Source organism: Scyliorhinus torazame, chromosome 11, assembly GCF_047496885.1.
Source record: "Scyliorhinus torazame isolate Kashiwa2021f chromosome 11, sScyTor2.1, whole genome shotgun sequence".
NCBI classification, from domain to species: domain Eukaryota; kingdom Metazoa; phylum Chordata; class Chondrichthyes; order Carcharhiniformes; family Scyliorhinidae; genus Scyliorhinus; species Scyliorhinus torazame.
The window spans coordinates 246,192,070-247,345,502 of NC_092717.1; the positions used below are offsets into that span (position 1 = coordinate 246,192,070).

A 1,153,433-nucleotide genomic window follows, 5' to 3' on the forward strand; every position below is an offset into this window, starting at 1 on the left:
TCGAGTCTGCACTGCCCCCTGAAAGAGTCCAAAGACGTGCAGGTTAGGTGGATTGGCCATGATAGATTGCCCCTTAGTGACCGAAAAGGTTAGGAGGGGTTATTGGGTTACGGGGATAGGGTGGAAGTGAGGGCTTAAGTGGGTCGGTGCAGACTCGATGGCCCAACCTTCCCGTACCAGCCTCCCCGAACAGGCGCCGGAATGGGGCGACTAGGGGCTTTTCACAGTAACTTCATTTGAAACCTACTTGTGACAATAAGCGATTTTCATTTCATTTCAAATGGCCTCCATCTGCACTGTATGTTCTATGTTCTTACCTAAGCCTGCACCTCCACCCTATCCCCGTAACCCTACCTAACTTTTAGACACTACAGAGCAATTTAATAATAATCTTTATTTAGCTTCTCCAATTCACTAACAGCATGCCTTTGGGGACTTGTGTGAGGAAACCGGAGCACCCGGGGGAAACCTACGCAGACACGGGGAGAACATGCAGACTCCGCACAGACAGTGACCCAAGCCGGGAATAGAACCTGGGACCCTGGAGCTGTGAAGCAACAGTGCTAACCACTATGCTACCGTGCTGCGCTGGTGTATTCCCACAGAGTTATCAACTCTCCCGGATTGCCCAGGACAACCCTTGCCTATTACCAACTTTTCCGGACTCATTCAGATGCATTGGTCGGAATTCTCCAGCCACTGGGGTTCTTTTCTCCCGCTGTCAGTGACACACCCCACTCCCACCCCCGGCCCCCTTCGCAGGTTTCCCGGCAGTTGGGGTGGTTAAAGGGAAATCCCATTGACAAGCAGAGGGAAGAGAGAATCCCTCCATCAGCAAGCAGCTCGCCGCCAAGAAACTCACGGATGGGGGACCGGAGAATCCCGTCCATTATTTCCTTACATATGTTCCCACCAATTACCAATTCTCCTGGAATCTCGCACGAGGGATCCTTTCAGGATCAAATCCTCGCAGGATCTTAATTGTTTCAATAAGATCACCTCTTATATTCTAAATTCCGATATTTACAGGCCCAACCTCTCCTCAGGAGATGATCCCTGCCCCCGTTCCAGGAACCAGTCAATCTCTGAACTGCTTCAAAGCAAAGCGTGGTGGCGGCATGGTAGCACAGTGGTTAGCACTTTTGCTTCACAGCGCCAGAGTCGCAGGTTCGATTCCCGGCTTGGGTCACTGTCCGTGCGGAGTCTGCACATTCCCCCCGTGTCTGTGTGGGTTTCCTCCGGGTGCTCCGGTTTCCTCCCACAAGTCCCGAAAGACATTCTGAATTCTCCCTCTGTGTACCCGAACAGGCGCCGGAATGTGGCGACTAGGGGATTTTCACAGTAACTTCATTGCAGTGTTAATGTAAGCCTACTTGTGACAATAAAGATTATTATAGTTATTATTATATCCATTCTTAAATAAGGAAAGAAAACTGTCCATAATACATATGGCCTCACCAATGCCCTTCACAGCTCCAGTAAAACTTCCCTACTTTATATTCCATTCCCAACAGATAATAATATCCCATTTGTCTTGCAACTGTTTGACTTGAGACTAAATGCAAACTGGGTGACCGCTTTGCTCAGTCTGCAAACATAAGCCCAACCTTCCTGTCGTTTGCCATTTCAACTCAGCATCTTGCTCTCATGTCCATCCTTGACCTGCTACAATGCTCCAGTGAAGCCCCACAGAAGCGGGAGGAGCACTATTTCACCTTTGGATGAGGCACATTACAGAATTCGGCACTCAATTCAGAGTCAACAACTTCGGACTGTGACCCTTCTCCTCATCTTGACCCTGTCTTTATTTTATCCCAAATATTTTTGACCTAACAAACTCCACCCCCTCTCCCACTGAACCATCTGCCACTTATTCTTTAGTATTTGTTTCTCTGAGTAAACCTTCACTGCACTCCCTCCATAGCAAGAATATCCTTCCTCAGATAATGACACCAGGACTGCACACAATACTCCAAGGGCTGGATTTTCCGTTTCTGAGACGCCGCCGCAGAATTCGTGGACTTTCACGACATGTAGCCTCACTAATGCCCTATACAATTGCAGTAAAATATCCCTATTCCTATACTCAAATCTCGATGAAGACCAAGATGCCATTTGCCTTCTTTACTGCCTACTGTACCTGTGCGCTTACTTTCAGAGACTGATACACGGGGACACCAAGGTCTCGCTGAGTATCCACCTCTCACAATTTACACCCATCCAAATAATCTGCCTTTCTATTTTTGCCACCAAAACGGATAGCCTCACATTTATCCACATTATACGGCATCTGTCATGCATGTAATCGCTCACTCAGCCTGTCCAAATCCCGCTGAAGCATCTCTGCATCCTCCTCACAGCTCACCCTCCCATCCAACTTTATATCATCTGCAAATTTGGAAATAAATAGTTTTGTTCCCTTGTCCAAATAATTAATATATGGCCAAAGGGATGAAAGGATGTGGGGAGAAGGTGGGGACAGGTTATTGAGTTGGATGATCGGCCATGATCATAATGAATGTTGGATCAGACTCGAATGTCCTGCTCCTATTTTATATGGTTTATAATCCATCACATTTTTCCCTCTCTGTAGCTCTGAAGGAGATTCAATACGATTCTAAATGGTAACTGTTTCTGCACAGATGCTGCCATACTGAGTTTTTCCAGCAATTTCTGTTTTTATATCTGTTTGCAGACTCCCTGTGTCTTCGTCACAGCTTACCCCCCTGCCTGTGTTTGTGTCATCAGCAAATTTACCCACCATGTATTTACTGAGCACTGACCTTTTCTGTCCCATCAACACATTTTTCGATCTTACCTTCATGTTGCAATCTCCCCCAGCTCTCACCTAACACTGACCTTCTCCTCTGCTCCAGCCACTCTGCCCCCTCTTATGCAGTTTCCTTATCTAAGGAAGGATGTTCTTGCTCTAGAGGGATTGCACCGCAGGTTTACCAGCCTGATTCCTGGGATGGTGGGACTGAGATTTGAGCAGAGATTGAGCCGGTGAGGATTGTACTCGCTAGACTTTGGGAGAATGAGGGGGATCTCATAGAAACCTCTAAAATTCTAACAGGGTGACACCGAGGTTGGTGGAGTGGCAGATAGTGTTGAGGATTGTCAGAAGATAAAGCAGGTCATAGATAGACCAGGGAACAGAGAACATTACAGCGCAGTACAGACCCTTCGGCCCTCGATGTTGCGCCGACCTGTGAAACCACTCTAAAGCCCATCTACACTATTCCATTATCATCCATATGAACATTGAACATAGAATATACAGTGCAGAAGGAGGCCATTCGGTCCATCGAGTCTGCACCGACCCACTTAAGTCCTCACTTCCACCCTATCCCCGTAACCCAATAACCCCTTGTAGCGCACAATGACTTACGAGAGAGACGAATAGAGATGAAGTCGATGAGGCTTTATTAAGCGTGACTTGTTCCCCACAGTTCAGCAACAGACTGGAGCGGCGCGGAGAAGCCCGGGTTCTTATACTCCGCCTTCAGGGCGGAGCTAGGGGTCAACAGCCAACCAGGACCCGGGATCTGTCAGCCAATAGCATCACGGCTTCACAGTCCCACATGACCCCTAATACATACTACCACACCCCTCCTAACCTTTTTTTGGGTCACTAAGGGCAATTTATCATGGCCAATCCACCTAACCTGCACGTGTTTGGACTGTGGGAGGAAACCAGAGCACCCAGAGGAAACCCACACAGACACGGGGAGAACATGCAGACTCCTCACAGACAGTGACCCAAGCCGGGAATCAAACCTGGGACCCTGGCGTTGTGAAGCCACAGTGCTAACCACTGTGCTACCGTGCTGCCCACATATGTTTATCCAATGACCATTTAAATGCCCTTAATGTTGGCGAGTCCACTACTGTTGCAGGCAGGGCATTCCACACCCTTATTACTCTCTGAGTAAAGAACCCAACACTGACATCTGTCCTATATCTATCTCCCCTCAATTTAAAGCTATGTCCCCTCGTGCTAGACATCACCATCCAAGGAAAAAGGCTCTCACTGTTCTCCCTAACAAATCTTCTGATCATCTTGTATGCCTCTATTAAGTCACATCTTAACCTTCTTCTCTCTAATGAAAACAGCCTCAAGTCCCTCAGCCTTTCCTCATAAGATCCTCCCACCATACCAGGCAACATCCTGGTTGGAGATAGGTTGGAGACTTGGACAGAGAAATGGCAAATGGAATTTAATCCGGACAAATGTGAGGTAATGCATTTTGTAGGTCCAACATGGAGGGGATATATACCGTAAATGGTAAAACTTTAGGAATATAGAAAGTCAGAGATATCTGGGTGTGCAGGTCCACAGATCATTGAAGGTGGCAACACAAGTGGACAAGGTAGTCAAGAAAGCATACGGAATGCTTGGCTTCATTGGACGGGGCATCGAATATAAAAACTGGCAAGTCATGCTACAGTTGTATAGAATCTTGGTAAGGCCGTACTTGGAATATTGCCACAATTCTGGTCGCCACACTACCAGAAGGATGTGGAGACATTGGAGAGGGTACAGAGGGGGTTGACCAGGATGTTGCCTGGTCTGGAGGGTGTTAGCTATGTGGAGAGGCTGAATAGACTCGGACTGTTTTCATTAGAAAGACGGAGGTTGAGGGGTGACCTGATAGAGGTCTACAAGATTATGAGGGGCATGGATAGAGTGGATGGGCAGGCACTCTTTCCCAGGGTTTAAGATCCATGGGGCAAGGTTAGGAGATGTGCGAGGCAGGTTTTTTACACAGAGGGTGGTGAGTGCCTGGAACGCGTTGCCAGGGGAGGTTGTGGAAGCAGATACATTAACGGCGTTCAAAAGGCATCTTGACAAACACGTGGATGGGATGGGTATAGAGGGATACGGCACAAGGAAGTGCTGAAGGTTTTGGCAAAGGTTGGTATCATGACCGGTATAGGCTTGGAGGGCCGAAGGGCCTGTTCCTGTGCTGTATTGCTTTGTTCTTTGTTAGTACTCGACAGGGTAGATACAGGAAGGATGTTCCCAATGGTAGGGGTGTCCAGAACCAGGGGGCACAGTCTGAGGATACGGGGTGGACCATTTAGGTCAGTAATGAAGAGAAGTTTCTTCGCCCAGAGAGTGGTGAGCCTGTGGAATTTGCTAGCACAGAAAGACAGTTGAGGCCAAAATATTGTATGGTATCAAGAGGCAGTTAGATACAACTGTTTAAGTTGTAATTGTAAACTATTTTCTGGTGTAATGTTAAAGATATTTTAATACTGTGTTAGTAATAAAGTTTGTTTTAATCTATCTTTTTCCCTACTTTGTGTGAAATCACTCCGGGAGCGAGGAATCCTTTCCTCACAGCCTTACAACATTCAAATAAACTATTGGGATTTCTGTCCGTATCCCAGCAGCTGTTGGGGTCGTAATAATTTAAATTGTAAATAGTTGAGGCTCCAGCACCGATCCCTGTGAAACTCCACTCATCAGATCTTGTCAACCCAAATATAGCCTGCTGACATTTTCCAGCGTTTTGAGTTTTTATTTTTCTTATCATCTGGTCTGGCAAGGGTCCTGCTCACGCACGCTCCGTCTGTCTTCATGCAGGACAAGCTGGCACACAACAAAAGGGAGTCCCAGTCGGATGAGGAGCCTCTGGGCCCTCAAGGGCACTGGAGCTGCAAAGACAACTTTGGGTTAGAACGGTCAGGAAGGTGTAGTTGATGGGTGGCACGTGACACGGGGGTTAGCATTGCTGCTTCACGGCGCCGAAATAAAATGAAAATGAAATGAAAATCGCTTATTGTCACAAGTAGGCTTCAATGAAGTTACTGTGAAAAGCCCCTAGTCGCCACATTCCGGCGCCTGTTCAGGGAGGCTGGTACAGGAATCGAACCGTGCTGCTGGCCTGCCTTGGTCTGCTTTAAAAGCCAGCAATTTAGCCCAGTGTGCTCAACCAGCCCCGCTGAGGACTCTGGTTCGAATCCTCACCCTGGGTCACTGTCCGTGTCGAGTTTGCACATTCTCCCCGTGTCTGCGTGGGTCTCACCCCCACAACCCAAAGATGTGCAGGGTAGGTGGAATGGCCACATTAAATTGCCCATTAATTGGAAAAAATAAATTGGGTACTCTAAATTTATTTGAAAAAATATGTAGTTGCACAGTGTGAGTACGGGTGTTAATCATTGGTACATAATGTTAACCAGTGTCATGGGATATGGGCACTGCTGTCTTGGTCAGCATTGATTGCCCATCAGCTGAGTGGTTTGTGGCTTGCTAGGGCATTTAAGAGTCAACCAAATTGTTGTGGATCTGAAGTCACATATAGGCCAGACCGAGTAAGAACGGCAGATTTCCCTCCCTAATGGACATTCGGACATTTTCGACAATGGTTTCATAAGAACATAAGAACTAGGAGTAGGCCATCTGGCCCCTCGAGCCTGCTCCGCCATTCAATGAGATCATGGCTGATCTTTTGTGGACTCAGCTCCACTTTCCGGCCCGAACACCATAACCCTTAATCCCTTTAATCTTCAAAAAACTATCTATCTTTATCTTAAAAACATTTAATGAAGGAGCCTCAAATGCTTCACTGGGCAAGGAATTCCATAGATTCACAACCCTTTGGGTGAAGAAGTTCCTCCTAAACTCAGTCCTAAATCCACTTCCCCTTATTTTGAGGCTATGCCCCCTAGTTCTGCTTTCACCCGCCAGTGGAAACAACCTGCCCGCATCTATCCTATCTATTCCCTTCATAATTTTATATGTTTCTATAAGATCCCCCCCCCCCCCCCATCCTTCTAAATTCCAACGAGTACAGTCCCAGTCTACACAACCTCTCCTCGTAATCCACCTCCCTCAACTCTAGGATTAACCTAGTGAATCTCCTCTGCACACCCTCCAGTGCCAGTACGTCCTTTCTCAGGTAAGGAGACCAAAACTGAACACAATATTCCAGGTGTGGCCTCACTAACACCTTATACAATTGCAGCATAACCTCCCTAGTCTTAAACTCCATCCCTCTAGCAATGAAGAACAAAACTCCATTTGCCTTCTTAATCACCTGTTGCACCTGTAAACCAACTTTTTGCGACTCATGCATTAGCACACCCAGGTCTCTCTACACACAAGCATGTTTTAATATTTTATCATTTAAATAATAATCCATTTTGCTGTTATTCCTACCAAAATGGATAAGATCAAGATCATTTCAAGATCATCCAGATTTTTATTGAATTTGAATTTCTGCCATGGTGGGATTCGAACCCAGCTTTGCGCAGGTCAAGGAGATGCAGCCTGAGTGAGACACATCCAGAGTGGGAATTGGAACTTGGTAATTTGGTGCAGTGAGGTAATTCGGTGCAGAGTGGGATAAGGTGTTTTTTCCCTACCGTTTTGTTCTCTTTCTTCTGGCCTGTAACTTTTAATCTGCAGGAAGAGAACCAGAGAGCATCCTGGGGAGGTAAGTGATGTTTATTTTTAATTTTTATTACCTTTTCAAATTGTGTGTGGGGAAAACTGAAGTGACATCAGAGTAAAGCTGTGACCTGATTGGCTGGTTGGGAATCTACACTAAATTTAAAAATTAAACATTGTTAAACTAATTAAACATAATTACTGAATTATAATTTAGAGGGGTATCTAAGCCAGAGATATGAGAGTACTGTATTTAGCTTTCATATTTATAGTAGAAATCTAGTGCTAGGAAACAGATAGTTAACAGTAACTTTTTTGTTTTAAATTTTTTTTTAAATTTAATTTACGAATTAATTGATGCAATGTTAATTAGAAGGGCGCAGTGCTCTGACTGTGAGATGTGGCAGATCTGGGAGGCTTCCAGTGTCCCGGATGGCTTCATCTGCAGATGATGCACCCAACGAGAGCTCCTCACAGACCGCATGGTTCGGTTGGAGCAGCAGTTGGATGCACTTAGGAGCATGCAGGTGGCGGAAAGCATCATAGATCGCAGTTATATAAATGTGGTCACACCCAAGGTGGAGGCAGAGAAATGGGTGACCACCAGAAGGGGCAGGCAGTCAGTGCAGGAATCCCCTGTGGTTGTCCCCCTCTCAAAAAGGTATACCCCTTTGGATACTGTACGAAGTCTTACAACACCAGGTTAAAGTCCAACAGGTTTGTTTCGATGTCACTAGCTTTCGGAGCGCTGCTCCTTCCTCAGGTGAATGAAGAGGTCTGTTCCAGAAACACATATATAGACAAATTCAAAGATGCCAAACAATGCTTGGAATGCGAGCATTAGCAGGTGATTAAATCTTTACAGATCCAGAGATGGGGTAACCCCAGGTTAAAGAGGTGTGAATTGTACCAAGCCAGGACAGTTGGTAGGATTTCGCAGGCCAGATGGTGGGGGATGAATGTAATGCGACATGAATCCCAGGTCCCGGTTGAGGCCGCACTCATGTGTGCGGAACTTGGCTATAAGTTTCTGCTCGGCGATTCTGCGTTGTCGCGGGTCCTGAAGGCCGCCTTGGAGAACGCTTACCCGGAGATCAGAGGCTGAATGCCCTTGACTGCTGAAGTGTTCCCCGACTGGAAGGGAACATTCCTGCCTGGTGATTGTTGCGCGATGTCCGTTCATTCGTTGTCGCAGCGTCTGCATGGTCTCGCCAATGTACCACGCTTCGGGACATCCTTTCCTGCAGCGTATGAGGTAGACAACGTTGGCCGAGTCGCACGAGTATGTACCGCGTACCTGGTGGGTGGTGTTCTCACGTGTAATAGTGGTATCCATGTCGATGATCTGGCACGTCTTGCAGAGATTGCCATGACAGGGTTGTGTGGTGTCGTGGTCGCTGTTCTGAAGACTGGGTAGTTTGCTGCAAACAATGGTTCGTTTGAGGTTGCGCGGTTGTTTGAAGGCAAGTAGTGGGGGTGTGGGGATGACCTTGGCAAGATGTTCATCGTCATCAATGACGTGTTGAAGGCTGTGAAGAAGATGACGTAGTTTCTCCGCTCCGGGGAAGTACTGGACGACGAAGGGTATTCTGTCGGTTGTGTCCCATGTTTGTCTTCTGAGGAGGTCGGTCCGGTTTTTCGCTGTAGCGCGTTGGAACTGTCGATCGATGAGTCGAGTGCCATATCCCGTTCGTACGAGGGCATCTTTCAACGTCTGTAGATGTCTGTTACGCTCCTCCTCGTCTGAGCAGATCCTGTGTATACGGAGCGCTTGTCCATAGGGGATGGCTTCTTTAATGTGTTTAGGGTGGAAGCTGGAGAAGTGGAGCATCATGAGGTTATCCGTAGGTTTGCGGTAAAGCGAAGTGCTGAGGTGACCGTCCTTGATGGAGACCAGTGTGTCCAAGAATGCAACTGATTTTGGAGAGTAGTCCATGGTGAGTCTGATGGTTGGATGGAACTTATTAATGTCATCATGTAGTCGTTTCAGTGATTCGTTGCCGTGGGTCCAAAGGAAAAAAATGTCATCGATGTATCTGGTGTATAACATCGGTTGAAGGTCCTGTGCGGTGAGTAGGTCCTGTTCAAACTTGTGCATGAAGATGTTGGCGTATTGGGGTGCGAATTTGGTCCCCATGGCTGTTCCGTGCGTCTGGATGAAGAACTTGTTGTCGAAGGTGAAGACGTTTTGATCCAGAATGAAGCGGATGAGTTGCAGAATTGCGTCTGGAGATTGGCAGTTGTCGGTATTGAGTACTGATGCTGTTGCAGCAATGCCGTCGTCATGGGGGATGCTGGTGTAGAGTGCCGAGACCTCCATTGTGACGAGGAATGTTCCTGGTTCAACTGGTCCATGGGTGCTGAGTTTCTGTAGGAAGTCCGTCGTGTCGCGACAGAAGCTGGGTGTACCTTGTACGATGGGTTTCAAGATGCCCTCGATGTAGCCAGAGAGGTTCTCACACAGGGTCCCATTGCCTGAAACGATAGGGCGGCCTGGTGTGTTGGCCTTATGTATTTTCGGGAGGCAGTAGAGATCTCCAATGCGGGGAGTACGTGGGATGAGAGCACGTAGGGTGCTCTGAAGATCTGGATCCAAGGTCTTGATCAGTCTGTTAAGTTGGCGGATGTGTTCCTTGGTCGGATCTGCGGGTAACTGTCTGTAGTGTTCTTGGTTGTTCAGTTGTCGGTATACTTCTTTGCAGTAGTCCATTCTGTTCAGTACGACAGTGGCCCCCCCTTTGTCTGCTGGTTTGATGACAATGCTGTGGTTGGTCTTGAGAGCGCGGATGGCATTGCGTTGTGCTTGGGTGACGTTCGGGGCTGTCTTGTGAATGCGACTGATGAATCTGGCATTGACGAGACTCCTGACGGCTTGAGCATACATGTCGAGTCTAAGGCAGCGGCCTTCCGGAGGGGTCCAATTCGACTCTTTCCTCTTCGGTTGCCGCACCGCAGGTCTCTCGGTCTGCTGTTCCGGTTCATTGGTAGTCTGTTTGGGTTCGCTGTTGGCCTCTTGGGGTACAATTCACACCTCTTTAACCTGGGGTTACCCCATCTCTGGATCTGTAAAGATTTAATCTCCTGCTAATGCTCGCATTCCAAGCATTGTTTGGCATCTTTGAATTTGTCTATATATGTGTTTCTGGAACAGACCTCTTCATTCACCTGAGGAAGGAGCAGCGCTCCGAAAGCTAGTGACATCGAAACAAACCTGTTGGACTTTAACCTGGTGTTGTAAGACTTCGTACTGTGCTCACCCCAGTCCAACGCCGGCATCTCCACACCTTTGGATACTGTCAGGGGGGATAGCCTATCAGGGGAAAACAGCAGCAGCCAGAGCAGTGGCACCCCGGCTGGCTCTGATATTCAGCAGGGAGGGTCAAAGCGCAGAAGAGCAATAGTCATAGGGGACTCTATAGTCAGGGGCACAGATAGGCGCTTCTGTGGACGTGAAAGAGACTCCAGGATGGTGTGTTGCCTCCCTGGTGCCAGGGTTCAGGATGTCTCAGAACAGGTAGCGGGCATCCTGAAGGGGGAGGGCAAACAGGCAGAGGTCATTGTACATATTGGAACTAATGACATAGGCAGGAAGGGGCATGAGGTCCTGCTGCAGGAGTTCAGGGAGCTAGGCAGAAAGTTAAAAGACAGGACCTCTAGGGTTGTAATTTCGGGATTACTCCCTGCGCCATGTGCCAGTGAGGCTAGAAATAGGAAGATAGAGCAGCTAAACACGTGGCTAAACAGCTGGTGTAGGAGGGAGGGTTTCCGTTATCTGGACCACTGGGAGCTCTTCCGAGGCAGGCGTGCCCTGTATAAGAAGGATGGGTTGCATCTAAACTGAAGAGGAATACACATCCTGGCCGCGAGGTTTGCTCGAGTCACACGGGAGGGTTTAAACTAGTATGGCAGGGGGGTGGGTCCCGGAGCAATAGGTCAGAAGGTGAAAGCATTGAGGGAGAACGAGGGAATAGGGCCAGTATGGCTCTGAGGAAGAGCAGACAGGGAGATGTTGCTTAAAACAGCGGGTCTGGTGGCCTGAAGTGCATATGTTTTAATGCAAGAAGTATTACGGGTAAGGCAGATGAACCTAGAGCTTGGATTAGCACTTGGACCTATGATGCTGTTGCCATTACAGAAACCTGGTTGAGGGAAGGACAGGATTGGCAGTTAAACGTTCCAGGATTTATATGTTTCAGGCGGGATAGAAGTGAATGTAAAAGGGGTGGCGGAGTTGCGCGACTGGTTTGGGAGAATATCACAGCTGTACTAGGGGAGGACACCTCAGAGGGCAGCGAGGCTATATGGGTAGAGATCAGGAATAAGAAGGGTGCAGTCATAATGTTGGGGGTATACTACAGGCCTCCCAACAGCCAGCGGGAGATAGAGGAGCAGGTAGGAAGACAGATTTTGGAAACGACAGGGTTGTTGTGATGGGAGGCTTCAACTTCCCCAATATTGACTGGGACTCACTTAGTGGTAGGGGCTTAGACGGGGCAGAGTTTGTAAGGAGCATCCAGGAGGGCTTCTTAAAATAATATGTAGACAGTCCAGCTAGGGAAGGGGCTGTACTTGACCTGGTATTGGGAATGAGCCCGGCCAGGTGATAGAAGTTTCAGTAGGGAAGCATTTTGGGAACAGGGACCACAACTCAGTAAGTTTTAAAGTGCTGGTGGACAAGGATAAGAGTGGTCCTAGGGTGAATGTGCTTCATTGGGGGAAGGCTAATTATAACAATATTAGGCGGGAACTGAAGAACATAGATTGGGAGCGGATGCTTGAGGGTAAATCAACATCTGACATGAGGGAGGCTTTGAAATGTCAGTTGAAAGGAATTCAGGACCGGCATGTTCCTGTGCGGAAGAAGGATAAATACAGCAAATTTTGGGAACCTTGGATAACGAGAGATAGTGTAGGCCTCGTCAAAAAGAAAAAGGAGGCATTTGTCAGGGCTAGAAGGCTGGGAACAGACGAAGCCTGTGTGGAATATAAGGAAAGTAGGAAGAAACTTAAGCAAGGAGTCAGGAGAGTTAGAAGGGGTCACAAAAAGTCATTGGCAAATAGGGTTAAGGAAAATCCCAAGGCTTTCTACACGTACATAAAAAGCAAGAGGATAGCCAGGGAAAGGGTTGGCCCACTGAAGGATAGGCAAGGAAATCTATGTGTTTAGCTAGAGGAAATGGGCGAGGTACTAAATGAATACTTTGCATCAGTATTCACCAAAGAGAAGGAATTGGTAGATGTTGAGTCTGGAGAAGGGTGTGTAGATAGCCTGGGTCACATTGAGATCCAAAAAGACGAGGTGTTGGGCGTCTTGAAAAATATTAAGGTAAATAAGTCCCCAGGGCCTGATGGGATCTACCCCAGAATACTGAAGGAACTAGAGAGGAAATTGCTGAGGCCTTGACAGAAATCTTTGGATCCTCACTGTCTTCAGGTGATGTCCCGGAGGACTGGAGAATAGCCAATGTTGTTCCTTTGTTTAAGAAGGGTAGCAAGGATAATCCAGGGAACTACAGGCTCAGTGGTAGGGAAATTACTGGAGAGAATTCTTTGAGACAGGATCTACTCCCATTTGGAAGCAAATGGACGTATTAGCGAGAGGCAGCATGGTTTTGTGAAGGGGAGGTTGTGTCTCACTAACATGATAGAGTTTTTAGAAGAGGTCACAAAGATAATTGATGCAGGTAGGGCAGTGGATGTTGTCTATATGAACTTCAGTAAGGCCTTTGACAAAGTCCCTCATGGTAGACTGGTACAAAAGGTGAAGTCACACGGGATCAGGGGTGAGCTGGCAAGATGGATACAGAACTGGCTAGGTCATAGAAGGCAGAGAGTAGCAATGGAAGTGTGCTTTTCCAATTGGAGGGCTGTGACTAGTGGTGTTCCGCAGGGTTCAGTGCTGGGACCTTTGCTGTTCGTAGTATATTAATTGATTTGGAGGAAAATGTAACTGGTCTGATTAGTTAGTTTGCAGACGACACAAAGGTTGGTGGAATTGTAGGTAGCGATGAGGACTGTCAGAGGATACAGCAGGATTCAGATAGTTTGGAGACTTGGGCGGAGAGATGGCAGATGGAGTTTAATCCGGACAAATGTGAGGTAATGCATTTTGGAAGGTCTAATGCAGGTAGGGAATATACAGTGAATAGTAGAACTCTCAAGAGTATTGAAAGTCAGAGAGATCTAGGTGTACAGGTCCACAGATCACTGAAAGGGGCAACACAGGTGGAGAAGGTAGTCAAGAAGGCATACGGCATGCTTGCCTTCATTGGCCGGGGCATTGAGTATAAGAATTGGCAAGTCATGTTACAGCTGTATAGAACGTTAGTTAGGCCACACTTGGAGTATAGTGTTCAATTCTGGTCGCCACACTACCAGAAGGATGTGGAGGCTTTAGAGAGGGTGCAGAAGAGATTTACCAGGATGTTGCCTGGTATGGAGGCATTAGCTATGAGGAGCGGTTTGTTCTCACTGGAACGACGGAGGTTAAGGGGTGACCTGATAGAGGTCTGCAAAATTATGAGGGGCATAGACAGAGTGGATAGTCAGAGGCTTTTTCCCAGGGGTCAATTACTAGGGGGCAAAGGTTTCAGGTGCGAGGGGCAAGGTTTAAAGGAGATGTACGAGGCAGGTTTTTTACACAGAGGGTAGTGGGTGCCTGGAACTCGCTGCCGGAGGAGGTGGTGGAAGCAGGGACGATAGTGACGTTTAAGGGGCATCTTGACAAATACATGAATAGGATGGGAATAGAGGGATACGGACCCAGGAAGTGTAGAAGATTTTAGACGGGCAGCATGGTCGACGCAGGCTTGGAGGGCCGAAGGGCCTGTTCCTGTGCTGTACTTGTCTTTGTTCTTTGTTCTGTCTCCAGAGCATTGCCCCTGGGTTTCTGGATTACCAGTGCAGTGACAATCCACTCTGCCACCGCCTCCCCTGTCACCCTGTCTATGGCTCCTTGTTATGGCAAACAGTGATCCTGCCCATCTACGTCAAAGCTTGGTTCCTGCACAAGACAAAGGTAGGTGTGTCAGTCCAGGGCCTCCTCGGTGTGCTGGGTGCAATCTTCCCAGCACACCGATGGTGCACCTTCACAGTCACTGGACACATCAGTCATGCCTGCATCTCAATGGGACTTATCACTGCTGCCAGAATGTCCTGGGCTGGTGTTACAGAGGCATGTCATTCTCCTCATGGCTCTCAGCTCCTCAGAGGTGTGGCTGGTCACCAATCTCATCAACCTCTGTCTCCGGTGACCCTGCGACCGTGAAGGGTTCAACTCACGCAGGATGTTGTGGGTTAAGGAGAGGTTTCCCTGCTGCATCCCCCATGCGATGATCCTGTTCATTGAGAGTAAGCGAGCTGCCATCAGCCAGACAGGAGTCAGACATATTATACACTTTACAGTGTCACAGGTAGGTTTACATTAACACTGCTATGAAGTTGCTGTGAAGATCTCCTAGTCGCGACATTCCAGCGTCTGTTCGGGTACACAGAGGGAGAATTCAGAGTGTTCAATTAACCTAACAAGCACGTCTTTCGGGACTTGTGGGAGGAAACCGGAGCATCCGGAGGAAACCCACACAGACACGGAGAGAACGTGCAGACTCCGCACAGACAGCAACCCAAACCAGGAATCAAACCTGGGACCCTGGTGCTGTGAAGCAACAGTGCTAACTACTGTGCTACCGTGCCGCGCCCACTGAGGGGGCAGGGCACCCCCTTCTACATCCTGTACAAAACCAGAGGGCCATGAACTGTGAGCTGGCTCCTGTAGTAGAGTAACTGCTCTGTACTCTTGTTCTGTTGCATTAGCTTTTTCCTTTGACTCAACCTATTTGCCTTGGTGTGGACTCCTTTCCGGACCTGATAACACCAGGGTTCCCTCACCTCCCTTCTCCTCCTGCAGAGTTCCACATGCCCCAGGGTTCCCTCACCTCCCTTCGTCCCTGCAGAGTTCCCCGACCTAAGGGTGCCTTGGCCACCATAATTAGATGCAAATTTATTGCAATAACTTATCTGAAACATAGCCCGACATTGACAGTGAGAGGAGATGATTGCATCCTTGTGCTTGCCAGTTGCCCAGTGGTTCTGCCTGTGTTCATTCTCATTTTATCTGGTTTAGCACAGTGGGCTAGACAGCTGGTTTGTGATGCAGAACAAGACCAGCAGCGTGGGTTCAATTCCCGTTCCAGCCTCCCCGAACAGGCGCCGGAATGTGGCGACTAGGGGCTTTTTACAGAACCTTCACTGAAGCCGAATTGTGACAATAAGCGATTATTATTATTAATAATCTGCCGGGTATTGTGTCTCAGGCCTTCAGGTGATATTTTCTCACTGAACATGTCCGCCCCGATCGGGCACGCCATTGATCTCGATGGAAAGTAAAATTGGATGGGGATATAAAATCACATTGACGCTCAATCCTATCACTGGAAGGATGGGTTAAAATCACCCCAATAGAACAGGTTCCAAAAACGGTATTCCGCTGATCCTGTGGATCCCCACCCAGCGAGTTAGGTTAAAATCCTCACTCAGAGGTGAGAGTGCAACCCACTCGTTATCTGTTCACCTTTAATTAAAATAAAGTGGAGACACATATCACAAAAAACAATGAGCTGAAATAACATACTTTTTATTGCATAAATGAGAGAAATGATACAAGTTACCAGCATCAGCAAAACATGGATAAATGAAGATGCACACACACCTAGTTTCACATTTGTGTCATTTTGACAGCTCAAAACCAAAATCCAAACCAACCGTCCACTTAAAAGTTAGTTTGTAGATGTAATGGATTAATAAAATGTTATAAATAAAAGGGGTGTATGACACTCTTCCGTCTGATATTTGAATGAAGGATATACCACATTGAAAACAAAAGAGTTAACAATTGCATTGCAGCAGCAGAACAACAGGTTAAAGCTTCCATGTTTCCACAATTCACCAAGTGGTTTGAAATCAAAGTTTGGGTTAATTTGAATCATCTGGAGGCAGCTCGGGGAGCTTCATTTTAATTTGTGAATAACGTGGGCCTTCCATATCATTACAGTGAAGACCAAAACCCAAACCACTATTGATATGCATTCCTCAGAAAAAAAATCATTATGAATTCTAAATAAAAAACTAACTAGAATATGTTTTTTAAATTTATTACCCTGAAAAGTGTGATATTTTGTCAATGAAGTTTTGACGGTTTTCTAATTAAGCAATAATATTGGAGCAGTTGTATATCACGTAGAGAGTAACTTGAGTTGCGATGCGCCTTTGGACATGAAAGGCGCTAAATATATGAAATTTCTATCTTCAGGCATTTGACTATAACAGAGAATATAATTAGAGATGACAAGTCCAGATTGGGTTTGCCGGCAGTAGATTTCAGCTCTTGGCAGGGGCAGAAGGAACAAGGATAGTCACAGCAATTAAAAAGAATTTAAAGAAATTCTTTCTTTTTTCCAATTAAGAGGCAATTTAGCGCGGCCAATCCACCTACCCTGCACATCTTTGGGTTGTGGGGGTGAAACCCACGCAAACACAGGGAGAATGTGCAAACCCCACACGGACAGTGACCCAGAGCCGGGATTGAACCTGGGACCTCAGTGCCGTGAGGCAGCAGTGCTAACCGCTGCACCACTATGCCACCCCAGCCACAGCAATTTTAACCAATGGGCTTTGCTTCATCGATGTCAGTTCATTTCCCACCTAGAACAAGCCTGAAGAGGGCACAGAGCTGATGTCAGCAGGCAAGGATTAGGTGGCTAAACTGGAGTTGAGGGGATAGGATGAGTGAGGTCTCAGAGAAGGCTGTGACTTTCACTGTGGGGTCTGGAGGTTTGCTAATGCTTTCACCTGAGGGGACCTGATGGGGTTAATGCTGATAGAACGTTTCCCCTTGTGGGAGAGACTAGAACTAGGGAACACAGTTCAAAAAGGGGATCTCCCATTTAAGACGGAGATGAGAAGAAATGCTCTCCCTCAGAGGGTGACAAATCTTTGGAACTCACTTCCAAGGGGTTGAGGGGTTGGGGAATGGCCAACAAATATTTTTAAGGCAGAGGTAGATAGATTCTTGATAAAGAAGGGATTCAGTGGTTATCGGGGGTAGCCAGAATGTGAAGTTGAAGACTCAATCAGATCAGCCATGACTTTAATGAATGACCGAGCAAGCTCAAGGGGCCAATGACCTACACCTTCTCCTAGTTCACATGTTGGTATGTTCACACACAGGTCCTGGAGAAAATTGTGCAAGCATCCCAATTTGCATTGATTTACATGACTTTATCCATGTGCCTCATTTGCCCTCTCCGCCTTAACATCTCAGTCAGGATCTAGCTGGTGAAGTATCCTGATCATTTTTAACTGTTGGATGGCTAGGATTAAAATCGATCCATAGTGTTAACCCTCTCCTTTCCAATATGTTGCATGCATTATTGCCATGAGATCATGGGCTCATCAATGTTCTTATTTATATTTTTTAATAGTTTATTTTCAGTTTCTGTATCTGATCCTCCAGACCCCAATGCAGCAGCATGAGCAACGAACAGAGCAATGAACATGTTGGAAACATTCACATCGGGAGTATTTCATGGCTTTGAAATAAGCCAGATTTGAACCCTGTAAATGAATGGATTTTGAGCGAGCTAAAATCTCGCCCAACGATTTTTGCAGGTTGTACTGTCAAGAAAACTAACTGCGGCCTGTTTGTGAGTACAGCAAAATCCCACAGAAAGCAATGTGACAGTCAGATCATACGGTCATGTAAATTACATTTCTGTGGTGATAGTTTGGTGTGATCCCCTCCATACTTCCTATCTCAGATGAAATGAAATGAAAATCGCTTGTCACAAGTAGGCTTCAAATGAAGTTACTGTGAAAAGCCCCTAGTCGCCACATTCCGGCACCTGTTCAGGGAGGCTGGTACGGGAATCGAACCGTGCTGCTGGCCTGCCTTGGTCTGCTTTCAAAGCCAGCGATTTAGCCCTGTGCTAAATAGCAATGTGATATTGCTATGTGGGATCTGGCATTCTAAAGATGTAAGCACCAGGCAAGGACCCAGTGACAGATCATGCAATCAAAACACAAAATATATAAACATAAAAATATTCGGTCGGAGGCCAGGCTATTGGATATGGCGAGCTTTCTCGGTCTGGAGAAAATTAAGTTCGCTTTGAGGGTCACTGTCAGGGTTTGCCCGGAGGTGGCAACCATTTATCGACTTCTCCGCGGAAAATTAATCGGCACCCGGGGGGGGGGGGGGTGGTTTAGGGTAACGTAGATTAGGGGGTAGTTAGGCTGGTCCTTGTAGGAGGGGAGCTGGTTTTTTTTGCACTATATTGATTGTTCTTTGCACACTGGTTTATATTGTTATTGTTTACTATGCCAAAATGTCTTTATAAAATTGTTTATCATAAAAAAACATGAAAATATTCGAGGAGATGGTGGAAATGAATTTAAACTAAAGTGTTCTCCAAGAGTAAGAACTTGCATACAAGTATGTTGCTCTTTTTGTTGATTTGGATCAATACACTTCATTGGAATCATGTTCTCAAACCGGGGAATCATTTTAATCTTACTTGTCAGGTGGAATGTTGGCTCTGCATCCCGCCCAATATTGACATTAATGGAGAGTGAAACCAGCAGTGCTCCCAATCCTGACAGTTCCCTTTTAAAAAAAATTTAGAGTACCCAATTCTTTTTTTCCAATGAAGGGGCAATTTAGTGTGGCCAACTCACCAATGCTGCACATCTTTTTGGGTTGTGGGGGCGAGACCCACGCAGACACGGGGAGAATGTGCAAACTCCACACGGACAGTGACCCAGGGCCGGGATCGAACCTGGGTCCTTAGCGCCGTGAGGTAGCAGTGCTAACTACTGTGCCACCGTGCTGCCCTCTCTGACAGTTTATTGATGGATGGGTCAGGGTAAGAGTTTCCCCCAGTGTCCCCACCTGAATGTTAGTCTGTCGTTTCTCGTCAGATCCATACATCCCTACATCTATTCCAGGCATCTTGTTTTCTTTTTAAAAACAGTAAGTTCCATTATATATAATTACAAAGTGTATACAACACAACAACAGGCCATTCGGCCCAAGTCGTCTCAGCTGATGTTCAGACTGCATCTCATTTAATCTCAACCTATCGACATGTCCTTTTATTCCTTTCTCCCTGATATGCTTCTCTAGTTTTCTTTTAAACGCATCCACACTATTCACTTCAAATACCCAGGGCTGGATTCTCCGTCCCATCGCACCCCTGGGATTCTCCATCTCGCCAGCCGGTAAATGGGGTGTCCCATTGTTGGAAGCCCCATACCGTTGGCAAACCCCCGGGCTGCCGGCGCAACGGAGAATCCGGACAGCGGAGAATCCAGCCCCTAAGTTCCACACACTCATTGCTTTCAGCAAAGCCGCTTCTCCTGAATTCCAAAATTCTTAACGGGGGGTTTGACAGCAGTATGTTGAAAGGTGTTTTCCTTGGTTGGAGAACCAAGGGCCATAACCTCAGGATAAGGGATCAGCCATTTAAGGCTATGAGGAGACAACATTTCTTCACTCACAGGATTGTGAATCTTTGGAATTCTCTTCCACAGAAGGTTGGGAATGCTCCATCTTAAGTAGATTCAAGACCGAGGCAGATAAATATTTTTCTAATGAAGGAATCGTGGAATATGTGGAAAAAGCAGGAAAGTGGAGTTGAGGGAAATGATCAGCCTTGGCCTTAATGACTGGTGGAGCAGAGCTTGAGGAGCAAATGGCTCCTTCTTCTGGTCTTCATTTGTTGGTCTCTCATTTTGGCAGAGATTTCATGGGACCACTGATGTATAGTGCCAGAGTTACAAATCCCAGGCTCTGGCTTGCTTCATGAACCATATTGATGTTCCGAGGAAGAGACTGTGTCTGCATTCCATGTTCCCCACCAGGCAGAGCGGGCAAGGGGGGGGGGGGGCAAACATTCCCTTGTTAGAAGATTGTGGACTCTCATCCAAAAAAATAATTTAAAAAGGCTGTTAATAATAATGTTTGAATCATGTTTATTTTCGAAATATGTTTAGCATATTAATTATTCAAGTATAAAAATATAAAATAGCAGCAAAATTTAGTAATGTATTTGGCCCCATAGAATATAGCACCAGTTAGAAAGTAATGTATTGGCACCACAAAGTTAGTGGGTCATTTTTCATTTAATAGTAAAAGATTGCCACTATGTTATACCAAACATAAATGTCAAATTGAATTGACTGAAATGAAAAGAATGCAAAGTCCAAGTTACAATAAATTAAAAGTTTTAGCATTTTGGCAGAGGTTCAGTTGTCCGTTACACTCAGGTGCGGGAAGGTTGAAATATCTTTGCAGTTACAGGTAGTAGGCGGGGTTTACATGACAGGGCACCGAGTCACACTAACAGCACCATGGACAGCCACTGCTTTCTTTAACGACATTGGCTTCGCATTGATCAATACATTCCCCATGCAGCCGGCGAATGGATTACGAGTTGGGAAATGAGGTAACTGTACAGTATCTGAAAGTTCAAAAACATCAACAGGTTTCAGAACAAAACAATTATAATATGCAAAATACCTCAATCAAAACCCTATATGAACGGTTTGAGCCAACAAGAGTTCCATTACTAAAATACATTCGGGTGATATATCCTTCCGATATTACGGCGAAGGGATCTTTTTTTTCCATTTCGTACTTTGTGGAATACAGCACTATTTAAAGAAGAAAAGGTCATTTTCCCTGGTAGGCTCACCAATATTTATCCCTCATCAGACTATACGAAAGGATAGAATGGACAGTAAGGGCGGTGGTGTAGCTTTGTTGTTTAAGGATGGCATCCGAGCAATAGTAAGGGATGATATTGGTGCAATGGAGGACAAGGTTGAATCAATTTGGGTGGAAATCAGGAATAGTAAGGCGAAAAGGTCACTGATAGGAGTAGTCTATAGGCCACCAAATAGTAACAGGATGGTAGGGCAGGCAATAAGCAAAGAAATAACGGATGCATGCAGAAATGGTACAGTGGTTATCATGGGAGATTTTAATCTGCATGTCGATTGGTTTAACCAGGTTGGTAAAGGCAGCCTTGAGGAGGAGTTTATAGAATGTGTCCGGGATAATTTCCTGGAACAGTATGTAATGGAACCTACAAGGGAACAAGCGGTCCTAGATCTGGTCCTGTGTAATGAGACATGATTGATTAATGATCTCATAGTTCGGGATCCTCTTGGAAGGAGCGACCACAATATGGTGGAATTTAAAATACAGTTGGAGGATCACAAGGTAAAATCAAACACTAGTGTTTTGTGCTTAAACAAAGGCGATTACAATGGGATGAGAGAAGAACTAGCTAAGGTAGACTGGGAGCAAAGACTTCATGGTGAAGCAGTTGAGGAACAGTGGAGAACCTTCCGAGCGATCTTTCATAGTATTCAGGAAAGGTTCATACCGACAAAAAAGAAAGACGGTAGAAAGGGGAAAAATCGACCGTGGATATCTAAGGAGGTGAGGGAGAGTATCAAATTGAAGGAAAAAATATACAAAGTGGCAAAAATTAGTGGGAGACTAGAGGACTGGGAAGTCTTTAGGGGACAACAGAAAGTTACTAAAAAAGCTATAAAGAAGAGTAAGGTAGACTATGAAAGTAAACTTGCTCAGAACATAAAAGCAGATAGTAAAAGCTTCTACAAATATATAAGACAAAAAAGAGTGGCTAAGGTAAATATTGGTCCTTTGGAAGACGAGAAGGGTGATTTAATAATAGGAGACAGGGAAATGGCTGAGGAGCTGAACAGGTTTTTTGGGTCAGTCTTCACAGTGGAAGACACAAATAACATGCCAGTGACTGATGGAAATAAAGATATGATAGGTGAGGACCTCGAGATGATTGTAATCACTAAGGAGGCAGTATTGGGCAAGCTAATGGGGCTAAAGGTGGAGAAGTCTCCTGGCCCTGATGGGATGCATCCCAGAGTGTTAAAAGAGTTGGCTAGGGAAATTGTAAATGCACTAGTGATAATTTATCAAAATTCACTAGACTCTGGGGTGGTCCCAGAAGGATTGGAAAGTAGCAAACGCGACACAACTGTTTAAAAAAGGAGGTCGGCAGAAAGCGGGTAATTATAGGCCGGTAAGCTTAACTTCGGTTGTAGGGAAAATGCTGGAATCAATCATTAAGGAGGAAATAGCGGGGCACCTGGAGGGAAATTGTCCCATTGGGCAGGCGCAGCATGGGTTCATAAAGGGTAGGTCGTGTCTGACTAATTTGGTCGAATTTTTTGAGGACGTTACCAGTGCAGTAGATAACGGGGAGCCAATGGATGTGGTATATCTGGATTTCCAGAAAGCTTTTGACAAGGTGCCACACAAAAGGTTGCTGCATAAACTAAAGATGCATGGCATTGACGGTAAAGTGGTAGCATGGGTAGACGATTGGTTAACTAACAGAAAGCAGAGAGTGGGGATAAATGGGTGTTTCTCTGGTTGGCAACCTGTAACTAGTGGGGTCCCTCAAGGATCAGTGTTGGGCCTCAGTTGTTCACAATTTACATAGATGATTTGGAGTTGGGGACCAAGTGCAATGTGGCAAAGTTTGCAGACGACACTAAGATGAGTGGTAAAGCAAAAAGTGTAGAGGATACCGGAAGTCTGCAGAAGGATTTGGATAGGTTAGGTGAATGGGCTAGGGTCTGGCAGATGGAATTCAATGTTGCCAAGTGTGAGGCTATCCATTTTGGGAGGATAAACAGCAGAATGGATTATTATTTAAACGGTAAGATGTTAAAACATGCTGCTGTGCAGAGGGACCTGGGTGTGCTGGTGCACGAGTCGCAAAAAGTTGGTGTGCAGGTGCAACAGGTGATTAAGAAGGCTAATCGAGTTTTGTCTTTCATTGCTAGAGGGATGGAGTTCAAGACTACGGAGGTTATGCTGCAATTGTATAAGGTGTTGGTGAGGCCACATCTGGAGTATTGTGTTCAGTTTTGGTCTCCTTCCCCGAGAAAGGACATATTGGCACTGGAGGGAGTGCAGAGGAGATTCACTAGGTTGATCCCAGAGTTGAGGGGATTAGATTATGATGAGAGGTTGAGTAGACTGGGACTGTACTCATTGGAGTTTAGAAGGATGCGGGGGGGATCTTATTGAAACATATAAAATTATATGGGGAATAGATAGGATAGATGCGGGCAGGTTGTTTCCACTGGTCGGGGAAAGCAGAACTACGGAGCATAGCCTCAAAATAAGGGGAAGTAGATTTAGGACCGAGTTTAGGAGGAACTTCTTCACCCAAAGGGTTGTGAATCTCTGGAATTCCTTGCCCAGTGAAGCAGTTGAGGCTCCTTCTTTAAATGTTTTTAAGAAAAAGATAGATAACTTTCTAAAGAATAAAGGGATTCGGGGATATGGTGTACGGGCCGGAGGGTGGAGCTGAGTCCACAAAGATCAGCCATGATCTCATTGAATGGCGGAGCAGGCTCGAGGGGCCAGATGGCCTACTCCTGTTCCTAGTTCTTATGTTCTTATGTTCTCATCACTCTCACATTATCTGGTCATTATCACTTTGTTGTTTATGGGATCTGGCTGTGTGCAAATTAGCTGTCATATTTCCTTTATTACAACAGAGACTACACTTCAAAAGTTACTCAATGGCTGTAAAATGCTTTGAAATTTCCTTTGGTCAAGAAAGGAGGATGTATATTCAGCTATTTCTTTGACATCAGTGACTTTTGTGTCCCCTTTATTGTGATTACGTAAAATCACCCTAGTCCCAGATGACCATAGGCTGCTTTCCCCTTTGAGGGGGGAGAGCTGACTGGTGGTGATTTAACCTGAGGATCACCACACCTCAGGCGAGGGGCAAGGTTGAGAAGGCAGAGCCTTCATGAGTAACCTCAGCCGGTACGAGAATTGAACCCACGCTGCTGGCCTCGCTCTGCATCACCAACCAGCCGTCCAACCAACTGAGCTAAACCGACCTTTATTGTACAAATCCTCCAAACCACATTGCCTTCTCCAGCCTGAGAAGGGACTCTTTAACGTCAGTTGCACATGGAGGTACTAACCTCCATGTCTCAACCTGTTTTTCTTCCTTCATTCATTCATGGGATGTGGCTGGGCCAGATTTATTGCCCATCCCTGAGGGCATAAAAGAGTCAACCACCCCATCTGGAGTCACATATAGGCCAGACCAGGTAAGGATGACAGATTTCCTTCCCTAAAGGACATTAGTGAACCAGATGTGTTTTTAAGACAATTAACAATGGTTTCATGGTCATCATTAGACTTTTAATTCCAGATTTTTATTGAATTCTGCCCTGGTGGGATTGGAACCTGGGTCCCCAGAGCATTTCCCTGGGTCTCTGGTCCAACATTACCAGTCCAGCCACAATACCACTTTGCCATTGCTTCACGTTTGCCGCTATGAGTTTAATGATTGAGCAGTATTCACAGTGGGTTGTGCAAAAATTGCCTCAGAACTCAGAGGATGTTATGGTGAGGTGGGGGGAGCCTAAAGAATGGGGCATTGTAAATATCCTACACTCTCAGTTAACTATCACGGACATTGATAAGTAAGCTGTTGAATGGGGCACCAGCTCAAATGTTTGCTGTGCTTATTATCACTGAGAATCCTCCATTTTCTCGCACAGCTTTTGCCATATCCAGCAAGCCCCATGATCTTATGCACTCAATAGTCCCATTTGAGACTTTGACTACATTAATGGGTGTTTCTCTAGTTGGCAATCAGTAGCTAGTGGTGTCCCTCAGGGATCAGTGTTGGGCCCACAATTGTTCACAATTTACATAGATGATTTGGAGTTGGGGACCACAAAGCAAAAAGTGCAGAGGATACTGGAAGTCTGCAGAGGGATTTGGATAGGCTAAGTGAATGGGCTAGGGTCTGGCAGATGGAATACAATGTTGACAAATGTGAGGTTATCCATTTTGGTAGGAATAACAGCAAAAGGGATTATTATTTAAATGATAAAATATTAAAACATGCTGCTGTGCAGAGGGACCTGGGTGTGCTAGTGCATGAGTCGCAAAAAGTTGGTTTACAGGTGCAACAGGTGATTAAGGCGGCGAATGGAGTTTTGTCCTTTATTGCTAGAGGGATGGAGTTTAAGACTAGGGAGGTTATGCTGCAACTGTATAAGGTGTTAGTAAGGCCACACCTGGAGTATTGTGTTCAGTTTTGGTCTCCTTACCTGAGAAAGGATGCACTGGTGCTGGAGGGTGTGCAGAGGAGATTCACTAGGTTAATCCCAGAGTTGAGGGGTTGGATTACGAGGAGAGGTTGAATAGACTGGTACTGCAGTCGTTGGAATTTAGAAAGATAGGGGGGGATCTTATAGAAACATATAAAATAATGAAGGGAATAGATGGGATAGATGCGGGGTGGTTGTTTCCACTGGCGGGTGGAAGCAGAACTAGGGGGCATAGCCTCAAAATAAGGGGAAGTAGATTTAGGACTGAGCTTAGAAGGAACTTCTTCACCCAAAGGATTGTGAACCTATGGAATTCCTTGCCCAGTGAAGCAGTTGAGACTCCTTCATTAAATGTTTTCAAGATAAAGATAGATAGTTTTTTGAAGAATAAAGGAATAAAGGGTTATGGTGTTCGGGCCGGAAAGTGGAGCAAAGTCCACAAAAGATCAGCCATGATCTCATTGAATGGCGGAGCAGGCTCGAGGGGCCAGATGGCCTACTCCTGCTCCTAGTTCTTATGTTCTTATGAACATGAATAATTACAAATTGTGCTCATAAATAGCAAAGAAATATTGATCATGGGTCAGTTATATTGAATATACAGGAGTGAAACAGGCCATTCAGCCCAAGGGGTATGTGCTGGTATTTATACTGTCCACAGTCTCTTCTCATTCCAATCTACCTCATGCCATTTTTAATTTGACGTAACATTTAGTTTCAATGACACTTCTCTGTGAAATGCTTTTGGATGTTTTACTCCATCAAAGATGTCATAGAAATGCACAACGTTGCTGCAATTGGAACGAATGCCATTATTTGAGACAAACAGGTGGAAATTAAAATGACCAGGGCAAATTTCAAAATGATATTTTTTTCTCCCTCTAACAAGCTTCTTACCTGGGATGCCACCAACATAGAGAGGGTCGGCAGTGTCAGTGGACAGCGAAGCAGAAGGTCCTACAACATGATCACGTTCTGCATCCACATCAAGTTGCACCACATTATTTCTTTTGATGACTATTAGAGTAAAAAACATGCAACAATTGGTTACACTTCAAAGAAGCATTTCATTGGTTGTAAAAACATTTGTTTTCTTGCGGGATCTTAGAATCTCTACAAGGAGGCCATTCAGCCCATTGAGCCTGTACCTGCCCTCCGAAAGAGCCCCCTATCTCGGCCCACTCCCACACCCTTTCCCCATACCCCACGCACTGATCATGGCCAATCCACCTAACCTACACATCTTTGGACTACCTTTTAATCAGTGGGGACCGTTCTAGAATCTTGTCAATTGAAACTGAGGCCTGGTTTTTCCAGTCCCGTCAATGGCAGGAATCAGCATGGCCAAGACCGAAGAATTTGGTGAGCAGCCAAAAGCCCATTGACTTTGGGCGGGATTTAGCTGCGGAGAGTGGAAAATCCCACCCTGAGTTCAAAGGTTTTTTGTGGAGTAAGGATATTAAGAGTTCTGGAACCAATGTGGATAAATTAATTTTGGAAACAGATTAACCGTGGTCTAATTGAATGAGTGGCTTCCTCCAGTTCTGATTTTCCTCATGTGCTTCGACACATCCAGAAGTTGTGAAAGATGCTGAATAAATGCATGCCTTTCTTTTATATATTTGGTAAAGCTATAACTGTTTCGATACACGTTCATTTTTATCAGAATTAAAATAAATAATGATTTGATATTTAATTTATCCATTGTCTTCAGCCAATTTTTATCATTGTACCAACATAACAAAAACAGATTATCTAGTCATTATGGACATTTCTATTTATGGCATCTTGCTTTGCACAAATTGGCTTATGTGGTTTCACCAAAACACAAGAAGCAGGAAGAGGAATATACCATTCGGCACCTCTAATGAATGAAATGAAATGAAAAAAATTAAATGAAAATCGCTTATTGTCACAAGTAGGCTTCAAATGAAGCTACTGTGAAAAGCCCCTAGTCGCCACATTCCGGCACCTGTTCGGGGAGGCTGGTACGGGAATTGAACCGCGCTGCTGGCCTGCCTTGGTCTGCTTTAAAAACCAGCGATTTAGCCCAGTGTGCTAAACCAGCCCCTCTAGCCTGCTCCGTATTCAATAAGATTGGATTCAGCGGCCTCGACACGCCTGACTTGGTGTCAGGATGAGGCCATTGAATCCCGCCAGAGGACTGCATCGGGATTCCTGAGGCTCGAGACATCTAGCGAGATTTAACGGAATCTCGGGGCGCGTCGCAATCGGGATCTCGCTGGGCAAGGTCCAGGCACGTATATTTAAATAAGTCATTGGGCTCATTTAACATGCGCTCGCCAAATTCACCTAGGGCCAGGAATTCAAAAACCTAACTCAGTCTTGAATGTATTTAATAACCCAGCCTCCATTGCTATCTGGGAAAGAGAATTCCACAGGCTCTGAGGGATAAAGAAATTCTCCTCATCTCAGTCTTAAATAGGAGAGCCTTCATTTTTAAACTATATCCGCTAGTTCTAAAGTCCCTAACAAGGGGAAACATCCTCTTGGCATCGGTTTCCTACACTACAACAACGAGTGCAGTGCTGTAAAGTGCTTTGGAGTGTCCTGTAAGGTGCTATATAAATGCAACTGTGTCTTCCTTTCTATCTCTTGCGTCCTACTAAGACAAAAACTGCCTATGATTTCTGCAACAAACACAAAGCAATCTTGGAACTTTTGCTTTTGGGGTTATTTATTTATTTTTCATTTTTCCAAGTAAGTGGCAAAGTAGCATGGCCAATCCACCTACCCTGCATGCCTTTGGGTGGTGGGGGTGAGACCCACGCAGACACGGGGAGAATGTGCAAACTCCACATGGACGGTGAGCTGGGGCCGGGATTGAACCCGGGTCCTCGGTGTCATGAAGCAGCAGTGCTAGCCACTGTGCCACTCCTGTTTTCGAGGTTATGATGCAAACGGTGTGTGTGGTGAATGTGGTGAATGTATTGCTACTACAATTCACCACTGTATTGTGTTGTATTATGTTGATGCCCTTGTGGGCTCCGCCTGTGGCTCCGCCCCCTCTGGGGTGGTATATAAATCTGCAGCCTGTAGGCGGCACTCAGTACAGAGCAGTCGCAGGCAGGCACAGATCTAGCTTATTAAAACCACTGTTCCCTTCTACTAATCGTCTCGTGTGAATTGATGGTCACATCAGTGTGATTTAAAAAAGTAGACCTTTATGTGCGGCGAGTGCAGAAATATTACTCTCACTAGAACATTACTGGATATTTGTTTTTGTTTGTTCAAACCTTGTATGGGCATCAACCCAGTCTTTCCATAAATCTGTACATTAATCTGCAATTTCTATACATTTATTTGTAATTTATTTGATGGAACTAAAAGATTTTTTTCTGAAAAAAGACATGGCTCAGAGAATAACACAGGAGGAAACCATTACATTCATCGTGCTGGCTCCATGATAGACCAGTCCAATTTGTCTCATTGCCCCGCATATTAGAACTGCCTCTGATTTCAGAGGAATCTTTGATTCTGGAAAATTCCTAGTGATTCTGGGACGGTTGGGAACCCTATCCCCTGAAACCTCACCGGACTACAGCTTCAGGACACATGCGTCATCTTACTACTTCCCAAAGTTTGGGTCTTTCATCTCCCAATAAACAATGACCATCATTGAGTTCTGGCTGAGCCGATTCTCCAAAATCAGCTATTGCCAAACCTATCAGATCTCGACAGAGGGTACTGCTGGATAATAGATCTGCTTTCATCCTTGTAAAATAAATATTGATTTAAAAAAATGCTTTCTGATAAATATTGTGGTAGATATTCCATCTGATTCCTAAATTGCCTGCATTAAAGATATTCCTTGGTTGTTTGTTCCTGCAGTTAAGGAAGATTTAGAACTAACTTAAAAGATTCTCACCTGATATTTTGTGCAATTGTCCATCACACAGTGATTGAGGAGTTACTGATGTGTTGAAATCACCAGCTCCATTGTTTACATGAACAGTAACCTGAGAATAAAAATTAGAACATGTTCCATTACTTCTCGAACATCTTTGGATTTTCCTTTATTTTACCCACCAGTGCTTTTTCATGCCCCCTCTTCGCTCTCCTAATTTCTTTCTTAAGTAACCCCCTGCACTTTTTATATTTCTCGAGGGCTTCTGTGGCTTTGAGTCCTCGGTATCTGCCACAAGCTTCCCCTTTTTCCTTATCCAAGCCTTATCCTATGAGAGATACGATTGCTACAAGACACCTGAATCCTATCTGGATTATTGGCATCGGTCTGAGAATTCAATATACCCAGATTACTTTGCCAAGCGAGTGCAGGAACAAACTGTATCTCCAGTGTGAGCAAAAGAGGTGAAGCAACTGCTTCAGGTGGAAGTGACTGATAATCCTGGGAGTGAGGCTCTGTCCCCTGCTCACAAGCAGGGTGTCCTACCTCCGCTGTGCTGGAACATTGTCACAAGACTCTGTGAACGCCCAGTGGCAGAACCGAAAGCGGTAGAAAAAGATGATCCTAGGGTTGTAAACAGCAGATTATTTATCAAGAGAATTGATGTCGACGCAGTTTTGCAATATTTCTGTAAACATAATGAAGTCGAATAAACAACTGAAAAGAAAAAAAATCTGTCTAACTCAGCCTGGAATGATTCAGTAACCCAACCTCTGCTGCTCTCTGGGTAAGAGAATTCCACAGACAGATGACCCTCGGATTTAAAAATAAATTCTCCATCATAAAAGGGAGCCCTCTTATTCTTAAGCTGTGGCCACCGCCACAAGAGGAAATATCTCCCGATATCCATTGTATCCAAACCCCCGTATCTTACCTAAGATCACCTGTCATTCTTCTAAATTCCAGTGGATACAGCCCAATCTGTTCAACCTTTCTTAGGATAAGCTCTTCATCCCAGAAATGAGTTGAATGAACCTTCTGTGAACTCCTTCTATTGCATTTATAGCAAATAACGAGAGCACAACTGTACACCGTGCTCCAGTTGTGCTGCTGGATTCTCCATCGGCGAGATCCTCTGCTCTGCCGGCAGCGCACTCACGGGCGCGGATTTCCCAACGGCGTGGGGGTGCCCACAATGGGAAACCCCATTGACCAGCTGCTGTTGAGATGGAGAATCCCGCTGCCGGTGGGAGCACACCGCACCAGGAAATGGGTGCGACGGGATAGAGAATCCCGCCCGTTGTCTCACCAAGGCCCTGTACAGCTGCAGTAAAACTTCCCCACTTCTATATTCCATTCCCATTGCACCAACATTCCATTTGCCTTCCTAGTCACTTGTACCTGCAGACTAACCATTCCAGAATCTACAAAGCACCCACCATCTCTACAGCCGCCTCTTTCAACACCCTGGGATATAGATCATTGGCTCCGAGGCATTTATCAACTTTCAGTCCCATTCATTTCTCCGATACCTCTTTTCTTTAACTAGTATAAATTTTCTTCAGTTCCTCGTTATGGCTAGCCCCTGGATCACTGTTATTTCTGGGTGACATTATATATTTTTCTCTGTGAAAATAGGCACAAAGTAATTAACTTCTCTGCCATTTCCCCGTGTTCGATTATAAATTCTCCTGCCTCTGCCTGCAACATTTATCCTAATCTCTTTCTTTTTACATACCTCTAGAAGCTTCTGTCATCCATTTTTATGTTTCTTGCCAATTTACATTCATATTCTATTCTATTTTTAAAATTAGTTCCTTGGTCCACCTTTACTGAATTCTAAATGCTCCCCATCCTCAGCCTTGCTACTCTCTTAACAACTTTTTAAGCCTCTTCCTTTGATTTAATACAATGTTTAACTTCCTTTTCTTTTTCTGTTGGGTTTCCTGTGCCTTAAAAACATGTATATTTGTTGTAAACTATGCGTTAATTCTGTAAATACTAGCCACTGCCTGTCTACTGTCAAACCGTTTAATATGTTTGCCCAATCCACTGCAGCCAACTTGCCTCTCACACTGTTGTCATTCCCTTTGCTTAGATTTAAGATCCTAGTTTTGGGTTGAACTCTGTAATGTTCATACATGGTGGCGAATTCTATTGTATTGTGGTCCCTCTTCCCTGAGGGTTCTTTTGCAACTTTGATGATTCACTATCCCTCTCTCGTTGCACAATGCTAGATCTAAAATAGCCCATTCCCTGGTTGGTTCATCGACATACTGCTCTAGAAACATGGAGTACTGGCTGCGAATTGGCAGCCTGTGTTTTTGCCCAAGTCTCTGGTCATAGAATCATAGAACTTACAGTGCAGAAGGAGGCCATTCGGCCTATCGAGTCTGCACTGGCTCTTGGAAAGAGCACCCTACCCAAGGTCAACACCTCCACCCTATCCCCATAATCCAGTAACCCCACCCAACACTAAGGGCAATTTTGGACTCTAAGGGCAATTTATCATGGCCACAGTATTGCCCAGTGAGCCACAGCTGACACTGTGGCAGATGCATAAAATGCAACAAATTTTATGCAACAAATGCATAAAAGGAGGTTATAAAAATGATTATGTAACCGCTCACACTTTCAATCACGCTGGATTTGATCAGCTCTCACTTGTTTCAGGCTGATAGAAGGCTGAAGAGACTCAGCTCTTTGCTGATGTTTTATTTTTAGGCAAAGCGAAAAATGATTGTGTAATGCTGCTCAAAATGCGGTTTTCTAGCTGCAGATGTAAATTTCTCAGCCAACTGCTCTTTGCAAACTTGGTGATAAATAATTAATGCAGGTATTGGAAAGATTTAAAGGAAGCCAAATTTGGAGCAATGAATGAGGCTCCTGCTGTTCACCAAAGGCCTGACAGGATCATGAGCTTTCAGTCTGAGTGGCAGATGTGGTAAAAGTGGTTTCAGTTTGGAAATTGGTGATCAGTGTTCATCTACATTGGGGTGGGGTAAGTGAAGAACTCAAAAAATAAACTTCTGGTGGCTATAGTGACACCATCGCTCCTGGCTGCCGTGGAGGTGATTGACAATCATGCTTGGAAGCCGCACAGATGTAAGTGAGTGGGATTGATTTTACTCACAGAATTCGTATTCTGTAACCACACTCACTGCATTTTGCAAGGGAAATGACCTTGCGACACTTGGGAAACTCTGCTTATACATCAATAGTCTCGGTTTGCTCCAGATTCTGAGTAAATTAAAACGAAGGCCTGGATTTTCAGTCCGTCAGGATGACTCAGGAGCTCTTCAAAACTGCAGGTGGGTCCCGATTCCAGATTCCCCACATCCCAGGCCATTGAATTTTTAGAAACATAGAAAATAGGAGCAGGAGGAGGCCATTCGGCCCTTCAAGCCTGCTCCGCCATTCATTATGATCATGGTTGATCATTCAACTCAATAGCCTAAGCCTACTTTCCCCCATATCCTTGGTTGCCCTTTGGCCTAAATGCCATATCAAAATGCTTCTTGAAAGCATGTTTTGGCCTCAACCACTTCCTGTGGTAACAAATTCCACAGGCCAACCACTCTCTGGGTGAAGAAATTGTGGTGATATACATCACAGTAAGTACACAAAGGGTTAATGAACATACACTACACCTAGCTAGACACGAGAGGGATCACCAGAGACATGACACACAGACAGTCAACCAATAGGTCAGTAAGATAGGACACGACCAAAGGGCAGTCACGATACACCCAGAGGTGACACTACCACAGGAGGGCATTACACCAACCCATATAAAAAGGACACAACACACATGATCTTCCTCTTTCCAGTGGAGACATTCAGTGAGTACAGACACAGGGTTGATTGAACATGACACCCACCACGTGGATTGTAGCAGACAAGTTCGTCAGTCTGAGTAGCTATAGCAGGATTAACAGTAGCGTCGAATCCAAGTAGGAGAATTGTTAATAGTTTAATAAACGCGTTAAAGCTATCTCCAAGTCTGAACCTTCCTTTGTCAGAGTGCACATCAAGGAAGAAGCTTATGCTACGTCAAGAGCATAACAAAACAGAAATTTCTCCTCATCTCTGTCCTAAATGGTTTACCCCGTACCCTTAGAATGTGATTCCGGGTTCTGGACAAACCCACCATCGGAAACATCCTTCCTACATCTACTCTGTCTAATCCTGTTAGAATTTTATAGGTTTCTATGAGAACCTCCCCCCTCCTCATTCACCCCGTGTCTGTGTGGGTTTCCTCCGGGTGCTCCGGTTTCCTCCCACAAGTCCCGAAAGATGTGCTGTTCGGTGAATTGGACATTCTGAATTCTCCTTCAGTGTACCTGAACAGGTGCCGGAGTGTGGCGATGCGGGGATTTTCACAGTAACTTCATTGCAGTGTTAAATTTAGCCTACTTGTGATACTAATAAAGTTTATTATTATTATTATTATGAACTCGAGCAAATACAATCCTAACCAATTCAATCTCTCCTCATACGTCAGTCCTGCCATCCGAGGAATCAGTCTGGTAAACTTTGCTGCACTTCCTCCATAGCAAGAACATCCTTCCTCAGATAAGGAGACGAAAACTGCACACAATATTCCAGATGTGGCTTCACCCAGGCCCTGTATAAATGCAGCAACACATCCCTGCTCCTGTACTCAAATCCTCTCGCAATGAAGGCCAACATACCATTTGCCTTCTTTGCCGCCTGCTGTACCTGCATGCTTACCTTCAGTGACTGGTGTACGAGGATGCCCAGGTCTCGTTGCACATTCACCTCTCCTAATTTATGGCCATTCAGATAATAGTCTGCCCTCTCGTTTTTGCTAAGTGGATAACCTTGCATTTCTCCAAATTATACTACATCTGCCATTCATTCATTCATTCACCCACTCGCCTTTAAATGCCTCAACCACACTTTCAGGTAATGCACTGCAGATCCTACCCACTTGTTGTGCAAAAATATTTTTCCTAATGTTGCCTTGTTTTTTTTTCTGATCACCATAAATCATTGACCTCTGGCTTTTGACTCCTCCTGATTTTGAACACCTCTATCAAAACCTCTCCAGTTAACCTTCTCCTCTCTCAGGAGAACAGCGACAGCTTCTGCAATCTATCTGAAGTCTCTCATCCCGGGAACCATTCTCAAAGATTGTCTTTGCACTCTTTCCAGTGTCCTCGTATCCTTCCTACAGTGTGCTGCACAGAAATGGATACAATGGGTGGAATCTCATGGAGGTAAAGGGGGTGGAGACCGCTGCGTTGCCTCTTTTTGGGAAGGCCCATGTGTCAATGAGTCACTTGATATGCCAGCATCAGGCCTTCTCCAGAGATCAGGGACCAAAGGGGGGAAAAGTACCACCCGCCAAAATCTGCTGGCCAATCAGAGTCTGGCAACTTTATTGAACAGCAAAGCCACAGGGGAGGCTGCTTGTATGACACCCACACAAGTCTAAGTCCATTGCTGGATGGTAGGCTAGAGGTGAGTGATGACAAAAGTCTGAGAACATGCACAAACAGATTCAAATACAGTTTCTTCATAGGGTGGAGGGTTTCATAGGGGAATGGAGAGGGCAGTACATGGGCAGTTCCCTGCCTTAATCTGGTGGCGGCAGGAATGTGGCAGGGTCCCTACCTGCCAACCTTCTGCCTGATTAAATGCCCCCTTGACACAAAACTCACCATGGGGTGGGCATAGGATTCAGTCCAGTACTTCAGTTGAGACTCAACCAGTCTTCGATAGAGGTCAATCATAACCAGCTTGCTTTTGTATTCTGTGCCCCTATTCATAAAGCCTAGTATCCTCTCTGGCTTCCAAACTGCTTTCTCAAGCTGCCTTTCCATCTTTTTGTACATATATATCCCCAGGTCCTGCTGCTCCTGCAGCCCCTTCAGAATTGTATCATCATTTATATCATGACGTGGAGATGCCGGTGTTGGACTAGGGTGAGCACAGTAAGAAGTCTTACAACACCAGGTTAAAGTCCAACCGGTTTATTTCAAACACTAGCTTTCGGAGCAGTGCTCCTTTCAGGTGAATGAGGAATCAGGTCACCTGAGGAAGGAGCAGTGCTCCGAAAGCTAGTGTTTGAAACAAACCTGTTGGACTTTAACCTGGTGTTGTAAGACTTCTTACTGCATTTATATCATCACAGCTACAGAGAGTCGTGAACACAGCCCAGTCCATCACATGAACCTGCCTCCCATCCATTGACTCTGTCTACACCTCTCGCTGCCTGGGGAAAGCGGGCAGCATAATCAAACACCCCTCCCACCCGGCTTACTCACTCTTCCAACTTCTTCCATCGGGCAGGAGACGCAAAAGTCTGAGAACACGCATGAACAGATTCAAATACAGTTTCTTTCCCACTGTTACCAGACTCCAGAATGACTGAACTGATCTCTTCACACATCTCTGCTGAGTAGTGCCACACTCTGTATGCTTCGCCCGATGCCTGTGTCTATGTATTTACATTGTCTATTTATCATTTGTCCTATGTGTATAGAACGATCTGCCTGGACTGTATGCAGGACAATACTTTTCACTGTACTTCGGTACACGTGACAATGAATCTAAATCTAATCTAAACCTATTTTATATTGTCTCTGCTATTTCTTCCTACCAAATTTCTCTGCGTTAAATTTGAAATGAATGAAAATGAAAATCGCTTATTGTCACAAGTAGGCTTCAATGAAGTTACTGTGAAAAGCCCCTAGTCGCCACAGTCCGGCGCCTGTTCGGGGAGGCTGGTACGGGAATTGAACCGTGCTGCTGGCCTGCCTTGGTCTGCTTTCAAAGCCAGCGACTTAGCCCAGTGTGCTAAACCAGCCCCAGTTTCATCTGCTCATACCAACAGCTTGGTCTATCATTACTCTACTAACAGTTACAGTACATCCAAGTGTGTCGTCTGAAGATTTTGAAACTGTGCTGTACAAACTCAAAGTCAGTTCATTAATGTAGATCAGGAAAAGCAGGTTCCTGGGGAAACCCACTGCTGCGGCTGGAAAAACAACCATTTAGCACTACTCTCGGGTCCCTTTTCATTCAACCAATTTTGTACCCATGCTGCCACTCTCCCGCTACTGACAAGCCTGTTACGTGGCATTATTAAAATTGCCTTTTGGAAGTATATGTACACCACATCAACGGCATTACCCTCATCAACCCTCCCTGTTACTGCGTCAACAAGCTCAATTGTGTGCAAAGAACATGAATATCAAGTTCAGATCACATGGAGAGCTACAGCTGAAGTTCTTGGTTATGTATTTTATTGGATAATGGATAGTGCCAGAGTTCAGGTTGCAACAGGAATAACGAGCACTGCTTAACTCAAGATGATACTTGCAATAAGACTATAAAGCTGAAACAACCACAAACACGGCAAACACACTAACGTGTCACGGTGTTTAGCTAATTACATAACAATCATTCCTACCTTTCCCTTGTACATGTATAGACTGAGATAATCTCCCTGTGGGCTGTTGATGTGGAAAAGGACACCATTCTGGCTTCGAGGGCGCACATCAAACAGGAGCTCAAAATCCTTGCCCACCACAAACGAGTTATCTGAAAATAAGCATTCAGGTATCAGTAATGAGGGATATTGGGTTACAACATTGATTATGATAGTTAAGGCAATGTGTTGAGTTAGTGGACATCAGGGTGCTTGTAACTTGTGATTCCTTACCAGATTAACCTGCTTCAACCAGTCTAACAAAGGAAAGTGATTAACAGAGTAAAGTGGAAAACAAGAAAGAGTGAAAGTAAGTATTTTCTTTTAAATCAGAGTCAGTATTGTAATCTAGGAACTGTAACAGTTAATTTGTGTGCAGCAAACCTCCACAAACAGCAATGTGATAACGCTCTGTTTGAATTAAATTAGTTGAAGGATGAATATTAACAGGACACAATATCCCTCAGTACTGCCTCACTAACCGTACAGAGCTCCTTAGATCTGGTCTACAGACAGTACAGTGTTACTTAATTTTTGAAAAATTCATTCCCAGGATGTGGGCCTCACTGGCTAGGCCAACATTTATTGCCCATCCCTAACTGCCCTTGAGAAGGTGGTAGTGAGCTGCCTTCTTGAACTACAGCATGTAGTATGGGAACATCGACAGTGCTGTTAGGGAGGGTGGTCCAGGATTTTGACCCAGCGACAGTGAAGGAACGACTGATATATTTCCAAGTCGGGATGAGTGAGTGATTGAAGGGGAACCTCCAGGTGGTGGGGTTCCCATTTGTCTGCTGCCCTTGTCCTTCTAGATGGTGGCGGTCGTGGGTTTGAAAGGTGCTGCCTAAGGAGCCTTGGTAGTGAATCTTGTTACCACTCTGTGCCGGTGATGGAAGGAATGAACGTTTGCAGATGGGGTGCTGATCAAGCGGGCTGCTTTGTCCTGGATGGTGTTGAGCTTCTTCAGTGTTGCTGGAGCTGCACTTATCCAGGCAGGTGGTGAATATTCCATTACACTCCTGACTTGTGCATTGTAGGTGGTGGACAGGCTTTGGGGAGCCAGGAGGTGAGTTACTTGCAACAGAATTCCGAGCCTCTAACCTGCTCTTGCAGCCACTGTAATTACCTGGCCAGTCCAGTTGCGTTTCTGGCCAATGGTAACCACCAGAATGTTGACAGTGAGGGATTCAGTGATGGCAATGCCATTGAATGTCATGGGGCGATAGTTAGAATCTCTCTTGTGGCCTGGCACTTTCCTAAAGCAAATGCTATTTGCTACTTGTCAGCCCAAGCCTGGATACTTTCCAGATCTTGATACAAAGAACAAATAACAAAGAACAGTACAGCACAGGAATAGGCCCTTCGACCCTCCAAGCCTGTACCGGTAATGATACCAACCATTGCCAAAACTCTCAGCACTTCCTTGTGCCGTATCCCTCTATACCCATCCTATCCATGTGTTTATCAAGATGCCTTTTGAACGCCATTAATGTATCTGCTTCGACAACGTCCCCTGGCAGCATGTTCCAGGCACTCACCACTCTGCGTAAAAAAACCTGCCTCGCACATCTCCTCTAAACTTTGCCCCTCAGACCTTAAACCTATTCCCCCTGGTGACTGATCCCTCCACCCTGGGAAAGAGTGCCTGTCCATCCACTCTATCCATGCCCCTCATAATCTTGTAGACCTCTATCAGGTCACCCCTCAACCTCGGTCTTACTAATGAAAACAGTCCAAGTCTATTCAGCCTCTCCACATAGCTAACACCCTCCAGACCAGGCAACATCCTGGTCAACCTCCTCTGCACCCTCTCCAAAGCCTCCACATCCTTCTGGTAGTATGGCGACCAGAATTGTGCGCAATATTCCAAGTGCGGCCGTACCAAGGTTCTATACAACTGTAGCATGACTTGCCAGTTTTTATACTCGATGCCTTGTCCATTTATGACAAGCATTCCGTATGCTTTCTTGACTACTTGTGTTGCCACCTTCAAAGGTCTGTGGACCTGCACGCCCAGATCTCTCTGACTTTCTATATTCCTAAGAGGTTTATCATTTACGGTACATTTCCCCTCTATGTTAGACCTATCAAAATGCATTATCTCACATTTGTCCGGATTAAACTCCATTTGCCATTTCTCTGCCCATGTCTCCAACCTATCTATGTCCTGTTGTATCTTCTGACAATCCCCAACACTATACAAAGAACAAAGAAGCGTACAGTACAGGAACAGGCCCTTCGGCCCTCCAAACCTGCGCCGACCATGCTGCCCGTCTAAATTAAAATCTTCTACACTTCCGGGGTCCGTATTCCTCTATTTCCATCCTATTCATGTATTTGTCAAGATGCCCCTTAAACTTCACTATCGTCCCTGCTTCCACCACCTCCTCCGGTAGCGAGTTCCAGTCACCCACTACCCTCTGTGTGAAAAACTTGCCTCGTACATCTCCTCTAAACCTTGCCCCTCACATCTTAAACCTATGCTCCCTAGTAATTGACCCCTCTACCCTGGGAAAAAGTCTCTGAACATCCACTCTGTCTATGCCCCTCATGATTTTGTAGACCTCTATCAGGTCGCCCCTCAACCTCCGTCGTTCCAGTGAGAACAAACCGAGTTTATTCAACCTCTCCTCATAGCTAATGCCCTCCTTACCAGGCAACATCCTGGTAAATCTCTTCTGCACCCTCTCTAAAGCCTCCACATCCTTCTGGTAGTGTGGCGACCAGAATTGAACATTATACTCCAAGTGTGGCCTAACTAAGGTTCTGTACAGCTGCAACATGACTTGCCAATTTTTATACTCAATGCCCCGGCCAATGAAGGCAAGCATGCCGTATGCCTTCTTGATTACCTTCTCCACCTGTGTTGCCCCTTTCAGTGACCTGTGGACCTGTACACCTAGATCTCTCTGACTGTCAATATTCTTGAGGGTTCTACCATTCACTGTATATTCCCTACCTGCATTAGACCTTCCAAAATGCATTACCTCACATTTGTCCGGATTAAACTCCATCTGCCATCTCTCTGCCCAAGTCTCCAAACAATCTAAATCCTGCTGTATCCTATGACAGTCCTCATTGCTATCCGCAATTCCACCGACCTTTGTGTCATCCGTAAACCTTAGAATCAGACCGGCTACAATTTCCTCCAAATTGTTTATGTACACCACAAACAACAGAGGCCCCAGCACAGATCCCTGTGGAACACCACCAGTCACAATCTTCCATTCAGAAAGGTATTAGGACATGGACTGGTTCAGAATCTGAATGGTCACAAATGATGCTGAACATTGTGTAATCATCAGCAAACATCTCCACTTGTGACCTCATGATGGAAGGTAATTGATGAAGCAATTGAAGATGTTTGGGCCAAGGTACTTCCCTGAGGAACTCCAACAGCGATGCCCTGGAACAACAGCAACAACAATCACACCTTTGTGCTAGGTATGGAGGTGTCTGTCCCCCCGCCCCCCCCCCAATTCACATTGACTCCAGTTTTGCTCGGGCTTCTTGAAGTCATACTCCATTAAATGCTGTCTTGTTGTCAAGGGCAGTCTCTCTCATCTCACCTCTGGCATTCAGCTCTTTGACCATGTTAGAATTAAGGCTGTAATGAAGACAGGTGCTGAGTGACCCTGACAGAACCCACAATGTATGTCAGTGAGCAGGTTATTGCTAAGCAAGTGCTGCTTGAAAACGCTGTTGATAACTCCTTCCTTGCTGATGATCGAGAGCAAACTGATGGGTGGACAGTGGGTATATTGTCTGCGTCCATAGCCTTTCCAGTATCCAGTGCGATCAGCCATTTCGTGATATCACATGGAGTAGATTGAATTGGCTGAAGACTGGCATCTGTCCACAGGAGGCTGAGATGGCTGAAGATTATTGCGAATGCCTCAGCCTTGTCTTTTGTACTGATGTGCTGGGCTCCCTGATCATTGATAATAGGATATTTCTGGAACCACCTCCTCCAGTGAATTGTTTAATTGTTCAACACCATTCACAACTGGATGTGGTAGGAGTGCAGAGCTTATATCTGATGTGATGGTTGTTGAATTGCTTAGCTCTGTCTATTACTTGCTGCTTATGCTGTTTGGGACACAAGTAGTCCTGTGTTGTAGCTTCACCAGGTTGACATCTCATTTTTAGGTATGCCTGGTGTTGCTCCTGGCATGCTCTCCTGCACTCTTCATTGAGCCAGGGTTGATCCTCTGGCTGGGTGGTAATGGTGGAGTGGGGGATATGCTGGGCCATGAGGTTACAGATTGCGGTTGAATACAATTCTGCTGCTGCTGATGGCGCACAGCACCTCATGGACGCCTAGTCTTGGGTTGTTATGTCTGATTGAAATCTATCCCATTTAGCACAGTGGAGTGCCACACAACATAGTGGAGGGTATCATCACAGTGAAGGTGTGAACTTGTCACCACAAGGACTACTACCGATACTGTCATGGACAGAAGCATCTGCGGCAGGCAGGGTGGTGAGGATGAGGTCAAGTATGTCTTTCCCTCTTTTGGTTCCCTCACCACCTGCTGCAGTCCCAGTCTAGAAGCTATTGCCACCTTGGTTAGGACCTGGCCATCTCGATCTGGAGTTGCACAATTAAGTCCCCCACCAAGAGTACATTCTGCACCCGTGCCACCCTAGTGCTTCCTCTGAGTGGTTTTCAACATGGAGTATTATTAGCTGGTGTGGGGAAAGGTTGGAGGGTTGCATGTAGTAAAAGGTAACGTCGCTGTAGTGCCAGATGACCATCGGCAGCTTTACCCTTTGAGGGGGAGAGCTGGCTGGTGGTGATTTAACCTGAGGATCACCAGAAGATTCGGAAGGTGGGGACTTCATGAATAACCTCAGCCAGTGCGGGAATTGAACCCACACTGCTGGCCTTACTCTGCATCATGAACCAGCTGTCCAGCCAACTGAGCTAAACGGGCATGTGGATTCCATACCCATTTTTGACCTCATGCTATGAGACTTCAAAGGGTTCAGAGTCAATGTTGAAGACTCCCAGGGCAACTACCTCCCAACTGTATACCGCTTTGTCACCGCCTCTGCTGACTCTGTAGGACAGTGGGACAGGACATAACCTGGGGTGGAGGTGGTGGTGTCTGGGACATTATCTGTAAGGTATGTTACTGTGAGGACTTCCGGGTGCGGCGATGACCAGCTAAGTCGCACGTTTCGGCAGCTCCCGGTGGAACAGACTTTTGGGCTCTTGATAGGAGCCCCAACGGCAATTTTAACGGCTAAAAACACCGTGCGGTAAACCAGAAGGGTGTTCCCCCTGGACACAGATGGAAAAAGGAGAGGAAAGTGGCCGGATTGCAGCAGATCCTTTGGAACAACGGCAAGGAAGGCAAACAGAAACCAAGATGGCGTCGGAAGGTGGCAGTTTCATATGGGGCCCTGAACAACAAGAGTTCTTGAAATGCTGCGTGGAGGAGATAAAAAAGGAAATGAAGAAAGAGTTGTTGGCCCCGATATTACAGGCGATCGAAGGGCTGAAAGAGGAACAAAAGACCCAGGAGCAGGAGCTTCGGGTCGTGAAGGCGAAAGCAGCCGAGAATGAGAACGATATACAGGGCCTGGTGGTGAAGTCGGAGATACAGGAGGCACACCAGAAACGATGTGTGGAGAGGTTGGAGGCACTGGAAAACAACGCAAGGAGGAACAACTTGAGGATTCTTGGCCTTCCTGAAGGTGTGGAGGGGGCGGACGTCGGGGCATATGTGAGCACGATGCTGCACTCGTTAATGGGAGCGGAGGCCCCGACGGGTCCGTTGGAGGTGGAGGGAGCATACCGAGTTATGGTGCGAGGATCGAGAGCAGGAGAAACTCCCAGAGCCATAGTGGTGAGATTCCTCCGTTTTAAGGATAGAGAAATGGTCCTTAGATGGGCGAAGAAAACTCGGTGCAGTAAATGGGAGAACGCGGTGATCCGCGTTTATCAAGATTGGAGTGCGGAGGTGGCAAGAAGGAGGGCGAGCTTTAATCGGGCCAAGGCGGTACTTCACAAAAGGAAGATAAAATTTGGAATGCTGCAACCGGCAAGACTGTGGGTCACATATCAAGGGAGGCACCACTACTTTGAGACGGCGGATGAAGCGTGGACTTTTATTGTAGAAGAAAAATTGGAATGAGTGGATTATGAAAATGAACGTTTGGACAAAGTGGTGGGGCGAATGGGGGGGGGCGAAGAGGGGTTTTATGTTTTAATCCTGCGGTATGGTAACTTTTCTTTCTCCCACAGGTGGTGATGGGGGGAGGTGGGGAGGGAGAGGAGATGGGGCGTTGGCCATAGGAGGCGGGGCCGAGGGAGAGGCGCGGGCTTGGTTCCCGCGCTATGATAATTATGGCGGGAATAGAGAAGCAGGAAGGAGGGGGCGCCGCACGGGGCGAGCTGTGACCACGGGGGGAAGCCGAGGTCAGCCAGAGTTTGCTGACTTCTGGGAGCAACATGGGGGGAGTAATTACGCTAGCGGGGGGTCTAGCGGGGGGGGGGGGGTGGGAGGGGGGAATTACTGGGTTGCTGCTGCTGGGGAAAGGGGGGAGTGGGTACGGGAGAGGATGGGCGGGGGGGCACCGCCTGGGGGAGATACAGCTGCGTGGGAACTGGGTGAGAAGCTGGAAAAAGATGATGGCTAACCGGCAAGGGGGGGGGGGGTGGGAAGCCCCCCAACTCGGCTGATCACGTGGAACGTGAGAGGGCTTAACGGGCCGATAAAGAGGGCACGAGTACTCGCACACCTTAAGAAACTTAAAGCAGATCTGGTTATGTTACAGGAAACGCACCTGAAACTGATAGACCAGGTTAGGCTGCGCAAAGGATGGGTGGGGCAGGTGTTCCATTCGGGGCTGGATGCGAAAAACAGGGGGGTGGCTATATTAGTGGGGAAGCGGGTAATGTTCCAGGCAAAGACTATAGTGGCGGATAATGGGGGCAGATACGTGATGGTGAGTGGCAAATTACAGGGAGAGATGGTGGTTTTGGTAAACGTGTATGCCCCGAACTGGGACGATGCCAACTTTATGAGGCGAATGCTAGGACGCATCCTGGACCTAGAGACGGGAAAGCTGATAATGGGGGGAGACTTTAACACGGTGTTGGAATCAAGGCTGGATAGGTCGAAGTCCAGGACTGGTAGGAGGCCGGCAGCAGCCAAGGTGCTTAAGGATTTTATGGAGCAGATGGGAGGGGTGGACCCGTGGAGATTCAGTAGACCTAGGAGTAAGGAGTTCTCGTTTTTCTCCTATGTCCATAAAGTCTATTCGCGCATAGACTTTTTTGTGTTGGGTAGGGCATTGATCCCGAGGGTGAGGGGAACGGAATATACGGCTATAGCCATTTCGGATCATGCCCCACACTGGGTAGACTTGGAGATAGGGGAGGAAACAAGAGGGCGCCCACCCTGGAGAATGGACATGGGACTAATGGCGGATGAGGGGGTGTGCCTAAGGGTGAGGGGATGCATTGAAAAGTACTTGGAACTCAATGACAATGGGGAGGTTCAGGTGGGAGTGGTCTGGGAGGCGTTGAAGGCGGTGGTTAGGGGGGAGCTGATATCAATAAGGCACATAAAGGGAAGCAGGAGAGTAAGGAACGGGAGCGGTTGCTGCAAGAACTTTTGAGGGTGGACAGACAATATGCGGAAGCACCGGAGGAGGGACTGTACAGGGAAAGGCAAAGGCTGCATGTGGAATTTGACTTGCTGACTACAGGCACTGCAGAGGCACAATGGAGGAAGGCGCAGGGTGTACAGTATGAATATGGAGAGAAGGCGAGCAGATTGCTGGCACACCAATTGAGGAAAAGGGGAGCAGCGAGGGAAATAGGGGGGGTGAGGGACGAGGAAGGAGAGACGGAGCGGGGAGCGGAGAGAGTGAATGAAGTGTTCAAGACATTTTATAAAAAATTGTATGAAGCTCAACCCCCGGATGGGAGTGGGAGAATGATGGATTTTTTGGATCGGCTGGAAATTCCCAAGGTGGAAGAGCAGGAAAGGGTGGGACTGGGAGCACAGATCACGGTAGAAGAAGTGGTGAAAGAAATTAGGAACATGCAGACGGGAAAGGCCCCGGGACCGGACGGATTCCCAGTTGAATTTTACAGAAAATATTTGGACTTGCTCGCCCCGCTACTGACGAGGACCTTTAACGAGGCAAAGGAAAGGGGACAACTGCCCCCGACTATGTCTGAAGCAACGATATCGCTTCTCTTAAAGAAGGAAAAGGATCCGCTACAATGCGGGTCCTACAGACCAATTTCCCTCCTAAATGTGGATGCCAAGGTCCTGGCCAAGGTAATGGCAATGAGAATAGAGGAATGTGTCCCGGGGGTGGTTCATGAGGACCAAACTGGGTTTGTGAAGGGGAGACAGCTGAACACGAATATACGGAGGCTGTTAGGGGTAATGATGATGGCCCCACCAGAGGGGGAAACGGAGATAGTAGTGGCGATGGATGCCGAGAAAGCATTTGATAGAGTGGAATGGGATTATCTGTGGGAGGTGTTGAGGAGATTTGGTTTTGGAGAGGGGTATGTTAGATGGGTGCAGCTGTTGTATAGGGCCCCAGTGGCGAGTGTGGTCACGAATGGACGGGGATCGGCATATTTGCGGCTCCATAGAGGGACAAGGCAGGGATGTCCTCTGTCCCCATTACTGTTTGCACTGGCGATTGAGCCCCTGGCGATAGCGCTGAGAGGTTCCAAGAGATGGAGGGGAATACTTAGGGGAGGAGAAGAACACCGGGTATCTTTATATGCGGATGATCTGCTACTATAGGTGGCGGATCCGGCGGAGGGGATGCCAGAAATAATGCGGATACTTGGGGAGTTTGGGGATTTTTCAGGGTATAAATTGAACATGGGGAAGAGTGAGCTGTTTGTGGTGCATCCAGGGGAGCAGAGTAGAGAAATAGAAGACCTACCGTTGAGGAAGGTAACAAGAGACTTTCGTTACCTGGGGATCCAGATAGCTAAGAATTGGGGCACATTGCACAGGCTAAATTTGACGCGGTTGGTGGAACAGATGGAGGAAGATTTCAAGAGATGGGATATGGTAGCACTGTCAATGGCAGGGAGGGTGCAGGCGGTTAAGATGGTGGTCCTCCCGAGATTCCTCTTTGTGTTTCAGTGCCTCCTGGTGGTGATCACGAAGGCTTTTTTTAAAAGGATAGAAAAGAGCATCATGGGTTTTGTTTGGGCCGGGAAGACTCCGAGAGTGAGGAAGGGATTCTTACAGCGTAGTAGGGATAGGGGGGGGCTGGCACTACCGAGCCTAAGTGAGTAATATTGGGCCGCTAATATTTCAATGGTGAGTAAGTGGATGGGAGAGGAGGAAGGAGCGGCGTGGAAGAGATTAGAGAGGGCGTCCTGTAGGGGGACCAGCCTGCAGGCTATGGTGACAGCCCCATTGCCGTTCTCACCGAGGAACTATACCACGAGTCCGGTGGTGGTAGCTACACTGAAGATTTGGGGACAGTGGAGACGACATAGGGGAAAGACCGGAGCATTGGGGGGGTCCCCGATAAGAAACAACCATAGGTTTGCCCCGGGGGGAATGGATGGGGGATATGGAATGTGGCAAAGAGCAGGAATAACGCAATTGAAAGATCTATTTGTGGATGGGAAGTTCGCGAGTCTGGGAGCGCTGACCGAGAAATATGGGTTGCCCCAAGGGAATGCATTCAGGTACATGCAATTGAGGGCTTTTGCGAGGCAACAGGTGAGGGAATTCCCGCAGCTCCCGACACAAGAGGTGCAGGACAGAGTCATCTCAAATAAATGGGTGGGGGATGGTAAGGTGTCGGATATATATAGGGAAATGAGGGACGAAGGGGAGACTATGGTGGACGAACTAAAAGGGAAATGGTTAGAAGAGCTAGGGGAGGAGATCGAGGAGGGGCTGTGGGCAGATGCCCTAAACAGGGTAAACTCGTCGTCCTCGTGCGCCAGGCTAAGCCTGATTCAGTTTAAGGTATTACACAGGGCACATATGACGGGAACACGGCTCAGTAAATTTTTTGGGGTGGAGGATAGGTGTGCGAGGTGCTCGAGAAGCCCAGCGAATCATACCCATATCTTTTGGTCATGCCCGGCACTACAGGGGTTTTGGATGGGGGTGACAAAGGTGCTTTCGAAAGTAGTAGGAGTCCGGGTCGAACCAAGCTGGGGGTTGGCTATATTTGGGGTTGCACAAGAGCCGGGAGTGCAGGAGGCGAGAGAGGCCGATGTTTTGGCCTTTGCGTCCCTAGTAGCCCGGCGCAGGATATTGCTAATGTGGAAAGAAGCCAAGCCCCCGGGGGTGGAGACCTGGATAAATGATATGGCGGGGTTCATAAAGTTAGAGCGGATTAAGTTCGTCCTAAGGGGGTCGGCTCAAGGGTTCACCAGGCGGTGGCAACCGTTCGTCGGATATCTTGCGGAAAGATAGATGGGGGAAAAAGAAGGCAGCAGCAGCAGCCCAAGACTTGGGGGGGGGGAGGGATGGGGGGGTGGGTGGGTGGGGGGGGGGGGTGGCCTGAGACAAGGCAGTTGCCAATTAGGGCTAGTTTTTATTTTTGTTATTTAATATTTATTTATTTGTTGTTGTTTTTTTTTCCTGTTTAAATAAAAAAGGTCATTATTATCTGTATTGTTATAATGTTGTGTAAAGGATGCACAATGTACTGTGTTGGTTGACCAAAAATTTTCAATAAAATATTTATTAAAAAAAAAAAAGGTATGTTACTGTGAGTATGGCTACATCAGGCTGCTGCTTGGCCGGTTTGTGAGGCAGGCTCCACCCATTTTGACTCAAGCCCCCAGATTTTAGGAAGCAGGAAATCGTAGGGCTGGGTTTGTCCATCCATTTGCACTCTTATTAGGCTTTTTCATGGTTTGACACAACTGAGTAGCTCGCTAGGACATTTCATAGGACAATCAGGAAGGATACAAAAGGTGTGGCTGAAGAGCCTTTAGAAACGGAATGCTGGAAGCAAACAGAGTGTATCTGAGTTTGGGTAAGGCTGAGTTCGGGTAAGAGGTGAGCGAGGGCTGTGTTTTTTTGGAGTTTGGTGTTTGGGGTTGAGTTTCCCCCCCCAAAAAATCCAATTAATTAAGTAGATTAATTAACTAGTTCAGGGAATTTGGTGCTCATCTTGAGGTGGTGCAGAGAAGCAGACCTGTGAGGGAGTCTCGGGAGCAATTACATCACAGCCAGCAGGTAAGTGATTGGTTTGTGACTGGTAAGTGATTTTTCTCTCTTTGACTTTCTCTTAGCTGTGTAGTTCAAATTTAACTTCAGGTTTAAGTCATGGCAGGAGAGCTCAGACCCGTGTCATGCTCCTCTTGTGAGATGTGGCAAGTCAGGGACCCTTCTGGTGTCCCTGACTCCTTCATCTGCAAGAAGTGTGTCCAACTGCAGCTCCTGTTAGACCGCTTGACGGCTCTGGAGCTGCGGATGGATTCACTTTGGAGCATCCGCGATGCTGAGGAAGTTGTGGATAGCACATTCAGTGAGTTGGTCACATCGCAGATTAAAATTACTGAGGCAGATAGGGAATGGGTGACCAACAGACAGAGGAAGAGTAGGAAGGCAGTGCAGGGATCCCCTGCGGTCATCTCCCTCCAAAACAGATTTACCGTTTTGGAAACTGTTGGGGGAGATGGCTCACCAGGGGAAGGTGGCAGCAGCCAGGTTCATGGCACCGTGGCTGGCTCTGCTGCACAGAAGGGCGGGAAAATGAATGGCAGAGCTATAGTGATAGGGGATTCAATTGTAAGGGGAATAGACAGGTGTTTCTGCGGACGCAAACGAGAATCCAGGTTGGTATGTTGCCTCCCTGGTGCAAGGGTCAAGGATGTCTCGGAGCGACTGCAGGGCATTCTGGAGGGGGAGGGTGAACAGCCAGCTGTCGTGGTGCATATAGGCACCAACGATATAGGTAAAAAACGGGATGAGGTCCTACAAGCTGACTTTAGGGAGTTAGGAGTTAAACTAAAAAGTAGGACCTCAAAGGTAGTAATCTCAGGATTGCTACCAGTGCCATGTGATAGTCAGAGTAGGAATGACAGGATAGCTAGGATGAATACGTGGCTTGAGAGGTGGTGCAAGAGGGAGGGTTTCAAATTCCTGGGACATTGGGACCGGTTCTGGGGGAGGTGGGACCTGTACAAATCGGACGGTCTGCATCTGGGTGGGACCGGAACCAATGTTCTCGGGGGTGTGTTTGCTAGTGCAGTTGGGGAGGGTTTAAACTAATGTGGCAGGGGGATGGGAACCGATGTAGGAAGTCAGTGGGGACGGAAACAAAAGGCAGGAAGGGAGAGTGTGTAAAGCATGACCAGAGAAAGCAGGGCAGAGAGCAAGGAAAGTCTACATTAAACTGCATTTATTTCAATGCAAGGGGCCTGACGGGCAAAGCGGATGAACTCAGGGCATGGATGGGCACATAGGACTGGGATATTATACTATGACTGAAACATGGCTAAGGGAGGGGCAGGACTGACAGCTCAATGTTCCGGGGTACAGATGCTATAGAAAGGATAGAACAGGAGGTTAGAGAGGAGGGGGAGTGGCGTTTTTGATTAGGGAGAACATCACGGCAGTACTTAGAGGGGATATATCCGAGAGTTTGCCCACTGAGTCTATATGGGTGGAACCGAAAAATAAGAAGGGAGAGATCACCTTGATAGAACTGTACTACAGGCCCCCAAATAGTCAGCGGGAAATTGAGGAGCATATATGTAAGGAGATTACAGATAGCTGCAAGAATAATAGGGTGGTAATAGTAGGGGACTTTAACTTTCCTAACATTGACTGGGACAGCCATAGCATTAGGGGCTTGGCTGGAGGGAAATTTGTTGAGTGTATTCAGGAGGAATTTCTCATTCAGTATGTGGATGGACCGACTAGAGAGGGGGCACAACTTGACCTCGTCTTGGGAAATAAGGAAGGGCAAGTGACAGAAGTGTTAGTGAGGGATCACTTTGGGACAAGTGACCATAACTCCATTAGTTTTAAGATAGCTATGGAGAATGATAGGTCTGGCCCAAGAGTTAAAATTCTTAATTGGGGCAAGGCCAATTTTGATGGTATCAGACAGGAACTTTCAGAGGTAGATTGGGGGAGACTGTTGGCAGGCAAAGGGACGGCTGGTAAATGGGAGGCTTTTAAAAATGTGTTAACCAGGGGTCAGGGTAAGCACATTCCCTTTAGAGTGAAGGGCAAGGCTGGTAGAAGTAGGGAACCCTGGATGACTCGAGATATTGAGACTCTGGTCAAAAAGAAGAAGGAGGCATATGACGTACATAAACAACTGGGATCAAGTGGATCCCTTGAAGAGTATAGAGATTGTCGAAATAGAGTTAAGAGCGAAATCAGGAGGGCAAAAAGGGGACATGAAATTGCTTTGGCAAATAATGCAAAGGAGAATCCAAAGAGCTTCTACAGATACATAAAGGGAAAAAGAGTAACTAGGGACAGAGTAGGGCCTCTTAAGGATCAACAAGGACATCTATGTGCAGAGCCACAAGAGTTGGGTGAGATCCTGAATGAATATTTCTCATCGGTATTCACGGTGGAGAAAGGCATGGATGTTAGGAAACTAAGGGTAATAAATAGTGATGTCTTGAGAAGTGTGCATATTACAGAGGAGGAGGTGCTGGAAGTCTTAAAGCGTATCAAGGTAGATAAATCCCCGGGACCTGATGAAATGTATCCCAGGATGTTGTGGGAGGCTAGGGAGGAAATTGCGGGTCCCCTAACAGAGATATTTGAATCATCGGCAGCCACAGGTGAGGTGCCTGAAGATTGGAGAGTGGCGAATGTTGTGCCCTTGTTTAAGAAGGGCAGCAGGGAAAAGCCTGGGAACTACAGACCGGTGAGCCTAACGTCTGTAGTAGGTAAGTTGCTAGAAGGTATTCTGAGAGACAGGATCTACAAGCATTTAGAGAGGCAAGGACTGATTCGGGGCAGTCAGCATGGCTTTGTGCGTGGAAAATCATGTCTCACAAATTTGATTGAGTTTTTTGAGGGGGTGACCAAGAAGGTAGATGAGGGCAGTGCAGTAGACGTTGTCTACATGGACTTTAGCAAAGCCTTTGACAAGGTACCGCATGGTAGGTTGTTGCAGAAGGTTAAAGCTCACGGGATCCAGGGTGAGGTTGCCAATTGGATTCAAAATTGGCTGGACGACAGACGACAGAGGGTGGTTGTAGAGGGTTGTTTTTCAAACTGGAGGCCTGTGACCAGTGGTGTGCCTCAGGGATCGGTGCTGGGTCCACTGTTATTTGTGATTTATATTAATGATTTGGATGAGAATTTAGGAGGCATGGTTAGTAAGTTTGCAGATGACACCAAGATTGGTGGCACAGTGGATAGTGAAGAAGGTTATCTAGGATTGCAACGGGATCTTGATCAATTAGGCCAGTGGGCCGACGAATGGCAGATGGAGTTTAATTTAGATAAATGTGAGGTGATGCATTTTGGCAGATCGAATCAGGCCAGGACCTACTCAGTTAATGGTATGGCATTGGGGAGAGTTATAGAACAAAGAGATCTAGGAGTACAGGTTCATAGCTCCTTGAAGGTGGAGTCGCAGGTGGACAGGGTGGTGAGGAAGGCATTCGGCATGCTTGGTTTCATTGGTCAGTACATTGAATACAGGAGTTGGGACGTCTTGTTGAAGTTGTACAAGACATTGGTACGGCCACACTTGGAATACTGTGTGCAGTTCTGGTCACCCTATTATAGGAAGGATATTATTAAACTAGAAAGAGTGCAGAAAAGATTTACTAGGATGTTGCCGGGACTTGATGGTTTGAGTTATAAGGAGAGGCTGGATAGACTGGGACTTTTTTCCCTGGAGCGTAGGAGGCTTAGGGGTGATCTTATAGAGGTCTATAAAATAATGAGGGGCATAGATAAGGTAGATAGTCAACATCTTTTCCCAAAGGTAGGGGAGTCTAAAACTAGAGGGCATAGGTTTAAGGTGAGAGGGGAGAGATTCAGAAGGGCCCAGAGGGGCAATTTCTTCACTCAGAGGGTAGTGAGTGTCTGGAATGTGCTGCCAGAGGTAGTAGTAGAGGCGGGTACAAATGTGTCTTTTAAAAAGCATTAGATAGTTACATGGGTAAGATGGGTATAGAGGGTTATGGGCCAAGTGCGGGCAACTGGGACTAGCTTAATGGTAAAAACTGGGCGGCATGGACTGGTTGGGCCGAAGGGCCTGTTTCCATGCTGTAAACTTCTATGATTCTATGATTTCAGAGTCAGTCACATGCTGTGGGTCTGGAGTCACATGTAGACGGCAGATATCCTTCCCTAAAGGACATTAGTGAACCAGATGGGATTTTATGATGATTGACAATAGTTTATGGTCATCATTAGACTTATAGGGCCTGATTTACCAGCTGTTTATGCCGGTGCACAGATTTCCCATTAACAACGATGCAACCACTAGATCCCGCTGCCGGACCTCCACCGGAAAACAAGCGATAAATCCCACCCTTAATTCCAGATTTTTTATTGAATTTAAATTTCACCATCTACCAGGGTGGGATTCTGATCCGGGTCCCCAGAGTCTGTGGATTACTCGTGCAGCGACAATCCCACTGTGCCACCATCCCCTCTTCCTGATCTCCCAACAGTGCAGTACTCCTTACTGACACTCCGAAAGGGTAATGCTTGCTCAGTACTGACCCTCTGACAATGCAGCACTCCCTCTGTACTGACCCTCTGACAGTGCAGCACTCCCTCAGTACTGACCCGCTGACAGTATCGCACTCCCTCAGTACTAACCCTCTGACAGTGCAGCATTCTCTCAGTACTGACCCTCTGACAATGCAGCACCCCCTCAGTACTGACTCTCTGACAGTGCGGCACTCCCTCAGTACTGACCCTCTGATAGTGCAGCACTCCCTCAGTACTGACCCTCTGACAGTGCGGCACTCCCTCAGTACTGACCCTCTGACAGTGCGGCACTCCCTCAGTACTGACCCTCTGGCAGTGCAGCACTCCCTCAGTACTGACCCTCTGACAGTGCGGCACTCCCTCAGTACTGACCCTCTGACAGTGCAGCACTCCCTCAGTACTGACCCTCTGGCAGTGCAGCACTCCCTCAGTACTGAAACTCTGACAGTGCAGCACTCCCTCAGTACTGACCCTCTGACAGTGCAGCACTCTCTCAGTACTGACCCTCTGACAATGCAGCACCCCCTCAGTACTGACTCTCTGACAGTGCGGCACTCACTCAGTACTGACCCTCTGATAGTGCAGCACTCCCTCAGTACTGACCCTCTGACAGTGCGGCACTCCCTCAGTACTGACCCTCTGACAGTGCGGCACTCCCTCAGTACTGACCCTCTGGCAGTGCAGCACTCCCTCAGTACTGACCCTCTGACAGTGTGGCGCTCCCTCAGTACTGACCCTCTGACAGTGCAGCACTCCCTCAGTACTGACCCTCTGACAGTGCGGCACTCCCTCAGTACTGACCCTCTGACAGTGCGGCACTCCCTCAGTACTGACCCTCTGACAGTGCAGGGCTACCTCAGTACTGACCCTCTGACAGTACAGCACCCCCTCAGTACTGACTCTCTGACAGTGCGGCACTCCCTCAGTACTGACCCTCTGACAGTGCGGCACTCCTTCAGTACTGATCCTCTGACAGTGCGGCACTCGCTCAGTACTGACCCTCTGACAGTGCAGGGCTACCTCAGTACTGACCCTCTGACAGTGCGGCACTCCCTCAGTACTGACCCTCTGATAGTGCAGCACTCCCTCAGTACTGACCCTCTGACAGTGCGGCACTCCCTCAGTACTGACCCTCTGACAGTGCGGCACTCCCTCAGTACTGACCCTCTGGCAGTGCAGCACTCCCTCAGTACTGACCCTCTGACAGTGCGGCACTCCCTCAGTACTGACCCTCTGACAGTGCAGCACTCCCTCAGTACTGACCCTCTGGCAGTGCAGCACTCCCTCAGTACTGACCCTCTGACAGTGCAGCACTCCCTCAGTACTGACCCTCTGACAGTGCAGCACTCTCTCAGTACTGACCCTCTGACAATGCAGCACCCCCTCAGTACTGACTCTCTGACAGTGCGGCACTCCCTCAGTACTGACCCTCTGATAGTGCAGCACTCCCTCAGTACTGACCCTCTGACAGTGCGGCACTCCCTCAGTACTGACCCTCTGACAGTGCGGCACTCCCTCAGTACTGACCCTCTGGCAGTGCAGCACTCCCTCAGTACTGACCCTCTGACAGTGTGGCGCTCCCTCAGTACTGACCCTCTGACAGTGCAGCACTCCCTCAGTACTGACCCTCTGACAGTGCGGCACTCCCTCAGTACTGACCCTCTGACAGTGCGGCACTCCCTCAGTACTGACCCTCTGACAGTGCAGGGCTACCTCAGTACTGACCCTCTGACAGTACAGCACCCCCTCAGTCCTGACTCTCTGACAGTGCGGCACTCCCTCAGTACTGACCCTCTGACAGTGCGGCACTCCTTCAGTACTGATCCTCTGACAGTGCGGCACTCGCTCAGTACTGACCCTCTGACAGTGCAGGGCTACCTCAGTACTGACCCTCTGACAGTACAGCACTACCTCAGTACTGACCCTCTGACAGTACAGCACACCCTCAGTACTGACCCTCTGACAGTGCAGCACTCCCTCAGTACTGACTCTCTGACAGTGCGGCACTCCCTCAGTACTGACTCTCTGACAGTGCGGCACTCCCTCAGTACTGACCCTCTGACAGTGCAGCTCTCCCTCAATAATTTAAAGATTTGACTTACCTAAAACAACATATCCTCCTTTGGCTGAGAAATAAGCTCCTTGCTCATAGTTGCTATCGAAGCATGGTGTGACTCCCAGTGTGCGTAAAGGGGAATACAGCAGAGTACCATCCAGCTTAAAGTTTCTTAGACATCCCTGGAAACTCTGTTGTGGCAGCTGCTTGGCAAGTAAAAGGAAATCAGTGGAATAATATTATAACCACGACAGTCGTTTTTGCTAACTTGTCAACTGAACCGTTTCTATTTAAGTGACAAGGCCCTCGATATTTGCAGCAGTTTATACTTATTTTCCTTCGGACCAGAAGCTAGTCAGTTTAACTCAGGCTTCATTCAATGGGCCCAGTATACCTGACATAATTGAGAACTGAACATTCTGATAATGAGTTTTTGACCTGAATTATACAGCACAGAGGTGACCAGCCTATCATGCTTCCACCCGGCTGACTCACTCTTCCAACTTCTTCCATCGGGCAGGAGATACAGAAGTCTGAGAACACGCACTAACAGACTCAAAAACAGCTTCTTCCCCGCTGTTACCAGACTCCTAAACGACCCTCTTATGGGCTGACCTGATTAACACTATACCCCTGTAAGCTTCACCCGATGCCGGTGTCTATGTATTTACATTGTGTACCTTGTGTTGCCCTATTATGTATTTTCTTTTCTTTTCTTTTCATGTACTTAATGATCTGTTGAGCTGCTCGCAGAGAAAATATTTTACACTGTACCTCAGTACACGTGACAATAAACAAAACTCCGATCCAAATCCATTGCCTTTTAACAAGAACATAGAAACAAAAGAAACAGCAGCAAGAATAGGCCAACAGCTCCTCGAACCTGCTCCCCAACTCCACTTTCGTGCCTGTACCCCACATCCCTGGACTTCCCCATGTTTGAAAATTTGTGTGACTTATCCTTGTATATATTCAATAAGCTTCTCCCCTTCAAGTATTTATCCAATTCCTTTTGCAAGTTGCTGCTGAATTAACTTCCATCACTGTTTTAGGCAGCAGATTCGAGATCAGGGGCGATATTCTCCCGAAACGGCGCGATGTCCGCCGACTGGCGCCCAAAACGGCGCCAATCAGACGGGCATCGCGCCGCCCCAAAGGTGCGGAATGCTCCGCATCTTTGGGGGCCGAGCCCCAACATTGAGGGGCTAGGCCGGCGCTGGAGGAATTTCCGCCCCGCCAGCTGGCGGAAACGGCCTTTGTTGCCCCGCCAGCTGGCGCGGAAATTACATCCCCGGGCGGCGCATGCGCGGGAGCATCAGCGGCCGCTGACAGTTTCCCACGCATGTGCAGTGGAGGGAGTCTCTTCCGCCTCCGCCATGGTGGAGACCGTGGCGGTGGCGGAAGGGAAAGAGTGCCCCCACGGCACAGGCCCGCCCGCGGATCGGTGGGCCCCGATCGCGGGCCAGGCCACCGTGGGGGCACCCCCGGGGCCAGATCGCCCCCCCCCCCCCCAGGACCCCGGAGCCCACCCACGCCGCCTTGTCCCGCCGTTCAAAAGGTGGTTTAATCCACGCCGGCGGGACAGGCAATTTATCGGCGGGACGCCGGAGAATGGAGCAGGGGGGCCCGCCAACCAGCGCGATTCCCGGCACTGCCGAATCTCCGGTGCCAGAGACTTCGGCAACCGGTGGGGGCGTGATTCACGCCAGCCCCCGGCGAGTCTCCGACCCGGCGGGGGGTCGGAGAATTACGCCCCAGATCCCACTGAATATTTTACTGGGACATTACTTATAAACGCTGCTTCATTGCTCAATATTTGGTCTAAAATAGCTTTCTCCCTAGCTTGTTCTACAAAGTGTTGCTCCTATAAACTGTCACAAAAGCATTCGACAAACACATCTTTTGCACCACCTTTTCCACTTTGATTGGTCCAGTCCATATGTAGATTAACGTCTCCCACAACTGCTACATTGCCTTTCTTATAAGTTCCAATATTTTTTTGTTTAATGACCAGTGTAACAGCATAATTACAATTATAAACTATTCCCACTGATGTTTTCTGACCCTTGCTCTTCCTTATCTCCACCCATACTAGTTCTACTTTCTGAGTGAATATCCTTTCCTACTTGTCCTTGTGTCTCTCTTTATTATCAGGGGTACCCCTCCTCCTTTACCTTTCTGCCTGTCTTTTCAGAATGTTGTGTAGCTTGGAATTTTTAATTCCCAACCCTGGTCACCTTGTCCCTCTCATGACAATTAGATCAAAAGCATTTATCCCTATTTGTGCCACCAGTTCATCCATCCTATCGTGGATGCTCTGTGCATTCAGATGAAGTGACTTTGCTGCTTTAACTATTATTCACTGTCCTTACCTTACTCTGAAACACTGTTACCATTAAACATTCTGTCCCTCCCTGTACCACTCAGCTTGCCTTTTTTTTCAAACAGGCTCATATTTTCTTATTTGTCAACTTTTATCTTTGAATTTCCAATCTCCCTTCACCCAAATACTCTTTCTTTGTCAGTTTAAAGTAATTTTTCCCTCGTCTGAACAATATTTGCTGGTGCACACTTAAGTTTGCAATCTCAGACCCTTCCTCTCACACTCTGGTTAGTATTATCCTTATCGCTATCCTGCATTTTTGCCTTGTCCTTTCTCTTTAGCATTCCAAATCTCCCCTCACTTGAAGACTCCCGTGCCCCTCAACCACGCTATTTAGTTTCAAGCTCTCTTCACAGCCCTAGTTGTACAAGTATACAGCAAGCAGAAACTGGCTCTTAAGACCTTATTTATATCTAGTGGGGATACCCGATTGCTATGGGTTTCCCCATTGTGATGGGTAGATGAAACACTTTAGATAATCACAAGGAATGTACCAGTAAATTTAACTAGTCCTCCTTCGCAAATGACTCAAGAATCACACGTGAAACTTGAGGTAAAATCTACCAAACCACAATTTGCATTTATATAGTTTGTTTAATATAAGGCACTTCACTGGAGCATAATTGGACAAAATCTGGCACTGGACCACATGAGGAGGTAGTAGAACAAGTGACCAAAAGCTTGTGACGAAAATGTCACAAACAGGTACAGCAAATGAATGCTGGCCTTTCTGTCCAGAGTACTAGAAAACAAGGGGGTAGAAATATTTTAGTTATACAAAGCCCTGGGAAGCCCACACCTGTGAACAGTTCCATGTACTATCGTAGGAAGCATATATTGACCTTAGACAGTAAATGTATCAGAATTATAACTGGGCCCAAGAGTTAAATTACAAAGAGCGACAGTTAAGAGGTAATTTGATCAAAGTTTTCTAGGTACTGAGGAGAACAGATGGGATAGGTAGAAAAACTCCCTCTGCTGGTTGGGAAGTGTAGGATTAGGTGGCACAGTTTAAAGATTAGAACCCGGGACTGGTTTCTCCAAAAATGGGGCTATGTTCCCACCACGGCGTAAAAACGCTGGCGTTTCACTCCAGACTTTCCTTACGAAAATTTACAACTATTCTCCCACCTGTAGGGGGCTGGCAGGGCCCCGGAGTGCTTCTCGCAGCTTCAGCTGCGGATACGGGCCCCCGAACTTCTGATTGCGAGCCGTGCAGGCGCACGACGGCGGCATGCAGCGGCCGAGCCGAACGCGATGGCAGACTCAGCCGGCGGACCTGGACCAACAAAGGAGGTGCCAACGATCTGCCCCGCGCCGCTCAATCTAACCCACCCGATCCCCCCCCCCCCCCCCACCCCGGTTCTTGATCCTCCCGCTCCCCACCAGGGCAGCCGTGAGTCCGCAGCCGCCGCGCATGAGTCCCGACCGGCCTGGCATGGTCGCTGTCGGGACTTCGGCCGGTCGGGACCGGAGCGTTGTTGGGACGGCCTCTGCCAATGCATCTCCCAGCCGTGCTGCGTAAATCGCGCGGCAGCGATTCTCCGGGGACCGGGCCCGATTCAGGCATAAAAGTGGATTCTCCGCCCCTGCGCCAAACATGGGGCGTCATTCTCCGACCCCCCGCCGGGTCGGAGAATGGCCGTAGGCCGCCGTGAGTCCCGCCCCCGCCGAAGTCTCCGGTACCGGAGATTGGGCGGGGGGGGGGAATCCGGCCGCGCCGGTTGCCGGGACCCCCCGCTGGATTCTCCGGCCCGGATGGGCCGAAGTCCCGCCCAGAAATTGCCTGGTCCCGCCGGCGTAAATCAAAGCTGGTATTTACCGGCGGGACCAGGCGGCGTGGGCGGGCTCCGGGGGGGGGGGGGGGGGGGCGATCTGACCCCGGGGGGTGCCCCCACGGTGGCCTGGCCCGCGATCGGGGCCCACCGATCCGCGGGCGGGCCTGTGCCATGGGGGCACTCTTTCCCTTCCGCCTCCGCTACGGCCTCCACCATGGCGGAGGCGGAAGAGACTCTCCCCACTGCGCATGCGCGGGAAACTGACAGCGGCCGCTGACGCTCCCGCGCAGGGAAACTGTCAGCGGCCGCTGACGCTTCCGCGCATGCGCCGCATTTCCGCGCCAGCTGGCGGGGCAACAAACGCCATTTCCGCCAGCTGGCGGGGCGGAAATCCCTCCGGCGTCGGCCTAGCCCCTCAATGTTGGGGCTAGGCCGCCAAAGATGCGGAGCATTCCGCACCTTTGGGCCGGCGCGATGCCCGTCTGATTGGCGCCGTGTTTGGCGCCAGTCGGCGGACATCGCGCCGTTGGTGGAGAATTTCGCCCATGATTTCGGCGCGGGGGTGCGGAGAATCTAGCCCCCGATCCATCAGGAGTGAAATTAGATCCCGTCTGCCACCAGCATCTTCCGCCCTCGCCGAATGTCATGGCATGGCCAGAAAATCCCGGCCAAAAGGTTTTAGAAGTTTGGAACTCTCTTCCGCAAACAATAATTGATGCTAGATCAATTGTTAATTCAAAATTTGAAATTGATAGATTTCTGCTAGAAAGGCACAGTTGTCAATGGTGGTTCAATCACAACCCAGGGATGTGCAGAAAACCAGAAGTGGAGAATTGCACAGATCTTGGTGGGTTGTATGACTGGGCGAGGTTGCACAGATGGGGAGGGGACAAGGCCATGGTGGGACCTGTAAACAAGAACGCAAATTGCCAATTTACCTTCTTTTTGTATCGCCTTTTGCCTGGAGGTAAACCACCCAGATAAAATGGAGATTCAACTTTCAAGAGTGGATTACTGGCCATGCTCTTCTGTTGTATCCGGAGTCCATCAATGATGAGCTTTCCTCTATTATTTTCTCTGCTAAACACCACCTTAGAAAAAATGGTAATAATAATGGTAAATTGCACAAATAGCAGTCCAGGAATTCATAGCAAATAATACTTAGTTATTCAATGCTTTTTAAAAATTGGATTGCAGTGTGAACTTTCTTGAATCCAAGTCAAATTTTCCATGTTTTAAAAATTTTTTTTGATTCAGGATTGTGAAACTTTTATAAACCTGGATGGATTAGATCATTTTCATGCAGGGTATACAAGATGCTTTACCACAAAGAGCTGTTGCAGCTAACACAGTTATGATGTGAAAGTGGAATTAAACAGTTCTGTCTCTGTTGGACGTTGTTGTTGAAAAGTGTTAAAATTATAAATCCCTCAATAAAATATTTTCTAACAACAAAAGTGGAATTAAACACCCAGAGAAACATTATAAAGTGTCGATAAAAAGCAGGGATATGCAATTACTTTAGGATTCTCCAGTTGGGAGGATTGTTGGATTGGTCAAATGGCCTTCTTCAGCCCTCAGTTTTGATCATTCAAATTTCTATGAAGAAGTCCGATTGTTTATTGTGAAACCCAATGTACAAATGACAAACAAGAACAAAGAACAAAGAAATGTACAGCACAGGAACAGGCCCTTCGGCCCTCCAAGCCCGTGCCGACCATGCTGCCCGACTAAACTACAATCTTCTACACTTCCTGGGTCCGTATCCCTCTATTCCCATCCTATTCATGTATTTGTCAAGATGCCCCTTAAATGTCACTATCGTCCCTGCTTCCACCACCTCCTCCGGTAGCGAGTTCCAGGCACCCACTACCTGTACTAGTTCTACTGATCTTTTGGTGTTAGCAGCTTGGCGTAAACATTGCAGCTTGCCTTTTGCATTGCAGTGGCCAAAGCATCAACAGCAACTTTCACTTATCTGTCTTGCAGACTCAAGGCTCTCCATAGGAACGTTATCAGACAAATTTCCACAGCGAACCACACAAGGAGATAAGGTGACCAAAATTGTGCAAAAAGCTTGTTTTTAAAAGATGCGGAGAGGTGGCGACACAAAGAGTTTAGGGAGGGGATTCCAATGTTAGGGGGCAAAGCAGCTGAAAGTGTGACCATTGGTGGTGAGAAGGAACTGTGGATTTGCAAGAGGCTAGAGCTGGAGGAGTGTCTGGATCTCAGAGGGTTGTAAGGCTGGAGAAGATTACAAAGATAAAAGTCTTGGGCTGTGAAAAACAGTCTTGTTTCTGAAAGTTTCTTGGATTTCTGCCGCAGAGTGGAAGTCAGTTTGAGAGGTTGTGTGGTATACCTTATTAAAGCAACAGCAGCTTAGCCTTGGGTAATATTACTGAATTTTTATAGTTAAACACTTATGAGGGAGTGTTGCCTTGGAGGTGTTTACTTGTGGGTCTGACCAAGTAGGGTCTTGTGGGAATATAGCCATCTGGGATGGCCACGTCCCGATTACAAAATGGACACTTGCGAAGAATGCAGGGAAAATTGGACAGTACTGAGAAACAAGCAGGTGGAAGGTCTGTCTGTTGATTAGAGCCTTGGCTCTCAGACAGGACAGAAACTGCTAAGCCATCTACATACTAATGAGCCATCTCTGGAGATAAAAGGGAAACATTTAGATAAACAATGTTAAGGCAGACACCCCAGCGCCAGAGGAGACTCAAACAAAGCAAACCAACGGCCACCTAGGACACGCCCAGCAACCAGGGAACCCACCCCTCTATTCGAGGAAGCGATAAGAATGATTGAGAAAGGCCCAATTAATTGAGGCCAAGTTCAAGGCCCGCCCAAAAGCGCGCGAAGCCCTTTCAGGTGTAAAAAGTATTCCCCAAGAGAGAATCTTTCTTCTTTGGCCTTGGCTCTCAGCGAAGAGAGACCAGCCTAGCAACTACGCCAGACCAAGTAAGTTCCAAGTCAACGCACGCTACGAGATAGACGCTCCTAGTTGCTATCCTGTAAACAGCTCAACCCAGCAGCCTCAGAACCGAGCAACGGCCATTGTTCCTCTGACTGAGCGGGCTCCCGAAGCTAAGTATAGGCTTTAGTAATAGTGATAGTTTAGATTGTAGAGTTTATGCATGAGTAGATTGGACTATGTGTAAATAAATGAGCATTGCTTTTGAACTTACTAACTGGTGTATCGAGTCTGTGATCAGTATTCGGTTCTGAACCTTGTGGCGGTGTCGAAAGATACCTGGCGACTCTTGAGCAAACGTAATTAAACAGAGCCAAATTAAGAGACAACACCAAAGAGAGCAACAGGGAGAATGTTTTGTATTAATATATCTTTTAATGATTTGGATGAGGGAATTAAATGTATTTGTCCTCATCTGAAGATGTACGTTCTTGCTATGGGGTAAGTGCAGTGAAGGTTTACCAGGCTGAATCCTGGGATGGCGGGACTGTCATATTAGGAGAGACTAAGTTGGTTAGGATTGTATTCATTGGAGTTTAGAAGAGTAAAGGGGATCTCATAGAAACGTATAAAATTCTAACAGGATTAAACAGGGTAGATTCAGAAAGAATGTTCCCGATGGTAGGGGAGTCCAGAACTAGGGGTCATAGATTGAGGATAAGGAGTAAACTGAGGTGAGGAGAAATTTCTTCACCCATGGAATGGTGAATCTGGGGAATTCACTGCCGTAGAAAGTAGTTGGAGGTCAAATCGTTGCATAATTTTAAGAAGGAATTAGATATCGCTCTTGGGGTAAAAGGAATCAAGGGATATGGGGGGGGGGAAGGCGGGTTCAGGGTATTGAACTTGATGATCAGCCATGATCATAATGAATGGTGGAGCAGGCACGAAGGGCCGAATGGCCTCCTCCTGCTTTTATTTTCTATATATGTTCCCATGTAATTTCTATGTAAGACTAAATTCAACTGTGTGTCTATAATCGTGTGTGCTTAAGTTTCCTTTCCTTCCTATTAATAAACCTTTTTGCATTTAATTACTTTTTTTAAATCCCCGAAAGCATTACTGCATTTCTGCTGGGATCAGTATGTTCTCATTGTCAGAATACGAAAAAAGGTGCCATGGGCAGGAAGCCGAGATCCCCTCTGGGATTTGGTTTTCTCGGCAATTCATATCTTCTGCGATCATAACACTTTACTTACTGTGTGCCACTGTCCGTCATTGTACTTAGTGTTGCACCTAATTCGCAGTTGTTTTCCACCAACAGCAAAGGAAAAGAAGATAAGGCCTCTTGAAACATATAGGGCCATGTAAGATTTCCCTGACTTATCTGCCACATAAAAGATGGTCCCTTCTGGTGCAAGTGTTCGGACATCGATGGAGAATTTTGACCTGAAAAATGGAAATGTTGCGTTTGAAATATATGTGGGCCTTTTGTAGTGTTGTTCAGTGAAAGTCAGGTGGGACTCTGCTTCCCAACACAAGTATCAAGCCACACTACACACAATTTACTTTCTTTTAAACACGTACGGTGCTCGGGAACCATGTAACATGTGATATTTAAACATTCACATAAATAGATCTATAACTAAAATAGGAGTATCTCATTTTACCTCTCTTTAAACGATTCAGGAGAAAAGTCATACTCCTGTCTGCTATCTGGTGAATCTCCAAATTGATAGGCGCCATTGATTGCTTTTGGTTGCCATGGCAACTGACACCCTTTTGAGTCTTGACCTGCATTTTCCTTCATTGAATGATCAGGAACAAATTTATGGTTCTTTCCGTTCTGTGACAAAGGAAACATTTTATCAACATAAATTTGTTTACTGATTTTACTCAGGCTACTGTCAATACCAAGGATGTTCTCACAGCTTATTCACCTTAACTGTCTCTTGGCCATTCCATCTTCTGCCTTCTTTCAACATGAGCATCTCTGGGGCTCTCTGTTGGGGACAGGTGTCCAGGAATACTCCAGCACTCTCAGTAGAAATTGCCAAATTTTCAACAGTGGGATACTTATTAACCCTAAAGGGAGAGAGTCATGATTAACCATGTCTTTTCCAGTCCCAAATCATACGTTTAACGCAGCAATGTTATCAGTGAACTCTAGAAAATCAGCATTATTAATTTTCCATCTTTTAATGGATTCTCCGGGTAAACCAGTAAGATAGGTTCCTGTGTAAAAAAGCTGTAATGTACATACTTTCTAATACAGACAAACATTGCTCATCGCTATGTCAGATTAGCACTGCTGCTTCACAGCTCCAGGGTCCCAGGTTTGATTCCTGGCTTGGGTCACTGCCTGTGCGGAGTCTGCAAGTTCTCCCCGTGTCTGCATGGGTCTCCCCCGAGTGCTCCGATTTCCTCCCACAAAGTCCCGAAAGACGTGCTTGTTAGGTAATTTGGACATTCTGAATTCTCCCTCAGTATACCTGAACAGGCGTCGGAATGTGGCGACTAAGGGATTTTCACGGTAACTTTATTGCAGTGTTAATGTAAGCCTACTTGTGACACTAATAAGGATTATTATTATTATTAGGATCATTTTTATCACCACGTAAAAGTTCCACACCCAAGACTGTCTTATCTAAGCACAAACAGCCTCCCCGAACAGGCGCCGGAATGTGGCGACTAGGGGCTTTTCAGAGTAACTTCATTTGAAGCCTACTTGTGACAATAAGCGATTTTCATTTTTCAACATAATGCCAGAAGTATAATATGGTCCTGTTCTGTGGAAAGAACCATGGCAGAAATCTTGGGCGGGATTCTCCCATCCCGCGGCAGAGTGTGCACGCCATCGTAAATGCCGTTGCGTTTTACGACGGCGTGAATGGACCGTTGCCAGGAGTAATTCTGGCCCCTACACGGGGCCAGCACGGCACTGGAGCGGTTCGCGCCGTTCCAGCTGCCGATCCCGGCGCGAACTGTGCGCCGCGGGATCCGCGCATGCGCAGTGGCCTCCTTCAACACACCGGCCCCGACGCAACATGGCGCAGGGCTACAGGGGCTGACGCGTGGTAAAGGAGGCCCCCAGCCAGTTCACCGATCGGTGGGCCCCGATCGCGGGTCAGGCCACATCGGAGGCCCCCCCGGGGTCGGACCCCCCCCCCCCCCCCCCCCCACCCCTCCCCACAGGCCCCACCCGATCCTTCCACACCGAGGTCTCGCCGGCTTAGAGCAGGTTAGAACGGCGCCGGCGGCACTTGTTTTTTTTCTTCCGGCCGCCTGGCCCATCCAGGCCGGAGAATTGGCGGGCCGGCCGCATAGAGCGGCCCGTGACCGGTGCCACGCCAGCGCGGGCCGGAGAATTGCGTGCCGGCTTCGGGGCGGCGTGGCGCGATTCGCGTGGCCCGCCGCCAATTCTCCGTCCCGGAGCGGGGTCGGAGAATCCCGCCCCTTATCTCCATTGGTAACACTGTTGCCTTGGAGTTAGGAGGTTGTAGGATGGTCTACCCGGTCTGGACTACATGTAACTCCAGACCCACAGCAATGTGGTTGACTTTGAAATTACTGAGGTGACTATAGTTGTAACATGGGCAATAAATGTTGGCCCTGACAGTAATGCCCACTGCCAGGAATAAATGACAAAACATGAAAACACTACACTACAGTAAATGTGAGCTTGCCAGTATCACACACATCCCAGGAACAAATTAAAAGGTCAGCTGGGACTACTCCTCCCAGTGACTTTTCCAAACCAAAAAACAGCAAATTTGGTTGGCAGCTCACTCAATGTACTGGGTTCTTCAATGGGTATTATACTGCAAAATAAATCAGGTACAAGCCAGAGTGAAGACAAACATTTATGGCCAGATGCTTGGGAAGTGGAATCACAGAGTGGTTACAGAACAAAAAGGAGGTCATTTGACTCATCATGTTGAGGCTGGCTCTTGAAAAAGATCTGGGCCGGGATTCTCCGCCGGCGTGATTCTCTGTTATGCCGGCACCTGGGGGTTTCCCGATGGCGTGGGGCTGCCCCACAATGGGAAACCCCATTGACCGGCTGGCGTAACGGAGAATCCCGCCGGCCGGCCGGGGCAGAAATTTGGTGGGATGGGGCGGAGAATCCCGCCGGCCGGCCGGGGCAGAAATGTGGCGAGACGGGGCGGAGAATCCCGCCCCGGTTGTTCTTAAAAGGTGGGAGAGTGAGATTAGCTGAAGTAATAATAATTTTGTTAAAAATATTTGATTATTAATGCAATAATGTCCATACATTCTAACATTGCTGTTCTCAACATCAACCAGATTTGAACAGTATGATCACAGGCTCTTTGTACCAGTCAATATTCAATTATATAGAATTAAGAGCACAGAAACAGGCCATACTGGTCTATGTTGATGTTTATGATCTACACAAACCACCTCCCACTCTAGTTCGTCGAACCATATCAACATATCCTTTCTCCTTCATGTATTTATCTCGTTTCCCAATCCGTGCATTATTGCTATTCACCTCAACAATTCAATTTCAATGTTTGTTGAAGTGAGTTACAATTTTCCTTTGACGGCTAGTTGAATGAGAGAGAGAGAGTAATTTACCTTTGTAATAAGACGTTGCTGATGCAGCCATCAAAGTTTGCTCTATCTTTGTCTCCACCCAGGTATAGGTTATTTTGGGGGGAAGGCTGGGCCAATTCTAATGTTGCTGTTTCTCTATCTGAATCATCGATATTTAGATAGACTTTGGAATTTGATCTAAAAAAGGATACAAAGTTGTAAATTGAACAGCAGAAGTAATGAGCACAAACGTGATGATCATTATTTAAGAACATTACATAGAGTGTACAAGTCAGGCCTACAGCCGAACAGGTTTGAGTTTCTTCCCTCTCCTACACTTCCCTCTCTCCTCTACATGCCACTCTATCAGCAATCCGTTCTACCTCTAGTAGCCTCCCCTCATAAGCATCTATGATAGTCACCTCCACCACTATTCGATGTGTTCACATTTACTCAACTTAGAGCGAATCAGGAAAATAGTTATAAATCATTACAATTAGGAATGTATCTACAAATCATGAATTGATAAATAATAATTTATATTTTAAAATCTATTTTAACCAATTTTAGTTGCTCCACCATTGATGGCTGTGCCTTCAGTTGCCTAAATCCTAAGCTCTGGAATTCTCCTCCCACATTTCTCCACCTCTCTAACTTGCTTTCCCCTGTAAGCACTCCTTAAAACCTACTTCTTTGACCAAGCTTTTGTCATCTGACCTAATATCTTCTTCTATCATTCTGCATAACCCTGCAAATATTTCCTCTTAAAGTTATGTATGCAATTCCCTTGCGCAAGTTACGACTGAATCTGCTTCCATTACCCATTCAGATAGCCTATTCCAGATCACAACAATTTACTGTGTAAACACTTTCTTCTGATCTCCCTTCTGGCTCCATTGCAAATATCTTCAAGCTGTATCCTCCCGTTAGCGACCTCTCTGCCACTTGAAACAGTGACAGAGCCTGATTGTAACTCTCTGCAAGTGGATGGATTTTGAGTAAGTTAAAGTCTCCCTCAGTTTCTTAATATTCTCTCTCTCAAAATTCTTCATGGTTTTGACCATCTCTATCAATCTTCCCCCTTCATCTTCTCTGCCCTAAGGAGAGCAATTCTCGCTTTCTCAGTCTCTCCACGCAAGTGAAGTCCCCTCTATCTGGTATCATTCTCCTCTTCACAACCTCTAAAGTCTTGATATCTATGACTATGGCTATCCTTCCTATAGCATGGTGCCCAGAATAGGGCCCAATACTCCAATTGAAACCTAACCAGTGATTTATAATTCTCTGCTATTATGCAATATAAAATTGAATTAAAAGTTTTGAAAACAACCTGTGGGGGGTATTTCTCCTGCAGGGAGCATACCTCTGTGCACAATGGGGGTGTAGATTGTGGTCTGAGAGTCTATCTTTACTTATTCTTTTGTTTATTGCCTATTCCTAATTGCCCGAGATCTGAATGGCTTGAGGGGCTATTTCAGAGGACAGTTAAGAGGATCTGGAGTCATTGGGGCAGCACGGTAGCCTTGTGGATAGCACAATTGTTTCACAGCTCCAGGGTGCCAGGTTCGATTCCGGCTTGGGTCACTGTCTGTGTGGAGTCTGCACATCCTCCCCGTGTGTGCGTGGGTTTCCTCCGGGTGCTCCGGTTTCCTCCCACAGTCCAAAGATGTGCAGGTTAGGTGGATTGGCCATGATAAATTTCCCTTAGTGTCGGGTGGGGTTACTGGGTTATGGGGATAGGGTGGAGGTGTTGACCTTGGGTGGGGTGCTCTTTCCAAGAGCCGGTGCAGACTCGATGGGCTGAATGGCCTCCTTCTGCACTGTAAATTCTATGATGTTGGCCAGACTTGGTAAGGAGGATACATTGCCTTTTCCTAAAGGCAGTAGTGGACCAGATATGTTTTTACGGCAGCTAAAGTTAGTTTGATGGTCACCATTATGGATTCAATTCCAAATTTTATTAATTGAATTTAAATTCCACCAGCTGCCATGTCCCCAGAGCATTAGCCCAGGCCTCTGAATTACTATTCCAGTGACATTATGGCTCAGCCACCATCTCCCCCTATCGTGTGCTCTATGAAAGGAGAGGGATCTCTGAATTGATAAAATGGGAAGAAAGCTGTTGTGTTTCGTGATCTTGCCTTGCAATGATTCTATAGAACTGCTGGTGATTTAGCCAGAACGATGATTTATTAATGTACATGTGGTAAGGTAACGATCAGATACAGACCAAGTTATCATAGAGTTAGAGTTACATTAGACACTCCTGGGACTACCCTTATGTGTGACTGTCCTCATGTACGCCTTACAACCCTCTGCTGGTAGCCGGATGGCATCTGACTGATGTCTGATGCCACCTGCCGGTGGGAAGTCACACTGCGGAGTACATGTAATAGCTGCAAGCATGTCACCACAAAAGCAATTGTAAGATACATACCCATATCCTCCCCTCTGGACTGATACATAGTGGTTGGCACCATCATTCCAAGAGCTTTGAGATGTCAGGACTGTGCCCAGAATTTTAACCTTCACTTTGCCATTTTCCAGTAAAATTTCAAAGTTATCCTACAAAATGAAAACAAAATCTTTTATTTTAGTTAATAAGCTATGGTGCACATAAACTTAAAAATCTCATCAAAGCGCTTCAGAAAATGTCGTACTGAGAGACTGAGGCCTCGACTTCGCTTCTCCTCAGTCACCTCATTGGTCAGGAAAATGTTGGGTGAGGAATTAAAATCCTGAAATTAAAAAGCCCCCCCTCCAAACCTACCGTTCTTCAGGCCAGCAAAATATTAATAAATAAAGACAAGGCTCCCATTAATAGCAGGCAGAGACCTAGATGCAGGGATCACAACACAATGACATTATTAGACTGAAAGTAATAGCAATGAGTTAGAAGATGTGCGTGAACGTTGCGGGGGAGGCCCCGCAAACCACGTTCATATGTTTTGGTCCTGTCCAAAGCTGGAGGATTACTGGAAGGAGGTGTTTAGGGTAAACTCTAAAATGGTGTATGTGAAACTGGACCGGGGCCCTCAGGAGGCCATATTCAGGGTGTCGGACCAGCCGGGGTTGAAAACGGACGCGGAGGCAGATGTTGTAGCCTTCGCCTCGTTGATCGCCTGAAGACGGATCCTGTTAGGGTGGAGATCAACCTCTCCACCCTGTGCCCTGGCGTGGCGGGGGGACCTGCTGGAATTCTTAATGCTAGAAAATGTCAAATTTGAACTGAGGGGAAGGATGGAGGGGTTCTACAATTCATGGACGTTATTCATTATGTACTTTTGAGAATTGGATCACATCGAACATTAGGAGGGTTGGGGGCTAGGAGGGTAGGGGGACTGTATGTGTTAATGGTGACTATGGGTGATTCCTGATTCCTTTTTGTCATTTGTTTATGTTAACATGTGGGCCAATGTCTGGGGTTTGGTGGGAGGATGGGATAGTTGTTATTGATATGGGGATTGACATTACATTCGTTACTGATTATTGTTTATTCTTCGGTGTAAATCTGGGAGAAAATGTGAAAATGGAGGAGAATAAAAAATATTTTTTTAAAAATAGCACTGAGTTAAAACGTCTGTGTACAATCTACCACGTGTACTGAGGGGTTCCTGCTCTCCTTTTTAATCATTAGGTGTAAGCTGTGCATCATGCTCCAGTGCCAGATTGCTAGAGGTGCTACCTTTCAGATATAAAGTTAAACTGAGTCTGCCCTCTCAAGGGGCGAAGTTCTCCGGAATCGGCGCAATGTCCGCCGACTGGCGCCCAAAATGGTGCAAATCAGTCGGGCATCATGCCGCCCCAAAAGTGCGGAATGCTCCGCATCTTGGGAGGCCGAGCCCTAACCTTAAGGGGCTAGGCCCGCGCCGGACGAATTTCCGCCCCGCCAGCTGGCGGAAAATGCCTTTGGTGCACCGCCAGCTGGCGCGGAAATGACATCTCCGGGCGGCGCATGCGCGGGAGCGTTAGCGGCCGCTGACGGCATTCCCGCGCATGCGCAGTGGAGGGAGTCTCTTCCGCCTCCGCCATGGTGGAGACCGTGGCGAAGGCAGAAGGAAAAGAGTGCCCCCACGGCACAGGCCTGCCCGCGGATCGGTGGGCCCCGATCACGGGCCAGGCCACCGTGTGGGCACCCCCCGGGGCCCCGGAGCCCGCCCACGCCGCCTTTTCCCGCTGGTAAGGTAGATGGTTTAATCTATGCTGGCGGGACAGGCATTTTAGCAGTGGGACTTCGGCCCATCCGGGCCGGAGAATCGCGGGGCGGGGGGGCCCGCCAAATGGCGCGGTGCGATTCCCGTCCCCGCCGAATATCCGGTGCCGGAGAATTCGGCAACCGGCAGGGGCGGGATTCACGCCAGCCCCCGGTGATTCTCCGACCCGGCGGGGGGTCGGAGAATCTCGCCCAAGGTGGTTATAAAATATCACAATTGGCTGTCCAAATAATTTGTCCCATTGTGTCAATGCCAACCTTTTGACAGAGTTGTCAATTAGTCCAACTCCCCTTCATTTTCCCAATATTCCCGTAATTCTTCCCTTCCCAAGTATTTATCCAATACCCGGCTGAATGTTACGACTGAATCTGCTTCCACCTGGGTCAATTTCTATCATTTAATCAATTTCACTGAAAACGATTACCTAGTCTTTATCACATTGCTATTTGTGGGAGCTTTCTGGGGGTCAATTGGCAACTGCATTTCTGACATTACAACAGTAGCTTCTAATTGGCTGTAAAGAACTTTGACATATGCTGTAGTTCTGAAAGGTGCTATAGAAATGCAAGTCTTACATGTTCTTTACATTTTAATTGTAGTGCGAAATTGAACACGTTTAAAGTGGCGGTTAATGTTGCATGTTCGATTCTACTTTTCTCAATCAATCTTGTTGCAAAAATATCTAATTTCCAGATTCAAATGTTTAATGAGTACAACATTTAGTTTGGGGATATTGAAGTTTTAAATGTGAATGATTCAAAACCCTCTTGTGAGACATGAGGTAATTGTCATTCTGAAGATGGCCTGTGTTTGTTTAATGAGGTCAGAGTTTGAAGAGGAAAATGGGTAAAGTCACCATAGTCCCAGATGACCATATGCTGCTTTCCCCTTTGAGGGGGAGAGCTGACTCGTGGTGGTTTAACCTGAGGATCACCACACCTCAGGCGAGAGCTAAGGTTGAGATGGCGGGACCTTCATGAACAACCTCAGGCGGTACGGGAATTGAACCTGTTGATCTTGTTCTGCATCACAAACCAGCTGTCCAGCCAACTGAGCTAAACTGGCCTGCAAGGAAGAGGAAAACAGCAAACGACACATAGCGTCTTTCTGAGTTTCTTGGTGGAAATGGGATGCCTACAGTTATCTTCATAAGGGATCTAAATAATTCATGTGAAACCCAGAACAAAGAAAAGGTTGAAAAGAAGAGGTTAACACGAGAGATCTTAAGGTACCGTTTTAAATCAAAGGAGAGAATTGAAATTGGAGATAATTGGTTGAAATCTCCATCTTGGACATCCCAAGTATGCCACATTGCTATGAAGATAGGTTATGTAGGGAAGTATGCTTTTGTTTATCTGTGTGTGAGAAACTCACAGAAACCATTAGTCAGCTGGCCATAAAAGTGAATTCCTGAGAGCTGTGGTGCACCTTGGTTTGGCCTCAAGAGATGTGAAGGAAACCCCAAGATTCTGTAATGCATAGAGTAACTATTGGGTGGAAATAGATCTAGAATTTAAGTGACCCATTGAGATTTATGGGCTTAAAGGATAAGTGTTTATGAAATATAGGGCGGGGTCTTACGGCCCTTCGAGGGATAGAGGGATCTTCTTGTCCTGCCTAAGTTGATTCTTGCTGCAGATTCAATGGTGGTTGGCCAGGTGAGCCATGCAAAATGCCGAAGACTTTTAGGACCAAAAGATCCTGCTGGTGGCCAAGGGCAAGCCACCTCCACCCCAGGGAAACATGTCACAGGGGGTTGGGGTGCTAAAAAATGCCGGTTATAGTTTTGTCAGCAGCGCTTGCTTTGTTCGACTTTTGTACAGTGAAACTTTTTATCAAAATGTGAAAGTTTGTGGCGTGGCTCCTTCAGTTAATAACTGGAAGTTCAATTTCCTTTTTCAAAGTTACAAGTCTTCCTTGCGATGATAATGGCTATATAATTTGTATGTATAAGCTACTCAATTCTAAAAAAAATATACTTTGAAAGAAAAGTTGAGATACTTTGATTGTTGCAGGATAATAATCGGCTGACTTGTTAAATAGGTTGGATAGAACAAACCACTCTCGAGATTTCTACCTTTTCTTTTTTAAAAAAAAACATTTTTATTGTGGCATTTATAATTTTAACATTTTAAACAAAGAGATCCAACACACACAAAAAACCCACAATAACAAACCAAACCCACCCTCCCCCCCCAAAACATAAACCCAAACTGTCATGGTCCATGCACCTACTCCATCCCACGCTTCTCCCTTCATTAGATTTCCTTATTCGTCACTTCCATGCCTCCCCTCCCCTCCCCCCTGCTGACGGTCAATTTTCCTTGAAGATGTCGATGAACAGCTGCCACCTCCGAGTGAACCCCTGTACTGAACACCTCAAGGCAAAATTAATTTTCTCTAATCTAAGAAATCCTGCCATGTCACTGACCCAAACACCCGATTTTGGAGGCTCCGCGTCCCTCCATCCCAAAAGAATCCGTCTCCAGGCCACCAGGGAGGCAAAGGCCAAAACGTCGGCCTCGCTCCCCCCCTGGGCTCCCGGATCTTCCGACACTCCAAATATTGCCACCTCTGAACTCGGAGTCACCCTCCCTTCCATGCCATCCACCCTCTGACATGACATCCGAAATTCCCTGCCAAAATCCCCAAGATTTCTTACCTTTTCATAAGAAAACAGTAGACTGTTCATCTGACTTGTTGCGAAACCAAATCCAATGTGGAACTCGTTAGGGAAGGCGAGGTTAGTTGCAGGAAGGCTCAATAATCCACTGCCATTAAAGTAGGCAGTACGGACCAGCTGCCACAAGGTACATTAGAAACATTTCATTAGATAACATACAACATAGGACAACATTGGCCTGTTGCACCTGTTGTAGCTCTTCAAAGAGCTATCCATTCACCTTCTCCCTCCCCAGAGTCCTGTCATTTTTCCTTTCCCAGTATTTGTCCAATACCCTTTTGAAAGTTACTGTTGAATCTGCTTCCACTGCACAATATGACAGTGCATTTCAGGTACCAATGTTCTTGAATTATTTAACTGATTATATATGATGCAACTTTGTACAATTGTTTTCCACAAGAAGAGAACAGATAGGAACAGGAGTAGATGATATTGCCCCTCAAGCCTGGTCTTCCATTCAATATGATCATGGTTGATTTTGGACTTTAACTCCACTTTCCTGCCAACTCCTCATATCCCTTGAGAGACCATAAACCTGTCTGCTCCAGCTTTGCATGGAGCATTCCTCAACCCACTGAGGTAGGGATTTCCAAACATTCACAGCTCTTTAAAGAAGTAATTTATCCTCATCTCAGTCCTCAAGATTGTTTTCTTATTTGAAATCCAGTGTGTCAGATTCTTCAGCGAGTGAAAACCACCTTGTGTCTACCATATGTCAAGACCCTTTATGAATCTTGTATATTTAAATGAGATCATCTTCCATTCTTCTGAACTTCCAAGAATATAGGCCCAGTTTACTCAGCCACTCATCATAGGGCAAACTTCTCAACCCAGGGTCCAATCTATTAAATCTTAGCAAAGCCTTAACGAATAATAATAATCTTTATTGTGACAAGTAGGCTTACATTAACACTGCAATGAAGTTACTGTGAAAATCCCCTAGTCACCACATTCCAGCACCTGTTCGGGTACACAGAGGGAGAATTCAAAATGTCCAATTCACCTAACAGCACGTCTTTCAGGACTTGTGGGAGGAAACCGGAGCACCCGGAGGAGACCCACGCAGACAAAGGGAGAACGTGTAAACTCCGCATAGACTGTGACCCAAGCCGTGAACGAAGCTGGGACCCTGGAGCTGTGAAGCAACGGTGCTAACCAATGTGCTACCATGCTGCCCGTAAAAGTGATAGTTGAGCTAGAAGCCTATGTTTTACAATTCATGTGCTTCCTCTAACTTTTCAAGATTTCACAAACATTTTGGTCTTGTGTGATTACCAGGCTATTACCCACATTAATCGCTCAGAGTATAACAATGTTAATGTACCAAGTAATCATTAAGATTATAACTGAAAAGGCTTGGATAAAACATGCAGTGATTAATGAATCAAATAATTAGGAAACTGAAGAAATGAATATTAATATATTTCTATTAGGACAGAAGAATTTGAAGCGAGGGTAGGCCATTCAGCCCTATAGCAAGCCTGTTCGGCCATTCTATAAGATCATAGCCGATCTGGTTGTGTCTCAAATGCATAATCCTTTTGTTAACCTTGAATAAATTCAATAACCCAGCTTCCACTACTTTCTGGAGGAAGAGAATTCCACAGACAAACACCCCTCAGAGAAAAGCAAATCCTTCATCTTAAAAAGGATAACTTATTATTTAATGGCGTCTCCTCCAAGAAGAAACATCCTCTCTTCCTCCACCCTGTCAGATCCTTTCAGGATCTTATGTTTCCATAGGATTTTTTTCATTCTTTTAAACTCCAATGAGTCTAGGTCCAACCTGCTCAACCTTTCTTCAGGAGATCTACAATAATCTCAAACCTTTTCCTTTTAATAAGTTTAGCAGAGTTTGCGGCTTCATGGCTTCATATCTATTCCTCAATCATTATCATCAAAAAAGATTATGCGGTTACAATCCAATTGCTGTCTGTTGGAGCTTGTTGTGCACACGGTGTTTACCGCACGGAAAGAAACTCTGTCCCATCATGTCTGCGCTGCTCATCAAGCACCTATCTACTCTAATCTCATTTTCCAGCACTTTACCCATAGCCTTGTATCCTACGACATTTCAAGTGTTCATCTAAATACTTCTTAAGTACTTCTTAAGGCCAGCAGCACGGTTCCAGCCCGTACCAGCCTCCCCGAACAGGCGCCGGAATGTGGCGACTAGGGGCTTTTCACAGTAACTTCATTTGAAGCCTACTTGTGACAATAAGCGATTTTCATTTTTCATAAATGTTGTGAGGGTTCCTGCCTCTACCACCCTTTCAGGCAGCGAGTTCCAGATTCCAACCACTCTCTGGGTGAACAGGCTTTTCCTCACATCACCCCTAAACCTCCTTCCCCTTAGCTTGAGTCTGTGCTCTCTAGTTATTGACCGTTCTGCTCAGGGGTATAGTTCCTTCTTACCCACCCTATCAATGCACAATTTTCTACCCCTCATTCAGGTCTCCACTTAGCCTTCTCTTCTCTAAGGAAAATAACCTCAGCCTAACCAGCCTCTCTTGATAGCTGAAACGTTCCAACCCAGGGAACATCCTGGTGGATCTCTTCTGCATCCTTTCCACTGCAATCACTTCCTTCCAGTCGTGTGGCAACTAGAACTGAACACAGTACTCCAGTTGTGTCCTAACGAGTGTTTGGTACAGCTCCATCATAACCTCCCTGTTCTTATATCCTATGCCACAGGAGCCAAGTATCCCATATGCCTTCGTAACCAGTTTTGCACAATTTAGCTTCCATATTTTCCTGTGTTACAACAATGACAACAGTTCATAGAATTTACAGTGCAGAAGGAGGCCATTTGGCCCATCGAGTCTGCAACGGCTCTTTGAAAGAGCACCCTACCCAAACCCACCCCCCCCACCCCATCCCCATAACCCAGTAACCCCATCCAACACTAAGGGCAATTTTGGACACTAAGGGCAATTTTGGACACTAAGGGCAATTTAGCATGGCCAATCCGCCTAACCTGCACATCTTTGGACTGTGGGAGGAAACCGGAGCACCCGGAGGAAACCCACGCACACACGGGGAGAACTTGCAGACTCCGTACAGACAGTGACCCAAGCCAGGAATCGAACCTGGGACCCTGGAGCTGTGAAGCAATTGTGCTAACCACTGTGCTACCGTGCTGCCCACAAAGGAGCACTTAATTGGTTGAGGTGTCGTGATGTTGCAAAAGGTTTCAAATAAAAGAAAGTATTTGTTTTGATTAAAAAGTCACTGGGCGGGATCCTCCAGTCCTGCCAGCAGAGGGCATCAACCTCGGCAGGATCGAAAAATCCTGGCCACTGTCTTCCACATGACAGATTTATAGATGATTTGTTAGCCAGAGGTAATTTTGCATTTTATTTAGAGATATTCATTATTATTGATCATTAGCAGGAAATTAATATTTAAACTCACCAAGAGTGCATCCGAGCAGCCTTTACTAACACCAACAGTGGCTATGCTGGATAGATCGATGTTCCTGCCATTAGCTTTAGGGCTTGCAACACAGGCTCGCATCGACGTTTTGACAGGCATGTTTAATCTAGAATGAAAAAGCCAAATGGAATTACACAGAAATACAGGATGGCAAAAGAGCACTTGGCCCAGCTGGTCCATGCGATGATGATGCTCCAATAATAGTGCCGTCCTACTCAATCTCATTCAACAATGAGCCGAATGGCCTCCTTCTGCACTGTAAATTCTATGATAATCTATGAAACAACATCTGCTTTTAACTCATCTTTACAGGTTAACAAATGCTGGTAATTTTCAAATGCAACAGGCTTTTGGAATTTTGGAAAGTGAGATGGTGCAGCTTTTACACATCTCAGTGAAATGTAAAAAAGTATTGCGACTTGGCTAACCAATGCAACTGAATGGAATAAGGAGAGGGCTCATTACGTCCCAGCTGACATGGTAATTTCATTTTTTAAGTCTTTTATTCTCTCCCCAACTCCATTTCTTTTCCTTTAACACCTGAAGGTGATAATACATTGGGGTATAATTATATTCCCAGTGCCATGTGCCATTCACTGCCCATGGTCTTTCTGTGTATATGAATCTAGACAGCACTCAGAAAGCTGCAAACACTTAGCTGGTCAGGCAGCATCTGTAGGGAGAGAAACAGAGTTAACGTTTCCAGTCCGTATGACCCTTCTTCAGAACTAAAAAGATTGAAAAAAGTAATTTTATGTATAAGAGGGGGTGGAACAGTGATTATAGGGAGCTGGGAGAGCTGGGAGAGATTGCAACAAAGATGTAGCGAAACTGAAGAACTGTTGTGTTCTGCTTCTTCACCTAGCATAAGCTGCTTCCTTGATGTATACTCTGACAAAGGAAGGTTCAGACTTGGAGATAGATTTAACACATTTATTGAACAGTTAACAATTCTCCTACTTGGGTTCAGCTCTCCTGCTAATCTTATTATAGTAACTCAATCTAACTAACCAGTCTGCTCTAATCCATGCGGTGGGTGTGATGCTTCCCTGATCTGCCCGTCTCTCTGAGTGTCGCCTATGGAAAGAGGAAGAGCATGTGTGCCCTGTCCTTTTATATGGGTAGCCCACTTGTGGTAGTGTCACCTCTGGGTGTGTCTTGACTGCCCATTGGTCGTGTCCTATCTTACTGACCCATTGGTTGAATCTCTGTGTGTCATGATGTCTCTGGTGCTCCCTCTAGTGTTTATTTAGTCCCAGTGTACCTACATTAACCCCTTGTGTATTTACAGTGTCCTTGTGTATCTACATTAACCCATTGTGTATTTACAGTGATGCATATCACCACAAGAACAAGTGACAGGTGGCCCAGTGGGGGAAGAGAAGGAAAGGTTTAAGCATTGGGACAAAAAAGCGTTTGTGATATCAAAAGAGGGTAAAAGATGGAGGAGAAAGGTTATAGTCGAAAGTTGTTGAACTCAAAGGTGAGTCCCGAGGGCTGTAGCATGCCGAATCCACCTTCGTTTTTGGTACAAATTCCAGCATCCGCAGTATTGTCAGTAAGCTATTTATTTCTAGAAGAATGCAGCTCACTCTGGTCTTGTCCTTTACTTCAGATCGAAGCACGAAAAGTTACAAGATTGAGTCACTGGACAAGAGCTGCTGCCAGCCCAACTCCACTCACTCAATGCTGCACAGATTCAGGAGTGACTCTGGAGTCTGGTTATAAGACCATAAGACATAGGAGCAGAATTAGGCCTCTCGGCCCATCGGGTCTGCTCCGCCATTCAATCATGGCTGGTATTCTTCTCATCCCCATTCTCCTGCCTTCTCCCCACAACCCCTGATCCCCTTATTGATCAAAAACCTATCTATCTCTGGTTTAAAGACACTCAGTGATTTGGCCTTCACAGCCTTCTACGGCAAAGAGTTCCACAGATTCACCACTCTCGAGCTGAAGAAATTCCTCCTCATCTCTGTTTTAAAGGATCATCCCTTTAGTTTGAGATTGTGTCCTCTGGTTCTAGTTTTTCCTACAAGTGGAAACATTTTCTCCACGTCCACTCTATCCAGGCCACGCAGTATCCTGTAAGTTTCAATACGATCCCCCCTCATCCTTCTAAACTCCGAGTACAGACCCAGATTTCTCAACTGTTCCTCATACGACAAGCTCTTCTTTCCAGGGATCATTCTTGTGAACCTCCTCTGGACCCTTTCCAAGGCCAACACATCCTTCCTTAGATACGGGGCCCAAAAGTGCTCACAATACTCCAAATGGGTTCTGACCAGAGCCTTTTACAGCCTCAGAAGTACAACCTTGGTCTTGTATTCTAGCCCTCTTGACATGAATGCTAACATTGCATGTGTCTTCCTAACTGCCAACTGAACTTGCACGTTAACCTTAAGAGAATCATGAACAAGGACTCCCAAGTCTCTTTGTGCTTCTGATTTCCTAAGCATCTTCCCATTTAGAAAATAGTCTAGGCCTCCATTTCTCCTTCCAAAGTGCATAACCTCACACTTTTCCATATTGTATTCCATCTGCCACTTCATTGCCCACTCTCCTAGCTTGTCCAAGTCCTTCTGCAGCCCCCTTTCTTCCTCAATACTACCTGCCCCTCTACAGATCTTTGTATCATCTGCAAACTTAGCAACTGTGCCTTCAGTTCCTTCCTCCAGATCATTAATGTATATTGTGAAAAGTTGTGGTCCCAGCACCGACCTCTGAGGTACACCACTAGTCATTGGCTGCCATCCTGAAAAAGACCTCTTTTTCCCCACTCTCTGCCTTCTGCCAGTCAGCCAGTCCTCTATCCATGCCAGGATCTTACCCTGAACACCATGGGCTCTTAACTTATTTCACAGTCTCCTATGCGGCACCTTCTCAAAGGCCTTCTGGAAATCTAAATAAATCACGTCCACTGGTTCTCTTTTGTCTAACTTCCTTGTTACTTCCTCAAAGAAAAGCCCCTAGTCGCCACATTCCGGCGCCTGTTCGGGGAGGCCGGTACGGGAATTGAACCCGCGCTGCTGGCATTGTTCTGCATTACAAGTCAGCTGTTTAGCCCACTGTGCTAAACCAGCCTGTACTGTGTACAGTTTTGGTCTCATTATCTGAGGAAGGATCCTCATAGAGTCCCTACAGTGCTGAATGAGTCCATTCGGTGTCTGCACCGACTCTTCGAATGAGCAATCTACCCATTTACGAGTGTCCACCCTGCCCTTTCCCCGTAATACCAAAACCTAAACTGCACATCCTTGGACATGAAGGGGAAATTTAGCAGGGTCACTCCATCTAACCTGCACATCTTTGGACGATGGAAGGAAACCGGAACACCGGAGGAAACCCATGCAGTACAAACTTTACACAAAGTGACCTGAGGCCAAAATTGAATACGGGTCCCTGGCGCTATGAGGCAGCAGTGCTAAGCACTGCCCCACCATGCTGCCCGATGTTCTTGCTACAAAGGGAGTGCAGCGAAGGTTTATCAGACTCCTGAGATGACGGGACTGATGTATGAGGCGATTGAGTCGGTTGGGAGTATATTCGCTGGACTTTAAATAAATGAGGAGGAATCTCATGGAACCGCAGGGTTCTATGCTAGGACCCCAACAGTTCACATTTTATATTAATGATTTGGACAAAGGCAATAAATGTAATATATCCAAATTTGCAGATGATACAAAGTTAGCTAGGAGGGTGAGCTGTGAGGAGGATGCAAAGATGCCTCAGTGGATTTGGACAGGCTGAGTGAGTGGGCATATGCACGGCAAATGCAGTATAATGTGGATAAATGTGAGGTTATCCACTTCGGTAGCAAAAATAGGAAGGCAGATTTTTATTTGAATGGGTGTAAATTGAGAGAGGTGGATTCTCCGCGTGACCTTGATGTCCTTGCGTATCAGTGGCTGAAAGCAAGCGCACAGGTACAGCAGGCAGTAAAGAAGGCAAATGGTATGTTGGCCTTCATAGTGAGAGGATTTGAGTATAGGAATAGGGATGTTTTATTGTAATTGTATCGGTAAAGGGAAACATAAAGTCACCATAGTCCCTGATGACCATAGGCTGGTTTCCCCTTTGAGAGGGAGAGTGACTGGTGGTGATTTAACCTGAGGGTCACCACACCTCAGGTGAGGGGCAAGGTTGAGAAGAATGGAGCCTTTGTGAATAACCGCAGCCGGTACGGGAACTGAACCCGTGCTGGGGTGTTACCCACTATGGCCAGCAGGGCGGGCACAGAGGATCGCAGCCCGCTCGCTGCCGGGCGCAATTCCCAACATTGCTCCGCTGCGGGATTCACCACCCGAATGAGATTCCCGATCTTAGTGGCAGAGAATGGAGATTCCTGGCTATGAGGTCTAATTTTGTGACCAGTCTGTCAAGTCAATTTCACTCATTGCTGTCCTGCTGCTGGGGAGGTTGGGAGGTTTGGGGAGTGGAGTGTGGTGTTGGAGGGTGGGGGTGGCCGGTGCAGGGTGGTGGGGGAGGTGGAATGTAGAGTGGGAGTGTTGGGGGAGGGGAGTGAGGGTGTTAGGGATGTTGGGGGAGGGGTGGAGCGGGGGTTGGAGGGGGATGGTTTGGGGGCGGGTGGGGGCACTAATATTTTTAACTTAAAAAGCATAATTATACTGACCTTTGGGGGCTAGAACGACTAATACAAAAGGAAACAACCCAAAAGCAGATTTACAAATGATACGGCCAACACATTTTCCTGGAGTTCCAGCACAGTGATGAGAGACCCACAGTGATGAGAGAATTTGTTAATTTCAGTCAGGAGTAATTTGTCTCCACTGATCTGCTGCAGGCACAGCTGGAGATGCTGTGAGACCTTCAAGGAAGTTGAGGGACCAGACTTTTATTTTCATCTTGCACAGTTATCTCAATGTAAGTTGAAACTATGCTCACTGTGAGAAAAAAACTTGTACAGGAAAGAACTTTTTGTTTAAAAGACATTTTTATCTTTCATCCAGCTTTTCTTAAAAAAAATTTAATCAACATACCCTTCTTTAAGGTCTGCTGGTATTCCTCCAAGGTAATAGTGAGTGAAATCCAATGTATCAAAAGTATTCAACAGGTCCAGAACTGCATTAGAGTTGACAGTTACAACAACACGCTTGAAGTTTTTGTACATTTTGAATCTGATCTTAAATTAAATGGAAGTAGAAAAATATTGTAAGTTTAAATAAATACAACAGAACTTACTAACTGATTGATAATGGTTGAAACCTAAAAATTATTAGTTTCCCTTCAGCTGAAAGTATATTTGAAAACTTTTGACTCTGCAGAAATAACTTTTGCCTCTGAAAACTATTTTTAGATTCAAGCCCTTCTAAAATACATTTGGAATATTGTCAGGAAACAGAGTAACATGAAAATGCCATTTCATAGAATTTACAGTGCAGAAGGAGGCCATTCGGCCCATCGAGTCTGCACCAGCTCTTGGAAAGAGCACCCTACCCAAGGTCAACACCACACCCTATCCCCATAACCCAGTAACCCCACCCAACACTAAGGGCAATTTTGGACACTAAGGGCAATTTATCATGGCCAATCCACCTAACCTGCACATCTTTGGACTGTGGGAGGAAACCGGAGCACCCGGAGTAAACCCACGCAGACACGGGAAGGATGTGCAGACTCCGCACAGACAGTGACCCAAGCCGGAATCGAACCTGGGACCCTGGAGCTGTGAAGCAATTGTGCTATCCACAATGCTACCGTGTTGCCCGCATTTAGCACCTCACAAACTGTGGACATGGTGCTGAAGCAAACTGTTCATTTGCAGGGAACATAATGGATAGCACGGTAGCACAGTGGTTAGCACAGTTGCTTCACCGCTCCGGGGTTGATTCCCGGCTTGGGTCCCTGTCTGTGCGGCGTCTGCACGTTCTCCCCATGTCTGCGCGGGTGTACTCCGGCTGCTCCGGTTTCCTCCCACGGTCCAAAGACGTGCAGGTTCGGTGGATTGGCCATGATAAATTGGCCTTAGTGTCCAAAAGGTTAGGTCGGGTTACTGCTTATGGGGATAGGGTGGAAATGTGGGCTTAAATGTGGTGCTCTTTCCGAGGACCAGTGCAGACTCGATGGGTCGAATGGCCTCCTTCTGCACTGTAAATTCTATGATTCTATGAATCGAAGATCATAGAATCACAGATCAAACTCTACTCAAAAGCAGAGAAGTTACATTAAAACGATATGGAAACTTGGTGAGGCTGCAAAGGATACTGTGCACATTTCAGGTCTTCATATTGCAAAAAGATCAGAGAAGGGGTGAAGCACTGAAGAAAGGACAGACATTTACAAGGTTAATACCAGAGCTGAGAGGTAGAACGATCATAAAATATTAAGCAGGATGAGGTTCCTTTATGGGAAGTGCTTTAACAGAGGTCTTCAATTCAATGAAGGAGCTCAATAGAGTAAATGTAGAGAACGTGACTATGAGTGAGACCAGAATTCGGGGCCGTCATTAGAAGATGGTCAAAAAGAATTTATTTACTTAGAGTGGTTGGAATGTGGAGATTGTTACCAATGGAGTGGTTGAGGTGAATAACATTGATGCATTTAATGGTAGTTAGAGAAATACAAGCAGGAGAAAGGAATAGGAAGATATGCAGAAATGGTCAGCTTTATCTCAGTCGCTAGCATTCTTGCCTCCTGAGTCAAACAATTTTGGGGTCACGTTCTACTCCAGAATTTGAGCATGAAAATCAATTGCCACTCTACTTCAGTACTGAGAGGGGTCTTTTGGATGCAATGCTAAAGCAAGAGTGCTGAATTTGGTGCATTTGGGTGCTATACTGAGAGTTTGGTGACTGAGGAAGTTAGGTGAGGAGAGAGTAAGGTGTTCCTTTCATTTCATTTCCTACATTTCCTCAAAGAGCGAGAAGGGAGCCGGGAGTATACAGAGTGCAGCTGACTGGGAGCAGAGTCGGAGGGCGGAGGTCCAGTTGGTCCACAGGGCAGCTATATTCTGTAAAGAAAGAGGGGATGGAGGCCGGGGCAGTTGCATGCTCCTCCTGTAGGATGTGGGTGGTGAGGGATACCACCGGTGCACCCAACTCCTGCTCCTCAGAGACCGTGTTAGGGAACTGGAGCTGGCTGAACTTCAGATTATCCGGGAGGCCGAGGGGGTTATAGAGAATAGTTACAGGGAGGTAACCACACCCAAGGTACAGGACAAGAATAGCTGGGTTACAGTCAGGGGAAAGAAAACAAATAGGCAGACAGTGCAGGGATCGCTCGTGGCCGTTCCCCTTCAAAACAAGTATACCGTTTTGGATCCTGTTGGGGGGGGGGATGACCTACTGGGGGAAGGCCCTAGCAGCCAGGTCTCTGGCACTGAGTCTGGCTCTGGGGCTCAGAAGGGAAGGGGAAGAATAGAAAAGCAATAGTTACAGGAGATTCAATGGTTAGGGGATTAGATAGGAGATTCTGTGGTCGCGAGCGAGACTCCCGGAAGGTATGTTGCCTCCTGGGTGCCAGGGCCAGGGATGTCTCTGATCGTGTCTTCAGGATCCTTAAGGTGGAGGGGGAGCAGCCAGAAGTCGTGGTGCACATTGGTACCAATGACGTAGGTAGGAAAAGGGGTGTGGAGGTAATAAACGAGTTCAGGGAGTTAGGCTGGAAGTTAAAAGCCAAGACAGACAGAGTAATCATCTCTGGTTTGTTGCCAGTGCCACGTGATAGCGAGGCTAGGAATAGGGAGAGAGTGCAGTTGAACACGTGGCTGCAGGAGCGGCGTAGTAGGGAGGGCTTCAGGTATTTGGATAATTGGAGCGCATTCTGGGGAAGGTGGGAACTGTACAAGCAGGACGGGTTGCATCTGAACCAGAGGGGCACCAATATCCTGGGAAGGAGGTTTTCTAGTACTCTTCGGGAGGGTTTAAACTAATTTGGCAGGGGAATGGGAACTGGATTTGTAGTCCAGCAACTAAGGTAGTCGATATTCAGGACGCCAAAGCATGTAATGAGGCAGTGGGGAAGGGAACACTGACAAAGGAGAGTACTTGCAGGCACGGAGATGGGTTGACGTGTGTATACTTCAACGCAAGGAGCATCAGGAATAATCATAGAATTTACAGTGCAGAAGGAGGCCATTCGGCCCATCGAGTCTGCACCGGCTCTTGGAAAGAGCACCCTACCCAAAGTCAACACCTCCACCCTATCCCCATAACCCAGTAACCCCACCCAACACTAAGGGCAATTTTGGACACAAAGGCCAATTTATCATGGCCAATCCACCTAACCTGCACATCTTTGGACTGTGGGAGGAAACCGGAGCACCCGGAGAAAACCCACGCACACACGGGGAGGGTGTGCAGACTCCTCACAGGCAGTGACCCATTATGATTAATGTAGGACAAAGGTTCGGCACAACAAATGCTTCGGAAATCAGAGACACAAAGGGACTTATGAGCCCTAGTTCAGGATTCTCTTAAGGTTAACGTGCAAGTGCAGTCGAGGAAGGCAAATGCAATGTTAGCAATCATTTCAAGAGGGCTAGAATACAAGACCAGGGATGTACTTCTGAGGCTGTATAAGGCTCTGGTCAGAACCCATTTGAAATATTGTGAGCAGTTTTGGGCCCAGTATCTAAGGAAAGATGTGCTGGCCTTGGAAAGAGTCCAGAGGAGGTTCACAAGAATGATCCCTGGAATGAAGCGCTTGTCGTATGAGGAATGGTTGAGGACTCTGGGTCCTCGTTAGAGTTTAGAAGGATGAGGGGGGATCCTTTTGAAATTTACAGGGTACTGCAAGTCCTGGATAGAGTGAATGTGGAGAGGATGTTTCCACTTATAGGAGAGACGGGTACACAAGGGCAGAGCCTCAGACTGAAGGGATGATCCTTTAAAACAGAGATGAGGAGGGATTTCTTCAGCCAGAGGGTGGTGAATCTGTGGAACTCTTTGCCGCAGAAGGCTGTGGAGGCCAAATCACTGAGTGTCTTTAAGACAGAGATAGATAGGTTTTTGATCAATAAGGTGATCAGCGGTTATGGGGAGAAAGCAGGAGAATGAGGATAAGAAAAATATCAGCCGTGATCGAACGGCAGAGCAGACTCGATGGGCCTAATGGCCTAATTCTGCTCCTATGTCTTAAGATGCCTGGGATCAATGCGATACCAGCAGAGCTCTTGAAACATGGCAAGAACACTCTTCTGCATGTTGCTGTGTGGTGTTTGCACTTTCTCCCCGTGTCTGTGTGGGTTTCCTTCGGGTGCACCTGTTTCCTCTCACTGTGCAAAGATGTGCAGGTTAGATGGGGTTATGAAGATAGGGAGGGGGAGTGGGCCTGGGTAGGCTGCTCTTTCAAAGGGTCAGTGCAGACTCGATGGGCTGAATGGCCTCCTTCTATGGTTCTGTGATTGTAACAAGCCCACAGACCTGTACAACAAGGTCATCATCAAGAAAGGAAACCTCTGGGACTGCAATATCTGGAGGTGCCAACAGTGCTGTCAGTATGTGGCTCTTGGGTAATCTGTGACTCTTGAACCTAAATTTTACAGTATTTTACAATTCAAAATGGCTTCATTGGCTGGAAGGCATTTTGACACGCTAGGAGTTGTGAAAGGCCTGTAAATACAAATCTTTTTTCTGGTAGGAGAAGATCATAGAATCATAGAATTTACAGTGCAGCCATTCGGCCCATCGAGTCTGCACCAGCCCTTGGAAAGGGCACCCGACCCAAGCCCACACATCCACCCTATCCCCATAACCCAGTAACCCCACCCAAACTTTTTGGACACCAATGTCAATTTATCATGGCCAATTCACCTAACCTGCACATCTTTGGACTGTGGGAGGAAACCGGAGCACCCGGAGGAAACCCGCAGACTCCGTGCAGGAACGTGCAGACTCCACACAGACAGTGACCCAAGCCGGGAATCGAACCTGGGACCCTGGAGCTGTGAAACAACTGTGCTAGCCACTATGCTACCAATGATGAGGATGGAGACTCAATGGCCTGAACTTGATGGTCAGCCATGATCATAATGAATGGCTGAACAGGCGTGAAGGACCGAATGGCCTCCTCCTGCTTCTATGTTTGTTTCCATTTTTTCTGTGCTGCAAATATTTTGCAATACTTTGCAAGCTGTCGTTGTCTTACTATGTAAAGGTAACCAACCAGTCCTCGATTTCTCAACATTCTGTGCACATTTCTGGTCTTTACATGGACATAGAAGCATTGAAGAAAGTGAAATTTTTTTTTAGAGGGGTGCAGTGGTTAGCACTGCTGCCTCACGGCACCGAGGACCCGGGTTTGGTCCCGGACTCGGGTCACTGTCCGTGTGGAGTTTGCACATTCTCCCTGTGGCTGCGTGGGTCTCACTTCCAGAACCCCAAAATGTGCCAGATATGTGGATTGGCCACGGGAAATTGCCCCTTAACTGGAAATGATTTAAGGAATGGTACAAGGAAGGATATAACCATCATGCAAGATTGAACAGGTAAGGAGGGACCTGGTGGAGGTCTTTAATATCACAAAGGATTTTGACCGCTGGACATCATAAAGATGTTTCCAGTACTGAAGGAAGTTAGATATGTAACTGAGGAGCAAAGTAATACATGGATATATTGAGGGGAAAGGTGAAGAAGGGTGTGAGGAGGTTAGTTGGGAACATAAACACAACACTGACCAGTTGGGCCAAATGGTTTGCTCCTGTACTGTAAAAAATATGTACAGCCAAAGGCAAGAAAGAAGCCATGGGGAGGATTTTCCTTGCAGGCTTCTGAACCATCAAGCTGAAATGTAGGTCAGGAACCCGCAGCATTTGGGAAACTGTCACTCATTATAGTTTTCCCTGGAGTGGCCAATTAATGGCCGGGAAAACAAATTTCCATCCAATGGATGACAGGCGAGTTCTTGAAGCTGGAGGGTCAATTAGAAGCCTTCCAACTTGAAAGACACAGCAGATTGTAATGAGAGCTAAGTAAGAAAGAAGGCAGTTCATAATGGATGAACTCCCTTTCTCTCTAACCTTCTAAACAACTTCAAAATCAAAAATGATCTTTGCAGCCTGGCTGCTGGAGGGGGGGGGGGGGGGCGCGCGGTGGGGGAGGGGGGGGGGCAGCCTATAGCTACCACTGCATTCATGCAGTCAGAGAGGACATGGAATGTTGCACCCACTGCCCCCACCCCCATCACCTCCCCATAGACTGGCCCCTGCGCTTGCAGGAAACTGGAGGCCTACTGGAAAATCCCACTCAGCCTCCTTTAATTGGCCTTAAGCGGCCGTTAACTATCTGGATGGGATATCCGCTACATTTAGGCAGATACCATGCTGACACCCCATCAAGCATCCAAAAGTTTGACTGGTTTCCAGACTGTCCAGATGAACCCAGCACACTAGCCGGCTGTATTGTGTTTAGCACCCTCTTGTCTTCACTGGAGGAGGTGGTCACTTGGACTAGTAACCCAGAGACCTAACGTAATGCTTTTGGGACCCAGCCTCAAATCCCACCAGCCTTCTGCCACTGCAGATGGTGGAATTTGAATTCAATAAAAATCTGGAACTAAAAATCTAATGATGACCATGAAACCATTGCCGATTGTGGTAAAAACCCGTCTGGTTCACTAATGCCCATTTCGGGAAGGAAATCTGCCATCCTTACCATGTGACTCCAGGTCCACAGTAACGTGGTTGACTCGTAACTGCCCCCATTAGGGATGGGAATTTAAATGCTGTCCCGGCCTGCGACACACACGTCCCCATGAACAAACTTTTAAAAACACCCGCCCCTAAGGGGGGTGTAAAAGTTAAGCCCCAAAGTATATGTGCGGAGATATTTTAGAAGGAATATCAAGGACAAATAATTTGACTTTTTATGTATTTCTAGCCAACAATTATTCATTTTCACTTATTTACATTGAAAGATGCTAAATAACTCAGCAATAATACATTCACAAACTAGCAGATTTTACTGAATCTAATATTTATAAGGAATCATACTTGTCCTTAATGTAAATAACAGTAAAAAAATAATTACCACATTCTCCTTGCTGATATCGATTGGCTGATCTGATTCATTCATGTGGGCTGTATTGGATCTGAGGTGATATCTAAATACCAATTTTCCACCCTCAATGGTTAGAGCACAGCTCGCATTCTAAAATAAACAATAAAACAGGTTATAAATCACATTTAAATTTGATTCTGGAGATACAGGTGACCAAAACCTTGGTCAAAGAGGTAGGTTTTAAGAAGGGTGATCAAAGCAGAGAGATTTAGTGAGGGCATTCCAAAACTCAAGGCTGAGGTGAAGTTGAATAAAATATGGAATTAAGAATCCTGATGATGACCATGAAACCACTGTTGATTGTTGTAAAAAAATCCATCTGCTTCACTAATATCCTTTGTTACCTGGTTTGGCCTACATGTGTCTCCAGATCCACAGCGATGTGGTTGACTCTTAGATGGCCCTCTGAAATGGCCCAGCAGGCAGCTCAGTTCAAGGGTAATTAGAAATGGGTAATAAATGCTCGCCCAGCCAGTTACATGCCACATCCCATGAGTGAGTAAAAGAAATAGTGGATACGTAATGGCTAACATTGGAACAAAGAGAGATTGGAGAATTAAAGGAGGTTACAGAACCACGAAGCATCGATGCCGCGAAGGATTTTGACAGGATGAGAATTTTCAAATTGAGGCTTTGCAACATCTGGAGCCCACGTAGTTGGAGAATGGACAGAAAATTTTGGATGGGTTCAAGTTTCTTTCACAGATTGAGGGTGAGGTTGGCATTTACTGCCCATCCCTGATTGTCTTCGAGAAGGAGGCAGTGATCTGCTGTCTCCAATACAACTGAGCTGCTCGCTCGGCCATTTCAGAGGGGCAGTTAAGAGTCAATCTCATTGCTGTGGGTCTGGAGTCACATGTAGGCCAGACTAGGCAAGGATGGCAGATTTCTCTCCCTAAAGAACATTGGTGAACCAGATGGGTTTTTACAGCAACTCCGTAGTTTTATTTTCAATTCTCTATCCGGCCGCTTGAATTGGTGACCATGAAACTATCATTGACTGTTGTAAAAACCCATCAGTTTCACTAATATTCTTTAGGGACCCTGCCTGCCTGGGTTTAGCTGCAGCTGCAAGCCATCCTATAGAGGAGTACCCGTACTCCCACAATAATGATCTGGCTGCAAAGGCCTATATTTAATTCAAATTTTGAAAAGTTGGAATGAGGAAGCCCCTACTTTGCAGTGTCATCTCCCTCACCTTCCAAGGGATGTGATTTTTAAGTTGGAGGATCTCCTATTGTACCTTCAGCTACGAGAGCCTACCTGCGATAGCGAGCTCGCGCTTTAGCATCTAATTAGCCAACCTGGGGAAAATCAGATTTGAGTGTCGGCTCCCGACACAGTGAGGGTCTCTGACCCCGTTTGAACTTATATAGATACTTGAAAGCATATAGAGAAAACCCTGCACTTAGTTTTTGGCTTCAAACTGGTATTAGGCCCATTCATTCGATAGGGAAAATGTCTAACATTAGCTTCAATGTGGCTACTGAATGGCTTTTTTATTTTCTTGTTCTAGTATGGCAGGTTGGACATTGCGGGAATGTGCATGTTGGGGACCCAGTAGAGCGGTTAGCAGCCATAAAGCAGGCACTGTGCAGCGGATAATTTCTCGATCAGTAAATAATTTCACCCAACACCTTTGACGTGACACAATTAGAGAGTGCCGATAAAACGGTTCATCCTATATTGTTAAAATCTGCTGTCAGCTGAGTAAGTGCATGTTAGCATCAATTGGGCAAAGAATCAATTTGCAAAAGCGCAATTCAAAATCTTGAAGAAAAATACATTCTAATTGAAAATTGGGGTGAGGATTGGGAGTGTTTTCGAAACCAGCAAACCAAAAAACTGATAGAATTGGAAAAATAGAATCTGAGAGTAAACTCGGCAGAAATATGAAAACAGATATAAAAAGGAAGAGAGTAGCTAAAGTGAACAATGAGCAGAGACGGGAGAAATTATCGTGGGGAATGATGAAGTGGCAGAGACAATGAACAAATATTTGTCTGTCTTCGCAGTAGATGATACAAGTTACACTCCAAAAATACAAGGTGACCTAGATGCTAAAAAGAGTGAGGAAATTAGGGTAATTAATATCAGCAGAGATAACATATTGGAGAAACTTAAGGGATTAAAACTCGCCAAATCCCTGAGACCTGATGGCCTACACCTTAGGGGTTAAAAAGAGATAGCTACAGAGATAATGGATGTGCTAGCTATATATTTTTTTAAAATTCCTTAGTTTCTGGAATGGTCCCACCAGATTGTAAGTTGGCAAATGTTACTCTGCTTTTTAAGAAAGTAAGGAGAGAGAAAAATAAACTCTAGGTCACTTAGCCGAACATCAGTTGTTGGGAAAATGCTGGAATCTATTAAGAAGGAAGTGTGAACAATACACTTAGAAAAGCAGAGTATGATTAGAACAAGTCAACATGTGTTTAATAAAGGGAAATCCAGTTTGACAAATTTATGAGAGTTTTTGAGGGTGTGACAAGCAGGGTAGATTAAAATAGTTCACCTGTATTTCCAAAAATAATTTGATAAAGTGCCACACAGAAAGTTTAATAGGCAAGAAAAGGGCCCATGGAGTTGGGGGTAATATATAAATAGGAGGTAATATATGAATAAGAACATAAGAACTAGGAACAGGAGTAGGCCATCTGGCCCCTCGAGCCAGCTCCACCATTTAATGAGATCATGGCTGATCTTTGTGGACTCAGCTCCACTCTCCGGCCCGTACACCATATCCCCGAATCCCTTTATTCTTTAGAAAGGCATCTTTCTTTTTCTTAAAAACGTTTAAAGAAGGAGCTTCAACTGCTTCACTGGGCAAGGAATTCCAGAGATTCACAACCCTTTGGGTGAAGAAGTTCCTCCTACACTCCGTCCTAAATCTACCTCCCCTTATTTTGAGGCTATGCCCCCTAGTTCTGCTTTCCCCGACCAGTGGAAACAACCTGCCCGCATCTATCCTATCTATTCCCGTCATAATTTTATATGTCGCAATAAGATCCCCCCCGCATCCTTCTAAACTCCAATGAGTACAGTCCCAGTCTACTCAACCTCTCGTCATAATCTAATCCCCTCAATAATCAGAGGCGTACAAATTGGCCAGAAAAAACAGCTGACCTGAGGATTGGGAGCAGTTTAGATGGATCAGCAATGGATGACAAAGGTATTAATTATGAAGGGGAAAATTAAATATGAGAGTAAGCTTGCAGGGAACATAAAAACTGACTGGAAAAGCTTCTATAGGTATGTAACCAGAAAAAGATTGGTGAAGACAAATAAGGTTCCTTACAGTCTGAAACAGGGAATTTACAATGAGGAACAAAGAACTTGGCTGGGATTCTCCAAAATCCCGACTGAGTGTTGACGCTGGCGTAAACACCGGAGTGTTTCATGCCGGCGTCAACGGGCCTCCTGGCCCAGCGATTCAGTGGCCTACAGGGGGCCAGCACGGCGCCGGAATGCTGCACGCAGCTCCGACACCGATACGCAGCCCTGCACTGCCGGCGTGGGTCTGCGCATGCGCGTGGCAGCCGTTTCCGCGCGGCATATGCGCGTGGTGGCCGTTTCCGCACCGATGCCGCGCAACATGGCGTTGCGACACAGCTGCCCTGCGTGGAAGAAGGTAAGCCCCCCCCCCCAGATCGCACGCCCGCCGATCAGTAGATTTAGATCGCCGGCCTGGCCATCATGGAGGCCCCTCCCCCCGGAATCTGATCCCCCTACTCCCCCGACCAGGACGACCAGCGCGGCCGCGGATCCGAGCTACCGCCGGGTGGAACTAGGTTGGAACTCGGCGTGAAGTCGGCTGGTCGATCGCGGAGACCGCGGGGGCCTCTTTTGACGGTCCCCGACCGGCGCTGTGTCGACCACGCGCACACGACTGCCACCGATTCGCTGAAGAATCAGGTCCTGGCATCGGAGCGGTGTGGCGGGAATTTTCGGCATCACTGGCGATTCTCAGACCCGGCGTGGGCTCGGAAAATCCCGGCCCTTATGCTTGAAAAAATATACATTGGAATTCTTCCAAGATTTAATCAGTAGAGTTGATGAGGGGGGCCAGTGTATGTGGTTTATTTCAACTTTCAAAAGGCTTTTGACAAAATATCACAAATTATAAACCACATGGTACTGGGGGCAGTGCATTGAGATGGATTGAAAACTGGTTGGCAGGCTGGAAACAAAGAGTAGGAATCACAGAAAAATACAGTGCAGAAGATACTCTTCAGCCCATCAAGTCTACATTGACTCATGAAAAACACCTGGCCTAACTACCTAATCGCCTTCCAAAAAGAAAATGCTGGAAGATCTCAGTGGGTCTGGCAGCATCTGTAGGGAGAGAAAAGAGCTAACATTTCGAGTCCAGATTACCCGTTGTCAAAGGGTCTCCTTTGCTAATCTCTTTTGCCAGCACTTGGCCCACAGCCTCGAGCGTTAAGACGTGCCAAGTGCTCATCCAGGTAATTTGTAAAGGATGTGAGGCAACCCGCCTCTCCCACCCTCCCAGGCCGTGTGTTCCAGACCCGCCTCTCCCACCCTCCCAGGCCGTGCGTTCCAGACCCGCCTCTCCCACCCTCCCAGGCAGTGTGTTCCAGACCCGCCTCTCCCACCCTCCCAGGCCGTGCGTTCCAGACCCGCCCCTCCCACCCTCCCAGGCCGTGCATTCCAGACCCGCCCCTCCCACCCTCCCAGGCCGTGTGTTCCAGACCCGCCTCTCCCACCCTCCCAGGCAGCGCGTTCCAGACCCGCCCCTCCCACCCTCCCAGGCAGTGCATTCCAGACCCGCCCCTCCCACCCTCCCAGGCAGTGTGTTCCAGACCCGCCTCTCCCACCCTCCCAGGCCGTGTGTTCCAGACCCGCCTCTCCCACCCTCCCAGGCCGTGCGTTCCAGACCCGCCCCTCCCACCCTCCCAGGCCGTGCATTCCAGACCCGCCCCTCCCACCCTCCCAGGCCGTGTGTTCCAGACCCGCCTCTCCCACCCTCCCAGGCAGCGCGTTCCAGACCCGCCCCTTCCACCCTCCCAGGCAGTGCATTCCAGACCCGCCCCTCCCACCCTCCCAGGCCGTGCGTTCCAGACCCGCCCCTCCCACCCTCCCAGGCCGTGTGTTCCAGACCCGCCCCTCCCACCCTCCCAGGCAGTGTGTTCCAGACCCGCCCCTCCCACCCTCCCAGGCAGTGTGTTCCAGACCCACCCCTCCCACCCTCCCAGGCAGTGTGTTCCAGACCCGCCCCTCCCACCCTCCCAGGCAGTGTGTTCCAGACCCACCCCTCCCACCCTCCCAGGCCGTGTGTTCCAGACCCGCCCCTCCCACCCTCCCAGGCAGTGCGTTCCAGACCCGCCCCTCCCACCCTCCCAGGCCGTGCGTTCCAGACCCGCCTCTCCCACCCTCCCAGGCCGTGCGTTCCAGACCCGCCCCTCCCACCCTCCCAGGCCGTGTGTTCCAGACCCGCCCCTCCCACCCTCCCAGGCCGTGCGTTCCAGACCCGCCCCTCCCACCCTCCCAGGCCGTGCGTTCCAGACCCGCCCCTCCCACCCTCCCAGGCCGTGCGTTCCAGACCGTCACCTCCCTCTGGGAAAAAGGTTTTTACTCGAATCCCCCCAAAACCTCCTGTCCTTCACCTTAAATTTGTGTCCCCCTCGTGACAGCTGCTCCTTATCCACCCTGTCCATGCCCCTCATAATCCTGTACACCTCAATCAGGTCATTCCTCAATCTTCGCTCCAGCGAAAACAACCCAAGCCTATCCAACCTCCCTTCATAACTTAAATGTTCCATCCCAGACAACATCCAGGGGCTGTTTAGCACAGGGCTAAATCGCTGGCTTTGAAAGCAGACCAAGGCAAGCCAGCAGCACGGTTCGATTCCCGTAACAGCCTCCCCGAACAGGCGCCGAAATGTGACGACTAGGGGCTTTTCACAGTAACATCATTTGAAGCCTACTTGTGACAATAAGCGATTTTCATTCATTTCATCCTGGTGAATCTCCTCTGCACCCCCTCCAGTGCAGTCACATCCTTCCTGTAATGTGGCGGCCAGAACTGCACACAGTACTCCAGCTGTGGCCTCACCAAAGTTCTATACAACTCCAACATGACAGGTATTTTTCCAAATGGCAGGCAGTGACTCGTGGGGTACCACAGGGATCAGTACTAGGACACCAGCTATTCACAATATATATATATTAATGATTTAGATGAGGGATGGAAATGTAATATCCCAAAATTTGCAGATGACACAAAATTGTTGGAAGGGTGAGCTGTGAGGAGGATGCAGAGATGCTTCAGTGTGATTTGGACAAGTTGAGTGAGGGAAAATGCTTGGAAAATGCAGTATAATATGGATAAATGTGAGGTTATCCACTTTAGTAGTGTGGTAGGCTATATTAGGGGTATCGCGGTACCTAGGTGGGATGTACCTTATACTGTAGTACAAGTGGTGGGACCTGCCTGCTGGTTCCACCCAGCAGGCGGAGCATAAGAGTCTGTGTTTCACCCACAGCAGTCATTCTGTACTGGAGCTGCTGGGGTAACTACTTGCTCATTAAAGCCTTCAATTGGACTACAATCTCGCTTCAGTAGTGATTGATCGTGCATCAAGTAGCAAAAACAGGAAGGCAGATTATCATTGAAGGGCTACAGATTGAGAGAGGGGAATGTGCAACGAGACCTGAGTGTCCTCGTACACCAGTCACTGAAGGTAAGACTGCAGGTACAGCAGGTGGTAAAGAAGGCAAATGGTATGCTGGCCTTCATAGCGAGAGGATTGGAGTACAGGAGCAGGGAGGTATTGCTTGCAATTATACAGGGCCTTGGTGAGGCCACATCTGGAATATTGGGTGGAATTTACCGACCACCCCACCTTGTGTTTTTCGACAGGGGAGGCGGCCCGCCAACTGGATTTCCCATTCACAGCACACCTTGTTGCCGGGAAATCTGTGCACTGGGGAGGGACCAGGATTTCAAGCCGGCGTCAACAGCCGGTAAATTCAGCCCGTTTTTTGCAGTTTTGGTCTCCTTATCGAAGGAAAAATGTTCTTGCTCCAGAGGGAGTACAGCGAAGGTTTACCAGACTGATTCCTGGGATGGCGGGACTGATATATGAGAGATTGAGTCGGTTCGGATTATATTCGTTGGAATTCAGAAGAACAAGGGTGGGATCTCATAGAAACCTCTAAAATTCTAACAGGACTGGACAGGGTAGATGCAGGAAGGGTGTTCCCGATGGTGGGTGTGTCCAGAACCAGGGGGCACAGTCTGAGGGTACGGGGTAGACCATTTAGGACAGAGAGGAGGAGACATTTCTTCACCCAGAGAGTGGTTGGCCTGTGGAATTCAGCACCACAAGAAGTAGTTAAGGCCAAAACATGTTTTCAAGAAGGAGTTAGATACAGTTCTTGGGGCTAAAGGGATCAAAGGTTATGGGGGGAAGATGGGGGCAGGTTACTGAGTTGGATGATCAACCATGATTGTAATAAATGGCGGAGCAGGCTTGAAGGGCCAAATGGTCTACTCCTGCTTCTATTTTCCATGTTTCTATATTAGCATGGATAGAAGATTAATTAACTGATAGAAAACAGAGAGCTGGAATAAACAGGGCTTTCTCATGCTGGCAGGCAGTGGATGTGGAATGCCACAAGAATTGGGACTTGGGCCTCAGCTATTTATAGTCTATATTGATGACTTAAATGAAGAAGTAGACATAGATCTGGTTTGACCTCGTGGGGCGTAACGGCCGTTGGGAGTCCCGGGTAGGCCTCTCCCGGGATGTACCGGCCGCATCTCGCCCCGGTTCTGGCGGGATGCAGCTGGTAGATCACGACCACAGACAGGTTAAGTGAGTAGGTAACATGGTGGCAGATGAAACACGTTTTAGAGAAGTGTGATGTTATTCACTTCAGTCGTCAGAATAGAAAAGCAGAATGTTTTTTAAAGGGTGCAAACCTTTTACGTGCTGGTTTTCAAAATAGATTTGGGTGTGTTCATACAAAGAATGCAGGACGTTCGCAAGCAGGTGCAACAAGCAATTTGGAACAAAAATGACACGTTGGCCCTCTTTTGCAAGGAGATTGAAGCATAAGGAGGAACGAAGTCTTGCTACAATTGTGCAGAGTTTTGGTGAAGACCACCTCTGGAATACTGTGCAGTTTTGGTCTCCACACAGGATATATGTTCATTTGAGGCGATACAGCAAAGCTTCACCAGATTGATACGTGGGATGAGGGGGTTGTCCTATGATGAGAGGCTGAGTGAATTGGGTCCAGGTTCTCTGAAGTTCAGAAGGATGTGAGACGATCTCATCGAAACCCACAAAATTCTGTCAGGGCTCGGTAGGTTGGACGCTGAGAGACTGTTTCCATTGGTCAGGGAGTCTAAAACACAGGGACACAGTGTCAGGGTAAGGGACAGTCATTTAGATGAGGAGAAAATAGTTCACTCAAAGGGTTGTGAATCTTTGGAATTCTCTACCCCAGGGTGTTGTGGAAGCTCCCTTGCTGAATTCATTTAAGGCTGGAAAAGACAGATTTGTGGAATCTCTGGGAATTAAGGGATCTGGGGAATAGGCGGGAAAATAGAGTTGAAGCCGAAGAACAGCCATGATAGTATTGAATTGCAGAGCAGGTTCGATGAGCCTCTTTGACTTCTTCTATGAGAGATTACCTCCCAGCCTTTAGCCAGATACTGGGGTGTAGTTGTGCCGTGTTCTATATATCAACAAGGGAGGTGGCACATATTTGCATGCTACCTCGGTGTGATATGGGGAGAAATGGAACACGATTGATGTATGCACCTATCATAGAATCATGGAATACCTACAGGGCAGAAGGAGACCATTCAGCCCATCGGGTCTGCACCTACCCTATGAAAGAGCACCCTATCCAGGCCCACTCCCATGCCTCACCCCCGTAATCCCATCTAACATTTGGACAATAAGGGGCAATTTAGCATGCTCAATCCACCTAACCTGCACATCTTTGGACTGTGGGAGGAGACCTGAGCACTCAGAGGAAACCCACGCACACACGGGGAGAAAGTGAAAACTCCGCACAGGTCAGAATCGGACCTGGGGCCCTGGTGCTGTGAGGCAGCAGTGCTAACCACCAGGGTTAGCCCCTTCTCAGTTTATGAGCACCAAAATGGCCAAATAATTGGTGGTACTGAGGGACGTTAGTACAACGTTGACATTGTAGACAAGACAAAAAAAAACCCCAGAATATTTTACCTTGCTCTCCAAATATAAAATGACTGCATTTTTGCTGGAAATTTGAATGTTTTGATCAATTGTTATTACAACTGGAGTTCTGGTGAAATTAATTAATGCATGTCCAGTTCCATCAAAATAGAAACTATCTTTTCCTGGCTCCTTATTTGGCTTATATCTGTAAAAGAAAGAAATGTAGACAGTTTGAGTTCAGGTTAAACTAACCGTTACAGTCAGAATTACTGCTGTTGTATGAAAACCCTGAAAGCCTGCTCTGAATTCCCTTCACCAATGGGATTGGAGTCACATTCATGTCCTTTTTAAAAATGTGTTCATGGGACTTGGGAGTCGCAAGCTGTGGCAGCAATTATTGCCCATCCCTAATTGCCCTTGAGGGGCAGTTAATCACATTGCTGTGGGTCTGGAGTCACATGTAGGCCAGACCAGGTAAGGACATTAGTGAACCAGATGGACAATCGACAATGGTCATCATTAGACTTTTAATTCCAGATTTTTATTGAATTCAAATTTCACCATCTGCCTTGGAGGGATTCGAACCCCGGTCCCCAGAGCTGTTGAGCTGCTCGCAGGGAAATACTTTTCACTGTACCTTGGTACACATGACAATAAACAAAATCCAAATCCAATCCAAATTACCCTGGATCTCTGGTTTACTAGTCCAGTGACAATATGGGAGCAGAGTGGCGTAGCGGAAGCGTGCTGGGCCCATAACCCAGAGGTCGATGGGTCGAAACCATTCTCTGCTAGTAATTTTTTTTAGGGGCTGTTTAGCACAGGGCTAAATTGCTGGCTTTGAAAGCAGACCAACGCAGCCAGCAGCACGGTTCAATTCCCGTACCAGCCTCCCCGAACAGGCGCCGGAATGTGGCGACTAGGGGCTTTTCACAGTAACTTCATTTGAAGCCTACTTGTGACAATAAGCGATTTTCATTTCATTTTCATTACTATGCCACCCCACTGCCAATTTAAGTGGCCTGTGTTAGGCAGTGTGAGTCAGCCCCTCCAAATGCTGGCAAGAACATTGTGTGGTTCAGTTCTCTTTCCTCTCAATCAGAAAGCTATATAGGCAGGTCCCACTCTAGACACCTGGCTAGATAATCTAGACTGACAGGCGCCGAGGAAGACTCTACTATACGTGCCCAAAATGGACGATGTAAACGCAACACTTTTAAAAAGCTGAACATGAAAGATGTATTTTTAAATACTCTCCATATGCCATACAGTGTTAACTGCTCCATACCTTTCACATGGTCTGTCTTTTGTAGTATTGATGCTGAATATTTTTTCAAAGTTGTATAAACTAATCAGTTTCTCATTCAAGATGCCGAGCTCAATGCAACCCTCATATTGTGGATAATTTAAGGTAGCTGGAGGCTGGAGAGAAAAGGCACACAATTAAAACAATCTTGTTTATCAAGTTAAATGGTTATTTAAAATTCTTAGAAATTCAAGGTTCATATGAGCGTAGCTACATTACATGCTTTTCCCTCGAGGATTACCTGTTAATGGTGCTGCTGATTGCTTCACTGCATTGAATTTGCAGGGCAATCAGCCCAATTGGTCAATCTCACCTCCACCTCTCACACCAACATTGGGTTTGAACTATTTACTCATCATGCAAGCTTGGTGCTGAAATATGGCACATCAGAGGAATCCAGCTGGATAATTGCTATGCTGATCAGATCATTTATATCCCATAAACAGGTTTAAGGCCATCACTGAAATGTGCTCAGTCTACTTCAGATTAAGAAGTCTTACAACACCAGGTTAAAGTCCAACCGGTTTGTTTGGAATCACTAGCTTTCAGAGCGTAGCTCCTTCATCAGATGCGTGAAGAGGTAGGTTACACAAACATATATAGACAAAGCCAATGATGCAAGATGATTATTGGCGTTGTCTATATTTGTGTTTGTGTAACACACCTCTTCACTCACCTGATGAAGGAGTTACCCTCCGAAAGCTAGTGATTCTAAACAAACCTGTTGGACTTTAACCTGGGGTTGTATGACTTCTTACAGTGCTCACCACAGTTCAACGCTGGCATCTCCACAGCATGTTTACTTCAGATTAGGTAAAGAATCTCAAAAGCTTGGACAAGAGGTGAGGTTAGCCATTTCACACTTACTGTGCAACACCAGTGGTATACTTCACTAACTGGATGCTGCCCTCAAGCTAAAAATGTGTTCAGGTAATGTGGTATATGAAAGTGCCAATGCAATGTCAGATACATGGGCTGCATATCCCAATGACTGGTACATTGTATCAAATAGCTCATCGCTTCAGTTGTTTGGAACAGGCAGAGTTCCCTTCCACAAACATTTGCTTCCTCCACCACCTATGAACAGTGACAGTCGTGTATACCATCTACAAGATGCACTGCAGGAACTCACCAAGGGCAGCACGGTAGCACAAGTTAATAGCACTGTGTTCGATTCCCCGCTGGGTCACTGTCTGTGCGGTGTCTGCACGTTCTCCCCGTGTCTGCGTGGGTTTCCTCTGGGTCCTCCGGTTTCCTCCCACAGTCCAAAGACGTGCAGGTTAGGTGGATTGGCCATGATAAATTGCCATTAGTGACCAAAAAGGTTAGGGGGGGTTGTTGGGTTACGGGGATAGGGTGGAAGTGAGGGCTTAAGTGGGTCGGTGCAGACTCGATGGGCCGAATGGCCTCCTTCTGCACTGTATGTTTATGTTCTAAGATTCCTTAGACAGCTACCATCTGTAAGGCCAAAAGCAGCAGATACCTGGGAACCCCACTACCTGGATGTTCCCCTCCAAGTCCCCCACCATCCTGACTTGGAAATATATTATCTTTCCTTCACTGTCGCTGGGACAAAATCTATGGAACCCCTTCCCTAAATACACTGTGGGCGTCTACACCTCAGTGGCAACAGCGGTTCAAGAAGGTGGCTCATCGCCACCTTCTGAAGGAGAACTAGGGATGGGCAACAAATGTTGGCCGAACCAACAATGACCACATCCCATAAATGAATGAAAAAAAGAGTACTGACTTTACTTAACCAGTCTATGCTTGCAAAACGCAGAACATGGTGCTTGACATTAGGTGTGATTCCGTAATTGGACAGCACTTACTGAACAACCCCAAGTGCACTAAGAATTGCAATAGCAACCAACTTAAGATAATCAGTTGAGCTCACAATGTGGATCACTTATGTTGCTAAAAGCTATATCTATTCATAACCCCTGTCCTCTCCATGCAGATTGGACAGGCAATGCGCCTTTTTCAGTTATACAAAAGTATGAGGGATAACTGGTCCCTCATGGCAACACTTCGATTATCTACTTTCCAATCAATCAGCCCCCTTTTCCCATGCAGTGTGAATTGTTGTTCTTTTTGAAATTTGTTTTTTTTGTGCCTGTCTGTTCTAATGAGTGAAATAATGAAAAGCTTCAAAAGCATGTCTCTTTTCCCAGCCATCCTCAAACGTTCTGTTCTACTGAGTAATTAATTGCAAATTTCAAAACTGAAATTGAAGAATTTCTTTCTGGGTACATCATAGAGAGCACTGGAATAAGGAATGATGATACCAATCAGCCACAATCTAACTGAATGGTGGCACAGGCTCTAGGGGCTGGCATAGCAACATTTCTATTTATGTGTGAGTTAGCAATGTTAAATATCAGTTCAATAAAGAATTCAGGAAAAATTATTTTCTTCAGGGAACCTCTGATGGAGTAGTTGAGGTGAATAATATAGAATCATAGAATCCCTATAGTGCAGGAGGTGGCCATTCAGCCCATTGAGTCTGCACTGACCCTCTGAAAGAACACCCCACCCAAGATCACTCCCCAGCCCTATCCCAATAACCCTCTAAACTCACCTACACATCTTTAGACACGAAGGGGCAATTTATCATGGCCAATCCACCTAACCTGCACGTGTCTTTGGACTGTGGGGGGAAACCGGAGCACCCGGAGGAAACCCATGCAGACACGGGGAGAACGTGCAGACTCCGCACAGACAGTGACCCAAGGCCGCAAATGAACTTGGGTCCCTGGTGCTGTGAGGCAGCAGTGATAACCACTGTGCCACCTATACAATATAGAGGCATTTAAGGCGTAGCTAGATATGTACATGAGAGCGAACCAATCAATATGTTGATGGGATCTGATGAATTCACTTGAAGGGAGACTTCTTTGGAGCATAAACAGTGGCATTGGGGAATTTAGCCGATTGGCCTTTTTCTATACTGGACATTCTATGTGATTCTATGCAAAGTTCTGGAGCGGTTCCTGTATTCTTAATCTTTAAATCAAGATCGTATAAATTGCTGATATTTACCGTAAAACTGGAGGGAAATCCTCCAACATAGAAGACTGTATTTTTTGCATCAAGATTAAGTAGAACATCATCCCCGCTTCCGATTTTTTTTTTCCAGATGTTGTTGACATATTTTCCAATTTTCGTATCGACTTGGTTGTAGCTTAAGCTGCTGTACTGCAGGATCCTGGAGCAGAGAAGTTTCCATAAAACACAGGACCTCATATGAAGAGTTTACAAATGACCTGTCGACTCAACTGCACAAGTGACATCTTAGCAATGGATGCTATGAGGGGTATGTAAACCAGAACAATCCAAGCTTCTGCCAGAGTGTATGTATGCATCACAGAGCTTTGAGAGCTAAATAAAGTTTAAATCTTTACGGTACATTTTATACCTCACCCCTACACCTCCTACGCGGGGACATACAAAATAAAGCAGGTGGCTAGCCCGCTGACTCCCCGCCTACTCCACCCCATCACCCATATTACCGGGGGGGGGGGGGGCCTTTATTGCAAGGGGAAGGAGTATAAAGGTAAGGAGGTCTTGCTACAATTGTACCGAGCACTGGTGAGACCCACACCTAGAATACTGCAGGCAAGTCTGGTCTTCTCACTTAAGGGGACATATAACTGGAGGCAGTTTAGACCATGCTCATTAGGTTGATACCTGGGTTGGAGGACTTGTCTTATGAGGAAACATTAAGCGGGTTGGGCCTATAATCCACTGAAATTTAGAAGAATGAGAGCTGATCTTATTGAAACACGTAAGATTCCAAGGGGCTTTTAATTCAGAGATGAAGGTAAATTTCTTCTCTCAGAGTTTTGTTAGTCTTTGGAATTCTCTACCCCAGGGAGCAGTGAAGGCTGGAACATTGAATATCTTCAAGGCTGAGTTTGACAAAATTTGATCGACAAGCGAGTCAAGAGTTCTGGGGTGCGACAAGCAGGAAAATGGTGTTAAAGCCATAATCAGGTCAGTCACGATCTTGCTGAATGGCGAGCAGGCTCAAGGGGCCAAATGGCTTACTCCTGCTTCTATTTCTTTGTTCTTGCGTCATTTGGGCAAGGGGTATGGAGTATAAGTATATGCCTCTTTACCGGTATTTTCTGTAAGTGTGTCTAACAAAACAACAGATTTACAACAAATGGTAGCTTCACAAAAAATTGAAGTAAGTTAAGCCCAAACATTACCTCTCAAATGTGATGCGGTCAAAGTTTGTGCCATTGACTTTATTTTCGGAGACTATTTTCACTTCTTGATTTCCCAGTTTATAGACAGTAACCAGTTTCTCACCCTGCAACACCATGCCCAGGTATTCCTTGGAATTCTGATGTAAAAGAAAAATTATTTGTACAAAATGTTAGATGACCTACTGAATATTGTTCAGCTTGTAATCGTGTCAATGTACAAGAGAAAAATGCTTACATCCTTGTTGCCTAGGTACAAAACAAACATGTTTTGGGGATCTTGTCTCTTACGCCTCCTAGCGTCTCCACGGTGCACTTTTTTTGGCCGTTTGAGGTGAACCATTAGAGATGTGTAAGCTTTCAAATGATCTAGATTGTCAGGAAGACGTACTGCAACACCAGAATTACCGTTGAATTTCATTGCCACATTTATCTACAACCACAGAGTGGAAAGGGAAAAGTTTTAGAAAACTTAATAGAATACTCAATAAGACAAAGTAAATTGCATTTCTGTCGCTCCTTTCACAACTGTAGGATGTCCAAAGTGTTTCATTGCCACAGAAGTATTGTTAGAAATGTGGTTGCCAATTTTCACACAGCAAGGTCCCAAAAACAGCAACATGAGATTGACAAGTTTCAATCAAGATCAATTAAAAATTTAAAAAAAAAAAAAACTGGTTAGGCCAGCATTCCCCGTCCCTAAATGCTCTTCAAAAGGTAGTGGGGAGTTGCCTTCTTGAACTGCTGCAGTCCTGGAGTTGTAGGTACACCCACTGTCCTGTTAGGGAGGAAATTCCAGGAATTTGACGCAGCGACAGTGAAGGAATGGCGATATATTGCCAAGTCAGGGCGGTGAGTGACTTGAAGGGGAACCTCAGGTGGTGGGGTTCCCAGGTGTCTGCTGCTCTTGTCCTTCTAGGTGGTGTTGGCCGTGGGTTTGGAAAGTGCTGCCGAAGGAACCTTGGTGAATTATTGTTGTGCATGTACTGATGGTACACACGGCTGCCACTGTTCATCGGTGGTGGAGAGAGTGAATGTCTGTGGATGGGGTGCCAATCAAGCGGGGCTGCTTTGTCCTGGACGGTGTCGAGCTTCTTGAGTGTTGTTGGAGCTGCACTCATCCAGGCAAGTGGAGATTACACTCCTGACTTGTGCCTTTTGGATGGCGGACAGAATTTGGGGGTCAGGAGGTAGGTTACTCGCCGTAGGATTTGTAGCTTTGATCTGCTCTGGTAGCCACAGTATTAATATGGCTTCCAGTTAAGTTTCTGATCAATGGTAAACCTCAGGATATTGATGATGGGAAATGTGGTATTGAATGTCAAGAAGAGATGGGTGAGATTTTCTTTTGTTGGAGATGGTCATTGCCTGGCACTTGTGTGGCGCAAATGTTACTCGTCACTTGTCAATCGAAGCCTGGGTACTGTCCAGGTCTTGCTGCATTTGGACATGGACTGCTTTAGTGCCTGAGGAGTTGAAAATGGTGCTGAACATTGTGCAGTCATCCACAAACATCCCCACTTCTGAAATGAAATGAAAATCGCTTATTGTCACAAGTAGGCTTCAATGAAGTTACTGTGAAAAGCCCCTAGTCGCCACATTCCGGCGCCTGTTTGGGGAGGCTGGTGCGGGAATTGAACCCGTGCTGCTGGCCTGCCTTGGTCTGCTTTCAAAGCCAGCTATTTAGCCCACTGTACTAAACCAGCCCCTCTGATCTTATGATGGATGGAAGGGCATTAATGAAGCAACTGAAAATGGTTGGCCCGAGGACACTACCCTGAGGAACTCCTGCAGTGATGTCCTGGAACTGAGATGATTAACTTCCAACCACCACAATCATCTTTCTTTGTGCCAGGCATGACTCCAACCAGCGGAGAGTTCCCCCCTGATTGCCACTGACTCCAGATTAGCTAGGGCTCCTTGATGCCATATTCGGTCAAATGCTGCCTTGATGTGAAGGGCAGTCACTCTCACCACATCGCTGGAGTTCAGCTCTTTTGTGCATCTCTGAACCAAGACTGTAATGATGTTAGCCGAGTGACCTGGTGTAACCCAAACTGAGCATCAATGAGCAGGTTAAGGCTGAGTAAGTGCCGCTTGATAGCACTGCTGATTATTAAAAGTAGCCTGATGGGAATATTGACCAAGAACACAGGGAAGAACTTTGCTGCTCTTCTTAAACATGGTCATGGTTTTTTTTCTTAATGCCATCTGAGAGGGCAAGGGTATAGAACTAATGAGTGTAAATGCAATTAAGATGAAATAGCCTTGATCTAACTGAAATGAAAATGAAATGAAAATCGCTTATTGTCACAAGCAGGCTTCAAATGAAGTTACTGTGAAAAGCCCCTAGTCGCCACATTCCAGCACCTGTTCAGGGTATAGCACAGTGGGCTAAACAGCTGGCTTGTAATGCAGAACAAGGCCAGCAGCACGGGTTCAATTCCCGTACCGGCCTCTCCGAACAGGTGTCGGAATGTGGTGACTAGGGGCTTTTCACAGTAACTTGAAAAATGAATGAATGAAAATCGCTTATTGTCACAAGTAGGCTTCAAATGAAATTACTGTGAAAAGCCCCTAGTCGCCACATTCTGGCGCCTGTTCGGGGAGGCTGTTACGGGAATTGAACCGTGCTGCTGGCCTGCCTTGGTCTGCTTTCAAAGCCAGCGATTTAGCCTTGTGCTAAACAGTCCCTCTACTTCATTGACTACTTGTGACAATAAGCTATTATTATATTATGGCAGAACAGACTTGTAGCATTGACTGGCCTCTTCCTGTTCCAATGCAGCTTTATTACTCTCAACTTCACATTTTACAACACAGAAACCACCAGCTTATTGATAATATGTTATAATTCAAATAAATATCCAAATACCGAGATTTTAAATTATTTAATATCACAAACCTTATTAGCAGCTTCCCTGGCCTGATTGATGAGCTCCCTGATGCGGCCTATATTTTTGGAGATGTTATTGACCGGCTGTATTTGACCCAAATCATTTAGCTTTTGCACAAGGCCTGGTAAGGTGCGAGTCAAATTTGCTACTGTGAAAGAGAATAAATATCAAATGTTAATGGTTGCTGCAAATGTTTGTTAGCCTAGCAACCAAAAATATCATCTCAGAATCCTACAGTGTAAATGATCACACTCCTGTGCGCTTTTTCCTCATAGTCCTGCAAATCTTCAAGTATTTATTCAATTCCCTTTGAGAGTTAGAATCTGCTTCCCTCGCCCTTCCAGGCTGTGCAATCCAGATCATAACTGCTCACTGCACCAAGAGCTTTCTCCCCACCTCTGGTCCTTTCACGAATTATCTTAAATCCATTAGATTTCAGAGGGTTGTCCTATGATGGGAGGCTACGATGAGAGTAAATTGGGCTTGTACTGTAAAGTTTAGAAGAATGAGGAGCCTGTGTTCAGTGGGGCCCCACAGGGATCAGTGTTGGAGCCTTTGCTGTTTGTGGTTCATGTAAATGATTTAGACATTAATGTAGGCGGGTTAAGTTTGCGGATGATATGAAAATTAGTAGGGAGGTAAATAATGAGGATGATAGCCTTCGACTACAGGAGGATGTAGACGGGCTGGTCAGATGGGCTGGTCAGATGGGCTGATCAGTGGCAAATGGAATTCAATCGGGATAAGTGTGAGGTGAGGCACTTGGGCAGGACAAACAAGGCGCGGGAATACATGATAAACGGCAGGACCCTGGGAAGCACCCAGGATCAGAGGGACCTTGCTGTGCATGTACACCCGTTCCTTAAGGCAGCAGAGCAGGTGGATACAGTGGTTAAGAAGGCAGATGGTATTCTTGCCTTTATTAGCCGAGGCAGAAAGCTTAAGAGCAGGGAGGTTGTGCTGGAACTGTATAAAATGTTGGTTAGGCCACATCTAGAATATCGTGTGCAGTTCAGGAATCCACATTATCGGAGGGATGTGATAGCACTGGAAAGGGTGCAGATGAGATTTACCAGGTATCACCTGAGCTGGAGCGTTTTAGTTATGAAGAGAGTTTGGATAGACTGGGAGGAGAGGGGGCTGAGGGGGGACATGATTGAGATGTGTAAAATTATGAGGGTCATAGATAGAGGAGACAGGAATAAACCTTTCCCCTGTGTGGGGTCAATGAGCAGGGGGTGTAGATTCATGCTAAGGGGCAGGAGGTTTAGAGGGAATGTGAGGATAAACCTTTTTACTCAGAGGGTGGTGGGAGTCTGGAACTCGCTGCCTGAAAGTGTGGTGGAGGCCGAGACCCTCATAATATTTAAGAAGTATTTAGATGTGCACTTGCGATCCCAAGGCACACAAGGCTATGCTGGAAAGTGGGATTAAAGTAGTTTGGTGGTTATTTTTGACCAGCGCCAGTGTGATTGGCCGAAGGGCCTTTTCTGTGCTGTAGACCTCTATGCCGAAGTGATCTGGCTGAAACATACAATATGCTGGAGGGGCTCGATAGAGTAGACACTGAGATGTTCTTTCCCTTGGCTGGGGAAACTACAACACAGGTGCAGTCTCAGTACAGGGACTGAGATGAGGAGAAGCGTGAAGGGCTGTGAATCTTTGGAATTCTCCAGCCAAGAGAGCTGTGGATTTTCCATCGTTGAGTATATTTAAAACTGAGATCGAAAGATTTTTGATCTCTCAGAGAATCAAGGGTTATGTTGAGCAGGTAGGAACATGCAGCCGAGACAGATGATCAACAATGATCACATTGAATATTGGAAAGGTTTTGATGCGCCATATTGCCTAAAAGAACAAAGAACAAAGAAAATTACAGCACAGGAACAGGCCCTTCGGCCCTCCCAGCCTGCGCCGATCCAGATCCTTTATCTAAACCAGTCACCTATTTTCCAAGGATCTACTTCCCTCTGTTCCCCGCCCGTTCATATATCTGTCTAAAGAATTCCTGCTGTTACTTCTAATGTTCTTATCTATGTCCTCTGTTAACTGACCTTACTGCAAATGTAAATGATTTCTCTGTTTACTCTTACCACAACATTTTATAATTTTGAAGACCTCTATTAAATATCTGTTTAGTTGCTCCAAGGGCAACAGTGGCAGCTTCTCCAGTCCCTCCTTATTAACTAAACTCCATCATCTTTGGTACCATTCTAGAAACTTTCCACTGCACTTTATCTAAGAGAGAGACATAGGGGGCGGGTTTGAACCGCACTCTCCGCCCATGAGAAACTCGGCACGGGCTCAAAATCCGGAGACAATCGGAAAACACGATTCTCTCCGGCGTGACCTGGTTTTGGAATTTTCACGCTACAAGGACCCAGGAACCTCATTCAAATACATTAGCATGTCATTAGCCATCATTCTCTCCAAACCTTGCCCGCTCACGGGATCATCAATCCGCCGTCATTTACAACAGGTTTGGCCGGGTGTGAGGCACTAGATGGAGGGGGCCAGGGAGGGGGAGGGCAGGGGGAGCCCCCGAGACACGTGTGAGGTGGGCTAGGGGCTGCGAGACTGTAGCGCTGGCCAGGGTGCACCAATCTGTTTGGAGGTTTGGAGTCAGTTTCCTGCTAAAGAGACAGCGCGAACCACGCTCACTTGCTTTTTGCAAAGAGGCTGTAAAACTCCGTGAGAAATCCTGCCGACAGCATCAGTACGACTTGCACTGTTGTTCTCACTGCAACTGACACTTTGCCATTTTTTGGTAAGATTCAGCCCATCATATTAATCGAATCTACATTAGAATTAATAGATATTTGCTCGGCTGACATCTCTAATCTTTTTCTTGAACTTTGACTACAGCCCATGTAGTCTGTAAAAATCCGGTTAATACATCCGAGTGGGTCACTTTAGAGAATTTACTGAATTGGTTTGAGACTGGAGTCATGTGTCGACCTGGACTGGGTAAAACAGCAAGTCGTTTTAATTGTGTCACTGTCAGGAGTGACGGCGTAGGGGGATTACATTACTCACCAATAGATACCATTTTACTTACCCGAATTTTCTGCTTCCTTTAATGCTATGTTAATAGCAGTAGTGTTCGCAGCACTGTCTGATGTCTTACTGATGTTTCCGACATCATTTCTGATTGGCTGCAATTTACTCATTACTCTTTCAGCAATCTCATTTGCTTCACGAGCTGCATCTTTTGCTCGCTTTAATGTTTCACCAACACCCTCTGAAACGAAGAAGATATTGAAAATGTTAATTTTAGTAGCGACAGGATATAATGTCAAAACTTCCCTTGAGAGTTGAAGATTAAGGGTAATCCAATACCGTCACGGGAATGTCCCTTCAAGAAATGTTTTTGTCCTATCACATGGCTTCAGTAATGTCATTGTGTTGGTGGAGCTGGGCTGTGGCTCTGTGAGTTTTTACTTTCGGTTTTGAGTTGGGAGCTGGCTGTGGCTCTGAGTTTTACTTTCGGGTTGAGTTTGCACTGGTTTGTGCAGCACAGGTTGAAAAAGAGGGTTTCTCCACCTGCATTTTAAAAGCGGTTTCCAGATTACTTGATAACTTAAAAGAGATAACTGTTTTCTGGAAGGGATTCAAACCTGCTGTTTTGGAAACAAAGCAAGAGTATCCATAGCAAGTCTGAAAGACACTAAGAGTGCCGTGTGCTGGGCCACTCCTTTGAAAAGGGGTTTCTGTCTTTTTACTTGGATCTTGTTATTAAATTGGAACAGAAAAGGGGGGATTCTTTACGGTTTATACATAGAGTACTGGAGCTGTGTGGGGTCTTTATGTTTGTAGTTGATAAAAATGCTTACTGTGTGTGTTTATAAAAATGTTAACTAAATTAGTAGAATAAAGTTTGTTTTTGATTAAAAGTGCTTAAGACCTCGGTTGAATAACACCTGAAAGGCAGGCTCTTGTGCTCATCGTAACCAAAATCTATAAACAGTTGTAGGTCAGGTGAACTCCATGATATACTCTGGAGTTTTCGAAACCCTGGCCCATAACAAATACAAACATAGGAATATACGAATTATGAGCATAATTGGGCCATTTTGCGCCTGAGGCCTTCTCCGCCATTTAAGAAAATCGTGTTCCAAATTCCACATTGAAGTGTTTAAAATCAATCAAGGATTTGACAGGGAAATACAGAGAAACCAGTTCCTCTGCAGGCTAAGATTTCAAAACAAAGGGGGTACTACAACAAAATTAGAGAGGAATTTTCAGGGATGATGTCAGGAGACAGTTCTTCACATGGAGGGTGACAGAAATCTGGAACTCCCTCCCCAGAAGATTGCTGAGGCTGAGGGCCAATTTAAAAAACCTGCAACTGATGAGTTTTCATTGGGTACAGGTCACAGAATCAAGGCAGGTAAATGGAGCTAACATACAGAACTGCCATGCTCTATTTGAATGGCAGAACAGCCTCGAGGGGCCGAATGACCCCCTCCTGATTCTATAACATGAACCAGCTAACATACAACATGTGAATCCATACCTTGATTTATTTGTTTAACTTTTCTCCGAAGTGATGGAAGATCCTGCAGCAACTGATCTTTCTTACGTTTAGCATCATTGAGGCGGTTTTCTGTATCACTGAGTTTTGGCAAAATATCTGAAAAATGGCAGAGTTAAACGTTTGGACACATGCAAGCGTGGCTGTAGGCTGAGTGATTTTCAAACTTTATTTGTCATGGGAACATTTTTTACATGCAGGCGACAGACAGGCAACCTGGAGGTTATATTTAATCAAGGTTTTGCCTGCTGGCTGGAGGACCAGTAAGAGCCTCACTTTGCCTCCTTTAGGGTATTAAGTGTTAGTCAGGCAGTTAAAGTGGCCCTTGAAAGGCCTTCACTGCGATCGTGAACCTGAGGGGTGGAAATCCCCACCAACGCCCGGCCAAGAGCTGTCAGCCAATCAGTGGTCAACAGTTGTCTGTTGACTTCCGGTGGCGGCTATGGAGGAGTAAGTCGCACATTTGGTGGCTCCCGCTCTGGTCGGACTTTTGGACCTTTCCCCTGTTTTTCTACCAGACTTGAATTGTAAAATTGATGTTAGTGATATTTGTTTACTGAATTCCCACTGCGGTGCATGGAGAGAAGGACTAGAAGTGTTCGTAAGGGCAGAAACAGAAAGATAGAGAAAGCTTGGGCTGTAGCTGCAACAGAAGACAGCATGGCGGAGGTTCGGACCTCTGGCTTGTCGACCCAGCAGTCTATGGAGCAGCTGATGCAAGTCATTCAGGAAGGCTTTGCTACGCAGAAATGGGTGGGACTGCTTGGACCCGATAAAAGAGTCGATTGAGCGGTTGGAGCATAGATTGGACACCAAGGATCGGGCGATCCAGAAGGTGGAGAAGGCGCTGGCTGAGCAGGAGGAACATCAGACTGCGGTGGAGCTGGAGGTGGGGATGCTGAGGGACTAGCAGAAGAAGCTCCTGGAGAAGGTGGAGGACCTAGAGAATAGGTCCTGCCGGCAGAACCTAAGAATCGTCGGGCTCCCGGAGGGGTCCGAAGGAACGAACGGTGGGGCATACATTGCAGACATGTTTGTGAAGCTGCTGGGGAATGGGGCATTCTCCCGGCCCTTGGAGGTGGATAGGGCTCACAGAGCACTCGCGAGGAAGCCGCGAATGGGAGACCCCCCGAGGGCAATGGTGGTGAGATTCCACAGGTTCTCGGATAAGGAGCGCATTCTACAGTGGGCCAAGCAGACATGGAGCTGTAAGTGGGACAATAGCATCCTGCGGGTTTACCAGGACCTGAGTGTAGAGGTGGCCAGGAGGAGAGCAGGCTTCAACCAGATCAGGTCGATCCTTTTTAAGAAAAAGGTTAAGTTTGGACTGTTATACCCAGCCCATCTCTGGGTCACGCATGAGAAAGGCAAGGGGGGGCGATCTATGAACATGGAGAGAAGGCCAGCAGAATGCTTGCACAGCAACTTAGGAAGAGGGAGGCAGCTAGGGAGATGGGGAAAGTAAAGGACGAAGACGGGAACCTGGTTGGTGATTCAGTAGGGGTGAATAAGGCATTTAGGGACTTCTACAGCAGGCTGTACAAGTCGGAACCCCCTATGGGGCTGGAGGGGATGAGGCACTTATTGAAGGGGCTGAATTTCCCAAAGGTGGATGGGGAGCGGGTAGAAGGGCTGGGGCCCCAATCGGGCTGGAAGAGATAGAGGAGGGCATGAAGGCCATGCAGGCAGGTAAGGTCCCAGGTCCGGATGGGTACCCAGTGGAGTTTTATAAAACATTCTCGGGGATATTGGGGCCGGTGTTGTTGAGGATGTTCAATGAGGCAAGGGAAAGAGGGGTATTGCCCCCGACGATGTCACAGGCAACGATTTCACTGATTCTTAAGCGGGACAAGAACCCGGAGCTGTGTGGGCCGATCTCCCTGTTGAATGTAGATGCCAAGTTGCTGGTTAAAATCTTGTCCTCCAGGATCGAGGATTGTGTTCCCGGGGGAGGAGAGGCGACTGGGAGAACTGTCGTTTAGGTTAGTAGAGGGAAGCTTTAGGTACCTAGGTATCCAAGTGGCGCGGGAATGGGACCGGCTGCATAAATTGAATCTGGCCCGGCTGGTGGACCAAATGAAGGATGATTTTCGGAGATGGGACGCGCTTCCGTTGTCTCTGGCTAGGAGGGTGCAAATGGTGAAGATGACAGTCTCCCGAGATTCCTATTTGTATTTCAGTGTCTCCCCACCTTTACTCCGCGGTCCTTTTTTAAGCGGGTCAACAGAGTGATCACGGGCTTCGTCTGGGCGGGCATGACCCCGCGAGTAAGGAAGGTAATGCTTGAGCGGAGTCAGGGAGAGGGCGGCTGGCGCTGCCAAATTTTAGCAAATATTACTGGGTGGCCATGATCAGGAAGTGGGTGGTGGGGGAGGGGTCGGCATGGGTGCGTATGGAGGCGGCTTCATATAAGGGCGCCAGTTTGGGGGCGTTGGTAACTGTGCCTGTGCCGTTCCAGCCGGCACGGTACTCCACCAGTCCAGGAGTGGTGGCGGCCCTGAGAGTTTGGGGCCAGTGGAGGCAGCATGTGGGAGCAGTGGGAGCATCGGTCTGGGCCCCAATCTGTGATAATCACCGGTTTCCCCTGGGGAGTATGGATGGGGGGTTCCGGTATGGCGGAGAGCGGGAACTGAGAGGATGGGGGATATGTTCATAGAGGGGAGCTTTCCGAGTATGAGGGCGTTGGAGGAAAGGTTTGGGTTGGCGAGGGGAAACAAATTCAGGTATCTGCAGGTGCGGGACTTCCTTCGTAAACAGGTGTCAACCTTCCCACTCGTTCCGCTAAGGGGGGATTCAGGACAGAGTCGTTTCCAGAGGGTGGGTAGGAGAAGAGAGCGTCTCGGACATTTATAAGGAGCTTCTGGGGTCAGGGGAGACGCAGACCGAGGAGCTGAAGCGCAAGTGGGAGGTGGAGCTGGGAGGTGAGATAGAGGATGGTCTATGGGCGGACGCGTTGAGTAGAGTCAACACGTCTCCACATGTGCCAGGCTCAGCCTGATACAATTTAAGGTTGTGCACCGGGCTCACGTGACAGTGGCCCGGATGAGCAGATTCTTTGGGGTGGAGGACAGGTGCGCAAAATGCGCGGGAGGACCAGCGAACCATGTCCACAGGTTCTGGACATGTCCAAAGCTTAGGGGATTTTGGCAGGGGTTTGTGGACGTCATGTCCATGGTGTTAAATACAAGGGTGGCGCTGGGTCCAGAGGTGGCGATGTTCGGGGTGTCGGAAGACCCGGGAATCCAGGAAGAGAAAGAGGCAGACGTTCTGGCCTTTGCTTCCCTGATAGCCCGGAGACGGATACTATTAGCTTGGAGGGACTCAAAGCCCCCGAAGTCGGAGGCCTGGCTATCGGACATGGCTAGCTTTCTCTGTTTGGAGAAAATCAAGTTCGCCTTGAGAGGGTCACTGTTAGGGTTCACCCGGAGGTGGCAACCGTTCGTCCACTTCTTTGTGGGAAATTAATCGGCAGCAGACGGGGTGGGGGGGGGAGTAGTTTAGATTAGAGTGGGGGGTCAATAAGGGAGGGACCTGTACGAGAGGTAAATGGCTTTTGCACTATATTTATGGTTTCATGTATATTGTTTATTGTGTTGTTGTTACTATACCAAAAATACCTCAATAAAATGTTTATTAAAAAGAAACAGTTGTCTGTTGCAGGCAGCACCATCAGAAGCAGTGATGGCTGTTGGGAATGGATCCACCAAGGACACTGAGGGATCCCAGGCGACAGGGGAGTGAGGGCAGGATGGGGACATGGGGTGAGGGTCATGGGAGATGGAGGTCAGCAGGAAGGGCTGGGGAGGCGGCTTTCTGTGGGGAGCCCCTCCCTGGGACCAGATTCCTCAATCAAGCACAAAGTGCATTTTAACGAGGGAACCCCCCCCTCCCTCCCAACCCACCCCACTTACCCCACAACAGCCCCACCCCCAACATCACCTCCCTCTTCCCGCCCCAGAAACCTGGAAGGAAACACAGCAGAGTTTACCTTTCAGGCTTCCCACGCGGAAAACTCACCACCACCAAACGGACCTCTATGGAGGGCATTAAATGTGTGTAATGGTCAACTCCTGATAGGGTAACTTATGCAATAGCTGTGCTACAGCTGGTGTAGTGTGATGTCTGAAAATATCCCTTTCAATTATATATTCCAGTGTTTTTATTTCAGATTTCCAACATCATTTTGTACATCGTTTCATTACGTTTTTTTAATCGTTTGATATTTTGTGACTGCTTAATGTAGGATCATCACACGCAAGACGAGGGACTTGTACTAAACTCAAGCAAAATACTCTACCTGCATCTAATTTCCTTTCAGCTTCCTTTGTCATGAGAAGAACGTCATCACTTTTGGTGTTTAAATCAGATGCTTGTCCAGGCAAATCCTCCTTCACCACAGCCTAAAAAACACAATAAAAGGCATAGGAACATGGGAATTAGGAGCAGCAGTCGGCAATTCAGCCCCTCGAGCCTGCTCCGCCATTCAATCAGGTCGTGGCCGATCTCTTCCTGGTCTCTAATCCACCGCCCCACCTGTTCCCCATTTCCCTTTAACCCATTTTTAAAAAAATTCAGAAATATATCAATCTCCTTCTTGAAACCATTTAATGATTCCGACTCCACCGCACTACAGGGCAGCGAGTTCCACAAATTCACCACCCTCTGCGAGAAGTAGTTCCTCCTCATCTCAGTTTTAAATCTACCATCCCTCAACCTATATGCGTGACCTCTCGTTCTAGATTGTCCCACAATGGAGAACATTTGGTCTACGTTTACTTTATCAATCTCAGTTAGTATTTTATACACCTCGATCAGATCCCCTCTCATCCTTCTAAACTCCAGCGAGTATGTCCAAACTGTTTAATCTCCCTTCTTATGTCAACCCTTTCATCCCTCGATTCAATCTGGTGAACCTCCTCTGAACTGCCTCCAATGCCACCACATCCTTCCTCAAATAAGGGGACCAAAACTGTGCACAAAACTCCAGATGTGGTCTCACCAACACCCTGTACAATTGCAACAATACTTCTCTATTTTTATACTCCAGTCCCTTTCCAGTAAGTGCTAAAATTTGCCTTTCGGTTGCTGTGCCTGCAAACCGACTGAATAAATCTGCATCTACTGATTAAACCCTCCTCCGTGCCTTTTGTCACTTCCAGACTCGACTATTCCAAAGCTCTCCTGGCTGCTCTTCCATAATCCTGAGCTCATCCATAATTTTGCTGTTCATATCCCAAACTTCATCTAAAGCCTTGTTCACCCTTGTGCTTACTGACCGTTATTGGCTCTCACTCCAGCGATGCAGTTTTAAAAATCTCAGTTTTGTTTTCCAATCCCACGGTGGCCTCAGTTCTCCCTACCTGTGTAATCGTCTTCAGCCAGACAACCTTCTGATTGTCCTGCATATCCCCCGCTTCCATCGCTCCACTGCTGGTGACTCAGCTGCCAGCTATAAGCATTGGAATTTCTCCCTTTATATCTCAATCCTGCGAGCTCCCTCTTCTCCTTGAAGAAATCTCTTAAAACCCACTACTTTGACCAATTGTTTATTCATCAAGCTAAATGAGCAGAACTTTGCCACTGGAGTGTTTTTCTGGATGTCGAGGCTATTTTCAAACCCAATTGCCGCAATAGGGAGCCTGCCAGTCCGACCTTCTGCAAGGCTTCCAATTAACAACCTACATCCAAGATCACTGACCAGTGATGGTGGGCGATTGAGGAGGCAGGAGGGCAGATTAGCGTGCCAATGTTAGAGCAGCCAGCAGGCTTCACCACATCTGCACTGACAATGTTGCTGAAGTGAATGACAAAAAGAGGGCAGAGTGAAATGGATTTGAAAGAAGCCCGAGGAGCTGGCACCGTCTCTGCACAGTGACCAGCGTCTGGGACAATGCTCTTGCAATGGCCAACCCCAGACCTCAAGCTTTCAAAATTGCAACTTTGAAGTCTAGTAGGTTGTTATTATCACGCCAGCTTGAACTCCTACCATGCAATCACCTTCTGAGAGACAAGTTGCCAACTGCTCCAGTAACCAAATGCGATTTTGCCTGGGGAACGGCTGATAATTGATTCAATTATAAGCTGAATGGGCCTCCTTTCACAGGAATCCACACAATCCACTTCCAAGGAAAACAGAACGAGGCGGGAACATTTCACCATTTCAAGCCAACATGATTTTTATTCTAAGGCCTCCCTCACCACAGCTCTCCAATTTCCCCAAGGGCTTGATATCCTTCCTAAAGTACGGTGCTTGGAAATGGAGAGTGCGTCAGCTGCGGCGTGACCAGTGATTGCCCTTGAGAATATATATATTTATATTTTTACACAATTTAATGCATGTTTCTATACACCCACTACTAGCACTTGATCAGTTGCTCAGGTCTGACATTTACCTGTAAAGCATTATCGGCTGCATCTGCTGCACTGTTGGCTGCTGCCTCTGCTGCATTCACTGCATTGATTATGTTCTCATAGGCATCGGAAGCATTGAGGACACGTTGGATTAAGGCATCTTGGTTTACCGTTCCTATTGCTCTGTAACAATGTGAGTGGTTTAAAATCAAAGTCAGAATTTTAAAAAATGTACCAACAACAATAATGCGTAAAAACCCCTGATCATCAACGAGGACACTTACAAACGAATAAGTTGCACAATTCGTTTTTATTTGGAACTCTCTATGGCCAGTATTTGACACTCTCCTCATCCTGTGCAGGTTCTGAGGCGGAGGTGGGGGTGGGGGTGGGGGTGGGGGCATGAAATTGCAGAGACGAGATTCCCTCCAGGCTCCCATTGTCCCGACCTCGTAGCGGCTTTGGGCTCGGGTGGGCAGGGAAGTCCAGCCTTGCCCTAATTATGACCCTTAAGTGGCCATAAAAGAGAACGTAAAGTGGGAGTGGGGCTGTCATAGACAGTGGAGATGTGTTCCCTGTCAGCTGACCCCTCCCATCCCATCATGCAAATTGAGCACTATTTTACTGGTAATCTAGTTTTCAAAAATGTTTATTTTTGACAAAGTCGTGCATTAAAAAATCATAATTAAACTCAACACCATAAGAATTCAAGATAATGCCAAAATGCGGGGAGGTGTTTTCAGGTGAGGGAGGGGCTGGGAATGGGTACTTATAAATGTTGCCAACCCTCCAGGGTTGGCCTGGAGCCTCGAGCGATTTGACATTAATCTCCGAGTCACTAATTCCAGGAATCCTGGAGACAACATATTGGGGCACTGAAATGTTTTGAGAGGACTAGCCAATAGTAGGCGGACAATGTGAAAAGGTCATGCGATGCTATCTCCAGGAGTACATCCAATCAGATTCAGCAATTACACTGGGCCTGTGCACTGCTCGTGAGGCTGCTGTTGTAAAAAGCCTCAAAGTCGCATTGGTGAGATTGAAGAAGTGGGATGCCCTTTGGTTTTGTTGTCAGCATCAAATAACAGGGCAAGATTATAAAAAAGGTACATTTACATAGTACCTTTCATCGCCGCAGGATGCTGCAAAGCACTTTACACCTAGTGAAATAGTTTTTGCGACATGGGGCGTGATCTACCAGATATTCCGGTTCCATGCCGGCGCATGGGTTTCCCAGTGACAAGGGATGCAGTCACTGGGAAATCCTGTTGACAATGGTGGGGTCGGTAAATCCTGATGGTGGGCCGCCTCTGCTGCCAGCGGGTTGGTTGGTAAATCCCGCCCATAGTCACTGCTGTATTGTCTGAAAAGTGAGAGACTATCTATACACAGTAACCTCCCACACAAAGCACTGTGATACCGATTGAGGGATAAACGTTAGCCAGGACATCAAGGAAAACTTTGAAATAATGTCATGTGATCTTCCCTATCCACCCAAGAGGAAGACATGGCTTTAGATTAACACTTCATTCAAACAATGGTACCTCCCACAGTGCAGAATTCCTTCAGTACTGCACCAGAGTGTCAGCTTAGATTCTGTACTCAAGCATCTGGGGCGAGACTTGAACCCACCACCAAAGGTGAGAACGTTAACAACTGAGCCACGGCTGACAGCCAGATCAGAGAACTGGCATCACAGGTTGCCAGCTTCCCTTTTCCTGAGCACTGACCCCTGGGGACCGGCTGGAAATGTATTTGCTCTGTGTTATTTTCCCCTTCGTATTGTCACTCCATGCTGTGCATCTTCCCAAGCTGAGAGGTGCATGATTGAGAATGGGGACCATGCGAGGCTACTGAGTCCTCTCTCCTCCAACATCCAGCAGTGAGGAAAACCAACTCACTGACCTATTGTGCCAATCTCTTTCTGTTACACCCTTTTCCACCCAGCCAGTGTTCTGAAATAAGAACATAGGAAATAGGAGGCGAAGAATGCTATTCATCCCCTGAAGACTACTCTCGTATTTAATAAGATTATAGTTGATCCTCTACCTCCACTCCACTTTTCTGTCCTATCCCCACATCCCTCTCACCTCTGGAGTTGTTTTGACAACTGATCCAAGTTTTCAGCATGTTTTTCTGCTCTAACCACAATGGGCTCCTTGCTTTTTGCATCTGAAAGCTTTTTAACTTTGACTTCAAGTGATGATACCGCTCCATCCAATTGAGCTCCATGTTTTTCATAATCCTGGTTGATAGAAAAATGATAAATCAGAGTACGATTGTGAAGTTTTATTTTATATCACATTAAGAGCTGGTGATGAACAGTTTCCCCTTACCTCCTGACTCTTGTCCAAGTCCCGAAGCATGTTTTTCAGTTCAGTAAGGCTGACCTCAACCATCTGAAGCAAACTTGCGATTTCTGTCTGCTTCTCATCTAATTCATTGTGTTTTTTCTGGAAGAAGAAATTAGATCTTGACTTTGTGTTTCATGTTACACGTCTTCACATTAAATACTCTTAGTTCACACGATATAAAGAGATACTTTGTAACGTCTCCAGGAATGGTCTTTGACCACTGTTAAGTCATCCTTGTGGATTGAAGGCCGATTTACTCCCCTTCTTTTTGTTGTGGTGCTAATTCTTGCAACCTCCTCCAGCCCCACAGCCCTTGGGGATCTCTGCATTGCGTATCCCAGCATTGGTGTCTGTGCCAACAACTGTCTGGACCCTTAGTCCTGGAATTCCCTCTTTAAACCCCTCGCTTTCTCGCGTCCTTTAAGGTACTCCTTGAAACCTACATCTTTGACTAAGCTTTTGGTCATCTGTCCCAATACCTCCTTGTGTGATTGTTGAATTTTGTTTGCTAACATTCCTGTGAAGTGCCTTGCGTATTATGTTAAAGGCACTTTATAAATGCATTGTTTTAATATGGATAGCAGCTGTTCAAGGCAGCAGCTCAGCAGCACCTCCTCATAGGCAATTAGGGATGGGCATTAAATGCTGGCTTAACCAGCGAAGCCCACATCTCTTAAATGAATAAAAAGAACTAAGAATTCTACTCTACGAAGATGCATATTTACTCGAACACGTTCAGCCAAATCAATGATACTGCATTTGTTAATAAGAAATAGGTTCATTAAGACTATTTACAATTTAAACCATGCCATCAGCAATAAATAATGACCTTGCCAGTGACACCCATACTGTTGAAAAAAATAAAAAATTCTAACTAATCCATTCATTATCACAAAGGCTTCAAGGTAGTTTGAAACATTTGCCTTACAGGCCAAAGATGTTAGATGTATACAACCATTATCAACAAACACTTGTCTACATGTGATGGCCTTTAACGTAGAAACCAAGAGAAGATATTTTACAGAGGTAGAGTAAAACAAAATGCACATTAACGCGAGGAATAGGTAATAGACCATGGGGTGGGTGCTGACCAAATGTCAGTGAAATGGGTTTTAAAGAAGGGTCTTAAAGCAAGACAAAATGGAAAAGGGTGGGGGGGGGGGGGGGGGGGCTTTGGGATGAAATTCCAGAGCAGCGGGTCAAGACAGCTGAAAGTATAATTGCCAATCTTGCTAATCTCTTCCAGCCCTACAACCCTCCAAGACATCCATGTTGTTCTACTTCTAGTTTCTTTAGCATCCCAATTTTAATCATTTCACCATTGGCGGTCGAACATTCCGTTTCCTAATAATAATAATAATTGCTTATTGTCACAAGAAGGCTTCAATGGAGTTACTGTGAAAAGCCCCTAGTCGCCACATTCCGGTGCCTGTTCGGGGAGGCCAGCACGGGAATTGAACCCGCGCTGCTGGCCTTGTTCTGCATTACAAGCCAGCTGTTTAGCCCACTGTGCTATACTAGCCCCTGTCCTAAGCTCTGGAATTCCCTCCCAAAACCTCTCCATCTCACTTTCCTCCTTTAAGATGCCCCTTCGTTTTTACTTCTTTGATTAAGCTTTTGGGTCATCTGGCCCACGATCTCCTGATGTGGCGGTTTATAATGCTTGAGTAAAGTGCCTTGGGCTGTTTACTACATTAAAGGTGTTATCTAAATATAAGTCATTGTTGAGATGAGAAGGTGAGAAGCACATAGTGTGAGTGGGGGTTAGGGTATGGTTACACTGAGGTTTGGGTAGGCTGTAGTCTTGGAAGAGTGGAGAATGGAGGATTAAGATTGAACAACAACTTACATTTATACAGCATCTCAAAATGGGAAACCTCCCAATGTACATTAATATCATACAGATCAGCTCGACACAGATGGGTTTGTTGATTTTGGCGATAACCAATGATGCTTATAGGAACAAACTCAAACATTATACTGTACCAAAATAAATATACATTGATGCTCAGTACCATTATTTTCCAATAGATGTCACTGGTGTGTACTGAATAGAGCTGCTTTAAATTATATGCTTCAGTTGAAACAAAGGTTGTATTCAGAGAAACAGAAAAACAGGAGGAGGTCATTTAACCCTTAGGCCCTGAAAGAATTCTTGGCTGATCAGCGACTTAACTCCACATGCCTGTCTTGGCCACATATCACTTAATGTATTTGGTTAACAAAAAACTACCAATCTCAGCTTTGAAACAAACAATTGACCTTGCCTCAATTGCCCTTTGCGGATGAGAGTTCCAAACTTTTACCACCCTTTGTGTGTGGGGGTGCTTCTCAACTTCATGGAAAAGAAATTTGATGTGAAAAAGACACAAACTATTTTTGGCACTTGCATTAGAAAATGTATTTCTCTGCCTTAAGGGAATTGTACAGCATTTTGATGTGGGGTTAAATGGGCTAGAACTCACAACTCTGAGGAATCAAATTCTGGACCCTTTCAATCTGAAGTCTAAAAGGTCTGAATGCGACCGCTTCTCGGCGTTTTGGCTATGATCGAGCATCAGATCCAGCCCAAGACGAGGTGCAAAGTCTTTTCTTCTCAGCTTGGATCTTGTATGTCTCTCTTGTGGAGACCATGAATTGGATTCCATTTAAATTGTTTTTTGGAGCAGGCAATGAGATGGAATAAGGGTTTGCCCTGTCCACTCGGCGCATAGGCTTTGTAACTTTAAGGATGGGATAAAAAATCAATCATCCTTTCAGGCAGCACATTCCAGCTCATAAAATACTGCATATATTTGTTTACATCTTCCTTCTGATTCTGTTGTCAATTATCTTGTTTGTATCCTCTAGGAACGACTGTTCTACCACCGAAAACACGTCTCCTTATTCTCTGAATCAAAATCCATCATATTTACTTCAAAACTCTTCATAACTGGACAACTCTCATCAGAAAATCTAATTTATGAAGTAACATTGACTTTGTAAAGAAATAAAACCCAACAGTTATATTATGGAATAGATATTGAACAACAATCACCTTGATAGCTTCCAGTGAAATGGAGTTGATTCTGTTGAGGTCATCAGCCTTTCGAGTTAGATTGACTGCTTCAGTCATCGCTTCTTGAAGATCCATTAACTTAGCCTGATACAAATTTAGTGCATCCTTTATATTATTGGTGAGTTCCTTGTTCTCGTCAATATTTTTTACCAGCCTATTAACATGGTCGAACACTGAAAGATAATGAATAAGAAACCAAAGTTACAATGGTTTGTAAAAGAAACATCACTGAGATTGTGCCGGTGAATATGGGAACAAGAGCAGGCCATTTAGGCTTTGGAGCTGGTTCCCCCTTCAGTGAAATCAAGGTTGATATCTAGGGCCAGATTTTCATGGCCTCGATTGGGACAGGGCTGGAGGTGGGGTGTTACTGAATAAGTGGCTGTGAGTCCGCATGGCCGAAATCCTGTCTCTGTTTTCGGTCTTGATATTCGCAAGGGTAGGGGAGAGCGCAGTCTCTGAACGAGCCCAAGACTATTAAGAGGCTTAACTATTAACATTGTTGAGGCTTATTGAAAGCCCATCTCTTGAGATCTTTCCTGAATATTGCTGGAGTGTGCTGGCGTTGGGCAGGTGACTAAGTCATACCCGCTACATAGAGGGAAAAACCATGCTGGGAGCAGGTCATGGAGGCAGGAGGAGTTAAAAAGATGCATTCAAACTTTTCATAGGTTAAGGGCTTTTAATACTTTGAAGTTGTGGCGCACAAAGACTCCGTGAGACAAACAGAGTGAAGTCGATGAGGCTTTATTAAGCGTGTCTGTTCCCCAGCAGCCCGATAGTAAACTGGCATGCGGGGGAAGGCACCGGCTTCTTATACTTCGCCTTCAGGGCGGAGTATGAGGTCAACGGCCAACCAGGACCCGGGATCTGTCAGCCAATGACATTAGGGCTTCCAGTCCCACATGACCCCCAATACATACTACCACATTCACCCCTTGTCAAAAATGAACCCGGCGGGGTGATGCTTCGTATGGTGGTAAGGGTTTACAGTACTGGTCCTGGGAGGAGAGAACAGTTACATGGTAGGACCGTATTGGACAGTATCGTCCTGTTACAACTATTTACAGAGGATATATGAAAACAAAATGTTCATTGGACAGTCCATCTTTGTTTTACATCGACGCCACGAGTCGGTCGGGCGGTCTGGTCGTCCGTGTCGATCGCCTCGGCCCCGGCGGTGGTGGTGGTGCTTGTACCAGCGTTGTCGCCTCCGGGAACCGCACGGTTTTAGCTGTCGGTGCAAAGGGGAGGGGGGCTGATCCTCCTGGGAAGGGGGCGGTCGCGGGGTGCGGCGGTGGCAGGAAGGGGGGCGGTTGGGTTGATGGTGCCGGGGGGGTGTGCGTGGTGCCGGCGGGCGCCAGATCCCGCAGGGAGACCGTGTCCTGTCGGCCGTCGGGGTACTCCACGTAGGCGTACTGGGGGTTTGCGTGGAGGAGGTGAACCCTTTCGACCAACGGGTCCGCCTTATGTGCCCGCACGTGCTTTCGGAGCAGGATGGGTCCTGGGGCCGCCAGCCAGGTCGGCAGCGACGTTCCAGAGGAGGACCTCCTAGGGAAGACAAGGAGACGCTCGTGAGGCGTTTGATTAGTGCTCGTACATAATAACGACCGGATGGAATGGAGAGCGTCCGGGAGGACCTCCTGCCACCGTGAAACTGGGAGATCCCTGGACCGTAGAGCCAGTAGGACGGCCTTCCAGACCGTGCCGTTCTCCCTTTCTACTTGCCCGTTCCCCCGGGGGTTGTAGCTGGTCGTCCTGCTTGAAGCTATACCCTTGCTGAGCAGGAACTGGCGCAGCTCGTCACTCATGAAAGAGGACCCCCTGTCGCTGTGGACGTATGCGGGGTAACCGAACAGTGTGAATATGCTGTTCAGGGCTTTAATGACTGTGGCCGCGGTCATGTCGGAGCAGGGAATGGCAAAAGGGAAGCGGGAGTATTCGTCCACTACATTAAGGAAATACGCGTTGCGGTCGGTGGAGGGGAGGGGCCCTTTGAAATCGAGACTGAGGCGTTCAAAGGGACGGGAAGCCTTAATCAGGTGCGCTCCATCTGGCCTGAAAAAAATGCGGTTTGCATTCTGCGCAGATGTGGCAGTCTCTTGTGACTGTACGGACCTCCTCTAAGGAGTAGGGGAGATTGCGGGACTTGATGAAGTGGTAAAACCGAGTGACCCCCGGGTGGCAGAGGTCCTCGTGGAGGGCTTGGAGGCGGTCAATTTGTGCGTTGGCACATGTCCCGCGGGATAGGGCATCAGACGGCTCGTTCAGCTTTCCGGGCCGGTACAAGATCTCATAGTTGAAGGTGGAGAGTTCGATCCTCCACCGCAAGATCTTGTCGTTCTTGATCTTGCCCCGCTGTGCATTATCGAACATGAAGGCAACCGACCGTTGGTCAGTGAGGAGAGTGAATCTCCTGCCGGCCAGGTAATGCCTCCAATGTCGCACAGCCTCCACTATGGCTTGGGCTTCCTTTTCCACTGAGGAGTGGCGGATTTCTGAGGCGTGGAGGGTTCGGGAGAAAAAGGCCACGGGTCTGCCCGCTTGGTTAAGGGTAGCCGCGAGAGCTACGTCAGAGGCGTCGCTCTCGACCTGGAAGGGGAGGGACTCGTCGATGGCGCGCATCGTGGCCTTTGCGATGTCCGCTTTGATGCGGCTGAAAGCCTGGCAAGCCTCTGTCGACAGCGGAAAAGCCGTGGTCTGTATTAGGGGGCGGGCCTTGTCTGCGTACTGGGGGACCCACTGGGCGTAGTATGAAAAGAACCCCAGGCAGCGTTTCAGGGCTTTTGGGCAGTGCGGGAGGGGAAATTCCATGAGTGCGCGCATACGTTCGGGGTCGGGGCCTATTATCCCATTGCGCACTATGTAGCCCAGAATGGCTAGCCGGTCGGTGCTAAAAACGCACTTGTCCTCATTGTACGTGAGGTTCAAGGCTTTGGCAGTCTGGAGGAATTTTTGGAGGTTGGCGTCGTGGTCCTGCTGATCGTGGCCGCAGATGGTTACATTGTCGAGGTACGGGAACGTGGCCCGTAACCCATGTTGATCAACCATTCGGTCCATTTCCCGTTGGAAGACCGAGACGCCGTTTGTGACGCCAAAAGGGACCCTTAGGAAGTGGTATAATCGCCCGTCTGCCTCGAAGGCTGTGTACTTGCGGTCACTTGGGCGGATGGGGAGCTGATGGTAGGCGGACTTGAGGTCCACGGTGGAGAAGACTTTATACTGGGCAATCCGATTGACCATGTCGGATATGCGGGGGAGAGGGTACGCGTCTAGTTGTGTGTACCTGTTGATGGTCTGGCTATAGTCAATGACCATCCTTTGTTTCTCCCCTGTCTTCACTACTACCACCTGCGCTCTCCAGGGACTATTGCTGGCCTGGATTATGCCCTCCTTTAGTAGCCGCTGGACTTCGGAGCGAATGAAGGTCCGGTCCTGGGCGCTGTACCGTCTGCTCCTAGTGGCGACGGGTTTGCAATCCGGGGTGAGGTTCGCAAACAAGGACGGGGGTTGCACCTTGAGGGTGGCGAGGCCGCAGATAGTGAGTGGGGGTATGGGGCCGCCGAATTTAAACGTAAGGCTCTGTAGGTTACATTGAAAATCTAAGCCCAGCAAGGTGGGGGCACAGAGTTGGGGAAGGACGTTAAGTTTGTAGTTTTTGAATTCCCTCCCCTGTACCGTTAGGGTAACTATGCAGAATCCCTGGATCTGTACGGAGTGGGATCCTGCGGCTAGGCAAATCTTTTGTGCGCTGGGGTAGGTAGTTAAGGAACAGCGTCTTACCGTGTCGGGATGTATAAAACTTTCCGTGCTCCCGGAGTCGACTAGGCATGGCGTCTCGTGGCCGTTAATTAGGACCGTTGTCGTCGTCGTCTGGAGAGTCCGGGGCCGAGCCTGATCGAGCGTAACCGAAGCGAGCCGTGGTTGTAGTAGTGGGGTGGGGTCCGTTGTTGCCGTCCAAGAGGACGTCGGGGATGGATAAAATGGCCGCCCCCATACCTCGCCCGTAGATGAGGGGTCACAAGATGGCGTCGGGGGTGGACAAAATGGCCGCCCCCATGCGTCGTACAGGTCGGGGGCGGTCCAAGATGGCGGGGCCCCTCCTCCCCTCGTGGTGGTCGGGACCCAAAATGGCGGCGTCTGCGGGTCGCACATTGAGTGCTGGGGGGTCTGGGGGGCGCTAGGACCGCGCGGAGTTCCCGGGCCGCGGGCGCTAGGACCGCGCGGAGTTCCTTTGGTGCGAGCTCCAGGGCCGCGGGCGCTAGGACCGCGCGGAGCTCCCTCGCTGGGGACCGGCAGGTCAGTGCAAGCGCTGGGACAGTGAGGAGGTCCCTTGCCGGGGACGGAGGTCGGGGTCCAGGTGAGTTGTATTGCCGGCGGGTCAGGCGTGGGGCGCGGGACGGGGGTGAGGGACCAGGTCGGCGGCGTTGGCGGGTCAGGCGTGGGGCGCGGGACGGGGGCGAGGGCCCAGGTCGGCGGCTCCGGCGGGTCAGGCGTGGGGCGCGGGACGGGGGCGAGGACCCAGGTCGGCGGGTCAGGCGTGGGGCCGCGAGCGCTGGCACCGCGCGGGGCTCCCTCGCCGGGGACAGCGGTGGTCGGGGTCAAGGTAGGTGGCGCCGGCGGGTCAGGCGTGGGGCGCGGGACGGGGGTGAGGGTGGCGTTCGGGATACGGAAAACCCCCTCCTCTCCGTGGAGAGTGTTGGCTGGCACCCAAATCGGGAGCGCCGGCGGCGGGTCATACATGGGCTGCGGGGAGGGGGGTTGGGGAGCGTAGGCGGCGTGCAGGGCTCCCAGTTCTCCCGGGGCCGCGGTGGTCGGGACCCAAAATGGCGGCGCCTGGGGGTCGCACATGGCGTGCTGGGGGGGTTGGGAGGCATAGACTGCCTGTAGGGCTCCCTGTTCTCCCGGGACGGCGGCGACCACGCGGGACCGGCACACCACCGCATAGTGGCCCTTTTTCCCGCAGCTTTTGCAGATGGCTGCGCGGGCCGGACAGCGTTGTCGGGGGTGCTTCGCCTGGCCGCAGAAATAACAGCGGGCGCCCCCGGTGCGACTCGGCGTTTGGACTGCGCAAGCCTGTGGGGTGTCCGGGGGGGGGGGTAGGGGGTTTGCCGCGGCGGGTACGTACGGGGCCCAATGGCCTGCTGCGCGGTCGGGGCCGTAGGCGCGGGTATTACGCGCGGCTACGTCCAGCGAGGCTGCCAGGGCCCGTGCCTCTGAGAGTCCTAGTGACTCTTTTTCTAGAAGTCTTTGGCGGATTTGGGAGGATTGTATACCTGCAACAAAAGCATCACGCATTAACATGTCCGTGTGTTCGTTTGCGTTCACAGACGGGCAGCTGCAGGCTCGTCCCAAAATCAGCAGCGCGGCGTAGAACTCGTCCATCGATTCTCCGGGAGCTTGCCGTCTCGTCGCGAGCTGGTAGCGAGCGTAGATTTGGTTAACTGGGCGAACGTAGAGACTTCTCAGTGCTGCGAACGCCGTCTGGAAATCGCGGGTGTCTTCAATGAGGGTGAAAATCTCCGTGCTCACCCTCGAGTGCAGGACCTGCAGTTTTTGTTCATCTGAGACTCGGCCTGTGGTCGATGTGATGTAGGCCTCAAAGCAAGTCTGCCAGTGTTTGAAGGCTGCTGCTGCATTCACTGCGTGGGGGCTGATCCTCAGGCATTCTGGAATGATCCTGAGCTCCATAGTCCTTTTTAGGCACGCTTAATAAATTGTGGCGCACAAAGACTCCGTGAGACAAACAGAGTGAAGTCGATGAGGCTTTATTAAGCGTGTCTGTTCCCCAGCAGCCCGATAGTAAACTGGCATGCGGGGGAAGGCACCGGCTTCTTATACTTCGCCTTCAGGGCGGAGTATGAGGTCAACGGCCAACCAGGACCCGGGATCTGTCAGCCAATGACATTAGGGCTTCCAGTCCCACATGACCCCCAATACATACTACCACAGAAGTTCAAGTGGCATCAGGCATCACAGTTTTAGGAGTGGAGTCAGCAATAAGACGTTTACCAAACCAGGATGTTGTTATTTCCTTGGCATTGTGTGGCATCAGGGGAAGTGGGCATGGCAAAATATTCCACCTGACAACCAGGAAGGGTTCAGGTAGGTTCCAGAGGTGAGATAAATGAGACTGCTATTGGCTAAATGCAGCATTTGGCCAGATGCCATATCAAGGGGTCTTAGCAAAACTGGGTGGAATTTACCGGCTGCACCCCACGGAATCAGGATGGGATGTGGCCGGTAGTCCCCAGGAAAGGCCTCTTCCGGGTATCCCGCCAGATGTTGCACCTCGCGCGATCTAACGGGAACTCAGAGACATTGTGGTCTGGATCCTGTCCACAACGGGTGGGACCCAGACTTGCAGAGTTAGGCGAGTTTAAAAACGCACTTAACTCTGCCGACGCCAGATCGAACTGGCTCCCGGGGTCTACTGGCCTCGCCAGGGAAATCACAGCCCGGTTCTGGTCAGCACTGGTCCCCACAAACTGGTCCACACAAACTGGTCCCCACAAACTGTCCCTCACAAACTGTCCACACAATCTGGTCCCCACAAACTGTCCCCACAAACTGGTTCCCACAAACTGGTCCTCACAAACTGTCCACACAATCTGGTCCCCACAAACTGTCCCCACAAACTGGTTCCCACAAACTGGTCCCTCACAAACTGTCCACACAATCTGGTCCCCACAAACTGTCCCTCACAAACTGTCCCTCACAAACTGGTCCCCACAAACTGTCCCCACAAACTGTCCACACAATTGGGTCCCCACAAACTGTCCCCACAAACTGGTTCCCACAAACTGGTCCTCACAAACTGTCCACACAATCTGGTCCCCACAAACTGTCCCTCACAAACTGGTCCACACAAACTGGTCCTCACAAACTGGTCCTCACAAACTGTCCACACAATCGGGTCCCCACAAACTGTCCCTCACAAACTGGTCCCCACAAACTGTCCCTCACAATCTGGTCCCCACAAACTGTCCCTCACAAACTGTCCCTCACAAACTGGTCCCCACAAACTGTCCACACAATCTGGTCCCCACAAACTGTCCCTCACAATCTGGTCCCCACAAACTGTCCCTCACAAACTGTCCCTCACAAACTGGTCCCGACAAACTGTCCCTCACAAACTGGTCCCCACAAACTGTCCCCACAAACTGGTTCCCACAAACTGGTCCTCACAAACTGTCCACACAATCTGGTCCCCACAAACTGTCCCCACAAACTGGTTCCCACAAACTGGTCCCTCACAAACTGTCCACACAATCTGGTCCCCACAAACTGTCCCTCACAAACTGTCCCTCACAAACTGGTCCCCACAAACTGTCCCCACAAACTGTCCACACAATTGGGTCCCCACAAACTGTCCCCACAAACTGGTTCCCACAAACTGGTCCTCACAAACTGTCCACACAATCTGGTCCCCACAAACTGTCCCTCACAAACTGGTCCACACAAACTGGTCCTCACAAACTGGTCCTCACAAACTGTCCACACAATCGGGTCCCCACAAACTGTCCCTCACAAACTGGTCCCCACAAACTGTCCCTCACAATCTGGTCCCCACAAACTGTCCCTCACAAACTGTCCCTCACAAACTGGTCCCCACAAACTGTCCACACAATCTGGTCCCCACAAACTGTCCCTCACAATCTGGTCCCCACAAACTGTCCCTCACAAACTGTCCCTCACAAACTGGTCCCGACAAACTGTCCCTCACAAACTGGTCCACACAAATTGTCCCCACAAACTGGTCAACGCAAACTGGTCCTCACAAACTGTCCCTCACAAACTGGTCCCCACAAACTAGTCCCCACAAACTGTCCCTCACAAACTGGTCCCCACAAACTGGTCCTCACAAACTGTCCACACAATCGGGTCCCCACAAACTGGTTCCCACAAACTGGTCCCTCACAAACTGTCCACACAATCTGGTCCCCACAAACTGTCCCTCACAATCTGGTCCCGACAAACTGTCCCTCACAAACTGGTCCACACAAACTGTCCCCACAAATTGGTCAACGCAAACTGTCCCTCACAAACTGGTCCTCACAAACTGGTCCTCACAAACTGTCCCTCACAAACTGGTCCTCACAAACTGTCCCTCACTAACTGGTCCACACAAACTGTCCCCACAAACTGGTCAACGCAAACTGTCCCTCACAAACTGTCCCTCACAAACTGTCCCTAACAAACTGGTCCCCAAAAACTGTCCCTCACAAACTGGTCCCCATAAACTGTCCCACACAAATTGGTCCCCACAAACTGTCCCTCACAAACTGGTCCCCACAAACTGATCCACACAAACTGGTCCCCACAAACTGTCCCTCACAAACTGGTCCCCACAAACTGCCCCTCACAAACTGATCCATACAAACTGTCCCTCACAAACTGGTCCCCACAAACTGTCCCTCACAAACTGGGCCACACAAACTGTTTCTCACAAACTGGTCCCCACAAACTGATCCACACAAACTGGTCCCCACAAACTGTCCCTCACAAACTGGTCCCCACAAACTGCTCCTCACAAACTGGTCCCCACAAACTGCCCCTCACAAACTGGTCCCCATAAACTGCCCCTCACAAACTGATCCACACAAACTGTCCCACACAAACTGGTCCCCACAAACTGTCCCTCACAAACTGATCCACACAAACTGGTCCCCACAAACTGTCCCTCACAAACTGTCCCACTCAAACTGGTCCCCACAAACTGCCCCTCACAAACTGTCCCTCACAAACTGTCCCTCACAATCTGGTCCTCACAAACTGGTCCCCACAAACTGTACCTCACAAACTGATCCACACAAACTGCCACTCACAAACTGATCCACACAAACTGGTCCCTCACAAACTGATCCACACAAACAGTCCCTCACAAACTGGTCCTCACAAACTGTCCCTCACAAACTGATCCACACAAACAGTCCCTCACAAACTGGTCCTCACAAACTGTCCCTCACAAACTGATCCACACAAACTGGTCCTCACAAACTGCCCCTCACAAACTGATCCACACAAACTGGTCCCTCACAAACTGATCCACACAAACAGTCCCTCACAAACTGGTCCTCACAAACTGTCCCTCACAAACTGGTCCTCACAAACTGGGCCACACAAACTGTCCCTCACAAACTGATCCACACAAACTGCCCCTCACAAACTGATCTACAGAAACTGTCCCTCACAAACTGGTCCCTCACAAACTGGTTCTCACAAACTGGTCCTCACAAACTGGGCCACACAAACTGGTCCCCACAAACTGTCCCTCACAAACTGTCCCACACAAACTGGTCCCCACAAACTGATCCACACAAACTGTCCCTCACAATCTGGTCCCTCACAAACTGATCCCCACAAACTGTCCCTCACAAACTGGGCCACACAAACTGTCCCTCACAAACTGATCCACACAAACTGCCCCTCACAAACTGATCTACACAAACTGTCCCTCACAAACTGGTCCTCACAAACTGGTCCCTCACAAACTTTCCCACACAAACTGTCCCTCACAATCTGGTCCCTCACAAACTGATCCACACAAACTGTCCCACACAAACTGGTCCCCACAATCTGCCCCTCACAAACTGGTCCCCACAAACTGTCCCTCACAAACTGATCCACACAAACTGGTCCCCACAAACTGTCCCTCACAAACTGGTCCCCACAAACTGCCCCTCACAAACTGGTCCCCACAAACTGTCCCTCACAAACTGGTCCCCACAAACTGTCCCTCACAAACTGATCCACACAAACTGTCCCTCACAAACTGGTCCCCACAAACTGTCCCACACAAACTGTCCCTCACAAACTGTCCCACACAAACTGGTCCCCACAATCTGCCCCTCACAAACTGATCCACACAAACTGTCCCACACAAACTGGTCCCCACAAACTGTCCCTCACAAACTGGTCCTCACAAACTGTCCCTCACAAACTGATCCACACAAACTGTCCCACACAAACTGGTCCCCACAATCTGCCCCTCACAAACTGATCCACACAAACTGTCCCACACAAACTGGTCCCCACAATCTGCCCCTCACAAACTGTCCCTCACAAACTGGTCCTCACAAACTGGTCCCCACAAACTGTCCCACACAAACTGTCCCTCACAATCTGGTCCCTCACAAACTGATCCACACAAACTGTCCCACACAAACTGGTCCTCACAAACTGTCCCTCACAAACTGGTCCCCACAATCTGCCCCTCACAAACTGGTCCCCACAAACTGTCCCTCACAAACTGATCCACACAAACTGGTCCCCACAAACTGTCCCTCACAAACTGGTCCCCACAAACTGCCCCTCACAAACTGGTCCCCACAAACTGTCCCTCACAAACTGGTCCCCACAAACTGTCCCTCACAAACTGATCCACACAAACTGTCCCTCACAAACTGATCCACACAAACTGTCCCTCACAAACTGGTCCTCACAAACTGTCCCTCACAAACTGATCCACACAAACTGTCCCACACAAACTGGTCCCCACAATCTGCCCCACACAAACTGGTCCCCATAAACTGCCCCTCACAAACTGATCCACACAAACTGTCCCACACAAACTGGTCCCCACAATCTGCCCCTCACAAACTGATCCACTCAAACTGGTCCCCACAAACTGTCCCTCACAAACTGGTCCCCACAAACTGCCCCTCACAAACTGGTCCCCACAAACTGTCCCTCACAAACTGATCCACACAAACTGTCCCTCACAAACTGATCCACACAAACTGTCCCTCACAAACTGGTCCTCACAAACTGCCCCTCACAATCTGGTCCCCACAAACTGTCCCTCACAAACTGGTCCCCACAAACTGTCCCTCACAAACTGATCCACACAAACTGTCCCTCACAAACTGGTCCTCACAAACTGCCCCTCACAAACTGGTCCCCACAAACTGTCCCTCACAAACTGCCCCTCACAATCTGGTTCCCACAAACTGCCCCTCACAAACTGGTCCCCACAAACTGTCCCTCACAAACTGATCCACACAAACTATCCCTCACAAACTGGTCCTCACAAACTGGTCCCCACAAACTGGTCCCTCACAAACTGTCCCTCACAAACTGGTCCCACAAACTGCCCCTCACAAACTGTCCCTCACAATCTGTCCCTCACAAACTGCCCCTCACAAACTGCCCCTCACAATCTGGTCCCCACAATCTGATCCACACAAATTGTCCCTCACAAACTGGTTTCTCAGAAACTGTCCCTCACAAACTGATCCACACAAATTGTCCCTCACAAACTGTCCCTCACAAACTGCCCCTCACAATCTGGTCCCCACAAACTGTCCCTCACAAACTGGTCCCCACAAACTGTCCCTCACAAACTGATCCACACAAACTGTCCCTCACAAACTGGTCCTCACAAACTGTCCCTCACAAACTGGTCCCCACAAACTGGTCCTCACAAACTGTCCCTCACAAACTGATCCACACGAATTGTCCCTCACAAACTGTCCCTCACAAACTGCCCCTCACTATCTGGTGCCCACAAACTGTCCCTCACAAACTGGTCCCCACAAACTGTCCCTCACAAACTGATCCACACAAACTGTCCCTCACAAACTGATCCACACAAACTGTCCCTCACAAACTGGTCCCCACAAACTGTCCCTCACAAACTGATCCACACAAACTGCCCCTCACAATCTGGTCCCCACAAACTGTCCCTCACAAACTGGTCCCCACAAACTGGTCCTCACAAACTGCCCCTCACAAACTTGTCCCCACAAACTGCCCCTCACAAACTGGTCCCCACAAACTGTCCCTCACAAACTGATCCACACAAACTGTCCCTCACAAACTGATCCCCACAAACTGTCCCTCACAAACTGATCCCCACAAACTGTCCCTCACAAACTGATCCACACAATCTGTCCCTCACAAACTGATCCACACAAACTGATCCACACAATCTGTCCCTCACAAACTGATCCACACAAACTGATTCACACAATCTGTCCCTGACAAACTGATCCACACAAACTGATCCACACAATCTGTCCCTCACAAACTGATCCACACAATCTGTCCCTCACAAACTGATCCACACAAACTGATCCACACAATCTGTCCCTCACAAACTGATCCACACAAACTGATCCACACAAACTGGTCCCCACAAACTGGTCCCTCACAAGCTGTCCCTCACAAACTGCCCCTCACAAACTGATCCCCACAAACTGTCCCTCACAAACTGATCCACACAATCTGTCCCTCACAAACTGATCCACACAAACTGATCCACACAAACTGGTCCTCACAAACTGTCCCACACAAACTGATCCCCACAAACTGTCCCTCACAAACTGATCCACACAATCTGTCCCTCACAAACTGATCCACACAAACTGATCCACACAAACTGGTCCCCACAAACTGGTCCCTCACAAACTGTCCCTCACAAACTGGTCCCCACAAACTGGTCCCTCACAAGCTGTCCCTCACAAACTGGTCCCACAAACTGCCCCTCACAAACTGTCCCTCACAATCTGTCCCTCACAAATTGCCCCTCACAATCTGGTCCCCACAATCTGATCCACACAAATTGTCCCTCACAAACTGGTTTCTCAGAAACTGTCCCTCACAAACTGTCCCTCACAATCTGTCCCTCACAAACTGTCCCTCACAATCTGGTCCCCACAATCTGATCCACACAAACAGTCCCTCACAAACTGGTTTCTCAGAAACTGTCCCTCACAAACTGATCCACACAAACTGTCCCTCACAAACTGTCCCTCACAAACTGATCCACACAAACTGTCCCTCACAAACTGTCCCTCGCAATCTGTCCCTCACAATCTGTCCCTCACAAACTGTCCCTCACAAACTGATCCACACAAACTGTCCCTCACAAACTGTCCCTCACAAACTGATCCACACAATCTGATCCACACAAATTGTCCCTCACAAACTGGTTTCTCAGAAACTGTCCCTCACAAACTGGTCCCCATAAACTGTCCCTCACAAACTGATCCACACAAACTGACCCTCACAATCTGTCCCTCACAAACTGGTCCCCATAAACTGTCCCTCACAAACTGATCCACACAAACTGTCCCTCACAAACTGTCCCTCACAAACTGATCCACACAATCTGATCCACACAAATTGTCCCTCACAGACTGGTTTCTCAGAAACTGTCCCTCACAAACTGGTCCCCATAAACTGTCCCTCACAAACTGATCCACACAAACTGTCCCTCACAAACTGATCCACACAAACTGTCCCTCACAAACTGTCCCTCACAAACTGATCCACACAATCTGATCCACACAAATTGTCCCTCACAAACTGGTTTCTCACAAACTGTCCCTCACAATCTGGTCCCCACAAACTGATCCACACAAACTGATCCCCATAAACTGTCTCTCACAAACTGGTCCCCACAAACTGCCCCTCACAAACTGGTACCTCACAAACTGTCCCTCACAAACTGGTCCCTCACAAACTGTCCCTCACAAACTGGTCCCCACAAACTGTCCCTCACAAACTGTCCCTCACAAACTATCCCTCACAAACTGGTCCCCATAAACTGTCCCTCACAAACTGTCCCTCACAAACTGGTCCCCACAAACTGTCCCTCACAAACTGGTCCCCACAAACTGTCCCTCACAAACTGTCCCTCACAAACTATCCCTCACAAACTGGTCCCCACAAACTGATCCACACAAACTGTCCCTCACAAACTGATCCCCATAAACTGTCCCTCACAAACTGGTCCCTCACAAACTGGTCCCCACAAATTGTCCCTCACAAATTGGTCCTCACAAACTGCCCCTCCCAAACTGGTCCCCACAAATGGGGACCAGACAGTTCCCCCAGGCGATCAGAGGCCCCTGGGTGATTGGTATCTAGTCAGGGTGGTACCCTCGTACTGTTGATGCCAGCAAAGCATCTTTGCACTGCCAGCCTGGCACCCTGGCAGTGCTACCTGGGCACTGCCAGGGTATCCAGGAGGCACAGCCAGACTGGCAGGTGCACTGCCAGGGTGCCAGGACAACAGTGCCAAGATGCCCAGGTGGCATTTTGCCCATGCCCGATATTGGGTTGGGGGGGCCGTGCCCACATGAGATTGACTGTGGGGGGCCTTGAGGAACACCCAACATGTGAGATGGAGTGGTGGTGGGGGGGTGGGTCCGGGGGCTGTGTTGGGGGTATCAAGAGATCAGCGCGGCATTTAAAAATGTCCCCCATCTTTTTCTGCACTGATGGGCGGAGCTTCTATAAGTATATAACGAGGAAGAGAATAGCTAAAGTAAATGTTGGCCCTTCGGTGGACGATACTGGCGAGTTAATAATGGGGAACAGAGAGATGACGGAGGCACTGAACCAATATTTTGCCACTGTCTTCACGGATAATATGAAATTTCCATAAACTGCAGTTAATGCAGAGGAACCTGCTGCAATAACCATCACTAGGGAGAAGGTACTGGACGAGCCATATCCAGTCCAAAGAAGGACTAGCCCAAATATATGCAGTATAAGTGGATTGGCCATGCTAAATTGCCCCTTAGTGTCCAAAAGGGGTTACTGGGATGGGGGGGCCTAGGTAGAGTGTTCTTTTGGTGGGTCTGTGCAGACTCCATGGGCCAAATAGCCTCCTTCTGCATTGTAGGGATTGTATGATATCTGCGGCTACAAGAGCAGGCCAGAGGCTAAGAATCCTGGGGCAAGTACTTGCCTCCTGACTCCTCAAAGCCTGTTCGCAGTGTACAAGACACATCAGGAGTGTGATGGAATACTCTCCACTTGTCTGAATGAGTGCAGATCCAGCGATACTCAAGGAGCTCAACAGGAGAACAGAGCAACCTGCTTGATTTTCACATCATCCACCAGCTTCAACATCCACTCCCCCCACCATCAAAGCACAAGGCAGCAGTGTTTACCATCTACAAGATGCACTGCAGCAACTCACCAAGGCTTCTTTGACCTTCCAAACCTGTGACCTCTACCACGTAGAAGGACAAGGCAGCAGACACACGGGAACACCACCACCTGGAGGTCACCTCTGAGCACACAACATCCTGGGCGGGATTCTCTCAGCCCGGGGCCGGGCCGGAGAATCCCTGCAACCGGCGTGAATCGCGCCACGCCGCCCGCACACATAGTTGACACGCCGGCACACGTGGTTGACGCACCGCCGGTCGGGGGCTGCTCTACACAGACGGCCCGGCAATTCTCGGCCCATCCGTCGTAAAAACGTCGAGTCCCGCCGCCGCCGTCCACACCGGCTCTCAGCCGGCGGGAACTCGGCGTTGAAGGGTCCAGGGGTGGCCTGTGGGGGGGGGGTCCGACCCTTGGGGGGGGCCTCCGATGTGGCCTGGCCCGCGATTGGGGCCCACCGATCAGCGGGCCGCCCTCTCTGTCTGGGGGCCTCGTTTCTTCCTCGCCAGCCCCTGTAGCCCTGCGCCATATTGCGTCGGGGCCGGCGCGTTGAAGGAAGCCACTGTGCATGTTGGCGCCAGTGCCACTGCTCATGTGCGCATTGGCGCCTGTGCCGCTGCGCATATCCCGTGACACCCAGTTGATGCCGGGATCAGCAGCTTGAGCGTTGTGAACTGCTGATCCTGTAGCGGACAGAATTGCTGATCCTGAGGCCGCGTTGACGCCGTTGAGAAACGCGACGGCGTTTCCGACGGCGTCAACACTTAGCCTCAGGATCACAGAATCCCGCCCCCTGACTTGGAAACATATCGGCCGTTCCTTCATTGCCACTGGATCAAAATCCTGGAACTCCCTCCCGAAGAACACAGAGTTTATCTACACCACATGGACTGCAGTGGTTCAATTAGGCAGCTCACCACCACCTCCTCAAGGGCAATTAGCGATGGGCAATAACAATGTTGGCCTAGCCCACATCCCTTGTAAGAATTAAAGAAAACAAACGGAGGAGCCGTGAGGTGATGATGCAGCTGTACAAAACTTTGGTAAGGCCACATTTGGAGTACTGTGTACAGTTCTGGTCACCTCATTTTAGGAAGGATGTGGAAGCTCTGGAAAAGGTGCAAAGAAGATTTACCAGGATGTTGCCTGGAATGGAGAGTAGGTCTTACGAGGAAAGGTTGAGGGTGCTAGGCCTTTTCTCATTAGAGCGGAGAAGGATGAGGGGCGACTTGATAGAGGTTTATAAGATGATCAGGGGAATAGATAGAGTAGACAGTCAGAGACTTTTTCCCCGGGTGGAACAAACCATTACAAGGGGGCATAAATTTAAGGTGAAAGGTGGAAGATATAGGAGGGATATCAGAGGTAGGTTCTTTACCCAGAGAGTAGTGGGGGCATGGAATACACTGCCTGTGGAAGTAGTTGTGTCAGAAACATTAGGGACCTTCAAGCAGCTATTGGATAGGTACATGGATTACGGTAAAATGATATAGTGTAGATTTATTTGTTCTCAAGGGCAGCACGGTAGCATTGTGGATAGCACAATTGCTTCACAGCTCCAGGGTCCCAGGTTCGATTCCGGCTTGGGTCACTGTCTGTGCGGAGTCTGCACGTCCTCCCCGTGTCTGCGTGGGTTTCCTCCGGGTGCTCCGGTTTCCTCCCACAATCCAAAGATGTGCGGGTTAGGTGAATTGGCCAATGATAAATTGCCCTTAATGTCCAAATTGCCCTTGGTGTTGGGTGGAGGTGTTGAGTTTGGGTGGGGTGCTCTTTCCGGGGGCCGGTGCAGACTCGGGGGTGGTTCTAGGTGTGGACCTTGACGAAGATGTTGAAGAGGAGGAGGAATGGGAGGCAGAGGGAGACAACACTTATCAAAAAGCTACCCCTGCGGCAAGACGAGATGCTACCCTCTTACCAACCTCCGAGAAGAGGACCTTCTGCCTCCGCCTCATGGTTGTCCAGCTCTCCTGTGTCATTTTGCCTTCCCTGTGATGTAGTGGCAGCAAACTCTCCTCCAGAACAAACAGGAGCCTCAGCAATGGCTGGCTTGGGTATCTGAAACTCCCCTCCATTCCCTCCCCTCCCTCTCCCTCCCCACCGTCAGCTTTAATTGGACACAAAGCCTCCTCCCGATATCAATTAAGAGATCACCCCTGGAAAATTCAGTCAGTTTCCCACCAGAGGAGGGTTTCCGACACAAAAACAAATCCAGCCCCCGTCTCCCATCTCCACGAGGAAAATACAGCCTTGAGTTTTTATTGAACTATTTCGTGGCACGGGAACATGCATTTGGCCCAACTGCTCTACAGTTACGCTCCACATGAACTTCCTCCGATCCTGTAAACATTTCAATTACTTTCTCCCTCGTGTGTTTATCTCGATTCCCTTTATAATGCTTCAATGTTTCAGCCACACCTTGTGGCCGCGAGTTCCACATTCTCACCACCCTCGGGATAAAGAAATTTGATCTCAATTCTTTATCGCATTATTGGTTACTTATTATATTTATACGCCTTGAATAAAGTAAATTACATTCTGAGCCAGGAATGCAAACTGAATTTCAACTGCATTTGTCACCCTGTTACACCAACTTTAACATGCACAAAGATATCAATAAAAATACTGTTGATAAGGCAATTATTAGTTGTTTTTCTGAAAATTGAAGTGAGGATATGACCAATCCCTGCACAAATTGAAAGTCCAGTTATGCAGCTTCCCTTTAAAGGGATCTATGTTATTCACCTTAACCACTCCTCGTGGTAGCAGGTTTCACAATCTATTTTATTGACCTTCAGCAATTCTGAATCAAACTGCTGGGTTTGCAGCTCTGAAGAAACGTCATGAAAAATATGTTTTTCCTATTTTTTTTTAAAAAAAGGAATAAAAAAAGCTCCAGTACTTACAGGCCTTTGACTCTTGCTTCTCTCTGTTGGCCACTCTTCTCTCCTCGTCAAAGTTGCGGTTTCTCATTTCATCGAGCATCCGGTCCACCTCTTCGAACCTGGGTGCAGCGCCGGACGACGACTCAAGGATTTTCAGTGTTTTTAACATATCTGGAAGGTAAGATGCAATTGAAGGAGCAAAACCTTTCCTGGTTTCTGCTTGCAAGGATGTTTTGTTATTCTTTTCTTTTCAATTTAGAGTACCCAATTAATTTTTTTCCAATTAAGGGCAATTTAGTGTGGCCAATCCACCTCCCTGCACATCTTTTGGGGAGAATGTGCAAACTCCACACGGACTGTGACCCAGAGCCGTGATCGAACCTGGGACCTCGGCGCCGTGAGGCAACAGGGCTAACCCACTGCGCCACCGTGCTGCCCGGGTTTTGTTATTCTAACGCAGGACACATTTTCGGTAACTGTGAAAATGATCGGTTCCTCAAAATCTGCTCTCTTCTCCAATCCTGATTTTAGTCACTCTATCTTTAGTGATTCTGCCTTCAGCTGTCTCAACCCTAACCTCGGAAATTCCTTCCCTAAACTGCATTGCCTCTCAAGCCCCTTCTCTTTAAAATGTCTCTCGCTGGGGCAGCTTACAGCCACCTGTTCTAATATTCCTTTATGAGCCTCAGTGTCAAATTGACGTGTGTTCAATGAAGAGTGCAGGAGAGCATGCCAGGAGCAACACCAGGTATACCGAAAAATGAGGTGTCAACCTGGTGAAGCCACAACAAAGGACTACCTGTGTCCCAAACAGCATAAGCAGCGAGTAATAGACAGAGGTAAGCGATTCCACAACAAACACATTAGATCTAAGGTCTGCAGTCCTGCTACATCCAGCCTGAATGGTGCTGGAGGCTCCACAAATATCCCCATCCTCAATGATGGAGGAGCCCAGCACATCTGTGCAAAAGACAAGGCCGAGGCATTCGCAACAATCTTCAGCCAGAAGTGGCGAGTGGATGATCCATCTCGGTCTCCTCCAGAGGACCCAGCATCACAGATGCCAGACTTCAGCCAATTTGATTCACTCCACGTGATATCAAGAAATGGCTGAAGACACTGGATACTGTAAAGGCTCTGGGCCCAGACAATATTCTGGCAACATTTCTGACAAATTATGCTCCATAACCTGCTGTGACCTAGCCAAGCTGTTCCAGTACAGCTACAACACTGCCATCTACCCGGCAATGTGGAAAATTGCCCAGGTGTGTCCTGTACAGCAAAAAGCAGGAGAAATCCAACCCGGCCATTAACTGCCTTTTGAGTCTACTCTCCATCATCATTAAAGCGATGGAAGTGGTCATCAACAACACTTACTTAGCAATAACCTGCTCACTAACTGGGTTCCGCCAGGGTCACTCAGCTCCTGACATCATCACAACCTAGGTTCAAATATGGACAAAAGAGTTGACCTCCAGCAGTGAGGTGAGAGTGAGGTTAGAGTGAGGTGAAATGCCCTTGACATCAAGGCAGCATTTGACCAAGTATGGCTTCAAGGAGCCCGAACAAAACAGGAGTCAATTGGGAATCAGGGGGGAACTCTCCATTGGTTGGAGCCATACCTAGTGCAAAGGAAGATGGTTGTGGTTGTTAGAGGTCAGTCATCTCAGTTCTGGGACATCACTGCAGGAGTTCCTCGGGTAGAGTCCTAGGCCAAGCATCTTCAGCTGCTTCATCAATGACCTTCCTTCCATCATAAGGTGCACCACAGATGCACCACAGAAAGCATCCTATTGGACTGCATCACAGCCTGGTATGGCAACTGCTCGGCCCAAGATCGCAAGATACTTCAGAGAGTCGTGAACACCGCCCAGTCCATCACACGAACCCGCCTCCCATCCATTGACTCCATCTACACCTCCTGCTGCCTGGGGAAAGCGGGCAGCATAATCAAAGACCCCTCCCACCCGGCTTACTCACTCTTCCAACTTCTTCCATTGGGCAGGAGATACAGAAGTCTGAGAACACGCACGAACAGACTCAAAAACAGCTTCTTCCCCACTGTCACCAGACTCCTAAACGACCCTCTTATGGACTGACCTCATTAACACTACACCCTGTATGCTTCACCCGATGCCGGTGCTTATGTAGTTACATTGTATATGTTGTGTTGCCCTATTATGTATTTTCTTTTATTCCCTTTTCTTCCCATGTACTCAATGATCTGTTGAGCTGCTCGCAGAAAAATACTTTTCCCTGTTCCTCGGTACACGTGACAATAAACAAATCTAATCCAATCCAATCCAAGAAGTGGGGAATGTTCAGCACCATTCGCGACTCCTCAGATAATGAAGCAGTCCATGTCCAAATGCAGGAAGACCCGGACAATATCCAGGTTTGGGCTGACAGGTGGCAAGTTACATTCATGCCACACAAGTGCCAGGCAATGACCATCTCCTACAAGAGAGAATCTAACCACTGCCCCTTGACATTCAATGGCATTGTCATCACTGAATCCCCCATTATGAACATCCTGGGCACATCCATTGAACAAAAGTTGAACTGGACTGGTCATATAAATACTGTGGCTACCAGGGCCGGTCAGAATCTAGGAATCCTGCGGTGAGTAACTCACCTCCTGACCTCCCAAAGCCTGTCCACCATCTAGAAGGCACAAGTCAGGATTGTGATGCAATACTCCTCATTTGCTTCGATGAGTGCAACTCTAAGGGTCGGTTTAGCTCAGTGGGCTAGACAGCTGGTCTATAATGCAGAACAAGGCCAGCAGCGCGGGTTCAATTCCCGTACCGGCGTACCCGAACAGGTGCCGGAATGTGACAACTAGGAGTTTTTCACAGTAACTTCATACTTGTGACAATAAAAGATTATTATTATTATCCAAACCCACGACCGCTATCATCTGGAAGGACAAGGGCAGCAGATCCCTGGGAACCCCACCACCTGGAGGTTCCCCTCCAAGTCACTCACCACCCTGACTTGGAAATATATTCTCGTTCCTTCACTGGCACTGGGTCAAAATCCGGGAACTCCCTTCCTAATAGCACAGTGGATGTACCTACACCACATTGACTGCATCGATTCAAGACAGCAGCTCACCACCACCTTCTAAAGGGCAATTAGGGACGGGCAACAAATGCTGGCCTGCCAGCGAAGCCCACATGCCGTCAAAATGAATTTAAGAAAAGCACTCCTGTGGAGAACTTCTGGATAATTTACTATGCTCGAGATGCTATAAAACCACTGAATGGCCCTCTTATAAGAACGTAAGAACTAGGAGCAGGAGTAGACCATCTGGCCCTTCAAGTCTGCTCCGCCATTCAATGAGATCGTGACTGATCTTTTGTGGACTCAGCTCCACTTTCCGGCCCGAACACCATAACCCTTAATCCCTTTAATCTTCAAAAAACTATCTATCTTTACCTTGAAAACATTTAATGAAGGAGCCTCGACTGCTTCACTGGGCAAGGAATTCCATAGATTCACACCCTTTGGGTGAAGAGGTTCCTCCTAAACTCAGTCCTAAATCTACTTCCCCTTATTTTGAGGCTATGCCCCCTAGTTCTACACCGACTACACTTCTGAACTTGACTGTAAAGTGCTTAGGGATGTCCTTAAGATTATAAAATATGCTTACGTCTTTCTTTTTAAAGACTATTTTAATTCAGCGTCACTAAAACATCTATCTACACTGAACTATCCATTTGCCGTATAAAGTATCCTCACCTAAGATCTTCATCAGCACATCTTCTACATTTTCCAGCATGTCCTGAGCATGTTGATGTGTCTCATTGATTGAAGTGAGCAATAGCTGGGTGCTTCGAGAATTCTTTTCCGCCTTAAAAAATAAACATTTTCAGATCTTAGCACATCGTAAATTTATACAGATGGTTAAAGGGATAATTACTAATAGAATGTTATGTATTTGGGAATGCATTCCGCTGGTTCTGTGTCACGTGACGTGTACTGACGTCAGCAGAGTGTTTGCTTTGGGCAGGTCATCATCTTGATTGTATTGAGCAACACTCTTAATAAACCTCTCATTGTGCTTTACATGAATCCAGAGTGTGGGCACCTCCACAACTTTTCTCTTTGCAACAACAAAGAAATATAACAGGTACAGTACAGGAAGTGGCCCATCATGCTTGTGCCTGCTCTTTGAAAGTACATGTCCCAGTTTATTGCCCTTTCCCCACATTTTCCTTTTGAAGTATCCATCAAATTCCCTTTTAGACCATAAGACCATAAGACATAGAAGCAGAATTAGGCCACTCGGCCCATCGAGTCTGCTCCGCCATTCAATCATGGCTGATATTTTTCTCATCCCCATTCTCCTGCCTTCTCCCCATAACCCCTGACCCCCTTATTAATCAAGAACCTATCTATCTCTGTCTTAAAGGCACTCAGTGATTTGGCCTCCACAGCCTTCTGCGGCAAAGAGTTCCACAGATTCACCAGCCTCTGGCTGAAAAAATTCCGCCTCATCTCTGTTTTTAAAGGATCGTCCCTTTAGTCTGAGATTGTGTCCTCTGCTTCTAATTTTTCCTACAAGTGGAAATATCCTCTCCACGTCCACTTTATCCAGGCCTCGCAGTATCCTGCAAGTTTCAATAAGATCCCCCCTCATCCTTCTAAACTCCAACAAGTACAGACCCTCAACCGTTCTTCATACGACAAGCTCTTCATTCCAGGGACCATTCATGTGATCCTCCTCTGGACCCTTTCCAAGGCCGGCACACCCTTCCTTAGATACAGGGCCCAAAACATACTGCTGAATTTGCTTCCCGTTCAGGCAGTGCTTTCCAGTTCATAACATTCTGTATGTGGTGGTATGTATTAGGGGTAATACGGTACACCACGTGTCGACAGGCTATTGGTGGAGGGATGCCAGGTCCTGATAGGATCTGACACCTACTGGACTCCACCCAGAAATGCCGGTATAAGAACCCAGTTTTTCCCTCCATTTCCCTCAGCAGCTGCATTCTGTAACCACGCTGCTGGGGATAAAGTTCTGCTTAATAAAGCCTTCAATTGACATTACCTCAACCTGCCTCGCGTCATATTGACGGTGCTACACTGTATAAAAAGATTCTCCTCTTCTCCCCTCTGGCTCTTATTTCCTCTATCAAAACTGCTCATAATTTCCAACATCTCTGTTTAATCTCTCCTTAAGCCTCTCTGCTCGAAGGAGAACAATCCTAGCACCTGTAACTTTTCCATGTACCTCTCTCATTTGTCATAGATGTTTACAGCATGGAAACAGGCCCTTCGGCCCAGCATGTCCAGGCCGCCCAGTTTCTATCACTAAGCGAGTCCCACTTGCCCGGATTTGGCCCTTATCCTTCTACAGAGTCATCTGCGTTATCATTCTGGCAAATTCTCTGTGTACCCCAACCAGAGGCTTTGACCTCTGCTAGACGTTTCAAATTGGTCCAAAAAATACTTGCCTTTTCCTCGAGTGCATTAATATCTTGAATGAGGTTCATGTTATCATTTTCCAAATCATCAGTCGTTCTGACCTGACGTTCCACTGTGAGCCGATACTTCTTCAACTCATTCTGAAACAGAGAGTCATTTATACCATTTAATTTTTAACTGAAATGTACTGCCTTTACTCTCTTTGCATAGGTGAAGCATAAATTGTTTTCAAACGAAACTACCAAGGAATACTATGTTAAAAAGAAATTGAAACATTTATGGTAACTGATCCATGCTTTCTAACTTTAAACTCTAGCTTTTGTGTGTAACTGAACATTTGAGTGTAACCAATTTCCAATTTACTTTCATACCCGGTATTTACATGTACGCACATGTCACCAAGCGTACATACATACTCACACTTCGTACACGCACGCACATACCCACCCACATACATACTCATAGGAACATGGGAGCAGGAGGACACCATTCAGCCCCTTGAGCCTGTCCTGCCATTCAATGAGATCATGGCTAGTCTGTGACCTAACTCTGTGGGCTGGATTCTCTGGTCGCCATCACCGAAATCGCTGAGTCCAGCGCTGCCACAGTTGGGGGGGGGGGGCTGTTCTGCAACAGGGGGACCTTCGTCGGAGGCTGGGGGACTGGTGGGGGGTGGTGCAGGGGTGAGGCTGATTACAGGGGGGGCAGTGTTTGGCAGGCCACCGTCGTGCGCATGCGCGGCCATGGATCCGGCAATTCTCCGGCTGTATCCGCAGGTAAAGCCGGGGGCTTTCTGCTGACGGAGGATCACTGCAGCTTTTGTGATGTTTTTTCTACCGTAAAAGGCCACTGTTCCCACGCCGGCGTCAGCACTTAGTCTGCAAACCGGAGAATCCAGCACCATATACCTGCCTTTGGCTCATATCCCTTAATACCTTTGCTTCACAAACTCTGTCAATATCAGATTTAAAATCAACAACTGACCTAGCTCCAACTGCTTGTGGGAGTGAGTTCCAAACTTTTACCACCCTTTGAGTTGAGAAGTTCTTCCCAACATCTCTCCTGAACGGTTTAGCCCCAATTTTTAGACTATGCTCCTTAGTTTTAGAATCTCCAACCAGTGGAAATAGTTTGGGGGCGATTCTCCGAGCCCCGCGCCGGGCCGGAGAATCGGCGCAACCAGCGCTATGACGCCGGCGCGCGATTCTCCGAGGTGCCGCCGATTCTCCGGCCCGGATGGGCCGAGTGGCTGCGCGGATACGAGAGAGTCCCGCCGGTGCCGTTCACCCCTGGTCGCTGCCGGCGGGAACTCTGCGCGAACGGTCGGGGGGCGGCCTGGGGGTGGGGGTGGGGGGGGCGGGGGCCCGGGGGGAGGGGGGGTCTCCGGTGGGGTCTGGCCCGCGATCGGGGCCCACCGATCGGCTGCGGCCGTCCACTCCACCCCTGGGCTTACTTTCCTGCGCGGCCGGCCCCTGAACACCGACGCCACGTTGAGTCGGGGCCGGCGCGCTAAAGAAATCCCTCACACATTCGCAGGTTGGCGCGGCGCCCATTTGGAACCGGGAAAGGAGTCTGGAGCGGCGTGAACCACTCCAGCACCGTGCTGGCCCCCTGTGGAGGCCAGAATCGGTCGTCCCCGTGCCCATTTCGCGCCGTCGTGAAACGCTACGGCGTTCACGACGGCGCGAACACTTGGGCTCCATTTGGGAGAATCGCCCCCTTTATCTTTATCTTGGATACTTAGATCAGATCGCCCTTCAGCCTTCTGAATTCTAGCAAAAACAGGTCTAAAATGTGTAATCTCTCCTCGTAACTCAACCCCTGTAATCCAGGTATCATTTTTGTAAATTTACGTTGCACTCCCTCCAAGGTCAAAATTTCCTTCCTAAGGTGAGGTGCCCAGAACTGCTCAGAGTACATGCCCAAACACGCGTGCACACACACCCAAGTACATACGCACACTACATGCCCAAACACACGCACATATATATGTCAAAACCACACCCACCTTCAGTTCCTTAATTCACAAATCATAAATTTCAATCTTATATTGGCATTTTGTTTACATTTTTAAAACATTGGTCCCAGCAAGCAAGAAAACTGTTTCAAACTTTGTTTGGGGACAACCTATACAGTTTTGGAGATGGCCATGGAAGCGATAGGGTAAGACTTTGTATAAGGTTTGAATGCGCGACTCATCTTGGATTTACCTCACTGAGTTTTATGGCCTTCTCCAAGTTGTTCATTCGATGCTGTGCAGCGGCACTCGTATTCGCATTTTGAAGCTGGAGTTTGATCTTGTGAAGATTGGAATCCATCTTGTTCAAGTCGAGCAGCAGGGTTTCAACACAACTGTCACAGGCTGAAAAATTAAAGAATGAATTATCAAGGATTTGATATCATTGCTCACAGGTTTAACAACAGGGATGTTGACCACACAGGCCGGATTTTTGCATGGACAGGGCATGCTGAATCTGTGGGGTTGTGAGAGGCTGAAGGCTGTTTTGTGTTTTTCTTCAAACTTCAACACAATGCCAGTGCGCCGAGAGAGGCCTCTCACTGTGCCCGTCTCCACCTCCAGCATCCTCCACACTCGTTCCAGGTTGCACAGACCAACTCCCAGGAAGCCTTGGCATTCTGGAATGAAAATCCTACATTCAAGTCACTGTTGGAGAGGCTGGACTCGAGGAGTGCAGCACTGTTGGAGCGGCTGGACTCGGGGAGTGCAGCACTGTTGGAGGGGCTGGACTCGGGGAGTGCAGCACTGTTGGAGGGGCTGGACTCGAGGAGTGCAGCACTGTTGGAGGGGCTGGACTCGAGGAGTGCAGCACTGTTGGAGGGGCTGGACTCGAGGAGTGCAGCACTGTTGGAGGGTTGGACTCGGGGAGTGCAGCACTGTTGGAGGGTTGGACTCGGGGAGTGCAGCACTGTTGGAGGGTTGGACTCGGGGAGTGCAGCACTGTTGGAGGGTTGGACTCGGGGAGTGCAGCACTGTTGGAGAGGCTGGACTCGAGGAGTGCAGCACTGTTGGAGCGGCTGGACTCGGGGAGTGCAGCACTGTTGGAGGGTTGGACTCGGGGAGTGCAGCACTGTTGGAGGGGCTGAACTCGGGGAGTGCAGCACTGTTGGAGGGGCTGGACTCGGGGAGTGCAGCACTGTTGGAGAGGCTGGACTCGAGGAGTGCAGCACTGTTGGAGGGTTGGACTCGGGGAGTGCAGCACTGTTGGTGGGGCTGGACTCGAGGAGTGCAGCACTGTTGGAGGGGCTGGACTCGAGGAGTGCAGCACTGTTGGAGGGGCTGGACTCGAGGAGTGCAGCACTGTTGGAGAGGCTGGACTCGAGGAGTGCAGCACTGTTGGAGGGGCTGGACTCGAGGAGTGCAGCACTGTTGGAGGGTTGGACTCGGGGAGTGCAGCACTGTTGGAGAGGCTGGACTCGAGGAGTGCAGCACTGTTGGAGGGGCTGGACTCGAGGAGTGCAGCACTGTTGGAGGGGCTGGACTCGAGGAGTGCAGCACTGTTGGAGGGGCTGGACTCGAGGAGTGCAGCACTGTTGGAGGGTTGGACTCGAGGAGTGCAGCACTGTTGGAGGGGCTGGACTCGGGGAATGCAGCACTGTTGGAAGTGCTGTCTTTTAGATGAGACATTAAACTGCGGTCCCCACTCTACGGACGTCGCCTGGCACCAAGTTGGGTGCGGCAAAGCCATTAAATTGCACCCATATTAGTGCAGGATGGCAATTTCAACCCCAATTGAGTGTCTTTTTCTTTCCCAAAGCCAGAATTAACGCAGAACAGGTGTGTGAGGGACTGGTTTAGCACAGTGGGCTAAACAACTGGCTTGTAGTGCAGAACAAGACCAGCAGCGCGGGTTCAATTCCTGTACCAGCCTCCCATAACAGGCGCCGGAATGTGGTGACTGGGGGCTTTTCACAGTAACTTCATTGACGCCTACTTGTGACAATAAGCGATTATTATGATGTCGAATTTTCACTTACTGTCACACTTTTCATCAGAACTAGTATCCTTGTGTTCTTCATTTGTGCAGTCTGTGGTAAAAAAAGCACAAATTACTTAATCGACAAAGAAAGTTCATAACTTCAAAGAGATTTTATATACAAATTAAAACAATTTGATCAGCGGCCTCACATAATCACTCGCACACAAAAAATCAGCAAATGTTTCCTTGTGGTTGGTTTGTTTTGTTTGGCACTGAGAAAGAATGAAGAGACCCAATAAAAGACTAAACTGCCAATAGTCATTCTGGCACCAGGCGTGTAGCTTTTCAGTACCCACTGACACTGTCCTCAGGCTCATTGTGTCCAGCGCTCGCTGACCTACTCTGACGTCTGGTCCGCTGATGCCTCTAGTTTAAAATCTTCACTCTCGTGTTCAGGCGAACCCTTTCTCTGTAACCTTCTCCAGCCCTACAATCCTGTATCACCGCTGTTCTCCTCCAATTCTGGCCTCTTGCGTTTGCACAATTTTAATTGCTTCACTATTGGTGGGCATGACATAGTTGCCTCACTCTTATGCTCCAGGATTCTGTTCCTGGGCCTATCTGCCTCTCTGTCCTCTCTTTTCCTTTAAGATATCATTAAAACCATCTCCTTGACCAAGCTTCTGATCTCCTGATCTATTAATCCACGTGGCTTGGTGTCACATTCGGTCTCGCAATCACTCCTGTGAAGTGCTTCAGGATATTTCACTGTGTTAAAGTTGCTATATAAATGCAAGTTGTTGTCATACACTGATGAGGTTTTTGTCTGGAGAGAGAAACATACCTTAGGATCCAAGCAGCATAGCTTGTCAGTGAAATATCTTGTTGCACATTATGCTGAATATGTGGCCATGTGTACTGAATTGTGGGGAGGCAGCGGCATAGTGATATCCCCACTGGACTCGTAATCCAGAGACCCAGAGTAATGCTCTGGGGACCGGGGTTCGAATCCCTCCAGGGCAGATGGTGAAATTTGAATTCAATAAAATTCTGGAATTAAAGTCTCATGGTGACCATGAAACCGTTGTCGATTGTCGTAAAAATCCATCTGGTTCACGAATGCCCTTTAGGGAAGGAAATCTGCCGTCCTTACCCTGGTCTGGCCTACAGGTGACTCCAGACCCACAGCAATGCGGTTGACTCTTAAATACCCTCAGGGGTGGGCAATAAATGCTGGCCCGGCCAGCGACTCCCACATCCCATGAATGAATAAAGAAAAAATATATGTACAACATATATAATGAGTACTCTTTTATCAAGAGTAAGTTTTGTTTATAAAATATCCTGTTCAGCTATTGCAACCTCACAGAATAATGGGATTGAGATTTTAGCTGCCCTGTTGTCACACACACTGTTACCTTCGCAGTCTCTGCATTGACCAGTCAGTGGGTCACAACTTGTAGAACTTGACTGGCCACACTGGCAAGGTCTACATTCGCTCCCGATCTCCAGAGGGTTTCCGAAATATCCTGGGGAACACCTGCAGATTTAATTCGGAAAAACTTTAATGCAACCTGTAATCACAAGAAGCCATAAATAAAATCACTCAGCAGATCGGGCAGCATCTGTGATAATCAGAATCAGTGGGTGGAATCTTACGGCTCTAACAGGGCCGGAGCGGGGCTGGAAAGTTCAACAAGCTGTTCAAAGGTCCACGGACTTCGGCAGGACTGTTGGGATCGAACATAGAACATACAGTGCAGAAGGAGGCCATTCAGCCCATCGAGTCTGCACCGACCCACTTAAGCCCTCACTTCCACCCTATCCCCGTAACCTAATAACCCCTCCTATCTTGGTCACTAAGGGCAATTTATCATGGCCAATCCATCTAACCCTCACATCTTTGGACTGTAAGAGGAAACCGGAGCACCCGGTGGAAACCCACACAGGCACGGGGAGAACGTGCAGACTCCGCACAGACAGTGACCCAGCGGGGAATCGAACCTGGGACCTTGGCGCTGTGAAGCCACAGTGCTATCCACTTGTGCTACCGTGCTGTCCAGGAAATACAATAGGCCGTAAAATTCTGCCCAGCTTTTCAATTTTATGATGACTTTGGTGAACCCTTATTAATCTGACAATTACGTTTAATCGAACTCACCTTGCAGCAGACCATTGAGATTGGGTGGGACATGATTTTATTCCTTCCCCAATATTGACTTCAGTTTGGAGTGACATCGAGCTGGTTGTAAAACCAGTGATGGACTCAACCTCGTCAGTTTCCAATGGGTGAGACACGTTAAATTTGCCTCACTCTTTATTTCTCTTGACAGACGCTGACTGACCTTCTGAGTATTTCCAAGATTTTTCCATTCTTGTTTTTAGATTTCCAACATCTGTAGTGTTCAACTTTTGTTTTAATGTTCCTTTAATTATTGCTTATTTGACTATGTTTATTCCAAAATGCCTCGGTTTGAAGATAGGACCTGGAGACAATTTACAGGATTTTATGGGTGGGGGCTCGGGGAGGGAGGATGTGAGGAGGGGAGGGAGGATTGAGGAGGGGGTGGCTCCCTAACACACTCCTGCCTCCAAGTGAGCTTACTGGAGGTGCTTTGATGCAGCCTCTTAGCAACAGTCTGTGGATCCATTGATATCTCCTCCGATCCAGCCCTCCAGGAACCACAAGGGCCAGTGAGCAGATCACCATCGTGAGTTGCAGGTTTCCCCCCAACATTAATGATCTGACAGCTTTGGTCACATTTTATTTTTTCAAAATGTCATTATTTTTCAGAGGACACCCCAACTTGAGTTTCACCTCCGCAGCACCCATCCTGTGGGCCCTACCATTCTGACTTCCTCTCCCAAGGTTTGCATGCAGTCCTTAACTGGACAGGGTACCACAGATGGATGATAGGTGAATTGGACATTCTGAATTCTCCCTCTGTGCACCCGAACAGGCGCCTGAACGTGGCGACTAGGGGCTTTGCACAGTAACTTCATTGCAGTGTTAATCTAAGCCTACTTGTGACAATAAAGATTAAGCTGCTTCCGGGAGGATTTTGACTGACACTTTGTTGAGGCCCCTTCGTTTATTCATCCAGCAATGCAGTCGGATCTCCACCCGCCCAGAGGAATTCTGTGAAAATCTTACATTGACACATAGCTCACAGTCTCCCTTACCCTTTCCCATAGCCCCCCTGCAATTTATTTTTCAAGTATTTATCCAATTCCCTTTTCAAAGTTACTGCACGGTAGCACAGTGGTTGGCACTGTTGCTTCACAGCGCCAGGGACCCGGGTTCGATTCCCGGCTTGGCTGACTGACTGTGCCGAGTCCTCCCACTCTAATCATTTCATATATTTCAATGACATCACCTCTTATTCTTCTCAGTTCCAGAGGATATAAACCTAGTCCACTCCACCACTAACATGGTGTTCAAAATATAAACACTAACCTCTCACATCTTATTCCAGTGTAGCCCTGTTTACACAAACACTGCAAGGCACCATTAATGTCGCCACACCGCGTGGCAAAGCTGTAGAGAAAAACAATGAAAGGTGATCAATAAATCCAGCTGGGAGAGGCACAATTGAAATAATCAATCATTGATATCTCTTCTATTTCAGTGTTTTTTTAATCATGTGAACCTTACTTGTTGGAGGGTTGTGTGTATGGACAAGGACAGGGGCTGCAGGTACCTTGCACAGCATTTCCAAAGAAACCTGCCTTGCATCGTTCACACTGATCCCCTTCTGTGTTATGTTTACAATCCTGTTGGAGAAAGAACAGCGGGTTATTTGATATAATACCCGTTCACTCACTGAAACAGTGCCGCGGGTTTTTCGGACCAAAAACCTGGAAGTCAGGAGGAAAGTGAGGCGATATTAAGAAACAGAAAAACTGGTAAAAAAAGCAGACATATAGGGCGGGATTCTCCACTCCCGCGCCGAAGTGCCCACGCCGTCGAGGTCCACGACGGCGCGAAACGGCCCCAATCCCGATCGATTCAGGCCCCGACAATGGGCTAGGATCGGGGTCGCGTCATCTACACGCGCCAGGCCTTGTCGCCGCGTAAAGGAGCCGCCGCATAGGTGACGCGGCCGTCCCGCAAGAAGATGGCGGACGGATCTTGCGGGGCCGCGGAAGGAAGGAGGTCCTCCTTCAGAGAGGATGGCCCGACGATCGGTGGGCACCGATCGCGGGCCACCCCACATTTGAGGTACCCCCCCCGGTGCAGGATCCCCCCTCCCCCCCCCACAGGCCTCCCCCCCCCCAGCGTTCCCGCGCTGTTCCCGACGGCAGCGACCAGGTGTGGACGGCGGCGGGGGGAACCCGCCGTTTTGGGCTGGCCGCTCGGCCCATCCGGGCCTGAGAATAGCGGGGGTGCCGGAGAATCGCCATTTTGGGTGTCTCCGGCGATTCTCTGGCCTGCGGCCCGCAGAACTCGACCGGGCCGTTCCCGCCGCTTGGGAGAATTGCGAGAGGGCGTCGGACCGGCGGCCCAGGAAATTCTGGCGGCCCAGGCAATTCTCCCAACCGGCGCGGGAGTGGAGAATCTCGCCCATAATAGACGCAACCGAATGGCGAGAAGGGAGAAGTGACATATTTTATTTAGTTAAAAAAAAAATTCCAATTAAGGGGCAATTTAGCGTGAAGAATCATAGAACGATTACAGCACAGTGGAGGACGTTTGACTCGTATCCATGCTGGTCCCACACACCCTCGTCCTACAATTTATTTCTCTTCAGACAAATATTCAATTCACTTTTCAAAGCCATGATTGAATCCGCCTCCACTACATCCTGAGGTAGTGTATTCCGCTCGCTGAGTAAAAATGTTTTTCCTCATGTCCCATCTGCTTCTTGTACCAAACACCTTAAATAGATGTCCTCTGCTTCTCAACCTATCTTCCAACAGGAACAGTGGGCGAAATTCTCCCCCAACGGCCGATGTCCGCTGACTGGCGCCAAACACGGCGCCAATCAGACGGGCATCGCGCCGGCCCAAAGGTGCGGAATGCTCCGCATCTTTGGCGGCCTATCCCAACATTGAGGGGCTAGGCCGACGCCGGAGAGATTTCCGCCCCGCCAGCTGGCGGAAATGGCGTTTGTTGCCCCGCCAGCTGGCGCGGAAATGCGGCGCATGCACGGGAGCGTCAGCGGCCGCTGACAGTTTCCCGGCGCATGCGCGGGAGCGTCAGCGGCCGCTGACAGTTTCCCGCGCATGCGCAGTGGGGAGAGTCTCTTCCGCCTCCGCCATGGTGGAGGCCGTAGCGGAGGCGGAAGGGAAAGAGTGCCCCCACGGCACAGGCCCGCCTGCGGATCGGTGGGCCCCGATCGCGGGCCAGGCCACCGTGGGGGCACCCCCCGGGGTCAGATCGCCCTGCGCCCCCCCCCAGGACCCCGCCCACGCCGCCTGGTCCCACCGGTAAATACCAGGTTTGATTTACGCCGGCGGGACAGGCAATTTCTGGGTGGGACTTCGGCCCATCCGGGCCGGAGAATCCAGCGGGGGGGGTCCCGCCAACCGGCGCGGCCCGATTCCCGCCCCCGCCCAATCTCCGGTACCGGAGACTTGGGCGGGGGCGGGATTCACGGCGGCCTACGGCCATTCTCCGACCCGGCGGGGGGTCGGAGAATGACGCCCACTTTCTCTCTCTCTGCTCTTTTCAGACTTCTCATGATTTTGAAATAGAGGCAAAGATAAAAAAAACAAAGAAGTTATGTCAAACCTTTATCAATTACAGGCGACGAATCAGCTGATAAGGGATTTGGGACTAATTAGATAATTCAAAGATCCAGGATTGGCACATGAAATGAAATGAAATGAAAATCGCTTATTGTCACAAGTAGGCTTCAAATGAAGTTACTGTGAAAAGCCCCTAGTCGCCACATTCCGGCGCCTGTTCGGGGAGGCATGTACGGGAATTGGGCTCACTGGCCATCTTCTCTGCTGTAAGATTCTACGGGATTATAATTTCATAGAATAGAATCACAGAATACTGACAGTACAGAAGGAGACCATACGGCCAATCATGGCTGCACCGACCCTCTGAAGACCATAAGACCATCGGAGTAGAATTAGGCCACTCGGCCCATCGAGTCTGCTCCGCCATTCAATCATGGCTGATATTTTTCTCATCCCCATTCTCCTGCCTTCTCCCCATAACCCCTGACCCCCTTATTAATCAAGAACCTATCCATCTCTGTCTTAAAGACACTCAGTGATTTGGCCTCCACAGCCTTCTGCGGCAAAGAGTTCCACACATTCACCACCCTGTGTCGGAAGAAATTCTTCCTCATCTCTGTTTTAAAGGATTGTCCCTTTAGTCTGAGATGGTGTCCTCTGGTTCTAGTTTTACCCACAAGTGGAAACATCCTCTCCACGTCCACTCAATCCAGGCCTCGCAGTATCCTGTAAGTTTCAATAAGATCCCCCCTCATCCTTCTAAACTCCAACGAGTACAGACCCAGAGTCCTCAACCGTTCCTCATACGACAAGCTCTTCATTCCAGGGATCATTCTTGTGAACTTCCTCTGGACCCTTTCCAAGGCCAGCACATCCTTCCTTAGATACAGGACCCAAAACTGCTCATAATACTCCAAATGGGGTCTGAAAGAGCACTCCACTCAAATATACACCCCCCACCCCCCACCCCGCCCGATCTGAATAACACCTTAACCTAACCTACACATCTTTGGACAACAAGGGGCAATTTATCGTGGCCAATCCACCTAACCTACATATCTTTCAAATGTGCGAGGGAACAGGAGCACATGGAGGAAACCCATGCAGACACAGGGGAGAAGGTACAAACTCCACACAGCCAGCCACTCAAGGCTGGAATTGTATCCCTGCCGTTGTAAGGCAGCATTGCTAACCACTGTGCTGCTTATTGACAAATAAAATAACATATTAAAACACACAGAAGATGTTTATGTTTAATTGCATTTCATGGAACAAAATGTGAAATAAAGCATATAATTGGAACAAAATCTTAGTCCTCCAGCTACACCACCATGACTCCAGCTTGTAAGATTGCAGCTGCTACATGTTCCCACCCATCTGTGATCAGATTGCTATCCTCGGGCAGAACAAACAGGTTTCAGTTGATGGGCAGCAGTGTGGCAGTGACAGCTGGATTAAAAATTCAAATCAAGCTTTGTAGCCTAAGGATACACTAATTATTTTTATTTAAAGTATTGACTCTGCTGAAGTTGAGAAGAATGAGAGGTGAACGTATTGAGGGACTTGACGGGGTGAATACCCGAGGGATGTTTCCTCTTGCGGTGGGGTGACTAAAACTAGGGAACACAGTTGAAGAATGAGAGATCGAGGTGAGAAGACATTCTCTTCTCTCACAGTCATTAGTCTGTGGAATTTTCTTCAACCAGAAAGTAGAGGAGGCTGGATCTTTAAATTTATTCGAGGCTGAGTTGGATAGATTTTTGATCGATATGGGAATCAAGGGACATGGGGGACACAGGAAAGTAGAATTCAGACCACGACCAGGTCAGCCATGATCTGACAGAATGGCACAGCAGGCTCGAAGGGCCAGATAGCCGACTGCCCCGAAGTGCTACATTCCTATTTATTTTCTTCCCGAGTGCTTTCACTGTCAAATGCAAGATTTTTCGACAAAATTCACATTTTGTCATATTAGTTATCCATAATTGTTTACAGTTCTTCTGGTTTTAGCACACTAGGGGCTGGGTTTAGCACACTGGGCTAAATAGCTGGCTTTTAAAGCAGACCAGGGCAGGCCAGCAGCACGGTTCAATTCCCGTCACAGCCTCCCCGAACAGGCGCCGGAATGTGGCGACTAGGGGCTTTTCTCAGTAGCTTCATTGAAGCCTACTTGTGACAAGAAGTAATTTTCATTTTTTCAAATGCACAATTCAATCAAATAGCCTTGAGACATCGGACTGCAAGGAGTGAATGTTGAAAATTCACAATAAAGTCTTTTTTTGGTTTTAATTTTCTTTACATTCTGAGTAATATTCTGCAAAGTTCTCCTCCGAACGTTTAGCTGAATGCGACAGTCTCATTTAATGGCCCTCAGGGCATTGCAAGAGACTTTTGTGTCTGTTGGACTGTCTACGCACATCTTGCTTTAACCTCAGCCAGTCCTAACCCAACCTTGTACAATGAATCTTAATCCTGCAGTGAATCATACTGTAAATCGCTGTTCCAAATGAGTTTACATTCCTGTTTAAGTGCATTATCACCACAAACCGGTTAAAACAAAATACTTTTGAAAGAGGGGCTTGGAACAAAGAAACTGCATAAACTATAAAGAATCTGTAACAAAAAAAACAATACTTACAATCATTGAAAATCAAATCTATGTTTTATTCAAGAAATGTTTCAATATAATGGGCGGGATTCTCCAACAGCATGATCCTCCGCTTCGCCGGCAGTACACTCGTGTACACGGATTCCCCCACGGTGTGGGGGTGGCCACAATGGGAGACCCCATTGGTCGGCTGCCGGACGGAGGATCCCGCTGCCGCTGAGGCGTGCTGGGCCGGGAAACGGGTGCGGCGGGACGGAGAATCCTGCCCATTGTGTTTTAAGGCGGTCTGCAAAAATCATAGAATGACATAGGAGCAGAATTAGGCCACTCGGCCCATCGAGTCTGCTCCGCCATTCAATCATGGCTGATATTTTTCTCATCCCCACTCTCCTGCCTTCTCCCAGTAACCCCTGACCCCCTTATTAATCAAGAACCCAGCTATCTCTGTCTTAAAGACACTCAGTGATTTGGCCTCCACAGTCTTCTGCGGCAAAGAGTTCCACAGATTCACCACCCTCTGGCTGAAGAAATTCCTCCTTATCTCAGTTTTAAAGGATCATCCCTTCAGTCTGAGGCTCTGCCCTTGTGTACCCGTCTCTCCTATAAGTGGAAACATCCTCTCCACATTCACTCTATCCAGGACTTGCAGTACCCTGTAAATTTCAAAAGGATCCCCCCTCATCCTTCTAAACTCTAACGAGGACCCAGAGTCCTCAACCATTCCTCATACGACAAGCTCTTCATTCCAGGGATCATTCTTGTGAACCTCCTCTGGACTCTGTCCAAGGCCAGCACATCCTTCCTTAGATACGGGGCCCAAAACTGCTCATAATACTCCAAATGGGGTCTGACCAGAGCCTTATGTAGCCTCAGAAGGACAAAATGAGTCCATTCAGTCCATTGAGTCCAAACACAGAGTGTTTGTGGTGAACGCATAATGCAGGTGAGGGAGAAAGGGATAGAAGAGTATGGTGTTGGGTTAGATGAAAGAGGGTGAATGGGGGTTCAGGTGGAGCACAAATGGTTTTGTTGGTCCGAATGTCCTGCCTGTGTGGTGTGAATACTTTGTAAGATTTTGTACAGTGCAATCAAAATCCATACTTACAATACATCTTCCAGATCGCTCGTCACATTTGCCCGAGTGTCGATGACAACGACAAGGAACACAGCGCCCCAGTAAGAACCCATTCCGTTCTCTGTAGTTTCCAATGCCACATTTCTATTAAAGATCAACATTGAAGAAAGCGTAAGCTAATATTTATTCAGAGGTAGAATGGCAAGGAGTAGGGGCACACATACCCAAATCACCAAATGTAGTGATGAAGGTTAATAAGGCAATAAAACAGAGCACAGCTTTTCATTTTTAGAGGGATAGAATTGAAAAGCACAATCAGTTATGTTAAACTTGTATAGAACTTCAGTGAAACCACACTTTGATCACGATGATCATTTATAAGATGATCACCCGGGGTGGGAGAATCGGCGCCGTGCGAATCGCGCCACGCCGCCCCGACCCCCCGCACGTGATTCTCCCACCCCCCCCGGAAACCAGCGCCGCATGCACCGGGCCGCTCGGAGAACCGGCGAGCGGCGATTCTCCGGCCCGGCTGGGCCGAGCGGCCGCTACGACACGACAGGTTCCCGCCGGCGCCGACCACCCCTGGTCGCTGCCGGCGGGAACTCTGCGGGAACGCTGGGGGGGCGGTCTGTGAGGGAGGGAGGGAGGCTCCTTCACCGGGGTGGCTTCCAATGGGGTCTGGCCCGCGATCGGGGCCTACCGATCGGCGGGCCAGCCTCTCCCCCCCCCCGGCCTACCTCCTGCCGCGCGCGGCCCCAGAACACCGGCTCCATGTTGGTGAGGGGCCGGCGCGCGTAAGATGTTCCCCACGCATGCGCAGGATTGGGCTGCCCCAACTGCGCATGCGCGGGTTGGCGCGGCGCAACGAGCCTGGAGCGGCCCTGTTTGCGCCGTCGTGAAACGCGACAGCGTTCACAATGGCGCGAACACTTGGCCTCAATGTCGGAGAATCTCCCCCTTCGATTATCAGGAACGATTGAATGGCTATTGCTCTTTTCTCCAGGGTGGAAAAGGCTGGGGGCAGAGGTGGTTAGATGGACATCTGTAGAAAGATGATTCCTCCTGTGAGCTAAGAGCAAAACCAGAAATATATTGAAATAATATTCAATCGGAAGTTCAGCAAAACCTCTTTACCCAGAGAGTGTGATATTGTGGAACTCACAACCACATGCAGTGGTTGAGGCAAATAACAGGTATTTAAAATGATGTGGAGATGCCGGCAGTGTGGAAAGTCCAACAGGTTTGTTTCGATGTCACTATTTAAAAGAAAGCTGGATCAGCGCACGAGAGAGAGAAGAATATGCCGATAGGGTGAACTGAAGCGGTTCAGGAGGAGCTCATGTCGACCATAACCAGCAACATCAAACAGTTGGGCCAAGTGGCCTGTTTCTGTACTTTAGTTATTGAGTAATTATATCTAATAAGATAACATTTATCCCAAAGGTAAAGAAAGAAAGGAAAGGAAGATGAGCAAGATATAAAATCATGCAAAGGTGCCTGTTAGAGTACACAGAGGAAACATTGATACTTTAGAGAGACAACAATGGAGGATTCTGCATGTTGGGAGGAGATAATCCCAATTTGGACATTCTGAATTCTCCCTCCGTGTCCCCGAACAGGCGCCGGAATGTGGCGACTCGGGGATTTTCACAGTAACTTCACTGCAGCGTTACTGTTAGCCTACTTGTGACAATAATAAAGATTATTATTATTAGCAGCATAAGTCACCTTCTACTCTAATGATGGGATCATCCTGGGCTAAAGAGCTGGCTTTTAAAGCAGACCAAGGCAGGCCAGCAGCACGGTTCAATTCCCGTACCAGCCTCCCTGAACAGGCGCCGGAATGTGGCGACTAGGAACTTTTCACAGTAACTTCATTGCAGTGTTAATGTAAGCCTACTTGTGACAATAAAAGGATTATTATTATGAAAGATAAATGGGGCCATACAGTTGATATGATAAAAATATTTAGTGTAGAACAGGGTTAGACATTTCTTGTAGTTAAGGGGTCTGGAACGCAGGGTAAGAGGTGCCAACTGCAGCTCATTGGATAGCACTCTCACCTTTGAACCAGAAGGTTGTGGGTTCAAGCCCCATTTCAGAGACTTGACCACGTTATCTAGTTTAATGTACTCCAGTGCAATACTGAGGGAGAGCTCCCCTGTTAGAGGTGCTGTTTTTCAGATGAAGTACTAAACGGAGGTCCCTCTCGGGTATCCCACAATTTCAAGGAAGAGTGGGGAGTTCTCTTCAGTATTCGGGCCAATATCTGTACCTCATAACATGCACAATTAAAACAGATAATGTGGCCTTTAAACTCTTTGCTGTTTCTGGAATCTTCCTGTGTGCATATTGGCAGCCATCTTTCTCGATGTCACAACAAATGATTACACTTCCTTGGCGACGAAATGTTTTGCGACATCCTGAGGTTGTGAAAGGTCCCACATAAGTAAGTGTGCACTCGTTTCACTGCTTCAAAATATACGGGGTTTCGAATAGAGAGCAGGAGAAACGTCTTTTTAAGAGAATCATGAGGCTGTGGAATTCACCTTCAGGGTTATAGTGGTTAAGGCAGAAACTAAATCAACATTCAAGATTAGGTTGTAGAGAAGAATGAATGAAAAGGGGATTAATGGATATGGGAACAGGATAAACATGATTAAGACTATGTGCTCGTATCGAGAAAATACATCACGTGCTATTTTTGTGTTGTAACTTCTATGTGATTTAAAAAAGATTGTACAGCATTTCAGGGGTCTATTTGATTGAGCTATCCAATCAGTCCCTCTCGCCCCTTTCTTTTCCCCCATAGCCCTTTAAGTATTTATCCAATTCCCTCACAAGTTTTTACTGAAACAGCTTCCAATGCCCTTTCAGGCAGCAACTTATTGTGTAAATATAATTCTCCTCAGTTGAAAATATAAATGACTTTTTGACGTTTTATACCCCTCCTCCCTATTACATTTTGAGAGATAATGGTCATTGCTGTCATTCAAGAAGCCACAACAATACTTATAAAGTACCAGAAAATTTCACATCCACAGCTTTTTAAACAAATGCATCAAATAGCGATTAAAGGGAACTTGTATCTATGTCTGAAAGAAAACTATGAAAATCCCATTGTACTAAACAATTCTCGAGCGCCTTTTTGCATTCTAATCATACCTTATTTAATGGGCAATGGAACTGGGCTCATGCACACAAAAATGAATGGTTCTTTAAATCATAAAACAATCTTTCTTCACATTTAAGTTCAGTCGAGATGTTTTGCAGCATCCCATTGCAGAATATTACCTGTCTGCAGTTGATTCTTTTACTGTTGCCATTCAAGGAGACATTTTGTGGAGTCTGTCGAGTGTCTCTTGGTCTTGTCCCTGCTAAACATGGTCCAATAATCGACAGCAGGACCACCAGGACACAGAGGCTCCTCATTTGTACTGTAGATTTGAGCGTCCTTTAGTCTCCAAGTCTCGCAGGGCAGTACCTTAAGTTATGAACTTCACCACTGAATGCCTCTTTTATATTCACTGCTTGTGCAAGGGTTGAATCAGACTTGCAAGGGTGTCTGATATTCCACCTTTAAACCCTGCCTCTCTCTGACTCAGGATTTATAACAGCTATAATCACTGATACAACACTGACAAATCACACAACGCATTCACAGGTCCAGTTGGTACTAGTTGCAAGGTGTGGCAGTCACACACCTTTTTTCACGTCTGGACTGAGACGGGTCTAGACAAACACTCAGTCATGTCATATTAATGCAATTTATTTGTAAAACTTAAATGTTGATGCATTGCTTTCCCTTTGGTGCATTTATTTTCTCCACCAAGATTATCATCAGAGAGACACAAACAATGAAAGTGTAACGCTATGTTCACCTCCCCACCTATACATTTATAAGAACTCAGGTAACTTAATTTGTGCTTTTCTTAAAAATGTGGAAAAATATTCAGAAAATAACCAAAATTCTTCCTTCAAACCCCTACTTTCAATTCAAGGCTCACAGTGCAAAAAATGCTCAAATTATCATTCCTAGTTTGGTTTATAGGAACATGGGGTCAGGAGAATATTCAGTCCCACAAGCCTGTCCCACGATTTTATTACATTGTGGCTGATTGGTACCTTACTCCATTTAATTCCTTAACTCCCGTCTTTGCTTCATAGCCCTTGATACCTTAGCTATTGATTATATTTCTGAACAATTAAAAAATAGGACTCTTGTGTAGAATAGAGAAGATTGAGGGGTTACCTAAAAGAGGTTGTTAAAATTATGAAAGGGTTTGATAGGGTAGACTTAGACAAGACATTTCCGCTTGAGGGGGACACAAGAATTAGAGCCTTGAATATAAATAATCACTAAGAAATCCAGTCGGGAATACAGCTCTTTACCCACAGAGAGGTTGAGAATGTGGAAATCGGACTTCCGGGTGCGGCGATGACCAGCTGAGTCGCACGTTTCGGCAGCTCCCTGTGAAACGGACTTTTGGGCTCTTGATAGGAGCCCCAACGGCAATTTTAACGGCTGAAAACACCGTGCGGTAAACCAGAAGGGTGTTCCCCCTGGACACGGATGGAAAAAGGAGAGGAAAGTGGCCGGATTGCAGCGGATCCTTTGGAACAACGGCAAGGAAGGCAAGCAGAAACCAAGATGGCGTCGGAAGGTGGCAGTTTCATATGGGGCCCTGAACAACAAGAGTTTTTGAAACGCTGCGTGGAGGAGATAAAAAAGGAAATGAAGAAAGAGTTGTTGGCCCCGATATTACAGGCGATTGAAGGGCTGAAAGAGGAACAAAAGACCCAGGAGCAGGAGCTTCGGGTCGTGAAGGCGAAAGCAGCAGAGAATGAAAACGACATACAGGGCCTGGTGGTGAAGTCGGAGATACAGGAGGCACACCAGAAACGATCTGTGGAGAGGTTGGAGGCACTGGAAAATAATGCAAGGAGGAACAACTTGAGGATTCTTGGCCTTCCTGAAGGTGTGGAGGGGGCGGACGTCGGGGCATATGTGAGCACGATGCTGCACTCGTTAATGGGAGTGGAGGCCCCGACGGGTCCGTTGGAGGTGGAGGGAGCATACCGAGTTATGGTGCGAGGATCGAGAGCAGGAGAAGCTCCCAGAGCCATAGTGGTGAGATTTCTCCGTTTTAAGGATAGAGAAATGGTCCTTAGATGGGCGAAGAAAACTCGGTGTAGTAAATGGGAGAACGCGGTGATCCGCGTCTATCAAGATTGGAGTGCGGAGGTGGCGAGAAGGAGGGCGAGCTTTAATCGGGCCAAAGTGGTACTTCACAAAAAAAAGATAAAGTTTGGAATGCTGCAACCGGCAATACTGTGGGTCACATATCAAGGGAGACACCACTACTTTGAGACGGCGGATGAAGCGTGGACTTTTATTGTAGAAGAAAAATTGGAATGATTGGACTACGAAAATGAACGTTTGGACAAAGTGGTGGGACGAGTGGGGGGGGGGGGGGCGAAGAGGGATTGTATGATTAATCCTGCGGTATGGTAACTTTTCTTTCTCCCACAGGTGGTGATGGGGGGAGGTGGGGAGGGAGAGGAGATGGGGCGTTGGCCATGGGAGGCGGGGCCGAGGGAGAGGCGCGGGCTTGGTTCCCGCGCTATGATAATTATGGCGGGAATAGAGAAGCAGGAAGGAGGGGGCGCCGCACGGGGCGAGCCATGATCACGGGGGGAAGCCGAGGTCAGCCAGAGTTTGCTGACTTCTGGGAGCAACATGGGGGGAGTAATTACGCTAGCGGGGGGTCTAGCGGGGGGGGGGGGGAGGGGGGAATTACTGGGTTGCTGCTGCTGGGGAAAGGGGGGAGTGGGTGCGGGAAAGGATGGGCGGGGGGGGCACCGTCTGGGAGAAATACAGCCGCGTGGGAACTGGGCGAGAAGCTGGAAAAAGATGATGGCTAACCGGCAAGGGGGGGGGGGGGTGGGAAGCCCCCCAACTCGGCTGATCACGTGGAACGTGAGGGGGCTTAACGGGCCGATAAAGAGGGCACGAGTACTCGCACACCTTAAGAAACTTAAAGCAGATGTGGTCATGTTACAGGAAACGCACCTGAAACTGATAGATCAGGTTAGGTTGCGCAAAGGATGGGTAGGGCAGGTGTTCCATTCGGGGCTAGATGCGAAAAACAGGGGGGTGGCTATATTAGCGGGGAAGCGGGTAATGTTCGAGGCAAAAACTATAGTGGCGGATAACGGGGGCAGATACGTGATGGTGAGTGGCAAATTACAGGGAGAGATGGTGGTGTTGGTAAACGTGTACGCCCCGAATTGGGACGATGCCAATTTTATGAGGCGAATGCTAGGACGCATCCCAGACCTAGAGACCGGAAAGCTGATAATGGGGGGAGACTTTAACACGGTGTTGGAACCAAGGCTGGATAGGTCGAAGTCCAGGACTGGTAGGAGGCCGGCAGCAGCCAAGGTGCTTAAGGATTTTATGGAGCAGATGGGAGGGGTGGACCCGTGGAGATTCAGTAGACCTAGGAGTAAGGAGTTCTCGTTTTTCTCCTATGTCCATAAAGTCTATTCACGCATAGACTTTTTTGTGTTGGGTAGGGCATTGATCCCGAGGGTGAGGGGAACGGAATATACGGCTATAGCCATTTCGGATCATGTCCCACACTGGGTAGACTTGGAGATAGGGGAGGAAACAAGAGGGCGTCCACCCTGGAGAATGGATATGGGACTAATGGCGGATGAGGGGGTGTGCTTAAGGGTGAGGGGATGCATTGAAAAGTACTTGGAACTCAATGACAATGGGGAGGTTCAGGTGGGAGTGGTCTGGGAGGCGTTGAAGGCGGTGGTTAGGGGGGAGCTGATATCAATAAGGACACATAAAGGGAAGCAGGAGAGTAAGGAACGGGAGCGGTTGTTGCAAGAACTTTTGAGGGTGGACAGACAGTATGCGGAAGCACCGGAGGAGGGACTGTATAGGGAAAGGCAAAGGCTGCATGTGGAATTTGACTTGCTGACCACAGGCACTGCAGAGGCTAATGGAGGAAGGCGCAGGGTGTACAGTATGAATATGGAGAGAAGGCGAGCAGATTGCTGGCACACCAATTGAGGAAAAGGGGAGCAGCGAGGGAAATAGGGGGGGTGAGAGACGAAGATGGAGAGACGGAGCGGGGAGCGGAGAGAGTGAATGAAGTGTTTAAGACATTTTATAAAAAATTGTATGAAGCTCAACCCCTGGATGGGAGGGAGAGAATGATGGAGTTTTTGGATCGGCTGGAAATTCCCAAGGTGGAAGAGCAGGAAAGGATGGGATTGGGAGCACAGATCACGGTAGAAGAAGTGGTGAAAGGAATTAGGAACATGCAGACGGGAAAGGCCCCGGGACCGGACGGATTCCCAGTTGAATTTTACAGAAAATATTTGGACTTGCTCGCCCCGCTACTGACAAGGACCTTCAACGAGGCAAAGGAAAGGGGACAACTGCCCCCGACTATGTCAGAAGCAACGATATCGCTTCTTTTAAAGAAGGAAAAGGATCCGCTACAATGCGGGTCCTACAGACCAATCTCCCTCCTCAATGTAGATGCCAAGGTCTTGGCCAAGGTAATGGCAATGAGAATAGAGGAATGTGTCCCAGGGGTGGTTCATGAGGACCAAACTGGGTTTGTGAAGGGGAGACAGCTGAACACGAACATACGGAGGTTGTTAGGGGTAATGATGATGGCCCCACCAGAGGGTGAAACAGAGATAGTAGTGGCGATGGATGCCGAGAAAGCATTTGATAGAGTGGAGTGGGATTATCTGTGGGAGGTGTTGAGGAGATTTGGGTTCGGAGAGGGGTATGTTAGATGGGTGCAGCTGTTGTATAGGGCCCCAGTGGCGAGTGTGGTCACGAATGGACGGGGATCGGCATATTTTCGGCTCCATAGAGGGACAAGGCAGGGATGTCCTCTGTCCCCATTACTGTTTGCACTGGCGATTGAGCCCCTGGCGATAGCGCTGAGAGGTTCCAAGGGATGGAGGGGAATACTTAGGGGAGGAGAAGAATACCGGGTATCTTTATATGCGGATGATCTGCTACTATATGTGGCGGATCCAGCGGAGGGGATGCCAGAAATAATGCGGATACTTGGGGAGTTTGGGGATTTTTCAGGGTATAAATTGAACATGGGAAAGAGTGAGCTGTTTGTGGTGCATCCAGGGGAGCAGAGTAGAGAAATAGAAGACCTACCGTTGAGGAAGGTAACAAGAGACTTTCGTTACCTGGGGATCCAGATAGCTAAGAATTGGGGCACATTGCACAGGCTAAATTTGACGCGGTTGGTGGAACAGATGGAGGAAGATTTCAAGAGATGGGATATGGTAGCATTGTCAATGGCAGGGAGGGTGCAGGCGGTTAAGATGGTGGTCCTCCCGAGATTCCTTTTTGTGTTTCGGTGTCTCCCGGTGGTGATCACGAAGGCTTTTTTCAAAAGGATAGAAAAGAGTATCATGGGTTTTGTTTGGGCCGGGAAGACTCCGAGAGTGAGGAAGGGATTCTTACAGCGTAGTAGGGATAGGGGGGGGCTGGCACTACCGAGCCTAAGTGAGTATTATTGGGCCGCTAATATTTCAATGGTGAGTAAGTGGATGGGAGAGGAGGAAGGAGCGGCGTGGAAGAGATTAGAGAGGGCGTCCTGTAGGGGGACCAGCCTGCAGGCTATGGTGACAGCCCCATTGCCGTTCTCACCAAGGAACTATACCACGAGTCCGGTGGTGGTAGCTACACTGAAGATTTGGGGACAGTGGAGACGACATAGGGGAAAGACCGGAGCACTGGGGGGGTCCCCGATAAGAAACAACCATAGGTTTGCCCCGGGGGGAATGGATGGGGGATATGGAATGTGGCAAAGAGCAGGTATAACGCAATTGAAAGATCTATTTGTGGATGGGAAGTTTGCGAGTCTGGGAGCGCTGACCGAGAAATATGGGTTGCCCCAAGGGAATGCATTCAGGTACATGCAATTGAGGGCTTTTGCGAGGCAGCAGGTGAGGGAATTCCCGCAGCTCCCGACACAAGAGGTGCAGGACAGAGTCATCTCAAAGAAATGGGTGGGGGACGGTAAGGTGTCGGATATATATAGGGAAATGAGAGACGAAGGGGAGACTATGATGGACGAACTAAAAGGGAAATGGGAAGAAGAGCTAGGGGAGGAGATTGAGGAGGGGATGTGGGCAGATGCCCTAAACAGGGTAAACTCGTCGTCCTCGTGCGCCAGGCTAAGCCTGATTCAGTTTAAGGTATTACACAGGGCACATATGACTGGAACACGGCTCAGTAAATTTTTTGGGGTGGAGGATAGGTGTGCGAGGTGCTCGAGAAGCCCAGCGAATCATACCCATATGTTTTGGTCATGCCCGGCACTACAGGGGTTTTGGATGGGGGTGACAAAGGTGCTTTCGAAAGTAGTAGGAGTCCGGGTCGAACCAAGCTGGGGGTTGGCTATATTTGGGGTTGCACAAGAGCCGGGAGTGCAGGAGGCGAAAGAGGCCGATGTTTTGGCCTTTGCGTCCCTAGTAGCCCGGCGCAGAATATTGCTAATGTGGAAAGAAGCCAAGCCCCCGGGGGTGGAGACCTGGATAAATGATATGGCGGGGTTCATAAAGTTAGAGCGGATTAAGTTCGTCCTAAGGGGGTCGGCTCAAGGGTTTACTAGGCGGTGGCAACCGTTCGTCGAATATCTTGCGGAAAGATAGATAGGGGAGAACAAAGAAGGCAGCAGCAGCGGCCCAGGACTTGGGGGGGGGAGGGACGGGGGGGGGGGGGGGGATGGGGGGGGGGTGTGGCCTGAGACAAGGCAGTTGCCAATTAGGGCTAGTTTTTATTTTTTGTTATTTAATATTTATTTATTTGTTGTTGTTTTTGTTTAAATTTAAAAAAAAGGTCATTATTACCTGTATTGTTACAATGTTGTGTAAAGGATGCACAATGTACTGTGTTGGTTGACCAAAAATTTTCAATAAAATATTATTTAAAAAAAAAAGAGAATGTGGAAATCACAGGGAGTGGTTGAGGTGAATAACAGAGATGGATTTGAGAGGAAGCTGGAAAAATACATCAGGGAGAAAGGGGTTTACGAATTGGAGTGGGATGAAAAAAGATGGGAGGAGACTCAGGTGAAGCATAAACACTGGGAAGGCCCAGATGGGCCAAACAATCTGCTTCTACGAAAAACATTCTGCATAATTCTCTGTAACCTCACCTTAATTTCTTACAGATCCCCCATTAATGTTTCCAACTTCAGTTGCCCTCTGAAGAGGTAATTACATTTTTAAATTCAAATGTGAATTCAGCTGCCAGGCCCCTCAGTGGGAGGAAGACTGCAAAGAGACATAGATAGGATGCAGAGCTGGGCTGAGAAGTGGCAGATGGAGTTTAACCCTGAAAAGTGTGAGGTTGTCCATTTTGGAAGGACAAATATGAATGCGGAATACAGGGTTAACGGTAGGGTTCTTGGCAATGTGGAGGAGCAGAGAGATCTTGGGGTCAATGTTCATAGATCTTTGAAAGTTGCCACTCAAGTGGATAGAGCTGTGAAGAAGGCCTATGGTGTGCTAGCGTTCATTAGCAGAGGGATTGAGTTTAAGAGCCGTGAGGTGATGATGCAGCTGTACGAAACCTTGGTAAGGCCACATTTGGAGTACTGTGTGCAGTTCTGGTCGCCTCATTTTAGGAAGGATGTGGAAGCTTTGGAAAAGGTGCAAAGGAGATTTACCAGGATGTTGTCTGGAATGTAGAGTAGGTCTTACGAGGAAAGGTCAAGGGTGCTAGGCCTTTTCTCATTAGAACGGAGAAGGATGAGGGGCGACTTGATAGAGATTTATAAGATGATCAGGGGAATAGATAGAATAGACAGTCAGAGACTTTATCCCCGGGTGGAACAAACCATTACAAGAGGACATAATTTAAGATGAATGGTGGAAGATATAGGGGGGATGTCAGAGGTAGGTTCTTTACCCAGAGAGTAGTGGGGGCATGGAATGCACTGCCTGTGGAAGTAGTTGATTCGGAAAAATTAGGGACCTTCATGCGGCTATTGGATAGGTACATGGATTACGGTAGAATGATGGGGTGTAGATTAATTTGTTCTTAATCTAGGACAAACGTTCGGCACAACATCGTGGGCCGAAGGGCCTGTTCTGTGCTGTATTTTTCTATGTTCTATGTCGAAGACCCGCCCTCAAGATCTGCTGGTCGATCAGATTGGGCGGCAGCATTGGCAGAGCCAGCAGCACCAGGACCCAGTGGTGGGTGCTGCTGGGACTACAAGCAGACCCACGAGGGAGAACGAATCTGGAGTGAGGTAAATCCTAGGCTTTGAGGGAAGGAAAGCGTTAGGGCAACCAGGGAAGGTGGCAAGGGGAATGAGTTTTTGAGGCCAGGTGGACAGGAACAAAGGGGGAGGGGGCTAACATCAATTAGCTTGCTAACAAGTTCAATTGACCTTTAATTATTTATTTTAAAATGGCAGACAGCTTGCCCACCCACCATGTTGTGGGGGTCAGCTTGGGCGTGGACTTGCTACCCCACATTTCTGAGGTGACTCCTCCTGTCAAAAACAGACCCGCAGAGGCCGTAAAATCGAGCCCAATATTTCTAAAGCACAATCAGTTTTGTGATATTTATGAACAGTGGATATCTAACCTCCTGTAACATATGGAGAAATGGAGTAACATTTAAAAAAGGGAAGGCGAAAGTTAGGTCTTGAAAAGCACGTACATAGGATTATCATATCAAGTAAGTCATGGCTGGAGTGTACAAATTAAGGGAGCGATTCTGTGGCTGCAATGCACCTGGCGCCGGTCCCGCTCTTCCCGGTAAATAGCAGGAGAGCCCTTAAACGGGGTTTGCGCCGGGCGCTGAAACGATCGCGATGGTCCTGACCGCGGCACTTGACGCGATCTGAATCATGCCCTCACTGGGCATGAACCACATCTGCATATTTAAATGAGTTTTAAATAAGCGCAACACATTCGAGACTGGAGTCCCCCACCTCCCGCGATTCACCGGCCCCAACAGCGCAGCGTATGGCGGGCGAGAATCAATACCATGCCGGGGAACCCAGAGATATTGGAGTCCCTGGGTAGTCGGGGACCCGGGCAGTGCCAATATGACACCTTGGCAGTGCAAGGCTGGCACTGCGGGGGTGCCAGGTTGACACTGTCCAGGTGCCACAGGGGTAGTGCCAGGGTGCAAAGGTGCACTGCCAAGGGACAGGGCCTGAAGGGGGCCAAGGCCATGAAAGGGGGGGGATGAAGGGAGTACAAAAAGGGGGGGCCTGAAGGGGCATATCTTTTTTTTAATTTTTAAAAATAAATTTAGAGTACCCAATTCATTTTTTCCAATTAAGGGGCAATTTAGCGTGGCCAATTCACCTAACCTGCACATCTTTGGGTTGTGGGGGTGAAACCCACGCAGACACGGGGAGAATGTGCAAACTCCACATGGATAGTGACCCAGGGCCGGGATCGAACCCGGGACCTCGGTGCCGTGAGGCGTCTGTGCTAGCCACTGCGCCACCGTGCTTCCCCAGAAGGGGCATATATGAAAGGTGGGGCCTGAAGCAGGCGCATGGGTGGGGGCCTGAAAGGGGGCATAGTCTTAAAGGTGGGAGGGGCCCTCAGCAACCCCATTGCAGGGAATGCTCACTTGGGGGATGAGGGGGGGGTGCGATGCCCCAATGTCGACATTTTGTTTTATAAATTTAGAGTACCCAATTCTTTTTTTCCAATTAAGGGGCAATTTAGCGCGGCCAATCCACCTACCCTGCACATCTTTGGGTTGTGGGGGCAAAACCCACGCAATCACGGGGAGAATGTGCAAACTCCACACGGACAGTGACCCAGAGCCGGGATCGAAACTGGGACTTTGGCGCCGTGAGGCAGCAGTGCTAACCCCTGTGCCACCGTGCTGTCCTCCCAATGCCGACATTGATGGGTAAGGGTGATGCCGGGTCACCCTCATGCCTGGGTGGTGTGGTGAGGGGGTGATGCAGACATTTAGTGATTGGGGGGGGGTCGCAATGTCCCTGGATGGGGGATTTGGGGGACCCTCTACTTAACTTTGAGATTTGGACACCCTTTAAAAAGGGCACCTCGATCTCCGAGGAGCCAGTCTTGCTGGAGTCTTTAGTTTCCCACTCCAGCATAAAAACTCTAAGGGCACGATTCTCCGGCCTCCTTTGCGCTCTCGCTCAAGTGAAACGAGGCCGGTGAATAGCGGGAGAGGCCAAAACCGAGAACCGCACCAGGCAGCGAACAGTTTGCAACGTAACTGGCCCGCTCCTTTAGGCAAAATCGGGATCTCGCTGTAGAGTGGCGAGAAACCAATTATCACCACTGAGGCCCCATTTCCATACAATTAACAAGAGCCGCCACATATCCAGCGGCCTCTCGTCATTCAGCGGCCTTTCCAGCGAGTGGTCTCGCTGGTGCCGATTAGTACAACGTTTGAAAAACGTGAACCTGGCGGAAGGGCTTCTGTGGGGAGCCGAGGAGCTGAGTAGCCATCTTTGCTCACGGGCAAAGAGCCTGAGGGCGCTGGGCTTGCCACCCAGCCCTCGGCGGGGGGGTGGAGGACCCCAGGTTTGGCGTGGAGTGGGGGAAGACAGCCCAGCTGGGTTGGGCCGCAGGGAGGGGGGGGGTGCGCGCAACCGGGGGACAACCGCTCGTGGCACCACCAAACCTGGATCGTGTGTACCGTTCCAGGGGGCAACCCTTGTTCTTGCTCGTCTGCTCCACCGACCACCCATAAACCCACTGACTGCCGAGGCCTCTGGCCATGCGGCTGAAGGCTATTGCTAATAGGGAATTGGAAATAGTGGTCAAGTGAACACTTGGGGGGAGACGGTGACGTAGTGATATTGTTCCTGGACTGGTAAATCAGAAACCCAGGGTAATGCTCCGGGGACCGAGGTTCAAATCCCACCATTGCAGGTGGTGAAATTTGAATTCAATAAAAATCTGGAATTAAAAGTCTAATGATGACCATGAAACCATTGCCGATTGTCGTAAAAACCCATCTGGTTCACTAATGTCCTTTAGGGAAGGAAATCTGTTGTCGTGACCTGGTCTGGCCTACATGTGGCTCTTGGGGGACTCCTCAAGGGCAATTATGAATGAGCACCCGTGGGTGGGTGGGCCGTGTTGCATGTGGGAGACATTGCCAAATATCCCAATCACATCTTGATGCTTGGACGCTGTCGAACACTGTGGGATGCAACACCACACAAGCAGCAGCCAACATCTGAACACCCAGGGAATGAGATAGGCCAGGATGTAGCTCCGGTGCCATGTCCATGGCTGGAGGGTGGGTGAGTGCTTCAGGGAGGGTACCGGTGCCTGGTTCAGGTGACATTGAGTGGAGGTCGGGGGTACAGGGCCTGGAGTTCGGTGAGGGGGGCCCGCTGCGGCCGGGAGTGAGTGGGCAGTGCGTACCGGGTGAGGGGGGTGATCAATGGGGGAACGGAGGGTCCCGTGGTTGTCAGTCCAACACCCACTCCCATAAAGCTACCATACACTAGGGCACAGTTGGTCATCCCTGGCCTCTTCGAGGTTGGTCACCCCAGGATGGACAGCTAGATCTTGGGGGATAAGGGATATCTGCTGAGGATCTGGCTATTGATGCCAGTATGGAGTCCGGAGACTGAAGCCGAGACCCGGTACAACGAGGCCCATGTGGCCACCCGGGTGCATCGGGCTCCTCAAGATGCGGTTCCGATGCCTCGACTGCTCTAGAGGTGCACTCTAATACACCGCCCGGAGGGTCGCCCGCTCTCTTGTGTTCTGCTGGGCCCCCCACAACCTCGCATAGCAGCAGGACGACGAACTGGAGGGTGGTGATGAGGAACATGTGGCCATGTCAGAGGAGGATGGGGACGAGGAGGCGCTGGACCAGCAGGGGCTAAAGGATGAGGCCGGGGATGAACCTGAGGACCAGCTTGAGGCTGCAGCTCAGGCGGCAGCAGCGAGGGTCCGGCAATCCCGGAGGGTCAGGGGGCCCACATACTGGCCTGATTCACCCAGGACATGGCCTGGTCCATCACCCCCACTCTGATTTCCAACCCTCCCAGGGTATGCGTCACCTCACCCAGGGTACTGGGACTGTGTCGGCACCATCAGCGGGCCGAGGGCACAGGGGTGATGATAACCCGCAGAGAGCTGAGTGCCAGTGCTCCTCAATCTGTGCCATTGTCTGCCCCCTGCCTGTCTGCTGAGTGCCCGCTCACACCCATCACCTGTACGCGGTGTGCCCGGGGAGGGGGAGACGCCTCGAGAGATGGACCAAGGGTTTGGAGGTTTAGAATCTTTATTGTCACAAGTAGGCTTACATTAACACGGCAATGACGTTACTGTGAAAAGCCCCGCATTGCAGAAAAATGTGACACAGGCATCATACTAATTGTGCACAATGGTGGTTATTGTGTTTTACAATTCCACACTCTGTCAAAGGTGACCCCCCCACCCCCCCCCCCACCCCCCGTCCCTCCTCCGCAGGTACCCTCAGTGATCCTCAATGTGCTTTGCCTTCCTAGCTCTACCACTATGTCCAGGTGTTTCCCCGGGATGCACATCTTAGGGAGGCAGCCAGCTGCTTACCACATCCCGTGGCCTTCGATGCCCCTGGCGGGCATCCTCTGGGGGCTCTGGGGCTGGTGGGCCCTGGCTCGCTTGTCGGTGGCACATGCACAGCCGTGCAGCCCTGTCCCCTGTGCTGGCTGCGAGACGCGGCCTCATCAGAGAGGGGGAACACGGGGGAGCTGGTGGCCACCGCCCTCACTCCATGGGACGGGTCCAGAATGGCACTTAGCGCCCCCCCCCCTCCCGTTCGGTGCCCCCTCCCGTTCGGTGACCTGGGTTCACCTTGGGACGGATGGGCAGCTGGTTCGAGCCCCAGCTGCCCCTGCATCATCTGGCTCTGCCAGCCCTGCCGGTTCCCCAATGTCTGCACCATCGTGTCGACTCTCGGCGATGCTCCCCAGTGATTGGGCCAAGCTCTGCAGCGCCTCGGCCATTCCCATCAGAGAGCAGGACCCAGGCAGTGCCCCGCAGAACCTCATCAAGGTCAGCCTGGTACTGGGTCACATCCCCCAGCGAGGCCGAGACCCTCAGCCATGGCCGTCACCGACTGCCCGAGGCCTTGGACACCTTTACTAATGGTGCCGGTGTCGTGCACCAGGCTGCCCACTGCAGTCGCCACCCTAGCAGTGCTGGCCTCGGTGCCACACATTGCCAGTGACAGCTCAAGCGCTCGTAGCCTCTGGGACTCCTCCAAGCGGCTATGATCTGCTGGAGCGACGCTGACATCTCCATCAGAACGTCCCGGCCGCTCACTATCATCTCCATCGGCTCCGGGTAACCCACCTCCAGAGGCTCAGCATGATGCTGGGACCCAGCTGGGTCCTGGGATCCTGCAGACCTCCGACTGCTGTCCCTCCTGGGGGTTCCTGCCTCCACCTGATGTGTATCAGCAGCAGTGTGGTGCTCACCAGATTGTGCCCCAGATGCCTGTCAACTACCATTTCCCACCGAGGTGTGTGTATCTGCTCTGGGTGGTGACGGCTGTGATGCGACTATTCCGTGGCATCCTCGAAGCTCTCCTCCGTGTTGGTCTCATGGGAGTTTGGAGGGGGCCCACCCTGGATGGGCCGGGGCCGTCGGCTGGAGAACCTGTGGGAGAATGGACATGTGGTCAGTGGGAGGGATGGGTCAGTCAATAAAGCAATAACAGCTCACGTTTGATTTGATTTGATTTATTATTGTCACATGTATCAGTATACAGTGAAAAGTACTGTTTCTTGCATGCTGTACAACCAACACACACCGTACATAGGGAAGGAAGGAGAGACTAATGTTACAGTCTTAGCTAGGGTGCAGAGAAAAGGTCAATTTAATACGAGGTAGGTCCATTCAAAAGTCTGGTGGCAGTAGGGAAGAAGCTGTTCTTGAGTCGATTGGTACGTGACCTCAAACTTTGGTATCTCTTTACTGACGGAAGAAGGTGGAAGAGAGTTTGACAGGTCCTCCGGTGGTTCCTCACCTGTGTGGCATCCGCCAGTGACCGCCCTGTCCACGGCTGCACAGGTCACCTCCAGGGCCCGTCCTTGAGGGTGGTGCGGATTCTGATGTCCGGCACACCACCGCCAGTCTGGGCCCTCTCCCAGCAATTGTGGGAGAGCTTTTCCTGAGGAGACACAGAGAGGGCATCGATAGCCACACATGTGGTTCACAGTGGGAGGGGTGTGTGTGAAGGAAGGGTTGGGGGAGTTGAAGGGGGAGGGGGTGGAGGGTTGCATGGAGAGTTGGGGGTTGGATGCTCCCGTGGAGGTAGGGGGGACTTTGGGGGGAGTGGGGGGGGTGGGGGTGCATTGGTGTCTACTCACTCGTGCTGCCCGGTGTAGGTCATTGACATTTTTCCTGGTCACACTCCCAGAGCTTACAGCCGCTGCCACCTCGTCTCAGGCAGCACTGGCTGCCCTCTGGCTCATCCTCCTGGACCCTTGGGAGAACAGACATCCCTCCTGGCCTTCGCAGTGTCTAGCAACCTCCCCGGCTTTGCGATCCCGAAGCTCGGGGCCGGTCTCCAGGGCGCCATTGTTGCGAGCTGGCTGGGGGTTGGCTGAGCAATTGCAGCTTAAGTGCTGCTCGACCTTGTTGGCGGGAGTGCTGGCAAGCGCGGTGTCGGCGAATCAGCTGGCGAGCCTGCATTTGCGGCGAGAAGCCCGTGAGGCATCATTAAGAGGACCAATTAACATTGAAAAGCGTTGCTGGCCTCACTGTGTCGAGCGCCAGGAAGCTGACGTCAGTTCCCACTCGCTACAACACTTAGAAATCTTTCTGGAAAATCGCGCCCTTCGTGTGGGATCTTCCAGTGAGAAAAGCTCCAAAAGAATGCCGAAGTGTGGGTGAATTGCGATCTGGATCATGCCCAGTCAGCGACGGAAATCATTTCAGGATTCTCCCACAAAATGACACACTAATCTTTCAGGAGAAATGTGCCCGGGTTTTGTGCATACAGCAGACAAAGGCACCGTCCACATATTTACATCTGTGTGGCCACACCAGCCATTGGGCTGGATTCCCCGTCAGCGGGATCCTCCGTGTCTCCGGAAGCACACTCACGCCCACAGATTTCCCAACGGAGTGGGGGTGCCCACAATGGGACGGCTGCTGGGACGGAGAATCCCGCTGCTGGCGGGGGGTGCGCCGCACCAGAAAACGGGTGCGGCGGGACGGAGAATCCCGCTGCTGGCGGGGGGCGCGCTGCACCAGAAAACGGGTGCGGCGGGACGGAGTATCCTGCCCATTGTTACTTCAGGCTGGCATTAATTCAGAGAAAACCATGAAACAGAACTCTCTCAACCCCAGAGTGGGGGGAAGGGAAGTGGGAGTGTGCCAGTAAAATAGCAAGGAGTTGCTCCTCGATGCAGACCCGCTGCTGGGGATGTTAGCGCGCCGCAGGGTCAGACGCAGATCAGCTGCCCGCCAGAGTCAGGCACCCTATGAGGGGTGAATTTCCAAACCTTTCAGCATTTTGTTGCAATGGTGCCACACGGGGAGGCCACCAACTTCAGTGAGGAGGTCTCCCTGCAGCTAACTGGGTGCCATTGGAACGGGAGACTCTGTACCTTAAACAGGGAGTTGAGAGGAGGGAGGGCCATCTCTGCCGCCCCAGTAAACCATCTGGAGAGACCAGCCTTCCTGGCTCATTTTAAATTTTACACTCATCTGTATATCTGTCCAGACTTGGAGAATAATTTTAAGAACAAAGAAATGTACAGCACAGGAACAGGCCCTTCGGACCTCCAAGCCCGTGCCGACCATGCTGCCCGGCTAAACTACAATCTTCTACACTTCCTGGGTCCGTATCCCTCTATTCCCATCCTATTCATGTATTTGTCAAGATGCCCCATAAATGTCACTATCGTCCCTGCTTCCACCACCTCCTCCGGTAGCGAGTTCCAGGCACCCACTACCCTCTGTGTAAAAAACTTGCCTCGTACATCTACTCTAAACCTTGCCCCTCTCACCTTAAACCTATGCCCCCTAGTAATTGACCCCTCTACCCCGGGGAAAAGCCTCTGACTATCCACTCTGTCTATGCCCCTCAAATTTTGTATACCTCTATCAGGTCGCCCCTCAACCTCCTTCGTTCCAGTGAGAACAAACCGAGTTGATTCAACCGCTCCTCATAGCTAATGCCCTCCATACCAGGCAACATTCTGGTAAATCTCTTCTGCACCCTCTCTAAAGCCTCCACATCCTTCTGGTAGTGTGGTGACCAGAATTGAACACTATACTCCAAGTGTGGCCTAACTAAGGTTCTATACAGCTGCAACATGACTTGCCAATTCTTATACTCAATGCCCCGGCCAATGAAGACAAGCATGCCGTATGCCTTCTTGGCTACCTTCTCCACCTGTGTTGCCCCTTTCAGTGACCTGTGGACCTGTACTCCTAGATCTCTTTGACTTTCAATACTCTTGAGGGTTCTACCATTCACTGTATATTCCCTACCTGCATTAGACCTTCCAAAATGCAATACCTCACATTTGTCCGGATTAAACTCCATCTGCCATCTCTCCGCCCAAGTCTCCAAACAATTTAAATCCTGCTGTATCCTCTGACAGTCCTCATTGCTATCCGCAATTCCACCAACCTTTGTGTCGTCTGCAAACTTACTAATCAGACGAGTTACATTTTCCTCCAAATCGTTTATATATACTACAAACAGCAAAGGTCCCAGCACTGATCCCTGTGGAACACCACTGGTCACAGCCCTCCAATTAGAAAAGCATCCTTCCATTGCTACTCTCTGCCTTCTATGACCTAGCCAGTTCTGTATCCACTTTGCCAGCTCACCCCTGATCCCGTGTGACTTCACCTTTTGTACTAGTCTACCGTGAGGGACCTTGTCAAAGGCCTTACTGAAGTCCATATAGACAACATCCACTGCCCTACCTGCATCAATCATCTTAGTGACCTCCTCGAAAACCTCAATCAAGTTAGTGAGGCACGACCTCCCCTTCACAAAACCATGCTGCCTCTCACTAATACGTCCATTTGCTTCCAAATGGGAGTAGATCCTGTCTCGAAGAATTCTCTCCAGTAATTTCCCTACCACTGAAGTAAGGCTCACCGGCCTGTAGTTCCCTGGATTATCCTTGCTACCCTTCTTAAACAGAGGAACAACATTGGCTATTCTCCAGTCCTCCAGGACATCACCTGAAGACAGTGAGGATCCAAAGATTTCTGTCAAGGCCTCAGCAATTTCCTCACCAGCCTCATTCAGTATTCTGCGGTAGATCTCATCAGGCCCTGAGGACTTATCTACCTTAATATTTTTTAAGACACCCAACACCTCATCTTTTTGGATCTCAATGTGACCCAGGCTATCTACACACCCTTCTCCAGACTCAACATCTACCAATTCCTTCTCTTTGGTGAATACTGATGCAAAGTATTCATTTAGTACCTCGCCCATTTCCTCTGGCTCCACACATAGGTTCCCTTGCCTAACCTTCAGTGGGCCAACCCTTTCCCTGGCTACCCTCTTGCTTTTTATGTACGTGTAAAAAGCCTTGGGATTTTCCTTAACCCTATTTGCCAATGACTTTTCGTGACCCCTTCTAGCCCTCCTGACTCCTTGCTTAAGTTCCTTCCTACTTTCCTTATATTCCACGCAGGCTTCGTCTGTTCCCAGCCTTTTAGCCCTGACAAATGCCTCCTTTTTCTTTTTGACGAGGCCTACAATATCTCTCGTTATCCAAGGTTCCCGAAAATTGCCGTATTTATCCTTCTTCCTCACAGGAACATATTGGTCCTGAATTCCTTTCAACTGACACTTGAAAGCCTCTCACATGTCAGATGTTGATTTGCCCTCAAACATCCACCCCCAATCTATGTTCTTCAGTTCCCGCCTAATATTGTTATAATTAGCCTTCCCTCAATTTAGCACATTCATCCTAGGACCACTCTTATCCTTGTCCACCAGCACTTTAAAACTTACTGAATTGTGGTCACTGTTCCCGAAATGCTCCCCGACTGAAACATCTACCACCTGGCCGGGCTCATTCCCCAATACCAGGTCCAGTACAGCCCCTTCCCTAGTTGGACTGTCTACATATTGTTTTAAGAAGCCCTCCTGGATGCTCCTTACAAACTCTGCCCCGTCTAAGCCCCTGGCACTAAGTGAGTCCCAGTCAATATTGGGGAAGTTGAAGTCTCCCATCACCACAACCCTGTTGTTTTTACTCTTTTCCAAAATCTGTCTACCTATCTGCTCCTCTATCTCCCGCTGGCTGTTGGGAGGCCTGTAGTAAACCCCCAACATTGTGACTGCACCCTTCTTATTCCTGATCTCTACCCATATAGCCTCACTGCCCTCAGAGGTGTCCTCCCGCAGTACAGCTGTGATATTCTCCCTAACCAGTAGCGCAACTCTGCCACCCCTTTTACATCCCCCTCTATCCCGCCTGAAACATCTAAATCCTGGAACGTTTAGCTGCCAATCCTGCCCTTCCCTCAACCAGGTCTCTGTAATGGCAACAACATCATAGTTCCAAGTACTAATCCAAGCTCTAAGTTCATCTGCCTTACCCGTAATACTTCTTGCATTAAAACATATGCACTTCAGGCCACCAGACCCGCTGTGTTCAGCAACTTCTCCCTGTCTGCTCTGCCTCAGGGCCCCACTGTCCCTATTCCCTAGTTCTCCCTCAATGCTCTCACCTTCTGACCTATTGCTCCCGTGCCCACCCCCCTGCCATACTAGTTTAAACCCTCCCGTGTGACACTAGCAAACCTCGCGGCCAGGATATTTATGCCTCTACAATTTAGATGCAACCCGTCCTTCTTATATAGGTCACACCTGCCCCGGAAGAGCTCCCAGTGGTCCAGATAACGGCAGCCCTCCCTCCTACACCAGCTGTTTAGCCACGTGTTTAGCTGCTCTATCTTCCTATTTCTAGCCTCACTGGCACATGGCACAGGGAGTAATCCCGAGATTACAACCCTAGAGGTGCTGTCTTTTAACTTTCTGCCTAGCTCCCTGAACTCCTGCTGCAGGACCTCATGCCCCTTCCTGCCTATGTCGTTAGTACCAATATGTACAATGACCTCTGCCTGTTTGCCCTCCCCCTTCAGGATGCCCCCTACCCATTCGGAGACATCCTGGACCCTGGCACCAGGAGGCAACATACCATCCTGGAGTCTCTTTCACGTCCACAGAAGCGCCTATCTGTGCCCCTGACTATCGAGCCCCCTATTACTATTGCTCTTCTGCGCTTTGACCCTCCCTTCTGAACATCAAAGCCAGCCGTGGTGCCACTGCTCTGGCTGCTGCTGTTTTCCCCTGATAGGCTATCCCCCCCGACAGTATCCAAAGGGGTATACCTGTTCGAGAGGGAGACAACCACAGGGGATTCCTGCACTGACTGCCTGCCCTTTCTGGTGGTCACCCTTTCTCTGCCTGCACCTTGGGTGTGACCACATTTATATAACTGCGATCTATGACGCTTTCCACCACCTGCATGCTCCTAAGTGCATCCAATTGCTGCTCCAACCGAACCATGCGGTCTGTGAGGAGCTCCAGTTGGGTGCACTTTCTGCAGATGAAGCCATCTGGGACGCTGGAAGCCTCCCGGACCTGCCACACCTCACAGTCAGAGCACTGCACCCCTCTAACTGACATTGCATCAATTAATTAAAATTAAACGTTTAAAATTTTTAAAAATATTTTTATTTTTTATAAAGTTACTGTTAACTATCTGTTTCCTAGCACTAGATTTCTAATATAAATGCGAAAGCATTTTAATGCCGAGGATCACCATTTTAACCACTTTCTCAACCTCCCCTGCCATCTTCAATGACTTGTGCATATGTATCCCCATGCCTCTGTTCCTGTACCCCCTTTAGAATTGTATCCTTTATTTTATATTGTATCTCCTTTTTCTTCCGACCAAAATGCATTGTTTCACACTTCTCTGCATCAAATTTCATCTGTTCTGATTCCATTTGCCTTGATATCTATCACTATTGCTCCTCAATTCGCTGTATTTCCAAGTTTTGTGTCATCTGCAGGTTTTCCAGCTTCACACATGACTTTAAATAAACTTGTTCATATTTGGGTGGCTGTATTTTCGATTCAAACCACATGAAAATGATGCCACACTTTAAATAAGAATTCACACAAACAGTAGGAATTGCGACCTCTTGAGGTTTGATTTCCGCACCTTCCACATTTCATTCCACTGACCAGATTGTTGTTTAGAATATTGCAACAATCCCAGTTAATCCTGTGTTGTTTATTCTGCGGTCAGGAAATTGAACATTTTATCTACCGTACTGCCCATCATTTCTCTGGTTTGGAGAGTGGGTTTGCTAAGATGCTCTTCCTCATTTTTGGCAAATAAATCATTGCTCTCAAGAACCATGAATCAAATTTAGATATTAGTAGTGTGGGTCCTCATGTTAATCACAGAACAGGGGCGAGATTCTCCGACCCCCTGTCGGGTCGGAGAATCGCCGGGGGCTGGCGTGAATCCCGCCCCCGCCGTTTGCAGAATTCTCCGGCACCGGAGATTTGGCGGGGGCGGGAATCGCGCCGCGCCGGTTGGCGGGCCCCCCCCCCCGCCGCGACTCTCCTGCCCGGATGGGCCGAAGTCCCGCTGCTAGGATGCCTGTCCCGCCGGCGTGGATTAAACCACCTCTCTTACCGGCGGGACAAGGTGGTGCAGGAGGACTCCGGGGTCCTGGGGGGGGGGGGGGGGGGGGGGGCGCGGGGCGATCTGGCCCCGGGGGTGCCCCCACGGTGGCCTGGCCCGCGATCGGGGACCACCGATCCGCGGGCGGGCCTGTGCCGTGGGGGTACTCTTTTCCTTCCGCCTTCGCCACGGACTCCACCATGGCGGAGGCGGAAGAGACTCCCTCCATTGTGCATGCACGGGAATGCCGTGAGCGGCCGCTAATGCTCCCGCGCATGCGCCGCCCGGAGATGTCACTTCCGCGCCAGCTGGTGGGGCAACAAAGGCCTTTTCCGCCAGCTGGCGGGGTGGAAATTAGTCCGGTGTGGGCCTAGCCCCTCAAGGTTGGGGCTGGGCTCCCCAAGATGCGGAGAATTCCGCACCTTTGGGGCGGCGCGAAGCCCGACTGATTTGCACCGTTTTTGGCGCCGGTCGGCGGACATTGCGCCGATACCGGAGAATTTCGCCCCAGAAGGTCTTGTTAGTCTGGGCAGTTGTGACCTGAGCTGACGGATGATAATTGCGTATTGTTGAATGATAATTTAGATGGTATGCATTGACATGGGACACGTGTGCTCAGCTATATAGAAGCAGGTTGAAACTGGGGATGATGGGTTAGAGGTGCTCGATTTGTAATAATGTGTAGAATGTGCCTCTGTTAGTAAAAGCTTATGGATGAATAAAGGGTTGGTTGCAATTTTATATTCTTCTTCGACTGTTTATCTTAGTTCGAAGAAAAAAGTGGAAAAAAAGAGCCGGCTTTGGGTGGATTTAGCGGGGTGTTTCCCCGTGCCTGCAGTGCCGAGATTGACCTCGCTATTCAATGGGACTCTGCTTGGCTCAGCTCACCGCTGCAGGAAGAGATCGGGGCGCCACCGCAGCCTCTGGACCCCCCCCAAATACACTAATTAATGAGACCACTGGCACCCCACACGCCACCTCCTAATGGCTGGCACCCCGGGACCTGATCCATGACGTGGGCAAGTTGCCAACTGGGCACCTTGGCACTGCAATTCTGGCACCCTGGCAGTGCCCCTGCCAGCCTGGCAGTGCCACCTGGACACCCTGGAAGAGCTAGGGCAGCACCCAGGTGGCACTGCCAGGGTGCCCGGGTGGAATTGGGGGTGCCAGGGTACCACCCTGCCCAGAGCCCGACCACCTGGGGGCCTCCAACCATCTGGGAGACTCCCCCCCCCCCTCCAAGTGCCATTATGCCTGGTCCACGTTTGTGGAAACCAGAGTTAAATGGCCCCTCGGGGAGGTGGCTGAGTTGAGGCCTTTCAATCTCGGGCCTTGGGTAACTCCAGCGTAGATATATTCAAGTGAGACCAACTACTCATTTGAATATGCACATCTGGATCATGCCCATTGAGGGTGACATCCAGATCGCAACACCTCGCGATCCTCTTTAGATCTCGCGAGGTGTAATGAGTTTTGTAAATCTTATGAGACGCCCCTGGCGAGATTCAACAGCCTTGTCACATCCTGAGTTAGGCGCAATGGGGCTGGTAGTTTGCGGTCCGAATATTGGAGCAGGTTACGCTGTTCTTAATTTTTGGGAACATTTTTGTGGACGGAGGAAAGTTTTCATCCTGGTTTACAAATGGGTCACTGTCATTCTTTGGTTTGTGTTACGTTTTGTTGGCAGTCTTCGGTTATGCAGCATCGCTCTAGATTTCAAGCTCAATGGCTTCCAGTTGTAAACATTAATAAAGGTTTGTTCATCTTTAGCTGCTACATTTCTATGCATTTCTATTTATGCTGGCCAGGTGGCACTGCCAGGGGGGGTCTTTGGGGGTCACATCGGAGGGTAGAGAGCTCAGGGTGCCTCTCTTCCTGCCCGAGGAGTTCCAGCCCGCGGAGTTCCAGTGAGGGGAGCTCCTCAGTGCAGGGGAATGGACAAAGTGTAGCTTCAATGGGAGTTCCCCGCTGAGGCCTCGGATTGCAAAAAAGTCCCGATAGTGGGTGTGGTGTTCCTTGGCACTGCGCGCACCGGGAAACACCCGGCTAAAAGCGCCCGTCATGGAGCTTTGATGCAATTTGGTTAGGTCGCGTCCAATATCTCCTGTGTGACTCCGGGTCCTACTTTGTATTCTACTACTCCTGTGAAGAACCTGGAGATGTGTTATTGCATTAGCGGTGCTGTATATATGTAAGCTGTTATTGTCTCAAGCAGTTGAACACATCACCTTCTGACTCGGGTGTAAGAGCTGTCACTTAGCTACACTTGCCACTAAAGTTGCTGAGGAAGTTAAATGGAGTTGTGGTCCAAATCAGCCATGTCTGGCTGAATTACAGAACAGGTTGGAGGGCTGAATGGCCTGGGCCTTTTAAGAAGGACACGGGGAGTCCACGGCAAGTAAAAATAAGAACGAAGATTTATTGACAAACGATACGTATACATTTCCAGATAGACCTCTATGGGGATCCTACTGATCAGCCTTACTGGCCGACCTTATATACACTGGGCAACTGAGACACCCGCCCCTAGCAGGGAGCTCATACTCTGCAAGGAGCAAGAGTAAGACAACCATTCCCACTCGTAGGCCCCGTGCGGAATATTACAACCTGTTCCTGGATTTGTTGGAAATATTTGAAATTTTGAGCATTCCATACAGAGTAGGTGGAGATAAATTCTTCCTATTGGCAGAAGAACCAGAGGACAAATGATTTAAGGTGGACGGTAAAAGAGGGAACAGCGACATGAGGAAATACTTTTCTTTTAAATGGTTAAGATTCCACTTCCTGAGAGGTGGTGAAGCAGATTCAATTGTGGAGTTCTAAAGGGAATTGGATAAGTCCCATTCGATGTGCCTCTGAAGGACCAGGAGGAAGGCAGGACTGGTAAGTGGCACTAGCTGAATTGTTCTTGCAAAAACCCAGCATCGGCATAATGCATCAAATGGCATCTTTCTGTGCTGTAATCATTCTGTGATTTTAGATTCTCAGTCACTTGGTAATAAAGAACTTGAATATCTGTTAAAAAGAGACATGTTGCTGAAGCTTTTTGTCTTGCACTCATCAGGACAACCACAAGAATACCAAATTTCAAACCATCAAAACAATTTGTACTACAGGAAAAAGATTGCTGATTCGTCGGCAAATTGACTTGATTGGCTGAGGTACATCCTTGTGTTTATTCCGAAGAGTTTTGAGTTTTGGTGAAACGTTTTGCCAGTGCATCTCTCGTTTCAGCAATATTTGACATACGTTTTTTTTCCCGTCTAGAATATTTTCAATAGTTGTACAAATTGCAAAAGTTAGAACATTAAAACAACGGAAAAAGAAAGACATTGCAAAAAAAAGTTGCAGCTCAAGCCCACAGTATATTCTGACTGTTCCCCAGCTGATTAACCAAGACGTTCCTGATGTCAAACACACTTATAATGACTATTGTGGATTTGGAAAGTTCTAACCCCCAGCCGAGAGCGAAGAGCCTGTAAACAGATATTCGAGAGTTGTACCAGAAGAAATTGTGGTTCATGTACACATTTCTATTTGTTTTGCAGGGTCAAATTTCTAATGAAAGAATGGTGCAACAGCATGTTATTTCGTGTTATGGAACCACATCAAGCCAGTTAGGAAATAACGAGATGCTACAATGCCAACAATACAAGACTATTGAGCCAATAGTCACAGATCCGATAACTTTCAGGGGAGTGCAAAGCTCCAAGACATGCAACATCCAATTTTAACAGTCGTTAAGCTGCTTCTGAACCACCTTAAAGCAATACTGGCTTCTTATTCCAAAAACAGTCCAAGGGCGTGTGGTGTTGGGTTCTCTGGTGCACAGATGAGCCAACACAGTTGTATGTGGTATAACTCTATTTTATTTTAACTCTTATATACAGTTCGTTCTGGATACTCTGCACGTGCTGTCTCCCTGAGTGTGTTGTGTAGCAGGTCTGTCCTGGTCCTCGTCTCCAGCTAATACTGACCACCAGGTGTCGTGTTTGTGCTTTTATATCTTTCTGTGATTGGTTGTGGTGTTGTGTGTTCTGATTTGTCTGTTGGTGTGTCTACCATGATGTGTGTGTTTGAATATCATGACAGGGCGGACAGGCCGTACTTTAACAAGCTCTCATTAATTCCATCCAAAACAACTGAACAACAGGAATAGCTGAAAGCATGGCAGTTGCCGAAAGAAAAACATTCCCCTTAAAAACAGCAACTGCTTGCATTAACATTGCACCTTTGACACAGGAGTGTTAGCAGACAAAATTCAATACAGAGCCAAATATGGATAAATTTGGATGACCAAATCCTTGGTCCCAAAAAGTGGGATTTTAGGAGCAACTTTAAAAGGAGAGAGCCAGAGAGGTGTAGAGAGCAGGGAGGAGATTCCAGAGCTTAGAGCCCAGGCAGCAGAGCTCGTAGACGCTAATGAGAGGGTGAAGGAAGGGAATGATGATAATCTTTATTGGTGTCACAAGTAGGCTTACATTAACACTGCAATGAGGTTGGGGTCAGAATGGGAGAAATTCAGAGATCTCAAAGGGTTATAGACTTGAAGAGGTTACAAAGGTAGGGAGGGGAAACACCTTGGAGGGATTCCAACCCATGGATGAGAATTAAAACCATAAGAATTAAAGAAATAGGAGGAATAGACGATGTAACCATTCCAGCCTGATCCACCATCCAATGTGATCTTCTGCTTCAACTCCACTTTACCACCCACTCCCCTCCATTCCCTGAAGCCAAATATTTGTCTACCTCAGCTATAAATATACTCAATGATGGAGCATCGCGGGGTAGATAATTCCAAACATTCACAACCCTCAGTGAATTAATTTCTCTTCTCAGTCGTAAATGGCTGACCTCTTTTCCTGAGATTGTGCCCCGATGTTCAAGGCTGTGTTGTCAACCATTTTTGATGAGATTACCTCTCATTCCTCTCTACCGCAGAAGTATAGGTCCAATTGATTTAGCCTTTCACCACAGCTCAATAACCCTCTCATCCCAGGAACCAATCTAGTGAGTCTCCACTGTACCATCTCCAAGGTTGGTCCATCTCTCTTTGAATATGGAGACTGTTATGAAAATTATACTTACCATAAATATTGAGAGGGGGGGGATCGGGAACTTCAACTCCCGGGGCGAGATTCTCCGACCCCCCCCCCCGCCGGTTGCCGGGCACCCCCCGGCGATTCTCCGGCCCGGATGGGCCGAAGTCCCGCTGCTGGAATGCCTGTCCCACCGGCGTGGATTAAACCACCTCTCTTACCGGCGGGACAAGGCGGGCTCCGGGGTCCTGGGGGGGGGGGGGGGGGGGGGGGCGCGGGGCGATCTGGCCCCGGGGGGTGCCCCCACGGTGGCCTGGCCAGCGATCGGGGCCCACCGATCCGCGGGCGGGCCTGTGCCGTGGGATCACTCTTTTCCTTCCGCCTTCGCCACGGTCTCCGTGGAGAGGAGACATGGAGTGGTCCAAAACAAATTTTGTTGGGTGACAGATACAGGTCGCCATTAATTTAAGATAAAAAAGAGAAGAGAAACAGGAGAAGGGCTGCAGGTTGCAGACTTTAAATAAAGCAGAGAGGCAAATGTTGGTGACTGTGCTGCCAAGGTGCCCCTTTGAATTGGCGCTGGAGCGCACACTCGGGAATCCAGGGGCAAGGGATCTCGGAGATGAGCTCGAAACCCTGTGAGCAGGGCTATCGCTGATGCTGTCTGAGTTGGAGTGACCTTTGGAGAGAATTCCAACATTAGGGCACGATCAAATGGCGTCACCGCGCTCGACGCGGTGATGCGATGAGGATGTTAAATCTCATGAATGGCCTAGAATCATAGATGTTTACAGCATGGAAACAGGCCCTTCGGCCCAACCAGTCCATGCCGCCCAGATTTTACCATTAAGCTAGTCCCAGTTGCCCGCACTTGGCCCATAACCCTCTATACCCATCATACCCATGTAACTATCTAAATGCTTTTTAAAAGACACATTTGTACCCGCCTCTACTACTACCTCTGGCAGCACATTCCAGACACTCACTACCCTCTGAGTGAAGAAATTGCCCCTCTGGGCCCTTCTGAAACTCTCCCCTCTCACCTTAAACCTATGCCCTCTAGTTTTAGACTCCCCTACCTTTGGGAAAAGATGTTGACTATCTACCTTATCTATGCCCCTCATTATTTTATAGACCTCTATAAGATCACCCCGAAGCCTCCAATGCTCCAGGGAAAAAAGTCCCAGTCTATCCAGCCTCTCCTTATAACTCAAACCATCAAGTCCCGGCAACATCCTAGTAAATCTTTTCTGCACTCTTTCCAGTTTAATAATATCCTTTCTATAATAGGGTGACCAGAACTGCACACAGTATTCCAAGTGTGGCCGTACCAATGTCTTGTACAACTTCAACAAGACGTCCCAACTCCTGTATTCAATGTACTGACCAATGAAACCAAGCATGCCGAATGCCTTCTTCACCACCCTGTCCACCTGCGACTCCACCTTCAAGGAGCTATGAACCTGTACTCCTAGATCTCTTTGTTCTATAACTCTCCCCAACGCCATTCCCTTAACTGAGTAGGTCCTGGCCTGATTCGATCTGCCAAAATGCATCACCTCACATTTATCGAAATTAAACTCCATCTGCCATTCGTCGGCCCACTGGCCTAATTGATCAAGATCCCGTTGCAATCCTAGATAACCTTCTTCACTATCCACTGTGCCACCAATCTTGGTGTCATCTGCAAACTTACTAACCATGCCTCCTAAATTCTCATCCAAATCATTAATATAAATCACAAATAACAGTGGACCTAGCACCGATCCCTGAGGCACACCACTGGTCACAGGCCTCCAGTTTGAACAACAACCCTCTACAACCACCCTCTGTCTTCTGTCGTCCAGCCAATTTTGAATCCAATTGACAACCTCACCCTGGATCCCGTGAGCTTTAACCTTCTGCAACAACCTACCATGCGGTACCTTGTCAAAGGCTTTGCTAAAGTCCATGTAGACAACGTCTACTGCACTGCCCTCATCTACCTTCTTGGTCACCCCCTCAAAAAACTCAATCAAATTTGTGAGACATGATTTTCCACGCACAAAGCCATGCTGACTGCCCCGAATCAGTCCTTGCCTCTCTAAATGCTTGTAGATCCTGTCTCTCAGAATACCTTCTAGCAACTTACCTACTACAGACGTTAGGCTCACCGGTCTGTAGTTCCCAGGCTTTTCCCTGCTGCCCTTCTTAAACAAGGGCACAACATTCGCCACTCTCCAATCTTCAGGCACCTCACCTGTGGCTGCCGATGATTCAAATATCTCTGTTAGGGGACCCGCAATTTCCTCCCTAGCCTCCCTCAACATCCTGGGATACATTTCATCAGGTCCCGGGGATTTATCTACCTTGATGCGCTTTAAGACTTCCAGCACCTCCTCCTCTGTAATATGCACACTTCTCAAGACATCACTATTTATTTCCCTTAGTTTCCTAACATCCATGCCTTTCTCCACCGTGAATACCGATGAGAAATATTCATTCAGGATCTCACCCAACTCTTGTGGCTCTGCACATAGATGTCCTTGTTGATCCTTAAGAGGCCCTACTCTGACCTAGTTACTCTTTTTCCCTTTCGCGAGATTTGCGAATCTGGGAACGCTTCGCGAGATCTATCAAGATGTTGTGATCTGGATCTCACCCATGCTGGGTGAAATCCAGATCTACATACGTAAGTGAGCCATTGGGCTCATTTAAATATGTTGGCGCCCATTTCCCTGAGGCCTGGGAACGAACACCTGTCCCTAGGGGGCCTTGCCATGGCGCCGTTTAGCACTGGCCCACACAAATATGGACAAGGCATCAACGGCACCTGGAGGGTCTCCTAAACCATTAGAGGCTCCCGGGTCATCGGGCTCTGGGCAGGGTGGTACCCTGGAACTCCTGCTGCCACCTCGGTACCTTGGTAGTGCCAGCCTTGCACCTTGATGGTGCCACCCTGGCAGTGCCCTAGCACTGCCGGGATGCCCAGTGGCACTGCCATGCTGACAGTGACACTGCCAGGGTGCTAGGCCAGCACTGCCAAGGTGTCTGGGTGTCAGGTTGGCTATTTCAGGGATTCGGTCCGGGGATGCCCTGCCCATAAGAGGTGTGTGAGGGGGGTCCTTGAGGACCCCTAAGAGGTAGGTTAGGGCAGTGGAGGGGTCCAGAGTCCAAGGGGGGGGGGGGGGGGGGGTCGAGAGATTGAGGCGGCATTTAAAATCTCTTCCTGCACATCAGCTTGGCAGTCAGGAAGTGAGGTAAGTAGGGTCTCGGCGGGTCATTCCCGACTGAGGCCAGAAAAGACATCAGGGAGGTCATTCTCCGACCCCCCACCGGGTTGGAGAATCGCCGGGGGCTGCCGTGAATCCCGCCCCCGCTGGTTGCCGAAGTCTCCGGCACCGGATATTCGGCGGGGGTGGGAATCACGGCGCACCGGTTGGCGGGCCCTCCCCGGCGATTCTCCGGCCCACGATGGGCCGAAGTCCCGCTGCTGGAATGCCTGTCCCGCCGGCGTGGATTAGACCACCTACCTTACCGGCGGGACAAGACGGCGCGGGCGGGCTCCGGGGTCCTAGAGGGGGCGCAGGGCGATCTGGCCCCGGAGGGTGCCCCCACGGTGGCCTGGCCCGCGATTGGGGCCCACCGATCGGCGGACGGGCCTGTGCCGTGGGGGCACTCTTTTCCTTCCGCCTTCGCATTGGTCTCCACCATGGCGGAGGCGGAAGAGACTCCCTCCACTGCGCATGCGCGGGGATGCCGTGAGCGGCCGCTGACGCTCCCTCGCATGTGCCGCACGGCAAAGTCATTTCCGCGCTAGCTGGCGGGGCACCAAAGGCCTTTCCTGCCAGCCGGCGGGGCAGAAAACACTCCGGTGCGGGCCTAGCCCCTCAAGGTGAGGGCTCGGCCCCTAAAGGTGCGGATCTCCGCACCTTTGGGGCGGCGGGATGCCGGACTGATTCGCGCTGTTTTTGGCGTTTGTCGGCGGACATCGCGCCGATTGCGGAGAATCCCACCCACGGTCACTGACATCCAGATGTGTTATTGGGAAATGGTCGACTCTGCTTTAATGGTACTTTATTGAGGAGTGATGACCGCAGTTTGCCTATTAATTCACATGTACCTCGTATTAACCCTGAGTGTCAAAGATAGATATTGTAAATTACTTTATCTTTCTGACCTTGTACAGCAAAGATTATTTTTGATTATTCCAAGTGTATAACCTCCCCCTTCCCCACCACACTCCATCTGCTCACTCACTCACTGAAACTAACTACATCTCTTTGTAGTCCCACATCTTACATCCCTACCTAGCTTTGCATCAAAGCCAAGTTATTACTCTCAGTCTCCTTGTCTAAATCATCAATAAAGATAGCAGAGGCATTGGCTATAATCTTCCAAAATTACTTGGAATCTGCAAGGCCCCCAGTGTAACGGGCCAAGGACTCCATTCGATTTCCCCCTTACACAGCTGAGGGAACCACTCACGAGACCGTGGCAGACAAGGACCAGTCGGCATGTTTGCCCTTGGTGGTACGCCGCTTAAAGTTGGACTGGCAACGCGTCTGCTGCATGTACCGCCGCGGCCCGGGAGGAGTGCTGCCGAAGTTTCCAGCTGTTTTCACGGAAGGCTTCGGGACAATAAAAGGAGCAGTGGCCAAAATATCAGTGTGGAGGAGGACACACAACCGCGTTATTTCGCACCCACCCAGTGCCGTACTCGCTGCGGCAAAGGTCGACGCAGGACTGGATCGTCTGGAATGCTTGCGCATCATCCGCCCCGCCCACTTCGTCGATTGGGCTGTGCCAGTGGTCCTGATGCTAAAACCCAACGGGCACGCTGATCTCCCATGCTGGAACGCCGCACGGGCACGCTGATCCCACACGCTGGAACGCCGCACGGGCACGCTGATCCCACACGCTGGAACGCCGCACGGGCACGCTGATCCCACACGCTGGAACACCGCACGGGCACGCTGATCCCCCAGGCTATAACACCGCCCGGGCACGCTGATCCCACACGCTGGAACACCGCCCGGGCACGCTGATCCCACACGCTGGAACACCGCACGGGCACGCTGATCTCACACGCTGGAACACCGCCCGGGCACGCTGATCCCACACGCTGGAACACCGCACGGGCACGCTGATCCCACACACTGGAACACCGCACGGGCACGCTGATCCCACACGCTGGAACACCGCCCGGGCATGCTGATCCCCCACACTGGAACACCGCACGGGCACGCTGATCCCACACGCTGAAACACCGCCCGGGCACGCTGGTCCCCCACACTGGAACACCGCACGGGCACGCTGATCCCACACGCTGGAACACCACAGGGGCACGCTGATCCCACACGCTGGAACACCGCACGGGCACGCTGATCCCCCAGGCTATAACACCGCCCGGGCACGCTGATCCCACACGCTGGAACACCGCCCGGGCACGCTGATCCTGCACGCTGGAACACCGCCCGGGCACGCTGATCCCCCACACTGGAACACCGCACGGGCACGCTGATCCCCCAGGCTATAACACCGCCCGGGCACGCTGATCCCACACGCTGGAACACCGCACGGGCACGCTGATCCCCCACACTGGAACACCGCCCGGGCACGCTGATCTCACACACTGGAACACCGCACGGGCACGCTGATCCCACACGCTGGAACACCGCACGGGCACGCTGATCTCACACGCTGGAACACCGCACGGGCACGCTGATCCCCCACACTGGAACACCGCCCGGGCACGCTGATCTCACACGCTGGAACACCGCACGGGCACGCTGATCCCCCACGCTGGAACACCGCCCGGGCACGCTGATCCCCCACACTGGAACACCGCCCGGGCACGCTGATCCCACACGCTGGAACACCGCACGGGCACGCTGATCCCACACGCTGGAACACCGCATGGGCATGCTACACCGCATGGGCATGCTGATCCCACACACTGGAACACCGCACGGGCACGCTGATCCCACACACTGGAACACCGCACGGGCACGCTGATCCTCTCACACTGGAACACCGCACGGGCACGCTGATCCCCCACGCTGGAACACCGCACGGGCACGCTGATCCCCCAGGCTATAACACCGCCCGGGCACGGTGATCCCACACACTGGAACACCGCACGGGCACGCTGATCCCACACGCTGGAACACCGCACGGGCACGCTGATCCCCCACACTGGAACACCGCACGGGCACGCTGATCCCACACGCTGGAACACCGCCCGGGCACGGTGATCCCACACACTGGAACACCGCACGGGCACGCTGATCCCACACGCTGGAACACCGCACGGGCACGGTGATCCCACACACTGGAACACCGCACGGGCACGCTGATCCCCTCACACTGGAACACCGCACGGGCACGCTGATCCCCCACGCTGGAACACCGCACGGGCACGCTGATCCCCCAGGCTATAACACCGCCCGGGCACGGTGATCCCACACACTGGAACACCGCACGGGCACGCTGATCCCACACGCTGGAACACCGCACGGGCACGCTGATCCCCCACACTGGAACACCGCCCGGGCACGCTGATCTCACACACTGGAACACCGCACGGGCACGCTGATCCCACACGCTGGAACATCGCCCGGGCACGCTGATCCCCCATGGGCACGCTGATCTCACACACTGGAACACCGCACGGGCACGCTGATCTCACACACTGGAACACCGCACGGGCACGCTGATCCCACACGCTGGAACACCGTACGGGCACGCTGATCCCCCATGGGCACGCTGATCCCCCACGCTGGAACACCGCACGGGCACGCTGATCCCCCACACTGGAACACCGCACGGGCACGCTGATCCCACACGCTGGAACACCGTACGGGCACGCTGATCCCACACGCTGGAACACCGTACGGGCACGCTGATCCCACACGCTGGAACACCGTACGGGCACGCTGATCACACACGCTGGAACACCGTACGGGCACGCTGATCCCACACGCTGGAACACCGCACGGGCACGCTGATCTCACACGCTGGAACACCGCCCGGGCACGCTGATCCCACACGCTGGAACACCACCGGGCACGCTGACCCCCCACACTGGAACACCGCCCGGGCACGCTGATCTCACACGCTGGAACGCCGCACGGGCACGCTGATCCCACACGCTGGAACACCGCACGGGCACGCTGATCCCACACGCTGGAACACCGCACGGGCACGCTGATCCCACACGCTGGGACACCGCACGGGCACGCTGATCTCACACGCTGGAACACCGCACGGGCACGCTGATCTCACACACTGGAACACCGCACGGGCACGCTGACCCCACACGCTGGAACACCGCACGGGCACGCTGATCGCACACACTGGAACACCGCCCGGGCACGCTGATCTCACACACTGGAACACCGCACGGGCACGCTGACCCCACACGCTGGAACACCGCACGGGCACGCTGATCTCACACACTGCGACACCGCACGGGCACGCTGATCTCACACACTGGAACACCGCACGGGCACGCTGATCCCACACGCTGGAACACCGCACGGGCACGCTGATCTCACACACTGGAACACCGCACGGGCACGCTGACCCCACACGCTGGGACACCGCACGGGCACGCTGATCTCACACACTGGAACACCGCACGGGCACGCTGACCCCACACGCTGGAACACCGCACGGGCACGCTGATCCCACACGCTGGAACACCGCACGGGCACGCTGATCCCCCACACTGGAACACCGCCCGGGCACGCTGATCCCACACGCTGGGACACCGCACGGGCACGCTGATCCCACACACTGGAACACCGCACGGGCACGCTGATCTCACACGCTGGAACACCGCACGGGCACACTGATCCCCCACACTGGAACACCGCACGGGCACGCTGATCTCACACGCTGGAACACCGCCCGGGCACGCTGATCCCACACGCTGGAACACCGCACGGGCACGCTGACCCCACACGCTGGGACACCGCACGGGCACGCTGATCCCACACACTGGAACACCGCCCGGGCACGCTGATCCCACACGCTGGAACACCGCACGGGCACGCTGGTCCCCCACACTGGAACACCGCCCGGGCACGCTGATCCCACACGCTGGAACACCGCCCGGGCACGCTGATCCCACACGCTGGAACACCGCACGGGCACGCTGATCCCCCACACTGGAACACCGCCCGGGCACGCTGATCCCCCACACTGGAACACCGCCCGGGCACGCTGATCTCACACACTGGAACACCGCCCGGGCACGCTGATCCCACACACTGGAACACCGCACGGGCACGCTGATCCCACACGCTGGAACACCGCACGGGCACGCTGATCCCCCACACTGGAACACCGCACGGGCACGCTGATCCCACATGCTGGAACACCGCACGGGCACGCTGATCCCCCACACTGGAACACCGCCCGGGCACGCTGATCCCACACGCTGGAACACCGCACGGGCACGCTTATCTCACACACTGGAACACCGCCCGGGCACGCTGATCTCACACACTGGAACACCGCCCGGGCACGCTGATCCCACACGCTGGAACACCGCACGGGCACGCTGATCCCACACGCTGGAACACCGCCCGGGCACGCTGATCTCACACACTGGAACACCGCCCGGGCACGCTGATCCCACACACTGGAACACATCACGGGCACGCTGATCCCACACGCTGGAACACCGCACGGGCACGCTGATCCCACATGCTGGAACACCGCACGGGCACGCTGATCCCCCACGCTGGAACACCGCCCGGGCACGCTGATCCCACACGCTGGAACACCGCCCGGGCATGCTGATCCCACACACTGGAACATCGCCCGGGCACGCTGATCCCCCACGCTGGAACACCGCCCGGGCACGCTGATCCCACACGCTGGAACACCGCACGGGCACGCTGATCCCCCACGCTGGAACACCGCCCGGGCACGCTGATCCCACACGCTGGAACACCGCCCGGGCATGCTGATCCCCCACGCTGGAACACCGCCCGGGCACGCTGATCCCACACGCTGGAACACCGCCCGGGCACGCTGATCCCACACGCTGGAACACCGCCCGGGCACGCTGATCCCACACACTGGAACACCGCACGGGCACGCTGATCCCCCACGCTGGAACACCGCACGGGCACGCTGATCTCACACACTGGAACACCGCCCGGGCACGCTGATCCCACACGCTGGAACACCGCACGGGCACGCTGATCCCACACGCTGGAACACCGCCCGGGCACGCTGATCCCACACGCTGGGACACCGCCCGGGCACGCTGATCCCCCACACTGGAACACCGCACGGGCACGCTGATCCCACACACTGGAACACCGCACGGGCACGCTGATCCCACACACTGGAACACCGCACGGGCACGCTGATCCCACACACTGGAACACCGCCCGGGCACGCTGATCCCCCACGCTGGAACACCGCACGGGCACGCTGATCCCACACACTGGAACACCGCACAGGCACGCTGATCTCACACACTGGAACACCGCCCGGGCACGCTGATCCCACACGCTGGAACACCGCCCGGGCACGCTGATCCCCCACACTGGAACACCGCACGGGCACGCTGATCCCACACGCTGGAACACCGCCCGGGCACGCTGGTCCCACACGCTGGGACACCGTACGGGCACGCTGATCCCCCACGCTGGAACACCGCCCGGGCACGCTGATCCCCCACGCTGGGACACCGTACGGGCACGCTGATCCCCCACACTGGAACACCGCCCGGGCACGCTGATCCTCCACACTGGAACACCGTACGGGCACGCTGATCCCCCACACTGGAACACCGCACGGGCACGCTGATCCCACACACTGGAACACCGCCCGGGCACGCTGATCCCCCACACTGGAACACCGCCCGGGCACGCTGATCCCCCACGCTGGAACACCGCACGGGCACGCTGATCTCACACACTGGAACACCGCCCGGGCACGCTGATCCCACACGCTGGAACACCGCCCGGGCACGCTGGTCCCACACGCTGGGACACCGTACGGGCACGCTGATCCCACACACTGGAACACCGCCCGGGCACGCTGATCTCACACACTGGAACACCGCACGGGCACGCTGATCCCCCACGCTGGAACACCGTACGGGCACGCTGATCCCCCACACTGGAACACCGTACGGGCACGCTGATCCCACACACTGGAACACTGCCCGGGCACGCTGATCCCACACGCTGGAACACCGCCCGGGCACGCTGATCCCACACGCTGGAACACCGTACGGGCACGCTGATCCCCCACGCTGGAACACCGCCCGGGCACGCTGATCCCACACACTGGAACACCACCCGGGCACGCTGATCCCCCACACTGGAACACCGCACGGGCACGCTGATCCCTCACACTGGAACACCGCACGGGCACGCTGATCCCCCACGCTGGAACACCGTACGGGCACGCTGATCCCCCACACTGGAACACCACCCGGGCACGCTGATCTCACACACTGGAACACCGCCCGGGCACGCTGATCCCCCACACTGGAACACCGCACGGGCACGCTGATCCCTCACACTGGAACACCGTACGGGCACGCTGATCCCACACGCTGGAACACCGTACGGGCACGCTGATCCCACACACTGGAACACCGCCCGGGCACGCTGATCCCACACGCTGGAACACCGCACGGGCACGCTGATCCCACACGCTGGAACACCGCACGGGCACGCTGATCCCACACGCTGGAACACCGCACGGGCACGCTGATCCCACACGATGGAACACCGCCCGGGCACGCTGATCCCCTCACACTGGAACACCGCACGGGCACGCTGATCCCCCACGCTGGAACACCGCCCGGGCACGCTGATCCCCCACACTGGAACACCGCCCGGGCACGCTGATCCCCCACACTGGAACACCGCCCGGGCACGCTGATCCCACACGCTGGAACACCGCCCGGGCACGCTGATCTCACACGCTGGAACACCGTACGGGCACGCTGATCCCACATGCTGGAACACCGCACGGGCACGCTGATCCCACACACTGGAACACCGCCTGGACACGCTGATCCCACACGCTGGAACACCGCACGGGCACGCTGATCCCACACGCTGGAACACCGCACGGGCACGCTGATCCCATACGCTGGAACACCGCACGGGCACGCTGATCCCACACGCTGGAACACCGCACGGGCACGCTGATCCCACACACTGGAACACCGCACGGGCACGCTGATCCCACACACTGGAACACCGCACGGGCACGCTGATCCCACACACTGGAACACCGCACGGGCACGCTGATCCCCTCACACTGGAACACCGCACGGGCACGCTGATCCCCCACGCTGGAACACCGCAAGGGCACGCTGATCCCCCAGGCTGTAACACCGCCCGAGCACGGTGATCCCACACACTGGAACACCGCACGGGCACGCTGATCCCACACGCTGGAACACCGCACGGGCACGCTGATCCCCCACACTGGAACACCGCCCGGGCACGCTGATCTCACACACTGGAACACCGCACGGGCACGCTGATCCCCCACGCTGGAACACCGTACGGGCACGCTGATCCCCCACGGGCACGCTGATCCCCCACGCTGGAACACCGCACGGGCACGCTGATCCCCCACACTGGAACACCGCACGGGCACGCTGATCCCACACGCTGGAACACCGCACGGGCACGCTGATCCCACACACCGGAACGCCGCCCGGGCACGCTGATCCCACACGCTGGAACACCGCACGGGCACGCTGATCCCCCACGCTGGAACACCGCCCGGGCACGCTGATCCCCCACGCTGGAACATCGCACGGGCACGCTGATCCCACACACTGGAACACCGTACGGGCACGCTGATCCCACACGCTGGAACACCGCACGGGCACGCTGATCCCACACACTGGAACACCGCACGGGCACGCTGATCCCCCACACTGGAACACCGTACGGGCACGCTGATCCCACACGCTGGAACACCGCACGGGCACGCTGATCCCACACGCTGGAACACAGCCCGGGCACGCTGATCCCCCACACTGGAACACCGCCCGGGCACGCTGATCCCACACGCTGGAACACCACAGGGGCACGCTGATCCCACACACTGGAACACCGCCCGGGCACGCTGATCCCCCACGCTGGAACACCGTACGGGCACGCTGATCCCACACACTGGAACACCGCCCGGGCACGCTGATCCCACACGCTGGAACACCGCCCGGGCACGCTGATCCCACACGCTGGAACACCGCCCGGGCACGCTGATCCCCCACACTGGAACACCGTATGGGCACGCTGATCCCACACACTGGAACACCGCCCGGGCACGCTGATCCCACACGCTGGAACACCGCACGGGCACGCTGATCCCACACGCTGGAACACCGCATGGGCACGCTGATCCCACACACTGGAACACCGCACGGGCACGCTGATCCCACACACTGGAACACGGCACGGGCACGCTGATCCCACACGCTGGAACACCGCCCGGGCACGCTGATCCCCCACGCTGGAACACCGCACGGGCACGCTGATCCCCCACACTGGAACACCGCCCGGGCACGCTGATCCCACACGCTGGAACGCCGCACAGGCACGCTGATCCCCCACACTGGAACACCGCACGGGCACGCTGATCCCACACGCTGGAACACCGCCCGGGCACGCTGATCCCACACGATGGAACAGCGCCCGGGCACGCTGATCCCACACGCTGGAACACCGCACGGGCACGCTGATCCCACACACTGGAACACCGCCCGGGCACGCTGATCTCACACACTGGAACACCGCCCGGGCACGCTGATCTCACACGCTGGAACACCACCCGGGCACGCTGATCCCACACACTGGAACACCGCACGGGCACGCTGATCCCACACACTGGAACACCGCACGGGCACGCTGATCCCACACACTGGAACACCGCCCGGGCACGCTGATCCCCCACACTGGAACACCGCCCGGGCACGCTGATCCCACACGCTGGAACACCGCCCGGGCACGCTGATCCCCCACACTGGAACACCGCCCGGGCACGCTGGTCCCCCACACTGGAACACCGCACAGGCACGCTGATCCCACACGCTGGAACACCGCAGGGGCACGCTGATCCCACACGCTGGAACACTGCACGGGCACGCTGATACCCCACACTGGAACACCGCACGGGCACACTGATCCCACACACTGGAACACCGCACGGGCACGCTGATCCCACACACTGGAACACCGCACGGGCACGCTGATCCCATACGCTGGAACACCGCCCGGGCACGCTGGTCCCCCACACTGGAACACCGCACGGGCACGCTGATCCCACACGCTGGAACACCACAGGGGCACGCTGATCCCACACGCTGGAACACCGCACGGGCACGCTGATCCCCCACACTGGAACACCGCCCGGGCACGCTGATCCCACACGCTGGAACACCGCACGGGCACGCTGATCCCACACGCTGGAACACCGCACGGGCACGCTGATCCCACACGCTGGAACACCGCACGGGCACGCTGATCCCCCACACTGTAACGCCGCACGGGCACGCTGATCCCACACGCTGGAACACCGCCCGGGCACGCTGATCCCACACGCTGGAACACCGCCCGGGCACGCTGATCCCCCACACTGGAACACCGCACGGGCACGCTGATCCCACATGCTGGAACACCGCACGGGCACGCTGATCCCCCACACTGGAACACCGCACGGGCACGCTGATCCCACACGCTGGAACACTGCACGGGCACGCTGATCCCCCACACTGGAACACCGCACGGGCACGCTGATCCTCCACACTGGAACACCGCACGGGCACGCTGATCCCCCACGCTGGAACACCGCCCGGGCACGCTGATCCCCTACACTGGAACACCGCACGGGCACGCTGATCCCACACGCTGGAACACCGCCCGGGCACGCTGATCCCCCACACTGGAACACCGCACGGGCACGCTGATCTCACACGCTGGAACACCGCCCGGGCACGCTGATCCCCCACACTGGAACACCGCACGGGCACGCTGATCCCACACACTGGAACACCGCCCGGGCACGCTGATCCCACACACTGGAATACCGCACGGGCACGCTGATCCCCCACACTGGAACACCGCACGGGCACGCTGATCCCACACACTGGAACACAGCCCGGGCACGCTGATCCCACACGCTGGAACACCGCACGGGCACGCTGATCCCACACACTGGAACACCGCACGGGCACGCTGATCCCACACACTGGAACACCGCACGGGCACGCTGATCCCACACACTGGAACACCGCACGGGCACGCTGATCCCACACACTGGAACACCGCACGGGCACGCTGATCCCACACGCTGGAACACCGCACGGGCACGCTGATCCCACACGCTGGAACACTGCACGGGCACGCTGATCCCCCACACTGGAAATCCGCACGGGCACGCTGATCCCACACGCTGGAACACCGCACGGGCACTCTGATCCCACACACTGGAACACCGCACGGGCACGCTGATCCCACACGCTGGAACACCGCACGGGCACGCTGATCCCACACGCTGGAACGCCGCACGGGCACGCTGATCCCACACGCTGGAACACCGCACGGGCACTCTGATCCCACACACTGGAACACCGCACGGGCACGCTGATCCCACACGCTGGAACACCGCACGGGCACGCTGATCCCACACGCTGGAACGCCGCACGGGCACACTGATCCCCCACACTGGAACACCGCACGGGCACGCTGATCCCCCACACTGGAACACCGCCCGGGCACGCTGATCCCACACGCTGGAACACCGCACGGGCACGCTGATCCCACACGCTGGAACGCTGTACGGGCACGCTGATCCCCCACACTGGAACACCGCACAGGCACGTGGTTTCCACAGGCTGGACAACCGCCTGGGCACGCGAATCCCACACACTGGAACGTCGCCGGGCACGCTGATCCCACACGCTGAAACGCCGCCCTGGCACACCGATCCCACACGCTGGAACGTCGCCCTGGCGCGCGGATCCGACACGCTGGAACGCCGCCCTTGCGCGCTGATCCCACACACTGGAACGCCACCTGGGCGCGTGGATCTCACACGCTGGAACGCTGCACTGGCGCGCTGATACCACACGCTGGCTGGAATGCCACCCGAGCACGCGGATCCCACAGGCTGGAACGCCGCCCGGGCGCATTGATCACAGACGCTGGAACGCCGCCCGGGTGCGCTGGTCCCACACACTGGAACGCCGCCCGGGCACTTGGATCTCACGCTGGAATGCTGCCCTGGCACGCTGATCCCACACACTGGAACGCCGCCCGGGTGCGCGGATCCCACATGCTGGAACCCTGCCCTGGCGCGCTGGTCCCACACACTGGAACGCCGCCCTTGCGCGCTGATCACACATGCTGTGGGCGGTGGTTGGAGCGGAGCTGTTAGACGGTGTGCAACATGTATTCACCGCCCCCCCAGTCTCACCATGTACACCGTTGTCATTTTCTGGTTTGTCAATCACTTGATGTATATGTTTCTGAGGGGATGCTGGTGGTCATTCCTCTTCCTGGAAAGTACTGATTGTGGACGGTCTGTCTGGATCAGCGCGAGGCTCTTTGTAACTGCATCGGCCTTTTGCCCTAGTGCCCTGTGGTAAGATCTGGCAGGTGGTAATTGCCACGCTAACCAAACCCTAAAGAGAAACCTGGCAAACTATCACAACAATTTTCCAGTTGTATTTTCTTACGAGACCCGTGAGCTTTGTTGACCTGTGAGGATTGCTTCAAGTCCATCGATTTTATGCAGGCAAATGGTGGAAAGGGAAGTAGGGTGGGAGAGTGGAGCAAAAGGTGAACAAGAGAGGGAGGCAAAGGGTGGGGGTGGAGGGTTGGAGAGAAGGCTGTAAAGGGGAGGCAGGCTACAGCTACTCTCTAAGGTACTTCGCACTCATCTCTGAGAGACATCGTTATGAGATAATTCCTCAAGCACATGCTTAGGAGCTATCATTAGATTGAATCCTTTACACTATAACGCCCCCTGAGCATTATCCCCATATTATTTCATACAAACCTTCCTTCAATAAGTATAGGGTAGTCACAAATAAGAAATTCAGCAGAAATGTCCCTATCCAGAGAGGTGGCAACACGATACTAGAATCAAGTTAAGGTGAATAGTATAGATATATTCAAAGGAAGATGAAACAAAATTATAAAATATCACAACCCAGGAGTCCACTTAGCATGTTGAGGCTTTGTGAGAGCTCCTTTGAATAGTAATCCAGTTACTAATCCAGTGTTTCTCTGGTTGGCAACAGCAGCTAGTGGTGTCCCTCAGGGATCAGTGTTGGGCCCACAATTGTTCACAATTTACATAGATGATTTGGAGTTGGGGACCAAGTGCAATGTGTCCAAGTTTGCAGACGACACTAAGATGAGTGGTAAAGCAAAAAGTGCAGAGGATACCGGAAGTCTGCAGAGGGATTTGGATAGGTTAAGTGAATGGGCTATGGTCTGGCAGATGGAATACAATGTTGACAAATGTGAGGTTATCCATTTTGGTAGGAATAACAGCAAAAGGGATTATTATTTAAATGATAAAATATTAAAACTTGCTGCTGGGCAGAGAGACCTGGGTGTGCTATTGCATGAGTCGCAAAAAGTTGGTTTACAGGTGCAACAAGTGATTAAGAAGGCGAATTAAATTTTGTCCTTCATTGCTAGAGGGATGGAGTTTAAGACTAGGGAGGTTATGCTGCAATTGTATAAGGTGTTAGAGAGGCCACACTTGGAGTATTGTGTTCAGTTTTGGTCTCCTTACCTGAGAAAGGACGTACTGGCACTGGAGGGTGTGCAGAGGAGATTCACTAGGTTAATCCTAGAGTTGAGGAGGCTGGATTACGAGGAGAGGTTGAGTAGACTGGGACTGTACTCGTTGAATTTAGAAGGCTGAGGGGGAAATCTTATAGAATCATATAAAATTATGAAGGGAATAGATAGGATAGATGCGGGCAGGTTGGTTCCACTGGCGGCTGAAAGCAGAACTAGGGGGCTTAGCCTCAAAGTAAGGGGAAGCAGATTTAGGACTGAGCTTAGGAGGAACTTCTTCACCCAAAGGGTTGTGAATCTATGGAATTCCTTGCCCAGTGAAGCAGTTGAGGCTCCTTCATTAAATGTTTTTAAGATAAAGATAGATAGTTTTTTGAAGAATAAAGGGATTAAGGGTTATGGTGTTCGGGTCGGAAAGTGGAGCTGAGTCCACAAAAGATCAGCCATGATCTCATTGAATGGCGGAGCAGGCTCGAAGAAGGCCAGATGGCCTACTTTCAGGGGCTGGTTTAGCACACAGCTAAATCGCTGGCTTTGAAAGCAGACCAAGGCAGGCCAGCAGCACGGTTCAATTCCCGTACCAGCCTCCCCGAACAGGCGCTGGAATGTGGCGACTAGGGGCTTTTCACAGTAACTTCATTGAAGCCTACTTGTGACAATAAGCGATTTTCATTTTCATTTCATTTCCTGCTCCTAGTTCTTATGTTCTTACTCGCATTGCTCCCTCTTTTCACTTGACACTACAGTTTTTTTCTCTGTCAAGTATTTATCCAACTCTCTTTTGAAACCTAATATCAAACCTCTTATAAGGCAATGCATTCAAAATCCTAATGACTCATTACTTAAAAATGTTTATCCTCACATCACCTCTGGTTCTTTTGCCAGTTGTCCTAAATCATGCTTCCTCAGGAAACTAAGGAAATTTGGCATGTCCACATTGACTTACCAATTTTTACAGATGCACCATAGAAAGCATCCTATCTGGCTGCATCACAGCCTGGTATGGCAACTGCTCGGCCCAGGACCGCAAGAAACTACAGAGAGCCATGAACACAGCCCAGTCCATCACACAAACCTGCCTCCCATCCACTGACTCTGTCTACACCTCCCACTTCCTGGGGAAAGCGGGCAGCATAATTAAAGACCCCTCCCACCCGGCTTACTCTCTCTTCCAACTTCTCCCATCGGGCAGGAGATACAGAAGTCTGAGAACACAGCTTCTTCCCCACTGTTACATACATAGAAGATAGGAGCAGGAGACGACCTTTTGGCCCTTCGAGCCTGCTCTGCCATTTATCACGATCATGGCTAATCATCCAACTCAATAGCCTAATCCTGCTTTCTCCCAATAACCTTTGATCCCATTCTCCCCAAGTGCTATATCTAGCCGCTTCTTGAATATATTCAAAGCTTTAGCATCAATTACTTCCTGTGGTAATGAATTCCACAGGCTCACCACTCTTTGTGTGAAGAAATGTCTCCTTACATTTGTCCACAATGGTTTACCCTGAATCCTCAGGCTGTGACCCCTGGTTCTGGACACACCTATCATTGGTAACATCTTCCCTGCATCTACCCTGTCTAGTCCTGTTGGAATTTTATAAGTCTCTATGAGATCCCCCCTCATTCTTCTGAACTCCAGCAAGAACAGTCCCAACCTCGTCAATCTCTCCTCATATGACAGTCCCGCCATCCCTGGAATCAGTCTGGTAAACCTTTGCTGCACTCCCCCGAGAGCAAGAACATCCTTCCTCAGAGAAGGAGACCAAAACAGCTCACACTATTCCAGGTGTGGCCTCACCAAGGCCCTGTACAATTGCAGCAACACATCCCTGCTTCTATACTCGAAACCTCTCGCAATGAAGGCCAACATACCATTAGCCTTCTTTACCGCCTGCTGCACCTGCATGTTTACCTTCAGCGACTGGTGCACAAGGACACCCAGGTCCTGCTGCACACTCCCCTCTCCCAATTTACAACCATTCAGATAATAGTCTGCCTTCTTGTTTTTGCTACCAAAGGCACGTTACAACAACACCATTCAAATACTTCTCCAAAGCAAATGCGTCTGCAGACCAATGGAGACTGGGAAGACGGCTCAGGGGTGAGTAATGCATATTTAGAGATGGAAATGCACTTTATTTGGCAGTTCTTTTCTTGAAAGAGATGTGGATGCTTTGAATATAGAAAGTTCCAATGAAAGAACATCCATCTGAAATGTTAACTTGGCTTTTCTCACCACAGATGTTGCCTGTCCAGCTGTGCATCTCCTGGAATCAGTTTTTATTTCAGATCCCTAGCATCTGCAGCATTTTACTTTTGTTCAGTAAATGACATGGGTGATGTAAACAATGCAAGTTACATGCACCAGCCAATTTTGGTGTGTGTATTAATACTCATTAATTACTTCTGGTTCCTCTATCCTGTATTTCCTTTGAAGGTGGGGAATGACTGTTCTGTTACAACAGCCTGTTAACGAGACCTCAGGATAATCATCAATGTGCTTTCGTTGGGCAGCACGGTGGTGCAGTGATTAGCACTGCTGCCTCACGCCGCTGAGGACCCGAGTTCGATCCCGGCTCTCGGTCACTGTCCGTGTGGAGTTTGCACATTCTCCCCGTGTCCGCGTGGGTCTAACCCCCCCAACCCAAAGATGTGCAGGGTAGGTGATTGGCCACGCTAAATTGCCCCTCAATTGGAAGAAAAATAATTGGGTACTTTAAATATAAAAAAAGCAATGCACTTCAGCTAAAAACCAAAAGTCTCATCTGAAGTTAAATTTTTTTTACAATAAATTAAATTTCCATTGCAAATATTTAAACAGCTGTCATATTTTAAGATTGCAGCTGTGAATATGGGAACTCCCATTGCAATCTTTACACAATTAAAATATTGTCAGAAGCCTAAAGCAGCATAACTTAAAGTTAAAAACCATTTAAGACGGAAATGAGCAATTCTTTTTCCCTCAAAATGCGGTTAATGTGTGGAATTCCCGTCCCAGAGAGCAGTGGAGGCTGGGTTACTGAATCTACTCAGGGCTGAGGGAGATAGATTTTTGATGTAGACAAGGGTTATAGGGGGGTCAGACAGGAGAATGGAGTTGGGACCACAACCAGATTGGCCATGGCCTTATTAAATGATGGACCATGTTCAAAGGGCTGAATGGCCTGCTCCCGCTCCTCAGTCCTACGTTTCCTCTGGTCACCACCTCTCCTTTCACTGTTGTGGCGATATTGTTTGAGAGATAAATATTGACCAGGAAAGCAGCAGGACCTTCCCTGCTCTTCTTCAGAAAAGTGGCCATGAAATATTTTATATTCACCCGAGAAAACAAACGGGGCCCTTTTTAATAGCACAAATGATGGATGGCCTCGCTCTGATAGTACATTGTTCCCTCAGCGCTGCAGTGAGGTGTCAGCCTAGACTCAATTAGAACTTGAATTCGCAAGCTTCTGATGTAGAAGCTAGAGGTACCCATTGTGCCACTGCTAATAGCTGAATCCTAAATAAGAATGCAAAGGGCATTTTCTCTTTTGGTTTCAGGTTCCAGCATCCACAGTAATTTGATTTTAGCCAGAGTTGGGACAGCACAGAGCTCTTGTAGGGCTGGAGGGGGTTATGGGGAGGTGCAAGATCATATGGGCATTTGAAAAGTAGACTGAAAACTTTAAAACTGAGGTAATCAGGAGGTAGTGTTGGTCATACATAGAATTTTACATAGAATTTACAGTGCAGAAGGATGCCATTCGGCCCATCGAGTCTGCACCGGCTCTAGGAAAGAGCACCCTACCCAAGGTCAACACTTCCACCCTATCCCCATAGTCCAGTTACCCCAGTAACTCCACCCAACACTAAGGGCAATTTTGGACACTAAGAGCAATTTATCACGGCCAATCCACCTCACCTGCACATCTTTGGACTGTGGGAGGAAACCGGAGCACCCGGAGGAAACCCACGCACACACGGGGAGAACGTGCAGACTCCACACAGACAGTGGCCCAAGCCGGAATCGAACCTGGGAGCTGTGAAGCAATTATGCTATCCACAATGCTACCGTGCAGCCCACCTATGGTCAGGGCATAGGTGTGGAGCTCAGTAGCAAATGGACTGAATCAGGAACTGAGTCACATGACATTACAGAATTGAAAGTAACCAAAAGTCAATGTCAATGAATCAGAGTATAAGTTATATATTAATGTAAAAGAATATAATTAACACAGTGGGCGAGATTCTCCGACCCCCCACCGGGTCGGAGAATCGCCGGGGGCTGGCGTGAATCCCGCCCCCGCCGGTTGCCGAATTCTCCGGCACCGGATATTCGGCGGGGGTGGGAATCGCGCCGCGCCGGTTGACGGGCCCCCCCCCCCCCCGCGATTCTCCGTCCCGGATGGGCCGAAGTCCCGCTGCTAGGATGCCTGTCCCGCCGGCGTGGATTAAACCACCTCTCTTACCGGCGGGACAAGGCGGCAGGGGTGGGCTCCGGGGTCCTGGGGGGGGGAACGGAGCGATCTGGTCCCGGGGGGTGCCCCCACGGTGGCCTGGCCCGCGATCGGGGCCTACCGATCCGCGGGCGGGCCTGTGCCGTGGGGGCACTCTTTTCCTTCCTCCTTCGCCACGGTCTCCACCATGGCGGAGGCGGAAGAGACCCCCTCCACTGTGCATGCGCGGGGATGCCGTGAGCGGCCGCTGACGCTCCCGCGCATGTGCCGCCCGGCAATGTCATTTCCGCGCCAGCTGGCGGGGCACCAAAGGCCTTTTCCGCCAGCTGGCGGGGTGGAAATTAGTCCGGCACGGGCCTAGCTCCTCAAGGTTGGGGCTCGGCCCCCCAAGATGCGGAGGATTCCGCACCTTTGGGGAGGCGCGATGCCCGACTGATTTGCGCCGATTTTGGCGCCGGTCGGCGGACATCGCGCCGATACCAGAGAATTCCGCCCAGTTTCCCTGAATGGATCTACAAAATTTACAGCACTGAATGAATATAAACAAATATGCATTTTTTAAATGTCGACATAAAAATATTAATTTACTGAAGAAACAGCAGCTTCAACCGTTACCTTGTTCAAACCCAAATGTCCTAACCAGTGGGCAAGTCAATACCCTAGATATTTTCCTTGTTATTATTTGGGGAGAATAGACACAAAGTAAAAAGCACCCCACAATAAAATCTGAAAACATTTCCTGCAAGAAGTTTAAAAGCCACAAGAGAGATAAATACATTTGAAAATTAAAACCAGCACAAACGGAAAACAAACGATGCTACAAAGGTCAGACATATCAATGTTGTATTTATTAAACCCATACAGTTGCTACATTTCTGAGCAGGATGGACCACCACCTATACAATCAGCTTATAAAAATATCAAATGAATAATCTATCAAAAGTAATTTGAGGCAATTTACATATTTTAAGAATTGCCAACAGCAGATACTTTCACATACGCACATCCTGTGATATAAAGTCATACAGAAAGGAGGAGCGATGCACATCCGTAGAAAGCTCTAAGACTAACTTATGAAAAACTTCTATCCCAGCAGAATGAACCCCTGTGACAGTTACTAGGTTAACAGGTCCCATTCAGAAAAATGCCTGTTCCAAATGATAAAAATCAAGAAAAGTAAGATTTTAAACACCAGTTTATGCCACAGACATAACAGCAAAATATCCAATTATAAAAACATTTGAATAAAAACTGACACATTGCATATCACAGAGAATGGGTATTTCAATGAATGACAGGTCCTACCTGACAGGAATCTCCCAAATAGTTTGGGGGACATGAGCACACCTCCACATTAGTAGCAGGACTTCCAGTTCCGGAAACTGAGGCTTCCTCAAGTTGAACTTGGCCAAGCGAAAGGCGTTGTGTTTGTGAATAGTAAAGGGCTCTAATTTGTAGTTCTTCCAATTTACTCAATAGTAACATGAAGTCTTCCCTAGTTACTGGATTGTTGATGATAGCATGCCGAAAGTTATCCTATTAATAGAGCAGATAATTAGTACTTCATTTTTAATAGACAAGAATTTGTTATGATGTTACCCGATATCATATTGGAGGAATCTGTATTTTAAACCAGGGGTTCCAGCACAAGTCCAGAACCGAGCAGGTAAACAAGGTGCACATGCTCGGTTCTGATATTCTTTTGATAGCTGCAGGGATTGGGCAATGTCCTGTCAGGAGATGCGGCTGAAACAACAACCTCAGGCCCTGTGTGTGTGTCGAGAAAGTCAGCCCATGTGGCTTTTAGCTGGGAGCTGAGGAGGCAGCAGAAGGTCGTGAGATTTGTGTATCCAGGGCTCAGATTAGCCTTAGGAGGGGGGCAGCGTGGGGCTCACATTAACCTTGAGAGGGGGGGGGGGCAGCGTGGGGCTCAGAAAAGTCCAAGGTGCAGTTGATAACTCCATGCTGTTGAAGAGTTGGTAGCTCAGTGAGGCTGCATTGCTGGTAGCATCTCAGTTAGAGCTCTGAAAAGCCCAGAGTGGGTGTGTGGGAGGGGGCTGGGTGCTGTATAGCAGTTATTGGCAACAGAGCGGCTGACGAATTGTGACTGTGTTTATGTTTAAGTACTGGAGTGCAGCCTGGCCAACTCAGGGAACACACAAGCTCCCTACTACCCTACTTCAGGTGAGCTGAAATAGGGTAGGAGGGAGCTTGTGTGGAACATGATCAATGGATTAGACCTATTGGGCGAAATGGCCAGTTTCTGAGCTGTGAAATTCTATCCAATTTTAGTTCAGTAGAATAATAGATTGTCAATAATGTTATGTTTACCTCTATAAGCTGGACTCGTCCATGATAAACTCGATCAGGAAGTGGATTCCGTGGATCAAAATATACAATGGTCATTTGTTCGCCCTTAAAATAAAAAAGTCTATTTCACCTGATGAAAAGTCTACATTTAGAATTTCTTGTACAGTCTGTATATTCATTATTGTACAATGTTTTAAATTAAAACTATTAACTATTCTACCTTCAAAGTGAAACTTTACTTGAGTGGCAGTTGAGGAATTTGACATTATATTGGAGAACGGGGTAGATCTCACTCTGTCCAGTAACAGATTCCCTGATCTGGTCAGACTCCATACTGGGGCCTTTCCAGAAATCACGCACTTGATCCTCACTGGCCATTCCAAGCTTCACAGATGCACCAGGTGAGATATGGCCAGGAAAGTTAACTTTGGGCAGGTAAGAGAATGTAATAGAATTCCTACAGAGCAGGAGGAGGACATTCGATCCATCTAGTTTGCATCGACCCTCTGGAAGAGCACCCTCCTTAGACCCACTCCCCCCGTAACCCCACTAACCTACTCATCTTTGGACACTAAGGGGCAATCTATCATGGCCAATCCACCTAACCTGCACATCTTTGGTTGGACTGGGGTTTGAAGTGGCGTTTCTTTACTGTGCTGCAACATGTGGATTTGTTTTGTTATTGGCACTCAACTGGCTGGGAACCATTCTGGACAAACTCAAGTGCTAAAATTCCTTACACCACAAATTCAGAATTTTGGTTCCACAAGGATGCGCAGGAATGGAAGGGAGGGGCCAAATGGCCTCCTTCTACACCATAACAGTTCTGTTACTCTGTGCACAGTGGAAACATGAAAGGTCAGCAGAATCATCCTGTGCCAGTTTGCCAAACCCACACAACTGGTAAACTAGTACAGACTCGGGAATGAGAGCAGAGAGAGAGGGCTAAAGGAGGCAATGATTTAGGGGAGGAAAACAGGGCAATATCGAATTCTTCTGAGACTGTGCTAAATTAGCGAATCTCAATCAGGGCAGTGGTTAGGGCACCAGGAGTGATTCTTAACTATTTTGTAAGTGGTTCAGTAATCTGGAGCTTGCGAGAAGGGTCAAGGAAATTTGGAATTCATTGTTGTGTGGCACAATGTACATTGCTTTTGAATTTAAAAGTTTTAAAGTAACTTTGCAAGGTCATTTTTGAGCAAACTAAGTTGGCTGGAACTGAGCGCATGCATACTACAATTCCCTTATTGACTTCATTTGCACGAGTGCACTTTGGATTACAGGAACAGGAAGGGGCCATTCATCCCCTCGAGCCTATTCCTCCATTCAGTAGATCATGGCTGCTCCGTCTTAACTCCCATCTACCTGCCCTGGTTACATTACTTTTAATATCCTTACCAAACAAAAATACAGCAAACGCAGTCTTCAAAATTTCACCGGATTCTGCCGGCCTGAACAGTTTTGAGGGAGTGTTCTCTTGCTGACAGCCGGTTCTTTTTTTAAGGTTCTACCCCCTTGTTCTGGACTTAACTCCACCAGAGAAAACAGTTTCTCTCTATCCATCCTATTAAATCCTGTTACTGTTTAATTACCTGAATTAAATCACCTTATTCCTCTACACTTGAGGAAGTACAGCTTGGTTCGATACAACCGATCTCCATAGTTTAACTCGCTTTCAGCCTGGTCTTTTAATTTTGGTGAATCTGAGCTGTATCCTTTCCAAGGTAATATACTCTTCCTGATGTGCCCACTAACCTGCACATATATGTGATCAGCTCATACATCAGTCTCACCTCCTCACTATCCATACCCTCTATTTTGTCATCTAGGAAGGGTGGTACTCACTCTCAATTCGACATCAGATCTTTTCTCAAGTAAAGTCATCCCTTCACTTGGTAAGCCAAAGGATTTTACTTGATATGTCAGGAAGCCACCATATGATGAGACCTGATGGAAAATAGATGTAAAGTTACGTTTAGAGTCTTGCTTAAGCATTTAGAATTGAGGGCTTTTACCCTTAAAGCTGAGTGGGTTAAAGGGTGATTTGGTAGAGGTCCTCAAGATTATGAAGAGTTCTGAGTAGTTCTGGTGACCTTGTTTGCAGCGGTCAACCTTATGCTAAGGGGAAAAAATTGAAGATACTCATAAATAACCCTCGTCTATTACCCTTCCCAAAGGCAATTCGGGATGGGCAACATATTCAGGCTGCATGTTGAGAAGCTGTGTAAGAATTAAACAAACACTTAAGGGGAGATTAGAAAATTGTAGATAGCAGATGTAACTGTGTCCATAAATTATTTTTATAGGAAATGAAATAGTTGCTTGGTAAAGCAGATGTTAAAGGTGTCCCTGCCCAGAAAAAGGCGTTTCCTCAAAATGGTCTGTGAACTAAGAATTTGTGGTATGTGTGTGTACATAGCCCCTGTTAATTTGTGAATGATCGAATCTAAAATTCATCAACAGCAAAGCGTTAGTCTTGAACAGTCTTAAAAGTTATTTTACAAGAACTGCTGAAAGGAAAGTGTTAACGCAAAACACAGATACAAAGATTAAAATGCAAATAAAGAAAGAAAGATACTTAAAGATGAAATTTCAAATCAGTCCCTTTAACATAAGAACGTAAGGACTAGGAGCAGGAGTCGGCCATCTGGCCCCTCGAGCCTGCTCCGCCGTTCAATGAGATCATGGCTGATGTTTTTGTGGACTCAGCTCCACTTACCCGCCCGCTCACCTCAATCCTTAATTCCTTTACTGTTCAAAAATCTATCTGTCTTTGCCTTAAAAACATTGAACGAGGTAGCCTCAACTGCTTCACTGGGCAGGGAATTCCACAGATTCACAACCCTCTGGGTGAAGAGGTTCCTCCTCTACTCAACCCTAAATCTGCTCCCCCTTATTTTGAGGCTCTGCCCCCTCGTTCTAGTTTCACCCACCAGTGGGAACAACCTCCCTGCTTCTATCCTATCCACTCCTTTCATAACTTTTGTGCCCATTGCTTGAATCCTTCTTTCTTAAGTGAAAGTGTTGAAACTTGAGATTTTGTTCAGCAGCTGCAATGGTTCTGTCGTTGAATATTCGGACGTCTGCCTCTTTAGGTGCAGTGAGCCATGTCAGCAGTTTTTTGCAGAGAGAGGTTTCTTATTCCTCATTAATTCTGGGGTTACAGCACTTGCAGATTGCCTGAACTCTTACAGCAGGACAGTGATTAATTTCCTAATATCTTCCGACTTTAGAGATAAGAGTCTGACAAGGTTTGAATGAACAGAGTAAAGGTGCCATGCTATCTGTCCATACTTACATTTAAGAAAAAAAAGGTTTTAAACCCAACGTAAAGGTTTGAAAATGTTCCGTTAAACGGTTTCCCTTACAATCTGTGATATCATTGTTACACGTTTATCACAAAGGATATGAGTAATGAATCGGAGAGCGAGATTCATCAGGCAGCAGAGACTGGACTAGCTGAATGGCCTGCTACATTTTATGAAATTCCACAACCTTAGGTTTCACTCACCTTGTCTCCCAGGTAGGATTCTGGAGCTAGCCAGTATAGATCACGAATAACATCAGGTAGTTCTTGTACATCAGCAACGACAGTATCACTCCGCTGGTTATAAACAACTGGGACACTTTGCTTATTCGCAGTGAATAAATTCCATTTCTTCATTTGCATATGCTAAAAGAAAGTACAAATCTACACTGCAACATCAATCTTAATCAATTAAACAGTGTTTAGTGTGAAATGGATGCACTCTTATATATTAGCTGATTATCCAATGAACGTGTTGCGAACTGTCCAAATACTGTTCACAATTTTATATTACCAAATGATGGAGACACCAGTGGTGGACAGAGGATTCATTAGAGGGTGATTCCAATCTGAGAGGAAAGGTTGAACAGGCTGGGGCTCCTTTCTCTGGAAAGGAGAAGATTAACTGGTTTTCGATTATTCCATTCGTTTGACAGATTAGATGGAGAGAAGTTTCCACTTTTCGGAGACCAAAACTAACGTCTAAGAATATAAAATAATTACGGGTAAATCCAAAAAAGACTTCAGGGCCTGAATTATCAGCGTGGCAAGTGCTTGGTGCCCATCATCCTGAGAGTCGGTGGGGAACACATCCCATTCAAATTCCTAGGGGTGCACATCTCCAAAAATCTGTCCTGGTCCACCCACGTCGACGCTACCACCAAGAAAGCACAACAGCGGCTATACTTCCTCAGGAAACTAAGGAAATACGGCATGTCCACATTAACCCTGACCAACTTTTACAGATGCACCATAGAAAGCATCCTACCGGGCTGCATCACAGCCTGGTATGGCAACTGCTCGGCCCAGGACCGCAAGAAACTTCAGAGAGTCGTGAACACCGCCCAGTCCATCACACGAACCCGCCTCCCATCCATTGACTCCATCTACACCTCCCGGAGGCTGCCTGGGGAAAGCGGGCAACATAATCAAAGATCCCTCCCACCCGGCTTACTCACTCTTCCAACTTCTTCCATCGGGCAGGAGATACAGAAGTCTGAGAACACGCACGAACAGACTCAAAAACAGCTTCTTCCCCACTGTCACCAGACTCCTAAACGACCCTCTTATGGACTGACCTGATTAACACTACACCCTGTATGCTTCATCCGATGCCAGTGCTTATGTAGTTACATTGTATATGTTGTGTTGCCCTATTATGTATTTTCTTTTATTCCCTTTTCTTCTCATGTACTTGATGATCTGTTGAGCTGCTCGCAGAAAAATACTTTTCACTGTACCTCGGTACATGTGACAATAAACAAATCCAATCCAATCCCCACAACATTGACAGGCCCACTGACATTGCTGGCAGCAGGCGGGACTTGGTCTTGGACAGATGTCCTGCCTTGGGGAAATTGACGGACCGCTCAATTCCAGGGGCAACATCCTGGAACTTCCTCCCTAACAGCACTGCAGGTGTACCTACACCACAGGTACTGCAGCGGTTCAAGAAGGCAGCTCACCACCACCTTCTAAAGGGTAACTAGAGGTGGGCAATAAATGATGGCCTAACCTGTGATACCCACATCCCGTAAATGAATTTTTAAAAAGCCGCTGGTTTACTGCTGAAGCATTGTCCAGTAAATGTTACTGAATGTTTATAGATATTAAAATCTATACGGTGTTGTGTAGGTTAAGACTGGAACTGTTTAAAGTAGTCATACTCTGGAAAGCCAGTGCCTCAGTTAGGTGTACTTCTAGTTTAATGTTTTTTTCTTCTCTTTCTTAATAAACATTTACTTCATTAAAATCATCAGAGTTAGGGTTACCATTTTCTGGATATCAAACCTCACCTCATATGATACAAATATGATACAACACACTTGAGGATACTTGTTTCAAGTTTCCCTCTGGGGATTGAACAACTCAGCATTTACTATCAATAGTACCCTTAACATTACAAAGAATTATATAAAATGTACACGTAATATTATTCAGATCAAATGGATCTGGCCTGGAAACATATTGCTGTAGTTTCATTGTTTGTGTCAAAATGCTGTAAGCTGTGTGTGTGTGTGCACCAACACCACATGGACAGCAGTGGTTGAAGAAGGAAGTTCACCCAATCCTTTCAAGAGCAATTATTTTCTTTGTTGGAGAGGACTTAGGAAACTTCCCAAAGGTATGTGAAAATCAATAGGTGAAGGGGAAGGAGGAATGTGAAAGATCATCATTAGGGAAAAGGTGCCGGGAAAACTAGGAAGACCTAAAGGTTGACAAGTCCCCAGGGGCAGATGGCCTGCATCCTAGAGTCTTAAAAGAAGTGGCTGTAGAGATAGTGGAGTGGAGGAGCTCCTGGGGGGGGGGGGGGGGGGGGGGGGGGAACAAAGTTGAGTCCCGCTCCTCGCCAAGAACTTGTATCCAAGCGCGCAATTCGTGTGTTTCGGCCCCCCGCAATAAGAGTGGGGACGAAAAAGAACCCGGACTCCAAAGCAAAATAAAGTGGGAGACCTGGGCGCTCGGGAACAGTGCGATCCGGCCCCTCCTCCCCACGCACGGCAGGAGAATGCGGGGTAAGACGGGCGGCGGCCCAGACCAAAAGGGGGACCGAGCCAACAGCAAAGATCAACGCCCCCCCCCCAACGCCACCGACAGAAGAATGCAGGGTAAGACGGGCGGCGGCCCAGACCAAAAGGGGGACCGAGCCAGCAGCAAAGAGCGACCCCCCCCCTCCGATAACGGGCCAGACACCATTGGAGGTCCCTCCCCCCGGTGAAGGAGCCCCCTTCCCCCCCCCCCCCACAGGCCACCCCCCGACCGCTCCCGCAGAGTTCCCACCGGCAGTGACCAGGGGTGAACGGCGCCGGCGGGACTCTGTCATATTGGAGCGGCCGCTCGGCCCATTCGGGCCGGAGAATCGTCGGCCCCGCCGATTCCAGCGGCCCGCGGCCGGCACCGCGCCAAACGCGCCGGCACAAATGGCGCTGATTCTCCGCACCTTAGAGAATCGCGCGCCGGTGTCGGGGCGGCGTGGCCCGGTCGCGGTGATTCTCCAGCCCAGCGCGGGGCTCAGTTTCATTCCGGTTTATGAGGACATTGGGGCAGACCTAGTCAGGAGACGGCTGAATTCAACAGAGCGAAAGCAGCTCTTCACAGGAACGACGTGCGTTTTGGTATGCTGTAGCCAGCGAACCTCTGGGTCACATACCAACAACGAGAATACTTCTTCACCGCCCCCGCCACGGCGAGCGCACACTGAACAAAAAGCAAACCACTACCCGAGGGACCGCTTCAGGTGGGAGGCCAGGCCCCAGCACGAGGGAAACGAGAGTAGCGGAGAAGGGAGAGCAAGCAAGAGGCGTGCAGGGTAGGATGGGGGAAGAGCGGACAGAAAACCGTAGAGGCCGGGCAAGGGAGAAGCGAGACAGTAACTCCCGAGAGGGGGGCCACCGTACAAGCAGGAAAGCTAGCGCCGGGGGCATGCAACAAAGCAGGGCCGCAGCGCGCCCCCAACAGGGGGGAAGGCGCCAGGCAGGGGGTGGGGGGGGGCCCTTAACAGAGGCGGGAGAGCAAACGGGGATAGGAACAGGGGAAAGAGGGACAAAAGAGGGGTATACGGGAGAGGAGGGAAAAAGCGGGGGAAAGGGGGGGGGGGGGGGCACGGGGAAGGAGGGACAAACAAGGCTAGAAAGGGTATAACGATCGGGCTACAAAGTGCCACAACCAAGGGCTCGGAACAAGGAATCGCTGCAAGCACCCACCCAGTATGGTCTCTGGGCGAAGGGAGACCCCAGAGTGCGGGGGACTACCCGCTTGGTGGATGCACAGTGGGCGGCCATGTCGGGTGCCCCCTGGACAAAGGGAAACCCTCCCGAAGCACAGGGACCCGGCCGCATGGAGAGAGCAGTGACAGCAGCCATCCTGGGCGGTCCCCTAACAAAGGGAAACCCCGGAGGGCAGGGGCGCGACCACCAGGTAAGTATGGTTAATCCCACAGGAGCGAGGGGACAGAAGCTCCCCACCAGGATAGTCACCTGGAACGTAAGGGGACTCAACGGCCCAGTGAAAAAATCCAGAGTCCTCACCCACCTGAGAAATATGAAGGCCGACATAGTCTTCCTCAAGAGACACACCTGATAGAGCAGGACCGACTGTGGGTAAGAAAGGGCTGAGTGGGACAAACCTACCATTCCTGTTATGGGACGAGGGCCAGGGGGGTGGCAATACTGATCAGCAAGAGGACGCTGTTTACGGCGGACTTCTACAAAATACTGGCCCCGCAGCTGCGGGAGATGTTCACAGACTCGCTAGCGAGGAGCACACTGCCACCCACACTAGCACAGGCCTCAATCACACTCATACCTAAGAAAGATAAAGACCCAATGGAATGTGAGTCATACAGACCCATCTCACTGCTGAACGCAGATGCCAAAATACTGGCCAAAATCCTAACCAAAAGGCTAGAAGACTGCGTACCAGAGGTGGTCGCAGAGGACCAGACTGGCTTTGTCAAAGGTAGACAGCTTACCTCGAACATTAGGCGCCTGCTGAACGTGATAATGACCCCTCCGGGGAGAGAATACCAGAGGTGATCGTCTCCCTAGACCCAGAAAAGGCCTTTGACAGGGTCGAATGGAAATACCTCATAGAGGTACTGGAGCGGTTTGGGCTTGGAACAGGGTTCACCACCTGGATAAAACTCCTATACAACGCTCCCATGGCGAGCGTACAGCCCAACAACACCAACTCCCGATACTTCCAGCTGCTCAGGGGCACCAGACAAGGATGCCCACTGTCCCCGCTGCTGTTCGCTCTAGCGATCGAACCACTAGCAATCACGCTCAGAGCAGCAAAAAGCTGGAGGGGGATCCGAAGGGGAGGCAGAGAGCACAGAGTCTCACTCTATGCAGATGACCTGCTCCTCTACATTTCAGACCCACAGAGCAGCATGGACGGAATCATCGCGCTCCTGAAAGAGTTTAGCGCCTTCTCGGGCTACAAACTCAACATGAGCAAAAGCGAGATCTTCCCGGTACACCCACAAGTAGGCGGGGCAGCCCTAACGGGACTGCCGTTTAAACAAGCCCAACAAAAATTCCACTGCCTGGAGATCCACATAGCCCACGACTGGAAAGGGATCCACAAATGGAACCTCACCAGTCTGACAGAGGAAGTAAAAAAGGACCTGCAAAGATGGAACACACTCCCACTCTCCCTCGCGGGGAGAATCCAGACGATCAAAATGAACGTACTGCCCACTCTTCCTACTCAGATCCATCCTGATCTACATCCCCAAGGCCTTTTTCAAAGCACTGGACAAACTAATCATGGCGTTCGTATGGGGGGAGGGGGGGGGGAAAGAATGCTAGGATCCCAAAGAAGGTCCTACAAAAAACAAAATCCAGTGGTGGGGGGGGGGGGCTAGCCCTCCCAAACCTACAATTCTACCACTGGGCGGCGACGGGAATGGCGGACAAAGCTCCCATCTGCAACAACAAGCGCTGACTGACGCCACCTTCAAAAAGTGGGGACAGGACGGAGGGACACTGACAGTCAGGGACCTATACACGGACGGCAGGATCGCAACACTGGGCGAACTGACAGAGAAGTTTCGGCTGGCCGGGGGGAATGAGCCAAGGTAACTGCAACTCAAAAACTTCCTACGAAAGGAGATAAGGACGTACCCACCACCGCCACGACAGATATTGCTGGAAGAGTTACTGGACGCAAGCATCCTAGATAAAGGGAACTGTAGCGACATATATGACCAACTGGGAGAGAGGGCCGATACCGTACTGCACGCAACAAGAACGAAATGGGAGAAGGACCTGGGGATTGAAATAGGGTGGGAACTCTGGAGCAAAACACTGCACAGGGTCAACACCACCTCCACAGCGCAAGGCTCAGCCTGACGCAACTAAAAGTGATAGGTTCTTCCCGGAGGTGGAGAATAGATGTGAACGGTGCCAAGGAGACCTGGCCAACCACGCCCACATGTTCTGGTCTTGCCCCAGGCTTGCGGGGTACTGGACAGCCTTCTTCGAGGCAATGTCCAAAGTGGTGGGGGTGAGGGTGGAGCCATGCCCGAAAGTGGCGGTCTTCGGGATTTCAGACCAGCCAGATCTATTCCTGGGGAGGAGGGCAGACACCCTTGCCTTTGCCTCCCTGATCGCCCGCAGTAGAATCCGGTTCGGCTGGCGGTCAGCAGCACCACCCAAAGCTGCAGACTGGCTGGCGGTCAGCACCACCCAAAGCTGCAGACTGGCTGGCGGTCAGCACCACCCAAAGCTGCAGACTGGCTGGCAGTCAGCACCACCCAAAGCTGCAGACTGGCTGGCGGTCAGCACCACCCAAAGCTGCAGACTGGCTGGCGGTCAGCAGCACCACCCAAAGCTGCAGACTGGCTGGCGGTCAGCAGCACCCCCCAAAGCTGCAGACTGGCTGGCGGTCAGCAGCAGCACCCAAAGCTGCAGACTGGCTGGCGGTCAGCAGCAGCACCCAAAGCTGCAGACTGGCTGGCGGTCAGCAGCACCACCCAAAGCTGCAGACTGGCTGGCGGTCAGCAGCACCACCCAAAGCTGCGGACTGGCTGGCGGTCAGCACTGCCCAAAGCTGCAGACTGGCTGCCGGTCAGCATTGCCCAAAGCTGCAGACTGGCTGGCGGTCAGCACTGCCCAAAGCTGCAGACTGGCTGGCGGTCAGCAGCACCACCCAAAGCTGCAGACTGGCTGGCGGTCAGCAGCACCACCCAAAGCTGCAGACTGGCTGGCGGTCAGCAGCAGCACCCAAAGCTGCAGACTGGCTGGCGGTCAGCAGCACCACCCAAAGCTGCAGACTGGCTGGCGGTCAGCACCACCCAAAGCTGCAGACTGGCTGGCGGTCAGCACCACCCAAAGCTGCAGACTGGCTGGCGGTCAGCACTGCCCAAAGCTGCAGACTGGCTGCCGGTCAGCATTGCCCAAAGCTGCAGACTGGCTGGCGGTCAGCACTGCCCAAAGCTGCAGACTGGCTGCCGGTCAGCATTGCCCAAAGCTGCAGACTGGCTGCCGGTCAGCACTGCCCAAAGCTGCAGACTGGCTGGCGGTCAGCACCACCCAAAGCTGCAGACTGGCTGGCGGTCAGCACTGCCCAAAGCTGCAGACTGGCTGCCGGTCAGCATTGCCCAAAGCTGCAGACTGGCTGGCGGTCAGCACTGCCCAAAGCTGCAGACTGGCTGCCGGTCAGCACTGCCCAAAGCTGCGGACTGGCTGGTGGTCAGCACCACCCAAAGCTGCGGACTGGCTGGCGGTCAGCACTGCCCAAAGCTGCAGACTGGCTGGCGGTCAGCAGCACCGCCCAAAGCTGCAGACTGGCTGGCGGTCAGCACCCCCCAAAGCTGCGGACTGGCTGGCGGTCAGCAGCACCCAAAGCTGCAGACTGGCTGGCGGTCAGCAGCACCGCCCAAAGCTGCAGACTGGCTGGCGGTCAGCACCCCCCAAAGCTGCGGACTGGCTGGCGGTCAGCAGCACCCAAAGCTGCGGACTGGCTGGCGGTCAGCACTGCCCAAAGCTGCAGACTGGCTGGCGGTCAGCACCCCCCAAAGCTGCGGACTGGCTGGCGGTCAGCAGCACCCAAAGCTGCAGACTGGCTGGCGGTCAGCACCACCCAAAGCTGCGGACTGGCTGGCGGTCAGCAGCACCCAAAGCTGCGGACTGGCTGGCGGTCAGCACTGCCCAAAGCTGCAGACTGGCTGGCGGTCAGCAGCACCACCCAAAGCTGCGGACTGGCTGGCGGTCAGCAGCAGCACCCAAAGCTGCAGACTGGCTGGCGGTCAGCACTGCCCAAAGCTGCAGACTGGCTGGCGGTCAGCACTGCCCAAAGCTGCGGACTGGCTGGCGGTCAGCACCCCCCCAAAGCTGCAGACTGGCTGGCGGTCAGCACCGCCCAAAGCTGCAGACTGGCTGGCGGTCAGCAGCACCACCCAAAGCTGCGGACTGGCTGGCGGTCAGCAGCAGCACCCAAAGCTGCAGACTGGCTGGCGGTCAGCACTGCCCAAAGCTGCAGACTGGCTGGCGGTCAGCACCACCCAAAGCTGCAGACTGGCTGGCGGTCAGCACTGCCCAAAGCTGCAGACTGGCTGGCGGTCAGCACCCCCCAAAGCTGCAGACTGGCTGGCGGTCAGCAGCACCACCCAAAGCTGCAGACTGGCTGGCGGTCAGCACCCCCCAAAGCTGCGGACTGGCTGGCGGTCAGCAGCACCCAAAGCTGCAGACTGTCTGGCGGTCAGCACTGCCCAAAGCTGCAGACTGGCTGGCGGTCAGCACTGCCCAAAGCTGCAGACTGGCTGGCGGTCAGCACTGCCCAAAGCTGCAGACTGGCTGGCGGTCAGCACTGCCCAAAGCTGCGGACTGGCTGGCGGTCAGCACCCCCCCAAAGCTGCAGACTGGCTGGCGGTCAGCACTGCCCAAAGCTGCGGACTGGCTGGCGGTCAGCAGCACCACCCAAAGCTGCAGACTGGCTGGCGGTCAGCACTGCCCAAAGCTGCAGACTGGCTGGCGGTCAGCAGCACCACCCAAAGCTGCAGACTGGCTGGCGGTCAGCAGCACCACCCAAAGCTGCAGACTGGCTGGCGGTCAGCAGCACCACCCAAAGCTGCGGACTGGCTGGCGGTCAGCACCACCCAAAGCTGCAGACTGGCTGGCGGTCAGCACCCCCCAAAGCTGCGGACTGGCTGGCGGTCAGCAGCACCACCCAAAGCTGCAGACTGGCTGGCGGTCAGCAGCACCACCCAAAGCTGCAGACTGGCTGGCGGTCAGCAGCACCACCCAAAGCTGCAGACTGGCTGGCGGTCAGCACCCCCCCCCCCCCCCCAAAGCTGCAGACTGGCTGGCGGTCAGCACCACCCAAAGCTGCGGACTGGCTGGCGGTCAGCAGCACCCAAAGCTGCAGACTGGCTGGCGGTCAGCACCCCCCAAAGCTGCGGACTGGCTGGTGGTCAGCAGCACCACCCAAAGCTGCAGACTGGCTGGCGGTCAGCACCGCCCAAAGCTGCGGACTGGCTGGTGGTCAGCAGCACCACCCAAAGCTGCAGACTGGCTGACGGTCAGCACCGCCCAAAGCTGCAGACTGGCTGGCGGTCAGCAGCACCCAAAGCTGCAGACTGGCTGGCGGTCAGCAGCACCCAAAGCTGCAGACTGGCTGGCGGTCAGCACTGCCCAAAGCTGCAGACTGGCTGGCGGTCAGCAGCACCACCCAAAGCTGCAGACTGGCTGGCGGTCAGCACCACCCAAAGCTGCAGACTGGCTGGCGGTCAGCACTGCCCAAAGCTGCAGACTGGCTGGCGGTCAGCACTGCCCAAAGCTGCAGACTGGCTGCCGGTCAGCACTGCCCAAAGCTGCAGACTGGCTGGCGGTCAGCAGCACCGCCCAAAGCTGCAGACTGGCTGGCGGTCAGCACCCCCCAAAGCTGCGGACTGGCTGGCGGTCAGCAGCACCCAAAGCTGCGGACTGGCTGGCGGTCAACACCACCCAAAGCTGCAGACTGGCTGACGGTCAGCACCACCCAAAGCTGCAGACTGGCTGGCGGTCAGCAGCACCACCCAAAGCTGCGGACTGGCTGGCGGTCAGCACCACCCAAAGCTGCAGACTGGCTGGCGGTCAGCAGCACCACCCAAAGCTGCAGACTGGCTGGCGGTCAGCACTGCCCAAAGCTGCAGACTGGCTGGCGGTCAGCAGCACCACCCAAAGCTGCAGACTGGCTGGCGGTCAGCAGCACCACCCAAAGCTGCAGACTGGCTGGCGGTCAGCAGCACCACCCAAAGCTGCAGACTGGCTGGCGGTCAGCAGCACCACCCAAAGCTGCAGACTGGCTGGCGGTCAGCACCCCCCAAAGCTGCAGACTGGCTGGCGGTCAGCAGCACCGCCCAAAGCTGCAGACTGGCTGGCGGTCAGCAGCACCCAAAGCTGCAGACTGGCTGGCGGTCAGCACCACCCAAAGCTGCGGACTGGCTGGCGGTCAGCAGCACCACCCAAAGCTGCGGACTGGCTGGCGGTCAGCACCACCCAAAGCTGCAGACTGGCTGGCGGTCAGCAGCACCCAAAGCTGCAGACTGGCTGGCGGTCAGCAGCACCCAAAGCTGCGGACTGGCTGGCGGTCAGCACTGCCCAAAGCTGCAGACTGGCTGCCGGTCAGCACTGCCCAAAGCTGCAGACTGGCTGGCGGTCAGCACTGCCCAAAGCTGCAGACTGGCTGCCGGTCAGCACCACCCAAAGCTGCGGACTGGCTGGCGGTCAGCACCACCCAAAGCTGCAGACTGGCTGGCGGTCAGCACTGCCCAAAGCTGCAGACTGGCTGGCGGTCAGCACCCCCCAAAGCTGCGGACTGGCTGGCGGTCAGCAGCACCCAAAGCTGCGGACTGGCTGGCGGTCAGCAGCACCACCCAAAGCTGCAGACTGGCTGGCGGTCAGCACCACCCAAAGCTGCAGACTGGCTGGCGGTCAGCAGCACCCAAAGCTGCAGACTGGCTGGCGGTCAGCAGCACCCAAAGCTGCGGACTGGCTGGCGGTCAGCACTGCCCAAAGCTGCAGACTGGCTGCCGGTCAGCACTGCCCAAAGCTGCAGACTGGCTGGCGGTCAGCACTGCCCAAAGCTGCAGACTGGCTGCCGGTCAGCACTGCCCAAAGCTGCAGACTGGCTGCCGGTCAGCACCACCCAAAGCTGCGGACTGGCTGGCGGTCAGCACCACCCAAAGCTGCAGACTGGCTGGCGGTCAGCACTGCCCAAAGCTGCAGACTGGCTGGCGGTCAGCACCCCCCAAAGCTGCGGACTGGCTGGCGGTCAGCAGCACCCAAAGCTGCGGACTGGCTGGCGGTCAGCAGCACCACCCAAAGCTGCAGACTGGCTGGCGGTCAGCAGCACCACCCAAAGCTGCAGACTGGCTGGCGGTCAGCAGCACCCAAAGCTGCAGACTGGCTGGCGGTCAGCAGCACCGCCCAAAGCTGCAGACTGGCTGGCGGTCAGCAGCACCGCCCAAAGCTGCAGACTGGCTGGCGGTCAGCAGCACCGCCCAAAGCTGCAGACTGGCTGTCCGAACTCTCGGAATCTCTCCAAATGGAGAAAATCAAATTTGCCATCCGAGGGTCAGACAACGGCTTCCACAGAACGTGGGAGCCATTCATCCAATTGTTCTGGGACCTGTTAGTGGCCAATAAACAAGCAGAAGAATAGCCAGGTAGCCAAGAAACAGGGGAAAGTCGCCAAACGTGAGAGGGAGAGATAGACCGGGAGGGGGGGGTGGCGGGCGGCAGCTAAACCTAAGAGGAAAGAAAGGCGAACCATAGGAGGGGGGGAGGGGCATAAGGCGGGGGGGGGGGGGGGGGGGGGGTGAAGGGAGGGGGGGAGGAAGAGTTTACTGGAAAGGCCAACATTTATTTTTTTAATAAACATTTTATTGAGGTATTTTTTGGTATTATAACAAACACAATAAACAATGTACATGAAACTATAAACATAGTGCAAAAGCTGTCTCCCTCCCTTACAGGTCCCACCTTTATTAACCCCCTCCCCTCTAAGCTAAACTAACCCCCCTTCTGCTGCCGATTAATTTTCCACGAAGAAGTCGACGAACGGTTTAAAGATGGGGAGACATTGAAACACGAACAGGGATCTCGGGAGAACCGTCACCTTCACTGTCTGCACCCTTCCAGCCAGTGACAACGGAAGCGTGTGTCCCATCTCCGAAAATCGTCCTTCGTTCGGTCGACTAGCCGGGCCAGATTTAATTTATGCAGCCGGTCCCATTCCCACGCCACTTGAATGCCTATATACCTAAAGCTTCCCCCTACTAATCTAAACGGCAGCTCCCCCAATTGCCTCTCCTGTCCCCTCGCCTGGACCACAAACATCTCACTTTTCCCCATATTTAGCTTATACCCCGAAAACCAGCCAAATTCTCCTAGAATTCTCATGATTTCTTCCATCCCCTTTATTGGGTCCAATACATTCAGAAGCAGGTCGTCTGCATAGAGCGAGACTCTGTGTTCCACCCTCCCCCGAACCAGCCCCTTGAGGCTCTCAGAGCAATTGCCAAAAGCTCTATGGCTAGCGCGAACAACAGTGGGGAGAGGGGGCATCCCTGTCTCGTCCCCCGGTGCAGTCTAAAATAGTCCAATGTTGTCCTATTCGTCCGTACACTTGCCACAAGAGCCTGATACAGCAACCTGACCCAGTCAATAAAGTCCCGCCCGAATCTGAACCGTCCCAGTATCTCCCACAGATAGTCCCATTCTACCTGATCAAAAGCCTTTTCTGCATCCAATATGATCACTACCTCCATCTCCCTACCTTCCGGGGGCATGATCACGTTTAATAGCCTTCTTACATTGACCACCAACTGCCTACTCTTAACAAACCCCGTCTGGTCCTCCCAAATAACGTCCGGAACACAATCCTCAATCTTGGCCAGCAGTTTGGCGTCCACATTCAACAGGGATTTTGGCCTGTAGGACCCACACAGCTCCGGGTTCTTGTCCCACTTCAGAATCAGCGAAATCGTGGCCTGTGACATTGTCGGGGGCAGCACCCCTCTTTCCCTTGCCTCATTGAACATCCTCATCAACACCGGCCCCAATATCCCAGAGAACTTTTTATAAAACTCCACGGGGGGGTACCCGCCCTGGTGTGTTTCCCACCTGCATGGCCTTCAGACCCTCCACTATCTCTTCCAACCCGATCGGGGCCCCCAGCCCTTCTACCAGCTCCCCGTCAACCTTTGGGAAATTCAGCCCCTCCAAGAAGTGCCTCATCCCCTCCGGCCCCGTAGGGGGTTCCGACCTACACAACCGACTGTAGAAATCCCTAAATGCCTTATTCACCCCTGCTGAATCTCCAACCAGGTTCCCATCTCCGTCATTTATTTCCCCTATCTGGCTGCCTCCCTCTTTCTGAGCTGCTGTGCAAGCATCCTGCTGGCCTTCTCTCCATACTCATAGATCGCCCCCATCGCCTTTCTCAGCTGCTCCACTGCCCTCCCTGTGGTTAACAACCAAACTCTGCCTGGAGTCTCCGCCGTTCCCTTAAAAGCCCTGTCTCTGGGGTCTCCGCATACCTCCTATCGATCTGTAGTATCTCCTCAACCAGTCGGTCCGTCTCTGCCCTGTCCACCTTCTCCCTATGGGCCCCTATCGAGATCAGCTCTCCTCTGACCACCGCCTTCAGTGATTCCCAGACCACCGCTGCTGAAATTTCCCCAGTGTCATTGACCTACAGGTAGTTCTGAATACAGGGCGACATTCTCCGACCCCCCGCCGGGTCGGAGAATTGCCGGGGGCTGGCGTGAATCCCGCCCCCGCCGGTTGCCGAAGTCTCCGGCACCGGATATTCGGCGGGGGCGGGAATCGCGCCGCGCCGGTTGGCGGGCCCCTCCGCTCGATTCTCCGGCCCGGATGGGCCGAAGTCCCGCCGCTAAAATGCCTGTCCCGCCGGCGTAAATTAAATCACCTACCTTACCGGCGGGACAAGGCGGCGCGGGCGGGCTCCGGGGTCCTGGGGGGATGCGGGGCGATCTGACCCCGGGGGGTGCCCCCACGGTGGCCTGGCCCGCGATCGGGGCCCACCGATCCGCGGGCGGGCCTGTGCCGTGGGGGCACTCTTTCCCTTCCGCCTCTGCCACGGTCTCCACCATGGCGGAGGCGGAAGAGACTCCCTCCACTGCGCATGCGCGGGAAACTGTCAGTGGCCGCTGACGCTCCCGCGCATGCGCCGCCCGGAAATGTAATTTCCGCGCCAGTTGGCGGGGCAACAAAGGCCGTTTCCGCCAGCTGGCGGGGCGGAAATTCCTCCGGCATCGGCCTAGCCCCTCAATGTTGGGGCTCGGCCCCCAAAGATGCGGAGCATTCCGCAGCTTTGGGGCGGTGCGATGCCCGTCTGATTGGCGCCGTTTTGGGCGCCAGTCGGCGGACATCGCGCCGTTTCCGGAGAATTTCGCCCATATTTCCTCAGCCGCTCGTGCACCCATTCGTCAGCCAAAAGTCCCACATCTAACCTCCAGTGCGGGCGCTGGTTACTGTCTTTACTAACCTGCAGGTCCACCCAGTGTGGAGCATGGTCTGAGATTGTGATCACCGAGTACCCCGTGTCCACCACCCCTGCCAGTAAGGCCCTGCTCAAAATAAAGAAATCAATCCGGGCGTACACTTTATGCACGTGTGAGTAGAAGGAGAACTCCTTCACACTCGGCTGCCAAAATCTCCATGGATCCACCCCCCCCATCTGCTTCATGACCCTCCTAGTTCCTTTGCCATTGCTGGCACCCTGCCCGTTCCCGAGCTTGACCGGTCCAAGCCAGGGTCAATAACTGTGTTGAAGTCCCCTCCCATGACCAACCTGTGCGAGTCCAGGTCCGGTATCTTCCCCAGCATCCTCTTTATAAACTCCACATCATCCCAATTTGGCACATACACATTTACTAATACCACCTGCTCCCCCTCCAGTTTCCCACTGACCATAATGTACCAACCTCCCACATACGAGACTATTCTACCCGCCTCAAACACCACCCGCTTGTTCATCAGGATTGCGACCCCTTTAGTCTTTGAATCTAGACCCGAGTGAAAGACCTGACTGACCCAGCCTTTCCTCAATCTAATCTGGTCAGTTACTTTAAGGTGCGTCTCCTGCAACATTACCACGTCTGCCTTCAGTCCCCTAAGATGCGCAAACACACGTGCCCTCTTGACTGACCCATTTAACCCTCGAACATTCCAGGTGATCAGCCTAGTTGGGGGGCTCGTTGTCCCCCCCTTCGCCGATCAGCCATCCCCCTTTTTTGGGCCCGCCTCCAGCCCATGCTCCGTGCCTCCACCGGCCCGCCCATAAGCAGCCTCCACCCCCAACCTCCTCTCTGTCCCTTGGCCCAAGTCCCTCCCTCGTCAGCAGAACATTTCCCCCCCTCCCCCCCAGTAACAACACTCTGTAACCCAACCCTTTTGATAAACCAAACATATGCACACACCCCACTGCTCTTCCGTGAGCTAGCCCGCCCAGCTAGCTTGGTGGCCCCCATCCCTGGCGCCGGATAGTCTCCCACCTATTGTTCCCCCTCCCTCCTCCTCCCCTCCACCCCTCCTCCTCCCCCCGCTTCCTCCCCCCCATCCACCCCTCCGCCCCCCCTCCACCCCCCCTCCCCCTCCCCCTCCTCCCGCCCCCTCCTCCCGCCCCCTCCCCCCCCCCCCCCCGCCCTCCCTCCAACATGAACACTGCAGCAAAGTTCAAAAGTTCTCAGTCCACCGCCAGTCCTTTCCTTTTCGCAAAGTCCAGCGTGTCCTCGGGCGACTCAAAATAAAAGTGCTGTTCCTCGTATGTGACCCAGAGACGGGCCGGATACAAGAGTCCGAACTTCACCTTTTTCTTAAAAAGGATCAACCTAATCTGGTTGAAGCCTGCTCTTCTCCTGGCCACCTCCACACTCGGGTCTTGGTAAACCCGCAGGATACTGTTGTTCCACTTACAGCTCCGTGTCTGCTTGGCCCACTGTAGAATTGCTCCTTATCCAAGCACCTGTGGAATCTCACCACCACTGCCCTCGGGGTGTCTCCCGTTCGCGGTTTCTGTGAGCTCTGTCCACCTCCAAGGGTCAGGAGAATGTCCCATCCCCCAGCAGCTTCTCAAACATGTCTGCGATGTATGCCCCAGCGTCCGCTCCTTCGGACCCCTCCGGGAGCCCAACGATTCTCAAGTTCTGTTAGCGGGACCTATTCTCTAGGTCCTCCACCTTCTCCAGGAACTTCTGTCGGTCTCTCAGCATCCCCACCTCCAACTCCACCGCAGTTTGATGTTCCTCCTGCTCAGCCAGCACCTTCTCCACCTTCTGGATCATCCAATCTAAGCTCCAGCCACTCAATCGACTCTTTTATCGGGTCCAAGCAGTCCCGTCTCTGCTTAGCAAAGCCTTCCTGAATAACTTGCATCAGCTGCTCCGTTGACCGCTGGGTCGACAAACCAGAGGTCCGGTCCTCCGCCATGCTGTCTCCTGCTGCAACTTCAGCCCAAGCCTTCTCTGTCTTTCTGTTTCTGCCTTTACGAGCACTTCTAATCCTTCTCTCCATGCACCGATGTGGGAATTCAGTACACAATTGCCTCTGTCATCAGTTTTACAGTTCAAGTCCGGTAGAAATCCGGGAGAAAAGGTCCAAAAGTCCGACCCGAGCGGGAGCCGCCAAATGTGCGACTTACTCCTTCATAGCCGCCACCGGAAGTGAGGCCAACATTTATTGCCCATTCCTATTTTCCCTTAGGCTGAGTGGGTCTGGAGTCATATGTAGCAGAGAGCAGGTCAGGATGGCAGATTTCATTCCCTAAACTGTGTGGGATTTTACAGCAATCGCTGAGCGTCATTACTGAGACTAACTCTCAATTCCCAATTTATTAACTAAATTTAAATTCCACAAGCAGCCACAAGGAACCTCTGGCCCCAGATCATTATCCTGGGCCTGGGGTCAATAGTCCAGTGTCATTACCACCACACCACCATCCCTCCTAACTGTGTGTATTAGAATTACTGACCTCCCAGGATTAGCATGGAGTGTCCAGCAATGACAGACTATTCTCCAGAACACTGCTGCAAACAACACTTGGGAGAAATAAGTCCTCCGGACATTGAAAACCTGTTGGGGGGGGGTGGGGTTAAGGAACATTTCTTTGAACACTTCTTTTATTTACGAAGTGTAAAAATATTGCAACGGGGAAAGATAGCTGTTTGATTGGATGATACTGGGCAATCAGATAAAGAAGAAATAAAAATAGTAAATGCAGAAAACACTGAGCAGGTCTGGCAGCAACTGAGGAGAGAGAAACAGAGTTAATGTTTCAGATCTATAACATAGCTTACAGCACCCATACACTCCTTCATGGTACAAATTCACGGTGCAAAATCCTTAAAAACGTCAGTCAACTGTGGCTATCGATGGAAGTTCAGAATTGCATAAAATTAAAAGAGGTTCATAAAGTTGCCAGAAATATTAGTGATGCTGAGGATTGGGAGGTTTTTAGAATTCAGCAAAGGAAGGGCAGGAAACTGATAAGGAAAGGGAGAACAGAACATAAAAATGGGCTGTAAAAGCTTCTACAGGTTTGGCGAAGACAAATGTGGGTCCATTAGAACAAGAACAAAGAACAAAGAAAATTACAGCACAGGAACAGGCCCTTCGGCCCTCCCAGCCTGCACTGATCCAGATCCTTTATCTATTTTCCAAGGATCTACTTCCTTCTTATAGGCAGAGTCAGGAGAATTCTTATTGAGGAACAGAGAAATGTCAGAGAAGCTAAATGATTACTTTGTGGCTGTTTTCACCAAGGGCAATACAATAAATCTCCCAGGTACAGAGATCCAAGGAACTAGAGAGAATGACGAGTTGAAGGATTTTAGTTTAAGTAAGAAGGTTGTATTGGAGAAATTAATAGGACTGAAAGTTGATAAGTCCCCGGGAACTGATATTATTTCGTAATAATCTTTATTGTCACAAGTAGACTTACATTAACACTGCAATGAAGTTACTGTGAAAATCCCCTCATCGCCACATTCCGGCGCCTGTTTGGGTACACAGAGGGAGAATTCAGAATGTCCAATTTACCGAACAGCACGTCTTTGGGGACTTGTGGGAGGAAACCGGAGCACCAGAGGAAACCCACGCAGACACGGGGAGAACGTGCAGACTCCGCACAAACAGTGACCCAAGCCGGGAATCGAACCTGGGACCCGAGCGCTGTGAAGCAACAGTGCTAACCACTGTGCTACTGTGCCACCTATGATTATGCATCCCAGAGTGTTGAAAGAGGTTGCTATAGAAATAGTGGACGAATTGGTGATCATTGTCCAAAATGTTATAGATTCTGGACTGGTTCCTGAAGAATGGAAGGTTGAAAATGTCACCCCACTATTTAAAAAGAGAGGAAAAGAGAAAACAGGGGCGGAATTGTCCCACCCCCCCCACGCCGGGTGGGAGAATCGCCGGGTCGCCGCGCGTGTCCCGCCACGCCGCCCCGACAGCCGTAAGTGATTCTCCCAACCCCCCCAAACCGGCGCGGCGAGAATCACGGCTGGCGAGCGGTGATTCTCCGGCCCGGATGGGCCGAGCGGCCTGCCCAACACGACAGGTTCCCGCCGGCGCCGGCCACACCTGGTCGCTGCCGGCGGGAACAGCGCGGGAACGCTGAGGGGGGCGGCCTGTGGGGGGGGGGGAGGGGGGATCTTGCACCGGAGGGGTGCCTCAAATGGAGTCTGGCCCGCGATCAGTGCCCACCGATCGGCGGGCCGGCCTCTCTGAAGGAGGACCTCCTTTCCTCCGCCGCCCCGCAAGACCCATCCGACACCTTCTTGTGGGGTGTCCTTGGGAAGGACGGGAACCGCGCATGCGCGGGTGATGTCATTCACGCGGCGCCAGCTGTGTCATTTACACGGTGCCGCTTTTACGCGGCGCCAAGGCCTGGCACGCATAACTGACGCGACGCCGCTCCTAGCCCCCCGGGGGGCGGGTGAATAGGGGGCTGGGAGCAGGTTCCGACACCGGAGCGAAACACTCCGGTTTTCACTCCGGCGTCGGCACTTAGACTCCCGATGGGAGAATTACACCCAGGGAACCACAGAACTGTCAACATTATATAGTTGCAGCAAAAATGCTGAATCTATTGTTAAGGATGTGGAACATAGACACTTAGACAATGATGATCTGATTGGGCAGAGTGAGCATGCATTTAATTGAGAAATCACGTTTGATGAATTTCTTGGAATTGTTTGAGGATATCAGCAAATTTGACAAAGGGGAGTTGATGGACTTGGTGGGCGCAACCGTTCCACGACACCCAGACACCAGCGCGCGATTCTCCGAGGTGCGGAGAATCGGCGCCATTTGTGTTTCACGCACCGCCGGCCGCTGGAATCGGCAGGGTTGCCGACTCTCCGGTCCGGATGGGCCGAGCGGCCGTGCGGAAAAAGCAGAGTCCCGCCGGCACCGCTCACCCCTGGTCGTTGCCGGTGGGAACTCTGTGCGAAGGGTCGGGGTGGCGGCCTATGGGGCGGGGAAAAGCGCTCCGTCACCGGGGGGACGGCTCCGATGGGGTCTGGCCCATGATCGGGGCCCACCCGACAGAATCGGTCACCCCCGTGCCCGTTTCGCGACGTCGTGAAACGCGATGGTGTTCACGACGGCGCGAACCCTTAGTCTCCATTTTGGAGAATTGCCCCCGGTATATTTGGATTTTCAGAAGGCTTTTGACAGGGCAGCACGCTAGCACACGTGGCTAGCTCTGTGGCCCAGGGTCCCAGGTTCAATTCCCCGCTGGGTCACTGTCTGTGCGGAGTCTGCACGTTCTCTGCACGTTCTCCCTGTGTGTGCGTGGGTTTCCTCCGGGTGCTCCGGTTTCCTCCCACAGTCCAAAGACGTGCAGGTTAGGTGGATTGGCCACACTAAAATTGCCCTTAGTGTCCAAAAAGGTTAAGAGGGGTTATTGGGTTACGGGGATAGGGTGGAAGTGAGGGCTTAAGTGGGTCGGTGCAGACTCGATGGGCTGACTGGCCTCCTTCTGCACTGTATGTTCTATGTATCTATGTATGAAGTCCCCTAAAGGATGTTAATTAGCAAAATAACAGCACATGGAGTAGGAGGGGATTTGCTGGCACGGCCTCAGGATTGGCTAACAGGCAGAAAACAGAGAATAGAAACAAACAAGCATTGGCAGGTTGTGGCTAGTGAGGCAGAGCAAGGATCAGTCCTCGGGCCCCACCCGTTCCCAATATACATCAGTGACTTGGATGTGGGGACCAAATGGAATAGTTAGTGGCAATGTGTGTTGTGAGGAAGATGTAAAGGGGGTACAAGAGGGTTTGGACAGACTTAGTGAGTGGGCAAGAACATAGCAGGTGGAATATATGTGGAAAAATGTGATCCATTTTGGTTGTAGGAAAATATGCGCAGAGAATTTCTTTAGTGTAAGAAATTACAATGTGTAGATGTATAAAGGGATCTGGGTGTCCTTGTTGATAACATGCAGGCGCAGGGAGATACTGGGAAGAATTATCGCAAGAGGATTTGACTACAAGAATGGTGAGGTCTTGATTCAATTAGAGCTTGGTTAGACTGCACCTGCAGCACTGTGTGCAGTTTTGGTTCCCCCACCTCAGAAAGGATATTATTGCCAAAGAAGGAGTGTAACAAAGGTTCACTAGACTTGTCCTGGGATGGTTGGACTGCCTTATGAAGAGAGATTGGAGAAACTAGGCCTGCATTCTCTCGAGTATCGAAGAATGAGAGGTGAAACCTACAAAACACTTAGAGAAGGAAAAGACAGGGTGGATGCAGAGATAAGGGGCGAAATTCTCCAGAAACGGCGCGATGTCCGCCGACTGGCGCCCAAAACGGCGCCAATCAGACGGGCATCGCGCCGCCCCAAAGGTGCGGAATGCTCCGCATCTTTGGGGGCCGAGCCCCAACATTGAGGGGCTAGGCCGGCGCTGGAGGAATTTCCGCCCCGCCAGCTGCCGGAAACGGCCTTTGGTGCCCCGCCAGCTGGCGCGGAAATGACATCCCCGGGTGGCGCATGCGCGGGAGCGTCAGCGGCCGCTGACAGTTTCCCACGCATGCGCAGTGGAGGGAGTCTCTTCCGCCTCCGCCATGGTGGAGACCGTGGCGGAGGCGGAAGGGAAAGAGTGCCCCCACGGCAATGGCCCGCCCGCGGATCGGTGGGCCCCGATCGCGGGCCAGGCCACCGTGGGGGCACCCCCCCGGGGCCAGATCATCCCGCGCCCCCCCCAGGACCCCGGAGCCCGCCCACGCCGCCTTGTCCCGCCGTTCAAAAGGTGGTTTAATCCACGCCGGCGGGACAGGCAATTTATCGGCGGGACTTTGGCCCATCCGGGCCGGAGAATCAAGCGGGGGTGCCCGCCAACCGGCGCGGCCTGATTCCCGCCCCCGCCGAATATCCGGTGCCGGAGACTTCGGCAACCGGCGGGGGCGGGATTCACGGCAGCCCCCGGCGATTCTCCAACCCGGCGGGGGGTCGGAGAATGACGCCCCAGATACTTCCCTTGGTGGGAGAGTCTTCAGCCAGGGAGCACAATTTCAAAATAAGGGGAATGCCACATCAGACCTAGATGATCGTATTGAATGGGTGAGCAAGCTCGACGGGCAGAATGGCCTACTTCTGTTCCTATGTTCCTTCCACCAAAATACAAACCACAGGTCTGAAACATCAAATTTGGGCTGCAATTTCTGGGGTACCTTGATGATCCATCACCAGGGCCAAAGGGGGAGGATTACCCAACTCCCTGGAAGGTGTTTTGAATCAAATATGAAGCTGCCATCCCACTAGCCCTCCATGGAGTGTCATAAAGGGGAGGCATCCCCAGAAACTGCTGGGAGAGCACCAGGATTTGCCTGGCAGTCTTCACATGTGGTGGTGGGCCCTCCATGTGTAGGTAAAATTCATACAGGGGCAAAAGGTAGCCCTTCATTACCTACTTAGGCAGTTCAATTGGCCACTCGATAGGTAGCTGTCGTGCCAAGTTTCCCCCTGGTAAAACGGCATGTGATAGACTTCCCTGCCAGTGCCGTCTTTTGCCATACTGCTCGCCCTTGCACTTCCCAGCCCATCTTTAATGAGCCAGCAACATTCAGCGCTCTGTCCACAAATATTGGCAGACTATTTCCAGCATTTGCTGATTTTATTTCAGCATTTTGTTTTTGTATAAGCAGTTAATAAAATATCTATCTATATTCAATAGGAACATGGGACTTAAGAGCCAATCAGCCCTTCCAGTCTACTCCACCATTCGATAATAATATGGCTAATCAGATTGTCGTCTCAACTCCCCTTTATACCTGCCCTGCATAACCCTTGACTCCTTTGTCCATCAAAAATCCAATTTGCTGTAGGAAGTGAGGCATCTTGAAGATGGACAACCAATGGTTGACCACGGTGGCGTAATGCTTGGGGACAGAAGGACATGTGATGGCATCCCCAAGAATATGTTCAACCAGAATTGGCAAACCAAATGTGTTTATAGACTTGAATCTTTCCAATGCAAATTCTTAAATTAAACCGTGTATGGTTCTCGAATTTTGATGCTTACTTCAGAGATACACCATACATTCAGAGGAAATTCAAAATTGAGGATGTGGACTTTTTCACTCACTTTAGTCCTGGACTTATTGGAACTTCGACACTCATTTGTTATTCCAAAGCAAAAACAGCTTGTGCAGCCTTTGGGATTGGCTGGATCTAGGTGAAATGAGCCAGGTCGACAGATATCGCACTGTGCACCTATAACGTTTTCCTAAAATGATTAAAGCAGAAAAATGTAAAGTTCACGGAAACATTATTTTTCATGTTAGATATAAGGTTTGGGTCACTCTGACATAAAAGGTGGAATTTTCTGCCCACCCCCCCCCCCCCCGGTGACATCACATCCTATGAAAGAATTGTGAGGATGGATGTTATAGATATTTTGAAGTATTCTGTAAAGAAGGCTGTGTCTGTTTGTGTGTAAATGATGCAATTAAACTGGGAAAATGTTAATGGAAACAGCTTGTCTGGGAGAATTGAAAGATGAAAGGAGTAGAAGTGTTAAATGCATACATTCGTAATGAATCTACTGTCGTCATGTGAGAATACCTTTAAGAAATGGGTGTTTATAAATGGGTGAGTATATAAGTATCTGTAGTGAGAGTACCTTTAAGAAATGGGTGTTTAGAACTGCAGTGATGTCAGAGAGTGGGTGGCGTTGGACTGTCTGTCAGCTTTTTACTTTCGTTTTAGGCAGTTTGCTGCAGAGTGTGTTTTAGTTTCATTTTCAGAGATGGATAGCTGCAGTCACAACCAGAAGGGGTATTAGAGTCTCTCTCTGTAATCTATAGACTGTAAATCGATCCTTTGGTGATTTAAAACTCATAACTGCTCTCAGTAGTGACTTTAACCTGATGTGCTTCTGTTTAAAGGTTTTGTTTAAGTATTATGGATGTTATAGGGACAGCTTAAGCATTACTTAGTGTTGTATTCTTTGGGGGTTGTATTTGAATTTGTGGTTGCTAAGATGTTCACTGTATGTTTTAAAAAGGTTAACTTGGGTTCATAGAATAAACATTGTTTTGCTTTAAAAAATACTTTTCCATTTCTGCTGTCCCACACCTGTAGAGTGGGCCGTGTGCTCCCCATACCACAATCTAGTAAAAGTTGTGGGTCAGGTGAACTCCATGATACACTTTGGGGTTCTCTAAACCCTGGCCCATAACACTACGGACAAGTGGATTTAAGTAAATAAGTAGAGTTTAGAAATAGGCCCCTGGGGAACACCATTTTTAACCATCCCCCTGGTCTGAAAAACAACATTCTACCATGATTGACCGCTTTCTGACATTAAGCCAGTTTTTGATCCATTTCACACTGGCTCTCCGATTCCGTAAGCCTTGTATGTGGCACCTTGTCAAACAGTTCCTTGAAATCCATACCGACAACATTTACCACATTCCCTTCATCAATATTCTCTGTCGCTTCATCAAAAAATTAAAGTAGAATAGTCAAGGACAATCTACCTTTTGCAAATCCATGTTGGCTCGCTCTAATTAACTCAAAGCTCTCTTAGCGCCTGTTGTCGCATTTCCCCTTGATTAAGGATTCCAAAACATTGCCCACCAGTGATGTTTGACTAATCAGCCTGTAATTTTTAAGACAGTCCTTGTACCCTGGGTGGGATTTTCTCATTATGCGGCAGAGTGTCCACGCCGTTGGAAACGCCGTCAGCGGCGTAAACGGGCCGCTGGGAGCACCGATTCTGGCCCCTACAGGTGGCTAGCACGGCCCTGGAGCTGTTCACGCCGCTCCAGCCTCCCATCCCGGCGCGAACTGTGCGCCGTGTCAACCCGCGCATGCGCGGTGGCCTCCCTCAACGTGTCGGCCCCGACGCAACATGGCGCGAGCGTTCAGGGGCCGGCGCGCAAGAAAATAGGCCCGGGGAGCGAGAGGCCGGCCCGCCGCTCGGTGGGCCCCGATCGCGGGCCAGGCCCCATTGGAGGCCCCCCCCCCCCCCCCGGGGTCGGAGCCCCCCTTCTCACCACACAGGCCGCCCCCCTGACCCTGCGCGCAGAGTTCCCGCCGGCTGCGACCAGGTGTGGACGGCGCTGGCGGGACTCTGTCTTTTTAGAGCGGTCGCTCGGCCCAGCCGGGCCGGAGAATCGCACCAGCGCCAATGGCGCCAATTCTCCACGCGTGCCGGCGTCGGGGTGGCGTGGCGCGGTTGCGGGGATTCTCCGGCCCGGTGCGGGGTTGGGAGAATCCCGCCCCCTTTCTTGCAGAAAGATAGCACAGGCATGATGGGCCAAATGGCCTCCTTACATGCTGTAACCACTCTGTGGTTTAAGATTTACCAAAATGCCTTTCAGGGATAACTTGGATTTAATGGAGATGCTCAAAATCATTAACAGTTGCGACTAATTGGACAGCCCCTTCAAAGAGCTGGGACAGGACTGGCAGGCCAATCTCATTCTGTGCTGTGTCATTCTATGATTCGATGTATGTTAAATAGGTTAAATCCTCATCAACATGGCAGAAATAGGAAAGAAGTAAAGAGGAATTCATTAGGCCTTGATAGCCTAATAATTGCATAACGTCAAAGCCACAGAATTATTCTATTTACTTCTTCTAACTATTTACAACTTTGCTGTTTTAATTTGTTTTGGCATCTCTCCCAGTTGTCAGCCAGGCTAAGATCAGAAACTCTGCTGGCGAGAGACACAATCTGTGACTGGGAATACATTTATAATGTTGAAAAGTTCCAATCCTCGCCAAGAGTGGCGATTGTAAACAAAATGTTATTTATTGTATGGCTCTTTATCGATCTACAGACTGCCCTCGCAGAGGGTGCAGAGGAGATGGACTGGAATGTGACCAAGGATGAGGGACTTCAGTTATGTGCAGAGACTGATATTAATTCTCCTTAAGAGCAAAGAGGTTTAAGAGGAGACTTGATAGAGTTGTTCACAATTACAGGGCTGTGGGGGTTTAGGGGATTGGGGGATTGACAGGGGAAACCGCTTCCTTTTTTGTGTGAGGGTTGGCAACCAGAGGAGACCAAATATTAAAGATGATCGGCAAAAGTGTCAGAGGTGAAGCAAAGGGAATGTTTTATGATCGGGAATGTGCTGCCTGAAACAGGAGGAAGGAGATTTAACAGTAACTTTCAAAAGGGAATTGGATAAATGTTTAAAAGGAAAAACTAGGCTATGGGGAAAGTGAGATTAAGCAGATAGCTCTTTCAAACAGTCGGCAGACACAATGACCGAGTGGCCTTTTTCATAGTCGGACACTCCTCTACCGTGAGAAAATGACAGTGTATAATAATCTCACTTTATTTGCAATGTATCGTCATTTGTTCCCTTAGAAAATAGGACTGACCTTACAAAGACACTGTCCAGTTATGGGATCGCACATCCTTGGCTGCGTTGTTTCACGGTTACAGTTACAGGGAATGCAGCCTGGGTAACGGGAGTAACCGACGGAACAGCGGTCACACTGACGACCTGTCACCTTCGATTTGCATCTAAATGGAAAAAGTATCTGAAAGTAAACTGCTCACACCAGGTCTATGGAATACAATTTCTTTCCAAAATAATCTGACTCTTTGTATTTTCAATGGGCGTGATTTAACGGAAATGAAGCAAAGTCCCGTGTCGAGGGCGTTTAAGCACCGGCAGCGCCAAGAACAACCCGCTATTAATCTGGACTCTGCTTCATTCCTGGGCCTCCGCTCACCAGTACAGGAAGGAAGGCTGATCTCTCAACGCCCCCCACCAGGGCCTCTGGATCCCCTTCAACTCCCCAACTCACACTAATAAAGGTGGGATACCCCCGGACCAGATCCCTGATTTGGGCATGATGTCACCTGGGCACCTTGGCACTCACTCCCAGGATGGCAGTGTCACAGTGCCCAGATGGCATCCTGCCCAGAGCCTGACCACCCAGGGGCCCCTGTTCGCCGGGGAGACCCCCCACCCCCTCGTGCCGATACGTCTGCTCCCCATTTGCGGGAACAAGTGCTTAAACAGCGTCCGCTTGGGTCTCCGAGGTGAGGCCGCTCGATCCCGAGCGCTGGGCAGATTCAGCGTAGACATATTCAAGTGAGACTAATTGCACACATCAATATGGGTCCCGTCCTCAATGGGCGGGATCCAGATCGCGACGCCTCACGAGACCTTGTTAGAGCTCGCGAGGCGAGGAGAGGTTGGTAATTCTCGCAAGAGTCGAGTCCCAAGTCGGGTTGGATCAATGTTATAATCTTTAAAGAAAAGAACCAAACTGACTGAATTTAACTCTTGTCACATTCCCCATAATCCCATTCCCGCATGCATAACGAAAGACTTCGATTTAGACGGAAACTTTCACAATCTCAGGATATCCCAAAGTGTTTCACAGACAGTGGATTGGATACTTTTGAATTAGTTACTATTATAATGGTGTTGAAGGTGTTGGTTGAGGGTTAAATGTTGACCAGTGCACAGAGTGGAACCTTCTTCAAAGCAGTTCCACAGGGTCGGAGAAGGGGGATGGGGTCTCGATTAGAGTGCACCCCAAACTCTCTGGGATTAGAAGAAGGTGCTGATTTTAGAAGACATAATATCCCGACAATGCAGAAGGGGGCCATTCGGCCCATCGAGTCTGCGCTGACTCTCTGAAAGAGCACCCTCCCGAGGCTCACTCCCCTGCCCTATCCCCGTAACTTCACCTAACCTGCACAGCTTTGGACACTAGGGGGCAAATTAACATGGCCAGTCCACCTACTGCACACCTCTGGACTGTGGAGGAAACTGGAGCCCCCGGAGGAAACCCACGCACACACGGGGAGAACATCTGTACTCCACACAGTCACCCAAGGCCGGAATTGAACCCGGGTCCCTGGCGCTGCGAGGCAGCAGTGCTAACCACCGTGCCAACATGCCTCCTTATTGAAACACACAAGACTAAGATGGCTTGATGGGAGTTTAGCTGGAAGGCTGCTTCCCCTGCTGGGAAATCTAGGACTAAAGGTCAGCCATATAGATGAGATGAGGAGACATTTCTTCACTCAAAAGGGGATTGAATCTTTGGAATTCCCGACTCAATAGGCTTTTAGACTCTACCGGGTCAAAGAATGTGGGGATAAGACAGGAAAACATTGTAAGACGAGATGGATGAATTGTGCCTCAGTTTAACAACTCATCCTTAAGGCGGTACCCCCAATGGTGCGGCACTCCCTCAGTACTGCACTGAGAGTGAGAGTCTGCATTCTGTGCTCATGCCCCTCGAGAGGGATTTAAACTCACAAGCTTCTGACTGGAAGGCTCAGGAACCTGGCCGCTAGTTCAGTTCCCAATACAAACACCCTGGAATAACAAATGGCAGTGGAGGGCCAACACCCTTCACGGGTTGGTCAGTCGGTTGCAGCAGTTGCCCAGTAGCTGTTACATGTGGAGGATCCCTCGCATGAGCCATTGCCACCACCCCCTGCCTCCCACCTACCTCACCTCCCACACTGAGCCCACCACGGCAGCCTGGACCATAGTGTGAGCCACCTGCATTGGCGACTGACAATCTCAGTCAGCATGAGAATGGGGCTTCAATAGACCCTGGCAGTAACGTTAATTAACTCTGAATTGGCTGCCAGCTCCTTTCCGGCAGGGCCAGTCTGATCGGAAGCTTCCCTCATTCAAAATGGCTTGGTGTTGGGTTGGCGGCAGGGAACCAGCATGAAGGTGCACGTCCCTCCATCTCCGATCTCAGCCCAAGCCATTTGAAAATCTGACCCTCAGAATGTTACAGAAGGGGGTCAGGGGTTATGGGGAGAAGGCAGGAGAATGGGGATGAGAAAATGATCAGTCATGATTGAATGGCGGAGCAGACTCGATGGGCCGAGTGGCCTAATTCTGCTTTGATGTCTTATGGTCTTATGGTTACCCATTGAGTCACGGCTGATACCTATCAAATGATAGTGGCACAGTGGTTATAATATTAATATAATAATAATCGCTTATTGTCACAAGTCAGCTTCAATGAAGTTACTGTGAAAGGCCCCTAGTCGCCACATTCCGGCGCCTGTTCGGGGAGGCCGGTATGGGAATTGAACCCGCGCTGCTGGCATTGTTCAGCATTACAAGCCAGCTGTATAGCCCACTGTGCTAAACCAGCCCCACTGCTGCATCACAGCTCCAGGGTCCCGGGTACAATTCTGGCCTCGGGTCACTGTCTGTGCGGAGTCTGCACTTTCTCCCCGTGTCTGCGTGGTTTTCCTCCGGGTGCTCCGGTTTCCTCCCACAAGTCCCGAAAGGCGGGCTTGTTAGGTAATTTGGACATTCTGAATTCTCCCTCTGTGTACCCGAACAGGCGCCGGAGTGTGGCGACTAGGGGCTTTTCACAGTAACTTCATTGCAGTGTTAATGTAACCCTACTTGTGACAATAAAAAAGATTATTATTATTCTATCTCGACACCATACTCCCGCTCTCTCCCATAGCGCTTGGTGTCTTTAATGTCTAGAAATCTATTCCTTCTTTCTTAAATACATTCAGGGATTTGGCCGCCACAGCCTTTTGTAGTAAAGAATTCCACAGGTTCACCACTATCTTGAGTGAAAAAGAATTGCCCCATCACAGTTCTAAGTGGCCCACCCAGCATCCTGAGGCCATGACCTTGACCCCGAGCTCAGGGGAAACATCATCCCAGCATCCAATCCAGTCCTGAAAGGCCTGACGTTTGTGCTCCCCTGCCAGTGGGCTTTTTAGGCCTCACAGCAATACACCTAAAAATTAATGGGCCTAGATCTTCAGTGGAAGTGGGGGCAGCACCTCCATCGGATGTCCCTTTCTGACTTCAGGCACCCACCACTTAAGGTTTAGTGATCATGGGACCTCCCTCTTCTTCCCCCCCCCCCCCACCCCCAACCTTTTCTCTGAAACCCTAAACACGCATTTTTCACGCACCTGCCCTCCCCATCCTTGGACCTCCAAAATCAACCTTGCTGTCCAGTCCCAGGATTGGGCTCTGGAATTTTGAAGGAATTCCTCTTCAATTTGCAGGGATTAGAGGACTGACAGCCAATCTGATTGGCCGGAAGCTTTCGAAGGTGGGACTTCCTCCCAAGTGAGGGACACAAGTCCCATCTGCAGCCAATTAACGCTCATCCGAGGATGAAATGTCTGTGGGGCAGAGTCCGTGGGGGGCTTTTGGGATGATGGGAAGCGAAACTCCGCCATAGGAAATATTCAGGCCATAGTCTTTGATTTTTGTATAACCTTACACCCCCCACCCACACCCATCCCCAAGGCCTTTCCTCTCTTTAAGATGTTCCTTAAAAACTAGCTTTTTGACAAAGCTGCCCTGATATTTCTTGGTGTCGAACCTAGTTTGATAACACTCTCGCGAACCCCTTGGGATATTGCAGTACAAGATGCTATATAAATGCAGGTTGTTGTTGGTGTTTGTTGCTTGCTATTTCAGTAAGCCAGTGAGAAATCAGAGCATTGTTTAGGAATAGTCTACCTACCTACACTGCCCAGTTTGTCGGTTGCAGTCTGGGTTTGCAGGTTTGATGATTCCTTCTCGTGAACAGTTACATTTTTCACAGCCAACCAGAGGATGGAAACTGAAGGTCTGTTTCTCACATGTCTCGCACAAAGGTTTAACAGTTTGAGGAGGGCAGATGCATTGGCCTGTCGCCTCATCACACAGGCGCCTTCCACAGTTACAAGCTTAAGGTGGAACAAAAATTGCAAGAGATTTACTTATTTTCCCAGAAATTCAATGTTTTTAAAGCAAATAAAATTTTGATTTGATACAAAAGGAGTAGGAATACTTCGATACATAATTATACCAAACAGATGGAATTGATTTGGCAACATATTGGGTGGGATTTGGCAACATATTGGGCCCGACACCGGCACACGATTCTCCGGCATTGGCACCAGAGCGTTTGGCGCGGCACTGGTCGGGGGCCGCTCCACGCGGCTGATTCCTGCCAGCGCCGTCTACACCTGGTCGGAGCCGATGAGAACTTTGCGCGCAGGGTCGTGGGGCAGCCTTTGCGGGCGGGGGGGGGGGCCCACCGATCGGCGGGTCGGCCTCTCGCTCCCCGGGCCTATTTTCTTAAGCAACCATAACTCTCGTGCCATGTTGCGTCGGGGCCAGCACGTTGAGGGAGGCCACCGCACATGTGCGTGTTGATGCCGACGCCACTGCGCATGCGCGGATCCCGCGGCACACAAATTCCCGCTGGGATGGGAGGCTGGAACGATGGCGTGAACCACTCCAGCGCCATGCTGGCCACCTGTAGGGGCCAGAATCGGTACTCCCAGCAGCCCGTTCATGCCGTCGTGAAACGCGACGGCGATTCCGACGGCGTGGACACTCTGCCGCCGAATGGGAGAATCCCGCCCATTCTTTTTTAAAAATCGAGAAATTAATTATGTAGAACTACATCGAAGGTATTGGACGGGATTCCCCCAACCCGCGCAGAGTGTCCACGCCATCGTAAATGGCGTCGCGTTTTGTGACGGTGTGAACGGCCGCTGCCAGGAGTAATTCTGGCCCCTACAGGGGGCCAGCACAGCGCTGGAGGGGTTCCCGCCACTCCAGCTGCCTATCCCGGCGCGGACTGGGCACCGCGGGATCCGCGCATGCGCGGTGGCACCGGCCTCCTTCAACGCGCCGGCCCCGACGCACCATGGCGCAGGGTTATAGGGGCCGGCGCGTAGGAAAGGAGGCCCCCAGCCAGAGAGGCCGGCCTGACAATCGGTGGGCCCTGATCGCAGGCCAGGCCGCATCGGAGCCGCCCCCCGGAATCGGAGACCCCCCCCCCGCAGAGGCCGCCACCCGACCCTTCCACGCAGAGTTCCCGCCGGCTGCGAACAGGTGTGGACGGCGCCGGCGGGACTCGGCGTTTTCACGATGGCCGCTCGGCCCATCCCAGGCCGAGAATCGGTGGGCGGCCCCCGACCGGCGCCGCGCCACTCTGCTTGTGGACAACAAAAGCTGACCAGACCCCTCGGAACACTAGCAACTGGCACCCCTGCGAAGACGGCTTTGAAGGTCGGGAATGTGGTCATTTCAATGGAATCATGTCAGTCTGGCTCTGCGACACATTCCTGTCTCCAAGTGCTATTCATGGAGGCAGCCTCCAAGTGGTACATGGTAGTGGCGGGTCGCTTATTAGTGTATTTAATAAGACAATCAACTATTATTTTGGTTATGGAGTGAGATTTTCCTGACCTTGCTGCTCTACAGAAGCCAGGCAAAGTAACAGAGGCAGCTGCACAGTGGGAGGTCTGAGATGCAAAACATTTGAGGCCACTTATTAACTTGTCCACAGTAAATTATAATGCTCAGGTCTCCCTTGCCAGAACGCACGGTAGAATAGCCACTTCATGGAGACAGACATCACACTAATGTAACTGCCCTGCCATGGCTGTCACATTATACTGCAAATTGAAAAACCCTTAGGAACATTAACATACAGAGGGATCTGGGCGTGCAGGCCTACAGGTCCCTAAAGGTGGCAACACAGGTGGCCAACGTGATTAAGAAGGCATATGGCGTGCTTGCCTTCATCAACCGGGGCACTGAGTACAGTAGTTGGGGAATCATGTTGCAGCTGTATAAAACCCTGGTTAGGCCGCATCTGGAGAAATGCGTGTATTTCTGGTCGCCACATTATCAGAAGGATGTGGAAGCTTTGGAGAGAGTGCTAGGAAGGTTCACCAGGATGTTGCCTGGTCTCGAGGGTGTTGGCTATGACGAGAGGTTGAATAAACTAGGCGTGTTTTCACTGGAAAGACGGAGGCTAAGGGGAGACCTGATAGAGGTCAACACAATTATGAGAGGGATAGACAGGGTGGATAGTCAGAGGCTTTTTCCAAGGCTGGAAGTGTCAATTACAAGGGGGCACAGGTTCAAGGTGAGAGGGGGAAAGTTTAAGGGAGATGTGTGGGGTAAGTTTTTCACACAGAGAGTGGTGGGTACCTGGAACGCGTTGCCAGAGGATGTGGTGGATGGAGGCACATTAGCAACATTTAAGAGGCATCTGGATGGGTCAATGAATTGGGAGGAAATAGAGGGATACCGACTGAGTAAGGACAGAAGGTTTTTTCTAGTTAGGGATCATGATTGGCACAGGTTTGGAGGGCCGAAGGGCCTGTTCCTGTGCTATATCTTTCCTTGTTCTTCGTTCCCCTCAGACTGAAGGTGCCCCCATTGCACTGTTGTTGCTCTTGAGCACTGGAGGTCCTCTCCACAGGCTGTACTGATTCGACTTCCCAATACTGGAGCACGGCCTCTGTTCCCACTTGGACGAGCGCCTGGAGGCACAGTAGTACAGTGGTTAGCACTGTTACTTCACAGCGCCAGGGTCCCAGGTTCGATTCCCGGCTTGGGTCACTGTCTGTGCGGAGTCTGCACGTTCTCCCCATGTCTGCGTGTGGGTTTCCTCCGGGTGCTCCGGTTTCCTTCCACAAGTCCCGAAAAACGTGCTTGTTAGGTGAATTGGGCATTCTGAATTCTCCCTCTGTGTACCCGAGCAGACGCCGGAATGTGGCGACAAGGGTTTTTCACAGTAACCTCATTGCAGTGTTCATGTAAGCCTACTTGTGACACTAATAAAAATTATTATTATTAATTGGCCTCATCTGGGAAGTTTGCAAATGAAATTCCACAACTAAATCCAGGTTCTCGATCAGGAATTGAGCCCAATGTCGGGATTGCCATTCACCCAGTAAAACTTGGGCCCAGAATGCTATGTGAGCAGGTTAAAATTGGAATTGGGCAATTACTTGAAAAGGGAAAAAAATAACAGATCCAGGGATGCGGACCTTCAGTTATGAAGTAAGAGTGGAGAAGTTGGGACACTTTTCCTTGGGAAAAACAAGGCTGTGAAGAGATTTGTTAGAGATCATGAGGGGTCTGACAGAGTAGATAGGGAGAATCTGTTCCCACTCGAAAGAGGATCAAGAAGGTACAGATTTAAAGTGATTGGCAAAAGTAACGTGAAAAAAAACTTCTTCACACAGCAAGTGATTAGGGTTTGGAATGCACTGCCTGAATGTGGTAGACGCAGCTTTAATCGAGGCCTTCAAGAGGCAATTAGAGGATTATTTGAAAAGAAACAATCTGCAGGGCTACTGGGAGAAGGCAGAATAATGGCATTAGGTGATGTGCTGATTCAGAGAGCCAGTACAGACACAATGGGCCGAATGGTCTCCTTCTGCACTGTAACAATTTGATGATTCTGTGAAAATTTTGTAACGCTATTTAAAAGGGCTAACACAGCTACAATAAGCCCCCTTCTTTAATGCATCATTCTACAATTGGGGCGGCACAGTGGTTAGCATTGCTGCCTCACAATGCCAGGGCCCGGGTTCAGTTCCTGCCTTGGGTGACTATCTGTGTGGGGTTTGCACGTTCTCCCCGTGTCTGCGTGGGTTTCCTCCGGGTGCTCCGGTTTCCTCCCACAGTCCAAAGATCATAGCATAGCATTTACAGTGCAGAAGGAGGCCATTCGGCCCATCGAGTCTGCACCGGCTCTTGGAAAGAGCACCCTACCCAAGGTCAACACCTCCACCCTATCCCCATAACCCAGTAACCCAACCCAACACTAAGGGCAATTTTGGACACTAAGGGCAATTTATCACGGCCAATCCACCTAACCTGCACATCTTTGGACTGTGGGAGGAAACCGGAGCACCCGGAGGAAACCCACGCACACACAGGGAGGACGTGCAGACTCCGCACAGACAGTGACCCAAGCCGGAATCGAACCTGGGACCCTGGAGCTGTGAAGCAATTGTGCTATCCACAATGCTACCCTGCTGTCCCAGAAGAAAGGCGTTGACAACCACTCTTAAGTGTGTGTTTATTAATCTCAGAAACATTACAGCATTTCTTTGATGTGCATTTTAAATGAAATGAAAATCACTTATTGTCACAAGTAGGCTTCAAATGAAGTTACTGTGAAAAGCCCCTAGTCGCCACATTCCGGCACCTGTTCGGGGAGGCTGGTACGGGAATTGAACCGTGCTGCTGGCCTGCCTTGGGCTGCTTTAGAAGCCAGCGATTTAGCCAGTGTGCTAAACCATTGCTATGGTTTAGATGTGCAGGTTGGGTGGATTGACCACGCTAAATTGCCATTTAGTGTCTAGGGATGTGCAGGTTAGGTGGGGTATAAGGTTATGGGGATAGGGTGGGGTGCTCTTTCGGTGGGTCAGTGCAGACTCAATGGGCTCAACGGCCTCCTTCTGCACTGTAGGAATTCTATGATTTTATTGTCTGATTTGATCATCATTTCATCACATGAGGGAAGGCAGAGCTGACAGCAATGGACAATAGGTTTCCACTTGTCTGAGGATTCTGCTTTATATCCTGTCTCTGATACAATGACCTCCTTACAAGGGTAGCAAGGATAATCCAGGGAACTACAGGCCGGTGAGCCTTACTTCAGTGGGAGGGAAATTACTGGAGAGAATTCTTCGAGACAGGATCTACTCCCATTTGGAAGCAAATGGACGTATTAGTGAGAGGCAGCATGGTTTTGTGAAGGGGAGGTCGTGTCTCACTAACTTGATAGAGTTTTTCGAGGAGGTCACTAAGATGATTAATGCAGGTAGGGCAGTGGATGTTGTCTATATGGACTTCAGTAAGGCCTTTGACAAGGTCCCTCATGGTAGACTAGTACAAAAGGTGAAGTCACACGAGATCAGGGGTGAGCTGGCAAGGTGGATACAGAACTGGCTAGGTCATAGAAGGCAGAGAGTAGCAATGGAAGGATGCTTTTCTAATTGGAGGGCTGTGACCAGTGGTGTTCCACAGGGATCAGTGCTGGGACCTTTGCTGTTTGTAGTATATATAAACGATTTGGAGGAAAATGTAACTGGTCTGATTAGTAAGTTTGCAGACGACACAAAGGTTGGTGGAATTGCGGATAGCGATGAGGACTGTCAGAGGATACAGCAGGATTTAGATTGTTTGGAGACTTGGGCGGAGAGATGGCAGATGGAGTTTAATCCGGACAAATGTGAGGTAATGCATTTTGGAAGGTCTAATGCAGGTAGGGAATATACAGTGAATGGTAGAACCCTCAAGAGTATTGAAAGTCAAAGAGATCTAGGAGTACAGGTCCACAGGTCATTGAAAGGGGCAACACAGGTGGAGAAGGTAGTCAAGAAGGCATACGGCATGCTTGCCTTCATTGGCTGGGGCATAGAGTATAAGAATTGGCAAGTCATGTTGCAGCTGTATAGAACCTTAGTTAGGCCACACTTGGAGTATAGTGTTCAATTCTGGTTGCCACACTACCAGAAGGATGTGGAGGCTTTAGAGAGGGTGCAGAAGAGATTTACCAGAATGTTGCCTGGTATGGAGGGCATTAGCTATGAGGAGCGGTTGAATAAACTCGGTTTGCTCTCACTGGAACGAGGGAGGTTGAGGGGCGACCTGATTGAGGTCTACAAAATTATGAGAGGCATAGACAGAGTGGATAGTCAGAGGCTTTTCCCCAGGGTAGAGGGGTCAATTACTAGGGGGCATAGGTTTAAGGTGAGAGGGGCAAGGTTTAGAGTAGATGTACGAGGCAAGTTTTTTACGCAGAGAGTAGTGGGTGCCTGGAACTCGCTACCGGAGGAGGTGGTGGAAGCAGGGACGATAGTGACATTTAAGGGGCATCTTGACAAATACATGAATAGGATGGGAATAGAGGGATACGGACCCAGGAAGTGTAGAAGATTGTAGTTTAGTCGGGCAGCATGGTCGGCACGGGCTTGGAGGTCCGAAGGGCCTGTTCCTGTGCTGTACATTTCTTTGTTCTTTGACAAATACATGAATAGGATGGGAATAGAGGTATACGGACCCAGGAAGTGTAGAAGATTTTAGTTTAGATGGGCAGCATGGTCGGCACAGGCTTGGAGGGCCGAAGGGCCTGTTCCTGTGCTGTACTTTTCTTTGTTCTTTGTTCTTTGTACAAGGAAGCTCGGTTCAGGGTGTGACTTGTGTTTTATGACAATTTTGTCCAAAACAAAACATACATCTATAACTAGATAGAATTTATTGTGCCTCGTTAAATTGTCAAAATGTATCAAAGTGCCTAATATAATTCTCCTGCCTGATTACATTTTAACTGTACAGATGCCTACTTACGTCGACAATTGGGAAACATATAATAGCCGGTAGCACATCTGTCGCAGCGACGTCCAACAACATTTGGCCGGCAGGAGCACTGGCCGCCAAATGGACTACATGCAGGGCTGGTGGCGCCTTCTCCGTGACACTGACAGGATAGAGCTCCATTATTGTAGAATGCCCCAAGTGACTTAGCGGAGTCCACACAGAATCGGGATGATGTAGCTGAACTAAAACACAGAATTACATAGAATTTCCAGCACAGATCTAAACTGGTATTCATGCTTCACAGGATCACCCTACCACTTCGGGGTGAGTGTCCTGCCATCAACGACATCTTTCTCATGAAACCCAACAGAGGTGTTTGCGAGAGCTGGGCCTGAAGGAGATCCCATGGCAACACCATCTATTTGGGCATCCATGGTGTTGTTAAAACTGAATGAGTTGCCGAGCTGATAGTCTCGATGGACACTGATCGACACCATGGCGGTGGGTCTAGATCGCCACGGCATAGTGCCGCTATGGAAAAATCCATGGCTTCCTGAATTGGAACATTGGTGAATAGGCAATAAATGATGAGCAATAAATGCTGGCCTAGCCAGCGACGTCCACATCCCCAAAACAAATTTAAAAAATAGACTAACAATGTGGAATGAGCACATGGACATGGCATTGCCATCGATATGCAAGTTCTTTATGCTCTTCACAACTGTGCAGGAATTATTTGCCGGGTATGAGGAAAACATGTTCAAAATTGGTTGTAACAATTCGCCCAAGCATTTGGCCTTTTCAGAATCCTATCATAGATAAGGTAAGGCATAAAGGTGCATCAATTTCCAGATGAGTGCCAGTTGAAAGGCTTTGACAAAAGTACATTTGTTGTCAATCCCTACTTGCCCGTGAACTGAGTGGCTTGCTTGGCCATTTCAGAGCTACATTTCACATGTAGGCCAGACCAGATAAAGATGGCAGATTTCCTTGCCTAAAGAACATTAGTGCACCAGATGGGTTTTTGATGATAATTGATGATATTTGTCATGGTCACCATTACCGAGAATCGCTTTACATTCCAGATTTATTCATCAAATTTAAATTCCACCAGCTTCTGTAGTGGGTGCGAACCCATATCTCCAGGATATTAACCTGGGCCTCTGCATTATTAGTTCAGTGATATTACCACGTTACACCACCATCTCCCCCTATATCGCCATTCCTTCACTGTCGCTGGATCAACATCCTGGAACTCCCTCCCTACCAGCACTGTGGATGTACCTACACCACAGGGACTGCAGCGTGCCAAGGCAGTGTCTCATTGCCACCTTCTCGGGGCAATTAGGGACGGCCGATCAATTCTGTCCTAGCCAGAATTAAAAAAACTTGTTACCACTTTCTGGAGAAAGATGTTTCACCTGAACTATTTATTAGGTTGATCAGTGACCATTCATGCCCCCTAGCTTTGGACCCCACCTATAAGTGGAAATATTTTCTTTACATGTAAATGTAAAAAAAAAAGGCAGCACGGTAGCATAGTGATTAGCACAATTGTTTCACAGCTCCAGGGTCCCAGGTTCGATTCCCGGCTTGGGTCACTGTCTGTGCGGAGTCTGCACGTTCTCCCCGTGTGTGCGTGGGTTTCCACCGGGTGCTCCGGTTTCCTCCCACGGTCCAAAGATGTGCAGGTTAGGTGGATTGGCCATGATAAATTGCCCTTAGTGTCCAAAATTGTCCTTAGTATTGGGTGGGGTTACTGGGTTATGGGGATAGGGTGGGGGTGTGGGCTTGGGTAGGGTGCTCTTTCAAGGAGCCGGTGCAGACTCGATGGGCTGAATGGCCTCCTTCTGCACTGTAAATTCTATGAATCTATGAACATCTATCCCAAGAAATTTTAATTTTTGGATGCGATAAGCCGAGACCCGTCCTTCAGTGAATGTAAGAGATCTCAAAATACCATTGTGAAATAGACAGGGGAGTTCTTCCCAGTGAAGCAGTAGAGGCTCCTTCTTTAAACGTTTTTAAGAAAAAGATAGATACCTTTCTAAAGAATAAAGGGATTCGGGGATATGGTGTACGGGCCGGAGAGTGGAGCTGAGTCCACAAAGATCAGCCACGATCTCATTGAATGGCGGAGCGGGCTCGAGGGGCCAGATGGCCTACTCCTGTTCCTAGTTCTTATGTTCTTATGTTCTTCCCAGGTCATAGGGCTAATGTTTAACCCTCAATCAACAGTATAAAAATAAACAAATTACCAGATTGCTGTTTATGGGAGTTTGCTGCGAGCAAATTGGCTGCTTTGTCAAAATTACATCTGTCAAGCATTTCCTAAATCGTGAAAGGTGATATTTAAATACAAATATTTCCTTATTTCACCACACTACCAAAATAATAGTAATTGTGAAGCTTGAGAATTTGTTTTAATATTAGTTTCCCCTATTTTATTGTGGAAACTATGGCAATCCCAGTTTAATCTGTGGCCAAGAAGGGTCCTGGCTTTTCCAGATGCTATTTCCGATTCAGTCGCGAGTAGGTGAGGTGGAGAGGTACAGGTGCCTCACTACACAACTGCTTTCCTCACTCTGAAAAAACCTGTAGCCTTAGCCCAAGCCCCGTTTCAGCTAATCGACCTGGTCAGTCATCAACTGTCCTTTCAAAAGTAGAAAAGCAGTGTGAATGCCCCAGGTACTGGATCATTGAACCACATAACAGAGAACAAGGCCACCTGGCTCGCCAGGCCTGAGCTGGTTCTTTGAGAGAGTTCCTGAATGAGTCCCAATTCCGTCTCTTCCTTACCTATTACGCTGTAAAACATCAACGCCCTGTTCCGAGGCTCAAACATCAGATTTCCAGCATCTGTAGCATTTTTATTTTGACATTTAAATATTTACTGGAAGGCTTCCTAAAGCTCGTTCTGGATGATTTGTCTCCAACAATCTTGCGCTTCATAAAACACTTCTGTGCGAATGCAACAGCCCAATTCCAGCAAGATCGCACAAGCCTCTGCAGCTTAGCATTCCTGTATTGCTAAGCCAGCATATCTGTGTCCTGGCCTCTATTCCAGTCTTCATCCTGGGCCCAAACTGTGCATAAGCTGGGAATCTGAACTGCAGAGGATGTTTGGCCCTTAAATAGGTGGACTTTATCCAATTCTCTTTCGAAAGCTATGAATCAATCTGCTTCCATCACCCTTTACTTTGCTCTAAAACCAAATTAGCTGTTTCTTTTGTCAGAAAGTGGGGTGATGGGCAATAGGTTAGGGGAGGAGGCGGAAAGTGGTGGCAATGGTGCAGTGTCGATGTTACTGGGTTAGTAAACCAGTGGTGCGGCAGTCAGTGAAATTTAAATTCAATTGTTAACTCTGGAATTGAAAGCTGGTCTCAGTAATGGTGACCGTGAAACCATTTTCGATTGCAGTAAAAAAAAATCCATCTGGTTCACTAATGCCCTTTAGGGAAGGAAATCTGCCGTCCTCACCTGGCCTGGCCTACATGCAACTCCAGAGGCACAATAATGTGATTGACTCTTAAATGCCCTCTGAAATAGCCGAGCAAGCCACTCAGTTGTATCAAACTGCTGCAGAAAAGTCAATAAGAAATGAAATCAGATGGATCATTTGGCATCGACCTGGGCATCAGAAATGACAACGGAAACCCAACTCGGTTAAACCTGAAAGGTCACCCTCACTGATGTCTGGGGGTAGCTTCTGCCTGAATTAGGGGGGGCTGTTCCACAGGCTGGTCAAGCGACAGTCTGACATGGTCATACTCACAGAATCATGGGTGGGATTCTCTGATCCTGAGGCTAAGTGTTGACGCCGTCGTAAACGCCGTTGCGTTTTACGACGGCGTCAACAGGCCCCCAGGAGCAGCGATCCTAGGCCCGACAGGAGGCCAGCACGACACTGGAGCGACTCACGCAGCTCCAGCTGCCGATACCGGCGCCAAACGGACGCCGCGGGTCTGCGCGTGTTTGCTGCGGCCGGCGCGAACTCGAGCATGCGCGCTAGTTTCCTTCTCCGCACCGGCCCCGACACAACATGGCGTAGAGCTACAGGGTCCCGGAGCAGATTAAAAGAGGCCCCCACCAGGAGAAGCCAGCCCGCCGATCGGTAGGCCCTGATCGTGGGCCAGGCCACGGCAGAGACACCCCCCGGGATCGCAACCCCCCTCCCCCCCACCAGGCCGCCCCCCGCAGGATGGGCGCTGAGGACCCGCCGGGTAAGACCACATGTGAACGACGCCGGCGGGACTCGGGCTATCTCGGCGGCCACTCGGCCCATCCCACGCGGAGAATCGCCGGGGGGGGGGGGGGGCGTGTAGAGCGGCCTCCGACCGGCGCCAATGGAGCCAATTCTCCGTGAATCGCGACCGGCCCTTTTATTCTCCGACCCGGCTCGGGGTCAGAGAATCCCGCCCCATACCTTACATACAATCTCCCAGATACCTCCACCACCACCCCTGGGTATGCTCTGTCCCACCGTGTACAGGCAGGAGAGAGTTGCTCAACATCGACTTCAGACCCCATGAAGTCTCATGGCACCAAGTCAAACATGGGCAAGGAAACCTTCTACCCTAACCCCCTCCCCCATCCTGACTTGGGGGTTATATCGCCACTCTTTCACTATCGCTGGGTCAAAGTTCTGGAATTCCCTTCCCAACAGCACTGTGGGTGTACCTACACCAGGTGGACTACAGCAGTTCAAGAAGGCAGCTTACCAGCACCTTCTCAAAGGCAATTAGGGATGGGCAATAAATGCTACCTCACCAGCGACGCACGCATCCCATGACAGAATAAAATAAATGACCTGAGGTCAGTTTCCCCTGATATACTTCATCAAAACAATTCATGATTTGCAACATCTCAATTGAAATCTCCTCTAAAGCTTCTCTGTTCCGAGGCGATCAATCCCAGCTTCTCCATGTGACTCTACGTACCATTCTAGGAAACCTCGCTGTACCCTCTCTGAGGCCTTGACATCCTTCATACAGTTTGGCAGCCGGTCGTAGGCACAATATTCCAAAGGAGGTTTAACCAGGGTATAGAGAATTCTATTCTATACTCACGTTGACATGTTTCAGAGTTATTGCCAAGACAAGCTTGATCGAAAAAAACATCAGTTTAGCTGCATGTGACTCCAGCCAATTATTTTCTACTTAGCTTTAGGGGAATATAAAATGCAAAGTACACCAAAGTTAATTATACTCACTCGATGTAAAAGCTATTTGCACCACAGGCAGTAATGAAATCAAAGGACTTATCCAGAGGTTGTTCATTTCCTAAGTCAGGATCATAACTCTCTGAAGGAACAATTAAGATGTAGTCCTAAGAAAGAAAAATATATTTCAGACTGTAAGTAACTTAGCCATGACAAAGAGATTTCGGCAGAGAAATTTCAATTCAGGAGGAGGCAAATTGGCCCATAGTGCTCGTGCCAGTGTTAATCGACATACTAAACTCAATGTGGTGGGTGGAAGCATGCACTATTCTGCCTGCCATATTGGAGAAGGTTGATATGTTGGTAGCAAGGGCACACAGCAATACAGAATAAGTATTAAAATCAGAGTCCATTGCCCTTTGAATGGCCACTTTTAATTTTCACTCGCCCCACGATGACAATCTTTGCGGGCTGAATTTGTTCAACGCAATGTGGCAAGAACCAGCCTGATCAAGGAGCTGGAAGGAGCAGGAGTCATCCCTCCTACCCGACATTACAACAACGCTAACCACTTCCTCCTATCGCATCCTTAAGAGCACCTTGGATATCACCCATTCAGAGACAGGAATTGTACCTGGCACACCCACACCCATGCCCAGGTCATCTGCTTTTATTTATCTTTTCTGCTTCACTCTTGAACTCTTCTTGGTTTCTTTGCCGAGTGCTTATCGAAGCCGCTCCGATATGTTAAGATTGACTGTACAGGACATTCCCTTCCTGAATAACTCTTTGCTGTAATAACAATCTTTGAACAAAGTCCTGCATGTTTCCTAACACACTTTACTGCTTTAAGACAGAATGAAAGCGGTCATTTTAAGAGAGCCTTGTTTCCCTGCTGCAGACAGAAGAGAGAAGGAAAGACTTGCGTTTATATTGGACCTTTCACAACCTCACAATATCCCAAATGACTTCACAACAATCAGGTACATTTTAGTCCTGGAGCTCCCTTCCTAAACCTGGCTTTTAAAGTAGACCAAGGCAGGCCAGCAGCACGGTTCGATTCCCGTGCCAGCCTCCCCGAACAGGTGCCGGAATGTGGCGACTAGGGGCTTTTCACAGTAACTTCATTTGAAGCCTACTCGTGACAATAAGTGATTTTCATTTCATTTCATTTCCTTTCTTTCTTCTTTTCAGCTGGAACGCCCTCCCTAACAGCACAGTGGGTGTACATACACCACATGGACTGCAGCAAAGGCAGCTCACCACAACTTTTTGAGGGTAATTAGGGATTACCAACTCCCACCAATGCTGGCCTAGCCAGCAAAACCAACATCCTGAGACAGTATCAGAAAATGTTCCTTAAAACTGCTTTTGTTCGCTTGTCCATTATGCGGTTCAATGTCAACAAATTATTTGATTAATCCCTCCTGTGAACTGCCTTGGAACAGTTTACTATATTCAAGGCACTATATAAATGCAAGTGATGCAAGAAATACAGCAGCAATAATTTTCCTCATCTAGAAGGACAAGAGCAGCAGATAACTGGGAATCCCACCACCTGGAGGCCCCCCTCCCAGTCACTCACCATCCTGACTTGGAAATATATCACCGTTCCTTCACTGTCGCTGGGGCAACACCCTGGAACTCCCTCCCTAACAGCACAGTGGGTGTACCTACACCACATGGACTGCAGCGGTTGAAGAAGGCAGCTCACCCCCACCTTCTGAAGAGCAACTAGGGATGGGCAATAAATGCTGGTCTGAGCAGCGAGGCCCACATCCCTTAAATTAATTTAATAAAATAATTCTGCGAGTATTTATTCAAAACTTACCACCCAAAGTGCTTTCTCTTTCGGAACAGTAAGAATTACGGACAACTCCGGATTCTTTACATCCAATTCTATTCTATTGCCTGAAGTGACCTGGGTGCGACATCCAAACCCGTGTGGACAGAAGAAAGCACTGACAAATCCTAAAAACAAACAGGTGAAGGTATAGTTTTAGTTCATAACCGAAGAGAACCCGTAATTAAGCAGACCCTCCCACAGACCACCAGAGAGTGACCCCTGTCAGGAAACCCCTGCGTAAAAAGACCCCTGGGATGGGTCGGGTCATCCCCATACTTGGGGGGTGGGGGAGGAGGGGGGGGGGACGGGACGGGGGGAACTGCGATGCGGTGGCAGATGGGGTGGGGGGCCCAGCCGCGGGACCTTGTTATAGTGGCCCGCTAGCGGTATTCCCTTGGGAATCTCTTGCAATCCTCGCCATGCACAAATTTGCATGGCTATGGATTGGGAATCGTTTCCTGATTTGTGCTCCCAGCAAAATCAGGTGCAATTCTGCACTGGCGGGTGAACATTGTCTCTCAAACGATAATTTCACCCCTCATCTCCATCACCCCCCACCTATATTCCCACATGTACTCACCATGCCAACTCTGTGCTTCCACCCCTCACCCCCCAATGTATCCTCCATTCACCCAGGACGCACTATGCTCACTCCTCAGATTCCATGCAATATCAATGGAAACTATTTTAAATTCCTTGGAACAAAAATAAACCTTTCAACATCCAATAAAAGTCTCCATAATCATTGATACTGTGAAAAACTGTGAAAAAAAATAATAAAACTCGTAATCCTCTTAGTTCGTGTGAACAAACCAGAAACCACACTGAAGGGACAATCTTGTTACTTTTTCTTCTTGGAACTGTAAGTCATTCTCCGATTAATTGAAAATCTCCCGCTTTGAAACCCATTAGCACTTGAAACTCAGCCAAGCATTGATAATGGCCACATCAGCAATAATAGACGAGTCACTGAGAGCTGGTTTAGTCAGTTAGCTGAACAGCTGGTTTGTGATGCAGAGTGACAGCAACAGCATGGGTTCAATTCCCGTACTGGCTGAGGTTATTCATTAAGGCCCCTCCTTCTCAACCCTGCACCTCGCCAGAGGTGTAGTGATCCTCAGGTTAAATCTCCACCAGTCAGCTCTCCCCCTCAAAAGGGGAAACAGTCTATGGTCATCTGGGACTATGGCGACTTTACTTTATTCACTGGGAAGGAAAGAACAGGTGTTCATTTCAATTTCAAAGTCTGTCAATCAATTTCGGATGTTAGATTTTTTTAAAGCGTGTCAAGCATTTTCTTTTTTTTAAAAAAGAGCTTGTTAACTCACAGTAGAAAAGATGACAGCACATGCTGACCTACATTTGGCAATATTTTTCACTGCATCATAGTGCTTTCTCCATTGGAAAAGTACTGTAATGCATTTAAACAAACACACATGGCTGGACATTGCGAGGGTCACCTTATCTTTAAAGGACAGATACGCATAAAGAGTTTCTGCATTAAAAGCATATTTACAATATAACACTGCGCCTCACAGAACTTTTGAAGGAGTGAAACACTTTCAAATTAACTTTCAGAATGTTCCTTGGCAGGCTTTCCATTTTCTTCACTAACTCTCAAACCTTGCTGCTTCTTGGTGAACAAAGTGCTTCCTAACTTCCCCATCATACCCTCCTGGCTCTAACGTTAAGGCTATGATCTACTTCTCAGGATTCCCTCACCAAATGAAATAGTTTTTCTCCATCTAGCCTATCAAATCCTTTAGTTATCTTCAACACCACAATTAGATCACCTCTTTAGTTTGCTCACTGGAGGGAATACAAACCTAGTCTATGAAACCCTGTTCTCATAATTGAAACCATTATTCTGGTTCTTCTTCTTTTGTCAGAGAGATCTAGCGTAGTCAGAGAGATCTAGGTGTACAGGTCCACAGGTCACTGAAAGGGCAATACAGGTGGAGAAGGTAGTCAAGAAGGCATACGGCATGCTTGCCTTCATTGGCCGGGGCATTGAGTATAAGAATTGGCAAGTCATGTTGCAGCTGTATAGAACCTTAGTTAGGCCACACTTGGAGTATAGTGTTCAATTCTGGTCGCCACACTACCAGAAGGATGTGGAGGCTTTAGAGAGGGTGCAGAAGAGATTTACCAGGATGTTGCCTGGTATGGAGGGCATTAGCTATGAGGACAGGTTGGATAAACTCGTTTTTTTCTCACTGTAACGAAAGAGGTTGAGGGGCGACCTGATAGAGGTCTACAGAATTATGAGGGGCATAGACAGAGTGGATAGTCAGAGGCTTTTCCCCAGGGTAGAGGGGTCAATTACTATGGGGCATACGTTTAAGGTGCGAGGGGCAAGGTTTAGAGGAGATATACAAGGCAAGTTTTTTTTACACAGAGGGTAGTGGGTGTCTGGAACTCGCTACCGGAGGAGGTGGTGGAAGCAGGGACGAGAGTGACGTTTAAGGGGCATCTTGACAAATACATGAATAGGATGGGAATAGAGGGATACGGACCCAGGAAGTGTAGAAATGAAAAACAGCTGTACCAGCCTCCCCGAACAGGCGCCGGAATGTGGCGACTAGGGGCTTTTCACAGTAACTTCATTTGAAGCGTACTTGTGACAATAAGCGATTTTCATTTCATTTTTTTCAAATGAAAATCGCTTATTGTCACAAGTAGGCTTCAAATGAAGTTACTGTGAAAAGCCCCTAGTCGCCACATTCCGGCACCTGTTCGGGGAGGCTGGTATGGGAATTGAACCGTGCTGCTGGCCTGCCTTGGTCTGCTTTCAAAGCCAGCGATTTAGCCCTGTGCTAAACAGAAGATTTTAGTTTAGACGGGCAGCATGGTCGGCGGAGGCTTGGAGGGCCGAAGGACCTGTTCATGTGCTGTATTTTTCTTTGTTCTTTGTTCTATAGCTGGATGCAGCACAACAACTGTAATTTTACATGAAGGCAATCAAGCCAGGATATTATGTCAGAAGTGGCAGTGTGTACCACTGTAATACCTCCTTCGTATTTATGAGTTGGGCGCTGAGCCAGTCCATAGTCTTAACAGATGACCACAGTTGCTCACAGGAGAGTTAAAAATTTTCCATTGCGTCAAGTCTCGACATCTGCCGTGGTTTTTAGAACATACAGTGCAGGAGGAGGCCATTCGGCCCATCGAGTCTGCACCGACCCATTTAAACCCTCACTTCCACCCTTAACTGTCCACCCGTAACCCAATAACCCCATCTAATCTTTTGGTCACTAAGGGCAATTTATCATGGCCAATCCACCTAACCTGCACCTCTTTGGACTGTGGGAGGAAGCCGGAGCACCCGGAGGAAACCCACGCAGACACGGGGAGAAGGTGCAGACTCCGCACAGACAGTGACCCAGCGGGGAATCGAACCTGGGACCCTGACGCTGTGAAGCCACAGTGCTTTCCACTTGTGCTACCGTGCTGCCCATGGGATGCCCATGGGCTTTGTGTGAGGTCGAACCCAACAACCTTCTACGTTGGTCTTTCACAAGGCTTTTGTTCGTTTGTGACTTCTTACGAGGACCGTTCAAATTCCAAGTTTCCTCAGGGATGAAATCGTGTTACCTCAGGTTGTGTGCATGGGTCCCAAAAGGACTGACCCGACTTAAGGTGGAGGTGAGGGATGTTGGTGAGGGTGGGGAGGGGCTATATTTCCTCAATTTGCTGCGCTACATAGAGGGTCGCTGTGCCACAGTGGATCAGTTGGGGGGGGGGGTGCATGCATGGTTTGCGCCAGCACGGGTATTATTATAATTCTAATTAATCTGCTCTACACCAATCCAGGTCGAATATACCCCTCAATATACCCCGCAGTGGCTGGAGAATGTTAAAAACCAGTACAGTCCATCTAATGGCCAATATACTCACCAGTATAGGGACGGCCTCCATCTACCATCACCCCGACTGGGAATGACGGATACAAAGGCTGATAAAAATGCACCAAAATCACATGCTTGCCCACATTTGGAACTCTTGTTTTGAAGATGATCTGATTCTATAAAACAAATAAACCTCATCTTGGTAAAAGTTTGGTCAAGAAAAAGTTTCATTTCTCAACTTATTTTCAAAACTTGCAGCAGGCACCCACAACAGTCACATCTTACTTTCCCAACGTGTATAAGTTGCCACCATTTATCCCGTTTGTACACTGATGTTACATTGATCGTTTCTCTAATTCACATTCAACGGAATTATTTTCTGTATAAAACTGTCTCAACTCTCAGGGAAGGAAAACCTCCTCCGTACACAAAATCTCAAACAGGTTATTGGTAAGTAGATTTATAAACACGTCAACAGAGTTCAGGGCGGCAAGGCAACACAGTGGTTAGCACTGCGGCCTCACAGCCCCAGGGACTCGGGTTCAATTCCTGCCTGCCTGTGTGGAATTTGCACTTTCTCCACATGTCTGCGTGCCCTCCGGGTGCCAGTGCCGACTCGATGGGCCGAATGGCCTTCTTCTGCACTGCAAAATTCTATGTGAATGATGGAGAAATTAGGGATGATTCTATCTGGATAGATAGTTGGGATTGTTCTCCTCAGAGCAAAGAAGGTTAAGGAGAGAGCTTTTCACAGTAACTTCATTCCAGTGTTAACGTAAGCCTACTTGTGATAATAAAGATTATTATAGATTATTCTCAAGATTATTACTGTAAGTGTTGAAACAATAAACAATTTTGACAGAGTAAATAAGGAGGAACTGGGTGAGATTTTCCTGAAAATAGGCAAAGGCTGATGTCCGGCTGGAAAAGCAGCATTGAAGTCACTGACGTCAATGGCGGCTTTTTGCACCATATAGTGTCATCTACGCCATATCACTGGTAAGGAGGCCTCTGATTTGCCTGCCCTGTCATCACCTCAGCGCCACATTTAAAGGTCGCCCAAGTACACACCAATCACACTTTACAGGTCGCCAGGAAGTGATGGCTGCCAGGAAATTTGCCCCCAAATCTGGAGAGACTCCTCGATGCGGTAGAGGCTCGCCATGATATAATTTATCCGTGTTCAGAGCGGTCACAATCTCAGCGTGAGAGGCGGTGGCAGTGCTGGTCAGTGACAACACACTGCAGAAGGGGTCAGCCATCCAGTGCAGGAAGAGAATGAAGGATCTGCTCTGTTCTGTCAGGGGTAAGTCACTCTTCTCATCATTCTCAACTCACACACTCATCCACAGGGATCTCATTCACTGCCAGCTCAAGTGACGCCACCACTCACTCGGCCACAGGCATCTTCATCTCCTCTGCAGATGTGTCAGGCATCCTTAACATCTGCCCTGGCATCCTGCTAACACTCTCTCCATCTGTGTTCATACAGGAGAAGCTGGCACACACTAAGTGGGAGAGATCCCAGAGGTGGGGAGGGACCTTAAGGTCCTCGCATTTAAGAGGACAGAGCCATCCAGCTGGTCGGAGAGGATGTTTACCGCACCTCTGCTGATGGCGAGGGCCATGGCGATAAAGCCAGCATTGCATCATCCATCAGACAGCAATACTGAGTCACGTCTCCTTTGTCTCAGGCTCCTGCCATGCACTAATGACCTCGCCTTTCTTTCACAGGCACATCTGGGAAGTAGCCCAGGGAGTTTGCCAGCCAGATTTTCTACTCCAACCCTGACAGCAGCACAGACGAGGAATTCATGGACCCCAAAACAGAAGAACCATCATAGCGCCAACCCTCCACCAGCGCAGACACACACACCTCATGGGGCCTCGCTCTAGAGTAGCCTTGGGGTCACAATCTGGTGAGTACATCAAAGAACAAAGAAAAGTACAGCACAGGAACAGGCCCTTCGGCCCTCCAAGCCTGCGCCGGTCATGCTGCCCATCTAAACTAAATCACACTCTCAGATCCACAGCAGGCAGAGGCAGGGACGTCCCGGGGTGCGGGCAATCAGAATATTGCTGGAGGCCAGGAATCTGCTGAGTTCCAGTCAGAGGACAAGCCTCTGGATTCGGTCGTCCCTCAGTTGCTGGAGCTTCAAAGGCAAACTCGGGAAGATCAGGAAGGGATCTCTGGTCCATTCCTCGGATTGGAAGGTGCACGGAGGAGTCCGTCCTGTTTGAGGTGTTTGTGCCAACACTCCCACAAAACAAGGTCAACACAGCTAAGGCGATGGCCGCCATGGAGACCTCGCACTGTTACAGGACATAATAATATAATAATAATCACTTATTGTCACAAGTAGGCTTCAATGAAGTTACTGTGAAAAGCCCCTAGTCGCCACATTCCGGCGCCTGTTATGGGAGGCTGGTACGGGAATTGAACCCGCGCTGCTGGCCTTGTTCTGCATTACAAGCCAGCTGTTTAGCCCACTGTTTAGACCAGGCATGCATTCCATGGGGCAGGTACAAAGAACAAAGATAAGTACAGCACAGGAACAGGCCCTTCGGCCCTCTAAGGTACTTTCTGGTATCTATCAGTGACAATGCCAGAGTAGAATGGAGCTCACTCTAGCTGCCCCTCTATCTGAATGAAGAAGCCAGGTGCCCTTTTTTTTCTTGTTGCACTGAGTGCTGAATTTGGTGCATTTGAGTGCTATAGTAAGAGTTTGGTGACCGAGGGAGTTAGGTGAGGAGGGAGTAAGGTGCTCCTTTCATTTTGTTTCCGACATTTCCGCAAAGAGTGAGAAGAGAGCCAGGAGTTTACAGAAAGTGTAGCTGACTGGGAGCAGAGTCGGAGGGCGGAGATCTAGTTAGTCCACAGGGCAGCTATATTCTGTCAGGTAAGAGGGGATGGAGGCTAGTCCAGTTGCATGCTCCTCCTGTAGGACGTGGGTGGTGAGGGATACCACCGGTGTCCCCGCTGACTATACCTGCGGGAAGTGCACCCAACTTCAGCTCCTCAAAGACCGTGTTAGGGAACTGGAGCTGAAGAAGGATGAACTTCGGATCATCCGGGAGGCAGAGGGGGTGATTGAGAATAGTTACAAGGAGGGAACCACACCCAAGATACAGGACAAGAATAGCTGGGTTACAGTCAGGGGGAAAAAAACAAACAGGCAGAAAGTGCAGGGAACCCTCGTGGCCGTTCCCCTTCAAAACAAGTATACCGTTTTGGATGCTGTTGGGGGGGATGACCTACCGGGGGAAGGCCCTAGCAGCCAGGTCTCTGGCACTGAGTCTGGCTCTGGGGCTCAGAAGGGAAGGGGGAGAATAGAAAAGCAATAGTTATAGGAGATTCAATGGTTAGGGGAATAGATAGGAGATTCTGTGATCGCGAGCGAGACTCCCGGAAGGTATGTTGCCTCCCGGGTGCCAGGGTCAGGGATGTCTCAGATCGTGTCTTCAGGATCCTTAAGGGGGAGGGCGAGCAGCCAGAAGTCGTGGTGCACATTGGTACCAACGACATAGGTAGGAAAAGGGGTGTGGAGGTAATAAACAAGTTTAGGGAGTTAGGCTGGAAGTTAAAAGCCAGGACAGACAGAGTTGTCATCTCTGGTTTGTTGCCGGTGCCACGTGATAGCGAGGCTAGGAATAGGGAGAGAGTGCAGTTGAACACGTGGCTGCAGGAATGGTGTAGGAGGGAGGGCTTCAGGTATTTGGATAATTGGAGCACATTCTGGGGAAGGTGGGACCTGTACAAGCAGGACGGGTTGCATCTGAACCAGAGGGGCACCAATATCCTGGGAGGGAGGTTTTCTAGTACTCTTCGGGAGGGTTTAAACTCATTTGGCAGGGGAATGGGAACCAGATTTGTAGTCCAGCAACTAAGGTAGCCGATATTCAGGACGCCAAAGCGTGTAATGAGGCAGTGGGGAAGGGAACACTGACAAAGGAGAGTACTTGCAGGCACGGAGATGGGTTGAAGTGTATATACTTTAACGCAAGAAGCATCAGGAATAAGGTGGGTGAACTTAAGGCATGGATCGGTACTTGGGACTACGATGTGGTGGCCATCACGGAAACTTGGATAGAAGGGGGGCAGAAATGGTTGTTGGAGGTCCCTGGTTATAGATGTTTCAATAAGATTAGGGAGGGGGGTAAAAGAGGTGGGGGGGTGGCATTGTTAATTAGAGATAGTATAACAGCTGCAGAAAGGCAGTTCGAGGAGTATCACCCTAATGAGGTAGTATGGGTTGAAGTTAGAAATAGGAAAGGAGCAGTCACCTTGTTAGGAGTTTTCTATAGGCCCCCCAATAGTAGCAGAGATGTGGAGGAACAGATTGGGAAACAGATTTTGGAAAGGTGCAGAAGTCACAGGGTAGTAGTCATGGGTGACTTTAGCTTCCCAAATATTGAGTGGAAACTCTTTAGATCGAATAGTTTGGATGGGGTGGTGTTGTGCAGTGTGTCCAGGAAGCTTTTCTAACACAGTATGTAGATTATCCGACCAGAGGAGGGGCAATATTGGATTTAGTACTTGGTAATGAACCAGGGCAAGTGATAGATTTGTTAGTGGGGGAGCATTTTGGAGATAGTGACCACAATTCTGTGACATTCACTTTAGTAATGGAGAGGGATAGGTGCGTGCAACAGGGCAAGGTTTACAATTGGGGGAAGGGTAAATACAATGTTGTCAGACAAGAATTGAAGTGCATAAGTTGGGAACATAGGCTGTCAGGGAAGGACACAAGTGAAATGTGGAACTTGTTCAAGGAACAGGTACTATGTGTCCTTGATATGTATGTCCCTGTCAGGCAGGGAAGAGATGGTCGAGTGAGGGAACCATGGTTGACAAGAGAGGTTGAATGTCTTGTTAAGAGGAAAAAGGAGACTTATGTAAGGCTGAGGAAACAAGGTTCAGACAGGGCATTGGAGGGATACAAGATAGCCAGGAGGGAACTGAAGAAAGGGATTAGGAGAGCTAAGAGAGGGCATGAACAATCTTTGGCGGGTAGGATCAAGGAAAACCCCAAGGCCTTTTACACATATGTGAGAAATATGAGAATGACTAGAGCGAGGGTAGGTCCGATCAAGGACAGTAGCGGGAGATTGTGTATTGAGTCTGAAGAGATAGGAGAGGTCTTGAACGAGTACTTTTCTTCTGTATTTACAAATGAGAGGGGCGATATTGTTGGAGAGGACAGTGTGAAACAGACTGGTAAGCTCGAGGAAATACTTGTTAGGAAGGAAGATGTGTTGGGCATTTTGAAAAACTTGAGGATAGACAAGTCCCCCGGGCCTGACGGGATATATCCAAGGATTCTATGGGAAGCAAGAGATGAAATTGCAGAGCCGTTGGCAATGATCTTTTCGTCCTCACTGTCAACAGGAGTGGTACCAGGGGATTGGAGAGTGGCGAATGTCGTGCCCCCGTTCAAAAAAGGGACTAGGGATAACCCTGGGAATTACAGGCCAGTTAGTCTTACTTCGGTGGTAGGCAAAGTAATGGAAATGGTACTGAAGGATAGGATTTCTGAGCATCTGGAAAGACACTGCTTGATTAGGGATAGTCAGCACGGATTTGTGAGGGGTAGGTCTTGCCTTACAAATCTTATTGAATTCTTTGAGGAGGTGACCAAGCATGTGGATGAAGGTAAAGCAGTGGTGTAGTGTACATGGATTTTAGTAAGGCATTTGATAAGGTTCCCCATGGTAGGCTTCTGCAGAAAGTAAGGAGGCATGGGATAGTGGGAAATTTGGCCAGTTGGATAACAAACTGGCTAACCGATAGAAGTCAGAGAGTGGTGGTGGATGGCAAATATTCAGCCTGGATCCCAGTTACCAGTGGCGTACCGCAGGGATCAGTTCTGGGTCCTCTGCTGTTTGTGATTTTCATTAATGACTTGGATGAGGGAGTTGAAGGGTGGGTCAGTAAATTTGCAGACGATACGAAGATTGGTGGAGTTGTGGATAGTAAGGAGGGCTGTTGTCGGCTGCAAAGAGACATAGATAGGATGCAGAGCTGGGCTGAGAAGTGGCAGATGGAGTTTAACCCTGAAAAGTGTGAGGTTGTCCATTTTGGAAGGACAAATATGAATGCGGAATACAGGGTTAACGGTAGAGTTCTTGGCAATGTGGAGGAGCAGAGAGATCTTGGGGTCTACGTTCATACATCTTTGAAAGTTGCCACTCAAGTGGATAGAGCTGTGAAGAAGGCCTATGGTGTGCTCGCGTTCATTAACAGAGGGATTGAATTTAAGAGCCGTGAGGTGATGATGCAGCTGTACAAAACTTTGGTAAGGCCACATTTGGAGTACTGTGTACAGTTCTGGTCACCTCATTTTAGGAAGGATGTGGAAGCTTTGGAAAAGGTGCAAAGAAGATTTACCAGGATGTTACCTGGAATGGAGAGTAGGTCTTACGAGGAAAGGTTGAGGGTGCTAGGCCTTTTCTCATTAAAACGGAGAAGGATGAGGGGCGACTTGATAGAGGTTTATAAGATGATCAGGGGAATAGATAGAGTAGACAGTCAGAGACTTTTTCCCCGGGTGGAACAAACCATTACAAGGGGACATAAATTTAAGGTGAAAGGTGGAAGATATAGGAGGGATATCAGAGGTAGGTTCTTTACCCAGAGAGTAGTGGGGGCATGGAATGCACTGCCTGTGGAAGTAGTTGAGTCGGAAACATTAGGGACCTTCAAGCAGCTATTGGATAGGTACATGGATTACGGTAAAATGATATAGTGTAGATTTATTTGTTCTTAAGGGCAGCACGGTAACATTGTGGATAGCACAATTGCTTCGCAGCTCCAGGGTCCCAGGTTCGATTCCGGCTTGGGTCACTGTCTGTGCGGAGTCGGCACGTCCTCCCCGTGTCTGCGTGGGTTTCCTCCGGGTGCTCCGGTTTCCTCCCACAGTCCAAAGATGTGCAGGGTAGGTGGATTGGCCATAATAAATTGCCCTTAGTGTCCAAAATTGCCCTTGGTGTTGGGTGGAGGTGTTGAGTTTGGGGAGGGTGCTCTTTCCAAGAGCTGGTGCAGACTCAGGGGGCCGAATGGCCTCCTTCTGCACTGTAAATTCAATGTTAATCTATGATTAATCTAGGACAAAGGTTCAGCACAACATCGTGGGCCGAAGGCCTGTTCTGTGCTGTATTTTCTATGTTCTATGTTCTATGTTCAGGCACCAATAGGGAGGGGGATCAGCTTGTGCAAACCCTGGGCCACCCACAGGTGACTCCAGGAGTGTCCGCCCATCCGAAACCCCTCTTCTTGTGACCGCTTCAGCTTCAGCTCCACAGGCCGAGGAGGGTGACACTGACGTATAGCAGAACTCAAAAGCAGGCCAAAGCCTGCCAGAGGACACCCACCAAGGTCATTCCAGACTCCAGGGCATGGGAGACAGCAGGTTGTCTCCACCTCTACTGTGGATGTTGGGGATGCCCCGAGACACGGCGGCAGGGTTAGAAAGGCTAAGAAGCTCTAGTTGCACAGCGTGGGCACAGATGTTAAGCACTTGTACATAACATTCACCTTTGTAAATAAAGTCTTTGACTCCTTGTTCAGATGAGCTGAGTTCCTGTAATTCCCACCTGATAACTTGATTCTTACATTAGGTAAAGGCAGTGTGTTCAGTCCAGTGCTTCCTCCATGGACCTCATGCAAGGTTGCCAGCACATTGATGATGTTCTTGCATTGCGACTGAACACATCAGTCATGTCTGTATCTTGCAGGGATTGAGAATATCTCTCACAATGCACAGGGATAGCTTTACTCATTCCAGTCATTGTCTGTGAGGTTCGGCTGGCCTACCCATCCCATCAGCCTCCGCCTCCGGGGACAGTGCACATCATGTGTACAGCTCATGAAGGATGGTGTAAGATACAGAGAGGTGAAACGTGCCCCGCTACATCGCCATCATATAACCCAAGTCATTGAGAGCAAGCGAGCTACCACCAGCCAGACAGGAGTCAGACATTCCCAAACCTCTGTGAGGATCTATGCACTGCCCCCACTGCAAGTCCTGGAATGTAGGGACTATGGACAACTATTGTCGATCGTCATAAAAACCCATCCGGTTCACTAATGTCCTTTAGGGAAGGAAATCTGCCGTCCTTACCCGGTCTGGTCTACATGTGACTCCAGACCCACAGCAATGTGGTTGACTCTTAATTGCTCTGAGGGATGGGCAACAAATGCGATGCCCACATCCCATGAACGAATAAAGAAAAACACTCCCGGTCTCCCCCAAGTCATGCCTATTCTCCGATCCCCCATCGGGTCGGAGAATCCCCACGGGGGGGGGGGGGGGGGCGTGAATCCCTTCGCGCCGCTCCGACGCCGGCTGCCGTATTCTCCGGCGCCGGTTTTCGGGCAGGGATCATGCCGCGCCGGTCGGGGGCCGTTGGCAGTGGTCCCCCTGCCAATTCTCTGGGCTCCCATGGGCCGAGCGGCCGTCGGTTTCTGGCCAGTCCCACCGGCGTGGATTGGACATGGTCCCACACGGCGCGACCTGGCTGGTAGGACGGCTGCTGCGGTCCTCGGGGGGTGGGGATCCGGGTGGCCTGGCTCGCGGACCCACCGATCTGCGGGCGGGCCTGTGCCGTGGGGGCACTCCTTCCTTCCGCGCCGGCCCCTGTAGGGCTCCGCCATGACCGGCGCGGAGAAGACACCCCCCCCCTGCGCATGCGCTAGAATATGCCGGCCGGACTGCACATGCGCGGAACCATGCCGGCGGTTCTTCGCATACGCTAACTCGCGCCGGCCCTTCGGCGCCGGTTAGCATGACGCCAACCCCTCTGGCGTCGCCAACCCCTCCAGCGTCAGCCTAGCCCCCGGAAGTGCGGAGAATTCCGCAACTTCTGGTCGGCCTGACGCTGGCGTGGTTCGCGTCGCTTTTTGCGCTGGCGTCGGGCCATCGCGGGGATTCGGGAGAATCCCACTGATGATCTTCCCGGCCCCGTCTCCACTCCCACCATCCTGGGCCAGGAAAATTCTACTCAGTATTCCTTTCGATTTTGTGGATATTCTTTCCCATATCACATTCCACACTGAGAACAGTTCATTACCTGTGGCGATTTTAGCAAATGGATGTCTCCTGGTTCCACCATGGTTGGAGGTCGCTGGGATAGGAGTTGTGGATTATTAGACAGGTTAGGTTGTGAATTAATGTCTGCAGTTGAACGCTGTCCATCCTTCACCTTCACTGAAGACACTGGGACTTCATACTTGGAAGCAACACAGGAACTGTTCAAAAATTCAAAATAAAGATAGTGCCATTTAGAAGGATAAAATCCTGGACATTCACAACAAAGCATAAATTCATGTTCAAAATGATGAGGGGTCTTGAGGGAGTAAGCAACTCGAAACTGTTTCCACTGGTAGAGGGTCGGTAACTGATGACAGATTTAAAATAATTGGCAAGAGGACTCGGAGATGGATGAAGAGAGCTTTTTACACAGCAGGTTGTTATGATCTGGAAGGCACGAAGGGTGCTGGATGCAGATTCAATAGTAAATGGATACAAGCTGGTAAAGGGAGAATGTTGTAGGATGATGGGAAAAGAACAAGAAGGAGTCAGACTAATTGGAGAGGATTTTGATGTATTGTTCGCGCAAGAACAAAACAAAGAGGGTGAATTTTTCTTGCCAATATCATGGGTATAGAACTGGATTTTTTTATTTTCAGGTTAGGCCTCAGCTGGAATATTGTGTCCAGTTCAGGGCCCTACACTTTAGGAAGGAGTGAGGGACAAGGAGATTTACGAGAATGGTAACATTGGCAGATTTCGCAATCCAGCTCTTGGCCTGTAGCATTGTAGGCAGCAGATGAGGAACATACCAGCCATGATAGAATGGCGGAGCAGACTCGATGGGCCGAATGGCCTAATTCGGCTCCTATATCTTATGAATTTATGAACTGATCGGTGCTGCAGAACAAGGCCAGCAGCGTGGGTTCAATTCTCGTACTGGCTGGGGTTACTCATAAAGGCTCCGCCTCCTCAACCTTGCCCCTCGCCTGAGGTGTGGTGACCCTCAGGTTAAATCACCACCAGTCAGCTCCCCCCCTCAAAGGGGAAAGCAGCCTATGGTCATCTGGGACTATGGTGACTTTACTTACTAACAGGGATAAGGGTCTTGTTCTACATGGAGGGACTGGAGAAACTGTACTTCAGGAAGAGAATGTTAAAGGGACAGCGTGGTGGCACAGTGGTTAACACTGCTGCCTCACAGCGCCAGAGACCCGGGTTCGATTCCAGCCTCGGGTGACGGTCCGTGTGGAGTTTGCACTTTTTCCCCGTGTCTGCGTGGGTTTCCTCCCACAGTCCAAAGACCTGCAGGTTAGGTGGATTGGCCATGCTAAAATTGCCCCGAACTGTCCAAAGGTTGGTGGGGTTTCAGGGATAGGGTGGGGGAATTAGGCCTAGGCAGAGTGGTCTTTCAAAGGGTCAGTGCAAATTCGATGGGACAAATTGTCTCCTACACTGCAGGGATTCGAATAGACACGGGAATAAAAAAAGGGCAGCATGGTGACACAGTGGTAAGCACTGCTGCCTCACAGCCCCAGGGACCCGGATTCCATTCTGGCCTTGGGTGACTATCTGTGTGGAGTTTGCACGTTCTCCCCATGTCTGCGTGGGTTTCCTCCGGGTGCTCCAGTTTCCTCCCGTCTCTTCGGAGATGTGCAGGTTCGGTGGATTGGCCATGATGAATTGCCCCTTAGTGTCCAGGGATGTGCAAGTTAGGTTATGGGGTTACGGGGATAGGGTTGGGTGGGTGGGTGAGTGGACAAAGGTAGAGTGCTCTTTCCAATGGTCGGTGCAGACTCGATGGGCTGAATGGCCTTCTTCGGCACTGTAGGGATTCTATGAATATAATAGAAGTATTTGTAATCAGGAGGGGTTTGATAGTGTAAACAGGAAGAATCTGCTCCCACTGGTTAGTGGGTCAGTAATCAGAGGGACACAGATTGAAGGTAATTGGAAAAAGAGGCAAGGTAAGAGATATTTTACACAGCAAGTTGTCATGATCTGGAACGCGCTGCCCGAAAGGATGGTGGAAGAAGAGTCAATAGTAAATTTTTTAAAGATATACGGTGCGATTTACCGGCTAATTGGGGTGGGAGGCGGCTGGTTGATCTAACCAGATCTCATGGGACCCAGTCTCGCACAGTTAAGTGAGTTTAGAAACTCACCTAGTCGTGCTGACAGCGGATCGAACGGCCACCCGGCATCTACCGGCCTCGCAGAGGTGACCCCAGCTGGCCACCATTTAACACTGGTCCTCACAAACGGGGACCAGGCGGAACTGTACTTGGGGGAGGGGGAGGGGGGGGGGGGTCTCCCAAGTGATCAGAGGCTCCCGGGTGGTCGGCATCTGGGGAGGGTGGCACCCTGGAACCGCTGGTATCATCCGGACACTTTGCAACTGCCAGCCTGGCACTCAGGCAGTGCCACCCAGGTGCCAGCCTGGGACTGTGAGGATGCACAGGTGGCAGTGCCGGGCTGCCGGGTGCACTACTCGGGCAACAGACTGGCAGTGCTGAGGTGCCGGGCTGGCATTTTATCAAGCCCATGGGTGGCCTGCCCGTTTAGACGGGGTGCGGGGGGCACAAGGACCCCTTTATAGATGAGTGGGGGCTGGGGGGGTCCAGGGGTCACGTTGGGGAGTGAGAGATTGGGGCGCCATTTAAAAATGCACCCCGATCTCTTCATGCACTGAGGACCTCTGCTCCGTCCACAGCACTACAAATGGACTCTGATTTTCTTTTGTTTAGATCATGTTTGCAGGGGAGAAAATTGGCAAGGCTCTGGGGAAAGAGCAGGCGGAGTGGGGTTAATTGGCTAACTTTGTTTGAAGAGCTGCTACAGGAAAGAAGGCTGAATGGCCTTCTGTGCTGTCTCATTCAATGTGAACTGCATGGTAAAAAGCATTCCCTCGCAGCTGCTGGAGAAAAGCACTGCTATTGAAGACAAACATTGCAGCAGTTTCAGGAGTCGAAATGAAGCGAGTATTTTCCTGCAGTTCAGGAGTTGGGCCTGCACCCTGGAAATTGGCCAATGTTTAGTATTATGTGTTTGATCTCTGGTGGCCCAATTGTTCGTGATATAATCAAGTTTGCCATGTTTATTACTTTCAATAGCTGTCCTTAAAAGCGGAATGGTTTGAGTAACTTGAATCAATAAATGTTATTCAATCAAGCCTGCCTGGAATTGGTGAACAATGCTGTTTTCAAATTGCTCCATTATCTCCAAAACGTCAGTGAGTAACTCTGCGGCACAATATTCTTTGCTGATTTATAAAATGAAACCATTTCACCTGCTCATAAAATTGCTACGAAAGAAACCTTCTCCAATGTATTGCAGATTGCTTGACAACTTTACATGACTCATCGTAGAACTATACAGCACAGGTAGACGCGGTCCACATCAGACGCCATTTCCCTGGCCCTACACCCATCCCGAGAGCTTTTCGACAACAAGGACTCCTACATCAGACTCCTATTTATTGACTACAGCTCCGCCTTCAACACCATAATCCCAGCCAAGCTCATATCAAAGCTCCAAAACCTAGGACTTGGCTCCCCACTCTGCAACTGGATCCTCGACTTTCTGACCCACAGGCCACAATCAGTAAGAATAAACAACAACACCTCCTCCACAATAGGCCTCATTACCGGGGCCCTGCAAGGCTGCGTACTTAGCCCCCTACTCTACTCCCTGTACACACATGACTGCGTGGCAAAATTTGGTTCCAACTCCATCTACAAGTTTGCTGACGATACGACCATAGTGGGCCGGATCTCGAATAACGACGAGTCAGAATACAGGCGGGAGATAGAGAACCTAGTGGAGTGGTGCAGCGACAACAATCTCTCCCTCAATGCCAGCAAAACTAAAGAGCTGGTCATTGACTTCAGGAAGCAAAGTACTGTACACACCCCTGTCAGCATCAACGGGGCCGAGGTGGAGATGGTTAGCAGTTTCAAATTCCTCGGAGTGCACATCTCCAAAACTCTGTCCTGGTCCACCCACGTCGACGATACCACCAAGAAAGCACAACAGCGCCTATACTTCCTCAGGAAACTAAGGAAATTCAGCATGTCCACATTAACCCTTACCAACTTTTACAGATGCACCATAGAAAGCATCTTATCTGGCTGCATCACAGCCTGGTATGGCAACTGCTCGGCCCAGGACCGCAAGAAACTTCAGAGAGTCGTGAACACCGCCCAGTCCATCACACGAATCTGCCTCCCATCCATTGACTCCATCTACACCTCCTGCTGCCTGGGGAAAGCGGGCAGCATAATCAAAGACCCCTCCCACCCGGCTTACTCACTCTTCCAACATCTTCCATCGGGCAGGAGATACAGAAGTCTGAGAACACGCACGAACAGACTCAAAAACAGCTTCTTCCCCACTGTCACCAGACTCCTAAATGACCCTCTTATGGACTGACCTCATTAACACTACACCCTGTATGCTTCATCCAATGCCGGTGCTTATGTAGTTACATTGTATACCTTGTGTTGCCCTATTATGTATTTTCTTTTATTCCCTTTTCTTCTCATGTACTCAATGATCTGTTGAGCTGCTCGCAGAAAAATACTTTTCACTGTACCTCGGTACACGTGACAATAAACAAATCCAATCCAATCCACATAGGAGGCCAATCAGCCCCTCACACCTGGTGCAGCTCACTGAAAGAACTGTCCAGTTTGCTCAGTCCCCTGATCCTCCCCCTGTGAATTTTCTTTTGATAGTGCATTCCAGATCAAAATAATCTCTCCTCTAGGGCCGCAGTGGCGCAGTGGATAGCACTGGGACTGCGGCGCTGAGGACCCGGGTTCGAATCCCGGCCCTGGGTCACTGTCCGTGTGGAATTTGCACATTGTCTGTGTGGGTTTCACCCCCACAACCCAAAAATAGGGCTGGTTAGGTGGATTGGCCACGGTAAATTGCCCCTTATTTGAAAAAAAAATATAATAATTGGGTACTCTAAATTAAAAAAAAATAATAATCTCTCCTCATCTCCCCACTGGTTCATTTTGGCAATCGCCTTCAATCTTTGCCTCCTGATTACTGACCCGCATGATAAACTTGATCCAAACCCTTCTTACTTTTGAACACCTATACATTTCTTTGCACTCTGAAGAGACCAATCCCAGCTCCTCTGGTGTCTCCACTCGTACACTCAGCCCTGGAATAATTCTTGTAAATCTCCTTCACACCCTCTTGAAAGCCTTAACATCTTTCCCAGAGTGTGGCACTCAGATACCAATATACCAGCAAAGGCTGGGTTGCGGGGATGGGATGGAGGTGTGGGTTTAGGTAGGGTGCCCTTTCCAGATTTGATGGGACGAGTTGCCACCTTCTGCACTGTAAATTATATGATTCTATGAACAACAATCTTGGAGCACTTCACCACACGGACTACAACAGCACAGGAAGGTGGCTCAGCACCACTTTCTCAAGGGCAATTACAGATAATCAGTAAATTTTAATTTGAAGCATTGCCCACATCCCAACAATCAAAGAATACACAGTCGAAAGGGTGGCCATTCTGCCCATTTTGTCTGTTCTGGCTCTTTGAAAGGACTATCCAATTAGTCCCATTCTCCTGCTCACGTATTCTCCAATTCCCTTTTGCACGTTACTGTCAAACCTGCTTTCACTGCCCTCTCCGACTGTGCATTCCAGATCATAATCAACAAAAAGTATTTCAACACTCACTCAGGAGGGGCCGATGATGCCAATTTAGCAGCCTGGAATGCCCTGCCCTCACACCCTCGGTAGTGGGAACTCTCTGTTCAATTTCCCAGCCTCAATCATGCACTTCCTGGTTAATTTCCATGAATTGGTGAAGTGATTTCCTCTTGACCTCGCAACCTTTAGCAAGGTCACAGTGTGCTCATCCTGAGATCGATGAGGAGGCAGAGTCCCTGGATCTTTACAGCCATTATATATTAATATTCCCCATTTTGAAATGTGGTACAAGGAAGTTCATGCGATAGGTTTTACCTCCTGTTTGTGATGGGTCCGTGTGAGGCGATGCAGTGGACTTTGGGTCCCACGTGTTCAATGCTGAATTCTTTAAATGGTATCAAATAAACTTTGTGCTGTTCATGGAAAAGAATAAAATATGCAAAATATTAACACATATCATGTCATCTTAATAACCTGCTTCGCAAATCCAAGTCAGTTCAGAAGTACAAATATGCTGTCTTGTCAGGATGTTGTTGTGATCCTGGACCCCAACAGGGGCTGGAATACTGGACAGAGCCCCAATAGTTTATTTTAATTTTGTAAGACTGAGAAAGGATTCCTCGCTCCAGGAGTAATTTCAGATAAAATAGGGATGTGGTATATTAAAACAAACTTTATTACAAACACATTATTAAAATATGTTTAACATCACACCAGAAAATAGCTTACAATTACCTTTAAACAATGTTGATCAACACAGTGGCACAATAACCCTTAACTGCTATCTTTATTCCTATTCAAACAACAAAACCATCTCAGCTCTCAATCCACTTTTAAATACAGTTAGCACTCAGGAATACTTGCTATATAGAGATGACGCAAATACCTCACTTTTAGAAAGAGCGGTCTTTTGAGACTGCTTAAGGAATGAGACATGACACCTGGTCAGAATAATGTAGAATCTCTGGCTGTATTTCCTCAGAAAACCTTCTCAGCTCCCATTCCAGCAAAAAAACTAACTCCGAACCGCAGCACCCGACTGCTTCAACCCTGGGCTCCTCCCATTAACTCCATCATCTCACTAAACTGAACACAATGGGAATGATTTAACTAAATGCAAACAAAGTCCCTTAGCGAGCACGTTTAGACGCGTGTTTACCAGCATCCACAGTGCGAGAAACACAACGGAATTCAACGGCACTCGGGATCAAGAGGGTGCCTCGGCGGGGAACATGGGGCCAAGGCTGCCTATAGCCCCGTTTTCTGTACTGAGGCGCTCCACTCGCCGGACCTCAGTGTAGCGAGAGATCGGGACCCCTTTTTTAAATGGCGTCCCAACATCTGGAACCCCCGATGCGCCCCCCCCCCAAGCTCCAACACACTACAGGAGGCTTCCCAACACCTCCCCCTCAAAACATCCCAACACCCCTGGCCCAATTGTCACCGCGCAAACAAATGCCAGGCTGCCACTGCCAAGATGCCTAGGTGGCACTGCCAGATAGCAGGGGCACTTCAGGGTGCCAGGGTGGAACTGCCAGGGCCCAAAGCTGGCATTTTTGCCATGCTGTGGATCAGGCCCAGGGGTACCCGGTGCAAGGGGGTGGTGGCTGAGGACCCCGCGTGGGTTTCCTCCGGGTGCTCAGGTTTCCGCCCACAAGTCCCAAAAGACATGCTGTTAGGCCATTTGGCATTCTGAATTCTCCCTCGGTGTACTCGAACAGGCGGGGGAGTGTGGCGACGAGGGGATTTTCACAGTAACTTCATTGCAGTGTTGATGTAAGCCTCATTGTGACAATAATAAAGATTATTATTATTATAGGTGAGTTGGGACTTTGGGGGTTGCGTGGGGGGGGGGGGTGTCAAGAGATTGGGATGCCCAATGCGTGGTGTTTCTCGGTGCTTAAATGCGCTGCTATGGGACTCTGTTCCCATTTGTGTAGATCGCGCCTTCCAAATGACTTACTGCACCTGTCTCTCCACTTTCACTGACTGCTGTGCAGAATCCCTCCTGTGGCCTCATGGTACAGGTCACTGAACTGATAAACCACAAAACTAGAGCAATGCTTTGGTGTTCCTGGCTCATATCCACCGTGGTGGATGGTTTCAATTTTTAAAAAAGTCACCCTGTGTGAGTTGAAGAAGATTTGCTGCAATAGGAGTGGTGTTGTCATTGGACTTGTTAGTAATCCAGAGGCCCAAGGCAATGCTGTGGAAGCCTAGGTTCAAACCCCATCACAGCAGATGGTGGAATTTGAATTCAATAGCAGCATGCTATTGGGGCAGCACGGTAGCACAAGTGGATAGCACTGTGGCTTCACAGCGCCAGGGTCCCAGGTTCGATTCCCCGCTGGGTCACTGTCTGTGCGGAGTCTGCACGTTCTCCCCGTGTCTGCGTGGGTTTCCTCCGGGTGCTCCGGTTTCCTCCCACAGTCCAAAGACGTGCAGGTTAGGTGGATTGGCCATGCTAAAAAAATTGCCCGTAGTGTCCATAAGGGTTGGGAGGGGTTATTGGGTTGCGGGGATAGGGTGGAAGTGAGGGATTAATGTGGGTCGGTGCAGACTCGATGGGCCGAATGGCCTCCTTCTGCACTGTATGTTCTATGTAATCTATGTAATCTATGCATCTGGTTTGTGGTGCAACGGTAGCAGGTTCTGACCCTAGCTCTGAAGGTTGCATGTGCATGTTCAAATCACATCGGGTTAGACCATAAGACCATAAGACATAGGAGTGGAAGTAAGGCCATTTGGCACATCGAGTCCACTTCACCATTCAATCATGGCTGATTTCAACTCCATTTACCCGCTCTCTCTCCATAGCCCTTAATTCCTCGAGAAATCAAGAATTTATCAACTTCTGACTTAAAGACACTCAACGTCCTGGCCTCCACCACCCTCTGTGGCAATGAATTCCACAGACCCACCACTCTCTGGCTGAAGAAATTTCTCCTCATCTCTGTTCTAAAGTGACTCCCTTTTATTCTAAGGCTGTGCCCCCGGGTCCTAGTCTCCCCTGCTAATGGAAACAACTTCCCTACATCCACCCTATCTAAGCCATTCATTATCTTGTCAGTTTCTATTAGGTCTCCCCTCAACCTCCTAAACTCCAATGAATATAATCCCAGGATCCTCAGACGTTCATCGTATGTTAGGCCTACCATTCCTGGGATCATCCGTGTGAATCTCCGCTGGACCCGCTCCAGTGCCAGTATGTCCTTCCTGAGGTGTGGGGCCCAAAATTGCTCACAGTATTCTAAATGGGGCCTAACTAATGCTTTATAAAGCTTCAGAAGTACATCCCTGCTTTTATATTCCAAGCCTCTTGAGATGAATGACAACATTGCATTTGCTTTCTTAATTACGGACTCAACCTGCAAGTTTACCTTTAGAGAATCCTGGACTAGGACTCCCAAGTCCCTTTGCACTTCAGCATTATGAATTTTGTCACCGTTTAGAAAATAGTCCACGCCTCTATTCTTTTTTCCAAAGTGCAAGACCTCGCACTTGCCCACGTTGAATTTCATCAGCCATTTCTTGGACCACTCTCCTAAACTGTCTAAATCTTTCTGCAGCCTCCCCACCTCCTCCATACTACCTGCCACTCCACCTATCTTCGTATCATCGGCAAACTTAGCCAGAATGCCCCCAGTCCCGTCATCTAGATCGTTAATATATAAAGAGAACAGCTGTGGCCCCAACACTGAACCCTGCGGGACACCACTCGTCACCGGTTGCCATTCCGAAAAAGAACCTTTTATCCCAACTCTCTGCCTTCTGCCTGACAGCCAATCGTCAATCCATGCTAGTACCTTGCCTCGAATACCATGGGCCCTTACTTTACTCAGCAGTCTCCCGTGAGACACCAATCTCTGAATATTAACAAGGACACCCAGATCCCTTTGTACATCCACAAATCCCAATTTATCACCAGTTAAATAATACTCTTCCTATAAGTTTTTCACACCAAAGTGCATAACTTCACATTTAGCCACATGGTACTGCATCTCCCGTGTGCTTGCCCACTCACTGAATTTGTCTAAATCACCTCGAAGCCTCCTTGCATCCTCCTCACAACTCCACCTAGTTTTGTGTCATCAGCAAACATGGAAATGTTATATTTGGTTCCCTGATCCAGGTCATTAATATATATCGTGAACAGCTGGGGCCCAAACACTGATTCCTGCGATACCCACTAGTCACTGCCTGCCACTCAGAAAAATACCCACAAATTCCCATTCTCTGCTTCCTATCTGTTAACCAATTCTTGATCCATGCCAATACATTATCCCTATCCCATGTGCTTTAATTTTGCTCGCTAATATCTGATGAGAGACCTTATTACACCAATTACACCACATCTACCAGTTCCCCCTTATCTATTCTACGAATTACATGCTGAACAATCTCCAGTAGATTTGTTAAGCTTGACTTGCCTTTCATAAATCCATGCTGGCTTTGTCCAATCTTGCTGATGCTTTCCAAACATTCTGTTATCATGTTTTCTATAATAGACTCCAGCATCTTCCCCACTACTGATGTCAAGCTAACTGGTCTGTAAATCTCCCCTTTTCTCTCTACTCCATTTTTAATTAGTGGGGTTACATTTTCCACCCTCGGATCTGTAGGAACTGCTCTAGAGTTTATCGAATTTTGGATATGATCACCAAGCATTCAATATTTCCAGGGCCACCTCCTTTAATATTCTGGGGTGTAGGTTATCAGGCCTTGGTGGGTTGTTAGCCTTTAACTCCATTAACTTCCCCAGCATCATTTTCTTACTAATACTGATTTCCTTCAATTCCACTAGACCCTTGGTTCCCTAACATTTCTGGGAGATTATTTGTGCCCTCTTTTGTGAAGAGGGGGTGGCACGGTAGCACAGTGGTTAGCACTGCGGCCTCACAGCGTCAGGGACCAGAGTCGTTTCCGACCTCGGGCGAGTGTCTGTGCGGAGTCTGCACGTTCTCCCCGTGTCTGCGTGGGTTTCCTCCGGGGGCTCCGGTTTCCTCCCACAGTCCAAAGACGTGCAGGTTAGGTGGATTGGATATGCTGAATTGTCTCTCGGTGGGGTTACAGGGATAGGAAGGGGGATTGGTTAGGGTGTTCTTTCGTACGTTCGGTGCAGACTTGATGGGCTGAATGGCCTCCTTCTGCATTGTAGGGATTCTATGATTATAGGATAAAATAGAACCAAAGTATGTGTTCAATTATTCTGCCATTTTTTTGTTCCCCATTATAATTTCCTCGGCTTCTGATTGTAAGTGATCTCATTTGTCTTTACTAATCTTTTTTTCCTGACACATTTTCAACCATTGCATAGAAAGGTGTTGCCTCACCTTAATGGGTACTTGGAGCTTCAACAAGTAGACTAAATCTCTTGCACCATGTAGACAAACAAAGAAATGAAAATAAGATATCACTTTTCACGTGAGGACCATGCGCATTGGACTGATGGACATGTTGCGACTGGTCGCTAACGTGCAAAGACAGCTGTGATCAACTTGAACGCGATGGGGTGAATGACATAGCTTCCCTATGAGAGACGAGACTCATCCAGACGGGATCACCAAAGGAAAACATTACTCTTTCATTTGTCAGGGGAGGAGTTCAGAGGAATCTATGAGCAAGGTGTAGCTTCACTGTGAGGAATGATAGAACCCGCGACAAACGGTTCAACTATCCATCCGTTTGATTTGATTTGATTTGATTTATTATTGTCACATGTATTAGTATACAGTGAAAAGTATAGTTTCTTGCATGCTGTACAAACAATGCATACCGTACATAGGGAAGGAAGGCGAGATTGCAGAATATAGTTTTAGAAGCGTAGAACGAGAGTAAAAGATAGAATTAGAGGGTATACTGGGCACAGCTTGCAAGAAGCCGCCTCGCTCCGGCGCCATCTCAGAAACATTTGGTCCAGTTAACCTCATAAGTGCCTACGTTTCAACGCTGTGCTCCAGGACAGAGGCAAAGATCAATTCTACCAAGACCTTGCGTGGAGTTCCCCCCCTGTGGTCCTGATTTCTCCCAGGGTTCACAGGCAGCACTTAAAGATTTGTTCATCCATAGGCTGTTCTCATATCAATGCCAACCGTTTTGTCTACCCAGATAAGAACCAATAATTCCTTGACTCAATTGAGCATTCTTGACTCACTGGCATTCCAAAACAGACTGAGAAGCAAAATGAAACAGACTTCAAGACAACATTTTGTCAGCATCCCAAATTTCTGTTAGGATACCGGATGAGAAACCCCAAACAATTTGCAATTTGTAAAACTGTGAGGGCAAAATACGTCACCTCAGCAGTGATGACTCTGACCAGGAGGTATCTTTTATGTTAAAACACTTTAATTTAAACACAGAATTAACCACATTAACATTAAAAAAATCTTCACAATTAACAGTTCAACATTTCTTAAATAAAAGGAAAAACAATTTATGCCCCACAACTTCACTGTAAATATTCCAACCATGCAACCTAATACAGTTCAAATGCCACTTATAAGTAAAGTTAACAAAACAGGTCTACTTGCTGTCCTCTGTGTAGACCTTTTGGAGAGACACTCTTTCAAGAGTAGGTCCGGTACACTTCTGCCTTGTCAGGGGCTGGTTTAGCACAGTGGGATAAACAGCTGGTGTGTAAAGCAGGATAAGGCCAGCAGCGCGGGTTCAATTCCCGTACCAGCCTCCCCGAACAGGCGGCGGAATGAAAAAGGTTTTTTTTCACGGCAACTTCATTTGAAGCCTACTTGTGACAATAAGCGATTTTCATTTCTTCTGTTCAACCTAACAGCTTTTGGCAAAAACTGCAAACTACGGACATACCTGGCTCCTCTCATTAATAACATCATCTGTATCCCACCAAGATGTCCCATGACTTGCTTAGCTAGGACTGAACGCAATCCTGCAAAATTTCTATACCCCAGGGAATGTCCAGGAATCAAAACAATATCCAATTATGTAAACAAGTAAATGGTTAGAAACCATGGTTACCTCACTTTTTATGACACCTTAATTGCAGTTTTGCTAGATACATTGCCTGTATATAGTTTAAACCAGGGTATTTTAAAATAACATTGCTGCCACAAAGATAAAGTATAATATACAACAGTTTCTTACAGTAATCACAATTTGTAATACTGCATTCTCAACATACGGGAAGCAAGAGTGGGAATATGCTGTGCCATGCAATAAGATCCTGGCTGATCTGATTGTTACCTTACCTCAGTTGGCTGGACAGCTGGGTCGTGATGCAGAGTGAGGCCGGCAGCGCGGGCCAATGAGGCTATTCATGAAGGCTCCGCGTTCTCGACCTTGCCCCTCGTCTAAGATGTGGTGACCCTCAGATTAAATCACCACCAGACAGCTCTCCCCCTCAAAGGGGAAAGCAGCCTCTGGTCATCTGGACTTTACTTTTTACTCATTTCATTACATTTATGCCTACCCTTGATAACCTTTCACCCCCTGGGCCGATCAAGAATTTATCTAGCTCAGTCTTAAAAATATTCAAAGACATTACTTCCACAGTCTTTTGAGGAAGGAAGCTCCACATACTCAACTCTCAGAAAAAAATTCTCATCTCTGTCTTAAATGGGCAATCCCTTATTTTTAAAGAATGATGGGAGTAACGGAAGAGTAATGCAAGTCTGGCAATGACGCTCCCAAAATGTCCTTGAGGCTGGGGGGTCACTGAAAATTTCAAAACAATATTTTTGTGTGTAAGAGATATTAGGGGTTATGGAACTAAGGTGAGTATATGGAACCAAAATATAATGCAGGACTTTAATTCCCAGGTGGCAGCACAGAGGCACAGTGGTTAGCACTGCTGCATCACAGTGCCAGGGACCCGGGTTCAATTCTGACCTTGGGTGACTGTAGAGTTTGTACGCTCTCCCCGTGTCTGCGTGGGTTCCTCCGGGTGCTCCGGTTTCCTCCCACAGTCCAAAGATGCGCAGGTTAGGTGGATTGGCCATGATAAAGATTGCCCCTCAGTGTCCAAACATTAGGTGGGGTTACGGGGATAGGACAGGGTGGAGTGCTCTTTCAGAGGGTTGGTGCAGCCCCGATTGGCCTTCTACCCTGTAGGGAGTCTATGATTCTATAGGAGCAAGTACAGAAGCAAGTGGGCATGAAAGTTCATGTAGCCAGCCACCGTGCCAGTTTACAGGCACCATCCCGCCATGAGAACATTTTGCCAGCAATGGGACGGAGGTTGGCAGGGCTATGTACCTGCAAGGGGCAGGTAACCAATTAAGGGGATCACATGTGCACTCCCCCCCCCCCCCCCGACACCCCCACCCCAACCCCCAGCCCTCCACCTGTGTTGATGGGTCTCCTAGTGGCCTCCAGCTTTCAGAGCCCACCCGACATTCTTAACTCGATGGTGAGTTTGCCTTCTGGGTATTAATTGGTCAATTTGGGTAAAATGATTGTCAGGTGACTGCTTCTCACACAGCGTGGGACTATCACCCTCATTTGACACAGACATGAGGGTCCCAGCTCAAAACCTCACCGAGTTACAGTTAAGATAATGATCTAATTGATTGGTGAAAAATGCTTGAGGGGCTGAATGATCAACTCATGTTCCTAAAATTGACATTTTGAGGTCCTGTATTAAGGAAGTTCAATCCATTTCTGGTTCCCAGTTGCTTCTCAGTTTGCAACTGTGTGTTGACGTTGAACGAGTAGACAAAGTAGGATTGACTAAAGAGACAAACGTCTTAATTAATATCATGAACAAGACATCACGTGAATGTTATTCTGCAATTCCAACCTAGTTAGATTTTGGTGCAGGTCTCTGATTAATCAACAAATAATTCGAAGGTGGCTCTTTACAGACATTGGGCGGGATTCTCCACTCCCACGCCGAAGTGGCCGCGCCATCGTGAACGCCGTCGAGGTTCACAACGGCGCGGAACGGCCCTGGTCCCGACCGATTCAGGCCCTGACAATGGGCCAGGATCGGGGCCGCGTCATCTACATGCGCCAGGCCTTGTCGCCCACGTAAAGGCGGCGCCGCATGGATGACGCGGCCGGCGCCACATAACGAGCGTCATCCGCGCATGCGTGGTTGCCGTCCTCACTAAGTCCGCCCCGCAAGAAGATGGGGGACGGATCTTGCGGGGCCGCGGAAGGAAGGAGGTCCTCCTTCAGAGAGGACGGCACGATGATCGGTGGGCACCGATCACGGGCCATCCCACATTCCAGGTGAAGCCCGGTGCAGGGTCCCCCCTCGCCCCCCCACAGGCCGCCCCCCCAGCGTTCACGCACCGGCCACAACTGCAGCGACCAGCAGGTGTGGACGGCGCCGGGGGGGAACCCGCCGTTTTGGCCTGGCCGCTCGGCCCATCCGGGCCTCAGAATAGCGGGGGTGCCGGAGAATCGCCATTTTGGGTGACTCCGGCGATTCTCCGGCCTGCGAAACCCGACCGGGCCGTTCCCGCCACTTGGGAGAATCGCGGGAGGGCGTTGGACCGGCGTCCCCGGAAATCTTGGCGGCCCAGGCGATTCTCCCAACCGGCGTGGGAGTGGAGAATCGCGCCCATTGTGCTGGATAATTATTATCTGGGGATTGTTTTTGTAAAATAATTAATTGTTTGTCAGGAGTCAATTTTCTGTGAGTACCTCGCTATTACCAACATATGACGTGTGGTGTTAGCCAATGCGTTCTAACCGCAGTGACTGCTTATCATGAGCATAGGTGTGGAAAATACATCTTTATCGAGAAAAATAATAAACTTGACAAATGCAGCTTTCTTCAAATGTAGAATCTTGAACAAATACATGGTTTATATCTGTGGTACACACATCACAATGAATGACGTACTTACCAGTAAAAAACTGACTGATAGTCCCTGTAGAAGGAGGTCAACATTAGAAGGCAGATCAAAAACTGCAACGCGATTCCGTGGATCAATTGCAACACTCCGACAAAGGAAACTGCAGCAAATTTACAAGAGCAGAATTACATCCTTCATGCATGAAACAATTTCAAATATTTATGTGATTCTGCAGTCCTGTCCACGCTACCATAGAAAGCAGGTGAGGCCAAAAGGCTGTATTTTCAGTTAGATATGGCACTTGGGGTGAAGACGTTTGGATGATCAGCCATGATCATAACGAATGACAGAGCAAGCTCGAAGGGCCTCCTCCTATTTTCTCTGTTTCATTGTTTGCAGTAATTTTATTGCAATATGCCACTGAAATTCCTGATCGTATTTTGCATTGTTGATGATGCACTAACAGATTTATCACTGCACGTGTTTCTCTCTGCGCAGACTTTGCCTGCTCTGCTGAATATTTCCAGAATTGTCTGTATTTATTTCAGATTTCCAGCATCTGCTGTATTTTGCTTTTGTTTATCACTGTATTCCCCGGATCATTTCTTCTGGGTTTAGCCACACTAACTTTATCACCACAGGGGCAAAATTCTCCGGTATCGGCGCGATGTCTGCCGACCGGCGCCCAAAACGGCGCAAATCAGTCGGGCATCGCGCCGCCCCAAAGATGCGGAATGCTCAGCATCTTGGGGGGCCGAGCCCCAACCTTAAGGGGCTAGGCCGGCGCCGGACGAATTTCCGATCCGCCAGCTGGCTGAAAAGGCCTTTGGTGCCCCGCCAGCTGGCGCGGAAATGACATCTCCGGGCGGCGCATGCGCGGGAGCGTTAGCAGCCACTCACGGCATCCCCGCTCATGCGCAGTGGAGGGAATCTCTTCCGCCTCCGCCATGGTGGAGACCGTGGCGAAGGCGGAAGGAAAAGAGTGCCCCCACGGCACAGGCCCGCCCGCGGATCAGTGGGCCCCGATTGCGGGCCAGGCCACCGTGGGGGCACCCACCGGGGCCAGATCGTCCCGCGCCCCCCCCAGGACCCCGGAGCCCGCCCGCGCCGCCTTGTCCCGCCGGTAAGAGAGGTGGTTTCATCTACGCCGGCGGAACAGGCATTCTAGCAGCGGGACTTCGGCCCATCCGGGCCGGAGAATCGCAGGGGGTGGCCCGCCAACTTCCGCGGCGCGATTCCCGCCCCCGCCAAATATCCGGTGCCGGAGATGTCATGCCAGCCCCCGGCGATTCTCCGACCCCCCGCCGCAGGTTTTCTGACTATATTGTTGGGTTAAGTCAAAGAGAATCATAGAATCCCTACAATGCAGAAGGAGGCCATTGGGGCCATTGAGTCTGCACTAGCCCTCTGATAGAGCACTCTACCCAGGCCCACTCCCCCGCCCACTCTGCTCCCCAACCTGTACATCCCTGGATACGAAGGGGCAGTTTTTCATGGTCATTCCACCTAACCTGCACATCTTTGGACTGTGGGAGGAAACCGGAGCACCCGGAGGAAACCCACGCACACACGGGGAGAACGTGCAGGTTCAGCACAGACAGTGCAGTCTGTGACCCAGCGGGGAATCGAACCTGGGACCCTGGCGCTGTGAGGCTGCAGTGCTAACCACTGCACCGCCCTGTCATGTCGTGCTTTAAACACACTAACTAGCAGAGATTAATCTTTATATTGCCAATGCCGGACCTGTTGCATGTCACCACACCAACTAGGAGTGAGGTTATCACTATGTTACCTCAGTCCATCCCACTGTATCTAACCATACCTGTATTTGCAGCTGTACAGATTCAATTTCCCTCGCATAGCTGCTCCAAAAGGATTGTGTAGATTCACATTGAGCGTGTGCAGTCTTTCGTCTTCATTGGCATATTCAATGACAAGAACATATTGGCCTGGTTCAGGAATCTTAATTCGAAACCGCAACTGAACCTGAGGGGATGAGTAATTGATGTCAGTGGAAAAGATCTAAACATTCTTTGTGTGTACATTGGTGCCCTATCTTCAAACACACAGACTGCAATGGCTTTTCTGGAACATCACTGTGTATATTCAGCAATGTGGAGGCTGGTGGTACCCCATAACAGTTAACTCACGTCTTCACTTTCTATTAGATCTTACAAGATTCTTAAGAATAAATGGCTCTGACAAGAAAAACTGATGGACACTGAGGAGACAGAGGAATTCTTGGGAGTGGAAATGGAATGCACAATTGAAGAAATAAATTATTGCAGCCTTTTAACCGCTGGCAACAATCTGATCTGTTATTCCCATTACACATTTTGATATATTGTCCAGACTAATTCCTTTGTATTGTACTGTCTATACTGAGCAAGAGGCCAATATTGGCCCCAAAGGCCCGATCAGAGTCTGAATTCTTGTGTACAAAACTGATCAGACAGAAAACCAACAGCCCATGTTGAAAAAAACTCCAAGTTCTGATCCACAATGCAGAAGATCTCCCTCAGACACATCCCATTTGTGGTAAACCACTGAACATACATTACATGTATTATGGTACACTGCCATTGTACTCCAATTATTACGGTAAATCCCGGCCTGCTGGCTCCGCCCAGCAGGCTCTGTATAAAGGTGTATGCTCTCCTGCACTGCCCCCATTCTCGGGTCCAGCTGCAGGAGGCTTTACATCCAGCACAATAAAGCCACAATAGTTCACCATTCATCGTGTGGTCATTGATGGTGCATCACCATTTGCACTGCACCAGAAGTATTCTGGGAAGTGTTTAAAGGTCCTCAAGCTTCTCAGTGCATTAGGGCCAAATCATATGTGGGTGGGGGCAGTGGCAGCTGGATGGCCTGTGCCCCCCTGCTTCTCTCCAGCAGCACAATCAGTGTTGAGCTGTCCTGCGCCATGCTAGCCCACCCCGCAGCCCATATCGCATTTTGGGTGGACTACAGCGGGGCCAAGTAGCACATGCGCCCCTCATTGGAGAGAAGGTTCTGCCTTCTGGAGCTGCATTGGCCGGACGCAACGAGAGGGTTTGAGTGGCTGCTACCAGCACAGCGAGATATGATGATGAAGAACGTCTACGTCAGGGGTGTTGGGAAGGGAAGGATCCGGCTGCTCAGAGAAGCGGCTGGTTGCTGAGGGATTGGGTTTAAGGCTGCGGGAGCTTAGATAGAAAGGTGGGGGGTTGGGGGGGTCCATCGTAGGGGTACTGCCCCCCCCAATCTGAAAAGGGCATCCCTCATAGATCAAACCTTCCTTCCCGCCGTTTCAAGACTCAATTTTTTGTTAAATCGGGCTGCCCGTTCTTGCCCACCAGCCCATGCCAAATGTTTTATGGTATGGGCAGTGTATTATCGGGGTCAATACGCCGGATACAAGCCTAATTAGAACATAGAACATAGAACAATACAGAGCAGTACAGGCTCTTCGGCCCACGATGTTGCACCGAAACAAAAGCCATCTAACCTACACTATGCCATTATCATCCATATGTTTAGCCAATAAACTTTTAAATGCCCTCAATGTTGGCGAGTTCACTACTGTAGCAGGTAGGGCATTCCACGGCCTCACTACTCTTTGCGTAAAGAACCTACCTCTGACCTCTGTCCTATATCTATTACCCCTCAGTTTAAAGTTATGTCCCCTCGTGCCAGCCATATCCATCCGCGGGAGAAGGCTCTCACTGTCCACCCTATCCAACCCCCTGATCATTTTGTATGCCTCTATTAAGTCTCCTCTTAACCTTCTTCTTTCCAACGAAAACAACCTCAAGTCCATCAGCCTTTCCTCATAAGATTTTCCCTCCATACCAGGCAACATCCTGGTAAATCTCCTCTGCACCCGCTCCAAAGCCTCCACGTCCTTCCTATAATGCGGTGACCAGAACTGTACGCAATACTCCAAATGCGGCCGTACCAGAGTTCTGTACAGCTGCAACATGACCTCCCGACTCCGGAACTCAATCCCTCTACCAATAAAGGCCAACACTCCATAGGCCTTCTTCACAACTCTATCAACCTGGGTGGCAACTTTCAGGGATTTATGTACATGGACACCTAGATCCCTCTGCTCATCCACACTTTCAAGAACTTTACCATTAGCCAAATAGTCCGCATTCCTGTTATTCCTTCCAAAGTGAATCACCTCACACTTCTCTACATTAAACTCCATTTGCCACCTCTCAGCCCAGCTCTGCAGCTTATCCATATCCCTCTGTAACCTGCTACATCCTTCCACACTATCGACAACACCACCGACTTTAGTATCGTCTGCAAATTTACTCACCCACCCTTCTGCGCCTTCCTCTAGGTCATTGATAAAAATGACAAACAGCAACGGCCCCAGAACAGATCCTTGTGGTACTCCACTTGTGACTGTACTCCATTCTGAACATTTCCCATCAACCACCACCCTCTGTCTTCTTTCAGCTAGCCAATTTCTGATCCACATCTCTAAATCACCCTCAATCCCCAGCCTCCGTATTTTTTGCAATAGCCTACCGTGGGGAACCTTATCAAACGCTTTGCTGAAATCCATATACACCACATCAACCGCTCTACCCTCGTGTACCTGTTCAGTCACCTTCTCAAAGAACTCAATAAGGTTTGTGAGGCATGACCTACCCTTCACAAAGCCATGCTGACTATCCCTGATCATATTATTCCTATCTAGATGATTATAAATCTTGTCTCTTATAATCCCCTCCAAGACTTTACCCACTACAGACGTGAGGCTCACCGGTCTATAGTTGCCGGGGTTGTCTCTGCTCCCCTTTTTGAACAAAGGGACCACATTTGCTGTCCTCCAGTCCTCTGGCACTATTCCTGTAGCCAATGATGACATAAAAATCAAAGCCAAAGGTCCAGCAATCTCTTCCCTGGCCTCCCAGAGAATCCTAGGATAAATCCCATCAGGTCCCGGGGACTTATCTATTTTCAGCCTGTCCAGAATTGCCAACACCTCTTCCCTACGTACCTCAATGCCATCTATTCTATTAGCCTGGGGCTCAGCATTCTCCTCCACAACATTATCTTTTTCCTGAGTGAATACTGACGAAAAATATTCATTTAGTATCTCGCCTATCTCTTCAGACTCCACACACAATTTCCCATCCCTGTCCTTGACTGGTCCTACTCTTTCCCTAGTCATTCGCTTATTCCTGACATACCTATAGAAAGCTTTTGGGTTTTCCTTGATCCTTCCTGCCAAATACTTCTCATGTCCCCTCCTTGCTCGTCTTAGCTCTCTCTTTAGATCCTTCCTCGCTACCTTGTAACTATCCATCGCCCCAACCGAAACTTCACACTTCATCTTCACATAGGCCTCCTTCTTCCTCTTAACAAGAGATTCCACTTCCTTGGTAAACCACGGTTCCCTCGCTCGACGCCTTCCTCCCTGTCTGACCGGTACATACTTATCAAGAACACGCAGTAGCTGATCCTTGAACAAGCCCCACTTATCCAGTGTGCCCAACACTTGCAGCCTACTTCTCCACCTTATCCCCCCCAAATCACGTCTAATGGCATCATAATTGCCCTTCCCCCAGCTATAACTCTTGCCCTGCGGTGTATACTTATCCCTTTCCATCATTAACGTAAACGTCACCGAATTGTGGTCACTGTCCCCAAAGTGCTCTCCTACCTCCAAATCCAACACCTGGCCTGGTTCATTACCCAAAACCAAATCCAACGTGGCCTCGCCTCTTGTTGGCCTGTCAACATATTGTTTCAGGAAACCCTCCTGCACATACTGTACAAAAAACGACCCATCTATTGTACTCGAACTATATCTTTTCCAGTCAATATTTGGAAAGTTAAAGTCTCCCATAATAACTACCCTGTTACTTTTGCTCATATCCAGAATCATCTTCGCCATCCTTTCCTCTACATCCCTAGAACTATTAGGAGGCCTATAAAAAACTCCCAACAGGGTGACCTCTCCTTTCCTGTTTCTAACTTCAGCCCATACTACCTCGGAAGAAGAGTCCCCATCTAGCATCCTCTCCGCCACCGTAATACTGCTCTTGACTAGCAGCGCCACACCTCCCCCTCTTTTGCCTCCTTCTCTGAGCTTACTAAAACACCTAAACCCCGGAACCTGCAACATCCATTCCTGTCCCTGCTCTATCCATGTCTCCGAAATGGCCACAACATCGAAGTCCCAGGTACCAACCCATGCTGCCAGTTCCCCTACCTTGTTTCGTATACTCCTGGCATTGAAGTAGACACACTTCAAACCACCTACCTGAACACTGGCCCCCTCCTGCGACGTCAAATCTGTGCTCCTGACCTCTATACTCTCATTCTCCCTTACCCTAAAACTACAATCCAGGTTCCCATGCCCCTGCTGCATTAGTTTAAACCCCCCCAAAGAGCACTAACAAATCTCCCCCCCAGGATATTTGTGCCCCTCAGGTTCAGATGTAGACCATCCTGTCTGTAGAGGTCCCACCTTCCCCAGAAAGAGCCCCAGTTATCCAGAAATCTGAATCCCTCCCGCCTGCACCATCCCTGTAGCCACGTGTTTAAATGCTCTCTCTCCCTATTCCTCATCTCACTATCACGTGGCACGGGCAACAACCCAGAGATAACAACTCTGTTTGTTCTAGTTCTGAGCTTCCATCCTAGCTCCCTGAAAGCCTGCCTGACATCCTTGTCCCCTTTCCTACCTATGTCGTTAGTGCCAATGTGGACCACGACTTGGGGCTGCTCCCCCTCCCCCTAAGGACCCGGAAAACACGATCCGAGACATCACGTACCCTTGCACCTGGGAGGCAACATACCAAACGTGAGTCTCTCACGTTCCCACAAAATCTCCTATCTGTGCCCCTGACTATAGAGTCCCCAATTACTAATGCTCTGCTCCTCTCCCCCCTTCCCTTCTGAGCAACAGGGACAGACTCCGTGCCAGAGGCCTGTACCCCATGGCTTACCCCTGGTAAGTCCCCCCCCCCACAAGTATCCAAAGCGGTATACTTGTTTCTCAGGGGAACGACCGCAGGGGATCCCTGCACTGACTGCTTTTTCCCAGTCCCTCTTACAGTTACCCACCTATCTCCAATCTTTGGTGTAACTAATTCCCTCAAGCTGCTATCTATGACCCCTTCTGCCTCCCGAATGATCCGAAGTTCTTCCAACTCCAGCTCCAGTTCCCTAACTCGGTCTTGGAGGAGCTGGAGAAATTGAACCTTCATGACCTATTCAGATATGATGGGCAGGCTTAAGATTTGGGCACCTGCTCACATCCCCTATAATGGGGGGGGGGGTGTTGGAAGGTGGTGGGGTGGGCAGCCAGACCATTTTATGTGCTGCTACCCCCCCCCCCCAAAACACACTCAACAAGAGGCACGTAGAATGCAGCTCAGCGTCTGAGTGAATGGGCGAGTGTGTCGGTGTGTAAGTAGGTACGTGCTTGAAGTAAATGGGTGATTAGTGTGGCAGGTGGGTGAAGTGGGTATGGTGGTTGAGTGGGCAGATGGGTCAGGGGGGTAATCGGGTCAGATTGGGAGAGATTGTTCTCAGGTCAGTGCTAGTCAGGTCAAGTCGGGGACGAGTTGGGTGGTGAGATCTGGACATTGGGGGAATATGGGTTGTCGTGGGGGGGGGTGGTGTCAGTTATATAGTTACCTGGTATTTCCCTGTCCAATGTTTCTTGGGTGACTTTAATTCAGGGTCAGAGACTTTTTTGGAGGGTCTTGGAGACAGGAGAATTGCCCACCGGAATTTTAAACTTACCAAGCAATTCCCACAAAATCAGTGCGGCAGGTCTTCCGCTGGACCCCAAAGTGCATCTTGGAAGTACATCCGGTCTCGCAGACACCAGAACATCTGGCCCCCACTCAAGCCAAATACTTTTGGATTAAATGATGGAAAAACTACTTAAATTATATATTTTTTTCATTCGTCTATGGGATGTGGGCGTCGCAGACTGTGCCAGCATTTATTGCCCATCCCTAATTGTCCTTGAGGGGGCAGTTAAGAGCCAATCATATTGCTATGGATCTGGAGTCACCTGTAGGCCAGACCGGGTAAGGACGGCAGATTTCCTTCCCGAAAGGACATTAGAGAACCAGATGGGTTTTTACGACAATCGACAATGGTATCACGGTCATCATTAGATTTTTTATTCCAGATTTTTATTGAATTCAAATTTCACCATCTGCAGTGGTTCACTCGTTCAGTGACAATACCACTACGCCACCCCCTCCCCGGTGCAGCTGTGTATCAGGTCATCTTGTGAAAAGTATGAGCGACATTGAAGGAAGAAATATTGACCTTCAATTTCATTTTAACCCCAGAATTATTGCTTGTAACGCGCCTGGCCTGAGGTAATTATCTTTAGGAATTCTCCTGCTGAGGTCAGTTGATGAGCTGATTAACATCAATGAAAAAATAAACTGATCAACAATTACTCCCAATTTCATAGCTTCGATCCCATTAGTGATCTAATGTGCAAAGTCTGATTCAGCCTCAAATAACTGGCAGAGGGTCAGTTGCTACCGGAAACGGAGTTGTAACAAAGACCAAATATAATGATTTCACAGTTTTTGCAATATTTAATTGGATGACATTCATGCTCATCCAATACTGAATGTTGGACAAACAGCATAATGATTCAGAGGCAAAGTAAGATTTGATGAAGTGGAGCTGAGTTTTGTCAGTGTATATGTGGAATCTAATCTTGTTGCCGAGCCGAATCATGTGGATAAGAGATAGTAAGGCGGGGCGGAGGGGCACTAGGATAGATTCTTGAGGGAAATCAGAGGTGATTTTGTGGAGATAAGAACAGAAATAAGTTAATGCAGCTGGATGTCAGAATGGAGAGATTGGGGGAGGTTTGTGTTGTTAATCCTGCCTGTAGTGATCTCTGTATATCAATATACATGATCAATATATGGAATGACAGTACAGGCAATTGAACACTTAGATGTCTCACTGTCAGGACCTATATTAATAGCTTTCCCGCTCTTTCTGTGGTGAGTGTGTAGCAGGAGTAGAGAGAGAACAGACATAAGAAAGCTAGAGAGAAGTTCTAAGTTATCAAAGCATTGTATTGTATAATCAAATTAGTTATATCTACAATTGTTTCTTTATTGTACTGGTTGAGTATTAAGTAAAAAGAACTCACAAATATAATTTATATTGCTCAATAAATTAGTTTATCTTTACAAGAAGACTACTGCTCATTTCTACAACTCGGCTGGTTCAAAAGAGTAATATATATATTACGCAAGGTCATATAACACTGCCAATGATGGCAGGCAAGTCCAAAGGATGAAGTGGGGTTGTCTACTGTTATCACCGGATGTGACTGTGATAAGGGCTATTTCAGTGTTGTGGCAGAGGCAGAAACCTCTTTCGCGAGGTTCAAGTGAGAATCTGCAGGTGTTGCAAATATAAAGTTTAAAAAAGGTAAAGTCGCCATAGTCCCAGATGATCATAGGCTGCTTTCCCCTTTGAGGGGGAGAGCTAACTGGTAGTGATTTAACCTGAGGGTCACCACACCTCAGACGAGGAGCAGGGTTGATAAGGTGGGGCCTTCATGAATAACCTCAGCCAGTATGCACTGCTGGCCTCACTCACCATCGCAAACCAGCTGTCTAGCCAACTGAGCTAAAACCGGCCGCCTTTGTTATAAACCTTGTCAACCACCAACCTGACTACCCTGTTCAACTCTCCAAGGATCGGTGCAACATCACCCCTTGGGTGATGGGCCTGTGGCAGCAGGTCAATATACAAGGCAGGAGAGTGATGATAGCTAGCTGTCAGGTCATCTCTAGTGCTCCTCAGTTTAAGTGCAGGCAAGCCTGCTGTGAAGATCATTGCAACAAGGACAAAAAATGAACAGGATTCAAAAATATTCCAAATTGTCTTGTGGGTTTCCTGTCAAACACTGAACTGTGTTAGTACTTGGAGGGACAATGAGAAAGCTATGATTTCACAACTTTGACTCTATGGTTGGGAAATGATACACTAGGATAGTGGTTATGTTATCGGAATAACTATCCAGAGACTAGCACTAACAATCTTCAAGAAATGGGTTCAAATTCCATCATATTACAGCTGGGGAATTAAAATTCCGTTGATTGAATAAATCTGGGATAAAAATCTAGGATCAGTAATTGAGATCATGTAACTAGTCAAAAAGAAAAAGGATGCATACATGAGGTACAGGCAACTAAAAACAGATGAAGCACTTGAAGAAGACAAGGAAAGTAGAAAAGAGCTCAAGCCGGGAGTTAGGAGGGCAAAAAGAGGTCACAAAATGTCCTTGGCAGACAGGATTAAGGAGAATCCCATGGCATTTTATATGTATATTAGGAACAAGAGGGTAGCTAGAGAAAGAGTTGGTCCACTCAAGGACAAAGGAGGGAAAGTTTGGATGAACGAACGGAAGGAGGCGAGATCTTTAATGAGTGTTTTGCATCGGTATTCACAGGGGAGGGGGGACACATTGATTGGTGGTGTCCCAGATTGATATGTAAAAACTTTAGAACAGGTCATTATTACAAGGGAGGAAGTGTTAGGTGTGTTAAGAAGCATTAAGGTCGACAAATCTCCAGGGCCAGATGGCATCTATCCCAGATTACTCAGGGAGACAAGAGATGAAATCACTGGGCCTCTAACAGAAATCTTTGTGCCCTCGTGGGCCACAGGTGAGATCCCAGAGGATTGGAGGATAGCCAATGTTGTCCCGTTGTTTAAGAAGGGTAGCAAGGGTAACCGGGGTAATTATAGGCCAGTGAGCTTGACATCAGGGATAGTGAAATTGTTGGAAAAGATTCTCAGAGAAAGGATCTATGCACATTTGGAATTGAATGGTCTTATTAGCGACAGACAAAATGGTTTTGTACGAGGGAGGTCATGTCTCACTAATTTAATTGAGTTTTTTGAAGAGGTGACAAAAATGATTGACGAGGGAAGGGCTGTGGATGTTGTCTACATGGACTTTAGTAAAGCATTTGACAAGGTCCCTCATGTAGGCTGGTGCAAAAGATTAAATCACACGGGGTCAGGGGTGAACTAGCTGGCTGGATTCAGTACTGGCTTGGCCATAGAAAACAGAAGGTAACAGTGGAAGGGTGTTTTTCCAAATGGAGGTCTGTAACTAGTGGTGTTCTGCAGGGATCGATACTGGGACCTCTGCTGTTTGTAATATATATAAGTGGCTTGGAAGAAAACGTAACTGGTCTGATTAGCAAGTTTGCGAATGATACTAAGATTGCAGGAGTTGCACATAGTGATGATGATTGTCAGAGAACACAGCAGGATATCGATAGGCTGCAAAATTGGGCAGAGAAGTCAGCTGACTTACGGGAGTGCCATGGGGGAGCAATACAACTGGGGGGGACCTAGCTGGGGGGTGGGGGGGGGGGGGCTGGGTTGCTGCTGCATTGGCCAAAGGGGAGCTGGAGTTCGGAGAGAGTCGGGGCGGGGGTCCGTCGCCTGGGGGAATGGAGGGCGCGGGAGGCGCGGGCATCTGGCTGGCCTAGAAAGGGAGATGGCTAGTCGGCAGGGGGGAGGGCGGGAAGCCCCCTGATCCGGCTGATAACTTGGAATGTGAGAGGCCTGAACGGGCCGGTCAAGAGGGCCCGTATGTTCGCGCACCTGAAGGGACTGAAGGCAGATGTGGTTATGCTCCAGGAGACGCATTTGAGGGTGGCAGATCAGGTTAGGCTGAGAAAGGGGTGGGTGGGGCAGGTTTTCCACTCGGAGTTGGACGCGAAGATTCGAGGGGTGGCGATCTTGGTGGGGAAGCGGGTGTCGTTTGTGACGCTGAACATCGTGACAGACAATGGAGGTCGGAACGTGATGGTGAGTGGTAATCTAGGGCAGCACGGTAGCATAGTGGATAGCACAATTGCTTCACAGCTCCAGGGTCCCAGGTTCGATTCTGGCTTGGGTCACTGTCTGTGCGGAGCCTGCACGTCCTCCCCGTGTGTGCGTGGGTTTCCTCCGGGTGCTCCGGTTTCCTCCCACAGTCCAAAGATGTGCAGGTTAGGTGGATTGGCCATGTTAAATTGTCCTTAGTGTCCAAAATTGCCCTTAGTGTTGGGTGTGGTTACTGGGTTAAGGGGTTATGGGGATAGGGTGGAGGTGTGGGCTTCGGTAGGGTGCTCTTTCCAAGAGCCGGTGCATACCCGATGGGCTGAATGGCCTCCTTCTGCACTGTAAATTCTATGAAAAAATCTATAAAGCTGCAGGGGGTGCGGGTGGTATTGGTGAATGTATACGCCCCGAATTGGGACAATGCCGGATTCATGAGGTGCATGTTGGGTCGGATTCCGGACCTGGAGGCAGGGAGCTCGATAATGGGGGGGGAGTTTAACACGGTACTGGATCCAGCATTGGACCTATCCAGGTCCAGGACGGGTAAGACGCCGGCGGCGGCCAAGGTGCTGAGGGGGTTTACGGACCAGATGGGGGGAGTGGACCCATGGAGGTTTACCTGGCCGGGGGCTAGGGAATTTTCCTTTTTTTCCCACGTCCATAAAGCCTACTGCTGGATAGTTTTCTTCGTTATGAGTAGGGCACTAATCCCGAGGGTGGAGGGAACAGAATATTCGGCCATCGCTATCTGAGATCATGCCCCGCATTAGGTGGAGCTGGAGTTGGGAGGAGACGGACCAGCGCCCGCTGTGGCGCCTCGATGTGGGACTGTTGGCGGATGTGGAGGTGGTGCATTGAAAGATATTTAGAGGCTAACGACAATGGGGAGGTGCAGGTGGTCTGGGAGGCGCTGAAGGCGGTGGTCAGGGGAGAGCTAATCTCCGCTAGGGCCCATAAGGAGAGGAAGGAGAGGAGAGAGAGAGAGAGATTGGTGGGGGAGGTATTAAGGGTGGATGGGAGGTATGCAGAGGTCCCCGAGGAGGGATTACTCAAGGAGAGACAAAGCCTCCAGGCCGAATTCGACCTGTTGACTACCAGGAAGACAGAGGTGCAGTGGAGGAAAGCGCAAGGGGCGGTGTACGAATATGGGGAGAAGGCGAGCCGGATGTTGGCACATCAGCTTCGGAAGCGGGAGGCAGCGAGGGAGATTGGGGGTGTTAGGGATAGAGGGAGGAACATGGTGTGGAGTGCGGTGGGAATAAATGGGGTATTCAGGGACTTTTATGAGGAGCTGTATAGGTCTGAGCCCCCGACGGGGAGGGGGGGATGCGCCGAACTTTGGATTGGCTGAGGTTTCCGAGGGTGGAGGAGGAGCAGGTGGTTGGGCTAGGGGCACCGATTGGGCTGAAGGGGCTGGGGAGTATGCAGGCAGGGAAGGCCTCGGGCCGGATGGGTTCTCGGTGGAATTCTACCGGAAGTACATGGACCTGGTGGGCCCACTACTAGTGAGGACTTTCAATGAGGTGAGGGAAGGGGGGGCCCTGTCCCCGACAATGTCCAGGGCGCTGATCTCACTGATCCTGAAGCGGGACAAGGACCCATTACAGTGTGGGTCGTACAGGCCGATCTCGCTCCTCAACGCGATGCAAAGTTGTTGGCGAAGGTGCTGGCTACCAGAATTGAGGACTGTGTCCCGGGGGTGGTTCACGAGGACCAGACGGGATTTGTGAAGGGTAGGCAGCTGAACACCAACGTGCGGAGGCTCCTCAACATAATTATGATGCCTGCAATGGAGGGGGAAGTGGAGGTAGTGGCAGCTATGGACGCGGAGAAGGCCTTCGATAGGGTGGAGTGGGAGTATCTTTGGGAAGTGCTGAGGAGGTTTGGGTACGGGGAGGGGTTCATCAGTTGGGTTAGGCTACTTTATGAAACCCCGGTGGCGAGTGTGGCCACGAACCGGCGGAGGTCGGAATACTTTCGGCTGTACCGGGGGACGAGGCAGGGCTGTCCCCTATCCCCCTTGTTGTTCGCATTGGCAATTGAGCCTTTGGCCATGGCACTGAGGGAGTCCAGGAACTGGAGGGGACTGGTTCGGGGGGGAGAGGAACACCGGGTATCGTTGTACGCTGATGACCTGTTATTGTATGTGGCGGACCCAGTGGAGGGGATGCCGGAGGTTATGCGGATCCTCAGGGAGTTCGGGGACTTTTCCGGATACAAGCTTAATGTAGGGAAGAGTGAGCTCTTTGTGATACACCCAGGGGATCAGGGAAGGGAGATAGACGAGCTTCCGCTGAAGAGGGCGGAAAGGAGCGTTCGGTACCTGGGGATCCAGTTTGGGAGGCCCTGCACAAGCTCAATTTGACCTGGCTGGTGGAGCAGTTGGAGGAGGATTTTAAAAGGTGGGATATGCTGCCACGCTCACTGGCGGGTAGGGTGCAGTTGGTGAAAATGACGGTCCTTCCGAGGTTCCTGTTTGTGTTTCAGTGCCTCCCCATCCTGATCCCCAAGGCCTTTTTAAACGGGTCAGCAGGAGCATCATGGGATTCGTATGGGCGAATAAGACCCCAAGGGTAAAAAGGATGTTTCTGGAGCATAGCAGGGACAGAGGAGGGCTAGCGTTGCCCAATCTACGTGGGTACTACTGGGCTGCCAATGTGGCGATGATCCGTAAGTGGATAGTGGAGGGGGAGGGGGCGGCGTGGGAGAGGCTGGAGATGGCGTCCTGTGTGGGCACGAGTCTGAGAGCGCTGGTGATGGCACAGCTGCCGCTCCCGCCGCCTAGGTACACCACGTGTCCGGTGGTGGCGGCGACTTTGAAAATTTGGGGGCAGTGGAGATGCCACAGGGGTGAGGTAGAGGCCTCGGTTTGGTCCCCGATCCGAGAGAACCATCGGTTCGTCCCGGGGAGAATGGATGGGGGGTTTCTGAGCTGGCATCGGGCAGGAATTAAAAGAATGGGGGACTTGTTTATAGATGGGACGTTTGGTAGCCTTGGAGCGCTGGAGGAGAAATTTGGGCTGCCCCCCGGAAACACCTTCAGGTACATGCAGGTGAGGGCGTTCATGAGATGGCAGGTGAGGGAATTTCTGCTGCTTCCAGCACTCAGGAGCCAGGATAGGGTGCTCTCGGGGGTGTGGGTTGGAGAAGGCAGGGTCTCGGCGATCTACCAGGAGATGCAGGAGGAGGAGGAGACCTCGGTGGAGGAGCTAAAGGGGAAATGGGAGGAGGAGCTTGGGGAGGAGATAGACGAGGGTACGGGGGCGGACACCCTGGGTAGGGTTAATTCTTCCTCCTCTTGCGCCAGGCTTAGCCTGACACAATTTAAGGTTCTTCACAGAGCGCATATGACAGGGGCGAGGTTGAGTAGGTTTTTTGGCGTAGAGGACAGGTGTGTGAGGTGCTCGGGGAGCCCAGTAAATCACGCCCATATGTTCTGGGCGTGCCCGGCGCTGGATGGGTTCTGGAGGGGTATTGCGAGGACGATGTCTAAGGTGGTGAACACCCGGGTTAAGCCGAGCTGGGGGTTAGCACTATTTGGGGTGTCGGACGAGCCGGGAGTGCAGGAGGCGAAAGAGGCCGGTATTCTGGCCTTTCCGTCCCTGGTAGCCCGGCAGAGGATTTTGCTACAGTAGAAGGATGCGAGGCCCCCGAGCGTGGAAGCCTGGATCAGCGACGTGGCAGGGTTCATTAAATTGGAGAAGGTGAAATTTGCCTTGCGAGGGTCTGTGCAAGGGTTCTTCAGGCGGTGGCAACCGTTCCTAGACTTTCTAGCGGAGCGTTCGGAGGTGGTCAGCAGCAGCAGCAACCCCGGGGGGGGAGGTTTCAGGTATGTGTTTATTATTGTTTCATAGGGGGGTTTGTACATTGGGGGAATTCGCGATATAAGTGTACGATGTTGATCTGTGTGTTTTATGCTTTTCTTTTTTCTGCAAGGGAGGGGGGGGGGGTTTGTTGAATATTTGCTAAAGTTTAATAAAAATATTTTAAAAACTAAAAAAAAATTGGGTGGAGAAATGGCAGATGGAATTTAACCCGGATAAATGCGAGGTGAAGCATTTTGATAGATCCAATTCAGGTTGGAGCTATAAAATAATTGGCAGAACCATCAGGAGCAGAGAGACACAGAGAGATCTGGCCGTGCAGGTCCACAGATCCTTAAAAGTGGCAGCACAGGTGGAAATGGTGGTAAAGAAAACATACGGCATGCTTGCCTTCAGAGGACGGGGTATCGAGTATAAAAGCTCACTAATTGTGTTATAGTTATATAGAATGTTAGGTAGTCCACATTTGGAATACTGTGTCCAATTCTGGTCACCACACTACCAGAAGGACGTGGAGGCTTTGGAGAGAGTGCAGAAAAGGTTTACCAGGGTGTTGCCTGGTATGGAGGGTACTAGCTATGAGGAGAGGTTGAATAAACTGGGATTGTTCTCCCTCGAGAGACGGAGGCTGGGGGGCGACCTGATAGAAGTTTATAAAATTATGAGGGGTATAGATAGGGTGAACAGTTGGAGGATTTTTCCCAGGGTGGAAATGACAATTACAAGGGGGCACAAATTCAAGATGAGGGGGGATAGCAATGGAGATGTGCGGGGGAAGTTTTTTTACACAGAGGGTGGTGGTGGCCTGGAACGCACTGCCAAAAGAGGTGGCTGAGACAGATACATTAGTGACCTTTAAGACTTATCTGTATAGACACATGAACAGGTGGGTATAGAAGGATATCAGTGGTTTGTCTAGATAGGACACCTGATCGGTGCAGGCTTGGAGGGCCGAAGGGCCTATTCCTGTGCTGTACTGATCTTTGTTCTCTTTGATCCTATCGAATTGTAATAAAAATCCATCTGGTTCACTAATGTGCTTTAGGGAGAGAAATCTGCTCTCCTCACCCGGTCTGGCCTACATGTGACTCCAGGCCCACAACAACGTGGTTGCCTCTTACCTCAGGGATGTCCTAGAAAGCCACCCAGTTGTACGTTTGTGGAGTTTCAAAAAAAGTAATAGGTTTAAGGTGCGAGGGGCAAGGTTTAGAGGAGATGTACGAGGCAAGTTTTTTTACACAGAGGGTAGTGGGTGCCTGGAACTCGCTACCGGAGGAGGTGGTGGAAGCAGGGACGATAGTGCCATTTAAGGGGCATCTTGACAAATACATGAATAGGATGGGAATAGAGGGATACGGACCCAGGAAGTGTAGAAGATTGTAGTTTAGTCGGGCAGCATGGTCGGCACGGGCTTGGAGGGCCGAAGGGCCTGTTCCTGTGCTGTATTTTTCCTTGTTCTTTGTGACTGATCATCACCTTCAAGACCAATTGGGGATAGACAATACATGGTCGCCTTGCTAGCAATGCTCATATCCCATGAATGAATTTTAAAAAAATAATCAGTCACTGCATCCCTCATCAATTGTCCAAGCAGTGCAGCTGTGACAAAATCTCTCCTTTGATAAAAGGACAGCAGTGAGAATAATAGGATTACCATAATGATAAGATCTATGCATCAAGAAGCAGAGGAATATCTGTCAGCATGCTTCTTTTGTTGTTCTTTCAGCTGCAAGCACATTAAAGAACAAACCTATCTCCCAACAAAAATAAGCTGTGTCTATTATCCATGACATTATTTTTAGCCTGAATACCTTAAACACCAATAGCTGTCAAAGCTACTTTTCTGGCCTGTTAGACAATCTTATGAGTATCGATGAGGGCTCCTCTCATGTCCCACACATGCCCCACACCTGCAAGATCCGATGTACACTTCAAAAGACAAAGGCCAGAAAAGGGAGATCAAGAGGTGTCTGGTGATGGAAGAAGTATTTTGTTCAATGGGAAGGTAGCTAACAGTCAGGCAGTCATTGTACATATCAGAACAGTTTTCCCGCTGCTTAGCTGAGTCTGTTAGGCTGCTGCATAAAGGTTCAGGATGCAATACAGCAAAATTAAAAAAAATATATACAATTCACATAAAATGAGCAGGACTTTGGCAAAACAACTGAGCAACATTTGATATTTAAGCAAAGACTTAGTGAAGAATCTGACCATGCATGGAAAAAAAATGGATGATTTTAATTTAAATCCCAACACAAAGAGGAGGAAGGGTGAAAAATCCTGAAATATTTAGTAGACAAAGTATATCAGTAACTGAACCAATCATTTCATCCTGATCTTTTATACAATAATCACATAATATTATGAAAATCTTTAATAAATGTTGCAAACACAAAAATTACAGCTTTATTTATATAGAAATTGTTACATTAATATTCAAGTTTAAAATCTAAATGGTAACTAAATATGCCCCATTAATTTCCTCAAAATGATTTTTATTCTTCAATGAGACCATCACACTTGCCTCTTTGGTATCCTGGCACAAGGAGTCAATGGCTGGAATTCTCGGGTTGTTGCGAATCAGTTTTCCCGGCAGCAGGTTTACCCGCAGCGTGGGGTGGTTACAACGGGAAATCCCATTGACCATCGTCAGGAAGACAGAATCCCGCTGCCAGCAAATGACGCGCGGCCAAGAAACACGCGGCTGGCGCAACGGAGAATCCCGGCACATGTGAACTGACACCTTCGATTTACCTTTGGTAAAAATTCTCTAACTGTTTCCCCCGCATTTGAAATGATCTTAGATGGGATTGGAGATGCGCGGTCACAAACGTACATTGTCTCTGGATTAGTTTAGTTTCTTTGCACCGCAAAGTCCTGAGGCTCGAATCTGCAGCAGGGGCGAAATTCTCCGTAATCGGCACGATGTCCGCCGACCGGCGCAAAAACGGCATCGCGCCGCCCCAAAGTTGCGGAATCCTCCGCATCTTGAGCGGCCGAGCCCTAACCTTAAGGGGCTAGGCCCGCGCCGGACTGATTTCCGCCCGCCAGCTGGCGGGAAAGGCCTTTGGTGCCCCGCCAGCTGGCGCAAATGACATTGCCGTGCGGCGCATGCGCGGGAGCATCAGCGGCCGCTCACGGCATCCCCGCACATGCGCAGTGGAGGGGGTCTCTTCCGCCTCCGCCATGGTGGAGACCGTGGCGAAGGCGGAAGGAAAAGAGTGCCCCCACGGCACAGGCCCGCCCGCGGATCGGTGGGCCCCGATTGCGGGCCAGGCCACCGTGGGGGCACCCCCCGGGGCCAGATCGCCCCGCGCCCCCCCCAGGACCCCGGAGCCCTCCCGCACCGCCTTGTCCCGCCGGTAAGAGAGGTGGTTTAATCCACGCCGGCGGGACAGGCATTCTAGCAGCGGGACTTCGGCCCATCCGGGCCGGGGAATCACCTGGGGGGGGGGTGGGCAACCGGCGCGGCGCGATTCCCGTCCCTGTCGAATCTCCGGTGCCGGAGAATTCGGCAACCGGCGGGGGCGTGATTCACGCCAGACCCCGGTGATTCTCCGACCCGGCGGGGGGTCGGGGAATCTCGCCCCAGATTCCCAATTTTTAAAAAAAATTCATTTACGGGATGTGGGCATCGCTGGTCAGGCCAGCATTTATTGCCCTTCAGAAGGTGGTGGTGAGCTGCCTTCCATTACCGCTGCAGTCCATGAGGTGTAGGTACACCCACTGTGCTGTTAGGGAAGGAGTTCCGGGATTTTGACCCAGCGACAGTGAAGGAGTGGCCGATATATTTCTAAGTCAGGATGGTGAGTGACTTGGAGGGGAACCTCCAGGTGGTGGGGTTCCCAGGTATCTGCTGCTCTTGTCCTTCTAGATGGTGGTGGTTGTGGGTTTGGAAGGTGCTGTCTAAGGAACCTTGGTGAGTTGCTGCAGTGCATCTTGTAGATGGTACACACGGCTGCCACTGTTCGACGGTGGTGGAGGGTTTGAATGTTTGTGGAAGGGGGAGCAATCAAGCGGGGCTGCTTTCTCCTGGATGGTGTCGAGCTTCTTGAGTGTTGTTGGAGCTGCGCTCATCCAGGCAAGTGAAGAGTATTCCATCACACTCCTGACTTGTGCCTTGTAGATGGTGGACAGACTTTGGGGTGTCAGGAGGTGAGTTACTCACTGTAGGATTCTTAGCCTTTGACCTGCCCTGGTAGCCACAGTATTAATGTGGCTGGGTCCAGTTCAGTTTCTGATCAATGGTAACCCCCAGGGTGTTGATTGCGGGTGTTTCAGCGATGGTAATGCCATTGAATGTCAAGGGGCAGTGGTTAGATCCTCTCTTGTAGGAGATGGTCATTGCCTGGCACTTGTGTGGCACGAATGTAACTTGCCACTGGTCAGCTCCAAGCCTGGATATTGTCCAGGTCTTGCTGCATTTGGACAGGGACTGCTTCATTATCTGAGGGGTCGCAAATGGTGCTGAACATTGTGCAGCCATCCACAAACATCCCCACTTCTAGGGCGAAATGCTCCAGAAACGGCGATGTCCGCTGACTGGCACCCAAAACGTGCAAATCAGACGGGCATCGCGCCGCCCCAAAGGTGCGGAATGCTCCGCATCTTTGGGGACCGAGCCCCAACATTGAGGGGCTAGGCCGGTGCCGGAGGAATTTCCGCCCTGCCAGCTGGCGGAAAAGGCCTTTGGTGCCCCGCCAGCTGGCGCGGAAATGACATCTCCGGGCGGCGCATGCGCGGGAGCATCAGCGGCCGCTGACAGTTTCCCGCGCATGCGCAGTGGAGGGAGTCTCTTCCGCCTCCGCCATGGTGAAGAACGTTGCGGAGGCGGAAGGGAAAGAGTGCCCCCACGGCACAGGCCCGCCCGCGGATCGGTGGGCCCCGATCGCGGGCCAGGCCACCGTGGGGGCACCCTCCGGGGCCAGATCGCCCCGCGCCCCCCCCCCCAGGACCCCGGAGCCCGCCCGCGCCACCTTGTCCAGCCGGTAAGGTAGGTGGTTCAATTTACGCCGGCGGGACAGGCAATTTATCGGCGGGACTTCGGCCCATCCGGGCCGGAGAATCGAGCGGGGGGGCCCGCCAACCGGCGCGGCCCGATTCCCGCCCCCGCCGAATCTCCGGTGCCGGAGACTTCGGCAACCGGCGGGGGCAGGATTCACGCCAGCCCCCGGCGATTCTCCGTCCCGGCGGGGGGGTCGGAGAATTTCGCCCCTGACCTTACGATGGAAATGAGATTATCGATGATACCGCTGAAGTCCGGTTGTGGTCATGGAGTGAGCGGTCGCACATTTGGCAGCTCCCGCTCGAGGTGTGTTTTATTTTTGTCCTTTCCCCGCTTGCCTTGTGGATGTTTTGGAAAGAAGAGGCACAGAGGTGGTTGAGGAAAGCTATTTTCCACTGCTGGGGTCAGAGGTGGGTCCAGAAGGAATGGGCTACAAGAGCAAGAAACTCTTTGTGTCACTCAGAGAAAGATGGCGGAGGGTAAGAGGCTGGCCCTTCCAGCCCAATGGTCGACGGAGTTGGTGGACTTTCTGAACGAAAAGTTCAGCCAACAGAGGAGGGAGGCTCAGGAGGATCTGGTGAAGGTGGCAGACCTGCTGAGAGTGGGGATCGAACATCTGGAGCCGAGGCTGGAGACTCAGAGCCAGGCGATCCAGAAGGTGGGGGGGGGGGGGGGGGGCACGAGGAGCAACTTACCTCGTTGGTGGCCAAGATTGGGATTCTGAGGAATACCCAGAAGCGGCTCAAGGAGAAAGTGGAGGATCTGGAGAACCACCCCCGGAGGCAGAATTTGAGAAGAGTGAGGTCGCCAGAGGGCATGAGGGAGCGGACGCACCTTCATCAGATTCCCCTGAGCCTCCCTTTTCGTTCAGAAAGTCCACCTACTGCTCCGTCGACCATTGGCCAAAATGGCGGAGCAGCTAATGGGGGACGGGGCCTTCGGCCGGCCCCTGGAGGTTGATCGGGTGCATAGGGCGCTGATGAGGGACCCGCAGGCGAATGAGCCACCGGGGGCGATGGTGGTACGACCACACCGGTTTTTGGATAAAGTGGTCTTGTGGTGAGCGAGGCAGACAAAATCCTGCAAACTGTCCTGACTTGAGACAATTCACACCTCTCCAACCTGTGATTACCCCTCTCTCCAGTCGCTCCGTCTGGACCTGTAAAGACTTAATTACCTGCAAAGACTCGCATTCAAAGTATCATCTTGCATCATTGATATTGTCTATATAAATGTTTCTGGAACCCATCTTTTCATTCACCTGAGGAAGGAGCAGCGCTCCGAAAGCTAGTGATTTGAAACACACCTGTTGGACTTTAACCTGGTGTTGTAAGACTTCGTACTGTGCTCATCCCAGTCCAACGCTGGCATCCTCTGCTCCGCCCATTTCCCCCCACTCCCCTCCGCTCCCCCCCCCACTCCCCCCTTCCATCCGCTCCGCCCACTCCACCCCCCAGCAGCTCCCCCCAGGCTCCCCTCAGTTTCCCCCTCCACTCCGCTCCGCCCCCCCACCCCCAGCAGCTCCCCTCCCCTCCGCCCACTCCCCCCATTCCCCTCTGCTCCCCCCTCCCCTTCGCCCACTCCCCTCCCCTCCGCCCACTCCCCTCCCACTCCCCATCCGCTCTGCCCACTCCCCCCAGCTGCTCCCCTCCGCTCCGCCCACTCCCCCCATTCCCCTCTGCCCCACCCACTCCCCTTCGCCCACTCCCCTCCCCTCGGCCCACTCCCCTCCCACTCCCCGTCTGCTCCGCCCACTCCCCCAGCTGCTCCCCTCCGCTCCGCCCACTCCCCCACTCCCCTCTGCTCTGCCCACTCTCCTCCCACTTCCCTCTTCTCCGCCCATTTCCCCCCCACGTCCCTCCGCTCCCCCCCACTCCCCCCTTCCATCCGCTCCGCCCACTCCGCCCCCCAGCAGTTTCCCCCTCCCCTCCGCTCTGCCCACCCTACCCCCAGCAGCCCCCCTCCGCTCTGCCCACTCCCCTCACTCCCCTTTGCCCCACCCACTCCCTTCCGCTCCACCCACCCCTCCAGCAGCTCCCCTCCACTCCGCCCACTCTCCCCAGCAGCTCCCCTCCGCTCTGCCTAGTCCCCCCCCATTCCTCTCCGCTCCCCCCACTGCCCCCAGCAGCTCCCCTCCGCTCGCCCCACTCCCCTCCGCCCCGCCCACTCCCACCCGCTCCTACCACTCTCCCCCCAGCTGCTCCCCAACTCTCCCCCCAAGCTGCCCGTTCCAACTCTCCCCGCTCAGCTCCCTCCTCCGCAGCTCCCTCCCCTCCTGCAGTTCCCCTCCCCTGCTCCTCACCAGCTCCGTCTGCCCCCATTGTTTTAACTAACTCGCCAGGTCCGCCTCTCTTCCTGCTGATTCTCACTCTCAAGCTGCTCTCCCGTCCTCCGCTCTGTTAACTGATTGGGACAGCCTCTCTCCGCACTGCAGCTCATTCAGGTAGTTAATCAGCTGTGAAGCACTTTGGGACTACCTGAGGTGGTGACAGGTGCTACAGAAATGCAGACTCTTTCTTTCCTTTGGCATCTGATGGGAAATTGGATCGTCCTCATGCTCTGCTCTCTTACACTTTCTGAATCATGTAACATTGCCCCTTCACCAGTACACCACTTCTGTCACCTGTCCATGTCAGCTGCTTGAACAGAAGTCTTTATTCAGAGGTGGGGCAAGGGTTAGATGAGCCATCCAGTGCAGTTACTGGACAGTTAATTGCCTGAGCTAGACTTGCCAGACAGTTTCCCAGACTGCTGTTGCTGTAGCTTGGGAGCCTCTAAAAGATATACCACCCACCTGCCAGCGCAGAACTCCTGTTTAACATGAGATTCCCACTGGAAAGCCCCCATGAGAATTATCCGTGCAATCCCAGCAGATTCAACTGTAGTGTGGAGCGAGCACCATGGGAGAAACTTGTCTTGTAGAATTCCCAGGCCTTTGTATCATTTCCTTTTCCTATTTAAACAGTATGTAGCGGATTGATTTAGCATTATTATGCACTTAGCAAAATACATTCACTAATTTCGAAGTGCCTGATTTAAAAAAAAAACATCCCCCATGAACTGAAAATATAGTTTGTTCGATATTCTTTGGTACCTGTCTGCCTGTGAGATCAGCGATCTGTGTGTGGTAGCGGGTCGATGTCTGAACTAAAGATTGCTGTTTGCCATCCACAGTGTACACACCATCATCAGCTGCAGCAGATGGGAAGATATTCAAAGGCAGGTACTTGTACAACAAGCAGCTGTTGAGGGTAATTTAGAATTCAATCAACTGAATGGCATGAGAATGTGTTAAACTTGAACAGGCACTAGGTAGACTAATCACACTTAAGAGTTCTATAAATAGCTCTGGTTTCCATATTTCAAAAACGGTACAGTGGAAAAAACATTACAGCATAATGAGGAGCGGTTGAATAAACTCGGTTTGTTCTCACTGGAACGACGGAGGTTGAGGGGCGACCTGATGGAGGTCTACAAAATTATGAGGGGCACAGACAGAGTGGATAGTCAGAGGCTTTTCCCCAGGGTAGAGGGGTCAATTACTAGGGGGCATAGGTTTAAGGTGCGAGGGGCAAGGTTTAGAGGAGATGTACGAGGCAAGTTTTTTACACAGAGGGTAGTGGGTGCCTGGAACTCGCTGCCGGAGGAGGTGGTGGAAGCAGGGACGATAGTGATGTTTAAGGGGTGTCATGATAAGCAGTCATGCAGATAATGATATACAGACAGGCACAGACAGGCAGCTAATGAACACAGAGAACAGGACATGACCAATAAGCAGGCAGGCCACTCAGGGGTGGGATCTGACTATAAAAGACACGAGGCACTCACACTCCGCCTCTTTCCACTGATGAACATCTACAGAGTGAGTCAGGGTGTATGTACAGGATCACACCTCCAGCACGTGGCTAAGAGCTAGTCTGGTTCAGTCAGACAGAGTAGCCACACTTAGGTTAGCAGAGAGTCGAACTCATAGAGAACTGTGCTAACTGTGCTACTGGTTCAATAAATCAGATTGAACTAACTTTAAAGTCTGGAGTATCTTTTGGTTAAAGCTGCATCCAGTTGCAGCCTGTGTTATCCCAGAGCACATAACACGACATGCTACCAGGAGACTGCTTAATCTAGGGGGTTTACCTCAGTCCGTTCCGTGATGACCAGCGAATGTATCCCAGCACCATGGAGAAGATTCAGGCTCCTCACCAGCTCAGGACCTCCGGCAATCTCAGTGCCAACTGGCGGACATTTAAGCAAATGTTTCTGCTGTACATCGCAGCCTCAGACCTCATGGGTGCGTCTGATGCAAGGAAGATCGAGCTTCTCCTCTCAACAGCGGGTGATCAAACCATCAAACTCTTCAACTCTTTTCACCCACCAATTTTTCCTTAATAAATTTAAGTGGTCCTCTTACCTCATGACCAAAAATTAGTTCAAAAGGACTAAATTTGGTAGACTCATTAGGTGCATCCCTAATTGCAAACAATACGAATGGGATTCCTTTATCCCAATCCTCTGGATAATCTTGACCTCAACATTGTCTTTAATGTCTGATGCCACCTTTCTAACGCTCCCTGCAATTCTGGATGGTACGCAGTTGATTTAAATTGTTTTATTCCTCAGCTATCCATAACTTCTTTCAATAACTTTGAAGTAAAATTCGTTCCTTGGTCCGATTGAATTTCTGTGGGTAGTCCATATCTAGTAAAGAATTTAAGTAACACCTCCACAATCCTTTTAGCTGTAATATTACGTACTGGAATGGCCTCTGGAAACCTAGTAGACACATCCATTACAGTCAAAAGATATTGATTCTCACTTTTTGTTTTAGGAAACGGTCCTACACAATCGATTAGGACCCTTGTAAAAGGTTCCTCAAATACTGGAATGGGTATTAAGGGCGCTGGTTTTATCACTGCTTGAGGTTTCCCTATCACTTGACATGTGTGACATGATTGACAATATTTAACTACATCTTTATGTAGTCCAGGCCAATAAAAATGTTTCTGGGTTTTAGCTTGAGTTTTCCTTATTCCCAAATGACCTCCCACTGGTACCTCATGTGCAACTCACAACACCTCCTTTCTATACCCTACCGGCAATACTACTTGATGAACTTCTGCCCACTTTTCATCCGCCTGCATATGTACAGGTCTCCATTTTCTCATCAAGACATCATTTTCACGGTAATAACACTCTGGTATACTCTCAGATTCCTCTTCCGTATATGCTTTCTGATATATCTGTTTTATTTCTACATCTTTCTGTTGTAACTCTGATAATTTTCCTGAACTAAAAATATCCGCCTCATCCTCCACCTGTTCTTGTTCTTTTTCAACCATCTGATCAAAAATCGTTTCTGATAATTGCACTTCAACTTCATCTTCACTCTTTGATTTCTCCTCTTGTCTTAACCTGGGACTTTGCGACCTTGTTGCTACACAATCCGGAAAAATCACAGGATATTCGTCCTTCAACACTTCAGTTGACTGATTTTCCACTGGCTTATCAACCACAGTAGGCATCACTCCCACCTGCGATCCAGCTATATCATTCCCCAAGATAAACTGTATTCCTGGACAAGATAGTTTATCTATTACTCCTACTACCACTTCACCACTCTTCACTGGACTTTCCAACCTTACCTTATATAATGGAATGCTACTCCTCTCACCCTGAATTCCACATATCACCACCTTTTCTGGCAACATTCTTCCCAAACTACATAATTCCTCATCTCTTACCATTAAAGATTGACTAGCCCCTGTATCTCTTAAAATTTTGACTTCTTTACCTGCTCCTCCTGATACACATGAGTAAACTTTACCCACACAAGTAAATTCTTGAAAGACATCTGGCACCTTATCAATCACCTCTTGATCAGGCTGTACAATCGTTTGCACCTCCTTCGCTTCACTTGGGCTTTCCTTTACCACTCTAACAAACCCCACTGTCTTATCCTGTTTTACCACTTCAGCCTTCCCAGTGCTTTTCTTCAACCACCAACACTGTGACTTTACCTGGCCTAGTTTATTACAGTGAAAACATTTGAAACTTTTCATTTCTTTTCCACTCTCCTGGATTTCTTTTTTAATCTGAGGTACACTCTCTTTATTGTCTCCCATCAGATCACCTTTACCTTTACCACTTGAGTATTACTCATGTCCCCAGTTTCTATCCCTCACCGGCTGAAACTGATGTCGGAAACCAATCTTTGATTTATGAACTAAATCATAATCATCTGCCATTTCCGCTGCTAATCTCGCAGTTTTAACCCTCTGTTCTTCCACATGAGTTCTCACTGCATCAGGAATTGAATTTTTAAACTCCTCCAAAAGTATAATTTCTCTGAGAGCTTCATACGTTTGGTCTATTTTCAAAGCCCTTATCCACCTATCAAAATTACTCTGTTTGAGCCTTTCAAACTTCATGTATGTTTAACCAAATTATTTCCTTAAATTTCTGAACTTTTGTCTGTAAGCTTCAGGCACTAGCTCATATGCACTGAAGATGGATTTCTTCACCTCCTCATACGTTCCAGATACCTCCTCTGGTAGGGATGCAAACACTTCACTAGCTCTACCTACCAGCTTTGTTTGAATCAGTAACACCCACATGTCCTGTGGCCATTTCATTTGTTTAGCTACCTTCTCAAATGAAATGAAAAAGGCTTCCACTTCCTTCTCGTCAAACCTTGGCAATGCTTGGATATATTTAAATAGATTCCCACCAAGCCTTCGACCATGACGCTCTTTCTCACTACCCTCATCACTATCATCCAATTGTACGTTTCCCTTTACGTCTGCCAATTTTAACTGATTGCCATGTTTCATGGCCATTTTCTGAAGATCAAACTCCCTCTCTTCATCTTTTTCCCTGATCTGTATCTCCCTTTCTTTTTCTTTTTGTTCTGCTAGGGCTATTCTTTCTTTTCTCCTTTCTTCTCTCTCCTTTTCTTTTTCCTCTCTCCCTCTTTCTCTTTCTTTTTCCTCTCTCTCTCTTTCTCTTTCTTTTTCATCTCTCTCACTCTCGTATTCAAGCTGCTTTAATTCTTTCTCATGTTCCATTTGTTTAATTTGCAACTGAATTTTTGCCATTTCCAATGAGTCAAACTCTATCTCAGGCAACTTTAAATGCTTAACCACCGCCATAATTACCTCATCTTTTCGCATTTTGTCAGGTAATGTTAACTGCAATGTTCTTGCCAAATCTAACAGTCTGCTTTTCGTTTCTGTCCGTAAAGTACTACGTGGGACATTCTCCACCCCCAAAAACTTCTGAACCTCTGAAAGAGCCATTGTTCACAACACTCTCCCCACTTAAACTAAAATACCACACCGGAAAAGCAACAATCCTTCACTGTCTTTAAGTTCACAAAAGCCAATCCAAGAGATAGACTTTTATCCCGGATGAGGTACCCCCACATGACAAAAGGATCTCAATAAGAATATAATGCGTGAACACTACCCCATCCCGAAGCGGGAGGAACTCACCAGTGAGATGGCACACGCACGTTTTTTCACCAAGTTAGATGCGCCACATGGATTTTGACAAATCCAGCTGGATGAGTCCAGCAGAAGGCTCTGCCCCTTCAACACATCGTTTGGCAGGTACTGCTATAATCGCATGCCATTTGGCATTGTCTCGGCATCGGAGATCTTCCATCGCATCATGGAGCAGATGATGAAGGGCATTGAAGGGGTTCGTGTGTACGTGGACGATATCACCATATGGTCCACGACCCCTGAAGAGCATGTTTCCCGTCTCCCGCAGGTATTCTGCCGTGTCCATGCCAATGGCCTGAAGCTGAACTGGTCCAAATGTTGCTTTGGCATGTCGACACATAAGTTCCTAGGTGACCAGATCTCTCAGCAGGGCGTGCGTCCGGACACAGACAAGGTTAAGGCCATCAAAGCCATGAAGGTCCCTGAAGACAAGAAGGCGGTGTTGCGCTTCCTGGGCATGGTCAATTGTCTGGGCAAGTTCATCCCAAACCTGGCCTCACACACCACGGCCCTCCAAAACCTGGTGAAAAAGTCTACTGCCTTTGAGTGGAAGGCAGCACATCAGGCAGAGTGGTTGGAGCTGAAAGCCAAGCTCACCACCGCACCCGTCTTGGCATTTTTCGTCCCAGATAGGGAGACGAAGATCTCGACAGATGCGAGCCAGTGTGACCCCAGGCCCACAGCAAAGTGGTTGGCTCTTAACTGCCGCCTCTGAAATGGCCTAGCAAGCCACTCAGTTCAAGGACAATTAAGAAGAGCATTAAATGCAGAATTTGCCCATAACCTTGCAAATGTCTCCTTTTGAAGTGCATTTCAGATCAAAATAACTTGTTGCATTTAAAGAAATGCTCATCTCCCCTGGATTTTGAGATAATTAATTCAAATTTCTGTTCTCTGGTCAACAAATCTCCTGCTAATGGAAATATTGGGCTGGTTTGAATGGCCATTGTACATTCACGGAGGCAGAAGTCCCTTCATCAGAATTCCTTTTATTAATAAAACCATCAGCAGTACAACCAGATGCAAGCAGCTTGCTGTCTACACCGGGAGTGCAGAGGATCTGACGCTTGCTGTCTACACCGGGAGTGCAGAGGATCTGACGCTTGCTGTCTACACCAGGAGTGCAGAGGATCTGACGCTTGCTGTCTACACCGGGAGTGCAGAGGATCTGACGCTTGCTGTCTACACCGGGAGTGCAGAGGATCTGACGCTTGCTGTCTACACCGGGAGTGCAGAGGATCTGACGCTTGCTGTCCACACCGGGAGTGCAGAGGATCTGACACTCCCTGTTATATACACAGAAAGGGGTTCCCTGATTGGGCCACATCAGGGAATTCATATTTTAATTGGCCAATCTCAAAGGCCTGGCCTAAGTCATTACACCCCCCCCCCCAAAGTCCGAGGAGCCCCCGTGGTCCTTGTGACTCATGGGTCTCCTGCTTCGTTTCCGGTGTGGGGGGTATATCGGCGAGGCGCCCGTCCTTTCCGATGAGAGCGCCTGAGGGGCGGTTCTCCATTCCTCCGGCGGCAGGGGGACAGCCGCGGCGTCATCTATGGTGTCCATATCCGAGTCCGATGTCCTCACCAGTGGTGTCGGAGGGGCGTGAATAGTTTGTGGGGGAGGACTCTCCACGGTCCTCGGTATGCTGGTCTGAGTCAGCTCCGGGGGGTGGGGGGGGGAAAGAATCTGAGGCCCGCGTGATCTCCCACACGTATCTCATACAACACAGGTCCTGTCCTGGCCTTGACTGTTCCTGCTCCCCACGTGGAGCCACTGGCCCAATTTCTGACCCATATCTTTACACCTGCGTTGAACTGCCCTTCTCGGGAGTGTTGCCGTGGCCCTTGCATTCCGCCTAAATTCGGGAATAGTAGACTCAGCCTGGTTCGGGGTTGTCTGCCCATGAGTAGCTCTGCCGCTGCTATTCCCATTGTGGTGTGTGGGGTTGTCCTATAGTCGAATAGCCAGGGCGACATTTTAGTCTCTACTGATGCTGCTGGCTGTTTTTTCAGCCCGGTTTTTAGGGTCTGGACGGCTCTCTCCGCCAACCCATTCGTTGCCGGGTGGTGTGGTGCCGTCCTTATGTGCAGAATTCCATTTGACTTCATGAATTTTGTGAACTCCTGGCTGGTGAAAACCGATCCATTATCTGAAACTAACACCTCTGGGATACCATGTGTTGCAAACAAGGTGCAAAGTTTTTTGATGGTTGCTGTTGTGTTTGCCGAGTTCATTTTGTCGACATCCAGCCATTTGGAATGGGCGTCTACTATCAAAAAAAACATTGAACCCATAAACGGGGCTGCAGAATCGGCATGGAGTCGTGACCATGGTCCACCCGGCCATTCCCATCGGCGCAGCGGGGCTGCCGGTGGCACCTTCTGCCCTTGTTGGCATTCTTGGCACCGACCTACCAATGCCGCTATGCCTGTGTCCAGGCCCAGCCACCAGATAAAGCTCCTGGCCAGCTTCTTCATTTTTGACACTCCAGGGTGCCCATGATGCAATTCAGCCAGTAAGGCTCGATGGCCTTGACTTGGAACGATTACTCGAGCTCCCCATAGCAGTATCCCATCCTTGTCTCCAGTGAAATACATTCACAGAGGCAGAAGTCCCTTCACCACAATTCCTTTCATTGACAAAACCAACAGCAGTGCAACCGTGTGCACTCAGTCTGCTGTCTACACCGGGAGTGCATTCAGTCTGATGTCTACACCGGGAGTGCATTCAGTCTGCTGTCTACACCGGGAGTGCATTCAGTCTGCTGTCTGCACCGGGAGTGCATTCAGTCTGCTGTCTGCACCGGGAGTGCATTCAGTCTGCTGTCTACACCGAGAGTACATTCAGTCTGCCGTCTACACCGGGAGTGCAGAGGATCTGGCACTCCCTGTTATAGACACAGAAAGGGGTTCCCTGATTGGGCCACTAATCAGGGAACTCGTATTCTAATTGGCCAATCTCAAAGGCCTGGCCTCCGTCATTGCGCCCATCATGGCGGTAAAACAGGCTGCCAGACCCTCTTACTCTTGTGGCGGCTCTGCATCAGTCTCCTATCAGCAGCAAAACCTCTGCCGATTAAAACTGGACGGCAGAAGGGTCGATAGAGGATTTCCGGCCTCTATTGTCAGGATGTCAATCAGGCTCATAATAGACTCAAAGCTGGTTGGTGAAGTTAAAACCAAGGCGCAAGCTTTCCTTTACTAAGAGAATTTGTTGACAGTTCAGCCTGTACTTCTCCTTCCAGCCCCCAGTGTCCAAGCTGCCCCCATCTATATGTGATCAAAGTACTTAAACAATCCCTTTTATCTGTGTTTCCGAACAATAGAATTAACACATTATAAACAGATTCCCCTTTCCTTCTATAAACACTAAATCTTGTAACAGACTCAAATAATTTCAAAACAAAGAAAAATTAAGATTTTCCACCTTTCGTATAAATCACCATAATACAAGACGTCCCCCTTCTAGGACCTCCAACAATTTCTTCAAGCCAGCATTCCTTTTTGTAAAACGGTCCAAAAATTGATGAGATCTTTCTCTCTAATATTCACTTCATGCTGGCAAAGTCAACCCTTAACTTTTTTCCCAGTCACACCCTTTGTTGAACATACATTCTCTTATTGAAATAGTTCTTCACAATTCATTCAAATGGGCAAATATTTCGCAGTTTGACCCTTGTGCAGGATTTCGCTAAAAATGTTTGATCGGTAAAATGCCAAATCTATAATTTCTACTAGAGACAGTGTTTCTGCAGCTAAGGTGCTTTTAACTATCCTTTTGATTTCCTTTGTTTCCCAGGCTAAGGGACAACATTTTTTATTCTTTCCCACCAAAAATATGACAAATCCTGCTACACTAGAATATCCATCCAGCAGATTGGCTTGTGAAGCATAGTTAGTTCTGGCTAGTTTTGTATCTTCCAAGGCTGGAAACTTGAGCGAGCAATTATCTAAATTTAATTTCTGTAATGTTTTATTTTCTCTCAGAACTTCCTCAACTGTAGCATGTTTCATCATGCATCGGATCCAACGCAACAAAGCTAGCATCAGGTCTAGCCTGGGGGCCCAACCAGTTTAACTGTCCACTCAAACTTCTTAATTGGTCTATTTCTCCCTTTAATGCAGGATTCTCTTTTTGCTAGGACCGGGCCCAATTTATTGAGATTAAATTGACATTTTCTACAGAAGACTGTTGATTAAAGGTCGGTCTTGACTTATTCTGCTTAATGTCTGACTCTATAATGTGATGAATGTAGGAATTTCAGATATACTGTATTCTATGTATTTGGTGCAGTAGGGGTACAAAGTCTGGGTTAGTCTGTGTATAACTGCTGCAGTAGCGTTTTTGAAAATCCTGGTTTGCAAGATAGCTAGGTTTTTGGAGCAAGAGGTACAATTAAAGCATCATAAAAGTTTGGGCTAATGGATTTTTATTTATATTAAGAGGGTTCCCTTCAGAATAGATAATTAGAGACATTGGGCATAATCTAACCAAAATAAAACAGAGTCCGCTCTGGGCGGGATTAGTGGGGTCGTTCCGATACTAACGACACCGCTATCTAACGGCATTTTGTCTTGTTTTCGTGTCTCTGCAGGGAATGTTCCCCCCCCCCCCTCCACGGCTGCACTTTGCGTCATTTCCTGCATTGAGAGGCTCCGACGAACGGAACTCCTCAGTGCAGGAAGAGATCAGGGCCCAACAGGACCCCCGACACCACCAAATTAAGCTGGTGCTGGTTGATGAAGTTGAAACCAAGACACAGAGCTTTTCCTTAATAAGAGTTTATTAACTGTTCAGTTTCGTACCTCTCCTTTCAACCCTCAGTGTCCCAGCTGTCCCCTACTTAAACGTGATCAAAGTACTTAAACAATCCCCTTCACCTTTGTATCGTGATAATATAAACAATATATACAACATACTATTACCAATTGACACCAATCATCCCAAAGCCCAAGGTTGCCCAGCACCTTCCCCACTGAACCGAAATATGGGAAAAAGATTTGGGGTGGGCAGGAAGGCAGTGGGCAGGCCACCCAATTTATTTTATGACATTCTCCGCCTTCAAATACGTCAGCAGGAGCTGTGAAATCCGGCTCAAGGAGATAACTGCGCAAGTCACCAAACGTTTGCCAAAAAATATATTAGGGAGGGTCTCAAAGGCGGGAGGGAGGTGGAGTGCTTTACGAGGGAAGTGTCAGAACCTGGGGGCCAGGTAGCTGAAGACTAATGTTGGTGTGATTAAAATTGGGGAATGCCCAGGAGCCCAGAATAGGAGGGGCACAGCTGTCTCGTTGTGGAGCTCAAAGAGATTACAGAGGTCGGGATGGAGCGAGGGTATGGAGAGATTTAAAAACAAGGATGGGAATTTAAAATTGAAGCATTGTCACACTGGAATCAAAGGCAGGTTGCCAGCACATGGGAATTCTGACTTTTATTTACTTGGGCAGAATGGAAGGGATGTGTAAGGAATCTGATTGGTCGCTCATGTGCTCCTGAATCAATGAATTAAAAAAAAACATTTAGAGTACCCAATTCATTTTTTCCAATTAAGGGGCAATTTAGCGTGTTCAATCCACCTACCTTGCACATCTTTGGGTTGTGGGAGTGAAACCCACGCAAACACGGGGAGAATGTGCAAACTCCACACGGACAGTGACCCAGAGCCGGGATCGAACCTGGGACCTCGGCGCAGTGAGACTGCAGTGCTACCAATGTGCCACCGGGCTGCCCTCCTGAATCAATGAATTCACAAATTTGAAAGCTGGCATGTCAGCCCCAATTGTGCCCTGTTCTTGACATCTTTAACTCTGAAATCTACAGAAATGTTCTATCTGTGTTTCACTTACTTTTTTCCTACTTGTTCAGGATTAGCAGCGTACGTGCAGGGATCGGTCACCTGTAACTGCAGAATCGGGGCTTCATAATAATCACTGGGCAGCAGGATCATATAATCCTAATGTAAAAATTCCAAAATACATTGATGGGTTAGACAATCATCTCAAAGACTGGATCTGATGAGAAAGTTTACTTTCATCTCGGCGGATGTTCAATCCGTTCCGAAAGCTAAGATAGGAATTTTAGCATGCCATATTGTTCTCACCAAGAAAACTCCTTCGGCCTCAATGTGGACAGTCCAAGTCCCGGGTGTGAGCGGGAAAGGGTCACCATAGTTGCTTCTTGCAACAACAACAAAAGATGGCCTCTTACTGCGAGGAAAGATAATTTCTTTTGACTGGGACAACACTAGGAACAAGATGGAAAGTTTGGATCATTCACAAATTTTGGACTATACACTGTTGCAGCGAAAGATGTAGAATTCAAGGCAAGGTGTTTGAGCTGAAGTGCAGTGTCCAGAACTGGGCGTAGAACTTAGCTGGATCCTAACCAGTGATTTATAAAGGTTCCGTATAAGTTTTGGTCAGTCAGTGCAGGAATCCCCTGTGGCTGTCCCCCTCTCTAACAGGTATACCGTTTTGGATACTGTTGGGGGGGATAGCCTATCAGGGGAAAACAACAACAGCCAGAATACTGGCACCACAACTGGCTCTGTTGCTTATCAGGGGAGGGCAAAGTGCAGAAGAGCGATAGTTATCGGGGACTTGATCGTAAGGGGCACAGATGGGTGCTTCTGAGGACGGGGAAGAGACTCCAGGATGGTATGTTGCCTCCATGGTACCAGGGTCAAGGATGTCTCTGAACGTACACAGGACATCCTGAAGGGGGAGGGTGAACAGCCAGAGGTTGTAGTACACATAGGTACTAACGACATAGGGAGGAAGAGTGATGAGGTCCTGCAGAAGGAGTTCAGGGAGTCAGGCCATAAGCTAAAAAGCAGGACCTCCAGGGTGGTCATCTCAGGATTACTCCCTGCGCCAAATGCCGGTGAGGCTAGAAATAGGAGGATAGTGCAGCTAAATACGTGGCTAAACTGGTGGTCTGGGGGGGAGGGTTTCAGATTTCTGGACTACTGGGATCTCTTCTGGGGCAGGTGGGACCTGTACAAGAAGGACAGGTTGCATCTAAACTGGAGGGGCACTGATATCCTGACTGGGAGGTTTGCTAGATTCACTCGGGAGGATTTAAACTAGTTTGGCAGTGGGGTGGGAACCAGAGTGCTAGCTTAGAAAGTGTAATAACTGAAGGGGAAATACAGAACAAAAATAAACACAGTGGTTTGAAGTGTATTTGTTTCAACGCCAGAAGTATAGCAGGTCAGGCGGATGAACTTAGAGCACTTTTAGTACTTGGAATTCCGATGTTGTGGCTATCACAGAAACATGGTTAAGGGAAGGGCAGGATTGGCAGCTGAACTTTGGAGGATATAGATGCTTCAGGAGAGATAGAGGGGGATGTAAAAGAGGTGGGGGAGTAGCATTACTGGTTCAGGAAAATATAGCCGTACTGCAGAAGGACATCTTGGAAGGCTCATACAATGAGGCAATCTGGGTAGAGCTCAGGAACAGGAAGGGGACAATCACATTGTTGGGCATTTATTACAGGCGCCCCAACTGCCAGCGAGAGATAGAGGAGGAGATAGGTAAAGAGATTTTGGATAGGTGCAAAAGTAACAGAGTTGTTGTGGTAGGGGATTTTAATTTCCCTTATATTGACTGGGACTCTCTTAGTGCTAGGGGCTTGGGTGGGGCAGAGTTTGTAAGGTGTATCCAGGAAGCCTTCTTGATGCAATATGAAGATAGTCCAACTCGGGAAGAGGCAGTACTGGACCTGGTATTGGGGAATGAACCTGGACAGGTGGTTGAGGTTTCAGTAGGGGAACATTTTGGGAGGAGTGACCACAATTCTGTCAGTTTTAGGGTACTTTTGTACAGGGATGAGGGTAACCCTCGCATTGAGGTGCCAAACTGGGGAAAGGCAAATTAGGATAACATTAGACAGGAATTGAAGAATTGGGTGCAACTGTTGGATAGGAAATCAACATCGGACATGTGGGAGTCTTTCTAGCGACTGTTGATTAGGATTCAGGAAAGTCACGTTCCTGAGAGAACGAAGGATAAGTATGGGAAGCTTAGGAAGCCTTGGATAACGAGGGATATTTTGAACCTCTTCAAAAAGGAAAAGGAGACTTTTGCACGGTCTAGAAGGCTGGGGACTGTCGAAACCCTTGAGGAGTACAAAGAAAGTAGGAAGGTACTGAAGCGGGAAATTAGGAGGGCGAGGAAGGGTCATGAAAAGTCCTCGGCAAGTAGTATTAAGGTGAATCCCAAAGCTTTTTATTCATATGTAAAAAGCAAGTGGGTGGTTGGACCACTTAAGGATAGTGGGGGGAATCTATGTGTTGAACCAGAGGAAATGGGCGAGGTACTAAATGAGTACTTTGCATCAGTGCTCATCAATGAAAGGGACTTTGTGGAAGATGATTCTGGAGTAGGGTGTGTGGACAGTCTGGATCATGTTAACATCGAAAAAGAGGAGTTTTGGGTCTTTTAAAAGATATTAAGATAGATAAGTCTCCTGGGCCGGATGAGATTTACCCCAGAATACTGAGGGAAGCAAGGGAGGAAATTGCTGGGGCCTTGACTGACATCTGTGTTTCCTCATTGGCTACAGGTGAGACCCCAGAGGACTGGAGAATAGTTAATGTGGTACCGCTTTTAAGAAAGGTAGCAGGGATAATCCTGGAAACTATAGGCCGGTGAGCCTCACGTCAGTTGTAGGTAAATTATTGGAGAAAATTCTCAGGGACAGGATTTAAACCCATTTGGAAACAAATGGACTCAGAAGCGATAGATAGCATTGTTTTGTGAAGGGGAGGTCGTGCCTCACTAACTTGAATGAGCTTTTTGAGGAGGTGACAAAGATGATTGATGAGGGGAGGGCAGTGGGTGTTGTCTATATGGACTTCAGTAAAGCCTTTGACAAGTGCCTCATGGCGGACTGGTACAAATGGTGAAGTCACACGGGATCAGAGGTGAGGTGGTAAGATGGATACAGAATTGGCTCGGTCACAAAAGGCAAAGGGTAGCAGTAGAAGGGTGTTTTTCTGAATGGAAGGTTGTGACCAGTGGTTTTCCACAGGGATCGGTGCTTAGGCCTCTGTTGTTTGTGGTGTACATAAACGATTTGGAGGAAAATGTAGCTGGTCTGATTAGTAAGTTTGCAGAAGACACCAAGGTTGGTGAAGTGGCAGATAGTGCTGAGGATTGTCAGAAGATACAGCAGGACATAGATAGGTTGGAGACTTGGGCAGAGAAATGTCAAATGGACTTTAATCTGGACAAATGTGAGGTAATGCATTTTGGTAGGTCTATCATAGAGGGGGAATATACCGTAAATGGCAAAACTCTTAGAAATATAGAAAGTCAGAGAGATCTGGGCGTGCAGGTCCTTAGATCTTTGAAGGTGGCAACACAAGTGGACAAGGTAGTCAAGAAAGCATACGGAATGCTTGCCTTCATTGGACGGGGCATCGAGTATAAAAACTGGCAAGTCATGCTGCAGTTATATAGAACCTTGGTAAGGCCACACTTGGGATATTGCGCACAATTCTGGTCGCCACACTTCCAGGATGGTGTGGAGGCTTTGGAAATGGTGCAGCGGAGGTTTACCAGGATGTTGCCTGGTCTGGAGAGTGTTAGCTATGTGGAGCGGCTAAATAGACTCGGACTGTTTTCATTAGAAAGATGGAGGTTGAGGGGTGACCTGATAGATGTCTACAAGATTATGAGGGGCATGGAGAGGGCGGGTGGGCAGGTGCTCTTTCCCAGGGTGGAGGGGTCAGTCACCAGGGGCAATAGGTTTAAGGTCCGTGGGGCAAAGTTTAGAGGAGATGTGCGAGGCAGGGTTTTTTTACACAGAGGGTGGTGAGTGCCTGGAACGCGTTGCCAGGGGAGGTTGTGGAAGCAGACACATTAACGGCGTTCAAACGGCATCTCGACAAACACATGGATAGGATGGGTATAGAGGGATACGGCACAAGGAAGTGCCGAGGGTTTTGGCAAAGGCTGGTATCATGACCGGTGCAGGCTTGGAGGGCCGAAGGGCCTATTCCTGGGCTGTATTGTTCTTTGTTCTTGCAATTGTATCCCATGGGCCGCATTTTGTCAACCCGATGTTTGTCATGTGAGGTAGTGGAAATGGAAGTAGGGAACCTCAATTTTAAGTTTTCCAACCAATTCCCGCCGGCTGCCCTTTTCATCAGCATGGGTCACATGGCGGTGGCAGCCTGAAGCTCAAAGTGACGTGACATTGGTACAACATTTTAATGCTTGCCCTAAATTATTGTGAATTTCCCAGAGATTGAAACCTTCCACAAAGTCGGGTGGTTTGTGAAAGCTGTATGAAATATATCAGGTCAGTCAGTTCATGAACCTTGGGTGAAACCTGCTGTGAAATCGGGAACCTTTTGACTGGTAAGTTTAAAGCTCTTGCCAATTTCAAATGTCAGAATGTAATGGTTCATGATTATTTAAGCATGGTTTTAATTCAGCGATTGATCCTGGAGTTCTATCCTTAAATGGTTAAATTAGCTAACATTGGGTAAGTGGGTAAAATTGCTTTCATGCATTCAACAGTATTGGGAATCTGATTTAATCTGGACACTGTGCTTTGATTTTCACAAGGTCCAGATATCTGATCAACCTTTGAAAAAAATTGAATAGATGCCAGACTTTTTTGAATTTCAATTCCATCTTGGTGAAACTTTGAAAAGAAAAGGAATAGATGGTTAGCCATGTAGTTAGACAACTTCAAAGGCTCTATTGTATTGAGGTCTGTAGGATTTGTTTAATTAGTTGCCAATGTAACCCCATTATGAATTCATGGCTGAGTTCCAAACCCTAAATTCACTTTATCGAATTAACTCAGCTGGGATTTTTGAAACAACTGGGGAACGGGCTGTATTCTTTGCTCGATTACAGGAGCAAATGTTTTGCAGGCCTTAGAAGGAGCTTTTTGTTTATTTTGACTGATTAATGAGCATTTGAGAGGAGATTGTGTTTTTCAAGGTGAAATTCAAAGGCATATTTATTTGACAGTTTTATGAGTTTCTAAGAGGGGCAATATTTTTCAACTGGAGTTTGAATAGATGATTTTTTAAAATGTCATGAGCATTTGAAAGATTTCCCTGTGTTATTATAGGGCTCCTGGGTTCTGTCCATAATGGATACTGGGTGTAGAGGAATAGAGTGGCATGGGGGGTCAGGGGGAGGCATGGGAGGATACCTAAGTGAGGGATGAAGGCCCAGGAGCCTAACAGTCATTCATAGAACTGGGCCGATGTCCAAATGAACAGAGGTTCATCCTCTAACTTGCCAGTTACGACATTCACCTGCCTCTGGCCCCACGATGGGCCTGCATCAGGAGGCGGCAGCTCCAACTCTCCCAACACTTAATAGCATTTACATTGGTGTTCAATCAGACCTTGTGATTCCCGAGTCAATGATGAAAACTCATTAATAAAGACAAGGATCCCACATGCTTTGTTAACAGCTTTATCAACTTGCCCTACCATCTTTAAAGATGTATGTATGTGAACCCCCAGGACCCTCTGCCCCTGAACCCCCTTTTTAGAAGAATCATAGAATCACTACAGTGCAGAAGAAGGCCTTTTGGCCCATCTAGTCTATACCAACCCTCTGAAAGAGGACACTACCTTGGGAGTGGGGGAGATAATTACATTCCTTTTATATTTTTGTTGACGACATCTTTATCACTCTCCACCAATTGCTGGCCCCACCGCTCCACGCCACCCACCCTCCCCTGACAACAGTATAAATCTGACTCTATTTCCAGTTTTCTCTATCGTTGACAAAGAGTCATCCAGACTCGAAACGTTAGCTTCCTTCTATCTCCACAGATGCTGTCAGACCTGTTGTGATTGTCGAGCATTTTCTGTTTTTGTTTCACATTACAGCATCCACAGTAATTTTGCTTTTAGCAATCCAGAGACCCTGGACTAACCAGAGGGCACAATCTCAGACTGAAAGGACGATCCTTCAAAACAGAGATGAGGAGGAATTTCTTCAGCCAGAGGGTGGTGAATCTGTGGAACTCTGCCGCAGAAGGCTGTGGAGGCCAAATCACTGAATGTGTTTAAGACAGAGATAGATAGGTTCCTGATTAATCAGGCGATCAGGGGTTTTGGGAAGAAGGCAGGAGAATGGGGATGAGAAAAATATTAGCCATGATTGAATGGCGGAGCAGACTCGATGGGCCGAGTGGCCTAATTCTGCTCCTATGTCTTATGGTCTTAATTCAGAGATATAAGTTTAAATCTCACCATGGTTATTTGGGGAATTTAAATTCAATTAATTGAATAAAAATGTACATTAAAATATAGTTTCATGGTGCCCGAGAAGACATCGGACTGTGATAAAACGCTGTCAGGTTTACTGACATCCTTTAAGGAAGGAAACTTGCTATAATTACCTGGTTATACAATTAGGAATGGTAATACTTGCTGTTCTTGTCAGTGATGTCCGATTAATTAATTTATTAAAAAAAAACGTTTTTACAAGTGTAAAAAATGTTAGCACACATGTTTTAATCCATTTTATTGGGACATGACATCAAACAACCAATAATTTAAATTTCTGACCCAGCCAATTAGAAAACAGGAATTAGAATGCGAGATAATACTGCAGAATTTACATTGGTTTTCCCACAGGATTGAATGTTGCAACATAGAGAGTTCCATAAAAACTTTAGGCAGCAGTTTCGGTCGGCAAACATCATTGTACATTTTGCTGCTCGCGAGGAAATTCCGAACCAGTCAGGTTTGTTAGCTAACGGTGGAAGATGCACGCACAGTTAACGGTCAAATACAACTGCAGCTACTCGAAGACACAGGCTGAAGTTACCATGGTTCATTATGTTACTCAGGTTGCCAACCTTCTGGATAGTCCTGGAGTCGCCAAGAATAAATAAAAGGGTGTACCGTCACGCCGTTTAGACTGTGAAGTGAGACCAGGTGAAGCTGAGTGCCAAAGAGACCAAGGCAGAGAGGCTGAGGGAGAGCTTGAATCACTTCATGAAAGCTCTATGGGCACTTTTGTCTTTTAGTTACAAAAATATTGGAGATGGGAGGAAAAAAAAACACTTAACCAGCCAAGAATCACCCAATCAAGTAATGATGAGCGTGTCCTCTTCCCAGTTGGCATTGAGTAGGTGATGCACCATGTGGATGGTGCATTGGGCAACCCATAGTAGGAGCATGGGGAGTGGACGGGGTAGTGAAAGCGGGATGTTGTGTAAAAAACCCTCCAGGAATACAAAATTGGCAACCCCATATGTTACCCATGCAAATGCAGCACTCGCTGTATTAGGCAAAATCCAAAAGGCTTTTAAAAATAATTTTATTACTTACCGTAAAAGGACAATTAGTTCAGGCTGGTTAAGTTTTTGGACCATCTATACTGCTCAGCCTTACCTGTGCTTGGTTGTGCTCGATAAACTGCTACATGGCCGTACACCGTAGTGAATCCGGGGTTAATATATCTGAAGGCGATGCGAAACATATTGAGGTTTCTATTCTCCACATGCACTGTTACCCTCACGTTATTCTGTAAAAGTGAAGTTAATTAACAGATGACTGGTAGGGTGATCTGGAAGCAGGGTTAGCAGCAGTGCTAGGGAGCACATGCAGAATGAAGGCCAGCCAGTTGGAGGGAGATCCTTCAAAGTCAAAGGGAATCACCTCATATAGATAAACAAGGGTAGTAAGTTTGTATGTTAAGATTTTGCAAAGATGGTGGACAAACTAGGTGCAGAAAAGAAAGCCACTTACAGTTACAGCAAGAATCAACATTTACTTCCTCAGTGATTGAGATCCTTCCTCTAACAGGCTTTGGGGTACGGTTCTTGTACCGGAAGATTATGCGAAACAGATTAGGAGAAGTCACAGTGATAGACATGACCACCTCTGGCTGGGAAGAAAAAAGCAGTCAAAGGAGCATAAAGGAAAACCCAAACTGCACCATAGCAGAAGAATCACACTAAGTAGCACTTGCACGCCATAAAGCAAGCAATGGTGTTGTTTGCACTGGTAACCCCAAACTGTAGCAAGTTAGCAGCAGAGATGTTTGGGAAAAAAAAGACACATAGCAAGCTTAATTCAATACCTAAATTAGAATATTACATAAGATTACTCCCCTTTAATGATAAGATAATTTACAACTTTAAATTACCGAGCTCTTTATAGTGTGGAAAGTTGAATTCTCATAATGTACCTGCAAAGATACCTTACTTACAATGGTTATAGCTATTGCTTCTCGGCCTTTTGGCTAAGATGAGCGTGAGGTCAGGTGTCATGCCTGGATCTGGGTCTCTCTTGTGGGGACCATGAATTGGATTCAATTTGAATTGGCTTTTGGAGCAGGCAAGGAGCTGGATTGGGGGTTTGCCCCTGACCCACACTCTGAGCTCTGGCTTTGTAACTCTGATAAAGTAATAATAATAAAAAAAATAATGGTTATAGCGAGATTCCCAGTCAGACTCCACAAGAATATCTTTTACAACATATCTCAAAGAGTTCCTGCTGGTACTAAACTCCATGCTGGGGTGATGTCAGGAAGCACCTCTGCACACGAGGGTATTGGAAATTTAGAACAGTCGCCCCCAAAAAGCAGCTGAGGTTAGGAATCAATTGTAAAATTTAGAAACCAAGATTTATAGATATTTGTTAGTTAAGGGTATTAAAAGTCATGGATCGAAGGTGGGTAGATGGAGTGAAGATACAGATTAACCATGAGCTATATAATGAAACAAGCTACAGGCACTGAGTGACCTTCTCCTGGCCCTCGGTCCTAATGCTTGCCCGTCTTATTTTTGGAGGACAAGCCATGAAAACCTTGGGAAAATGGCATTTAGGACTTGGGAGAACTCCCATGGAAATCCACCCTGAACATATCTGCTTGTAGAGTAACTCCAGGAATAATTTCCTCCGAGTGACAACTTAGAACTAGGACACTAACTTGAATTGGAAAAGCACTTTCCTGAAAAACAAACATATATGGAAGTTGCATCGGAACAAAAGGAACAGGAGGAGACCATGTGCCCTCCCCCACCTCAAGCCTGCACTGTCATCCATAAAATCACGGCTGGTCTGATCTTGGCCTCCAATACATTTTCCTCTTGTTCCTTATACCTCGTTCAAAAATCTACCTCGGCTTTGAATATATCCAATAACTCGGCCTCCACAGCTCTCTGGGATAGAGAATTTCAAAGGTTTATGAACATAAAGAAGACATTTCCTTTCATTTCTGTCTTAAATGGGCAGCTCCGTATTCTGAAACAATGGCCCAGATCCCGATTCTGACATGTGGGGAGACATTTTCTCAGCATTTAATCTGCCAACCTCCTTCAGGCTCAATATAATCACCTCTCATGCTATTAGCACAGTGGTTAGCACAGTTGCTTCATCGTTTCAGGGTCCCAGGTTCGATTCCCAGCTTGGGTCACTGTCTGTGCATGTTCTCCCCGTGTGTGCGTGGGTTTCCTCCGTGTGCTCCGGTTTCCTCCCACAGTCCAAGGATGTGTTGGTTAGGTGGATTGGCCATGATAAATTGCCCCTTAGTGTCCAGAAAGGTGAGGTGGGGTTACTGGGTTACGGGGATAGGGTGGGGGGCACGGGCTTAAGTAGGGAAGAGCATGTGCAGACTCAATGGGCCGAATGGCCTCCTTCTGCACTGCAAATTAAAAAATTCCATGATAAACTCTAGCGAGTATAGATCCAACCTGCTTAATCTTTTTTCATAAGTCAACTCTTTCATCTCAGAAATCAATCTTGTGAACTTCTTTGAACTGCCTCCAATGCAAATACAACCTTCCTTAAATACTCAGAGCTCTAAGTGTGGTCTCACCACCAGACTGTGCAGTTGTAGCAAGACCACTACTTTTCATGCTCCTTGCAAGAAAGGTCAACAGAAAGAGTCCAAACCCAGCCACAATTTTCTTAGGCCAGGCAAAGCCCAGAGGGGCCTGCTCATCCTCTCCCTAACTGCGGTCTAAAAGTGGCCAATCCCACTCTGCCTCACCTTTGAGGCTGGCGGGAGTAATGGTGGTGGGGGGGAGGGGGAGCCTGGAGGATCACAGATCACCCTGCTTGTGTCTCTGGCAGGGAAAGAGGGGTGCCTCCCTCGAGGACACCCCAACCCATATAAGATGTGGTTCCCCTCAAGGGCTGCTCCCTACAAGTGCTCACTCTCTCCCACCCTGGCATATCGAGACCTCTACCCTTCTTCTACCTGCTAACCACCACCAACATTCCCCCATCCCCAACCAGGCCTCCCTCCCCTCTCGGGGACCACCTGGCCCTGGACTCTGGGCTTTAGAATCTGGCTACTCCAGGCCTGGCCATCGCTGTCACCAGCGTTGCTAGCATTTCTCTGAGGCAGGGCTTCTTCCTGAGTGAGGGGTGAAATCCTGGCTACAGCAAATGAACACTCCTCGCAGCATCAGCTCCGGGGCTGCTGAAATCAATCTGCATGCGTTCCCTACCGGCTGGAAACAATACTGTCCAAACAATCCTGGTCTGTATAAATTTTTTTTTAAAAAACTGCCTGGAGAAGAGTGCACAATATCTGTGCTTACCTGACATTAAAGAGCAACTAATCCGCTTTATGATCCCAAACAGGGTAAATGTATGGGGAGTCACATTGTGATCAGATTTATAATTGTCAATTATGGGATGTCATTAGCTCAATTTTGCATATCTGCAAGACTGTATGACTGGGCCAGTTGCATTCCTAAAAAATGGAATTTTGCTACTGTGATGGAAATAAAACCCAATAATCTTACCATCAAGCACATCCTAGGCAGGATCTTTAAAAGATATCTCTAAACTCCCTCCCATTTCGAACATTTTTAGTACATAGTTTTACTTAGTCTAATTGTCATCTAACTATTGCAAGATGTTTTATTCATTAAAGGAACATATTCTCACAATAAATGTTTTCAAACTGAATGCTCTTTAATCTCTTTAAATGGGCAAACTGTTTGCACTGTGCAAATGTAGACTGTGTAAAATTGATTCTGAAGCTCTTTCCAGTGGACCTGAGAGGGTTAAACCCATTTGACCAGAATCTTTGATCACATACTTGCACTGTTGACATTTGTGTATAGCCTCTCCAGCTGAAGTGCGGGAACTCCTGTGGATCAAATCCGAAACGAACAGCCCTTCCATTGGGCGTGGTGCCGTCTTCAATCTCATACTTTAAATGGTGAAGGTCTGCAAAATAGTGGTTGCTCCGAGGCCTTCAAATACAGGTTAGATACTTTAATCTCAGTGCAAATATCAGCGTGCAAAAGTTATAATTTATTCAGTCGTATTTCTCCATGAAGAACATGCATTTACCATAAGATCAGGATTTCTTAAAATAAAGGCAAAGTCGCCATAGTCCCCGATCACCATAGGCTGCTTTTCCCTTTGAGGGGGGAGAGCTGACTGGTGACGGTTTAACCTGAGGATCACCAAACCTCAGACAAGGGCAAGGTTGAGAAGGTGGGACTTTCATGAATAACCTCAGCCAGTTCGGGGAATTGAACCCTGGCTTTGCTCTGCATCATGAACCAGCTGTCCAGCCAACTGAGCTAAACTGGGCCCTAGTACTTTATAACTAAATGATGTGTGGTCACTGTTGTCAAACAGAAAATACAGATATCAATGTATACAGCAAGATCCCACAGACCGCAATGTGATAGTGCTCCAATTAATGGGAATAAATATTAGCCAGGAGACTATAGAGAACTCTCTTGCTCTTGCTCTTTTTCAATCATGACTTGGGATCTTAAATGGCCACCTGAGAGAGGAGATGGTCCCGCTACAATAATAAAATCCTGTTTTTTTCCCTTTAGCACTAGTTTAGCACACGGGGCTAAATCGCTGGCTTTGAAAGCAGACCAAGGCAGGCCAGCAGCACGGTTCAATTCCCGTACCAGCCTCCCTGAACAGGTGCCGGAATGTGGCGACTAGGGGCTTTTCACAGTAACTTCATTTGAAGCCTACTTGTGACAATAAGCAATTTTCATTTCATTTAAAATGCACATCAAAGAAATGCTGTAATGTTTCTGAGATTAATAAACACACACTTAAGAGTGGTTGTCAACGCCTTTCTTCTGGTGAAACTTTTAAAACATCAAATTTAAATTAATTGGACTGTTTCCCGCAAGTGCAGCTAATTAGGCATTTTCCTCCACTTGTGATGAAAGTTAATCAGCATCCTCCTTAAACCACTTATTCTTACCACCTGGACTACTAAGAACTTTGGAACAGGAGGAGGTCATTTAGTCTCTCAATCCTTTTCAGCCACTCAGTTTGATTGTGGTTGATCTATATCTCAACTCTATGTACCTGTCTTTGTTCCAAATTCCTTGATAATCTTTTGTTGGATGTTAAACCCTCACGGGTCCCACGGGGACAACCTGATTGATCTCCCCTTAGGGCTCATGGAGTACGAGCTCCCCGCTGAGGGATGGAGGCCCAACAACGGGCCCGTTAATTCCCCAAGATAAAAGCAGGCCCAGGAGGGAGTCAGCATCTCAGGATGGTCCCAGCTGGGACTTGGACTGTTGCTTAGTTGCTGTATTTCTGAGCTGTGAGCAGGAAATAAACTATTTTTGACTCACCTTTTTGGGACTTCTCATTGACTACAATATTGGCGATGAGGATAAAATGGAACTACAGACGACGCTGCTGGCCACAGACTACAGCTGCTTATCAATGCAAAGGAGCAAGGCTTTCACTGTGTCAAAAATGCCGCTCTTCAGCAGAGTGGACGCGTCTGATGCAGCTGTGGAAGACTTGGCTCAGCACGAGGAGCGAATGCTCTATTTCATCGTGGCAAATGCTATTACTGGGAGATCGCCTGAAGGTGATTCTTTTGATCACCTGCGGAGCCCCCACTGCCACAGCATCATTGAGAGCCTAACCTACCCTGCAACACCAGACTCCAAGACATTTGACGAATTGGCGGCATTCGTGACAACCCACTACGGCCTCAAGCCGTCGGTCATTGTTCAAGGATACCGAGTAAATTCGGCTGAGAGAACCCTGGGGGTGTCTGTAACTGAGTTTCTGACAGGATTACACAAACTAGTGGAATTGTGACTCCGGATCATCCCTACCCGAGATGTTACAAGACCGCCTTGTAAGCGGCGTAAACAACATGGAGAAATTCCTGCTCTCTGGGCCCAATCTAACTACCCCACTGCGCCCGCTTGGGGCGCAATGCAGCCAGTAAATGTCACGGGAGGCCTCTCGCGAGATTTCCCTGGCTTGTCACGTCTCGCGAGATCTAGCGGGATCTTGCAAGATGTCGCGATGTACCAGAGCTGACTAATCTGCACATTAAAGTACTGCAGTAAGCAGCAGTTTGATAAGCACTCGGAGTTAACCAAGGCGTGGGATGTAACCCCTGCACCTCGGAGGCACCGAGCAAGTACCGGTTAGCACTGGTCTCCACAAAGGGGGACAAGATGTACCAGCCCTGGGGGGAGGGGTTCTCCCAGGGGATTGGGGGCCCTGAGTGGCCGGGCTATGGGCAGGGTGGTACCCTGGCTCCCCTGATGCCAGCCGGGCTCCCTGGCAGTGCCACCTGAGCACTCTGGCACTGCCAAGTGCCAGACTGATAGTGCCTGGGTGGCATTAACCCCTGTCCTTATTAGGTGGAGCATGGTGGGGTTCGATTACCTCCTTGTAGGTGAGTTAGGGCATTGGGGGGAGTCCGGGGTTGCAGAGCTCCTCAGTGCAGGAAATAGGACTGAGTGTGGCCTGGGTGGCATGTTCCCCACTTGAGGCCTCGAAATGAAAGAGTCCCATTAGATAGCGGGGTCTTTCTTCATGCAGCGAGAGGCAGGAAACATCTGGCTAAACACGTTCGACACTGTTTCATTTCCGTTAAATGGCACCCTCTGTCTCACTGATCGTATTTGCTTTCTAAATGGCCCAACTTTCTATTTGCTGAGATTTATGTCATGAGTCTCTTCCCCTGGGATTAAATGATGAAAAAACGGTCTTGTTTTTCCTGGCACATGTGATCAAAGATTCCTCCTTGATTTCTCTGCTCACTTGTACAGAGTGTATCACTGTTGGCCACAGCTGTTCTAAACACAGGAGAGAGTGTCTTTACTGATACAACTGTTTAATTAGTCTTTCAGCTATAATATTAAAATAGCAATTTTATTCCCACGCTCAAGAGGTGAGACGTTTGAGTAAACACAGCTGTTTCTGTCTGAGATAAACCAAGCAATTAAGATGAATTTGGGAAGCTGATGACTGGTGTACCATTGGTTAGGTAAGGTGCAGAACCAACTTTGTGCACTTGGAAAATGCCCTGCAGAAGCTTTAGTCTTAAGGGTCTGTTATATTCTTTGTAAAACTCTTCCTTACTTCTATCAGCAATGGGAGTTGAGTCTCACAGAGGTGAAATAACAAAGTGAAGGTGGACCATCCTGTTAAGAAAACTATGCTTACCTTGTTGGGAGCAGAGGTCAGGAATGTCAATTCCCGATGGACCATGGAGCTTTTACACATACACAGACTGGGACCGGAGTGTTATGGAAGACTGATGTCCCAGGCAGGGGACAGGGAAAGGCCCAAAAGGGAGAGGCCCCAAAAGAAAGACTCAGGAAGATGTAGAAAAGAGAGGAGCAGCGCAACAGCCTCCAAAGTGGGCAGCATGGTAGCACAGTGGTTAGCACAGTTGCTTCACAGCTCCAGGGTCCCAGGTTCGATTCCTGAGATGGGTCACTGTCTGTGCGGAGTCTGCACGATCTCCCCGTGTGTGCGTGGGTTTCCTCCGGGTGCTCCAGTTTCCTCCCACAGTCCAAAGATGTGCAGGTTAGGTGGATTGGCCATGATAAATTGCCCTTAGTGTCCAAAGAAAGGTTAAGTGGGGTCACTGGGATTGGGTGGTGGCGTGGGCCTAAGTAGGGTGCTCTTTCCAAGAGCCGCTGCAGACTCAGTGGGCCGAATGGCCTCCTTCTGCGCTGTAAATTTTATGTTCTAAACAGGAAAAGGGCTGTGGTCAACAGACTCGTAAAAGCCCTGGTAATCGTAGGGAGCTCAGGAGAAACCCTGAGGATACAAGGTGGCAGCCGGAACATAGAACATTACAGCGCAGTACAGGCCCTTCGGCCCTCGATGTTGCGCCGACCTGTGAAACCACTCTAAAGCCCATCTACACTATTCCCTTATCATCCATATGTCTATCCAATGACCATTTGAATGCCCTTAGTGTTGGCGAGTCCACTACTGTTGCAGTCAGGGCATTCCACGCCCTTACTACTCTCTGAGTAAAGAACCTTTCTCTGACATCTGTCCTATATCTATCTCCCCTCAATTTAAAGCTATGTCCCCTTGTGCTAGCCATCACCATCCGAGGAAAAAGGCTCTCACTGTCCACCCTATCCAATCCTCTGATCATCTTGCATGCCTCAATTAAGTCACCTCTTAACCTCCTTCTCTCTAATGAAAACAGCCTCAAGTCCCTCAGCCTTCCCTCATAAGATCTTCCCCCCATACCAGGCAACATTCTGGTAAATCTCCTCTGCACCCTTTCCAATGCTTCCACATCCTTCCTATAATGCGGCGACCAGAATTGCACGCAATACTCCAAATACGGCTGCACCAGAGTTTTGTACAGCTGCAACATGACCTCATGGCTCTGAAACTCAATCCCTCTACCAATAAAAGCTAACACACCGTACGCATTCTTAACAACCCTCTCAACCTGGGTGGCAACTTTCAGGGATCTATGTACATGGGCACCAAGATCTCTCTGCTCATCCACACTACCAAGAATCTTACCATTAGCCCAGTACTCTGTCTTCCTGTTATTCCTTCCAAAATGAATCACCTCACACTTTTCTGCATTAACTCCATTTGCCACCTCTCAGCCCAGCTTTGCAGCTTATCTATGTCCCTCTGTAACATGTAACATCCTTCCGCACTGTCCACAACTCCACCGACTTTAGTGTCATCTGCAAATTTACTCACCCATCCTTCTACGCCCTCCTCCAGGTCATTTATAAAAATGACAAACAGCAACGGCCCCAAAACAGATCCTTGTGGTGCACCACTAGTAACTGGACTCCAGGCTGAACATTTCCCATCAACCGCCACCCTTTGTCTTCTTCCAACTAGCCAATTTCTGATCCAAACTGCTAAATCACCCTGAATCCCATGCCTCCGTATTTTCTGCAATAGCCTACCGTGGGGAACCTTATCAAACGCTTTACTGAAATCCATATACACCACATCAACTGCTTTACCCTCATCCACCTGCTTGGTCACCTTCTCAAAGAACTCAATAAGGTTTGTGATGCCGGAGGTTGGTGATTTTGTGTTGTGGGCCGCTGGGGCAAAGGTACCTCTTTGAAGCAGGAGTATTCTACACGGCATGGCCAAAGAGCTGATGTTGTGCCAGCGAGTTGGTGCTTGTGTGCACGTTCGGGATCCAGGGGAATGGAATCTTGGGAGACTTGCCTGAACCATGTGCGGTGAGCTGAAATTGGTGCCATCCAATTTGGAGCAACGTTCAGGAAGGATGCCCAGGATAGATTCTCGAAGGTGAAAACTGGAATTCCCCGTAAGAGAGACAAATGTCAGTGAGAATGGCTGAGTCACAGTGTTTCTGACACCTGGTTGGGTTGTTGGAAAATCTGTGGACTCTGTCTTGGTCGCATTTGCCATTTATCGTTTAGAGTGGCGTATTCAACCGCAGTTTGTGTGTTAATTCACATGTACCTCACATTAACCCTGAACATTAGAGCATAAGATAGATTTTGTAAATTGTTTTCTCTTTCTGACCTTGTCGAGTACATTTTACCTTTGTTTGATCAAAACCCCGGGAAATCTTGCGGCTCCATTCACTGAGCAAGAATCTTGAATCCCAAACGTCGCCTACTTTAAATAAACCATTATTGGGCACTACCTGGTTCTCACCAAAACCTTGGGGGTCTAGCATCAGAACAAATCCCCCACAAATATAGTGCATATTGAGGGCAGAAAAGAATGCATTGGGGTCTTACTGGTTGCAAATGCGCCCCTCTACATTCGGTCTACACTGGCAGGTCCCCGACGACAGATTGCACGTTAGATTAGTCGAACCTCCAATGTCACACTGGCAGCCTGTCAGTAGAATAAGAGGAATGAATAAGAATTCATCATTTTGAGCAACTTCAAATAGCATAATCCAAATTCACAAAAACCAAGCAAAATACTGTGGATGCTGGAAATTTGAAATAGAAACAGAAAATGCTGGGAAGGTTCAGCAGGTGAGGCAGCATCCAGAGAGAGAGAAGCAGAGTTATTGGGGTGAATTCTCCGCCTGCCCAGCCATATGATCCTCGGCGGTGCACCATCGCTGACTACGGGATCCTCCATTCACGCTGCCAGCTAAAGGGATTTCCCATTGTGGGCACCCCACGCTGCCGAGATACCTGCGAGCGTGGGTGCACTGCCGGCTGAACGGAGAGTCCCGCCGGCAGAGAATTCACCCCATTATTTCTGGGTGATGATCTGAGGTCAGCGATTTAACAGCACTTGCTTAAAAACGTGTTCATTCCCCACACAGTAAACCTCTACAAACAGCAATGAGATCAGGGGCGAGATTCTCCGACCCCCCGCCGGGTCGGAGAATTGCCGGGGGCTGGCGTGAATCCCGCCTCCGCCGGTTGCCGAATTCTCCACCACCGGATATTTGGCGGGGGCGGGAATCGCGCCGCGCCGGTTGGCAGGCCCCCCCCCCCGTGATTCTCCGGCCCGGATGGGCGCAAGTCCCGCCGCTAAAATGCCTGTCCCGCCGGCGTAGATTAAACCACCTACCTTACCGGCGGGACAAGGCAGCGCGGGTAGGCTCCAGGGTCCTGGGGGGGGGGGGTGGCCTGTGCCGTGGGGGCACTCTTTTCCTTCCGCCTTCGCCACGGTCTCCACCATGGCGGAGGCGGAAGAGACTCCCTCCACTGCGCATGCGCGGGAATGCCGTGAGCGGCCGCTGACGCTCCCGCGCATGCGCCGCCCGGAGATGTCATTCCCGCGCCAGCTGGCGGGGCACCAAAGGCCTTTTCCGCCAGCTGGCGGGGTGGAATTTCGTCCGGCACGGGCCTAGCCCCCTAAAGGTTGGGGCTCGGCCCCCAAAGATGCAAGGGGCGGCGCGATGCCCGACTGATTTGCGCCGTTTTGGGCGCCAGTCGGCGGACATCGCGCCGTTTCCGGAGAATTTCGCCCCAGATATTCTGTATTTTAGTGACGCTGGTTGAGGACTAAATGTTGGCTCCAATTATTTCCTCATTATTTTTCAAAATACCGTGTCTGCATCTTTTTTACATCAATCTAAGAGGGTAGGTGGAGCTTCAGTTTAATATCTCATCCAAAAGACAGCACCGCCAACAGTGCAACACTCCCTAAATACCGCACCGCGCATGGCAGCCCAGACCTGAAACTCAACTCTCTTGAGTGGGATCTGAACCCATGACCTTCTGACTCAGAGGAAAGAGTGCAACCAACAGAGCCACGGCTAACATTGGCAAGAGCCTGGATGATGAGTCATGACCTGAAACATTAACTCGGTTTCTCTCCACAGATGCTGCCAGACATGCTGAGCATTTTCTGTTTTCATTTCTGATTTCCAGCTTCTGCGGTAGTTTGCACTTATATTGGCAAAGAAAAGATTAATTTACATCTCAGCCACCCTTTAGAAGTGATGACAGGCCTTCTCCTTGAACTGCCACAGTCCTCGAGGTGCAGGTATGCTGTTAGGAAGGGAATTCTAGGATATTGACGACATGACAATGAAGGAACAGCAAGCGATATGGTCTAAGTCTGGATGGTATGAAGAACTGGAAGGAAATGTGGAAGGGGTGGTGATCCCATTACACTATCACTTTTAGTGGTCTAGCTAACAAGCGAAGAAGGTGATTTGAACTAAACTTGGTGAATTGCTCCAAAGGGGCTGTTTAGCACAGGGCTAAGTTGCTGGCTTTGAAAGCAGACCAAGGCAGGCCAGCAGCACGGTTCAATTCCTGTACCAGCCTCCCCGAACAGGTGCTGGAATGTGGCGACTAGGGGCTTTTCACAGTAACTTCATTTGAAGCCTACTTGTGACAATAAGCAATTTTCATTTCATTTTTCCAATGGCTCCTGTAGATAATGTCCTTTGCAGTGTCATTGCACAGGTTGGTGGTACTGGTGGATATGGAGTCCAATGCTAGGGTCTCCAAACAAACAACATGCTCTGTCCTAGACAGGTCATTAGAATTATTGTAGCTGCCCTCATCAGGGTGAATAGTCAGTGTTTCATTACGCTCCTGACAAGCTTTGTCGATGAGAGATTAGTCTTGTGACGGAAACTGGTCGCGTCTCCAGCAATTCCAACCTATTGAGTTTGGCATACATGGGATTGAATACCACCCTGTCATTATTTTAAGCAATGCTTCTTGCATTCAGTCCTGGAATCCTGTTCTTTTTCATCTCAAAAGATCTTCTTAGAATCATAGAACCTACAGCATGGAGACAGGCCCTTCGGCCCAAACTAGTCTATGCCAACCAAAAAGCCCATCCAAGCTAACCCCATTTGTCTGCATTTAGCCCAATAGAATTAATGATGTGAATCATTGCCATTTTCTACCCCAGAGGGCTATGGACGCTCAGTCATGGAGTATATTCAAGGCTAAAATGGGATACTCAGGGAATTGTGGGATATGGTGGAAAGGTGGATTGTTAAAGAACATCAACTATGGGCTGGTTTAGCACACTGGGCTAAATCACTGGCTTTTAAAGCAGACCAAGGCAGGCCAGCAGCACGGTTCAATTCCCGTACCAGTCTCCCCGAACAGGCGGCGGAATGTGGCGACTAGGGGCTTTTCACGGTAACTTCATTGAAGCCTACTTGTGACAATAAGCAATTTTTCATTTCATGGTCTTGTTGAATCGTGGAGCAGGCTCAAGGACCAATGTGGACTACTCTGGCTCCTATTTCCTATATTCTTATGGTGAGTTTTCAGTGGGATTTCTTGGTTAATCTGGATTTCCCAGTAGTTTGAGGATGATTATGACCAAGCATCACATCTAATATATCACAAACTGAAATATTTAGACTCAACCAGTCTTTACTGTTAATGTTTTGACTTACCTCGACAACCAAAATAGTTCCTCTCTTCCAAGGCATAGTGTCCTTCTCCACACACATCACAGAGCTCAGCACATACATTAGATTTACAGTAACATTGGCCATCGTCCTAAAACATGAAGGTCACAAATTAAAAACCAAAGCAAAATCTCCCTGTGCAAAGCCTGCTCCTGATCATGCTCTTGCTAACCCTGCGATTTCTTCTGTCTGCTCACCTGAGTGCATTCTCCAATCCCACTAATTGTACCAATCACGCTACATCGACATTCTGTAAAATGGAAAATAAAAGAATCTGGATTGAGTTTATTTCAGATTTCTTTCCTGCCCAGTTAGAAATGACAGCAGCATATTGATGCAAAAAGAAGCCCTTCACAGAATGATTAAGCACAGAAAGTGACCACTTAGCCTATTGTGCCTCTGGCAGTTCCCTGAAAGAGCTTTCCAATTCATCCCACTCACCCATTCTTTCCCCATAATCTGTATTTGTCTCCAAGAATTAATCCAATTCTCTTTTGGAAGTTACTATTGAATCTGTTTCCACCAGTCTTTCAAGCAGCATGTCCGAGGTCACTGCCTGAAAGGATAGGAGAGACAGAAACTCCCAACTCATTTCAAAGGTGCAGTTGAAGTCCCATAACCTCCAGAGCTATGGAACAAGTGCTGGGTGGCTCAAATGGTAGCCAGTGCAGACAGGATGTGCAGAGTGGCTCCTCCTGTGCTGTAAATCTTGCTGCATCTTCTAAATGTTTCAAATCTCTGAAAAGGAGGAATGTGTAGGAATGTGGGGAGAGGACGGGTGAGTGGCAGTAATTGCTGCTTTGGTGAATCAAATGACCACATTCTGTGCTGTAGCGATTCTAGGATTTGATAATAACAACTCGCTGTGTAAAAGTGCTTACTCCTCATCCCCCTTCTGGTTGTTTTGGCAAAAGCCTTCAACCTATACCTTCTGGTTACTTATATTCCTGCCAGTGGAAACAGTTTCGCTTTATTAACTCTATCAAAACCATTCGTGATTTGTGAGTGCCTCCATTTAATCCTCACTATTCCAAAGGGAACAACAAAGTTTCCCCAGTCTCTGTACATAATTGCAGTCCCTCATCCATGATACCACTCGAATAAATCTCCTGTACCTGATGCCTTGAATTTTCCAAAGTGCCCTGGTATAATGTCTTTAATAATAGCTTCTAATGTTTACGCTGTGACAGGTATTACCCTGACTGGCTGTAGTTTCCTGATTTCTGTCTCCCTCCTTTTTTGAATAAAGGAGTTACATTTGTTAATCCCCGAATCTGAGGAATCTCGTACAATTCTCACCAGACACGTCTTTTAAGATCCAGGACTCAGGAACTCAGCCCGTAGCTCCAACAATTTACTCAGTACCACTTCGGGTGCTGGTATTTTTCCTGAGTTCCTCCCTCCCTTCCATTTCCTAATTTACACCTATTACTGCGATATTGTATCCTCGATAGTAAAGACCGGTGCAAAATATCTGCTCAAATCATCTGTCACCTCTTTATTTTCCAGACTTACTTTCTCAGACTCACTTTCTGTTGGGCCAATGCTCAGTCTCTTAACTCTTTCTTTATATCTATGAAACTCTTACTATCTGTCTTTATATCTTTAGCTGGCTTTATCACGTACTCTAATTTGCCCTCCTTATTAATCCTTTAGTCATTCTTTGCTGTACTGCTGTGTTCTAAGAAACTACCCGGAAAACATTCTATCAATTCCTCATCTCGGCTACCTTTGCCCATCTGATCTGTTTCAGTCTGTATTTAGATTAAAATCCCCCGTGATTATCGTCGAACCTTTCTGACCAGCTCCCATTATCTTTTGCTTTATACTCTGCCCTACTGTGCGGTTACCGTCAGGGGGCCTATACACCACTCCTCCAAGTGACTTCCTGCCTTTATCGTTTCTCGTCTCTATCCAGGCCGCTCCTACATCCTGGTTTCCTGAACTTGGGTCATCCCTCTCTAATATGCTGATACCATCATTAATTAAGAAGGCCGTACCTCCACATTTTCCGAGCTTGAGCTTCCTGTCCTTCCAAAAAGTCATGCACCCTTCAATATTCAGGTCCATTCCAAGTCATCCTGCACCCATGTAATGGGTATCAAAATGTATTGATTTATTTATTTTTGTGCCATCAGTTTGTCAGTTTTGTTTCAAATGCTATGTGCATTCAGATACAGAAGCTTTGCTTTTGTCCTTTTATTAATTTTGTAACCTCCAGCTTTATCTTCTGATTTACTCTGAGATTCGCAGAATCTTGAGCACACATTCGGCGATGAGGCAGAAAATCGCGAGAATCGGGAAACCCGAAAGAAAGCATTTGAAACAAAATAGATGAAAATAAAGGGTGTGAACTTCATTTTAATATATTTCCATGTATTTAGTGCCCCCCCCCCCCCCACCCGCACAAGAGATTAGTGAGCAAAATTAAAGCTCATGTAATTGGGGGTAATGTATTGATGTGAATAGAGAACTGGTTGGCAGACAGGAAGCAGAGAATGGGAATAAATGGGTCCTTTTCAGAGTGGCAGGGATGATTAGTGGGGTACCGCAGGGTTTAATGCTGGGACCCCAGCTATTCACAATATAATTAATGATTTGGACGAAGGAATTGCATGCATTATCTCCAAATTTGCAGACGACACTAAGCTTTGGAAAAGAGGCTCGATGGGCCGAATGGCCTTACTTCCGCTCCTATGTCTTATGGTCTCATGGTCTTATGGGTGGCAGTGTGCGCTGTGAAGAGGATGCAAAGAGGCTGCAGGGTGACTTGGACAGGCTGGCTGAGCGGGCAAATACTTGGCAAATGCAATATAATGCGGGTAAATGTGGCTCACAATAAGATTGGTCCCAGCAGGTCCCAGCATCCCAACAGTACAGCGCCCAATTTCCCCAGTACTGATGTCAGTGAGCCACAGACTGGAACCTACTTCCCCCCCACACGGCTTAGAGAGACACATTCATCTCTCTGATTTTATTTACGTTATGCCAATTTGCACGTGGGTCAGGTAATGATCATTCGAGATTCTGCTTTTCCATTTAGTTCCTAGCTAATCTGTAGCACTAACTATTTTTAACAGTTATGTATAGATGAGTTTGAAAATAATAGATTTATTTTAGGTTTGTTGTAAGTGTCAATAAGGAATATTCCACATTAATGAATTTAAAATTACTGATATACATTCTTAAATATTGAATTATATCAGATATATGTGTTGCTAAATATCTCACACATGCGGAGCTCGTGAACATACTGTGAGCAGGTCCACCACATGGTCAGATATTTTAACCTGGGTAAGAAAGGCATGAATTACTTACCAATGCAGCCATCAGGATTTTTCTCATCCAGTTTCCAATAGAGTGGCTTACATTGATCACATTTAGACCCCTCGACATTTGCCAGGCACTGGCAGGAATCCTGCTGAATAGGAAAGTTAGAGGGAACATATGAAAGTTGAAACATATTTCATAGGCCAGCTTGTTGTCTGCATAGTAACACTCTAAAATAATGGGCACATTTTGGCCCACTATTTATTACTTTACACTAAACTGGGTCTGTGCCCAAATCTATATTTATTGTAACACGCATACTGTACATTCACAAGTTTAAAATCCGTGCTTAAGGTGGGGTTTGGGGGTTGTCAACTCTGGGCATATTTCTTGAGGTCTCATCACATGACCTCCTACCTCGATCCATCTATTGGTTCCCCCCCCTCCGACTCATCCAGATATTATTTTCCCGGGTTTTATCTCAAACAATGACCTGTATATTGGTCATCAATTCCTGGAGACTCCAGGGCAATTCTGGAGAGTTGGCAACCCCAGGGCAAGAACATGAACAATGTGCCTGATGTTTTCCTGCTCAGGTACAGTCCACCTCATGGAGGTGGCCTGCAAAATCCTTGCTGCTTCTACAAGTCATTGCACAGCCCTCATAGATCATTACGCAGTAAGTATTTCATTCTATACAGCGGGGGCTGGATTTTCGCAGAGGGTTTGTATCCAAGTCAAGAACCCGGCCCAACCTCGATGGGAAGTCCTTGTTATTTTGGTGGAGGCGAGTGGCCAATTAGAGGCTACAGGGGTGGAAATGGAGGCAGATTTCCTTCATGTGAACATAGAATTTAGGAGCATGAGTATTTGCTCCTTCGAGCCTGCTCTGCCATTTAATTTTACCATGGCTGCCCTGGTTATGGTCACAGTGCTTTTCTGGAAGCACTCCCCCCATAACCCTCAACTCCCTTGTCTTTCAAAAATCTACCTAACTTAGCGTTGACTATATTCAGTGTCCCAGCCTCCACTGCTCTCTGGGGGAGAGAATGCCACAGAATAATGACCCTCAGAGAGAAGGAAATGCCCCTCGCCTGTGCTTTTTAAAAGGTAGACTTCTGACTTTTAAACTGTGTCTCCTAGTTGTAGTCTTCCCACAAGAGGATCCGCTCTCCAGCGACCATCCCATCAAGTTCTCTCAAGGCCGTCTGCAGGATTCTCCGTCAGCGGGATCCTCCGCTTTGCCGGCAGCGCACACGCGCCCGCGGGTTTCCCGACGGCATTGGGTGGCTACATTGGGGAAACCCCATTGGCCGGCTGCGGGAACGGAGAATCCCGCTACCAACGAGGGCACGCCGTGTCGGAAAGCTAATTGACGGGAGGGAGAACCCCTCCCAATATGCGTTTGAATAAATCACCTCTCATTGTTTTGGGGCTGTTTAGCACACTGGGCTAAATCGCTGGCTTTAAAAGCAGGCCAAGGCAGGCCAGCAGCACGGTTCAATTCCCGTGCCAGCCTCCCCGAACAGGCGCCGGAATGTGGCGACTAGGGGCTTTTCACAGTAACTTCATTTGAAGCCTACTTGTGATAATAAGCGATTTTCATTTCATTTCATTGTTTTAAACGGGTATAGGCACAACCTGTTCAATCTGTCTTCACAGGAATGAGTCCAGTAAACCTTCTCTGAACTGCTTCGAAAGCAATTCTATCTTTTTGCAAATAAGGAGACCAAAACTATACTCAGTATTGCTGATGTGGCCTCACCAAGAACTCGCACAGCTCCAGTGAAACTTCCCTACTTTTATATTCCATTCCTCTTGTATTAAATGACAACATTCCATTTACCTTTCGAATCACTTGCTGTACCTGTATTCTAACTTTGTGAGTCAGAGACACCTAAATCCCTCCGTAACACTGGGCTTGGCAACTTTCTGTATTTAAATAGTTCACTGTTTTCCTAACCTTCCTGCCAAAGTTAAGAAGTTCACACTGGCCCACATTATCCGTCATCTGCCAAATGTTTGCCCACTCACTTAACCTGTCTATACCACTTTGCAGACTCTACCTCCTCTTGGCAATGTGAGGGTCCTTCCTGTTAATTACCTTATTTCCCCTTTCTTTATTTGCCGTTATTATTTTTGATTCATGGCTGATTAATTGAAATGTATCTTTGAGTCAAGCAGCAGAAGTTACAGAGAGAACACTCTGCTAGATTGAACAGGAGGAACTTCAGACTTGTCGGCATCAGAGAGAGAGAGATTGGGGTGGGACTTGGTCTGATTGATTGGCTGGTGGCCAATGAATTGGCCCAAATGGCCGTACTCTGTCCGGTAACAGGTGGTGGTTGGATCCTACCCCTGTGGAATGGTTTTCAGAGTCCCAAGGAATTTCAGTTTGTCTCCAGGCAGCACAAGGAGAAGGTTCCATCTCACTGATCCATGTTTTCTCCAGAAAGGCTGTATTCCTGGGGCTGCAGGAACCCCATTACAGGCTGCAAAACAAAGACAAGGACCTTCTCTCTCTCCAGAAAGGCTGTGTCTGCCGTATTTCTGAAACTACAGTGACCTGAATGAACCTACAATAAAACCACGAACTGAAAGCAAGGTTTGAAGAGGCGAACGGTGCTAAAAAACACCATCTGAATCAAAGACAATTTTTTTCTTTTACTTATGACTTTTTACAACTCTCTTCCCCTCAGTGTTTTTCTATCTTATGTATTTGTTTAGACGATGGCGATCAGGAGGGGGGTCAAGTTAAAGTAGGGAATTAGGAAACAGATATTAGTTAATCAGTGTATTTGCTGCATATTTCATTATAGTTCTTGTTATAAATAAACAATAATTGTGTTTACATTTACAACCTGAGTGACTGTAACTATTGGGTGGCCAAGGACAAAAGACTTTGGGTACTTTTCTAAGAATTTTTGGTTAAAATGTTTCCTGATCTCAGTCCTTAATGTCCTTCCCCATATTCTGAGACTGTTACCCATTGTTCTGGACGCCCCCCCCCCCCCCCCGCCCAGCCAGAGGGAGCATCATCCCTGAATCCAGCCTGTCCAGCCCTGTCAGAATGTCAGAAACTCCAGTGAATACGGGCCCAGTTGGCCTAATCTCTCCTCGTATGCCAATCCTGCCATCCCAGGAATCATCCTGCTGAACCCCCGCACTCCGCTCTGTGGCAGGTATATTGGGCGGGATTCTCTGCTCCGACGGCAGAGTATTGGGGCCGGTGTCAAAACGGGAATGATTCACTCTGCGGTCGGCGCCCGTTCCGGGACTCCATTCTGCACCGTACAAGGGGGCTAGCAGGGGCGCAGCGGGAGGCGCGGGGGCACGGCCTCAGAGCAGCTTAGGAGACGTGGTGCCACGCAATCGCGCAGCGCCGCGTCGTCGAGCGCACAGTCCGCCGATGGAGCAACATAGTGACGCTGAGCAGCGCCCCGGTTCACCGACCACGACCTGGAGACGCCCCTGGACGCCCTCGATAAGAGGAGGAGGCGGGTCGTCTGTACCCTGGACCCGGCCAGAGGGTCCCAGCCAACGTGACCCGGCGTTTGTGGAGGGAGGTGGGCACGGCCGTCAGTGTCATCGCGGTGACACCCAGGACTGGCGAGCAGTGTCGCAAAAAGCTCAACGACCTACTGAAAAGCCCTCTCCCCTCCGCCCTCTCCCCTCAGCCCTCCCCCTCCGCCCTCTCCCCTCAGCACTCCCCCTCCGCCCTCTCCCCTCAGCCCTCTCCCCTCAGCACTCCCCCTCCGCCCTCTCCCCTCAGCCCTCCCCCTCCGCCCTCTCCCCTCAGCACTCTCCCCTCAGCCCTCCCCCTCCGCCCTCTCCCCTCAGCCCTCTCCCCTCCGCCCTCTCCCCTCAGCCCTCCCCCTCCGCCCTCTCCCCTCAGCACTGCCCCTCCGCCCTCTCCCCTCAGCCATCCCCCTCCGCCCTCTCCCCTCAGCACTCTCCCCTCAGCCCTCTCCCCTCAGCCCTCTCCCCTCAGCCCTCTCCCCTCAGCCCTGTCCCCTCCGCCCTCTCCCCTCCGCCCTCTCCCCTCCGCCCTCTCCCCTCAGCACTCCCCCTCAGCCCTCTCCCCTCAGCATTCCCCCTCCGCCCTGTCCCCTCCGCCCTCTCCCCTCAGCCCTCTCCCCTCCGCCCTCTCCCCTCAGCATTCCCCCTCCGCCCTCTCCCCTCAGCCCTGTCCCCTCAGCCCTCTCCCCTCAGCCCTCTCCCCTCAGCCCTGTCCCCTCAGCACTCTCCCCTCAGCCCTCCCCCTCCGCCCTCTCCCCTCAGCCCTCCCCCTCCGCCCTCTCCCCTCAGCCCTCCCCCTCCGCCCTCTCCCCTCAGCCCTCCCCCTCCGCCCTCTCCCCTCAGCCCTCTCCCCCAGCACTCTCCCCTCAGCCCTCCCCCTCCGCCCTCTCCCCTCAGCCCTCCCCCTCCGCCCTCTCCCCTCAGCACTCTCCCCTCAGCCCTCCCCCTCCGCCCTCTCCCCTCAGCACTCTCCCCTCAGCCCTGTCCCCTCCGCCCTCTCCCCTCAGCACTCTCCCCTCAGCCCTGTCCCCTCCGCCCTCTCCCCTCAGCCCTGTCCCCTCCGCCCTCTCCCCTCTGCCCTCTCCCCTCAGCCCTGTCCCCTCCGCCCTCTCCCCTCTGCCCTCTCCCCTCAGCCCTGTCCCCTCCGCCCTCTCCCCTCCGCCCTCTCCCCCAGCACTCTCCCCTCAGCCCTCCCCCTCCGCCCTCTCCCCTCAGCCCTCCCCCTCCGCCCTCTCCCCTCAGCACTCTCCCCTCAGCCCTCTCCCCACAGCACTCTCCCCTCAGCCCTGTCCCCTCCGCCCTCTCCCCTCAGCACTCTCCCCTCAGCCCTGTCCCCTCCGCCCTCTCCCCTCAGCCCTGTCCCCTCCGCCCTCTCCCCTCTGCCCTCTCCCCTCAGCCCTGTCCCCTCCGCCCTCTCCCCTCCGCCCTCTCCCCTCTGCCCTCTCCCCTCAGCCCTGTCCCCTCCGCCCTCTCCCCTCTGCCCTCTCCCCTCAGCCCTGTCCCCTCCGCCCTCTCCCCTCTGCCCTCTCCCCTCAGCCCTCTCCCCTCAGCCCTCTCCCCTCAGCCCTGTCCCCTCCGCCCTCTCCCCTCTGCCCTCTCCCCCAGCACTCTCCCCTCAGCCCTTTCCCCTCAGCCCTCTCCCCTCCGCCCTCTCCCCTCAGCCCTCTCCCCCAGCACTCTCCCCTCCGCCCTCTCCCCTCAGCCCTCTCCCCTCAGCACTCTCCCCTCAGCCCTGTTCCCTCCGCCCTCTCCCCTCAGCCCTGTCCCCTCCGCCCTCTCCCCTCAGCCCTGTCCCCTCCGCCCTCTCCCCTCTGCCCTCTCCCCTCAGCCCTGTCCCCTCCGCCCTCTCCCCTCTGCCCTCTCCCCTCAGCCCTGTCCCCTCCGCCCTCTCCCCTCTGCCCTCTCGCCTCAGCATTCCCCCTCCGCCCTCTCCCCTCAGCCCTCCCCCTCCGCCCTCTCCCCTCAGCACTCTCCCCTCCGCCCTCTCCCCTCAGCCCTGTCCCCTCCGCCCTGTCCCCTCCGCCCTGTCCCCTCCGCCCTCTCCCCTCCGCCCTGTCCCCTCAGCACTCCCCCCTCCGCCCTGTCCCCTCCGCCCTCTCCCCTCCGCCCTCTCCCCTCCGCCCTCTCCCCTCCGCCCTCTCCCCTCCGCCCTGTCCCCTCAGCCCTCCCCCTCCGCCCTCTCCCCTCAGCCCTGTCCTCTCAGCCCTGTCCCCTCAGCCCTCTCCCCTCAGCACTCTCCCCTCAGCCCTCTCCCCCAGCACTCTCCCCTCCGCCCTCTCCCCTCAGCCCTCTCCCCTCAGCACTCTCCCCTCAGCCCTGTCCCCTCCGCCCTCTCCCCTCAGCCCTGTCCCCTCCGCCCGCTCCCCTCAGCCCTCCCCCTCCGCCCTCTCCCCTCAGCCCTCCCCCTCCGCCCTCTCCCCTCAGCCCTCCCCCTCCGCCCTCTCCCCTCAGCCCTCTCCCCCAGCACTCTCCCCTCAGCCCTCCCCCTCCGCCCTCTCCCCTCAGCCCTCCCCCTCCGCCCTCTCCCCTCAGCACTCTCCCCTCAGCCCTCCCCCTCCGCCCTCTCCCCTCAGCACTCTCCCCTCAGCCCTGTCCCCTCCGCCCTCTCCCCTCAGCACTCTCCCCTCAGCCCTGTCCCCTCCGCCCTCTCCCCTCAGCCCTGTCCCCTCCGCCCTCTCCCCTCTGCCCTCTCCCCTCAGCCCTGTCCCCTCCGCCCTCTCCCCTCTGCCCTCTCCCCTCAGCCCTGTCCCCTCCGCCCTCTCCCCTCCGCCCTCTCCCCCAGCACTCTCCCCTCAGCCCTCCCCCTCCGCCCTCTCCCCTCAGCCCTCCCCCTCCGCCCTCTCCCCTCAGCACTCTCCCCTCAGCCCTCTCCCCACAGCACTCTCCCCTCAGCCCTGTCCCCTCCGCCCTCTCCCCTCAGCACTCTCCCCTCAGCCCTGTCCCCTCCGCCCTCTCCCCTCAGCCCTGTCCCCTCCGCCCTCTCCCTCTGCCCTCTCCCCTCAGCCCTGTCCCCTCCGCCCTCTCCCCTCCGCCCTCTCCCCTCTGCCCTCTCCCCTCAGCCCTGTCCCCTCCGCCCTCTCCCCTCTGCCCTCTCCCCTCAGCCCTGTCCCCTCCGCCCTCTCCCCTCTGCCCTCTCCCCTCAGCCCTCTCCCCTCAGCCCTCTCCCCTCAGCCCTGTCCCCTCCGCCCTCTCCCCTCTGCCCTCTCCCCCAGCACTCTCCCCTCAGCCCTTTCCCCTCAGCCCTCTCCCCTCCGCCCTCTCCCCTCCGCCCTCTCCCCTCCGCCCTCTCCCCTCCGCCCTGTCCCCTCAGCCCTCCCCCTCCGCCCTCTCCCCTCAGCCCTGTCCTCTCAGCCCTGTCCCCTCAGCCCTCTCCCCTCAGCACTCTCCCCTCAGCCCTCTCCCCACAGCACTCTCCCCTCAGCCCTGTCCCCTCCGCCCTCTCCCCTCAGCACTCTCCCCTCAGCACTGTCCCCTCCGCCCTCTCCCCTCAGCCCTGTCCCCTCCGCCCTCTCCCCTCTGCCCTCTCCCCTCAGCCCTGTCCCCTCCGCCCTCTCCCCTCCGCCCTCTCCCCTCAGCCCTGTCCCCTCAGCCCTCTCCCCTCAGCCCTCTCCCCTCAGCCCTGTCCCCTCAGCACTCTCCCCTCAGCCCTCCCCCTCCGCCCTCTCCCCTCAGCCCTCCCCCTCCGCCCTCTCCCCTCAGCCCTCCCCCTCCGCCCTCTCCCCTCAGCCCTCCCCCTCCGCCCTCTCCCCTCAGCCCTCTCCCCCAGCACTCTCCCCTCAGCCCTCCCCCTCCGCCCTCTCCCCTCAGCCCTCCCCCTCCGCCCTCTCCCCTCAGCACTCTCCCCTCAGCCCTCCCCCTCCGCCCTCTCCCCTCAGCACTCTCCCCTCAGCCCTGTCCCCTCCGCCCTCTCCCCTCAGCACTCTCCCCTCAGCCCTGTCCCCTCCGCCCTCTCCCCTCAGCCCTGTCCCCTCCGCCCTCTCCCCTCTGCCCTCTCCCCTCAGCCCTGTCCCCTCCGCCCTCTCCCCTCTGCCCTCTCCCCTCAGCCCTGTCCCCTCCGCCCTCTCCCCTCCGCCCTCTCCCCCAGCACTCTCCCCTCAGCCCTCCCCCTCCGCCCTCTCCCCTCAGCCCTCCCCCTCCGCCCTCTCCCCTCAGCACTCTCCCCTCAGCCCTCTCCCCACAGCACTCTCCCCTCAGCCCTGTCCCCTCCGCCCTCTCCCCTCAGCACTCTCCCCTCAGCCCTGTCCCCTCCGCCCTCTCCCCTCAGCCCTGTCCCCTCCGCCCTCTCCCCTCTGCCCTCTCCCCTCAGCCCTGTCCCCTCCGCCCTCTCCCCTCCGCCCTCTCCCCTCTGCCCTCTCCCCTCAGCCCTGTCCCCTCCGCCCTCTCCCCTCTGCCCTCTCCCCTCAGCCCTGTCCCCTCCGCCCTCTCCCCTCTGCCCTCTCCCCCAGCACTCTCCCCTCAGCCCTTTCCCCTCAGCCCTCTCCCCTCCGCCCTCTCCCCTCAGCCCTCTCCCCCAGCACTCTCCCCTCCGCCCTCTCCCCTCAGCCCTCTCCCCTCAGCACTCTCCCCTCAGCCCTGTCCCCTCCGCCCTCTCCCCTCAGCCCTGTCCCCTCCGCCCTCTCCCCTCAGCCCTGTCCCCTCCGCCCTCTCCCCTCTGCCCTCTCCCCTCAGCCCTGTCCCCTCCGCCCTCTCCCCTCTGCCCTCTCCCCTCAGCCCTGTCCCCTCCGCCCTCTCCCCTCTGCCCTCTCCCCTCAGCATTCCCCCTCCGCCCTCTCCCCTCAGCCCTCCCCCTCCGCCCTCTCCCCTCAGCACTCTCCCCTCCGCCCTCTCCCCTCAGCCCTGTCCCCTCCGCCCTGTCCCCTCCGCCCTGTCCCCTCCGCCCTGTCCCCTCCGCCCTGTCCCCTCAGCACTCCCCCCTCCGCCCTCTCCCCTCCGCCCTCTCCCCTCCGCCCTCTCCCCTCCGCCCTCTCCCCTCCGCCCTGTCCCCTCAGCCCTCCCCCTCCGCCCTCTCCCCTCAGCCCTGTCCTCTCAGCCCTGTCCCCTCAGCCCTCTCCCCTCAGCACTCTCCCCTCAGCCCTCTCCCCACAGCACTCTCCCCTCAGCCCTGTCCCCTCCGCCCTCTCCCCTCAGCACTCTCCCCTCAGCCCTGTCCCCTCCGCCCTCTCCCCTCAGCCCTGTCCCCTCCGCCCTCTCCCCTCTGCCCTCTCCCCTCAGCCCTGTCCCCTCCGCCCTCTCCCCTCCGCCCTCTCCCCTCTGCCCTCTCCCCTCAGCCCTGTCCCCTCCGCCCTCTCCCCTCTGCCCTCTCCCCTCAGCCCTGTCCCCTCCGCCCTCTCCCCTCTGCCCTCTCCCCTCAGCCCTCTCCCCTCAGCCCTCTCCCCTCAGCCCTGTCCCCTCCGCCCTCTCCCCTCTGCCCTCTCCCCCAGCACTCTCCCCTCAGCCCTTTCCCCTCAGCCCTCTCCCCTCCGCCCTCTCCCCTCAGCCCTCTCCCCTCCGCCCTCTCCCCTCAGCCCTCTCCCCTCAGCACTCTCCCCTCAGCCCTGTCCCCTCCGCCCTCTCCCCTCAGCCCTGTCCCCTCCGCCCTCTCCCCTCAGCCCTGTCCCCTCCGCCCTCTCCCCTCTGCCCTCTCCCCTCAGCCCTGTCCCCTCCGCCCTCTCCCCTCTGCCCTCTCCCCTCAGCCCTGTCCCCTCCGCCCTCTCCCCTCTGCCCTCTCCCCTCAGCATTCCCCCTCCGCCCTCTCCCCTCAGCCCTCCCCCTCCGCCCTCTCCCCTCAGCACTCTCCCCTCCGCCCTCTCCCCTCAGCCCTGTCCCCTCCGCCCTGTCCCCTCCGCCCTGTCCCCTCCGCCCTGTCCCCTACGCCCTGTCCCCTCAGCACTCCCCCCTCCGCCCTGTCCCCTCCGCCCTGTCCCCTCCGCCCTCTCCCCTCCGCCCTCTCCCCTCCGCCCTCTCCCCTCCGCCCTCTCCCCTCCGCCCTGTCCCCTCAGCCCTCCCCCTCCGCCCTCTCCCCTCAGCCCTGTCCTCTCAGCCCTGTCCCCTCAGCCCTCTCCCCTCAGCACTCCCCCTCCGCCCTCTCCCCTCCGCCCTCTCCCCTCCGCCCTGTCCCCTCCGCCCTCTCCCCTCAGCCCTCCCCCTCAGCCCTGTCCCCTCAGCCCTCTCCCCTCCGCCCTGTCCCCTCCGCCCTCTCCCCTCCGCCCTCTCCCCTCAGCCCTGTCCCCTCAGCCCTCTCCCCTCCGCCCTGTCCCCTCCGCCCTGTCCCCTCCGCCCTGTCCCCTCCGCCCTCTCCCCTCCGCCCTCTCCCCTCTGCCCTCTCCCCTCAGCCCTGTCCCCTCAGCCCTCTCCCCTCAGCCCTCTCCCCTCAGCCCTGTCCCCTCCGCCCTCTCCCCTCTGCCCTCTCCCCCAGCACTCTCCCCTCAGCCCTCTCCCCTCAGCCCTCTCCCCTCAGCCCTGTCCCCTCCGCCCTCTCCCCTCCGCCCTCTCCCCCAGCACTCTCCACTCCGCCCTCTCCCCTCAGCCCTGTCCCCTCAGCCCTCTCCCCTCAGCCCTGTCCCCTCCGCCCTGTCCCCTCCGCCCTGTCCCCTCAGCCCTCTCCCCTCCGCCCTGTCCCCTCAGCCCTGTCCCCTCAGCCCTGTCCCCTCAGCCCTGTCCCCTCCGCCCTCTCCCCTCCGCCCTCTCCCCTCCGCCCTCTCCCCTCCGCCCTGTCCCCTCAGCCCTCCCCCTCCGCCCTCTCCCCTCAGCCCTCTCCCCTCAGCCCTCTCCCCTCAGCCCTCTCCCCTCAGCCCTGTCCCCTCTGCCCTCTCCCCTCAGCATTCCCCCTCCGCCCTCTCCCCTCAGCCCTCCCCCTCCGCCCTCTCCCCTCCGCCCTCTCCCCTCAGCCCTCTCCCCTCAGCCCTGTCCCCTCCGCCCTGTCCCCTCCGCCCTGTCCCCTCCGCCCTGTCCCCTCAGCCCTCTCCCCTCCGCCCTGTCCCCTCAGCACTCTCCCCTCCGCCCTGTCCCCTCAGCCCTGTCCCCTCCGCCCTCTCCCCTCCGCCCTCTCCCCTCAGCCCTGTCCTCTCAGCCCTGTCCCCTCAGCCCTCTCCCCTCAGCACTCCCCCTCCGCCCTCTCCCCTCCGCCCTGTCCCCTCCGCCCTCTCCCCTCAGCCCTCTCCCCTCAGCCCTCTCCCCTCCGCCCTCTCCCCTCAGCCCTCCCCCTCAGCCCTGTCCCCTCAGCCCTCTCCCCTCCGCCCTGTCCCCTCCGCCCTGTCCCCTCCGCCCTCTCCCCTCAGCCCTCCCCCTCAGCCCTGTCCCCTCAGCCCTCTCCCCTCCGCCCTGTCCCCTCCGCCCTGTCCCCTCCGCCCTCTCCCCTCCGCCCTCTCCCCTCTGCCCTCTCCCCTCAGCCCTGTCCCCTCAGCCCTCTCCCCTCAGCCCTCTCCCCTCAGCCCTGTCCCCTCCGCCCTCTCCCCTCTGCCCTCTCCCCCAGCACTCTCCCCTCAGCCCTCTCCCCTCAGCCCTCTCCCCTCAGCCCTGTCCCCTCCGCCCTCTCCCCTCTGCCCTCTCCCCCAGCACTCTCCACTCCGCCCTCTCCCCTCAGCCCTCTCCCCTCAGCACTCTCCCCTCAGCACTCTCCCCTCAGCCCTGTCCCCTCCGCCCTCTCCCCTCAGCCCTGTCCCCTCAGCCCTCTCCCCTCAGCCCTGTCCCCTCCGCCCTGTCCCCTCCGCCCTGTCCCCTCAGCCCTCTCCCCTCCGCCCTGTCCCCTCAGCACTCTCCCCTCCGCCCTGTCCCCTCAGCCCTGTCCCCTCCGCCCTCTCCCCTCCGCCCTCTCCCCTCCGCCCTCTCCCCTCCGCCCTGTCCCCTCAGCCCTCCCCCTCCGCCCTCTCCCCTCAGCCCTCTCCCCTCAGCCCTCTCCCCTCAGCCCTCTCCCCTCAGCCCTGTCCCCTCTGCCCTCTCCCCTCAGCCCTCTCCCCTCCGCCCTGTCCCCTCCGCCCTGTCCCCTCCGCCCTCTCCCCTCCGCCCTCTCCCCTCTGCCCTCTCCCCCAGCACTCTCCCCTCAGCCCTCTCCCCTCAGCCCTCTCCCCTCAGCCCTGTCCCCTCCGCCCTCTCCCCTCTGCCCTCTCCCCCAGCACTCTCCACTCCGCCCTCTCCCCTCAGCCCTCTCCCCTCAGCACTCTCCCCTCAGCCCTGTCCCCTCCGCCCTCTCCCCTCAGCCCTGTCCCCTCAGCCCTCTCCCCTCAGCCCTGTCCCCTCCGCCCTGTCCCCTCCGCCCTGTCCCCTCCGCCCTGTCCCCTCAGCCCTCTCCCCTCAGCCCTGTCCCCTCCGCCCTGTCCCCTCAGCCCTGTCCCCTCAGCCCTGTCCCCTCCGCCCTCTCCCCTCCGCCCTCTCCCCTCCGCCCTCTCCCCTCCGCCCACTCCCCTCCGCCCTCTCCCCTCAGCCCTCCCCCTCCGCCCTCTCCCCTCAGCCCTCTCCCCTCAGCCCTCTCCCCTCAGCCCTCTCCCCTCAGCCCTGTCCCCTCTGCCCTCTCCCCTCAGCCCTCTCCCCTCCGCCCTGTCCCCTCCGCCCTGTCCCCTCCGCCCTCTCCCCTCCGCCCTCTCCCCTCTGCCCTCTCCCCTCAGCCCTGTCCCCTCCGCCCTCTCCACTCTGCCCTCTCCCCCAGCACTCTCCCCTCAGCCCTCTCCCCTCAGCCCTCTCCCCTCAGCCCTGTCCCCTCCGCCCTCTCCCCTCTGCCCTCTCCCCCAGCACTCTCCACTCCGCCCTCTCCCCTCAGCCCTCTCCCCTCAGCACTCTCCCCTCAGCCCTGTCCCCTCCGCCCTCTCCCCTCAGCCCTGTCCCCTCAGCCCTCTCCCCTCAGCCCTGTCCCCTCCGCCCTGTCCCCTCCGCCCTGTCCCCTCCGCCCTGTCCCCTCAGCCCTCTCCCCTCAGCCCTGTCCCCTCCGCCCTGTCCCCTCAGCCCTGTCCCCTCAGCCCTGTCCCCTCCGCCCTCTCCCCTCCGCCCTCTCCCCTCCGCCCTCTCCCCTCCGCCCACTCCCCTCCGCCCTCTCCCCTCAGCCCTCCCCCTCCGCCCTCTCCCCTCAGCCCTCTCCCCTCAGCCCTCTCCCCTCAGCCCTCTCCCCTCAGCCCTGTCCCCTCTGCCCTCTCCCCTCAGCATTCCCCCTCCGCCCTCTCCCCTCAGCCCTCCCCCTCCGCCCTCTCCCCTCCGCCCTCTCCCCTCAGCCCTCTCCCCTCAGCCCTGTCCCCTCCGCCCTGTCCCCTCCGCCCTGTCCCCTCCGCCCTGTCCCCTCAGCCCTCTCCCCTCAGCCCTCTCCCCTCAGCCCTCTCCCCTCCGCCCTGTCCCCTCAGCACTCTCCCCTCCGCCCTGTCCCCTCAGCCCTCTCCCCTCCGCCCTCTCCCCTCCGCCCTCTCCCCTCCGCCCTCTCCCCTCCGCCCTGTCCCCTCAGCCCTCCCCCTCCGGCCTCTCCCCTCAGCCCTCTCCCCTCAGCCCTCTCCCCTCAGCCCTCTCCCCTCCGCCCTGTCCCCTCAGCCCTCTCCCCTCCGCCCTGTCCCCTCAGCACTCTCCCCTCCGCCCTGTCCCCTCAGCCCTGTCCCCTCCGCCCTCTCCCCTCCGCCCTCTCCCCTCCGCCCTCTCCCCTCCGCCCTCTCCCCTCCGCCCTGTCCCCTCAGCCCTCCCCCTCCGCCCTCTCCCCTCAGCCCTCTCCCCTCAGCCCTGTCCCCTCAGCCCTCTCCCCTCAGCCCTGTCCCCTCCGCCCTCTCCCCTCAGCACTCTCCCCTCAGCCCTGTCCCCTCCGCCCTCTCCCCTCAGCCCTCCCCCTCAGCCCTGTCCCCTCAGCCCTCTCCCCTCCGCCCTGTCCCCTCCGCCCTCTCCCCTCAGCCCTCCCCCTCAGCCCTGTCCCCTCAGCCCTCTCCCCTCCGCCCTGTCCCCTCCGCCCTCTCCCCTCCGCCCTCTCCCCTCCGCCCTCTCCCCTCCGCCCTCTCCCCTCCGCCCTCTCAGACACCCCCTCAATATTGTGTGTCGCAGGGCCACGCGGTGACTGTCCCGGAGCACCTGGCAGACGCCGTCCCCGGCCAGCGTCAGGACGGCCAGCCGGCGCAGATCAACCGGGCGAACCGGGCAGACACCGTCCGCGTCCACCGCCTGGACAGCCACCCGACGCAGATCAACCGGTCTGCCCCCGGCCAGTGCCCGGGCGGCCAGCCCACAGGGACTCTCGCAGCTCCAGTCCAGTAACGACACGACGACACAGGACACAAGCACACAGGGGACAGACAGGCACGACACCCTGTTGCCCAGCAACCGGCCCCTCAGCCGGAGGGAGGTTCCCTCGAACACGGCGGGGATGAATGATTGGGACAGTATAAAGGAGTCATGGACACTGCCAGGGTACCGGGCCCAGACGTGCAGGATCCTCATCCGGTTGTTACAGACCACCTGCACGTTCATTCAATATGTACCCTTCCTGTTCAGGCACATGGCCCTTTCCTCCGAGGTGGGCCGCATGGCGATGTGCACTCCATCGATTGCCCGCTGCACCACGGGGATCTGGGCAACAGCAGCGAAACCTGCTGCGCGGGCATCCTGGTGGGTGCGGTCCACAGGGCGCTGTATATATCGGACCGTGATGTCGCACAGGGCGTCGGTGACGGCCCGGATGCACCTGTGCACCGATGGTACCAGTCCCGTGCCAGCCTCCCCGAACAGGTGCCGGAATGTGGCGACTAGGGGCTTTTCACAGTAACTTCATTGGAGCCTACTCGTGACAATAAGTGATTTTCATTTTCATTATTCATGGCTGGGAACAACTCCGTCGCGAAGAAGTTGAGGGCAACCGTCACCTTGACGGCCACCGGGAGGGCATGTCCACCCCCGGTCCCACGTGGTGCCGGGTGTGCCATCAGAAAAATGAAAATCGCTTATCGTCACAAGTAGGCTTCAAACGAAGTTACTGTGAAAAGCCCCTAGTCGCCACATTCCGGCGCCTGTTCGGGGAGGCTGGTACGGGAATTGAACCGTGCTGCTGGCCTGCCTTGGGCTGCTTTGAAAGCCAGCGAATTAGCCCTGTGCTAAATCAACCCCATCAGGTGGCAGATGTGGGCGAAGGTCTCGGCGATTCGCACGGCGCCTCGGTGATTCTCCGACCCGGCGGGAGGACGGAGAATCCCGCCCATTCTTTCTCAGGTAAGGAGACCAAAACTGCACACAATATCCAGATGTGGTCTGACAAAGGCCCTGTACAGCTACAGTAAGACATCCTTGCCCCTGTACTCAAATCCTCTTGCAATGCAGACTAACATGCCATTTGCTTTCTGAACTGCTTGCTGTCCCTGTATGTTTGCTTTCAGTAATTGGTATACAAGGACCCCCAGATTCCTTTATTTATCAACATTTCCCAATTTACCACCATTTAAATAATACTCTGCCATTCTGCTTTGCCGACCAAAATGGATAATTTCACATTTATCCACATTATCTTGCACCTGCCCATGTGTTTGACCACCCACTTAACTTGTCAAAACTAGCTTGAAGCCTCTTTACATCCTCCTCACCACTCACAGTCCCACCTAGTTTTCTGTCATCAGCAAATTTGGAAATATTAGGGGCGGGATTCTCCGTCGGTAGGATCCTCCGCTTCGCCGGCAGAGCATGCCCGCAGATTTCCTGATGGCGTGCTGGTGCCCACAATGGGAAATCCCATTGGCTGGCGGCCGGGACGGAGGATCCCGCTGCCAGCGGAAACGTGCCGTACCAAAAAACGGGTACGGCGGGAGGGAGAATCCCACTCTAGATTTGGTTCCCTCTTCCAAATCATTGATATGTATTGTAAATAGCGGGGGCCCAAGCACTGATCCTTGTAGTATGCCACAAGTTACCATCTGCCCCTCCAAAAAGACCCATTTATTCCTACTCTCTGCTTCCTGTCTGATAACTAATTCTCAACCCCATGCACTTTAATTTTGCACACTAGCCTCTTATATTGGATTTTATCCAAAACCAAATACACCACACCACCGGTTCTTCAAAAAACCTGTTCCCTAACACTATGTTGTTGGAGATGCCGGCGTTGGGCTGGGGTGGGCACAATAAGAAATCCTACAACACCAGGTTAAAGTCACTAGCTTTCCGTTTTCACCAGGTTTGGAGTCACTAACTTTCGGAGCACAGCTCCTTCATCAGGTCCTGATGAAGGAAAGCTAGTGACTCCAAACAAACCTGCTGGACTTTAACCTGGTGTAAGACTTCTTACTGATACTATCTGTCCTGATATCACATCCTTTCTAATAAACTATAGCATTTTCCCTGCTATCGATATTTGGTTAACCGGTCTACAATTCCCTGTTTTCTCCCTCCCTCCTTTTTTTAAATAGCAGGGTTACATTTACCACTCTTCAATCTGCCAGGGCTGTTCCAGAATTTTTCGGAAGATGACAACCAACGCAACCACTATTTCCATGGCCAACTCCTTTAGTCTGTTTGGGTGTAGATCAGACCCTGGGGATTTGTTAGCTTGCAGATCCTTTAATTTCCCCAACAATGTTTTTTCTATTTGTACTAATTTCTTTCAATTTTTCCTGTTCATTAAACCCTTGATTCCTTAGCATTTCTGGTATGCTATTTGTGTCGTCCTCCATGAAGCCAGAACTACAATGGTTGTTTAATTACTCTGCCAATTCCTTGTTCTCTATTATAAATTTTCCTGTTGCAGTTTGTAAGGGACCTACATTTGTCTTCACTAATCGTTTCCTTTTTATATACTGATAGAAGTTTTTACAGTCTGATTTATGTAATTTGCAAGTTTACTCTCACATTCTATATTTCTCCTCTTAACCAATCTCTTGATCCTCCTTTGCTGAATTCCAAACTTCTCCCAATCCTCAGGCTTGCTACTTTTTTCAGTAATATTGTAGGGTCATCGTTATTTCATCCACGTTTTCCCCAGGGAATATCTCAGTTATGGGAAAGGGAACCCTGTTTAAGATACAGGCTGTCGGTCTCAAGATCAGAAAGGACAAAACTTTTCTATTTCTAAACCAAATCCAACCCCATCCAACAGAGACTGTGAACACCTAATAGCCGGCTCCAAATTGGCTAAGGAGACAATGACATCCACCGGTTTGATGTGATCTAGGAGACGATAGAGCCGAAGGCAGTTTACATGTCATATAATATCCCAGCGCAGGAATTTCTTTTATTCTGCAATACCAGCTCGACGAGGTGCAGGAAAACAATACGCAACAGAACAAAGCTTTCTGTCCAGGTGACCAATAGAACATAGAACATTACAGCGCAATACAGGCCCTTCGGCCCTCGATGTTGCACCGACCTGTGAAACCACTCTAAAGCCCATCTACACTATTCCCTTATCGTCCATATGTCTATCCAATGACCATTTGAATGGCCTTAGAACTGAGGATGTTTAGCACAGGGCTATATCGCTGGCTTTGAAAGCAGACCAAGGCAGGCCAGCAGCACGGTTCAATTCCCGTACCAGCCTCCCCGAACAGACGCCGGAATGTGGCGACTAGGGGCTTTTCACAGTAACTTCATTTGAAACCTACTTGTGACAATAAGCGATTTTCATTTCATTTCATAGTGTTGGCGAGTCCACTACTGTTGCAGGCAGGGTATTCCACGCCCTTACTACTCTCTGAGTAAAGAACCTACCTCTGACATCTGTCCTATATCTATCTCCCCTCAATTTAAAGCTATGTCCCCTCATGCTAGACATCACCATCCGAGGAAAAAGGCTCTCACTGTCCACCCTATCTAATTCTCTGATCATCTTGTATGCCTCAATTACGTCATCTCTTAACCTTCTTCTCTCTAACGAAAACAGCCTCAAGTCCCTCAGCCTTCCCTCATAAGATCTTCCCTCCAGACCAGGCAACATTCTGGTAAATCTCCTCTGCACCCTTTCCAATGCTTCCACATCCTTCCTATAATGCGGCGACCAGAATTGCACGCAATACTCCAAATGCGGCCGCACCAGAGTTTTGTACAGCTGCAACATGACCTCATGGCTCCGAAACTCAATCCCTCTACCAATAAAAGCTAACACACCGTACACCTTCTTAACAACCCTCTCAACCTGGGTGGCAACTTTCAGGGATCTATGTACATGGACACCGAGATCTCTCTGCTCATCCACACTACCAAGAATCTTACCATTAGCCCAGTACTCTGTCTTCATGTTATTCCTTCCAAAATGAATCACCTCACACTTTTCAGCATTAAACTCCATTTGCCACCTCTCAGCACAGCGCTGCAGCTTATCTATGTCCCTCTGTAACTTGTAACATCCATCCGCACTGTCCACAACTCCACCGACTTTAGTGTCATCTGCAAATTTACTCACCCATCCTTCCACGCCCTCCTCCAGGTCATCTATAAAAATGACAAACAACAGTGGCCCCAAAACAGATCCTTGTGGTACACCACTAGTAACTGGACTCCAGTCTGAACATTTCCCATCAACCACCACCCTTTGTCTTCTTCCAGCTAGCCAATTTCTGATCCAAACTGCTAAATCACCCTGAATCCCATGCCTCCATATTTTCTGCAGTAGCCTACCGTGGGGAACCTTATCAAAGGCTTTACTGAAATCTATATACACCACATCAACTGCTTTACCCTCATCCACCTGTTTGGTCACCTTCTCAAAGAACTCAATAAGGTTTGTGAGGCATGGCCTACCCTTCACAAAACCGTGTTGACTATCTCTAATCAAATTATTCATTTCCAGATGATTATACATCCTATCTCTTATAAACCTTTCCAAGACTTTTCCCACAACAGAAATAAGGTTCACTGGTCTATAATTACTGGGGTTGTCTCTACTCCCCTTCTTGAACAAGGGGACAACATTTGCTATCCTCCAGTCTTCTGGCACTATTCCTGTAGACAAAAATGACTTAAAGATCAAAGCCAAAGGCTCAGCAATCTCCTCCCTAGCTTCCCAGAGAATCCTAGGATAAATCCCATCCGGCCCAGGGGACTTATCTATTTTCACACTTTCCAGAATTGCTAACATCTCCTCCTTATGAACCTCAAGCCCTTCTAGTCTTTTTCCTGTGTGAATACTGACGAAAAATACTCATTTAGCACCTCTCCTATCTCCTCGGACTCCACGCACAACTTCCCACTACTGTTCTTGACTGGCCCTACTCTTACCCTAGTCATTCTTTTATTCCTGACATATCTATAGAAAGCTTTAGGGTTATCCTTGAACCTACCTGCCAAAGACTTCTCATGTCCCCTCCTGGCTCTTCTTAGCTCTCTCTTTAGGTCCTTCCTAGCTAACTTGTAACTCTTGAGCGCCCTAACTGAACCTTCATGTCTCATCTTTACATAAGCCTCCTTCTTCCTCTTGACAAGTGTTTCGACTGCTTTAGTAAACCACGGTTTCCTCGCTCGACCACTTCCTCCCTGCCTGACAGGTACATACTTATCAAGGACACGCAGTAGCTGTTCCTTGAACAAGCTCCACATTTCCATTGTGCCCATCCCCTGCAGTTTTCCTCTCCATCCGATGCATCCTAAGTCTTGCCTCATCGCATCATAATTGCCTTTCTCCCAGATATAACTCTTGCCCTGCGGTGTATACCTATCCCTTTCCATCACTAAAGTAAACGTAATCGAATTGGGGTCACAATCACCAACGTGCTCACCTACCTCCAAATCTAACACCTGTCCTGGTTCATTACCCAGTACCAAATCCAATATGGCCTCGCCTCTCGTTGGCCTATCTACATATTGTGTCAGGAAACCCTCCTGCACACATTGGACAAAAACGGACCCATCTAAAGTACTCGAACTATAGCGTTTCCAGTCAATATTTGGAAAGTTAAAGTCCCCCATAACAACTACCCTGTTGCTTTCGCTCCTATCCAGAATCATCTTTGCAATCCTCTCCTCTACATCTCTGGAACTTTTCGGAGGCCTATCAAAAACCCCTAACAGGGTGACCTCTCCTTTCCTGTTTCAGATTCAATTTGTGGGTTTGTTTTCCCCGTCTGGGTAGATCAGGCAGAAAATGGTATAGCTGGTGTCAAGCCCTTGGAGTGAAACAAAAAAAGGGACGCGAGGCGTACAGCTCGACAAGGTCAGTACATCAGAGCAGCGTTTGGTTCTCTCTCTTGCCTTTCCTCTACAACCAGACCGAAGGGAGTTGTCTCCCCCAAGAAACAAGTACAACCCCGAGATATTTGACCAGAGGGTTCAGGATGGGGTAAATGTTTTGCGGAATATTCAACCCAACACTATGTGGAGAGTCATCTCTCACATCTGAACAAACCTTAGGCAATTTGGGGGGTTTAACAATCGTGAGTAAGGGAACCCAGAGGGGCCGAGTTCAGTAAAGTCCAAGGTGAAGTTATTTGTTTTGTTACCAGCCACACAAATATCGTTCGTAGAATCGGTGTACATAATGAACACACTCTAATTATTCAAAACAGCAAACCTGTGTCGATTGTATTAATATTCCTCCATCAGTGCGGTTCATCAATGGAAGCCAAATCCTTCGAGCATAAATGAATGAGTTCGGTCGTGACCAGGAAGGCTGAACGACCCTCACACCGTGGGAAACAGCCTACAATATGTATCTTTAATTTCCTTTGTAAGCCATTGTTGGCTACTTTTCCTGTTGTGTTTTTGTGTCAAAAAGGAACGTATAACTGTTCCTATGCCTGGATTTGTTCCTTAAATGTTAGCCATTGCCTATCCACTGTCATGTCTTTTAATGAAATTCCCCAATTTATTGGAAGAATTCACCCTTCATACCTAGTTTCCCGGTTCACCTTAGCCAATTTGCCTTCAAAACCTCATAGTTACATTTATTTAGGTTTAAAACTGATAGACATCAATTCAGACGAGACGCTGAGAAGCAGTGAACCGATGCTTTAATAAGCTAAATATGTGCCGACCTGGAGCTGTTCCCGCACTGCAGGGCTGATAGCACAATTGCTTCACAGCTCCAGGGTCCCAGTTCCATTCCCGGCTTGGGTCACTGTCTGTGTGGAGTCAGCACATCCTCCCCGTGTGAGCGTGGGTTTCCTCCGGGTGCTCCGGTTTCCTCCCACAGTCCAAAGATGTGCAGGTTAGGCGGATTGGCCATGATAAATTGCCCTTAGTGTCCAAAATTGCCCTTAGTGTTGGGTGGGGTTACTGGGTTATGGGGATAGGGTGGAGGTGTGGACCTTGGGTAGGGTGCTCTTTCCAAGAGCTGGTGCAGACTCGATGGGCCGAATAGCCTCCTTCTGCACTGTAAATTCTATGTAAACAGGCTATATACCTCCACAGCTGGGCGGAGCCACAGGCGGAGCCAACAGCAGCACCAATAATAACATTCCAACAGTACAACAGCAACAACCAATAGCAGAACAGCAATAACAGTAAGTATATACAACAGTGGAGATAACAATATTAATAGAACAGTAGAACATATATACAACAGACTTAGGTAGCCATACGTGGCTCACCACAAAAACACTAGTCATGGACTTCCCTCTTTCAAACTGAACATGAAATTCTACCATGTTGTGATCACGAACGACCCCTTTACCACGAGGTTATTGATGAATTCTGACTCAGTGCACATTACCAGGTCTAGAATAGCCTGCTCCCTGGTTGACTCTAGAACCTACAACTCTAAGGAATTATCCTGAAAACTCTCAGCGATGTGACACATGCTCAGGTTGGGGTCTCCTTCATGCCCCTTGCCCCTCTCCCCCCCCCCCCCCCCCCCCCACACCTTCCTTAAACTGGCAAAGTTCTAATCATGGATTGCTGCAACCTTTCCTTCAACACGGGAACCCTTTCAGCTCTGGTCAGCCTTTACACTTCCACCTTGGTTAACTTTTCATGCCTCACCAACTCACAGTCGACTTGATCCGTATCTGCGCTTAGCCAGTCTGAGGCAGACAGCTCCTGAAAGATTGCTGCTTCCACAAAAAACTGAGGCAGTTAAAAAGACAGGCTTTTAATGACTTCAGTTGGCCTGAACACAAATCCAGGCAGGTTCCCAGCTTTACCTTCCCCCTTCCTCATGTCACAAATGGTGATGTCAGTGCCATTTGGTTTCAGCTGCCTGGATCTATTCAGACCCGATCCCAGCAATGTAAATCCAGCCCCTGCACAGTGCCACGGAGTGTTGAGGCCACAAGTAGAGGGGCAACATGATAGAGGTTTACAAGATGATCAGGGGAATAGATAGAGTAGACAGTCAGAGACCTTTTCCCCGGGTGGAACAAACCATTACAAGGGGACATAAATTTAAGGTGAATGGTGGAAGATATAGGGGGGATGTCAGAGGTAGGTTCTTTACCCAGAGAGTAGCGGGGGCATGGAATGCACTGCCTGTGGAAGTAGTTGAGTCGGAAACATTAGGGACCTTCAAGCAGCTATTGGATAGGTACATGGATTACGGTAGAATGATGGGGTGTAGATTAATTTGTTCTTAATCTAGGACACAATTTCGGCACAACATCGTGGGCCGAAGGGCCTGTTCTGTGCTGTATTTTTCTATGTTCTATGTTTAATTTGCAATTCACAAACACTTGTAATAACAATATTCAAATGTTTCCCTCTGCACAAGTTTGCTGGTGTTTTTATAAACTTCACTTGAAAGCACATTTGTGTAAATCATTACTAGTTTGGTCTCGTGCAGTTGGATCTGAGCCAGAGCAGAAACCAGAGACGTGGAAGATCCTTGGGAGCCGTAACCATTGGCAACGGTCCATTAACTCTCAGCATGGGGCAGATCTCTGTGGCCATCTCACTTGTACCTGTGCCAAAAATACATCGCAAACCCGCGTACTTTAACTTCAGAAACACAAGAAATACTTACAAAATGAATCGAAGAAGGATGATTTGCTGTACCAGCTGAATGGCAGTCAGTACCTGAAAGGAATACCACAAATTAGGAACAGAAATGTTCAATAACATTAAATACCTCATAACATATGTTAAACAACACAGAGTACCTCTTAGTCTGGAGCCACACTGACATCTGGCCTGGTTGTGTGCCGGCGGTTACGCTTTTGATACAACAGTAGAATGATAGAATCATACAGGACTGTATTCAGCCCCTCAGGCCTATTCTGCCACTCAATCAGGTCCTGTTGGTGTGTATCTTAAATCTAATTACTCAACCTTGGTTTTGTGACACTTAATCCCCTTGCCAACAAATATCTATGAATCTAGGCAGCACGGTGGCGCAGTGGGTTGGCCCTGCTGCCTCACGGCGCCGAGGTCCCAGGTTCGATCCCGGCTCTGGGCCACTGTCCGTGTGGACTTTGCACATTCTCCCCGTGTCTGCGTGGGTTTCGCCCCCACAACCCAAAGATTTGCAGGCTAGGTGGATCGGCCACGCTAAAGAGATGGCTAGGGAAATTGTAAACGCACTAGTGATAATTTATCAACATTCACTAGACTCTGGGGTGGTCCCAGAGGATTGGAAAGTAGCAAACGTGACACCACTGTTTAAAAAAGGAGGTCGGCAGAAAGCGGGTAATTATGGGCCGGTAAGCTTAACTTCGGTTGTAGGGAAAATGCTGGAATCTATCATTAAGGAGGAAATAGCGGGGCACCAGGAGGGAAATTGTCCCATTGGGCAGACGCAGCATGGGTTCACAAAGGGTAGGTCATGTCTGACTAATTTGGTAGAATTTTTTGAGGACGTTACCAGTGCAGTAGATAACGGGGAGCCAGTGGATGTGGTATATCTGGATTTCCAGAAAGCTTTTGACAAGATGCCACACAAAAGGTTGCTGCATAAACTAAAGATGCATGGCATTGAGGGTAAAGTGGTAGCATGGGTAGAGGATTGGTTAACTAACAGAAAGCAGAGAGTGGGGATAAATGGGTGTTTCTCTGGTTGGCAATCAGTAGCTAGTGGTGTCCCTCAGGGATCAGTGTTGGGCCCGCAGTTGTTCACAATTTACATAGACGATTTGGAGTTGGGGACCAAGTGCAATGTGGCAAAGTTTGCAGACGACACTAAGATGAGTGGTAAAGCAAAAAGGGCAGAGGATACCGGAAGTCTGCAGAAGGATTTGGATAGGTTAGGTGAATGGGCTAGGGTCTGGCAGATGGAATTCAATGTTGCCAAGTGTGAGGCTATCCATTTTGGGAGGAATAACAGCAGAATGGATTATTATTTAAACGGTAAGATGTTAAAACATGCTGCTGTGCAGAGGGACCTGGGTGTGCTGGTGCACGAGTCGCAAAAAGTTGGTGTGCAGATGCAACAGATGATTAAGAAGGCTAATCGAGTTTTGTCTTTCATTGCTAGAGGGATGGAGTTCAAGACTAGTGAGGTTATGCTGCAATTGTATAGGGTGTTGGTGAGGCCGCACCTGGAGTATTGTGTTCAGTTTTGGTCTCCTTACCTGAGAAAGGACATATTGGCACTGGAGGGAGTGTAGGGGAGATTCACTAGGTTGATCCCAGAGTTGAGGAGATTAGATTATGACGAGAGGTTGAGTAGACTGGGACTGTACTCTTTGGCGTTTAGAAGGATGCGGGAGGATCTTATTGAGACATATAAAATTATGAAGGGAATAGATAGGATAGATGCGGGCAGGTTGTTTCCACTGGTCGGGGAAAGCAGAACTAGGGGGCATAGCCTCAAAATAAGGAGAAGTAGATTTAGGACGGAGTGTAGGAGGAACTTCTTCACCCAAAGGGTTGTGAATCTCTGGAATTTCTTGCCCAGTGAAGCAGTTGAGGCTCCTTCCTTAAACGTTTTTAAGAAAAAGATAGATGCCTTTCTAAAGAATAAAGGGATTCGGGGATATGGTGTACGGGCCGGAGGCTAAATCGCTGGCTTTGAAAGCAGACCCAGGCAGGCCAGCAGCACGGTTCAATTCCCGTACCAGCCTCCCCGAACAGGCGCTGGAATGTTGCGACTAGGGGCTTTTCACAGTAACTTCATTGAAGCCTACTTGTGACAATAAGCAATTTTCATTTCATTTTTCATTTCATTTTCATTTCTGAGGAGAGGTTGAGTAGATTGGGCCTGGACTCATTGGAGTTCGGAAGAGTGAGAGGTGACCTTATTGAGACATATAGGATTCTCATGGAGCTTGACAGGGTAGATGTTTCCCCTTTTGGGAGAGTCCAGGAACAGGGGGAATAATCTCAGAGTATGGGGAGGAATTTCTTCTCTCAGAGATTAGTGAATGTGGGATTCTTTACTGCAGAGAGCTGTGGAGGGTGTGGGCCGTTAAGAATGTTCAAGGCTGCGTTAGAGAGATTTTTAATCAGTGCGGGGATCAAGGGTTATGGGGATACGACAGGGAGATGGATTGCTTTGGATTGGATTTGTTTATTGTCACGTGTACCGAGGTACAGTGAAAAGTATTTTTCTGCGAGCAGCTCAACAGATCATTAATTACATGAAAAGAAAAGGAAATAAAAGAAAATACATAATTGGGCAACACAAGGTATACAATGTAACTACATAAGCACCGGCATCGGATGAAGCATACAGGGTGTAGTGTTAATGAGGTCACTCCATAAGAGGGTCATTTAGGAGTCTGCTGACAATGGAGTTGAGGATTATCACATCATATCAAATCAGTCATGATTCCATTGAACGGCGGAACAGATTCAATGGGCCGAATGGCCTACTTCTGCTCCTCCACCTTATGGTCTTAAGGCAACCTTTATCTAGCAATCTGCTGCACACATTGAAAATCTCCTTATTTAAGTTTAAATTAATCACACCAAAATTAGATCATTTATACAGGATTATTTTAATTGTTCCACACAAGCAATCTCTCACAGGAGAGATACAACAACAATAATAAAGTTTGTTACCTTGACAAGTAGGGAAGTTGTATGTTCCTGAGACACAAGTATTACACCGCTGTCCAGTGACATGTGGTCGGCAGTTACACTTTCCGGTGATCCGGTCACATTCAGAATCATAAGAGCCATCAGCCGAACACTCACATGCTATCAACAAAGAGAGAGCAAAGAATGTTCACAGCATTACTGAAAAATAAATCAAACACATTGACCGAGATTTTCAGCCGCTTCTTGAGCCTCCAGTGTGGTGATCTGGGAACACCAGCACACAATAAAACTGGAATTTTACCAGCCACCGGATTCATAAAGGCCTTTTTCAAAAACTGTTGGGCTGGATTCCCTGAGCCTCGGCGCCGGAATCGCGTACGGCACGGGGGCGGAGAATGGGCGTTCCCACGGGAATCGTGGCCAGCGCCGCTGAAGCGATTCTCCGGTCCCCGGAGAATCACTCGCGAATCGCGCGTGCGCGGTCTACTCGGTGCGGGTAGGGGGCCATTGACAGAGACACCCCCCGCGCGATTCACCGAGGGTAACAGGCCGAATTCCCGACGGCATGATTCCAACCACGTATCGGCCATCAAGAACCTCGGGTGGCGGCTGCAGACTCAGTCCGCGGCCGCCCTGGTGGGGGGCGGGGGGGGGGGGGGGGGGATCCTTCAGCAGGGGGGGGGGGCCTCATGGACGGCCAGGCAAGCGATCGGGCGGCACTGATCCGCAGGCGCGCGCAATCTCGGGGGGACCTACTTGTTCCATCACGGTCCGCAGTGCGAGTTCATGTCGCACGGGGCCGCCACCGCAGGCCGCCACCGTGTGCATGCGCAGATTCTCGACCGCAAGTGCAGGGCCCCGTATCCGCAGCCAGAGGTGCGAGAAGCACTCCGGGGCCCTGCAAGCCCCCTGCAGGTAGGAGAATCATTCTGGACTTTCTTAAGGAAAGTCCAGAGTGAAACGCCAGCGTTCTGACGCTGATGTGGGGGGCACAGCCCCATTTTTGGAGAATCCAGCCCATTAAGTTCCAGCTGTTGAGGCTCCCACTCTAAATGCGAGATTTTCCCATCCCGCCCTCCTGGGAGCGGAAATTCCCTCCCGAGGTCAGCAGGCCTTTTAATAGTCTGTTAAATTGTCAGTGTCGCCCGCGCCAATTCCTGCAGCGGGTGGACTGGGAGATTTACCCCTCAGAGTGCTCTTCCCCCGAGGAACCTGGCGAAACCAGGGTTACAAGCAGCCTAGCAGACGTTCTCCCCCTTACCCTATGATCTGGTTTCCACCAGCCCCTCGGCTCCCTCCTCCTGTCTTCAGTCTGATTGTCAATCAAGTTGAGTTGATGACATTGCTGCTGCGCGCTGCACTTCGCTGGATCAAGGAAAACCAGGCCCAAGGCCTAATTATGACTGCACCAGTCAAGTAAGGGATTGTTCTGTCAGGCCTAATTCCAGCTCGATAGTACGAAAATTACCGCTCAAAGAACAAAGTGATGGGAAACCTCTATCAAACAAATTTGTAGACAGAATCATTGAATCTCATGGCACAGCGGGAGACGATCCAGCTCATCCTGCCTGTGCTGCCCCTTATCATTCTTTCACTGGCTGAGGGTGTCACTGGCTAGGACAACATTTATTCCCCACTCCTAATTGCCCTTGAGAAGATGGTGGGCGAGCTGCCTTCCTGAACCCCTGCAGTCCATATGGTGTTGATACACCCACAGTGCTGTTAGAGAGCAAGATCCAGGTTTTTGACACAATGGCAGTAAAGAATAAGGAATATAGTTCTAACTCAGGATGCTGTGTGGCTTGGAGGGCAACTTATAGATAAATGGCGATGTTCCCATCTACCTCTTGCCTTGTCCTTCTAGATGGTAGAGGTTCTGGTATCGGAAGATGCTGTCGAAGGTGACTTGGCCAGTCGCTACAGTGCATTGTGTAGATGGTACACATTTCTGACCCAGTGCCTGCTACTTGCGTGCATGAATGTTACCTGCTACCTATTAACCCAAGTTTGAACATAATCCAGGTCTTGCTGCATGCAAGCACAGAGTGTTTCATTATCTCAGTAGCTGCAAATCCAACTGAGCAATGTGCAATCATCACCAGACATCTCAAAATCTGACCGTATGAAATGGAGGAAAGGTCACTGATGAAGTAAATGAAGGTATTTGGGTTGAGGACACTACCCTTGCAGTGAGGTCCTCAAACTGAGATGATTGACCACCAACAACCACAATGAGCCCTGCTACCCCTGCTCTTTCCCTATGGCCAGCACATTTTTTCTTTCACCTTCTTAAAAACAGTTTTCTCTATTCTCTCAGATTGACCAGCCACCAAAAACCAGAAACAAATCCATGAAGTCTGAAGATATGAAGTGATTGTGGGCAGCGAGGGGGAAGGACATAAGAAGAGGTTAGGACTGAGGGAGACCCTGCCAAAATAGAACAGGGCAGGGGCTACAAATGGCAGCTATTTAGATACATGGAGGAGGGAGCAAGGCTGGTGCAGAGTAGCTGGAGCGGACAATAAATGCCAACAGGAAGGTTGAGAGATGAGAATACAACAGAAGGGAGGTCATCCAGGGAAAAGTGGATGAGTATAAAAAAAGCAACTTGGATTAATGTAGTGTTTTTAATGCAATAATCATAAAGCTGCTTCAAAAGCGTGTTATTGGGCCAATGGATTCGACCATGGAGCGATTTTAAAACAAATGTTAAATATATGAGGTGTTGCTGGACTAGAGCCCGTGTGGGTCAGTGAGTACAGAGGTGATGGGACTTGGTGAGTTAGGATGTAGGTTGCAGAGGAGGTTTGGCTAATCAGCGGTTTAATGATTCTGTAGGTGGCTAAAATCATGAAAACAAAGACAATAAACGGGAATGTAAAGAATGAATCTGAAGAAATGGATTTCAGCATACTTAGGGTTAGGGTTGGGGGTGGGAGTAGCTTCTTTAACACTGGTTATTCGCTTTTGCCAGTTCTGTAAGTTCATTTCATGAAAAAGTGCTAAGGTATTTGTCTTTCTTAAAAGTCATAAACTAAATATTATGCGAGATTCAAGCACGTGAACTGCACAATGGTTATAAAACAGGGATCTTTTATTCCACAGGCATCAAATCTTTATAAACATTATTGGAAAAGCATAGCTCAGCGATATTAACCATTTATAATGGACATTCAAGGCTGACACTCCAGGTTTGCCCAGAGAATTTAACTCTTGATCTCTAATCAGCAGTGCCCAGGTGATCCAGAAGCCCTTTAAAAATGGCAAGCTGGACCCAATCCTGGGATTCACCCCACCATTCCCATTTCAGCAATTTCCCCAGGCACAAGGTAAGGATGTGGGCCCACTCATTGCTGGGGGAGGCAGTGGCACACTGGTATTGTCACAAGACTAGTAATCCAGAGACCCAGGGTAATGCTCTGGGTACATGGGTTCAAATCCCTCCAGGGCAGATGGTGAGATTTGAATTCAATAAAAATCTGGACTTAAAAGCCTAATGATGGTCATGAAACCATTGTCGATTGTCGTAAAAACCCATCTGGTTCACTAATGTCCTTTAGGGAAGGAAATCTGCCGTCCTTACCCGGTCTGGCCTACACGTGACTCCAGATCCACAGCAATGTGGCTGACTCTTAAATGCCCTCAGGGATGGGCAACAAATGCTCTCCCAGCCCACATCCCATGAACGAATAGAGAACTCCCCCCATTGCAGGGTTGGGAAGTTTAAACCCCGTCCACAATTACAGTGGTGTCAGGCCCCTTCAGTGAGTACATAGAACATAGAAAATACAGCACAGAACAGGCCCTTCGGCCCACGATGTTGCGCCGAACCTTTGTCCTAGATTAATCATAGATTATCATTGAATTTACAGTGCAGAAGGAGGCCATTCGGCCCCCCGAGTCTGCACCAGCTCTTGGAAAGAGTAGGCCTCAGAGAAGACTAATCCCAAGTGGAGAACCAAAAGAAGCAGTCACCAGCTGCTGCTGGAATTCTTTCAACAACACTCGAGATACAAAAACAGTTCTTTCAGTTCCAACACCATTTTGTTGTAAATTTTTCCGCAGTGATTGAGACCTCTCGTGTAATATTCTGAAGTAACTTCAATCCCCAGAGTTCTTTTACAATGGAAAAAAAAAATCAGCAGCTGCCAATTATAGAAAAAAAGAGCCCCCAGCTGCTCCTCAACTTCCTTGAGTGACAGGCATCTGGTGTTGCTTAAAAAGACTTAGCCACGTGTTTTTGCACCTATGTACAAATGCAAATTTGGGGAGGAGGTGACATAATTGGTAACGTCACTTGACAAGTAATCCAGAGACCCACGGTAATTCTCTGGGTAAAAACAGGAAATGCTGGATAAACGCAGCAGACCTGGCAGCATCTGTGGAGAGAGTTAACGTTTTGAGTCCATATGACTCTTCGATGGAACTGGGTACCCAGGTTCAAATCCCAGAGATGAAGAAATTTGGATTCAATAGAAATTCTGGGACTGGATTCTCCGATCGCTGATGCTGAAATCGCGTTCGCCGATCTGCTGGAGAATGCGTTTTTATGCTAGAATTTTATATTGGAATTTTCCAATGCTCCGGCCCCTCAATAACGGAGTACTTGAGGAGTACACTGCGCGCCATAGGGACGGCCTCAGGAGGCCCTCCCCCGATCAGCCGAATCCCCGACGGTGTGGGTGCGTGTTCTCACAACTTTCGGGGAACTTGATTGGCAGCTGCGGACTGTGACTGTGGGGGGGGGGGGGGGGGGGGGGGGGGGGCGGGGGGGGGGGGGGGGGAAGACATTCCACTGGCAGGGGGAACTTCGGCGCGGGCTGGGGGGACTGGTGGAGGGTGGTCCAGATGTGGTGAGGGGGGCAGTTTTTGGCAGGCCAGGTGCGTCCGTGGCCATGACATGCCGTACGGCGCAGCCCCCGCAGGCCACCGCCATGCACATGCGCGGCCACTCTGCAGCCGTATCCGCAGGTAAAGCCACGGGGGCTTTACTCGGCGTGGCAGCTAGCTCCCCACCAGGCGGAGCATCAGTGCAGGGGAGGCGCCGACGTTTTGGTCGTAAGGCCAGACAGATCCTGCGGACATAGCCGCAGAATCGGAGAATCCAGCCCCTGGCACTAAAGGTCAAAAGATGACCATGAAACCATTGTCAATTGTCGCAATAACCAGTCTGGTTCACTGATGTCCTTTAGGGAAGGAAATCTGCCGTCCTTTCCCGGTCTGGTCTTTATGTGACTCCAGGCCCACAGTAGTGTGGTTGACTCTTTACAAAATAGCCCAATACAGTGGTGTTCAAATTGGTGATGCCCACATCCCATACATGAATAAAACAATCACTACATTTTAGTCCAGAATGCTTCAGTTATTAAGAAACAAAACTCTTACCTTGACAGAGTGGGAATGAGTGATATCCTGGGCGACACTGTTCACACTGATTGCCAGCAAATTCTGCCTTACAGAGGCACCTCCCAGAGTCATCGCAGAGTTCAGGTCGAGTTCCAGCATTGTTACAGTGACACGCTGTAAAATGTTCAACTCACAGCTTAGGCGATATGATAAAGATCAACAGGAAATGCTCATTGTAGTAAACTAATCTCTTTAACACCCAGCTACTGACTAGCTTCTACTCCTTCCAAGGAGATTAAATGGCATTCCTGAGGAACCAGATAGCCATTTCCTGCCTATCAATTTAGTGTGTTTGTATGTTTGTAACTCATTCAAAGACAAAGTTTAAATTGTGTGTTAGAGATAGGAAAGTGATGGTGCCATGACAGAAGCAGCATGGAGTTCCATAGGTTCAAATATAATTTGAGGTCGTTGGTAACAAAATCAGAGGGAAGATGAGTTTTTTTTATATATGCAGTGAGTTGTAGTGATCCAGAATGTATAAGCCTGAAAGGACAGTAGAAGCGGTATCAAAAATAGTAAATTTCAAAAAGTTGGGGAAAACGTCACAGGGTATTAATTCAATAAGTCTTTGAAAGAGCAGGTGCAGACTGAATGGCCTCCTTCTGTGCTGTAAGGTGGGTCAAACAAAGTGCTGGTGGAATGTGACAACTTGTATTTATTTTAATGGGGAAAATCTCTGCAGCTGGGTTGAAACGACGATGACCAAAGGCCATTCAGCCCCCATCCTGATTGATCCACACAAGTCATTCTTTGTTCTCCCCATCCCAACCATGTATGGTTGAAGGATAAATATTGGTCTAGTGTCTAGGGAGAACTTCCCGGCTCTGCTTCAAAGCAGTGCCATGGGATCCTTTCCTCCCAGCTGAGAACGTTGATAGGTCTTTGCACTGATTTCTCATTCGAAAGATATGTGTCTACTTTCTGTGTTGTTATCATTCTATGGCTCTATAAATCTACCATGTTAACACTGATCAGTTAATCATTAATCATAATGGTGATTGCCATTAATGATCTGGACTTTATTAGTTTTGACACATCGCTATTCAGAGTTTAAATTCTCCTTATGAAGAGGAGTATTAAAAATAATCTAATCTGATACTTAAGATTGTGTGAGTGAGGGTTGAAATGAGAAGGGTGGTGGGGGAAACTGGCACGTGCGGGAGAGAGCCAGTGTATAAAGCTATGTGTATACCATTTAGCCATGTATATATCTTGCTCAGTGCGATTTTTTGTTATTTTGTTACCGGGGGGGGGGGGGGGGGGGGGGGGGATTATTGTTTGTAAGGGAGAAAAATTGTGTTGTTAAAAAACTTTAATAAATATATTTTTTTAAAAAAAGAAATGAGAAGGGTGAACTGTTGTGTGTAACTATAACTAAATAATATTCTCTTAGCAACAGCAGTAAATGTTACTTACGCTCGCATAAGGGAAACCGAAAATATCCCACTGAGCAGCTTTCGCAGAAGTAACCTTGAAATCCACTTCGACATAAACACTGCCCGGTGTTTGGGTCACACACTTGATGCGTCACGCCAGCACTGTAACATCGGCATTCTAAACAAATATTGTATAATATTGAAGTGCTGCGCTCAATGGAGAAATGGTCTTAAATCACTGAAGGCATGGCATAGCCAGTACAGAGATACGCACAGCAACTCTTAAATACCCACTGGAAACAACGTACTCAGTTCAAGGGGTAATTAGGGATGGCCAAAAAATGCTGGCCCTGGCATCATGTGGGAGAATTTTTTTTTTTTAAAGTACTGCAGCCAATCCCTCCTGAGCTTGAACATACATATGAACAAGGAGTAGGCCATTCGGCCCCTCAAGCCTTCTCCACCATTAAATAAGTATCATGGCTGATCTGATATAACCTCAAATCTGCATCCAGCTATCCCCAACCTTTCAGCCCCTTCCCTGCCAAAAATCTACCCAGCTCTGCCTCAAAAATATTCAATGACTCTGTTTCCACCACCCTTTGAGGAAGAGAGCTCCAAAGACTCCTGATCTACTGAGACAACAAATTCTGCCTGATCTTCGTTTCAAATGGGTAATCCTTTATTTTTAAACAGTGACCTCCAGTTCTAGATTCTCCCACAAGGGGAAACATCCTCGCCACATCGGCCCTGTCAATACCCCTCAGAATCTTTTATGTTTCAATCAAGTAGCCTCTTACTCTTTTAAACTCCAGTGGATACAAGCCTCACCTCTCCAACCTTTCCTCATTAAACAACCCATCCATTCCTGGTATTAACATAAAACATTACAGCGCAGGACAGGCCCTTCGGCCCTCGATGTTGCGCCGACCTGTGAAACCACTCTAAAGCCCATCTACACTATTCCCTTATCGTCCATATGTCTATCCAATGACCATTTGAATGCCCTTAGTGTTGGCGAGTCCACTACTGTTGCAGGCAGGGCATTCCACACCCTTACTACTCTCTGAGTAAAGAACCTACCTCTGACATCTGTCTTATATCTTTCTCCCCTCAATTTAAAGCTATGTCCCCTCGTGCTAGACATCACCATCCGAGGAAAAAGGCTCTCACTGTCCACCCTATTCAATCCTCTGATCATCTTGTATGCCTCAATTAAGTCACCTCTTAACCTTCTTCTCTCTAACGAAAACAGCCTCAAGTCCCTCAGCCTTTCCTCATAAGATCTTCCCTCCATACCAGGCAACATTCTGGCAAATCTCCTCTGCACCCTTTCCAATGCTTCCACATCCTTCCTATAATGCGGCGACCAGAATTGCACGCAATACTCCAAATGCGGCCGCACCAGAGTTTTGTACAGCTGCAACATGACCTCATGGCTCCGAAACTGACTTCCGGTTGCGGCTATGCGGAGCTAAGCCGCACGATTCGGCAGCTCCCGCTATCACGGGCTTTCGGGCTCGTTAGAGGAGCCCCAACGGAATTTTTTTCGAAGACAACCCATGGGGAAGGGAAGAGAGAGGTCCCCCTTCAGCTTTTATGGACCGGACCAGAAGTGAAACGGCCAAAAAAGCGGCATTGGAGCAGCGGGAGAAGAGAGGGAAGAAAAGCAAGATGGCGGCGGCCGGGGACAAAGCGGAGTGCGGGCCGGAGCTGCAGGAGTTCATCAAGCGCTGCTTCGAGGAGCTGCGGAAGGAGATGCTGGCGCCTATGCTGGCGGCAATTGAAGGACTAGGGATGACCCAGAAGGCCCACGAGGTAAAGATCCAGGAGGTACAGAAAAGAGTCAGTGAGAATGAGGACGAGCTCTTGGGCCTGGCGGTGAGAGTGGAGCAGCACGAGGCGCTGCACAAGAGGTGGGCGGGAAGACTCGAAGACCTGGAGAACAGGTCGAGGAGAACCTGCGGATCCTGGGTCTCTCAGAAGGAGTGGAGGGGGCCGATGCCGGGGCATACGTGGGCACGATGATCGGGGCGATGATGGGCGCAGAGGCCCCTTCGAGGTCGTTGGAGCTGGTGGGGCACACCGGGTGCTGGCGAGGAGGCCCAAGGCAAATGAGCCGCCAAGGGCGATGGTGGTGAGATTTCACCGGTTCACGGACAGAGAGAGGGTCCTGAAATGGGCCAAGAAGGAGCGGAGCAGTAAGTGGGACAATGCATAGATCCGAATATACCCGGACTGGAGCACGGAGGTTGCAAAGCGGAGAGCGGGTTTCAACCGGGCCAAGGCGGTGTTGCACCGGAAAGGAGTGAGATTTGGAATGCTGCAGCCAGCGCGACTGTGGGTCACACACAAGGATCAACACTATTATTTCGAAACGCCTGAAGAGGCGTGGATCTTCATACAAACCGAAAAGTTGGACTCAAACTGAGGGTTTGTGAGGGTGGGGGGGGGGGGGATGTTTGAGGTTTGATGTGTGATGGTTGTTGTATATAGGGGGTCAATCACGCGCAGGAAATGTTACATGGGCTGGGGGAGAGAGACAAGGCCGCGACAGGAGCTGCGCCAGAGGGGGCGGGGCAGGCTTTGGAAAGCGCGGGGTTTTTCCCGCGCGAGGGAAGAAAGGCGGGAAGGGGAATGGAGGAACGCATACTGATTGGGACACTCGCACACGGGGAGGTCAATGGGACGGCGGGGGAAGCCGGGGTCAGCAGGTGTCAGCTGACTTACGGGAGTGATATGGGGGGAGCAAAAAAGCTAGACAGGGGTCTGGCGGGGGGAGGGGAGGGGGGGAAGGGGGGGGGGAAGGGTTGCTGTTGCACTGGCCGAAAGGGAATGGGGCACAGAAGAGGTGGTCGGGATGGGGGTCCCCCGGCTGGGGGACTGGAGGGTGAGGGTGGCGCGGACATGGGACTGGCCTAGAATAGGAGATGGCTAGTCGGCGGGGGGGGGGGGGGGGGGTGAGGGGGGGGGGGGGGGGTGAGAGCCCCTCTAATCCGGCTGATAACGTGGAACGTGAGGGGCCTGATCGGGCCAGTGAAGAGGGCCCAAGTGTTCACGCACTTAAAGGGACTGAAGGCAGACGTGGTCATGCCCGAAGAGACACATCTGAAGGTGGCGGACCAGGTCAGGTTAAGAAAGGGATGGGTAGGACAGGTATTCCATTCGGGACTGGGCACGAAGAATAGAGGGGTGGCAATACTGGTGGGGAAGCGGGTGTCATTTGAGGCCAAGACTATTGTAGCGGACAATGGAGGGCGATATGTAATGGTGAGCGGTAGGTTGCAGGGGACGTGGGTGGTGTTGGTAAATGTATACGCCCCGAACTGGGATGATGCTGGATTCATGAAGCGCATGTTGGGGCGCATTCCGGACCTGGAGGTAGGAGGCCTGATAATGGGAGGGGACTTCAATACAGTGTTGGACCCAGCACTGGACCGCTCCAGATCAACGACTGGAAAGAGGCCGGCGGCGGCCAAGGTGCTTAGGGGGTTTATGGATCCGATGGGGGGATTGGACCCATGGAGGTTTGCTAGGCCGCAGGCCAGGGAATTTTCTTTTTTCTCCCACGTGCACAAAGCCTACTCCCGGATAGATTTCTTTGTTCTGGGTAGGGCGCTCATCCTGAGGGTGGAAGGGACGGAGTATTCGGCCATAGCCGTTTCGGATCACGCCCCGCACTGGGTGGAACTGGAGCTGGGAGAGGAGAGGGACCAACGCCCGCTGTGGCGGCTGGATGTGGGACTGCTGGCAGATGAGGTGGTGTGTGGGAAGGTGAGGGGGTGCATCGAAAGGTACTTGGAGGCCAACGACAACGGGGAGGTGCGGGTGGGGGTGGTATGGGAGGCGTTGAAGGCGGTGATCAGGGGAGAGCTAATCTCCATCAGGGCTCATAGGGAGAAGACAGAGGGCATGGAAAGGGAGAGGTTAGTGGGGGAGATTTTAAGAGTGGACAGGAGATACGCAGAGGCCCCGGAGGAGAGATTACTTGGGGAAAGTCGACGTCTCCAGACGGAGTTTGACATGTTGACCACAGGGAAGGCAGAGGCACAGTGGAGGAAGGCGCAGGGGGCGACCTACGAGTATGGGGAAAAGGCACACCAGCTCCGTAAGAGGATGGCAGCGAGGGAAATAGGGGGAGTCAAGGATGGAAGGGGAGCCACGGTTCGGAGTGCGATGAAAATAAACGAGGTATTCAAGGCCTTCTATGAAGAGCTGTACAGATCCCAGCCCCCAGCGGGGAAAGAGGGGATGAGACGATTCCTAGACCAACTGAGATTCCCGAGGGTGGAGGAGCAAGAGGTGGCTGGTTTGGGGGCACCAATTGGCTTGGAGGAGCTGAGCAAGGGTTTGGGGAGCATTCAGGCGGGGAAGGCCCTGGGACCGGACGGGTTCCCGGTGGAGTTCTACAGGAAGTACGTAGACCTGTTGGCCCCGCTACTAGTGAGGACCTTTAATGAGGCAAGAGAGAAGGGGACCCTGCCCCCGACAATGTCGGAAGCGACGATTTCTTTGATCCTAAAGCGGGACAAGGACCCACTGCAATGTGGGTCATACAGGCCGATCTCGCTCCTCAATGTGGACGCTAAGTTGTTGGCAAAAGTGCTGGCCACGAGGATCGAGGACTGTGTCCCAGGGGTGATCCACGAGGACCAGTCGGGATTCGTAAAGGGCAGGCAATTAAACACTAATGTGCGGCGGCTCTTAAACGTGATAATGATGCCATCGGAGGAGGGAGAGGCGGAGATAGTGGCAGCTATGGACGCAGAGAATGCCTTTGACCGAGTAGAGTGGGAGTACCTCTGTGAAGTGCTGCGTAGGTTTGGGTTCGGGGGAGGGTTTATCAGTTGGGTTAAGCTCCTTTACAGAGCCCCAGTGGCGAGTGTAGTGACGAACCGGCGGAGGTCGGAGTACTTTTGGCTGTACCGAGGGACGAGGCAGGGGTGCCCCCTGTCCCCCCTGTTGTTTGCATTGGCGATCGAACCCTTGGCCATGTCATTGAGGGAGTCTAGGAAATGGAGGGGGGTGGTCCGAGGGGGAGAAGAGCACCGGGTGTCGCTATATGCGGATGACCTGTTGCTGTATGTAGCGGATCCAATGGAGGGGATGGTGGCGGTCATGCAGACTCTAAGGGAGTTTGGGGAATTTTCGGGCTATAAGCTCAATGTAGGGAAGAGTGAGCTCTTTGTATTACAGGCAGGGGACCAAGAAAGAGGGATAGGGGAACTACTGCTGAGGAGGGCGGAGGGGAGCTTTCGTTAGCTGGGGATCCAGATAGCCAGGAGTTAGGGGGCCCTACATAAACTGAATCTGACGAGGTTGGTGGAGCAAATGGGGGAGGACTTCAAAAGATGGGACATGTTACCGCTCTCGCTAGCGGGTAGAGTGCAGTCGGTCAAAATGGTGGTCCTTCCGAGGTTTCTGTTTGTGTTTCAGTGCCTTCCCATCGTGATCACCAAGGCCTTTTTTAAGAGAGTAGGCAGGAGTATTATGGGGTTTGTGTGGGCGAATAGGACCCCGAGTGTAAGGAGAGGGTTCCTGAAACGCAGTAGGGACCGAGGAGGGTTGGCGCTGCCAAACCTAGGGAGCTACTACTGGGCAGCAAATGTGGCGATGATCCGCAAGTGGGTGATGGAGGGAGAGGGGGCGGCATGGAAGAGGATGGAGATGGCGTCCTGTAAAGGAACGAGCCTGGGGGCGTTGGTGACGGCACCGCTGCCGCTCTCGCCGACAAGGTACACCACGAGCCCGGTGGTGGCGGCAACGCGAACGATCTGGGGCCAGTGGAGACGGTACCGGGGTGCAATGGGAGCCACGGTGTGGTCCCCGATCAGGGGTAACCACCGGTTTGTCCCGGGGAGGATGGACGGGGGGTTTCAGAGTTGGCATCAAGCGGGGATTAGAAGAATGGGGGACCTGTTCATTGACGGGATGTTTGCGAGCCTAGGGGCACTGGAGGAGAAGTTTGAGATACCCCCGGGAAATGCTTTTAGATATATGCAGGTGAGGGCGTTTGCGAGGCGACAGGTGAGGGAATTCCCGTTGCTCCCGGCACAAGAAATTCAAGACAGGGTGATCTCGGGTGTATGGGTCGGGGAGGGCAAGGTGTCGGCAATACACCAGGAGATGAAAGAGGGGGAAACGCTGGTAGAGGAGCTGAAGGGTAAATGGGAGGAGGAGCTGGGGGAGGAGATCGAGGAAGGTCTGTGGGCCCTAGGTAGGGTTAATTCCTCCTCCTCGTGTGCCAGGCTCAGCCTGATACAATTTAAGGTGGTCCACAGAGCGCACTTGACGGGGGCGAGGTTGAGTAGGTTCTTTGGGGTAGGGGACAGATGTGGAAGATGTTCAGGGAGCCCGGCGAACAATGCCCTTATGTTTTGGTCATGCCCGGCACTGTAGGGGTTCTGGAGAGGAGTGGCGGGAGCAATATCTCAGGTGGTGAAAGTCCGGGTCAAGCCAAGCTGGGGGCTAGCAATATTTGGAGTAGTGGACGAGCCGGGGGTGCAGGAGGCGTTGCATGAGCAACAGATAACATATAGGATTGGGGAAACTGGCACGTGCGGGAGAGAGACAGTGTACAAAGCTATGTAACATATCATTTTACCATGTATATATCTTGCTCTGTGCGATTTCTTGTTATTTTGTTATGAGGGGGGGGGGGGGGGGGGGGGGGGTACTGTTTGTAAGGGTGAAAAATTGTGTTAAAAAACTTTAATAAATATATATTTTTTTTAAAATGGCTCCGAAACTCAATCTCTCTACCAATAAAAGCTAACACACCGTACGCCTTCTTAACAACCCTCTCAACCTGGGTGGCAACTTTCAGGGATCTATGTACATGGACACCGAGATCTCTCTGCTCATCCACACTGCCAGGAATCTTACCATTAGCCCAGTACTCTGTCTTCCTGTTATTCCTTCCAAAATGAATCACCTCACACCTTTCTGCATTAAACTCCATTTGCCACCTCTCAGCCCAGCGCTGCAGCTTATCTATGTCCCTCTGTAACTTGTAACATCCTTCCGCACTGTCCACAACTCCACCGACTTTAGTGTCATCTGCAAATTTACTCACTATTCCTTCTACGCCCTCCTCCAGGTCATTTATAAAAATGACAAACAGCAGTGGCCCCAAAACAGATCCTTGTGGTACACCACTAGTAACTGGACTCCAGTCTGAACATTTCCCATCAATCACCACCCTTTGTCTTCTACCAGCTAGCCAATTTCTGATCCAAACTGCTAAATCACCCTGAATCCCATGCCTCCGTATTTTCTGTAGTAGCCTACCGTGGGGAACCTTATCAAATGGCAAACCTTCTCCAATCCAATACAAGGGACTTTGTGGAAGATGATTCTTGGGTAGGGTGTGTGGATAGTCTGGATCATGTTAACATCGAAAAGGAGGTGGTATTGGGTCTTTTAAAAGATATTAAGGTAGATAAGTCTCCTGGGCCAGATGGAATTTATTCCAGAATACTGAGGGAAGCAAGGGAGGAAATTGCTGGGGCCTTGACTGACATCTTTGTATCCTCATTGGCTACAGGTGAGATCCCAGAGGAATGGAGAATAGCTAATGTGGGACTGCTGTTTAAGAAAGGGAGCAGGGATACTCCTGGAAACTATAGGCCGGTGAGCCTCACGTCGGTAGTAGGTAAATTATTGGAGAGAATTCTCAGGGACAGGATTTATATCCATTTGGAAACAAGTGTTTCATAAGCGATAGCCAGCATGGTTTTGTGAAGGGGAGGTCATGCCTCACTAACTTGATTGAGGTGACAAAGATGATTGATGAGGGGAGGGCGGTAGATGTTGCTAATATGGACTTCAGTGAAGCCTTTGGCAAGGTGCCTCATGGCGGACTGGTACAAATGGTGAAGTCACACGGGATCAGAGATGAGGTGGTAAGATGGATACAGAACTGGCTCGGTCACAGAAGGCAAAGGGTAGCAGTAGACGACGTTTTTCTGAATGGTAGGTTGTGGCTAGTGTTCCACAGGAATCTGTACTGGGGCCTCTGTTGTTTGTGGTGTACATAAAGGATTTGGAGGAAAATGTAGCTGGTCTGATTAGTAAGTTCGCGGATAACACCCAAGGTTGGTGGAGTGGCAGATAGTGCTGAGGATTGTCAGAGGATACAGCAGGACATAGATAGGTTGGAGACTTGGGCAGAGAAATGGTAAATGGTGTTTCATCCGGACAAATGTGAGCTAATGCATTTTGGTAGGTCTAACTTAGCGGGGAAATATACCGTAAATGGCAAAACTCTTAGGAATATAGAAAGTCAGAGAGATCTGGGCGTGCAGGTTCACAGATCTTTGAAGGTGGCAACACAAGTGGACAAGGTGGTCAAGAAAGCATACGGAATGCTTGCCTTCATTGGACGGGGCATCGAATATAAAAACTGGCAAGTCATGCTGCAGTTGTATCGAACCTCGGTAAGGCCGCACTTGCAATATTGCGCACAATTCTGGTCACCACACTGCCAGAAGGACGTGGAGGCCTTGGAGAGGGTGCAGAGGAGGTTTACCAGGATGTTGCCTGGTCTGGAGAGTGTTAGCCCTGTGGAGGGGCTGAATAGACTTGGACTGATTTCATTAGAAAGACGAAGGTTTAGGGGTGACCTGATAGAGGTCTACAAAATTATGAGGGGCATGGATAGAGTGGATGGGCAGGTGCTCTTTCCCAGGGTGGAGGGATCAGTCACCAGGGGACGTAGGTTTACGGTCTGTGGGGCAAAGTTTAGAGGAGATGTGCGAGGCAGGTTTTTTTACGCAGAGGGTGGTGAGTGCCTGGAACGCGTTGCCAGGGGAGGTTGTAGAAGCAGAGACATTAACGGCGTTCAAAAGGCATCTTGATAAACCCATGGATAGGATGGGTATAGAGGGATACGGCACAAGGAAGTGCTGAGGGTTTTGGCCAAGGTTGGTATCATTACCGGTACAGGCTTGGAGGGCCGAAGGGCCTGTTCCTGTGCTGTACTGTTTTTTGTTCTTTGTTCTATCCATCCTTAAACAAGGTGACCAATACTGTACACAGAACTTCAGATGTGTTCTCACCAATGCCCTGTCGAACTGAAGCATAATTTCCCTACTTCTGTATTCAATTCCCCTCACAATAAATGATACCATTCTATTAGCTTTCCGAATGACTTGTTGTACCTGCGTACTAGTATTTTGCGATTCATGCACTAAGACCCAGATCCCCAATTTCTTACCATTTAGATAACACGCCTCTTTTTTATTCTTCCTGCTAACAGTACCTTCAATTCTTTCATCCGAGTTACTTATATATATTGTGAACAGTTGAGGTCCCAGCACTGATCAAACCATTCCTTACATCTTGCTAACCTGAAAAATACCCATTTATGCCTATTCCCTGTTTCCTGTTAACTAGCCAATCTATCCATTCCTATATGTTACCCCTATTACCATGAGCTTCTATTTTCCACAATAACCTTTGATGTGGCACCTTATCTAATGCCTTCTGGAAATCTACGCCCAGTACACCCATTGTTCCCCTTTATCCGCAGCATGTGTTAATTCCTCAAAGAAATCCGGTAAGTTGGTTCAACATGATTTCTCTTTCACTAAACCATGTTGGCTCTGCCTTACTACCTTGAACGTATCCAATTGCCCTGCAATAACACCTTTAATAATAGCTTCTAACATTGCCCCTACAACAGATGTTAAGGTAACTGGCCTGTAGTTTCCTATTTTCTGTCTCCCTCCATTTTTGAATGATGAAGTTCCATTTGCTATCTTCCAATCTAATGGAGCCTTCTCTGAATCTAAGGAGCTTTGGAAAATTAAAACCAATGCATCAGATAGCGTACTAGACACTTCTTTTCAGACCCCGGGATGAAGTTCATCAGGACCAGTATGCTTGTCAGCCCACAGCTCGAAAACCATTACCATGAGCTTCTATTTTCCACAATAACGTTTGATGTGGCACTTCTGTGGTGACCAGTACCACTTCTCTCGGTTTATAGCTGCATCTAGGATAGAACTCCTACACTATAGAAGGAGGCCATTTAGGCCATTGGAGCTGTACTGACCCTCTGAAAGAGCATCCTACCTGGTACCGCTCCCCCACCCTATCCTCGTAATCCCACCTAACCTGTACATCTTTGGACACTGAGAGGCAATTTAGCATAGCCAATCTACCTAATCTGCACATCTTTGGACACTAAGGGGCAATTCAGCGTGGCCAATTCACCTAACCTGCACATGTTTGGACTGTGGGAGGAAACCGGAGCACCCGGAGGAAACCCACGCACACACGGGGAGGATGTGCAGACTCCGCACAGACAGTGACCCAAGCCGGAATCGAACCTGGGACCCTGGAGCTGTGAAGCAGCAGCGCCAACCACTGTGCCACCGTGCCACCCCACGATGGATGCCAGTACGATATTGCTGGTATCCTCTTTAGTGAAGACTGATGTAAAATTACTATTCGATTAATCTGCCATTATCAGTTCTCCATTTTCTATAGTACTAATGCTCACTTTGTTAACTAATTTCTTTCTTAAATATTTTTATATTTCCAGCTAGCTTCTCTCTTGTACTCTAATTTTCACTCCTTATTAATCTTTTAGTCATCCTTTGCTTCTATTCTGTCCAATCTTCTGACTTGCCAACTGTTTTTGCACAAGTATATACCTTTTCTTTAAGTTTGATACTACTCTTAACTTCTCTAGTTAACCACAGATGGTGGGTCTGACTTTGGAGTTTTCTTACTTGTTGGAATGTATTTATTCTGCACATAAATGTCACTGCTTCTCTATTGGCCCATCCTTTGACCCAATTTGCCAATTCACTTTGCCAGCTCAGTTTTCATGCCCTCACAATTGCCCCTATTTAAATGTAAAATCAACAGACCTACTCCAGTCTCCCTGAAACTGAATGTAAAATTCAATCACATTATGGCTGCTGCTAACCAAGGATGTTTCACATGAATTAATTAATCCCATCTGGTTGCACAATTCCAGGTCGAGTGTAGACTGCTCCCTGGTTGGCTCCAGAACATGAACATTTTCAGGGCAGGTGAGAATTATAGGAGAAAAGATCATTCTGAAGGATTCTATAGCCCTCCTTCCAAGAGGTGACCTGTAACTAGAGAATGGCTCAGAATGATTCAGTATAAGAACATAAGAACTAGGAGCAGGAGTCGGCCATCTGGCCCCTCGAGCCTGCTCCACCATTCAATGAGATCATGGCTGATCTTTTGTGGACTCAGCTCCACTTTCCGGCCCGAACACCATAACCCTTAATCCCTTTATTCTTCAAAAAACTATCTATCTTTATCTTAAAAACATTTAATGAAGGAGCCTCAACTGCTTCACTGGGCAAGGGATTCCATAGATTCACAACCCTTTGGGTGAAGAAGTTCCTCCTAAACTCAGTCCTAAATCTACTTCCCCTTATTTTGAGGCTATGCCCCCTAGTTCTGCTTTCACCCGCCAGTGGAAACAACCTGCCCACATCTATCCTATCTATTCCCTTCATAATTTTATATGTTTCTATGAGATCCCACCCTCATCCTTCTAAATTCCAATGAGTACAGTCCCAGTCTACTCAACCTCTCCTCGTAATCCAATCCCTTCAGTTCTGGGATTAACCTAGTGAATCTCCTCTGCACACCCTCCAGTGCCAGTAAGTCCTTTCTCAAGTAAGCAGACCAAAACTGAACACAATACTCCAGGTGTGGCCTCACTAACACCTTATACAATTGCAGCAGAACCTCCCTAGTCTTAAACGCCATCCCTTTAGCAATGAAGGACAAAATTCCATTTGCCTTCTTAATCACCTGTTGTACCTGTAAACCAACTTTTTGCGACTCATGCACTAGCACAACCAGGTCTCTCTGCACAGCAGCATGTTTTAATATTTTATCATTTAAATAATAATCCCTTTTGTTGTTATTCCTACCAAAATGGATAACCTCACATTTGTCAACATTGTATTCCATCTGCCAGACCCTAGCCCATTCACGTAGCCTATCCAAATCCCTCTGCAGACTTCCGGTATCCTCTGCACTTTTTGCTTTACCACTCATCTTAGTGTAATCTGCAAACTTGGACACATTGCCCTTGGTCCCCAACTCCAAATCATCTATGTAAATTGTGAACAATTGTGGGCCCAACACTGATCCCTGAGGGACACCACTAGCTACTGATTGCCAACCAGAGAAACACCCATTAATCCCCACTCTTTGCTTTCTATTAATTAACCAACCTTCTATCCATGCTACTACTTTACCCTCAATGCCATGCATTTTTATCTTATGCAGCAACCTTTTGTGTGGCACCTTGTCAAAGGCTTTCTGGAAATCCAGATATACCACATCCATTGGCTCCCCGTTATCTACCGCACTGGTAATGGCCTCAGAAAATTCCACTAAATTAGTTAGGCACGACCTGCCCTTTATGAACCCATGCTGCATCTGTCCAATGGGACAATTTCCATCCAGATGCCTCGCTATTTCTTCCTTGATGATAGATTCCAGCATCTTCCCTACTACCGAAGTTAAGCTCACTGGCCTATAATTACCCGCTTTCTGCCTACCTCCTTTTTTAAACAGTGGTGTCACGTTTGCTAATTTCCAATCCACCGGGACCACCCCAGAGTCTAGTGAATTTTGGTAAGTTATCACTAGTGCATTTGCAATTTCCCTAGCCATCTCTTTTAGCACTCTGGGATGCATTCCATCAGGGCCAGGAGACTTGTCTACCTATAGCCCCATTATCTTGCCCATCACCACCTCCTTAGTGATAACAATCCTCTCACTTCAGCAGCCAAGGGCATTCAGCCTCTGATCTCCGGGTAAGCGTTCTCCAAGGCGGCCTTCAGGACCCGCGACAACGCAGAATCGCCGAGCAGAAGCTTATAGCCAAGTTCCGCACACATGAGTGCGGCCTCAACCGGGACCTGGGATTCATGTCGCATTACATTCATCCCTCACCACCTGGCCTGCAAAATCCTACCAACTGTCCTGGCTTGACACAATTCACACCTCTTTAACCTGGGGTTACCCCATCTCTGGATCTGTAAAGATTTAAACACCTGCTAATGCTCGCATTCCAAGCATTGTCTGGCATCTTTGAATCTGTCTATATATATGTTTCTGGAACATACCTCTTCATTCACCTGAGGAAGGAGCAGCACTCCGAAAGCTAGTGACATCGAAACAAACCTGTTGGACTTTAACCTGGTGTTGTAAGACTTCTTACTTCCCTTAGGCTGTGACCCCTAGTTCTGGATGTCCCCAACGTCGGGAACATCCTTCCCGCATCCAGCCTGTCTAGTCCCATCAGGATTTTATGTTTCTTTGCGATCCCCTCTCATTCTTCTAAACACCAGTGAGTACAAGACCATCGATCCATTCTGTCTTCATATGTCAGTCCTGCCATCCCAGAATTAGTCTGGTGAGCCTTTGCTGGACACGCTCAACAGCAAGAATGTCCTTCCTCAAACTAGGAGACCAAAACTGCGCACAAGACTCAAGGTGTGGCCTCACCAAGGCCCTGTGTAACTGCAGCAAGACATCCCTACTCTATACTCAAATCCTCTCGCTATGAAGGCCATCATGCCATTAGCTTTCCTCGCCACCTGCCGTACCTGCATCCCAACCTTCAGCGACTGTTCCACCATCACACCCACGTCACGTTGCACTTCCCCTTTTCCTAAACTGCCTAAACTGCAATTAGACAGGATTTTCCAGCCCATTTGTGAATGGTGGTGGACAATTAACTGGAGGAGGAGGCTCCATGAATATCCCTATTCTCAATAATGGGGAAGCTCAGTATGTCACTGCAAAAGTCATGGCTGAAGTATTTGCAACCTCCTTCAGGCAGAAGTGCTAAGCAGATGATCCAATTCACATCCTCCAGACGTCCTCAGCATCAGAAATATCAGTCTTCAGACAATTCGATGAACTCCCAAGAAATGGTTGAAGGCACGGGATACTGCAAAGGCTATGTGCCCTGACAACATCCCAGCAATCGTAAGGGTTTGTACCCCAAAACTAACTGGGTGGCACGGTAGCACAGTGGGTAGCACTGTTGCTTCACGGCTTCAGGTTCCCAGGTTCGATTCCCGGCTTGGGTCACTGTCTGTGCGGAGTCTGCACGTTCTCCCCGTGTCTGCGTGGGTTTCCTCCGGGTGCTCCGGTTTCGTCCCACAAGTCCTGAAAGACGTGCAGGTTCGGTGAATTGGACATTCCGAATTCTCCCTCAGTGTACCCGAACAGGCGCCGGAATGTGGCGATTTTGGGCTTTTCACAGTAACTTCAATGCATTGTTAATGTAAGCCGACTGGTGATAATAAAGATTATTATTAACTTCCCGCCTGGAGGATTCTCTGGTCGCGGTGAAGTCCACCCACCCATGACAGGTTCACCGGCAGCGTGGCAGACGAGCCATGCAAAAGCCCGTAGACTTTGGTGGGACCTGAAGGTCCTGCGGCGGTCAATGGCTCGGCACATGCTCCGTGGGGAAAATCCGCAGCTGGGGGGTGGGGTGGAGGGACCGCTGGAAATTCCAGCCATTATTTAAATAGATTATTTGTGCAACGGCGATTTACTACATATGTTCAAAATAATGAAGGGCTTCAATAAGAGTGAATAAGGAGAAAGTGTTTCCACTGGCAAGAGGGCCCGTAAGCAGAGAACATAGACTTAAAGTAATTGGCAAAATATCCAGAGAGGAAATGAGAAGAGTATTTTTAACGTGGCGAGTTGTTGATCTGGAATGCACTGGCTGTAAGGGGCGATCAAAAACTACGTTTCAAAGGAAATTGGATACATACCTGAAAAGGAAGAGTTTGCAAGAGCATGGAGAGTGCGATTAATTGAATAGCTCTCTCAACAAGGCAGTTTTTGCATGATAAACCAAGTTCATTCCTGCTCCACTGTATCCTTGTGAGAAATGTATCCAGTTCTTTTACTACATCAATAATAGTTAACCTCAAATCACGGACAGTCATAAGAACTGATTTAAGAGTTTTATGTTTACAAGAATATCCACAGTACCACACTGACAGTTCAGACGTGTGACAAGTTAACAAAACCCCTCATCAGAATGTCAATTTGCCATTTCTCAGATTTTCAGCGTTTCCAGCATTTTCTGTCTTGATTTCAGTTTTCCAATCGCTAACGTCAATTTTTGTTAAATCAGTGACCCCACCCCAACAAATTACTTATGCCTCATAAAACAGCAAACAGTCTTTCCCATTTCACCCACTAAAGCCTGTAATCGTTAAAAAAAAACTAGCCTGAACATTTCAGTATTTGCATCAGGGAAATTGTTGCAAAATCGCAGGCCTCTCCTCAGACCTACAGAATCTCATTCTCGGCACCATCTTGGTAAATCTATGCTGGACATTCTTATGGTTTTAATGTTTCTCCTATGATGAGGACCTAAACTTGCACACACTACACCACTATGATTTAACCGTCGTCTTGTACAAATGGATGAGGGCCTCCCGCCCTTGTATCAATGCCCCTATTTACAACTCCTGAATAAAACGGCAGACAATTGGAACACAGTGCTAATGAATGCAGTGTTTCATATTGCTTGGCTTATGAGACTCAACATGAAATTAATAAATATACATAAAAACTTCAGTGTTGAATTCTCTGTTTGTAGCATTGAATTGGACTATGCTAATCTGAAATAGAAACAGGAGGCCATTCAGCCTGTCAAATCTATCCACCATTCACTTTGATCATGGCTGATCTTTATCTGAAGTTATTTGGTTCCGTAGGTCTATCATTCTCAATTTTAGCATTGTTAGTTTATTCCCAACCTCAAAAGCTTTAGAAGGGAAAGACCCCCATATTTCCACGTCCCTTTATGTTTTGTTTCGTTCATTTACTGGATGTGGGCCTCGCTGGTCAGGCCAGCATTTATTGCCCATCCCTAGTTGTCATTCAGAAGGTGGGGGTGAGTTACCTTCTTGAACGGATGCAGTCCTTGTGGTGTAGGTACATCCACTGTGCTGTTAGAGAGAGGATTTTGCCCTAATGCCAGCGAAGGAACGGCAATATATTTCCAAGTCAGGCTGGTGAGTGACTTGGAGGGGAACCTCCAGGTGGTGGGGTTCCCAGGGAACAGGTAAAGAAGTGCTTCCTGACATCGGTCCTGAATGGCCCAGATCTAGTTTTAAGGTGGTACTACTTTATTCTGGACTCTCTCGTTCGAGGAAATAGTTTCTCTTGAGCTGCTAAAAGCTACCTAAATAGTTGATGTAACTACTTCGCAACTTAATTTTTGTTTCTGTACATACTCACGTTGACAATAATTTCCGAAGTATCCTGTGGCACAGTGAGTACAGTAAGGACCAGCATAGTGCGGTTTGCAATCACAACGTCGAGTGTAAGGATCCATGTAACAAGTGTTTGTTACTGTGCCCTGAACATTGCATTTACAATCTGAATGGAGAAAATGCAAATAATGAAAAATCAATACTTCAGTCCCAAAGCAAAACTGCCTATTAGTGTACATTGACATTTTCCACTCCAACGCTATTTCAACCATTCATTCCTCCTTATAGGGTGCGAATCAGTGACTCCGTTGTGCCCGTGCAGATCTGGGGGCAATGGGTGAGTCGTTGAGAGCCACAAATCGGGTTTCACGCTGGGCCGATCATGAGTCACCTGACTTGCCCCGCCGGCGCAAGCTGGATTGCAGCCTCGCTGGGGGGAGATCTGCATAATTAACAAGCCTAATGAATTAATTAAATATCCAGATGTCGGATTCACTGTTTGCCTGAAACTCAGCAGCCGCGTTTGCGAGACCTCGGAAGGGCATCGTTTAGTACTGGCCCACACAAACGTGAATTAGGCACAAGGCGCCTCAGGGGGACTGGCAGGCCACTGGAGACCCCCAGGGTGGTACCCCGGCACTACCCCTGGCACACACACCTTGGCACTGCCAGGGTGCCTGGGTTGCACTGCTACAGTGCCAGGGTCACTGCCAAGGTGCCAGGCTGACAGTACTAGGGTGCCCAGGTGCCAGGTTGGCACTGCCAGGGATCAGTCCGGAGGGGGCCTTGCCAATTGGAGGGGGGGGGGGGGGTTCCCAGGGGCCTCAACAACATTGTGGGGGGGGGGGGGCCTGAGGGGGGTGGGGGAGAAAAATCAGGGCTGCCGATCAAAATGGTGCCCTGGATACAGAACTGGCTAGGCCATAGAAGGCAGAGGGTAGCAATGGAGGGATGCTTTTCTAATTGGAGGGCTGTGACCAGTGGTGTTCCACAGGGATCAGTGCTGGGACCTTTGCTGTTTGTAGTATATATAAATGATTTGGAGGAAAATGTAACTGGTCTGATTAGTAAGTTTGCAGACGACACAAAGGTTGGTGGAATTGCGGATAGCGATGAGGATTGTCTGAGGATACAGCAGGATTTAGATTGTCTGGAGACTTGGGCGGAGAGATGGCAGATGGAGTTTACTCCGGACAAATGTGAGGTAATGCATTTTGGAAGGGCTAATGCAGGTAGGGAATATACAGTGAATGGTAGAACCCTCAAGAGTATTGAAAGTCAAAGAGATCTAGGAGTACAGGTCCACAGGTCATTGAAAGGGGCAACACAGGTGGAGAAGGTAGTCAAGAAGGCATACGGCATGCTGGCCTTCATTGGCCGGGGCATTGAGTATAAGAATTGGCAAGTCATGTTGCAGCTGTATAGAACCTTAGTTAGGCCACACTTGGAGTATAGTGTTCAATTCTGGTCGCCACACTACCAGAAGGATGTGGAGGCTTTAGAGAGGGTGCAGAAGAGATTTACCAGAATGTTGCCTGGTATGGAGGGCATAAGCTATGAGGAGCGGTTGAATAAACTCGGTTTGTTCTCACTGGAACGAAGGAGGTTGAGGGGCGACCTGATAGAGGTATACAAAATTATGAGGGGCATAGACAGAGTGGATAGTCAGAGGCTTTTCCCCAGGGTAGAGGGGTCAATTAATAGGGGGCATAGGTTTAAGGTGAGAGGGGCAAGGTTTAGAGTAGATGTACGAGGCAAGTTTTTTACGCAGAGGGTAGTGGGTGCCTGGAACTCGCTACCGGAGGAGGTGGTGGAAGCAGGGACGATAGGGACATTTAAGGGGCATCTTGACAAATATATGAATAGGATGGGAATAGAGGTATACGGACCCAGGAAGTGTAGAAGATTGTAGTTTAGTCGGGCAGTATTGTCGGCACGGGCTTGGAGGGCCGAAGGGCCTGTTCCTGTGCTGTACATTTCTTTGTTCTTTGTTCTTTGTTCTTTGATCAGAAAGCAGCCGTTCCTGTTGGCAGTGCAGCCTCGGGGGTGGCGGTTTCCCCACTGGGACCCATTCCTTCCTTGTCTCAGGTACGGGCAAGCTGATGTGTGACAATACAGCATTGGCTACGAGCTTGCAACAGGTGAGGGGTGAAATTCTCACTTCATGGTACGGTGTTACCACAGATCCTTTTACATAATTCACAAGCTCGGGAGAGATGGTGGCGTAGTGATATTGTCACTCGGCTCATGGTGTGCGGACATGGGTTCAAATCCCACCATGGCAGCTGGTAGAATTGAAATTCAGTTACAAAAACATCTGGAATTGGAAGCTTGTCTCAGTAATGGTGACCATGAGACCATTAGTGATTTTAGTGAAAAGCCATCTGGTTCACCAATGCCCTTGCGGAAGGAAATTCACCCTCCTTAACTGGTCAGACCCACAGCAATGCGGTTGACTCTGAACTGCCCTCTGAAATGGCCAATCAGACCAGTCAATTCAAGGGCAATTAGAGATGAGCAACAAATGCCGACCTTGTAAGTGGAGCCGACATCCCGTGAAAGAATTTTGAAAACCTGTTCTGTAATGACTGAATTCCACAGCAGAATTTGTTGAAAAATACTTTTTCCACCAACTAAATTGCAGAATGGTTTCCATCTGGATACTTTCAGATTGTTATTTGAAGAAATCTGGCACAAGAAAAACATACCTTTCATTCCCTCACAAGAATATTTTCTTAACAGCAGAATGTTAGTAACGTGCTTTCCAGCACTTGGTGTTAATTCATTTCCTTCAGTTAAGAGCTGCCATCATTTTGTTCATAGATAACATTTCATTTTAGTTTACCATCTTTCAATGCAATCTTAAGCATCTTGACAATTCACAAGAACTGTTTCTGTGGGTGAGTTGGGCAGTAAATAACGATCCAGGTAACGATCCATTGACGTGGCCAGGTTCACATTTCAGAGCCGCTCAAACGTCAGGGACAGAGGTGGATGGGGCCTAGAAATGACAAGGCTGGCCACATGTTGATTCCTGACCTTTTAACCTGGTGCAGGTTTGGGCCCTGGAAGGCCTCTTGCCCCCCAAAAAGCAGGCAGGTAATTGAGATTTTTTAAAAAATTCATTCTTTGGACATGGACTGTGCTCCCACCCCTAATTACCCTTGAGGGTTAAGAGTCAACCACATTTGCATGGGTCTGGAGTCACATGTAGGCCAGGTAAGGATAGCAGATTTTCTTTCCTAAAGGACATTAGTGAACCAGATGTTTTTTTTATGACAATCGACAATGGTTTCATGGTCATGATATCCACATCAGCATATCATGGTGCAATCACACACACACTGATGGACAGGTAGTTGGACCAACCAACACACACACAACATCGCAGCCAATCACCAGTGAGAGCACACGCACTATAAAACAGGGAACACCACAGTTCCCACTCATTCTACCAGGAGATAGCTCAGAGCACAGAGCTCACAGCGCGCCACTCAGACATACACCATGTGCTGAGTGCCTCACCAAGATAGTGATAGGGCTGGGTCCACAGGTTAGCTGGTTAAGCACGTACCCAAGCCAGCAGTTATTAGTTATTATTGTACCAGACAATAAAACAGAGTTGTACCATTTACAATCGTGTTGGTTAATTTGTGTATTGGAACACCCAACACGACATGATACCAGGCCTGGAAACTCGCCAGCGACTATGAGACCTACCTGCACCTCTTCAGAAATCCGCCATCCTGCTCCATGGAAAACATCAGCCCGCCGCAGCCGCTCCAAATCGCTGGAAATCTTGGCGTAAACTGGAAGCTGTTTAAACAGCGCTTCCAGCTCTTCCTAGAAGCCACAGACAGGGAGAATGCATCGGACACCAGGAAGATCGCCCTCCTCCTCTCCACGGCGGGGCAACACGGCATCCACATCTACAACTCCCTGGCATTTGCGGAAGGCGAGGACAAGACGAAATATAAGACGGTCCTTCTAAAGTTTGAGGAACACTTCAGCGTGGAAGTCAATGAGAGCTTCGAGAGGTACCTCTTCCAGCAGCGCCTGCAGGGTAAGGATGAGCCTTTTCAACCTTATTTGACACACCTCCGTATCCTCGCGCAGTCCTGCAGTTATGAGGCCACCTCCGACTCCATGATTTGGGATCAGATAGTTTTTGGGGTCACCTCGGACACCCTACGCCAGCAGCTCCTCAAAATAAAGCGACTCACCCTAGCCACCGCCATCGAGACCTGCGTCCTCCATGAAAACACGACCAGCCGGTACTCCCAAACCCAGGCGGCCGAATCGGCACGGCAGGGGTCCTACGAGGCCAAGCGGGTCCAGTCGATCGAGTTTCTCCCGGCCTGCCGCCCAGACGAGGGCGGCCATTTCGTGCGCTTTCCAAGGCCTCCCGCGCTTGTACGCGCCAAAAGAGGGGACGTCGACGCAGAGGGACGGGATGCGCAGGCGCGCTCTATGCAGGACCGCACCGCGCATGCGCGGTGGCGCAACGAACGCCATGACGTCACGACGTGCGGCAACTGTGGATCCACACACTTAAAGGGGCAATGTCCGGCCAAAGCGCGACAATGCCTCCGCTGTAGCAGGATGGGCCACTACGCTGCCTGCTGTCGAGCAGCTCAACCTGCCAACGCTCCGCAATTCCGCCAGCCTCGCAGGGACGTGCGGGCCATTCAGCCCCCATACACTGAGTCATATCCTGACAACGTGCAGACCTGTGATACCGACGACCAGGAACCTTTCCGCGTTGCGGTAATAAACAAGAACCGGATGTCCCCAAGTCGGAACCACCAGCTGATGCCAGTGCACAGCATTGATCCGGGCGATGAATGGTGTGCCACCCTAACGGTCAACCGATCAACCATCACATTCCGCTTGGACACTGGTGCCTCCGCCAATCTCCTCGCATGGTCAGCCTTCCACACCTTGAAGGTTAAACCACCGATTCTGCCACCCCACTGTCAGCTGGTTGATTATAACGGAAACGTCATCCCGGCCACGGAGTCCTGTCAGCTCGAGGTTACACACAACTCACACAAAGCCACATTGTCTTTTGAAATAGTTGGATCCTCAAAGGACTCTCTGTTGGGCGCACAGGCCTGCAAGATCCTCCACCTCGTTCAGCAGGTACACACTCTGTCTCCAGAAGGCCGTCCGATTTCCCGGATGCAGACTTTAGGGCGCAGCTCCACTCACTCCTCGCGTACAACCAGGAGGTTTTCGAGGGCATGGGCACACTGCCCTACACTTACAGAATACGGCTCAAACCGGACGCCACCCCGGTCATTCACGCACCTCGTAGAGTCCCTGCACCACTCAAGGACCGCCTCAAGCAGCAGCTGCAGGATCTCCAGGACCAAGGGGTGCTTTCCCGGGTCACGGAGCCAACGCCATGGGTCAGCTCCATGGTGTGCGTCAAGAAGCCCTCCGGCGAGCTCCGGATCTGCATCGACCCAAAAGACCTGAACAATAACATATGAGGTAACACTACCCATACCCAAACGGGAAGAAATTACGAGTGAAATGGCCCGGGCTAAAATATTCACCAAGCTTGATGCCTCAAAGGGTTTTTGGCAGATTCAGCTGGATCAGTCCAGCAGGAAGCTGTGCACTTTCAACACTCCATTTGGCAGATACTGCTACAATAGGATGCCGTTTGGCATCATCTCGGCCTCTGAGGTGTTCCATCGCATCATGGAACAGATGATGGAGGGCATCGAAGGGGTACGCGTCTATGTAGACGACGTTATCATCTGGTCCACCACACCACAGAAGCACATCAGTCGTCTCCAGCGTGTCTTTGCACGGATACGGGATCAGGGCCTGCGCCTCAACCGAGCCAAGTGCTCTTTTGGCCAGACTGAGCTAAAGTTCCTGGGGGACCACATCTCCTGGTCAGGGGTGCGGCCGGATGCCGACAAAGTGGCAGCCATCGCAGCCATGCAGCAGCCGTCAGACAAGAAGGCAGTGTTGCGCTTTCTCGGGATGGTCAACTTCCTGGGGAAGTTTATTCCCAACCTTGCCTCGCACACAATGGCTCTTCGCCACCTGGTCAAGAAGACAACGGAATTCCAGTGGCTGCCCGCACACCAGAGTGAATGGGAGGAGCTCAAGGTCAAGCTTCCACCGCCCCGGTATTGGCGTTTTTCGATACCACACGAGACACCAAGATCTTGACTGATGCCAGCCAGTCCGGCATTGGGGCGGTACTCCTGCAACGCGACGACACTGCATCATGGGCCCCGGTCGCCTATGCCTCGCGGGTCATGACCCCCACAGAACAGTGCTTTGCGCAGATTGAAAAGGAGTGTCTAGGTTTGTTGACCGGCATCGACAAATTCCACGACTATGTGTATGGTCTTCCGCAGTTCACTGTGGAGATCGACCATCGCTCTCTGGTCGGCATCATTCAGAAAGCCCTCAACGATATGACCCCTCGCCTCCAGTGCATTCTGCTCAAGCTCCGGAGGTACGACTTCCAACTTGTCTACACCCCGGGAAAGGACGTCATCATCGCGGATGCTCTGTCCAGGGCAGTGAACACACCGCCCGAATCGGACGGGTTCGTTTGTCAGGTCGACGCACAAGTAGCCTTCACATCGGCCAATTTGCCGGCTACTGATGCACGTCTGGCCCACATTCCCCATGTGACTGCGGCTGACCCCCTTCTACAGCGTGTAATGCGCCACATGACGGAAGGGTGGCTCAGGTGGCAGTGCCCACAATTCTACAATGTCCGGGACGACTTGACCGTCATTGATGGTATCCTCCTGAAGTTGGACCGGATCGTGATCCCGCACAGCTGCACCGGCTTGTCCTCGAACAGCTGCACGAAGGCCATCTCGGAGTTGAAAAGTGCAGGCAGAGGGCCCGAGAAGCGCTATATTGGCCGGGCATCAGCACCGACATCGCTAACATGGTGCTCAACTGCCCCACCTGCCAAAGGTTTCAACCGGCGCAACCCCTGTTAACCGTTTTAGTTGCTGTGATATGAAGAGCCTAAAGTTCTTGTTCCTTTTCACCAAACACCCTTTATTTCACTTCCACAGCCTCTGCTTAAAACTCTTAACAACACACCACCTGCCAGAGGCCACCTGAAGCCCCTTTACATATCAGTGTCAATTAATGGATACTTAACATAAATGAGACAACTAATTGCAATGTCTCTTAACCCATTACTTATCAACCCCCTGAGATACTTCGGCCCCATGAGTTGGTCACGTCCCCCTGGGCGAAGGTGGGTGTGGACCTCTTTCATGCGCTCGGCAGGGACTACATCATTCTGATTGACTATTTTTCTAATTATCTGGAGGTCATACGCCTGCACGACATGACATCATCAGCTGTCATCTGGGCATGCAAAGAAACCTTCGCTCGCCATGACATTCCGCTTACCGTCATGTCTGACAACGGGCCTTGTTTTGCGAGCCAAGAATGGTCTTCTTTTGCCACTTCATACAACTTCACACACGTGACGTCCAGTCCTTTACATCCCCAGTCAAATGTCAAGGCGGAAAAGGGCATCCATATCGTGAAGCGGCTCCTCTGCAAGGCTGCTGATGCCTGATCTAACTTCTGTTTAGCCCTGCTGGCCTATCGCCCGGCCCCACTGTCCACGGGCCTCTCGCCAGCCCAGCTGTTGATGGGTCGCACCCTCAGGACCACTGTGCCATCCATTCATGTTCCTGAACCCGACCATGCTCCAGTACTGTGAAGGATGCAACAGCGTGCTCAGCAGAAGGTGGTACATGACGCTTGGGCAACTGATCTTCCAGCCCTGGCGCCTGGAGACAACGTCCGCATACACCTACGGGAGGGTGGCTGGTCGTCAACCGCCGAGGTTCTCCGCCGCGTGGCTCCCCGCTCGTTCTTGCTTCGCATGCCTGATGGCTCCATTCGCCGGCGTAATCGGCGGGCCCTTCGGCTGCTTCCGCGCTCGCTACGAGATCATGCACCGGTGCCACGCCCTCCTGTTGTCCATGATGTCGAATTTGTTGAGCTTCCTGCCACTCTGCCTATTCCTCTCGCGCCCGTGGCCAGGCCCATTCCTCAGCCGATGGATCCTGACCCACCCTTGAGGTGGTCAACCCAAATTCGTCGCCCACCTGATAGACTGGACGGATGAGCCTGTTTGCACATTGGACTCACTGAATTGTTTTACAGACTGTTAACGTGTTTCTTTCTTGTCGTTCCAGATGTTCTCTCTCGTCGTTTGCTGTTTGCATTTGTTTTGTTCGTGGTACAACCTCGTTGCTCTGTTGCACCTGACACCTTCCTCTGTATATAGTTTAGCCCCATGTACATGTTGTAAATATTGCACACACATACTCAGATGCACTCAGTACACACCAATATTCATTACCATGTCGGCACATATCCTTGTGAAAGGGGGGATGTCATGATATCCACATTAACATATCATGGTGCAATCACACACACACTGATGGACAGGTAGTTGGACCAACCAACACACACACAACATCGCAGCCAATCACCAGTGAGAGCACACGCACTATAAAACAGGGAACACCACAGTTCCTGCTCATTCTACCAGGAGATAGCTCAGAGCACAGAGCTCACAGCGCGCCACTCAGACATAACAAAGAACAAAGAACAAAGAAATGTACAGCACAGGAACAGGCCCTTCGGCCCTCCAAGCCCGTGCCGACCATGCTGCCCGACTAAACTACAATCTTCTACACTTCCTGGGTCCGTATCCTTCTATTCCCATCCTATTCATATATTTGTCAAGATGCCCCTTAAATGTCCCTATCGTCCCTGTTTCCACTACCTCCTCCGGTAGTGAGTTCCAGGCACCCACTACCCTCTGCGTAAAAAACTTGCCTCGTACATCTACTCTGAACCTTGCCCCTCTCACCTTAAACCTATGCCCCCTAGTAATTGACCCCTCTACCCTGGGGAAAAGCCTCTGACTATCCACTCTGTCTATGCCCCTCATAATTTTGTATACCTCTATCAGGTCTCCCCTCAACCTCCTTCGTTCCAGTGAGAACAAACCAAGTTTATTCAATCGCTCCTCATAGCTAATGCCCTCCATACCAGGCAACATTCTGGTAAATCTCTTCTGCACCCTCTCTAAAGCCTCCACATCCTTCTGGTAGTGTGGCGACCAGAATTGAACACTATACTCCAAGTGTGGCCTAACTAAGGTTCTATACAGCTGCAACATGACTTGCCAATTCTTATACTCAATGCCCGGGCCAATGAAGGCAAGCATGCCGTATGCCTTCTTGACTACCTTCTCCACCTGTGTTGCCCCTTTCAGTGACCTGTGGACCTGTACTCCTAGATCTCTTTGACTTTCAATGCTCTTGAGGGTTCTACCATTCACTGTATATTCCCTACCTGCATTAGACCTTCCAAATGCATAGACCATGTGCTGAGTGCCTCAGCAAGATAGTGAAAGGGTAGGTGGTTAGCTGGTGAAGCACGAACCTCAGCCAGCAGTTATTAGTTATTATTGTACAGAACAATAAAACAGAGTTGTACCATCTACAACCGTGTTGGCTCGTTCGTGTATAGGAACACCCAACACGACACTCATTAGGCTTTTAATTCCAGATATATTTATTGAGTTTTAACCCCACCACCTGCCGTGGTGAGATTTGAACCTGGGTCCCCAGATTATTGTCTTGGGTCTCTGGATTACTCGTCCAGCGACAATACCACTGCGTCACCGCCTCCCCTGTTTGTTACGAGTGTTATCAACCAGGGATGAAGAAGGCGGATTGCAGCAGGTTAACTCCCTGGAGACAGGCAGTGTTGCAAATAGAACGATAGCAGTCTTCATTAGTGTGTGTTTCTTCGAGAGGATTTATTGAACTAATCTTAAATTGTCTGCCTCCAGAGAGGAAATTCATGACCTGGTCACATGGCCACAGAGAGCCTGAGGTGTCAATGAGACTGGTTACATATCAAAACCGAACAGGCACCTCGTAGCAGGCCAGGGTGCCAGAATTCCAGGTTGGTCTGCAAGCCTTCCCTGTGTACCTGGGTTGTGGGACAGACAACGGCTGTCCTGCAGCAGGGCTCTCCCCCTTTCCTTCCGTCCACCGCCATCTCCCTCGCCCCTACCAATGACCCCTGCCACAGTGGTGGCCCGGTTGCTTTTCTAAAGTGTGAAAAGAAAGTTGCTTCAAGAGCAACCTCTAACCTTACCTTCAGCCAGGTGTGCCTCCGAAGCTGGAAGGCGTCTGATTTGTCCTCCAGCTACAAAAGCCCACCCGCCACTCATTCGGACAGGGAACCTGTCTCCATGGTAACTAAGGAAGCATCGCAGTGAAGCCTCCAATGTGTTACCTTTTCCTCCCAGGGGCAGATTTGGGAGCTGGAATTTAAAATGGCAAGACGGGGGGGATATTGGTAATGTTACGGGAATAGTAACCCAGAAGACAAGCTAATGCCGAGGCCTTGACAGAAATCTTTGGATCCTCACTGTCTTCAGGTGATGTCCCGGAGGACTGGAGAATAGCCAATGTTGTTCCTCTGTTTAAGAAGGGTAGCAAGGATAATCCAGGGAACTACAGGCCGGTGAGCCTTACGTCAGTGGTAGGGAAATTACTGGAGAGAATTCTTCGAGACAGGATCGACTCCCATTTGGAAGCAAATGGACGTATTAGTGAGAGGCAGCATGGTTTTGTGAAGGGGAGGTCGTGTCTCACTAACTTGATAGAGTTTTTCGAGGAGGTCACAAAGATGATTGATGCAGGTAGGGCAGTGGATGTTGTCTATATGGACTTCAGTAAGGCCTTTGACAAGGTCCCTCATGGTAGACTAGTACAAAAGGTGAAGACACACGGGATCAGGGGTGAGCTGGTACAGAACTGATTAGGTCATAGAAGGCAGAGAGTAGCAATGGAAGGATGCTTTTCTAATTGGAGGGCTGTGACCAGTGGTGTTCCACAGGGATCAGTGCTGGGACCTTTGCTGTTTGTAGTATATATAAATGATTTGGAGGAAAATGTAACTGGTCTGATTAGTAAGTTTGCAGACGACACAAAGGTTGGTGTAATTGCGGATAGCGATGAGGACTGTCAGAGGATACAGCAGGATTTAGATTGTTTGGAGACTTGGACGGAGAGATGGCAGATGGAGTTTAATCCAGACAAATGTGAGGTTATGCATTTTGGAAGGTCTAATGCAGGTAGGGAATATACAGTGAATGGTAGAACCCTCAAGAGTATTGAAAGTCAAAGAGATCTAGGAGTACAGGTCCACAGGTCACCGAAAGGGGCAACACAGGTGGAGAAGGTAGTCAAGAAGGCATACGGCATGCTTGCCTTCATTGGCCGGGGCATTGAGTATAAGAATTGGCAAGTCATGTTGCAGCTGTATAGAACCTTAGTTAGGCCACACTTGGAGTATAGTGTTCAATTCTGGTCGCCACACTACCAGAAGGATGTGGAGGCTTTAGAGAGGGTGCAGAAGAGATTTACCAGAATGTTGCCTGGTATGGAGGGCATTAGCTATGAGGAGCGGTTGAATAAACTCGGTTTGTTCTCACTGGAACGAAGGAGGTTGAGGGGCGACCTGATAGTGGTCTACAAAATTATGAGGGGCATAGACAGAGTGGATAGTCAGAGGCTTTTCCCCGGGGTAGAGGGGTCAATTACTAGGGGGCATAGGTTTAAGGTGAGAGGGGCAATGTTTAGAGTAGATGTACGAGGCAAGTTTTTTACACAGAGGGTAGTGGGTGCCTGGAATTAGCTACCGGAGGAGGTGGTGGAAGCAGGGACGATAGTGACATTTAAGGGGCATCTTGACAAATACATGAATAGGGTGGGAATAGAGGGATACGGATCCAGGAAGTGTAGAAGATTGTAGTTTAGTCGGGCAGCATGGCCGGCACGGGCTTGGAGGGCCGAAGGGCCTGTTCCTGTGCTGTACATTTCTTTGTTCTTTGTTCTCTGGGTACATGGGTTCAAATCCTACCAAAACTGCAGGCGCAGTTTGAATTCGAAAATAAATCTGGAATATAAAGATAGTCTCAGTAATGGAAACTATCATCAATTGTTGGAAAAACCCATCTGGTTCACCAATGGCCTTTCGAGAGGAAATCTGTCATCCTTAACTGGTCTGGCCTAAATGTGGCTCCATGTACAGCGCTTTCCCTCTGAAATGGCCAAGCGAGTCATTCGGTTCAAGGGCAATTAAGGATGAGCGACAAATGCTGACCCAGCCCAGCGACACCCACATCCCACAAAGGAATTAACGTAGCAACCCTGGCTTCTGTGTCCCACTCCTGAAGCAAAGATTAAGCCACAATATCTTTCTTAGAAGTAATTTATCACTGAAAGGAGTTGGCAGAAATTGATCAGAGAATCATAAAATTCAAAATACTTACTTTGGAAATCTCCAGACGATGGGACAACAGTTACCGGACGAGGGGTGGAGTAAACAGGAAAAGCTGGAAGAAAACACGCTCACTGTTAAAAACACAAATCCTCACCACGTGAAAATTAAAGATCTCTTATACATATTAAGGGTTATCATGCCATGGAAGGAATTAATTTTTATTTCCAACTTTGATCCCTTATTCCTCCTTGCTGTGAATTTGTTGATATGTGCTGAAGTACATTCTGAAAGATGCCCATGGCAATGTATCCTTAAGATGCGGGGTGGGATTCTCCGACCCCCTGCCGGGTCAGAGAATCGCCGGGGGCTGGCGTGAATCCCGCCCCCGCTGGTTTCCGAATTCTCCGGCACCGGATATTCGGCGGGGGCGGGAATCGGGCCGCGCCGGTCGATGGGCCGCCCTCTGGATCCGCCCTCACCGGGGCCATATACAGACCGGCCGCCTGTGGGCGGCATTCATCTGTACAACCGACTCTGGCGAGGCAAGTTCATGATTAATAAAGCCTAATGTTCACTCGCTCTCTCTGCCTCTCGGTGAATTGAAGGTATATCACCCACACAGTCACGGGGTGAATTCACAAACTCCACACAGACAGTCACGCGAGGCTGGAATTGAACACGGGTCCCTGGTGCTCTGAGATAGCAGTGCTAACCACTGTGCCGCCGTGACCTCTACCCACTTGTCCTCTATTCCTCGAAATACAAAGGTCAGCAATCCATTAGAATTTCTGATTGTTTTCTGTACTTGTTCATGACATACATCTATGCACCTGTACACCTGAATCCCCACACGCCGGGCTAAAGCTCCGTAGACCATCTCTTTCAAAAGCCCATCAGAATCGTACACCAGAGGAGACTATTTTTAAAATATTGGTTTATGGGATGTGTGCTGCTCACTAGGCCAGCATTTATTGCCCAACTCTAATTTAGGGTGGAGGTGTTGACCTTGGGTAGGGTGCTCCATCCAAGAGCCGGTGCAGACTCGATGGGCCGAATGGCCTCCTTCTGCACTGTAAATTCTGTGATAATCTATGATAATTGTCTGGGGAAAGTATGGCGAGTTGCCTTTTGAACTGCTGCATTCCATGTGATGTAAGTACGGCAGCAAGGAATTTCCAGAACTTTGACCCAGCGGCAATGAAGAAATGACAATATATTTCAAAGTCAGGGTGGTGAGTGGCTTGGAGGGGAACTGTGGTGTTCACATGTATCTTTTGCTCCTGTCCTTCGAGATGGTCGAGGTCGTGGGTTTGGTAGGTGCACAATAAGGAGCCTTGGGGAGTTCCTGCAGTGCATCTTGTGTGTTGGTGGTGTTGGGACTGAATGTGTGTGGATGGGGTGCCAATGAAGAGGGTTGATTTGTCCTGGATGGTGTTGAGCTTCTTGAGACTTGTTGGAGCTGCGCTCATCCAGGCAAGTGGAGAGTATTCCATCACACTCCTGACTTGTGACTTGTAGATGGTGGACAGGTTTTGGGGACTCAGGAGGTAAGTTACTCTCCGCAGCATTCCCAGCCTCTGATCTGTACATGCAGTCACAGTATTTCTATGGCGAGTCCAGTTCAGTTTCTGGTCAATGGTAACCCCAAGGATGTTGATAATGGGGGATTCAACAATGGTACTGCCATTGAATGTCAAGGGGTATTGGTTATATTCTCCCCTGTTGGAGATGGTCATTGACAGGCACTTGTGTGGCACAAATGTTACTTGCCACTTGTCAGCCCAAGCCTGGATATTGTCCAGGCCTTGTTGCATTTGGACACGGACTGCTTCAGTATCTGAGGAGTCTCAAATGGTGCTGAACGATTGTGTAATCATCAGCAAACATCCTCACTTCTGACCTTACGATGGAGGGAAGTCATTGATGAAGTGGATGAAGGTGGTCAGGATTGGGACACTATCTTGAGGAATGCCTGCCGTGATATTTTGGAGCTGAAGGGTGAGGGGGGTGATATTGGCTAGGGAAGGGGGAGGGGTGGTATTGGTTAAGGAAGGGGGAGGGGTGACGGCATGGGTTAGGGAAGGGGGATGGGTGGTATTGGATAGGGAAGGGGAGGGGTGGTATTGGTTATGAAAGGGGAGGGGTGACGGTATTGGTTAGGGAAGGGGGTGGTGGTATTGGTTAGGAAAGGGAGGGGTGACGGTATTGGTTAGGGAAGAGGGAGGGGTGACGGTATTGGTTAGGGAAGGGAGGGGTGACGGTATTGGTTAGGGAAGGGGGGGTGGTATTGGTTAGGGAAGGGGGAGGGGTGGTATTGGTTAGGGAAGGGGAAGGGGTGGTATTGGTGAGGGAAGGGGGAGGGGTGGTATTGGTTAAGGAACAGGGAGGGGTGACTTTATTGGTTAGGGAAGGGGGAGGAGTGGTATTGGTTAGGGAAGGGGAGGGGTGGTATTGGTTAGGGAAGGGGGAGGGGTGGTATTGGTTAAGGAACGGGGAGGGGTGACAGTATTGATTAGGGAAGGGGGAGGGGTGGTGTTGGTTAGGGAAGGGGAAGGGGTGGTATTGGTTAGGGAAGGGGAGGGGTGGTATTCGTTAGGGAAGGGAGAGGTGTGGTATTGGTTAAGGAAGGGGGAGGGGTGACGGTATTAGTTAGTGAAGGGGGAGGGGTGGTATTGGATAGGGAAGGGGAAGGGTGGCATTGGTTAGGAAAGGGGAGGGGTGATGGTATTGGTTAGGGAAGAGGGAGGGGTGACGGTATTGGTTAGGGAAGGGGAGGGGTGACGGTATTGGTTTGGGAAGGGGGAGGGGTGACGGTATTGGTTAGGGAAGAGTGAGAGGTGACGGTATTGGTTAGGGAAGGGGAGGGGTGATGGTATTGGTTAGGGAAGGGGAGGGGTGACGGTATTTGTTAGGGAATGGGAGGGATGACGGTATTGGTTAGGGAAGGGGAGGGATGACGGTATTGGTTAGGGAAGGGGGATGACGGTATTGGTTAAGGAAGGGGAGGGGTGATGGTATTGGTTAAAGAAGGGGGAGGGGTTACGGTATTGGTTACGGAAGGTAGAGGGATGGTATTGGTTAAGGAAGGGGGAAGGGTGACAGTATTGGTTAGGGAAGGGAGAGGGGTGGTATTGGTTAAGGAAGGGGGAAGGGTGATGGTAATGGTTAGGGAAGGGGGAGGGATGGTATTGGTTAGGGAAGGGGGAGGGGTGGTATTGGTTAGGGAAAGGGGGGTGGTATTGGTTAGGGAAGGGGGAGGGGTGGTATTGGTTAGGGAAGGGGAGGGGTGACGGTATTGGTTAGGGAAGGGGGAGGGGTGACGGTATTGGTTAGGGAAGAAGGAGGGGCGGTATTGGTTAGGGAAGAGGGGGTGACGGTATTGGTTAGGGAAGGGGAAGGGGTGACGGTATTGGTTCGGGAAGGGGGGGGTGGTATTGATTAGGGAAGGGGGAGGGGTGGTATTGGTTAGGGAAGAGGGGGTGATGGTATTGGTTAGGGAAGGGGGAGGGGTGACGGTATTGGTTCGGGAAGGGGGGGTGGTATTGGTTAGGGAAGGGGAGGGGTGGTATTGGTTAGGGAAGTGGAAGGGGTGGTATTGGTTTGGGAAGGGGTGGTATTGGTTTAGAAAGGGGGAGGGGTGACAGTATTGGTTAGGGAAGGGAGAGGGGTGGTATTGGTTAGGGAAGGGGGAGGGGTGACGGTATTGGTTAGGGAAGAGGGAGGGATGGTATTGGTTAGGGAAGGGGGAGGGGTGGTATTGGTTTAGAAAGGGGGAGGGGTGACAGCATTGGTTAGGGAAGGGGGGTGGTATTGGTTAAGGAAGGGGAGGGGCGACGGTATTGATTAGGGAAGGGGGAGGGGTGTTATTGGTTAGGGAAGGCGGAGGGGTGGTATTGGTTAGGGAAGGGTAGGAGTGGTATTGGTTAGGGAAGGGGGAGATGGGTGGTATTGGTTAGGGAAGGGGAGGGGTGACGGTATTGGTTAGGGAAGAGGGAGGGGTGGTATTGGTTAGGGAAGGGGAGGGGTGGTTGTTTGGTTAGTGAAGGGGGAGGGGTGGTATTGGTTAGAGTAGGGGTGGGGTGAGGGTATTGGTTAGGGAAGGGGAGGGGTGACGGTATTGGTTAGGGAAGGGGGAGGGGGGAGGGTATTGGTTAGAGAAGGGGGAGGGATGAGGGTATTGTTTAGGGAAGGGGGAGGGGTGATGGTATTGGTTAGGGAAGGGGGAGGGGTGACGGTATTGGTTAGGGAAGGGGGAAGGGTGACGGTATTGGTTAGGGAAGGGGGAAGGGTGACGGTATTGGTTAAGGAGGGCATTGCAGTGCTGGAGAAAGAGGATGTCCCGGAGGGTTCAAGACAGAATCAATTTGGCTCGAGCTCAGGAACAAAAAGAGTGGATATCAAAAGTTGACAAGGCACCGGGAACAGTTGAGATGCTTCCAAGGATATCTTGGATATTCCAATGGCATCTCCACATCAAGGATATTGAAGGAAGTGAGAGTGGAAATTGCAGGGACTCTGGCCGTAATCTTCCCGTCTTCTCTAAACTCAGGGGAGGTGCCAGAGGACTGGAGAATTGCAAATGTTACGCCCTTGTTCAAGGAAGATTGTAAGGATAACCCCAGTAATTACAGAGCAGGCAGTTTAACATCAGTGGTGGGGAAGCTTCTAGAAACAATTATTCGGGATAGAATTAGTAGTCACATGGAAAAACATGGATTGATTAGGAAGAGTCAGCATTCTGTGTCTTTCTGTGCCAATCTGCAAATAGTATGAATATGTGTATTAAATTTGTATTTTCCGACTTAACTATAGTCAATGCCGATTGAAGACCATCCAAAAGGTGCCTAGCTGATGGGATCAAGACTTGGAGGACAACTGAGATTGCCACATTAGTACGAGGTTCGTGGCCTGAGTGAATTTCAATGTTGAAAATGTAAGCGTGCACAACATACTTAAATCAGAGATCTTGGCCGGGATTCTCCCCTACCCGGCGGGGCGGGGGGTCCCGGCGGGATGGAGTGGTGGGAACCACTCCGGCGTCGGGCCGCCCCAAAGGTGCGGATTTCTCCACACCTTTAGGGGTCAAGCCCTCATTTTGAAGGGCTAGTCCCGGGCCGGAGTGGTTGTCGCCCGTCGACCGGCGGGAAAGGCCTTTGGCGCCACGCCAGCTGGGGCCGAAAGGACTCCGCTGGTCGGCGGAAGTCCGCACATGCGCGGGAGCGTCAGCAGCTGCTGACGTCATCCCCGCGCATGCGTAGGGGGGTGTCTCTTTGCGTCGGCCATGGTGAAGACTGTGGCCGAGGCGGAGGGAAAAGAGTGCCGCCACGGCACAGGCCACTGTGGGGGCACCCCCCGGGGCCAGATCACCCCGCCCCCCCCCCCCCCCCCCCAGGACCCCAGTGCCCGCCCACGGCGCCTAGTCCCGCCGGGAAGAGAGGTGATTTAATTCCCGCCGGCGGGACAGGCATTCCAGCAGCGGGACTTCGGCCCATCGCGAGCCGGAGAATTGCCGGGGGGGCCCACCGACTGGCGCGGCGCAATTCCCGCCCCCGCCGAATATCCGGTGCCGGAGAATTCGGCGTGAATCCCGCCGCCGGCGATTCTCCGACCAGGCGGGGGGGGGGGGGTTCGGAGAATCCCACCCCAGATCCGCATCTCTGGATTATCGGTGTCAACTTCTCCAACTGGGATAGACAAAATATTAGATAGCGCACGTTGCCAGTTGCTAGGACTGAGGAGAAGAGTATTTAGCCATGTCTGTGAACAAGATGAACCCTTAAAGACACTTGGATAAAGCTATAATACGTACAAAGGCACTGAGGGAAGTTGTAATATCCATGGGAACATCTATCACAGTGTTGACCACTGAATTGAGGTTTGCAGAGACATAGACCCGTTGTTCCATCACATCCGTCTGTGAATTCAGGATCACACCTGCAGCCTGAAGAGAATAAGAACCATTTTCAGGCTTTATTGAAAAGCAAATTCAAAACTCTCATGCATCTGTTCATTTCTCTCAGAAAATGCTGGAATAACTCAGTGGGTCAGTGTAGAAGCCAGGTGTTTCGAATACAACTAGTATAGGTAAAAGATAGCTGTTTAAGCATAAATATTGAGCCCCAGTTTTAAATACCCATTTAAACAGCATAAATTTCCATTATAGATTATAACAGCACAGTTGCAAGACAATTTGACACTGCTTGTGCTAATTGTCAAGGACAAGGACTGAGTTCCATGGCAACGAGGTGGCAGGAGTCCAATGCAGTTTGTAAGAGCATTGAATCATATATATTTCACTCAATCTTTCTCGATATGAAGTCTCAATTGTTACATTAGCCAAGCCAGCTTACAACCAGTCTATTGCTGGTAAAGATTAGCAGACTATCACATTCCATAACATGTAGACATGAAACATTAAAAAGCTGATGTTGCACATTGAAGATGGACGGCTTGCCATCAAATCAAATGTGTTTGAGTCTAACCCAAACCAATTAGGATTATATTGGGGTGTGATTAGATGACTTAAGACAGATATGAAAGTGTATAACTGAAAAGTTTCCGCCCGCCATTCTAGTGTGTGTTGTCTTTGGGGTGTTGTCTTTGGGGTGTTGTCTTGTGTGTTGTCTGTCCTTAATTTCTGTCTTTGATTCTGTCAGTGTGTCTTTCTGTAGTGTCTTTGTGTTGTGTTGTCTTTCTGTTAGTTGGTGTTGTCTGTCCTTAATTGCTGTCTTTAATTCTCTTAGTCTGTCTGTTAAGGTTTTTGTTTTTAGAGATGTCTTTTGGGGGTTCTGTCGGTCTGTGTCAGTGATGGAGTGTACTTTTGACTTTGAGTTTGAGTTTAGCTGAAGATTAGCTCTCTCTCTCTCTTTTCATGTTTCATTGCCAGACTTTGACCTTTTAAAAGTTACTTTCGAGCTGTCTGCCTAAGCAAAGAACGATAATGTCTGTAATTCTCTGAAAGCTTCGAATTGTCTACGAATTGCCTTTTAAATGACTTTCAAATTGTAATCAAGCGACTACAAATAAAACTATTCTTTTTGGCACCTGAGAAGTTTAAACTGCAAATTTCTGCTGAGTCCCAGTATTTGCAAAGTGCTACTGGGAACCAAATAGTGGAAACTATATAAATTCCTTCAACTTTACACAGTCGAATAATACAAGGAATCGAACAACTTGGCATAGTCCAGAAATATTACAAATCTTACAACTTGTCGTATTGCGCCAGGACTTTGATTCATCAACTAAGTTTCCCCCAACTTGGCGTAGTTCTGCAAGTTAAGATCCCATAAATTACAAGATTCCTATAGTCAGGCAGCATCTGAAGTGAACAGAGTTGACCTTTCTGACAAAGGGTCGCCAACCTGAAATGTTAACTGAGTTCACTCCCCGCAGAGGTTAAGTATTGTTTTTTGGCGTTTCCTGTTTCTATTTCACATTTCTCACGTCTGCAGCGTTTTGTTGTTGTTCAAATCCCTCCCAGGACTTGCCTCTCCCGAACTCCTACAGGTTTGCAAGCTCCGGGTTTTCTGTGTTCTTGCAATCCTAACCTCTTGTGTGTCGTGTGGATTCCATTGGTGGCCATGCCTTTTGCTTCCTGGTCTCTAAGCTCTGGAATGGCATGCAAGGTGGCACCGGAGCGTGGTGACTCTCTACCAGCTCTCACATAGGTCCTCTTCCTACATCTCTCAGAAACGTACCAACCTTTTAAAACTTAATCCAAAGAGAAAATGCTGGAAAATCTCAGCAGGTCTGGCAGCATCTTCAGGGGGAGAAAAGAGCTAACGTTTCGAGTCCAGATGACCCTTTGTCAAAGCTCATAACCGGACTAACCTTTTAAAACTTAATTCTGTCTATGTGTTTACATTGTGTATTTATTGTCATGTGAGAGTACCTTTAAGACATGGATGTTTAAGCAATGTACCTTTAAGAAAACAGTGATGTCACTTAAAGGTACTATCACATGACATTATATATGCCCAATGTTTTTTTTTCATGTATGGAATGATCTGTCTGGGCTGCAGACAGAACAATGCTTTTCACTGTACCTCAGTACACGTGACAGTAAATCAAATCCAATCCAACTCTAATCCAAAATTCAAACTTCTCCGCCTCTCTTTCCTCCTTTAAGACCCATCTCTCTGACAAAGTTTCTGCTTGCCTATTCCAATATTTCCCTACGCGGTTAGGTGCAAATGTTTGTTGGTAATAGCTCATGTGAAGCACCTTGCGATGATTTACCATGGTAAAGGCGCCATATAAATGCAAAATGTTGTCTGCTCGGCACAGGTAATTAAACTGAGATAATCAACGTAACGAGGGATGAACCTCGACAAAAAAAACCTCATTCCTCTCCAGACCTTCTTTGCAAAGGCACATTCCACAAAGAAGTGGACAACAGTCTCTCCCCATCACAGTCACCTCGAGGGCAGCGTGCAGATGGGGTGAGACTCCGGGCATGCAGGAAGGATCTGAAGTGGAGGGCCTTTCTCACCACCTGCCAAGCCAGGCCTAGGTGCTTGTTGAAAATTCTTTTGATGAGGAATTCTGCCAAATGATCTTGACAGTCTGCTCAGGGAACCGTCCAACAGGATCCACCATCTCCTTATCTCAAAGGGCCTCTGTGACGTTACATGCAGACCACTGCCTGATGGACTTGTGCTCAAAGGTGTTTCTCTGCATAACTTTTCCACGAGAGACAAGTGGTACTGTACGGTTCAACTACTTGGAAGTTCCGTGGTAGCATGGCCAGACCGATCCTTCGCAACACTAGGGACTGGTGGAACGTCAGTACTTGGTGTTCAGGTACCAAGGATCCACGCACAGCTTGATGCAGCCACACACAAAGGTGGCCATCAGGATTAGGGTGAAGTTGGCCAAGCTTTCTGATTCCCACCCATTGATTGAAACCACGCTACTGATGTTTGTGTCGAGCAGTTGGATCCAATTGCAGATGTCCTCCCCAAATCCCATTTTGGAGAGAACATCCATCATGTACGGGTGCAATATTCCAAAGGCATCTGGTCCAGCCTGATGAAGCAAGAGTCCACCCTCCTGTCCTGTACATAGGCGAACATATCCCTGAGTAGCGCGAGGCTATCCGAGATCTTCCTCCTGGGTACAGCACAGGTTTGGTCAGGGTGGATCACCGACTCCAGACTGGAAATGACCCTGGATTTAATTTTATCATTCAACAAGGAAACGGGTCGCCAATTCTAATTTCTTCCCTTTCCCTCTTCCCTTACAGATGAGGTAATGATGCTTTCCTCATGGATTCTGACATGCTACCGGATAGAAGCATACTCTCGACTCCCACCAACAGGTCTAGACCAATCCTGTCCCATAGAGCCGAATACAATTCATCCGGTAAGCCACCGCTTCTGAAAGTTTTACTCTTCGCAAATGAATCAAGGGCATTAGTCATCGAGAGTTAAAGGTGTGTCCAGGCTCTCCCACTCGTTATCCTTAAAGACCTCTGTGATAGAGGGCAGGAAGGATTGGCAGACCATGCTGTCTGTGGCCGTCAAGTCATACAGAGCAGCATAAAAGGATTTGCTGATCCTTAAAATGTCAGACTGCAATGACTTTACTGAGCCATCTTCTTCCTTCAGGCTGCTGCTCACAGAGCTCGCTGTGTGTACCTTTTGGAAGAAGAAATGCGAGCACGTCTCATTCTGCTCCAGGGAGCGGACTCTGGATTGGAGGAATATCTTGGAAGTGTCTGCAGCAAAGAGTGAAACTTGCTAACTCTTCAACTCCTGGGGCTTCTCCTGGATATCCAGGCTGCGATCCAAGCAGATTCTGCGTGCTTTTGTAGAATTGGGATAGTTCCCCTCGTCCCTCTCTCGCCTTCTGAACCCCTTTGAGAATGAAGAACCTCTTGATGTTTTTCCACCAGTGTCTCAGGGACTCCAAGAGCGGTTTCACAATTCTTCAACCTCTGTAATACCTTTTCAGTTCCTCAATGTTCACTGGGCAAAGAATTCCATGGGCGGGATTCTCCGATGTCGACGCGATGTCCGCCGACCGGTGCCAAAAGCGGCGCAAATCAGTCCAGCATCGCGCCGCCCCAAAGGTGCGGAACCCTCCGCATCTTGAGGGGCCGGGCCCTAACCTTAAGGGGCTAGGCCCGCGCCGGACTGATTTCCGCCCCGCCAGCTGGCGGGAAAGGCATTTGGTGCCCCGCCAGCTGGCGCGGAAATGACTTTGCCGGGTGGCGCATGCGCGGGAGCGTCAGCGGCCGCTCTAGGCATCCCCGCACATGCGCAGTGGAGGGGGTCTCTTCCGCCTCTGCCATAGTGGAGACCATGGCGAAGGCGGAAGGAAAAGAGTGCCCCCACGGCACAGGCCCACCCGCGGATCGGTGGGCCCCGATCGCGGGCCAGGCCACCGTAGGGGCACCCCCCAGGGCCAGATCGCCCCGCGCCCCCCCCCCCCCCAGGACCCCGGAGCCCGCCCGCGCTGCCTTGTCCCGCCGGTAAGAGAGGTGGTTTGATTCTCGCCGGCGGGACAGGCATTCCAGCAGCGGGACTTCGGCCCATCGCGGGCCGGAGAAGCGCCGAGGGGGGGGGGCCCGCCAACCGGCGCGGCGCGATTCCCATCCCCGCCGAATATCCGGTGCCGGAGAATTCGGCAACCGGCGGGGGGCGGGATTCACGCCAGCTCCCGGCGATTCTCCGATCCGGCGGGGGGGGGGGGGGGGTCGGAGAATCCCGCCCCCTATCTTTTAATTGGACTGAGATGCTTGATTTCTGCTCACATTTCTAACTAACTCACAACTATTCTGCTTTTCTGCAAAATGCCTAATAGAACAGTACAGCACAATACAGGCCCTTCGGCCCACGATGTTGTGCCGACCATTTATCCCTATCCAAGATCATCATAACCTACACCCCTTCGATTTACTGCTGTCCATGTGCCTGTCTAAGAGTCGCTTAAATGTCCCGAATGACTCTGACTCCACCACCTCTGCTGGCAGTGCGTTCCACGCACCCGCCACTCTCTGTGTAAAGAACCTACCTCTGACACCTCCCCTATACCGTCCTCCAATCACCTTAAAATTATGTCCCCTCGTGACAGCCATTTCCACCCTGGGGAAAAGTCTCTGGCTATCCACTCTATCCATGCCTCTCATCACCTTGTACACCTCTATCAAGTCACCTCTCTTTCTTCTGCGCTCCAGTGAGAAAAGCCCTCGCTCCCTCAACCTTTCTTCATAAGACATGCCCTCCAGTCCAGGCAGCATCCTGGTAAATCTCCTCTGTACCCTCTCCAAAGCATCCACATCCTTCCTATAATGGGGCGACCAGAACTGGACACAATATTCCAAGTGTGGTCTAACCAGGGTTTTATAAAGCTGCAGCAAAACATCACAGCTCTTAAACTCAATCCGCCTGTTAATGAAAGCCAACACACCATACGTCTTCTTAATAACTCTATCAACCTGGGTGGCTCCTTTGAGGGATTTATGTACGTGGACCCCAAGATCCCTCTATTCCTTCACCAAGCATCAGGATAGATTCCAAGAATCCTGCCTTTAACCTTGTATTCAGCATTCAAATTCAACTTTCCAAAATGAAACCCTTCACATTTATCTAACAAAGAACAAAGAATGTACAGTGCAGGAACAGGCCCTTCGGCCCTCCATGCCCGTGCCGACCATGCTGCCCGACTAAATTAAAATCTTCTACACTTCCTGGGTCCGTATCCCTCTATTCCCATCCTATTCATGTATTTGTCAAGACGCCCCTTAAATGTCACTATCGTCCCTGCTTCCACTACCTCCTCCGGTAGCGAGTTCCAGGCACCCACTACCGTCTTCTTTATAGAGGTTGGTGGGTGCCTGGAACTCGCTGCCGGAGGAGGTGGTGGAAGCAGGGACGATAGTGACATTTAAGGGGCATCTTGACAAATACATGAATAGGATGGGAATAGAGGGATACGGACCCAGGAACTGTAGAAGATTTTAGTTTAGTTGGGCAGCATGGTCGGAAGGGGCATGGAGGGCCGAAGGGCCTGTTCCTGTGCTGTACTTTTCTTTGTTCTTTGTTCTCGGTGTAAAAAACCTGCCTCATGCATCTCCTCTAAACCTTGCCCCTCCCACCTTAAACCTATGCCCCCTAGTAAATGGTTGAACTCCATCTGCCACTTCTCAGCCCAGCTCTGCATCCTGTCAATGACCTGTTATAACCTGCAACAGCCCTCGGCACTATCTACAACTCCACCAACCTTCGTGTCATCGGCAAACTTACTAACCCACCCTTCCAATTCCTCATCCAAGTCATTTATAAAAACCACAAAGAGCAGAGGTCCCAGAACAGATCCTTGCGGGACACCACTGGTCACCGACCTCCAGGCGGAATACTTTCCATCCACTACCACTCGCCGTCTTCTTTCGGCCAGCCAATTCTGTATCCAGACAGCCAAATTTCCCTGTATCCCATGCCCCCTAACTTTCTGAATGAGCCTACCAATGTCTTACTTATCAAATGTCTTACTGAAATCCATATACACCACATCCACTGCCCGACCTTCATCAGTGTGTCTCGTCACATCCTCAAAGAATTCAATGAGGCTTGTGAGGCATGACCTGCCCCTCACAAAGCCATGCTGACTCTCTTTAATCAAACTATGTTTCTCGAAATAATCATAAATCCTATCTCTCAGAATCCTTTCCAATATTTTGCTCACCATAAGACTGATGGGTCTGTAATTCCCAGGGATTTCCTTATTCCCTTTCTTGAACAGGGGAACAACATTCGCCTCCCTCCAATCATCCGGTACTACTCCAGTGGAGAGTGAGGACGCAAAGGTCATTGCCAACGGCGCAGCAATCTCTTCCCTCGCTTCCCGTAGTAACCTTGGGTATATCCCATCAGGCCCAGGGGACTTATCTATCCTGATGCTTGTCAAAATTTCCAGCACATCCTCCTTCTTAATATCAACCTGTTTGAGTCTATTAACCTGGTTAACGCTGTTCCCATGAGCAACAAGGTTCCTCTCGCTAGTGAATACTGAAGCAAAATATTCATTTAGGGCCTCCCCCATCTTCTCAGACTCCAGACACAAGTTCCCTCAACTATACCTGATCGGCCCTACTCTCACTTTGATCATCAATAATACCTTGGCTCCTACATCACCTTTATAAACTGAAACCTAATTATCTCCACAGGGAATCTCCTTATTCTGAACAACATTCTATTACAATACTTCAAGTGCACCCAGCTCCAAAATGGAGTTGTCTTTCAAACTAGGATTTATTTTAAATACACGACTACAGCAGGCACGTACTACGTCAGGCTCTTAACCCTTCCTGCACCAAATACCGATCATACAATATGTCTGAGCTTTCTACATTTATCACACTTGCAAAATTATTCTCGTCAAGAATTTATCCAACTCCTTTTTGAAAGCTACTATTGAATCTTCCCTGTCAGGCGGCACATTCTAGAACTAGATCATAAAAACATCAAGGTACCTGGAGATGTGTTTGAGCCTAAATTTAAGGGGGGATTTCAGAGCTATTAATAAACTATAGGCTACATTTACTGGAGGCTCCATTCCCATAGGAAAAGTTGGAAACAGGCAAACTGAGCTCTTTCCAATATCCTAACCTGTTCATGCTTCGGGTCAGGCCCAAAATCGTAGCTCAACTGCACAAAGTGATATTAATAATTCATTGAACCACACAGCCCAAAAGCAATCTATTCAGTCCAGCGGCCAATGTTGCGTCTTTGATAGACTCAGGGTCCAGTACTGCACCGACCTTTGTTGGACCTCAATTTGCCACTGACTATCTGGGGGTCTATAATAAATACCTTCCCTGCTCTGTCCCTGTCATCCTATAAATTTCCCCTTGTCAAGTATTTATCCAAGTCCCATTTGAATGTTACTGTTAAATTTGGTTCCTGGCAGTGCACTCTAGATAATAACTCCTCTAATCTTACACACAACAGAATAGTTGTCGTCCGCACTGAGCTTGAGGCCTAGAATTCAATCCTGAGGTTAGGCTGACATCCATTAACTTTCTGAGCTTCACTCTTCGCAGTCATTATAATTACTCAGTTTAATTACAACCGTGTCACTTGCTTCCAGCTATTCTTTTGTGTACATATCATAATAAGGCAGTCTTTGTTATTTAGCTCTTGAAACAAAATATAGATGGAGTGTTAGTGCTGCATCACGGAGACGTGGTTGAGGGAGGGGCAGGATTGGCAGCTCAACATCCCGGGATATAGAATCTTCAGGCGAGAGAAAGAATGGGGTAAAAGAGGAGGAGGCATTGCATTGCATTATCAGTTATTGCGATAAGGAGAGATGAAATCTTAGAGGGGACATCAAATGAAGCTTTGTAGGCAAGAGCTTAGGAACAAAAAAAGGGGCAGTCACATTGCTGGGTGTTTATTATAGACCCCAAAATAGTCAGGGGGAAATTGAGGAGCAAATATGTGCACAATTTGCAGAGGTGTGTAAAAATAATAAGAGGGTAATTATATTTGGTAATTTCAACTTTCCCAACATTAATTGGGTTAGTCACTGTGTTAAGAGCTTAGATGGAGTGGTGTTCTTAAAATGTATGTAGAAGAACCTTTTAGCCACATATGCAGAAGGTCCAACAAGGGTCAGTGCAGTGCTGGACCCTAATTCTGGGGAATGAAACTGTACAGGTGGATGATGCATTGGTGGGGGAGCATTTTGGTGATAGTGATCACAACATGGTACAGTTTAAGTTTGTTATGGACAAAGAAATGGACGAGTTGCAAAAAAATGGTTTTGGATTGGGGGAGAGCAGATTTTAGTGAAATAAGGCAGGATCTGGCCAAGGTAGACTGGAAAGAGTTACTGCGGGGAAATCTACAGAAGAGCAGTGGGGGGAGCGCTCAAAAAGTAAATGGGAAGGGTACAGGTCCAACAAATTCCCTCGAGGGTAATGGGAAGGAGTAACAACCCAAAGAACCAGGCCCGACCAGAGCCATTCAGGATACTATGAGAAGGAAAAGAGAGGCTTTTAGCAAGTACAAGAGGAGCCAATCAAAGGAGGCATTAGTGGAGTACAGAAAGTGCAGGATGGAGCTTAAGAAAGCAATTAGAAGAGCAAAGAGGGGTCATGAGAAATCTCCAACTGGTAAAAGTAGGGAAAATCCCAAGATATTCCATAAGTATATCAATTTAGCCCTGTGCGAACCAGCCCCTTGAGCAAGTTGTCATAGGGAGTGACACGGTATTGGAGGTGTTGGTAGGCTTAAAAGTGGATAAATCTCCAGATCCGGATGAACTGTGTCTCAGGAGTCTGTCGGAAGCAAAAGAGGAAATTGCAAGGGCTCCCACCCAAATTTTTAATTCCTCTCTGGTCACGGGGATGTTCCAGAGGACTGGAGAACAGCTAATGTAGTCTCGCTATTTAAGAAAGGTTGTAGAGATAAGCCAGGGAACTACAGACCAATGAGTCTCACATCAGTGATCGGGAAAGTATTGGAGAAAATTCTGAAAGGAGAAAATTTTGCTCAACTTGGAGAGGCAAGGTTTGATCAGGAATAGTCAGCGTGGCTTTGTCAGAGGGAGGTCATGCCTAACAAATTTGACTGAACATTTTGAGCATGTGACCAGGTGCACAGATGAGGGTAGTGCAGTTGATGTAGTTTACATAGATTTCTGCAAAGTCTTTGGCAAAGTCCCACATGGAAGACTTATAAAGAAGACAAATAAAAGATCTGTTGACAATATTTCAAAGAAGGTCAGTGGGGGTCTCTCCCAGTTCTCAGCCTAAAATTTAGCCATCGACTAACATTACTGAAATGGAGGTTTTGGACATCATTTTGTGATGTCTGTGGGATCTTGCTGTGTGAAAATAGGCTGTGATGTTTCCTGTAGTACAACAGTGACTCCACCTCAAAAGGTACTTCATTGGTAAAGTGCTTTGGGTCATCTTGAGGTTGTAAAAGTCACTATGTAATGCAAGCTTTCTTTCCTAATTTTAATTGGGTTAGGTAGCCATAAAGAAACGATAGAATAAAGAAGGAATATAGGAATTAAAAATAAATCTCCTTTCACAGAACTGCAAAAGGACAGAGACAAGTGGGTGGAGTGGGCAGAGAGGTGGCAGGTGAAGTTCAATGCAGAGAAGTGTGAGGTGATGCATTTTGGTAGGAAGAACATGGAGAGCCAATATAAAATAAGGGGTAAAATACTTGGGAGCAGAGGGGCTTGGGATGGCAGGACAGGTGGAGAGAGCAGGTAATAAAGCAAATAGTATTCTGGGCTTTATTAATAGAGGCATTGAGTACAAAAGCAAGGGCATTATGCTGAACTTATACAATACATTAGTTTGACTTTAGCTGGAATGTTGTGTATAGTTCTGGATTCTACACTATAGGGAGGATGTGAAGTGCAGAAGAGGTTTACAAGGATGGTTCCAGGGATGAGAAACTTCAGTTCTGAGGATATATTGGAGAGGTCGGGACTGTTCTCCTTGGAGAGAAGGCGGCTCAGAGGAGATTTGATGTGATGTTCAAAATCATGAAGGGGCTGGACAGAGTAGATAGGAAGAAGCTGCTTCCCATTGCAAAAGGATCAAGAATGAGAGGGCACAGATTTAAAGTGATTTGCAAAAAGAGGCCACTGTGTTGTGAGAGAAATCTTTTCGACACGGAGTGATTGGGTCTGGAATGCACGGCCTGGAAGTGTGGTGGAGGCAGGTTCAATCGAGGCCTCCAAGAGGGCATTGGATGGTTATTTCACGAGAAACAATGGGCAGGGGTGTGGGGGAATGGCAGAAGAATGGCGTTAAGTCATGATGCTTGGTTGGAGAGCTGGTGCAGACACGATGGGCCTCATGGCCTCATTCTGCACCATTACATTTCTGCGATTCTGTGATATTTTCACTCTATTTCAATCCTTTGAGCAATTAAAATAACACAACTGTAAACAGCTCATATTCTGAAACGTTGGGGATAATTTTAACCCACCCAACAATTCACCAGACACGAACAGGATCAGGAGTAATTCCGATTCATGCTCGGACCAATTTTACTTTCAAAGAAGGTCAACTGTCAAGAACATCTGGAGGGGCCACAAAAGTGGCATTATGCCTGATCCCGTGGATAGGTGGAAATAGTCACAAAAAATATTTTGGCGTAGAGTTTCACAATAATCAATTTTACTGGTGGAAATAGAAAATCAGAGGAAAAACGTACGTAAACAGCCATCCCTTGCTTCCTTTGGAACTCCAGATGGTCGATAATGAAATGGTGCACACCGCTCACAGTTTATTCCTGCGGTGTTGTGCTGGGGAGAAATTTAGAGACACATTACTCGCTGAATCTTCTGCTGCTGTGAATGCTTACCGGTTTGAGATAATAAATGAGCATATCAACAAACGTACTATTATTCGATGAAATAAGATTCAGCCTCCCATGCCGACTTTCCAACTGATGCGATTTACAGTATGGCATATGGAAATTTAGCAAAAACAGGCCTTTCCGTCATCTGCCAATTGTCACTGAATGAACTGCAATGGTCATTTTCAGTTAGCAGCACTGCTGATACTTGTTTAAGTCAGCTCAACAGGTTATAAACATGCGGATTCTTTTGTGCTTACCCACATGTTGGACTGTAGGCAGCTAAGTTCAAACACCATACAACAATAATGGTGACTGGTCAGTTCTGTGTCCATTTGCAAGACGATTAAAAATGTCTTGTACGAGGGGAAGGTGTCCAAAGTTTATAAGGAGCTGATGGACTGGGAGGGAGCCCTGATAGGTGATGTTAAGAGGAAATGGGAGGAGGAGCTTGTGGGGGGTGGGGAGGGTGTGGAGACCGGGACGTGGGAAGAGGCCCTGCGGAGGGTGAATGCGTTTAAAGTAGTTCACAGGATGCATATGACAGTGGCAAGGATGAGCATGTTCTTTGAGGGAGTAGAGGACAGGTGTGGACAGTGCGTGGGGAGGCCTGCGAACCGTGTCCACATGTTTTGGGCATGTCCGAAACTGAAGTGATTCTAGCAGGGGTTTGCGGACATAGGGCGGGATTCTCTAATAATGGGACTACAACCACTCCGGCGTCAATGGCCCCCGAAAGTGAAGAATTCTCACCTTTCTAGGGGGCTAGGTTGCCGCCGGAGTGGTCCCCGCAGCTCCAGCCGGCGCAGAACGGCCCGTGCGAGTGCGGAATGGCCGACGTATTTCTGCGCATGTGCGGAACGGCATGCGCGGGGGTTCCCTTCTCGACGCCGGCCCCAGGGCAATATGGCGGAGCCCTACAGGGGCTCGGCGCGGAGTAAAGTAAGCCCCCACTGAACCAGTCTGCCCGCCGATCGGTAGGCCTGATCGTGGGCCAGGCCACCGTGGGGGCCCCCCCCAGGGGTCGGATCCCCCCGCCCCCCCTCCAGGACGGCCCCCGCATTCGCACCTTCCAGGTCCCGCCGTGTGGGAGGTGAGTAACCCACGCCGGTGGGAGTCGGCCAAACTCATCGGCCATTCGGCTCATTGGGGCCCGGAGAATCGCCGGGGGGGGGGCGCTGTCAACGGCGATCCCACCGCCGCCCGAAAAACGGCGCTGGGGGATGGGGAAGCCGACGTTGGGGTCGGAAAAAGCCCCAGGGATTCTCCGACCCGACGCCGGGTCGGAAAATCCCGACCATAATGTCCGATGTGTTGGGGATATAGGTGGCACCAAGCCCCGGGGTAGCGATATTCGGGGTATCGGAAGACCCGGGAGTTCAGGGGGCGAGAGAGGCTGATGTTTTGGCCTTTGCCTCCCTGATAGCCCGGAGTCGGATTTTGATTGGGTGGAGGGACTCGGAGCTGCCGAAAGTGACCTTGTGGAATTTCTGAGGTTGGAAAAGACAGTTAGCAGCACTGCTGATACTCGTTTAAGTCAGCTCAACAGGTTATAAACATGCGGATTCTTTTGTGCTTACCCACATTTCGTCTTGAAATCGGTCAATTAGTTTGTCTGGAGGAGAAAGTCGTTCATCGACTTCTTTAAGGAGGATGATTGAGGTGTCAGCAGAGGGGATAGGGGGCGGGGATAAGGGGGTTAAAATGGGGAAGGCAGGACAGGAGGAGGGGAAGGGCGGTGGAGTGGGGGAAGGGAGGAGGAGAAGGCTGGGGGAGGTGGGTGTTGGTTATTGATTATGCTGTACAAGTTCGCTGTTGCTTTTATTTGTGTGTTTATATAAATGCCTTGATAAAAAAAAAATTTTTTAAAAGTCGTGTACATCTTCTCAAGTTGAAGGGTTGTTAAAATATTCCAGATAATTTTGCTGCCAATGTTTAATGTTTATTTAAGCTTTATAAAATGTTTGTGGCCTTTTTTAATCAGATCAAGTAATGAAATTAGCAGAATTTATAAGTTTCTTTCTAACTTTAAGGAAAACTGAGACAACCAGTTTTAACAAATATTGTAAATACCTGTGATGGAACACTACGCTTCTCAAAAATGAAACCATTGTCTATCAATTAAACATTCGTCCTGACTTGGACGACTTGCCTCATACCTGGCAGTTCAAGCAAACACCTCCACCCTCATAGCGCCCGTGGCTGTTCACACTTGCTCTGCGATGACTAACTGCAGCATCGTAATAACAATCCTTGGCATGTCCATGGCAGTGACAGGCTGCAAAATGATGTGAAAAATTGTTATCTCAGCGTCCACCTTAGCAACACTTCCACCGTATAAAAATAAACAATGACAACGTGGAGGATGTTAGCGTTGCAATTGGCATGCTTATCTTTGCAATGACAAGAATCTGGAAATCTCACGTCCAACCATTCGCCATTTAATTTGTTGGTTCGATATCAAATAGATACTCAAGTGTTACAAAATGCTGTTGGAAGTGTAAGAATGATCGAGAGAGCAATATTGAGTTCACCTTTTAATGCTCTCATACATTAAAACCCAGTCCTAATTCCAACGACATTTGTTTACTACAAATCAAAACGTTTTATTTGTTTCTGGGGTGTGAGCACCACTGGTTATCCATAGATCCATAGAACATTACAGCGCAGTACAGGCCCTTCGGCCCTCGATGTTGCGCCAGACCACTCTAAAGCCCATCTACACTATTCCCTTATTGTCCATATGTCTATCCAGTTAGTCTAGCATGTATTGCCCATCCCTGACATTGAGAAGGCGGCAGTGAGACACTCTCTTGTAGTCCAAGTGATGGAGGTACACCCACAGTGCTGTCTGAACAGGTCTGGCAGTATCTTTAGAGAGAGGAGCTGCTGTTACCCAAAAGTTACAAATACTGTTGAAGACAAACAATCCAGATAAGGAACAGTATTTGTAACTCTTGTGTAACAGCAGCTTTGCCCTCTAAGGTGGGCTCCCACACACATGCAGGAATCACACCAGGAACTCATACAACATATCCAAATGACCATAACATTATTACTCTTCAATATATTCAACTCAAAATGTTAACTATTCCTCTCTCCAAAGATACAGCCAGACCTGCTCAGTTTGTCTCGCACTTTCTGTTAAAAATGACATGTGAAGCTCCTTTGTGGTGTTTTACAATGTTTAACACACGACGGACGGAATCTTACCATATGTTTACAAAATGTCAGGCACAGACTGAAAACCAGTGCGCAGCTCTCCAGCTGCACACACCAGTTTCCACTCCAGATTTTCGGCCTCTTTAAAGAAAGAAGGGTGGTGGTGATTTAAACCGTCACTCTGCGGCACGGGCCATGATAGAGCCGGCACCCGCGCAGAAATCGGGGGTGCCATCTTTAAAGGGCACCCTGATCAGAATTGATCCTTACCCCCAATCACAGAGGTATTGGGGCCTCCCCCTCCCTCCCACCTGCTCAGACAATTATCGCAGTATCCCCGCCCCCCCCCCCCCCCTCTGGACCATCAATGGGGGCTCTCCGCACCCCCCTCCAACACCACAGAATTTCATAGAATTTACAGTGCAGAAGGAGGCCATTCGGCCCATTGAGTCTGCACCGGCTCTTGGAAAGAGCACCCTACCCAAGGTCCACACCTCCACCCTATCCCCATAACCCAGTAACCCCATCCAACACTAAGGGAAATTTTGGACACTATGGGCAATTTATCATAGACAATCCACCTAACCCGCACATCTTTGGACTGTGGGAGGAAACCGGAGCACCCGGAGGAAACCCACGCACACACGGGGAGAACGTGCAGACTCCGCACAGACAGTGACCCAAGCCGGGAATCGAACCTGGGACACTGGAGCTGTGAAGCAATTGTGCTAACCACAATGCTACCGTGCTGCCCGAACGTCGGTGTTGCCACCCCCCTTACAGCCCACTCTCCCATCCCCACCACACATAACTGGAAACTGTAGTGATCTCTGTATGTGTAATACATGTTCAGTTAACGTAAAGTCAGTACAGACAGATGATCACTAGATGGCAACATTAATAGGACCTATAAAAGGAGTTTCCCACTCTTTCTTTAGTGTGTGTGTGTGTGTGGAGAACAGCTAGAGTGAAGACGTGATCAGATCAGAGTGCATTGTATTATTATAATTGTTAATTTAATATCAACTTACTTGTTTTACTAGTTTAGTATTGAAGTGAAAGAACTCACTAGTTTATTATATATTACTCAATAAACGTTTTGTCATCATCTGGAAGACTTTGACTCTTTCTCATCAGAACTCAACACAACTGGGCAAGAAAAGAGTAATATTTATATTACAATATAGTAATATAACAGAAACCACCCCCTCAATGGGGCTCCCATGAAAGCCTGCCCCTGGCACAGCCCCTGGCACAGCCCCTGGCACTTCCCCCTGACACAGGTTGACAGTGTGCCATTCAGGCAGTGCAAAACTGAAATGAAATGAAATGAAAATCGCTAATTGTCACAAGTAGGCTTCAAATGAAGTTACTGTGAAAAGCCCCTAGTCGCCACATTCCGGCGCCTGTTCGGGGAGGCTGTTACTGGCAGTGCTGACCTGTGCCAGAGGGCAGTGCCAGGCATGTCCATCTTCCCCCTGGGGGCTATATCTACCTCTGTGCCCCCAGGGGCAGAGGGATCTTCTCGACTGAATCTAAGTTTTAAATAGTTATTGTATACTTCAGGGTTTGAATACTCAGTAAGGGGGACCATGTTGGTTTGGGGGGGGGGGGGGGGGGGGGGGGGCGTGGCTGGGCAATGAGATTAAAATGTATTCAAATGAATGACAATGATTTTCTCAATCTTTGTAGGTGTGAACCTCGTGGCATCGCTGGCGAGGGAGCGGGGAAAATCAGGAAACACTATCTCGCCGGAGAAAATCGGGTTTTCCGATTCTCTCTGGATTTTCCGCCGTTCTCGCCAATGGTGATTGTGGGCTGGAAATCACCCCCTAAATAAATGTTGAATTGTGGAAAACGTTTTAAAAATCCCTGCCGCTGATCATTTCCACTAAAATGAACTGGACTCCAAATCGCAGGGAATAAACCTTCAAAATGTGAAGCAGATTAGCGGAGAATGAGATCCATTTATCACAAATCTGTTCTCATGCTTTTCTTTGTGGGAAATGTCAATGTTGTTCGAGATGTTACAAATAATGTCAGCACTAAATTGTTAGCTTGCATTGTCTGGAGTTCATGAGCTCACCATCTATATTTCACTTGGTCAGGGCAATTCTATCTTAAGAATTTCAGGACTGGAATGTGACAAAAGAAACAATGGGAGGAGGGGGAAACTTTCTCTTTGTGAACTCTTGGCAGGCACAGTGTCACAACGTGTGAACTTCACTCTTTAATCTGCACTGCACAAACACAAACTGCGAGCTTGCAATCTTAGCTCAACAATAAAACCTAAATAGATTTTTAATTTAAAAAAAACATGCTAGAGTTAACCGTCATAACCTGTTGGGCTAAAAGGATTAAATTAGAAGGATTGTTACAAAGACTGATATAGAAGTCTGGAAGATTTGTGGTGATTTAATTGAGCTGCTTATGATGACTAAAAATTCACTAGGTTAGACATAGAGAAACTATTCCTGCTGGCAAGGGGTCAGGGCCTTAAATTAGAGTCAGATCATTTAGGGGATGTCAGGAATCACTTCTCCACATAAAGCCGACAAAACGCTGTCAAGGCTGGGAGTCAATTAAAAACCTCAAGATTACATTTTTATTGGCAAAGAATGCAGAGAGCTAGAGAACCAAGGTGGGTGGGTAGAATTAAGACACAGGTCAGCCGTGATTTAATTGAATGGTGGAAAAGGGTTGAGAGGCTGTATGGCTAGGCCCTGTTCCTACTCTTTCCGTTTAGGTTTCCTTTGCCCCCATGTCATTGTTGGCCCTGACACTGTGCAGAACTGAGATTCCTACCAATGTCCCTCTTGAAAGCGTAGATGTACGGTCCAGATGTATGCCCTTCCGTGGGTGAAGTGCCTTTGCTTTAATCAGCACTGTGAAGGCTGGGAACAAAGCCCCAATAAGCAGTAGGCTGTGGTCAGAAGCAAGGTGGGGGTCGAGGGCACCTACGGATTTCTGTTACAGCTGGGTGGGGGTACGCAGCCACGTTTTCTGCTTGCCTACTATTCCTCGACTTGTCTTTCCAGTGTTGTTGCTACAGTGAAGGTCTAATTAGGGAACCACCATCTATTTGTGTCCTAGCCCAATATTTATCCATCTACCAACATCTAACAGCAAATCATTTCTTCACTATCACATCATTGTTTATGGGAGTTTGCTAAACACAAATTGGCTGCAGAATTTCCCTACATTACAAGGTGGTTATACCTCCACAGTACTTAATTGGCTATGAAGCACCTTGGGATGTTCTGAAGTTCTGAAAGGTGCTACATAAATGCTAATTATTTCTTTCTTTAACCCTGGAAGTCTGCCATTCTTAGCAGTAGAGTCTCCCCATGGGTTTAATCCTAGCTATGCTATGGTGCATGGGAATCCCAGGAGAACGTACAAACATATGAATTAGAAGCAAGAACAGACCCTGCCATTTGACAGGAAAGTGGAGGGACCCTGTAAAAAAAAAAGTGTAAATCCCTTTTATCTCCCCAAGATTGAACCCTTATTGGGATGCTCTGACTGCTGTTTAGAATGTGCCTCCTGTGGTATGTGGGATGTTGTGGACACACCGGGTGTCCCAGATAAACACACCTGCAGAAGTGCCACCTATTGCAAAAGCTTGACCTCTGCGTTTTGGATCTCGAGCAGGGGCTGGAGTCATTGTGGTGTAACTGCGAGGTGGAGAGTATCGTGGATAGCATGTACAAAGACGTGGTCATACCACAGGCTAAGGCTCCACAGGCAGGAAGGGAATGGGAGACTTTAGGAATATTGGATTCTATTGGGCAATTTAAGGGTGACAGGCCTGGGCTTAGAATGTGTTTGACTGCAATGGTAATTTTGTTTAAAAGGAATTCTGCTTTGGAGGGCCTGGGTGCTTTTAGCAGGCAGAAGGTGAAATTGACAATGGAATGTGTTTTTTAGTCTGGGCTAATGGACTGTGGTTTGGTTGGGAAAGTCCCTGGGGAGTTAATGTGCTCTGCAGAGATAATTTATTTTCAGCTTGGAGAGATGAGGTCATTGTTGGGTGGAGCCAAGGAATGCAGAGAGACATTTTGAAAAGCTTTAGAGAGGAAGGTATTGGAGAAAACTTTGGAGAGAAGAGTTGAATTCTGATCTGCCTGATGCTGGGTCCATAATTCTCCACAGTAAGATGGATTGAGAGCTGCTTTGCTTGTTGTTTAATGGGAAATTAAGTAGTAGTGTTGAAGGAGTAATTGTAAGCTGTTCTTTCCAGATGGGAAGTTAAACAGTTTAATATTGTGGGCATAAAAAAGTTTTGTTCCAAAAATAACAAGCCCTATTTCTTCACTCCGGGAGCGAATCATTCCTCCCTCAGTCTTAAAATAAACTTAAATATTTGGGTAACCGAACCACTGTTGAGGTCTGGTCTGGGATCATAATACTAAGCAGGCAGTTCAGGAATCTCCCGCTTTGGATACTGTTGGAGGGAATGGCCTCTCAGGAGAAAACAGCAAAAGCCAAATTTGTTGCACCATGGATGCTCTGCATCACAGGGGAGGAGTACAAAGTGCTGAAATGCAATAGTTACAGGGATTCAATTGTAACGGGATAGATTTTGTGACCACAGACAAGACTCCAGGTTCAAAGATGTCTCAAAGCAGTAACAGGACATTCTGGAAGGGGAGGGTGAACAACCAATGTTCCTGGTTAGGTCAAGTCGCCATAGTCCCAGATGACCATAGGCGGCTTTCCCCTTTGAGGGGGAGAGCTGACTGGTGGTGGTTTAACCTGAGGGTCACCACACCTCAAGTGAGGGGCAAGGTTGAGAAGGAGGGTTCATGAGTAACCTCAGCTGGTACGGGAATTTAACCCACGCTGCTGGCCTTGTCCTGCACCACAATCCAGCTGTCTAGCCAAGTGAGCTGAACCAGCCCCCCATGGTCGTGGTACACATCGGTACAAACAACTTAGGTAAAAAAAAGGGTGAGGTCCAAAATGCAGAATATAGGGAGTTAAGATATAGGTTGAAAAGTAGGATGTCAAAGGTAGCGATCTCAGAATTAGAACACAGAACGTACAGTGCAGAAGGAGGCCATTCGGCCCATCGAGTCTGCACCGACCCACTTAAGCCTTCACTGCCACCCTATCCCCGTAACCCAATAATCCTTCCTAACCTTTTTTCTTTTTTTGGTCACTAAGGGCAATTTATCTTGGCCAATCCACCTAACCTGCACGTCTTTGGACTGTGGGAGGAAACCAGAGCACCCGGAGGAAACCCACGCAGAAACGGGGAGAACGTGCAAACTCCGCACAGACAGTGACCCAGCGGGGAATCGAACCTGGGACCCTGGCGCTGTGAAGCCACAGTGCTATCCACTAGTGTTACCGTGCTGCCAGTGCCACATGCTAGTCAGAGTAGAAATAGCAGAATATATTGGATGAATACATGGCTGGCGAGATGGTGTGAGGGGAAGGGTTTCAAATTTCTGGGACCGGTTCTGGGGGAGGTGGGACCAATACAAACTTGTCGGGCTACATCTGGGCAGGACTGGGACTGATGTCCTCGGGGGTGTATTTGCTAGAGTGGTTGGGGAGGGTTTAAACTAGAATGGCAGGGGGATGGGAACCTAGGCAAGGAGTCAGAGGAGGAGGAAACAAGGACAAAAACAAAAGACAGGAAGGGGAATAAGAAATGTGAAAGGTAGAGAAATCAAGGGCTGGAATCGAGTGACAAGGAATGTTAAAAAGACAAGCCTTAAGACTTTGTGCCCTAGCGCACGGAGCATTCACAATAAATGCATTAATTAATTGACGTAAACGGGTATGATATAATTGGGATTACAGAGGCATGGCTGCAGGGTGACCAGGGAGGGGAATTGAACATCTAGAGGTAGTCGTATTTAGGAAGGACAGACAAAAAGGAAAAGATGGTGGGCTTGCATTGCTAGTCAAAGAGGAAATTAACACAATAGTGAGGAAAAATATTAGCTCTGACAATGTAGAATCTGTATGGGTCAAGCTGAGAAACATCAAGGGACAAAAAACATTACTGGGCATCGAACCCTCAAACTATAGAGGTGATGTTGGGAATGGCATTAAACAGGAAATTAAAGAAACATGAGATTTCATAGAATTTACAGTGCAGAAGGAGGCCATTCGGCCCATCGAGTCTGCACCGGCTCTTGGAAAGAGCACCCTATCCGAGGTCCACACCTCTACCCTATCCCCATAACCCAGTAACCCCACCCAACACTACTGGCAATGTTGGACACTAAGGGCAATTTATCACAGCCAATCCACCTAACCTGCACATCTTTGGACTGTGGGAGGAAACCGGAGCACCCGGAGGAAACCCACGCACACACGGGGAGGATGTGCAGACTCCGCACAGACAGTGACCCAAGCCGGAATCGAACCTGGGACCCTGGAGCTGTGAAGCAATTGTGCTATCCACAAGGCTACCGTGCTGCCCCAAATGAAAATCGCTTATTGTCACAAGTAGGCTTCAAATGAAGTTACTGTGTAAAGCCCCTAGTCGCCACATTCCAGCGTCTGTTCGGGGAGGCTGGTACGGGAATTGAACCGTGCTGCTGGCCTGCTTTGGTCTGCTTTCAAAGCCAGCGATTTAGCCCAGTGTGCTAAACCAGCCCCTCTAAACCCCCCAATAGATAAAGGAATGTAAGTAATTATGGGTAACTTTAGTCTGCTTATAGAATCATAGAATCTCTACAGTGCAGAAGAAGGCCATTCAGCCCATGGAGTCTTTGCCCACCCTCTGAAAGAGCACTCTACCTAAGCCTTATCCCCCACCCTATCCTTGTAACCCAGTAACCCAACCTAATCTTTGGACCGTAAGGGGCAACTTTATCATGCCCAATCCACCTAACCTGCACATTTCTGAACTGTGGGAGGGAACTTGAGCACCCGGAGGAAACGCACGCAGACACGGGGAGAACGTGCAAACTCCACACAGACAGTCACCCAAGGTCAGAATCAAAATCGGGTCCCTGGCGCTGAGGCAGCTGTGCTAACCACTGTGCCACCGTGCCACCCTCTAGATTTGGTACATCAAATTACTAACAACACAGTAGACGAGGAATTCCTGAGTGTGAACGGGATGGTTTTCTGGACCAATATGTAGAGGAACCAACTGGAGTACAGGCCATCCTAGGCTGGGTACTGTGTAATGAGAACGGAATCATTGGCAACTTAGTTGTGCAATACCCCTTGGGGATGAGCGACCATAATGTAATAGAATTTTTCAGCAACATGGAGAGTGACGTAGTTGATTCTGAGATTGGGGTCCTGAATCTAAATCAAGGAAACTACAGTGATATGAGGCACGGGTTGGTTATGATAGTTTGGGAAACACTACTCGAAGAGATGACAGTGGATACTGGAAGAGCCCTTCCTGTTGATTGCCTTATTTCCTATTTCTTTTATTTTGTCATTCGCATTTTCTGTCCATGGATCGTTAACAGAGACATACCTTTAAGTCAAGCAGAGGAAGTGAGGATCACAAAAGACAGAAAATAGTGCATTGTGCTATGGGATTTAGATTTTGAACAGCAGAACCCAGACTTTATGGCACCTGAGAAATTGGAGGGATTCAGTTCAATTGGTTGTCTGGTGGTCAATAGATTGGCCAGGGACAGTATTCTGCCCGGCAACACACACTGGGTCCTGTGTAATAAGTCCTTTCACCAGAATCCCTTTTATTAACAAAACCAAAAGCAGAACAACCGTGTGCATTCAGTCTGCTGTCTACACCAGGAGTGCATTCAGTCTGCTGTCTACACCGGGAGTGCATTCAGTCTGCTGTCTACACCGGGAGTGCATTCACTCTGCTGTCTACACCGGGAGTGCATTCAGTCTGCTGTCTACACCGGGAGTGCATTCAGTCTGCTGTCTACACCGGGAGTGCATTCAGTCTGCTGTCTACACCGGGAGTGCATTCAGTCTGCTGTCTACACCGGGAGTGCATTCAGTCTGCTGTCTACACCGGGAGTGCATTCAGTCTGCTGTCGACACCGGGAGTGCATTCAGTCTGCTGTCTACACCGGGAGTGCATTCACTCTGCTGTCTACACCGGGAGTGCATTCAGTCTGCTGTCTACACCGGGAGTGCATTCAGTCTGCTGTCTACACCGGGAGTGCATTCAGTCTGCTGTCTACACCGGGAGTGCATTCAGTCTGCTGTCTACACCGGGAGTGCATTCAGTCTGCTGTCTACACCGGGAGTGCATTCACTCTGCTGTCTACACCGGGAGTGCATTCAGTCTGCTGTCTACACCGGGAGTGCATTCAGTCTGCTGTCTACACCGGGAGTGCATTCAGTCTGCTGTCTACACCGGGAGTGCATTCAGTCTGCTGTCTACACCGGGAGTGCATTCACTCTGCTGTCTACACTGGGAGTGCAGAGGATCTGCCACTCCCTGTTATATACAGAGAAAGGGGTTCCCTGATTGGCCCACCAATCAGGGAGCTCTTATTTCAATTGGCCAATTTCAAGGGCCTGGTTTAAGCCATTGCATCCTGCCAAATGGAGTTTTCAGAGGACCCAGCAGAATGTTTCTGGACTCCGAAACGGGACGCTGTGTTGCTCTCGCTGCCACAGTCTCTCAAATGCTGGTTTCTTGCTGGTGCTGTGCAAATACAGAGAAGCCACTGGACCATCAAGGTGGAAGCAACTCTCTCTCTCTCTCCACTCTGCTGCCTATTGCCGGTAGCATAGTGGTTAGCACTATGGCTTCACAGCGCCAGGGTCCCAGGTTCGATTCCTGGCGTGGGTCTCTGCATGTTCTCCCCATGTCTGCGTGGGTTTCCTCCGGGTGCCCCGGTTTCCTTCCACAAGTCCCGAAAGATGTGCTGTAGGTAATTTGGACATTCTGAATTCTCCGTCAGTGTACCCGAACAGGCGCCGGAGTGTGGCGACGAGGGGATTTTCACAGTAACTTCATTGCAGTGTTAATATAAGTCTACTTGTGACAATAAAGATTATTATTATTGTCTCAAGGCAGAAGTCTCTCGACCCTGATGAGTCAACTGAAAACCATTACAGACTGAAGGTATCATCCAACTGGAGGTCAAGACTGAAAGAATATAACTGGAACACACCCATCTTTTACCCTTTAAATATATATGTTTTACTCCCCTCCTTCTCCTCTGTGTTTGTTTGTCATGGGTGTTAGAGACTGAGGGGAGTTAAAGGGGTGCGGAGGTTACAAATTAGACAGTAGTTAATCAGTTGTATTTGTTGCCTATTTAATTATAGTTACTGTTAATAATAAAAGTTAATAGTGTTTAAAATTTGCAAGCCGGGTAACTGTAGTTTTTGGGCAGCCAAAGACCAAAGACTTTGGGGGTTATTAAAATTAAAACTTAATTTCAACTGTGTTGCGACTCCGGGTCACGTGGGGCTGGAGTTGACCGTGCACAGCCCAGCATGTGGTGACAATAGGCAATCGCAAACATTCATAGAGCATGGGTGAACTGCAATAATTGTTCATTCTTGTCTGGTGCTAAAATAAAACGGGAAAGATGACTAAACCTTGGCTTACAAGGTAAATTAGAGATAGTATTAGATCCAAGGAAGTACATTCCAAATTGGCCAGAAAAAGCAGCAGACCTGAGGATTGGGAGCAGTTTAGAATTCAGCAAAGGAGGACCAAGGGATTGATTCAGAAGGGAAAAATAGAGTACGAGACTGAAGAGAAAAAGATTGGTGAAGGCAGTTACAGTCAGAAATGTGAATTTAAAATGGGGAACAAAGAAATGGCTGACCAAGTAAATACATACTTCGGGTCTGTCATCACAAAGGGGACAGAAATAGCGTACCAGAAATGTTAAGAAACACGGGGTTTAGTGATGTTAGGTGGATTGGCCACGCTAAAACTGCTCCTTGGTGTCCAAAGGATTGGGTGGGGTAGCTGGGTTTCAGGGAGGGGGTGGGGGTGGGGGCCGAGGTGGGTTGCTCTGGCTGAGGATCAGTGCAGACTCGATGAGCAAAGTGGCCTCCTTCTACACCTTCTAGGGCTTCGATTAAGTGGATTTGGACAGGCTAAGTGAATGGACAAGAACATGGCAGATGGAATATAATGGAAAAATGTGTGAAGTTATTCACATTGGTAGAATAAACAGAAAGGCAGAGTATTTCTTCAATGATGAGAAGTGCTGATGTCCTCAGGGACTTGGGTGTCCTTGTTCATGGGTCATCAAAAACTTGCATTTAGAAGCAGCAAGGAGTGTGGAATGCAAATGGTAATGTGATTTTTATTGCAAAGGGATTTGACGGCAGCACAGTGGTTAGCATAGTGGTTTGACAGCTCCAGAGTCCCAGGTTCGATTCCCGGCTTGGGTCACTGTCTGTGCGGAGTCTGCACGTTCGCCCCATGTCTGCGTGGGTTTCCTCCGGGTGCTCTGGTTTCCTCCCACAGTCCAAAGATGTGCAGGTTAGGTGAATTGGCCATGCTAAATTGTCCCTAGTATCCAAAAAAGGTTAGGTGGGATTACGGGGATAGGGTGGAGGTGTAAAAATAGGATCAAAGTGTGGTTTAGGTAGGGGCCGGTGCAGAATCGATGGGCCAAATGGCCTCCTTCTGCACAGTAAATTCTATGATTCTATGAGTACGGGAGTAAAGATATATTTCTGCAATTCTATAGCACCTTGGTGAGACTGTATCTGGAGTATTATGTACAGTTTTGGTCTCTTTATCTAAGGAAGGGTGTACTTGCAATGGAAGGACTACTGTCATGTGAGAGTACCTTTAAGAAATGGATGTTTACGCAATGTACCTTTAAGAAAACAGTGATGTCAGAGAGTGGGTGGAGCTGAGCTCAGTTCAGCCATTTTGAAGTTTCAGTTTGAAAAAGAGCTTGGGTGTGTGTCTGTGTTTTGCAGTGAGCTGGATCTGCTATGATCTCGGCCATGAAAGACTATCTCTGGATCATTTGGGTGATTAAAACTCATAATAGTAAAGCCTTTAACCTGATGTGATTCTGTTTAAAGGTGTTAAGTCTCTTGGATGTTGAAAAGAATAACTGAAGGATTATTTAGTGTTGTAATATTTTCGGGGTTATCTTTGAAGTAAGGGGTGTAAAGGGATCCAATGTTTATTTAACAGATTAAGTTGAGTTCATGGAATAAACATTGTTTTGTGTTAAAACCATGTGTCCATAATTGTAATATCACACCTGGGGAACAAGCCGTGTGCTTCAAAAGCAACAAATCCATTAAAGAGGGAGGTTGGTTGAACTCCATGATACATTTTGGGGTTCTGAAAACGCCTCGCCCATAACACAACTACAGTGGATTGCCAGAATAACCCCTGGGATGGTGGGATTATTTTATGATGAGTGATTGAGGGAACTGCACCTGTGTTCGCTAGAGTTTTTAAAAATAGATTTAGAATACGCAATTCTTTTTTCCAATTAATGGGCAGTTTAGAGTGGCCAATCCACCTACCCTGCACATCTTTGGGTTGTGGGGGTGAGACCCACGCAGACACCGGGAGAATGTGCAAACCACACGGACAGTGACCCAGAGCCGGGATCGAACCTGGGTCCTCGGCACCATAAGGCAGCAGTGCTAACCACTGCGCCACCGTGCCGCACGTGTTCTCTCGAGTTTCGAAGATTGAGGTGTGATCTCATTGATTACAAAATTCTTACTGTGTGGAGTTGGATAGGATGATTCCCCTGGCTGATGAGTCTAGAACCAGGGGATACAGTCTCAGAATAAGAGATAGGCCGTTTAAGACAGAGATGAGGAGGAATTTCTTCCCTCGGAGGGCCGTGAATCTTTGGAATTCTCTGCCCCAGAGGTTGCGGAAGCTCAGTCACCGAGTATGTTTCAGACTGAAATCGATCGATTTCTGCATACAAATGTCATCAAGGAGTTTGGGAATAGTTTTGGGGGGCTGTGGTAGTCTGTGTTAGGAGGATTACGGTACCTAGTAATGCCGGAATACCATTGGTGGAGAATGTACTTGTTCCATTGGATTAGCTTGCATGTTAGCTCCGCCTTGCAAGGCGGGGTATAAGAGCCCGTGCCGCCCCAGCAGCTTCCTTCTGTACCTGCGCTGCTGGGGGAAACATCTAGTGTATTAAAGCCTTCAATTGTCTCCAATCTCGTTTCTGAGGTTATTGATTGTGCATCAGGGGGGAATAGGCTCGACGGGCCGAATGGCCTACCCCTGCTCCTATATTCCTATGTCAAGCTGCGTGGGTCACGAAGGTCGGCCGGCGTGGGTTGCGAAAGTCGGCCGGCATAGGTTGTGAAGGTTGGCCGCGTTGGGTCCTGAAGGTCGGCTGGCGTGGGTCGCAAAGGTCGGCCGGCGTGGTTCGCGAAGGTCGGCTGGCGTGGGTCGCAAAGGTCGGCCGTTGTGGGTCCCGAAGGTCGGCTGGCGTGGGTCGCAAAGGTCGGCCGGCGTGGTTCCCGAAGGTCGGCCGGCGTGGTTCGCGAAGGTCGGCTGGTGTGGGTCGCAAAGGTCGGCCGTTGTGGGTCGTGAAGGTCGGCCGGCGTGGGTCGCGAATGTCGGCCGGCGTGGGTCGTGAAGGACGGCCGGCGTGGGTCGCGAAGGTCGGCCGGCGTGGGTCGTAAAATTCGGCCAGCATGGGTCGCGAAGGTTGGCCGCGTTGGGTCCCGAAGGTTGGCCGCGTTGGGTCGCAAAGGTTGGCCGCGTTGGGTCGCAAAGGTTGGCCGCGTTGGGTCGCGAAGGTCGGCCTGCGTGGGTCGCGAAGGTCGGCCTGCGTGGGTCGCGAAGGTCGGCCGGCGTGGGTCGCGAAGGTTGGCCGCGTTGGGTCGCGAAGGTCGGCCAGCGTGGGTCACAAAGGTTGGCCGCGTTGGGTCGCGAAGGTCGGCCTGCGTGGGTCGCGAAAGTCGGCCGCGTTGGGTCCCGAAGGTTGGCCGCGTTGGGTCCCGAAGGTTGGCTGGTTGGTAAAAATGGGTCGCTGGAAAAAAAGTTTGAAAAACGCTGTTCTAGAGTAACTTGGCAAGGCTCCTTCAGCAGCAACTTCAAACCCATAACCTATATGAACGAGGAGAACAAGAGCAGCAGACACATGAGAACATCACCACCTGCACGTTCCCCTCCAAGTCACTCACCATCCTGACTTGGAAATATATCGGCCGCTCCTTCATTGTCGCTGGGCCAAAATACTGAAACTCCCTCCCTAACAGCACTGTGATTGTACCTACACATCATGGACTGCAGCCGTTCAAGAAGACTGCTCACCACCGCCTTCTCAAGGGCAGTTAGGAACGAGTAATAAATGTTGGCCTAGCTAGCGACGCCCACAGCCCAAGATTAAAAAAGACAGGCAACTTTATTTTGTGCTTGTTGATAAAAGCTGTTTCCTGAGGGCAAAAATGTCCCTTAAACTGGGCTTAAATTAAATAATTAATACTCACGTTCACATTCATTGGCAGATGAAGTAATAGCTGGTTGCCATTGTTTCTGACTGTATCCAGGACAACAGCGGTCACATGATATTCCACAAGTGTTGTGCAGGCACTCACACTGCAATCTGAATGGCACAAGCTTTGTCAGTAATATGCAGAGCGAGCTGGTGCCAATGTTTTCAATTGGAGCCAACAGAAAATTTGACAAATAATATCTGACACAGAAACATCTTTGACACAGTTTCAGAATGATAGAATAATAGTTCAAGGCAATTGGAAAAAGAACTAATGGGAAGGTGATGAAAATATGTGTTATAGAACATACAGTGCAGAAGGAGGCCATTCGGCCCATCGAGTCTGCACCAACCCACTTAAGCCCTCACTTCCACCCTATCCCCTTAACCCAATAACCCCTCCTAACCTTTTTTTTTTGGTCACTAAGGGCAATTTATCATGGCCAATCCACCTAATCTGCACGTCTTTGGACTGTGGGAGGAAACCGGAGCACCCGGAGGAAACCCACGCAGACACGGGGAGAACGTGCAGACTCCGCACAGACAGTGACCCAGCAGGGAATTGAACCTGGGACCCTGGCACTGTGAAGTTATGGAACGTAAAAATGTGATCTGGAATGCACTGTTTTAAAGGATAGCAGATTCAGTTAAAACTTTTAAAAAGCAATCAGATAGGACTTGATAAACAAAAGTTTGCAAACTCATGGGTAAAGAAAAGGGGAGTAAGGATAACTGGATGGCTCTTTTTAAGGGCCAGCACAGGTGGCCTCCTCCTGTGCTCTGTGTTGTATGAGTCGACACTATCAGAAAGTGATTTGGGATTGTCATGTGAGAGTACCTGTAAGAAATGGGTGTTTATAAATGGGTGTGTGTATAAATATCTGTAGTGAGAGTACCTTTAAGAAATGGGTGTTTATAAATGGGTGTGTATATAAATATCTGTAGTGAAAGTACCTTTAAGAAATGGGTGTTTACTACTGCAGTGATGTCAGAGAGTGGGTGGAGCTGTCTGTCAACTTTTTACTTTCGTTTTAGGCCATTTGCTGCAGGGTGTGTTTTAGTTTCGTTTTCAGTGTTGGAGCTGAAGCCAGACCAAGCAGGTGTACTGCTGTTCTCTCTGCCATCAAAAGACTATCTCTTGATCATTTAGTGAATTCAGAATTATAAATGTTTTCAGTCGTGACTTTAACCTGATGTGCTTCTGTTACAAGGTGTTTCTTTTGTAAGTCTTCTGGATGTTAAAAGGACAGCGTAAGCATTACTTAGTGTTGTATTCTTTGGGGGTTGTATTTGAATTGATGGTTGCTAAGATGTTCACTGTATGTTTTAAAAAGGTTAACTTGAGTTCACAGAATAAACATTGTTTTGCTTTAAAAAATACTTTTCCATTTCTGCTGTACCACACCTGTAGAGTGGGCCGTGTGCTCCTCATACCACAATCTATTAATAGTTGTGGGCCAGGTGAACTCCATGATACACTTTGGGGTTCTCTAAACCCTGGCCCATAATAGTATTAATCTGATTCTTTAATAAATGTATTTTAGAATTCAGAATAAATTTCCGGTGATTTTTGAAGATGGGTTGGTATAAGAATGCTGCGTATTGCAATGCTTCAGACAGGCTGGCTCAAGGAGGTATGTCCCAGATTTTCATAAGAAAATAACTTAATGAATGAATGGGGAAACAAAAAATATATCAGTGCTGTGAAATGTCAGTTGTGGATTCCTGAACCCAGAATTGAAGTAGGTTGATTTTGGCTGTACATGTGGGGGAGGATACGGACGACAGAAAGAAGAAAATTGAATCAACAAATCACCAAACATGTCCAGAACACACCAAATCTTTGTCAGTGGGAAAATAGTGGCTACCTCATGGCTGTTTGAAATATGTCTCCTTTTCCACTCCCTAGAGTTTGGAAGAATGAGAGGCAATCTCACTGAAGTATATAAAATTCTTAAAGGTAGATGCTGAGAGGTTGATTCCCTTGGCTGGGGAATCTGTGGAGAAATTTCTGTATTCAGAGGGTTGGTGAATCTTTTACTCCAGGGAGGTGTGAATGCTCAGTCAATGAGTAAACTACAGTCAGAGGTCAATAGATTTTTGGACCCCAAAGGAATAATGGGGATTGTGCAGTAAGGTGTGGCCATAATATTATTGAATGGTGGAGCAGACTCATGTGGCCAAATTGCCTTCCCTTGCTACTATTTCTTTTATTCTGATATTCCTTACAATTGCAGGACATGTTTATGGATTTGGTTTTCACCACTGTTTCTGGGTGGATTTTACACCTGTCCAGGGTCCATACTTATCCCTCAGAGCATCATTTAAACATTATCTACTCATTATCCCATTGCTGTTTGTACGAGTTATCCATCCAATCTTTTGAATATAACAAAAATTCTCTTATTGTACAGCAAGGTATGTCCGACCATCCATCTGAAAATGCTTGTCCGTCTGTAATCTAGCCCCACAGCCATTTGAGATATCCGCGTCCATCTAATTCTGGTCTCTTGGTGTCTCAGGAATAGTATCTGGATTTTTATTTTTTATTCTTTCAGGGCATGGCTGGCAAAGCCAGAGTTTGTTGTCCATCCCTAATTACCCTTGAACTGAACATTTCAGAGGGGCAGTTAAGAGTCACCTCATTGCTGTGGGTCTGGAGTCACATGCAGGCCAGACCAGGTAAGGGCGGCAGATTTCCTTCCCTGAAGGACATTAGTGAACCAGACGGGCTTTTAAGTTAATTGCTGGTAGTTTCATGGTCACCATGATTGAGACTACGGGCGGATTCTTCGGCTGCCCCCGCCGCAAGATCACCACGGGCGGCACGCAGACGATGTAAAGGTCCATTGACCTAGGGAGGGAATTTCTGGTCATGGGTGGGCACGGCCGGAAAATCCCGCTCTAGCTTTCCATTCCAGAAATTTTTATCTGAATTCAAATTCCACCAGCTGCTCTGATGGAATTTGAACCTGAGCATTGGGACTCGGGATGACTCATCCAGTGATGCTACCATTGTTCTACCATCTACCATCTCCGCCTAACATCGCCTTATGTGTTGATTTCTATTTGAAAATGTAACATAGCCGTTGCTCTCAATCAATTTATTCAGATCACGGTGATTTGAAATGTTGGGCAGTGTTATGAAGATGTGCTTGCAACAAATAATGATTTTGCAGTGAGCAGGGAGTTTCCCTGGGTGTCCTCAGCATCGGCTCTGGATCCCAGAAAGTCTCCTGGCACCAGGTCAAACATTGGAAAGGAAACCTGCTGATTACCATATCACGCTCCCACCACCACCATCCCCCCCTCCCCACCCCAATGCACCCCTCACCACAATCAGTACTCCTCCATGTCGAACACCGCTTGGAGGAGGCATTGAGGGCGGCAAGGGTGCAGAATGTATTCTAGATAGGGGACTTCAATGTCCATCATCAAGAGTGGCCCTTTAGCACCAATACTGACTGAGCTGGCCAAGTCCTAATGGACATAGCTGCCCATTAGGACTGGGTCTGCAGCAGATGGTGAGGGATCAACAAGAGGGGAAAACATACTTTAAAAAAGAATGTCCAATTAAGGGGCAATTTAGCGTGGCCAATCCACCTACCCTGCACATCTTTGGGTAGTGGGGGTGAGACCCACGCAGACACGGGGAGAATGTGCAAACTCCACACAGACCGTGACCCAGGGCTGGGATCGAATCCAGGCCCTCAGGGCCATGAGGCAGCAGTGTTGACCACCATGCCATCCTTGGGGAAAACATGACCTCGTCCTCACCAACCTGCCTGCCACAGATGCATTTGTTTGTCTATGACAGTATGAGTTGGAGTGACCACTGCACATCCTTGTGGAGATAAAGCGCCGTCTTCACATTGAGGATATCCTCCATCGTGTTGTGTGGCACTACCACCGTGCTAAATGGGATAGGTTTTGAACAGATCTAGCAACTCAAGACTGGGCATCCATGAAGCATTGTGGGCCACCAATAGCAGCAGAATTGTATTCAACCACATTCAATAACCTCATGGCCCAGCATACGCCCAATTCCATCAGCCAGGGGTCAATTCTGGTTCGATGAAGAGTGCAGGAGGGCCTGGCAGAAGCAGCACCAGACACACCTAATAAAATAAACAGCAAGTGATTGACCGAGCTAAGGGATTCCACAACAAATGGATCAGATCGAAGCTCTGCAGACCTGCCACACCCAGCCGTGAATGGTGGTGGACAATTAAACAACCCACTGGAGGAGGAGGCTCCACAAATATCCCCGTCCTCAATGAGGAAGGGGGCCCAGCCTATCAGTGCAAAGGACAAGGCTAATGGATTTGCAACAATCTTCAGCCAGAAGTGCAAGTGTGTCCTGTACGGAAAAGAGCAAATCTAACCCAGCCAACAACTGCTCCATCATTCAACTCTTGATCACCAGTAACGTTATGGAAGGGGTCAGCAACAGTAAGCGGCACCTACTCAGCAATAACCTGCTCACTGATGCTCAGTTTGGGTTCTCCCAGGGCAACTCAGCTCCTGATCTCATTACAGCCTTGGTTTAAACATGGATAGAAGAGCGGAACTCCAAGGGCGAGTCGAGAGTGACTACCATTAACATCAGCTGCATTTGACCAAGTTTGGCATCAAGCAACCCTTAGCAAAATAGGAGTCACTGGAAATCAGGGAGAAAAATCTTCACTGATTGGAATCATATCAAGCACAAAGGAAGATGGTTCTGGATGTTTGTGGTCAATCATCTCAGCTCTAGGACATCACTGCAGGGGTTCCTCAGGGTAGTGTCCTCGGCCCAACCATCTTCAGCTGCTCATCAATGACCTGTCTTCCATCATAAGGTCAGAAATGGGGTGTTTGCGATGACTGCACAATGTTCAGCACCATTCGCCACTCCTCAGATAATGAAGCAGTCCCTGTCCAAATGCAACAAGACCTGGACAATATCCTGGCTTGGGCCAACAAGTGGCAAGCTGTGTTCTTCGACCGTGTCTCCTGGTTCTAATATCTCCCACAAGTTGAAACATCTTCCCAATATCTATCCTTTCAAATCCCCTCCAAATGTTATATGTTTCAATAAGATCATGTCTCATTCTTCTAAACTCCAATGGGTATTGGCCTGAACTGTTCAACCTTTGTTCATGGAAATGAAACCCCTTACCCCAGCAATGAGTGGAATGAACATTAAATCCTACTTGCAACCACACAAGACATCAAGCTGAAAACTGTGAACTTCATGTCTATTTCACAAACTGTAACTTGGCCAAATCTGACCTCCCCTACTAATTCAGGACATATATTGCTCCAAATTGGTTTTTAATGTAATAAAACTAACCCATTACTTTGTTAAACTCAAGAAGACCTGTCTGATTGGTTCTTCATAATCCCAGCACATAAACAATTAAGTGTACCCTGAATTGGCAAGTACAGCCTCTGAAACAAGAAAACTTGTTGGGTGTCATACGAGGAGAGCGAAGTGGTGAGTCCTGCAACCCCTCCTCATCTCATTGTAACAGTAGGTTCTTTCTTTTATATTTTTTCATGGGACGTGAGCATTGCAGGTGAGGTCAGAGTTTGTTACCCATCCCATATTGCCTTTGAGTCTTCCCATTACTCCTGTCTATGCTAGAGAGCACACCCCAGGAAACAGGGAACTTGAATTCGAAAAGTCCAAAATCTGAGACTGAAGATAAACCGAGATTCAAGTTCAGACGTTCAGTAACACACTGGTTAGCACTGCTGCCTCACAGCGGAAGGGTTCGATCTCGGCCTTGATTGACTGTCTCTGTGGAGTCTGCACATTCTCCCCGTGTGTGCGTGGGTTTCCTCCGGGTGTCCCAGTTTCCTCCCACAGTCCAAAGATGTGCAGGTTAAGTGGATCAGCAATGATAAATTGTCCTTCAGTGTCCAAAGGTTAGGTGGGGTTTCGGGGATAGAATGGGGGAGTGGGCCTAGGTAGGGTGCTCTTTTCAAGCGTCAGTAAATATCTGATGGTCCGAATGGCTTCCTTCTACTGTTGGGATTTGATGATACTGTTGTTGGATTTAGATCCAGGGCAGGATTATTTCAAAAGAAGAATTCAATACTTCTAATGCAGGGCTCAGAGTTTCTGCATAACTTATGCCCAATTATCAGTGTGATCTGGATGTGCAGCATGAACGGGCACTAAATATGATAGAATGTAATGCTTCTTCGGCTTCTGCATTGGTTGTGTTGGCATCACAGACTAATATCCATATTCCACCAACATTTTTATGTTTGGCGCTGGCTAAACCAGGCTTGATCATTTATGCTGATTCAAAAGTTCATTTGCCCAAAGCCGTCTCTGTCCACAAAACCAGTCATGCCCAAAGGTTAGCATGTTAAGTTTCTATCAACTGTGCTCATTCAGGGATGTTTATCACACTGTGCCAAGGTTCATGGAAGCACAGGCACCTGTTGTCAAGACTCCAGCATGAATCATTGATGCCTGCAGTGACCGTACAGTTGATTGAAGAAAAACCCAATTCTGCTTCTCCGGCTGTCGCTGCAATTGTTGTAAATTCACTATCAACCAGTCTAAATTCAGCCAACTGTATAAGTGCAGGGTATGCACCAAGGGCACATCCCAGCAGTCAATTGAAGCCAATTAAAATGTAAGAGCAAGAGCCTTCCCACCGCCATCCTGTTGGTGGGTCAGCTCATGGAAACAGCCCGGTTTCGGGACAATAAGCAACACAAAGGCCAAGGAAATGCAGAAGTGTAGGTGGTGTCATGGGTGTTAAGACTGTATTTCAGGAAGTGCTTAAAACTGTATACATCCTCAACGGCTTGTGTTGTGGTCTCCGGAAAGCCGACAATGTGCTGGACAAACGAGAGGCTCACTTGTGTGTCCTGGCAGGCAATTGTGATGAGGCACAGTATGTTAACTTGCTAGTGGCACTCTGTCCTGAGCACCAGATCAACCCGATCACCGTTGATGACAACAAGAAACTTGGTGAATGGGTAGGCCTGTGCAAAATAGACCAAATCGTCCAAAGATGTTCAAGTTAGGTGGGTTGGCCTCGCTAAATTGCCCCTTAGTGTCCAAAGGTAGGGTAGGAATTGGGCCTGGGTGGGGTCCTCTTTCAGGGTCGGTGTAGACTTGATGGGCTGAATGGCCTCATTCTGCACTGTAGGGATTCTGTGATTCTATGAGAAGAGAAACCTCACAAGGTTTTAGGATGCAGCAGTGTGGTTGTCAAGGATCATGGCAAAGGCTCACAAGCCAAGGATGTCATTGACAACTATTTCAGAGGAAAGTGACCTGTTTCATCGATAAGAAATCAGTCAGGTGGATATTGACTCATTTCCCAGCAATCCCAGTCCACTTTGTGATGCTGGAGAATACACTGTTCTACTCACTGACCAATTGTGATTGACTGCACCGTTGAATTGCATTAGTGCATGAGAGGTTTTACAATGAGCCTTACTTAAATGAGTGGAGTTGGAAAACAGAGCATAACTTTACATCTGCAAACCCGATGTAGTTTCAGCCATATTCTGGGCACATTTTGCTGATTGCAGGCAGTGGAAATCTCTGCCTTCCGTTTCTCACTCTTACACTTCCATCAGTGTTCAAAATGCTGAAAACCCTTGTATTAATGTACAGTTAACAAATTAAATGACTACTTACTGGAATGGGTTTTCTGGGTTTTTGGCATGGCAAATATCAGCATGTCCATTGCAAACACACCGACCCCCAACACTGATATCCTTGATGCTGTAATAATACTAAAACAAACAACCAATCACTAAAGATTACCCTCATTCCATTTATTGTCAAGAGGATTAAACTGTTGGCTTACCACCATAAAAATGGTCCACTAGTACTGCTTGGTACACCTTAACAATGAACTGAAGCTGAAAGTAGAAACAGGGTAAATAGATTTCTTTCCAAATCTATCCTAAGATGACAGGTGAAAGTATCTCTGATACGATGACAACTGTTTGTAGTGACTCTCGATGCAAACGTTATCCCAGGAGGCAGCACGGTGCACGGGGTAAGGATATGGGGGCTTGATGGGCCTCCCATGGGGTTACTCGCATTGGTAGCTTTTGAAGCACCAGCTCTTTAATTTGGAGTTGGTGGGACAGTCATACTCTGCGAGAAGGAGTTGTCTGTGACTAAGCCAAATCAAGTTCGGAAGCCAATTATAAAAATGCTAAAAAGCAAGACTTGCCTTTATATATTTTACAACGCCAAGTTCAAGGTAAGAGACAGAAAGTTTAGGGGGGATTTGAGAAAAAATCTTTTTACCCAGACGGTGGTGACGGTCTGGAACGCGCTGTCTGGGAGGGTGGGAGGGGCGGGTTGCCTCACATTCTTTAAAAAGCACCTGGATGAGCGCTTGGCAGGTATTAATGTTCAAGGATAGAGTCAAGTGCTGGCAAACGAGATTAGGCAGGCAGGTCAGGTGTTTTTCATGTGTCGGTGCAGACTCGATGGGCCGAAGGGCCTCTTCTGCACTGTGTGATCTGTCATTCTGAGACAGGCTCCCAGCTGCAGGGAAGAGGTCCCAACACTTCAGTTAGTCCCTCCCTGCCTGTCTGGCACCTCCAATAGTCACCGGCCATTCTGGAGAGGAGCACCCCTGCAACCCCGTACCCCAACCCTCCCCCCCCATGCGGGAAGTACTGGCTGCAGAAGCCATTTTTGGGGGTTTAAATATAAGATAGAGAGAAGTCATCTCCCTTATGAAGCACCCTCTCCCTTCGTTGTATATCATTCAGCTGGAAAACCTGTGATTGGCCCTCCAGCTTTGAGAGCCCAATGGCGAGATCGCATTCTGGCCAATAATTGACCGCCCCGGGGAACATGACAATAAAGTGACCGTCTTCCACACCGTGTGGGTTTCTGACCATTCCGAAGCCCAATCACCTGTATCGAGTCAGTATTGCACCTACCCTTCGGGTGACTGTGGGATCCTTTTGGGTCTTGGATATCAGGTGACCTAATAAGGTGTTGGTCCTCAGAAATCGGAGTCGGATATTTGTAGCCTTTGTGAATTCTCGTAAGACAGGAGAATCATTGAAGTTTGTGGATCCTGGACGACCATTCACTAAAGATATAACAACCTAAGGAAAATATTGTCATTAGAAGATGGCACAAGTTTTCCCGATGGGGTTTTCTGGGCCACTGCTGGAGATGTCCAGTCTCGTGGTCAGTCAATGAACCTTTCACTGGTCCACCTGTGGTTGGTTCTGCCATGGTGGCCCAGAAAATCCCAGCCCCTGTGAAGGAACTAATGATCAATTCAACAAAAATTAATTTTAACACGAAAAGCACAATTATAGAACGCTATGAACACAACCATTCAGCCCAGGATACCTCTTTGAACGAGATATCCAATTAGTCCCAGTATCCCTGCACTTGTCTGAAATCCTTGACATTTTCTCCTCTTCGAGTATTCATCTAACTCCTTTTTAGAAGTTATTATTTGATCTACATTCGCTGCCCTTTCAGGCAGTGCATCCAGATCACAACAACTCGCTGCGTTGAAGAAAATTCTCTGGCCATGTCTTTCCGCTCCCATCCACGGTGGGTGTCATGACGGGCGGGAGCAGAAAATGTAAATAGGTAAGGCACGGCCTCACACACCAGCGGGGCTGCTCCGAGTCAGCTTCAAGACAAGGCCCCGACTCTGGAACAGAGTGACTGGGCAGAGCTGCAGGGCAAGGCCTGCACTGGGGGTGGGAAAGTAGGGCTCACACATATCGCTGGGGTAGTGTGTTGGGCAGTGCGTTGGCGGGGGGGGGGGGGTTAATGTCTTATGCGATTGAATGGGGAAAGTGTCTCTAACAGAATTCCTCTGTTGCTTGGGGCAGGATGGGTGGCTTGCAAACTTTACACTGTTTATTTTGACAAGACTCTCCTTGTCCCAGTCCAGGAAGGGGGAGGGTTTGGATGTCCAGTCTCAGTCAAGCACTGAATGTTGTCCGCAGGGTGTGGAGATTGTGGTAGTATGCATTAGGGGTCATGTGGGACTGTGAAGCCGTGATGCCATTGGCTGACAGATCCTGGGTCCTGGTTGGCTGTTGACCTCTAGCTCTGCCCTGAAGGTGGAGTATAAGAACCAGGAGTTCTCCCCGCAGCTCCAGTCTGTTGCTGAACTGCGGGGAACAAGTCACGCTTAATAAAGCCTCATCGACTTCATCTCTATTCGTCTCTCGTAAGACATTGTGCGCTACAATTTATTAAGCGTGCTTAAAGGACTATGGAGCTCAGGATCGTCCCGGAATGCCTGAGGATCAGCCCCCACGCAGTGAACTCAGCAGCAATTTTTAAACACTGGCAGACTTGTTTCGAAGGCTACCTCCGAACGGCCCCCGGCCGGATCACAGAAGACCAGAAACTGCAGGTCCTGCATTCGAGGGTAAGCCCGGAAATTTTCCCTCTCATAGAAGACGCAGAGGATTTCCAGATGGCATTCGCAGCACTAAAGAGCATCTACGTTCGCTCAGTGAACCAGGTCTACGCACGCTACCAACTCGCAACGAGACGGCAAAGTCCCGGAGAATCGCTAGACGAATTCTACGTCGCGCTGCTAATTTTGGGACGGGCCTGCAGCTGCCCGCCGGTAAACATGGCTGAACACACGGACATGTTAATTCGCGATGCGTTTGTGGCAGGTATGAACTTGCCCCAAATCCGCTAAAGACTGTTAGAAAAAGAGTCGCTAGGACTCTCAGAGGCACGGGCCCTTGCAGCTTCCCTAGATGCGGCCGCGCAAAACGCCCGCGCGAACGGCCCCGACCGCGCGGCAGCCCCTTGGGCTCCGTGGACCCCCGTCGCGACAAACCCACCCCCCCTCACAGGCTTGCGCGGTTCAGACGCCAGGTCATCCCGGGGGGGCCCGCTGCTATTTCTGCGGCCAGGTGAAACACCCCCGGCAGCGCTGCCCGGCCCGCGCAGCGATTTGCAAGAGCTGCGGCAAAAGGGCCATTTCGCGGCTGTGTGCCGGTCCCGGGGGGTCGCCGCTGTCCCCGGAGAAGAAAGAGTCCAGCGCATCCCAAACGCTCTCCAACCCCCCCAGCGCCCCATGTGCGACCCGCAGGCGCCGCCATTTTGGGTCCCGGCCACCACGAGGGGAGGATGGGTGCCGCCATCTTGTGACCCCCCCAGCCATGTGCGATGCATGGGGGCGGCCATTTTGTCCACCCCCGCCGCCATCTTGGGACCCCCCAGCCATGTGCGATGCATGGGGGTGGCCATTTTGTTCACCCCGCCGCCATCTTGGACGACAACAATGGACCCCAGCATCGACGGCTCCACGGGGTTCGAAGAAGACGCTGAAACACTGCGACAATGTCTGGCCTCGGTGACGCTGGACCAAGCACGGCCCCGGACGCTCCAGACGACGACAACAACGGTGCTGATCAACGGACACGAGACACCATGCCTGATCGACTCCGGGAGCACAGAAAGCTTCATCCACCCCGACACGGTAAGACGCTGTTTTTTGACCATCCGTCCCAGTACGCAAAAGATTTCCCTAGCTGCAGGATCCCACTCCGTACAGATCAAAGGGTTCTGCATAGTGACCCTAACGGTGCAAGGGAGGGAGTTTAAAAACTACAGGCTCTACGTCCTTCCCCAACTCTGCGCGCCCACATTACTGGGATTAGACTTCCAGTGCAACCTGCAGAGCCTAACATTTCAATTCGGCGGCCCAATACCCCCACTCACTATCTGCGGCCTCGCAACCCTCAAAGTTGAACCCCCATCCTTGTTTGCAAACCTCACCCCGGATTGCAAACCCGTCGCCACTAGGAGCAGACGGTACAGCGCCCAGGACCGGACATTTATTCGGTCCGAAGTCCAGCGGCTACTGAAGGAAGGCATAATCCAGGCCAGCAATAGTCCCTGGGGAGCACAGGTGGTAGTAGTAAAGACAGGGGAGAAGCAAAGGATGGTCATAGACTATAGCCAGACCATCAACAGGTACACACAGCTAGATGCGTACCCTCTCCCCCGCATATCCGACATGGTCAATCGGATTGCCCAATATAGGGTCTTCTCCACCGTGGACCTCAAGTCCGCCTACCATCAGCTCCCCATCCGCCCAAGTGACCGCAAGTACACAGCCTTCGAGGCAGACGGGCGACTATACCACTTCCTAAGGGTCCCATTTGGCATCACAAACGGGGTCTCGGTCTTCCAACGGGAGATGGACCGAATGGTTGATCAACACGGGTTGCAGGCCACGTTCCCGTATCTCGACAACGTAACCATCTGCGGCCACGATCATCAGGACCACGATGCCAACCTCCAAAAATTCCTCCAGACCGCTAAAGCCTTGAACCTCACATACAACGAGGACAAGTGCGTGTTTAGCACAAACCGGCTAGCCAGCTTGGGATATGTAGTGCGCAATGGGATAATAGGCCCCAACCCCGAACGTATGCGCGCCCTCATGGAATTTCCCCTCCCGCACTGCTCCAAAGCCCTGAAACGTTGCCTGGGTTTCTTTTCATATTACGCCCAGTGGCTCCCCCAGTACGCAGACAAGGCCCGCCCACTAATACAGACCACTACCTTCCCCCTGTCGACAGAGGCTCGCCAGGCCTTCAGCCGCATCAAAGCGGATATCGCAAAGGCCACGATGCGCGCCATCGACGAGTCCCTCCCCTTCCAGGTCGAGAGCGGCGCCTCCGATGTAGCTCTAGCGGCCACCCTTAACCAAGCGGGCAGACCCGTGGCCTTTTTCTCCCGAACCCTCCATGCCTCAGAAATCCGCCACTCCTCAGTGGAAAAGGAAACCCAAGCCATAGTGGAAGCTGTGCGACATTGGAGGCACTATCTGGCCGGCAGGAGATTCACTCTCCTCACTGACCAACGGTCGGTAGCTTTCATGTTCGATAATGCACAGCGGGGCAAAATTAAAAATGACAAGATCTTAAGGTGGAGGATCGAGCTCTCCACCTTCAACTACGAGATCTTGTACCGTCCCGGAAAGCTGAACGAGCCGTCCGATGCCCTATCCCGCGGCACATGTGCCAACGCACAAATAGACCGTCTCCAAACCCTCCACGAGGACCTCTGCCACCCGGGGGTCACTCGGTTCTACCATTTTATAAAGTCCCGCAACCTCCCCTACTCCGTGGAGGAGGTCCGTACAGTCACCAGGAACTGCCACATCTGCGCAGAGTGCTAACCGCACTTTTTCAGGCCGGATAGTGCGCACCTGATCAAGGCTTCCCGTCCCTTTGAACGCCTCAGTCTGGATTTCAAAGGGCCCCTCCCCTCCACCAACCGCAACACATACTTCCTGAACGTGGTGGACGAGTACTCTCATTTCCCTTTCGCCATCCCCTGCCCCGACATGACAGCGGCCACAGTTATTAAAGCCTTTAGCACCATATTCACACTGTTCGGTTGCCCCGCATATATCCATAGCGACAGGGGGTCCTCCTTCATGAGTGATGAGCTGCGCCAGTTCCTGCTCAGCAAGGGTATAGCCTCGAGCAGGACGACCAGCTACAACCCCCGGGGGAACGGGCAAGTAGAGAGGGAGAACGGCACGGTCTGGAAGACCGTCCTACTGGCCCTACGGTCCAGGGATCTCCCAGTTTCACGGTGGCAGGAGGTCCTCCCGGACGCTCTCCACTCCATCCGGTCGCTGCTGTGTACCACCACTAATCAAACGCCTCATGAGCGCCTCCTTGTCTTCCCCAGGAAGTCCTCCTCTGGAACGTCGCTGCCGACCTGGCTGGCGGCCCCAGGACCCATCTTGCTCCGGAAACATGTGCGGGCGCACAAGTCGGACCCGTTGGTCGAGAGGGTTCACCTCCTCCACGCGAACCCGCAGTACGCCTACGTGGCGTACCCCGACGGCCGACAGGACACGGTCTCCCTGCGAGACCTGGCGCCCGCCGGCAACACGCACACCCCCCCGACACCAATCACCCCCTCCCTGCCACCGGCGCACCCCGCGACCGCCCCCTTCCCGGGAAGATCGGTCCTCTTCCCATGTCCGACCAGGAGTGAAGCAGAAGCAGAAACCGTAAAGCTCCCGGAGACGACAACGCTGGAACAAGCACCTGCACCACCACCGGGGCTGAGGCGATCGACAAGGAAGACCAGACCGCCCGCTCGACTCGTGGCATCGGTGTGACATCAAGAATGTTGTTGGACTTTAACGAGAATGTTTTTTTTCTTCTTACGAATATTGTAAATAGTTCACAAACCCTGTACATAGCCCAGTGTAGGGCAAAGTGTAGGGCACTGTAATGACATGCAAAAAAGTTTTTTTTCCTCCCAGGACCAGCCTTGTAAACCCCTACCACCATGCGAAGCACCACCCCGCCGGGTTCATTCTTAACAAGGGGTGAATGTGGTAGTATGCATTAGGGGTCATGTGGGACTGTGAAGCCGTGATGCCATTGTCTGACAGATCCCGGGTCCTGGTTGGCTGTTGATCTCTAGCTCCGCCCTGAAGGCGGAGTATAAGAACCAGGAGTTCTCCCCGCAGCTCCAGTCTGTTGCTGAACTGCGGGGAACAAGTCACGCTTAATAAAGCCTCATCGACTTAATCTCTATTCGTCTCTCGTAAGTCATTGTGCGCTACAATTTATTAAGCGTGCTTAAAGGACTATGGAGCTCAGGATCGTCCCGGAATGCCTGAGGATCAGCCCCCACGCAGTGAACTCAGCAGCAATTTTTAAACACTGGCAGACTTGTTTCGAAGGCTACCTCCGAACGGCCCCTGGCCGGATCACAGAAGACCAGAAACTGCAGGTCCTGCATTCGAGGGTAAGCCCGGAAATTTACCCTCTCATAGAAGACGCAGAGGATTTCCAGACGGCATTCGCAGCACTAAAGAGCATCTACGTTCGCTCAGTGAACCAGGTCTACGCACGCTGCCAACTCGCAACGAGACGGCAAAGTCCCGGAGAATCGCTAGACGAATTCTACGTCGATTCATCTCTATTCGTCTTCATCTCTATTCGTCTCTCGTAAGTCATTGTGCGCTACAGAGATAACACCACGTGTGTCGGTCCAGGGGAGGTCTTGAACATACTCATGGACTACAGATGGTATACCCAGTCCAGGCAGTCATCCACAACCCCATGGATGAGGAAAAGGTGATGTGGGGGCATTCGAGGGTCTCATGGTGGGAGAGGGGTTGGTGTGAGGGTTTCTAAGTCACACTGTGCCAGAGGCTCAAGCTGGGAAAGGGCAAGGTTCACCCGCGTCATAGGCACATCCGTGATCACAATGCAGGGGAGCTGCATTTAGCAGTTGGTTTAGCACGGGGCTAAATAGCTGGCTTTTAAAGCAGACCAAGGCAGGCCAGCAGCGCGGGTTCAATTCCCGTACCAGCCTCCCCGAACAGGCGCCGGAATGGGGCGACTAGGGGCTTTTCACAGTAACTTCATTTGAAGCCTACTTGTGACAATAAGCGATTTTCATTTCATTTCATTAGAGTGTGAGGATTGAGTGGTCATGTTCCACCAGGAAGGGAGGGATTGCCACACTCACATCAAGAGGGTTAAGGTGGCCTGACACTGAGAGCTCAGTACCACCATCTTACAACATGAAGTGATTGAGCAGCAAATGAGGACAAACTCTGCTGGAGGGCCTTTGAGATTATTGGTTGATTTCAGGGAGGGACAGAGTAGACACCCAGCAAACACAAAAGAGTATTCTCAGATGTGAGAGATGCACAGGTCAGACAGGTTATGAGCACCTTATTCACAATGCAGGAAATAAGGAAAGGTACCAATGAAAGAAAGGCATGTAAGATGAATACTGATAAAATGCACCAATCGAACACCTTGGTCATAGCTTCGAAATTGCCCAGAGCAAGGAGCGAGTCAGGAACAATTGGGTGACTTGGCCTGCCTCGCATGCTGGTTGCAATCATTCCACTGGCAAGTTCTCAGCCTCTTCCCCTCCCCCATCTCCCCATCTCCCCCACCCCATAATCTCAGTTCCTGACTAAACATGCTATGCCAAAGAGTTTAGTTTCCTGATCTCAAGGACTGGGAAAGGGGAACATTGAAACAAAGAACAAAGAAAAGTACAGCACAGGAACAGGCCCTTCGGCCCTCCAAGCCCGTGCCGACCATGCTGCCTGACTAAACTACAATCTTCTACACTTCCTGGGTCCGTATCCCTCTATTCCCATCCTATTCATGTATTTGTCAAGATGCCCCTTAAACGTCACTATCGTCCCTGCTTCCACCACCTCCTCCGGTAGCGAGTTCCAGGCACCCACTACTCTCTGCGTAAAAAACTTGCCTCGTACATCTACTCTAAACCTTGCCCCTCGCACCTTAAACCTATGCCTCCTAATAATTGACCCCTCTAACCTGGGGAAAAGCCTCTGACTATCCACTCTGTCTATGCCCCTCATAATTTTGTAGACCTCCATCAGGTCGCCCCTCAACCTCCGTCGTTCCAGTGAGAAGAAACCAAGTTTATTCAACTGCTCCTCATAGCTAATGCCCTCCATACCAGGCAACATCCTGGTAAATCTCTTCTGCACCCTCTCTAAAGCCTCCACATCCTTCTGGTAGTGTGGCGACCAGAATTCAACACGATACTCCAAGTGTGGCCTCAGGTTCTATACAGCTGCAACATGACTTCCCAATTCTTATACTCAATGAGAAGCCAGACATCTGAAGTAATCCTAAGGTTGGTGACATCTTGGGCGTCATTCTCCGCCGGCGGGAGTCTCCGTTCTGCCGGCACCGGGGGGTTTCCAGACGGCGTGGGGCTGCCCCACAATGGGAAACCCCATTGACCAGCCGGTGTTACGGAGACTCCCACCGGCCGGTCGGGGCAGAAATGTGGCGGGGCGGGTAGGAGAATTTCGCCCCTTATTACAGCCGATGAAGCAGTGATAATCTGTTGGTGTGGATGGGGTACCTGAGAGATTTTGTGTAAACTTGAATGCTCATGACAATCCAAGGTACAGGAATACTGAAAAGAGAGATTGAAATCTTGGAAGTGGATCCTTGGTGAAGACACACAAGAGAAAGCATTGGGCGAGATTCTCCACTCCCGCGCCGGTTGGGAGAATCGCCTGGGCCGCCAAAATTTCCCGGGACGCCGGTCCGACGCCCTCCTGCGATTCTCCCAAGCGGCGGGAATGGCCCCGTCGAGTTACGCGGGCCGCAGGCCGGAAAATCGCCGGAGACACCCAAAATGGCGATTCTCCGGCAGCCCCGCTATTCTCAGGCCCGGATGGGCCGAGCGGCCAGGCCAAAACGGCGGGTTCCCCCCGGCGCCGTCCACAATTGGTCGCTGCCGTCGGGAACAGCGCGGGAACGCTGGGGGGGCAGTCTGCGGGGGGGGGTGGGGGGGGTGGGGGGGGGGGGATCCTGCACTGGGGGGTACCTCAAATGTGGCATGGCCCACGATCGGTGCCCACCGATCGTCGGGCCGTCCTCTCTGAAGGAGGACCTCCTTCCTTCCGCGGCCCCGCAAGATCCGTCCGCCATCTTCTTGCGGGGCGGACTCAGAGAGGACGGCAACCGCGCATGCGCGGGTGACGCCAGTTCTGCGGCACCGGCCGCGTCATCTATGCGGCGCCGCCTTTACGCGGCGACAAGGCCTGGCGCGTGTAGATGACGCGGCCCCGATCCTAGCCCATTGTCGGGGCCTGAATCGGTCGGGACCGGGGCCGTTTCGCGCCGTCGCGAACCTCGACGGCATTCACGACGCCGCGGGCACTTCGGCGCGGGAGTGGAGAATCCCGCCCATTGTTTGGGAGAAGATTCTAAGGTGTTTGTCCGGGAGTGAAGTTTGGAAACATTCCTGTGGAGTTCCAGTGAGACCAGGCGGCTCACAGTATAACGTACATTTGGGGGATTTGATGAGAAATCACATGAGTTGTTTTGGGCGGCATCTGTCACTTTGTTTCAGAGTGAGGTGCGTCTGACCACAGCGGGCCTGGTGGTTTCTAGGGCCATTGTACTTACTGAGAAAATTAAAGTATAAGATATATTTTGTAACCTGCGTTATCCTTAAAGATTTGTGTACACCTGTGAAGAGGGGCTGTTTAGCACAGGGCTAAATAGCTGGCTTTGAAAGCAGACCAGGGCAGGCCAGCAGCACGGTTCAATTCCCGTACCAGCCTCCCCGAACAGGCCGCACCGGAATGTGGCGACTAGGGGCTTTTCACAGTAACTTCATTTGAAGCCTACTTGTGACAATAAGCAATTTTCATTTCATTTCAAGTACAGGAGCAGGGTGTGTTGTTGCAATTATACAGGGCCTTGGTGAGGCCACACCTGGAATACTGTGTGCAGTTTTGGTCCCCATTTCGGACAGAAATGACGAGACATTTCTTCACCCAAAGAGTGGTGAGCCTGTGGAATTCATTACCACAGGAAGTAGTTGATGCTAAAACATTGAATATATTCAAGACACGGCTAGATATAGCACTTGGGGCGAATGGGATCAAAGGCAATGGGGAGAAACAGGATTAGGCTATTGAGTTGGATGATCAGCCATGATGGTGATGAATGGCGGAGCAGGCTCGAAGGGCCAAAAGGCCTCCTCCTGTTCCTATCTTCTATGTAAGATATAAGTGGAATGAAGGAGTATTGTATTACAGTCAATATTTTCATGTTTAATAAATGTCATGTTCTTTTGTTACAAGTTAATTGGTAGACTTTGTTCATCCACATCTCTGAACAAAAAATAAAAGTTACAGGGCAGCACGGTGGCGCAGTGAATAGCCCTGCTGCCTCACGGCGCCGAGGTCCCAGGTTCAATCCCGGCTCTGGGTCACTGTCCGTGTGGAGTTTGCACATTCTCCCCGTGTTTATGTGGGTTTCGCCCCCACAACCCAAAGATGTGCAGGGTAGGTAGATTGGTGACGCTAAAACGGCCACCTGGCATCTTTTGGCGTTACCTAGGAGACCCCAGCCAGACGCCAAATAGTACTGGTCCCCACAAATGGGGACCAGGTGTGTTAGGTAGGGGTGTCTCTCAGGCGATTGGAGGCCCACGTGTGGTCGGCTACTGGGCAGGCTTGCACCCTGGCACTGTTGGTGACACCCGGGCACCAGGGCACTGCCAGCCGGGCACCTTGACAATACCCGATATGCACCCTGGCAGTGCCACATGGGTGCCAGCCCAGCACTGCCAAGGTGGAAAACTGGCATTTTGCCTCTGCCGAGGATCAGGCCCGGGGGGGGGTGCGCTGCCAGTATGTGGTGGGGTGGTGGTGGGGGGGGGTGGGGGGGTGGGGGGCACGTGGACCCCCAACACGTGAGTTGGGGTGTTGGGGGAGTCCAGGGCTCACGTTCGGGGGGGGGGTCAAGATATCAGGGCGCCATTTAAAAATGGAGTGCTGATCTCTTACTGCATTGAGGAGCTCGCTCATCGGAACTCCTCAATGCAGGAAATGACGCTGAGTGCGGCCTCAGGGGGCCGCTCCCCACCGGGGTCCCAAATAGCAACATTGTGCCATCAGGTAGCGGGGTAGTGCCGTAAACGAACCCGCTAATCCTGCCGACAATGGGCTCTGATTTTGTTTGGGTTAGATCTCACCCCATATCTTTACCAGAGCTGCAAACAAAGAACAAAATTTAATATGCTTGCTAAAGTCGCACAGAAACCACACAAAACACTGACAAAATGAACACACGTCACCAGTGAAAACCCCGTCCTGTGCTCTTGGTGCCGGAAACTAACACTTGCGAGTGCAATGTCGTGATGAATCCCACCCCGCTCATCACCCTCCCACCCGGCGTCCCCCTCCCCTTTGCTGACGCAGCATTGGAGCCAGATTGCTGACTCTGGTGTTGTGTCGGATCTGGTGGCCTTGGCGTCTTTCCTCTAATCAGCGGGGCCTGAGAAAACTCCACCTGGGAGAGTGCAACCATTGGCATGGCTAGCCACATCTCAGTCATCACAGCCTCAGAAAATGCCACGGTCACTGGCAGAGGAGGTGCCGCCTGTGGTGATATACATCACTAAGTACACAAAGGGTTAATGTACATACACTACACCTAGCTAGACACGAGAGGGAACACCAGAGACATGACACACAGACAGTCAACCAATAGGTCAGTAAGATAGGACACGACCAATGGGCAGTCACGATACTCACAGAGGTGACACTACCACAGGAGGGCATTACACCAACCCATATAAAAGGACACATCACACATGCTCAGTCTCTTTCCAGTGGAGACTCTCTGAGTACACACAGGGTTGATTCAACACATCACACCCACCACGTGGATTGTAGCAGACTGGTTCGTCAGTCTGAGTAGCTATAGCAGGATTAACAGGAGAGTCGAATCCAAGTAGGAGAATTGTTAATAGTTTAATAAACGCGTTAAAGCTATCTCCAAATCTGAACCTTCCTTTGTCAGCGTGCACATCAGGGAAGCAGCTTATGCTACGTCACGAGCAGAACAAAACACCGCCTTCATCTGGAGCAGTGTGAGAGGAGTCCATGGAGACAGCAAGCAGCTCATCCACTGCCGTGGGGTAGGACTGGACCCTCCCTGTTCACTGTTGATGGACAGAGAGGCTGGGTGCCTCATCAATCTCTCACACTGGCAGTGACCCGCTGAGAGCACAGCTAATGGGTGGGCTGGCACATCCCAATGTGCCCCCTGGAATCCCTGAAGCAGCCTCTCCACAAGAGTCGCCACTCCCTCAATGGAGGCGACTATGCGCTCGGTGCTCAGGGTCAATGCAGTTCTCAAGCTCCGCATGGACTCCTCCATGACAGATACTCCACTGCCTCCACTAGAGCACACAGGCAGTCGTCTGATAATCATGGAGATGGGTGGCCACCAGCATTGACGTCCGGCCTGCCATGCCTACAGTGTGTTGAGGTCATCACTGGCCCTAAATTTTCTAGTCTCTCGTCGATGCTCCATTCGGCTCCTCTCCAACTCCTGGCAGCATCAGGGAGCTGCCTGCTCCCTGATTTGACCCGGCCCCCACCATGCTCCCAACCCCACTGCCAACGCTGCACCAATGTCTGGGCATGTTTCATGCGGGTCAGCACTTAATTGACAGCCAGTGTGAAACTGTTGTTTCGATGTTTGCAGGCAGAATCTCAACAAGCACATAATTCAGTCCCCACAGTTACACACCTTTAAAAGTATTTTGTTTCTGTAAATCACTTATCACATTCCTACATTACACTCCACCTGCCACTGTGTTGTTTGCAAACTATCTTTAATCTGTGTCCTCTGATTACCAACCCTCCTATCAGAGAAATAGTTCTCCTTTTTTACTCGAATCAAAACTCTTAATAGTTTTGAATGCCTCTTGTAAATATCCCTTTATTTAAATAATTAATAGCTTCAGGCAGTTTTTACACAGTTATACGATGTATGCCAACTGAAGCACTAACAGATTCATTTGTTTGTTTGTTACAATAACTGCACACATCTGGTTAGCTCTCATCTATTGCTGACCTTTGAGAAGAACAGTTCATTTTCACATCCATCGTTAAGCTAGCCATGAACAGCGCTTCCAGATTTCAGCTCAGCCTCTTACCTCGCCATTCTCAAGGGGTAAAATCCGGGAATATTCTGTGGTGCACATGACATCATCATCTCTTCTAATCCGTCCACGAGCTTGTGTCCTGAATACATCCTCACAATCGCGCTTGGAATCTGGAATGTAGATCGAGCCAATCAGCACCGTCGCCAAAAAGATTTCTTTGTAAATAACGTTGTGTCTGCCACTACGTGGGTTTGTTTTCCAGGGCCACTGTGCTTCATACGGAGCAACATCAGCTTACTGCTGTTCATCAGATACTCAGCTTGAACATTTCTGAGTTGCTGGGAATGACAGTGCAAAGCTTGACCTCATAACCTCTGAGCCACAAAACGTTAGTGTGCAGGTACAGCAAGTGATTAAGAAGGCCAAGTAATGCTGTGCTTTAGTACGAGAAGGTTTGAACATAAAGGTAAGGATGCTATGCTTCAGTTATCCAGGGCATTGGTGAGGCTGCGCCTCGAATACTGGGTGCAGGAAGGGTGTAAACGCGTTGGGAGGCGGTTCAGAGGAGGTTCGCTATTGATACCTGGACTGAACGGCTTGTCTTATGAGGAAAGGTTGGACAGACTGGGCTTGTTTCAACTGGAGTGTCGAAGATTGAAGTATATAAGACGCTGAATGGTCTTGACAAGGTCGACGTGGAAAGGATGTTTCCTCTTGTGGGTGAGTCCAGAACTAGGGGGCAGGGTTTTAAAATTCTGGGTGGCCCATTTAGGACAGAGTCGAGGAGGAATTCTTTCTCGGAGGGTTCAGCGACTTTGCAACTCTCTGCTTCAGATGTTGGTCGAGGCGGGGTCACTGAATATTTTTAAGGGGGAGGTAGCTAGATTCAAGGCACATAATTCAGTCCCCACAGTTACACACCTTTATCGCATGGGGAATGTGTAATTCAAAACACAAATTGATCAGCTGTAATCTTATTGAACAGGAGGGGCAAATGGCCTATTTCTGCTCCTATTTTGTTTGTTTGTAACTTCCCCAGTGAGTGACAGGACTCTTCTCCCCCCCTCCCCCCCCCCCAACCCTCAGGCCCCCTACAACACCCGGCCCTGAACTATCAACGGATTCCCCCCATGCATCCCCAAGACTACCCAACCATCCCCCTCTCCCACCAGCCCCCAGGACTCCCCCCACACCTCTAACCCTGAGGCTACCTCGTACACCCCCATGGGCCCTCCAGAATGTCCTCCCCTCCCCACTCCCCCCCGCCCCCCCGCCACTCACAACTCCCCCAACCCACTCCACTGACCAGTCAACTCCCCTGACTACCCAACCCCCACCCACTGACCACTCAAACCCTTACTGATGACCTGACTCCTCCCACAATGAACGCCTTATCACCTAATGACCGACTAACCCTGCACCGACCACCTGAAACCTCACTGTCCATCTGACCACACCACTATCAGACTCCCTCACTGACGACCAACGACCACCCGACCCCCAGAAACTCAATCTACTGACCACCCCCAACTAATGACAGCTAGTGCAATAAAATGGGGGAACGTGGTTTCCTTACGACTGACTCTCCTGCCTCCGACCAAGCCCTCGGACAGCTGCTGAACCTCAATGTTATCACGCAGTCTGATTTTCCGATCACAGCTTTGTGAGAGGTGGGGAGAGGGCGGGATGATGTGAACAATCTCAGGGTGGTTTTGTTACATTTGTGAATATTTATCGTCATGGCAGCTCGGAATGTGAACATAGATAGGCAGTGCCTGTTAGGAACATAGGAACAGGAGGAGGCGATTCAGCCCATCGAGCCTGCTCCACCAATCAATACAATCATGGCTGATCGGACAATTCAATGCTGTCCCGTCTGGGGAACCACGTAGACGTAGTCAAAGGGCCCGTAAGGCCAAACAATTAGACACTGAGTAAGTTGGCACGGGTGCAGGGCAAAGATGAGTTTTAGGGGCTAGGCACGTGCATGAACTGCTGTCGTTATTAAAGTCAATGTTACACCTACAGAAGCTGCCTTTGTGCTCTGTCCAAAGTGTGCGGGGGTGTCATGTACGTTGAGCGCAAGTGTGTGTGTGAGGGGTGGTCTTACCTCAGCCCCAGGTGAGTCTGCCCCCTTCCCCCTGGGCCGCCATCAACATCCCCGGGCAGAGGACGGGACCGTGCGCTGCAGTGTCACAGCGCATGCAGGGATGGTCCGGGTGGATGGTGGTACTGTGGCCATGGGTCAGACATAGCCCAACGATGTGGAGCCAGGAGCTCACCGCAGGGCGGGTTATCATCATCCTCCATGGCCTGCAATAGACACGCGTCCACCGGCAACTGTGTGAGCCCGGCCGTTGTGCCGCAGGTGGATCGGCAATGGGGGGGTGGTGTGCATGCGGGTGGGGTGGGTGGGGTTGGTGAGGGGTGTGAGGGTGCTGGGTGGGTGGATGGGTGGGGGGTGTGGGTGGTCGGGTGTTGCCATGGTGTGCGGTCTGTGGCCATACTACCCGATTCCCACGCCCATCTAGTCAGTGAAGCGGTCATCTATCAGCCTGTCCCGTGCCCGCTGGCCCAGCCAGTAACGGTGGACAGCCACCCGCCCATGTCTAGCCCGTCTGCCCTGACCATTGCCCCCAACCCCCTCATCTGGGGAGGACTGCGCCTCTTCCTGCTGCTCCTCCACTCCGCCCTCCTCTGCCTGCGGCACATCGCCCCTCTGCTGGGCTATGTTGTGCAGGACCCAGCACACCTCAATGATGCGGCCGACCCTATCTGACCGATACTGGAGGGCGCCCCCAGAGAGGTCCAGGCACCTGAAACGCATCTTCAGCACGCCAAAGCAACTCTCTATCACTCCCCTTGTCGCTACATGGGCATCATTGTAGCGGTTCTCCGCCTCATTGCGTGGCCTCCGTATTGGCGTCATCAGCCACGATCGCAATGGGTAGCCCCTGTCGCCCAGCAACCAGCCCCTCAGCCGGGGATGGCGTCCCTCGTACATGCCGGGAATGTATGTCCGCGACAACACGTATGAGTCGTGTACACTGCCCGGGTAACGGGCGCAGACGTGCAGGATCATCATGCGGTGGTCGCAGACCACCTGTATGTTCATCGAATAGGTCCCCTTCCTATTGGTGAACACGGCCCTGTTATCTGCAGGTGGCCGGACGGCGACGTGCATCCCATCAATCGCGCCCTGGACCATGGGGAACCGGCCACGGCAGAGAAGCCCGCGGCCCGGGCATCTTGGCTGGCCCGGTCACAGGGAAGCGAATGTGGTGGTGCGCAATGGCATATAGGGCGTCTGTCACTGCCCGGATGCACCGGTGCACCGATGTCTGCGATATGCCGGACAGGTCCCCACTCGGCGCCTGGAATGATCCCGTTGCATAAATGTTCAGGGCCACCGTAACCTTGACGGACACGGGGAGAGAGTCCCCCCCCGCCAGTGCCACGCGGTGACAGGTGTGCCAGCAGGTTTGCAGACGACACAAAGGTTGGTGGAATTGCGGATAGCGATGAGGACTGTCAGAGGATACAGCAGGATTTAGATTGTTTGGAGACTTGGGCGGAGAGATGGCAGATGGAGTTTAATCCAGACAAATGTGAGGTAATGCATTTTGGAAGGTCTAATGCAGGTAGGGAATATACAGTGAATGGTAGAACCCTCAAGAGTATTGAAAGTCAAAGAGATCTAGGAGTACAGGTCCACAGGTCACTGAAAGGGGCAACACAGGTGGAGAAGGTAGTCAAGAAGGCATACGGCATGCTTGCCTTCATTGGCCGGGGCATTGAGTATAAGAATTGGCAAGTCATGTTGCAGCTGTATAGAACCTTAGTTAGGCCACACTTGGAGTATAGTGTTCAATTCTGGTCGCCACACTACCAGAAGGATGTGGAGGCTTTAGAGAGGGTGCAGAAGAGATTTACCAGAATGTTGCCTGGTGTGGAGGGCATTAGCTATGAGGAGCGGTTGAATGAACTCGGTTTGTTCTCACTGGAACGAAGGAGGTTAAGGGGTGACCTGATAGAGGTATACAAAGTTATGAGGGGCATAGACAGAGTGGATAGTCAGAGGTTTTTCCCCGGGGTAGAGGGGTCAATTACTAGGGGGCATAGGTTTAAGGTGCGAGGGGCAAGGTTCAGAGTAGATGTACGAGGCAAGTTTTTTACACAGAGGGTAGTGGGTGCCTGGAACTCGCTACCGGAGGAGGTGGTGGAAGCAGGGACGATAGTGACATTTAAGGGGCATCTTGACAAATACATGAATAGGATAGGAATAGAGGGATACGGACCCAGGAAGTGTAGAAGATTGTAGTTTAGTCGGGCAGCATGGTCGGCACGGGCTTGGAGGGCCGAAGGGCCTGTTCCTGTGCTGTACATTTCTTTGTTCTTTGTTCTTGTTCTAGGTGGCAGATGTGTGCCACGGTTTCCCGGCTCATCCGGAGTCTCCTCCTGCATTCCCGGTCCGTGAGGTCCTGGTACGACAGCCGGGGCCGGTACACACGGGGCGTCCTCGGGTGCAACGACGACATGTCATCATTGCCCATACCCCCTCCTCCCCCCAGCCAGGTGGCAAGGACCGCATGGGTCCGACTGTTGGAGGCTGGCACCTGGCCAGGTGGACCAACTCACTTGCCCTCGCATCCCCCCTCCCCGGCACGCACCTCCCCGTCCCCCTCCCCGGCACGGACCCCACCCCCCCGTCCCCCTCCCCGGTACGGACACCCCCCGTCCCCCTCCCTGGCACGGACCCCCCCCCCGTCCCCCTCCCCAGCACGGACCCCCTCCCGTCCCCCTCCCCGGCATGGACCCCCCCCGTCCCCCTCCCCGGACCCCCCGCGTCCCCCTCCCCGGCACGGACATGCCCCCCGTCCCCCTCCCCGGCACGGACTCCCCCCCGTCCCCGTCCCCGGCACGCAACTCCCCGTCCCCCTCCCCGGCCCGGACCCCCCCCCCCCGGCACGGACCCCCCCCGTCCCCCTCCCCGGCACGGACCTCCCCGTCGCCCTCCCCAGCACGGACCTCCCCCCAGCCCCCTGCCCGGCATGGACCCCCGTCCCCCTCCCCGGCACGCACCTCCCCGTCCCCCTGCCCGGCACGGGCCCCACCCCCCCGTCCCCTCCCCGGCACAGACCCCCCCCCCCCCGGCACGGACCCCCCCCCCCCCCCGTCCCCCGTCCCCCTCCCCAGCATGCACCTCCCCGGCACGCACCTCCCCGCCCCCCTCCCCGGCACGCACCTCCCCGTCCCCCTCCCCGGCACGGACCCCCCCCCCCCCCGTCCCCCTCCCCGGCACGCACCTCCCCGTCCCCCTCCCCGGCACGGACCCCCCCGTCCCATCATCCCTCTCCCCGGCACGCACCTCCCCGGCACGCACCTCCCCGTCCCCCTCCCCGGCACGTTCCTCCACACACCCCTCCCCGGCACGGACCCCCCCCCCATCCCCGGCACGGACACCCCCGTCCCCCTCCCCGGCACGCACCTCCACGTCCCCCTCCCCGGCAAGGACCCCCCCCCCCTCGTCCCTCTCCCCGGCACGCACCTCCCCGTCCCCCTCCCCGGCACGGACCCCTCCCCCCCGTCCCCCTCCCCGGCACGGACCTCCACACCCCCCCCCCCCCCCCGCCGTACACACCCACACACAACCCTACACACACCTCTCCCCCACACAAACAGACTGCGGCCACGCCATCACCTCTCCAGCGGCCAACCCCCCAGGCCGTCACTCACCTCCTCGCTGGTCGGTGTCAACCATGAGCACTGGTTGACACCGATTGAAAGGTGTTTTGATTTACGCCGACATGACCCATGGTCACGCCGGCGGGACTTCGGCCCATCCGGATGGGAGAATATCGGCAGCCCCGAAATCCATTGCCTCGCGCCCGCCCGTGCCATTCTCCGAGGCGTGCGGCGCGATTGACGGCCCGCCGACTTTTCTCCCTTCGGAGAATTTGGCGGGCGGCGGGGGCGGAATTCACGACGGCCCACGGCGATTCTCCGACCCGGTGGGGGGTCGGAGAATCTCACCCCAGAGTCCCAGGTTCGATTCCCGGCTTGGGTCACTGTCTGTGCGGAATCTGCACGTTCTCCCCGTGTCTGCGTGGGTTTACTCCGGGTGCTCCAGTTTCCTCCCACAAGCTCTAAAAGACGTGCTTGTTGGGTAATTTGGACATTCTGAATTCTCCCTCCGTGTACCCGAACAGGCGCCGGAATGTGGCGACTCGGGGCTTTTCATAGTAACTTCATTGCAGTGTTATTGTAAGCCTACTTGTGACAATAATAAAGATTATTATTATTGTGAACAGCTGGAGCCCAAGGAGTGATACCCCACTAGCCACAGTCTATCAATGCACGAATGACAGGTTTGTAACTTTAACTACAGGAACAGAGCACACACAGGAACAAGCGGTCCTTGATCTGGTCCTGTGTAATGAGGCAGGATTGGTTAATGATCTCATAGTTCGGGATCCTCTTGGAAGGAGCGACCACAATATGGTGGAATTCAAAATACAGTTGGAGGATGACAAGGTAAAATCAAACACTCGTGTTTTGTGCTTAAACAAAGGCGATTACAATGGGATGAGAGAAGAACTAGCTAAGGTAGACTGGGAGCAAAGACTTCATGGTGAAGCAGTTGAGGAACAGTGGAGAACCTTCCGAGCGATCTTTCACAGTGTTCAGGAAAGGTTCATACCGACAAAAAAGAAAGACGGTAGAAAGGGGAAAAATCGACCGTGGATATCTAAGGAGGTGAGGGAAAGTATCAAATTGAAGGAAAAAACATACAAAGTGGCAAAAATTAGTGGGAGACTAGAGGACTGGGAAGTCTTTAGGGGACAACAGGAAGCTACTAAAAAAGCTATAAAGAAGAGTAAGGTAGACTATGAAAGTAAACTGGCTCAGAACATAAAAGCAGATAGTAAAAGCTTCTACAAATATATAAGACAAAAAAGAGTGGCTAAGGTAAATATTGGTCCTTTGGAAGATGAGAAGGGTGATTTAATAATAGGAGATGGGGAAATGGCTGAGGAGCTGAACAGGTTTTTTGGGTCAGTCTTCACAGTGGAAGACACAAATAACATGCCAGTGACTGATGGAAATAAAGATATGATAGGTGAGGACCTTGAGATGATTGTAATCACTACGGAGGCAGTATTGGGCAAGCTAATGAGGCTAAAGGTAGACAAGTCTCCTGGCCCTGATGGGATGCATCCCAGAGTGTTAAAAGAGATGGCTAGGGAAATTGTAAACGCACTAGTGATAATTTATCAAAATTCACTGGACTCTGGGGTGGTCCCAGAGGATTGGAAAGTAGCAAACGTGACACCACTGTTTAAAAAAGGAGGTCGGCAGAAAGCGGGTAATTATAGGCTGGTAAGCTTAACTTCGGTTGTAGGGAAAATGCTGGAATCTATCATTAAGGAGGAAATAGTGGGGCACCTGGAGGGAAATTGACCCATTGGGCAGACGCAGCATGGGTTCACAAAGGGTAGGTCGTGTTTGACTAATTTGGTAGAATTTTTTGAGGACGTTACCAGTGCAGTAGATAATGGGGAGCCAATGGATGTGGTATATCTGGATTTCCAGAAAGCTTTTGACAAGGTGCCACACAAAAGGTTGCTGCATAAACTAAAGATGCATGGCATTGAGGGTAAAGTGGTAGCATGGGTTAGAGGATTGGTTAACTAACAAAAAGCAGAGAGTGGGGATAAATGGGTGTTTCTCTGGTTGGCAACCTGTAACTAGTGGGGTCCCTCAAGGATCAGTGTTGGGCCTGCAGTTGTTCACAATTTACATAGATGATTTGGAGTTGGGGACCAAGTGCAATGTGTCAAAGTTTGCAGACGACACTAAGATGAGTGGTAAAGCAAAAAGTGCAGAGGATACCGGAAGTCTGCAGAAGGATTTGGATAGGTTAGGTGAATGGGCTAGGGTCTGGCAGATGGAATTCAATGTTACCAAGTGTGAGGCTATCCATTTTGGGAGGAATAACAGCAGAATGGATTATTATTTAAACAGTAAGATGTTAAAACATGCTGCTGTGCAGAGGGACCTGGGTGTGCTGGTGCACGAGTCGCAAAAAGTTGGTGTGCAGGTGCAACAGGTGATTAAGAAGGCTAATCGAGTTTCATTGCTAGAGGGATGGAGTTCAAGACTAGTGAGGTTATGCTGCAATTGTATAGGGTGTTGGTGAGGCCGCATCTGGAGTATTGTGTTCAGTTTTGGTCTCCTTACCTGAGAAAGGACATATTGGCACTGGAGGGAGTGCAGAGGAGATTCACTAGGTTGATCCCAGAGTTGAGGGGATTAGATTATGACGAGAGGTTGAGTAGACTGGGACTGTACTCATTGGAGTTTAGAAGGATGCGGGGGGATCTTATTGAAACATATAAAATTATGAAGGGAATAGATAGGATAGATGCGGGCAGGTTGTTTCCACTGGTCGGGGAAAGCAGAACTAGGGGGCATAGCCTCAAAATAAGGGGAAGTAGATTTAACACCGAGTTTAGGAGGAACTTCTTCACCCAAAGGGTTGTGAATCTCTGGAATTCCTTGCCCAGTAAAGCAGTTGAGGCTCCTTCTTAAAACGTTTTTAAGAAAAAGATAGATACCTTTTGAAAGAATAAAGGGATTCGGGGATATGGTGTACGGGCCGGAGAGTGGCGCTGAGTCCACAAAGATCAGCCATGATCTCATTAAATGACGGAGCAGGCTCGAGGGGCCAGGTGGCCTACTCCTGCTCCTAGTTCTTATGTGTGGGTGCACTGAGAGGTGAGTGACAAGAGGGCAAGTGGATGGGGTTCCGAGCATGGCATTGTTCATCATTCATCCAGCCACCGAGCCTTGACAGCTAACTACATGATCGTATCATATCTGTACCAGGTAGTGTTCGCTGGATGATGTCATCACCATGGCTGTGTCTTGAGGATCCGCTCCATCCTTCAGTGGTTCAATAAAGTGCTCTTTGATTAGGCAGCAACACTGACAATTCTCATGTTGGAAAGGATCTCTTGTCACCCACCTATCAGGATGCACCCACACTGTTGGCCCTTGGCCGGGTCCCTCACAGCTGCACAGTGCCAACGATGAAGAGGAAGGATGGGCTACCAGTGGATGCTACCTTGGAGTCACAGCCACAACATACTTATCACCAAGCATTTGTGCAGAGCCATTTCTCCACCACACAATTGTTTTGTTCAGGGTCTAGAAGGGCCCATTCTCTCAATGCAGGTTGCTTGAGACTTGCTACGACCACCTCGGGGGCCACAGACTATGCTTCATCCGGTTCGCCATAATTACCGCTGAGTTTGAACTCCCCCGGTAAAAAGGGACGGGGGTTCTCCTGCACAACCCTCGCTGTATAAAAACCCTGACCTGGGTGCAGAAGAGTAACCAAAGTGAGTGTTGGTCTGCTAAAGAGAGAGTCTGGGGAATAATAACGGGAAATAAGGGGCGAAATTCTCCGTTATCGGCGGAAACTCCGCCGATCGGCGCAAAAAACGGCGCAAATCCCACTTGCGTCACGTCATAAAAATGGGCCGATAGTCTGCGGCCCGAAATGGGCTAGCAGCGACGTAACGGGATCCGCGCTTGCGCAGTGGTTCACGCCATGCAGCGTCATACGCGCTGCACGGCGTGACGGCTCATAAGGCCGCGCAGCTCCCCCCCACCCGACCGGAACAGCCGACCGCAACACCCGACTTGATGGCTGGCCGTCGCTCAGCCCCGAGGTTCGAGTCACGCGATGTGGAGGCGCTCCTGGATGCGGTGGAGCAGAGGAGGGACGCCCTGTATCCCGGGCACGGCCGCAGAGTTGCCCCACGCCACAGCCGGCGTCTGTGGAGGGAGGTGGCAGAGGCCGTCACCGCTGTGGCCCTAACACCACGGACAGGCACCCAGTGCCACAAGAAGGTGAACGACCTCGTCAGAGCAGGCAGGGTGAGCCTCCCCATATCCCCCATATCCCCTCTCCCCCAAATCCCCCCCTCCCCCATATCCCCCCTCCCCCATATCCCCCATATCCCCCATATCCCGCCCTCCCCCATATCCCCCCTCCCCCATATCCGCCATATCCCCCATATCCCCCCTCCCCCATATCCCCCATATCCCCCCTCCCCCATATCCCCCATATTCCCCCTCCCCATATCCCCCCTCCCCAATATCCCCCATATTCCCCCCTCCCCCATATCCCCCCTCCCCCATATCCCCCCTCCCCCATATCCCCCATATCCCCCCTCCCCATATCCCCCATATTCCTCCCTCCCCCATATCCCCCCTCCCCCATATCCCCCATATCCCCCCTCCCCCATATCACCCATATTCCCCCCTCCCCATATCCCCCCTCCCCCATATCCCCCATATTCCCCCCTCCCCCATATCCCCCCTCCCCCATAACCCCCATATCCCCCCTCCCACATATCCCCCATATCCCCCCATATCCCCCCTCCCCCATATCCCCCCCTCCCCCATATTCCCCATCCCCCATATCCCCCCCTCCCCCATATCCCCCATATCCCCCCTCCCCCATATCCCCCATATCCCCCTCCACCATATCCCCCATATTCCCCCCTCCCCATATCCCCCATATTCCCCCCTCCCCCATATCCCCCCTCCCCCATATCCCCCCTCCCCCATATCCCCCCTCCCCCATATCCCCCATATTCCCCCCTCCCCCATATCCCCCCTCCCCCATATCCCCCCTCCCCCATATCCCCCATATCCCCCCTCCCCATATCCCCCATATTCCTCCCTCCCCCATATCCCCCCTCCCCCATATCCCCCATATCCCCCCTCCCCCATATCCCCCATATTCCCCCCTCTCCATATCCCCCCTCCCCCATATCCCCTATATTCCCCCCTCCCCATATCCCCCCTCCCCCATAACCCCCATATCCCCCCTCCCCCATATCCCCCATATCCCCCCATACCCCCCCTCCCCCATATCCCCCCTCCCCCATATTCCCCATATCCCCCCTCCCCCATATCCCCCCCTCCCCCATATCCCCCATATCCCCCCTCCCCCATATCCCCCCTCCACCATATCCCCCATATTCCCCCCTCCCCCATATCCCCCATATTCCCCCCTCCCCCATATCCCCCCTCCCCCATATCCCCCCTCCCCCATATCCCCCATATCCCCCCTCCCCCATATCCCCCCTCCCCCATATCCCCCATATTCCCCCCTCCCCATATCCCCCTCCCCCATATCCCCCCTCCCCATAACCCCCATATCCCCAAGTGAATCCAGCCCTAACCTTAACCTCTGCAATGCACGCGCAACCGATGGCGTGCATTCATATACCTGCCTAACACTGTTGCCTTTTACCCCTGCCACCACCCCCCCCCCCCCCCAGGAGAAGCGCGCACACAACAATAGGGAGCATGTGAGGACTGGAGGAGGCCCCGCTGATGAGAGGCCACTGACCGTACACGAGGAAAGGGCCCTGGAACTGGCTGGCGGACCTGAGGACCGGGAGGTTGCTGATGCAGAGGTCGGGGCCCCACGAGCAAGTGAGCCACCAACAGCCCGTCCCCATATCCCCCCTCCCCTATATCCCCCTCTCCCGTATCACCTGATCACTGCCTGATGTCTAACCATGCATGCTTCATTGTGTATCGCAGGACCAAACGTCCAGGCACCCATCCCCGCAGATGCAGACCGCCCGCAGGATGCCCCTCGGAGACCACAGGAGACGGAGAGACCCGCACCCTCCAGCATGCGACGCCCGCAGGATGCCCCTCGGAGACCACGGGAGACGGAGAGACCCGCACCCTCCAGCATGCGACGCCCGCAGGATGCCCCTCGGAGACCACGGGAGACGGAGAGACCCGCACCCTCCAGCATGCGACGCCCGCAGGATGCCCCTCGCACACCACGGGAGACGGAGAGACCTGGAGCAACAGGGAGATGACACCCCCGTCACGTGCGGGAGCGACCACCCAGCGATGAGGGGGGCAGCCACAGGCCCCCGTCACACCCGAGCCAGGACACCACTACCCAGGACACCACTATCCAGGACACCCCTACCCGGGACACCACTACCCAGGACACCCCTACCCGGGACAGCACTACCCGGGACAGCACTACCCGGGACAGCACTACCCAGGACACCCCTACCCGGGAAGACGAAATACCGGACAGTGACTCAGAGTGGATGGGTGGAGACGAACCCCCACCCCAAAGTGCCATGGACTCAGAGTGGGACGAAGAGCACGACACAACGCCACTGCTGTCACCAACACCCTCCACCATCGCAGAAACACTCACCACGGTTGGGCACTTTAGTGATGAGGCGTCTGGTACACTCACTGGTGCGCACAACACAGCCGTCCCGGTAAAGCAGGTGGAGGTAGGAGCAGCAGAGGGACCGGGCGGTCGGAGGGCAGCCCAGGCCAAGCGAACATCTGCCGCCCAGATGGATCCCGGGTTCCTGCAGTTACCACACCCACACATAGATCCGATGCAACCACTGACACGGAGACGAGCGAATAGGGTGACGGGTGGCTTGCGGCGGCTGCGGTCACAGGTGGAGGAGTCCACCCGCGTCCAGGAGCTGGGAGTGGTCCCGGTCATGCGTGCCACCCAGGCTGACACTGCACGGGTGGCGTCCGCGGTGGAGGCAATGGGTGCGACGGTGTCAGACATGGGGAACGGTTTGCGAGGCCTGGGGCCTTCCGTGCAGGCGGCGTCTGTGGCCCAGGAAATGGCTGCCCTCTCACAGGAGGCCATGAGCCAGTGCCAGCGCCAGATGGCCGAGGCGCTCAACGCCATAGCCCAGTCTCAGCACGCCATAGCCCAGTCTCAGCAGGCCATGGCCCAGTCTCTGCAGGCCATGGCCCAGTCTCAGCAGACCATCGCTGAGGGCATCGGCGCCAGTGGCCATGTGCGAGCTGGCGTCGCACTGTCGCAGACAGGGTTCGACAACCCCCTGGGCTCCATGGCTGCAAACCTGCAGACCCCTGTCGATACCAGCACGGGCCTCCAGGACTGGCAGCGCCAGATGTCGGGGGCGCGTCGGATGGCCAGTCCGTTCGCATCCCCCACCCATGTAGAGGCCTGGGGGCCATCGGGCACCCCGAGGGAGGAGGAGGTGGTGTGGTCCGTCCCGGCTCCCTCTGTAGGGGAGGTCCCGGTACACCGCGACACCTCGGACTCCCCCCCTTCCGTCCCAGGTGCATCGGGTGGGCAACGGGCAGGACAGGCTGGCAGCTCGCCATCCCAGTCGCCCGGGCCGCAGCCTGGCCCATCTAGGCCAGGACGCCCCAGGAAACGGCCGCCAAAGGGATCCAGTGTCAGAGGGCAGGAATCACAGGAGTCCACCTCCAGTTCTGCTGTACCGTCTGGGGAACCACGTAGACGTAGTCAAAGGGCCCGTAAGGCCAAACAATTAGACACTGAGTAAGTTGGCACGGGTGCAGGGCACAGATGAGTTTTAGGCGCTAGGGCACGTGCATGAACTCCTTTGGTTATTAAAGTCAATGTTACACCTACCGAAGCTGCCTTTGTGCTCTGTCCAAAGTGTGCGGGGGGTGTCATGTACGTTGAGCGCAAGTGTGTGTGTGAGGGGTGGTCTTACCTCAGCCCCAGGTGAGTCTGCCCCCTTCCCCCTGGGCCGCCATCAACATCCCCCGGGCAGAGGACGGGACCGTGCGCTGCAGTGTCACAGCCGCATGCAGGGATGGTCCGGGTGGATGGTGGTACTGTGGCCATGGGTCAGACATAGTCCAACGATGTAGAGCCAGGAGCTCATCGGAGGCGGGTTGTCATCATTCTCCATGGCCTGCGATAGACACGCGTCCACCCGCAACTGGGTGAGCCCGGCCCGTTGTGCCGCCGGTGGATCGGCAATTGGGGGTGGGGGGGTGGTGTGCATGCGGGTGGGGTGTGTGGGGTTGGGGAGGGGGGTGAGGGTGCTGGGTGGGTGGATGGGTGGGGGGTGTGGGTGGTCGGCTGTTGTCATGGTGTGCGGTCTGTGGCCATACTACCCGATTCCCACGCCCATCTAGTCAGTGAAGCGGGCGGCTATCAGTCTGTCCCGTGCCCGCTGGGCCAGCCGGTAACGGTGGACAGCCACCCGTCTGTGTCTACCCCGTCTGCCCTGACCATTGCCCCCATCCCCCTCATCTGGGGGACTGCGCCTCTTCCTGCTGCTCCTCCACTCCGCCCTCCTCTGCCTGCGGCACATCGCCCCTCTGCTGGGCTATGTTGTGCAGGACGCAGCACACCACAATGATGCGGCCGACCCTATCTGACCGATACTGGAGGGCGCCCCCAGAGAGGTCCAGGCACCTGAAACGCATCTTCAGCACGCCAAAGCACCTCTCGATCACTCCCCTTGTCGCTACATGGGCATCATTGTAGCGGTTCTCCGCCTCATTGCGTGGCCTCCGTATAGGCGTCATCAGCCACGATCGCAATGGGTAGCCCCTGTCGCCCAGCAACCAGCCCCTCAGCCGGGGATGGCGTCCCTCGTACATGCCGGGGATGGATGACCGCGACAACACGAATGAGTCGTGTACACTGCCTGGGTGACGGGCGCAGACGTGCAGGATCATCATGCGGTGGTCGCAGACCACCTGTACGTTCATCGAATAGGTCCCCTTCCTATTAGTGAACACGGCCCTGTTATCTGCAGGTGGCCGCACGGCGACGTGCATCCCATCGATCGCGCCCTGGACCATGGGGAACCCGGCAATGGCAGAGAAGCCCACGGCCCGGGCATCTTGGCTGGCCCGGTCCACGGGGAAGCGGATGTAGCGGTGCGCCATGGCATAAAGGGCATCTGTCACTGCCCGGATGCACCGATGCACCGATGTCTGCGATATGCCAGACAGGTCCCCACTCGGTGCCTGGAATGACCCCGTTGCATAAAAGTTCAGGGCCACCGTAACCTTGACGGACACGGGGAGAGGGTGTCCCCCGCCAGTGCCACGCGGTGACAGGTGTGCCAGCAGGTGGCAGATGTGTGCCACGGTTTCCCGGCTCATCCGGAGTCTCCTCCTGCATTCCCGGTCCGTGAGGTCCTGGTATGACTGCCGGGGCCGGTACACACGGGGCGCCCTCGGGTGCCTCCGTTGCCGTGGGGCCGCGACGTCCTCCTCCCCCTCCTCGTCCTGTCGGTCAGGTGTCCCTCCAGCCTGGGCGGCTGCCGCCTGCCCCTCTGCGGCAGCCTGCGCCGCCTCTCTGGCACGCTCCTCCTCCTCCTCCTCCTCATCCAGGGCAACATAGACATGAGCGGCTGCCACCACGGCGGCCAACATCGCTGGATGGTCTGAAAACATGACGGCCTGGTGGGGGGGAGGGGAACGACGACATGTCATCATTGCCCATATCCCCTCCTCCCCCCAGCCAGGTGGCATGGACCGCATGGGTCCAACTGTTGGAGGCTGGCACCTGGCCAGGTGGACCAACTCATTTGCCCTCCCATCACCCACCCCAGCACGGACCAACCCCCAACCTCCACCCCGGCACGGACCCCCTCCCCAACCTCCACCCCAGCACGGACACCCCCCCCAACCTCCACCCCGGCACGGACCCCCTCCCCAACCTCCACCCCGGCACGGACCCCCTCCCCAACCCCCAACCTCCACCCCGGCACGGACCCCCCCCTCCCAACCTCCACCCCGGCACGGACCCCCCCCCCCAACCTCCACCCCGGCACGGACCCCCTCCCCAACCTCCACCCCGGCACACCCCCCCCTAACCTCCACCCCGGCACGGACCCCCTCCCCAACCTCCACCCCGGCACGGACCCCCTCCCCAACCTCCACCCCAGCACGGACCCCCCCCCCCCAACCCCCAACCTCCATCCCGGCACGGACCCCCTCCCCAACCTCCACCCCAGCACGGACCCCCCCCAACCCCCAACCTCCACCCCGGCACGGACCCCCTCCCCAACCTCCACCCCAGCACGGACCCCCCCCCCAACCCCCAACCTCCATCCCGGCACGGACCCCCTCCCCAACCTCCACCTCAGCACGGACCCCCCCCCCAACCCCCAACCTCCATCCCGGCACGGACCCCCTCCCCAACCTCCACCCCAGCACGGACCCCCCCCCCCAACCCCCAACCTCCATCCCGGCAAGGACCCCCTCCCCAACCTCCACCCCAGCACGGACCCCCCCCCCCCAACCCCCAACCTCCACCCCGGCACGGACCCCCCCCCCCCAACCTCCACCCCAGCACGGACCCCCCCCCCAACCCCCAACCTCCATCCCGGCACGGACCCCCTCCCCAACCTCCACCCCAGCACGGACCCCCCCCCCAACCCCCAACCTCCATCCCGGCACGGACCCCCTCCCCAACCTCCACACCCCAGCACGGACCCCCCCCCCCAACCCCCAACCTCCATCCCGGCACGGACCCCCTCCCCAACCTCCACCCCAGCACGGACCCCCCCCAACCCCCAACCTCCACCCCGGCACGGACCCCCTCCCCAACCTCCACCCCAGCACGGACCCCCCCCCCCAACCCCCAACCTCCATCCCGGCACGGACCCCCTCCCCAACCTCCACCCCAGCACGGACCCCCCCCCAACCCCCAACCTCCATCCCGGCACGGACCCCCTCCCCAACCTCCACCCCAGCACGGACCCCCCCCCCCAACCCCCAACCTCCATCCCGGCACGGACCCCCTCCCCAACCTCCACCCCAGCACGGACCCCCCCCCAACCCCCAACCTCCACCCCGGCACGGACCCCCCCCCCCAACCTCCACCCCGGCACGGACCCCCTCCCGGCACTCCCCCGGAGCCCAACCTACTCTAACCACCCCCCCCCCCCCACGGCCGCACACACACACACACAAGCCGAGACACACCTCTCCTCAGGCAATCAGTCTGCGGCCACGCCATTTCCTGCCCAGAGCCAACCCCCCAGGCCGTCACTCACCTCCTCGCTGGTCGGCGTGAGCCTGGAGCACCGGGTCACGCCGATGAAAAGGAGGTTTGATTCACGTCGACGTGAACGGTCATCACGTCGACGGGACTTCGGCCCATCCGGAAGGGAGAATATCGGCAGGCCGAAAATCGGCTGCCTTGCGCAGACCCGTGACATTCTCCGCGGCAGCGGCGCCATTAACGCCCCGCCGACTTTTCTCCCTTCGGAGACTTCGGCGGGGGCGGGGGCGGGATTCACGGCGGCCAACGGCCATTCTCCGACCCGGCGGGGGGTCGGAGAATGACGCCCAAGGTCTTGGCAGAAGTGCTGAACGACCATTTAGCGTTTATCTTCACTGTTGAAGACTTTAAAATCTTCCCAAATATACTTGAAAATCAAGAGATGAAAGGTGAACAATCATCAACAAGGAAAAGACAATGGTTCACAACTCCCCAGGTCCTGATGAACTCCATCCGAGGATCTTAAAAGAAGTGACTACAAAGATAATAGATGGATTCATTTTAATTTTCCAAAGTTCCTTGGATCTGGAAATGCCCCTTCAGATTAGAAATTAGCTAATGTAACTCCTCTATTAAAGAAAAGAGGGAGACAGAAAGCAGGGGACTACAGGCCAGTTAACCTAACATCTATCATCATGGAAAACACTAGAATTTATTATTGAGGAGGTGAGCAGTGCACTTAGAAAATTTCAATGCAGTCAGGCAGAGTCGACATGGCTTTGTGCAAGGGAAATTATGATTCATTTATTAGAATTCTTTGTGGAAATAACAAACATGTGTATAACGGGGAGCCTGTAGATGTGGTGTATTGGGATCTCCAAACAGCATTTGATAAGGTGTCACATCTAAGGTAACAAATACATAGTAATAAATATGAACAAAATAAGAGCTCATGGTATAGAAGTTAACATTTTAGCAAGGTTAGTGGATTGGTTAGCTAGTGGGAAGAAGTGAAGGATTAAATGGGAATGCCCCATGACTAAAGGCTGGTTTAGCACACTGGGCTAAATCGCTGGCTTTTAAAGCAGACCAAGGCAGGCCAGCAGCACGGTTCAATTCCTGTACCAGCATCCCCGAACAGGCGCCGGAATGTGGCGACTAGGAGCTTTTCACAGTAACTTCATTGAAGCCTACTTGTGACAATAAGCCATTTTCATGACTGATGACACACAGATAGGGAGTTGATGACATACAAACATACGAATTAGGAGCAGGAGTAGGCACTTGGCCATTGAAACCTGCTGCATCGAATGAGTAAGTTGTGAAGAGGACATAAGGAGTGTTTCATCTTTTGATTTGATAGGTGAAGTGAGTAGGCAATACAGTGTCAGGCGCAGTATGATATGGGAAAATGTGAACTTGCCAAATAGAATAGAATAGCAGTATATTATTGAAATGGAGAGATTGCAGAACTCTTCAGTACAAAAGCAATCTGGCTGTCCTGGTACATGAATCACAAGTTAGTGTGCAGGCACAGCATAGCATATTAGGAAGGCAAACTGGGGGTTGTTGTTTATTACAAGGGGAATGGAATATTAAAGTAGGGAAGGTTTGCTACAGTTATACAGGCCATTGGTGAGAACACACCTGGGATACTGGTGTATAGCTTTGTCACCTTGCTTAGAACGGATATAATTGCGTCAGAAGCAGTTCAGTGAAGGTTCAGTCGGGATTCCCGGGATCAAGGAGCTATCTTTTGAGGAAATATTGGACAGGTTGGGCCGATAGCAATTGGAGTTCAGAAGAATGAGAGGTGATCTGATTGGGACGTATAAGATCCTGAGGGGGCTTGACAGGGTGGATGCTGAGAGGGTGTTTCCACTTGTGGGAGAGACTGGAACTAGGGTCAGTTTAAAAATCAGGGGCCTCCCATTTAAGACAGAGATGGAGAGGAGGAGAATTAATTTTTTGTTCAAAGGGTCACCAGTCTTCCCAAGAGAGTAGTGGAGGCTGAGCCATTGGGTGTTTGTAAGGCTGAGTTAGGTAGATTTATGTTTGACAAGGGAATGAAAGGGTATTTGTGGGCAGCATCAGATCAGTCAGGATCTCCTCAAATGGTGGAGTTGGCTCAAGGAGCTGGATGGCCCACTCTTGCTCCTCGTTCACATGTTCCTTTGTATCAAGACACAGAATATAAAAGCACGCAAATTATGCCTTGATAAAATTCCAGTTAAGCTCCAGCTGGAGTATTGCACCCAGTTCTGGGCACACCACTTTAGGAGGAATGTTAATGCCTTGGAGAGGAGATTTACCAGAATGGTACCAGGGATGAGGGGCCTATTATATCGAGAAAGTGGGATTGTTATGAGCAGAGAAATTCAGTGGAGGCATCCAAAAAAATGAAAGATTCTTGCTTTCTGTTGTTTCAGTAACTTCCTATCTGTTTGTTATGCCAAGTCCGTTAACAATGTCTACATTACAGAATTAAAGGATGTGTAATGATTAAACACTATTGAAAGATAATAAAAGGCTTTTGTCCAACTCCGTTAATATCACGGGTAATTTCTTTAGCTTGAGCATTAATAAAAGTTGGAATTGAACATCATTTAGCAGACGTCCAATTCTAGTATTAGAACAATAGCCGTACTGTATAAATCAGCATTCCATTCTCTGCTGATGACAGAACGTGTGCTAAAACACATCTAGTTCCAAATACACTGATGGACCACAACAAAAGATCAATTATTCTTCCTCTGAGCTATCAAGGCTCCCAATTATGTTAGCTGCGCTGTCTGACCCTAACACTTCCTAGATCTAACCAGCTGCAAATATACATAAATAGATATTTTTGTTCACTATTTGAATAACTAGAGATCATTGCCAATGAAAAGACTGGTAAAATATCCACATATGAAAGGTTCATAAATGAATCAAAAAAAACTTTTTTCTGTCACTGTGCTATAGATTTAAAAATAGATTTGCCTAGAATGCATTAATCAGTCAAATTAGTTTGCATTATTTTGCTTTGAAGAAAGAAAGGAGAATATCTTGCATTTAGTTAGTGCTTTTCATGACCTCAGGATGCTCCCAAGAGTTTCACAGTTAATGAGGGCATCGAAAGTGCTAAAGTATTGGGAAATGTTCATGAAAGGTGACACACAACAAGATCCCACAGACAGCAATCAGCTACTCTACTGTTAAGAAGGAAATATAAGAGCAGCATGGTGGCGCAGTGGGTTAGCACTGCTGCCTCACGGCGCCGAGGTCCCAGGTTCGATCCCGGCTCTGCGTCACTGTCCGTGTGGGGTTTGCACATTCTGCCCGTGTTTGCGTGGGTTTCGCCCCCACAACCCAAAAATGTGCGAGCTAGGTGGATTGGCCACCTTAAATTGCCCCTTAATTGGAAAAAATGAATTAGGTACTCTAAATTTAAAAAAAAGAAGGAAATATAAGTCCAGTTCTAACCTTGGAGTAAAACATTTGAAACACAGACACACAAAAACTCTAGATAAAGATAAAGTTGCCATAGTCCCAGATGACCATAGGTGGCTTTCCCCTTTGAGGGGGAGAACTTGCTGGTGGTAGTTTAACCTGAGGGTCACCACATCTCAGGCAAGGGGCAAGGTTGAAAAGATGGGGCCTTCATGAATGACCTCAGCTGGTACAGGAATTGAACCCACGTTGCTCTGCATCATGAACCAGCTGTCTAGCCCACTGAGCTAAATTGGTCCCTAGCCCCCAAAACTATTACAGCATTACATTGAATCATAAAGTACAAAAGGGGATCACTCTAACTCACTGTGGTGATCTTGACACTTTGAAAGAGCTATCCAATTCATCCCATTCCCCTGCTCTTTCCCCACAATGGTTTCCTCTTCAAGTATTTATTCAAATTGTGTTTGGACATTATTCAGGAGTCTGCTTCCATCACTCTTTCATAATGAGATTCCAATTCACAACAAGTCGTTCACAGTTCAATACAATGGTACCTTTAAGTTAACTGAACTGATGGGTAGCCCTGCGTTAAATTTTATGAAGCTGAACTTTCAATTAAATAAGTCAAGCATTGTCAAGTTTTTTTCAAGGGCCACATTATATCTGGACTTCAAATCAATATAAAAATGAAAACCAAGTCTAGATGTCATATTAATTATTCTTAATTCAGCTGAATGCATACTAACTCTTTATCCACTTCAGAAAGTACTTTAATGCTTCTGAATATTTGCACACTATTTGTCAATTTAATAATCCCATTACCTTTTAGGACAGAGCCCTGTGATCAGTCACTGCATTAAATACAGTCCTATCATACAACATCTAATCGGAACATTTGAAGTTGACCTGACTCTACAATAGACTTCCCCCAAGGCTCATGAAATGAAATGAAAATCGCTTATGTCATAAGTAGACTTCAAATGAAGTTACTGTGAAAAGCCCCTAGTCACCAACCTTCCGGCGCCTGTTCAGGGCGGCTGTTAAGGGAATTGAACCATGCTGCTGGCCTGCGTTGGTCTGCTTTCAAAGCCAGCGATTTAGCGCTGTGCTAAACAGCCCCGGTCAATCATGAACTGACTGACTGGACAAATTCAGGAACCATCTGTTTCACTGAAGATATCTAACTAACAAAAATTCAAAAGTGAGGCAGGCATTTAAAAGGCTGGAGCTGACGTCAGTTTGAACATGTCTTGGGTAACCACCCACCCAAGTTTCCCATGCCAGTCAAAATTGCAGTCAATAGAAATTGACTAGAACATTTCAATTTTTGGAGCCACCCCCATGCTCTCCCGCACGTCCCCCCAACCCACAATTCCGCATGTTCATTGTCAGCCACCTGACATGGGTTTTTCCAGTGTCACAATGGAAAGGTCTGGCCCAACGGTTCAGGTCAATGATGAAAGATCTTAGATGAGAAAAGCTGTATGAAACTCGCTGGCTTTCACAGCTGCCTTGACTCACCTGATTTAACAGCACTCTGTTCAATTTTAAAGAGCTGGCGAGTATCACGCAGCCAGCTGGAGGGGCGGGGCCTAAACACTCCAGCAAACCAGGATTCTGAGATCGTGGTGCCATTTTAAAGCTGGAATTCTGAGATCAGGACGTTATGATCGGAAATTAAATTAAAGAATCCTGCTACCCACCAAGACTAGGACCTTCCAGTCTCCACGGAGATCGGGATCAAGACCCCCCTCCATGGAGATCCCCCCTTCTCCCTCCAGGCATGGGGCACCCCCTCTCCTCCCAATCATAATGCCAAAGATCAGGACACCCCCCCCCATTGCAATCATCGGGCCCACCCCATAACCCCTCATCCCCCAAGTATCAGGTTCTCCACTCCCCCCCCCCCCGCCCCCCCCCCCCCCCCCCCCCCCCCCCGTTGCAGGCATCAGGGCTCTCCCCTCTCCACCCCCCACCACACATCTGGGGAATGCCCCACCCCAATGGCTCCCCTCCCTGCCAGAGGCCTCTTGGCACTGCCCCTTTGGCACAGGCGCTTTGGCACCGGGACGTCTTGGGACTCCCCCCGGGGAGAGGATGCACCACCAACAGACGCTCTGATGTCAAGCCCAGAAATCACATTTAAACTTATTAAAATAATTGGAAATCAGGTTCACAACCTCTCTGGGCATTAACCTGGTTATGTCACCGGAGGGGGGGTTAAGATCTCAAAATGAGAACTCGCCGGCACAAATCCCACTCGTGAGATTTAATGGTCATTAAGGGCTTTGCGCCCACAACTAACGTAACTAACGATAGACCATGTCCATTAATTCTGTTTCTCTCTACAGATGCTGCCTGACCTCCAGACTATTTCCAACAATTTTGGGTTTTTATTTCAAAGTTCCAGCATTCAAAACGTTATGTTTTCGATTCAGAGAATAAAGTCAAGTTGAACCTTGAAAAAGTGTCAGTTTGTAAAAACATCAAGGAAACAAAGTAAAATCCAGAATAGAAAACTTGCGAGACTTACGGGCAAAATACTGCCATGGGTTGTAGGATCTTCCAAAGTCAACTGATCTTTCAAGTACCCAAAGGTCAGGACGTGGAGAATTAGCAAACTTGATAAGGATATAAGCCACATGAAAAAGCTGTAAAGAAGACAAATACATTTATTAATATAATACAACAGCACTTCGAAACAAATTATTCACAATTTGCCGGTTAGCTTTTGTGATTATATATGCACTCTTATTATCTGTTATAGTACCTGAGTTTTTCTGAAGTTTTTGAACTGAAAGAGTTAAACTTAAAATTATTCCAATAGACAAACCACCTGCTGATTTTTAAACCTGGTTGTTAACAATAATAATCTTTTATTGTCACAAATAGGCTTACATTAACAATGCAATGAAGCTACTGTGAAAATCCCTAGTCGCCACATTCTGGCGCCTGTTCGGGTACACAGAGGGAGAATTTAGAATGTCCAATTCACCTAACAGCACGTCTTTCGGGACTTGTGGGAGGAAACCGGAACACCCGGAGGAAACCCACGCAGACACGGGGAGAACGTGCAGACTCCGCACAGTGACCCAATAATTTATCCAGGAGAGGGCTGATTCAATTCGAAATTCTGAGTTTCAAGATAGCATTGACCTGTTAAAACGGTAACACACATATAAGGGTAAACATTTTTTTCAGGTCCATCTTGACAAGGCCATTCAGGATCTTATATACTTCAATCAAGTCACCACCCACTCTCCTACAATCCAGAATTTTTTTTTTCACCATTTGCCCAGCTTGTCCAACCTTTTCTCAAAAGACAACCCATTCATTCCAGGTATAAATCTAGTAAACCTCCCCTGAACAGCCCCCAATGCCTTTACATTCTTCCTTAAAGAAGGAAACTGCAAACACCAGTCAAGCTGTGTTCTCAGCAATGCTCTGTGTACGTGAAGCTAAGCATCCTTACTTTCTTAATTAGCCTTCTTAATTACTTGCTGCACCTGCATGCTAACCTTTTGTGATTCATGCACAGTAACACCCAGATCCCTCTACACCTCGGAATTCTGCAGCCATTCTCCGTTCACAATAATCTCCTAATACATTACCCATGGTGGTGCCTTGACCAATCAGAGGCAACATAGATTAACATAACACAGAATTTACAGTGCAGAAGGAGGCCATTCGGCCCATCGAGACTGCACCGGCTCTTGGAAAGAGCACCCTACCCAAGGTCAACACCTCCACCCGATCCCCACAACCCAATAACCCCACTCAGCACTAAGGGCAATTTTGGACACTAAGGGCAATTTATCACGGCCAATCCACCTAACCTGCACATCTTTGGACTGTGGGAGGAAACCGGAGCACCCGGAGGAAACCCACGCACACACGGGGAGGATGTGCAGACTCCACACAGACAGTGACCCAAGCCGGAATCGAACCTGGGACCCTGGAGCTGTGAAGCAATTGTGCTATCCACAATGCTACCGTGCTTGTTACTCCATTTGATATTTGGCACTCGTGCATCTACCTTTTTAAAAATAAATTTAGAGTACCTAATTATTTTTTCCAATTATGGGGTAATTTAGTGTGGCCAATCTACCTACCATGCACATTTTGGGGTTGTGGGGGTGAGACCCATGCAGACACAGGGAGAATGTGCACACTCCACACGGACAGTGACCCGGGGCCGGGATTGAACCCGGGCCCTCGGTACCGTGATGCAGCTGTGCTAACCACTGCGCCACCGCGCTGCCCTGTCTACATGATGAATGCAAGATGAAAGCTTAAAACTCTGCCCTTTTCAGCATTCTACATTATTAAGTGACTAAACGTGAGATAGTAAATTTTGGAAGGAGGAATAAAAAGGTCACACATTGCGTGGAAAAAGTGTTTGAAATGGGTGCAGGAACAGAGGGGTGTGGGTACCTAATCATTAGAGTGTCATTTGTGGTTCAGTTGGCAGCACTCTTGCCTCTGAATCACACGGTACTGGGTTCAAGTCCCACTCCTGGGGCGAAATTCTCCCGAAACGGCGCGATGTCCGCCGACTGGCGCCCAAAACGGCGCCAATCAGATGGGCATCGTGCCGCCCCAAAGGTGCTCCGCATCTTTGGGGGCCGAGCCCCAACATTGAGGGGCTAGGCCGACGCCGGAGGAATTTCCGCCCCGCCAGCTGGCGGAAACGGCCTTTGTTGCCCCGCCAGCTGGCGCGGAAATGACATGCCTGGGCGGCGCATGCGCGGGAGCTTCAGCTGCCGCTGACAGTTTCCCACGCATGCGCAGTGGAGGGAGTCTCTGCCGCCTCCGCCATGGTGGAGACTGTGGCGGAGGCGGAAGGGAAAGAGTGCCCCCACGGCACAGGCCCGCCCGCGGATCGGTGCGCCCCGATTGCGGGCCAGGCCACCGTGGGGGCACCCCCCGGGGCCAGATCATCCCGCGCCCCCCCCAGGACCCCGGAGCCCGCCCGCGCCGCCTTGTCCCGCCGGTAAGGTAGGTGATTTAATTTACGTCGGCGGGACAGGCAATTTATCGACGGGACTTCGGCCCATCCGGGCCGGAGAATCGAGCGGGGGGGGGGCCCGCTAACCGGCGCAGCCCGATTCCCGCCCCCACCGAATATCCGGTGCCGGAGACTTCGGCAACCGGCGGGGGCGGGATTCACGGCAGCCCCCGGCGATTCTCCGACCCGGCGGGGGGTCGGAGAATGTCGCCCCTGGCCTTGAATGTAAAAATCAAGGCTAACACTCCAGTCTGGTTCTGGAGGGACAGCTGTGCCATTCACATTCTGTCTTTTGGATGGTACATTAAACCAAGACCTTATCTGCCTGCTCAGGTGGATGTAAAATCATGGCACTGTTTGGAAGAACTATCCGCAGTATCCTAGCCATCGCTTAAAACGTGATGGTCTCGTCATTTTCACATTGCTGTTCGTGGGAATGCGCTGTGCGCACACTTCCTACATAACAATACTGACCACACTTCAAAAGTACTTCATTCACTGTAAAGTACTTTGAGAAATTCAGTGCTTGTGAAATATGGGCGGTGAATTCCAGACACCCACCACCCTCTGGGTTAACAAGTTTTACCTCATGTCCCGTATAATCCTTCTACCAATCATCGTAAATCTATGTCTCCTGGTAACTGACCCCTCCACATGGGGAAATAAGTCTTTCCTGTCTACCCTGTCTAGCGCCTCGTAATTTTGTACATTTCAATTAGGTCACCCCTTAGCCTCCTCTATTCTGTTTAATTTAAAGTACCAAATTCTTTTTATTTCCAATTAAGGGGCAATTTAGCGTGGCCAATCCACCTACCCTGCACATCTTTGGTTGTGGGGGTGAGACCCACGCAGACATCGGGAAAATGTGCAAACTCCACACGGACAGTGACCCGGGGCCTGGATCGAACCCGGGTCCACGGCGCCGTGAGGCAGCAGTGCTAACCACTGGGCCAGCGTGATGCCCCTCCCAGGTTGTCGATAATGGGGGATTCTGTGATGATAATGTCATTGAATGTCAAGGGCGATAGTTAGATTCTCTCTTGTTGGAGATGGTCATCGGCTGGCACTTGAGTGTCACGAATGTTATTTGCCACTTGTCGTCCCAAGCCTGGATGTTGCCTGGATTTTGCTGCATTTGGACATGAGAGTGCTTCAGTGTCTGAGGAGTTGCAAATGGTGTTAAACATTGTGCAATCATCAGCGAACATTCCCACTTCTGACCTTACTTTGGAAGGAAGGTCATTGATAAAGCAGCTGAAGATGCTTGGGCCTAGGACACTACCCTGCAGTGATGTCCAGGAGCTGAGATGACTGATCTCCAATAACCCCAAATCATCTTCCTTTGTGCTATGCATCATTCCAACCAGTGGAGAGTTTCCCCTCTGATTCCTATTGACTCCAGCTTCTCTGGGGCTCCTTGATGCGAGACACGGTGAAAAGTGGCCTTGATATCAATGACAGTCATTGTCAACTGGGATTTGAATCCAGGTCCCCTGGGATAATGCAGCTGCAACCTCAAGTCTTCCTCAGACCACCAAGTGCTCCGTCACCCTTCCTGCTGGCCATTAATTGGCTGGGCGACACACGATAGCATGAAGGCCTTCACACATGCTTCCAGCTCTGCCTACACACTCCCGCTGGATCCTGAAAAAGCCTGGCCTGCAAGTGCAGAAGGCGAAGCAACACAGATTTACAATTGTAAAGGGCTGTGGTCATGTAGTATGAACTGTTGTAATAATATAATGTTTTTATTAGTGTCACATTAAGGCTTACACTAAGAATGCAATAAAGTTACTGTGAAAATCCCCTAGTCGCCACACTCTGGCGCCTGTTCGTATCTGGCTCCTGAACAAAAAAATGCGGTGGAGCTCAAAATCATAACAATACTTTGAGGAGTAATGAAATGTGTTTCATATATCAACTCAATTTCTTCTTACAGCGAGTGGGAGGGGAATATTAAATTGCACAGGAAGCACAGATCTAATTTATCTGTAATTAGGAGTTGTTGATTCTGGCAATGCAACAATAAGAGAAAGTCACAAAGATGTGAAGAGAGCGGCCTTTAATAGCAGTAATTAGCCATTCTGTGGGCTGAAGGCTGCCACTAAAATTTGAGAATACAGATGATTAAAGTAGAATGAGAAATTTAAGGTAAACATTTGGTAGATGCCAATTATAAAATATGACAACACAAGTTTGTGCTAAATGATCCAGAGTGTTTGAGATAAATATCATAGTTTGGAGTTTGCGAGCTTTGTAACACTGGACCAATAGAGAGTATTTTATTTACGCAGCAAAGCAGCTCACATTTACACAGCAACTTTAATATATTAAAACATTCCAAGGCATTTCACAGGAGTGGTAGCAAACGTGATTCAACGCTACACCACATAAGGGGATATTAAGAGAGATCGATCACCAGAATCTTATTCAAAGCGGTAGGTTTTAAGAAGCAGCTTGGAGAAGAGAGATGCACAGCTGGAGATGTTTGGGAAGATAATTTGGGTGGGATTTTCCGGTTCTGCAATATTCCTGCCCAAAGTCAATGGATCTCTTGCTGGTCCATCAAAGGTTCCATTTACCAGCTGCGATTCTGGTGGCGGGAGGGGTACAGGAAAATCCCTCCTCCATTTCTCAAATCCCTCCATATTCTTTGCTTATCAACATTCCAGATTCCTACGTTAATCAATTCCTCTCTTTGCCTCCGGCAACTGCACTGAGATTTCTCCCACATCCTGAATTAATGGATTTTCCAGGGAATTGGTTTCCCATGGGGTAGGATGTGTCACATCGTGTGCGTGGGTCACATCAGCAGTGCATCCTCTGAGAGCTCTATTTATGCCAGTAGTCACATTTATATTCCAAAAATAAACACGGTAGCTAGATTTGCAGATGACAAAAAGAAATATAAGAAAGTATGTTGTGAAGAGAACATAAGGGCCGGGAATCTCCTTTCCAGGGACTAAGTCCCCACGCCGGCGGGAAAACCGACGCCAACGACTTCGGTGTCAACGGGCCCCCGAGGTGAGGAATTCTCGCCTGTCTCGGGGCCTAGGTGGACTCCGGATGGGGTTGGCGGCGCTCCAGCCGGCAGCGAAGGGACGGCGCAAGTTTGTGCATGCGCCAAAGGGCCGGCGTGACCTCGCGCATGTGCGGAACTGCCGGTGTGGTTCCACGCATGCGCAGACCGGCCGGCGTATTTTGGCGCATGCCATTCTCTTCTCCCATGGTGGAGCCCTACAGGGGCCGGCGGCGAAGGAAGAAGTGCCCCCACGTAACTGGCCCGCCCGCAGATCGGTGGGCCCCGATCACGGGCCAGGCCACCGGGGTCGGTTCCCCCCGCGCCCCCCCCCCACCCCGAGGACCGCCCCCGCTGACTTACCTGCCAGGTCCCGCCGGTCGGTGCCAGAGGTGAGTGATTCACGCCAGCGGGACTGGCCAAAAGCGGACGGCCACTCGGCCCTTCGGGGCCCGGAGCATTGCCGGGGGGGGGGGGGCGGGGGGCCGCTGCCAACGGCCCCCGGCCGGCGTGGCGTGAATCCTGCCCCTGCCCGAAAAACGGCGCCGGAGAATACGACAGCCGGCATTGGGGCGGGATTCGCACCGTGCCCCGGGATTCTCCGACCCGGCGGGGGGTCGGAGAATCTCGCCCCAGGTGCCTGAAACTAAAGTCCAGCTAGTTATGGAAACAAAAGAAATTAAGAGAAGTTTCCAAGGAGCCTGGAGTTAATGGAACCGAGGATACTGGGAATCAGAACAAATTACTGTTCAGTAAAATCACAAGAGTTGCGGTATTTTTGATACAGTGACAACAACAAAATATACATGAAACCATATAGTGCAAAAGCCGTTTACCTTTCATACAGGTCCCACCCTTATTGACCCCTACTCTAATCTAAACTACCCCCCAACCCCCCCACCCCCCCTCCCACCCTGCTGACGATTAATTTCCCGCAAAGAAGTCGACGAACGGTTGCAACCTCCGGGCGAACCCTAACAGTGACCCTCTCAAGGCGAACTTTATTTTCTCCAAACAGAGAAAGCTAGCCATGTCCGATAGCCAGGTCTCCGACTTCGGGGGCTTTGAGTCCCTCCAAGCTAATAGTATCCGTCTCCGGGCTATCAGGGAAGCAAAGGCCAGAACGTCTGCCTCTTTCTCCTCCTGGATTCCCGGGTCTTCCGACACCCCGAACATCGCCACCTCTGGACTCAGTGCCACCCTTGTTTTTAACACCGTGGACATGACATCTGCAAACCCCTGCCAAAATCCCCTAAGCTTCGGACATGCCCAGAACATGTGGACATGGTTCGCTGGTCCTCCCGCACATTTTGCGTACCTGTCCTCCACCCCAAAGAATCTGCTCATCCGGGCCACTGTCACGTGAGCCCGGTGAACAACCTTAAATTGTATCAGGCTGAGCCTGGCACATGTTGCGGACGCGTTGACTCTACTCAACGCGTCTGCCCATAGACCATCCTCTATCTCACCTCCCAGCTCCTCCTCCCACTTGCGCTTCAGCTCCTCGGTCTGCGTCTCCTCCAACCCCATAAACTCAATACAAATGGGGCCTTTTAGCACAGGGCTAAAGAGATGGCTTTTAAAGCAGACCAAGGCAGGCCAGCAGCACGGTTCAATTCCCGTACTAGCCTCCCCGAACAGGGGCCGGAATGAGGCGACTAGGGGCTTTTCACAGTAACTTCATTTGAAGCCTACTTGTGACAATAAGCGATTTTCATTTTTCATTATAAATGTCCGAGACGCTCCCTTCTCCTACCCACCCTCTGGGAACTACCCTGTCCTGAATCCCCCTTAGCGGTAGGAGCGGGAAGGTTGACACCTGTTTACGAAGGAAGTCCCGCACCTGCAGATACCTGAATTTGTTTCCCCTCGCCAACCCAAACTTTTCCTCCAACACCCTCATACTCAGAAAGCTCCCCTCTATAAACATATCCCCTATCCTCTCAATCCCCGCTTCTCCACTATAGCCGGAACCCCCCGTCCATACAACCCGGGGCAAACCGGTGATTATTACAGATTGGGGACCAGACCGATGCTCCCACTGCTCCCACATGTCTCCTCCATGACTCTCAGGGCCGCCACCACCACGGGGCTGGTGGAGTACCGTGCCGGCGGGAACGGCAGAGGCGCAGTCACCAACGCCCCCAAACTGGTGCCCTTACATGAAGCCGCTTCCATACGCACTCATGCCAGCATAACATCCTTACTATTCTACTCTATGCCCCTATTAATAAATCCCAAGATACCAAATGTTTCATTAACTGCACTCTCCACCTGTGCTGCCACCTTCAATGATCTCTGCACATATACATCCAGGTCCCTCTGCTCCTGCACCCCCTTATGAATTGTACCCCTGATTTTATAATGTCTGTCCATGTTCTTCCTACCAAAGAACATCACCTCACACTTCTCCACATTGAACATCATCTGCTACCTATCTGCCCCCTCCACCAACTTGGCTCTGTCCTTTTGAAGTTCTACATTGTCCTCCTCACAGGTTACAACACTTCCAAGTTTCATGCAGAGTGGAGAGAATGATAAAACCCCAGCCTATCAAATCTTTCCTCAAAGCTGCAATATTCTAGTCCTGGTGACACCCTCAAGAATCTCCTCTGTATCCTCTCTCCTGCAATTACATCCTCTCTGTAATAAAGTGACCAGTACTCAAGTTGTGGCCTAACTAATGTTTTATATACCTTTGGTATAATCTCCCTGCTCTTGTTCTCTAAGCACGGCTGATAAAGGTAAGTATTCCTTCAGCCTTCCTAACCACCTTATCAACCTGTCCTGTCACTTTCGGGGGTCTGCGGACATGCACCCCAAGGTCCCTCACTTCCTCTACACCTCTCTGTCTTCTCCCATTGGCCCCGGAGAGATTGCAGGGAGAGAATGATACGGATACTCCAAATGTTAAGCTCAAAGGAGAGATTAAACAAACTAGGATTGTATTCCCTGAAATTTAGACGGTTAATGAGTGATTTTGTCGAATATTTCAAGATTTTACAGAGAACAGGTCGGGTAGATAGCAAGGAAGTATATCGGCTGGCTGGGGAGTCTAGAACTAGGGGATAAAGTATAAAGAATGGAGCCAAACCATCCAGGAGTTAGATTAGGAAACAGATGTATACACACACCAGGGGCTGGTTTAGCTCACTGGGCTGAGTCGCTGGCTTTTAAAGCAGACCAAGGCAGGCCAGCAGCACAGTTGGATCCTGTACCCACTCATACTAACCCGTCCGTGTCGGTCAAAGTTACAGCCCTACCAATGGAACTAGCAACTCTATTTTCAACCTGTTATTATTAGTCCAAAGGTGTGCAGGTTAGGTGGATTGGCCATTTAAATTGCCCCTGAGTGTCCAAAAGGTTAGGCGGGGTTACTGAATTATGGGGATAGGGTGGAGGCATGGCCTTAAGTAGGGTGCTCTTTCCAAGGGCCAGTGCAGACTCGACGGGCTAAATGGCCTCATTCGGCACTGTAAAATCTATGATCATTAGTACAGAGCGCTCATTCATTTTTCCTGTCTTTTACAGTTACCATAGTATTTTTAGGTTTCATGGAAAACTCATTAAAGAGAGTTGGAAGAGTAAATTTTATATCACATCTGGAAGTTCCAAAACATCAAAACATTCCTATTCTGCAGGAGGAAACTCTCTCCCTGGCCTCCGATCAGAGGCCTTAGTTACAAGGAGGGCCTAGTGAGGCTGAGGTTTCTCTTCTTAAAGCAAGGAAGGTTAAGGGAGGAATTAATCAAGCCATAAATCAGTCTTGTCCAACCTTTCCACGTTGGGGGGTGGGGGGTCCACATTTCAATTTTTCTCAGATTCAGAGGGAGGAAGATTCGCAAATTTTGGAAAGATGAGGGGCGCGATTCTCCACTCCCGCGCCGGTTGGGAGAATCGCCTGGGCCGCCAAAATTACCCAGGACGCCGGTCCGACGCCCTCCCGCGATTCTCCCAAGCGGCGGGAACGGCCCCGTCGAGTTCCGCGGGCCGGAGAATCGCCAGAGACACCCAAAATGGCGATTCTCCGGCACCCCCGCTATTCTCAGGTCCGGATGGGCCGAGCGGCCAGGCCAAAACGGCGGGTTCCCCCCGGCGCCGTCCACACCTGGTCGCTGCCGTCGTGAACGGTGCCTGAACGCGGCCTGCGGGGGGGGGGGGGGGGGGGAGGGGTGATCCTGCACCGGGGGGTACCTCAAATGTGGGATGGCCCGCGATCGGTGCCCACCGATCGTCGGGCCGTCCTCTCTGAAGGAGGACCTCCTTCCTTCCGCGGCCCCGCAAGATCCGTCCCCCATCTTCTTGCGGGGCGGACTCGGAGAGGACGGCAACCACGCATGCGCGGGTGACGCCAGTTATGCGGCGCCGGCCGCGTCATGTATGCGGCGCTGCCTTTACACGCCGACAAGGTCTGGCGCGTGTAGATGTCGCGGCCCCGCTCCTAGCCCATTATCGGGCCCTGAATCGGTCGGGATAGGGGCCGTTTCGCGCCGTCGTGAACCTCGGCACCGAAAGGACTTTTGCGCGGGAGCGTCAGCGGACGCTCACGGCATCCCCGCGCATGCGCAGTGGAGGGGGTCTCTTCCGCCTCCGCCATAGTGGAGACCATGGTGAAGGCGGAAGGAAAAGAGTGCCCCCACGGCACAGGCCCGCCCACGGATCGGTGGGCCCCGATCGCGGGCAGGGCCACCTTGGGGCCAAGCCCCGGGGCCAGTTCGCCCGCGCGCCTCCCAGGACCCCGGAGCCCGTCTGCGTCGTCTGCTCCCGCCGGTACGGTAGGTGGTTCAATCCACGCCGGTTGGCGAGGGTTGGCAGCGGCGGGACTTCGGCCCATCGCGGGCCGGAGAATCGCCGGGGGGGAGCCCGCCGAACAGCGCCCCGCGATTCCCGCCCCCGCCGATTCTCTGGTGGCGGAGAGTTCGGGACACGGCGGGGGCGGGATTCACACCAGCCCCCGGCGATTCTCCGACCCGGCGGAGGGTCGGAGAATCGCGCCCCCGGTTTCCCAAATGATACTTCTAAACAAATCTTCCTCTCTGCTTTTAGCAGTGAATCCAGTCCCGGATATCCCACCAACTGCTTTAAGATTTCTTTGTCTTGACTGCACAGCAGATATCACAGCATCTCAAAGAGCCAGGGAGGTCTTGTGGCACAGTGGGTAGTGCCCCTGCTCTGACCCAGGAGCTCTGAGTTCAGGTCCCACCCAAGGCCTTGATGGTCACGGAAGCTTCATTCATTATGCAGCCAACAGCTTGAGTATCATCCTTCAAAATCCTTCTAACACTCCAATGGTTGGCGGGAGAGAGTTCTGGTCAGCCACGATTGATGCAGAGAGCTGTCCCTCAAGCTTTAAGCCTCTGTCGACCTTTTCCAGGAGAAACTAGTTATGGAAACAGATTAAAGTCTTCCTTGTGCGCCACAAGGTGCAGGAAGGCAAACAAAGAATGACTATCCTGTTGTGTTACTCATACACAAATCTCTTTTGAACATTAAAAAAAATATATTTTTTTATTCTCCTCCTTTTTCACATTTTCTCCCAAATTTACACCCAACAATAAACAATAATCAGTAGCGAATGCAAATGCGATCCCCATATCAATAACAACGATCCCATCCTTCCACCAAACCCCCAAACAGCAGCCCGCATGTTAACATAAACATAATGTTAACATAACAAATGACAAAAAGGAATCAGGAATCACCCATAGTCACCATTAACACACACCGCCACCCTACCCCCAACACCCCCAATGTTCGATGCAATCCAATTCTCGAAAGTGCATAATGAATAACACCCATGAGTTGTAAACTCCCTCCATCCTTCCCCTCAGTTCAAATTTGACCTTTTCAAGTGTCAAGAATTCCAGCTGGTCCCCCCGCCACGCCAGGGCACAGGGTGGAGATGTTGATCTCCACCCTAACAGGATCCGTCTTCAGGCGATCAACAAGGCGAAGGCTACAACATCTGCCTCTGCGCCCGTTTCCAACCACGGCTGGTCTGACACCCCGAATATGGCCTCCCGAGGGCCCGGGTCCAGTTTCACGTGCACCATTTTAGAGATTACCCTAAACACCTCCTTCCAGTAATCCTCCAGCTTTGGACAGGACCAAAACATATGAATGTGGTTTTCGGGGCCTCCCCCGCAACGTTCACACACATCTTCTACCCCCTCAAAGAGCCGGCTCATCCTCGCCCTTGTGAGGTGCGCTCTATACACCACCTTCAGCTGTATCAGCCCCAACCTCGCGCACAAGGTGGCGGTGTTCACCCTCCGGAGAACCCATCTCTTTTAAACATTGAAGTGTTTTATGAACATGGTTCACATCCATTTCATCTTTTGGTTATTTTTATACAGTGTGGAAAAGGTGTAATTCTGAATCAATTAAACGTCTTATAACCATTCACTATTACTTACATTGGGTGGAATCTTGCCAAAATGTCAGGCTCAGACAGAAAACTGGTGTGTAGTTTTCTCTCCAACTCATGAGCCTCTTAGACCAAAGATAATGAGTTGGCGTGGTTTACACTATCACTTTGGCGGGGCAAGGTCTCATTGAGCTGGAAACTGGCTCGAACAGCTCCTAGCCGCCTCACACAGATTTTAGGATTAACACGGATTACAAAGTACATCTTAATCTACAATGGTTTCATGAACACAAAGTCCCTTTTAAGCACTCAGGATGACTGTGGCAAATACATTCTCCACTCCGAACGCCAAGTGATTGTTTGTGGATGTCTCCTCAGAATTCCCTTAAATGATTATCACTTAAGATTTTCCACACTCCACTCCCAAAAACACACTTTAAAATCTTCTCCAATCCTAAGGCTTTCCCTCAGTGGTTTGCATTCTGAAATTTAGTCCAGGTTTTACAAATTACACTTTTAAACAAAGCTTCCACTCCACTTTTAACAGTAAATCCAGACAAGGATTTTACACCCCTTGTGGATTTCCTTGTCTTGATAGCTGTACAAGCTGTTCACAATTGTTTTAACTCTCAATACCCAGGTTGAATAAAATTGACATCAAACATTTCATCTACCTCTTAAGTCTACTGTCCCACTTTAAATCTAGTTACTTCAATTGTCTCTTTAACACTTGGTTTATTCTTCCTTGAATTCTTCTGAGCAATACTTTGGTCTCTGTTCTCTTAACTCCAGTTGGCTTAAACTTTCTTTTTGTCCCAATTCCCTGGTTATCTGGACTGTAACTTGAACTTTAGGAAGCCTGCCTCTTTGCAGCTTCCATCCTGTCCAGTCTTTCTTCTGGCAGCATTGAGAGATGTTCACTCCCCAAGATCCTGTCTTCAACTGCAATCAAATTAGCTAAAATGCTTTTCTACCTTACAAGGCCCCAGTTTCTAAGCAATGCCCAAATACCTCTGCTGGTTATTTATTGATTATTCATGCAGTAAGCCTCCCGAAGCACAATAGTAACACAGTTGGAACTTAAACAACCCCCACTCATACAGACACCTTTGTCCAGCATGAATCTAACTATAGGTTTTACCTTTCCAGGCACAGAAACATTCAATTAAACCCACTTAAATATACCTCATTTTTAATGTTTACAAATACAGATCTAAGTCCCTTAAAATTACCTTTGTTTTCCTAACACTGAGGGGCTGGTTTAGCACAGGGCTAAATCGCTGGCTTTGAAAGCAGACCAAGGCAGGCCAGAAACACGGTTCAATTCCCGTACCAGCCTCCCCGAACAGGCGCCGGAATGTGGCGACTAGGGGCTTTTCACAGTAACTTCATTTGAAGCCTACTTGTGACAATAAGCGATTTTCATTTTTTTCATTTCTAAAAATTTGTGGATGAGTGCCCCGATATCAATTTGTGCTTCTTCCCCATTTAATAAACCGTTAATATTAAAATCCAGAAAATGCTTAAAATTAATGGGGAGCCTAAGGTCGAGATGTTGCTTGCATGGATCAAAAGGAGGAGCATCACATTTCATGGGGCATCTCTTCATCCCCTGGATTTGTTGACAGTAGTAGTGGCGTGCATCATTAACACAACGATAGATTTGCAGTAGGATCTGGCCCAATGTGTCATTATTACATCTTAGACACATGACTAAAGGGTTGATAAATAATTCCCCTCCTTAATCCAAATGTCTGGGCTGCCAGTCATTGCCTAGGTTACACAATGTAGCTGCGGGGTTATTTCCACCATTCAACATGAACCAGCAGTTACCCATTTTTCTACCGACTCATATCCTGCGCAGTGCCACTCCCTTGTCGACTGAGAAAAACACAAAATGGTTTTCCATGTCAAAGACATAATGAAGCTATAATGCTGTTGTAGAAATGTAAGGGTCAAATGCCAAGAAGGCTGGTTGAAATGCTTCCTTCGTTATTAAGTAATTAATAACAAATGTTATATCATAAGTCAGAATGAAACATGCTTGTTGGCAAATAGTTCACAATCTCAAAGCAGTGATAATGTGCATGCCAATATCACTACAAAAGGTCCCTTTGTATTTCTTTTCATATTTACAATTGAAGTATTGGAGAAATATTACATCTAGGTTCTTATTTTAGTTCTGTTGGAATAAAATAATTATTTTTACATGTCTCAACTTCTAGAAACTCTAACGACTTGAATGGAATGCCAAATATTTACTGGATCAGACTTGCGCTACTTTGAGAAACGGCAACTGCTCTTTCGCAGCGCAAATGAATTATCTGGGGCTGGTTTAGCACTGGGCTAAATCGCTGGCTTTTAAAGCAGACCAAGGCAGGTCAGCAGCGCGGTTCAATTCCCATACCAGCCTCCCCGAACAGGCGCCATAATGTGACGACGAGGGGCTTTTCACAGTAACATCATTTGAAGCCTACTTGAAATGAAAAATGAATACTTATGACAATAAGCGATTTTCATTTTCATTTTTCATTTCAAATGTAAACCAACCCTGAAACAGTGGACACACGGGAAGCCAAATCACACAATGGCAGCTGTTTAGTTATTGTGCTCCAATAGTAGTTGCTGCAGTAACATTTTTTTTGACAATGATGTAGTTTTCCTGTGATCTCATGTCCCTTCTTGTGGGGAGATGACTGACTACATCAGTAGCACAGCAGCGCTGACATTTGAATGTTACTGTATGAGGAATCAGGGCAAGCTGCCTACTGCTGTGTGTTGAGATAATAAAGGAATACCAGACACTGGTTCCCAGGAGGGGGGAAATGTATTTTTCTCACAATATAATTCATTAAACTTCATTGACATCAGTGCACATAAAGGGGTTTCAGTATTTTATTCTGTCTGCTTTAATTCAAACCCAACTATTCAAATACTCCTCTTGATGGCCTCCCACCTTCCACCTGGTGTAACCTTCAACTCATCCAAATCTCTTCTGTCTATTTCCTAACTCACACCAAGGACAGAATTTAATATCACCAACCCCAAAGGTCAGTTCAGAGATGGGGCACAGACAAAGGGGTACGGGGTGTGGCATGAGATCAGGCAGGAGGGTGCAGTGTGAAGATTCCGGCGCCACCTCCTTCCAATTATGGCGGGTTGAGAAGGCTTGCAGGTTACCTTCCTGTCCGGAGGCCAACTGAGCCACTTGAGGGCCTCATCCCACGGCTGGTATTTAACCAACGCTAGTCAGGAGTCTTGCCATCCGGGGAGGTTGGCCAACAAACCTTACTGTGTTGGCCTGTGGCTTTCTGGGGGTCTCTAAAAAGCGCTCTGCATTGGGAAGTGGGCGCCCGCAGGAAGCCCTTGCAGGTGACTTTCCATCTGCCTTTCCCAGCCGGCCGGGACCCCAGCCTGCTCCATTTGCCTGTCTCTGGAGGATCCTCTGCCAACTCTCTGTGGAAGGGATAATTGCGTTGCAACTCCAGGTCAAGTGGGGCTGGAACTGACCGTGCACTAGCCTAGGCTGTCATAACAGTTGGCTATGCCTATAAAATCATCCCTCTTTTTTTACTATCATCACATTACATTAACACTGCAATGAAGTTACTGTGAGAATCCCCTAGTCGCCATACTCCGCTGCCTGTTCGGGTACACAGAGGGAGAATTCAGAATGTCCAATTCACCTAACAGCACGTCTTTCGGGACTTGTGGGAGGAAACCGGAGCACCCGGAGGAAACCCACGCAGACACGGGGAGAACGTGCAGACTCCACACAGTGACCCAAGGGGGAATCGAACCTGGGACCCTGGCGCTGTGAAGCAATAGTGCTAACCATCATATACCATCCCTAGTGCCAGCCTAGTAAATCTCCTCTGCACGTTCTCTAAGACCTTGGCATCCCTCCAAAAATGTGATGCCCAGAATTGAACACGGTGTTATATGAAGGTTTAGCATCATTTCCTTGCTTTTCTACTCTATGCATCTAACTATAAAGTCAAGGATCCCATTTGCATTTTTAACAGCCTCTCAATGTGTCCTGCTATCTTACCCAGATTTATGTACTAAACACCCCAAGTCTATTTAGCTCAGTTGGCTGGACAGCTGGTTTATGATGCAGAGTGAAGCCAACAGCACAGGTTCAATCCCTATAACGGCTGAGGTTATTCATGACAGCTCTGCCTTCTCAACCTTGTCCCTGGCCTGAGGTGTGGTGATCCTCAGGTTAAACCAGCACCAGTCAGCTCTCCCCCCTCAAAGGGAAAAGCAGCCTCTGCTCATTTGGGACTATGGCGATCTTACTTTATTTTATTCCTGAATATCCTTTAAAATTGTAACATTTAATTTATATTGGGCATGAATCAGCGGCCTCGTCACGCCCGACTTGGTACTGGGATGAGCCCGTTGAACCTCGAGGGAGGCCTCTTGCGAGATCTGCGACGCTCGAAACGCTTCATGAGTCGTCGCGATCTGGATCTCGCCCTTACTGGGCAGCCACCAAGAAACACCCCGCTAAATGGGCCCAAAACCAGACGTTTCCATTGAACCTCACCCATTGTCTCCCCTCATTCTTCCTACTAAAATGAATCACTTCAAAATTGTTCTTACATTCACAAGTGAAACATGAGGAAGCAATTGCGACAACGGCCACCCAAGTCAGTCCGTCGGCCACACACTGAACTCCGACCCTGAATTATGTCTTTCATATTCCAGACGTCCACATCTGAGGACTTTGGGAAGATTATGGCTGGAGCCTCCCCAATTTCTAGCCCTACCTCCCGAAGCGCCCGAGGGCCAAGTAACTTTTCATAGATACATAGAAGTTAGGAGCAGGAGGAGGCCTTTTGGCCCTTCGAGCCTGCTCCGCCATTCATCACGATCATGGCTGATCATCCAACTCAATAGCCTAATCTTGCTTGCTCCCCATAGTCTTTGATACCATTCACCCTGTTATGGGCCAGGGTTTAGAGAACCCCAAAGTGTACCATGAAGTTCACCTGACCCACAACTTTTAATAGATTGTGGTATGGGGAGAACACGGCCCACTCTACAGGTGTGGTACAGCAGAAATGGAAATGTATTTTTTAAAAGCAAAACAATGTTTATTCTATGAACTCAAGTTAACATTTTGAAAACATACAGTGAACATCTTAGCAACCATTAATTCAAATACAACCCCCAAAGAATACAACACTAAGTAATCCTGAATAACTTCCCAAACAACATCCAGAAAAAAAAGAACACCTTTTAACAGAAGCACATCAGGTTTACATTCACTACTGAGAACATTTATAATTCTGAGTTCACCAAATGATCAAGAGATAGTCTTTTATGGCAGAGAGATCAACAGTACACCTGCTCTATCTGGCTTCAGCTCCAACACTGAAAACAAAACTAAAACACACCCTGCAACAAACAGCCTAAAACAAAAGTAAAAAACTGACAGACAGCCCAGCTCCACCCACACTCTGACATCACTGATAAACACCAATTTCTTAATGGTACATTTCTTAAACACCCATTTCTTAAAGGTACTCTCACATGACAACCCTAAATGTTATATCTAGCCGCCTCTTGAATATATTCAATGTTTTAGCATCAACTACTTCCTGTGGTAATGAATTCCACAGGCTCACCACTCTTTGGGTGAAGAAGTGCCTCCTCATCTCTGTCCGAAATGGTTTACCCTGAATCCTCAGGCTGTGACCCCTGCTTCTGGACACACCCATCATTGGTAACATCTTCCCTGCATCTACCCTGTCTAGTCTTGTTAGTCTCTATGAGATCCCCCCCCTCATTCTTCTGAACTCCAGCGAGAACAATCCCAACCTAGTCAATCTCTCCTCATATGGCAGTCCCGCCATCCCTGGAATCAGTCTGGTAAACCTTCGCTGCACTCCCTCGAGAGCAAGAACATCCTTCCTCAGAGAAGGAGACCAAAACAGCTCACACTATTCCAGGTGTGGCCTCACCAAGGCCCTGTACAATTGCAGCAACACATCCCTGCTTCGATACTCGAAACCTCTCGCAATGAAGTCCAACATACCATTAGCCTTCTTTACCGCCTGCTGCACCTGCATGCTTACCTTCAGCGACTGGTGCACAAGGACACCCAGGTCCCGCTGCACACTCCCCTCTCCCAATTTACAACCATTCAGATAGTAATCTGCCTCCCTGTTTTTGCTTCCAAAGTGAATAACCTCGCACTTATCCAAATTATACTGCATCTGCCATTGGTTTGCCCATTCGCCCAACCTGTCCAGACCTTGCTGGAGGATCTCTGTATCCTCGTCACATCCTTGTTTCTCCATTCAGCACTGCCAAACATTCAAGTTCCTTGGCGCGGACAGGCTTTAAGTGGTAATGTGAATTTATTATTTTGTGAACCTAGAACATAGAACATTACAGGGCAGTACAGGCCCTTCGGCCCTCGATGTTGCGCTGACCTGTGAAACCACTCTAAAGCCCATCTACACTATTCCCTTATCGTCCATATGTCAATCCACTGCCCATTTGAATGCCCTTAGTGTTGGCGAGTCCACTACTGTTGCAGGCAGGGAATTCCACGCCCTTACTACTCTCTGAGTAAAGAACCTACCTGACATCTGTCTTATATCTATCTCCCCTCAATTTAAAGCTATGTCCCCTCATGCTAGACATCACCATCCGAGGAAAAAGGCTCTCACTGTCCACCCTATCCAATCCTCTGATCATCTTGTATGCCTCAATTAAGTCACCTCTTAACCTTTTTCTCTCTAATGAAAACAGCCTCAAGTCCCTCAGCCTTTCCTCATAAGATCTTCCCTCCATACCAGGCAACATTCTGGTAAATCTCCTCTGCACCCTTTCCAATGCTTCCACATCCTTCCTATAATGCGGCGACCAGAATTGCACGCAATACTCCAAATGCGGCCGCACCAGAGTATTGTACAGCTGCAACATGACCTCATGGCTCCGAAACTCAATCCCTCTACCAATAAAAGCTAACACACAGTACGCCTTCTTAACAACCCTCTCAACCTGGGAGGCAACTTTCAGGGATCTATGTACATGGACACCGAGATCTCTCTGCTCATCCACACTGCCAAGAATCTTACCATTAGCCCAGTACTCTGTCTTCCTGTTATTCCTTCCAAAATGAATCACCTCACACTTTTCTGCATTAAACTCCATTTGCCACCTCTCAGCTGAGCGCTGCAGCTCATCTATGTCCCTCTGTAACTTGTAACATCCTTCCACACTGTCCACAACTCCACCGACTTTAGTGTCATCTGCAAATTTACTCACCCACCCTTCTACACCCTCCTCCTGGTCATTTATAAAAATGACAAACAGCAGTGGCCCCAAAACAGATCCTTGTGGTACACCACTAGTAACTGGACTCCAGTCTGAACATTTCCCATCAACCACCACCCTTTGTCTTCTTCCAGCTAGCCAATTTCTGATCCAAACTGCTGAATCACCCTGAATCCCATGCCTCCGTATTTTCTGTAGTAGCCTACCGTGGGGAACCTTGTCAAAGGCTTTACTGAAATCCATATACACCACATCAACTGCTTTATCCTCATCCACCTGTTTGGTCACCTTCTCAAAGAACTCAATAAGGTTTGTGAGGCACGACCTAGCCTTCACAAAACCGTGTTGACTATCTCTAATCAAATTATTCCTTTCCAGATGATTATACATCCTATCTCTTATAAGCCTTTCCAAGACTTTGTCCACAACAGAAGTAAGGCTCACTGGTCTATAGTTACCGGGGTTGCCTCTACTCCCCTTCTTGAACAAGGGGACAACATTTGCTATCTTCCAGTCTTCTGGCACTATTCCTGTAGACAAAGATGACTTAAAGATCAAAGCCAAAGGCTCAGCAATCTCCTCCCTAGCTTCTCAGAGAATCCTAGGATAAATCCCATCCGGCCCAGGGGACTTATCTATTTTCACGCTTTCCAGAATTGCTAACACCTCCTCCTTATGAACCTCAAGCCCTTCTAGTCTAGTAGCCTGAATCTCAGTGTTCTCGACAACACTGTCTTTTTCCTGTGTGAAACATGGTGAACTGCCCTGCTCATGAACAGTGCAGTTCTCGCAGGTTTCACACTGCTACCATCATAATGGCCAGGTAAGACTCTGCAGTTCAATCAATGGCGGGGGAGGGCTGGGTTCATCCTGCATCACAACATTCACACCCAATTTAGGGGATTAGCTTATTTTAGACCTTGTGTGCCTGTAAAAAGGAATGCTGATACGAGAAAAAATACATTTTAGGATCTCACATCTTACTGGATGATCTGTCAACAACCTGATTCATGGTCGGTTCCACAATTGGTGGGCAAGAGATACAGCAGAGGGAATATGAGGAAGAGCTTTTACACAGAGTGAGGGATAACCTGGAGCTCACAGTACCCCAGCGTGGTGGAGGCGGAGACAATGAATCATTTCAGGACAAATTGGATGTTACACCGCCAGGATTTTATTGAGAACTTGGCCGAACCGGCAGCACGGTAGCATAGTGGTTAGCACAGTTGCTTCTGGGAGCAGGAGTAGGCCATCTGGCCCCTCGAGCCTGCTCCGCCATTCAATGAGATCATGGCTGATCTTTTGTGGACTCGGCTCCACTTTCCGGCCCAAACACCATAACCCTTAATCCCTTTATTCTTCAAAAAACTATCTATCTTCATCTTGAAAACATTCGTAGAGTAAAGCTTGTTTTTTTTAATTAAAAGCACCTAAGACCTCGATTGAATAACACCTGAAAGGCAGGATCTTGTGCTCATCCTAGCCAAGTTCAATACACAGTTATAGGTCAGGTGAACTCCATGATATACTTTGGAGTTTTCTAAACCCTGGCCCATAACACTAACAAGGAGTCGAAGGTTATCAGGGGAAGGCAGAATGTGGAGTTGAGGTCACAACCAGATCAGGCATGATCTTATTGAATGGCGGAACAGGCTTGACAGGCCAAATTTGAATGTTCGTAAGTGCTTTTAAAAGATTATTTTTTCATTCATTCATGGAATGTGGGTGTCGCAGGCAAGGCCAGCATTTGTTGTCCCTAACTGCTCTTGAACCAAGTGGCATTTTAAGAGTAAACCACATTGCTGTGGGCCTGGAGTCACGTGTAGGCCAGACCAGGTAAGGACAGCAGATTTCCTTCCCTAAAGGACCAGATGGGTTCTTACAACAATGGTTTCATTGTCATAATTTGACTTTTAATTCCAGAATTTTATTGAATTCAAATTTCACCATCTGCCGTGGTGGGATTCGAACACAGATTCGAACCCTGGGTGTCTGGATTACTAGTCCAGTGACAATACCACCATGCCACTGCCTACCCATTGTTCTGAAACAATGTCAATTTACATTGATAAAGTGCTTTTACCGTGGAAAAATATCCCATAATACCTTACAAAATTGCAATCAAAAATAAAAGGATGCTGTGCCAAAAAAGATTATCAGGAAAGGTGGCAAAAACTGGACATTAAGCAAGGTCTTAAAGAAAGACTAGGAGGCAGAGAGGTTTAGGAAAGGAAACCCAGAGGTTAAAGGAATGGATATTCCATACAATCCATGGAATCCCTACAGTGCAGACGGAGGCCACTCGCACTACCTAGGCCCACTCCCCCACACTATCCATGGAATCCAACCTAACCTGCACATCCTTGAACACTAAGGAACAATTTTTAGCATGGCAAATCCACCTAACCTGCACATCTTTGGATTTTAGGAGGAAACCGGAGCACCCGGAGGAAACACACGCAGACACGGGGAGAACGTGCAAACTCCACACGGACAGTCAGCAAGGACAGGGCTGATGGCAGTGTGGGACTTGGTGTAAGATAGTGTTTGAGCAGCAGAGTTTTGGATGAACTGGAGAATTAAGGGTGGGAGACCAGCGGGGAGCATTAAAATAGTTACGTTTGGAGGTGGTCAAAAGGCACAAATGAAGAGTTGAACAGCAGAGAAGTTGGCGCAGGGCCAAAGACAGAGATGGTGGTCGGTGGTCTTTGCCTTGGAGAGAATATGAGGTTGAAAATTCGAAAGAAATATCAAGGTGCTTTATAAATGCAAGGTCAGTTTATTTTTCTTTTTCTTATGTCTGAATAATGCAGAAAGAAATCTCTCCCCAGGCAATATTCTCACTCTCCAATATCCAGTCAAGACTTGCAAGCAGCTAATTCAACAATGTTAATTAAGAGGGAAATGTACACTGTCACCTAGTGGAGGGCTCCTAATATTGTAGTTTACTCACAACATAGATCAAATATCTGTGTACCACTGAGAATTTCCCAGCCAATCCTTCAACTCTTATTCATTCTGAGAAAATGATCAATTTCCACTTTTTACAACATCCTAGTTACTCCTGGACCAGATGCAGATTAATTGTAGGATAAAGCTCCAATCCCACCTCTGACTTGACACTATCCCATAATTCCACCATCAGTCAAGCAGCTGCTGTTGCAAAAGCCCGATAATCATTCAGAAAAATTCAATGAATACAGAGAAGTAAGCCCTCCTGGAATAAAAAACAGCTAACGAGGCACGTTTTTTCAAGGCAGGATACAAAACAAGTCATTCAGTTGGGACATGCCTGACTTTATCTTAACTCCATCTACCCGCATTGGTTCTGTAACCCCTAACATCCTTACGCAATAGAAATCTATTTATCTCAGTTTTGAAGCCTCAATGGCTTTTTGAGGAAGAGAGCCCAGATTGCCATTCTCCTGTCTGTGAAGTGTTTCCCGACCTCACCCCCTGACCAACCTAGCTAGAATTTTAAGTTTACACCTCCTTGTTCTGGATTCTCCACCAGGGGATATTGTTTATTTAAATCTACTCTCTTGCATCTTTTAACCAGCTGTTTTCTCAATTCAATCACCCATTAACCTTCTCCATTCAAGCCTGGTCGAACACATTCCAGTTTCGAACAGCCAGTTCCACAGAACTGCCATCCAGGGAGGAACACAGGAAGATGGGAAGACAAAATAGCCATCCAGCCTCACCAGGCTGTTCCACCATCCAATGAGATTCACGCCTGATCTATTCCTTAACTCCAGGTACGCACTTTCGTGCCCTCACCCAACAAAAATCTATCAATCTCAGTTTTGACTTTTTAAATTGAAACTACAGCTAAAGGAGTTTCATTACTGACGGTTAACATTGATCAGAAACTGAAGTGGAATAGCCATGTAAGTACTGTGACTACAATATCAGGTCAGAGGTTGGGGATCCTGTAGTGAGTAACTCACCTCCTGACTCCCCTGAGTCTGTCCACCATCTACAAGGCACAAGTCAAGGGTGTGATGGAATACTCCCCACTTACCTGGATGAGTGCAGCTCCAACAACATTCAAGAAGCTCAACACTATCCAGGACAAAGTAGCCCGCTTTATTGGCACCCCTTCCCCAAATATTCACTCTCTCCACCATCGATGCACAGTGGCAGCCGTGTGTACCATCTACAAGATGCACTGCAGCAACTCACCAAAGTTCCTTTGGCAGCACCTTCCAAACCCACGACCACTATCATCCAGAAGGGCAAGAGCAGCAGATAGCTGGGAACCCCACCATCTGCAAGTTCCCCTCCAAGTTACTTATCACTCTTCATTGTCACTGGGGTCAAAATTGCCTCCCTAACAGCACGGTGGGTGTACCTACACCTCAGCGGCTGCAACGGTTCAAGAAGGCAGCTCACCACCACCTTCTCAAGGGCAACTCAGGATAGGAAATAAATGCTGGCCTAGACAGCAACACCCACGTTCCATAACATTTTATTTAAAAAATGTTCCAGCTGGGGCCAGACCAGTGATGGATATACCGACAGGATGATTAAATTTCACTAAAACTGGGCAGGTGATCTACATTAGTTTATAACTCCATCACACTGCGAGGATATGAATTGAATCTTGCTCCACAAGATATGTGGCTTCATAATGAGTTGACCTCGTTGTCACAAGCTAATTAGACATTTTGGCTGGAGAATTTAAATCTGCAGCACTGAACCTCGGAATGGGTCAATTCGTGGTCATTTATCAAGCTGCCCATATGGCAACCAATGCTGGGAAGGGTGTCAGGTAGGAATGCCATGCATGTCCAGGGAGTTTCCCAACTGACCACATCATGACGACGAACAAATTTACCGGCTGATTTAGCGCACAATTTATAAACTTCGACGATGCAAGTATGTTCAAAGTTTTCATTTATCGTTCATCATAATACATGCATAGAGTTGAAAGACAGACTGACCAAGAGTGCTCAATAGGGACTGGGACCCAAACATGCAGATATGGTGATTCACACACTAACTCTATGTTGTTGCAAAGTCTCGGTAATAATGTGGAATGTCTTTGGAGGTGCTGTGATGAGTTCCTGGATGTAGCAGGGAGTGTTGCAGCATCCATACAAGGAGGGCAACTGATTTGATGCCTGTCCACACAAGGACTATAACAGGTATGGGACAGTATTTGCAGTGCCTCTGGGTTTGAGGTGAGATGGTGCCGAACCTGGGGAGAGGGGAAGCTCTGAAGTAGACTGCCCCATACCCCTTGACAATGACAGGAGGATCAATCTGGCAGACCAGCCAATGCACACAGCTTGTGGGCGTGCATGCTCCCGAACAGGCGCCGGAATGTGGCGACTAGGGGCTTTTCATAGTAACTTCATTTGAAGCCTACTTGTGACAATAAGCGATTTTCATTTCATTTTCATTGTTCATCAGCATTTTCCTATTACTGCTCCACTGGAACCCTCGTCTGAGTTCCCTGGGGCAGAAGGTGCCTGAAACGTTGTCTTGTGGGAAACTGGCTGAGAAACTTCACACTTGGCACGTTTGCAGCCCACTTCTGCTCAATGACATTCCACACACTCAGCTGGTGGCTGTGAGTCTTGGATGAAGCGACGGTGTTTCCTCAACGGTACTAGGCTGTTAACTTACTTTGTTCTTCTTTCTTGATGTGTTGTGGCTGAGCAGAAAGCAGTTCTTGGGTGTCTCAAAGCACAAAATCAGAAAGGCGAAGGTTTGGTGATGGAAGAGGAGAAAGCAAGACATCCATGGTTATAGAGGACCAGCTCCCCCATCGAGTTCAGAAGGTCCAGGTGTGTTTGGCCCCTGCAGACTGCGCTGTGCTTCCAATCATTGTGTGCAAATGTATCCTGCATGAGGGAGGGATGAGTAGCAGTGATTGTGTTGTACTCTCTTTCTCTTGGGCAGTCCCACAGAGTCGAGGATGACTTGCTTCCACTGCGGGGAGGTGGGTTCTGTGTTGGCTGAATAGTCCAGTCCTGGATCCACAGACTCCGCCACAGGTTTGGCAGGTGGTCTTTGATGAGGTGTGTGGGGGGGGGGGGGGGGGGGGGGACGACAATTTGGACTCTGCGCTCTCTCTCCGCTATTTACGCTTGGCCTCCGCGTGTTCCACCCTGAGACGCTCAAGGTGGTTGCTGCCTTTACGGATGCTTTTTCTCCAGATTGTGCATTCGAAGGCAAGTGATTCCCACGTGTCGATGGGGAAGTTGCATTTATTTAGGGAGGCTTTCAGAGTGTCCTTGTAGCATTTCCTCTGCCCTCCTAGTGACCGCCTACCATGGGATTTTGCGGAGGCAAAATTGGTGATATCTCTCCAGGGATTTGAGGTATCTGCTGTGCATTGCTTCAATGCGCCAATGCAGTCTTCAGACTCCTGAGCAACAGAGTGTTCAAAGACCAAGACCTCAAATCCAACGCCAAGCTCATGGTCTACAGAACAGCCGTGGTCCCTGCCGTCCTCTATGAGTTTGAGTGAATTACCTACCACAGCTGAGTAGCTGTGAGGCGGGGAATGTGGAGGTTGTGAGATTAGAGTGTGAGGCAGGCATCACTGGAATGTGTGTGAGAGTTAAATGGGGTATCTGGGTGCAAGGTGTGAGGCCAGATTGCCAGGGACTGCTGGTGCGTGGCTGATGAGAGGGTGGTACATTGAGCAGTGTGAGAGATTGGTGGTCCTCTCCTGTCCACCTGCTCCAGTGCCGTATCCCTGCTACTGCGAGCCCTCTCTCTACCATGCTACTCAATTTGAGCTGCTCCTGCATGCGGACAGTGTTAGTACAGGCAGACAACAGCAGCTCCATTTCCCTGAATGCCGCATCTCTTTAAGAGGTGTAGACTGCCTTTAAGAGATGCAGGCTGCCTTTCAGAGGCGCAGGTTTGCTGTACCACATGCTATCAGCCTCCTGCTGAGTATTCGCACAAATAACTCTGTTCACACCAACGTTACAATCAGGTAAATCATAGAATTTACAGTGCAGAAGGAGGCCATTCGGCCCATCGAGTCTGCACCGGCTCTTGGAAAGAGCACCCTACCCAAGGTCAACACCTCCACCTTATCCCCATGACCCAGTAACCCCACCCAACACTAAGGGCAATTTTGGACACTAAGGGAAATTTATCATGGCCAGTCCACCTCACCTGCACATCTTTGGACTGTGGGAGGAAACCGGAGTACCCGGAGGAAACCCACGCACACACGGGGAGGACGTGCAGACTCCGCACAGACAGTGACCCAAGCCGGAATCGAACCTGGGACCCTGGAGCTGTGAAGCAATTGTGCTATCCACAATGCTACCGTGCTGGTAAATGAGGAGACAGCACCTAGTTTGTGTGCAGCCTACCTTAGTGGCAAAGGGCACAGGCAGAGCTGGAACCACAGCACACTTGTTAAATGCATATTAATTGTATTTAATTGTTTTTTGGCAGGTGGTGGTGATTTGCTTGAAATGAATGGTCACAGATTGAAACAGTGGTTGTTGGGCAGGAAGATATGTGGCTGTAGTGATTGCCCTGTAAATACATATAAAAGTGTAAAGATTGGCTTCATTTCGATCCTTCATCAACTGACTTTCTGGACAATAACACCCTGTGCCCAGAAACTAATTTGAACCCTTTGTTTATGGTTTTAGTGTGAACATTTACAGATTTTCAGGTTCCTCTGTGCACATATTACTAGCCTTGGCATTGCTATTCATAGCAATTTACTGCCTACATACACAGCATGCATTGTGTTTATAGTCCTGATTCTACGATGGCTGGAAATTTATCTATGTGGAGAGTAAACAGTTTGGAGTGATTTACTCCATTTCCTAGTTTGGAATTAAAAGCCTCTCGAGGTCTCAGCTCTGAAGTAAGAGAATTACAATGAAGCAGTATAATCACATGATTGAAATCTCGAGTTGTAAGAAAGGAAAGTTCCGTAAAGGCAATGGGCTGGTAACTTAATACCGTCTACACTTCAACTTGAACTGGGCAGCTGCCAATGTAAGCCCCGGGCCATCAAATTCACAGGCGCTCATCTCAACTGGAAATACATGCAGCCTTTATAGGAGCTATGGTAATACTGGGATGCTGGAACCGACAGAGGGACTCTTTTAACTAACAGGAGAGCTAACTTGACAGCTTGTAATGTGGCTTTCGCGTCCTGTTGATATTTATGCATTTGATGACAAAACTGCGAACCCTGGCCAGAACTTTGAGTTGTGTTTTTTCCATCGTGCAAATGCTCTGTTCCAAGATTATCTTGGCAATGAAAGAACATCAGGGTTCGGCTTCATCCTGCAACAATTCCAGCTCGGCACAAATGAGCTGCGTAATCACTTCATGAATTATTCTCCTTGTTACTGCACCAAGTAGCCATACAGACGTCAAATGCACATGTCCTGAGAAACGCAACTGTATTGCCAATACTTTTCAAAATCCTTTCATTTTTAGTGCCATAGGTTGAAGAAGCTCTCCGCCACATTATTTATCAGAGCATGTGGGGAGATACAATCCACAGCCTGGCATTTTGCCAGCAAGGTTAACTGCACGAGTGATCAGGGGTGGGATTCCAAACAGGTTGCAATTCTGTTTGGCTTCCTATTGAAACCCTCACATGGGTGATCACAGGATATCTTATACAGTGATGCCATCACCAGCTGAGGTGACTAGCAAAACACAACTACTAACAGCAGCCTGACTGTGAATTACAAGCAAAAGCGAGGAAGCCCGTGGTCAGCAGAAACTGCTTTGATTGGATTTAATTTGATTTGTTATTGTCACATGTATTAGTATACAGTGAAAAGTATTGTGTCTTGCACGCTGTACAGACAATGCATACCGTACATAGGGAAGGAAGGAGAGACTGCAGAATATAATGTTACAGTTATAGCAAGGTGTAGAGAAAAGATCAACTTAATACGAGGTAGCTCCATTCAAAAGTCTGATGGCAGTAGGGAAGAAGCTGTTCTTGAGTCGGTTGGTACGTGACCTCAAACTCTGGTATCTTTTTCCTGATGGAAGAAGGTGGAAGAGCGTATGTCCGGGGTGCGTGGGGTCCTTAATTATGCTGGCTGCCTTTCCGAGGCAGCGGGAATTGTAGACAGAGTCAATGGATGGGCGGCTGGTTTGCGTGATGGACTGGGCTACATTCACGACCTTTTGTAGTTTCCTGTGGTCTTGGGCAGAGCAGGCTCCATACCAAGCTATGATACAACCAGAAAGAATGCTTTCTATGGTGCATCTGTAGATGTTGGTGAGGGTCGTAGCTGACATGTCAAATTTCCTTAGTCTTCTGAGAAAGTAGAGTCGTTGGTGGGCTTTCTTAACTATAGTGTCGACATGGGGGGACCAGGACAGGCTGTTGGTGATCTGTACACCTAACAACTTGAAGCTCTCGACCCTTTCTACTTCGTTCCCATTGATGTAGACAGGGGCATGTTCTCCACTACGCTTCCTGAAGTCGATGACAATCTCCTTCGTTTTTTTTGGGGGGTTGCAATATTCCACTTTATTCACATGCACTAATAAATTTAAATCACCCCTAGTGGGAGATCATCTCTCCTCTTGTTTCTTTTTAACAAGCAATTTTATTGAGGTATTTTTGGCATTGTAAACAGCAACAATATACATTAGTGTGCAAATATCACTTACAAAAACATTGTGCAAATAACAGTTCCTCTCTCGCAAATAGACCTGCCTATTCTTCCCCCCTATTCTACCCCCCCCCCACCCCGCTGACGATTAGTTCCCGTGAAGAAGTCGATGAATGGTTGCCATGTCCGGGCGAACCCCAATAGTGATCCTCGAAAGGCGAACTTGATTTTTTCCAAGCCAAGAAAACTTGCCATGTCCGACAGCCATACTTTGGTCTTTGGGGGCTTTGAGTCCCTCCAGGCCAACAGTATTCGCCGGCGGGTTACCAGGGAAGCAAAGGCCACAATGTCGGCCTCTATCCCCTCCTGGACTCCCGGGTCCTCCGACACCCCAAAAATCGCTACCTCTGGACTCATCGCCACCCTTGTTTTCAGTACCCGGGACATGACGTCCGCAAATCCCTGCCAGTACTCCTGAGTTTTGGAGAACATGTGGACATGGTTCGTTGGTGCTCCCGCACATCTAGCACACTTGTCCTCCAGTCCAAAAAATTTACTCATCCGGGCCACCGTCATGTGGGCCCGGTGAACTACCTTGAACTGAACCAGGCCGAGCCTGGCACATGTTGCGGTTGCATTTACCCTCCTCAGAGCATCTGGCCATACGCCTCCCTCCAATTCCCCACCCCCACCCTCCGCCACGCTCGAAACCCGCCGTCCATCTTCCCCGGGACAAATCGGTGGTTGGCGCATATTGGGGACCAGACCGACGCTGCCACTTCCCCCGCGTGCTTCCTCCATTGGCCCCAAATCCGCAGAGCCACCACCACTATAGGGCTGGTGGAGTACCTGGCAGGCGGGAGTGGCAGAGGCACCGTGACCAGGGCTGCCAAGCTGGTGCCCCTGCACGGAGCAGCCTCCACCCGCTCCCAAACCGACCCCATGCCCACCATCCATTTCCTTATCATGCTATGTTAGCCGCCCAGTAGTAGTTGCTGGGGTTCGGCAACGCCAGTCCCCCCTCGCTACGGTTCCGTTCCAGCATTCCCCTCTTTACCCGCGGGGACTTCCCCACCAAACAAATCCCAGGATGATTTTATTGATCCTTTTAAAGAAGGAGCGTGGAATGAAAATAGGGAGACACTGAAAAATAAACCGGAATCTCGGGAGGATTGTCATCTTCACCGTCTGTACTCTCCCCGCTCGTGACTGCGGGAGCGCATCCCATCTCCAAACTCGCTCCTCATTTGCTCCACCAGCCTAGACAAGTTCAACTTTGCATCCTGCTCCAGTCCCGCGCCACTTGTATCCCTAAATACCTAAAACTTTCCCCCAACCAGCCTAAAGGGTAGCTCCCTCCGCCTATTCTCCTGGCCCCTCGCCTGCACCACAAACATCTCGCTCTTTGCCATGTTCAACTTGTACCCCGAAAACCGGCCAAATTCCCCTAGGATTTCCATAATCCCATCCATCCCTGCCACTGGATCCGACACGTACAAAAGCAGGTCATCCGCGTAGAGCGAGACCTTGTGTTCTACCTCCCCCTGACCATTCCCTTCCATCCCCTTGCCGCTCTCAGAGCAATTACCAGCGGTTCTATGGCCAACGCAAACAGCAATGGAGAGAGGGGGCATCCCTGTCTTGTCCCACGGTATAGTCGAAAATACTCAGATGTCGTCCTGTTCATCCTTACACTAGCCTCTGGGGCCTGATATAACAGTCTAACCCAGTCCACAAAGCCGTCCCCAAACCCAAACCGTCCCAGCACCTCCCATAAATAGTCCCACTCCACCCGGTCAAAAGTCTTTTCGGCATCCATTGCCACCACTACCTCCACCTCTCTGCCCTCCGGGGGCATCATAATCACATTGAATAGCCTTCTTAGGTTGGCTACCAGCTGCCTGCCCTTTACAAACCCCGTTTGGTCCCCCACAATCACGTCCGGTACACGGTCTTCGATTCTGGACGCCAGGATCTTGGCCAGTAGTTTAGCGTCACCATTAATCAAGGAGATTGGCCTATAGGACCCACAGGCTTTCGGATCTTTATCCTGTTTTAATATCAGCGAGATGGTGGCTTGCAACATCGTCGGGGGTAACACCCCATTGTCCCTCGCCTCGTTAAACACCCTAACCAGCACCGGCCCCACTATCCCCGAGAACGTTTTGTAGAACTCCACTGGATACCCGTCTGGCCCCGGGGCTTTACCCGACTGCATGGCCTTCAGACCCCCCATTACTTCTTCAGCCCTAATCGGGGCCCCTAGCCCCTCTACCAAACCCCTGCCCACTTTTGGGAAGGTCAGCCCATCTAAGAAGCGCCTCATCCCCTCCGGCCCCGTGGGTGGTTCCGAGGTATACAGCTTGCTGTAAAAGTCCCTGAATACCCTGTTCAATCCTGCCGGCTCTCCAACCCGGTTCCCTGCCCCGTCCACTACCGTCCCTATTTTGCTGGCCGTCTCCCTCTTCCTAAGTTGCTGTGCAAGCATTCTGCTGGCTTTCTCCCCATACTCATACACCGCGCCCCTGGCCTTTCTGAGCTGCTCTACGGCCTTCCCAGTGGATAGCGCCCCCAGCTCCTCCTGCAGTCTCCGTCGTTCCCTAAGTAACTCTGCCCTCGGGGACTCCGCATATTCCCTGTCCGTCTGTATCATCTCCTGAACCAGTCTGTCCATCTCCGCCCTGTCCCTATGGGCTCGGATTGAGATCAGTTCCCCTCTCACCACCGCCTTCAGCGCCTCCCAGCGCACCGCTGCTGAGACTTCCCCTGTATCGTTGACCTGCAGGTAGTTCTGCATGCATTTCCCCACTCTCTCACAGACACCCTCATCTGCCAGCAATCCCACCTCTAACCTCCATTGTGGGCGCTGGTAACTTTCTTTGCAGACCTGCAGATCGACCCAATGTGGAGCATGGTCCGAAATAGTGATCGCCGAGTATTCTGTGTCCCTCACCCCCTCCAAAAAGTCGCTACTCATAATAAAGAAGTCAATACGAGAATAAACCTTGTGAACATGTGAATAGAACGAGAACTCCTTCCCCGTCGGCCGACTGATTCTCCAGGGGTCTACCCCCCCCCCCCATTTGTTCCATGAACCCCCTCAGTTCCCTTGCCATTGCCAGGACCCTGCCCGTTCTGGAGCACGACCGATCCAGGTCGGGATCAAGGACTGTATCAAAGTCCCCACCCATAATCAGCTTGTGCAAATCCAAGTTGGGGATTTTCCCCGACAGCCCTTTGATGAAATCTGCATCATCCCAGTTTGGAGGGTAAACATTCACTAGGACCACCCTCACCCCCTCAAGCTTACCCTGGACCATGAGAAATCTACCACCCCCATCCGCAACTGTGCTGTCCGCCTCAAATTGAACCCGTTTGTTAATCATGATCGCGGCCCCTCTGGTCTTAGCGTCAAACCCCGAATGGAAGACCTGGCTAACCCAGCCCTTCTGTAATCTAATCTGGTCCGCCACTCTCAAATGTGTCTCCTGCAGCAACATTACATCCGCCTTCAGAGCCCGTAAGTGCGCGAACACACGTGCCCTCTTGACCGGCCCGTTTAACCCCCGAACATTCCAGGTGATCAGCCTGGTTGGAGGGCACCCTGCCCCCCCCCCCCCCCACGCCGATCAGCCATCCCCCTTTTGGGCCCACCCCCTGCCCATGCGCCGTGCCCCCCCTGGTCCGTCTCTTGGCAGCTCCCACCCCCGACCTCTTCCCTGTTACCTGGTTCAGTTCCCTCCCTCGTCAGCAGATCATCTTCCCCCCACTCTCCCCCCCCCCCCCCCCCCCCAGCAACAATCCCCTGTAACCTAACCCCTGCCATATACTGGCTGTATACACCCCCCCCCCCCCCCCCCACCTCGCTCCCGTTGATTAGCTCAAAGCAGCTAGCCTGGTGACTCTCAACTCCGGCGCCGCCATGTCTCCCACCTATTGTCCCCCCACTCCCGTCCTCACCCCCCCTCCCCCGCCCATCAACACCACGTCCCCAGAACAGCCCTGTTCGAGCAATCGCTCTGGGATCGAAACAGAGAGAAAACAAACAAAGAACAAAGCTCGCCCCCACAATAGTGCAATTCAAGCTGTGTAATGAGGCGGGCGTTACCACCGACCCCCCCTCCCAACATTACCAGAAAAATAGCAAAAAGAACCCGTACCGCCCCCCAGCACCGAATAACTTCACCTTTAACTATGACTTTGGCTTTAACTTTAAAACTTTCAAACAGGCCAAAACAAACACAAGAACACCCCAAATTTGAAGTAAAAGAACATGCCGAACGACATCGCTAACACGAAGGGCAATCCACAAACAAATGCAAACATCCCTTGAAACACTCTAACTTGAGTCCATGGGTCCTCAGTTCGGCACCAGTCCATGCCCCTTAGCCAAGTCCATCGCTTCCTCCGGGTTGTCAAAATAATGTTGCTGTTCCCGGTATATGACCCAAAGCCGCGCCGGGAAAAGTAGCCCGAGCCTGACCTTTTTAAACAGGATCTCTTTAATTTGCCTGAGGGTTGCCCTCCTTGTGGCCACCTCCTGGCTCAGATCCTGATAGATGGGCAGGACACTGTTGTTCCATAAGCAGCTCTTCAAGTTCTTGGCCCACTGTGGGACCCGCTCCTTGTCCACGAACCTATGGAACCTGACCACCATCGCCCGGGCCCCCCCCTCCCCCCCTCGCGGCTGCCTCGCCTGCACTCTGTGTGCCCTGACCACCATCGCCCAGGGCCCCCCCCCCCCTCCCCTCGCGGCTGCCTCGCCTGCACTCGGTGTGCCCTGTCCAGCTCCAACGGACGCGAGAAGAAATCCTCCCCCACCAGCTTCTGTAGCATGTCTGCCACATACGCCGTGGCATCCGTTCCCTCGGCCCCCTCCGGGAGGCCATTCATTCCCAGATTCTGCCGGCGAGACATGTTTTCCAGTTCCTCCAGCCTGTCCATCAGCCTTGATTGTTGTTCCTTCAACTTTCTAATTTCCACGTCCGCTACCGCTTGGAAATCCGCCTGCTCCTCCGCTGTCTTCTCCAATGCCTGGACCTTCTTATCCTGGGCGTCCAGCCTTTGGTCCAGTCGCTCCACCGCTTTCTGAAGCGGTTCCAAATGATCCCACTTCAGCGCTGCAAAGCTCTCCTTCATGACCTTCAGCATGTTGTCCAGTGCTGTCTGGACCGTCCGTTCCGTGGTCCGTTCGTCGGCCATCTTTCCTCCCACTTGAACTTCCACACCACCTTTGTTCAGCCCCTTCTTCGCCTTTTTCGCTCCCTTCTACTCCTTAAGTCCACACAACTCTGTGTGGATCCAGATCTACAGTGCTGCTGTTTTCCCCTCCAGCGCTCAAAAGGTCGAAAAAGTCGGGGGGAAAGTCTGACCGGATCGAGAGCCCCCAAATGCGTGACTTACTCCCTCATAGCCACCACCGGAAGTCCTCCTTCGTTTTGCCGACATTGAGGGAGAGATTATTGTCGTCGCACCAGTTCACCAGATTCTCAATCTCATTCCTGTACTCTGTCTCATCATGGTTTGAAATCCGACCCACTACGGTGGTGTCATCAGCAAATTTGAAAATCGAGTTGGAGGATAATTTAGCCACACAGTCATAGGTGTATAAGGAGTATAGTAGGGGGCTGAGGACACAGCCTGTGGGGCACCGGTGTTGAGGATGATCGTGGAGGAGGTGTTGTTGCCTATCTTTACTGATTGTGGCCTGTGGGTTAGAAAGTTCAGGATCCAGTCGCAGGGGGAGGAGCCGAGGCCAAGGCCACGGAGTTTGGAGATGAGTTTCGTAGGAATGATGGTGTTGAAGGCTGAGCTGTAGTCGATAAATAGGAGTCTGACATAGGTGTCTTTGTTATCTAGGTGTTCCAGGATAGAGTGCAGGGCCATGGAGATGGTGTCTGCTGTGGACCTGTTGCAGCGGTAGGCGAACTGTAGTGGATCAAGGCAATCCGGGAGGCTGGAGCTGATTCGTGCCATGACTAACCTTTCAAAGCACTTCATGATGATGGATGTCAGAGTCACTGGACGATAGTCATTAAGGCACGCTGCTTGGCTTTTTTTTGGTACAGGGATGATGGTCGTCTTCTTGAAGCAGTTAGGGGCCTCAGATTGTTGGAAAGAGAGGTTGAAGATGTCTGCGAATACCCCCGCCAGCTGATCCACGCAAGACCCGAGTGCTCGTCCGGGTACCCCATCCGGGCCAGCGGCTTCCCGTGGGTTGACCTTCGAGAAGGCTGCTCTGATGTCTGCAGTGGTGATCTCAGATACAAGTTCATCCGCGGCTTCTGGGGTGGAGGGCTCCCTCTCGCTGACCTCTTGCTCAAAGCGGGCATAGAATGCGTTGAGCTCATCAGGGAGGCGTGCGTTGGAGCCTTCATCTTGTAGCCGTTATGTCTTGCAGACCTTGCCCTAGACGGCGGGGATTGTGTGGCTAGCCTGGGACTCGAATTTGGTCTGGTACTGTCTTTTGGCATCTTTAGATGCATTTCTTTAGATTTGGCTTACAGACCTGGCTCGAATACAGGGCGGCAAGATTGGGTAAAGCATAGAAATGATACCTGAGACTTGGTTCATAGTAAGCAGCAAGATCAGCAAAACAGCCGCGAATAACACCAAAGTATTTCATAAAAACACTGAAGATGCCGTCTTTGGCGCACTGTCACTAAATCTGCTCACAAGCAGACTACCGAATCAACGTTTTTCAGCAGTTGGGAAAGTTTAGCTTCACAGGGAGTCGAGTTAAAAGTACTACTAATAGAATCTCGAAAGACAGAATGATGGAAGAAAGAAACTAATCTATTTTTAAAAATAGATTAGAGTTTAGATATTTGCAGCAACGTCCAAGGGAGTAATTTGAACATAAATCATTGGATGGGCGACTTATAACAAACAAAGAACAAAGAAATGTACAGCACAGGAACAGGCCCTTCGGCCCTCCAAGCCCGTGCCGACCATACTGCCCGACTAAACTACAATCTTCTACACTTCCTGGGTCCGTATCCTTCTATTCCCATCCTATTCATATATTTGTCAAGATGCCCCTTAAATGTCCCTATCGTCCCTGCCTCCACTACCTCCTCCGGTAGTGAGTTCCAGGCACCCACTACCCTCTGCGTAAAAAACTTGCCTCGTACATCTACTCTAAACTTTGCCCCTCTCACCTTAAACCTATGCCCCCTAGTAATTGACCCCTCTACCCTGGGGAAAAGCCTCTGACTATCCACTCTGTCTATGCCCCTCATAATTTTGTATACCTCTATCAGGTCGCCCCTCAACCTCCTTCGTTCCAGTGAGAACAAACCGAGTTTATTCAATCGCTCCTCATAGCTTATGCCCTCCATACCAGGCAACATTCTGGTAAATCTCTTCTGCACCCTCTCTAAAGCCTCCACATCCTTCTGGTAGTGTGGCGACCAGAATTGAACACTATACTCCAAGTGTGGCCTAACTAAGGTTCTATACAGCTGCAACATGACTTGCCAATTCTTATACTCAATGCCCCGGCCAATGAAGGCAAGCATGCCGTATGCCTTCTTGACTACCTTCTCCACCTGTGTAGCCCCTTTCAGTGATCTGTGGACCTGTACTCCTAGATCTCTTTGACTTTCAATACTCTTGAGGGTTCTACCATTCACTGTATATTCCCTACCTGCATTAGCCCTTCCAAAATGCATTACCTCACATTTGTCCAGGTTAAACTCCATCTGCCATCTCTCCGCCCAAGTCTCCAGACAATCTAAATCCTGCTGTATCCTCAGACAGTCCTCATCGCTATCCGCAATTCCACCAACCTTTGTGTCGTCTGCAAACTTACTAATCAGACCAGTTACATTTTCCTCCAAATCATTTATATATACTACAAAGAGCAAAGGTCCCAGCACTGATCCCTGTGGAACACCACTGGTCACAGCCCTCCAATTAGAAAAGCATCCCTCCATTGCTACCCTCTGCCTTCTATGGCCTAGCCAGTTCTGTATCCACCTTGCCAGTTCACCCCTGATCCCGTGTGACTTCACCTTTTGTACTAGTCTACCATGAGGGACCTTGTCAAAGGCCTTACTGAAGTCCATATAGACAACATCTACTGCCCTACCTGCATCAATCATCTTAGTGACCTCCTCGAAAAACTCTATCAAGTTAGTGAGACACGACCTCCCCTTCACAAAACCGTGCTGCCTCTCACTAATACGTCCATTTGCTTCCAAATGGGAGTAGATCCTGTCTCGAAGAATTCTCTCCAGTAATTTCCCTACCACTGAAGTAAGGCTCACCGGCCTGTAGTTCCCGGGATTATCCCTGCCACCCTTCTTAAACAGAGGAACAACATTGGCTATTCTCCAGTCCTCCGGGACATCCCCTGGAACCAGGTGCAACTTTAATTTCACATACATTCAGAATCCAGAGTAAGAATGCACAGTGATCAGAGAGTGGAGAGTCACATTCCAGCGCCTATTCAGGCTGGTACAGGAACTGAACCGTGCTGCTGGCCTGCCTTGATCTGCGTTCAAAGTCATCGATTTGGCCCAGTGTGCTAAACCAACCCCTGGTTAGCCCCTGGACCAGATCAGAGAGTGAGGAGTCCCAGTGTGACTCAGTACTGTGATCAGAGAGTGAGGAGTCCCAGTGTGACTCAGTACTGTGATCAGAGAGTGAGGAGTCCCAGTGTGGCTCAGTACTGTGATCACAGAGTGAGAGTCCCAGTGTGACTCAGTGCTGTGATCAGAGAGTGAGGAGTCCCAGTGTGACTCACTACTGTGATCAGAGAGTGAGGAGTCCCAGTGGGACTCAGTACTGTGATCACAGAGTGAGAGTCCCAGTGTGACTCAGTACTGTGATCAGAGAGTGAGGAGTCCCAGTGTGACTCAGTGCTGTGATCAGAGAGTGAGGAGTCCCAGTGTGACTCAGTACTGTGATCAGAGAGTGAGGAGTCCCAGTGTGACTCAGTACTGTGATCAGAGTGTGAGGAGTCCCAGTGTGGCTCAGTACTGTGATCAGAGAGTGAGGAGTCCCAGTGTGGCTCAGTACTGTGATCAGAGAGTGAGAGTCCCAGTGTGACTCAGTACTGTGATCAGAGAGTGAGGAGTCCCAGTGTGACTCAGTACTGTGATCAGAGAGTGAGGAGTCCCAGTGTGGCTCAGTACTGTGATCAGAGAGTGAGGAGTCCCAGTGTGGCTCAGTACTGTGATCAGAGAGTGAGAGTCCCAGTGTGACTCAGTACTGTGATCAGAGAGTGAGGAACCCCAGTGTGACTCAGTACTGTGATCAGAGAGTGAGGAGTCCCAGTGTGACTCAGTACTGTGATCAGAGAGTGAGGAGTCCCAGTGTGACTCAGTACTGTGATCAGAGAGTGAGGAGTCCCAGTGTGACTCAGTACTGTGATCAGAGAGTGAGGAGTCCCAGTGTGACTCAGTACTGTGATCAGAGAGTGAGGAGTCCCAGTGTGGCTCAGTACTGTGATCAGAGAGTGAGAGTCCCAGTGTGACTCAGTACTGTGATCAGAGAGTGAGGAACCCCAGTGTGACTCAGTACTGTGATCAGAGAGTGAGGAGTCCCAGTGTGACTCAGTACTGTGATCAGAGAGTGAGGAGTCCCAGTGTGACTCAGTACTGTGATCAGAGAGTGAGGAGTCCCAGTGTGACTCAGTACTGTGATCAGAGAGTGAGGAGTCCCAGTGTGACTCAGTACTGTGATCAGAGAGTGAGGAGTCCCAGTGTGACTCAGTACTGTGATCAGAGTGTGAGGAGTCCCAGTGTGGCTCAGTACTGTGATCAGAGAGTGAGGAGTCCCAGTGTGGCTCAGTACTGTGATCAGAGAGTGAGAGTCCCAGTGTGACTCAGTACTGTGATCAGAGAGTGAGGAACCCCAGTGTGACTCAGTACTGTGATCAGAGAGTGAGGAGTCCCAGTGTGGCTCAGTACTGTGATCAGAGAGTGAGGAGTCCCAGTGTGGCTCAGTACTGTGATCAGAGAGTGAGGAGTCCCAGTGTGACTCAGTACTGTCATCAGAGAGTGAGGAGTCCCAGTGTGACTCAGTACTGTGATCAGAGAGTGTGGAGTCCCAGTGTGACTCAGTACTGTGATCAGAGAGTGAGGAGTCCCAGTGCGACTCAGTACTGTGATCAGAGAGTGAGGTGTCCCAGTGTGGCTCAGTGCTGTGATCAGAGAGTGATGAGTCTGTAGCGCAGAATGACTTACGAGAAGACGAGAAGTGATGAAGTCGATTCAGGCTTTATTAAGCGAGACTTGTCCCCAGCAGCTCAGCAACAGAATGAAGCAGCGGGGAGAAGCTCGGGTTCTTATACTCCGCCTTCAGGGCGGAGCCAGGAGTCAGCAGCCAACCAGGACCCAGGATCTGTCAGCCAATAGCATCACGGCTTCACAGTCCTACATGACCCCTAATACATACCACCACATTCACCCCTTGTTAAAAAGGAACCCGGTGGGGTGGTGGTTCGCATGGTGGTAGGGGTTTACAAGGCTGGCCCTGGAAGGAAAATTTCGGACATGTTACTACAGTTTTAGCCCTACACTGGGCTATGTACAAGTTTGTGAAAACTATTTACAATATTAGCAAAAAAAATGTTTTTGTTACAACAACATTCTTGGTGTCACGCGGATTCCACGAGTCGAGTGGGCGGTCTGGTCTTCCTCGTCGATCGCCTCAGCCCCGGTGGTGGTGCAGGTGCTTGTTCAGGCGTTGTCGTCTCCGGGAGCGTTTCGGTGTTTGTTCCTGTTTTACTCCTGGGCGGGCACGGGAGGAGGACCAATCCCCCCGGGGAGGGGGCGGTCGCGGGGTGCGCCGGTAGCAGGGAGGGGATGATCGGTGTCGGGGGGCTGTGTGTGTTGCCGGCGGGCGCCAGGTCCCGCAGGGAGACCGTGTCCTGTCGGCCGTCGGGGTACGCCACGTAGGCGTACTGCGGGTTCGCATGGAGGAGGTGAACCTTCTCGACCAACGGGTCCGATTTGTGCGCCCGCACATGTTTCCGGAGCAAGATGGGTCCTGGGGCCGCCAGCCAGTTCGGCAGCAACGTTCCGGAGGAGGACATCCTGGGGAAGACAAGGAGGCTCTCATGAGGCGTTTGGTTAGTGGTGGTACACAGCAGCGACCGGATGGAGTGGAGAGCGTCCGGGAGGACCTCCTGCCACCGGGAAACTGGGAGATCCCTGGACCGTAGGGCCAGTAGGACGGTCTTCCAGACCGTGCCGTTCTCCCTCTCTACTTGCCCGTTCCCCCAGGGGTTGTAGCTGGTCATCCTGCTCGAGGCTATGCCCTTGCTGAGCAGGAACTGGCGCAGCTCGTCACTCATGAAGGAGGACCCCCTGTCGCTGTGGATATACGCGGGGCAACCGAACAGTGTGAATATGGTGCCAAGGGCTTTAATGACTGTGGCCGCTGTCATGTCGGGGCAGGGGATGGCGAAGGGGAAACGAGAGTACTCGTCCACCACGTTCAGGAAGTATGCGTTGCGGTCAGTGCAGGGGAGGGGCCCTTTGAAATCCAAACTGAGGCGTTCAAAGGGGCGGGAAGCCTTGATCGGGTGCGCTCTATCCGGCCTGAAAAAGTGCGGTTTGCACTCTGCGCAGATGTGGCAGTTCCTGGTGACTGTACGGACCTCCAACACAGAGTAGGGGAGGTTGCGGGACTTTACGAAATGGTAGAATCGAGTGACCCCCGGGTGGCAGAGATCCTCGTGGAGGGCTTGGAGGCGGTCTATTTGTGCATTGGCACATGTGCCGCGGGATAGGGCATCGGACGGCTCGTTCAGCTTTCCGGGACGGTACAAGATCTCATAGTTGAAGGTGGAGAGCTCGATCCTCCACCTTAAGATCTTGTCATTTTTAATTTTGCCCCGCTGTGCATTATCGAACATGAAGGCTACCGACCGTTGGTCGGTGAGGAGAATGAATCTCCTGCCGGCCAGGTAATGCCTCCAATGTCGCACAGCTTCCACTATGGCTTGGGCTTCCTTTTCCACTGAGGAGTGGCGGATTTCTGAGACGTGGAGGGTCCGGGAGAAAAAGGCCACGGGTCTGCCCGCTTGATTAAGGGTGGCCGCCAGAGCTACGTCGGAGGCATCGCTCTCGACCTGGAAGGGGAGGGACTCGTCGATGGCGCGCATCGTGGCCTTTGCGATATCCGCTTTGATGCGGCTGAAGGCCTGGCAAGCCTCTGTCGACAGAGGGAAGGTCGTGGTCTGTATTAGGGGGCGGGCCTTGTCTGCGTACTGGGGGACCCACTGGGCGTAATATGAAAAGAAACCCAGGCAACGTTTCAGGGCTTTGGAGCAGTGGGGGAGGGGAAATTCCATAAGGGGGCGCATGCGTTCGGGGTCGGGGCCTATTATCCCATTGCGCACTACGTATCCCAGGATGGCCAACCGGTTTGTGCTAAAAACGCACTTTTCCTCGTTATATGTGAGGTTCAGGGCGTTAGCGTTCTGGAGGAATTTTTGGAGGTTGGCGTCGTGGTCCTGCTGATCGTGGCCGCAGATGGTTACGTTGTCGAGATACGGGAACGTGGCCTGCAACCCGTGTTGATCAACCATTTGGTCCATCTCCCGTTGGAAGACCGAGACCCCGTTTGTGACACCAAATGGGACCCTTAGGAAGTGGTATAGACGCCCGTCTGCCTCGAAGGCTGTGTACTTGCGGTCACCTGGGCGGATGGGGAGCTGGTGGTAGGCGGACTTGAGGTCCACGGTGGAGAAGACCTTATACTGGGCAATCCGATTTACCATGTCGGATATGCGGGGGAGAGGGTACGCATCTAGCTGCGTGTACCTGTTGATGGTCTGACTATAGTCTACGACCATCCTTTGCTTCTCCTCGGTCTTTACTACTCCCACCTGGGCTCTCCAGGGACTATTGCTGGCCTGGATTATGCCTTCCTTCAGCAACCGCTGGACTTCAGACCGAATAGATATCCGGTCCTGGGCGCTGTACCGTCTGCTCCTAGTGGCGACGGGTTTGCAATCCGGGGTGAGGTTTGCAAACAAGGACGCCGGTTCAACTTTGAGAGTTGCGAGGCCGCAGATAGTGAGTGGGGGATTGGGCCGCCGAATTGGAATGTTAGGCTCTGCAGGTTACACTGGAAATCTAATCCCAGTAATGTGGGCGCGCAGAGTTGGGGAAGGGCGTAGAGCCTGTAGTTCTTAAATTCCCTCCATTGCACCGTTAGGTTCGCGATGCAGAACCCTTTGATCTCTACGGAGTGGGATCCTGCAGCTATGGTCAGAAAACAGCGTCTTACCGTGTCTGGGTGAATAAAACTTTCAGTGCTCCCGGAGTCGATCAGGCATGGCATCTCGTATCCGTTGACCAGCACCGTTGTTGTCGTCGTCTGGAGCGTCTGGGGCAGCGATTGATCCAGTGTCACCGAAGCCAGTCGTGGTAGTAGTGTCGCGGCGTCTTCTTCGGACACCGTGGAGCCGTCGATGCTGGGGTCCTTTGTTGTCAACCAAGATGGTGGCGTCCATGAATCACACGCGGCCGGGGGTGGACAAAATGGCCGCCCCCATGGATTGCACGTGGTCGGGGGTGGACAAAATGGCCGCCCCCATGAATCACACGTGGCTGGGGGGTCACAAGATGGCGGCGCCCATCCTCCCCTCGTGGTGCCCGGGACCCAAAATGGCAGCACCCGCGGGTCGCACATGGGGCGCTGGGGGGGTTGGGGAGCGTTTGGGATGTGCTGGGCTCGTTCTTCTCCGGGGATTGCGGCGACCCCCCGGGACCGGCACACTGCCGCGTAATGGCCCTTCTTGCCGCAGCTTTTACAAATAGCTGCGCGGGCCGGGCAGCGCTGCCGGGGGTGTTTCGCTTGTCCGCAGAAATAGCAGCGGGCCCCCCCGGGATGGTCTGGCGCTTTAACCGCGCAAGCCTGTGAGGGAGGGGCGGGGGGGGGGGTTTTCGCGACGGGAGTCCAGGGAGCCCAAGGGGCTGCAGCGCGGTCGCGTCCGTAGACGCGGGAGTTTTGCGAGGCCACATCTAGGGAAGCTGCAAATGCCCGTGCCTCTGAGAGTCCGAGCGACTCTCTTTCTAAAAGTCTTTGGCGGATTTGGGGAGAGTTCATACCTGCCACAAATGCATCGCGAATTAGCATGTCCGTGTGTTCGATCGCGTTCACCGGCGGGCAGCTGCAGTCCCGTCCCAAAATTAGCAGCGCGGCGTAGAATTCTTCTAGCGATTCTCCGGGACTTTGCCGTTTCGTCGCGAGTTGGTGGCGTGCGTAGACCTGGTTAACGGGCCAAACGTAGGTGCCCTTCAGCAATACGAGCGGCGTCGGGAAATCCTTTGCGTCTTCTATGAGAGGGTAAATTTCCTGCTTACCCTCGAATGCAGGACCTGCATTTTCTGGTCTTCTGTGATACGGCCGGGGGCCGTTCGGAGGTAGCCTTCAAAGCATGCTTGCCAGTGTTTAAATACTGCTGCCGAGTTCGCTGCGTGGGGGCTGATCCGCAGGCATTCCGGGGCGATCCGGAGCACCATAGTCTTTTAAGCTCGCTTAATAAATTGTAGCGCACACTGACTTACGAGAGAGACGAGAAGTGATGAAGTCGATTCAGGCTTCATTAAGCGAGACTTGTCTCCAGCAGCTCAGCAACAGAATGAAGCTGCGGGAAGAAGCTCGGGTTCTTATACTCCGCCTTCAGGGCGGAGCCAGGAGTCGGCAGCCAACCAGGACCCGGGATCTGTCAGCCAATAGCATTCTGGCTTCACAGTCCCACATGACCCCTAATACATACCACCACAGAGTCCCAGTGTGACTCAGTACTGTAATCAGAGAGTGAGGAGACCCAGTGTGACTCAGTGCTGTGATCAGAGAGTGAGGAGTCCCAGTGTGACTCAGTACTGTGATCAGAGAGTGAGCAGTCCCAGTGTGACTCAGTACTGTGATCAGAGAGTGAGGACTCACAGTGGGACTCAGTACTGTGATCAGAGAGTGAGGACTCACAGTGGGACTCAGTACTGTGATCAGAGAGTGAGGAGTCCCAGTGTGGCTCAGTGCTGTGGTCAGAGAGTGAGGAGTCCCAGTGTGACTCAGTACTGTGATCAGAGAGTGAGGAGTCCCAGTGTGACTCAGTGCTGTGATCGGAGAGTGAGGAGTCCCAGTGCGACTCAGTGCTGTGATCAGAGAGTGAGGAGTCCCAGTGTGACTCAGTGCTGTGATCAGAGAGTGAGGAGTCCCAGTGTGTCTCAGTACTGTGATCAGAGAGTGAGGAGTCCCAGTGTGACTCAGTACTGTGATCAGAGAGTGAGGAGTCCCAGTGTGACTCAGTGCTGTGATCAGAGAGTGAGGAGTCCCAGTGTGGCTCAGTACTGTGATCAGAGCGTGAGGAGTCCCAGTGTGACTCAGTACTGTGATCAGAGAGTGAGGAGTCCCAGTGTGACTCAGTACTGTGCTCAGAGAGTGAGGAACCACAGTGTGACTCAGTACTGTGATCAGAGAGTGAGGAACCCCAGTGTGACTCAGTACTGTGATCAGAGAGTGAGGAACCCCAGTGTGACTCAGTACTGTGATCAGAGAGTGAGGAGTCCCAGTGTGACTCAGTACTGTGCTCAGAGAGTGAGGAACCACAGTGTGACTCAGTACTGTGATCAGACAGTGAGGAGTCCCAGTGTGACTCAGTACTGTGATCAGAGAGTGAGGAACCCCAGTGTGACTCAGTGCTGTGATCAGAGAGTGAGGAGTCCCAGTGTGACTCAGTACTGTGATCAGAGATTGAGGAGTTCCTGTGTGACTCAGTACTGTGATCAGAGAGTGAGGAGTCCCAGTGTGACTCAGTACTGTGATCAGAGAGTGAGGAGTCCCAGTGTGACTCAGTGCTGTGGTCAGAGAGTGAGGAGTCCCACTGTGACTCAGTGCTGTGATCAGAGAGTGAGGAGTCCCAGTGTGACTCAGTACTGTGATCAGAGAGTGAGGAGTCCCAGTGTGACTCAGTGCTGTGGTCAGAGAGCGAGGAGTCCCAGTGTGGCTCAGTTCTGTGATCAGAGAGTGAAGAGTCCCAGTGTGATTCAGTACTGTGATCAGAGAGTGAGGAGTCCCAGTGTGTCTCAGTACTGTGATCAGAGAGTGAGGAGTCTCAGTGTGACTCAGTACTGTGATCAGAGAGTGAGGAGTCCCAGTGTGTCTCAGTACTGTGATCAGAGAGTGAGGAGTCCCAGTGTGTCTCAGTACTGTGATCAGAGAGTGAGGAGTCCCCAGTGTGACTCAGTGCTGTGATCAGAGAGTGAGGAGTCTCAGTGTGACTCAGTACTGTGATCAGAGAGTGAGGAGTCCCAGTGTGTCTTAGTACTGTGATCAGAGAGTGCGGAGTCTCAGTGTGACTCAGTACTGTGATCAGAGAGTGAGGAGTCCCAGTGTGTCTCAGTACTGTGATCAGAGAGTGAGGAGTCCCAGTGTGTCTCTGTACTGTGATCAGAGAGTGAGGAGTCTCAGTGTGACTCAGTACTGTGATCAGAGAGTGAGGAGTCTCAGTGTGTCTCAGTACTGTGATCAGAGAGTGAGGAGTCCCAGTGTGTCTCAGTACTGTGATCAGAGAGTGAGGAGACCCCAGTGTGGCTCAGTACTGTGATCAGAGAGTGAGGAACCCCAGTGTGACTCAGTGCTGTCATCAGAGAGTGAGGAGTCCCAGTGTGACTCAGTACTGTGATCAGAGAGTGAGGAACCCCAGTGTGACTCAGTGCTGTCATCAGAGAGTGAGGAGTCCCAGTGTGTCTCAGTACTGTGATCAGAGAGTGAGGAGTCCCAGTGTGTCTCAGAACTGTGATCAGAGAGTGAGGAGTCCCCAGTGTGGCTCAGTACTGTGATCAGAGAGTGAGGAACCCCAGTGTGACTCAGTGCTGTCATCAGAGAGTGAGGAGTCCCAGTGTGTCTCAGTACTGTGATCAGAGAGTGAGGAGTCCCCAGTGTGACTCAGTGCTGTGATCAGAGAGTGAGGAGTCCCAGTGTGACTCAGTACTGTGATCAGAGAGTGAGGAGTCCCAGTGTGACTCAGTACTGAGATCCGGGAGTGAGGAACCCCAGTGTGGCTCAGTACTGTGATCAGAGAGTGTGGAGTCCCAGTGTGTCTCAGTACTGTGATCAGAGAGTGAGGAGTCCCAGTGTGACCCAGTACTGTGATCAGAGAGTGAGGAGTCTCAGTGTGTCTCAGTACTGTGATCAGAGAGTGAGGAGTCCCAGTGTGTCTCAGTACTGTGATCAGAGAGTGAGGAGTCCCCAGTGTGACTCAGTGCTGTCATCAGAGAGTGAGGAGTCCCAGTGTGTCTCAGTACTGTGATCAGAGAGTGAGGAGTCCCCAGTGTGACTCAGTACTGTGATCAGAGAGTGAGGAGTCCCAGTGTGACTCAGTACTGAGATCCGGGAGTGAGGAACCCCAGTGTGGCTCAGTGCTGTGATCAGAGAGTGAGGAGTCCCAGTGTGACTCAGTACTGAGATCAGACAGTGAGGAACCCCAGTGTGACTCAGTACTGTGATCAGAGAGCGAGGAGTCCCAGTGTGGCTCAGTTCTGTGATCAGAGAGTGAGGAACCGCAGTGTGACTCAGTACTGTGATCAGAGAGTGAGGAGTCCCAGTGTGTCTCAGTACTGTGATCAGAGAGTGAGGAGTCTCAGTGTGACTCAGTACTGTGATCAGAGAGTGAGGAGTCCCAGTGTGTCTCAGTACTGTGATCAGAGAGTGAGGAGTCCCAGTGTGTCTCAGTACTGTGATCAGAGAGTGAGGAGTCCCCAGTGTGACTCAGTGCTGTGATCAGAGAGTGAGGAGTCTCAGTGTGACTCAGTACTGTGATCAGACAGTGAGGAGTCCCAGTGTGACTCAGTACTGTGATCAGAGAGTGAGGAACCCCAGTGTGACTCAGTGCTGTGATCAGAGAGTGAGGAGTCCCAGTGTGACTCAGTACTGTGATCAGAGATTGAGGAGTTCCTGTGTGACTCAGTACTGTGATCAGAGAGTGAGGAGTCCCAGTGTGACTCAGTACTGTGATCAGAGAGTGAGGAGTCCCAGTGTGACTCAGTGCTGTGGTCAGAGAGTGAGGAGTCCCACTGTGACTCAGTGCTGTGATCAGAGAGTGAGGAGTCCCAGTGTGACTCAGTACTGTGATCAGAGAGTGAGGAGTCCCAGTGTGACTCAGTGCTGTGGTCAGAGAGCGAGGAGTCCCAGTGTGGCTCAGTTCTGTGATCAGAGAGTGAAGAGTCCCAGTGTGATTCAGTACTGTGATCAGAGAGTGAGGAGTCCCAGTGTGTCTCAGTACTGTGATCAGAGAGTGAGGAGTCTCAGTGTGACTCAGTACTGTGATCAGAGAGTGAGGAGTCCCAGTGTGTCTCAGTACTGTGATCAGAGAGTGAGGAGTCCCAGTGTGTCTCAGTACTGTGATCAGAGAGTGAGGAGTCCCCAGTGTGACTCAGTGCTGTGATCAGAGAGTGAGGAGTCTCAGTGTGACTCAGTACTGTGATCAGAGAGTGAGGAGTCCCAGTGTGTCTTAGTACTGTGATCAGAGAGTGCGGAGTCTCAGTGTGACTCAGTACTGTGATCAGAGAGTGAGGAGTCCCAGTGTGTCTCAGTACTGTGATCAGAGAGTGAGGAGTCCCAGTGTGTCTCTGTACTGTGATCAGAGAGTGAGGAGTCTCAGTGTGACTCAGTACTGTGATCAGAGAGTGAGGAGTCTCAGTGTGTCTCAGTACTGTGATCAGAGAGTGAGGAGTCCCAGTGTGTCTCAGTACTGTGATCAGAGAGTGAGGAGACCCCAGTGTGGCTCAGTACTGTGATCAGAGAGTGAGGAACCCCAGTGTGACTCAGTGCTGTCATCAGAGAGTGAGGAGTCCCAGTGTGACTCAGTACTGTGATCAGAGAGTGAGGAACCCCAGTGTGACTCAGTGCTGTCATCAGAGAGTGAGGAGTCCCAGTGTGTCTCAGTACTGTGATCAGAGAGTGAGGAGTCCCAGTGTGTCTCAGAACTGTGATCAGAGAGTGAGGAGTCCCCAGTGTGGCTCAGTACTGTGATCAGAGAGTGAGGAACCCCAGTGTGACTCAGTGCTGTCATCAGAGAGTGAGGAGTCCCAGTGTGTCTCAGTACTGTGATCAGAGAGTGAGGAGTCCCCAGTGTGACTCAGTGCTGTGATCAGAGAGTGAGGAGTCCCAGTGTGACTCAGTACTGTGATCAGAGAGTGAGGAGTCCCAGTGTGACTCAGTACTGAGATCCGGGAGTGAGGAACCCCAGTGTGGCTCAGTACTGTGATCAGAGAGTGTGGAGTCCCAGTGTGTCTCAGTACTGTGATCAGAGAGTGAGGAGTCCCAGTGTGACCCAGTACTGTGATCAGAGAGTGAGGAGTCTCAGTGTGTCTCAGTACTGTGATCAGAGAGTGAGGAGTCCCAGTGTGTCTCAGTACTGTGATCAGAGAGTGAGGAGTCCCCAGTGTGACTCAGTGCTGTCATCAGAGAGTGAGGAGTCCCAGTGTGTCTCAGTACTGTGATCAGAGAGTGAGGAGTCCCCAGTGTGACTCAGTACTGTGATCAGAGAGTGAGGAGTCCCAGTGTGACTCAGTACTGAGATCCGGGAGTGAGGAACCCCAGTGTGGCTCAGTGCTGTGATCAGAGAGTGAGGAGTCCCAGTGTGACTCAGTACTGAGATCAGACAGTGAGGAACCCCAGTGTGACTCAGTACTGTGATCAGAGAGCGAGGAGTCCCAGTGTGGCTCAGTTCTGTGATCAGAGAGTGAGGAACCGCAGTGTGACTCAGTACTGTGATCAGAGAGTGAGGAGTCCCAGTGTGTCTCAGTACTGTGATCAGAGAGTGAGGAGTCTCAGTGTGACTCAGTACTGTGATCAGAGAGTGAGGAGTCCCAGTGTGTCTCAGTACTGTGATCAGAGAGTGAGGAGTCCCAGTGTGTCTCAGTACTGTGATCAGAGAGTGAGGAGTCCCCAGTGTGACTCAGTGCTGTGATCAGAGAGTGAGGAGTCTCAGTGTGACTCAGTACTGTGATCAGAGAGTGAGGAGTCCCAGTGTGTCTTAGTACTGTGATCAGAGAGTGAGGAGTCTCAGTGTGACTCAGTACTGTGATCAGAGAGTGAGGAGTCCCAGTGTGTCTCAGTACTGTGATCAGAGAGTGAGGAGTCTCAGTGTGACTCAGTACTGTGATCAGAGAGTGAGGAGTCTCAGTGTGTCTCAGTACTGTGATCAGAGAGTGAGGAGTCCCAGTGTGTCTCAGTACTGTGATCAGAGAGTGAGGAGTCCCAGTGTGTCTCTGTACTGTCATCAGAGAGTGAGGAGTCTCAGTGTGACTCAGTACTGTGATCAGAGAGTGAGGAGTCTCAGTGTGTCTCAGTACTGTGATCAGAGAGTGAGGAGTCCCAGTGTGTCTCAGTACTGTGATCAGAGAGTGAGGAGTCCCCAGTGTGGCTCAGTACTGTGATCAGAGAGTGAGGAACCCCAGTGTGACTCAGTACTGAGATCCGGAAGTGAGGAACCCCAGTGTGGCTCAGTACTGTGATCAGAGAGTGAGGAGTCCCAGTGTGACTCAGTACTGAGATCAGAGAGTGAGGAACCCCAGTGTGACTCAGTACTGTGATCAGAGAGTGAGGAACCCCAGTGTGACTCAGTACTGAGATCAGAGAGTGAGGAGTCCCAGTGTGTCTCAGTACTGTGATCAGAGAGTGAGGAGTCCCCAGTGTGGCTCAGTACTGTGATCAGAGAGTGAGGAACCCCAGTGTGACTCAGTACTGAGATCCGGAAGTGAGGAACCCCAGTGTGGCTCAGTACTGTGATCAGAGAGTGAGGAGTCCCAGTGTGACTCAGTACTGAGATCAGAGAGTGAGGAACCCCAGTGTGACCCAGTACTGTGATCAGAGAGTGAGGAACCGCAGTGTGACTCAGTACTGTGATCAGAGAGTGAGGAGTCCCAGTGTGACTCAGTACTGTGATCAGAGAGTGAGGAACCCCAGTGTGACTCAGTACTGTGATCAGAGAGTGAGAGTCCCAGTGTGACTCAGTGCTGTGATCACAGAGTGAGGAGTCCCAGTGTGGCTCAGTACTGTGATCAGAGAGTGAGGAGTCCCAGTGTGGCTCAGTACTGTGATCAGAGAGTGAGAGTCCCAGTGTGTCTCAGGACTGCGATCAGAGAGTGAGGAGTCCCAGTGTGGCTCAGTACTGTGATCAGAGAGTGAGGAGTCCCAGTGTGGCTCAGTACTGTGATCAGACAGTGAGGAGTCCCAGTGTGACTCAGTACTGTGATCAGAGAGTGAGGAACCCCAGTGTGACTCAGTACTGTGATCAGAGAGTGAGGAGTCCCAGTGTGACTCAGTACTGTGCTCAGAGAGTGAGGAACCACAGTGTGACTCAGTACTGTGATCAGAGAGTGAGGAGTCCCAGTGTGACTCAGTACTGTGATCAGAGAGTGAGGAACCCCAGTGTGACTCAGTACTGTGATCAGAGAGTGAGGAGTCTCAGTGTGACTCAGTGCTGTCATCAGAGAGTGAGGAGTCCCAGTGTGTCTCAGTACTGTGATCAGAGAGTGAGGAGTCCCCAGTGTGACTCAGTACTGTGATCAGAGAGTGAGGAGTCCCAGTGTGACTCAGTACTGAGATCAGAGAGTGAGGAACCCCAGTGTGGCTCAGTACTGTGATCAGAGAGTGAGGAGTCCCAGTGTGGCTCAGTGCTGTGATCAGAGAGTGAGGAGTCCCAGTGTGACTCAGTACTGAGATCAGAGAGTGAGGAACCCCAGTGTGACTCAGTACTGTGATCAGAGAGTGAGGAACCCCAGTGTGACTCAGTACTGTGATCAGAGAGTGAGGAACCCCAGTGTGACTCAGTACTGTGATCAGAGAGTGAGGAGTCCCAGTGTGACTCAGTACTGTGATCAGAGAGTGAGGAACCCCAGTGTGACTCAGTACTGTGATCAGAGAGTTAGAGTCCCAGTGTGACTCAGTGCTGTGATCACAGAGTGAGGAGTCCCAGTGTGTCTCAGTACTGTGATCAGAGAGTGAGAGTCCCAGTGTGACTCAGTACTGTGATCAGAGAGTGAGGAACCCCAGTGTGACTCAGTACTGTGATCAGAGAGTGAGAGTCCCAGTGTGACTCAGTGCTGTGATCACAGAGTGAGGAGTCCCAGTGTGTCTCAGTACTGTGATCAGAGAGTGAGGAGTCCCAGTGTGACTCAGTACTGTGATCAGAGAGTGAGGAACCCCAGTGTGACTCAGTGCTGTGATCACAGAGTGAGGAGTCCCAGTGTGTCTCAGGACTATGATCAGAGAGTGAGGAGTCCCAGTGTGGCTCAGTACTGTGATCAGAGAGTGAGGAGTCCCAGTGTGACTCAGTACTGTGCTCAGAGAGTGAGGAGTCCCAGTGTGACTCAGTACTGTGATCAGAGAGTGAGAGTCCCAGTGTGAATCAGTACTGTGGTCAGAGAGTGAGGAGTCCCACTGTGACTCAGTGCTGTGATCAGAGAGTGAGGAGTCCCAGTGTGACTCAGTACTGTGATCAGAGAGTGAGGAGTCCCAGTGTGACTCAGTGCTGTGGTCAGAGAGCGAGGAGTCCCAGTGTGGCTCAGTTCTGTGATCAGAGAGTGAAGAGTCCCAGTGTGATTCAGTACTGTGATCAGAGAGTGAGGAGTCCCAGTGTGTCTCAGTACTGTGATCAGAGAGTGAGGAGTCTCAGTGTGACTCAGTACTGTGATCAGAGAGTGAGGAGTCCCAGTGTGTCTCAGTACTGTGATCAGAGAGTGAGGAGTCCCAGTGTGTCTCAGTACTGTGATCAGAGAGTGAGGAGTCCCCAGTGTGACTCAGTGCTGTGATCAGAGAGTGAGGAGTCTCAGTGTGACTCAGTACTGTGATCAGAGAGTGAGGAGTCCCAGTGTGTCTTAGTACTGTGATCAGAGAGTGAGGAGTCTCAGTGTGACTCAGTACTGTGATCAGAGAGTGAGGAGTCCCAGTGTGTCTCAGTACTGTGATCAGAGAGTGAGGAGTCTCAGTGTGACTCAGTACTGTGATCAGAGAGTGAGGAGTCTCAGTGTGTCTCAGTACTGTGATCAGAGAGTGAGGAGTCCCAGTGTGTCTCAGTACTGTGATCAGAGAGTGAGGAGTCCCAGTGTGTCTCTGTACTGTGATCAGAGAGTGAGGAGTCTCAGTGTGACTCAGTACTGTGATCAGAGAGTGAGGAGTCTCAGTGTGTCTCAGTACTGTGATCAGAGAGTGAGGAGTCCCAGTGTGTCTCAGTACTGTGATCAGAGAGTGAGGAGTCCCCAGTGTGGCTCAGTACTGTGATCAGAGAGTGAGGAACCCCAGTGTGACTCAGTACTGAGATCCGGGAGTGAGGAACCCCAGTGTGGCTCAGTACTGTGATCAGAGAGTGAGGAGTCCCAGTGTGACTCAGTACTGTGATCAGAGAGTGAGGAACCCCAGTGTGACCCAGTACTGTGATCAGAGAGTGAGGAACCGCAGTGTGACTCAGTACTGTGATCAGAGAGTGAGGAGTCCCAGTGTGACTCAGTACTGTGATCAGAGAGTGAGCAACCCCAGTGTGACTCAGTACTGTGATCAGAGAGTGAGAGTCCCAGTGTGACTCAGTGCTGTGATCACAGAGTGAGGAGTCCCAGTGTGGCTCAGTACTGTGATCAGAGAGTGAGGAGTCCCAGTGTGGCTCAGTACTGTGATCAGAGAGTGAGAGTCCCAGTGTGTCTCAGGACTGCGATCAGAGAGTGAGGAGTCCCAGTGTGGCTCAGTACTGTGATCAGAGAGTGAGGAGTCCCAGTGTGGCTCAGTACTGTGATCAGACAGTGAGGAGTCCCAGTGTGACTCAGTACTGTGATCAGAGAGTGAGGAACCCCAGTGTGACTCAGTACTGTGATCAGAGAGTGAGGAGTCCCAGTGTGACTCAGTACTGTGCTCAGAGAGTGAGGAACCACAGTGTGACTCAGTACTGTGATCAGAGAGTGAGGAGTCCCAGTGTGACTCAGTACTGTGATCAGAGAGTGAGGAACCCCAGTGTGACTCAGTGCTGTGATCAGAGAGTGAGGAGTCCCAGTGTGACTCAGTACTGTGATCAGAGATTGAGGAGTTCCTGTGTGACTCAGTACTGTGATCAGAGAGTGAGGAGTCCCAGTGTGACTCAGTGCTGTGGTCAGAGAGTGAGGAGTCCCACTGTGACTCAGTGCTGTGATCAGAGAGTGAGGAGTCCCAGTGTGACTCAGTACTGTGATCAGAGAGTGAGGAGTCCCAGTGTGACTCAGTGCTGTGGTCAGAGAGCGAGGAGTCCCAGTGTGGCTCAGTTCTGTGATCAGAGAGTGAAGAGTCCCAGTGTGATTCAGTACTGTGATCAGACAGTGAGGAGTCCCAGTGTGTCTCAGTACTGTGATCAGAGAGTGAGGAGTCTCAGTGTGACTCAGTACTGTGATCAGAGAGTGAGGAGTCCCAGTGTGACTCAGTGCTGTGATCACAGAGTGAGGAGTCCCAGTGTGTCTCAGTACTGTGATCAGAGAGTGAGAGTCCCAGTGTGACTCAGTACTGTGATCAGAGAGTGAGGAACCCCAGTGTGACTCAGTACTGTGATCAGAGAGTGAGAGTCCCAGTGTGACTCAGTGCTGTGATCACAGAGTGAGGAGTCCCAGTGTGTCTCAGTACTGTGATCAGAGAGTGAGGAGTCCCAGTGTGACTCAGTACTGTGATCAGAGAGTGAGGAACCCCAGTGTGACTCAGTGCTGTGATCACAGAGTGAGGAGTCCCAGTGTGTCTCAGGACTATGATCAGAGAGTGAGGAGTCCCAGTGTGGCTCAGTACTGTGATCAGAGAGTGAGGAGTCCCAGTGTGACTCAGTACTGTGCTCAGAGAGTGAGGAGTCCCAGTGTGACTCAGTACTGTGATCAGAGAGTGAGAGTCCCAGTGTGAATCAGTACTGTGGTCAGAGAGTGAGGAGTCCCACTGTGACTCAGTGCTGTGATCAGAGAGTGAGGAGTCCCAGTGTGACTCAGTACTGTGATCAGAGAGTGAGGAGTCCCAGTGTGTCTCAGTACTGTGATCAGAGAGTGAGGAGTCCCCAGTGTGACTCAGTACTGTGATCAGAGAGTGAGGAGTCCCAGTGTGACTCAGTACTGAGATCAGAGAGTGAGGAACCCCAGTGTGACTCAGTACTGAGATCAGAGAGTGAGGAACCCCAGTGTGACCCAGTACTGTGATCAGAGAGTGAGGAACCGCAGTGTGACTCAGTACTGTGATCAGAGAGTGAGGAGTCCCAGTGTGACTCAGTACTGTGATCAGAGAGTGAGGAACCCCAGTGTGACTCAGTACTGTGATCAGAGAGTGAGAGTCCCAGTGTGACTCAGTGCTGTGATCACAGAGTGAGGAGTCCCAGTGTGGCTCAGTACTGTGATCAGAGAGTGAGGAGTCCCAGTGTGGCTCAGTACTGTGATCAGAGAGTGAGAGTCCCAGTGTGTCTCAGGACTGCGATCAGAGAGTGAGGAGTCCCAGTGTGGCTCAGTACTGTGATCAGAGAGTGAGGAGTCCCAGTGTGGCTCAGTACTGTGATCAGACAGTGAGGAGTCCCAGTGTGACTCAGTACTGTGATCAGAGAGTGAGGAACCCCAGTGTGACTCAGTACTGTGATCAGAGAGTGAGGAGTCCCAGTGTGACTCAGTACTGTGCTCAGAGAGTGAGGAACCACAGTGTGACTCAGTACTGTGATCAGAGAGTGAGGAGTCCCAGTGTGACTCAGTACTGTGATCAGAGAGTGAGGAACCCCAGTGTGACTCAGTACTGTGATCAGAGAGTGAGGAGTCTCAGTGTGACTCAGTGCTGTCATCAGAGAGTGAGGAGTCCCAGTGTGTCTCAGTACTGTGATCAGAGAGTGAGGAGTCCCCAGTGTGACTCAGTACTGTGATCAGAGAGTGAGGAGTCCCAGTGTGACTCAGTACTGAGATCAGAGAGTGAGGAACCCCAGTGTGGCTCAGTACTGTGATCAGAGAGTGAGGAGTCCCAGTGTGGCTCAGTGCTGTGATCAGAGAGTGAGGAGTCCCAGTGTGACTCAGTACTGAGATCAGAGAGTGAGGAACCCCAGTGTGACTCAGTACTGTGATCAGAGAGTGAGGAACCCCAGTGTGACTCAGTACTGTGATCAGAGAGTGAGGAACCCCAGTGTGACTCAGTACTGTGATCAGAGAGTGAGGAGTCCCAGTGTGACTCAGTACTGTGATCAGAGAGTGAGGAACCCCAGTGTGACTCAGTACTGTGATCAGAGAGTTAGAGTCCCAGTGTGACTCAGTGCTGTGATCACAGAGTGAGGAGTCCCAGTGTGTCTCAGTACTGTGATCAGAGAGTGAGAGTCCCAGTGTGACTCAGTACTGTGATCAGAGAGTGAGGAACCCCAGTGTGACTCAGTACTGTGATCAGAGAGTGAGAGTCCCAGTGTGACTCAGTGCTGTGATCACAGAGTGAGGAGTCCCAGTGTGTCTCAGTACTGTGATCAGAGAGTGAGGAGTCCCAGTGTGACTCAGTACTGTGATCAGAGAGTGAGGAACCCCAGTGTGACTCAGTGCTGTGATCACAGAGTGAGGAGTCCCAGTGTGTCTCAGGACTATGATCAGAGAGTGAGGAGTCCCAGTGTGGCTCAGTACTGTGATCAGAGAGTGAGGAGTCCCAGTGTGACTCAGTACTGTGCTCAGAGAGTGAGGAGTCCCAGTGTGACTCAGTACTGTGATCAGAGAGTGAGAGTCCCAGTGTGAATCAGTACTGTGGTCAGAGAGTGAGGAGTCCCACTGTGACTCAGTGCTGTGATCAGAGAGTGAGGAGTCCCAGTGTGACTCAGTACTGTGATCAGAGAGTGAGGAGTCCCAGTGTGACTCAGTGCTGTGGTCAGAGAGCGAGGAGTCCCAGTGTGGCTCAGTTCTGTGATCAGAGAGTGAAGAGTCCCAGTGTGATTCAGTACTGTGATCAGAGAGTGAGGAGTCCCAGTGTGTCTCAGTACTGTGATCAGAGAGTGAGGAGTCTCAGTGTGACTCAGTACTGTGATCAGAGAGTGAGGAGTCCCAGTGTGTCTCAGTACTGTGATCAGAGAGTGAGGAGTCCCAGTGTGTCTCAGTACTGTGATCAGAGAGTGAGGAGTCCCCAGTGTGACTCAGTGCTGTGATCAGAGAGTGAGGAGTCTCAGTGTGACTCAGTACTGTGATCAGAGAGTGAGGAGTCCCAGTGTGTCTTAGTACTGTGATCAGAGAGTGAGGAGTCTCAGTGTGACTCAGTACTGTGATCAGAGAGTGAGGAGTCCCAGTGTGTCTCAGTACTGTGATCAGAGAGTGAGGAGTCTCAGTGTGACTCAGTACTGTGATCAGAGAGTGAGGAGTCTCAGTGTGTCTCAGTACTGTGATCAGAGAGTGAGGAGTCCCAGTGTGTCTCAGTACTGTGATCAGAGAGTGAGGAGTCCCAGTGTGTCTCTGTACTGTGATCAGAGAGTGAGGAGTCTCAGTGTGACTCAGTACTGTGATCAGAGAGTGAGGAGTCTCAGTGTGTCTCAGTACTGTGATCAGAGAGTGAGGAGTCCCAGTGTGTCTCAGTACTGTGATCAGAGAGTGAGGAGTCCCCAGTGTGGCTCAGTACTGTGATCAGAGAGTGAGGAACCCCAGTGTGACTCAGTACTGAGATCCGGGAGTGAGGAACCCCAGTGTGGCTCAGTACTGTGATCAGAGAGTGAGGAGTCCCAGTGTGACTCAGTACTGAGATCAGAGAGTGAGGAACCCCAGTGTGACCCAGTACTGTGATCAGAGAGTGAGGAACCGCAGTGTGACTCAGTACTGTGATCAGAGAGTGAGGAGTCCCAGTGTGACTCAGTACTGTGATCAGAGAGTGAGCAACCCCAGTGTGACTCAGTACTGTGATCAGAGAGTGAGAGTCCCAGTGTGACTCAGTGCTGTGATCACAGAGTGAGGAGTCCCAGTGTGGCTCAGTACTGTGATCAGAGAGTGAGGAGTCCCAGTGTGGCTCAGTACTGTGATCAGAGAGTGAGAGTCCCAGTGTGTCTCAGGACTGCGATCAGAGAGTGAGGAGTCCCAGTGTGGCTCAGTACTGTGATCAGAGAGTGAGGAGTCCCAGTGTGGCTCAGTACTGTGATCAGACAGTGAGGAGTCCCAGTGTGACTCAGTACTGTGATCAGAGAGTGAGGAACCCCAGTGTGACTCAGTACTGTGATCAGAGAGTGAGGAGTCCCAGTGTGACTCAGTACTGTGCTCAGAGAGTGAGGAACCACAGTGTGACTCAGTACTGTGATCAGAGAGTGAGGAGTCCCAGTGTGACTCAGTACTGTGATCAGAGAGTGAGGAACCCCAGTGTGACTCAGTGCTGTGATCAGAGAGTGAGGAGTCCCAGTGTGACTCAGTACTGTGATCAGAGATTGAGGAGTTCCTGTGTGACTCAGTACTGTGATCAGAGAGTGAGGAGTCCCAGTGTGACTCAGTGCTGTGGTCAGAGAGTGAGGAGTCCCACTGTGACTCAGTGCTGTGATCAGAGAGTGAGGAGTCCCAGTGTGACTCAGTACTGTGATCAGAGAGTGAGGAGTCCCAGTGTGACTCAGTGCTGTGGTCAGAGAGCGAGGAGTCCCAGTGTGGCTCAGTTCTGTGATCAGAGAGTGAAGAGTCCCAGTGTGATTCAGTACTGTGATCAGACAGTGAGGAGTCCCAGTGTGTCTCAGTACTGTGATCAGAGAGTGAGGAGTCTCAGTGTGACTCAGTACTGTGATCAGAGAGTGAGGAGTCCCAGTGTGACTCAGTGCTGTGATCACAGAGTGAGGAGTCCCAGTGTGTCTCAGTACTGTGATCAGAGAGTGAGAGTCCCAGTGTGACTCAGTACTGTGATCAGAGAGTGAGGAACCCCAGTGTGACTCAGTACTGTGATCAGAGAGTGAGAGTCCCAGTGTGACTCAGTGCTGTGATCACAGAGTGAGGAGTCCCAGTGTGTCTCAGTACTGTGATCAGAGAGTGAGGAGTCCCAGTGTGACTCAGTACTGTGATCAGAGAGTGAGGAACCCCAGTGTGACTCAGTGCTGTGATCACAGAGTGAGGAGTCCCAGTGTGTCTCAGGACTATGATCAGAGAGTGAGGAGTCCCAGTGTGGCTCAGTACTGTGATCAGAGAGTGAGGAGTCCCAGTGTGACTCAGTACTGTGCTCAGAGAGTGAGGAGTCCCAGTGTGACTCAGTACTGTGATCAGAGAGTGAGAGTCCCAGTGTGAATCAGTACTGTGGTCAGAGAGTGAGGAGTCCCACTGTGACTCAGTGCTGTGATCAGAGAGTGAGGAGTCCCAGTGTGACTCAGTACTGTGATCAGAGAGTGAGGAGTCCCAGTGTGACTCAGTGCTGTGGTCAGAGAGCGAGGAGTCCCAGTGTGGCTCAGTTCTGTGATCAGAGAGTGAAGAGTCCCAGTGTGATTCAGTACTGTGATCAGAGAGTGAGGAGTCCCAGTGTGTCTCAGTACTGTGATCAGAGAGTGAGGAGTCTCAGTGTGACTCAGTACTGTGATCAGAGAGTGAGGAGTCCCAGTGTGTCTCAGTACTGTGATCAGAGAGTGAGGAGTCCCAGTGTGTCTCAGTACTGTGATCAGAGAGTGAGGAGTCCCCAGTGTGACTCAGTGCTGTGATCAGAGAGTGAGGAGTCTCAGTGTGACTCAGTACTGTGATCAGAGAGTGAGGAGTCCCAGTGTGTCTTAGTACTGTGATCAGAGAGTGAGGAGTCTCAGTGTGACTCAGTACTGTGATCAGAGAGTGAGGAGTCCCAGTGTGTCTCAGTACTGTGATCAGAGAGTGAGGAGTCTCAGTGTGACTCAGTACTGTGATCAGAGAGTGAGGAGTCTCAGTGTGTCTCAGTACTGTGATCAGAGAGTGAGGAGTCCCAGTGTGTCTCAGTACTGTGATCAGAGAGTGAGGAGTCCCAGTGTGTCTCTGTACTGTCATCAGAGAGTGAGGAGTCTCAGTGTGACTCAGTACTGTGATCAGAGAGTGAGGAGTCTCAGTGTGTCTCAGTACTGTGATCAGAGAGTGAGGAGTCCCAGTGTGTCTCAGTACTGTGATCAGAGAGTGAGGAGTCCCCAGTGTGGCTCAGTACTGTGATCAGAGAGTGAGGAACCCCAGTGTGACTCAGTACTGAGATCCGGGAGTGAGGAACCCCAGTGTGGCTCAGTACTGTGATCAGAGAGTGAGGAGTCCCAGTGTGACTCAGTACTGAGATCAGAGAGTGAGGAACCCCAGTGTGACTCAGTACTGTGATCAGAGAGTGAGGAACCCCAGTGTGACCCAGTACTGTGATCAGAGAGTGAGGAACCGCAGTGTGACTCAGTACTGTGATCAGAGAGTGAGGAGTCCCAGTGTGACTCAGTACTGTGATCAGAGAGTGAGGAACCCCAGTGTGACTCAGTACTGTGATCAGAGAGTGAGAGTCCCAGTGTGACTCAGTGCTGTGATCACAGAGTGAGGAGTCCCAGTGTGGCTCAGTACTGTGATCAGAGAGTGAGGAGTCCCAGTGTGGCTCAGTACTGTGATCAGAGAGTGAGAGTCCCAGTGTGTCTCAGGACTGCGATCAGAGAGTGAGGAGTCCCAGTGTGGCTCAGTACTGTGATCAGAGAGTGAGGAGTCCCAGTGTGGCTCAGTACTGTGATCAGACAGTGAGGAGTCCCAGTGTGACTCAGTACTGTGATCAGAGAGTGAGGAACCCCAGTGTGACTCAGTACTGTGATCAGAGAGTGAGGAGTCCCAGTGTGACTCAGTACTGTGCTCAGAGAGTGAGGAACCACAGTGTGACTCAGTACTGTGATCAGAGAGTGAGGAGTCCCAGTGTGACTCAGTACTGTGATCAGAGAGTGAGGAACCCCAGTGTGACTCAGTGCTGTGATCAGAGAGTGAGGAGTCCCAGTGTGACTCAGTGCTGTGGTCAGAGAGTGAGGAGTCCCACTGTGACTCAGTGCTGTGATCAGAGAGTGAGGAGTCCCAGTGTGACTCAGTACTGTGATCAGAGAGTGAGGAGTCCCAGTGTGACTCAGTGCTGTGGTCAGAGAGCGAGGAGTCCCAGTGTGGCTCAGTTCTGTGATCTGAGAGTGAAGAGTCCCAGTGTGATTCAGTACTGTGATTAGACAGTGAGGAGTCCCAGTGTGTCTCAGTACTGTGATCAGAGAGTGAGGAGTCTCAGTGTGACTCAGTACTGTGATCAGAGAGTGAGGAGTCCCAGTGTGTCTCAGTACTGTGATCAGAGAGTGAGGAGTCCCCAGTGTGACTCAGTACTGTGATCAGAGAGTGAGGAGTCTCAGTGTGACTCAGTACTGTGATCAGAGAGTGAGGAGTCTCAGTGTGTCTCAGTACTGTGATCAGAGAGTGAGGAGTCCCAGTGTGTCTCAGTACTGTGATCAGAGAGTGAGGAGTCCCCAGTGTGGCTCAGTACTGTGATCAGAGAGTGAGGAACCCCAGTGTGACTCAGTACTGAGATCCGGGAGTGAGGAACCCCAGTGTGGCTCAGTACTGTGATCAGAGAGTGAGGAGTCCCAGTGTGACTCAGTACTGAGATCAGAGAGTGAGGAACCCCAGTGTGACTCAGTACTGTGATCAGAGAGTGAGGAACCCCAGTGTGGCTCAGTACTGTGATCAGAGAGTGAGGAGTCCCAGTGTGACTCAATACTGAGATCAGAGAGTGAGGAACCCCAGTGTGACTCAGTACTGTGATCAGAGAGTGAGAGTCCCAGTGTGACTCAGTGCTGTGATCACAGAGTGAGGAGTCCCAGTGTGGCTCAGTACTGTGATCAGAGAGTGAGGAGTCCCAGTGTGGCTCAGTACTGTGATCAGAGAGTGAGAGTCCCAGTGTGTCTCAGGACTGCGATCAGAGAGTGAGGAGTCCCAGTGTGGCTCAGTACTGTGATCAGAGAGTGAGGAGTCCCAGTGTGGCTCAGTACTGTGATCAGACAGTGAGGAGTCCCAGTGTGACTCAGTACTGTGATCAGAGAGTGAGGAACCCCAGTGTGACTCAGTACTGTGATCAGAGAGTGAGGAGTCCCAGTGTGACTCAGTACTGTGCTCAGAGAGTGAGGAACCACAGTGTGACTCAGTACTGTGATCAGAGAGTGAGGAGTCCCAGTGTGACTCAGTACTGTGATCAGAGAGTGAGGAACCCCAGTGTGACTCAGTGCTGTGATCAGAGAGTGAGGAGTCCCAGTGTGACTCAGTACTGTGATCAGAGATTGAGGAGTTCCTGTGTGACTCAGTACTGTGATCAGAGAGTGAGGAGTCCCAGTGTGACTCAGTGCTGTGGTCAGAGAGTGGGGAGTCCCACTGTGACTCAGTGCTGTGATCAGAGAGTGAGGAGTCCCAGTGTGACTCAGTACTGTGATCAGAGAGTGAGGAGTCCCAGTGTGACTCAGTGCTGTGGTCAGAGAGCGAGGAGTCCCAGTGTGGCTCAGTTCTGTGATCAGAGAGTGAAGAGTCCCAGTGTGATTCAGTACTGTGATCAGACAGTGAGGAGTCCCAGTGTGTCTCAGTACTGTGATCAGAGAGTGAGGAGTCTCAGTGTGACTCAGTACTGTGATCAGAGAGTGAGGAGTCCCAGTGTGACTCAGTGCTGTGATCACAGAGTGAGGAGTCCCAGTGTGTCTCAGTACTGTGATCAGAGAGTGAGAGTCCCAGTGTGACTCAGTACTGTGATCAGAGAGTGAGGAACCCCAGTGTGACTCAGTACTGTGATCAGAGAGTGAGAGTCCCAGTGTGACTCAGTGCTGTGATCACAGAGTGAGGAGTCCCAGTGTGTCTCAGTACTGTGATCAGAGAGTGAGGAGTCCCAGTGTGACTCAGTACTGTGATCAGAGAGTGAGGAACCCCAGTGTGACTCAGTGCTGTGATCACAGAGTGAGGAGTCCCAGTGTGTCTCAGGACTATGATCAGAGAGTGAGGAGTCCCAGTGTGGCTCAGTACTGTGATCAGAGAGTGAGGAGTCCCAGTGTGACTCAGTACTGTGCTCAGAGAGTGAGGAGTCCCAGTGTGACTCAGTACTGTGATCAGAGAGTGAGAGTCCCAGTGTGAATCAGTACTGTGGTCAGAGAGTGAGGAGTCCCACTGTGACTCAGTGCTGTGATCAGAGAGTGAGGAGTCCCAGTGTGACTCAGTACTGTGATCAGAGAGTGAGGAGTCCCAGTGTGACTCAGTGCTGTGGTCAGAGAGCGAGGAGTCCCAGTGTGGCTCAGTTCTGTGATCAGAGAGTGAAGAGTCCCAGTGTGATTCAGTACTGTGATCAGAGAGTGAGGAGTCCCAGTGTGTCTCAGTACTGTGATCAGAGAGTGAGGAGTCTCAGTGTGACTCAGTACTGTGATCAGAGAGTGAGGAGTCCCAGTGTGTCTCAGTACTGTGATCAGAGAGTGAGGAGTCCCAGTGTGTCTCAGTACTGTGATCAGAGAGTGAGGAGTCCCCAGTGTGACTCAGTGCTGTGATCAGAGAGTGAGGAGTCTCAGTGTGACTCAGTACTGTGATCAGAGAGTGAGGAGTCCCAGTGTGTCTTAGTACTGTGATCAGAGAGTGAGGAGTCTCAGTGTGACTCAGTACTGTGATCAGAGAGTGAGGAGTCCCAGTGTGTCTCAGTACTGTGATCAGAGAGTGAGGAGTCTCAGTGTGACTCAGTACTGTGATCAGAGAGTGAGGAGTCTCAGTGTGTCTCAGTACTGTGATCAGAGAGTGAGGAGTCCCAGTGTGTCTCAGTACTGTGATCAGAGAGTGAGGAGTCCCAGTGTGTCTCTGTACTGTCATCAGAGAGTGAGGAGTCTCAGTGTGACTCAGTACTGTGATCAGAGAGTGAGGAGTCTCAGTGTGTCTCAGTACTGTGATCAGAGAGTGAGGAGTCCCAGTGTGTCTCAGTACTGTGATCAGAGAGTGAGGAGTCCCCAGTGTGGCTCAGTACTGTGATCAGAGAGTGAGGAACCCCAGTGTGACTCAGTACTGAGATCCGGGAGTGAGGAACCCCAGTGTGGCTCAGTACTGTGATCAGAGAGTGAGGAGTCCCAGTGTGACTCAGTACTGAGATCAGAGAGTGAGGAACCCCAGTGTGACTCAGTACTGTGATCAGAGAGTGAGGAACCCCAGTGTGACCCAGTACTGTGATCAGAGAGTGAGGAACCGCAGTGTGACTCAGTACTGTGATCAGAGAGTGAGGAGTCCCAGTGTGACTCAGTACTGTGATCAGAGAGTGAGGAACCCCAGTGTGACTCAGTACTGTGATCAGAGAGTGAGAGTCCCAGTGTGACTCAGTGCTGTGATCACAGAGTGAGGAGTCCCAGTGTGGCTCAGTACTGTGATCAGAGAGTGAGGAGTCCCAGTGTGGCTCAGTACTGTGATCAGAGAGTGAGAGTCCCAGTGTGTCTCAGGACTGCGATCAGAGAGTGAGGAGTCCCAGTGTGGCTCAGTACTGTGATCAGAGAGTGAGGAGTCCCAGTGTGGCTCAGTACTGTGATCAGACAGTGAGGAGTCCCAGTGTGACTCAGTACTGTGATCAGAGAGTGAGGAACCCCAGTGTGACTCAGTACTGTGATCAGAGAGTGAGGAGTCGCAGTGTGACTCAGTACTGTGCTCAGAGAGTGAGGAACCACAGTGTGACTCAGTACTGTGATCAGAGAGTGAGGAGTCCCAGTGTGACTCAGTACTGTGATCAGAGAGTGAGGAACCCCAGTGTGACTCAGTGCTGTGATCAGAGAGTGAGGAGTCCCAGTGTGACTCAGTACTGTGATCAGAGATTGAGGAGTTCCTGTGTGACTCAGTACTGTGATCAGAGAGTGAGGAGTCCCAGTGTGACTCAGTGCTGTGGTCAGAGAGTGAGGAGTCCCACTGTGACTCAGTGCTGTGATCAGAGAGTGAGGAGTCCCAGTGTGACTCAGTACTGTGATCAGAGAGTGAGGAGTCCCAGTGTGACTCAGTGCTGTGGTCAGAGAGCGAGGAGTCCCAGTGTGGCTCAGTTCTGTGATCTGAGAGTGAAGAGTCCCAGTGTGATTCAGTACTGTGATTAGACAGTGAGGAGTCCCAGTGTGTCTCAGTACTGTGATCAGAGAGTCAGGAGTCTCAGTGTGACTCAGTACTGTGATCAGAGAGTGAGGAGTCCCAGTGTGTCTCAGTACTGTGATCAGAGAGTGAGGAGTCCCCAGTGTGACTCAGTACTGTGATCAGAGAGTGAGGAGTCTCAGTGTGACTCAGTACTGTGATCAGAGAGTGAGGAGTCCCAGTGTGTCTTAGTACTGTGATCAGAGAGTGAGGAGTCTCAGTGTGACTCAGTACTGTGATCAGAGAGTGAGGAGTCCCAGTGTGTCTCAGTACTGTGATCAGAGAGTGAGGAGTCCCAGTGTGTCTCAGTACTGTGATCAGAGAGTGAGGAGTCCCCAGTGTGACTCAGTACTGTGATCAGAGAGTGAGGAGTCTCAGTGTGACTCAGTGCTGTGATCAGTGAGTGAGGAGTCCCAGTGTGTCTCAGTACTGTGATCAGAGAGTGAGGAGTCTCAGTGTGACTCAGTACTGTGATCACAGAGTGAGGAGTCCCAGTGTGTCTTAGTACTGTGATCAGAGAGTGAGGAGTCTCAGTGTGACTCAGTACTGTGATCAGAGAGTGAGGAGTCCCAGTGTGTCTCAGTACTGTGATCAGAGAGTGAGGAGTCCCAGTGTGTCTCAGTACTGTGATCAGAGAGTGAGGAGTCTCAGTGTGACTCAGTACTGTGATCAGAGAGTGAGGAGTCCCAGTGTGTCTCAGTACTGTGATCAGAGAGTGAGGAGTCCCAGTGTGTCTCAGTACTGTGATCAGAGAGTGAGGAGTCCCTAGTGTGACTCAGTACTGTGATCAGAGAGTGAGGAGTCCCAGTGTGTCTCAGTACTGTGATCAGAGAGTGAGGAGTCCCCAGTGTGACTCAGTACTGTGATCAGAGAGTGAGGAACCCCAGTGTGACTCAGTGCTGTCATCAGAGAGTGAGGAGTCCCAGTGTGACTCAGTGCTGTCATCAGAGAGTGAGGAGTCCCAGTGTGTCTCAGTACTGTGATCAGAGAGTGAGGAGTCCCCAGTGTGACTCAGTACTGTGATCAGAGAGTGAGGAGTCCCAGTGTGACTCAGTACTGAGATCAGAGAGTGAGGAACCCCAGTGTGGCTCAGTACTGTGATCAGAGAGTGAGGAGTCCCAGTGTGGCTCAGTGCTGTGATCAGAGAGTGAGGAGTCCCAGTGTGACTCAGTACTGAGATCAGAGAGTGAGGAACCCCAGTATGACTCAGTACTGTGATCAGAGAGTGAGGAACCCCAGTGTGACTCAGTACTGTGATCAGAGAGTGAGGAACCCCAGTGTGACTCAGTACTGTGATCAGAGAGTGAGGAGTCCCAGTGTGACTCAGTACTGTGATCAGAGAGTGAGGAACCCCAGTGTGACTCAGTACTGTGATCAGAGAGTTAGAGTCCCAGTGTGACTCAGTGCTGTGATCACAGAGTGAGGAGTCCCAGTGTGTCTCAGTACTGTGATCAGAGAGTGAGAGTCCCAGTGTGACTCAGTACTGTGATCAGAGAGTGAGGAACCCCAGTGTGACTCAGTACTGTGATCAGAGAGTGAGAGTCCCAGTGTGACTCAGTGCTGTGATCACAGAGTGAGGAGTCCCAGTGTGTCTCAGTACTGTGATCAGAGAGTGAGGAGTCCCAGTGTGACTCAGTACTGTGATCAGAGAGTGAGGAACCCCAGTGTGACTCAGTGCTGTGATCACAGAGTGAGGAGTCCCAGTGTGACTCAGGACTATGATCAGAGAGTGAGGAGACCCAGTGTGTCTCAGGACTATGATCAGAGAGTGAGGAGTCCCAGTGTGGCTCAGTACTGTGATCAGAGAGTGAGGAGTCCCAGTGTGACTCAGTACTGTGCTCAGAGAGTGAGGAGTCCCAGTGTGTCTCAGTACTGTGATCAGAGAGTGAGGAGTCCCAGTGTGTCTCAGTACTGTGATCAGAGAGTGAGGAGTCCCCAGTGTGACTCAGTACTGTGATCAGAGAGTGAGGAGTCTCAGTGTGACTCAGTACTGTGATCAGAGAGTTAGAGTCCCAGTGTGACTCAGTGCTGTGATCACAGAGTGAGGAGTCCCAGTGTGTCTCAGTACTGTGATCAGAGAGTGAGAGTCCCAGTGTGACTCAGTACTGTGATCAGAGAGTGAGGAACCCCAGTGTGACTCAGTACTGTGATCAGAGAGTGAGAGTCCCAGTGTGACTCAGTGCTGTGATCACAGAGTGAGGAGTCCCAGTGTGTCTCAGTACTGTGATCAGAGAGTGAGGAGTCCCAGTGTGACTCAGTACTGTGATCAGAGAGTGAGGAACCCCAGTGTGACTCAGTGCTGTGATCACAGAGTGAGGAGTCCCAGTGTGTCTCAGGACTATGATCAGAGAGTGAGGAGTCCCAGTGTGGCTCAGTACTGTGATCAGAGAGTGAGGAGTCCCAGTGTGACTCAGTACTGTGCTCAGAGAGTGAGGAGTCCCAGTGTGACTCAGTACTGTGATCAGAGAGTGAGAGTCCCAGTGTGAATCAGTACTGTGGTCAGAGAGTGAGGAGTCCAACTGTGACTCAGTGCTGTGATCAGAGAGTGAGGAGTCCCAGTGTGACTCAGTACTGTGATCAGAGAGTGAGGAGTCCCAGTGTGACTCAGTGCTGTGGTCAGAGAGCGAGGAGTCCCAGTGTGGCTCAGTTCTGTGATCAGAGAGTGAAGAGTCCCAGTGTGATTCAGTACTGTGATCAGAGAGTGAGGAGTCCCAGTGTGTCTCAGTACTGTGATCAGAGAGTGAGGAGTCTCAGTGTGACTCAGTACTGTGATCAGAGAGTGAGGAGTCCCAGTGTGTCTCAGTACTGTGATCAGAGAGTGAGGAGTCCCAGTGTGTCTCAGTACTGTGATCAGAGAGTGAGGAGTCCCCAGTGTGACTCAGTGCTGTGATCAGAGAGTGAGGAGTCTCAGTGTGACTCAGTACTGTGATCAGAGAGTGAGGAGTCCCAGTGTGTCTTAGTACTGTGATCAGAGAGTGAGGAGTCTCAGTGTGACTCAGTACTGTGATCAGAGAGTGAGGAGTCCCAGTGTGTCTCAGTACTGTGATCAGAGAGTGAGGAGTCTCAGTGTGACTCAGTACTGTGATCAGAGAGTGAGGAGTCTCAGTGTGTCTCAGTACTGTGATCAGAGAGTGAGGAGTCCCAGTGTGTCTCAGTACTGTGATCAGAGAGTGAGGAGTCCCAGTGTGTCTCTGTACTGTGATCAGAGAGTGAGGAGTCTCAGTGTGACTCAGTACTGTGATCAGAGAGTGAGGAGTCTCAGTGTGTCTCAGTACTGTGATCAGAGAGTGAGGAGTCCCAGTGTGTCTCAGTACTGTGATCAGAGAGTGAGGAGTCCCCAGTGTGGCTCAGTACTGTGATCAGAGAGTGAGGAACCCCAGTGTGACTCAGTACTGAGATCCGGGAGTGAGGAACCCCAGTGTGGCTCAGTACTGTGATCAGAGAGTGAGGAGTCCCAGTGTGACTCAGTACTGAGATCAGAGAGTGAGGAACCCCAGTGTGACTCAGTACTGTGATCAGAGAGTGAGGAACCCCAGTGTGACCCAGTACTGTGATCAGAGAGTGAGGAACCGCAGTGTGACTCAGTACTGTGATCAGAGAGTGAGGAGTCCCAGTGTGACTCAGTACTGTGATCAGAGAGTGAGGAACCCCAGTGTGACTCAGTACTGTGATCAGAGAGTGAGAGTCCCAGTGTGACTCAGTGCTGTGATCACAGAGTGAGGAGTCCCAGTGTGGCTCAGTACTGTGATCAGAGAGTGAGGAGTCCCAGTGTGGCTCAGTACTGTGATCAGAGAGTGAGAGTCCCAGTGTGTCTCAGGACTGCGATCAGAGAGTGAGGAGTCCCAGTGTGGCTCAGTACTGTGATCAGAGAGTGAGGAGTCCCAGTGTGGCTCAGTACTGTGATCAGACAGTGAGGAGTCCCAGTGTGACTCAGTACTGTGATCAGAGAGTGAGGAACCCCAGTGTGACTCAGTACTGTGATCAGAGAGTGAGGAGTCCCAGTGTGACTCAGTACTGTGCTCAGAGAGTGAGGAACCACAGTGTGACTCAGTACTGTGATCAGAGAGTGAGGAGTCCCAGTGTGACTCAGTACTGTGATCAGAGAGTGAGGAACCCCAGTGTGACTCAGTGCTGTGATCAGAGAGTGAGGAGTCCCAGTGTGACTCAGTACTGTGATCAGAGATTGAGGAGTTCCTGTGTGACTCAGTACTGTGATCAGAGAGTGAGGAGTCCCAGTGTGACTCAGTGCTGTGGTCAGAGAGTGAGGAGTCCCACTGTGACTCAGTGCTGTGATCAGAGAGTGAGGAGTCCCAGTGTGACTCAGTACTGTGATCAGAGAGTGAGGAGTCCCAGTGTGACTCAGTGCTGTGGTCAGAGAGCGAGGAGTCCCAGTGTGGCTCAGTTCTGTGATCAGAGAGTGAAGAGTCCCAGTGTGATTCAGTACTGTGATCAGAGAGTGAGGAGTCCCAGTGTGTCTCAGTACTGTGATCAGAGAGTGAGGAGTCTCAGTGTGACTCAGTACTGTGATCAGAGAGTGAGGAGTCCCAGTGTGTCTCAGTACTGTGATCAGAGAGTGAGGAGTCCCCAGTGTGACTCAGTACTGTGATCAGAGAGTGAGGAGTCTCAGTGTGACTCAGTACTGTGATCAGAGAGTGAGGAGTCCCAGTGTGTCTTAGTACTGTGATCAGAGAGTGAGGAGTCTCAGTGTGACTCAGTACTGTGATCAGAGAGTGAGGAGTCCCAGTGTGTCTCAGTACTGTGATCAGAGAGTGAGGAGTCCCAGTGTGTCTCAGTACTGTGATCAGAGAGTGAGGAGTCCCCAGTGTGACTCAGTACTGTGATCAGAGAGTGAGGAGTCTCAGTGTGACTCAGTACTGTGATCAGAGAGTGAGGAGTCCCAGTGTGTCTCAGTACTGTGATCAGAGAGTGAGGAGTCCCCAGTGTGACTCAGTACTGTGATCAGAGAGTGAGGAGTCTCAGTGTGACTCAGTACTGTGATCAGAGAGTGAGGAGTCCCAGTGTGTCTTAGTACTGTGATCAGAGAGTGAGGAGTCTCAGTGTGACTCAGTACTGTGATCAGAGAGTGAGGAGTCCCAGTGTGTCTCAGTACTGTGATCAGAGAGTGAGGAGTCCCAGTGTGTCTCAGTACTGTGATCAGAGAGTGAGGAGTCTCAGTGTGACTCAGTACTGTGATCAGAGAGTGAGGAGTCCCAGTGTGTCTCAGTACTGTGATCAGAGAGTGAGGAGTCCCAGTGTGTCTCAGTACTGTGATCAGAGAGTGAGGAGTCCCTAGTGTGACTCAGTACTGTGATCAGAGAGTGAGGAGTCCCAGTGTGTCTCAGTACTGTGATCAGAGAGTGAGGAGTCCCCAGTGTGACTCAGTACTGTGATCAGAGAGTGAGGAACCCCAGTGTGACTCAGTGCTGTCATCAGAGAGTGAGGAGTCCCAGTGTGACTCAGTGCTGTCATCAGAGAGTGAGGAGTCCCAGTGTGTCTCAGTACTGTGATCAGAGAGTGAGGAGTCCCCAGTGTGACTCAGTACTGTGATCAGAGAGTGAGGAGTCCCAGTGTGACTCAGTACTGAGATCAGAGAGTGAGGAACCCCAGTGTGGCTCAGTACTGTGATCAGAGAGTGAGGAGTCCCAGTGTGGCTCAGTGCTGTGATCAGAGAGTGAGGAGTCCCAGTGTGACTCAGTACTGAGATCAGAGAGTGAGGAACCCCAGTATGACTCAGTACTGTGATCAGAGAGTGAGGAACCCCAGTGTGACTCAGTACTGTGATCAGAGAGTGAGGAACCCCAGTGTGACTCAGTACTGTGATCAGAGAGTGAGGAGTCCCAGTGTGACTCAGTACTGTGATCAGAGAGTGAGGAACCCCAGTGTGACTCAGTACTGTGATCAGAGAGTTAGAGTCCCAGTGTGACTCAGTGCTGTGATCACAGAGTGAGGAGTCCCAGTGTGTCTCAGTACTGTGATCAGAGAGTGAGAGTCCCAGTGTGACTCAGTACTGTGATCAGAGAGTGAGGAACCCCAGTGTGACTCAGTACTGTGATCAGAGAGTGAGAGTCCCAGTGTGACTCAGTGCTGTGATCACAGAGTGAGGAGTCCCAGTGTGTCTCAGTACTGTGATCAGAGAGTGAGGAGTCCCAGTGTGACTCAGTACTGTGATCAGAGAGTGAGGAACCCCAGTGTGACTCAGTGCTGTGATCACAGAGTGAGGAGTCCCAGTGTGACTCAGGACTATGATCAGAGAGTGAGGAGACCCAGTGTGTCTCAGGACTGTGCTCAGAGAGTGAGGAACCACAGTGTGACTCAGTACTGTGATCAGAGAGTGAGGAGTCCCAGTGTGACTCAGTACTGTGATCAGAGAGTGAGGAACCCCAGTGTGACTCAGTGCTGTGATCAGAGAGTGAGGAGTCCCAGTGTGACTCAGTACTGTGATCAGAGATTGAGGAGTTCCTGTGTGACTCAGTACTGTGATCAGAGAGTGAGGAGTCCCAGTGTGACTCAGTGCTGTGGTCAGAGAGTGAGGAGTCCCACTGTGACTCAGTGCTGTGATCAGAGAGTGAGGAGTCCCAGTGTGACTCAGTACTGTGATCAGAGAGTGAGGAGTCCCAGTGTGACTCAGTGCTGTGATCAGAGAGTGAAGAGTCCCAGTGTGATTCAGTACTGTGATCAGAGAGTGAGGAGTCCCAGTGTGTCTCAGTACTGTGATCAGAGAGTGAGGAGTCTCAGTGTGACTCAGTACTGTGATCAGAGAGTGAGGAGTCCCAGTGTGTCTCAGTACTGTGATCAGAGAGTGAGGAGTCCCCAGTGTGACTCAGTACTGTGATCAGAGAGTGAGGAGTCTCAGTGTGACTCAGTACTGTGATCAGAGAGTGAGGAGTCCCAGTGTGTCTTAGTACTGTGATCAGAGAGTGAGGAGTCTCAGTGTGACTCAGTACTGTGATCAGAGAGTGAGGAGTCCCAGTGTGTCTCAGTACTGTGATCAGAGAGTGAGGAGTCCCAGTGTGTCTCAGTACTGTGATCAGAGAGTGAGGAGTCCCCAGTGTGACTCAGTACTGTGATCAGAGAGTGAGGAGTCTCAGTGTGACTCAGTACTGTGATCAGAGAGTGAGGAGTCCCAGTGTGTCTCAGTACTGTGATCAGAGAGTGAGGAGTCCCCAGTGTGACTCAGTACTGTGATCAGAGAGTGAGGAGTCTCAGTGTGACTCAGTACTGTGATCAGAGAGTGAGGAGTCCCAGTGTGTCTTAGTACTGTGATCAGAGAGTGAGGAGTCTCAGTGTGACTCAGTACTGTGATCAGAGAGTGAGGAGTCCCAGTGTGTCTCAGTACTGTGATCAGAGAGTGAGGAGTCCCAGTGTGTCTCAGTACTGTGATCAGAGAGTGAGGAGTCTCAGTGTGACTCAGTACTGTGATCAGAGAGTGAGGAGTCCCAGTGTGTCTCAGTACTGTGATCAGAGAGTGAGGAGTCCCAGTGTGTCTCAGTACTGTGATCAGAGAGTGAGGAGTCCCTAGTGTGACTCAGTACTGTGATCAGAGAGTGAGGAGTCCCAGTGTGTCTCAGTACTGTGATCAGAGAGTGAGGAGTCCCCAGTGTGACTCAGTACTGTGATCAGAGAGTGAGGAACCCCAGTGTGACTCAGTGCTGTCATCAGAGAGTGAGGAGTCCCAGTGTGACTCAGTGCTGTCATCAGAGAGTGAGGAGTCCCAGTGTGTCTCAGTACTGTGATCAGAGAGTGAGGAGTCCCCAGTGTGACTCAGTACTGTGATCAGAGAGTGAGGAGTCCCAGTGTGACTCAGTACTGAGATCAGAGAGTGAGGAACCCCAGTGTGGCTCAGTACTGTGATCAGAGAGTGAGGAGTCCCAGTGTGGCTCAGTGCTGTGATCAGAGAGTGAGGAGTCCCAGTGTGACTCAGTACTGAGATCAGAGAGTGAGGAACCCCAGTATGACTCAGTACTGTGATCAGAGAGTGAGGAACCCCAGTGTGACTCAGTACTGTGATCAGAGAGTGAGGAACCCCAGTGTGACACAGTACTGTGATCAGAGAGTGAGGAGTCCCAGTGTGACTCAGTACTGTGATCAGAGAGTGAGGAACCCCAGTGTGACTCAGTACTGTGATCAGAGAGTTAGAGTCCCAGTGTGACTCAGTGCTGTGATCACAGAGTGAGGAGTCCCAGTGTGTCTCAGTACTGTGATCAGAGAGTGAGAGTCCCAGTGTGACTCAGTACTGTGATCAGAGAGTGAGGAACCCCAGTGTGACTCAGTACTGTGATCAGAGAGTGAGAGTCCCAGTGTGACTCAGTGCTGTGATCACAGAGTGAGGAGTCCCAGTGTGTCTCAGTACTGTGATCAGAGAGTGAGGAGTCCCAGTGTGACTCAGTACTGTGATCAGAGAGTGAGGAACCCCAGTGTGACTCAGTGCTGTGATCACAGAGTGAGGAGTCCCAGTGTGACTCAGGACTATGATCAGAGAGTGAGGAGACCCAGTGTGTCTCAGGACTATGATCAGAGAGTGAGGAGTCCCAGTGTGGCTCAGTACTGTGATCAGAGAGTGAGGAGTCCCAGTGTGACTCAGTACTGTGCTCAGAGAGTGAGGAGTCCCAGTGTGACTCAGTACTGTGATCAGAGAGTGAGAGTCCCAGTGTGAATCAGTACTGTGATCAGAGAGTGAGGAGTCCCAGTGGGACTCAGTACTGTGATCAGAGAGTGAGGAGTCGCAGTGTGTCTCAGTACTGTGATCAGAGAGTGAGGAGTCTCAGTGTGACTCAGTACTGTGATCAGAGAGTGAGGAGTCCCAGTGTGTCTCAGTACTGTGATCAGAGAGTGAGGAGTCTCAGTGTGACTCAGTACTGTGATCAGAGAGTGAGGAGTCCCAGTGTGTCTCAGTACTGTGATCAGAGAGTGAGGAGTCCCAGTGTGTCTCAGTACTGTGATCAGAGAGTGAGGAGTCCCCAGTGTGACTCAGTACTGTGATCAGAGAGTGAGGAGTCCCAGTGTGACTCAGTACTGAGATCAGAGAGTGAGGAACCCCAGTGTGACTCAGTGCTGTCATCAGAGAGTGAGGAGTCCCAGTGTGACTCAGTGCTGTCATCAGAGAGTCAGGAGTCCCAGTGTGTCTCAGTACTGTGATCAGAGAGTGAGGAGTCCCCAGTGTGACTCAGTACTGTGATCAGAGAGTGAGGAGTCCCAGTGTGACTCAGTACTGAGATCAGAGAGTGAGGAACCCCAGTGTGACTCAGTACTGTGATCAGAGAGTGAGGAGTCGCAGTGTGGCTCAGTACTGTGATCAGAGAGTGAGGAGTCCCAGTGTGACTCAGTACTGAGATCAGAGAGTGAGGAACCCCAGTGTGACTCAGTACTGTGATCAGAGAGTGAGGAACCCCAGTGTGACTCAGTACTGTGATCAGAGAGTGAGGAGTCCCAGTGTGACTCAGTACTGTGATCAGAGAGTGAGGACTCACAGTGTAACTCAGTACTGTGATCAGAGAGTGAGGAGTCCCAGTGTGGCTCAGTACTGTGATCAGAGAGTGAGGAGTCCCAGTGTGACTCAGTGCTGTGGTCAGAGAGTGAGGAGGCCCAGTGTGACTCAGTACTGTGATCAGAGAGTGAGGAGTCCCAGTGTGACTCAGTGCTGTGATCGGAGAATGAGGAGTCCCAGTGCGACTCAGTGCTGTGATCAGAGAGTGAGGAGTCCCAGTGTGACTCAGTGCTGTGATCAGAGAGTGAGGAGTCCCAGTGTGGCTCAGTACTGTGATCAGAGAGTGAGGAGTCCCAGTGTGACTCAGTACTGTGATCAGAGAGTGAGGAGTCCCAGTGTGACTCAGTGCTGTGATCAGAGAGTGAGGAGTCCCAGTGTGGCTCAGTACTGTGATCAGAGCGTGAGGAGTCCCAGTGTGACTCATTACTGTGATCAGAGAGTGAGGAGTCCCAGTGTGACTCAGTACTGTGCTCAGAGAGTGAGGAACCACAGTGTGACTCAGTACTGTGATCAGACAGTGAGGAGTCCCAGTGTGACTCAGTACTGTGATCAGAGAGTGAGGAACCCCAGTGTGACTCAGTACTGTGATCAGAGAGTGAGGAGTCCCAGTGTGACTCAGTACTGTGCTCAGAGAGTGAGGAACCACAGTGTGACTCAGTGCTGTGATCAGAGAGTGAGGAGTCCCAGTGTGACTCAGTACTGTGATCAGAGATTGAGGAGTCCCAGTGTGACTCAGTACTGTGATCAGAGAGTGAGGAGTCCCAGTGTGACTCAGTACTGTGATCAGAGAGTGAGGAGTCCCAGTGTGACTCAGTCCTGTGATCAGAGAGTGAGGAGTCCCAGTGTGACTCAGTGCTGTGGTCAGAGAGTGAGGAGTCCCACTGTGACTCAGTGCTGTGATCAGAGAGTGAGGAGTCCCAGTGTGACTCAGTACTGTGATCAGAGAGTGAGGAGTCCCAGTGTGACTCAGTACTGTGATCAGAGAGTGAGGAGTCCCAGTGTGACTCAGTGCTGTGGTCAGAGAGTGAGGAGTCCCACTGTGACTTAGTGCTGTGATCAGAGAGTGAGGAGTCCCAGTGTGACTCAGTACTGTGATCAGAGAGTGAGGACTCACAGTGTGACTCAGTACTGTGATCAGAGAGTGAGGAGTCCCAGTGTGGCTCAGTACTGTGATCAGAGAGTGAGGAGTCCCAGTGTGACTCAGTGCTGTGGTCAGAGAGTGAGGAGTCCCAGTGTGACTCAGTACTGTGATCAGAGAGTGAGGAGTCCCAGTGTGACTCAGTGCTGTGATCGGAGAATGAGGAGTCCCAGTGCGACTCAGTGCTGTGATCAGAGAGTGAGGAGTCCCAGTGTGACTCAGTGCTGTGATCAGAGAGTGAGGAGTCCCAGTGTGACTCAGTACTGTGATCAGAGAGTGAGGAGTCCCAGTGTGACTCAGTACTGTGATCAGAGAGTGAGGAGTCCCAGTGTGACTCAGTGCTGTGATCAGAGAGTGAGGAGTCCCAGTGTGGCTCAGTACTGTGATCAGAGAGTGAGGAGTCCCAGTGTGACTCAGTACTGTGATCAGAGAGTGAGGAGTCCCAGTGTGACTCAGTGCTGTGATCAGAGAGTGAGGAGTCCCAGTGTGGCTCAGTACTGTGATCAGAGAGTGAGGAGTCCCAGTGTGACTCAGTACTGTGATCAGAGAGTGAGGAGTCCCAGTGTGACTCAGTGCTGTGATCAGAGAGTGAGGAGTCCCAGTGTGGCTCAGTACTGTGATCAGAGCGTGAGGAGTCCCAGTGTGACTCAGTACTGTGATCAGAGAGTGAGGAGTCCCAGTGTGACTCAGTACTGTGCTCAGAGAGTGAGGAACCACAGTGTGACTCAGTACTGTGATCAGACAGTGAGGAGTCCCAGTGTGACTCAGTACTGTGATCAGAGAGTGAGGAACCCCAGTGTGACTCAGTACTGTGATCAGAGAGTGAGGAGTCTCAGTGTGACTCAGTACTGTCATCAGAGAGTGAGGAGTCCCAGTGTGTCTCAGTACTGTGATCAGAGAGTGAGGAGTCCCAGTGGGACTCAGTACTGTGATCAGAGAGTGAGGAGTCCCAGTGTGTCTCAGTACTGTGATCAGAGAGTGAGGAGTCCCCAGTGTGACTCAGTACTGTGATCAGAGAGTGAGGAACCCCAGTGTGACTCAGTGCTGTCATCAGAGAGTGAGGAGTCCCAGTGTGACTCAGTGCTGTCATCAGAGAGTGAGGAGTCCCAGTGTGTCTCAGTACTGTGATCAGAGAGTGAGGAGTCCCCAGTGTGACTCAGTACTGTGATCAGAGAGTGAGGAGTCCCAGTGTGACTCAGTACTGAGATCAGAGAGTGAGGAACCCCAGTGTGGCTCAGTACTGTGATCAGAGAGTGAGGAGTCCCAGTGTGACTCAGTACTGAGATCAGAGAGTGAGGAACCCCAGTGTGACTCAGTACTGTGATCAGAGAGTGAGGAGTCCCAGTGTGACTCAGTACTGAGATCAGAGAGTGAGGAACCCCAGTGTGACTCAGTACTGTGATCAGACAGTGAGGAGTCCCAGTGTGACTCAGTACTGTGATCAGAGAGTGAGGAACCCCAGTGTGACTCAGTGCTGTGATCAGAGAGTGAGGAGTCCCAGTGTGACTCAGTACTGTGATCAGAGATTGAGGAGTTCCTGTGTGACTCAGTACTGTGATCAGAGAGTGAGGAGTCCCAGTGTGACTCAGTGCTGTGGTCAGAGAGTGAGGAGACCCACTGTGACTCAGTGCTGTGATCAGAGAGTGAGGAGTCCCAGTGTGACTCAGTACTGTGATCAGAGAGTGAGGAGTCCCAGTGTGACTCAGTGCTGTGGTCAGAGAGTGAGGACTCACAGTGTGACTCAGTACTGTGATCAGAGAGTGAGGAACCCTAGTGTGACTCAGTACTGTGATCAGAGAGTGAGGAGTCCCAGTGTGACTCAGTACTGTGATCAGAGAGTGAGGAACCCCAGTGTGACTCAGTACTGTGAAAAGAGAGTGAGAGTCCCAGTGTGCCTCAGTACTGTGATCAGAGAGTGAGGAGTCCCAGTGTGACTCAGTACTGTGATCAGAGAGTGAGGAGTCCCAGTGTGACTCAGTACTGTGATCAGAGAGTGAGGACTCACAGTGTGACTCAGTACTGTGATCAGAGAGTGAGGAGTCCCAGTGTGGCTCAGTACTGTGATCAGAGAGTGAGGAGTCCCAGTGTGACTCAGTGCTGTGGTCAGAGAGTGAGGAGGCCCAGTGTGACTCAGTCCTGTGATCAGAGAGTGAGGAGTCCCAGTGTGACTCAGTGCTGTGATCGGAGAATGAGGAGTCCCAGTGCGACTCAGTGCTGTGGTCAGAGAGTGAGGAGGCCCAGTGTGACTCAGTACTGTGATCAGAGAGTGAGGAGTCCCAGTGTGACTCAGTACTGTGCTCAGAGAGTGAGGAACCACAGTGTGACTCAGTGCTGTGATCAGAGAGTGAAGAGTCCCAGTGTGACTCAGTACTGTGATCAGAGATTGAGGAGTCCCAGTGTGACTCAGTACTGTGATCAGAGAGTGAGGAGTCCCAGTGTGACTCAGTACTGTGATCAGAGAGTGAGGAGTCCCAGTGTGACTCAGTACTGTGATCAGAGAGTGAGGAGTCCCAGTGTGACTCAGTGCTGTGGTCAGAGAGTGAGGAGTCCCACTGTGACTCAGTGCTGTGATCAGAGAGTGAGGAGTCCCAGTGTGACTCAGTACTGTGATCAGAGAGTGAGGAGTCCCAGTGTGACTCAGTACTGTGATCAGAGAGTGAGGAGTCCCAGTGTGACTCAGTGCTGTGGTCAGAGAGTGAGGAGTCCCACTGTGACTTAGTGCTGTGATCAGAGAGTGAGGAGTCCCAGTGTGACTCAGTACTGTGATCAGAGAGTGAGGACTCACAGTGTGACTCAGTACTGTGATCAGAGAGTGAGGAGTCCCAGTGTGGCTCAGTACTGTGATCAGAGAGTGAGGAGTCCCAGTGTGACTCAGTGCTGTGGTCAGAGAGTGAGGAGTCCCAGTGTGACTCAGTACTGTGATCAGAGAGTGATGAGTCACAGTGTGACTCAGTGCTGTGATCGGAGAATGAGGAGTCCCAGTGCGACTCAGTGCTGTGATCAGAGAGTGAGGAGTCCCAGTGTGACTCAGTACTGTGATCAGAGAGTGAGGAGTCCCAGTGTGACTCAGTACTGTGATCAGAGAGTGAGGAGTCCCAGTGTGACTCAGTGCTGTGATCAGAGAGTGAGGAGTCCCAGTGTGGCTCAGTACTGTGATCAGAGAGTGAGGAGTCCCAGTGTGACTCAGTGCTGTGATCAGAGAGTGAGGAGTCCCAGTGTGGCTCAGTACTGTGATCAGAGAGTGAGGAGTCCCAGTGTGACTTAGTACTGTGATCAGAGAGTGAGGAGTCCCAGTGTGACTCAGTGCTGTGATCAGAGAGTGAGGAGTCCCAGTGTGGCTCAGTACTGTGATCAGAGAGTGAGGAGTCCCAGTGTGACTCAGTACTGTGATCAGAGAGTGAGGAGTCCCAGTGTGACTCAGTGCTGTGATCAGAGAGTGAGGAGTCCCAGTGTGGCTCAGTACTGTGATCAGAGCGTGAGGAGTCCCAGTGTGACTCAGTACTGTGATCAGAGAGTGAGGAGTCCCAGTGTGACTCAGTACTGTGCTCAGAGAGTGAGGAACCACAGTGTGACTCAGTACTGTGATCAGAGAGTGAGGAGTCCCAGTGTGACTCAGTACTGTGCTCAGAGAGTGAGGAACCACAGTGTGACTCAGTACTGTGATCAGAGAGTGAGGAACCCCAGTGTGACTCAGTACTGTGATCAGAGAGTGAGGAGTCCCAGTGTGACTCAGTACTGTGCTCAGAGAGTGAGGAACCACAGTGTGACTCAGTACTGTGATCAGACAGTTGGAGTCCCAGTGTGACTCAGTACTGTGATCAGAGAGTGAGGAACCCCAGTGTGACTCAGTACTGTGATCAGAGAGTGAGGAGTCTCAGTGTGACTCAGTGCTGTGATCAGAGAGTGAGGAGACCCAGTGTGACTCAGTACTGTGATCAGAGAGTGAGGAGTCCCAGTGTGACTCAGTACTGTGATCAGAGAGTGAGGAGCCCCAGTGTGACTCAGTACTGTGATCAGAGAGTGAGGAGTCGCAGTGTGACTCAGTACTGTGATCAGAGAGTGAGGAGTCGCAGTGTGTCTCAGTACTGTGATCAGAGAGTGAGGAGTCCCAGTGTGACTCAGTACTGTGATCAGAGGGTGAGGAGTCCCAGTGTGACTCAGTACTGTGCTCAGAGAGTGAGGAACCACAGTGTGACTCAGTACTGTGATCAGACAGTTGGAGTCCCAGTGTGACTCAGTACTGTGATCAGAGAGTGAGGAACCCCAGTGTGACTCAGTACTGTGCTCAGAGAGTGAGGAACCACAGTGTGACTCAGTACTGTGATCAGACAGTTGGAGTCCCAGTGTGACTCAGTACTGTGATCAGAGAGTGAGGAACCCCAGTGTGACTCAGTACTGTGATCAGAGAGTGAGGAGTCTCAGTGTGACTCAGTGCTGTGATCAGAGAGTGAGGAGACCCAGTGTGACTCAGTACTGTGATCAGAGAGTGAGGAGTCCCAGTGTGACTCAGTACTGTGATCAGAGAGTGAGGAGCCCCAGTGTGACTCAGTACTGTGATCAGAGAGTGAGGAGTCGCAGTGTGACTCAGTACTGTGATCAGAGAGTGAGGAGCCCCAGTGTGACTCAGTACTGTGATCAGAGAGTGAGGAGTCGCAGTGTGTCTCAGTACTGTGATCAGAGAGTGAGGAGTCGCAGTGTGACTCAGTGCTGTGATCAGAGAGTGAGGAGTCCCAGTGTGGCTCAGTACTGTGATCAGAGAGTGAGGAGTCTCAGTGTGACTCAGTACTGTGATCAGAGAGTGAGGAGTCCCAGTGTGTCTCAGTACTGTGATCAGAGAGTGAGGAGTCCCAGTGTGTCTCAGTACTGTGATCAGAGAGTGAGGAGTCCCAGTGGGACACAGTACTGTGATCAGAGAGTGAGGAGTCCCAGTGTGACTCAGTACTGTGATCAGAGGGTGAGGAGTCCCAGTGTGACTCAGTACTGTGCTCAGAGAGTGAGGAACCACAGTGTGACTCAGTACTGTGATCAGACAGTTGGAGTCCCAGTGTGACTCAGTACTGTGATCAGAGAGTGAGGAACCCCAGTGTGACTCAGTACTGTGCTCAGAGAGTGAGGAACCACAGTGTGACTCAGTACTGTGATCAGACAGTTGGAGTCCCAGTGTGACTCAGTACTGTGATCAGAGAGTGAGGAACCCCAGTGTGACTCAGTACTGTGATCAGAGAGTGAGGAGTCTCAGTGTGACTCAGTGCTGTGATCAGAGAGTGAGGAGACCCAGTGTGACTCAGTACTGTGATCAGAGAATGAGGAACCCCAGTGTGACTCAGTGCTGTCATCAGAGAGTGAGGAGTCTCAGTGTGACTCAGTACTGTGATCAGAGAGTGAGGAGTCCCAGTGTGACTCAGTGCTGTCATCAGAGAGTGAGGAGCCCCAGTGTGACTCAGTACTGTGATCAGAGAGTGAGGAGTCGCAGTGTGTCTCAGTACTGTGATCAGAGAGTGAGGAGTCGCAGTGTGACTCAGTGCTGTGATCAGAGAGTGAGGAGTCCCAGTGTGGCTCAGTACTGTGATCAGAGAGTGAGGAGTCTCAGTGTGACTCAGTACTGTGATCTGAGAGTGAGGAGTCCCAGTGTGTCTCAGTACTGTGATCAGAGAGTGAGGAGTCCCAGTGTGTCTCAGTACTGTGATCAGAGAGTGAGGAGTCTCAGTGTGACTCAGTACTGTGATCAGAGAGTGAGGAGTCCCAGTGTGTCTCAGTACTGTGATCAGAGAGTGAGGAGTCCTCGTGTGTCTCAGTACTGTGATCCGAGAGTGAGGAGTCCCTAGTGTGACTCAGTACTGTGATCAGAGAGTGAGGTGTCCCAGTGTGTCTCAGTACTGTGATCAGAGAGTGAGGAGTCCCCAGTGTGACTCAGTACTGTGATCAGAGAGTGAGGAACCCCAGTGTGACTCAGTGCTGTCATCAGAGAGTGAGGAGTCCCAGTGTGACTCAGTGCTGTCATCAGAGAGTGAGGAGTCCCAGTGTGTCTCAGTACTGTGATCAGAGAGTGAGGAGTCCCCAGTGTGACTCAGTACTGTGATCAGAGAGTGAGGAGTCCCAGTGTGACTCAGTACTGAGATCAGAGAGTGAGGAACCCCAGTGTGGCTCAGTACTGTGATCAGAGAGTGAGGAGTCCCAGTGTGGCTCAGTGCTGTGATCAGAGAGTGAGGAGTCCCAGTGTGACTCAGTACTGAGATCAGAGAGTGAGGAACCCCAGTGTGACTCAGTACTGTGATCAGAGAGTGAGGAACCCCAGTGTGACTCAGTACTGTGATCAGAGAGTGAGGAACCCCAGTGTGACTCAGTACTGTGATCAGAGAGTGAGGAGTCCCAGTGTGACTCAGTACTGTGATCAGAGAGTGAGGAACCCCAGTGTGACTCAGTACTGTGATCAGAGAGTGAGAGTCCCAGTGTGACTCAGTGCTGTGATCACAGAGTGAGGAGTCCCAGTGTGTCTCAGGACTATGATCAGAGAGTGAGGAGTCCCAGTGTGGCTCAGTACTGTGATCAGAGAGTGAGGAGTCCCAGTGTGACTCAGTACTGTGCTCAGAGAGTGAGGAGTCCCAGTGTGACTCAGTACTGTGATCAGAGAGTGAGAGTCCCAGTGTGAATCAGTACTGTGATCAGAGAGTGAGGAGTCCCAGTGGGACTCAGTACTGTGATCAGAGAGTGAGGAGTCGCAGTGTGTCTCAGTACTGTGATCAGAGAGTGAGGAGTCTCAGTGTGACTCAGTACTGTGATCAGAGAGTGAGGAGTCCCAGTGTGTCTCAGTACTGTGATCAGAGAGTGAGGAGTCTCAGTGTGACTCAGTACTGTGATCAGAGAGTGAGGAGTCCCAGTGTGTCTCAGTACTGTGATCAGAGAGTGAGGAGTCCCAGTGTGTCTCAGTACTGTGATCAGAGAGTGAGGAGTCCCCAGTGTGACTCAGTACTGTGATCAGAGAGTGAGGAGTCCCAGTGTGACTCAGTACTGAGATCAGAGAGTGAGGAACCCCAGTGTGACTCAGTGCTGTCATCAGAGAGTGAGGAGTCCCAGTGTGACTCAGTGCTGTCATCAGAGAGTCAGGAGTCCCAGTGTGTCTCAGTACTGTGATCAGAGAGTGAGGAGTCCCCAGTGTGACTCAGTACTGTGATCAGAGAGTGAGGAGTCCCAGTGTGACTCAGTACTGAGATCCGAGAGTGAGGAACTCCAGTGTGACTCAGTACTGTGATCAGAGAGTGAGGAGTCCCAGCGTGGCTCAGTACTGTGATCAGAGAGTGAGGAGTCCCAGTGTGACTCAGTACTGAGATCAGAGAGTGAGGAGTCCCAGTGTGACTCAGTACTGTGATCAGAGAGTGAGGAACCCCAGTGTGACTCAGTACTGTGATCAGAGAGTGAGGAACCCTAGTGTGACTCAGTACTGTGATCAGAGAGTGAGGAGTCCCAGTGTGACTCAGTACTGTGATCAGAGAGTGAGGACTCACAGTGTGACTCAGTACTGTGATCAGAGAGTGAGGAGTCCCAGTGTGGCTCAGTACTGTGATCAGAGAGTGAGGAGTCCCAGTGTGACTCAGTGCTGTGGTCAGAGAGTGAGGAGGCCCAGTGTGACTCAGTACTGTGATCAGAGAGTGAGGAGTCCCAGTGTGACTCAGTGCTGTGATCGGAGAATGAGGAGTCCCAGTGCGACTCAGTGCTGTGATCAGAGAGTGAGGAGTCCCAGTGTGACTCAGTGCTGTGATCAGAGAGTGAGGAGTCCCAGTGTGGCTCAGTACTGTGATCAGAGAGTGAGGAGTCCCAGTGTGACTCAGTACTGTGATCAGAGAGTGAGGAGTCCCAGTGTGACTCAGTGCTGTGATCAGAGAGTGAGGAGTCCCAGTGTGGCTCAGTACTGTGATCAGAGCGTGAGGAGTCCCAGTGTGACTCAGTACTGTGATCAGAGAGTGAGGAGTCCCAGTGTGACTCAGTACTGTGCTCAGAGAGTGAGGAACCACAGTGTGACTCAGTACTGTGATCAGACAGTGAGGAGTCCCAGTGTGACTCAGTACTGTGATCAGAGAGTGAGGAACCCCAGTGTGACTCAGTACTGTGATCAGAGAGTGAGGAGTCCCAGTGTGACTCAGTACTGTGCTCAGAGAGTGAGGAACCACAGTGTGACTCAGTGCTGTGATCAGAGAGTGAGGAGTCCCAGTGTGACTCAGTACTGTGATCAGAGATTGAGGAGTCCCAGTGTGACTCAGTGCTGTGGTCAGAGAGTGAGGAGTCCCACTGTGACTTAGTGCTGTGATCAGAGAGTGAGGAGTCCCAGTGTGACTCAGTACTGTGATCAGAGAGTGAGGAGTCCCAGTGTGACTCAGTACTGTGATCAGAGAGTGAGGAGTCCCAGTGTGACTCAGTACTGTGATCAGAGAGTGAGGAGTCCCAGTGTGACTCAGTGCTGTGATCAGAGAGTGAGGAGTCCCAGTGTGACTCAGTACTGTGATCAGAGAGTGAGGAGTCCCAGTGTGGCTCAGTGCTGTGATCAGAGAGTGAGGAGTCCCAGTGTGACTCAGTGCTGTGGTCAGAGAGTGAGGAGTCCCAGTGTGACTCAGTGCTGTGATCAGAGAGTGAGGAGTCCCAGTGTGACTCAGTACTGTGATCAGAGAGTGAGGAGTCCCAGTGTGACTCAGTACTGTGATCAGAGAGTGAGGAGTCCCAGTGTGACTCAGTGCTGTGATCAGAGAGTGAGGAGTCCCAGTGTGGCTCAGTACTGTGCTCAGAGAGTGAGGAACCACAGTGTGACTCAGTACTGTGATCAGACAGTGAGGAGTCCCAGTGTGACTCAGTACTGTGATCAGAGAGTGAGGAACCCCAGTGTGACTCAGTACTGTGATCAGAGAGTGAGGAGTCTCAGTGTGACTCAGTACTGTGATCAGAGAGTGAGGAGTCCCAGTGTGTCTCAGTACTGTGATCAGAGAGTGAGGAGTCTCAGTGTGACTCAGTACTGTGATCTGAGAGTGAGGAGTCCCAGTGTGTCTCAGTACTGTGATCAGAGAGTGAGGAGTCCCAGTGTGTCTCAGTACTGTGATCAGAGAGTGAGGAGTCTCAGTGTGACTCAGTACTGTGATCAGAGAGTGAGGAGTCCCAGTGTGTCTCAGTACTGTGATCAGAGAGTGAGGAGTCCCAGTGTGTCTCAGTACTGTGATCAGAGAGTGAGGAGTCCCTAGTGTGACTCAGTACTGTGATCAGAGAGTGAGGTGTCCCAGTGTGTCTCAGTACTGTGATCAGAGAGTGAGGAGTCCCCAGTGTGACTCAGTACTGTGATCAGAGAGTGAGGAACACCAGTGTGACTCAGTGCTGTCATCAGAGAGTGAGGAGTCCCAGTGTGACTCAGTGCTGTGATCAGAGAGTGAGGAACCCCAGTGTGACTCAGTACTGTGATCAGAGAGTGAGGAGTCTCAGTGTGACTCAGTACTGTGATCAGAGAGTGAGGAGTCCCAGTGTGTCTTAGTACTGTGATCAGAGAGTGAGGAGTCTCAGTGTGACTCAGTACTGTGATCAGAGAGTGAGGAGTCCCAGTGTGTCTCAGTACTGTGATCAGAGAGTGAGGAACCCCAGTGTGACTCAGTACTGTGATCAGAGAGTGAGGAGTCCCAGTGTGACTCAGTACTGTGCTCAGAGAGTGAGGAACCACAGTGTGACTCAGTGCTGTGATCAGAGAGTGAGGAGTCCCAGTGTGACTCAGTACTGTGATCAGAGATTGAGGAGTCCCAGTGTGACTCAGTGCTGTGGTCAGAGAGTGAGGAGTCCCACTGTGACTTAGTGCTGTGATCAGAGAGTGAGGAGTCCCAGTGTGACTCAGTACTGTGATCAGAGAGTGAGGAGTCCCAGTGTGACTCAGTACTGTGATCAGAGAGTGAGGAGTCCCAGTGTGACTCAGTACTGTGATCAGAGAGTGAGGAGTCCCAGTGTGACTCAGTGCTGTGATCAGAGAGTGAGGAGTCCCAGTGTGACTCAGTACTGTGATCAGAGAGTGAGGAGTCCCAGTGTGGCTCAGTACTGTGATCAGAGAGTGAGGAGTCCCAGTGTGACTCAGTGCTGTGGTCAGAGAGTGAGGAGTCCCAGTGTGACTCAGTGCTGTGATCAGAGAGTGAGGAGTCCCAGTGTGACTCAGTACTGTGATCAGAGAGTGAGGAGTCCCAGTGTGACTCAGTACTGTGATCAGAGAGTGAGGAGTCCCAGTGTGACTCAGTGCTGTGATCAGAGAGTGAGGAGTCCCAGTGTGGCTCAGTACTGTGATCAGAGCGTGAGGAGTCCCAGTGTGACTCAGTACTGTGATCAGAGAGTGAGGAGTCCCAGTGTGACTCAGTACTGTGCTCAGAGAGTGAGGAACCACAGTGTGACTCAGTACTGTGATCAGACAGTGAGGAGTCCCAGTGTGACTCAGTACTGTGATCAGAGAGTGAGGAACCCCAGTGTGACTCAGTACTGTGATCAGAGAGTGAGGAGTCTCAGTGTGACTCAGTACTGTGATCAGAGAGTGAGGAGTCCCAGTGTGTCTCAGTACTGTGATCAGAGAGTGAGGAGTCTCAGTGTGACTCAGTACTGTGATCTGAGAGTGAGGAGTCCCAGTGTGTCTCAGTACTGTGATCAGAGAGTGAGGAGTCCCAGTGTGTCTCAGTACTGTGATCAGAGAGTGAGGAGTCTCAGTGTGACTCAGTACTGTGATCAGAGAGTGAGGAGTCCCAGTGTGTCTCAGTACTGTGATCAGAGAGTGAGGAGTCCCAGTGTGTCTCAGTACTGTGATCAGAGAGTGAGGAGTCCCTAGTGTGACTCAGTACTGTGATCAGAGAGTGAGGTGTCCCAGTGTGTCTCAGTACTGTGATCAGAGAGTGAGGAGTCCCCAGTGTGACTCAGTACTGTGATCAGAGAGTGAGGAACCCCAGTGTGACTCAGTGCTGTCATCAGAGAGTGAGGAGTCCCAGTGTGACTCAGTGCTGTCATCAGAGAGTGAGGAGTCCCAGTGTGTCTCAGTACTGTGATCAGAGAGTGAGGAGTCCCCAGTGTGACTCAGTACTGTGATCAGAGAGTGAGGAGTCCCAGTGTGACTCAGTACTGAGATCAGAGAGTGAGGAACCCCAGTGTGGCTCAGTACTGTGATCAGAGAGTGAGGAGTCCCAGTGTGGCTCAGTGCTGTGATCAGAGAGTGAGGAGTCCCAGTGTGACTCAGTATTGAGATCAGAGAGTGAGGAACCCCAGTGTGACTCAGTACTGTGATCAGAGAGTGAGGAACCCCAGTGTGACTCAGTACTGTGATCAGAGAGTGAGGAACCCCAGTGTGACTCAGTACTGTGATCAGAGAGTGAGGAGTCCCAGTGTGACTCAGTACTGTGATCAGAGAGTGAGGAACCCCAGTGTGACTCAGTACTGTGATCAGAGAGTGAGAGTCCCAGTGTGACTCAGTGCTGTGATCACAGAGTGAGGAGTCCCAGTGTGTCTCAGGACTATGATCAGAGAGTGAGGAGTCCCAGTGTGGCTCAGTACTGTGATCAGAGAGTGAGGAGTCCCAGTGTGACTCAGTACTGTGATCAGAGAGTGAGAGTCCCAGTGTGAATCAGTACTGTGATCAGAGAGTGAGGAGTCCCAGTGGGACTCAGTACTGTGATCAGAGAGTGAGGAGTCGCAGTGTGTCTCAGTACTGTGATCAGAGAGTGAGGAGTCTCAGTGTGACTCAGTACTGTGATCAGAGAGTGAGGAGTCCCAGTGTGTCTCAGTACTGTGATCAGAGAGTGAGGAGTCCCAGTGTGTCTCAGTACTGTGATCAGAGAGTGAGGAGTCCCAGTGTGACTCAGTGCTGTGATCAGAGAGTGAGGAGTCCCAGTGTGGCTCAGTACTGTGCTCAGAGAGTGAGGAACCACAGTGTGACTCAGTACTGTGATCAGACAGTGAGGAGTCCCAGTGTGACTCAGTACTGTGATCAGAGAGTGAGGAACCCCAGTGTGACTCAGTACTGTGATCAGAGAGTGAGGAGTCTCAGTGTGACTCAGTACTGTGATCAGAGAGTGAGGAGTCCCAGTGTGTCTCAGTACTGTGATCAGAGAGTGAGGAGTCTCAGTGTGACTCAGTACTGTGATCTGAGAGTGAGGAGTCCCAGTGTGTCTCAGTACTGTGATCAGAGAGTGAGGAGTCCCAGTGTGTCTCAGTACTGTGATCAGAGAGTGAGGAGTCTCAGTGTGACTCAGTACTGTGATCAGAGAGTGAGGAGTCCCAGTGTGTCTCAGTACTGTGATCAGAGAGTGAGGAGTCCCAGTGTGTCTCAGTACTGTGATCAGAGAGTGAGGAGTCCCTAGTGTGACTCAGTACTGTGATCAGAGAGTGAGGTGTCCCAGTGTGTCTCAGTACTGTGATCAGAGAGTGAGGAGTCCCCAGTGTGACTCAGTACTGTGATCAGAGAGTGAGGAACACCAGTGTGACTCAGTGCTGTCATCAGAGAGTGAGGAGTCCCAGTGTGACTCAGTGCTGTGATCAGAGAGTGAGGAACCCCAGTGTGACTCAGTACTGTGATCAGAGAGTGAGGAGTCTCAGTGTGACTCAGTACTGTGATCAGAGAGTGAGGAGTCCCAGTGTGTCTTAGTACTGTGATCAGAGAGTGAGGAGTCTCAGTGTGACTCAGTACTGTGATCAGAGAGTGAGGAGTCCCAGTGTGTCTCAGTACTGTGATCAGAGAGTGAGGAACCCCAGTGTGACTCAGTACTGTGATCAGAGAGTGAGGAGTCCCAGTGTGACTCAGTACTGTGCTCAGAGAGTGAGGAACCACAGTGTGACTCAGTGCTGTGATCAGAGAGTGAGGAGTCCCAGTGTGACTCAGTACTGTGATCAGAGATTGAGGAGTCCCAGTGTGACTCAGTGCTGTGGTCAGAGAGTGAGGAGTCCCACTGTGACTTAGTGCTGTGATCAGAGAGTGAGGAGTCCCAGTGTGACTCAGTACTGTGATCAGAGAGTGAGGAGTCCCAGTGTGACTCAGTACTGTGATCAGAGAGTGAGGAGTCCCAGTGTGACTCAGTACTGTGATCAGAGAGTGAGGAGTCCCAGTGTGACTCAGTGCTGTGATCAGAGAGTGAGGAGTCCCAGTGTGACTCAGTACTGTGATCAGAGAGTGAGGAGTCCCAGTGTGGCTCAGTACTGTGATCAGAGAGTGAGGAGTCCCAGTGTGACTCAGTGCTGTGGTCAGAGAGTGAGGAGTCCCAGTGTGACTCAGTGCTGTGATCAGAGAGTGAGGAGTCCCAGTGTGACTCAGTACTGTGATCAGAGAGTGAGGAGTCCCAGTGTGACTCAGTACTGTGATCAGAGAGTGAGGAGTCCCAGTGTGACTCAGTGCTGTGATCAGAGAGTGAGGAGTCCCAGTGTGGCTCAGTACTGTGATCAGAGCGTGAGGAGTCCCAGTGTGACTCAGTACTGTGATCAGAGAGTGAGGAGTCCCAGTGTGACTCAGTACTGTGCTCAGAGAGTGAGGAACCACAGTGTGACTCAGTACTGTGATCAGACAGTGAGGAGTCCCAGTGTGACTCAGTACTGTGATCAGAGAGTGAGGAACCCCAGTGTGACTCAGTACTGTGATCAGAGAGTGAGGAGTCTCAGTGTGACTCAGTACTGTGATCAGAGAGTGAGGAGTCCCAGTGTGTCTCAGTACTGTGATCAGAGAGTGAGGAGTCTCAGTGTGACTCAGTACTGTGATCTGAGAGTGAGGAGTCCCAGTGTGTCTCAGTACTGTGATCAGAGAGTGAGGAGTCCCAGTGTGTCTCAGTACTGTGATCAGAGAGTGAGGAGTCTCAGTGTGACTCAGTACTGTGATCAGAGAGTGAGGAGTCCCAGTGTGTCTCAGTACTGTGATCAGAGAGTGAGGAGTCCCAGTGTGTCTCAGTACTGTGATCAGAGAGTGAGGAGTCCCTAGTGTGACTCAGTACTGTGATCAGAGAGTGAGGTGTCCCAGTGTGTCTCAGTACTGTGATCAGAGAGTGAGGAGTCCCCAGTGTGACTCAGTACTGTGATCAGAGAGTGAGGAACCCCAGTGTGACTCAGTGCTGTCATCAGAGAGTGAGGAGTCCCAGTGTGACTCAGTGCTGTCATCAGAGAGTGAGGAGTCCCAGTGTGTCTCAGTACTGTGATCAGAGAGTGAGGAGTCCCCAGTGTGACTCAGTACTGTGATCAGAGAGTGAGGAGTCCCAGTGTGACTCAGTACTGAGATCAGAGAGTGAGGAACCCCAGTGTGGCTCAGTACTGTGATCAGAGAGTGAGGAGTCCCAGTGTGGCTCAGTGCTGTGATCAGAGAGTGAGGAGTCCCAGTGTGACTCAGTATTGAGATCAGAGAGTGAGGAACCCCAGTGTGACTCAGTACTGTGATCAGAGAGTGAGGAACCCCAGTGTGACTCAGTACTGTGATCAGAGAGTGAGGAACCCCAGTGTGACTCAGTACTGTGATCAGAGAGTGAGGAGTCCCAGTGTGACTCAGTACTGTGATCAGAGAGTGAGGAACCCCAGTGTGACTCAGTACTGTGATCAGAGAGTGAGAGTCCCAGTGTGACTCAGTGCTGTGATCACAGAGTGAGGAGTCCCAGTGTGTCTCAGGACTATGATCAGAGAGTGAGGAGTCCCAGTGTGGCTCAGTACTGTGATCAGAGAGTGAGGAGTCCCAGTGTGACTCAGTACTGTGATCAGAGAGTGAGAGTCCCAGTGTGAATCAGTACTGTGATCAGAGAGTGAGGAGTCCCAGTGGGACTCAGTACTGTGATCAGAGAGTGAGGAGTCGCAGTGTGTCTCAGTACTGTGATCAGAGAGTGAGGAGTCTCAGTGTGACTCAGTACTGTGATCAGAGAGTGAGGAGTCCCAGTGTGTCTCAGTACTGTGATCAGAGAGTGAGGAGTCCCAGTGTGTCTCAGTACTGTGATCAGAGAGTGAGGAGTCCCAGTGTGTCTCAGTACTGTGATCAGAGAGTGAGGAGTCCCCAGTGTGACTCAGTACTGTGATCAGAGAGTGAGGAGTCCCAGTGTGACTCAGTACTGAGATCAGAGAGTGAGGAACCCCAGTGTGACTCAGTGCTGTCATCAGAGAGTGAGGAGTCCCAGTGTGACTCAGTGCTGTCATCAGAGAGTCAGGAGTCCCAGTGTGTCTCAGTACTGTGATCAGAGAGTGAGGAGTCCCCAGTGTGACTCAGTACTGTGATCAGAGAGTGAGGAGTCCCAGTGTGACTCAGTACTGAGATCCGAGAGTGAGGAACCCCAGTGTGACTCAGTACTGTGATCAGAGAGTGAGGAGTCCCAGTGTGGCTCAGTACTGTGATCAGAGAGTGAGGAGTCCCAGTGTGACTCAGTACTGAGATCAGAGAGTGAGGAACCCCAGTGTGACTCAGTACTGTGATCAGAGAGTGAGGAACCCCAGTGTGACTCAGTACTGTGATCAGAGAGTGAGGAACCCAAGTGTGACTCAGTACTGTGATCAGAGAGTGAGGAGTCCCAGTGTGACTCAGTACTGTGATCAGAGAGTGAGGACTCACAGTGTGACTCAGTACTGTGATCAGAGAGTGAGGAGTCCCAGTGTGGCTCAGTACTGTGATCAGAGAGTGAGGAGTCCCAGTGTGACTCAGTGCTGTGGTCAGAGAGTGAGGAGTCTCAGTGTGACTCAGTACTGTGATCAGAGAGTGAGGAGTCCCAGTGTGACTCAGTGCTGTGATCGGAGAATGAGGAGTCCCAGTGCGACTCAGTGCTGTGATCAGAGAGTGAGGAGTCCCAGTGTGACTCAGTGCTGTGATCAGAGAGTGAGGAGTCCCAGTGTGGCTCAGTACTGTGATCAGAGAGTGAGGAGTCCCAGTGTGACTCAGTACTGTGATCAGAGAGTGAGGAGTCCCAGTGTGACTCAGTGCTGTGATCAGAGAGTGAGGAGTCCCAGTGTGGCTCAGTACTGTGATCAGAGCGTGAGGAGTCCCAGTGTGACTCAGTACTGTGATCAGAGAGTGAGAAGTCCCAGTGTGACTCAGTACTGTGCTCAGAGAGTGAGGAACCACAGTGTGACTCAGTACTGTGATCAGACAGTGAGGAGTCCCAGTGTGACTCAGTACTGTGATCAGAGAGTGAGGAACCCCAGTGTGACTCAGTACTGTGATCAGAGAGTGAGGAGTCCCAGTGTGACTCAGTACTGTGCTCAGAGAGTGAGGAACCACAGTGTGACTCAGTGCTGTGATCAGAGAGTGAGGAGTCCCAGTGTGACTCAGTACTGTGATCAGAGATTGAGGAGTCCCAGTGTGACTCAGTGCTGTGGTCAGAGAGTGAGGAGTCCCACTGTGACTTAGTGCTGTGATCAGAGAGTGAGGAGTCCCAGTGTGACTCAGTACTGTGATCAGAGAGTGAGGAGTCCCAGTGTGACTCAGTACTGTGATCAGAGAGTGAGGAGTCCCAGTGTGACTCAGTACTGTGATCAGAGAGTGAGGAGTCCCAGTGTGACTCAGTGCTGTGATCAGAGAGTGAGGAGTCCCAGTGTGACTCAGTACTGTGATCAGAGAGTGAGGAGTCCCAGTGTGGCTCAGTACTGTGATCAGAGAGTGAGGAGTCCCAGTGTGACTCAGTGCTGTGGTCAGAGAGTGAGGAGTCCCAGTGTGACTCAGTGCTGTGATCAGAGAGTGAGGAGTCCCAGTGTGACTCAGTACTGTGATCAGAGAGTGAGGAGTCCCAGTGTGACTCAGTGCTGTGATCGGAGAATGAGGAGTCCCAGTGCGACTCAGTGCTGTGATCAGAGAGTGAGGAGTCCCAGTGTGACTCAGTGCTGTGATCAGAGAGTGAGGAGTCCCAGTGTGACTCAGTACTGTGATCAGAGAGTGAGGAGTCCCAGTGTGACTCAGTACTGTGATCAGAGAGTGAGGAGTCCCAGTGTGACTCAGTGCTGTGATCAGAGAGTGAGGAGTCCCAGTGTGGCTCAGTACTGTGATCAGAGAGTGAGGAGTCCCAGTGTGACTCAGTACTGTGATCAGAGAGTGAGGAGTCCCAGTGTGACTCAGTGCTGTGATCAGAGAGTGAGGAGTCCCAGTGTGGCTCAGTACTGTGATCAGAGAGTGAGGAGTCCCAGTGTGACTCAGTACTGTGATCAGAGAGTGAGGAGTCCCAGTGTGACTCAGTGCTGTGATCAGAGAGTGAGGAGTCCCAGTGTGGCTCAGTACTGTGATCAGAGCGTGAGGAGTCCCAGTGTGACTCAGTACTGTGATCAGAGAGTGAGGAGTCCCAGTGTGACTCAGTACTGTGCTCAGAGAGTGAGGAACCACAGTGTGACTCAGTACTGTGATCAGACAGTGAGGAGTCCCAGTGTGACTCAGTACTGTGATCAGAGAGTGAGGAACCCCAGTGTGACTCAGTACTGTGATCAGAGAGTGAGGAGTCTCAGTGTGACTCAGTACTGTCATCAGAGAGTGAGGAGTCCCAGTGTGTCTCAGTACTGTGATCAGAGAGTGAGGAGTCCCAGTGGGACTCAGTACTGTGATCAGAGAGTGAGGAGTCCCAGTGTGTCTCAGTACTGTGATCAGAGAGTGAGGAGTCCCCAGTGTGACTCAGTACTGTGATCAGAGAGTGAGGAACCCCAGTGTGACTCAGTGCTGTCATCAGAGAGTGAGGAGTCCCAGTGTGACTCAGTGCTGTCATCAGAGAGTGAGGAGTCCCAGTGTGTCTCAGTACTGTGATCAGAGAGTGAGGAGTCCCCAGTGTGACTCAGTACTGTGATCAGAGAGTGAGGAGTCCCAGTGTGACTCAGTACTGAGATCAGAGAGTGAGGAACCCCAGTGTGGCTCAGTACTGTGATCAGAGAGTGAGGAGTCCCAGTGTGACTCAGTACTGAGATCAGAGAGTGAGGAACCCCAGTGTGACTCAGTACTGTGATCAGAGAGTGAGGAGTCCCAGTGTGACTCAGTACTGAGATCAGAGAGTGAGGAACCCCAGTGTGACTCAGTACTGTGATCAGACAGTGAGGAGTCCCAGTGTGACTCAGTACTGTGATCAGAGAGTGAGGAACCCCAGTGTGACTCAGTGCTGTGATCAGAGAGTGAGGAGTCCCAGTGTGACTCAGTACTGTGATCAGAGATTGAGGAGTTCCTGTGTGACTCAGTACTGTGATCAGAGAGTGAGGAGTCCCAGTGTGACTCAGTGCTGTGGTCAGAGAGTGAGGAGACCCACTGTGACTCAGTGCTGTGATCAGAGAGTGAGGAGTCCCAGTGTGACTCAGTACTGTGATCAGAGAGTGAGGAGTCCCAGTGTGACTCAGTGCTGTGGTCAGAGAGTGAGGACTCACAGTGTGACTCAGTACTGTGATCAGAGAGTGAGGAACCCTAGTGTGACTCAGTACTGTGATCAGAGAGTGAGGAGTCCCAGTGTGACTCAGTACTGTGATCAGAGAGTGAGGAACCCCAGTGTGACTCAGTACTGTGAAAAGAGAGTGAGAGTCCCAGTGTGCCTCAGTACTGTGATCAGAGAGTGAGGAGTCCCAGTGTGACTCAGTACTGTGATCAGAGAGTGAGGAGTCCCAGTGTGACTCAGTACTGTGATCAGAGAGTGAGGACTCACAGTGTGACTCAGTACTGTGATCAGAGAGTGAGGAGTCCCAGTGTGGCTCAGTACTGTGATCAGAGAGTGAGGAGTCCCAGTGTGACTCAGTGCTGTGGTCAGAGAGTGAGGAGGCCCAGTGTGACTCAGTCCTGTGATCAGAGAGTGAGGAGTCCCAGTGTGACTCAGTGCTGTGATCGGAGAATGAGGAGTCCCAGTGCGACTCAGTGCTGTGGTCAGAGAGTGAGGAGGCCCAGTGTGACTCAGTACTGTGATCAGAGAGTGAGGAGTCCCAGTGTGACTCAGTACTGTGCTCAGAGAGTGAGGAACCACAGTGTGACTCAGTGCTGTGATCAGAGAGTGAAGAGTCCCAGTGTGACTCAGTACTGTGATCAGAGATTGAGGAGTCCCAGTGTGACTCAGTACTGTGATCAGAGAGTGAGGAGTCCCAGTGTGACTCAGTACTGTGATCAGAGAGTGAGGAGTCCCAGTGTGACTCAGTACTGTGATCAGAGAGTGAGGAGTCCCAGTGTGACTCAGTGCTGTGGTCAGAGAGTGAGGAGTCCCACTGTGACTCAGTGCTGTGATCAGAGAGTGAGGAGTCCCAGTGTGACTCAGTACTGTGATCAGAGAGTGAGGAGTCCCAGTGTGACTCAGTACTGTGATCAGAGAGTGAGGAGTCCCAGTGTGACTCAGTGCTGTGGTCAGAGAGTGAGGAGTCCCACTGTGACTTAGTGCTGTGATCAGAGAGTGAGGAGTCCCAGTGTGACTCAGTACTGTGATCAGAGAGTGAGGACTCACAGTGTGACTCAGTACTGTGATCAGAGAGTGAGGAGTCCCAGTGTGGCTCAGTACTGTGATCAGAGAGTGAGGAGTCCCAGTGTGACTCAGTGCTGTGGTCAGAGAGTGAGGAGTCCCAGTGTGACTCAGTACTGTGATCAGAGAGTGATGAGTCACAGTGTGACTCAGTGCTGTGATCGGAGAATGAGGAGTCCCAGTGCGACTCAGTGCTGTGATCAGAGAGTGAGGAGTCCCAGTGTGACTCAGTACTGTGATCAGAGAGTGAGGAGTCCCAGTGTGACTCAGTACTGTGATCAGAGAGTGAGGAGTCCCAGTGTGACTCAGTGCTGTGATCAGAGAGTGAGGAGTCCCAGTGTGGCTCAGTACTGTGATCAGAGAGTGAGGAGTCCCAGTGTGACTCAGTGCTGTGATCAGAGAGTGAGGAGTCCCAGTGTGGCTCAGTACTGTGATCAGAGAGTGAGGAGTCCCAGTGTGACTTAGTACTGTGATCAGAGAGTGAGGAGTCCCAGTGTGACTCAGTGCTGTGATCAGAGAGTGAGGAGTCCCAGTGTGGCTCAGTACTGTGATCAGAGAGTGAGGAGTCCCAGTGTGACTCAGTACTGTGATCAGAGAGTGAGGAGTCCCAGTGTGACTCAGTGCTGTGATCAGAGAGTGAGGAGTCCCAGTGTGGCTCAGTACTGTGATCAGAGCGTGAGGAGTCCCAGTGTGACTCAGTACTGTGATCAGAGAGTGAGGAGTCCCAGTGTGACTCAGTACTGTGCTCAGAGAGTGAGGAACCACAGTGTGACTCAGTACTGTGATCAGAGAGTGAGGAGTCCCAGTGTGACTCAGTACTGTGCTCAGAGAGTGAGGAACCACAGTGTGACTCAGTACTGTGATCAGAGAGTGAGGAACCCCAGTGTGACTCAGTACTGTGATCAGAGAGTGAGGAGTCCCAGTGTGACTCAGTACTGTGCTCAGAGAGTGAGGAACCACAGTGTGACTCAGTACTGTGATCAGACAGTTGGAGTCCCAGTGTGACTCAGTACTGTGATCAGAGAGTGAGGAACCCCAGTGTGACTCAGTACTGTGATCAGAGAGTGAGGAGTCTCAGTGTGACTCAGTGCTGTGATCAGAGAGTGAGGAGACCCAGTGTGACTCAGTACTGTGATCAGAGAGTGAGGAGTCCCAGTGTGACTCAGTACTGTGATCAGAGAGTGAGGAGCCCCAGTGTGACTCAGTACTGTGATCAGAGAGTGAGGAGTCGCAGTGTGACTCAGTACTGTGATCAGAGAGTGAGGAGTCGCAGTGTGTCTCAGTACTGTGATCAGAGAGTGAGGAGTCCCAGTGTGACTCAGTACTGTGATCAGAGGGTGAGGAGTCCCAGTGTGACTCAGTACTGTGCTCAGAGAGTGAGGAACCACAGTGTGACTCAGTACTGTGATCAGACAGTTGGAGTCCCAGTGTGACTCAGTACTGTGATCAGAGAGTGAGGAACCCCAGTGTGACTCAGTACTGTGCTCAGAGAGTGAGGAACCACAGTGTGACTCAGTACTGTGATCAGACAGTTGGAGTCCCAGTGTGACTCAGTACTGTGATCAGAGAGTGAGGAACCCCAGTGTGACTCAGTACTGTGATCAGAGAGTGAGGAGTCTCAGTGTGACTCAGTGCTGTGATCAGAGAGTGAGGAGACCCAGTGTGACTCAGTACTGTGATCAGAGAGTGAGGAGTCCCAGTGTGACTCAGTACTGTGATCAGAGAGTGAGGAGCCCCAGTGTGACTCAGTACTGTGATCAGAGAGTGAGGAGTCGCAGTGTGACTCAGTACTGTGATCAGAGAGTGAGGAGCCCCAGTGTGACTCAGTACTGTGATCAGAGAGTGAGGAGTCGCAGTGTGTCTCAGTACTGTGATCAGAGAGTGAGGAGTCGCAGTGTGACTCAGTGCTGTGATCAGAGAGTGAGGAGTCCCAGTGTGGCTCAGTACTGTGATCAGAGAGTGAGGAGTCTCAGTGTGACTCAGTAATGTGATCAGAGAGTGAGGAGTCCCAGTGTGTCTCAGTACTGTGATCAGAGAGTGAGGAGTCCCAGTGTGTCTCAGTACTGTGATCAGAGAGTGAGGAGTCCCAGTGGGACACAGTACTGTGATCAGAGAGTGAGGAGTCCCAGTGTGACTCAGTACTGTGATCAGAGGGTGAGGAGTCCCAGTGTGACTCAGTACTGTGCTCAGAGAGTGAGGAACCACAGTGTGACTCAGTACTGTGATCAGACAGTTGGAGTCCCAGTGTGACTCAGTACTGTGATCAGAGAGTGAGGAACCCCAGTGTGACTCAGTACTGTGCTCAGAGAGTGAGGAACCACAGTGTGACTCAGTACTGTGATCAGACAGTTGGAGTCCCAGTGTGACTCAGTACTGTGATCAGAGAGTGAGGAACCCCAGTGTGACTCAGTACTGTGATCAGAGAGTGAGGAGTCTCAGTGTGACTCAGTGCTGTGATCAGAGAGTGAGGAGACCCAGTGTGACTCAGTACTGTGATCAGAGAATGAGGAACCCCAGTGTGACTCAGTGCTGTCATCAGAGAGTGAGGAGTCTCAGTGTGACTCAGTACTGTGATCAGAGAGTGAGGAGTCCCAGTGTGACTCAGTGCTGTCATCAGAGAGTGAGGAGCCCCAGTGTGACTCAGTACTGTGATCAGAGAGTGAGGAGTCGCAGTGTGTCTCAGTACTGTGATCAGAGAGTGAGGAGTCGCAGTGTGACTCAGTGCTGTGATCAGAGAGTGAGGAGTCCCAGTGTGGCTCAGTACTGTGATCAGAGAGTGAGGAGTCCCCAGTGTGACTCAGTACTGTGATCAGAGAGTGAGGAGTCTCAGTGTGACTCAGTACTGTGATCAGAGAGTGAGGAGTCCCAGTGTGTCTTAGTACTGTGATCAGAGAGTGAGGAGTCTCAGTGTGACTCAGTACTGTGATCTGAGAGTGAGGAGTCCCAGTGTGTCTCAGTACTGTGATCAGAGAGTGAGGAGTCCCAGTGTGTCTCAGTACTGTGATCAGAGAGTGAGGAGTCTCAGTGTGACTCAGTACTGTGATCAGAGAGTGAGGAGTCCCAGTGTGTCTCAGTACTGTGATCAGAGAGTGAGGAGTCCTCGTGTGTCTCAGTACTGTGATCCGAGAGTGAGGAGTCCCTAGTGTGACTCAGTACTGTGATCAGAGAGTGAGGTGTCCCAGTGTGTCTCAGTACTGTGATCAGAGAGTGAGGAGTCCCCAGTGTGACTCAGTACTGTGATCAGAGAGTGAGGAACCCCAGTGTGACTCAGTGCTGTCATCAGAGAGTGAGGAGTCCCAGTGTGACTCAGTGCTGTCATCAGAGAGTGAGGAGTCCCAGTGTGTCTCAGTACTGTGATCAGAGAGTGAGGAGTCCCCAGTGTGACTCAGTACTGTGATCAGAGAGTGAGGAGTCCCAGTGTGACTCAGTACTGAGATCAGAGAGTGAGGAACCCCAGTGTGGCTCAGTACTGTGATCAGAGAGTGAGGAGTCCCAGTGTGGCTCAGTGCTGTGATCAGAGAGTGAGGAGTCCCAGTGTGACTCAGTACTGAGATCAGAGAGTGAGGAACCCCAGTGTGACTCAGTACTGTGATCAGAGAGTGAGGAACCCCAGTGTGACTCAGTACTGTGATCAGAGAGTGAGGAACCCCAGTGTGACTCAGTACTGTGATCAGAGAGTGAGGAGTCCCAGTGTGACTCAGTACTGTGATCAGAGAGTGAGGAACCCCAGTGTGACTCAGTACTGTGATCAGAGAGTGAGAGTCCCAGTGTGACTCAGTGCTGTGATCACAGAGTGAGGAGTCCCAGTGTGTCTCAGGACTATGATCAGAGAGTGAGGAGTCCCAGTGTGGCTCAGTACTGTGATCAGAGAGTGAGGAGTCCCAGTGTGACTCAGTACTGTGCTCAGAGAGTGAGGAGTCCCAGTGTGACTCAGTACTGTGATCAGAGAGTGAGAGTCCCAGTGTGAATCAGTACTGTGATCAGAGAGTGAGGAGTCCCAGTGGGACTCAGTACTGTGATCAGAGAGTGAGGAGTCGCAGTGTGTCTCAGTACTGTGATCAGAGAGTGAGGAGTCTCAGTGTGACTCAGTACTGTGATCAGAGAGTGAGGAGTCCCAGTGTGTCTCAGTACTGTGATCAGAGAGTGAGGAGTCTCAGTGTGACTCAGTACTGTGATCAGAGAGTGAGGAGTCCCAGTGTGTCTCAGTACTGTGATCAGAGAGTGAGGAGTCCCAGTGTGTCTCAGTACTGTGATCAGAGAGTGAGGAGTCCCCAGTGTGACTCAGTACTGTGATCAGAGAGTGAGGAGTCCCAGTGTGACTCAGTACTGAGATCAGAGAGTGAGGAACCCCAGTGTGACTCAGTGCTGTCATCAGAGAGTGAGGAGTCCCAGTGTGACTCAGTGCTGTCATCAGAGAGTCAGGAGTCCCAGTGTGTCTCAGTACTGTGATCAGAGAGTGAGGAGTCCCCAGTGTGACTCAGTACTGTGATCAGAGAGTGAGGAGTCCCAGTGTGACTCAGTACTGAGATCCGAGAGTGAGGAACTCCAGTGTGACTCAGTACTGTGATCAGAGAGTGAGGAGTCCCAGCGTGGCTCAGTACTGTGATCAGAGAGTGAGGAGTCCCAGTGTGACTCAGTACTGAGATCAGAGAGTGAGGAGTCCCAGTGTGACTCAGTACTGTGATCAGAGAGTGAGGAACCCCAGTGTGACTCAGTACTGTGATCAGAGAGTGAGGAACCCTAGTGTGACTCAGTACTGTGATCAGAGAGTGAGGAGTCCCAGTGTGACTCAGTACTGTGATCAGAGAGTGAGGACTCACAGTGTGACTCAGTACTGTGATCAGAGAGTGAGGAGTCCCAGTGTGGCTCAGTACTGTGATCAGAGAGTGAGGAGTCCCAGTGTGACTCAGTGCTGTGGTCAGAGAGTGAGGAGGCCCAGTGTGACTCAGTACTGTGATCAGAGAGTGAGGAGTCCCAGTGTGACTCAGTGCTGTGATAGGAGAATGAGGAGTCCCAGTGCGACTCAGTGCTGTGATCAGAGAGTGAGGAGTCCCAGTGTGACTCAGTGCTGTGATCAGAGAGTGAGGAGTCCCAGTGTGGCTCAGTACTGTGATCAGAGAGTGAGGAGTCCCAGTGTGACTCAGTACTGTGATCAGAGAGTGAGGAGTCCCAGTGTGACTCAGTGCTGTGATCAGAGAGTGAGGAGTCCCAGTGTGGCTCAGTACTGTGATCAGAGCGTGAGGAGTCCCAGTGTGACTCAGTACTGTGATCAGAGAGTGAGGAGTCCCAGTGTGACTCAGTACTGTGCTCAGAGAGTGAGGAACCACAGTGTGACTCAGTACTGTGATCAGACAGTGAGGAGTCCCAGTGTGACTCAGTACTGTGATCAGAGAGTGAGGAACCCCAGTGTGACTCAGTACTGTGATCAGAGAGTGAGGAGTCCCAGTGTGACTCAGTACTGTGCTCAGAGAGTGAGGAACCACAGTGTGACTCAGTGCTGTGATCAGAGAGTGAGGAGTCCCAGTGTGACTCAGTACTGTGATCAGAGATTGAGGAGTCCCAGTGTGACTCAGTGCTGTGGTCAGAGAGTGAGGAGTCCCACTGTGACTTAGTGCTGTGATCAGAGAGTGAGGAGTCCCAGTGTGACTCAGTACTGTGATCAGAGAGTGAGGAGTCCCAGTGTGACTCAGTACTGTGATCAGAGAGTGAGGAGTCCCAGTGTGACTCAGTACTGTGATCAGAGAGTGAGGAGTCCCAGTGTGACTCAGTGCTGTGATCAGAGAGTGAGGAGTCCCAGTGTGACTCAGTACTGTGATCAGAGAGTGAGGAGTCCCAGTGTGGCTCAGTGCTGTGATCAGAGAGTGAGGAGTCCCAGTGTGACTCAGTGCTGTGGTCAGAGAGTGAGGAGTCCCAGTGTGACTCAGTGCTGTGATCAGAGAGTGAGGAGTCCCAGTGTGACTCAGTACTGTGATCAGAGAGTGAGGAGTCCCAGTGTGACTCAGTACTGTGATCAGAGAGTGAGGAGTCCCAGTGTGACTCAGTGCTGTGATCAGAGAGTGAGGAGTCCCAGTGTGGCTCAGTACTGTGATCAGAGCGTGAGGAGTCCCAGTGTGACTCAGTACTGTGATCAGAGAGTGAGGAGTCCCAGTGTGACTCAGTACTGTGCTCAGAGAGTGAGGAACCACAGTGTGACTCAGTACTGTGATCAGACAGTGAGGAGTCCCAGTGTGACTCAGTACTGTGATCAGAGAGTGAGGAACCCCAGTGTGACTCAGTACTGTGATCAGAGAGTGAGGAGTCTCAGTGTGACTCAGTACTGTGATCAGAGAGTGAGGAGTCCCAGTGTGTCTCAGTACTGTGATCAGAGAGTGAGGAGTCTCAGTGTGACTCAGTACTGTGATCTGAGAGTGAGGAGTCCCAGTGTGTCTCAGTACTGTGATCAGAGAGTGAGGAGTCCCAGTGTGTCTCAGTACTGTGATCAGAGAGTGAGGAGTCTCAGTGTGACTCAGTACTGTGATCAGAGAGTGAGGAGTCCCAGTGTGTCTCAGTACTGTGATCAGAGAGTGAGGAGTCCCAGTGTGTCTCAGTACTGTGATCAGAGAGTGAGGAGTCCCTAGTGTGACTCAGTACTGTGATCAGAGAGTGAGGTGTCCCAGTGTGTCTCAGTACTGTGATCAGAGAGTGAGGAGTCCCCAGTGTGACTCAGTACTGTGATCAGAGAGTGAGGAACACCAGTGTGACTCAGTGCTGTCATCAGAGAGTGAGGAGTCCCAGTGTGACTCAGTGCTGTGATCAGAGAGTGAGGAACCCCAGTGTGACTCAGTACTGTGATCAGAGAGTGAGGAGTCTCAGTGTGACTCAGTACTGTGATCAGAGAGTGAGGAGTCCCAGTGTGTCTTAGTACTGTGATCAGAGAGTGAGGAGTCTCAGTGTGACTCAGTACTGTGATCAGAGAGTGAGGAGTCCCAGTGTGTCTCAGTACTGTGATCAGAGAGTGAGGAACCCCAGTGTGACTCAGTACTGTGATCAGAGAGTGAGGAGTCCCAGTGTGACTCAGTACTGTGCTCAGAGAGTGAGGAACCACAGTGTGACTCAGTGCTGTGATCAGAGAGTGAGGAGTCCCAGTGTGACTCAGTACTGTGATCAGAGATTGAGGAGTCCCAGTGTGACTCAGTGCTGTGGTCAGAGAGTGAGGAGTCCCACTGTGACTTAGTGCTGTGATCAGAGAGTGAGGAGTCCCAGTGTGACTCAGTACTGTGATCAGAGAGTGAGGAGTCCCAGTGTGACTCAGTACTGTGATCAGAGAGTGAGGAGTCCCAGTGTGACTCAGTACTGTGATCAGAGAGTGAGGAGTCCCAGTGTGACTCAGTGCTGTGATCAGAGAGTGAGGAGTCCCAGTGTGACTCAGTACTGTGATCAGAGAGTGAGGAGTCCCAGTGTGGCTCAGTACTGTGATCAGAGAGTGAGGAGTCCCAGTGTGACTCAGTGCTGTGGTCAGAGAGTGAGGAGTCCCAGTGTGACTCAGTGCTGTGATCAGAGAGTGAGGAGTCCCAGTGTGACTCAGTACTGTGATCAGAGAGTGAGGAGTCCCAGTGTGACTCAGTACTGTGATCAGAGAGTGAGGAGTCCCAGTGTGACTCAGTGCTGTGATCAGAGAGTGAGGAGTCCCAGTGTGGCTCAGTACTGTGATCAGAGCGTGAGGAGTCCCAGTGTGACTCAGTACTGTGATCAGAGAGTGAGGAGTCCCAGTGTGACTCAGTACTGTGCTCAGAGAGTGAGGAACCACAGTGTGACTCAGTACTGTGATCAGACAGTGAGGAGTCCCAGTGTGACTCAGTACTGTGATCAGAGAGTGAGGAACCCCAGTGTGACTCAGTACTGTGATCAGAGAGTGAGGAGTCTCAGTGTGACTCAGTACTGTGATCAGAGAGTGAGGAGTCCCAGTGTGTCTCAGTACTGTGATCAGAGAGTGAGGAGTCTCAGTGTGACTCAGTACTGTGATCTGAGAGTGAGGAGTCCCAGTGTGTCTCAGTACTGTGATCAGAGAGTGAGGAGTCCCAGTGTGTCTCAGTACTGTGATCAGAGAGTGAGGAGTCTCAGTGTGACTCAGTACTGTGATCAGAGAGTGAGGAGTCCCAGTGTGTCTCAGTACTGTGATCAGAGAGTGAGGAGTCCCAGTGTGTCTCAGTACTGTGATCAGAGAGTGAGGAGTCCCTAGTGTGACTCAGTACTGTGATCAGAGAGTGAGGTGTCCCAGTGTGTCTCAGTACTGTGATCAGAGAGTGAGGAGTCCCCAGTGTGACTCAGTACTGTGATCAGAGAGTGAGGAACCCCAGTGTGACTCAGTGCTGTCATCAGAGAGTGAGGAGTCCCAGTGTGACTCAGTGCTGTCATCAGAGAGTGAGGAGTCCCAGTGTGTCTCAGTACTGTGATCAGAGAGTGAGGAGTCCCCAGTGTGACTCAGTACTGTGATCAGAGAGTGAGGAGTCCCAGTGTGACTCAGTACTGAGATCAGAGAGTGAGGAACCCCAGTGTGGCTCAGTACTGTGATCAGAGAGTGAGGAGTCCCAGTGTGGCTCAGTGCTGTGATCAGAGAGTGAGGAGTCCCAGTGTGACTCAGTATTGAGATCAGAGAGTGAGGAACCCCAGTGTGACTCAGTACTGTGATCAGAGAGTGAGGAACCCCAGTGTGACTCAGTACTGTGATCAGAGAGTGAGGAACCCCAGTGTGACTCAGTACTGTGATCAGAGAGTGAGGAGTCCCAGTGTGACTCAGTACTGTGATCAGAGAGTGAGGAACCCCAGTGTGACTCAGTACTGTGATCAGAGAGTGAGAGTCCCAGTGTGACTCAGTGCTGTGATCACAGAGTGAGGAGTCCCAGTGTGTCTCAGGACTATGATCAGAGAGTGAGGAGTCCCAGTGTGGCTCAGTACTGTGATCAGAGAGTGAGGAGTCCCAGTGTGACTCAGTACTGTGATCAGAGAGTGAGAGTCCCAGTGTGAATCAGTACTGTGATCAGAGAGTGAGGAGTCCCAGTGGGACTCAGTACTGTGATCAGAGAGTGAGGAGTCGCAGTGTGTCTCAGTACTGTGATCAGAGAGTGAGGAGTCTCAGTGTGACTCAGTACTGTGATCAGAGAGTGAGGAGTCCCAGTGTGTCTCAGTACTGTGATCAGAGAGTGAGGAGTCCCAGTGTGTCTCAGTACTGTGATCAGAGAGTGAGGAGTCCCAGTGTGTCTCAGTACTGTGATCAGAGAGTGAGGAGTCCCCAGTGTGACTCAGTACTGTGATCAGAGAGTGAGGAGTCCCAGTGTGACTCAGTACTGAGATCAGAGAGTGAGGAACCCCAGTGTGACTCAGTGCTGTCATCAGAGAGTGAGGAGTCCCAGTGTGACTCAGTGCTGTCATCAGAGAGTCAGGAGTCCCAGTGTGTCTCAGTACTGTGATCAGAGAGTGAGGAGTCCCCAGTGTGACTCAGTACTGTGATCAGAGAGTGAGGAGTCCCAGTGTGACTCAGTACTGAGATCCGAGAGTGAGGAACCCCAGTGTGACTCAGTACTGTGATCAGAGAGTGAGGAGTCCCAGTGTGGCTCAGTACTGTGATCAGAGAGTGAGGAGTCCCAGTGTGACTCAGTACTGAGATCAGAGAGTGAGGAACCCCAGTGTGACTCAGTACTGTGATCAGAGAGTGAGGAACCCCAGTGTGACTCAGTACTGTGATCAGAGAGTGAGGAACCCAAGTGTGACTCAGTACTGTGATCAGAGAGTGAGGAGTCCCAGTGTGACTCAGTACTGTGATCAGAGAGTGAGGACTCACAGTGTGACTCAGTACTGTGATCAGAGAGTGAGGAGTCCCAGTGTGGCTCAGTACTGTGATCAGAGAGTGAGGAGTCCCAGTGTGACTCAGTGCTGTGGTCAGAGAGTGAGGAGTCTCAGTGTGACTCAGTACTGTGATCAGAGAGTGAGGAGTCCCAGTGTGACTCAGTGCTGTGATCGGAGAATGAGGAGTCCCAGTGCGACTCAGTGCTGTGATCAGAGAGTGAGGAGTCCCAGTGTGACTCAGTGCTGTGATCAGAGAGTGAGGAGTCCCAGTGTGGCTCAGTACTGTGATCAGAGAGTGAGGAGTCCCAGTGTGACTCAGTACTGTGATCAGAGAGTGAGGAGTCCCAGTGTGACTCAGTGCTGTGATCAGAGAGTGAGGAGTCCCAGTGTGGCTCAGTACTGTGATCAGAGCGTGAGGAGTCCCAGTGTGACTCAGTACTGTGATCAGAGAGTGAGAAGTCCCAGTGTGACTCAGTACTGTGCTCAGAGAGTGAGGAACCACAGTGTGACTCAGTACTGTGATCAGACAGTGAGGAGTCCCAGTGTGACTCAGTACTGTGATCAGAGAGTGAGGAACCCCAGTGTGACTCAGTACTGTGATCAGAGAGTGAGGAGTCCCAGTGTGACTCAGTACTGTGCTCAGAGAGTGAGGAACCACAGTGTGACTCAGTGCTGTGATCAGAGAGTGAGGAGTCCCAGTGTGACTCAGTACTGTGATCAGAGATTGAGGAGTCCCAGTGTGACTCAGTGCTGTGGTCAGAGAGTGAGGAGTCCCACTGTGACTTAGTGCTGTGATCAGAGAGTGAGGAGTCCCAGTGTGACTCAGTACTGTGATCAGAGAGTGAGGAGTCCCAGTGTGACTCAGTACTGTGATCAGAGAGTGAGGAGTCCCAGTGTGACTCAGTACTGTGATCAGAGAGTGAGGAGTCCCAGTGTGACTCAGTGCTGTGATCAGAGAGTGAGGAGTCCCAGTGTGACTCAGTACTGTGATCAGAGAGTGAGGAGTCCCAGTGTGGCTCAGTACTGTGATCAGAGAGTGAGGAGTCCCAGTGTGACTCAGTGCTGTGGTCAGAGAGTGAGGAGTCCCAGTGTGACTCAGTGCTGTGATCAGAGAGTGAGGAGTCCCAGTGTGACTCAGTACTGAGATCAGAGAGTGAGGAACCCCAGTGTGACTCAGTGCTGTCATCAGAGAGTGAGGAGTCCCAGTGTGGCTCAGTACTGTGATCAGAGAGTGAGGAGTCCCAGTGTGACTCAGTACTGTGATCAGAGAGTGAGGAGTCCCAGTGTGACTCAGTGCTGTGATCAGAGAGTGAAGAGTCCCAGTGTGGCTCAGTACTGTGATCAGAGCGTGAGGAGTCCCAGTGTGACTCAGTACTGTGATCAGAGAGTGAGAAGTCCCAGTGTGACTCAGTACTGTGCTCAGAGAGTGAGGAACCACAGTGTGACTCAGTACTGTGATCAGACAGTGAGGAGTCCCAGTGTGACTCAGTACTGTGATCAGAGAGTGAGGAACCCCAGTGTGACTCAGTACTGTGATCAGAGAGTGAGGAGTCCCAGTGTGACTCAGTACTGTGCTCAGAGAGTGAGGAACCACAGTGTGACTCAGTGCTGTGATCAGAGAGTGAGGAGTCCCAGTGTGACTCAGTACTGTGATCAGAGATTGAGGAGTCCCAGAGTGACTCAGTGCTGTGGTCAGAGAGTGAGGAGTCCCACTGTGACTTAGTGCTGTGATCAGAGAGTGAGGAGTCCCAGTGTGACTCAGTACTGTGATCAGAGAGTGAGGAGTCCCAGTGTGACTCAGTACTGTGATCAGAGAGTGAGGAGTCCCAGTGTGACTCAGTACTGTGATCAGAGAGTGAGGAGTCCCAGTGTGACTCAGTGCTGTGATCAGAGAGTGAGGAGTCCCAGTGTGACTCAGTACTGTGATCAGAGAGTGAGGAGTCCCAGTGTGGCTCAGTACTGTGATCAGAGAGTGAGGAGTCCCAGTGTGACTCAGTGCTGTGGTCAGAGAGTGAGGAGTCCCAGTGTGACTCAGTGCTGTGATCAGAGAGTGAGGAGTCCCAGTGTGACTCAGTACTGTGATCAGACAGTGAGGAGTCCCAGTGTGACTCAGTACTGTGATCAGAGAGTGAGGAACCCCAGTGTGACTCAGTACTGTGATCAGAGAGTGAGGAGTCTCAGTGTGACTCAGTACTGTGATCAGAGAGTGAGGAGTCCCAGTGTGTCTCAGTACTGTGATCAGAGAGTGAGGAGTCCCAGTGGGACTCAGTACTGTGATCAGAGAGTGAGGAGTCCCAGTGTGTCTCAGTACTGTGATCAGAGAGTGAGGAGTCCCCAGTGTGACTCAGTACTGTGATCAGAGAGTGAGGAACCCCAGTGTGACTCAGTGCTGTCATCAGAGAGTGAGGAGTCCCAGTGTGACTCAGTGCTGTCATCAGAGAGTGAGGAGTCCCAGTGTGTCTCAGTACTGTGATCAGAGAGTGAGGAGTCCCCAGTGTGACTCAGTACTGTGATCAGAGAGTGAGGAGTCCCAGTGTGACTCAGTACTGAGATCAGAGAGTGAGGAACCCCAGTGTGGCTCAGTACTGTGATCAGAGAGTGAGGAGTCCCAGTGTGACTCAGTACTGAGATCAGAGAGTGAGGAACCCCAGTGTGACTCAGTACTGTGATCAGAGAGTGAGGAGTCCCAGTGTGACTCAGTACTGTGCTCAGAGAGTGAGGAACCACAGTGTGACTCAGTACTGTGATCAGACAGTGAGGAGTCCCAGTGTGACTCAGTACTGTGATCAGAGAGTGAGGAACCCCAGTGTGACTCAGTGCTGTGATCAGAGAGTGAGGAGTCCCAGTGTGACTCAGTACTGTGATCAGAGATTGAGGAGTTCCTGTGTGACTCAGTACTGTGATCAGAGAGTGAGGAGTCCCAGTGTGACTCAGTGCTGTGGTCAGAGAGTGAGGAGGCCCAGTGTGACTCAGTACTGTGATCAGAGAGTGAGGAGTCCCAGTGTGACTCAGTGCTGTGATAGGAGAATGAGGAGTCCCAGTGCGACTCAGTGCTGTGATCAGAGAGTGAGGAGTCCCAGTGTGACTCAGTGCTGTGATCAGAGAGTGAGGAGTCCCAGTGTGGCTCAGTACTGTGATCAGAGAGTGAGGAGTCCCAGTGTGACTCAGTACTGTGATCAGAGAGTGAGGAGTCCCAGTGTGACTCAGTGCTGTGATCAGAGAGTGAGGAGTCCCAGTGTGGCTCAGTACTGTGATCAGAGCGTGAGGAGTCCCAGTGTGACTCAGTACTGTGATCAGAGAGTGAGGAGTCCCAGTGTGACTCAGTACTGTGCTCAGAGAGTGAGGAACCACAGTGTGACTCAGTACTGTGATCAGACAGTGAGGAGTCCCAGTGTGACTCAGTACTGTGATCAGAGAGTGAGGAACCCCAGTGTGACTCAGTACTGTGATCAGAGAGTGAGGAGTCCCAGTGTGACTCAGTACTGTGCTCAGAGAGTGAGGAACCACAGTGTGACTCAGTGCTGTGATCAGAGAGTGAGGAGTCCCAGTGTGACTCAGTACTGTGATCAGAGATTGAGGAGTCCCAGTGTGACTCAGTGCTGTGGTCAGAGAGTGAGGAGTCCCACTGTGACTTAGTGCTGTGATCAGAGAGTGAGGAGTCCCAGTGTGACTCAGTACTGTGATCAGAGAGTGAGGAGTCCCAGTGTGACTCAGTACTGTGATCAGAGAGTGAGGAGTCCCAGTGTGACTCAGTACTGTGATCAGAGAGTGAGGAGTCCCAGTGTGACTCAGTGCTGTGATCAGAGAGTGAGGAGTCCCAGTGTGACTCAGTACTGTGATCAGAGAGTGAGGAGTCCCAGTGTGGCTCAGTGCTGTGATCAGAGAGTGAGGAGTCCCAGTGTGACTCAGTGCTGTGGTCAGAGAGTGAGGAGTCCCAGTGTGACTCAGTGCTGTGATCAGAGAGTGAGGAGTCCCAGTGTGACTCAGTACTGTGATCAGAGAGTGAGGAGTCCCAGTGTGACTCAGTACTGTGATCAGAGAGTGAGGAGTCCCAGTGTGACTCAGTGCTGTGATCAGAGAGTGAGGAGTCCCAGTGTGGCTCAGTACTGTGATCAGAGCGTGAGGAGTCCCAGTGTGACTCAGTACTGTGATCAGAGAGTGAGGAGTCCCAGTGTGACTCAGTACTGTGCTCAGAGAGTGAGGAACCACAGTGTGACTCAGTACTGTGATCAGACAGTGAGGAGTCCCAGTGTGACTCAGTACTGTGATCAGAGAGTGAGGAACCCCAGTGTGACTCAGTACTGTGATCAGAGAGTGAGGAGTCTCAGTGTGACTCAGTACTGTGATCAGAGAGTGAGGAGTCCCAGTGTGTCTCAGTACTGTGATCAGAGAGTGAGGAGTCTCAGTGTGACTCAGTACTGTGATCTGAGAGTGAGGAGTCCCAGTGTGTCTCAGTACTGTGATCAGAGAGTGAGGAGTCCCAGTGTGTCTCAGTACTGTGATCAGAGAGTGAGGAGTCTCAGTGTGACTCAGTACTGTGATCAGAGAGTGAGGAGTCCCAGTGTGTCTCAGTACTGTGATCAGAGAGTGAGGAGTCCCAGTGTGTCTCAGTACTGTGATCAGAGAGTGAGGAGTCCCTAGTGTGACTCAGTACTGTGATCAGAGAGTGAGGTGTCCCAGTGTGTCTCAGTACTGTGATCAGAGAGTGAGGAGTCCCCAGTGTGACTCAGTACTGTGATCAGAGAGTGAGGAACACCAGTGTGACTCAGTGCTGTCATCAGAGAGTGAGGAGTCCCAGTGTGACTCAGTGCTGTGATCAGAGAGTGAGGAACCCCAGTGTGACTCAGTACTGTGATCAGAGAGTGAGGAGTCTCAGTGTGACTCAGTACTGTGATCAGAGAGTGAGGAGTCCCAGTGTGTCTTAGTACTGTGATCAGAGAGTGAGGAGTCTCAGTGTGACTCAGTACTGTGATCAGAGAGTGAGGAGTCCCAGTGTGTCTCAGTACTGTGATCAGAGAGTGAGGAACCCCAGTGTGACTCAGTACTGTGATCAGAGAGTGAGGAGTCCCAGTGTGACTCAGTACTGTGCTCAGAGAGTGAGGAACCACAGTGTGACTCAGTGCTGTGATCAGAGAGTGAGGAGTCCCAGTGTGACTCAGTACTGTGATCAGAGATTGAGGAGTCCCAGTGTGACTCAGTGCTGTGGTCAGAGAGTGAGGAGTCCCACTGTGACTTAGTGCTGTGATCAGAGAGTGAGGAGTCCCAGTGTGACTCAGTACTGTGATCAGAGAGTGAGGAGTCCCAGTGTGACTCAGTACTGTGATCAGAGAGTGAGGAGTCCCAGTGTGACTCAGTACTGTGATCAGAGAGTGAGGAGTCCCAGTGTGACTCAGTGCTGTGATCAGAGAGTGAGGAGTCCCAGTGTGACTCAGTACTGTGATCAGAGAGTGAGGAGTCCCAGTGTGGCTCAGTACTGTGATCAGAGAGTGAGGAGTCCCAGTGTGACTCAGTGCTGTGGTCAGAGAGTGAGGAGTCCCAGTGTGACTCAGTGCTGTGATCAGAGAGTGAGGAGTCCCAGTGTGACTCAGTACTGTGATCAGAGAGTGAGGAGTCCCAGTGTGACTCAGTACTGTGATCAGAGAGTGAGGAGTCCCAGTGTGACTCAGTGCTGTGATCAGAGAGTGAGGAGTCCCAGTGTGGCTCAGTACTGTGATCAGAGCGTGAGGAGTCCCAGTGTGACTCAGTACTGTGATCAGAGAGTGAGGAGTCCCAGTGTGACTCAGTACTGTGCTCAGAGAGTGAGGAACCACAGTGTGACTCAGTACTGTGATCAGACAGTGAGGAGTCCCAGTGTGACTCAGTACTGTGATCAGAGAGTGAGGAACCCCAGTGTGACTCAGTACTGTGATCAGAGAGTGAGGAGTCTCAGTGTGACTCAGTACTGTGATCAGAGAGTGAGGAGTCCCAGTGTGTCTCAGTACTGTGATCAGAGAGTGAGGAGTCTCAGTGTGACTCAGTACTGTGATCTGAGAGTGAGGAGTCCCAGTGTGTCTCAGTACTGTGATCAGAGAGTGAGGAGTCCCAGTGTGTCTCAGTACTGTGATCAGAGAGTGAGGAGTCTCAGTGTGACTCAGTACTGTGATCAGAGAGTGAGGAGTCCCAGTGTGTCTCAGTACTGTGATCAGAGAGTGAGGAGTCCCAGTGTGTCTCAGTACTGTGATCAGAGAGTGAGGAGTCCCTAGTGTGACTCAGTACTGTGATCAGAGAGTGAGGTGTCCCAGTGTGTCTCAGTACTGTGATCAGAGAGTGAGGAGTCCCCAGTGTGACTCAGTACTGTGATCAGAGAGTGAGGAACCCCAGTGTGACTCAGTGCTGTCATCAGAGAGTGAGGAGTCCCAGTGTGACTCAGTGCTGTCATCAGAGAGTGAGGAGTCCCAGTGTGTCTCAGTACTGTGATCAGAGAGTGAGGAGTCCCCAGTGTGACTCAGTACTGTGATCAGAGAGTGAGGAGTCCCAGTGTGACTCAGTACTGAGATCAGAGAGTGAGGAACCCCAGTGTGGCTCAGTACTGTGATCAGAGAGTGAGGAGTCCCAGTGTGGCTCAGTGCTGTGATCAGAGAGTGAGGAGTCCCAGTGTGACTCAGTATTGAGATCAGAGAGTGAGGAACCCCAGTGTGACTCAGTACTGTGATCAGAGAGTGAGGAACCCCAGTGTGACTCAGTACTGTGATCAGAGAGTGAGGAACCCCAGTGTGACTCAGTACTGTGATCAGAGAGTGAGGAGTCCCAGTGTGACTCAGTACTGTGATCAGAGAGTGAGGAACCCCAGTGTGACTCAGTACTGTGATCAGAGAGTGAGAGTCCCAGTGTGACTCAGTGCTGTGATCACAGAGTGAGGAGTCCCAGTGTGTCTCAGGACTATGATCAGAGAGTGAGGAGTCCCAGTGTGGCTCAGTACTGTGATCAGAGAGTGAGGAGTCCCAGTGTGACTCAGTACTGTGATCAGAGAGTGAGAGTCCCAGTGTGAATCAGTACTGTGATCAGAGAGTGAGGAGTCCCAGTGGGACTCAGTACTGTGATCAGAGAGTGAGGAGTCGCAGTGTGTCTCAGTACTGTGATCAGAGAGTGAGGAGTCTCAGTGTGACTCAGTACTGTGATCAGAGAGTGAGGAGTCCCAGTGTGTCTCAGTACTGTGATCAGAGAGTGAGGAGTCCCAGTGTGTCTCAGTACTGTGATCAGAGAGTGAGGAGTCCCAGTGTGTCTCAGTACTGTGATCAGAGAGTGAGGAGTCCCCAGTGTGACTCAGTACTGTGATCAGAGAGTGAGGAGTCCCAGTGTGACTCAGTACTGAGATCAGAGAGTGAGGAACCCCAGTGTGACTCAGTGCTGTCATCAGAGAGTGAGGAGTCCCAGTGTGACTCAGTGCTGTCATCAGAGAGTCAGGAGTCCCAGTGTGTCTCAGTACTGTGATCAGAGAGTGAGGAGTCCCCAGTGTGACTCAGTACTGTGATCAGAGAGTGAGGAGTCCCAGTGTGACTCAGTACTGAGATCCGAGAGTGAGGAACCCCAGTGTGACTCAGTACTGTGATCAGAGAGTGAGGAGTCCCAGTGTGGCTCAGTACTGTGATCAGAGAGTGAGGAGTCCCAGTGTGACTCAGTACTGAGATCAGAGAGTGAGGAACCCCAGTGTGACTCAGTACTGTGATCAGAGAGTGAGGAACCCAAGTGTGACTCAGTACTGTGATCAGAGAGTGAGGAGTCCCAGTGTGACTCAGTACTGTGATCAGAGAGTGAGGACTCACAGTGTGACTCAGTACTGTGATCAGAGAGTGAGGAGTCCCAGTGTGGCTCAGTACTGTGATCAGAGAGTGAGGAGTCCCAGTGTGACTCAGTGCTGTGGTCAGAGAGTGAGGAGTCTCAGTGTGACTCAGTACTGTGATCAGAGAGTGAGGAGTCCCAGTGTGACTCAGTGCTGTGATCGGAGAATGAGGAGTCCCAGTGCGACTCAGTGCTGTGATCAGAGAGTGAGGAGTCCCAGTGTGACTCAGTGCTGTGATCAGAGAGTGAGGAGTCCCAGTGTGGCTCAGTACTGTGATCAGAGAGTGAGGAGTCCCAGTGTGACTCAGTACTGTGATCAGAGAGTGAGGAGTCCCAGTGTGACTCAGTGCTGTGATCAGAGAGTGAGGAGTCCCAGTGTGGCTCAGTACTGTGATCAGAGCGTGAGGAGTCCCAGTGTGACTCAGTACTGTGATCAGAGAGTGAGAAGTCCCAGTGTGACTCAGTACTGTGCTCAGAGAGTGAGGAACCACAGTGTGACTCAGTACTGTGATCAGACAGTGAGGAGTCCCAGTGTGACTCAGTACTGTGATCAGAGAGTGAGGAACCCCAGTGTGACTCAGTACTGTGATCAGAGAGTGAGGAGTCCCAGTGTGACTCAGTACTGTGCTCAGAGAGTGAGGAACCACAGTGTGACTCAGTGCTGTGATCAGAGAGTGAGGAGTCCCAGTGTGACTCAGTACTGTGATCAGAGATTGAGGAGTCCCAGTGTGACTCAGTGCTGTGGTCAGAGAGTGAGGAGTCCCACTGTGACTTAGTGCTGTGATCAGAGAGTGAGGAGTCCCAGTGTGACTCAGTACTGTGATCAGAGAGTGAGGAGTCCCAGTGTGACTCAGTACTGTGATCAGAGAGTGAGGAGTCCCAGTGTGACTCAGTACTGTGATCAGAGAGTGAGGAGTCCCAGTGTGACTCAGTGCTGTGATCAGAGAGTGAGGAGTCCCAGTGTGACTCAGTACTGTGATCAGAGAGTGAGGAGTCCCAGTGTGGCTCAGTACTGTGATCAGAGAGTGAGGAGTCCCAGTGTGACTCAGTGCTGTGGTCAGAGAGTGAGGAGTCCCAGTGTGACTCAGTGCTGTGATCAGAGAGTGAGGAGTCCCAGTGTGACTCAGTACTGAGATCAGAGAGTGAGGAACCCCAGTGTGACTCAGTGCTGTCATCAGAGAGTGAGGAGTCCCAGTGTGGCTCAGTACTGTGATCAGAGAGTGAGGAGTCCCAGTGTGACTCAGTACTGTGATCAGAGAGTGAGGAGTCCCAGTGTGACTCAGTGCTGTGATCAGAGAGTGAAGAGTCCCAGTGTGGCTCAGTACTGTGATCAGAGCGTGAGGAGTCCCAGTGTGACTCAGTACTGTGATCAGAGAGTGAGAAGTCCCAGTGTGACTCAGTACTGTGCTCAGAGAGTGAGGAACCACAGTGTGACTCAGTACTGTGATCAGACAGTGAGGAGTCCCAGTGTGACTCAGTACTGTGATCAGAGAGTGAGGAACCCCAGTGTGACTCAGTACTGTGATCAGAGAGTGAGGAGTCCCAGTGTGACTCAGTACTGTGCTCAGAGAGTGAGGAACCACAGTGTGACTCAGTGCTGTGATCAGAGAGTGAGGAGTCCCAGTGTGACTCAGTACTGTGATCAGAGATTGAGGAGTCCCAGAGTGACTCAGTGCTGTGGTCAGAGAGTGAGGAGTCCCACTGTGACTTAGTGCTGTGATCAGAGAGTGAGGAGTCCCAGTGTGACTCAGTACTGTGATCAGAGAGTGAGGAGTCCCAGTGTGACTCAGTACTGTGATCAGAGAGTGAGGAGTCCCAGTGTGACTCAGTACTGTGATCAGAGAGTGAGGAGTCCCAGTGTGACTCAGTGCTGTGATCAGAGAGTGAGGAGTCCCAGTGTGACTCAGTACTGTGATCAGAGAGTGAGGAGTCCCAGTGTGGCTCAGTACTGTGATCAGAGAGTGAGGAGTCCCAGTGTGACTCAGTGCTGTGGTCAGAGAGTGAGGAGTCCCAGTGTGACTCAGTGCTGTGATCAGAGAGTGAGGAGTCCCAGTGTGACTCAGTACTGTGATCAGACAGTGAGGAGTCCCAGTGTGACTCAGTACTGTGATCAGAGAGTGAGGAACCCCAGTGTGACTCAGTACTGTGATCAGAGAGTGAGGAGTCTCAGTGTGACTCAGTACTGTGATCAGAGAGTGAGGAGTCCCAGTGTGTCTCAGTACTGTGATCAGAGAGTGAGGAGTCCCAGTGGGACTCAGTACTGTGATCAGAGAGTGAGGAGTCCCAGTGTGTCTCAGTACTGTGATCAGAGAGTGAGGAGTCCCCAGTGTGACTCAGTACTGTGATCAGAGAGTGAGGAACCCCAGTGTGACTCAGTGCTGTCATCAGAGAGTGAGGAGTCCCAGTGTGACTCAGTGCTGTCATCAGAGAGTGAGGAGTCCCAGTGTGTCTCAGTACTGTGATCAGAGAGTGAGGAGTCCCCAGTGTGACTCAGTACTGTGATCAGAGAGTGAGGAGTCCCAGTGTGACTCAGTACTGAGATCAGAGAGTGAGGAACCCCAGTGTGGCTCAGTACTGTGATCAGAGAGTGAGGAGTCCCAGTGTGACTCAGTACTGAGATCAGAGAGTGAGGAACCCCAGTGTGACTCAGTACTGTGATCAGAGAGTGAGGAGTCCCAGTGTGACTCAGTACTGTGCTCAGAGAGTGAGGAACCACAGTGTGACTCAGTACTGTGATCAGACAGTGAGGAGTCCCAGTGTGACTCAGTACTGTGATCAGAGAGTGAGGAACCCCAGTGTGACTCAGTGCTGTGATCAGAGAGTGAGGAGTCCCAGTGTGACTCAGTACTGTGATCAGAGATTGAGGAGTTCCTGTGTGACTCAGTACTGTGATCAGAGAGTGAGGAGTCCCAGTGTGACTCAGTGCTGTGGTCAGAGAGTGAGGAGTCCCACTGTGACTCAGTGCTGTGATCAGAGAGTGAGGAGTCCCAGTGTGACTCAGTACTGTGATCAGAGAGTGAGGAGTCCAGGGTGACTCAGTGCTGTGGTCAGAGAGCGAGGAGTCCCAGTGTGGCTCAGTTCTGTGATCAGAGAGTGAAGAGTCCCAGTGTGATTCAGTACTGTGATCAGAGAGTGAGGAGTCCCAGTGTGTCTCAGTACTGTGATCAGAGAGTGAGGAGTCTCAGTGTGACTCAGTACTGTGATCAGAGAGTGAGGAGTCCCAGTGTGTCTCAGTACTGTGATCAGAGAGTGAGGAGTCCCAGTGTGTCTCAGTACTGTGATCAGAGAGTGAGGAGTCCCCAGTGTGACTCAGTACTGTGATCAGAGAGTGAGGAGTCTCAGTGTGACTCAGTACGGTGATCAGAGAGTGAGGAGTCCCAGTGTGTCTTAGTACTGTGATCAGAGAGAGAGGAGTCTCAGTGTGACTCAGTACTGTGATCAGAGAGTGAGGAGTCCCAGTGTGTCTCAGTACTGTGATCAGAGAGTGAGGAGTCCCAGTGTGTCTCAGTACTGTGATCAGAGAGTGAGGAGTCTCAGTGTGACTCAGTACTGTGATCAGAGAGTGAGGAGTCCCAGTGTGTCTCAGTACTGTGATCAGAGAGTGAGGAGTCCCAGTGTGTCTCAGTACTGTGATCAGAGAGTGAGGAGTCTCAGTGTGACTCAGTACTGTGATCAGAGAGTGAGGAGTCCCAGTGTGTCTCAGTACTGTGATCAGAGAGTGAGGAACCCCAGTGTGACTCAGTGCTGTCATCAGAGAGTGAGGAGTCCCAGTGTGACTCAGTGCTGTCATCAGAGAGTGAGGAGTCCCAGTGTGTCTCAGTACTGTGATCAGAGAGTGAGGAGTCCCCAGTGTGACTCAGTACTGTGATCAGAGAGTGAGGAGTCCCAGTGTGACTCAGTACTGAGATCAGAGAGTGAGGAACCCCAGTGTGGCTCAGTACTGTGATCAGAGAGTGAGGAGTCCCAGTGTGACTCAGTACTGAGATCAGAGAGTGAAGAACCCCAGTGTGACTCAGTACTGTGATCAGAGAGTGAGGAACCCCAGTGTGACTCAGTACTGTGATCAGAGAGTGAGGAACCCCAGTGTGACTCAGTACTGTGATCAGAGAGTGAGGAGTCCCAGTGTGACTCAGTACTGTGATCAGAGAGTGAGGAGTCCCAGTGTGTCTCAGGACTATGATCAGAGAGTGAGGAACCCCAGTGTGACTCAGTACTGTGATCAGAGAGTGAGGAGTCTCAGTGTGACTCAGTACTGTGATCAGAGAGTGAGGAGTCCCAGTGTGTCTCAGTACTGTGATCAGAGAGTGAGGAGTCCCAGTGGGACTCAGTACTGTGATCAGAGAGTGAGGAGTCCCAGTGTGTCTCAGTACTGTGATCAGAGAGTGAGGAGTCCCCAGTGTGACTCAGTACTGTGATCAGAGAGTGAGGAACCCCAGTGTGACTCAGTGCTGTCATCAGAGAGTGAGGAGTCCCAGTGTGACTCAGTGCTGTCATCAGAGAGTGAGGAGTCCCAGTGTGTCTCAGTACTGTGATCAGAGAGTGAGGAGTCCCCAGTGTGACTCAGTACTGTGATCAGAGAGTGAGGAGTCCCAGTGTGACTCAGTACTGAGATCAGAGAGTGAGGAACCCCAGTGTGGCTCAGTACTGTGATCAGAGAGTGAGGAGTCCCAGTGTGACTCAGTACTGAGATCAGAGAGTGAGGAACCCCAGTGTGACTCAGTACTGTGATCAGAGAGTGAGGAGTCCCAGTGTGACTCAGTACTGTGCTCAGAGAGTGAGGAACCACAGTGTGACTCAGTACTGTGATCAGACAGTGAGGAGTCCCAGTGTGACTCAGTACTGTGATCAGAGAGTGAGGAACCCCAGTGTGACTCAGTGCTGTGATCAGAGAGTGAGGAGTCCCAGTGTGACTCAGTACTGTGATCAGAGATTGAGGAGTTCCTGTGTGACTCAGTACTGTGATCAGAGAGTGAGGAGTCCCAGTGTGACTCAGTGCTGTGGTCAGAGAGTGAGGAGTCCCACTGTGACTCAGTGCTGTGATCAGAGAGTGAGGAGTCCCAGTGTGACTCAGTACTGTGATCAGAGAGTGAGGAGTCCAGGGTGACTCAGTGCTGTGGTCAGAGAGCGAGGAGTCCCAGTGTGGCTCAGTTCTGTGATCAGAGAGTGAAGAGTCCCAGTGTGATTCAGTACTGTGATCAGAGAGTGAGGAGTCCCAGTGTGTCTCAGTACTGTGATCAGAGAGTGAGGAGTCTCAGTGTGACTCAGTACTGTGATCAGAGAGTGAGGAGTCCCAGTGTGTCTCAGTACTGTGATCAGAGAGTGAGGAGTCCCAGTGTGTCTCAGTACTGTGATCAGAGAGTGAGGAGTCCCCAGTGTGACTCAGTACTGTGATCAGAGAGTGAGGAGTCTCAGTGTGACTCAGTACGGTGATCAGAGAGTGAGGAGTCCCAGTGTGTCTTAGTACTGTGATCAGAGAGAGAGGAGTCTCAGTGTGACTCAGTACTGTGATCAGAGAGTGAGGAGTCCCAGTGTGTCTCAGTACTGTGATCAGAGAGTGAGGAGTCCCAGTGTGTCTCAGTACTGTGATCAGAGAGTGAGGAGTCTCAGTGTGACTCAGTACTGTGATCAGAGAGTGAGGAGTCCCAGTGTGTCTCAGTACTGTGATCAGAGAGTGAGGAGTCCCAGTGTGTCTCAGTACTGTGATCAGAGAGTGAGGAGTCTCAGTGTGACTCAGTACTGTGATCAGAGAGTGAGGAGTCCCAGTGTGTCTCAGTACTGTGATCAGAGAGTGAGGAACCCCAGTGTGACTCAGTGCTGTCATCAGAGAGTGAGGAGTCCCAGTGTGACTCAGTGCTGTCATCAGAGAGTGAGGAGTCCCAGTGTGTCTCAGTACTGTGATCAGAGAGTGAGGAGTCCCCAGTGTGACTCAGTACTGTGATCAGAGAGTGAGGAGTCCCAGTGTGACTCAGTACTGAGATCAGAGAGTGAGGAACCCCAGTGTGGCTCAGTACTGTGATCAGAGAGTGAGGAGTCCCAGTGTGACTCAGTACTGAGATCAGAGAGTGAAGAACCCCAGTGTGACTCAGTACTGTGATCAGAGAGTGAGGAACCCCAGTGTGACTCAGTACTGTGATCAGAGAGTGAGGAACCCCAGTGTGACTCAGTACTGTGATCAGAGAGTGAGGAGTCCCAGTGTGACTCAGTACTGTGATCAGAGAGTGAGGAGTCCCAGTGTGTCTCAGGACTATGATCAGAGAGTGAGGAGTCCCAGTGTGGCTCAGTACTGTGATCAGAGAGTGAGGAGTCCCAGTGTGGCTCAGTACTGTGATCAGAGAGTGAGGAGTCCCAGTGTGACTCAGTACTGTGCTCAGAGAGTGAGGAGTCCCAGTGTGACTCAGTACTGTGATCAGAGAGTGAGAGTCCCAGTGTGAATCAGTACTATGATCAGAGAGTGAGGAGTCCCAGTGGGACTCAGTACTGTCATCAGAGAGTGAGGAGTCCCAGTGTGACTCAGTACTGAGATCAGAGAGTGAGGAACCCCAGTGTGACTCAGTACTGTGATCAGAGAGTGAGGAGTCCCAGTGTGGCTCAGTACTGTGATCAGAGAGTGAGGAGTCCCAGTGTGACTCAGTACTGAGATCAGAGAGTGAGGAACCCCAGTGTGACTCAGTACTGTGATCAGAGAGTGAGGAACCCCAGTGTGACTCAGTACTGTGATCAGAGAGTGAGGAACCCTAGTGTGACTCAGTACTGTGATCAGAGAGTGAGGAGTCCCAGTGTGACTCAGTACTGTGATCAGAGAGTGAGGAACCCCAGTGTGACTCAGTACTGTGAAAAGAGAGTGAGAGTCCCAGTGTGACTCAGTACTGTGATCAGAGAGTGAGGAGTCCCAGTGGGACTCAGTACTGTGATCAGAGAGTGAGGAGTCCCAGTGTGACTCAGTACTGTGATCAGAGAGTGAGGAGTCCCAGTGTGACTCAGTACTGTGATCAGAGAGTGAGGACTCACAGTGTGACTCAGTACTGTGATCAGAGAGTGAGGAGTCCCAGTGTGGCTCAGTACTGTGATCAGAGAGTGAGGAGTCCCAGTGTGACTCAGTGCTGTGGTCAGAGAGTGAGGAGGCCCAGTGTGACTCAGTACTGTGATCAGAGAGTGAGGAGTCCCAGTGTGACTCAGTGCTGTGATCGGAGAATGAGGAGTCCCAGTGCGACTCAGTGCTGTGATCAGAGAGTGAGGAGTCCCAGTGTGACTCAGTGCTGTGATCAGAGAGTGAGGAGTCCCAGTGTGGCTCAGTACTGTGATCAGAGAGTGAGGAGTCCCAGTGTGACTCAGTGCTGTGATCAGAGAGTGAGGAGTCCCAGTGTGGCTCAGTACTGTGATCAGAGCGTGAGGAGTCCCAGTGTGACTCAGTACTGTGATCAGAGAGTGAGGAGTCCCAGTGTGACTCAGTACTGTGCTCAGAGAGTGAGGAACCACAGTGTGACTCAGTACTGTGATCAGACAGTGAGGAGTCCCAGTGTGACTCAGTACTGTGATCAGAGAGTGAGGAGTCCCAGTGTGACTCAGTACTGAGATCAGAGAGTGAGGAACCCCAGTGTGACTCAGTACTGTGATCAGAGAGTGAGGAACCCCAGTGTGACTCAGTACTGTGATCAGAGAGTGAGGAACCCCAGTGTGACTCAGTACTGTGAAAAGAGAGTGAGGAGTCCCAGTGTGACTCAGTACTGTGCTCAGAGAGTGAGGAACCACAGTGTGACTCAGTACTGTGATCAGACAGTGAGGAGTCCCAGTGTGACTCAGTACTGTGATCAGAGAGTGAGGAACCCCAGTGTGACTCAGTGCTGTGATCAGAGAGTGAGGAGTCCCAGTGTGACTCAGTACTGTGATCAGAGATTGAGGAGTTCCTGTGTGACTCAGTACTGTGATCAGAGAGTGAGGAGTCCCAGTGTGACTCAGTGCTGTGGTCAGAGAGTGAGGAGTCCCACTGTGACTCAGTGCTGTGATCAGAGAGTGAGGAGTCCCAGTGTGACTCAGTACTGTGATCAGAGAGTGAGGCTCCCAGTGTGACTCAGTGCTGTGGTCAGAGAGCGAGGAGTCCCAGTGTGGCTCAGATCTGTGATCAGAGAGTGAAGAGTCCCAGTGTGATTCAGTACTGTGATCAGAGAGTGAGGAGTCCCAGTGTGTCTCAGTACTGTGATCAGAGAGTGAGGAGTCTCAGTGTGACTCAGTACTGTGATCAGAGAGTGAGGAGTCCCAGTGTGTCTCAGTACTGTGATCAGAGAGTGAGGAGTCCCAGTGTGTCTCAGTACTGTGATCAGAGAGTGAGGAGTCCCCAGTGTGACTCAGTACTGTGATCAGAGAGTGAGGAGTCTCAGTGTGACTCAGTACGGTGATCAGAGAGTGAGGAGTCCCAGTGTGTCTTAGTACTGTGATCAGAGAGTGAGGAGCCTCAGTGTGACTCAGTACTGTGATCAGAGAGTGAGGAGTCCCAGTGTGTCTCAGTACTGTGATCAGAGAGTGAGGAGTCCCAGTGTGTCTCAGTACTGTGATCAGAGAGTGAGGAGTCTCAGTGTGACTCAGTACTGTGATCAGAGAGTGAGGAGTCCCAGTGTGTCTCAGTACTGTGATCAGAGAGTGAGGAGTCCCAGTGTGTCTCAGTACTGTGATCAGAGAGTGAGGAGTCTCAGTGTGACTCAGTACTGTGATCAGAGAGTGAGGAGTCCCAGTGTGTCTCAGTACTGTGATCAGAGAGTGAGGAACCCCAGTGTGACTCAGTGCTGTCATCAGAGAGTGAGGAGTCCCAGTGTGACTCAGTGCTGTCATCAGATAGTGAGGAGTCCCAGTGTGTCTCAGTACTGTGATCAGAGAGTGAGGAGTCCCCAGTGTGACTCAGTACTGTGATCAGAGAGTGAGGAGTCCCAGTGTGACTCAGTACTGAGATCAGAGAGTGAGGAACCCCAGTGTGGCTCAGTACTGTGATCAGAGAGTGAGGAGTCCCAGTGTGACTCAGTACTGAGATCAGAGAGTGAAGAACCCCAGTGTGACTCAGTACTGTGATCAGAGAGTGAGGAACCCCAGTGTGACTCAGTACTGTGATCAGAGAGTGAGGAACCCCAGTGTGACTCAGTACTGTGATCAGAGAGTGAGGAGTCCCAGTGTGACTCAGTACTGTGATCAGAGAGTGAGGAGTCCCAGTGTGTCTCAGGACTATGATCAGAGAGTGAGGAGTCCCAGTGTGGCTCAGTACTGTGATCAGAGAGTGAGGAGTCCCAGTGTGGCTCAGTACTGTGATCAGAGAGTGAGGAGTCCCAGTGTGACTCAGTACTGTGCTCAGAGAGTGAGGAGTCCCAGTGTGACTCAGTACTGTGATCAGAGAGTGAGAGTCCCAGTGTGAATCAGTACTGTGATCAGAGAGTGAGGAGTCCCAGTGGGACTCAGTACTGTGATCAGACAGTGAGGAGTCCCAGTGTGACTCAGTACTGAGATCAGAGAGTGAGGAACCCCAGTGTGACTCAGTGCTGTCATCAGAGAGTGAGGAGTCCCAGTGTGACTCAGTACTGAGATCAGAGAGTGAGGAACCCCAGTGTGACTCAGTACTGTGATCAGAGAGTGAGGAGTCCCAGTGTGGCTCAGTACTGTGATCAGAGAGTGAGGAGTCCCAGTGTGACTCAGTACTGAGATCAGAGAGTGAGGAACCCCAGTGTGACTCAGTACTGTGATCAGAGAGTGAGGAACCCCAGTGTGACTCAGTACTGTGATCAGAGAGTGAGGAACCCTAGTGTGACTCAGTACTGTGATCAGAGAGTGAGGAGTCCCAGTGTGACTCAGTACTGTGATCAGAGAGTGAGGAACCCCAGTGTGACTCAGTACTGTGAAAAGAGAGTGAGAGTCCCAGTGTGACTCAGTACTGTGATCAGAGAGTGAGGAGTCCCAGTGGGACTCAGTACTGTGATCAGAGAGTGAGGAGTCCCAGTGTGACTCAGTACTGTGATCAGAGAGTGAGGAGTCCCAGTGTGACTCAGTACTGTGATCAGAGAGTGAGGACTCACAGTGTGACTCAGTACTGTGATCAGAGAGTGAGGAGTCCCAGTGTGGCTCAGTACTGTGATCAGAGAGTGAGGAGTCCCAGTTTGACTCAGTGCTGTGGTCAGAGAGTGAGGAGGCCCAGTGTGACTCAGTACTGTGATCAGAGAGTGAGGAGTCCCAGTGTGACTCAGTGCTGTGATCGGAGAATGAGGAGTCCCAGTGCGACTCAGTGCTGTGATCAGAGAGTGAGGAGTCCCAGTGTGACTCAGTGCTGTGATCAGAGAGTGAGGAGTCCCAGTGTGGCTCAGTACTGTGATCAGAGAGTGAGGAGTCCCAGTGTGACTCAGTGCTGTGATCAGAGAGTGAGGAGTCCCAGTGTGGCTCAGTACTGTGATCAGAGCGTGAGGAGTCCCAGTGTGACTCAGTACTGTGATCAGAGAGTGAGGAGTCCCAGTGTGACTCAGTACTGTGCTCAGAGAGTGAGGAACCACAGTGTGACTCAGTACTGTGATCAGACAGTGAGGAGTCCCAGTGTGACTCAGTACTGTGATCAGAGAGTGAGGAGTCCCAGTGTGACTCAGTACTGAGATCAGAGAGTGAGGAACCCCAGTGTGACTCAGTACTGTGATCAGAGAGTGAGGAACCCCAGTGTGACTCAGTACTGTGATCAGAGAGTGAGGAACCCTAGTGTGACTCAGTACTGTGATCAGAGAGTGAGGAGTCCCAGTGTGACTCAGTACTGTGATCAGAGAGTGAGGAACCCCAGTGTGACTCAGTACTGTGAAAAGAGAGTGAGGAACCACAGTGTGACTCAGTACTGTGATCAGACAGTGAGAGTCCCAGTGTGACTCAGTACTGTGATTAGAGAGTGAGGAACCCCAGTGTGACTCAGTACTGTGATCAGAGAGTGAGGAGTCCCAGTGTGACTCAGTACTGTGCTCAGAGAGTGAGGAACCACAGTGTGACTCAGTGCTGTGATCAGAGAGTGAGGAGTCCCAGTGTGACTCAGTACTGTGATCAGAGATTGAGGAGTCCCAGTGTGACTCAGTTCTGTGATCAGAGAGTGAGGAGTCCCAGTGTGACTCAGTACTGTGATCAGAGAGTGAGGAGTCCCAGTGTGACTCAGTGCTGTGGTCAGAGAGTGAGGAGTCCCACTGTGACTCAGTGCTGTGATCAGAGAGTGAGGAGTCCCAGTGTGACTCAGTACTGTGATCAGAGAGTGAGGAGTCCCAGTGTGACTCAGTACTGTGATCAGAGAGTGAGGAGTCCCAGTGTGACTCAGTGCTGTGGTCAGAGAGTGAGGAGTCCCACTGTGACTTAGTGCTGTGATCAGAGAGTGAGGAGTCCCAGTGTGACTCAGTACTGTGATCAGAGAGTGAGGACTCACAGTGTGACTCAGTACTGTGATCAGAGAGTGAGGAGTCCCAGTGTGGCTCAGTACTGTGCTCAGAGAGTGAGGAGTCTCAGTGTGACTCAGTACTGTGATCAGAGAGTGAGGAGTCCCAGTGTGTCTCAGTACTGTGATCAGAGAGTGAGGAGTCCCAGTGGGACTAAGTACTGTGATCAGAGAGTGAGGAGTCCCAGTGTGTCTCAGTACTGTGATCAGAGAGTGAGGAGTCCCCAGTGTGACTCAGTACTGTGATCAGAGAGTGAGGAACCCCAGTGTGACTCAGTGCTGTCATCAGAGAGTGAGGAGTCCCAGTGTGACTCAGTGCTGTCATCAGAGAGTGAGGAGTCCCAGTGTGTCTCAGTACTGTGATCAGAGAGTGAGGAGTCCCCAGTGTGACTCAGTACTGTGATCAGAGAGTGAGGAGTCCCAGTGTGACTCAGTACTGAGATCAGAGAGTGAGGAACCCCAGTGTGGCTCAGTACTGTGATCAGAGAGTGAGGAGTCCCAGTGTGACTCAGTACCGAGATGAGAGAGTGAGGAACCCCAGTGTGACTCAGTACTGTGATCAGAGAGTGAGGAGTCCCAGTGTGACTCAGTACTGTGCTCAGAGAGTGAGGAACCACAGTGAGACTCAGTACTGTGATCAGACAGTGAGGAGTCCCAGTGGGACTCAGTACTGTGATCAGAGAGTGAGGAACCCCAGTGTGACTCAGTGCTGTGATCAGAGAGTGAGGAGTCCCAGTGTGATTCAGTACTGTGATCAGAGATTGAGGAGTTCCTGTGTGACTCAGTACTGTGATCAGAGAGTGAGGAGTCCCAGGGTGACTCAGTGCTGTGGTCAGAGAGTGAGGAGTCCCACTGTGACTCAGTGCTGTGATCAGAGAGTGAGGAGTCCCAGTGTGACTCAGTGCTGTGGTCAGAGAGCGAGGAGTCCCAGTGTGGCTCAGTTCTGTGATCAGAGAGTGAAGAGTCCCAGTGTGATTCAGTACTGTGATCAGAGAGTGAGGAGTCCCAGTGTGATTCAGTACTGTGATCAGAGAGTAAGGAGTCTCAGTGTGACTCAGTACTGTGATCAGAGAGTGAGGAGTCCCAGTGTGTCTCAGTACTGTGATCAGAGAGTGAGGAGTCCCAGTGTGTCTCAGTACTGTGATCAGAGAGTGAGGAATCCCCAGTGTGACTCAGTACTGTGATCAGAGAGTGAGGAGTCTCAGTGTGACTCAGTACTGTGATCAGAGAGTGAGGAGTCCCAGTGTGTCTTAGTACTGTGATCAGAGAGTGAGGAGTCTCAGTGTGACTCAGTACTGTGATCAGAGAGTGAGGAGTCCCAGTGTGTCTCAGTACTGTGATCAGAGAGTGAGGAGTCCCAGTGTGTCTCAGTACTGTGATCAGAGAGTGAGGAGTCTCAGTGTGACTCAGTACTGTGATCAGAGAGTGAGGAGTCCCAGTGTGTCTCAGTACTGTGATCAGAGAGTGAGGAGTCCCAGTGTGTCTCAGTACTGTGATCAGAGAGTGAGGAGTCCCTAGTGTGACTCAGTACTGTGATCAGAGAGTGAGGAGTCCCAGTGTGTCTCAGTACTGTGATCAGAGAGTGAGGAGTCCCCAGTGTGACTCAGTACTGTGATCAGAGAGTGAGGAACCCCAGTGTGACTCAGTGCTGTCATCAGAGAGTGAGGAGTCCCAGTGTGACTCAGTGCTGTCATCAGAGAGTGAGGAGTCCCAGTGTGTCTCAGTACTGTGATCAGAGAGTGAGGAGTCCCCAGTGTGACTCAGTACTGTGATCAGAGAGTGAGGAGTCCCAGTGTGACTCAGTACTGAGATCAGAGAGTGAGGAACCCCAGTGTGGCTCAGTACTGTGATCAGAGAGTGAGGAGTCCCAGTGTGACTCAGTACTGAGATCAGAGAGTGAGGAACCCCAGTGTGACTCAGTACTGTGATCAGAGAGTGAGGAACCCCAGTGTGACTCAGTACTGTGAGCAGAGAGTGAGGAACCCCAGTGTGACTCAGTACTGTGATCAGAGAGTGAGAGTCCCAGTGTGACTCAGTACTGTGATCAGAGAGTGAGAGTCCCAGTGTGACTCAGTGCTGTGATCACAGAGTGAGGAGTCCCAGTGTGGCTCAGTACTGTGATCAGAGAGTGAGGAGTCCCAGTGTGTCTCAGTACTGTGATCAGAGAGTGAGGAGTCCCAGTGTGACTCAGTACTGAGATCAGAGAGTGAGGAACCCCAGTGTGGCTCAGTACTGTGATCAGAGAGTGAGGAGTCCCAGTGTGACTCAGTACTGAGATCAGAGAGTGAGGAACCCCAGTGTGACTCAGTACTGTGATCAGAGAGTGAGGAACCCCAGTGTGACTCAGTACTGTGAGCAGAGAGTGAGGAACCCCAGTGTGACTCAGTACTGTGATCAGAGAGTGAGAGTCCCAGTGTGACTCAGTACTGTGATCAGAGAGTGAGAGTCCCAGTGTGACTCAGTGCTGTGATCACAGAGTGAGGAGTCCCAGTGTGGCTCAGTACTGTGATCAGAGAGTGAGGAGTCCCAGTGTGGCTCAGTACTGTGATCAGAGAGTGAGGAGTCCCAGTGTGACTCAGTACTGTGATCAGAGAGTGAGAGTCCCAGTGTGAATCAGTACTGTGATCAGAGAGTGAGGAGTCCCAGTGTGGCTCAGTGCTGTGATCAGAGAGTGAGGAGTCTCAGTGTGACTCAGTGCTGTGATCAGAGAGCGAGGAGTCCCAGTGTGACTCAGTACTGTGATCAGAGAGTGAGAGTCCCAGTGTGAATCAGTACTGTGATCAGAGAGTGAGGAGTCCCAGTGGGACTCAGTACTGTGATCAGAGAGTGAGGAGTCGCAGTGTGTCTCAGTACTGTGATCAGAGAGTGAGGAGTCTCAGTGTGACTCAGTACTGTGATCAGAGAGTGAGGAGTCCCAGTGTGTCTCAGTACTGTGATCAGAGAGTGAGGAGTCCCAGTGTGTCTCAGAACTGTGATCAGAGAGTGAGGAGTCCCCAGTGTGACTCAGTACTGTGATCAGAGAGTGAGGAGTCCCAGTGTGACTCAGTGCTGTGATCACAGAGTGAGGAGTCCCAGTGTGTCTCAGGACTGTGATCAGAGAGTGAGGAGTCCCAGTGTGGCTCAGTACTGTGATCAGAGAGTGAGGAGTCCCAGTGTGGCTCAGTACTGTGATCAGAGAGTGAGGAGTCCCAGTGTGACTCAGTACTGTGATCAGAGAGTGAGGAGTCCCAGTATGACTCAGTACTGTGAAAAGAGAGTGAGAGTCCCAGTGTGACTCAGTACTGTGATCAGAGAGTGAGGAGTCCCAGTGTGACTCAGTACTGTGATCAGAGAGTGAGGACTCACAGTGTGACTCAGTACTGTGATCAGAGAGTGAGGAGTCCCAGTGTGGCTCAGTACTGTGATCAGAGAGTGAGGAGTCCCAGTGTGACTCAGTGCTGTGGTCAGAGAGTGAGGAGTCCCAGTGTGACTCAGTGCTGTGATCGGAGAATGAGGAGTCCCAGTGCGACTCAGTGCTGTGATCAGAGAGTGAGGAGTCCCAGTGTGACTCAGTGCTGTGATCAGAGAGTGAGGAGTCCCAGTGTGGATCAGTACTGTGATCAGAGAGTGAGGAGTCCCAGTGTGACTCAGTACTGTGATCAGAGAGTGAGGAGTCCCAGTGTGACTCAGTGCTGTGATCAGAGAGTGAGGAGTCCCAGTGTGGCTCAGTACTGTGATCAGAGCGTGAGGAGTCCCAGTGTGACTCAGTACTGTGATCAGAGAGTGAGGAGTCCCAGTGTGACTCAGTACTGTGCTCAGAGAGTGAGGAACCACAGTGTGACTCAGTACTGTGATCAGACAGTGAGGAGTCCCAGTGTGACTCAGTACTGTGATCAGAGAGTGAGGAACCCCAGTGTGACTCAGTACTGTGATCAGAGAGTTAGGAGTCCCAGTGTGACTCAGTACTGTGCTCAGAGAGTGAGGAACCACAGTGTGACTCAGTGCTGTGATCAGAGAGTGAGGAGTCCCAGTGTGACTCAGTACTGTGATCAGAGATTGAGGAGTTCCTGTGTGACTCAGTACTGTGATCAGAGAGTGTGGAGTCCCAGTGTGACTCAGTACTGTGATCAGAGAGTGAGGAGTCCCAGTGTGACTCAGTACTGTGCTCAGAGAGTGAGGAACCCCAGTGTGACTCAGTGCTGTGATCAGAGAGTGAGGAGTCCCAGTGTGACTCAGTACTGTGATCAGAGATTGAGGAGTTCCTGTGTGACTCAGTACTGTGATCAGAGAGTGAGGAGTCCCAGTGTGACTCAGTACTGTGATCAGAGAGTGAGGAGTCCCAGTGTGACTCAGTGCTGTGGTCAGAGAGTGAGGAGTCCCACTGTGACTTAGTGCTGTGATCAGAGAGTGAGGAGTCCCAGTGTGACTCAGTACTGTGATCAGAGAGTGAGGAGTCCCAGTGTGGCTCAGTACTGTGATCAGAGAGTGAGGAGTCCCAGTGTGACTCAGTGCTGTGGTCAGAGAGTGAGGAGTCCCAGTGTGACTCAGTGCTGTGATCAGAGAGTGAGGAGTCCCAGTGTGGCTCAGTACTGTGATCAGAGAGTGAGGAGTCCCAGTGTGACTCAGTGCTGTGGTCAGAGAGTGAGGAGTACCAGTGTGACTCAGTACTGTGATCAGAGAGTGAGGAGTCCCAGTGTGACTCAGTGCTGTGGTCAGAGAGTGAGGAGTCCCAGTGTGACTCAGTACTGTGATCAGAGAGTGAGGAGTCCCAGTGTGACTCAGTGCTGTGGTCAGAGAGTGAGGAGTCCCAGTGTGACTCAGTACTGTGATCAGAGAGTGAGGAGTCCCAGTGTGACTCAGTGCTGTGATCAGAGAGAGAGGAGTCCCATTGTGACTCAGTGCTGTGATCAGAGAGTGAGGAGTCCCAGTGTGACTCAGTACTGTGATCAGAGAGTGAGGAGTCCCAGTGTGACTCAGTGCTGTGATCAGAGAGTGAGGAGTCCCAGTGTGGCTCAGTACTGTGATCAGAGCGTGAGGAGTCCCAGTGTGACTCAGTACTGTGATCAGAGAGTGAGGAGTCCCAGTGTGACTCAGTACTGTGCTCAGAGAGTGAGGAACCACAGTGTGACTCAGTACTGTGATCAGACAGTGAGGAGTCCCAGTGTGACTCAGTACTGTGATCAGAGAGTGAGGAACCCCAGTGTGACTCAGTACTGTGATCAGAGAGTGAGGAGTCCCAGTGTGACTCAGTACTGTGCTCAGAGAGTGAGGAACCACAGTGTGACTCAGTACTGTGCTCAGAGAGTGAGGAACCACAGTGTGACTCAGTGCTGTGATCAGAGAGTGAGGAGTCCCAGTGTGACTCAGTACTGTGATCAGAGATTGAGGAGTTCCTGTGTGACTCAGTACTGTGATCAGAGAGTGAGGAGTCCCAGTGTGACTCAGTACTGTGATCAGAGAGTGAGGAGTCCCAGTGTGACTCAGTACTGTGATCAGAGAGTGAGGAACCCCAGTGTGACTCAGTGCTGTGATCAGAGAGTGTGGAGTCCCAGTGTGACTCAGTACTGTGATCAGAGATTGAGGAGTTCCTGTGTGACTCAGTACTGTGATCAGAGAGTGAGGAGTCCCAGTGTGACTCAGTACTGTGATCAGAGAGTGAGGAGTCCCAGTGTGACTCAGTGCTGTGGTCAGAGAGTGAGGAGTCCCACTGTGACTTAGTGCTGTGATCAGAGAGTGAGGAGTCCCAGTGTGACTCAGTACTGTGATCAGAGAGTGAGGAGTCCCAGTGTGACTCAGTACTGTGATCAGAGAGCGAGGAGTCCCAGTGTGGCTCAGTTCTGTGATCAGAGAGTGAAGAGTCCCAGTGTGATTCAGTACTGTGATCAGAGAGTGAGGAGTCCCAGTGTGTCTCAGTACTGTGATCAGAGAGTGAGGAGTCCCAGTGTGTCTCAGTACTGTCATCAGAGAGTGAGGAGTCCCCAGTGTGACTCAGTACTGTGATCAGAGAGTGAGGAGTCTCAGTGTGACTCAGTACTGTGATCAGAGAGTGAGGAGTCCCAGTGTGTCTTAGTACTGTGATCAGAGAGTGAGGAGTCCCAGTGTGGCTCAGTACTGTGATCAGAGAGTGAGGAGTCCCAGTGTGACTCAGTACTGTGATCAGAGAGTGAGGAGTCCCAGTGTGACTCAGTGCTGTGATCAGAGAGTGAGGAGTCCCAGTGTGGCTCAGTACTGTGATCAGAGCGTGAGGAGTCCCAGTGTGACTCAGTACTGTGATCAGAGAGTGAGGAGTCCCAGTGTGACTCAGTACTGTGCTCAGAGAGTGAGGAACCACAGTGTGACTCAGTACTGTGATCAGACAGTGAGGAGTCCCAGTGTGACTCAGTACTGTGATCAGAGAGTGAGGAACCCCAGTGTGACTCAGTACTGTGATCAGAGAGTGAGGAGTCCCAGTGTGACTCAGTACTGTGCTCAGAGAGTGAGGAACCACAGTGTGACTCAGTACTGTGATCAGACAGCGAGGAGTCCCAGTGTGACTCAGTACTGTGATCAGAGAGTGAGGAACCCCAGTGTGACTCAGTGCTGTGATCAGAGAGTGAGGAGTCCCAGTGTGACTCAGTACTGTGATCAGAGATTGAGGAGTTCCTGTGTGACTCAGTACTGTGATCAGAGAGTGAGGAGTCCCAGTGTGACTCAGTGCTGTGGTCAGAGAGTGAGGAGTCCCACTGTGACTCAGTGCTGTGATCAGAGAGTGAGGAGTCCCAGTGTGACTCAGTACTGTGATCAGAGAGTGAGGAGTCCCAGTGTGACTCAGTGCTGTGGTCAGAGAGCGAGGAGTCCCAGTGTGGCTCAGTTCTGTGATCAGAGAGTGAAGAGTCCCAGTGTGATTCAGTACTGTGATCAGAGAGTGAGGAGTCCCAGTGTGTCTCAGTACTGTGATCAGAGAGTGAGGAGTCTCAGTGTGACTCAGTACTGTGATCAGAGAGTGAGGAGTCCCAGTGTGTCTCAGTACTGTGATCAGAGAGTGAGGAGTCCCAGTGTGTCTCAGTACTGTGATCAGAGAGTGAGGAGTCCCCAGTGTGACTCAGTACTGTGATCAGAGAGTGAGGAGTCTCAGTGTGACTCAGTACTGTGATCAGAGAGTGAGGAGTCCCAGTGTGTCTTAGTACTGTGATCAGAGAGTGAGGAGTCTCAGTGTGACTCAGTACTGTGATCAGAGAGTGAGGAGTCCCAGTGTGTCTCAGTACTGTGATCAGAGAGTGAGGAGTCCCAGTGTGTCTCAGTACTGTGATCAGAGAGTGAGGAGTCCCCAGTGTGACTCAGTACTGTGATCAGAGATTGAGGAGTTCCTGTGTGACTCAGTACTGTGATCAGAGAGTGAGGAGTCCCAGTGTGACTCAGTGCTGTGGTCAGAGAGTGAGGAGTGCCACTGTGACTCAGTGCTGTGATCAGAGAGTGAGGAGTCCCAGTGTGACTCAGTACTGTGATCAGAGAGTGAGGAGTCCCAGTGTGACTCAGTGCTGTGGTCAGAGAGCGAGGAGTCCCAGTGTGGCTCAGTTCTGTGATCAGAGAGTGAAGAGTCCCAGTGTGATTCAGTACTGTGATCAGAGAGTGAGGAGTCCCAGTGTGTCTCAGTACTGTGATCAGAGAGTGAGGAGTCTCAGTGTGACTCAGTACTGTGATCAGAGAATGAGGAGTCCCAGTGTGTCTCAGTACTGTGATCAGAGAGTGAGGAGTCCCAGTGTGTCTCAGTACTGTGATCAGAGAGTGAGGAGTCCCCAGTGTGACTCAGTACTGTGATCAGAGAGTGAGGAGTCTCAGTGTGACTCAGTACTGTGATCAGAGAGTGAGGAGTCCCAGTGTGTCTTAGTACTGTGATCAGAGAGTGAGGAGTCTCAGTGTGACTCAGTACTGTGATCAGAATGTGAGGAGTCCCAGTGTGTCTCAGTACTGTGATCAGAGAGTGAGGAGTCCCAGTGTGTCTCAGTACTGTGATCAGAGAGTGAGGAGTCCCCAGTGTGACTCAGTACTGTGATCAGAGAGTGAGGAGTCCCAGTGTGTCTCAGTACTGTGATCAGAGAGTGAGGAGTCCCCAGTGTGACTCAGTACTGTGATCAGAGAGTGAGGAACCCCTTTGTGACTCAGTGCTGTCATCAGAGAGTGAGGAGTCCCAGTGTGACTCAGTGCTGTCATCAGAGAGTGAGGAGTCCAAGTGTGTCTCAGTACTGTGATCAGAGAGTGAGGACTCCCCAGTGTGACTCAGTACTGTGATCAGAGAGTGAGGAGTCCCAGTGTGACTCAGTACTGAGATCAGAGAGTGAGGAACCCCAGTGTGACTCAGTACTGTGATCAGAGAGTGAGGAGTCCCAGTGTGACTCAGTGCTGTGGTCAGAGAGCGAGGAGTCCCAGTGTGGCTCAGTACTGTGATCAGAGAGTGAGGAGTCCCAGTGTGATTCAGTACTGTGATCAGAGAGTGAAGAGTCCCAGTGTGATTCAGTACTGTGATCAGAGAGTGAGGAGTCCCAGTGTGTCTCAGTACTGTGATCAGAGAGTGAGGAGTCTCAGTGTGTCTCAGTACTGTGATCAGAGAGTGAGGAGTCCCAGTGTGTCTCAGTACTGTGATCAGAGAGTGAGGAGTCCCAGTGTGACTCAGTACTGTGATCAGAGAGTGAGGAGTCCCCAGTGTGACTCAGTACTGTGATCAGAGAGTGAGGAGTCTCAGTGTCACTCAGTACTGTGATCAGAGAGTGAGGAGTCCCAGTGTGTCTTAGTACTGTGATCAGAGAGTGAGGAGTCCCAGTGTGGCTCAGTACTGTGATCAGAGAGTGAGGAGTCCCAGTGTGACTCAGTACTGTGATCAGAGAGTGAGGAGTCCCAGTGTGACTCAGTGCTGTGATCAGAGAGTGAGAAGTCCCAGTGTGGCTCAGTACTGTGATCAGAGCGTGAGGAGTCCCAGTGTGACTCAGTACTGTGATCAGAGAGTGAGGAGTCCCAGTGTGACTCAGTACTGTGCTCAGAGAGTGAGGAACCACAGTGTGACTCAGTACTGTGATCAGACAGTGAGGAGTCCCAGTGTGACTCAGTACTGTGATCAGAGAGTGAGGAACCCCAGTGTGACTCAGTACTGTGATCAGAGAGTGAGGAGTCCCAGTGTGACTCAGTACTGTGCTCAGAGAGTGAGGAACCACAGTGTGACTCAGTACTCTGATCAGACAGCGAGGAGTCCCAGTGTGACTCAGTACTGTGATCAGAGAGTGAGGAACCCCAGTGTGACTCAGTGCTGTGATCAGAGAGTGAGGAGTCCCAGTGTGACTCAGTACTGTGATCACAGAGTGAGGAGTCCCAGTGTGACTCAGTGCTGTGGTCAGAGAGCGAGGAGTCCCAGTGTGGCTCAGTTCTGTGATCAGAGAGTGAAGAGTCCCAGTGTGATTCAGTACTGTGATCAGAGAGTGAGGAGTCCCAGTGTGTCTCAGTACTGTGATCAGAGAGTGAGGAGTCTCAGTGTGACTCAGTACTGTGATCAGAGAGTGAGGAGTCCCAGTGTGTCTCAGTACTGTGATCAGAGAGTGAGGAGTCCCAGTGTGTCTCAGTACTGTGATCAGAGAGTGAGGAGTCCCCAGTGTGACTCAGTACTGTGATCAGAGAGTGAGGAGTCTCAGTGTGACTCAGTACTGTGATCAGAGAGTGAGGAGTCCCAGTGTGTCTTAGTACTGTGATCAGAGAGTGAGGAGTCCCAGTGTGGCTCAGTACTGTGATCAGAGAGTGAGGAGTCCCAGTGTGACTCAGTACTGTGATCAGAGAGTGAGGAGTCCCAGTGTGACTCAGTGCTGTGATCAGAGAGTGAGGAGTCCCAGTGTGGCTCAGTACTGTGATCAGAGCGTGAGGAGTCCCAGTGTGACTCAGTACTGTGATCAGAGAGTGAGGAGTCCCAGTGTGACTCAGTACTGTGCTCAGAGAGTGAGGAATCACAGTGTGACTCAGTACTGTGATCAGACAGTGAGGAGTCCCAGTGTGACTCAGTACTGTGATCAGAGAGTAAGGAACCCCAGTGTGACTCAGTACTGTGATCAGAGAGTGAGGAGTCCCAGTGTGACTCAGTACTGTGCTCAGAGAGTGAGGAACCACAGTGTGACTCAGTACTGTGATCAGACAGCGAGGAGTCCCAGTGTGACTCAGTACTGTGATCAGAGAGTGAGGAACCCCAGTGTGACTCAGTGCTGTGATCAGAGAGTGAGGAGTCCCAGTGTGACTCAGTACTGTGATCAGAGATTGAGGAGTTCCTGTGTGACTCAGTACTGTGATCAGAGAGTGAGGAGTCCCAGTGTGACTCAGTGCTGTGGTCAGAGAGTGAAGAGTCCCAGTGTGATTCAGTACTGTGATCAGAGAGTGAGGAGTCCCAGTGTGTCTCAGTACTGTGATCAGAGAGTGAGGAGTCCCAGTGGGACTCAGTACTGTAATCAGAGAGTGAGGAGTCGCAGTGTGACTCAGTACTGTGATCAGAGAGTGAGGAGTCCCAGTGTGACTCAGTACTGTGATCAGAGAGTGAGGACTCACAGTGTGACTCAGTACTGTGATCAGAGAGTGAGGAGTCCCAGTGTGGCTCAGTACTGTGATCAGAGAGTGAGGAGTCCCAGTGTGACTCAGTGCTGTGGTCAGAGAGTGAGGAGTCCCAGTGTGACTCAGTACTGTGATCAGAGAGTGAGAGTCCCAGTGTGAATCAGTACTGTGATCAGAGAGTGAGGAGTCCCAGTGTGACTCAGTACTGTGATCAGAGAGTGAGGAGTCTCAGTGTGACTCAGTACTGTGATCAGAGAGTGAGGAGTCCCAGTGTGTCTCAGTACTGTGATCAGAGAGTGAGGAGTCTCAGTGTGACTCAGTACTGTGATCAGAGAGTGAGGAGTCCCAGTGTGTCTCAGTACTGTGATCAGAGAGTGAGGAGTCCCAGTGTGTCTCAGTACTGTGATCAGAGAGTGAGGAGTCCCCAGTGTGACTCAGTACTGTGATCAGGGAGTGAGGAGTCCCAGTGTGACTCAGTGCTGTGATCACAGAGTGAGGAGTCCCAGTGTGTCTCAGGACTGTGATCAGAGAGTGAGGAGTCCCAGTGTGGCTCAGTACTGTGATCAGAGAGTGAGGAGTCCCAGTGTGGCTCAGTACTGTGATCAGAGAGTGAGGAGTCCCAGTGTGACTCAGTACTGTGATCAGAGAGTGAGGAGTCCCAGTATGACTCAGTACTGTGAAAAGAGAGTGAGAGTCCCAGTGTGACTCAGTACTGTGATCAGAGAGTGAGGAGTCCCAGTGGGACTCAGTACTGTGATCAGAGAGTGAGGAGTCCCAGTGTGACTCAGTACTGTGATCAGAGAGTGAGGAGTCCCAGTGTGACTCAGTACTGTGATCAGAGAGTGAGGACTCACAGTGTGACTCAGTACTGTGATCAGAGAGTGAGGAGTCCCAGTGTGGCTCAGTACTGTGATCAGAGAGTGAGGAGTCCCAGTGTGACTCAGTGCTGTGGTCAGAGAGTGAGGAGTCCCAGTGTGACTCAGTGCTGTGATCAGAGAGTGAGGAGTCTCAGTGTGACTCAGTACTGTGATCAGAGAGTGAGGAGTCCCAGTGTGTCTCAGTACTGTGATCAGAGAGTGAGGAGTCCCAGTGTGTCTCAGTACTGTGATCAGAGAGTGAGGAGTCCCCAGTGTGACTCAGTACTGTGATCAGAGAGTGAGGAGTCCCAGTGTGACTCAGTGCTGTGATCACAGAGTGAGGAGTCCCAGTGTGTCTCAGGACTGTGATCAGAGAGTGAGGAGTCCCAGTGTGGCTCAGTACTGTGATCAGAGAGTGAGGAGTCCCAGTGTGGCTCAGTACTGTGATCAGAGAGTGAGGAGTCCCAGTGTGACTCAGTACTGTGATCAGAGAGTGAGGAGTCCCAGTATGACTCAGTACTGTGAAAAGAGAGTGAGAGTCCCAGTGTGACTCAGTACTGTGATCAGAGAGTGAGGAGTCCCAGTGGGACTCAGTACTGTGATCAGAGAGTGAGGAGTCCCAGTGTGACTCAGTACTGTGATCAGAGAGTGAGGAGTCCCAGTGTGACTCAGTACTGTGATCAGAGAGTGAGGACTCACAGTGTGACTCAGTACTGTGATCAGAGAGTGAGGAGTCCCAGTGTGGCTCAGTACTGTGATCAGAGAGTGAGGAGTCCCAGTGTGACTCAGTGCTGTGGTCAGAGAGTGAGGAGTCCCAGTGTGACTCAGTGCTGTGATCGGAGAATAAGGAGTCCCAGTGCGACTCAGTGCTGTGATCAGAGAGTGAGGAGTCCCAGTGTGACTCAGTGCTGTGATCAGAGAGTGAGGAGTCCCAGTGTGGATCAGTACTGTGATCAGAGAGTGAGGAGTCCCAGTGTGACTCAGTACTGTGATCAGAGAGTGAGGAGTCCCAGTGTGACTCAGTGCTGTGATCAGAGAGTGAGGAGTCCCAGTGTGGCTCAGTACTGTGATCAGAGCGTGAGGAGTCCCAGTGTGACTCAGTACTGTGATCAGAGAGTGAGGAGTCCCAGTGTGACTCAGTGCTGTGCTCAGAGAGTGAGGAACCACAGTGTGACTCAGTACTGTGATCAGACAGTGAGGAGTCCCAGTGTGACTCAGTACTGTGATCAGAGAGTGAGGAACCCCAGTGTGACTCAGTACTGTGATCAGAGAGTGAGGAGTCCCAGTGTGACTCAGTACTGTGCTCAGAGAGTGAGGAACCACAGTGTGACTCAGTGCTGTGATCAGAGAGTGAGGAGTCCCAGTGTGACTCAGTACTGTGATCAGAGATTGAGGAGTTCCTGTGTGACTCAGTACTGTGATCAGAGAGTGAGGAGTCCCAGTGTGACTCAGTACTGTGATCAGAGAGTGAGGAGTCCCAGTGTGACTCAGTACTGTGCTCAGAGAGTGAGGAACCCCAGTGTGACTCAGTGCTGTGATCAGAGAGTGAGGAGTCCCAGTGTGACTCAGTACTGTGATCAGAGATTGAGGAGTTCCTGTGTGACTCAGTACTGTGATCAGAGAGTGAGGAGTCCCAGTGTGACTCAGTACTGTGATCAGAGAGTGAGGAGTCCCAGTGTGACTCAGTGCTGTGGTCAGAGAGTGAGGAGTCCCACTGTGACTTAGTGCTGTGATCAGAGAGTGAGGAGTCCCAGTGTGACTCAGTACTGTGATCAGAGAGTGAGGAGTCCCAGTGTGGCTCAGTACTGTGATCAGAGAGTGAGGAGTCCCAGTGTGACTCAGTGCTGTGGTCAGAGAGTGAGGAGTCCCAGTGTGACTCAGTGCTGTGATCAGAGAGTGAGGAGTCCCAGTGTGGCTCAGTACTGTGATCAGAGAGTGAGGAGTCCCAGTGTGACTCAGTGCTGTGGTCAGAGAGTGAGGAGTACCAGTGTGACTCAGTACTGTGATCAGAGAGTGAGGAGTCCCAGTATGACTCAGTACTGTGAAAAGAGAGTGAGAGTCCCAGTGTGACTCAGTACTGTGATCAGAGAGTGAGGAGTCCCAGTGGGACTCAGTACTGTGATCAGAGAGTGAGGAGTCCCAGTGTGACTCAGTACTGTGATCAGAGAGTGAGGAGTCCCAGTGTGACTCAGTACTGTGATCAGAGAGTGAGGACTCACAGTGTGACTCAGTACTGTGATCAGAGAGTGAGGAGTCCCAGTGTGGCTCAGTACTGTGATCAGAGAGTGAGGAGTCCCAGTGTGTCTCAGTACTGTGATCAGAGAGTGAGGAGTCCCCAGTGTGACTCAGTACTGTGATCAGAGAGTGAGGAGTCCCAGTGTGACTCAGTGCTGTGATCACAGAGTGAGGAGTCCCAGTGTGTCTCAGGACTGTGATCAGAGAGTGAGGAGTCCCAGTGTGGCTCAGTACTGTGATCAGAGAGTGAGGAGTCCCAGTGTGGCTCAGTACTGTGATCAGAGAGTGAGGAGTCCCAGTGTGACTCAGTACTGTGATCAGAGAGTGAGGAGTCCCAGTATGACTCAGTACTGTGAAAAGAGAGTGAGAGTCCCAGTGTGACTCAGTACTGTGATCAGAGAGTGAGGAGTCCCAGTGGGACTCAGTACTGTGATCAGAGAGTGAGGAGTCCCAGTGTGACTCAGTACTGTGATCAGAGAGTGAGGAGTCCCAGTGTGACTCAGTACTGTGATCAGAGAGTGAGGACTCACAGTGTGACTCAGTACTGTGATCAGAGAGTGAGGAGTCCCAGTGTGGCTCAGTACTGTGATCAGAGAGTGAGGAGTCCCAGTGTGACTCAGTGCTGTGGTCAGAGAGTGAGGAGTCCCAGTGTGACTCAGTGCTGTGATCGGAGAATGAGGAGTCCCAGTGCGACTCAGTGCTGTGATCAGAGACTGAGGAGTCCCAGTGTGACTCAGTGCTGTGATCAGAGAGTGAGGAGTCCCAGTGTGGATCAGTACTGTGATCAGAGAGTGAGGAGTCCCAGTGTGACTCAGTACTGTGATCAGAGAGTGAGGAGTCCCAGTGTGACTCAGTGCTGTGATCAGAGAGTGAGGAGTCCCAGTGTGGCTCAGTACTGTGATCAGAGCGTGAGGAGTCCCAGTGTGACTCAGTACTGTGATCAGAGAGTGAGGAGTCCCAGTGTGACTCAGTACTGTGCTCAGAGAGTGAGGAACCACAGTGTGACTCAGTACTGTGATCAGACAGTGAGGAGTCCCAGTGTGACTCAGTACTGTGATCAGAGAGTGAGGAACCCCAGTGTGACTCAGTACTGTGATCAGAGAGTGAGGAGTCCCAGTGTGACTCAGTACTGTGCTCAGAGAGTGAGGAACCACAGTGTGACTCAGTGCTGTGATCAGAGAGTGAGGAGTCCCAGTGTGACTCAGTACTGTGATCAGAGATTGAGGAGTTCCTGTGTGACTCAGTACTGTGATCAGAGAGTGAGGAGTCCCAGTGTGACTCAGTACTGTGATCAGAGAGTGAGGAGTCCCAGTGTGACTCAGTACTGTGGTCAGAGAGTGAGGAACCCCAGTGTGACTCAGTGCTGTGATCAGAGAGTGAGGAGTCCCAGTGTGACTCAGTACTGTGATCAGAGATTGAGGAGTTCCTGTGTGACTCAGTACTGTGATCAGAGAGTGAGGAGTCCCAGTGTGACTCAGTACTGTGATCAGAGAGTGAGGAGTCCCAGTGTGACTCAGTGCTGTGGTCAGAGAGTGAGGAGTCCCACTGTGACTTAGTGCTGTGATCAGAGAGTGAGGAGTCCCAGTGTGACTCAGTACTGTGATCAGAGAGTGAGGAGTCCCAGTGTGGCTCAGTACTGTGATCAGAGAGTGAGGAGTCCCAGTGTGACTCAGTGCTGTGGTCAGAGAGTGAGGAGTCCCAGTGTGACTCAGTGCTGTGATCAGAGAGTGAGGAGTCCCAGTGTGGCTCAGTACTGTGATCAGAGAGTGAGGAGTCCCAGTGTGACTCAGTGCTGTGGTCAGAGAGTGAGGAGTACCAGTGTGACTCAGTACTGTGATCAGAGAGTGAGGAGTCCCAGTGTGACTCAGTGCTGTGGTCAGAGAGTGAGGAGTCCCAGTGTGACTCAGTACTGTGATCAGAGAGTGAGGAGTCCCAGTGTGACTCAGTGCTGTGGTCAGAGAGTGAGGAGTCCCAGTGTGACTCAGTACTGTGATCAGAGAGTGAGGAGTCCCAGTGTGACTCAGTGCTGTGATCAGAGAGAGAGGAGTCCCATTGTGACTCAGTGCTGTGATCAGAGAGTGAGGAGTCCCAGTGTGACTCAGTACTGTGATCAGAGAGTGAGGAGTCCCAGTGTGACTCAGTGCTGTGATCAGAGAGTGAGGAGTCCCAGTGTGGCTCAGTACTGTGATCAGAGCGTGAGGAGTCCCAGTGTGACTCAGTACTGTGATCAGAGAGTGAGGAGTCCCAGTGTGACTCAGTACTGTGCTCAGAGAGTGAGGAACCACAGTGTGACTCAGTACTGTGATCAGACAGTGAGGAGTCCCAGTGTGACTCAGTACTGTGATCAGAGAGTGAGGAACCCCAGTGTGACTCAGTACTGTGATCAGAGAGTGAGGAGTCCCAGTGTGACTCAGTACTGTGCTCAGAGAGTGAGGAACCACAGTGTGACTCAGTGCTGTGATCAGAGAGTGAGGAGTCCCAGTGTGACTCAGTACTGTGATCAGAGATTGAGGAGTTCCTGTGTGACTCAGTACTGTGATCAGAGAGTGAGGAGTCCCAGTGTGACTCAGTACTGTGATCAGAGAGTGAGGAGTCCCAGTGTGACTCAGTACTGTGCTCAGAGAGTGAGGAACCCCAGTGTGACTCAGTGCTGTGATCAGAGAGTGTGGAGTCCCAGTGTGACTCAGTACTGTGATCAGAGATTGAGGAGTTCCTGTGTGACTCAGTACTGTGATCAGAGAGTGAGGAGTCCCAGTGTGACTCAGTACTGTGATCAGAGAGTGAGGAGTCCCAGTGTGACTCAGTGCTGTGGTCAGAGAGTGAGGAGTCCCACTGTGACTTAGTGCTGTGATCAGAGAGTGAGGAGTCCCAGTGTGACTCAGTACTGTGATCAGAGAGTGAGGAGTCCCAGTGTGACTCAGTACTGTGATCAGAGAGCGAGGAGTCCCAGTGTGGCTCAGTTCTGTGATCAGAGAGTGAAGAGTCCCAGTGTGATTCAGTACTGTGATCAGAGAGTGAGGAGTCCCAGTGTGTCTCAGTACTGTGATCAGAGAGTGAGGAGTCCCAGTGTGTCTCAGTACTGTCATCAGAGAGTGAGGAGTCCCCAGTGTGACTCAGTACTGTGATCAGAGAGTGAGGAGTCTCAGTGTGACTCAGTACTGTGATCAGAGAGTGAGGAGTCCCAGTGTGTCTTAGTACTGTGATCAGAGAGTGAGGAGTCCCAGTGTGGCTCAGTACTGTGATCAGAGAGTGAGGAGTCCCAGTGTGACTCAGTACTGTGATCAGAGAGTGAGGAGTCCCAGTGTGACTCAGTGCTGTGATCAGAGAGTGAGGAGTCCCAGTGTGGCTCAGTACTGTGATCAGAGCGTGAGGAGTCCCAGTGTGACTCAGTACTGTGATCAGAGAGTGAGGAGTCCCAGTGTGACTCAGTACTGTGCTCAGAGAGTGAGGAACCACAGTGTGACTCAGTACTGTGATCAGACAGTGAGGAGTCCCAGTGTGACTCAGTACTGTGATCAGAGAGTGAGGAACCCCAGTGTGACTCAGTACTGTGATCAGAGAGTGAGGAGTCCCAGTGTGACTCAGTACTGTGCTCAGAGAGTGAGGAACCACAGTGTGACTCAGTACTGTGATCAGACAGCGAGGAGTCCCAGTGTGACTCAGTACTGTGATCAGAGAGTGAGGAACCCCAGTGTGACTCAGTGCTGTGATCAGAGAGTGAGGAGTCCCAGTGTGACTCAGTACTGTGATCAGAGATTGAGGAGTTCCTGTGTGACTCAGTACTGTGATCAGAGAGTGAGGAGTCCCAGTGTGACTCAGTGCTGTGGTCAGAGAGTGAGGAGTCCCACTGTGACTCAGTGCTGTGATCAGAGAGTGAGGAGTCCCAGTGTGACTCAGTACTGTGATCAGAGAGTGAGGAGTCCCAGTGTGACTCAGTGCTGTGGTCAGAGAGCGAGGAGTCCCAGTGTGGCTCAGTTCTGTGATCAGAGAGTGAAGAGTCCCAGTGTGATTCAGTACTGTGATCAGAGAGTGAGGAGTCCCAGTGTGTCTCAGTACTGTGATCAGAGAGTGAGGAGTCTCAGTGTGACTCAGTACTGTGATCAGAGAGTGAGGAGTCCCAGTGTGTCTCAGTACTGTGATCAGAGAGTGAGGAGTCCCAGTGTGTCTCAGTACTGTGATCAGAGAGTGAGGAGTCCCCAGTGTGACTCAGTACTGTGATCAGAGAGTGAGGAGTCTCAGTGTGACTCAGTACTGTGATCAGAGAGTGAGGAGTCCCAGTGTGTCTTAGTACTGTGATCAGAGAGTGAGGAGTCTCAGTGTGACTCAGTACTGTGATCAGAGAGTGAGGAGTCCCAGTGTGTCTCAGTACTGTGATCAGAGAGTGAGGAGTCCCAGTGTGTCTCAGTACTGTGATCAGAGAGTGAGGAGTCCCCAGTGTGACTCAGTACTGTGATCAGAGATTGAGGAGTTCCTGTGTGACTCAGTACTGTGATCAGAGAGTGAGGAGTCCCAGTGTGACTCAGTGCTGTGGTCAGAGAGTGAGGAGTCCCACTGTGACTCAGTGCTGTGATCAGAGAGTGAGGAGTCCCAGTGTGACTCAGTACTGTGATCAGAGAGTGAGGAGTCCCAGTGTGACTCAGTGCTGTGGTCAGAGAGCGAGGAGTCCCAGTGTGGCTCAGTTCTGTGATCAGAGAGTGAAGAGTCCCAGTGTGATTCAGTACTGTGATCAGAGAGTGAGGAGTCCCAGTGTGTCTCAGTACTGTGATCAGAGAGTGAGGAGTCTCAGTGTGACTCAGTACTGTGATCAGAGAGTGAGGAGTCCCAGTGTGTCTCAGTACTGTGATCAGAGAGTGAGGAGTCCCAGTGTGTCTCAGTACTGTGATCAGAGAGTGAGGAGTCCCCAGTGTGACTCAGTACTGTGATCAGAGAGTGAGGAGTCTCAGTGTGACTCAGTACTGTGATCAGAGAGTGAGGAGTCCCAGTGTGTCTTAGTACTGTGATCAGAGAGTGAGGAGTCTCAGTGTGACTCAGTACTGTGATCAGAATGTGAGGAGTCCCAGTGTGTCTCAGTACTGTGATCAGAGAGTGAGGAGTCCCAGTGTGTCTCAGTACTGTGATCAGAGAGTGAGGAGTCCCCAGTGTGACTCAGTACTGTGATCAGAGAGTGAGGAGTCCCAGTGTGTCTCAGTACTGTGATCAGAGAGTGAGGAGTCCCCAGTGTGACTCAGTACTGTGATCAGAGAGTGAGGAACCCCTTTGTGACTCAGTGCTGTCATCAGAGAGTGAGGAGTCCCAGTGTGACTCAGTGCTGTCATCAGAGAGTGAGGAGTCCAAGTGTGTCTCAGTACTGTGATCAGAGAGTGAGGACTCCCCAGTGTGACTCAGTACTGTGATCAGAGAGTGAGGAGTCCCAGTGTGACTCAGTACTGAGATCAGAGAGTGAGGAACCCCAGTGTGACTCAGTACTGTGATCAGAGAGTGAGGAGTCCCAGTGTGACTCAGTGCTGTGGTCAGAGAGCGAGGAGTCCCAGTGTGGCTCAGTACTGTGATCAGAGAGTGAGGAGTCCCAGTGTGATTCAGTACTGTGATCAGAGAGTGAAGAGTCCCAGTGTGATTCAGTACTGTGATCAGAGAGTGAGGAGTCCCAGTGTGTCTCAGTACTGTGATCAGAGAGTGAGGAGTCTCAGTGTGTCTCAGTACTGTGATCAGAGAGTGAGGAGTCCCAGTGTGTCTCAGTACTGTGATCAGAGAGTGAGGAGTCCCAGTGTGACTCAGTACTGTGATCAGAGAGTGAGGAGTCCCCAGTGTGACTCAGTACTGTGCTCAGAGAGTGAGGAGTCTCAGTGTCACTCAGTACTGTGATCAGAGAGTGAGGAGTCCCAGTGTGTCTTAGTACTGTGATCAGAGAGTGAGGAGTCCCAGTGTGGCTCAGTACTGTGATCAGAGAGTGAGGAGTCCCAGTGTGACTCAGTACTGTGATCAGAGAGTGAGGAGTCCCAGTGTGACTCAGTGCTGTGATCAGAGAGTGAGAAGTCCCAGTGTGGCTCAGTACTGTGATCAGAGCGTGAGGAGTCCCAGTGTGACTCAGTACTGTGATCAGAGAGTGAGGAGTCCCAGTGTGACTCAGTACTGTGCTCAGAGAGTGAGGAACCACAGTGTGACTCAGTACTGTGATCAGACAGTGAGGAGTCCCAGTGTGACTCAGTACTGTGATCAGAGAGTGAGGAACCCCAGTGTGACTCAGTACTGTGATCAGAGAGTGAGGAGTCCCAGTGTGACTCAGTACTGTGCTCAGAGAGTGAGGAACCACAGTGTGACTCAGTACTCTGATCAGACAGCGAGGAGTCCCAGTGTGACTCAGTACTGTGATCAGAGAGTGAGGAACCCCAGTGTGACTCAGTGCTGTGATCAGAGAGTGAGGAGTCCCAGTGTGACTCAGTACTGTGATCACAGAGTGAGGAGTCCCAGTGTGACTCAGTGCTGTGGTCAGAGAGCGAGGAGTCCCAGTGTGGCTCAGTTCTGTGATCAGAGAGTGAAGAGTCCCAGTGTGATTCAGTACTGTGATCAGAGAGTGAGGAGTCCCAGTGTGTCTCAGTACTGTGATCAGAGAGTGAGGAGTCTCAGTGTGACTCAGTACTGTGATCAGAGAGTGAGGAGTCCCAGTGTGTCTCAGTACTGTGATCAGAGAGTGAGGAGTCCCAGTGTGTCTCAGTACTGTGATCAGAGAGTGAGGAGTCCCCAGTGTGACTCAGTACTGTGATCAGAGAGTGAGGAGTCTCAGTGTGACTCAGTACTGTGATCAGAGAGTGAGGAGTCCCAGTGTGTCTTAGTACTGTGATCAGAGAGTGAGGAGTCCCAGTGTGGCTCAGTACTGTGATCAGAGAGTGAGGAGTCCCAGTGTGACTCAGTACTGTGATCAGAGAGTGAGGAGTCCCAGTGTGACTCAGTGCTGTGATCAGAGAGTGAGGAGTCCCAGTGTGGCTCAGTACTGTGATCAGAGCGTGAGGAGTCCCAGTGTGACTCAGTACTGTGATCAGAGAGTGAGGAGTCCCAGTGTGACTCAGTACTGTGCTCAGAGAGTGAGGAACCACAGTGTGACTCAGTACTGTGATCAGACAGTGAGGAGTCCCAGTGTGACTCAGTACTGTGATCAGAGAGTAAGGAACCCCAGTGTGACTCAGTACTGTGATCAGAGAGTGAGGAGTCCCAGTGTGACTCAGTACTGTGCTCAGAGAGTGAGGAACCACAGTGTGACTCAGTACTGTGATCAGACAGCGAGGAGTCCCAGTGTGACTCAGTACTGTGATCAGAGAGTGAGGAACCCCAGTGTGACTCAGTGCTGTGATCAGAGAGTGAGGAGTCCCAGTGTGACTCAGTACTGTGATCAGAGATTGAGGAGTTCCTGTGTGACTCAGTACTGTGATCAGAGAGTGAGGAGTCCCAGTGTGACTCAGTGCTGTGGTCAGAGAGTGAAGAGTCCCAGTGTGATTCAGTACTGTGATCAGAGAGTGAGGAGTCCCAGTGTGTCTCAGTACTGTGATCAGAGAGTGAGGAGTCCCAGTGTGTCTCAGTACTGTGATCAGAGAGTGAGGAGTCCCCAGTGTGACTCAGTACTGTGATCAGAGAGTGAGGAGTCTCAGTGTGACTCAGTACTGTGATCAGAGAGTGAGGAGTCCCAGTGTGTCTTAGTACTGTGATCAGAGAGTGAGGAGTCTCAGTGTGACTCAGTACTGTGATCAGAGAGTGAGGAGTCCCAGAGTGTCTCAGTACTGTGATCAGAGAGTGAGGAGTCCCAGTGTGTCTCAGTACTGTGATCAGAGAGTGAGGAGTCCCCAGTGTGACTCAGTACTGTGATCAGAGATTGAGGAGTTCCTGTGTGACTCAGTACTGTGATCAGAGAGTGAGGAGTCCCAGTGTGACTCAGTGCTGTGGTCAGAGAGTGAGGAGTCCCACTGTGACTCAGTGCTGTGATCAGAGAGTGAGGAGTCCCAGTGTGACTCAGTACTGTGATCAGAGAGTGAGGAGTCCCAGTGTGACTCAGTGCTGTGGTCAGAGAGCGAGGAGTCCCAGTGTGGCTCAGTTCTGTGATCAGAGAGTGAAGAGTCCCAATGTGATTCAGTACTGTGATCATAGAGTGAGGAGTCCCAGTGTGTCTCAGTACTGTGATCAGAGAGTGAGGAGTCTCAGTGTGACTCAGTACTGTGATCAGAGAGTGAGGAGTCCCAGTGTGTCTCAGTACTGTGATCAGAGAGTGAGGAGTCCCAGTGTGTCTCAGTACTGTGATCAGAGAGTGAGGAGTCCCCAGTGTGACTCAGTACTGTGATCAGAGAGTGAGGAGTCTCAGTGTGACTCAGTACTGTGATCAGAGAGTGAGGAGGCCCAGTGTGTCTTAGTACTGTGATCAGAGAGTGAGGAGTCTCAGTGTGACTCAGTACTGTGATCAGAATGTGAGGAGTCCCAGTGTGTCTCAGTACTGTGATCAGAGAGTGAGGAGTCCCAGTGTGTCTCAGTACTGTGATCAGAGAGTGAGGAGTCCCCAGTGTGACTCAGTACTGTGATCAGAGAGTGAGGAGTCCCAGTGTGTCTCAGTACTGTGATCAGAGAGTGAGGAGTCCCCAGTGTGACTCAGTACTGTGATCAGAGAGTGAGGAACCCCTTTGTGACTCAGTGCTGTCATCAGAGAGTGAGGAGTCCCAGTGTGACTCAGTGCTGTCATCAGAGAGTGAGGAGTCCAAGTGTGTCTCAGTACTGTGATCAGAGAGTGAGGACTCCCCAGTGTGACTCAGTACTGTGATCAGAGAGTGAGGAGTCCCAGTGTGACTCAGTACTGAGATCAGAGAGTGAGGAACCCCAGTGTGACTCAGTACTGTGATCAGAGAGTGAGGAGTCCCAGTGTGACTCAGTGCTGTGGTCAGAGAGCGAGGAGTCCCAGTGTGGCTCAGTACTGTGATCAGAGAGTGAGGAGTCCCAGTGTGATTCAGTACTGTGATCAGAGAGTGAAGAGTCCCAGTGTGATTCAGTACTGTGATCAGAGAGTAAGGAGTCCCAGTGTGTCTCAGTACTGTGATCAGAGAGTGAGGAGTCTCAGTGTGTCTCAGTACTGTGATCAGAGAGTGAGGAGTCCCAGTGTGTCTCAGTACTGTGATCAGAGAGTGAGGAGTCCCAGTGTGACTCAGTACTGTGATCAGAGAGTGAGGAGTCCCCAGTGTGACTCAGTACTGTGATCAGAGAGTGAGGAGTCTCAGTGTCACTCAGTACTGTGATCAGAGAGTGAGGAGTCCCAGTGTGTCTTAGTACTGTGATCAGAGAGTGAGGAGTCCCAGTGTGGCTCAGTACTGTGATCAGAGAGTGAGGAGTCCCAGTGTGACTCAGTACTGTGATCAGAGAGTGAGGAGTCCCAGTGTGACTCAGTGCTGTGATCAGAGAGTGAGAAGTCCCAGTGTGGCTCAGTACTGTGATCAGAGCGTGAGGAGTCCCAGTGTGACTCAGTACTGTGATCAGAGAGTGAGGAGTCCCAGTGTGACTCAGTACTGTGCTCAGAGAGTGAGGAACCACAGTGTGACTCAGTACTGTGATCAGACAGTGAGGAGTCCCAGTGTGACTCAGTACTGTGATCAGAGAGTGAGGAACCCCAGTGTGACTCAGTACTGTGATCAGAGAGTGAGGAGTCCCAGTGTGACTCAGTACTGTGCTCAGAGAGTGAGGAACCACAGTGTGACTCAGTACTCTGATCAGACAGCGAGGAGTCCCAGTGTGACTCAGTACTGTGATCAGAGAGTGAGGAACCCCAGTGTGACTCAGTGCTGTGATCAGAGAGTGAGGAGTCCCAGTGTGACTCAGTACTGTGATCACAGAGTGAGGAGTCCCAGTGTGACTCAGTGCTGTGGTCAGAGAGCGAGGAGTCCCAGTGTGGCTCAGTTCTGTGATCAGAGAGTGAAGAGTCCCAGTGTGATTCAGTACTGTGATCAGAGAGTGAGGAGTCCCAGTGTGTCTCAGTACTGTGATCAGAGAGTGAGGAGTCTCAGTGTGACTCAGTACTGTGATCAGAGAGTGAGGAGTCCCAGTGTGTCTCAGTACTGTGATCAGAGAGTGAGGAGTCCCAGTGTGTCTCAGTACTGTGATCAGAGAGTGAGGAGTCCCCAGTGTGACTCAGTACTGTGATCAGAGAGTGAGGAGTCTCAGTGTGACTCAGTACTGTGATCAGAGAGTGAGGAGTCCCAGTGTGTCTTAGTACTGTGATCAGAGAGTGAGGAGTCCCAGTGTGGCTCAGTACTGTGATCAGAGAGTGAGGAGTCCCAGTGTGACTCAGTACTGTGATCAGAGAGTGAGGAGTCCCAGTGTGACTCAGTGCTGTGATCAGAGAGTGAGGAGTCCCAGTGTGGCTCAGTACTGTGATCAGAGCGTGAGGAGTCCCAGTGTGACTCAGTACTGTGATCAGAGAGTGAGGAGTCCCAGTGTGACTCAGTACTGTGCTCAGAGAGTGAGGAACCACAGTGTGACTCAGTACTGTGATCAGACAGTGAGGAGTCCCAGTGTGACTCAGTACTGTGATCAGAGAGTAAGGAACCCCAGTGTGACTCAGTACTGTGATCAGAGAGTGAGGAGTCCCAGTGTGACTCAGTACTGTGCTCAGAGAGTGAGGAACCACAGTGTGACTCAGTACTGTGATCAGACAGCGAGGAGTCCCAGTGTGACTCAGTACTGTGATCAGAGAGTGAGGAACCCCAGTGTGACTCAGTGCTGTGATCAGAGAGTGAGGAGTCCCAGTGTGACTCAGTACTGTGATCAGAGATTGAGGAGTTCCTGTGTGACTCAGTACTGTGATCAGAGAGTGAGGAGTCCCAGTGTGACTCAGTGCTGTGGTCAGAGAGTGAAGAGTCCCAGTGTGATTCAGTACTGTGATCAGAGAGTGAGGAGTCCCAGTGTGTCTCAGTACTGTGATCAGAGAGTGAGGAGTCCCAGTGTGTCTCAGTACTGTGATCAGAGAGTGAGGAGTCCCCAGTGTGACTCAGTACTGTGATCAGAGAGTGAGGAGTCTCAGTGTGACTCAGTACTGTGATCAGAGAGTGAGGAGTCCCAGTGTGTCTTAGTACTGTGATCAGAGAGTGAGGAGTCTCAGTGTGACTCAGTACTGTGATCAGAGAGTGAGGAGTCCCAGTGTGTCTCAGTACTGTGATCAGAGAGTGAGGAGTCCCAGTGTGTCTCAGTACTGTGATCAGAGAGTGAGGAGTCCCCAGTGTGACTCAGTACTGTGATCAGAGATTGAGGAGTTCCTGTGTGACTCAGTACTGTGATCAGAGAGTGAGGAGTCCCAGTGTGACTCAGTGCTGTGGTCAGAGAGTGAGGAGTCCCACTGTGACTCAGTGCTGTGATCAGAGAGTGAGGAGTCCCAGTGTGACTCAGTACTGTGATCAGAGAGTGAGGAGTCCCAGTGTGACTCAGTGCTGTGGTCAGAGAGCGAGGAGTCCCAGTGTGGCTCAGTTCTGTGATCAGAGAGTGAAGAGTCCCAATGTGATTCAGTACTGTGATCAGAGAGTGAGGAGTCCCAGTGTGTCTCAGTACTGTGATCAGAGAGTGAGGAGTCTCAGTGTGACTCAGTACTGTGATCAGAGAGTGAGGAGTCCCAGTGTGTCTCAGTACTGTGATCAGAGAGTGAGGAGTCCCAGTGTGTCTCAGTACTGTGATCAGAGAGTGAGGAGTCCCCAGTGTGACTCAGTACTGTGATCAGAGAGTGAGGAGTCTCAGTGTGACTCAGTACTGTGATCAGAGAGTGAGGAGGCCCAGTGTGTCTTAGTACTGTGATCAGAGAGTGAGGAGTCTCAGTGTGACTCAGTACTGTGATCAGAATGTGAGGAGTCCCAGTGTGTCTCAGTACTGTGATCAGAGAGTGAGGAGTCCCAGTGTGTCTCAGTACTGTGATCAGAGAGTGAGGAGTCCCCAGTGTGACTCAGTACTGTGATCAGAGAGTGAGGAGTCCCAGTGTGTCTCAGTACTGTGATCAGAGAGTGAGGAGTCCCCAGTGTGACTCAGTACTGTGATCAGAGAGTGAGGAACCCCTTTGTGACTCAGTGCTGTCATCAGAGAGTGAGGAGTCCCATTGTGACTCAGTGCTGTCATCAGAGAGTGAGGAGTCCAAGTGTGTCTCAGTACTGTGATCAGAGAGTGAGGACTCCCCAGTGTGACTCAGTACTGTGATCAGAGAGTGAGGAGTCCCAGTGTGACTCAATACTGAGATCAGAGAGTGAGGAACCCCAGTGTGACTCAGTACTGTGATCAGAGAGTGAGGAGTCCCAGTGTGACTCAGTGCTCTGGTCAGAGAGCGAGGAGTCCCAGTGTGGCTCAGTACTGTGATCAGAGAGTGAGGAGTCCCAGTGTGATTCAGTACTGTGATCAGAGAGTGAAGAGTCCCAGTGTGATTCAGTACTGTGATCAGAGAGTGAGGAGTCCCAGTGTGTCTCAGTACTGTGATCAGAGAGTGAGGAGTCTCAGTGTGTCTCAGTACTGTGATCAGAGAGTGAGGAGTCCCAGTGTGTCTCAGTACTGTGATCAGAGAGTGAGGAGTCCCAGTGTGACTCAGTACTGTGATCAGAGAGTGAGGAGTCCCCAGTGTGACTCAGTACTGTGATCAGAGAGTGAGGAGTCTCAGTGTCACTCAGTACTGTGATCAGAGAGTGAGGAGTCCCAGTGTGTCTTAGTACTGTGATCAGAGAGTGAGGAGTCCCAGTGTGGCTCAGTACTGTGATCAGAGAGTGAGGAGTCCCAGTGTGACTCAGTACTGTGATCAGAGAGTGAGGAGTCCCAGTGTGACTCAGTGCTGTGATCAGAGAGTGAGAAGTCCCAGTGTGGCTCAGTACTGTGATCAGAGCGTGAGGAGTCCCAGTGTGACTCAGTACTGTGATCAGAGAGTGAGGAGTCCCAGTGTGACTCAGTACTGTGCTCAGAGAGTGAGGAACCACAGTGTGACTCAGTACTGTGATCAGACAGTGAGGAGTCCCAGTGTGACTCAGTACTGTGATCAGAGAGTGAGGAACCCCAGTGTGACTCAGTACTGTGATCAGAGAGTGAGGAGTCCCAGTGTGACTCAGTACTGTGCTCAGAGAGTGAGGAACCACAGTGTGACTCAGTACTCTGATCAGACAGCGAGGAGTCCCAGTGTGACTCAGTACTGTGATGAGAGAGTGAGGAACCCCAGTGTGACTCAGTGCTGTGATCAGAGAGTGAGGAGTCCCAGTGTGACTCAGTACTGTGATCACAGAGTGAGGAGTCCCAGTGTGACTCAGTGCTGTGGTCAGAGAGCGAGGAGTCCCAGTGTGGCTCAGTTCTGTGATCAGAGAGTGAAGAGTCCCAGTGTGATTCAGTACTGTGATCAGAGAGTGAGGAGTCCCAGTGTGTCTCAGTACTGTGATCAGAGAGTGAGGAGTCTCAGTGTGACTCAGTACTGTGATCAGAGAGTGAGGAGTCCCAGTGTGTCTCAGTACTGTGATCAGAGAGTGAGGAGTCCCAGTGTGTCTCAGTACTGTGATCAGAGAGTGAGGAGTCCCCAGTGTGACTCAGTACTGTGATCAGAGAGTGAGGAGTCTCAGTGTGACTCAGTACTGTGATCAGAGAGTGAGGAGTCCCAGTGTGTCTTAGTACTGTGATCAGAGAGTGAGGAGTCCCAGTGTGGCTCAGTACTGTGATCAGAGAGTGAGGAGTCCCAGTGTGACTCAGTACTGTGATCAGAGAGTGAGGAGTCCCAGTGTGACTCAGTGCTGTGATCAGAGAGTGAGGAGTCCCAGTGTGGCTCAGTACTGTGATCAGAGCGTGAGGAGTCCCAGTGTGACTCAGTACTGTGATCAGAGAGTGAGGAGTCCCAGTGTGACTCAGTACTGTGCTCAGAGAGTGAGGAACCACAGTGTGACTCAGTACTGTGATCAGACAGTGAGGAGTCCCAGTGTGACTCAGTACTGTGATCAGAGAGTAAGGAACCCCAGTGTGACTCAGTACTGTGATCAGAGAGTGAGGAGTCCCAGTGTGACTCAGTACTGTGCTCAGAGAGTGAGGAACCACAGTGTGACTCAGTACTGTGATCAGACAGCGAGGAGTCCCAGTGTGACTCAGTACTGTGATCAGAGAGTGAGGAACCCCAGTGTGACTCAGTGCTGTGATCAGAGAGTGAGGAGTCCCAGTGTGACTCAGTACTGTGATCAGAGATTGAGGAGTTCCTGTGTGACTCAGTACTGTGATCAGAGAGTGAGGAGTCCCAGTGTGACTCAGTGCTGTGGTCAGAGAGTGAAGAGTCCCAGTGTGATTCAGTACTGTGATCAGAGAGTGAGGAGTCCCAGTGTGTCTCAGTACTGTGATCAGAGAGTGAGGAGTCCCAGTGTGTCTCAGTACTGTGATCAGAGAGTGAGGAGTCCCCAGTGTGACTCAGTACTGTGATCAGAGAGTGAGGAGTCCCCAGTGTGACTCAGTACTGTGATCAGAGAGTGAGGAGTCCCCAGTGTGACTCAGTACTGTGATCAGAGAGTGAGGAGTCTCAGTGTGACTCAGTACTGTGATCAGAGAGTGAGGTGTCCCAGTGTGTCTTAGTACTGTGATCAGAGAGTGAGGAGTCTCAGTGTGACTCAGTACTGTGATCAGAGAGTGAGGAGTCCCAGTGTGTCTCAGTACTGTGATCAGAGAGTGAGGAGTCCCAGTGTGTCTCAGTACTGTGATCAGAGTGTGAGGAGTCCCCAGTGTGACTCAGTACTGTGATCAGAGATTGAGGAGTTCCTGTGTGACTCAGTACTGTGATCAGAGAGTGAGGAGTCCCTGTGTGACTCAGTGCTGTGATCAGAGAGTGAGGAGTCCCACTGTGACTCAGTGCTGTGATCAGAGAGTGAGGAGTCCCAGTGTGACTCAGTGCTGTGATCAGAGAGTGAGGAGTCCCAGTGTGACTCAGTGCTGTGGTCAGAGAGTGAGGAGTCCCAGTGTGTCTCAGTACTGTGATCAGAGAGTGAGGAGTCCCAGTGTGTCTCAGTACTGTGATCAGAGAGTGAGGAGTCTCAGTGTGACTCAGTACTGTGATCAGAGAGTGAGGAGTCCCAGTGTGTCTCAGTACTGTGATCAGAGAGTGAGGAGTCCCAGTGTGTCTCAGTACTGTGATCAGAGAGTGAGGAGTCCCCAGTGTGACTCAGTACTGTGATCAGAGAGTGAGGAGTCTCAGTGTGACTCAGTACTGTGATCAGAGAGTGAGGAGTCCCAGTGTGTCTTAGTACTGTGATCAGAGAGTGAGGAGTCTCAGTGTGACTCAGTACTGTGATCAGAGAGTGAGGAGTCCCAGTGAGTCTCAGTACTGTGATCAGAGAGTGAGGAGTCCCAGTGTGTCTCAGTACTGTGATCAGAGAGTGAGGAGTCCCCAGTGTGACTCAGTACTGTGCTCAGAGAGTGAGGAACCACAGTGTGACTCAGTACTGTGATCAGACAGTGAGGAGTCCCAGTGTGACTCAGTACTGTGATCAGAGAGTGAGGAACCCCAGTGTGACTCAGTACTGTGATCAGAGAGTGAGGAGTCCCAGTGTGACTCAGTACTGTGCTCAGAGAGTGAGGAACCACAGTGTGACTCAGTACTGTGATCAGACAGCGAGGAGTCCCAGTGTGACTCAGTACTGTGATCAGAGAGTGAGGAACCCCAGTGTGACTCAGTGCTGTGATCAGAGAGTGAGGAGTCCCAGTGTGACTCAGTACTGTGATCAGAGATTGAGGAGTTCCTGTGTGACTCAGTACTGTGATCAGAGAGTGAGGAGTCCCAGTGTGACTCAGTGCTGTGATCAGAGAGTGAGGAGTCCCAGTGTGACTCAGTGCTGTGGTCACAGAGTGAGGAGTCCCACTGTGACTCAGTGCTGTGATCAGAGAGTGAGGAGTCCCAGTGTGACTCAGTACTGTGATCAGAGAGTGAGGAGTCCCAGTGTGACTCGGTGCTGTGGTCAGAGAGCGAGGAGTCCCAGTGTGGCTCAGTTCTGTGATCAGAGAGTGAAGAGTCCCAGTGTGATTCAGTACTGTGATCAGAGAGTGAGGAGTCCCAGTGTGTCTCAGTACTGTGATCAGAGAGTGAGGAGTCTCAGTGTGACTCAGTACTGTGATCAGAGAGTGAGCAGACCCAGTGTGTCTCAGTACTGTGATCAGAGAGTGAGGAGTCCCAGTGTGTCTCAGTACTGTGATCAGAGAGTGAGGAGTCCCCAGTGTGACTCAGTACTGTGATCAGAGAGTGAGGAGTCTCAGTGTGACTCAGTACTGTGATCAGAGAGTGAGGAGTCCCAGTGTGTCTTAGTACTGTGATCAGAGAGTGAGGAGTCTCAGTGTGACTCAGTACTGTGATCAGAGAGTGAGGAGTCCCAGTGTGTCTCAGTACTGTGATCAGAGAGTGAGGAGTCCCAGTGTGTCTCAGTACTGTGATCAGAGAGTGAGGAGTCTCAGTGTGACTCAGTACTGTGATCAGAGAGTGAGGAGTCCCAGTGTGTCTCAGTACTGTGATCAGAGAGTGAGGGGTCTCAGTGTGACTCAGTACTGCGATCAGAGAGTGAGGAGTACCAGTGTGGCTCAGTGCTGTGATCAAAGAGCGAGGAGTCCCAGTGTGACTCAGTACTGTGATCAGAGAGTGAGGAGTCCCAGTGTGGCTCAGTACTGTGATCAGAGAGTGAGGAGTCCCAGTGTGACTCAGTACTGTGATCAGAGAGTGAGGAGTCCCAGTGTGGCTCAGTGCTGTGATCAAAGAGCGAGGAGTCCCAGTGTGACTCAGTACTGTGATCAGAGAGTGAGGAGTCCCAGTGTGGCTCAGTACTGTGATCAGAGAGTGAGGAGTCCCAGTGTGACTCAGTACTGTGATCAGAGAGTGAGGCGTCCCAGTGTGACTCAGTACTGTGATCAGAGAGTGAGGCGTCCCAGTGTGACTCAGTACTGTGATCAAAGAGTGAGGCGTCCCAGTGTGACTCAGTGCTCTGATCAGAGAGTGAGGAGTCCCAGTGTGACTCAGTACTGTGATCAGAGAGTGAGGAGTCCCAGTGTGACTCAGTACTGTGATCAGAGCGTGAGGAGTCCCAGTGTGGCTCAGTGCTGTGATCAGAGTGTGAGGAGTCCCAGTGTGACTCAGTACTGTGATCAGAGAGTGAGGAGTCCCAGTGTGTCTCAGGACTGTGATCAGAGAGTGAGGAGTCCCAGTGTGACTCAGTACTGTGATCAGAGCGTGAGGAGTCCCAGTGTGGCTCAGTGCTGTGATCAGAGTGTGAGGAGTCCCAGTGTGTCTCAGTACTGTGATCAGAGGGTGAGGAGTCCCAGTGTGTCTCAGGACTGTGATCAGAGAGTGAGGAGTCCCAGTGTGACTCAGTACTGTGATCAGAGCGTGAGGAGTCCCAGTGTGGCTCAGTGCTGTGATCAGAGTGTGAGGAGTCCCAGTGTGTCTCAGTACTGTGATCAGAGGGTGAGGAGTCCCAGTGTGTCTCAGTACTGTGATCAGAGAGTGAGGAACCCCAGTGTGACTCAGTGCTGTCATCAGAGAGTGAGGAGTCCCAGTGTGACTCAGTGCTGTCATCAGAGAGTGAGGAGTCCCCAGTGTGACTCAGTACTGTGATCAGAGAGTGAGGAACCCCAGTGTGACTCAGTGCTGTCATCAGAGAGTGAGGAGTCCCAGTGTGACTCAGTGCTGTCATCAGAGAGTGAGGAGTCCCAGTGTGTCTCAGTACTGTGATCAGAGAGTGAGGAGTCCCCAGTGTGACTCAGTACTGTGATCAGAGAGTGAGGAGTCCCAGTGTGACTCAGTACTGAGATCAGAGAGTGAGGAACCCCAGTGTGACTCAGTACTGTGATCAGAGAGTGAGGAGTCCCAGTGTGGCTCAGTACTGTGATCAGAGAGTGAGGAGTCCCAGTGTGACTCAGTACTGAGATCAGAGAGTGAGGAACCCCAGTGTTACTCAGTACTGTGATCAGAGAGTGAGGAACCCCAGTGTGACTCAGTACTGTGATCAGAGAGTGAGGAACCCCAGTGTGACTCAGTACTGTGATCAGAGAGTGAGGAGTCCCAGTGTGACTCAGTACTGTGATCAGAGAGTGAGGAACCCCAGTGTGACTCAGTACTGTGATCAGAGAGTGAGAGTCCCAGTGTGACTCAGTGCTGTGATCACAGAGTGAGGAGTCCCAGTGTGTCTCAGGACTGTGATCAGAGAGTGAGAGTCCCAGTGTGACTCAGTACTGTGATCAGAGAGTGAGGAGTCCCAGTGTGGCTCAGTACTGTGATCAGAGAGTGAGGAGTCCCAGTGTGGCTCAGTACTGTGATCAGAGAGTGAGGAGTCCCAGTGTGACTCAGTACTGTGATCAGAGAGTGAGGAGTCCCAGTGGGACTCAGTACTGTGATCAGAGAGTGAGGAGTCCCAGTGTGGCTCAGTACTGTGATCAGAGAGTGAGGAGTCCCAGTGTGACTCAGTACTGAGATCAGAGAGTGAGGAACCCCAGTGTGACTCAGTGCTGTCATCAGAGAGTGAGGAGTCCCAGTGTGACTCAGTGCTGTCATCAGAGAGTGAGGAGTCCCAGTGTGTCTCAGTACTGTGATCAGAGAGTGAGGAGTCCCCAGTGTGACTCAGAACTGTGATCAGAGAGTGAGGAGTCCCAGTGTAACTCAGTACTGTGATCAGAGAGTGAGGAACCCTAGTGTGACTCAGTACTGTGATCAGAGAGTGAGGAGTCCCAGTGTGACTCAGTGCTGTGATCACAGAGTGAGGAGTCCCAGTGTGTCTCAGGACTGTGATCAGAGAGTGAGGAGTCCCAGTGTGGCTCAGTACTGTGATCAGAGAGTGAGGAGTCCCAGTGTGGCTCAGTACTGTGATCAGAGAGTGAGGAGTCCCAGTGTGACTCAGTACTGTGATCAGAGAGTGAGAGTCCCAGTGTGACTCAGTGCTGTGATCACAGAGTGAGGAGTCCCAGTGTGTCTCAGGACTGTGATCAGAGAGTGAGAGTCCCAGTGTGACTCAGTACTGTGATCAGAGAGTGAGGAGTCCCAGTGTGGCTCAGTACTGTGATCAGAGAGTGAGGAGTCCCAGTGTGGCTCAGTACTGTGATCAGAGAGTGAGGAGTCCCAGTGTGACTCAGTACTGTGATCAGAGAGTGAGGAGTCCCAGTGGGACTCAGTACTGTGATCAGAGAGTGAGGAGTCCCAGTATGGCTCAGTACTGTGATCAGAGAGTGAGGAGTCCCAGTGTGACTCAGTACTGAGATCAGAGAGTGAGGAACCCCAGTGTGACTCAGTGCTGTCATCAGAGAGTGAGGAGTCCCAGTGTGACTCAGTGCTGTCATCAGAGAGTGAGGAGTCCCAGTGTGTCTCAGTACTGTGATCAGAGAGTGAGGAGTCCCCAGTGTGACTCAGTACTGTGATCAGAGAGTGAGGAGTCCCAGTGTAACTCAGTACTGTGATCAGAGAGTGAGGAACCCTAGTGTGACTCAGTACTGTGATCAGAGAGTGAGGAGTCCCAGTGTGACTCAGTGCTGTGATCACAGAGTGAGGAGTCCCAGTGTGTCTCAGGACTGTGATCAGAGAGTGAGGAGTCCCAGTGTGGCTCAGTACTGTGATCAGAGAGTGAGGAGTCCCAGTGTGGCTCAGTACTGTGATCAGAGAGTGAGGAGTCCCAGTGTGACTCAGTACTGTGATCAGAGAGTGACGAGTCCCAGTGTGACTCAGTGCTGTGATCAGAGGGTGAGGAGTCCCAGTGTGGCTCAGTACTGTGATCAGAGAGTGAGGAGTCCCAGTGTGGCTCAGTACTGTGATCAGAGAGTGAGGAGTCCCAGTGTGACTCAGTGCTGTGATCAGAGTGCGAGGAGTCCCAGTGTGGCTCAGTACTGTGATCAGAGAGTGAGGAGTCCCAGTGTGGCTCAGTACTGTGATCAGAGAGTGAGGAGTCCCAGTGTGACTCAGTACTGTGATCAGAGAGTGAGAGTCCCAGTGTGACTCAGTCCTGTGATCAGAGAGTGAGGAGTCCCAGTGTGACTCAGTACTGTGATCAGAGAGTGAGGAGTCCCAGTGTGGCTCAGTACTGTGATCAGAGAGTGAGGAGCCCCAGTGTGACTCAGTACTGTGATCAGAGAGTGAGGAGTCCCAGTGTGGCTCAGTACTGTCATCAGAGAGTGAGGAGTCCCAGTGTGACTCAGTACTGTGATCAGAGAGTGAGGAGTCCCAGTGTGACTCAGTACTGTGATCAGAGATTGAGGATTCCCAGTGTGACTCAGTGCTGTGATCAGAGAGTGAGGAGTCCCAGTGTGACTCAGTACTGTGATCAGAGAGTGAGGAGTCCCAGTGTGGCACAGTACTGTGATCAGAGAGTGAGGAGCCCCAGTGTGACTCAGTACTGTGATCAGAGAGTGAGGAGTCCCAGTGTGGCTCAGTACTGTCATCAGAGAGTGAGGAGCCCCAGTGTGACTCAGTACTGTGATCAGAGAGTGAGGAGTCCCAGTGTGGCTCAGTACTGTGATCAGAGAGTGAGAGTCCCAGTGTGACTCAGTACTGTGATCAGAGAGTGAGGAGTCCCAGTTTGACTCAGTACTGTGATCAGAGAGTGAGGAGTCCCAGTGTGACTCAGTGCTGTGATCAGAGAGTGAGGAGTCCCAGTGTGGCTCAGTACTGTCATCAGAGAGTGAGGAGTCCCAGTGTGACTCAGTACTGTGATCAGAGAGTGAGGAGTCCCAGTGTGACTCAGTACTGTGATCAGAGAGTGAGGAGTCCCAGTGTGACTCAGTACTGTGATCAGAGAGTGAGGAGTCCCAGTGTGACTCAGTTCTGTGATCAGAGAGTGAGGAGTCCCCAGTGTGACTCAGTACTGTGATCTGAGAGTGAGGAGTCCCAGTGTGACTCAGTACTGTGATCAGAGAGTGAGGAGTCCCAGTGTGACTCAGTACTGTGATCAGAGAGTGACGAGTCCCAGTGTGACTCAGTGCTGTGATCAGAGTGCGAGGAGTCCCAGTGTGGCTCAGTACTGTGATCAGAGAGTGAGGAGTCCCAGTGTGGCTCAGTACTGTGATCAGAGAGTGAGGAGTCCCAGTGTGACTCAGTACTGTGATCAGAGAGTGAGAGTCCCAGTGTGACTCAGTACTGTGATCAGAGAGTGAGGAGTCCCAGTGTGACTCAGTACTGTGATCAGAGAGTGAGGAGTCCCAGTGTGGCTCAGTACTGTGATCAGAGAGTGAGGAGCCCAAGTGTGACTCAGTGCTGTGATCAGAGAGTGAGGAGTCCCAGTGTGGCTCAGTACTGTCATCAGAGAGTGAGGAGTCCCAGTGTGACTCAGTACTGTGATCAGAGAGTGAGGAGTCCCAGTGTGACTCAGTACTGTGATCAGAGATTGAGGATTCCCAGTGTGACTCAGTGCTGTGATCAGAGAGTGAGGAGTCCCAGTGTGGCACAGTACTGTGATCAGAGAGTGAGGAGCCCCAGTGTGACTCAGTACTGTGATCAGAGAGTGAGGAGTCCCAGTGTGGCTCAGTACTGTCATCAGAGAGTGAGGAGCCCCAGTGTGACTCAGTACTGTGATCAGAGATTGAGGATTCCCAGTGTGACTCAGTACTGTGATCAGAGAGTGAGGAGTCCCAGTGTGACTCAGTACTGTGATCAGAGATTGAGGATTCCCAGTGTGACTCAGTGCTGTGATCAGAGAGTGAGGAGTCCCAGTGTGGCACAGTACTGTGATCAGAGAGTGAGGAGCCCCAGTGTGACTCAGTACTGTGATCAGAGAGTGAGGAGTCCCAGTGTGGCTCAGTACTGTCATCAGAGAGTGAGGAGCCCCAGTGTTACTCAGTACTGTGATCAGAGAGTGAGGAGGCCCAGTGTGGCTCAGTACTGTGATCAGAGAGTGAGGAATCCCAGTGTGACTCAGTACTGTGATCAGAGAGTGAGGAGGCCCAGTGTGACTCAGTAATGTCATCAGAGAGTGAGGAGTCCCAGTGTGTCTCAGTGCTGTGATCAGAGAGTGAGGAGTCCCAGTGTGGCTCAGTACTGTCATCAGAGAGTGAGGAGTCCCAGTGTGACTCAGTACTGTGATCAGAGAGTGAGGAGTCCCAGTGTGACTCAGTACTGTGATCAGAGAGTGAGGAGTCCCAGTGTGACTCAGTACTGTGATCAGAGAGTGAGGAGTCCCAGTGTGACTCAGTTCTGTGATCAGACAGTGAGGAGTCCCCAGTGTGACTCAGTACTGTGATCTGAGAGTGAGGAGTCCCAGTGTGACTCAGTACTGTGATCAGAGAGTGAGGAGTCCCAGTGTGACTCAGTACTGTGATCAGAGAGTGACGAGTCCCAGTGTGACTCAGTGCTGTGATCAGAGTGCGAGGAGTCCCAGTGTGGCTCAGTACTGTGATCAGAGAGTGAGGAGTCCCAGTGTGGCTCAGTACTGTGATCAGAGAGTGAGGAGTCCCAGTGTGACTCAGTACTGTGATCAGAGAGTGAGAGTCCCAGTGTGACTCAGTACTGTGATCAGAGAGTGAGGAGCCCCAGTGTGACTCAGTGCTGTGATCAGAGAGTGAGGAGTCCCAGTGTGGCTCAGTACTGTCATCAGAGAGTGAGGAGTCCCAGTGTGACTCAGTACTGTGATCAGAGAGTGAGGAGTCCCAGTGTGACTCAGTACTGTGATCAGAGATTGAGGATTCCCAGTGTGACTCAGTGCTGTGATCAGAGAGTGAGGAGTCCCAGTGTGGCACAGTACTGTGATCAGAGAGTGAGGAGCCCCAGTGTGACTCAGTACTGTGATCAGAGAGTGAGGAGTCCCAGTGTGGCTCAGTACTGTCATCAGAGAGTGAGGAACCCCAGTGTGACTCAGTACTGTGATCAGAGAGTGAGGAGGCCCAGTGTGGCTCAGTACTGTGATCAGAGAGTGAGGAGTCCCAGTGTGACTCAGTACTGTGATCAGAGAGTGAGGAGGCCCAGTGTGACTCAGTAATGTCATCAGAGAGTGAGGAGTCCCAGTGTGTCTCAGTGCTGTGATCAGAGAGTGAGGAGTCCCAGTGTGGCTCAGTACTGTCATCAGAGAGTGAGGAGTCCCAGTGTGACTCAGTACTGTGATCAGAGAGTGAGGAGTCCCAGTGTGACTCAGTGCTGTGATCAGAGAGTGAGGAGTCCCAGTGTGACTCGGAACTGTGATCAGAGAGTGAGGAGTCCCAGAGTGACTCAGTGCTGTGATCCGAGAGCGAGGAGTCCCAGTGTGACTCAGTATTGTGATCAGAGAGTGAGGAGTCCCAGTGTGACTCAGTACTGTGATCAGAGAGCGAGGAGTCCCAGTGTGACTCAGTACTGTGATCAGAGAGTGAGGAGTCTCAGTGTGACTCAGTACTGTGATCAGAGAGTGAGGAGTCCCAGTGTGACTCAGTACTGTGATCAGAGAGTGAGGAGTCCCAGTGTGACTCAGTACTGTGATCAGAGAGTGAGGAACCCCAGTGCGACTCAGTACTGTGATCAGAGAGTGTGAGTCCCAGTGTGACTCAGTACTGTGATCAGAGAGTAAGGAGTCCCAGTGTGGCTCAGTACTGTGATCAGAGAGTGAGAGTCCCAGTGTGACTCAGTACTGTGATCAGAGAGTGAGGAGTCCCAGTGTGACTCAGTACTGTGATCAGAGAGTGAGGAGTCCCTGTGTGACTCTGAGCTGTGATCAGAGTGTGAGGAGTCCCAGTGTGACTCAGTACTGTGATCAGAGAGTGAGGAGTCCCAGTGTGTCTCAGTACTGTGATCAGAGAGTGAGGAGTCCCAGTGTGTCTCAGTACTGAGATCAGAGAGTGAGGAACCCCAGTGTGACTCAGTACTGTGATCAGAGAGTGAGGAACCCCAGTGTGACTCAGTACTGTGATCAGAGAGTGAGGAGGCCCAGTGTGACTCAGTAATGTCATCAGAGAGTGAGGAGTCCCAGTGTGTCTCAGTGCTGTGATCAGAGAGTGAGGAGTCCCAGTGTGGCTCAGTACTGTCATCAGAGAGTGAGGAGTCCCAGTGTGATCAGTACTGTGATCAGAGAGTGAGGAGTCCCTGTGTGACTCTGAGCTGTGATCAGAGTGTGAGGAGTCCCAGTGTGACTCAGTACTGTGATCAGAGAGTGAGGAGTCCCCAGTGTGACTCAGTGCTGTGATCAGAGAGTGAGGAGTCTCAGTGTGACTCAGTACTGTGATCAGAGAGTGAGGAGTCCCAGTGTGTCTCAGTACTGTGATCAGAGAGTGAGGAGTCCCAGTGTGTCTCAGTACTGAGATCAGAGAGTGAGGATTCCCAGTGTGACTCAGTACTGTGATCAGAGAGTGAGGAGTCCCAGTGTGACTCAGTACTGAGATCAGAGAGTGAGGAACCCCAGTGTGACTCAGTACTGTGATCAGAGAGTGAGGAGTCCCAGTGTGGCTCAGTACTGTGATCAGAAAGTGAGGAGTCCCAGTGTGACTCAGTACTGTGATCAGAGAGTGAGGAACCCCAGTTTGACTCAGTACTGTGATCAGAGAGTGAGGAACCCCAGTGTGACTCAGTACTGTGATCAGAGAGTGAGGAGTCCCAGTGTGACTCAGTACTGTGATCAGAGAGTGAGGAACCCCAGTGTGACTCAGTACTGTGATCAGAGAGTGAGAGTCCCAGTGTGACTCAGTGCTGTGATCACAGAGTGAGGAGTCCCAGTGTGTCTCAGGACTGTGATCAGAGAGTGAGGAGTCCCAGTGTGGCTCAGTACTGTGATCAGAGAGTGAGGAGTCCCAGTGTGGCTCAGTACTGTGATCAGAGAGTGAGGAGTCCCAGTGTGACTCAGTACTGTGATCAGAGAGTGAGGAGTCCCAGTGTGACTCAGTACTGTGATCAGAGAGTGAGAGTCCCAGTGTGACTCAGTACTGTGATCAGAGAGTGAGGAGTCGCAGTGGGACTCAGTACTGTGATCAGAGAGTGAGGAGTCCCAGTGTGACTCAGTACTGTGATCAGAGAGTGAGGAGTCCCAGTGTGACTCAGTGCTGTGATCAGAGAGTGAGGAGTCCCAGTGTGACTCAGTGCTGTGATCAGAGAGTGAGGAGTCCCAGTGTGACTCAGTACTGTGATCAGAGTGTGACGAGTCCCAGTGTGACTCAGTGCTGTGATCAGATTGCGAGGAGTCCCAGTGTGGCTCAGTACTGTGATCAGAGAGTGAGGAGTCCCAGTGTGGCTCAGTACTGTGATCAGAGAGTGAGGAGTCCCAGTGTGACTCAGTACTGTGATCAGAGAGTGAGAGTCCCAGTGTGACTCAGTACTGTGATCAGAGAGTGAGGAGTCCCAGTGTGACTCTGTACTGTGATCAGAGAGTGAGGAGTCCCAGTGTGGCTCAGTACTGTGATCAGAGAGTGAGGAGCCCCAGTGTGACTCAGTACTGTGATCAGAGAGTGAGGAGTCCCAGTGTGGCTCAGTACTGTCATCAGAGAGTGAGGAGTCCCAGTGTGACTCAGTACTGTGATCAGAGAGTGAGGAGTCCCAGTGTGACTCAGTACTGTGATCAGAGATTGAGGATTCCCAGTGTGACTCAGTGCTGTGATCAGAGAGTGAGGAGTCCCAGTGTGACTCAGTACTGTGATCAGAGAGTGAGGAGTCCCAGTGTGGCTCAGTACTGTGATCAGAGAGTGAGGAGCCCCAGTGTGACTCAGTACTGTGATCAGAGAGTGAGGAGTCCCAGTGTGGCTCAGTACTATCATCAGAGAGTGAGGAGCCCCAGTGTGACTCAGTACTGTAGTCAGAGAGTGAGGAGTCCCAGTGTGGCTCAGTACTGTGATCAGAGAGTGAGGAGTCCCAGTGTGACTCAGTACTGTGATCAGAGAGTGAGAGTCCCAGTGTGACTCAGTGCTGTGATCAGAGAGTGAGGAGTCCCAGTGTGACTCAGTACTGTGATCAGAGAGTGAGGCGCCCCAGTGTGACTCAGTGCTGTGATCAGAGAGTGAGGAGTCCCAGTGTGACTCAGTGCTGTGATCAGAGAGTGAGGAGTCCCAGTGTGACTCAGTACTGTGATCAGAGTGTGAGCAGTCCCAGTGTGACTCAGTACTGTGATCAGAGAGTCAGGAGCCCCAGTGTGACTCAGTGCTGTGATCAGAGAGTGAGGAGTCCCAGTGTGACTCAGTGCTGTGATCAGAGAGTGAGGAGTCCCAGTGTGACTCAGTACTGTGATCAGAGTGTGAGCAGTCCCAGTGTGACTCAGTACTGTGATCAGAGAGTGAGGAGCCCCAGTGTGACTCAGTGCTGTGATCAGAGAGTGAGGAGTCGCAGTGTGACTCAGTACTGTGATCACAGTGTGAGCAGTCCCAGTGTGACTCAGTACTGTGATCAGAGAGTGAGAGTCCCAGTGTGACTTAGTGCTGTGATCAGAGAGTGAGGAGTCCCAGTGTGACTCAGTACTGTGATCAGAGAGTGAGGAGTCCCAGTGGGACTCAGTACTGTGATCAGAGAGTGAGGAGTCCCAGTGTGACTCAGTACTGTGATCAGAGAGTGAGGAGTCCCAGTGTGACTCAGTACTGTGATCAGAGAGTGAGGAGTCCCAGTGGGACTCAGTACTGTGATCAGAGAGTGAGGAGTCCCAGTGTGGCTCAGTACTGTGATCAGAGAGTGAGGAGTCCCAGTGTGACTCAGTACTGTGATCAGAGAGTGAGGAGTCCCAGTGTGACTCAGTACTGTGATCAGAGAGTGAGGAGTCCCAGTGGGACTCAGTACTGTGATCAGAGAGTGAGGAGTCCCAGTGTGACTCAGTACTGTGATCAGAGAGTGAGGAGTCCCAGTGTGACTCAGTACTGTGATCAGAGAGTGAGGAGTCCCAGTGGGACTCAGTACTGTGATCAGAGAGTGAGGAGTCCCAGTGTGACTCAGTACTGTGATCAGAGAGTGAGGAGTCCCAGTGTGACTCAGTGCTGTGATCAGAGAGTGAGGAGTCCCAGTGTGACTCAGTGCTGTGATCAGAGAGTGAGGAGTCCCAGTGTGACTCAGTACTGTGATCAGAGAGTGAGGAGTCCCAGTGTGACTCAGTACTGTGATCAGAGAGTGACGAGTCCCAGTGTGACTCAGTGCTGTGATCAGAGTGTGAGGAGTCCCAGTGTGGCTCAGTACTGTGATCAGAGAGTGAGAAGTCCCAGTGTGACTCAGTGCTGTGATCAGAGAGTGAGGAGTCCCAGTGTGACTCAGTACTGTGATCAGAGATGAGGAGTCCCAGTGTGACTCAGTACTGTGATCAGAGATTGAGGATTCCCAGTGTGACTCAGTGCTGTGATCAGAGAGTGAGGAGTCCCAGTGTGGCACAGTACTGTGATCAGAGAGTGAGGAGCCCCAGTGTGACTCAGTACTGTGATCAGAGAGTGAGGAGTCCCAGTGTGGCTCAGTACTGTCATCAGAGAGTGAGGAACCCCAGTGTGACTCAGTACTGTGATCAGAGAGTGAGGAGGCCCAGTGTGGCTCAGTACTGTGATCAGAGAGTGAGGAGTCCCAGTGTGACTCAGTACTGTGATCAGAGAGTGAGGAGGCCCAGTGTGACTCAGTAATGTCATCAGAGAGTGAGGAGTCCCAGTGTGTCTCAGTGCTGTGATCAGAGAGTGAGGAGTCCCAGTGTGGCTCAGTACTGTCATCAGAGAGTGAGGAGTCCCAGTGTGACTCAGTACTGTGATCAGAGAGTGAGGAGTCCCAGTGTGACTCAGTGCTGTGATCAGAGAGTGAGGAGTCCCAGTGTGACTCGGAACTGTGATCAGAGAGTGAGGAGTCCCAGAGTGACTCAGTGCTGTGATCCGAGAGCGAGGAGTCCCAGTGTGACTCAGTATTGTGATCAGAGAGTGAGGAGTCCCAGTGTGACTCAGTACTGTGATCAGAGAGCGAGGAGTCCCAGTGTGACTCAGTACTGTGATCAGAGAGTGAGGAGTCTCAGTGTGACTCAGTACTGTGATCAGAGAGTGAGGAGTCCCAGTGTGACTCAGTACTGTGATCAGAGAGTGAGGAGTCCCAGTGTGACTCAGTACTGTGATCAGAGAGTGAGGAACCCCAGTGCGACTCAGTACTGTGATCAGAGAGTGTGAGTCCCAGTGTGACTCAGTACTGTGATCAGAGAGTAAGGAGTCCCAGTGTGGCTCAGTACTGTGATCAGAGAGTGAGAGTCCCAGTGTGACTCAGTACTGTGATCAGAGAGTGAGGAGTCCCAGTGTGACTCAGTACTGTGATCAGAGAGTGAGGAGTCCCTGTGTGACTCTGAGCTGTGATCAGAGTGTGAGGAGTCCCAGTGTGACTCAGTACTGTGATCAGAGAGTGAGGAGTCCCAGTGTGTCTCAGTACTGTGATCAGAGAGTGAGGAGTCCCAGTGTGTCTCAGTACTGAGATCAGAGAGTGAGGAACCCCAGTGTGACTCAGTACTGTGATCAGAGAGTGAGGAACCCCAGTGTGACTCAGTACTGTGATCAGAGAGTGAGGAGGCCCAGTGTGACTCAGTAATGTCATCAGAGAGTGAGGAGTCCCAGTGTGTCTCAGTGCTGTGATCAGAGAGTGAGGAGTCCCAGTGTGGCTCAGTACTGTCATCAGAGAGTGAGGAGTCCCAGTGTGATCAGTACTGTGATCAGAGAGTGAGGAGTCCCTGTGTGACTCTGAGCTGTGATCAGAGTGTGAGGAGTCCCAGTGTGACTCAGTACTGTGATCAGAGAGTGAGGAGTCCCCAGTGTGACTCAGTGCTGTGATCAGAGAGTGAGGAGTCTCAGTGTGACTCAGTACTGTGATCAGAGAGTGAGGAGTCCCAGTGTGTCTCAGTACTGTGATCAGAGAGTGAGGAGTCCCAGTGTGTCTCAGTACTGAGATCAGAGAGTGAGGATTCCCAGTGTGACTCAGTACTGTGATCAGAGAGTGAGGAGTCCCAGTGTGACTCAGTACTGAGATCAGAGAGTGAGGAACCCCAGTGTGACTCAGTACTGTGATCAGAGAGTGAGGAGTCCCAGTGTGGCTCAGTACTGTGATCAGAAAGTGAGGAGTCCCAGTGTGACTCAGTACTGTGATCAGAGAGTGAGGAACCCCAGTTTGACTCAGTACTGTGATCAGAGAGTGAGGAACCCCAGTGTGACTCAGTACTGTGATCAGAGAGTGAGGAGTCCCAGTGTGACTCAGTACTGTGATCAGAGAGTGAGGAACCCCAGTGTGACTCAGTACTGTGATCAGAGAGTGAGAGTCCCAGTGTGACTCAGTGCTGTGATCACAGAGTGAGGAGTCCCAGTGTGTCTCAGGACTGTGATCAGAGAGTGAGGAGTCCCAGTGTGGCTCAGTACTGTGATCAGAGAGTGAGGAGTCCCAGTGTGGCTCAGTACTGTGATCAGAGAGTGAGGAGTCCCAGTGTGACTCAGTACTGTGATCAGAGAGTGAGGAGTCCCAGTGTGACTCAGTACTGTGATCAGAGAGTGAGAGTCCCAGTGTGACTCAGTACTGTGATCAGAGAGTGAGGAGTCGCAGTGGGACTCAGTACTGTGATCAGAGAGTGAGGAGTCCCAGTGTGACTCAGTACTGTGATCAGAGAGTGAGGAGTCCCAGTGTGACTCAGTGCTGTGATCAGAGAGTGAGGAGTCCCAGTGTGACTCAGTGCTGTGATCAGAGAGTGAGGAGTCCCAGTGTGACTCAGTACTGTGATCAGAGAGTGACGAGTCCCAGTGTGACTCAGTGCTGTGATCAGATTGCGAGGAGTCCCAGTGTGGCTCAGTACTGTGATCAGAGAGTGAGGAGTCCCAGTGTGGCTCAGTACTGTGATCAGAGAGTGAGGAGTCCCAGTGTGACTCAGTACTGTGATCAGAGAGTGAGAGTCCCAGTGTGACTCAGTACTGTGATCAGAGAGTGAGGAGTCCCAGTGTGACTCTGTACTGTGATCAGAGAGTGAGGAGTCCCAGTGTGGCTCAGTACTGTGATCAGAGAGTGAGGAGCCCCAGTGTGACTCAGTACTGTGATCAGAGAGTGAGGAGTCCCAGTGTGGCTCAGTACTGTCATCAGAGAGTGAGGAGTCCCAGTGTGACTCAGTACTGTGATCAGAGAGTGAGGAGTCCCAGTGTGACTCAGTACTGTGATCAGAGATTGAGGATTCCCAGTGTGACTCAGTGCTGTGATCAGAGAGTGAGGAGTCCCAGTGTGACTCAGTACTGTGATCAGAGAGTGAGGAGTCCCAGTGTGGCTCAGTACTGTGATCAGAGAGTGAGGAGCCCCAGTGTGACTCAGTACTGTGATCAGAGAGTGAGGAGTCCCAGTGTGGCTCAGTACTATCATCAGAGAGTGAGGAGCCCCAGTGTGACTCAGTACTGTAGTCAGAGAGTGAGGAGTCCCAGTGTGGCTCAGTACTGTGATCAGAGAGTGAGGAGTCCCAGTGTGACTCAGTACTGTGATCAGAGAGTGAGAGTCCCAGTGTGACTCAGTGCTGTGATCAGAGAGTGAGGAGTCCCAGTGTGACTCAGTACTGTGATCAGAGAGTGAGGCGCCCCAGTGTGACTCAGTGCTGTGATCAGAGAGTGAGGAGTCCCAGTGTGACTCAGTGCTGTGATCAGAGAGTGAGGAGTCCCAGTGTGACTCAGTACTGTGATCAGAGTGTGAGCAGTCCCAGTGTGACTCAGTACTGTGATCAGAGAGTCAGGAGCCCCAGTGTGACTCAGTGCTGTGATCAGAGAGTGAGGAGTCCCAGTGTGACTCAGTGCTGTGATCAGAGAGTGAGGAGTCCCAGTGTGACTCAGTACTGTGATCAGAGTGTGAGCAGTCCCAGTGTGACTCAGTACTGTGATCAGAGAGTGAGGAGCCCCAGTGTGACTCAGTGCTGTGATCAGAGAGTGAGGAGTCGCAGTGTGACTCAGTACTGTGATCACAGTGTGAGCAGTCCCAGTGTGACTCAGTACTGTGATCAGAGAGTGAGAGTCCCAGTGTGACTTAGTGCTGTGATCAGAGAGTGAGGAGTCCCAGTGTGACTCAGTACTGTGATCAGAGAGTGAGGAGTCCCAGTGGGACTCAGTACTGTGATCAGAGAGTGAGGAGTCCCAGTGTGACTCAGTACTGTGATCAGAGAGTGAGGAGTCCCAGTGTGACTCAGTACTGTGATCAGAGAGTGAGGAGTCCCAGTGGGACTCAGTACTGTGATCAGAGAGTGAGGAGTCCCAGTGTGGCTCAGTACTGTGATCAGAGAGTGAGGAGTCCCAGTGTGACTCAGTACTGTGATCAGAGAGTGAGGAGTCCCAGTGTGACTCAGTACTGTGATCAGAGAGTGAGGAGTCCCAGTGGGACTCAGTACTGTGATCAGAGAGTGAGGAGTCCCAGTGTGACTCAGTACTGTGATCAGAGAGTGAGGAGTCCCAGTGTGACTCAGTACTGTGATCAGAGAGTGAGGAGTCCCAGTGGGACTCAGTACTGTGATCAGAGAGTGAGGAGTCCCAGTGTGACTCAGTACTGTGATCAGAGAGTGAGGAGTCCCAGTGTGACTCAGTGCTGTGATCAGAGAGTGAGGAGTCCCAGTGTGACTCAGTGCTGTGATCAGAGAGTGAGGAGTCCCAGTGTGACTCAGTACTGTGATCAGAGAGTGAGGAGTCCCAGTGTGACTCAGTACTGTGATCAGAGAGTGACGAGTCCCAGTGTGACTCAGTGCTGTGATCAGAGTGTGAGGAGTCCCAGTGTGGCTCAGTACTGTGATCAGAGAGTGAGAAGTCCCAGTGTGACTCAGTGCTGTGATCAGAGAGTGAGGAGTCCCAGTGTGACTCAGTACTGTGATCAGAGATGAGGAGTCCCAGTGTGACTCAGTACTGTGATCAGAGAGTGAGAGTCCCAGTGTGACTCAGTACTGTGATCAGAGTGCGAGGAGTCCCAGTGTGGCTCAGTACTGTGATCAGAGAGTGAGGAGTCTCAGTGTGACTCAGTACTGTGATCAGAGAGTGAGGAGTCCCAGTGTGGCTCAGTACTGTGATCAGAGAGTGAGGAGCCCCAGTGTGACTCAGTACTGTGATCAGAGAGTGAGGAGTCCCAGTGTGGCTCAGTACTGTCATCAGAGAGTGAGGAGTCTCAGTGTGACTCAGTACTGTGATTAGAGAGTGAGGAGTCCCAGTGTGACTCAGTACTGTGATCAGAGAGTGAGGAGTCCCAGTGTGACTCAGTACTGTGATCAGAGATTGAGGATTCCCAGTGTGACTCAGTGCTGTGATCAGAGAGTGAGGAGTGCCAGTGTGGCTCAGTACTGTGATCAGAGAGTGAGGAGCCCCAGTGTGACTCAGTACTGTGATCAGAGAGTGAGGAGCCCCAGTGTGACTCAGTACTGTAGTCAGTGAGTGAGGAGTCCCAGTGTGGCTCAGTACTGTGATCAAAGAGTGAGGAGTCCCAGTGGAACTCAGTACTGTGATCAGAGAGTGAGGAGCCCCAGTGTGACTCAGTACTGTGATCACAGAGTGAGGAGTCCCAGTGTGGCTCAGTACTGTGATCAGAGAGTGAGGAGTCCCAGTGTGACTCAGTACTGTGATCAGAGAGTGAGGAGCCCCAGTGTGACTCAGTACTGTGATCAGAGAGTGAGAGTCCGAGTGTGACTCAGTACTGTCATCAGAGAGTGAGGAGCCCCAGTGTGACTCAGTACTGTAGTCAGAGAGTGAGGAGTCCCAGTGTGGCTCAGTACTGTGATCAGAGAGTGAGGAGTCTCAGTGTGACTCAGTACTGTGATCAGAGAGTGAGGAGTCCCAGTGTGTCTCAGTACTGTGATCAGAGAGTGAGGAGTCCCAGTGTGTCTCAGTACTGTGATCAGAGAGTGAGGAGTCCCCAGTGAGACTCAGTACTGTGATCAGAGAGTGAGGAGTCCCAGTGTGACTCAGTACTGAGATCAGAGAGTGAGGAACCCCAGTGTGACTCAGTGCTGTCTTCAGAGAGTGAGGAGTCCCAGTGTGACTCAGTGCTGTCATCAGAGAGTGAGGAGTCCCAGTGTGTCTCAGTACTGTGATCAGAGAGTGAGGAGTCCCAGTGTGTCTCAGTACTGAGATCAGAGAGTGAGGAACCCCAGTGTGACTCAGTACTGTGATCAGAGAGTGAGGAACCCCAGTGTGACTCAGTACTGTGATCAGAGAGTGAGGAGGCCCAGTGTGACTCAGTAATGTCATCAGAGAGTGAGGAGTCCCAGTGTGTCTCAGTGCTGTGATCAGAGAGTGAGGAGTCCCAGTGTGGCTCAGTACTGTCATCAGAGAGTGAGGAGTCCCAGTGTGACTCAGTACTGTGATCAGAGAGTGAGGAGTCCCTGTGTGACTCTGAGCTGTGATCAGAGTGTGAGGAGTCCCAGTGTGACTCAGTACTGTGATCAGAGAGTGAGGAGTCCCCAGTGTGACTCAGTGCTGTGATCAGAGAGTGAGGAGTCTCAGTGTGACTCAGTACTGTGATCAGAGAGTGAGGAGTCCCAGTGTGTCTCAGTACTGTGATCAGAGAGTGAGGAGTCCCAGTGTGTCTCAGTACTGAGATCAGAGAGTGAGGATTCCCAGTGTGACTCAGTACTGTGATCAGAGAGTGAGGAGTCCCAGTGTGACTCAGTACTGAGATCAGAGAGTGAGGAACCCCAGTGTGACTCAGTACTGTGATCAGAGAGTGAGGAGTCCCAGTGTGTCTCAGTACTGAGATCAGAGAGTGAGGAACCCCAGTGTGACTCAGTACTGTGATCAGAGAGTGAGGAACCCCAGTGTGACTCAGTACTGTGATCAGAGAGTGAGGAGCCCCAGTGTGACTCAGTACTGTAGTCAGTGAGTGAGGAGTCCCAGTGTGGCTCAGTACTGTGATCAGAGAGTGAGGAGTCCCAGTGGAACTCAGTACTGTGATCAGAGAGTGAGGAGCCCCAGTGTGACTCAGTACTGTGATCACAGAGTGAGGAGTCCCAGTGTGGCTCAGTACTGTGATCAGAGAGTGAGGAGTCCCAGTGTGACTCAGTACTGTGATCAGAGAGTGAGGAGCCCCAGTGTGACTCAGTACTGTGATCAGAGAGTGAGAGTCCGAGTGTGACTCAGTACTGTCATCAGAGAGTGAGGAGCCCCAGTGTGACTCAGTACTGTAGTCAGAGAGTGAGGAGTCCCAGTGTGGCTCAGTACTGTGATCAGAGAGTGAGGAGTCTCAGTGTGACTCAGTACTGTGATCAGAGAGTGAGGAGTCCCAGTGTGTCTCAGTACTGTGATCAGAGAGTGAGGAGTCCCAGTGTGTCTCAGTACTGTGATCAGAGAGTGAGGAGTCCCCAGTGTGACTCAGTACTGTGATCAGAGAGTGAGGAGTCCCAGTGTGACTCAGTACTGAGATCAGAGAGTGAGGAACCCCAGTGTGACTCAGTGCTGTCTTCAGAGAGTGAGGAGTCCCAGTGTGACTCAGTGCTGTCATCAGAGAGTGAGGAGTCCCAGTGTGTCTCAGTACTGTGATCAGAGAGTGAGGAGTCCCAGTGTGTCTCAGTACTGAGATCAGAGAGTGAGGAACCCCAGTGTGACTCAGTACTGTGATCAGAGAGTGAGGAACCCCGGTGTGACTCAGTACTGTGATCAGAGAGTGAGGAGGCCCAGTGTGACTCAGTAATGTCATCAGAGAGTGAGGAGTCCCAGTGTGTCTCAGTGCTGTGATCAGAGAGTGAGGAGTCCCAGTGTGGCTCAGTACTGTCATCAGAGAGTGAGGAGTCCCAGTGTGACTCAGTACTGTGATCAGAGAGTGAGGAGTCCCTGTGTGACTCTGAGCTGTGATCAGAGTGTGAGGAGTCCCAGTGTGACTCAGTACTGTGATCAGAGAGTGAGGAGTCCCCAGTGTGACTCAGTGCTGTGATCAGAGAGTGAGGAGTCTCAGTGTGACTCAGTACTGTGATCAGAGAGTGAGGAGTCCCAGTGTGTCTCAGTACTGTGATCAGAGAGTGAGGAGTCCCAGTGTGTCTCAGTACTGAGATCAGAGAGTGAGGATTCCCAGTGTGACTCAGTACTGTGATCAGAGAGTGAGGAGTCCCAGTGTGACTCAGTACTGAGATCAGAGAGTGAGGAACCCCAGTGTGACTCAGTACTGTGATCAGAGAGTGAGGTGTCCCAGTGTGGCTCAGTACTGTGATCAGAGAGTGAGGAGTCCCAGTGTGACTCAGTACTGTGATCAGAGAGTGAGGAACCCCAGTGTGACTCAGTACTGTGATCAGAGAGTGAGGAACCCCAGCGTGACTCAGTACTGTGATCAGAGAGTGAGGAGTCCCAGTGTGACTCAGTACTGTGATCAGAGAGTGAGGAACCCCAGTGTGACTCAGTACTGTGATCAGAGAGTGAGAGTCCCAGTGTGACTCAGTGCTGTGATCACAGAGTGAGGAGTCCCAGTGTGTCTCAGGACTGTGATCAGAGAGTGAGGAGTCCCAGTGTGGCTCAGTACTGTGATCAGAGAGTGAGGAGTCCCAGTGTGGCTCAGTACTGTGATCAGAGAGTGAGGAGTCCCAGTGTGACTCAGTACTGTGATCAGAGAGTGAGGAGTCCCAGTGTGACTCAGTACTGTGATCAGAGAGTGAGAGTCCCAGTGTGACTCAGTACTGTGATCAGAGAGTGAGGAGTCCCAGTGGGACTCAGTACTGTGATCAGAGAGTGAGGAGTCCCAGTGTGACTCAGTCCTGTGATCAGAGAGTGAGGAGTCCCAGTGTGACTCAGTGCTGTGATCAGAGAGTGAGGAGTCCCAGTGTGACTCAGTGCTGTGATCAGAGAGTGAGGAGTCCCAGTGTGACTCAGTACTGTGATCAGAGAGTGACGAGTCCCAGTGTGACTCAGTGCTGTGATCAGATTGCGAGGAGTCCCAGTGTGGCTCAGTACTGTGATCAGAGAGTGAGGAGTCCCAGTGTGGCTCAGTACTGTGATCAGAGAGTGAGGAGTCCCAGTGTGACTCAGTACTGTGATCAGAGAGTGAGAGTCCCAGTGTGACTCAGTACTGTGATCAGACAGTGAGGAGTCCCAGTGTGACTCAGTACTGTGATCAGAGAGTGAGGAGTCCCAGTGTGGCTCAGTACTGTGATCAGAGAGTGAGGAGCCCCAGTGTGACTCAGTACAGTGATCAGAGAGTGAGGAGTCCCAGTGTGGCTCAGTACTGTCATCAGAGAGTGAGGAGTCCCAGTGTGACTCAGTACTGTGATCAGAGAGTGAGGAGTCCCAGTGTGACTCAGTACTGTGATCAGAGATTGAGGATTCCCAGTGTGACTCAGTGCTGTGATCAGAGAGTGAGGAGTCCCAGTGTGACTCAGTACTGTGATCAGAGAGTGAGGAGTCCCAGTGTGGCTCAGTACTGTGATCAGAGAGTGAGGAGCCCCAGTGTGACTCAGTGCTGTGATCAGAGAGTGAGGAGTCCCAGTGTGACTCAGTACTGTGATCAGAGAGTGAGGAGCCCCAGTGTGACTCAGTGGTGTGATCAGAGAGTGAGGAGTCCCAGTGTGACTCAGTGCTGTGATCAGAGAGTGAGGAGTCCCAGTGTGACTCAGTACTGTGATCAGAGAGTGAGGAGCCCCAGTGTGACTCAGTACTGTGATCAGAGTGTGAGCAGTCCCAGTGTGACTCAGTACTGTGATCAGAGAGTCAGGAGCCCCAGTGTGACTCAGTGCTGTGATCAGAGAGTGAGGAGTCCCAGTGTGACTCAGTGCTGTGATCAGAGAGTGAGGAGTCCCAGTGTGACTCAGTACTGTGATCAGAGAGTGAGGAGCCCCAGTGTGACTCAGTGCTGTGATCAGAGAGTGAGGAGTCCCAGTGTGACTCAGTACTGTGATCAGAGAGTGAGGAGTCGCAGTGTGACTCAGTACTGTGATCAGAGAGTGAGAGTCCCAGTGTGACTCAGTACTATGATCAGAGAGTGAGGAGTCCCAGTGTGACTTAGTGCTGTGATCAGAGAGTGAGGAGTCCCAGTGTGACTCAGTACTGTGATCAGAGTGTGAGCAGTCCCAGTGTGACTCAGTATTGTGATCAGAGAGTCAGGAGCCCCAGTGTGACTCAGTGCTGTGATCAGAGAGTGAGGAGTCCCAGTGTGACTCAGTGCTGTGATCAGAGAGTGAGGAGTCCCAGTGTGACTCAGTACTGTGATCAGAGAGTGAGGAGTCCCAGTGTGACTCAGTAATGTGATCAGAGTGTGAGCAGTCCCAGTGTGACTCAGTACTGTGATCAGAGAGTGAGGAGCCCCAGTGTGACTCAGTGCTGTGATCAGAGAGTGAGGAGCCCCAGTGTGACTCAGTGCTGTGGTCAGAGTGTGAGCAGTCCCAGTGTGACTCAGTACTGTGATCAGAGAGTGAGAGTCCCAGTGTGACTCAGTGCTGTGATCACAGAGTGGGGAGTCCCAGTGTGTCTCAGGACTGTGATCAGAGAGTGAGGAGTCCCAGTGTGGCTCAGTACTGTGATCAGAGAGTGAGGAGTCCCAGTGTGGCTCAGTACTGTGATCAGAGAGTGAGGAGTCCCAGTGTGACTCAGTACTGTGATCAGAGAGTGAGGAGCCCCAGTGTGACTCAGTACTGTGATCAGAGAGTGAGGAGTCCCAGTGTGGCTCAGTACTGTGATCAGAGAGTGAGGAGCCCCAGTGTGACTCAGTACTGTGATCAGAGAGTGAGGAGTCCCAGTGTGGCTCAGTACTGTCATCAGAGAGTGAGGAGCCCCAGTGTGACTCAGTACTGTAGTCAGAGAGTGAGGAGTCCCAGTGTGGCTCAGTACTGTGATCAGAGAGTGAGGAGTCCCAGTGGAACTCAGTACTGTGATCAGAGAGTGAGGAGCCCCAGTGTGACTCAGTACTGTGATCAGAGAGTGAGGAGTCCCAGTGTGGCTCAGTACTGTGATCAGAGAGTGAGGAGTCCCAGTGTGACTCAGTACTGTGATCAGAGAGTGAGGAGCCCCAGTGTGACTCAGTGCTGTGATCAGAGAGTGAGGAGTCCCAGTGTGACTCAGTGCTGTGATCAGAGAGTGAGGAGTCCCAGTGTGACTCAGTACTGTGATCAGAGAGTGAGGAGCCCCAGTGTGACTCAGTACTGTGATCAGAGTGTGAGCAGTCCCAGTGTGACTCAGTACTGTGATCAGAGAGTCAGGAGCCCCAGTGTGACTCAGTGCTGTGATCAGAGAGTGAGGAGTCCCAGTGTGACTCAGTGCTGTGATCAGAGAGTGAGGAGTCCCAGTGTGACTCAGTACTGTGATCAGAGAGTGAGGAGCCCCAGTGTGACTCAGTGCTGTGATCAGAGAGTGAGGAGTCCCAGTGTGACTCAGTACTGTGATCAGAGAGTGAGGAGTCGCAGTGTGACTCAGTACTGTGATCAGAGAGTGAGAGTCCCAGTGTGACTCAGTACTGTGATCAGAGAGTGAGGAGTCCCAGTGTGACTCAGTGCTGTGATCAGAGAGTGAGGAGTCCCAGTGTGACTCAGTACTGTGATCAGAGTGTGAGCAGTCCCAGTGTGACTCAGTATTGTGATCAGAGAGTCAGGAGCCCCAGTGTGACTCAGTGCTGTGATCAGAGAGTGAGGAGTCCCAGTGTGACTCAGTGCTGTGATCAGAGAGTGAGGAGTCGCAGTGTGACTCAGTAATGTGATCAGAGAGTGAGGAGTCCCAGTGTGACTCAGTAATGTGATCAGAGTGTGAGCAGTCCCAGTGTGACTCAGTACTGTGATCAGAGAGTGAGGAGCCCCAGTGTGACTCAGTGCTGTGATCAGAGAGTGAGGAGCCCCAGTGTGACTCAGTGCTGTGGTCAGAGTGTGAGCAGTCCCAGTGTGACTCAGTACTGTGATCAGAGAGTGAGAGTCCCAGTGTGACTCAGTGCTGTGATCAGAGAGTGAGGAGTCCCAGTGTGTCTCAGGACTGTGATCAGAGAGTGAGGAGTCCCAGTGTGGCTCAGTACTGTGATCAGAGAGTGAGGAGTCCCAGTGTGGCTCAGTACTGTGATCAGAGAGTGAGGAGTCCCAGTGTGACTCAGTACTGTGATCAGAGAGTGAGGAGCCCCAGTGTGACTCAGTACTGTGATCAGAGAGTGAGGAGTCCCAGTGTGGCTCAGTACTGTCATCAGAGAGTGAGGAGTCCCAGTGTGACTCAGTACTGTGATCAGAGAGTGAGGAGTCCCAGTGTGACTCAGTACTGTGATCAGAGAGTGAGGAGTCCCAGTGTGACTCAGTACTGTGATCAGAGAGTGAGGAGTCCCAGTGTGGCTCAGTACTGTGATCAGAGAGTGAGGAGCCCCAGTGTGACTCAGTACTGTGATCAGAGAGTGAGGAGTCCCAGTGTGGCTCAGTACTGTCATCAGAGAGTGAGGAGCCCCAGTGTGACTCAGTACTGTAGTCAGAGAGTGAGGAGTCCCAGTGTGGCTCAGTACTGTGATCAGAGAGTGAGGAGTCCCAGTGTGGCTCAGTACTGTGATCAGAGAGTGAGGAGTCCCAGTGTGACTCAGTACTGTGATCAGAGAGTGAGGAGCCCCAGTGTGACTCAGTGCTGTGATCAGAGAGTGAGGAGTCCCAGTGTGACTCAGTGCTGTGATCAGAGAGTGAGGAGTCCCAGTGTGACTCAGTACTGTGATCAGAGAGTGAGGAGCCCCAGTGTGACTCAGTACTGTGATCAGAGTGTGAGCAGTCCCAGTGTGACTCAGTACTGTGATCAGAGAGTGAGGAGCCCCAGTGTGACTCAGTGCTGTGATCAGAGAGTGAGGAGTCCCAATGTGACTCAGTGCTGTGATCAGAGAGTGAGGAGTCCCAGTGTGACTCAGTACTGTGATCAGAGAGTGAGGAGCCCCAGTGTGACTCAGTGCTGTGATCAGAGAGTGAGGAGTCCCAGTGTGACTCAGTGCTGTGATCAGAGAGTGAGGAGTCCCAGTGTGACTCAGTACTGTGATCAGAGTGTGAGCAGTCCCAGTGTGACTCAGTACTGTGATCAGAGAGTCAGGAGCCCCAGTGTGACTCAGTGCTGTGATCAGAGAGTGAGGAGTCCCAGTGTGACTCAGTGCTGTGATCAGAGAGTGAGGAGTCCCAGTGTGACTCAGTACTGTGATCAGAGTGTGAGCAGTCCCAGTGTGACTCAGTACTGTGATCAGAGAGTGAGGAGCCCCAGTGTGACTCAGTGCTGTGATCAGAGAGTGAGGAGTCGCAGTGTGACTCAGTACTGTGATCACAGTGTGAGCAGTCCCAGTGTGACTCAGTACTGTGATCAGAGAGTGAGAGTCCCAGTGTGACTTAGTGCTGTGATCAGAGAGTGAGGAGTCCCAGTGTGACTCAGTACTGTGATCAGAGAGTGAGGAGTCCCAGTGGGACTCAGTACTGTGATCAGAGAGTGAGGAGTCCCAGTGTGACTCAGTACTGTGATCAGAGCGTGAGGAGTCCCAGTGTGACTCAGTACTGTGATCAGAGAGTGAGGAGTCCCAGTGGGACTCAGTACTGTGATCAGAGAGTGAGGAGTCCCAGTGTGGCTCAGTACTGTGATCAGAGAGTGAGGAGTCCCAGTGTGACTCAGTACTGTGATCAGAGAGTGAGGAGTCCCAGTGTGACTCAGTACTGTGATCAGAGAGTGAGGAGTCCCAGTGGGACTCAGTACTGTGATCAGAGAGTGAGGAGTCCCAGTGTGACTCAGTACTGTGATCAGAGAGTGAGGAGTCCCAGTGTGACTCAGTACTGTGATCAGAGAGTGAGGAGTCCCAGTGGGACTCAGTACTGTGATCAGAGAGTGAGGAGTCCCAGTGTGACTCAGTACTGTGATCAGAGAGTGAGGAGTCCCAGTGTGACTCAGTGCTGTGATCAGAGAGTGAGGAGTCCCAGTGTGACTCAGTGCTGTGATCAGAGAGTGAGGAGTCCCAGTGTGACTCAGTACTGTGATCAGAGAGTGAGGAGTCCCAGTGTGACTCAGTACTGTGATCAGAGAGTGACGAGTCCCAGTGTGACTCAGTGCTGTGATCAGAGTGCGAGGAGTCCCAGTGTGGCTCAGTACTGTGATCAGAGAGTGATCAGTCCCAGTGCGACTCAGTACTGTGATCAGAGAGTGAGGAGTCCCAGTGTGACTCAGTGCTGTGATCAGAGAGTGAGGAGTCCCAGTGTGACTCAGTACTGTGATCAGAGATGAGGAGTCCCAGTGTGACTCAGTACTGTGATCAGAGAGTGAGAGTCCCAGTGTGACTCAGTACTGTGATCAGAGTGCGAGGAGTCCCAGTGTGGCTCAGTACTGTGATCAGAGAGTGAGGAGTCTCAGTGTGACTCAGTACTGTGATCAGAGAGTGAGGAGTCCCAGTGTGGCTCAGTACTGTGATCAGAGAGTGAGGAGCCCCAGTGTGACTCAGTACTGTGATCAGAGAGTGAGGAGTCCCAGTGTGGCTCAGTACTGTCATCAGAGAGTGAGGAGTCTCAGTGTGACTCAGTACTGTGATCAGAGAGTGAAGAGTCCCAGTGTGACTCAGTACTGTGATCAGAGAGTGAGGAGTCCCAGTGTGACTCAGTACTGTGATCAGAGATTGAGGATTCCCAGTGTGACTCAGTGCTGTGATCAGAGAGTGAGGAGTGCCAGTGTGACTCAGTACTGTGATCAGAGAGTGAGGAGTCCCAGTGTGGCTCAGTACTGTGATCAGAGAGTGATGAGCCCCAGTGTGACTCAGTACTGTGATCAGAGAGTGAGGAGCCCCAGTGTGACTCAGTACTGTAGTCAGTGAGTGAGGAGTCCCAGTGTGGCTCAGTACTGTGATCAGAGAGTGAGGAGTCCCAGTGGAACTCAGTACTGTGATCAGAGAGTGAGGAGCCCCAGTGTGACTCAGTACTGTGATCACAGAGTGAGGAGTCCCAGTGTGGCTCAGTACTGTGATCAGAGAGTGAGGAGTCCCAGTGTGACTCAGTACTGTGATCAGAGAGTGAGGAGCCCCAGTGTGACTCAGTACTGTGATCAGAGAGTGAGAGTCCGAGTGTGACTCAGTACTGTCATCAGAGAGTGAGGAGCCCCAGTGTGACTCAGTACTGTAGTCAGAGAGTGAGGAGTCCCAGTGTGGCTCAGTACTGTGATCAGAGAGTGAGGAGTCCCAGTGGAACTCAGTACTGTGATCAGAGAGTGAGGAGCCCCAGTGTGACTCAGTACTGTGATCAGAGAGTGAGGAGTCCTAGTGTGGCTCAGTACTGTGATCAGAGAGCGAGGAGTCCCAGTGTGACTCAGTACTGTGATCAGAGACTGAGGAGCCCCAGTGTGACTCAGTGCTGTGATCAGAGAGTGAGGAGTCCCAGTGTGACTCAGTGCTGTGATCAGAGAGTGAGGAGTCCCAGTGTGACTCAGTACTGTGATCAGAGAGTGAGGAGCCCCAGAGTGACTCAGTGCTGTGATCAGAGAGTGAGGAGTCCCAGTGTGACTCAGTGCTGTGATCAGAGAGTGAGGAGTCCCAGTGTGACTCGGTACTGTGATCAGAGTGTGAGCAGTCCCAGTGTGAGTCAGTACTGTGATCAGAGAGTCAGGAGCCCCAGTGTGACTCAGTGCTGTGATCAGAGAGTGAGGAGTCCCAGTGTGACTCAGTGCTGTGATCAGAGAGTGAGGAGTCCCAGTGTGACTCAGTACTGTGATCAGAGAGTGAGGAGTCCCAGTGTGACTCAGTACTGTGATCAGAGTGTGAGCAGTCCCAGTGTGACTCAGTACTGTGATCAGAGAGTGAGGAGCCCCAGTGTGACTCAGTGCTGTGATCAGAGAGTGAGGAGTCGCAGTGTGACTCAGTACTGTGATCAGAGTGTGAGCAGTCCCAGTGTGACTCAGTACTGTAATCAGAGAGTGAGAGTCCCAGTGTGACTCATTGCTGTGATCACAGAGTGAGGAGTCCCAGTGTGTCTCAGGACTGTGATCAGAGAGTGAGGAGTCCCAGTGTGGCTCACTACTGTGATCAGAGAGTGAGGAGTCCCAGTGTGGCTCAGTACTGTGATCAGAGAGTGAGGAGTCCCAGTGTGACTCAGTACTGTGATCAGAGAGTGAGAGTCCCAGTGTGACTCAGTACTGTGATCAGAGAGTGAGGAGTCCCAGTGGGACTCAGTACTGTGATCAGAGAGTGAGGAGTCCCAGTGTGACTCAGTACTGTGATCAGAGAGTGAGGAGTCCCAGTGTGACTCAGTGCTGTGATCAGAGAGTGAGGAGTCCCAGTGTGACTCAGTACTGTGATCAGAGAGTGAGGAGTCCCAGTGTGACTCAGTACTGTGATCAGAGAGTGACGAGTCCCAGTGTGACTCAGTGCTGTGATCAGAGTGCGAGGAGTCCCAGTGTGGCTCAGTACTGTGATCAGAGAGTGAGAAGTCCCAGTGTGGCTCAGTACTGTGATCAGAGAGTGAGGAGTCCCAGTGTGACCCAGTACTGTGATCAGAGAGTGAGGAGTCCCAGTGTGACTCAGTACTGTGATCAGAGAGTGAGGAGTCGCAGTGTGACTCAGTACTGTGATCAGAGTGTGAGCAGTCCCAGTGTGACTCAGTACTGTAATCAGAGAGTGAGAGTCCCAGTGTGACTCATTGCTGTGATCACAGAGTGAGGAGTCCCAGTGTGTCTCAGGACTGTGATCAGAGAGTGAGGAGTCCCAGTGTGGCTCACTACTGTGATCAGAGAGTGAGGAGTCCCAGTGTGGCTCAGTACTGTGATCAGAGAGTGAGGAGTCCCAGTGTGACTCAGTACTGTGATCAGAGAGTGAGAGTCCCAGTGTGACTCAGTACTGTGATCAGAGAGTGAGGAGTCCCAGTGGGACTCAGTACTGTGATCAGAGAGTGAGGAGTCCCAGTGTGACTCAGTACTGTGATCAGAGAGTGAGGAGTCCCAGTGTGACTCAGTGCTGTGATCAGAGAGTGAGGAGTCCCAGTGTGACTCAGTACTGTGATCAGAGAGTGAGGAGTCCCAGTGTGACTCAGTACTGTGATCAGAGAGTGACGAGTCCCAGTGTGACTCAGTGCTGTGATCAGAGTGCGAGGAGTCCCAGTGTGGCTCAGTACTGTGATCAGAGAGTGAGAAGTCCCAGTGTGGCTCAGTACTGTGATCAGAGAGTGAGGAGTCCCAGTGTGACCCAGTACTGTGATCAGAGAGTGAGGAGTCCCAGTGTGACTCAGTACTGTGATCAGAGAGTGAGGAGTCCCAGTGTGGCTCAGTACTGTGATCAGAGAGTGAGGAGCCCCAGTGTGACTCAGTACTGTGATCAGAGAGTGAGGAGTCCCAGTGTGGCTCAGTACTGTCATCAGAGAGTGAGGAGTCCCAGTGTGACTCAGTACTGTGATCAGAGAGTGAGGAGTCCCAGTGTGACTCAGTACTGTGATCAGAGATTGAGAATTCCCAGTGTGACTCAGTGCTGTGATCAGAGAGTGAGGAGTCCCATTGTGACTCAGTACTGTGATCAGAGAGTGAGGAGTCCCAGTGTGGCTCAGTACTGTGATCAGAGAGTGAGGAGTCCCAGTGTGACTCAGTACTGTGATCAGAGAGTGAGAGTCCCAGTGTGACTCAGTACTGTGATCAGAGAGTGAGGAGTCCCAGTGGGACTCAGTACTGTGATCAGAGAGTGAGGAGTCCCAGTGTGACTCAGTACTGTGATCAGAGAGTGAGGAGTCCCAGTGTGACTCAGTGCTGTGATCAGAGAGTGAGGAGTCCCAGTGTGACTCAGTACTGTGATCAGAGAGTGAGGAGTCCCAGTGTGACTCAGTACTGTGATCAGAGAGTGACGAGTCCCAGTGTGACTCAGTGCTGTGATCAGAGTGCGAGGAGTCCCAGTGTGGCTCAGTACTGTGATCAGAGAGTGAGAAGTCCCAGTGTGGCTCAGTACTGTGATCAGAGAGTGAGGAGTCCCAGTGTGACCCAGTACTGTGATCAGAGAGTGAGGAGTCCCAGTGTGACTCAGTGCTGTGATCAGAGAGTGAGGAGTCGCAGTGTGACTCAGTACTGTGATCAGAGTGTGAGCAGTCCCAGTGTGACTCAGTACTGTAATCAGAGAGTGAGAGTCCCAGTGTGACTCATTGCTGTGATCACAGAGTGAGGAGTCCCAGTGTGTCTCAGGACTGTGATCAGAGAGTGAGGAGTCCCAGTGTGGCTCACTACTGTGATCAGAGAGTGAGGAGTCCCAGTGTGGCTCAGTACTGTGATCAGAGAGTGAGGAGTCCCAGTGTGACTCAGTACTGTGATCAGAGAGTGAGAGTCCCAGTGTGACTCAGTACTGTGATCAGAGAGTGAGGAGTCCCAGTGGGACTCAGTACTGTGATCAGAGAGTGAGGAGTCCCAGTGTGACTCAGTACTGTGATCAGAGAGTGAGGAGTCCCAGTGTGACTCAGTGCTGTGATCAGAGAGTGAGGAGTCCCAGTGTGACTCAGTACTGTGATCAGAGAGTGAGGAGTCCCAGTGTGACTCAGTACTGTGATCAGAGAGTGACGAGTCCCAGTGTGACTCAGTGCTGTGATCAGAGTGCGAGGAGTCCCAGTGTGGCTCAGTACTGTGATCAGAGAGTGAGAAGTCCCAGTGTGGCTCAGTACTGTGATCAGAGAGTGAGGAGTCCCAGTGTGACCCAGTACTGTGATCAGAGAGTGAGGAGTCCCAGTGTGACTCAGTACTGTGATCAGAGAGTGAGGAGTCCCAGTGTGGCTCAGTACTGTGATCAGAGAGTGAGGAGCCCCAGTGTGACTCAGTACTGTGATCAGAGAGTGAGGAGTCCCAGTGTGGCTCAGTACTGTCATCAGAGAGTGAGGAGTCCCAGTGTGACTCAGTACTGTGATCAGAGAGTGAGGAGTCCCAGTGTGACTCAGTACTGTGATCAGAGATTGAGAATTCCCAGTGTGACTCAGTGCTGTGATCAGAGAGTGAGGAGTCCCATTGTGACTCAGTACTGTGATCAGAGAGTGAGGAGTCCCAGTGTGGCTCAGTACTGTGATCAGAGAGTGAGGAGCTCCAGTGTGACTCAGTACTGTAGTCAGAGAGTGAGGAGTCCCAGTGTGGCTCAGTACTGTGATCAGAGAGTGAGGAGTCCCAGTGTGACTCAGTACCGTGATCAGAGAGTGAGGAGCCCCAGTGTGACTCAGTGCTGTGATCAGAGAGTGAGGAGTCCCAGTGTGACTCAGTGCTGTGATCAGAGAGTGAGGAGTCCCAGTGTGACTCAGTACTGTGATCAGAGAGTGACGAGTCCCAGTGTGACTCAGTACTGTGATCAGAGAGTGAGGAGCCCCAGTGTGACTCAGTACTGTGATCAGAGAGTGAGGAGCCCCAGTGTGACTCAGTGCTGTGATCAGAGAGTGAGGAGCCCCAGTGTGACTCAGTGCTGTGATCAGAGAGTGAGGAGTCCCAGTGTGACTCAGTGCTGTGATCAGAGAGTGAGGAGTCCCAGTGTGACTCAGTACTGTGATCAGAGAGTGACGAGTCCCAGTGTGACTCAGTGCTGTGATCAGAGTGCGAGGAGTCCCAGTGTGGCTCAGTACTGTGATCAGAGAGTGAGGAGTCCCAGTGTGGCTCAGTACTGTGATCAGAGAGTGAGGAGTCCCAGTGTGACTCAGTACTGTGATCAGAGAGTGAGAGTCCCAATGTGACTCAGTACTGTGATCAGAGAGTGAGGAGTCCCAGTGTGACTCAGTACTGTGATCAGAGAGTGAGGAGTCCCAGTGTGGCTCAGTACTGTGATCAGAGAGTGAGGAGCCCCAGTGTGACTCAGTACTGTGATCAGAGAGTGAGGAGTCCCAGTGTGGCTCAGTACTGTCATCAGAGAGTGAGGAGTCCCAGTTTGACTCAGTACTGTGATCAGAGAGTCAGGAGCCCCAGTGTGACTCAGTGCTGTGATCAGAGAGTGAGGAGTCCCAGTGTGACTCAGTGCTGTGATCAGAGAGTGAGGAGTCCCAGTGTGACTCAGTACTGTGATCAGAGAGTGAGGAGTCCCAGTGTGACTCAGTACTGTGATCAGAGTGTGAGCAGTCGCAGTGTGACTCAGTACTGTGATCAGAGAGTGAGGAGTCCCAGTGTGGCTCAGTACTGTGATCAGAGAGTGAGGAGCCCCAGTGTGACTCAGTACTGTGATCAGAGAGTGAGGAGTCCCAGTGTGGCTCAGTACTGTGATCAGAGAATGAGGAGTCCCAGTGTGACTCAGTGCTGTGATCAGAGAGTGAGGAGTCCCAGTGTGTCTCAGTACTGTGATCAGAGAGTGAGGAGTCCCAGTGTGACTCAGTACTGTGATCAGAGAGTGAGGAGTCCCAGTGTGACTCAGTACTGTGATCAGAGAGTGAGGAGTCCCAGTGTGACTCAGTACTGTGATCAGAGAGTGAGGAGCCCCAGTGTGACTCAGTGCTGTGATCAGAGAGTGAGGAGTCCCAGTGTGACTCAGTGCTGTGATCAGAGAGTGAGGAGTCCCAGTGTGTCTCAGTACTGTGATCAGAGAGTGAGGAGTCCCAGTGTGACTCAGTACTGTGATCAGAGAGTGAGGAGTCCCAGTGTGACTCAGTGCTGTGATCAGAGAGTGAGGAGTCCCAGTGTGACTCAGTACTGTGATCAGAGAGTGACGAGTCCCAGTGTGACTCAGTGCTGTGATCAGAGAGTGAGGAGTCCCAGTGTGACTCAGTGCTGTGATCAGAGAGTGAGGAGTCCCAGTGTGACTCAGTACTGTGATCAGAGAGTGACGAGTCCCAGTGTGACTCAGTGCTGTGATCAGAGTGCGAGGAGTCCCAGTGTGGCTCAGTACTGTGATCAGAGAGTGAGGAGTCCCAGTGTGGCTCAGTACTGTGATCAGAGAGTGAGGAGTCCCAGTGTGACTCAGTACTGTGATCAGAGAGTGAGAGTCCCAATGTGACTCAGTACTGTGATCAGAGAGTGAGGAGTCCCAGTGTGACTCAGTACTGTGATCAGAGAGTGAGGAGTCCCAGTGTGGCTCAGTACTGTGATCAGAGAGTGAGGAGCCCCAGTGTGACTCAGTACTGTGATCAGAGAGTGAGGAGTCCCAGTGTGGCTCAGTACTGTCATCAGAGAGTGAGGAGTCCCAGTTTGACTCAGTACTGTGATCAGAGAGTCAGGAGCCCCAGTGTGACTCAGTGCTGTGATCAGAGAGTGAGGAGTCCCAGTGTGACTCAGTGCTGTGATCAGAGAGTGAGGAGTCCCAGTGTGACTCAGTACTGTGATCAGAGAGTGAGGAGTCCCAGTGTGACTCAGTACTGTGATCAGAGTGTGAGCAGTCGCAGTGTGACTCAGTACTGTGATCAGAGAGTGAGGAGTCCCAGTGTGGCTCAGTACTGTGATCAGAGAGTGAGGAGCCCCAGTGTGACTCAGTACTGTGATCAGAGAGTGAGGAGTCCCAGTGTGGCTCAGTACTGTGATCAGAGAGTGAGGAGTCCCAGTGTGACTCAGTGCTGTGATCAGAGAGTGAGGAGTCCCAGTGTGTCTCAGTACTGTGATCAGAGAGTGAGGAGTCCCAGTGTGACTCAGTACTGTGATCAGAGAGTGAGGAGTCCCAGTGTGACTCAGTACTGTGATCAGAGAGTGAGGAGTCCCAGTGTGACTCAGTACTGTGATCAGAGAGTGTGGAGCCCCAGTGTGACTCAGTGCTGTGATCAGAGAGTGAGGAGTCCCAGTGTGACTCAGTGCTGTGATCAGAGAGTGAGGAGTCCCAGTGTGGCTCAGTACTGTGATCAGAGAGTGAGGAGCTCCAGTGTGACTCAGTACTGTAGTCAGAGAGTGAGGAGTCCCAGTGTGGCTCAGTACTGTGATCAGAGAGTGAGGAGTCCCAGTGTGACTCAGTGCTGTGATCAGAGAGTGAGGAGTCCCAGTGTGACTCAGTACTGTGATCAGAGAGTGAGGAGTCCCAGTGTGACTCAGTACTGTGATCAGAGAGTGACGAGTCCCAGTGTGACTCAGTGCTGTGATCAGAGTGCGAGGAGTCCCAGTGTGGCTCAGTACTGTGATCAGAGAGTGAGAAGTCCCAGTGTGGCTCAGTACTGTGATCAGAGAGTGAGGAGTCCCAGTGTGACCCAGTACTGTGATCAGAGAGTGAGGAGTCCCAGTGTGACTCAGTGCTGTGATCAGAGAGTGAGGAGTCGCAGTGTGACTCAGTACTGTGATCAGAGTGTGAGCAGTCCCAGTGTGACTCAGTACTGTAATCAGAGAGTGAGAGTCCCAGTGTGACTCATTGCTGTGATCACAGAGTGAGGAGTCCCAGTGTGTCTCAGGACTGTGATCAGAGAGTGAGGAGTCCCAGTGTGGCTCACTACTGTGATCAGAGAGTGAGGAGTCCCAGTGTGGCTCAGTACTGTGATCAGAGAGTGAGGAGTCCCAGTGTGACTCAGTACTGTGATCAGAGAGTGAGAGTCCCAGTGTGACTCAGTACTGTGATCAGAGAGTGAGGAGTCCCAGTGGGACTCAGTACTGTGATCAGAGAGTGAGGAGTCCCAGTGTGACTCAGTACTGTGATCAGAGAGTGAGGAGTCCCAGTGTGACTCAGTGCTGTGATCAGAGAGTGAGGAGTCCCAGTGTGACTCAGTACTGTGATCAGAGAGTGAGGAGTCCCAGTGTGACTCAGTACTGTGATCAGAGAGTGACGAGTCCCAGTGTGACTCAGTGCTGTGATCAGAGTGCGAGGAGTCCCAGTGTGGCTCAGTACTGTGATCAGAGAGTGAGAAGTCCCAGTGTGGCTCAGTACTGTGATCAGAGAGTGAGGAGTCCCAGTGTGACCCAGTACTGTGATCAGAGAGTGAGGAGTCCCAGTGTGACTCAGTACTGTGATCAGAGAGTGAGGAGTCCCAGTGTGGCTCAGTACTGTGATCAGAGAGTGAGGAGCCCCAGTGTGACTCAGTACTGTGATCAGAGAGTGAGGAGTCCCAGTGTGGCTCAGTACTGTCATCAGAGAGTGAGGAGTCCCAGTGTGACTCAGTACTGTGATCAGAGAGTGAGGAGTCCCAGTGTGACTCAGTACTGTGATCAGAGATTGAGAATTCCCAGTGTGACTCAGTGCTGTGATCAGAGAGTGAGGAGTCCCATTGTGACTCAGTACTGTGATCAGAGAGTGAGGAGTCCCAGTGTGGCTCAGTACTGTGATCAGAGAGTGAGGAGCTCCAGTGTGACTCAGTACTGTAGTCAGAGAGTGAGGAGTCCCAGTGTGGCTCAGTACTGTGATCAGAGAGTGAGGAGTCCCAGTGTGACTCAGTACCGTGATCAGAGAGTGAGGAGCCCCAGTGTGACTCAGTGCTGTGATCAGAGAGTGAGGAGTCCCAGTGTGACTCAGTGCTGTGATCAGAGAGTGAGGAGTCCCAGTGTGACTCAGTACTGTGATCAGAGAGTGACGAGTCCCAGTGTGACTCAGTACTGTGATCAGAGAGTGAGGAGCCCCAGTGTGACTCAGTACTGTGATCAGAGAGTGAGGAGCCCCAGTGTGACTCAGTGCTGTGATCAGAGAGTGAGGAGCCCCAGTGTGACTCAGTGCTGTGATCAGAGAGTGAGGAGTCCCAGTGTGACTCAGTGCTGTGATCAGAGAGTGAGGAGTCCCAGTGTGACTCAGTACTGTGATCAGAGAGTGACGAGTCCCAGTGTGACTCAGTGCTGTGATCAGAGTGCGAGGAGTCCCAGTGTGGCTCAGTACTGTGATCAGAGAGTGAGGAGTCCCAGTGTGGCTCAGTACTGTGATCAGAGAGTGAGGAGTCCCAGTGTGACTCAGTACTGTGATCAGAGAGTGAGAGTCCCAATGTGACTCAGTACTGTGATCAGAGAGTGAGGAGTCCCAGTGTGACTCAGTACTGTGATCAGAGAGTGAGGAGTCCCAGTGTGGCTCAGTACTGTGATCAGAGAGTGAGGAGCCCCAGTGTGACTCAGTACTGTGATCAGAGAGTGAGGAGTCCCAGTGTGGCTCAGTACTGTCATCAGAGAGTGAGGAGTCCCAGTTTGACTCAGTACTGTGATCAGAGAGTCAGGAGCCCCAGTGTGACTCAGTGCTGTGATCAGAGAGTGAGGAGTCCCAGTGTGACTCAGTGCTGTGATCAGAGAGTGAGGAGTCCCAGTGTGACTCAGTACTGTGATCAGAGAGTGAGGAGTCCCAGTGTGACTCAGTACTGTGATCAGAGTGTGAGCAGTCGCAGTGTGACTCAGTACTGTGATCAGAGAGTGAGGAGTCCCAGTGTGGCTCAGTACTGTGATCAGAGAGTGAGGAGCCCCAGTGTGACTCAGTACTGTGATCAGAGAGTGAGGAGTCCCAGTGTGGCTCAGTACTGTGATCAGAGAATGAGGAGTCCCAGTGTGACTCAGTGCTGTGATCAGAGAGTGAGGAGTCCCAGTGTGTCTCAGTACTGTGATCAGAGAGTGAGGAGTCCCAGTGTGACTCAGTACTGTGATCAGAGAGTGAGGAGTCCCAGTGTGACTCAGTACTGTGATCAGAGAGTGAGGAGTCCCAGTGTGACTCAGTACTGTGATCAGAGAGTGAGGAGCCCCAGTGTGACTCAGTGCTGTGATCAGAGAGTGAGGAGTCCCAGTGTGACTCAGTGCTGTGATCAGAGAGTGAGGAGTCCCAGTGTGTCTCAGTACTGTGATCAGAGAGTGAGGAGTCCCAGTGTGACTCAGTACTGTGATCAGAGAGTGAGGAGTCCCAGTGTGACTCAGTGCTGTGATCAGAGAGTGAGGAGTCCCAGTGTGACTCAGTACTGTGATCAGAGAGTGACGAGTCCCAGTGTGACTCAGTGCTGTGATCAGAGAGTGAGGAGTCCCAGTGTGACTCAGTGCTGTGATCAGAGAGTGAGGAGTCCCAGTGTGACTCAGTACTGTGATCAGAGAGTGACGAGTCCCAGTGTGACTCAGTGCTGTGATCAGAGTGCGAGGAGTCCCAGTGTGGCTCAGTACTGTGATCAGAGAGTGAGGTGTCCCAGTGTGGCTCAGTACTGTGATCAGAGAGTGAGGAGTCCCAGTGTGACTCAGTACTGTGATCAGAGAGTGAGAGTCCCAATGTGACTCAGTACTGTGATCAGAGAGTGAGGAGTCCCAGTGTGACTCAGTACTGTGATCAGAGAGTGAGGAGTCCCAGTGTGGCTCAGTACTGTGATCAGAGAGTGAGGAGCCCCAGTGTGACTCAGTACTGTGATCAGAGAGTGAGGAGTCCCAGTGTGGCTCAGTACTGTCATCAGAGAGTGAGGAGTCCCAGTTTGACTCAGTACTGTGATCAGAGAGTCAGGAGCCCCAGTGTGACTCAGTGCTGTGATCAGAGAGTGAGGAGTCCCAGTGTGACTCAGTGCTGTGATCAGAGAGTGAGGAGTCCCAGTGTGACTCAGTACTGTGATCAGAGAGTGAGGAGTCCCAGTGTGACTCAGTACTGTGATCAGAGTGTGAGCAGTCGCAGTGTGACTCAGTACTGTGATCAGAGAGTGAGGAGTCCCAGTGTGGCTCAGTACTGTGATCAGAGAGTGAGGAGCCCCAGTGTGACTCAGTACTGTGATCAGAGAGTGAGGAGTCCCAGTGTGGCTCAGTACTGTGATCAGAGAGTGAGGAGTCCCAGTGTGACTCAGTGCTGTGATCAGAGAGTGAGGAGTCCCAGTGTGTCTCAGTACTGTGATCAGAGAGTGAGGAGTCCCAGTGTGACTCAGTACTGTGATCAGAGAGTGAGGAGTCCCAGTGTGACTCAGTACTGTGATCAGAGAGTGAGGAGTCCCAGTGTGACTCAGTACTGTGATCAGAGAGTGTGGAGCCCCAGTGTGACTCAGTGCTGTGATCAGAGAGTGAGGAGTCCCAGTGTGACTCAGTGCTGTGATCAGAGAGTGAGGAGTCCCAGTGTGGCTCAGTACTGTGATCAGAGAGTGAGGAGCTCCAGTGTGACTCAGTACTGTAGTCAGAGAGTGAGGAGTCCCAGTGTGGCTCAGTACTGTGATCAGAGAGTGAGGAGTCCCAGTGTGACTCAGTACTGTGATCAGAGAGTGAGGAGCCCCAGTGTGACTCAGTGCTGTGATCAGAGAGTGAGGAGTCCCAGTGTGACTCAGTGCTGTGATCAGAGAGTGAGGAGTCCCAGTGTGACTCAGTACTGTGATCAGAGAGTGACGAGTCCCAGTGTGACTCAGTACTGTGATCAGAGAGTGAGGAGCCCCAGTGTGACTCAGTACTGTGATCAGAGAGTGAGGAGCCCCAGTGTGACTCAGTGCTGTGATCAGAGAGTGAGGAGCCCCAGTGTGACTCAGTGCTGTGATCAGAGAGTGAGGAGTCCCAGTGTGACTCAGTGCTGTGATCAGAGAGTGAGGAGTCCCAGTGTGACTCAGTACTGTGATCAGAGAGTGACGAGTCCCAGTGTGACTCAGTGCTGTGATCAGAGTGCGAGGAGTCCCAGTGTGGCTCAGTACTGTGATCAGAGAGTGAGGAGTCCCAGTGTGGCTCAGTACTGTGATCAGAGAGTGAGGAGTCCCAGTGTGACTCAGTACTGTGATCAGAGAGTGAGAGTCCCAATGTGACTCAGTACTGTGATCAGAGAGTGAGGAGTCCCAGTGTGACTCAGTACTGTGATCAGAGAGTGAGGAGTCCCAGTGTGGCTCAGTACTGTGATCAGAGAGTGAGGAGCCCCAGTGTGACTCAGTACTGTGATCAGAGAGTGAGGAGTCCCAGTGTGGCTCAGTACTGTCATCAGAGAGTGAGGAGTCCCAGTTTGACTCAGTACTGTGATCAGAGAGTCAGGAGCCCCAGTGTGACTCAGTGCTGTGATCAGAGAGTGAGGAGTCCCAGTGTGACTCAGTGCTGTGATCAGAGAGTGAGGAGTCCCAGTGTGACTCAGTACTGTGATCAGAGAGTGAGGAGTCCCAGTGTGACTCAGTACTGTGATCAGAGTGTGAGCAGTCGCAGTGTGACTCAGTACTGTGATCAGAGAGTGAGGAGTCCCAGTGTGGCTCAGTACTGTGATCAGAGAGTGAGGAGCCCCAGTGTGACTCAGTACTGTGATCAGAGAGTGAGGAGTCCCAGTGTGGCTCAGTACTGTGATCAGAGAATGAGGAGTCCCAGTGTGACTCAGTGCTGTGATCAGAGAGTGAGGAGTCCCAGTGTGTCTCAGTACTGTGATCAGAGAGTGAGGAGTCCCAGTGTGACTCAGTACTGTGATCAGAGAGTGAGGAGTCCCAGTGTGACTCAGTACTGTGATCAGAGAGTGAGGAGTCCCAGTGTGACTCAGTACTGTGATCAGAGAGTGAGGAGCCCCAGTGTGACTCAGTGCTGTGATCAGAGAGTGAGGAGTCCCAGTGTGACTCAGTGCTTAGATCAGAGAGTGAGGAGTCCCAGTGTGTCTCAGTACTGTGATCAGAGAGTGAGGAGTCCCAGTGTGACTCAGTACTGTGATCAGAGAGTGAGGAGTCCCAGTGTGACTCAGTGCTGTGATCAGAGAGTGAGGAGTCCCAGTGTGACTCAGTACTGTGATCAGAGAGTGACGAGTCCCAGTGTGACTCAGTGCTGTGATCAGAGAGTGAGGAGTCCCAGTGTGACTCTGTGCTGTGATCAGAGAGTGAGGAGTCCCAGTGTGACTCAGTACTGTGATCAGAGAGTGACGAGTCCCAGTGTGACTCAGTGCTGTGATCAGAGTGCGAGGAGTCCCAGTGTGGCTCAGTACTGTGATCAGAGAGTGAGGAGTCCCAGTGTGGCTCAGTACTGTGATCAGAGAGTGAGGAGTCCCAGTGTGACTCAGTACTGTGATCAGAGAGTGAGAGTCCCAATGTGACTCAGTACTGTGATCAGAGAGTGAGGAGTCCCAGTGTGACTCAGTACTGTGATCAGAGAGTGAGGAGTCCCAGTGTGGCTCAGTACTGTGATCAGAGAGTGAGGAGCCCCAGTGTGACTCAGTACTGTGATCAGAGAGTGAGGAGTCCCAGTGTGGCTCAGTACTGTCATCAGAGAGTGAGGAGTCCCAGTTTGACTCAGTACTGTGATCAGAGAGTCAGGAGCCCCAGTGTGACTCAGTGCTGTGATCAGAGAGTGAGGAGTCCCAGTGTGACTCAGTGCTGTGATCAGAGAGTGAGGAGTCCCAGTGTGACTCAGTACTGTGATCAGAGAGTGAGGAGTCCCAGTGTGACTCAGTACTGTGATCAGAGTGTGAGCAGTCGCAGTGTGACTCAGTACTGTGATCAGAGAGTGAGGAGTCCCAGTGTGGCTCAGTACTGTGATCAGAGAGTGAGGAGCCCCAGTGTGACTCAGTACTGTGATCAGAGAGTGAGGAGTCCCAGTGTGGCTCAGTACTGTGATCAGAGAGTGAGGAGTCCCAGTGTGACTCAGTGCTGTGATCAGAGAGTGAGGAGTCCCAGTGTGTCTCAGTACTGTGATCAGAGAGTGAGGAGTCCCAGTGTGACTCAGTACTGTGATCAGAGAGTGAGGAGTCCCAGTGTGACTCAGTACTGTGATCAGAGAGTGAGGAGTCCCAGTGTGACTCAGTACTGTGATCAGAGAGTGAGGAGCCCCAGTGTGACTCAGTGCTGTGATCAGAGAGTGAGGAGTCCCAGTGTGACTCAGTGCTGTGATCAGAGAGTGAGGAGTCCCAGTGTGTCTCAGTACTGTGATCAGAGAGTGAGGAGTCCCAGTGTGACTCAGTACTGTGATCAGAGAGTGAGGAGTCCCAGTGTGACTCAGTACTGTGGTCAGAGAGTGAGGAGTCCCAGTGTGACTCAGTACTGTGATCAGAGAGTGAGGAGTCCCAGTGTGACTCAGTACTGTGATCAGAGAGTGAGGAGTCCCAGTGTGACTCAGTACTGTGATCAGAGAGTGAGGAGCCCCAGTGTGACTCAGTGCTGTGATCAGAGAGTGAGGAACCCCAGTGTGACTCAGTACTGTAGTCAGAGAGTGAGGAGTCCCAGTGTGACTCAGTACTGTGATCAGAGAGTGAGGAGTCCCAGTGTGACTCAGTACTGTGATCAGAGAGTGAGGAGTCCCAGTGTGACTCAGTGCTGTGATCAGAGTGTGAGGAACCCCAGTGTGACTCAGTACTGTCATCAGAGAGTGAGGAGTCCCAGTGTGACTCAGTACTGTGATCAGAGAGTGAGGAGTCCCAGTGTGACTCAGTGCTGTGATCAGAGTATGAGGAACCCCAGTGTGGCTCAGTACTGTGATCAGAGAGTGAGGAGTCCCAGTGTGACTCAGTACTGTGATCAGAGAGTGAGGAGTCCCAGTGTGACTCAGTACTGTGATCAGAGAGTGAGGAGTCCCAGTGTGACTCAGTACTGTGATCAGAGAGTGAGGAGCCCCAGTGTGACTCAGTGCTGTGATCAGAGAGTGAGGAGTCCCAGTGTGACTCAGTGCTGTGATCAGAGAGTGAGGAGTCCCAGTGTGTCTCAGTACTGTGATCAGAGAGTGAGGAGTCCCAGTGTGACTCAGTACTGTGATCAGAGAGTGAGGAGTCCCAGTGTGACTCAGTGCTGTGATCAGAGAGTGAGGAGTCCCAGTGTGACTCAGTACTGTGATCAGAGAGTGACGAGTCCCAGTGTGACTCAGTGCTGTGATCAGAGAGTGAGGAGTCCCAGTGTGACTCAGTGCTGTGATCAGAGAGTGAGGAGTCCCAGTGTGACTCAGTACTGTGATCAGAGAGTGACGAGTCCCAGTGTGACTCAGTGCTGTGATCAGAGTGCGAGGAGTCCCAGTGTGGCTCAGTACTGTGATCAGAGAGTGAGGAGTCCCAGTGTGGCTCAGTACTGTGATCAGAGAGTGAGGAGTCCCAGTGTGACTCAGTACTGTGATCAGAGAGTGAGAGTCCCAATGTGACTCAGTACTGTGATCAGAGAGTGAGGAGTCCCAGTGTGACTCAGTACTGTGATCAGAGAGTGAGGAGTCCCAGTGTGGCTCAGTACTGTGATCAGAGAGTGAGGAGCCCCAGTGTGACTCAGTACTGTGATCAGAGAGTGAGGAGTCCCAGTGTGGCTCAGTACTGTCATCAGAGAGTGAGGAGTCCCAGTTTGACTCAGTACTGTGATCAGAGAGTCAGGAGCCCCAGTGTGACTCAGTGCTGTGATCAGAGAGTGAGGAGTCCCAGTGTGACTCAGTGCTGTGATCAGAGAGTGAGGAGTCCCAGTGTGACTCAGTACTGTGATCAGAGAGTGAGGAGTCCCAGTGTGACTCAGTACTGTGATCAGAGTGTGAGCAGTCGCAGTGTGACTCAGTACTGTGATCAGAGAGTGAGGAGTCCCAGTGTGGCTCAGTACTGTGATCAGAGAGTGAGGAGCCCCAGTGTGACTCAGTACTGTGATCAGAGAGTGAGGAGTCCCAGTGTGGCTCAGTACTGTGATCAGAGAGTGAGGAGTCCCAGTGTGACTCAGTGCTGTGATCAGAGAGTGAGGAGTCCCAGTGTGTCTCAGTACTGTGATCAGAGAGTGAGGAGTCCCAGTGTGACTCAGTACTGTGATCAGAGAGTGAGGAGTCCCAGTGTGTCTCAGTACTGTGATCAGAGAGTGAGGAGTCCCAGTGTGACTCAGTACTGTGATCAGAGAGTGAGGAGTCCCAGTGTGACTCAGTACTGTGATCAGAGAGTGAGGAGTCCCAGTGTGACTCAGTACTGTGATCAGAGAGTGAGGAGCCCCAGTGTGACTCAGTGCTGTGATCAGAGAGTGAGGAGTCCCAGTGTGACTCAGTGCTGTGATCAGAGAGTGAGGAGTCCCAGTGTGTCTCAGTACTGTGATCAGAGAGTGAGGAGTCCCAGTGTGACTCAGTACTGTGATCAGAGAGTGAGGAGTCCCAGTGTGACTCAGTACTGTGGTCAGAGAGTGAGGAGTCCCAGTGTGACTCAGTACTGTGATCAGAGAGTGAGGAGTCCCAGTGTGACTCAGTACTGTGATCAGAGAGTGAGGAGTCCCAGTGTGACTCAGTACTGTGATCAGAGAGTGAGGAGCCCCAGTGTGACTCAGTGCTGTGATCAGAGAGTGAGGAACCCCAGTGTGACTCAGTACTGTAGTCAGAGAGTGAGGAGTCCCAGTGTGACTCAGTACTGTGATCAGAGAGTGAGGAGTCCCAGTGTGACTCAGTACTGTGATCAGAGAGTGAGGAGTCCCAGTGTGACTCAGTGCTGTGATCAGAGTGTGAGGAACCCCAGTGTGACTCAGTACTGTCATCAGAGAGTGAGGAGTCCCAGTGTGACTCAGTACTGTGATCAGAGAGTGAGGAGTCCCAGTGTGACTCAGTGCTGTGATCAGAGTATGAGGAACCCCAGTGTGGCTCAGTACTGTGATCAGAGAGTGAGGAGTCCCAGTGTGACTCAGTACTGTGATCAGAGAGTGAGGAGTCCCAGTGTGACTCAGTACTGTGATCAGAGAGTGAGGAGTCCCAGTGTGACTCAGTACTGTGATCAGAGAGTGAGGAGCCCCAGTGTGACTCAGTGCTGTGATCAGAGAGTGAGGAGTCCCAGTGTGACTCAGTGCTGTGATCAGAGAGTGAGGAGTCCCAGTGTGTCTCAGTACTGTGATCAGAGAGTGAGGAGTCCCAGTGTGACTCAGTACTGTGATCAGAGAGTGAGGAGTCCCAGTGTGACTCAGTGCTGTGATCAGAGAGTGAGGAGTCCCAGTGTGACTCAGTACTGTGATCAGAGAGTGACGAGTCCCAGTGTGACTCAGTGCTGTGATCAGAGAGTGAGGAGTCCCAGTGTGACTCAGTGCTGTGATCAGAGAGTGAGGAGTCCCAGTGTGACTCAGTACTGTGATCAGAGAGTGACGAGTCCCAGTGTGACTCAGTGCTGTGATCAGAGTGCGAGGAGTCCCAGTGTGGCTCAGTACTGTGATCAGAGAGTGAGGAGTCCCAGTGTGGCTCAGTACTGTGATCAGAGAGTGAGGAGTCCCAGTGTGACTCAGTACTGTGATCAGAGAGTGAGAGTCCCAATGTGACTCAGTACTGTGATCAGAGAGTGAGGAGTCCCAGTGTGACTCAGTACTGTGATCAGAGAGTGAGGAGTCCCAGTGTGGCTCAGTACTGTGATCAGAGAGTGAGGAGCCCCAGTGTGACTCAGTACTGTGATCAGAGAGTGAGGAGTCCCAGTGTGGCTCAGTACTGTCATCAGAGAGTGAGGAGTCCCAGTTTGACTCAGTACTGTGATCAGAGAGTCAGGAGCCCCAGTGTGACTCAGTGCTGTGATCAGAGAGTGAGGAGTCCCAGTGTGACTCAGTGCTGTGATCAGAGAGTGAGGAGTCCCAGTGTGACTCAGTACTGTGATCAGAGAGTGAGGAGTCCCAGTGTGACTCAGTACTGTGATCAGAGTGTGAGCAGTCGCAGTGTGACTCAGTACTGTGATCAGAGAGTGAGGAGTCCCAGTGTGGCTCAGTACTGTGATCAGAGAGTGAGGAGCCCCAGTGTGACTCAGTACTGTGATCAGAGAGTGAGGAGTCCCAGTGTGGCTCAGTACTGTGATCAGAGAGTGAGGAGTCCCAGTGTGACTCAGTGCTGTGATCAGAGAGTGAGGAGTCCCAGTGTGTCTCAGTACTGTGATCAGAGAGTGAGGAGTCCCAGTGTGACTCAGTACTGTGATCAGAGAGTGAGGAGTCCCAGTGTGACTCAGTACTGTGATCAGAGAGTGAGGAGTCCCAGTGTGACTCAGTACTGTGATCAGAGAGTGTGGAGCCCCAGTGTGACTCAGTGCTGTGATCAGAGAGTGAGGAGTCCCAGTGTGACTCAGTGCTGTGATCAGAGAGTGAGGAGTCCCAGTGTGGCTCAGTACTGTGATCAGAGAGTGAGGAGCTCCAGTGTGACTCAGTACTGTAGTCAGAGAGTGAGGAGTCCCAGTGTGGCTCAGTACTGTGATCAGAGAGTGAGGAGTCCCAGTGTGACTCAGTACTGTGATCAGAGAGTGAGGAGCCCCAGTGTGACTCAGTGCTGTGATCAGAGAGTGAGGAGTCCCAGTGTGACTCAGTGCTGTGATCAGAGAGTGAGGAGTCCCAGTGTGACTCAGTACTGTGATCAGAGAGTGACGAGTCCCAGTGTGACTCAGTACTGTGATCAGAGAGTGAGGAGCCCCAGTGTGACTCAGTACTGTGATCAGAGAGTGAGGAGCCCCAGTGTGACTCAGTGCTGTGATCAGAGAGTGAGGAGCCCCAGTGTGACTCAGTGCTGTGATCAGAGAGTGAGGAGTCCCAGTGTGACTCAGTGCTGTGATCAGAGAGTGAGGAGTCCCAGTGTGACTCAGTACTGTGATCAGAGAGTGACGAGTCCCAGTGTGACTCAGTGCTGTGATCAGAGTGCGAGGAGTCCCAGTGTGGCTCAGTACTGTGATCAGAGAGTGAGGAGTCCCAGTGTGGCTCAGTACTGTGATCAGAGAGTGAGGAGTCCCAGTGTGACTCAGTACTGTGATCAGAGAGTGAGAGTCCCAATGTGACTCAGTACTGTGATCAGAGAGTGAGGAGTCCCAGTGTGACTCAGTACTGTGATCAGAGAGTGAGGAGTCCCAGTGTGACTCAGTACTGTGATCAGAGTGTGAGCAGTCGCAGTGTGACTCAGTACTGTGATCAGAGAGTGAGGAGTCCCAGTGTGGCTCAGTACTGTGATCAGAGAGTGAGGAGCCCCAGTGTGACTCAGTACTGTGATCAGAGAGTGAGGAGTCCCAGTGTGGCTCAGTACTGTGATCAGAGAGTGAGGAGTCCCAGTGTGACTCAGTGCTGTGATCAGAGAGTGAGGAGTCCCAGTGTGTCTCAGTACTGTGATCAGAGAGTGAGGAGTCCCAGTGTGACTCAGTACTGTGATCAGAGAGTGAGGAGTCCCAGTGTGACTCAGTACTGTGATCAGAGAGTGAGGAGTCCCAGTGTGACTCAGTACTGTGATCAGAGAGTGAGGAGCCCCAGTGTGACTCAGTGCTGTGATCAGAGAGTGAGGAGTCCCAGTGTGACTCAGTGCTGTGATCAGAGAGTGAGGAGTCCCAGTGTGTCTCAGTACTGTGATCAGAGAGTGAGGAGTCCCAGTGTGACTCAGTACTGTGATCAGAGAGTGAGGAGTCCCAGTGTGACTCAGTACTGTGGTCAGAGAGTGAGGAGTCCCAGTGTGACTCAGTACTGTGATCAGAGAGTGAGGAGTCCCAGTGTGACTCAGTACTGTGATCAGAGAGTGAGGAGTCCCAGTGTGACTCAGTACTGTGATCAGAGAGTGAGGAGCCCCAGTGTGACTCAGTGCTGTGATCAGAGAGTGAGGAACCCCAGTGTGACTCGGTACTGTAGTCAGAGAGTGAGGAGTCCCAGTGTGACTCAGTACTGTGATCAGAGAGTGAGGAGTCCCAGTGTGACTCAGTACTGTGATCAGAGAGTGAGGAGTCCCAGTGTGACTCAGTGCTGTGATCAGAGTGTGAGGAACCCCAGTGTGACTCAGTACTGTCATCAGAGAGTGAGGAGTCCCAGTGTGACTCAGTACTGTGATCAGAGAGTGAGGAGTCCCAGTGTGACTCAGTGCTGTGATCAGAGTATGAGGAACCCCAGTGTGGCTCAGTACTGTGATCAGAGAGTGAGGAGTCCCAGTGTGACTCAGTACTGTGATCAGAGAGTGAGGAGTCCCAGTGTGACTCAGTACTGTGATCAGAGAGTGAGGAGTCCCAGTGTGACTCAGTACTGTGATCAGAGAGTGAGGAGCCCCAGTGTGACTCAGTGCTGTGATCAGAGAGTGAGGAGTCCCAGTGTGACTCAGTGCTGTGATCAGAGAGTGAGGAGTCCCAGTGTGTCTCAGTACTGTGATCAGAGAGTGAGGAGTCCCAGTGTGACTCAGTACTGTGATCAGAGAGTGAGGAGTCCCAGTGTGACTCAGTGCTGTGATCAGAGAGTGAGGAGTCCCAGTGTGACTCAGTACTGTGATCAGAGAGTGACGAGTCCCAGTGTGACTCAGTGCTGTGATCAGAGAGTGAGGAGTCCCAGTGTGACTCAGTGCTGTGATCAGAGAGTGAGGAGTCCCAGTGTGACTCAGTACTGTGATCAGAGAGTGACGAGTCCCAGTGTGACTCAGTGCTGTGATCAGAGTGCGAGGAGTCCCAGTGTGGCTCAGTACTGTGATCAGAGAGTGAGGAGTCCCAGTGTGGCTCAGTACTGTGATCAGAGAGTGAGGAGTCCCAGTGTGACTCAGTACTGTGATCAGAGAGTGAGAGTCCCAATGTGACTCAGTACTGTGATCAGAGAGTGAGGAGTCCCAGTGTGACTCAGTACTGTGATCAGAGAGTGAGGAGTCCCAGTGTGGCTCAGTACTGTGATCAGAGAGTGAGGAGCCCCAGTGTGACTCAGTACTGTGATCAGAGAGTGAGGAGTCCCAGTGTGGCTCAGTACTGTCATCAGAGAGTGAGGAGTCCCAGTTTGACTCAGTACTGTGATCAGAGAGTCAGGAGCCCCAGTGTGACTCAGTGCTGTGATCAGAGAGTGAGGAGTCCCAGTGTGACTCAGTGCTGTGATCAGAGAGTGAGGAGTCCCAGTGTGACTCAGTACTGTGATCAGAGAGTGAGGAGTCCCAGTGTGACTCAGTACTGTGATCAGAGTGTGAGCAGTCGCAGTGTGACTCAGTACTGTGATCAGAGAGTGAGGAGTCCCAGTGTGGCTCAGTACTGTGATCAGAGAGTGAGGAGCCCCAGTGTGACTCAGTACTGTGATCAGAGAGTGAGGAGTCCCAGTGTGGCTCAGTACTGTGATCAGAGAGTGAGGAGTCCCAGTGTGACTCAGTGCTGTGATCAGAGAGTGAGGAGTCCCAGTGTGTCTCAGTACTGTGATCAGAGAGTGAGGAGTCCCAGTGTGACTCAGTACTGTGATCAGAGAGTGAGGAGTCCCAGTGTGACTCAGTACTGTGATCAGAGAGTGAGGAGTCCCAGTGTGACTCAGTACTGTGATCAGAGAGTGTGGAGCCCCAGTGTGACTCAGTGCTGTGATCAGAGAGTGAGGAGTCCCAGTGTGACTCAGTGCTGTGATCAGAGAGTGAGGAGTCCCAGTGTGGCTCAGTACTGTGATCAGAGAGTGAGGAGCTCCAGTGTGACTCAGTACTGTAGTCAGAGAGTGAGGAGTCCCAGTGTGGCTCAGTACTGTGATCAGAGAGTGAGGAGTCCCAGTGTGACTCAGTACTGTGATCAGAGAGTGAGGAGCCCCAGTGTGACTCAGTGCTGTGATCAGAGAGTGAGGAGTCCCAGTGTGACTCAGTGCTGTGATCAGAGAGTGAGGAGTCCCAGTGTGACTCAGTACTGTGATCAGAGAGTGACGAGTCCCAGTGTGACTCAGTACTGTGATCAGAGAGTGAGGAGCCCCAGTGTGACTCAGTACTGTGATCAGAGAGTGAGGAGCCCCAGTGTGACTCAGTGCTGTGATCAGAGAGTGAGGAGCCCCAGTGTGACTCAGTGCTGTGATCAGAGAGTGAGGAGTCCCAGTGTGACTCAGTGCTGTGATCAGAGAGTGAGGAGTCCCAGTGTGACTCAGTACTGTGATCAGAGAGTGACGAGTCCCAGTGTGACTCAGTGCTGTGATCAGAGTGCGAGGAGTCCCAGTGTGGCTCAGTACTGTGATCAGAGAGTGAGGAGTCCCAGTGTGGCTCAGTACTGTGATCAGAGAGTGAGGAGTCCCAGTGTGACTCAGTACTGTGATCAGAGAGTGAGAGTCCCAATGTGACTCAGTACTGTGATCAGAGAGTGAGGAGTCCCAGTGTGACTCAGTACTGTGATCAGAGAGTGAGGAGTCCCAGTGTGGCTCAGTACTGTGATCAGAGAGTGAGGAGCCCCAGTGTGACTCAGTACTGTGATCAGAGAGTGAGGAGTCCCAGTGTGGCTCAGTACTGTCATCAGAGAGTGAGGAGTCCCAGTTTGACTCAGTACTGTGATCAGAGAGTCAGGAGCCCCAGTGTGACTCAGTGCTGTGATCAGAGAGTGAGGAGTCCCAGTGTGACTCAGTGCTGTGATCAGAGAGTGAGGAGTCCCAGTGTGACTCAGTACTGTGATCAGAGAGTGAGGAGTCCCAGTGTGACTCAGTACTGTGATCAGAGTGTGAGCAGTCGCAGTGTGACTCAGTACTGTGATCAGAGAGTGAGGAGTCCCAGTGTGGCTCAGTACTGTGATCAGAGAGTGAGGAGCCCCAGTGTGACTCAGTACTGTGATCAGAGAGTGAGGAGTCCCAGTGTGGCTCAGTACTGTGATCAGAGAATGAGGAGTCCCAGTGTGACTCAGTGCTGTGATCAGAGAGTGAGGAGTCCCAGTGTGTCTCAGTACTGTGATCAGAGAGTGAGGAGTCCCAGTGTGACTCAGTACTGTGATCAGAGAGTGAGGAGTCCCAGTGTGACTCAGTACTGTGATCAGAGAGTGAGGAGTCCCAGTGTGACTCAGTACTGTGATCAGAGAGTGAGGAGCCCCAGTGTGACTCAGTGCTGTGATCAGAGAGTGAGGAGTCCCAGTGTGACTCAGTGCTGTGATCAGAGAGTGAGGAGTCCCAGTGTGTCTCAGTACTGTGATCAGAGAGTGAGGAGTCCCAGTGTGACTCAGTACTGTGATCAGAGAGTGAGGAGTCCCAGTGTGACTCAGTGCTGTGATCAGAGAGTGAGGAGTCCCAGTGTGACTCAGTACTGTGATCAGAGAGTGACGAGTCCCAGTGTGACTCAGTGCTGTGATCAGAGAGTGAGGAGTCCCAGTGTGACTCTGTGCTGTGATCAGAGAGTGAGGAGTCCCAGTGTGACTCAGTACTGTGATCAGAGAGTGACGAGTCCCAGTGTGACTCAGTGCTGTGATCAGAGTGCGAGGAGTCCCAGTGTGGCTCAGTACTGTGATCAGAGAGTGAGGAGTCCCAGTGTGGCTCAGTACTGTGATCAGAGAGTGAGGAGTCCCAGTGTGACTCAGTACTGTGATCAGAGAGTGAGAGTCCCAATGTGACTCAGTACTGTGATCAGAGAGTGAGGAGTCCCAGTGTGACTCAGTACTGTGATCAGAGAGTGAGGAGTCCCAGTGTGGCTCAGTACTGTGATCAGAGAGTGAGGAGCCCCAGTGTGACTCAGTACTGTGATCAGAGAGTGAGGAGTCCCAGTGTGGCTCAGTACTGTCATCAGAGAGTGAGGAGTCCCAGTTTGACTCAGTACTGTGATCAGAGAGTCAGGAGCCCCAGTGTGACTCAGTGCTGTGATCAGAGAGTGAGGAGTCCCAGTGTGACTCAGTGCTGTGATCAGAGAGTGAGGAGTCCCAGTGTGACTCAGTACTGTGATCAGAGAGTGAGGAGTCCCAGTGTGACTCAGTACTGTGATCAGAGTGTGAGCAGTCGCAGTGTGACTCAGTACTGTGATCAGAGAGTGAGGAGTCCCAGTGTGGCTCAGTACTGTGATCAGAGAGTGAGGAGCCCCAGTGTGACTCAGTACTGTGATCAGAGAGTGAGGAGTCCCAGTGTGGCTCAGTACTGTGATCAGAGAGTGAGGAGTCCCAGTGTGACTCAGTGCTGTGATCAGAGAGTGAGGAGTCCCAGTGTGTCTCAGTACTGTGATCAGAGAGTGAGGAGTCCCAGTGTGACTCAGTACTGTGATCAGAGAGTGAGGAGTCCCAGTGTGACTCAGTACTGTGATCAGAGAGTGAGGAGTCCCAGTGTGACTCAGTACTGTGATCAGAGAGTGAGGAGCCCCAGTGTGACTCAGTGCTGTGATCAGAGAGTGAGGAGTCCCAGTGTGACTCAGTGCTGTGATCAGAGAGTGAGGAGTCCCAGTGTGTCTCAGTACTGTGATCAGAGAGTGAGGAGTCCCAGTGTGACTCAGTACTGTGATCAGAGAGTGAGGAGTCCCAGTGTGACTCAGTACTGTGGTCAGAGAGTGAGGAGTCCCAGTGTGACTCAGTACTGTGATCAGAGAGTGAGGAGTCCCAGTGTGACTCAGTACTGTGATCAGAGAGTGAGGAGTCCCAGTGTGACTCAGTACTGTGATCAGAGAGTGAGGAGCCCCAGTGTGACTCAGTGCTGTGATCAGAGAGTGAGGAACCCCAGTGTGACTCAGTACTGTAGTCAGAGAGTGAGGAGTCCCAGTGTGACTCAGTACTGTGATCAGAGAGTGAGGAGTCCCAGTGTGACTCAGTACTGTGATCAGAGAGTGAGGAGTCCCAGTGTGACTCAGTGCTGTGATCAGAGTGTGAGGAACCCCAGTGTGACTCAGTACTGTCATCAGAGAGTGAGGAGTCCCAGTGTGACTCAGTACTGTGATCAGAGAGTGAGGAGTCCCAGTGTGACTCAGTGCTGTGATCAGAGTATGAGGAACCCCAGTGTGGCTCAGTACTGTGATCAGAGAGTGAGGAGTCCCAGTCTGACTCAGTACTGTGATCAGAGAGTGAGGAGTCCCAGTGTGACTCAGTACTGTGATCAGAGAGTGAGGAGTCCCAGTGTGACTCAGTACTGTGATCAGAGAGTGAGGTCCCCAGTGTGACTCAGTACTGTGGTCAGAGAGTGAGGAGTCCCAGTGTGGCTCAGTACTGTGATCAGAGAGTGAGGAGTCCCAGTGTGACTCAGTACTGTGATCAGAGAGTGAGGAGTCCCAGTGTGGCTCAGTACTGTGATCAGAGAGTGAGGAGTCCCAGTGTGGCTCAGTACTGTGATCAGAGAGTGAGGAGTCCCAGTGTGACTCAGTGCTGTGATCAGAGAGTGAGGAGTCCCAGTGTGACTCAGTACTGTGATCAGACAGTGAGGAGTCCCAGTGTGACTCAGTACTGTGATCAGAGAGTGAGAGTCCCAATGTGACTCAGTAATGTGATCAGAGAGTGAGGAGTCCCAGTGTGACTCAGTACTGTGATCAGAGAGTGAGGAGTCCCAGTGTGGCTCAGTACTGTCATCAGAGAGTGAGGAGTCCCAGTTTGACTCAGTACTGTGATCAGAGAGTCAGGAGCCCCAGTGTGACTCAGTGCTGTGATCAGAGAGTGAGGAGTCCCAGTGTGACTCAGTGCTGTGATCAGAGAGTGAGGAGTCCCAGTGTGACTCAGTACTGTGATCAGAGAGTGAGGAGTCCCAGTGTGACTCAGTACTGTGATCAGAGTGTGAGCAGTCGCAGTGTGACTCAGTACTGTGATCAGAGAGTGAGGAGTCCCAGTGTGGCTCAGTACTGTGATCAGAGAGTGAGGAGCCCCAGTGTGACTCAGTACTGTGATCAGAGAGTGAGGAGTCCCAGTGTGGCTCAGTACTGTGATCAGAGAATGAGGAGTCCCAGTGTGACTCAGTGCTGTGATCAGAGAGTGAGGAGTCCCAGTGTGTCTCAGTACTGTGATCAGAGAGTGAGGAGTCCCAGTGTGACTCAGTACTGTGATCAGAGAGTGAGGAGTCCCAGTGTGACTCAGTACTGTGATCAGAGAGTGAGGAGTCCCAGTGTGACTCAGTACTGTGATCAGAGAGTGAGGAGCCCCAGTGTGACTCAGTGCTGTGATCAGAGAGTGAGGAGTCCCAGTGTGACTCAGTGCTGTGATCAGAGAGTGAGGAGTCCCAGTGTGTCTCAGTACTGTGATCAGAGAGTGAGGAGTCCCAGTGTGACTCAGTACTGTGATCAGAGAGTGAGGAGTCCCAGTGTGACTCAGTGCTGTGATCAGAGAGTGAGGAGTCCCAGTGTGACTCAGTACTGTGATCAGAGAGTGACGAGTCCCAGTGTGACTCAGTGCTGTGATCAGAGAGTGAGGAGTCCCAGTGTGACTCAGTGCTGTGATCAGAGAGTGAGGAGTCCCAGTGTGACTCAGTACTGTGATCAGAGAGTGACGAGTCCCAGTGTGACTCAGTGCTGTGATCAGAGTGCGAGGAGTCCCAGTGTGGCTCAGTACTGTGATCAGAGAGCGAGGAGTCCCAGTGTGGCTCAGTACTGTGATCAGAGAGTGAGGAGTCCCAGTGTGACTCAGTACTGTGATCAGAGAGTGAGAGTCCCAATGTGACTCAGTACTGTGATCAGAGAGTGAGGAGTCCCAGTGTGACTCAGTACTGTGATCAGAGAGTGAGGAGTCCCAGTGTGGCTCAGTACTGTGATCAGAGAGTGAGGAGCCCCAGTGTGACTCAGTACTGTGATCAGAGAGTGAGGAGTCCCAGTGTGGCTCAGTACTGTCATCAGAGAGTGAGGAGTCCCAGTTTGACTCAGTACTGTGATCAGAGAGTCAGGAGCCCCAGTGTGACTCAGTGCTGTGATCAGAGAGTGAGGAGTCCCAGTGTGACTCAGTGCTGTGATCAGAGAGTGAGGAGTCCCAGTGTGACTCAGTACTGTGATCAGAGAGTGAGGAGTCCCAGTGTGACTCAGTACTGTGATCAGAGTGTGAGCAGTCGCAGTGTGACTCAGTACTGTGATCAGAGAGTGAGCAGTCGCAGTGTGACTCAGTACTGTGATCAGAGAGTGAGGAGTCCCAGTGTGGCTCAGTACTGTGATCAGAGAGTGAGGAGCCCCAGTGTGACTCAGTACTGTGATCAGAGAGTGAGGAGTCCCAGTGTGGCTCAGTACTGTGATCAGAGAGTGAGGAGTCCCAGTGTGACTCAGTGCTGTGATCAGAGAGTGAGGAGTCCCAGTGTGTCTCAGTACTGTGATCAGAGAGTGAGGAGTCCCAGTGTGACTCAGTACTGTGATCAGAGAGTGAGGAGTCCCAGTGTGACTCAGTACTGTGATCAGAGAGTGAGGAGTCCCAGTGTGACTCAGTACTGTGATCAGAGAGTGAGGAGCCCCAGTGTGACTCAGTGCTGTGATCAGAGAGTGAGGAGTCCCAGTGTGACTCAGTGCTGTGATCAGAGAGTGAGGAGTCCCAGTGTGGCTCAGTACTGTGATCAGAGAGTGAGGAGCTCCAGTGTGACTCAGTACTGTAGTCAGAGAGTGAGGAGTCCCAGTGTGGCTCAGTACTGTGATCAGAGAGTGAGGAGTCCCAGTGTGACTCAGTACTGTGATCAGAGAGTGAGGAGCCCCAGTGTGACTCAGTGCTGTGATCAGAGAGTGAGGAGTCCCAGTGTGACTCAGTGCTGTGATCAGAGAGTGAGGAGTCCCAGTGTGACTCAGTACTGTGATCAGAGAGTGACGAGTCCCAGTGTGACTCAGTACTGGGATCAGAGAGTGAGGAGCCCCAGTGTGACTCAGTACTGTGATCAGAGAGTGAGGAGCCCCAGTGTGACTCAGTGCTGTGATCAGAGAGTGAGGAGCCCCAGTGTGACTCAGTGCTGTGATCAGAGAGTGAGGAGTCCCAGTGTGACTCAGTGCTGTGATCAGAGAGTGAGGAGTCCCAGTGTGACTCAGTACTGTGATCAGAGAGTGACGAGTCCCAGTGTGACTCAGTGCTGTGATCAGAGTGCGAGGAGTCCCAGTGTGGCTCAGTACTGTGATCAGAGAGTGAGGAGTCCCAGTGTGGCTCAGTACTGTGATCAGAGAGTGAGGAGTCCCAGTGTGACTCAGTACTGTGATCAGAGAGTGAGAGTCCCAATGTGACTCAGTACTGTGATCAGAGAGTGAGGAGTCCCAGTGTGACTCAGTACTGTGATCAGAGAGTGAGGAGTCCCAGTGTGGCTCAGTACTGTGATCAGAGAGTGAGGAGCCCCAGTGTGACTCAGTACTGTGATCAGAGAGTGAGGAGTCCCAGTGTGGCTCAGTACTGTCATCAGAGAGTGAGGAGTCCCAGTTTAACTCAGTACTGTGATCAGAGAGTCAGGAGCCCCAGTGTGACTCAGTGCTGTGATCAGAGAGTGAGGAGTCCCAGTGTGACTCAGTGCTGTGATCAGAGAGTGAGGAGTCCCAGTGTGACTCAGTACTGTGATCAGAGAGTGAGGAGTCCCAGTGTGACTCAGTACTGTGATCAGAGTGTGAGCAGTCGCAGTGTGACTCAGTACTGTGATCAGAGAGTGAGGAGTCCCAGTGTGGCTCAGTACTGTGATCAGAGAGTGAGGAGCCCCAGTGTGACTCAGTACTGTGATCAGAGAGTGAGGAGTCCCAGTGTGGCTCAGTACTGTGATCAGAGAATGAAGAGTCCCAGTGTGACTCAGTGCTGTGATCAGAGAGTGAGGAGTCCCAGTGTGTCTCAGTACTGTGATCAGAGAGTGAGGAGTCCCAGTGTGACTCAGTACTGTGATCAGAGAGTGAGGAGTCCCAGTGTGACTCAGTACTGTGATCAGAGAGTGAGGAGTCCCAGTGTGACTCAGTACTGTGATCAGAGAGTGAGGAGCCCCAGTGTGACTCAGTGCTGTGATCAGAGAGTGAGGAGTCCCAGTGTGACTCAGTGCTGTGATCAGAGAGTGAGGAGTCCCAGTGTGTCTCAGTACTGTGATCAGAGAGTGAGGAGTCCCAGTGTGACTCAGTACTGTGATCAGAGAGTGAGGAGTCCCAGTGTGACTCAGTGCTGTGATCAGAGAGTGAGGAGTCCCAGTGTGACTCAGTACTGTGATCAGAGAGTGACGAGTTCCAGTGTGACTCAGTGCTGTGATCAGAGAGTGAGGAGTCCCAGTGTGACTCAGTGCTGTGATCAGAGAGTGAGGAGTCCCAGTGTGACTCAGTACTGTGATCAGAGAGTGACGAGTCCCAGTGTGACTCAGTGCTGTGATCAGAGTGCGAGGAGTCCCAGTGTGGCTCAGTACTGTGATCAGAGAGTGAGGAGTCCCAGTGTGGCTCAGTACTGTGATCAGAGAGTGAGGAGTCCCAGTGTGACTCAGTACTGTGATCAGAGAGTGAGAGTCCCAATGTGACTCAGTACTGTGATCAGAGAGTGAGGAGTCCCAGTGTGACTCAGTACTGTGATCAGAGAGTGAGGAGTCCCAGTGTGGCTCAGTACTGTGATCAGAGAGTGAGGAGCCCCAGTGTGACTCAGTACTGTGATCAGAGAGTGAGGAGTCCCAGTGTGGCTCAGTACTGTCATCAGAGAGTGAGGAGTCCCAGTTTGACTCAGTACTGTGATCAGAGAGTCAGGAGCCCCAGTGTGACTCAGTGCTGTGATCAGAGAGTGAGGAGTCCCAGTGTGACTCAGTGCTGTGATCAGAGAGTGAGGAGTCCCAGTGTGACTCAGTACTGTGATCAGAGAGTGAGGAGTCCCAGTGTGACTCAGTACTGTGATCAGAGTGTGAGCAGTCGCAGTGTGACTCAGTACTGTGATCAGAGAGTGAGGAGTCCCAGTGTGGCTCAGTACTGTGATCAGAGAGTGAGGAGTCCCAGTGTGGCTCAGTACTGTGATCAGAGAGTGAGGAGTCCCAGTGTGACTCAGTGCTGTGATCAGAGAGTGAGGAGTCCCAGTGTGACTCAGTACTGTGATCAGACAGTGAGGAGTCCCAGTGTGACTCAGTACTGTGATCAGAGAGTGAGAGTCCCAATGTGACTCAGTACTGTGATCAGAGAGTGAGGAGTCCCAGTGTGACTCAGTACTGTGATCAGAGAGTGAGGAGTCCCAGTGTGGCTCAGTACTGTGATCAGAGAGTGAGGAGCCCCAGTGTGACTCAGTACTGTGATCAGAGAGTGAGGAGTCCCAGTGTGGCTCAGTACTGTCATCAGAGAGTGAGGAGTCCCAGTTTGACTCAGTACTGTGATCAGAGAGTCAGGAGCCCCAGTGTGACTCAGTGCTGTGATCAGAGAGTGAGGAGTCCCAGTGTGACTCAGTGCTGTGATCAGAGAGTGAGGAGTCCCAGTGTGACTCAGTACTGTGATCAGAGAGTGAGGAGTCCCAGTGTGACTCAGTACTGTGATCAGAGTGTGAGCAGTCGCAGTGTGACTCAGTACTGTGATCAGAGAGTGAGGAGTCCCAGTGTGGCTCAGTACTGTGATCAGAGAGTGAGGAGCCCCAGTGTGACTCAGTACTGTGATCAGAGAGTGAGGAGTCCCAGTGTGGCTCAGTACTGTGATCAGAGAATGAGGAGTCCCAGTGTGACTCAGTGCTGTGATCAGAGAGTGAGGAGTCCCAGTGTGTCTCAGTACTGTGATCAGAGAGTGAGGAGTCCCAGTGTGACTCAGTACTGTGATCAGAGAGTGAGGAGTCCCAGTGTGACTCAGTACTGTGATCAGAGAGTGAGGAGTCCCAGTGTGACTCAGTACTGTGATCAGAGAGTGAGGAGCCCCAGTGTGACTCAGTGCTGTGATCAGAGAGTGAGGAGTCCCAGTGTGACTCAGTGCTGTGATCAGAGAGTGAGGAGTCCCAGTGTGTCTCAGTACTGTGATCAGAGAGTGAGGAGTCCCAGTGTGACTCAGTACTGTGATCAGAGAGTGAGGAGTCCCAGTGTGACTCAGTGCTGTGATCAGAGAGTGAGGAGTCCCAGTGTGACTCAGTACTGTGATCAGAGAGTGACGAGTCCCAGTGTGACTCAGTGCTGTGATCAGAGAGTGAGGAGTCCCAGTGTGACTCAGTGCTGTGATCAGAGAGTGAGGAGTCCCAGTGTGACTCAGTACTGTGATCAGAGAGTGACGAGTCCCAGTGTGACTCAGTGCTGTGATCAGAGTGCGAGGAGTCCCAGTGTGGCTCAGTACTGTGATCAGAGAGTGAGGAGTCCCAGTGTGGCTCAGTACTGTGATCAGAGAGTGAGGAGTCCCAGTGTGACTCAGTACTGTGATCAGAGAGTGAGAGTCCCAATGTGACTCAGTACTGTGATCAGAGAGTGAGGAGTCCCAGTGTGACTCAGTACTGTGATCAGAGAGTGAGGAGTCCCAGTGTGGCTCAGTACTGTGATCAGAGAGTGAGGAGCCCCAGTGTGACTCAGTACTGTGATCAGAGAGTGAGGAGTCCCAGTGTGGCTCAGTACTGTCATCAGAGAGTGAGGAGTCCCAGTTTGACTCAGTACTGTGATCAGAGAGTCAGGAGCCCCAGTGTGACTCAGTGCTGTGATCAGAGAGTGAGGAGTCCCAGTGTGACTCAGTGCTGTGATCAGAGAGTGAGGAGTCCCAGTGTGACTCAGTACTGTGATCAGAGAGTGAGGAGTCCCAGTGTGACTCAGTACTGTGATCAGAGTGTGAGCAGTCGCAGTGTGACTCAGTACTGTGATCAGAGAGTGAGGAGTCCCAGTGTGGCTCAGTACTGTGATCAGAGAGTGAGGAGCCCCAGTGTGACTCAGTACTGTGATCAGAGAGTGAGGAGTCCCAGTGTGGCTCAGTACTGTGATCAGAGAGTGAGGAGTCCCAGTGTGACTCAGTGCTGTGATCAGAGAGTGAGGAGTCCCAGTGTGTCTCAGTACTGTGATCAGAGAGTGAGGAGTCCCAGTGTGACTCAGTACTGTGATCAGAGAGTGAGGAGTCCCAGTGTGACTCAGTACTGTGATCAGAGAGTGAGGAGTCCCAGTGTGACTCAGTACTGTGATCAGAGAGTGAGGAGCCCCAGTGTGACTCAGTGCTGTGATCAGAGAGTGAGGAGTCCCAGTGTGACTCAGTGCTGTGATCAGAGAGTGAGGAGTCCCAGTGTGGCTCAGTACTGTGATCAGAGAGTGAGGAGCTCCAGTGTGACTCAGTACTGTAGTCAGAGAGTGAGGAGTCCCAGTGTGGCTCAGTACTGTGATCAGAGAGTGAGGAGTCCCAGTGTGACTCAGTACTGTGATCAGAGAGTGAGGAGCCCCAGTGTGACTCAGTGCTGTGATCAGAGAGTGAGGAGTCCCAGTGTGACTCAGTGCTGTGATCAGAGAGTGAGGAGTCCCAGTGTGACTCAGTACTGTGATCAGAGAGTGACGAGTCCCAGTGTGACTCAGTACTGTGATCAGAGAGTGAGGAGCCCCAGTGTGACTCAGTACTGTGATCAGAGAGTGAGGAGCCCCAGTGTGACTCAGTGCTGTGATCAGAGAGTGAGGAGCCCCAGTGTGACTCAGTGCTGTGATCAGAGAGTGAGGAGTCCCAGTGTGACTCAGTGCTGTGATCAGAGAGTGAGGAGTCCCAGTGTGACTCAGTACTGTGATCAGAGAGTGACGAGTCCCAGTGTGACTCAGTGCTGTGATCAGAGTGCGAGGAGTCCCAGTGTGGCTCAGTACTGTGGTCAGAGAGTGAGGAGTCCCAGTGTGGCTCAGTACTGTGATCAGAGAGTGAGGAGTCCCAGTGTGACTCAGTACTGTGATCAGAGAGTGAGAGTCCCAATGTGACTCAGTACTGTGATCAGAGAGTGAGGAGTCCCAGTGTGACTCAGTGCTGTGATCAGAGTGCGAGGAGTCCCAGTGTGGCTCAGTACTGTGATCAGAGAGTGAGGAGTCCCAGTGTGGCTCAGTACTGTGATCAGAGAGTGAGGAGTCCCAGTGTGACTCAGTACTGTGATCAGAGAGTGAGAGTCCCAATGTGACTCAGTACTGTGATCAGAGAGTGAGGAGTCCCAGTGTGACTCAGTACTGTGATCAGAGAGTGAGGAGTCCCAGTGTGGCTCAGTACTGTGATCAGAGAGTGAGGAGCCCCAGTGTGACTCAGTACTGTGATCAGAGAGTGAGGAGTCCCAGTGTGGCTCAGTACTGTCATCAGAGAGTGAGGAGTCCCAGTTTGACTCAGTACTGTGATCAGAGAGTCAGGAGCCCCAGTGTGACTCAGTGCTGTGATCAGAGAGTGAGGAGTCCCAGTGTGACTCAGTGCTGTGATCAGAGAGTGAGGAGTCCCAGTGTGACTCAGTACTGTGATCAGAGAGTGAGGAGTCCCAGTGTGACTCAGTACTGTGATCAGAGTGTGAGCAGTCGCAGTGTGACTCAGTACTGTGATCAGAGAGTGAGGAGTCCCAGTGTGGCTCAGTACTGTGATCAGAGAGTGAGGAGTCCCAGTGTGGCTCAGTACTGTGATCAGAGAGTGAGGAGTCCCAGTGTGACTCAGTGCTGTGATCAGAGAGTGAGGAGTCCCAGTGTGACTCAGTACTGTGATCAGACAGTGAGGAGTCCCAGTGTGACTCAGTACTGTGATCAGAGAGTGAGAGTCCCAATGTGACTCAGTACTGTGATCAGAGAGTGAGGAGTCCCAGTGTGACTCAGTACTGTGATCAGAGAGTGAGGAGTCCCAGTGTGGCTCAGTACTGTGATCAGAGAGTGAGGAGCCCCAGTGTGACTCAGTACTGTGATCAGAGAGTGAGGAGTCCCAGTGTGGCTCAGTACTGTCATCAGAGAGTGAGGAGTCCCAGTTTGACTCAGTACTGTGATCAGAGAGTCAGGAGCCCCAGTGTGACTCAGTGCTGTGATCAGAGAGTATCAGAGAGTGAGGAGTCCCAGTGTGACTCAGTACTGTGATCAGAGAGTGAGGAGTCCCAGTGTGACTCAGTACTGTGATCAGAGTGTGAGCAGTCGCAGTGTGACTCAGTACTGTGATCAGAGAGTGAGGAGTCCCAGTGTGGCTCAGTACTGTGATCAGAGAGTGAGGAGCCCCAGTGTGACTCAGTACTGTGATCAGAGAGTGAGGAGTCCCAGTGTGGCTCAGTACTGTGATCAGAGAATGAGGAGTCCCAGTGTGACTCAGTGCTGTGATCAGAGAGTGAGGAGTCCCAGTGTGTCTCAGTACTGTGATCAGAGAGTGAGGAGTCCCAGTGTGACTCAGTACTGTGATCAGAGAGTGAGGAGTCCCAGTGTGACTTAGTACTGTGATCAGAGAGTGAGGAGTCCCAGTGTGACTCAGTACTGTGATCAGAGAGTGAGGAGCCCCAGTGTGACTCAGTGCTGTGATCAGAGAGTGAGGAGTCCCAGTGTGACTCAGTGCTGTGATCAGAGAGTGAGGAGTCCCAGTGTGTCTCAGTACTGTGATCAGAGAGTGAGGAGTCCCAGTGTGACTCAGTACTGTGATCAGAGAGTGAGGAGTCCCAGTGTGACTCAGTGCTGTGATCAGAGAGTGAGGAGTCCCAGTGTGACTCAGTACTGTGATCAGAGAGTGACGAGTCCCAGTGTGACTCAGTGCTGTGATCAGAGAGTGAGGAGTCCCAGTGTGACTCAGTGCTGTGATCAGAGAGTGAGGAGTCCCAGTGTGACTCAGTACTGTGATCAGAGAGTGACGAGTCCCAGTGTGACTCAGTACTGTGATCAGAGAGTGAGGAGTCCCAGTGTGGCTCAGTACTGTGATCAGAGAGTGAGGAGTCCCAGTGTGACTCAGTACTGTGATCAGAGAGTGAGAGTCCCAATGTGACTCAGTACTGTGATCAGAGAGTGAGGAGTCCCAGTGTGACTCAGTACTGTGATCAGAGAGTGAGGAGTCCCAGTGTGGCTCAGTACTGTGATCAGAGAGTGAGGAGCCCCAGTGTGACTCAGTACTGTGATCAGAGAGTGAGGAGTCCCAGTGTGGCTCAGTACTGTCATCAGAGAGTGAGGAGTCCCAGTTTGACTCAGTACTGTGATCAGAGAGTCAGGAGCCCCAGTGTGACTCAGTGCTGTGATCAGAGAGTGAGGAGTCCCAGTGTGACTCAGTACTGTGATCAGAGTGTGAGCAGTCGCAGTGTGACTCAGTACTGTCATCAGAGAGTGAGGAGTCCCAGTTTGACTCAGTACTGTGATCAGAGAGTCAGGAGCCCCAGTGTGACTCAGTGCTGTGATCAGAGAGTGAGGAGTCCCAGTGTGACTCAGTACTGTGATCAGAGTGTGAGCAGTCGCAGTGTGACTCAGTACTGTGATCAGAGAGTGAGGAGTCCCAGTGTGACTCAGTACTGTGATCAGAGAGTGAGGAGTCCCAGTGTGACTCAGTACTGTGATCAGAGAGTGAGGAGCCCCAGTGTGACTCAGTGCTGTGATCAGAGAGTGAGGAGTCCCAGTGTGACTCAGTGCTGTGATCAGAGAGTGAGGAGTCCCAGTGTGGCTCAGTACTGTGATCAGAGAGTGAGGAGCTCCAGTGTGACTCAGTACTGTAGTCAGAGAGTGAGGAGTCCCAGTGTGGCTCAGTACTGTGATCAGAGAGTGAGGAGTCCCAGTGTGACTCAGTACTGTGATCAGAGAGTGAGGAGCCCCAGTGTGACTCAGTGCTGTGATCAGAGAGTGAGGAGTCCCAGTGTGACTCAGTGCTGTGATCAGAGAGTGAGGAGTCCCAGTGTGACTCAGTACTGTGATCAGAGAGTGACGAGTCCCAGTGTGACTCAGTACTGTGATCAGAGAGTGAGGAGCCCCAGTGTGACTCAGTACTGTGATCAGAGAGTGAGGAGCCCCAGTGTGACTCAGTGCTGTGATCAGAGAGTGAGGAGCCCCAGTGTGACTCAGTGCTGTGATCAGAGAGTGAGGAGTCCCAGTGTGACTCAGTGCTGTGATCAGAGAGTGAGGAGTCCCAGTGTGACTCAGTACTGTGATCAGAGAGTGACGAGTCCCAGTGTGACTCAGTGCTGTGATCAGAGTGCGAGGAGTCCCAGTGTGACTCAGTACTGTGATCAGAGAGTGAGAGTCCCAATGTGACTCAGTACTGTGATCAGAGAGTGAAGAGTCCCAGTGTGACTCAGTACTGTGATCAGAGAGTGAGGAGTCCCAGTGTGGCTCAGTACTGTGATCAGAGAGTGAGGAGCCCCAGTGTGACTCAGTACTGTGATCAGAGAGTGAGGAGTCCCAGTGTGGCTCAGTCCTGTCATCAGAGAGTGAGGAGTCCCAGTTTGACTCAGTACTGTGATCAGAGAGTCAGGAGCCCCAGTGTGACTCAGTGCTGTGATCAGAGAGTGAGGAGTCCCAGTGTGACTCAGTGCTGTGATCAGAGAGTGAGGAGTCCCAGTGTGACTCAGTACTGTGATCAGAGAGTGAGGAGTCCCAGTGTGACTCAGTACTGTGATCAGAGTGTGAGCAGTCGCAGTGTGACTCAGTACTGTGATCAGAGAGTGAGGAGTCCCAGTGTGGCTCAGTACTGTGATCAGAGAGTGAGGAGCCCCAGTGTGACTCAGTACTGTGATCAGAGAGTGAGGAGTCCCAGTGTGGCTCAGTACTGTGATCAGAGAATGAGGAGTCCCAGTGTGACTCAGTGCTGTGATCAGAGAGTGAGGAGTCCCAGTGTGTCTCAGTACTGTGATCAGAGAGTGAGGAGTCCCAGTGTGACTCAGTACTGTGATCAGAGAGTGAGGAGTCCCAGTGTGACTCAGTACTGTGATCAGAGAGTGAGGAGTCCCAGTGTGACTCAGTACTGTGATCAGAGAGTGAGGAGCCCCAGTGTGACTCAGTGCTGTGATCAGAGAGTGAGGAGTCCCAGTGTGACTCAGTGCTGTGATCAGAGAGTGAGGAGTCCCAGTGTGTCTCAGTACTGTGATCAGAGAGTGAGGAGTCCCAGTGTGACTCAGTACTGTGATCAGAGAGTGAGGAGTCCCAGTGTGACTCAGTGCTGTGATCAGAGTGCGAGGAGTCCCAGTGTGGCTCAGTACTGTGATCAGAGAGTGAGGAGTCCCAGTGTGGCTCAGTACTGTGATCAGAGAGTGAGGAGTCCCAGTGTGACTCAGTACTGTGATCAGAGAGTGAGAGTCCCAATGTGACTCAGTACTGTGATCAGAGAGTGAGGAGTCCCAGTGTGACTCAGTACTGTGATCAGAGAGTGAGGAGTCCCAGTGTGGCTCAGTACTGTGATCAGAGAGTGAGGAGCCCCAGTGTGACTCAGTACTGTGATCAGAGAGTGAGGAGTCCCAGTGTGGCTCAGTACTGTCATCAGAGAGTGAGGAGTCCCAGTTTGACTCAGTACTGTGATCAGAGAGTCAGGAGCCCCAGTGTGACTCAGTGCTGTGATCAGAGAGTGAGGAGTCCCAGTGTGACTCAGTGCTGTGATCAGAGAGTGAGGAGTCCCAGTGTGACTCAGTACTGTGATCAGAGAGTGAGGAGTCCCAGTGTGACTCAGTACTGTGATCAGAGTGTGAGCAGTCGCAGTGTGACTCAGTACTGTGATCAGAGAGTGAGGAGTCCCAGTGTGGCTCAGTACTGTGATCAGAGAGTGAGGAGTCCCAGTGTGGCTCAGTACTGTGATCAGAGAGTGAGGAGTCCCAGTGTGACTCAGTGCTGTGATCAGAGAGTGAGGAGTCCCAGTGTGACTCAGTACTGTGATCAGACAGTGAGGAGTCCCAGTGTGACTCAGTACTGTGATCAGAGAGTGAGAGTCCCAATGTGACTCAGTACTGTGATCAGAGAGTGAGGAGTCCCAGTGTGACTCAGTACTGTGATCAGAGAGTGAGGAGTCCCAGTGTGGCTCAGTACTGTGATCAGAGAGTGAGGAGCCCCAGTGTGACTCAGTACTGTGATCAGAGAGTGAGGAGTCCCAGTGTGGCTCAGTACTGTCATCAGAGAGTGAGGAGTCCCAGTTTGACTCAGTACTGTGATCAGAGAGTCAGGAGCCCCAGTGTGACTCAGTGCTGTGATCAGAGAGTGAGGAGTCCCAGTGTGACTCAGTGCTGTGATCAGAGAGTGAGGAGTCCCAGTGTGACTCAGTACTGTGATCAGAGAGTGAGGAGTCCCAGTGTGACTCAGTACTGTGATCAGAGTGTGAGCAGTCGCAGTGTGACTCAGTACTGTGATCAGAGAGTGAGGAGTCCCAGTGTGGCTCAGTACTGTGATCAGAGAGTGAGGAGCCCCAGTGTGACTCAGTACTGTGATCAGAGAGTGAGGAGTCCCAGTGTGGCTCAGTACTGTGATCAGAGAATGAGGAGTCCCAGTGTGACTCAGTGCTGTGATCAGAGAGTGAGGAGTCCCAGTGTGTCTCAGTACTGTGATCAGAGAGTGAGGAGTCCCAGTGTGACTCAGTACTGTGATCAGAGAGTGAGGAGTCCCAGTGTGACTCAGTACTGTGATCAGAGAGTGAGGAGTCCCAGTGTGACTCAGTACTGTGATCAGAGAGTGAGGAGCCCCAGTGTGACTCAGTGCTGTGATCAGAGAGTGAGGAGTCCCAGTGTGACTCAGTGCTGTGATCAGAGAGTGAGGAGTCCCAGTGTGTCTCAGTACTGTGATCAGAGAGTGAGGAGTCCCAGTGTGACTCAGTACTGTGATCAGAGAGTGAGGAGTCCCAGTGTGACTCAGTGCTGTGATCAGAGAGTGAGGAGTCCCAGTGTGACTCAGTACTGTGATCAGAGAGTGACGAGTCCCAGTGTGACTCAGTGCTGTGATCAGAGAGTGAGGAGTCCCAGTGTGACTCAGTGCTGTGATCAGAGAGTGAGGAGTCCCAGTGTGACTCAGTACTGTGATCAGAGAGTGACGAGTCCCAGTGTGACTCAGTGCTGTGATCAGAGTGCGAGGAGTCCCAGTGTGGCTCAGTACTGTGATCAGAGAGTGAGGAGTCCCAGTGTGGCTCAGTTCTGTGATCAGAGAGTGAGGAGTCCCAGTGTGACTCAGTACTGTGATCAGAGAGTGAGAGTCTCAATGTGACTCAGTACTGTGATCAGAGAGTGAGGAGTCCCAGTGTGACTCAGTACTGTGATCAGAGAGTGAGGAGTCCCAGTGTGGCTCAGTACTGTGATCAGAGAGTGAGGAGCCCCAGTGTGACTCAGTACTGTGATCAGAGAGTGAGGAGTCCCAGTGTGGCTCAGTACTGTCATCAGAGAGTGAGGAGTCCCAGTTTGACTCAGTACTGTGATCAGAGAGTCAGGAGCCCCAGTGTGACTCAGTGCTGTGATCAGAGAGTGAGGAGTCCCAGTGTGACTCAGTGCTGTGATCAGAGAGTGAGGAGTCCCAGTGTGACTCAGTACTGTGATCAGAGAGTGAGGAGTCCCAGTGTGACTCAGTACTGTGAACAGAGTGTGAGCAGTCGCAGTGTGACTCAGTACTGTGATCAGAGAGTGAGGAGTCCCAGTGTGGCTCAGTACTGTGATCAGAGAGTGAGGAGCCCCAGTGTGACTCAGTACTGTGATCAGAGAGTGAGGAGTCCCAGTGTGGCTCAGTACTGTGATCAGAGAGTGAGGAGTCCCAGTGTGACTCAGTGCTGTGATCAGAGAGTGAGGAGTCCCAGTGTGTCTCAGTACTGTGATCAGAGAGTGAGGAGTCCCAGTGTGACTCAGTACTGTGATCAGAGAGTGAGGAGTCCCAGTGTGACTCAGTACTGTGATCAGAGAGTGAGGAGTCCCAGTGTGACTCAGTACTGTGATCAGAGAGTGAGGAGCCCCAGTGTGACTCAGTGCTGTGATCAGAGAGTGAGGAGTCCCAGTGTGACTCAGTGCTGTGATCAGAGAGTGAGGAGTCCCAGTGTGGCTCAGTACTGTGATCAGAGAGTGAGGAGCTCCAGTGTGACTCAGTACTGTAGTCAGAGAGTGAGGAGTCCCAGTGTGGCTCAGTACTGTGATCAGAGAGTGAGGAGTCCCAGTGTGACTCAGTACTGTGATCAGAGAGTGAGGAGCCCCAGTGTGACTCAGTGCTGTGATCAGAGAGTGAGGAGTCCCAGTGTGACTCAGTGCTGTGATCAGAGAGTGAGGAGTCCCAGTGTGACTCAGTACTGTGATCAGAGAGTGACGAGTCCCAGTGTGACTCAGTACTGTGATCAGAGAGTGAGGAGCCCCAGTGTGACTCAGTACTGTGATCAGAGAGTGAGGAGCCCCAGTGTGACTCAGTGCTGTGATCAGAGAGTGAGGAGCCCCAGTGTGACTCAGTGCTGTGATCAGAGAGTGAGGAGTCCCAGTGTGACTCAGTGCTGTGATCAGAGAGTGAGGAGTCCCAGTGTGACTCAGTACTGTGATCAGAGAGTGACGAGTCCCAGTGTGACTCAGTGCTGTGATCAGAGTGCGAGGAGTCCCAGTGTGGCTCAGTACTGTGATCAGAGAGTGAGGAGTCCCAGTGTGGCTCAGTACTGTGATCAGAGAGTGAGGAGTCCCAGTGTGACTCAGTACTGTGATCAGAGAGTGAGAGTCCCAATGTGACTCAGTACTGTGATCAGAGAGTGAGGAGTCCCAGTGTGACTCAGTACTGTGATCAGAGAGTGAGGAGTCCCAGTGTGGCTCAGTCCTGTGATCAGAGAGTGAGGAGCCCCAGTGTGACTCAGTACTGTGATCAGAGAGTGAGGAGTCCCAGTGTGGCTCAGTACTGTCATCAGAGAGTGAGGAGTCCCAGTTTGACTCAGTACTGTGATCAGAGAGTCAGGAGCCCCAGTGTGACTCAGTGCTGTGATCAGAGAGTGAGGAGTCCCAGTGTGACTCAGTGCTGTGATCAGAGAGTGAGGAGTCCCAGTGTGACTCAGTACTGTGATCAGAGAGTGAGGAGTCCCAGTGTGACTCAGTACTGTGATCAGAGTGTGAGCAGTCGCAGTGTGACTCAGTACTGTGATCAGAGAGTGAGGAGTCCCAGTGTGGCTCAGTACTGTGATCAGAGAGTGAGGAGCCCCAGTGTGACTCAGTACTGTGATCAGAGAGTGAGGAGTCCCAGTGTGGCTCAGTACTGTGATCAGAGAATGAGGAGTCCCAGTGTGACTCAGTGCTGTGATCAGAGAGTGAGGAGTCCCAGTGTGTCTCAGTACTGTGATCAGAGAGTGAGGAGTCCCAGTGTGACTCAGTACTGTGATCAGAGAGTGAGGAGTCCCAGTGTGACTCAGTACTGTGATCAGAGAGTGAGGAGTCCCAGTGTGACTCAGTACTGTGATCAGAGAGTGAGGAGCCCCAGTGTGACTCAGTGCTGTGATCAGAGAGTGAGGAGTCCCAGTGTGACTCAGTGCTGTGATCAGAGAGTGAGGAGTCCCAGTGTGTCTCAGTACTGTGATCAGAGAGTGAGGAGTCCCAGTGTGACTCAGTACTGTGATCAGAGAGTGAGGAGTCCCAGTGTGACTCAGTGCTGTGATCAGAGAGTGAGGAGTCCCAGTGTGACTCAGTACTGTGATCAGAGAGTGACGAGTCCCAGTGTGACTCAGTGCTGTGATCAGAGAGTGAGGAGTCCCAGTGTGACTCAGTGCTGTGATCAGAGAGTGAGGAGTCCCAGTGTGACTCAGTACTGTGATCAGAGAGTGACGAGTCCCAGTGTGACTCAGTGCTGTGATCAGAGTGCGAGGAGTCCCAGTGTGGCTCAGTACTGTGATCAGAGAGTGAGGAGTCCCAGTGTGGCTCAGTACTGTGATCAGAGAGTGAGGAGTCCCAGTGTGACTCAGTACTGTGATCAGAGAGTGAGAGTCCCAATGTGACTCAGTACTGTGATCAGAGAGTGAGGAGTCCCAGTGTGACTCAGTACTGTGATCAGAGAGTGAGGAGTCCCAGTGTGGCTCAGTACTGTGATCAGAGAGTGAGGAGCCCCAGTGTGACTCAGTACTGTGATCAGAGAGTGAGGAGTCCCAGTGTGGCTCAGTACTGTCATCAGAGAGTGAGGAGTCCCAGTTTGACTCAGTACTGTGATCAGAGAGTCAGGAGCCCCAGTGTGACTCAGTGCTGTGATCAGAGAGTGAGGAGTCCCAGTGTGACTCAGTGCTGTGATCAGAGAGTGAGGAGTCCCAGTGTGACTCAGTACTGTGATCAGAGAGTGAGGAGTCCCAGTGTGACTCAGTACTGTGATCAGAGTGTGAGCAGTCGCAGTGTGACTCAGTACTGTGATCAGAGAGTGAGGAGTCCCAGTATGGCTCAGTACTGTGATCAGAGAGTGAGGAGCCTCAGTGTGACTCAGTACTGTGATCAGAGAGTGAGGAGTCCCAGTGTGGCTCAGTACTGTGATCAGAGAGTGAGGAGTCCCAGTGTGACTCAGTGCTGTGATCAGAGAGTGAGGAGTCCCAGTGTGTCTCAGTACTGTGATCAGAGAGTGAGGAGTCCCAGTGTGACTCAGTACTGTGATCAGAGAGTGAGGAGTCCCAGTGTGACTCAGTACCGTGATCAGAGAGTGAGGAGTCCCAGTGTGACTCAGTACTGTGATCAGAGAGTGAGGAGCCCCAGTGTGACTCAGTGCTGTGATCAGAGAGTGAGGAGTCCCAGTGTGACTCAGTGCTGTGATCAGAGAGTGAGGAGTCCCAGTGTGTCTCAGTACTGTGATCAGAGAGTGAGGAGTCCCAGTGTGACTCAGTACTGTGATCAGAGAGTGAGGAGTCCCAGTGTGACTCAGTACTGTGGTCAGAGAGTGAGGAGTCCCAGTGTGACTCAGTACTGTGATCAGAGAGTGAGGAGTCCCAGTGTGACTCAGTACTGTGATCAGAGAGTGAGGAGTCCCAGTGTGACTCAGTACTGTGATCAGAGAGTGAGGAGCCCCAGTGTGACTCAGTGCTGTGATCAGAGAGTGAGGAACCCCAGTGTGACTCAGTACTGTAGTCAGAGAGTGAGGAGTCCCAGTGTGACTCAGTACTGTGATCAGAGAGTGAGGAGTCCCAGTGTGACTCAGTACTGTGATCAGAGAGTGAGGAGTCCCAGTGTGACTCAGTGCTGTGATCAGAGTGTGAGGAACCCCAGTGTGACTCAGTACTGTCATCAGAGAGTGAGGAGTCCCAGTGTGACTCAGTACTGTGATCAGAGAGTGAGGAGTCCCAGTGTGACTCAGTGCTGTGATCAGAGTGTGAGGAACCCCAGTGTGGCTCAGTACTGTGATCAGAGAGTGAGGAGTCCCAGTGTGACTCAGTACTGTGATCAGAGAGTGAGGAGTCCCAGTGTGACTCAGTACTGTGATCAGAGTGTGAGCAGTCGCAGTGTGACTCAGTACTGTGATCAAAGAGTGAGGAGTCCCAGTGTGGCTCAGTACTGTGATCAGAGAGTGAGGAGCCCCAGTGTGACTCAGTACTGTGATCAGAGAGTGAGGAGTCCCAGTGTGGCTCAGTACTGTGATCAGAGAATGAGGAGTCCCAGTGTGACTCAGTGCTGTGATCAGAGAGTGAGGAGTCCCAGTGTGTCTCAGTACTGTGATCAGAGAGTGAGGAGTCCCAGTGTGACTCAGTACTGTGATCAGAGAGTGAGGAGTCCCAGTGTGACTCAGTACTGTGATCAGAGAGTGAGGAGTCCCAGTGTGACTCAGTACTGTGATCAGAGAGTGAGGAGCCCCAGTGTGACTCAGTGCTGTGATCAGAGAGTGAGGAGTCCCAGTGTGACTCAGTGCTGTGATCAGAGAGTGAGGAGTCCCAGTGTGTCTCAGTACTGTGATCAGAGAGTGAGGAGTCCCAGTGTGACTCAGTACTGTGATCAGAGAGTGAGGAGTCCCAGTGTGACTCAGTGCTGTGATCAGAGAGTGAGGAGTCCCAGTGTGACTCAGTACTGTGATCAGAGAGTGACGAGTCCCAGTGTGACTCAGTGCTGTGATCAGAGAGTGAGGAGTCCCAGTGTGACTCAGTGCTGTGATCAGAGAGTGAGGAGTCCCAGTGTGACTCAGTACTGTGATCAGAGAGTGACGAGTCCCAGTGTGACTCAGTGCTGTGATCAGAGTGCGAGGAGTCCCAGTGTGGCTCAGTACTGTGATCAGAGAGTGAGGAGTCCCAGTGTGGCTCAGTACTGTGATCAGAGAGTGAGGAGTCCCAGTGTGACTCAGTACTGTGATCAGAGAGTGAGAGTCCCAATGTGACTCAGTACTGTGATCAGAGAGTGAGGAGTCCCAGTGTGACTCAGTACTGTGATCAGAGAGTGAGGAGTCCCAGTGTGGCTCAGTACTGTGATCAGAGAGTGAGGAGCCCCAGTGTGACTCAGTACTGTGATCAGAGAGTGAGGAGTCCCAGTGTGGCTCAGTACTGTCATCAGAGAGTGAGGAGTCCCAGTTTGACTCAGTACTGTGATCAGAGAGTCAGGAGCCCCAGTGTGACTCAGTGCTGTGATCAGAGAGTGAGGAGTCCCAGTGTGACTCAGTGCTGTGATCAGAGAGTGAGGAGTCCCAGTGTGACTCAGTACTGTGATCAGAGAGTGAGGAGTCCCAGTGTGACTCAGTACTGTGATCAGAGTGTGAGCAGTCGCAGTGTGACTCAGTACTGTGATCAGAGAGTGAGGAGTCCCAGTGTGGCTCAGTACTGTGATCAGAGAGTGAGGAGCCCCAGTGTGACTCAGTACTGTGATCAGAGAGTGAGGAGTCCCAGTGTGGCTCAGTACTGTGATCAGAGAGTGAGGAGTCCCAGTGTGACTCAGTGCTGTGATCAGAGAGTGAGGAGTCCCAGTGTGTCTCAGCACTGTGATCAGAGAGTGAGGAGTCCCAGTGTGACTCAGTACTGTGATCAGAGAGTGAGGAGTCCCAGTGTGACTCAGTACTGTGATCAGAGAGTGAGGAGTCCCAGTGTGACTCAGTACTGTGATCAGAGAGTGAGGAGCCCCAGTGTGACTCAGTGCTGTGATCAGAGAGTGAGGAGTCCCAGTGTGACTCAGTGCTGTGATCAGAGAGTGAGGAGTCCCAGTGTGTCTCAGTACTGTGATCAGAGAGTGAGGAGTCCCAGTGTGACTCAGTACTGTGATCAGAGAGTGAGGAGTCCCAGTGTGACTCAGTACTGTGGTCAGAGAGTGAGGAGTCCCAGTGTGACTCAGTACTGTGACCAGAGAGTGAGGAGTCCCAGTGTGACTCAGTACTGTGATCAGAGAGTGAGGAGTCCCAGTGTGACTCAGTACTGTGATCAGAGAGTGAGGAGCCCCAGTGTGACTCAGTGCTGTGATCAGAGAGTGAGGAACCCCAGTGTGACTCAGTACTGTAGTCAGAGAGTGAGGAGTCCCAGTGTGACTCAGTACTGTGATCAGAGAGTGAGGAGTCCCAGTGTGACTCAGTACTGTGATCAGAGAGTGAGGAGTCCCAGTGTGACTCAGTGCTGTGATCAGAGTGTGAGGAACCCCAGTGTGACTCAGTACTGTCATCAGAGAGTGAGGAGTCCCAGTGTGACTCAGTACTGTGATCAGAGAGTGAGGAGTCCCAGTGTGACTCAGTGCTGTGATCAGAGTGTGAGGAACCCCAGTGTGGCTCAGTACTGTGATCAGAGAGTGAGGAGTCCCAGTCTGACTCAGTACTGTGATCAGAGAGTGAGGAGTCCCAGTGTGACTCAGTACTGTGATCAGAGAGTGAGGAGTCCCAGTGTGACTCAGTACTGTGATCAGAGAGTGAGGTCCCCAGTGTGACTCAGTACTGTGGTCAGAGAGTGAGGAGTCCCAGTGTGGCTCAGTACTGTGATCAGAGAGTGAGGAGTCCCAGTGTGACTCAGTACTGTGATCAGAGAGTGAGGAGTCCCAGTGTGGCTCAGTACTGTGATCAGAGAGTGAGGAGTCCCAGTGTGGCTCAGTACTGTGATCAGAGAGTGAGGAGTCCCAGTGTGACTCAGTGCTGTGATCAGAGAGTGAGGAGTCCCAGTGTGACTCAGTACTGTGATCAGACAGTGAGGAGTCCCAGTGTGACTCAGTACTGTGATCAGAGAGTGAGGAGTCCCAGTGTGTCTCAGTACTGTGATCAGAGAGTGAGGAGTCCCAGTGTGTCTCAGTGCTGTGATCAGAGAGTGAGGAGTCCCAGTGTGACTCAGTGCTGTGATCAGACAGTGAGGAGTCCCAGTGTGACTCAGTACTGTGATCAGAGAGGGAGGAGTCCCTGTGTGACTCAGTACTGTGATCAGAGAGTGAGGAATCCCAGTGTGACTCAGTACTGTGATCAGAGAGTGAGGAGTCCCAGTGTGACTCAGTGCTGTGATCAGAGAATGAGAGTCCCAGTGTGACTCAGTGCTGTGATCAGAGAGTGAGGAGTCCCAGTGTGACTCAGTACTGTGGTCAGAGAGTGAGGAGTCCCAGTGTGACTCAGTGCTGTGATCAGAGAGTGAGGAGTCCCAATGTGACTCAGTGCTGTGATGAGAGGGTGAGGAGTCCCAGTGTGACTCAGGTACTGCAATACCTGGTATTACCAAATTCACCTCCTGTAAAAAAAAGGACCCAGCGGGGTGATGGCCAGTGTTCCTGTCGTCGTTTGCATGGTAGGACCAGGTATTGCATCTACCGTGATGTCGAGGGTAACAGAGAAAGTTTTGATTGTTTTCTGGTGCAGCAATCAGACGATCGGGTGGCCTGGTCGTCCTTCTGGAGCGTCTGGGCTTCGGTGATGATCCTGGTGGGGGCCCCGGCGGATGTGGCTCCGGGAACGTGGTGTCTTCCTCCCTGGCAGCTCCGTCACCCCTAGGAGGCGCTGTTGGAGTGAAAAGTGGGCAGGGGGGGTAGGGGCGCCTGTAGGGGGCGTCGGTGACTGTTCGGTGCTGGGTAGGGGCGGCGGCAGTACTGACCCTCCGGTCAGATGCTGCGGGGAGGGTGGGGGTGGGGACAATGGTGCGGGTGCGCGTGGGGCTCCGGCGGGCGCCAGGTCCCGAAGGGAGACCGTGTCTTGCTGGCCATCGGGGAACGCTACGTAGGCGTACTGGGGGTTGGCATGTAGCAGGTGGATCCCCTTGACCAACGGGTCCGACTTGTGCGCCCTCACATGTTTCCGCATCAGGACGGGTCCGGGTGTCGCTAGCCAGGTTGAGAGCGACGTCCAGGAGGAGGACTTCCTGGGGAAAACAAGGAGACGTTCGTGAGGTGTCTGGTTTGTGATAGTACAGAACAGCGACCGAATGGAGTGAAGGGCCACTGGGAGGACTTCTAGAGCACACTACCTGAAGGATGTGGAGGCGTTAGAGAGGGTGCAGAAGAGATTTACCAGAATGTTGCCTGGTATGGAGGGCATAAGCTATGAGGAGCGATTGAATAAACTCGGTTTGTTCTCACTGGAACGAAGGAGGTTGAGGGGCGACCTGATAGAGGTATACAAAATTATGAGGGGCATAGACAGAGTGGATAGTCAGAGGCTTTTCCCTAGGGTAGAGGGGTCAATTACTAGGGGGCATAGGTTTAAGGTGAGAGGGGAAAGGTTTAGAGTAGATGTACGAGGCAAGTTTTTTACGCAGAGGGTAGTGGGTGCCTGGAACTCGCTACCGGAGGAGGTAGTGGAAGCAGGGACGATAGGGACATTTAAGGGGCATCTTGACAAATATATGAATAGGATGGGAATAGAAGGATACGGACCCAGGAAGTGTAGAAGATTGTAGTTTAGTCGGGCAGTATGGTCGGCACGGGCTTGGAGGGCCGAAGGGCCTGTTCCTGTGCTGTACATTTCTTTGTTCTGTGTTCTTTGTTCTTGCCAGCGGGAGACTGGGAGATTCCTGGACCGAAGGGCCAGCAGGACCGTTTTCCAGACTGTTCCGTTCTCCCTCTCTACCTGCCCGTTTCCCCGGGGGTTGTAACTGATCGTCCTGCTGGAGGCGATGCCTTTGCTGAGCAGGAATTGACGCAGTTCGTCGCTCATGAAGGAGGACCCTCTATCACTGAGTATGTAGGCGGGGAAACCGAACAGTGGAAAAATACCCTGGAGGGCCTTGCTGACGGTGGTTGTGGTCATGTCCGGGCAGGGGATGGCGAATGGGAACCGGGAGTATTCATCAATCACATTCAGGAAATACGTGTTGCGGTTGGTGGAGGGGAGGGGGCCCTTGAAGTCCATGCTGAGGCGTTCAAAGGGACGGGAAGCCTTTATCAGATGTGCCCTCTCTGGCCGGTAGAAGTGCGGTTTGCACTCCGCGCAGATACGGCAGTCCCTGGTGACTGTCCTGACCTCCTCGATGGAGTAGGGCAGGTTGCGGGTCTTACCGAAATGGAACGAGTGACCCCCGGGTGGCAGAGGTCCTCGTGGAGGGCTCGGAGGCGGTCTACTTGGGCGGTGGCACAAGTGCCGCGGGACAGGGCATCAGGAGGCTCGTTCAGCTTCCCGGGACGGTACAAGATCTCGTAATTGTAGGTGGAGAGTTCTATCCTCCACCGCAAGATCTTGTCGTTCTTAATCTTGCCCCGATGTGCATTGTCGAACATGAAGGCCACCGACCGATGGTCCGTGAGGAGAGTGAATCTTCTGCCGGCCAGGTAATGCCTCCAGTGCCGCACAGCTTCTACTATGGCCTGGGCCTCCTTTTCAACCGAGGAGTGGCGAATTTCGGAAGCCTCTGCAGAGTGCGGGAGAAGAAAGCCACGGGCCTGCCCGCTTGGTTGAGGGTGGCGGCCAGAGCTACCTGGAAGGGGAGGGACTCGTCGATGGCGCGCGCCGTGGCTTTTGCAATGTCCGCTTTGATGCGGCAGAAGGCCTGGCGGGCCTCCGTCGACAAGGGGAAGTTTGTGGACTGGATCAGGGGTCGAGCCTTGTCTGCGTAATTAGGGACCCATTGTGCATAATAGCTAAAGAAGCCGAGGCAGCGCTTTCGGGCCTTGGGGCAGTGAGGGAGGGGGAACTCCATGAGGGGGCGCATGCGTTCGGGGTCGGGGCCTATGACTCCATTTCGCACTACGTAGCCTAGGATGGCGAGACGGTCGGTGCTAAACATGCATTTATCCTTATTGTAGGTCAGATTAAGGAGGTTCGCGGTCTGGAGAAATTATCGGAGGTTGGTGTCGTGGTCCTGCTGGTCATGGCCGCAGGTGGTGACGTTATCCAGATACGGGAACGTTGCGCGTAAGCCGTACTGGTCAACCGTTCGGTCCATCTCACGCTGGAAGACCGAGACCCCGTTCGTGACACCGAAGGGAACCCTTAAAAAGTGATAGAGCCGACCATCTGCTTCAAAGGCAGTGTACTGGCGGTCCCCATGACGGAGGGGTAGTTGGTGGTAGGCAGACTTGAGATCCACCGTGGAGAAAACCTTGTATTGCGCAATCCTGTTAACCAGGTCGGCAATACAGGGGAGAGGGTACGCGTCCAGCTGCGTAAACCGGTTGATGGTCTCGATGACCATCCTATGTTTCTCCCCGGTCTTTACCACCACTACTTGAGCCCTCCAGGGGCTGTTGCTCGCTTCGATGACCCCTTCCTTCAGCAGCCTTTGGACCTCGGACCTGATGAAGGTCCGGTCCTGGGCACTGTACCGTCTGCTCCTGGTGGCAACGGGTTTGCAATCCGGGGTGAGGTTCGCAAACAGGGAAGGCGGGTCGACCTTAAGGGTCACGAGGCCGCAGACAGTAAGGGGGGGGTATAGGGCCGCCTAATTGAAAGGTCAGGCTTTGTAGGTGGCACTGGAAATCCAGCCCAAGGAGGGTGGCTGCGCAGAGGTGCGGCAGAACGTACAGGCGGAAATTGGGGAATTCCTTGCCTTGGACAGTGAGGTTCGCGAGGCAGGACCCCTTTATCTCCACTGCGTGCGACCCGGAGGCCAGGGAGATCCGTTGGTTTACGGGATGGGTGACAAGGGAACAGCGCCTTACCGTGTCGGGGTGGACAAAGCTTTCCGTGCTCACGGAGTCGATCAGGCACGACGTCACGTGGCCGTTGATAGCGATCGTTGTGGTGGCTTTCGCTAGCGTCCGGGGCCGACTCTGGTCCAGGGTCACGGAGGCCAGCTGCAGCAAGGAGGAGTGGTCAGGCAGCGTGGAGTCGGCAGCGCTGGGGGCTTGAGGCCCCATCCAAGATGGCGCCAGCCACGGGTCGCACATGGAGTCCGGGGATACAGAAGATTGCGTCGGCGAGGGACAAAATGGCGGCGCCCACCCACCCGGCGTGGTGGCCGGGGGGCAAAATGGCTGCGACCGTGGATCGCACGCGGCCAGGGGATAGTAGGGCAGCGGTGGGCCTTGGACGGCCGGGACCTGGAACAAAGGCTGATGAGAGTCACTGGCGACCGCTGCCACGGCGTGGGCCTGGCAGACCGCGACATAGTGGCCTTTCTTGCCGCACCCTTTGCAGATGGCGGTGCGGGCCGGGCAGCGCGCACGGGGATGATTCGCTTGGCCACAGAAGAAGCAGCGTTGGCCGGCGGTGAAAATGGGCCGTCTAGCAGCGAAGGCCTGCGGGGTTAGCGGGGAAGTCTGGCGGGCTGCCGCGACGGGGTGCCACGCAGCCCAGGGGGGTGCCATGCACCCGGGAGAAAAAGCCAGTCCGTTTTTGTATGCAACGTCCATAGACCCTGCCAGGGCCCATGCCTCAGTGAGGCCCAGTGTGTCCATTTCAAGGAGCCTTCTGCAGATGTCGGGAGAAGACATACCTGCCACGAAAGCGTCCCGAATTAAAATTTCCGTGTGCTCATTCCCGTGACTGGTGGGCAGCCGCAGTTCCGGCCCAGCACTAGTAGAGCCCGATAGAAGGCCTGCAGTGTTTCTTCAGGGCGCTGCCTTCTCGTTGCCAACAGTTGACGGGCGTAGACCTGGTTCAGAGGACGGATGTAATGTCCTTCTAGCAGCTCGATAGCTGCAGCATAATTCTCCGCCTCCTCGATCAGAGGGTAGATCGCAGGGCTGACTCGGGAGCGAGAAGGTGCATCTTCTGCCTTTCCGTGGGGGTGTCGGCGGCTGTGTCGATGAAGCTCTGAAAACACGCCAGCCAGTGCTTAAAAATAGCAGCGAAGTTGTCTGCGTGGGGCTGAGATGAAGGCACTCCAGCTTGATGCGGAGGTCCATCCTTTCAGAAGTAATAGCCGATCAAATTGATGCACAATCAATTACTCCCGAGACAAGGTGAGTCATACTAATCGGCTTTAATCAGCTAGAACGGTACCCAGCAGCTTCGATACAGAAAGTGAAGGCTGCTGGGACGGCATTGGTTCTTATACCCCGCCTCTCAGGGCGGAGCTATGTGCGTTAGCCATTGGTAGACTCCTAGGTCTAGCCAATGGGCAACCACCTCTCAGGGACTGGAATACCTGGGATTACCACAGAGTCCCAGTGTGACTCAGAGCTGTGATCAGAGAGTGAGGAGTCCCAGTGTGACTCAGTCCTGTGATCAGAGAGTGAGGAGTCCCAGTGTGACTCAGGACTGTGCTCAGAGAGTGAGGAGTCCCAGTGTGACTCAGTACTGTGATCAGAGAGTGAGGAGTCCCAGTGTGACTCAGTACTGTGATCAGAGAGTGAGGAACCACAGTGTGACTCAGTACTGTGATCAGACAGTGAGGAGTCCCAGTGTGACTCAGTACTGTGATCAGAGAGTGAGGAGTCCCAGTGTGACTCAGTACAGTGATCAGAGAGTGAGGAGTCCCAGTGTGACTCAGTACTGTGATCAGAGAGTGAGGAGTCCCAGTGTGACTCAGTGCTGTGATCAGAGAGTGAGGAATCCCAGTGTGGCTCAGTACTGTGATCAGAGAGTGAGGAGTCCCAGTGTGACTCAGTACAGTGATCAGAGAGTGAGGAGTCCCAGTGTGACTCAGTACTGTGATCAGAGAGTGAGGAGTCCCAGTGTGACTCAGTGCTGTGATCAGAGAGTGAGGAATCCCAGTGTGGCTCAGTACTGTGATCAGAGAGTGAGGAGTCCCAGTGGAACTCAGTACTGTGATCAGAGAGTGAGGAGTCCCAGTGTGACTCACTGCTGTGATCAGAGAGTGAGGAGTCCCAGTGTGGCTCAGTACTGTGATCAGAGAGTGAGGAGTCCCAGTGTGACTCACTACTGTGGTCAGAGAGTGAGGAGTCCCAGTGTGACTCAGTACTGTGCTCAGAGAGTGAGGAACCACAGTGTGACTCAGTACTGTGATCAGACAGTGAGGAGTCCAAGTGTGACTCAGTACTGTGATCAGAGAGTGAGGAACCCCAGTGTGACTCAGTACTGTGATCAGAGAGTGAGGAGTCCCAGTGTAGCTCAGTACTGTGATCAGAGAGTGAGGAGTCCCAGTGTGACTCAGTACTGTGATCAGACAGTGACGAGTCCCAGTGTGACTCAGTACTGTGATCAGAGAGTGAGGAGTCCCAGTGTGACTCAGTACTGTGATCAGAGAGTGAGGAGACCCAGTGTGACTCAGTACAGTGATCAGAGAGTGAGGAGTCCCAGTGTGACTCAGTACTGTGATCAGAGAGTGAGGAGTCCCAGTGTGACTCAGTGCTGTGATCAGAGAGTGAGGAATCCCAGTGTGGCTCAGTACTGTGATCAGAGAGTGAGGAGTCCCAGTGGAACTCAGTACTGTGATCAGAGAGTGAGGAGTCCCAGTGTGACTCACTGCTGTGATCAGAGAGTGAGGAGTCCCAGTGTGGCTCAGTACTGTGATCAGAGAGTGAGGAGTCCCAGTGTGACTCACTACTGTGGTCAGAGAGTGAGGAGTCCCAGTGTGACTCAGTACTGTGCTCAGAGAGTGGGGAACCACAGTGTGACTCAGTACTGTGATCAGACAGTGAGGAGTCCAAGTGTGACTCAGTACTGTGATCAGAGAGTGAGGAACCCCAGTGTGACTCAGTACTGTGATCAGAGAGTGAGGAGTCCCAGTGTAGCTCAGTACTGTGATCAGAGAGTGAGGAGTCCCAGTGTGACTCAGTACTGTGATCAGACAGTGACGAGTCCCAGTGTGACTCAGTACTGTGATCAGAGAGTGAGGAGTCCCAGTGTGACTCAGTACTGTGATCAGAGAGTGAGGAGACCCAGTGTGACTCAGTACTGTGATCAGAGAGTGAGGAGTCCCAGTGTGACTCAGTGCTGTGATCAGAGAGTGAGGAGTCCCAGTGTGGCTCGGTACTGTGATCAGAGAGTGAGGAACCCCAGTGTGACTCAGTACTGTGATCAGAGAGTGAGGAGTCCCAGTGTGACTCAGTACTGTGATCAGAGAGTGAGGAGTCCCAGTGTGACTCAGTACTGTGATCAGAGAATGAGGAGTCCCAGTGTGACTCAGTACTGTAATCAGAGAGTGAGGAGTCCCAGTTTGACTCAGTACTGTGATCAGAGAATGAGAGACCCAGTGTGACTCAGTACTGTGATCAGAGAGTGATGAGTCCCAGTGCGACTCAGTACTCTGATCAGAGAGTGAGGAGCCCCAGTGTGACTCAGTACTGTGATCAGAGAGTGAGAGACCCAGTGTGACTCAGTAGAACAAAGAACAAAGAACAAAGAAATGTACAGCACAGGAACAGGCCCTTCGGCCCTCCAAGCCCGTGCCGACCATACTGCCCGACTAAACTACAATCTTCTACACTTCCTGGGTCCGTATCCTTCTATTCCCATCCTATTCATATATTTGTCAAGATGCCCCTTAAATGTCCCTATCGTCCCTGCCTCCACTACCTCCTCCGGTAGTGAGTTCCAGGCACCCACTACCCTCTGCGTAAAAAACTTGCCTCGTACATCTACTCTAAACTTTGCCCCTCTCACCTTAAACCTATGCCCCCTAGTAATTGACCCCTCTACCCTGGGGAAAAGCCTCTGACTATCCACTCTGTCTATGCCCCTCATAATTTTGTATACCTCTATCAGGTCGCCCCTCAACCTCCTTCGTTCCAGTGAGAACAAACCGAGTTTATTCAATCGCTCCTCATAGCTTATGCCCTCCATACCAGGCAACATTCTGGTAAATCTCTTCTGCACCCTCTCTAAAGCCTCCACATCCTTCTGGTAGTGTGGCGACCAGAATTGAACACTATACTCCAAGTGTGGCCTAACTAAGGTTCTATACAGCTGCAACATGACTTGCCAATTCTTATACTCAATGCCCCGGCCAATGAAGGCAAGCATGCCGTATGCCTTCTTGACTACCTTCTCCACCTGTGTAGCCCCTTTCAGTGATCTGTGGACCTGTACTCCTAGATCTCTTTGACTTTCAATACTCTTGAGGGTTCTACCATTCACTGTATATTCCCTACCTGCATTAGCCCTTCCAAAATGCATTACCTCACATTTGTCCAGGTTAAACTCCATCTGCCATCTCTCCGCCCAAGTCCTGTGATCAGAGAGTGGGGAGTCCCAGTGTGACTCAGTGCTGTGATCAGAGAATGTGGAGTCCCAGTGTGACTCAGTACTGTAATCAGAGAGTGAGGAGTCCCAGTGTGACTCAGTACTGTGATCAGAGAATGAGAGACCCAGTGTGACTCAGTGCTGTGATCAGAGAGTGAGGAGTCCCAGTGTGACTCAGTGCTGTGATCAGAGAGTGAGGAGTCCCAGTGTGACTCAGTACTGTGATCAGAGAGTGAGGAGTCCCAGTGTGGCTCAGTACTGTGATCAGAGAGTGAGGAGTCCCAGTGTGACTCACTACTGTGATCAGAGAGTGAGGTGTCCCAGTGTGACTCAGTACTGTGATCAGAGAGTGAGGAGTCCCAGTGTGACTCAGTACTGTGCTCAGAGAGTGGGGAACCACAGTGTGACTCAGTACTGTGATCAGACAGTGAGGAGTCCAAGTGTGACTCAGTACTGTGATCAGAGAGTGAGGAGTCCCAGTGTGACTCAGTACTGTGATCAGACAGTGACGAGTCCCAGTGTGACTCAGTACTGTGATCAGAGAGTGAGGAGTCCCAGTGTGACTCAGTACTGTGATCAGAGAGTGAGGAGACCCAGTGTGACTCAGTACTGTGATCAGAGAGTGAGGAGTCCCAGTGTGACTCAGTACTGTGATCAGAGGGTGAGGAGTCGCAGTGTGACTCAGTACTGTGATCAGAGAGTGAGGAGTCCCAGTGTGACTCAGTGCTGTGATCAGAGAGTGAGGAGTCCCAGTGTGACTCAGTACTGTGATCAGAGAGTGAGGAGACCCAGTGTGACTCAGTACTGTGATCAGAGAGTGAGGAGTCCCAGTGTGACTCAGTACTGTGATCAGAGGGTGAGGAGTCCCAGTGTGACTCAGTACTCTGATCAGAGAGTGAGGAGTCCCAGTGTGACTCAGTGCTGTGATCAGAGAGTGAGGAGTCCCAGTGTGGCTCAGTACTGTGATCAGAGAGTGAGGAACCCCGGTGTGACTATGTACTGTGATCAGAGAGTGAGGAGTCCCAGTGTGACTCAGTACTGTGATCAGAGAATGAGGAGTCCCAGTGTGACTCAGTACTGTAATCAGAGAGTGAGGAGTCCCAGTGTGACTCAGTACTGTGATCAGAGAATGAGAGACCCAGTGTGACTCAGTACTGTGATCAGAGAGTGATGAGTCCCAGTGCGACTCAGTACTCTGATCAGAGAGTGAGGAGCCCCAGTGTGACTCAGTACTGTGATCAGAGAGTGAGAGACCCAGTGTGACTCAGTACTGTGATCAGAGAGTGGGGAGTCCCAGTGTGACTCAGTGCTGTGATCAGAGAATGAGGAGTCCCAGTGTGACTCAGTACTGTGATCAGAGAGTGAGGAGTCCCAGTGTGACTCAGTACTGTGATCAGAGAATGAGAGCCCCAGTGTGACTCAGTACTGTGATCAGAGAGTGAGAGACCCAGTGTGACTCAGTAGAACAAAGAACAAAGAACAAAGAAATGTACAGCACAGGAACAGGCCCTTCGGCCCTCCAAGCCCGTGCCGACCATACTGCCCGACTAAACTACAATCTTCTACACTTCCTGGGTCCGTATCCTTCTATTCCCATCCTATTCATATATTTGTCAAGATGCCCCTTAAATGTCCCTATCGTCCCTGCCTCCACTACCTCCTCCGGTAGTGAGTTCCAGGCACCCACTACCCTCTGCGTAAAAAACTTGCCTCGTACATCTACTCTAAACTTTGCCCCTCTCACCTTAAACCTATGCCCCCTAGTAATTGACCCCTCTACCCTGGGGAAAAGCCTCTGACTATCCACTCTGTCTATGCCCCTCATAATTTTGTATACCTCTATCAGGTCGCCCCTCAACCTCCTTCGTTCCAGTGAGAACAAACCGAGTTTATTCAATCGCTCCTCATAGCTTATGCCCTCCATACCAGGCAACATTCTGGTAAATCTCTTCTGCACCCTCTCTAAAGCCTCCACATCCTTCTGGTAGTGTGGCGACCAGAATTGAACACTATACTCCAAGTGTGGCCTAACTAAGGTTCTATACAGCTGCAACATGACTTGCCAATTCTTATACTCAATGCCCCGGCCAATGAAGGCAAGCATGCCGTATGCCTTCTTGACTACCTTCTCCACCTGTGTAGCCCCTTTCAGTGATCTGTGGACCTGTACTCCTAGATCTCTTTGACTTTCAATACTCTTGAGGGTTCTACCATTCACTGTATATTCCCTACCTGCATTAGCCCTTCCAAAATGCATTACCTCACATTTGTCCAGGTTAAACTCCATCTGCCATCTCTCCGCCCAAGTCCTGTGATCAGAGAGTGGGGAGTCCCAGTGTGACTCAGTGCTGTGATCAGAGAATGTGGAGTCCCAGTGTGACTCAGTACTGTAATCAGAGAGTGAGGAGTCCCAGTGTGACTCAGTACTGTGATCAGAGAATGAGAGACCCAGTGTGACTCAGTGCTGTGATCAGAGAGTGAGGAGTCCCAGTGTGACTCAGTGCTGTGATCAGAGAGTGAGGAGTCCCAGTGTGACTCAGTACTGTGATCAGAGAGTGAGGAGTCCCAGTGTGGCTCAGTACTGTGATCAGAGAGTGAGGAGTCCCAGTGTGACTCACTACTGTGATCAGAGAGTGAGGTGTCCCAGTGTGACTCAGTACTGTGATCAGAGAGTGAGGAGTCCCAGTGTGACTCAGTACTGTGCTCAGAGAGTGGGGAACCACAGTGTGACTCAGTACTGTGATCAGACAGTGAGGAGTCCAAGTGTGACTCAGTACTGTGATCAGAGAGTGAGGAGTCCCAGTGTGACTCAGTACTGTGATCAGACAGTGACGAGTCCCAGTGTGACTCAGTACTGTGATCAGAGAGTGAGGAGTCCCAGTGTGACTCAGTACTGTGATCAGAGAGTGAGGAGACCCAGTGTGACTCAGTACTGTGATCAGAGAGTGAGGAGTCCCAGTGTGACTCAGTACTGTGATCAGAGGGTGAGGAGTCGCAGTGTGACTCAGTACTGTGATCAGAGAGTGAGGAGTCCCAGTGTGACTCAGTGCTGTGATCAGAGAGTGAGGAGTCCCAGTGTGACTCAGTACTGTGATCAGAGAGTGAGGAGACCCAGTGTGACTCAGTACTGTGATCAGAGAGTGAGGAGTCCCAGTGTGACTCAGTACTGTGATCAGAGGGTGAGGAGTCCCAGTGTGACTCAGTACTCTGATCAGAGAGTGAGGAGTCCCAGTGTGACTCAGTGCTGTGATCAGAGAGTGAGGAGTCCCAGTGTGGCTCAGTACTGTGATCAGAGAGTGAGGAACCCCGGTGTGACTATGTACTGTGATCAGAGAGTGAGGAGTCCCAGTGTGACTCAGTACTGTGATCAGAGAATGAGGAGTCCCAGTGTGACTCAGTACTGTAATCAGAGAGTGAGGAGTCCCAGTGTGACTCAGTACTGTGATCAGAGAATGAGAGACCCAGTGTGACTCAGTACTGTGATCAGAGAGTGATGAGTCCCAGTGCGACTCAGTACTCTGATCAGAGAGTGAGGAGCCCCAGTGTGACTCAGTACTGTGATCAGAGAGTGAGAGACCCAGTGTGACTCAGTACTGTGATCAGAGAGTGGGGAGTCCCAGTGTGACTCAGTGCTGTGATCAGAGAATGAGGAGTCCCAGTGTGACTCAGTACTGTGATCAGAGAGTGAGGAGTCCCAGTGTGACTCAGTACTGTGATCAGAGAATGAGAGACCCAGTGTGACTCAGTGCTGTGATCAGAGAGTGAGGAGTCCCAGTGTGACTCAGTACTGTGATCAGAGAGTGAGGAGACCCAGTGTAGCTCAGTACTGTGATCAGAGAGTGAGGAGCCACAGTGTGACTCAGTACTGTGATCAGAAAGTGAGAGTCCCAATGTGACTCAGTATTGTGATCAGAGAGTGGGGAGTCCCAGTGTGACTCAGTTCTGTGATCAGAGAGTGAGGAGTCCCAGTGTGACTCAGTATTGTGATCAGAGAGTGATCAGTCCCAGTGCGACTCAGTACTGTGATCAGAGAGTGAGGAGTCCCAGTGTGACTCAGTGCTGTGATCAGAGAGTGAGGAGTCCCAGTGTGACTCAGTACTGTGATCAGAGATGAGGAGTCCCAGTGTGACTCAGTACTGTGATCAGAGAGTGAGAGTCCCAGTGTGACTCAGTACTGTGATCAGAGTGTGAGGAGTCCCAGTGTGACTCAGTACTATGATCAGAGAGTGAGGAGTCCCAGTGCGACTCAGTACTGTGATCAGAGAGTGAGGAGTCCCAGTGTGACTCAGTGCTGTGATCAGAGAGTGATGAGTCCCAGTGTGACTCAGTACTGTGATCAGAGAGTGAGGAGTCCCAGTGTGACTCAGTACAGTGATCAGAGAGTGAGGAGTCCCAGTGTGACTCAGAACTGTAATCAGAGAGTGAGGAGCCCCAGTGTGGCTCAGTACTGTAATCAGAGAGTGAGGAGTCCCAGCTTGACTCAGTGCTGTGATCAGAGAGTGAGGAGTCCCAGTGTGACTCAGTACTGTGATCAGAGAGTGAGGAGTCGCAGTGTGACTCAGTACTGTGATCAGAGAGCGAGGAGTCCCAGTGTGACTCAGTGCTGTGATCAGAGAGTGAGGAGTCCCAGTGTGACTCAGTACTGTGATCAGAGAGTGAGGAGTCCCAGTGTGACTCAGTACTGTGATCAGAGAGCGAGGAGTCGCAGTGTGACTCAGTACTGTGATCAGAGAGCGAGGAGTCCCAGTGTGACTCAGTGCTGTGATCAGAGAGTGAGGAGTCCCAGTGTGACTCAGTACTGTGATCAGAGAGTGAGGAGTCCCAGTGTGGCTCAGTACTGTGATCAGAGAGCGAGGAGTCCCAGTGTGACTCAGTGCTGTGATCAGAGAGTGAGGAGTCCCAGTGTGACTCAGTACTCTGATCAGAGAGCGAGGAGTCCCAGTGTGACTCAGTGCTGTGATCAGAGGGTGAGGAGTCCCAGTGTGACTCAGTACTCTGATCAGAGAGCGAGGAGTCCCAGTGTGACTCAGTACTGTGATCAGAGAGCGAGGAGTCCCAGTGTGACTCAGTACTGTGATCAGAGAGTGAGGAGTCCCAGTGTGACTCAGTGCTGTGATCAGAGAGTGAGGAGTCCCAGTGTGGCTCAGTACTGTGATCAGAGAGTGAGGAGTCCCAGTGTGACTCAGTACTCTGATCAGAGAGCGAGGAGTCCCAGTGTGACTCAGTGCTGTGATCAGAGGGTGAGGAGTCCCAGTGTGACTCAGTACTCTGATCAGAGAGCGAGGAGTCCCAGTGTGACTCAGTACTGTGATCAGAGAGCGAGGAGTCCCAGTGTGACTCAGTACTGTGATCAGAGAGTGAGGAGTCCCAGTGTGACTCAGTGCTGTGATCAGAGAGTGAGGAGTCCCAGTGTGGCTCAGTACTGTGATCAGAGAGTGAGGAGTCCCAGTGTGACTCAGTACTGTGATCAGAGAGTGAGGAGTCCCAGTGTGACTCACTACTGTGATCAGAGAGTGAGGAGTCCCAGTGTGACTCAGTACTGTGATCAGGGAGCCAGAGTCCCAGTGTGACTCAGTACTGTGATCAGAGAGTGAGGAGTCCCAGTGTGACTCAGTACTGTGATCAGAGAGTGAGGAGTCCCAGTGTGACTCAGTACTGTGATCAGAGAGTGAGGAGTCCCAGTGTGACTCAGTACTGTGATCAGAGGGTGAGGAGTCCCAGTGTGACTCAGTACTGTGATCAGAAAGTGAGGAGTCCCAGTGTGACTCAGTGCTGTGATCAGAGAGTGAGGAGTCCCAGTGTGGCTCAGTACTGTGATCAGAGAGTGAGGAACCCCAGTGTGACTCAGTACTGTGATCAGAGAGTGAGGAGTCCCAGTGTGACTCAGTACTGTGATCAGAGAGTGAGGAGTCCCAGTGTGACTCAGTACTGTGATCAGAGAGTGAGGAGTCCCAGTGTGACTCAGTACTGTGATCAGAGGGTGAGGAGTCCCAGTGTGACTCAGTACTGTGATCAGAGAGTGAGGAGTCCCTGTGTGACTCAGTCCTGTGATCAGAGAGTGAGGAGTCCCAGTGTGACTCAGTACTGTGATCAGAGAGTGAGGAGTCCCAGTGTGACTCAGTACTGTGATCAGAGAGTGAGGAGTCCCAGTGTGACTCAGTACTGTGATCAGAGAGTGAGGAGTCCCTGTGTGACTCAGTCCTGTGATCAGAGAGTGAGGAGTCCCAGTGTGACTCAGTACTGTGATGAGAGGGTGAGGAGTCCCAGTGTGACTCAGTACTGTGATCAGAGAGTGAGGAGTCCCAGTGTGACTCAGTACTGTGATGAGAGGGTGAGGAGTCCCAGTGTGACTCAGTACTGTGATCAGAGAGTGAGGAGTCCCTGTGTGACTCAGTCCTGTGATCAGAGAGTGAGGAGTCCCGGTGTGACTCAGTACTGTGATCAGAGAGTGAGGAGTCCCAGTGTGACTCAGTACTGTGATCAGAGAGTGAGGAGTCCCAGTGTGACTCAGTACTGTGATCAGAGAGTGAGGAGTCCCTGTGTGACTCAGTCCTGTGATCAGAGAGTGAGGAGTCCCAGTGTGACTCAGTACTGTGATGAGAGGGTGAGGAGTCCCAGTGTGACTCAGTACTGTGATCAGAGAGTGAGGAGTCCCAGTGTGACTCAGTACTGTGATGAGAGGGTGAGGAGTCCCAGTGTGACTCAGGTACTGCAATACCTGGTATTACCAAATTCACCTCCTGTAAAAAAAAGGACCCAGCGGGGTGATGGCCAGTGTTCCTGTCGCCGTTTGCATGGTAGGACCAGGTATTGCAGGTACCGTGATGTTGAGGGTAACAGAGAAAGTTTTGATTGTTTTCTGGTGCAGCAATCAGACGATCGGGTGGCCTGGTCGTCCTTCTGGAGCGTCTGGGCTTCGGCGAAGATCCTGGTGGGGGCCCCGGCGGGTGTGGCTCCGGGAACGTGGTGTCTTCCTCCCTGGCAGCTTCGTCACCCCTAGGAGGCGCTGTTGGAGTGAAAAGTGGGCAGGGGGGGGGTAGGGGCGCCTGTAGGGGGCGTCGGTGACTGTTCGGGGCGGACTGGGTAGGGGCGGCGGCAGTACTGACCCTCCGGTCAGGTGCTGCGGGGAGGGTGGGGGTGGGGACAATGGTGCGGGTGCGCGTGGGGCTCCGGCGGGCGCCAGGTCCCGAAGGGAGACCGTGTCTTGCTGGCCATAGGGGAACGCTACGTAGGCGTACTGGGGGTTGGCATGCAGCAGGTGGACCCTCTTGACCAACGGGTCCGACTTGTGCGCCCTCACATGTTTCCGCATCAGGACGGGTCCGGGTGTCGCTAGCCAGGTTGAGAGCGACGTCCAGGAGGAGGACTTCCTGGGGAAAACAAGGAGACGTTCGTGAGGTGTCTGGTTTGTGATAGTACAGAACAGCGACCGAATGGAGTGAAGGGCCACTGGGAGGACTTCTTGCCAGCGGGAGACTGGAAGATTCCTGGACCGAAGGGCCAGCAGGACCGTTTTCCAGACTGTTCCGTTCTCCCTCTCTACCTGCCCGTTTCCCCGGGGGTTGTAACTGGTCGTCCTGCTGGAGGCGATGCCTTTGCTGAGCAGGAATTGATGCAGTTCATCGCTCATGAAGGAGGACCCCCTATCACTGAGTATGTAGGCGGGGAAACCGAACAGTGGAAAAATACCCTGGAGGGCCTTGATGACGGTGGTTGTGGTCATGTCCGGGCAGGGGATGGCGAATGGGAACCGGGAGTATTCATCAATCACGTTCAGGAAATACGTGTTGCGGTCGGTGGAGGGGAGGGGGCCCTTGAAGTCCATGCTGAGGCGTTCAAAGGGACGGGAAGCCTTTATCAGATGTGCCCTCTCTGGCCGGTAGAAGTGCGGTTTGCACTCCGCGCAGATACGGCAGTCCCTGGTGACTGTCCTGACCTCCTCGATGGAGTAGGGCAGGTTGCGGGTCTTAACGAAATGAAACGAGTGACCCCCGGGTGGCAGAGGTCCTCGTGGAGGGCTCGGAGGCGGTCCACTTGGGCGGTGGCACAAGTGCCGCGGGACAGGGCATCAGGAGGCTCGTTCAGCTTCCCGGGACGGTACAAGATCTCGTAATTGTAGGTGGAGAGATCGATCCTCCACCGCAAGATCTTGTCGTTCTTAATCTTGCCCCGATGTGCATTGTCGAACATGAAGGCCACCGACCGTTGGTCCGTGAGGAGAGTGAATCTTCTGCCGGCCAGGTAATGCCTCCAGTGTCGCACAGCTTCTACTATGGCCTGGGCCTCCTTTTCAACCGAGGAGTGGCGAATTTCGGAAGCCTGTGGAGAGTGCGGGAGAAGAAAGCCACGGGCCTGCCCGCTTGGTTGAGGGTGGCGGCCAGAGCTACCTGGAAGGGGAGGGACTCGTCGATGGCACGCACCGTGGCTTTTGCAATGTCCGCTTTGATGCGGCAGAAGGCCTGGCGGGCCTCCGTCGACAAGGGGAAGTTTGTGGACTGGATCAGGGGTCGAGCCTTGTCTGCGTAATTAGGGACCCATTGTGCATAATAGCTAAAGAAGCCGAGGCAGCGTTTCAGGGCCTTGGGGCAGTGAGGGAGGGGGAACTCCATGAGGGGGCGCATGCGTTCGGGGTCGGGGCCTATGGCTTCATTTCGCACTACGTAGCCTAGGATGGCTAGACGGTCGGTGCTAAACATGCATTTATCCTTATTGTAGGTCAGATTAAGGAGGTTCGCGGTCTGGAGAAATTATCGGAGGTTGGTGTCGTGGTCCTGCTGGTCATGGCCGCAGATGGTGACGTTATCCAGATACGGGAACGTTGCGCGTAAGCCGTACCGGTCAACCATTCGGTCCATCTCACGCTGGAAGACCGAGACCCCGTTCGTGACACCGAAGGGAACCCTTAAAAAGTGATAGAGCCGCCCATCTGCTTCAAAGGCAGTGTACTGGCGGTCCCCATGACGGAGGGGCAGCTGGTGGTAGGCAGACTTGAGATCCACCGTGGAGAAAACCTTGTATTGCGCAATCCTGTTAACCAGGTCGGCAATACGGGGGAGAGGGTACGCGTCCAGCTGCGTAAACCGGTTGATGGTCTCGATGACCATCCTATGTTTCTCCCCGGTCTTTACCACCACTACTTGAGCCCTCCAGGGGCTGTTGCTCGCTTCGATGACCCCTTCCTTCAGCAGCCTTTGGACCTCGGACCTGATGAAGGTCCGGTCCTGGGCACTGTACCGTCTGCTCCTGGTGGCAACGGGTTTGCAATCCGGGGTGAGGTTCGCAAACAGGGAAGGCGGGTCGACCTTAAGGGTCGCGAGGCCGCAGACAGTAAGGGGGGGGTATAGGGCCGCTGAATTGAAAGGTCAGGCTTTGTAGGTGGCACTGGAAATCCAGCCCAAGGAGGGTGGCTGCGCAGAGGTGCGGCAGAACGTACAGGCGGAAATTGCGGAATTCCTTGCCTTGGACAGTGAGGTTCGCGAGGCAGAACCCCTTTATCTCCACTGCGTGTGACCCGGAGGCCAGGGAGATCCGTTGGTTTACGGGATGGGTGACAAGGGAACAGCGCCTTACCGTGTCGGGGTGGACAAAGCTTTCCGTGCTCACGGAGTCGATCAGGCATGACGTCACGTGGCCGTTGATAGCGATCTTTGTGGTGGCTTTCACTAGCGTCCGGGGCCGACTCTGGTCCAGGGTCACGGAGGCCAGCTGCAGCAAGGGGGAGTTCTGGTCAGTTGGCGTGGAGTCGGCAGTGCTGGGGGCCTGAGGCCGGTTCCGGGTAACGGAGGCCAGCTGCAGCAAGGGGGAGTTCTGGTCAGGCAGCGTGGAGTCGGCAGTGCTGGGGGCCTGAGGCCGGTTCCGGGTAACGGAGGCCAGCTGCAGCAAGGGGGAGTTCTGGTCAGGCAGCGTGGAGTCGGCAGCGCTGGGGGCTTGAGGCCCCATCCAAGATGGCGTTAGCCACGGGTCGCACATGGAGTCCGGGGATACAGAAGATTGCGTCGGCGAGGGCCAAAATGGCGGCGCCCACCCACCCGGCGTGGTGGCCGGGGGGCAAAATGGCTGCGACCGTGGATCGCACGCGGCCAGGGGATAGGAGGGCAGCGGTGGGCCTTGGACGGCCGGGACCTGGAACAAAGGCTGATGATAGTCGCTGGCGACCGCTGCCACGGCGTGGGCCTGGCAGACCGCGACAAAGTGGCCTTTCTTGCCGCACCCTTTGCAGGTGGCGGTGCGGGCCGGGCAGCGCGCACGGGGATGATTCGCTTGGCCACAGAAGAAGCAGCGTTGGCCGGCGGTGAAAATGGGCCGTCTAGCGGCGCAGGCCTGCGGGGTTAGCGGGAAAGTCTGGCGTCTGCCGCGACGGGGTGCCACGCAGCCCAGGGGGGTGCCGTGCACCCGGGAGAAAAAGCCAGTGCGTTTTTGTACGCAACGTCCATAGACCCTGCCAGGGCCCATGCCTCAGTGAGGCCCAGTGTGTCCATTTCAAGGAGCCTTCTGCTGATGTCGGGAGAAGACATACCTGCCACGAAAGCGTCCCGAATTAAAATTTCCGTGTGCTCATTCCCATGACTGGTGAGCAGCCGCAGTTCCGGCCCAGCACTAGTAGAGCCCGATAGAAGGCCTGCAGTGTTTCTTCAGGGCGCTGCCTTCTCGTTGCCAACAGTTGACGGGCGTAGACCTGGTTCAGAGGACGGATGTAATGTCCTTCTAGCAGCTCGATAGCTGCAGCATAATTCTCCGCCTCCTCGATCAGAGGGTAGATCGCAGGGCTGACTCGGGAGCGAGAAGGTGCATCTTCTGCCTTTCCATGGGGGTGTCGGCGGCTGTGTCGGTGAAGCTCTGAAAACACGCCAGCCAGTGCTTAAAAATAGCAGCGGAGTTGTCTGCGTGGGGCTGAGCTGAAGGCACTCCAGCTTGATGCGGAGGTCCATCCTTTCAGAAGTAATAGCCGATCAAATTGATGCACAATCAATTACTCCCGAGACAAGGTGAGTCATACTAATCGGCTTTAATCAGCTAGAACTGTACCCAGCAGCTTCGATACAGAAAGTGAAGGCTGCTGGGACGGCATTGGTTCTTATACCCCGCCTCTCAGGGCGGAGCTATGTGCGTTAGCCAATGGTAGACTCCTAGGTCTAGCCAATGGGCAACCACCTCTCAGGGACTGGAATACCTGGGATTACCACAGAGTCCCAGTGTGACTCAGAGCTGTGATCAGAGAGTGAGGAGTCCCAGTGTGACTCAGAGCTGTGATCAGAGAGTGAGGAGTCCCAGTGTGACTCAGTACTGTGATCAGAGAGTGAGGAGTCCCAGTGTGACTCAGTACTGTGATCAGAGAGTGAGGAGTCCCAGTGTGACTCAGGACTGTGATCAGAGAGTGAGGAGTCCCAGTGTGACTCAGGACTGTGATCAGAGAGTGAGGAGTCCCAGTGTGACTCAGTGCTGTGATCAGAGAGTGAGGAGTCCCAGTGTGATTCAGTACTGTGATCTAAGAGTGAGAGTCCCAGTCTGACTCAGTACTGTGATCAGAGAGTCAGGAGTCCCAGTGTGACTCAGTACTGTGATCAGAGAGTGAGGAACCACAATGTGACTCAGTACTGTGATCAGAGAGTGAGGAGTCTCAGTGTGGCACAGTGCTGTGATCAGAGAGTCAGGAGTCCCAGTGTGACTCAGTACTGTGATCAGAGAGTGAGGAACCACAATGTGACTCAGTACTGTGATCAGAGAGTGAGGAGTCTCAGTGTGGCACAGTGCTGTGATCAGAGAGTGAGGAGTCCCAGTGTGACTCAGTACAGTGATCAGAGAGTGAGGAGTCCCTGTGGAACTCAGTATTGTGATCAGAGAGTGAGGAGTCCCAGTGTGACTCAGTACTGTGATCAGAGACTGAGGAGTCCCAGTGTGACTCAGTACTGTGCTCAGAGAGTGAGGAGTCCCAATGTGACTCAGTGCTGTGATCAGAGAGTGAGGAGTCCCAGTGTGACTCAGTACTGTGATCAGAGAGTGAGGAGTCCCAGTGTGACTCAGTGCTGTGATCAGAGTGCGAGGAGTCCCAGTGTGGCTCAGTACTGTGATCAGAGAGTGAGGAGTCCCAGTGTGACTCAGTACTGTGATCAGAGAGTGAGGAGTCCCAGTGGGACTCAGTACTGTGCTCAGAGAGTGAGGAACCACAGTGTGACTCAGTACTGTGATCAGACAGTGAGGAGTCCCAGTGTGACTCAGTACTGTGATCAGAGAGTGAGGAGTCCCAGTGTAGCTCAGTACTGTGATCAGAGAGTGAGGAGTCCCAGTGTGACTCAGTACTGTGATCAGAGAGTGAGGAGTCCCAGTGTGACTCAGTACTGTGATCAGAGAGTGAGGAACCCCAGTGTGACTCAGTACTGTGATCAGAGAGTGAGGAGTCCCAGTGTAGCTCAGTACTGTGATCAGAGAGTGAGGAGTCCCAGTGTGACTCAGTACTGTGATCAGAGAGTGAGGAGTCCCAGTGTGGCTCAGTACTGTGATCAGAGAGCGAGGAGTCCCAGTGTGGCTCAGTACTGTGATCAGAGAGTGAGGAGTCCCAGTGTGGCTCAGTGCTGTGATCATAGAGTGAGGAACCCCAGTGTTCCTCAGTACTGTGATCAGAGAGTGAGGAGTCCCAGTGTGACTCAGTACTGTGATCAGAGAGTGAGGAGTCCAGTGCGACTCAGTACTGTGATCAGAGAGTGAGGAGTCCCAGTGTGACTCAGTACTGTGATCAGAGAGTGAGGAGTCCAGTGCGACTCAGTACTGTGATCAGAGAGTGAGGAGTCCCACTGTGACTCAGTGCTGTGATCAGGGAGTGAAGAGTCCCAGTGCGACTCAGTACTGTGATCAGAGAGCGAGGAGTCCCAGTGCGACTCAGTGCTGTGATCAGAGAGTGAGGAGTCCCAGTGCGACTCAGTACTGTGATCAGAGAGTGAGGAGTCCCAGTGTGATTCACTACTGTGATCAGAGAGTGAGGAGTCCCAGGGTGACTCAGGACTGTGATCAGAGAGTGAGGAGACCCAGTGTGACTCAGTACTGTGATCAGAGAACGAGGAGTCCCAGTGTGACTCAGTACTGTGATCAGAGAACGAGGAGTCCCAGTGTGACTCAGTGCTGTGATCAGAGAGTGAGGAGTCCCAGTGTGGCTCAGTACTGTGATCAGAGAGTGAGGAGTCCCAGTGTGATTCACTACTGTGATCAGAGAGTGAGGAGTCCCAGTGTGACTCAGGACTGTGATCAGAGAGTGAGGAGACCCAGTGTGACTCAGTACTGTGATCAGAGAGTGAGGAGTCCCAGTGTGGCTCAGTACTGTGATCAGAGAGTGAGGAGTCCCAGTGTGGCTCAGTACTGTGATCAGAGAGTGAGGAGTCCCAGTGTGACTCAGTACTGTGATCAGAGAACGAGGAGTCCCAGTGTGACTCAGTGCTGTGATCAGAGAGTGAGGAGTCCCAGTGTGACTCAGTACTGTGATCAGAGAGTGAGGAGTCCCAGTGTGACTCAGTACTGTGATCAGAGGGTGAGGAGTCCCAGTGTGATTCACTACTGTGATCAGAGAGTGAGGAGTCCCAGTGTGACTCAGGACTGTGATCAGAGAGTGAGGAGACCCAGTGTGACTCAGTACTGTGATCAGAGAGTGAGGAGTCCCAGTGTGGCTCAGTACTGTGATCAGAGAGTGAGGAGTCCCAGTGTGGCTCAGTACTGTGATCAGAGAGTGAGGAGTCCCAGTGTGACTCAGTACTGTGATCAGAGAACGAGGAGTCCCAGTGTGACTCAGTGCTGTGATCAGAGAGTGAGGAGTCCCAGTGTGACTCAGTACTGTGATCAGAGAGTGAGGAGTCCCAGTGTGACTCAGTACTGTGATCAGAGAGTGAGGAGTCCCAGTGTGATTCACTACTGTGATCAGAGAGTGAGGAGTCCCAGTGTGACTCAGGACTGTGATCAGAGAGTGAGGAGACCCAGTGTGACTCAGTACTGTGATCAGAGAGTGAGGAGTCCCAGTGTGGCTCAGTGCTGTGATCAGAGAGTGAGGAGTCCCAGTGTGACTCAGCACTGTGCTCAGAGAGTGAGGAGTCCCAGTGTGACTCAGTACTGTGATCAGAGAGTGAGGAGTCCCAGTGTGGCTCAGTACTGTGATCAGAGAGTGAGGAGTCCCTGTGGAACTCAGTATTGTGATCAGAGAGTGAGGAGTCCCAGTGTGACTCACTGCTGTGATCAGAGAGTGAGGAGTCCCAGTGTGACTCAGTACTGTGATCAGAGAGTGAGGAGCCCCAGTGTGACTCAGTGCTGTGATCAGAGAGTGATGAGTCCCAGTGTGACTCAGTGCTGTGATCAGAGAGTGAGCAGTTCCAGTGTGACTCAGTACTGTGATCAGAGACTGAGGAGTCCCAGTGTGACTCACTACTGTGATCAGAGAGTGAGGAGTCCCAGTGTGACTCAGTACTGTGATCAGAGTGTGAGGAGTCCCAGTGTGACTCAGTGCTGTGATCAGAGAGTGAGGAGACCCAGTGTGACTCAGCACTGTGCACAGAGAGTGAGGAGTCCCAGTGTGACTCACGACTGTGATCAGAGAGTGAGGAGTCCCAGTGTGACTCAGTACTGTGATCAGAGAGTGAGGAGTCCCAGTGTGACTCAGTACTGTGCACAGAGAGTGAGGAGTCCCAGTGTGACTCAGTACTATGATCAGAGAGTGAGGAGTCCCAGTGTGACTCAGTACTGTGATCAGAGAGTGAGGAGTCCCAGTGTGACTCAGTGCTGTGATCAGAGAGTGAGGAGTCCCAGTGTGACTCAGTACTGTGCTCAGAGAGTGAGGAACCACAGTGTGACTCAGTACTGTGATCAGACAGTGAGGAGTCCCAGTGTGACTCAGTACTGTGATCAGAGAGTGAGGAACTACAGTGTGACTCAGTACTGTGATCAGACAGTGAGGAGTCCCAGTGTGACTCAGTACTGTGATCAGAGAGTGAGGAGTCCCAGTGAGACTCAGTACTGTGATCAGTGAGTGAGGAGTCCCAGTGTGACTCACGACTGTGATCAGAGAGTGAGGAGTCCCAGCGTGACTCAGTGCTGTGATCAGAGAGTGAGGGGTCCCAGTGTGACTCAGTACTGTGATCAGAGAGTGAGGAGTTCCAGTGTGACTCAGTACTGTGATCAGAGAGTGAGGAACCCCAGTGTGACTCAGTACTGTGATTAGAAGTGAGGAGCCCCAGTGTGACTCAGTGCTGTGATCAGAGAGTGAGGAACCCCAGTGTGACTCAGTACTGTGATTAGAAGTGAGGAGCCCCAGTGTGACTCAGTACTGTGATCAGAGTGTGAGGAGTCCCAGTGTGACTCAGTACTGTGATCAGAGTGTGAGGAGTCCCAGTGTGACTCACGACTGTGATCAGAGAGTGAGGAGTCGCAGTGTGACTCAGTACTGTGATCAGAGAGTGAGGAACCCCAGTGTGACTCAGTACTGTGATTAGAAGTGAGGAGCCCCAGTGTGACTCAGTGCTGTGATCAGAGAGTGAGGAGTCCCAGTGTGACTCAGTACTGTGATCAGAGAGTGAGGAACCCTAATGTGACTCAGTACTGTGATCAGAGAGTGAGGAGCCCCAGTGTGACTCAGTACTGTGATCAGAGAGTGAGGAGTCCCAGTGGGACTCAGTGCTGTGATCAGAGAGTGAGGAGTCCCAGTGTGACTCAGTACTGTGATCAGACAGTGAGGAGTCCCAGTGTGACTCAGTACTGTGATCAGAGAGTCAGGAGTCCCAGTGTGACTCAGTACTCTGATCAGAGAGTGAGCAGTCCCAGTGTGGCTCAGTACTGTGATCAGAGAGTGAGGAGTCCCAGTGTGACTCAGTACTGTGATCAGAGAGTGAGGAGTCCCAGTGGGACTCAGTACTGTGCTCAGAGAGTGAGGAACCACAGTGTGACTCAGTACTGTGATCAGACAGTGAGGAGTCCCAGTGTGACACAGTACTGTGATCAGAGAGTGAGGAGTCCCAGTGTAGCTCAGTACTGTGATCAGAGAGTGAGGAGTCCCAGTGTGACTCAGTGCTGTGATCAGAGAGTGAGGAGTCCCAGTGTGGCTCAGTACTGTGATCAGAGAGTGAGGAGTCCCAGTGTGGCTCAGTACTGTGATCAGAGAGTGAGGAGTCCCAGTGTGACTCAGTACTGTGATCAGAGAACGAGGAGTCCCAGTGTGACTCAGTGCTGTGATCAGAGAGTGAGGAGTCCCAGTGTGACTCAGTACTGTGATCAGAGAGTGAGGAGTCCCAGTGTGACTCAGTACTGTGATCAGAGAGTGAGGAGTCCCAGTGTGATTCACTACTGTGATCAGAGAGTGAGGAGTCCCAGTGTGACTCAGGACTGTGATCAGAGAGTGAGGAGACCCAGTGTGACTCAGTACTGTGATCAGAGAGTGAGGAGTCCCAGTGTGGCTCAGTGCTGTGATCAGAGAGTGAGGAGTCCCAGTGTGACTCAGCACTGTGCTCAGAGAGTGAGGAGTCCCAGTGTGACTCAGTACTGTGATCAGAGAGTGAGGAGTCCCAGTGTGGCTCAGTACTGTGATCAGAGAGTGAGGAGTCCCTGTGGAACTCAGTATTGTGATCAGAGAGTGAGGAGTCCCAGTGTGACTCACTGCTGTGATCAGAGAGTGAGGAGTCCCAGTGTGACTCAGTACTGTGATCAGAGAGTGAGGAGCCCCAGTGTGACTCAGTGCTGTGATCAGAGAGTGATGAGTCCCAGTGTGACTCAGTGCTGTGATCAGAGAGTGAGCAGTTCCAGTGTGACTCAGTACTGTGATCAGAGACTGAGGAGTCCCAGTGTGACTCACTACTGTGATCAGAGAGTGAGGAGTCCCAGTGTGACTCAGTACTGTGATCAGAGTGTGAGGAGTCCCAGTGTGACTCAGTGCTGTGATCAGAGAGTGAGGAGACCCAGTGTGACTCAGCACTGTGCACAGAGAGTGAGGAGTCCCAGTGTGACTCACGACTGTGATCAGAGAGTGAGGAGTCCCAGTGTGACTCAGTACTGTGATCAGAGAGTGAGGAGTCCCAGTGTGACTCAGTACTGTGCACAGAGAGTGAGGAGTCCCAGTGTGACTCAGTACTATGATCAGAGAGTGAGGAGTCCCAGTGTGACTCAGTACTGTGATCAGAGAGTGAGGAGTCCCAGTGTGACTCAGTGCTGTGATCAGAGAGTGAGGAGTCCCAGTGTGACTCAGTACTGTGCTCAGAGAGTGAGGAACCACAGTGTGACTCAGTACTGTGATCAGACAGTGAGGAGTCCCAGTGTGACTCAGTACTGTGATCAGAGAGTGAGGAACTACAGTGTGACTCAGTACTGTGATCAGACAGTGAGGAGTCCCAGTGTGACTCAGTACTGTGATCAGAGAGTGAGGAGTCCCAGTGAGACTTAGTACTGTGATCAGTGAGTGAGGAGTCCCAGTGTGACTCACGACTGTGATCAGAGAGTGAGGAGTCCCAGCGTGACTCAGTGCTGTGATCAGAGAGTGAGGGGTCCCAGTGTGACTCAGTACTGTGATCAGAGAGTGAGGAGTCCCAGTGTGACTCAGTACTGTGATCAGAGAGTGAGGAACCCCAGTGTGACTCAGTACTGTGATTAGAAGTGAGGAGCCCCAGTGTGACTCAGTGCTGTGATCAGAGAGTGAGGAACCCCAGTGTGACTCAGTACTGTGATTAGAAGTGAGGAGCCCCAGTGTGACTCAGTACTGTGATCAGAGTGTGAGGAGTCCCAGTGTGACTCAGTACTGTGATCAGAGTGTGAGGAGTCCCAGTGTGACTCACGACTGTGATTAGAGAGTGAGGAGTCCCAGTGTGACTCAGTACTGTGATCAGAGAGTGAGGAACCCCAGTGTGACTCAGTACTGTGATTAGAAGTGAGGAGCCCCAGTGTGACTCAGTGCTGTGATCAGAGAGTGAGGAGTCCCAGTGTGACTCAGTACTGTGATCAGAGAGTGAGGAACCCTAATGTGACTCAGTACTGTGATCAGAGAGTGAGGAGCCCCAGTGTGACTCAGTACTGTGATCAGAGAGTGAGGAGTCCCAGTGGGACTCAGTGCTGTGATCAGAGAGTGAGGAGTCCCAGTGTGACTCAGTACTGTGATCAGACAGGGAGGAGTCCCAGTGTGACTCAGTACTGTGATCAGAGAGTCAGGAGTCCCAGTGTGACTCAGTACTGTGATCAGAGAGTGAGCAGTCCCAGTGTGACTCAGTACTGTGATCAGAGAGTGAGGCGTCCCCAGTGTGACTCAGTACTGCGATCAGAGAGAGAGGAACCACCGTGTGACTCAGTACTGTGATCAGAGAGTGAGGAGTCCCAGTTCGACTCAGTACTGTGATCAGAGAGTGAGGAGTCCCAGTGTGACTCAGTGCTGTGATCAGAGAGTGAGGAGTCCCAGTGTGACTCAGTACTGTGATCAGAGAGTGAGGAACCCCAGTGTGGCTCAGTACTGTGATCAGAGAGTGAGGAGTCCCAGTGTGACTCAGTGGTGTGATCAGAGAGTGAGGAGTCCCAGTGTGACTCAGTGGTGTGATCAGAGAGTGAGGAGTCCCAGTGAGATTCAGTGCTGTGATCAGAGAGTGAGGAACCCCAGTGTGGCTCAGTACTGTGATCAGAGAGTGAGGAGTCCCAGTATGACTCAGTACTGTGATCAGAGAGTGAGGAGTCCCAGTGTGGCTCAGTGCTGTGATCAGTGAGTGAGGAGTCCCAGTGTGACTCAGTACTGTGATCAGAGAGTGAGGAGTCCCAGTGTAACTCAGTACTGTGATCAGAGTGTGAGGAGTCCCAGTGTGACTCAGTACTGTGATCAGAGAGTGAGGAGTCCCAGTGTGACTCAGTACTGTGATCAGAGAGTGAGGAGTCCCAGTGTGACTCAGTACTGTGATCAGAGTGTGAGGAGTCCCAGTGTGACTCAGTACTGCGATCAGAGAGTGAGGAGTCCCAGTGTGACTCAGTGCTGTGGTCAGAGAGTGAGGAGTCCCAGTGTGACTCAGTACTGTGATCAGAGAGTGAGGAGTCCCAGTGTGACTCAGTGCTGTGATCAGAGAGTGAGGAGTCCCAGTGTGACTCAGTACTGTGATCAGAGAGTGAGGAGTCCCAGTGTGACTCAGTACTGTGATCAGAGAGTGAGGAGTCCCAGTGTGTCTCTGTACTGTGATCAGAGAGTGAGGAGTCCCAGTGTGACTCAGTACTGTGATCAGAGAGTGAGGAGTCCCAGTGTGACTCAGTACTGTGATCAGAGAGTGAGGAGTCCCAGTATGACTCAGTGCTGTGATCAGTGAGTGAGGAGTCCCAGTGTGACTCAGTGCTGTGGTCAGAGAGTGAGGAGTCCCAGTGGAACTCAGTACTGTGATCAGAGAGTGAGGAGTCCCAGTGTGACTCAGTACTGTGATCAGAGAGTGAGGACTCCCAGTGTGACTCAGTACTGTGATCAGAGAGTGAGGAGTCCCAGTGTGACTCAGTGCTGTGATCAGAGAGTGAGGAGTCCCAGTGTGACTCAGTACTGTGATCAGAGAGTGAGGAGTCCCAGTGTGTCTCTGTACTGTGATCAGAGAGTGAGGAGTCCCAGTGTGACTCAGTACTGTGATCAGAGAGTGAGGAGTCCCAGTGTGACTCAGTACTGTGATCAGAGAGTGAGGAGTCCCAGTATGACTCAATGCTGTGATCAGTGAGTGAGGAGTCCCAGTGTGACTCAGTGCTGTGGTCAGAGAGTGAGGAGTCCCAGTGGAACTCAGTACTGTGATCAGAGAGTGATGAGTCCCAGTGTGACTCAGTACTGTGATCAGAGAGTGAGGAGTTCAGTGTGACTCAGTGCTGTGATCAGAGAGTGAGGAGTCCCAGTGTGACTCAGTACTGTGATCAGAGAGTGAGGAGTCCCAGTGTGACTCAGTGCTGTGATCAGAGAGTGAGGAGTCCCAGTGTGACTCAGTACTGTGATCAGAGAGTGAGGAGTCCCAGTGTGACTCAGTCCTGTGTTCAGAGAGTGAGAGTCCCAGTGTGAGTCAGTACTGTGATCAGAGTGTGAGGAGTCTCAGTGTGGCACAGTGCTGTGATCAGAGAGTGAGGAGTCCCAGTGTGACTCAGTACAGTGATCAGAGAGTGAGGAGTCCCTGTGGAACTCAGTATTGTGATCAGAGAGTGAGGAGTCCCAGTGTGACTCAGTACTGTGATCAGAGACTGAGGAGTCCCAGTGTGACTCAGTACTGTGATCAGAGAGTGAGGAGTCCCAGTGTGACTCAGTACTGTGATCAGAGAGTGAGGAGCCCCAGTGTGACTCAGTACTGTGATCAGAGAGTGAGGAGCCCCAGTGTGACTCAGTACTGTGATCAGAGACTGAGGAGTCCCAGTGTGACTCAGTACTGTGCTCAGAGAGTGAGGAGTCCCAATGTGACTCAGTGCTGTGATCAGAGAGTGAGGAGTCCCAGTGTGACTCAGTACTGTGATCAGAGAGTGAGGAGTCCCAGTGTGACTCAGTGCTGTGATCAGAGTGCGAGGAGTCCCAGTGTGGCTCAGTACTGTGATCAGAGAGTGAGGAGTCCCAGTGTGACTCAGTACTGTGATCAGAGAGTGAGGAGTCCCAGTGGGACTCAGTACTGTGCTCAGAGAGTGAGGAACCACAGTGTGACTCAGTACTGTGATCAGACAGTGAGGAGTCCCAGTGTGACTCAGTACTGTGATCAGAGAGTGAGGAGTCCCAGTGTAGCTCAGTACTGTGATCAGAGAGTAAGGAGTCCCAGTGTGACACAGTACTGTGATCAGAGAGTGAGGAGTCCCAGTGTGGCTCAGTACTGTGATCAGAGAGCGAGGAGTCCCAGTGTGGCTCAGTACTGTGATCAGAGAGTGAGGAGTCCCAGTGTGGCTCAGTACTGTGATCATAGAGTGAGGAACCCCAGTGTTCCTCAGTACTGTGATCAGAGAGTGAGGAGTCCCAGTGTGACTCAGTGCTGTGATCATAGAGTGAGGAACCCCAGTGTTCCTCAGTACTGTGATCAGAGAGTGAGGAGTCCCAGTGTGACTCAGTACTGTGATCAGAGAGTGAGGAGTCCAGTGCGACTCAGTACTGTGATCAGAGAGTGAGGAGTCCCAGTGTGACTCAGTACTGTGATCAGAGAGTGAGGAGTCCAGTGCGACTCAGTACTGTGATCAGAGAGTGAGGAGTCCCACTGTGACTCAGTGCTGTGATCAGGGAGTGAAGAGTCCCAGTGCGACTCAGTACTGTGATCAGAGAGTGAGGAGTCCCAGTGTGATTCACTACTGTGATCAGAGAGTGAGGAGTCCCAGTGTGACTCAGGACTGTGATCAGAGAGTGAGGAGACCCAGTGTGACTCAGTACTGTGATCAGAGAACGAGGAGTCCCAGTGTGACTCAGTGCTGTGATCAGAGAGTGAGGAGTCCCAATGTGACTCAGTACTGTGATCAGAGAGTGAGGAGTCCCAGTGTGACTCAGTACTGTGATCAGAGAGTGAGGAGTCCCAGTGTGATTCACTACTGTGATCAGAGAGTGAGGAGTCCCAGTGTGACTCAGGACTGTGATCAGAGAGTGAGGAGACCCAGTGTGACTCAGTACTGTGATCAGAGAGTGAGGAGTCCCAGTGTGGCTCAGTACTGTGATCAGAGAGTGAGGAGTCCCAGTGTGGCTCAGTACTGTGATCAGAGAGTGAGGAGTCCCAGTGTGACTCAGTACTGTGATCAGAGAACGAGGAGTCCCAGTGTGACTCAGTGCTGTGATCAGAGAGTGAGGAGTCCCAGTGTGACTCAGTACTGTGATCAGAGAGTGAGGAGTCCCAGTGTGACTCAGTACTGTGATCAGAGAGTGAGGAGTCCCAGTGTGATTCACTACTGTGATCAGCGAGTGAGGAGTCCCAGTGTGACTCAGGACTGTGATCAGAGAGTGAGGAGACCCAGTGTGACTCAGTACTGTGATCAGAGAGTGAGGAGTCCCAGTGTGGCTCAGTGCTGTGATCAGAGAGTGAGGAGTCCCAGTGTGACTCAGCACTGTGCTCAGAGAGTGAGGAGTCCCAGTGTGACTCAGTGCTGTGATCAGAGAGTGAGCAGTTCCAGTGTGACTCAGTACTGTGATCAGAGACTGAGGAGTCCCTGTGGAACTCACTACTGTGATCAGAGAGTGAGGAGTCCCAGTGTGACTCAGTACTGTGATCAGAGTGTGAGGAGTCCCAGTGTGACTCAGTGCTGTGATCAGAGAGTGAGGAGACCCAGTGTGACTCAGCACTGTGCACAGAGAGTGAGGAGTCCCAGTGTGACTCACGACTGTGATCAGAGAGTGAGGAGTCCCAGTGTGACTCAGTACTGTGATCAGAGAGTGAGGAGTCCCAGTGTGACTCAGTACTGTGCACAGAGAGTGAGGAGTCCCAGTGTGACTCAGTACTGTGATCAGAGAGTGAGGAGTCCCAGTGTGACTCAGTACTGTGATCAGAGAGTGAGGAGTCCCAGTGTGACTCAGTGCTGTGATCAGAGAGTGAGGAGTCCCAGTGTGACTCAGTACTGTGCTCAGAGAGTGAGGAACCACAGTGTGACTCAGTACTGTGATCAGACAGTGAGGAGTCCCAGTGTGACTCAGTACTGTGATCAGAGAGTGAGGAACTACAGTGTGACTCAGTACTGTGATCAGACAGTGAGGAGTCCCAGTGTGACTCAGTACTGTGATCAGAGAGTGAGGAGTCCCAGTGAGACTCAGTACTGTGATCAGTGAGTGAGGAGTCCCAGTGTGACTCACGACTGTGATCAGAGAGTGAGGAGTCCCAGCGTGACTCAGTGCTGTGATCAGAGAGTGAGGGGTCCCAGTGTGACTCAGTACTGTGATCAGAGAGTGAGGAGTCCCAGTGTGACTCAGTACTGTGATCAGAGAGTGAGGAACCCCAGTGTGACTCAGTACTGTGATTAGAAGTGAGGAGCCCCAGTGTGACTCAGTGCTGTGATCAGAGAGTGAGGAACCCCAGTGTGACTCAGTACTGTGATTAGAAGTGAGGAGCCCCAGTGTGACTCAGTACTGTGATCAGAGTGTGAGGAGTCCCAGTGTGACTCAGTACTGTGATCAGAGTGTGAGGAGTCCCAGTGTGACTCACGACTGTGATCAGAGAGTGAGGAGTCCCAGTGTGACTCAGTACTGTGATCAGAGAGTGAGGAACCCCAGTGTGACTCAGTACTGTGATTAGAAGTGAGGAGCCCCAGTGTGACTCAGTGCTGTGATCAGAGAGTGAGGAGTCCCAGTGTGACTCAGTACTGTGATCAGAGAGTGAGGAACCCTAATGTGACTCAGTACTGTGATCAGAGAGTGAGGAGCCCCAGTGTGACTCAGTACTGTGATCAGAGAGTGAGGAGTCCCAGTGGGACTCAGTGCTGTGATCAGAGAGTGAGGAGTCCCAGTGTGACTCAGTACTGTGATCAGACAGTGAGGAGTCCCAGTGTGACTCAGTACTGTGATCAGAGAGTCAGGAGTCCCAGTGTGACTCAGTACTGTGATCAGAGAGTGAGCAGTCCCAGTGTGACTCAGTACTGTGATCAGAGAGTGAGGCGTCCCCAGTGTGACTCAGTACTGCGATCAGAGAGAGAGGAACCACAGTGTGACTCAGTACTGTGATCAGAGAGTGAGGAGTCCCAGTTCGACTCAGTACTGTGATCAGAGAGTGAGGAGTCCCAGTGTGACTCAGTGCTGTGATCAGAGAGTGAGGAGTCCCAGTGTGACTCAGTACTGTGATCAGAGAGTGAGGAACCCCAGTGTGACTCAGTGCTGTGATCAGAGTGCGAGGAGTCCCAGTGTGGCTCAGTACTGTGATCAGAGAGTGAGGAGTCCCAGTGTGACTCAGTACTGTGATCAGAGAGTGAGGAGTCCCAGTGGGACTCAGTACTGTGCTCAGAGAGTGAGGAACCACAGTGTGACTCAGTACTGTGATCAGACAGTGAGGAGTCCCAGTGTGACTCAGTACTGTGATCAGAGAGTGAGGAGTCCCAGTGTAGCTCAGTACTGTGATCAGAGAGTGAGGAGTCCCAGTGTGACTCAGTGCTGTGATCAGAGAGTGAGGAGTCCCAGTGTGGCTCAGTACTGTGATCAGAGAGTGAGGAGTCCCAGTGTGGCTCAGTACTGTGATCAGAGAGTGAGGAGTCCCAGTGTGACTCAGTACTGTGATCAGAGAACGAGGAGTCCCAGTGTGACTCAGTGCTGTGATCAGAGAGTGAGGAGTCCCAGTGTGACTCAGTACTGTGATCAGAGAGTGAGGAGTCCCAGTGTGACTCAGTACTGTGATCAGAGAGTGAGGAGTCCCAGTGTGATTCACTACTGTGATCAGAGAGTGAGGAGTCCCAGTGTGACTCAGGACTGTGATCAGAGAGTGAGGAGAACCAGTGTGACTCAGTACTGTGATCAGAGAGTGAGGAGTCCCAGTGTGGCTCAGTGCTGTGATCAGAGAGTGAGGAGTCCCAGTGTGACTCAGCACTGTGCTCAGAGAGTGAGGAGTCCCAGTGTGACTCAGTACTGTGATCAGAGAGTGAGGAGTCCCAGTGTGGCTCAGTACTGTGATCAGAGAGTGAGGAGTCCCTGTGGAACTCAGTATTGTGATCAGAGAGTGAGGAGTCCCAGTGTGACTCACTGCTGTGATCAGAGAGTGAGGAGTCCCAGTGTGACTCAGTACTGTGATCAGAGAGTGAGGAGCCCCAGTGTGACTCAGTGCTGTGATCAGAGAGTGATGAGTCCCAGTGTGACTCAGTGCTGTGATCAGAGAGTGAGCAGTTCCAGTGTGACTCAGTACTGTGATCAGAGACTGAGGAGTCCCAGTGTGACTCACTACTGTGATCAGAGAGTGAGGAGTCCCAGTGTGACTCAGTACTGTGATCAGAGTGTGAGGAGTCCCAGTGTGACTCAGTGCTGTGATCAGAGAGTGAGGAGACCCAGTGTGACTCAGCACTGTGCACAGAGAGTGAGGAGTCCCAGTGTGACTCACGACTGTGATCAGAGAGTGAGGAGTCCCAGTGTGACTCAGTACTGTGATCAGAGAGTGAGGAGTCCCAGTGTGACTCAGTACTGTGCACAGAGAGTGAGGAGTCCCAGTGTGACTCAGTACTCTGATCAGAGAGTGAGGAGTCCCAGTGTGACTCAGTACTGTGATCAGAGAGTGAGGAGTCCCAGTGTGACTCAGTGCTGTGATCAGAGAGTGAGGAGTCCCAGTGTGACTCAGTACTGTGCTCAGAGAGTGAGGAACCACAGTGTGACTCAGTACTGTGATCAGACAGTGAGGAGTCCCAGTGTGACTCAGTACTGTGATCAGAGAGTGAGGAACTACAGTGTGACTCAGTACTGTGATCAGACAGTGAGGAGTCCCAGTGTGACTCAGTACTGTGATCAGAGAGTGAGGAGTCCCAGTGAGACTCAGTACTGTGATCAGTGAGTGAGGAGTCCCAGTGTGACTCACGACTGTGATCAGAGAGTGAGGAGTCCCAGCGTGACTCAGTGCTGTGATCAGAGAGTGAGGGGTCCCAGTGTGACTCAGTACTGTGATCAGAGAGTGAGGAGTCCCAGTGTGACTCAGTACTGTGATCAGAGAGTGAGGAACCCCAGTGTGACTCAGTACTGTGATTAGAAGTGAGGAGCCCCAGTGTGACTCAGTGCTGTGATCAGAGAGTGAGGAACCCCAGTGTGACTCAGTACTGTGATTAGAAGTGAGGAGCCCCAGTGTGACTCAGTACTGTGATCAGAGTGTGAGGAGTCCCAGTGTGACTCAGTACTGTGATCAGAGTGTGAGGAGTCCCAGTGTGACTCACGACTGTGATCAGAGAGTGAGGAGTCCCAGTGTGATTCAGTACTGTGATCAGAGAGTGAGGAACCCCAGTGTGACTCAGTACTGTGATTAGAAGTGAGGAGCCCCAGTGTGACTCAGTGCTGTGATCAGAGAGTGAGGAGTCCCAGTGTGACTCAGTACTGTGATCAGAGAGTGAGGAACCCTAATGTGACTCAGTACTGTGATCAGAGAGTGAGGAGCCCCAGTGTGACTCAGTACTGTGATCAGAGAGTGAGGAGTCCCAGTGGGACTCAGTGCTGTGATCAGAGAGTGAGGAGTCCCAGTGTGACTCAGTACTGTGATCAGACAGTGAGGAGTCCCAGTGTGACTCAGTACTGTGATCAGAGAGTCAGGAGTCCCAGTGTGACTCAGTACTGTGATCAGAGAGTGAGCAGTCCCAGTGTGACTCAGTACTGTGATCAGAGAGTGAGGCGTCCCCAGTGTGACTCAGTACTGCGATCAGAGAGAGAGGAACCACCGTGTGACTCAGTACTGTGATCAGAGAGTGAGGAGTCCCAGTTCGACTCAGTACTGTGATCAGAGAGTGAGGAGTCCCAGTGTGACTCAGTGCTGTGATCAGAGAGTGAGGAGTCCCAGTGTGACTCAGTACTGTGATCAGAGAGTGAGGAACCCCAGTGTGGCTCAGTACTGTGATCAGAGAGTGAGGAGTCCCAGTGTGACTCAGTGGTGTGATCAGAGAGTGAGGAGTCCCAGTGAGACTCAGTGGTGTGATCAGAGAGTGAGGAGTCCCAGTGTGACTCAGTGGTGTGATCAGAGAGTGAGGAGTCCCAGTGAGATTCAGTGCTGTGATCAGAGAGTGAGGAACCCCAGTGTGGCTCAGTACTGTGATCAGAGAGTGAGGAGTCCCAGTATGACTCAGTACTGTGATCAGAGAGTGAGGAGTCCCAGTGTGGCTCAGTGCTGTGATCAATGAGTGAGGAGTCCCAGTGTGACTCAGTACTGTGATCAGAGAGTGAGGAGTCCCAGTGTAACTCAGTACTGTGATCAGAGTGTGAGGAGTCCCAGTGTGACTCAGTACTGTGATCAGAGAGTGAGGAGTCCCAGTGTGACTCAGTACTGTGATCAGAGAGTGAGGAGTCCCAGTGTGACTCAGTACTGTGATCAGAGTGTGAGGAGTCCCAGTGTGACTCAGTACTGCGATCAGAGAGTGAGGAGTCCCAGTGTGACTCAGTGCTGTGGTCAGAGAGTGAGGAGTCCCAGTGTGACTCAGTACTGTGATCAGAGAGTGAGGAGTCCCAGTGTGACTCAGTGCTGTGATCAGAGAGTGAGGAGTCCCAGTGTGACTCAGTACTGTGATCAGAGAGTGAGGAGTCCCAGTGTGACTCAGTACTGTGATCAGAGAGTGAGGAGTCCCAGTGTGTCTCTGTACTGTGATCAGAGAGTGAGGAGTCCCAGTGTGACTCAGTACTGTGATCAGAGAGTGAGGAGTCCCAGTGTGACTCAGTACTGTGATCAGAGAGTGAGGAGTCCCAGTATGACTCAGTGCTGTGATCAGTGAGTGAGGAGTCCCAGTGTGACTCAGTGCTGTGGTCAGAGAGTGAGGAGTCCCAGTGGAACTCAGTACTGTGATCAGAGAGTGAGGAGTCCCAGTGTGACTCAGTACTGTGATCAGAGAGTGAGGAGTCCCAGTGTGACTCAGTACTGTGATCAGAGAGTGAGGAGTCCCAGTGTGACTCAGTGCTGTGATCAGAGAGTGAGGAGTCCCAGTGTGACTCAGTACTGTGATCAGAGAGTGAGGAGTCCCAGTGTGTCTCTGTACTGTGATCAGAGAGTGAGGAGTCCCAGTGTGACTCAGTACTGTGATCAGAGAGTGAGGAGTCCCAGTGTGACTCAGTACTGTGATCAGAGAGTGAGGAGTCCCAGTATGACTCAGTGCTGTGATCAGTGAGTGAGGAGTCCCAGTGTGACTCAGTGCTGTGGTCAGAGAGTGAGGAGTCCCAGTGGAACTCAGTACTGTGATCAGAGAGTGATGAGTCCCAGTGTGACTCAGTACTGTGATCAGAGAGTGAGGAGTTCCAGTGTGACTCAGTGCTGTGATCAGAGAGTGAGGAGTCCCAGTGTGACTCAGTACTGTGATCAGAGAGTGAGGAGTCCCAGTGTGACTCAGTGCTGTGATCAGAGAGTGAGGAGTCCCAGTGTGACTCAGTACTGTGATCAGAGAGTGAGGAGTCCCAGTGTGACTCAGTCCTGTGTTCAGAGAGTGAGAGTCCCAGTGTGAGTCAGTACTGTGATAAGAGTGTGAGGAGTCTCAGTGTGGCACAGTGCTGTGATCAGAGAGTGAGGAGTCCCAGTGTGACTCAGTACAGTGATCAGAGAGTGAGGAGTCCCTGTGGAACTCAGTATTGTGATCAGAGAGTGAGGAGTCCCAGTGTGACTCAGTACTGTGATCAGAGACTGAGGAGTCCCAGTGTGACTCAGTACTGTGATCAGAGAGTGAGGAGTCCCAGTGTGACTCAGTACTGTGATCAGAGAGTGAGGAGCCCCAGTGTGACTCAGTACTGTGATCAGAGAGTGAGGAGCCCCAGTGTGACTCAGTACTGTGATCAGAGACTGAGGAGTCCCAGTGTGACTCAGTACTGTGCTCAGAGAGTGAGGAGTCCCAATGTGACTCAGTGCTGTGATCAGAGAGTGAGGAGTCCCAGTGTGACTCAGTACTGTGATCAGAGAGTGAGGAGTCCCAGTGTGACTCAGTGCTGTGATCAGAGTGCGAGGAGTCCCAGTGTGGCTCAGTACTGTGATCAGAGAGTGAGGAGTCCCAGTGTGACTCAGTACTGTGATCAGAGAGTGAGGAGTCCCAGTGGGACTCAGTACTGTGCTCAGAGAGTGAGGAACCACAGTGTGACTCAGTACTGTGATCAGACAGTGAGGAGTCCCAGTGTGACTCAGTACTGTGATCAGAGAGTGAGGAGTCCCAGTGTAGCTCAGTACTGTGATCAGAGAGTGAGGAGTCCCAGTGTGACTCAGTACTGTGATCAGAGAGTGAGGAGTCCCAGTGTGACTCAGTACTGTGATCAGAGAGTGAGGAACCCCAGTGTGACTCAGTACTGTGATCAGAGAGTGAGGAGTCCCAGTGTAGCTCAGTACTGTGATCAGAGAGTAAGGAGTCCCAGTGTGACACAGTACTGTGATCAGAGAGTGAGGAGTCCCAGTGTGGCTCAGTACTGTGATCAGAGAGCGAGGAGTCCCAGTGTGGCTCAGTACTGTGATCAGAGAGTGAGGAGTCCCAGTGTGGCTCAGTGCTGTGATCATAGAGTGAGGAACCCCAGTGTTCCTCAGTACTGTGATCAGAGAGTGAGGAGTCCCAGTGTGACTCAGTACTGTGATCAGAGAGTGAGGAGTCCAGTGCGACTCAGTACTGTGATCAGAGAGTGAGGAGTCCCAGTGTGACTCAATACTGTGATCAGAGAGTGAGGAGTCCAGTGCGACTCAGTACTGTGATCAGAGAGTGAGGAGTCCCACTGTGACTCAGTGCTGTGATCAGGGAGTGAAGAGTCCCAGTGCGACTCAGTACTGTGATCAGAGAGTGAGGAGTCCCAGTGTGATTCACTACTGTGATCAGAGAGTGAGGAGTCCCAGTGTGACTCAGGACTGTGATCAGAGAGTGAGGAGACCCAGTGTGACTCAGTACTGTGATCAGAGAACGAGGAGTCCCAGTGTGACTCAGTGCTGTGATCAGAGAGTGAGGAGTCCCAATGTGACTCAGTACTGTGATCAGAGAGTGAGGAGTCCCAGTGTGACTCAGTACTGTGATCAGAGAGTGAGGAGTCCCAGTGTGATTCACTACTGTGATCAGAGAGTGAGGAGTCCCAGTGTGACTCAGGACTGTGATCAGAGAGTGAGGAGACCCAGTGTGACTCAGTACTGTGATCAGAGAGTGAGGAGTCCCAGTGTGGCTCAGTACTGTGATCAGAGAGTGAGGAGTCCCAGTGTGGCTCAGTACTGTGATCAGAGAGTGAGGAGTCCCAGTGTGACTCAGTACTGTGATCAGAGAACGAGGAGTCCCAGTGTGACTCAGTGCTGTGATCAGAGAGTGAGGAGTCCCAGTGTGACTCAGTACTGTGATCAGAGAGTGAGGAGTCCCAGTGTGACTCAGTACTGTGATCAGAGAGTGAGGAGTCCCAGTGTGATTCACTACTGTGATCAGCGAGTGAGGAGTCCCAGTGTGACTCAGGACTGTGATCAGAGAGTGAGGAGACCCAGTGTGACTCAGTACTGTGATCAGAGAGTGAGGAGTCCCAGTGTGGCTCAGTGCTGTGATCAGAGAGTGAGGAGTCCCAGTGTGACTCAGCACTGTGCTCAGAGAGTGAGGAGTCCCAGTGTGACTCAGTGCTGTGATCAGAGAGTGAGCAGTTCCAGTGTGACTCAGTACTGTGATCAGAGACTGAGGAGTCCCTGTGGAACTCACTACTGTGATCAGAGAGTGAGGAGTCCCAGTGTGACTCAGTACTGTGATCAGAGTGTGAGGAGTCCCAGTGTGACTCAGTGCTGTGATCAGAGAGTGAGGAGACCCAGTGTGACTCAGCACTGTGCACAGAGAGTGAGGAGTCCCAGTGTGACTCACGACTGTGATCAGAGAGTGAGGAGTCCCAGTGTGACTCAGTACTGTGATCAGAGAGTGAGGAGTCCCAGTGTGATTCAGTACTGTGCACAGAGAGTGAGGAGTCCCAGTGTGACTCAGTACTGTGATCAGAGAGTGAGGAGTCCCAGTGTGACTCAGTACTGTGATCAGAGAGTGAGGAGTCCCAGTGTGACTCAGTGCTGTGATCAGAGAGTGAGGAGTCCCAGTGTGACTCAGTACTGTGCTCAGAGAGTGAGGAACCACAGTGTGACTCAGTACTGTGATCAGACAGTGAGGAGTCCCAGTGTGACTCAGTACTGTGATCAGAGAGTGAGGAACTACAGTGTGACTCAGTACTGTGATCAGACAGTGAGGAGTCCCAGTGTGACTCAGTACTGTGATCAGAGAGTGAGGAGTCCCAGTGAGACTCAGTACTGTGATCAGTGAGTGAGGAGTCCCAGTGTGACTCACGACTGTGATCAGAGAGTGAGGAGTCCCAGCGTGACTCAGTGCTGTGATCAGAGAGTGAGGGGTCCCAGTGTGACTCAGTACTGTGATCAGAGAGTGAGGAGTCCCAGTGTGACTCAGTACTGTGATCAGAGAGTGAGGAACCCCAGTGTGACTCAGTACTGTGATTAGAAGTGAGGAGCCCCAGTGTGACTCAGTGCTGTGATCAGAGAGTGAGGAACCCCAGTGTGACTCAGTACTGTGATTAGAAGTGAGGAGCCCCAGTGTGACTCAGTACTGTGATCAGAGTGTGAGGAGTCCCAGTGTGACTCAGTACTGTGATCAGAGTGTGAGGAGTCCCAGTGTGACTCACGACTGTGATCAGAGAGTGAGGAGTCCCAGTGTGACTCAGTACTGTGATCAGAGAGTGAGGAACCCCAGTGTGACTCAGTACTGTGATTAGAAGTGAGGAGCCCCAGTGTGACTCAGTGCTGTGATCAGAGAGTGAGGAGTCCCAGTGTGACTCAGTACTGTGATCAGAGAGTGAGGAACCCTAATGTGACTCAGTACTGTGATCAGAGAGTGAGGAGCCCCAGTGTGACTCAGTACTGTGATCAGAGAGTGAGGAGTCCCAGTGGGACTCAGTGCTGTGATCAGAGAGTGAGGAGTCCCAGTGTGACTCAGTACTGTGATCAGACAGTGAGGAGTCCCAGTGTGACTCAGTACTGTGATCAGAGAGTCAGGAGTCCCAGTGTGACTCAGTACTGTGATCAGAGAGTGAGCAGTCCCAGTGTGACTCAGTACTGTGATCAGAGAGTGAGGCGTCCCCAGTGTGACTCAGTACTGCGATCAGAGAGAGAAGAACCACAGTGTGACTCAGTACTGTGATCAGAGAGTGAGGAGTCCCAGTTCGACTCAGTACTGTGATCAGAGAGTGAGGAGTCCCAGTGTGACTCAGTGCTGTGATCAGAGAGTGAGGAGTCCCAGTGTGACTCAGTACTGTGATCAGAGAGTGAGGAACCCCAGTGTGGCTCAGTACTGTGATCAGAGAGTGAGGAGTCCCAGTGTGACTCAGTGGTGTGATCAGAGAGTGAGGAGTCCCAGTGAGACTCAGTGGTGTGATCAGAGAGTGAGGAGTCCCAGTGTGACTCAGTGGTGTGATCAGAGAGTGAGGAGTCCCAGTGAGACTCAGTGCTGTGATCAGAGAGTGAGGAACCCCAGTGTGGCTCAGTACTGTGATCAGAGAGTGAGGAGTCCCAGTATGACTCAGTACTGTGATCAGAGAGTGAGGAGTCCCAGTGTGGCTCAGTGCTGTGATCAGTGAGTGAGGAGTCCCAGTGTGACTCAGTACTGTGATCAGAGAGTGAGGAGTCCCAGTGTGACTCAGTACTGTGATCAGAGAGTGAGGAACCCTAATGTGACTCAGTACTGTGATCAGAGAGTGAGGAGCCCCAGTGTGACTCAGTACTGTGATCAGAGAGTGAGGAGTCCCAGTGGGACTCAGTGCTGTGATCAGAGAGTGAGGAGTCCCAGTGTGACTCAGTACTGTGATCAGACAGTGAGGAGTCCCAGTGTGACTCAGTACTGTGATCAGAGAGTCAGGAGTCCCAGTCTGACTCAGTACTGTGATCAGAGAGTGAGCAGTCCCAGTGTGACTCAGTACTGTGATCAGAGAGTGAGGCGTCCCCAGTGTGACTCAGTACTGCGATCAGAGAGAGAGGAACCACAGTGTGACTCAGTACTGTGATCAGAGAGTGAGGAGTCCCAGTTCGACTCAGTACTGTGATCAGAGAGTGAGGAGTCCCAGTGTGACTCAGTGCTGTGATCAGAGAGTGAGGAGTCCCAGTGTGACTCAGTACTGTGATCAGAGAGTGAGGAACCCCAGTGTGGCTCAGTACTGTGATCAGAGAGTGAGGAGTCCCAGTGTGACTCAGTGGTGTGATCAGAGAGTGAGGAGTCCCAGTGAGACTCAGTGGTGTGATCAGAGAGTGAGGAGTCCCAGTGTGACTCAGTGGTGTGATCAGAGAGTGAGGAGTCCCAGTGAGACTCAGTGCTGTGATCAGAGAGTGAGGAACCCCAGTGTGGCTCAGTACTGTGATCAGAGAGTGAGGAGTCCCAGTATGACTCAGTACTGTGATCAGAGAGTGAGGAGTCCCAGTGTGGCTCAGTGCTGTGATCAGTGAGTGAGGAGTCCCAGTGTGACTCAGTACTGTGATCAGAGAGTGAGGAGTCCCAGTGTAACTCAGTACTGTGATCAGAGTGTGAGGAGTCCCAGTGTGACTCAGTACTGTGATCAGAGAGTGAGGAGTCCCAGTGTGACTCAGTACTGTGATCAGAGAGTGAGGAGTCCCAGTGTGACTCAGTACTGTGATCAGAGTGTGAGGAGTCCCAGTGTGACTCAGTACTGCGATCAGAGAGTGAGGAGTCCCAGTGTGACTCAGTACTGTGATCAGAGAGTGAGGAGTTCCAGTGTGACTCAGTGCTGTGATCAGAGAGTGAGGAGTCCCAGTGTGACTCAGTACTGTGATCAGAGAGTGAGGAGTCCCAGTGTGACTCAGTACTGTGATCAGAGAGTGAGGAGTCCCAGTGTGATTCACTACTGTGATCAGAGAGTGAGGAGTCCCAGTGTGACTCAGGACTGTGATCAGAGAGTGAGGAGACCCAGTGTGACTCAGTACTGTGATCAGAGAGTGAGGAGTCCCAGTGTGGCTCAGTACTGTGATCAGAGAGTGAGGAGTCCCAGTGTGGCTCAGTACTGTGATCAGAGAGTGAGGAGTCCCAGTGTGACTCAGTACTGTGATCAGAGAACGAGGAGTCCCAGTGTGACTCAGTGCTGTGATCAGAGAGTGAGGAGTCCCAGTGTGACTCAGTACTGTGATCAGAGAGTGAGGAGTCCCAGTGTGACTCAGTACTGTGATCAGAGAGTGAGGAGTCCCAGTGTGATTCACTACTGTGATCAGCGAGTGAGGAGTCCCAGTGTGACTCAGGACTGTGATCAGAGAGTGAGGAGACCCAGTGTGACTCAGTACTGTGATCAGAGAGTGAGGAGTCCCAGTGTGGCTCAGTGCTGTGATCAGAGAGTGAGGAGTCCCAGTGTGACTCAGCACTGTGCTCAGAGAGTGAGGAGTCCCAGTGTGACTCAGTGCTGTGATCAGAGAGTGAGCAGTTCCAGTGTGACTCAGTACTGTGATCAGAGACTGAGGAGTCCCTGTGGAACTCACTACTGTGATCAGAGAGTGAGGAGTCCCAGTGTGACTCAGTACTGTGATCAGAGTGTGAGGAGTCCCAGTGTGACTCAGTGCTGTGATCAGAGAGTGAGGAGACCCAGTGTGACTCAGCACTGTGCACAGAGAGTGAGGAGTCCCAGTGTGACTCACGACTGTGATCAGAGAGTGAGGAGTCCCAGTGTGACTCAGTACTGTGATCAGAGAGTGAGGAGTCCCAGTGTGATTCAGTACTGTGCACAGAGAGTGAGGAGTCCCAGTGTGACTCAGTACTGTGATCAGAGAGTGAGGAGTCCCAGTGTGACTCAGTACTGTGATCAGAGAGTGAGGAGTCCCAGTGTGACTCAGTGCTGTGATCAGAGAGTGAGGAGTCCCAGTGTGACTCAGTACTGTGCTCAGAGAGTGAGGAACCACAGTGTGACTCAGTACTGTGATCAGACAGTGAGGAGTCCCAGTGTGACTCAGTACTGTGATCAGAGAGTGAGGAACTACAGTGTGACTCAGTACTGTGATCAGACAGTGAGGAGTCCCAGTGTGACTCAGTACTGTGATCAGAGAGTGAGGAGTCCCAGTGAGACTCAGTACTGTGATCAGTGAGTGAGGAGTCCCAGTGTGACTCACGACTGTGATCAGAGAGTGAGGAGTCCCAGCGTGACTCAGTGCTGTGATCAGAGAGTGAGGGGTCCCAGTGTGACTCAGTACTGTGATCAGAGAGTGAGGAGTCCCAGTGTGACTCAGTACTGTGATCAGAGAGTGAGGAACCCCAGTGTGACTCAGTACTGTGATTAGAAGTGAGGAGCCCCAGTGTGACTCAGTGCTGTGATCAGAGAGTGAGGAACCCCAGTGTGACTCAGTACTGTGATTAGAAGTGAGGAGCCCCAGTGTGACTCAGTACTGTGATCAGAGTGTGAGGAGTCCCAGTGTGACTCAGTACTGTGATCAGAGTGTGAGGAGTCCCAGTGTGACTCACGACTGTGATCAGAGAGTGAGGAGTCCCAGTGTGACTCAGTACTGTGATCAGAGAGTGAGGAACCCCAGTGTGACTCAGTACTGTGATTAGAAGTGAGGAGCCCCAGTGTGACTCAGTGCTGTGATCAGAGAGTGAGGAGTCCCAGTGTGACTCAGTACTGTGATCAGAGAGTGAGGAACCCTAATGTGACTCAGTACTGTGATCAGAGAGTGAGGAGCCCCAGTGTGACTCAGTACTGTGATCAGAGAGTGAGGAGTCCCAGTGGGACTCAGTGCTGTGATCAGAGAGTGAGGAGTCCCAGTGTGACTCAGTACTGTGATCAGACAGTGAGGAGTCCCAGTGTGACTCAGTACTGTGATCAGAGAGTCAGGAGTCCCAGTGTGACTCAGTACTGTGATCAGAGAGTGAGCAGTCCCAGTGTGACTCAGTACTGTGATCAGAGAGTGAGGCGTCCCCAGTGTGACTCAGTACTGCGATCAGAGAGAGAAGAACCACAGTGTGACTCAGTACTGTGATCAGAGAGTGAGGAGTCCCAGTTCGACTCAGTACTGTGATCAGAGAGTGAGGAGTCCCAGTGTGACTCAGTGCTGTGATCAGAGAGTGAGGAGTCCCAGTGTGACTCAGTACTGTGATCAGAGAGTGAGGAACCCCAGTGTGGCTCAGTACTGTGATCAGAGAGTGAGGAGTCCCAGTGTGACTCAGTGGTGTGATCAGAGAGTGAGGAGTCCCAGTGAGACTCAGTGGTGTGATCAGAGAGTGAGGAGTCCCAGTGTGACTCAGTGGTGTGATCAGAGAGTGAGGAGTCCCAGTGAGACTCAGTGCTGTGATCAGAGAGTGAGGAACCCCAGTGTGGCTCAGTACTGTGATCAGAGAGTGAGGAGTCCCAGTATGACTCAGTACTGTGATCAGAGAGTGAGGAGTCCCAGTGTGGCTCAGTGCTGTGATCAGTGAGTGAGGAGTCCCAGTGTGACTCAGTACTGTGATCAGAGAGTGAGGAGTCCCAGTGTGACTCAGTACTGTGATCAGAGAGTGAGGAACCCTAATGTGACTCAGTACTGTGATCAGAGAGTGAGGAGCCCCAGTGTGACTCAGTACTGTGATCAGAGAGTGAGGAGTCCCAGTGGGACTCAGTGCTGTGATCAGAGAGTGAGGAGTCCCAGTGTGACTCAGTACTGTGATCAGACAGTGAGGAGTCCCAGTGTGACTCAGTACTGTGATCAGAGAGTCAGGAGTCCCAGTCTGACTCAGTACTGTGATCAGAGAGTGAGCAGTCCCAGTGTGACTCAGTACTGTGATCAGAGAGTGAGGCGTCCCCAGTGTGACTCAGTACTGCGATCAGAGAGAGAGGAACCACAGTGTGACTCAGTACTGTGATCAGAGAGTGAGGAGTCCCAGTTCGACTCAGTACTGTGATCAGAGAGTGAGGAGTCCCAGTGTGACTCAGTGCTGTGATCAGAGAGTGAGGAGTCCCAGTGTGACTCAGTACTGTGATCAGAGAGTGAGGAACCCCAGTGTGGCTCAGTACTGTGATCAGAGAGTGAGGAGTCCCAGTGTGACTCAGTGGTGTGATCAGAGAGTGAGGAGTCCCAGTGAGACTCAGTGGTGTGATCAGAGAGTGAGGAGTCCCAGTGTGACTCAGTGGTGTGATCAGAGAGTGAGGAGTCCCAGTGAGACTCAGTGCTGTGATCAGAGAGTGAGGAACCCCAGTGTGGCTCAGTACTGTGATCAGAGAGTGAGGAGTCCCAGTATGACTCAGTACTGTGATCAGAGAGTGAGGAGTCCCAGTGTGGCTCAGTGCTGTGATCAGTGAGTGAGGAGTCCCAGTGTGACTCAGTACTGTGATCAGAGAGTGAGGAGTCCCAGTGTAACTCAGTACTGTGATCAGAGTGTGAGGAGTCCCAGTGTGACTCAGTACTGTGATCAGAGAGTGAGGAGTCCCAGTGTGACTCAGTACTGTGATCAGAGAGTGAGGAGTCCCAGTGTGACTCAGTACTGTGATCAGAGTGTGAGGAGTCCCAGTGTGACTCAGTACTGCGATCAGAGAGTGAGGAGTCCCAGTGTGACTCAGTACTGTGATCAGAGAGTGAGGAGTTCCAGTGTGACTCAGTGCTGTGATCAGAGAGTGAGGAGTCCCAGTGTGACTCAGTACTGTGATCAGAGAGTGAGGAGTCCCAGTGTGACTCAGTACTGTGATCAGAGAGTGAGGAGTCCCAGTGTGGCTCAGTACTGTGATCAGAGTGTGAGGAGTCCCAGTGTGACTCAGTACTGTGATCAGAGAGTGAGGAGTCCCAGTGTGACTCAGTGCTGTGATCAGAGAGTGAGGAGTCCCAGTGTGACTCAGTACTGTGATCAGAGAGTGAGGAGTCCCACTGTGACTCAGTCCTGTGTTCAGAGAGTGAGAGTCCCAGTGTGACTCAGTACTGTGATCAGAGTGTGAGCAGTCCCAGTGTGACTCAGTCCTGTGATCAGAGAGTGAGGAGTCCCAGTGTGACTCAGTACTGTGATCAGAGTGTGAGCAGTCCCAGTGTGGCTCAGTACTGTGATCAGAGAGTGAGGAGTCCCAGTGTGACTCAGTACTGTGATCAGAGAGTGAGGAGTCCCAGTGTGACTCAGTGCTGTGATCAGAGAGTGAGGAGTCCCAGTGTGACACAGTACTGTGATCAGACAGTGAGGAGTCCCAGTGTGACTCAGTACTGTGATCAGAGTGTGAGGAGTCCCAGTGTGACTCAGTGCTGTGATGAGAGGGTGAGGAGTCCCACTGTGGCTCAGTACTGTGATCAGAGAGTGAGGAGTCCCAGTGTGGCTCAGTACTGTGATGAGACAGTGAGGAGTCCCAGTGTGACTCAGTACTGTGATCAGAGAGTGAGGAGTCCCAGTGTGACTCAGTGCTATGATCAGAGTGTGAGGAGTCCCAATGTGACTCAGTACTGTGATCAGAGAGTGAGGAGTCCCAGTGTGTCTCAGTACTGTGATGAGAGGGTGAGGAGTCCCACTGTGGCTCAGTACTGTGATCAGAGAGTGAGGAGTCCCAGTGTGGCTCAGTACTGTGATGAGACAGTGAGGAGTCCCAGTGTGACTCAGTACTGTGATCAGAGAGTGAGGAGTCCCAGTGTGACTCAGTGCTGTGATCAGAGTGTGAGGAGTCCCAATGTGACTCAGTACTGTGATCAGAGAGTGAGGAGTCCCAGTGTGGCTCAGTACTGTGATGAGACAGTGAGGAGTCCCAGTGTGGCTCAGTACTGTGATCAGAGAGTGAGGAGTCCCAGTGTGACTCAGTGCTGTGATCAGAGAGTGAGGAGTCCCAGTGTGGCTCAGTACTGTGATCAGAGAGTGAGGAGTCCCAGTGTGACTCAGTGCTGTGATCAGAGTGTGAGGAGTCCCAATGTGACTCAGTGCTGTGATGAGAGTGTGAGGAGTCCCAGTGTGACTCAGTGCTGTGATCAGAGAGTGAGGAGTCCCAGTGTGACTCAGTGCTGTGATCAGAGTGTGAGGAGTCCCAATGTGACTCAGTACTGTGATCAGAGAGTGAGGAGTCCCAGTGTGGCTCAGTACTGTGATCAGAGAGTGAGGAGTCCCAGTGTGACTCAGTACTGAGATCAGAGAGTGACGAGTCCCAGTGTGACTCAGTACTGTGATCAGAGATTGAGGATTCCCAGTGTGACTCAGTGCTGTGATCAGAGAGTGAGGAGTCCCAGTGTGGCTCAGTACTGTGATCAGAGAGTGAGGAGTCTCAGTGTGACTCAGTGCTGTGATCAGAGAGTGACGAGTCCCAGTGTGACTCAGTACTGTGATCAGAGAGTGAGGAGTCCCAGTGTGGCTCAGTACTGTGATCAGAGAGTGAGGAGTCCCAGTGTGACTCAGTGCTGTGATCAGAGAGTGAGGAGTCCCAGTGTGGCTCAGTACTGTGATCAGAGAGTGAGGAGTCCCAGTGTGACTCAGTGCTGTGATCAGAGTGTGAGGAGTCCCAATGTGACTCAGTGCTGTGATGAGAGTGTGAGGAGTCCCAGTGTGACTCAGTGCTGTGATCAGAGAGTGAGGAGTCCCAGTGTGACTCAGTGCTGTGATCAGAGTGTGAGGAGTCCCAATGTGACTCAGTACTGTGATCAGAGAGTGAGGAGTCCCAGTGTGGCTCAGTACTGTGATCAGAGAGTGAGGAGTCCCAGTGTGACTCAGTACTGAGATCAGAGAGTGACGAGTCCCAGTGTGACTCAGTACTGTGATCAGAGATTGAGGATTCCCAGTGTGACTCAGTGCTGTGATCAGAGAGTGAGGAGTCCCAGTGTGGCTCAGTACTGTGATCAGAGAGTGAGGAGTCTCAGTGTGACTCAGTGCTGTGATCAGAGAGTGACGAGTCCCAGTGTGACTCAGTACTGTGATCAGAGAGTGAGGAGTCCCAGTGTGGCTCAGTACTGTGATCAGAGAGTGAGGAGTCTCACTGTGACTCAGTGCTGTGATCAGAGAGTGAGAGTCCCAGTGTGACTCAGTACTGTGATCAGAGAGTGAGGAGTCCCAGTGTGACTCAGTGCTGTGATCAGAGAGTGAGGAGTCCCAGTGTGACTCAGTGCTGTGATCAGAGAGTGAGGAGTCCCAGTGTGACTCAGTGCTGTGATCAGAGTGTGAGGAGTCCCAGTGTGACTCAGTGCTGTGATCAGAGAGTGAGGAGTCCCAGTGTGACTCAGTGCTGTGATCAGAGAGTGAGGAGTCCCAGTGTGACTCAGTGCTGTGATCAGAGAGTGAGGAGTCCCAGTGGGACTCAGTGCTGTGATCAGAGTGTGACGAGTCCCAATGTGACTCAGTGCTGTGATGAGAGGGTGAGGAGTCCCAGTGTGACTCAGTGCTGTGATCAGAGAGTGAGGAGTCCCAGTGTGGCTCAGTGCTGTGATCAGAGAGTGAGGAGTCCCAGTGGGACTCAGTGCTGTGATCAGAGTGTGAGGAGTCCCAATGTGACTCAGTGCTGTGATGAGAGGGTGAGGAGTCCCAGTGTGACTCAGTACTGTGATCAGAGAGTGAGGAGTCCCAGTGTGACTCAGTACTGTGATCAGAGAGTGAGGAGTCCCAGTGTGACTCAGTGCTGTGATGAGAGGGTGAGGAGTCCCAGTGTGACTCAGGTACTGCAATACCTGGTATTACCAAATTCACCTCCTGTAAAAAAAAGGACCCAGCGGGGTGATGGCCAGTGTTCCTGTCGCCGTTTGCATGGGAGGACCAGGTATTGCAGGTACCGTGATGTCGAGGGTAACAGAGAAAGTTTTGATTGTTTTCTGGTGCAGCAATCAGACGATCGGGTGGCCTGGTCGTCCTTCTGGAGCGTCTGGGCTTCGGCGATGATCCTGGTGGGGGCCCCGGCGGGTGTGGCTCCGGGAACGTGGTGTCTTCCTCCCTGGCAGCTTCGTCACCCCTAGGAGGCGCTGTTGGAGTGAAAAGTGGGCAGGGGGTTAGGGGCGCCTGTAGGGGGAGTCGGTGCTTGTTCAGCGCTGGGTAGGGGCGGCGGCAGTACTGACCCTCCGGTCAGGTGCTGCGGGGAGGGTGGGGGTGGGGACAATGGTGCGGGTGCGCGTGGGGCTCCGGCGGGCGCCAGATCCCGAAGGGAGACCGTGTCTTGCTGGCCATCGGGGAACGCTACGTAGGCGTACTGGGGGTTGGCATGCAGCAGGTGGACCCTCTTGACCAACAGGTCCGACTTGTGCGCCTTCACATGTTTCCGCATCAGGACGGGTCCGGGTGTCGCTAGCCAGGTTGAGAGCGAGGTCCAGGAGGAGGACTTCCTGGGGAAAACAAGGAGACGTTCGTGAGGTGTCTGGTTTGTGATAGTACAGAGCAGCGACCGAATGGAGTGAAGGGCCACTGGGAGGACTTCTTGCCAGCGGGAGACTGGGAGATTCCTGGACCGAAGGGCCAGCATGACCGTTTTCCAGACTGTTCCGTTCTCCCTCTCTACCTGCCCGTTTCCCCGGGGGTTGTAACTGGGCGTCCTGCTGGAGGCGATGCCTTTGCTGAGCAGGAATTGACGCAGTTCGTCACTCATGAAGGAGGACCCCCTATCACTGAGTATGTAGGCGGGGAAACCGAACAGTGTAAAAATACCCTGGAGGGCCTTGATGACGGTGGTTGTGGTCATGTCCGGGCAGGGGATGGCGAATGGGAACCGGGAGTATTCATCAATCACGTTCAGGAAATACGTGTTGCGGTCGGTGGAGGGGAGGGGGCCCTTGAAGTCCATGCTGAGGCGTTCAAAGGGACGGGAAGCCTTTATCAGATGTGCCCTCTCTGGCCGGTAGACGTGCGGTTTGCACTCCGCGCAGATACGGCAGTCCCTGGTGACTGTCCTGACCTCCTCGATGGAGTAGGGCAGGTTGCGGGTCTTAACGAAATGGAACGAGTGACCCCCGGGTGGCAGAACTCCTCGTGGAGGGCTCGGAGGCAGTCCACTTGGGCGGTGGCACAAGTGCCGCGGGACAGGGCATCAGGAGGCTCGTTCAGTTTCCCGGGACGGTACAAGATCTCGTAATTGTAGGTGGAGAGTTCTATCCTCCACCGCAAGATCTTGTCGTTCTTAATCTTGCCCCGATGTGCATTGTCGAACATGAAGGCCACCGACCGTTGGTCCGTGAGGAGAGTGAATCTTCTGCCGGCCAGGTAATGCCTCCAGTGTCGCACAGCTTCTACTATGGCCTGGGCCTCCTTTTCGACCGAGGAGTGGCGGATTTCGGAAGCCTGTGCAGAGTGCGGGAGAAGAAAGCCACGGGCCTGCCCGCTTGGTTGAGGGTGGCGGCCAGAGCTACCTGGAAGGGGAGGGACTCGTCGATGGCACGCACCGTGGCTTTTGCAATGTCCGCTTTGATGCGGCAGAAGGCCTGGCGAGCCTCCGTCGACAAGGGGAAGTTTGTGGACTGGATCAGGGGTCGAGCCTTGTCTGCGTAATTAGGGACCCATTGTGCATAATAGCTAAAGAAGCCGAGGCAGCGCTTTAGGGCCTTGGGGCAGTGAGGGAGGGGGAACTCCATGAGGGGGCGCATGCGTTCGGGGTCGGGGCCTATGACTCCATTTCGCACTACGTAGCCTAGGATGGCTAGACGGTCGGTGCTAAACATGCATTTATCCTTATTGTAGGTCAGATTAAGGAGGTTCGCGGTCTGGAGAAATTATCGGAGGTTGGTGTCGTGGTCCTGCTGGTCATGGCCGCAGATGGTGACGTTATCCAGATACGGGAACGTTGCGCGTAAGCCGTACCGGTCAACCATTCGGTCCATCTCACGCTGGAAGACCGAGACCCCGTTCGTGACACCGAAGGGAACCCTTAAAAAGTGATAGAGCCGCCCATCTGCTTCAAAGGCAGTGTACTGGCGGTCCCCATGACGGAGGGGCAGCTGGTGGTAGGCAGACTTGAGATCCACCGTGGAGAAAACCTTGTATTGCGCAATCCTGTTTACCAGGTCGGCAATACGGGGGAGAGGGTACGCGTCCAGCTGCGTAAACCGGTTGATGGTCTCGATGACCATCCTATGTTTCTCCCCGGTCTTTACCACCACTACTTGAGCCCTCCAGGGGCTGTTGCTCGCTTCGATGACCCCTTCCCTCAGCAGCCTTTGGACCTCGGACCTGATGAAGGTCCGGTCCTGGGCACTGTACCGTCTGCTCCTGGTGGCAACGGGTTTGCAATCCGGGGTGAGGTTCGCAAACAGGGAAGGCGGGTCGACCTTAAGGGTCACGAGGCCGCAGACAGTAAGGGGGGGGTATAGGGCCGCCTAATTGAAAGGTCAGGCTTTGTAGGTGGCACTGGAAATCCAGCCCAAGGAGGGTGGCTGCGCAGAGGTGCGGCAGAACGTACAGGCGGAAATTGCGGAATTCCTTGCCTTGGACAGTGAGGTTCGCGAGGCAGAACCCCTTTATCTCCACTGCGTGCGACCCGGAGGCCAGGGAGATCCGTTGGTTTACGGGATGGGTGACAAGGGAACAGCTCCTTACCATGTCGGGGTGGACAAAGCTTTCCGTGCTCACGGAGTCGATCAGGCACGACGTCACGTGGCCGTTGATAGCGATCGTTGTGGTGGCTTTCGCTAGCGTCCGGGGCCGACTCTGGTCCAGGCTCACGGAGGCCAGCTGCAGCAAGGAGGAGTGGTCAGGCAGCGTGGAGTCGGCAGCGCTGGGGGCTTGAGGCCCCATCCAAGATGGCGCCAGCCACGGGTCGCACATGGAGTCCGGGGATACAGAAGATTGCGTCGGCGAGGGACAAAATGGCGGCGCCCACCCACCCGGCGTGGTGGCCGGGGGGCAAAATGGCTGCGACCGTGGATCGCACGCGGCCAGGGGATAGGAGGGCAGCGGTGGGCCTTGGACGGCCGGGACCTGGAACAAAGGCTGATGATAGTCGCTGGCGACCGCTGCCACGGCGTGGGCCTGGCAGACCGCGACATAGTGGCCTTTCTTGCCGCACCCTTTGCAGGTGGCGGTGCGGGCCGGGCAGCACGCACGGGGATGATTCGCTTGGCCACAAAAGAAGCAGCGTTGGCCGGCGGTGAAAATGGGCCGTCTAGCGGCGAAGGCCTGCGGGGTTAGCGGGGAAGTCTGGCGGGCTGCCGCGACGGGGTGCCACGCAGCCCAGGGGGGTGCCGTGCACCCGGGAGAAAAAGCCAGTGCGTTTTTGTACGCAACGTCCATAGACCCTGCCAGGGCCCGTGCCTCAGTGAGGCCCAGTGTGTCCATTTCAAGGAGCCTTCTGCTGATGTCGGGAGAAGACATACCTGCCACGAAAGCGTCCCGAATTAAAATTTCCGTGTGCTCATTCCCGTGACTGGTGAGCAGCCGCAGTTCCGGCCCAGCACTAGTAGAGCCCGATAGAAGGCCTGCAGTGTTTCTTCAGGGCGCTGCCTTCTCGTTGCCAACAGGTGACGGGCGTAGACCTGGTTCAGAGGACGGATGTAATGTCCTTCTAGCAGCTCGATAGCTGCAGCATAATTCTCCGCCTCCTCGACCAGAGGGTAGATCGCAGGGCTGACTCGGGAGCGAGAAGGTGCATCTTCTGCCTTTCCGTGGGGGTGTCGGCGGCTGTGTCGATGAAGCTCTGAAAACACGCCAGCCAGTGCTTAAAAATAGCAGCGGAGTTGTCTGCGTGGGGCTGAGCTGAAGGCACTCCAGCTTGATGCGGAGGTCCATCCTTTCAGAAGTAATAGCTGATCAAATTGATGCACAATCAATTACTCCCGAGACAAGGTGAGTCATACTAATCGGCTTTAATCAGCTAGAACTGTACCCAGCAGCTTCGATACAGAAAGTGAAGGCTGCTGGGACGGCATTGGTTCTTATACCCCGCCTCTCAGGGCGGAGCTATGTGCGTTAGCCAATGGTAGACTCCTAGGTCTAGCCAATGGGCAACCACCTCTCAGGGACTGGAATACCTGGGATTACCACAGAGTCCCATTGTGACTCAGAGCTGTGATCAGAGAGTGAGGAGTCCCAGTGTGACTCAGTCCTGTGATCAGAGAGTGAGGAGTCCCAGTGTGACTCAGTACTGTGATCAGAGAGTGAGGAACCACAGTGTGACTCAGTACTGTGATCAAAGAGTGAGGAGTCCCAGTGTGACTCAGTACAGTGATCAGAGAGTGAGGAGTCCCAGTGTGGCTCAGTGCTGTGATCAGAGAGTGAGGAATGCCAGTGTGGCTCAGTACTGTGATCAGAGAGTGAGGAGTCCCAGTGTGACTCAGTACTGTGATCAGAGAGTGAGGAACCACAGTGTGACTCAGTACTGTGATCAGAGAGTGAGGAGTCCCAGTGTGACTCAGTACAGTGATCAGAGAGTGAGGAGTCCCAGTGTGGCTCAGTGCTGTGATCAGAGAGTGAGGAATGCCAGTGTGGCTCAGTACTGAGATCAGAGAGTGAGGAGTCCCAGTGTGACTCAGGACTGTGATCTGAGAGTGAGGAATCCCAGTGTGACTCAGTACTGAGATCAGAGAGTGAGGAGTCCCAGTGTGGCACAGTACTGTGATCAGAGAGTGAGGAGTCCCAGTGTAGCTCAGTGCTGTGATCAGAGAGTGAGGAGTCCCAGTGTGACTCAGTACTGTGGTCAGAGAGTGAGAGTCTCAGTGTGGCTCAGTACTGTGATCAGAGAGTGAGAGTCTCAGAGTGACTCAGTACTGTGATCAGAGAGTGAGAGTCCCAGTGTGACTCAGTACTGTGATCAGAGAGTGAGGAGTCCCAGTGTGACTCAGTGCTGTGATCAGAGAGTGAGGAGTCCCAGTGTGACTCAGTACTGTGATCAGAGAGTGAGGAACCCCAGTGTGACTCAGTACTGTGATCAGAGAGTGAGGAGTCCCAGTGTGACTCAGTGCTGTCATCAGAGAGTGAGGAGTCCCAGTGTGACTCAGTACTGTGATCAGAGAGTGAGGAGTCTCAGTGTGACTCAGTACTGTGATCAGAGAGTGAGGAGTCTCACTGTGACTCAGTACTGTGATCAGAGAGTGAGAGTCCCAGTGTGGCTCAGTACTGTGATCAGACAGTGAGGAGTCCCAGTGTGACTCAGTACTGTGATCAGAGAGTGAGGAGTCTCACTGTGACTCAGTACTGTGATCAGAGAGTGAGAGTCCCAGTGTGGCTCAGTACTGTGATCAGACAGTGAGGAGTCCCAGTGTGACTCAGTACTGTGATCAGAGAGTGAGGAGTCACACTGTGACTCAGTACTGTGATCAGAGAGTGAGAGTCCCAGTGTGGCTCAGTACTGTGATCAGACAGTGAGGAGTCCCAGTGTGACTCAGTACTCTGATCAGAGAGTGAGGAGTCCCAGTGTGACTCAGTGCTGTGATCAGAGTGTGAGGAGTCCCAGTGTGACTTAGTACTGTGATCAGAAAGAGAGGAGTCCCAGTGTGACTCAGTACTGTGATCAGAGAGTGAGGAGTCCCAATGTGACTCAGTACTGTGATCAGAGAGTGAGGAGTCCCAGTGTGTCTCAGTACTGTGATGAGAGGGTGAGGAGTCCCACTGTGGCTCAGTACTGTGATCAGAGAGTGAGGAGTCCCAGTGTGGCTCAGTACTGTGATGAGACAGTGAGGAGTCCCAGTGTGACTCAGTACTGTGATCAGAGAGTGAGGAGTCCCAGTGTGACTCAGTGCTGTGATCAGAGAGTGAGGAGTCCCAATGTGACTCAGTACTGTGATCAGAGAGTGAGGAGTCCCAGTGTGGCTCAGTACTGTGATGAGACAGTGAGGAGTCCCAGTGTGGCTCAGTACTGTGATCAGAGAGTGAGGAGTCCCAGTGTGACTCAGTGCTGTGATCAGAGAGTGAGGAGTCCCAGTGTGGCTCAGTACTGTGATCAGAGAGTGAGGAGTCCCAGTGTGACTCAGTGCTGTGTTCAGAGTGTGAGGAGTCCCAATGTGACTCAGTGCTGTGATGAGAGTGTGAGGAGTCCCAGTGTGACTCAGTGCTGTGATCAGAGAGTGAGGAGTCCCAGTGTGACTCAGTGCTGTGATCAGAGTGTGAGGAGTCCCAATGTGACTCAGTACTGTGATCAGAGAGTGAGGAGTCCCAGTGTGGCTCAGTACTGTGATCAGAGAGTGAGGAGTCCCAGTGTGACTCAGTACTGAGATCAGAGAGTGACGAGTCCCAGTGTGACTCAGTACTGTGATCAGAGATTGAGGATTCCCAGTGTGACTCAGTGCTGTGATCAGAGAGTGAGGAGTCCCAGTGTGGCTCAGTACTGTGATCAGAGAGTGAGGAGTCTCAGTGTGACTCAGTGCTGTGATCAGAGAGTGACGAGTCCCAGTGTGGCTCAGTACTGTGATGAGACAGTGAGGAGTCCCAGTGTGGCTCAGTACTGTGATCAGAGAGTGAGGAGTCCCAGTGTGACTCAGTGCTGTGATCAGAGAGTGAGGAGTCCCAGTGTGGCTCAGTACTGTGATCAGAGAGTGAGGAGTCCCAGTGTGACTCAGTGCTGTGTTCAGAGTGTGAGGAGTCCCAATGTGACTCAGTGCTGTGATGAGAGTGTGAGGAGTCCCAGTGTGACTCAGTGCTGTGATCAGAGAGTGAGGAGTCCCAGTGTGACTCAGTGCTGTGATCAGAGTGTGAGGAGTCCCAATGTGACTCAGTACTGTGATCAGAGAGTGAGGAGTCCCAGTGTGGCTCAGTACTGTGATCAGAGAGTGAGGAGTCCCAGTGTGACTCAGTACTGAGATCAGAGAGTGACGAGTCCCAGTGTGACTCAGTACTGTGATCAGAGATTGAGGATTCCCAGTGTGACTCAGTGCTGTGATCAGAGAGTGAGGAGTCCCAGTGTGGCTCAGTACTGTGATCAGAGAGTGAGGAGTCTCAGTGTGACTCAGTGCTGTGATCAGAGAGTGACGAGTCCCAGTGTGACTCAGTACTGTGATCAGAGAGTGAGGAGTCCCAGTGTGGCTCAGTACTGTGATCAGAGAGTGAGGAGTCCCAGTGTGACTCAGTGCTGTGATCAGAGAGTGAGGAGTCCCAGTGTGGCTCAGTACTGTGATCAGAGAGTGAGGAGTCCCAGTGTGACTCAGTGCTGTGATCAGAGTGTGAGGAGTCCCAATGTGACTCAGTGCTGTGATGAGAGTGTGAGGAGTCCCAGTGTGACTCAGTCCTGTGATCAGAGAGTGAGGAGTCCCAGTGTGACTCAGTGCTGTGATCAGAGTGTGAGGAGTCCCAATGTGACTCAGTACTGTGATCAGAGAGTGAGGAGTCCCAGTGTGGCTCAGTACTGTGATCAGAGAGTGAGGAGTCCCAGTGTGACTCAGTACTGAGATCAGAGAGTGACGAGTCCCAGTGTGACTCAGTACTGTGATCAGAGATTGAGGATTCCCAGTGTGACTCAGTGCTGTGATCAGAGAGTGAGGAGTCCCAGTGTGGCTCAGTACTGTGATCAGAGAGTGAGGAGTCTCAGTGTGACTCAGTGCTGTGATCAGAGAGTGACGAGTCCCAGTGTGACTCAGTACTGTGATCAGAGAGTGAGGAGTCCCAGTGTGGCTCAGTACTGTGATCAGAGAGTGAGGAGTCTCACTGTGACTCAGTGCTGTGATCAGAGAGTGAGAGTCCCAGTGTGACTCAGTACTGTGATCAGAGAGTGAGGAGTCCCAGTGTGACTCAGTGCTGTGATCAGAGAGTGAGGAGTCCCAGTGTGACTCAGTGCTGTGATCAGAGAGTGAGGAGTCCCAGTGTGACTCAGTGCTGTGATCAGAGTGTGAGGAGTCCCAGTGTGACTCAGTGCTGTGATCAGAGAGTGAGGAGTCCCAGTGTGACTCAGTGCTGTGATCAGAGAGTGAGGAGTCCCAGTGTGACTCAGTGCTGTGATCAGAGAGTGAGGAGTCCCAGTGGGACTCAGTGCTGTGATCAGAGTGTGACGAGTCCCAATGTGACTCAGTGCTGTGATGAGAGGGTGAGGAGTCCCAGTGTGACTCAGTGCTGTGATCAGAGAGTGAGGTGTCCCAGTGTGGCTCAGTGCTGTGATCAGAGAGTGAGGAGTCCCAGTGGGTCTCAGTGCTGTGATCAGAGTGTGAGGAGTCCCAATGTGACTCAGTGCTGTGATGAGAGGGTGAGGAGTCCCAGTGTGACTCAGTACTGTGATCAGAGAGTGAGGAGTCCCAGTGTGACTCAGTACTGTGATCAGAGAGTGAGGAGTCCCAGTGTGACTCAGTGCTGTGATGAGAGGGTGAGGAGTCCCAGTGTGACTCAGGTACTGCAATACCTGGTATTACCAAATTCACCTCCTGTAAAAAAAAGGACCCAGCGGGGTGATGGCCAGTGTTACTGTCGCCGTTTGCATGGGAGGACCAGGTATTGCAGGTACCGTGATGTCGAGGGTAACAGAGAAAGTTTTGATTGTTTTCTGGTGCAGCAATCAGACGATCGGGTGGCCTGGTCGTCCTTCTGGAGCGTCTGGGCTTCGGCGATGATCCTGGTGGGGGCCCCGGCGGGTGTGGCTCCGGGAACGTGGTGTCTTCCTCCCTGGCAGCTTCGTCACCCCTAGGAGGCGCTGTTGGAGTGAAAAGTGGGCAGGGGGTTAGGGGCGCCTGTAGGGGGAGTCGGTGCTTGTTCAGCGCTGGGTAGGGGCGGCGGCAGTACTGACCCTCCGGTCAGGTGCTGCGGGGAGGGTGGGGGTGGGGACAATGGTGCGGGTGCGCGTGGGGCTCCGGCGGGCGCCAGATCCCGAAGGGAGACCGTGTCTTGCTGGCCATCGGGGAACGCTACGTAGGCGTACTGGGGGTTGGCATGCAGCAGGTGGACCCTCTTGACCAACAGGTCCGACTTGTGCGCCTTCACATGTTTCCGCATCAGGACGGGTCCGGGTGTCGCTAGCCAGGTTGAGAGCGAGGTCCAGGAGGAGGACTTCCTGGGGAAAACAAGGAGACGTTCGTGAGGTGTCTGGTTTGTGATAGTACAGAGCAGCGACCGAATGGAGTGAAGGGCCACTGGGAGGACTTCTTGCCAGCGGGAGACTGGGAGATTCCTGGACCGAAGGGCCAGCATGACCGTTTTCCAGACTGTTCCGTTCTCCCTCTCTACCTGCCCGTTTCCCCGGGGGTTGTAACTGGGCGTCCTGCTGGAGGCGATGCCTTTGCTGAGCAGGAATTGACGCAGTTCGTCACTCATGAAGGAGGACCCCCTATCACTGAGTATGTAGGCGGGGAAACCGAACAGTGTAAAAATACCCTGGAGGGCCTTGATGACGGTGGTTGTGGTCATGTCCGGGCAGGGGATGGCGAATGGGAACCGGGAGTATTCATCAATCACGTTCAGGAAATACGTGTTGCGGTCGGTGGAGGGGAGGGGGCCCTTGAAGTCCATGCTGAGGCGTTCAAAGGGACGGGAAGCCTTTATCAGATGTGCCCTCTCTGGCCGGTAGACGTGCGGTTTGCACTCCGCGCAGATACGGCAGTCCCTGGTGACTGTCCTGACCTCCTCGATGGAGTAGGGCAGGTTGCGGGTCTTAACGAAATGGAACGAGTGACCCCCGGGTGGCAGAACTCCTCGTGGAGGGCTCGGAGGCAGTCCACTTGGGCGGTGGCACAAGTGCCGCGGGACAGGGCATCAGGAGGCTCGTTCAGTTTCCCGGGACGGTACAAGATCTCGTAATTGTAGGTGGAGAGTTCTATCCTCCACCGCAAGATCTTGTCGTTCTTAATCTTGCCCCGATGTGCATTGTCGAACATGAAGGCCACCGACCGTTGGTCCGTGAGGAGAGTGAATCTTCTGCCGGCCAGGTAATGCCTCCAGTGTCGCACAGCTTCTACTATGGCCTGGGCCTCCTTTTCGACCGAGGAGTGGCGGATTTCGGAAGCCTGTGGAGAGTGCGGGAGAAGAAAGCCACGGGCCTGCCCGCTTGGTTGAGGGTGGCGGCCAGAGCTACCTGGAAGGGGAGGGACTCGTCGATGGCACGCACCGTGGCTTTTGCAATGTCCGCTTTGATGCGGCAGAAGGCCTGGCGAGCCTCCGTCGACAAGGGGAAGTTTGTGGACTGGATCAGGGGTCGAGCCTTGTCTGCGTAATTAGGGACCCATTGTGCATAATAGCTAAAGAAGCCGAGGCAGCGCTTTAGGGCCTTGGGGCAGTGAGGGAGGGGGAACTCCATGAGGGGGCGCATGCGTTCGGGGTCGGGGCCTATGACTCCATTTCGCACTACGTAGCCTAGGATGGCTAGACGGTCGGTGCTAAACATGCATTTATCCTTATTGTAGGTCAGATTAAGGAGGTTCGCGGTCTGGAGAAATTATCGGAGGTTGGTGTCGTGGTCCTGCTGGTCATGGCCGCAGATGGTGACGTTATCCAGATACGGGAACGTTGCGCGTAAGCCGTACCGGTCAACCATTCGGTCCATCTCACGCTGGAAGACCGAGACCCCGTTCGTGACACCGAAGGGAACCCTTAAAAAGTGATAGAGCCGCCCATCTGCTTCAAAGGCAGTGTACTGGCGGTCCCCATGACGGAGGGGCAGCTGGTGGTAGGCAGACTTGAGATCCACCGTGGAGAAAACCTTGTATTGCGCAATCCTGTTTACCAGGTCGGCAATACGGGGGAGAGGGTACGCGTCCAGCTGCGTAAACCGGTTGATGGTCTCGATGACCATCCTATGTTTCTCCCCGGTCTTTACCACCACTACTTGAGCCCTCCAGGGGCTGTTGCTCGCTTCGATGACCCCTTCCCTCAGCAGCCTTTGGACCTCGGACCTGATGAAGGTCCGGTCCTGGGCACTGTACCGTCTGCTCCTGGTGGCAACGGGTTTGCAATCCGGGGTGAGGTTCGCAAACAGGGAAGGCGGGTCGACCTTAAGGGTCACGAGGCCGCAGACAGTAAGGGGGGGGTATAGGGCCGCCTAATTGAAAGGTCAGGCTTTGAAGGTGGCACTGGAAATCCAGCCCAAGGAGGGTGGCTGCGCAGAGGTGCGGCAGAACGTACAGGCGGAAATTGCGGAATTCCTTGCCTTGGACAGTGAGGTTCGCGAGGCAGAACCCCTTTATCTCCACTGCGTGCGACCCGGAGGCCAGGGAGATCCGTTGGTTTACGGGATGGGTGACAAGGGAACAGCTCCTTACCATGTCGGGGTGGACAAAGCTTTCCGTGCTCACGGAGTCGATCAGGCACGACGTCACGTGGCCGTTGATAGCGATCGTTGTGGTGGCTTTCGCTAGCGTCCGGGGCCGACTCTGGTCCAGGCTCACGGAGGCCAGCTGCAGCAAGGAGGAGTGGTCAGGCAGCGTGGAGTCGGCAGCGCTGGGGGCTTGAGGCCCCATCCAAGATGGCGCCAGCCACGGGTCGCACATGGAGTCCGGGGATACAGAAGATTGCGTCGGCGAGGGACAAAATGGCGGCGCCCACCCACCCGGCGTGGTGGCCGGGGGGCAAAATGGCTGCGACCGTGGATCGCACGCGGCCAGGGGATAGGAGGGCAGCGGTGGGCCTTGGACGGCCGGGACCTGGAACAAAGGCTGATGATAGTCGCTGGCGACCGCTGCCACGGCGTGGGCCTGGCAGACCGCGACATAGTGGCCTTTCTTGCCGCACCCTTTGCAGGTGGCGGTGCGGGCCGGGCAGCACGCACGGGGATGATTCGCTTGGCCACAGAAGAAGCAGCGTTGGCCGGCGGTGAAAATGGGCCGTCTAGCGGCGAAGGCCTGTGGGGTTAGCGGGGAAGTCTGGCGGGCTGCCGCGACGGGGTGCCACGCAGCCCAGGGGGGTGCCGTGCACCCGGGAGAAAAAGCCAGTGCGTTTTTGTACGCAACGTCCATAGACCCTGCCAGGGCCCGTGCCTCAGTGAGGCCCAGTGTGTCCATTTCAAGGAGCCTTCTGCTGATGTCGGGAGAAGACATACCTGCCACGAAAGCGTCCCGAATTAAAATTTCCGTGTGCTCATTCCCGTGACTGGTGAGCAGCCGCAGTTCCGGCCCAGCACTAGTAGAGCCCGATAGAAGGCCTGCAGTGTTTCTTCAGGGCGCTGCCTTCTCGTTGCCAACAGGTGACGGGCGTAGACCTGGTTCAGAGGACGGATGTAATGTCCTTCTAGCAGCTCGATAGCTGCAGCATAATTCTCCGCCTCCTCGACCAGAGGGTAGATCGCAGGGCTGACTCGGGAGCGAGAAGGTGCATCTTCTGCCTTTCCGTGGGGGTGTCGGCGGCTGTGTCGATGAAGCTCTGAAAACACGCCAGCCAGTGCTTAAAAATAGCAGCGGAGTTGTCTGCGTGGGGCTGAGCTGAAGGCACTCCAGCTTGATGCGGAGGTCCATCCTTTCAGAAGTAATAGCTGATCAAATTGATGCACAATCAATTACTCCCGAGACAAGGTGAGTCATACTAATCGGCTTTAATCAGCTAGAACTGTACCCAGCAGCTTCGATACAGAAAGTGAAGGCTGCTGGGACGGCATTGGTTCTTATACCCCGCCTCTCAGGGCGGAGCTATGTGCGTTAGCCAATGGTAGACTCCTAGGTCTAGCCAATGGGCAACCACCTCTCAGGGACTGGAATACCTGGGATTACCACAGAGTCCCATTGTGACTCAGAGCTGTGATCAGAGAGTGAGGAGTCCCAGTGTGACTCAGTCCTGTGATCAGAGAGTGAGGAGTCCCAGTGTGACTCAGTACTGTGATCAGAGAGTGAGGAACCACAGTGTGACTCAGTACTGTGATCAGAGAGTGAGGAGTCCCAGTGTGACTCAGTACAGTGATCAGAGAGTGAGGAGTCCCAGTGTGGCTCAGTGCTGTGATCAGAGAGTGAGGAATGCCAGTGTGGCTCAGTACTGTGATCAGAGAGTGAGGAGTCCCAGTGTGACTCAGTACTGTGATCAGAGAGTGAGGAACCACAGTGTGACTCAGTACTGTGATCAGAGAGTGAGGAGTCCCAGTGTGACTCAGTACAGTGATCAGAGAGTGAGGAGTCCCAGTGTGGCTCAGTGCTGTGATCAGAGAGTGAGGAAAGCCAGTGTGGCTCAGTACTGAGATCAGAGAGTGAGGAGTCCCAGTGTGACTCAGGACTGTGATCTGAGAGTGAGGAATCCCAGTGTGACTCAGTACTGAGATCAGAGAGTGAGGAGTCCCAGTGTGGCACAGTACTGTGATCAGAGAGTGAGGAGTTCCAGTGTAGCTCAGTGCTGTGATCAGAGAGTGAGGAGTCCCAGTGTGACTCAGTATTGTGGTCAGAGAGTGAGAGTCTCAGTGTGGCTCAGTACTGTGATCAGAGAGTGAGAGTCTCAGAGTGACTCAGTACTGTGATCAGAGAGTGAGAGTCCCAGTGTGACTCAGTACTGTGATCAGAGAGTGAGGAGTCCCAGTGTGACTCAGTGCTGTGATCAGAGAGTGAGGAGTCCCAGTGTGACTCAGTGCTGTCATCAGAGAGTGAGGAGTCCCAGTGTGACTCAGTACTGTGATCAGAGAGTGAGGAGTCTCAGTGTGACTCAGTACTGTGATCAGAGAGTGAGGAGTCTCACTGTGACTCAGTACTGTGATCAGAGAGTGAGAGTCCCAGTGTGGCTCAGTACTGTGATCAGACAGTGAGGAGTCCCAGTGTGACTCAGTACTGTGATCAGAGAGTGAGGAGTCTCACTGTGACTCAGTACTGTGATCAGAGAGTGAGAGTCCCAGTGTGGCTCAGTACTGTGATCAGACAGTGAGGAGTCCCAGTGTGACTCAGTACTGTGATCAGAGAGTGAGGAGTCACACTGTGACTCAGTACTGTGATCAGAGAGTGAGAGTCCCAGTGTGGCTCAGTACTGTGATCAGACAGTGAGGAGTCCCAGTGTGACTCAGTACTCTGATCAGAGAGTGAGGAGTCCCAGTGTGACTCAGTGCTGTGATCAGAGTGTGAGGAGTCCCAGTGTGACTTAGTACTGTGATCAGAAAGAGAGGAGTCCCAGTGTGACTCAGTACTGTGATCAGAGAGTGAGGAGTCCCAGTGTGATTCAGTACTGTGATCAGAGAGTGAGGAGTCCCAGTGTGACTCAGTACTGTGATCAGAGAGAGAGGAGTCACAGTGCGACTCAGTACTGTGATTAGAGAGTGAGGAGTCCCAGTGTGACTCAGTACTGTGATCAGAGAGTGAGGAGTCACAGTGCGACTCAGTACTGTGATTAGAGAGTGAGGTGTCCCAGTGTGACTCAGGATTGTGATCAGAGAGTGAGGAGACCCAGTGTGACTCAGTACTGTGATCAGAGAGTGAGGAGTCCCAGTGTGGCTAAGTACTGTGATCAGAGAGTGAGGAGTCCCAGTGAGACTCAGTACTGTGATCAGAGAGTGAGGAGTCCCAGTGTGACTCAGTACTGTGATCAGAGAGTGAGGAGTCGCAGTGTGACTCAGTGCTGTGATCAGTGAGTGAGGAATCCAAGTGTGACTCAGGATTTTGATCAGAGAGTGAGGAGACCCAGTGTGACTCAGTACTGTGATCTGAGAGTGAGGAGTCCCAGTGTGACTCAGGATTGTGATCAGAGAGTGAGGAGTCCCAGTGTGACTCAGTGCTGTGATCAGAGAGTGAGGAGTCACAGTGCGACTCAGTACTGTGATTAGAGAGTGAGGAGTCCCAGTGTGACTCAGGATTGTGATCAGAGAGTGAGGAGTCCCAGTGTGATTCAGTACTGTGATCAGAGAGAAGAGTCCCAGTGTGGCTCAGTCCTGTGATCAGAGAATGAGGAATCCCAGTGTGACTCAGTACTGTGATCAGAGAGTGAGGAGTCCCAGTGTGACTCAGTACTGTGATCAGAGAGTGAGGAGTCCCAGTGTGACTCAGTGCTGTGATCAGAGAGTGAGGAACCCCAGTGTGACTCAGTACTGTGATCAGAGAGTGAGGAGTCCCAGTGTGACTCAGTGCTGTGATCAGAGAGTGAGGAGTCCCAGTGTGACTCAGTGCTGTGATCAGAGAGTGAGGAGTCCCAGTGTGACTCAGTGCTGTGATCAGAGAGTGAGGAACCCCAGTGTGACTCAGTGCTGTGATCAGAGAGTGAGGAGTCCCAGTGTGACTCAGTGCTGTGATCAGAGAGTGAGGAACCCCAGTGTGACTCAGTACTGTGATCAGAGAGTGAGGAGTCCCAGTGTGACTCAGTACTGTGATCAGAGAGTGAGGAGTCCCAGTGTGACTCAGTGCTGTGATCAGAGAGTGAGGAGTCCCAGTGTGACTCAGTACTGTGATCAGAGAGTGAGGAGTCCCAGTGTGACTCAGTGCTGTGATCAGAGAGTGAGGAGTCCCAGTGTGACTCAGTACTGTGATCAGAGAGTGAGGAGTCCCTGTGTGACTCAGTGCTGTGATCAGAGAGTGAGGAGTCCCAGTGTGACTCAGTGCTGTGATCAGAGAGTGAGGAGTCCCAGTGTGACTCAGTACTGCGATCAGAGAGGGAGGAGTCCCTGTGTGACTCAGTGCTGTGATCAGAGAGTGAGGAGTCCCAGTGTGACTCAGTACTGTGATCAGAGAGTGAGGAGTCCCAGTGTGACTCAGTACTGTGATCAGAGAGTGAGGAGTCCCTGTGTGACTCAGTGCTGTGATCAGAGAGTGAGGAGTCCCAGTGTGACTCAGTACTGCGATCAGAGAGGGAGGAGTCCCTGTGTGACTCAGTGCTGTGATCAGAGAGTGAGGAGTCCCAGTGTGACTCAGTACTGTGATCAGAGAGTGAGGAGTCCCAGTGTGACTCAGTACTGTGATCAGAGAGTGAGGAGTCGCAGTGTGACTCAGTGCTGTGATCAGTGAGTGAGGAATCCAAGTGTGACTCAGGATTGTGATCAGAGAGTGAGGAGACCCAGTGTGACTCAGTACTGTGATCTGAGAGTGAGGAGTCCCAGTGTGACTCAGGATTGTGATCAGAGAGTGAGGAGACCCAGTGTGACTCAGTACTGTGATCAGAGAGAGAGTAGTCCCAGTGTGACTCAGTGCTGTGATCAGAGAGTGAGGAGTCACAGTGCGACTCAGTACTGTGATTAGAGAGTGAGGAGTCCCAGTGTGACTCAGGATTGTGATCAGAGAGTGAGGAGTCCCAGTGTGATTCAGTACTGTGATCAGAGAGTGAGGAGTCCCAGTGTGACTCAGTGCTGTGATCAGAGAGTGAGGAGTCCCAGTGTGACACAGTACTGTGATCAGAGAGTGAGGAGTCCCAGTGTGACTCAGTACTGTGATCAGAGTGTGAGGAGTCCCAGTGTGACTCAGTGCTGTGATGAGAGGGTGAGGAGTCCCACTGTGGCTCAGTACTGTGATCAGAGAGTGAGGAGTCCCAGTGTGGCTCAGTACTGTGATCAGAGAGTGAGGAGTCCCAGTGTGACTCAGTGCTGTGATCAGAGTGTGAGGAGTCCCAATGTGACTCAGTACTGTGATCAGAGAGTGAGGAGTCCCAGTGTGTCTCAGTACTGTGATGAGAGGGTGAGGAGTCCCACTGTGGCTCAGTACTGTGATCAGAGAGTGAGGAGTCCCAGTGTGGCTCAGTACTGTGATGAGACAGTGAGGAGTCCCAGTGTGGCTCAGTACTGTGATGAGACAGTGAGGAGTCCCAGTGTGACTCAGTACTGTGATCAGAGAGTGAGGAGTCCCAGTGTGACTCAGTGCTGTGATCAGAGTGTGAGGAGTCCCAATGTGACTCAGTACTGTGATCAGAGAGTGAGGAGTCCCAGTGTGGCTCAGTACTGTGATGAGACAGTGAGGAGTCCCAGTGTGGCTCAGTACTGTGATCAGAGAGTGAGGAGTCCCAGTGTGACTCAGTGCTGTGATCAGAGAGTGAGGAGTCCCAGTGTGGCTCAGTACTGTGATCAGAGAGTGAGGAGTCCCAGTGTGACTCAGTGCTGTGATCAGAGTGTGAGGAGTCCCAATGTGACTCAGTGCTGTGATGAGAGTGTGAGGAGTCCCAGTGTGACTCAGTGCTGTGATCAGAGAGTGAGGAGTCCCAGTGTGACTCAGTGCTGTGATCAGAGTGTGAGGAGTCCCAATGTGACTCAGTACTGTGATCAGAGAGTGAGGAGTCCCAGTGTGGCTCAGTACTGTGATCAGACAGTGAGGAGTCCCAGTGTGACTCAGTACTGAGATCAGAGAGTGACGAGTCCCAGTGTGACTCAGTACTGTGATCAGAGATTGAGGATTCCCAGTGTGACTCAGTGCTGTGATCAGAGAGTGAGGAGTCCCAGTGTGGCTCAGTACTGTGATCAGAGAGTGAGGAGTCTCAGTGTGACTCAGTGCTGTGATCAGAGAGTGACGAGTCCCAGTGTGACTCAGTACTGTGATCAGAGAGTGAGGAGTCCCAGTGTGGCTCAGTACTGTGATCAGAGAGTGAGGAGTCTCACTGTGACTCAGTGCTGTGATCAGAGAGTGAGAGTCCCAGTGTGACTCAGTACTGTGATCAGAGAGTGAGGAGTCCCAGTGTGACTCAGTGCTGTGATCAGAGAGTGAGGAGTCCCAGTGTGACTCAGTGCTGTGATCAGAGAGTGAGGAGTCCCAGTGTGACTCAGTGCTGTGATCAGAGTGTGAGGAGTCCCAGTGTGACTCAGTGCTGTGATCAGAGAGTGAGGAGTCCCAGTGTGACTCAGTGCTGTGATCAGAGAGTGAGGAGTCCCAGTGTGACTCAGTGCTGTGATCAGAGAGTGAGGAGTCCCAGTGGGACTCAGTGCTGTGATCAGAGTGTGAGGAGTCCCAATGTGACTCAGTGCTGTGATGAGAGGGTGAGGAGTCCCAGTGTGACTCAGTGGTGTGATCAGAGAGTGAGGAGTCCCAGTGTGGCTCAGTGCTGTGATCAGAGAGTGAGGAGTCCCAGTGGGACTCAGTGCTGTGATCAGAGTGTGAGGAGTCCCAATGTGACTCAGTGCTGTGATGAGAGGGTGAGGAGTCCCAGTGTGACTCAGTACTGTGATCAGAGAGTGAGGAGTCCCAGTGTGACTCAGTACTGTGATCAGAGAGTGAGGAGTCCCAGTGTGACTCAGTGCTGTGATGAGAGGGTGAGGAGTCCCAGTGTGACTCAGGTACTGCAATACCTGGTATTACCAAATTCACCTCCTGTAAAAAAAAGGACCCAGCGGGGTGATGGCCAGTGTTACTGTCGCCGTTTGCATGGGAGGACCAGGTATTGCAGGTACCGTGATGTCGAGGGTAACAGAGAAAGTTTTGATTGTTTTCTGGTGCAGCAATCAGACGATCGGGTGGCCTGGTCGTCCTTCTGGAGCGTCTGGGCTTCGGCGATGATCCTGGTGGGGGCCCCGGCGGGTGTGGCTCCGGGAACGTGGTGTCTTCCTCCCTGGCAGCTTCGTCACCCCTAGGAGGCGCTGTTGGAGTGAAAAGTGGGCAGGGGGTTAGGGGCGCCTGTAGGGGGAGTCGGTGCTTGTTCAGCGCTGGGTAGGGGCGGCGGCAGTACTGACCCTCCGGTCAGGTGCTGCGGGGAGGGTGGGGGTGGGGACAATGGTGCGGGTGCGCGTGGGGCTCCGGCGGGCGCCAGATCCCGAAGGGAGACCGTGTCTTGCTGGCCATCGGGGAACGCTACGTAGGCGTACTGGGGGTTGGCATGCAGCAGGTGGACCCTCTTGACCAACAGGTCCGACTTGTGCGCCTTCACATGTTTCCGCATCAGGACGGGTCCGGGTGTCGCTAGCCAGGTTGAGAGCGAGGTCCAGGAGGAGGACTTCCTGGGGAAAACAAGGAGACGTTCGTGAGGTGTCTGGTTTGTGATAGTACAGAGCAGCGACCGAATGGAGTGAAGGGCCACTGGGAGGACTTCTTGCCAGCGGGAGACTGGGAGATTCCTGGACCGAAGGGCCAGCATGACCGTTTTCCAGACTGTTCCGTTCTCCCTCTCTACCTGCCCGTTTCCCCGGGGGTTGTAACTGGGCGTCCTGCTGGAGGCGATGCCTTTGCTGAGCAGGAATTGACGCAGTTCGTCACTCATGAAGGAGGACCCCCTATCACTGAGTATGTAGGCGGGGAAACCGAACAGTGTAAAAATACCCTGGAGGGCCTTGATGACGGTGGTTGTGGTCATGTCCGGGCAGGGGATGGCGAATGGGAACCGGGAGTATTCATCAATCACGTTCAGGAAATACGTGTTGCGGTCGGTGGAGGGGAGGGGGCCCTTGAAGTCCATGCTGAGGCGTTCAAAGGGACGGGAAGCCTTTATCAGATGTGCCCTCTCTGGCCGGTAGACGTGCGGTTTGCACTCCGCGCAGATACGGCAGTCCCTGGTGACTGTCCTGACCTCCTCGATGGAGTAGGGCAGGTTGCGGGTCTTAACGAAATGGAACGAGTGACCCCCGGGTGGCAGAACTCCTCGTGGAGGGCTCGGAGGCAGTCCACTTGGGCGGTGGCACAAGTGCCGCGGGACAGGGCATCAGGAGGCTCGTTCAGTTTCCCGGGACGGTACAAGATCTCGTAATTGTAGGTGGAGAGTTCTATCCTCCACCGCAAGATCTTGTCGTTCTTAATCTTGCCCCGATGTGCATTGTCGAACATGAAGGCCACCGACCGTTGGTCCGTGAGGAGAGTGAATCTTCTGCCGGCCAGGTAATGCCTCCAGTGTCGCACAGCTTCTACTATGGCCTGGGCCTCCTTTTCGACCGAGGAGTGGCGGATTTCGGAAGCCTGTGCAGAGTGCGGGAGAAGAAAGCCACGGGCCTGCCCGCTTGGTTGAGGGTGGCGGCCAGAGCTACCTGGAAGGGGAGGGACTCGTCGATGGCACGCACCGTGGCTTTTGCAATGTCCGCTTTGATGCGGCAGAAGGCCTGGCGAGCCTCCGTCGACAAGGGGAAGTTTGTGGACTGGATCAGGGGTCGAGCCTTGTCTGCGTAATTAGGGACCCATTGTGCATAATAGCTAAAGAAGCCGAGGCAGCGCTTTAGGGCCTTGGGGCAGTGAGGGAGGGGGAACTCCATGAGGGGGCGCATGCGTTCGGGGTCGGGGCCTATGACTCCATTTCGCACTACGTAGCCTAGGATGGCTAGACGGTCGGTGCTAAACATGCATTTATCCTTATTGTAGGTCAGATTAAGGAGGTTCGCGGTCTGGAGAAATTATCGGAGGTTGGTGTCGTGGTCCTGCTGGTCATGGCCGCAGATGGTGACGTTATCCAGATACGGGAACGTTGCGCGTAAGCCGTACCGGTCAACCATTCGGTCCATCTCACGCTGGAAGACCGAGACCCCGTTCGTGACACCGAAGGGAACCCTTAAAAAGTGATAGAGCCGCCCATCTGCTTCAAAGGCAGTGTACTGGCGGTCCCCATGACGGAGGGGCAGCTGGTGGTAGGCAGACTTGAGATCCACCGTGGAGAAAACCTTGTATTGCGCAATCCTGTTTACCAGGTCGGCAATACGGGGGAGAGGGTACGCGTCCAGCTGCGTAAACCGGTTGATGGTCTCGATGACCATCCTATGTTTCTCCCCGGTCTTTACCACCACTACCTGAGCCCTCCAGGGGCTGTTGCTCGCTTCGATGACCCCTTCCCTCAGCAGCCTTTGGACCTCGGACCTGATGAAGGTCCGGTCCTGGGCACTGTACCGTCTGCTCCTGGTGGCAACGGGTTTGCAATCCGGGGTGAGGTTCGCAAACAGGGAAGGCGGGTCGACCTTAAGGGTCACGAGGCCGCAGACAGTAAGGGGGGGGTATAGGGCCGCCTAATTGAAAGGTCAGGCTTTGTAGGTGGCACTGGAAATCCAGCCCAAGGAGGGTGGCTGCGCAGAGGTGCGGCAGAACGTACAGGCGGAAATTGCGGAATTCCTTGCCTTGGACAGTGAGGTTCGCGAGGCAGAACCCCTTTATCTCCACTGCGTGCGACCCGGAGGCCAGGGAGATCCGTTGGTTTACGGGATGGGTGACAAGGGAACAGCTCCTTACCATGTCGGGGTGGACAAAGCTTTCCGTGCTCACGGAGTCGATCAGGCACGACGTCACGTGGCCGTTGATAGCGATCGTTGTGGTGGCTTTCGCTAGCGTCCGGGGCCGACTCTGGTCCAGGCTCACGGAGGCCAGCTGCAGCAAGGAGGAGTGGTCAGGCAGCGTGGAGTCGGCAGCGCTGGGGGCTTGAGGCCCCATCCAAGATGGCGCCAGCCACGGGTCGCACATGGAGTCCGGGGATACAGAAGATTGCGTCGGCGAGGGACAAAATGGCGGCGCCCACCCACCCGGCGTGGTGGCCGGGGGGCAAAATGGCTGCGACCGTGGATCGCACGCGGCCAGGGGATAGGAGGGCAGCGGTGGGCCTTGGACGGCCGGGACCTGGAACAAAGGCTGATGATAGTCGCTGGCGACCGCTGCCACGGCGTGGGCCTGGCAGACCGCGACATAGTGGCCTTTCTTGCCGCACCCTTTGCAGGTGGCGGTGCGGGCCGGGCAGCACGCACGGGGATGATTCGCTTGGCCACAAAAGAAGCAGCGTTGGCCGGCGGTGAAAATGGGCCGTCTAGCGGCGAAGGCCTGCGGGGTTAGCGGGGAAGTCTGGCGGGCTGCCGCGACGGGGTGCCACGCAGCCCAGGGGGGTGCCGTGCACCCGGGAGAAAAAGCCAGTGCGTTTTTGTACGCAACGTCCATAGACCCTGCCAGGGCCCGTGCCTCAGTGAGGCCCAGTGTGTCCATTTCAAGGAGCCTTCTGCTGATGTCGGGAGAAGACATACCTGCCACGAAAGCGTCCCGAATTAAAATTTCCGTGTGCTCATTCCCGTGACTGGTGAGCAGCCGCAGTTCCGGCCCAGCACTAGTAGAGCCCGATAGAAGGCCTGCAGTGTTTCTTCAGGGCGCTGCCTTCTCGTTGCCAACAGGTGACGGGCGTAGACCTGGTTCAGAGGACGGATGTAATGTCCTTCTAGCAGCTCGATAGCTGCAGCATAATTCTCCGCCTCCTCGACCAGAGGGTAGATCGCAGGGCTGACTCGGGAGCGAGAAGGTGCATCTTCTGCCTTTCCGTGGGGGTGTCGGCGGCTGTGTCGATGAAGCTCTGAAAACACGCCAGCCAGTGCTTAAAAATAGCAGCGGAGTTGTCTGCGTGGGGCTGAGCTGAAGGCACTCCAGCTTGATGCGGAGGTCCATCCTTTCAGAAGTAATAGCTGATCAAATTGATGCACAATCAATTACTCCCGAGACAAGGTGAGTCATACTAATCGGCTTTAATCAGCTAGAACTGTACCCAGCAGCTTCGATACAGAAAGTGAAGGCTGCTGGGACGGCATTGGTTCTTATACCCCGCCTCTCAGGGCGGAGCTATGTGCGTTAGCCAATGGTAGACTCCTAGGTCTAGCCAATGGGCAACCACCTCTCAGGGACTGGAATACCTGGGATTACCACAGAGTCCCATTGTGACTCAGAGCTGTGATCAGAGAGTGAGGAGTCCCAGTGTGACTCAGTCCTGTGATCAGAGAGTGAGGAGTCCCAGTGTGACTCAGTACTGTGATCAGAGAGTGAGGAACCACAGTGTGACTCAGTACTGTGATCAGAGAGTGAGGAGTCCCAGTGTGACTCAGTACAGTGATCAGAGAGTGAGGAGTCCCAGTGTGGCTCAGTGCTGTGATCAGAGAGTGAGGAATGCCAGTGTGGCTCAGTACTGTGATCAGAGAGTGAGGAGTCCCAGTGTGACTCAGTACTGTGATCAGAGAGTGAGGAACCACAGTGTGACTCAGTACTGTGATCAGAGAGTGAGGAGTCCCAGTGTGACTCAGTACAGTGATCAGAGAGTGAGGAGTCCCAGTGTGGCTCAGTGCTGTGATCAGAGAGTGAGGAATGCCAGTGTGGCTCAGTACTGAGATCAGAGAGTGAGGAGTCCCAGTGTGACTCAGGACTGTGATCTGAGAGTGAGGAATCCCAGTGTGACTCAGTACTGAGATCAGAGAGTGAGGAGTCCCAGTGTGGCACAGTACTGTGATCAGAGAGTGAGGAGTCCCAGTGTAGCTCAGTGCTGTGATCAGAGAGTGAGGAGTCCCAGTGTGACTCAGTACTGTGGTCAGAGAGTGAGAGTCTCAGTGTGGCTCAGTACTGTGATCAGAGAGTGAGAGTCTCAGAGTGACTCAGTACTGTGATCAGAGAGTGAGAGTCCCAGTGTGACTCAGTACTGTGATCAGAGAGTGAGGAGTCCCAGTGTGACTCAGTGCTGTGATCAGAGAGTGAGGAGTCCCAGTGTGACTCAGTGCTGTCATCAGAGAGTGAGGAGTCCCAGTGTGACTCAGTACTGTGATCAGAGAGTGAGGAGTCTCAGTGTGACTCAGTACTGTGATCAGAGAGTGAGGAGTCTCACTGTGACTCAGTACTGTGATCAGAGAGTGAGAGTCCCAGTGTGGCTCAGTACTGTGATCAGACAGTGAGGAGTCCCAGTGTGACTCAGTACTGTGATCAGAGAGTGAGGAGTCTCACTGTGACTCAGTACTGTGATCAGAGAGTGAGAGTCCCAGTGTGGCTCAGTACTGTGATCAGACAGTGAGGAGTCCCAGTGTGACTCAGTACTGTGATCAGAGAGTGAGGAGTCACACTGTGACTCAGTACTGTGATCAGAGAGTGAGAGTCCCAGTGTGGCTCAGTACTGTGATCAGACAGTGAGGAGTCCCAGTGTGACTCAGTACTCTGATCAGAGAGTGAGGAGTCCCAGTGTGACTCAGTGCTGTGATCAGAGTGTGAGGAGTCCCAGTGTGACTTAGTACTGTGATCAGAAAGAGAGGAGTCCCAGTGTGACTCAGTACTGTGATCAGAGAGTGAGGAGTCCCAGTGTGATTCAGTACTGTGATCAGAGAGTGAGGAGTCCCAGTGTGACTCAGTACTGTGATCAGAGAGAGAGGAGTCACAGTGCGACTCAGTACTGTGATTAGAGAGTGAGGAGTCCCAGTGTGACTCAGTACTGTGATCAGAGAGTGAGGAGTCACAGTGCGACTCAGTACTGTGATTAGAGAGTGAGGTGTCCCAGTGTGACTCAGGATTGTGATCAGAGAGTGAGGAGACCCAGTGTGACTCAGTACTGTGATCAGAGAGTGAGGAGTCCCAGTGTGGCTAAGTACTGTGATCAGAGAGTGAGGAGTCCCAGTGAGACTCAGTACTGTGATCAGAGAGTGAGGAGTCCCAGTGTGACTCAGTACTGTGATCAGAGAGTGAGGAGTCGCAGTGTGACTCAGTGCTGTGATCAGTGAGTGAGGAATCCAAGTGTGACTCAGGATTTTGATCAGAGAGTGAGGAGACCCAGTGTGACTCAGTACTGTGATCTGAGAGTGAGGAGTCCCAGTGTGACTCAGGATTGTGATCAGAGAGTGAGGAGTCCCAGTGTGACTCAGTGCTGTGATCAGAGAGTGAGGAGTCACAGTGCGACTCAGTACTGTGATTAGAGAGTGAGGAGTCCCAGTGTGACTCAGGATTGTGATCAGAGAGTGAGGAGTCCCAGTGTGATTCAGTACTGTGATCAGAGAGAAGAGTCCCAGTGTGGCTCAGTCCTGTGATCAGAGAATGAGGAGTCCCAGTGTGACTCAGTACTGTGATCAGAGAGTGAGGAGTCCCAGTGTGACTCAGTACTGTGATCAGAGAGTGAGGAGTCCCAGTGTGACTCAGTGCTGTGATCAGAGAGTGAGGAACCCCAGTGTGACTCAGTACTGTGATCAGAGAGTGAGGAGTCCCAGTGTGACTCAGTGCTGTGATCAGAGAGTGAGGAGTCCCAGTGTGACTCAGTGCTGTGATCAGAGAGTGAGGAGTCCCAGTGTGACTCAGTGCTGTGATCAGAGAGTGAGGAACCCCAGTGTGACTCAGTGCTGTGATCAGAGAGTGAGGAGTCCCAGTGTGACTCAGTGCTGTGATCAGAGAGTGAGGAACCCCAGTGTGACTCAGTACTGTGATCAGAGAGTGAGGAGTCCCAGTGTGACTCAGTACTGTGATCAGAGAGTGAGGAGTCCCAGTGTGACTCAGTGCTGTGATCAGAGAGTGAGGAGTCCCAGTGTGACTCAGTACTGTGATCAGAGAGTGAGGAGTCCCAGTGTGACTCAGTGCTGTGATCAGAGAGTGAGGAGTCCCAGTGTGACTCAGTACTGTGATCAGAGAGTGAGGAGTCCCTGTGTGACTCAGTGCTGTGATCAGAGAGTGAGGAGTCCCAGTGTGACTCAGTGCTGTGATCAGAGAGTGAGGAGTCCCAGTGTGTCTCAGTACTGTGATCAGAGAGTGAGGAGTCCCTGTGTGACTCAGTGCTGTGATCAGAGAGTGAGGAGTCCCAGTGTGACTCAGTACTGCGATCAGAGAGGGAGGAGTCCCTGTGTGACTCAGTGCTGTGATCAGAGAGTGAGGAGTCGCAGTGTGACTCAGTGCTGTGATCAGTGAGTGAGGAATCCAAGTGTGACTCAGGATTGTGATCAGAGAGTGAGGAGACCCAGTGTGACTCTGTACTGTGATCTGAGAGTGAGGAGTCCCAGTGTGACTCAGGATTGTGATCAGAGAGTGAGGAGACCCAGTGTGACTCAGTACTGTGATCAGAGAGAGAGTAGTCCCAGTGTGACTCAGTGCTGTGATCAGAGAGTGAGGAGTCACAGTGCGACTCAGTACTGTGATTAGAGAGTGAGGAGTCCCAGTGTGACTCAGGATTGTGATCAGAGAGTGAGGAGTCCCAGTGTGATTCAGTACTGTGATCAGAGAGTGAGGAGTCCCAGTGTGACTCAGTAATGTGATCAGAGAGTGAGGAGTCCCAGTGTGATTCAGTACTGTGATCAGAGAGTGAAGAGTCCCAGTGTGGCTCAGTCCTGTGATCAGAGAATGAGGAGTCCCAGTGTGACTCAGTACTGTGATCAGAGAGTGAGGAGTCCCAGTGTGACTCAGTACTGTGATCAGAGAGTGAGGAGTCCCAGTGTGACTCAGTGCTGTGATCAGAGAGTGAGGAGTCCCAGTGTGACTCATTACTGTGATCAGAGAGTGAGAGTCCCAGTGTGACTCAGTACTGTTATCAGAGAGTGAGGTGTCCCAGTGTGACTCAGTACTGTGATCAGAGAGTGAGAGTCCCAGTGTTGCTCAGTACTGTGATCAGACAGTGAGGAGTCCCAGTGTGACTCAGTACTGTGATCAGAGAGTGAGGAGTCTCACTGTGACTCAGTACTGTGATCAGAGAGTGAGAGTCCCAGTGTGGCTCAGTACTGTGATCAGACAGTGAGGAGTCCCAGTGTGACTCAGTACTCTGATCAGAGAGTGAGGAGTCCCAGTGTGACTCAGTGCTGTGATCAGAGTGTGAGGAGTCCCAGTGTGACTTAGTACTGTGATCAGAGAGAGAGGAGTCCCAGTGTGACTCAGTACTGTGATCAGAGAGTGAGGAGTCCCAGTGTGATTCAGTACTGTGATCAGAGAGTGAGGAGTGCCAGTGTGACTCAGTACTGTGATCAGAGAGAGAGGAGTCACAGTGCGACTCAGTACTGTGATTAGAGAGTGAGGAGTCCCAGTGTGACTCAGTACTGTGATCAGAGAGTGAGGAGTCACAGTGCGACTCAGTACTGTGATTAGAGAGTGAGGAGTCCCAGTGTGACTCAGGATTGTGATCAGAGAGTGAGGAGACCCAGTGTGACTCAGTACTGTGATCAGAGAGTGAGGAGTCCCAGTGTGACTCAGGATTGTGATCAGAGAGTGAGGAGTCCCAGTGTGACTTAGTACTGTGATCAGAGAGAGAGGAGTCCCAGTGTGACTCAGTACTGTGATCAGAGAGTGAGGAGTCGCAGTGTGACTCAGTGCTGTGATCAGTGAGTGAGGAATCCAAGTGTGACTCAGGATTGTGATCAGAGAGTGAGGAGACCCAGTGTGACTCAGTACTGTGATCTGAGAGTGAGTAGTCCCAGTGTGACTCAGTGCTGTGATCAGAGAGTGAGGAGTCACAGTGCGACTCAGTACTGTGATTAGAGAGTGAGGAGTCCCAGTGTGACTCAGGATTGTGATCAGAGAGTGAGGAGTCCCAGTGTGATTCAGTACTGTGATCAGAGAGTGAGGAGTCCCAGTGTGACTCAGTACTGTGATCAGAGAGTGAGGAGTCCCAGTGTGATTCAGTACTGTGATCAGAGAGTGAAGAGTCCCAGTGTGGCTCAGTCCTGTGATCAGAGAATGAGGAGTCCCAGTGTGACTCAGTACTGTGATCAGAGAGTGAGGAGTCCCAGTGTGACTCAGTACTGTGATCAGAGAGTGAGGAGTCCCAGTGTGACTCAGTGCTGTGATCAGAGAGTGAGGAGTCCCAGTGTGACTCAGTACTGTGATCAGAGAGTGAGAGTCCCAGTGTGACTCAGTACTGTTATCAGAGCGTGAGGTGTCCCAGTGTGACTCAGTACTGTGATCAGAGAGTGAGAGTCCCAGTGTTGCTCAGTACTGTGATCAGACAGTGAGGAGTCCCAGTGTGACTCAGTACTGTGATCAGAGAGTGAGGAGTCTCACTGTGACTCAGTACTGTGATCAGAGAGTGAGAGTCCCAGTGTGGCTCAGTACTGTGATCAGACAGTGAGGAGTCCCAGTGTGACTCAGTACTCTGATCAGAGAGTGAGGAGTCCCAGTGTGACTCAGTGCTGTGATCAGAGTGTGAGGAGTCCCAGTGTGACTTAGTACTGTGATCAGAGAGAGAGGAGTCCCAGTGTGACTCAGTACTGTGATCAGAGAGTGAGGAGTCCCAGTGTGATTCAGTACTGTGATCAGAGAGTGAGGAGTGCCAGTGTGACTCAGTACTGTGATCAGAGAGAGAGGAGTCACAGTGCGACTCAGTACTGTGATTAGAGAGTGAGGAGTCCCAGTGTGACTCAGTACTGTGATCAGAGAGTGAGGAGTCCCAGTGTGGCTAAGTACTGTGATCAGAGAGTGAGGAGTCCCAGTGAGACTCAGTACTGTGATCAGAGAGTGAGGAGTCCCAGTGTGACTCAGTACTGTGATCAGAGAGTGAGGAGTCGCAGTGTGACTCAGTGCTGTGATCAGTGAGTGAGGAATCCAAGTGTGACTCAGGATTGTGATCAGAGAGTGAGGAGACCCAGTGTGACTCAGTACTGTGATCTGAGAGTGAGGAGTCCCAGTGTGGCTAAGTACTGTGATCAGAGAGTGAGGAGTCCCAGTGAGACTCAGTACTGTGATCAGAGAGTGAGGAGTCCCAGTGTGACTCAGTACTGTGATCAGAGAGTGAGGAGTCGCAGTGTGACTCAGTGCTGTGATCAGTGAGTGAGGAATCCAAGTGTGACTCAGGATTGTGATCAGAGAGTGAGGAGACCCAGTGTGACTCAGTACTGTGATCTGAGAGTGAGGAGTCCCAGTGTGACTCAGGATTGTGATCAGAGAGTGAGGAGACCCAGTGTGACTCAGTACTGTGATCAGAGAGAGAGTAGTCCCAGTGTGACTCAGTGCTGTGATCAGAGAGTGAGGAGTCACAGTGCGACTCAGTACTGTGATTAGAGAGTGAGGAGTCCCAGTGTGACTCAGGATTGTGATCAGAGAGTGAGGAGTCCCAGTGTGATTCAGTACTGTGATCAGAGAGTGAAGAGTCCCAGTGTGGCTCAGTCCTGTGATCAGAGAATGAGGAGTCCCAGTGTGACTCAGTACTGTGATCAGAGAGTGAGGAGTCCCAGTGTGACTCAGTACTGTGATCAGAGAGTGAGGAGTCCCAGTGTGACTCAGTGCTGTGATCAGAGAGTGAGGAGTCCCAGTGGGACTCAGTACTGTGATCAGAGAGTGAGAGTCCCAGTGTGACTCAGTACTGTTATCAGAGAGTGAGGAGTCCCAGTGTGACTCAGTACTGTGATCAGAGAGTGAGGAGTCCCAGTGTGACTCAGTACTGTGATCAGAGAGTGAGGAGTCCCAGTGTGACTCAGTGCTGTGATCAGAGAGTGAGGAGTCCCAGTGTGACTCAGTACTGCGATCAGAGAGGGAGGAGTCCCAGTGTGACTCAGTACTGTGATCAGAGAGTGAGGAGTCCCAGTGTGACTCAGTACTGTGATCAGAGAGTGAGGAGTCGCAGTGTGACTCAGTGCTGTGATCAGTGAGTGAGGAATCCAAGTGTGACTCAGGATTGTGATCAGAGAGTGAGGAGACCCAGTGTGACTCAGTACTGTGATCTGAGAGTGAGGAGTCCCAGTGTGACTCGGGATTGTGATCAGAGAGTGAGGAGACCCAGTGTGACTCAGTACTGTGATCAGAGAGAGAGTAGTCCCAGTGTGACTCAGTGCTGTGATCAGAGAGTGAGGAGTCACAGTGCGACTCGGTACTGTGATTAGAGAGTGAGGAGTCCCAGTGTGACTCAGGATTGTGATCAGAGAGTGAGGAGTCCCAGTGTGATTCAGTACTGTGATCAGAGAGTGAAGAGTCCCAGTGTGGCTCAGTCCTGTGATCAGAGAATGAGGAGTCCCAGTGTGACTCAGTACTGTGATCAGAGAGTGAGGAGTCCCAGTGTGACTCAGTACTGTGATCAGAGAGTGAGGAGTCCCAGTGTGACTCAGTGCTGTGATCAGAGAGTGAGGAGTCCCAGTGTGACTCAGTACTGTGATCAGAGAGTGAGAGTCCCAGTGTGGCTCAGTACTGTTATCAGAGAGTGAGGAGTCCCAGTGTGACTCAGTACTGTGATCAGAGAGTGAGGAGTCCCAGTGTGACTCAGTGCTGTGATCAGAGAGTGAGGAGTCCCAGTGTGACTCAGTACTGTGATCAGAGAGTGAGGAGCCCCAGTGTGACTCAGTACTGTGATCAGAGAGTGAGGAGTCCCAGTGTGACTCAGTGCTGTGATCAGAGAGTGAGGAGTCCCAGTGTGACTCAGTACTGTGATCAGAGAGTGAGGAGTCCCAGTGTGACTCAGTGCTGTGATCAGAGAGTGAGGAGTCCCAGTGTGACTCATTACTGTGATCAGAGAGTGAGAGTCCCAGTGTGACTCAGTACTGTTATCAGAGAGTGAGGTGTCCCAGTGTGACTCAGTACTGTGATCAGAGAGTGAGAGTCCCAGTGTTGCTCAGTACTGTGATCAGACAGTGAGGAGTCCCAGTGTGACTCAGTACTGTGATCAGAGAGTGAGGAGTCTCACTGTGACTCAGTACTGTGATCAGAGAGTGAGAGTCCCAGTGTGGCTCAGTACTGTGATCAGACAGTGAGGAGTCCCAGTGTGACTCAGTACTCTGATCAGAGAGTGAGGAGTCCCAGTGTGACTCAGTGCTGTGATCAGAGTGTGAGGAGTCCCAGTGTGACTTAGTACTGTGATCAGAGAGAGAGGAGTCCCAGTGTGACTCAGTACTGTGATCAGAGAGTGAGGAGTCCCAGTGTGATTCAGTACTGTGATCAGAGAGTGAGGAGTGCCAGTGTGACTCAGTACTGTGATCAGAGAGAGAGGAGTCACAGTGCGACTCAGTACTGTGATTAGAGAGTGAGGAGTCCCAGTGTGACTCAGTACTGTGATCAGAGAGTGAGGAGTCACAGTGCGACTCAGTACTGTGATTAGAGAGTGAGGAGTCCCAGTGTGACTCAGGATTGTGATCAGAGAGTGAGGAGACCCAGTGTGACTCAGTACTGTGATCAGAGAGTGAGGAGTCCCAGTGTGACTCAGGATTGTGATCAGAGAGTGAGGAGTCCCAGTGTGACTTAGTACTGTGATCAGAGAGAGAGGAGTCCCAGTGTGACTCAGTACTGTGATCAGAGAGTGAGGAGTCGCAGTGTGACTCAGTGCTGTGATCAGTGAGTGAGGAATCCAAGTGTGACTCAGGATTGTGATCAGAGAGTGAGGAGACCCAGTGTGACTCAGTACTGTGATCTGAGAGTGAGTAGTCCCAGTGTGACTCAGTGCTGTGATCAGAGAGTGAGGAGTCACAGTGCGACTCAGTACTGTGATTAGAGAGTGAGGAGTCCCAGTGTGACTCAGGATTGTGATCAGAGAGTGAGGAGTCCCAGTGTGATTCAGTACTGTGATCAGAGAGTGAGGAGTCCCAGTGTGACTCAGTACTGTGATCAGAGAGTGAGGAGTCCCAGTGTGATTCAGTACTGTGATCAGAGAGTGAAGAGTCCCAGTGTGGCTCAGTCCTGTGATCAGAGAATGAGGAGTCCCAGTGTGACTCAGTACTGTGATCAGAGAGTGAGGAGTCCCAGTGTGACTCAGTACTGTGATCAGAGAGTGAGGAGTCCCAGTGTGACTCAGTGCTGTGATCAGAGAGTGAGGAGTCCCAGTGTGACTCAGTACTGTGATCAGAGAGTGAGAGTCCCAGTGTGACTCAGTACTGTTATCAGAGCGTGAGGTGTCCCAGTGTGACTCAGTACTGTGATCAGAGAGTGAGAGTCCCAGTGTTGCTCAGTACTGTGATCAGACAGTGAGGAGTCCCAGTGTGACTCAGTACTGTGATCAGAGAGTGAGGAGTCTCACTGTGACTCAGTACTGTGATCAGAGAGTGAGAGTCCCAGTGTGGCTCAGTACTGTGATCAGACAGTGAGGAGTCCCAGTGTGACTCAGTACTCTGATCAGAGAGTGAGGAGTCCCAGTGTGACTCAGTGCTGTGATCAGAGTGTGAGGAGTCCCAGTGTGACTTAGTACTGTGATCAGAGAGAGAGGAGTCCCAGTGTGACTCAGTACTGTGATCAGAGAGTGAGGAGTCCCAGTGTGATTCAGTACTGTGATCAGAGAGTGAGGAGTGCCAGTGTGACTCAGTACTGTGATCAGAGAGAGAGGAGTCACAGTGCGACTCAGTACTGTGATTAGAGAGTGAGGAGTCCCAGTGTGACTCAGTACTGTGATCAGAGAGTGAGGAGTCCCAGTGTGGCTAAGTACTGTGATCAGAGAGTGAGGAGTCCCAGTGAGACTCAGTACTGTGATCAGAGAGTGAGGAGTCCCAGTGTGACTCAGTACTGTGATCAGAGAGTGAGGAGTCGCAGTGTGACTCAGTGCTGTGATCAGTGAGTGAGGAATCCAAGTGTGACTCAGGATTGTGATCAGAGAGTGAGGAGACCCAGTGTGACTCAGTACTGTGATCTGAGAGTGAGGAGTCCCAGTGTGGCTAAGTACTGTGATCAGAGAGTGAGGAGTCCCAGTGAGACTCAGTACTGTGATCAGAGAGTGAGGAGTCCCAGTGTGACTCAGTACTGTGATCAGAGAGTGAGGAGTCGCAGTGTGACTCAGTGCTGTGATCAGTGAGTGAGGAATCCAAGTGTGACTCAGGATTGTGATCAGAGAGTGAGGAGACCCAGTGTGACTCAGTACTGTGATCTGAGAGTGAGGAGTCCCAGTGTGACTCAGGATTGTGATCAGAGAGTGAGGAGACCCAGTGTGACTCAGTACTGTGATCAGAGAGAGAGTAGTCCCAGTGTGACTCAGTGCTGTGATCAGAGAGTGAGGAGTCACAGTGCGACTCAGTACTGTGATTAGAGAGTGAGGAGTCCCAGTGTGACTCAGGATTGTGATCAGAGAGTGAGGAGTCCCAGTGTGATTCAGTACTGTGATCAGAGAGTGAAGAGTCCCAGTGTGGCTCAGTCCTGTGATCAGAGAATGAGGAGTCCCAGTGTGACTCAGTACTGTGATCAGAGAGTGAGGAGTCCCAGTGTGACTCAGTACTGTGATCAGAGAGTGAGGAGTCCCAGTGTGACTCAGTGCTGTGATCAGAGAGTGAGGAGTCCCAGTGGGACTCAGTACTGTGATCAGAGAGTGAGAGTCCCAGTGTGACTCAGTACTGTTATCAGAGAGTGAGGAGTCCCAGTGTGACTCAGTACTGTGATCAGAGAGTGAGGAGTCCCAGTGTGACTCAGTACTGTGATCAGAGAGTGAGGAGTCCCAGTGTGACTCAGTGCTGTGATCAGAGAGTGAGGAGTCCCAGTGTGACTCAGTACTGCGATCAGAGAGGGAGGAGTCCCAGTGTGACTCAGTACTGTGATCAGAGAGTGAGGAGTCCCAGTGTGACTCAGTACTGTGATCAGAGAGTGAGGAGTCGCAGTGTGACTCAGTGCTGTGATCAGTGAGTGAGGAATCCAAGTGTGACTCAGGATTGTGATCAGAGAGTGAGGAGACCCAGTGTGACTCAGTACTGTGATCTGAGAGTGAGGAGTCCCAGTGTGACTCAGGATTGTGATCAGAGAGTGAGGAGACCCAGTGTGACTCAGTACTGTGATCAGAGAGAGAGTAGTCCCAGTGTGACTCAGTGCTGTGATCAGAGAGTGAGGAGTCACAGTGCGACTCGGTACTGTGATTAGAGAGTGAGGAGTCCCAGTGTGACTCAGGATTGTGATCAGAGAGTGAGGAGTCCCAGTGTGATTCAGTACTGTGATCAGAGAGTGAAGAGTCCCAGTGTGGCTCAGTCCTGTGATCAGAGAATGAGGAGTCCCAGTGTGACTCAGTACTGTGATCAGAGAGTGAGGAGTCCCAGTGTGACTCAGTACTGTGATCAGAGAGTGAGGAGTCCCAGTGTGACTCAGTGCTGTGATCAGAGAGTGAGGAGTCCCAGTGTGACTCAGTACTGTGATCAGAGAGTGAGAGTCCCAGTGTGGCTCAGTACTGTTATCAGAGAGTGAGGAGTCCCAGTGTGACTCAGTACTGTGATCAGAGAGTGAGGAGTCCCAGTGTGACTCAGTGCTGTGATCAGAGAGTGAGGAGTCCCAGTGTGACTCAGTACTGTGATCAGAGAGTGAGGAGCCCCAGTGTGACTCAGTACTGTGATCAGAGAGTGAGGAGTCCCAGTGTGACTCAGTGCTGTGATCAGAGAGTGAGGAGTCCCAGTGTGACTCAGTACTGTGATCAGAGAGTGAGGAGTCCCAGTGTGACTCAGTACTGCGATCAGAGAGGGAGGAGTCCCAGTGTGACTCAGTACTGTGATCAGAGAGTGAGGAGTCCCAGTGTGACTCAGTACTGTGATCAGAGAGTGAGGAGTCCCAGTGTGACTCAGTACTGTGATCAGAGAGTGAGGAGTCCCAGTCTGACTCAGGTACTGCAATACCTGGTATTACCAAATTCACCTCCTGTAAAAAAAAGAACCCAGCGGGGTGATGGCCAGTGTTACTGTCGCCGTTTGCATGGGAGGACCAGGTATTGCAGGTACCGTGATGTCGCGGGTAACAGAGAAAGTTTTGATTGTTTTCTGGTGCAGCAATCAGACGATCGGGTGGCCTGGTCGTCCTTCTGGAGCGTCTGGGCTTCGGCGATGATCCTGGTGGGGGCCCCGGCGGGTGTGGCTCCGGGAACGTGGTGTCTTCCTCCCTGGCAGCTTCGTCACCCCTAGGAGGCGCTGTTGGAGTGAAAAGTGGGCAGGGGCGCCTGTAGGGGGCGTCGGTGACTGTTCGGTGCTGGGTAGGGGCGGCGGCAGTACTGACCCTCCGGTCAGGTGCTGCGGGGAGGGTGGGGGTGGGGACAATGGAGCGGGTGCGCGTGGGGCTCCGGCGGGCGCCAGGTCCCGAAGGGAGACCGTGTCTTGCTGGCCATCGGGGAACGCTACGTAGGCGTACTGGGGGTTGGCATGCAGCAGGTGGACCCTCTTGACCAACGGGTCCGACTTGTGCGCCCTCACATGTTTCCGCATCAGGACGGGTCCGGGTGTCGCTAGCCAGGTTGACAGCGAGGTCCAGGAGGAGGACTTCCTGGGGAAAACAAGGAGACGTTCGTGAGGTGTCTGGTTTGTGATAGTACAGAGCAGCGACCGAATGGAGTGAAGGGCCACTGGGAGGACTTCTTGCCAGCGGGAGACTGGAAGATTCCTGGACCGAAGGGCCAGCAGGACCGTTTTCCAGACTGTTCCGTTCTCCCTCTCTACCTGCCCGTTTCCCCGGGGGTTGTAACTGGTCATCCTGCTGGAGGCGATGCCTTTGCTGAGCAGGAATTGACGCAGTTCGTCGCTCATGAAGGAGCACCCCCTATCACTGAGTATGTAGGCGGGGAAACCGAACAGTGTAAAGATAGGGTATCTTTACACTGTTCGGTTTCCCCGCCTACATACTCAGTGATAGGGGGTGCTCCTTCATGAGCGACGAACTGCGTCAATTGGGCCTTGATGACGGTGGTTGTGGTCATGTCCGGGCAGGGGATGGCGAATGGGAACCGGGAGTATTCATCAATCACGTTCAGGAAGTACGTGTTGCGGTCGGTGGAGGGGAGGGGGCCCTTGAAGTCCATGCTGAGGCGTTCAAAGGGACGGGAAGCCTTTATCAGGTGCGCCCTCTCTGGCCGGTAGAAGTGCGGTTTGCACTCCGCGCAGATACGGCAGTCCCTGGTGACTGTCCTGACCTCCTCGATGGAGTAGGGCAGGTTGCGGGTCTTAACGAAATGGAACGAGTGACCCCCGGGTGGCAGAAGTCATCGTGGAGGGCTCGGAGGCGGTCCACTTGGGCGGTGGCACAAGTGCCGCGGGACAGGGCATCAGGAGGCTCGTTCAGCTTCCCGGGACGGTACAAGATCTCGTAATTGTAGGTGGTGAGTTCGATCCTCCACCGCAAGATCTTGTCGTTCTTAATCTTGCCCCGATGTGCATTGTCGAACATGAAGGCCACCGACCGTTGGTCCGTGAGGAGAGTGAATCTTCTGCCCGCCAGGTAATGCCTCCAGTGTCGCACAGCTTCTACTATGGCCTGGGCCTCCTTTTCAACCGAGGAGTGGCGAATTTCGGAAGCATGGAGAGTGCGGGAGAAGAAAGACACGAGCCTGCCCGCCTGGTTGAGGGTGGCGGCCAGAGCTACGTCGGACGCGTCGTTCCCGACCTGGAAGGGGAGGGACTCGTCGATGGCGCGCACCGTGGCTTTTGCAATGTCCGCTTTGATGCGGCAGAAGGCCTGGCGGGCCTCCGTCGACAAGGGGAAGTTTGTGGACTGGATCAGGGGTCGAGCCTTGTCTGCGTAATTAGGGACCCATTGTGCATAATAGCTAAAGAAGCCGAGGCAGCGTTTCAGGGCCTTGGGGCAGTGAGGGAGGGGGAACTCCATGAGGTGGCGCATGCGCTCGGGGTCGGGGCCTATGACTCCATTTCGCACTACGTAGCCTAGGATGGCTAGACGGTCGGTGCTAAACATGCATTTATCCTTATTGTAGGTCAGATTAAGGAGGTTCGCGGTCTGGAGAAATTATCGGAGGTTGGTGTCGTGGTCCTGCTGGTCATGGCCGCAGGTGGTGACGTTATCCAGATACGGGAACGTTGCGCGTAAGCCGTACCGGTCAACCATTCGGTCCATCTCACGCTGGAAGACCGAGACCCCGTTCGTGACACCGAAGGGAACCCTTAAAAAGTGATAGAGCCGCCCATCTGCTTCAAAGGCAGTGTACTGGCGGTCCCCATGACGGAGGGGTAGCTGGTGGTAGGCAGACTTGAGATCCACCGTGGAGAAAACCTTGTATTGCGCAATCCTGTTAACCAGGTCGGCCATACGGGGGAGAGGGTACGTGTCCAGCTGCGTAAACCGGTTGATGGTCTCGATGACCATCCTATGTTTCTCCCCGGTCTTTACCACCACTACTTGAGCCCTCCAGTGGCTGTTGCTCGCTTCGATGACCCCTTCCTTCAGCAGCCTTTGGACCTCGGACCTGATGAAGGTCCGGTCCTGGGCACTGTACCGTCTGCTCCTGGTGGCAACGGGTTTGCAATCCGGGGTGAGGTTCGCAAACAGGGAAGGCGGGTCGACCTTAAGGGTCGCGAGGCCACAGACAGTAAGGGGGGGGTATAGGGCCGCCGAATTGAAAGGTCAGGCTTTGTAGGTGGCACTGGAAATCCAGCCCAAGGAGGGTGGCTGCGCAGAGGTGCGGCAGAACGTACAGGCGGAAATTGCGGAATTCCCTGCCTTGGACAGTGAGGTTCGCGAGGCAGAACCCCTTTATCTCCACTGCGTGTGACCCGGAGGCCAGGGAGATCCGTTGGTTTACGGGATGGGTGACAAGGGAACAGCGCCTTACCGTGTCGGGGTGGACAAAGCTTTCCGTGCTCACGGAGTCGATCAGGCACGACGTCACGTGGCCGTTGATGGCGATCGTTGTGGTGGCTTTCACTAGCGTCCGGGGCCGACTCTGGTCCAGGGTCACGGAGGCCAGCTGCAGGAAGGGGGAGTTCTGGTCGGGCAGCGTGGAGTCGGCAGTGCTGGGGGCCTGAGGCCGGTTCCGGGTAACGGAGGCCAGCTGCAGCAAGGGGGAGTTCTGGTCAGGCAGCGTGGAGTCGGCAGCGCTGGGGGCTTGAGGCCCCATCCAAGATGGCGCCAGCCACGGGTCGCACATGGAGTCCGGGGATACAGAAGATTGCGTCGGCGAGGGCCAAAATGGCGGCGCCCACCCACCCGGCGTGGTGGCCGGGGGGCAAAATGGCTGCGACCGTGGATCGCACGCGGCCAGGGGATAGGAGGGCAGCGGTGGGCCTTGGACGGCCGGGACCTGGAACAAAGGCTGATGATAGTCACTGGCGACCGCTGCCACGGCGTGGGCCTGGCAGACCGCGACATAGTGGCCTTTCTTGCCGCACCCTTTGCAGATGGCGGTGCGGGCCGGGCAGCGCGCGCGCGGATGATTCGCTTGGCCACAGAAGAAGCAGCGTTGGCCGGCGGTGAAAATGGGCCGTCTAGCAGCGAAGGCCTGCGGGGTTAGCGGGGAAGTCTGGCGGGCTGCCGCGACGGGGTGCCACGCAGCCCAGGGGGGTGCCGTGCACCCGGGAGAAAAAGCCAGTGCGTTTTTGTACGCAACGTCCATAGACCCTGCCAGGGCCCATGCCTCAGTGAGGCCCAGTGTGTCCATTTCAAGGAGCCTTCTGCAGATGTCGGGAGAAGACATACCTGCCACGAAAGCGTCCCGAATTAAAATTTCCGTGTGCTCATTCCCGTGACTGGTGGGCAGCCGCAGTTCCGGCCCAGCACTAGTAGAGCCCGATAGAAGGCCTGCAGTGTTTCTTCAGGGCCTTCTCGTTGCCAACAGTTGACGGGCGTAGACCTGGTTCAGAGGACGGATGTAATGTCCTTCTAGCAGCTCGATAGCTGCAGCATAATTCTCCGCCTCCTCGATCAGAGGGTAGATCGCAGGGCTGACTCGGGAGCGAGAAGGTGCAGCTTCTGCCTTTCCGTGGGGGTGTCGGCGGCTGTGTCGATGAAGCTCTGAAAACACGCCAGCCAGTGCTTAAAAATAGCAGCGGAGTTGTCTGCGTGGGGCTGAGCTGAAGGCACTCCAGCTTGATGCGGAGGTCCATCCTTTCAGAAGTAATAGCCGATCAAATTGATGCACAATCAATTACTCCCGAGACAAGGTGAGTCATACTAAGCGGCTTTAATCAGCTAGAACGGTACCCAGCAGCTTCGATACAGAAAGTGAAGGCTGCTGGGACGGCATTGGTTCTTATACCCCGCCTCTCAGGGCGGAGCTATGTGCGTTAGCCAATGGTAGACTCCTAGGTCTAGCCAATGGGCAACCACCTCTCAGGGACTGAATACCTGGGATTACCACAGAGTCCCAGTGTGACTCAGAGCTGTGATCAGAGAGTGAGGAGTCCCAGTGTGACTCAGTACTGTGATCAGAGAGTGAGGAGTCCCAGTGTGACTCAGTACTGTGATCAGAGAGTGAGGAGTCCCAGTGTGACTCAGTACTGTGCTCAGAGAGTGAGGAGTCCCAGTGTGACTCAGTACTGTGATCAGAGAGTGAGGAGTCCCAGTGTGACTCAGTACTGTGATCAGAGAGTGAGGAACCACAGTGTGACTCAGTACTGTGATCAGACAGTGAGGAGTCCCAGTGTGACTCAGTACTGTGATCAGAGAGTGAGGAACCCCAGTGTGACTCAGTACTGTGATCAGGGAGTGAGGAGTCCCAGTGTAGCTCAGTACTGTGATCAGAGAGTGAGGAGTCCCAGTGTGACTCAGTACAGTGATCAGAGAGTGAGGAGTCCCAGTGTGACTCAGTACTGTGATCAGAGAGTGAGGAGTCCCAGTGAGACTCACTGCTGTGATCAGAGAGTGAGGAGTCCCAGTGTGGCTCAGTGCTGTGATCAGAGAGTGAGGAATCCCAGTGTGGCTCAGTACTGTGATCAGAGAGTGAGGAGTCCCAGTGTGACTCAGTACTGTGATCAGAGAGTGAGGAGTCCCAGTGGAACTCAGTACTGTGATCAGAGAGTGAGGAGTCCCAGTGTGACTCACTGCTGTGATCAGAGAGTGAGGAGTCCCAGTGTGGCTCAGTACTGTGATCAGAGAGTGAGGAGTCCCAGTGTGACTCACTACTGTGATCAGAGAGTGAGGAGTCCCAGTGTGAGTCAGTACTGTGATCAGAGAGTGAGGAGTCCCAGTGTGACTCAGTACTGTGCTCAGAGAGTGGGGAACCACAGTGTGACTCAGTACTGTGATCAGACAGTGAGGAGTCCAAGTGTGACTCAGTACTGTGATCAGAGAGTGAGGAACCCCAGTGTGACTCAGTACTGTGATCAGAGAGTGAGGAGTCCCAGTGTAGCTCAGTACTGTGATCAGAGAGTGAGGAGTCCCAGTGTGACTCAGTACTGTGATCAGACAGTGACGAGTCCCAGTGTGACTCAGTACTGTGATCAGAGAGTGAGGAGTCCCAGTGTGACTCAGTACTGTGATCAGAGAGTGAGGAGACCCAGTGTGACTCAGTACTGTGATCAGAGAGTGAGGAGTCCCAGTTTAACTCAGTACTGTGATCAGAGGGTGAGGAGTCCCAGTGTGACTCAGTACTGTGATCAGAGAGTGAGGAGTCCCAGTGTGACTCAGTGCTGTGATCAGAGAGTGAGGAGTCCCAGTGTGGCTCAGTACTGTGATCAGAGAGTGAGGAACCCCAGTGTGACTCAGTACTGTGATCAGAGAGTGAGGAGTCCCAGTGTGACTCAGTACTGTGATCAGAGAGTGAGGAGTCCCAGTGTGACTCAGTACTGTGATCAGAGAATGAGGAGTCCCAGTGTGACTCAGTACTGTAATCAGAGAGTGAGGAGTCCCAGTGTGACTCAGTACTGTGATCAGAGAATGAGAGACCCAGTGTGACTCAGTACTGTGATCAGAGAGTGATGAGTCCCAGTGCGACTCAGTACTCTGCTCAGAGAGTGAGGAGCCCCAGTGTGACTCAGTACTGTGATTAGAGAGTGAGAGACCCAGTGTGACTCAGTACTGTGATCAGAGAGTGGGGAGTCCCAGTGTGACTCAGTGCTGTGATCAGAGAATGAGGAGTCCCAGTGTGACTCAGTACTGTAATCAGAGAGTGAGGAGTCCCAGTGTGACTCAGTACTGTGATCAGAGAATGAGAGACCCAGTGTGACTCAGTGCTGTGATCAGAGAGTGAGGAGTCCCAGTGTGACTCAGTACTGTGATCAGAGAGTGAGGAGTCCCAGTGTGACTCAGTGCTGTGATCAGAGAGTGAGGAGTCCCAGTGTGGCTCAGTACTGTGATCAGAGAGTGAGGAGTCCCAGTGTGACTCAGTATTGTGCTCAGAGAGTGGGGAACCACAGCGTGACTCAGTACTGTGATCAGACAGTGAGGAGTCCAAGTGTGACTCAGTACTGTGATCAGAGAGTGAGGAACCCCAGTGTGACTCAGTACTGTGATCAGAGAGTGAGGAGTCCCAGTGTAGCTCAGTACTGTGATCAAAGAGTGAGGAGTCCCAGTGTGACTCAGTACTGTGATCAGACAGTGACGAGTCCCAGTGTGACTCAGTACTGTGATCAGAGAGTGAGGAGTCCCAGTGTGACTCAGTACTGTGATCAGAGAGTGAGGAGACCCAGTGTGACTCACTACTGTGATCAGAGAGTGAGGAGTCCCAGTGTGACTCAGTGCTGTGATCAGAGAGTGAGGAACCCCAGTGTGACTCAGTACTGTGATCAGGGAGTGAGGAGTCCCAGTGTAGCTCAGTACTGTGATCAGAGAGTGAGGAGTCCCAGTGTGACTCAGTACAGTGATCAGAGAGTGAGGAGTCCCAGTGTGACTCAGTACTGTGATCAGAGAGTGAGGAGTCCCAGTGAGACTCACTGCTGTGATCAGAGAGTGAGGAGTCCCAGTGTGGCTCAGTGCTGTGATCAGAGAGTGAGGAATCCCAGTGTGGCTCAGTACTGTGATCAGAGAGTGAGGAGTCCCAGTGTGACTCAGTACTGTGATCAGAGAGTGAGGAGTCCCAGTGGAACTCAGTACTGTGATCAGAGAGTGAGGAGTCCCAGTGTGACTCACTGCTGTGATCAGAGAGTGAGGAGTCCCAGTGTGGCTCAGTACTGTGATCAGAGAGTGAGGAGTCCCAGTGTGACTCAGTACTGTGATCAGAGAGTGAGGAGTCGCAGTGTGACTCAGTGCTGTGATCAGTGAGTGAGGAATCCAAGTGTGACTCAGGATTGTGATCAGAGAGTGAGGAGACCCAGTGTGACTCAGTACTGTGATCTGAGAGTGAGGAGTCCCAGTGTGACTCAGGATTGTGATCAGAGAGTGAGGAGACCCAGTGTGACTCAGTACTGTGATCAGAGAGAGAGTAGTCCCAGTGTGACTCAGTGCTGTGATCAGAGAGTGAGGAGTCACAGTGCGACTCGGTACTGTGATTAGAGAGTGAGGAGTCCCAGTGTGACTCAGGATTGTGATCAGAGAGTGAGGAGTCCCAGTGTGATTCAGTACTGTGATCAGAGAGTGAAGAGTCCCAGTGTGGCTCAGTCCTGTGATCAGAGAATGAGGAGTCCCAGTGTGACTCAGTACTGTGATCAGAGAGTGAGGAGTCCCAGTGTGACTCAGTACTGTGATCAGAGAGTGAGGAGTCCCAGTGTGACTCAGTGCTGTGATCAGAGAGTGAGGAGTCCCAGTGTGACTCAGTACTGTGATCAGAGAGTGAGAGTCCCAGTGTGGCTCAGTACTGTTATCAGAGAGTGAGGAGTCCCAGTGTGACTCAGTACTGTGATCAGAGAGTGAGGAGTCCCAGTGTGACTCAGTGCTGTGATCAGAGAGTGAGGAGCCCCAGTGTGACTCAGTACTGTGATCAGAGAGTGAGGAGTCCCAGTGTGACTCAGTACTGTGATCAGAGAGTGAGGAGTCCCAGTGTGACTCAGTGCTGTGATCAGAGAGTGAGGAGTCCCAGTGTGACTCAGTACTGTGATCAGAGAGTGAGGAGTCCCAGTGTGACTCAGTACTGCGATCAGAGAGGGAGGAGTCCCAGTGTGACTCAGTACTGTGATCAGAGAGTGAGGAGTCCCAGTGTGACTCAGTACTGTGATCAGAGAGTGAGGAGTCCCAGTGTGACTCAGGTACTGCAATACCTGGTATTACCAAATTCACCTCCTGTAAAAAAAAGGACCCAGCGGGGTGATGGCCAGTGTTACTGTCGCCGTTTGCATGGGAGGACCAGGTATTGCAGGTACCGTGATGTCGCGGGTAACAGAGAAAGTTTTGATTGTTTTCTGGTGCAGCAATCAGACGATCGGGTGGCCTGGTCGTCCTTCTGGAGCGTCTGGGCTTCGGCGATGATCCTGGTGGGGGCCCCGGCGGGTGTGGCTCCGGGAACGTGGTGTCTTCCTCCCTGGCAGCTTCGTCACCCCTAGGAGGCGCTGTTGGAGTGAAAAGTGGGCAGGGGCGCCTGTAGGGGGCGTCGGTGACTGTTCGGTGCTGGGTAGGGGCGGCGGCAGTACTGACCCTCCGGTCAGGTGCTGCGGGGAGGGTGGGGGTGGGGACAATGGAGCGGGTGCGCGTGGGGCTCCGGCGGGCGCCAGGTCCCGAAGGGAGACCGTGTCTTGCTGGCCATCGGGGAACGCTACGTAGGCGTACTGGGGGTTGGCATGCAGCAGGTGGACCCTCTTGACCAACGGGTCCGACTTGTGCGCCCTCACATGTTTCCGCATCAGGACGGGTCCGGGTGTCGCTAGCCAGGTTGACAGCGAGGTCCAGGAGGAGGACTTCCTGGGGAAAACAAGGAGACGTTCGTGAGGTGTCTGGTTTGTGATAGTACAGAGCAGCGACCGAATGGAGTGAAGGGCCACTGGGAGGACTTCTTGCCAGCGGGAGACTGGAAGATTCCTGGACCGAAGGGCCAGCAGGACCGTTTTCCAGACTGTTCCGTTCTCCCTCTCTACCTGCCCGTTTCCCCGGGGGTTGTAACTGGTCATCCTGCTGGAGGCGATGCCTTTGCTGAGCAGGAATTGACGCAGTTCGTCGCTCATGAAGGAGCACCCCCTATCACTGAGTATGTAGGCGGGGAAACCGAACAGTGTAAAGATAGGGTATCTTTACACTGTTCGGTTTCCCCGCCTACATACTCAGTGATAGGGGGTGCTCCTTCATGAGCGACGAACTGCGTCAATTGGGCCTTGATGACGGTGGTTGTGGTCATGTCCGGGCAGGGGATGGCGAATGGGAACCGGGAGTATTCATCAATCACGTTCAGGAAGTACGTGTTGCGGTCGGTGGAGGGGAGGGGGCCCTTGAAGTCCATGCTGAGGCGTTCAAAGGGACGGGAAGCCTTTATCAGGTGCGCCCTCTCTGGCCGGTAGAAGTGCGGTTTGCACTCCGCGCAGATACGGCAGTCCCTGGTGACTGTCCTGACCTCCTCGATGGAGTAGGGCAGGTTGCGGGTCTTAACGAAATGGAACGAGTGACCCCCGGGTGGCAGAAGTCATCGTGGAGGGCTCGGAGGCGGTCCACTTGGGCGGTGGCACAAGTGCCGCGGGACAGGGCATCAGGAGGCTCGTTCAGCTTCCCGGGACGGTACAAGATCTCGTAATTGTAGGTGGTGAGTTCGATCCTCCACCGCAAGATCTTGTCGTTCTTAATCTTGCCCCGATGTGCATTGTCGAACATGAAGGCCACCGACCGTTGGTCCGTGAGGAGAGTGAATCTTCTGCCCGCCAGGTAATGCCTCCAGTGTCGCACAGCTTCTACTATGGCCTGGGCCTCCTTTTCAACCGAGGAGTGGCGAATTTCGGAAGCATGGAGAGTGCGGGAGAAGAAAGACACGAGCCTGCCCGCCTGGTTGAGGGTGGCGGCCAGAGCTACGTCGGACGCGTCGTTCCCGACCTGGAAGGGGAGGGACTCGTCGATGGCGCGCACCGTGGCTTTTGCAATGTCCGCTTTGATGCGGCAGAAGGCCTGGCGGGCCTCCGTCGACAAGGGGAAGTTTGTGGACTGGATCAGGGGTCGAGCCTTGTCTGCGTAATTAGGGACCCATTGTGCATAATAGCTAAAGAAGCCGAGGCAGCGTTTCAGGGCCTTGGGGCAGTGAGGGAGGGGGAACTCCATGAGGGGGCGCATGCGTTCGGGGTCGGGGCCTATGGCTTCATTTCGCACTACGTAGCCTAGGATGGCTAGACGGTCGGTGCTAAACATGCATTTATCCTTATTGTAGGTCAGATTAAGGAGGTTCGCGGTCTGGAGAAATTATCGGAGGTTGGTGTCGTGGTCCTGCTGGTCATGGCCGCAGGTGGTGACGTTATCCAGATACGGGAACGTTGCGCGTAAGCCGTACCGGTCAACCATTCGGTCCATCTCACGCTGGAAGACCGAGACCCCGTTCGTGACACCGAAGGGAACCCTTAAAAAGTGATAGAGCCGCCCATCTGCTTCAAAGGCAGTGTACTGGCGGTCCCCATGACGGAGGGGTAGCTGGTGGTAGGCAGACTTGAGATCCACCGTGGAGAAAACCTTGTATTGCGCAATCCTGTTTACCAGGTCGGCAATACGGGGGAGAGGGTACGTGTCCAGCTGCGTAAACCGGTTGATGGTCTCGATGACCATCCTATGTTTCTCCCCGGTCTTTACCACCACTACTTGAGCCCTCCAGGGGCTGTTGCTCGCTTCGATGACCCCTTCCTTCAGCAGCCTTTGGACCTCGGACCTGATGAAGGTCCGGTCCTGGGCACTGTACCGTCTGCTCCTGGTGGCAACGGGTTTGCAATCCGGGGTGAGGTTCGCAAACAGGGAAGGCGGGTCGACCTTAAGGGTCGCGAGGCCACAGACAGTAAGGGGGGGGTATAGGGCCGCCGAATTGAAAGGTCAGGCTTTGTAGGTGGCACTGGAAATCCAGCCCAAGGAGGGTGGCTGCGCAGAGGTGCGGCAGAACGTACAGGCGGAAATTGCGGAATTCCTTGCCTTGGACAGTGAGGTTCGCGAGGCAGAACCCCTTTATCTCCACTGCGTGTGACCCGGAGGCCAGGGAGATCCGTTGGTTTACGGGATGGGTGACAAGGGAACAGCGCCTTACCGTGTCGGGGTGGACAAAGCTTTCCGTGCTCACGGAGTCGATCAGGCACGACGTCACGTGGCCGTTGATGGCGATCGTTGTGGTGGCTTTCACTAGCGTCCGGGGCCGACTCTGGTCCAGGGTCACGGAGGCCAGCTGCAGGAAGGGGGAGTTCTGGTCGGGCAGCGTGGAGTCGGCAGTGCTGGGGGCCTGAGGCCGGTTCCGGGTAACGGAGGCCAGCTGCAGCAAGGGGGAGTTCTGGTCAGGCAGCGTGGAGTCGGCAGCGCTGGGGGCTTGAGGCCCCATCCAAGATGGCGCCAGCCACGGGTCGCACATGGAGTCCGGGGATACAGAAGATTGCGTCGGCGAGGGCCAAAATGGCGGCGCCCACCCACCCGGCGTGGTGGCCGGGGGGCAAAATGGCTGCGACCGTGGATCGCACGCGGCCAGGGGATAGGAGGGCAGCGGTGGGCCTTGGACGGCCGGGACCTGGAACAAAGGCTGATGATAGTCACTGGCGACCGCTGCCACGGCGTGGGCCTGGCAGACCGCGACATAGTGGCCTTTCTTGCCGCACCCTTTGCAGATGGCGGTGCGGGCCGGGCAGCGCGCGCACGGATGATTCGCTTGGCCACAGAAGAAGCAGCGTTGGCCGGCGGTGAAAATGGGCCGTCTAGCAGCGAAGGCCTGCGGGGTTAGCGGGGAAGTCTGGCGGGCTGCCGCGACGGGGTGCCACGCAGCCCAGGGGGGTGCCGTGCACCCGGGAGAAAAAGCCAGTGCGTTTTTGTACGCAACGTCCATAGACCCTGCCAGGGCCCATGCCTCAGTGAGGCCCAGTGTGTCCATTTCAAGGAGCCTTCTGCAGATGTCGGGAGAAGACATACCTGCCACGAAAGCGTCCAGAATTAAAATTTCCGTGTGCTCATTCCCGTGACTGGTGGGCAGCCGCAGTTCCGGCCCAGCACTAGTAGAGCCCGATAGAAGGCCTGCAGTGTTTCTTCAGGGCCTTCTCGTTGCCAACAGTTGACGGGCGTAGACCTGGTTCAGAGGACGGATGTAATGTCCTTCTAGCAGCTCGATAGCTGCAGCATAATTCTCCGCCTCCTCGATCAGAGGGTAGATCGCAGGGCTGACTCGGGAGCGAGAAGGTGCAGCTTCTGCCTTTCCGTGGGGGTGTCGGCGGCTGTGTCGATGAAGCTCTGAAAACACGCCAGCCAGTGCTTAAAAATAGCAGCGGAGTTGTCTGCGTGGGGCTGAGCTGAAGGCACTCCAGCTTGATGCGGAGGTCCATCCTTTCAGAAGTAATAGCCGATCAAATTGATGCACAATCAATTACTCCCGAGACAAGGTGAGTCATACTAAGCGGCTTTAATCAGCTAGAACGGTACCCAGCAGCTTCGATACAGAAAGTGAAGGCTGCTGGGACGGCATTGGTTCTTATACCCCGCCTCTCAGGGCGGAGCTATGTGCGTTAGCCAATGGTAGACTCCTAGGTCTAGCCAATGGGCAACCACCTCTCAGGGACTGAATACCTGGGATTACCACAGAGTCCCAGTGTGACTCAGAGCTGTGATCAGAGAGTGAGGAGTCCCAGTGTGACTCAGTACTGTAATCAGAGAGTGAGGAGTCCCAGTGTGACTCAGTACTGTGATCAGAGAGTGAGGAGTCCCAGTGTGACTCAGTACTGTGCTCAGAGAGTGAGGAGTCCCAGTGTGACTCAGTACTGTGATCAGAGAGTGAGGAGTCCCAGTGTGACTCAGTACTGTGATCAGAGAGTGAGGAACCACAGTGTGACTCAGTACTGTGATCAGACAGTGAGGAGTCCCAGTGTGACTCAGTACTGTGATCAGAGAGTGAGGAACCCCAGTGTGACTCAGTACTGTGATCAGGGAGTGAGGAGTCCCAGTGTAGCTCAGTACTGTGATCAGAGAGTGAGGAGTCCCAGTGTGACTCAGTACAGTGATCAGAGAGTGAGGAGTCCCAGTGTGACTCAGTACTGTGATCAGAGAGTGAGGAGTCCCAGTGAGACTCACTGCTGTGATCAGAGAGTGAGGAGTCCCAGTGTGGCTCAGTGCTGTGATCAGAGAGTGAGGAATCCCAGTGTGGCTCAGTACTGTGATCAGAGAGTGAGGAGTCCCAGTGTGACTCAGTACTGTGATCAGAGAGTGAGGAGTCCCAGTGGAACTCAGTACTGTGATCAGAGAGTGAGGAGTCCCAGTGTGACTCACTGCTGTGATCAGAGAGTGAGGAGTCCCAGTGTGGCTCAGTACTGTGATCAGAGAGTGAGGAGTCCCAGTGTGACTCACTACTGTGATCAGAGAGTGAGGAGTCCCAGTGTGAGTCAGTACTGTGATCAGAGAGTGAGGAGTCCCAGTGTGACTCAGTACTGTGCTCAGAGAGTGGGGAACCACAGTGTGACTCAGTACTGTGATCAGACAGTGAGGAGTCCAAGTGTGACTCAGTACTGTGATCAGAGAGTGAGGAACCCCAGTGTGACTCAGTACTGTGATCAGAGAGTGAGGAGTCCCAGTGTAGCTCAGTACTGTGATCAGAGAGTGAGGAGTCCCAGTGTGACTCAGTACTGTGATCAGACAGTGACGAGTCCCAGTGTGACTCAGTACTGTGATCAGAGAGTGAGGAGTCCCAGTGTGACTCAGTACTGTGATCAGAGAGTGAGGAGACCCAGTGTGACTCAGTACTGTGATCAGAGAGTGAGGAGTCCCAGTTTAACTCAGTACTGTGATCAGAGGGTGAGGAGTCCCAGTGTGACTCAGTACTGTGATCAGAGAGTGAGGAGTCCCAGTGTGACTCAGTACAGTGATCAGAGAGTGAGGAGTCCCAGTGTGACTCAGTACTGTGATCAGAGAGTGAGGAGTCCCAGTGAGACTCACTGCTGTGATCAGAGAGTGAGGAGTCCCAGTGTGGCTCAGTGCTGTGATCAGAGAGTGAGGAATCCCAGTGTGGCTCAGTACTGTGATCAGAGAGTGAGGAGTCCCAGTGTGACTCAGTACTGTGATCAGAGAGTGAGGAGTCCCAGTGGAACTCAGTACTGTGATCAGAGGGTGAGGAGTCCCAGTGTGACTCACTGCTGTGATCAGAGAGTGAGGAGTCCCAGTGTGGCTCAGTACTGTGATCAGAGAGTGAGGAGTCCCAGTGTGACTCACTACTGTGATCAGAGAGTGAGGAGTCCCAGTGTGAGTCAGTACTGTGATCAGAGAGTGAGGAGTCCCAGTGTGACTCAGTACTGTGCTCAGAGAGTGGGGAACCACAGTGTGACTCAGTACTGTGATCAGACAGTGAGGAGTCCAAGTGTGACTCAGTACTGTGATCAGAGAGTGAGGAACCCCAGTGTGACTCAGTACTGTGATCAGAGAGTGAGGAGTCCCAGTGTAGCTCAGTACTGTGATCAGAGAGTGAGGAGTCCCAGTGTGACTCAGTACTGTGATCAGACAGTGACGAGTCCCAGTGTGACTCAGTACTGTGATCAGAGAGTGAGGAGTCCCAGTGTGACTCAGTACTGTGATCAGAGAGTGAGGAGACCCAGTGTGACTCAGTACTGTGATCAGAGAGTGAGGAGTCCCAGTGTGACTCAGTACTGTGATCAGAGGGTGAGGAGTCCCAGTGTGACTCAGTACTGTGATCAGAGAGTGAGGAGTCCCAGTGTGACTCAGTGCTGTGATCAGAGAGTGAGGAGTCCCAGTGTGGCTCAGTACTGTGATCAGAGAGTGAGGAACCCCAGTGTGACTCAGTACTGTGATCAGAGAGTGAGGAGTCCCAGTGTGACTCAGTACTGTGATCAGAGAGTGAGGAGTCCCAGTGTGACTCAGTACTGTGATCAGAGAATGAGGAGTCCCAGTGTGACTCAGTACTGTAATCAGAGAGTGAGGAGTCCCAGTGTGACTCAGTACTGTGATCAGAGAATGAGAGACCCAGTGTGACTCAGTACTGTGATCAGAGAGTGATGAGTCCCAGTGCGACTCAGTACTCTGCTCAGAGAGTGAGGAGCCCCAGTGTGACTCAGTACTGTGATTAGAGAGTGAGAGACCCAGTGTGACTCAGTACTGTGATCAGAGAGTGGGGAGTCCCAGTGTGACTCAGTGCTGTGATCAGAGAATGAGGAGTCCCAGTGTGACTCAGTACTGTAATCAGAGAGTGAGGAGTCCCAGTGTGACTCAGTACTGTGATCAGAGAATGAGAGACCCAGTGTGACTCAGTGCTGTGATCAGAGAGTGAGGAGTCCCAGTGTGACTCAGTACTGTGATCAGAGAGTGAGGAGTCCCAGTGTGACTCAGTGCTGTGATCAGAGAGTGAGGAGTCCCAGTGTGGCTCAGTACTGTGATCAGAGAGTGAGGAGTCCCAGTGTGACTCAGTATTGTGCTCAGAGAGTGGGGAACCACAGCGTGACTCAGTACTGTGATCAGACAGTGAGGAGTCCAAGTGTGACTCAGTACTGTGATCAGAGAGTGAGGAACCCCAGTGTGACTCAGTACTGTGATCAGAGAGTGAGGAGTCCCAGTGTAGCTCAGTACTGTGATCAAAGAGTGAGGAGTCCCAGTGTGACTCAGTACTGTGATCAGACAGTGACGAGTCCCAGTGTGACTCAGTACTGTGATCAGAGAGTGAGGAGTCCCAGTGTGACTCAGTACTGTGATCAGAGAGTGAGGAGACCCAGTGTGACTCACTACTGTGATCAGAGAGTGAGGAGTCCCAGTGTGACTCAGTGCTGTGATCAGAGAGTGAGGAACCCCAGTGTGACTCAGTACTGTGATCAGGGAGTGAGGAGTCCCAGTGTAGCTCAGTACTGTGATCAGAGAGTGAGGAGTCCCAGTGTGACTCAGTACAGTGATCAGAGAGTGAGGAGTCCCAGTGTGACTCAGTACTGTGATCAGAGAGTGAGGAGTCCCAGTGAGACTCACTGCTGTGATCAGAGAGTGAGGAGTCCCAGTGTGGCTCAGTGCTGTGATCAGAGAGTGAGGAATCCCAGTGTGGCTCAGTACTGTGATCAGAGAGTGAGGAGTCCCAGTGTGACTCAGTACTGTGATCAGAGAGTGAGGAGTCCCAGTGGAACTCAGTACTGTGATCAGAGAGTGAGGAGTCCCAGTGTGACTCACTGCTGTGATCAGAGAGTGAGGAGTCCCAGTGTGGCTCAGTACTGTGATCAGAGAGTGAGGAGTCCCAGTGTGACTCACTACTGTGATCAGAGAGTGAGGAGTCCCAGTGTGAGTCAGTACTGTGATCAGAGAGTGAGGAGTCCCAGTGTGACTCAGTACTGTGCTCAGAGAGTGGGGAACCACAGTGTGACTCAGTACTGTGATCAGACAGTGAGGAGTCCAAGTGTGACTCAGTACTGTGATCAGAGAGTGAGGAACCCCAGTGTGACTCAGTACTGTGATCAGAGAGTGAGGAGTCCCAGTGTAGCTCAGTACTGTGATCAGAGAGTGAGGAGTCCCAGTGTGACTCAGTACTGTGATCAGACAGTGACGAGTCCCAGTGTGACTCAGTACTGTGATCAGAGAGTGAGGAGTCCCAGTGTGACTCAGTACTGTGATCAGAGAGTGAGGAGACCCAGTGTGACTCAGTACTGTGATCAGAGAGTGAGGAGTCCCAGTGTGACTCAGGACTGTGATCAGAGGGTGAGGAGTCCCAGTGTGACTCAGTACTGTGATCAGAGAGTGAGGAGTCCCAGTGTGACTCAGTGCTGTGATCAGAGAGTGAGGAGTCCCAGTGTGGCTCAGTACTGTGATCAGAGAGTGAGGAACCCCAGTGTGACTCAGTACTGTGATCAGAGAGTGAGGAGTCCCAGTGTGACTCAGTACTGTGATCAGAGAGTGAGGAGTCCCAGTGTGACTCAGTACTGTGATCAGAGAATGAGGAGTCCCAGTGTGACTCAGTACTGTAATCAGAGAGTGAGGAGTCCCAGTGTGACTCAGTACTGTGATCAGAGAATGAGAGACCCAGTGTGACTCAGTACTGTGATCAGAGAGTGATGAGTCCCAGTGCGACTCAGTACTCTGCTCAGAGAGTGAGGAGCCCCAGTGTGACTCAGTACTGTGATTAGAGAGTGAGAGACCCAGTGTGACTCAGTACTGTGATCAGAGAGTGGGGAGTCCCAGTGTGACTCAGTGCTGTGATCAGAGAATGAGGAGTCCCAGTGTGACTCAGTACTGTAATCAGAGAGTGAGGAGTCCCAGTGTGACTCAGTACTGTGATCAGAGAATGAGAGACCCAGTGTGACTCAGTGCTGTGATCAGAGAGTGAGGAGTCCCAGTGTGACTCAGTACTGTGATCAGAGAGTGAGGAGTCCCAGTGTGACTCAGTGCTGTGATCAGAGAGTGAGGAGTCCCAGTGTGGCTCAGTACTGTGATCAGAGAGTGAGGAGTCCCAGTGTGACTCAGTATTGTGCTCAGAGAGTGGGGAACCACAGCGTGACTCAGTACTGTGATCAGACAGTGAGGAGTCCAAGTGTGACTCAGTACTGTGATCAGAGAGTGAGGAACCCCAGTGTGACTCAGTACTGTGATCAGAGAGTGAGGAGTCCCAGTGTAGCTCAGTACTGTGATCAAAGAGTGAGGAGTCCCAGTGTGACTCAGTACTGTGATCAGACAGTGACGAGTCCCAGTGTGACTCAGTACTGTGATCAGAGAGTGAGGAGTCCCAGTGTGACTCAGTACTGTGATCAGAGAGTGAGGAGACCCAGTGTGACTCACTACTGTGATCAGAGAGTGAGGAGTCCCAGTGTGACTCAGTACTGTGATCAGAGAGTGAGGAGTCCCAGTGTGACTCAGTACTGTGATCAGAGGGTGAGGAGTCCCAGTGTGACTCAGTACTGTGATCAGAGAGTGAGGAGTCCCAGTGTGACTCAGTGCTGTGATCAGAGAGTGAGGAGTCCCAGTGTGGCTCAGTACTGTGATCAGAGAGTGAGGAACCCCAGTGTGACTCAGTACTGTGATCAGAGAGTGAGGAGTCCCAGTGTGACTCAGTACTGTGATCAGAGAGTGAGGAGTCCCAGTGTGACTCAGTACTGTGATCAGAGAGTGAGGAGTCCCAGTGTGACTCAGTACTGTCATCAGAGAGTGAGGAGTCCCAGTGTGACTCAGTACTGTGATCAGAGGGTGAGGAGTCCCAGTGTGACTCAGTACTGTGATCAGAGAGTGAGGAGTCCCAGTGTGACTCAGTGCTGTGATCAGAGAGTGAGGAGTCCCAGTGTGGCTCAGTACTGTGATCAGAGAGTGAGGAACCCCAGTGTGACTCAGTACTGTGATCAGAGAGTGAGGAGTCCCAGTGTGACTCAGTACTGTGATCAGAGAGTGAGGAGTCCCAGTGTGACTCAGTACTGTGATCAGAGAATGAGGAGTCCCAGTGTGACTCAGTACTGTAATCAGAGAGTGAGGAGTCCCAGTGTGACTCAGTACTGTGATCAGAGAGTGAGGAGTCCCAGTGTGACTCAGTACTGTGATCAGAGAATGAGGAGTCCCAGTGTGACTCAGTACTGTGATCAGAGAGTGATGAGTCCCAGTGCGACTCAGTACTCTGATCAGAGAGTGAGGAACCCCAGTGTGACTCAGTACTGTGATCAGAGAGTGAGAGACCCAGTGTGACTCAGTACTGTGATCAGAGAATGGGGAGTCCCAGTGTGACTCAGTGCTGTGATCAGAGAATGAGGAGTCCCAGTGTGACTCAGTACTGTGATCAGAGAATGAGAGACCCAGTGTGACTCAGTGCTGTGATCAGAGAGTGAGGAGTCCCAGTGTGACTCAGTACTGTGATCAGAGAGTGAGGAGTCCCAGTGTGACTCAGTACTGTAATCAGAGAGTGAGGAGTCCCAGTGTGGCTCAGTACTGTGATCAGAGAGTGAGGAGTCCCAGTGTGACTCAGTACTGTGATCAGAGAGTGAGGAGTCGCAGTGTGACTCAGTACTGTGAGCAGAGAGCGAGGAGTCCCAGTGTGACTCAGTGCTGTGATCAGAGAGTGAGGAGTCCGAGTGAGACTCAGTACTGTGATCAGAGAGTGAGGAGTCCCAGTGTGGCTCAGTACTGTGATCAGAGAGCGAGGAGTCCCAGTGTGACTCAGTGCTGTGATCAGAGAGTGAGGAGTCCCAGTGTGACTCAGTACTGTGATCAGAGAGTGAGGAGTCCCAGTGTGACTCAGTACTCTGATCAGAGAGCGAGGAGTCCCAGTGTGACTCAGTGCTGTGATCAGAGGATGAGGAGTCCCAGTGTGACTCAGTACTGTGATCAGAGAATGAGAGACCCAGTGTGACTCAGTGCTGTGATCAGAGAGTGAGGAGTCCCAGTGTGACTCAGTACTGTGATCAGAGAGTGAGGAGTCCCAGTGTGACTCAGTACTGTGATCAGAGAGTGAGGAGTCCCAGTGTGGCTCAGTACTGTGATCAGAGAGTGAGGAGTCCCAGTGTGACTCACTACTGTGATCAGAGAGTGAGGAGTCCCAGTGTGACTCAGTACTGTGATCAGAGAGTGAGGAGTCCCAGTGTGACTCAGTACTGTGCTCAGAGAGTGGGGAACCACAGCGTGACTCAGTACTGTGATCAGACAGTGAGGAGTCCAAGTGTGACTCAGTACTGTGATCAGAGAGTGAGGAACCCCAGTGTGACTCAGTACTGTGATCAGAGAGTGAGGAGTCCCAGTGTAGCTCAGTACTGTGATCAAAGAGTGAGGAGTCCCAGTGTGACTCAGTACTGTGATCAGACAGTGACGAGTCCCAGTGTGACTCAGTACTGTGATCAGAGAGTGAGGAGTCCCAGTGTGACTCAGTACTGTGATCAGAGAGTGAGGAGACCCAGTGTGACTCAGTACTGTGATCAGAGAGTGAGGAGTCCCAGTGTGACTCAGTACTGTGATCAGAGAGTGAGGAGTCCCAGTGTGACTCAGTACTGTGATCAGAGAGTGAGGAGTCCCAGCGTGACTCAGTACTGTGATCAGAGGGTGAGGAGTGCCAGTGTGACTCAGTACTGTGATCAGAGAGTGAGGAGTCCCAGTGTGACTCAGTGCTGTGATCAGAGAGTGAGGAGTCCCAGTGTGGCTCAGTACTGTGATCAGAGAGTGAGGAGTCCCAGTGTGACTCAGTACTGTGATCAGAGAATGAGGAGTCCCAGTGTGACTCAGTACTGTAATCAGAGAGTGAGGAGTCCCAGTGTGACTCAGTACTGTGATCAGAGAGTGAGGAGTCCCAGTGTGACTCAGTACTGTGATCAGAGAATAAGGAGTCCCAGTGTGACTCAGTACTGTGATCAGAGAGTGATGAGTCCCAGTGCGACTCAGTACTCTGATCAGAGAGTGAGGAGCCCCAGTGTGACTCAGTACTGTGATCAGAGAGTGAGAGACCCAGTGTGACTCAGTACTGTGATCAGGGAGTGGGGAGTCCCAGTGTGACTCAGTGCTGTGATCAGAGAATGAGGAGTCCCAGTGTGGCTCAGTACTGTGATCAGAGAGTGAGGAGTCCCAGTGTGACTCAGTACTGTGATCAGAGAGTGAGGAGTCGCAGTGTGACTCAGTACTGTGATCAGAGAGCGAGGAGTCCCAGTGTGACTCAGTGCTGTGATCAGAGAGTGAGGAGTCCGAGTGTGACTCACTACTGTGATCAGAGAGTGAGGAGTTCCAGTGTGACTCAGTACTGTGCTCAGAGAGTGAGGAATCACAGTGTGACTCAGTACTGTGATCAGGCAGTGAGGATTCCCAGTGTGACTCAGTACTGTGATCAGAGAGTGAGGAACCCCAGTGTGACTCAGTGCTGTGATCAGAGAGTGAGGAGTCCCAGTGTGGCTCAGTGCTGTAATCAGAGAGTGAGGAGTCCCAGTGTGACTCACTACTGTGATCAGAGAGTGAGGAGTTCCAGTGTGACTCAGTACTGTGCTCAGAGAGTGAGGAATCACAGTGTGACTCAGTACTGTGATCAGACAGTGAGGATTCCCAGTGTGACTCAGTACTGTGATCAGAGAGTGAGGAACCCCAGTGTGACTCACTACTGTGATCAGACAGTGAGGAGTCCCAGTGAGACTCGGTACTGTGATCAGAGAGTGAGGAGTCCCAGTGTGACTCACTACTGTGATCAGAGAGTGAGAGCCCCAGTGTGACTCAGTACTGTGATCAGAGTGTGAGGAGTCCCAGTGTGGCTCAGTACTGTGATCAGAGAGTGAGGAGTCCCAGTGTGACTCAGTGCTGTGATCAGAGAGTGAGGAGTCCCAGTGTGGCTCAGTGCTGTAATCAGAGAGTGAGGAGTCCCAGTGCGACTCAGTACTGTGATCAGAGAGTGAGGAGTCCCAGTGCGACTCAGTACTGTGATCAGAGAGTGAGGAGTCCCAGTGTGACTCAGTGCTGTGATCAGAGAGTGATGAGTCCCAGTGTGACTCAGTACAGTGATCAGAGAGTGAGGAGTCCCAGTGTGACTCAGTACTGTGATCAGAGAGTGAGGAACCCCAGTGTGACTCACTACTGTGATCAGACAGTGAGGAGTCCCAGTGAGACTCGGTACTGTGATCAGAGAGTGAGGAGTCCCAGTGTGACTCACTACTGTGATCAGAGAGTGAGAGCCCCAGTGTGACTCAGTACTGTGATCAGAGTGTGAGGAGTCCCAGTGTGACTCAGTACTGTGATCAGAGAGTGAGGAGTCCCAGTGCGACTCAGTGCTGTGATCAGAGAGTGATGAGTCCCAGTGTGACTCAGTACTGTGATCAGAGAGTGAGGAGACCCAGTGTGACTCAGTACTGTGATCAGAGAGTGAGGAGTCCCAGTGTGACTCAGTACTGTGATCAGAGAGTGAGGAGTCCCAGTGTGACTCAGTACTGTGATCAGAGAGTGAGGAGTCCCAGTGTGACTCAGTACTGTGATCAGAGGGTGAGGAGTCCCAGTGTGACTCAGTACTGTGATCAGAGAGTGAGGAGTCCCAGTGTGACTCAGTGCTGTGATCAGAGAGTGAGGAGTCCCAGTGTGGCTCAGTACTGTGATCAGAGAGTGAGGAACCCCAGTGTGGCTCAGTACTGTGATCAGAGAGTGAGGAGTCCCAGTGTGACTCAGTACTGTGATCAGAGAGTGAGGAGTCCCAGTGTGACTCAGTACTGTGATCAGAGAATGAGGAGTCCCAGTGTGACTCAGTACTGTAATCAGAGAGTGAGGAGTCCCAGTGTGACTCAGTACTGTGATCAGAGAGTGAGGAGTCCCAGTGTGACTCAGTACTGTGATCAGAGAATGAGGAGTCCCAGTGTGACTCAGTACTGTGATCAGAGAGTGATGAGTCCCAGTGCGACTCAGTACTCTGATCAGAGAGTGAGGAGCCCCAGTGTGACTCAGTACTGTGATCAGAGAGTGGGGAGTCCCAGTGTGACTCAGTGCTGTGATCAGAGAATGAGGAGTCCCAGTGTGACTCAGTACTGTGATCAGAGAATGAGAGACCCAGTGTGACTCAGTGCTGTGATCAGAGAGTGAGGAGTCCCAGTGTGACTCAGTACTGTGATCAGAGAGTGAGGAGTCCCAGTGTGACTCAGTACTGTAATCAGAGAGTGAGGAGTCCCAGTGTGGCTCAGTACTGTGATCAGAGAGTGAGGAGTCCCAGTGTGACTCAGTACTGTGATCAGAGAGTGAGGAGTCGCAGTGTGACTCAGTACTGTGATCAGAGAGCGAGGAGTCCCAGTGTGACTCAGTGCTGTGATCAGAGAGTGAGGAGTCCGAGTGAGACTCAGTACTGTGATCAGAGAGTGAGGAGTCCCAGTGTGGCTCAGTACTGTGATCAGAGAGCGAGGAGTCCCAGTGTGACTCAGTGCTGTGATCAGAGAGTGAGGAGTCCCAGTGTGACTCAGTACTGTGATCAGAGAGTGAGGAGTCCCAGTGTGACTCAGTACTCTGATCAGAGAGCGAGGAGTCCCAGTGTGACTCAGTGCTGTGATCAGAGGGTGAGGAGTCCCAGTGTGACTCAGTACTCTGATCAGAGAGCGAGGAGTCCCAGTGTGACTCAGTCCTGTGATCAGAGAGCGAGGAGTCCCAGTGCGACTCAGTGCTGTGATCAGAGAGTGAGGAACCCCAGTGTGACTCAGTACTGTGATCAGAGAGTGAGGAGTCCCAGTGTGACTCAGTACAGTGATCAGAGAGTGAGGAGTCCCAGTGTGGCTCAGTACTGTGATCAGAGAATGAGGAGTCCCAGTGTGACTCAGTACAGTGATCAGATAGTGAGGAGTCCCAGTGTGGCTCAGTGCTGTGATCAGAGAGTGAGGAATCCCAGTGTGGCTCAGTACTGTGATCAGAGAGTGAGGAGTCCCAGTGTGACTCAGTGCTGTGATCAGAGAGTGAGGAGTCCCAGTGTGGCTCAGTGCTGTAATCAGAGAGTGAGGAGTCCCAGTGTGACTCACTACTGTGATCAGAGAGTGAGGAGTTCCAGTGTGACTCAGTACTGTGCTCAGAGAGTGAGGAATCACAGTGTGACTCAGTACTGTGATCAGACAGTGAGGATTCCCAGTGTGACTCAGTACTGTGATCAGAGAGTGAGGAACCCCAGTGTGACTCACTACTGTGATCAGACAGTGAGGAGTCCCAGTGAGACTCGGTACTGTGATCAGAGAGTGAGGAGTCCCAGTGTGACTCACTACTGTGATCAGAGAGTGAGAGCCCCAGTGTGACTCAGTACTGTGATCAGAGTGTGAGGAGTCCCAGTGTGACTCAGTACTGTGATCAGAGAGTGAGGAGTCCCAGTGCGACTCAGTACTGTGATCAGAGAGTGAGGAGTCCCAGTGCGACTCAGTACTGTGATCAGAGAGTGAGGAGTCCCAGTGTGACTCAGTGCTGTGATCAGAGAGTGATGAGTCCCAGTGTGACTCAGTACAGTGATCAGAGAGTGAGGAGTCCCAGTGTGACTCAGTACTGTGATCAGAGAGTGAGGAGCCCCAGTGTGGCTCAGTACTGTAATCAGAGAGTGAGGAGTCCCAGCTTGACTCAGTGCTGTGATCAGAGAGTGAGGAGTCCCAGTGTGACTCAGTACTGTGATCAGAGAGTGAGGAGTCGCAGTGTGACTCAGTACTGTGATCAGAGAGCGAGGAGTCCCAGTTTGACTCAGTACTGTGATCAGAGAGCGAGGAGTCCCAGTGTGACTCAGTGCTGTGATCAGAGAGTGAGGAGTCCGAGTGAGACTCAGTACTGTGATCAGAGAGTGAGGAGTCCCAGTGTGGCTCAGTACTGTGATCAGAGAGCGAGGAGTCCCAGTGTGACTCAGTGCTGTGATCAGAGAGTGAGGAGTCCCAGTGTGACTCAGTACTGTGATCAGAGAGTGAGGAGTCCCAGTGTGACTCAGTACTCTGATCAGAGAGCGAGGAGTCCCAGTGTGACTCAGTGCTGTGATCAGAGGGTGAGGAATCCCAGTGTGACTCAGTACTCTGATCAGAGAGCGAGGAGTCCCAGTGTGACTCAGTCCTGTGATCAGAGAGCGAGGAGTCCCAGTGCGACTCAGTGCTGTGATCAGAGAGTGAGGAACCCCAGTGTGACTCAGTACTGTGATCAGAGAGTGAGGAGTCCCAGTGTGACTCAGTACAGTGATCAGAGAGTGAGGAGTCCCAGTGTGGCTCAGTACTGTGATCAGAGAATGAGGAGTCCCAGTGTGACTCAGTACAGTGATCAGAGAGTGAGGAGTCCCAGTGTGGCTCAGTGCTGTGATCAGAGAGTGAGGAATCCCAGTGTGGCTCAGTACTGTGATCAGAGAGTGAGGAGTCCCAGTGTGACTCAGTGCTGTGATCAGAGAGTGAGGAGTCCCAGTGTGGCTCAGTGCTGTAATCAGAGAGTGAGGAGTCCCAGTGTGACTCACTACTGTGATCAGAGAGTGAGGAGTTCCAGTGTGACTCAGTACTGTGCTCAGAGAGTGAGGAATCACAGTGTGACTCAGCACTGTGATCAGACAGTGAGGATTCCCAGTGTGACTCAGTACTGTGATCAGAGAGTGAGGAACCCCAGTGTGACTCACTACTGTGATCAGACAGTGAGGAGTCCCAGTGAGACTCGGTACTGTGATCAGAGAGTGAGGAGTCCCAGTGTGACTCACTACTGTGATCAGAGAGTGAGAGCCCCAGTGTGACTCAGTACTGTGATCAGAGTGTGAGGAGTCCCAGTGTGACTCAGTACTGTGATCAGAGAGTGAGGAGTCCCAGTGCGACTCAGTACTGTGATCAGAGAGTGAGGAGTCCCAGTGCGACTCAGTACTGTGATCAGAGAGTGAGGAGTCCCAGTGTGACTCAGTGCTGTGATCAGAGAGTGATGAGTCCCAGTGTGACTCAGTACAGTGATCAGAGAGTGAGGAGTCCCAGTGTGACTCAGTACTGTGATCAGAGAGTGAGGAGCCCCAGTGTGGCTCAGTACTGTAATCAGAGAGTGAGGAGTCCCAGCTTGACTCAGTGCTGTGATCAGAGAGTGAGGAGTCCCAGTGTGACTCAATACTGTGATCAGAGAGTGAGGAGTCGCAGTGTGACTCAGTACTGTGATCAGAGAGCGAGGAGTCCCAGTTTGACTCAGTGCTGTGATCAGAGAGTGAGGAGTCCCAGTGTGACTCAGTACTGTGATCAGAGAGTGAGGAGTCCCAGTGTGACTCAGTACTGTGATCAGAGAGCGAGGAGTCGCAGTGTGACTCAGTACTGTGATCAGAGAGCGAGGAGTCCCAGTGTGACTCAGTGCTGTGATCAGAGAGCGAGGAGTCCCAGTGTGACTCAGTGCTGTGATCAGAGAGTGAGGAGTCCCAGTGTGACTCAGTACTGTGATCAGAGAGTGAGGAGTCCCAGTGTGACTCAGTACTGTGATCAGAGAGCGAGGAGTCCCAGTGTGACTCAGTGCTGTGATCAGAGAGTGAGGAGTCCCAGTGTGACTCAGTGCTGTGATCAGAGAGTGAGGAGTCCCAGTGTGGCTCAGTACTGTGATCAGAATGCGAGGTGTCGCAGTGTGACTCAGTGCTGTGATCAGAGAGTGAGGAGTCCCAGTGTGACTCAGTACTGTGATCAGAGAGTGAGGAGTCCCAGTGTGACTCAGTGCTGTGATCAGAGAGCGAGGAGTCCCAGTGTGACTCAGTACTGTGATCAGAGAGTGAGGAGTCCCAGTGTGACTCAGTACTCTGATCAGAGAGCGAGGAGTCCCAGTGTGACTCAGTGCTGTGATCAGAGGGTGAGGAACAAAGAACAAACAAAGAACAAAGAAATGTACAGCACAGGAACAGGCCCTTCGGCCCTCCAAGCCCGTGCCGACCATACTGCCCGACTAAACTACAATCTTCTACACTTCCTGGGTCCGTATCCTTCTATTCCCATCCTATTCATATATTTGTCAAGATGCCCCTTAAATGTCCCTATCGTCCCTGCCTCCACTACCTCCTCCGGTAGTGAGTTCCAGGCACCCACTACCCTCTGCGTAAAAAACTTGCCTCGTACATCTACTCTAAACTTTGCCCCTCTCACCTTAAAGCTATGCCCCCTAGTAATTGACCCCTCTACCCTGGGGAAAAGCCTCTGACTATCCACTCTGTCTATGCCCCTCATAATTTTGTATACCTCTATCAGGTCGCCCCTCAACCTCCTTCGTTCCAGTGAGAACAAACCGAGTTTATTCAATCGCTCCTCATAGCTTATGCCCTCCATACCAGGCAACATTCTGGTAAATCTCTTCTGCACCCTCTCTAAAGCCTCCACATCCTTCTGGTAGTGTGGCGACCAGAATTGAACACTATACTCCAAGTGTGGCCTAACTAAGGTTCTATACAGCTGCAACATGACTTGCCAATTCTTATACTCAATGCCCCGGCCAATGAAGGCAAGCATGCCGTATGCCTTCTTGACTACCTTCTCCACCTGTGTAGCCCCTTTCAGTGATCTGTGGACCTGTACTCCTAGATCTCTTTGACTTTCAATACTCTTGAGGGTTCTACCATTCACTGTATATTCCCTACCTGCATTAGCCCTTCCAAAATGCATTACCTCACATTTGTCCAGGTTAAACTCCATCTGCCATCTCTCCGCCCAAGTCTCCAGACAATCTAAATCCTGCTGTATCCTCAGACAGTCCTCATCGCTATCCGCAATTCCACCAACCTTTGTGTCGTCTGCAAACTTACTAATCAGACCAGTTACATTTTCCTCCAAATCATTTATATATACTACAAAGAGCAAAGGTCCCAGCACTGATCCCTGTGGAACACCACTGGTCACAGCCCTCCAATTAGAAAAGCATCCCTCCATTGCTACCCTCTGCCTTCTATGGCCTAGCCAGTTCTGTATCCACCTTGCCAGTTCACCCCTGATCCCGTGTGACTTCACCTTTTGTACTAGTCTACCATGAGGGACCTTGTCAAAGGCCTTACTGAAGTCCATATAGACAACATCTACTGCCCTACCTGCATCAATCATCTTAGTGACCTCCTCGAAAAACTCTATCAAGTTAGTGAGACTCAGTATGACTCAGTATGACCCAGTGTGACTCAGTACTCTGATCAGAGAGCGAGGAATCCCAGTGTGACTCAGTACTGTGATCAGAGAGCGAGGAGTCCCAGTGCGACTCAGTGCTGTGATCAGAGAGCGAGGAGTCCTAGTGTGACTCAGTACTGTGATCAGAGAGTGAGGAGTCACAGTGTGACTCAGTACTGTGATCAGAGAGTGAGGCGTCCCAGTGTGACTCAGTGCTGTGATCAGAGAGTGAGGAACTCCAGTGTGACTCAGTACTGTGATCAGAGAGTGAGGCGTCCCAGTGTGACTCAGTGCTGTGATCAGAGAGTGAGGAGTCCCAGTGTGGCTCAGTACTGTGATCAGAGAGTGAGGAGTCCCAGTGTGACTCAGTGCTGTGATCAGAGAGTGAGGAGTCCCAGTGTGACTCAGTACTGTGCTCAGAGATTGAGGAGTCCCAGTGTGGCTCAGTACTGTGATCAGAGAGTGAGGAGTCCCAGTGTGACTCAGTACTGTGATCAGAGAGTGAGGAGTCCCAGTGTGACTCAGTGCTCTGATCAGAGAGTGAGGAGTCCCAGTGTGACTCAGTGCTGTGATCAGAGAGTGAGGAGTCCCAGTGTGACTCAGTACTGTGATCAGAGAGTTAGGAGTCCCAGTGTGACTCAGTCCTGTGATCAGAGAGTGAGGAGTCCCAGTGTGACTCAGTACTGTGATCAGACAGTGAGGAGTCCCAGTGTGACTCAGTACTGTGATCAGACAGTGAGGAGTCCCAGTGTGACTCAGTACAGTGATCAGAGAGTGAGGAGTCCCAGTGTGGCTCAGTGCTGTGATCAGAGAGTGAGGAATCCCAGTGTGGCTCAGTACTGTGATCAGAGAGTAAGGAGTCCCAGTGGTACTCAGTACTGTGATCAGAGAGTGAGGAGTCCCAGTGTGACTCACTGCTGTGATCAGAGAGTGAGGAGTCCCAGTGAGACTCAGTACTGTGATCAGAGAGTGAGGAGGCCCAGTGTGACTCACTACTGTGATCAGAGAGTGAGGAGTTCCAGTGTGACTCAGTACTGTGCTCAGACAGTGAGGAGTCCCAATGTGACTCAGTACTGTGATCAGAGAGTGAGAGTCCCAGTGTGACTCAGTACTGTGATCAGAGAGTGAGGAGTCCCAGTGTGACTCAGTGCTGTGATCAGAGAGTGAGGAGTCCCAGTGTGACTCAGTACTGTGATCAGAGAGTGAGGAGTCTCAGTGTGACTCAGTACTGTGATCAGAGAGTGAGGAGTCCCAGTGTGACTCAGTACTGTGATCAGAGAGTGAGGAACCACAGTGCGAGTCAGTACTGTGATCAGAGAGTGAGGAGTCCCAGTGTGACTCAGTACTGTGATCAGACAGTGAGGAGTCCCAGTGTGACTCAGTACTGTGATCAGAGAGCGAGGAGTCCCAGTGTGACTCAGTACTGTGATCAGAGAGTGAGGAGTCCCAGTGTGACTCAGTACTGTGATCAGAGAGTGAGGAGTCCCAGTGTGGCTCAGTACTGTGATCAGAGAGCAAGGAGTCCCAGTGTGACTCAGTGCTGTGATCAGAGAGTGAGGAGTCCCAGTGTGACTCAGTACTGTGATCAGAGAGTGAGGAGTCCCAGTGTGACTCAGTACTCTGATCAGAGAGCGAGGAGTCCCAGTGTGACTCAGTGCTGTGATCAGAGGGTGAGGAGTCCCAGTGTGACTCAGTACTCTGATCAGAGAGCGAGGAGTCCCAGTGTGACTCAGTACTGTGATCAGAGAGCGAGGAGTCCCAGTGCGACTCAGTGCTGTGATCAGAGAGTGAGGAGTCCTAGTGTGACTCAGTGCTGTGATCAGAGAGTGAGGAGTCCCAGTGTGACTCAGTACTGTGATCAGAGAGTGAGGAGTCCCAGTGTGACTCAGTGCTGTGATCAGAGAGTGAGGAGTCCCAGTGTGACTCAGTACTGTGATCAGAGAGTGAGGAGTCCCAGTGTGACTCAGTACTGTGATCAGAGAGTGAGGAGTCCCAGTGTGACTCAGTACTGTGATCAGAGAGTGAGGAGTCTCAGTGTGACTCAGTGCTGTGATCAGAGAGTGAGGAGTCCCAGTGTGACTCAGTACTGTGATCAGAGAGTGAGGAGTCCCAGTGTAACTCAGTACTGTGATCAGAGAGTGAGGAGTCCCAGTGTGACTCAGTGCTGTGATCAGAGAGTGAGGAGTCCCAGTGTGGCTCAGTACTGTGATCAGAGAGTGAGGAGTCCCAGTGCGACTCAGTACTGTGATCAGAGAGTGAAAGTTAAAACATTTTACTCGTTCACTGAGAAAGGACATATTGGCACTGGAGGGAGTGCAGCGGAGATTCACTAGGTTGATCCCAGAGTCGAGGGGATTATCATAGAATATCATTGAATTGACAGTGCAGAAGGAGGCCATTCGGCCCATCGAGTCTGCACCGGCTCTTGGAAAGAGCACCCTACCCTATCCCCATAACACAGTATCCCCACCCAACACTAAGGGCAATTTTGGACACTAAGGGCTATTTATCACGGCCAATCCACCTAACCTGCACATCTTTGGACTGTGGGAGGAAAGCGGAGCACCCGGAGGAAACCCACGCACACACGGGGGGAACGTGCAGACTCCGTTCTCCGTGCAGCTACAAGTAGGCTTACATTGCATTGAAGTTACTGTTAAAAGCTCCTTGCCGCCATGTACCAGCGCCTGTTCGGGTGCATGGAGGGAGAATTCAAAATATCGAAATTACCGAACAGCACATCTTTCGGGACGAGTGGGAGGAAACCGAAGAATCCGGAGGAAACTCACGCGGACACGGGGAGAAGATGCAGACTCCGCACAGACAGTGACCCAGCCAGAAATCGAACCTGGGACCCTGGCACTGTGAAGCCACACTGCTAACCAAGGTGCTGACATATGGCAGAAACAGTTAGATATAGCACTTAGGGCGAAGGCGATCAAAGGATATGGACGGGAAAGCGGGATTAGGCTATTGAATTGGAGACAAGCCATGATCATGATGAATGGTGGAGCAGGCTCGAAGGGCCAAATGGCCTCTTCCTGCTCCTATATTCTATTTTTCCATGTAATCCCTTCCGCAGACTGGATAACTGTATGAATGACTTCGCCCCAGTGTGAATCCGCTGATGTTTCCGCAGGGTGGATGAATCAATAAATCCCTTCCCTCACTGATTAGATTATGACGAGAGGTTGAGTAGACTGGGACTGTACTCATTGGAGTTTAGAAGGATGCGGGGGGGGGGGGGGATCTTTCGAAACATATAAGATTATGAAGGGAATAGATAGGATAGATGCGGGCAGGTTGTTTCCACTGGCGGGTGAAAGCAGAACTAGGGGGCATAGCCTCAAAATAAGGGGAAGTAGATTTAGGACCGAGTTTAGGAGGAACTTCTTCACCCAAAGGGTTGTGAATCTCTGGAATTCCTTGCCCAGTGAAGCAGTTGAGGCTCCTTCTTTAAACGTTTTTAAGAAAAAGATAGATACCCTTTGAAAGAATAAAGGGATTCGGGGATATGGTGTACGGGCCGGAGAGTGGAGCTGAGTCCACAAAGATCAGCCATGATCTCATTAAATGGCGGAGCGGGCTCGAGGGGCCAGATGGCCTACTCCTGTTCCTAGTTCTTATGTTCTCATGTTCTTATGTTCATGGGATGTGGATGTCGCTGGCATTATTTCCCATCCTTGAGCGAATTTAAGAGTTAACCACACTGCTGTAGTTCTGGAATCTCATGGAGGCCGGACCAGGTAAGGATGACAGATTTCCTTCCCTAATGGATATCAGTGAATCAGATGGATACTTGTGATGAATGATATCTGTGTACACATGTACCTTTAATGCGTAGGCCCCTTTAAGACCGGGTTTGGAACCCTGGGGGACTCCGCCTCCGGCTCCGCCCCCAGGGAACTGTATATAAGGTTACGTTCAGTAGGCAGCGTGCAGTGAGCACACTTCTCGGCAGCTGTCTGGTTCTCTAGTAATTAAAGCCTTCGAATTATCAATCTTTGGGGCTAGTTTAGCACAGTGGGCTAAATCGCTGGCTTGTAATGCAGAACACAGCCAGTAGTGCGGGTTCAATTCCTGTACCAGCCTCCCCGAACAGGCGCCGGAATGTGGCGACTTGGGGCTTTTCACAGTAACTTCATTGAAGCCAACTTGTGACAATAAGTTATTATTATTATTATTCTCTCCTGAGTCGTAATTGAGGGTATCTCAATGTTTATGACAATCGACAATGTTTTCATGACCATCATTAGATTTTTTAATTCCAGATTGTTATTGAATTCAAATCTCACTGACTGCCATGGTGGAATTTGAACCCAGGTCCGTAGAGAATTACCCTGGATCTCGATTATTCGTCTAGTGACAATACCACTACGCACTGCCTCCCGCCCCCCCAACTCTGGAGTTTCCATTCCATCCTATCAGTTTCCTGATGGACAGGTTATGTTAGAAATACCCGCTGTTTAATCTGCTTGCAAACTTTGGGAAACAAGAGCAGGACTAAGGCATATGGCCCCTTGAGCCTGCTCTACCATTCAATTACATCATAGAGTCGTCAGGTTTTACAGCACAGAAAGAGGTGCTTCAGTGCATTATATCTGCGCTGGCCATCAAGCATCAATCTTTTCCAGCACTTGCATGCTATGGCAGCATGGTAGCACAGGGGTTAGCATTGTTGCTTCACAACGCCAGGGTCCCAGGTTCGATTCCCGGCTTGGGTCACTGTCTGTGTGGAGTCTGCACGTTCTCTCCGTGTCTGCGTGGGTTTCCTCCGGGTGCTCCGGTTTCCTCCCACAAGTCCCGAAAGACATGCTTGTTAGGTGAATTGGACATTCTGAATTCTCCTTCTGTGTACCCGAGCAGGCGCCAGAATGTGGCAACTAAGGGATTTTCACAGTAACTTCTTCGCAGTGTTAAAGTAAGCCTACTTGTGGCAATAATAAAGATTATTATTATAAGTGCTCATCTAAATACTTCTTAATTGTTGTGAGGGTTCCTGCCTCTACCACCCTTTCAGGCAGCGAGTTCCAGATTCCCAACACCCTCTGAGTGAAATAGTTTTTCCTCACATGCCCTCTAAATCTGCGGCCTATTACCGTAAATCTATGTTGGCTGGTTGTTGACCCCTCTAATAATGGGAAAAGTACCTTCCTATCAAACCCTAACCTGCACATAATTTTGTACACCTCAGTCAGGGCCCCCTCAGTCTTCTCTGCTCGAAGGAAAAGCTCGAAGCCCGAGCTTAAGCTGCCTCTCGACATAGCTGAAATTCTATCTCAAGGTCATTTACTCACGTATTTCTTCACATATACTCACACATCCCTTAATGTCTTTAATATCGAGAAATCTCTCAATCTCTGTCTCAAACATACTCAATAACTGAGCGTCCACTGCCATGGAGGATTCCATCGCTTCTACTAAATGCATATCAATCAGATGTTTCTGTGAGTTTGTGAATAAACTCGGGATTTCAAAGAGAATTCGACGTGATTAACATGATTGCTGTACAATCACTCCATTTTGTTTCAGATTTAATGGATTTTCCCCCTCATTTTTGTGTTCATTAAGGTATAGAACTGGGGACATTTTCCCATTTCAACCACTCGGTGTCATCATCAAGTGCGCTGAGATTAATTATAACATGTTTAGATGTAAGGAAAATATTTCTCTATTTTATCTCAAAAATGTATCTCTTCACCATCCACAGAGAAGTACTCCGACTGTGCAGCCTGTGAATTTTCTATTGTGTCGAGTTTGACCCTCTCTCCGGGTGGGATTCTCTGACTATCCCACTGGCGGGATCCTTTGGCCCGGCCAAAGTGAATGGGGATTTAAATGGATCGCTGCACACTGTGGGAAAAGCGGCCACATCGAGGGCCAGAGAGTCTCGGCATCAGTTAAATCACAGCTGTAAGGGTATATTTTATAGATTTGCACTCCTGCCATAGAATTTTATCTGCTGGGACTAAATATTGGGAAACAAGGCATTATGCTCAATGGAGTGTCTAGGATTTTGTGCCAGGAACATACATATGTAAACAGCACCTTTCTGTGCCAAAATAAGGATAATTTTCGGCTGCTAGTCTGATTAAAACTGCATTGAGACAGCGAGAAAACCAGGATTTTCTAAAAAGCCTGCACATTGTACTTTCCACAGCCTGTTAACCTTGGAAGAAGAAATAAAATGGCTCTGATCCTTTTCTCACAACTGGAGACCGATAGGGGCTGTTTAGCACAGGGCTAAATCGCTGCTTTTAAAACAGACCAAGGCAGGCCAGCAGCACGGTTCAATTCCCGTACCAGCCTCCCCGAACAGGCGGCGGAATGTGGTGACTAGGGGCTTTCCACAGTAACTTCATTTGAAGCCTACTTGTGACAATAAGTGATTTTCATTTCAAGAGGTGCATACAGGAGTGAGTGATAATAACTGAACAAAACAACATAAACATTAGTTCTTACTCCGCATTACTGATGGGGAAAGTAAAATGAAGAAACTAAAATGAAGGCGGCAGGTTAGCACAGTGGTTAGCACTGTTGCTTCACAGCGTCAGGGTCCCAGGTTCGATTCCCGGCTTGGGTCACTGTCTGTGCGGAGTCTGCACGTTCTTCCTGTGTGTGCGTGGGTTCCCTCCGGGTGCTCCGGTTTCCTCCCACAAACCCCGAAAGATGTGCAGGTTTGGTGAATTGGACATTCGGAATTCTAAATGGACATACCTGAACAGGCACCAGAGTGTGGCAGTGTTAATGTAAGCCTACTTGTGACAGTAAAGATTATCATTATCATTAAGAACAAGGGCCTGGCGTTTTATTCTATTCTATTCTGTAAAGATCTCAACCATCCAGGACCCTTACATCCTTTACTAATTTTATTCACAACAGCCACACATATGCACCTTACAAGAGACTGAGTAAAAATCAATTGAGACACAGGATAAATTTGATGCAGTATGAATTACAGAATGGTTAGAGCACAGGAGGAGGGCATTCCAGCTGTCATATCTGATCTGGCACTCCGAGGGAATAATTTTCTTGTGCTACTCACTGGACCTCTCCACGTAGCCCTGCATATTGTTCCCTTTCAGATAACAAACTAATTCCTTTTCAATGCTTTGACCGAACTTGCCTCTGCGACACCATCTGGGGTGCATGTCAGATCCAATCGCAGTGTGGAAAGGTTTTCCCTCCTGTCTCCATTACTTCTTTTGCCAGTTACTTCTAACCTGTGCTCTCTCGTTCTTCATCCTTCCACCAATGGAAACAGCTTTCCCTATCCAATCTGTCGAGAGCCCTCATGATTATGAACCCGCCATCAAATCTCCTCTCAGCCTTTTATTTCCCCCAGGAAAACAGTCCAGTCTATGCACCGAACTGAGGTTCCACGTCCCTGGAACCATTTTCAGGAATCGTTCTGCACTCTTTCTATATTTTCACATCTTTCCAAGTCTGGTCCCGGGAATTGGACGCAAGGCTCCAGTTGAGACTGAACCAGTGTTCGATACAAATGTAATATAACATCCTTACTTTTGAATTCTGTGTCCTGATTGCTAAAGCCTCGGATACTGTACACTTTATTAACCACACTCTCGACCTGCTGTGCCACCTTCAATGACTCATGCACACCTTGGTCCCTCCCACTCTTCCCCCTTTAGAGTTGTACCGTTTATTTTGTATTATATCTTTTGAGGACTCACATCTAAAGGTAGACGTTTTGTGATGACTGTGTGTGTAGACTGTACATGCCAGCGATTGACAAATCAAGCAGAATGTTCCTTCAGTTCATAATAAGCAGTGTACAGATCATACTCAACCAGCCCAATCCAAAACAAAAACGTCTACTGTTAGCTGTGATCCTGCGATTGAGCAGCACTTGCTGAACAATCCTGAGCGCTATTAGCCACACTGACAACCAATTTAACGTCACCAGCTGTGCTTGTAACATGGCTCATTTACACTTGCTGGGAGCAACATAAAGGAACCTGTTTTCTGCAAACAAAAATAATCTGTTCAAGTCTTTGCCTCAGTAAGAAGCTTACTGAGCCTATAGCGCCCTGTTGCTTTCTCCATGGTAATGTTTCAGCCAATCAGAGTCGACTTATGGATCAAGGACCTTTTCTCCTGCAATATAAAGTGTTGTATGTCATAATATGCACCCATGCACATCATGAGGTAAAAACAGGCAGTGACAGACACCCAGATTAGCCAATCAACACACAGGACAGAACACAACCAATCACCAGACAGAACACCAGAGGGGGGGCTTCCAACTATAAAACACACGAGGCATCAACACTCCCCTTCTTTCCACTGGTGACAACTGTAGTGACAGTCAGGGTGTATATATCAGTCAACACCTTCTACACGTGGATCAGAGCTAGCCTGGTCTAGTTAGTTAGAGTTAGTACATTTGGATTAGTAGAGTGTCAACCCACAGCCAGCTGTGTGCATTGTTACAGAAGTTCAATAAATTGTATTGCACCAACGCCTACGTTTGGTGTCTGCTTTACCGTTCATCTGCATCCTGTTGCAGTCCGTGTTACCCCAGGGTCAATAACACGACATGATACCAGGAGTCTATTCATCTCAGTAATTTACCTTGAATAATTCAGTGATGACCAGCAACCGCCTTCCAGCAGCCTGGAGAAGATCCAGGCCCCTCGACCGCTCCGGATCCCCGGAAATCCCGGCGCCAACTGGCAGATCTTCAAGCAGGAATTCAGTCTATACATTGAGGCCTCGGGCTCGAGGAAGCGTCCGATCCCAGAAAAATTGCGCTGCTCCTATCGACTGCAGGGGACCGGGCCATCCAAATCTTCAATTCACTCAACTTTTGCCAACGGCAAGGACAAGACCAATTTCTAGACCGTGTTGGCCAAATTCGACAGTCACTGTGAAGTCGAAGCGAACGAGAGCTTTGAGCGCTATGTCTTCCAGCAACGCCTTCAGGGTAAGGATGAGCCTTTCCAATCCTTTCGAACTCATCTCCGCATATTAGCGCAGTCCTGCAACTACGGTGGCACTGCTGATTCCCTCATCAGGGATCAGATTGTGTTTGGGGTCCACTCCGACACCCTGCGGGAGCAGCTCCTAAAAATAAAAAACATGACCCTGCCAGTAGCCATCGAGATGTGTAAAGTGCATGAACAGGCGAAAAGTCGCTACTCCCGCCTTAAATCGGCAGAACAGGACCAACTTGCCTCCCATGAGGCAGAGAGTGTAGAGGCCATCGCCCGGATGCGGCGCCTTAGCATCGATGAAAGCGGCCATTTCGCGCGTTTTTCCCGGGGTCCCACGCATGCGCACCACGGACGGGAGAACGAAGCGGCCGAAGACCAAACTGCGCAGGTGCGAGCGGCAGCTGACCGCAATGCGCATGTGCGACGACGCACGGAGCATTACGACGTCAACGTCATGACGTGCCCGAACTGCGGCACCGCCCACGTAAAGCGGCAATGCCCTGCAAGAGGCAGGCGATGTTTAAATTGTGGGAAGCCTGGCCATTATGCAGCCTTGTGCAGGTCTGCATCTCCGATCGTGGGCCAGCGATCCCAGTTCCAACGCAAAAGAGTTCGAAGTGTGCAGCAAGAGCTGCTAGATTCAGAACCTGCTAACACCACGGATCCAGAGGACGACTGTCCCAGCCATTCATTTACCTGACCTGGATCACCTCCCAGTGCTGCAAAAGGTGCAGCAACTCAGGAACCGGCAAAAGCTGACGTACGATGCTCATGGTACTGATCTGCCTGTGCTCTCTCCGGAAGATGCTGTTCGCATCAAGTTGCCTGGTGGAGGCTGGTCAGCTCCAGCTGTTGTTGTTCGACAGGCTGCTCCCAGGTCGTTTGTGGTTCGTATGGCTGATGGATCCATTGTCAGGCGCAACAGAAGGGCACTACGCAGACTTGCCTGCCCACCACCGGATCTCACGTTCCCAGCTGTCGTTATGCCTTTTCCGGACACCTCGCTCCACGAGGCCACCAATCTGGCTGCAATCCCGCCTGTCAAGGCGCCGTCGTCCCCGCCTCCACCTCTCAGGCGGTCGACAAGGATCCGACACCAGCCCCAGAAATTGGACTTATAAATATTTCCTTTGAACATATTGTTCTGTATCTGCACGCTGGACACCTTACACGTACATATGCATTCACTCGCCATTTGCTGTAAATAGTTATATCTGTAAATATGTCGTATGTGCTCTAAGCAACCGATAAAAATTTTTTTAAAAGGGGGGGATGTCATAATATGCACCCATGCACATCATGAAGTAAAAAACAGGCAGTGACAGACACCCAGGTTAGCCAACCAACATACAGGACAGAATACAACCAATCACCAGACAGAACACCAGAGGGGGCTTCCAACTATAAAACACACGAGGCATCAGCACTCCGCCTCTTTCCACTGGTGACAACTGTAGTGACAGTCAGGGTATATATATCAGTCAGCACCTTCTACATGTGGATCAGAGCTAGTCTGGTCTAGTAAGTTAGAGTTAGTACACTTAGATTAGTAGAGTGTCAACCCACAGCCAGCTGTGTGCATTGTTCCAGAAGTTCAATATATCGTATTGAACCAACGCCTACGTTTGGTGTCTGCTTTACCGTTCATCTGCATCCTGTTGTAGTCCGTGTACCCCAGGGTGAATAACACGACATTGTATTCGTTTGAAATTTGGCTTTCTTGCATTTGCAGGGTTCGCGCAGGAGGAAGGATTTAGGTACCTAAAAGTCCAAGATTTTGCAAGGAAGGAGTCCCCGACCTTCCTGATAGCACCGCCCCCTCCCTCCCCCCACGCTGTTGGAGGCAGTACTGTCGAGGGGGGTGGGGGGTGGCGTTGGAGAAGGGATGGTATCGGCGGTCTATAGGAACATTTTAGAGGAGGACAGGGTGTCCATGGAGGAGATTAAGGTGAAGCGGGAGGAAGAGCTGGGGGAGGTGATGGAAGAAGGTCTGTACTATGAGGTGCCTCATGTGCGAGAGTGGGGCTGATACAATTGAAGGTCGTGTATGGGGGGCACCTCACAAAAGCAAGGATGAGCCGGTACTTCAAGGGGGTGGAGGATGTCTGTGAGCGACGCCCCGCAAACCATGTTAAGATATTTTGGTCCTGCCCGAAGCTGGAAATGTATTGGAGGGTATTTAACATCATGTCGGGGGTGCTACATATGGAGCTGGATCCCGTAGAGGTAATTTTCGGGGTGTCAGACCGGCCTGAGTTGCAGGCGGGTGCAGGGGTAGAAGTTTTAGCCTTCGCCTCACTGATTGCTCTTAGGCAGGTACTGCTGGGGTGGAGATAAGCCCTGTGCCTCGGTTGCTAAAACAAGATTAGACAACCAGTTTATGAATTTTCAGCCAGAAAGTCAGAGGAGCATAAATCTTTATATCTCCATTTATTCAAGTTCTTACAGGCCGAGACAAATACCTGAAGAGTCAGTGAAGTAACACTTTAGCTAGAATCTGATAAAGACTGGGCCTTTGGCCAGAATTACCTGCATGGTTTTTAACCATATATTATCAAAAACGTTTTCAGTGACAGAATTTGAGACTGCTGCATCTGGTTTACATTTCTTACTGTTCATTTTTGAAGTAAATTAATAGAAATCGGCAGTCAAAGAAATATTTTAGTTTATACATTTTAATTTATATAGCACCTTTCACATCCTCAGGATGTCCCAAGGAGCTTTGCAGCCAATGAAATATTTTTGAGGTGCAATGGTCATTTATTTTTTTATGAATTTACAGGATGTGGGCCTTGCTGGCAAGGCCAGCATTTATTGCCAATCCCGAGCTGCCCCCTTGTGAAGGTGGGGGTGAGCTGCCGTCTTGAACCGTTGCAGTCCCGCAGGTGTAGGTACACCCACTGTGCTGTTAGGGAGGGAGATCCAGGATTTTGACCCAGCGACAGTGGAGGAACGGCCGATATATTTCCAAATCAGGATGGTGTGTGGTGGTGGTGGAGTCATAGAATCATAGAATTTACAGTGCAGAAGGAGGCCATTCGGCCCATCGAGTCTGCACCGGCCCTTGGAAAAAGCACCCTACCCAAGGTCAACACCTCCACCCTATCCCCACAACCCAGCAACCCCACCCCACACTAAGGGCAATTTTGGACACTAAGGGCAATTTATCACGGCCAATCCACCTAACCTGCGCATCTTTGGACTGTGGGAGGAAACCGGAGCACCCGGAGGAAACCCACGCACACACGGGGAGAGCGTGCAGACTCTGCACAGACAGTGACCCAAGCCGGGAATCAAACCTGGGACCCTGGAGCTGTGAAGCAATTGTGCTAACCACTATGCTACCGTGCTGCCCAGATGTCTGCTGCTCTTGACCTTTTAGATGGCAGTGGTCATGGGTTCTAATGTGCTGCCAAAGAAGGCTTACTGAGTGATGCGACCATCAATTCACACGAGACGAAGAGTTCAAGTGAACAGTGGTTTTAATCAGCTAGATCTGTGTCTGTCTGCGACTGCTCTGTACTGAGTGCCACCTACAGGCTGCAGATCTATATACCTCCCCTGAGGGGCGGAGCCATAGGCGGAGCCCACAAGGGCATCAACATAATACAATACAATGTAATGAAATACAATGGTGAATGGTAGCAGTAATACATTCACCACATTCACCCCCTGTTAAAAATTGAAGTCCAGCGGGGGTGAAGTGGGCTCATAGATTGAGTCTGTCCGGCCTTGATCTTTCGCTGAGATCGTCTGAGCTCTGGCTTCGCTGTGGGCACGGGTGTTGGACTCGTCGCTGCGGGCACGGGTGTTGGACTCGTCGCTGCGGGCACGGGTGTTGGGCTCGTTGACTCCGGGAGCGCGTCGTCTGGAGCTTCATCACTGTAGGTCGGCGATGTGGGGAGGGGGGGTGTAGGCCATGTAGAGGCGGGGGCGGTATTTGGTGTAGGAGTGGGGGGGGGGGGGGGTAGGTGATGGTCGCAGGGGAACCGGTGGGTGCCAGATCCCGGAGGGAGACTGTATCTTGTCCACGTAGGCATGCTGAGGGTTGGCGTGAAGGAGCTGGACCCTCTCGACCAGGGGGTCGGATTTATGGCTCCTCACGTGCTTTCGGAGGAGGACAGGCCCCGGTGTTGTCAGCCAGGATGGAAGCGAGACCCCAAGGTGGATCTCCCGGGGAAGACAAATAGGCGGTCATGAGGGGTCTCGTTCGTGTCTGTGCAGAGGAGCGACCTAATTGAGTGGAGCGCGTCGGGGAGGACCTCCTGCCAGCGGGAAACTGGGAGACGTCTAGACCGTAGGGCTAGAAGGACAGCCTTCCATACCCTCGCGTTCTCCCTCTCCACCTGTTCGTTTCCCCGGGGGTTGTAACTGGTAGTCTTGCTCAAGGCAATGCCCTTATCGAGCAGGTACTGACGCAGTTCGTCGCTCATAAACGAGGAGCCCCGGTCACTGTGGACGTAAGTGGGGAAACCGAACAGGGTGAAGATGCTATGTAGGGCCTTAATGACAGTGGCCATTGTCATGTCGGGGCATGGGATGGCAAAGGGGAAGCGGCTTCTGTAGTGTCTGCCTTGATGCGGCTGAAGGCCAGGAAGGCCTCAGTCGTCAGGGGGAAGATGGTGACTTTGATAAGTGGGCGGGCTTTGTCCGCATAGTTGGGGACACACTGGGCATAGTATGAAAAGAACCCGAGGCAGGGCCTTGGGGCAGTGGGGGAGGGGGACTTGCGGGAGGGGGCGCATGCGGTCAGGGTCGGGCCCAAGACTCCGTTTTCCACGACAAAGCTGAGGATGGCTAATCGGGTTGTGCAGAAATCGCATTTCTCCTTGTTGTAGGTGAGATTGAGGGCTTGGGCGGTTTGGAGAAACTTCTGAAGGTGGCCGTCGTGGTCCCACTGATCCTGGCCGCAGATGGTGACGTTATCCAAGTACGGAAATGTGGCCCGCAGCCCGTACTGGTCCACCATTCGGTCCATCGTTCTTTGGAAGACCGAGAACGCCGAAGGGAACCCTGAGGATGTGGAAGAGGCAGCCGTCTGCTTCAAAGGCAGTGTCGTGGCGGTCTTCCGGGCAGATTAGGAGCTGGTGGTATGCGGACTTCAGATTTACCGTGGAGAGAACCCGGTAGTGTGCGATCTGATTCACCATGTCCGCTATCCGGGGGAGGGTGTACGCATCGAGGTGCGTGTACCGATTTATGGTCTGGCTGTAGTCTACAACCATCCGGTTCTTTTCCCCGGTCCTGACGACCACCACCTGGGCTCTCCAGGGGCTATTACTGGCCTCGATGATCCCCTCCCTCAGGAGCCGCTGGACCTCTGACTTGATAAAAGTCCTGTCCTGGGCACTGTACCACCTGCTCCTGGTGGCGACGAGTTTACAGTCGGCGGTGAGGTTCGCGAAGAGCGAGGGAGGGGTGACCTTAAGGGTCGCGAGGCTACATACGGTAAGAGGGGTTGGGGCCCGCCGAACTTCAGGGTCAGGCTCCTGAGGTTGCACTGGAAGTCCAGTCCTAACAGGAGAGGAGCGCAGAGATGGGGGAGGACATATAGTTTAAAATTGGCGTACTCGGCGCCCTGTGTCGCAAGGTTCGCGACACAGTACCCCCAGATCTGCACTGAATGCGATCCGGAAGCAAGGGAGATTGTTTGGGATGCGGGGGAAATCTGGAGAGAACAGCGCCTTACCGTATCTGGGTGCATGAAGCTCTCCGTGCTCCCAGAGAAAAACAGACAGGGCGCTTCGTGCCCATTGACCCGGACGGTCATCATCGAGTTCCTGAGGTGCTTGGGCCGTGACTGGTCGAGGGTGACAGCGCGAGATGCGGGTAGCCGGCGTGGTCGGAGGTAGCGGAGTGGTCCCAAGATGGCGGCCCCCGTCGCTCGCTCATATCGGGTGGCGTTGAAGATGGCGGTCAAAAGAGCCCGCGTGTTCACACACTTGAGACAGCTGAAGGCGGACATGGCCATGTTGCAAGAGACACACTTGAAGCTGGGAGACCAATTTAGATTGAAGAAGGATTGAATGTTCCATTCAGGAGTGGACTTTAAAACAAGGGGCGTGGCAATCCTGGTTAATAAAAAGATGGCATTCGAGGTGGGGAAGATAGAGGCTGACCCGGGGGTAGATATATTATGGCTAGCGGGAAGCTGGAGGGAATCGCAGTGGTGTTGGTCAATATATACGCCCCAAACTGGGATGATGTCGCGTTTGTCAGGAGGGTGCTGGGGAAGATTTCGGACCTCGACTCGCACCGGCTGATTATGGGGGGCGGGGGGGGGATTTTAATATGGTTCTGGACCCGAGGCTATACCAGTCGAGTTCCAGGAACTGCGGGGGTTTATGGAGCGCATGGGGGGGGGGGGGGGGGGGTGGATCCATGGAGATTTGAGAGGCCAATGAGCAAGGAGTATTCATTCTTCTACCATGTGCACAAGGTATATTCCAGTATGGACTTTTTCGTACTTGACAAAACCTTGTTAGCGGGGGTCGAGGATCAGCAATCGTGGTGTCGGACCACGTTCCACACTGGACAGACCTACGGGTGAGCACAGGAAAGACCCAGCGTCCACAGTAGAGTTTAGATGCAGGGCTGTTGGCGGAGGATGAGGTCTGTGAGCGGGTGAGGGAGGCCATTCGGAGGAACATGAAGAGCAATGACGTGGCAGCACGGTGGCGCAGTGGGTTAGCCCTGCTGCCTCACGGCGCCGAGGTCCCAGGTTCGATCCCAGCCACGGGTCACTGTCCGTGTGGAGTTTGCACGTTCTCCCCGTGTCTGTGTGGGTCTCACACCCACAACCCAAAGGTGTGCAGGGTAGGTGGATTGGCCACGCGGAATTGCCCCTTAATTGGAAAAAAATGGAATTGGATATTCTAAATGTTTTAAAATGCAGATCAATGACAAGGGAGAGACCGCGGCTGGGGTGGTTTGGGAAGCATTGAAGGCGGTTATCAGAGGGGAATTTATTTTGATTCGGGCCCACAGGGAGAAGACTGAACAGCTGGAGATGAAGAACCTATGGGATATTGTAGGCAGGTTCAGGTTTGGGCAGGGATTTGTGGATTGGGTCCGGTTGCTATACCAGGCTCCAATGGCGAATGTAAGAACCAACCGGGTCCGGTCAGAATATTTTAGTCTCTGTAGGGGGACAAGTGATGTCCGCTCTCCTCACTACTGTTTGCCCTGGCCATAGAGCCCTTGGCAATGGCCCTTAGGTCATCGAATGTTTGGCGGGGAATAGTGAGAGGGGGGGGTGGAGCACAGGGTCTCGCTCTACCTGGACAATCTGCTTTATATCACAGACCCGTTGGGGGGATGGCTGGAATTATGGAGACACTGGAAGAATTTGGGCGGTTCTCAGGCTACAAGTTAAACATGGGAAAGAGCGAGGTGTTTGCGATTCAAGCACGGGGACAGGAAAGGAGACTGAGGGAGTTACCTTTTAAGGAGGTGGGGAGGAGCTTTAGGTATCTGGGGATCCAGGTGGCTAAGGATTGGGGACAGCCCCACAAGTTAAATTTGGGTAAAGCGGTCGATCAGATGGATTTCCACAGGTGGGACATGCCCCAGGTGACACTGGTGGGGAGGGTGCAAACGGTGAAGGTGACGGTCTTCCCGAGGCTGCTGGTTTCTTTTTCAATGTCCCCCGATTTTTGTCCCGAAGGCCTTTTTTAGGAAAATGAATGCGGCAATCTTGGGTTTTGTGTGGGCTGGTAAAATCCCGAGGGTGAAGAAGGCTCTCCTGTAACAGGGTCGCAGGGTGGGTGGGGCTTGGTCCTCCTGAGTTTTAATAATTATTACTGGGTGAATGTCCAATATATCGATGGTCAGGAAGTGGGTAGTGGGGGAGGGGTCGGTTTGGGAGCGAGTAGAGGCGGCATCTTGTAAGGGTACGAGTTTGGAGGCTTTATTGACGGCGCCCCTGCAGTTCTCTCCAGCTCAGTACTCCACAAGCCCAGTGGTAGTGGCTGTGCTGAGGGTGTGGGGGCAATGGAGACAGCACATGGATTGGAGGGGGCATCAGTATGGTCACCGATCTGTGACAATCACTGTTTTGTTCTGGGGGGGGGGGGGCTGGATGGAGCTTTAGGAGGTGGCAGCGGGCAGGGATTGAGAGATTTGGGGATCTCTTCATTGAGGAGGGTTTCCCGAGCCCGGAGGCATTAGAGGAGGAGTTCGAGCTGCCGGGTGGGAATGGGTTTTGGTACCTACAGGTACGGGACTTTGTCCAGAGGCAGGTCCCGAGCTTTCCTCGCCTCCCCGAGGGGACTACAGGATAAGGTAATGTCAGAATCGGGGTTGGGGAGGGGAGGGTCTCGGATATATAAGGAGTTGAGGGGTGGGATTGGGTCCCTATCGGGCAGGTGAAGAGAAAGTGGGAAGAGGAGCTGGGAGGAGAGTTGGAAATCGAATTATGGGAAAAGGCTTTGAAGAGAGTTAATTTATCCTCGTCGTGTGCTAGACTTAGCCTGATCCAGTTCAAGGTGGTTCATAGGGCCCACATGACGGTGACCCGGATGAGCAGGTTTGTTGAGGAGGTGGAGGATAGGTGCGAGCGCTGTGGGGGAAGCCCAGTGATTCATGTACATATGTTTCGGGCATGTCCGAAGTTGAGAGGATTCTGGCAGGTATTTACAGACTGGAAGGGAGGGTGACTCCGAGTCCAGAATTGGCAATATTTGGGGTATCGGAATATCCGGGGGCTCGGGGGGGAGTGGGGGGGCGCGATGTTCTGGCCTTCTCCTCCCTGGTGGCCCGGAGATGGATTTTGCTGGGATGGAGGGACTCGGAACCTCCAAAGTCGGGAGTGTGTGTCAGTGACACGGCAGGGGTTCTCAGGCTGCAAAAGATTAAGTTCGCCTTGAGAGGATCAACTCAGGGGTTCGCCTAGAGGTGGAGCCGTTCTTGACCTCTTCAAGGAAAATTGAACGTCAGCAGTAAGGGGGGTGGGAGGGGAAAAGAGGGGGGGAGGAAAATGGGAGGCATGGTAGTGACAAGGACAGGGAACTTAGTACACGGGTAATTAGGAAATAGGGCGGGGGCGGTAGGGGATGTTGTTTTTAGGTTTTTTGCGTGTCGGCCCGCGTGGTTGTTAAGGAATGTTAAAGTGTTAAACTGTAAACTGTGAAAATTACACCTGCTTCAATAAAATATTTTCTTAAACAAAAGGTCTTCTGAAAGTCCCTCAGCTATTCTACGAGTCACATCTTCACAAATCTCCAGTAGATTTGTTTAGCATATTTTCCCGTTCATAAACCCCTGCTGACTCTGTGCAATCCCGTTAATGCTTTTCAAATGTTCTGTTCTCACAGGCCGATTCAGCCAGAGTGTTGCGAATGACACGGAACCGTGTGCGACGGGTGAATCCCGGGAGAGCCCCAAATCGGGCATTCTGCTGGGTATTGAGCCGATCGCGAGTCACCCAACTCGCTATACCCGGTGCGATCTGGATCATTAGGGCTCATCCATTCGGTCCCTTTAAATATCACAACGTCACATTCACCTGGTGTCCAGGAGTCAACGGCCGTGTCTGTGAGCCCTCAACCAGGCACCAATTAGTGCTTGTTTCGAAAACGTGGGCCAGGCGTGATGGCAACACAGGGGGTCTTGGAAGCCATTTGAGCCCCCCACTGCCATCTGGACAGTGCCACCTGCACACCCTGGCAGTGCCAGCCATCACGAAACACCCCACCAAATGGAACTGGACTTGCCATATAAATATTGTTGCTACAAGAGCAGGTCAGAGTTTGGGAATTCTGCAGTGAGCAACTCACCTCCTGACTCCCCAAAGCCCGTCTGCCATCGAAAAAGGCACAAGTCAGGAGCATGATGGAATAATCTCCATTGGCCTGGATGATTTTGATTTGATTCATTATTGTCACATGTATTAGTATACAGTGAAAGTGTTGTTTCTTGCATGCTGTACAAACAATGCAAACCGTACATAGGGACGGAAGGAGAGACTGCAGAATATAATGTTACAGTTATAGCAAGGTATGGAGAAAAGATCAACTTAATACGAGGTAGCTCCATTCAAAAGTCTGATGGCAGTAGGGAAGAAGCTGTTCTTGAGTCGGTTGGTACGTGACCTCAAACTCTGGTATCTTTTCCTGACGGAAGAAGGTGGAAGAGAGTATGTCCGGGGTGGGTGGGGTCCTTAATTAAGCTGGCTGCCTTTCCGAGGCAGCGGGAATTATAGACAGAGTCAATGGATGGGAGGCTGGTTTGCGTGATGGACTGGGCTACATTCACGACCTTTTGTAGTTTCCTGCGGTCTTGGGCAGAGCAGGCTCCATACCAAGCTGTGATACAACCAGAAAGAATGCTTTCTATGGTGCATCTGTAGAAGTTGGTGAGAGTCGTAGGTAACATGCAAATTTCCTTAGTCTTCTGAGAAAGTAGAGTCGTTGGTGGGCTTTCTTAACTATAGTGTCGGCATGGGGGGACCAGGACAGGCTGTTGGTGATCTGGAAACCTAAAAACCTGAAGCTCTCGGCCCTTTCTACTTTGTTCCCGTTGATGTCGACAGGGGCATGTTCTCCACTATGCTTCCTGAAGTCGATGACAATCTCCTTCGTTTTGTTGACATTGAGGGAGAGATTATCGTCATCGCACCAGTTCACCAGATTCTCGATCTCATTCCTGTACTCTGTCTCGTCATTGTTTGAAATCCGACCCACTACGATGGTGTCATCAGCAAAGTTGAAAATCGAGTTGGAGGGGAATTTGACCACACACTCACAGGTGTACAAGGAGTATAGTAGGAGTACAGTATAGTAGGAGTATAGTAGAGATGAGTGCAGCTCCAACAACACTCAATAATCTGAAGACCATCAAGGAGAAAGCAACCCACTTGATTGGCACCCCATCTACAAACATTCACTCCCTCCACCACTGATGCACAATGATAGCTGTGTGCATCATCTATAAGATGCAGTGCAGGAACACGCCAAGGCAGAAACAGAGAAAATGGGAGCAGGAGGAGGCCATTCGGCCCTTCGAGCCTGCTCCCCCATTCATTATGATCATGGCTGATCATCCAACTCAATAGCCTAATCCCGCTGTCCCCTATATCCTTTGATCCATTTCACCCTATGTGGTATATCTAACTGCTTCTTGGAACCACACAAAGCTTTGGCCTCAACTGCTTCTCGTGATAACGAATTCCACAGGCCGGCCACTCTCTGGGTGAAGAAATGTCTCCTCCTCTCTGTCCTAAATGGTCTACCCCGTATCCTCAGACTGTGCCCCCTGGTTTTGGTCACACCCACCATCGGGAACATCCTTCCTGCGTCTACTCCGTCCAGTTAGAATTTTATAGGTTTCTATGAGATTCCCCCTCATCCTTCTGAACTCCAGCGAATACAATCCCAACCCAGTCAATCTCTCCTCATACGTCAGTCCCACCATCCCAGGTATCAGTCTGGTAAACCTTCGCTGCACTCCCTCTGGAGCAAGAACATCCTTCCTCAGATAAGGAGAACATAACTGCTCACAATACTCCAGGTGTGGCCTCACCAAGACCCTGTATAATTGCAGCAAGACATATTATAATCTGTATTAGTGTGACAAGAAGAGTCACAAGAAGGCTTACATTAACACTGCAATGAAGTTACTATGAAAATCCCCTCATCGCCACACTCCAGAGCCTGTTCGGGTACACAGAGGGAGAATTTAGAATGTCCAGCTCACGTAACAGCACGTCTTTCAGGACTTGTAGGAGGAAACCGGAGCACCCGGAGGAAACCCAGAGAACATGCAGACTCCACACAGACAGTGACCCAAGCCGGGAATCGAACTCGGGTCCATCCCTGCTCCTGCACTCAAATCATCTCATCATGAAGGCTAACATTCATTTGCCTTCTTTACTGCCTGCCGTACCTGCATGCTTACCTTCAGTGACTGGTGTACGAGGACACCCAGGTCTCGTTGCACATTCACCTCTCCTAATTTATGGCCATTCAGATAATAGTCTGCCTTCTTGTTTATGCTACCAAAGTTGATAACCTCCCATTTATCCAAATTATAGTCCATCTGCCATTCATTTGCCCACTCACTCAACTTGAAGGATTTCTGCATCCTCCTCACAACTCACCCTCCCACACAACCTTGATTTGATTTATTGTCACATGTACCGAAGTACAATGAAAAGTATTTTTCTGTGCCCGAGGGAATGTACACAGTACGCACATAGTAGACAAAGAGAATAATCAACAGAGAACATTGACAAATGTCACATCGACAAACAGTGATTGGTTACAGTGCGGAACAAGGGGCCAAACAAAGCAAATACATGAGCAAGAGCAGCATAGGGCGTCGTGAATAGTGTTCTTACAGGGAATAGATCAGTCCGAGAAGTGGACTCGATGGGCCGAATGGCCTTACTTCCGCTCCTATGTCTTATGTTCGTCTGGCAGATGAGTATCGCAAGTTGGAAAAGTTTCTGATTCCAAAAGTCTATCTCCATTAAGGTGGCCCCAAACTGCCATATTTCTCTCCAGGGCAGCGGAGACGATGGAGGTGGACACGCTACATCTGGAGACAGGCCCAAGGCAGAAAAGGAACTGCAGATGGCAGGGAAACAGCAGGGAGTGGGACTAGCTGAGTTACTCTTCCAGAAAAATACACAGGCATATTGGTCTCCTTCTGTGCTGTAATCATTCTTTGATTCTGTGGAAATACCCGCAAGACTGAGGTGCACATGTCCACCAGTTCCTATTATATCCTCACACTGAGTTAAGGTTATGAATTTCTAACCTCTAATTCACCCAAAGTTATAAGTCAGAACTCATCGTTGAAAGGTTTTGCTCTGAGTAGTGAATTTTCGCATTTTCAAATCAGGTGTTACTGTTCAAAAATCGAATAAACTTATCACAAAGCCAAAAGCAAAATGCGGCAGATGCTAGATTCTCAAATAAAAACAAAACAAAAACTTGAAAGACTCTGGAGTAAAATGCTGTGAACATGAAATAAAAACAAAAGATGCTACAAATACTCAACAGATCAGTCAGCATGTGTGGAGGGAGTTAATGTTTCAGGTTGAGATGACCTTTCGGCTGTCCTGAAGAAAGATAGCAATGTAAAGCCAGTGTGGGAAAGAAGAACAAAAGGTAAGGGACGGGATTCTCCGACCCTTCGGCCCTCTGGCTGGCGTGGCGCCAAAGGCCTTCCACGCCGGCCGCCAACCACTCCAGGGTGGGCCTAGCCCCTAAAGGTGCGGCGGATTCTGCACCTTTGGGGCGGCCCGACGCTGGAGTGGTTCACGCCCTCCATCCTGCCGGGACTCCCCGCCCCACTGGGTACGGGAGAATCCCGCCCAAGGTCTGTGATAGGGTGGAGGGCAGGAGAGGTTAACTAACAAAAGCCAAAGAGAGTGGTATTAGGTACAGTGAACAAACAACCACTGCGTCCAGACGAGGTGTGAATGGTAACAGGGCAGCAATGCAAAATGAAAGGGAAAAAAAAGAAACATGGCAACAAAAAGAAAACAAACAGAAAAAGGCATCGAGCAAGATGGAGGCAGAGGTTGTGATCTAATGTTGCTGATGTGAATGCAAGCGAGCGAGCAAGAAACATAGGAGCGGACTGTAGAAGCTTCTTTAGCATTGTGAAAAGGAAAGGATTGGCAAGGACAAATGTGGGTGAATTACAGGCAGAGGCAGGAAAATTTATCAGGAATAGGGAAATGATCGCAAAACTAAACAATTACTTTGGGGTGGGGGGGGGGGGAATTTCTACATTGCCCCTTCCCCCATGATGTGTTTCTCAGTGGCGGGAGGGGGCCCGCTAATGGCCAGTGACGGGATCTTCTGGTCCCGCCACTGCCAATGGGATTTCCCATTTAACCCCCCACCCCCACCCCCACAAAGACCATAAGCAGAAGTAGGCCCATCAAGTTTGCTCCGTCATTCAATAAAGAGGTAGCACTCAAAATTAATTGGTTTGAAGGTTGACAAATACACGGACCGGGTGGGCTATGTCCCACAGCAATGAAGGAGGTGGCTATGGAGATAATGCTTATATTTCAAAATTCTATAGATCCTCGAAAGGTTCCTGCAGGCTGAAATGTAGCAAATGTAACCCCACTGTTTAAGAAGGGAGGGGGAGAGAAAACGGGGAACTGTTAGTTTGATGTCAGTGGTAGGGAAAATATTAGTATCTTCTCTTCAGGATGTGATAACTAGACACCGAGAAAATAATGATACGATTGGACAGAGTCAACATGGATTTATGAAAGAGAAATTATGTTTGACAAACATCTTGGGTGTTACTGGAGGACGTTATTTGTAGCATAGATAAAAGGAGAATTAGTAAATGTGGTGTACTGGGATTTGCAGAAGGCTTTTGATAAGGCCTCACACAGGTTAGTAAACATAATTAGAGCACATGAGACTGGGGACAATATACTAGTACAGATTAAGAATTGGATAACAGAGGACATAATGGGCGAAATTCTCCTCCCCGCCCCGCCACATTTCTGCTTCACCCCGCCGGCGGGGGGCTCCGTAACGCCGGCCGGTCAATGGGGTTTCCCATTGTGGGGCAGCCCCACGCCGTCGGGAAACCCCCGGGCGCCGGCAAAACGGAGACTCCCGCCGGCGGAGAATCCAGCCCATTGTTTTTTCTTTTTTTATTGGGTAGAGTACCCAATTATTTTTTTCCCCCAATTAAGGGGCAATTTAGCACGGTCAATCAACCTACCCTGCACATCTTTGGGTTGTGGGGGTAAAACCCACGCAGGCACGGGGAGAATGTGCAAACTCCACACGGACAGTGACCCAGGGCCGGGATTCGAACCCGGGTCCTCAGCGCAGTAGTTCCAGTGCTAACCACTGCGCCATGTGTCGCCCCAGGACATAATTAATTGGTTTGAAGGTTGACGGACCGGATGGGCTATATCCCAGAGGGGCAGCACGGTAGCATTGTGGTTAGCACAATCGCTTCACAGCTCCAGGGTCCCAGGTTCGATTCCCGGCTTGGGCCACTGCCTGTGCGGAGTCTGCACATTCTCCCCGTGTGTGCGTGGGTTTCCTCCGGGTGCTCCGGTTTCCTCCCACAGTCCAAAGATGTGTGGGTTAGGTGGATTGGCCATGATAAATTGCCCTTAGTGTCCAAAATTGCCCTTAGTGTTGGGTGGGGTTACTGGGTTATGGGGATAGGGTGGAGGTGTTGACCTTGGGTAGGGGTGCTCTTTCCAAGAGCCGGTGCAGACTCGATGGGCCGAATGGCATCCTTCTGCACTGTAAATTCTATGATAATTCTATGATGATGTTAAGGTGAGAGACAGGCAGATTAAGAGGGGATTTGAGGGAAAAATCCTCATTTAGAGGATGTTGGGAGCCTGGGAGAGTATGAGAGGCAGGAATGCTCACAACCTTTAAAAAGTACTTGGATGAACACTGGAAATGTCGTAACATTCAAGGCTATGTGCCAAGTGATGTAAAGTGGGATAGGTGTAGATTTAGTTAGTTTTGTTGGTGCACACTCAATGGTATGAAGGGCCTCGTCTGTACTGCATGACTCTATGACTTTATAACAGACAGAAACAAAGTAGGAATAAATGGGTCATTCTGAGAGTGGCAGGCTCTTACCAGTGGGGTATCACAAAGAAGAATGTACTTGCCATAGAGGGAGTGCAACAAAGATTCCCCAGACTAATACCTGCCATGACGGGATTGACTTAGGAGAAGAGATTGGGGAAAAAGGGCCTATATTCTCTAGAATTTAAGAATGAGAGGTGACTTCATTGTAACTTACAAAGTTCCAACAGGGCGTGACAAGGTAGATGTGGATAGGATGTTCCCCTGGGCTGATGAGTCTAGAACCAGGGGACACAGTCAAGGGGCCAGTCATTTAAGACTGAGATGAGGAGGAATTTCTCCACTCAGAGGGTGGCGAATCTTTGGAATTCTCTGCCACAGAGACTGCGGAAGCTCAATCGTGGAGTATGATCAAGACAGAAATTGATAGACATCTGGGTACTAATGACATCAAGTATCCCTTGATGGGAATAGTGGGGGAAATGGCATGAAGATAATTAATCAGCCATCATCTGTTTGAATGGCGGAGCAGCCTGAAGAGGCTGAAGGGCTCCTATGTTTTTATGTTCAATACTGAATCTAGAAGGCTGTGGGGCACCTAGACAAAGGATGAGGGGCTGTTGCTCCAGTTTACGTTGAGCTTCATTGGAACACTGGAGCAGGCCATGGACAGAAAGATCCAAGTTGGAACAAGGCAGAAATGCTCATACTTTTTATTATCACAAAGACATATGTGTCTTTGATCTAACCCGCTAATGATTCTAACAGCTGTTAAATGTCTAACCAGTAATAAAATGCTCCCTTCTCTGTGTCTCATCAGTCCTTTGCAAAACAGAAAACCTGTACACATTTGCCAAAAATGTTACAAAAAATCCCTCTCCCTCCTCCAAAGACCTCCATTTGTCAAAGTTCTTAAATTAAGGCAAACTTCAGGATTAGAATTTAGACAAAATATGCTTAACATCTTTGTTTTTCCCAAATAGGAACTTTTATTTTAAACTGATTAATGTTACACTTAATTTTAATGTGTTTTAAGATAATCTGTCTGACCTGCTAAGGTTTAATGCTTTTGTCTGAACTGATAAAGATTGTGAAATGGGGAAGGTTTGCAATGGTCTTGAAAATCTTTGTGCTGTGGATTGTGTGGGCAGAGCTCAAAGCCCAATTCTTTATTGCCATTCCACTCAAGCACCACGGTTATCAATTCACAAAACTTAGCTTGCAACATGTGGTACGATCAATGTTATGATGACCACGAAGGACATGGGAATCGTTGATTGATCTTCCGGTGGGGTTCGTGGAATACGGTTCCCCTATTGAGCGGACGGAGGGTCTCCCAATAGGGACCATTCGGCGGGAGTTTAAAACCGGCAGTAGAGACCCAGGCCGGCGATCCCGATGGTCCCCGGGCTGGGGGGCATGAACTGGACATAACAGAATTGGTTCTTTTGATTGTTCAAATGTATGAAGCCTGGCCGTGGCGGAGTTATTACAATAAATTTATTGTCAATCAGTAAACAATCACACAGCTGAGAAAGCCATTCGAACCATTCTGCCTGTGGCACCTTTTTAAAAGTCCATTTCCTCTCCGCTCGTTCCTCAGTAGTGGAATTTCCATTTGAAAGTAAAAATATAAAATGCTGGTGTTTTGTTTGAGAGAAGCGTCACTTCTGTAAGGGCCACGAAGACTCCAGCACGAGTTTTAAGGATACAAAGTAATAACATTTATTTACAATAACATATATACATAGAACATAGAACATAGAACATAGAAAATACAGCACAGAACAGGCCCTTCGGCCCACGATGTTGTGCCGAACCTTTGTCCTAGATTACTGCTACATAACAGTAGCAGTAACTTCCCTTGCTGCACACTCCTTCCTCCTGGTTCCTGAACTGGCCAGCTTATTTATACTAGGAGTTTACTAGTGGTTTCTCCGCCCCCCTCATTGGGGGAAGCTCATACTCCCACAGGATTGTGGGATAGTCATTAGTCCCCAGCCAATGGAAAGTAGGCCGGTTATAACATCCTCCCCCCCCAAAGTCCAAGGAATCCACCGAAGACCCTGGCGAAGGAGGGCGTCGGACTAGTTTGGCCGCAAGCCGGACACCATTTGCACGCGGCGCTGGATCAGGCGGCGTGTAACAAGACGGAGACCGGCGCTTCCGTGATGAACGGCGCAACGGTTGTACATCCACGGCCCGTGGACCCGAGGATTCCCCCTCTGATGCATCCTGTGTCTCCATCTCGGAGTCAGAGTCTGCTGCCTCCGTCATGTCAGCGTCTCTATCTCCATTCGGTCCCGTAACGACCTGCGCAGGCTTCGAGTGAGGCACCAGTGGAAGATTGTGAGGACTACCTTCCCTTGTCTCTGGTCTCTGCGGCTGTTGAAACGAGCTCCGGGGGCGGGGAATCTTTTGAGGGGATGATCTTCTGGACCGAACGTGGTCTACATGTTTTCGCTGGAGACGACCCTGGGCTTGCACTTGGTAAGATATAGGGCCCGTTTGGCGAAAGATTACACCAGGAACCCATTGGGCACCACCAGCAAGAATCCGAACGAATATTGGGTCACCGGGCGCAAACTGCCGAATCGGCCGATGCCAAGAAAATCCCTGTCCCTGCCGTTCTTGTGTGCGGCGTACTTTTGCGCCAATGTCCGGGAAAACCATACTAAGGCGGGTGCGAAGTCTCCGGCCCATTAGGAGTTCTGCGGGAGCTACCCCAGTCACTGCATGGGGGGTGGTCCTGTACGTAAACAAAAAGCGAGCCAGTCTCGTGTCCATTGATCCGGAAGACTGCTTCTTTAGGCCTCTTTTGAATGTCTGCACTGCCAACCCATTTGAAGCCGGGTGGTAAGGGGCAGTGCGGATATGGCGGATGCCGTTCATCTTTGTGAACCTAGCAAACTCCTCACTCGTGAATGGAGTGCCATTATCCGTGACCAGCACCTCGGGGAGGCCATGCGTACTAAACGATAAACGCATCTTTTCAATTGTTGCGCAGGACGTTGTCCCCTGCATCTTATGCACCTCTAGCCATTTGGACTGGGCGTCAATTAGTAGAAGGAACATGGATCCTTGAAAAGGGCCTGCGAAATCTGCATGCAAGCGTGCCCAAGGCCTCCCTGGCCATTCCCAGTGATGTAGGGGCGCGGCCGGCGGAAGCTTCTGATGCTCCTGGCAAATGGAGCAGTTTTGGGCCACCTTCTCAATGTCGGTGTCGAGGCCTGGCCACCAGACATAACTCCGGGCCAACATTTTCATTTTGGTCACGCCTGGATGCCCATTGTGCAAGTCTGATAGTATCAGCTCCTGGCCTTTTTCCGGGACAATCACACGCGTCCCCCACAAGAGGATGCCGTCTTCCACGCTGAATTCTGACAGCTTGGAGGAAAATGCCCGCAACTCGCCTGGGAGCAGTCTATGCTGCCCACCATACAGGACTATGTGCCGAACCTTTGACAGGACTGGCTCCGTCTGGGTCCATTCACGGATCTGTGATGCCGTGACAGGCAAGGTGTCCATAAAATTTAGGGTTGCAACCACTTCACCGGTCATGGGGGTCGACATGGGGCCGGTCGATAAAGGCAATCGGCTCAGTGCGTCGGCATTTGCTATCTCCGTACCTGGTTTGTGCTCCAGAGAATACTCGTATGCAGCAAGCAACAAAGCCCAGCGCTGGATCCGTGCAGAAGCAATGGGCGGTATTGGCTTATCCTCTCTGAAAAGTCCCAGCAGGGGCTTATGATCAGTCACAATGGTGAAATGGCGGCCGTACACGTACTGGTGGAAGCGTTTCACCGCAAAAACCACTGCCAGGCCCTCCTTCTCGATCTGCGCGTACTTTTTCTCCGCTGCAGTCAATGTGCGGGAGGCGAAAGCTATCGGTCGCTCGGCCCCGTTCTCCATCTTGTGGGACAGGACGGCCCCAATACCATACGGGGATGCATCACATGTGACGAGCAAAGGCTTTCCCGGATCATAGTGGGTTAGTAACCCAGACGATGACAATTGTTGCTTTACCCGCCGGAAAGCGGTTTCTTGCGGCTGACCCCAAACCCAGGTGTGATTTTTCTTTAGCAGAAGGTGCAAAGGGGCCAGCGTATTTGCCAGATTGGGGAGGAACTTCCCGTAATAGTTTACGTGACCAAGAAAAGAACGAAGATGCAAAGTGTCAGTCGGGGCGGGGCACGCACCTTCTCTGCAACGGGGTGCAGACCTTCGCGGTCCACCCAATAACCTAGGTAGACTACTTCCTTTGCCTGAAATACGCACTTTGTGCGACGTAAACGGACTCCAACCTCCGAAAGGCGTCCAAGGACAGCCTCCAGATTTTCCAAATGCTCTTGCTCCAACGTCCGTGTAATCAAAACATCATTTAGGTAGACAGCCACACGTGGTAAACCTCTCAAAATGCCCTCCATAACACGTTGAAAAATTGCGCAGGCAGAGGATACTCCAAAGGGCAACCGTGTATATTCATACAGGCCCCGGTGTGTATTAATCGTTACATATGGTCGGGAGGCAGGGTCCAGCTCCAACTGCAGGTAGGCGTGACTCATATCTAATTTTGTGAACGAGAGTCCACCTGCAAGTTTCGCGTAGAGATCCTCGATGTGAGGCATTGGATATCGGTCGAGTCGGGAGACTGTATTCACTGTAAGTTTATAGTCGCCACACAAGCGAACTGTGGCATCTGGCTTCATTACAGGTACAATTGGTGCTGCCCAGTCAGCAAAACGGACGGGCCTGATAATACCCAAACTCTCCAAACGAGTGAGCTCCCCTTCTACCTTCTCGAGCAAGGCGTAAGGCACTGGGCGCGCCCGGAAATAGCGCGGCGTGGCTCCTGGTTCAACTTGGATACGGGCTACGGCCCCTTTTATTTTCCCCAAACCAGGCTGGAATACATCTGGGTATCGTCCTAGCACCTCAGTCAACCCTTCAGAAACTGTTTGGAGGATGTGCTGCCATTGCAACCGCAAATGGCGCAACCAGTCCCGACCCAACAGGCTGGGCCCATGGCCGCGCACCACGATAAGTGGGAAACCCCCCTCCTGGCGTCCATAGACAACAGGGGTCATTGTAGTTTCTGCAATGTCCAGTGGTTCCCCCGTGTTGGTGGCCAACCTGGCCTGTGAGTCGGTTAATGTAAGGGTCTGTATACCCTGATTGATGCGGTCGAATGTCCTCTGGGCGATCACGGAGACCGCTGCGCCAGTATCCAACTCCATCTCCAGCGGGTGGCCATTGACCCGTACTGTCACCTTAATGGGGGCCACACGGGGAGCTGCCACACAATGCAGCTGCAGGCAGTCGTCCTCCGTCTCCATGTCCTCAGGAGTAGTCGCCGCAGGTTCATCCACATGGAAGCTATGGCCTCTGGGCTGGTCCCAGTTACGGCCCCTGGGCTGGTCCCAGTTTCGGTCGGAACGAGGGCGCCTCTGGCGTCCCCAGGACCGCCGTCCGCGACGGGGTCGGCACCTACAAGTCTGACACGGACATGGCTCCTCATCCATTGGCTCTGGAGAAGGCTCCCTTCGGGGAGGAATGTCCGATGGCCACTGGCGTCGGTCCGGACGTTGCCTCGCCCAAGGTACCGCGGGAGTGCGGGGGGGACGTTTTTGGACGGAAAGGGTTGCGCCCCAAGGCATGCACTTCCATTCCCTGTAGCTCCTGTACTCCTCACTCTGCGCTCTCTCGGGACAAGACTATTTGAATGGCCTGTTGAAAAGTCAATGTTGGCTCCGCTAACAACTTTCTCTGGGTGGCCGCATTGTTAATACCGCAAACCAAACGGTCGCGTAACATTTCTGACAAGGTCTCACCATAGTCACAGTACTCCGCAATCCTGCGTAGCCTGGATAGAAAATCGGCAAGGGATTCTCCAGGGGTCCTCTCAGCGGTATTAAACCGGTAACGCTGGACTATCGTGGACGGGGTTGGGTTAAAGTGTTGCCCCACTATATTCACAAGTTCATCAAACGTTTTGGTGTCCGGCGCAGCTGGGTACGTAAGGCTCCTAATCACCCCAAACGTATGCGGGCCGCAGGCGGTGAGCAATATGACCACCTGGCGCTCGTTTTCAGTGATATTGTTTGCCCGGAAATAGTAACGCATCCGTTGTGTGTACTGGTTCCAGCTTTCCAGCGCAGCATCAAAAACATCCAAACGTCCGTACAGAGGCATGGTATAATAGAAAACAACTTCCAACCTGTATCCAACAAAATTCCAGGGAGGTGGCTTCAGCAGTGTAGACAGCTATTCACGTTTACCTTCGTCGCCAGTTTTGTAAGGGCCACGAAGAATCCAGCACGAGTTTTAAGGATACAAAGTAATAACATTTATTTACTATAACATATATACATAACAGTAGCAGTAACTTCCCTTGCTACATACTCCTTCCTGCTGGTTTCTGAACTGGCCAGCTTATTGTTGAACTAGGAGTTTACTAGTGGTTTCTCCGCCCCCCCTCATTGGGGAAGCTCATACTCCCACAGGATTGTGGGATAGTCATTAGTCCCCAGCCAATGGTAAGTAGGCAGGTTATAACAGTCACACAATGTGCAGTGACACCAGCTGAGTGTTCCCGTAGGCTGTCAGTTCTCATCTGAGTCTGTACTCAGCAACATCTCTCAATAAAACCTCTCATCATGTTTGAAAGAGTCCAGATGTGAGGGGAGTGAGGGGGGACACGATTGAGATGTATAAAATTATGAGGGGCATCGATAGAGTAGACAGGAAGAAACTTTTACCCTTGGTGGAGAGATCAGTGACCAGGGGCAGAGATTTAAGGTGAGGGGCAGGAGGTGTAGAGGGGATGTGAGGAAAAGCATTTATACCCAGAGGGGGGTGGGAGTCTGGGACTCGCTGCCTGAAAGGGTGGTGGAGGCAGAGACCCTCGTAACATTGGTAAGTATTTAAATATGCACTTGCTATCCCAAGGTATACAAGGCTATGGACAAAGTGTTGGAAAATGGAGATTAGAATGGTTCGGTGGATGTTTTTGACTGGCGTAGACGTAATGGGCCGAAAGGCTTTTTCCGTGCTGTATGATTTTATGACTATGACTCTACGACCTTGTTCGTGGTCCGAACTCTGGAGGAATGACCGGTTGCAATGTGGCTGGGGGTTCAGCAGGCTGCAGTGGTTACAGTCTGCAGCATTTTGCAAAATAGTTTCATTTGCCATTTTTGTTGCAGCGTTTACCAAATGCCAAGCATGCCGTTCTGTTCTGTGAGTGATGACCGCCTCAGTTGAGGGAGGGTGTACCCTGGGCCACGAAAACCTCTGTTTCTGCCTTAGCTCTTCGCTGCTTCTTCCTGGCTGCAGATTCAGCAGACAGATGAATATTGGCTGGTTGCAAAGTTAGATCTTTTTCGCAAATAAGCTGCTTGCGGATAAGATCACGATGGACCCACCCACAATATCATCTCTCACAAGCTTGTTCATGAGAATGCCAAACGCACATTTTTTTGTTCGGAATTTTAGAGTCCTGGTGTAGGACTGAATGGATTCATCAGATTTTTGGAGTATTAAAAGTGTGTCTATTCAATATTGTGTGCTTTTCTGGCAGAACAACGTGTTTCAACATTTTTAACAATATCTTGGAGTCCTATTTCTCTTCTTCCATTTGGAAGGTATTGGGCGGGATTTACCGTCTGTTTATCACGCCGGCAGGATATTCCGGTCCCACCAAAGGTGCACGGGTTTCCTGACGATGAGAGGTTAAGTCAACAGGAAATCCCGTTGACAACAACGAGATCAGAAAATCCCGCTGGCGGGCCTCTTCCGCCACCAAAAACTCGCGGCGGGTTGATTGGTAAATCCCACCCACAAGATTCAAAATGGCCTTGGGGCCCATTAAGTTTAACGAAGTGAACGCCTGCACCTTATGGGATTTATCTGATAGGTCAGTGTTGTGTTCTGTGATATAACCGTTGTAATGATGTACACAGAACTTATAAGAACATAAGAACATAAGAACTAGGAGCAGGAGTAGGCCATCTGGCCCCTCGAGCCTGCTCCGCCATTCAATGAGATCATGGCTGATCTTTTGTGGACTCAGCTCCACTTTCCGGCCCGAACACCATAACCCTTAATCCCTTTATTCTTCAAAAAACTATCTATCTTTATCTTAAAAACATTTAATGAAGGAGCCTTAACTGTTTCACTGGGCAAGGAATTCCACAGATTCACAACCCTTTGGGTGAAGAAGTTCCTCCTAAATTCAGTCCTAAATCTACTTCCCCTTATTTTGAGGCTATGCCCCCTAGTTCTGCTTTCACCCGCCAGTGGAAACAACCTGCCCGCATTTATCCTGTCTATTCCCTTCATAATTTTATATGTTTCTATAAGATCCCCCCTCATCCTTCTAAATTCCAACTAGTACAGTCCCAGTCTACTCAACCTCTCCTCGTAATCGAACCGCTTCAGCTCTGGGATTAACCTAGTGAATCTCCTCTGCACACCCTCCAGTGCCAGTACGTCCTTTCTCAAGTAAGGAGACCAAAACTGAACACAATACTCCAGGTACTACCATTTATGCAGTGAATGGTAGAACCCTCAAAAGTATTGAAAGACAGAGCGATCTAGGTGTACAGGTCAACAGGTCACTGAAAGGGGCAACACAGGTGGAGAAGGTAGTCAAGAAGGCATACGGCATGCTTGCCTTCATTGGCCGGGGCATTGAGTATAAGAATTGGCAAGTCATGTTGCAGCTGTATAGAACCTTAGTTAGGCCACACTTGGAGTATAGTGTTCAATTCTGGTCGCCACACTACCAGAAGGATGTGGAGGCTTTAGAGAGGGTGCAGAAGAGATTTACCAGGATGTTGCCTGGTATGGAGGGCATTAGCTATGAGGAGCGGTTGAATAAACTCGGTTTGTTCTCACTGGAACAACGGAGGTTGAGGGGCGACCTGATAGAGGTATACAAAATTATGAGGGGCATAGACAGAGTGGATAGTCAGAGGCTTTTCCCCGGGGTAGAGGGGTCAATTACTAGGGGGCATAGGTTTAAGGTGAGAGGGGCAAGGTTTAGAGTAGTTGTACGAGGCAAGTTTTTTTACACAGAGGGTAGTGGGTGCCTGGAACTCGCTACTGGAGGATGTGGTGGAAGCAGGGACGATAGTGACATTTAAGGGGCATCTTGACAAATACATGAATAGGATGGGAATAGAGGGAAACGGACCCAGGAAGTGTAGAAGATTGCAGTTTAGTCGGGCAGCATGGTCGGGACGGGCTTGGAGGGCCGAAGGGCCTGTTCCTGTGCTGTACTTTTCTTTGTTCTTTGTTCTTTGTGTGGCCTCACTGATACCTTATACAGTTGCAGCATAACCTCCCTAGTCTTAAACTCCATCCCTCTAGCATTGAAGGACAAAATTCCATTTGCCTTCTTAATCACCTGTTGCACCTGTAAACCAACTTTTTGCGACTCATGCACTAGCACACCCAGGTCTCTCTGCACAGCAGCATGTTTTAATATTTTATCATTTAAATAATAACCCCTTTTGCTGTTATTCCTACCAAAATGGATAACCTCACATTTGTCAACATTGTATTCCACCTGCCAGACCCTAGCCCATTCACTCAGCATATCCAAATCCCTCTGCAGACTTCCGGTATCCTCTGCACTTTTTGCTTTACCACTCATCTTAGTGTTGTCTGCAAACTTGGACACATTGCCCTTGGTCCCCAACTCAAATCAACTTATAATTGTTTAACTATAAAGATGATTTATTAACAAACACGGGGAAAGATAGCAAACTAACTATAACACTGACAATGGCTACTAAATGAATTCAGGGAATTCTCCTGGAGCTACTCTAAGTGTGACTATCTTCTTGTACGACTTACTACCAGCTGACGGGTGTCTCGCGTCACGTATTAGATCTCTAACATCACCTGCTGGTTGGAAGTCGTACCAATAACTATGTGCATTGATCGACAGCTATATACGTTAATGTATATCACCACAACTGGCACTACAGTAGATACGCCACTCTTTTTCAAATTATTGCCAGTTGTCTGCAATGTTTTCGTCGACACAAGTGGGTCGATGAGGCAAAGTCCCTGTGTCATTCTGCTAACTCTTGACACCATGCAGAAGTGCTGGGCTCCAATGACTGGTGACTAAGGGCTAAAGGTTTACTGAGCACTCTGAGCAGCTCTTATACGCTGCATGTCTGCCGGTGCTCCGGGGAGGAATCCTGCACTACTGACACATGATCCCGTATGTACCCGCGTCATCTCTGCGCCCATGTGACCACCCAGTCTACAGGTGGGACATTCACAAAAAGGATCTGCAATAGGGTAGAAGACAGGTGAGATTGAATGATCAAAGAGTTATTCTTATAATGCCAAAAGGAATGATGACAGGGCAGGAAAACAAACAAAGAAACAAATAATGTGCCAAGGGCAGGTTGCTGCTGTCTGAAAATGAATGAGGGAAAACCTGAAATATGCCATAAAAAGACAGACACAAAATAAGGGACAGAGTTTATATTCTGAAATGTTCCTCGAGCTGACATTGAGCTTCTCTAAAGCAATGCAGCAGGCCCAGGACAGACGTGTCAGCGAGGGAACAAGGAGGAGAGTTCAAAATGCAAGCCACCAGAAACTCCACATCATGCTTGCAGATCAAACGCACACTTCCTGCAAAGCAGTCACCCAATCTGTGTTTGGCCTCCCTCAGTGAAGAGGAGACTACACTGTGAGCACAGAATACAGTCGCCGAGATTTAAAGAAGTACAGGTAAATTGCTGTCCCCCAGAATGGGGGAGAGACTACACCATGGACATTCCTACTGCAGTTTATTAAGTATCATTAAAATATGCACTGAAGTGGCTGCAGCCCCGATAGTTACCCAGAAAATTAGCCAAGCTTCACATCATTTGTTTTCTGGTACGAAGGAGGCAGAGTGGCGGTCATGTAATCTGTCGTGTTGTCTGTTGTTGCTGCTTATCTGTTAGCTTTTAATAATAATAATCTTTATTATTGTCCCAAGTAGGCTTACATTAACGCTGCAGTGAAGTTACTGTGAAAATCCCCTCGTCGCCACATTCCGGCGCCTGTTCGGGTACACGGAGGGAGAATTCAGAATGTCCAAATTACCCAACAGCAAGTCTTTCGGGACTTGTGGGAGGAAACCGGAGCACCCGGAGGAAACCCACGCAGACACGGGGAGAACGTGCAGACTCCGCACAGACAGTGACTCAAGCCGGGAATCGAACCCGGGACCCTGGAGTTGTGAAGCAACAGTGCTAACCACTGTGCTACATTAGAATTTTTTTTAAAATCTGTCTTAGATGCATGGCCCTTTACTCTGAGATGATGCCCTCTGGTCCCAGACTCTCCCACAAGAGGAAACATCCTCTCAGCATCGACCCTGTCAAACCCCTGAGAATCCGATATGTCTCAATAAGGTCACCTCTCATTCTTCTAAACTCCAATCCAGAGTAATAAAAATTTAAAAATTTACATTTAAATAATCTTTATTGTCACAAGTAGGCTTACATTAACACTGCAGTGAAGTTACTGTGAAAAGCCTTTTACTCTATAACAGTTCACCAACCAATGATACATGTGTTTTTGAAATGAGCATGTATGGTCACAACACTCAAACTTACCACCACCTCAGTCGAATCATTGTTGCTAAATTACCAGACTGCAGTAGAAATTTCCTCTGATTGAATATTCAGAAGAATTAAGTCATTGTTTCAGTCCTCACTCCAAACTCCATTCCCTAGCTGCCAACTTAATCCCTATCACTGGCGAATGTCTGAAACTAAACCCGTCTGTTTACAACTTAGTGTCATATTTTATTCTGAATTGAGCTTCAGACAACGCTAACACAAAATTAAGATCTGATGTAGGCCATTTGAACCTCAAACCTGCTCTGCAGTTCAATCATTGATCTGATTGTGGCATCAACTCGACTTTTCAGTCAGTCTCCTTTGACCCCCTCTTCCCGATCAATAATCTGTCTAACTCAATGACTCCACTGCTAACATATTTGCACCATCATTAAGACCACATATTTTGCTTGACTTCACCTCTGCATCAGCTCACCCGCTGCCGAAACCCTCATTTGTGCCTTTTCTTTACTGCTAAACATGACTATTCCAATACAATTCTGGCTTTTTTCTTATTCTTTCATGGATTTTGAGTGACGCTGGCAATGCTGGCATAGGTTGTTTATCCGTAGCTGTCTTTGAAAAGGTAGGATCGAGCCTCCTGGTGTCGGGTCACTCAGTGTTATTCGGAAGGCAGCTCCAGCACCTTGAACCAGCTTCAGTGAAGGAACAGCGATATAGTCGCAAATGGCTTGGAGGGGAACTTGCAGGTGGTGGTGTTCCCATGAGCCTGCTGCCCTCCGGGTGCTCCGGTTTCCTCCCACAAGAATGTGCAGGTTAGGTGGATTGACCATGATAAATTGCCTCTTAGTGTCCAAAAAGGTTAGGTGGGGTTACTGGGTTACGGGGATAGGGTGGAGGCGTGGGCTTAAGTAGGGTGCTCATTACAAGGGCCAGTGCTGACCCGATGGGCCGAATGGCCTCCTTCTGCACTGTACATTCTATGATTCTCTCCCTTACCTGCTTTAAACTCCTTAAAACTTATCTTTGGCCAAGTCTTTCGTTACCTGACCCAACGATGGGAATTGTCCATCCGCCCAGGATGCTGGAATTCTCTGGTCCCAATTCAATGAATGGAACTTTAGCTGAGGGCCAAATTCTCCGTTCTCGCTGGCAGCGGTGGCGGGGGGGGGAATCTCAGATCGGAGAATCCCGGCCATCTCCTTATGTGACTCAATGTCAGATTTTGTTTTAAATTTGCTCCTGTGAAATGCCTTGGAACTTGCCAATTAATCCCAGGAGTCAACCTTCGCTGCGCTGCTTCCAATACAAGGATATCCTTTGTCACGGGTGATTTAAAATGTACTTTCCCAAAGTGGCCTGTGGACAATGTGTTTGTATGTGAGAGTATACACTTTCCCCGTGAAGTGTGATTGCGTCAATGAAAATGAATGAAAATCGCTTATTGTCACAAGTCGGCTTCAATGAAGTTACTGTGAAAAGCCCCTAGTCGCCACATTCCGGCGCCTGTTCGGGGAGGCTGGTACGGGAACGTAATGCAAAATAACCCAGTAGCAAAGCCGTTTGAAGCAAGGATTGGCCTATTTTGTTCTATTGCTCTGAAAGTTACATTAAAAGTGCGACGCGTAAGTTGTCATTATTGAATGAATATTTTATTCAGATGAAGAGGAACCGAATAGGCGACGGCGCAATCGTATGGTCTCGTCCCGGGGCCCAACAGGGCCTTAAATCCCGCGAGAGGCTCCTCGCAAGATCTGCGACACTCAGGACTCCTCGCGAGTTCTAGCGAGACATCGCGATCTGGATCTCACTTTCACTGTGCGGGATCCGGATTTACATATTTAAGTTAGCCTTACATAAATACGCCTGCTGTAGAGTCTCCCGAGGCCCCGGATCCAATGCCCAAGCTTGGGCGACGTCGCCATGGCGCCATTTAGCACTGGTCAACACGAACGTGGACCAGGCGTAATGGCAACGGGGGAGGGGTTCCGGGGGGGGGGGCATTCCCAGACCATCGGAGGCCCTCGGGTGGTCGGGCTCTGGGCAGGGTGTTACCCGTTGGCACCCGGGCATCTTGGCACTGCCAGCCTGGCACCGCCTGGCTGGCAGGGGCACTACCAGGGTGCCAGGCTTGCAGTGTCCAGGTGGCAGTTACCCGTGCCGGGGATCGGGCAATGGGGCACCCTGCCCTCATGAGGTTGGGCGAAGGGGAGCTCGAGAACCCCCCCTAACAAGTAAGTTGGGGCATTGGGGGAGTCCAGAGACCTCAGTAGGCGTCGAGAGATCGGGGCAGCATTTAAAAATGGCACCCCGATCTCGGAAATGAAGTGAATTCAGCCTCGGTGGGGTATTCCTCGCCAAGGCCGGAAAAAACAGAATCCCATCTGATAGCAGGATCATTCCCGGCGCTGCAGCCGCAAATAGACACCCCGCTAAAGGTGCCCAAAACAAAATTCAGATTTTTCCTGTTAAATCGTGCCCGGAGTGTTATTGTTACATCCCAGGTTTAACAATTATTATGAACCTCCAAACATTTCAACAAGCAAACAAAAGTACATCAGTTCAGTTATCTGTGTTCTTAAAACAAAGGCTAGGAATGGAGACAGAAAGGGTTGTTTTGTGGCACAGTGGAATTTAAGAAAACTATTCATTCTAATATTGTACAATTGTAAGTAAACTGAGAGTAGGTTAGAAGTCATGAAGGCTTATGGTGGTTTACAATCCTGCTTCCAAATTATTCTTCAAAGCTACTTATTATAATAATCATAATCTTTAGTAGTGTCACAAGTCGGCTTACAGTAACACTGCAATTAAGTAACTGCGAAAAGCCCCTAGCCGCCACATTCCGCCGCCTGTTCGGGGAGGCTGGTACGGGAATTGAACCCGCGCTGCTGGCCTTGTTCTGCTTTACAAACCAGCTGTTTAGCCCACTGTGCTAAACCAGCCCCTCCAGACAGAACGTTCCAGATCATAGATCATCAACCCGCTGAGTTCAAAAGGTTCCCTGCTTCCCTGTTCTTCTTTTGCCGATTATCTTAAATCTGCATCCACCAGGAGTCCAAATAACCTTTTTTTGAACAGCTCTTCTTGAGGAATACGTTTTGGCTTTCAGGAGCAATAATTTGGTTTAGAGGGGCTCCTTTTCAGGAGTTCTGGATGCTAATCTTCAGTAGTTCCTTGGCATTTTTTTTTTCAAATTTCGATTCTTAATATGGTTCCCAATTTACAACAAGAAGCTAAGTTCAGACTCGTTTCGAACTACAATTACTTAGTGCAAATAAAAGAGCAATCACAGGGCTATTAGAACAAAGGTATAAATCTCCAGAAAATGTTTAACACAAGGAATGAGGTTCAATGGTGTATCTAATCAAGAATTTCAACTGAAAAGGTAATTGAGCTTCAATGACAACTTACTTCAGCATTTCCTCACCGTGTAACATCAATAACACCATCACGCCTCAATTCCAATTTATAGACACTTTGTTAGATATCACAGTTCAAAGTACCAAGTTACTGAATAACACTTAATATAATGGATCCATACGATACCTCTCTACCACCTTACTCTACGCTGGGGGACGCAACTGGACACATGCACCCATACAGACACACCCACACGCCCATCCCAGTTGAAGCTGGGCCCAAACACAGTTGTTGGTGGATACCCCAAGCAAGCCTCCTTCAGGAGGGGATCAAGCTCAGGACAGAAGGGTGCAGAGTCCTAAGTGGCTCTTCCCTGACATGATGTGGAGATGCCGGCGTTGGACTGGGGTGAGTACTGTAAGACGTCTTACAACACCAGGTTGGAGTTTAATCTGGTGTTGTAAGACTTCTTATTGTGCTCTTCCCTGACAAGCAGCTGCCCCAGTGTCTGGTATCTACTCAGGCCAAAGACAAGGCCTGTTCCTCCAGAGTCAATCTCTTGTTTCCTGTCAGATGCACCCATCAGCTGCAGGACAGTGCTCAAGGATCACTATGCTGAGTGTTTGCACAGTGAGATTAACAGCTGGCTTGTAATGCAGAACAAGGCCAGCAGCGCGGGTTCAATTCCCGTACCGGCCTCCCCGAACAGGCGCCGGAATGTGGCGACTAGGGCCTACTTCAGTGAAGCCTACTCGTGACAATAAGCTATTATTATAAGGCCAGAGCCCTAGTCTACCTGATTGCTATCGAGATTGTGGACCTGGAAAGCGATGCACTGCCGGACAGGAAGATGACCTGCATCAACTCTGCCACCTGCACCTTGACACCCACAATGACGAGGAGCTCAACAAACCACTGGGAGCAGGATGGGATCCTGCCCAACATCCGGGCCATACTGCTGCCCAGGAAAACAGGACTTCCTAGAAAGATAAATGGGCACGATCAGGAAAAAACAGAAGGAAGGGCACCTGTGATTGGAGGAGCTGAAGTAGCTACATGGTAGAGACAGAATCTGTGATTGGAAGAGCTGCTCTTCACGGATTCTGTCTCCCCCGCCCGCTGTTCCTGCAATCAAAATATACAGGGATGACCTCTTCAATCTTTTGCCCCATCATTGATTTTTAGGGGGGTTTATTTGTGAGGTGTGCAGGCTGGTGGTTTCTGCCGTCTGTATACTTTGAGCCCTCCAGTCCACTGATTATTTATCCTTATTATTCTAATTGAGGATTTCTGTACGTCACAAACTATAAGCATAAATCTCAATCTCTGCCCTCACTTGGACAGACGTCTCACCTCAGAGCTGAGGGACAAGAGGTGGACAGACTGAAGTCGTAGTAGCGTCAGTGGTAGCAGAGGCCAGGACAGGGAGGACACACAGACCCTGATTCTAAATTCCAGAATGCAGGATCAGGCAAGTGTCGGGGTCTGATGGCGGGAAGGTGAGGTGAGGCTGGGGAGATCGGGAAGATTGAGCTGGATGTCTTGATGGAAAGGTTGGAGTTGGACAGAGAACCCACAGGGGGCAGACCTTGGGGAAGAAACGATGTGGAAAGGGAGCACTTCAGGAAAATGCCCCACCCTCCGTTCTCCCCCACCCCCCACAAAACCCCAGCAGGGTAACTGTTAGGCTCCCTCTTATCCATCCCATCAGCCTCAAAATTGTGGCTATGACAATCTGGTATGGTAACCCGAGTGTGAAATGCAAAGGTAAGCTGGTCAGAATTGTCAACACAGGAGACGCAGCTTGATAATTTATTTAACAATGCAGTCAAGAGGAAAGCTCAGGCCATTTTTGACTCCTCTCATTCTTCATATCATCAATTTGAAAGGCTCCCTGTGGGCTGGCACTTTAGAATGCCTATTGCCAGAAAAATCTGTTCAAGATATCTCATCAGCTCCGTGCTTACTAAATAACATTGTAAATTTAACTTGCTGTTTTTATTTATTTTCACTGATGTGCTTTAATGGCAGAGTGCGAAGTGTTACATTTGTATGGTATGGATTTATGTTATATATCCACAACCGTATGAATGTAGGTATAAATAAAATATTTACTGCTTTTAACCAATGAGCAGAGTTGATGCAGGTCATCTTCCTGTCCGGCAGTGCATTGCTTGCCAGGTCCACAATCTTAATAGCAATCAGGTAGACTAGGGCTCTGGCTTTATAATAATAATTGCTTATTGTCACGAGTAGGCTTCACTGACGTTACTGTGAAAAGGCCCGAGTTGCCACATTCCGGCGCCTGTTCGGGGAGGCCGGTACAGCAAAGACAAAGTTTCACTTGTGTGTGGACAGTAAGGTTGTATTCTATTCTTTTAAATGGTCACTTAGAACCTGAATTCAGGTGAGGGCAAACAGGCCACCCTGAGCCTTGCCTGCCCCAAGTAAAATTACAGACAGGTTAGGCTGGGTGGGACTGCAGTAGGAGGGCCACACAGGATGCTTTACGGGGCTACGAGTGGGGCCTGCAAAGAAGAATTTTAGATTTTAAAATAAGTACTGTATCAACTTGTTGAAAAATAAGGCTGCCACTTCAGCCAATCACCACCATCATAGAATCACCACATCATAGAATCTGACAGCGCAAGAGGTAACCAATCAGCCCATCAGGTTTGTGCTAGCTCCTGTCCACTCCTTTCCCCACAGCCATGCACATTTTCCTTTGCAAGTTTTTATCCAACTCCCTTTAAAGTTACAAATGAATCGGTTTCCGTTATTAAGGAAGTGTATCCCAGATCACAACAACCCGGGGCATTGAACAAATCTCTCCTTCTGGTTTGTTTTCTAATCACCATAAACCGTGTCCTCTGGTTGCCAATCTTCTTACTACTGGAAACTATTTCTCTTAATTTACTCTATCAAAATCCCTCATAACTTGGAGCTCCTCATAACCGTCCCTTTCTGTAAAAAGAGCAATTCCAGCTTCTCAAAATCCATCCACATAACTGAACTCCACATCCTTGCTGCCGTTCTTATAAATCTCTTCTGCTCGCTCGCCAAGCCTTGACATCCTTCCAAATGTCAGGCTCCCAGGTATAAAATTCAAAAGGGTTGGTGTTGAAATAACAGATGTATCAGCCAAATATGAATAAACATCTCTCAATACCAGTTACCAACCTGACCAAAATCCAGAGTGACGTTGACTTGATTGTAGTGCAGCCCACGTGAAAGAGGTGGACTTTGCCACCAGCGTTCAGTACCATCGATGGCATTGGTGATTGCATGAGCTTTATACGCATCATCGGCCAAACAGTGATCGCAGAATTGCCCCTAAAAGAGGAACGCAATGAAGGATTAACATAAAGGTTAAAATTCAGACCACTGTTTAATTCTGAAAATCCAAAGAAACAACTTGGTTCTCAGCACCACCGACTGGAGCTAAGTTAGGCCCAAACACTTAAAGGATTGTACTTAAGATAATAATCGAGAGTGACACAAGAGGCATCTGGGTTTTTTTTTTCACAGCTTTGAGGCTTGTTCCTCTTTGACATTGATCTCAATTGCATTATTGTCACTTGCAGAAGATGGCCATTCACAAATCAGAGACTGAGATCACTATAATCTGTAATAGCACTGGGCTAAATTGCTGGCTTTGAAAGCAGACCAAGGCAGGCCAGCAGCACAGTTCAATTCCCGTACCAGCCTCCCCGAACATGTGGTGACTAGGGGCTTTTCACAGTAACTTCATTTAAAGCCTACTTGTGACAATAAGCGATTTTCATTTAATTTCATAATTGTGACCTTTATCTCTTTCCAATCTTTGTGGGTATGGGCACGTGCATGAGACTGAGTACATGTGATATTGCATTTAATTTGGGGTAAGTGTGTGAGAATCTGTGCCTTTTGCTGAACGTATTTGGTACGATCTCGGTTCTAAGCATATGCCGATGATTTCAGATGCTACCTGTTGGTGTTGTACTCAATCTTCAGCTTGGGTAATTTGTTACCCATGTGCTGGTCATGGGCATCTTTCATCTTCCCTGCTTTTCAATCAATGCATCTTGCACTCCTGGGAGTATCAACAAGCGATGACTGGAGAGGGTTGTACACACTTGTCTACTGAATAGTAATTCTGTATTGTTTCTGAAATACGATGAAGGTTGCTCGTTCAGAATGGAGATACATATTTGGCCAAATTACGATGAGCAGCCCGTCAGCTGATGAAATGCATTGCAGAGTTAGGTGGACCTTTCCAATGATGCACCGGTGGTCTTTGACCTATGCCATTGTCCTGACAATACTGTGGATGGTGACCAAGGACAAGTCTGGTGTCCACAATGTAACATATCTGGGGTGAACAGAGTGAGTTTTTGTAGTTAGATTTGAGTGTAATGGATTCCAGCCATCGTACACGGAGAGTTTGGCATTGGTTGGCTGAGCCATCAGTTGACATTTTAGCTGATAAAGATATTTCTGTTTATGAAATGGAAGGATGATTGCAGCGGTATCCAGGTTTGCAGATCGATTATCCTGACCCTGCATCTGTCTCTGGGCATATCCAGATCATCTGAACAGTGCCAAAGGCTTCTGTTGGTGCCAGTGTGTGCTTACATGTTCGCTGTGCTGAATGTCGGCTCGTTTTATGTTTCAATGTTCTGGTTTCTGGTTATCCTCATCATTGAACGATTTTGCTTGGATAGACATTTTGTGGATCTTACCCTGCCATTGATTAGATTGGGCTCTTGGCTGTTTGGAATTCTGCACCTGTCCAGCTTCGGTTTGTGGCTTGTCACAATGTCAAACCACTTGTGTTGGTCTTTGCTTTCTGCTTTGATGCTTCCAATGCCCTTTGGTGCTACATGCCTTGGTGTTAAAAGCTGGACATTTGCTTGGTGTGTGGATGAAATGGCAATATAGAATCTACAGAACCGCTACAGTGCAGAAGGAGGCCATTCAGCCCACTGAATCTGCGCCGCCCCTCCAAAAGAGCACTCTACCTAGGCCCACTGCCCTGCCCTATCCCTGTAACCTATTGATCATCGCCAATCCACCCAGCCGGTGCTGGTTGTCTTGTGCCACTGATGGCATGGTGGCACAGTGGCTAGCACTGCTGTCTCAGTGCCAGAGACTTGGGTCCAATTTTGGCCTTGGGTGGCTATCTGCGGAGTTTGCACGTTCTCCCCGTGTGTGCGTGGGTTTTCTCCGGGTGCTCCGGTTTCCTCCCCCAGTCCAAATGTGTGCAGGTTAGATTGGTGTTACGGGCTAGGACGCGGGAGTGAGCTTAGGCGGGGTGCTCTTTCAGAGGGTTGGTGCAGACCCGATGGGCTGAATGGCCTCCTTATCCGCTGTAGGGATTCTCTGGAGCCTGTAAACTCTGTCTACCCAGATGTACGCCTTCATACTTGCATCTGCTTTGCAGTAGTATTTCTACTGTGTAACCTTTGGGTTAATCAAAGAGGTCTTTTTTGAATGTTTCTATCAGGGCAGATGTTATCATGAGTCCCATTGTTTTGTTGGCTGGGTCCACTTAAACTTTAAAGCAGGTGGATTTATACTGAGTAAAGTCTCAGAAATTTAAACAATCTCACCACGACCTGGTGCCTGCTGCAGGACGTGAGGAGCAAGCTTAGAATGAAGGCCCAGTGTGTGTGATTTTGACAGACCTGCAGAATCAAGGACACACGGTGAGCTACTGCGAGTCGTTGCAGTTTCACGCCTGGTCTGCTGCATGTGAATGATTGAGGCTTTTGTATAAAGATATAAATTAAAAGCAGGAGTAGGCCATTCGGCCCCTCGCGCCTGCTGCGCTTGTCTTCCTAGGTGGCAGAAGTTGTGGGTTTGGCAAGCGGCAATCTGGAACTTGCTCCCTCAAAGTGCTATCGAGGTTGGGGATCAACTGAAAACTCCAAATTGAGATTTGTAAGTGAGGATATTGTAAGAGGTCCACGGGGGCTGAAGACCATTCACCAGAATTCCTTTTATTTACAAAACCAATAGCAGAACAACCGGGAGTGCATTCAGTCTGCTGTCTACACCGGGAGTGCATTCAGTCTGCTGTCTGCACCGGGAGTGCATTCAGTCTGCTGTCTACACCGGGAGTGCACTCAGTCTGCTGTCTACACCGGGAGTGCATTCAGTCTACTGTCTACACCGGGAGTGCATTCAGTCTGCTGTCTACACCGGGAGTACATTCAGTCTGCTGTCTACACCGGGAGTGCATTCAGTCTGCTGTCTACACCGGGAGTGCATTCAGTCTGCTGTCTACACCGGGAGTGCATTCAGTCTGCTGTCTACACCGGGAGTACATTCAGTCTGCTGTCTGCACCGGGAGTGCATTCAGTCTGCTGTCTACACCGGGAGTGCATTCAGTCTGCTGTCTACACCGGGAGTGCATTCAGTCTGCTGTCGACACCGGGAGAGCATTCAGTCTGCTGTCTACACCGGGAGTGCATTCAGTCTGCTGTCTACACCGGGAGTGCATTCAGTCTGCTGTCTACACCGGGAGTGCATTCAGTCTGCTGTCTACACCGGGAGTGCATTCAGTCTGCTGTCTACACCGGGAGTGCATTCAGTCTGCTGTCTACACCGGGAGTGCATTCAGTCTGCTGTCTACACCGGGAGAGCATTCAGTCTGCTGTCTACACCGGGAGTGCATTCAGTCTGCTGTCTACACCGGGAGTGCATTCAGTCTGCTGTCTACACCGGGAGTGCATTCAGTCTGCTGTCTACACCGGGAGTGCATTCAGTCTGCTGTCTACACCGAGAGTACATTCAGTCTGCTGTCGACACCGGGAGTGCATTCACTCTGCTGTCTACACCGGGAGTGCATTCAGTCTGCTGTCTACACCGGGAGTGCATTCAGTCTGCTGTCTACACCGGGAGTGCATTCAGTCTGCTGTCTACACCGGGAGTGCATTCAGTCTGCTGTCTACACCGGGAGTGCATTCAGTCTGCTGTCTGCACCGGGAGTGCATTCAGTCTGCTGTCTACACCGGGAGTACATTCAGTCTGCTGTCTGCACCGGGAGTGCATTCAGTCTGCTGTCTACACCGGGAGTGCATTCAGTCTGCTGTCTACACCGGGAGTGCATTCAGTCTGCTGTCTACACCGGGAGAGCATTCAGTCTGCTGTCTACACCGGGAGTGCATTCAGTCTGCTGTCTACACCGGGAGTGCATTCAGTCTGCTGTCTACACCGGGAGTGCATTCAGTCTGCTGTCTACACCGGGAGTGCATTCAGTCTGATGTCTACACCGGGAGTGCATTCAGTCTGCTGTCTACACCGGGAGTGCATTCAGTCTGCTGTCTACACCGGGAGTGCATTCAGTCTGCTGTCTACACCGGGAGTGCATTCAGTCTGCTGTCTACACCGAGAGTACATTCAGTCTGCTGTCTACACCGGGAGTGCATTCAGTCTGCTGTCTACACCGGGAGTGCATTCAGTCTGCTGTCTACACCGGGAGTGCATTCAGTCTGCTGTCTGCACCGGGAGTGCATTCAGTCTGCTGTCTACACCGGGAGTGCATTCAGTCTGCTGTCTACACCGGGAGTGCATTCAGTCTGCTGTCTACACCGGGAGTGCATTCAGTCTGCTGTCTACACCGGGAGTGCATTCAGTCTGCTGTCTACACCGGGAGTGCATTCAGTCTGCTGTCTACACCGGGAGTGCATTCAGTCTGCTGTCTACACCGGGAGTGCATTCAGTCTGCTGTCTACACCGGGAGTGCATTCAGTCTGCTGTCTACACCGGGATGCATTCAGTCTGCTGTCGACACCGGGAGTGCATTCACTCTGCTGTCTACACCGGGAGTGCATTCAGTCTGCTGTCGACACCGGGAGTGCATTCACTCTGCTGTCTACACCGGGAGTGCATTCAGTCTGCTGTCGACACCGGGAGTGCATTCACTCTGCTGTCTACACCGGGAGTGCATTCAGTCTGCTGTCTACACCGGGAGTGCATTCAGTCTGCTGTCTACACCGGGAGTGCATTCAGTCTGCTGTCTACACCGGGAGTGCATTCAGTCTGCTGTCTACACCGGGAGTGCATTCAGTCTGCTGTCTACACCGGGAGTGCATTCAGTCTGCTGTCTACACCGGGAGTGCATTCAGTCTGCTGTCTACACCGGGAGTGCATTCAGTCTGCTGTCTACACCGGGAGTGCATTCAGTCTGCTGTCTACATCGGGAGTGCATTCAGTCTGCTGTCTACACCGGGAGTGCGTTCAGTCTGCTGTCTACACCGGGAGTGCACTCAGTCTGCTGTCTACACCGGGAGTGTACTCAGCTCACTGTCTACACTGGGGGTGCGGAGGATCTGACACTCCCTGTTATATACAGAGAAAGGGGTTCCCTGATTGGGCCACTAATCAGGGAACTCGTATTCTAATTGGCCAATCTCAAAGGCCTGACCTAAGTCATTACAGATATGAAGCGTTATGAAACCAAGGTAGGTAGACAGCATCAACACACAGGTCAGCCGTGATCTAATCGAATAGTGGACGGCTCCCAAGGACTGGATGGTCCATTTCTGTATCAATGTTCCTGAATGTTCTTATTTACTATGTGCCTAATCAAAGCTCCATATTTCAATCACAACACTGCACAAATGAAATCGAAAGTTACCCATTATCAACTAGAAACTGTTATCCAACAATGTAATTGACACGTACCATTCATTGACTGACGAATGACCATTATAAAGAATACTCCAAGCCAAAAATCTCACTTCTAAAAAAGAGAATACAATAGTAAACTCCCGTCCTCCACAACGAGGGAAGCAGCCACCAAATGAAAATATCCATTCTCACCACATTTCCAAACATACTAAAACTCACAATAAAACATTGACATGCTAATTACTTATAAACTGAATTCTTTTTGTTGTGGATGAGCTCCCTGCCTAGTCATTCACTGCATTACACAAAACCTCACAACAGTTTAATCACATTCACTTTCAAAATGTATCTAATTAGACTTCTGACTTCAAAACACATTGGCAGAATTTAATTTAAATATAATTTTGCACAAAACGCTCAGGGCAATTTCTGCAACAAATACCACTCTACTGATAAAAAGCCTTCATAAAAATAACAATTCTGTAGACTTACATCGATTCAATAATTATATAAAATTACATACAACACGGATGAGGTTATTTGATCCAACAGGTTTTTACAGGCATTTAGGCTCCACATGAAACTCTTCATATTATAAGGAGTCCACACCGAGCAAACCAGGTTGAATCAAAAAGGAAAAAAGGTTTATCGCAACAAAACAAGGGTACAGAGCAATTACTCGACTACAGGAGACAACTTCCAGTTCATGGCCCTCGGTTTTATACAGGATGTAGAAGCTCCCCTGCCCCCCCCCCCCCCCCCCCCCCCAACTCCTCAGTGGGGGAGTGTGTGTTCCTCATTTGGGAATATCAATCCCCCAGTCCCATAAGTGTCCCATGATCTGCTTAGCTGTTTAGCACAGGGCTAAATCGCTCGCTTTGAAAGCAGACCAAGGCAAGCCAGCAGCACGGTTCAATTCCCGTACCAGCCTCCCCGAACAGGTGCCGGAATGTGGCGACTAGGGGCTTTTCACAGTAATTTCATTGAAGCCTACTTGTGACAATAAGCGATTTTCATTTTTCATTTTCATGGCATTCCTCGCCCCCACCCCCGAAGCCATGGCGACGCCGTCGCACACGCAGAGGGTCGCGACGGGGAGGCTGGAGGCGAGGGCGGATGCCAGCGTCTTTTAATAAGCGGTTCACCCTCAACAGTAACAGACGGAGGAGGGTCAGGCGACAAGTAGTGGAGCGTGGAGCGCCTCTTCTGTCCAGACCAGCAGGGAATCTCGGGCACCTGTGATATCGGCGGGGGGGGGGGGGGGGGGGGGGGGGACACCGGCCACCCCGGCGCCATGGTGAGTCGAGTCCACCTCCAAATCAGAGTCCAACGGGGAGACGGGCAGAATGGCATGGCCGCCATCTGGCACAGCGGGGGCAGAAACCTCTTAGGGATCCGACAGGATCTGCAGGGCTGTCAGAGGAACCGCCTGGGGGACGCGCCGCCGGGCGCCTGGCTCTAAGATGGTCCACGTGGCTGGCGCTTCACTTGTTGGCCTCCCCACTTGCAGCGATACGAGGTCGGCCCGGTCAACCGCAGCGGTCACCGTTAGCGTAGTTACGGACGTACATCTTGTAGCCCGGGACAGAAACACGAACCGGATGCTTGGCATGTGGAACCGTGGTCTGAAGATCCTGCACCTTGTGCACTTTTGTCACGATGTCGGGCAACATCAACTGCAATGTGGTCCGTAGACGACCCATCAGACGCTCCGCAGGGGAATTCCGGTAACTACATGCGGGGTAGTCCGGTAAGCAAACAGAAATCAGGCCAACCTGGTATCCAACGAGCCAGTGCCCCGTTTCTTCAAACCCTGCTTCGGGGTCTGTACGACCCGCTCGCCAACCCGTTCGACGGTGGATGCTAGGGAGCCGTTCTGACATGCCGGACCCCATTGGAGCGCAAGAAGCCCGAAAAATCCTGGCTCGTGAACGGAGGCCCATTATCGGACACGAGGACCTCCGGAGAATCCCGTGGGTGGAGAAGGAGAGGCGAAATTTCTCGATCATCAGTGTCATGGTGACAGACGGCATTCGGTCGATCTCCGTCCAGTTGGATTGCGCGTCGATTAGCAGAAGAAACATGGAGCCCAGAAAGGGACCAGCAAAATCGACATGGATGCAGGCCCAAGGACGGCCAGGCCATTCCCACGGATGCAGGGGCGCAGCGCGGGGAGCAGCTGGTGTTCCTGACAGACGTCAACTGGCGGGCCACCGTCTCTTATGTTTGCGTCCGTACCAGGCATACCTCCGAGCTAACTTCCGAGGTAACATCTTCATCTGCGAGGCTCTGGGCTTGCCTCTTTGGAGGTCACTTAAAACTAACGCCCAACTCCTACCCGGAATCACCGCCTGGGCTTCCCAGAATAAGACCCCCATCTTCCACACCTAACTTGGTCATCTTGGTGGCGAAGGCCTTCAGATCCAGATAACTGATCTGGAGCCTCCAATGAGGTCATTTCGCAGCATCGCCAAGACGGGATACTATTGCGCTCATTCGCGGAAATGCGAGGCCGTGACAGGAAGAGCGTCCAAAAAATGTAATCAACCGATAATCCTCAACACGGTGGGGAGGCACCAACTCCGAGGGCAACAGCAGGTGGCTCAATGAGTCGTCGTGGGAAATCTGGGTCCTAGGTCGCTGGCCGAACGTGTATTCATAAACTGCTAGTAGCAGTGCCAAGCGCTGGATTCTAGCCGAGGCCTTATTTTCTTTCAAAAGGCCCAGCAGAGGTTTGTGGTTGGTGATCAATAAGAAATGCCATCCGTACACATATTGATGGAATTTCTTGATGGCGTAGATCACAGCCCAGCCTTCTTTCTCGATGTGGGCATAGTGGCGCTCGGCCGCTGACAGAGTCCTGGAAGCAAAGGCAATAGGACACTCTGAGCCACCCAGCATTTGATGCACCAACACCGCTCCAATCCCGTACGGGGAGGCGTCACAGGTGACAATCAAAGGTTTCCGAGGGTCAAAGTGCATCAGTAAGTCCGGTTGTCAGGCACCTCTTTATCCGCCGAAAGGCGGCTTCCAGGTCGGGGACCCAATGCCATTCAGAGATTTTTCTCAAAGAGAATGTAGAGGGTCCACAATGACAGCCAGGTGTGGAATGAATTTCCCATAATAATTACCAAGGTCTAAAGACAACCTCAAAGTTGAGGCATTGGTGGGAGCTGGAGCCATTTGGATGGCTTTTGTTGGGGGACATTTTCTGATACTGGACTATGATATAAATTATAGGTGGCTCTGTAATTACATTTTTGCTCCTATATTACTTTTGAATAGTTCTGCTGAGACAAAAGATGCTCATTGGCTTAGATGCCTGTTTAGAAGAGGCAATTTGTAGAAACAGATAGTGTCTACACAATGCTTGTTAATATCAGAAAGGACACAAAATGGCTGAACTAGCCACATTCCTGAACAATACTACCTCATGAGAACCAGGCGTGGGTATGTATAGGGAGTATTTTAACAGCCGCTGATAACAGCTTCACAGAACAAGGAAAGCAATGTATCCTTAATAAGCTCAAGGTCCCCAGCTGCAGACAGAACATATCCTTATGTTAGTCTTGAGTGACTTTTGCATGAAGTTAGGGGCGAGTAAGACAATACCCACTTTAACCATATATATGATTGATTGACTGCATGTAATGAATTGTGACGCTAATATAGTTGATTGCTTGTATGTAAATGAGAATGCAACTAATTCCGCCCCTTGAATCTGTATATTAACCCAATACCTTAGCTCAGGTGAGAAAGTGCGCTGTCTAAAGGCTGCGGAGCCACGGGCCTTTCTCCCAGATCATGAGCGAGATTCTCCGACCCCCCGTCGGGTCGGAGAATCGCCGGGGGCTGGCGTGAATCCCACCCCCGCCGGTTGCCGAATTCTCCGGCACCGGATATTCGGCAGGGGCGGGAATCGCGCCGCGCCGGTTGGTGGGCCCCACCCCGGGATTCTCCGGCCCGGATGGGCCGAAGTCCCGCCACTAAAATGCCTGTCCCGCCGGTGTAGATTAAACCACCTACCTTACCGGCGGGACAAGGTGGCGTGGGCAGGCTCCGGGGTCCTGGGGGGGAGCACGGGGCGATCTGGCCCCGGGGAGGTGCCCCCACGGTGGCCTGGCCCGCGATCGGGGTCCACCGATCGCGGGCGGGCCTGTGCCGTGGGGGCACTCTTTCCCTTACGCCTTCGCCACGGTCTCCGCCATGGCGGAGGCGGAAGAGACTCCCTCCACTGCGCATGCGCGGGAATGCCGTCAGCGGCCGCTAATGCTCCTGCACATGCGCCGCCCGGAGAGGTCATTTCCGCGCCAGCTGGCGGGGCACTAAAGGCCTTTTCCGCCAGCTGGCGGGGCGGAAATTCGTCCGGCGCGGGCCTAGCCCCTTAAGTTTGGGGCTCGGCCCCCCAAGATGCGGAGCATTCTGCACCTTTGGGGCGGCGCGATGCCCGACTGATTTGCGCCGTTTTGGGCGCCAGTCGGCGGACATCGCGCCGATACCGGAGAATTTTGCCCCTGATATAATAAACTGCTTCTTTACTCACTCAAAAAGGCCTATGTGTGAATATTTTCACCTCTTAACAGCTTTCATCTTATCTGCCACAGGGTGGAAGCCAGCACTGTCCACTCGGTACCCCAGGTAGACCCCTTCGATCACATGAGAAACACGTTTCTATTGATGCAGTCAATTGCTGGACCTGCGGTGCACGGCCTCCAGATTGTTCAGGAGTTTCTCTTCCGAGACACCGATGACCAGAACGACATCCAGATAAGTGACCACACACGGAAATCTACGTAGCACGGTTTCCATGGTGCACTGAAAAATGGCGCGTGCAAAAGACACCCCAAAAGACAAACGCGCATCCAACAACAGCTGCAGATATGCGTTGCTCGTTTCTAAATTTTGTGAAAGTAATTCTGCCGACCAGTTTGGCATAAAGTTCTTCTATTCGCGGAACGGATATTTGCCCAGACAGGAAGTGGTATTCACGGTTAATTTATAATCCCCACAAATGCGGGCGGAACCATCTGGCTTGAGGACAGGAACAATGGGAGCGGCCCGATCGGCAAAATGAACAGGACGGATTATGTCCAATGCTTCCAGATGATCCAACTCCACATTAACTTTGTCAACTAAGGGGTACGGAACAGGGAAGACCCGGCAAAATCTTTTGTATACAAAATTATGAGGGGCATAGACAGAGTGGATAGTCAGAGGCTTTTCCCCAGGGTAGAGGGGTCAATTACTAGGGGGCATAGGTTTAAGGTGAGAGGGGCAAAGTTTAGAGTAGATGTACGAGGCAAGTTTTTTACGCAGAGGGTAGTGGGTGCCTGGAACTCACTACCGGAGGAGGTAGTGGAGGCAGGGACGATAGGGACATTTAAGGGGCATCTTGACAAATATATGAATAGGATGGGAATAGAAGGATACGGACCCAGGAAGTGTAGAAGATTGTAGTTTAGTCGGGCAGTATGGTCGGCACGGGCTTGGAGGGCCGAAGGGCCTGTTCCTGTGCTGTACATTTCTTTGTTCTTTGTTCTTTAGGCTGGGCCAGAGGGTCGACGTGAATCCTTGCTATCGCCCCTCTGATGGCGCTGAGCCCTGGGCGCAATACCTCGGGAAACTTCCCCAAAACAGCACAAAGACCACCCGAGCTGACCTGTAGAATTCGGCTCCAATCTAAGTGTAGATGGTGGAGCCAATCTCGGCCCAACAAACTAGGCCCGTCCCCATTAACCACTATTAAAGGCAATTGGGCCTCCTGGTGACCGTACAATATGGGGGCCTTCATCATCCCGGCAATGCGCAGTTGTTCTCCAGTACAGGTGACGAGACGCACCGTATCTTAGATAGGTCCAGCACCCACGTCCCCCTTCGAATACCTTCAAAGGTTTTAAAACCTACCACTGACACCTCCCTCCAGTGTCAAGTTCCATTTGCAACAGGTGGCCATTTACCGGGATGGGAACAGTGATGGGGGCTACTCGAAGCGCCGAGACACAGTGTAAATGGAGCTTTCTCCTCCTCCGGATCTTCTAAACAGTTCGTCCGGGCCCAATTTCCACCCCCAGGCAGAGGTGGAAATTGGAGCTATTACAGGTGGGGTAAGGGTTGGAGAATCAGCTGAGGTTTGATTCGGAGGCTGAGATTGTGAATAGTCCAGTTTATTCTCAGACAATGACCAGCTAAGGAAATGCAATCAGCAGTGAAATAATGGAGTTTGTGACCGGGACCAATGACAATGGCTGCAGTCTTCCCAACGTTTAATGAAAGGAAACTGCGGCTCATCCAGGAAAAGTTGTTGTCTAACATTTTGAAGCAGTGGAGAGATTGAGAGAGATGTTGTCAGTGTAAATGTAGAACCCAGAGTCATGTATTTGGATGCGTCATTAATGGGAAAACTGTACATAAAAAATGGGATGCAGCCAAGGATAATTCCTTGGGATAACACCAATGGATGGGACTGAGAAAGAAGTCATTAGAGGACAGTTCTAGCTAGGATTAGATCAGTAAGAAGGGAGTAGGGAAAAGGAAAGCCCAATTCATTTGAACAACCGAGAAATGTTGGAAGAGGATGTGATTGGTTTCCATTCCAATCCTGAGCCCATTCCTTCCAAAAAAATGTTCCTTCTTTTTATCCCTCTTCAACCATTCCCTCCGGTTCGCTTCCTTCCTGTCACTCAGCCCGACCACCTTTATTTATCCCCTCTTGGGTACTTTGACACCCCAAAATTCCTGCCCAACCCTTCAACACTTCCTCAGCCTTCCCTTGATCACTCTACTCTGCGGTGTCACTTTCCAGTGATATGTTACTGTAACATGACAGAAACATTCAATTACATAAATACGAGAAACTGATTTTTTTAAATTTCTGAGAAATGCTATTTGATACACGGATGAAATTACCTCACTCAACATAAGCGTTACACAAGGGGCTTTTAAATGTTCTCTACGGTCACTGCTTCAGTGCAAATTGTGACCAGAACCCCACGTGTATCCCATCATATACCCGTTGGTGTACCACATCATGCGACCAACAAATTACACATTGTGTGACCCAATCATGTTATTCATTCATGTGACTGACCATGTGACTCTTCATGTGATCCAATCATATGCCCAAAGTGTACCCCATAAAACACAACTGTGTGCCCCAATCACGTGGCCCACCATGTAACCTATCATGTTATCTACCGTGTGATCCAGCATGAGCTCCAATCAGGTGATCCATCATGGGACATAACTGTGGCGATTTATCCTGTGACCTAATCATGTGATTGATCCTGTAATCCAGTGATCCATCGTGTAATCCACTGTGATCCAATTGTGTGATCGAGCTCGTGACCCACTCATGTAACTGATTGTGTAACCCAACCCAATCATGTGATTTGACCCATCATGTGACCTAGCTCTGAGCCCTAAATGTTCCACCACTCCAAAGTCGAGGAGCCGTGGACCTGGGGACAACAGGACACAGAGGAGCAGTTTAAACACACAGCAGACACTGGTAGATTCTCTCCATTTCTTATACATAATAATGTGAGAGAAACTTCAAGCCCCCGCCGGCATGTTTGATGGTGGGAATAGTGTGAGAATATGGCAAGAGGGCCAGTAATCAGTTACACGCCGATGTGAATTTACAGTGGGATCTTCCACTGGTGCCCATCATGGCGGGTCAGAGGACCACCAGAGGACAGCGTGAATCTTATCTGCATCCTGTTAATGAGATGCAGATGAAGGTCCAAACTCCCACACCAGATTCTCCGTGATGCTGGCAGTGAAACATGGCAGCAAGAAACATGTTCAGAGCAACGTGGCATGCAGATGTTGGGATTCACCTGAATAATGCCCGAGGCTCCCGCCTGAGTTCAGAATGGAGACCGATCGCAACCTGCTCAGGGAGTCGGATTACACTTCATCCAGACCTGCCCTGTCATTGAAGACAACATGAAGCTCTCGGTGCATAAATAATGCGGTCGGGGCCGAAGGAATTGGTGTGCTTTCCTCCCAGCCGCCCAAGCGGGAAACACTCAGCGTTTTTGCCCCGCCACATCACATAGTCTCAAAATGGGAGGATTCCACCCTTCATGTGGTACGGTGGCAATGGGCGGCATGGTGGTTAGCACTGCTGCCTCACAGCACCAAGGACCCGGGTTAAATTCCAGCCTTGGGTAACTGTGTGGAGTTTGTACTTTCTCCCCGTGTCTGCGTGGGTTTCCTCCGGGTGCTCCGGTTTCTTCCCACAGTCCAAAGATGTGCAGGTTGGGTGGATTGGCCTTGCTAAATTTCCCCTTAGTGTCTCAAGATGTGCAGGTTAGGGGCAGCATGGTGGCGCAGTGGTTAGCACTGTTGCCTCACGGCGCCAAGGACCCGGTTTCAATCCCAGCCTTGGGTCACTGTCTGTGTGGAGTTTGCACATTTTCCTCTATCTGCATGGGTTTCGCCCCCACAACCCAAAGATGGGCAAGGCAGGTGGACTGGCCACGTTAAATTGACCCTTAATTGGAAAATAAATTAAAAGATGTGCAAAATAGGTGGGGTTATGGGGATAGGGCAGGGGAGTGGGCCAGATAGGGTGGTCTTTCAGAAGGTTAAGAGGTGACTTAATTGAGGCACACAAGATGATCAGAGGATTGGATAGGGTGGACAGTGAGAGCCTTTTTCCTCGGATGGTGATGTCTAGCATGAGGGGACATAGCTTTAAATTGAGGGGAGATAGATATAGGACAGATGTCAGAGGTAGGTTCTTTACTCAGAGAGTAGTAAGGGCATGGAATGCCCTGCCTGCAACAGTAGTGGACTCGCCAACACTAAGGGCATTCAAATGGTCATTGGATAGACATATGGACAATAAGGGAATAGTGTAGATGGGCTTTCGAGTGGTTTCACAGGTCGGCGCAACATCGAGGGCCGAAGGGCCTGTACTGCGCTGTAATGTTCTATGTTCTATGGTTAATGTTTCGGTGTCAGGTCAGGGAGCCGTTTTGATGAACAATACCAGTCTCAAACAAATAAAACCTGGTTTTATTTCTTTACAGATGCTGATGTGTATGCGCCGCACTTTCAGCTTCGACATTGGTATTTGCAGTTTTATTTTCCAATTTAAGGCAGATTAAGGTTGTGTTAATTTAAACTATTACTCCATACGCTGCGTACTTCGTTTACAAGCCTAGCTGTTCATTCCGTTCAGTGGGGTGCAGTGGCAGAGTTTCTGCAATGTAGGGTGCTGGCATTGATTCGCTTGTTGAGACTCTGGGTGTAAAACTGGAGTATAATCGAGCCTCCCATCCACACGAATAGTTCCTGCACTATTTGTTTAACCGGAGTCTGCGATTTTTACTGAATGATTTTAACAAGCAACAAACTGATCTCAGAAAGTAAAATCAATGCATCAAACCGTGAAGTGTATCCACATTAACTATACACTTCTAGAAGTTTGCAAACGCACAGAGTTAATCGCAGTTATACAGCAAAGTGGTCGTCCGGCCCATCCTCTTTCTGTTGGCCCTTTGAAAAAAGAGCTATCGAATTAATTAATCCGCATTTTCCTTCAGTGGGGAAGTATTGAGTGTAACCTGTTTTTTGGGGAGGGGGTGCCCTGCCTAGAGGTGGGTTATCAGCAGCCAGGGGGCTAGCAGAGAGCAGAGTACCTGAATGGTCTGGCTGGACACACCGGCAGCTGGTCCTCCCACCAGTTTGCAGTAAAGGTCCAGCCTCGGCCTGGCCGATCCGTCCTCGCCGCAAGTGGCCGTGGCCGCGATCTTGGAGCCCGGGGCGATGTTCAAGTAGGGCGGGTGGCGGCTGAAGCCGTTGACTTTGTCCGGCGCCCCCGGGCTGGAGGCGAGGTGCCCGGAGTGGAGCAGGACAGAGGCGAGGAGCAGAGCTGCCCCCGCTCCTCTCGCCATCTTCCACAGTCTGCCTCTCTCTCTGTGTGTCTCACACACTCTCTCTCTCTCTCTCTGTGTCTCACACTCTCTCTCTCTCTCTCTGTCTCACACACTCTCTCTCTCTCTCTCTCTGTGTGTCTCACACACTCTCTCTCTCTCTCTCTCTGTCTCACACACTCTCTCTCTCTCTGCTCCTCCACTACACCCAACTACCCAGGAACTGTGACTGCCAGGGAAATCCTGGCGGCACAATTAGCAAATAATCATTGTTTCAAACTGCTATATTTAGAAATGGCTTCAACAAGAAAACTAATTGGGCATCAGCTTAAAATAAATTCCTGTGCGCCGATTATCCTGGAAAAGATGCTTTTTTTAAAAAAGTAGGATGAGCCAGATTGTTAAATGCAAACTTTCCTTCTCACTTTTCCCAGTAAAGTGAAGTTTTAATATTCATTACTTTGCAACGTGACGGCAGATAGGTCCAATCGAGAGGGATTTTGATGACTAAAATGCCACAGTAACATTTTCTGTCCAGTTTATTGGTATGAATTCCACCCGGTCCGATGGTTTTCCCCATGGTGACCGGGTTTTTAAATAGAGAATAAAATGAGAAATAAAAGTGCGAATCTGTGCGTGCGGAATTCTGGCAAAGGGCCAGGGAGTGAAATCAAGGAACAGGAGTGAAAAGTACAAGTCTGTACAAACCCCTTCTGCAAAGTGCCTGACATTCTTTCTTCCCCACCTCGTTATTCATAGAACCCACTGACACCCGATCATATCCCGTGTTATTCCTTATTTAACTGAAGTTAGTCCATGACTATTAATTTCGGGAAGATGTGAGGGTCCTGGAGAGGGTGCGGAGGAGATGGATTGACCATCATGGTTCCAGGAATGGGGGATTTTAGCTTCATGGTTCGGGTGGTCAGCTGGGTTATTCCCCTTGGTGCTCAGGAGATTGAGGGGAGATTTGATAGAGGTTTAGAGATAATTGGGGAGCGGTTCACCGGCCTTGTCGCACCCAACTTGGTGGCACAACGAGGCCGTTGAATCAACGCTTGAGACATTGGTAAAATCCATCCAAACCTCGCGAGACACCTGGGGCGTCATTCTCCGACCCCCCGCCGGGTCGGAGAATGGCCGTTGGCCGTCGTGAATCCCGCCCCTGCCGAAGTCTCCGGTACCGGAGATTGGGTGGGGGCGGGAATCGGGCCGCGCCGGTTGGCGGCCCCCCCCCCCCCCCCCCCCGCTCAATTCTCCGGCCCGGATGGACCGAAGTCCCGCCCAGAAATTGCCTGTCCCGCCGGCGTAAATCAAAGCTGGTATTTACCGGCGGGACCAGGTGGCGTGGGCGGGTTCCGGGGTCCTGGGGGGGGGGGGGGGCGCGGGGCGATCTGACCCCGGGGGATGCCCCCACGGTGGCCTGTCCCGCGATCGGGGCCCACCGATCCGCGGGCGGGCCTGTGCCGTGGGGGCACTCTTTCCCTTCCGCCTCCGCCACGGTCTCCACCATGGCGGAGGAGGAAGTGACTCTCCCCACTGCGCATGCGCGGGAAACTGTCGGCGGCCGCTGACGCTCCCGCGCATGCGCCGCATTTCCGCGCCAGCTGGCGGGGCAACAAACGCCATTTCCGCCAGCTGGCGGGGCGGAAATCCCTCCGGCGTCGGCCTAGCCCCTCAATGTTGGGGCTCGGCCCCCAAAGATGCGGAGCATTCCGCACCTTTGGGCCGGCACGATGCCCGTCTGATTGGCGCCGTTTCTGGCGGCAGTCGGCGGACATCGCGCCGTTTCCGGAGAATTTCGCCCTATGTTCTGGATCTAGCCCAGCTGGGTGAGATCCAGATCACCATATTTAAATGATCCATTAGGCTCATTAAAGTATGTCCGCACAGGATTCTCCCGGCGCTGAGGAGATAACGGCCTCCCCGGTGAGGTCAGGATCAGGCGCTGTTTAGTACTGGCCCGCATAAACGTGGACCAGGCATAACTGCACCTTGGGGGGTTTCCCAGGCCATTGGGACCCCTGGGTGGCACCTGGCACTCCCCCTGGCACAAGGACATCTTGGCAGTGCCAGCCTGGCACCTTGGCAGTGCCACCCTGACACTGCCAGGCTGGCAAGGGCACTACTAAAGTGCTCGGATGGCAGTGCCAGGATGACTGCCAAGGATCTGGGCCAGAGGGGGGGCCATGCCCATGAAAGCGGGGATGAACAAAGAAAAGTACAGCACAGGAACAGGCCCTTCAGCCCTCCAAGCCCGTGCCGACCATGCTGCCCGACTAAACTACAATCTTCTACACTTCCTGGGTCCGTATCCCTCTATTCCCATCCTATTCATGTATTTGTCAAGATGCCCCTTAAATGTCACTATCGTCCCTGCTTCCATCACCTCCTCCGGCAGCGAGTTCCAGGCACCCACTACCCTCTGTATAAAAAACTTGCCTCGTACATCTACTCTAAACCTTGCCCCTCTCACCTTAAACCTATGCCCCCTAGTAATTGACCCCTCTACACTGGGGAAAAGCCTCTGACTATCCACTCTGTCTATGCCCCTCATAATTTTGTAGACCTCTATCAGGTCTTCCCTCAACCTCCTTCATTCCAGTGAGAACAAACCGAGTTTATTCAACCGCTCCTCATAGCTAATGCCCTCCATACCAGGCAACATTCTGGTAAATCTCTTCTGCACCCTCTCTAAAGCCTCCACATCCTTCTGGTAGTGTGGCGACCAGAATTGAACACTATACTCCAAGTGTGGCCTAACTAAGGTTCTATACAGCTGCAACATGACTTGCCAATTCTTATACTCAATGCCCTGGCCAATGAAGGCAAGCATGTATTTTTTTTTTTTTTTTTTAAATTTAAAACAAATTTGTAACAGTTCCAGAGAGAAAACAGGGCCTAGGCAACGGGCCTTAACATAGTGAAAACAAACAGTGGGAAAGAATAAACAAGTTAACAAGGCATTCCCTCGGTCAGCTCTGTTTGCCCTGCCCCACGTGTTCAACTAAACTAATGTGGCTCTAACCCCCCCCCCTCGGTTTCCTGCACCACTCCCCGAGAGTCCGCAGCGACTCTCTCCCTCAGGGGATCCCTCGACACCCCCCCCCCCTTGCCCATTAAGTCTCCTCTGCTCCCCTTCCCGTCTGCCCCCCCCCCCTACTCCCCCACCCCCTGAGGCCTGACCTGCCAGGCCAGCCCCGCGCCTGGCCCTAGCCCGCCCCTCCTCCGACTCTCCCTGGTGCCCCCTGACCTACGCTAACTACGCTGGCCCCTGCCCTTGGCGCCTGTCTGTCTCCCACCTGAGCGATCGGGCCCTCCCCCCCCACACCAAGGACCCATTAAATGATTGTCTCTCCCCGTGCCCTTTCAAGTCCCTTAACCAGCCCCTAGCCCATCCCCCTCTCCGAGGCCCCGATCTCCCGCCAAAAGGTACCAAGTGCAGGGCCCCCTTTGCAGGGTCCTTCTCTCTACCCCTCCCATCCCCCCCTCGATTTAATCTCCCACAAACACCCCACACAGTGCGCCCTCCAGCCCCCGCTCTCTGTCCCGGCTGGAAACAATCTTGGATATAACATTACAGTACAGGATAATCTAACAAACCGCCGCCACACAAAAGCTCTGAGAGCCCAGAGTCCCTTAGTTCAAGTCCAGCTTCTTCTTTCAAGAAAAAGATCACTCCTAATCAGAGCAAGTTAGGTTAACAGAACTTCACCACTGTACAGCACTGACAGACCATCTCCACTGTACAGCACTGACAGACCGTCTCCACTGTACAGCACTGACAGACCGTCACCACTGTACAGCACTGACAGACCGTCTCCACTGTACAGCACTGACAGACCGTCTCCACTGTACAGCACTGACAGACCGTCTCCACTGTACAGCACTGACAGACCGTCTCCACTGTACAGCACTGACAGACCGTCACCACTGTACAGCACTGACAGACCGTCTCCACTGTACAGCACTGACAGACCGTCACCACTGTACAGCACTGACAGACCGTCGCCACTGTACAGCACTGACAGACCGTCTCCACTGTACAGCACTGACAGACCGTCACCACTGTACAGCACTGACAGACCGTCTCCACTGTACAGCACTGACAGACCGTCTCCACTGTACAGCACTGACAGACCGTCTCCACTGTACAGCACTGACAGACCGTCTCCACTGTACAGCACTGACAGACCGTCACCACTGTACAGCACTGACAGACCGTCTCCACTGTACAGCACTGACAGACCGTCACCACTGTACAGCACTGACAGACCGTCGCCACTGTACAGCACTGACAGACCGTCTCCACTGTACAGCACTGACAGACCGTCTCCACTGTACAGCACTGACAGACCGTCTCCACTGTACAGCACTGACAGACCGTCTCCACTGTACAGCACTGACAGACCGTCACCACTGTACAGCACTAACAGACCGTCTCCACTGTACAACACTGACAGACCGTCTCCACTGTACAGCACTGACAGACCGTCTCCACTGTACAGCACTGACAGACCGTCTCCACTGTACAGCACTGACAGACCATCACCACTGTACAGCACTAACAGACCGTCTCCACTGTACAGCACTGACAGACCGTCTCCACTGTACAGCACTGACAGACCGTCTCCACTGTACAGCACTGACAGACCGTCTCCACTGTACAGCACTGACAGACCGTCTCCACTGTACAGCACTGACAGACCGTCTCCACTGTACAGCACTGACAGACCGTCTCCACTGTACAGCACTGACAGACCGTCTCCACTGTACAGCACTGACAGACCGTCTCCACTGTACAGCACTGACAGACCGTCACCACTGTACAGCACTAACAGACCGTCTCCACTGTACAACACTGACAGACCGTCTCCACTGTACAGCACTGACAGACCGTCTCCACTGTACAGCACTGACAGACCGTCTCCACTGTACAGCACTGACAGACCGTCTCCACTGTACAGCACTGACAGACCGTCTCCACTGTACAGCACTGACAGACCGTCTCCACTGTACAGCACTGACAGACCGTCTCCACTGTACAGCACTGACAGACCGTCACCACTGTACAGCACTAACAGACCGTCTCCACTGTACAACACTGACAGACCGTCTCCACTGTACAGCACTGACAGACCGTCTCCACTGTACAGCACTGACAGACCGTCTCCACTGTACAGCACTGACAGACCGTCACCACTGTACAGCACTAACAGACCGTCTCCACTGTACAACACTGACAGACCGTCTCCACTGTACAGCACTGACAGACCGTCTCCACTGTACAGCACTGACAGACCGTCTCCACTGTACAGCACTGACAGACCATCACCACTGTACAGCACTAACAGACCGTCTCCACTGTACAGCACTGACAGACCGTCTCCACTGTACAGCACTGACAGACCGTCTCCACTGTACAGCACTGACAGACCGTCTCCACTGTACAGCACTGACAGACCGTCTCCACTGTACAGCACTGACAGACCGTCTCCACTGTACAGCACTGACAGACCGTCGCCACTGTACAGCACTGACAGACCGTCTCCACTGTACAGCACTGACAGACCGTCACCACTGTACAGCACTGACAGACCGTCTCCACTGTACAGCACTGACAGACCGTCACCACTGTACAGCACTGACAGACCGTCACCACTGTACAGCACTGACAGACCGTCTCCACTGTACAGCACTGACAGACCGTCTCCACTGTACAGCACTGACAGACCGTCTCCACTGTACAGCACTGACAGACCGTCGCCACTGTACAGCACTGACAGACCGACTCCACAGTACAGCACTGACAGACCGACTCCACTGTACAGCACTGACAGACGGTCTCCACTGTACAGCACTCACAGACCGTCGCCACTGTACAGCACTGACAGACCGACTCCACTGTACAGCACTGACAGACCGTCGCCACTGTACAGCACTGACAGACCGTCGCCACTGTACAGCACTGACAGACCGTCTCCACTGTACAGCACTGACAGACCGTCACCACTGTACAGCACTGACAGACCGTCTCCACTGTACAGCACTGACAGACTGTCTCCACTGTCCAGCACTGACAGACTGTCACCACTGTACAGCACTGACAGACCGTCACCACTGTACAGCACTGACAGACCGTCTCCACTGTGCAGCACTGACAGACCGTCACCACTGTACAGCACTGACAGACCGTCACCACTGTACAGCACTGACAGACCGTCGCCACTTTACAGCACTGACAGACCGTCTCCACTGTACAGCACTGACAGACCGTCACCACTGTACAGCACTGACAGACCGTCTCCACTGTACAGCACTGACAGACCGTCACCACTGTACAGCACTGACAGACCGTCTCCACTGTGCAGCACTGACAGACCGTCACCACTGTACAGCACTGACAGGCCGTCACCACTGTACAGCACTGACAGACCGTCGCCACTTTACAGCACTGACAGACCGTCACCACTGTACAGCACTGACAGACCGTCACCACTGTACAGCACTGACAGACCGTCTCCACTGTACAGCACTGACAGACCGTCTCCACTGTACAGCACTGACAGACCGTCACCACTGTACAGCACTGACAGACCGTCGCCACTTTACAGCACTGACAGACCGTCTCCACTGTACAGCACTGACAGACCGTCACCACTGTACAGCACTGACAGACCGTCGCCACTGTACAGCACTGACAGACCGTCTCCACTGTACAGCACTGACAGACCGTCACCACTGTACAGCACTGACAGACCGTCACCACTGTACAGCACTGACAGACCGTCACCACTGTACAGCACTGACAGACCGTCTCCACTGTACAGCACTGTCAGACCGTCTCCACTGTACAGCACCGACAGACCGTCACCACTGTACAGCACTGTCAGACCGTCACCACTGTACAGCACTGTCAGACCGTCACCACTGTACAGCACTGACAGACCATCGCCACTGTACAGCACTGACAGACCGACTCCACTGTACAACACTGACAGACCGACTCCACTGTACAGCACTGACAGACCGTCGCCACTGTACAGCATTGACAGACCGTCTCCACTGTACAGCACTGACAGACCGTCGCTACTGTACAGCACTGACAGACCGTCACCACTGTACAGCACTGACAGACCGTCGCCACTGTACAGCACTGACAGACCGACTCCACTGTACAGCACTGACAGACCGACTCCACTGTACAGCACTGACAGACGGTCTCCACTGTACAGCACTCACAGACCGTCGCCACTGTACAGCACTGACAGACCGTCGCCACTGTACAGCACTGACAGACCGTCTCCACTGTACAGCACTGACAGACCGTCTCCACTGTACAGCACTGACAGACCGACTCCACTGTACAGCACTGACAGACCGTCTCCACTGTCCAGCACTGACAGACCGTCTCCACTGTACAGCACTGACAGACCGTCTCCACTGTACAGCACTGACAGACCGTCTCCACTGTACAGCACTGACAGACCGTCTCCACTGTACAGCACTGACAGACCGTCTCCACTGTACAGCACTGACAGACCGACTCCACTGTACAGCACTGACAGACCGACTCCACTGTACAGCACTGACAGACCGTCTCCACTGTCCAGCACTGACAGACCGTCTCCACTGTCCAGTGACAGACCGTCTCCACTGTACAGCACTGACAGACCGTCTCCACTGTACAGCACTGACAGACCGTCACCACTGTACAGCATTGACAGACCGTCTCCACTGTACAGCACTGACAGACCGTCGCCACTGTACAGCACAGACAGACCGTCTCCACTGTACAGCACTGACAGACCGTCTCCACTGTACAGCACTGACAGACCGTCTCCACTGTACAGCACTGACAGACCGTCTCCACTGTACAGCACTGACAGACCGTCGCCACTGTCCAGCACTGACAGACCGTCTCCACTGTACAGCACTGACAGACCGTCTCCACTGTACAGCACTGACAGACCGTCACCACTGTACAGCACAGACAGACCGTCGCCACTGTACAGCACTGACAGACCGTCTCCACTGTACAGCACTGACAGACCGTCTCCACTGTACAGCACTGACAGACCGTCTCCACTGTACAGCACTGACAGACCGTCACCACTGTACAGCACTGACAGACCGTCACCACTGTACAGCACAGACAGACCGTCGCCACTGTACAGCACTGACAGACCGTCTCCACTGTACAGCACTGACAGACCGTCTCCACTGTACAGCACTGACAGACCGTCTCCACTGTACAGCACTGACAGACCGTCACCACTGTACAGCACAGACAGACCGTCTCCACTGTACAGCACTGACAGACCGTCTCCACTGTACAGCTCTGACAGACCGTCTCCACTGTACAGCACTGACAGACCGTCTCCACTGTACAGCACTGACAGACCGTCTCCACTGTACAGCACTGACAGACCGTCACCACTGTACAGCACAGACAGACCGTCACCACTGTACAGCACTGACAGACCGTCTCCACTGTACAGCTCTGACAGACCGTCGCCACTGTCCAGCACTGACAGACCGTCGCCACTGTACAGCACTGACAGACCGTCTCCACTGTACAGCACTGACAGACCGTCGCCACTGTACAGCACTGACAGACCGTCACCACTGTACAGCACAGACAGACCGTCACCACTGTACAGCTCTGACAGACCGTCGCCACTGTCCAGCACTGACAGACCGTCGCCACTGTACAGCACTGACAGACCGTCACCACTGTACAGCACTGACAGACCGTCACCACTGTACAGCACTGACAGACCGTCGCCACTTTACAGCACTGACAGACCGTCACCACTGTACAGCACTGAGAGAACGTCTCCACTGTACAGCACTGACAGACCGTCTCCACTGTACAGCACTGACAGACCGTCTCCACTGTACAGCACTGACAGACCGTCTCCACTGTACAGCACTGACAGACCGTCACCACTGTACAGCACTGACAGACCGTCGCCACTGTACAGCACTGACAGACCGTCGCCACTGTACAGCACTGACAGACCGTCACCACTGTACAGCACTGACAGACCGTCTCCACTGTACAGCTCTGACAGACCGTCTCCACTGTCCAGCACTGACAGACCGTCGCCACTGTACAGCACTGACAGACCGTCACCACTGTACAGCACTGACAGACCGTCACCACTGTACAACACTGACAGACCGTCGCCACTTTACAGCACTGACAGACCGTCTCCACTGTACAGCACTGACAGACCGTCTCCACTGTACAGCACTGACAGACCGTCACCACTGTACAGCACTGACAGACCGTCACCACTGTACAGCACTGTCAGACCGTCTCCACTGTACAGCACTGACAGACCATCACCACTGTACAGCACTGACAGACCGTCTCCACTGTACAGCACTGACAGACCATCACCACTGTACAGCACTGACGGACCGTCACCACTGTACAGCACTGTCAGACCGTCTCCACTGTACAGCACTGACAGACCATCACCACTGTACAGCACTGACAGACCGTCTCCACTGTACAGCACTGACAGACCGTCTCCACTGTACAGCACTGACAGACCGTCTCCACTGTACAGCACTGACAGACCGTCACCACTGTACAGCACTGTCAGACCGTCTCCACTGTACAGCACTGACAGACCATCACCACTGTACAGCACTGACAGACCGTCTCCACTGTACAGCACTGTCAGACCGTCTCCACTGTACAGCACTGACAGACCATCACCACTGTACAGCACTGACAGACCGTCTCCACTGTACAGCACTGACAGACCGTCACCACTGTACAGCACTGACAGACCGTCGCCACTGTACAGCACTGACAGACCGTCTCCACTGTACAGCACTGACAGACCGTCTCCACTGTACAGCACTGACAGACCGTCTCCACTGTACAGCACTGACAGACCGTCGCCACTGTACAGCACTGACAGACCGTCACCACTGTACAGCACTGACAGACCGTCTCCACTGTACAGCACTGACAGACCGTCACCACTGTACAGCACTGACAGACCGTCTCCACTGTAAAGCACTGACAGACCGTCACCACTGTACAGCACTGACAGACCGTCGCCACTGTACAGCACTGACAGACCATCGCCACTGTACAGCACTGACAGACCGTCACCACTGTACAGCACTGACAGACCGTCTCCACTGTACAGCACTGACAGACCGTCTCCACTGTACAGCACTGACAGACCGTCTCCACTGTACAGCACTCACAGACCGTCGCCACTGTACAGCACTGACAGACCGTCTCCACTGTACAGCACTTACAGACCGTCACCACTGTACAGCACTGACAGACCGTCACCACTGTACAGCACTGACAGACCGTCTCCACTGTACAGCACTGACAGACCGACTCCACTGTACAGCACTGACAGACGGTCTCCACTGTACAGCACTCACAGACCGTCGCCACTGTACAGCACTGACAGACCGACTCCACTGTACAGCACTGACAGACCGTCTCCACTGTACAGCACTCACAGACCGTCGCCACTGTACAGCACTGACAGATCGACTCCACTGTACAGCACTGACAGACCGTCTCCACTGTACAGCACTGACAGACCGTCTCCACTGTACAGCACTGACAGACCGTCTCCACTGTACAGCACTGACAGACCGTCGCCACTCTACAGCACTGACAGTCCGTCTCCACTGTACAGCACTGACAGACCGTCTCCACTGTACAGCACTGACAGACCGTCGCCACTCTACAGCACTGACAGACCGTCACCACTGTACAGCACTGACAGACCGTCACCACTGTACAGCACTGACAGACCGTCACCACTGTACAGCACTGACAGACCGTCACCACTGTACAGCACTGACAGACCGTCTCCACTGTACAGCACTGAAAGACCGTCACCACTGTACAGCACTGACAGACCGTCTCCACTGTACAGCACTGACAGACCGACTCCACTGTACAGCACTGACAGACCGTCTCCACTGTACAGCATTGACAGACCGTCTCCACTGTACAGCACTAACAGACCATCACCACTGTACAGCACTGACAGACCGTCTCCACTGTACAGCATTGACAGACCGTCTCCACTGTACAGCACTAACAGACCGTCACCACTGTACAGCACTGACAGACCGTCTCCACTGTACAGCACTGACAGACCGTCACCGCTGTACAGCACTGACAGACCGTCTCCACTGTACAGCACTGACAGACCGTCACCACTGTACAGCACTGACAGACCGTCACCACTGTACAGCACTGACAGACCGTCACCACTGTACAACACTGACAGACCATCACCACTGTACAGCACTGACAGACCGTCTCCACTGTACAGCACTGACAGACCGTCACCACTGTACAGCACTGACAGACCGTCTCCACTGTACAGCACTGAAAAAGCTAAGTGCCCTTTGGTTCAAGTCCAGCTTCTTTTCTTTGATAAAAGTCCAAACCTGCTCTGGTATCTCAATGTAGTGATGGAGTTCCTCAAACGTAACCCACAGCTTCGCAGGATACAGCATTCCGAACCTCACCTTCTTTTTGTCGAGGGCTGCCTTTACCGTGATGAATCCTGCACGCCTCTTGGCCAGCTCCGTTCCCAAGTACCGGTAAATGCGCACCTCGCAATTCTCCCATCTGCTGCTCCTCTCCGCCTCGGCCCATCGCAGCACACGATCCCTGTCAGCAAGCCAGTGAAAGCGAACCACCAAGGCCCTCGGTCGGTCGCCCGTCCTGGGCTTCCTCTGTGCGCCCCATCCAACTCCAGGGGTCGGGGGAAGGCCTCCAGCCCCATCAGCGCCCCGAGCATACCCATCACGTATGCACCCACATCCGACCCCTCGCAGCCCTCGGGGAGGCCCACGACCCTCAAGTTCTGCCTCCTGGCTCTGTTCCCCAGCCCTTCAAGCTGCTCCTGCATCCTCCTCTGGCGGGCGTTCAGCTCCTCCACCTCGTGCTCCAGCTCCGCCACCATGTCCACCTGGCTGGAGAGCTTCACCTCGACCTCCCTGAGTGCCTTCTCCTGGACCGCCTGCGCCTCAACCATTCGGTCCATTACCGCCCTCATCGGGTCCAACGTGTCCCTCTTCAATTCAGAGAAACAGTTCTTAAAAAACTCCATCTGTTGCTCTCTTAGCCAGTGAGCCTCCGCTCCCTGGTCCCTGCCGTCCGCCATGTTTCGCCGCCCGGTCTGGGGTCCCCACTGCTCCCGCTTCGAGCCCTGCCGCTCCACTCGACCACTTCTGGTCCAGCTGCTCATACCCCGGGGGGGGGGAGGGGGAAGCCTCTTCCCTATCGTCGCCTCAACCTAACCAGGTTGCCAGGTCCCACAAAAGTCCGTTTATCAGGTCCGTTTGCCCATCGCGGGCGGGAGCGATCCAACCTGCGACCTGCTTCCTCGAGGGCGCCACCGGAAGTCATGCTGTATGCCTTCTTGACTGCCTTCTCCACCTCTGTTGCCCCTTTCAGTGACCTGTGGACCTGTACACCTAGATCTCTCTGACTTTCAATACTCTTGAGGGTTCTACCATTCACTGTATATTCCCTACCTGCATTAGACCTTCCAAAATGCATTACCTCACATTTGTCCGGATTAAACTCCATCTGCCTTCTCTCCTCCCAAGTCTCCAAACAATCTAAATCCTGCTGTATCCTCTGATAGTCCTCATCGCTATCCACAATTCCACCAACCTTTGTGTCGTCTGCAAACTTACTAATCAGACCTGTTACATTTTCCTCCAAATCATTTATATATACTACCAAAAGCAAAGGTCCCAGCACTGATCCTTGAGGAGCACCACTAGCCACAGCCCTCCAATCAGAAAAGCACCCCTCCATTGCTACTCTCTGCCTTCTATGACCTACCCAGTTCTGTATCCATCTTGCCAACTCACCCCTGATCCCGTGTGACTTCACCTTTTGTACCAGTCTGCCATGAGGGACCTTGTCAAAGGCCTTACTGAAGTCCATATAGACAATATCCACTGCCTTACCTGCATCAGTCACCTTTGTGACGTCTTCTAAAAACTCTATCAAGTTAGTGAGACACGACCTTCCCTTCACAAAAACATGCTGCCTCTTGCTAATACGTCCATTTGCTTCCAAATGGGAGTAGATCCTGTTTCGAAGAATTCTCTCCAGTAATTTCCCTACCACTGCCGTAAGGCTCACCGGCCTGTAGTTCCCTGGATTATCCTTGCTACCCTTCTTAAACAAAGGAACAACATTAGCTATTCTCCAGTCCTCCGGGACATCACCTGAAAACAGTGAGGATCCAAAGATTTCTGTCAAGGCCTCAGCAATTTCCTCTCTAGCCTCCTTCAGTATTCTGGGGTAGATCCATTAGGCCCTGGGGACTTATCTACCTTAATATTCTTCAAGACGCCCAACACCTCGTCTTTTTGGATCTCAATGTGACCCAGGCTATCTACACACCCTTCTCCAGACTCAACATCTACCAATTCCTTCCTTTGGTGAATATTGATGAAAAGTATTCATTTAGTACCTCGCCCATTTCCTCTGGCTCCACACATAGATTCCCTTGCCTGTCCTTCAGTGGGCCAACCCTTTCCCTGGCTACCCTCTTGCTTTTTATGTACGTGTAAAAAGCCTTGGAATTTTCCTTAACCCTATTTGCCAATGACTACTCGTGACCCCTTCTAGCCCTCCTGACTCCTTGCTTAATTCCTTCCTACTTTCCTTATATTCCACACAGGCTTCGTCTGTTCCCAGCCTTCTAGCCCTGACAAATGCCTCCTTTTCTTTTTGACGAGGCCTACAATATCTCTCGTTATCCAAGGTTCCCGAAATTTTCCATATTTATCCTTCTTCCACACAGGAACGTGCCGGTCCTGAATTCCTTTCAACTGACATTTGAAAGCCTCCCACATGTCAGATGTTGATTTACCCTCAAACATCCGCCCCCAATCTAGCTTCTTCAGTTCCCACCTAATATTGTTATAATTAGCCTTCCCCCAATTTAGCACATTCACGCTAGGGCCACTCTTATCCTTGTCCACCAGCACTTTAAAACTTACTGAGTTGTGGTCACTGTTCCCGAAATGCTTCCCTACTGAAACTTCTACCACCTGGCCGGGCTCATTCCCGAATACCAAGTCCAGTACCGCCCCTTCCCTAGTTGGATGATCTACATATTGTTTTAAAAAACCCTTCTGGATACTCCTTACAAACTCTGCCCCGTCCAAGCCCCTAGCACTAAATGAGTTAAAGTCAATATTGGGGAAGTTGAAGTCTCCCATCACAACAACCCTGTCGTTTTTACTCCTTTCCAAAATGAGGGAGAATGTGAAGGATGGGGGGGGGGGGTGAAGGGCTGGTATAAAGGGGCCTCTTAAAGGTTGGGGGTGTTAAGGGTGGGGGTCCTGGAAGAGGGGGTGGGGAGGCGATAGAGGGATGTCCTCATTTGGGGGGAGTGGCGTAATTCTCTTGTGTGTGGGGAGTGACATTGCCCAAGGGTGGGAGACCCTCGAGTTCACTTAGAAATCTGGGCACCCTTTCAAAATGGCCGCCCGACCTCTGAGGAGCTAGTCTCACCGGCGCGTTCCGGTCCCTGGTGTTGAAAACATTTCTAAACGTGGATTTGACCAGAGTAAAGCTCCCCAAGGCACTAAAAAATGACTAAATGGTGCGATTTAACGGAAATGAACAGAGTTCCGTGTCATGCGCATTTAGTCGAGTGTTAATCCAGACAAATGCGAGGTGATGCATTTTGGTAGATCCAATTCAGGTGGGGGCTATAAAATAAATGGCTGAACCATCAGGAGCAGAGAGACACAGAGAGATCTGGGTGAGCAGGTCCACAGATCCTTAAAAGTGGCAGCACAGGTGGAAATGGTGGTGAAGAAAGCAGATGGCAAGCTTGCCTTCAGAGGACAGGGTATCGAGTATAAAAGCTCATAAAGTATGTACAGCTTTATAGAACGTTGGTTCGGCTACAGGATGTGGGGGCTTTGGAGAGAGTACAGAAAAGGTTTACCAGGATGTTGCCTGGTATAGAGGGTATTAGCTATGAGGAGAGATTGAATAAACTGGGGTTGTTCGCCCCAGAGAGATGGAGGCTGAGGGGCGACCTGGTAGAAGTTTATAAAATTATTAGAAGTATAGATAGGGTGAACAGTTGGAGGCTTTTTCCCAGGGTGGAAATGACAATTACAAGGGGGCACAAATTCAAGGTGAGGGGGGATAGGTTTAGTGGAGATGTGCGGAGGAAGTTTTTTTACACAGAGGGCGGTGGTGGCCTGGAATGCACTGAGTGAGGTGGTTCAGGCAGATACGTCAGCGACCTTTAAGACGTATCTGGCTAGGCACAGGAACAGATGGGGTACAGAAGGATACGGGCAGTTGGTCTAGATAGGACACGTGATCGGCGCAGACTTGGAGGGCCGAAGGGCCTGTTCCTGTGCTGTGTTGTTCTTTGTTCTTGTTTCCCAGCTCTGGTAGCACCGGGAATGATCCCGCTTCTAATAGGACTGTTTTATTCCGGGGCCTCAACAGGGAATACCCTGCTGAGGCCGCAGTTAGTCTTATTTCCTGCACTGAGGAACTCTGCTTTCAAGACCTCCCAACCGGGCCCCGGACACTCCCAATGCCCCAACTCACCTACAAGGGAGTCACTAAGCCCACCCACCTTACCTGTAAGGGCAGGGCACCCAAGGCCCAATCCCCAACATGGGTAAAATGCCACATGGGCTCCTTGGCACTGCTAGCCTGGCTCTGGTAGTGCCCCTGCCAGCCTGGATTGGCCATCTGAGCACTCTGGCAGTGCCAGGGTGGCCTTGTGGCATCAGGAGTGCCAGGGTACCTACCACCATGCCAAAGCCCAGACACCCAGGTGCCCCCGATCCTCTGGGAGACCTCACCCCAGGTACCGGTAGGCCTGGTCCCTGCTAGTGGCGACCACTTCTAACCAGCGCTCGCCTGGGCTCTCCGAGGCGAAGTCATTCGATCCCAATGCCTTGGGTAGATCCGGATACGGACCCCGCCCATTGTGGGTGGAATCCAGATTGCAAGACGCCTCTCGTGGAGTTTACCAGCCGCATCGTGCCCAGTTCGGGTGCGACACGGCTGTTTGATTTCACCCTAAGCGTGGATCTCACCCAAAAGGCTGGCGAGGAACACCCCACAAAACACACCCAAAATAACACTTTGAAATCGCTGTTCCCATCTGGCTGATGGCACAGTGGTTAGCACTGCTACCTCACAGCTCCAGGGTCCCAGGTTCAATTCCGGCCTTGTCACTGTCTGTGCGGAGTCTGCACGTTCTCCCCGTGTGTGCGTGGGTTTCCTCCGGGTGCTCCGGTTTCCTCCCACAGTCCAAAGATGTGCAGGTTCGGTGGATTGGCCATGATAAATTGCTCCTTGATGAGCAGGTGGGGTTCCAGGGATAGGGATGAGGCTCTTTTGGAGGGTCGATGCAGACTTGTGAGGAAAAAGGTTTTTATGCAGCGAGTGGTAATAACCTGGAACTCACTGCCCACAAGGGCAGTGGAAGCAAAAACATAATAATCTTTATTGTCACACTGTAATAAAGTTACTGTGAAAATGCCCTCATCGCCACACTCCGGCGCCTGTTCGGGTACACAGAGGGAGAATTCAGAATGTTCAATTCATCCAACAGCACGTCTTTCGGGACGTGGGAGGAAACCGGAGCACCCGGAGGAAACCCACGCAGACACGGGGAGAACGTGCAGACTCCGCACAGACAGTGACCCAAGCCGGGAATCGAACCCGGGACCCTGGCGCTGTGAAACAACAGTGCTAACCACTATGCTACAAACAACCGATGATTTCTGAAGGAAACCGGATGCAATAATTCGATTGAAGCAAATTAACTTGCAGAACTACAAGGATCAAGTGGGGGGGGGGACTCAGGTTGGTTTGCGAGAAGCAAGCATGGAGTCGATGGGCTGAACAGCCTCCTTCTGTGCTGTTATTTACTCAATGAGTCTATGAAGCGGAGCTATCCAGCTACGTTCAGTTAAGCTGGATTGCTGAAGTCTTTTATCCCTAATTTGAAAAGGCTGTACATTTTACGTTTTGGATGCATACAACATATTTGAAAAGAGAATATTTGCCAGAATATGAGTGTGGCACCAAATGGATAGCTCTTTCAAAGGGCAGGCACAAACATCCTGGGCTGAAATGCTTCCTTCTGTTATGCATGATTCTGTGAGTGATTATTGCAGTGAAAATATGTGCAAACTACGCTTTCTACCTCTTCATCCAAAGTAACATTACCCTTTAAGTACCCTTTAAGGAAGGTCATATTATATACTTTGACATATCACTTTACCACAGAGGACTCAAACAGCAGCACTTCCAATGGTTCTAGGCCTATAAAAACAGGCTTCTGTCAGCTGTCCTTTTATCACACTCACTGACAAGGAGACTTTATATCCACCGACTGGAGAATCTAAGTTGCCAAGGTTTTCGTGTGCAATTGCTTATTTTTAAGTTCACAACTTTCAGGCAATAAGCCAGTTCTGTAAACAGGAAGATTCACCAACGTTGTGGTGACTTATAACTAGAATATTCAAAATCTCTTAATAGATAACAGAGCGAGGGGAACAGATCCAGTATTGTGGTCTGGTCTGGAACTGTGTTGCAATATTCAAAAAAATAAGTCCCCCCCCCCTCCCCCACCCCTCCCGCCTGCCCCTCCCTCCCGCCGCCCCTCTGGCCAGTTTGAAACCTCCTTGATGGTGGCTCCATGCTGTGTACATCATTTCCCATTTGGATCACACCCGTTGAAAATGTTGTGATCTGCTGCATGCAGGTTGGTTTATTTTAACTGACCAAGTATGAATGAGGTTCACGTAGCTGAGGCGTTTCCACAAAACCGGACTTTAGTAAGTCAGAAGCCCCATGAAGTGGCAATCATTTGAAATGAAAATGAAAATCGCTTATTGTCACAAGTAGGCTCCAAATGAAGTTACTGTGAAAAGCCCCTGAGAGAGGCATTTGAAAAACCTTGAAAATTCTTACGCGTTTATATATCTGCTGCTAACCTTTTTGAAATGAATGTTTCTTGCTACGCCCCACGCCTTCCCTATCCTGACCGTGTGGCAGAAAATAATCTGTCTGCATCAATAGCTGCATCATTGATCTGTGGGGTGAGAAAATAAATTGGGAATAAATGCATCCCCAGGATATGTGAATGGATGATTCAAATCTTGAACTCTCTCTCCTCCTGAGCTGGGAATCACTTGGAAATGTAAGAAAAAAATGATATTTTTATTAGGGAATAAGACCATAAGACATAGGAGCAGAATTAGGCCACTCGGCCCATCGAGTCTGCTACGCCATTCGATCACGGCTGATATTTTCTCATCCCAATTATCCTGCCTTCTCCCCATAACCCCTGATCCCCTTATTAATCAAGAAATGATATGAAGGGATATGGAACCAAGGCGGGCTCAGAGTACAGATGATCTAATGAAATGGTGTCACACAGGCTGGAGGAACGAATAGCCTACTTGTGTTTCCATGATCAAAACACTCCACTTAGAATCATAGAATGAGACCATTTGTCCCATTGTATTCCTGTTGATTGTCTGCAGGAGCTACTAACCTAGTTCTACTCCTTTGCCTTTTCCCCATTGCCCTGCAAATGTGTTCTTTTCAGTTTCTCATCCAATTCCCTTTTGGAAGGTCAGGATTGAATTTGGTTCACCACACTATCAGGCAATGCATTTCAGATAATATGCATTTATGTGAAAAGGGTTTCCTCATGGCATTTCCAGTTCATTCGCTAATCACCTTAAATCGAGGTTCCCTGGTTATCGTCCCAGATTACACCTGCAAAGAGGGTTAGGTTAAAATTGGGCCACCACCCTTCCTGTGTAATTACCACAAAAGATTAGCTTACTTCAAGCTTCCTGCTCATTCACTCATTCGTCAGAAGCTGATTTCCATGTCAGAATAGAATTTTAAATTCTACATATACAACAGAATCTTTGAATTTCAGGATAAACGCCAATTATCAATCCAAAATAAGGTGAGAAATAAAAGACAGAGAATAGATATGGAAATTAGAGAAAAGTAAATTTAGTGTTTGGAACAGTCCTCCATCAAGGTATTTCAGATAAATCCATTTGGGTTATTCAAAAAACACAGTTCGATGACCTGGCCAGAAGTCACGTGTATCGTAGAGATGGGTGTGTTTGATGGTCTGATTGCCTCATTCTCATCTTGGACTTGTTATCCCATCAGATTCCAGGACCATCCAGCAGCAGCCGCCGACCGAGGAAGCGAGGGAAACGCAGCGGTCTGCAGGTTAGACTGAAGCAACGCGGTTTCAAGACCCCTCTCCCCAGCATACTCCTGGCAAACGTCCAAGCGATTGAAATCAAGCTGGATGAACTTAATGCCTGACTTACCTCTCAGAGGGAAGTAAGAGACTGCTGTGTGCTCTGTTTCACAGAGACATGGCTCACCCCTGCCTCACCGCACTGTGCCATACAACCTGAAGGCTTCTCAATTCACCGGGCGGACCGCACTGCGTCATCAGGCAAAGCGAAGGGTGGAGGGGTTTGCCTCCTTATCAACTCCTCCTGGTGCTTGGATGTGGCGACTCTCGCGACCTACTGCTCCCAGACCTGGAATACCTGACCGTGAAGTGCCACCCATATTATCTTCCACGTGAGTTCACTTCAGCCATTATCACAGCAGTCTACATCCCACCCCAGGCAGTAGTGAGGAAGGCGCTGGACGAACTATACACAGTAATAAACAACTGCGAAACAGAACACCCAGAGGCCTTGTTCATCGTGGCCGGAGACTTCAACAAGGCCAATCTCAAGAGTGTACTGCCAAAATTTCACCAGCACATCTCCTGTCCCACCAGGGGCGACAACACTCTTGACCACTGCTACTCAAAAATCAAGGGCGCCTACCGTTCCATCCCCCGACCGCACTTTGGGAAATCAGACCATAAGACGGCGCTCCTTCTCCTGGCATACAAGCAGAAACTCAAGCGGGAGAATCCAGCTAAGAAGGTTGTGCAGTGCTGGTCCGAGGAGACAGAAGAGCTCTTACGTGACTGCTTAGAGACAGTGGACTGGTCCATATTTAAGAACTCAGCGACCAACTTAAATGAGTATGCCACCACCGTCACAGACTTCATCAGCAAATGTGTGGACGACTGCGTGCCAAAGAAAGTTGTACGTGCGTTCCCCAACCGGAAAGCATGGCTCAATCGCGAGATTGACTCCCTACTGAAGGACAGATCTGAGGCGTTCAAGGCAGACACCCTGACCTATACAAGAAATCCAGGTACGACCTCCGCAAAGCCATCCGGAATGCCAAGAGAGAATATCAAACCAAGCTAGAGTCACAGACAGACTCTCGGCGGTTGTGGCAAGGACTAAACAACATAACGGGCTACAAAGCGAAGCCGAACAGTATCTCTGACAGCAGCACACCCCTCCCCGATGAACTCAATGCATTCTATGCTCGGTTCGAGCAGGTAACCAACAATCCGCTGGCGAGTGCCCCAGCAGCCCATAATTCACCCATACCCACCATCACAGCTTCCGAAGTCAGATTGGCCTTCCTGAAACTGAACCCTCGGAAGGCGACTGGCCCAGATGGGATCCCTGGTCATGCACTCAGAGCCTGCGCTGACCAGCTGGCAGAGGTATTCACGGACATCTTTAACCTGTCCCTACTCTACTCCGAAGTCATAACCTGCTTCAAGAAGACCACCATCATACCAGTACCAAAGAAGAACCAGGCAACGTGCCTCAATGACTACCGACCAGTGGCCCTGACTTCAGTCGTAATGAAGTACTTCGAGAGGTTGATCATGAAGCGCATCACCTCCATACTCCCAGAAGGCCTTGATTCACTGCAATTCGCATACCGCTGCAACCGGTCCACATCAGACACCATTTCCCTGGCCCTACACTCATCCCTAGAGCATCTCGAAAACAGGGGCTCCTACATTAGACTCCTATTTATTGACTACAGCTCCGTCTTCAACACCATAATCCCAGCCAAGCTCATATCAAAGCTCCAAAACCTAGGACTTGGCTCCCCACTCTGCAACTGGATCCTCGATTTTCTGACCAACAGACCACAATCAGTAAGAATGAACAACAACACCTCCTCTACAATAGTCCTCAACACCGGGGCCTGCAAGGCTGCGTACTTAGCCCCCTACTCTACTCCCTGTACACACACGACTGCGTGGCAAAACCTGGTTCCAACTCCATCTACATGTTTGCTGACGATACGACCATAGTGGGCCGGATCTCGAATAACGATGAGTCAGAATACAGGCGGGAGATAGAGAACCTAGTGGAGTGGTGCAGCGACAACAATCTCTCCCTCAATGCCAGCAAAACTAAAGAGCTGGTCATTGACTTCAGGAAGCAAAGTACTGTACACACCCCTGTCAGCATCAACGGGGCCGAGGTGGAGATGGTTAGCAGTTTCAAATTCCTAGGCGTGCACATCTCCAAAAATCTGTCCTGGTCCACCCACGTCGACGCTACCACCAAGAAAGCACAACAGCGCCTATACTTCCTCGGGAAACTAAGGAAATTCGGCATGTCCACATTGACTCTTACCAACTTTTACAGATGCACCATAGAAAGCATCCTATCGGGCTGCATCACAGCCCGGTATGGCAACTGCTCGGCCCAAGACCGCAAGAAACTTCAGAGAGTCGTGAACACCGCCCAGTCCATCACACGAACCTGCCTCCCATTCATTGACTCCATCTACAACTCCTGCTGCCTGGGGAAAGCGGGCAGCATAATCAAAGCCCCTCCCACCCGGCTTACTCACTCTTCCAACTTCTTCCATCGGGCAGGAGATACAGAAGTCTGAGAACACGCACGAACAGACTCAAAAACAGCTTCTTCCCCACTGTCACCAGACTCCTAAATGACCCTCTTATGGACTGACCTCATTAACACTACACCCTGTATGCTTCACCCGATGCCGGTGCTTATGTAGTTACATTGTATATGTTGTGTTGCCCTATTATGTATTTTCTTTTATTCCCTTTTCTTTTCATGTATTTAATGATCTGTTGAGCTGCTCGCAGAAAAATACTTTTCACTGTACCTCGGTACATGTGACAATAAACAAATCCAATCCAATCGTGGGACTTTTTACAAATATCTCACTCACAAAATATCAACGGGTGGGATTTGTGACCAAAATACCCCGACATCGTTTCCCCATGTAGGATTAGTTCACTGCGTGACTCTCTGATCAGTGGAGAATGAATCACCATATTTACTGAGCAATTATAATCTTATAAATTTAGAGCTCAGAAGTGCAGAGGTTATCTGGACCACCTGGCCTGATGCTGCTTCTTTACAAGTGTGGTCATTCTTACTCCCACGTTCCTGATTTTTGACCATAATCCTGTATGCTCCTTGCTGGTTTAGCACACTGGGCTAAATCGCTGGCTTTTAAAGCAGACCAAGGCAGGCCAGCAGCACGGTTCAATTCCCGTACCAGTCTCCCCGAACAGGTGCCAGAATGTGGCGACTAGGGGCTTTTCACAGTAACTTCATTTGAAGCCTACTTGTGACAATAAACGATTTTCATTTCATTTCATATCCTCAAGTGCCTGTTCAAATTCCCTTTATATTGCTTACCAAATGAGTTTCCGCCACCTTTTCAGGTAAAGACAGGCTCCAGTTCCAGACAGGTCACTGAATGAAAACAGTTATCAACTGCTCTCTATGGCGCGATTTAACCGGCGAAAAAAGTCTCCAGGTTTAGTGCTGCGTTTCCCATCGTTTAAAGTGCCGGGAACGAGCCCATGATCAAACGGGACACTTACTTTTATGGGCCTTGGTGGGGGCCTGATCCCTAGTGTGGGCAAAATGCCGCCTAGGCACTGCCAGCCTGGCACTCTGGCAGTGTCCCTGCTAGCCTGGCAGCCATCTGGGCATCCTGGTAGTGCCAGGCTGGCAGTGCCCAGGTGGTATCAGCAGCACCAGGGTGCCAGCCTGCCCAGAGACCGACCACCCAGGGGCCACCAATCACCTGGGGGACTGTCTCTCCCAAGTGCCGTTCCGCCTGGCCCAATGCTATCTGTCGCCCGGCTGGGTCGCCTCAACGAGGCTGTTAGATCCGAAATACCTGTAACTGCACACTTAAATATGCAAATTTAGGTTGTGTGTGGCATCCATATCGCAACATCGCACGAGATCCCGTTAGATCTCGCAAAGCGTAGCGAACCAAGTCAATTCTGCGAGAGGTCTCTCGCGAGATTCACGGCCACATTGCGTCCGGAGTCTGCCACGAACCAGCCACGCCCTACATCTTTGGCTAAGATTTTAAATGTATGACCTCTGATATTTGACTCAGTCATCAGTAGGAATGTTTTCTCTATCTATCCCAAAGTTCTCCTCATCCTGAAGAACTCCAAGGGTCAGCTATTCATCTCTTGTTGCAACTTTCCAAATCTCTCTGGATAACCTATCCCTGGTAACATTGTGATTAAACCCCCTCTGTACCCTTTCTGAGACTGTCACACCTTTCCCGAGTTGGGATGTCCAGAATTGTCCACAATTCTCCAGCCGAGATCTAACCAATGATTTATAAACATCTAGCTTTTATATTTTATTCCTCTATTTAGGGCCCAAGTAATTCAAGTGTCCTTTAATCACCTTATCAACTTGCCCTGTCACCTTTAAGGGTTTGTTGTTTATTGTTTGACAAAACCAGTTGGCGAGCAGAATGTTTAAGCTTTGCCTGACCAATGTTTAACACAGTCTTCACAGTGGAACAGGGAAACATTTCCAGGTTGAGCTGAGGCAGAGATAATAATCCCGCAGATGAAAGATTGTTGTTTATTGTGTGATTTGCGGATAGACAGTGCAGTCTTACATGCATTATGTCAGGATGGAACAGGCATGCTGGAACTTCCAGTCTTTCCTGACCCTTTTAGCTTTTACCTACACACTGCAATGCCGGTGTTTATCACAGTGCAGAATACTGCCACAAGCACTCAAATCCCTTAGATTAGATCTTCAGTTTGTAGGTGGTGGAATAAAATTATGGGGATGAATTTCCTCAGGATTCTTCCGATTTGTCCAACTGCGGAAAGGCAGGGATTCTGGAAAAATGACATGTTCTATTTAATAGGAGCTTTCTGAACAAGTATATCTGCACTTATTTAAACTGGGTACACTTTGGAAGTAATATGCCAAGAATATTCCGATCAGAATCATAGAGCTGGGGCTGGGATTGGAAGCAGGAGGAGGGCTGGAAATGAGCCCGTTCAGCCACCGTGCTTGGTTCCAGTCCACCGCAGGGCCATTTTCTGTGACAGGGTTCAGGTTGGGCCCAGCAGGGCTACCCACCCACACCCTGATGAAGAACCGAATTCAGCCCAATTTAAGAAGGCAGACTGAAAGACCCTCCCTGCTGGTCTGGGTGCGGACCCCCCCCCCCCCCCCCCCACCCAACCCCCTCCTCCCACAAGATGGTGGCCAGACCGCTGAGTTGACTTTTTAATGAAAGATTTTAAAAAGTTGGAGAGAGGGCGCCTTCATGTTCAAGAGTCCTCCCTCTTACTTACCCACCATTACAACCTGTTGCTTCTCACAAGCTGGAAGGTCTCGGATTGACCATGAGAGCCCCCCCCCCCCCCCACCATCCTTACTTGGTTGGGGAACCTGCCTCCATACCAATTAAGTCACTGATAAAATCCCCGTGAGTGACTCAAAAACAGGAAATGCTGGACAATCTCAGCAGGTCTGACAGCGTCTGTGGAGAGAGAACGGAGCGAACGTTTCGAGTCTGAATGACTCTTTGTCAAAGCTGCTGTTAAAGCCAGTGAGTGACTGTTCGGGGTGGATCTGAGATATGGAAACAGTCCCAACCTCTGCTTCCCATCCCAGAGGCAAAATCCAGCCTCTGAAATCTAACATCACAAAGGGGTCGGCCATTTAGGCCATCGTCTCCTTGCCAGCTCTTTAAAAGTGCTATCCAATTATTCCCACTGTCCTCCTTTTGTCCATAACCATCCGCTCGTCCCCATTAAAGTACTTATCCAAATCCTATTTCTAAAGTTACCATCAAATATTCTTTCATCAGCCTTTCAGACTGTACATTCCAGACCATAATAACTTGCTGCTTAAAAATTATTCCTAAATATTGACTCTGATCTTTCTGCGGTCTGTTTTATATCTGGTACTTTCCAAGCTTTAACAATGAATAACACACACTGTTGACCCTGAAAATATATAAACCAGCTTCGCGATATGTCAGACAAAGATTACTATGTTGGATAACATGAATTTCCAGAGGGGAAAGCATGAGTTACAGAATAGGTTTTAAAACCAGGCACCCCACTTCTCAAAGAGTGTGTGAAGGGATTCCAGAGAGCCAATGAGGTTATCAGATATCTGCCCCATTCCTCAGGATGTTTAAAATTACAGAGAATGTACAGCACACACAAACAGGCCATTTGGCCCATCTGATCTATACTGTTGTTTTTGCTCCTCACAAACCTCCTCCCTTTCTATATATACTTTTATTCCTTTCTCCCCTACGGGCTTAAAGTGCCACTTGCTAAAATGATGTATTCTACTTTTTTATGTAGTTGACCTACAAAGCTGTTATTTATATTGCTAAATATTGATAAAAATATGGGGCGGGATTCTCCCAACCCCGCGCTGGGCTGGGGAATCGCCACAACCGCGCCACGCCGCCCTGACGCCGGCACGCGATTCTCCGCGGAGATTCTCGGCCGGTTGGGCAGCTCTAAAAAGGCAGGGTCCCACCAGCGCCGTCCGCACCTGGTGGCAGCCGGTGGGAACTCTGCGCGCAGGGTCGGGGGACGGCCTGTGCGGGGGGGCGGGGGGGGGGGGCTCCGACCCCAGGGGGCGGGGGGGGGCTCCGATGGGGCCTGGCCAGCGATCGGGGCCCACCGATCGGCAGGCCGGCCTCTCGCTCCCCGGGCCTATTTTCTTACGCGCCGGCCCCTGAACGCTCGCGCCATGTTGCGTCGGGGCCGGCACGTTGAGGGAGGCCACCGCGCATGCGCACAGTTCCCGCCGGGATGGGAGGCTGGATGGGACAGCGTTTCCGACGGCGTGGACACTCTGCCGCCGAATGGGAGAATCCCGCCGATGAACTGTAATGGCTAGCGGATGCAACCTTTGGCAAGTTAGGACAGGAATTGCTTGGGGTCTGTCAATAGTTGCGGGGGATTGTTCGGTATCAGAAGTGGGGAATGCGATAGAAATATATCATATTATGGTCGCCAGCGTCGTTGACCTAACCTCTGAAATCTAAATCAAAATCACTCAGTAACATAAGCTCCTGTTCCATTCTCATGCAATGAATTCCAATTTTTACATTTGCACCTGCTCTAGTCTGTCCTTCTTGACAATGTGTCATGTGCAGTGTTAGAACAATCATATCCTCCAATCCTTATAAACGTGGGACTTGTATCACTTAAATTATCAAGGAAATAGAAAGATATCATACCTAAACCCCTGTGAACACCTCTCTCAATATATTTCAACTCTTTCATGCGAGTCAAGCAGTAATTCAAAGTTCTGAACTTGCATAGTAACAGGACAATCTTGTCCCGTGCCTTTGAAGCAGGGCCTGGCCTTGACCAATGATCTAAAAACAATTGGGAAACAGCTGATGCTCAGTGATCCAGAATGTCGGGGTCATTTCTGTCTCAGCAGGATTTGAAAGAAGCAACACCAAAGAGCATCAGCTTTCAAATTCTTTGTGGATCAGAAACTGAAAAAACCCAAATGCAACTGCCGTAGGATTTCTCCAGAAGCCCTCTCCTGCAACCCCTTTCATGTTATTGCAAATGATCATTTCCTGACGTACAACAGCAACTGGCATTTCTGCGGTAACTTTAATGTAGAAAAACATTCCAAACCTCTTCACAGAGAGATGTTAAGATCTGAGAACATAGAACATAGAACTGAACAGCACAGTACAGGCCCTTCGGCCCACGATGTTGTGCCGAACTAGTCTGAAACTAAGATCAAATCAACCTACTCCCAATCATTCTAGTGCTCTCCATATGCCTATCCAATAACCACTTGAAAGTTCCTGAAGTGTCCGACTCCACTACCATAGCTAGGAGTGCGTTCCACGCCCCAACCACTCTCTGAGTAAAGAACCTACCTCGGACATCCCTCCTATATCTTCCACCCTGAACCTTATAGTTATGCCCCTTGTAACAGCTACATCTACCCGAGGAAAAAGTCGCTGAACGTCCACTCTATCTATCCCTCTCATCGTCTTATACACCTCAATTAAGTCACCTCTCATCCTTCTACGCTCCAATGAGAAAAGCCCTAGCTCCCTCAACCTTTCCTCATAAGACCTACCCTCCAATCCAGGCAGCATCCTGGTAAATCTCCTTTGCACCCTTTCCAATGCTTCCACATCCTTCCTATAATGAGGTGACCAGAACTGCACACAATACTCCAAACGTGGTCTAACCAAGGTCTTGTACAGTTGCAGCATAACCCCGCGGCTCTTAAACTCAATCCCCCTGTTAATAAACGCTAACACATTATAGGCTTTCTTCACGGCTCTATTGGATGGCAACTTTCAGAGATCTATGGACATGAACTCCGCGATCTCTCTGCTCCTCCACATTCTTCAGAACCCTGCCGTTAACCTTGTAATCCGCATTCAAATTTGTCCGACCAAAATTAATCACCTCGCATTTATCAGGGTTAAACTCCATCTGCCACTTTTCGGCCCAGCTCTGCATCCTATCAATGTCTCTTTGCAGCCTACAACAGCCCTCCACATTATCCACTACTCCACCAATCTTGGTGACATCAGCAAATTTACTAACCCAACCTTCAACTCCATCATCCAAGTCATTGATAAAAATCACAAATAGCAGAGGCCCCAGCACTGATCCCTGTGGTACACCGCTGGTAACTGGGCTCCAGGATGAAAATTTACCATCTACCACCACCCTCTGTCTTCTATGTGATAGCCAGTTACTGATCCAATCGGCCAAATTTCCCTCTATGCCATGCCTCCTTACTTTCTGCATGAGCCGACCGTGGGGCACCTTATCAAACGCCTTACTAAAATCCATGTGTACAACATCAACTGCTCTACCTTCATCTATGTACTTAGTTACCTCCTCAAAGAATACAATCAAACTTGTGAGGCAAGACTTACCCCTCACAAATCCGTGCTGACTATCCTGGATTAAGCTGTATCTTTCCAAATGATCATAAATCCTATCCCTCAGGACCCTTTCCAATAATTTACCTATGACCGAAGTGAGACTAACTGACTTATAATTCCCAGGGTTATACCTATTCTCTTTCTTGAACAAGGGGACAACATTCGCCTCTCTCCAGTCTTCTGGCACTATTCCTGTAGACAATGAGGACATAAAGATCACAAAGGCTCTGCATTCTCATCCCTTGCCTCCCAAAGAATCCTAGGATATATCCCATCAGGCCCAGGGCACTTATCTATCCTCAGGCTTCTCAAAATTTCTAACACATCTTCCTTCCGAATATCTATCTCCTCCAGCCTACCAGCCTGTATCGCACTATCCTCCTCAACAACATGGCCCCTCTCCTTTGTGAACACTGAAGAAAAGTATTCATTTAGGGCCTCTCCTATATCTTCAGACTCCATGCATACGTTCCTACTACTGTCCTTGACCGGCCCTAACTTCACCTTGGTCATTCTTTTATTCCTCACATAAGCCTTGGGGTTTTCCTTGATCCTACCCGCCAAGTAGGATGCCCCCTCCTAGCTCTCCTAAGCCCTTTCTTGAGCTCCTTCCTAGCTATCTTGCATCCCTCAAGTGCCCTCACTGAACCTTGTTTTCTCATCCTTACATCAGCCCCCTTCTTCCTCGTGACAAGACATTCAACCTCTTTTCTAAACCATGGTTCCCTCACTCAACCATTTCCTCCCTGCCTGACAGGGACATACATATCAAGGATACGCAGTATTTGTTCCTTGAACAAGCTCCACATCTCAATTGTGCCTATCCCTGACAGTTCCTGTTTCCATCTTATGCTTCCCAATTCTTGCCTAATCGCATCGTAATTACCCTTCCCCCAGTTATAAACCTTGTCCTGCCGTATGTTCCTATCTATCTCCATTGCTATAATGAAAGTCACTGAATTGTGGTCACTATCTCCAAAGTGCTCTCCCACAACCAAATTTAACACTTGGCCCGGTTCATTACCCAGTACCAAATCCAATGTGGCCCCGCCTCTTGTCGGTCTATCCACATATTGTGTGAGGAAACCCTCCTGCACACACTGTACAAAAACAGCCCCATCCAAACTATTCGAATTATAGTGGTTCCAATTAATATTTGGAAAATTAAAGTCACCCATGACAACTACCCTGTGACTACTGCACCTATCCAAAATCTGCATTGTAATCTTTTCCTCCACATCTCTGTTACTATTTGGGGGCCTATAGAAAACTCTTAACAACGTAACCGCTCCTTTCCTATTTTTAACTTCAGCCCACACTGCCTCAGTAGACAGATCCTCATCAAACTGCCTTTCTACTCTTGCTACTCCTCCATCTCTTTTACCACCTTCCCTAATCTTACTGAAACATCTAAATCCCGGAACCTCCAACAACCATTCCTGCCCCTGTTCTATCCATGTCTCCGTAATGGCCACAACATCGAAGTCCCAGGTACCAATCCATGCTTCAAGCTCACCAACCTTATTCCTGATGCTCCTCGCTTTGAAGTAGACACACTTCAAACCACCTTCATACCTGCAGGTCCACTCTTGTGATCTTGGTACCTTCCTCAGTACTGCACTACCCTCAACTTCCTGAACTCCAGAAATGCTATCTCCTGGACTACAAATCAGTTTCCCATCCCCCTGCCAAATTAGTTTAAACCCCTCCTCGAAGAGCTGTAGCAAATTTCCCTCCCAGGAGACTGGTGTCCCTCTGGTTCAGGTGTAACCCGTCCTGTTTGTACAGGTCCCACCTTCCCCAGAATGTGCTCCAATTATCCAAATAACTGAAACCCTCCATCCTACACCATCCCTGTAGCCACGTGTTTAACTGCACTCTCTCCCTGTTTCTCACCTCACTAGCACGTGGCACTGACAGCAAACCAGAGAGGACAACATGGTTTGTCCTGGCTCTCAGCTTCCACCCAGCTCCCTGGATTCCTGCTTTACATCCCCGTCCCTTTTCCTACCTATGTCCTTGGTACCGATGTGTACCACGACTTGTGGCTGCTCCCCCTCCCCCTTAAGGATCCTGAAAACACGATCAGAGACGTCACGGACCTTGGCACCCGGGAGGCAACACACCAACCGTGGGCCTCTATCGTTGACACAGATCCGCCTATTCGTACCTCTAACTATAGAGTCTCCAATAACTAATGCTCTCCTGCTCGCCCCCCTTCCCTTCTGAGCCACAGGGACAGACTCAGTGCCAGAGACCTGGTCTCCATGGCTTCCCTCTGGTAGGTTCCCCCCCAACAGTATCCAACACTGACTGCTTCTTCCCCCTCCTTTTAAATGTCACCCAGCTACCTTCATTCTTAGGAGTAACTACATCCCTGAAGCTTCTATCTATAACCGACTCTGCCTCCCGAATGATCCTCAGGTCATCCAGCTCCAGCTCCCTAACACGGTCCTTGAGGAGCTGGAGATGGGTGCACTTCCCGCAGGTGAACTCAGCAGGGCCACTGACGGTGTCCCTCGCCTCGAACATCCTGCAGGAGGAACATTGCACTGCCCTCTCTGCCCTCCCTTCCATTTATCCACTTGACAATTACAGAGAGAGAAAAAAAAGCTGACCTGATTTTCACCCCCCCCCACAGGTTAGAGGTGGTGGAAGGGTGGAGAGAGGAAAAGGAAAGAAAAGCTTACCTCACCAACTCACCACACAGTCTTTTCTTTTGGTGAGAGGAGGCGGGTGGGTGGGAGACGCTACCTGTGTAGTGTCTCGAGTTTAGCCACTGCCTGAAATATATTAGTTCTAGAAACTCACCCGACAGCAGCTTTCCACAATTCACTCCCCGCAACAGCCAATCAGCGTCCTCTTAGATGCAGAGGAGATTTACCTGAATCATACCAGGGTTGTATGAGGAGAGAGTGGAGAAACTGGAATCGTGTTCCTTCGAGCAGGGCAGGTTTAGGGGAGATTTGATTCAAAATCAATCAGGGTTTGACAGACTAAATAAGGGGAAGCTGTTCCCAGTGGGATATGGGTCAGTAGCCAGAAAACACAAATTAGAAGATAATTGTCTAAAGAACCAGAGGAAGGTGAGGTGGTTGAGGAGGGCTGTTGTTTATAAGGACATAGGAGTCAAGGTTTTTTTTTAAACCAGGAAGGATGTGTTGATGATGGCAGATCAAAGAAGGAAAGTTATGCTACCGCTGTACAGAGTGTTCGTAAAACCAAATCTGGAGTATTGTGTTTGGTCTCATTACTTAAGAAAGGATGTAATTTTATAACAAGCAGTTCATAGAAGGTTCACTGAACTGATTCCTTTGATGAAAAGTTGAGCAGGTTGGGCTAATTTTAGGGCTCAGAAGGATGATGGGTCCACAACTTTTCACAATGATCTGGAAGAAGGTCGGCGACTGCTGTATCCTTGGTCAGCCCCACAGTTTCCAGGGCCTGTTCCTCATGGTGGTTGAGGACCCTGATGTCACCCGTCTACGTCCTCTCCTGCTGATAATGAGTCAGCTCCTTCTGTGGGGACTGAGAGAGGGTGCTGTGAGCCACGCGCTGGTGCACCAGGATGAGAGGGTCAGTGGCAGGTGGCCTGCGTGGGTGCCATTGCTGGGTATGGTAGGGTAGCGCTGTTGGATGCCTGGATGCTGGTGGGGCTGGTGGCGGAGGGGGTGTTGCGCGAGGGAGGGATTGTGGTGTTGGCCGCTAACCTGTCAGGAGGGGGGGCCTCAGGGTGGTGTTGGCAGGACCAGTGCCAGTTGCTGGTGCCAGCTTACCTTTTTCCAGCACTTGAATGGTGGTCCTCCTGATCAGATTGCCCACACTAACGGCCGCTGCCACTGCTCCCAAGTGTCATTGGTGACCCTGTGGCTGACCCTCCGCCTCCCTCGGGGAACCGGATGTCCAGAATCCTGGTCAGATCAGCATCCCTGAAGTGCGGTGCTGCTCTCCCTAATGGTATGGCCGTGTGCAGTGCAGAATGTATGGCTCCCCCTCATTAACGGGGGCTGCCGAGCAAGGGTCTAGACGAATCAGCGAGCCAGACAGCCATTTCCGCCCAGGAGCTCGATAACGCGAAGGATCATTTTCTGCACTAAGTGGCATTTGATAGCGGTCAGGAGCTCACCAACGCGGCTGTCGAGGAGTTCACAGGAAACCTCGCTTGTTACGGCACTTAGAACTTGATGTCTCGTTCAATCGCACGCTTAGTCTCTCTGGTGATTTCTTCTTTCTGGCAGTGTGGAGTAACTCCATCAACCTGGGTGCTTCTGCTGGGGTACATTCTGCAGAAACCGCTGCACCTGGCATCTTCTGAGAGTACTGGCAACTTGCTGCCCAGGCATCCTGGTGGGCTTGGTCCATAATGCTATTCGGGAGGGAGTTCCAGGATGTTGAGCCAGTGAAAGTGAAGTAACAGTGATGTACTCCCAAGTCAGGATGGAGTGTCACTTGGGGGGAAACTTCTAGTTGGTGGTGTGTGACAGTTGAGGAGCATTCTACCTAAGATCTTCCCGATTAGTCGAGGTTGTAAGCTACCTGACAAGGTCTTGTGAATATCTAAAGTAAGGCTTGATATTTGGGAGTTCTAATTATAGTATCCACAATGTGCCTTGCGTTCACTACCTTCAGTGCACAGGATAGACTGTGACTTAGATGCTATCTTTTCCTTAACATCGTCTAAATATTTCTAATTCTTGAGAGCCAGGCATGGGCAAGTGACCCTCCAGATAGCCTCAAAGGGTGAGAATATGATGAGTCTTAGTTAAATGTCACTCTTATTTATTAAAATAGACACGGATCTGTATGGTAAAATATATACATAATTTATTTAAAGAAAAATGGTAATACAAGTATTTTTGATAAATGATACAGTTTGACAAATACAGGATATGTGATGAGTTAGCCTGTGACCTCCCTAACTACATAATTACTTAAGCTATAAATATCTCATACTTACATCGACTAGTAGTCTCGGAGCTCGATACTCAATCAAGAGCAGAACTCTACGAGTCGAGATAGCAGCTTGGTCAGATAAACACCCAGCAATCTCCGACACAGCTCTCCAAGCGAAATTCTAACTTTCACAGCCTGTTCTTAAGCATTTATATCTTTTTTGTACTTAGGGAATTTGACTCCCTAGTTATTTCAAGACAAAGAACAGTCTCTCTCTTGGTCGGCAAGACCTTGGTTTCTAGGGAGGTCTAACAGTACATTTGTCCCTAAAGATACAAGGTTGATACCTCCGGTAGCTATCTCCAGAAAAACACCAGCCTCCCTTCTTGGCAGGGTCTCTTGCCAAGCAGTAGCCCCCCCATAGTGGCAAGGCCACTAGACAAGTGATATCCTCCCTTAGTTGGCAGAGCTTATTTCCAGACAAGGCCACCAGACGTAATGAGTTCACTGCATCTGAACTCTTACAAAGATAATGTCTGTAATACATATAAAAAAACATTATTGCGCTACGTAATGGTTTACAAGAGATAATCGACTTCATCAGTCATCAGTTTTTAATATAGGGTTAAATACATGATTTAATATAACATCAGCTCTGATCAGCTTTTAATATAGAGTGAATACATGATTTAATATAAAATCAGTTCTGATCAGCCTTTAATATAGGTGGATACCGCCACATCTTCCTCTTGAACGAAATAAGTCTGGTGGCTAATATCTTCTTCGGATAGTTTTCTTGATGAATGTCCTTGAGTTTCGCTTTTTATGGTCATGGTTCATATTGAATGAATGTCCATCTTTGTTGCATTCCTCTTTTCCTTCTAATTGTTTGGAAAAGGGTTGATTCTGCCACCAGTCCTTCATGGGTGTTTTTCCCATGATATATGCTTCTGATTTCCCAATAGGCGGTTCAGTCCATCTTTTGAGGGTCCATAATAAGAGGAGATAACAACAGAATCCCAAGAGGAGTTTTGCGTTGTAATTTGTCCTCATGTTGAGTGTGATTCTGGGATTAGTGTTTTGGGCAGTTTTCTTTTAACAAGATATGGACTGTGGGTATTTTGTTCAGGAAATTGATTTCTGTTTCAAAGGTACAGTAATCTAAGGTTAATGCATTCAATAATAATATTACAGTTTCCTGTTATAAGGCAAGCTATTCCTATTTCTAATACTAGTTAGAATTAAAATTGTAGATTATACAGGAGTAATGAGCGTGATCTTTCTCCATAGGCTGAGTATCCTCCAAGTATATGGAGTAGCCGGGTTGGCCAATCTGGAAAGATAAGGCAGGTCTAGTCAGTTAGAGTTAGTGCCTAGGTGGGGTACGTCCCATCTATCCTATCTCTGGTGGACATCACTACTTGCTTATCTTAGTGCGGTTTCTGCAGCGCTCGAAATCCATTCGGCCACTTCCTGGCAGCAGATTTTCTTTGTTTTTTACCCAATCATCAAAAGTCTGGGTTGGTGAGCTGGGGTCGTTCAGGTAGGTTTGGTAGGTACTCACATGGATGGGAGAATGGCCATACATGGTTAATTTGGCTATTTCCATTTGGTGTATTTTTTGGGCATTCAATTGCCATGGACCAAATCCAATTTCGTGACTTACTTCGTCACAGACCATTTTCAGCGTAAGGTTGGAAAATGTTGCTTCCGTATGCTCATAGGCGGGGGGGGGGGGGGGGCATGGGGTTTGGTTGTGTCCCCATCCATGACAGAGGGAGAATTCCTTGAATCCTTTCTTAAATTGATCAATTAATCTGTTCTCATCTCGGGCATTCTTGGCATAGAGGACATTTTCCCATTCTGAAAGGACTGAAAATATTTCTTGGAAGTTTTGGGTATCAGCTTGTATTGTTACTTTATGGACATCTTCTTGTCCTCCATCTTTTCCAGGCAGACCATCTATCTATCATCATCTGGGTAGGTCATATGGAAGGTGTCTGTCTGTAGGAACTCTGCTAGTGTCATGGTATTTGGGTATTTATGCCTGGTTTGGAGGCAGTTGGCATACCCTCCTACCCAGAGTGTACATATTGGATTGAATGGAGTTTGCTGACCTGTTTCTTTTTCCATGGTCAGTATTTTGAGGGCTTGTTCAGGGGTACATCCTATTTGGGGTGCTATTTTATAAGAAGTTAATTTCAGGATTATCTTTTCTGCCAGCCTAGAATCGGCTTCATAGTTATCAGGTGCTTGGGGATCTGAAATTATTGGGTTGGAGGACCTTGAGTCATAGTTAAAACAAATTTCTATTTCCATATTAAATTCCCATTGTAGCGCACAAAGACTCCATGAGACAAATAGAGTGAAGTCGATGAGGCTTTATTAAGCGTGTCTGTTCCCCCGCAGCTCGATAGTAAACTGGCCTGCGGGGGAAGACTCCGGCTTCTTATACTCCGCCTTCAGGGCGGAGCTTGAGGTCAACGGCCAACCAGGACCCGGGATCTGTCAGCCAATGACATTAGGGCTTCCAGTCCCACATGACCCCCAATACATACTACCACATTCACCCCTTGTCAAAAATGAACCCGGCGGGGTGATGCTTCGTATGGTGGTAAGGGTTTACAGGGCTGGTCCTGGGAGGACAAAACATTCACATGGCAATACAGTATTGGACAATTTCGTCCTGTTGCAACTATTTACAGAGGGTATAGGAAGAAAAGCAAAATGTTCTTGTGAACAGTCCATATTTGTTTTACATCGGCGCCACGAGTCGGTCGGGCGGTCTGGTCGTCCGTGTCGATCGCCTCGGCCCCGGCGGTGGTGGTGGTGCTTGTACCAGTGTTGTCGCCTCCAGGAGCCGTACGGTTTCAGCTCGGGCTTGATTCTTGGTCGGTGCTGAGGGGAGGGGGACCGATCCTCCTGGGAAGGGGGCGGTCGCGGGGTGCGGCGGTGGTAGGAAGGGGGGGGGTTGGGGTGATGGTGTCAGGGGGGTGTGCGTGTTGCCGGCGGGCGCCAGATCCCGTAGGGAGACCGTGTCGTGTCGGCCGTCGGGGTACTCCACGTAGGCGTACTGGGGGTTCGCGTGGAGGAGGTGAACCCTTTTGACCAACGGGTCCGCCTTATGTGCCCGCACATGCTTTCGGAGCAGGATGGGTCCTGGGGCCGCCAGCCAGGTCGGCAGTGACGTTCCAGAGGAGGACCTCCTAGGGAAGACAAGGAGACGCTCATGTGGCGTTTGATTAGTGCTCGTACATAATAACGACCGGATGGAATGGAGAGCGTCCGGGAGGACCTCCTGCCACCGTGAAACTGGGAGGTCCCTGGACCGTAGGGCCAGTAGGACGGCCTTCCAGACCGTGCCGTTCTCCCTTTCTACTTGCCCGTTCCCCCGGGGGTTGTAGCTGGTCGTCCTGCTTGAGGCTATGCCCTTGCTGAGCAGGAACTGGCGCAGCTCGTCACTCATGAAAGAGGACCCCCTGTCGCTGTGGACGTATGCGGGGTAACCGAACAGTGTGAAGATGCTGTTCAGGGCTCTAATGACTGTGGCCGCGGTCATGTCAGAACAGGGAATGGCAAAAGGGAAGCGGGAGTATTCGTCCACTACATTAAGAAAATATGCGTTGCGGTCGGTGGAGGGGAGGGGCCCTTTGAAATCGAGACTGAGGCGTTCAAAGGGGCGGGAAGCCTTAATCAGGTGCGCTCCATCTGGCCTGAAAAAATGCGGCTTGCATTCCGTGCAGATGTGGCAGTCCCTTGTGACTGTACGGACCTCCTCTAAAGAGTATGGGAGATTGCGGGACTTGATGAAGTGGTAAAACCGAGTGACCCCCGGGTGGCAGAGGTCCTCGTGGAGGGTTTGGAGGCGGTTAATTTGTGCATTGGCACATGTGCCGCGGGATAGGGCATCGGACGGCTCGTTCAGCTTTCCGGGACGATACAAAATCTCATAGTTGAAGGTGGAGAGCTCGATCTTCCACCTTAAGATCTTGTCGTTTTTGATTTTGCCCCGCTGTGCATTATCGAACATGAAGGCTACCGACCGTTGGTCCGTGAGGAGAGTGAATCTCCTGCCGGCCAGGTAATACCTCCAATGTCGCACAGCTTCCACTATGGCTTGGGCTTCCTTTTCTATTGAAGAGTGGCGGATTTCTGAGGCGTGGAGGGTCCGGGAGAAAAAGGCCACGGGTCTGCTCGCTTGGTTAAGGGTGGCCGCTAGAGCTACGTCGGAGGCGTCGCTCTCGACCTGGAAGGGGAGGGACTCGTCGATGGCGTGCATCGTGGCCTTTGCGATATCCGCTTTGATGCGGCTGAAGGCCTGGCAAGCCTCTGTCGACAGAGGGAAGGTCGTGGTCTGTATTAGGGGGCGGGCCTTGTCTGCGTACTGGGGGACCCACTGGGCGTAGTACGAAAAGAAGCCCAAGCAGCGTTTCAGGGCTTTTGGGCAGTGCGGGAGTGGAAATTCCATGAGTGCGCGCATACATTCGGGGTCGGGGCCTATTATCCCCTTGCGCACTATGTAGCCCAGAATGGCTAGCCGGTCGGTGCTAAAAACGCACTTGTCCTCGTTGTACGTGAGGTTCAAGGCTTTGGCAGTCTGGAGGAATTTTTGGAGGTTGGCGTTGTGGTCCTGCTGATCGTGGCCGCAGATGGTTACATTGTCGAGATACGGGAACGTGGCCCGCAACCCATGTTGGTCAACCATTCGGTCCATCTCCCGTTGGAAGACCGAGACCCCGTTTGTGACGCCAAAAGGGACCCGTAGGAAATGGTATAATCGCCCGTCTGCCTCGAAGGCTGTGTACTTGCGGTCACTTGGGCGGATGGGGAGCTGATGGTAGGCGGACTTGAGGTCCACGGTGGAGAAGACTTTATATTGGGCAATCCGATTGACCATGTCGGATATCCGGGGGAGAGGGTACGCGTCTAGTTGTGTGTACCTGTTGATGGTCTGGCTATAGTCAATGACCATCCTTTGTTTCTCCCCTGTCTTCACTATTACCACCTGCGCTCTCCAGGGACTATTGCTGGCCTGGATTATGCCCTCCTTTAGTAGCCGCTGGACTTCGGACCGAATGAAGGTCCGGTCCTGGGCGCTGTACCGTCTGCTCCTAGTGGCGACTGGTTTGCAATCCGGGGTGAGGTTCGCAAACAAGGACGGGGGTTGCACCTTGAGGGTAGCGAGGCCACAGATAGTGAGTGGGGGTATGGGGCCGCCGAATTTGAACGTGAGGCTCTGTAGATTGCATTGGAAATCTAATCCCAGCAAGGTGGGGGCACAGAGTTGGGGAAGGACGTTTAGTTTGTAGTTTTTGAACTCCCTCCCCTGCACCGTTAGGGTAAATATGCAGAATCCCTGGATCTGTACGGAGTGGGATCCTGAAGCTAGGCAAATCTTTTGTGCGCTGGGATAGGTGGTTAAGGAACAGCGTCTTACCGTGTCGGGGTGTATAAAGCTTTCCGTGCTCCCGGAGTCGACTAGGCATGGCGTCTCGTGGCCGTTTATTAGTACCGTTGTCGTCGTCGTCTGGAGTGTCCGGGGCCGAGCTTGATCGAGCGTAATCGAAGCGAGCCGTGGTTGTAGTAGTGGAGTGGGGTCCGTTGTTGCCGTCCAAGATGGCGTCGGGGATGAACAAAATGGCCGCCCCCATACATCGCACATGGCTGGGGGGTCACAAGATGGCGGCGGGGGTGGACAAAATGGCCACCCCCACGCGTCGTACAGGTCTGGGGCGGTCCAAGATGGCGGCGCCCCTCCTCCCCTCGTGGTGGCCGGGACCCAAAATGGCGGCGTCTGCGGGTTGCACATCGGCGCCCCTCCTCCCCTCGTGGTGGCCGGGACCCAAAATGGCGGCGTCTGCGGGTCGCACATGGTGTGCTGGGGGGGCTGGGGGGCGCTAGGATCGCGATCGCTAGGACCGCGAGCGCTAGGACTGCGCAGAGCTCCCTCACCACGAGCGCTAGGACCGCGAGCGCTAGGACCGCGCGGAGCTCCCTCGCCGGGGACAGCGGTGGTCGGGGCCCAAGTCGGCGGCGCCGGCGGGTCAGGCGTGGGGCGCGCGGTGGGGGTTAGGGACGCGGAAAACTCCCTCCTCTCCGTGGAGAGTGTTGGCCGGGACCCAAAGCGGTAGCGCCGGCGGCGGGTCATACATGGGCTGCGGGGAGGGGGGTTGGGGGGCGTAGGCGGCGTGCAGGGCTCCCAGTTCTCCCGGGACCGCGGTGGTCGGGACCCAGAGCGGCTGCTCCTGCGGGTCGCACATGGCGTGCTGGGGGGGTAGGGGCGCGTAGACTGCTTGCAGGGCTCCCTGTTCTCCCGGGACAGCGGCGACCTCGCGGGACCGGCACACAACCGCATAATGACCCTTTTTCCCGCAGCTTTTGCAGATTGCTGCGCGGGCCGGGCAGTGCTGCCGGGGGTGTTTTGCCTGGCCGCAGAAATAACAGCGGGCGCCCCCGGTGCGACTCGGCGTTTGGACCGCGCAAGCCTGTGGGGGGGGTAGGGGGTTTGGCGCGACGGGTACGTATGGGGCCCAATGGGTTGCCGCGCGGTCGGGGCCGTAGGCGCGGGTATGACGCGCGGCCACGTCTAGGGAGGCTGCTAGGGCCCGTGCCTCTGAGAGTCCTAACGACTCTTTTTCTAGAAGTCTTTGGCGGATTTGGGAGGATTGCATACCTGCCACAAAAGCGTCGCGCATTAACATGTCCGTGTGTTCGTTTGCGTTTACAGACGGGCAGCTGCAGGCTCGTCCCAAAATCAGCAGCGCGGCGTAGAACTCGTCCATCGATTCTCCGGGAGCTTGCCGTCTCGTCGCGAGCTGGTAGCGAGCGTAGATTTGGTTAACTGGGCGAACATAGAGACTTTTCAGTGCTGCGAAGGCCGTCTGGAAATCGTCCGAGTCTTCGATGAGGGAGAAAATCTCCGTGCTCACCCTCGAGTGCAGGACCTGCAGTTTTTGGTCTTCTGAGACTCGGCCGGTGGTCGTTCTGAGGTAGGCCTCGAAGCAAGTCAGCCAGTGCTTGAAGGCTGCTGCCGCGTTCACTGCGTGGGGGCTGATCCTCAGGCATTCCGGAATGATCCTGAGCTCCATAGTCCTTTTTAGGCACGCTTAATAAATTGTAGCGCACAAAGACTCCATGAGACGAATAGAGTGAAGTCGATGAGGCTTTATTAAGCGTGTCTGTTCCCCCGCAGCTCGATAGTAAACTGGCCTGCGGGGGAAGACTCCGGCTTCTTATACTCTGCCTTCAGGGCGGAGCTTGAGGTCAACGGCCAACCAGGACCCGGGATCTGTCAGCCAATGACATTAGGGCTTCCAGTCCCACATGACCCCCATTACATACTACCACACCCATGCTTGGATCAAACAGTGCAGACAAATGGGAGAGTACCTCTAGTAAATATTCTGGTTGGAACAGGTTACACACTGGAATTGTGTAAGGTGCCTTTGCTTCACAGGATGATTGTGGGCAAGGATATGCATTCCTGTGGTTAGATTACAATGGCTAGTTTGGGCTTTCAGGAAGTCCTTGCTCATAAGTCCTTGCAAAAGGGTTTCTTCTGGTCGCTCTGGGGTGTAAGGGCAAGTATAGGAGTGAGAAGTTTCTCCTTTAGTTACTCCAACATGGAACTGCACTTTGTTGCAAGTGAAGGTGCCATTGTTATATCTACAAAAGGTTAACGCGCCTCTATGTCCAGGGTCTTTTTCCAAATTTTCCAGGTGGTGTGTATAGATGTTGAAATTTATATGATCATCCGTTGGCATGGACATCAAGGTGAGGCAAGAGGTCCAGTCCTCGGTCCAGCGTGGGTATAGGAATTGGTATATCAATTCTCCGCATAAGGGGGTGCGATGCTCAAGCAATAATTGTTGCAGCTTTCGCCGAGTATAGAGGGTCTCTTGTCTTTGTTGATCGGTTTGGATTGAGTAGTATTGATTTGCTGAGCCCCACTGCTGGAGGACGGTGCAGTAGGGGGAGCAGAAGGTTGGATTGTCAGACATAATGGTTTGTAGGTTTGTTTTCCGTTGGTCCTCTGCTTTAGTTCAAATTTTGGCTTTGGCAGTTGTGATCTGGGCCAATCTGGGCCAATAAGGCGCATTATAATCAGGGTAAGAGGTACAAAGGCAAATGCCACAATATATCCTCCTTTAATAATATCAAAGTTCTTTGTTCATATGGCAATGGAGAATCCAATATTGGGAAAGTGTTAGGTCAATACTATATATTGGGAAATTGGGAAAGTGTTACAGAAAGTGTTACAGAAAGGTGAGGCAGACTAGGGTGAGGCAGACTAGGGGGACATAATCCGCAAGTCATAATTCGCAAGTTGTTGGTCATATCCTCCTCTTGACCACCTAGGCTGCTGAGCAGACCGGTGGAAATACTAGTGTCCAAGGAACCAAAAAGGGCAAGTGGAAAGGTCGTAAAAATTGTTCTTTTGTCTTATAATTTTTAGTCGGAGAGAGGCACATCGAAGTTACGGTCAAACGTATTGACATCAACGTCTTCTAGTCCTGGAAGTACATCCAGTCTAAGCCCAATGCTAGGTTCTTCTCTCGGCGAAGAGTCACGATTATCTGTCAATAAAGCAGAGGTCGAAGTCACATCGTGCGAGGCGTGTGGCGTGAAAGGCGCAGCGCGTGGAGGGGTAAGGTAATAGCCAAGGATGCTCACTTGTATTGAAGGTGAGTTCTCTAATGCGAAACGGTCAAGTGGGGCTGGAAGGGCGTAGGGTGTAGCCTCATAAAAAGACTTAAGGGGAATTTTATAAGGAAGCCAATTCATAACCGTAGTGTTGTCCAGAAGTTGGCAGAGGGAATACACAAGTGTCTCACTGCAAGCAGGTTGCTTGTAGTCTGGAGGTCAGGATGTGAGAGGCCTAGTGAGAACCACAATGACGGCCTGACTCGGAAGTAAAGAGCGCCTGGAACGGAACCATTGGAGTTCATATATCGTGGATACATCCCTCCTGTGACGGCATTAGTATTTAGTGAAAGCTTGACAAGAGCTTCTTCGTATAATTCCGTTAATGACTGGGAAGAGAAGTAGGATTGGAAAGTGAATTCTTGAATTATGTCCTCGTCTCTCTTTTGGTATTGATCCATAACTGTCAGTCATCTATTGGGGCGAAGGAAGTGTATCAGTAACCTGCAACCCCAATCGAACCATATTTTAGGTATTTTCCCATTCCTAACATATCGCCAAACCAGTTGAGCATTCCGGAGGCCGTGTTGACGGCAAAGTCAATAATAGATGAGACTACATGTGGTAGATTGGGAAGGCGTTTTTCATGGTTTCGCCTAATACAGTAAAGAATTCTCTCATGGTTCCAGTATAGGAAGTGTCTATTGACTCCGAGTGAGCCTGGAGGTGTTTTATCTGTTTCTCGATGTCCCAATTAGTATATGTAAGGACTAATGGCTCCTGTATGATGACCATTGCAGCATCCAGTATTTGTGAGATAAGCAGCCTTAGGAATGGATCTACTGCTGGGGGGCAGTAGGTAGACTGCTTATGTTGTGTGACTGGCAGTAATAAATAGCACAACACCTGGTATGGTTAACCGTTGGGGTAATCAGCCAGGTGCCAACTGGAAGTGAGCAATCCTCGCAAAAGTTTGCCGTGGCTATAATGGTTGAGCCGTTGGCCATGGAGAAGTAGGAGCAGAACGCCTGTGTGATGGGCGTGGCTATTACAGGGCAACCATGTGCACTGGTATCCCAGAGGTTAACTGGTGCCCAGTCATCAGCGATGTAGAAGGATCCCTGAGGGCAGAATTTAGCCATGAGCCAGGTAATGTTAGTTGAGGCGTGTAATAAGGCCGTCTAGTTTTTAAGGGGCAGCTCACTTATACCGACATTATAGTCCGGTTTTATCTGTATCAGGGTACAGTGTTTGGCTCTACAGTGGGGAGCGCCAATGTTGGCCAAAAAGTAGGTAAATAATGACACTCCATTTTCATGAAACATAGGTATTGAGAATACAAGCTGAATCTTATACCGATGTCTTTGGTAATATCTAGTTACCACATCACCTAATAATCTCCGGCAGGAACTTCAGGATTAGAAGTAATGACATTATAAGAACATAAGAACGAGGAGCAGGAGTAGGCCATCTGGCCCCTCGAGCCTGCTCCGTCATTCAATGAGATCATGGCTGATCTTTTGTGGACTCAGCTCCACTTTCCGGCCCGAACACCATAACCCTTAATCCCTTTATTCTTCAAAAAACTATCTATCTTTCTCTTAAAAGCTTTTAATGAAGGCGCCTCCACTGCTTCGCTGGGCAAGGAATTCCACAGATTCACAACGCTTTGGGTGAAGACGTTCCTCCTAAACTCAGTCCTAAATCTACTTCCCCTTATTTTGAGGCTATGCCCCCTAGTTCTGCTTTCACCCGCCAGTGGAAACAACCTGCCCGCATCTATCCTATCTATTCCCTTCATAATTTTATATGTTTCTATAAGATCACCCCTCATCCTCCTAAATTCCAACGAGTACAGTCCCAGTCTACTCAACTTCTCCTCGTAATCCAACCCCTTCAGCTCTGGGATTAACCAAGTGAATCTCCTCTGCACACCCTCCAGTGCCAGTACGTCCTTTTTCAAGTAAGGAAACCAAAACTGAACACAATACTCCAGGTGTGCCCTCACTAACACCTTATACAATTGCAGCATAACCTCCCTAGTCTTAAACTCCATCCCTCACGCAATGAATGACAAAATTCCATTCGCCTTCTTAATCACCTGTTGCATCTGTAAACCAACTTTTTGCGACTCATGCACTAGCACACCCAGGTCTCTATGCACAGCAGCATGTTTTAATATTTTATCATTTAAATGATAATCCCTTTTGCTGTTATTCCTAACAAAATGGATAACCTCACATTTGTCAACATTGTATTCCATCTGGCAGACCCTAGCCCATTCACTTAGCCTATCCAAATCCCTCTACAGATTTCCAGTATCCTCAGCACTTTTTGCTTTACCACTTATCTTAGTGTCTTCTGCAAACTTGGACACATTGCCCTTGGTCCCCAACTCCAAATCATCTATGTAAATTGTGAACAATTGTGGACCCAACACTGATCCCTGAGGGACACCATTAGCTACTGATTGCCAACCAGAGAAACACCCATTAATCCCCACTCTTTGCTTTCTATTAATTAACCAATTCTCTATCCATGCTACTACTTTCCCCTTAATGCCATGCATCTTTATCTTATGCAGCAACCTTTTGTGTGGCACCTTGTCAAATGCTTTCTGGAAATCCAGATATACCACATCCATTGGCTCCCTATTATCTACCGCACTGGTAATGTCCTCAAAAAATTCCACTAAATTAGTTAGGCACGACCTGCCCTTTATGAACCCATGCTGCGTCTGCCCAATGGGACAATTTCCATCCAGATGCCTCGCTATTTCTTCCTTGATGATAGATTCCAGCATCTTCCCTACTACCAAAGTTAAGCTCACTGGCTTATAATTACTTACTTTCTGCCGACCTCCTTTTTTAAACAGTGGTGTCACGTTTGCTAATTTCCAATCTGCCGGGACCACCCCAGAGTCTAGTGAATTTTGGTAAATTATCACTAGTGCATTTGCAATTTCCCTAGCCATCTCTTTTAGCACTCTGGGATGCATTCCATCAGGGCCATGAGACTTGCCTACCTTTAGCCCCATTATCTTGCCCATCACTACCTCCTTAGTGATAACAATCCTCTCAAGGTCCTCACCTGTCATAGCCTCAGTTCTATCAGTCACTGGCATGTTATTTGTGTCTTCCACTGTGAAGACCAACCCAAAAAACCTGTTCAGTTCCTCAGCCATTTCCTCATCTCCCATTATTAAATGTCCCTTCTCATCCTCTAAAGGACCAATATTTATCTTAGCCACTCTTTTTTGTTTTATATATTTGTAGAAACTTTTACTATCTGTTTTTATATTCTGAGCAAATTTACTCTCATAATCTATCTTACTCTTCTTTATAGCTTTTTTAGTAGCTTTCTGTTGCCCCCTAAAGATTTCCCAGTCCTCTAGTCTCCCACTAATCTTTGCCACTTTGTATGCTTTTTCCTTTAATTTGATACTCTCCTTTATTTCCTTAGATATCCACGGTCGATTTACAGTTGTTCCTCTTCTTTGTAAACCAGCCAGATGTTTGTCTGAAGACATATATTCATCAATTAATTGTTCAAACTCTTCCCAGGGGACATGGCCCATCTCGATAGTGTTAATAATTCTAAATAGTTGCGTATAAGTTTTAGTCATCGATAGTTTGGCCCCTAAATGTAACATAGCTGGTGCTGAGAGGGCAAGTCCCTGAGCCGAGTGTTTTCCGAGGGAAATAATGTGGTGAGCAATATTCTGCTGGTTGTTCGTCTGTTCCTTATTCCAGGATAAAAACCTGGAGAAAAGGTCTACAGAGAATTGTTGTCCCTTAACTATTTGAGCGGAAATAGATCTGCGTTCGCGGCTGGCCATGGGCTGAGGCGTGGTGAGATTGTATGCGATATGTGCGAGGCCTGAGGGAAGTTCAAGAAGATGAACGTCGCATTTGAAGTTAGAGATGAAAGAGGGGAGTTTATTCCTGAGTTGGCAATCAAGCTGTTGGAGCCAGGCACAGTCAATTGCTGCAGTTGAATTTCCATTGCCAGGGTAGTGTTCCAAAAGAGAATAGGAGTTAACCCTTGGTGAAGCAAGTGAAGGAGGGTCTCGTTTTCTAAAAGGACAAGATAGAGAGATCTGAAGGTGATATTCTGGTTACTGTTATTTGTCCAGGTAGAGGCTGTGAGGTTATTAGTACAACGCCAATAGGGTTTAGTAATGGTGCTGTTTTCTAGTGGACAAGCTCCCATACCTTTTCTGTTCAATCTCATGCCAATTGTATGGTTTGATAAGGATTGATTGAGGAGGGCAACCCATTGGGGGTGCCTGCAAATGTCAGGAAAAGTGATAGGTTGAAAGAAATCTTGGCATGAACCTGAGTGATTGGTGCCTTGGAGGGTATATAGGCACATATCGGGAAGGTTGTTATTGGACAAACTTTATGATAGTGACTTGAGGAAATTAATGGAATCTTTAACGGGGTCTCTGGATTCTTTGTACCAGGGTCCATAGAAGGAAGTGGAACAAATAATATGTTCACCAGCCTTGAGTTGAGACATATGGTATTCAGGGGTTCAGTGATTAATTAAATTTTGAATGTGGGCGCTGTTAGAGCCTGGAGAGGAACAGTAGAAGTCAATTCCGAAATTGCGTAAATATGCCATTTGGCACTGTTAGACGTTTTAGTTGCTGTGATATGAAGAGTCTAAAGTTCTGTTCCTTCTTCACAAACACACATTTATTTCATTCCAACAGCCTTTGCACAAAACTCTAACTTAATATCACCTCACAGAGGCCACCTGAAGTCCTTTTACATATCAGTCTCAATGAATGGATACTTAACATAAATGAGACAGCTAATTGCAATGTCTCTTAACCCATTACTTAACAGTCTCCCCTTCCTTGGAGAAAAAATAATAATTAGGTGCAAGCAAAATTTCAAGAAACTCAGAAACACACATGATCTCCCCCTCTTTTTTTTGGACGAGAAAGGAAAAAAAACAGTCACAGAAACAAGCGCCCTTCATTAACAATATCCAAAAGTTTCTGTGAACTCGCTCCTCTTTTCACAAAACAGTCTGACAGTTGATAGCTCCTGTTGACCCATCAAATTTTTGTTATTTCCCCTCTGTCCAACATCTGCTTCAAACTTGCGATGTCTATCCGTAACCTCTTTTCATTGACACTTTTTGTAGAGTGCACATTTTCCCACAGGGATTTATTGTCAATGTGACAGTCAATAGGTATATTACCCAAATCCCCTAATCCCAAAATTTCTGTCAATATCATACTTATATAAAAGGCCATATCCACCACCTCTACAAGCCTTAACGTCTCAGCAGCCAAAGTGCTTTTTACCACTCTCCTTATTTTCTTTGTTTCCCACACAAGCGGGCAACATTTACCATTGTTCCCCAAAAGAAAATTATAAAACCTCCTGCGCTTGAAACCCCATCACATAAATTTGCGTAGGACGCATCACTATAAACTATGAGTTTCAAGTGCCTAAGGTCATCTAAAACCAGGAACGTCAAAACACACTCCTGCATTTTTAGTTTGGCCAACGCTTTATTTGATCTTATTATGTCTTCCACTTTGGGATCATTCATTTTTGTACTCAACTCTAAGACATCAAAACTCACGTCCGGTCTAGTCTGTCTACCGAACCAGTTCAGTTGCCCAATTAAACTTCGCAGTTGCTCTTTTTCTATCTTTGAAACCATTGCGTCTTTTTGTGAAACTCGGCCACGACTAATTGCTATTGGGCTGATGCTTTCCAAATAAGATTGCTGATATAAAGTTGCCCCTAACTTAGTCTGTCCAATTTCCAGTCCAATATATTTAAATGCAACGGAAGCCTGACTTCCAACCCTGAATTCTTTCCTCAAACCAAAGATTACAATAGCTTCAAAATCACTAGTCCCACCCCACAAAAAATCATCGACACGCATTATAAAAATGCCAGAAAGATTTCCTTTATAGTGCCAGTAAAACATTGCAGGATCTGCTTTCAACTGGCAACAGCCTAACTTTAACAAAACTGACCTTACTGAAAAATACCAGACTCTAGATGCATCATTTAATCCATATACACATTTGTTCAACTTCCAGAGTACCCCTTCTGTGTTAGCTGCTTCTTTAGGAGCACGGAGAAACATGTCTCTCTGGAGCTGATGCCCCTGCAAAAAGGCAGCTTTTATATCTATAGATTTGCATTCCCATGCCTTTGTGTCTAATAGAGCCAAGAAGATCTTTAAAATAACCTTTCCTGCTGTAGGTGAAACTACCCTTAAATCCTGATCTTCTAAGTTTTCTTCAAATCCCCTTGCCACAAGCCTGGCCTTTGCCTTATAAGTTCCATCCGGAAGAACCTTTTCCGTGCAAATCCATCTGTGGGATAGAGCTCTTTGTCCCCTATCCGGTACTTCCGTGTATACCCCAAATTCACTCCAATTATACAATTCTTGCTGTTTAGCTTCTTTGATAACTTTTTCATCTAATTTATTTGAAGCCACCAAAATCTCACGTGCATGTGGGCTGCTATTCCTATTAGTATTCGTAGTCTTACTCATGTTCCGAGATCTTGATAAACTACGTCCCCTCTCCCGCCTGGTATCTCGTTCTGTACTGCTACTGCTTGATCTTTCCCTTCTTTCAATAGTTTTTGACCTTTTCCTGTGGACCTGTTCACTATCCAATGTACTATCTGAACTGGCACTGCATTTCTGTGCCCTCCATTTTTGAACTTCATTTTCCCAATCCATTGTCTTGATTCATTCCCCTGAATGCTGTACATTCAACAAATGTTTATACTTTCCAGTGGCCTTCCCTGCTATACTAATAACAGTTGCATCCTTCCATTGACTAGACCCTTCAGACAAGTATGTCACTTTTGTACCAACTTTTGGCAGTTGCCCTTTCGGAAAAATGGCCTGTTCTAATTCATCAGAAGTGTTGTGTTCCTCCACAGAAACCCTGTCTAAATCAGTTAATTGGTCCTCATAGTTCTGTAACACATGCGTACCAGATGACTCTGGTTCCTCGTCATGTCTGTCTGCTCTGTCTAAATTTGAAAATTAGTAATCTGTACCCATTATCCTTGATGAATGTACCCTAACAGTTTGATTACCATGTTGCAAAATAATTGTTTTGCCATCCATGCCTATGATCTTCCCTGGGCCTTTCCATTCATTAGAATTGTCTCTCTTATAGTATACCATGCCTCCTTGCTGAAAAACGGCATCTGAAGGCCGTACGTTATGTCTTAAAGCTCTGCGAATTCTTTCAGAGACTTCTGCTTCCAAAAAAGCTTTTCTACTGCTATGTAAAGCATTTAAATGTTCAGCAAAACTAGAGCTAATTGTAGTCCCCTCCCAAGCTGGAGGCTGGTCATCCAAAATGGATGGAATTTTAGGATTTCTACCAAACACTAATTGGGGGACTATAGCCCTTAACCATCTGCAATGAATTCTTTGCATGTACTGCCCATGCTATAGCTGAATTTAGCCTGCAATTTGGTCGATCTGCCAAAATTTTCCGAAGCATGTCATCGATGACAGCATGATTTCTTTCACAGACACCATTACTAAATGGGCTTTCTGCAGCCGTATTCATAACTCTGATATTCCTGTTTTCACACATATCCCTAAACTCATCATTAGCAAATTCTCCCCCATTGTCCGTAAGGAATTTTGCCGGTGGACCCATTCCTGTCCCTATCCATTTTTCCACGATTTGATCCAGAATTACTCTCTTTTCTTTACTTTGTACAATTGTTTATTGACTAAATCTGGTTGCTGAATCTACAAAATGCAAAATAAATATATTATTTGCTTTATCCCAGATCTTAAGGTCCATGGCCACAATGTCGTTAAAATCCCTGGCCAAAGGTAGGGTTACTATCGGTCGTGCTGGTGTCCTTCTGTACTTCCTACAAACTTCACAGCGGTCACTAACCTGTTCTGTCAGTTTAGTATAGTCATCATCCCTTACCCGTGCATCCTTTAATAAATTTTTCAGCCTCCGAGGAGACGGATGTGCAAATTGCCTGTGCAGTTTTAATACCACAAGCTTTTTATCAGCTAAAGTCCCATTTTCAACTGCCATTAACACATCCTTAACCACTCTACTTGAAATATTATTTGTCAGTAATGGAATACAATAGTGTCCCGACTGTGTAAAATGTAAGTCCACCGTCTTCACCAAAACTGTTGCCTTATCCTGTTCCATATCCAGTTTCATGTGTGCTTTCTTCATCGACGGTCTGCTCAGAAGCAAAGGTATCTCACTTGATACAATATCCGTGCTAATGAAATGATTCACTCCGGCAATATTGCAAGGGATCACCACTCTTTTCAGCGACTTCAGAGTATTATCATCCCCAAACCTGAAACTTGTGGAACTTTCAAATTCCTTAACCTTGTTACGATTTTCAGCATTCAAAGAGTCCAGTTAACAATTTAACCCGTCAATTCCACACACAGTAGATGTGCAGCCACTGTCCAATACAGCACATTCTTCGCCTCCTATTTCCTATGTTCTTATTTCAGAACACTGGCTGGGTGGAAAAGGGTGTAACAGAAAGAGATTGAGTACAGTACTCATACAAGGGAGCTGGAAGTGGAGCGAATGCCGGTACAAACGTCGGTGCAAAATTAAGCAGTCCCAGTATAGATTGTAGCTGTTTAAGGGAAGTAGGATTCTTAATAGCCGAGAATGTCTCGGAAAAGGAGTCGGTAAGGCCTCAGCCAGTGTCTGTGACATTGATACCGAGGTAGTCAACTGATTTTTAAGCAATTGGCATTTTCTAAGGCCGGCTATGTATCCATGGATTTTTAAGAGGGTAAAGATTTTGTCCAGGGCTTCTAAGTGTTGTTCACGGGTGTCGGTTGTCACGTACACGTCATCTTCATAGATGTCGATATCGTACTTATGACGTATGGGCGCTAATGCTGAAATAACGGCGGCCGCGAAGAGCTGAGGCGAATTGCGGAAGCCCTGCGGGAGTCAGGTCCAGACGTACTGGTGGCCGTTAGGACCAGTGAACGCGGTGTAATCACACTCCTCGGGGAGGATCGGGTGTGACCAGAAGGCGTTAGATTAGTCTAAAGTGGATTTGTACTTTTTTCGGCTAATCTGTTGTGTAACTTGTTGTATGCTAACGGATTGGGCTGCGTTTGGAATCGTAACGCCGTTTAGTTCTCGGTAGTCGACTAAAAGTCTGACTCCGCCTTTAGCTTTGGGAATTCCAAACATAGGGGAATTATAAGGAGATGATCTTTTAATCGGAACGCCTTGTTGGCATAGGGAGTCGATTGTTTTTTGGAGCGCGGCTCTGCACTCCGGGTCTCGGATGAACCATTGTTTCTGAACTGGGAGGTCATTGACCCCGGCTGTGACTGGTTGAATTTTTAGCAGTCCGCAGTGATTCTGATGTTTTTGGAATAAGTCCCAGTGTCTGAGAATTAAGTTTGTAATTTGTGCTTTTGTCTGTTTGTCTGGGCTATCCTTAAGGATTTCCTCTAACTGTTTTTTTCTATTATCCTGAGGGGCTAATTGAAGTAAGTCATACTTTTGAATTGTGTCTTGGGATAGGATAATGTCGCAATCTGGATCTTTGTCTAAATTTGGCCATAGTCCAGCTTGACATCTAATTACTTGCTCATTAGCTAGAAGGGTGATCTGTACCAATGGTATTTGCCTTACTTCTGAAGTTATGCCTTTTACACTCCTGGTCCCTATTATGGGTCTGTTTAAGGAACGGTAGTGGGCAAATCCTTTGTTTATGAGGGGCATTTCCGCCCCAGTATTTAGGAGTAAAATTACCCCTATTGTAGCGGTTAGTAATTTTGGATTAAGATACAGAGTGGCATTTACGTATGGGAATTGAGCGGGGGCGATTTGGGAGAATGTATGAGCGGACCTGCCTGTTAGTCAATAGCGATTCTTAGAGGCGGTGTACACTCGGATGTTGCCTGGAACGCGGCCACCTCTAGAATTTCTACCTTGGCCTCTGTTTTGCCCAGTACGGCTATTAGTTCTAGGCTGATCCTGGTATTGTTGCTATTGCCTCTGTGGATTTCTATCATCCTGGTATCTTCCAGGGGGGCGGATATTAGCTCTATCTCGGAACTCATACCGTCCTTGTTGAGGAGGGTACTGGGGGTATCGTGGACCTCTGTCCTCGAATAGGCGACGGGGTGCTGCCTGCTGTAGATCCCTAGAGGGTCCTGGTGGTGTCTGCCTGGGGATTTGTCCAAAAGGCTGCTATCTGGAACCTGAGGCTGGGGCTCGTGCAGAAGTTCCTGGGGACCTTCCGGCAGGGGTTTGTCTCCTGCCTGGGGTACGAAAGGCAGCTGGTGCTCCTGTTCCCCCCCTGGGTTGTGTCCCAGAGGTGGAGGGGACGTCCCTATGTCCTCCTAGTTCAGTAGCTGACAGCTGGCAAAGCTCCTCAAGGTCTCCGCAAGTCTGAATAACTGTATGGTATTTAGCAGCTTGGTTTTGTTGACCGTGTGCTGCATCCTGCAAGCGCAGGCGGTGGGCTGAGTCAGTGACTGATTATAATAACAATCGGCTGACTTGAGCAAAATCAAATTGTAAATGTAAGGCAAGCTGGAAAGTTTCTCTAATGCTCCCTACTTTAAGGGCATTTAAAAGAATGTTTCTGACCCCTGCCTGCATTCCATGGCCATAGATTTTTTTATGGGCAGCAGCCAAAATCTGAAACAAGGTTCCACATTCCACTTCTGAAAGCTGAAAGCCTGCTGGGGTTGTAACTCGCAGCAGCTGCTGCTTATCTCTTGGAGTTAATGGTCCGAAGAATATTTCTAACATGGACATTTTTTCAAAAAACCATTTAAGGGTTTATCATCGGGGGGAATTGGTCCGAAGGTATCTTTAAATACGGACATGGTGTGTTCCCCAATTACTGATCTCACCCTGACCGGAATCGCTGGTCCGTCTGTCGGTTTAGGTGCTGTCAGGCGTGTGTGATTCATCCCTGCAATGGCCCTTCCCGCTATCTCTGTCTGAGCCGGTGTCAGAAGTGCGGGGATGTTAAGATAGGATCACTAAGAATAATTATAGCGTCTCCCCAGGGATTCCCTGGATCGAAGGCAGGAGTTTCTGGGATCGGAACGGGATACGCATGTACTGTTAACCCCAAGACCCTGCTAGCATTGAGCAGGTCTAAATCTTCTGAGTGACAGACCACAAATGGCACTAAATCATTTGGCTGTACATTACAACCTGGTCTAATTAGGCGAGTTGCTAATTCAAACTGACAGTCTTGTCTGTGATTTTTCCCCAGGCAAAATTCTGTTATTTCAAGCATAAATCTCTGTCCGTCTATCTAAGACCCAAGAATGAATCTTGTGCCCCACATTGGGCGCCAGATGTGACAGTTAAGGAGTATTCTATCTAAGATCTTTCCGATTAGTTGAGGTTGTAAGCTACCAGACAAGGTCTTGTGAATATCTAAAGTAAGGCTTGATATTTGGAAGTTCTAATTATAGTATCCACAATGTGCCTTGTGTTCACTACCTTCAGTGCACAGGATAGACTGTGACTTAGATGCTATCTTTTCCTTAACATCGTCTAAATATTTCTAATTCTTGAGAGCCAGGCATGGGCAAGTGACCCTCCAGATAGCCTCAAAGGGTGAGAATATGATGAGTCTTAGTAGGGGCTGTTTAGCACAGGGCTAAATCGCTGGCTTTGAAAGCAGACCAAGGCAGGCCAACAGCATGGTTCAATTCCCATAACAGCCTCCCCGAACAGGCGCCGGAATGTGGCGACTAGGGGCTTTTCACAGTAACTTCATTTGAAGCCTACTTGTGACAATAAGCGATTTTCATTTCATTTCATCTCAAATGTCACTCTTATTTATTAAAATAGACACGGATCTGTATGGTAAAATATATACATAATTTATTTAAAGAAAAATGGTAATACAAGTATTTTTGATAAATGATACAGTTTGACAAATACAGGATATGTGATGAGTTAGCCTGTGACCTCCCTAACTACATAATTACTTAAGCTATAAATATCTCATACTTACATCGACTAGTAGTCTCGGAGTTCGATACTCAATCAAGAGCAGAACTCTACGAGTCGAGACAGCAGCTTGGTCAGATAAACACCCAGCAATCTCCTAAACAGCTCTCCAAGCGAAACCCTAACTTTCACAGCCTGGTCTTAAGCATTTATATCTTTTTCTTACTTAGGGAGTTTGACTCCCGAGTTATTTCAAGACAAAGAACAGTCTCTCTCTTGGTCGGCAAGACCTTGGTTTCTAGAGAGGTCTAACAGGACATTTGTCCCTAAAGATATGAGATTGATACCTCCGGTAGCTATCTCCAGAAAAACACCAGCCTCCCTTCTTGGCAGGGTCTCTTGCCAAGCAGTAGCCCCCCCATAGTGGCAAGGCCACTAGACAAGTGATATCCTCCCTTAGTTGGCAGAGCTTATTTCCAGACAAGGCCACCAGACGTAATGAGTTCACTGCATCTGAACTCTTACAAAGATAATGTCTGTAATACATATAAAAAAACATTATTGCGATAAGTAATGGTTTACAAGAGATAATCGACTTCATCTGTCATCAGTTTTTAATATAGGGTTAAATACATGATTTAATATAACATCAGCTCTGATCAGCTTTTAATATAATGTGAATATATGATTTAATATAAAATCAGTTCTGATCAGCCTTTAATATAGGTGGATACCACTACAGGTGTTCCCTTGTATCAAATGTACAAGTGACTGGCCAGCAGCGAGTATTTTTTACACGGCCCTGTGCTCCACTAAGCTTTGCGTCCTCCTGTCTGGACCGACAATATCCTCATCACTCATATCCTTTCCTCATGAGAATACAGTGAATCAGATTAGCTGGTCATGATATTGCTGTGCCTGGGAAATTGTGCTCAAATGGCTGCCCATTTCCTACATTACATCAGTGTCTATACTTAAAAAATACTTAATCGGCTGTAAAGGACATCCTGAAGTCATGAAAGACGTTTGGAATACAAGTTCCTTCCTTCCTTGCCTTTCTTCATGGTAGAGCTTTGCAAAGTGATAGGTACTGTTGAAGCAAGATTGATGGACTTCCGGTGGCAGCCATGGAGTGAGTGGTTGCACATAGCGCAGCTCCGGCTTCAAGGCGTTGGTTTGTGCTCCTTTTACCCAAAAGTGGGGTAGTTTTGACAGGAAAGTGTAGTTGAAGGTGTGAAGGAGAAGTTCCCCCCCGGTGTGGCATATCTGCTGGCTGCCAGACCCGGGAAAAAAAGGTTAAGGATCTGGCCAAGGAACTGGAGGAGACCTGTAGCGCAGTAGCAATTGAGAAGATGGCAGAGGGGGGAAGGGTCATCGCAAGTTGGAAAGCCCCAGTTGGAGCAGTTGATGGCGTTTATTAAAGAAGAGTTCCACCAACAACAAAAGGAAATGCGCGAGGAGAAAGGCCATTGAGGGAGTGGTAGCCCCCTTGAAAGGCTCAATGGAGAGAGTTGAGAAGTGCTTGGAGGCACAGGGATCGCAGATCCGGGAGATGGAGAGGGTGATGTCTGATCACAGTGATCGGGTGGTGGTATTGGATGCGGAGGTGGGGCTCTCGGGGGAACTTTGCAAGTCGCTAAAGGCAAAGGTAGAGGAGCAGGAGAACAGATCCAGAAGGTAGAATTTGCATTTCATCGGCCTGCCGGAGGGAGTGGAAGGTACAAGTGCCACAAGATACTTCCCCAGGATGCTGGTGGGCTGGTGGCAGAGGGAGTGCTGGGTAAGGCCCCTGAGGTGGACAGAGCACACAGGCCCCTAAGGCAAAAGCCACGAGCGGGCGGTGATTGTAAGACTCCCTAAGTTTGTGGAGAAGGAAAGGATCCTGCGATGGGCCAGGGACTAGCGGAACGGTGAATGGGGGGGGGAACCGGGCCCGAATATACCAAGATAACGGTGCAGAGCTGGCAAAGAGGTGTGCCGGATTTAACAAGACCAAGGCGGTGCTATACCGAAGGCAGATTCAGTTTAGGGTACTGTACCCGGCGAAACTATGCGTAACTTTTGAAGGTCGGGCGTATTATTTTGAAATGCCAGAAGAGGCCAATGACCTTTAAGAGACCAGGGGCTGGATCCTCCGCCCCACTGTGCCACATTTCTGCTTCACCCCGCCGGCGGGGTGCTCCGTTACGCCGGCTGGTCAGTGGGGTTTCCCATTGTGGGGCAGCCCCACGCCGTCGGGAAATCCCCGGGCTGCCGGCAAAACGGAGCATCCCACCAGCGGAGAATCCAGCCACATAAATTGGGGGAGAACTGAATGTTGATGGGGGACGGAGGAGCGGGAACACCAGAGGACGGAAGATGCGTGTGTTGTGGGGGTTGGAGGGCAGAGAGGTTTTTGGGTTATGTGATTTTGTTGTTGTTGTTTGTTAGGGGGCTATACATTTGTAAGGGGGCAACTGCCCCACCACCGTCTGTGCTGTTTCCTTTTTTGGAGAGGGTGATCTGTGGCTTGGACGTGTCTTTGGTTGTGTGAGAGAGTGTGGGGTCCACAGGGAGCTGTTTGCATAGACCAAGGAAGGAAAGATGGGGGAGGGGTGGAGGAGTAAGTAGGTGGGGTCTTCGGGCGAGAGCTGCCACGCTGGCAGGTAATACAGATGTAAGGTGGGGGAGGAGGCCATGGGGGATGGCCAGGTGGAGAGGCGGGGGGGGGGGGGGGGGGTTGGGTAAGGAGGGGGAAGGAGGGGAGGGGCCAGGGAGGAGAAGGGACGGGATGGGAGGGGAAGAGGGGAATGTGATGTGGCAGAGTTGGAGACTGAGAGTGGTCATGGGTGGAGAAGGGGACTGGTGGCATAAGCCTCTGGCAAGATTTATAACATGGAGCGTACGGGGACTGAACGGGCCGGTGAAGGGGTTTTGGGTGTTGGCGCACCTGAGGAGTTTGAAGGCGGGGGTAATCTTTCTGTTGGAGACGCATCTCCGGGTGAAGGATCAGGTCAGGTTGAGGAAGGGGTGGGTGGGTCAGGTATTCCACTCGGGGTTTGACTGAAAAGCGTAGGGCATGGCTGTGTAACTGAGCAAAAGGATGGGGTTTGCAGGGGTCAAAGAACTGTGGGACCCGGGTGGGTGGTATGTGATTGTGAGCAGGGTGTTGGAGGGGCTGCCGGTGGTGCTAGTGAATGTATATGCGCCGAATTGGGATTTAGTGGGGTTTGTGAAGGGGTTGCTGGGAATGAATCCGGACCTAGACATGCATCAGTTGATTATTGGGGGCAATTTCAACTGTGTTCTAGAACCAGGTCGGACAGGTGGAACCCCAAGTCAGTCGGAAAATTGAAAATGGCGAAGGTGTTGGGAGGGTTTATGGAGCGAATGGGAATGGTGGGCCTATGGAGTCTTAGGAACCCAGAGGGGAGGGGGGGGGAGTACTCCTTCTTCTCTCATGTGTACAAGGTGTACTCCAGAATTGACTGTTTTGTAGTGAGTAGAGCGGTGTTGGTGGGGGGAGTGGGGGCGGAGTAGGCGGGAATCGTGATCTCGGATCTCAGATCGTGTGCCGCACTGGCTGGAGGTCAGACTTGGTTCAAGGCAGGAGCAGAGGCTGGGGTGGAGGCTTGACCTGGGGCTTGTGGCGGAGAGAGGATTCTGTGCAAGGTGGGCTTGGTTATCAGAGATTATGTGGCGTTGAATCAGAATGGGAAGGTGTTGGCGGCCACGTTTTGGGAGGTGTTTAAGGTGGTAGTTTGGGGGAGGTATCTCGTCGAAGATGCACAGGGACAGAAGGAGGAGGGAGGAGTATGGACGGTTGTTGGAAGGGTTCGGTGAGGTGGACGGGAAATATTCAAGGGCTCTCACTGGGGAGGGGTTGGTGGAGAGAAAAAGGTTACAGGGGCAGTTTGGCAGGTTGATGATGGTGATGGCAATGGGGCAGCTACGGAGTGCGAGGGGCGCGCAATATGAATACGGAGAGGAGAGCCGCATGCTGGCCCACCAGCTACGGAGGCAGGCTGCGTCTAGGGAAATTTTGAGGGTGCGGACAGGAAAGGGGGAGGTCGTGTCAGAGCCGGGGAGGATTAATGAAGTATTTAGGGAGTATTCTGGGAAGCTGTACAGTGCTGAGCCAGGTAGTGGGGAAGGAGATATGAGGCGATTTTTGGATGAGCTGGAGTTCCCAAGACTGAATGAAGAGAAGAGGCAGGTGCTGGTTGAGCCGTTTGGGCTGAGGGAGGTAATGGGAAGTCGGGGAAGGCCCCGGGGCCGGACAGTTAGCCGGTGGAATACTATGAGGAGTTTGCAACAGAGTTGGCAGCATATTTACTGGGGATGTTTAGCAAGATGCTGGAGAAGGGGGAGCTATCGGTAATATTGACACAGGCATCGATTACGCTAATCCCGAAGAAGAGGAAGGACCTGTTGGAGTGCAGGTCATATAGGCCCATTTCATTCTGCACACGGATGTGAAAGAGTTGACCAAGTTAGTGGCGGGAGGATGCAAGGGTGTCTTTCAGGGGTGGTCGCTGAGGACCAATTGGGTTTTTCAAAGGGCAGGCAGCTCTTCAGGAGGCTGTTAAATGTGATCCTCACCCCATCGGAGGGGTGGGTATTGGAGATAGTGGTCTCTATGGATGTAGGGAAGGCGTTTGACTGGGTGAAGTGGAGGGAGAGCCCTTGGCGATGGCCCTTAAGGGGTCAGTGGAGTGGCAGGGGATTGTGAAGGGGAGTAGGGAACACCGGGTGTCGCTGTATGCAAACGACCTGTTGCTGTTGGTGTTGGACCCGCTGGAGAGTATGGAGAGAATTATGGACATCCTGGAAAGTTTCAGGTCTTTCTCGGGATATAAGTTGAATGTCAGAAAGAGTGAGGTGTTTATTGTGAATGCAGTGAGTCGGGAGCTAATCTGGGACCGTTGTTATTTAGGGTAGCCAGGGACAGGTTCAGCTGTTTAGAGCTTGAGGTGATGGGTTACAGGGCCAGAGGCAGAAAGGGGGGTTGGTGCTACCAAACCTGCTGCATTACGCCTGGGCGGCGAATGTGGAGAAGGTGAGATGGTGATGGGAGGTGTAATGTTCTTGTCAGATGGCCTGTTTTATATTACAAGAACACTTTTAGCTAAAGCTATAATTTATTTATTAACTTTAACTGTGGGTAAACTATCAGGGTGGCACAGTGGTGCAGTGGTTAGCACTGCTGCCGATGGCACTGAGGACCCGGATTTGATCCCAGCCCTGGGTCACTGTCCATGTGGAGTTTGTATATTCTCCCCGTGTCTGTGTGGGTTTCACCTCCACAACCCAAAGATGTGCAAAGTAGGTGGACTGGCCACACCAAATTACCCCTTAACTGGAAACAAAACTGTGGGTAAACTATATACAAAACAACAGATGAATGACGTATGATCATGCACAAGCAACCTCTCTCTCTAGCTCCCTCCAGCCAGTCTGAGGGGTCACCTGACTCTAACATTCACTTATACATATACTAATGAGACTACTAGTGGTCAGTCGGTTTATTACAACACAACCGTGATATCACTACAAGAGGGAGAGGGGTTAGAGTGGGTTAGAATAGAGGAGGAGTCCTACAGAGGGTCCAGCCTGAGGGCCATGGTGACGGCATCACTTCCGCTGGGGTCAGGGAAGTACACAGTAGTCCTGTAGTGTAGTCCACGATTAGGGTGTGGAACCACTTGAGGAGACACTTTAGATGGAGGGGATGTCGGTGCTAACACCTTTGTGTGGGAACCATAGGTTTAAGCCGGGGGAGACCGATGCCATGAATAGGAGTGGAGAGGTGGGGCAGGTGAGGGTGAGGGATTTGTACCTGGAGGAGAGGTTTGCGGGTCTGGAAGTGCTGCGGGAGAGGGTGGAGCTGTCGAAGGGAAGTGAATTCAGATATCTGCAAATGAGGGACTTTGCGCGGAGGGAATGGAGAGGGTTTCCCAAGCTGCCGGAGTATACCCTGCTGGAGTGGTTGCTTCTCCCAGATGGGGAGGGGGAGGGCAGGATTGGTGATATATATGGTTGGCTGGGGGAGCAAGAGGGAGCGAAGGTGGTGAAGATCAAGAATAAATGGGAGGAGGAGCTGGGTGATAGGATAGGGAATGTGGAGTGAAGCGATGCATAGGGTAAATTCGACCTCCTCGTGCATGAGGATGAGCTTGATTCAATTCAAGGTGATACACAGGATGAATATGACCTGGCGAGGGTGAGTGGGTTCTTCCAGGGGGTGGCAGACGAGGGTGAGAAGTGTGGGCAAGAACCAATGAATCGTACGCACATGTTCTGGGGCAGTGAGAAGTTGGAGAAATGCTGGGAGGTGGTATTTGGGATGCTATCTGATAGGAATTGACTATTTCCTGATAGATCTGATAGGGAAAAATAGGCTATTTAGTGTGAATATTAATACCCATTTTAAATTGAGGATTTCAGCACTCATAACTTCAGGTCATGATAAAACACATAGCTTCAACAGAGACACAAAAAGCCTGACACATGCATAAACGAATTGGAGATTAAAACATCATTTTTACTAAGCAAAGATGAAAAAGCTATTGTTCTAACAAACATATTTTCAAAGACAGTTTGATATTAAGAAATGAGCTGTACCAGTAATCTGATCAAGGATGAAGCAGGCACCATAGCAACATGAAGACACTATTATGCATGATGTGGATAACGCGAAGTCAGCAGAAAACCAGTAGAAACTAGTCTTGATAATAGCACAGAATCGCATTCCATAACATAAACAAATATTTAAACATGAAACATTCAGAACTTATGTTGCACATTAAGGATTGACAGCTAACCGTCGAATCAAATACATTTGATTCTAACCCAAACCAATTAGGACGACATAGAGGTGTAGATAGATGGTTCAAGACAGATAAGATTTCATATAAACGTGATGGTCCTTACGGCCATCTTTATTCCGGGATCATCCTCTACTTTGACTTAACTATTCGCTATCTCTATTTTTCATATTTTCACTTTTCCACTCTAACTCCTGAAGTAAATGCAAGCTGTTTTGCCATAAGCAAGAAACCATTTCTGTGTTATTTTGAAAGTTAAATTGTGTACAAGTTATTTCTCTTTAAGTCCTTTTGCTAGCCAGACTTTATTGAGAATAGATTTAAGTTTCTCCTAATAGTAATCAAATGGAGGCAATAAAGATTCTTGTTTACATCCACAAAGTTTAACTCAAATTTCGACTGAGTTTTAGTGTCGCAAGACCTCACTAGTTCTGCATGGTAGATCTCATCACTATCTAAGATTGTGGGGGTAGAGGTCAGATCGGACCCAATGGTGGCGATCTTTGGGGTGTTACAAATACCGGAGCTGATGGAAGGGAAGGGGACTGATGTCGTGGCCTTCACCTCTCTAACTGCCCGGTGAAGGATCTTGTTGGATTGGCGGTTGACAACGCCGTCGGGGATGACGGACTGGCTGCGGGACCTGTGTACATTCCTTCGGCTGGAAAAGATCAATTCGAGTTAAGGGGATCAGCGGAAGGCTTTGAGGCACGGTGGGGACTGTTCACGACAAAGATGGAGGAATTGTTTGTCGCGGTGGGAGGCAGTGAAAAGGGGGTAAAGCTGAACAAACTGTGAACCATGCGGATTTTGACAATGTCAACAGGGGTTAGCACTGTTGCTTCACAGTGCCAGGGACCCAGGTTCGATTCCCGACTATGGTCACTGCCTGTGCGGAGTCTGCACATTATCCCCGTGTCTGCGTGGGTTTCCTCCGGGTGCTCCAGTTTCCTCCCACAAGTCCCGAAAGACGTGCTTGTTAAGTGAATTGGACATTCTGAATTCTCCCTCTGTGTACCCGAACAGGCACCGGAGTGTGGCGACTATGGGCTTTTCATAGTAAATTCATTGCAGTGTTAATGTAAGCCTACTTGTGACATAAAGATTATTATATTATTGATTTGTGTTTTTGTATTTTTGAATATGTTTGGAATAAATTACATTAATAAAATGAAATGAGATTTAAGCTGAAGCTTCCCCCGCCCAAATTGCTGAGAGGCAGCTTGTCAGTCACCTGAGGCCTGTTTAGTGGCACAAGAGTGTACATTGTACTCTTCTATTTGAAGCTTAAATAGTGTGACTCATCTTGTTTAGCTGAGTTCTGTATAAATGACTGACACAAAGCGCACTCAGTAAACTTTGCGCAGGTGAAGGAGACACAGCCTGAGTGGGAATTGGAATTTGGTAATTTGGGCAGTGTGGTAATTCGGCACGGAGTGGCGGGAGGTTTCTCTTTTTGTTCTGTTTCCTTTGTTTGGCTTAGTAACTGGTAATCTGCAGGGAGAGATCCAGAGTGCACTCCGAGAAGCAGGGATAAAACCAGGAAGCACCCTGGGAAGGTAGGTGATATAAAATTTTACCCCCAGGTTCCAGCAGCCTTCATTTTCAGGAGCGGGAAAGAGAGAGAGCTGGGGGAGCAACTTGGGAACAGGTAAGTGATAGATATTCTGCTATTCTGAGTGATCCGACTGGGTCGGGGGGGGGGGGGGGGGGGGGGGGGGGGGGACTGAAAAGTTACATCACAGGTAAGCTGTTACCTGATTGGCTGGTAGGGAATCTGCACTAAGTTTAAAAATTAAACATTGTTAAACTAATTAAACATAATTAATTAATTACTTAATCATAATTTAGAGGGATATCTAAGCCAGAGACCGGCGAGTACCGTATTTAGCATTTACATTTATAGTAGAAATCTAGTGCTAGGAAGCATATAGTTAACAGTAACTTTTTTTATAACTTTATTTTTAAAATTTAATTTACTAATTAACACAATGTCAGTTAGAGGGGTGCAGTGCTCTGACTGTGAGATGTGGCAGGTCAGGGAGGCTTCCAACGTCCCGGATGGCTTCATCTGCAGAAAGTGCACCCAACTGGGGCTCCTCACAGACCGCATGGTTCGGTTGGAGCAGCAGTTGGATGCACTTAGGAGCATGCAAGAGGTGGAAAGCGTCATAGATCGCAGTTATATAAAGGTGGTCACACCCAAGGTGCAAGCAGAGAGATGGGTGACCACCAGAAAGGGGCAGGCAGTCAGTGCAGGAATCCCCTGTGGTTGTCCCCCTCTCAAACAAGTATACCCCTTTGAATACTGTCGGGGGGGATAGCCTATCAGGGGAAAACAGCAGCAGCCAGAGCAGTGGGACCACGGTTGGCTCTGATGTTCAGCAGGGCGGATCAAAGTGCAGAAGAGCAATAATCATAAGGGCATCTATAGTCAGGGGCACAGATAGGCGCTTCTGTGGACGTGAAGAGACTCCAGGATGGTATGTTGCCTCCCTGGTGCGAGGGTCCAGGATGTATCATAATGGGTAGCGTGCATCCTGAAGGGGGAGGGCAAACAGGCAGTGGTCGTTGTACATATTGGTACTAACGACATAGGCAGGAAGGGGCATGAGGTCCTGCAGCAGGAGTTCAGGGAGCTAGGCAGAAAGTTAAAAGACAGGACCTCTAGGGTTGTAATCTCGGGATTACTCCCTGTGCCACGTGCCAGTGAGGCTAGAAATAGGAAGATAGAGCAGCTAAACACGTGGCTAAACAGCTGGTGTAGGAGGGAGGGTTTCCATTATCTGGACCACTGGGAGCTCTTCCGGGGAAGGTGTGACCTATATAAGAAGGACGGGTTGCATCTAAACTGGAGAGGCATAAATATCCTGGCTGCGAGGTTTGCTAGTGTCACGCGGGAGGGTTTAAACTAGTATGGCAGGGGGGTGGGCACGGGAGCAATAGGTCAGAAGGTGAGAGCATTGAGGGAGAACTAGTGAATAGGGACAGTGTGGCTCTGAGGCAGAGCAGACAGGGAGAAGTTGCTGAACACAGCGGGTCTGGTGGCCTGAAGTGCACATGTTTTAATGCAAGAAGTATACGGGTAAGGGAGATGAACTTAGAGCTTGGATTAGTACTTGGAACTATGATGTTGTTGCCATTACAGAGAGCTGGTTGAGGGAAGGACAGGATTGGCAGCTAAACGTTCCAGGATTTAGGGCCGGGATTATCTGCTATCCGTCGGGGTGGGCCGTACCGGCGCCGAGGAGTGGGGTGAACCACTTTGGCGTCGGGCCCCCCGGAAGGTGCGGAATCCTTTGCACCTTCAGGGGCTAGGCTGGCGCCAGCGGGGTTAACGCCGTGCCTACAGGCGGCGAAGGGCCTCCGCCGGCCGGCGTGAGTTGGTGCACGCGCAGGAGCGCCAGCGTGTTCTGGTGTGATCCCAGCGCCTGGGGTTCTTCACCGCGCCGGCCATGGCGGATCGTTACAGCGGCCGGCGCGGAGGGAAAGAGTGCCCCCACGGCACAGGCTCGCCCGCAGATTGGTGGGCCCCGATCGCGGGCCAGGCCACCGTGGGCGCCCCCCCCCTCCCCGGGGCCAGATCCCCCGTGCCCCCCCCCGTGGACTCCGCAGGCCGCCGGCAGAGTCAGAGCCAGTAAGGACCTTGTTTGATTTACGCCGGCGGGACTGGCCGAAAACGGGCGGCCACTCGGCCCATCGCGGATCGGAGAATCGCCGGGGGGGGCAACTGCCAACGGCCCCCGATCGGAGCAACGCAATTCCCACCCCCGCCGAGAAACCGGCGCCGGAGAATCCGGCAGCCGGCGGCGGGGCGGGATTCACGCCGCCCCCCGGCGATTCCCCGGCCCGGCGGGGGGTCGGAGAATCCCACCCCATATGTTCCAGGCGGGATAGAGGGGGAGATAAAAGGGGAGGCGGAGTTGTGCTACTGGTTAGGGAGAATATCACAGCTGGACTGTGGGAGGACACCTCAGAGGGCAGTGAGGCTATGTGGGTAGAGATCAGGAATAAAAAGGGTGCAGTCACAATGTTGGGGGTTTACTACAGGCCTCCCAACAGCCAGCGGGAGATAGAGGAGCAGATAGGTAGACAGATTTTGGAAAAGAGTAAAAACAACAGGGTTGTTGTGATGGGAGACTTCAACTTCCCCAATATTGACTGGGACTCACTTAGTGCCAGGGGCTTAGACGGGGCAGAGTTTGTAAGGAGCATCCAGGAGGGCTTCTTAAAACAATATGTAGACAGTCCAACTAGGGAAGGGGCGGTACTGGACCTGGTATTGGGGAATGAGCCCGGCCAGGTGGTAGATGTTTCAGTAGGGGAGCATTTCGGTAACAGTGACCACAATTCAGTAAGTTTTAAAGTGCTGGTGGACAAGGATAAGAGTGGTCCTAGGGTGAATGTGCTAAATTGGGGGAAGGCTAATTATAACAATATTAGGCGGGAACTGAAGAACATAGATTGGGGGCGGATGTTTGGGGGTAAATCAACATCTGACATGTGGGAGGTTTTCAAATGTCAGTTGAAAGGAATTCAGGACCGGCATGTTCCTGTGAGGAAGAAGGATAAATATGGCAAATTTTGCGATCCTTGGATAACGAGAGATATTGTAGGCTTCGTCAAAAAGAAAAAGGAGGCATTTGTCAGGGCTAGAAGGCTGGGAACAGACAGAAGCCTGTGTGGAATATAAGGAAAGTAGGAAGGAACTTAAGCAAGGAGTCAGGAGGGCTAGAAGGGGTCACCAAAAGTCATTGGCAAATAGGGTTAAGGAAAATCCCAAGGCTTTTTACACGTACATAAAAAGCAAGAGGGTAGCCAGGGAAAGGGTTGGCCCACTGAAGGATAGGCAAGGGAATCTATGTGTGGAGCCAGAGGAAATGGGCGCGGTACTAAATGAATACTTTGCATCAGTATTCACCAAAGAGAAGGAATTGGTGGATGTTGAGTCTGGAGAAGGGTGTGTAGATAGCCTGGGTCACATTGAGATCCAAAAAGATGAGGTGTTGGGTGTCTTGAAATATATTAAGGTGGATAAGTCCCCAGGGCCTGATGCCATCTACCCCAGAATACTGAAGGAGGCTGGAGAGGAAATTGCTGAGGCCTTGACAGAAATCTTTGGATCCTCACTGTCTTCAGGTGATGTCCTGGAGGACTGGAGAATAGTCAATGTTGTTCCTCTGTTTAAAAAGGGTAGCAAGGATAATCCAGGGAACTACAGGCCGGTGAGCCTTACGTCAGTTGTTCCACACTCTTCTGCAACCTATTCCTAATTTATATTAAATTCGCTGATGAATACTGATATATTCATGTCAGTGAAAACTGAAGTACGCTGAAAATTACAGCTGACTGTGAGACTTGTACTTGTGCCTACTTACAATATGGGAGTATTTCCATCATCTTGCATATTTCAAAGTTCTGTTGCAGTTTCATCAGCAAATTAGTTTTAGGAAAATAGGCATTTCTCCAACATCAAGTCCAATAAGATCAGGCATTTCTCGAACTTTAGAGTCAAGGACAAATGTTCTAATGATTCTAAACATTGTAATTTCTGTACATAAGATTGATGTCATATACTTTTGGATCTAGCTGCACTACTATATGAAAACATCAAACCCTGTGCAAAACCATTTACTCATAGCTACATTTGGTTTAACTTTGTATTTATTTATTTTCTCAACATTGGATCAAGGTGGAAAAAGAGGGTTGCAAATACTTTTTGAAGTGTAGCCACTGTTGTAATACAAAGAACAAAGCCAAGTACAGCACAGGAACAGGCCCTTCGGCCCTCCAAGTCTGTGCCGACCTTGCTGCCTGTCTAACCTAAAACCTTCTACACTTCCGGGGTCTATATCCCTCTATTCCCATCCTATTCATGTATTTGTCAAGACATTGGCCTTAAACGTCACTATTGTACCTCCTTCCACCATCTTCTCTGGCAGCGGGTTCCACGCATCCATTATCCTCTGTGTAAAAACTTCCCTCGCACATCTCCTCTAAACTTTGCCCCTTGCATCTTAAACCTATGTCCCCTACTAATTGACTTGTGCACCCTGGAAAAAAGCTTTTGACTGTCCATGTAGGAAATGCAGATGCTAATTTGCACACAAGCTCCCATGTGTAACAATGGCCTGTTTGTAGATATTAGTTGAGGGAGAAATATCGTTCAGGGCACTGGGGAGAATTCCTGGTACATTGTAAATAGTGCCAGATTATTTTTCATATCCACGCAGAAGGGCATATAGTGACCTGGTTTAATGGCACCCATCCAGAAAAGACCATCAAAAAATATGATGCAAATGACCAGAGATTTAGACACACTTCCTTACTATCAGGAAAGTGGATTCAGACTTAGTATAAAACGACTGATGAATAACATACAAGCTGCCATTCATCTAAATTGAGCAACAACAAGACAGCCAGTTATTTGGTCGCAATCCATCAGGGAATCAGTTGCAACCTCTAAGGAATTTTCGGGGAATCTGCCACAAATCCAATACTAAACCACCAGCAAATTAGAGCAAGCTGCAGGAAGATTATCTCTAAACCCATCATTAAACCATAAAGAATATGTTTCAAGCCCACAATTAGATTCCCAGAAATCCCACCATCAATCTATCATTAAGTCATCAAGGAAAACTGTCACGGGCTTACCGCTCAGCCACCAGCAGATCTGCAGCGAAACTATCATGTGAATTATTCTAGAAACCACTGACAGTGGGCTCAAGATATGATCTGATGTTTTAAAGGGAATGGGTGATGCCTGGTATTGATGAAGGACTGGCCAGCTGTATTATTTACCTTCCATTCGATATGCTGCACTTCTTGTCAATGTTCCCAGCACTTACTGTTTTCCACAGAATCTATTGATACAGCATGAAAAGGCCAATCAGCCCATCAATCCACTGTTGTCACTTGGAAAGAGCTATCCAATTATAGAGTTATGGGGCTGAATATTAATTTGCGGGTCCTGATTCCGCCTTTGCGAAGAAATGTGGTACAGGAATCCACAACTGGTAGCATCAAGACCCAGGGATCATTTTTGAGGTGGTAGATTGGCCGCCCCTGGGAGCCCCAGCCCTAATTAAGGGTGGAAGGCAGGCTCCTGAGGCTGGAAGACCACCAGGAGGCCCTCCAGTACTCAGAGATCAGCTGCTCCACCAGCAAAATGGAAGCTGCTGACCCCTGGTGCTAATTGTGTTTCCCTTAATTTGGCTCTGAAGATGGCGGCCAATATGGTCGCCTTTCTTAATTCTAATTACGTTTGCTCTAGAGTCGCCAGGTATCTTTCGATACCGCCACAAGGTTCAAAACCGAATACCGATCAAAGACTCGATACACCAGTTAGTAAGTTCAAACTCAATGCTTATTTATTTACACACAGTCAAATATAGTCATGCATAAAATTCTACAAACTAAACCATCACTACTGCTAAAGCCTATGCTTAGCTTCGGGCGCCCACTCAGTCAGAGGAACAATGGCCTTTGTTCAGTTCTGAGGCTGCTGGGGTCGAACTGGTACGGGATAACAGCTAGGAGCGTCTGTCCCGTAGCGTGCGTTGACCTTGGACTTACTTGTTCTGATGTTGCTGTTGGGCAGGTCTCTCCTCGGTGAGAGCCAGAGCCAAGAGAGCGATTCTCTCTTGGGGGATCCTTCTTATACCCAAAAGGGGCTTTGCGCGCTTTTGGGCGGGCCTTGAACTTGGCCCCAATTAATTGAGCCATTTCCCAATCGTTCCTATCGATTTCCTGCAATAGAGGGGTGGGTGCCCCGATGGCTGGGCGTGTCCTAGGTGGCCATTGGCCTGCTTTGTTCTGGTCTCCTCTGGCGCCGGGGTGTCTGCCTTAGTATCGGTTACACAAATGTTACTCTTTTGTTGCTGGAGATGGCTCATTAGTAATGGTTTTGCCATATCGGTCTTGTCTAGGAGCTATGGCTCCAATCAACAGACAAACCCTGCACCTGCTTGTTTTCTCAGTATTGTCCATTTTCCCTGCAATCTTTGCAAAGTGTCCATTTTGTAATCGGGAAGTGGCCATCCCAGATGGCTACATCCCAAGATAGAGGTACCCTCTACAGGCCTTTGAAAAACTGAAATTGGCCACAGCTGACAGCTGCCATTGTGGAGGTCTGCCCTTCTGCAGGGCAGCCTGTAGCCACAACTGTGGCCTTCTTGATATGTTGGCTGTGGGTCTTGAGGTCAGGGGGTGGATATTAACACAATGTTTGATCACTGCTACACCCCTCTTCCCTCCCCACACTTCGAATCTACCGAGGGTGGCGCAGTCAACTAGAAGACTCCAATTGGCTTCAGAACATTGACCTGAATTGGCCAATTAGTTGCCCTAACAGGCTTCACTTGCAGCTGCACCCAATTCAGGCACTTTAATAACGGCCCCAGGGAAGGCAAACTGGCATGCCAAGTTGTGATGGGAAATTGAGGAACCATATGCATTCTGCTACATGTCCATGGCCATTTCAAAATTCAGTCCATAGAGTAATTCGTGTTTATCCTTCAAGGTGAAGATGGCCATATTCATCATCTGGGTTGTGTGGTAGGGTTCTGGCAAATATGCAGGTAACTGCTGAGGCTGATCTGCATCCAGAAGATTCCATTACAAATAGGACAGGATACTGCCAATAACTGAGTTTTGGATGAGTTGCTGGCTCAGAATTTCCTCTCCCTGGGTCACCTCTCTGCCTCTGATATGCACTTGCTCTTTGTCTGGCTGTGTCAGGTTCAGTAATCCTGGTGAGCTTCTCCTCAGATTTTCAAAGTCAACATCAAAACTCCTAAGTGAAGCCTTCAGAATGACCTTGACATGCTTCCTTTGACAAGCATGAGAGCATACCTCTCTTCATCGAGTATTCGTTTTGGTAAAGACGTGTCAGGCATTCTGGCTACATGACCAGCCCAGCACAGATGGGTGTGAGTGTTTGGTATTACAGCTCAAATGAGCATCTCCAAGTCTGTTATTTTGTTCCCCCCTCTGATCTTCAGAAACTTCCTAGGGCAGCTCAAGTGAAAGTGGTTGAGCTTCTTGCGGGTACAGTCCAAATGTCACATCTGGAGAGCAGAGTGGGCAGGTCTATCACCTTATAGACTTTCAATTTGGCAAGACAGAGTGATGTCTCTGCATTCCCAGACTAATGTTTGAAGTTTGACAAAGGCTAAACTTTGGCAATTTGTGCATGTGTCTCATTGTCGATATAGTGATGCCAAGATAAGTGAACTTATCCATTGTTTCCGGGTTCAGGTCATAGATTGAAGAAAGACTAATTGCAGCAAAGAAGACCATTTGGCTCATCAAGTCCAAGTCAACTCTCCAAATACCAGTCCAGTTGCAGTTTATTACCGCTCACTACTGAAAAATATTCTTCCCCGCATTTCTTACCCAAAGCTTAAAGCCGTGTCCCCCTGGTCCTCTTACCATCAGCTCTTCTTTATCTCCATTGTCTAAACCTACCATAATCTTGTACACCTCTTTCAGATCTCACTCAATTTCTTTGCTTCAAGGAAAATAATCCCCGCCTTTCTCACTAAACTATGTAGCTAAATAATAATAATAATTGCTTATTGTCACGAGTAATACTCTCATCTCAGGAACTATTATCGCCTCTGGACTTCCAAATGATATAGAAGAAAATGTGGGGTGGGGGGGATGAGAAGTAAGTTTGCGAATGACAGGAAGATTGGCCGAGTGGTTGACAGTCAAGAAGATCTTAGATTACAGGAGGATATAGACAAGTGGCAGATGGAATTTAACCCTGAAGATTGTGAGATGATGCAATTTGGAAGAAATAACACAACAAGGGAATACTCAATGAATGTCAGGACATGAGGAAGCTTAGAGGAACAGATTGTTCCTGGGATGTTTGTCCACAGATCCCAGAAGGTGACAGGTTAATAGAGGAGTTAAGAAAGCAATCGGGATACTTGCCGTTATCAGTCATGGCATAGATTATAAGAGTATTGAGATTATGTTGGAGCTGTACAGGACTTTGGCTAGGCCACAGCTAGAGTACTGTGTTCAGTTCTGGTCACTGCACTATAGGAAAGATGGGATTGCGCTGGAGAGGGTGCAGAGAAGATTCACCAGGGTGTTGCATGGGTGGAGCGTTTCAGCTATGAAGAGAGGCTGGATTGTTTTCTTTGAAATGAAATGAAAATCACTTATTGTCACAAGTAGGCTTCAAATGAAGTTACTATGAAAAGCCCCTAGTCGCCACATTCCGGCGCCTGTTTGGGGAGGCTGTTACGGGAATTGAACCGTGCTGCTGGCCCGCCTTGGTCTGCTTTCAAAGCCAGCGATTTAGCCCTGTGCTCAACAGCCCCTTGGAGCAGAGAAGTCTGAGTGGGGGCCTAATTGAGGTGTATACGATTATGAGGGGCATGGACAGGGTGAATAGAAAGCAGCTGTTCCCCTTTGTTGAAGGATCAATGAAAAGTGGGCATCATTTTAAGGTGAAAAGCAAGAGGTTTAGAGGGGATTTGAGGATATTGCCGCTCTCTATCACTACTTCCAAAATATATCCTTTCACACTTCTCTATGTTAAATTCCATCTGCCACTTGCCTGTCCATTCTAGCCGATCTGTCATGTTACAGGTGATTGGTATCATCCTCATTGTTTGTCACAACGCCAAGGTTGATATTAATTGCGAAGTTTGTCATTTTACTCTGTATTACAAAATATGTACCTCTCCTCCGGGCCGGTGACGAACTTGCGGTGGGAGGGGAAGGATCCAGTTTTCATGGCGTACATGGATACAAACAACACGGGTAGGACAAAGAGCGAGATCTTGCTAAGGGAGTGTGAGCAGTTCGGGGCGGCCTTAAAAAGCAGAACCGCAATAGTCGTCATTTCTGAATTTCTACCTGAATCAAGAGTAAATTACTGTAGGGTAAATTAAATTAGAGAGTTGAATAAGCGGCTCAAATTTGGGGTGGAAAAAATGGATTTTGATTGCTGGGGTACTGGCACCAGTACGGGGGAAAGAGCGAGTTGCACCATTGAGCCAGTCTTCATCTAAACCTTGCTTGGGTATCCAGTCGAGTTGTATACCTGGGGGCTGTGGAGAGGGCTTTAAACTAAATTGTGTTCATGGCTGATCTAATCATGGTCCATCTCCACTTTCCTGCCTGCTGCCCAGAGCCATTAACTTCCTCGTAGATCAAAAGATCTGTCTAACTCTACTTTGAACATACTCAATGAATTCCAAAAATTCCTTTTTAGCTCCCTCTTAAAAGAAAGACCACTTATTCTGAAACTGTGCCCCCTAGTTCTAAATTCCCCATGAAGGGAAACATCCTCATAGCATCTACCTGCCAATCTCTCTCAGAATCTCATGTTCAAATAAAATCACCTCTCATTCGTCGAAACCCCAATGAGTAAAGGTTCAAAGTGAATGTGGCTGAGTCAGCAGAGATGTTGTTGGCTTCGCAATGAGTGTACGATGATGGAATTTGCACAGTTTAGGACATCTGGAGGTGGTGCCAATGTCCTGCCAAGACATGTCTGAAACTGGGAAGGTGAAAACTGTTCAGCATTTTCTCCTGCCTAGCATATGTTGTCCAGATCTCACTACTGGAGCGGAGTACACTGAGGAAACAGGTTTAGTGGACTTGCAGTTTGGTTTTCTCCGTCAGGTTGCTGTTGTTCCACGCACTCTCTCTTACTCAACTTGGATGTAACAGCTGCAGCTTTTCCACTGCATGTGTTGATTTCAGCAACAAGTGGCAGACTGCAGAAGCTAAAGAAATTCGGGATGTCTGCATCGACTCTCACAAACCTCTACAGATGTGCAATAGAGAGCATCCTATCCGGCTGCATCACAGCCTGGTATGGCAACTGCTAGGTCCAAGATCGCAAGAAACTGCAGACTGTGGTGAACTCAGCCCAATGCATCACATAAACTTGCCATCCCCACATTGATTCTGGATACACCTCTCGCTGCCTCAGGAAGGCAGGCAGTATTATCAGAGACCCCTCCCACCCAGGCATTGCCTTCTTCCAGACCCTTCCATCAGACAGAAGATACAGAAGTCAGAAGTCTGAAGACTCGCACATCCAGACATAGGAACAGCTTCCTCCCCACAGCTACCAGACTCCTCAACGACTCCCCCTCTGACTGATCTGTTCCCTGTAAGGACACTATTCACGACGCCCTATGCTGCTCTTGCTCATGTATTTGCTTTGTTTGGCCCCTTGATCCGCACTGTAACCAATCGCTGTTTGTCGATGTACCATTTGTCAATGTTCTCTGTTGATTATTCTTGTGTCTACTATGTACGTACTGTGTACGTTCCTCGGCCGCAGAAAAATACTTTTCACTGTACTTCGGTACATGTGACAATAAATCAAATCAATTGCTGGTGATTTTAGAACCTAGATTTTTGCACTGAGTGCTGAATTTGGTGCATTTGAGTGCGATAGTGAGAGTTTGGTGACCGAGGGAGTTAGGTGAGGAGGGAGTAAGGTGCTCCTTTCATTTTGTTTCCGACATTTCCGCAAAGAGTGCGAAGAGAGCCAGGAGTTTACAGAAAGTGTAGCTGACTGGGAGCAGGGTCGGAGGGCGGAGATCTAGTTAGTCCACAGGGCAGCTATATTCTGTCAGGTAAGAGGGGATGGAGGCTTTGGCAGTTACATGCTCCTCCTGCAGGATGTGGGTGGTGAGGGATACCACCGGTGTCCCCACTGACTATACCTGCGGGAAGTGCACCCAACTTCAGCTCCTCAAAGACCGTGTTAGGGAACTGGAGCTGAAGCTGGATGAACTTCGGATCATCCGGGAGGCAGAGGGGGTGATTGAGAAGAGTTACAAGGAGGTAACCACACCCAAGGTACAGGACAAGAATAGCTGGGTTACAGTCAGGGGGAAAAAAACAAACAGGCAGAAAGTGCAGGGATCCCTCGTGGCCGTTCCCCTTCAAAACAAGTATACCGTTTTGGATGCTGTTGGGGGGGATGACCTACCGGGGGAAGGCCCTAGCAGCCAGGTCTCTGGCACTGAGTCTGGCTCTGGGGCTCAGAAGGGAAGGGGGGAGAATAGAAAAGCAACAGTTGTAGGAGATTCAATGGTTAGGGGAATAGATAGGAGATTCTGTGGTCGTGAGCGAGACTCCCGGAAGGTATGTTGCCTCCCGGGTGCCAGGGCCAGGGATGTCTTGGATCGTGTCTTCAGAATCCTTAAGGGGGAGGGTGAGCAGCCAGAAGTCGTGGTGCACATTGGTACCAACGCCGTAGGTAGGAAAAGGGATGTGGAGGTAATAAACAAGTTTAGGGAGTTAGGCTGGAAGTTAAAAGCCAGGACAGACAGAGTTGTCATCTCTGGTTTGTTGCCGGTGCCACGTGATAGCGAGGCTAGGAATAGGGAGAGAGTGCAGTTGAACACGTGGCTGCAGGAATGGTGTAGGAGGGAGGGCTTCAGGTATTTGGATAATTGGAGCGCATTCTGGGGAAGGTGGGACCTGTACAAGCAGGACGGGTTGCATCTGAACCAGAGGGGCACCAATATCCTGGGAGGGAGGTTTTCTAGTACTCTTCGGGAGGGTTTAAACTAATTTGGCAGGGGAATGGGAACCGGATTTGTAGTCCAGCAACTAAGGTAGCCGATATTCAGGACGCCAAAGCGTGTAATGAGGCAGTGGGGAAGGGAACACTGACAAAGGAGAGTACTTGCAGGCACGGAGATGGGTTGAAGTGTGTATACTTCAACGCAAGAAGCATCAGGAATAAGGTGGGTGAACTTAAGGCATGGATCAGTACTTGGGACTACGATGTGGTGGCCATCACGGAAACTTGGATAGAAGAGGGGCAGAAATGGTTGTTGGAGGTCCCTGGTTATAGATGTTTCAATAAGATTAGGGAGGGTGGTAAAAGAGGTGGGGGGGGTGGCATTATTAATTAGAGATAGTATAACAGCTGCAGAAAGGCAGTTCGAGGAGTATCACCCTATTGAGGTAGTATGGGTTGAAGTCAGAAATAGGAAAGGAGCAGTCACCTTGTTAGGAGTTTTCTATAGGCCCCCCAATAGTAGCAGAGATGTGGAGGAACAGATTGGGAAACAGATTTTGGAAAGGTGCAGAAGTCATAGGGTAGTAGTCATGGGAGACTTTAACTTCCCAAATATTGAGTGGAAACTCTTTAGATCAAATAGTTTGGATGGGGTGGTGTTTGTGCAGTGTGTCCAGGAAGCTTTTCTAACACAGTATGTAGATTGTCCGACCAGAGGAGGGGCAATATTGGATTTAGTACTGGGTAATGAGCCAGGGCAAGTGATAGATTTGTTAGTGGGGGAGCATTTTGGAGATAGTGACCACAATTCTGTGACTTTCACTTTAGTAATGGAGAGGGATAGGTACGTGCAACAGGGCAAGGTTTACAATTGGGGGAAGGGTAAATACGATGTTGTCAGACAAGAATTGAAGTGCATAAGTTGGGAACATAGGCTGGCAGGGAAGGACACAAGTGAAATGTGGAACTTGTTCAAGGAACAGGTGCTACGTGTCCTTGATATGTATGTCCCTGTCAGGCAGGGAAGAGATGGTCGAGTGAGGGAACCATGGTTGACAAGAGAGGTTGAATGTCTTGTTAAGAGGAAAAAGGTGACTTATGTATGGCTGAGGAAACAAGGTTCAGACAGGGCATTGGAGGGATACAAGATAGCCAGGAGGAAACTGAAGAAAGGGATTAGGAGAGCTAAGAGAGGGCATGAACAATCTTTGGCGGGTAGGATCAAGGAAAACCCCAAGGCCTTTTACACATATGTGAGAAATATGAGAATGAGTAGAGCGAGGGTAGGTCCGATCAAGGACAGTAGCGGGAGATTGTGTATTGAGTCTGAAGAGATAGGAGAGGTCTTGAACGAGTACTTTTCTTCTGTATTTACAAATGAGAGGGGCGATATTGTTGGAGAGGACAGTGTGAAACAGATTGGTAAGCTCGAGGAAATACTTGTTAGGAAGGAAGATGTGTTGGGCATTTTGAAAAACTTGAGGATAGACAAGTCCCCCGGGCCTGACGGGATATATCCAAGGATTCTATGGGAAGCAAGAGATGAAATTGCAGAGCCGTTGGCAATGATCTTTTCGTCCTCACTGTCAACAGGGGTGGTACCAGGGGATTGGAGAGTGGCGAATGTCGTGCCCCTGTTCAAAAAAGGGACTAGGGGTAACCCTGGGAATTACAGGCCAGTTAGTCTTACTTCGGTGGTAGGCAAAGTAATGGAAAGGGTACTGAAGGATAGGATTTCTGAGCATCTGGAAAGACACTGCTTGATTAGGGATAGTCAGCACGGATTTGTGAGGGGTAGGTCTTGCCTTACAAATCTTATTGAATTCTTTGAGGAGGTGACCAAGCATGTGGATGAAGGTAAAGCAGTGGATGTAGGGTACATGGATTTTAGTAAGGCATTTGATAAAGTTCCCCATGGTAGGCTTATGCAGAAAGTAAGGAGGCATGGGGTAGTGGGAAATTTGGCCAGTTGGATAACGAACTGGCTAACCGATAGAAGTCAGAGAGTGGTGGTGGATGGCAAATATTCAGCCTGGAGCCCAGTTACCAGTGGCGTACCGCAGGGATCAGTTCTGGGTCCTCTGTTGTTTGTGATTTTCATTAATGACTTGGATGAGGGAGTTGAAGGGTGGGTCAGTAAATTTGCAGACGATACGAAGATTGGTGGAGTTGTGGATAGTAAGGAGGGCTGTTGTCGGCTGCAAAGAGACATAGATAGGATGCAGAGCTGGGCTGAGAAGTGGCAGATGGAGTTTAACCCTGAAAAGTGTGAGGTTGTCCATTTTGGAAGGACAAATATGAATGCGGAATACAGGGTTAACTGTAGAGTTCTTGGCAATGTGGAGGAGCAGAGAGATCTTGGGGTCTATGTTCATACATCTTTGAAAGTTGCCACTCAAGTGGATAGAGCTGTGAAGAAGGCCTATGGTGTGCTCGCGTTCATTAACAGAGGGATTGAATTTAAGAGCCGTGAGGTGATGATGCAGCTGTACAAAACTTTGGTAAGGCCACATTTGGAGTATTGTGTACAGTTTTGGTCGCCTCATTTTTGGAAGGATGTGGAAGCTTTGGAAAAGGTGCAAAGAAGATTTACCAGGATGTTGCCTGGAATGGAGAGTAGGTCTTACGAGGAAAGGTTGAGGGTGCTAGGCCTTTTCTCATTAGAACGGAGAAGGATGAGGGGCGACTTGATAGAGGTTTATAAGATGATCAGGGGAATAGATAGAGTAGACAGTCAGAGACTTTTTCCCCGGGTGGAACAAACCATTACAAGGGGACATAAATTTAAGGTGAAAGGTGGAAGATATAGGAGGGATATCAGAGGTAGGTTCTTTACCCAGAGAGTAGCGGGGGCATGGAATGCACTGCCTGTGGAAGTAGTTGAGTCGGGAGCATTAGGGACCTTCAAGCAGCTATTGGATAGGTACATGGATTAAGGTAAAATGATATAGTGTAGATTTATTTGTTCTCAAGGGCAGCACGGTAGCATTGTGGATAGCACAATTGCTTCACAGCTCCAGGGTCCCAGGTTCGATTCCGGCTTGGGTCGCTGTCTGTGCAGAGTCTGCACGTCCTCCCCGTGTCTGCGTGGGTTTCCTCCGGATGCTCCGGTTTCCTCCCACAGTCCAAAGATGTGCGGGTTAGGTGAATTGGCCAATGATAAATTGCCCTTAATGTCGAAATTGCCCTTGGTGTTGGGTGGAGGTGTTGAGTTTGGGTAGGGTGCTCTTTCCAAGCGCAGGTGCAGACTCAAAGGGCCGAGTGGCCTCCTTCTGCACTGTAAATTCAATGATAATCCAGGATTAATCTAGGACAAAGGTTCAGCACAACTTCGTGGGCCGAAGGGCCTGTTCTGTGCTGTATTTTCTATGTTTTCTATGTTTTCTAGATGTGTGAAGCTATCAACAACCACTAGTGTCACATTGTCAATGCTGATAGGTGGTGGCAACGTCCTGACAACGGCATTTGTCTTCTAAATGCTGACGGTCAAACTAACACTTTGCAGGCAAAAGAGAGTTTGTCCATCTGCTGTTGAAGGTGTTCTGTAGAATGGAATGCCAGTGTGGCATTGTTAGCATAGACGAGGACTTGGCACACTTCTCTCCTGGATCACATTATTTCACAAAGCACTGGAAAATCTCCATGGACTCTCGGGGCTCTGCCAACCTCAGTTTGAGAACCACTGCAAAACAGTGGATCAAACGACTGATTAAATAGGTCAAAAGTAATTTTCCACCGCAAAATTATTTTTCATTTCACAAGTTATGGTTAAATGATTATTCCCTTAGAAACTTCAGCTAATCATATAGAGCACAGGCTGTAAACTGGAGAACATTGATATTCAATATGAACACAGTATCTGCACAGTTTTCATTCTGCACTTACACTTATCTTAAAGGAATTAGGCACTCAGCATTCACAGGATATATGTAGTCAAAATATCTCTAAGTAACCAAAGTACTGCCAACACTAGGAAAAAGCAATGGAGTTGATGCAAACAACTTTGTACAACCCTTCCCCTAGCATTATCCCTCTGAAAACAATTTCCACACAATCCATGTTTACTGTGCCCACGTTCCAGCTGTTTACAGAAAACATAAAAGGAAATCTGTCAACATGATTCCCGCCCACCCATAGCAAAGCAAAAATAGACTTTTCTAAATGTAAAACAAATGGATGACCCTGGATGAGAGGTCTAATCAAACTCGAAAGGTGCGACAGACCAGAGCAATGAGCTGATAGCCAGGATTACCACAATGAGTTCGAAAGAACAACTTGAAAAGATTGCAGTCTTCAGCCTTGAACAGAGATGTGTCAGCAACTACCTTGATGTATTTATGACACTGGAGATAGAGAATGTAAATCTCATCTAATATTTTCAGATGTGGCAGGCAGGGCAGCAGGAAAGTCGGACTGTGTCAGCACAGGATCATAGAATCATCCAGCACTCAAGGAGATCTTTTGGCCCAGGCCTGCGAGAACATTGCATAGAAACATACAGAGAAAGCAGAAGAAGAAGGAGGCCATTCGGCCCTTCGAGCCTGCTCAGCCATTCATTATGATCATGGCTGATTGCAGTGATCTCTGTATATCAACATACATGATCAGTGTATGTAAAGCTAGTACAGTCAATTCAACACTAGATGTCTCAGTATCAGGTGATATAAAAAGGACTTCCCTGCACTTTCTGAAAGAGTGTGCAGAAGAGTGAACAGACAAGATATAGAATAGCTAAAGAGAGAGAAACTATGTTATTTCATTATTATATTGTATAGTTGGTTAGTTATCTTTACTATATTTTATTTGTTTACTAGTTGAATATTAAGTAAAAAGAACTTACAAATATAATTTATATTCCTCAATAAATTAGTTTATCTTTTCAAGAAGACTACTGTTCATTTCATCAACACGGCTGGTTCAAAAGAGTAATATATATATTACACAAAGTAATATAACACTGGTCAACACGTTTGATACGCTGATCCCACCTTCCCCCCATATCCCTTGATCTCTTTAGCCCCAAGAGCTGTATCTAATTCCTTCTTGAAATTACACCACGTTTTGGCCTCAACCACTTTCTGTAGTAATGAATTCCACAGATTCACCGCTCTCTGGGTGAAGAAATTTCTCCTCACCTCAGTCCTAAAAGGTTTATCCCTTATCCTCAAACTATCACCCCTAGTTCTGGAGACCCCACCATCAGGAACATTCTTTCTGAATCTACCACGGTAGCACAATGGTTAACACTGTTTGCTTCACAGTGCCAGGTTCGATTCCGGATTGGGTCACTGTCTGTGTGGAGTCTGCACGTTCTCCCTGGGTCTGCGTCAGAGAGTCAGCACAGTAGCACAGTGGTTAGCACTGTTTGCTTCACAGCGCCAGGATCCCAGCTTCGATTCCGGATTGGGTCACTGACTGTGTGGAGTCTGCACGTGGTCTGCGTGGGTTTCCTCCGGGCGCTCCGGTTTCCTCCCACAAGTCCCGAAAGACGTGCTGTGAGGTGAATTGGACATTCTGAATTCTCCCTCTGTACCCGAACAGGCGCCGGAATGTGGCGACTAGGGGATTTTCACAGTAACTTCATTGCAGTGTTAATGTAAGCTTACTTGCAACACTAATAAAGATTATTATTATTAATAGTAGATTCTGGTTTTTCAGCCTGGTGGGGGTGGGGTCAATATTAGGACCACTGCTCTTTTGCACATATGGATATATATGGACCGGGACCTAGGTTCACAGGGCATCATTTCAAAGTTGCAGATAATAAGGAACGTGGAAATGTAATAATAAATGAGGAAGACAATAACAGGCTTCAGGAGGTCATATACCGATGAAATGGGCAGACACATGACAAATTAAAATTAAATTAAAATAATACATTTTTGTAGGAGGAATGAGGGGTGACAATGTAAACTAAAGGTACAATATTAATGTTGGTGCGGAAACGAAGAGGCCTGGGGTGTCTGTACACAAATCTTTGAGATGGCAAGACAAATCGAGAAGGATTTTAAGAAAGTATATGACCAGGGTCCCAGGTTCGATTCCCGGCTTCGCTTCTAGTTCTGTTGTCATTCCCCAATTTTAATCATTTACGGCCACGCCTTCAGCTTCTTAGGCCCTAAGCTCTGGGATTCCCTTCCTGAATTCCTTTACCTCTCTACCTTTAAGACACTATTTCAAATCTTTTTCTTTGACTATGGGCCACGTCCGATGTTGGGTGGAAAAGTGGTGTTGAAGCCCTCAGAAAGCAGTGGCAGCTCTTTCCACCATATAGTCTGGAACTTTGTACAAGATCTGTAAGGGACGGATTGCACGATGTATCGTTGACAGGGTGGCCTCTGATCTGCGTGCCCCACTGGCAACTTAGTCAGCCGAAGATTGGGACTCTACTTTTGTAAAGACTGCCCCAGCACAGAGAGAGAAAAGGCGTTCACCCTGGAATCCCCCGCACCACCACCTCCCCCGCACGTCACTGCCTGGCAATTGTCCCCTGGTACTACCCGGGCAGTGCCCTGGGGCAGCACCGGGTAGTGTCAGGGCCCTCTGTCCCCTGAGTGCTGCACTCACCTGGGATCCCCGGGAGGTCTGCTCACCAGGTACATGCCTTGGGAGACCAGTTGTGATTTACACAGTTCAGCTGGATTTTCTGATGGAAGGGACAGAATCAGGCACAGGAGTTTGACAATTATATGTTAATATATTAAAATGATGAGGAAGGGGACTATCGCGTCACGCCAATGTAAATCGTGACTTGACAGATCTCATGATATTTTCTGTTGCCGTCACCGAAACCGCACAACCCAATTGGGAGTGGAAAATCCTGGCCTATCTGCCCTAATATTTTGTTATGGGGCTCAATGACAAACTTTGTCTGATAACATCTCTGGTGAATGCTTTGAAGTGTTTATGACTTTATAGGTATGATATGAAGACAAGTCGTTACTTAAATAGGCAGGAGATAACACAAAAGCATTAAGATTTCTTTAGTCATTCAATGGACGTGGATGTCGCTGGCTAGGATAGCACTTATTGTCCATTGTTGCCAATTCGCACCGGAGACGCCAATAACGTTGCTCTTTTTAACTGGACACTGATATGACAGTTATTTATGATTATATTGCTTTTGAGAGTCGGCAGGTATCAAATGATACCACCACAAGATTTTACCGGATATCGATCAAAGACCAAAGAACCAGTTAGTTAGTTCAAGTTCAATGATAGTTTATTTACACACAAGAATTACTTTGACATGCAACATAAAACACTACAAGCTAAATTACACCTAACACTACAACAACCTGTACTCAACTTCAGGCACCCGGCTTTGGCAGAGGAACAAGGCCTTTGGTCGGATCTGGAGTGGCTGAGTCTGGAGAAGTAACTTTGTTTCTGCTGGGCTCATCCGTCTGGTAGCGGTCGCTGGTCTTGAACTTGTCTTCTGGTCATGATGCTACACTTGGTTTTAGGCGTAGGTCGGGGCCAAGAGAGACCGAGCGCCGGGGCCAAGAGAGACTGAACACATGGCAGTGTCTCTCTTTATCCTTCTGGGGTTTCGCGTTCTTTTGGGCAGTCCTTGGCTTTGGACCCAATAATTCGGCAGGCTTTGATTACTGCCTTCGATTTTGGCCAATAGAGGGGCGGGTACCTTGATGGCGGGGCGTGTCCTGAGCGGTCATTGACCTTGGCTTTTTGGGCTCCCTGAGCAAAGGGAGTGGCCCGATGAGTCTGTTTCTGTATCTGTTACCTGAGTACAGGCCTTTTGTTCTGGGGAAATGGGCCATTAGAATGCAAAGTAGCTGGGGGTTTCGATAGCGTTGCCATTATACATAAGCTCTGAGCGTCTGAGTCCTGGGTTGACCATATTTTCCATGGTCCTTTGCAGGTGGCCATATTTCCCAGATGGCTACATCCCGTCCTCTTGATCCTGAACGCGAAGCGTGGTGGATAACACTGTTGATCCTCATCCGTCCTTGGTGTGCCGGTTACCCTTGGTCAAGGACAGGTTCTACACTACTCTGTCCTATATTTTTGGAGCATTTACCTAATTTTATCAACACATCATAAATTCATAAACTCTAAGGGGCCACTATAAAACATTTAATCATTACACATTTAACTTATTTACACAAGGGAACCTCTCACTATCCTTACCTGAGCTACTCTCATGCTGCTGGCAAATATCAAAAAGGAACTTATGTACAATACAAATATTTTAAAGAAATAAACAGCAGCATCACGTCTCTACTTAATCTAATCTATTACAGTAAGAAGTCTTACAACACCAGGTTAAAGTCCAACAGGTTTGTTTCGATGTCACTAGCTTTCGGAGCGCTGCTCCTTCCTCAGGTGAATGAAGAGGTATGTTCCAGAAACACATATATAGACAAATTCAGAGATGCCAAACAATGCTAGGAATGCGACCATTATCAGGTGCTTAAATCTTTACAGATCCAGAGATGGGGCGACCCCAGGTTAAAGAGGTGTGAATTGCATCAAGCCAGGACAGTTGGTAGGATTTCGCAGGCCAGATGGTGGGGGATGAATGTAATGTGACATGAATCCCAGGTCCCGGTTGAGGCCGCACTCATGTGTGCGGAACTTGGCTATAAGTTTCTGCTCGGGCGATTCTGCATTGTCGCGCGTCCTGAAGGCCGCCTTGGAGAACGCTTACCCGGAGGTCAGAGGCTGAATGCCCTTGACTGCTGAAGTGTTCCCCGACTGGAAGGGAACATTCCTGCCTGGTGATTGTTGCGCGATGTCCGTTCATTCGTTGTCGCAGCGTCTGCATGGTCTCGCCAATGTACCACGCTTCGGGACATCCTTTCCTGCAGCGTATGAGGTAGACAACGTTGGCCGAGTCGCACGAGTATGTACCGCGTACCTGGTGGGTGGTGTTCTCACGTGTAATAGTGGTATCCATGTCGATGATCTGGCACGTCTTGCAGAGATTGCCATGGCAGGGTTGTGTGGTGTCGTGGTCACTGTTCTGAAGACTGGGTAGTTTGCTGCAAACAATGGTTCGTTTGAGGTTGCGCGGTTGTTTGAAGGCAAGTAGTGGGGGTGTGGGGATGACCTTGGCAAGATGTTCATTGTCATCAATGACGTGTTGAAGGCTGTGAAGAAGATGACGTAGTTTCTCCGCTCCGGGGAAGTACTGGACGACGAAGGGTATTCTGTCGGTTATGTCCCATGTTTGTCTTCTGAGGAGGTCGGTGCGGTTTTTCGCTGTGGCGCGTTGGAACTGTCGATTGATGAGTCGAGTGCCATATCCCGTTCGTACGAGGGCATCTTTCAACGTCTGTAGATGGCTGTTACGCTCCTCCTCGTCTGAGCAGATCCTGTGTATACGGAGCGCTTGTCCATAGGGGATGGCTTCTTTAACGTGTTTAGGGTGGAAGCTGGAGAAGTGGAGCATCATGAGGTTATCCGTGGGTTTGCGGTAAAGCGAAGTGCTGAGGTGACCGTCCTTGATGGAGACGAGTGTGTCCAAGAATGCAACTGATTTTGGAGAGTAGCCCATGGTGAGTCTGATGGTTGGATGGAACTTATTAATGTCATTGTGTAGTCGTTTCAGTGATTCTTCGCCGTGGGTCCAAAGGAAAAAAATGTCATCGATGTATCTGGTGTATAACGTCGGTTGAAGGTCTTGTGCGGTGAGTAGGTCCTGTTCAAACTTGTGCATGAAGATGTTGGTGTATTGGGGTGCGAATTTGGTCCCCATGGCTGTTCCCTGCGCCTGGATGAAGAACTTGTTGTCGAAGGTGAAGACGTTGTGATCCAGAATGAAGCGGATGAGTTGCAGAATTGCGTCTGGATATTGGCAGTTGTCGGTGTTGAGTACTGAGGCTGTTGCAGCAATGCCGTCGTCATGGGGGATGCTGGTGTAGAGTGCCGAGACGTCCATTGTGACGAGGAATGTTCCTGGTTCAACTGGTCCATGGGTGCTGAGTTTCTGTAGGAAGTCCGTCGTGTCGCGACAGAAGCTGGGCGTACCTTGTACGATAGGTTTCAAGATGCCCTCGATGTAGCCAGAAAGGTTCTCACACAAGGTCCCATTGCCTGAAACGATAGGGCGGCCTGGTGTGTTGGCCTTATGTATTTTCGGGAGGCAGTAGAGATCTCCAATGCGGGGAGTACGTGGGATGAGAGCACGTAGGGTGCCCTGAAGATCTGGATCCAAGGTCTTGATCAGTCTGTTAAGTTGGCGGATGTTTTCCTTGGTCGGATCTGCAGGTAACTGTCTGTAGTGTTCTTGGTTGTTCAGTTGTCGGTATACTTCTTTGCAGTAGTCCGTTCTGTTCAGTACGACAGTGGCCCCCCTTTGTCTGCTGGTTTGATGACGATGCTGCGGTTGGTCTTGAGAGCGCGGATGGCATTGCGTTGTGCTTGGGTGACGTTCGGGGCTGTCTTGTGAATGCGACTGATGAATCTGGCATTGACGCGACTCCTGACGGCTTGGGCATACATGTCGAGTCTAAGGCAGCGGCCTTCCGGAGGGGTCCAATTCGACTCTTTCCTCTTCGGTTGCCACACCGCTGATCTCTCGGTCTGCTGTACCGGTTCATTGGTAGTCTGCTTGGGTTCGCTGTTGGCTAACATCTTCATGCACAAGTTTGAACAGGACCTACTCACCACACAGGACCTTCAACCGACGTTATACACCAGATACATCGATGACATTTTTTTCCTTTGGACCCACGGCGAAGAATCACTGAAACGACTACACGATGACATTAATAAGTTCCATCCAACCATCAGACTCACCATGGACTACTCTCCAAAATCAGTTGCATTCTTGGACACACTCGTCTCCATCAAGGACGGTCACCTCAGCACTTCGCTTTACCGCAAACCCACGGACAACCTCATGATGCTCCACTTCTCCAGCTTCCACCCTAAACACATTAAAGAAGCCATCCCCTATGGACAAGCGCTCCGTATACACAGGATCTGCTCAGACGAGGAGGAGCGTAACAGCCATCTACAGACGTTGAAAGATGCCCTCGTACGAACGGGATATGGCACTCGACTCATCGATCGACAGTTCCAACGCGCCACAGCGAAAAACCGCACCGACCTCCTCAGAAGACAAACATGGGACACAACCGACAGAATACCCTTCGTCGTCCAGTACTTCCCCGGAGCAGAGAAACTACGTCATCTTCTTCACAGCCTTCAACACGTCATTGATGACGATGAACATCTTGCCAAGGTCATCCCCACACCCCCACTACTTGCCTTCAAACAACCGCGCAACCTCGAACGAACCATTGTTTGCAGCAAACTACCCTGTCTTCAGAACAGTGACCACGACACCACACAACCCTGCCATGGCAATCTCTGCAAGATGTGCCAGATCATCGACATGGATACCACTATTACACGTGAGAACACCACCCACCAGGTACGCGGTACATACTCGTGCGACTCGGCCAACGTTGTCTACCTCATACGCTGCAGGAAAGGATGTCCCGAAGCGTGGTACATTGGCGAGACCATGCAAACGCTGCGACAACGAATGAACGGACATCGCGCAACAATCACCAGGCAGGAATGTTCCCTTCCAGTCGGGGAACACTTCAGCAGTCAAGGGCATTCAGCCTCTGATCTCCGGGTAAGCGTTCTCCAAGGCGGCCTTCAGGACGCGCGACAACGCAGAATCGCCGAGCAGAAACTTATAGCCAAGTTCCGCACACATGAGTGCGGCCTCAACCGGGACCTGGGATTCATGTCACATTACATTCATCCCCCACCATCTGGCCTGCGAAATCCTACCAACTGTCCTGGCTTGATGTAATTCACACCTCTTTAACCTGGGGTCGCCCCATCTCTGGATCTGTAAAGATTTAATCACCTGCTAATGGTCGCATTCCTAGCATTGTTTGGCATCTCTGAATTTGTCTATATATGTGTTTCTGGAACAGACCTCTTCATTCTCCTGAGGAAGGAGCAGCGCTCCGAAAGCTCGTGGCATCGAAACAAACCTGTTGGACTTTAACCTGGTGTTGTCAGACTTCTTACTGTGCTCACCCCCGTCCAACGCCGGCATCTCCACATCATGATCTATTACAGTCAGAGAAGATGTACAATCTTTTTATTTTGTCAGTGAAAAAGGTTTAAAAGGTTTGTGGGGTTTGTTGGATTCCAAAGAAAGGGGTTCAGAGTGTGTATATCGGGGAGCGGGAGGCTCTCCTTCGCCATTTGCGGAGTCTAAGTGTCTGAACGATACTGCAACTATTGCTATTACCAAAAGGGCTTCTACTGTACAGGAAAGGGAATACCATTTTACAATGTTTCCGCACCATGTGGGGGGTATCAGGGTTTATTTTCATGTGAGGTGTGGTGTCCGTGCTAGGGGGACCATGTGTGACTCCCTCATTTTTTTTTTGAAATAACCGTTTTAAAGACAAGACATCCGAAAGAAAATTCTGTTTAAGAGCAAGGAATCCCGCAGCTTGTGGTCGATGCGGTGAGTGGGTGGACAATTTCTCCGTCCAGGGTTCAGAGGTAGTTCACGTATAGCAGCAAATGTGTAACAACCAAGTGTGTCAAACATGTAAATAGCAGTTGGGGTAGCGACCAAAGAGTCACGGAAGGTAAAGAGTTGAGTGTACAGGCTGTGGCAAAAGGCATTCTTTAAACCACATTAAAGAGCAGATAAGGGGAAACAAAGACCTGCCAAGGCCAGGAAGGAGTGTAAAAAAAGCCATTCCAGATTACTTGAAGTGAGTGAAGCTTGGGGTGCGTGTGGGCCGTGGCAGGGCAAGGATGGGTGGGATTCCGCGGGTAGGGCGGTGATCAGTGCCGTTGCTCCACTACCTGAGATTGGCTGACCGGATGCATTGGGGGTTCTCAGGCAGGGCGGGGATTAGTGCCGTTACTCCCTACCTGGGTGACCGAATGAGCGGAAAGAATTTGTAACATATGGGATCCAACAATTTGTTCCTTTGATGGTCATTGGGCAGTAAATGGCATCAGAAGAGTAACCATGACTGTATCAAGAAGTTTTATAACTGGCCGACATTAATTAAAACCATGTGAGCAATAAGAACGAAAGAAAGAAAGAAAGCGGGCAGGTTCCATCAGGAAATAGAACACTAATTCACATGCGGTTCCTTTTTCTCATCATCTGGGCACCTCAGGGTTCCGTATCAAAAAGCGTCGCAAAAGGGTTACCGTAATGGGAGTCAGACTCTAAGTCATCACCATCTCCCAGTGCCAAACCCGTGTCTATCGTTTCTGTGCCGTGGCCGCGTGGGCCGTCGTGGGATCCGAATCGTCATTCCTCACTAATCGACAAGAGTTGTCGCGGTGCCAATGTGGGGCTCGTTTGTCCTGAGGGGCGGTAGCTGCAAAGGGCAAATTTCCATTGTTGGGCAGTGGCGGTGGCTCTGGCTGTGGCAGTGAAAGGGGGTACAGGGGACCAAACATGTCCTGGTCGTGGTTCCAGGGGCTGTCGCTGTCGTCCGAATAAAGCTCAAGGTGGAAAGGCGTACCCGTGGGCGGAGACAAGGTCGGGTCTGTGGGCGTGGACGTGCTGTCCTGGCTGGGGGGGAGGAGGCTAGTCTAAGTTGTCGATGGGAGGGACGGAATCATCTGCCATTGCTAGGGAGATGTGGTGGGAGTGGCTACATTGGGTTCCATAAACTTTAAGTTGGTTGATATGGAACCAAGCCTGTTTTTCCATTGGGGTACGTTATATTGTACACAGAGAGGCTCATTTTATCCGAAATGGAGTAGGGTCCTGAAAATATAGGGGTGAGGAACGAACTGGGATTCACTTGCTGACCAACTGTATACTCTACTGGCTGGACTGTTTTATCAAAGCAGGCCTTACTCTGCTTTTTCCTCGCGCCTAGTCAGACAGCTACAGTGAGCTGGGCTGCTTTAATATATTCCGTGAGTTGTTGGACTGCTTTTTCGTGGGTGAGGTCGGTGACTGTGGCTGGCCAAATCAAGCCCTAATAAATATTCAGTTCCTTTCATGGGTCATCCGGTCATGAGGGTGTGGGGGGTGAATCCTGTGGAACTTGATACTGTGTTCCTAAATGTGCACCATTTTCCTAATAGTCACTTTCAGGGTCTGATTCATACGTTCCACAATACCGCTGGATTGGGGGTGTTAAGCAATGTGGAATTTTTGTTTTATTCCAAAAATCGTTAGGACGTTCTGCATTACTCTGCCGGTGAAATGGGAACCTTGGTCTGATTCAATGCTGCGGGGGAGTCCCCAGCGTGTAAATATCTGCTGTGTTAAGATCTTGGCTGTTGCCTTAGCCATGTTTGTCCTGGAGGGAAATGCTTCCACCCATTTTGTGAAGGTGTCAATTACTACCAACACATATTTAAAACCATTTCTGCAGGGGGGGGAGGGGACCAATGTAATCGAGCTGTAAATTCGTCCATGGGCCATTAACAGGTCGGGTGTGTCTTAATTGTCCTTTCCTGGAGTACCTTGCAGGATTATTCTGTGCGCAGATTAAACAATTCTCAACATAATGCGTGACGTCTGCTTTTAAATCGAGCCACCAGCACAATGGTCTTAAGTGTGCAATGGTGGTTTCTATCCCCTGATGTCCGTGTCCGTCATGAAACTGGCAAATTATCTGGTTTCTGTTGTGGATGGGGACCACATAAATTCCATTCTTTCAACTTATATTGTCCTGTACCGTCAGTGAGTCCTTGAATTTGTCGTATGGGGCTGGGTAGTTTCCGTCGAAAACTTGCTTAAGAGTGTCATCTACCTTTTGGGCCTGGGCTAAATCTTTGACATTGATCTGTGAAACCTGGACTGCGTGTATCGGTTCACTCTCGGGGAGTTGCCAAAAGTGACAGCGTCGTGATCCTTATTTGACTAAGGCGTCTGCCTTTACGTTACCGGTGGGGAGGAACGATGATGGTTTCTAACTTTGATTATGCCAAATGTGCGGTCTTTTGCTGTCTCAAGAATATGCTTCAATAATGGGGCTGAGGGTAGGGGTTTACCATCAGCGGATATGAATCCTCTAGATTCCCACAGGGCAGGAATTCTGTCAAACTAGTGCAGACATATAAACTGTTCGAATATATATCTGCGGGGGTCGGGAAAGAATCTGGGTGCTGCACTACATATGCTATTACTGCTAACTCGGCTGCTTGTGATCCTGAGTGACCTGGCAATTTTAAAGATATTTCCTCTAATGCGCGTCCCTGCGCGTCTTCCACATAAATACCGCACCCTGTTATTCTTTTTCCATTGTCAATGGTGGAAGAACCATCTACATTAATTTTTAAAGATCAGGGGATTCTAGTGCCTGCTCGTGTGGGTAGTGATTTTGGAATAAAGGGTCCTGTGTGGTGTTTGGCTGCAATGATCTGGCACTCATGTGGGGTTCATACTGCAGGTTGTCCGCTAAAAATGTGTGGGTCTTTGTCCGTTTAACTGTGATGTTCCTTCCTTGTAATAACTGTGTCCAGCGAGCTGCTCTGATCTGGCTAACTGAACCGTCCTTTAACCTGCCATCTCACAGTAGCTGCGTTAGGGTGTGCTCGGTTAAAATCGTTACGGGGTTGAGGCCTGTGATATGTGCAAAATACTGCACTGCCCAAAAGGCTGCGAGCAAGTGCGGTTCGCAGGCTGTAAATCCTTGCTCCACGGGATCCAAAACTCGTGAAGCATGGGCTACGGGTCCTAAACGGTCATGTCTTTCCTGTAGTAGTACTGCAGAGAGGGTTCAGTCGGTGGTCGCTACTTCTATGGCGTGGGGAGAGTGTGGGTCTGGCACCTGCAAAGCGGGGGCTGTGCCTAGGGCCCGTTTTAATTCATCAATGGCGTCCATGTGCTGAGGAAGCCATTCCCATGGGCCGTTGTTTCTAAGGAGGTCTGAGAGTGGGGCTGCTTTTGTGGCAAAACCATCTACATGGTTCCTACAATACCCAACTAATCCTAAGAATGATCGGAGTGCAGTGACATTGTGGGGCAGGGGCAATTTAACTATTGATTCAATCCATTTCTGTTCGACCTCTCTTTTCCCGTATGTGATAATGGTACCTAAGTAAAGGACCTTTTCTTTCAGGATCTGGGCTTTTTTCGGGTTGACTTTGCATCCAATTGATTGAAAGAGACCTAGCAATTCGGAAAGAAGCTTAAAATGCTCTTCCTTTGTGTCCGTCTGTAGGAGTAAGTCGTCCACATACTGAATAAGGCATTCGGGTCGGGAAAATTTGGAAAGTCCGTTGGCCAATTGTCGGTGAAAGATGGAGGGGGAGTTGTGGAAACCTTGCGGGAGGCATGTCCACGTATACTGCTGTCCTTGAAATGTGAACGCAAACCTGTATTGACAGGCCTTATCTAAGGGAATGGACGGGGAGGCTGATGTCCAGCACAGTAAAGTACTTTGCATGTACTCCCTGCTTGAGCATGGTTTCGGGACTCGTGGCAATGGTGGGGGCTGCTAATGGGGTGACCTTGTTGAGCTCTCGGTAGTCAATGGTCAATCTCCATGAACCTTCGGTTTTCTTTACGGGCCAAATTGGGGCATTGTTTGTTGAGGCTCTGGGCCAAATTACTCCTTGATCTAGTAAGCTATTGTTAACTTTTGCAATCTCACCCTCGGCTTGCTGTGGGAAACCGTATTGCTTCTGGGGCTTGAGATCGGGACCTGTAATTGTGACTGTTCCCGGAATTTTTCCACAATCGTGCTTGTGTTAGACGAAGGATGCTTTATGTTTTCTTTGGACCTCTCTAATCATCTTATCTGTACTAATGGCTTGCGGATCAAACCAATAGTCGCCTACTGAGCAGATTCTATATTCGTAGTCTCCCACTGTGAGCGTGGCAGGGGGGCTCTTGCTGTTCTGGCCATTCTCCATACACACTTACTCACGGGGTCAAAGGAAAGATTGTGTGAGCTCATGAAGTCGATTCCTAAAATGTGCTCTGATGTTTGGGCCACTAAAACAACGGGGTGCTTGGGGTTTATGTTGCCGATTTGAATATCTACAGGGGCTGTAATGTATCCCTGCTGTACATGTCCTGTAAATCCACTAAGGATGATGGTATCTGTGGCGGGCCATTTATCGCGCTGAAACATTGCGGATGAGTTTAAAGTGGTGTGGGACACTCCTGTGTCCCAAAGGAGCTCTACTGGGTGTCCCCGGACTGTGCCTGTGACTACTGGTCTGCCTGATTTGTCCCAGAGTGTGTCGCAGACCCAAGGTGGGGAGCCCGAACACCGTCAATCTGTGCTATTAATCACTGCATTATCTGATCGGGCGCTAATGCTATGTACGGGCCTAATATTGTTCCCAGGTGGGGCGTTTGATTGCTGGTTCCGTTGCTGGTTCCGGGGGGCATTGCATTCGGGGGCGTAATGTCCCTTTTGTCCACAATTATAGCAACCTCGTGGTGCCTGTGCTCTGGGGTCCTGACCTTCATTTCTGCCCTCATTTACCCATGCGGGGTCCTGAGTAGTCCTGACTGGGTTCATATTCGCTTCTGCCTTCTCCTGATCTGCCTTTCTATGTAGGGATTGTTCCCTAGCTCTGGAGAGTCTCTTTAAAACCCAAACTTCATTTTGTGTGGCGTCTGTGGGGTTGTAATTTATACAGGCCTTTTGACCCGCATAATTTCTTTGAGAGAGTACGACAGTAAACAGTTATGTACGGTCTGGACGAACCGGAGGAAGTCAAGCTTATAGTCATGAGGCTGGTTTAGCACACTGGGCTAAATCGCTAGCTTTTAAAGCAGACCAAGGCAGGCCAGCAGCACTGTTCAATTTCCATACCAGCCTCCCCGAGCAGGCGCGGGCAGCACGGTAGCATTGTGGATAGCACAATTGCTTCTCAGCTCCAGGGTCCCAGGTTCGATTCCCCGCTGGGTCACTGTCTGTGCGGAGTCTGCACGTTCTCCCCGTGTGTGCGTGGGTTTCCTCCGGGTGCTCCGGTTTCCTCCCACAGTCCAAAGATGTGCAGGTTAGGTGGATTGGCCATGATAAATTGCCCTTAGTGTCCAAGATTGTCCTTGGTGTTGGGTGGGGTTACTGGGTTATGGGGATAGGGTGGCGGTGTGGACCGTGGGTAGGGGGCTCTTTCCAAGAGCCGGTGCAGACTCGATGGGTCGAATGGCCTCCTTCTGCACTGTAAATTCTATGAAATTCTCTGACCTGCTTCTGTGGCGTGGGAGACTAAAGTGCGGGCCCATTTAGTTGTGTTCTCGTTATCTAAGTGTTCAATTCCCCAAATACTGCTTTAAAATGGATCCAAAGGCGACCTGCGTATGCAGTCGGATGCTCTCCCTTCTTTTGTCTACATCGGTTCAAACCTTCTACGGGATCTCCTCTGTTGTATCTAATCGCATCTAAAAAAGCTGCCTTCATCTCCTGGAGGCTTCCTCCTCCTACATTCTGGGGTTCTGGTAAAGCTGAGCTAACGGACGGGTCAAGGCTCATGAAAATGAAAATGAAAATCGCTTATTGTCACAAGTGGGCTTCAAATGAAGTTACTGTGAAAAGCCCCTAGTCGCCACATTCCGGCGCCTGTTCGGGGAGGCTGGTACGGAAATTGAACCGCGCTGCTGGCCTGCCTTGGTCTGCTTTAAAAGCCAGCGATTTAGCCCAGTGTGCTAAACCAGCCTCATGACTATAAGCTTGACTTCCTCCGGTTCGTCCAGACCGTACATAACTGTTTGCTGTCGTACTCTCTCAAAGAAATTATGCGGGTCTGCAGTGGGTTCAAATGGTTCAATTTTGGTGCAGGCATCTCTCAATTGGGTGATGGAAAGTGGGGTGGTGTAAATGAAATCGGGCTCCTCGCGATCCTGTGACGTGTGCTGTGTGGTGACTGGACTCATGGGGGGGGGGGGGGGGTTGCTGCCTGTGCAGTCGGTGGTGCGGATGCTTTCCTTTTCGGAGCCTGGGGGGCTCTATTCTGGTTTTCTGTATCCTCCACATATCTGTGGGCGGTTTCATTTAGTTCTTGCTAACTGGGGCCATTCTTCTGATCTAAATTCGGTCTAAAGGTATCCCTGAAGCCGTTTTGCACTGAAAGCAGTGACTGTAACTTTGCTATTTGTTGCCTACATTTGGCGTGATTTACTGTACTCTGTCTTTGTTCCGTTGTGGAACTATGGAGCGCTCGTAAAGCTGCCTTCAAATCTGCACATTGTTTCTTTAGCTGTTCTACCTGCTGTTCCGTCTCTTCTCGTACCAAAATTGCGCGCTGTGTATCTTGGTAGGCTTTATCGTACTGGGTCTGAAAGCTGCTAAGATGAACTACACAAGATTGGTGTGCCCGTTTGACATCAGCCATCTCTTTATCTTTAGCTGCCAACTGTTCCCGGAGTTGCTCATTAATTTTCTCACATTCACTAAAGTTTCCCTCATTCTTCTCCTCTTTCTCAACTAGCTGTCTGCGGAGCGTCCTCACGACCTCCTCTGTGCCTCGCAATTGTGCCAAACAGGACACGATTGCCATTGGCTTACAAACTTTCACTGCATTCTTCGTATGTACCTCGGTTAGGTTGTCCCACCAGGTTTGTCCTATGCTTCCTGGACCTGACTCATCATTTGAACAAAACTCGGACCAAAGGGGCCATCCTTTCCCCTTCAAATACTTTCTCAATTCCTCTTCCCATCTGGGACACTGCTTTGCTCTACTGGTCGCTGCGACCTCGGGTTCCTGCGGGTTCATTAGGCGTTCCATTGCCTTTGCTGCCATTGCTTCTATTATCTCTTTTCCTGCCCTAATTTAGGACAGGGGGAATAAGGCGGCGATTCGAACAGCGGGTATGGCCTAGGCTATATTCCAGTTCACAATACTCCTGATAGTTTTACGCAGCAAAATCTAACAAGTTTACCTTATATCCCTGTTAGTACTCATGCAAGTTAATACATACTTCCGAATCTTGGTGATTTGATCGATACGGGCCTTACACTTGTGGTTTCTTTTACTTTTCTCAATTGGATTTCTAATGCAAAGTTTTGTGGGTTCTCTCGGAGTGACAAAACCACTTCTAGGTCGAGTCCCACCAATAATGTTGCCAGTTCGCACCGGAGACACCAATAACGTTGCTCTTTTTAACTGGACACTGATATGACAGTTATTTATGATAATATTGCTTTTCAGAGTCGGCAGGTATCAAATGATACCACCACAAGATTTTACCGGATATCGATCAAAGACCAAACAACCAGTTAGTTAGTTCAAGTTCAATGATAGTTTATTTACACACAAGAATTACTTTGACATGCAACATAAAACACTACAAGCTAAATTACACCTAACACTACAACAACCGGTACTTAACTTCAGGCACCCGGCTTTATGCAGAGGAACAAGGCCTTTGTTCGGATCTGGAGTGGCTGAGTCTGGAGAAGTGACTTTGTTTCTGCTGGGCTCATCCGTCTGGTAGCGATCGTTGGTCTTAAACCTGTCTTCTGGTCGTGATGCTACACTTGGTTTTAGGCATAGGTCGGGGCCAAGAGAGACCGAGCGCCGGGGCCAAGAGAGACTGAACACATGGCTGTGTGTCTCTTTATCCTTCTGGGGTTTTGCGTTCTTTTGGGCAGTCCTTAGCTTTGGACCCAATAATTCGGCAGGCTTTGATTCCTGCCTTCCATTTTGGCCAATAGAGGGGCGGGTGCCTTGATGCGTGTCCTGAGCGGTCATTGACCTTGGCTTTTTGGGCTCCCTGAGCAAAGGGAGTGGCGCCGATGAGTCTGTTTCTGTATCTGTTACCTGAGTACAGGTCTTTTGTTCTGGGGAAATGGGCCATTGGAATGCAAAATAGCTGGGAGTTTCGGTAGCGTCTAGTTATTTGAGTTGCCAATATACCATAAGCTCTGAGCGTCTGAGTCCTGGGTTGACCATAATTCCCATGGTCCTTTGCAGGTGGCCATATTTCCCATGATCCTTTGTAAGTGGCCACCCCAGATGGCTACAGCATGCTGTCATGGGAGTGATCCTTTGAGAAAGGTTTTTGGGGCAGCACGGTGGCGCTTTGGCAGCACTGCAATCTCACGGTGCCGAGGTCCCAGGTTCGATCCCGGCTCTGGGTCACTGTCTATGTGGAGTTTGCACATTCTCCCCGTGTTTGCGTGGGTTTTGCCCCCACAACCCAAAGACGTGCAGGCTAGGTGGATTGAACACACTAAATTGCCCCTTAATTGGAAAAAATTAATTGGGTACTCTAAATTTAAATTTTTAAGAAAGAAAGGTTTTTGTCTTATCACATAGCTTCAGTGATGTCATTGTGTGGGCGGAGCTGGGCTGTGACTGCGTGAGGTAATTACAGACAGAGAAAATAAGTGTTTTGGCCTGTCTCTCTCTATTTTCATTTTAAAGAGTTGTTCCAGAAAAAAACATTGATTATAGCTACCTGCTTTGGTCATTTAAAAGATATAGTTTACTTTCCGGAAGGGTTTAAACCTGCTGGTGAGACGGGGTCAGAACCTCAGGGAAAGCCAAACTTATTCAGGTGAGAATGCAGAGTGCTGGGCCACGCCCTTGAAAAGGGGTTTTTGGTTTATGGGATTTTGTTTTTGAATTGGAACAGTTAAGGAGGAACTGTTATACATAGATCACTCTAGCTGTGGGGTGACTTTATGTTTGTAATTGATAAAACATCTTGCTGTTTGTTTTTATATGTATATGTTAACTAAGTTCTTAGAATAAAGTTTATTTTGATTAAAGTGTCGAAGTAGACGGTTGAATCACGCCTCAAGGAAAGGCTCTTGTGCTCATCCTAGCCAAATTCAACATAAAGGTTGTAGGTCAGGTGAATTCCATAATATACTTTAGAGTTTCTCAGCCCTGGCCCATAACAATCCCTAAATGGCTTTGAGAGGATGGTGAACCGCTGCAGTTCATGAGGTGTAGGTGCACCCACTGCAGAGGCAGTGACATAGTGGTATTGTCACTGGACCAGTAACCCAGAGACCATGGTGATGTTCTGTGGACCTGGGTTCGAATCCTGCGAGGGCAGATGGTAAAATTTGAATTCAATTTTTAAAAACTGGAATTAAAAGTCTAATGATGACCATGAAACAATTGTCGTAAAAACCCATCTGGTTCACTATGTCCTTTAGAGAAGGAAATCGGCCGTCCTTACTTGGTCTGGCTCAGCAATGTGGTTGACTTTTAAATGCCTTCAGGGATGGGCAATAAATGCTGGCCCGGCCAGCGACTCCCACATTGTATAAACAAATAAAGAATCTTTGAAAAAACGATGCTGTTTGGGAGGGAGTTCCAGGATTTTGACCCAGCGACAGTGAAGGAACGGCCGATATATTTCCAAGTCAGGGTGGTGAGTGGCTTGGAGGGGAACCTCCAGGTGGTGGGGTTCCCAGGTATCTGCTGCTCGTGTCCTTCTAGATGGCAGTGGTCGTGGGTTTGGAAGGTGCTGCCTAAGGAGCCTTAGTGAATTCCTGCAGTGCATCTTGTAGATGGTGCACACGGCTGCCACTGTGCGCCAGTGGTGGAGGGAGACAATGTTTGTGGAAGGAAAGCAATCAAATGAGCTCCTTTGTCTTGGATGGTATCAAGCTTCTGGAATGTTGTTGGCCTCATCCGGGCAAGTGGACAGTATTCCATCACACGTCTGACTTGTGGAGAGGCTTTGGGGGGGTCAGGAGGTGAGTTACTCGCCAAAGGATTCTTAGCCTTTCATCTTCATTGTAGCCGCAGTATTTGTATGGCTAGTTCAATTCAGTTCCTGATCACTGATAACCCCCAGGATGTTGATTGTGGGGGATTCAGCGATGGTGATGCCATTGAATGTCAAGGGGCGATGGTTAGATCCTCTCTTGTTGGAGATGGTCATTGCCTGACACTTGTGTGGCTCGAATGTTGCTTGCCATTTGTCAGTTTGGTTAGGTGGCTGGATTACCTCTTTGTCCAGATAGTACTCAACCTCTGTATCATAATGCCAGTACAAATGGTGAGGCCTTCTGAAGATAACACTGAATAGAGGACATCACAAGTTCTGAAAGCTAAGTGGATCTAAGTAGAATTCTCCAGAGGTTCATTCTAGATTGGCTTACAGTTTCCTGGGGATTTTTTTGTCTCTCCAAGGTGTCTGCATAATTGGGGTGCGGTGATGGTGGTGATGGTGGGGGTCGGAGGCGGCGAATAGTGGGGTTTATGGCTGTGGTTGGATAGTTTTGATAATCCAGTTCTGTTCTTTTTCATCAGTTCATACGGTGGAATCCTCCATTCCTGAGACTTTAAGTGTTTTTTAAAATAAATTTCAGAGTACCCAATTCATTTTTTCCAATTGAGGGGCAATTTAGCCTGGCCAATCCACCTACCCTGCATGCCTTTTTGGGTTGAGAGGGCGAAACCCACGCAGACGCGGGAAGTATGTGCTAACTCACATGCACAGTGGCTCAGAGCCGGGATCGAACCCGGTTTCTCGGCGTCGTGAGGCAGCAGTGCTAACCACTGCGCTACCGTGCAGCCCCGAGACTTTAAGTGTTGATGCTAGAGCAGGATTTGCGGAGTTCTACGACAGCAAAACTGGCGCTGCACCTGGGTCAATTCAGCGATGGTTAAAGGGTTAACACCGGCACCACGTGGCACACAATCGATTCCAATGAGAAACGGTGTGGGATGTCGACACTCCCCACACACACCATCCCGTCAACCGCATGGCAGCGAGGAGAGCAGCACCCATTTTATGGATGCCGAGTTCGAGACCCTGCTAGATGCTGTGGAGGAGAGGCGGGCGACCCTGTACCCCAACCCAGCCGCCGCCGTTTGCCGTGCCTGGGCGCACGTGGCAGAGGTGGTCAGCACTGTGAGCAACACTGTCCGGACTGGCTAGCAGTGCCGGATGAAACAGCATGACCTCCTCAGGGCAGCCTGGGTGAGCAGCACTGCGCCCCTGGCAGCAAGCCCCATCCCATGCACCCGTAACCCTAGTCCCTCGCCACCCGGAGGGCAGGTGAACTCCCAACCCTGCACCACATGCCGACACCCATACTGCCCGCCATGACCTGGTGCTCAGGCCACTGAAGCCACCAGCTACCCACCCCCTAGGCTGCATCTTTCGGACTGTCTAACACTGTACGGTTTTTGTGTTCCCACCCTCGGGAGAAGGCCGGGAATGGGAGAAGACTGGAGAGGGTCCATCGGAGCTGCAGAAACAGGGGCCAAGGTGGGTGGTCAGTGGGATGCGCAGCAAGATGGCTACCTTGCAGGCCGCGGCAATGGTGGTCCGTACCTGGACACCGCCCTAGTCCCATGTGGGGGTGGGGGAGCACTCCGACGGCCGGGGGTCACCCCTACGGCCCATTCCCCCGTCACTCCCCCTCCCCCAGCCAGCCCTGCCAGTGTTTGGTCCGGCAGCCCGCGGTCACACCTCTCCGCATCCTCTCTTTCCCTCATTAGCCACAGCGCCCGTTTCCCGATTTTAAAAAAAAGCAGAAGCGAACCTCGCCGTGGGGAACTCCCCCCAGGGGAGGTGGAGAATCGCGGAGGCCCCGGAGAGCACCGGGTCGAGCCCACTAATGACATGCCAACGGTGTTAACTACGTGGGGAGTGGATCACTGCTACCGAGGCACCTGACAATTGCGAACTGGCGTGAAACTGTCGCGCCGCCACGATTCCTGCAGCAAAACCCACGGAGAATCCCACCCACTATCTTTCAGTACTTTTTTCCAAGAATAAAGCCCCTGTTCTGGGGCCGTTGCTGTTTGTCATTTTTATCAATGACCTAGAGGAAGGCGCAGAAGGGTGGGTGAGTAAATTTGCAGACGATACTAAAGTCGGTGGTGTTGTCGATAGTGTGGAAGGATGTAGCAGGTTACAGAGGGATATAGATAAGCTGCAGAGCTGGGCTGAGAGGTGGCAAATGGAGTTTAATGTAGAGAAGTGTGAGGTGATTCACTTTGGAAGGAATAACAGGAATGCGGAATATTTGGCAAATGGTAAAGTTCTTGAAAGTGTGGATGAGCAGAGGGATCTAGGTATCCATGTACATAGATCCCTGAAAGTTGCCACCCAGGTTGATAGGGTTGTGAAGAAGGCCTATGGAGTGTTGGCCTTTATTGGTAGAGGGATTGAGTTCCGGAGTCGGGAGGTCATGTTGCAGCTGTACAGAACTCTGGTACGGCCGCATTTGGAGTATTGCGTACAGTTCTGGTCACCGCATTATAGGAAGGACGTGGAGGCTTTGGAGCGGGTGCAGAGGAGATTTACCAGGATGTTGCCTGGTATGGAGGGAAAATCTTATGAGGAAAGGCTGATGGACTTGAGGTTGTTTTCGTTGGAGAGAAGAAGGTTAAGAGGAGACTTAATAGAGGCATACAAAATGATCAGGGGGTTGGATAGGGTGGACAGTGAGAGCCTTCTCCCGCGGATGGATATGGCTGGCACGAGGGGACATAACTTTAAACTGAGGGGTAATAGATATAGGACAGAGGTCAGAGGTAGGTTCTTTACGCAAAGAGTAGTGAGGCCGTGGAATGCCCTACCTGCTACAGTAGTGAACTCGCCAACATTGAGGGCATTTAAAAGTTTATTGGATAAACATATGGATGATAATGGCATAGTGTAGGTTAGATGGCTTTTGTTTCGGTGCAACATCGTGGGCCGAAGGGCCTGTACTGCGCTGTATTGTTCTATGTTCTATGTTCTAATAACATAAATATACCCTCATTGCTGTTCTGCTGCCCTGTCCAAATATTAGATGGATTTCTGTCGGTTATAGGTATCAAGGGAGATTAAGCAAAGGTGGGAAAATGAAATTCATGCATAGATGATCCATGGTCTTGTTGAATGGTCAAGGAGGTCTTGAGGAGCTGAATGGTCTACTCTCATTCCTATCATTTATAATAATAATCTTTATTATTGTCACAAGCAGGCTTACATTAACACTGCAATGATGTTACTGTGAAAAGCCCCTAGTCGCCACACTCCGGCGCCTGTTCGGGTACACAGGGAGAATTCAGAATGTCCAAATTACATAACAGCACGTCTTTCGGGACTTGTGGGAGGAAACCGGAGCACCCGGAGGAAATCCACGCAAATACGGGGAGACGGCACAGACTCTGCACATTTCAAAAAACTGCAGAGCTTTTAGGTAAGAGCGGAGTGGTGGGTCAAATGAGGGTCGTTCCAGCATAATGAGCTGAATTGCCCCTTCCCGTGGTATAAGGTTTGTTACAATTCTGCTGGTCAATGTCAAAACAAGGGGCTTGGTAGGTTAAACTTAGAGGTTGGTTGACTAATGGAATGAAGTAAAGAAGGAAATAGAGTGTGGGAGAGCGACTGGATCGAGGGAAGAAGGAAGTAAAAGACAGTAGAGAAAGGGAGAGGAAGAAGAGGTGGGAAGAAATTAACTTCAATGTGTGCTAATTTCTTCAAAGTTACTGATAATCAATTTTATTATCTCAAGGTGCTAATTTTTAAGCTGCAATTAAGCTCTTTTATTCAGGGATTCCTGAAATTCTATGGATTTAAATGTCCTTGACTTTCCATGTTCAGAGAGCAACATTCTCGGCCAGCCCCCTGTTAATCATTTCCAAAACAGACCTCCTTGGAGGGACTAAACTATCATGTAATACAAGCTCATACTGCCCTCTCCAGGAGAAACCGTCTCAGAAAAACAAATCCTTTTTACGAGAACACATGAGCTAGGCCATTTGACCCCTCGAGCTAGAGGTGGGAAAGGAGTAGAGTCAAGGGCAGTGTGTATGGAAGCATGGGTTTCAAAGAACAAAGAACAAGACAGCACAGGAACAGGCCCTTCGGCCCTCCAAGCCTGTGCCGGTCATGATACCAAACTTGGCCAAAACCCTTGGCACTTCATTGTGCCGTTTCCCTCTATCCCCATCCTATCCATGTGTTTGTCAGGATGCCTTTTGAACGCCGTTAATGTATCTGCTTCTACAACCTCCCCTGGCAACGCGTTCCAGGCACTCACCACCCTCGATGTTAAAAACCTGCCTCGCACATCTCCTCTAAACTTTACCCCGCGGACCTTAAACCTCTGCCCCCTGATGACTGAGCCCTCCACCCTGGGAAAGAGTGCCTGCCCATCCACTCTATCCATGCCCCTCATAATCTTGTAGACCTCTATCAGGTCACCCCTAAACCTCTGTTGTTGTACTGAAGGTCCTGCTGGATTAAAGAACAGGCCACAATTTAAATATTTTGAATCAGAACCAGACTGATTCGGCTGGCTGGCTAGTAGGCAGGAGTGCAGCTGGATTGGACAGAGGGTGGAACTTGGTGGGGAGGTGGAGGTTATTTACAAAAGTTGCAAAGGATAGGCCAGAAAATTATAGGCCAGTCAGCCTGACGTTGGTGGTGGACAAATTATTCAGGAGAAGGTGGCAGGTTGGAGGGTGATGGTCGATGGATGTTTTCCGAATGGAAAACTGTTTCCAGTGGTGTTCCACAGGGCTCAGTGTTGGGATTCTTGCTGTTTGTTGTCTACATTAATGATATAGACTTAAATGTCGCAGACAGTATTGGGAAATTTGCAGATCACTCAGAAATTGGCCGTGTAGTTGATAGTGAAGAGGATAGCTGTCATCTCCAGAGTGACATCAGTGGTTTGGTTGAAGTGGGCAGAGAAGTGGCAAATGGAGTTCAATCAGAACTGTGAGGTAATGCAGCGGGGGGCGGCAAACAAAGCAAGGGAATTCTCAATAAATGGGAAAATATCGAGAGAGGTTGAGGAAGTGAGGGATCTTGGAGTGCATGTCCACAGATCCCTGAAGGTGGCAGGACAGGTGGACAAGGTGGTCAAGAAATCATATGGAATGCTTTCCTTTATTGGGCGACGTATTGAATACAAAAGCAGGGATATAATGCTGGAACTGTCTCAAACGCTGGTTAAGCCAGCAGACTTGGCACCACGTGGAGGATACCCGCTCCCGGTGGCCGCCAAGATCTCCGCAGCCCTGAACCTCGTCACCTCAGGATTATTTCAGCGCTCGAGCAGGGACTTGTGCAGCATCTCACAAGCTACAGCCCAGAAGTGCATCCCTTACATCACGGGTGCCCTGTTTGCCTGGGCAGAGACCTATATAGACTTTGGCATGGACCAAGTCCAACAAGATGCCCGGGCAGCAGGATTCTCCGCCATTGCCGGATGCCCCAGGTGAAGGGGGAATGGCACGCATGTCACCTTACGCTTACCAGGCCAGCTGAGAGTGCCCTATATCAACTGGAAGGGGTTCCACTCCCTGAACATGCAACTCATGTGCGAACACCACACGATGATCATGTATGTGTGTGTACACTTCCCAGTGCGTACGACAGCTGCATCCTGGGCAGTCGTCTCTTAGGGGAGAAGGGGTACACACTGAGGACCTGGCTAATGATGTCAGCACGGAGGCCGATGACCAATGCTGAGGCCCTGCAGTGCCTTGGCTATGCCCACCTGGGGCTGGGACATGCTCTGCAGTGCCTTGGCTATGCCCACCTGGGGCTGGGACATGCTCCGCAGTGCCTTGGCCATGCCCACCTGGGGCTGGGACATGCTCCGCAGTGCCTTGGCCATGCCCACCTGGGGCTGGGACAAGCTCTGCAGTGCCTTGGCTATGCCCACCTGGGGCTGGGACAAGCTCTGCAGTGCCTTGGCTATGCCCACCTGGGGCTGGGACAAGCTCTGCAGTGCCTTGGCTATGCCCACCTGGGGCTGGGACAAGCTCTGCAGTGCCTTGGCTATGCCCACCTGGGGCTGGGACATGCTCCGCAGTGCCTTGGCCATGCCCACCTGGGGCTGGGACATGCTCCGCAGTGCCTCATCAAGGTCCACCTGGTACTGGGTGATGGTTCCCTGCGTCATGCTGTCGTGGCACTTTGCCACGGCCGCGACTGACTGAGACACGCCTTGATGCCTCCACTCATGCTGCTGACGTCATCCACCAGACTCTGCACTGTGGTTGGCACCCTAGCAGTGATGGCCTCAGTGCCACGCATTGCCGCCGCTATTTCCTGTACCCGAGGCTGCTGGGGCAGTTACATGGAACATAGAACAGTACAGCACAGAACAGGCCCTTCGGCCTTCGATGTTGTGCCGAGCTTTGTCCGAAACCAAGATCAAGCTATCTCACTCCCTGTCATTCTGGTGTGCTCCATGTGCCTATCCAATAACCGCTTGAAAGTTCCTAAAGTGTCCGACTCCACTATCACAGCAGGCAGTCCATTCCACACCCTAACCACTCTCTGAGTAAAGGACCTACCTCGGACATCCCTCCTATATCTCCCACCCTGAACCTTAAAGTTGTGCCCCCTTGTAACAGCTACATCCACTCGAGGAAATAGTCTCTGAACGTCCACTCTATCTATCCCCCTCATCATCTTATAAACCTCTATTAAGTCGCCTCTCATCCTCCTCCGCTCCAAAGAGAAAAGCCCCAGCTCCCTCAACCTTTCCTCACAAAACCTACCCTCCAAACCAGGCAGCAAATCTCCTTTGCACCCTTTCCAATGCCTCCACATCCTTCCTATAGTGAGGTGACCAGAACTGCACACAATATTCCAAATGTGGTCTCACCAGGGTCATGTCCAGTTGCAGCATAACCCCACGGCTCTTAAACTCAAGCCCCCTGTTAATAAACGCTAACACACTGTAAGCCTTCTTCACGGCTCTATCCACTTGAGTGGCAACCTTCAGAGATCTGTGGAAATGAACCCCAAGATCTCTCTGTTCCTCCACATTCCTCAGAGCCCTGCCGTTGACCCTGTAATCCGCATTCAAATTTTTCCTACCTAAATGAATCACCTCGCACTTATCAGGGTTAAACTCCATCTGCCATTTTTCAGCTCAGCTCAGCATCCTATCAATGTCTCTTTGCAGCCTACAACAGCCCTCCACCTCATCCACTACTCCACCAATCTTGGTGTCATCAGCAAATTTACTGACCCACCCTTCAGCCCCCTCCTCCAAGTCATTGATAAAAATCACAAATAGCAGAGGACCCAGCACTGATCCCTGTGATACACCGCTGGTAACTTGTCGACCCTAAGGTTTTTCAAAATTGCTAATACATCCTTCCTCAGAACATCTACCTCCTCCAGCCTACCCCCCTGTATCACACTCTCATCCTCAAAAACATGGTCCCTTCTCCTTGGTGAACACTGAAGAAAAGTATTCATTCAACACCTCTCCTATTTCTTCTGACTCCATGCACAAGTTCCCACTACTGTCCTTGACCGGCCCTAACCTCACCCTGGTCATTCTTTTATTTCTCACATAAGAGTAAAAAGCCTTGGGGTTTTCCTTGATCCGACCCGCCAAGGACTTCTCATGCCCCCTCCTAGCTCTCCTAAGCCCTTTTTTCCAGCTCATTCCTTGCTACCTTGTAACCCTCAAGCGACCCAACTGAACCTTGTTTTCTCATCCTTACATACGCTTCCTTTTTCCCCTTGACAAGACATTCAACGTCTTTTGTGAACCATGGTTCCCTCACACGGCCATTTCCTCCCTGCCTGACAGGGACATACCTATCAAGGACACGCAGTATTTGTTCCATGAACAAACTCCACTTTTCATTTGTGCCTTTCCCTGACAGTTTCTGTTCCCATCTTATGCTCCCTAATTATTGCCTAATCGCATCATAATTACCCCTCCTCCAATTATAAACCTTGTCCTGCTGTATGGCCCTATCCCTCTCCATTGCAGTAGTGAAAGACACCGGATTGTGGTCACTATCTCCAAAGTGCTCTCCCACAACCAAATCCAGCACTTGGCCCGGTTCATTACCCAGTACCAAATCTCTTGTCGGCCTATCCACATATTGTGTCAGGAAACCCTCCTGCACACACTGTACAAAAACAGCCCCATCCGTACTGTTTGATCTATAGAGGTTCCAATCAATATTTGGAAAGTTAAAGTCACCCATGACAACTACTCTGAGACCTCCATAATCTGTTTTGCAATTTCTTCCTCCACATCTCTATTACTATTTGGGGGTCTATAGAAAACTCCTAACAACGTGACCGCTCCGTTCCTATTTCTAACTTCAGCCCATATTACCTCAGTAGGCAGATCCCCTTCGAACAGCCTTTCTGCAGACGTTAAACTATCCTTGATTAACAATGCTACTCCTCCACCTCTTTTACCACCCTCCCTACTCTTACTGAAACATCTATACCCCGGAACTTCCAACAACCATTCCTGTCCCTGTTCTAACTATGTCTCCGTAATGGCCACAACATCGTAGTCCCAAGTACCAATCCACGCTCCAAGTTCACCTACCTTATTCCGGATGCTCCTTGCATTGAAGTGGACACACTTCAACCCACCTTCCTGTCTGCCGGTACACTCCTGCGACCTTGATACCCTCCTCAGTACCTCACTACTCTCAACACTGGCTTCTGGACTACAGCTCGTTTTCCCATCCCCCTGACAAATTAGTTTAAAACCCCCCCCCCCTGAGGAATCGTAGCAAATTTCCCTCCCAGGATATTGGTGCGCCTCTGGTTCAGGTGCAAACCATCCTGTTTGTACAGGTCCCACCTTCTCCAGAATGTGCTCCAATTATCCACGTAACTGAAACCCTCCCTCCTACACCATCCCTGCAGCCACGTGTTTATCTGCACTCTCTCCCTGTTCCTCACCTCACTAGCACGTGGCACCAGCAACAAACCAGAGATGACAACATGGTTTGTCCCGGCTCTCAGCTTCCACCCTAGCTCCCTAAATTCCTGTTTTAAATCCCCGTCCCTTCTCTTAGCTATGTCGTTGGTACCGATGTGTACCACGACTTGTGACTGCTCCCCTTCCCCCTTAAGGATTCTGAAAACACGGTCCGAGACGTCACGGACCCTGGCACCCGGGAGGCAACACACCATCCGTGAGTCTCTTTCGCTGCCACAGAACCGTCTATCTGTCCCTCGAACTATCGAGTCCCCAATAACTATTGCTCTCCTGCTCCCCCTCCTTCCCTTCTGAACCACAGGGACGGACTCAGTGCTGGAGATCCGTTCACCGTGGTTTACCCCTGGTAGGTCGTCCCCCTCAACAGTATCCAAAAGGGTATACTTGTTACTGAGGGGAACGACCACAGGGGATCCCTGCACTGACTGCTTCCTCCCAGCCCCTCTCGCCGTCACCCATCTACCTTGATTCTTCGGAGTACCTACATCCCTGAAGCTACTATCTATGACCACCTTTGCCTCCCGAATGATCCGAAGTTCATCCAGCTCCCGCTCCAGTTCCCTGAGGAGCTGGAGATTGGTGCACTTCCCACAGGTGAAATCAGCAGGGACACTGACCTCAAACATTCTGCAGGAGGAACATTGCACTGCCTTCCCTGCCAACCCCCCGAGATAACTTGCGGATAAAAATAAGAAAAAGAAAGAAAGAGCTTACCTGAAATTCACTCAACCCGTTCGGTTAGAGGAGGTGGAAGGGTGGGGGACACTACAAACCGCCCAACTTAAATACAGGTAAAAATAAAACACTTAAGTACCTACCTGATTCCCAAGCTGCACTCCGGCTCGCTCTCTCTCTCTCCCGCTCCCGTTGTCAGCAGTTTAATGTTTTCCTGCTAGAAACGAGCATAGAATGAATTGAATTCATCGGTGAGGGTGCGCTGCTGCGAGAGATCCTGCTTGGCTTTGCTTTGTAGCCTGTTATGTTGATTAAGCCTTGCCACAACCGATGAGAGGCTGTGTCATTAGTCTGTGAGTCTAGCTTAGTCTGGTATTGTTGCTTGGCATCCCTGATGGCTTTGCGGAGGTCGTACCAGGATTTTGTGTGTAGGTCAGGGTCACCTGTCTTGAATGCCTCAGACCTGGCCTTCAGTAAGGAGTGAATCTCCCGATTAAACCATGATTTCCGGGAACGTATGTACTACCTTCTTTGACATGCAATTTTCTACACACTTGCTGATGAAGTCTGTGACGGTGCTGGCATACTTATTTAGGTTGGCTGCTGAATTCTTGAATATGGACCAGTCCACTGACTCCAAGCAGTCACGTAGGAGCTCTTCTGTTTTTCGGACCAGCAATGCACGACCTTCTTACCCGGATTCTCCCACTTAAGTTTCTGCTTGGATGCCGGGAGAAGGAGCACCGTCTCATAGTCCGATTTTCCAAAGTGCGGTCGGGGAATGGATCGGTAGGCACCCTTGATGTTTGTGTAGCAGTGGTCAAGAATGTTGACGCCCCCAGGAGATGTGTACAGGTCCCTGGTGCTGTGAGGTAGCATTGCAAACTCCACACAGACAGTTACCCAAGGCTGGAATCGACCGGGTTTCTGGTGCTGTGAGGCAGCAGTGCTGACCACTGTGCCACTGTGCCCTTTTCTGACTCTTGATCCATAATCTTCTTTGGCATGTGGCATCTAGGCTGTGGAAATGGTCTTCCTCATTCTTTCCAGTAACCAAGATGTCACTGGATTCCGTCCAATCCACTTAAAATTTGGCCCAAAGCTCATTGGAATAACGCTGGTGAGGAAGTGATGCCAAATGGTAATCTTTTATATCGAAATAACCCTTTGTATGTCACAATCTTCAAGAACTGTTGTGGATCCTAATCCATGTTCTTTTGAAGATATGCTTGACTGAGGTCAATTTATTGAAGTGTCGGCCTCTAGCCAATCTAGCAAACAAGTCATCAATCAGTGATAGAGGGTATTGCTCTGCACACAGCACACGATTAATAGTGACTTTAAAATCGCCACAAATGTGTATCGATCCATCTTTTTTCATCATGGGTACAATTAGCGTAGTCCATTCACTCACATCAACAGGTTCAAGACCTCCTGGTTCTGACCAGCTATTCTAATTCTGCCTCTATCTTAGGTCTGATTGCATACGGCACTAATCCAGCCTTTAAGCTTCCTGCCCGGCTTTCTTCCTTGATCTTCACCATAACTGAGATGTCCTTCATGTTTCCCTGATCCGTTGAAGACAATGGCATGTTTCTTCACAATTTCAGGGAGGTCTGATTCAGAATCTGTCATGAGATTTCACTCAGCCCAATTTAATCTGATCTTTTCCAACCAAGTTATTTTCATTAGGGCCGGATAATTTCCTTTGACTATGCTAATAATACTCTTTATTATTGTCACAAGTCGGCTTACACTTCTCATTTAAGAAATGGATGTTTAAGCAATGTATCTTTAAGAAATGGAGCTGATCATATTACTGAAGTGATGTCAGAGGGTGGGGGGAGATGAGCTCACTTCTGCTATTGATTTCAGTTTTGAGGAGGCAGCTGGGAGTGTCTGTGTGTTTTGCTGGGAGCTGCAGGAAGAAACACAGAGCTGGTCTGTTGATGTCTGCAAATCCAAAGACTATAAATATATTGAATGTAATCTCATGTCTGTTTTTGAAGGTTTGAAGTCTTTTGGATGTTTAAAGGAACAGTTTGAAGGATTATTTAGTGTTGTAGTCTTTTGGGGTTATCTTTGAAGTAATGGGTGTGAAGATATTCAATGTTTGTTTTTAAAAGGTTAACTTGAGTTCATAGAATAAACATTGTTTTGTTTTAAAAAATAACTTTTCCCTGTCTGAAGTACCACACCTGTAGAGTGGGCTGTGTGCTCTCCATACCACAATCTAGTAAAAGTTCTGGGTCAGGTGAACTCCATGATACACTTTGGGGTTCTCTAAACCCTGGCCCATAACAAATTGGGGGCTCGAGGGGGATAAAAGTCTATCTATTGGATTGGCTTAGTGAACTTAAAGACAGTGAGGGCTGAGCATATTGTGGTTGCTTTTCAGGTGTGGTATTCTAGTTTAAGTGGGGAGTGTGTTGTGGACAATGGCTCTTTCAGAGGCTCAAAAGTTTTTGGGGGTGGAGACGGTCACACGCAGTACCTTACGGACAGAGACTAAAAGCAGACTGTTAGATTTGGCAAAAACATTGCAGTTAACATTACCTGACAAAATGCGAAAAGATGAGGTAATTGTGGTAATTATGGTTAAGCATTTAAAGTTGCCTGAGATACAGATTGATTCATTGGAAATGGCAAAAATTCAGTTGCAAATTAAACAAATAGAACATGAGAAAGAATTAAAGCAGCTTGAATACGAAAGAGGTAGAGAGGAAAAAGAAAGAGAGAGAGAGGAAAAAGAAAAGGAGAGAGAAGAAATTAGAAAAGAAAGAATAGCCCGAGCGGAACAAAAAGAAAGAGAAAGGGAGATACAGATCAGGGAAAAAGATAAAGAGAGAGAGTTTGAACTTCAGAAAATGGCCATGAAACATGACAGTCAGTTAAAATTGGCAGACGTAAAGGCAAACGTACAGTTGGATGATAGCGATGAGGACAGTGAGAAAGAGCATCATAGACAAAGGCTTGGTGGGGATCTATTTAAATATGCCCAAGCATTGCCAAGGTTTGACGGGAAGGAGGTAGAAGCCTTTTTCATTTCATTTGAGAAGGTAGCTAAACAAATGAAATGGCCACAGGACATGTGGGTATTATTGATTCAAACAAAGCTGGTAGGTAGAGCTAGTGACCGGAGGAGGTATCTGGGACGTATGAGGAGGTGAAAAAATCCATCTTAGGTGCATATGAGCTAGTGCCTGAAGCCGACAGACAAAGGTTTAGAAATTTAAGGAAAGAATTTGGTCAAACATACATGGAGTTTGAAAGGCTCAAACAGAGTAATTTTGATAGGTGGATAAGGGCTTTGAAAATAGACCAAACGTATGAAGCTCTCAGAGAAATTATACTTTTGGAGGAGTTTAAAAATTCAATTCTTGATGTAGTAAGAACTCGTGTGGATGAGCAGAGGGTTAAAACTGTGAGATTAGCAGCAGAAATGGCAGATGATTATGAATTAGTTCATAAATCAAAGCATGGTTTCCGACATCACTTTCAGTCTGTGAGGGATAGAAACTGGGGACATGAGAAATACTCAAGTGGTAAAGGTAAAGGTGATCTGATGGGAGATAATCATAGAGTGCAGAAGGAGGCCATTCGGCCCATCGAGTCTGCACCAGATCTTGGATAGAGCACCCTACCCAAGTCAACACTTCCACCCTATCCCCATAACCCAGTAACCCCACCCACACTAAGGGCAATTTTGGACACTAAGGGTAATTTATCATGGCCAATCCACCTAATAAGGAGAGTGTACCTCACATTAAAAAAGAGATCCAGGCGGGTGAAAGAGAAATGAAAAGTTTTAAATGTTTTCACTGTAATAAACTAGGCCATGTAAAGTCACAGTGTTGGTGATTGAAGAAAAGCACTGGGAAGGCTGATGTGGTAAAACAGGATAAGACAGTGGGGTTTGTTAGAGTGGTAAAGGAAAGCCCAAGGGAAGCGAAGGAGATGCAAAAGATCATACAGCCTGATCAAGGTGATTGATAAGAAGGTGCCAGATCTCTTTCTAGAATTTACTTGTGTGGGTAAAGTTTACTCATGTGTATCAGGAGGAGCAGGTAAAGAAGTCACAATTTCAAGAGATACAGGAGCTGGCCAATCTTTAATGGTAAGAGATGAAGAATTATGTAGTTTGGGAAGAATGTTGCCAGAAAAGGTGGTAATATGTGGAATTCAGGGTGAGAGGAGTAGCATTCCATTATATAAGGTAAGGTTGGAAAGTCCAGTGAAGAATGGTGAAGTGGTAGTCGGAGTAATAGATAAACTATCTTATCCAGGAATACAATTTATCTTGGGTAATGATATAGCTGGATCGCAGGTGGGAGTGATGCCTACTGTGGTTGATAAGCCAGTGGAAAATCAGACAACTGAAGTGTTGAAAGACGAATATCCTGGAATTTTTCTGGATTGTGTAGTAACAAGGTCGCAAAGTCACAGGTTAAGACAAGAGGAGAAATCAAAGAGTGAAGATGAAGTTGAAGTGCAATTATCAGAAACGATTTTTGATCAGATGGTTGAAAAAGAACAAGAACAGGTGGAGGATGAGGTTGATATTTTTAGTTCAGGAAAATTGGCGGAGTTACAACAGAAAGATGTATAAATAAAACGGATATATCAGAAAGCATATACGGAAGAGGAATCTGAGAGTATACCAGAGTGTTATTACCGTAAAAGTGATGTCTTGATGAGAAAATGGAGACCTGTACATATGCAGGCGGATGAAAAGTGAGCAGAAGTTCATCAAGTACCGGTAGGGTATAGAAAGGAGGTGTTGCGAGTGGCACATGAGGTACCAGTGGGAGGTCATTTGGGGATAAGGAAAACTCAAGCTAACATCCAGAAACATTTTTATTGGCCTGGACTACATAAAGATGTAGTTACATTTTGTCAATCATGTCACACATGTCAAGTGATAGGGAAACCTCAAGCAGTGATAAAACCAGCACCCTTAATACCCATTCCAGTATTTGAGGAACCTTTTACAAGGGCCGCTTCCTAAAACAAAAAGTGGAAATCAATATCTTTTGACTATAACGGATGTGTCTACTAGGTTTCCAGAGGCCATTCCAGTCCATAATATTACAGCTAAAAAGATTGTGGAGGAGTTACTTAAATTCTTTACGAGATATGGACTACCCACAGAAATACAATCGGATCAAGGATCAAATTTTACCTCAAGGTTATTCAAAGAAGTTATGGATAGTTTAGGAATAAACTATCTAACTCAAAGTGACCATCCAGAATCGCAGGGAGCGTTAGAAAGGTGGCATCAGACATTAAAGACAATGTAGAGGGCTTATTGTCAAGATTATCGAGAGGATTGGGATAAAGGAATTCCATTCGTACTGTTTGCAATTAGGGATACATCTAATGAGTCAACCAAATTTAGTCCTTTTGAACTAATTTTTGGTCATGAGGTAAGAGGAGCACTTAAACTGATTAAAGAAAAATTGGTGGGTGAGAAATCGGAAGTTACGCTATTGGATTACGTGTCAAATTTTAGGGAACGATTAAATAGAGCAGGTGAATTGGCTAGACAACATTTGAAAGTTGCAGAAAATGCAATGAAACGGGTAGCGGACAAGAAATCCAAAGTTCGTAGTTTTGCCAGTGGGGATAAAGTTTTAGTGTTGTTACCAGTGGTAGGGGAGCCTTTAAAAGCTAGGTTTTGTGGACCGTATCAGATTGAAAGGAAATTAAGTGAGGTGAATTATGTGGTAAAAACACCAGATAGAAGGAAGACTCACCGAGTGTGTCATGTGAATATGCTTAAAAGGTACTTTGAAAGGGAAGGAGAGGAAAAGGAGGAAGTTTTAACGATTCTAGCTCAAAGTGACGAACCAAATCCAGATGACTATGAATTTGACATACCTCAAATTAAATTGGAAAATGATGATGTTCTTAAAAATTGGGATAAATTGTTGAGTTACCTTCCAGAGGGAAAACAGACTGACCTGAAAGAGTTATTGATATCACATGGGCATACTTGTGGAGATAAATTGGGAAGTACTAAAATTGCTATACGTTGCATATAATTGATGTAGATGTGGGAAATGCTGTTCCTATCAAACAACATCCATATAGACGTACCCCTTTAAAATTGGCACAGGTTGACAAAGAGATGGAGGGTATGCTTAAAAATGGGATAATTGAAGTGGGTTGCAGCCAATGGAGCTCACCCATAGTGATGGTACCTAAACCAGACGGTACCCAACGGTTGTGTGTGGACTATCGAAAGGTGAATGCAGTTACAAGAACGGACTCTTATCCTATCCCACATTTGGAGGATTGTATTGAGAAAGTGGGACAATCAGCTTTTATTTCCAAACTGAATTTAATTAAAGGTTACTGGCAGGTACCTCTATCCGAAAGGGTGAAGGAGATTTCAGCTTTTGTGACTCCAGATGGTATATACCAATTCATAGTTATGCCATTTGGCATGAAAAAGCCCCAGCCACATTTCAACGGTTAACTAACAAAGTCGGTTTCAGGATTACCCAATTGTGTGGTATACATCGACAATCTGGTAATTTTCAGCCAGACATGGAAAGAACATTTAAAACATCTGAAGGAGTTATTTGATCAACTTCAGGAGGCGGGTTTGGTGATAAACCTAGCCAAAAGTGAATTTGCAAAAGCCCAAGTCACTTTCCTTGAGGTGTTTTCAATACCCTCGAGACAAAGGGAAATAATGCGATTTCTTGGCATGAGTGGATTTGATCGAACATTTGTGCAAACATTTTGTAGCGTGATTGCTCCACTGATGGACCTGCTAAAGAAACGTCAAAAATTTCAGTGGACAGCAGACTTTCAACAGGCATTTGACTGCCTGAAAGTTGTGATAACCAATGCTCCTGTGTTGGAGAATTACAAGGGTCTCTGTGATCAGATTGAACTGAAGTATCTGACTTTAAAGAGAACTGCCGAGGCATAGAGAACTGGATGGATCGTGCAGAGACCTTCTTGTTCAAAGAGACTGTCAATTGAGAAGGATTTCAGTTGGAAGAAGAACGAAAAAGAAAATGGGCCATATTATTAAACCTGTTTGCGTGTGTTGTTTTTTGAAACGAAAAAGTATATTTACTGTGTGCATTTCTTAAAGGATAGTGAAAAGGTGAAAAATGAAACCATCTTGAAGTTGATGGGTTTTTTTTTCTTGGGGGGAGGTGTCATGAAAATGAAATGAAAAATGAAAACAAAAGAAAGTACCTTTGTGAGAGTACCTTTAAGAAATGGGTGTTTATAAATGGGTGTGTATCTAAATATCTGTAGTGAGAGTACCTTTAAGGAATGGGTGTTTATTACTGCTGTGATGTCAGAGTGTGGATAGAGCTGGGCTGTCTGTCAGCTTTTTACTTTCGTTTTTGATCAGGCTGTAGGGTGTGTTTTAGTTTAGTTTTCAGTGTTGGAGCTGAAGCCAGACCAAGCAGGTGTACTGCTATTCTCTCTGCCATCAAAAGACTATCTCTTGATCATTTGGTGAATTCAGTATTATAAATGTTTTCAGTAGTGTTATAACCTGCCTGCTTACCACTGGCTGGGGACTAATGGCAATCCCACAATCTTTTGGGAGTATGAGCTTCCCCAATGAGGGGGGGCGGAGAAATCATTAGCAGATTCCCTGCATAAATAAAGCTGGCCAGTTTGGAACCGGCTAGAGGAGAGTGAGCAGCAAGGGAGTTGCTGCTGCTGCTGTTATATATATATGTTATTGTAAAGAAATGTTATTTCTTTCTATCCTTCAACTCGTGCTGGATTTCCGTGGCCCTCACAAAACTGGTGACGGGGATGGGATTTGAACCCACGCGTGCACAGCACAGGGTCGTCTCCAGCGCAAGCATGTAGACCACGTTCGGTCCAGAAGACCATCCCTTCCAAAGATTCCCCGCCCCCGGAGCTCATTTCTACAGCCACAGAGACCAGACACAGTGAAGAGTATTCCTCACAATCTTCCTCTGGTGCTGCGCTCAAAGCCCGCACAGGTCATTGCAGAACCGCGTGGAGATCGAGACGCCGAGATGACGGAGGCAGCAGACTCCGACTCCGAGATGGAGACACAGGACGCCTCAGAGGGGGAATCCTTGGGCCCACGGGCCGTGGATGTACAACCGTTACGCCGTTCATCACGGAAGCGCCGTTCTCCGTCTCGTTACACGCCGCCCGATCCAGCGCCTCGTGCAAATGGTGCCCGGCCTGTGGCAAAACGGGTTCGCCGCCCTCCTTCGCCAGGGTCTTCGGTGGATTCCTTGGACTTTAGGGGGGAGGGATGTTATAACCTGCCTACTTACCACTGGCTGGGGACTAATGGCAATCCCACAATCCTTTGGAGTATGAGCTTCCCCAATGAGGGGGGTGGAGAAATCATTAGCAGATTCCTTGCATAAATAAAACTGGCCAGTTTGGAACCGGCTAGAGGAGAGTGAGCAGCAAGCGAAGTTGCTGTTGCTGTTGTATATATATGTTATTGTAAATAAATGTTATTTCTTTCTATCCTTCAACTCGTGCTGGATTCTTCGTGGCCCTCACAAAAAGTAGTGACTTTAACCTGATGTGCTTGTGATAAAGGTTTTGTTTTTAAGTCGTATGGATGTTAAAAAGGAAAGCTTAAAGGTTTACTTAGTGTTGTAGTCTTTGGGGGTTGTATTTGAATGAATGGTTGCTAAGATGTTCACTGTCTGTTTTAAAAAGGTTAACTTGAGTTCATAGAATAAACATTATTTTGCTTTAAAAAGTACTTTTCTCTGTCTGAAGTACCACACCTGTAGAGTGGGCCGTGTGCTCCCCATACCACAATCTAGTAAAAGTTGTGGGTCAGGTGAACTCCATGATACACTTTGGGGTTCTCTAAACCCTGGCCCATAACACTTGGATGCCTAGTCTCGAGTTGCTAGATCTGTTCAAAGTCTATCCCATTTAGCACGGTGGTAGTGCCACACAACATGATGGAGGGTATATTCATTGTGAAGATGTGACTTTGTCTCCACAGGGACTATGCGTTGGTCACTTCTGTGACCAATACTGTCATGGACAGATGCATCTGCAGAAGGTTGGTGAGGATGAGGTCAAGTATGTTTTTCCCTCTTGTTGGTTCCCTCACCACCTGCTGCAGTCCCAGTCTAGCAGCTCTGTCCTTTAGGACCCGGCCAGCTCGGTCTGTGGTGGTACTACCGAGCCACTCTTGGTGATGGACATTGAAGTCCCCACCCAGAGCATATTCTGTACCCTCGCCACAATCAGTTCTTCCGCCAAGTGGTGTTCAACATGGAGGAGTACTGATTCATCAGCTGATGGTGGCCGGCACGTGGTAATCAGCAGGAGGTTTCCTTTCCCATGTTTAGCCTGAAGCCATGAGACTTCACTGGGTCCAGAGTCGATGTTAAGGACCCCCAGGGCAATTCCCTCCTGACTGTATACCACGTGCCACCATTTCTGCTGGGTCTGTCCTGCCTGTGAGACAGGACATACCCAGGAATGGTGATAGTGTTGTCTGGGACATTGTCTGTAAGGTATGATTCTGTGAGTATGACTATGTCAGGCTATTGCTTAACTAATCTGTGAGACAGCTCTCCCAACTTTGGCACAAGCCCCCAGATGTTAGTAAGGAGGACTTTGTAGAGTCGACCGGGCTGGGTTTGCCGTTGTCGTTCCTGATGCCTGGGTCGTCCATCCAGTTTAATTCCTGAGTGGCTTGCTAGGTCATTTCAGAGGTCATTTAAGGTTCAACCACATAGCTGTGGGTCTGGAGTCACATGTAGGCCAGACCAGGTAAGGAGGGCAGATTTCCTTCCCTTAATTAGCAAATCAGATGGTTGTTTGCGACAATGGTTTCCTGGTCATCATTAGATTTTTAATTCCAGATATTTTATTGAGTTTAAATTCCACCATCTGCTGTGGTGGGATTGGAACCCAGGTCCCAAATCATTACCCTGGGTCTGTGGATTACTAATTCAGCAGAAACACCAAGACACGCCCTCCCCCATTGTGTAATGATATTTAGAATCACAACAATAACACCAACAATCATTCCCTGGGTATTTTTAGAGTTCAGGCACCGATGGCCACCTTCCCAGAACCGCTTATTTTCTTGATTCTCAAATGGGCTCAAAGTGCAACAATCTTCGAACAGCCAATAAGCAACCCGCCTTGGCCATGATACCTGTGTGTAGTATTTAGTCAATCTCGAAATTCCACAAACATGGAAACCTCCATTGTTTACATAAGTATAGAGTTGCCTCTACTTGATTGGAAAAGGTAGCTGGAAATGACTGCTTTCGCAAATGTATTTTCCTGCAGTAGCCTTTTGGTCCAAGAGGGAGCCTTTTCCAGGAAACTGAACCCCCATCAATACCGTAAATATATCTATATATGAAATCATGCACAATCCAATAACTTGAATGCACATTCTCCTGAGATTTCAACGTCAAGAGTCCGTAATATACTGTTTCGTGGACTGATTGTCTTTTTAAATGTATCAAAGGTTGACCATACTTAGTATGCTTCCAACAAATCATCGTTCTTGGAAAATGTTTCCAAAAAGTGGAATAGAAAGGTTAATTGGTCTTTGGTATCCAAGTCAGCCACATCCAGTTGCAAATATATTTTACTCCGAGTTTTATTTTTTTACTGGAAAGGACAAAGCCTTGTGCCCTCCAGAATATTGACGTCAGACATGCCCACATTCCTACCTCATTTTTCCACTGCTCAAATGGTTCTGGTTCTGAAAAACTGATGGATGATTACAGCTTGAAAATTTGCATTCGCCTTTAGCTATTGTGTACCTGCGACTGTCAGCAGTAGTATGTTTCTTTTCTCTCAGAAGATTGAGGCAACATCCAATCACCAGAGCTCAATGAGCATCGCCTGCTCCCATGTTGAATCCAAAAATCATATATTCAAAGAACAAAGAACAAAGAAATGTACAGCACAGGAACAGGCCCTTCAGCCCTCCAAGCCCGTGCCGACCATGCTGCCCGACTAAACTACAATCTTCTACACTTCCTGGGTCCGTATCCTTCTATTCCCATCCTATTCATATATTTGTCAAGATGCCCCTTAAATGTCCCTATCGTCCCTGCTTCCACTACCTCCTCCGGTAGCGAGTTCCAGGCACCCACTACCCTCTGCGTAAAAAACTTGCCTCGTACATCTACTCTAAACCTTGCCCCTCTCACCTTAACCCTATGCCCCCTAGTAATTGACCCCTCTACCCTGGGGAAAAGCCTCTGACTATCCACTCTGTCTATGCCCCTCATAATTTTGTATACCTCTACCAGGTCTCCCCTCAACCTCCTTCGTTCCAGTGAGAACAAACCGAGTTTATTCAATCGCTCCTCATAGCTAATGCCCTCCATACCAGGCAACATTCTGGTAAATCTCTTCTGCACCCTCTCTAAAGCCTCGACATCCTTCTGGTAGTGTGGCGACCAGAATTGAACACTATACTCCAAGTGTGGCCTAACTAAGGTTCTATACAGCTGCAACATGACTTGCCAATTCTTATACTCAATGCCCCGGCCAATGAAGGCAAGCATGCCGTATGCCTTCTTGACTACCTTCTCCACCTGTGTTGCCCCTTTCAATGACCTGTGGACCTGTACTCCTAGATCTCTTTGACTTTCAATACTCTTGAGGGTTCTACCATTCACTGTATATTCCCTACCTGCATTAGACCTTCCAAAATGCATTACCTCACATTTGTCCGGATTAAACTCCATCTGCCATCTCTCCGCCCAAGTCTCCAGACAATCTAAATCCTGCTGTATCCTTCGACAGTCCTCATCGCTATCCGCAATTCCACCAACCTTTGTGTCGTCTGCAAACTTACTAATCAGACCAGTTACATTTTCCTCCAAATCATTTATATATACTACAAACAGCAAAGGTCCCAGCACTGATCCCTGTGGAACACCACTGGTCACAGCCCTCCAATTAGAAAAGCATCCCTCCATTGCTACTCTCTGCCTTCTATGGCCTAGCCAGTTCTGTATCCACCTTGCCAGCTCACCCCTGATCCCGTGTGACTTCACCTTTTGTACTAGTCTACCATGAGGGACCTTGTCAAAGGTCTTACTGAAGTCCATATAGACAACATCTACTGCCCTACCTGCATCAATCATCTTAGTGACCTCCTCGAAAAACTCTATCAAGTTAGTGAGACACGACCTCCCCTTCACAAAACCGTGCTGCCTCTCACTAATACGTCCATTTGCTTCCAAATGGGAGTAGATCCTGTCTCGAAGAATTCTCTCCAGTAATTTCCCTACCACTGAAGTAAGGCTCACCGGCCTGTAGTTCCCGGGATTATCCTTGCTACCCTTCTTAAACAGAGGAACAACATTGGCTATTCTCCAGTCCTCCGGGACATCCCCTGAAGACAGCAAGGATCCAAAGATTTCTGTCAAGGCCTCAGCAATTTCCTCTCCAGCCTCCTTCAGTATTCTGGGGTAGATCCCATCAGGCCCTGGGGACTTATCTACCTTAATATTTTTTAAGACACCCAACACCTCGTCTTTTTGGATCACAAAGTGACCCAGGCTATCTACACCCCCTTCTCCAGACTCAACATCTACCAATTCCTTCTCTTTGGTGAATACTGATGCAAAGTATTCATTTAGTACCTCGCCCATTTCCTCTGGCTCCACACATAGATTCCCTTGCCTATCCTTCAGTGGGCCAACCCTTTCCCTGGCTACCCTCTTGCTTTTTATGTACGTGTAAAAAGCCTTGGGATTTTCCTTAACCCTATTTGCCAATGACTTTTCACGACCCCTTCTAGCCCTCCTGACTCCTTGCTTAAGTTCCTTCCTACTTTCCTTATATTCCACGCAGGCTTCGTCTGTTCCCAGCCTTTTAGCCCTGACAAATGCCTCCTTTTTCTTTTTGACGAGGCCTACAATATCACTCGTCATCCAAGGTTCCCGAAAATTGCCGTATTTATCTTTCTTTCTCACAGGAACATGCCGGTCCTGTATTCCTTTCAACTGCCACTTGAAAGCCTCCCACATGTCAGATGTTGATTTGCCCTCAAACATCCGCCCCCAATCTATGTTCTTCAGTTCCCGCCTAATATTGTTATAATTAGCCTTCCCCCAATTTAGCACATTCATCCTCGGACCACTCTTATCCTTGTCCACCAGTACTTTAAAACTTACTGAATTGTGGTCACTGTTACCGAAATGCTCCCCTACTGAAACATCTACCACCTGGCCGGGCTCATTCCCCAATTCCAGGTCCAGTACCGCCCCTTCCCTAGTTGGACTGTCTACATATTGTTTTAAGAAGCCCTCCTGGATGCTCCTTACAAACTCCGCCCCGTCTAAGCCCCTGGCACTAAGTGAGTCCCAGTCAATATTGGGGAAGTTGAAGTCTCCCATCACCACAACCCTGTTGTTTTTACTCTTTTCCAAAATCTGTCTACCTATCTGCTCCTCTATCTCCCGCTGGCTGTTGGGAGGCCTGTAGTATACCCCCAACATTGTGACTGCACCCTTCTTATTCCTGATCTCTACCCATATAGCCTCACTGCCCTCTGAGGTGTCCTCTCGCAGTACAGCTGTGATACTCTCCCGAACAAGTAGCGCAACTCCACCTCCCCTTTTACATCCCCCTCTATCCCGCCTGAAACATCTAAATCCTGGAACGTTTAGCTGCCAATCCTGCCTTTCCCTCAACCAGGTCTCTGTAATGGCAACAACATCATAGTTCCAAGTACTAATCCAAGCTCTAAGTTCATCTGCCTTACCCGTAATGCTCCTTGCATTAAAACATATGCACTTCAGGCCACCAGACCCGCTGTGTTCAGCAACTTCTCCCTATCTGCTCTGCCTCAGAGCCACACTGTCCCTATTCCCTAGTTCTCCCTCAATGCTCTCACCTTCTGACCTATTGCTCCCGTGCCCACCCCCCTGCCATACTAGTTTAAACCCTCCCGTGTGACACTAGCAAACCTCGCGGCCAGGATATTTATGCATCTCCGGTTTAGATGCAACCCGTCCTTCTTATACAGGTCACACCTGCCCCGGAAGAGCTCCCAGTGGTCCAGATAATGGAAACCCTCCCTCCTACACCAGCTGTTTAGCCACGTGTTTAGCTGCTCTACCTTCCTATTTCTAGCCTCACTGGCACGTGGCACAGGGAGTAATCCCGAGATTACAACCCTCGAGGTCCTGTCTTTTAACTTTCTGCCTAGCTCCCTGAACTCCTGCTGCAGGACCTCATGCCCCTTCCGGCCTATGTCGTAAGTACCAATATGTACAACGACCTCTGCCTGTTTGCCCTCCCCCTTCAGGATGCCCTCTACCCGTTCGGAGACATCCTGGACCCTGGCACCAGGGAGGCAACATACCATCCTGGAGTCTCTTTCACGTCCACAGAAGCGCCTATCTGTGCCCCTGACTATAGAGTCCCCTATTACTATTACTCTTCTGCGCTTTGACCCTCCCTTCTGAACATCAGAGCCAGCCGTGGTGCCACTGCTCTGGCTGCTGCTGTTTTCCCCTGATAGGCTATCCCCCCCCGACAGTATCCAAAGGGGTATATCTGTTCGAGAGGGGGACAACCACAGGGGATTCCTGCACTGACTGCCTGCCCTTTCTGGTGGTCACCCATTTCTCTGCCTGCACCTTGGGTGTGACCACATTTACATAACTGCGATCTATGACGCTTTCCGCCACCTGCATGCTCCTAAGTGCATCCAATTGCTGCTCCAACCGAACCATGCGGTCTGTGACGAGCTCCAGTTGGGTGCACTTTCTGCAGATGAAGCCATCCGGGATGCTGGAAACCTCCCGGACCTGCCACATCTCACAGTCAGAGCACAGCACCCCTCTAACTGACATTGCGTCAATTAATTAAAATTAAAATTAAAATTTGTCTTTTTTTTTAAATATTTTTTTTTAAATTTCAAAGTTACTGTCAACTATCTGTTTCCTAGCACTAGATTTCTAATAGAAATGCGATAGCTAACTATAGTACTCTCCGATCTCTGGCTTAGATATCCCTCTAAATTATAATTAAGTTATTATGTTTAATTAGTTACCAAATACTCAAATTTTTTTAAATTTAGTGTAGAATCCTAACCAGCCACTCTGGCCACAGCTTTTCTGTGATGTCACTTCAGTTTCCCCCCGACACACACAATTTGAAAAAAGGTATAAAAGTAAAAATAAGTAAAAATCACTTACTTACCTTCTTACCTTCTGAGTGTCTGAGATGTTCTCAGGTTCTCTCGCTGACAGAGACTGCTCCTCCACCTCCGAACCTTGACCTGCACAATGCTAATAATATAATAATAATATAATATGGCACTTACCTTACACCAATGGGTCTTATTATTAGGTTAGAGGAGGAGGGCGGGTGGGAGACACTACACGTGTAGTGTCTCGGGTTTCCTCTCCACCAGAATTTATTGGTTGGGGGGGGGGGGAGACTTGCCAGAGGTCCGCGGGTCGAACTTCCGGTTCCCGCCTTATATAAAAACAAATAAAACAGAAAAGAAGAACAGACACGGGACCAGGTAAGGGTTTTTAAATTCACTACTCACCTCCCAGAAGGCCCCTGCGTATCCCTCTTATTCAGAAAAGAATGTATCTGAAGCCAATCCTACCCGTGAGTCAGGCTTATTTCAAAGACTACAAAGTAGTCCTAACACCCAATGTGAGTTATTTTTTAGACTCTTGCAATGATTGCCTCAGACTTCCCTAATTGGGGCCAACTACTCTTAATTACCAACTTAAAATATGCACTCTATTGCAGCACAATTTTAACATTTACACCTTCAAGATTTTACATGGATACAGGCCCAGCCTGAATAACATTTCCTCTTAAGATAACCATCCCCTCCATCCCAGGTATCAGCTGAGTGAACCTTCTCTAAACTGCTTCGAATACATTTTAATCCTTTCTTAAATAAGGAGGCCAAAACTGTGCACAGCACTCTTGATGTGGTCTCGCCATCACTCCGTACAGTGGTAGCAAAAATCCCGAGAACAAAGAACAAAGAACAAAGAAAAGTACAGCACAGGAACAGGCCCTTCGGCCCTCCAAGCCCGTGCCGACCATGCTGCCCGACTAAACTACAATCTTCTACACTTCCTGGGTCTGTATCCCTCTATTCCCATCCTATTCATGTATTTGTCAAGATGCCCCTTAAATGTCAGTATCGTCCCTGCTTCCACCACCTCCTCCAGCAGCGAGTTCCAGGCACCCACTACCCTCTGTATTCCATGGAATTCAAGGAAACTTGTCGAGATGGATCTGAAAATGGCTTAGTAACAGGACACAAGAGGTGATGGTAGAAAACTGTTTGGGTAACCTGAGGCCGATGTCCAACAGTGTACCACAGGATAAATTCTATAATTCTATGGATCAGTGTTGGGTCCCTTATTTTTTGTTATATATAAATGATATGCAAATACATGGAGGGAATAATTAGTTAGTTTGCAGATGACACCAAGATTGGTTGGGTGGTTAACAGTGAAGAAGAGGGTCGTAGCTTTAGGGGAAGATATAGACGGGTTGGTCAGATGGGCAGAGCAGTGGCAGATGGTATTTGACCCTGATAAGTGCGACATGATACACTTTGGGAGAACAAACAGGAGAAGGGAGAATGGCAAGGCACTAGGAAGCTCAGAGAAACAGATGGATCTTGGGGTGCTTGTTCACAGATCCCTGAAGGCAGCAGAGCAGGTGAATAGGGGAGATAGGAAGGCATATGGGGCACTTCCCTTTATCAGTCGTGGCATAGCTTATAAGAGCAGGGAGGTTATGTTGGAGCTGTACAGAATGTGGTTAGGCCACGGCTGGAGTGCTGTGTGCGGTTCTGGTCACCGCACTATCGGAAGGAGATGATTGCACTGGAGGGGGTGCAGAGGAGATTCACCAGGATGTTGCCTGGGATGTTGGAGCATCTGAGCTACAAGGAGAAGCTGGATAGGCCGGGAGTGTTTTATTTAGAGCACAGAAGGCTGAGGGGGGGATATGATTGAGGTGTGTAAGATTGGGAGGGGTTTGGACAGGGTAAATAGGGAGCAGCTGTTCACCTTAGTTGAGGGGTCAATCACAAGGGGGTGAGGGGGAGGAGATTCCACGGGGATTTGAGAATAAAAATCACTCAGAGATCAAAGAACAAAGAAAAGTACAGCACAGGAACAGGCCCTTCGGCCCTCCATACCTGCGCCGGCCATGCTGCCCGTCTAAACTAAAATCTTCTACACTTCCTGGGTCCGTATCCCTCTATTCTCATCCTATTCATGTATTTGTCAAGATGCCCCTGAAATGTCACTATCGTCCCTGCTTCCACCACCTCCCCCGGTAGCGAGTTCCAGGCACCCACTACCCTCTGTGTAAAAAACTTTCCTCGTACATCTCCTCTAAACCTTGCCCCTTGCACCTTAAACCTATGCCCCTTAGTAATTGACCCCTCTACCCCGGGGAAAAAGCCTCTGACTATCCACTCTGTCTATGCCCCTCATACTTTTGTAGACCTCTATCAGGTCACCCCTCAACCTCTGTCGTTCCAGTGAGAACAAACCGAGTTTATTTAACTGCTCCTCATAGCTAATGCCCTCCATACCAGGCAACATCCTGGTCAATCTCTTCTGCACCCTCTCTAAAGCCTCCACATCCTTCTGGTAGTGTGGCGACCAGAATTGAACACTATACTCCAAGTGTGGCTTAACTCAGATTCTATACAGCAGAAACATGACTTGCCAACTTTTATACTCAATGCCCCGGCCAATGGAGGCAAGCATGCAGTATGCCTTCTTGACCACCTTCTCCACCTCTGTTGCCCCTTTCAGTGACCTGAAATGAAATGAAATGAAAACCACTTATTGTCACAAGTAGGCTTCAAATTAAGTTACTGTGAAATGCCCCTAGTCGCCACATTCCGGCGCCTGTTCGGGGAGGCTGGTACGGGAATTGGACCATGCTGCTGGCCTGCCTTGGTCTGCTTTAAAAGCCAGCTCTTTAGCCCTGTGGACCTGTACACCTAGATCTCCCAGACTGTCAACACTCTTGAGGGTTCTACCATTCACTGTATATTCCCTACCTGTATTTGACCTTCCAAAAGGCATTACCTCACATTTGTCCGGATTAAACTCCATCTGCCATCTCTCCGCCCAAGTCTCCAAACGATCTAAATCCTGCTGTATCCTCTGACAGTCCTCATCGCGATCCGCAATTCCACCAACCTTTGTGTCGTCTGCAAACTTACTAATCAAACTGTGGTGAGCGACGTATGGCTACGTAAGGCTGTTGTATATATGTTCTACTGTTCTATTAGTATTGTTATCTCCACTGTTGTATATACTTATTGTTGTTGCTGTTCTGTTATTGGTTGTTGCTGCTGTACTGTTGGAATGTTATTATTGGTGCTGCTGTTGGCTCCGCCTGTGGCTCCGCCCAGCGGGGGAGGTATAAAGCCTGATGACCGGGGTCAGCCCTGCAGTGCGGGAGGAGCTACAGGTCGGCACATATTTAGCTTATTAAAGCATCGGTTCACTGCTTCCCAGCGTCTCGTCTGAATTGATGTCTATCAGTTTAATAAGCTAAAATTTTGATAATGGATGCTGCCCTCAAACCTGAACGTCTCAAACTGGACCCGCAGGTCGCTAAAGCGCCGGCTATCTTTGAGCATTGGCTCAGCTGCTTCGAGGCCTACCTCGAACCCTCGACTGCTGCGGTCAAGCAATATCTCCTCAACGCCCGGATGAGCCACCGGATCTTCCAGTCAATCCGCGATGCGGGCTCGTATGCGGAGGCTGTAGATGTACTCAAGGGACAGTTTGTGAGGCTGGTCAACGAGGCTCTCGCCCGACACCTCCTCACCACGCGGTGTCAGCGCCAGGGTGAGTCGCTCGCGGAGTATCTTTGTGAGTTGAGGGTACTCGCCCGCAGTTGTAACTGCCGGGCGGTCTCTGCATCGGAGCATTCGGAGCTAATGATTCGGGACACTTATGTAGCTGGAGTCCGGTCCAGCTATCTCCGGCAGCGCCTCCTCAAGAAAGGGGCTCTCGACCTCGAGGCGACAATGGAGCTGGCGACCTCATAAGAAGTGGCTTTCCAGAGCCTCGAGGCCTTCCCGTCCAACCACGCGGCATCCTCGGGGACGTCAGAGATGAAGCCATCACCCAACCCAGGCGTACCTCACTCCTGCGCCGCACGGCTGCCAGCCAGCTCCGGAGGTCCTTGCTGTTATCTCTGCGGGCAGGGCCTGCATCCCCGGCAGTGCTGCCCAGCTCCGGGGGACCTTGCTGTTATCTCTGCGGGCAGGGCCAGCATCCCCGGCAGTGCTGCCCAGCTCCGGGGGACCTTGCTGTTATCTCTGCGGGCAGGGCCAGCATCCCCGGCAGCACTGCCCAGCTCCGGGGGACCTTGCTGTTATCTCTGCGGGCAGTGTCAGCATCCCCGGCAGCGCTGCCCAGCTCCGGGGGACCTTGCTGTTATCTCTGCGGGCAGGGCCGGCATCCCCGGCAGTGCTGCCCAGCTCCGGGGGACCTTGCTGTTATCTCTGCGGGCAGGGCCGGCATCCCCGGCAGTGCTGCCCAGCTCCGGGGGACCTTGCTGTTATCTGTGCGGGCAGGGCTGGCATCCCCGGCAGTGCTGCCCAGCTCCGGAGGTCCTTGCTGTTATCTCTGCGGGCAGGGCTGGCATCCCCGGCAGTGCTGCCCAGCTCCGGGGGACCTTGCTGTTATCTCTGCGGGCAGGGCTGGCAGCCCCGGCAGCGCTGCCCAGCTCCGGGGGACCTTGCTGTTATCTCTGCGGGCAGGGCCTGCATCCCCGGCAGCACTGCCCAGCTCCGGGGGACCTTGCTGTTATCTCTGCGGGCAGGGCCTGCATCCCCGGCAGTGCTACCCAGCTCCGGGGGACCTTGCTGTTATCTCTGCGGGCAGGGCCAGCATCCCCGGCAGCGCTGCCCAGCTCCGGGGGACCTTGCTGTTATCTCTGCGGGCAGGGCCTGCATCCCCGGCAGTGCTACCCAGCTCCGGGGGACCTTGCTGTTATCTCTGCGGGCAGGGCCAGCATCCCCGGCAGTGCTGCCCAGCTCCGGGGGACCTTGCTGTTATCTCTGCGGGCAGGGCCAGCATCCCCGGCAGCGCTGCCCAGCTCCGGGGGACCTTGCTGTTATCTCTGCGGGCAGGGCCTGCATCCCCGGCAGTGCTGCCCAGCTCCGGGGGACCTTGCTGTTATCTCTGCGGGCAGGGCCAGCATCCCCGGCAGTGCTGCCCAGCTCCGGGGGACCTTGCTGTTATCTCTGCGGGCAGGGCCAGCATCCCCGGCAGCGCTGTCCAGCTCCGGGGGACCTTGCTGTTATCTCTGCGGGCAGGGCTGGCATCCCCGGCAGTGCTGCCCAGCTCCGGGGGACCTTGCTGTTATCTCTGCGGGCAGGGCTGGCAGCCCCGGCAGCGCTGCCCAGCTCCGGGGGACCTTGCTGTTATCTCTGCGGGCAGGGTCAGCATCCCCGGCAGCGCTGCCCAGCTCCGGGGGACCTTGCTGTTATCTCTGCGGGCAGGGTCAGCATCCCCGGCAGTGCTGCCCAGCTCCGGGGGACCTTGCTGTTATCTCTGCGGGCAGGGCTGGCAGCCCCGGCAGCGCTGTCCAGCTCCGGGGGACCTTGCTGTTATCTCTGCGGGCAGGGCTGGCAGCCCCGGCAGCGCTGCCCAGCTCCGGGGGACCTTGCTGTTATCTCTGCGGGCAGGGCTGGCAGCCCCGGCAGCGCTGCCCAGCTCCGGGGGACCTTGCTGTTATCTCTGCGGGCAGGGCCAGCATCCCCGGCAGCGATGCCCAGCTCCGGGGGACCTTGCTGTTATCTCTGCGGGCAGGGCTGGCATCCCTGGCAGTGCTGTCCAGCTCGCAGCGCTGTGTGTAATGAGTGCGGCAAGAAAGGTCATTTTGCGAAGGTATGTCTGAGCCTCTCTAAAGCCCCAAAATCAAAAGTCGGTCGGCCTGAGGCTCACAGACCCCACAACGTGGCATCGTGCCTGCCGGGACCGCCCCCTTCCGATGCGTCATCAGCCACGTGCGACCCGTGGAGGACGCCATCTTAGTCGTCGTCGCTGATGCGGCCCGCCACATGCGACCAGTGGGCACCGCCATCTTGGCCGACATCGTCAACGCCGCCATTTTGTGATCACGCTGCTGCCACAGATAGTCCTTCGCATTACCTCAGCTCGGTCCAGCTCGACCAGTCCCGGCCTTACCATCTGCGAAATTTGATGATGGCTGTCAAACTCAACGGGCAGGAGGCGTCCTGCCTCTTCGACTCCGGGAGCACAGATAGTTTTGTCCACCCGGATATGGTAAGGCGCTGCGCCCTCCAGGTCCTCCCCGTCTCGCAGACTATATCCCTCGCGTCCGGTTCGCACTCCATACAGATCCGGGGGTATTGCATTGCAAACCTGTCAATACAAGGCGTAGAGTACACTAACTTTAAGCTCTACGTCCTCCCTCATCTCTGCGCTCCCCTCCTGCTCGGGTTAGATTTCCAGTGCAACCTCAGAAGCCTAACACTAAAATTTGGGGGACCCCTGCCCCCCCCTCACAATCTGTAGCCTCGCTACCCTGAAGGTCGCTTCTCCCTCGCTCTTCGCAAACCTCACCCCAGACTGTAAGCCCGCCGCCACCCGGAGCAGACGGTACAGTGCTCAGGGCAGGGCCTTCATCAGGTCAGAGGTTCAGCGGCTCCTGGAGGAAGGGATCATCGAGGCCAGCAACAGCCCCTGGAGAGCGCAAGTGGTGGTCGTCAGGACCGGGGAGAAGAACTGGATGGTAGTCGACTACAGTCAGACGATCAACCGGTACACGCGGCTCGATGCGTGCCCCCTCCCACGCATATCTGACATGGCCAATCGGATTGCGCAGTATCGAGTCTTCTCTACGGTAGACTTGAAGTCCACGTATCACCAGCTCCCTCTCTGGCCTGAAGACCGCCAGTACACTGCCTTCAAGGCAGATGGCCGCCTCTTCCATTTCCTCAGGGTTCCCTTCGGCGTCACCAACGGGGTTTCCGTCTTCCAATGAACAATGTACCGAATGGTGGACCAGTACGGGCTGCGGGCCACGTTCCAGTACTTGGATAATGTCACCATTTGCGGCCATGACCTGCAGGACCATGACGCGAACCGAGACAAATTCTTCCGCACCGCCCGACTCCTTAATTTAACCTACACTAAGGAGAAATGCGTTTTCTGCACAACCCGGCCAGCCATCCTCGGCTATGTCGTGGAAAACGTGTCCTCGGGCCCGACACCGACTGCATGCGCCCCCTTCTCCAGCTCCCCCTTCCCCACTGCCCCAAGACCCTGAAACGATGCTTGGGGTTTTTCTCGTATTATGCCCAGTGGGTCCCCAACTACGCGGACAAGCCCCGCCCACTCATTAAGTCCACCATTTTTCCCCTGACGGCTGAGGCCCGCTTGGGTTTCAACCGCACCAGAGCCGACATTGCCAAGGCCACGATGCACGCTGGGGATAAATCCCTTCCATCCCAGGTGGAGAGCGATGCGTCTGACTTTGCCCTGGTCGCTACCCTCAACCAGGCAGGAAGGCCTGTCGTCTTTTTTCCCCTTACCCTCCATGCCTCCGAGATTTGTCACTCCTCCGTCGAGAAGGAGGCACAAGCCATAGTAGAAGCTGTGCGACACTGGAGGCATTACCTGGCCGGCAGGAGATTCACTCTCCTCACTGACCAACGGTCAGTTGCCTTCATGTTTAATAACACGCAGCAGGGCAAGATTAAGAACGACAAGATTTTGCGGTGGAGAATCGAACTCTCCACCTATAACTACGACATCTTGTATCGCCCTGGGAAGCTCAACGAGCCCCCAGATGCCCTGTCCCGCAGTATATGCGCCAGCGCGCAAACAGACCGGTTACGGGCCGTCCACAACGACCTCTGTCACCTGGGGGTCACCCGGCTTCTTCACTTCGCCAAGGCCCACAACCTGCCCTACTCCACTGATGATGCCGGGGCTGTGACTAGGGATTGCCAAATCTGTGCAGTTCTATCGGCCGGACAAGGCTCACCTGGTGAAGGCCTCCTGCCCTTTTGAACGCCTCAGCATGGGCTTTGAAGAGCCACTCACCTCCACTGACCGTAATGTGTACTTTCTCAACGTTGTTGATGAGTACTCCCGCTTCCCGTTTGCAATCCCTTGTCCTGATATGTCCTCTGCCACTGTCATCAAGACCCTGCACAGCATTTTCTCACTGTTTGGTTTCCCTGCCTATATACATAGCGATTGGGGCTCCTCTTTTATGAGTGATGAGCTGTGTCAGTACCTGCGCAGTAAGGGCGTCGCCTTGAGCAGGACTACCAGCTACAATCCCCGGGGGAACGGGCAGGCGGAGAGGGAGAATGCTACGGTCTGGAAGGCCGACCTTCTGGCCCTACGGTCTAGAAGCCTCCCAGTCTCCTGCTGGCAGGAGGTCCTCCCTGACGCGCTCCATTCCATCCGGTCGCTTCTGTGTACTGCCACAAACAAGATCCCTCACAACCGTCTATTTGTCTTTCCCAGGACGTCGATCTCCGGAGTCTCGCTCCCGGCCTGGTTAACAGAACCTGGGCCGGTCCTCCTACGGAAACACGCAAGGAGCCATAAGGCCGATCCCCTGGTCGAGCGGGTTCAGCTTCTCCACGCGAACCCTCAGTACGCGTATGTAGCACACCGCGATGGACGACAGGACACAGTCTCCCTCCAGGACCTGGCTCCCGCGGGTACCGCTGCGCCCATTATCCCCGCGCCCCTCCCAGCCACCTCCCCACCCTCTTCCCCACCTGCACCTTCACCAACATCTCCCACAGGGTCTTTTAGCCCTGCCTCTGCGTTGTCACTCCTCTGTCGAGAAGTGAGTTCTCCCAGTGAGCCAGAGAAGACACAGCCAGAGTGAGACAGAACCAAGAGTGAGTTTGGGAATTTGAATCTAGGTGGGAATTGAATCAAATCAGTAAGTCAGCTCCTTTTAAATTTCAGGAGTTTAAATTAATTTAAATTAAGCCAGAATTGTGCAGTGTAGGTTAACAAGGGCTGCCCCACCCACTCACATAACTGGTTGGCAGTTAAGTGTCAGTCACTTTAATCTACTTTGATCTAAAAGCGGGTGGGGGAGGGGTGTCAATTCAGGACAATTTAAAAAGAGCAACTTGTAAACTCACTCCCAGTGAGTTCTCCCAGTGAGCCAGAGAAGACACAGCCAGAGTGAGACAGAACCAAGAGTGAGTTTGGGAATTTGAATCTAGGTGGGAATTGAATCAAATCAGTAAGGCAGCTCCTTTTAAATTTCAGGAGTTTAAATTAATTTAAATTAAGCCAGAATTGTGCAGTGTAGGTTAACAAGGGCTGCCCCACCCACTCACATAACTGGTTGGCAGTTAAGTGTCAGTCACTTTAATCTACTTTGATCTAAAAGCAGGTGGGGGAGGGGTGTCAATTCAGGACAATTTAAAAAGAGCAACTTGTAAACTCACTCCCAGTGAGTTCTCCCAGTGAGCCAGAGAAGACACAGCCAGAGTGAGACAGAACCAAGAGTGAGCTTGGGAATTTGAATCTAGGTGGGAATTCAAAGCTTGGTGGGGGGGGGGGGGGGGGGAGGAGGTGCTTTTTATCCCTGGTAAGTGACTGGTAAGTGGTGTTTCTGTTTTCTTTTTCTTTTAATTGGTATATTTATTTATTTTTCTTTGTTGTTTATTTATTTATTTATTATTTTTGGGGGGGAAATTATAATTGTTGAAGTTAACCGAAGGTTTAAGACAAGGCAGGAGATCCCAGACCCGTGTCATTCTCCTTGTGTGCGATGAGGGAGCTCAGGCGAAAAAGGCACTGATAGGAGTAGTCTATAGGCCACCAAATAGTAACATTATGGTGGGGCAGGTAATAAACAAAGAAATAACTGATGCATGTAGAAATGGTACAGCAGTTATCATGGGGGATTTTAATCTACATGTCGATTGGTTTAACCAGGTGAGTCAAGGCAGCCTTGAGGAGGAGTTTATAGAATGAATCCACAATAGTTTCCTAGAACAGCATGTAATGGATCCTCCGAGGGAACAAGCGGTCCTAGATCTGGTCCTGTGTAATGAGACAGGACTGATTCAGGATCTCATAGTTAGGGATCCTCTCGGAAGGAGCAATCACAATATGGTGGAATTTAAAATGCAGATGGAGGGTGAGGAGGTAAAATCAAGCACTAGTGTTTAGTGCTTAAACAAAGGAGATTACAATGGGATGAGAGAAGAACTAGCGAAGGTAGACTGGGGGCAAAGACTTTATGGTGAAACAGTTGAGGAACAGTGGAGAACCTTCCAAGCGATTTTTCACAGTGCTCAGCAAAGGTTGATACCAACAAAAAGGAAGGACGGTAGAAAGAGGGAAAATCGACCGTGGATATCTAAGGAAATAAGGGAGAGTATCAAATTGAAGGAAAAAGCATACAAAGTAGCAAAGATTAGTGGGAGACGAGAGGACTGGGAAATCTTTAGGGGGCAACGGAAAGCTACTAAAAAAGCTATAAAGGAGAGTAAGATAGATTATGAGGGTAAACTTGCTCAGAATATAAAAACAGATAGTAAAAGTTTCTACAAATATATAAAACAAAAAAGAGTGGCTAAGGTAAATATTGGTCCTTTAGAGGATGAGAATAATGGGAGATGAGGAAATGGCTGAGGAACTGAACAGGTTTTTTGGGTCGGTCTTCACAGTGGAAGACACAAATAACATACCAGTGACTGATGGAAATGAGGCTATGACAGGTGAGGACGTTGAGAGGATTGTTATCACCAGGGAGGTAGTGATGGGCAAACTAATGGGGCTAAAGGTAGACAAGCCTCCTGGCCCTGATGGAATGCATCCCAGAGTGCTAAAAGAGATGGCTAGGGAAATTGCAAATGCACTAGTGATAATTTACCAAAATTCACTAGACTCTGGGGTGGTCCCGGCGGATTGGAAATTAGCAAACATAACACCACTGTTTAAAAAAGGAGGTAGGCAGAAAGCGGGTAATTATAGGCCAGTGAGCTTAACTTCGGTAGTAGGGAAGATGCTGGAATCTATCATCAAGGAAGAAATAGCGAGGCATCTGGATGGAAATTGTCCATTGGGCAGACGCAGCATGGGTTCATAAAGGGCAGGTCGTGCCTAACTAATTTAGTGGAATTTTTTGAGGACATTACCAGTGCGGTAGATAACGGGGAGCCAATGGATGTGGTATATCTGGATTTCCAGAAAGCCTTTGACAAGGTGCCACACAAAAGGTTGCTGCATAAGATAAAGATGCATGGCATTAAGGGGAAAGTAGTAGCATGGATAAAGGATTGGTTAATAAACAGAAAGCAAAGAGTGGGGATTAATGGGTGTTTCTCTGGTTGGCAATCAGTAGCTAGTGGTGCCCCTCAGGGATCAGTGTTGGGCCCACAACTGTTCACAATTTACATAGATGATTTGGAGTTGGGGACCAAGGGCAATGTGTCCAAGTTTGCAGACGACACTAAGATAAGTGGTAAAGCAAAAAGTGCAGAGGATACTGGAAGTCTGCAGATGGATTTGGATAGGCTAAATGAATGGGCTAGGATCTGGCAGATGGAATACAATGTTGACAAATGTGAGGTTATCCACTTTGGTAGGAATAACAGCAAAAGGGATTATTATTTAAATGATAAAATATTAAAACATGCTGCTGTGCAGAGAGACCTGGGTGTGCTAGTGCATGAGTCGCAAAAAGTTGGTTTACAGGTGCAACAGGTGATTAAGAAGGCAAATGGAATTTTGTCCTTCATTGCTAGAGGGATGGAGTTTAAGACTAGGGAGGTTATGCTGCAATTGTATAAGGTGTTAGTGAGGGCACACCTGGAGTATTGTGTTCAGTTTTGGTCTCCTTACTTGAGAAAGGACGTACTGGCACTGGAGGGTGTGCAGAGGAGATTCACTAGGTTAATCCCAGAGCTGAAGGTGTTGGATTACGAGGAGAGGTTGAGTAGACTGGGACTGTACTCGTTGGAATTTAGAAGGATGAGGGGGGATCTTATAGAAACATATAAAATTATGAAGGGAATAGATAGGATAGATGCGAGCAGGTTGTTTCCACTGGCGGGTGAAAGCAGAACTAGGGGGCATAGCCTCAAAATAAGGGGAAGTGGATTTAGGACTGAGTTTAGGAGGAACTTCTTCACTCAAAGGGTTGTGAATCTATGGAATTCCTTGCCCAGTGAAGCAGTAGAGGCTCCTTCATTAAATGTTTTTAAGATAAAGATAGATAGTTTTTTGAAGAATAAAGGGATTAAGGGTTATGGTGTTCGGGCGGGAAAGTGGAGCTGAGTCCACAAAAGATCAGCCATGATCTCATTGAATGGTGGAGCAGACTCGAGGGGCCAGATGGCCTACTCCTGCTCCTAGTTCTTATGTTCTTATGTTCTTATGTCACCCTATCCGGGACCCTGTTGTGCGGACGATGTGGTCCCGGAGCCGAAGGTTTTGACGGCAGTGTCCACGCCGCAGCCGGAGCTGAGGGGTTCGCAGCGAACAATTCTTCCTCCTGTGAGACTGAACGTATGAGTCCCTTTCACCTCCACCGGACTTTTTTTTAACGAGGGTGAATGTGGTGAACCACATATAGCTACATAAGGCTGTTGTATATATGTTCTACTGTTCTATTAGTATTGTTATCGCCCCTGTTGTATATACTTATTGTTATTGCTGTTCTGTTATTGGTTGTTGCTGTTGTACTGTTGGAATGTTATTATTGGTGCTGCTGTTGGCTCCGCCTCTGGCTCCGCCCAGCTGTGGGGGTATACAGCCTGTTGACCTGGGCCAGCCCTGCAGTGCGGGAGGAGATACAGGTCGGCACATATTTCTCTTATTAAAGCATCGGTTCACTGCTTCTCAGCGTCTTGTCTGAATTGATGTCTATCACAGACCAGTTACATTTTCCTCCGAATCATTTATATATACTAGAAACAGCAAAGGTGCCAGCACTGATTCCTGCAGAACACCACTGGTCACAGCCCTCCAATCAGAAAAGCACCCTTCCATTGCTACTCTCTGCCTTCTGGCAGGGGGTGGTGAGAATCTGGAATGCACTGCCTGGGAAGGTAGGGGAGGCTGGAAACCTCACAAAAGCACTTGGGTGGGTAATGGAAACACCATCACATTGAAGGATATGGGACCAGTGCTGGTGAGTGGGGCTAACGCGAGATTATTGCAGTGTTAATGTAAGCCTACTTATGAGGGTAGTGAAGATTATTATTAAATTGGGGGTAGTTGTTGGCGCAGACCCGATGCGCTGAAGGGCCTTTTCTTTGCTGTGGGACTCTATGTCCCACTAGGGGGGTCCATGCCTTCAGTGGCCCGGGCCCCAAATTGGGGAAATTAGGATTATCATAGATTATCATAGAATTTACAGTGCAGAAGGCGGCCATTCGGCCCATCGAGTCTGCACGGCTCTTGGAAAGAGCATCCTACCCAAGGTCAACACCTCCACCCTATCCCCATAACCCAGTAACCTCACCCAACACTAAGGGCAATTTTGGACACTAAGGGCAATTTATCATGGCCAATCCACCTAACCTGCACATCTTTGGACTGTGGGAGGAAACCGGAGCACCCGGAGGAAACCCACGCAGACACGGGGAGAATGTGCAGACTCCGCACAGACAGTGACCCAAGCCGGAATCGAACCTGGGACCCTGGAGCTGTGAAGCAATTGTGCTAACCACAATGCTATCGTGCTGAAAAGGAGAGATGGCAGTGTCCTGGGAGAGTGGCAATGGCTGGATAGCACCTTCACATGCAGGAACTGTGGGCTTTTCAGATAGAGTCAGCGTGGGCGCGCATCGTGAGCGCGCAGACCGCCAAAAACAAAGTGGCCGATGCGGGGACGCGCAAGGTCAGTTTCTGCTCGGGGACGTGCAGTGTCAGACTGATCGCTGAGCAACCCGTTTAATATCTATTGGATATTCTGCCGGACTGAACCGCTCTCTCTGTCCTGACAACGGTCCCCAAATCCTGCGCAAGGAGCAAAGCAGCCAACACCCCACCCAGCCAGGTCACCACTGCCTTAATCTCGCTTGCTGGGAAATTACATCAGGATGTCTTTTAAGGTAATGATATTGTTTGATTCACAGCCTCCTGTACATTGTGGCAGAGAAAGTGGGAGCCACTAATGAATGCATGATTTGAAATCTTGTGAAAAAAATAGGGATCACACCCTGTGTAAATTGGGAATCAGAGTGAAATCGGACATATTGCGGAACCTCCTCGTTATTTGCAACCTTTCGCTGTGCAATTTGCCCTTGTCATCGAACAGCAAAACACCAAGATCTGTCAAGAATTTGCCATTTGCCAAGTGTCACTGGGTGGAGGGAGGGCCTGTGCACCTCCAGGAGTCTGCACTCACTGCAGATACCAGGGGGAACCTGTCTATGGTCTTGGGAATTATTTGGCGAAAAGGTGGGAAGCAATGTAGATATGTTTGTCAGATTCTTGCAATGCTCCTGCAGATCTATGGGCAATCATTGATGGTTCAAGGGTGAGCTCTGTGGTGCATGAGGCAGAAAGGAACAGTAGATCTGAAATTAGGTGGGAGGAGGTGCTTCTGAAACATAGACACCAGGGGCGTCATTTTCCGACCCGGAGAATGGCCGTTGGCCGCCGTGAATCCCGCCCCCGCCGGTTGCCGAAGTCTCCGAAGGGAGAAAAGTCGGTGGGGCGTTAATGGCGCCGCTGCCGTCGGAGAATGTCACGGGTCTGCGCAAGGCAGCCGATTTTGGGCCTGCCGATATTCTCCCGTCCGGATGGGCCGAAGTCCCGTCGACGTGATGACCGTTCACGTCGACGTAAATTAAACCTCCTTTTCATCGGCGTGACCCTGTGCTCCAGGTTCACGCCGACCAGCGTGGAGGTGAGTGAGGGCCTGGGGGGTTGGCTCTGGGCAGGCGATGGCGTGGCCGCAGTCTGAATGTGTGGGGAGAGGTGTGTCTCGGGATGTGTGTGTGTGTGTGTGTGTGTGCGGCGGGGGTGGGGGGGGGGGGGGGCGGTTAGAGTGGGCTGGGCTCCGGGGGAGTGCCGGGAGGGGGGTCCGTGCCGGGGAGGAGGTTGGGGGGTCCGTGCCGGGGAGGAGGTTGGGGGGTCCGTGCCGGGGAGGGGGATGGGGGGTCCGTGCCGGGGAGGGAGATGGGGGGTCCGTGCCGGGGAGGGAGATGGGGGGTCCGTGCCGGGGAGGAGGATGGGGCGTCCGTGCCGGGGAGGAGGTTGGGGGGGTCCGTGCTGGGAAGGGGGATGGGGGGTCCGTGCCGGGGAGGGGGATGGGGGGTCCGTGCCGGGGAGGAGGATGGGGGGTCCGTGCCAGGGAGGAGGCTGGGGGGGGTCCGTGCCGGGGAGGGGGATGCGAGGGCAAGTGAGTTGGTCCACCAGGCCAGGTGCCAGCCTCCAACAGTTGGACCCATGCGGTCCATGCCACCTGGCTGGGGGGAGGAGGGGATATGGGCAATGATGACATGTCGTCGTTCCCCTCCCCCCACCAGGCCGTCATGTTTTCCGATCATCCAGCCGCTAATGTCTATGTTGCCCTGGATGAGCAGGAGGAGGAGGAGGAGGAGCGTGCCAGAGAGGCGGCGCAGGCTGCCGCAGAGGGACAGGCGGCAGCCGCCCAGGCTGGAGGGACACCTGACCGACAGGACAAGGAGGGGAGGAGGACGTCGCGGCCCCACGGCAACGGAGGCACCCGAGGGCGCCCCATGTGTACCGGCCCCGGCAGTCATACCAGGACCTCACGGACCGGGAATGCAGGAGGAGACTCCGGATGAGGCGGGAAACCGTGGCACACATCTGCCACCTGCTGGCACACCTGTCACCGCATGGCACTGGCGGGGGACACCCTCTCCCTGTGTCCGTCAAGGTTACGGTGGCCCTGAACTTTTATGCAACGGGGTCATTCGAGGCACCGAGTGGGGACCTGTCCGGCATATCGCAGACATTGGTGCATCGGTGCATCCGGGCAGTGACAGATGCCCTATATGCCATGGCGCACCGCTACATCCACTTCCCTGTGGACCGGGCCAGCCAAGATGCCCAGGCCGTGGGCTTCTCTGCCGTGGCTGGGTTCCCCATGGTCCAGGGCGCGATTGATGGGATGCACGTCGCCGTGCGGCCACCTGCAGATAACAGGGCCGTGTTCACCAATAGGAAGGGGATCTATTCGATGAACATACAGGTAGTCTGCGACCACCGCATGATGATCCTGCACGTCTGCGCCCGTTACCCAGGCAGTGTACACGACTCATACGTGTTGTCGCGGTCATCCATCCCCGGCATGTACGAGGGACGCCACCCCCGGCTGAGGGGCTGGTTGCTGGGCGACAGGGACTACCCATTGCGATCGTGGCTGATGACGCCTATAAGGAGGCCACGCAATGAGGTGGAGAACCGCTACAATGATGCCCATGTAGCGACAAGGGGAGTGATAGAGAGGTGCTTTGGCATGCTGAAGATGCGTTTCAGGTGCCTGGACCTCTCTGGGGGCGCCCTCCAGTATCGGTCAGATAGGGTCGACCGCATCATTGTGGTGTGCTGCGTCCTGCACAACATAGCCCAGCAGAGGGGCGATGTGCCGTAGGCAGAGGAGGGCGGAGTGGAGGAGCAGCAGGAAGAGGCGCAGTCCTCCCCAGATGAGGGGGCTGGGGGTAATGGTCAGGGCAGACGGGGTAGACACAGGTGGGTGGCTGTCCACCGTTACCGGCTGGCCCAGCGGGCACGGGACAGACTGATAGCCGCCCGCTTCACTGACTAGATGGGCGTGGGAATCGGGTAGTGTGGCCACAGACCGCACACCATGGCAACAGCCGACCACCCACACCCCCCCACCCATCCACCCACCCAGCACCCTCACCCCCCCTCCCCAACCCCACCCACCCCACCCACATGCACACCACCCCCCCCCATTGCCGATCCACCTGCGGCACAACGGGCCGGGCTCACACAGTTGCGGGTGGACGCGTGTCTATCGCAGGCCATGGAGAATGATGACAACCCGCCTCCGATGAGCTCCTGGCTCTACATCGTTGGACTATGTCTGACCCATGGCCACAGTACCACCATCCACCCGGACCATCCCTGCATGCGGCTGTGACACTGCAGCGCACGGTCCCGTCCTCTGCCCGGGGGGGATGTTGATGGCGGCCCAGGGGGAACGGGGCAGACTCACCTGGGGCTGAGGTAAGACCACCCCTCACACACACACTTGCGCTCAACGTACATGACACCCCCGCACGCTTTGGACAGAGCACAAAGGCAGCTTCTGTAGGTGTAACATTGACTTTAATAACCAAAGGAGTTCATGCACGTGCCCTAGCCCCTAAAACTCATCTGTGCCCTGCACCCGTGCCAACTTACTCAGTGTCTAATTGTTTGGCTTTACGGGCCGTTTGACTACGTCTACGTGGTTCCCCAGACGGTACAGCAGAACTGGAGGTGGACTCCTGTGATTCCTGCCCTCTGACACTGGATCCCTTTGGCGGCCGTTTCCTGGGGCGTCCTGGCCTAGATGGGCCAGGCTGCGGCCCGGGCGACTGGGATGGCGAGCTGCCAGCCTGTCCTGCCCGTTGCCCACCCGATGCACCTGGGACGGAAGGGGGGGAGTCCGAGGTGTCGCGGTGTTCCCGGACCTCCCCTACAGGGGGACCCGGGACGGACCACACCACCTCCTCCTCCCTCGGGGTGCCCGATGGCCCCCAGGCCTCTACATGGGTGGGGGACGCGAACGGACTGGCCATCCGACGCCCCCCCGGCATCTGGCGCTGCCAGTCCTGGAGGCCCGTGCTGGTATCGACAGGGGTCTGCAGGTTTGCAGCCATGGAGCCCAGGGGGTTGGCAAACCCTGTCTGTGACAGTGCGACGCCGGTTCGCACATGGCCACTGGCGCCGATGCCCTCAGCGATGGCCTGCAGAGACTGGGCCATGGCCTGCTGAGACTGGGCCATGGCCTGCAGAGACTGGGCTATGGTGTTGAGCGCCTCTGCCATCTGGCGCTGGCACTGGCTCATGGCCTCCTGTGAGAGGGCAGCCATGTCCTGGGCCACAGACGCCGCCTGTACGGAAAGCCCCAGGCCTCGCAAACCGTTCCCCATGTCTGACACCGTCGCACCCATTGCCTCCACCGCGGACGCCACCCGTGCGGTGTCGGCCTGGGTGGCACGTATGACCGGCACCACTTCCAGCTCCTGGATGCGGGTGGACTCCTCCACCTGCAACTGCAGCCGCCGCAAGCCGGCCGTCACCCTCTTCGCCCGTCTCCGGTTCAGTGGTTGCATCGGATCTATGTGTGGGTGTGGAAACTCCAGGAACCCGGGATCCATCTGGGCGGCAGATGTTCGCTTGGCCTGGGCTGCCCTCCAACCGCCCGGCTCTTCTGCTGCTCCTACCTCCACCTGCTGTACCGGGACGGCTGTGTTGTGCGCACCAGTGAGTGTACCAGACGCCTTATCACTAAAGTGCCCAACCGTGGTGAGTGTTTCTGCGATGGTGGAGGGTGTTGGAGACAGCAGTGGCGTTGTGTCGTGCTCTTCGTCCCACTCTGAGTCCATGGCACTTTGGGGTGGGGGTTCGTCTCCACCCATCCACTCTGAGTCACTGTCCGGTATTTCGTCTTCCTGGGTAGTGCTGTCCCGGGTAGTGGTGTCCCGGGTAGTGGTGTCCTGGGTAGTGGTGTCCTGGGTAGTGGTGTCCTGGCTCGGATGTGACGGGGGCCTGTGGCTGCCCCCTCGTCGCTGGGTGGTCGCTCCCGCACGTGACGGGGTGTCGTCTCCCTGTTGCTCCAGGTCTCTCCGTCTCCCGTGGTGTGCGAGGGGCATCCTGCGGGCGTCGCATGCTGGAGGGTCCGGGTCTCTCTGTCTCCCGTGGCCTCCGAGGGGCATCCTGCGGGCGTCGCATGCCGGAGGGTCCGGGTCTCTCCATCTCCCGTGGCCTCCGAGGGGCATCCTGCGGGCGGTCTGCATCTGCGGGGATGGGTGCCTGGACGTTTGGTCCTGCGATACACAATGAAGCATGCATGGTTAGACACGCAGGCAGTGATCAGGTGATATGGGGGAGGGGGGATATGGGGACGGGCTTTCGGTGGCTCACTCGCTAGTACGCCCCCGACCTCTGCATCAGCAACCTCCCGGTCCTCAGGTCCGCCAGCCAGTTCCAGGGCCCTTTCCTCGTGGACGGTCAGTGGCCTCTCATCAGCGGGCCCTCCTCCAGTCCTCACATGCTCCCTATTGTTGTGTGCGTGCTTCTCCTGTGGGGGGGTGGGAGGAGGGGGGGGTGGTGGCAGGGGTAAAAGGCAACACTGTTAGGCAGGTATATGAATGCACGCCATCGGTTGCGCGTGCATTGCAGAGGTTAAGGTTAGGGCTGGATTCACTTGGGGATATGGGGGAGATGGGGGAGATGGGGGAGGGGGGATATGGGGGATATGGGGGAGGGGGGATATGGGGGAGGGGGGATATGGTGGAGGGGGATATGGGGGAGGGGGGATATGGGGGATATGTGGGAGGGGGATATGGGGGAAATGGGGGAGGGGATATGGGGGAGGGGGGATAGGGGGGATATGGGGGAGAGGGGATATGGGGAGGGGGGATATGGGGAGGGGGGATATGGGGGAGGGGGGATATGGGGGAGGGGGGATATGGGGGAGGGGGGATATGGGGGATATGGGGAGGGGGATATGAGGGAAATGGGGAGGGGGGATATGGGGGAGGGGGGATATGGGGGATATGGGGAGGGGGGTTATGGGGGAGGGGGGATATGGGGGATATGGGGAGGGGGGATATGGGGGAGGGGGGATATGGGGGAAATGGGGAGGGGGATATGGGGAGGGGGGATAGGGGGGATATGGGGGAGGGGGAATATGGGGAGGGGGGATATGGGGAGGGGGATATGGGGATATGGGGAGGGGGGATATGGGGGAGGGGGGATATGGGGGAGGGGGATATGGGGAGGGGGATATGGGGGAAATGGGGGAGGGGGGATATGGGGGAGGGGCGATATGGGGGATATGGGGAGGGGGGTTATGGGAGAGGGGGATATGGGGGAGTGGGGGATATGGGGAGGGGGGATATGGGGGAGGGGGATATGGGGATTATGGGGGAGGGGGATATGGGGGATATGGGGGAGGGGGGATATGGGGATATGGGGGAGGGGGATATGGGGGATATGGGGGAGGGGGATATGGGGAGGGGGGATATGGGGGAGGGGGGATATGTGGGAGGGGGGATATGGGGAGGCTCACCCTGCCTGCTCTGACGAGGTCGTTCACCTTCTTGTGGCACTGGGTGCCTGTCCGTGGTGTCAGGGCCGCAGCGGTGACGGCCTCTGCCACTTCCCTCCACAGACGCCGGCTGTGGCGTGGGGCAACTCTGCAGCCGTGCCCGGGATACAGGGCGTCCCTCCTCTGCTCCACCGCGTCCAGGAGCGCCTCCACATCCCGTGACTCGAACCTCGGGGCTGAGCGGCGGCCAGCCATCCAGTCGGGTGTTCCGGTCGGGTGTTCCGGTCGGGTGGGGGGGAGCAGCGCGGCCTTATGAGCCGTCACGCCGTGCGGCGCGTATGACGCTGCACGGCATGAACCACGTGCGCAAGCGCGGATCCCGTTACGTCGCTGCTCGCCCATTTCGGGCCGGAGACTTTCGACCCATTTTTCCGACGTGACGCAAGTCGGATTTGCGCCGTTTGTTGCGCCGATCGGCGGACTTTGCGCCGATAACGGAGAATTTCGCCCCAGGTCCAGAGCAGTTGGGCTTGTTTCCGTGCTGTACATTCAGTGTAATTTTATGCGGTGCACCTGCCAGGAGGGAGGAAGATTAGGGACTTTTGGTTGAGCTAACTCCAAAATGACACATTCAGCAATAAGAGGTTCGAAATAATTCTAGCCTTTGTGACTGATTTTGGAGGGTAATTGGAGATTGACCCATAATAAAATAATAATAATCGCTTATTGTCACAAGTAGGCTTCAATGAAGTTACTGTGAAAAGCCCCTAGTCGCCACATTCCGGCACCTGTTCGGGAGCCCGGTACACACCTGGCTCTCACTGTATTGTGGCTGGCCCATCATTGGGGATTGAGGTTCACCCCACTTGGATCCAGATAACTAGTGGATATGGAAGCTGGTACACAGCACTTCAGCCATCCAATTGTACCCACATCTTTGAGCTTTGATAAAGAGTCATCCAGGCTCGAAACGTTCGCTCCCTTCTCTCTCCACAGACGCTGTCAGACCTGCTGAGATTGCCCAGCATTTTCTGTTTCTGTTTCAGATTCCAGCATCCGCAGTAATTTGCTTTTATCTCCTTGTGCAAAAACCTGCCCAGTTCGTCACCACCCACCCCCAGGCACACACTTCCAGCTCCAGCTTTCCCCAGGTCTTCAACATTTTACTTCCCAGGTGTTTATCCGAATCCTTTTAAAAGCTGGCGATAAAAGAAATAGAGTGACAGGATGTATGTGACTGGAGTCACTTTGAAAATAGCAAATAGAACCAGGAAAAATTTAGGAACTCCAGGGCAGATGTAACAATACAAATTATGGAATACAACGGGCTGGATTCTCCGATTTTGAGGCTATGTCCAGAGGATCCGTGGAGTTTTACGTGGGAAAAATCAGCGGCGCCCCAGGGTTAAATCAGAAGAATAGTTTATTCACACATTCAAACCCAGGGAATGGCCGCAATCTCAGCACACACACACTGGGACACAATAAGAAGAGAGGAAAGCAAAGTTTTTACAACTATGAATAACTTTTTTAAAAGCACCACAGATATGGACACCAGTTCAGGTGCCATGGGCCAGAAAGTCAGAGTCCAACAAAGGTTCCTTCATGGAAGATCTACAGTTCAGGTAGTTCAACTTGCTGAAGCAAGAATTGCAGAATTCCTTTAAAGTTGATGATGCAGAGTTAGACTTGATGCAAACCGTCTGGATTCAGTAAACTGTAATTTTACTGCCTTACCGTAAGGCCATTGCCTTACTGCAATGACAATGCTTTGTCATTCTCTATGTCCAAACGCATGTTCGCTTTTTTCATTGAGAACTTACTCAGCAATTAAGGTATGTCGTTCTGAACTGTAAGTGTAAAGTCACCATAGTCCCAGATGACCATAGGTTGCTTTCCCCTTTGAGGGGGGAGAGCTGACTGGCAGTGATTGAACCTGAGGGTCACCACACCTCAGGCGAGGGCAAGGTTGAGAAGGCAGAGCCTTCATGAATAACCCTCATAACATCTGAGCTACATTAATGCAAATGAAATTATGCCTTCCTACAATTTCACATGGGAGGACCACTCTCTTTAAAGATGTTAAGGTTTTATTATCCCTAAATCGAAAATAGGTAGTGTACGCGACTATTTGTGGAGCCATGAAATGATAGTGTGGAGGATCTGCAGGTGAACAAAGTGAAGTTTAATAAAAGCTCTATTGCAATGGCGACCTTTATCTACTAGTGCCTATGTTCACCCGTGCCCACTATGTGCTTCTAGTTTCTTACCCTTCCTCAACCTCACGCTACGTTTGGTGTATCCCCAGGATCCACAGCTGATGCCTGAGATGACCTTGGTGCGTATCCCCTGGGGTTCCTAAACCTTGAGGGTTCCTGCTTTCTTTCAGGCAGCATGGATGTTGCTATGCTGCCGTCTTTGGTGTGCGGGGCTGGAGGTGTGTCGGTCACAGGGAAAGGGTATCAGATGGGCTTGATACCCCCACGGTCTCCTGCATGGATGTCCCCGAGATGCAATCCTGCTGATCCGCTTTGCTTTGTGGGCGGCATGGTAGCACAGTGGGTAACACTGTTGCTTCACAGCGCCAGGGCCCCAGGTTCCATTCACAGCTTGGGTCACTGTGCGGAGTCTGCACGTTCCCCCCGTGTCTGCGTGGGTTTCCTCCGGTTGCTCCGGTTTCCTCCCACAAGTCCCGAAAGACGTGCTGTTCGGTAATTTGGACATTCTGAATTCTCTCTGTGTACCGAACAGGCACCAGAGTGTGGCTTTTCACAGTAACTTCATTGCAGTGTTAATGTATGCCTACTTGTGACAATAAAGATTATTATTATTTAGGTGTCCGGGGGTCCTTGTGATCCTCCATGGGTTAGAGGGGCAGCTGGAGTGAGATCCAGAAGCCCCGCCATCCTCTGCCGCTGACACTACTGCATTCCCACTGAAGTCCTGCACCATGGAACTCATGCCCTCAGCCATGGAGGTCATGAGCTGAGCCATGGAGCGGATATTCCCCGCCATCGAGTGGATGTCCCGTACCATGGTGTCCCCTGCGGACACCACTCTCTCAGTGTTGGCCTCATTGTGTCGGAGGGACGGCACCATCTTCTCTAACAGAAGGCAATGGGACTCCTCCAGTCATCGTTGCAGTCCCAGGAGGGTTGCTGTCGTCACATCCTGATGCTCGTGACTCTGCCTTTGCAACTCCAGCAGCTCAGAGACAACCGGTCCGAGGGGCACGTCATCAGCCAGGAGCTCAGCAGAGTCCTGGCCTCCGGCATCCCTCCGAGTACCAGATACCTGGGACGTCCCTGCCTCCGTCTGTTGTGGATCATCAGCTGTTAGGTGCTCACTAGATGTAAGTGTGAGTGTGTGCACCGATGGAGAGCGCAGGTGACAGGTGTGACGTCTCCTCTATGCTGGTCTCTGAGATGTCTCTCTCAGAGCTGCTGTCCTGTCCTCCTGCTGCGAGCTGGCACTCACTAAGGCTGCCACAGCCTCTCAGGCAAGGATAGTGACCTTAGTGGAAGGATGTCTGCGGGAATGCAGCCATCTCTCTCCACGCCCCCCCCCCCCTCATCCCCAGACTGGATCTGGAACAAATGCTGGGGAAGCGTGATGGAGCTACTCACTGATTGCAAAGATGTCCTGGGGTGAGCGAATTAGCGGCTGGCTGCCATGAGCGAGGCATGATGCACATGGTTAAAACAAATTTTGTTTAAGAGGCTCAATATTCCGTGTGATTTCTCGCCACTGGCACCAGTGGGATTCGCACCCATATTCTCACTGGAACAAACACGTTGCCAAAAGATGGTAATATTCCGATCTAGGACACCCAGATGGTTTTTCTTCACTCTCTGAACCGATCTACATCTCTTTGTAGCCTCCTTATGTCCTCTTCATATCTTATTCTGCTACCTATCTTTGTCTCAACAGCAAATTTAGTAACCATGTGGCTAAATTTAAGTGTATATGGAAATCGGGGCAGCACGGTGGCGCAGTGGGTTGGCCCTGCTGCCTCACGCCGCCGAGGTCCCAGGTTCGATCCCGGCTCTGGGTCACTGTCCGTGTGGAGTTTGCACATTCTCCCCGTGTTTGCGTTGATTTTGCCCCCACCCAAAGATGTGCAAGGTAGGTTAATTGAACACGCTAAATTGCCCCTTAATTGGAAAAAAATGAATTGGGTACACTAAATTTTCAAATTTTTTAAAAAATGTATATGGAAATCTAAATAGAGTATATCCACTGGTGTTCCTTTATCCACAACATTTGTTACTTCCTCAAAGAACCCCAATAAATTGGTTAAACATTATTTTCTTTTCACAAAACCATGTTGACTCTGCCTGATTACCCTGAATATTTCCAAATGCCCTACTATACTATCTGTAATAGCAGTTAGATATAGTACTTGGGGCGAAGGGGATCAAAGAATATGGGGAAGAGGGATTAGGCTATTGAGTTGGATGATCAGCCATGATCATAATGAACAATGGAGCAGCCTCGAAGGGTCTTCTGCTCCTATTTTCTAATAATAGCTTCTAACATTTTCCCTGTGACAAGCTAACTGGCATGTAGTTACCTGCTTCCTGTCTCTCTGCATTTTTAAATGAATGGATGAATAAATTTGAATACATCTTGAATAATTGACAGCTCCAAGTATTTATATAGGGTGGGATTTTCCCAGAATTTGGCAGAGTGTCAGTTTCAGACTGAAAACAGCGGAGTTTTCACTCCAGACATTCATAATGAATAAAGAATCTGAGGGTGTGGTTTGCGCCATCACTCTGGCAGAGTGGGGCCTTATAGAGCCAGCAAGGCCGACATCCCAGACGCCTTTAAAGGGCGTCCCAATTATGCAAGAAATAACAACCTCCCCAGGTAAGGATTACCCCGCACAAGAAGTGGTGTGACCACCCCCCAACAAGCATCAGCGTAACCACTCTCACAAAGATTCAGTTAAGAGATAAAGTTAGAGGCAAATACGTGTGAAGGTGAAGTGGTTGAAATCATTGTGCAGCATTTACAATCACAGGAGATGCCTGAAACCAGTGTCACAGCTGGAGGGAGTAACAATTCAGTTGCAAATAAAACAGAATGAGATAGAAAGAGAGAGAAAGTCAGAGACTTAGATCAGAGGAAAAGCAAAAGAGAAATTGAAAGAAAGCGAGAAGATTTGCACTGGAAGAAAAAGAAAGGAAGAGAAACAGAAAAAAAACTTGAACTAGAAAGAAAGGAGAAAGAAAAAGATAGATTGAAGGAAATGGGAAACAAAATGAGAAAAAGAGGTGAAAGAAAAAGAAAAACAAAGATTGCAAGAAATGGAAATATGAAAGCTTAAACTTGAACTTCAGAGAGTGAGGTTAGCGAGGGAGGAAAGGGATGAAGAAAGAGATAGGGAGCTTCGGAGAGAGAAAGAAGCTCGATGGTATGAACTGACTCAAGGAGCACGTAAAATAAATAAAGCTCAGGAGATGAGTTTCATTCCCCAAGAAATTTGATTTCACTAAAAATCTTTTTGTAGTGCCTAGATTTACAGAGGATAGAGTTGGAAGATATTTCACCAAATTTGAAAATATAGCTGTGAAGTTGGATCGGCAAAACGATGCTTGAACTATGATGCTACAAAGTGTTCTGTCAGGTACAGCTATGAATTTTTTTTTATTCGTTCATGGGACGTGGGCATCGCAGGCAATGCCAGCATTTATTGCCCATCCCTAATTGCCCTCGAGGCAGCAGTTAAGAGTCAACCACATTGCTGTGGGTCTGGAGTCACATGAATGCCAGATTTCCTTCCCGAAAGGACATCAGTGAACCAGATGTGTAAATGAATAAAAATACTGTGGATGCTGAAAATCTGAAATAAAACAATAAATGTTGGAAAACCTCAGCAGGCCTTGCAGCATCGGTGGAGAGAGAAGCAGAGATAATGTTTCAAGTCAATTTGACTCTTCCTCAGGGCTAAAGAGAGGGAGAAAAGTTATGGATTTTATACTGTTTCAGAGGGGCTTGGGCAGGTGGAACAGAGTTTTGTTATGCTCTTGATGTGCACTCTGACAAAGGAAGGTTCAGACTTGGAGATAGCTTTAACGCGTTTATTAAACTATTAACAATTCTCCTACTTGGATTCGACTCTCCTGTTAATCCTGCTATAGCTACTCAGACTAACTAGCCAGTCTGCTACAATCCACGTGGTGGGTGCGATGTGTTTCAATCAACCATGTCTGTACTCACTAAGTGTCTCCACTGGAAAGAGACTGAGCATGTGTGCTGTGTCCTTTTATATGGGTTGGTGTAATGCCCCCCTGTGGTAGTGTCACCTCTGGGTGTGTCTTGAATGCCCATTGGTCGTGTCCTGTCTTATTGGCCTATTGGTCCCATGTTCGATTCCAGCTTGGGTCACTGTCTGTGTGGAGTCTGCACATCCTCCCCGTGTCTGCGTGGGTTTCCTCTGGGTGCTCCGGTTTCCTCCCACAGTCCAAGGATGTGCAGGTTAGGTGGATTGGCCATGATAAATTGCCCTTAGTGTTGGGTGGGGTTACTGGGTTATGGGGATAGGGTGGAGGTGTTGATCTTGGGTGGGGTGCTCTTTCCAAGAGCCGGTGCAGACTCGATGGGCTGAATGGCCTCCTTCTGCACCGTAAATTCTATGATAGTCATCATAAATTTGAATTTCCAGTTAGTAACTGAAAGGATGATACAACAACATTTCAGTTTTTAAGATGTTACTGGAACAAAAGATTAAAAGCACCATTGAATAAACATTATTAGGCTTTAAACCACAGAATAGTTCCCATTCTTAGTTTTAGCACAAGCGAAAAGCCACACTTCATGGGGATATGTTACACTGTCCTTTAAGTGGACATTCAGTTCTGCCAGAATCAGCCCAAAATAATCCTTTTGGATTCATCGCGTGAATTTATTGCCCTTCTTTTCTTTTCTCAGCCTGGTAACGTCTAACTCCAGAACTGTTTTTCATATATTGTATTTGAGTATTACTGAAGGTTCTTTTTCTGGCGCAAACTAGGGAAATCTTATGACTTCATTTAAACTCCTCATGAATTTGATTTTTTCAGTCTGAGCGTGGGCTTCCACCTGCATTCCAGGGATGTGATCCATCGAGATTTTTATCTCCAGCCGCTCTCCTTCCATACCCTGGCAGACTAATGCACCTGCCTGCGATATTCAGTGACAGTTTAGCAAAACCTGTAACCTCATTTCACAATAGATTCCTCTGTACCCTTCCCATCTCAAAGCCCATCACCATGGTAATGTGAATTACATAAACATCGGTGAGAGAGAGTGGGACTTCCCAGAGTCAGTGAGCAATTGGAATACACACGGCAGCGAGAGAGAATAGGTCTTCCCAGGTCTCCGAGAGCAGTGCGGATGTATATGGCAAGAGAGAGAGAACTGTATTTCCCAGAGACAGCGAGACAGAGTGGGGATATAATAGTAATAATCTTTATTGTCACAAGTAGGCTTACATTACTGCAATGAAAAGCCCCTAGTCGTCACGTTCCGGCGCCTGTTCGGGTACACAGAGGGAGAATTCAGAATGTCCAATTCACTTAACAGCACGTCTTTCGGGACTTGTGGGAGGAAACCGGAGCACCCGGAGTAAACCCACGCAGGCACGGGGAGAACGTGCAGACTTCACACAGACAGTGACCCAAGCTGGTAATCGAACCTGGGACCCTGGAGGTGTGAAGCAAGAGTGCTAACTACTGTGCTACTGTGCTGCCCAAACAGCAAAGAGAGGGGGAGCTTTCCAGTGTCAGCGAGACAGAGTGGGGATATAAATTCTTTTTTAAAATTCCAATTAAGAGGCAATTTAGCGCGGCCAATCCACCTACCCTGCACATCTTTGGGTTGTGGGGGTGAGACCCACACAAGCACGGGGAGAATGTGCAAACTCCACACGGCCAGTGACCCAGGGCCGGGATTGAACCTGGGTGCTCGGTGTTGTGAGGCAGCAGTGCTAACCACTGCGCCACCGTGCCACCCTGGAATGGGGATATAATTAACAGTGAGAGAGAACAGGACCCCCTAGAGTAAGCGAGAGCAGTGCCAGTGAGGCCGGAGTGAGGATATACACAGTGGTGAAACAAAACAGAACTTCCCAGAGTCAACAAGTGCAGAGCAGGGACAGGAACAGTGGTGAGAGAGAGCAGGACTTCCCAGTGTCAGTGATAGTGGGTAAACTTAAAGTGCACGGGCTAGGGGCAGTATTTTGAGATGATAGGAAACTGGTTGACAGGCAAAAAACAAAGAGTAGGAATAAGCATGTCTTTTTCCAAATGACATGCAGTATGGTCACCGATATAACCAGCTGTGCGAACGACCATGTATCAGGTGCGTCCGGGTAGCTGAAGCTCTTTATGATGTTCTATGTGATGTCCTCGCAAACCGTGAGGAGGAGAATCATTTATCTTTGGTTTCCAACGATTGCATTCAAATGGAAAAAATACTGCTCGATTACTGGTTCCAATCACCTGTGTTGGCACCAAATGTCTCTAACTTCCCTACATGTGGCATACCTGTTGCCTGGCCTGAGGCCTCCTGAGGCCTTTGCGAAGGGGCTGAGTTCAGAGGAAATGGCATCGACTGCAACTCCAATTAATCCTCATCGCCAGTGTAGGATCCAGGCAAGCTACCATGTTGGAAGCGATGTTGGATAAGGAACAAAAAGGTTTAATACACAATAACAAGTTACACTCACTGCTCCCCGGGCCCTGTCCCCTCTTTTGGGAAGATCGTATTCAGATGAGGCCATGGGGAACCTAATGGTCCAGACTTCCGTGACCGTCATTCAGGTTATAACATCAGCTGGACAGGGGGCCTCTTACCCCCTCCGCCTCCAATCCAGGGTCAGCCATATCCACCATGTGAGACAATCCAGCAATGCCTCAGCCTGCGCTAGCCTAGGTCCACCCAATACGGCCATCATACCCGTCAGAAAACCGGCGCAAAGACGAAGAAACCGTCACCATCAGCAGTCTGTCCCTCCCCGCCTCTCCCCCTCTCCACTCCCAGCCCAACCCCATCCCGGTTACCAAACAACCCCCAGAGGAACAATAGACCCCTTCCACCCCCTTCGTGCCCCAATCATTTAACAAAACAGAAACAGAAAACCGAGGCTCATTACCTTTCAAAAAAACTCACCTCAACAGTAACAAGCTGCAGATATCCTCCCTTCTCCGCTTCCGTTAACTACCTTCACAGCTAGCAGGGTGTCCCCCACACAGGGTAAAATCAAAGAAAAATAAACAGTATATCGGCAATCAGATTCCCACCCATACCACATTTTAACACAGAAAAATAGAGGAAAATGAACAACTACCCTCCACACCACAAACAACTCCAACAGTACAATTCACAACCCCTAACTTCAGCCAGCAAAAAACACCCAACAACAAAGCACCATAACAACTCCATACCCTCCCCAAGTCTACAAAAATCCCCCAGTAAAGGGGCTAGTCAATCTTTAATGGTAAGAGATGAGGAATTATGTAGTTTGGGAAGACTGTTGCCAGAAAAGGTGGTGATATGTGGAATTCAGGGTGAGAGGAGTAAGGTTGGAAAGTCCAGTGAAGAGTGGTGAAGTGGTAGTAGGAGTAATAGATAAACTATCTTGTCCAGGAATACAGTTTATCTTGGGTAATGATATAGCTGGATTGCAGGTGGGAGTGATGCCTACTGTGGTTGATAAGCCAGTGGAAAATCAGACAACTAAAGTGTTGGAGGACCAATATCCTGGGATTTTTCCGGATTGTGTAGTAACAAGGTCGCAAAGTCACACGTTAAGACAAGAGGAGAAATCAAAGAGTGAAGATGAAGTTGAAGTGCAATTATCAGAACGATTTTTGATCAGATGGTTGAAAACGAACAAGAACAGGTGGAGGATGAGGCGGATGTTTTTAGTTCAGGAAAATTGGCCGGAGTTACAACAGAAAGATGTAGAAATAAAACGGATATATCAGAAAGCATATATGGAAGAGGATTCTGACAGTATACCAGAGTGTTATGACCGTAAAAATTATGTCTTGGTGAGAAAATGGAGACCTGTACATATGCAGGCGGATGGAAAGTGGGCAGAAGTTCATCAAGTAGTATTGCCGGTAGGGTATAGAAAGGAGGTGTTGCGAGTTGCACATGAGGTATCAGTGGGAGGTCATTTGGGAATAAGGAAAACTCACGCTAAAATCCAGAAATATTTTTATTGGCCTGGACTACATAAAGATGTAGTTAAATTTTGTCAATCATGTCACACATGTCAAGTGATAGGGAAACCTCAAGCAGTGATAAAACCAACACCCTTAATACCCATTCCAACATTTGAGGAACCTTTTACGAGGGTCATAATTGATTGTGTAGGACCGCTTCCTAAAACACAGAGTGGGAATCAATATCTTTTGACGATAATGGATGTGTCTACTAGGTTTCCAGAGGCCATTCCAGCACATAATATATAACTAAAAGGATTGTGGAGGAGTTACTTAAATTCTTTACTAGATATGGACTATCCACAGAAATTCAATTGGATCAAGGAACGAATTTTACTTCAAAGTTATTCAAAGAAGTTATGGATAGCTGAGGAATAAAACAATTTAAATCAACTGCGTACCATCCAGAATCGCAGGGAGCGTTAGAAAGGTGGCATCAGACAATGTTGAGGGCGTATTGCCAAGATTATCCAGAGGATTAGGATAAAGGAATCCCATTCGTATTGTTTGCAATTCGGGATGCACCTAATGAGTCTTCCAGATTTAGACCTTTTGAACTAATTTTTGGTCATGAGGTAAGAGGACCACTTAAATTGATTAAGGAAAAATTGGTGGGTGAGAAATCGGAAATTACACTATTGGATTATGTGTCAAATTTTAGGGAATGATTAAATAGAGTAGGTGAATTGGCTAGACAACATTTGAAAGTTGCACAAAATGTGATGAAACGGGTAGCGGACAAGAAATCCAAAGTTCGTAGTTTTGCCAGTGGGGATAAAGTTTTAGTGTTGTTACCAGTGGTAGGGGAGCCTTTAAAAGCTAGGTTTTGTGGACCGTATCAGATTGAAAGGAAATTAAGTGAGGTGAATTATGTGGTAAACACCAGATAGAAGGAAGACTCACCGAGTGTGTCATGTGAATATGCTTAAAAGTTACTTTGAAAGGGAAGGTGAGAAAAAGGAGGTTTTAATGATTCAAACTAAAGTGATGAACCAAATCCAGATGACTGTGAATTTGACATACCTCAAATTAAATTGGAAATTGAGGATGTTCTTAAAAATTGGGATGAATTGTTAAGTTACCTTCCAGAGGAAAAACGAACTGACCTGAAAGAGTTATTGATATCACATGGGCAAGTTTGTAGAGATAAATTGGGAAGTACTAAAATGGCTATACATGATGTAGATGTAGGAAATGCTGTTCCTATCAAACAACATCCATATAGACTTAACCCTTTAAAATTGGCACAGGTTAACAAAGAGATTGAGAGTATGCTTAAAATGGCATAATTGAAGTGGGTTGCAGCCAATGGAGCTCACCCATAGTGATGGTACCTAAACCAGATAGTACCCAACGGTTGTGTGTGGACTATCGAAAGGTGAATGCAGTTACGAGAACGGACTCTTATCCTATCCCACGTTTGAAGGATTGCATTGAGAAACTGGGACAATCTGCTTTTATTTCCAACTTCCAGACATGGAAAGAACATTTAAAACATTGTATGGAGTTCTTCAATCTTCTTCAGATGGCGGGTTTGGTGATGAACCTCGCTGAAAGTGAATTTGGAGAAGCCCAAATCACTTTTCTTGAGGAATTTCCGATACCCTCAAGAATAAGGGAGGCAATGCGATCTCTTAACATGAATGAATTTGATCGAACCTTTGTGCGAAAGTTTTGTGGCGTGATTACTCCATTGATGTACTTGCTAAAGAAACCTAAAACATTCCAATGGACAGCGGACTTTCAACAGGCATTTGACTGCCTGAAAGCTGTGATCACCAATGCTCCTGTATTGGAGAATTGCAAGGGACTCTGTGGTCAGATTGAACTAAAGTATCTGATTCTAAAGAGAAATGCTGAGGAGTAGAGGAATGGATGGATCGTGGAGAGACTTTGTTCAAAGAGACTGTCAATCGAGAAGGATTTTGGTTGGGGGAAGAAGAACAAAGAAAAATGGACTATATTATTATACCTGTTTGAGTGTGTTGTTTTCTTTAAATGAAAATGTATGTTTACTGTGTACATTTCTTAGTGGATGGTGCAAAAGTGAAAAATGAAACCATCTTGAAGTTGATGGGTTTTTTTTTCTTGGGGGGAGGTGTCATGTGAGAGTACCTTTAAGACATGGATGTTTAAGCAATGTAGCTTTAAGAAAACAGTGATGCCAGAGAGTGGGTGGAGCTGGGCTTTAGGTCAGTCATTTTGCAGTTTAGTTTTGCAGGTTAGTTTTGCAGTTTGAAAAAGAGCTTGTGTGTGTCTGGGTGTTTCCAGGAAGCTGCAGTTTTAAAAAGCAGCTTGTGTGTGTCTGTATGTTTCCAGAGAGCTGCAGTTTGGAGAAAAATAGCTTGGGGAGTGTGTGTTTGCAGTGAGCTGGATTTGCTGTGATATCGGCCATGAAAGACGATCTCTGGATCATTTGGATGATTTAAGCTCATAATAGTAAAGCCTTTAATCTGATGTGATTTTGTTTAAAGGTGTTAAGTCTCTTGGAAGTTTGAAGGAACATTTTTTAGGAATTATTTACTGTTGCAATATTTTCTGAGTTATCTTTGAAGTAAGGGGTGTTAAGAGATCCAATGTTTATTTAAGATGTTAAGTTGAGTTCATGGAATAAACAGTGTTTTGTGTTTAAAAACCCACGTGTCAATAATTGAAATCCCACAGGGAACAAGCCGTGTGCTAGGAAAAGCAACAAATACATTAAAGGGAGAGGTTGGTTGAACTCCATGATACATTTTGGGGTTCAGTAAATGCCCCTCCCATAACAATAAAAAGAACAATAAGTAAATAATTTAATTATGGAATTATTTAATCACATTAAGGATGGCAGGACAAGTGAAGTATCAAGGCTGAGCATGTGGGTGTTCCTGGGTAACTTTGTGATTCGGGGCAAACCTGTCTGCAGTAGATGGTTGCGGTTCGAGAAACCTCGGCTCAGAGTCATTAAGCTGGAGGCTGAGCTGCAGACACTGCGACACATCAGGATGGGAGAGAATTACCTGGATGCTTTGTCCCAGGAGGCAGTCAAACCCTTTAGGATCGGGTATTGTGGTTTGGAAAGCGATCAAGGGCAGGGGTGTGTGACTGCAGTTGAGGCAGGTAAGGGGACCCAGAGCGCTGGAGTGCTTGAGTGTCAGCCTCTGCAATTGTCCAACAGGTTTGAGGTTCAGCTTGTTTGGATGAGAGTGGGGGCTGCAGGGTGGATGAGTGGACTGGCTATTGCACCATGGTACAAGAATCCATTCAAGTAGGGGGAAGCACATCAGAGTTTAGTGGTAGTAGGGGACAGTACAGTGAGGAGGATTAACACTGATCTCTGCAGCAAAGAGTTGGAGTCCAGGTGGCTGTGTTTCCTGCCCGATTCCAGGGTTCGGGAAATTTGCTCCAAGCTGGAGATGAGTTTGCAGTGGGAGCAGGAGGATCCTGTTGTCATGGTCTATGTAGGTACAAATGACATAGGTAGACTGAGGAAAGAGATTCAGCATGGAGAGTTTGAGGAATAAGGTACTAAATTAAATAACAGATTATTTCATTTAGATTATTTAATCCAAGATTATAATTTTTGGATATTACCTGAACCACATGAAGATTGGCATTGGATACATTAAATTAGAGAGATGAATACATGGCTCAAAGTCTGGTATGGGAGAAGTGGGTTTTGGTTCTTGGGGCACTGGCACCAGTACTGGGGAAAGTGGGGGCTGTACCATTGAGATGGCCTGCATCTGAACTGTGCTCGGACTAGTGTTCTTGCAAACCACATAACAAAGGAAAAAGAGAGGGGTTTAAACTAAATCGGGGGGAGGATGTTTCTGGAAAGGGGATATGTAAGCTTACAGAGCAAAAGGATATGGCAGCATTACAAGGCAGCTATTTAGGTGATGATACCTAGATTGTGACCAGATGTGGGGGCAGCAGTCAGATTTCTAGGAATCTCTTCAGAACAAAGCAGCAACCTTTTTTTTAAAAACTGCAGTGAGAAAGAACACCTGCTCAAAAGAGGAAGTATTTCAGAGTTAATGGACCCTAACAGGGCTATCTAAATAAACGAGGGTACCCTTCCTTTGAAAGTGCCTGGAACTATCAATTAAGAGGCTTGTAAAAGGCAATGGACCATGAAATTGAATGTAAACAATGCAGTTCAAAGCTTTTTGGCTTCTCGTTTAGCTGGAGCATCCCAAGAGGCCGGTGAATCAGGCATGGTGCCTGATAATTACATCCAGATGAATGTAAATGCCTTTTAGAAAACTCTCGCTTGCTGTGGGCGAGAACCTCATCAGGGCTGGCAGGAAACTGATTGGACTGGCTAGGCAGGCAGAATTGCAACAGGGCATCAAATTCGTTTTTGGCCGCAACCACTGTGCTATCGTGATACCCAGCTCTTGATGCTTTTCTGTGAATTTGGAGACTCAGTCTATCCACTGTTAGTATATAGGCTGCTGCCATTGTTTCCAAGTGCAAACAGCTTATTCGCAGTAAGACAATCTGGCTTCCCTTTATCACAGAATTGTTACGGTGCAGAATGAGGCTATTTAGCCCATCGTGCCTGCACCGGATCGCCAAAAAAGCATTGTGACTTAGTGCCATTCACCTGAATTTTCCCCGCACATTTTCTATTCAAATAATCATCTGATACCTTTTTGAATGCCTCGATTGATCCGGCTTCCACCACACTTCCAGGCAGTGCATTCCAAACTGGAACCACTCGCTGGGTGAAAAACATTTCACTCACATCACATTTGCTTCTTTTGCAAATCACTTTAAATCTGTGCCCTCTTGTTTATCTTTAACACTCAAACCACCCAGCCTTATTGTCAGACAGACTTCAGAGCAGGTCACATGATCCCCTTCATTTTACCATCAATTAAAAACACGGGGCTGGATTCTCCGCCGGAGGGGAATCCAGCCCAAGGTCTGAAACATAACTATTTTATAAACCTCATAATCTATGAACAGCCCTGTCAAGGGAGCAAGGAGAGGATTGATAGTGTTGATGCAAAGGTATGAGAAATGTGATGGAGAATTTTACCTTGGCATTCTTGGTGCCATTGGTAAATTTATAGTGGCACCGTAGTGAGGTCCTGTCAAAAACGTTGATCACAATCCTAAGTGGTGAATTGCTTCGATACCTGTTGACAGTTTCCCTGCCTCCCAAACAACATTCTGCCCGTAAAACCACCTCCAGTGATTCATTTTCCTTATTGCCTCTTTGTCCTCCTTCAAAATGCTCCTTTGGGCAGCACTGTGGTTAGCACAGTTGCTTCACAGCTCCAGGGTCCCAGGTTCGATTCACTGTACGGAGTCTGAACATTCTCCCCCTATCTGCATGACATTTCCTCCGGGTGCTCCAGTTTCCTCCCACAGTCCAAAGATGTGCAGGTTAGGTGGATTGGCCATGCTAAATTTCCCTTAGTGTTCAGAAAGGTTGGGTGAGGTTACGGGGATAGGGTGGAGGTGTGGGCTTGGGTAGGGTGCTTTTTCCAAGGGCCAGTGCAGACTCGATGGACTGAAAAGGCCTCCTTTTGCACTGTAAATTCTATGATTCTATGATAAACTTACATCTTTCATCAAGCTTCTTGATGGTGGGTGTGTCCAGAACCAGGGGTCACAGTCTGAGAATATGGGGCAGACCATTTATGAAATGAAATGAAATGAAAATTGCTTTTTGTCACAAGTAGGCTTCAAATGAAGTTACTGTGAAAAGCCCCTAGTTGCCACATTCCAGCACCTGTTCGGGGAGGCTGGTACGGGAATTGAACCGTGCTGCTGGTCTGCCTTGGTCTGCTTTCAAAGCCAGCGATTTAGCCCTGTGCTAAACCCTTTAGGACAGAAATGAGAAGAAATCTCTTAACCCAGAGAGTTGTCGACCTGTGGAATTCATTACCACAGGAAGTAGTTGAGTCCAAAACATTGTATGGTTTCAAGAAGCAGTTAGATATAGCACTTCGGATGAAGAGGATCAAAGGATATGGGGAAAGTGATATTAGGCTATTGAGTTGGATGATCAGCAATGATCATAATGAATGGTGGAGTGGGCTTGAAGGGCCGAATGGCCTCCTCCTGCTCCTATTTTTTCTATGTTTCTAAACTTTTGATTACCTGTCCTGGCTCAAATTTTGCTTGATAACATTCTTGTGAAGAATCTTTGGCCATTATACAATATTAAAAGGACTTTATAAACTGCAATTTGTTGATGCTGCATTGTGTAATCTTCTCAGGGATTGGGGAAGCACCTTTTACTGCATGAAATGTCTGTCTCACCTGCTCTCTCAGGTGGACATAGAAGATTCGTAGCACTATTTTGAAAAAGAGCGAGGAAGATCTTTGGTGTCCCGCCCAATGTTTATCCCTCAATAAACATAATTAACACGCAGATTATCTGCTCATTCTTATATTGCTGTTTGTGGGAGTTTGCTTTGTTCAAATTGTCTGCCCCATTTCCAATATTTCAATAGTGACTATATTTCAAAAGTACTTCATTGTTGTGAAGTGCTTTGGGAGGTCCTGAAGTTGTGAAAGGTCCTCCTGGTCTTTCTTTTAAGGGATAGGCTCCTCAGTGGAGTACCAGGCATGTTTTAACCACAAACACATTTGGAATACAGAATTCTTGTCACAAATGATCTGTTGATGCAATAGTGTCAATTGAACTGTGATTTCCTCAGCTCCAACTTAAAATTGCACAATGTTTAAGAACCATTTTAATTCACTTACATGTTTTGATGATGATGTATTTCAGTACTGAAACTGAACTTGTATTTTTCTAACAGAGGGAAATGCCACTTGCAAATGCCGTATTCTGGACTGCACGAAAAGGAAACGTGACTCTCTTGAGGCTGCTTTTAAACAGTGGTCGAATGGATGCAGACTGCAGAGACAGTGTATGGTCAATGAATGCATGTCAACAGCAAGTATATCTCTTTCCCATAATCCATTGTGGGAGGGGTTACAGCAAAGCTTTCACTAGAAAACCATCTGTATTTTCCTAACTGCATGCATTGTCCGCTAATTCCATCCGATTCATTGGTGATTTCAATAAATATCCCAACCAGCTACCCAATTCTTGATGATCATTAATGTTTTCTTATTGGCAGCTTGGGACCACTGCTCTGATGGTGGCTTCCTACTGCAATCATAAGGATTGCGTTCGGGAACTGATTCTGCAAGGAGCAAACATCAATATCCAAAGAGAGGTAATGCAAAGCAAGTGTTACTGTCATGGGTGTATGTGCAGTAAGAAGTCTTACAACACCAGGTTAAAGTCCAACACTAGCTTTCGGAGCACTGCTCCTTCCTCAGGTGAATGAAGAGGTATGTTCCAGAAACATATATAGAGACAAATTCAAAGATGCCAGACAATGCTTGGAATGCGAGCATTTGCAGGTCATTAAGTCTTTACAGATCCAGAGATAGGGGTAACCCCAGGTTAAAGAGGTGTGAATTGTCTCAAGCCAGGACAGTTGGTAGGATTTCACAAGCCCAGGCCAGATGGTGGGAGTTGAGTATTCATCTGGATCTGTAAAGACTTAATTACCTGCAAATGCTCACATTCTAAGCATTGTCTGGCATCTTTGACTTTGTCTATATATATGTTTCTGGAACCTCTTCATTCACCTGAGGAAGGAGCAGCGCTCCGAAAGCTAGTGTTTGAAACAAACCTGTTGGACTTTAACCTGGTGTTGTAAGACTTCTTACTGTGCTCAACCCAGTCCAACGCCGGCATCGCCACATCATGGGTGTATGTGAACTGGGGACTATTCACCCAGGAAACGTTCTACAAGTTGGAGGATGTGTCCATAGATAAATCATTAATTTGTTTTGTTGGGCTCAAAATGGGAAGACTGGGAGCTGACAATAGAAATATTTAAAATCATGAAGAGGTTTTGATAGAGTAGACGTGGCTAAGTGGTTAGCACTGCTGCCTCACAGGTACATGGGTTTGATTCCGACATTAGGTCACTGTGCGGAGTCTGCACGTTCTCCCCGTGTCTGTGCGGGTTTCCTCCGGGTGCTCCGGTTTCCTCCCACAGTCCAGAGATGTGCAGGTTGGGTGGGGTTAAGGGTGGGGGAGTGGGCGTAGGTAGAATGCTCTTTCAGAGGGTTGGTGCAGACTTGATGAGCCAAATGGCCTCCATCGACACTATGGGAATCCTGTGGACGTAGAGTAGATATTTCCAATTTTTTTTGTTCTGGTGTGAATGAAAACTAGAGGCCATCAGTAGTCACAAATAAATCCAATGTGGAATTCAGGACAAATGTCTTTACCAAGAGAGTGATATGAATGTGAAACTCCCTGCCACACGGAACAATTGAAGAAAATATATTAGATGCATTTAAAGGGAAGCTAGATAAGCACCCGATAGATCTGTAATGTTATTGGGAGGTGGTGGCATAGTGGTAATGTCACTGGACTAGCAATCCAGAGACCCAGACTGATGCTTTGGGAACATGGGTCAAATCCCATCGTGGCAGAATAAATTAATAAAATTTGGAATTAAATGCTTCTCAATAATGGTAACCATGAAACAATCATTGATTATTGTAAAAGACCATTTGGTTTACTGAAGGATTTGGGAGAGCTGTCCCACACTCTAGTCAAGCAACAGCCTGACATTGTCATATTCGCAGGATCATACCTCACAGGCAATGTCCCCGACATCACCATCGTCATCCCACTGGCAGGACAGATACACCAGGGGTGGAGGCACAGTGGTATACAAATGGGAAGGAGTTGCCCTGGGAGTCCTTAACATTGTCTCCTGACCCTATGGAGTTTTATGGCATCAGGTTAAACATCGGCAAGGAAACCCACTGCTGATTACCACTGACCTTCCCCATTCAGCTGATGAATCAGTCCTCCACAATGTTGAACACCAACTGGAAGAAGCACCAAGTGTGGCAAGGGCGCAGCATGTACTCTGGATGGGACTTCAGTGACCATCACTACAACTGACCGGCTGGCTGAGCGGTAACAGACATGGCTGCTAGACTGGGTCTGCAACAAGTGGTGAGGGAACCAACAAGAGGGAAAAATTCACTTGGACTTGTCTTCACCAATCCACCTGCCGCAGATGTATCTGTGCATGTCAGTATTGATAGGAATAACCATTGCATAATCCCTATGGAGACAAAGTCCTGCTTTCAGATTGAGGATACTCTCCAGCGTGTTGTCTAGCTCTGGAACTATGCTAAATGGGATACATTTCAAACAGATCTAGGAGCTCATAACTGAGCATCCAACAGGCACTGTGGGCCATCAGCAGCAGCCACTGTGTACCACTGTTAGGACCAGGATGGGAGGAGGGCACTGTCTCTCTCTAGTTCCACTACTCCACAGGTCACACATATATTTAAATATTTCTCTAGCTAGCTCTGCAGCCAAATCTGCACTATACCTATTAATTTCAGAATGGCCACTCATAGAATCATAGAATCATAGAAGTTTACAGCATGGAAACAGGCCCTTCGGCCCAACCAGTCCATGCCGCCCAGTTTTTTACCATTAAGCTAGTCCCAGTTGCCCGCACTTGGCCCATAACCCTCTATACCCATCTTACCCATGTAACCATCTAAATGCTTTTTGAAAGACACAATTGTACCCGCTTCTACTACTACCTCTGGCAGCCCATTCCAGACACTCACTACCCTCTGAGTGAAGAAATTGCCCCTCTGGGCCCTTCTGAATCTCTCCCCTCTCACCTTAAACCTATGCCCTCTAGTTTTAGACTCCCCTACCTTTGGGAAAAGATGTTGACTATCTACCTTATCTATGCCCCTCATTATTTTATAGACCTCTATAAGATCACCCCTAAGCCTCCTACGCTCCAGGGAAAAAAGTCCCAGTCTATCCAGCCTCTCCTTATAACTCAAACCATCAAGTCCCGGCAACATCCTAGTAAATCTTTTCTGCACTCTTTCTAGTTTAATAATATCCTTTCTATAATAGGGTGACCAGAACTGCACACAGTATTCCAAGTGTGGCCGTACCAATGTCTTGTACAACTTCAACAAGACGTCCCAACTCCTATATTCAATGTTCTGACCAATGAAACCAAGCATGCCGAATGCCTTCTTCACCACCCTGTCCACCTGCGACTCCACCTTCAAGGAGCTATGAACCTGTACTCCTAGATCTCTTTGTTCTATAACTCTCCCCAACGCCATACCATTAACTGAGTAGGTCCTGGCCTGATTCGATCTGCCAAAATGCTTCACCTCACATTTATCTAAATTAAACTCCATCTGCCATTCGTCGGCCCACTGGCCTAATTGATCAAGATCCCGTTGCAATCCTAGATAACCTTCTTCACTATCCACTGTGCCACCAATCTTGGTGTCATCTGCAAACTTACTAACCATGCCTCCTAAATTCTCATCCAAATCATTAATATAAATCACAAATAACAGTGGACCCAGCACCGATCCCTGAGGCACACCACTGGTCACAGGCCTCCAGTTTGAAAAACAACCCTCTACAACCACCCTCTGCCTTCTGTCGTCCAGCCAATTTTGAATCCAATTGGCAACCTCACCCTGGATCCCGTGAGCTTTAACCTTCTGCAACAACCTACCATGCGGTACCTTGTCAAAGGCTTTGCTAAAGTCCATGTAGACAACGTCTACTGCACTACCCTCATCTACCTTCTTGGTCACTCCCTCAAAAAACTCAATCAAATTTGTGAGACATGATTTTCCACGCACAAAGCCATGCTGACTGCCCCGAATCAGTCCTTGCCTCTCTAAATGCTTGTAGATCCTGTCTCTCAGAATACCTTCTAGCAACTTACCTACTACAGACGTTAGGCTCACCGGTCTGTAGTTCCCAAGCTTTTCCCTGCTGCCCTTCTTAAACAAGGGCACAACATTCGCCACTCTCCAATCTTCAGGCACCTCACCTGTGGCTGCCGATGATTCAAATATCTCGGTTAGGGGACCCGCAATTTCCTCCCTAGCCTCCCACAACATCCTGGGATACATTTCATCAGGTCCCGGGGATTTATCTACCTTGATGCGCTTTAAGACTTCCAGCACCTCCTCCTCTGTAATATGCACACTTCTCAAGACATCACTATTTATTTCCCTTAGTTTCCTAACATCCATGCCTTTCTCCACCGTGAATACCGATGAGAAATATTCATTCAGGATCTCACCCAACTCTTGTGGCTCTGCACATAGATGCCCTTGTTGATCCTTAAGAGGCCCTACTCTGTCCCTAGTTACTCTTTTCCCCTTTATGTATCTGTAGAATCTCTTTGGATTCTCCCTTGCATTATTTGCCAAAGCAATTTCATGTCCCCTTTTTGCCCTCCTGATTTCCCTCTTAACTCTATTTCGACAATCTCTATACTCTTCAAGGGATCCACTTGATCCCAGTTGCTTATGTACGTCATATGCCTCCTTCTTCTTTTTGACCAGAGTCTCAATATCTCGAGTCATCCAGGGTTCCCTACTTCTACCAGCCTTGCCCTTCACTCTAAAGGGAATGTGCTTACCCTGCACCCTGGTTAACACATTTTTAAAAGCCTCCCATTTACCAGCCGTCCCTTTGTCTGCCAATAGTCTCCCCCAATCTACCTCTGCAAGTTCCTGTCTGATACCATCAAAATTGGCCTAGCCCCAATTAAGAATTTTAACTCTTGGGCCAGACCTATCATTCTCCATAGCTATCTTAAAACTAATGGAATTATGGTCACTTGTCCCAAAGTGATCCCTCACTAGCACTTCTATCACTTGCCCTTCCTTATTTCCCAAGACGAGGTCAAGTTTTGCCCCCTCTCTAGTCGGTCCATCCACATACTGAATGAGAAATTCCTCCTGAATACATTCAACAAATTTCCCTCCATCCAAGCCCCTAATGCTATGGCTGTCCCAGTCAATGTTGGGAAAGTTAAAATCCCCTACTACTACCACCCTATTATTCTTGCAGCTATCTGTAATCTCCTTACATATTTGCTCCTCAATTTCCCGCTGACTATTTGGGGGCCTGTAGTACAGTCCTACCAAGGTGATCTCTCCCTTCTTATTTTTCAGTTCCACCCATATAGACTCAGTGGGCGAACCCTCGGATATATCCCCTCTAAGTACTGCCGTGATGTTCTCCCTAATCAAAAACGCCACTCCCCCTCCTCTCTTACCTCCTGTTCTATCCTTTCTATAGCATCTGTACCGCGGAACGTTGAGCTGCCAGTCCTGCCCCTCCCTTAGCCATGTTTCAGTCATAGCTATAATATCCCAGTCCCATGTGCCCGTCCATGCCCTGAGTTCATCCGCTTTGCCCGTCAGGCCCCTTGCATTGAAATAAATGCAGTTTAATGTAGACCTTCCTTGCTCTCTGCCCTGCTTTCTCTGGTCATGCTTTACACACTCTCCCTTCCTGCCTTTTGTTTCTGTCCCCACTGACTTCCTACATCGGTTCCCATCCCCCTGGCACATTAGTTTAAACCCTCCCCAACTGCACTAGCAAACACCCCCCCGAGAACATTGGTTCCGGTCCCACCCAGATGCAGACCGTCCGATTTGTACAGGTCCCACCTCCCCCAGAACCGGTCCCAATGTCCCAGGAATTTGAAACCCTCCCTCTTGCACCATCTCTCAAGCCACGTATTCATCCTAGCTATCCTGTCATTCCTACTCTGACTATCACGTGGCACTGGTAGCAATCCTGAGATTACTACCTTTGAGGTCCTACTTTTTAGTTTAACTCCTAACTCCCTAAATGCAGCTTGTAGGACCTCATCCCGTTTTTTACCTATATCGTTGGTGCCTATATGCACCACGACAGCTGGCTGTTCACCCTCCCCCTCCAGAATGCCCTGCAGGCGCTCCGAGACATCCTTGACCCTTGCACCAGGGAGGCAACATACCAACCTGGATTCTCGTTTGCGTCCGCAGAAACGCCTGTCTATTCCCCTTACAATTGAATCCCCTATCACTATAGCTCTGCCACTCTTTTTCCCGCCCTTCTGTGCAGCAGAGCCAGCCATGGTGCCATGAACCTGGCTGCTGCCACCTTCCCCTGGTGAGCCATCTCCCCCAACAGTTTCCAAAACGGTAAATCTGTTTTGGAGGGAGATGACCGCAGGGGATCCCTGCACTGCCTTCCTACTCTTCCTCTGTCTGTTGGTCACCCTTTCCCTATCTGCCTCAGTAATTTTAATCTGCGGTGTGACCAACTCACTGAATGTGCTTTCCACAACTTCCTCAGCATCGCGGATGCTCCAAAGTGAGTCCATCCGCAGCTCCAGAGCCGTCAAGCGGTCTAACAGGAGCTGCAGTTGGACACACTTCTTGCAGATGAAGGAGTCAGGGACACCAGAAGGGTCCCTGACTTGCCACATCTCACAAGAGGAGCATGACACGGGTCTGAGCTCTCCTGCCATGACTTAAACCTGAAGTTAAGTTTGAACTACACTACACAGCTAGGAGAAAGTCAAAGAGAGAGAAATCACTTACCAGTTACAAGCCAATCACTTACCTGCTGGCTGTGATGCAATTGCTCCAGAGACTCCCTCACAGGTCTGCTTCTCTGCACCTCCTTCAGGTGAGCACCAAATTCCCTTAACTAGTTAATTACTTTACTTAATTAACTTGATTTTTTTTTTTTTTTTGTCACTCCCCTCTTACCCGAACTCAGCCTTACCCAAACTCAGATACACTCTGTTTGCCTTCAGCACTCTGTTTCTAAAGGCACTTCAGCCACACCCTTTGTATCCTTCCTGATTTACAGTCAGCCAATAGGCCTGCTCCCAAAACTGATCTCTCTCCCAAACAGCTGACCTGCAAGGTAAGGAAGTGGTTAAGCAGTACTTACCTCACCCACAGCGCGCCCTTTTAAACTGTCCCCTCTGCCTCGCAGCTCCCGCGCTTTTTGAAACTCCCGCGCTGTTTCCAAGGTCCTGGCTCCCTCTCTCTCCCGAACAGCTGACCTGCAAGGTAAGGAAGTGGTTAAGCAGTACTTACCTCACCCACAGCGCGCCCTTTTAAACTGTCCCCTCTGCCTCGCAGCTCCCGCGCTTTTTGAAACTCACGCGCTGTTTCCAAGGTCCTGGCTCCCTCTCTCTCCCGAACAGCTGACCTCACCCACAGCGCGCCCTTTTAAACTGTCCCCTCTGCCTCGCAGCTCCCGCGCTTTTTGAAACTCCCGCGCTGTTTCCAAGGTCCTGGCTCCCTCTCTCTCCCGAACAGCTGACCTCACCCACAGCGCGCCCTTTTAAACTGTCCCCTCTGCCTCGCAGCTCCCGCGCTTTTTGAAACTCCCGCGCTGTTTCCAAGGTCCTGGCTCCCTCTCTCTCCCGAACAGCTGACCTGCAAGGTAAGGAAGTGGTTAAGCTAACTCACTGCCCAAGTTTCTTCAATAAACACCAAAATTAATAACACAGTATCAAATTTGAAAATATAATAATATATGCTGGCCTAACCAAAAAACACACACACGCAAAATACAATCAAATAGATGAATTCTGAAAGACTTCCAGTGACAGGGATGTGCTGAGCGGACGCACAAAAGGTGTCACTCCTCCTGGAAACCTGTCATTAGGCACTTTTAGTTCAAAAGTAGATCGCTAAATCCAGGGATGGAAAGGTTGGTGGCACCACAAGCGACGCTAAAGGGGGAAGGTCGAAGACCAAGAGAACTGGTTGTGCCACAAAAACCTCCTCATTCTGGGCAACCGCAGGTTATCGGGGGCAGACACCCTTCGGAGTGCATGGCACAGATGGCGTGCCAACTTGTTGGAGTCCATCATCACGAAACTGCATTGGGTACCAAGACCGGGAAAGGATCCTGAATTGGGCAAGGCACACATGGTCCTGTAAGTGGGAGGGACACTCAATCCGTTTGTATCAGGACACTGGGGTAGACTTGGCCTAGCGCCAGGTGGCCCTTTACAAGACAATGTGCGGTTCGGAGTGTTGTACCCCGGGTGACGTTCCAGGGTAGGGAGTACTGCTTCACCGCACTGGCAGATGCTTACATGTTTGTGCACGGGCTGGGAAGGCCACAACACCAGCAGTGAACCAGAACTCTAATCTCATCGGTAAAAAAAGAAAAGGAGAGACTATTTGCACGGGACCCATTTGTCTCATCTGCCACAGCACAACTCCCAAAGGGGAAAGAGTACCTGGCAGTAGTGGGGGGGGGGGGGGGGGGGGGGGGGGGGGGAGAAAACTCTGCATGGGTGGAAAATAGGGGGGAAGAGAGAGGGGAGCCCACAGGAGCACGGGAGAGGGGGGAAGGGGGAGCGGACAGGCTCAGGGGGAAAATTGAGGGATAGGGGGATGCGTTGCCCAGATCCTTGTGGGGGTGGGGGGGGGGGGTCACCCAGATCCTTCTGCGGTGGGAGAGCCACCTCCGTGCTTGTAGGGTTTTGCCCAGATGCATGTGGGGGTGGTGGGGATGTTGTTGCCTAGATGCTCATGGGGGGTTACCCTGATGCTTGTGGGGGCAGGGAGGGGGTTGCCCAAATGCTTTTGTGTTATGGGGGGATCGCCCAGTGCTTGTGGGGTGGGGTGTGTGATTCCCTGATGCTCGGGGGGTGGGGGGAGAGGGGGTGGGAAGGGGGGGGGTCTGCCCAGTTGCTTGTGTGATGGTGTGGGGTCGTTTTTAAACTTGTGGGGGGTCTTCAATGCCTGTTGGGAGAAGTTTATTTCAAACACAGATCAAGATGCCCTTTATAGATGGCTGTATCTGGCCCATTCCACCAGAGAGATGCCACAAGCCACACCCCCAGATTCTGTGTACACTGAGTGCAAGATGGTCTGGAGTGAAAACACGGCTATGCCGAGAAGGGACTTTGAGGAAAACTTGCAGTCGGTCGATTCAGAACGTAGAGCGACTTCAGAGCAACTTCCATTCACTTGTTGCTTTGGGCTGGGTCTGGCGCTTCAGGAGTTCTTGTCCTCTTTACCCAAGTGATTAATCATACAAACATTGAAAATAGAAGCAGAAGGAGATCATTCGGCCCTTCGAGCCCGCTCCGCCATTCATATTGATCGTGGCTGATCATCAAGTTCAATACCTTGATCCCGCCTTCCTCCCATATCCCTTGATCCCTTTAGCCCCAAGGGCTGGATCTAATTCCTTCTTGAAATTACACAAAAGTTTTGGTCTCAACTACTTTCTGTGGGGGTGAATTCCACAGATTCGCCACTCTCTGGGTGAAGAAATTTCTCCTCACCTCAGTCCTAAAAGGTTTACCCCTTATCCTTAAACTATGACCCCTAGTTCTGGACACCCCCACCATCGGGAACATTCTTTCTGAATCTATGCTGTCTCCTGTTAGAATTTTATAAGTTTAACATCCTCTCTCACTCTTCTAAACGCCAATGAATATAATGCTAACTGACTTAGTCTCTCCTCATATGACAGTCCCGCCATCCCAGGAATCAGCCTGGTAAACTTTCGCTGCACTCCCTCCATAGCAAAAACGTACATCTTCAGATAAGGAGACCAAAAAGAGATGGCCGTTGTCTGGCACTTGTGTGGTGCGAATGTAACTTGCCACATGTCAGCCCAAGCCTGGATATTGTCCAGGTCTTGCTGCATTTGGACTTGGACTGCTCCATTATCTGAGGAGTCGCAATTGGTGCTGAACATTGTGCAGTCATCTGCGAACGTCCCCATTTCTGACATTAAGATGAAGCAGCTGAAGATGGTTGGGCCTGGGACACGACCCTGAGGAACTCCTGCAGTGATATCCTGGAACTGCGATGATTGACCTCCAAACACCACAACTATCTTCTTCTGTGTCAGGTATGACTCCAACCAGAAGAGACTTTTCCCCCGATTGCCATTGACTCCATGATGGAGAGTAGACTGATAGGATGGTAATTGGCTGGATTGAATTTATCCTGTTTCTCGCGCCCATATGCTGTTTCTGGGGCCTATAGCCCTGACAACCCCTCCTTGGCCTGATGGGCGGCCCGGTCTTCAGGGTGTGTCATCTGACCTGAGCTACCAACAGCAATGCGAGGCCATCCTCTGCGGGACCAAAACCACCATCCATTTTGGTACCTATAAAGAATGGGAGAAGGAGAGAGACTGACAAAGGGCCTCCACTCAAATCTCCCAAGGCTTCCCCAGTGCCCTCCCCTGATTCACACACTCACCCTTTTGTTGCAAGGATGTCCCCAGTGCTGAAGCCCAGTGTTTGATTGTTGGCTGCTGCCTCTATAGTACTGACGCTGCTACAGGTCAGGAAAACTGTTTAGCTTCAAAGTTTGACTGAAATGCGATGCACTAATCATCGTCTGAGACATGGCACACGTACCCATGAGAATCCATTTGAGAATATTTTGTTTATGAAGCGGTTAACAGAAAGATTTGAAAATCAACTACATAACAGTCCACACATCACAATAATCATTAAACAACAAGGAAACATCACTGGTCCATATTGGTACCAATACCAAGCTATATTAGCTACTTTTCACAGAAAAAAGCCACACAGCATCACTCCTCGCAGGTTCCTCAACAGAAATGGAGAATAATGAAAAATGAAAAAATGAAAATCGCTTATTGTCACAAGTAGGCTTCAATGAAGTTACTGTAAAAAGCCCCTAGTCGCCACATTCCGACACCTGTTCAGGGAGGCTGGTACGGGATAAACCTGAGAATGAGCTGTTAAGTGCTGTCACCACAACAACGCCATATCCTTATGTAAGGGTCCTTCTTGTTTCTTCCTTCATTTCTCCTTTCTTTTATTTTGCTGTTATTATTTTAAACCATGGATGATTATTGGACATGTCACTTTAAGGCAAGCAGTCTGTATCTTTAATTCAAGCAAAGAACCCAGCGGTTACAGGAGAGATCACTCGTGGCTTAAAAACAGGAGGTGCAGACTTTTTGGCACCAGTGAGCGAGATGGGGCTGCGATTCGGTTTGATCGATTGGCTGGTGGCCAAATGAATTATCCCAAAAGGCCACAGGTGGTGACTGGATCCTATCCCACTGGGATGCTTTTCAGTGTCCCAAGGTTTCAGTTTTGATTCTGGCAACCCTCCAGAAGCTAGCTGAGAGTGCTACCTCTCTCTCCAGAAAGCTTGTGGGTGCTGTATTCCTGAAACCATGGAGGCCTGAACACAAACCACGAACTGAAAGCAAAGCTTAAACAAAAGTAAGGTGCCTCCCGAGAAGACTGTGAGTACTGCATTTCTAAACTACAGGGAAATTGAATGAATGAATCTGCAGAGTAGACATTACCGGCTTCAAAACAGAAACTTTAACCTGCAAGTTTGCTGTGAAGAAAGGTATGCCATAAAACCATCACCTGGAACAAAAACTCTTTTTCTTTTCACTTATGATTTTACCACTTTCCACCCCTCTGTGTTTGTCTGTCTTGTGTCTGTGTACAGGGTGGGGCACGTTTTTTAAAAAAATTAATTAATATTTTTATTCTCCTTTTTCACATTTTCCCAGATTTACAGCCACCACCAATAAACAATAAGCACTAACGAATACAATGTCAACAACAATCCCATCCTCCCACCAAACCCCCAAACAGCTGCCCAAATGTTAACATAAACAAATAAGAAAAAGGAATCAGGAATCACCCATAGTCACCATTATCACACAGTCCCCCTCCCCCAACCCTCCCAACCCCCCACCAATGTTTGATGTAATCCAATTCTTGAAAGTGCACATTGAATAACGCCCATGATTTGTAGAACCTCTCCATCCTTCCCCTCAGTTCAAACTTAACCTTCTCAAGAGTTAAGAATTCCAGCAGGTTCCCCCCGCCACGCCAGGGCACAGGGTGGAGAGGGGAGGGTGGGGCACGTTAAAAGTTGGAATAAGGTATAAGGTAAAAGTTAATCAGTTGTATTTGCTGCATATTTCATTATAGTTCTTGTTAGAAATAAACTAATAGTGTTTATAGAATCATAGAATTTACAGTGCGCAAGGAGGCCATTTGGCCCATTAAGTCTATAACGGCCCTTGGAAGAGCATCCTACCTAACCCTTCACCCTGTCCCCATAACCCAGTAACCCCACCTCATAATCTTTATTGTCACAAGTAGGCTTACATTAACACTGCAATGAAGTTACTGTGAAAATCCCCTCGCTGCCACATTCCGGCGCCTGTTCGGGTACACGGAGGGAGATTTCAGAATGTCCAATTCACCTGACAGCACGCTGATGCACGATCAATGACCACTAAAGCGAGGTTGTAGTCCAACTGAACGCTCTCCCGTGGGTGCGTTTTCGGCCGTCCCGAGATACCCTTTAAAGCACGCCAGCCAGTGCTTAAAGATTGCCGCTGAGTTCGCCGCGTGGGGGCTAAGTTGCAGACACTCCGGCTTGATTTGGAGCTCCATGCTTTCTTCTTAAAAAAAACTAGCTTATTAAATTGATGCTTGATCAATGACCACTACAGCGAGGTTGTTGTCCAACTGAAGGCTTTAATAAGCTAGATGTTTCCGCCAGCAGCTCAGGTGCAGAATGAGGGCTGCTGGGGCGGCACGGGTTCTTATACCCCACCTATCAGGGCGGAGCTATCATACACTAACCAATAGAAAGCATACAGTTTCCACCAATGGTGCTTTAGCCTATCAGGTACCGTAATACTTATAATACCACACACGCCTTTCGGGAGGAAACCGGAGCACCCAGAGGAAACCCATGCAGCCACAGGGAGAACGTGTAGACTCCACACAGACAGTGACCCAAGCCAGGAATCGAACCTGGGACATTGGCTCCGTGAAGCAACAGTGCTGACCACTGTGTTACCGTGCTGCCTCTAACCGTTGAACACTAAGGGGTATTTTAGCTTGGCCAATCTATTTAACCTGCACGTCTTTGGACTGTGGGAAGAAACTGGAGCACCCGGAGGAAACCCACGCAGACACGGGGAGAACGTGCAAACTCCGCACAGTCACCCGAGGCTGGAATTGAACTTGGGTCCCTGGAGCTGTGAGGCAGCAGTGCTAACCACTGTGCTACCGTGCCGCCCATTTACATTTACAAACATGGTGATTATAATTATTAGACAGCCAAGGGTCAAAGATTTGGGGTATTTTATAAGAATTATTGGTTAATTCACTTGTGTTGTGACCCCGGGGCCTGTGAGGCAGGAATTGACTGCGCACTAGCCCAGGGTGCCATAACACTTATTAACAATAGCCTTCAGATGTGAAACTAGAGGATGCTCACAGTTAAAGTGAGTTAAAGTGACCTTCAGCATATAACCAAGATCGGGGCTCTGCTGTGAAAGTGTTTTTAGTTACCCCTGTCATGCCACAATATTTAAAGATGGCTTGAAAGCCCCACAGACAAAAAGCCCCTCAACGTCCCCCCCCCCCCGCCCCCCCCCCCCCCTCCTGACACCTAACCTGGAACGCTTCCACCCCCTGACCAAGCCCAACCCCCCCTGAGGGTCCCCCCACCCCACCCCCACCAAACACTGGACAGCTCCAGTGGCCTTGAGCTGCATGCCGGAAAACTGAGGAGGCTCCTCACCTCCTCAGTCCCCCTCAGCAGCCACTGCGCCAGCTTCATGTTTTTAAAAAGGAGTGCTAAACGACGCCCGCATGATTTCCCGCTGGGGAACCGGTTCATTCCCAAGAAGCAGTTAGATTCGACTTGAATCTCGCTAATGAGATGGAAATTAATGCAAATTGGGGTCAATGGTAGACTCGCCATATTTGGGCAAGACCTGGAATTCGCCATTGGGAGCAGGCCGATTGGATGACAAACTGAATTGAGCCTGGCGTGAATCTCGATTTTGGCTTTTCCCACTGCTTAACCAACACGTCCAGATCCGTGCCAGGCACAATCAGGTGGTTAAGTCGCGCCAATGATCTCCCTTTGACAAAGCCGTGTGGACTATCCTTGATTTATCCTTGCCTCTCCAAGTGGAGATGAATTCTGTCCCTCAGAATTGTTTCCAGCCGTTTCCCTACTACTGAAGTTAAACTCACTGGTGTCTAATTTCCTGGTTTGTCCTTACTTCCCTTCGTGAATAATGGCTCCACATCAATAGTCCTCAGTCCTCCGGCTCCTCTCCTGTGGCCAGAGAAGATTGAAAAATATTTCTCAGAGCGGCTGCAATCTCCTCCCTCGCCTCCCACAGCAATTTGGGATACATCTCATCTGGATCCAGGAATTTATCCACTTCTCGGCCTTTTAAAACTGTTCATACTCCCCCCTCTCAATGTTAAGTCATTCAAGCAAATCGCAATGCGCCTCTCTGATTTCTATGCCAACACCATCATTCTCCTGAGTGAACACTCAATGAGCAAAGTATTCACTTAAAATCTCATCTGTCAGTGTGGGAAGAAAGAAACGTTAACAATTAGGAAGAACAACAACAATTCAAACTGATTGAAATCATTACAATTAACTTAATTAAAACCTGATAAAAGATTGAGAATGGTAGCAGTTTTTTGCTGAGTGAATAAATGTGCTTTCTTTATCCCCAGTCAGGTTCCACAGCGTTATACTTTGCTGCCCAACAAGGAAATGATACAGTTGTGAAATTTCTTTTGGAGTATGGGGCTTCCACTGAATTATCAACTAAAGTAAGAGAATTAAAGACTCTCATCAGATGGAAACTGCACTGATATATCTCACATAACTGGAAGGCATCGATGATTGACACCTTGATTTATACCTGTGTTATCATTTCAATTGTTGAATTTGCAATTTATCCAAAAGTTAGAAAGGAAATAAAACACACAACTACAAAGAACAAAAGAACAAAGAAAAGTACAGCACAGGAACAGGCCCTTCGGCCCTCCAAGCCTGTGCCGACCATGCCGCCCGTCTAAACTAAATTCTTCTATACTTCCTGGGTCCGTATCCCTCTATTCCCATCCTAATCATAGAACATAGAACATTACAGCGCAGTACAGGCCCTTCGGCCCTCGATGTTGCACCGACCTGTGAAACCACTCTAAAGCCCATCTACACTATTCCCTTATCGTCCATATGTCTATCCAATGACCATTTGAATGCCCTTAGTGTTGGCGAGTCCACTACTGTTGCAGGCAGGGCATTCCACGCCCTTACTACTCTCTGAGTAAAGAACCTACCTCTGACATCTGTCCTATATCTATCACCCCTCAATTTAAAGCTATGTCCCCTCATGCTAGACATCACCATCCGAGGAAAAAGGCTCTCACTGTCCATCATGTATTTGTCAAGATGCCCCTTAAACATCACTATCGTCCCTGCTTCTACCACCTCCTCCAGCAGCGAGTTCCAGGCACCCACTACCCTCTGTGTAAAAAACTTGCCTCGTACATCTACTCTAAACCTTGCCCCTCGCACCTTAAACCTATGCCCACTAGTAATTGACCCCTCTACCCTGGGATAAAGCCTCTGACTATCCACTCTGTCTATGCCCCTCATAATTTTGAAGACCTCTATCAGGTCGCCCCTCAACCTCCTTCGTTCCAGTGAGAACAAACCGAGTTTATTAAACGTCTCCTCATAGCTAATGCTTTTACAACTGTATGTTTCAGATTAAAGCTTCCAACAATAGTGATTTGTATGTGTGCACAATTCCTGAAGGTTGGGCAAGACACAAGGCTAACAGGATCCTGGGCTTTATAAGTTGAGGCACATGATACAAAAGCAAGTAAATTATGATGAATCTTTAGAAAACACTGGTTTTGCAACGTCTGGAGCATTGTGTTCAATTCGCTTTAGGAAAGTTTTGAAGATATTGGAAAGCGTGCAGGAAAGACTTACAAGAATGGTTGTGGGATGAAAGACTTCAAGGTAGAATGGGAACTGTTTTTCTTAGAGAAAGGAAGGTTGAGAGGAGATTGGATGGAGATGTTCAAAATCATGAGGGTATCTGGACAGATAGATAGGGAAAAACATTGGTGGAAGGGTCGAGAACCAGTGGACATTAGTTTGAAGTGTTTGCCAAAAGAACCATAGGTAACATAAGGAAAACAATTTTATGTGACGATGTGGTTAGGATCTGCATTGCATGAAGAAATTGGGTGGGGTGGGGGTGGGGGGGGGGGGGGGGGGGGGTGGGGGGAGAATTCAATTGTGCTTTTTCAAAGGGAGTTGGATACTATCTGAAGAGAAGGAAAATGCTGGGCTGTGAGAAAAAGGGAGAGTGAGTGGTTCTGGCTGAAGTGACAATGGGTGTTCTGACATCATAATAATAATCTTTATTAGTGTCACAAGGAGGCTTACATTAACACTGCAATGAAGTTACTGTGAAAAGCCCCGAGTCGCCACACTCCGGCGCCTGTTCGGGTACACAGAGGCAGAATTCAGAATGTCCAATTCACCTAACAGCAGGTCTTTCAGGACTTGTGGGAGGAAACCGGAGCACCCGGAGGAAACCCACGCAGACACGGGGAGAACGTGCAGACTCCGCACAGACAGTGACCGAAGCCGGGAATCGAACCCGGGTCCCTGGCGCTGTGAAGCAACAGTGATAACCAATATGCTCCCGTGCAAGATGCATTTGCACCAAGGAGTTCCAGTAACATTGAAATTAATGGGGGTCAGGGAAATATTTCCAGTGGTTGGAGTCATACCTAGCACAAATGCAGACGGAAGCCAATAATCTCGACCTAAGACATCGCTGCAAATGTTCTTCAGGAAGTGTCCTCGGCCCAACTAACCAGCTGGATCACCAGTAACCTTCCCTTGGTCTCTGTTTTAATTGTTCTCTGTGGTCCTGTGTTAGAAAGAAGATTAGCTTGTTCCAAGTCATGATCGTGATCCTGTGGCCCTCTGCTGGTGGTAGATGCCAGGTCAGGATAGGATCATGTTTGGCAATAATGCCGATAGTAATCATGCAGCATGTTTTCATTTATTGTCAAAATTTACACATGAAGAATAAGGTTCTAGAACATGACCAGTGCCTGTGGAAATTGGGTTCTAATAAAGAAGCCCTCAGGAAATAAAAGCATGTGAGAAAATTGAAGGTAAAATAAAATAAATTCTCCATCTTTTCTTCCTGCACAGGATGGTGCTACTCCCCTTTCGATTGCCAGTCAGTATGGGCATATCAATGTGGTGGAGACATTACTCAATAGAAGATGCAATGTTAACATTCAGCTGAAGGTAAGAACTTAGTGTGACGGAGGGACACGACCGTTTGGTGTTTGAAAATATCACCTGAATCCTTTATGAAATGTTCTCATGGGATGTGGGCATCGGTGGCTAGGCCAATATTTATTACCCCTCCTTAATTGCCATTGAGAAGGTGGTGGTGAATTGCCTAACTTGAAATACTACTGTCTACCCAGTTTGGACGCTGTTTGAAAGTGAGTTCCAGGATTGGTCAACAGTGACAGAACTGGGGTGGCATGGTGGCAAGGACCCCCGTTCAGCCCCAGGTCACTGCCCGTGTGGAGTTTGCACATTTTCTCCATCTCTGCATGGGACTCACTCCCACAATGTGCAGGGCAGGTGGATTGGCAACACTAAATTGACCCTTAATTGCCAAAAATAGGAATTGGGTACTTTAAATAATTTTTTTTAAAACAGTGACAGACAGTGATGTAAACATAGAAACAGAAATAGGAGCAAGAGTCGGCCTTTTGGCCCATCGAGCATGCTCGGCCATTCAGTTTCATCATGGCTGGTCCTCTATCTCACCGCCGTTTTCCTATGCTTTCCCCACACCCTTTGGCACCTTTATTTATTATGATCCCAACATTTGCCACAGTACTGGACGGGAACCCCAATCACTTTTCTAAAATTTGTAAAATATTTCGCTCCAGGAATGATTCCATGCACAAATAGGGGCATGATACATTAAATTAAACGTTATTATCAACACAGAATTAAACTACTTTTAACAGCTCAGAAATATAACTTACAATTACTAGTTAAACAATGCTTAACAGTAAAAAGAAATACTTTAACGCCTAACTGCTACCTTCTGTATCTCCAATCCAGCAAAACCCATCACAGGTCAAAACCGCCTTTTAAATAAATTTAGCAAACATAGGGGGCAGGATTCTCCGACCCCCCGCCGGGTCGGAGAATCACCGGGGGACGACGTGAAATCCGCCTAGCCGCTCCGCCGCTGTCTGCCGAATTCTCTGGCGGCGGTTTTCGGGCGGGGTCGGGGATCACGCCGCACCAGTCCCCCCCCCCCCCCCCCAGGCAATTCTACGGGCCCTGATGTGCCGAGCGGCCGCCCGTTTTTGGCCAGTCCCACCGGTGTGAAATGGACATGGTCCATTCCGGCAGGACCTGGCTTGGAGGGCGGCTTGCGGAGTCCTCTGAGGGGCGGTGGGATCCGGCCCCGGGGGGGCCCCCACTGTGGCCTGGTCCGCGATTGGGGCCCACTGATCTGCGGGAGGGCCTGTGCCGTGGGGCACTCTTTCCCTCTGCGCCAGCTTCTGTTCGGCTCCGCCATGGCCAGCGTGGAGAAGAAACCCCCTGCGCATGCGCAGGAAACACGCCGGCGGTTCTGCGCATCAGCCAGACCACGCTGGCAGTCCTGCACATGCGGCAACTCGCGTCGGCCGGCGGAGGCCCTTTGCCACCGGTTGGCACGGCGCCAACCTCTCCAGCGGGCCTAGCCCCCGGAGGTGCGGAGGGTTCCTCACCTTCCGGGCAGCCCGATGCCAGAGTGGTTCACGCCGCTCTTTGGCACCAGTACGGAGCGCCCCGCCAATTCCGGGAGAATTCCGGCCAAGCTTACTTGCTAGCCTCTGGATGTCTTTTTAAGACAGCTTGGAGAGAGAGATCCCGTCAGGAAACAGCCTGCAGATTCTTGCCTGCGTCATACTGCTGCTCAACCTGACAGCCTTTTGCAGAATCTACTGTTCAGCTGGCAAAAAAACTGACTAAACGCAAGACTGACTGCTTCAGACTTGGCTCCTCCCATTAATTACTTCATCTTTATCCCGCTCAAGTACTATGACCTAATTACTTAAGTTTAAACATAATGGGCTAGATTCTCCGCCGCACGACATCAAGTAGCAGTGTTATAGGCGTGGAGAATCCAACCTCGGAGTAAAATGGGTTCAGTGCCGGGTGTCGAACTGTTTCCAATGCTCCGGTCCCTCACTGGCTTTGCGATTGAAGTTTGCGCCCCGCACCAGCAGGGGGATGCAAATGGATCTTAATTATTAACTGGTTGAGCAGAATATTCTGCAGGCCCTCATTATTCTCTGGCCTCTGGGCCAGGTATCACGTGGGTGAGAATTGGTGCAGGTCCAGACAAGCGTGGCCCTGACTGTCAGATCCCCGGCGCCTTTGAGGGACACCCCTGTTAAGTAATGGGTTAAGAGATATTGCAATTAGTTGTCTCATTTATGTTAAGTATCCATTAATTGACACTGATATGTAAAGGGGCTTCAGGTGGCCTCTGTCAGGTGGTGTGTTGTTAAGAGTTTTGTGCAGAGGCTGTGGAAGTGAAATAAATGGTGTTTGGTGAAAAGGAACAAGAACTAAAACGTCTAACAATTGGTAGCAGACAATGGATTGGGAAAACGAAGTTCAAAAATGGAGGGCACAGAAACGCAGTGCCAGTTCAGATAGTACATCGGATAGTGAACAGGTCCGCAGGAAAAGGTCGAGAACTATTGAAAGGACATCCCACAGCAGAAGGGAAAGATCAAGCAGTAGCAGTACAGAACGAGATACCAGGCGGGAGAGGGGACGTAGTTTGTCAAGATCTCGGAACATGAGTAAGACTACGAATACTAATAGGAGTGGAGGCTCACATGCACGTGAGATTTTGGTGGCTTCAAATAAATTCGATGAAAAAGTTATTAAAGAAGCTAAACAGCAAGAATTGCATAGTTGGAGTGAATTTGGGGTATACACGGAAGTACCGGATAGGGGACAAAGAGCTCTATCCCACAGATGGATTTGCACGGAAAAGGTTCTTCCGGATGGAACTTATAAGGCAAAGGCCAGGCTTGTGGCAAGGGGATTTGAAGAAAACTTAGAAGATCAGGATTTAAGGTAGATTCACCTACAGCAGGAAAGGTTATTTTAAAGATCTTCTTGGCTCTATTAGCCACAAAGGCATGGGAATGCAAATCTATAGATATAAAAGCTGCCTTTTTGCAGGGGGATCAGCACCAGAGAGACAATTTTCTATGTCCTACTAAAGAAGCAGCTAACACAGAAGGGGTACTCTGGAAGTTGAACAAATGTGTATATGGATTAAATGATGCATCTAGAGTCTGGTATTTTTCGGTAAGGTCAGTTTTGTTAAAGTTAGGCTGTTGCCAGTTGAAAGCAGATCCTGCAATGTTTTGCTGGCACTATAAAGGAAATCTTTCTGGCATTTTTATGATGCACGTCGATGATTTTTTGTGGGGTGGGACTAGTGATTTTGAAGCTATTGTAATCTCTGGTTTGAGGAAAGAATTCAGGGTTGGAAGTCAGGCGTCCGGTGCATTTAAATATATTGGACTGAAAATTGGACAGACTAAGTTAGGGGCAACTTTACGTCAGCAATCTTATTTGGAAAGCATCACCCCAATAGCAATTAGTCGTGGCCGAGTTTCACAAAAAGACGCAATGGTTTCAAAGATAGAAAAAGAGCAACTGCGAAGTTTAATTGGGCAACTGAACTGGTTAGGTAGACAGACTAGACCGGACGTGAGTTTTGATGTCTTAGAGTTGAGTACAAAAATGAATGATCCCAAAGTGGAAGACATAATAAGAGCAAATAAAGCGTTGGCCAAACTAAAAATGCAGGAGTGTGTTTTGAAGTTCCCGGTTTTAGGTGACCTTAAGCACTTGAAACTCATAGTTTATAGTGATGCGTCCTACGCAAATTTATGTGATGGGGTTTCAAGCGCAGGAGGTTTTATAATTTTCCTTTGGGGAACAATGGTAAATGTTGCCCACTTGTGTGGGAAACAAAGAAAATAAGGAGAGTGGTAAAAAGCACTTTGGCTGCTGAGACATTAAGCCTTGTAGAGGCGGTGGATATGGCCTTTTATATAAGTATGATATTGACAGAAATTTTGGGATTAGGGGATTTGGGTAATATACCTATTGACTGTCACATTGACAATAAATCCCTGTGGGAAAATGTGCACTCTACAAAACGTGTCAATGAAAAGACGTTACGGATAGACATCGCAAGTTTGAAGCAGATGTTGGGCAGAGGGGAAATAACAAAAAATTAAATGGGTCGACAGGAGCTATCAACGTCAGATTGTTTTACGAAAAGAGGGACGAGTTCACAGAAACTTTTGGATATTGTTAATGAAAGGCGCTTGTTTCTGTGACTGTTTTTTTTTTTCTTTCTCGTCCAAACAAAAACAAAAACATAAAAAAGGGAGGGAAATCATGTGTGTGTTTTTGAGTTTCTTGAAATTTTGTTTTCACCTAATTTTTTTTTTTCTCCAAGGAAGGGGAGACTGTTAAGTAATGGGTTAAGAGATATTAGCTGTTTAGCACACTGGGCTAAATCACTGGCTTTTAAAGCAGACCAAGGCAGGCCAGCAGCACGGTTCAATTCCTGTACCAGCCTCCCCGAACAGGCGCCGGACTGTGACGACTAGGGGCTTTTCACAGTAACTTGATTGAAGCCTACTTGTGACAATAAGCGATTTTCATTTCATTGCAATTAGTTGTCTCATTTATGTTAAGTATTCATTAATTGACACTGATATGTAAAGGGGCTTCAGGTGGCCTCTGGCAGGTGGTGTGTTGTTAAGAGTTTTAAGCAGAGGCTGTGGAAGTGAAATAAAGGGTGTTTGGTGAAAAGGAACAAGAACTTTAGACTCTTCATATCACAGCAACTAAAACGTCTAACAACCCCAGGACACTAGGTTGGCTCTTGGGGGATAAGGGCTACCTGCTGAGGTTCCAATGCCTCAATTGCACTGATGGGGCACTGCAGGTCACCCTCCCAGAGTGTCACCTGCTTTGTGATGGTCAACATTGCCCTCCACAACCTGGCATAGCAGTGAGGAGACGTGCTGGTGATGGAGGAAGAGCAACATGCGGCCTCGTGAGAATGAGCTGGACCAGGAGGGGCTGGAGGACGAGCCTTGGAAATATCCTCAGGAGCAGCTGGAGGGTGGAGGACAGGCAGCAGCAGTGAGGGTCCGGCCAGGGAGGCCCTCATCCTCACCTGCTTCTACATGGCTTCGTCCATCACAACACCACCTCTCATATTAGGTGGGAGGATGAATTGTGACAAGGATGCAGGGATTCTACAGCAAGATCTGGACAGGTTGGGCGAGTGGGTAAATCAATGGCAGATGCAGTATAATATGTATAAGTGTGAGGTTAATCACTTTGGAAGCAAAAACAGGGAGCGCGATTCTCCCCCCCCCCCCCCCTCCTCCCCCCCCCCCCCCACGCCAGGTGGGAGAATCGCCGGGGCACCGTGCGAATCGCGCCCCGGCGCCCCAACCCCCGCACGTGATTCTCCCACCCCCGAAACCAGCGCCGGGCTGCTCGGAGAATCACCGCAAAGGGCGTGCAGCGATTCTCTGGCCTGGATGGGCCGAGCGGCTGCTACGACACGACAGTTTCCCGCCGGCGCCGGCCACCCCTGGTCTCTGCCGGCGGCAACTCTGCGGGAACGCTGGGTGGGGCGGCCTGTGGGGGTGGGGGGGGGGTTCCTTCACCGGGGGGGCCTCCGATGGGGTCTGGCCCGCGATCGGGGCCCACCAATCGGCGGGCCGGCCTCTCTCCGCCAGGGCCTACCTCCTTCCGCGTGCGGCCCCAGAACTCAGGCCCCCTGTGGGGGCCAGAGTAGGTTGTGCCCGGGCCCTGTTCGCGACGTCGTGAAATGCGACGGCGTTCACGATGGCGCGGGCACTTAGTCCCAGGAGAGGAGAATCCCGCCCAGGAAGGCAGATTACTACCTGAATGGTTGTAAATTGGGAGAGGGGAGTGTGCAGCGGGACCTGGGTGTCCTTGTGCACCAGTCGCTGAAGGTAAGCATGCAGGTGCAGCAGGCGGTAAAGAAGGCTAATGGTATGTTGGCCTTCATTGTGAGAGGTTTCGAGTGTAGAAGCAGGGATGTGTTGCTGCAATTCTCCAGGGCCTTGGTGAGGTCACACCTGGAGTATTGTGTGCAGTTTTGGTCTCCTTCTCTGAGGAAGGATGTTCTTGCTCTCGAGGGAGTGCAGCGAAGGTTTACCAGACTGATTCCAGGGATGGCGGGACTGTCATATGAGGAGAGATTGACTAGGTTGGGACTGTTCTCGCTGGAGTTCAGAAGAATGAGGGGGGATCTCATAGAGATTTATAAAATTCTAACAGGACTGGACAGGGGAGATGCAGGGAAGATGTTACCAATGATAGGTGTGTCCAGAACCAGGGGTCACAGCCTGAAGATTCAGGGTAAACCATTTCGGACAGAGATAAGGAGACATTTCTTCACAAAGAGTGGTGAGCCTGTGGAATTCATTACCACAGGAAGTAAATGCTAAAACATTGAACATATTCAAGAGGCGGCTGGATAGAGCACTTGGGGGAAATGGGATTAAAGGCTATGGGGAGAAAGCAGGATTAGGCTATTGAGTTGGATGATCAGCCATGATGGTGATGAATGGCGGAGCAGGCTCGAAGGGCCAAAAGGCCTCCTCCGGCTCCTATCTTCTATGTATGTATCTCTCCCCATCCCTCCCATCATACCGTGTGGGCAGCACGGTAGCACCGTGGCTAGCACTGTTGCTCCCGGGTCCCAGGTTCGATTCCCGGCTTGGGTCACTGTCTGTGCGAAGTCTGCACGTTCTCCTCGTGTCTGCGTGGGTTTCCTCCCACAGCCTTGGTAAGCTGGCACCCAAAATATTGTATACAGATTTGATCTCACCTGAAGAAGAACATATTTGCCACAGAGGGAGTATAATGAAGGTTCACCAGATTGAACCCTTGGGTGTCATTGTCCTCTGTGGAGAGAGTGAGGAGTCAGGGCCTGTATTCTCTAGAGTTTAGAAAAATTAGAGGTAATCTCAATAAACATACAAAATTCTTCCAGAGCTTGACAGGGTAGATGCAAGAAGGACGTTTCTCCTGGTTTGGGGATCTAGAATCGGGACAGGCGGAGAAGGCTCTGGGAGCTGAATGACTGACTCCTTCTCCTATGTTCCTATGTAAGCAACTAATTCAACCCTGCCAGATGTTCCAAGAAAACATTCAGATTCAATTTTTAAGAAGTACAATGGTTTTCTCAGTGATCAATAACAACAAGATTCCACATTTACTTAATTATAACCACATATGCTAACTGTTGAAGACAAAGATGGTTAAGTGCTTGGAAATGCTTCATGTCAAATTAGAAAATTAAGTTAGATCTTTGTTATTGATTTCATCAAATGGACAATCTGTAGCTTTTATCTGAATGAATTACATTCATGTTACACATTAATCGGGTGGCACGAGAGCACAGTGGTTAGCACAGTTGCTTCACAGCACCAGGGTCCCAGGTTCGATTCCCGGCTTGGGTCACTGTCTGTGCGGAGTCTGCACATTCTCCCCGTGTCTGCGTGGGTTTCCTCCGGGTGCTCCGGTTTCCTCCCACAAGTCCTGAAAGATGTGCTGTTGGGTAATTTGCACATTCTGAATTCTCCCTCTGTGTACCCAAACAGGCGCCGGAGTGTGGCGACTAGGGGCTTTTCACAGTAACTTCATTGCAGTGTTAATGTAAGCCTACTTGTGACAGTAAAGAATATTAGTATTATTATTATTAATAGTCTGTCACCTTTAGGTAACAATTTCATATTGATCAAGGAAGCAGAAAATGATTGATGATTGAGTACAGTTGTGTTTTAAGCCCCATTTCAAGCACAGGAGTACGCAGAAAAGGTTTGCACTCCAGTGCATTACTGTTTGAGTGCTGCACTGTTGAAGGTACCACCTTTCGAATGATGTGTTAAACTGATGCCTTGTCTGCTGTTTGAGGTGGAGTTTCTCTCATTGAATGGTTTGAGGGCTGAATGGTTCCCACGTTCCTGTGATATGAAACTATCACTGATTGTCATTTAAAAACCATCTGGTTCATTCATGCACTTTAGGGCAGTGTTTTTCAAACTTTTTTTCCGGGGTCCCATTTTTACCAACTGGCCGACCTTCATGACCCATGCCACCCGAACTTTGCGACTCACGCGGCAGACCTTCGCGACCCACCATTTTTGCTTTCCTTTAATGTGACAGGTGAGCCTGCTCGGTCCACAAGATCTCATTTGCTTTGTTTGTTCAATGTTACATTTCTGTCTGGGTTGTTCCTCAGACGTCCTGGAGCGCTCGCCAGCACTGCTTTGTCCTGCCATGGACTCTCCTGTGAAGCTCTCTCCAGCGGATTCAGTTCTGAGATCCTGACCTTTTTGTGTCTCTGGCCCCCTCTTTCTTCGTCAAAAATCTTCAGTTCTCCATGCAGTCCTGTTGCTTGCTTGCTAGCAGCTACAAAACAGAAGGACGCTCTCCTCAGTAACATCAGTGTAGCAGATGCGTGACCTGCTCTCTGCCGCCACTTCTGGCAGGAAGGCAAATCGATTTTTAAAAATTCTGTTCCTGGAACAGCGTGTTGATGTACGGATGAGGCAGTCTGCCCCACTGGGCTCTGGGCCTACGCACTACTACATCCAATTGAGGGGGCCACATAGCATGGAAACAGACCCTACAGCCCAGCTTGTCCATGCCATCAGTTTCTATCACTAAGGTAATCCAACTTGCCTGTATTTGGCCCGTATCCCTCAGACTTTGTCTGCAGCAAGTGTAACCAATGGCAGCTCCTCACAGACTGCGTGGTTCAGTTGGAGCAGCAGTTGGATGCACTTAGGAGCATGCAGGTAGTGGTAAGCGTCATATAGATAGGAGTAATAAAGATGTGGTCACATCCATGCATAAAAGCAAATGACTGCGGATGCTGGAATCTGAAATGAAAGAGAAAATGCTGGAAAATCTCAGCAAGTCTGGCAGCATCTGTAGGGAGAGAAAAGAGCTAGCATTTCGAGTCCGATGACTCGAAATATGCAGGTGGACTGGGAAAATCAGGTTGGTAGTAGATCCCAAGAAAAGGAATTTGTGGAATGTTTAAGAGGGGTTTTTTTGAGCAGCTTGTGGCAGAGCCCACTAGGGAACAGGCAATTCTGGATTTGGTGATGTGTAATGAGGCAGACTTGATTAGGGATCTTAAGGTGAAGGAACCCTTAGGGAGCAGTGACCACAATATGATAGAATTTACTCTGCAGTTTGAGAGGGAGAAACTGCTTTCAGATGTAACGGTATTACAATTAAATAAAGGTAACTACAAAGACATGAGGGAGGAGCTGGCCAGAGTTGATTGGAAAAGGAGCCTAGCAGTGAAGAGAGTGGAATAGCAATATCAGGGTTTTTTGGGGCTTATTCGGGAGGCACAACAGAAATTCATCCCAAGGAGGAGGAAACATGCTAAAGGGAGGACAAGGCATCCATGATTGACGAGGGAAGTCAAGGACAGCATAAAAGAAAAAGTATATAAAGTGGCGACAATTAGTGAGAAGCCAGAGGATTGGGAAGCCTTTAAAAATGAGCAGAGGACAACTAAAAAAGCAATAAGGGCGGAGAAGATGAAATATGAGTGCAAGCTAGCTCGTAATATAAAAGAAGATAGGAAGAGTTTTTTTCAATATATAAAAGGTAAGAGAGAGGCAAAAATAGACATTGGACCACTGGAAAATGTGGCTGGAGAAGTAATAATAGGAAACAAAGAAGTGGAAGAAAAACTGAATAGTTACTTTGCATCAGTCTTCACAGTGGAAGACACCAGCGGGATGCCAGAGCTCCAGGAGAACCAAGGGGCAGAGGTGAGTGCAGGAGCCATCACTAAGGAGAAGATTCCGGGGAAACTGAAAGGTCTGAAGGTGGATAAGTCACCTGGACCGGATGGACTACACCCCAGGGTTCTAAAAGAGATAGCGGAGGTGATTGTGGAAGCATTGGTGATGATCTTTCTGGAATCACTGGAGGCAGGAAGGGTCCCAGAGGATGGGAAAGTGGCTAATGTAACGCCACTGTTTAAGAAGGGAGGGAGGCAGAAGACGGGAAATTATAAGCCGGTTAGCCTGACTTCGGTCATTGGTAAGATTTTAGAGTCTGTTATTAAAGATGAGATCGCGAAGCACTTGGAAGTGCATGGTAAAATAGGACTGAGTCAGCACGGCTTTGTTAAAGGGAGGTCATGTCTGACAAATCTGTTAGAGTTCTCTGAGGAGGTAACAAGGAAGTTAGACAAAGGAGAACCACTGGACGTGATTTATTTAGATTTCCAGAAGGCCTTTGACAAGGTGCCGCATAGGAGATTGTTAAATAAGTTAAGAGCCCATGGTGTTAAGGGGAAGATCCTGGCATGGACAGAGGATTGGCTGACTGGCAGAAGGCAGAGAGTGGGGATAAAGGGGTCTTTTTCAGGATGGCAGCCGGTGACTAGTGGTGTGCCTCAGGGATCTGTGCTGGGACCACAACTTTTCACAATATACATTAATGACCTGGAAGAAGGAACTGAAATGAAATTTAATTAAATGAAAATCGCTTATTGTCACAAGTAGGATTCAAATGAAATTACTGTGAAAAGCCCCTAGTCGCCACATTCCGGCGCCTGTTCGGGGAGACTGGTGCGGGAATTGAACCCGCGCTGCTGGCCTGCAATGGCCTGCTTTAAATGCCAGCTATTTAGCCCTATGCTAAACCAACCCATGAAGGCACTGTTGCTAAGTTTGCAGATGCTACAAAGATCTGTAGAGGGACAGGTAGTATTGAGGAAGCAAGGGGGCTGCAGAAAGATTTGGACAGGCTAGGAGAGCAGGCACTGAAGTGGCAAATGAAATACAATGTGGAAAAGTGTGAGGTTATGCACTTTGGAAGGAGGACTGGAGGGAGCACAAAGGGACTTGGGAGTCCTTGTTCATGATTCTCTTAAGGTTAATGTGCAGGTTCAGTCGGCAGTTAGGAAGGCAAATGCAATGTTCGCATTCATGTCAAGAGGGCTGGAATACAAGACCAGGGATGTACTTCTGAGGCTGTATAAAGCTCTGGTCAGACCCCATTTGGAGTATTGTGAGCTGTTTTGGGCCCCGTATCTAAGGAAAGATGTGCTGGCCTTGGAAAGGATCCAGAGGAGGTTCACAAGAATGATCCCTGGAATGAAGAGCTTGTCATATGAGGAACGGTTGAGGACTCTGGTTCTGTACTCGTTGGAGTTTAGAAGGATGAGGGGGGATCTTATTGAAACTTACAGGATACTGTGAGGTCTGGATAGAGTGGACGTGGAGAGGATGTTTCCACTTGTAGAAAAAACTAGAAGCAGAGGACACCATCTCAGACTAAAGGGACGATCCTTTAAAACTGAGATGAGGAGGAATTTCTTCAGACAGGGGGTGGGGAATCTGTGGAACTCTTTGCCGCAGAAGGCTGTGGAGGCCAAATCACTGAGTGCCTTTAAGACAGAGATAGATAGGTTCTTGATTAATAAGGGGATCAGGGGTTATGGGGAGAAGGCAGGAGAATGGGGATGAGAAAAATATCAGCCATGATTGAATGGCGGAGCAGACTCGATGGGCCGAGTGGCCTAATTCTGCTCCTATGTCTTGTGGTCTTATACCACTCTGCCTATGTAACTGTCTAACTGCTTCTTAAAAGAAAAGGATTGTACCCGACTCTACCACTGCACCTGGCAGCCCGTTCCAGATGCTCACCACTCTCTGTGTGAATGAATTTCCCCTCTGGTCTCTTTTTTATCTCTCCTCTCTCACCTTAAAACTATGCCCTCTAGTTCTAGACTCCTCTACCTTAGGGAAAAGATGTCAACTATCTACCTTATCTGTGCCCTTCATTATTTTATAGACCACAATAAGAACAGTGCTTCTACTTAAGTACTTCATTGGTTATGCAGAGAGTTGGGAAATTGTGAGGTTGTTGTAGAAATACGAGTCTATCTTTTAATTGTTATAAAAAATCAATGGGAAGAAACAACTTAAAATTGAAAATGACAGTATTCCCCATCCCGCCCATGGCAGATTTGGTGGAGGGCAGAGCAGAGAATCCGGCCGGGCTGAAAAGTTGGAAACTCACCGGTGTAAAACCAGTTTGAAATTCTGTCAATGATGGGTAATGGTGGCTTGGTTTTCCCGCAGCCCATGGGACTTCTGAAGGTGCGATCCGGATGCCTGCACTGCTCAGGTGGCTCTCTGGAGTATCCACCGGAAGAGCTTTCCTGTATGATTGCAATTTGCTGTGCACTTCACAATCTGTTTACAAAAAGGTGAGCCCTTGAAATATGGTGAGGAGAATGGGAGCGCCTCAGATGAAGATGTGCAGGAAGCTCAGGAGCCTGCTGAGGGACAGTAGGAGTACACTGATGCCATGGTGGAAGGAGGACTTGGGAGATGTGCCCGTGATACTTAAATAACTGACCAATTCCAGGAGGAATAAAATTCTCTCCCTCCACAATAGTCCTCAATACTGGGGTCCCGCAAGGCTGCGTACTTAACCCCCTACCGTACTCCCTGTACACACACGACTGCGTGGCAAAATTTGGTTCCAACTCCATCGACAGGTTTGCTGACGATACGACCATAGAGGGCCGGATCTCGAATAACGACGAGTCAGAATACAGGAGGGAAATAGAGAACCTAGTGGAGTGGTGTAGCGACAACAATCTCTCTCTCAATGCCAGCAAAACTAAAGAGCTGGTCATTGACTTCAGTAAGATAAGTATTGTACACACCCCTGTCAGCATCAACGGGGCCAAGGTGGAGATGGTTGACAGCTTCAAGTTTCTAGCCATGCACACCACCAAAAATCTGTCCTGGTCCACCCACGTCGACGCTACCAGCAAGAAAGCACAACAGCGCCTATACTTCCTCAGGAAACTAAGGAAATTCGGCATGTCCAAATTGACTCTTACCAACTTTTACAGGTGCACCATAGAAAGCATCCTATCGGGCTGCATCACAGCCTGGTATGGCAACTGCTCGGCCCAGGACCGCAAGAAACTTCAGAGAGTCGTGAACACCGCCCAGTCCATCACACGAACCTGCCTCCCATCCATTGACTCCATCTACACCTCCCGCTGCCTGGGGAAAGCGGGCAGCATAATCAAAGACCCCTCCCACCCGGCTTACTCACTCTTCCAACTTCTTCCATCGGGCAGGAGATACAGAAGTCTGAGAACACGCACGAACAGATTCAAAAACAGCTTCTTCCCCACTGTCACCAGACTCCTAAACAACCCTCTTGTGGGCTGACCTGATTAATACTACACCCTGTATGCTTCACCCGATGCCTGTGTCAATGTATTTACATTGTGGACCTTGCGTTGCCCTATTATGTATTTAATTTTAATTTTATTTTTATGTCCTAAATGATCTGTTTGTGCTGCTCGCAGAAAAATACTTTTCGCTGTAACTCGGTACACGTGACAGTAAACTAATCCAATCCAATCCAATCCAATTGTTAAAATTTGTGGACAGAAAGTTCACCTCAGATCAATTTCTTTGAAGAGCACGGTGATGGACCCGATTTCTGTTGTTGTTACAGGATGGTGCTACATCGCTTTTCCTGGCAGCACAAGGAGGCCACTTTAACGTGGTTCACATGCTACTGGCATCAGGGGCAAAGACTGAACAGCCAAGACAGGTATATATTGTGCTTTATAATAGCAGAAATATGCAAATTAAAATAACTTAACAACTTGACTGGATTATTCTAATCTTACCTTGAATTTATGCTTGCACTGCATTGGAAGCAGTTCAGAGCAGGTTTGCCTGACTCATTCCTGGGATTATCTTATGAGGAAAGGTTAAATTGTCGGCTGCAAAGAGACATAGATAGGATGCAGAGCTGGGCTGAGAAGTGGCAGATGGAGTTTAACCCTGAAAAGTGTGAGGTTGTCCATTTTCGAAAGACAAATACGAATGGGGAATACAGGGGTAACGGTAGAGTTCTTGGCAATGTGGAGGAGCAGAGAGATCTTGGGGTCTATGTTCATACATCTTTGAAAGTTGCCACTCAAGTGGATAGAGCTGTGAAGAAAGCCTATGGTGTGCTAGCGTTCATTAACAGAGGGATTGAATTTAAGAGCCGTGAGGTGATGATGCAGCTGTACAAAATCTTGGTAAGGCCACATTTGGAGTACTGTGTGCAGTTCTGGTCGCCTCATTTTAGGAAGGATGTGGAAGCTTTGGAAAAGGCGCAAAGGAGATTTACCAGGATGTTGCCTGGAATGGAGAGTAGGTCTTACGAGGAAAGATTGAGGGTGCTAGGCCTTTTCTCATTAGAACGGAGAAGGATGAGGGGCGACTTGATAGAGGTTTATAAGATGATCAGGGGAATAGATAGAGTAGACAGTCAGAGACTTTTTCCCTGGGTGGAACAAACCATTACAAGGGGACATAAATTTAAGATGAATGGTGGAAGATATAGGGGGGATGTCAGAGGTAGGTTCTTTACCCAGAGAGTAGTGGGGGCATGGAATGCACTGCCTGTGGAAGTAGTTGAGTCGGAAACATTAGGGACCTTCAAGTAGCTATTGGATAGGTACATGGATTACGGTAAAATGATATAGTGCAGATTTATTTGTTCTTAAGGGCAGCACGGTAGCATTGTGGATAGCACAATTGCTTCACAGCTCCAGGGTCCCAGGTTCGATTCCGGCTTGGGTCACTGTCTGTGCGGAGTCAGCACATCCTCCCCGTGTCAGCGTGGGTTTCCTCCAGGTGCTCCGGTTTCCTCCCACAGTCCAAAGATGTGCAGGTTAGGTGGATGGGCCATGATAAATTGCCCTTAGTGTCCAAAATTGCCCTTAGTGTTGGGTGGAGGTGTTGACTTTGGGTAGGGTGCTCTTTCCAAGAGCCGATGCAGACTCAATGGGCCGAATGGCCTCCTTCTGCACTGTAAATTCAATGATAATCTATGATTAATCTAGGACAAAGGTTCGGCACAACATCGTGGGCCGTAGGGCCTGTTCTGTGCTGTATTTTCTATGTTCTATGTTCTAAATTGATTGTGCCTTTGCTCATCAGAATGACCAACGCCCAGGAAAAGGTGGAGGGGCACTTTGGGTCTGTACAATCTTTCAGGGGTTGCTGGCGAACCTGAGAGTGGTGGTGGGGGAGCTGTTGAACATGTGAATGCATGTCAAACATGCCTGATCAGGCAGTGGAAAAGTGCCGCTGTGTACTACACAAGCGTTTAATTTAAAACATCCCTGATTTCTCCCCTCACCATCCATGAACAAGGGTTTATTTGATTTTTGATTTCCCACTTAATTTTGGCGTGACCCATTCCTATTCGCAACTCCAGAGCGAGCTCGAGGTAGGGTTAGTTTATTTTACACACACTCGAAATGCAGGGAGGGGGTGTTGCTCTTTAACTCCCCAGTAAAAAGAAGAAGGTACAGGACAAAGGCTACCGACAAAATAAGAATTATTGCTTCACTTGAGTCCAGAGTCCAGAATCAAGTGGTGTATTCCTTCAGAGAGGTTAGCAGGCTGGGGCTGATGCAGGATAATCCATTTTTACAGTAGCACTAACTTCCACAATTGGAAAAACACGCAAAGCTGGGCACTGCTACAGAAGTTGAGACTTTTCAGTAGAAACAGTGTAGATGAGGGTCAGCAATTTTTTTAAATAATGTTTATCGTCACAAGTAGGCTTACATTAACACTGCAGTGAAGTTACTGTGAAAAGCCCCTAGTCGCCACACTCCGGCGCCTGTTCGGGTACACAGAGGGAGAATTCAGAATGTCCAAATGACCTCATAGCATGTCTTTCGGGACTTGTGGGAGGAAACCGGAGCACCCGGAGGAAACCCACGCAGACACGGGGAGAACGTGCAGACTCCGCACAGACAGTGACCCAAGTCGGGAACTGAACCTGGGACCCTGGCGCTGTGAAGCAACAGTGCTAACCACTGTGCTACCGTGCTGCCCTGAACAGAGCTATGGTTTGGCGCTGTTTTGATTATGGAATTCGATGTTGAGACGGGAAGGCTGTAGCGTGTCTAACCGGAAGATGAGATGTTCCTCCAGTTTGCGTTGAGCTTCACTGGAACATTGCAGCAGGCCAAGAACAGATATGTGGGCATGGGAGCAGGGTCTTGTGTTAAAATGGCCAGCAACGAGAAGGTCAGGGTCCTGAATGTGCACAGACCGAAGGTGCTCAGCAAAGTGATCACCCAGTCTGCGTTTGGTCTCTCCGATATAGAGGAGACCACATTGGGAGCAGCAAATGCAATAGACCAAATTGACAGAGGTGCAAGTGAAACGCTGCTTAACCTGGAATAAATGTTTTGGATTGAGATGTTAAGTATGGAAGAGTTAAAGGGGCAGTTGTTACACCTTCTGCAATTGCATGGGAAGGTTCCATGGGTGATGGGAGGTACTGGGTATGGTGGAGGAGCGGACTAGATTATCTCGGAAGGAATGGTCTCTGCGGAATGCTGACAGAGGGAATGAAAGGAAGATGTGTTTGGTGGTGGCATCACGCTAGAGTTGGCGGAAATGGTGAAGGATTATGCTTTGCATATGGAGGCTCGTGGGGTGAAATGTGAGAATGAGGGGGACTCTGTCCTTGTTCTCCCTCCCTAGCCAACAAAGCCAAATCCCATAAAAATGAATTTTCAAAAACACTCCTATATCTGCCTAGTCCCTTTCTTGTGTGAAGATGGAAGTAAAGAATCATACCAGCATCCTCTGCCTCTACGCATAAATTGTCCTTTTGGTCTTTTATGGGCCCTGCCCTTGCCTTAGTTATCCTCTTACCCTTAATGTATCGACAAAATATCATTGGATTCACCTTGATTTTGCTTGCCAATATTCCTTCAAGCCGTCTCTTTGCTTCCTAATTTCCTTTTTAATATCATCCCCTCCACTTTCGCTGCTCCTCACGGCTCTCTGAGCTCTCGGTGTCGGACATAGGGTGGAATTTTACAGCCCTCCCACCAGTGAGGTTTTCTGTCCCATTGAAATCAGTGGACGTTTGAACGGCTTGTTTCATTTTATGGCCCTGCCCCCGCCATGATAGGGCTGTAAAATGCTGCTCGTAAGCTTTTCTTTACTCACTTATCTTTCCCCCTTAGCTCATTGACATCCGGGGCTCGGGATTTGCCCCATCCTTTTTCTTTGTGGGAATGTATTTACTCTGAACTCCTTGAATCTCCCCTTTGAATGCCGCCCATTGCTCTGTCACTGATTTGCCTTCAAGTAGCCGTTTCCAATATACTTTTGCTAAATCACTCCTCCCGCTTAGTAAAATTTGCCTTGCCCCAATTTAGAACTCTAATTCCTGTTCTATCTTTGTCCTTGTGGTAGTCACCACTGCTTGTATAATACGTATATGAGAGGTAATACGGTAAGGCTCCTGTACTACAGGTATGGGGGTAGATCCATGCCTGCTGGCTCCGCCCAGTAGACGGAGTATAAATGTGTGTGCTCACCGAGCTGCAGCCATTTCAGCAGCAGCTGCAGGAGGCCACACATCTCTGCTTAATAAAGCCTCGATTACTCTCTACTCTCGTCTCGTCGTAATTGATAGTGCATCAGTCCTTTACCCCAATTATGTTAGAACTAATTGTATTATGGTCACTACCACCAAAATACTCTCCTTTGGTCACTCCTTCCCCCCTGCCCAACGCCATTTTCTAAAACTAAGCCTAGAACCGTGCCCTCTCTTGTTGGACTTGTTACATACTGGCCAGCAAAGTTCTCCTGAATGCACCTCTGGAATTCTGCTCCCTCATTTCCTTTCATGCTAAAATTATATCATATTGGAGTTGTTGAAATCCTCTACTATCACTGCCCTATTTTTGTACTTCTCAAGACATTTACCGACAGAATTACTCGTCTGTCTACCTCTGACTGTTTGAGCGTCTATTGCACATGCAGCAGTATGACTGCCCTTTTTATTGTTCCTTGGCTCAATTCATAGAGTTTCATTTGATGATCCTTCTAACAAATCATCCATTCTACCAGTCTTTCAATCAATGCATTCCAAGTCATAAAAATTCATTGTCAAATTAAGTTTTCCTTATCTCCTTTCGCCAATTACATTAAATCTGTCTCTCCTGGTTACTGGTTTTCCAGCCAGTGGAAGTGGTCTTTCCTTACTTACTGTACTAAAAGGGAGTGAGTCCCTTGGAATTATCCTTTCAGAACCTGATTGATTCTTTCAAAAACCTAGCCTTTGTAATGTTTCCCTTCAGCAGCCTCTTGGACAGACAGCCCTGGGAATAGTGCCTTGGAATGGATCCCTCAGTGTGCTTTCCTCACAGTGGTTTCCCTCAGTGTTCCCTCAGCTGTTATGCCTTGGAGTGGCATCCCCCAGAGTGGATCCCCCTGAAATGGTTTCCATGGAGTGGCTCTCCTAGGAATTCTGCCCCTGAGAGCGGTGCCTTCGGAGAAGTTCCTCTCCGGCTGCTCTCCTCAGAGCCATCCCTTTGGAACAATTTCCATTTGAGTTATTCCAGGTACTTTTGCCTTTATGTGACATGTTCAGAGGATTCCCCACACCTCACCACCAAATTGTGCCCTCAACCTGAAGTCTTAACTCTGTAAAACACTTCCATTTTTTTTAAAAAACAGGCGAAAGTTTAAAATTAGAGAGGGTAGAACTACAGGTGAGCAGTTAAAATGGAGCAGCTCCACTTCTTGTTCTATTCCCATTAATTTACTTTGTTTTGTTTATTTGTTCCTGGGATGTGAGCATCACCAACAAGGCCAGCCTTTATTACACATCGCTTGAGAGGCGGTGGTGAGCCACTGATTTCTGTGTGGTGCAGTTGCACCCAGAGTATTGTTCGGGATGACATTCTAGGATTTTGATCCAGCAACAGTGAAGGACCAGCAATATAGTTCCAGGTCAGAATGGCGTATGGTTTGGAGGGTAAATGTTCTGTGACAGTGTTTCCATGTGTCCTTTGCCCTTAGAGGTTGCAGGCTTGGAAGGTGCTGTTGAAGATGGTATACACTGCAGTCACTGTGTGCCAGTTTTGGTCCCCTTATCTAAAGAAAGATATACTGGCATTGGAAGCAGTCCAGAGAAGGTTCACTAGGCTGATCTTAGGTATGGCGGAATTATTTTGTGAAGGGTGTTTGAGTAGGTTGGGTCTGTACTCACCGGCACATAAAAGAATCAGAGGAGATTTTATTGAGACATAACAGAATCTCAGGGAGCTTGACAGGCCCGATGCTGAGAGGTAGGTTCACCTTGTGGGATAGTCTAGGACCAGAGGGCATAATCTCAATGTAAGGGGGTCGTGCATTTCAGACAGAGAGGAGAAGGAATTTAGGGTGGGATTCTCCGACCCCACGCTGTCGAGTTCTCCGGTTTTCGGGTGAGGGCGGGGATCGTGCCGCGCTGGTCGGGGGCTGTTTGCAGCGGACCCCCAGCCCCCGGCAATTCACCGGGCCCCGAAGGGCCGAGCGGCCACCCGTTTTCAGCCAGTCCCGCCGGCGTGAAATAGACATGGTCCATACCGGCGGGACCTGGCTTGGAGGGCGGTTAGCGGGGTCCTCGGGGGGGGGCGCGGGGGGATCCTGCCCTGGGGGGGTGCCCCCACGGTGGCCTGGCCCGCAATCGGGGCCCACCGATCTGCGGGCGGGCTTGTGCCGTGGGGGCACTCTTTCCCTCCGCGCCGGCCTCTGCAAGGCTCCGCGATGGCCGGCGCGAGAAGAAACCCCCTGCGCATGCGCAGGAAACACGGCAGTAGTTGTGCACATGTGCCAGAACATGCTGCCGGTCCTGCGCATGCGCCAACCCACGCCGGCCAGCGGAGGCCTTACGGCGCCGATTGGCGCGACGCCATCCCCTCAAGCGCCGGCCTAGCCCCCGGAAGTGCGGAGGATTCCGCAACTTCCGGGCGGCCCGACGCCAGAGTGGTTCACGCCGCTCTTCGGGCCGGTGCGGGCCGCCCTGCCGATTCCAGGAGAATCCCGGCCTTAGTCTCTCAGAGGGCAGTGAATCTGTGGAGTGTGTTACCACAGAGAGCTGTAGAGGATGGGTCATTAAGTATGTTCAAGGCTGAGATAGATTTACAATCAGTGAGGGAATCAAGAGGATTGGGGATAAGGTGCAAAAGTGGAATTGAGGATTATCATATTAGATCAGTCATGATCTCATTGAAGGGCGGAGCAGACTTGATGGGCCGAATGGTCTACTTCCCCTATGTCTTACGGTCTTATGCTCCTTCGACAGCACTTTCTAAACACATGACCTCTACCACCTATATGGGCAAGGGGAGCAAACCTTCAGAGTAAGGTATTGCCCATTTAAGACAGAGATGAGGAGGGTAGTTAATCTGTTGAATTCTTTGCCACAGGGGGCTGTCGAGGCTGGGTCATTTGCAGTTGAGATAGACAGATTTTTAATCGGCAAAGGAGTCAAAGGTTATGGAGAATGCAAGAATGCCATGATCTCACTAAATGAGAAGAACAGGGAGACCAGGAAGTCTGACGTCAGTAGTGGGTAGAATTCTAGAATTTATTATCAAAGATTTTATAGCAGAGCACTTAGAGAACAGTGTCAGGATCAGACAGGGTCAGCATGGATTTATGAAGGGGAAGTCTTGCTTGCTAAATCTAGTGGACTTCTTCGAGGGTGTAAATAGAAGAGTTGATGAGGGGGAGCAAGTGGATGTGTTATATTTGGACTTTCTGAAAGCTTTTGATGAAGTCTTGCATAATTTTGATTTGATTTGATTTGTTATTGTCACATGTATTAGTATACAGTGAAAAGTGTTGTTTCTTGCACGCTGTACAGACAATGCATACCGTACATAGGGAAGGAAGGAGAGACTGCAGAATATAATGTTACAGTTATAGCAAGGTGTAGAGAAAAGATCAACTTAATACGAGGTAGCTCCATTCAAAAGTCTGATGGCAGTAGGGAAGAAGCTGTTCTTGAGTCGGTACGTGACCTCAAACTTTGGTATCTTTTTCCTGATGGAAGAAGGTGGAAGAGAGTATGTCCGGTGTGCGTGGGGTCCTTAATTATGCTGGCTGCCTTTCTGAGGCAGCGGGAATTATAGATAGAGTCAATGGATGGGAGGCTGGTTTGCGTGATGGACTGGGCTACGTTCACGACCTTTTGTAGTTTCCTGCGGTCTTGGGCAGAGCAGGCTCCATACCAAGCTGTGATACAACCAGAAAGAACGCTTTCTATGGTGCATCTGTAAAAGTTGGTGAGAGTCGTAGCTGGCATGCCAAATTTCCTTAAAATTCCATAAAGGATTAACATGTAAAATTAAAGTGCATGGGATAAGGGGATGTCTATTGAGATGGATAGAAAACTGGTTGGCAGTCGAGAAACAAAGAGCACGAATTAGCAGGTCTTTTTCCAATTGGCAGGCAGTGACCAGTGGGGCACCACAGGGATCGGTGCTGGGACCCCAGCTATTCACAATATATATTAATGATTTGGATGAGGGAACAAAATGTAATATCTCCAAATTTTCAAATGACGCCAATTTGGGTGGGAGAGTGAGCTGTGAGGAGGATGCAGAGATCCTTCAGTGTGATTTGGACAAGTTGAGTGAGTGGGAAATGAATGGCAGATGGACTATAATTTGGATGAATGGGAGGTTATCCATTTTGGTAGCAAAAACGAGAAGACAGAGTATTATCTGAATGGCCATAAATTAGGAGAGGGGAATGTGAACGTGCAACGAGATCTGGGTGTCCGTGTACACCAGTCACTGAAGGAAGAATGCAGGCACAACAGATGGTAAAGAAAGCAAATGGTATGCTGGCCTTCATTGCATTCCCGTTCCAGCCTCCCCGAACAGGCGCCGGAATGTGGCGACTAGGGGCTTTTCACAGTAACTTCATTTGAAGCCTACTTGTGACAATAAGTGATTTTCATTTCATTTCATTGCAAGAGAATTCGAGTACAGGAGCAGGGATGTGTTGCTGCAATTATACAGGGCCTTGGTGAGGCCACACCCAGAGTATTGTGAGCAGTTTTGGTCTTCTTTTCTCAGGAAGGATGTTCTTGCTCTCGAGGGAGCGCAGCGAAGGTTTACCAGACTGATTCCTGGGATTGCGTGACTGACATATGAGGAGAGATTAAATTGGTTAGGATTCTATTCGCTGGAGTTCAGAAAAATGAGGGGGGGAATCTCATAGAACTTACAAAATTCGAATAGGACTAGACAGGGTAGATGCAGGAAGGATGTTTCCGATGTTGGGTGTGTCCATTTAGGACAGAGATGAGGAGAAATTTCTTAGCCCGTTGTGGTGAGCCTGCGAAATTCACTGCCACAGGAAGTAGTTGAGTCGAAAACATTGTATGATTTGAAGAAGCAGTTCGATAGAGCACTTGGGGCAAAGTGTATCAAAGGATATGGGGGAAAGCGGGATTAGGCTATTGAGTTGGATGATCAGCCACAATCATAATGAATGGTGGGGCAGGTTCAAAGGGCCGAATGGCCCCCTCCTGCTCCTATTTTCAATGGCCGCGATTCTATGGCTTTGTTGCACTCCCGCTGAGCGAAATAAGGCTGGTGAATAATGGGAGAGGCAGAAAACAAGAAACACGGCAGGCGCAAACAATTTGCGATGCAACCGGCCTGTTCCCGTAGGCGAAATTGGGATCTCGCAATAGCCACCTATCACCACTTAAGCCCTAAATGGGCCACGGTTTAGAGAACTCCAAAGTGTATCATGGAGTTCACCTGACCCACAACTTTTAATAGATTGTGGTATGGGGAGCACACGGCCCACTCTACAGGTGTGGTACAGCAGAAATGGAAAAGTATTTTTTTAAGCAAAATAATGTTTATTCTATGAACTCAAGTTAACCTTTTAAAAACATACAGTGAACATCTTAGCAACCATTAATTCAAATACAACCCTCAGAGAATACAACACTAAATAATTCTTACTTTCCTTTTAACATCCATAAGACTTAAAACAAAACCTTTCACCAGAAGCACATCAGATTAAAGTCACTACTGAGAGCAGTTATTAGTTTTAAATCACCAGGATCGATTTACAGTCTTTAGGTTACAGAGAGAGATTCTAATACACCTTCTGGCTGTGACTGCAGCTATCCAGCTCTGAAGACGAAACTAAAACACACTCTGCAGCAAACAATCTAAAACGAAAGTAAAAAGCTGACAGACAGCCCAGCTCCACCCACACTCCGACACTCTGACATCACTGATAAACACCCATTTCTAAAAGGTACATTTCTTAAACACCCATTTCTTAAAGGTACTCTCACATGACACCTCCCCCCAAGAAAAAAAAACCCATCAACTTTAAGATGGTTTCATTTTTCACCTTTCACTATCCTTTAAGAAATGCACACAGTAAATATATTTTACATTTTCAAAAAAAACAACACACGCAAACAGGTATAATAATATAGCCTATTTTCTTTCGTTCTTCTTCCAACTGAAATCCTTCTCGATTGACATCTCTTTGAACAAGAAGGTCTTTGCACGATCCGTCCATTTCTCTGCGCCTCGGCATTTCTCTATAAAGTCAGATACTTTAGTTCAATCTGATCACAGAGTCCCTTGTAATTCTCCAACACATGAGCATTGGTTATCACAGCTTTCAGGCAATCAAATGCCTGTTGACACTCCGCTGTCCACTGGAATTTGTTACGCTTCTTGAGCAAGTCTGGCTGAAAATTACCAGATCGTTGATGTATACTGCACAATTGGGTAATCCTGAAGCGACTTTGTTAGTTAACCGTTGAAATGTGGCTGGGGCGTTTTTCATGCCAAATGGCATAACTTTGAATTGGTATATACCATCTGGAGTCACAAAAGCTGAAATCTCCTTCGTCCTTTCGGATAAAGGTACCTGCCAGTAACCTTTAAGTAAATCCAGTTTGGAAATAAAAGCGGATTGTCCCACTTTCTCAATGCAATCCTCCAAACGTGGGATGGGATAAGTCCGTTCTTGTAACTGCAATAACCTTTCTATAGTCCACACACAACCTTTGGGACCGTCTGGCTTTGGTACCATCACTATGGGTGAACTCCATTGGCTGCGACCCACTTCAATTATGCCATTTTTAAGCATGCTCTCAATCTCTTTGTTTTTTTTAACAAACAATTTTATTGAGGTATTTTTTGGCATTGTAAACAGTTACAGATAACAGAAATGTGCAAACATCAATATAAAACCAATACTTCAATCAAACCATACTGCACATGCCCGTCCTCTCCCATAGACACTACCCGCCTATTTATCCCTCCTACTCTACTCTAATCTCTAATCTCCCCCCCGCCCCCCCGGCTGACGTTCACTCTCCCGCGAAGAAGTCGATGAATGGTTGCCACCTTCGGGCGAACCCCAGTACAGATCCCCTCAAGGCGAACTTAATTTTTTCCATACCCAGAAAACTTGACATGTCCGAAAGCCATAGTTCGGTCATCGGGGGTTTTGAGTCCCTCCATGCCAGCAGTATCCGCCGCCGGGCTATTAGGGAAGCAAAGGCCAGAACATCTGCCTCTTTCTCCCCCTGGACTCCCGGGTCTTCCGAAACCCCGAAAATTGCCACCCCTGGACTCATCACCACCCTTGTTTTCAGCACCCGGGTCATGAACCCCGCAAATCCCTCCCAGTACCCCCTCAGCTTAGGACATGCCCAAAACATGTGAACGTGGTTCGCTGGTCCTCCCGCGCATCTAGCGCACTTGTCCTCTACCCCAAAGAATTTGCTCATCCGAGCCACCGTCATGTGGGCCCGGTGAACGACCTTAAATTGAATCAGACCGAGCCTGACACATGTTGCGGTTGAGTTTACCCTACTCAGAGCTTCCGCCCATACCCCGACCTCCATCTCCCCGCCGAGCTCCTCCTCCCATTTGAGTTTCAGTTCCTCTGTCTGGGACTCTTCCCCCTTCATGAGCACCTTGTAGATATCCAGGACGCGACCCTCTCCTCCTTCTCCTCTAGAGACTATTCTGTCCTGGATCCCTATTGGCGGGAGGCGTGGGAAGGATGGGACCTGTCTGCATACAAAGTCCCACATCTGTAATTACCTAAAGTCATTTCCCCTTACAAGCCCAAATTTCTCCTCCAAGCCCCTCAAACCCGCAAAGCTCCCCTCCAGGAACATATCCCCCACCCGCCGCCATGTTCGAAACCCTCCATCCATGTTCCCGGGGGCGAATCGATGGTTCTCACATATCGGAGCCCAGACAGACGCACCCCCCCCCCCCCCCCCCCCCCCGCCCGCATGCCTCCTCCACTGGCCCCATATCCACAGGGCCGCCCCCACTACCGGGCTGGTGGAATACCTGGCCGGTGACAGCGGTAGGGGAGCTGTGACCAGGGCTGCCAAACTGGTGCCCCTGCACGAAGCCGCCTCCACTCGCTCCCAGATAGACCCCGTACCCACCATCCACTTCCTTATCATGGCTATGTTAGCCATCCAGTAGTAGTTGATCAGACTCGGCAATGCCAGTCCCCCCTCGCTGCGGCTCCTTTCAAGCATCGCCTTCTTTTGAAGAAGGACCGTGGGATAAAGATCGGGAGGAACTGGAAGATGAACAGAAATCTAGGGAGGATTGTCATCTTTACAGTCTGCACCCTCCCCACCAGTGACAGTGGGAGTGCATCCCATCTCCGAAACTCCCTCTTCATTTGTTCCACCACTCTAGTCAAATTTAACTTATGCAACCTGCCCCAGTCTCGTGCCACCTGTATCCCCAAGTACCGGAAACTTTCCTCCACCAGCCTAAATGGCAGCTCCTTCAGTCTATTCTCCTGGCCCCTTGCCTGCACCACAAACATCTCACTCTTGGCCATATTTGATTTGTACCCTGAGAACCGGCCAAACTTCCTCAATGTTTCCAGTATATCTTCCATCCCGGCCAGTGGGTCCGACACGTACAGGAGCAGGTCGTCCGCATAGAGAGAGACCCTATGTTCCACCCCCGCCTAGTCATTCCCTTCCACCCCCTCGCAGCTCTCAATGCCATCGCCAGTGGCTCTATGGCCAGCGCGAACAGCAACGGGGAGAGTGGGCACCCCTGTCTGGTCCCGCGATGTAGTCTGAAATAATTTGACATTATCCTGTTCATCCTAACGCTAGCTTTTGGGGCCTGGTACAACAGTCTGACCCAATTAACCAGTCCCTCCCCGAACCTAAACCGTCCAAGTACCTCCCACAAATAGCCCCACTCCACCCGGTCGAAGGCCCTCTCAGCGTCCATTGCCACCACTACCTCCACCTCCTTGCCCGTCGGGGGCATCATGATCACATTAAGCAATCTTCTCAAGTTAGCTGTCAGCTGCCTGCCTTTCACAAACCCTGTCTGATCGTCCCCAATCACCTCCGGTACGCAGTCCTCCATTCTAATCGGCAGGACCTTGGCCAGGAGCTTGGCATCCACATTGATCAGGGAGATTGGCCTGTATAACCCGCAGGATTCCGGGTCCTTGTCCCACTTAAGTATCAACGAGATGGTGGCCTGCGACATGGGCGGCGGCAGGGTCCCTCTGTCCCTTGCCTCATTAAAAACCCTTGTCAGGACCGGTCCCACTATCTCCGAGAACCTCTTGTAAAACTCTACTGGGTATCCATCCGGTCCCGGGGCTTTCCCCAACTGCATGGCCTTTAGGCCCCCCAATACCTCCTCTGCTCTAATTGGGGCTCCCAGCCCGTCCACTAGTCCCCCGCCTACTTTTGGGAATGTTAGTCCATCCAGGAACCTTTTCATCTCCTCCGGCTCCTCCGGGGGTTCTGAAGTGTACAGCATACTATCGGAGTCCCGAAATACCTTATTCAGTCCTGCCGGGTCCTCCACTCTGCTCCCCTCCCCATCAACCACTCTACTTATTTCCCTGACCGCCTCCCTCTTCCTGAGTTGCTGCGCTAGCAATCTGCCTGCCTTCTCCCCATGCTCATACACCACTCCCCTCGCCTTCCTAAGTTGTTCCACTGCCCTACTCGTGGATAGCACCCCCAGTTCCACCTGAAATCTCCGTCTCTCCCTGAGTAGGTCCTCCCCCAGGGACCCCACATGCTCCTCGTCTATCCGGTGAATTTCCCTAACCAATCTGTCCATTTCTGCTCTGTCCGCCCTGACCCTGTGAGCCCGAATTGAGATCAGCTCCCCCCTCACTACTGCCTTCAGCGCCTCCCACAGGGTCGCTGCTGAAACCTCCCCCGTATCGTTCACCTGCAAGTAATTTTGCATAAACTTCCGAAGTCTCTCACATATCCCCTCCTCCAACAACAGTCCTACGCCTAACCTCCATTGCGGGCGTTGGTAATTCACCCCCCCGACCTGCAGGTCCACCCAGTGCGGGGCATGGTCCGAGATAGTGATTGCCGAGTATTCCGTATTCTTTACCTCCCCTACACAGTCCCTGCTCAAGATAAAAAAATCAATCTTGAATAAACTTTATGAACATGCGAGTAGAGCGAGTAGCCCCTTCCCGTCGGCTGTCTGGCTCTCCATGGGTCCACAGCCCCCATTTGCTCCATGAACCCTTTCAGCTCCCTTGCCATTGCTGGGAGCCTACCCGTGCTGGGACATAACCGGTCCAGCCCCGGGTCAATTAAAGTCCCCCCCCCCCATTATCAACTTACGTGAGTCTAGGTCCGGGATCTTCCCCAGCACTCTTTTGATAAAGTCAACATCGTCCCAGTTCGGCGCATATATGTTCACCAGCACCACTCTTCTCCCCTCCAGCTTGCCCCTTACCATAAGGAATCTGCCCCCGCCGTCTGCGACTACCCCCTCCGCCTCAAATTGAACCCGCTTATTGATCATAATTGCTACACCCCTGGACTTAGAATCCAAGTCCGAGTGGAAGACCTGGCTGATCCAGCCCTTCCTTAGCCTAGTCTGGTCAGACACTTTCAGATGTGTCTCCTGCAACATAATTGCGTCCGCCTTCAGAGCCCGCAAATGCGCGACAATCTCTTTGTTAACCTGTGCCAATTTTACAAGGTTAAGTCTGTATGAATGTTGTTTGATTAGAGCAGCATTTCCCACATCTACATCATGTATAGCCATTTTAGTACTTCCCAATTTATCTCCACAAACTTGCCCATGTGATATCAATAACTCTTTCAGGTCAGTCCGTTTTTCCTCTGGAAGGTAACTCAACAATTTATCCCAATTTTTAAGAACATCCTCGTTTTCCAATTTAATTTGAGGTATGTCAAATTCACAGTCATCTAGATCTGGTTCGTCACTTTGAGTTAGAATCATTAAAACCTCCTTTTTCACTCCTTCCCTTTCTTTTTTTAAAAAGTATTTTTATTAAGGTTTTGCAGAATGTTTCAGAATAAAACAGTAGTAACAATAATAACAAAACAAACTAGAGTGAACAATAAGATAGTGTAAAAAGAGAATATACAGTAACAATTAAATAGACATTACCCCCACGCAATCCAGTCTTCCCACACCATCCCAATGAAGCACTCACCCCCCCACCATCTACCCCCACCCCCCCCACCCCACCCCTATGGATTGCTGCTGCTGCTGACATTTTAATTTTCCCCAGAGAAAGCCGACGAACGGTTGCCCCCTCCGAGAGAACCCTAGCGTAGACCGTCTTAAGGCAAACTTTATTTTCCCGAGGCTGTGAAACCCAGCCATGTCGTTAACCCAAGTCTCTACACTCGGGGGCTTCGAGTCCCTCCGCATTAATAAAATCCGTCTCTGGGCTACTAGGGAGGCAAAGGCCAAGACGTCGGCCTCTTTCGCCCCCTGAACTCCCGGGTCTTCTGACACTCCAAAGATCGCTATCTCTGGACTCGGCACCACCTGTGTGTTAAGCACCTTGGACATTGCCCTCGCGAACCCTTGCCAGAACTCTCAAAGCTCCGGGCATGCCCAAAACATGTGGACATGGTTTGCAGGGTTGCCCTTGCACCTCATACAACTGTCTTCTACCCCCAAAAAACTTGCTCATTCTCGCTGCCGTCTTTGTGCCTGGTGGACCACCTTAAATTGACTTAGACTGAGCCTGGCACATGATGAGGAGGAATTAACCCTGCCCAGGACCTCTGCCCACAGACCCGCTTCCAACCCCTCACCTAGCTCCTCCTCCCACTTGCCCTTGAGCTCCTCCATCAGGGTTTCCTCCGCCTCTTGTAGTTCCTGGTAATTATCCGATACCTTCCCCATCCCCACCCAAGTGCCGGAGACCACCCTGTCCTGTATCCTCAGTGGTGGCAGCGTCGGAAAGGCCACTACCTGTTTTTTCAGAAAGACTCGTACTTGCAGATATTTAAAGGCGTTTCCTGGCGGCAGATTAAATTTGTCCTCTCGCGCCTTCAAACTGGAAAAGCTTCCGTCTATGAACAGATCTCCCATCCTTCTGATGTCTGCCCTCTGCCAGCTCTGGAACCCACCATCCATCCTACCCGGGACATACCTGTGGTTGTTACATATCGGGGTCCAGACCGACGCTCCCTCCACCTTTTTGTATCATGCACTATCAATTATGACGAGACGAGAGTAGAGTGTACATCGAGGCTTTATTACGCAGAGATGTGTAGCCTCCCGCAGCTGCTGCAGAAATGGCTGCAGCTCGGAGAGCCCATACATTTATACTCCGCCTACTGGGCGGAGCCAGCAGGCAGGGATCTACCCCCGTACCTGTAGTACAGGGGCCATACCGTAATACACCTCATATACGATATATATGCAACAGTGGTGACTACCACATTCACCCCCTGTTAAAAAAGAGTCCAGCGGGAGTGGTGGAAGTTTAGGAAAAGTTTACAACTTCAGACGATTGGGCGCCTTGATCCTCCGGTGCAAGCGCCGCAGTGCTGGTGGCGAGTCAGGCGTCGGTTGGGTTGCCTGTGACTCCGGGAGCATGTCGACCTCGTCTTCAACCCCGGGTGGGAGCAAGGGGAGGACGGATCGTCCTGGAGCGGGGGCTGTGGTGGGGTTGGCTGGGGGGGAAGGAGGGTGGCACCAGGGCTGAGGGGGTGGGATGTGGGGACCCAGGTGGTGTCAGTTCCCTGAGGGAGACTGTGTCTTGACAGCCGACGGGGTATGCCACGTAGGCGTACTGTAGGTTCGCATGGAGTAGCTGTACCCTCTCGACCAACGGGTCCACCTTGTGGAGCCGCACGTGCTTGCGGAGGAGAACGGGTCCTGGAGCTGCCAGCCACATTGGGAGCGAATCCCCGGAGGTGGACTTCCTGGGGAAGGCAAGGAGACGTTCATGGGGGGTTTCATTAGTCGCAGTGCAAAGGAGCGACCGAATGGAGTGAAGCGCGTCGGGGAGAACCTCCTGCCAGTGGGAGGCCGGGAGATTTCTGGACCATAGGGCCAGCTGGACAGCCTTCCAGACCATCCCATTCTCCCGCTCCACCTGCCCGTTTCCCCGGGGGTTGTAGCTGGTCGTCCTGCTCGAGGCAATGCCCCTGTTGAGCAGGTACTGGCGCAGCTCATCACTCATAAATAAGGATCCCCGGTCGCTGTGGACGTAGGCGGGGAAACCGAACAGAGTGAAGATGGTGTTGAGGGCTCTGATGACGGTGGCAGACGTCAAATCGGGGCATGGGACGATGAAGGGGAATCTGGAGTATTCGTCGACCACGTTAAGAAAGTCCGTGTTTCCGTCGGTGGGGGGGAGGGGCCCTTTGAAATCCACGCTAAAGCGTTCAAAGGGGCAGGAGGCCTTCACTAGATGCGCTCGGTCTGGCCGGTAGAAGTGCGGTTTACACTCCGTGCAGACCTGGCGGTCTCTGGTGATAGCCCCGACTTCCTCGATGGAGTAGGCAGATTGCGGGCCTTTATGAAGTGAAAAAAACCAGGTGACCCCTGGGTGACAGAGATCGTCGTGCAGGGTCCGGAGTCGGTCTACTTGTGCGCTGGCACATGTACCTCGGGATAGGGCATCGGGAGGCTCATTGAGCTTACCAGGGCGATACAAAATCTCGTAATTGTAGGTGGAGATCTCGATCCTCCACCTCAAGATCTTATCATTTTTGATCTTGCCCCGCTGTGTGTTGTTGAACATGAAGGCAACCGACCATTGGTCAGTGAGGAGAGTGAAACTCCTGCCAGCCAGGTAATGCCTCCAATGTCGCACAGCCTCAACGATCGCTTGGGTCTCTTTCCCGACGGAGGAGTGCCAAATTTCGGAGGCATGGAGGGTGCGTGAAAAGAATGCCACGGGCCTGCCTGCCTGGTTGAGGGTGGCGGCCAGAGCGACGTCTGATGCATCGCTCTCAACTTGGAAGGGGAGCTTCTCGTCGACCACATGCATCGAAGCCTTGGCGATGTTGGCCTTGATACGGTTGAAGGCCTGGTGAGCCTCAGCTGTCAGTGGGAAAAAGGTGGAGTGAATGAGTGGGTGGGCCTTGTCCGCATAGTTAGGGACCCATTGGGCGTGGTATGAAAAGAACCCCAAGCATCGTTTGAGGGCCTTTATCTAAACCTGACGCATATTTTCCAAGGATCTACTTCGCTCTGTTCCCCGCCTGTTCATATATCTGTCTAGATGCATCTTATAATGATGCTATCGTGCCCACCTCTACCACCTCCGCTGGCAAAGCGTTCCAGGCACCCACCACCCTCTGCGTAAAAAACTTTCCACGCACATCTCCCTTAAACTTTCCCCCTCTCACCTTGAAATCGTGACCCCTTGTAATTGACACCCCCACTCTTGGAAAAAGCTTGTTGCTATCCACCCTGTCCATACCTCTCATAATTTTGTAGACCTCAATCAGGTCCCCCCTCAACCTCCGTCTTTCCAACAAAAACAATCCTAATCTACTCAACCTTTCTTCATAGCTAGCACCCTCCATACCAGGCAACATCCTGGTGTCATGTGAGAGTGCCTTTAAGAATTGGATGCTGAAGAAATGTACCTTTGACAGATGAAGCTGATCATATTGCTGAAGTGATGTCACAGGGGGGGAGCTGAGCTCACTTCTGCTTTTGGTTTCAGTTTGAGGAAGCAGCTTGGGTGTGTCTGTGTGTTTCCAGACAGCTGCAGGAGGAAAAGCAAGGTGCTGAAGCTGAAGTCAACCAAGCTGATATATCTCTGCCATCCAACAGAAAATATATATATTCTGTGACCTGGTGTGTTACTGTTTTGAAGATTTGAAGCCTTTCGGATGTTTGAAGGAACATTTTGAGGGATTATTTAGAGTTGTATTATTTTTGGGATTATCTTTGAAGTAAGAGGTGTTAAGGGATCCAATGTTTATTTAAAAGGTTAAGTTGAGTTCATGGAATAAAGTGTTTTGTGTTAAAAACCACCTGTCCATAATTGTAATACCACACCTGGGATCGCGCCTTCGGGGTGAAGATGGGGAGGCACTGAAAGACAAACAAAAATCTGTGGAGGACAGTCATTTTCACGGTCTGCACCCTCCCTGCCTGTGACAGCGGGAGCAGGTCCCACCTTTTAAAATCCCCTTCCATTTGCTCCACCAACCGGGTCAGGTTGAGCCTCTGCAGGGCATCCCATTTCCTGGCCACCTGTATACCCAGAAAACGAAAACTTTTCTCTACCATTCTGAGCGGCAGCTCTTTCAGTCTCTCCGCCTGCCCCTTGACCTGGATTGCAACCAACTCGCTCTTTCCCATGTTCAGCTTGTACCCTGAAAAACTACCAAAATCCCTCCGGATCCGCAGAACCTCCCCCATCCCCTCCACAGGGTCCGAAATGTACAGGAGCAAATCATCCGCGTATAGCGAGACCCGATGTTCCCCCCCAACCCCCCCCCCGAACCAGTCCCCGCCAGTTCCTCGAGGCTCTCAGCGCCATAGCTAGCGGTTCTGTAGCTAGGGCAAATAGTATCGGGGAGAGGGGACTCCCCTGCCTCATTCCCCGGTGAAGCTCGAAGTACCCTGACCTCAGCCGGTTTGTACATACACTTGCTACAGGCACCTGGTACAGCAATTTCTCCCAGCCAATAAAACCCTCGCCAAACCCGAACCTCCCCAGCGTTTCCCACAGGTACTCCCATTCCACCCGGTCAAAGGCTTTCTCTGTGTCCGTCGCTGTTACCACCTCCGCTCCCCTCCCTCTGAGGGTATCATAATAATATTCAAAAGTCTCCGGACATTGGTATTGAGTTGTCTGCCTTTAACAAACCCAGTCTGGTCGTCCTCTATCACCCCTGGGACGCAATCCTCAATTCTTGTGGCCAGAATCTTAGCTAGAAATTTGGCATCCACGTTTCTAAGCGAAATCGGCCTGTATGACCCGCAGTGTTCCGTGACATTGTTGGGGGGAGGGTTCCTTTCTCTCCAGCCTCATTGAAGGTCCTCATCAGGAGTGGGCTCAATATTTCCGAAAATGTCTTATAGAATTCTACCTGGTGACCGTCCGGCCCCGGGGCTTTACCCGCTTGCATGCCCTCTATACCCTTGACAATCTCCTCCAATTCAATCGGGGCCCCCAGCCCCTCCACCAGGTCTTCTTCCACCTTTGGAAACCTCAACTGGTCCAAAAATTGCCCCATCCCTTCCGCTCCCGTCGGGGGCTCCGACTCGTGTAGTTTACTATAGAACTTCTTAAAGACTCCGTTCACCCCCCCTGGATCCAAGACCGTGTTACCCTCCTTATTCTTTACTCTCCCGATTTCCCTGGCCACCTCCCTCTTTCGCAGTTGGTTTGCCAGCATTCTGCTCGCTTTCTCCTCGTACTCATAGACTGGCCCCCTTCCCTTCCTCAACTGTGCTACCGCTTTCCCTGTGGTCAGCAGTTCAAACTCCGCCTGCAGACTCCGCCGCTTCCTCAGTAACCCCGCCTCGGGGGCCTCCGTGTATCTCCTGTCCACTCCGAGTATCTCCTCCACCAGTCTCTCCCTCTCTGCTCTTTCTCTCTTTTCCCTATGGGATCGAATTGAGATGAGCTCCCCTCTGACAACTGCCTTCAGAGCCTCCCAGACCGTTGCCGCTGCTACCTCACCCGTATCATTTGTTTCCAGGTAATCCTGGATGTTCCTGCTAATCCGCCCGCAAACCTCTTCGTCTGCCAGCAGCCCCACATCCAGTCTCCAGAGTGGGCGCTGCCCTCTCTCCTCAATAAGCCGCAGGTCCACCCAGTGCGGGGCATGATCCGAGACTGTGATTGCTGAGTATTCTGTGGGATTAACGCCCTGCTCAAGACAAAGAAGTCTGTGCGGGAATAAACCTTATGAACGTGGGAGAAAAAAGAGAACTCCTTCGCTCTCGGCCGCGCGAACCTCCAGAGATCCCCCACCCCCCCACCCCCCCACCCCCCACCCATCTGCTCCATAAAACCCTTCAGTTCCTTAGCCACTGCCGGTCGCTTCCCTGTCCTGGACTTCGACCGGTCCAGCTCGGGGTCAATGACTGTGTTAAAGTCTCCCCCCATGATCAGGTTGTTTGACTCTAAGTCCGGGATTTTGCCTAGCATGCGTCTCATAAATTCCACATCATCCCAATTCGGAGCATAGACATTCACAAACACCACCCAGACCCCCTCCAGCTTTCATCTCACCATTATATACCTGCCCCCCTTATCACAATTCTCCCAGTCTCGAATGCCACACCCTTACTGATCAGAATTGCTACGTCCTGGTCTTCGAATCCAGCCCTGAATGGAACACCTGGCCTACCCATCCCTTTCTCAATCTCCTGTCATCTGTGAGCTTTAAATGTGTCTCCTGAAGCATTGCTACGTCTGCCTTTAACCGCTTTAGATGCGCGAACACCCGCGCTCTTTTGACCGGCCCATTCAAACCCCCCACATTCCACATGATCAGCCTGGACGGGGGGGCTAACCCCCATTCCACCCCCCCACCCCCCGCCGACTAGCCATCGCCTTTTTTGGCCAACCTCGTGCCTGCGCCCTTCGCTTCCTCGAGCGGCCCCACAGGGAGCCACCGCCTCCCGACCCTCAATTGGTACCCCAAAATTATTACCTCCTCTTTCAGCAAAGCAGCATCCCCCCCCCCCCCCCCCCCCCCCCCCCCCCCCCCCGCAACATCCCCACGACCCAAAAACCCCCGCCAAGCACCCATGCTGACCCATGCTGACCCCGGCAGCTCCCGCCCCTGGCGCCGATCAGACTGTCGCCTCATTGTCCGGACCCCTCTCCCCACATGAATAAACCAATGAAACTACCTCTCCAGCCCCAGTGAGTAAATAGTAATACAAAACCAAAAATAAACAGAAGACACTAACATTGCCCCGTGAGGAGACACTTGTTGAACCAAGGCTCCAACTTCCCGAAAAATCGCACTATGTACAGGGCCCCCACCCCCTCCGTATCTCAACTTTGCCGAAAACACTGCACCCTCCAGCCACCACCACAGCCCTTACACGCACCCAACATTGTACACAATCTAATATTAGAACGGTACCGTGTTACCCAGCCCCACCACCGCATTCCACCAAAGCTTAACTGTCCTTTCATTCGAGTCCAGCTTTCCTTGTTTGACGAATGACCTCGCCTCGTCCGCGTCTCAAAATGGTGATGCCGTTCCTTGTACGTGACCCATAGCCTCCCTTGCTGAAGAGGGTTGCCTTCACCCGGTTGAATCCAGCACGCCTCTTGGCCAGCTCCGCACCCAGGTCCCGGTAGATGCGTATCACGCTGTTCTCCCACCTGCTGCTCCGTTCTTTTTTTCCCCACAGAAAGACATGTTCCTTGTCCGAGAAGCGATGAAATCTCACCACCATGGCCCTCGGCGGTTCATTCGCCTTGGGCTTCCTTGCGAGGGCGCTGTGTGCCCCGACCAGCTCCAGGGGTCGAGGGAATACCCCCGTCCCTATCAGCGTCTCCAGCATCTTGGACACAAATGCTCCCGCATCCGACCCTCCGCACCTTCGGGGAGGCGCACAATTCTCAAGTTCTACCTCCTGGACCTGTTTTCTAGGTCCTCCAGCCTCTCCGCCTCCACCTTAAGGGCCAATACGACCAACTCGGCTCATGGTCGGATAGCTTTTTCTCCATCTCCTTAATCACTTTCCCTTGTGGCGCCTGAGTTGCGATCATTTGGTCTATTGATGCCTTCACCGGGGTGAACATGTCCTTTTTAAGATCAGCAAAGCAGCTCCTAAGGAACTCCTGTTGCTCCTGTGACCACTGCGCCCATGCACCCTGGTCTATACCGACCACCATGCCGTGCCTCGGCGCCCGCCCCACACGCTTCTGTCTGTTGGGACATAAACGCTTCACCCGGCCATTCCTGGTCCAGCTATCAATACAACAGAGAGGGAATCCTTTTGGTGGTGTTCGCTTCAGCAATCTGCCCCCAAAAGTCCATGAAACTCCTGAAAACAGGTCCGAGAGTCCGTTCCAGACGGGAGCTGCCGAATGCGCGACCTACCCCTCCATGGTCGCCACCGGAAGTCTCGTCACCGCTTCTTCAATGGCCTTCGCGAGATCTTTTCACAGTTGTTCCCTCTGCTGCTGGAATTCAGCTTTAATAAAGGCCATCAAGTCAGTTTGAAGCCATTGAGCTTGCCCTTCCCCCGCCTGCCTGCTGGAAGAGGCTTTTGTCTTTGCTGCAGCTCCAGCCAAATCCCTCACTGTTTCTGCCGGGTCTGGTAACCAAGAGACATACCATTCCTGGGGGAAAGTACTCCTCCAACATTCACCTACGTCTTTTCATCAAAATTCCACCCCGTATTGATTAAAAAAGAGCTCTTTTCTGTAACTTTGGGCAGGAGCTGCCTTGTGTGTGACCACTTACTCCATGGTCCACACCAGAAGCCTTCTCCTTCCCTTTCAAAGTACCTTTTAAGCATATTCATATGACACACTCGGTGAGTCTTCCTTCTATCTGGTGTGTGTACCACATAATTCACCTCACTTAATTTCCTTTCAATCTGATATGGTCCACAAAACTTAGCTTTTAAAGGCTCCCCTACCACTGGTAACAACACTAAAACTTTATCTCCAATGGCAAAACTACGAACTTTGGATTTCATGTCCGCTACCCGTTTCATCACATTTTGTGCAACTTTTAAATGTTGTCTAGCCAATTCACCAGCTCTATTTAATCATTCCCTAAAATTTGACGCGTAATCCAATAATATAAGTTCCGATTTCTCACCCACCAATTTTTCCTTAATCAATTTAAGTGGTCCCCTTACCTCATGACCAACGATTAGTTCAAAAGGACTAAATTTGGTTGACTCATTTGTCATGTGAGAGTACCTTTAAAGAAATGGGTGTTTAAGAAATGTACCTTTAAGAAATGGAGCTGCTCATGTTACTGGAGTGACGTCAGAGTGTGGGTGGAGCTGAGCTCTACTTCTGCTTTTTAGTTTCAGTTTGAGAAAAAGCTTGGGTGTGTCTGTGTTTTTCAGTGAGCTGCATCTGAAGTTTGAACAAAGAGATGTAATGTTGATCTCTGCCATCCAAAGACTATCTATGGATCATTTGGTGAACCCAGAATTGTAAACGGTCTCAATATTGAATGTAAACCTAATGTGCTCCTGTTTGAAGGTTTGTTCAGTCTTTTGGATGATAAAAGGACAGTTTACAGGGTTACTTAGTGTTGTATTCTTTGGGGGGTGTATTTGAATGAATGGTTGCTAAGATGTTCACTGTTTGTTTTAAAAAGGTTAACTTGAGTTCATAGAATAAACATTGTTTTGTTTTTAAAAAGAACTTTTCCCTGTCTGAAGTACCACACTTGTAGAGTGGGCCGTGTGCTCCCCATACCACAATCTATTAAAAGTTCTGGGTCAGGTGAACTCCATGATACACTTTGGGGTTCTCTAAACCCTGGCCCATAACAATTGGGGGCTCGAGCGGGATAAAAGTCTATCTATTGGATTGGCTTAGTGAACTTAAAGACAGTGAGGGGTGAGCATATTATGGTTACTTTTGAGGTGCTGTATTTTAGTTTAAGTAGGGTGTGTGTTGTGGATAATGGCTCTTTCAGAGGCTCAGAAGTTTTTGTGGAGACGGTCACACGCAATACCTTACGGACAGAGACTAAAAGCAGACTGTTAGATTTGGCAAAAACATTGCAGTTAACATTACCTGACAAAATGCGAAAAGATGAGGTAAGTGTGGTGGTGGCTAAGCATTTAAAGTTGCCTGAGATACAGTTTAACTCATTGGAAATGGCAAAAATTCAGTTACAACTTAAACAAATGGAACATGAGAAAGAATTAAAGCAGCTTGAATACGAAAGAGATAGAGAGGAAAAAGAAAGAGAAAGGGAGATACAGATCAGGGATAAAGAAAGAGATTTTGAACTTCAGAAAATGGCCATGAAATATGACAGTCAGTTAAAATTGGCACGCATAAAGGGAACCGTACAGTTGGTTGATAGTGATGAGGATAGTGAGAAAGAGCGCCATAGTCGAAGGCTTGGTGGGAATCTATTTAAATATGTCCAAGCATTGCCAAGGTTTGTCCAGAAGGAGGTAGAAGCCTTTTTCATTTCATTTGAGAAGGTAGCTAAACAAATGAAATGGCCACAGGACATGTGGGTATTACTGATTCAAACAAAGATGGTAGGTAGGGCTAGTGAAGTGTTGGCATCACTACCGGAGGAGATATCTGGGATGTATGAGGAGGTGAAAAAATCCATCTTAGGTGCATATGAACTAGTGCCTGAAGCTTACAGACAAAGCTTAAGGAAAGAACCTGGTCAAACATACATGGAGTTTGAAAGGCTCAAACAGAGTAATTTTGATCGGTGGACAAGGGCTTTGAAAATAGACATAACGTATGAAGCTCTCAGAGAAATTATACTTTTGGAGGAGTTTAAAAATTCAATTCCTGATGTAGCGAGAACCCATGTGGAAGCGCAGAGGGTTAAAACTGCGAGATTAGCAGCAGAAATCCCGCCCCTCATCTTTGCATTCCAATCCTCCATGGCCCCACCCCTATGTATCTCTTTCACCTCCTTCACCCCAACAATCCTCCAAATAGTCTATATTCCTCCAATTGTGGCCTGTTGTACGTTCTCAGTTTCCTTAACCCCATGATTGGCAAATGTCTCAGCCCTCAGCCTTGGAATTTCATCCCTAAACCACTCTGCCTCTCTTTTCTCCCTTAAAACACCTCTTAAATGCAAGCGATATGACAAAGCCTGTCCTAAAATCTCTTTATTTGTTTTGTTTAGGATCTAACTACTCCATTGTGGATAGCGGCACAGATGGGACACACTGATATTGTTAAGCTACTTCTCCAATGGGGAGCTAATTCAGATACTCCTCGGAAGGTCAGATCTCTCTTTGTGAAAGAAAGAGTTTTATATTCACTCCGTTAATATTGGTTCAGTGGAAAACATATGAACAGTCGTTTGGTAGGACAGAACCTGAGTATTGCTGCCAAAGTTTTTGTCTTGCACTCATCAGGATAATTCATAAGTGTGCCAAATGTAAAGAGAGAATTTATAGTATATTAGAATAAAGGGCTGATCGATTGGCAAATAGACCCTGGTTGAGGCATTGCTATGGAGAATGCACCAGTTGATAGTGGCTTACAATTAAGTGCCATATATTGTTGGAGTTTAAACTATGATAGAGAGCCTCCTGTCAGATTTCTCAACTAGTACAGCAAGGAAAGTCATTTGACTGCTCCATTTCAACAGTAAATGTGGGAGCAGGATGGAACCCTTAAGAAATATAAGGACATTCTGCAGCTTTAAATATAGCTAGCATTAAAGTTAAATAAAACTCTTGCTGTACTTGTCTACGATCAATAAGCTGCTGCATGATTATATATGACAGCTATTTGCTCATCAAGCCATCTTGATGCTGAAGTAGGGCACCAAAGGCATCTTGCGGGATAATGACGACCCTGAACAGATCATTCTGTGCTGTGTGTCACGCAGACCATTCTGTGCTGTGTGTCACGCAGACTCATAAACAGGCCAAAGGCTGTCATTTCCGACTCTGAAATAAAACTCATATTACCCTGGAAGGGCATGGTATCTAAAACGTTTGAGCAACAGGTGAAGTTAGCTGTTTTATGCTGCTGCAATGCAATATTCACCACTAACAGGATGCTGCTGTTTAGCAAAAAAGACAATTTGCCTAGTATACAGATGAGTAATGTGGTCTATGAATTTCCGTGATAAGCTAGGTATGTTGGCTGGACAGCCCAAACACTGGCAGATCATATCAAACCACTTGTCACTTCATCTGTTTGCAATGGGTAAGGTACACAACTATCTTGACTGTACCAATCAGCCCGTCTTTACAAATCTCAAAACACAGTGTCCAACATGAGATGTGATTCTGCGATTGGACAACATTTTCTAAATGATCCTCAGTGTGCTATAAATTACACTGACAACCAATTCAAGATAGTCAGTCGGGTTTGCAGTGTGGCGCATTTACGTGTAGTGGCAGCTATGTATATTAATACACAAGGCCCCCTTCTTTCTAGACATAAAGAACAAGGGCGGGATTCTGTCATCCTAAGGCTAAGTGTTGACGCCGTCGGAAACGCCGTAGTGTTTCTCGACAGCGTCAACACGGCTTTAGGATCAGCAATTCTGGCCCCTACAGGAGGCCAGCACGGCACTGGAGCGGTTCACGCCGCTCCCCTCTCCCATCCATCCCCTAGACACTACCCTATCCTGGATCCCCCTTAGTGGCAGGAGTGGGAAGGACGATACCTGCCTACGTAGAAAGTCCCGCACCTGTAAATATCTAAATTCGTTCCCCCTTGCCAACCCAAACTTCTCCTCCAGCGCCCTCAAGCTAGGGAAGCTCCCCTCTGAAAACAAGCCCCCCATCCTCTCAATTTCCACCCTTCACCATACTCAGAACCCCATCCAAGCTCCCCGGGGCAAACCGGAGATTGTCACATATTGGGGACCAGACCGATGCTCCCAGTGCTCTAACGTACCTCCGCCACTGACCCCAGATTCTCAGGGCCACCACCATTACGGGGCTGGTGGAGTACCACGCCGGCGGGAACGGCAGAGGTGCCGTTATCAACGCCCCCAGACTGGTGCCCCTACACAAAGCTGCCTCCATCCGCTCCCAAACCGACCCCGCCCCCACCACCCACGTCCTTATCATGGCTATGTTAGCCGCCCAGTAATAATTACTAAAATTCGGCAGCGCAACCCCCCTACCCCGATTCCGCTCGAGCATCATCATCTTCACCCGCGGGGACTTACCCGCCCACACAAAGCCCAGGATGATTTTATTAACCCTCTTAAAAAAAGACTGTGGGATAAAAATTGGGAGACACTGAAATACGAACAAAAATCTCGGTAAGACCGTTATTTTGGCCGTCTGCACTCTCCCAGCCAACGAAACCGGGAGCGCATCCCATCTCCGAAACTCGCCCCTCATGTGTTCAACCAAACGAGGCAAGTTCAACTTGTGTAACCAGCCCCAGTCGCGCGCCACTTGTATCCCTAAGTACCTGAAACTGTCCCCTACTAACCTAAACGGCAGCTCCCTCAGCCGACCCTCCTGACCCCTCGCCTGGACTAAAACATCTCACTCTTTGTCATATTCAGTTTATACCCTGAAAACCGGCCTAATTCCCCCCAAATCGCCATGATTTCGCCCATCCCCGCCCCTGGATCCGATACGTATAAGAGCAGGTCGTCCGCGTACAGCGAGACTCTACGTTCCACCCCCCCCCCCCCGAACCAACCCCTTCCAGCCCCTTGAAGCTCTCAGAGCAATCGCCAGCGGCTCTATAGCTAACACAAACAACAGTGGGGAGAGGGGGCACCCTGTCTTGTCCCCCGGTACAGTATAAAATAGTCCGAGGTCGTCCTATTCGTCCTTACACTAGGTTCCGGGACCTGGTACAACAGCCTGACCCAGTCGATAAAGCCTCTACCAAACCCAAACCGTCCCAGCACCTCCCATAGAGAGGCGCACTCCACCCGGTTGAATGCCTTTACCGCATCCATTGCCACAACTACCTCAACCTCCCTACTCTCCGGGGGCATCATGATCACATTGAGCAGCCTTCTTCTATTGGCCACCAACTGCCTGCCCTTGACAAACCCGGTTTGATCCTCCATAATCACATCCGGCACACAATCTTCAATCCTGGAGGCCAAAGCTTTGGCCAGCAACTTGGCATCCACATTAAGCAGGGAGATCGGCCGCATATGACCCGCATAGCTCCGGGCTCCTGTCCCGCTTCAATATCAACGAAATAGAGGCCTGTGACATCGTCGGCGGCAGCACCCCTCTGTCCCTTGCCTCATTGAAAACCTTGACCAGCAATTGCCCTAATATCCCCGAGAACTTCTTATAGAACTCCATCCTGCCCCGGGGCTTTACCCCACTGCATTCCCTTCAAGCCCTCCACTATTTCGTCGGCCCTAATCGGGGCCCCCAGCCCATCCACCAGCTCCCTACCCACCCTAGGGAAGGTCAGTCTGTCCAAAAAGCGTCGCAACCGCTCCGGCCCCGTGGGGGGTTCCGAGCAACAGAGCCTACTGTAAAAGTCTCTGAACGCCCTGTTTAGCCCTACCTACTTCTCTCCCAAGTTCCCCTCCCCATCAACCACCCTCTCTATTTCCCTGGCTGCCTCCCTCTTCCTAAGCTGCTGGCCAGCATTCTGCTGGCCTTCTCCCCATGTTCGTAAAACGCACCCCTCGCCTTTCTAAGCTGCTCCACTGCCTTACCTGTGGACAACACTCCAAACTCAGCCTGCAGCCTCTGACGTTCCCTTAAGAGCTCCACCCCCGGGGTCACCGCATACCTCCTGTCTATCTGTACGATCTCCTTAACCAGTCGGTCCGTTTCTGCCCTATCCGTCCTGTCCCTATGAGCCCGGATCAAAATCAGCTCCCCTCTTCCCACTGCCTTCAGCGCTTCCCAGACCACCGCTGCTGAGACTTCCCCCGTGTCATTAACCTACAGGTAATTCTGCATGCACTTCCTCAGCCTTTCGCACACCGCCTTGTCCGCCAACAACCCCACATCCAACCTCCATTGCGGGCGCTGGAAGCTCTCCTCACTTCCCTGCAGTTCCACCCAGTGTGGGGCATGATCCGACATAGCGATGGCCGAATACCCCATGTCCACCACCCCCGCCAGCAAATCCCTGCTCAAAATGAAAAAGTCTATCCGGGAATAAACCTTGTGAACATGCGAATGAAAAGAAAACTCCTTCCCCGTCGGCTGCCTAAACCTCCATGGGTCGACCCCCCATCTGCTCCATGAACCCTATCAGTTCCTTTCCCATTACTGGCACCCTCCCCGTTTGTGAACACGACCGGCCAGGCCGGGGTCGGTGACTGTATTAAATTCTCCTCCCATAACCAACTTGTGCGAGTCCAGGTCAGGTATCTTCCCCAGCAACCTCTTTATAAATTCCACATCATCCCAATTTGGCGCGGTACACATTACCCAAGACTACCTTCTTCCCCTCCAGCTTACCGTTAACCATGAGATAACGACTCCCCCCCGTCTGAGACTATACTGCCCACCTGAAATTACACCCGTTGATCAAGATCCCAACCCCTCTAGTCTTGGTGTCCAGCCCCGAATGAAAGATCTGACTGACCCAACACTTCCTTAGCCTGACTTGATTCGCCACTTTCAGGTGTGTCGCCTGCAACATTACCACGTCCGCCTTCAGAACCCTCAGATGCGCGACCACAAGTGCCCTCCTGACAGGCCCGTTCAACCCTCTAACATTCCAGTTGGGGGGCACCGTGCCCCCCCCACGCCGATCAGTCATCCCCTTTCCTGGGCCCGCACCCAGCCAATACACCGCGCCTCCATCAGCCCGCCTCCTGGCAGCCCCCACCACCGACCTTCTCCCAGTCCCAAAACCTAAGTCCTCCCTCGTCAGCAGAGTAACTCCCCCCTCCACCCCCCAGCACCAACACTTTGTAACCTAACCCCTGCCATGGATTAATCATATGCACACCCCCCACTGTGCTTCCATAGACTAGCTCATCCAGCTAGCCTGGTAGCCCTCGCCTCCGGCGCCAGGAAGTCTCCCACCTCATTCCCTCATTCCCCTCCCCCACTGCCCATTGAATCCACTTCCCTCATCAAACCGACCCCAAACAATCGCCCAATTAACATAAGAGACAACCCAAAAAGAAAAACACACAGAAAACCTCCCCAATATTGTAAATCAAAATAATACAAAGTAAAAAGCCCCACCAGTCGCCCCCACCAAAACACCGTAAACCCGCAGAAACCGAATAACTTTTACTTCCCCCTTCTTCAACCAAACTCAAATACAGAAGAGAAACAACAATAGAAACATATAAACATCACTCAAAAAGTAGCAACTTAAAACAAAATGTTCTCAGTTCAGCACCAACCCTTTCCTCTTGGCAAAGTCCATCGCGTCTTTGGGCGAATCAATATAATGGTGCTGGTCCTCGTGCGTAACCAAAGACGCGCCGGGTATAACAGTCCAAATTTCACCCGCTTCTTGAACAGGATCGCCTTAACTTGGTTAAAGCCTGCTCTCCTTCTGGCCACCTCCACGCTCAGATCCTGGTAAACACGCAAAATGCTGTTGTCCCATTTGGCTTATGGGCGGACGCGTTGAGCAGAGTCAACGCGACCGCAACGTGCGCCAGGCTTGGCTTGATCCGATTCAAGGTGGTACACCGGGCCCACATGACAATGGCCTGGGTGAGCAGATTCTTTGGGGTGGAGGACAGGTGTGTCAAGTGTGTGGGAGGACCAGCGAACCATGTCCACATGTTCTGGGCGTGTCCAAAACTTAGGGGATATTGGCAGGGATTCGCGGACATCATGTCCAGAGTATTGAAAAGAAGGGTGGCAATGAGTCCAGAGGTGGCGTTTTCCGGGGTGTCGGATGACCTGGGAATCCAGGAGGCAAAAGAGGCAGATGTTCTCTCCAACATTGAGGGCATTTAAACGTTTATTGGATAAACATATGGATGATAATGGCATAGTGTAGGTTAGATGGCTTTTGTTTCGGTGCAACATCGTGGGCCGAAGGGCCTGTACTGCGCTGTATCGTTCTATGTTCTATGTTCTGGCCTTTGCTTCCCTGGTAGCCCGGAGACGGATACTGCTAGCTTGGAGGGACTCAAAGCCCCGGAAGCCGGAGACCTGGCTGACTGACATGGCGAGCTTTCCTCCCGGCCTAAAGAAGATTAAGTTTGCCTTGAGAGGGTCACTGTTAGGGTTCGCCTGGAGTTGACAACCATTCATCAACTTCTTCGCGGAGAAGTAATCGTCAGCGGGGCGGGGGGGGGGGGGGGTTAGGGTAGCGTAGAATAGGGGGTCAATTAGGCGGGTCTTGGCGGGATGGGAGTCGGTGTTTGCACTGTGTCTATTGTTCTTTGTACTCTATTGTTTTTATACTGTTGCCGTTTGTAATGCCAAAAATACCTCATTAAAATTGTTTGTTTTAAAAAAAAGAAGAATATTCATTGGAGTATAGAAGCGTGAGAGGGGATCGCATAGAAACTTACAAAATTCGAACAGGATTAATAAGAACATACCGGGGCAGCACGGTAGCCTTGTGGAAAGCACAATTGCTTCACAGCTCCAGGGTCCCAGGTTCGATTCCCGGCATGGGTCACTGTCTGTGCGGAGTCTGCATATCCTCCCCGTGTGTGCGTGGGTTTCCTCCGGGTGCTCCGGTTTCCTCCCACAGTCCAAAGATGTGCAGGTTAGGTGGATTGGCCATGTTAAATTGCCCTTCGTGTCCAAAATTGCCCTTAGTGTTGGGTGGGGTTACTGGGTTATGGGGATAGGGTGGAGGTGTGGGCTTGGGTAGGATGTTCTTTCCAAGAGCCGGTGCAGACTCGATGGGCCGAATGGCCTCCTTCTGCACTGTAAATTCTATGATCTATGATAAGAACAAGGGGTAGGCCACCCGGCCTCTCGAGCCTGCTCCGCCATTCAATTTGATCATGGCTGATCGTTTTGTGGACTCATTTCTTCTCTCAGAGGGTAGTGAATCTATGAAATTCTTTACCGCAGAGAGCTGTAGAGGCTGAGATAGACAGATTTTTAATCAGTGAGGGAATCAAGGGTATGGGGATAAGGCAGGAAAGTCCACTTACCTGCCCGCTTGCCAAAACCCTTAATTCCTTTACTGTTCAAAAATCTATCTTTGCCTTAAAAACAGTCAACGAGGTAGCCTCAACTGCTTCACTGGGCAGGGAATTTTACAGATTCACCACCTTTTGGGAGAAGAAGTTCCTCCTCAACTCAGTCCTAAAATCTGATCCCCCTTATTTTGAGGCTATGCCCCCTTGTTCTCGATTCACCCGCCAATGGAAACAATCTCCCTGCTTCTATCTTATCTATTCCCTTCATAATTTTATGCGTTTCTATAACATCCCCCCACATTCTTCTAAATTCCAATGAATATAGCCCCAGTCTACTCAGTCTCTCCTCATAAGCCAATCCTCTCAACTCTGGATTAAACCTAGTGAATCTCCTCTGCACCCCCTCCAGTGCCAGTCCATCCTTTCTCAAGTAAGGAGACCAAAACTGTACCCAGTACTCCAGGTGTGGCCCCACCAGCACCCTGTACACCTACAGCATAACCTCGTACCAGCCTCCCCAAACAGGCGGCGGAATGTGGCGACTAGTGGCTTTTCACAGTAACTTCATTTGAAACCTACTTGTGACAATAAGCCATTTTCATTCATTCATTTCATTCCCTGTTTTTAAACTCCATCCCTTTCGCAATGAAGGACAAAATTCCATTTGCCTTCCGAATTACCTGCTGCACCTGCAAACCAATGTTTTGTGATTCATGCACAAGGACACCCAGGTCCTTCTGCACAGCAGCATGCTGCAATTTCTTACTTTTGTAAGGGCCACGAAGAATCCAGCACGAGTTTTGGATACAAAGTAATAACGTTTATTTACTATAATAATATATACATAACAGTAGCAGTAACTTGCCTTGCTACCTTCTCCTTCCTGCTGGTTCCTGAACTGGCCAGCTTATTTATACTAGGAGTTTCTCCGCCCCCCTCATCGGGGAAGTTCATACTCCCATAGGATTGTGGGATAGTCATTAGTCCCTAGCCAATCGTAAGTAGGCAGGTTATAACATCCCTCCCCCCCAAAGTCCAAGGAATCCACCGAAGACCCTGGCGAAGGAAGGCGACAAACTCGTTTGGCCGCAGGCCGGACGCCATTTGCACGCGGCGCTGGATCAGGCGGCGTGTAACGAGACGGAGACCGGCGCTTCCGTGATGAACGGCGCGGTTGTACATCCACGGCCTGTGGACCCGAGGATTTCCCCTCTGATGCATCCTGTGTCTCCATCTCGGAGTCAGAGTCTGCTGCCTCCGTCATGTCAGCGTCTCTATCTCCATTCGGTCCCGTAACGACCTGCGCAGGCTTCGAGCGAGGCACCAGTGGACGATTTTGAAGACTACCTTCCCTTGTCTCTGGTCTCTGCGGCTGTTGAAATGAGCTCCGGGGACGCGGAATCTATTGAGGGGATGATCTTCTGGACCGGACGTGGTCTACGTGTTTTCGCTGGAGACGACCCTGGGCTTGCACTTGGTACGATATAGGGTCCGTTTGGCGAAAGATTACACCAGGAACCCATTGGGCACCACCAGCAAAATTCCGCACGAATACTGGGTCACCGGGCGCAAACTGCCGAATCGGACGATGCCGAGACAATCCCTGTCCCTGCCGTTCTTGTGTGCGGCGTACTTTTGCGCCAATGTCCGGGAAGACCATACTAAGGCTTGTGCGAAGTCTTCGGCCCATTAGGAGTTCTGCGGGAGCTACCCCAGTCACTGCATGGGGGGTGGTCCTGTACGTAAACAAAAAGCGAGCCAGTCTCGTGTCCATGGATCCAGAAGACTGCTTCTTTAGGCCTCTTTTGAATGTTTGCACTGCACGCTCTGCCAACCCATTTGAAGCCGAGTGGTAAGGGGCAGTGCGGATATGGCGGATGCCGTTCATCTTTGTAAACATAGCAAACTCCTCACTCGTGAATGGAGTGCCATTATCCGTGACCAGCACCTCAGGGAGGCCATGCGTACTAAATGATAAACGCATCTTTTCAATTGTTGCGCAGGACGTTGTCCCCTGCATCTTATGCACCTCCAGCCATTTGGACTGGGCGTCAATTAGTAGAAGGAACATGGATCCCTGAAAAGGGCCTGCGAAATCTGCATGTAAGCGTGCCCAAGGCCATTCCCAGTGATGTAGGGGCGCGGCCGGCGGAAGCTTCTGATGCTCCTGGCAAATGGAGCAGTTTTGGGCCACCTTCTCAATGTCGGTGTCGAGGCCTGGCCACCAGACATAACTCCGGGCCAACATTTTCAGCTTGGTCACGCCCGGATGCCCATTGTGCAAGTCTGATAATATCAGCTCCTGGCCTTTTTCCGGGACAATCACACGCGTCCCCCACAAGAGGATGCCGTCTTCCATGCTGAACTCTGACAGCAACTCGCCTGGGAGCAGTCTATGCTGCCCACCATACAGGACTATGTGCCGAACCTTTGACAAGACTGGCTCCGTCTGGGTCCACTCACGGATCTGTGATGCCGTGACAGGCAAGGTGTCCATAAAATTTAGGGTTGCAACCACCTCACCGGTCGTGGGGGTCGACATGGGGCCGGTCGATAAAGGCAATCGGCTCAGTGCGTCGGCATTTGCTATCTGCGTACCTGGTTTGTGCTCCAGAGAATACTCGTATGCAGCAAGCAACAAAGCCCAGCGCTGAATCCGTGCAGAAGCAATGGGCGGTATTGGCTTATCCTCTCTGAAAAGTCCCAGCAGGGGCTTATGATCAGTCACGATAGTGAAATGGCGGCCGTACACATACTGGTGGAAGCGTTTCACCGCAAAAACCACTGCCAGGCCCTCCTTCTCGATCTGCGCGTACTTTTTCTCCGCTGCAGTCAATGTGCGGGAGGCGAAAGCTATCGGTCGCTCGGCCCCGTTCTCCGTCTTGTGGGACAGGATGGCCCCAATACCATACGGGGATGCATCACATGTGACGAGCAAAGGCTTTCCCGGATCATAGTGGGTTAGTAACCCAGACGACGACAATTGTTGCTTTACCCGCCGGAAAGCGGTTTCTTGCGGCTGACCCCAAACCCAGGTGTGATTTTTCTTTAGCAGCAGGTGCAAGGGGGCCAGCGTAGTTGCCAGATTGGGGAGGAACTTCCCGTAATAGTTTACGAGACCGAGAAAAGAACGAAGATGCGAAGTGTCAGTCGGGGCGGGGGCATGTTGAATTGCACGCACCTTCTCTGCGACGGGGTGCAGACCCTCGCGGTCCACCCGATAACCTAGGTAGACTACTTCCTTTGCCTGAAATACGCACTTTGTGTGACGTAAACGGACTCCAGCCTCCGAAAGGCATCTAAGGACAGCCTCCAGATTTTCCAAATGCTCTTGCTCCGACGTCCCTGTAAGCAACACGTCATCTAGGTAGACAGCCACACGTGGTAAACCTCTCAAAATGCCCTCCATAACACGTTGAAAAATTGCGCAGGCAGAGGATACTCCAAACCGTGTATATTCATACAGGCCCCGGTGTGTGTTAATTGTTACATATGGTCGGGAGGCAGGGTCCAGCTCCAACTGCAGGTAGGCGTGACTCATATCTAATTTTGTGAATGAGAGTCCACCTGCAAGTTTCGCATAGAGATCCTCTATGCGAGGCATTGGGTATCGGTCGAGTCGGGAAACTGTATTCACTGTAAGTTTATAGTCGCCACACAAGCGAACTGTGGCATCTGGCTTCATTACTGGTACAATTGGTGCTGCCCAGTCAGCAAAACGGACGGGCCTGATAATACCCAAACTCTCCAAACGAGTGAGCTCCCCTTCTACCTTCTCGAGCAAAGCGTAAGGCACTGGGCGCGCCCGGAAATAGCGCGGCGTGGCTCCTGGTTCAACTTGGATATGGGCTACGGCCCCTTTTATTTTCCCCACACCAGGCTGGAATACCTCTGGGTATCGTCCTAGCACCTCAGTCAACCCTCCAGAAACTGTTTGGAGGATGTGCTGCCATTGCAACCGCAAATGGCGCAACCAGTCCCGACCCAACAGGCTGGGCCCATGGCCACGCACTACGATAAGTGGGAAACACCCCTCCTGGCGTCCATAGACAACAGGGGTCATTGTAGTTCCTGCAATGTCCAGTGGTTCCCCCGTGTAGGTGGCCAACCTGGCCTGTGAGTCAGTTAATGTAAGGGTCTGTATACCCTGCTTGATGCGGTCGAATGTCCTCTAGGCGATCACGGAGACCGCTGCTCCAGTACCCACTCCATCTCCAGCAGGTGGCCATTGACCCGTACTGTCACCTTAATGGGGGCCACACGGGGAGCTGCCACACAATGCAGCTGCAGGCAGTCGTCCTCCGTCTCCACGTCCTCAGGAGTGGTCGCCGCAGGTTCATCCACATGGAAGGTACAGCCTCTGGGCTGGTCCCAGTTACGGCCCCTGGGCTGGTCCCAGTTTTGGTCGGAACGACGGCGCTTCTGGCGTCCCCAGGACCGCCCTCCGCGACGGGGTCGGCACCTACAAGTCTGACACAGACATGGCTCCTCATCCATTGGCTCTGGAGAAGGCTCCCTTCGGGGAGGAATGTCCGATGGCCACTGGCGTCGGTCCGGTCGTTGCCTCACCCAAGGTACCGCAGGAGTGCGGGGGGACGTTTTTGGGCGGAGAGGGTTGCGCCCCAAGGCATGCACTTCCATTCCCTGTAGCTCCTGTACTCCTCGCTCTGCGCTCTCTCGGGGCAAGACTATTTGTATTGCCTGTTGAAAAGTCAATGTTGGCTCCGCTAACAACTTTCTCTGGGTTGCTGCATTGTTAATACCGCAAACCAAACGGTCGCGTAACATTTCTGACAAGGTCTCACCATAGTCACAGTATTCCGCAATCCCGCGTAGCCTGGATAAAAAAATCGGCAAGGGATTCTCCAGCGGTCCCCTCAGCGGTATTAAACCGGTAACGCTGGACTATCGTGGACGGGGTTGGGTTAAAGTGTTGCCCCACTATATTCACAAGTTCGTCAAACGTTTTGGTGTCCGGCGCAGCTGGGTATGTAAGGCTCCTAATCACCCCAAACGTATGCGGGCCGCAGGCGGTGAGCAATATGACCACCTGGCGCTCATTTTCAGTGATATTGTTTGCCCGGAAATAGTAACGCATCCGTTGTGTGTACTGGTTCCAGCTTTCCATCGCAGCATCAAAAACATCCAAACTCCGTACAGAGGCATGGTATAATAGAAAACAACTTCCAACCTGTATCCAACAAAAATCCAGGGAGGTGGCTTCAGCAGTGTAGACAGCTATTCACTTTTACCTTCGTCGCCAGTTTTGTAAGGGCCACGAAGAATCCAGCACGAGTTTTGGATACAAAGTAATAACGTTTATTTACTATAACATATATACATAACAGTAGCAGTAACTTCCCTTGCTACCTTCTCCTTCCTGCTGGTTCCTGAACTGGCCAGCTTATTTATACTAGGAGTTTCTCCACCCCCCTCATTGGGGAAGTTCATACTCCCATAGGATTGTGGGATAGTCATTAGTCCCTAGCCAATCGTCAGTAGGCAGGTTATAACACTTACCATTTAAATAATAATCCATTTTGCAGTTATTCCTACCAAAATGGATGACCTCACATTTACTACATTGTACTCCATCTGCCAGACCTCACTCACTTAAACTATCTATATCCCTCTGCAGACTTTCAGTGTCCATTGCACAATTTGCTCTTCCACTCATCTTAGTGTCATCTACGAACTTTGACACATCGCACTTGGTCCCCAACTCCAAGTCATCTATGTAAATTGTGAGCAATTGTGGGCCCAACACTGATCCCTGAGGGACACCACTAGCCATTGATCGCCATTTATTCCCACTCTTTGCTTTCTATTAGTTAACCAATCCTCTATCTAAGCCAATACATTACCCATAGTTCCATGCGCCTTTATCTTATGCAGCAGTCTTTTGTGCGGCTCCTTGTCGAATGCCTTCTGGAAATCTAGATTAGACCGGGTAGATTCAGAAAGAATGTTCCCGATGGTGGGGGAGTCCAGAACTAGGGGTCATAGTTTTAAGCAAAGGAGTAAACCTTTTAGGACTGAGGTGAGGAGAAATTTCTTCACCCAATGAGAGGTGAATCTGTGGAATTCACTATCATAGGAAATAGTTGAGGCCGAAACATTGTGTAATTTCAAGAAGGAATTGGATATAGCTCTTTGGGCTAAAGAGATCAAGAGGACTTCCGGGTGCGGCGATGACCAGCTAAGTCGCACGTTTCGGCAGCTCCCGGTGGAACGGACTTTTGGGCTCTTAATAGGAGCCCCATCGGCAATTTTAACGGCAAATAACACTGTGCGGTAATCCAGAAGGGAATCCCCCTGGACACGGATGGAAAAAAGAGAGGAAAGTAGCCGGATCGCAGTGGATCCTCAAGAGCAGCGGCCAGGAAGGCAGGCACAAAGCAAGATGGCGTCGGAAGGAGGCAGTTTAATATGGGGCCCTGACCAACAAGAGTTCCTGCGGCGTTGCGTAGGTGAACTCAAAAAGGAGATGAAGAAGGAGCTGTTGGCCCCGATATTCCAAGCGATTGAGGGGCTAAAGGAGGAGCAAAAGACCCAGGAACAGGAGCTTCGGGTCGTGAAGGCAAAGGCTGCTGAGAATGAGGACGACATACAGGGCCTGGTGGTGAAAACGGAGATCCATGAGGCACAACACAAAAGATGTGTGGAAAGGCTGGAGGTGCTGGAGAACAATGCGAGGAGGAAGAACTTAAGGATTCTTGGTCTTCCTGAAGGTGCAGAAGGGGCGGACGTCGGGGCATATGTGAGCACGATGCTGCATTCGTTAATGGGATCGGAGGCCCCGACGGGTCCGCTGGAGGTGGAGGGAGCCTATCGGGTTATGGCGCGAAGACCGAGGGCTGGAGAAATTCCTCGAGCAATAGTGGTGAGATTTCTCCGATACAAGGACAGAGAGATGGTCCTCAGATGGGCCAAGAAAACTCGGAACAGTAGGTGGGAGAATGCGGTGATCCGCGTGTATCAAGATTGGAGTGCGGAGGTGGCGAGAAGGAGGGCAAGCTTTAATCGGGCCAAGGCGATGTTGCATAAAAGGAAGGTCAAATTCGGAATGTTGCAACCGGCAAGACTGTGGATCACACATCTAGGGAAACACCACTATTTCGAAACGGCAGACGAGGCGTGGACATTTATTCTCGAGGAGAAGCTGGAGTGAGCGGGCCAGAAAAAGAACGTTTGGGACAAAAGTGGGGGGGTGAATTTGTGGGATGAAGGGGGGAAAAGGGGGAAGAGAGGACTTCCCAGATTGTTAAACCTGCGACCCTGTAACTTCTCTCTCTTCCCCATGTCGTGGGGGAGGGGGTGAGGGAGAATGAGGAGCTGTGGGCGCCGGCCATTGGGGGCGGGGCCAAAAGGGGAAGCGGGGGCTTTGTTCCGCGCTATGGTAATCATGGCGGGAACAGGGAAGCAGGAAGGAGGGGGCCTCGCACAGTGTGAGCCGAGGTCACGGGGGTAGCCGAGGTCGGCCAGAGTTTGCTGACTTCTGGGAGCAACATGAGGGGTGCAATTACGCTAGCTTGGGATCTAGCGGGGGGGGGGGGGGGGGCGTTAACTGGGTTGCTGCTGCTGGGGAGAAGGGGGAGCTGGTATGGGAGGGGGGAGTCGGGGCAGGGGGGCGCTGCCTGAGGGGGATACAGCTACGTGGGAACCGGGTGAGGAACTGGATTGAAAAAGGAAATGGCTAGTCGTCAAGGGGGGGGGTAAAGAGCCCCCCAACCCGGTTGATCACGTGGAATGTGAGAGGGCTGAACGGGCCGATTAAGAGGGCACGGGTACTCGCACACCTAAAGAAACTTAAGGCAGATGTGGTTATGCTTCAGGAGACGCATCTGAAGCTGACAGACCAGGTTAGACTTCACAAAGGATGGGTGGGGCAGGTGTTTCATTCGGGGCTAGATGCAAAAAACAGGGGGGTGGCCATACTAGTGGGGAAGCGGGTAATGTTTGAGGCAAAGACTATAGTGGCGGATAGTGGGGGCAGATACGTGATGGTGAGTGGCAAACTGCAAGGGGAGGCGGTGGTATTAATGAACGTGTATGCCCCGAACTGGGATGCCAATTTTATGAGGCGTATGTTAGGACGAATCCCGGACCTAGAAGTGGGGAAGTTGGTAATGGGTGGAGACTTTAATACGGTGCTGGACCCAGGGCTGGACAGATCGAGGTCCAGGACCGGAAGGAGGCCGGCTGCAGCTAGGGTGCTTAAGGATTTTATGGTGCAGGTGGGAAGAGTAGATCCCTGGAGATTTAGTAGACCTAGGAGTAAGGAGTTTTCGTTTTTCTCCTATGTACATAAAGTATTTTTACGAATAGATTTTTTTGTTTTGGGAAGGGCACTGATCCCAAAGGTGACGGGGACGGAGTACACGGCTATAGCCATCTCGGATCATGCTCCACGCTGGGTGGACCTGGAGATAGGGGAAGAAAAACAACAGCTTCCACCCTGGAGAATGGACATGGGATTATTGGCAGATGAGGGGGTGTGTTTAAGGGTGAGGGGGTGTATTGAAAGGTACTTGGAAATTAATGATAATGGGGAGGTACAGGTGGGAGTGGTCTGGGAGGCACTGAAGGCAGTGGTTAGAGGGGAGCTGATATCTATTAGGGCACATAAAGGAAAGCAGGAGGGTAGGGAAAGGGAGCGGTTGTTGAAAGAACTGCTGAGGGTGGACAGACAATACGCGGAGGCACCGGAGGAGGGACTATACAGGGAAAGGCAAAGGCTACATGTAGAATTTGACTTGTTGACTACGGGTAAGGCAGAGGCACAATGGAGGAAGGCACAGGGTGTACAGTACGAATATGGGGAGAAGGCGAGTAGGTTGTTGGCCCACCAACTGAGGAAAAGGGGAGCAGCGAGGGAGATAGGGGGGGGTGAGAGATGAGGAGGGAGAGATGGAGCGGGGAGCGGAGAGAGTGAATGGAGTGTTCAAGGCATTTTATGAAAGATTATATGAAGCTCAGCCCCCGGACGGGAAGGAGAGAATGATGTGCTTTCTGGATCAGCTGGAATTTCCTAAGGTGGAGGAACAGGAGAGAGTGGGGCTGGGAGCACAGATTGAGACGGAGGAAGTAGTGAAAGGGATTGGAAGCATGCAGGCGGGGAAGGCCCCGGGACCAGACGGAATCCCAGTTGAATTCTATAAGAAATATTTGGACTTGCTGGCCCCGCTACTGATGAGAACCTTTAATGAGGCGAGGGAAAGGGGGCAGCTGCCCCCGACTATGTCAGAGGCAACGATATCGCTCTTCCTAAAGAAGGAAAAAGACCCGCTGCAATGCGGGTCATACAGGCCCATTTCCCTCCTGAATGTGGATGCTAAGATTCTGGCCAAGGTAATGGCAATGAGGATAGAGGATTGTGTCCCGGGGGTGGTCCATGAGGACCAAACTGGGTTTGTGAAGGGGAGACAGCTAAATACAAATATACGGAGGCTGCTAGGGGTAATGATGATGCCCCCACCAGAGGGGGAAGCGGAGATAGTGGTGGCGATGGATGCCGAGAAAGCATTTGATAGAGTGGAGTGGGATTATTTGTGGGAGGTGTTGAGGAGATTTGGCTTTGGGGACGGGTATATCAGGTGGGTACAGTTGCTGTATAGGGCCCCGATGGCGAGCGTGGTCACGAATGGACGGGGGTCTGACTACTTTCGGCTCCATAGAGGGACGAGGCAGGGATGTCCTCTGTCCCCGTTATTGTTTGCATTGGCGATTGAACCCCTGGCCATGGCACTGAGGGGTTCCAGGAAGTGGAGGGGAGTACTTAGGGGGGGAGAAGAACATCGGGTATCTCTGTGTGCGGATGATTTGTTGCTATATGTGGCGGACCCGGCGGAGGGGATGCCAGAGATAATGCGGATACTTGGGGAGTTTGGGGATTTTTCAGGGTATAAACTGAACATGGGGAAAAGTGAGCTATTTGTGGTGCATCCGGGGGAACAGAGCAGAGAGATAGAGGATTTACCGTTGAGGAAGGTAACAAGGGACTTCCGGTACCTGGGGATCCAGATAGCCAAGAATTGGGGTACATTACATAGGCTTAATTTAACACGGTTGGTGGAACAGATGGAGTAGGATTTCAAGAGATGGGACATGGTGTCCCTGTCATTGGCAGGTAGGGTGCAGGCGGTTAAAATGGTGGTCCTCCCGAGATTCCTTTTTGTGTTCCAGTGCCTCCCGGTGGTGATCACGAAGGCTTTTTTCAAAAGAATTGAGAAGAGCATTATGAGTTTTGTGTGGGCTGGGAAGACCCCGAGAGTGAGGCGGGGATTCTTGCAGCGTAGTAGGGACAGGGGGGGGCTGGCACTACCGAGCCTAAGTGAGTACTACTGGGCCGCCAATGTTTCAATGGTGTGTAAGTGGATGGGAGAAGAGGAGGGAGCGGGGTGGAAGAGATTGGAGAGGGCGTCCTGCAGGGGGACTAGCCTGCAAGCAATGGTGACGGCGCCGTTGCCGTTCTCACCAAAGAAATACACCACAAGCCCGGTGGTGGTGGCTACATAGAAAATTTGGGGGCAGTGGAGGCGGCATAGGGGAGGGACGGGAGCTTCGGTGCGGTCCCCGATAAGAAACAATCATAGGTTCGTTCCAGGGAGAATGGATGGGGGATTTGGAGCATGGCAAAGAGCTGGGGTAGTACAATTAAGAGATCTATTTGTAGATGGGACGTTTGCGAGTCTGGGAGCGCTGACGGAGAAATATGGGTTGCCCCAAGGGAATGCATTTCGGTATATGCAATTGAGGGCTTTTGCGAGGCAACAGGTGAGGGAATTCCTGCAGCTCCCAACGCAGGAAGTGCAGGATAGAGTGATCTCAGAGACATGGGTGGGGGATGGTAAGGTGGCGGACATATACAGGGAGATGAGGGACGAGGGGGAGATCATGGTAGATGAGCTGAAAGGGAAATGGGAAGAAGAACTGGGGGAGGAGATTGAGGAGGGGCTGTGGGCTGATGCCCTCCGTAGGGTAAACTCATCGTCCTCGTGTGCCAGGCTAAGCCTGATACAATTTAAGGTGCTACACAGGGCGCATATGACTGGAGCACGGCTTAGTAAATTTTTTGGGGTAGAGGATAGGTGTGCGAGATGCTCGAGAGGCCCAGCGAATCACACCCACATGTTCTGGTCATGCCCGGCACTACAGAGGTTCTGGGTGGGGGTGGCAAAGGTGCTTTCGAAGGTGGTGGGGGTCCGGGTCGAACCAAGCTGGGGGTTGGCTATATTTGGGATTGCAGAAGAGCCGGGAGTGCAGGAGGCGAGAGAGGCTGACGTGTTGGCCTTTGCGTCCCTAGTAGCCCGGCGCAGGATATTGTTAATGTGGAAGGAAGCCAAACCCCCGGGGGTGGAGACCTGGATAAACGACATGGCAGGGTTCATAAAGTTAGAACGGATTAAGTTTGTGTTAAGTGGTTCGGCTCAGGGGTTCACCAGGCGGTGGCAACCGTTCGTCGACTACCTCACAGAAAGATAGAGGGAATGGAAAAGAAGTAGATAACAGCAGCAACCCGGGGGGGATGGGGGGGGAGGAATCGGACGGACTCTCAGGGATGTTATTGTATATGTATAGGTATTTGGTATATGTAATTGTATATTGGATTGTTGGATTGTATTTTTGGAGAGTATTTATTTTGGACAAGGCAGTTGCCATTTAGTTTTGTTTTTTGTTTTTGTTTATATATTATTTATTTATTTGTTTAAAACTGGCCACTGTTATTTATATTGCTTTATTGTTGTGTAAAAGAAACACTACGTACTGTTATGTTTGGCCAAAAATCTTGAATAAAATATATATATTTTTTAAAAGAGATCAAGAGATATGGGAGGAAGGCGGGATCAGGGTATTGAACTTAATGATCAGCCACGATTAGAATGAATGGGGGAGCAGGCTCGAAGGGCCGAATGGCCTCCTCCTGCATCTATTTTCAGTTTCTATGTGAATGGCGGAGCAGCCTAGTAACCTACTTCTGCTGCTGCAGCTCATGCATGAAAAATATTTTTCACTTGGCGTTCATAAATATGATGATTTAAAAATAAACTTTTATCTCTTGCATCTGTAAAAGGGACAAGATCTTCCGGCTCTTCCCTCCGACGGGACCCCGTGGTCCTGCCGACAGCACATCCCCGCTGCGAGGTTCCCGGTGGCCTGGGGTGGAATCAATGGGAAATCCCATTGATAGCGGCAGGGCCAGAAGATCCTGCTGCCGGCCAGCGGGGGCTGCCTCACACTGCTGAGAAACAGACGGTGGGGAGGCCAGAGAATCTCACCCAGGATGTACAACTTGGATTGTTCTGCAATGCATAAAATGGACATTTCTGGTTGTGAAAACCTTTCTTAAATTAACAAACGAGAAATCCCATGTTAATCCACAATTATTATTCCTTCCAAAGGATGGCTCGACACCTTTATTCAAAGCGGCATACAAAGGCTTTACTGAAGTTGTTCGAGAGTTACTGGCACGTTCTCCTTCACTGGGAATTCTTAAGGTAAAAAGCAAACTATTTCTATGTCAATGTTGATGTGAGTAACAATCCCAACTCATAAATATAAGATAAAAATAAGCACAGCCTCACATGGAGTACCGTGTCCAGTTTGAGGCAGTTCCAATTCAGGAAGTATTAGCAAGGGTGCAGAAAAGGTTCACGAGAAATGTTCCAGGAATGAGGAACTTAAGTCACATGGATAGATTGCAGATATCAGTACTGTTCTCCTTGGAGATGGGTTGACAGCAGATTTGATAGTGTTATTCAAAATCATGAGATGTCTGTAGAAAGTAGACACGGAAAATCTGTTTCCATTGATTGTAGGTTAGAGAACCAGAGGGCACAGATTCATGGTAATTAGCAAAAGAAGCAACAGTCACATAAGGACATTTGTTTTTAATGCAGCGACTGGTTATGACCTGATATGCACGGCCTCAAAGTGCGGTGGAGGCAGGTTGAATTGAGGCATTCAAGAGGGAATTGGATTATTATCTAAAAGGAAGAACGTGCCGGGCTGTGGGCAGTTAGTCTGGAGGAATTGCTTCTTTGGAGTGTCATCACAGACATGGCAGTCCGAGTGACTCAATCTGTGCTGTAACCATTCAATGATCCTTTTCCGAATGCTTTACCAGAGCTTCTATTAAGTGCGCTATATTGAAATCTATTCACTGACTTTTTTTCATTCATTGTAGGAATCTGGTTTCCTTTTATTGCTCCTCTCTAGTTGCTCAGAGAAGTTAATAGTGAATCTTCTTGGTGCAGTTTTGACATAGCTGAGTGGTTTAATAGGCCACTTCAAACGGCCGTTAAAATTTAGCCATGAAGTGCGGTTTCAGAGTCATGTATATAAGTCAGGCCAGGTAAGATTTTAGCTGGTTTCCATCCCGACAATATATTTGTTTAAAGATTTCATATGAATTCTGTTATAACCTGCCTGCTTACCATTGGCTGGGGACTAATGACAATCCCACAATCCTGTGGGAGTATGAGCTTCCCCAATGAGGGGGGCGGAGAAACCATTAGTAAACTCCAAGTATAAATAAAGCTGGCCAGTTTAGGAACCAGCAGGAAGGAGTGTGCAGCAAGGGAAGTTGCTGCTGCTGTTATATATATATGTTATTGTAAATAAATGTTATTACTTTGTATCCTTAAAACTAGTGCTGGATTCTTCGTGGCCCTCACAAAAAATTCTCAAACTATCTTGATGGAATTTGAATACTCATTCTCTGGATTACAGATCCAGTACAACTATCACAATAGAAACATAGAACACAGAAGCAGGAATAGGCTGTTTGCAGCACGGTAACACAGTGGTTAGCACTGTGGCTTCACAGCGCCACGGTTCCCAGGTTTGATTCCCCGATGGGTCACTGTCTGTGCGGAGTCTGCACGTTCTCCCTGTGTCTGCGTGGGTTTCCTCCGGGTGCTCCGGTTTCCTCCCACAGTCCAAAGACGTGCAGGTTAGGTGGATTGGCCATGATAAATTGCCCTTAGTGACCAGAAAGGTTAGGAGGGGTTATTGGGTTACGGGGACCGGGTGGAAGTGAGGGCTTAAGTGGGTCGGTGCAGACTCGATGGGCCGAATGGCCTCCTTCTGCACTGTATGTTCTATGTTCTATGTTTGGCCATTTGAGCCTGCTTCACCATTTGCAAAAGAGCAAATGTAATGTGAGAAACATTTCCACACACGTGGCTCGGGTCTGGTATGCACTGCCTGGAAGTGTGGTGAAGGCGGGTTCAATCGAGGCATTCAAGAGGGCGTTATTTGAATATATACAATGTGCAGGGGTATGGGGAAAAGGTAGGGCAATGGCACTGAGTCCTGATTCCCATTTGCATGGCAGTTAGCTCAGTTGGATGGGGGCTGGTTTGTGATGTGCAGTGATGCCAACAGTGTGGGTTCAGTTCCTGTACTGGCTGAGTTATTCACAAACACCTGCCTTCTCAACCTTGCCCATCGCCTGAGGAGTGGTGATCCTCAGGTTAAATCACCACCAGTCTGCTCTCTTTCAAAAAGGCGGAGAACGGACTCTGGTGCACTTGCACTTAATTTAATTTCAGATCATTATTTGAATATATACAATGTGCAAAGGTGTGGGGAAAATTTAGGGCAATGGAGCGAAGTCATGATGTCCGTTTGGAGAGCCGTTACAGACGCGATGGGCCGAATGGCCTCCTTCTGCACGGTAACAATTCTGTGATTCAGTGTGTGCTGACCCTCTATCTGAATGCCATACTCCCACACGCTCTCCAAACCACTTGACTTTAGAGTCTAAAAATCTATCTCCTTCTTCAACATAACCGGTGACTTGGCCTCACAGTCTCCTCTGGTAGAGAATTCCACAGGTTCACCACCCTCGAAGTGAAGATGTTCCTCCTTATCTCAGTCCTAATTGGCCCACCCTGTATCCTGAGAATATGACCCCTTGTCCTAGACCCTCCAGCCAAAGGAAACAGCATCCCTGCATCCAGTCTGTCGAGCCCTGTCAGAATTTTATACGTTTCAATGAGGTCCCCTCTCATTCTTCTAAATTGCAGGGAATACTGGCCCAGTCAATCCAATCTCTCCTCAGACGATGATCCTGCCGTCCCAGGAAGCAATCTGGTGACCCTTTTCTACACTCCCTCGATGGCAAATATATCGTTTCTCAGGTGTGGTCTCAACACTTTCATTCGCAGTGTAGCTGCTCCAGACATTTCCTCACGTGGGCAAAACTACACGAAGCATCTGGATGGACGGAATCAAGGTGGTAGAGCCAGTATTGTGCAGATGTTTGATTTTGCTTGAAATGGCAGTGAATCTGGGGTTGAATTTTCATGCAGGTAAAAGGAACCCCAAAAAAGAATTGGGGGGACCGGTTCTGGGTTCCTGCCTCGCACAGCATCGGCACACACAATGAGTGGGCTTACCATCCAATATCAGGTGGGCTCCAACACTGCAGGACCACTAGGAGGCCCTTTAGCATTCACAGATCAGCAACCCCACTGTCCGAGGTGCGAGTTGCTAGTCTGAAGATGGAGGGTGCGATTTAACGGAAATGCAGGCCCAACCATATCCAATCCTGACCCCCAACCTCAATTGAAAATTCGGCCAGTGGTTTCCAAGGATTTGTTTCGGTACCTAATTCTCTGACGCATGGTTATTTATGCTACATTTCTTCTTTAGAAAATATTTTATTGAGGCATTTATAATTTTAACATTCTAAACAACAGAGCGGTCCAACACACTCAAAAACTCCACATTAACATATCCAACTTCCCTCCGCCCCAACTCCTATCTACCCAGATATTAGATTCCCTGCCCTTATTCTTCACTTCCATGCCTCCCCTTCCTCCTTCTATTTATGCTACATTTAACAACACCAAAATCAGTCCTATAACATAAAACAGAGGATTATTGAACTTATCCCAGCTCCATTTCCAGTTGCTTTTGACCCTGAGGGGCAATTGTAGTGTAACTATCACTCGAGAAAAAGTACCAGGGAAACTCATGGGACTAAAGTTCCCTGGACCTGATGAGTTGCACCCTATGATATGAAAGAAAGAATGAAAGGGGAGGCTCCTCAATGCAGGGAGGGCAGGAGGCATGTCCTGTTCCCCCGAGACTCCTGAAGGGTGAGCCAGAGGGCAGCCAGTGCTGCCTGGGACAAGATTGCGGTGGGTGTGAGCTCAGGGAGTGTGACCAGTAGGACTGGCCTCCACTGTCGCAAGAAGGTCAACAATCTACACTGGGCAGCACAGGTGAGCTGACACCAAGACCCCCCCGCCGAGACCTTCCCGCCCCACGCATTCATCCACCCCCCAAACCATGCAGCCCCTAACCCTCACTTCAACCCCCATCCCTTCCTTCACACTCCCCCCTCCCACCACTGTGAACCATGCGTGTGGCTAACGATGCCTTCTCAATGTCTCCATAGGAGACGGCACGGGAGCACAGTGGTTAGCACAGTTCTTCACGGCTGTTAGATGAGGTTCCTGGGCTACGAGGATAGGGTGGAGGTGTGGGCTTAAGTAGGGTGCTCTTTCCAAGGGCCGGTGTAGACTCGATGGGCTGAATGGCCTCCTTCTGCACTGTAAATTCTATGATTCTATGATGAAGCTATCTGACAATCACCAGGAGACGGCCCAGACTGGCGGTGGGGTGCAAGACATATGAATCCTCACCACTTTCGAGGACGGGCCTTGGAGGTGACTGCGGTGGCCGAGGACAGGGCGGTCACGAATCCAGAGGCTGGCAGAAGCCACAGAGGTGAGGATCCACTGGGCCCCACCCAGAGGACCTGTCACATGTTGTTATTATTGCCATATTGGCTGACTGAATCATCCCTTCCACTGACCACATGTCCATTCTCCCACAGGTCCTCCAGCCGATGACACCGATCCATCCCAGCTGGCTGAGCTCCAAGGATGCCATGATCGATGTGTCACAGCTGTCATCCCCACCCTACACTAGCACAGATACACACACTGCGGTGGGAAACATTCTTGGACACGCTTCTGGGTCACAATCTGGTGAGCACCACACTGCTGCTGATGTCCATCAGGTGGAGGCAGGAACCCCCAGGCAAGTTGGATCCCAGGCCCCAGTTGGGTCCCAGCCTGATGCCGAGCCTCTGGAACAGCGGTACCCCTCATGTAGACATCAGGGAGCAGCCAGGACATTCAAAGGGAGATGTTAGCGACATTCCAGTAGACCCAGAGCCAATTGGAGGAGTCCCAGAGGCTAGGGGCGCAGGAGATGTCACTGGCAATGGCAGGGCACCGAGGCCAGCACTGATAAGGTGACGACCACAGGGGAGAGCGTGGTGCACAATGTCAGCACCATTAGTGGAAGTATCCAAAGCGTGGCACAGTCGGTGCTAAGGATCTCGACAGAATGTCTGCCTCGCTGGGGATGTGACCCAGTACCATGCTGACCTTGATGAGGTGCTGCGGGACATGTCCCGCTCGTAGGTGGGCATTACCGAGGCGCTGCATAGAATGGCCCAGTCACTGAGGAGCATCGCCGAGGGTGTCAACACAATGGTGTAAAAATCAGGGAACCGTCAGGGCTGGCAGAGCCAGATGATGCAGGGGCAGCCGGGGCTCGAACCTGTTGCCCCTCCGTCCCGAGGTGAACCCCAGGGCCCTATGGGCACCGAGTGGGAGGAGAGGGCACTGGGTGCCAACATGGACCCGTCCCATGGGGTGGGGATGGTGACCTCCAGCTCGCCCGAGTTCCATCCCTCTGATGAGGCCGTGTCTCGAAGTCAGCACACGGGACAGGGCGGCACGGCTGTGCATGTGCCGTCGACAACTGCTCCAAGGTCCTCTGGCCCCAGACGCCTAGAAGACACCAGCCAGGGGCACCGAAGGCCATGGGTCGTGGTAAGTAATTGGCTGCCTCCACCTCAGATGTGCATCCTGGAGACACATCTAGATCTAGCGGTAGAGCAAGGATGGTTAAATATGTTGAGGATCACTGAGGGCACCGGGGGAGGGGAGGAGAGGGCGGGAGGAGGATAGGTAGGGGGTGGTGGGGAGAGCGGGGAGGCACTATTGGGAGAGTGGGGCATTGTTGGACACCTGTGACACATTAAAAACTCTTGAGCACAAGCAGTATGATGCCTCTGTCAGTTTCTTCCGCAATGCGGCCCGACCTCCGAGCCCTTGGCCCATCTTTCCCTCTCCAAGCATCTCCCCCTCCCCGTAGCACTCACCAACCCTCCGGCCGCGGACATGTCTGCGGAGCTGTGTCCCTTCCCTTGGGTGTTAGAATGTTGGTAGCTGCGTGTTGGTTGCCTCCCGCAGTGTTCTGGTACGGTGTCCATGCATCAAGGTGTGGTTGGGATGCTCGGCAATGAATCCCACATGCTACATGGCCCGCCCACCCACTGGAATCCACTTAGACTGTGTGCAGTGCTCACTTAACCACAATTGCAAATTCCCTATTAGCAATAGCCTTCAGTCGCACGGCCAGAGGCCTCGGCAGTCGGTGGAGGTTATGGGTGGTAGGTGAAGCAGACGGGCAAGGACAAGGGTTGCCCCCGGAGCGGGTACACACAATCCAGGCATGGTGGTGCTGAGCATGTTTGCACCCCCAAAGTCTCCAGCCCCTTTGCATGGCGGATCACACCTGCGGACAGTGCCCCCCCCCACCCCCCCCTCCACATCCCCAACCCCGAGCACTGGGGATGGCAGGCCCAGTGCCCCGGCTCTTTGCCTGTGAGCAAAGATTACTATTCACTTCCTCGGCTCTCTGCAGAAGCCCTTCCGCCTGGTTCACATTTTTCAAAAGGAGTACTAATCAGCGCCAGCTTGCTGCGCAGGCTGGTGAATCATGAAAGGCCGTTGGATATGGGGTCGTTCCCATTAATTGTATGAAAATAAGGCTTAAGTGGTGTGTAGGAGTGTAAGACCTGTGTATTGAGTCAGCTTCCACGTGGGGTTATTCCCTGTAGCTCAGCTCAGTACAGAGAGGAACAAACACGACAACCTGGACAAAGATGGCTTATTTAATCAAGCTTGTTACGTGTACACGGAGAACAGACTGGATATCGGCCAAGACCTGTTCTGCTGAACAAAGACCTGAACACAGTAATTATACAATGTTCAAAAATCAATAGCCCACCCTAGTTGCACACGATCCAATCCCTGAAGCTGCTTCTTTTAAACTTCACCCAATAGAATCGCAAGCAGCGCATGATTGACCCTCACCCTGACAGCTGTGTACAATGCCAGCAGCTTGCTGACTGTTTGTGAGAAACAGAACAACAGAACCAGCATCCTGAAATGTTTCACAAAGACAAGGGGCGGGATTAACCCCTACTGGGCGGGACGGGGGGTTCCGGCGTAATGGAGTGGTGGGAACCACTCTGGCGTCGGGCCGGCCCAAAGGTGCGGAAGTCTCTGCACCTTTAGGGGCCAAGCCCTAACCTTGAGGGGCTAGGCCCGTGTCGGAGTGGTTTCCGCTCCGCCATCTGGCGGGAAAGGCCTTTGGCGCCACGCCAGCCGGCGCCGAAAGGACTTCACCGGACGACGCATGCGCGGGAGCGTCAGCGGCTGCTGACGTCATCCCCACGAATGCGCAGGGGAGGGGGTCTCTTCCGCCTCCGCCATAGTGAAGACCATGGCGAAGGCGGAAGAAAAAGAGTGCCCCCACGGCACAGGCACGCCTACCAATCGGTGGGCCCCGATCGCAGGCCAGGCCACCATGGGGGCAACCCCCGGGGCCAGATCGCCCCGCGCCCCCCCCCCAGGACCCTGGTGCCCACCCGCGCCGCCTTGTCCCGCCGTTCACAAGGTGGTTTAATCCACGCCGGCTGGAGAGGGTTGACAGCGGCGGGACTTCGGCCCATCGCGAGCCGGAGAATCGCGGGCGGTGGGCTCGCCGACCGGCGCGGCGCGATTCCCGCCCCCACCGAATCTCTGGTGGCGGAGAATTCGGGACACGGTGGGGGCGGGATACCCGCCTGCCCCCGGCGATTCTCCGACCCGTTGGGGGGTCGGAGAATCGCGCCCAAGATGTCAGAAGAAATGTCCTTTTGGTCAAGTTAGCTATCCTAAATCCCATTTGATTACTTATTAGTGCTATGTCCTAAAAATACATGTTTAATGGTTAATAATGATTACTCAGTCCTATAATTCATCTCAATCCTTAATAAAACAACTTATGTAAAACTACTCGAGTGGCATGCTGATGATTCAGTTTTAAGAGGTGTCATCACTGAACCCCCCTTTCAATCCCCCCTTTTGGCCCTTGGCTAGCCCAAGAATAGGCCATTAAAGAGACAGACTGAATTTATTGGAGTCCGGCTGATGTGTGGAATATTCAACAGGTAAGAGCTGCAACAGTTCCTCTTTAACTAGGGGGCGACAGGGGGTCTGCCATTTAACTGGTTGGCGCCTGGCGCGGTTCTCGTTTTTGGCCTCTCCCGCTGATCACCGGCCTCGAATTGCTCGAGCGAGAGCACAATGAGGCCTGAGAATTGCGCCCATAGGATTCGCAGATGGCTTGACAGGGTAAATGCTAAAGGTTGTTTCTCCTTGTGGGAGAGTCCAGGACCAGAGGACATATTCCCCGAGTGAGGGATCTGTAAAGGGTCGCCCATTTAAGACAGAGATGAGGGGGAATGTATTCTTTACCGCAGAGAGCTGTAGAGTCTGGGTCGTTAATTGTGTTCAAGGCTGAAATAGACAGATCTTAGTCAGTAAGGGAATCAAGGGTTATGGGGATAAGATGGGAAAGTGGAATTGAGGATTATCACATCAATCATGATCTAATTGAATGGCGAAGCAGACTCAAAGTGCCCAATGGCCAAATCCAGCTGCTACGTCTTATGCTCTGCGTGTGCCCAACCATCTGATTTGTACTGGCAGTGGAATGAGGTTCCATGCTGGCAACATGGGTTTGTAAACATTCTCCTTCGAATTAGAATCACATAACCTCATTCAAAGTATTCCATGTTTAAAAATAAGCAGATGCATTGAATGATGTGCTCTACCTTCATTATTTTTTTACTTTTATCCTATTTAAAATTTATTTCTAATGAATTTTCTCCTTTGAACTGCTTCCCACATGTCATACCGTACCCTATTTCCCCAATCGAGAAGACAGCCAGGTAATCAGCTACTGCTTTGTAGCATTTGTGGTAATTGTAACCCTACCTGAAAGAGGTGGTCAGTTAACATGTACAGACCTGTGGTGCATTAAATTGTATTATGGTTTAATTGGTGCAGTGTGGGTTACCGTGCATGCAGAACAGGTTATTGATCACTTTCTGTTTGCATATCCAGAATGGGACAACAGCTCTCCATGCTGCAGTTTTAGGAGGCAGTATTCGAACAGTTCGCCTTCTCATTGATTCTGGAGCGGACCCAAGTCTAAGGAATACGGTAACCTTTGCTTACTATTTCCTGATGTTTGTAAAGCCCAGGCCTAGAAATTCAACTTCACAGAACTTGTCTTTCGGATGCTAAATAGCTTACCAAGGCCGCAAAATGGGGTGGAGCAAGAAGTGCATTCACATTCTTGGCAGGAAGTGAGCTATCGACGGTATTGGGGAAATATAGCTGGAATATGCTGGAAATATTCAGCAGGTCAGGCAGCATCTACGGAGACAGGAAAAGAGATAACAGGTGCGATTTAATGGCAAGATCTTCTTCTGCACTGTCGTCATTCTATGATTCTATGAAAAGTTTCTAAGTGCGGTAGTGAGCGGAAACTGCCGCAAGCTTCCCAACACTAGAGCCGGCTAGGCCCACACCGGTACCAAACGTGTATGGTCCACTTAACAAGGCCCGAAGGGCTTCATGCCGCTGATAATAATAATAACAATAATTATTGCTTACATTAACACTGCAATGAAGTTACTGGGAAAATCCCCTCGGCGCTACATTCCGGCGCATGTTCGGGTACACTGAGAAAGAAATAAGAATGTTGAAATTACCTAACAGCACGTCTTTCCGGACTTGTGGGAGGAAACCAGAGCACCCGGAGGAAACCCACGCAGACACGGGGAGAACATGCAGACTCCGCACAGACAGTGACCCAAGCCGGAATCGAACCTGGGACCCTGGTGCTGTGAAGCAACAGTGCCAACCAGTGTGCTACCGTGCCGCCCATGAATTGCCAGGACCGCGTCTACCAGCTCCCCACCAACAAGGGGGTGCAGCACTTAAACCGATCCCACAGAGCAAATCCCACACAGCTCGCAGCCATGCCACCGAAGAAACCAGCCCCACGATTCGGGGATGCTGACCTGGCCAGATTGTTGGACGCAGTCGAGACCAGACAGGATGCCTTGTTCCCCTGAGGGGCTTGGAGCATCAGCCACAGGGCAGCCAGTGCTGCCTGGGAAGAACTGGTAGCAGCCGTTAGCTCAGGGAGCGCCACCAGAAGGACCGGCACCCAGTGCATGAAGATCAACGACCTTCACCGGGCTACACAGGAGGGTTGGAACCTGCCCCCTGGCACAGCCTCCCTTCCCACCCCACGAGCATGTGCCTGCCACCGCCCCACCCAGAACTATACCGTGCCCCGGCCCACCCATGTCCAGCAGTGCGGCCCATGCCACCCCAATCCCCCTCCACCCCATCCCCCATACTCCCCATCCCCCCATATTCACCATCCACCCATATTCGCCATCTCCCCATCCCCCCATACTCCCCATCCCACTGCCTCCGCATTCCAACTCCCCCCTCCCTCCCACAATGAGCAACGCATGTGGCTCACGATGCCCCCTCTATGTCCCCATAGGAGAAGTTGGCCCACAACAGACAGGAGAGGGCCCAGACGGGCGGTGGGGTGCTGGACATCAGAGTCCTCACTCGCTACAGCGAGGCATGTGCCGCAGGGACACACCTAGATGGAGCAGTAAAGCACAGAAGGCTAAGCAGGTTGAGGGCACTGAGAGGGCAGGGGGGAAGGGCATTAAGGGGGAGGCTACTTTAGGGGAGGGAGGGGGTGGAGGAAGGGCTTAGGAGGGGTGGCGAAGGTGGGGCAATTGGGACACATATGTACGGCATTAGAAAATTTTGCACCGAAGAAATATGACGCCTCTGGCACTTTCTTCTGCAATGGGTCCGACCACCAATCCCCTGCCCCAGCCCCCCGGCATGGAGGTGCTGCGGGCACTGAGACAGGGGCAAAATCCCCACAGATGGCACCAACTATGACCGAGGCTGCCGCCTGGTTCAATCTCGCGATTCGTACTGGCCGTCAGGAAACCTGGGGAAGGCCTCTCCTGGCATCTACCAGCCAGTCACGTCCCTGTTTGGTGGGACACGCTGGTAGACTGAGCCCTCCATCATTGGTGAAAGTAGTTGTGCTGGTTCTGGAACAGATGTCAGGGATATGGGCTTCGCTGGCTAGACCCGTATTCATTGCCCAACCCTAATTGCCCTTCGGGTCCTGTGCTAGAGATTGCCCAAGTGCTTCACTTGCAATGTGCTATCTGGCAGGAAGTCCCCTTTGCCAACAGTATTTAAAGGGATCACACTGATCTTATAAGAGTAATTGTTGGTTTCTCATTTCAAACTGCTGGTTAAATTTTCGGGAATTTTCGGGTTTGAATCACTCTGAAAGTTTTATTTTGTCTAAACAGAGAAGGATTTTGCTCCACCCCTCTCGTCAACAATGTATGATCCATCATGTTTTTGCCTCTCCTCCACTCTGAAGAAGTCATACGTATTCACAACATTAACCCTGTTTCGCTCTCCACAGATGCTGCCAGACCTGCTCAGTTTTCCCAGCATTTTCTGTTTTTGTTTTTGAAAGAATTTGGTGCTGCCCTGCTCTTGGCTGCCTCGGAAACAGCTTGGCTTCAGTCATGGGTAGCCTCCTCGGACTGCCTTCGGGATTGACATTTTTAGGAGAAGCAGCAAGATGCTACAGAGCTGTAGCCATGGTCACAAGGAAGAGGACGGCACTGCGTGGGTGGTCATACTCCATTACAGGCACAACTCCAGTCTCAAACTCCAGAATCCTGTATCTTTCCAGGTCAGCATGGCTCTCAACTGTACACTGCAGGCTTCTTTCACACTGCACAAATGACATCTCCAAACTTCCAGTGCACCGATGTATCAGGGAGGTGGCTAAGGCTGTCAGTGCCACGAGGAACACTTACATCACAAGTGACACAAGATGAGAGCGCACGAGATTTCACCTACAAATGTCAGCTTTACCTGGGCGCAAGGAGCTACGAACTGCTGATTGGGTGAAACTTTCCAAGCTGGGACTAAGTCCCGTGGCGGGGACAGGGATTGTTTCCCACCTCGGAGGGGAATTTGTGCCATATCGTGCCTCGTGGCGTAATTAAATATGCATTGGGAGGGTTTTGCAACAGTCTGCACAGCGAGGCGGACTGGATGGCTCGTACCCTGCCATCATATCCGAGTGCCATTTTTAAAAAGCGTCCGGACATAACTGGAAGAAAGAAGATGGACTTCCTGAAGAAAGAAGATGGACCTCTAAGAATGCTCTGAGGCTGAAAGATGGACCTCCTCGAAGACACTGAAGCTGGAATATACATCTGATAGATGCATCACTGTGTGTTCCAGGGTCCACGATTGCTGGATGCCTCCCTTACTGTTATGTTTTTGAATGCCTTACTTTGTAGCAGCATGGTAGCATAGTGGTTAGCACTGTTGCTTCACATGCCAGGGTACCAGGTTCGATTCCCCACTGGGTCACTGTCTGTGCGGAGTCTGCACGTTCTCCCCATGTCTGCGTGGGTATCCCCCGGGTGCTCCGGTTTCCTCCCATAATTCCGAAAGATGTGCTGTTAGGTAATTTGGACATTCTGAATTCTCCCTCCGTGTACCCGAGCAGTTGCCGGAGTGTGGCGAAAAGGGACTTTTCACAGTAACTTCATTGCAGTATTAATGTAAGCTTACTTGTGACAATAAAAATTATTATTATAATGTGGAGATGCTGGCGTTGGACTGGGGTGAGCAAAGTAAGAAGTCTTACAACACAAGGTTAAAGTCCAACAGGTTTATTTCAAACACTAGCTTTCGGAGCGCTGCTCCTTCCTCGGGTGAATTATTATTATAGACAGTAAAGGACAAGAGAATAGGTTGTCACACCATTGGTTACTTAACCAACCAGTCAGAGTTTATTGAGATAGGTGTTGCTTCATGACAGCTGAAGATGGGAGAGACTCTCGAATACCTCTGGTGACATCACAGCACGTCATGTGACCCATGACACAGAGATGCATTACATCAAAATACACAACAGTTCCAAACTCAGGCATCCTCAGGCCTCCTTCAGGTAAAAGCTGACACGTACGCATTTGTACGCCATGTTGGTCCAGGCACATTGTGCTTGTGCTGGTCTGACGTGATTTCCTGCTGGTGGCATGGATAATCGGGCATGGGCGATGTGATTCAGGGCGGGTCTTGATCTACATCCAATTTACAGGATGCAAATTAGTTTCATGCCAGTCTCTGGTGGGAATTGCAACATGCCATTGGTGGGAGGGAGTGGAAGACCCTTCTGTCATTTTATGCTGGCATGAAACCGATCTTTGGAGCTCGAGCCACATTGTCCCTGCCCGCCATTAAACCCACCGCTGGGGGCATGGGGAAATCCCACCTTGTGTACTCCCCATCACCAGACTGGCAAAAAAGATTCCATTTCCTTAATGTACAGCTGATTAGCCAACACAGGTGATACACATGCACTTGATTGAAACATTTAAGATCCTGAGAGGTCTTGTTGGGCAGATGTGGAAAGGATGTTTTCTCTTGTGGGAGAATCTAGAACTCGGGTTCACCATTCAGAAGTAAGGGGTTGCACTTTTAGGATAGCGATGAGGAAAACCTTTTCTCTCAGGGGGTTGTCAGTCTTTGGAACTTTCTTCCTCAAGATGGTGGAGGCAGAGACTTTGAATATTTCTAAGGCAGAAGTGGGTAAAATGCTGATGAGCAAGGGGGTTAAGGCAGGGTTGTGGGGTTGAGGGTTAAAATCAGATCACCTGTGATTTTATTGAATGGCTCAAAGGGCTCATCAGGGGCCTCATCCTCTTCCTAATTCATATGTCCGTATCATGCACATCTGTACCAGCTATAGAAACATAAAAACATAGAAATTATTGCAGCATAGAAGGAAGCCTTTAGCACATTGTGCTTGTGCTGTGCTGGCCAAAACAGCTACGCCACCTTCTAGCTCATAGTTCATATCCTTGTGGGTTATGGCACCTCACGTCCATACACAAATGTATCTGCCTCTGGCACTCTTTCAGGAAATGAGCTCCAGACTTCACCATTCTCGGAGTGGAAGAGTGCTTGCACATTCCAGATTTTTTTCATTCTGTGCCAATCCTCTGTGCTGCCTTTATTCCAAACAGGTTGCCAAGTTATGGCTGGCCGTTGAACATGGGCTCATAATTCCTGTCATGGCGAATAGCAGACCTACAACATGAGCCATGAGAAACTTCATTCAGCTAACAATTGGCTTGCGTAAGTCAATATTCCAGCTTGTGGTCCAATCTGGAGAAACTTTGCAGTATACCCTTGAATGTTTATCAACATCTGCAAGAAGAGGGGTTGGATGGAAAAATATCGACCGATATTGTCTTAAACGTAACAGTAATTGACTCCACAGGCTTTCCATAGTCATGTGGCCATGCCGTGAGTCTACCTCTGGAGGCAGTCATCTTGCGATAAGTTTAATAACAGCCTTTCACAGTGTTATGTGAGAGTGCCTTTAAGACATGGATGTTTAAGCAAGGTACCTTTAAGAAAACAGTGATGTCAGAGAGTGGGTGGAGCTGAGGTCAGGTCAGCCATTTTGCAGTTTAGATTTGCAGTTTGAAAAGAGCTTGGTGTGTGTCTGTGTTTGCAGTGAGCTGGATCTCTGCCATGAAAGACCATCTCTGGATCATTTGGGTGATTTAAACTTATAATAGTGAAGCCTTAAACCCTGATGTGATTTTGTTTAAAGGTGTTAAGTCTCTTGGAAGTTTGAAGGAACATTTTAGGGAATTATTTACTGTTGCAATATTTTCTGAGTTACCTTTGAAGTAAGGGGTGTTACGAGATCTAGGGCAAAATTCTCCGGTATCGGCGCGATGTCCGCTGACCGGCGGCAAAAACGCGCCAACCAGTCGGGCATCGCGCCGCCCCAAAGGTGCAGAATCCTCCGCATCTTGGGGGGCCGAGCCCCAACCTGCTGCTGCTCCTCATCCTGCTGCTGATCCTCTTGCTCTGGTTTTCCTGTCCCTCTCGCTCACTGCTGTTCCTCTTGCCTTGCTGCTGTTCCTCTCGCCTGTTTGTGCTGCTGCTCCTTTAGCCTCGCTTACTGCACCTCTGAACCCTGCTGCTGCCCTTCTCGCCTCGCTGCTGTTCCTCGCGCTCCTCATTGCTGCTCCTCCCACCTCTCCGCTGCTCCTCTCGCCTCGCAGCTGCTCCCCGAGCCCTGCAGTTGCTCCTCCCACCTCTCTGCTGCTCCTCTAGCCTTGCAGCTGTTCCTCTTGCCTCACTTTATCCCCTATATCCACAGCACATGTGACTCCTTCAAAGAACTCCAATTAATTGGTTAAAAATGATTTCCTTTCACAAAACCATGTTGACTCTGTCTGATTGCCTTGAATTTTCCAGGTACCTGCTTTACATCTTTAATAAAGGCTTCTAATATTTTCCCTATGAAAGATGTTAGGCCAACAAGCTTATAGTTCCCTGCTTTCTGTCTACCTCCATTTTTAATAAAGCAAATAAACATTTGCTATCCTCCAATCTACATAAACTTTCCCCGAATCTAGAGGGTTTTGAAAAATTAAAACAAACTCACATCTATCTCATTAGTCACCTCTTTCAAAACCTTAGCATGACCTTAGGGGTGGCATGGTGGCACAGTGGTCCGCATTGCTGCCTCACAGCGTCAGGGACCTGGGTTCAATTCCTGCCTTGGGTGACTGTGTGGAGATTGCACATCCTCCCCGTGTGTGCGTGGGTTTCCTCCGGGTGCTCCGGTTTCCTCCACAGTCCAAAGATGTGCAGATTAGGTTGGACCAGGATACTTGTCAGACTGCAGATCCAACAATTTGCTCCATACCACTTCCCTGGTGATTGTAATTTTCCTGAGTTCCTCCTTCCATTTCCTGATTTGCAGTTATTTCTGGCATGTTACTTGTGCCCTCTACAGTGAAGGCAGATGCAAAATACCGGTTTAATTCATCTGCCATGGATGTGCTTTCCAATACCAACTACCCAGATAACTTGCTAGAAGGACAATGCTCATTCTGTCAATTCTTTTCTTATTTAAATATCTATATGCTGGGGCGGGTTTAGCACAGTGGGCTAAATAGCTGGCTTGAAACGCAGAACAATGCCAGCAGCGTAGGCTCAATTCCTGTACCGGCCTCCCTGAACAGGCGCCGGAATGTGGTGATAAGAGGCTTTTCACAGTAACTTCATTGAAGCCTACTTGTGACATTAAGTGACTATTATTACGGGGCTGGTTTAACACAGTGGGCTAAATCGCTGCCTTGTAATGCAGAACACAGCCAGCAGCGCGGGTTCAATTCCTGTACCAGCCACCCCGAACAGTCGCCAGAATGTGGCGACAAGGGGCTTTTCACATTGATGCACTATCAATTATGACGAGACGAGAGTAGAGAGTAATCGAGGCTTTGTTAAGCAGAGATGTGTGTCCTCCTACAGCTGCTACCAGAAATGGGAGCAGCTCAGTGTTAACACACATTTATACTCCGCCTACTGGGCGGAGCCAGTAGTACAGGAGCCTTACCGCATTACCTCTAATACAACTATTATACAAACAGTGGTGACTACCACATTCACCCCCTGTTAAAAAAGAGTCCAGCGGGCGTGGTGGAAAACTATTTACAGGTTTGTGAGGATTTAAAGGTTACAGTCTGGTGAAAATTTACAAATTTAGCCGGTTCCGGTGGTGATGCAGGCGCCGACTTGGTCACCTGTGACTCCGGGAGCTAGTTGTTCTCATCTTCATCCCCGGGTGGAACCAGTGGGAGGACGGATCGTCCTGGGGCGGGAGCTGTAGTGAGGTGCGCTGGGGGGGTGGGTGGGTGGCGCCGGGGCAATCGGAGGGGGAGGTGTCGGGTGGTGTTGGGCCGTAGGTGGGGATCCAGCTGGTGCCAGGTCCCTGAGGGAGACTGTGTCCTGGCGGCCGTCGGGGTATGCCACGTAGGCGTACTGCGGGTTCGCATCCAGCAGTTGTACCCTTTCGACCAACGGGTCCGCCTTGTGGAGCCGCACGTGTTTGATGAGGAGGACAGGTCCTGGAGCTCCCAGCCACGTTGGGAGAGAAACCCCGGAGGTGGACTTCCTGGGGAAGGCAAGGAGACGTTCATGGGGGATTTCATTAATTGCTATGCAGAGTAGCGGTCGGATGGAGTGGAGCGCGTCGGGGAGGACCTCCTGCCAGCGGGAGTCTGGGAGATTTTTAGACCGCAGGGCCAGCAGGACAGCCTTCCAGACTGTCCCATTCTCCCGCTCCACCTGCCCGTTTCCCCGGGGGTTGTAGCTGGTCGTCCTGCTCGAGGCAATGCCCTTGCTGAGCAGGAACTGCCGCATCTCATCGCTCATAAAGGAGGATCCCCGGTCGCTGTGGATGTAAGCGGGGAAACCGAACAGGGTGAAGATGGTGTTGAGTGCTTTAATGACCGTGGCAGACGTCATATCGGGGCATGGGATGGCAAAGGGGAATCTGGAGTATTCATCGACCATGTTCAGGAAGTATGTGTTTCGGTCGGTGGAGGGGAGGGGCCCTTTGAAGTCCATGCTGAGGCGTTCAAAGGGGCGGGAGGGCTTCACCAGGTGTGCTCGGTCTGGCCGGTAGAAGTGCGGTTTGCACTCCACGCAGACCTGGCAGTCTCTGGTGATAGCCCTGACCTCCGCAATGGAGTAGGGCAGATTGCGGGCCTTTATGAAGTGAAAGAACCAGGTGACCCCTGGGTGACAGAGACCATCGTGTAGGGCCCGGAGTCGGTCCACTTGTGCGCTGGCACATGTACCTCGGGATAGGGCATCGGGGGCCTCGTTGAGCTGCCCGTGGCGATACAAAATCTCCTAATTGTAGGTGGAGAGCTCGATCCTCCACCTTAAGATTTTATCATTTTTGATCTTACCCCGCTGTGTATTATTAAACATGAAGGCAACCGACCGTTGGTCAGTGAGGAGAGTGAATCTCCTGCTGACCAGGTAATGCCTCCAATGCCGCACAGCTTCTACGATGGCTTGGGCCTCCTATTCGACAGAGGGGTGCCGAATTTCGGAGGCATGGACAGTGCGGGAAAAGGATGCCATGGGTCTGCCTGCCTGGTTGAGGATGGCGGCCAGAGCGACGTCCGATGCATCTCTCTCAACCTGAAACGGGAGGGTCTCGTCGACCGCGTGCATCGTGGCCTTGGCAATGTCAGCCTTGATACAGTTGAAGGCTTGGCGGGCCTCAACCGTCAGGGGGAAAACTGTGGAGTGAATGAGTGGATGGGCCTTGTCCGCATAGTTAGGGACCCACTGGGCATAATAGGAGAAAAACCCCAGGCATCGTTTCAGGGCCTTGGGGCAGTGGGGGAGAACTCCATTTTCCACAACGTAGCCAAGAATGGCTAAGCGGTTGGTGCAGAACACACACTTCTCCTTATTGTACATGAGGTTCAGGAGTTTGGTGGTGTGGAGAAATTTGGAAAGGTTAGCGTTGTGGTCCTGCTGGTCGTGGCTGCAGATGGTGACATTATCTAGGTACGGGAAGGTGGCCCGCAGTCCGTACCGGTCAGCTATTCGGTCCATCTCACGCTGGAAGACCGAGACCCCATTAGTGACGTCGAAGGGAACCCTAAGGAAGTGGTAAAGACGGCTGTCTGCTTCGAACGCAGTGTATTGGCGGTCCACCTTGTGGATGGGGAGCTGGTGGTAGGCAGATTTCAGGTCCACTGTAGAAAAGACTCGGTACTGTGCAATCTGATTGACCACGCGTCGAGCTGCGTGTACCGATTGATGGTCTGACTGTAGTCAATGACCATCCTGTGTTTCTCCCCAGTCTTTACTACTACTACTTGGGCTCTCCAGAGGCTGTTGCTGGCCTCAATGACCCCTTCCCGCAGTAGCCGCTGGACCTCCGACCTGATGAAGGTCCTGTCCTGGGCATTGTACCGTCTGCTCCTAGTGGCGATGGGTTTGCAATCCGGGGTGACGTTTGCAAACAAGGAAGGTGGGTCGACCTTAAGGGTCCTGAGGCCGCATACGGTGAGGGGTGGTAGGGGTCCGCCGAATTTTAAAGTTAGGCTTTGGAGGTTGCACTGGAAGTCCAGGCCGAGTAACAGGGCAGCGCAGAGGTTGGGGAGGACGTGGAGTCGGGAGTTGTTGAACTCTACGCCCTGGACGGTGAGGATGGCGATGCAGTATCCCGGATCCGGAGGCCAGGGAGATTCTCTGGGTAACGGGGTGTACCGCGAGGGAGCAGCGCCTTACCGTAGTGGGGTGGATGAAGCTTTCTGTGCTCCCGGAGTCAAGAAGGCAGGAGGTTTTGTGCCCATCAACGTTCACCATCACCGTCGCGGTTGCGAGGTTGAGGCCGGGACTGGTTGAGCGTGATGGAGGCGAGCTGCGGCTGGTGCTGGTAGGCCCCGGGCTGGTCGGCGGCGGTGGCAGGCGATGAACGGCCAGACGAAGTTCCCGATGAACCGGGTTCCTGAGGTGCCGTCCAAAATGGTGCCGAAGATGGCGGCTGGAGCTTCTGTGCGTCCGAGGGTTGGTCCGTCGCGGTTTGGAGGTAGCTCTCAAAACAAGCGAGCCAGTGGCCGAAGGCCAACGTGGCATTGTCTGCTTGCGGGTGCAGCTGTAGGCAATCAGGCTTGATGCGTAGTTCCATCGCTGTAATATCTCTGCTTAATAAATTGATGCACTATCAATTACGACGAAACGAGAGTAGAGAGTAATCGAGGCTTTATTAAGCAGAGATGTGTAGCCTCCTGCAGCTGCCATCAGAAATGGGAGCAGCTCTGTGGCCTCCTGCAGCTGCCATCAGAAATGGGAGCAGCTCGGTGTGCACACACATTTATACTCCACCTACTGGGCGGAACCAGCAGGCAGGGATCTACCCCCTACCTGTAGTACAGGAGCCTTACCGTATTACCTCTAATACAACTATTATACAAACAGTGGTGACTACCACACACAGTAACTTCATTGAAGCCTACTTGTGACAATAAGTGATTATTTTTATTATTATAGGAACTTTTACTGTCCGTCTTTATATTCCTAGCTAGCTTTCTCTTGTACTCTAGTTTTTCCCTCCTTATTAATCTTTTTAATATTCCTTTATGTTCTTTGTATTCTTTCCAACCTTCTGACCTGCCACTCGTCTTTGCCTCGGTGAATCACCGCGGGTAGCTCCTTCAATGGCTCCTGACCGGCGCTGCGTCGACTGCGCACGCCCAATTGGCGGCGATTCTGTGTCGGACCCGATCTCGGGTCTGACGCCCATTCTCCGCCACTGCGCCGAGCGCGATTTTAGTGCGTGGGTTTCCTCCGGATGCTCCTGTTTCCTCCCACAGTCCAAAGATGTGCAGGTTAGGTGGATTGACCATGCTAAATTGCCCTTAGTGTCAAGAAAAGGTTAGTTGGGGATAGGGTGGAGGTGTGGGGATAGGGTGGCGGTGTGGAGATAGGGTGGAGGTGTGGGGATAGGGTGGAGGTGTGGGCTTGGGTAGGGAGCTCTTTCCAAGGGCAGGTGCAGACTCAATGGGCCGAATGGCCTCCTTTTGCACTGTAAATTCTAAGATTCTATGAAATGATCAAACGGAAAAACTAGCATGGGGCCGCAGTTGAAAAATTGTTGTCTTTTAAAATTTTTCCTACTTCAAGACTGTGAAGAAAACAACTTTACAACTCTGTTTCGAAATAAATAACTTTGTCTTTATTGACCAAAGTCTGCATGCAGATGGCTACAGGTTAGAGAGAGAGAGAGCTGTTAAGGTAAACCTGCTCATTCTTTCTCAAGCTCGCAAAGACATGGAGAAAACGTTCAATATTTATACAAAAGCTGTATCATTTTACAAAAACAGACCTTGTTCAAAAATGTCAATACAGTCATAACTTCTGATCAAACATGTTGTCATGGAAAGACCGACTCGGCTTATTTGCAGTATTTTGTCTTTAGAGGATTTAAGACGTGGTCTATTTTGTTTTTCACCTCTGCCCTCATGATGCCTTGACGCAGATGGACCTAGGTCATGAGGAGGTTGTGTTATTCGGACATTCCTAGATCGTGGCTTTGTTATCAGGTTTTACTAAGGTCAGGCACTATTTTCCCTCTTCTGGCCTTGTATGATACGATTATGTGGATTCTTAGCTTTGTCTAGTTTGTCAGGGTCTGATCTTGGCACTTAGCTGACACAGCTGTCTTACACTTGGTTACATAAGTTGGCTATTTTTCCCATCATGCTATTGCTGAGTTTGTACACTTTCATAAAATGAAGTTGCAAGATCCCCAGAATGACTTTGAGTTTCTCGCAGATCTATCTGAATCTTTGCCCTGAAACAAGAATACAGGACGAACGCTTCGGTGCCAAGAGGAGCCAACAAAACAGCCTGGTGAGGAAGCCCACTAAATTGCCCTTTAATTGGAAAAGAATAATTGCATACTCTAAATTAAAAACAAAAGTTTAGCTTCGCTTAACACAAAACTGGAGAGGAGAACAGAATGTTACACGGGCAGATTGGAATAGATCTTCAATGAGTGCAATTGTGTAAAATGGGTGATAATTGAAGTTAATAAAAATTAAATCAGAAGAGATGTAAAATAATAATAATCTTTATTATTGTCACAAGTAGGCTTACACTAACACTGCAATGAAGTTACTGTGAAAATCCCTGTCAACTCCACCGTCATTGAAGTCGAAGAGGGTGGGGGCGATTCTGCAAAATGGAGACCAAGTGTTTGCGCCATCGTGAACGCCGTCGCGTTTCACGACGGCGGGAAACGGGCGTGGGCACGACCGATTCTGTCCCCCACAGGGGGCCAGCATGGCGCTGGAGTGGTTCACGCCGCTCCAGCCTCCCTTCCCGGCGCCAGATGGGCGTCGCGCCAGCCTGCGCATGTACAGGGGACTTCTTCAGCGCGCCGGCCCCGACTCAACATGGCGTGGGGGTTCAGGGGCTAGCCGCGCAGGAAAGTAGACCCGGGGGTGGGGGGGGGAGAGGCCGACCCGCAGATCGGTGGGCCCCGATTGCGGGCCAGACCCCGTCGGAGCACCCCCCCCCCCCCCAGCCTGGTGAAGGAGCGCTTTCCCCCGCCCCACAGGCCGCCCCCCCAACCCTTCGCGCAGAGTTCCCGCCGGCAGTGACCAGGGATGAACGGCGCCGGCGGGACTCTGTCGTATCCGGGCCGGAGAATCGGCGGCCCCGCGCCACGCAGAATCGCGCACCGGTGTCGGAGCGTTGTGGCGCGGTTGCGGCGAATCTCCGGCCTGGCGCGGGGCTCGGAGAATCGCGCCCGGTATACCCAGTGTATTCACTCACTACAACCATTCCTACAAGAGTTTGTTTGAAAAACACATCTATTACTCACATTGCGCCTTCCCAGAGGATCTACGTGCTTTTATGGCAAGAGTGGCTGGACTCAGCATGATGGATGGCATCCTGCTGTGTGGTTCCCGAGTAGTCATTCCCAGCGCGGCCAGAGGACGACCTCACATGACCTCCACAGCGGACACCAGGGAGTCTCTAAAATGAAAATGCTGGCCTGGAGCTATGTGTGGTGTTCTGGAATGGACACAGATATCGAGAAGTTAGCAAAGCAATGCACACAGTGCCAGGAACATCAAAAGCTACCTCCGGCAGCTCCACTGATGCATGTAGAAATGGTACAGCAGTTAGGGCAGCATGGTAGCATTGTGGATAGCACAATTGCTTCACAGCTCCAGGGTCCCAGGTTCGATTCCGGCTTGGGTCACTGTCTGTGCGGAGTCTGCACATCCTCCCCGTGTCTGCATGGATTTTCTCCGGGTGCTCCGGTTTCCTCCCACAGTCCAAAGATGTGCAGGTTAGGTGGATTGGCCGTGATAAATTGCCCTTAGTGTCCAAAATTGCCCTTAGTGTTGGGTGGGGTTGCTGGGTTGTGGAGATAGGGTCGAGGTGTTGACCTTGGGTAGGGTGCTCTTTCTAAGAGCCGGTGCAGACTCGATGGGCCGAATGACCTCCTTCTGCACTGTAAATTCTATGATCATGGGGGATTTTAATCTACATGTCGATTGGTTTAACCAGGTCGATCAAGGCAGCCTTGAGGAGGAGTTTATAGAATGTATCCACGATAGTTTCCCGGAACAGTATGTAATGGAACCTACAAGGGAACAAGCAACCCAAGATGTGGTCCTGTGTAATGAGACAGGATTGATTAATGATCTCATAGTTAGGGATCCTCTCGGAAGGAGTGATCACAATATGGTGGAATTTTAAATACAGATGGAGGGTGAGAAGGTAAAATCAAACATTGTGCTCAAACAAAGCAGATTACAATGGGATGAGGGAAGAGCTGGCTAAGGTAGACTGGGAGCAAAGACTTTATGGTGAAACAGTTGAGAAACAGTGGAGAACCTTCCAAGCGATTTTTCACAGTGCTCAGCAAAGGTTTATACCAACTAAAATCAAGGACGGTAGAAAGAGGGAAAATCGACCGTGGATATCTAAGGAAATAAGGGAGAGTATCAAATTGAAGGAAAAAGCATGCAAAGTGGCAAAGATTAATGGGAGACGAGAGGATTGGGAAAACTTTAGGGAGCAACAGAGAGCTACTAAAAAAGCTATAAAGAAAATTAAGATAGATTATGAGAGTAAACGTGCTCAGAATATAAAAACACATTGTAAAGGTTTCAACAAACACATAAAACAAAAAAGAATGGCTAAGGTAAATATTGGTCCTTTAGAGGATGAGAAGAGAGATTTAATAATGGAGATGAGGAAATGGCTGAGGAACTGACCAGGTTTTTTGGGTCGATCTTCACAGTGGAAGACACAAATAACATACCAGTGACTGATGGAAATAAGGCTATGACAGGTGAGGACCTTGAGACGATTGTTATCACTGAGGAGGTAGTGATGGGCAAGTTAATGGGGCTAAAGGTAGACAAGTCTCCTGGCCCTGATGGAATGCATCCCAGAGTGCTAAAAGAGATGGGTAGGGAAATTGCAAATGCACTAGTGATAATTTACCAAAATTCACTAGACTCTGGGGTGGTCCCGGCGGATTGGAAATTAGCAAACGTGACACCACTGTTTAAAAAAGGAGGTAGGCAGAAAGTGGGTAACTATAGGACAGTTAGCTTAACTTCTGTAGTAGGGAACATGCTGGAATATTTCATCAAGGAAGAAATAGCGAGACATCTGGATGGAAATTGTCCCATTGGACAGACGCAGCAAGAGTTCATAAAGGGCAGGTCGTGCCGAACTAATTTAGTGGACTTTTTGAGGAAATTACCAGTGTGGTATACAACGGGGAACCAATGGATGTGGTATATCTGGATTTCCAGAAAGCTTTTGACAAGGTGCCACACAAAAGGTTGTTGCATAAGATAAAGATGAATGGCATTAAGGGTAAAGTAGTAGCATGGATGGAGGATTGGTTAATTAATAGAAAGCAAAGAGTGGGGATTAATGGGTGTTTCTCTGGTTGGCAATCAGTAGCTAGTGGTGTCCCTCAGGGATCAGTGTTGGGCCCACAATTGTTCACAATTTACATAGATGATTTGGAGTTGGGGACCAAGTGCGATGTGTCCAAGTTTGCACACGACACTAAGATGAGTGGCAAAGCAAAAAGTGCAGAGGATACTGGAAGTCTGCAGAGGGATTTGGATAGATTAAGTAAATGGGTTAGCGTCTGGCAGATGGAAAACAATGTTGACAAATGTGAGGTTATCCATTTTAGTAGGAATAACAGCAAAAGGAATTATTATTTAAATCATAAAATATTAAAACATGCTGCTGTGCGGAGGGACCAGGGTGTGCTAGTGCATGAGTCGCAAAAAGCTGGTTTCTCGGTGCAACAGATGATTAAGAAGGCAAATGGAGTGTTGCCCTTCATTGCTAGCGGGATGTAGTTAGGGGGGTTATGCTGCAATTGTATAAGGTGTTAGTGAGGCCACACCTGGAGTATTGTGTTCAGTTTTAGTCTCCTTACCTGAGAAAGGACGTACTGGCGCTAGAGGGTGTGCAGAGGAGATTCACTAGGTTAATCCCAGAGTTGAGGGGGTTGGATTACGGGGAGAGGTTTACTAGACTGGGACTGTACTCGTTGGAATTTAGATGCGGGGGGATCTTATTGAAACATATAAAATTATGAAGGGAATAGATAGGATAGATGCGGGGAGGTTGTTTCCACTGGCGGGTGAAAGCAGAACTAGGGGGCATAGCCTCAAAATAAGGGGAAGTAGATTTAGGACTGAGTTTAGGAGGAACTTCTTCACCCAAAGGTTTGTGAATCTATGGAATTCCTTGCCCAGTGAAGCAGTTGAGGCTCCTTCATTAAATGTTTTCAAGATAGAGATAGATAGTGTTTTGAAGAATAAAGGAATAAAGGGTTATGGTGTTCAGGCGGGAAAGTGGAGCTGAGTCCACAAAAGATCAGCCATGAACTCATTGAATGGTGGAGCAGGCTCGAGGGGCCAGATGGTCTACTCCTGCTCCTAGTTCTTATGTTCTCATGTACTTCACCCATGGGAATGGCCGGGCTGGCCATGGTCTAGCTGCCATGTGGATTTTGTGGGGCCTTTTCAAGGGATGATGTAATAATAATAATCTTTATTAGTTCACATCTAGGCTTACATTAACACTACAGTGAGGTTACTGTGAAAAGTTCCTAGTCGCCACATTCCGGCGCCTGTTCGGGTACACGGAGGGAGAATTCAGAATGTCAAAATTACCTAACGGCACGTCTTTCGGGACATGTGGGATAAAACCGGAGCACCCGGAGGAAACCCACGCAGACACGGAGAGAATGTGCAGACTCTGCAGAGGCAGTGACCCAAGGCGGGAATCAAACCCGGGTCCCTGGCGCTGTGAAGCCAAAGTGCTGACCACTGTGTTACGTACATTCCAAATGGATGGATGTTCACCGAATTACCTCGACGACATCACTTATAATCTTTATTAGGGTCACAAGTAGGCTTACATTAACACTGCAATGAAGTTACTGTGAAAATCCCCTAGTCGCTGCATTCCGGTGCCTGTTCGGGTACACAGAGGGAGAATTCAGAATGTCCAATTCACCCAACAGCACGTCTTTCGGGACTTGTGGGAGGAAACCGGAGCACCCGGAGGAAACCCACCCAGACACGGGGAGAACGTGCAGACTCCACACAGACAGTGTCCCAAGTGGGAATCGAACCCTGGACCCTGCCGAGCCACCACCTAGCAGTACAGGCAATTCTTTAATATTCACGGACTGTCCGAGGTACTGGTATTGGACAACAATTTTTAATAATCTTTAATGTCACAATGGCACTGCCTTTACAAGTTCGGAGTTCACCTATTTTCTAAAACAAAATGGCGTCTGTCATTTCGAACCGCACCCAGCCACCCATCATCCAATGGGTTAGCCTAACACATGGTGCTGGTGTTTAAACTCGAGATGCGGAAACAGACCTCAGGTTCCCCAGAAACTCACCCCATCCGCTTCTTTTTCTACTATAAAATCACACCGCACGCAACCACCGGGGGTAGCGCCCGCAGAGCTTTTGATGGGACGTTGGCTACGCACGCGGTTGAGCCTTGTTTTGCTGGATATTGGAGGAAGGATCCGTGACTAACAAGAATAGGTCAAAATGAAACGAAGCAGACCCATTAAGGAATTTCTAGCGGGCGAGGCCATTTACGTCTGAAATTTTGCAGATGGAGCATTGTGTGGATTTTGGGAATGGTAATAAATCGGTCCAGTCCAGGCTCACATTCTGTATGGGTACAAGGAAAGGAGTCTAACAGACACATGGACCATCTCCGAAGCCGGGCTGTACGGGTGCCTGAGGACCGGCTGAGGGCCCTAAGGCCGGTAGTGCCCCTTCCCTCAGAACAACGGGCTTTGATACTCAGTGAGGCGGCTGAGCCTCTCGATTCAGAGATGCGGGAGGTCAACTTGTCCAATCCGGAGTCAGACATGGAGACTTTACCCAAAGAAGTCGAAAGAGGTTCGATGGTGACCGCAGGGCAAAGCACAGCAGAACCACCCAGATGTTCGGCCTGAAAACAACGCTCCCTGACCCGTTATACCCCATGGACCCGAAACCGCAGACGCTGGATGGACAGCCCCAGTCAAAAAGAGCAAAATGGAAGACGTATTGGACTTGGTGAGGGGAGGGATGTTATAACCCTACATGAGGCCCAGGGATCTGTAACCTCAGAGTCCCTGCGGCCTCACCTGAGTACGATCTACCCAGATGAGGGGGATGGAGCTAAGCCCTTAAACCAGAGACTGCTGGGACATAAATACCCTGGCCCAATTGTGGGCCGGGCACGGGAGACCCTTCGGGGAGTAGGAGGTGTAAATATATAAGGAAATAAATCTAACTATTTTTACAGACGTCGCTTCCAAGTAGTCGCCTGACTGAGGCTTTACAGGACGTCTCTTTGAACAAGCCCTTCAGGGAAGGCAACATTGGGGCTCTGATGTTCGCAACCCTGTGTGAATGTGTTGTATAGGCCTGGGACGCAATCAAAACAAAGACTGTCATCACATGAATTTATTCAAGAAATGTGGGATATTCAATGCACTTGATGGCACAGAAGATCATTATTTGTGGGATGACATGATGATGACATGAAGATGGTGTTGATGAGCCATATGATGATGTCATTCAAGGAGCAGATTGGGATGAGTTATTTGATTCTGAAGACGAGGAGGAGGGTGAATTTTATGGACTTTAATACAAGTTCACTGCATGCCGTGCTGTTAAGTAGTACTCGTCCCTGCACTCTGAAGGTAACTGAATGAAATTGTATCAATTTGTATATATGGCTTTTGTTTTTGAATGTTATAAATTTTATTAATTCAGTGTGTCTGTCCAAATGGAGCTTAAAATGCTTTTTGGCTCCTTTTGCACTGCTTCTGGAGGTGGGGTTGGCAGGAAATATCTCCAACCCAGCAACTCTATGAAGCGATGGGAGAGGGTGGATTTGAACCGCTTGAAAATATTACTCATGTAAAAGTCCATCCCCTATGTCTTTTGACTACTGGTTCTGTGTTAGGAGCTTGGCTTTTAGACGAGTATATATGTATACTAGAAATAGTTCAGTAGATGGGGGTGGGTGGCTGGATCAGGTATTGTACGTGATGATCAGCCATGATCATAATGAATGGCAGAGCAGGCTCAAAGGGGCGAACGGCCTCCTCCTGTTCCTATTTTCTATGTATGTTTCCATGTAAACAACTGCTTGAAGTATGAGCTGCTTGCCAGGTGAATGAGGGAAAAATGCTGAAGGGATTTAGTGACAGTAAATGTTACTGGAACAATCTAGTCATGTGGAGGGTAAATACCGACATGAATTGGCCAGTTTCCATAGTTTTGCATATTCTCAGTGCTGGCCTCTGCTTGTGATCTTCCACAATACCTGGCCTCATCATGGGAAATGTGCTCCACTGAAATATCACGGAAGCCTCAATTTGCACTTTGTGTTTCAGACAGAAGAATTACCAGCAGATCTCACAAGGAATGATCGTCTGATCCAACAACTTCAGTCAAAACAAAGAAGGTCAGAAAGCTGAAGACATGGAACACACTCGGCACATTCGGACTAATGCATAGTACGGTGAGAACTGTAATGGCACATGCTTCTGACCAGGGACACCATTCAGTTGAGCGGTCGTAAGGATGTTGCAATAACATTATTGAGACATATAAGGTTTGTTGCAGATCTCATTATTATTTCATTCTAATTAAAAGTAAAAATTACGTGGAATAAGTCTTGTTATTGGTGCCTAATTGTTTCTGGCATTTGATGCATTAAGAACTGATGGGTGGGATTTCCTCCTTGCTGTTGGTGACAAAAAAATTTAAATGGGAATAAAGAATGAATTTACACTTTTGTTAGAAATAGCAAAGAAAATATTCCTCAAATGTCTCTTGTGAATGGTTAATTTCTGTCATAAAATCTTTTTCAAAAACCATTCAATAGTTAATAAATGACAGTGTTGAAATACTAATTTGTCATTTCACTAGAAAACATGCTATGCAACTTTCTAAGCATCATCCCACACAAATATACATGAGAGATGGTCAATTGTACTGAACCAAACAATAATTTTCAATTTAATATTGTTTTATTAAACCATAATTAAACTGAAATGTTTCCAATATTTATTTGACTGTTTTATTGGAAAATAAGCACATAGGATTCGGGGAAAATATTTTCAGACAAAGTACCTTGAGAGCATTCGGGTATCATTTGAGACCTCAAGAGGCTGTCCCTGCTCCAGGACCAGGTGTGGCTCACATGGCCAATGGCGGAACAAGCAAAGTTTCAGTGGTAGGGGCGGAAGAGCTAGAATTTTGAGGGCAACGACTGCATCCAGTTATATTATCCATTGCTCATTCAAATGGAAATTAGAGGCTCCTACGACCAACTGAAGAAGAAAGTGCAAGAACAGAGGAATTCAGAGCAGGAGGAGGCCATTTAGACCCTCAAACCTGCTCTGCTTTTGATAAGATCATGGCTAATCTAATTGTGACCTTAACTTTCTTTTCTGCCAACCTCCCCACCAAATATCTTTACTACCTTGTCAAGCCAAAATCTTTGTAACTCAGTGATGTACCATCAATGACCACGAGACGAAATGGTGAAACTATTGAGGCTTTATTGCACTCGATGTTGAGCCTCCTGCAGCTGGAAACAGAATGGGAGCAGCGCAGGAGAGCAGACACTTTTATACACCGCCTGCTGGGAGGAGCCAGCAGGCTGGGATTTACCGTGTTACCTGTAGTACAGTGGCAGTACCGTAATACATGTAGTGTGTGACCAGTGGTGTTTAGCACATTCAGCCTTAAATATATTCAATGACCCAGCCTCCAATGCTTTCTTTGGGAGACAATTCCACAAGTTGTGGAGAAATTAACATCGGACCTGCCCTGAGGCAGGTTGTCATATATTGATTTTGTTTCACTTGCACACACCTCCACCAGTAGCAGAATCTTAAAACACCAAAGTCTCATACGAACATAAGAGTAATACTAATAATCTTTATTATTGTCATAAGTCGGCTTACATTAACACTGCAATGAGGTTACTGCGAAAAGCCCCTAGTCACCACACTCTAGCGCCTGTTTGGGTACACAGAGGAAGAATTCAGAATGTCCAAATTACCGAACAGCTCGTCTTTCGGGACAAGTGCGAGGAAACCGGAGGACGCAACAATTTCTTGTTAAAACCAACCCATCCTCTGTCTGTACATTGTAGGAACAAGGTGCTACTTCTTCAAGTACAATGGCTTTTCACGACCAATTGCCTGAATCTTCTACTCTCACAAAGTCATCACTACTCAGGTGGTAAAGTTCTAGCCACTCTATCATAGAACTGCTTTTGTTTCACTTTAACATTTTGCGTTTCTTGCAATACCACTGCATTCTCTTCCTTCTTTGCCAAGTATGGAAATGTGGTACGCAATCTTCTATTCATGAGTAACTCTGCTGGTGATCAACCATGTGACAATGGTGACACTCTGTAACTCAATAGTGAGAGATAGATCAGATTGGCTGTCCATTACTTTCTTCCACAATTGCTTAACAATATGTACACCTTTTTCAGCTTTTTCAATGGCTTGAGGGCACAACGGGCTCAACATGAGGTGATTTAAATCAAACATGACTGCGAAGTGTGGACATCTTTCCAGCTAAAACCAGGATCGTTTTCGTTCATGGCGAATTGCAAAATTTTGTGTCCAGCAAAAATTGACTTGGTATACTTGGTATGCAGCATAACACTGCTTGCTGTTATGATTGACAGTAGGGCCATTTTGGGATAGTTTGAAAAATAGTCTCTGACCATTAAATAATTTTTCCCTTGTCGGTGAAAGAGATCGATAGCTACTTTCTGCCCTGCTGGTGTAGGTAAATCATATAGTTGCACATGTGCTCTTGGTTGCTTGCAACGATGCGTCTGGCATGTGACACAACAACTGACCATCCTGTCAATATCCTGGTTTATACCTGGCCAGTAAACAGAGTCACGAGCTCCCCATTTACATTTTTCAATCCCAAGATGTCCTTCGTGTATCCTCTTTAGTACATCCTTGCGAAGAAATTGCGATGTGACAATAGAGTTCAAACGAAGTACCATTCCCTTAATGATACTGAGTTCAGATCTTATATTGTAGAACTCCATACATTGACCTCTGGGCCAGTGTGAGTTGATGTTCCCCATCACCACTTGGAGAGTTTGATCCTTCCTGGTCCCTTCATGGATCTCAGGTAGTTTCGCCTCTGATACTGGTAGTAGTGTGGAAACAAGATTGACATGCAGATCTGCATCCTCAGTAATCTCACCACCAATACTTTGCATTGGCATTCTCGATAATGCATCTGCTATGAACAAATATTTGCCTGGCATGTAGATGAGATTTAAATCATCATCAACCTCTGAATGTGCGGAGATATCTGGTTGAGATTTATTTTGATGATGTTAACCAAAGGAGGATGATCTGTCACGTGTGTGCGTGGGTTTCCTCCGGGTGCTCCGGTTTCCTCCCACAGTCCAAAGATGTGCAGGTTCGGTGGATTGGCCAAGATAAATTGCCCTTAGTGTTGGGTGGGGTTGCTGGGTTATGGGGATAGGGTGGCGGTGTTGACCTTGGGTAGGGTGCTCTTTCCAAGAGCCGGTGCAGACTCGATGGGCCGAATGGCCTCCTTCTGCACTGTAAATTCTATGAAATTCTATGAAACTGTGACAGTTGAGAAGTTGGAAGCCCATAGATGTAGTTGTGGAATTTCTCCAAGCCTACAACTAAACCCAGGCATTCTTTTTTGATTTGACCGTACCTCTGCTCTGTCGTCATCATGGATCGTGATGCATATGCGACTGGTTTCAATCATCATGCTCTAGTTGCTCCCAGACCATCTTTGGAAACATCTGTTGACACTTTAATCTGCTTAGATAGGTCAAAAATGTAAGAACTGGCATAGTGGTTAGTGAAGTCTTGAGCTTCTTCCACTGTTGCTCATGTTGCTCAGTCCAAGTAAAATCCGTTGTCTTGTGCAGGAGATCACAATAGATGTGTTGTTTTTGCTGACAGGTTTGGAATGAATTTCCCTATAAGAATGATCATACCCATCACTCTGAAGATGGCTTTCTTGTGTGGTTTTGGCAGGTTGAGAATTGCTTGGATTTTGTCCTTGTCGGGATCAATGCTGTGCGACGAGAGCTTGTCACCGAGGAATGTGACCTCAGTTACTCCCAATTGGCACTTTTGTTCGTTGAGCTTCAGCCCATTTCTCCTGACGCTCGTTAGAACTTTAAGCAACCTCGTATTGTGCTTTTCTATGGTTGAGCCCCAAACGATGATATCATCCAAGTACAGACGTACACCTTTAATGCCTTTGATTATGTGCTCTATGGCGTGGTGAAAAATTTCTGATGCTAATATTATGCCAAAGGGCATTCTCAGAAAGCAGTACTGTCCAAATGGCGTATTGAAAGTGCAGTATTTTGTACTTTATATCTCTAGCTTTAGTTGCCAGAAACCCTCAGATGCATCAAGTTTCGTAAAGAATTGTGCACCAGCCATCTCAGATGTGATTTCCTCACGCTTTGGTATTTGGTAATGTTCTCTTTTGATATTCTTGTTAAGGGGCGTCATTCTCCGACCCCCCAGAGGGTCGGAGAATGGCCGTTGGCCTCCGTGAATCCCGCCCCCGCCGGTTGCCGAAGTCTCCGAAGGGAGAAAAGTCGGTGGGGCGTTAATGTCGCCGCTGCCGCGGAGAATGTCACGGGTCTGCGCAAGGCAGCCGATTTTCGGCCTGCCGATATTCTCCCTTCCGGATGGGCCGAAGTCCCGTCGACGTGATGACCGTTCACGTCGATGTGAATCAAACCTCCTTTTCATCGGCGTGACCCGGTGCTCCAGGCTCACGCCGACCAGCAATGGCGTGGCCGCAGTCTGAATGCGTGAGGAGAGGTGTGTCTCGGGTTGTGTGTGTGTGTGCGGCGGGGGGCGGGGGGGGGGGGGGTGGTTAGAGTAGGCTGGGCTCCGGGGGAGTGCCGGGAGGGGGTCCGTGCCGGGGAGGGGGATGGGGGGGGTCCGTGCCGGGGTGGAGGTTGGGGGGGGTCCGTGCCGGGGTGGAGGTTGGGGGGGGTCCGTGCCGGGGAGGGGGATGGGGGGTCCGTGCCGGGGTGGAGGTTGGGGGGGGTCCGTGCCATGCCGGGGTGAGGTTGGGGGGGTCCATGCTGGGGTGGAGGTTGGGGGGGGGGGTCCGTGCTGGGGTGGAGGTTGGGGGGGTCAGTGCCGGGGTGGAGGTTGGGGGGGGGTCCGTGCTGGGGTGGAGGTTAGGGGGGGGGTCCGTGCCGGGGTGAGGTTGGGGTGGGGTCCGTGCCGGGGTGCAGGTTGGGGGGGGTCCATGCTGGGGTGGTTGGGGGGGGTCCGTGCCGGGGTGGAGGTTGGGGGGGGTCCGTGCCGTGCCGGGGTGAGGTTGGGGGGTGGGTCCGTGCTGGGGTGGAGGTTGGGGGGGGTCCGTGCCGGGGTGGAGGTTGGGGGGGGTCCGTGCCGGGGAGGGGGATGGGGGGTCCGTGCCGGGGTAGAGGTTGGGGGGGTCCGTGCCGTGCCGGGGTGAGGTTGGGGTGGGGTCCGTGCCGGGGTGGAGGTTGGGGGGGGGGGGTCCGTGCTGGGGTGGAGGTTGGGGGGGGTCAGTGCCGGGGTGGAGGTTGGGGGGGGTCCGTGCTGGGGTGGAGGTTGGGGGGGGGGGCCGTGCCGGGGTGAGGTTGGGGTGGGGTCCGTGCCGGGGTGGAGGTTGGGGGGGGTCCATGCTGGGGTGGAGGTTGGGGGGGGGGTCCGTGCTGGGGTGGAGGTTGGGGGGGGTCAGTGCCGGGGTGGAGGTTGGGGGGCGGTCCGTGCTGGGGTGGAGGTTGGGGGGGGGTCCGTGCCGGGGTGAGGTTGGGGTGGGGTCCGTGCCGGGGTGGAGGTTGGGGGGGGTCCATGCTGGGGTGGAGGTTGGGGGGGGTCCGTGCCGGGGTGGAGGTTGGGGGGGGTCCGTGCCGTGCCGGGGTGAGGTTGGGGGGTGGGTCCGTGCTGGGGCGGAGGTTGGGGGGGGGTCCGTGCCGGGGTGGAGGTTGGGGGGGTCCGTGCCGGGGAGGGGGATGGGGGGTCCGTGCCGGGGTAGAGGTTGGGGGGGGTCCGTGCCGTGCCGGGGTGAGGTTGGGGTGGGGTCCGTGCCGGGGTGGAGGTTGGGGGGGGGGGGGTCCATGCTGGGGTGGAGGTTGGGGGGGGTCAGTGCCGGGGTGGAGGTTGGGGGGGGTCCGTGCTGGGGTGGAGGTTGGGGGGGGGGGCCGTGCCGGGGTGAGGTTGGGGTGGGGTCCGTGCCGGGGTGGAGGTTGGGGGGGGTCAATGCTGGGGTGGAGGTTGGGGGGGGGTCCGTGCCGGGGTGGAGGTTGGGGGGGGTCCGTGCCGTGCCGGGGTGAGGTTGGGGGGGGTCCGTTCTGGGGTGGAGGTTGGGGGGGGGGTCCGTGCTGGGGTGGAGGTTGGGGGGGGTCCGTGCCGGGGTGGGGGTTGTGGGGGGGGTCCGTGCTGGGGTGGAGGTTGGGGGGGGGTCCGTGCCGGGGTGAGGTTGGGGTGGGGTCCGTGCCGGGGTGGAGGTTGGGGGGGTCCGTGCTGGGGTGGAGGTTGGGGGGGGGTCCGTGCCGGGGTGGAGGATGGGGGGGGTCCGTGCCGTGCCGGAGTGAGGTTGGGGGGGGTCCGTGCTGGGGTGGAGGTTGGGGGGGGGGCCGTGCCGGGGTGAGGTTGGGGTGGGGTCCGTGCCGGGGTGGAGGTTGGGGGTGGTCCATGCTGGGGTGGAGGTTGGGGGGGGTCCGTGCCGGGGTGGAGGTTGGGGGGGGTCCGTGCCGTGCCGGGGTGAGGTTGGGGGGGGTCCGTACTGGGGTGGAGGTTGGGGGGGGGTCCGTGCTGGGGTGGAGGTTGGGGGGGTCCGTGCCGGGGTGGGGGTTGTGGGGGGGGGTCCGTGCTGGGGTGGAGGTTGGGGGGGGGTCCGTGCCGGGGTGAGGTTGGGGTGGGGTCCGTGCCGGGGTGGAGGTTGGGGGGGGTCCGTGCTGGGGTGGAGGTTGGGGGGGGGTCCGTGCCGGGGTGGAGGTTGGGGGGGGTCCGTGCCGTGCCGGAGTGAGGTTGGGGGGGGTCCGTGCTGGGGTGGAGGTTGGGTCGGGGGTCCGTGCTGGGGTGGAGGTTGGGGGGGGTCCGTGCCGGGGTGGAGGTTGGGGGGGGGTCCGTGCTGGGGTGGAGGTTGGGGGGGGGGGAGTCCGTGCCGGGGTGGAGGTTGGGGGGTCCGTGCCGTGCCGGGGTGAGGTTGGGGGGGGTCCATGCTGGGGTGGAGGTTGGTGGGGGGGTCCGTGCTGGGGTGGAGGTTGGGGGGCGTCCGTGCCGGGGTGGAGGTTGGGGGGGGGTCCGTGCTGGGGTGGAGGTTGGGGGGGGGGGTCCGTGCCGGGGTGAGGTTGGGGTGGGGTCCGTGCCGGGGTGGAGGTTGGGGGGGGTCCATGCTGGGGTGGAGGTTGGGGGGGGTCCGTGCCGGGGTGGAGGTTGGGGGGGGGTCCGTGCCGTGCCGGGGTGAGGTTGGGGGGTGGGTCCGTGCTGGGGTGGAGGTTGGGGGGGGGGGTCCGTGCCGGGGTGGAGGTTGGGGGGGGGGTCCGTGCCGGGGCGGGGGATGGGGGGTCCGTGCCGGGGTAGAGGTTGGGGGGGGTCCGTGCCGTGCCGGGGTGAGGTTGGGGTGGGGTCCGTGCCGGGGTGGAGGTTGGGGGGGGGGGTCCGTGCTGGGGTGGAGGTCGGGGGGGGTCCGTGCCGGGGTGGAGGTTGGGGGGGTCCGTGCTGGGGTGGAGGTTGGGGGGGGGCCGTGCCGGGGTGAGGTTGGGGTGGGGTCCGTGCCGGGGTGGAGGTTGGGGGTGGTCCATGCTGGGGTGGAGGTTGGGGGGGGTCCGTGCCGGGGTGGAGGTTGGGGGGGGTCCGTGCCGTGCCGGGGTGAGGTTGGGGGGGGTCCGTGCTGGGGTGGAGGTTGGGGGGGTGTCCGTGCTGGGGTGGAGGTTACGGGGGTCCGTGCCGGGGTGGGGGTTGTGGGGGGGGGTCCGTGCTGGGGTGGAGGTTGGGGGGGGGTCCGTGCCGGGGTGAGGTTGGGTTGGGGTCCGTGCCGGGGTGGAGGTTGGGGGGGTTCCGTGCTGGGGTGGAGGTTGGGGGGGGGTCCGTGCCGGGGTGGAGGTTGGGGGGGGTCCGTGCCGTGCCGGAGTGAGGTTGGGGGGGGGTCCGTGCTGGGGTGGAGGTTGGGGCGGGGGTCCGTGCTGGGGTGGAGGTTGGGGGGGGTCCGTGCCGGGGTGGAGGTTGGGGGGGGGTCCGTGCTGGGGTGGAGGTTGGGGGGGGGGGAGTCCGTGCCGGGGTGGAGGTTGGGGGGGGTCCGTGCTGGGGTGGAGGTTGGGGGGGGGGTCCGTGCCGGCGTGAGGTTGGGGGGTGGTCCGTGCCGGGGCGGAGGTTGGGGGGGGGTCCGTACCGTGCCGGGGTGAGGTTGGGGGGGGTCCGTGCTGGGATGGAGGTTGGGGGGGGGGGGTCCGTGCCGGGGTGAGTGGGGGGGGGGTCCGTGCCGGGGTGGAGGTTGGGGGGGGGTCCGTGCTGGGGTGGAGGTTGGGGGGTGGTCCGTGCCGGGGTGGAGGTTGGGGGGGGGTCCGTGCCGGGGAGGGGGATGGGGGGGTCCGTGCCGGGGTGGAGGTTGGGGGGGGTCCGTGCCGTGCCGGGATGAGGTTGTGGGGTGGTCCGTGCCGGGGAGGGGGATGGGGGGGGGTCCGTGCCGGGGTGGAGGTTGGGGGGGGTCCGTGCCGGGGTGGAGGTTGGGGGGGGGTCCGTGCCGGGGAGGGGGATGGGGGGTCCGTGCCGGGGTGGAGGTTGGGGGGGTCCGTGCCGTGCTGGGGTGAGGTTGGGGGGGGTCCATGCTGGGGTGGAGGTTGGGGGGGTGTCCGTGCTGGGGTGGAGGTTGGGGGGCGTCCGTGCCGGGGTGGAGGTTGGGGGGGGGTCCGTGCTGGGGTGGAGGTTGGTGGGGGGGGTCCGTGCCGGGGTGAGGTTGGGGGGGGGTCCGTGCCGGGGAGGAGGTTGGGGGGGTCCGTGCTGGGTTGGAGGTTGGGGGGGGGGTCCGTGCCGGGGTGGAGGGTTGGGGGGGGGGTCCGTGCCGTGCCGGGGTGAGGTTGGGGGGGGGGTCCGCGCTGGGGTGGAGGTTGGGGGGGGGTCCGTGCTGGGGTGGAGGTTGGGGGGGGGTCCGTGCCGGGGTGGATGTTGGGGGGTGGTCCGTGCTGGGGTGGGAGGTTGGGGGGGGGTCCGTGCCGGGGTGGAGGTTGGGGGGGGGTCCGTGCTGGGTTGGAGGTTGGGGGGGGTCCGTGCCGGGGTGAAGTTGGGGGGTAGTCCGTGCCGGGGTGGAGGTTGGGGGGGGAGTCCGTGCCGTGCCGGGGTGAGGTTGGGGGGGTCCGTGCCATGCCGGGGTGAGGTTGGGGGGGGGTCCGTGCTGGGGGTGGAGATTGGGGGGGGGTCCGTGCTGGGGTGGAGGTTGGGGGGGGTCCGTGCCGGGGTGGAGGTTGGGGGGGGGGTCCGTGCTGGGGTGGAGGTTGGGGGGGGGGGGCTCCGTGCTGGGGTGGAGGTTGGGGGGGGTGGTCCGTGCCGAGGAGGGGGATGGGAGGGGCAAGTGAGTTGGTCCACCTGGCCAGGTGCCAGCCTCCAACAGTTGGACCCATGCGGTCAACAAAGAACAACAAAGAACAAAGAAATGTACAGCACAGGAACAGGCCCTTCGGCCCTCCAAGCCCGTGCCGACCATACTGCCCGACTAAACTACAATCTTCTACACTTCCTGGGTCCGTATCCTTCTATTCCCATCCGATTCATATATTTGTCAAGATGCCCCTTAAATGTCCCTATCGTCCCTGCTTCCACTACCTCCTCCGGTAGTGAGTTCCAGGCACCCACTACCCTCTGCGTAAAAAACTTGCCTCGTACATCTACTCTAAACCTTGCCCCTCTCACCTTAAACCTATGCCCCCTAGTAATTGACCCCTCTACCCTGGGGAAAAGCCTCTGACTATCCACTCTGTCTATGCCCTCATAATTTTGTATACCTCTATCATGTCGCCCCTCAACCTCCTTCGTTCCAGTGAGAACAAACCGAGTTTATTCAATCGCTCCTCATAGCTTATGCCCTCCATACCAGGCCAACATTCTGGTAAATCTCTTCTGCACCCTCTCTAAAGCCTCCACATCCTTCTGGTAGTGTGGCGACCAGAATTGAACACTATACTCCAAGTGTGGCCTAACTAAGGTTCTATACAGCTGCAACATGACTTGCCAATTCTTATACTCAATGCCCCGGCCAATGAAGGCAAGCATGCCGTATGCCTTCTTGACTACCTTCTCCACCTGTGTTGCCCCTTTCAATGACCTGTGGGCCTGTACTCCTAGATCTCTTTGACTTTCAATACTCTTGAGGGTTCTACCATTCACTGTATATTCCCTACCTGCATTAGCCCTTCCAAAATGCATTATCTCACATTTGTCCGGATTAAACTCCATCTGCCATCTCTCCGCCCAAGTCTCCAGACAATCTAAATCCTGCTGTATCCTCAGACAGTCCTCATCGCTATCCGCAATTCCACCAACCTTTGTGTCGTCTGCAAACTTACTAATCAGACCAGTTACATTTTCCTCCAAATCATTTATATATACTACAAAGAGCAAAGGTCCAGCACTGATCCCTGTGGAACACCACTGGTCACAGCCCTCCAATTAGAAAAGCATCCCTCCATTGCTACCCTCTGCCTTCTATGGCCTAGCCAGTTCTGTATCCACCTTGCCAGTTCACCCCTGATCCCGTGTGACTTCACCTTTTGTACTAGTCTACCATGAGGGACCTTGTCAAAGGCCTTACTGAAGTCCATATAGACAACATCTACTGCCCTACCTGCATCAATCATCTTAGTGACCTCCTCGAAAAACTCTATCAAGTTAGTGAGACACGACCTCCCCTTCACAAAACCGTGCTGCCTCTCACTAATACGTCCATTTGCTTCCAAATGGGAGTAGATCCTGTCTCGAAGAATTTTCTCCAGTAATTTCCCTACCACTGAAGTAAGGCTCACCGGCCTGTAGTTCCCGGGATTATCCTTGCTACCCTTCTTAAACAGAGGAACAACATTGGCTATTCTCCAGTCCTCCGGGACATCCCCTGAAGACAGCGAGGATCCAAAGATTTCTGTCAAGGCCTCAGCAATTTCCTCTCCAGCCTCCTTCAGTATTCTGGGTAGATCCCATCAGGCCCTGGGGACTTATCTACCTTAATATTTTTTAAGACACCCAACACCTCGTCTTTTTGGATCACAATGTGACCCAGGCTATCTACACCCTCTTCTCCAGACTCAACATCTACCAATTCCTTTTCTTTGGTGAATACTGATGCAAAGTATTCATTTAGTACCTCGCCCATTTCCTCTGCTCCACACATAGATTCCTTGCCTATCCTTCAGTGGGCCAACCCTTTCCCTGGCTACCCTCTTGCTTTTTATGTACGTGTAAAAAGCCTTGGGATTTTCCTTAACCCTATTTGCCAATGACTTTTCATGACCCCTTCTAGCCCTCCTGACTCTTGCTTAAGTTCCTTCCTACTTTCCTCATATGCCACACAGGCTTCGTCTGTTCCCAGCCTTTTAGCCCTGACAAATGCCTCCTTTTTCTTTTTGACGAGGCCTACAATATCACTCGTCATCCAAGGTTCCCGAAAATTGCCGTATTTATCTTTCTTCCTCACAGGAACATGCCTGTCCTGTATTCCTTTCAACTGACACTTGAAAGCCTCCCACATGTCAGATGTTGATTTGCCCTCAAACATCCGCCCCCAATCTCTGTTCTTCAGTTCCCGCCTAATATTGTTATAATTAGCCTTCCCCCAATTTAGCACATTCATCCTCGGACCACTCTTATCCTTGTCCACCAGTACTTTAAAACTTACTGAATTGTGGTCACTGTTACCGAAATGCTCCCCTACTGAAACATCTACCACCTGGTCGGGCTCATTCCCCAATACCAGGTCCAGTACCGCCCCTTCCCTAGTTGGACTGTTACATATTATTTAAGAAGCCCTCTGGATGCTCCTTCCAAACTCCGCCCCGTCTAAGCCCCTGGCACTAAGTGAGTCCCAGTCAATATTGGGGAAGTTGAAGTCTCCCATCACCACAACCCTGTTGTTTTTACTCTTTTCCAAAATCTGTCTACCTATCTGCTCCTCTATCTCCCGCTGGCTGTTGGGAGGCCTGTAGTATACCCCCAACATTGTGACTGCACCCTTCTTATTCCTGATCTCTACCCATATAGCCTCACTGCCCTCTGAGGTGTCCTCTCGCAGTATAGCTGTGATATTCTCCCGAACAAGTAGCGCAATTCCGCCTCCCCTTTTACATCCCCCTCTATCCGCCTGAAACATCTAAATCCTGGAACGTTTAGCTGCCAATCCTGCCCTTCCCTCAACCAGGTCTCTGTAATGGCAACAACATCATAGTTCCAAGTCGTAATCCAAGCTCTAAGTTCATCTGCCTTACCCGTAATGCTCCTTGCATTAAAACATATGCACTTCAGGCCACCAGACCCGCTGTGTTCAGCAACTTCTCCCCGTCTGCTCTGCCTCAGAGCCACACTGTCCCTATTCCCTAGTTCTCCCTCAATGCTCTCACCTTCTGACCTAGTGCTCCCGTGCCCACCCCCCTGCCATACTAGTTTAAACCCTCCCGTGTGACACTAGCAAACCTCGCGGCCAGGATATTTATGCCTCTCCGGTTTAGATGCAACCCGTCCATCTTATACAGGTCACACCTGCCCCGGAAGAGCTCCAGTGGTCCAGATAACGGAAACCCTCCCTCCTACACCAGCTGTTTAGCCACGTGTTTGTCTGCTCTATCTTCCTATTTCTAGCCTCACTGGCACGTGGCACAGGGAGTAATCCCGAGATTACAACCCTCGAGGTCCTGTCTTTTAACTTTCTGCCTAGCTCCTGAACTCCTGCTGCAGGACCTCATGCCCCTTCCTGCCTATGGCGTTAGTACCAATATGTACAACGACCTCTGCCTGTTTGCCCTCCCCCTTCAGGATTCCCTCTACCCGTTCGGAGACATCCTGGACCCTGGCACCAGGGAGGCAACATACCATCCTGGAGTCTCTTTCACGTCCACAGAAACGCCTATCTGTGCCCCTGACTATAGAGTCCCCTATTACTATTACTCTTCTGCGCTTTGACCCTCCCTTCTGAACATCAGAGCCAGCCCGTGGTGCCACTGCTCTGGCTGCTGCTGTTTTCCCCTGATAGGCTATCCCCCCCGACAGTATCCAAAGGTGTATATCTGTTCGAGAGGGGGACAACCACAGGGGATTCCTGCACTGACTGCCTGCCCTTTCTGGTGGTCACCCATTTCTCTGCCTGCACCTTGGGTGTGACCACATTTACATAACTGCGATCTATGACGCTTTCCGCCACCTGCATGCTCCTAAGTGCATCCAATTGCTGCTCCAACCGAACCATGCGGTCTGTGAGGAGCTGTAGTTGGGTGCACTTTCTGCAGATGAAGCCATCCGGGACGCTGGAAGCCTCCGGACCTGCCACATCTCACAGTCAGAGCACAGCACCCCTCTAACTGACATTGCGTCAATTAATTAAAATTAAAATTTGTCTTTTTTTTTAATACTTTTTTTAAATTGCAAAGTTACTGTCAACTATCTGTTTCCTCGCACTAGATTTCTAATAGAAATGCGATAGCTAACTATAATACTCTCCGATCTCTGGCTTAGATATCTCTAAATTATAATTAAGTTATTATGTTTAATTAGTTCCCAAATACTCAATTTTTTTTTAAATTTAGGTTAGAATCCCAACCAGCCACTCAGGTCACAGCTTTTCTGTGATGTCACTTCAGTTTCCCCCCGACATACACAATTTGAAAAAAGGTATAAAAGTAAAAAATCACTGACTTACCTTCTTACCTTCTGAGTGTCTGAGATGTTCTCAGGTTCTCTCGCTGACAGAGACTGCTCCTCCACCTCCGATCCTTGACCTGCACAATGCTAATAATATAATAATATAATATGGCACTTACCTTACACCAATGGGTCTTATTATTAGGTTAGAGGAGGAGGGCGGGTGGGAGACACTACACGTGTAGTGTCTCGGGTTTCCTCTCCACCAGAATTTATTGGTTGGGGGGGGGGGACTTGCCAGAGGTCGAACTTCCGGTTCCCGCCTTATATAAAAACAAATAAAACAGAAAAGAACAGATACGGGACCAGGCAAGGCTTTTTAAATTCACTACTCACCTCCAAGAAGGCCCCTGCGCACCGCTGCCGCAGAAATCCAAAGGGCTGTTCCTGTAAAGGTAAGAGCTTTTAAACTCACTACTCACCTCCCAGAAGGCCCCTGCGCACCGCTGCCGCCGAAATCCAAAGGGCTGCTCTGTAAAGGTAAGGCTTTTTAAATACAATACTCACCTCCAAGAAGGCCCCTGCGCACCGCTGCCGCCGAAATCCAAAGGGCTGCTCCTGTAAAGGTAAGAGCTTTTAAACTCACTACTCACCTCCCAGAAGGCCCCTGCGCACCGCTGCCGCTGAAATCCAAAGGGCTGCTCCTGTAAAGGTAAGGCTTTTTAAATACACTACTCACCTCCAAGAAGGCCCCAGCGCACCAGGTCCATGCCACCTGGCTGGGGGGAGGAGGGGATATGGGCAATGATGACATGTCGTCGTTCCCCTCCCCCCCACCAGGCCGTCATGTTTTCAGATCATCCAGCGATGTTGGCCGCCGTGGTGGCAGCCGCTCATGTCTATGTTGCCCTGGATGAGGAGGAGGAGGAGGAGGAGTGTGCCAGAGAGGCGGCGCAGGCTGCCGCAGAGGGGCAGGCGGCAGCCGCCCAGGCTGGAGGGACACCTGACCGACAGGAACGAGGAGGGGAGGAGGACGTCGCGGCCCCACGGCAACGGAGGCACCCGAGGGCGGCCCCGGCAGTCATACCAGGATCTCACGTGAACCGGGAATGCAGGAGGAGACTCCGGATGAGCCGGGAAACCGTGGCACACATCTGCCACCTGTTGGCACACCTGTCACCGCGTGGCACTGGCGGGGGACACCCTCTCCCCGTGTCCGTCAAGGTTACGGTGGCCCTGAACTTTTATGCAACGGGGTCATTCCAGGCACCGAGTGGGGACCTGTCCGGCATATCGCAGACATCGGTGCACCGATGCATCCGGGCAGTGACAGATGCCCTATATGCCATGGCGCACCGCTACATCCGCTTCCCTGTGGACCGGGCCAGCCAAGATGCCCGGGCCGTGGGCTTTTCTGCCGTGGCCGGGTTCCCCATGGTCCAGGGCGCGATCGATGGGATGCATGTCGCCGTGCGGCCACCTGCAGATAACAGGGCCGTGTTCACTAATAGGAAGGGGACCTATTCGATGAACGTACAGGTGGTCTGCGACCACCGCATGATGATCCTGCACGTCTGCGCCCGTCACCCAGGCAGTGTACACGACTCATTTGTGTTGTCACGGTCATCCATCCCCGGCATGTACGAGGGACGCCATCCCCGGCTGAGGGGCTGGTTGCTGGGCGACAGGGGCTACCCATTGCGATCGTGGCTGGATGACGCCTATACGGAGGCCACGCAATGAGGCGGAGAACCGCTACAATGATGCCCATGTAGCGACAAGGGGAGTGATAGGTGCTTTGGCGTGCTGAAGATGCGTTTCAAGTGCCTGGACCTCTCTGGGGGCGCCCTCCAGTATCGGTCAGATAGGGTCGGCCGCATCATTGTGGTGTGCTGCGTCCTGCACAACATAGCCCAGCAGAGGGGCGATGTGCCGCAGGCAGAGGAGGCGGAGTGGAGGAGCAGCAGGAAGAGGCCCAGTCCTCCCCAGATGAGGGGGATGGGGCAATGGTCAGGGCAGACGGGGTAGACACAGGCAGGTGGCTGTCCACCGTTACCGGCTGGCCCAGCGGGCACGGGACAGACTGATAGACGCCCGCTTCACTGACTAGATGGGCGTGGGAATCGGGTAGTATGGCCACAGACCGCACGCCATGGCAACAGCCGACCACCCACACCCCCCACCCATCCCCACCCACACCCATCCACACCCACCCCCCACCCCAACCCCAACCCACCCCCACCCGCATGCACACCACCCCCCCCCCATTGCCGATCCACCTGCGGCACAACGGGCCGGGCTCACACAGTTGCGGGTGGACGCGTGTCTATCGCAGGCCATGGAGGATGATGACAACCCGCCCTGCGATGAGCTCCTGGCTCTACATCATTGGACTATGTCTGACCCATGGCCACAGTACCACCATCCACCCGGACCATCCCTGCATGCGGCTGTGACACTGCAGCGCACGGTCCCGTCCTCTGCCCGGGGGATGTTGATGGCGGCCCAGGGGGAAGGGGGCAGACTCACCTGGGGCTGAGGTAAGACCACCCCTCACACACACACTTGCGCTCAACGTACATGACACCCCCGCACACTTTGGACAGAGCACAAAGGCAGCCTCGGTAGGTGTAACATTGACTTTAATAACCAAAGGAGTTCATGCACGTGCCCTAGCCCCTAAAAATCATCTGTGCCCTGCACCCGTGCCAACTTACTCAGTGTCTAATTGTTTGGCCTTACGGGCCCTTTGACTACGTCTACGTGGTTCCCCAGACGGTACAGCAGAACTGGAGGTGGACTCCTGTGATTCCTGCCCTCTGACACTGGATCCCTTTGGCAGCCGTTTCCTGGGGCGTCCTGGCCTAGATGGGCCAGGCTGCGGCCCGGGCGACTGGGATGGCGAGCTGCCAGCCTGTCCTGCCCGTTGCCCACCCGATGCACCTGGACGGAAGGGGAGGAGTCCGAGGTGTCGCGGTGTACCGGGACCTCCCTACAGAGGGAGCTGGGACGGACCACACCACCTCCTCCTCCCTCGGGGTGCCCGATGGCCCCCAGGCCTCTACATGGGTGGGGGATGCGAACGGACTGGCCATCCGATGCCCCCCCGACATCTGGCGCTGCCAGTCCTGGAGACCCGTGCTGGTATCGACAGGGGTCTGCAGGTTTGCAGCCATGGAGCCCAGGGGGTTGGCAAACCCTGTCTGTGACAGTGCGACGCCGGCTCGCACATGGCCACTGGCGCCGATGCACTCAGCGATGGCCTGCAGAGACTGGGCCATGGCCTGCTGAGACTGGGCCATGGCCTGCAGAGACTGGGCCATGGCCTGCTGAGACTGGGCTATGGCGTTGGGCGCCTCTGCCATCTGGCGCTGGCACTGGCTCATGGCCTCCTGTGAGAGGGCAGCCATTTCCTGGGCCACAGACGCCGCCTGCACGGAAGGCCCCAGGCCTCGCAAACCGTTCCCCATGTCTGACACCGTCGGCACCCATTGCCTCCACCGCGGACGCCACCCGTGCGGTGTCGGCCTGGGTGGCACGCATGACCGGCACCACTCCAGCTCCTGGACGCGGGTGGACTCCTCACCTGCGACCGCAGCCGCCGCAAGCCGCCCGTCACCCTCTTCGCTCGTCTCCGGGTCGGTGGTTGCATCGGATCTATGTTGTGGGTGTGGTAACTGCAGGAACCCGGGATCCATCTGGGCGGCAGATTTCGCTTGGGCTGCGCTGCCCTCCGACCGCCCGGTCCCTCTGCTGCTCCTACCTCCACCTGCTGTACCGGGACGGTTGTGTTGTGCGCACCAGTGAGTGTACCAGACGCCCTCATCACTAAAGTGCCCAACCGTGGTGAGTGTTTCTGCGATGGTGGAGGGTGTTGGTGACA

The 1,153,433-nt window shown here is 50.5% G+C and overlaps 3 protein-coding genes across 11 annotated transcripts; 2 read left to right on the forward strand and 1 right to left on the reverse strand.

Annotated features, from left to right (window-relative positions):
* Nucleotides 1-16,018: 16,018 nt before the first annotated feature.
* On the reverse strand, nucleotides 16,019-874,169 carry lama3 (laminin, alpha 3). 3 transcript variants are annotated; one of them, XM_072468523.1, is made up of 77 exons: nucleotides 873,716-874,169; nucleotides 858,630-858,782; nucleotides 482,678-482,795; nucleotides 459,918-460,036; nucleotides 447,341-447,511; nucleotides 446,070-446,167; nucleotides 438,411-438,526; nucleotides 424,028-424,146; nucleotides 421,725-421,815; nucleotides 410,345-410,476; nucleotides 404,585-404,647; nucleotides 392,231-392,371; nucleotides 375,981-376,118; nucleotides 374,541-374,675; nucleotides 369,177-369,314; nucleotides 366,202-366,254; nucleotides 343,932-344,031; nucleotides 340,811-340,863; nucleotides 340,599-340,704; nucleotides 337,498-337,597; nucleotides 331,566-331,722; nucleotides 328,256-328,394; nucleotides 320,612-320,754; nucleotides 320,358-320,464; nucleotides 310,106-310,253; nucleotides 288,152-288,315; nucleotides 286,381-286,489; nucleotides 276,866-276,963; nucleotides 270,912-271,089; nucleotides 261,892-262,018; nucleotides 257,980-258,119; nucleotides 256,200-256,315; nucleotides 251,018-251,229; nucleotides 244,386-244,590; nucleotides 240,267-240,411; nucleotides 237,013-237,153; nucleotides 214,893-215,054; nucleotides 213,227-213,328; nucleotides 211,403-211,486; nucleotides 210,377-210,607; nucleotides 159,105-159,218; nucleotides 153,356-153,474; nucleotides 153,158-153,238; nucleotides 151,119-151,240; nucleotides 149,759-149,809; nucleotides 147,973-148,124; nucleotides 145,792-145,902; nucleotides 144,071-144,182; nucleotides 140,348-140,497; nucleotides 122,520-122,713; nucleotides 119,465-119,581; nucleotides 119,219-119,373; nucleotides 117,170-117,311; nucleotides 115,075-115,177; nucleotides 110,760-110,876; nucleotides 109,302-109,484; nucleotides 106,252-106,391; nucleotides 103,585-103,779; nucleotides 103,350-103,486; nucleotides 102,178-102,343; nucleotides 99,118-99,251; nucleotides 97,878-98,034; nucleotides 88,621-88,740; nucleotides 81,634-81,776; nucleotides 76,613-76,739; nucleotides 73,178-73,315; nucleotides 68,739-68,866; nucleotides 66,344-66,499; nucleotides 63,685-63,829; nucleotides 63,415-63,590; nucleotides 63,004-63,193; nucleotides 59,763-59,915; nucleotides 54,710-54,866; nucleotides 36,913-37,043; nucleotides 29,493-29,583; nucleotides 26,501-26,620; nucleotides 16,019-20,916 (listed from the first exon to the last, which is right to left on the reverse strand). In XM_072468523.1, the coding sequence occupies exons 1-77, from the start codon at nucleotides 873,968-873,970 to the stop codon at nucleotides 20,771-20,773; spliced, it is 10,380 nt and encodes a 3,459-aa protein (XP_072324624.1). In that variant the 5' UTR covers nucleotides 873,971-874,169; the 3' UTR covers nucleotides 16,019-20,770. The 3 variants fall into 3 exon arrangements, with proteins under 3 accessions (XP_072324624.1, XP_072324625.1, XP_072324623.1); XM_072468524.1 differs by lacking the exon at nucleotides 328,256-328,394 and adding an exon at nucleotides 327,899-328,031 and having other exon boundaries at nucleotides 343,932-344,034; XM_072468522.1 differs by having other exon boundaries at nucleotides 343,932-344,034.
* On the forward strand, nucleotides 442,735-445,699 carry LOC140386074 (small ribosomal subunit protein eS12-like). The gene is made up of 3 exons (XM_072468652.1): nucleotides 442,735-442,867; nucleotides 445,128-445,421; nucleotides 445,590-445,699. The coding sequence occupies exons 1-3, from the start codon at nucleotides 442,735-442,737 to the stop codon at nucleotides 445,697-445,699; spliced, it is 537 nt and encodes a 178-aa protein (XP_072324753.1).
* A 134,925-nt stretch (nucleotides 874,170-1,009,094) lies between the features above and the next one.
* On the forward strand, nucleotides 1,009,095-1,136,712 carry ankrd29 (ankyrin repeat domain 29). Of its 7 annotated transcripts, none has more exons than XM_072468525.1 (10): nucleotides 1,009,095-1,009,317; nucleotides 1,032,448-1,032,588; nucleotides 1,032,772-1,032,870; nucleotides 1,047,094-1,047,192; nucleotides 1,049,612-1,049,710; nucleotides 1,063,106-1,063,204; nucleotides 1,088,579-1,088,677; nucleotides 1,107,847-1,107,942; nucleotides 1,116,715-1,116,813; nucleotides 1,136,069-1,136,712. In XM_072468525.1, the coding sequence occupies exons 1-10, from the start codon at nucleotides 1,009,306-1,009,308 to the stop codon at nucleotides 1,136,150-1,136,152; spliced, it is 927 nt and encodes a 308-aa protein (XP_072324626.1). In that variant the 5' UTR covers nucleotides 1,009,095-1,009,305; the 3' UTR covers nucleotides 1,136,153-1,136,712. The 7 variants fall into 7 exon arrangements, with proteins under 7 accessions (XP_072324626.1, XP_072324628.1, XP_072324627.1 ...); XM_072468527.1 differs by having other exon boundaries at nucleotides 1,032,448-1,032,558; XM_072468526.1 differs by lacking the exon at nucleotides 1,136,069-1,136,712 and adding an exon at nucleotides 1,121,772-1,121,883.
* Nucleotides 1,136,713-1,153,433: the final 16,721 nt, after the last annotated feature.

Bases quoted from the DNA above. Each gene is read 5' to 3' on its own strand.
- LOC140386074 (XM_072468652.1), top strand. From the start codon at position 442,735: ATGGATTTGCAACAATCTTCAGCCAGAAGTGCAAGTGTGTCCTGTACG. The intron at 442,868-445,127 runs GTAAGCGGCACC...CGGGACAATAAG, and splicing joins TATGGAAGGGGTCAGCAACA to CAACACAAAGGCCAAGGAAA. The intron at 445,422-445,589 runs AAATCGTCCAAA...CTGTGATTCTAT, and splicing joins AGGCCTGTGCAAAATAGACC to GAGAAGAGAAACCTCACAAG.
- lama3 (XM_072468522.1), bottom strand. From the start codon at position 873,970: ATGGCGAGAGGAGCGGGGGCAGCTCTGCTCCTCGCCTCTGTCCTGCTC. The intron at 369,315-374,540 runs GTAAGAGTTTTG...CTTTGTTGATAG, and splicing joins CTCATTCCCACTCTGTCAAG to CATGTGAGTGTTCGGCTGAT. The intron at 110,877-115,074 runs GTAGAGTATTTT...GCCATTTTTCAG, and splicing joins TGAAAGGAAATTAGATGCAG to ATATTTTGCCAAAACTCAGT.
- ankrd29 (XM_072468525.1), top strand. The intron at 1,047,193-1,049,611 runs GTAAGAGAATTA...CTTCCTGCACAG, and splicing joins CCACTGAATTATCAACTAAA to GATGGTGCTACTCCCCTTTC. The intron at 1,107,943-1,116,714 runs GTAAAAAGCAAA...TTGCATATCCAG, and splicing joins CTTCACTGGGAATTCTTAAG to AATGGGACAACAGCTCTCCA.